Source organism: Chelonia mydas, chromosome 3 (genome assembly GCF_015237465.2).
Source record: "Chelonia mydas isolate rCheMyd1 chromosome 3, rCheMyd1.pri.v2, whole genome shotgun sequence".
Lineage (NCBI taxonomy): Eukaryota > Metazoa > Chordata > Testudines > Cheloniidae > Chelonia > Chelonia mydas.
The window spans coordinates 120,891,604-122,045,036 of NC_057851.1; the positions used below are offsets into that span (position 1 = coordinate 120,891,604).

Here is a 1,153,433-nt window from a genome sequence, read left to right on the forward strand (position 1 = left end):
CTAAAGCTATTGGTGGTCCATAAGGCAGCAGAATTAATGCAGTTGATAAGTGATAAAAAAGGAGAAATGTTGGCAATATATGATTACAGATTAAATGATGCAATTTCAGGGTCAGCACTACAGAAGGCACTCATGAAGAGGCTGACAAGTGAAGATGAATGGCAAATGAATAAGGGCAGTTATAGTATTTAATGTACATTTGCCTTCTCTGAGATCCATAGACTCTGCTACCATCTGCTGGCTTATGAAAAAGAGCCAGAGAATCTATTTTAGAGGCTCCACATACATAATCTTTCAGCTGTCTCTCATTATGAGAACAGTCCTCATTTCAGGTCACAGCATACCTTCAGCCTCCATAGACCTGTCAATTAGCCTCTCTTTTGTATTCTGATGCATTTCCGACAGCAGGCGTGAGGAAGAACGGCAAAGAGGCAATGGAAAATTTATTCTAAACCCAAATAATGTTTCCAACAGTCAATGCACAGCTTGTGCATTTTTTAAAATATTGAATCGATATAATTAACTACAATATATTCTAAAGGGCAGGAGGTGAGGATAGATTGAAAGGCATTCAATTTTGTTTTTTGAATGAATGCACCTCCTCAGACAGTGTAAGTTGGCATAGCTCCACTGAAGTCAATGGAACTTGCAGATTCACAACAGCTGAGAACCTGGTCCAGTGAGTGAGTGGGATAGATTTCATCCTTAAATGTAAATGTAATAAAATGTAGTCTCCAATTTATCTCAAGAAAGAGGAAATGCATATGTATGTGCACAGACACTTTTTGATTCTTTAAATAGTCCACCTACCTTCCCCCCCCCAACATATGTCTAATACAAAAAATTACAAATCTCACAAAATAAACCAGTATTAAAGTGCAGACTCTTCCTCAGCCATTCCACCTGTCAAGACTAACAGCTACCAATGCCATCTAGCTTGTTTACATCTTTCTTAACCCACTTCCTTCTCAAAACCCTGTCAGAAAAGTAGGCCTTCTATATGGAGTACATAGGTCCAATCTAACTGTATTGGTTTTAATGCCAGAAGGTATGATTATGACCATCCTCTGTGACCTCCTGCACATCACAGCATTTCGCCAAGTGATTTCTGCATCCAGCCCATAACTTCTGGCTGAGCTAGATCATATCATATAGAAATACATCCAGTCATGATTCAAAGACTTCAAGTGATAGAGAATTCACTGCAGCCCTTGATAAGTTGTTCCAATGATTAGTCATCCTTATTATGAAAAATCTGCTCCTTACTTCCAGTGTGAGTCTGCCCTATGTTGGGAATGGAGAGAAATCACATCTTACCACAGTGAGCTCTGGGGAGGGTTGTGACTCAAGGAGGCACAAACTCTTCCAGAGCTGCTTGGTGCTCAGGCAGAGTGCACATGCTGTACTATCCCATAGAAAGGTGCAGATTTCTCCCCTGGGCAAGAGACCAGCTCTCTAGGCCAGCTGAGGTTGGCCTTGTCTCCTGCCTTCCCCATATGGAGCAATTTGTACCTCTTGGGACATGATGCATTTGGGCAAAAGTCAGCATTTAGCTCGTATACCATACATGTATGTATCCTGAGCACCAGCAGTTCTAATTCAAGTTTAAAAACTCTTTGCCCTGTATCCTCAGGGGAAAAAAGTCACCCACACGTAATAGAAGGCAAAGGAGGCACACTTGCTTTGTGGATGCAGCACACTCTGGGCCACCTACTGGAGATACTCAACTTCTTCAGGAGAGTCTTTTCATGAACCAGGTTGAAACACACAGAGCACCTGGATCAGGGGATATTACAGGGAGCTGCTGACAATGAGATTTTGGCATAAGGTCAGAGGGATTTTACCCCTTAAGAAACATCAGCAGGTCTTGCTTGCCTTGGCTATGTGACATTATTGACTTGAACTGGGACCATATAGATCATTGTTGCAACCAAGGTCCTGTAGTGGCACCAAATCTTATATAAAGGGGGTCAAATGAGGTGTCTAAGACAAGGTTATGGTTTGCTGGTTATGATTATGATATCTGTATAAGTGTATGATTTTTATAGTTGAAGGTATGAATATTGGCTCTATACGGTCTGTATTTCAAACTTATGCAATGCTTCTGGGTGACACCCCAGACAAGTTGGTGTCAGCTCTGCCTAGCCTGCTTGATGGCCCATTAAGGACCATCAGCCATACAACTGACCCATTGAGAGAAGGCAGACATGCCTTGGGACTGAGCAAGGTATGCAGGAACATGCCTATGGACAGAACTCTGAGTTTTTTCCAGGCCATGTGATGGACAGCTTGTCTTTGGAACAAAGAAAGAAAGACCACATGGCAAGAAAATATAAAAAGCTGCTGCAGCTCCTCCATCTGGTCTTCAGTCCTGCTTCATACCTCTGGAGGAACTTGGCTACACTGAAGCTTTGAACCAAGGACTGAAAGACCCATCCCAGCTGTGGATGTTCTCCAGAGACTTGATTTGAACCTGCAGTTTATTCTACCACTGCTGCAAGCCTGAACCAAGAACTTTGCCATTACTGTATATAATTGATTACATTTAACCAGTTCTAACTCTCATCTATATTTCTTTCCTTTTATGAATAAACCTTTAGATTTTAGATTCTAAAGGACTGGCAACAGCGTGATTTGTGGGTAAGATCTGATTTGTATATTGATCTGGGTCTGGGGCTTGGTCCTTTGAGATCAAGAGAACCTTTTTTCTTTTACTGGGGTATTGGTTTTCATAACCATTTGTCCCCATAATGAGTGGCACTGCTGGTGTTACTGGGAAACTGGAGCATCTAAGGGAATTGCTTGTGTGACTTGTGGTTAGCCAGCGGGGTAAAACCAAAGTCTTCTCTGTTTGGCTGGTTTGGTTTGCCTTGGTGTGCATAGAAACCCCAGCCTTGGGCTGTAACTGTCCCGCTTTAAGCAATTTGTCCTGAATTGGCACTCTCAGTTGGGTCCCACCAGAACCAGCCTCGTTACAGGCTAGTCTAGGACAAATAAGATTAAGTGATCCCCTATGCATGCAGCTTTGCTTAGGACCCTACAAATCAGTGCGAGGAGAGAAAATGCATAAACCAGGTGAAGTACCATGGGATTAGTAGATACTTCATAGGCCAGTATTCCTTGGTCTCCATAAATAGGAGAGCTGCCAAAAATAGAGAGCACGGGCACTGAAATTTGTTGCCAACAGGTCTACACCAGGGATTCCCTGATTCTTGCAGAATCTGCTGGAAAACCTTCACCTTTAGGGACTATTCTCCTGGGAGAATCTTAGATCTGCTAGTCAGCCAAACAGAAGATTGAAACTGAAGGAAACCCAAAGAATAGGACCTTACTATGAGAATCATTACCTACACCCAAGAGAATAAGAGGGGCATTCTAGTTTCTTGAGCCACTCTATCAGCTCAGATGTGCACTTACAACCATGCCAAATGTTGGGGGCTAGTCTTCTGACTGTTAAGGTGGCTAACTCTGCCATTCAAGAGTCTTTATGTAATATAACTTTCTTCCCCTTGCAGGCCAAGTTCCCCGAACTGAGTGGGCATCTATGCAAGTCTCCCATACCAACAAGCTCACATGAGGGATACACATTTTCTGCCTTGATTCATAGATTCCAAGGCTAGAAGGGACCATTGTGATCATCTAGTCTGACCTCCTGTATAAGACAGGCCTTATACCTTCCCCAAAATAATTCCTAGATCATGTCTTTTAAACATCCAATCTTGATTTTAAAATTGCCAGTGATGGAGAATCCACCAAGACCCTTGGTAAATTTTTCCAATGGTTAATTACCCTCACTGTTAAAAATGTACGCCTTACTTCCAGTCTGAATTTGTCTAAAGCTTTCCAGCCACTGGATTGTGTTATACCTTTCTCTACTAGATGGAAGAGCCCATGTTCAAATATTTGTTTCTCATATAGGTACTAATTGACTGTAACTAAATTACTCCCTAATCTTCTTTTTGTTAAACTAAATAGATTGAGCTTTTTGTGTCCATTGCTATAAGGCATGTTTCAAATCTTTTAATCGTACTGGTCCAGTTTATCAACATCCTTCTTGAATGAACACCAGAACCGGACACAGTATTCCAGCAGTGATTACAGCAGTGCCAAATACAGACTTAATATAAACTTTCTACTTCTACTCAAGATTTTCCTGTTTATGCACGAGCCCTTTTGCCACAGTGTTGCACAGGGAGCTCACGTTCAGCTAATTACCTACCAGGACTCCCAGGTCTTTTTTCAGAATCACTGCTTCCCAGGATACAGTCCACTACCCTATAATAGACCTATATTCTTTGTTCCTAGATGTATACATTTACATTTAGCCATATTGAAATACATATTGTTTGCTTGCACTCATTCATTCAGTCCTCTCCATTATTTACCTCTCCGCCAATTTTTGTGTCATCTGCAAATTTCATCAGTTGTGATCTTATGTTTTCTTCCAAGTCATTGATAACAATTAAATAGTGTAGGGCCAAGAACTGAGCCCTGTGAGATTCCATTAGAAACACACCTGCTCCATGAGGTAACATTGCAAGGTCTAGGTGTATCTTCCTGGTACTTTCAATACTCTTTCTGGATCTGGGCCTGTCATTCCTTCTCTACTTTATTACAACCATGTTCTTACAATATTCCAGAATTTCAGATACCCTTCCATTCTTATAGATAACCCGGCACAGAACACAAACATGAAATATTTAAGCCCACACCTGCCAATGCTCTTTGATTTAAATCTTTGACACTCTTTAAATAGGATGTTGTTCCATGCTAACATTTGCTTTTGGGAAGAAAGAGGGATAACAAGTACACAGAGCTCCCATGAGGATAAACTAACATGAAACAGACTGTCTACTGCTCGTCATGAACAAGGATGGAAGAATCTGGGAAGATCAGATTTGACCAAAACATTCAACTAAAGCAGCATCATGAATGAATTATGGATAAAATGAACAAGCTGAGCTTCCTCATCAGCTCAAGATGCAGAAGGGACAAGCCAGAGCTACATTCCCATCACACAGCTAACTTCACCTACTAGATTAATTCAGTCATTGGCAAGGTTTCCTGTTTATGCAAGGGAGCTTGGGAAAAGTATGTACAGTATGTGCTGAATATATTTTTGGATAAAGAGGCAAATGCACAAAAATATCCTTGTCATGATGGTTCCTCACAGGGTTGGTTGTTTGTAGAGTGCCTGAATAATTAAAGGCTCCAACTCTGTACCGGAAAAAAGAAAATTGAAAATAAAGGTAGTATTGGGGGGGATGAAAGAGAAAGGAAGGTGTTTTGGTGCCACCCACCCATGGAAGAGCTTAGCAGAAAAAACAAACAAAATTCAGTGTGCTAAATTAATCTCTGGTGCAAGTCCATTACAATGGATAAGTTTGGCCCTGGTTGTTCGGTTATGGGGTGGGACAGGACACTAGACGAACGCAACTGTCTCTGCAGCTGTCCACAGTTGTATACTTTAATGGTAACAAAGAGGAGTATTACAGGAATTTAGGCAATAACAGAGATTGCTGGCAACAGAGTACAGTCAGATTATTTTGTGCACTCAGCACTGCAGTGAGGGTGGGGATGGCTGCTCTTTGCAGACATAAGCCCAATGCTCAGCTGTCTTCTGTTACAATGGCTGCTGGTTTTGGATTTATTTCAAAACACTCAAGGCCCAGAGGATCTATATCAGTTTTGGCCCAAAGATGGGTTGCATTTTATTTTTTTCCATTCATAATTCAGAAGCTTAGAGGTGTCTGGAGTCTAGTTTCCCCACCCACGGATTTCAGAGTTACTCTGCAAGCTTGATTTTGCTTCCCTCCATTATCACAGGTGGGCATTTTGCCAAAGAATAAATAAAAAGGATTTTAAAATAGCATTTGAGGTGGTGATATTTTTGTTCTGTTTTCAAATATAGAGGAAATGTAAGGGCCAGATCTTGCAAGCCTTGCTCCTCAGAGATCATGAATAAAGGTTGCAGAGCCAGGCCCTAAAAAAAACACTTCTAAAAATTAAATGTAATATTTTGTTTAGATGGACTGCATGTTGTTGCCTAGGCAGACCACCACAAAGTTAGAAAGTTGTCCCAACTGTTCTTTGTGTACACATCTTTCCAGAAAGGATCAAACAGACAGAGAAATATTCACATCCCCATGAAGATGACAACCTCACTCATTACTCTCCTGCATCTCCTCACCTGACAAGAAGACCCATCCACTAACGTTGCTTATTTGCAAACATAGAGAAAGAGAAAATGAGATTGAAAAAAGGCAAAAAGAAAAAGAAAAAGTTTGTGGCAATAGCCTTTTGTTCAATAAAATCACCACCACGGGTGAAATCTTGACTCCATTGAAGTCAAGGGGAATTTTGCCACTGACTTCAGTGAGACCAGGATTTTGCCCCAAGTCTTCAAAGAACAAAAACAAACATATCTTACCTCTCTGGCACGAGAAGAAAAAGAAGAAAGAGGGAGGTGGATCATGGGGGGGCTGTTTTAGTTAAAAGGTCAGTCATCTTTACAAAAGATAATGAAACAAATGTCATTAGATGTAAGAGATATAAAAGGTCAAATATATACCCTGAACATGGAGCTAAAATGTTACTAAAGGACTAAGGGAAGCAGAGGATCACATCTCTTCCCTGGAGGATAACATAATTAAAGAATAAAAATAATTTTGGATGAAGAATCTCTAGGAAGGAAAATAAATCCACATGGCAAAGACTTGAAGTAGCAAACGAAAGTTAGAGAAATTAGGCCCTTGTATTTGGTGTAACAGGGGCAGAAGGAGAGATCAGGAACTACAGTGATTAAATGTATTGGAAAACTTTTGAATGAGATTTTTAAAACTTGAATCCTCCTGGGAATCAGAGAGCCATAGGTGGCTAGGTGGCCAAACAAAAATAAAACCTCCCCCAAGCTATTTTAGAAGGTTTCTGAAATGTACAGCCTGAGATACCATTTCAAATCAATTATTCAAAATGAAAGGAAATACAGAGCCATTTTTCTGAGAGTCAGGATAGAAGATTAGTTCAATCACCAGTTATTGTCCTAGATGCAAGAATTGCTAGGTCAAATTCCATGAGTCAATGGGTGAAATCCTGGCTCCATTAATGTCAATGGAAGATTAGCCATTGAGGTCAGGGAGGCCAGGATTTCACCCAAAGAATCTATGAAAGGGGGGTCAGACTATACAAGTGTTTTCAGGATTGAGCCCTTATACATATTAACATTCACTGGGAGGGTTTTCCCCTATTCTTGTATACCTAATTTCATCACCATAACAGTCCACTCTATAGATTTCTGGACTTACACTTTGACAATTTCTCTTCACCATAATGAATCTTATTACTCATCCTATCTATTTTCAGCATATTTCTCCCCACCCCTTTGAGAGAGATGCCTCTGAACAATAATTTATTACTGTAGTATCTTATTCACTATTTCTCAGAGAAGCACACACAGAGTTGAAATAATAGTGTATTTTTTAATTTCTTGTCTGGCTATGTGTCTTATGAAGAAGGGTATCTAATTTGTACAAACTGTCTTAATAAAAATCGAATATTACTTTATCCAAGTAATGGGTGCACTTTCTGTCAATTTAATTCTATGAAGAGAACTTATGACTCTCCTCTACCGCTTTGAAACTTATCAATGTCCTCCTAACTGCACAAATACAAGTGACTTTTTCCATATTCAGCCATCAAAATGTATGCTTGTTTCCAGAGGCTCATTATTCAGCTGTATTACTGTAAATTATATGACTGAAGAAGAACTGATATGCAATTATATGGACTGTTTATATCTCTATGTTTCAAAGAGCTATAGAAAGGAAGGTAAGCATTATTAGCCCCATTTTGCCTATGAGACAACAAAGCACAAAGGTCTAAAGTAATGTACCTGAGTGTTGCTGTGATTTAGCAAATACAACAGATGTAGTTTCTGTTACCCACTCTGCCACAAGCTTCCTGGGTGACCTTTGCCAAGTCACTTAGTCCCAGATATTTAAAGCTAATTAAGCATTGCTGTGTTCAGTGTTGCAATGCCTAAGTCTCAATTTCAAAAGGAATTTAGGGATTTTGGGTCCTAAGTGCCCAAATCCTTTATGAAAATAAGACTCCGGCTCCTAAATCAGTGGAGTTGCAACGCGAAGCGCAGCAATGCCTAAATACCTTTAAAGATATGGGTGTTCACCTCTGTGTTCCTCTGTTTCTCCATCTGTAAAATGTGGGGCAGTGATGAGGTGGAGCCCACAGGGCTGGCTGTAGTTGTTTTGGCACCATCCTTCCCCCTCTTTCACCTCCCTTCCCCGTCTCCCCCCACAAGAGCTTAGCAGAAAAAACAATAAAACCAAAACATCCGAGCAATGTGCCACCCTCCAGAACCCTAGACGCTGATCTGGTGCTCCCAGAAGTTGGCACCCAGGGCAACCACCCTGAGCACCTGCCCTTAAGGCTAAAGAGCAGAGAATTAAGGCCAATCAGTAGAAAAGGTGGGACTAGAACTCAAAAATTCCTCTCCCCCAGGCATGTCTGGGTTTTTTGGAGGGGGGAGGATTGTGGCGAAAGGGGGATGAATGCAGCAGCAGCAAGTTTTCCTTGGCCAAATCTCGAGTTCCATGAAAAATATTTGTAAAGTTGTCTGAGCTATTTTTGAGCAATTTTGTGGTGTTAGAATTTCACCACAAAACTAATGTAGTCTCACACACGCACCCCACGCAAGTTAATATAATAGCTTAAAATTCAGCATCAGATTGCTTAACACTTTCGATTACAAATGTAGCAGGGGCTTACCCGATCTGGCTTTGGGCCTAAATCAGTTTCCTCAGTTTGGTACCTCAATTTCCTCTCTGATAGCCAACTCACTGGTTTCCCTCTGTTCACCCCCCAGCTTAAAGTGCTTTTAGGTCACTGAGGAGACTTAGCCCTTCAGCTAAGTCACAAAAGGCCTCCCCTTTTCTGGACTTCACTGAAGTGCAAGAGGAAACACAAATCAATCTTCCACCTCAGATTCTTGCCAATACAGCTCTTCCTCTCCAGGTCCACCATTTCCCACACCCTTCTCTGGGGCTCAGCTTCCAGTTCTTCTGGGCTCCAGTCAGTCCCTTTTCCCGCTTTGTTGACATGGGTGGCTATACTACTCACATGGAGGCAATGCAAGAGGAACCTGTGCCCCCCTTCTACTACAGGTCCCAGGCCCTGGGACCCTAAACACTGGGCTATCTCCCCAGAACCCAAACTCCTCTGTCTTTCCTTTCCAAGGCCTCTTCCTATATACTGTGCTTAGGCCACCTCACTGGCCCTTTTCTGGCTAGTATCCCATGCTTTAGTGCAGTGATTGCTCAATCCTAGGTCTGCTCTCCATGTTTACCCTGAAGGACCACAAGCTACCTTTATAGCTCCCAATAGGTCTGGTCCTTAGTCACATGCTCCCTCTGTCATGTGGCTTTTAGACTCATTCCGTCTGTCTGGGGAGGCAGGCAGGCTAAACCTGGCACAAGTGAGGCTGAGTCCCACCCTGTTACTAGCCAGTTCACCTTGTGACAACAACCCTCTGTGTTCAGTTTTTTGTTTTTTTTTTACTTTGACAAATTAATCTGTCAGGCTGGAGTTTTCCAGGCTTGGTCTCTGCCTGAAGCTGGATTATTTTGGAAAGCTTCAGCAAAAACAGTGGAGTTATTTCATAGAATGGGGTTGGTTAAAATAGGCAGTTTCTGTTATTGTCAACAAATTTTATGACCATTTCTTTGAGCAGCTCTAGTGCCTCATTAGTGTGGAGTAGGGACTTGAAATATAGCAGGGGGGATAGTTCTGAGGATGAAAAAGTGCCTTTCACTCTTCCCAAGCAAGTCCATCCAGATTAGACCAAGATATAAACTATAGAAAATTGCCATGTGCACATGCACAATATAACTTGTTCAACTGCACCATATATGCTCTAAGACAGTGGAGGGCAACCTGGGGCCCACCAGGGTAATCCGCTGGTGGCCCGCGAGACAGTTTGTTTACATTGACCCTCTGCAGGCACCGCGGCCTGCACTCCCAGTGGCCCAGATTGGGAACTGAGAGCTTTGCTCATAAGTTTTGACCAGGCATCCAATGACCTTCCTGCCCCAGATGTCATGGAGACCGCTGCAATGGAACAGTTCCAGTTGGAGTACTTGGCAGCCCAGGAAGAATGGAAGCATGAGAGACTGATGGCAGAACTGCAGATCAGGGAGACTGAGGCAACCAAAGCAGCAGTCAAAGCCAATGCAGAGCCTGAGGAAGAGAGCCAGAAAACAGATCAAGGAGAGAGCCCACCAAAGATGTATGGAACAAATAGCAAAAGTCAAAGCCAACGCTGAAGCTGAGGAGAGGACACACCAGAAAAAGATGGATGCTCACACATTGCAGCTCAGAATTCTGGAGCAGCAAAAGGAGCTTCCCTGGCTAATGAGTGCACCCCCCCAGAACACCAGGGAATGGGAGAAAGTCTGTTCAATTTATAAAGAGACTGGACAGAAGAGTACTGGTCCACCTTTAAGAGACTGAGATGCACAAGATCCCACAGGATAAGATGATGCTTATCCTCCTAACCAGATTAACTGGGAAAACCACACAAGTTTTTAATGTTATGGAGGAGGAGGATGCTAAGTTGGATAAAAAAGTTAAGCAAAAAGGAACTGAAAACATTTAAGATGACCCTGAGACCTATCGATTGAAGTCAAAATGTTTGACAATATCACTCACATTGAATATGTGCATCAGATGTATAATTTTATGAGAACATGGATAATGGGGGCAGGGGCTGAAGGTGATTATAAAAAACTGATCTGATGGCCCTGGAAAAATTGTTATGAATAGTTACACATAAGGCAAAGGCAGCCATCTGTTCCCCAGAGTTCAAACTGATGGAACAAGTATCCGTGCCTGTCTCCTCTTCATGGGTGAGCTGGGGGGGGGGGGGGGGCAATTGGGAGTCTTTGTTCTTTCAACGGCTCATTTGGTTTCAAAGGACCTTCTTGTATGCAGGACCAGCACTTTGCATTGTAAACCTCTCCAATTCATCCGATGAAGTGAGCTGTAGCTTATGAAAGCTTATGCTTAAATAAATTTGTTAGTCTCTAAGGTGCCACAAGTCCTCCTTTTCTTTTTGCGGATACAGACTAACACGGCTGCTACTCTGAAACCTCTCCAATTGTGTAACTCATCAAACAGGAAGGAAACATTAATTAATGTAAACACTCTATATCATGGGTTACAGATGTTATAAGTGAGCTCACTACATGCAGCATCCTATAAGCATTTCACCAACTCTAAACTCTAAATAATTTCTTATCAACGTAAAATCTATTTTAACAATGCTAACCCACAGATAAAGCCAGTCTGGTTTCCAGCTACGCATTTGTCAGTATTCAGTGAGGCCTAAGGGCCTTGGCATGAGCTGGCACCTGGTCTGCCAGCATCACATCTATAATAAAGTGAATCACAAAATTTCAACTTCACCTACTTCTTGGGCTTAGTATATCACCACTACATCAAACAGAGGGTTTTAATTTAGTCCCATTATGCTATTTTAGACAAATAAAAACCTATCACATTCCAAACTGTCACCAGGCCTTAGGGCCTTTAAAAACTTTGCTCAGATCAAGAGTTTGGTGGCTTTTGAAGAAGCTTTAATCCACCTAGCAAAAGACTACTCTAATTCTGCTCAGCATTCTCACAAGCAGAGATTTTCTCATAATGCCACATTCATTGCTTCAAGGAACAATTTCATGCCAAATAGGGATCACAGCTCTTAGTGCTCATACACCTGTAGATTTAATAATAAATTTGGATAGCAGTCAAGTGAGATCAAATAGGTAGAGAATGAACTCTTCTGTACTCAGAGAAAAAATATGCTTACACGCTAGAAAAAAAGCACTAACGTCCATTTCAGGATCAAGCTCAGGCTCAGTTCAAACATAATGAGGCCTCTGTGAAACAAAAGAGTTCTTCCATCAGAGGTGTTATAATCAAAGAACACCGTTAGATGAAAAATCCGCAATTACTGAAACTGCAAATTTAGAAAGAAGAAAAATAAGACTATGAAAATCAACCAGCTAATGAGAGGCTACAAACCTTTGTAAGGTGAAATATGATATTAATAAAAATCTGTGATAATAGAGTATGCCTTACTTAGGCCAAAGTGAAGCTATTACGAATCTGGCAATACGGCTGTCAGACTATCAGCCGGGCATTTAAAGAAAATTAGAAAGTTCAATTGGAATGTGAAATGTAGAAATAATTAGCAAAATGCTTATTTCTGATCTTGCAACCACAAACAGAACTTTTGCAGCCTTGTATGTGAACTTGTATAAATCCTGATTCTCTTCAGAACACAAGCAGTTTAAGTTATTCTTTCCTAAAATTACATTACCAAAAGAATTAGAAGTGGCTACAAATAGCCTGGAGCAAAATATTACACTAGATGAGGAAAAAAGGAGGGCTAAAAAAATGGTACTTTTCCAGGCAGAAATGAACTGCTTGAGGGGTTATATATTATACCAAGCAAAATATAAGCCTGCACTCATGGAGCCAGATCCTCAGCTAGCACAGATCAGTGTAACTCCATTGACTGTAACAGAATTAAAACAGATTTACACCACTTGAGGATGAGAAGTCATAAACAATGAAGGGAAATGCCTCTCACCGTGAACTGAGCAATAGTTTCAATAACGTCCATAACTTTAAAGCCTGGTAAGGACCCAACAAAATGTGGTAGCTATCATCAGAAATCCTTGCTAAATGCTAGCTATAAACTAGCAAGGGGTGGGACTAGATGACCTCCTGAGGTCCCTTCCAACCCTGATATTCTATGATTCTATGATTCTAAATAAGATCCTAAAAACACAAGATTAAATAAAAGTAGGATTAATATTTTAAATCCAGTTTAGGTTACTTGCATGCCAAGGAGATACCGGCGGAGAAGAAGGAGGTTCCACAAATTGTTTTTGACAAGAATGAATTGTGCTACCTACAATATGCTTAGGGTGAAATTCTCCCCTGTGCAGAGGTCCAGCACAAATCCCATGCACCACTTAACTAGGACATAAGTGGTGCACAGACATGAAGCCCATGCCTTTTTTTTTTTTTAAATACAAAGGATCAGTTTTGCCCTCAAAGAATTCAGATTTGGTCCAATTTTTTAGAAGCGTATCACAAGCATTTGCTCTCAATTTCAGTTTAATTCCTGGTCCAGACATGTATATTTTTTTTCAGAGGCTACGAAATAAAACCGTATCTAGATGCAGAATAAAAGTCTAGGCATGATCAGCTGAAAAGCATGCAGCATGTGTTGGGTACAGTTAGTAACATTTCAGGATTTTTAGGAGAAATTCACCCTCATGCGAAGAACCAGCCCAAGGTCTCTAACTACTTAAATTCTATTTAAGCCCTAATTTGACATCCCATCTTGTCATGATTTGCAGGAAGACAATAGAAGCTAAACTAAATATATAAAGCCTAGTCCAAAGACAACTAAAGTCAGTGGGTTATGGATCAGGCCCATCGGAATACTAGATACTAGTCATAAGGAGAGTCTGTTTCAATCAGTGAAGCCGTACTAAACGAAATCAAAATTACAGGCCAGAAAACTAATTTTCTTTTTCACCTGTGATGGATTCACTTCTCTAGGCAGAAGTCATGGGAGGTAGCAGGCAGTCACCAACCACATAGGCAGTATAATAAGATAGTGAACAGATGCAGAAATAGTCAGTACAAATAAAGATAAGAGAGGCAGCTATAGCAGAAACAAAAGTGATCACTGAGAAAACTTCTCGAAGTTGAATTAGCTTGAGACAGAAAGAGATGCTGTAAAGTCTAGCTGAACTCAAAAATTACTTCTTCCCAGAAGGAAAAGGTTTATATCCCTTCGTATACTTTTTTATTTTAATCCATACATCTTCATCCTGAAACTCATTGTAAACAGATTGAAGGATCTGTTACCTGAAATTTGTGTCTGGCAGACAGCAACGCAAATTTCTAATGTTCAGAAAAAGAATGTAGAGATGACCAGGTAGCAGTTTCCTCCTAATAAAGCTGGTATTTTAATATCCTACGTGTTCCTTATCTCTGGTGGAATGAGCCCCAAAGATCTTATGGGCGGGAGACACAAGGGCAGGGGAAGTTACCAAACTGATGATTTATTTCCCTGGAAGATGGGGTTATTTGGGCCATCTGGTAAAGTAGAACTTGGAATACAATGTAGCCTTTTCATGAGTATACTAAATATCATTGGTCAGGATTTTTTTATTAATTTGGGGGGGGGGGTCACAAAAAGCCAATTTGTTGAAACCAAAAGTCTTTGTGAGAAAAGGTCATTGAGTTTTCCATTTTGGAAAAAAAATGTTTTGGAGTTATTCAAGCATCCTGTTTTGATCGTTTCAAAATGAAAAAGTTCCAGATTGGGGTTGAAATGAATTTTTGTTCTGGAATTTAACTTCACTTATAGTTAAAAATATAAACAAAAATTGAAAGGTCAAAATTGAAATGAAATGTGTCAATTACCAGGTCACATTTTTTTTCTAAATTTAAAGGAGGGTAATATAATTAATTCCAATATACACGGGTTTATGGAAGATAGATCTTTTTTTGATGAGACTGCAAGTTTGGTTGATAAAGGTAATAATGTTGATGTAGTATACTCAGACTTTGACTTTGACTAAGGCTTTGACTTTGTACTGCATGATATTTTGAGTAAAAAACTAGAATGATATAAAATGAACATGCCATATATTAAATGAGTAAAAAACTGGCTAAATGGCAGGTCTCAAAATGTAACTGTAAATGGGGAACCATCATTGAGCAGGTGTGTTTATAGTGGGGTCCTGCAAGATCTGTTCTTGGCTGTATGCTATTTAGCATGTTTATCAACGACTTGGAAGAATACATAAAATCATCACTGATAAAGTTTGCAGATGACACAAAAATTGGGGGAGTGGTAAATAACAAAGAGAACAGGTCACAAATACAGAGCAATTTAGATCACTTGCTAAGCTGGGCGGAAGCAAACAATATGCATTTTAATATGGCCAAATGTAAATGTATAAATCTAGGAACAAAGAATGTAGGCCCCACTTACAGGATGGGGGACTCTCTCCTGGGAAGTGGTGATTCTGAAAAAGATGTAGGGGTCATAGTGAATAATTGTTATGGACTGGGATGTAGGCAGTCAGGTCCAATGGGCAGAGCAAGCATACTGGTTGGGGAACAAAGCCAAGGGTCAGCACTAGAGTCAATTGCCAGTTACCAGAGCCAGGGGTAAGCCAAAGTCAGAACCAAGAATCAAAGCTGAGGGTCAGAGCTGAGGTCAGATGCCAAATGCCAGAGCCAAGCTGGAGTCAGGTTCAGAAGTCAGAGGCCAGGGTTAGAGCCAGGACTGGTCACTGAGGATTGGAGGCAAGGGGTAAGGACAGGAAGAGAAGCAAGGCTCAAGCATGGTGGGATAAGGCAGGAGCCAGGAGCAGAGCAGGAAGGTTGCAGGAGGCAGGCACAAGCAGGGTCCAATGCAGCGACACCAGGAAACCATCCTGTTGCTTGGACAAACTTTATGTTCCTCCTCCTGTCTGAAATAATGTGGTTGGACCAATCGGTGGAGCCAGGCAATCCACCGATCAGAGCTCCCATGGGTGATGCCTTGGCTGGGGCTATAGTCCTGGTAGCTTCAAGACGTGGGACACTGCAATAATCAGCTGTTCCTGAGCTCCCAGTGCAACATTATAGACAAAAGGGCTAATGTGATCATTGGATGTATAAACAGGAGACTCTCAATTAGGAGAGAGGTTAAACTGCCTCTATATTTGGCACTGGTGCAACCACTGCTGGAATACTGTGTCCAGTTCTGGTGTCCACAATTCAAGAAGGATGTTGATAAATTGGAGAGTGTTCAGAGAAGAACCATGAGAATGATTAAAGTATTAGAAAACATATTTTATACTGAGAGACACAAGGAGCCCAATCTATGTAGCTTAAAAAAGAGGAGGATAATGGATGACTTGATCACCATCTGTAAGTACCTACACTGGAAACAAATATTTTATAATGTGCTCTTCAGTCTAGCAGACAAAGTTCTAACAAGATCCAAAGGGATGAAGATGAAGCTAGAAAAGTTCACATTCAAAATAAGGCACAGATTTTTAAAGTGAGTGTAATTTACCATAGGAACAATTTGCCAAAGATGTTGGAAAGTTTGCAAGTTTTTCTAAAAGATATGCTCCAGTCCAAACAGGAATAATTAAGGAAGGTTCTCTGGCCTCTGTTATGCATGAGGTCAGACTAGATGATCACATTGGTCTCCTCTGCCCTTATAATGAAAACAAATGTTGGATTTTTGGTTTGCAAAAATTTTTGAGATTTCGACTCTTCATCTCAAATTGGGATGGGAAAATTTGCAAAAATCCCAAAATTGTTCAAGGGACAGGAAAGCCATTTTCTGCCCAGGTTTACTGCCAGCCACCACAAGAAAGACATTAGTCCACAAAGTAAATGAATTCCATTCCCAGGTGCAAAATTCTGGGAATGGGAAATAGAGAAAGGAAAACAATCTTTTGTAAAAGGCTCTCACATTGAACAGATAGGGAAAAAATCTGCTTTCCTCCGTAGAGTCAGTGCTGCAAACATGGCAGAAAGTTGCAAGAAACAGGCCAGCTTTTATTTCTAAAGGAAAAATACAGGAGCTCTGTCTTCATTCTGCAGGATCAGCCAGAAATACCGGTTAGTCAGGACTTCCATCCAGAGCATTCAATCTAGCACAGGAAAAATAAATCCTGCGGTGTGTCACATACTACTTTTTGGTAAGTGTTGGCAGATGTTGATATTTGGAAGCAGTAGCCACTGCAGATGGAGTGTTTAAGAGAGCAAGTTTTCTGAAAACCCACACTCCAGCACCATTCCTAATTTTCAGCTTAACAATCCAATTCATCAAAAATATCTGGGTTCTTAAAAAGCAAGAGCAGCTTAATGATTCATGATGATGACTTGTGAAAAGAGAAAATGAAGTTTCTGTTACAACTCATTAATTTGAATTTTTACCCATGCCATCTTGTTAAAGGGATTATAAATAAAGAACTGAATGCCAATCTGCTTCTCCTTCTCAAAAGCTTGCAAAGGGCTTCACAGCTGGCATCTGAAAAGCCCTCACTCTTCATACTGTACAGGATGTGCTTACAGTACTTTGAAAAAATACCGAATCCAAATAATAGCCCATCTAAATCAACATATTGGTGACATTAGCCAATGGGAGTTTTATCTCAGCAATATATGGTATGATTCTGCCACAAGTGTATCATTTATAGCTAATTGGACTCCATATTACATCTATATGGGGTTGATTCATCAGTGAGCTTTTCCAGTTTTGCACCATAGCAATCACAGAATCACAGAAGATTAGGGTTGAAAGAGACCTCAGGAGATCATCTAGTCCAACCCTCTGCTCAAAGCAGAGTAATGCTATTGATTTTAATGAAGCAAAACTGGTGTATGATCTGTCTAGTGCATGTAGTAATCAAGCCCTCTATCTCCACTCTGTGGATCAACTAGATTGGACACTTTATGCTTCCAGAACTCACTCAAGGGGCGAGGATTCAGGAAAAGCTAACTACCATACCATAGGAAAAATTACAGAAGGAGCCCTTGGAGAGGAATTAATAAAGTCTACTGGCATTGATCATGAGCAAAGATGGTGGCAATTTTAGTATTGGTTGAAATGGAAGAGAGCAACTCATGTGGTTACCATTTATACATCACATACCAGATTAGGGAAGAAATTTTACTTCTGGCATCTACAGGAATTGAGGGTAAAATTCGCTCCTGAGCAGAGGGCCAGCAAAAGGACTATGTACTTAACAGGGCTTAAATGGGCCATAAGTAATGGATAAACTTTCTGTTGCTCATTGCTAAAGACAAAATGCCAGTTTGAATGGGAGACTCAAGAGCACAAATAAGTAGGGGCAAAGAAAGTTATTCTTTAGGCCAGAAGTGACATACCTATTTGGGGCAAAATTCACACCTGCCAGCTGCAGATCTATACCCTACTTAACCCTTCAAGATAGAGTTTAAGTGCAATTTAAGTGCTTTTTTGTTATTCAAGCCTGCTGCACAGGGATGAATTTCATTTTTTGTGAGCATCCAGTCTAAAATTAATCATCCAATGGTACTTTTATGGCAATATTTTGAAATTAGACATGGTTTTGATCTTTTTCTGCCCCATGTTTTATTTTTCCATTCTCTTTATTAAAAATTGTTTTTTGGCTGAAAGTTTTAAATACAGTACACACAAACATTTCTCTCTGTCTTGGGGAAAATATATTGTTTCCTTCTACCCCCCTCCCATACCAATTAACTAATCTCATCAATATGCCAAGTTCAAATAATTCCAGTATGCTGCAAGAGAAGGAAGTCCAGGCCTCTTTCCCCAAGCTTATGAACTGAATCAAAGATAGATGCTGACTCCACATATGAAGAGCAGGGACAACTTCATTTATATCCACTTGCAAAGTTTACCTGTTTCTGAAAAAAGGCTGAAAGTTTTAAAAGGACAAATTGACAGTTTGTGTGTCACACATTTTTGGGGGCCCAATACAGGGGAAACAGGGTGAAAATTTAATGGCCTTTGTTATACAGGAGGTCAGACTAGATGTGGTCTTAAATCTATTAATCTAAATATTGCATTAAAAATGTGTGATTTTGCAAAAAGCATGCAGTTGATCTGTAAACAAAAAGACTAGCTGTCCCGATCTCCCTCAAGAAGATGAGTTGTGCGCAACAAATAACCTTCAAGAACTGGATAACATGTAAAATGCTTCATTAGCCATGGAGAGAAGTTTTAGTGCAACATTGTTTAAGAACTAGATCTCAAGTAACTTACAAAGAGAATTATTGAAGAGCTTACAGCCAACATCTTTCCCGTCAACCTATTTATTTATAGACATTAGCTTCGGGAATCTCCTTCCTTCTTCCCCCGCCCCCCCCATGATAATTGACTAGAACACAACATAAAATGACCTTGGATAGTTTATTTACTTTCAGTGTTGCTTGTTTTATCTGATTATGAGCTGCTTTACCTGGACTTACCCTGGAGGCGATTACATAAAGGACAAGGGTCGGGATGCAGGGGTGGGGGGGGGAGTCAGGTAGTCAGAGAGGAAATTGTGCTGCTGTAGAATGGTGCCACAGCTGGTGAATCATATCGTTCTTTAATTATTTTATCTGTTAAATATTTATGAAGAGTGTCTGGAGAACAAAAAAACTATCCAACACCCAGATGTTTGAGACCTTGTAGCTGAATGTTAATGCATAGGAGGGAGCCCCGTGGCACAGTTATTCCAATTCAATGGAAAATAAATCACCCTAAAAAAAGATAATAATTCAATTAGTATAACAGGAATGGCAAAAATGTCAGGAAATAGACAAGCATGATTTCGGATAACATGCCAAGCTGGGCTGCCTTACAACTGTAAGGCCAATAATATGCTTTGAACAGTTGTGCACCCGGATCATATTTCCCATTCAATTCTCTGTATATATGTATTTTTAACCTAAAGTTATACTGGCATAAATGCAGTGTGCACCCTAAACTGTAAAATGGAACCTTCTTGTTTTACACGCAATTAACACATTTTTAATGTATTCACTAAATACATGATGACAGTGGTCCTATGAAGATTACAGCTTTGCTCCCCGTAAAGAGAAAAACATGCTGAAATACTTCAATATATTCAAACGTGAGGAGCCGTTTAACTTCCACTGACTTTAAATGTGGTTATGCCTGAGTGATGTACAGAGCGGTTTAGCCATAAATGGCATCTATAGCATAGACTTTCTCTGGATGTTTGCCCAATTTATACAAGCACCATCATAAATCAAGGACAATATATTTTCAACATTTTTAAAGGAATAAAACTACGTAAGTACCTCAGCTACCTACCTTTAATTGGTATGAATTAGACAGAATGGCTATGGGAAATTGAGCTTGAGAGCACATCACATATAGTGAAGAGAATATTTTCAGATACCTCCTGAGCAATTAAAAGATGTGTTTTGTGAGCAATTTATGTTAAATTGGTGCAGTAAAAACAAAAATCATAAAAAACCCTAACATGTGTTTGTGTGTATGCATTACATACATGAATCAAGCATTTTTTATGAAGAAAAGTAGATACTAGAAGTCAAGGTAGCATATTCTCTGGCAGGTAGCAAGTACAACCATATCAGAATAGGAACATAGGAATTGTCACAATGGACCAGAAGAGTGGTCCAAGTAGCCCAGTATCCTAGTTTTGCACTGGTCGGCACCAGAAGCTTCAGAGGAGGATGCAAGAAACCCTGCTGAAGATTAATCTGCCCCAATAAGTGCCTCATCCTAACCCCTAATAGTTTGAGATTCCTTCAGAGAGATATGCAAGAAACTTCATAGTGGACAGTTATGGAATACTCTACCCACATGAAATGTTTTGTGCAACAACCGAATCGGGAAAGGAAAGAATTTTGAATATCTAAATGGAGTTAAAATACCTTTGTGGGTATAGCAACACAAATAAGTAAGTGTGAAAGGGTATTGCTCCTGTGTGGATAAACACAAACCCGACAAGACCTCCCTCCGGCCAAAGCCAAGCACAAAGATCTAGCACGTGGTTTGCTTCAGCAAAGTTCCAGAGAAAATGAAAAAACAGCACTCGGCCTCCTGGTTCTTCTCACAGCCACAGACCTGGAGATCCTTCCTGACTCTTTCTGCCTGATTGAACCTCTAATGCCCTTGGCACATCCCTTTTTAGTATACTGGGAGGTAATCATTCATTCTACACAGCCGACTAACACAGCAACCCAGCAAATCCCTGCACTCACAGCAAGCAGCAGAAGGATAAAATTCATTTCTTTCTTGCCAGCCTTTAGACAGGGTTTATTTACCCCCTCCGTGGTGTATCTGTTGTCATACATTTTACTCATTACGTAAAGAAATATGGAAAATATTCACCCATGGAGGAAACTAGATATCATCAATAACTGATGCATAGTTGTAATAAATAAATAAAATAAATAAATATAAACAAACTGTTGAATTTGTCCCCAAAGGCTTTATTTGTGCATTCATGCACCTAATATTTCATATCAAATCTGAAAGTAAGAAAGTAAACTGACATTTTGATTATGGAACATATTAGAAACTGACTGTATTTTTATTGATCTATCAAAACATTTGAAGGATTGATTACTACAGTTTCCAAGTCATTCATTCCTCAGGAGGTGCAGACATGAGAATGTTGCAGTCCATGGCAAACAAAGGGAACAAAAAGCTTTAATGCTCTTGATTGAAAGTACAATTTTCAGTCTCAATGTAAGTGTTATGCCATTTTTGCCTTGAAATTGTTGTGCTAAGCAAAGAATACTTTATAATTAAGAAAACTGCACTAAACAAACACTGAGTAGTGTTATAGATGTCTTTTGATAGGGTTCACTGAACCTTAAAAGATGTGTCATTCATATTCTATCTTTAGTAAGACAACACAAAGGTAGCCTCAAAGGAAAAACAATGGAATTACATCGAAAATTCTCCAAAATGCAACAGTATGTTTGATAATTAAATTGAACTGAGTTCATTACATCAGATGGCACAAAAATAATTAAATGACTTAAATAACTCACTTAAGGTAGGCTGTGTCATTTATTCTCTCTCCCTCATTCACTCCTGAGTATATCTGTTGCAAGGCATTCCTCTCCTCCTTAACTTATAGTCCAACAGACGAGTCTGCCAGATCTCAAAGTAAAATGACAGCCATTTGCCCTTCAGATTGTGCTCCCATCTATGACTAGTAATTTAAAGCTTCCTTAAGGTCCCTAAAGATCCAACAAGAGTGGCAGGCAGAAACAACACATGCATCTTCAGTGGTGCAACTGTATCATGAGGTAGGTCCAAGTAGATACCTGACTGTCAACAGGTCATCAACAGGACATCGTCAGAATAATCATCTGTACAGTCAACAGCAGAGAGAAAGTGCGTCAAGGAATTGAACAAAACAAGACGGACTAAGACAGTTTAAGAGGTGTTGTGGCCTGTGTGTAACAACGAGGTGAGAGTTTTGTAACGACTGGAAGGAGAAGTGATAAACAAAAAGGAAGACTGAAGACAGAGGAAAGCCCTAAGGGGAGCATACTGTTTTCCTACCCTATTAAGAAGCACCTTAGGCAGAAGCACCGACTTTCTTCTGTCCGGGTGGGTGCTCCACCCCCACTGTACCCTGAGGCCCTGCCCCCACTCCACCCTTTCCCCCAAGGCCCCACCCTCACCCCCTCATCCCACCCCGTGCTCTGCTCTCTTCCCTGAGCATACCTCACCCTCACTCTATCTCTTCCTGCCCCCCATTCCAACCCCTCCCCCCAGCACCTACCATTGCCAAACTGCTGACTGGCAGGTGGCTGCTGAGCACTCACTGGTTTTTCCCCTGCATCTGACTGACTCAGAAAGGGAAGTCCCACACACCTTGCGCTACGTGCTTTTCTTAAAGGTCTCCAGGGCAGAAGAGGTTTCCTGTATTATTGTGATTTGTGGCTCATGAGGCGTTTCTGAGATAGCGTACCAAGGGGAGTGATGGGACAGCACCATCCTGCAGTAGCTAGACAAGCAGAGCAAACAGTAGCAAGTACATAATAGGGGAAAGTCCTGGAATAGCAGGGAGGGATGGAAGAGATGACCTAATAGCGCACCGCTCTTCCCTCTACCCACATCTCTGACTCTACTGGACAAACAGAAGAAAGAGACCCACTTCTTGGGGCCTGAGCCACAATTCTTTTCTGGAGCTCCTGCTGGGGCAGCATAACTGTATGCCATCCCTTACACAGGAACAAGCACAAATGCTTATCAAGCCCACATCTGGTGCTCTCCCATCCATTTGTCACGTGCCATTTTTCCTACTCTCCAACACACTTTGCCTTTCGTACCTGACTCAACTTTTCACATACAGCGCCACAAGCACAAGTCCAGGAAAAAGAAAAGAGCCACAACAATCCATTATGGAAGAGCATACAGACTCAGAGGCAGTTCCCTTCCAGTTAATGGTGTTGCTTCGCAGGACATACCCCCTGAACTTTCCATCAAATTTACTTCCTGAACCAGGGGGTCGTTCCCCCCAAGGGAGGAGTCAGAGCCTTTGGGGGCCATCTTTACCCATCCATCCAATACTGTAATTCTACTAAAAAATATAATCTGGTTTAACTGATCTCTGGAATAAGTAGAAGTTTATGGACAAAAGAGGGTTCTAGCTAGTGATTCCTCCGATGCTGAAGGAGAAGGAAGGAAGAGATAAGAGGAAAGGAGCAAACCAGCACAAATTGTTTTCCAAGCCCAACTAGCTGAAGAGGCAGTCCTACTACAGAGTTTCCTCTCAAATTAGATTCCTCTCTCTGTAGCTTCCAAACATTATTACCAACTCTCAATATAGCACATTTGAAATGAAAACAAATGACATTAGTACAACCTTAGATGCTGGAACTGCTTTTCAGCTGAGTCATTATGTTGCCAAAAATAATTACGAATCTGAGTGCTGAATTTCAACCCTTTCTCCTCAGCCCTTTTGATAAGAAAGAGGGGTTTACACACTAATGAAGAGTACTATTTATGCAATCTAAACACAGTATCCCTTCTTGAGCAACATAATGCCAGTTGTCCCAGGCATTTACGAAAATGCGAGGAAGAAAGCTGAGTGACTCAAAAGGGCAGCTGAACGGGATGTGCAAACTGGCTTTAGTGTCTGGAATGCACATCATTCACTAGCAGCATACTGAGTTTCCTTTAGTTGCAGAAAGCCATATTGTGTTTGCGTGCTCGCATAGACCAAAATGCCAGAGAGAGTACTTTATGTAGACAAACACTTTTCCATAACACTCTGACCATCTAAAGCCATTAAGTATTTGGATCACCAATAACATGGCAGAAATTAGATCCATGTCAATAAGTTGTAATATACTGTAGTTGATAAGAGGAAAAATGTATCTACCCTTTTTAGAATGGGAAAATAGCTGTTCTCATTCAGTTTGGTCTCTAGAAGAACAATTTCTGAAATTCTTCCAAAAGCACCACTCCCAGCACCCTCCACATATGGGATATTCTTCAGTGGCACACAGCAATGCAGTGGTTCTATACCACTTTCCCTGGCAGCCCCTGGTATACATGGTATAACTGGGGAAAGAGCACTGTTTTGCCCTTGCCATTCTTGGCTACCAGAACAGCCCCTTGAGGACACAGAAAGCAGCCCTTTGCTGGTTTCTGAACTGGTTCCAGAAGATATGGAGTGCAAAGGTGGTCTTTGCCCTCTCCCCCATCCTGAGCTGAGCAGACCTCAGCTAGGACTGAGAACCGGGGCTTCCATCTCCAAAACCCCTTTCATTTGTGTATAAACTGAGCCTTTTTCTTTCAGGTTATTCCCCCTCAGAAACTTCAGTGGCATTAATTTTAATTTTTGCCACTTTGCGTTCCTCATGTCTGAGCCAAAAAGAAAGCAAAGATTCAAGGTCCTGCTCAAACATTAGGAATTAATCACCAGGCAGTGAGCCATCCTTTGGATTGGTTTAGTAATAGATTTTACCCTTAGGCTAGCCATTAAATTAAGAAAACTCTTCATTCTGACATTTCAAACCAAAAAAGGGAAGGCAGCCTATGAGATACCATCCAGTGCATCTGGGAGTACTGGAATGCAGAATTTATAGGTGGAGGGGGGATGGGAGGGGGGGCTTTGAAGTGGGGGGACAAGAACTATTAACATTTCCTAATCTAATTGAAATCCAAAAATGAGAATCATTTTTTTCTATCAGACTTTAAAAAAACTGTTCTAAACAATAATAAAAATCTCCAAAATATAAGCTTCCTAAATGAGCTACATAATGTTCCATGCCATAATCACCACTGCAACGAGAAAATTGCTCAAATCGTTTCTGAGCCAGAGTTGTCAGTCATGCTGCTCTGTGCTCTGAGTAGCAATGTTCTGTGCAATTAATATCAAACCTTCCAAGGCAGCTCTGACTTCTGATGTTCTGTGTGCTTCTGTCATTACAGAAAAGGCAAAGCTATACATGACAGTAATATAGAGCACTGAAGGGAAGAAGAGAGGAAGAAAGAACTTTTGTAGTCAAACAGGGTCCAGAAATTGTAAGATAATGGTGTGGTTTTGAGCAAGATTGCAACAACTCACTTTGTCTCCTCCCCCCACCCCGCCCCGCTGCCACATACACATTTTTATGCTTAATTATGGTTTTTATTGCACTTGTAAGAAATTCAGCTGATAAAATAACCCTAGGAACCAAGAACAATTCATTTTTTCCCTTTTCGAAAAACTTCCAGCCCAGCCATTATGCACTCTCTTTTTGAGATGAAACCAAGTGCTGTTAGACTCTTGTTTACTTTGGGGTCCTCAGATGTGATCATTATTCTGAGTCTGCATGAAAATCCTGGGGAAGGAAATGGACAAGTGGCACACAGGGATCTAAACAGGACAAAATTATTCTTCTCTGCACCTTGCTGTGCCTTTGCACTGCAAAATTACCACTAGCATCAGTAAATTGCACGTCAGGCACTGAGCGTATAGAGCCCTAGCAAAGGGAAAAATCACAAATCAAGTAGGTATGAAATAATCCTGAAACCTCAGACACCTCCCCCCGCCCCACATATGTTTAAATTATACTCCCTAAGCATAGATTGCTGAAGAAACATCCCTCTGCATAAGCACTGGAGGGGTGGAAAGGAAGGAGAAATTACATATGAGGGCATTCTTAAATAGCATTGAAATTCAAGATGGTAAGCGATCTGGTAAATATAGATTATTCATCAAACTCTTCAGTATATTTAGAACAGTGCAAATTTGTGCTCATTTACTATTTGGACCAGATTAAAAAATTAAGCCCACAGCAGGCAGTACTGTGAAGCAGAATTTGATGGGCATAAACAGGAGCCCAACAGACATAATTTGGGGCTTATTTACATGTTGCTGTCAAATAGTATCTGTGATCACTCCTGTAACCCTGACTCACATGAGCTGTCCTGATTAAATCAACAGGGCTTCTCCTGAGAGTAAGGATTGCAGGACTGGGCCTTAATCATTAAAGGATAGTAGACTACACAGAATAGTAGCAATTACCTTCAGGCAACAGACTATTTAAGTAAGATGTTTATTTGTGGAATTCTAAGGATCCTGTCAGTAAGAAACAACGCTCTCTGGCTCCTATTGAAATGAGATTTAAAATTATTTGGAGAAATTTTACCTGTTAAAGAAAGGGCATCCAGCCACAGTGTCTATTACCTACAAAGAACTTCAGTTCATCTCACTAACTTCAGCTTCCAATGTGTCTGACCCACCACCCTCGCTCTGTTCCTCTTTCTCGCCTCCCCAAGCTTTTCCTCCCACCAAAATTAAACTCAGGCAGGTGGGGAAAATTCCCATGAAGTATTCAGGTCAGAGAATTGAGGAGTTGGGGGATTCAGGGATGGGATTTCAGCTAAAACACTCTTGTAACATCTGCATAATTTGAAGGGATACTATCAATTGAAATTTGGCCCAAAAATTTGATTTTATAGTAGCAAGCTTTTACCAAACCCAAGCCCAACAGAAATGTTTCCATTTAAAAAAAAATCCAATGGACAGACTACTTTATAAAGAATTCTCTGTACTATCTGTGATCAAAACATTGTGGCACTGAGAACCCACAATGAAATGGACTATGAAACAAAGATGAAATTGACTTAAATAAAATTTCATTGTAGAAGGAGAAAGACAGAGAGATGGCATAAATAGTTCAAGTAAAAAGGATTTTTTACACAATATATAGATATATAAAATCAGTTATAAAACCCTCTGGTATTAATGACTCAGGTGAAGAAATATTTGTTTACAATGGAAGGCTCCAATCTTGCAAACTGTTCTGCACAGGTGGACCCCCCTGACTTCAGCGGGGATCTTTGTGGGAATAAAGTTCCACTGAAATCAACTGGAGGGGCGGGGCAAAGAAAGATCGGCCTATACAGATCAGTGCAGGGCATAATATTTTAAATTAAGTGTCTCTTAATCATAGGGTGACCATATTTTCCCAAAGGGAAAATGGGACACCACACAGGGCTGGCCTGAGATCCCTCTCTGCCCCCCGCATACACGGGACCAGCCAGAGCCCCCCTCCCACTGCTGGCCTTAGGCCCCTTCCAACTCACTGCATGTGGTGTGGGCCCAAGACCCCCTGCTTCCCGCCCACGTGGGGCTGGCCCAGCCTGACCCTCTCTCCCGATCCCTCCCTCCCATGCAGGGCTGGCATTGCCACTTGCCTCCCCTCCCTCCCACACGTTGCTCCACACACTGCTAGGGGTTGCAAAACTGTGCTTTTGTCCAAGAGATTTTTCTTGGTAACATGCCATGATGACCACTTGGCAAAAGCAAATGGGACAAATACCCAGTTTTGCCAAAAAAAAAAAGTTGGGACAGCCAAGACAGGGCTTAAAAAGGGACTGTTCTGGCCAAAACGGGACATATGGTCACTGTACTTAATCATGTCCTGATTTGCTGATCAAAAACAAAAAAAACAAACAAACAAAAAAAACCTGACTCATGGGCCACTGAGACAGTTAAGACAACTTTTTCTTTGGCTGGTAGCTGATGTAGACCATATAAAACAATTAGGGCCTAAACTCGAGATGAACCAAGTGTCATAATTCCTATGATGTATCACCCCAGATCACTGACTGCCAGAATTCCTACGGACTTCAAGGGAAATTGCAGGTGCTCAGCACTTCTCAGGATTCAACACTGAATACTAGATCTGATCACCATTTATTTAAAAAAAAAAAGTTTCAGACAAATGTTTCCATATTTTTCATCAAGCTTTAATTAGTACATTCCAGGGAGGACAGCTCAGAAATTACTTGTTAGTGTGAACATGAAAACTCAGTTTGATCCCACAGGCCTTCACATAGACTGTTCTGCAGAATCCAGTTCCAATTGTCCTCTCACACATCCACTGGAAAAGTCTTCTGGACAGAAACTTAGCCATACATCCACTCTCTCCCAGGTAAGTTAAAGTATGAAGCAGATTATCCTAGACTTTCCTAAATCTGAAAAGGATGTATAACCAACAAATCTATTTTCCGAAGACTCAAATGATTAAGAAAAAAATGTTGATGTTGGTGCTTTGATTTTTCAGGAAAATGTTGGATTGTCTTTAAGAAGAGAGAAGCTTGGCTGAAATCCTTTTATCCTGAAGTTTATGTTAGGAAGAAAAAAATACATTTTTCCCACCGACCTATTTCATCAACTTTTATGACCTTTAGTACCAGCCTTTAATTGATAAACATCAACTTTTCTAACCTTTCCCCTTCAGCTTTTGTAAGCACAACTAACAACATTGGGGTTGACACACTGGTAACCTCACCGCAATCCGTTGTCAGAACATGGTTTTTAAAAATCAGAGTTATGATAGCATCACATTTTTCAGGTCTGTGTCAACCAGCTGTGCTCAGTCAAGAGGAAAATAGAAGGAGAAACTCAATGCTGAAGAACAGGTCTGGGTTTGGGGGGCAAAGCACCAGGCAGCCTGGGGGAGCACGGAAAAGCAGGATTCTGCACTGCAGACCTGGTTCAGTCATTATGCAGGAATTACTGGGAGGAATTCTATGGCCTGTGTTAAGCAAGAGCTCAGACTAGATTATCACAATGGCCCGGGCTGGCCTTAAAATCTGAAACAGTGAACAGAAAGAGAAGAGTTAATGTGTCATAGACTCAGACTTGATTTCCTCCTAGTTAATCTTATTAATCTTGGTACTTTTGTGTGTGTTTGTCTGTCAAGTAAAATAGTCATAGCTTTTGTTTTCAAGGAGCGCTGGGACATAGCTCCGATAAATGAAAGGGAAAGTACCAGAGCTCAGTGTTGCCCCTATTTTGAAGCTATTAAATAAGATATATCATTTTCAGTCCATGGTTGCTATACATACAAACTCATATCCCAATTATGCCTCGGTCACAATCAAGTGTACTGCCTAAGTATATAGGCCTCCTGGGCCCATTAGCTACTGAGGACTAGTCTTCCCTATTTCAAGTCTTCTAACATTCATAGGGACCAGTTATTAAAGCAATACATCTCTCAGAATACACCTTTCATAAAAGATTAGGTGATAATTTATGTGTGAATATTTTAAGATGGAGAAATTAACCAGAAATTGCAAATCCTTTTTTATATTTCCCCCTTTATGTTTAACTTAGAGCTAGAGCTTTTTCTTGGTAACATGCCAGTCATTTTCATTTTCCCTAGCCCACATTAGAAGCTTTTCAGGCTGAACTTTTTGTTCATTCATTTAAACTTTCTGCACTTTCATAAGAGCCAAACTTTTCTCAAATAAAATATCTTATATGTCCTATACAAAAATCAATAAAATATATACTAAGAAGATGAGAAAAGCCACGTTTCCCAGTATTACTTATCCTTGGACAGATCTATATTCCTCTAATTGTTTTAAACTGGGAGGAGAATGGAACATCTTCAACTCTATAAATATCTAGGAAGATTTGTGACAGGGTTTTGCTTATACTCAGAACTCCGCTAACAATTAACTCTTCAGTAACCACAGAGAAAACAGGTCCCACACACATTCATCTGGGAAAAAAAAACATCAAAGGCTGATTGACAGTACAGTACATTTACAGATTAAAAATACCAAATATAAAATAATTGCACCAATAGTCTCCCTGGCTGGACCGTGTCTCTATCAGGGCCAGAACTGCAGTACAAAGCAAGGCAAAAGCTAGGCAACAGCGCCACATCCACCGCTTGCCTGCCTAGGCAACCAGCAGCCATAGTCACCATGGTCTTTCTCCTGATCCTCCTTCATCTGGGCCAGTGAGGAGAGGCCGTGACCAGCTTCAAGCAATACTGGCTATTCCAAATTGCCAGCAGCAGAGGTCACCATATGTTCTCTCCTGCCAGAGCCATGGTTTCATCTGGGCAGGGACAGCACCAGTAAGAACAGCCAAAACCTGTGAGTTAGGTCTAATGGGAACATGCTGTCTTTGGGTAATATTTCCAATTGTCCAATAACTGGCGGAGGGAGCAAAAATTCATTGGCCTGGGAATATGATTCCCAGGCCTGCAAGGGTGTGTATTTAAATGAATGAATTTAAATGAATGACCTTTGTTCATACTTTTTCAAGAGACCTTTTTTCTTGTGTGTGTGTCTCTCTCCTAGGAGTAAACCTGAAACATATATGTCTAATTCTGGGGAAGAGGATATATGAGGGGAGTGGGGGGTGGGGCAGAGTTAATTATAAGAAGGATTCTTTAAAAGGTCTGTACCTTTAAGAGGACATTGCAGTTTAGGATGAGTGAGTTTTTCTTTCTGGGGAAGAGTAAATAAGTAAGAGGCTGGCTAGAAGATTACTGGTGTATTACGCAACCCAGAAAAGATAGGCGTCCAATGCAATGTTGTATATTGTTAAAAACATAGCAATAGTATTTGTAAATTGTGAGTTTGCATATACAGCAAGATCAGAAGCAGATACTTATGCTGGGTGTCCTCATGGTGACTTAGAGCTATAAAGAAGATGCGCAGACAAGTAGAGGCTTCTTTCTGGGAGGAGAGCATGAACTCATACCATCAGTCCATTGATGTTTGGGAAATGTAGTTTAGTAATTGAGTGGCAATTTTATTGGAGGCTCTGTTGCTCCTTATTGGTTAAATTCATGCAGGTGGCTTTACTGAAAGAGACTGCCTATATGAAACTGTTTGAGATAAATTACTTGACCTGTTTGCAGCATGTGTGGGTTCATGGCATTTGTTTGTTTGTTTGAAATGAAGAGGGAGATTTTAAATGGGAAGAGGAACAAAGAGAGGAATTGGGTAATTGAAAGAAGGGTGTCCCCCCCATCCCAACAAGGAATTAGATACAGCCAGAAAAAACAGGAGTAGGCAGAAGCCTGGAATCAGTAGCTGCATCTAGGTCTGTCCGTTTTAATATGCATTTGTACTGTAAATTAGCCGACAACTCCTCAAACATGGTGGAAGTCGGTTTTGGTCAGGGGATTTCTTTGTTTTAATGACCTATTTATTTTCTCTAATGTTTAAACAAGATGGCTTTCATATCAATATTCCTAATTATTCAGCCATTCACATTAACCGCTGCTGGACACTCTATGAAATCAGTAGAAGGCCTTACAAACAGATGCTACAATAATCACTCCAAACACTGTACTAATACTATTGTAAGCCAAAGAGTTTGTACCAGAACTGGTTGTTGTGTTGTTGTAGTTGTTTTTAGAACAGAAACAAGGCCGGTGCCTTCTCTTCTCCCTGATGATAGTGGTGCTAGCAGTAGGAGACGTTTCTGAGGGGGCCACCTACCACCATCTATGTCACAACATCACCCATTCCCTCTCTCCATCTCCTCATCCCACCTGTGGAGGGAGGTTATAGTGGGGAGATCATCATCAGGAGCCTGTTAGCAGCTGCAGCTGCTCCATGTAGCCAATTAGGCTCCATTAGGGCTGAGGCAGCAATGAAAAGAACAGCAGGCAATGTAGGAGTGGCTCCCACAAATACTGGACTTTTGAAATGATTAGCAGCAGGGGTTGCCATCTTTGCTCCCACAAGACACTGCTCTATAAGGGCAGCTTTTCAGCACCGAAGACCACAACTTTCAAGTTCCTAAAGCCTAAATGTGGATCAAGGTGATCAATATAGACCCAAAATTAGGGATGGTAAGTAAGTAAGAGTACAGGACTTCCTTACTCAACAGATCTCTTCCATTTGTATACAAAATCATATCTATTTGCTTTAGGGGGGGGAATCAGTTTTTACTTGTTAACTCTGCAGAGTCAACTCTGCTAATAGGAAGTTGGGTTCTATTCCATCCCGTGCATCAACAGCTCAGTTTACTAAATTCTAATTAGTTACACCTGTGTAAAACCCCATGATGGCAGCAAGGAAGGCACCAATTTACAGAAGCTTTATTACAGTTGAGGTTAAAGGGGAAGGAAAGAACCAGCTTGACTCTCAGAGCCCAGGCTAAATTTAAAGAGCTGCTGGTTGGAAAAAAAAATCAAAAATGCTTCTTCTGTGTTCATCTGCTGTAGCCTGTGGCCAAAATTTTAAACAAGCCCAGTTATAGCTAATCACAGAAATCCAAAATGGCTGTTGAAAACATGCCTTCCTTTACATATTCTGTTTGGATTAATTCATTTTAAGTATGTTTTGAGAGTGAGGTATTCTTTACAAAAAGATCTCTGAATGTCTTATATCATGGCATTATGCTTATTGTCTGAGTCTATCTGAATTGCATGAGGTAGTGTTTGTAAGAATAACAACAGCTCAGGGGATTGGTAATGGATATACAGATCTTCAGCGGTTATTGGTTCAAATCTAGCCCACGTTCGTAGTGGCCAAAAGTCACTGATAAATAAAATCATAATAAAATAAAACCAGATAAAACCTGATGGTTCCACAGTAGGGTTTAGAAATGTGGAAGCAGCAATGGGGGACACTCAGGACCAAGGGATGTGGAAACTCTCGTGGGTCCATGATCCCGCTAATTAACAGCCCAAGAAAGCCCCAGGCAGGCCCATGTCTATCTCTAAATGCTGCTTGCTGTCTGTGATGACATCAACTAAGTGATTATAGTTGCCTTATCTAAGCTGTATTGGGAAATGTCACTCATCTGTATGCAGCAGTACCAAATCCAGCAGCGAGTCCTGATCTAGCCTAGCCACAAGGGCTTTCTGGCCTGTCCAAGGGAGGCTAATAGATTTGGCCAGGGAGAAGGTGCTGATTGTAACTGGAAGGGAATGCGTGCACAAGAGTACTGGCTCTCCCCTAGGCACTTCTTACACCGCCTCTCTAAATGTATAAGATCATCTCTGCTTGCACACGCAGCCTGTCTGTTTTGCACTTGCTATGTGGATGATGTCAGGGCAGTCAAGCTTGCATTTTTCCATCAGCACTACATTCACATGGAAAAGGTAACAAAGAAAAAAATCTTTCATTTGATGCCATTAAGCATTAGGGGTCTCAAATAGGGCGTGGATGCCAAGCAAAGACAGATTTAGATGAGGAACCTGCAATAGTTTTCATGTGCCATATCTTCCATAGGAAAAAGTCTTTCCTTCTGATGACAGCAATGCCCCATTGGTGTCACATGCCTTTTTATGCTTGGTCAAATCTGTTGACATTTACCTGACTAAAAAGGAATAGCTGAACAGTTCAAAGAAAGAAGAGTTTTTTTCAGTGTTAGTAGAAGCCCATTAGTCTCATTGTAGCAATAGATATCTGGAAAAAATAATGGACTATGCAGTGTGTTAGAAGAGCAGAGCCAGGAAGCACTGCACGTGAAGGCAGATTCATGGTAGAGTCAGCCACACCAGGGCAATAGCTAGCTCAGTCAAAAAAGGTTTTAAGATACCAGAATACAATATAGAAAGCACAAGTGGGAGGGTTTACTCAGAAGCGTGATGGCTGTAAACTTCTCATCCTCTATAACACTAATGAAATGTTTTCATTTACCCTCATTTAGACTGGTCTAAGTCCTCTGAAATCAATGAATTGCACGCATGTAAATCTAAACTGTGGGGCTGAAAACCACCATATTAGGGGTTATTTTTCTTATAGCTTCAGCGTGGAAAGCCGCTGCTTCCAACTCCGGTGGTAGCTGAAGGAAATGGTGAACCCAACTGTATTATGACTTGACTTGCAAGCTGTAGGTTGTGACATATGCCAGCCAGGTTCCATGATAAGGTTCTGTCTGGTAAGAGTGGAAGTCCTGGTTTGTTAAGAGCCAGTGTCTTTAACAAGTCACAGCCCATCCAGAGGGAGATAGGGTTTGCTGAGGTGTGGCAGAGAAAGAGGCAATTAGCAAAGACACATAATCCTGTCATACGCACTTTCAAACGTGCCAAAGACTGAAAGCCCTGGTGCAAACTATGTTTGCTTTGCCTGGAATGCTGTACTTTGTCTACTGCCAGGAACGAGCAGAAGAGAGAGTAATTACCTGGCTCAAACACATGGATAGGAGTAGGGGAGTTCAAAAGAGCAGGTTGGTATGATTGTTAGTCATGCTGTGTTGGAGGTACAGTAATGAGGAGTCTGGAGGTGAATTTTAAAAACATAAGCAGGGTATATTAAAATCTAATTAATTCAACTACAGAAATGTGAGAGCTGGAATCTTCTCTGTGCCTAAGACACCAGTTCAAACTTTATTCACAGAATTTCAGTTTTCAAATTTCTCCAGCATGATAACAAGCAACAATACAATACACTAAAGAAAACACACGTTAGAAACATTACAGTGCTTCTTTAGGACAAACAGTCATTGCTTGATAAGTGATCCTGAGGGCAGGACTTCTATCACCTAGCTATTTTGTATATTAATACCTAGCTCTTATGTAGCACTTTTTGTCCATAGATCTCAAAGTGCTGTACACAAGAGTTCAGAATTATTCCCCCTATTTTACAGATGGGGAAACTGAGGCCCAGGCAGGGAAGTCACTTGGCCAAGGTCACCCAGCAAGGCAGTGGCAGAGCCTGGAACTGAACCCGGGTTTCTCAAATCCGACACCACTAGACCAAACTGCCTCATCAAGTGGGTGATGCACATAACACACCTGCCCAGTACTCTGAAATTGTAATTTGAACTTAAAAAAAATTCGCAATACAACCACCAACAAAATCATACCAGTTCTAATCTACAAATACAGCCCATCTAGAAGCTCTCCTGAACTATGGTTAGCACATTAGATCTAATATCTGCATGGCCTGAAGATTAATGTCATGGTTTCTTTCAGTAGTAACACTTAAATGTTTGCTGATGCCACTTTGAAGAGATCTGGAATTTCTCAACCACCAACTGGAATTTCAATCTCTGAAGACATCTTAGAACCTCCTGGATAACTATGTATCATCTGAACCTTATTTATCCACCACAATTTTTAGCCATCTGCTGCCAGTTTTTATTGGACCATCAAGGATTTTCTTTATTTTCCTTTGTAACCAAGTTTCTCAATCTCTTCTTCCCCTATCATTTTTAAAGAATATTGATTACTCCAGGGAAGAAGGTACTTGGTGTGTTGGCTCACACTCAGGTCCCTGGGTTTTTCTAGGCAAGCTTGAAAGAGGATCACTATGTATGTATGCTGCTCTCCAGGATTACTATCAATATACTTATACTACTTACCAAGTATTTCAGCACCTCGCAGTCATGAATTGATTTTAATCCTCAGAACATCTGGGTGAAGTAGGGATTTGTAATCCCCATTTTACAGAAGATGAACTACTTCACCTACTTTATAACACCGCAGCATGTCTTCTCAGTCATGTCATGAGCCCATCACATCTCTGCTCCCTCCACAGGCTTCTCATAGAATATCAAATTAAGTTCAAGATCTCTGTCCTTATCTGCAAGGTGTTCCAGGGGCTGGGCCCAGGATATCTAAGAGACTCTCTTAAACTATAGGATGAAGACTGTGGTTGTCGCCTCTGGCACAGTGGAACTGTACAATGAGTAAAGTTTGTCTGTGCCATGAGACAGAACTTTCCTGGTGGCCAGTCTAGTCTGTAGAATGAACCCCCACAGGAACTCAGGACCAACACAAACCTCACCACCTTCCATGCCAAATGCAAGGCACATTTTTTGACCTTGCCATCTCTAACATAAACACATAGGAACATGTATATTAAAAACAAAAACCCCTATCAAAACAAGAAACGCCTCTGAACATGCTTCTTCCCCTGTGGAGAGGATGAGAGAACAAACAACATATGGCAGCTGTGTAGCCCTGCTGCTTAATGCATGACTGGAAGGGTCTCCGACACTACAGTGGTGAGTGTGGTCGAAGAACCTGTACAGAATAGCAAAATCAGGTTAAGTAATCAAAGTGGCCCAGGAAGCCTGTGGCTGAGCTAAGAATTGAAGCTCTCCTGAGTCCCAGTGCATTGCTCCAGCCACAAGGTCATCCTTTCTACCCTTATGACGACATCATCATTCGATATCATGCTGTTATGCAGAGAATATCAACGAACATCATTAGTGTGAGCCCCTCTCTTTCACGATAACAGAGTTTGGGGACTCTAGCTCATTCTGTCTCTAGGTTGTCAGGCTTCTCACTGCTGTCTGCCTATCAGCATGACATCACAGCTGCTGCTCCCATGAGTGAGGCATCACAAGGCAAGGACACCAACAGAAAAGGATCAGAATACGCCAACTCTTGTGTAGCTGCACCAGATGCTATGTGGCATTCCCATGACCCAATTTTTCCTTCTTGTAACAATTCATTCAGTGATTTTGCTACAGTAGGTAAGCATGAAATGAATTTCCCACAATTGTTTACCAGTACTAGGAAACCCTATAGCTCAGGAACACTTGCAGATCCCAATGCTAGTCTGATTGCTTCTGTTTTTTTTCTTATTTGGGCAAATTTAGCATTAACTCTGAACTCTATCTAATCTTTTCCTTTACTCACAATCCATAGTCTTGACATCTGCTTATGGCTGCTTCAAAGTTAAACAGAATATTTCTACTGCGGTTTCTTCTGTAACTAAGATATTGTCTAAGTAACAGAGGACTTTTTTAGTGCTTGTGTTATCAGGTCCATAATTCTCTCCATTACATTTTATATGACTTATCCATAAGAATATGAGAATCATCCATGACAATGGCAAAGCTGGCAGAGTAATTAATGAGTCCCAGATTGGGGTTATCCTTACACACCCTGAGTAATACTTTACTACAGATAGTCCTATTGACGATAGTGGAACAACTTGTGATGTAAGGTACTATTCAGTGGAAGTTCGGTTATCCCAGTCTGGCCCCAGCTTTACACTAGTAAGGAGTTAATCAGTTCACTAAAGACTCAATTGTGCATTTACAATAAGAACAGCTGTACTGGGTCAGAGCAATGGTCCATCTAGCCCAGTATCCTGTCTTCTGACAGCGGCCAATGCCAGGTGCCCCAGAGGGAATGAACAGAAGAGGTAATCATCAAGTGATCCATCCCCTGTCACCCATTCCCAGCTTCTGGCAAAGAGAAGCTAGGGACACAGTTAAGGGATCAAGGACAAATCTAAGAATGATTGTTTTAGCAAGCATAATCCCTCCTCCAGTTCCTTTTGCATGTCTTGCTCCACACTGGAATTTCTTAAATTGGGAGCTGCACCATGAATCCCCAAAGAGTAAAAACAAAAAAGAAACAAGTGCAGAGTTTTGTCACTGGTTCTGCCAGCTAGCTATTTGGTTGCCTTGAGCATGATGATTATTTCTTGTTCCTTGCAAACAGAAACTCAGTGTACCCATGTAATTGTTATGGAATAGCAGAAAGCAGTGAAATCTTCCATGCTATGTGCAGTGCATTCAAAATTATTTGCAACATCCAGAGTTCTTGCCTAAGACAAATTTTCCTTTTAGTAATTTCCTACAAAGCTCTGTGTGGCTAATTCCATACACAAAATTGATCTGTCAGCAATTCTTCTAATGTAATGCCAAACTTAGTTATGGAAGCCAACCTTTTTCAGACATGCTATAAATTCAAAAAACTTTTCTCCCAAATGTTGTCAATAGCCATGGAAACTATTACTGCACCTTTTGGCTGAGACATTGTTCATAGCTGAATAAATATTTCTTAATACCTAAATGGCTACATTAAATTGTAGCTTGTGCTTTTTCCCCACTGACACCAGCTCCTATAGCAGGGTGAATATCTTCAGTACATTGGTTGACAGGAACACGGATCTTTTCTTGCATTCTTCATTATTGTCTGTTTGTAGAAAGCTCCACATAGGTGCCAACTCCCTCTATAGCATCATCAAAGCAAAACCCCACTTTCTCATTTAAAAAGAGGCAAGTTTTTTCTGTATTTATTTTCTTTCAGAGACTTTTCAAAACACCATCTATAACATTCTCATTGCCAAATTGATGTGTTTGAAGTATAAGCAGAGATGGAGTTGAAACTATAGGACGAAAACTCTAAATCCAAATAGTTTCGAAGTGTGGGGCTGTTCAGAATGCTAACTCCGAGCCTGATTGCTTTCCTGGCAATCACATGCAACATATGCCAAAACTTGGGAGGGCCCATAAATGGAACCTCAATGGGCATCCGTGCATTTATCATTTGAAGCTACATTCCTGAGTGGTGCTATCGATTATCCTCACTGTGCAATTCAGATATTGTAATGTTATTAGTGTAAGTCACACAAACATATATATGCACAGTGGAGAGCATTGTTCCATGGTAAGCTCAAGGGTTACATTTAAAGACAGGGATCCAAGCTCCAGAGAGAGAGAGAGAGAGAGAGAATGTATATGAGGGTAAATGTGTGTGTGTTTTCACAATTGAATTAGCTTCAGTCTCATTTCAGCCAAGATGCTGAAGCCCAAAGAGCTCCTTGCAGCCAAAATGTGCAATGGGAATTTATGCAGAGCCTTGAGAGTAATGGGTTGTTTTCTTTTTTATGTCCCTCAGAGAAATAGAGATTTGACATATATCATGTTTAATAGATTTTGCTTTGCAGCAAAGTATATTTGTAAATATTTTCTGACTGCAGTATTCAGTTTAATTTAAGTCTGACCTCAGCCCAACTTGAAGAGGGGAGAAGGGTGTCTAACAGTGGCACAATGTTTTACCCTGCAAGGATGTGTGTGTAAGCAACTCCTCGCCACTAGGGGAAGACTTCAGCAATACCGTGGTGTGGCATTGGCTATTGTGCTGAAGGGCTGTGGAAAGAACCTCTTTGGCTGGAAGAGCAGTTGTTGAGGTGTGAGTTCCTGGGAATAGAGTGAGATGGATGAGTGTCAGTAGAGGAGGACTTATTATTTAGCATTAACATCTTCTCAAAGCCACACAAACATTAGCTATTGAATCCACACAACACCCCTTTGAGGTAAACATTGATATTTATCCCCATTTTATAGCTGGAAAAACAGACATAGTGAGGTGGAAAAGGTGGGATTTTCATATGTGCCCAGGAAGTTAGGTGCTCAGATTCCTTTGAGTTTCAATGCCAGTTACGCACCTCTGGTATATACAAATTGGGAAGTATCCTGGAAATAGTTTGCAAGCCCTCTAGTGGCCCCTACAGGCTTCTGTGTTTCAGAAGCAACCAGAACACTATATATGTAGGTAGGCCTTACATATTCTACATGGTGACTAAACATGATTATTTTGACTTCACTATGCCAGTGTGGTTCCTTCATATTGCACTTGTGCAAAGAGTAAAAGACAATAGCACCTAACTGCCTTAGGTGCTTTTGAAAACTCCAACCCAGTGAGGCCAACTTTTGCAACCTTATCCCAAGTCATGCAATATTTGATGTTTTCCTTAAAAGCCCAGTTTCTGGAATCAAAAGATTGCATGAGAATCTCAGCTTTCATTTGAAAAAAAGTAAGTTTCTAGACCCTGTGGTTGTGAAGAAAAGTTTGAAAATATGAAGAAAGTGCATCCTAAAGGCTCAGAAAACTAAGACAAAGAAAAAGAGCCTCAGCATTATTATTTTTTAAAATCTCATTTTTAAGTTAATATCATGAGTTCTGGGGACCTGACATGGTTTTTGAATGCTTGAGCTTAGCAATACTGCCATCCTAAGTGAATTGCTCAAGGCCACAGAACATAACAGTGGCAGAACCAGGAGCTGACCTACTAAACAGCATGCTTCTACGGATCAAATATGTTTCCCCGCCTACATCTGAAATGTGATATTCCATCTTAAAATGATAAAGAATTGAATATGTTTTGGTATGAATGTATATGAATATATAGTCATATACTGATATTCTTCTAATAACTTTTGCATTTTTATCTTTCACAGAATAAAAATAAATATTATTCAAAACTTCTCCTGTAACTGACGAGCAAAAAAATTACATTTGTAAATATGTTTTGTTTCCAAAGGGCACAGAACATGCAGATTCCACCTCATTCCAGACAGTAATCAAGATGCTAAAAAAGCAATAACAGAATGTGGTGGGGAGAGGAGTTTTATTTTCATTGGCCTATTAGAAATTAAGAGAAACTAATAGAAAATGTGTCACAGCAGCTGCACCATGTCAGAGCCTGCTAAAGAAAAGTGGAAACCATAGTTAATCACGTTCATTGTCAACACTATTTTTTAAAAATTGCAAGCAAGAACTAACATCTGCAAAAGTGTTTGTTCTCTGCAGTGAGAAATTACCCATCAATCTCCCTGTGATGTTTTCTGCTATAGTGCAGGCTTGTTATCCTCCCATATTTTACTCAATGCTTTGCTGGGAGGGGGAGAAGGGGTGGGGGGGAGGGAATCAATGCATATGCATCCTGGAATAAATTCAGCTCCCAAACAAAAGAGAGGCATTTGTGATAACCATATTCCGTGTATCAAGAAAGCTACCTGTTACCTTTGTGGGTGCCAATTTATATGACAGACCAAGAGATGCTGGATTCTACTGCCAATTAAAGTTGCAGTGCTGGTAGCTACAAAGCTACCAAGCATTAATCTGAACAGCTTAGTGATATGAAACCTAATTTTGCTTAATAGTGAGCATGGAAATAGTGATTCCATGTTCATGAATTATGTTTGTACTGTGAAATCTAAAATCATAGTTTTCAGCGAAGAACTAATTAAGAGCAAGAGCAATTGTTCTGTGTCTACAAAACCTAAGAGTACACTTTAAAACGTGAGCAGTGTATATCCATAATGGGATTTCTGTGTTAGCTTTTCCTATCTACCATAACAAAAATATTGTAAAAAGAAAAGGAGGACTTGTGGCACCTTAGAGACTAACACATTTATTTGAGCATAAGCTTTCGTGAGCTACAGCTCACTTCATGCATCCGATGAAGTGAGCTGTAGCTCTCGAAAGCTTATGCTCAAATAAATTGGTTAGTCTCGAAGATGCCACAAGTACTCCTTTTCTTTTTGCGAATACAGACTAACATGGCTGCTACTCTGAAAAATATTGTAGATTCCTAAACCCTAAAATCTTGCCCCTTGTATAAAGTAGGCTATACTGATTCAGAAAAATTGATGAAAATTAAAAAAAGAAAACAACCTTAGCAGTGGTAAAGGCAGCTTTAAGTACCTGGGACTTTGTAATATGGGTAATTATATTTGATTTTTCTCTGTTAGTGAATCCATAGTAGAAATGGACAAGTGTGAAAAGAGGAATGGGCAAAAATCAAAATAGTCAACAGTTCATTTTGGATAAAAATAATCAGTCAAGAAACTAGGCACGAAGTCTCAGAAGGAAGTGAGATGTCCCTTATTTGCCGGTTACAAACTGACAAAAGAACAGTTAGAAATAAAATAAGCCTTTCTGAACTGGATGACTCCTAGGATTAGTTGGTTGATAAAGAGCCTTTCACCTCTAGATCACTGGTTCAAATCCAGGCAAGGTCAATAAGAACACAAATTTATTATCACCTTTCAACTCTTCAGTGACTTACCATATATGCAATAAGATGGTGGCAAGGTCCAGTTCTCTGTGGAGAAGTGTCCACATCACAGAAACCACCACCACATGTGGCATTAGTGAGCACCCTTGCTGGCAGTCCCAATAGGAAGGCCAAAGACTGAATGGGCATGAAAATTAAACTATATACACATCCTAGAAGTGATCCTTCCAGGGCAGGAATCAAGTATGTTGGCAGAATAATGCTGGAGCTTGCATTGCCCCACCTGTTTTGTGGATAAATAAAAGACATTCATCCACCCTTCATGAGAAGTGTATACATACAGCTTTTTCAGGACAAAAGAAGTTACCTCTATATTGGTATTTTTGTTCTTCAGCTCCTAGTCTAGGAGAAAATAAAAATCAACAAAAATCTTTGACTCTGGCTGTATCCTGTTCTTGAAATCCCTTCACTGGCTTCTCCTCGCTTTACACCTTGGTTGAAAGATCCTTGTCCTGGCCTTCAAGATCCTGCCTGATTTAGCTCCTTCCTACTCATAAGAACATAGAAATTGCCATATGCACTCAGACCCAAGGTCCATCTAGTCCAATATCCTGTCTCTGACAATGGGCAGCACCAGATGCTTTAGAGGAAGGTACAAGAACCCTGCAGTAAGCAGATGTGTGATAAGGTAACCAGCCCCCCACATTAGGTCTCATCCCAATCTCTAATAGTTAGAGATTGGCAAAAGTCCTGACGCAGAAGGTTTAATATTCCTTCTAAAGATATTGTTATCATTAATAATGGTAACATCTTGTTAGCCATATAAATGTCCAATCCCTTTTTGAATCTTGGAAAGTTTTTGACCTCAATGACTTCCTGTGGCAATGAGTTCCACAGTCTAACTAGGCATTGGGTGAAAAAGTATCTCCTTTACAAGTCTTGAATTTTCTACCTTTTAATTTAATTGAGTGTCCTCAATTTTCCACCTGTTAATTTAACAGAGAACAGAGGCTGGGCTTAATACCTGCCATTCTATATCCACAGTCAGGGCCAGATTTTTCCCGTTTAGGCACAAAAGATTGTGGCTAGATTTTCCAAAGAACTCAGCACACTAGATGTGCTCTCCTCTCTCATTGCTTTTGTATGAATATGTCCTTACACGTGTGAGGAATCACACCCCAGCTCACAGTGTAAATGTCGACTACGTGTGCACTAAGATTAAGGGTGACATGAACACCCTAAACAGAGAATGTGCAAATGGAGAATTGGGGTGATATGTAAAGAAAAGTAGTGTAAATGAAATGTGACACTAGCATAGATCATGTTAGATTGATGTCTAAATGCAAACTGAGCTCTTTGGAAAGTCTGGCCCTTAGAACATAAATTCCTCAGGGTAAGGACTTTTGGGGCCTGTAATAAGCCTAGCACATCCCTGGCAATATCTTAATAATGATAACAGTAGAACCAGGAAGTGGAGAGGCACACAAATATGGCGGCGGGAGAGGAGATCAACATACCAAACCATACAGCCTCTAAGAGAGTAGTCCAGAGGTCTGCACAAAGACGTTGCATTGGCTTCAAATACAGCAGTAGCATAGTTGCTGTTTGTCAGTACAGATGTAAGGGACTGGTCAAAAACTTGCACCAACTACTTCCACTACTCTTATTAAAGGGAGAAGAGGAGAGAAAGTTACAGTGATCAGAGGCTGTTAATAGATCCCTATGCCAGGGTTGGCTAGTAAGAGGACAGGGGCACCACACAAGAGATATACATATAGCATTGTTGAAGAATACCAAGTAGAAAATCCCATTCAAAGCTCCTGTTGAGTATTTCCCCTTAGATAAGTGTTCCATTTTCTGGACCAGTCACCAACACTGTTCCCTCTAAGCTGTGCGCGTGTGCGCATGCACACAGATCCTAAACCCCACGCACACGGCAAAACACCGTGCGCACAAAAATTTGCACAGAAGCACAATAATTTGCACAGAAGAAATTTTTTGTGCACACAGCCTGTCAGAAATTTGCATAGAAGAAATTTTTTGCGCACACGGCCTGTCAAAAATTAGAGGGAACATTGGTCCCCAAATCTTCAAAAATCCCCTTCACCACTTTTTCTGGCATCACAAGATTTTTGAGGCTGCATCATGAAATGTATGCAATGTCATGACACAGAGATCCAATTCTAGGGCTACATCATGATGGACACACCCTAAGATGATGCAACATCACAATGTTACTTTTCCCCCACAGAACATAGCACCTCCACACAATTTTGCACAAAGTGTTACTAGCCAGGAGTGTTTCTATATTATCTGGTCCTCCCTCTCCATTTCCAATACAAGCAGGCACAGAGAGCCACAAACAAGCTTTTTCTTTCCCCAGCATTGCCCTTAAAAGTTAGTCCCTCATCCCCAAACTCTGCGAAAAAAATACAGTAAACCTAAAATGATGATCACCTCTGGGAGGTTCACAGAAATTATGGAGATTTATGACTGAATGACTGTGGCAAGACATTTCATCTTTGATTGCCAACCACAAACTGGCTTTAATTAATCTCAGAACACAAGTTGCTCTCTGGCACAAGCCACTTGCTTCCTGAATGTTTTGATATGTGACAACTTTTGAAACAGAAATACTTGGTTTTCATCCAAGTAAAATAAGCCTTAAAAAAATACCTAATTTACTAGTTCACATAAACACCATTTTATCATCCAGCATTTATATCTACTTTTCTGGGAAGCATTTAGTCCTTTTCAATCTCTCCCCCATTATAATCATTCTTCACATATTATTGCCTTCTCTCTCTCTCTCTCTCTGGTGTATAAAATCATGCTGCCAAGTCCACTGATTTGACACCTCTGGCTACTGCTATAAACTAGATACTTTGCCTTCTGGCATCCCACCAGAAAAGAGCATGCTCAGTATTTCCTCTGCCATCCCATTCAATATGAGAGCATGAGTGGGCCAGGTCCCAGTGGCTAACAGAGCCTGGATAAAATTTGTACCTCAACAATTTCCACAGAGTAGTACTCTCTGATCTGAAAGATGAGCCAGACAGCACAATACAGTAGATTGCAATGGGGTAAAGGCATGTTCATAAGCTGAAGCTGTATATGTCTGGAGTTCCTCCTTCCCATTAGACTATTTCAGTGACTTCTTTCCATGTATGTGTCTTGTTCCTCTGAGGTCATTCTAACCCCAAAGATCACCAGGGAGGTATAAATCCAAAGAAACAATGAGGACTGAATTTCCATGCTCTTTCTGAGAACTGTGGTCTGTACTAACTTTCCTTGTAAAAAAGTACAGGGAAGTCAGAGCATGTGTATGGCTCCCTCCCCTCTTTTCCATGAGGCCAAGGGTCAGTGATTACTGACTGGGTCATTGCGGCAGCTTATTGAAGTTTTCTAGTTGGGCAGGTGACATGCCATTTCAGATTTTTCATAATGGGAATTTTAGCTATGCACAGACAATTTGCAACCCAGCTCCAGAGAATTAGGAGGGAAAGACAGAAAAGTGAGGAGAGGAGTAAATGAAGAAAATGCAGTGTTCGTATCCAGGATGTCTAGAGGTAGGAACACACTAACTCCATCTTCCTATCCAAGTGTTACTTTAAAATCTGCAAAACAGACTTTATGTAGATTCGTTAACTTCCCCATGCTGCAACCCCCATGTTCTTCAAGCCTGACGTGGAAGAACCGGTTCTAGAGGCAAGTAGGCAGTTCAGTCTGTGTTTTGATGAGACTGACAATAGGGGTGCCAACTGGTGTCAGCATTGAGATAAAAACTGGCAGCTTAGAGGTAAAAATCTCTGATTCTCATGACTAGTCTCAGTGGGCCATCAAGTCCTGAGCCTCAGAAAGAGTCTGCTTCTAATGTCATTGGGTATTAGCATAGATTGTCTGCAACTCAAATATTTCCCCTCAAAATCAACAGCAACAAGTAATATATTAATATAAATTAGCATTTTCAATATAAATTTTAGTGAACATTTTTGAATTTTTAGTGAAAAATGGCATTACAGAAATGCTGCTTATGGTGGGTTTGTTTTTAACTATGCAACAAAAATGAAGCTCTCACAAGCATGAAACAACCAGGCTTTCTGATTTTCTCCCAATCAGTCCACCTCGAAAGGAGTTCTACATCACCAGCACTGACAATGAGCACACGCTGGCCTGGAACATTGGCACATGTACTTCCCAGAGACTTAACTGCAACCGTGGATGGAAGCCCAGTTTTAAATTGTGAAATGTCCTGATAATAAGGGTACCAAGTACTGCAATCAGGAGATCCTACTATGTAATTTAATAATTTAAAGCTGGGCTTGTTTCCATGATTGCAGTTAGTTTCCGTAAGTCCTTTGTTGGTGCCAAGAATGTGTGTCATGGGGATATATTCTGGATATGGAGCCATTTTCTTGATGACATTTCTTAAACCATTATTTCATTTTTTTATTATTGTAAACGCAACACATGGAATCAGTCACAGTTAACCCTTAGAATGTTCAGGTCAGGGGCAGAAGCTGAGATGCTCTCCTTCACCCATCGAGCCATGCCAATCCCATTCTCTTTGTGTTCTCTGCCTATCTCTCCTAACTGCTAAATAAGACTCCGCCCCACCAGTGTAGCCATCATCTGATCAACCCCTCATTCCCACAAAGCTTTTGAAGAACTCCATTCCTTCCCAGAAAGCACTAAGTCACCTTATCTCTGCTGTAAGATGCTTCTTCAGCACAAAGCTTTTTTGTGGTCTGTACCAGGACATCCTCTCCATGTCTGATAGCAGTCACTTGCCTGAGCTACTCCTTCCCAGCTGGTTCCTGGTAGGAGACGGGACAAGAGCTGGCAGGAAGAATAGGCTGACGAAGGTCCTAGGCAGGATGGTTGAGGAGGGCTAGTTCTTGGCAGGGGCAGAGATTCGGTGGGACGAGACTAGCTCTGCATAAGAGTCTTCCTCCAAATGGGAACAGACCTCTCCTCCTCCCCAGTACAGTACGACTTAACAGACTTCCCTCCCATCAGAAAACTGACTGGTCCTGGTGATATAAAACACCATTAGGATTAACCAATATTTTGTGCATTAAAATAACAATGCTTGGCCTTAGGGATTATAACTCCAGTACCATGGTTCTCAATGTCTACCTCTAGAGATGTATGAGGCCGATTGTAGCACCTCTCCATCTACAAGCTCTTATAAAAGGTTGCAGGGTTTGTGATCTTACTACATAGACATGCCAAGTTAGGATAACATAGCAACGTCACAATGAGGATGTTACAACACAGGATCCAGTCAATACATGCCAATTATTTTGTGGCCTTTTGAAACCCTATCTGAAGTCAAAGCAGCTCATACATCCTATGTGCCTGGATTCCAAAGGTAACAATTGGTGAAAATCCAGATTTGGGATCTGTAAAAGACATTAAAATACAGATTTGGGTTAGAAAGAAGCAGCGCATTACAAGGAAAATGCAATGCAATATTGTGTAACTGGAGTGTATCTTCAGGGAGGAATTTTCTGAAGCAGTGAGAGAGCATCACAGCAGTAAAGGCCATGAGCAGTCAGAGCTAATAAGAGGGATGCAGGCACTGTCTGGATGAAAAATTAAAAACCATTCATAGCAGGTAAGGCACAGCAGTGGGCAAGCAAGTATATATACTAGTAGGGGATAGCACAGAGTGGGGCACTAGTACATCACTAAACAGGGAATACCTTGGGCCAAAATACACCTAGTAAGAGGATGCAGCTTCATTGAAGTCAATGGAGTTGCACCCGCATACAGCAGTGATGAATCTGGCTTATCGCACTGAGGAGCAGGGATGTTCTGGTATTTACAGACATGTTGCTGCTGTGCATGGAGCCACTACTGGGCTCAGACTCAGATATTACAGAAGCATCACTTGGAGTCTCATTGCCCAGCAGCAGCAGCTGCCTCAGCTCCTCTTGGCTGTTGTGCTTTTTATTCCCCAGAGCAGACAGGAGGCAGGAGCAGGTGCACCACTGCCAGTTCTGGTGAGAGCACCAGAGGCAGAAGCCTTTGACAGGGTGTATACACTGTCCTTTCCTTTCTAAGACAGGCAGAGCGATGGGGTCACTTTCCATCCCTCATGTCCCACACCAATTCAGATGGTTCTATTGCACTTGCTAGTGGGGTAATAGGGTGCTCGAAAGATGTGTCTTCCCTTTCAATTACATTGCCCCTTCAGCATCATGTGAAGGAAGATAAAATGTGACACAACAGCCATTGCAGTGTCACTGCTGCCTGAATATAACCATGTTTCTTTTTTAAAGTAATGCTTTTAAGGCTTAAGAATTCCCTCAGTGACTGGCAGCTCACAAATGTTCCTTAGCTGTTGCATTAAAAAGAAAAGGAAAAGTGCTAGTCCTTTGGTTTAGCTTGCTGGGTGATTCATCCTCTGCCACCGATTCTGTACAACTTTGGGTAAACAACTTAGGGCCAGATTCTTGATAGCCCTTTTCGAGTGCAAGGAGTTAGGTCATCACAGAGGAAAACTCCCACTCGTCCCCTCTAGGTCTGCAAAAGGAGCAGCCACAATCCCAGACCTTGTATTCCTGAAGCTGAAGGAAGTAGGGGAGTCACAGTAATTCCAGAATGGGGTGGGGGACATGGTCATCTAGAACACCTCTTCTGACATAATGCATACATACAAGGGGGCCTGTAGGGCTGCTGACGAGTCACCCCAGCCCAGGAAGGACTAAAGCCACACCTAAGTCTCTATCAGGCCCTTCCCTCAGGGCATGACTTATTAATTCCAACGCAAAACCGGCAAAGTAACATACTCCCCTGAGCAACAACATAACGTATAGAGGCCCTGAGACCTTTGCAGCAGTGGCAGCCCTCCCTCTGCTCCAGGGCCAGGAGCCACCTGTCTCCTGCAGTTCTCCTCCAGCTATGCTCTCTCTGCCCTTTATGGGGATTATCTGACCCCTTCCCAGCTGGCTTTAATAATTAAACAGGGCTGGCTGGCCGCAGGCCACCCTGTTACAGGGTTGACTCAAGGTTGCATGGGCAACGTTTACTCTGGCATTTTCTAACTTCTGAGTGCCCGACTTAGCAACCTTAACATTAATTTATAGTAATTCTTTTGGATGTAACATTCATATACCTTGTCTCTTGATTAGGTCTGAATGTCTCCAAGAACAAGATGCCTAGTCACATCACGCCCCTTGAGCCTTCTGGACAAGCATTACCTGGATCCCACAATATAGTTAAAGTTTTTCTTACTGGCCACCAACTGGGGGGGTCTAAAATACCATTCATTATTTTATATTCTTCTGTCATATCCATTCTTGTTGGTCTCCTTACCGAACAAAAAACCAGTCCCAATCTTTTCAGTCTCTCTTCATATAAAAGTTATTCCATGCCCCAGTCATTCTCATCATCTGTTTTTGAACATCTTCTCTTTATACTATGTCCTGTTTGAAATGGGTGAATACAACTGAACCCAGGATTCCAGGAGAGCATGTATCATAGTTTTACATACTGGCATAAATAATATTTTTGGCACCCCACCAAAGTTTTAGAATTTATATGCAACTTGGCCATGCCAACTGGATCGGAGGCATTTCCAAAAGTAAAAATGTGTATTTGTTTACATTATAATAAGAAATGTTTCTCACTAACTCACCTCTGCTTTCCTAAAAGTTTTGCCCTTTCTCCGAGCTCCTACTCATGCAAATAATATCATTTAATTCAAGTGGACCATTTACCAAAGTATCACAGAACCAGTCTAAACCATTTTAAAAAATAAAAGGAAAAATTGTCCATTGTCCCCTTTACCATCATTAAACGCATACCACACCCCTCTGAGATAGCTATATAAGTATTATACCCATGTTACGGGGGGGAAACTGAGGCAGGAAAAGCCTTGCTCAAGGCCACAGAGAAATGATCAGATCAAGGATTAGAACTCAGGAGCTCCCAGACTGTTGTCAAATAGCTACTGTACACCTTTCTCTTTATCATACTGACAACAGCTGTTAGGGCTACAAATTTTGGCCATTGTGGGAGGCATTAACAGCACTGCTATCTTAAGTCTCTTGACATTTTGTAATGCCTGTAATACTTTACCCCGACTTGCAAGGCATTGGGGCGTTTTGCTAGCTTTAATCAGCAACACAATCCAGACAACAGCAGGGTTTACTAAAGAAGGTCTTTTGAAACAAATAGCACATAATTCTCAAAAACGAAACGTAACTCCTTTAAAGGGATCACCTCAAGAGTCACACATTAACACTGGTACATTGTATCAACCTTCAAGTATCTCCACACCTCATCGGCTCTCCACCTTCTACAAAAAAAAATTTTTAAACATCTCTTCTCCCTCCTATCTACTTCTTAATTTCTCTCTCCCCCTGTTATTGGCCTCATGACCCAAATGCTGTCTGCCTTGTGAGTGATTAATTTATTCACCATACAGTGTCTAACACCACCATTTCCTATAATTTTATACTTCCTTGTATTATTTAACTGTGTAATACTATCTTGGGATACAGTTTGTAGGAAAGGGGGTATACAAAACAGAGAGGCTTTGTGGTGTAATGCTGCAACATGACCTTGTTTCCAGAAAGATTATTTGTTTTTTAAGGCCAGTCAGAGGAATATAGTATAAAGGAAATAATGTAGATGAATCAAAAGGACACAATAGGAATTCAGCAAAAACAATGAGGAGTCCTTGTGGCACCTTAGAGACTAACATTTATTTGGGCATAAGCTTTCGTGGGCTAAAACCCACTTCATCAGATGCATGGAGTGGAAAATACTGTAGGGAGGTATAAATACACAGCATATGAAAAGATGGGAGTTGCCTTATTAAGTGTGTGGAGGGGTCAGCGCTACCTTGGCAGCTCTCATATGTATGTGCAGAATTTGTATATCATGTCCTAGGAACAATTCTGCAGGTCAGTCACATTTACAAATGGTAAAGGGAATAAAAGTTTGAATCCATCATATTAGGGAAGTGAAATTATTTTGCCTCACTAGAGAGCGTTACCTTTTGTTCCACATATTGTTCTGCTAGGCAGCATTTCTACTGGGTGAAGAAAATAACCTCTCAAAGGGCAGCCAGGTTAAAAGGTTTGGAAGTTTGCTTCAGATCTCCCTGCTGCTGCATGCATTTACTCACTCAAGTGCTGCAGGTCAAATACAGCTTCCTGTGCCTTGTCTCCTTCCAAAGGAAAAATCCAATGGGAATTTTAGGTTATGTCACAGGCAGGCAATCAGCTCATCACAAAATCTGCAACTACACAGTGGCCTCCAGGCCTTCCTCACGTAAGTGAACAATGCTACCATCAACCTTGGTTACCAGCAGTCCTCCAGTATCGTGTCAAATCTGTGCAGTACCGTAAGTATAGCATCCATTGTATTGCCAACCCTACCTATATGACATGTAGTGCCTACAGAGTCAATGGCTCAGCTGGAGCTGGGGCAGAAGGTCAAAGCCTGTAATAGGAAACGGGGCTGGCCTTTCAAGCCCACTAAGCTGTAAGCCTTCAGTTTGGAGAGCCATGTGCCCCTCCCCACTGGATCCAGGAATCTTTCGGGGCAGACCCAAGTAGACCTACACTTCACCTTTTCCCAGGAGCACCAGCATCACCAGCAGGAGCCAGGAAGAGAGAAGCAAACACTCCAGGTCCCCACCTCCAGCTCTCACCAAGCTGAGAAGCCTGTGACATCATCAGGGCTCCTTCTGAATCTCTGACACCAACTAGTATCTCTTGTTCTGTTATGTCCCGACCTGCACCCCACTCTGTAGCCAGGCCTTTGCCCACTACCCAGCTCACCTTCCTTATGATAGTTATTGCTGATTTGTATTGCAGCAGCCCCCAGGAGCCCCAGTCATGGACCAGGACCCTATTGTGCTAGGTGCTGAACAAACACAGGACAAAAAGATGGTCCCTGCCCCAAAGAGTTATAATGCAAGAACACGGTGGAGGCAGACAGACTGACCGGGGGGGTGGGGAATCAGCCATTGCCCTCAGTCTCTATATGCCCTCTCCTGACCCTGGCTCTCTCTGCCCTTAAACGTCTGTCTCCATTGACTCCCCTCCTATGCCTACCACGTGCAGCACCCCTTATGCCCTTTCCATCTTATCTTACCTTCCCTTCTCCTTAGTATCCACTCCCAAAACAAAGCCATAACAATTAGTATTTGAATTAGGATAGCAACAGAGGCCACAAACGGAGACTGTGACCCCATTGTGCTAGGCACTGTACGAACACATAGCAAAAGACAGCCCCGACCCCAAAGAGCTAGCAATCTGACAAAGGGTGGGAAGGGAAACAGAAGCACCGAAAGGTGAAATGGTCACTGGCAGAGGTAGGCATAGAGCCCACATCTCCTGACTCTTGGTCCAGTGTCCCACCCCCACAAGTTTAGCTATTATCCTACACAAAACTCTGCAACTGTATGAAGTGTGCATAGCTAAGCAAACTTACAACCTGCTCTTCTTGTGCATCCCTCATGCTCTCCCCTTCTTGAGTTTGTCTTCACTGTTATTTTGGATTCTAAGTGCTTCTGTTCGGGGCCAGATCTTTCTATTTGTTCCATACGGTGCATATCACATTCTTGGGGACTAGTTAAAGCAGGGGTGGGCAAACTCTTTGGCCCGAGGGCCACATCGGCATTGCGAAACTGTATGGAGCACCAGGTAGGGAAGGTTGTGCCTCCCCAAACAGCCTGGCGCCCGCCCCCTCCCACTTCCCACCCCCTGACTGCCCCCCTCAGAACCGCCGACCCATCCAACTCCCCCTGCTCCTAGTCCCCGACCACCCCCTCCCGGGACCCCACTCCCATCCAACCCCCCCCCGCTCCTGTCCCCTGACTGCCCCGACCCCTATCCACACCCCCATCCCCTGACAGCCCCCCCCCCCCCCCCCCGGGACTCCCAGACCTATCCAACCCCCCCTGTTCCCCGGGCCCTGGTTGCTCCCCCCCGAACCTCCGCCCCATCCAACTGCCCCCTGCTCCCTGTTTGCCCCATGGGACCCCCTGCCCCTTATCCAACCTCCCACCCTCTTACCATGCGCAGGAGCGCACAGCTCCACCACCTGGCCAGTGCCAGCCGTGCTGCCTGGCAGGAGTGGCAGCCCAGAGTGCTGGCGGCGCGGCACGCTGAAGCTGCTGGGGAGAGGGAACAGCAGGGGAGAGGCCGGGGGATAGCCATAGTTTGTCCACTTCTGGGTTAAAGAGTCTATATCAATAATTTGTGGGCTAATTTCTGCGTTTATTATTTTTTAAACAAGAAAGTTTCCAACTCTTTCCAATGCAGAGATAGAATTCAACACACAGACGGATCACGAGGCACAAACATTAGTCCTGAAAATCACCAGTATCTAACACGGCTGCCCAAAACTTGCTAATTGAGCCTGGCAAGTTTGTGGCTGAGGGTACCCCATTTGAGACTGATTTATGACATGATGGCACTGTTAAGATTTCTGTGAACTCCCCTCCTCCATGGTCTGGTAGACAGTAACTGAGCTCCAAAATAGTCTCCAACCACAAGGGAAGAGACGGAAGCACAATGGCGTCGTCCTCTCAGCTGCACTGCACAAGAGGCTAGAAGGGAGGACCCTGGAATTGCTACACTCTCAACTCCCTGGGGAAACAAGAGGAATATGTTGGAAGAGGAAAAAACAGTCTCGCTTCCCTCACCGTCAACAGCAGAAGCAATGTTCCGCAAGGGAGTGAGGAGAGGAAAGGTGAAACCCAGTGAGGAGACAGGAGTGAGGGGTCATGGGAGGGAGGGGGGTTTTAAGCATGGGGAGGATAAAGAGCTGTAGAGTCCTGCGTGGGTGGAGGGGGAGACAGAATGTAATACAAAGGGGAGGGCAGGGAATGTGTGCCCCTTATTGTATTTTGTCTATCCCCTTTACTCCTCACCTGCTCACAGAAACAGACATCGTCAGAAGGGAGCGAGCAAGGGGAATGGACAATGGGGAATGAACAAATAGGAACTAGAAAGGATGAGAAGAAAGGAGATGCTGTTTAAAAAAATGGAAACAGAAAGAGAGGAAGGAGGTATAATATTAAGATACATGCTGTTTAGCACATGTTTACCTCTGGAAGTCTAGCTTCGAGGGAAAGGCACTGAACTGGGGCTCAAGACAGCTAGGTTCAATTCCTAACTCTGCTCCAGATTTCCTGAGTGAAATTCAAGTGTTCTCTGTGCCTCCTCTGCAAAATGAGGATAATGTTTCCTCTCTCCACCCTTTGTTGTGTCTATTTAAATTGTAAGCTCTTTGGGGAAGGGACTGTCTCTTGCCATCGGTATTTAAAGCTCCCTGTACAGTGGGATCCCTATGTGTGGAATATATATAAAAATAAGGAATGAGGTAAATGCTAAAAAGAGAGTTGTACAATTCTTTGCTATTAAGAGAAAGGGACAGCGAAACAAACAATACATGGACAGTGATCAAAGTTCTGCGGGTTTCTATCTCCACCTTTCACCCCAGCTATCTAAGTCAGTTAACAAGATTTCGGATCATTTTGCTTCATAAAAAAAATCTGGCAAATTACAGACCATGCAGAAATTTTTGCAGAATCTGAGAGGCCATTTCTTAGAGCTATTGCTGACCGCACTCCATGCGTGAGGTTGGGGGGATAGCAAGCTTTATGCTTTATGACAAGGGAATTGTTATGTGGCCCAAGTCCTGGAAATGTTTCCAATTTGCTTGTTTTTTAAACCTCACAGCTTGCGTTTCCCCTGAGCCCTACTAACAAGTGCAAAGCAAGGGAGGCACTGACAAGAAACCTATTAACCCAAATGTATCCTCGCTTCAGCTTAGCCAAGAAAAACAATTCACCAGGCCAGGAAACCGAAGTAAAATGTTTCCACCAGGCACAGAACTACTCAGTGGCTGTATGCTACAGTGCCTGTTCCAATGAATTAATGGTGGGCTGCAGAGCTACAGGTTCAGTTTGGTAAAAGGGGTGGCATGTCTGAGGTGGAGGAATCTGTTGAAGAATATATTTGGAGTAAGGAGGGTTCAGAGAACACCAGCTGTCTTCCTCATGCTCCTCCTCCATCCATCCCAGAAAGTAGTCTGCTCTCAATGCAGCAGCCCCCCTCCTCATTAAAGAAAGCAGAATGTGGGTTTCCTCTCTCACAGTCCACATAAGCACCAACTTTGGAAAAGGTCTTTGGCAGCCTTCCTCCAAGAGCAGGTGGATGAGAGCTAGTGCAAGTATGTGTGCACAAGGGGAATCGCACCCCTAACTCATAATGTAGAAATAGCCCTAATATAGTAGCCAGAGTGTGTCTTATCCCTCTATCAACCAAAGAGGCCTTAAAGCCCATTGGCACACATTCATAAAAGTGCCCCCTACCCAGCCCTGTCAGTGTCCTGTGGTCCTGGATATATCATAGAAAGGGCTGGTAGCATCACCTATTATTAAGCTTGGCTGACACTTCACATTATAAGACCCTGTTTTCAGTCGCTTATAACTTTGCAAACGTAAACAATTTAGGCAGAAATTTTCCAGGTTGGATGCCTGCCTCAGGCTGAAATATCTGAAATTTTTTTAAGCAGAATGGTTCAGCTGTTTCTGAGAACAAGACTAGGGGAAAATACATTGTTTTGCCTGGGTTAAAAATTTCTGGCAATGTTTTCTTAGAACAGCTCTAGCGCCCCCATGCATTGAAACATGGATTTGAAATTTGGCAGGGGAGTGGCCTTCATGTCAGGGATGTGGCTTTTCCCAGCCCTGCGAAAATCTGCCCAGATTTGGGCAAGTTTTAAGTCTTTGAAAAATTGCAGTTTGTACCTACTCAATAGAGATTTGTTGCTTGATAGCTGAAATCTCTGAAGATTCTGTCCACACTGAGCATGCTCCAGCCTCTCACAGCTTCTAGTACTGACCAGACTGTGTAGTCACCATCCACACAGAGGGACACTGCATGCTTCAGCCTGGGTTTGAAGGACTTTCCCTAGAAAGGCTGGTCCGGACCCAAGTGGAGCCAGGCACCGGAACAAAGAGCAGGAAACCTGTCTTTCCTCTGCTCGTAATGCACAGGCAACCTTAATTCTGGAATTTCTTAACTTTTGAGTACTTTTGTCTCGTTTCTCATGCATTTTTCCCTCTCAGCCATTCTAAAAGATAAGGCGCTTCCTGATCTCCCAGGCTCCAATCCTGCATTGTGGTCCACATAGGCAGACTGTTGCACCCAAGTGGTGTCACAGTGAAACAATACAGGATTGGGGTCCCAATCAATAAGCCTCAGGTAACATACTCTCTCGATTAATGGTTTCTAGAGAGGCAGTTGTTGATGTTTGTTTTTAATGGTTAGGGCAGGGATAATAGGAGTCAGGGATTCTGTGGTCCATTTCCAAGTTCACCCTTGACTTGGACAAATCACTTGCAGTAATTGCTCCTTGCCTCAGTTTACCTGTAATGGTCATAATATTAAGACCAATATCTGCCTCAGATGAGTGATGAAAGACATATGACATGGCAACATGGAGTAATGCACACTATGGGGTGTGATTTCTAAAGGGCACTTACACATTGCACATTAATTGGTCCATGTAGACCCTGCTGGAGGGCACTGAAAGTTCCCTAGTTTGCTTTCATGGATTCCAAGGCCAAAAAGGATCATTGTGATCACCTAGTCTAACCTTATGCATAACACAGGCCATCCAACTTCCCCCCAAAATTTCCTAGAGCAGAGCTTTTTTAAAAAAACATCCAACCTTGATTTAGAAATTGCCTGTGCTAGAGAATCCACCACGACCATTGGTAAATTTTTCTAAGGTTAATTATCCTCACTGTTAAAAATGTATGCCTTATTTCCAGTCTGAATTTGTCTAGCTTCAACTTCCAGCCATTGGATGTTGTTATATTTTTGTCTGCTAGATTGCCAACCCATTATTATATATTTGTCCTCATGTAGGTACTTATAGAGTGTAATCAAATTACCCATTAACTGTTTCTTTGATAACCTAAATGGATTGGGCTACTTGAGTCTATCACTATAAGGCATTTTTCCTAATCCTTCAGTCATTCTCATGGCTCTTCTCTGAACCTTCTCCAATTTATCAACATCCTTCTTGGATTGTTGCCACCAGAACTAGACACAGTATTCCAGCAGTGGTTGCACCAATCCCAAATACGGAGGAAAAAAATCTCTCTACTCCTACTTGAGATTCCCCTGTCTATGCATCCCAGAATTGTCTTAGGTTTTTGCCACAGCATCACACTGAGAGTTCTTGTTCAGCTGATGATCCACCACCATCTCCAAATCTTTTTCAGAGTCACTGCTTCCCAAGATAGAGTTCACCATCCTGAAAGTCTGACTTACATTCTTTGTTCCTAGATATATACATTTAAATATAGCTGTATTGAAATGCTTGTGCCCAGCTTACCAAGTGATTCAGATCACTCTGTATCAGTGACCTGTCTATCCTCTTCATTATTTACTACTCCCCTAATTATTGTACCATCTGCAAAGTTCATCAGTAGTGATTTTATGTTTTCTTCCAGGTCATTGATAAAAAATGTTAAATACTGTAGGGTCAAGAATTGATCCCTGAGGACTCTGCTAGAAACTGACCCACTTAATGATGATTCCCTGTTTACAAGTACATTTTGAGAAGAAAGCCAGCTTTCAATCCATTTAATGTGCGCCATATTAATTTTATATTGTTCTAGATTTTTAGTCAAATGTCTTAAAGAAGGGTCAGTATATTACGTCAGCTCTATTACCTTTATCAACCAAATTTATAATCTCATAAAAAAAGATATCACATTAGTTTAACAGGATCTCATGTTGATTACCATTAATTACCCTCCTTTATTCCTTTATTAATTCAATTCCCACGTCAGCAACTCCCTTGTCTTGCTGGGGATTAGTGTCAGATTGACAGGTCGATAATTGCCCAAATCTTCCCATTTACCCTTTTTAAATATTAGTGCAACATTAGCTTTGTTCCCATCTCCTGGAACTGCCCCAGGGATGCAAGTCTTATTGAGAGTCAACCTTAATGGTCCAGCAAGTTCGTCAGCCAGTTCTTTTAAATCTCTTGCATGCAAGCTGATTTCAAACAGCACTAGATTAAAACCCACTAGGGAACATATAGCACACACCAGCAGGGTCTGCAATGAATGTGCAGCATGTTAGTACACTTTAGAAAGAACACCACTGTGGTGCACATTACCCCACCATGTAGACACATCCTTAAAGTTTACATGGATTGTGAGACCCTGTTGAAAGATACTAAATAGAAGTAAATACAGTCTATTTTTATTAGACAAACCTACAAGATTTCTTTGTCACCTTCGCACAGATGCACCCGATTGTGGAACTAAGCTTATAGTAAGATATGATGTATCATTTTGGTAAACAGCTGGTAAACTATCTTTTCATGCTGCTTAAAGTGGCAAGAGATGAGCCTGGCTTCTCTTGGAAACATAAAACGTTTACCCACCACCTGCTAAGAAGGCTTTTGTTACTTGCAATTTGTCCTTTGGGCCGTATATAGAGCAAGCACATATTCTAAGTGTATCTTCAGATAATGAAACAGTTCTAATGTCTTAAAACATGTTTTCTCCAAAATAAATAACAGGTTGTATCACTTAAGGTGATTTTTAATGCTCATAAAAGGTACGGATTTGAAAGCCCCAGAGACCGACATTCACAAAGGGCCAGAGTCTGAGTCCGTTACCGTCACTGGTGAGCAATTACTCATATGAGCAATACCAGTCAGCAGAGGAAAGGCAGTACTATAAATTCATAGAACTGTACAGGACTAAAATTTCCATCTGTCACAGGGTCCACTCACGGTGAGTGGTGCCTCCGCTTGGCTGTTCTAGGAATTAGCACTCTTCCAGTACCTTGCGGTCTCTCCACCTGTTGTCCTTTGTCTCACTCTGTGGACCCTCTCTCGCACCAGGAGCTGCAACTTCCTCTTCGCGACTCAGCCCTCCAGGCAGGTCACTATGTGGTTTCCCCCTCTGGGGTATAGAGTCTCACTTGACCTGCTTTCCAGGCACTGCCACTCTGTCAGTGGCTAGTGAGGAACGTAGGCCGACTCACTACTCCAGGTGCCATCCCAGGGAGCCTAGAACACACAGCCATGGTCCGTTCAGTCCCCAACCTTGCTGTTTTCTCTCTGGGCTGTTTCCTACTCTGACCCCCGGGGCTTTCTTCTCCACCCTTCTCTTTTCTGGCTATGCCCTTCCCCGACAGCCTGGCCGCCAGGGTCCTACTCTTTCCCTAGGTTCTCTCCCTCCCTCTTCAATGCACAGAGGGTGGCTACAGATTTCCTCACTGCAACCATTTCTGTTGCCAGCTTCCAGCTTTATACTCGCCCAGCCCCCACCGGCTCAGCTGAGCTCCAGCTTCCAATCAGGAGTTGCTTCTCCAGCCTAAACCCCTCATGTGCGGCCTCTCTCACTGACTGGCCCCTTTCTCCACTTCCTTCAACCTTTCAGGGCTGTTACGGGGTGAACAGCCCATCAACACCACACCACAAAAAAATTGCATTTCTGGAAAAAAAAATTGTTATGAATTGTAGAAATGTGCATTTTTCCACAGAATGGAATTTGTCAAAATATTGAACCAAAACAGAAGTTTTCAAACATTTCTGGAGCTGGGAAGCTGGAGAGGCAGGCTCCTGGGGTTGGATCCCAGGGAAGCAGGCAGCTGAGGAGCCTGGGGAGGCAGGCAGTGTGGGGAGCTAGGCACCTCACCAAGCATGCCGCTGGAGCATCAGGTAGCTGGAGGTGCCGAGAGTTAGGTCAGCCCATCAGCCAGGCAGCTGGGCAGGCAGGCAGGCAGGCTGGCTGCAAACCAGACAGGGGCAGACAGCCTCCCTTGTTTCCATTGAAAGTTATGATGGAATTGACACTTTCTCACAGATCATTCAACATTTTTCAACCAGCTCTATATATTAACAATATGGTTGGCTGACAGCACAGTGCAAAGAGTGGAAGCTTACCCAACACCTGACAGCACTATGCCGCCAATGCTACTAGTCCTGCTCTTTTGTAATAACTAAAACACAAACTCACCTACTGCGCTATTCGTCTTGCCTTTTTTGTAAGAACTAAAATAAATACAGACCCACCTAGTTTGTCTGGAAAATATTTTCAGGCATCTCATATGTATTGGGGTATGGGGACAGCATCAAATTAGACAGACTAAGTTCAGCTTGCAGATTGTTTTTAGTTATCCAGGATCTCACACTGCGTCCCAGATGTGACAAAGTTAATGCTTTGACTCAAATTACTTGGGGAGACAAGGAGGACAGCGCGGCAGGACATAGGAGGCTTGAGAGCTCAACTGTGGGCGAAAGCAGGGCAAGAAATGACTTTCCAGTCCTCTGGAGGGGTCTTTGCTGATGCAAACCCTTCATATGTAGCATTAGTTCATTACAGTATGTCACAAACTGACATGCAAGTGCAAAATGTAAAATAACACAAGGAAAGCCAATTTGCGTGCCATTGCCTTGTACTTGTTTGCTGGTAACGCTAACATTTCAGGGGCTCTCCTTTCCTAGGCTTTCGAAGTTGTTAGAGGTTGTTCTTCCAGTCTCCCGAGTGCATTTGGACCTACACAAGCCTCGCTTTGATTTGGTTAGCCGCAAGAACAGCTCCACCAGCACTTTTACCAAGGTGCAGGTAGACCCCCTGGCTCTTCTACTGCCTTGCTCGGTGCACTTCAGAAGTTCCTTACAGTACATGCCACGCAGCCTGGGAAAACAGCTGACGTGGGGGGAGGGTCAGGGGCTGTCAGAGCTTTAAACATGCCAAGACAGGTAATTCCAGAGCTAGTTTTGAAAGCCAAACAAAGTGACAATCCACTTGGTTGTCCATTTTATGAGGAAAATCACACTTCTGTCATTACGAGCTGACTATAATATTAACTTATTAGCTGACTCAACTCCATTTTGTGTGAAGGATTGAGAAGGATAGCCTCCAGCTTTTGTCCCTTTAACTCTAATTATCAAGTGTACACCAGATTAAATTCAGAATGAAGTAGCCAGGTCAGGCAATCCACTTAAAGTTTAATGGAAGTTAATGATTCATTGATCAAACTCATTTATGTCTAATTAAAGCTTCCCTGCATTGCAAAAGGCAAGGGGTAAGTTTCATAATACACCTCTCTACCCCTCCATCCCCAGCACATGGCAGATTTGCTGCACAAATGAATGGAAAATCCACAGTGTGTGTCTTTCATGAGTACATGGCTTGGCAACTGCGATGCATATTTAAAGTATAATTATTTTAGATGACTTCACCAAATGGATGGGGTTTGCATGATGCTGCCAGATACAATCCTGGTATCCAGCTGCACACAGCCAGATTGCAAAGTAAGTGTGTGTGCACCAGCACCAGCTCACAATGATTACGCTGGGGGAGCATAATAACTAGAGCTGTGTGAGGCTTTCGAGCATGAACCCTGAGCATAGCCAGGTGGCAAGGACTGAAAGCTTGAGCCTGAGAGGGAAATTTCTGTTTGCATGTGGATTGACTGTCCACGCTGCCCACATTTTAAAAATAGGCAAAATGGCAGAGCCCTCTAAGGCAGAGGAAGGATGGTGTTCAGTATTTGAGCATAAAAATAGAGAGTCAAGACAGTGCAAGATCCAGACTTTATTGCTTCCTCCACATATCAGGTCCTCTGTCATCAAGCACCTCCTCAAAATAGTGCTCTCTAAATTCCTGGACATTGTGCTTTATACATAATCATACTATCAGTTTCCCCAATAGGGGGAATATCATAACAGCCTTTATGTCACGTGTGAGAAAGCAAAATTAAACCTGAATACCATAGCCTACTTACATGTGTCACATGCTGTTCCCTTAAAGTCTGTATCATCATTTATATATAATTTAACACCAGCTCTTTGACTAACTCAACTTGCTTGGGAGCTGAAGTATTTTCTTTTGTGTTTGGGATGCTTGTTCTTTCATACCTTAGTATTGTCAAAGTCTTGCGTGCACCTTGCAGGTTTAGGGTTGGACCGAGTGAGTCTTTCTCTGGTGAGACAGGAGACTGCCTTGCACTTGGTGGTTCTTGTGGCATGGTGTTCTGAATCTGTTCTCATACCTGTCACTTTTTGGCCTGTGTTTCTTCTGTGTCCTGCTGATCACATAAGTATCAGCAGAGTGTTTTTTACTCTTCTCCTCCTCCTCCATGTTTATCTTTTGTGTTTGTAGTGGATGAAGGTATTTGCGGAAGTGGCTGTTGGGCCAAGTCACAAAGAGTGAGAACCCTGAGTCATGGTGTGTTGTGGGGGAGGGGGGGGGAGAGAGAGAGAGAGAGAGAGAGGCGCCCTGGTGTGAACAACCAACAGAAGGGGGTGCCAGATGGGGCAAGAGCTAATTCCCAGACCCAGCCACAAGGAGGTTCACCTGAAGGCATCTTGGGGCCTCTAGCAGTGGCTTTTTATAAAAGGCTCTACTGGTTTATTTTCATTTTCATTCAAATGGTTTCCCACCCTAGAACATACTGGTCAAACTCTTCACATGCAAACCTTATGGCAAGTCATTCCTTTTCCATTTGGGTTTCTCTTTTGTTCAGCTGCCAAGAGTGACTTTGTCACAAAAGCTACCTGCCCCCCCCCACCACCACCCCCGGTCCCCTTTTGTAGGAGTGATGCCCCAAGCCCCGTCTCACTGGCATCACATTGTACGATTGTTTCTTTGTTCACTGGCATGCTGTCGGGAGTGGTTCAGGACCGTTAAGTGCCTACCTCAGGGCAGACTGACAAAAACAGGGCAGACACCCCAGGCTGGTGGTGTGTTCCATAATTAGAGTTCACCAACACAGTAACAAATGTGAACTTCTGGATCACTATAACAGTCATACCATGGAGCCACAGACAGTCCCCTTGGGCTCTCCAGTCTATCTTGCCACCCAGGCAAGCTGGACTTAGTGGTAGTTGGATGCTATACACCAAAGATCACAAAAGATTCAGGTTACTTCCAGTCCCAAGAGATCCGTCACATACCTCAGATCAATTTGTATCTCAGATCTCCCACCAAAGGCAATGCTTGTAGCCAGTCCTGTGATTAACTAAAGGTTTCTTAACTAGGAAAAAGAAACAAGACCGAGTTATTTGCAAGTTAATGCAAACAAGCATATACACACACATGAGCTGCCATCTATGGTTCCTAAAGATGACAGATGTAGTAATCTGTCAATTCAAAACGTTTTTCAGAGGAGACCCAGGGGTAACAACTCTGAGACTGGGCCTATGAGCTCCAGCAATCTCCAGGGCTCTCTGCAGTGAGTCCAACCAAAGTTGAGAGACTTTACTTTTGTAGGGTGAAATGCATGTCAGTACGTACTTGCCATGACATTGAACAACCTTTTCAAAACAAGGTAGGTTTAATCATTACCTGGAATACAGCATCTCAAAGTTTTTAGGTTCGCATTAGACAGGCAATCTTAAAATAGGGTTCATATTGGTGGAAGCCATAGCGCAATCCATGCTCTGTTCAGATCCCAGTGCTCTCTCCTTGTTCCTTTGTCTAAGTCTCAAATGAGAAGGTTTTTAATTCCTCTGCACCCAGTGGGTAACAATTCAAAGTCAAATGGGTAACTGAGACACGTTAATAAAAATATTACAGAAAAGTCTTGTTTTCATCACAGAAGGTATTTTCCATTGTCATGTTTTTCTCCACAGTATCCACAGGTCCTTTGCATTTTGTTTGCTTTGTATTTGTGCATTTGCTTTTGCATGAGCTTTGGTGGTGTAGTTTTTCCTTGTATTTCATGTTTTCCCTATGCTAGTTGGTGCATTATTTCTGTGTTTGCTCCACTTATTCTCTGTGTTTGGATGTGAGCTTGTTCACTTGCTTTGCACACGTCTATAGCCCTTGGTAGAATTAGTGTCGATTCTCTGAGCATCTGCATTCAGGCTCTTGCATCTTTTGTCTGTATTACTAACTTATTCTGAATTAATTCATCTTTAAGGTTTGATCATTGCATGAGTCAGCCATTTTGTGAAGCTTGGCGATATACTGGGTCTACCACTCATTACCAACTGTGATACTTACCAAGCCCAACAGGCTTGGCACCTGCAAGATTTTCCCTTCAGGAGTCTGTGGACGATAATAGTGACACAGGGACAGCTTCTTCAAAACAAAGTACGATTTATTTGCCAAAAAGACCACAGCTCTCAGGATGCATCTACCCTGCATGCTTCTTTCTGCAGCATGTAATGTACATACCCATGTAGCCCCATTAGCACAGGTATAAATAGCAGCTTAGACAGAGAGGCAGGTGAGTAAAGACACACTTGAAGAGTGGTGGGTATGTACCCCTACATAGATCTCTGTTCACCCATACTGTGCCTCCCTGTCTGCATGGTCAGGTTTAAAAAGACTCCTGCCCTTTTAAAACTAGGAATTTCAAGAGATTTTTAGAGCTAGGTATATCCTAAATTTTTGAGTTTAGTTTCTGGAAATCTGATCTCAAACAAATGGTCAGTGGATACTGATAGATACTAAAATCCTATGAGCTAGATTAAGTCCTGAATCACACCGGTTTATGGTGGCTTAATGCAGATCTCCCAGTGGAGGCAAGTCCACAGACAGAAGATGTTGCAGCCCAAAGTGACTGTAAATCATTAACCTTTCCACCCCCAACCCCGCCCTGTCTTGCTGGGGGACAGCAGATAGCTAGCACAGTCCTGGAAGTAGGCAGTGATGGCTGGAGAGGGAGCCTGGCTAGAGTAGTTGGGGGATATACCAATTCATACCCACACGCTTCAGGTGTGTCTTTACTCACCAAGGCAGAGGCAAAGGGCGGGCTGCTGATGTTAACCCTGCCTCCCTCACATGAGAGTGAATCCACAGTCCTTACTGATACAAAACAAGGTGCCCATGTGCCTCTCCCCAGGCCAGCAGGTGTGACTCAGTCCTAATCTCTGTGATCCAAGGGAACAATCTGCACAAATTCTACCGCAGTACATACTCAGAGATGTCCCTTAGGTAGGGCGAATCGAGGCGACCGCCCCAGGCCCTGCACTTTGGCGGCCCCGCACTTCAATAAAATTGGGACTGTCCCAATATATAGCCCTTTGTCCTGTGTCCCAACTGAGGTACAATTGGGACACCATTTGTCCCAATATTCAGGTGAGGAGGCAGGAGGGGAGGGCAGGGGATGGGAGGCGGGAGGCAGGCGGGCGAGCCGGGTGAGGAGGTGAATGGGGAGGCGAGCAGCAGGTGGACAGGTAGGAGGGGGTGAGGAAGCAGGCAGACAGATGATGAGGAGACTAGCAAGGAGGCGAGTGGCGGGCAGATGGTTGAGAGGTGAGCAGTAGGCGGGTGGGTGGACGAGGAGGAGGAAAACGGCAGGCAGATGTGGGTGGGGGTGAGGAGGCGAGCGGCAGCCAGGTGCGCCAGGCAGATGGCGAGGAGACTAGAGGGGAGGCTGATTTGTCCCGGGCCGCACATCCCCACAGGGATGGCCCTGTACATACTGTCTCAGTCCTGTCTCTCACTCCTCTGACTTCCTGCTCAACCCAGATCATGGACAGCTGAACTATAAATTAACTACGTGACTAGTAGGATCCAATAGTGACAACACATTAATATACGAATACAATCAATAATAATACTTCACACTTCCATAATGCCTCCCAGGCCAAAGCCTATACTTACAATGAAAATATACCATATTTTCAGTACACCCTATAAGTATACCAATAAATTAATTTACAATATACTTTAACATTCCTGAAGCTACTGTGATGAATGTGCTAAGCAGGAAACTACCCTTACCAGCAACCCCCTCCCTGTTAATCATAGAATATCAGGGTTGGAAGGGACCTCAGGAGGTCATCTAGTCCAACCCTCTGCTCAAAGCAGGACCAATCCCCAACTAAATCATCCCAGCCAGGGCTCTGTCAAGCCTGACCTTAAAAACCTCTAAGGAAGGAGATTCTACCTATGATTAGAATCTACCATAGATTCTAATCTATGACCCTCCAGGGTAGAAGAACAGATCTAGACCTGCCCCAAAAAAGGAGTACTTGTGGCACCTTAGAGACTAACAAATTTATTTGAGTATAAGCTTTCGTGAGCTATAGCTCACTTCACGAAAGCTTATGCTCAAATAAATGTGTTAGTCTCTAAGGTGCCACAAGTCCTCCTTTTCTTTTTGCAGATACAGACTAACACGGCTGCTACTCTGAGATCTAGTCCCCTGCCCCAGCCAATAGGTGGAGGGGGTGGAAACTCTTTGAAAGGGTTAGACCTGCTCGCTCTCTCTCCGGGAAGGTGGCAGCAGAGCAGGATGGGCTGCGGAGCTGCATGGTACGCAGGAGCAGAGCGAGGAAGCAGGAGCTGGAGAGTTGCTAGCAGTGCTCCATGGGGAGCTGAGGACAGGGAAGCAGGCTGCAGGGATGCTGAGGTGTTACACATGCAATGGCTTAGGAGGGTGCTCCTATCACTCTAATACACTCCCCTCCAATCTTTTCAAGGAGATGGCTTCTCAATCTCTGCTGTGGACTTTATGGGAATAACAGGCAAATTCACCTCAAATCCAATGGAGCGCTCGTCTTGCGGAGTTTCCTTTGCTTGCGTCTTTTCCCTCTGATCTTCATTGAATATAGTACTCTAGCTTGAAGCAAATAAAAAATCATCCATTTCCTCTGTCTGCAGTGCACAGCTGCATTAGCTACTTTCTGTAGGGTTCTCCTGCCTACTGGAATTTCTGCCAGCAGTTCTCCCAGCAAGCAGGTCTATCTCTGTTGGCTCTGGAGCAGAAATATGCACGAGTTTGACTGGAACCTTCTCCCACTGTTGTACCTTGTAAACAGGTAAATCACCTTCAAGTTGTTCTACTACTACATATACTAGTGGCTCCCATCTATCTGCAAGTATTTGCCTAGGTCCTTCACGCATTCTTAGTTTGTTACCTCATGTCATCCTTCCTGCTGAATTTCAAAACACAGATAAACTGGTAACAGAGGTTGCCTTCCAAACCGTTAAAAATCATGGAGATTTGACAGTTGTATCATTCCTAATATGAAGTTCTCCAGTAGCAGTTAGGTACAGCCATGTTGCAATAGCATCTGTTTTCTTCTCATCTGGACAAATCCCCTTTCGGGAGATGGTATGATGCAAGTATTTCACTGAAGTCTGAAAGATCTTATATTTTAAAGGTGCCAGTTTCAAGCCATACTGCTACAGTCTGCTCAAAACTCTTAGAAGACATGCGTCATGTTCTTCTTGAGTAGCTGAGACAATAACCAGATCTAGAAATGCAACAACTTCAGTAAGATTCATGCCTGTGATGACATGCTCCAGCATTCACTAAAAGGTTGCAAAGGCATTGGTATGTCATGAAGGCATCGTTTCGAATTGTCAGTTATCAGACGGCTTGGTAAAAGTGTTTTTGCATGAACTTGTGTCTCTACAGGAACTTGGAAATATCCACTGTTCAGATCCAACATCGAAAACCATTTGAATCCTGCAAATAAAGCAAATGTTTCCTTTATGATTTAACTGTCATCACATAAATTCCGTGGAATACATCTCATGACTGGAATATTGGTATAGAGTGATATAGCTTGTTCAGAAAGGACAAGCATGGGTCAAAAGAGAGGCGATGTTGCATTGTATATTAAGAATATATACACTTGTTCTGAGGTCCATAAGGAGGGGAGATGCAGGCCAGTTGAAACGCTCTGGATGAAGATAAAAGAAAGAAAACGGGTGATATCATGGTAGGGGGTCTACCACAGAAGACCAGATCAGGAGGAGAAGGTAGATGAGGCATTTCTAGAACAAACAACAGAAACATCCAAGACCAGGTAGTAATGGGGGACTTAAACTACCCAGACATCTATTGGAAAAGTAATATGGCAAAATACAAAATGTCCAGTAAGTTACTGGACTGTATTGGGGACAATTTTTTGTTTCAGAAAGTGGGGGGTGTAACTAGGAGGACAGCCATTTTAGACTTGATTCTCACTAAAAGGGAGGAATTGGCTATGAATCTGAAGGCTGAATGATGCAACAACAAACTATCCCTCGGGAAAGAAAAAATAAGAACAAATAGTAAGAGGTCCCATCAGGAGCTTTTTAAAGACCTGAAAATCAAAAAGGAATCCTACGAAAAGTGGAAATATGGACTAATTGCTAATGACGAGTACAAAATAATAGCACAAGCACACAGGGACAAAATCAGAAAGGCTAAAGTACAAAATGAGTTACACTTTGCAAGGGACATAAACGGCAATAAGAAGAGGTTCTATAAATGCACTAGAAGCAAGAGATGGAGGAAAGTGTAGGTTGTCTACTTAGCGGAAATGGAGAACTAATAATGGATGACATCAAGAAGGCTGAGGAATTTAATGCCTGTTTTGCTTCAGTCTTCAGTAAAAAATAGGGCTGTCTATTAATCTCAGTTAATTCATGCGATTAACTAAAAAAAATTAATCGCAATTTAAAAAATTAATTGCGATGAATCGCACTGATAACAATAGAATACCAATTGAAATTTAGAAGATATTTTTGGATGTTTTTCTACATTTTCAATATGGGTTTCAATTACACCACAAAATACAAAGTACACAGTGCTCACTTTATATTATTATTTTTATTACAAATATATGCACTGTAAAAATGATAAAAGAAATGGTATTTTTCAATTCACCTCACACAAGTACTGAAGTGCAATCTCTTTATCATGAAAGTTTAACTTACAAATGCAGATTTTTTTTATTACATAACTGCACTCAAAAACAAAACAGTATAAAACTTTAGCGCCTACAAGTCCACTCAGTCCTACTTCTTATTCTGCCAATCACTAAGACAAACAAGTTTGTTTACATTTAAGGGAGATAATGCTGCCTGCTTCTTATTTACAATGCCACCTGAAAGTGAGAACAGGCGTTCGCATGGCACATTTGTAGCTGGCATTGCAAGATATTTACATGCTAGATATGCTAAATATCCATATGCCCCTTCATGCTTTGGCCACCATTCCAGAGGACATGCTTCCATGCTGATGGTGCTCGTTAAAAAAATAATGCATCAATTAAATTTGTGACTACTCCTTGGGGGGAGAATTGTATGTCTCCTGCTCTGTTTTACCCGCATTCTGCATATATTTTCATGTTATAGCAGTCTCAGATGATGACCCAGCACATGCTCATCTTAAGAACACTTTCACAGCAGATTTGACAAAATGCAAAGAAGGTACCGATGTGAGATTTCTAAAAATAGCTACAGCACTCGACCCAAGGTTTAAGAATCTGAAGTGCTGTCCAAAATCTGAGAGGGATGAGGTGTGGAGCATGCTTTCAGAAGTCTTAAAAGAGCAACACTCCGATGCGGAAACTACAGAACCCGAACCACCAAAAAAGAAAATCAACCTTCTGCTGGTGGCATCTGACTCAGATGATGAAAATGAACATGTGTCAGTCTCCGCTGGTTTGGATCATTATCAAGCAGAACCCATCATCAGCATGGAAGCATGTCCTCTGGAATGGTGGTTGAAGCATGAAGGGACATATGAATCTTTAGCGATTCCGGCACACAAATATCTTGCAACGCCAGCTACAACAGTGCCATGCGAATGCCTGTTCTCACTTTCAGGTGACATTGTAAACAAGAAGCAGGCAGCATTATCTCCTGAAAATTGTAACCAACCTTGTTTGTCTGTGTGATTGGCTGACCAAGAAGTAGGACTGAGTGGACTTGTAGGCTCTAAAGTTTTACATTGTTTTATTTTTGAATGCAGTTTTTGTACATAATTCTACATTTGTAAGTTCAGCTTTCATGGTAAAGAGATTACACTACTGTATTTGTATGAGGTGAATTGAAAAATATATTTTTTTGTTTTTTACAGTGCAAATATTTGTAATAAAAATAAATATAAAGTGAGCACTGTACACTTTGTATTCTGTATTGTAATTGAAATTAATATATTTGAAAATGTAGTAAACATCCAAAATTTTTTAAAATAAATGGCATTCTACTGTTATTTAGCAGCGCAATTAATTGTGCAACTCATCACTATTAATTTTTTTAATCGCTTGACAGCCGTAGTAAAAAGGTTAACGGTGACCAGATTCTCAACACAATTAATATTAACAACAAGGGGGAAGGCGCGCAAGCCAAAATAGGGAAAAAACAGGTTAAACAGGTTAAAAACAGGTTAAAAATATTTAGATAAGTTACATGTATTCAAGTCAGCAGGACCTGACGAAATGCAGCCTAGGATACGTAAGGAACTAGCTGAACCAATCTCAGAACCATTAGCAATTATCTCATGGAGAACTGATGGAGGATCAATGAGGTCCCACAGGAGTAGAGAAGGGCAAACATGCCTATCTTTAAAAAGGGGAACAAAGAGGGAATTATAAACCTGTCATGCTCATGTTGATACCTGGAAAGATACTGGAACAAATGAATCACTTTGGAAGCACCTAGAGGATAACAGGGTTATAAGTAATAGCCAACATGCATTTTTCCAGTACAAATCAGCCAGATCAGCCTAACAGGGTTACCAGTCAAGTGGATAGGGGATTTTAGTAAGGCTTTTGATGGTTCCACATAACATTCTCTTAATCAAATTAGGGAAATGTGAGCTAGATGAAATGACTATAAGGAGGGTGCAAAACTGGTTATACAGCCATACTCAGAGATTAGTTATCAGTGATTTGCTATAAAATGGAGGGGTGGGGCATATCTAGTGGGATTCCTCAGGGATCAGTCCTGGGGCAATATTTCCATTAATGACTTGGATAATCGTGTGGAGAGCATGCTTCTAAAATTTGTGAATGACACCAAGCTGGGAGGGGTTGCAAGCTCTTTGGAGGACAGGATTTCAAAACAAACTTGACAAACTGGAGAATTGGTGTAAAATCAACAAGATGATATTCAGTCAAGACAAGAGCAAAGTACTACACTTAGGAAGAAAAAAATGGATTGCACAACTACAAAACGGAGAATAACTTGCTAGGCTGTAGTTCTGCTGAAAAGGATCTGGGGGTGATCGTGGATCACAAATTAAATATAAGTCAATAATGTGATGCAGTTGCAAAAAAAGGCTAATATCATTCTGGGGTGTATTAAGAGGACTGTCATATGTAAGACCCGGGAGGTAATTGTCCCACTCTACCCAGCACTTGTGAGGCATCAGCTGCAGTACTGTGTCAATTTCTGGGCACCACACCTTAGGAAAGATGTGGGCGAGTTGGAGAGTGTCCAAAGGAGAGCAACAAAAATGATAAAAGGTTTCAAAAACCTGACCTCTGAGCATGTTTAGTCTCATGAAAAGAAGAGTGAGGCGGACCTGATAACAGTCTTCAAATACATTAAGTGCTGTTATAAAGAGGATGGTGATCAATTGCTCCCCATGTCCACTGAAGGTGGGAGAAGTAGTAATTGGCTTAATCTGCAGCAAGGGAGATTTAGGTCAGATATTGGGGGGGAAACTCCAAATATAAGGATAGTTAAGCTGTGCAATAGCTTCCCGGGGAGGTTGTGGAATCCCCATCAGTGGAGGTTTTAAGAACATGTTAGACAAATACCTGTCATGGATAGTATAGGTATCCTGCTTGGTCCTGCTTCAGCACAGGGGGTTGGACTAGGTGGTCTCTCAAGGTCGCTTCCAGCCCTCCATTTCTTGATTGTAGGTAAAGGATAAGTATCCTTCTAAATAATGCTTTTCAGTTTTCTTCTGTCCACCACCACCCTGGGGACCCCCATTTTTTGATGAACGAGCACCACAGGTGATGCATATGGGCTATACCTTTCTTCAGATCACACCAACTGTCAGCAATTCACACGGATGTTGCCGCAGACTATCAAAGTCTGAAGGAGACACTCGTCTGGTTCATGCCTGGAATGATTTCAAAGTCACCTCACCTTCAGCTTCCTGATGCAGTTTCTGACTGAGGAAGATGTACATGTAGGTTTCTGCCCACTCATCTGGTAATGAAATCATCATAAAACCAGAAAGCCATTCTTTCTTACAGTCTTCAGTTAAGTACTTCATCACATTAGTATCAATGAGAGCTGGAACTTGCTGATTCATTCGCTGATTTGGATGAACAAGGATAAGGATTGCATGTTTCCTATTACAATTCCCAAAGGCCATTTTGGGACTCTCTTTAGGGGTATGTGCCCTAAGCAAGGAAAAGTTTGACTTCCAGCCCCTTCAATCTTTAGTTGATCACTGAGGGACTGTCATGATACACCTAGTGTCCTGTTGAGTACCTTAAGCAGTCTGGTAAATAATAGCACTGAGCAGTCATGTTAAGTACACTACATTAATTTTACATGATCATCCTTGAACCTTGATAACAGCCTAAATAATGGGCACAGTATATTGGTGGATTATTATTAATTTGTGTTGGCCCAGTTAGGAAGTGGGACCCCACTGTGCTAGATACTGTGCTAATACATAACAAAAAGAGCTTTACGATCTAAATGTAAGATGACAGACAACAGGTAGACAAACAGATTGGAGGGGGCACAAAGAAACAATGAAACAACTGAAAAGATTCCCCCACCCACAGCTGAATGTAGCATCTATGTACAAAGATATATATTTAAGAAGAATAGTTAGAAGGAAAGAATACTGCACACAGTACCTGCAGCATTACTGTTTTCATTAAAGGTGGTTATTCAAACTTACTATACAAAGTTAGGGCAAAATTTCATGTACAGAGCCTAGTATAATGCAGACCCTATCTTATCTGGGGCCTTTCAATGATATTGTAATACAATAAATAAACAAACATAAAACATATTGTATTTTAGAACCCTCCTCCCACAGGAAAAATACTTTAAAGAGGAGTGTTTCTAATCCATACACAGCTACCATTCAAAACATTATAAGGGCTCTAAACCCTCATCTACTTCAGGGCCTAAGCCAATCACTAATGGATGGGAGTTGGGTAAAATATCCCCTACAGGCAGGTTGTTCCATAATCATCCATAATTGTGTTCTTTCTCATTTTTCTAAAGGATCAGGTACCTGCCGCTGTCAAAGAGCATCATGGATGAAATGGACCACTAGTCTGATCCAGTATACAGTTCCTGTGTTTCTAGTATCCAAATCTAAACCCTAGCATTCTTATTACACCTGTGTTAATCTCATCTACTTTTGATGGATGTAGCGAGACAAGCTTTTAAGGAAAGTATAATTACTTTTTTGGAAGATTTACATCATCTGCGGAAGGTCATTAGCAAGTTCCTAATATGCCTGAATTACTTTTGAAAGATTGAATAGACCTTAAGCAAAGGTGTTTCAAGATGAATAATCATTCATGGGTGTTATGATTTTCTACCCATTAATACTAGCTATGCAACTGAAGCATCAGATATTGAGTAATTAATAACAGGTATATCAGCTGTAGTGTTTTTAGACCATAAAACTAAGACCATGTTAATGGAAGATTAGGTGGCTAAACAACAGAACAGAGCACCCAGGTCTACATCTTGTAATGGATGAGTTTATCCTTCGCATGATGTCTCCACCCACATAAGTTGTAAAGGCAAAAAATCAAGTCTCCTTGAGAACTTTCTGAGACTAGCAGTTTTCTATTATTACATACATGAGCAATATTTATAGGAGTGTGAATGTTTCCATATAAAAGCCAACAGCTTGTCACATAACCCAGCACCAGGTTGCAGTCAGGTAGCTGTAAGGCCGGTCAGACAGCTGAATCCTGGTGACTTAGATCCTGTAGGCCAGGCGTAGCTAATGTTTGGCAGGCTTTATCACTGAAAAACTATTATGAGAAGGAATAGATATTTTAGTGCAAAGCCAGTGAGTCAATAGAACCAGGAAGGTCCAGCTTTGACTTTATTGCAGCCAAGTGGCAGAGGTGGTAGGAAGTATTGTAGTGCCATAGCCCCTTCAAAATACCTTTAAAGATCTGCAGTTGTCATCTGGATGGGATGGCAGGAAATTTATGTGACATACCCAGAAGGAAAGCATTTGGGAACTAAACAATCTAGGTGAAAAAGAGATGGATAGGGAAGATTAATAAGAGTGCTTTAGCGTTTAAGGAGGAATTTAATATTAAAGTTGTAGGGCACCCATGAATTCAGAACAAACATTTCTCCTAGACAATGCACCAGAGAGAAACTTGTAGACAAAACTCCTTTCCCCTATAGTCCTGAAGGCATAAAATTTCACCTGTCCTGTGAAGGATTTCCTGCTCTGCAGAATGAATGCCACTAAACAACATTGTCCCAAAACCCCAAAACAAAACACACACACTCCTGCAGGACGAAAGGAATTTTTAAGGCTCCAAAATTGCATGTGTGAACAATCAGGAAGCAACCACAGCAACCAGGAAACACCTGTCTGGACTGTCACCAACTAGAGTACTGGTTTGAAATCCAGATTACAGGGCCAAGCAGCAAAAGTTATTGAGGGGGTTGGGTCTAGAGAGAGCAACTTTTTTGTCTATCCTGCCTCTTCCCAGGGACTGAAGAAAGAGTGGAGGTGAAAGGAAGGCAAGTAGGGAGGATATATGAGAGAGGGGACATGCAGGGGACAAAGGAAAAGGAGCAATATCAAGGGGAGAATATTTGTAATCTGGCTCAGAGAAAGAAAGGGCTGCTATCAGGAAAGTACACAATCAAGCAACAGACAATGGTACTGGAAGTGATAAACCACCTCAGATTACTGGCCTGGTGAACACGGAGTAGTGGAGGTCTTAGTGCCATACCTGAAGGAGAGAGTTGAACTCTGGTTCCAGCTAGAAGCCAGTCTTCTAGAAGATTCCAAGCCAGCACAGATCGTTAACCACACAAACGAGTGGCATAGACCCAGCCAATGTTTCATGTGAGACTAGAAGCAGCTGACATCACACCCAAGAATCTAACAAGATCATAAAGAGAAGAGGATACCAGTACCAAGGACTAATGGACTGAGACTTCATGGGCAAGCCTATGAGCCAAGCAAAATGTTGAGTACCCAGAGTAGAATGTGCCAGGGTGGGGGCTTAGGAAGAAGTTGCAGACCCATTGGCAAAGGAAAAGCAGTGCTATAGTTTTGCATACAAAGCTGTTTCAGAGGACAAGCAGCCATCAGGATTACTTGGACCCACACAGAGCAAGAACAAAATATTGCAATTTTGATTTCTATACACGTACATAAATAATTATTTTTAAAATAATTTTAAAAACAATTCAATGAGTTCTACTTATTTGTAAATACCCCCTAAACATTTTAGGGGAACAGACTTTCAGGCCATTGGTTGTTCACAAAATGTTCACTGGTTTCAGAGTGGTAGCCGTGTTCGTCTGTATCAGCAAAAAGAATGAGAAGTCCTTGTGGCACCTTAAAGACTAACAAATATATTTGGGCATAAGCTTTCATGGGCTAGAACCCACTTCATTAGATGCATGGAGTGGAAAATACAGTAGCAGGTATATATATATATACACACACACAGTACATGAAAAGATAGGAGATATAGATATAGATAGATAGATAGATAGATAGATAGATAGATAGATAGATAGATAGATAGATAGATATACACACACACACACCTGCTACTGTATTTTCCACTTCATGCATCTGAAAGCCCACGAAAGCTTATGCCCAAATAAATTTGTTAGTCTCTAAGGTGCCACAAGGACTCCAAAATGTTCACTGTGATGATCTGCTGCCTGCAGTGTGTGATTGGTCACATTATATTTTCTGCTTCCTCACTAAATACTTGAAACTTTTGCAGCAGAACACTAACAAATAGAGCTGGCCAGGAATTTTTCAACAGAACATTTTTTTCAATGGAAAATGCAGATTCATCTAAACAAAACCTTTTTTTGTGGAAACAGATCAGTTTTGACAACCTTTCTCAGGTCCAGGATATAACTCATAAAGAGACCTACACCATAATAGCTAATATCTTGGTGGTTAGCACACTTACCTGAGATGTGGGAATCTGAGGTTCAAGTGGCTGCTCTGAATAGCCAGTGGGCTATAGAATCACTCTCTCTCTCTCTCTCTCTCTCTGTGGCCCATATACAAATATGACAGCTCCACCAGGAGAGACTGAGACTGGCTCTATAGCAAGCTGGTGAATTAGGCAAGGCAGGGACTTGAACGTAGGTCTCCCACATCAGAGGTGAGTGCCCTAACCATGGGGGTATTGGCTATTCTGGAGCAGGTAAGTCTCTCTTTTCTCCTTCATAGTGTTCTGCAAAAAAACAGTTTTTGTTTGATGTGGAACAAGAAGTATTTTCAAAACATTAAATTTTCCACAAAACAGAATTGTTGCTGTCTGGTCAGCAGCAATAAACGTCCATCCAATCACAAATAGTCAGTAAGGATTCATGAACAAATCCCCTGACTCTCCATTAAATGAATATTCATGTTCAAAAAATAATATGAACTCATTAGTAGCAGCAAATTGAATTAGAGGTCTTGGTGAATATATTCACAAATCTATGTTTGTTATCTGACTAGTTCTAAAATATTAATAAATGGGTTATTAATTATTGGTCCTTTCCTTGTAAACTAAACTAATAACTAATGTTGAAGATGTAAGGTTTATAGATACTTTCTCCTATTGTATATCACTCCCCATCTATCCATAACACAAGGCTACATGGTGTGTACTCTAGATCACTACAATTTTAATATGCTGGACTTATACAGAAAGGACATGACCTGCAGTTGCTATTGATATGTTAATACTTTTACAGGTTAGAATTCAATTTTTCTAACCTTCCATATGGGGTCTAAAAGAATTTTGTTGTTCACGTAAAAATACAAAAACCAATTAAAAATGAAAAATTTATATTATAACATCTTACTTAACACAAAAATCAACACAGTGCATTGCCCTCCTGAATTGTCACCTACAGGGATTGAATGGCAAAGAATCCTTTCAATAGTTAGAACTGGCCGGACATTTTTTTAAAAGAAAGAGAGAGAATATGACCACGTATGTTTACTTTCCATTGACCGGAGCTTTGTTTTTACTGTGCTGTTCCAATCCCCAGGGCCTCCCCTCTCCCCCCAAGTCTCCTCCAAATGTAAATTGTCAAAATTAGTCTATTTAAAAAATAGGTTGAGCTACCCTCACACTGACTTACATAAACCCATTTTCCTGTTTTATTAGTTGCATCAGCATTCAATTGCCCTTGAAATGTCACAAGTTCAAGAGCACAGCTGTACATATCCTGGAAATATTTCTATTTGTTGTAATAAAACATGGGGATACAATTTCCTGGGACACAGAAAAGATGGAAGAGAAGGGGGAATGCACGGGGGCAGCGCAAAATTGACTAACACAGTAGACAGGAAAACAAGATTGTTTTCAGAAGAATGGAGAGCTGGAGGTGAACGTGAAGCAGTTTTAGAAAAGCAAATGATTGACTTGATTACTCAGTTATGAGGTTTGGCTTGTTTGTGTTGTCTCTATCTGGAGACATGAAACAGCCCAAGGACCTTCCACTCAAGCTGAGGAAGAGAAATGACACAGTCTCTACTTCAAACAGCTTCCGTGACCTCTTAGTTGCCTTTTCAGAACTACATTGTACATTCTGACTACTCTCATTTGTTAGTGGTGATTTATTTGGGGGTAGAAGCTAGCAATATTCCCTGGCTGTGCATTAACTAACCTAAAATGTTCCAGGGTTACCAAGTGTTATAAAGAAATTGCAGATTACTGAGAAAGTTTTGAATATCGTAACAAAAAATCCTGAACTTTTGGGAATCTGATCTACACACTCTTACCTGCTGTAGAAACTCGGGGGAGGGGTGGGAGAAAAGACGAAGAGGAAATGTGCCGAAGAGAAGAGGAGAGAGAGAGAAGCAACAAAAATCAATTGTTGTTCTTTAAGTTGTGAACCTCTCATATTTAAAACCACTATTATCTAGTAATGGGTGTGCAAGATAGATACATTTTAACTCGGGCTTTTTTTTGAGGGGTTCATTTCTGGGGGATGGTTTTTAGCAATCTTTGTGTTGTGTACCTGTCCAAAAATCAGAGGGTTTCAGGTCTGTCTTTGTATATATGCTAATGAGCAATGTACATTATATACATTACTCATTACAGTACTGTATGCTGTAACAAGCAATCTCTTTGAAATGCTCCCTAATGCAGTTTAATATAGTATTGTTTTAAACAGCACTACATTAAAGCACCCTTTAGTGCACACCAGCAGTGTCTACACGGACCAATTAATGCACAACACATTAGTTCACTTTGGAAATCGCACCCGTGTAGTCCACATTACTATTCTGTGTAGACAAGCCCTTAGATACAGCTAATGATAGGCAGTGTTTTTCTAGTGTCTATTGGATAAATACCAATTTGTTTTCTTTTTTCCTTTTTTTTTTAAATCAGGGTGTGTTATCGATGTTTATCAGCTAAAACCTAAAATCAGAAGTCCTAATTTTATCACCTGTCCTAAGCAGTTTCTAGGCAGAAAAGCCTTCATTTGGTGGAGGGCTCCCAGTTGCCTGAAACACATGCATGCCATTCAAGGACATACACATATCAGCACAGCCACCTAATAGACACATCTTCAAAACTTGGCTGCCTGTGAGGTTGGCCATCCAGAGATAAATGATGGCTACAACTCTTAGGATATGTCTATACTACCTGCCGGATCGGCGGGCAGCGATCGATCCAGCGGGGGTCAATTTATCGTGTCTAGTCTAGACACGATAAATCAACCCCCGAGCACTCTCCTGTCGACTCCTGTACTCCGGCACTGCGAGAGGCGCAGGCAGAGTCGACAGGGGAGTGGCAGCAGTCAACTCACCATAGTGAAGACACCGTGGTGAGTAGGTCTAAGTATGTCAACTTCAGCTACGTTATTCATGTAGCTGAAGTTGCGTAACTTAGATCGACCCCCCACCCCGCAGTGTAGACCTGGCCTTACTATCATGGCACAAGCTAATGTTCACCAATATTTTCAAACTGGCCCTATATGCACAAAACTATTCCTACACGGTGTAACAGGCTGCAGCAGTTTGATGAAAAGCTAGCCAAAACTCAGCTGCCACTACTGTGGATGCACTGAGCTGCAGAGGCAGAATGGTTGCGGCCAGTTTATTTGATAAGGGGGTGAACCTTCCAGTCAAGGGAATGTGAGTGTACAAGATGAGCTGAATGCTGCTCAGCAGGAACAGGTCGGGGACACAGTACTAGAATGGATCACTGCCCTGGGTGGCCACAGGAGGACACCAAGAAGAAATGAAGTTTTCTCCTTGTGCATGCAAAGGACAAGGTGGCCACCAATAGAGTGACTAGAGAAAGATTCCCTTACCAAAATTGGGGGAGGGGGAAGCAATGATTGACTCAGCAGAAAGCCCAGGTCACCACACCCAAGACCATCCATGGGAGCAGTGGTCCGGACGCTACATTGATAAGCTGCCAAAGGCAACATCAGAAAACAAGCACCTTGTGCATTCGTGTACCTCGTTTGCTGTAGTAGGTGACCTAAAAGCCAAGTGTGTGGGGGAAGGCACTGGTGGGAGACCATTTCTTCCAGCCTCTCCTGGCTTCCACCTTCCTGGCCCATGACTAGCTTGCATGCACCACCCAAGTTAACCTGAGTGGATCCAGCACTGTTCTGAATAAAGGCTGTGATCATCAAGGCTCAGCCCATTTGCACCCACCCATCCTTTAGCGCATGCATGTTCTGCATGCAACCAGCTACACTTCTCTGAAAATCCCAGATGCACCAATCTTCCTCTTGTGCCCCAGACTGAACATTTGTAGAGGTATTTGCATGCATGTAAAATTTGGAAAAGTTAACTCTGTTTTCTGGAAATGCTCAATGGTTCTCTCTCTCTTCAGCCTGTCAGGCCTGCAACCAGAGCAGTAAAAATGTGCTCCCAATAAATGTTAAACAACAAGTGAGATAGATGCAATACAACAATTTTGGTCAAATCTGAATGGATCTGTGGACTATATATCGTGCAGCAATGCATCCTTTGTTAGACACACAGATTGCCCTTTTCTTTAACTATTGATACAACCCCCCCCCACCTTTCATTTGAATTGCTCCAATAAACCACTTGCCAGCATGTTCTATGGGTTCTGTTACTGTTTCCTCAGTCCTCTTTGTTGTTAATAATTTGGGAGGAATGTATGCAGATGAGATTCAAACATCTCTTTTCCTGGGATATAGCATGTTCTGCATATTAAATTAGAGGAGGATGTGGTAAGAACTTCAAGTGTCTTCAGCATTTTGCTTCAGACAATATTGTGCCACTCATCTATTTCTGCACTCCAGAGAAACAAGGTTTCAAGTGTACCCTTGAAACAGATTAAAAAAAAAAATCCCTCATCCGTACTAGACTCATAGACTTTAAGGTCAGAAGAGACTATCCTGATCATCTAGTCTGACCTCTTCTACATTGAAGGCCACAGAACCTCACTCACTCACTCCTGTAATTGACCCCAACCTCTTCTACCACTTGTTTAAAAGGAAACTTGCCTTTATTCACAATGGAGAGTATTCGAAAAAACAAAGAATGTGCCTACAAAACACAAATATACCTTCTGCATTTTGTTGGCAATTATGTAAAACACAAATGTCTGAAACAAGCAATGTCTCATTCGTGATCTGGCTTCTGCAATGACATCACAGTCTGTTATGAAAAACACATTGTATATGTTCAGCACTTGCATTTCACTACTAAATCCAGCAGGAACAGGAAATAGGCAAGTAAGAAATCCTTGTTTAAATACACTTCTCTTCAATTGGCCACTAGGGCAAAACTATAAACTGAAATAAAAGACTTATTTGTTGATTAAGCGGCACTTCTTCATTTAAGTTAGTCAGTACAGAACCAACGCCCCAATATAATGGCACTATGCTGCTAGAGGTATTATATCTTTCAGATGAGATGTAAAACCAACCTCTTGATCACTGTGGTCATTACTTAAAAATCCAAATATAATTTTTTGCAGATACAGGAATATTTAACACTAGTGTCCCATCCAAATGTAAACCTGGGTAGTTACTTTCTACCTACATATTATCCCTCTACAGTTTCAATGAGTTACAGTATAATTCCCTTCCTGTTTTTAAACACTATGGAGTTTTGCTGCATATTGTGTCTCTAAGAGGTGCAGCACAGAACTTTCAGCCCAGGAAGAGAGGGCCTAAGCTGACTCTAAACCTCCTTTGCACCCAGACTCCTGATCCTGGGCCGTTCCAGGGATGGAGAGGCCTCCAACATAACTTATACAGCCCTGGGGCCTGTTTAAATTATGGAAGCCTGCCCAGGCTGCCTGTTGGGTCACAGTGCTGCCTGGAATCAAAACTCAGCACTGAAATCTCATCCCCAGCACATCCCTCCCATTCCCAGCATGTCCCCATGCCGGAGTTTGTGAGAGGGTCCTCAGGAGTCTTGTGGCTTTCTTCAAAGGGCCTGCACTAGGGGAATCTTGGCTGGATATGGGACATGTAAGTCCCCTTTATGCTGCCTCGGTCCTTTCACATGGCACAAAGGTGCTGGAGCAGAGGTGAAGATCTCACTTGGGGTTTTTCAAGTCCCCTGACATCTTATAGAGTCAAAGGCATGGCACTGGGATAAATGCAATACTATCTAATAACATATCAAAATGCTCTACTTCTTATGGGTTTCAGAGTAGCAGCCGTGTTAGTCTGTATCCGCAAAAAGAACAGGAGGACTTGTGGCACCTTAGAGACTAACAAATTTATTTGAGCATAAGCTTTCGTGAGCTACACCTTATGCTCAAATAAATTTGTTAGTCTCTAAGGTGCCACAAGTCCTCCTTTTCTACTTCTTATGTCTGCCTCCACCAGATTCCTTTTCAAATGGCTGGCACTGAGCTTTAGGAGAGCTGCTATCAATAGCAGTATTCCCTACAGGATCTTTCCATTGCAGAGCAACAAATAATAGTCTTCATCATCCCGTTCCCACTTGCTGCTGAACAGCTGTTTAATGGCCCACAGCAGTGACCTCTGATCCTCATTCAGCTCCTGTGAAGTGCAAAAATAAGGAAAACCAACACAGGTGGGTAGGGAGAGAGAGAGACGGATAGGAACCAATAAGGAGACAGTGCTGGATGTATCCATAATCATAATGGAACTGGAGTCAGAGGGGCCATGTTCCCTGGAGGGACTGTAATTGACGGGACACCTCTGGAACAGGGACCATGGGACATTAGGCTGGAAGCTACTCAACCACATGGATAGAGCCATGCAAGTTCCACTTGTTCAATTTAACCTGCATTCAGCATCACTCATGCATGAAACATGGCGGCAGCATCTGAGCTGTGAGGTTTCTGCAGTGCAGCAGCTGGTGCAGTGAGATATGGAACTAGGTCAGAAGCCCCCTAAAGCACTGGATTTTGCAGACACAAGCCTAGCCCAGTGATGGACCTGGTGGAAGGAGGAGCTCAAGCTGTACACAGACCTGCCCCTGCAGGAGGATGAAAACAGCAGGATGGTAAAACAGTTACTTTATCTTGTTGCAGACCAAGGCAGAGAGATCTGCAGCACACTGAAGTTCACCACTTCCTCAAGCTTCACAGCAGTCCTAGGAGCCCTGGGGAACTGTTGCTCCCCAAAGCAAAACAAAATGTGCAATACGCACACTGGTTGCTACCTGCAATTTTGGGGACTTGATGGACTCCCTGATTCGGGACAGGATAGTCTGCAGCATTTGGAATCACCACTTGAGGGAGCGGCTGCTCTGGGAAGGCAATTTCACATTAGTCAATTGCTTAGACATGGGGTGTGCAGCAGAAGCCCTAAGCGAAAGGTGAAAGCCCTAGGAGGCACAGCACCACCAGAAGAATAAGTAGTGTGACAATAGCAAAGGAAAGCAGGTGGCCAGGGTTCCATACCCACAGCGAGATGCATTTACTAGGGGACACATCATGAGCACCCAAAGGAGAAGTGCCCAGCACTCAGACAGCATTGCAAGGAATGTGGCCAGTTGAACTATTTTAGCAGCATGGGCAAGAGCAGAGGAAGGTCCCAGAAAGATTCAGTCAGACTTGTACAAGATGGGGATGGCACATCAGACAGCGGTGATGACATCTTTACTTTCTTGAGTTTAGGAGCATATCAAGTTCAAGCTGTTGGGACAGGAAAGCAACAAGCGATAATATGAACTTCCATGTGCAGAGTGGAGCAATTCCATCAGTACACTTATGGCCACTCAGTAAAAGTGCAATCAGACCCCAATCCTAGAGACAATCATGGCAAAGCCTCTTCTTAGTACTCCAAAAAAATTGCGGCACATGTTGATGCACCTCTAGCACTACCAGGTAGAGATCAGTTATTATCTGAGATGATTACCAGTGTTAGTGGACATGCAGAACAAGGCATATCTACGCAGCATCAGTGATTTGGGGGAAGGGAATCAGGCACTGAATCCATTAACATGCTGAATTATCTCCCAGTTTCAACTGATGGAAATCAAAGAGGCTGCAGAAAAGGATCTCCAACCACAGACAGCCAAGAGAGTGATATTAGCAGAATGGCCAGAAGACAAAAGAAAAGTGCTGGTAGGAGCAGAGCCATATGTTAAAATGATGGGGTCTAAATTAGCTGTTACCACTCTAGAACGAGATCTTGGAGTCATTGTGGACGGTTCTCTGAAAACATCTGCTCAATGCGAAGAGGCAGTCTAAAAAGCTAACAGGATGTTGGGAATCATTAAGAAAGAGGTAAGACAGAAAATATCATAATGCGGCTGTATAAATCCATGGTACACGCACACCTTGAATGCTGCATGCAGTTCTAGTCACCAAAAAATGGATGTATTACAACTGAAAAAGTACAGAGAAGGGCAAGAAAAATTATTAGGGTATGGAACAGGTCCACATGAGGAGAGATTAAAAAGACTGGGACTGTTCAGCTTAGAAAAGAGATGACAAACAGGGGAGATATGATAGAGGTCTATAAAATCATGACTGGTGTGGAGAAAGTGTATAAGGATGTGTTATTTATCTCTTCGCATAACACAAGTATCAGAGTTCACCCAATGAAATTAATAGGCATATAACATATATAAAACATATATAAGGAAGTACTTTTTCCATACAATGCACAGTCAACCTGTGGAACTCATTGCCAGGGTATGTTGTGAAGGCCAAAAGTATAACTGGGTTCAAAAAAGAATTACATAAGCTCATGGAGGATAGGTCCATCAATGGCTGTTAGCCAAGATGGTCAAGGATGCAACACTATGCTCTGGATGTCCTTAAAACTGATTGCCAGAAGCTGGGATTGGCTAACTCTATAATTGCCATGTTCTATTCATTCCCTCTGAAGCATCTGGCACTAGCCACTGTTTGAAGACAGGATACTGGGCTAGATGGAACACTGGTCTGAGCCAGTACAGCCATTTTTATGTTCTTAAGAATGACCTGAGTGTGCAGAATGGAATCATGTTTCAAGGACAGAGAGCTGTTGTCCCTGCCTCATTACGTAGGTGTGTCATGCAAAAAAATACATGCTTCAGACATGGGCATTGACAACTGTCTTAGCCAGGCTTCAGAGTGTGTATAGTTGCCAGAAACGAATATAAAACTCCGTTCATTGATAGAAGGGTGTGACACCTGCTGGTCATGTGATAACTGCCTTCAGAAAGAGACTCCATTACCATGAGCTGCCTGCCTGACCATGGGAAAAGCTGGGAGTAGAGTTATTTGCCTTCAGTGAAAAGTAGTATTTGATTAGAGTGAACTACAATTCAAACTGTTTGGAGGTCAGTACCATGCCTGAATCAAGCAGCAAATCAGTGATTGGCAAACTGAAGGCTCACTTTGCACAATACAGCATTCCAGACACTGTATTCCAACAACAGACCCCAGCATGCCTTGGAAGAATTCAAGGAATTTGCACGCATATGCGAGTTTGACCACCACAACTCCTTCCCAGCAAACCCACAGAGTAATTGGTAACATGGTATCCGCTGTGAAAACAGATTAGGGACTGTTACACAGGGCTGTTTCTTGTGGTTCAGATCCTTTGTTAGCATTTTTGGTACACACAACTACCCCATTGTAGGGGAGTCAAAACAGCCCATTGCAGGCATTGACAGGACAAAGGACCAAAATCCTGCAATCAGTGAAGGTAAACCTATTGCAGCAAGAATGCTGGAGATGCTGCTGAGAGGAGATAACCAACAATCAGAGAAAGCAGCCATTTGAGTACAACAGGTCAGCCAAGGACCTACCGGCCCTGGAGACAGGCATTCTTGTGAGGATCCAGCCATTACAGAGACACCAGAAGAAGTGGACTAAAGGAGATGTCAGCGGTGCAGTGGCACATGAGTCATACAAGGCAACCGTGCAAGAGGGACAAGTGATTCAAAAGAAAAGGAGACATTTACAAGCCAGCAGACACAACGGTGACAGGTGCCACCTGGAACTGGGGTACACTGAGCCCTCTGACCCACAAGCCTGGGCTCCCTCTCACACTGTGCTGCTGTGACAAGCTGCAAAGCCCTCCAGTCTGCACTTTTACCAGCATTCACACAGGTAGGGATACACCCAGCTGCAGTTACACACAGGCTCTCTAACCACCAGCTTCCCAGCCTAGGACCCCAGAGCAGTACCATCCTGCCCTGGTCAAATCTGGCCAGTATATGGGTTTAATACCCAGTCCACCTCTCCCTCAATGTGAAGAGAACAATGCATATTTGTGGTAAGCAGAGATTTTCCCCAAGCATACCAGTCAACGCTCACTGGTTTGGATTAAAACATAAAACAAGTTTATTAATTACAAAAGATAGATTTTAACTGATTATAAGTGATATCAAACAGATCAAAGCAGATTACTTCGTAAATAAACAGAAATGCAACCTAAGCTTAGATAGATTGGATATGAATAGCAGATTCTCACCCTAACTGATGGTACAGGCAGACTTGTAGATTCTTAAGGGGCAAGCTGCATTTGCTTTACATTTGGAATCCCGAGGTCTTTCAAACACAGGCTAGAAATCCCTTTAGCCTGGGTCCAGCACTTCCCCCAGTTCAGTCTTTGTTCCTCAGGTATTTCCAGGTGTCTTCTTGTGTGGGGAATGAAGAACCACCGACGATGTCACTCCCTGCCTTATATAGCTTTAGCATATGGCAGGAACTCTTTGATTCAAAACTTCGTTCCCAGACTGGTTTGTGGAAAAATACTGACATCTCAAGATGGAGTCCAGAATCATGTGGCCTGGTCACATGACCTTGCAGTGTTATAGTAGCTATTGCTTACAGGCTGGCCGAAGTGCCCACAGGAAGATTAAGCTATTCCACGGTCCATTGGTTTTGCTGATGGGCCATCAGCCCCATCTGGCTTCATTGTTGCACCTGAAAGGCTGGCTATGGGTGTTTTCCAGAGTAAGCCCATTTGAAATACAGATCCCTAGTCAATATTCATAACTCCAGATAAAAAAAATGATACATGCATACAAATAGGATAATCATGTTCAGCAAATCATAAGTTTTCCACTGACACCTCACATGACTTAGCTTGCATAAAATACATCATAATAATGCTATAATCATATCATAATAATCATATGAAGAATATGGGGTGTAGTGTCACAATAACACCCAGAGAGATCCTACAGAGAGACAGAGAACCATCCAGAGGCTAACCTCACAGGAAAGCAGAAATCTCCACACAGAAATAGTTTGCTAGACTAGGAGATGGAGATAACTCACTCCTGGTGTTGTCACCTGTTGAGAAGACCAAACTATCTCAAAGACTATATCACTAGCTGAGTCTGTGGTAAAGACAAGATTTGAACTCAGCTATGTTCCAGAAGCCTCAGGCAGAAAGGATGGGGAATGGGCGGCTGGGTGTCAATTATTTGTTTTTAATGTTTATAAAATAAGGAAGATGTATCATGATGCAAGTGGAACTGGAGTCAGAGGGCCCATATTCCCTGGAGGGTTGTTATTGATGGGACATCAGTGGAACAGGGGGAATTAGGCTGGAAGCAATTCAGCTCCCTGGACAGAGCAGTGCACAGGGTTTAATAAACTTCCACTTGTTCACTTAACCTGCATTCAGCATCACTCTGTGAATGAAACATTGGATACATGCTTTACATGGCTTTATATTTTAATCCAGTGAAAATAAACAGGTTAATTCCAAAAAACACGCAATGTATGCACATGAGCTAAACTCAAGAGCACGTGTGTCACTATATTCCTATGGCCTAGAAGTGTGTGGGAACAGTAGAAGGTGATACATTGTTGCAATTAATGCTCACCTTCACCTGATGTGTAATTAGTCTGCACAGGGCAGTTTCAGAGCTGTACTGAGCATGGCTGAAAAGGGGGCTGCTTCTACAAGCTAGAAGCTGGAAAAACCTTCTCTTGCCCTTTGTAATTCTATCTTTTCTGGCAAGTTCTCCAGAATCCAACCCTTGGATAAGTACCAGATATGTGTCAGGCTTTCTTTGTAATATGGACATAATTATGTGTATGGTATATAGGGGGCCACCTGTGCATACTGTGATGGGTTGGCTGACAGCTGATGTACCAAGACTACTTCTGCCCCTGCTTTCTTGCCCTGGCAGGTTGGGACTCCAGCACCCTGTCTTGCTGAGCCAGACACACCGGTCTGCTCCAACACAGACCCAGCGTCTGAACCACATGCCCCAAAGCTGCAGGCTAACTGAAAGCAACTTAAGAAGTGTTCCTTTCTTTGACACTCAGATGCCCAACTCCCAGTGGGGTCCAAACCCCAAATAAATCCGTTTTACCCTGCATAAAGCTTATACTTTATACTGTCCCTGCAGAGTTCAGAGCAAAAAAGCACCTTCCACATGGGGATAACCCTTGGAGGGGACTGCTGAGTAGCCATTACCTGCACAAGCCTCAAATGCCCATTAGGAACACTTCAGGGAGTGGAATTCCGGCAACACATGGCTTCTCACAGATTCCAAGGGATTCACGGGGTTTGGATGTCCTTGCAGCCTGTTCCACAGTGTGGGGTATAAAGTTACAAGCAGCAGCTCCACTTGCCTGATGGAACAATCAAGACACTGCTCTGTGAGGAGACCCCTCTGTTTACATTTCCTCCCCTTTAGTCTATGGCAATCGTGTTAAAATCTAAAATGCAGGTGCTTACACATGCTATGGTAAGGCTGGCCAATGGAGGATTTCTTTTCTTTTTGCTTTTTTTCTTTTGGAATAAAAAAAGCTCTCCTTTGCTTTCCTAACATTTCCTTGGCTGGGCACAAGGCTGAATAAAAATAAATTTCTCAGCAAAAATATGGTTTGCCTGTAGCAACAATGTAAAGAGACAGGTGCACAAGGCCAGAAGATGTATTTTACCTGGCGTGGCACATTTTGCCACTCTGAATGTATCCTGTGTGATCTGATACACTTATTCTAACAAGAGACAACCCCAGAGCAAGAGGGAGCATGTGACAGCAGTGATGGGGCAGGGAGAGAAATACAGAAGAAACTCAGTTATTAAAAAAAATAACTAGACTTGAATCTGATTATTTGTTTGAGAAATGAGCAACTGAAAGCTGTTGCATCCCATAAGCAGGCAAGTGCTGTCATCACTGACCTTAGTGGGGGATTTGTGTGTGCCTGTTGAAATACACCCTCATAAGCTGCACGCTGGCAGGAGAAAGACTGTTCATCGTCATCTGGTGGATTACTGGAATGCGACGAAGCTTTTTTATTCTTGTTCAGAAGCCAGGAGGATTGGCTGATGTCTCAGGAGCTGGCTTTGGTTGGTGCTATAAAGTACTGGAAATAGCTTAGTTGTATATGCATCCATGTCCTCTACGGGATGGAATGTCAGCCCTGATCATGTGTTTATTATGCTACCCATCACTGGCTGGCCTACGAAAAGGTTAGAAAGCTGATTGACACAACATGGACTGAGTGCGTCTCAAATGCCAGAGACCTGTATCCTTGGAGCTTACTATCCTGAGCCATATTTTGGCCCCCGTTCATCTTGGTTGCACTGCCCTGGCAACACATACCACCAGATCCAAACCCCAGCGGATATCTGCAGTGGGGCAGAGGTGGGAGAAGGGAGGGAGAATCCTCAAATGACATAGCATGGGGTGAGGTTGGGGCATTTCCTTATCTTGACTGCCAGAATAGCCATTTGGAGCCATGGTCAGCAGGGTGTAAATTACAACAGCCCAGAGACTACTCCAACTTATACTGGGAATGACCACGTCCTTGGCTGGCCACATGGTCATTGGGATGAGGGGCGTAAAAGTAGCTTAACGTACCACCACACACCTCTCCAGAGCTGCACCAAGATGAGAGCCCCTGAGTGCAAGGTGATGGAGAATCAGGCCCATAATTGCTGTTGCTATGCTGGCTGCCCCAGCCCACCTGATCCCTACAGTGGCTGTCACCTTTGTGTTTGCTCATCACAGACACCATTTTGATAGGGGTCTCACTAGGTAGGCTTATTATTGTTTAATTTTGGTAAGCCAGGCATACAAGGCCTGTAAAGATTTCTGCATGCAACAGAAAAAGACTCTTGGGTAAAAGACTGAGTTTGCTTGTAAAAGCTGCTTTCTGCCTGTTGTCAGATGTTGGCTCCTTGTGTGTGTTTTTGCAATACCATCCCTGTTCTTGTCCATTTCTGTGAGCCTGCCCACGGGCAGAACCTTACTTCTGCTCACAGCCAGTCTCTTGCTAACTTGACTTTATATTAGCAAGGCTTGACCACTCCTTTAGTTCAGGCCTCAGGTCTCACACTGGGCCTCCGATTCAAGGCCTTATGTCACAGGCTCCCTTTCTACTACACTGCCCCATAAAGAAACAAGCATTTCCTGGTCATTTTTACATTTGTGTGGTAATGACTAAAAGACAATGCTCCAAATTGATAACATATATGTGGGGCTAACAGCTATCCAGCAGGGAGAAAATAATGTTCAAATTGTATAAGCTGTCTGCTTCCATGGCCTAAGAAGGGTGGGAAGGGGTAACTGAAAATTTGGTCTGGTGGCATTAGAATTAAAAACAATTCATTCTAGGGGATCCCTAATTGAATAAAAAAGTATGAAGGGGTTGTGCAAAATTACCAATGATAAGAGAAAATCCTTGCTAATGTCACCAGAATGCCGAGATATACAGGACAGTGTTATTACCATTGGGCTCTTACGACATTTTTTAATAATATAGTAGAGTAAGGCATATGGAAATTTGAAAAAAAAATCTGTATATTATAAAGTGGGAGAAAACAATTGATGAGTTCTTGCTGCTTTCCATCAGCCTTTTCTACCCACTCCTCCTTCCTTTATCCTCCCCACTTCCATAGATGTAATTTTCTCTAAGACATCTTAATCGGGGGCTTAAAACACTCCATATATTTGATTTTTAAAGGGATTGAGTTTTGCCACTGAAGCCAAGGATATAAGCCCCACTGGAACCTATGACCAGTCTACTGTTTTGATATTAAAACCATATTTTAAAGTCTTCTATGTGGCTACACCAAAGCCTTGTAATACGTGGAGCTTGTGCCATGTTCAAGAAGGAAATGGAGTTTGAGTGACATGTCATTAGAAGCCATTTTTCAACTGAAAAATATGCTTGAAATAAGGCACCATACATACACAATGAAGGGCACCAGGAAGGTGACCCCCACCTCACCCTTCTATTGGCTCCACCACAGCTTCATCAACTTCGGCTGGACCACAGCCATGTGCAACATCTGGGCATGAAGCCACGGGTGGCGGGTGAATCCCCCCTTTGGGGAGGCTAGCCAGCCTGCCCTGCCCCTTCCACCCAAGGCCCACCCCCGTCCCCGCATGCTGGAGTCCCAAACCCCCCTGCAACTGGAGGAGCCCGAGGCTGCCCCCTCCCCATAACCAGAGAAGCCCCAGCCTGCCCACCTCGGCCACGCCCACCTCCCAAGCGCCAGGCTGACCCCAGCACTGGGCCGAGCCACCATCCCTCCCAAGCACCAGGCCGGGTCACTGGCCCGATGTCCCTCCGTCTCAGGCCAGTCCAAGTGCCAACCCTGGCAGTCCTGAGGTCCAGGCCACCAGCTGTAGCTGAGCCCTCACCGGCTTCAGGTTAGCCAGGGAGGGAAGGCGGGGCGTCCCAGGGGAACATGGGCAGGACCATGGTGTGGGTCAGGGAAGGCTTAGCCCATGCATGAAGCCTTCAGCCCTTAGGAAACTCCAACTAGTACAGAATGCTGCGGTGCATCTTCTCCACAACATGGGCTACTGCGATCACATCAGATATGTCCTCCACTCTCTAACACTGGCTTCCCATAGACTGTCTAATCAAATTCAAAGACTCAGTCCTTATCTTCCAGGCACTCAGTGACCTGTGCCCAGGATATCTAAAAGATCATCTAGAGTTCTGAGATGGAGACCCTGATTGACAACTTCCCTCCTCAGCATAGTGACACTTTCTATTGTAAGGATAAAGTTCATCTGTGTAGGAGACCATGCTTTCTCAGGAGCTGTCTGAGACTGGAATGAACTCCCCCAGGAACTAAGACCATCACAAACCTCAACATTTTCCATACCAAGTGCAAAGTGCACTTCTTTGACCTTGCCCTTTCTAATATAAACACATAGCATCATATATGTTTAAAAAAAAATCCTAGAACAAGACACTCCACACACAATCCTCCCACTTGGAAGTGGATGAGAGGAAAAAACAAACCTCAAGTGTCAGATGTTAATCATGTTGATTAATGCACTCAGATAATACAGTGATGGGAGTGGCATAAGAACCTATATAGAATGGAATATAAATACAGGGACAGAGCCTCTCCTGAATATCTATCGCAAAGCATGGATATCTCTGAACTTTGAACTACTTGTGTCCTCAGAACTCACAAGGAATTTGACCATATCAACTTCTCATTTAATCATTAATCTGCTATTGTATTAATTGTACCATTGATTGGGACCACACACAAAGCACTAGTCACTATGAATAAGATTAAGGACCAGATCCTGCCAATCATTGGACATTTAACTAGAGCTGAACAAAATTCAGATTTTTTGCCCCATAGGAAATGCTGACATTTCAACATTTGTTTTTCTCATATATCAGGACAAAATGATGGAATTTCAGAGTTTCCTACAGTATGGAAATTCTGAAGAGTCTTGCTTTGGAAATGTTGACATGTTTTGTTTCAACATTTTCAGTCCAAACAAAATGTTCTAACATTTACAAAATTGAAATGTTTTTTGGTTTGTTGAAATGACCCGAAACACTTGGCTTCAATATTATGCTGCATTTTCCCATTGTGGCACATTGCATTATGGGAGTTGTAATTCAGGATCCTCATGCTCCACATTCTCCCCTTTGTGCCAGGCTCTCTGACTGGACTACAACTTCTATATTGTAACCAGAATCAGGTAATTCCACTGATGCATCACACAGCTGGGTCAGAAGGAAATCAGTACCTTTTAAGAGATGTAATCCTTCAGGGAGTATATATGAGTGAATGGGGGCCAGAACTACTACTCGGGTAAGGCAATGCGCTGAGAGGAAAATGCTGTTTAATGTTTTGTTGAACTGATTCAAAACTAAATGTTTCAGTTAAGTTCAAAAACGTAAATATTCTGATTTGGTTCAAACTGACACAAAAATGAAATAATTTAATAATGAATTAATAATTAATTAATTAATTAATAATGAATTAATTTTGATGTTCCTAAGAAAAAATTAAAATTTTCATTAAAATTATTTTTTCCATGGAAAATTTCAATTTTGTGAAAACTACATTTCCTTTTGGAAAATCAATCCCAGACAGTGTTTAAATAAACTATAATAACTTCAAGAAGCTTCTTGTACATATAATCTTAATACACATTTCTGCCTCTGGCCTCTGATTTTGATCTCAAAATAAGGGAAGTACTTGTAAACAGAAAGCACATTCAAATGATCATATTCTAAGTCTTCTCATTTTCATTATAGTGTAATATTGCAGAAAGTCCAAAACCAAGAAGTACAAAGCAAACAAGTTGGGAGGGAAGAAGCCAACTTCTGGCACGGAGGTGTTGCAGAGCCAGGGGGGTAGGTTGTGTATTTTGTATTTATAACCTAATCTGGAAACTAGTAGATGCCTACCTTTTGACCATTATTCCCCACCACCACCCCCGAGTATCATTTCCATTGGTGATTGTACTAAATTCACAGCAGTGACACACTATTATGTCAGACAACGCTCACCGACTGACAATGGTGATGTCACCTTTGAAGGTGGTGCCTCTGGAGATTATGCGCAAAAATATTATTCACCATAAGTTTTGACCAGTCTCCAAACTGGGCCTAATTAGTGCCCTTTTCCCCCATCCTTCCAAACTTCTAGTCAAAATATATGTTCAAGAAATTGCATGAAACTGTTCTGTCCTTGTGGAAGCTGCTACAGATGCTCTGCAGCTGATTTAACTGCTATTTTTATCTAGATGCTATAACAAAGCTCCTTCCCCCAAAAGACAGACAGTAACTTTTTCAAGGTAGCTAATGAGATTAAGGAGTGGTAAAGCTGAAAAGGTTACTGTTCCTGACCTTTCATACAGGCCTAACTGTCTTAATGAATTCACAGGCTAAGACAAGTCGGCTTCAGACATTGGATTCCAGATTCCCTTCCACTCACATGGGAAAAAAATCTCCAATTTATTGAAGAACTGAGGAGTGGTGCATTAAAGAAAAAAAAGAAAAGGCAAATCACTCAATACAGAAGTAACCCAACTAACTAAAAGATAGGCAGAGGTCTGTGTGACTGCATGGTAAGCAGCTATAAAAGAATGTGCGCAGAATATCAGTGGTCTTCAGAGAGGTCTTCATTTGGGACAGATAAAAAATAAATTGAGACAAACTGAAAAAGTTTGTTCTCCAAAAACACCTGGGAACACAACCTATTGAATCTCCATATGGACTCACTGGGCCTAGTTCTCTGCTCAGTAACGTGTACAATCTCACTGGCTGCACTGGGGAGCATGTGTATAAGTAAGGGCAGAATTTGCCCCACCATTTTTAAAAACATAGATAAATGGAGATTAACCTTAACACTCTCAGGGCTTGTCTACATGGTGCCTTAATCCACAACAGCAGGGGTGTAAATTCTAATATGCACCAGCGTGTCATGCACTAACTGGCCCCTGCAGACACTTCTGGTGCACGCTAAAAGTTCCCTCATGTGTTAACATCGCACTTTTTGAAATGGTTTCAAACAGTACTACATTTACCGTTTGAAACCATTTCAAAAAGTACTATGTTAAGGCACCCTAAGGAACTTTTAGTGTGCACCAGCAGTGTCGGTGCAGGCCAGTTAGTGTGTGACACACTGGTGTGTATTAGAATTTACACCCCTGCTAGTGTGGATTAAGGCACTGTGTAGACAAGCTCTTATATATGAATTGGAGTTCTGGCTCCTTTCCCCTACCTCCATAACAGACACACCAAAAGAAAAAAGGTCTTCCTGGCCAACAACAATCTCCCCCTCTCCTCACCACCCCTTCTGGACACACGGTCTTTGTGATGCTCTGTACCTCAAAGTAGCACCCTGGAACCCCCACATTCATCACTGTCACATGATTATATGTTTTGTACAAAATATGCTTTGTGGGGTATCAATTAAGAAATTTTGATTTGCTGAACATTAATATCCTGTTGGATTGTATGTACTATCATTGTATGTGAAGTTATGAAGTGCTGCTACCTGTATTAGTGAAGTATGTTGTGAGGTTGGGAGACTCCTACAGCTGGCCTTTCAGTTGCAACAAAGGAGCAGCTATCACTGACCAGACAGGTGTTAATGGCCCATCAAGAAGAATCCACCCTCGCAGAGGCTCCTGAGAAAGGGCACACATGCTATGGGGACTGCCTAAGCAATAGGAACTGCCTGACTCCCCACGTCAGGGCAAGGATCTTTCTAGCAGATGCAAGAAAGTATAAAAGAGGGACAGTGACATCATCACTTGGCCTCTCCTGACCTCCCCCTTCCCCCATCTCAATACCTGGAAGATCATCTTGAAGACAAAAGACTTGGAAATAGGGAGATTGGGCCCAGGCTGGAAGAGAGTTCAGTCTGAGTATTGAGAACTCCCAGCTGCCTGTAACATCTATTAGGGTGAGAGACTGTTTGGTTCAGATCTTGCTTAGTCTATTGAAGTTAGAATTTAGACTGCATTTAAATTTTTATTTCTTTGGGAACCAACTTTGATCTCTATGCCTGCTACTTATAGTCACTTAAAATCTATCGTTCGGTCATTGTTAAATTTGTTTTATATTTTACCTAAAACAGTGTGGTTTTGGCTGACATGCTTTGGGAATCTCAGCTCAGATTACAAAGCTTGGTGCATGTCCACTTTCCTTTGAAGAAGTGGGGAACTTATTAATGAGCTTGCACTGTCTGAGGGAGTCTTGAGCAGCGTAAGATGGTATATTTCTGGGGTGCAAGGTGGCAGCTGGGGTGATTGTCTGGTGCCTCTCTATATATGATTCATGAGTGGCTAAAGGAGCATTCATGCAATTTAGCTGGGTGTGGGGCTCCACACGTTGATGGCTGAGTGATCACAGCACCTGGGGGGATTTGCTGCTTGTCACTGGCATAACTTTGTGAGAGACACCCCAGGCTGGAGAATTAAGGTGGCACAGTGGTCCCACAGTTCCAGGTTGTACCCTGGGCATCCCGTCACAGTCCTATAACACCCTTTCAATCCAGACATTAACATATAGCATTGGGAAGCAGTAGTGTGATGAAAGGGGTGTTCAGAAAGGTTGACAGGTTAGTCTGGTGTGTTGAGAGGGGATAGTTTAGTACATGGGGTGCTGGAAGGCTGATATCCCTAGGGTGCATGGTCTGTGATATGCACTATCACAGTGTGTGTACCATACTGTTAGATGACAAGATTTTAATCTCCTCATGTTTGTTGTGTGTGTATATAGCAACCTTCATTGTTTCACAATAAGGTTTCTGTCTGTGTATTAATTCTAATCAAGTTCCTTGTTCAGTGTCTGAAAAAAGTGACTCTTTCTGTGATCCTTTACCACTGTGACAAGACAACAGCTCTGGATACTCAAGTCCTCCATCCAAAGAGCACATACATCCCAGCAATAGGTGTGCAAGGCTCTTTCATATACCTTACCAGTGTCCCAGCCCTTACTTGAATGGAGTCACGTCTAGGGAGAAGAGGGCAGAGTTTAAGCCTCCAGGTCCTTGAAGTCCTGTTCCTCTCTATTGAAACTGCCGTAGTGGTGGTAGTTGCTGGTGTGGATATGTGCACAGTAGGAACCAAAGAAAGACCACTCTCTCATTTCACAGAGCAATTAGATAGTGACAGCTTTCAGGTACAAAATGTAGGCTGGTTTTAAATTATTGTGCTAAATAGAGCTGGTCAGGAAGTTTTCATCAAAACATTTTTTAAAATTAGAAAATGCCAATTCATTGGGTCAAAACTATTTTTCTTTTAGGAATTCAAACTAATTATAGTAAAAAATAAAATAATGGTGAAAATTGAAATGAAACATTTTGATTTGACCCAAATTGAAATGTCTTTCAGATTTTCAGCTTGTGAAAATATTTGAGAAGGATTGTTCATCCTGATTCAGGATGGAAACAATTTTTGAAATTTCAATAATTTTGGCAGGATGGGAAATCCAATTCCCATCCAGCTCTAGTGCTAAAGGTCCCTCGCTCCATTTCTGCTTTAGTCCACCCTTCTCTGGCCCTGTACTTAAATTTTTTACTTTTGGTAATTTATTGTGTTTAAAGCACAGACAAAAAATGTGGTATCAGTCACTCTGAAGGACTCACAATGGCAGGTGAAATTAACTCGTGGACTGCTTTAACCTATTGGAGTTATTACAGGTTTGTGCTGATGTAATTATCTTTTTAGTGTGCTCCTTCTATTATATGGCTTTTATTAAAATATGACCTCGGACGACCTCATACTATATCAATCTGTAGCAAGAAAAAATAAAGTCTAATTAAAAAAAATGCTTAGTGCCTTCAGAATTGTTGCTGAATTGTCCATATTCTTTTGCTTTCTTGCAGTAATTAAATAGGCTTCAGCTCTGACAGGGGAGACTTTTAGTGTTAAGGCCAATTGTTAGCGAGACGCTCAGTAAAACAGTCACATTTTTCACTTTCAAGGCAAAAATATAAAAGATAGCAACATTTGAATGAGAAGCAGAATGGAACAGCTCTCCAGAACACCCACTGCACCAAGGATTCTCAGCTGGAGTAGATTGGCCTGGCTCCAGTGCCGATTTATACCGGCTGAGCACATGACCCAGAATATTCAAATATAGTTTTCTCAAGTTTGGCACGTCTGTGGGCCCTATTCTGTAGCATTTCAACCAAAAGACACCAGGTGGTCTTATGAAAGACAGTGTTCAGTGGTCTATTTGTCAAAAGCATGGCTGTGGCTAGGTTCCTGAGAAATTCCACTGGTGACATTAATGCCATGCTGTTCTTTTTAATACAGCATTGCACACACCAGTAAAAGTTATCTGCCTGAGTTTCTACAAACATGTATCAGGCATAGAACTATAGCAAATGCCAGCAGCAAAGTTAGGGATTTCCTAAACATCTTTCAATAGCTACATATTCCTCACCTCCTCCTCCTCTTCTGCAATCTCTCTTATAAGAAAGCTACAAAACAACAACAGCAGAATTTATGGCAGACTCCCCCAGCCAGTAAATGAAAAAGAGTTTACTTGAATTTTCCCCTACCAGGGTTAGTCACCTCCACTATATCAACACAAGATAGTTTATCTCCATGCTGGTAACAGAGCAGCCTCACCCAGCCTTCTAAATAGGGAGCAGATCATGTCCCTGTTTTCTGTGTTCCCAAAAGGAATCTCTCTCTCTTATTATCCAAGGACTATATGGGTGCCTCATGTCAATGACAACCCATTCCCTTGGCCAACAATGATATTACCCTGTTCATAGATCAGGCAAGTATATATGAAGATCAAACCCAAAATCAGACACCATGACAAGAGACAGTGCTAGAAGTAGAACAGGGATGATGCTTATTCACTTTCTGTCATTTCTGCCTAGGAAATTCCATTTTAACTGGGGACTCTGATTAAAGTACCAGTTCAGGAAGATTATTAAAGGGCCTCATATTTGTAGGCCAGTGCAGTTAGTGAATCAGATGCCATAGCTTTGGGCTCTGTAATATCATGCATCTCAGCCTTTGCTGAAACCACAGAATATCTGTTCATTAACACAGGCTCAGCAACATATTTTTGCAAAGTATTAGGGTGCAGTGTTAAATTCACATTTAATTAAAAGAGGAAAGGCATAGGGCAGTCCCTGTTTATGCTAAAGGAACATGCTCAACTGTGAAAAGAATGGCACTGTTTTAAAGTAACACAATTATTCTGGATTACCAATATTTTGGAGCCATGCCATTATTTTCTAATTATTCATTTTTAAACACGCACACACACGGGGGCGGGGGGTGTCCCAATTCCCCTACTCCTGACATCTCCTAGTTCCTTTCCCCAACCCAAAATTCCACGAGAGGACCCCACCACTTTCTCTTTGCAGCAGCTCCAGCACTTCTGCTATATACATTCTAACTAGGTGCGTGAATACAAGTTATTTTGTCGGTGAGAAACAGTAAATTGTGCACCATTTGGGTGGTTCAATCCTGAAAAGTGACTATAAAAAAATCTGTGTATATTGTGGCCATATCAAAATTGCTCAGATATCTGTTAACTGCCAGCCTGCACACTCACCCAGGGCTCTAAAAGGCAGACAGGGTTCTTTTCCGCCTGTGCATTATCATTAGGGCCCCATGTCTGTCACATGGAGGTTGCAGAAATCACCGATTCTGTGCCCTCCTGCAACCTGCATGACTTCTGCAGCGGCCACTGTGGCTGACCCCAGGGCCGCCCAAGCAGCTAGCCCCAGAGCCAGCTGCTCAGGCAGTCCTGGGGCAGCCATACCGGCCCACTGCTAGAGCAGCTCAGCACCCCACCACTTATGCGGTCTCGCAGCCAGCCGCACCAGCCAATGCTCTGGGTGGCCCTGGGGACCACCCAAGCAGCTGCTAATGTGGCTGGCCCTGGGACGCCCCCCTCCTGACGGCAGCTGGAGCAGCAGCGGGCTCCCTGGGGCACCCCCCTCCCAGTGGTGGCCAGAGCGGTGATGGGCCTCCCTTTCCCTCAGCGGCTGCGGAACCCTCGAGGCTCCATCCCCTGCAGCAGGCCCCCTGGGGTTCCTCCCCTGCAGTGTCCCCCTCCCCAATCATGAGTATTTTTAGTAAAAGTCATGGACAGGTCATGGGGCCATGATTTTGTGTTTTTTGCCCCTGATCAGTCCATGACTTTTACTAAAAATACTCATGATTAAATTGTAGCCTTAATTATCATCTCTAGTAAGCATTCTGCAGGACAGATTCTCCCCCGGCAGTTACACTTGCGCAGCTCCATTGCCTTCAATATTACTGAAGAGATGTGAATAGGGAAAGAATTTGGCCTCGCAGTTGGAACAATGTTAAAAATTCTGATGAAGACACGTGAACAGGAATAGAATGCAACCTACTCTTTCAGAGTTGTGCAGGCTTGTTAGGAAAACCGGTGAAAATGTTGGGTGAAATCCTGGCCCCATGGAAGTCAATAGCAAAATTCCCATAAAACTTCCACAGGGCCTGGTTTTCCGCCTTGATTTTTGTCACTCAGGTCAGCAGATCTGACTGACTACAGAAAGGGAACGGATCTGTTGATTAAGGAAGTGTCATTTTTACAATCACTTTTTATTGTGCTTAAAACGGTTCTGCTTCTGCCCTTCTGGAATGGTAGAATGTATATTAACAAGTCTCCATTTCATTTCTTCCCTTCTCACAAATGATTTTTCTCCTCTGCACATTTCCAGGGGAATCCTTTGATACTTCCCACCTGTATGGTTTTTAATAGGGTAGAAATCCAAATGTGTGCTGACCGTTGCAATAAAGGGTGCACTATACACCATTTCCAAACACCTACAATATAGCTTTGCTAAGAAGGGCAGAATTTGACACTAAGATTCATCATACCATTATTGCATTTAAGTGAAAAGCAATATCTAGCTACCAGTCAGTTAAATAGTTCAGATGAGATTTGTAGCCCACAGAGGCCTTATACTTGTGTGTTACAAACTAAGATGCTGACTCAGGAAAGCACTAAACTGCATGCTTAACTTAAAGCATGTCCTTAAATCACAATAATTTCAATTAAACCTAAGCAGATGCTTAAACACCCTTCCTGAATAGGGGTGTTTTCGTCAATGAGTGCCTACGTATTTAGACACTAGCTGCTGTGCACTTGAGTACAAGGTGTAAGGCCATTCTTTGTAGTGTCTTGTGGAAGTAAATGCAGGCACGTACACAGGTAAAAAGCTAACGCTCTTTTTAGCAGAACTCTATATTCTTCTCCCCACTCTGAAGGCTTGTTTACTATGTAACCCAGGCAGCACTGGGTTTCGTTGATTACAGTATGGAGGCCTTAAAGGGACATGTAATTACAGGGTGGAGATGGCGCAAAGATGAGTACTTTCCTCCCCAATGGCAGTAAAAGCAGCTCCGCTCTTTCGGTACCTTGTGCTCCTGATGATTGGCACCCTTAGTTAACTGTACAATAAATGTCATAACTAGCCTGTAAACATACTGTTTTGCTCTAAGTACATTTTTTCTTATTCAGATATAATGTTAGGGGTTGAAACTTTTTTAAAAAGGGCAACAGGTTGAAAAGATCACAAAAAGCAGCATTTTTTTAAACCAATCAAATAGAGCCATCCAAAATGGTACGTTGGGGCAGAAAAAAAGGGCATCTCCTGTCCTTACAATAGCGAAGGCCAGGCAGTACCTTTTCCGCTTGTTCACTATAAGCAGAAATACAAAATACAATCAAAATACTTTGTCCCTCTGCAGTTGTTGGGAGGTATCGGGAAAGAATCTTCAATTACAGTGATTTGGACAGGAGATATTATAACACCGATAAAAGCAAAGAAGTTTGAATGCCAGAATGTTACTCTCAAAAATAGGAAAGAGAAAATGCTGCATATACAAAGCATTCAACAACCAATCATTAAACCAGGAAGTGGTGTTTTGAGCAAATGATGTCTGCAGATTATCTGATTGTGTAGTGCTATTCAGTAGAGTCCTAATGTAACAAACCTGGAAGAATGAAATGTGATTTCTGCTGAATACCCCCTTTCTCCTCCTCTTAATGGGAGTGTCAGTATCTCTTCCTCTCACCACCCCGTGGTTTCTCTCAACATTTAAACAGATGTAGTACTCTCTACCTCCATACAGAGCATCCAATTTTATTCTAAGTGCTGGAATTTTAAAGAGTCTGTGAGCTTGATGGGATTTTGAAAGAACAGACAAGTGTCTTTATCTTATGCTGCCAGGTTATGCTATCAAATCAGTAATGACATATCAAAATGGCTTGTTCCAGCTGTAGAACTATCAAAGCAGCATATGAGCAAACAACAAAGCTCTCCTCAAAGGTGAGTTACAAATGAATTTAGGACTAGTCCCCCGCTTTAGCAACAGGGGCCTGAGTGCCTCTGAGTACATTGTACACACAACCAAAGAGCTCACGCTTTGCATTTTTTCTTGCAATGGCTCATGATGTCCCCCCCGCCACAACAAATAGTCCCGTTTTTCTGCAACATCCTTGCTCACAGCATCTGTTGATACTCTGACTTCCCCAGCATGTCACTCCCACACAGAGCTCGCCTGTTTGGAGTGAACGGGGAAGTAAATCAGTTAATCGGTGTTTTTATTACATTGTACATTTCTTTTCAGTTTCTATTATTGTTGTATATACTTCCCAAGATAGACACAAAGGAACAAACAAGCAGGAGGCAGCAGAAACACATTTAGTAAATGAGGTTAGAAGCTAAGGGCCCAATTGTGCCTTGGAGGCACAGTCTTTCGTCAACACCTCATTCGGGAGCTGCCCCACCTCAGGGGGAGGCAGAATGGCTTCCGATGCTCCTGGGGGTACTGCACCATACTGAACCCCTTTATGGAGTGCAGCCTGGGTCAGAGGTGTGGTCTTGCTCCCTTCCCACCTGTTTTGGCCACCATGCTCCTGCAGGAGAGTAGAGAAAGGAGAATTCCCCATACTTTCCAATTCTACCTGACCCTTATGTGTACTCTGAGAATGCAGAATCTGGCCCTTACTTCTTTGTGATTATTGACTGCTTGCTAAGTTAATTAATGAACCTTGAACGTCATTGTGCAGAAAAAACTCCATTTCCACTGCTTCAAAGCACCTTAGAGAATTCCAAATTATAAGCCAGGTCCTGAGATATGTCCTATCATATGAATCATGGAAGCCCCTTATCACCAACATCTATACCAGCTGTGCAACAGGCATAAAAAGCCTGAAGGCCATCTGACACAGTGCTCAAAAGGGGTAGAGGGAACCTGCTTCTGCTTTGGGGTAGGTGGTACAAAGCTACACACGCTACTTCAATTTATGGCCAGAGGAGTTTCTACTATAAGGCTACAGCAATTCCCATGGAACTTCTGCAGGTGAGTGGATAAGGTCTGGGTTGGATAGGGCGAGGAGGGACACTCTCACAAGCTCCACCCATAAACCAAGCTCCACCTACTTAAGAATCCAAAATGAGAGGCCAGTTGAACGAATTTCAAATGGGAGTAGTGTAGCTAAACCCTCTAGTTGGCTTGGTAACCTCAACCTTTTGTCTCCACCTTGCACAGACGAGCGTCTGGAACCATTGAACTCAATGCTGGAAACAAGTTAAAAAGTTGTTGTTCATCTAAGTTTGCACAGAAACATAACAATGGTCTGAATCTGAGTCTGGAGTGAATTCATAGCAAGCAATCTTTCTCTTTGAAGTCGATTCAAGACAATGTTGATTATTATACCAACGTTGGAGTGTGCTATACTGGATATTCCTCTTCATTGGGATACTTTTAATTGGTGAGCTGCTATGAAGCTCTGCCTTTTAATACAGAATTCAGGTTTAAATATAAAATACAGGTAATGCCACCTTTATTCAGTATTGTCATTCAAAACCTTTCAAACTGATTTTTGTTTAAATAATCTCTTGTCTTAGTCAGAACAGCCATTGGCTTGGGATGGTTGCTATCCACTTAACTGGAACATTAGTCTACTTTATCCAATTACAAGATTCTACTGTATTTTCATAGAAAAAAACAACTGAGGACAGAAGAAGGGAGACATGAATGGACTTAAGCAGTTAGTTCTTTTGAAGGGAGAACCTCAAAAAGTTCAAGGGGATAAATTGTCACAATTTAAGTCAGTGTAAATCTGGAGTAACTCCAGTGAGGTCTGCATTCACATCAATGTGACTGAGAGCAGAGTATGGTTCTACAGGTCCAACCAAACTCCTTGTGTCTGCAGGACTGGACTAGAAATTTCATGAAAACATCCTGACCTAGATCAAGGCCCTCACTATGGACACTTCATGCCAGAAATGCTGCCTTCACCTTGGGGGCGGTTTCCTGCTAGCACAAGTTAAAGCCACCCTTGACAGCTGGTTTCACAGTTGGCCCCAGTATCAGAAGGCAGGAGGCATATATGTGCTGCAAAGTCACCTTTGAGTCTCGCTGCTATGTCCTGTGCCAGGTGGTGCTTAGCCAACCCAGAAGTTATGGGTCCTTTCTGCTTTCACTTATGATCAGAACCCGAAAGTGCAGAGGTAGGTGAAAGTGACCAAAAAAGGTCTTAACCCACTTTTCCCCCAGATTCAGCTTAGGTTAGTTCACAGGGCTGGAGAAGTTTTCAAGTCCATTTTACTTTATCTGCACCAGCTCAATTTCCCAAGGGCCAAATTATTTTATCCACTGCAAAGGTGTAAATCCAGAGGGACTCCTAACATGTGAACAGCTGGGCAACAGGGTGTGATTCCCTGGAGAATTTGGCATGGTAGCCTAACAGCAAGGAATGTTCAAAGCAGGAACGTGCAGACAAGTGTGCTGTTAATTACTGGAAGCCTTGGCAGCTGAGAAATATCACAAGCAGCAGAGAATGCATCAGTTTGTCTCCAAAAGACACAGAGAGGGCAACATTGACAGAAATCACAACTTGTGAGCTTCTAAGAAGGGATGGATTTAGATCCTGCCTGGTTTAATGAAAAGTATCCTGAGTGCAGCATGGGCTGCCAGGAGAGAGTGCCCATTACCAATTTATTGTCCATGCTTTTAGTAAATGAAAGAATAATTTTATAATAATTTCATATCTGAATATCCATTTTCATGAGAGCACTGCGCTCTACTCATAGAACGAGACCGAACCGAGCCGCAGCACTATTAATGTCATAAACGGCTCCAAACAGATTAACACAGTACAGTGAAATAGCTTCTATGGATCCACTCTGAAGCATCCCCTCAAAAGCTCTATTTATGCAAATCTGCAAATGGTGGATTGACAAGATACTTTGTCTGCAAGATCCGCTTACTACTGTCTCCATACAACTGACTGACATCGCACATTGTAAGAAATCCATCGTCAGGTCTCAGGCTTCTCTATATAAGACATTTTGCAGCTTTATGAAGCTCCATGTGTTGGTAAGTAATGAATGATGTGAAGCAAGCTCAGGGGAGCCAGGAACACACTGACACAGATCTATAAGCCAGCCGCAAAATGGTGGATTACATGTCATTACATGTCTGCTAGCCCTGCCATTTCCAGCACTTTCAAATTGAATGTCATTGAGACACATGCAGTGCAGAGTGTGCTGAAGTGACACCAACAATCTTGGAGCGACCCCCAGCACCACAATGACATCAACATGGGCTGTAAGGATTGTGACCTGCTTCATTGTGTGGTTTACACTCATTTCCCAGCCCAGGATCTGTCATCTCAAAGAATGGCACCAAGAGGAACGACTGTTTTAAAAAACTAGAACACTTATAAATCTGATTCGTGTTTGCTTCTGAATACAAGTTAGTGATCTTTTTTTCTCTCTCTACCTCTCTAATAGAGCATTCGTCTAAGGTATTCCTATGGTATCTATTCCCTTTTAAGCATGCATCCACGTGTGGACTCTGAATCAAATGTTGGGAGAACCCCTAACGCCTCCATGTGCTCCAGATAACAAAAGAGCTTTAGTGAGCCAAGTTTCCATAACATTTGTGTCATGATACAACTCATCACTCATGTTCACAAACGTTTGGGTTCGTTTGGACAGGGTAGAACACAATTTGTTCAGATTTCCACCTGAACTACTTGCCCAGCCCTAACTCACATATAATGCAAAAAATAAGAAATACTTGCAGTTGTGTTATACTTGACATTGTGAGATGGGTGTGACTGTGACAATTGAGTCCCATTTTGTGGGTGGGACCCACAGAAGGTGATAAGAAAATGAAAATAAGATGTTAGATACTGAGGAGATGGATAGTACGAAAGGGAGATACACACAGTGGTCAATTTCTCCATCTACAGGATATGAGCCATTCGCCTTGACTCCAATGGGAGTTATTCATATCTTAATGTGTTGGTTTGGGGTTGCAGAATCAAGCTCCAAAAGAGAAGCTGGTGTAAATCAGCATAGCTCCACGTCAGTCAATAGAGATATGCTGCTTTACACCAGCTGAAGATCAAGCCTTTGATTCTCCCTACATTCAGCATTTAGAAGCAATATTTATGTTTATTCATATATAGACTGAAATAGAGGAGGAAAGCAGGCAGCTAATTTGCTAGATCTCCCAGCACTGAGCTATTATGTACATTTTTCATTGCTTCTTGTGCCAGGGCAGAGGCAAAAGCACACAATATGTACACACAAAGTACACTTTTTAATTTCCTGGGGGGCAACATTTCTTATGTCAACTCGGAATGTTGTGCTTCACTGCTAGATAGGTCTAAATCTCCATCACCTGCACCTACTATGACAGTGACCATATTATGTGCAATGGTAGGTCTTCCTTGACAGATTAGGGGGATGCTGAGAACTACACTGTGGGGGGTAGTAGAAAGGGAATGGATCAGTCAATTTGTATGCAGATTGCAACTTCCTAACTATACCTTCTGTAGCCATGAGGGCCCCTCAAACTGTTCTTTTAATCTGAGTCCATCTAAAATTTTCAGGTGCTTCCAAATCTAAAGGATATTGAAATGTATTCTGGATTTCAACTTCCATGAATAATTATTCAACCACTGATCAAAGTAGTTGCTAAATTTAATACTTTTAGATTTAAATACATAACAGTTAAAATGCCCATATGAAAAAGATCTCGGCACCCTAACAATTAGACTTTCAACCACAAATGATGACCACTCAAGCAGCAAAATAAATCATATTCAAACAACAAATTAACTCAGCCTGCCACTAAATCAAAGCAGCAAATTAACCCCTTTAACTGCTCCTCAAGAGCCCTCAAGCTTTCACCAAAACTCGGTTAAATACAGTAAATGGTTTTTGCAGCACACAGAGATGGTCCTCCAGTTTGGCCTATTTAGGACCAAGCTGTTGGATATAAATTGCTATATCATCCTCTTTGTTAATATAATTACTGGATTTTTTTTCTACTCAGCCTTTGCAAAGATTCCTCTCTCTGTCTTTTTTTCTTTTTCATCTCAGTGCCTCCATTCCTTTCAGTTCTCTATCTTCTTCATGTGGGCGGGGGCAGGGGAAGAGGTCTAAAAGCTCTGTAAAACTATTTGTCATATGTCCAAAACAAACCAAGGGCTGCTGGAAAGAAAAGCGAAGACTTAGGAAGAGAAAGAACACAAGAGAGAAAAATAATGTTGGTTATTCAGACAAGATTATAAACCAAGGCTCTGACCGCTGAGCTATTGAAAGAAAAAACTGTCTTCATTCTGCTCTGCCATCGGAAAGTTCACAAGAGAACAATCACCTCCCATCATCCATAAACTGAGACAAGTATTTAAAATAAAAATTAAGGATCAGGCCCTGCAAGATACAAGATGTCTCCGGTAAGGTGCCAAGAGCCTTTTGCTACCCCAGTGTTCAATGGGAACAGAGCGCGCTCAGCATTTTGTCGCAGTAAGCCTCATACTTTTAATCTCAATTGACATGTCTGAGTTTTTGGCTGGAAGCAGCCATCTTCCAAGGGGTGACATTTATGTTAACAGGAGTATGGAAACCTAATGCTGGAGAATGTAAATCCATTTTCCCTCTTGCTTTAATACTGGGCTTAACCCTCATAAGTAGAACTTTAATCTTTAAAATTAAACATTTGATTTAAATGTTAAACATTAAGGTCCATCCATTCGCTAAAACATAGAAGTAGATTTTGAAAGCCAGTCTGTGCTGGAGCAAATGAGGAGTTGCTCTAATTTACATCACTAATGTAGCATCCTTATTGCAGTGATGGAACTTAATGGACCCTATATCTGTGGAGGATAGATGTTGCAGGGCAGAGCTCCACATGCCCCCTCTCCATCTCTGCTCTCCCTTACACATCCCCTACACTGCGGGTGGAGCTGGGGCAGAGGCAGGAGCTGGAGCTGCCTCTGACAGCTTTACACCAGAGGGGAGTTCTTCAGCACCAGAGAAATTCCCTGCTGGCCATGAGCAGCCAGAATCCAGTCATTTTGCGCTACCTGAGTAGAGGAAAGGATGAGGATCTTAGCTCAGAGTCTGGCCTTTTATCTTCACAAGGTTTCATAATATATTCAGAGCATGAATGCCAGTCATCCTGGTGAACTTTTAGACTGCTAAGTTGAGCAAATGAGGTTGCCTTTTCCTAAAAGGTCTCTTGATAATTTTCACAAGGGTAAGAATTTTATCCCAGCCTCCTGGCAAATTCCGTTTTAAGAAATTATATTCTGCAGACCTAAATTTCGTTTTTAGTTTCAAATAGTTAAATCCTTCTTCACATCTGTTCCTAAAACCACTGTTGCACAGTTTTGCTGGGGCAGAATGGCCACCATGTTTCCACCTGCAAGGTGGCTCTGTAGCACTTTGGGAGTTTTTGTCATAGAAAAATGCAAAGTATTTTTAATTGCCCTTTAGCTCTCTGTTTACATTAACTGTGACAAACATTCTTCCAAAGCAGACTATTCTTTTTGGCCTCTGTTTCAGAGTACAGCTCTCTTGAAATAACCAATGATGAAGTTTTCAGCTCAGCTCAGTTCATGCCATTCTGAAAACTTAACTCATACAGACACCTCATTTGTCAGGACTGGACACTATGCAGGGAGAAATCAAGACCGATCACAGCAAACAGAAGCTAGTTATCCTGATGAAAGATCTCAGGGAATCACAGCTGTAGTAAACTGCAACCCTTAACATCTCCTTTGCACTGTTCAGAAAATAAAGGACACATTGTACACAGATTCTTCTTTGATCTGAAAGCTGCGCACCCTGCTGATATTTTTATTATTTTTAAAACATTTCCTAGTAATGGCCTCTTTGATTTGTGGAGACAATATTGTGACTAATTGTAAGCAGAACTCTGCATTCAAGTGAAGGTCACAATTTGATTTTGGAAATCAGAATCCAGCAGTTCTCTGCACATTTGCATCTGACCCTATAATCTTTGCCATACCACATTACTTGCATAAGAATTCATCCAGGTTTGTGATTTCAAGGAGAATAGAATCAGTACACTGTGAGAAGAGTGAGAATGGGGCTATCACAAGGAATTAAATACATCTTGAAGGCTTGTCAAGAAACAAAAGCGGAGTTAGCTGGGCTGTTTTTCAGATGGTAAGCAAACAGAACAGTGTTAAAAGGTGATGTGGCTACCCACAGGTCATTCTGCTGACAAAAGAGCAAAGTTCAAGGGGGACTGCATGGCTCAGGGGATTTGTAGCAGGTTACAGAGCCTTTCACCTTTGGATCAGTTCTTGGAATCTGGCTCAGGGCATTTCTCATAGGAAGTTACAATCAGCTGGCTGTCCTTTGTGAAATGGAGGGGTGGCCTTAGGCAAGTATCTGTAGTGGACAGGAGCCTGTCGCAGAAACAACCATTACAAGTGGCGTGTTGGAGTGGAAAGGAGTCCCTGTACTATACACAAGGCCATGGAGCAGCCCTTAGGAAGCTGCTATAAATTAAAACAAATGGACGCTGGGTGCTGCACTGGCCCCAGGAACACCCCAGAAGCCCTGGACAGCAAAGGTGCTTTAGTTTCTCTCACTCACACCCTTCCCTTGCTCCTAGGGGCTGTATTTCTGTGCTGCACCTCCTAGAGATGCAGCAAGAATTCTAGCCCAATTATTATTATAATAACTAGAAAAAGAGAGCCAGTTTCAAGACTGGCATTAGGATTTTCATCTTCAGTCAAAAGAGACAGGAAGAACAACAGGGGAGATGTGATTCTCTTTGTGAAAATGAGGTGTCACATAGGAGAGCTAGTAAAAGACTGGACTTCATTTCCTAGCCCCAGGGGGCAGGGATACAAGACCTTAAAGCCATGTCAGCCAGCAGGTATCAGAATCCACAGATTCTAATTGACTTGATTCTAAGTTCCCTTGCCCCAGTTTTACAAAGATGTAAGTCCACTGTCTTCAGAGGGGGTCCTTTACACCAGCGCAGCAGCAGAATTAGATCCTCAGTCCACAGGGAGAATGGTATCAACAGCACCTCCTCGTTGTTCTAGATACAGTCAGCAGACACAAATCTGCTAGTCGCAAGCGAAGAGCAAAACTCCAGGAATAAAATGGCAGCACAAATTAGATGCATGGTTGAAAGTCCTACAGCTCCACTCAGGTCAGCTTAATAGTCAGATAATCAGGGAGGAGAGAAGAACCCTGAACAGACACACGTGGTCAAGGACTGGATAATTAGCTAGGCTTGCCTTGTGATTCCTGGGGCCCTTTGCTGTACAAAGAATATATCAAGTTTATTGATTCTATCTGTAAATTCTTGGGAGGCATTCAGACTGCAGTGATAGAATGATATTGATAGATATTGATAGATCTCATTTACAATGGTTTTACTCTGGTGTAATTCAACTGACTACAGTGGAATAACTCCTGATTTATAACAATGAGAGGTGAGAATCAGGCATAGAGATGCCAAATCATTTCTTGAAATACAATACTGAGCCCGTTTCCAGTATTTGTTATTTGGTTAAGTTCAAGCACAATAGCTTTTAGCTACAGCTGTATACATCTGAATAGTGTTACCAAAAAGCGGATAATATCCTCTCTCCCAGCCAGTATTTGACGTAACTGCATACAACTTACCTTTGAAGTTCTCTCTTTCGCAAAAGCCAAACTTATCTTTTTAGGGTTGCTCTTAGAGGGCAGGTATCTTTATTGAAATGTAAAGTGCCCTGCAATGCCCATCATCAGGTAAGAGTGAGTAGTGGAAGGGAACTATGTTGGGTTCCAACACTTTAGTTATCAGAAACATAAAACAAGCAAGATTCAGATCAGGTCAGGTTGCATTTGAGGCATTAAAAGGCTCATTAGTTCAGTATGTTTATCAGGATTCACATTATTGGAAAATATCTGTTTCTATATATAGAATTTTTAAGATGTTCATCAAATGCACAATCAGTATCAAGTTCAGTGTCCCAGGGCGTTAATTATTCATCAGCGGAGAAGAGTTTTCCAATCAAATCCCATTGTCCAGCTCTTCTCAATAATGAGCAGAATGGGCTGCTTTTCCTTCCAGCCCATCCCCACTTCCTCCAAACCTCTGCCTGTATCTATACTGTGGAGAGTGCTTTGTCACCCTGAAGAGATAGACATCTGGGAAAACCTGAAAAGGGATGGGGAGGGGAATATTTAACTACAACAGCTGCATCCCATTCAGCTGGCTTGTCAAAGTACATCCTGATTGGAATAAATTACATTGAAGCCTTCTGAATACTGGAGGGGAAACAAGGTGTTTACAGCACACCACCTTGTTGGATCAGATCCAAACCATGACTCATGTCACACAAAGTTGCCCTGGTGGAACTAAACACAGATTCCTATCAAAAAATTGAATGCAGTGCATTAGCATTAAAATTTGGATCATCATATTGTATGACAGCATCATCACAGGAAGGTCACAGTTCTCCAATCTGTTACACTGGCAGAAAATTGGTGTAACTCCAGATTTATAGAGTTATACCTGGTAAAGCTGATGTAACAAAGTGGAGGATTCTCCCCTAAAACTAAATAACTGTATTACTGGAAACCAAATTTTTAAATGTACAATGCAGTTCTACTCTGAAAAGAGATTTTTTTCCCCAATATGGCATTGTATGGCTGCTGTTTATAGCCACTCAGTGATGCCAGATCAAATTTGCTCAGTTTACAAGTAAAAGATGACATTAAAAGAAAACTAATCATTAGCTCTGTAATGTCAGGGCAGAAAGTGAATTTCAAGCTTTGTTGGAGTTATTTTGCACTTATCACTACTATTAAAAATTCTGCAAATTGAACTTGGTTATCAATTATGATGATGTGTGAGCCAGCATAGAACCCAATTCTCTCTGCCAAGAGTAAAAATTTAATCATCAAAATCAAAAAATATAACCATACCTCTACAGGGAGCTGATCCATTGCTTAAGAGGATGTCATTTCCATGTAGTCCCTTTTTTGACTATGTAAGCACATTTCTACTCAGCACGTGTTTCATTTAATGAAATTTGACTGAAAAAGTCAGGAACTGAATGTCCGCAATTTCTCTTGGCCCTTGTGAGGGAATTAAGAAGAGATCAACAAACTTGTGACTTTAGCCGGGATTTGAACTTGTGTATGCAGTGAGCACACAAAGTTGGTGACTCAAGTAGCCCTACAGCACCGAGAGTTTTAAAGGAAGGGGTCTTTAATCTTTGCTGATGCATGGTATTACCTATGTAATAAAATAGTCTCTCCTCCAATTGCTCTCCATCTCAGGAGGAGATTTCATCCTCCATTCAGAGCCTATCCTCTTACTACCAGGAACATCACAAAACAGACATGACAGATGTTAATCGCGTCACTTACTGCACTGGAAGGCACTCAGCTATTACTGCGATGAGGGTGGTATAAGCACCTGTACAGACTAGATTAGAAAAACGATACTTCACAGTGCCATCAAGTAGTCAAGTCTACTCAATACACCTAACGTGTTTTGTAATTTCTTATTCCTATCCTCTCTGATACAGAGCCATCATACCATGGACGTTTCTGTGTTTGCCCTTTAAATCCATAAGCCATTTTTACTTTGTATACTTGAATCCAAACCAGTATAAACGATTTGTGAAGATTAAAACAATGATGGGTATTTTTGTGCTTACTCAAAAGTCCAGAAGGCTGCTAACTAGGCAACAGTTTGTCACCAGTCCTTTCAGCCTGAAGCTCAATTACTGTAGAAGAGCGAGCATTCTCAGCGTTTCACCATGTCAAATAGAAGATTAATGGCAATTATCCGGCTGTCTCTTCCCTGCACACTCAGACCAGTGTAATATTCAGGCTCGCCCACTACCCTTTTCTACACCCAGGATGTCGTCAAAAGTTCAAATGCCCCCCGTCTTCCCACCCCCTCAACCAAACTCTTTTGCTTCAGCTCCATCAAAGGGTTGCTTGCTTCATTTACAGATAGGCAGCTGAACAACTGTACTGAGCTGTTTGCATTTAAGCAGAAAATGACACTGATTGTCACTAAATATAATGAGTGCCGTATGTACGTTTCATTGGAAATGCAAGCTCAAATTAGCCTGTCAGAATTTCACTGTACCCTGATGCCAGCTTGTCAAATGACACAATTAGCTCAAAAGAATAAAGAAAAGGCTTGTCAAAGGCATCAAGGCTTTCCTCTTGCTCAAGTCCCATCCCTTTGCTCACTACCTTTATTAAATCCAAATGCATTTCATACTTGCAGTTAGGTAACTGCTGTCTATGTCTCCCCTGCATCCCCCCCCCCACTCACCTCCCTCCCCGCACCCATCAGCCCCCCGTCATACTTTAAAAAACCATCAACTCTGTGAAGAGGGAAGGGAAATAACTTCCTTACAGGCCTCAAAGTTTGGTTTTCTAAAGGTGAAGGGGATGTTTAACAGCAGATGAAAACTTATCAAAGGCTGAACCCTAGTGCTGTGCAAGGAAAACAAACAACAACAAAAATACCAGATTTAGAGCCAAACTGGAGAGCACAGAGTTGAAGTACAATAAAGGATGATAATCGTTTTATTGAGGAGTATCTTCTCCCCCACCAAAGCACACAGAACACAATATTTCTTTTGTCACAGCTGCAGAATTCTCAGACAATAAGGAATCGAGCTCAGAATTGGTATCTGCTGCCTCAAAGGGATAGCAGGGTCCAGCACAAAAAGCAAACTCGCTAAACCCAATCACATCGGAAACTAGCTGGGAGGTTGGTGACCCTGGAGTTGCAGCTAGAGCTGCAAAGAAGGTAGTAAGTCTAACTGCCTTCCCAGCAGCAGCACCTTCTTCCTCTCCCAAGGAATCTTTTCAACTCCTCCCCAGTGCTCTTCACACTCAGAAGTCCCCTCACAATCACCACATTCTTTTTGGATCCCTGAACACTGACCCTGGGTTAATGTACTTCCCGATATTGTTGCTTGCTCAAATGAAAATGTGGGCAATATTTCAATTTCGGGAATTATTTATTCCTGTGGTCAATATTTTCGTGTTTTTCCCCTCTGAGCCAGCATTGAGTTGTAGTGAATAATCAGTTCTATGTCTCCTTTTCCTAAGCCTAAACTACAAAGACTCATTACAGTACTAGTGTTTATACCCAGATCTGGACTCTGTTCTGATAAACAATCTTCATGGAGCCCATGCCTTAGGTGAGACCCTCGTCTCAGGCAGAGTCAGTGGAAAGACACACTCAAGGAAGCACAGGGAGTGCTGAGCAAATGGACTGGAGCCTCTGGGATCCCTTCCTGTCCCTCCAAACAGTCAGGAGAGGTGGAGCAGAGAAGAAAAGTGTCTTACCTTCTCTCCCATTTGCCACTGGCAAAGAGAGGGGAAATATTGTGTCAAAGTTGCAGAAAGGCACAAAAACAGTGGCTTCAATGTCTTGATGCTGAATTGTGATGTTCACGTTATAGTGTTGCATCAACACAGGAGATCACTGTTTAGCGATGGCAAAATGTCATGGAACAAGCACTGGAGTGTGAGCATGCCACCCCAGGTCTGTCTGACTCCTGGAGATAGCTGTTGAAGTGGCTCTCCAGCTCTCTCAGCAGACACTATTTCACGCAAACCTCCACCCAATTCAAACATTAAAGGTTTACACTCTAAAAACCTGCTCAGCCAAGGTGTACAGTAAGGGCTTGTCTTGACTAGCATCTAAAGCTATGACATTGCATTGTGTTATCTGGCTAATCTAACCAGAGCCTTTGTACTTTAGCACATGCTACACTGAGCAGATTAAAGTCTTGGAACCCCCTTAGGCTTTAACTTGACCAGTTTATCAGGTGCTCAAGTACAATTTGCCTTGTCTTGATTAGAGTGTAGGAAGGCGTTAATTAGATAAAGCTAGATAACGTGAGCTAACACACTTTTAAATCCTAGTCCCGGTGAAGCCTAACAGTCTACACTGCATCTTTAGTTGTGCTTGAAAATTGAGATTGGGGGTTATAATTTGCCTTAGTCCAGTTTTCATCCATCCCCTCAAGCACTTTTTCTGGAGACACCCATGTACATAGGGCTAGCATCTAATGAAAGATAGTCACACACCTTGGATCTGCTATTGGTGTATGCACTACTGTACAGCAGTATCCTGTTACAAGAGAATCATCCAAGGGTAACTAAACAAAAACTTCAGCAGCACAGAGTAAGAAACAGAAGAACATAACTAATGCTCTAACACTTAAATATTAATTAGATGGAACGGAACATGGAAATGTTTAAAATAAATGCTCTTGGTGGTATTATTAAATGTTAACTTTTATGCATACTAAATCATTTTGTAGCCTGTTAAAATAGCTTTGCTGTGGCCTAGGAAATGCATAATTAATATATTTTTTCTAGCCATTGATGTTTAATAATTAAATAGATTGACTAACATTTAGATGCTAAAAGAATAAAAAGTCGTTTGAAAAAGCCTAACATTTCATAAAGAACATTACCGAGATAAGTCATTTTTTTAAATCATTTATTTTAAAATAGCAAGCACCAGTCTCTTTAGGCCTTTCTGAAGTCCAGTGCGGATGGGAAAGAGGATTTTTCCGGTCAACTCCAAAAAGGAATTATTTTGGAATTCAGAATGGACAAGCTAACTACATGGAATAGCTGAATCAATATAGAAAAACTCCCTTACAGAGTAACTAGATAAATCTGATTGGAGATTTTTTGCCATTACACTTATATTTAGCATCGAGCAAGAATAAGATTTTTCTTAATAATAATACTTATTTAGAACTTTTCACCATAGATCTCAAAACAGTTTGAAAAGTGAGTATGCATAATTATTCCTGTTTTATAAAGAGAAACTGACACTTGGATAGGTCAAGTGACTTGCTCAAGGGCACACAGCTTGTCAGTGGCAGAGATGGAAAGAGAACCCAGCTTCTCTGCTTGTTATTTTTATGAAAGGTATGAGAGGATTCTGGAACCTTTGGAGATGAAGGATGAAGAAATCTATTCTTCCTTTCTAAGGTAAATACCGAAAGTGTAGCTGACTACTGCTACTCTTTGAATCACACAGCCAAATACTCCCATCTCTCCAATTGATCAACACCTTCCCCTCCCTCCCTGCACCTCACAATCATCTGTTTTGTGGCATCCAGGAGGCTCTGGGGGTGGGGTGGGGGGGAACAAGGGCATGGTAGGCTCAAGGGAGGGGGTGGGAAGGGGGCAGGGCCTGTGGCAGAGCCAGGGGGTTGAGCAGTGAGCACCCCCCGACACATTGGAAAGTTGGCTCCTGTAGCTCCAGCCCCGGAGTCGGTGCCTATACAAGGAGCCGCATATTAACTGCTGAAGAGCCGCATGTGGCTCCGGAACCACAGGTTGGCCACCCCTTATTGGAAAGAATTTATAACAGGAAAGGAAGAGCACTTGAGGAAGAAAACTGAGTAGCTCTTTCTTGCACAAGGCATGATATGAAAGAAGATACCTGTCAAGGTTCCTTCCGCACTCTGAACTCTAGGATACAGATGTGGGGACCTGCATGAAAGACCCCCTAAGCTTCTTCTTACCAGCTTAAGTTAAAAACTTCCTCAAGGTACAAACTTTGCCTTGTCCTTGAACCCCATGCTGCCACCACCAAGCGTGTTAAACAAAGAATAGGGAAAGAGCCCACTTGGAGACGTCTTCCCCCCCCAGAATATCGCCCCAAGCCCTACACCCCCTTTCCTGAGGAAGGCTTGATAAAAATCCTCACCAATTTGCATAGGTGAACACAGACCCAAACCCTTGGATCTTAAGAACAATGAAAAATCAATCAGGTTCTTAAAAGAAGAATTTTAATTAAAGAAAAAGTAAGAGAATCACCTCTGTAAAATCAGAATGGTAAATACCTTACAGGGTAATCAGATTCAAAACATAGAGAATCCCTCTAGGCAAAACCTTAAGTTACAAAAAGACACAAAAACAGGAATATATATTCCATTCAGCAAAGCTATTTTACCAGCTATTAAACAAAAGAAAATCTAATGCATTTTCTAACTAGATTACTTACTAACTTAACAGGAGTTGGAAGGCTGCACTCCTGATCTGTTCCCGGCAAAAGCATCACACAGACAGACAGACCCTTTGTCCCCCCCGCCCCCAAGCTTTGAAAGTATCTTGTCTCCTCATTGGTCATTTTGGTCAGGTGCCAGCAAGGTTACCTTAGCTTCTAACCCTTTACAGGTGAAAGGGTTTTGCCTCTGGCCAGGAGGGATTTTATAGTTCTGTATACAGAAAGGTGGTTACCCTTCCCTTTATATTTATGACAGTACCAAAGAGACGACTCAGAACCCGTTGAAGTCAAGCTCCTATTGACTTCAATGGTGCAAGTTTAGGTAGAGAGGGAATGGAAAGCAGAGACAAAGGAATGACATGCGGATCTTAGTTCAAGAAGGTATTTTTCCATTTGCTTATTTTACGAAGTATGAGAGCATCACCAATTCAAGGAAACCCAGAAAGAAACAATCTGAACTTCAACAAGTGCAGTGATGTGGTTATTTATGCAGGTACGCTGCTGCTTTATAATAAGCCTTTTTCATCAGAAGCAGCAGCTAAGCTGATACTGACTAATGCAATTAGTGGTGAGTCATTTCCTCAAAGTTTGGTAAATAAGCATAAAGTATATGTTACTGGGCAACATTCCTTCTGAGTAACGATGTTCTCTGTACAGAAGAAGCCTGGAAGTGTGTGTTAATGAAAATTTCATATACGCTACATTGTTCTCAAAAGCTTACAGAAAACATTCTGCAGACACAGGGGGTTTAAAACAACAACAATTTTTGCCTATTGCAAGGTTCAAACAAACAGTATTTTGTTACCCATGTACAGAATAAATATGAAGTTGCTAACAAAAAACTTCAGCTCTAGTTCAGCAAAGCCACTTAAGCGTGTGAGTAGTCCCACTGAAATCAGTGCACGTGCTTAGTGGAATGGGGCATTAGAGAATGAAGTGTCTTTCCTCGTAATAGATAACTGTGGTTAAAAAGAATTGACAAACAATTTTACTTCAGTCCCTAAACTATCCCCCTGTGATCCTGATATATTCTACTCCTGTCCACTGCTTGAGAATAATCTCTCTGGAGAGGACAGTTCTGACACACTGCTGTTCAACTTTCTTCAGAAATTTCAACTGTCACGTTTCAATCAACCAAAACTGCAGCTTGTTTGAACTGCCGTCTGGAACCTAGCATTTTCTCCACGGCTAAGATTTGGGCTGTACTGCCATCTAATGGACGTTTTGAAATAAACTTTTGGAAAGTGAGGCTAGCAGGAGGTGTTGTACCATTCAGAGAGGATGAAATGGATTTGATCTGCATTGTTATACATGCTGCATCACAGACTGGCCTCTGAAATAGGTGTTGCTGTACCATAATAATTAGTGAAGTAAAAAGTGCAACATACTTAGATAAAAATGAACAGGATGTTAACCAATTAATGTTTAACATCCATTTAGTATGAGCTAATAAAATCATTTTCCACAAAATTGTATTTGATACACTAATTTCTCAGAAATCTGTGAACATATATCCAGTTTGTGAACACTATTTGACCACTGAAGATTGCATAATCTTCAAACTTCCCCTGACAGGTACTAAAGGCATCTCCCACAACAGGTAGTCATTAAAACAATTCATTCATTCTTCTATAGTATATTCAAATATTGGCAAAGTGTAGCAGAGTCAAAATAAATAGACAAAAATCCAAGGTTTCATTATGTAGCACTTTTCACAAATGAAACTTCCCAAAAATGCTACATAGAAGATAAAGTTTAAAAAACTGGAAAGGATTTCAAGAAAATTGTCTGGGATATGCAATTTTGGGGCAAAATTCTTCTGACATCAGAGGAAATTCTGCATATGGATCAAACACTGAAAACCCAGGAGATATTTTTAGTGCAGATGGCAGAAGAGAATTTTCCCCTCAATCTCCGTGTAGACTCCTAACAGAAGGTAGGGAGATGGTGACTAAGCCCAGAGGTAAGTGGGGAAGTAGGATACCTGGAGAAAACACAAGGAGGAGGATGCAACAAGGGAGGCCTCCTGATTCATACTGAGAAAGTTGGCAATCAGCTAGTTAACGCAAGAAGCCTGGGAAAGAAGCAAGAAGAATTGGAAGTCTTGGCACAGTCAAGGAACTATGATGTGATGGAATAACAGAGACTTAGTGGGGTAACTCACATGACTGGAGCACTGTCATGAATGGGTATAAACTGTTCAGGAAGGACAGGCTGGGGAGAAAAGGTTGAGGAGTTGCATTGTATGTAAGAGAGCAGTATGATTGCTCAGAGCTCCAGTATGAAACTGGAGAAAAGCCTGTTGAGAGTCTTTGGGTTAAGTTTAGAGGCGAGAGCAACAAGGGCGATGTCGTGATGGGCATCTGCTATAGACCTCCAGACCGGGAGGATGAGGTAGACAGGGCTTTCTTCGGACAACTAACAGAAGTTGCCAGATCACAGGCCCAGGTTCTCCTGGGGGGACTTCAGTCACCCTGACATCTGCTGGGAGAGCAATAGAACAGTGCACAAAAAATCCAGGAAGTTTTTGAAGAGTGTTGGGGACAACTTCCTAGTACAAGTGCTGGAGGAACCAACTAGGTACCATGCTGCTCACAAACAGAGAATAACAGGTAGGAGAAGAAGAAGTGGGTGGCAACCTGGGCAGCAGGGACCATGAGATGGTCAAGTTCAGGATCCTGACACAAGGAAGAAAGGAAAGCAGCAGAATATGAACCCTGGACTTCAGAAAAGCAGACTTTGACTCCCTCAGGGAATTGATGGGCAGGATCCCCTTGGAGGCTAATATGTGGGGGATAGAAGTCCAGGAGAGCTGGCTGTATTTTAAAGAAGCCTTATTGAGGGTGCAGGAACAAACCATCCTGATATGCAGAAAGAATAGCAAATATGGCAGGCGACCAGTTTGGCTTAACAGAGAAATTTTTGGTGAGCTTAAACACAAAAAAGCTTACAAGAAGTGGAAACCTGGACAGATGACTAGAGAGGAGTATAAAGATATTGCTCGAGCATGCAGGGGTGTAATCAGGAAGGCCAAAGCAAACTTGGAGTTGCAGCTAGTAAGGGATGTGAAGGGTAACAAGAAGGGTTTCTACAAGTATGTTAGCAACAAGAAGTAGTTCAGGGAAAGTGTGGGACCCTTACTGAATGGGGGCGGCAACCTAGTGACAGATGATGTGGATAAAGCTGAAGTACTCAATGCTTTTTTTGCCTCTGTCTTCACAAACAAGGTCAGCTCCCAGACTACTGCACTGGGCAGCACAGTATGGGGTGGAGGTGAGCAGCCCTCAGTGGTGAAAGAACAGGTTAAGGACTATTTAGAAAAGCTGGACATGCACAAGTCCATGGGTCTGGATCTAATGCATCTGAGGGTGCTGAGGGAGTTGGCTGATGTGATTGCAGAGCCATTGGCCATTATCTTTGAAAACTCATGGCGATCAGCGGAGGTTGCGGACAATTGGAAAAAGGAAAATATAGTGCCCATCTTTAAAAAAGGGAAGAAGAAGAATCTGGGGAACTACAGACTGGTCAGCCTCACTTCAGTCCCTGGAAAAATCATGGAGCAGGACCACAAGGAATCCATTTTGAAGCACTTGGAGCAGAGAAAGGTGATCAGGAACAGTCAACATGGATTCACCAAGGCAAAGTCATGCCTCACCACCCTGATTGCCTTCCATGGTGAGATAACTGGCTCTGTGAATATGAGGAAAACGGTGAATGTGACATATCTGTATCAAAAGCTTTGCTAAAGTCAAATCTCCCACAATATTCTTGACAGCAAGTTAAAAAAATACGGAGAGGATGAATGGACTATAAGGTGGTAGAAAGCTGGCTAGATCATCAGGTTCAACGGGTAGTGATAAACGGCTCGATGTCTAGTTGGCAGCCGGTATCAAGCAGAGTGCCCCAGGGGTTGGTCCTGGGCTGGTTTTGTTCAACATCTTCATTAATGATCTGGGTGATGGTATGGATTGCACCCTCAGCAAGTTTGTGGATGACACTAAGCTGGGGGGAGAGGTAGATATGCTGGAGGGTAGGGATAGGGTCCAGAGTGACCTAGACAAATTGGAGGATTGGGCCAAAAGAAATCTGATGAGGTTCAACAAGGACAAGCGCAGAGTCCTGCATTTAGGACAGAGGAATCCCATGCACAGCTACAGGCTGGGGACCGACTGGCTAAGCAACAGTTTTGCAGAAAAGGACCTGGGGATTACAGTGGATGAGAAGCTGAATATGAGTCACCAGTGTGCCCTTTTTGCCAAGAAAGCTATGGCATATTGGGCTGCATTAGTAGGAGCATTGCCAGCAGATCGAGGGAAGTGATTATTCCCCTCTATTCGGCACTGGTGAGGCCACATCTGGAGTATTGCGTCCAGTTTTGGGCCTCCCGCTAGAGAAAGGATGTGGACAAATTGGAGAGAGTCCAGTGGAGGGCAACGAAAATGATTAGGGGGCTGGGGCACATGATTTATGAGGAGAGGCTGAGGGAACTGGGCTTGTTTAGTCTGCAGAAGAGAAGAGTGAGTGGGGAATTTGATAGCAGCCTTCAACTACCTGAAGGGGGGATCCAAAGAGGATGGAGTTAGGCTAGGAGGATGGTGAAGCACTGGAATCTAGGGAGGTGGTGGAATCTCTATCCTTGGAGGTTTTTAAGGCCCAGCTTGACAAAGCCCTGGCTGGGATGATTTAGCTGGGGTTGGTCCTGCTTTGAGCAGGGGGTTGGATTAGATGACCTCCTGAGATCTCTTCCAACCTTAATCTTCTATGATTCTGTGGTGTAAAAAAAAAGAGAGAGAGAAAAAAGTGGAAAAAAATATTTTAGGTAACATGAGAAACAACTGAAAATGAAAATGTTCACACAGAGGAATATACCATAAACCAGACTCTGACAGACACCCTTATTCATCTTGGATAAATTGTTATTCTCCAGGTAGCCACAATGAAATCAATGAGAGAAGTAAAAGAAAGAAAATAAATTCACAAGTAAAACTCTAGGCTTTGTTTGTTTGGTTTTTTACTTTATTTTATTTTTCAAAACACCCATCAGTCAGTACGACAGCTAATGAACTGCCCTTACAAAGGGACATCTGTAACTATAGTTTTAAAACTGAAGTTTGATTCTCAGAAATCCAGAGCTCAGCTCTGAGAAACTGAAGTATTTCACACTTTCAGAGGGTCGCACCATGCGATAACTGTACCTGTAAGCATAGGTACAATCAAATTATTAGTATGAGAGATTCTACAAATTAGATCATGGGATTGATTTTGTTGATGCCCAAGGTAAGCTTTAGAACATGCCCAGTGTGAAATAGAGGTTTTCAGAAGTCGGAGCAGACTCAGACTGTTCTGAGTGCCGATTCCATTAATACAAACACTGAATCTTCTCTCCAGACAAACCTGATTCCTGAGTTCCTTAGTAAACATTCCAATCTGAGGTTTCTCTTCCTGAGCTTGGCCTCGGCACAGAACTGCCATTGACTTCAATACACAAAGCAGCTGCTGGACCTTATTCAGCCTCAGAATACCCATCCTTTTTCCACAGAGTCAAAGGAAAGAAAGAAAACTGATTATAGCAAAGGGGAAAGTCATTATTATAACTACTGCCTAGAGGGAACAAGGATTACAGGGGATTTTCTTTTCTCCAAAGGTTATAATGAGGGCTGTATGAAATTCAGATGCTTTGGGAATTCAAACCACAGTATTCTTCACAGGCCCTCCAACTGCTGGACTTCTGCTTTGAGCTTCAGATTTGAATGAATACCTAACACTCCATTCAGCGACTTTGATGAGAGACAGTGCGAGCAGCCCTTACCTTATTGAGAGAGGTGTTTCAAGATCCAGATCTGAACTCTGCACACCAAGCACAGATCTAGTTCAGATTCCAAAACCATAAATTGGTGCAGCATCACTCTAAACCAGGCCCAGGTTCACTCAAAAGGCTTGTGAACTTTAACAGGGACATTTCTAGGAACCTGAACTGAGTTTTCGGTTTGCAATAAAACCCTAGAAGAGGCAAGTCTCACATGGATTCAGGTTGCACTGTGAACAGCTTGCACAGCTCTCTTATGTATGATACATGATTTCTACAAACCTTGAGGGCAAGTCTAGGTCAAGACAAAGCATATGAAAACTTCACACACCCTTCCCCCCAGAATCAATCTGTCTTGCTCCTTGGGCCTCTCTTTTTCCCCGTATTATCCCTTCCTTCCCATAGGACTCCTTGACCTCTCCCAGTTGTCTCAAAGATTCTTCGGCCCAAATTCTCAAAGGTATTTAGGCCTCTTATTCCCACTGTTTTCCATGGAAGTTAGAACCTAAATACCTTTGAGGATCTCGGCTTTAGTTTCTTAATGATTCCTTGCTGTGACTGGGCCCCTCAAAGCCAGCTCTCTGTAGCCCGACTTAACCCTAAAGCAGAGGTACATTGTCTCTTTAATTGAACAAGGACTAAGTAATGTATAAAAGTAAAACATAGTAACCTGTAAATGGCCTAAGACATTGCAACCAAACTTGCTAGGAGATGGATAGCCTCCTTAACACAACACATGGCAAGATCTAAGGTGAGGGATACTACTTTGAATCCTTCCATCCAAAACTCCAAGTATCAAACACATTTTCTTTCTATTCTAACGTATTAGTTGACAATTTCCTTCAAACCAATAAAAAGGAGGCTATTGCACACCAAGATATAGAGGAAGAAACCAAAAATCAAACTTTTTTTCCAAAGCCCAAAAGGTGGTAAACTACAACAGAAAAGAAAGCATGATTTGATGAAGAGTTCAACCCTCAAAGAGTCTTCATTTGAGACATGAAAAGCAGAATTAAAAGGTTGTAGTATTCTTTGTATAAAAGAAAACTCTCTAACCCAGCACAGCAAACTGGCTGATTATATTCAGATCAGGTGCTTTAACCAGATGTTACATATAAGCTCATCAGCATAATGCATGGTTATTGTGATAATCATGTAGACATCAGATTCTGGAAGAACCAATATCTGTGAGTAAAATAGGTGCAGTGGGTGTCATTACAATTCTGACATTTACTATTTGCAGTAAGCATACTTATGTTATTTGTGGAATTTCATTCTAAGTACATGGGGATTCTGCAGACCGTGTGGTATTGGTAAATACTGAAATACTGTGGTACAGTCAGCTCCAATGGCTTGAATTTTTTATCTGAGGGTACACTTTTACCACTCTGGCAGCGTAAAGGGGTCTTAAAGTGACTCTAAACCACATCTCAAGTGAGCGTAAGGATCCTCTACACTGCCAGAGTGGTGTCAAGAGCCCTTCGTTTAAACGCAAATCAGGCCTTGAGTTTTTAAAGACATCCTCTGCAACAATATAACAAAGTATAGACTCACCCCAGCAGTCAATAGTCTGCTTGATAAATATCTGAGGACAACTCAGTGAAGGAAAAGGGTGACCAGTCCGCACAAGCTACTGTGGCATACGCAATAATGGCTGCGGTTGGAAAGGGTCAAGTAGAATTAGTTTCCAGTTAAATTTCTCCTCTGACATAGGAATAGTTTTGCATGGTTTCGTTTTCTGTATTTTCCTCATACTAGATTAAAATCAAAGCAACAGTAACATACATTTGTACAGTCTCTATTTTAATCTAATTCCACAGGAAAGCTGCTGCTTGACACGAGGCCCCAGCTCTATTAAAGTGCTACTTAAAAACCAAGAACAAAATATTAGTAATTGTGTAAAGATAACCAAATTTCATAGATGGTGCAAACATGTCCAGACTCCAGGGCTTCTAAACATTTACTGTGGCAAACAAAGAAGGGGTTGAAACCCCATGATTTCTTTAGGTACTATGGAGTCATCCGTAAATATTTAAAGCATGTTGGAAAAAAGCAGAGGCGTCTCTGTGCGCTATGAAGCAACAGATCTTATGTGCTATGCTGGTCGTGGTGCTGGAACTAGGAGTGCTGCAGCAGCACCCCTTGGCTTGAAGTGGTTTCCATCATATACAGGGTTTACAGTTTTGTTCAATGGCTTTCAGCACCCCCACTATAAAACCTGTTCCAACACCACTGATGCTGGTTCATTTCTTTTGGCAGATCTGCATGGGCATATGTTTCTGAGTGGAGCTTCCACTTCTAGCCTTTTCATAAGGACAAAACCTAATCCTGTGAATCTCACTCATGAATCATTCTTATAAAGTCAGTGGCACTTCTTGCATGTGGAAAGACTATTGCGTGAATTAGGTTTACAGTATCAGCCCTGGCACAGTGTTTATATTTTTGATTAGACATAGGTTGTCCATATTCATTTATGTAAATGGCATTGCCCCTGGTTGTCCAATCCAAAATGTGCTTCCATAGTCATATGTTTATTAATAGACATAACAGAGCAGAGTAATAACTTTGCATGTGAAACAACATACTGATTATTCCCCTTTGTGACATTGTGCATGCATGGATCTGAGAGAACTGAACTTCTTTTGATCGTTAAACTAAATGTTACCATCCTGGAACAGCCTGTGCTTTCTGTTTAATTCAAGTTTTCTGATGCTACAAAAAATGTTGATAGAACTGAAAAAGGATCCTGCTGTAATTTCTGTCAAATACTTTAAAGTCTTCGAGAATCATAGAATATCAGGGTTGGAAGGGACCTCAGGAGGTCATCTAGTCCAACCCCCTGCTCAAAGCAGGACCAATCCCCAACTAAATCATCCCAGCCAGGGCTTTGTCAAGCCTAACCTTAAAAACCTCTAAGGAAGGAGATTCTACCACCTCCCTAGGTAACCCATTTCAGTGCTTCACCACCCTCCTAGTGAAAAAGTTTTTCTGAATCTCCAACCTAGACCTCCCCCACTGCAACTTGAGACTATTACTCCTCGTTCTGTCATCTGGTACCACTGAGAACAGTCTAGATCCATCCTCTTTGGAACCGCCCTTCAGGCAGTTGAAAGCAGCTATCAAATCCTCCCTCATTCTTCTCTTCTTGCCCAATCTGGATTCATTTCATGCTCCTAAAATACGTTGGGCCAGACTCACCACTGACTTAAGTGGACTTGCATCCTTTTCCATCACTGGTGAATTTGGTTCACTCAAGAAGCAGATACATTTCCTGTCTCTTCTCTTCACTTTGGGCCTTCTGAACAAACTGGAATACATTGCTTTGAAGTTTTTGTGCTCCGCTGTCCAAGTAATCATATTTTTTGCCCCCTTTATTGACCTCAGCTTCTCTCTCTCTTGATCAAAACCATATGGACATGATTTATAGTGCATATGAACACTGGATTTTGGGACCCCTGGAATAAAGCAAACTATTATCAGGCTATGCTGCCTGAAATTGAGTCAATTTTAAATCATTACTGCTACTTAAATTAGTCTTTCCTTTCATTCTGGCCTTAATTTTCAGCCAACATAATCATCCTCCCCAGGCTTTCGAACATTAACTTTTCTGACTTGTCTTTTCTATGTTAAAAACCTTCATCAAGATTAAAGATGAGCATGAAGAAGAACTGAAAATGTTTTAATTGTATTCTGCTCCTAGGTTAATATCAAGGACCACTAAGGGCAGGTGTACTAGGAGAGAAGAAATACAGTGGTCAGGGACTTTTTGCATGACCCCTTAGACAAGCAGTCCATTATACAGTAAGTGAAATACTATGCAGTAATTGCTCTGCCTGTGGTGCTGCTTTTTTTTTTCAGTACCATAATACCATTAAAATAGCAACTCAGTGAACATTATACAGAATTGCTACTCAGGGCACTAGACAATTCCACTATATGCTACTGAGCTGAATGACACAGAAAGACTTATGCTGTTCCCCCACAGGGCACCGAAGGATATATGTATACATAAAGAGGCCACCCCTACAATTCGGACACTTTTGGCTTGTGGTAAATTTGGTGGGAACACTGTGATATTAATTTAAATGGAAACCACCCTGTGTGTGTGCACACACTCTAGAGCTGGTCAGGAAATGGCCTTTTTCCATAGAAAATTTTGACTTTTTGATAAAAATTTAAAACCAAAATATTTCAATTCAGAAATGCAGCTTCAGGGCCTCATGCGGGGTGGAGGGGGGCAGGAGAGAGGGGTTGAAATTCAAGTGCCTCATGTTCCCAGTCTCCTCTATAGGTTGGGCTCCCTGGTCAGACTACACCTGCTATGATGAGAGGTTTTATCATGGGAGACCCTTGCCATGGTGTACAGCAATCAAGGTAAAATTTAACAAAAAACTTATTTGAAGTTTTACATTGCACAAGTATAGGGGTGGCTTTAGAAAAACCAGAAAGGTGCTTGTGACAGGAGATGAAGGCAACAAGTTTTACATTGAAACAGTATGTATGAAAAGATACAGATGGTCGCTTCAAAATACTATATGCTTTTCAGTGCAAGAAGGAACACTTAAAGCTTAAAAAAACAACAAATAAAACATGATAACTGGGCATCTGCAGAATTCTGTCCAGTCATGACGTAACAATCCTATGTACTATTAGTATTATGCTTTATACGTAAGCTTAAATTTACTTTAAAAGCTTGTTTAAAAGATTGGATTGCATAGAAAGAAAGGCATTGTTTTGCCACATCATGCTAAGCATTTATTACAGTTTAGTTTAACAACTGGTCTACCAATGACCTCTCAGAAATTGCAAGCTGCACAGCAGGCTGAAGTAGGGATATAGGAGTGACCTCACAGCTGCTTATGTCTTGTAGCAGCCCAGACATGCTAGAGAGGCCATTGGCACTATCTCACCATGGCCTATGGCTGGTCAGCAGCCTAGTAGACCAGAATGGAATGCACAGAGGCTTGAGGCAATGCAGCAGCCCAGAAAGCTAAAGGTAAGAAACCCTGAAGTCTAAATTGAGTGAAGCAAGCACCTCACAGAAACCTTTATAAAGGGTGCTTACCCTCCCCCCCCCACCCCTCTTGAAATTCAATGAGTCCAAAAAGCAAGGTGTTCTCTGTCCAGTCAGGGAGTTTTTCCTCTGAGAAAAAGAAGCTACAGGACAAATAAGTTTTTAAAAAATGGCAGTAGGAGATGTGGGAACAGAGCCAGGAGACACCTTAATTACAAAATCCCAAACCAAAGCTGAAACTCAACCCAGATTAGTCAAGAGTTTTGTGGACACTTGTGAGCAAACCAGGATCCAGCTTCAAGCAAAACTGGGCCAATTTATGGTGGTGTAAAAGTACACAAATCATAACCAAAAAGAAAAAGGTTCATATGAACCCTGCCATCCAAAAGGATAAAGTTAGAGAAAAGATTTCCTGTGGGCAGTCTACTACCTCTCCAGGAGGAGGAAATGTTTTTGGTTTTGTTCTGCAACTGCTCTGCCAGTCAAGAGAGCTGCTGCTGCCCTCCATTCTGTTATCCAGCACACAGACACTTGGCTTTAAGTGTGTGATGTATCTTTGACATGTTTTCTCCCCCCAGTTGCCTTTATGACATCTTTGGCCAAATGCTGGGCAATTCCTTAGCATATGTGCTCGGCCACCTCTGGCTCCCAAGGATTTTTGCCAGTCAAGAACATTTTTGGTTCCTATTTTCAATGTTAATTTGCCTTTCCCGCCCCATTTTTAGCTAAGAGAAGAGGAAGGAAAATACAAGCAGACGCACATATATGCATGGTTTTTTTTTAAAACAGAACCGCATAGAAGTATACATCTTCTAAATAAAAGCCTGTTTTTTTTCTTAAAAGAAGTTACTTAAATCCCCAAATTCACATGACTGAACTCTAAGCCTGCCACATAAATACCAGCTGGAACATTTTACTCTTCATTACAGACACACATTTCCCTAATATGTAACACTTCTCCTGGGCTTACTGCACCTCTTATAGATATCCACAAGCTGGGCCAAATCTCCTTTAATTTCTTCCTTCCTCATAAAAAACATTGTATCTGCCACTCCACTGGGCTTGTCCCAAGTAGAAATGTTCACTGAACTTCACATGCACTGAAGAGTTAGTGATGGCTTGCCTCAGCCCCTCATTAAAGTTACCAGATTTCTCTTGGTTTGACACACCTGCCCCTGCTCTCAGGAGAACTCTCTTGTTGCAGCCCCTCCCAGTGTGTCTTCAGTCTCTGCAACTAACCTGCCAGCTGCACTGCTCCAACAATAAGGAGAGGCAGAACCACGCTGCTGCTACGAGCATTGATTGAGACTGTTAAAGCCTACTCACCTAAGCCATGTTGGAACTGGGAGCACCCCCACCACCCAGCTGTAGGTCAGAGTAACCAACTCCACCAGGCCTCAAAGGACCTGACCCCTCCTCTCAGCCAACTCACCTTCCCCTTATCCTCAGGCCACGGGGGAGCCCACACTTCTCAGGCTAAAGAGGAAGACTCCTCACACTTGAGAGATTCATCTCTTCCCCACCCATTATGGCTCCCCTTCACAAAAATCTTAAGGGGGTGTGAACAGTCCCTCCCCAAGGCACCAAGGGAGAAAAGTCATAGAGGACTCACTTCCCACAAAGCTTCAGGAAATGCAACCTTATCTCCCCCAGAGATATCAGACACACTTTCTTCAAAGCTTCTTCCTCTTCGAAGTCTCAGGGGACAAAACCTCCCCTACCCCAGGGGTCAGAGAACACCTTCCTCAACTGATCCCCTCACCCCAAGCCACAGGGGACCCAACTTACTCCATTCCTTTAGCAGCAGAGGAAACACTCCCCACATGAACTTCCCTCCCCAGTTCATCAGCAGATATGTGCCCAACATGATCCCCCACACAAGGCTTCCTGAACCCACCTCCCCAGAGACATGAAATGTGCTCTAATCTCAACCCCTTCCTCCTCTTCTACAAGTGAATCTCAAAGGACCTGACATCTTTACCCCAAGCCACAAGGTACCTGCTCCCACCACTCTGTTCACAGGAAATCCACTATCATCTGACACCCCCCATCCTCCACGCACAACAGAACCCACCCCCTCCCCCACAAGCCACAGGGGATTGGTCTCACTCAAACTCCCATCCCAGATTAGAGGGAACTAAATCTGTACCTGACCCTAGACCTACCCCTGTAATACCCCCACCTTCTTCAGTTGAGAAAGACCTTTTCCCTCTTCCCCACAAGCTAGTCAACTGGAGTACAAACCCACCTAAACCCCATGGATATGTATTTGGGGCTGCTAGCCTATGCTGCCACAGCCCATGCTATCATGGCTACTGTACTATTTGACGTGCTAGCTCAGATGAGAGCTAAGGCAAGTATGTCTACTCAAGCTGAGAATCATACCCCTATAGACTTAGCCACAGACTCTGGCCTAAAGAGCTTCCAGTCTAAAAACAAGCAAAAACCAAAGGGGTGGAGACAGTGGGAGGGGGATAGAGTCAATAACCTACATTTTTATATCCAGTATCATTCTATTTAAATAAAAATATTGCAACCATTCCTTCAGCCTTTACCTTATAAGCTGGTTGATATGTTGTAGACATCATAGAAGAAATAGTTCTTGAGGAGGGAATTGAACTGGGAAATAGAAGTGTCCTTACAGATCACTTGGGGAAGGGGATCCCAGGAATAGGGGGTGGGGTGGAAAAGGCATGAAGATAGTTGTGGGAGAAAAGTAGACAAAAAGTCATCCAAGGTTATATGGCTGGCAAAGTAGAGGGGACAGGAAGCACTGCTGCAAGAAACAAGTGGATATGTTGGGAGAGCCAGACCTGTGAAGGGCCTTTATGCCCATGTTTAGTTAGCTCATAGGAAGCAGGTTCACTGGAGGGAAGGAACAGGATTTAACAGCACAAGCAGCCCGGTCAGCCTGAAGTTCACATGTAGAGTTACATTTTCAGAAGTGCCTACATGACTCAGGACCAGATTTTTTTAAATTAATCGGAGTTAGGTGCCTAAATACCTTCTTAAAATATCTGGCCCTTAAACCCCCCTGAAAGTCTATGAGATTTACGAACTTCTGAAAATTTACCCATAATGCACATGATCAAAGGCTTAAAAGAGATATTAACAGAATTACACCCATATTACCATTTACATAAACTCATCTGTATCGTCACGCCCATGATGATAATTCAATATCTAGTCTTTCTCTGCATGCACAGAGTGGTTTTATATGTTGTTTTTAATTTACTTTGTTAACAGTGTCCCTTCATCATATGTTTATCTTTTCCCTAAGGAGACTGGTTGTTAATTACAGTATCTTACTATTATCCACTTCATGCTCTCAGTTTATTGGAAAAAAATAAAAAAGATTGAATACACCAAATGTTCTAGGTTAAATAATTTAATCACTTTGGATAATGGCTTCATTAACTAGAAAAACAACACTGGAGAAATGTGTGCCACATTTTGATTGTCTGTCATGTGTCCAGATTTGTAATGACTTGAGATAAGTGTCCTGCTTCCCAAGAGCTAATAATGGAGAATTACTTGTCTTCTAATTCAACTTCTCTGAAGAGGATAGTCATGCCAGATTCTCACACTTCTGTCTCAGCCCCCTGGCATGAGAAAGACTGAGCTCCCCTAAATCTAAAGGACTTTTTGTTCCTAATGGTAGTGGATAGGAATGTGAGCCTCTCTGTCCACCACTGATGGTCACATTCCGTCCTGGAACCTTAACCCTTGGAAGCTTCCATACAATTCCTGATATGAATGGGAAACCAAAGCTTCCCAAGGAAAAATAAGCCAAGCACAAAAAATAAATGAACTGACAATTGTAAAACATGAACAACAAAGTGCACAACCCCACCTCCAAAGGCTCCCTCCACATTGTGTGGGTCGGTGAGTGAGAATCCTGCAGAATGAATCTTCAGGGGAGGAGGATCACCAGGGAAGTAATGTCCCGTTTCTGAAGATACACCCGGGATTAAATTTGGACTGAGCAAGCCCTGCATGGTGGGTAAGTCAGGCTGTATTCATTCCTTAGTGGATTCCCTGTGGGGTTGGCCAGAGACAATGTACACCATCTCAGCCACACAGCAAACATTTCCATCCACAACTCTGAATTTCAAGTTCCTCTAGTGGGCTCTCCTTTCTGGGAGTGGGAGGAGATCTGTGCACAGAGGGCCTTTCCATGACTGAGACCCTGCGGGATGACTTGGCCTTAAATTAGAAATTCAGGGTCTGATCCTGTAGGATTAGAAGCTCTTCACTTTCCTGTGAGCAGTTTGCTGATATAATGCATGATCAGATAACCAAAAGTTTCCCCACATCATCTCCAGTGCCGCAAGTATGAAATATACAGGATACTAACCCTCAGGAGTGAAATCCTGGCCCTCAGTGAAGTCAATAGGAATTCTGCCATTGACTCCAACAGGTCAGAATTTCACTGCAGAGGTGTTTGCCAGAGATGTTTAAACTGAAGAAATGGGGTGTCCAAGTCTGCAAGCTCATCATCATTCACCCTCGTTTACAAAACTGCCATAACTCTTGAAAATATATATTTCACGTCTGCCTTGCTTACAAAAAATCCTTCATAGACTGCTAGGACACTGAAACATGACCAGAAGTAAGAGGCAGTGCAGCTGTTGAAGGTGAAGAATATGTTGTCAGCAAAAGAACTGCATCAGAATCTGCTTCTGAAAATAAGGCTTTGTTCTGTGATCACTGGTCTTCCAATCTGAATGGTTCCATTACGCAAGCTGCAGTGGATCACATCCTGAGGCTCTTCACTCTCTGATCCTTCAGCCAGATGGGGACATCAAAGCTGGTCAGCAAGTTTCCTCAGTCCCACCAGTCCTGCTGACAAACTGGCCTGGCCTATGATTTGCCAGATGAGCACGGGGCTATAGGACTGCCAATACAAGGGTCACCAAAGCTCTCACTTGTGTTGCTTGTATTTAAGGCTAGCTCACTGTGTCTTTGTGTATAACACTGAGCATCCAAGAGGCTTGGGGTAGGAAGAGAATGACTATATACAAAATTTGAATCAGAAAAACAACTAATGTTATAGTTATATGTTATAATGTGAATGGCATTTATGCAGTGTGGAGGCACAGACCCTATGGAGAGTTTGATGTGGTCAGAGTGTGGCAGATGGGAGGGGAGGGGAGGGAAGGCGTGCATAGATATGACATAGTGTTGCCAAGATGGCACAGTGAAAACCACGTTAGTAGTACCAAAGGTTGTTTTCTCGCTCTTTTTAGTTTTTCAATTAATTTTTATGAGTAAACGGATCAGGAATAAAATAATATTTAAACTTTGTTTATAATTGAAAATCAGTGTGCTGGAAAGCAACACATCTAAGAAGGAAATGGCAATTTTACTGTTAAACAGAATTCTATCAGTTTAACAAAAACTCTAACAGTACCTCTTCCAAATCTAATTAAGAGGCCTGCTCTCCTTGAACATAATGAGTAACATTCTATTTTAAGGACTCAGTGGAAAGTTCTAAAGAGACCTTGAGAGTTTGCTAGTAGAAAACATTAATCATACAGTTGAAGGAAGACCTAATAAAAGGCATTCTGTATGGGAGTTACAAACACACGTGAAATCAAATCTCAAGCCTTCATTTTGCGATAAGACAATTTGTATTCTAAAAATAACATGTACTTCACTAGCTAGTATTATTTACGCCATAGGCATGTTAGGAAAGGAGGATCTCATATCCAAGACCACTGAAATTAATACATGGACGCAGAATTAAGGTAAAGAATGAGTTGTGGCTGTCTATATAGAACTTACTAAACACTTCTAAAATGTCCTGTTCTAGCATATTCAGGGGTTTGTTTACGACCTGCAAGGGACTCTTTGGAGATGGTATCTACTCTGATTGTCTGAAAGTTTGGGTCTGGGACACAGATGGGAACTTTTATCTAACTTCTCTATCGTCCTTTACTCTTGGTTTCATGCCTATGCTGCCCTTTATGCCTGGAGCATACATACTGTCCCCATCCACCAAACTCCCCAATCTTTCTTACTCTTCTAAATCCTCCTTAAAATCCACCTTTTCACATCATTGTTCTTCCATTCTACTCATTATCATACTCTCACTCTCCTTCTGCTGAGCTGTTGTCCTGGGTCTTACATTTTCTTTGTCCTATTTAGACTATTTTTTTTTCAGGAGATGAAATGCAATTTATCTAGATTTGCAAAATACCCTGTAAATTAAATGTTACACAAATGTTTTTAATAATAATAATGTGGATTTTACACAGAGAATGATCACAGTCTAGTCTGTTGCTTATCCATCTTCGTGCGAGAGTGAGGGAACTAGGGGTAGTTTTAAACCTTTTGGGGTTTCTTCTGAAGGAAATAAAGTCCATTAGAACTTTAAATCACCAGTGTATTTCCACCTTCCAAACCTCCTATCATAAATATAAAGGGAAGGGTAACAACCTTCCCGTATACAGTATTATAAAATCCCTCCTGGCCAGAGGCACAAAATCCTTTTACCTGTAAAGGGTTAAAAAGCTCAGGTAACCTGGCTGGCACCTGACCAAAAGGACCAATAAGGGGACAACATACTTTCAAATCTGTGGGGTGGGGGTGTGGATAGGTTTTTGTCTGTTCTGTGTGCTTGCCGGACACAGATCAAGGAAGCAAGCCATCCAACTCCATTAGAATTAGTAAGTACTAGCAAGGGAATGTGTTAGCTTATTTTTGTTTTGGCTTGTGATTTTCTCTGTGCTGAGAGAAAGGTGTATTCCTGGTTTTCTTTTTGTAACTTTAAAGTTTGGCCCAGAGGGAAATCCTCTGTGTTTTTGAATCTGATTGCCCTGTAGATTATCTTCCATTCTAATTTTACAGAGGTGCTTCTTTTACCTTTTTTCTTCCTAATAAAGTTCTGTTTCTTTTAGAATCTGATTGGGGTTTTTTTTTAGTGTCCTAAAAAAACCCAAGGTTGTTCTGTGCTCATCTTGTTTATTCTCAAGCCTCCCCAGGAAAGAGGTTTGGGGGGGTTGGGGTGATATTAAGGGGGGAGTAGGAACTCCAAGTTGTCCTTTCCCTGATTCTTTGTTAAATCACTTGGTGGTGGCAGCATACCCTCCAAGGGCAAAGAATTTGTGCCTTGGGGAAGTTTTAACCTAAGCTGGTAGAAATAAGCTTAGGGGGGTCTTTCATGCCGGTCCCCACGTCTGTACCCTAGAGTTCAGAGTGGGGAGGGAACCCTGACACCTCCTTTGTCTGCTCACTGCCAAAAACAGACCCCCTCCTTTTTGAAAGGAAAATATTTTCTAGTGTCAAACTCTATCTTCTTGAATAGTGGTGTGCCTTCTAACTTGACATCCAGCATCAGATGAGGGAGGAGTTAGATTCCCCTAGAACAGCCATAACTGCCAAATAAAATACTATTTCCTAGGCCTACTGCATCTGAGAAATGGAAGGAGAGTATTATATGAGCCACAAGCCTTCCTCTTCCTTCTACAAGCAGATTTACCACTGCCTGGGCAGAAGGATGGTAACAATATATAAAAAGGTTATACAAAATATTTCTGAAATTAGTGGGTTACCAGTCCAGTTCTTAGTGAATACATATCCACAACAGAAAAACCACCACAACCACCACATTTGACACTCCTTGTTGGCAATCTTAGCAGAAAGGCACTGCATTACCATACGTATGTTGGAAAAACTAGGCAGTGGTCCCCAACCTTTCTGTGGGAACAGCATATTCCTATTCCCAGAAGACTGTGGCGGGTGCCAGACACCCCGCCGCCGAAATACCGCCAAGAAGCGGCAGCGGCAAGAAGCATTGCCGCTGAAATGCCACTGAGAAACGGCAATGTTTCTCAGCAGCATTTCAGCGGGCGGTGCCCTGCGGGCACACACAACTGCCCCAGCGGGCACCATTGCGCCCGCAGGCACTGCATTGGGGACCCCTGAACTAGAGGATATATTCTGAGAAGAAAAATAAAATGACTGAGGGACTGGGAAGATTGATTCATAAGAAGAGATTAAAGGCCTCATCCAGAGTCCATGGACATCAATGGAAGCATCCCCAATAAGGACCACAAAAGAATGAGGACATTCCTTGGTAGCATCTTGCGCTGACTATGTATACAAATGTTAACAAAAAGTGAAGATAAAGATTAAATGTGTCCATAAATGCCAGGTTAAGTGACAGCTTCTCTTATAAATGAGATGCTGTCTAGCATTTTGATTATTAAAAACAAAAGAAAAGAAAACAACTACTTTGTTCACTAGACTAGAATTCCATGCCCATTTTGCCCCTGACTTGCTAGGTAACCTTGGGAAAGTCATTATTTAGTTTCTGTTTGTCCCAGTTTATCCATCTATAACATGGAAGTGTTGTGAAACTTAATTAATGTTTGTAAACTGCTTGGAGAGTCTCCGTTGAAAGGTGAGCACAAAACATTATTATACTTTCAACACCTTAGGAGCACCCATATTTTTTCATAAATGCATTAAAAGTAAATAAGGAATTACACGAAGAAAATTATTAATCTGCTGTAAGAGTTAGCAAGTTCAAAATGCATATTCTAGTTCATAGAATACCTATGTACACAGATACAAGAATGCACATCAGACTTTATGTACTGATTGTTTTTCTTTACTAACAAAAATGAGATGATGAACATTTTCCCTACATTCAGCTATAAATTTCTGCAGGAGCAGAGCTCCTACTACCTTTTTTCAAGTTATTTTGTAGTGATAGATGCGTGCAAAAATACAGAAAGAATGAAGTATGGAAGAAAGGTGGTCCTGTAATTAAGGCACGAGACTGGGCCTCAGAAGATCTGTGTTTAATTCCTTGCTCTGCCAGAGACTTCCTGTGTGACCTTGGGCAAATTAACTAATCTCTCCCAGTTCCCATCCGTAAAATGGAACATAGGAATTGCCACATTGGATCAGCCTCATGATTCAGCTGGTCTCCTGTCTCCAACTGCAGCTGGTACCAGACGTTTCAGAGGAAGGTGAAATTAACCCCACAGTAAGTAGCTGTGGGATAGTTTACCCAATATTAAGTTCCGATTCTAATCCCTAAGAGTTAAAAACTGGTTTAAACCCTGAAGCATGAGGTTTTGTATCCCTTCCAAAACTGATTTTTTTTTTAGCATTCACAGTTATAAAAACTGGATATTCTTGTAATCCATATAAACATTCAATATCTCTGAATCTTGCTCACTTCTTGGCCTCAATGACATCCGGTGAAAATGAGTTCCAGGGTCTAAATGTTGAATGGAAAAATATTACATGGGGATAACAATACTTCTTTTCTCCCTCCTTTGCTCTTCTTGTCTATTTTAATTGCAAACTTTTCAAGGTAGGAAATATCTTTTACCATGTGTATATACAGTGTGTAGCACAAAGTCTTGATCAAGGTGATGCAAATATATAAAAGTTTTGATACTTCTAATTGTAAGGGCAAAGACCCAAGATTCCCCTCAGACTATGAAGAAAATAACTGTAATGCTCTAGTCTCCGTTACATCAGTGACTCAACAAAATAATTATTAATATACTGGAACGATATGCTACAACTGAACAGTAGAAGCTGAAGAACAGAAAATGCTTGTTTCATATGTAGTCACGCAGCACTAACTATTTCAACAAGAAGATTAGTCATCAGAAAATATCAGCCAGCCAGGCAGGCAGCAATTCAGAGCCTGCCATATTTTTCTAAAAATGGAAAACAATTAAAATCATAATGATTTTGCTTTACTAGAAATATTGGGGCCTTCCTAAACTTGGCACTACACTACGGTATAATGTCCCTTTGACTGTTTCTCCTCAAACTTATCAACACCGGTGGTTTTCAACCTGTGGTCCGCAAACCAACTGGGGTCTGCAAAAGGTTGTCATTACATAGAACAGTGGTTTTCAACCTGTGGTCTGCGGACCCCTGAAGGGCTATATCTAAGATTTCCAAAGGGGTCTGCACCTTCATTCAAAAATTTTTAGGGGGTTGTAAATGATTTTTTTTAAAAAAAACATTGCTCTACACAGTTAAGTGTACATGTGTAGTCACTAAAGATGCCAAGTGAGCTCCATGGAAAATGTTACATTAAATGTGAAATATTGCGGTGCCACGCCTGGCCCACCTTTATCACATTTTACTAATGCAGTGATTTAGTGAAATAAAGTTTAAAAACAAATCACTGATGAAAAATAATTTAAATAGCCTTTCATGCCTGCCAAGTTAAAGATGGGTTTGAACTAAACCCCATGATCCAAATATCCTTGAATTATGGTAGAGTGCAGTTATCCATCTAAACTTTGTTCTTGGGCCTGAGTCAAAGATTGACCTGTAAAAAAAGAAGGTAGATGTACTCTTCCAAGCTCTACTCATTGCAGATGCCAAAAGGAGAGGCTGCACTCAGCAGATTGTGCATATTGTGTCAGGGTCAGGCCAGATGGCTACAAGAGAGTGGTCGAAGGTAGATACATTAGTTCCAGGTTAAGCAGGTCCCTTTTCCCTGGGTAAGGTAACAGGGACTATTCCAGAACACTCAGGAACTTTCTAGAACTAATTAAGGCAGGCAGGCTAATTAGGACACCTGTAGCCAATTGGGACGCTGCTAGAATTAATTAAGGCTAATCAGGACACCTGGTTTAAAAAGGCTCTCACTCCAGTTAGTGAGGGGTGCGTAAGGAGCTGGGAGTGAGAGGATGTGCTACTGGAGGACTGAGGAGTACAGGCGTTAACAGACATCAGGAGGAAGGTCCTGTGGTGAGGACAAAGAAGGTGTTGGGAGGAGGCCATGGGGAAGTAGCCCAGGGAGTTGTAGCTGTTGCACAGCTGTTCCAGAAGGCACTCTACACAGCTGCAGTCCACAGGGCCCTGGGCTGGAACCCAGGATAGAGGGTGGGCCCGGGTTGCCCCCAAACCTCCCAACTCCTGATCCAACACAGAAGGTTCCACTGGAGGGGAAGTTCTCTAGGCTGTTCGCCGACCCACATGGTGGATCAGCAGAGACTGTGGGGATTGTTCTTACTCTTTTTTCCCCATGCTGGCCAGTGATGAGGTTATCTGAGTGAACGGCAGATTTGAGCCACGAAAGTGGCCAAACTGAGGGCTACTGTGAATCTCTGAGGCGAGCAAAATCCACCAATAAGCGTGGGACCCACCAAGTTAGAGGAGGAACTTTATCACAATATGTTCAAAGTTTGTTTGTACATGATCTCTGAGCCTCTTGAGTTTAGCTTCACCTTACTGGGGGATTCAAATATACCCAAAGGCTCTGCTAGCCTCCCTGGGCTTGGTTTTCTCTCAGGGTACTTCTGCACTGCACAAAGGTTTTAGCCTACCATCCATATAAAAAAAACCTGTGACCTAGCTTTAAGTTCAGGTTCTCTTACCCAGCTGGGGGTGCAGGTTAGACATCAGTGGCTAAAATCACTCAAGTTCTGACAGTCCTCCAGTTTATTTCCCAGACTGGACAATTGACAACTAACTGGGAAAGAATTTTAGAGCACCTCAGCAAAAAGAACTATGGGATACGCCCATAGACACACATTGGCAGACACAGTGGGGACACTCATGTCCAGGCTAAGCTTACCTGGCTGCTCAGACCCAGGGGCCAGTCAGGGGTTATTTACCTGTGCAATGTAGACATAGCCTGGGTGGAGTATGAATGTCCCCCTATGCTCCCTGGATTTTGGCTCCTTTTTGACTGGGGAAAATAATTAGTAGGGGTATTGTCCCCCTTGTTGCATGGCAAAAAAAGAGATGCTACTTGCAGTAGTCTGTGCAAATCTTCATAATATCAGTCTTCCTTCCTTCCTCTATTTTTTCTTACATGCTCTGATGAGCAATGAAATAATAAACAATGTTGACATTTAAAATATCATCACTGGCATCTGAATTAACACCTCTTTGAGATGAATGGAGCAATACACACTTCGGAGCTAGCTTTACAGGCACTCTGCAAATTCAGGCAGACACTGCTGCTTCACATATACTTGGTTTGTGTTTTCAAGGGTTTTATTGTAACTGTAACAGCTAGACATTTACTTTTCTAAAATGGAAGCTGAGATTCTGAAGAACAAGAAGGCTTCCGGGAGAGGTGCCAGTATGCCATACCACTGTATACTAGTCCAGATCAAGTCCTGTATGCAGTACTTGCAAGAAAGTGTTGCACACAGTGATATAAATAGATCTTATTTAGAAGCTGCAGCTTCCATTTACTTGAATAGCTGTTAGTTGTGAGTTCCATCCTAGGATTTTAATTAATAACCTCTGCCACTTGCATAATAAAGGTTCCGTCACGAAGCGAGGGCGGCTTCTATTCAAAGCTGCACGGAAAAGGCATAGTTACTTAAACAATTGCTATTACTAATGCAGGGCATTTTCTAGATAGTATATAGTAATCTCTTTCTATATATACAGACTACCAAACCATGATAATTTGTGTAAAAAATGGCATGCATTTCTATTTCTGAAGTTGCATTATTATCCTTAATTCTGAGACTCAGCATCAGTTTTTCATATTTGGATTTCATTTGCATGGTTTCAAGGTGTCAAGTATACCATCAAGGCATCTACAATTTATCTTCCTACATGTTCTTCTGAATTGTCTGACGATTCATTATCTTCAAGTGACAAGAATTTCTTCAGCAACTCCCACAACTTTCTAAAAACAAAAAGCACACAATCAATACACTAACTGCATAGAAAGCACAGGGTAAAAGTGTCACAGCAAACATCTGGAACAGAATAGCAACCCTTCCATGAACTCTTCCACTGTCAGCAATATAAAAGGAAAGAAAGGTTACTTACCTGTACAGTAACTGGAGTTCTTTGAGATGTGTGGTCCTATCTGTATTCCACTTAAGATGTGCATATGCTCCATGCGCTGAGATGGAAGATTTTTGCTAGCAGTGTCCGTTGGTCTGTGCTTGCACCCCTCTACTCCTCATGCTTTGAACTGAGCGAATAAGTGGCAGTGTGACCTCTCCAGTTACTTTTCTACTGTGAATGGCTGTAGGATAAGGCTCCACAGGAGAGGAGCAGGAGGATGGGTAGTGGAATACAAATAGGGACCACACATGTTGAAGAACTCCAATTACTGTAGAGATAAGGAGAGGTCACTTACCTTGTGCAGTAACTGGAGTTCTTCGAGATGTGCGGTCCCTATGGGTGCTCCACTTCAGGACATGCATGCACCCATGCACTCTTGATCAGAGATTTTCATCAGTGGTGTCTGTGAATCTGCGCCTATGCCCTGTACATCCTTGTGCTGCTCTGCAAGGATATACAGGGGGAAGTGGTCCTGCTACCACTCCAGTTCCTTCTCAACCACAAAGTCCAGAGAGAAAGAGATTTTGAGGCAGAAGTGAAAGAAGGTGGGGATGGAGCACTCATAGGGACAAAACTTCTTGAAGAACTCCAATTACTGTACAAGATATGTAACCTCTCCTCCTTCTTTGAGTTATTGTCCCTCTGGGTGCTCCATTTGATTCCCATGAAGTACCTCAATACTGAGGAGGCAGATTCCCTACAGACTGTAGAACAGCATCACCGAAAGTTGTGTTGGCTCTGAAAGCAAGTGTGAGAGAGTAGTGCTGGAAAAAGGTGTGCACTGAAGATCAGATAGCAAATAACTGAGATGGATGTTTTTAGTAGGGTCACAGAGGTTGACTGGATCCTGGTAGAATAAGAAATCATCCTGGGAGGGGGATGCACCCCCAAGACATTGTAACAGGTTAAGATGAACTCCAAAACCCATTTAGACAGTCTTTGAGTGGAGATCAGATCAGATTTGTTCTGTGATCGAGATGAAAAGTCTAGGGCAAGCCCTAAAGTGCTTAGTCCGGTCAAGGTAAAAAGCAAGAGCTCTTCTTACACCTAGTGTACGAAGGGTTGCTGCTTCTCTCACAGAGTGGGGCTTGGGATAAAACATGATGTATGTCCTGATGAATGGGGAATTCTGAAGAAATTTTAGGTATGAAATGAAGACAGGGATGTAATGTCCCCTTGTCACAATAGAATGCCATGCATGGTGGGTCATCCATAAGAGCTCCCAGCTCCCCAACCCTTCTAGCTGAGGCGATGGCTGTGAGGAATGAGGTCCTGAGGGACAGACGAAGGTGGGAACAACTGCCCAGATGCTCAAACAGTGGTTTACTCAGCTTATTAAGAATGAAATTGAGGTTCCATGGTGGAGTAGGTTCTTTGACAGGAGAAAAAAGGTTGAACAGGCCATTAGCAAACCTCATGGTGGTCAGGTGAGCAAAGACTGAAAAACCTTCAGTGAGGAGGTGAAAGGCTGTAAAAGCAGCCAGATGCACTTGGATTCAGCTCAGTGACAATCCTGTGGTTTTTAAATTCAGTAGGTAATTGAGAATATGTGATGCACAAGACTCAAGAGGAGGTGCAGACTGATGGCTGCACCAAACTTGAAAATGTTTCCACTTCTGTAGGAAGGTTTTCCTCATAGTGGATTTCCTGCTCTAGAGCAGTACTCTTTATACTTCTGCTGAGCAAGCCAGTTCTATGCCAGTGAGCCACGTGTAGCCAGGCCTTGAGGTAAAGCACTGAGAAGCTGGGCTGAGTGGTGAATCTCAACTGGTGGGTAAGGAGATCCAATGTTAGAGGAAGGTGGAGAGGTGGCTGTGGAGCCATGCAAATCAGCTCTGGGAACCATGACTGTCTTGGCACAACAGTGTTATTAGTCTATAATAGTAGGGATCTCAGCATCCTCTGGGGGTATCCCACAATGCTGGCACCAGGTAGAAAATCTTTTCCATGCTGTGTAAGATATATTTGAATGAATTGAGCAGAGGGTTGAATCTGTTTATGTGAATTTGCAGTTATAGTTTCTTAAGCAGTTGCTTATGTTGAATCTGTTGTTATATAGTCGTTACTATGTTTTTCTTCTCTCTCTGCAGTACAAGATGTAGTCAGCCATCATGGCTCAAACCATGTGTACATGAATGTGTTTCTAAATCAGGGACTCATGCTATATCTGCCATACAGAGCAACTGGCAATGAGGATTTCAAGAACATTCTATGCATCAAAGGAGCAAAACAATCTCTGACATTGCTTGCAGCCCCTGGGTGGGGAGAGGAGTCTCCTATAACTGTGACTACTCTGAAGTACTAAACTAACAGCAGCGAGGTCAAATAGAAGGCTGTACTGGAAATATGAAGGCCTTCAACACTGCCATTGAGGACTGGCTCACATATAGAGAAAGGCTGGAGCTGTAGTCTGAAGTAAATGCAGTTCCACCAGAAAAACATGTAGCAGCATTACTGTGTGTGATAAGAGGAAAAACGTAACAGTTTAATATGCAGTCTGATTGCCCCAGAGAAACCAGCAAGCAAAACCTTTAAAGAGATAATGCAAACCCTTCAAGAGCACTTGGCACCCAAGCCCCTCATTATAGCACAAAGATTCAGGTTTCATAAGAGAAATCAACTTGAAAGTGAATCTATTTCTGCCTTTGTGACAGAGTTTAAAAGGTTATCACAACCTAGTGCTTTTAAGGAGGGGCTTAACAAAGCCCTAAGTGGCAGATTTGTGTGTGGACTGCTTAATGAAAGCATACAGAAGAGGCTCTTAATTGAGGAAAATCTTATCTTTAAACATGCAGTAGAAATTGGAGTAAGGCTGAAAACTGCAGCAAGGGATGCAACAGAATTGCATACCGCAGCTAAAACGGAAGTGGGAATGAATAAACTATCTGAAACCCAAGGCAAGATCTGGTCCACTCAGCAGACAGACACGTTATTAGTGCAGAAAAGGGTTTCACACTCCTGATTGCTGATTCAAAGATGCATATTGCAGAAGCTGTAATAAAAAAGATCCTATCCAAGCTGTTTGTCACACTAAGATTAATATGGAAGAGACCAAAGATGCGAATTGAAATGGACTATTAGTGTATAGTCTGTAGACAGAGGAAATAGTGACACAGAGCATGAGAGTGGAGTAGCCAGCCTGGATATATATAGTCTGATTAAAAATGACAAGTCAGCAATCTGGTTGACATCCTGGGTGGTGGGAAAAGTGCTCAAACAGGTGCTGCAGTGTCTGTTATCTCACGTCTGGAATATGGAAACTTTTAAAAATACCAAACTGAAGGGGACATTAATGTTGCTGAAAAGACAGTGCCAATTGGAGTGATGCAAGTGAGTGTGGAGTACAACAATAAGCGCTGTTTATCAGACTTATGTCATTGAGAAGTGGGGACTGGCTCTGTGAGGCCATGAATGGTTATACAATCATTACTCTGGATGGGAAATCTATAAAGATGCTGCAGTCACTTTCAGAAGACCTCATGAAAACAGTTGAACGACAGCTGGAAGGGATACTATGTCAGGCACTGGGAACCTGCAAGAAGGACATAGGAACTCTAAAACCCATAAAGGCTAAAATAATCCTAGCTGAGAAGTGCAGCCCAAATTTCACAGAGGTCGACCTGTCCCTTACAGCAATGGAACACCTTTTTTCATTTGTGGACCCCTAAAAAGTTTCAGATGGAGGTCAGAACCCCTTTGGAAATCTTAGACATAGTCTGCGGACCCCCAGGGGTCCATGGACCACAGATTGAAAACCACTGTTCTATGGTAACGGCAACTTTTCACAGACCCCTTAGACAGTCTGCAGACCCCCAGGGGGTCACAGACCACTGGTTGAAAACCACTGCCTTACAGTATTCTACTCCTATTGTCCCAAGTGTTAAACTTGATGCAGAAAGGGTATGTGGAGATTTTAAGGTCACCATAAACCCTGTACTGACTTGAAAAATGCCCCCTTCCTTGAATTGAGGACATTTTTGCTACACTGGCAGGGGCAATGATTCAGCAAAATGGGTTTGTCACAGGCCTACCTACGAATGGAATTGAAGGAGAGTCTAAGGCAAACCTCACAATCAAAAGGGTATGTATCAGTACCACAGACTAGTGTTTGGTATTGCTTCAGCTCCTGCTCTGTGGCAATGGACCAGGTTTTGCAAGGTATTCTCAGAACAGAGTGTTATTTGGATGACATTATTGTGACTGGTGGAAGTGAAGAACATCATCTGGAAACCCTGAAAAGCATATTAAAACATCTTGAAGAATATGGGTTATGAGCCAATCACATAAAATGTGAATATTTCAAGGGCTCGATAGCTTACTGTGAGCCCATTATTGATGCATAAGGCCTACATAAATCTCAGGAGACGATTAAAGCAGTTCTGAAAGCTCCACTGCCAAAGGATGTGTCACAACTTAGATCATTTCTCGGATTTATCAATGACTATAGCCAGTCTGTACCAAGTATAGCACTGTATTGCATCCGCTTAATTGTTTACTGCAGACTGGTCAAAAGTGGGTATGGTCATGTGAGTGTCAAAAAGCTTTCCTGGAAGCAAAGCAGTAGGTCCTTGAGAAAGTGTGCGTACACACCTTAACCCATCCTTGCCTATCAAGTTACCATGTGAAGCTTCATCCCATGGAACTGGGGTGGTTATATTGCACTCCATGCCAGGTGGCAGTGAGAGAGCCATAGCATTTGTCTTAAATCTCTCACAGCAGCAGAACATAACTATGCACAACTAGACAAGGAGGATTTAAGTTTGGAATGGGGTGTGAAGAAATTCAACCAGTATCTATATGGGAGGAAATTCACCCTTGTCACCAACCACTGACCATTAATAGCAATCCTTCATCCAAGGAATGGAGCTTCTGTGACAACAGCAGCATGAATGCAGTGCTGGGCTCTCTCCTGGTTACATCTGTGACATCAAATTCAAAAGAAAAGATGTGCACACAAATATAGATGGGCTCCCCCGCCTGCCCGTGCTAGTTGAAGGGCGGCCTGTAATAGAGACAGGAGCTATCAAATCTGTCAATTTGTTTCAGATCAAGTGCTCCTGAGTGTCTCGTAGTTTGATTGAGCAAGAAACCAAGAGGGATCCCACACTAGCTCAGGTTTATGAAGCCAGCTTTGAAGAGCTGGAAATATACTGACTGCCCTAAGCTGGCACCTTTTTACACATGCAAAGGTGAGCTTACCATACATCAAGGGTATGCCACGTGGGGAATTTGTGTTATTATACCTAGTAAACTGGGCACAAGAGTATTAGATGAGATTCATTTAGGTCTCTTAGGGGTAGCAAAAATGATGGCACTTGCGAGTTTTGTATGGTGGCCAGGCATTGACCAAGAAATAGAGCAGCTTGCTAAAGAATGTTTAGGATGCCAACAGGTACAGCGCATGCCTAAACCAGCACCATTACACCCTTGGGAATGGCCATCTACTTCCTGATAATGTCTGCATTTTGATTTTGCCAGACCATTTTTGGGTATGATGTATCTAGTAGTTGTAGCTGCCCATTCCAAATGGCTGGAAGTTTTTTGCATGAAAACCACCACAGCTGCACAGACAGTATAGAACGTCAACGTTTGTTTGCAAGAACTGGACCACCAGAATAAGTTGAGAGTGAAGGGGGTCCTCTGTTTCGTTCAGAAGATTTTCAGCAGTTCATAAAGAAAAATGTTATTAGATATATTACCTCTGCACCTTACCATCCAGCCATAAATGGCTTTGTTTAAAGGTTTATATAATTCTGCAATTCTTGGCAGATGAGAAGGGGTCACTACGCAAAAGCTGGTACATTTTTTGCTAGCATATCAAAATGCAACACATGCCAATGCTGTTTGTGAGCCAAAATCTCAGGTCACACTTGGGCTTATTAAAGTCAGATATAAGCCAGAAATAATAAGTCAAGTGAAAATGAGAGGGACCAGGGCACCTCATCAGCTACAAGTGGGTCAGACAGTACTGGTGCATGATTACTGGGGACCCAGTACACGGCTTTCATCAATTGTTAGTGCACAAATGAGTCCTTTGTCCTATACAGTACAAGTGGCACCAAATATGTTTTGCAAACGGCACACTGACCAATTGCGAGATTTGTTGGTGACTCCATGTCTGACAAAAAAAGCAACAGTTAGGGAGACGCTATTTGTGCCCCAGCTTGATGCAACAACCAATAACATTATACAGAAAGCAGCTGTGCTGAACAACCGGCATCATCTGAGGGAACACATGAGTCAGACATTGCTGCAGACACCCCACTTCCTCAGGGGAGTGTTCAAAATGTTGGCAGACACTATCCAGAAAGAAAACACTCGCCACCTGAAAGATCTGATTTGTAATTGGACCTTGGGTTGTTCTGCTACAAGTATGTCTGACAGCGTTGTGCCCATTATATTTCTGGGGAGAAGACAGATGTGATATATTTGAATGTATCAAGCAGATTTTGAATCTGTTTATGTGAATTTTGCAGTTATACTTTCTTAAGCAGTTGCTTATGTTGACTCTGTTGTTAGATAGTGGTTACGAAGTTTTTCTTCTCTCTCTGCAATACAAAAGTCAGCCAGCCATCATGGCTTCAGCCATGTGTACGTTTCTGTGTTTCTAATCAGGGATTTGTGCTACATCCACCGTACCCAACACTGTTAGATGGAGGGATGCAGGGTTGGTGTATTTGCTTCTGTCTGAATCAACAGGTCTGGGAAAAGCCAAATATGGATGCACAAGGACATCCTGAGAATGCTTGGACACCAGAACTATCGGGGCCATTGGGGAGCAATCAGGATCGCTGACATTTCATCTTCTTTGATCTTCTTCAGAACTTGAGGTAAGAGAAGGATCAGAGGAAACATGTACATCCTCTGTCCTGACCATCAAACTAGATGTGTGTGCCCTCTGGAGTTGTGGCCTGGAGCAGGAGGTCAGGCATTTCTTGTTCTGTTGAGATGCAAACAGATCCCAAGATGGGAATGCCCACCGTAGACAAATGCTCCTCACCACTAAGTCAGATAATTCCCACTCCTGGTCCTTAGAGAAACATCTGCTAAGGACCTCTGCTATAATGTGTTGTGCACCCGTGGAAGGTGCGCTGCTGAACAAGTGATCGGGTAGCAAATGCACCAGTCTGAGATTGCACAGAAGCAGTAAAAGAGGGATGGACCTTGTTCCCCCTTGTTTCTTGCCATGGTCTTCATTATTGATGACTTCTTCTCACTCTGTGTTGCTACTGACAGCGTAGAAGATGTCTTCTGCCTTTTTCCCTTTGCCAGTGTTGTGGATGGTCCTACTTTTTCAGTTAGAAAGCTGTTTTCAGGGTGCTGTTGCCTTTTGGTGCCAGGAAACCAGTACCATGTTCCTTGCGAGCTCCTGAAGCTCTCATACTGGGGTGCAGTGTCTCACCTGACGTAGCGGATGTCAGAGATGAGGATCTCTTCTTGGATGTGGACATGCACAGGCTGCAGGAGGAGCTGAAAAGGGAAGCAGAGAGTAGCTCACCTGCAGCAGCCAGTGAAAGTGAGCAGACCTGCACTCTGAAGCTCTGCAAAAGGAGAATTGTGGGAGGCCCAGCTGCCAGGGCCCCTGACACATCTTTTCCTGCTAAGAGAAAAGGACTCTGGACATTTGCAAGGTCAGAGACATCTTCTTTGGCTTATTTTCTTTACCGGTTTTCTCTTGGAGACTGTTAGGAAGTGATCCAGGGAGACAGTTGCATAGCACTCCAGAGTGCAGGACTCAGCTGCCTGCCTCTGGGCCCTGAATCAGAACCTCATGCAGAGGGTGGGACCAAGTTCCCCTACCCATACACCCTGCTCCTGATAGGGCTGGAGGAAAAAAGCCTATGTCTGACACCAGAGACTTACTAGGAAGACCTCCATATCCCAGAGAGTCCTGACTCAGGGACTTTGGCCAGGTGAAGCCTGATGCCCCCAGCTGCGCTGCAGAACTATACTTCGTGGCACTCTTCACATACCCCGGAAGGGGTGGATGCAACTTGTGGCCCACTCAGAGGGCCAGTCACAGAACATGCCTGTCACCCTCCTCTGACCACTAGGTGGTGCCCTGTGGGGCGCAGACCGCTTCACAAGGGGGTTCTAATGAATCAGGCAATAGAGGCATGAGTTGTGATCATCGCTGATTGGAAAAGCCCAGGGGAGCAAGCCATGCACTTTTTAAATCCAGGGATCCTGGACATACTAGACAGCCCATACAAGGGGCTGTTCAGGTTGGGAGGGATCCCAAGCTCCCATGACTCCTAAGCTGCACTATCTAAAAACAGGTTTACAACTATTGGCAACTAACTACAGTTTAAAAGAAGCAGCTACCTAACGGTGCAGATACCAAAGAGGTTCTGTCTCAGGCCACTGTGGTGGAAAGGAACTGGAGAGGCAGTCAGTCCGCACTGCCACTTACACCCTCGGTTTGGAGTACGAGGAGGAGAAAGCACAGGCGCAAAACCAATGGGCATTGCTAGCAAAAATCTACCAGTCTCAGGTGAATGGAGCACATGCGCTCCTGAAGTGGAATAGCCATAGGGACCATCACTCGAAGAACTAAGGCCTGGTCTACGCTGGGGGTGTGGTGGGGAGATCGATCTAAGTTACGCAACTTCAGCTACATGAATAATGTAGCTGAAGCTGACGTACTTAGATCTACTTACTGCGGTGTCTTCACTGCGGTAGGTTGACTGCTGGCACTCCCCCGTTGACTTCGCCCGCGCTTCTCACTCCGACGGAGTAACTGGAGTCGACGGGAGAGCGCTCAGCGGTTGATTTATCGCATCTTCACTAGACGCGATAAATCGACCCCCGCTGGATCAATCACTCCAGAGGTAAGTGTAGACATGCCTTAAGAGTTGGAGTCACCATTAGTTGTTATTGTTCGATTGCATAGTACTCCACCTCTCTCTCTCTCTCTCTCTCTCCCAACCCCCGCCACCCCGCTGGAGGCAACCGCTTTGGAAAGTTAAGCTTGGGCTGTTCCCTGCAAGTCTCGTACTGGGAGCACAGACCAAAGAGTGTAATTTATACAGCATGTATCTTTGGAGAATAATAAATCTGTGACAACAGATAATGGTTTACATTAATGGTCACAGATCTATACATCCTTTGTAATGTTAAATGCAGGCATCTTCACATCCTGCGTTTAGTTCTCTCACTGCAGCTACATGCTGCTTTCCTATGGAAAGAGGAGTAAACCGTGGATCAGGTGTTAATGATGCAAGGAGCAGCATTAACTTATACCATTAACTGCCCTATGTCGTACTAGGGATGACTTTGCGGGCAGAACAATAAATGCAATTTTTTTTGTAAATATTCACATGTTTAAACACATTCACTTCAACCATCTTTGTGACACATTTGTGGCCCTTTTCTGCAAATATTTGAGGGATCTAGAACTGTGAGAATAACTGGTTTTTCAGGTTGGTGTCCCAACTGAAAAAGTGTTTAAGAAAGAAAGTCAGATAGATTGTTTCAGGTCAAGTGACACAAGGGGGAGGTGGGAGGGCATTGAATTTTTAAGGGGGTTCTTTACCATTTTTAAATAAAAGTGAAGTACAATTAAAAACAAAATGTCATTTTGAATTGAAAAATAAAAAGGTTTTGATTTTTTTGCTAGTTTGTTGGGGGAGGGGTGGTTAATTGCCCCCAAACAATTCAGTGAATTTGACACAAATTTGCAAAATGTTTCAGTCTTCCTGAATCTGCATTTTTTTGGCAAAAGAAAGTTTCATCTGAAAAACTTCATCTAACTTTAGAGAAATCCAGTTTACTAGCATAAATAATTTCAGAAAGCTAATTCTGAAGGGAATTTTTACTCCTTGTGCTGCAAATCCATGCACGCTCATCCAGCCAGGGAAACAAACAATACAATGTGACTTAATCTGTCCAATTACAACTAAACAACAGAATTTGAGTTTAGAATATTTGCAACTAATCAGCCGAGGAAAGATACTGTAAAGCCATTTGTCAGATGGAAAATAAATCTGAGAAAATCACAGCCATCTTCCAGAAAGCTGAATAAATGTCTGCAAAAGATTTTCTCAGCTCTCATCACAGGCTGCATGTTTCACCCCTAATTCACTGAACAATCCCACAGCACCTTGGGGAAGCTGCTGCTGTAGAGATTAAATAATTAAATTGTTAATCTGTGCCTTGCCTGTAATTAAATTCCATATTAATAAAGTTATGTGCTTTAAGGGCAAAGGATGATAAAGTTCTGACATCAGACAATTAGATATTCTCCTTCAATTGTGCCTCCAGACAGGCTTTGATTCAGAAATCTCATGCTATTGCTAATGTTTTAGTTTTCCTGATCTATCCTGGATAGGAAGAGTAATGTCAGCTCCAGAATTGAGAATCATAATACTAGGAGGGCAGAATTTGGAGGTGTCTCATTTATAATATGCCTTATTATGCAAATATCCTGAGGCACTGTACATTTTTAAAGGGTTTATACTTGAGCTCTGCTGGAAGCAAAACTTAAGTTTTTATGTTACATTAAAAAACATTTAGTGAGGGCCCTTTCTTAAGTACCTCAGGGCTAATTACTTTTAATAATTAGCACCACAGAAATGAAACTAATTAACCTTGTATTCAAGTATATCTACTACTAATTTCCTTGATATTTTATTTCTAATAACCTCTTGGCTAAGCAAGCGCTGCATTTGAATGATTTTAAAACAATGCTACTGAATTTTTATTTTTTACAAAATAGTTCTCATTATTCTTTCAGATGCAGTGACATTCCATTTTCTTCCAAGTTTTCTTTGTCATATGCCATTGACTTTGGGTTGTGAGGTTCCACTCCTGCTCTCTGGGACATGCAGTTCTAATCTAAAATGTTGCTTTATCTCACAGAACCAAAGGAATATCAGAAACTAAAATCACATGCAGCCCTGTAATTCTGACCCTCCCTCTAACCAGATCTGAGTTGTCACAGTCCCTAGGCTAACCCACACCTCTGACTTCTCCAGATGTTCCCATTTTGTATCAGTCAGTGGGTCAGAGATTGACTCTATAGCCTGGTAGTCAGAGCACTCACCTGGCATATGGGAGACCCAATTCTGAGCTCCAAATCAGGCACAGCAGGGATTTGAAAACAGGTCCCCTATTCCCCCCACCCCCCCGATGAGTGCCCTAACAACAGGCTCTTGGCTGTAATGACATGGGAGCTCTTTTTCTCCCATAACCACCCCCCCACACACACACATACTTTCTCCCATGAGAAAGTACTGAGCAGGTTTAGGTGCCTGATTCCTGGAGTGGGTGCACAGGTGTGAATCCCAAGCAGAAATAGGCACCTCCTCCCAGCCCAGCATTAGGTCAAGGGCCGAGTTCAGGCCCCACCTCTCTCCTTTGCATTTTCTATTGGCCACCTCACTTAGCTTCCCCACTCACATGCTCTCTTCTATGAATCCCACTCTTAGGCACCGACTTTCTCCCCATGTATTGTATAGGGAGTCTGAGAGCCTAAATTGTGTTTGTTAATTCTATTGGGCAACAACTAATTCCCTTTGTGGATTTAGGCCTTTGTAACTTCTTATAGCCTTTTGACCTGTTAGTTCCCAGCTCTGGCAAAGCAGTCTTGCAGATCTGGGCTTGAAAGTAGGTCGTTGTCTGAGGTAATTATTTGTTGGGAGATTGCTTATCTAGATCCATTGTGTTGCTTTTCTGCCTGTTTTTCCAACAGTCTCCTATCAAGCTAGTTTAATACATTCACACAGGAAAGTCTAATAACCCAAAACACAGCAACTTCATTTTGCTGACCTGGTCACATAAGTATTTATAGCATTACTACAGATCAGTATTCTTAGATAATTACATAGCAGCTCTGTGTCTCCCCTATGAATTGTGAGCCATTTTGCAATGTGGCACTGGTCCTCCAAAAATAAAAACCACTGTGATACCACGGGCTGACAATCCACAACTAAGTAAAAGTGCATGAAGCAGATTCTGAAATCTTCTCTTAAGTTTAACACTGAACTGAAAAGCTTTTTACATGTCAAGATTTGAGATCACAGTTCTCTATTTGCCACAAGACTCCATTAAAATACCTAAAAGAGTGATGTGACTTTTCTACATTCCAATTATTGATTTAAAAGTTAGTGATTCTGTCAATGGCAGCAAATAAAACACAGACCCCATTTAAACTCAGCCCTTGGTAGGTAAGAAGAGAAGGAAACAGTGTTCCACTAATTGCATTATTATGCCATTTTAATCCGAGTCTACACATATAGATTCAGATTTGTACCATTAGTCACGTAACTGCATGTGTACATTTGGGAATTTTGCAGACCATGGCCCTGTATCTACAGACACCATTGTTGTCTGTGGGTACTGAATGTGAGACTTTCACCACCAAAAACATACACACCTCCCCCATCTGGGCTCAGGGAATAATGTCTGTAGCTATGGTTAAATAGCATAGTGTTAAAATACTATGGGGACAGATATTATAAGGAGATAGGCACTTAATGTCTCAGATCATTAAGTCAATGAGAAGCTTTTCTTTCAGTGTGCACTGGATCAGACCCCATACCAGTATATCACATGTGTCTAACTGGTATGTGAAAAAAAATCTGGCCCAAAAATTATCACTGAAATGGACTCTTAAAACTTTTTATGTATCTTTCAGTCTACTGTTAACTTCTTTCTGCTACAGAAGTTTGCAAGTTAGGTTTTCATAAAACTATATTGCAGACCTATAATACATACCCAAACCTGATGTTATACTACACTAATTTGAATACAGACAATTAACAGAGAGAGAGCAGTATGTGGTTAGCTGAAAACATCATCTGTAGACCTAATAAATGAAGTCTTGGGCTAAATCTTTGCACCTAATTGAAACCATAATAATAAATACTTTCTTTACTTACCTCTGAAATAAGCATAGATGTCAAAAGTGTAGTCTTTATAATGCAGACTTAGCTTCGTGCTGTCTGTTTTTTCTTTCAGCCCATCTTGATACTAACAAGATGTAATGTAGGAAGGTGGGGAGGATGCCTGAGAGGAGTGGTAATGGAGTGTACAGTCTTCTGCCCCTGGCAACCAATTCAGATCCAGCCCCGCTCAGTAGTGACCACTGTTCCCTCTAAGCTGAGCATGCGCGCACAGATCCTAAACCCCGCACACACGGCAAAACACCACACGCACAAAAATTTGCACAGAAGCACAATAATTTGCACAGAAGAAATTTTTTGCGCACACGGCCTGTCAAAAATTAGAGTGAACATTGGTAGTGACTAAAACTTTCTAACTCATTCCTTTGCAAAGCACTCTGAAATACCTTGAATGCAAACAGCACTACTTAAACCCAGAGAGCCACAGAAAATAAAGAAGCTGTGTGTGAAATAAGGTCTCAGTTCAGTTCCTATGGACATGAGTCCACATAATAAAAAACACTACCACACCTAGCACTGGACCGCAGCCTCAGAACAGAGGCCAAGGACTGGATGGGCATGGAGACTGTACTACTATCTCATGCCTAGAGGTCACTTCTCTGGGGCAAGTCAGAAGCATATCAGCAGGGCCGTGTGGGGAAGCTTAAACAGCCTCTAAAATATATCTGCTCGATAGTTGAATAGACAAGTGCAGCAAGTGGGGGTGTCAATCAAACATCATGCAGAAGCACTCAGATTCACATTATTTTTTTCTTACCTTATTCTAGACTACAGGGCCTTATTTAAACTGAGTCCCTATCTTAATCCCTAAAGTGCTACTGTGTATGTTGTACTAAGTAATACTTAAACCTAGCAGCTATAAATAACTGATCTTTCTTACTCTATTCTGGGATGTTTTTATGACGGGGTTTCAATCATCATTCTGTAACATGTAACATTTATAATATAGACCTAAAACAATATAGTACATCTCAAATACGTACTAACATTCAAAACTCACCGCTGAATTTCCTGGGTGACCTTCTGTCTATTTAAGATGTCTGTGATGTTGTATTGAACTTCCTAAAAAAACACCAACAACAAAAAACTCATCTATGTATAAATGCAGAGAAATATTTTTCAGTGGTTAAATAAAAAATGGTTTGTGATGCAGTATCTGTGATAAGTAATTGGTGGTGCTGAAGTCTTTTTTAACTTCTTAACCTTAATTTATGGGAAAGGGATACGATGGTTCCTGTGCTATAAAAGGTTAAACTTCAGCAGGAAGTTTAAAGTTGCCAGGCATCTTTGGACATTATGTAGTGCTACACTTCCTGTTGATTCTCACAGGCTCTCACAAAGACTGACAGGAATCAATTGCAGAGATTAAGACAGCTAGGCTAGATTACAGCACCACTGACCGGGCCGTTAAAAGCTGCAGGGCTAAGGCAGGCTAGTCCCTACCTGACCTGGCACCGCGTTACCCCCCAGAAGCAGCCACCAGGTCTGGCTCCTAGGTGTGGGGGCCACAGGGCTCCATGCACTGCCCCCGCCTCGAGCACTGGCTCTGCACTCCCATTGGCCGGGAACCGGGACCAATGGAAGCTGGGGGGGCAGTGCCTGTGGGCGAGAGCAGCACACGGAGCCTCCTGGCCCCCCTGCCTAGGAACCAGATCTGCTGGCCGCTTCCGGGGCACAGCATGGAGCCAGGACATGCAGGGACGCTGCCTTAGACCTGCTGCGCCACTAACTGGGAGCTGCCCGAGGTAAGCCTGCGCCCCAACCCTGAGCCCCCTCCAGCACCTGAAACCCGTCATCCCGGCCCCACCCTAGAGCCTGCACCCCGAACCCAGAGTCCATAACCCCTCCTGCACCCCAACCCCCTGCCTCAACCCACAGCCCCCTCCCACATTCCAAAACCCTCACCCCCACCAAACCCAGAGCCCCTTCCTGCACCCTAACCCCTCATCCCCAGCGCCATCCCAGAGCCTGCACCCCCATCCAGAGTCCTCACCCCCTCCTGAACCCCAACTCCCTGCCCCAGCCCGGAGCCCCCTCCTGCACCTTGAGCCCCTCATTTCTGGCCCTACTCCAGAGTCTGCACCCCCAGTTAGAGCACTCCCTCTTTCCCACGCCCCAGCCCAGTGAAAGTGAGTGAGGGTAGGGAAGAGCGAGCCACTGAGGGAAGGGGAATGTAGTGAGCGGGGGGGTGGGGCCTTGGGGAAGGGGCAGGGCTAGGGTGTTTGGTTTTGTGTGATTAGAAAGTTGGCAACCATACTCTTTTGTGAGTTATGCATTTTGTGGGTATGTTAAATCCACCTAGCATAGGAACCCGTCCTTCATGCTAGTTCCCTAATTATACTAGCTGCTTTAGCATCATTGATTGAGTTATGGATTATGAAGCTTTGACAAGTTCTTGTAAAAAATAATGCAAATGGTGATCAGGAGAAATTTGCTTCTGATCAAAGTGCCATAATAGCTCTCCTTAAACAGTGAAAAATAGAGTAAAGGGACAACCAACACCTTTCTACTCTCTAGCAGGTGGTTTACCTTGTGCCTCACACAGAGCCCGCAATAGTAAATGGCAGTCTTTCTAATGACTTCAGTGGGCTCTGGATTAGACCTAGTGAAGGCAACTGGAGCAAACAGGTTTAATAATGGGCCTTTGGACCATATCACAGTTCTAAAGAAGAAACTTACTTTGATTTGTTTCTGAAGGAAGCTGTTGGCTAAGCTGAGTTTGACAGCTTCGGCCTGTAAAAGCAATAACACAGCTTTGCTAAACTGGAGCGCAACATTTCCAAAAACGCAAATCATTGAACTGACCTATTTTTAAAATTTCATACATGTGCACAGTACAGGTTCCTGCCCTCTTGGCATTATGACATCATAGTCTTAGGAGAACTACAAAGATGGGCTAGTTCAATTAGCTTGCTCTTCTTAAATGATAGCATACTTGCCCTTTGTCTAAATATCCAGTGGGTGCAAGGTTTAGATTATAGCTTTATTATTATGAATAATAATTTGAAATCATATACTCCTTATACATTCAGACCCAGATTAACTAACCACCCATTTGCTTGGGGAGCTAATGCTCAGACTTTGTAGAGCAGTGGTTCTCAACCAGGGGTACATGTACTCCTGGGAATATGCAGAGGTCTTCCAGGGGGGACATCAACTCATCTCGACATTTGCCTAGTTTTACAACAGGCTACATAAAAAGCACTAACAAAGTCAGTACAAACTAAAATAGGGTAAAGACAATCACTTGTTTAGACTGCTCTATACACTGTACACTGAAATGTAAGTACAATATTTTTATTCCAAAGTATTTATTTTATAATTATATGGTAAAAATTAGAAAGTCAGCAATTTTTTAGTCATAATGTGCTGTGACACTTTTGTATTTTCATGTCTGATTTTGTGAGCAAATCGTTTTTAAGTCAGGGTACGAAACTTGGGGGTATGCCAGACAGATGAGACTCCTGAAAGAGGTACAGTAGCCTGGAAAGTTTGAGAGCCACTGGTGTGGAGGGTCCATTCACTCCCAGAGTTCATATACTTGCTGAGAGTGCCTGGAGTGGCTACACATGAAGCATCCAGCCCGTCTGCCTCAGGCAGCAGCTGCATCTCTCAGGCTGAGAACGCTGTGCAACAGTGCCCTCTGCTGGCTGCTCTTCCTCATTCCAGCTCAGGTAAAGTTAGTAAAAAAATTCATAGATTCATAGATATTTAGGTCAGAAGGGACCATTATGATCATCTAGTCTGACCTCCTGCACAACACAGGCCACAGAATTTCACCCACCACTCCTACAAAAAAAAAACCTCACACCTATATCTGTGCTATTGAAGTCCTCAAATCGTAGTTTAAATTAAATGAATAAAAATAACATGAACAGAAAGTTAAACCCATATAAGGAACTTCTGGGTACTCATGTCCCTTTAATCGGTATCACTGGAGCAGAGAAAGGATTTATTCCCTTAAGGTGCTTCACATTTTGTCCAGAAATTAATTGTTTATTTAGCTGTGAGGGGCATAACTCATACATTGTTGATCAGTTTGCAAAAGAAACTTTTCAGAAAACATCTTGGGCTTATACCCTTTCTTTGCCAGTACAAACATGGAAGACTGTGGTGGCTTATTGTTGTTATTCTCTGATCTAGTACATTAACACTATATAAATTAATCTGAGTCCAGACTCTCTCTCCAAATGAATGTTTGTCATTTGTGGGTAGCAGTTTTTTTTTTTTTTAAAGTGAACTAGTTTTCTGTCTTGTACGGTTTGATAAGAAGACTAGATTGAAAAAATTGGCAGACAAGACAAAGAATTGGAATGTATTCTGTCAGTTTAAAGACACCCAAGTGGAACCCAGCAAACACCATGATGGTCTGTGCACTTGATCTGGAAAAGACAAGAAGTGTGGAGTGTGCATGAATTTTGGTCTGTGTGTTTGTTTTCATATTTTTTCCTGGATGCTGCACAATTGCATGACTGCTCTGTTTTACTACCACTACAACTAACTGAATGGATCTGATGTCCTGAAGGAAGGCTAAATTCAGCCTCAGAGGACAAAAGGCTTGGGGAAACATTTGAATGTTAGATGTGTATTTAAATCATGTCTACCCATCAATAACTGTGCCACATTTCACTTTCTGCATGAGCAGGGAATATTCAGCTTTTATTTGATTTCAGGAAATTATTTCACTGAACACACCTGGGATTCCTGTCCACCTGATCAGGGACAGGGAAAGCATGGCTCTATTGAGAGCTTGTGGTATTTCTAGTGGCACAATTTCCAAAGGAAAGAGAATGCTGTTTTTAATGTGTTTGGCACCAATCCTTACACTTGCAGGCACTTACACACATTTGACTTGTCATACTGTCAGTGATCCCAAGACTTCAATGGGACCACTCACAGAGCTAAAGTTAGGCCCTTAAAGTCTCTGCGAGATCAGAGCCTTAGGTTGTACACTCCAGAGCAGGGACTGTCTCTTATTCCCAGCACAGTGAGGCTCCAATCCTGAATGGGACCTCTGAATGCTACTGGAATACAAACAGATGATAATTTTTGTAACAAATATTATTAACATATATTTGTAGTTTTATTCCTCTGCTTGGTTTTATTAAATAATGATTTTATTATATATTGATAGTATATTATAGGCCTTATATTTTCAGTCTGGAATCATCCAGGCCTTCCTTTCTGTGCCTGAAATGTGGTGCTCACAGCTAAGTTCATTTAGACATCCAAGAAATTGATTTGCAGGCACATTCATATATTTAGATGTCTACGGGTAGGATTTTTTAAAAGTGCTCAGTGCTGGTCCAGCCATGCTCCCTTTAAGCCAATGGGAGTTTACCATTGTCTTCAATAGGAGAAGAGTTAGGCCAACCGAGTGCTTTTGAAAATCCCACCTGTTATGACCTTACCAGTGCACACAGTTATTACCACACACCAAGTGCAGGAGCAAAAGGAGAGAACATCAGTTTAAAAAAAAATCAGACCCTCCACCTGTATCACTTACATATTTTAACGTATGTACTTTACAAAACATATGGCTCTAAAGCCTCAATCCTGCAATATGGTGCATGCAGACAGACCCCTGTGTCTGCAGAGCTCCATTTACTTTAACGCGGGGGTCCACCCATATGCATCACATTGCAGGATCAAAGCCTAAACACCATGGTGGGTTGCGGCCATATAAGTACAAGGAGTAGAGATGTATGTTCTCAGAGGAGAAAATACAGGCAACTGAGTCACTGTCTGTCTCGTTCTAAAGAGCCCATCATCAAAGTAGCTAGCTAGGCACCAATAAACTTGATAGGAACTGTTTAGAAATAACTATGTCATGCCTCTATGTCTTTAACCATCTTCTCTACAGTATTTGCCATCCCAGCATGAGTCATGGTTTCTCGAATCTCTTTCTCTAGCGCTTGCATTTCCTCCCACTTAGCGAGAACTTGGCACCTCATAGATTCAATCTGTTCAGCAAGGGTGAGAGGTTTCTCTTCAGGCAGTTTCATAGTATGGTCCCTGGAGGTCTCTGGAACTATAAAAAGGCAGGCATGGTTAATAGGACAGTGTTGCCAGAGAATTATTTGGCTATTTTGTGCTAAACTGTTGCAATCTCAGTTTGAGGACCCAGTGAAAATGGCAAAATGTCTACAGAGAGACCAGTGAGACATTAGATTGCATGCTCTTTTCTCAGAAATTGCCAGATGATGAATCAGCTTGCAGGCACGCATGGTACCTGGGAATTACATCTTGTCCGGCAGCACAATGAGTATGATAGTGTCTGGTTCATTCCTAGTAGATAATAAAGTTGATTGAGTGTTTTAAAAAAAGAATGAAAAATCTGCCCAGTTAGTGAGTGAAGTATCTCTGCTAAGTATCTGCTAAAATATTTAGAAGTAACCATTCATAAATTATACAGTGTTTTGTTATGGTGATGCTCTAATGTTTTTTTCAAACCAAAGATCCTTCTCTATTCAGATGACCCTCCCCAACTGCACACTTGTTTGCCATCCCTTGCAGCTACCTATGTTTCTAACTTAGGCTATGTCTACACCACGCACCTTTTCGCGACAGAGCCGTGCCGCTAACAGGTGCGCAGTGTAGCCGCTCTTTGTCGCAGGAGAGCTCACCCGCCGACAAAGCGCTGTTCACACCGGCGCTTTTCATCAGGAAAACTTTTGTCGTTCGGGGGGAGATGTGTGTGTGTTTTTTTCACACCCCTGAACGACAAACCTTTACTGACAACAGTCCAGTGTACACAAAGCCTTCATTTCCTGTTCCATGCAGTGAGCATCATCTTCTTCCACACATCCCCCGCCAGGAAACAGGCGGCATCACATTTCTGCCTTTGGTTTCAATAGTCCTGCCAGTGATCATACTTAGTATAATAAACAGCAGTCACCGCATACCCCCCTGTCTATTGTAGGTAGGCCTCACAGCAGAGGTGAGTTTTAAGGAGGGATTTGCTAAAAACAATGCGGTAATTTGTAATGTTTGTAAAGGTTTTGAAGGCACAAACTGCTAAAGATTATCATTGTGGTTAAGGTTCTACGCTCAGGAGACCTGAATTCAGTTCTTGCTTATGCCACAGACTTCCTGTGTGACCTTTGCCAAATATCTTAATCTCTCTGTGCTTCAGTTCTCCATCTATAAAATGGGAATAATAGTAGTATTTCCTTTTCTGTCTTGTCTCGACTATAAGTGTACAGAACAAGGACTGTCTCTTACTATGTGTTTGTATAGTGACTAGCACATTTGGGCCTCAATCTCATATTGGGTTTTTAAGCATAGTATTCAGCCCCTTCTGATTTTGTTCTTTGTAATTCCTTTTTATCTGAAGCTTTCCCCATACAGTTGTCTAATATATTGAAAATGTTGGGGAGGGGAGCTTGGGATGAATTGGACCAGCATTTCTGAGATGCAAGACTTTAAAAAAGGAAGCGTTTTCACATAGTTCTTAAGTCTTCTAACTCGTTTCATGCACAGTCATCTCTAAGAAATGTCTTGGCCTAGAAACTTCAAATTCATTAGTTCTGTCAGAGATCTAGAGCCAATTATCATTTCTGAGAGGGACAGCTGTAAACCTTTGGAATTCAAAGCCTGTGCCAAGTTGTAGAATCAGACATAGCAAAGCAAATGCAGCCCCAGCTAAGTCCACTAAAGTGCGTGGAGTTACATCAGGGAGGAATTTGGGCCAGCACATTTCCCGAGTGATGGGAGAGCAGAAGTTGGTTTGATTATACGGCACTTTTCATATGCAACATGCGTTCATAATAATGAGTAAGATATTGATAGTAGCACCTAAAATAAGGCACTAATAACAGATCACATGCAGCCTTGGGTATGATGCTGTATTTAATTGATAGGGAGAGTATGGGCCAAAACAGAGTTACGTCCTCCATTTCAGAAGCTGCCATTTTGTATTTAACATATGTGTGGAGCAGCTATCAGAGACTGCCAGAAAGCATCTCACCTTAACAACTCATGTGGCTATTTATTCTATTTACAGTGTAGAAACTCACCATTTTATATGGTCACATGCTATGTGAAGAAGCCATGTTTTGCATCTGCCATAAATACAGAAGTTTAACAAATGCATGAAATATAGATGTACTATGCAGTCTGACTTGGCATACTGTATTCTACCCTGATGACATTTTACAGAACTTCAGAAATGGCCCAGTTCATCAGAAAATAAAGTCTCTTTCCTTTTTGCCCTTTCATGAGCTTCCAGATTCACATACTCTTTTCTTTATTGAATCAGCTGAAAGACCCTGATCCAATGCTCATTGAAGGCAAATTCAAAAGTGATCAAAGGAGAGAATTATTCATGCAGCACAGAATTAGACTGTGGAACTCATTGCCACAGGATGTTGTTGAGGCTGAGAATTTAGCAAGTGTCAAAGAGGGATCAAACATTTACATAAATAACAAGATTATCCAGAGTTATAGTCGCTGATGCTTCAAAGAGTTTAGGAAAGGACTACAAAAGCTCATGCTGCACAACTTAACCTGCCCTCTGACTATTAGAGATCAGGACAAGACCTTCATGAAGTGTCAGATTATCTCACATCTGAGGCATCTCCTGCTGGCTATAAGATACTTAACTAGATGGACCACGGGTCTTATTTGGTGTGACACATGCCCCGTGTTCTTTAATAAATGCAAATTCTCCTGTTGATTTCAGTGGGATTTAGATCAGGCCAAGAATGAAAGGCAAGGAAAATGTTATGTTGCCTTATCCCACAAGATGCTCAGCACCACTGAGATCTATTTCTTTGCTTTTCGTGAGAAGCTGTTTAGCTTTAGTGTGTTTTGGTACCCTGAGTCACAATATATGCGCGTGCGTGCGTGCATCTGTGTGTGTATTTGTTTCTTGCAAAACACCACTTCTGTAAATCCACACTGTGTTGTTACTTACCAATTTTACTCTCAGGAGACTGGCTCACACACAATTGAATTTCTAATTCATTTCTGAGTCTAGCATGGAACAAAAGAGAACACTGTGTTAATGTGATCACTGCCATGTTTTGAGTATCACACTGCAGATTAGACATGAGCCAAGGCAATTCAGGTAATCCTGCAGCTCTTATACATGTGAGGATTCCCACTGACATCCATAGGCCAAATTCTGAGCTCAGGTATACTTGTGTAAATGCAGAGTAATGGTTAATTCAGTGAAGTGACTGGAGTTACTCTGGATTCGAGTGATGTAAATCAGAGAAGAATATGGTCCATGATCCCTGCTCTGAGAAACTTGCAGACTTGAGGCATCATCACACTGAGCCCTTGTTTCATGAAGGAAGTAATATTAAAATGGCAACAGAGAGAAAACAGCTTGTTTGCTAAATGGAACTACTGAAACTACACATTATTTAAACACATGGTAGGATACACACATAACCCAGAAACACATGTGGAGTGCTGTCCATGTAATCCATTGCAGACCCATGTAATGATCAGCTGATCACATACTTGCCCCCCCTCACCTGCTCTCTGCTGATTAATCTATCTCCCCTGGACTTGTTTTAAAATTGCAAGCAGCTTCAAACAAATGCCATTTTAAAAAGATATCAACCAAGAAACATTTCCTTCTCCTGCCCCTCCTCCACCAACAATTACATGAGCCCAAGCAAAATTCAGACCTACACCAGTAACACCTTTGGTCTACTTAAAAATGTTACAGCTTTAAATACAGATTACTGGTGGCAGAAATGAAGATACCATTGGGACAGGGAAATCCCATTTCTCTTGTAACACAGACTCCCCTCTAGTCCTGGAAGATCTTGTGATAATGGACTTCTACCCTCTGAGCCCAACACAGTTGGATTCATAGTAAGAAAGGCAGCTGGGTTTGCTACTAGAAGAATACAGAAAATAGTAAAAATGCATTTTTCTTAAAATCTAAACATTTGTAAGATATGGTGCATATACAGAATGCATGAAGTTGTGAGATGTTATAAAGGTTTTACAACACACTCCAAACACAACACACAAAACCATTCTCTGAAGTGTCCCTAGACACTGTTTGCCAGAAGCTGGGAATGGGCGACAGGGGATAGATCACTTGATTATTACCTCTTCTGTTCATTCCCTCTAGAGCACCTGGAATTGGCCACTGTCAGGAGACAGGATACTAGACTAGACGGACCATTGGTCTGAACCGGTATGACTGTTCTTATGAGCCATCCCAAACTCATATCAATAAAACCCTTCTCCCAAACCAATCTGTCGCACAATCTGTCTCTGTAGACACCTACACGTTTAATTGTTTGGGCACTGTTTATTAGCAACATGTTTTTGCTACAGTTTCGTTTGGTGTAAACAAGGCTCTGTCACACTTCAATATCTTAATGATCATAGAATTATACAAAATAAGTTTGGAAAGCGCAGTGTTAATGCTGTTATGTACACAATTTTGATCAAATAAAAATAACTACAAAATAAATTAAAAAGACCTATTCAGTCATCTAATCTAGGTAGCTCATGCAAATAAGAATAAGGAAAAAAGATGAAAGGGAGCAAAAGTCAACTAGGTTAGATTGTGACTCGCTAGTTCTTGACTTTGATGGAAGGGTTGTTGGAGGCAGGAGCATGTGATTGAATGAGTGTAAGGTGTAATAATATTGTAAGGGTGTATTTTGAAACAAAAAATGGTTTGTCTCCAATTCATGTAAATGGGTCACCAGCAAGATTTCAACAGTCCAGTATGGACTCAACAACTTGAGCGAGGAATAACTCCATTTCTTTTGTAGTAGTAATAGACTCTCATCCTCTGTGAGTACTAGGCACTAGAATGGGATAAGGGTTTGCACGTCCCTTACACTTACGGCACTTACTCTTCATTTCTCTCCCAGGCACTTTTGGCTTTTTTCACAAGGGTCTGTACTTCTCGCCTGAGCTCTTCTATTTCTCGCGTCTTCAGAGGTCTTTTCTCCATACCTTTTACCTGAGCCATCAGGGTCTGTGAGATTAAATAAACATGAGTGAAATATGAGAACGTGCACATTTATAAGGGGCATATGGAAGAAATATGCAAGAACTTGTACAATTTTTCTCCATTGGGCCTATCACAATTTTTTTTGAGGTGAAAAGTCAATTCTGAGGGAAACTTCTGAATGAGGATAAGTGCTAATGCTAACACTTCCACTGATGAACCAGAAAAACTACCGCATGTTTTACAACCATCTCTATAAATGGACAATTCATTCTAATTCCACAGAGATATTGGAAAGGTAGAGTAAAGGTGGTTACCAGCAGAAAGAGGACTGACAATGCTGTGTGTCTTCCCCAGCCAATTATCTTTCCATTCCTATCCATCTGAAGGCTTTGCTGCTTGTGGGATAATCCCTTTCGTTGCTTCTCTCCTGTGTAATGGGCTAGTTATGCTAGAGAAAGCATACTTCCACTACTGTCAGCGGAGTCAGGTTCATCATTACTGTGATTTCAACAGATCATCATAGTAACACAGCAGCACCAGGGCCCCAGCACAGAGTGCCATTAAGAAAGGGAGGTGGTACCTAGGGTGAAATCCTCACCCCATTGAAGTAAATGGTAAACTCCCATAGGGCCAGGATTTTCACCTTGAGCCTACAACAAAAGCCTGTACTTGTGGTTGGCAGGAGACCATTGACCGAAACAATTACTTTTATATTTCACAGTAAAAGCAAAACGAAAGTATAAAATGTCACACAGTATCCTTGTGTTACAAGCTTCCTGACAGCAATATATAACAGCAGAAAACACTATCAATCAGAGAGAATAAAACAATTACAAGAGAGAATAAGGTGTGTCAACCCAGCGACTGGGAGCGTGCTTCCCAGTGCGGGTTGACAGATGTGCCCTAGTTCTCCTTGAGTAAGAGTCCTAAAAATAGCAGTGTGGCCACCACAGCATGTGTGGCGGTTCGAGCTAGCCCCCCTGAGAACAAACGCACCAGATTACCTGACTCCCTGGGTCTGTAGGGTCAGCAAGGCCACACTGCCACTATGGCCACACAACTATGTTTAGTGGGCTAACTCAAGTGGAGCTAGTATGCGTCTGTCTACCCACTCTGGGAAGCATGTTCCCAGCTACTATGGATCCATACCCTTAGAGAGCCAGCTTCTGCTACCTGATTCAAAGCTACCCAGTCCCTGCCCCAAATGACTACATGCTGGTGGAGAATCAGGTGAATCACGGCACTCCCCCTCCCTGTCCTGCCTGTATTGCACCCCAGAACACTCCCAACATTCCTTTTTCTTCCCGTTATGCTAAGGGGGAGGGGGGGAAGGCAGCTGATGTAGAAGGCACAGGAAGCTAACTTTACCAGCTTCATTCCAGTGGTGAGTTCCTCTGCACAGGAGGAATTCTCCTCCTGCTTTAAGGGAACAATACACCACAAAATTGCCTTAGACAGGAGTTTCTGGCTTGAAATGTTTACACAGCTCTGTGTAATTTTCAGTACAAATACCAAAGTTTAAATTCAGATTTTGTGCTCCGCACAAAATCACTGTGCAGAACATTTCTCGGAGGCACCCTCCCCACTCTCTTAGCTTTAAACATCTGGCTGTGTGAACATATATTTATGTAACACGTCTACACATAGCTGGACATTGCAGCTTGGCACTTATTCAGAATGCTTTCTTTTCCATTTGTGAGGGTGGTATTTTGTGACGCAGATATAAGTCCACTAGGAATTGGAGTGAAACCACTAGCTCACTCAACAGAGACCAACAAAACAGATGTCAGTGGTAGGGACTAAAAGTCACTATCATTCTGTGCTTGCTTCAACCAGTGACTCAGAGATAAATAATACTGAATTTAAATTACAAATCCCCGAGCCATTCGTTCTACTCAAATTCCCCCTTCTGACCACAGAAGAAAATGGAACATATCTTAATACAGAGTGAACAGTGTGCAGATGCAGTATTCATCAATGAAGTCAAAGCCCCCAACAATACATATAGACAGACGTCATGGTTGGGTGCTTCAACATATTCAATTCATGCTGTTTCTGCCAACTCTGTTTTTATGCCTGAAATCTGCAGCCTCCTTAGCCTTTTGCTGTTGGTGCTCCTGCAGAAGTCCTCATAAGCAATGAAATAACAGGCAGACTTTAGATCTTTGTATCAAAGATAAGTGCACATCACTTTCAGCGGTCCCAAAAGTGTCTAAATCACAGGACAAAACAATCCAGGGCTGTTCAGGTTCATGTAACTTGTGTCTGTGTGCGCTCATGTGTGCATGTATCCGTTTGCATGTGTCCAAAGGAAGTTTTAACTCATCCATGTGGCTCCACCCGCTGTTTTCTAAGCTTTGAATGCAAGTAACATTGACCTTGTGACCTCATTCTGAGCTGCCATTGGCAAATGACTATTACCTTGTATTGTGCTGTAGGCAGAGAATCCAGAAGTATCACCATGTAGAGCTCATATTCATTCTAAACAAACAAAGAAGAACAAGGAACATTACAGAACAATTATCAACAATGTTCAGAGATTATACAAACTGGATTCACTTCAACACCAGCAACCACGTACTGTACGTGCTCTACAAGAACCTTTTCTGATAGGGCTAGGAATGAGTGTGGTCTTGATCTCACTGAAGTCATTTGAAAGAGTTGGATCATGTCATTTGTTAGTAAATATACCGATTCATAGTGCATTCTTGTCACCCCCTCAAGCTTCCTTTAACGTAGACTGTCTTTGTTCTCCAACCCGCCGCTCCTTCTCTTCTCGCTGCCATTAATCCTAGATAGTACTCTGTTTCCTGCCTTTTGCCATTACCCTTTGCCAACTATTGGAAGGCACTGGGGTGTGTTCACTTTCTTAACAAGTGTGAAATGTTGCCATTTCTCTCCCTCTCAAATATCAGACCGTGTGTCAACCTGGCACTGTCTAATGCCAATGGCATAACTTGACTATGTACAGAACAGAAAGAGTGAAACTCAATTTTCGTCACAGAGTTTTTAGGTTCTGTTCCATATTAGAGTCATTCTCACAAGGGTACAGCCGGAGGGACAAATAGATTTGATGTCCAGAGAGTTTTAAATGTTAACTTTCAACATGACGATAGTTCAAAAACAGAGGGGGGATAACAAACACTGACTATTGCAGCTAGGTAATAATACAGTAATCAGCATTTTTCATATGTAGACCTCTGAGAACTTCACATGGGGAAGTGTTATCATCCTCATTTTACAGAGAGAGGGAAATTAAGACACTGAAAGGTTAACCCCGAATGACAAAAGTTTTGCCGATGAAAAGTGCCGGTGTGAACAGCGCTTTGTTGGCTGAGCACTCTCCTGCCAACAAAGCTACTGCTGCTTTTTGGGGGTGGAAGTGTTTTGTTGGCAAAAAGGGGCTACACTGTGCACCTTTTAGTGGCATGGCTGTAGCTGAACAGCCGTGTCGCTATAAGGTGTATAGTGTAGACAAAGCCTTAGAAACTGGAGAACAGCAGCCGAAATGAAGATGAAAGGCAAGTATTGAAAATATAAGGAAATATAGAGTCTGTGGCATTAATAAAGTCACAGTTAAAGACCTTGTGAAACTCCAGATTTAGTACCTTTTAATGGCATGTGCTCTATGCCTATTATGGTCGAAGATTTTGCCAAGTTATGTTAAGAGACCTAGTTAATTGCTATAAACCTTCAAGTGTAACCTTTGATTTATATGTTTCCAATTCGCAGTTTAAAAATGAGGGATAAAAACCAAACTGAATTTTTTAAGGCTTGAGCCTGCAGGGTAGTTATAGATAATTGAATTTAGTGGAGATTTGTGAATGGCACATTAAGTGATCAAATTAAAAACTTTATTTAATATAAAATACTTAAGAAAACAGGCATTACAATATAACCATACACTGCATTTATACTTACATTTTAAGGTGGAATGAGGCATTTTTAAAGGTGATTAGTCCCTAAATGAAGAAAGTGGGTATAATCCTTTTTCTATCAGTTCCTTGATGATGGATGGGCATACCTAAGCTAAAAGTAGCAGGCTACCCTTTTTATAATCAATTATAACACCCCTTAAATAATTAAAATTAAATTTACCTTTTACCATTCCTATATTTCCGCTACCATGATTAAATATATTTTTACTTTTTCATTGGCTATTTAACATTAAATATTATTTTAATTAGCATTTGTGTAAATACCATACCACTAACTATTAATATAGAGAACATTTTCCAAAACATTAACCATTTATTTAAAACACTTATAAAAACTGGTTAAGATCAAACCATGTTTACAATGACTGCCCTGCAGCTTAAGTGGGGAGGTAAGGTGACCATTTTGGCTGGGACAGTACCTTTTTTAAGCCCTGTCCTCACTGTCCTGACTTTTTTTTGGCAAAAGTGGGCTTTTGTCCCATTTGCTCTTGCCGACTTGATCAGTTGGCAAGAGCAAACGGGACAAATGCCCACTTTTGTCAAAAAAGCGGTGTGCGGAGGAATGTGCGGGGTGGGGGACCAGCAGTGGTAGCCCATGCAGGGGGGAGGCAGGGCTCGGGTGAGAGACTCAGGCCAGCCCTGCGGGGGAGGGGGTGGCTCAGGCTAGCCCCACACGATGTCCCATTTTCCCTTTGGGAAATATGGTCACCCTTGTGGGGGAGGGTATTGTCTGGCTTGCCGGGGGAGGGGGAATAGAGTTTTACAGGCAGGAAATGAGAGAGGGGCTCAGAAACTGCCGCAAAAGTGGGCGTGTGAAGGGTTTTGGAACTGTGTGAGGTATACTGGCAGGGGCAAGAAGTGATGATACATTTCTGAAGGTCAATGACTTATCAGGGAGGCTGGGGTGAATCTGTTATTCAGGTGGTGAGCCTGAGGTCTGCCCCATGGAGGCTTTGAGGGCATACGACTGCAGAGGGATGGGCCTCTCTTTATGCATGGTGACGGGAGTCCCCTCACCACGTACCAGTTCATTACAGTGTTGAGACAGGGACTGACAAGGCTGGAATTTGATTCCCACTCGTTCAGGATTGGAGTGGCACCAGCAGCAGCACAGCTAGGTATGGGGGCAGAGGCAATCGAGGCAATCGGACATTGGCATTCAGAAGCCTACAGAATGTATGTGAGACCCCAGGGGGTGAGTCAGTGTTAATTTATTGTATTTTCATTCCAGAGGAATGGATGACCAGCCATGCAGATGGTGGTGTGGCTCTAAGGGTACAGTACTGGGGGTTTTTTGAGCGCATAGGTGGGCGGCCAAGTTGCCTGAGAATTTGCAGCTGTGAGGGCTTGTCAGCAGTCACCAGATATAATTGTGGTGCACCTGGGGGGAAAACAATTTGGGAATGTGTGAAGGGAACTTTTTCCAGGAGTAAAAATTGTGTGGTTAGACTTGCTTCAATGCAGAATCTGGCAGGGAGCTGTGAAGCCCCCCAAGGTGGACAAGGTAAGGAGGTATGGGAACAGGGAGTTGGCCAAATTCCTTGGAGCCATAGGAGGGTCGGTAATTTTGCATTCTGGCCTAGCATATGGGGCACCAGAGTTATTTCAGGAGGATGAGGTTCACCTGTCAGACTTGGGCACAGACACGTTTTTGGCTGTATAACAGGGGCATTAAGGGATGTCTGGGAACCTGACTGGATGGTAATTACTGGCACCTCCTTGTGGCGGATGTCCAGTGCAGGGGAGGGATACAGTGACCAGATAAATGGCTTGGTAAAGGTCTTAAAAAGGAGGTGGTTGTTAAAGTAGCAGAAGTGGGGGAGGGGATTCTGGGCTCCTATGACTGTCACGGCAGGAAGCCGACCCCTCTTTCTTATCGTCCACCTTCACCCTTGTTCAAGGGGTGGGGGAACGGTAAGGTCCCAGCAATGGGTTGGCTGGGGGATCTGGATGGAAAAAAGGGTGGGAGGGGCGCTGGCAGAAGCTCCTGGGTAGATACTGAATGATCATGGAGGCTCCTGCACTGTACACTTTTATCTGCCAGGTAGTCCCAAACATCCAATAATAAAGTTTCAGCCTGATTAAAACCATATCAAGTGTCTCCTGTCCTTCTTTCGGTATAGCCAGATAACATGACCTGGGGTTATGCCCTAACTTGTTTCCAACTTGCTTCTGAATTGTTGTACTTAACTTTCCTTGTATTTCACCAGGCCTCACTTGGCTATTGTCAAACCTTGTTGAGCATACTTACATTTCAACATATTTTTATATCAATATAAGCAAACATTATCTTTATAGGCTACGCAAGCCCCCACAGCTCCCACTGTGTGCATGTTCACATCCTGGGAAATGCTGCCATCTCCTTCGTGGATCTGTGGAAGACCCTCTCGCTATTAGCACAGCGATACCTGGAGATGGTAGGGGAGCAGAGAAAGCTTTTTGTCACCTCAGATTGCTGGGCAGGCAGACTGACTTTTTCTCCAGTTGCTCTCTCTCTCAGCACTTCAGCACTTCTCTGCTCTTGTATGTTCAGCAAAATAGAGCAAAGGAGCCAGGAGAGAGCACAAACGAAGAAAGAATCATCCAACCTTTGTGGGGGCATAGCAATTACATACAAATTAGGAGATTCTTTGAGCATATCAGGAGCATAGGAAGGCTTAACAGGTGTGTCTGATTTTAATGTGTGGCCAAGAGATCAGGGAGGAATAAAAGGAAAGTATAAATGTCACTTCATTTACAGTAGCTAGGAAGGGGTGGACATCTTGGTTCCCTAGAGTTGCGTTAGCCGATTCCATGACATTTTGTGAACAGTCTCTAGAGTACATAGGGCACAACACTGGTAATACAAAACAGGAGACAGAGAACCTTTAGATCACAATGTGCTAAGCCTGACTGGTATCTCTTACCTTAACTTCCTTCAGAATATCACCAAATATCAAAGAGCTGTTGCAAATATCTTCAAACACATCCCCAAAGACCTGCAGCCGTTTGAAATGGGGACGGTTACAATCACAGATCCTCTGGAGCTCCTGGAGCAAAAATCAGAATTAACAACTGCATGCAGGTGTGTGTTGGATGCATCATCCCCACTCGGCACTAGAGGGTACAGACAGCACAGACTCAGGGATATGCTTTAAACCAGTGATTCTCAAACAGCAGTCCTTCAACACTCTGTGGATCTGTGGAGCCCTTCCTGATGGTGTACGAAATTAAATATTATGACAACCAAGCAATGGAAGATTAAAGAATTAGGAGGAGATCACTCAAGGAAAGATTTTCTCTCACTCATAACACAGTTCACAGGATGAAAAATACATTTGGAGAACCCTGCTCAGCGGTAAGAAGAAAGGCTCAGATTGGAAATGAAAAGTAAGTGTTGTTTATAATAGCCAAGAGAAAAGAAAGAGAAGCCCTAGGAAGAGTGTTATAGGCAGCAATTAGTATATTAGGCCTGAATATATTGTTAAGTATCATTGCTTAGACGTTTAAGGCCAATTCCTCAGCTGTTATTAATCGATATAATGCCACAGGCTTCCACGGATCTATGCCTGTTTACAACAGATGAGAATGTTGCCCTTAGAATCCATCATCTCATTCCTTAAAGAAAACTGTTATGAAATCTTGGACAAGGTATGCAACATTTATAACCTCATGATTAGGGCTTTACCAAATTCACGGCCATGAAAAATGCATCGCGGACCATGAAATCTGGTCTTGTGTGTGCTTTTATCCTATACTATACAGATTTCACGAGAAAGATTTCAAATTGGGGGTCCTGACCCAAAAGGGATTTGCAGGGGGGTCACAAGGTTATTTTAGGGGGCTTGCCATAAGGCCACCCTTACTTCTGCGCTGCCTTCAGAGCTGGGTGGGTTGGAGAGCGGCATCTGCAGGCTGGAAGCCCAGCTCTGAAGGCAGAGTCGCCTCCAGCAGCAGTGCAGAAGTAAGGATGACATGGTATGGAGTTGCCACCCTTACTACCGCGCTGCTGCCTGCAGAGCTGGGCGGCCGGAGAGTGGCGGCTGCTGACTGAGGGCCCAGCTCTGCGGACAGCAGCGCAGAAGTAAGGGTGGTAACTCCACGCCAGGCCAGCCTTACTTCTGCGCTGCTGCCGGTGGCGGCTCTGCATTTAAGGCCGGGATTTAAGGCCAGCAGCTGCTGCTCTCCAGGCACCCAGCTCTGACGGCAGCCGCTGCCACAGCAGTAGCGCAGTAGTGCGGGTAGCAGTACCACATCCCCTCTACAATAACTTTGCACCCACCCCCACACACACCCCCCTCCTTTTTTGGTCAGGACCCCCTACAATTACAATACTGTGAAATTTCAGATTTAAATAGCTGAAATAATGAAATTTACAATTTTTAAAATCCTATGACCATTAAATTGACCAAAATGGACCGTGAATCTGGTAGGGCCCTACTCATGGTGTTGTGACTGTTCATATAGACATCTCTTCTGACTATAAAATCTTAGGCATTAGAGACAGAAGAGATATGTCAAGTCATCGGCTCCATCCCCATCCACTGCAAAATTTGCTCTATAGTGCTTCTAGTCTAGTCTTCTAGTGCTCTGTTCATCTCCAATATCATACTTGTTTCAGGGAGATGTCCTTATTCAAGTGATGAGCCATGGCACAGTTTCACTTTGTGAACATTCGTATCTCCCAACAGAGGCAGAAAGGGAAATGTGCAGATCCAATCAAAGGCCAAAGTTTGCCATTCCTTCTGGCTAACAGCTTTCACTGTAGTAGACTTTCACAAAGTCACAAAAAAACGTGATGGACTCAAACTTGTCTTGGGGAAAATGTTCTCTGTATTTTTGTAGAGAAATGTCAATGTTTTTGCAGCAAATCAGTTGAGGGTTGTTTTTTTTTATTAAGGCTAAACTGCTCTTTTATTCGAATAGCAAGATGCCATTTTCCTGCTTATGATAATGAACAGCACACAATCCCTTCATTTCAAATTGTGGCAAACCTCGCTCCTCTGATTCTGATTCACATCGATGTACCTTCTCTAGCTCATTCTACTGACAGCGTGATCATCTTTTCTTCCCAGTGAAGAAAAGTCTCTCTTGATTCATTATCGCCTTATAACTGAGTCCCTTGGATGAAGAATTAGTAAGTGCAAGGTTGGCCTATAAATTCTTGGTTTTCCTGGGAATTTTTAATGCAATGTCAACTCTATAAAGAGGCAGTTCCTGGGAGGTCTCTCTCAGGCATGTGTTTATTCCTTTGCCTACTCTTCTCCTGTTCTCTCTGATGCACCCTGGGACAAAGTGGAGAGATATTCCTCTAGGAATACCTATTGCAGGTGGAAGTTACCAACTTCTTATCCAGTTCTCTCAGGATGGCAGCTTGTATCTCAGAGGAGCCAAAGGTCTGGTGGTGGTTATCCTTCCTCAAGCATTCAGCCCTCTGACCAGAGATGTACACTTTGTCCTAGTGGTTGGAGGCATTCAGGAAGTGGGAGCACACCTTTCCTTAGCTGTTCGTCACTCATTTCATTGCCAACATCTGGTTTGCCCAATGCTCTCACTGAGGTGGGCTGCTGCCTCTTTCAAGCCTGGACTATCAGTCTCCCTCTCTGGCGAGCAGCCATCACTACTCACTGGCCTGTTAAGCTCAACTCCCTGTCTGCAAATACCACTGATCACCAACCCGCTGCACTCTTATAAAATAGCTAGTGTGTAAATTGGGTGGGGGGAGCTTTGCCTCTTGCACAGCCACAGGATAACACTTCAAAAATCTTGTATGCTGCAGTCAGACAGATTTCTATTTCTGCCATCAGTACTCTTAGCTCTCTAGTTATCTCCCTGCCTACTGCATCATTCCCAAGGCTTCTGAATACCACGGTGACATAGGCAGACAAAGCTGACAGAGAGGACAATGAGGAGCCAATGTATCAATGGCCAAGGACAACTAAGCTATCTAAAGTCACCCTGGCCCACCAGTAGAGTGGTCCATCAGCAAAATGGCATCCTTCCTTCGAGACCTCTGAAACCTGGTGGGTTCCAAAAATACAGAACAATTAGTGTTGGTGACTTGAATGCTGCAGTGCAAGCAGGGATTCTATGGTGCACCAGAGAACCTCTGCTAGTACCTTCTTCATCCCATTCTGACATTCACATCCAAGCAGGACACCCTTAATCAAGGCCAGTTTTAGAGTGGGAAACCACTTGCACTGAAGGGTGGTTTCAAAAAGCTTGGCTATATCACCTCCTAAACTCTTGATTCAAGCTGAATAGAGTGCCCAGCTGGAGCCATCCAGTATGCAAAGCCCAAAGCCTCATCCCAAATCAAACCATGGTTAGTGATCACAGGTAGGTCTGTATTCTTAAACTTAACAGCAGGAACTGAAGAGCAAGATCAGGATCAGCCAATACCCTGTGCTTCTGAGAAAGACCCCATGCTGTGCATGTCAGTGGGACCAATACTGACACACTGTCAGCCTGTGCTATGACTCTTCCTTGGCCTAGAACAAATTTGTACCCACCTTCACACCCCTGCCCACCATGGAAAGGGTCAAGGGACACAAGGCCTTGTAAAAATGATTCTCTCACATGGCCAGACTGAAATACATTTCCCTGCTCACAGCAATGTTAATCAACTGTTAGGTGACCCAGCAACTGCAGTTGGGTGCCCAAATGAGAACCTAACAAATCTTTTCTGTCTCTAACTACTACTAAATGAATCTCTTACTGTAACTCCTTGGCTACGAGTGGGGCTCTCTCATAGCAATGATCAGATTTATCATTTCTTACCCTGTCCAGTTTAGAAGGTTTGTAGGATTTGGGGGGAGGATGTGTTGTGTTTGTAATAATTATTGACGTGCTTTTCCTTACCTGAGCCAACTTCCTTTCATGCCGCTCTGATGCTTTGCTCCCAGTGGTGTCATTCTCTAGCAGATCACGCTTGACAATAAAATCCCTCTGAAAATGTAAAAACTTGTTAAACTGATCAGTTTTAGTCACTCCAGCCAAATATGAAGGCATAAACTGGTACTCATCCTTAGCAACTTCAGCAGCACAACATCGGCTGTTCTTAACTGGCTTGTACTTCAACACCTTCATCTCTGGCACATCTAACTCTTCTCTTTTAAGTGGCTTATTGAATCTGTCAGTTTCTTCCTCTATTTTCTTTTTAAGCTCTTTCAACTGCCTTTCCAAAGGAGTAGAAGTTAATGGGCCATTCACTGGGCGATCAACACTGGCCAGGAGTGCCTGAGAGTGTTTGTAGATAGGAGATGCAGATTTGGCACGTACTGGAACCAGTGTGGTGCTGGGGGTGAAATCAGCCAAAGTATTTTTCATCTTCTTGGCTGTCTCATCGCATATATTTTGAGCTGGGAATTGCTTTCTTTCTGTCATGAAACGTGTTGGTTTCTTGGCGCTGTCCCAGTATCCCGGTTTTATATTCTCTTGCGGCTTATAAAGCTTGTTATGGTTTAAGTGTCCTGAGGTGTAAAGTTGAACATCAGCTCTGTGGGCCTTTTCCAAGCCATCTAAAAGATGAGTCAAGCTCCTCTCTTGCTTGCTTTCTGCCATGGTAAAACTGATGATTATAGCACAGAAAACAACAACAAAAAGTAGGAAAGTTTTAGTTGAGAAAAACATTGAACATATGCCTCACCTCTTCTAGCTTCATAATAGAATATTTTAAGTGAAATTAGTGGTTGCATTCTCAGCCCTGGATAGCCAAGCCCATGAAGTATCAAACCAAACAGCATGGGAAGCAGTCATGTCAAATTCAACATGCCTTCCCTACAATGTGCCCCATTCAGCATGCTCCAACCTTGAGCTGGGAGTACCACTTGTAGGGCTAAAAGTCTGAATCCATTCTCCATGCCCAGTATATTGCTGATCTCATCCCTACAACCATACCCGTAGGTGCCAGTTGTGATGGGAATTTTTGTAGGATCCATGAATGACATTAGACTCTACAATGAGATAGACTGCAAACAGGGTGATCTGTGGAAAATTATAAGAAAGAATTCCAAGAGTTGCCAAAAAATATTAGTGACATGGAAAATTATGAGGGGAATTTCCTGATTTTTTGCAAGGAGGAATTGAGGTTTTTTAAAAAATAATTTTGTAACACATCTGATTGTCACTCACATTCTGTTTCAAAGTTATGTCTTAAATCAGATCACTGTGGTGTTGTGGTCTCTTTGAAATCACTCAGGAAAATGCCATTTCTGCAAAGCATCTGACAGAGGACGCAAGAGTAGTTTCATCAGGACGCAATGTGGGAGAGCTGTGCATAAAGCCCTCATCCTACACCTATTTATGCCTTTGCTTAACTTTAAACACAAGAGTAGTCCCACTGATTTCAATGAGATTACTCATGTGCTTAAAGTTAACCATGTGTATGTATAAAAGCTTGCAGGATCAGGACCTTAGTACTAGACCTAGTGTGTGATTCAATTTACAGTAGCTCAACAACCAAGTATAACGAAGGTGCTTAAGTTTAAACTCAGTTGTGGCAAAAAGAAGTTTGTCTAATACAGTTTGGGCAGCCAACTTAGACGTGTTAGAACAGAAGTATTTTGCACATGCAGGAGCCTAAGCTACAACATGGTTTTTGAATATAGCTCTAACCTAGTTTGACTCCATGCACACCAGCCAGTTATCACAGCTTTTGCGTCACTACACGTAGGTTGGTATTTACCCAACAAATCTGTTGGACAAACCAGGCTTTGCAGAAGTATGTGCTGAGCCTCCAAGAGTCAGGGGTTCTGTTGCGGCTCCTCAGCAACTCACTCCCACTGGCACATGTGCAGTGGCTTGTAGTGAGGAGCTAAAAAATAGTTAAAAAAAAAAATCTACATGCAGGTCCTTCCCCGCCCTTGCTATGTAAGAACGGTGGCTGAGAAACTGCACAAAACAAACCCTAATCAACCAGCTTAGTTTGATAGAAAATCACACTTTGGCCCCCGTCTTTACTGGCCATAGGACAAAATCATATTTAAACATGGTTCAATCACTGCTCCATCTAACATAATGCGACACGACAGATCGGTATTGTCTGTGGCCACCCCATGTTTGGGGCTGTGTCAAACCAAAGGTCCATCTAGCCCAGGATCCTGTCGTCCGACAGTGGCCAGTGCCAGGTGCCCCAGAGGGAATGAACAGAAGAGGTAACCATCAAGTGATCCATCCCGTCGCTCATTCCCAGCTTCAGGCAAACAGAGGAGCCTGGTCTGACTCTCTCTTGGCCACCCAGAAGCTGGGGCTATGTGCTGGCCTGGGGGTGTAAGGAAAGAAAAGGGGTTGTTACGGCAGCCCAGGGGCCTCTCTCCAATCCCCTACCCGCAGTGCTGCTACCGCTCTGGCAACTCCCAGGTATTCCTAGTGCAGTGGAGGCTGCCGTTGTGGGAGTGACAAGGCTGGGCTCTTCAGAATATTTAGTGGTTTGAGACAAAACATTTGCCAAAACGTTCCCAAGGAGAGACATGAGAGGAGGGAACTGGTGATTTTTAACACTCGGAGCTTGTCTACAAGAACAATTATTGCAGTTGTTCATGGCAAGCAGGGGCGTGAGTGTGCGCTACACTAGCCTGCTGGGGTCTGACTGTCCCTCAGCAACCTGCTGCTGGGTGTTAGCAGCTTGGCAGAGCGCTCTGAGCTCATCCTTTTTGAAATGGGACTAGCTCAAAGCGCATCATCAAAAAATGGTGGCTGCCCATCAGCAGAGCGGCTGCCCATCAGACCCCAGCAGGCTAGTGCAGAGTAGATTGACACCCCAGCTTGCCACAAACTCATTGTTCCTGTGGACAAGCCCTTAGCTAAATCTCCATAGACGATCACCAGACACAGAAAAGGCACTTTTGTAGCATGAGGGGATCTCCCTGTCCTGAATGTCAAACAATGGAGGTGCTAATGCTTCTTAGAGAAAAGGTCCCAAGAATCCATTATAATGGAAAGTGTTAGGAAACATAAATGTAGGGGCTTGCTACTACCTCACCCTATCATTAAAGAAGAACAAGCAACAGTGTAAATGAACGTGTTTTATAATATTCTGCAGTATTTGTTCAACATATTACATTTTACAACAGTACATGCTAATACAATACTACATTATAGCTATAGACGGCAGAGCTGGGGGGCTTTCCTGTGCAAAACTCGAGTAGTTCCTTGACAAGGTTACTTATGCCTGTTCCCAGCCTGCTCTTGAGAGCTGCTGAGTGCTCTCAACCCCCAAGTGCTGCTCAGAGCCTTGTTGGATCATGCTCTGGTACTGTAAGCTCACTAGGGTAGAGAACTTGAGTTCAATTCTGGCCCTATTTATGCCGGTGTAAACAGAATTATTGGAGTCTTTGGAGTTACTCCGTATTTATCTCAGCGTAGCTAGGAGCAGATTGGGACCCTGCATCTGCCGTTATGCTTTACGTAGCACTGACCACACGCATGGTACTGAATAATGAATGGTAGTAGTCCTGCTCTGCTTCTTGGGCTTGAGTCAACTGAAAGCACAGTTCATTTTCAGACACGCCAAACCCGCGAAGAAAACGCAGACATTGGGCTTGTTTTTGCCTTAATTGGCTCGTGAGTTGCTTGTTGGCTAGTTTTTGGCCTGTAGCTTTTTGCTTGTGTTTTTTTATCGGCCCCCGGCAAGCAGGGGCAAGAGGGGGAGAGAGTCAGGGGTGCACAGCAGGCCCACCACAGTCCCAGACTGCACGCTGGGGGCAGGGCCGGATTAATGCAGGGGCTTTAGGGGCTGCAGCCCAGGGTCTTGGGCCAAGGGGAGGCCTGTGGAACGGATGGGGCCCGTTGCTTCTTTTCATCCAGCCCCTGGCAAGTTTCCATGCTGAGGGCCGGTCACGGATCCCCGAGCCTCGGCACACTCAGCCCTGGCCCCACCCCCACCCCCACGGGGCTGGAGCCGCGAGCGCCGGCATGCCCCTGCGGCCCCTAGGCAACAGGAGTTCAGGGGCAAGGGCAGGGGAGGGGACGCACACACACACTCAGCACCGCTGCCATGCACAGTGACGCACACACATACTGTAGCTGGACTGGAGCCAAAATCACCCAATTCAAGCTTTCATTCTGATTGGCCGGGAGCCAATTAAAAAACAAGAAACTACAAGCTACTGTAAAAGCCCTGAAAGCCAAAAAGCTAGCCAACACGCAACGCACGAGCCAATTCAGCCTAAAACAAGCCCAATTTCTGCTTAGTTTCCATGGATTTGACAACTCTTGGGGATCCTGCCTTAGCCCCGCTGCGCCACTGACCAGGAGCTGCCCAAGGTAAGCGCCTTCCGGCTGGAGCCTGGACCCCCTCCTGCACCCCAACCCCAACCCCCTCCCCCAGCCCAGAGCCCCCTCCTACACCCAAACTCCCTCCCAGACCCCACACCTCCACCTGCACCCCAACCCCCGTCCCAACCCTGAGCCCCTTCCTGCACCCAAACTCCCACCCAGAGCCCACACCCCAAACCTCCTGCTGCAACCCAATCCCATCCCACCCCAGAGCCCACCCCCCAGCTGGAACTGCACCCCCTCCCGGACCCCTGCCCCAGCCCTGAGCCCACTCCAAACCCTCAGGGACCCCATAAAATCGGATAGCCCTGGGCCCACAGGAGAGTTAATCTGGCTCTGGCCAGGGTGATCTAGTCACATAGAATATTGGGGTTCTCAGGGGTTGGCTTGTTTTGAAATGGGATTAGCTTGATTTTTGGCTTATTGTGAAAGTCGGGGTGCTTATTGACCGCGTGAAAGTTGGCAACTGTGTTCATTTTCTGTAGTGCCCTTTCACTGCACCTTCTAGTAGTAACTCGCTCGCTCTGCACGGCCCGGCCCACAGCCTCCAGGACCCACCATGTACGTGCGTTGCTTTCTAAAAACGATGGGCTCTAAACCACTGTCCCACAGAACCCAGCCCCGGGGGAAGCATTGCAGCAGAGGCCCGAATGGCGGAACGGTAACTTACGTCAAGGCACCGCTGTCCGCTCTCACCGGCTCCACTGTGTCTCCAGCATAACGGCTCCCCTTCGGCCGGGGTGCTGTTACCGGGAAACCAGAGAAACATTCTGCGTTCTCGCTCCTGCTGCTGCTGAGCAACCGTGCACGCTGCTGCGAAGGGAACCTCAGAAGGCCAGTGTATTTCCTAGTGGAGTCGAGCAAGCTTGTGGGATCAAAACCGCCTCCCTGGTGGGAATTCTTTTTCTCCTCAAGGCTGACGACTGGTATTTTAAATTCCAACCTGATTGTTTTGTTTTTGTTTGGAATACTGATCTGTTAAAGCTCACTGGACAGCTGGACACACTCCCAGGAGCTATTCTGCATCCCAAGAAGTGACAGCCTGTCCTTCTTTGTATATTGAGTGCACATAACACCTTGTGCAAAGTTGACAGCCTATTTCTCCCTGCTGTCAGAGTTCAATATTTGCAAACAGATAACACCCCGGAAAATTACACTCTCAATAATTTAAGCTCTTTGGATCAAAGACTGTCTTTGTTTTTGAACCTGATATGGCACCTAGCAGATCATAAATAATCATTAAATAATAACTTAGTGCTCATGTAATTGAGGGCTATTAGGCCTGGCTTGAGCCAGGCACTGTGTGGGCAGATGCATTGCAAGCTCTTATGTAATATGACTCAATGACAGCACAGTGCAAGTTAATTTTTAGCACAGTGATACACTGTGTCAGAGATACACTGGTAACATAACAGGGGTTTATATTTACAGAGGCGTGGAGCAGAGCAAGGGCCCTGGTCCCATGGTATACTTCCTTGATAGATATAATGGCATCACAATGGTTAAACTTAACACCCACCTTCTGCATACTCTATGCGCATGATACCACATAACAGAGGTTAATATCTGCTGATTTGTGAAGGCGTGCTTCCATGGTGGGATCATTCCAAGCACATTTCTAAACACTTTATTAATATATAATTATTAAGCTTTCCATCTAAGACACTCCAATACTATAGTGCTGGAGGCCATGAATTCTTAATAGATCAATAAATAACTACACTAGTAGTATTTAACTGCTATAAAAGTATCACTTATTACTAAAAAAGAAAAGGAGGACTTGTGGCACCTTAGAGACTAACCAATTTATTTGAGCATGAGCTTTCGTGAGCTACAGCTCACTTCATCGGATGCATACTGTGGAAATTGCAGAAGACATTATATACACAGACACCATGAAACAATACCTCCTCCCACCCCACTTTCCTGCTGGTAATAGCTTATCTAAAGTGATCATCAAGTTGGGCCATTTCCAGCACAAATCCAGGTTTTCTCACCCTCCGCCCCCCACAGACAAACTCACTCTCTTGCTGGTAATAGCCCATCCAAAGTGACCACTGTCTTCACAATGTGTATGATAATCAAGCTGGGCCATTTCCTGCAGAAATCCAGGTTCTCTCACCCCCTCACCCCCCTCCAAAAACCACACACACAAACTCACTCTCCTGCTGGTAATAGCCTATCCAAAGTGACCACTCTCCTTACAACCTGCATGAAAATCAAAGTGGGCCATTTCCAGCACAAATCCAGGTTTTCTCACTCCCCCACCCCCATACACACACAAACTCACTCTCCTGCTGGTAATAGCTCATCCGAAGTGACCACTCTCCCTACAATGTGCATGATAATCAAGGTGGGCCATTTCCAGCACAAATCCAGGTTTTCTTAACCCCCTCCCTCCCCCCCCGCCACCACACACACACAAACTCACTCTCCTGCTGGCAATAGCTCATCCAAACTGACCACTCTCCCCACACTGTGCATGACAATCAAGGTGGGCCACTTCCAGCATAAATCCAAGTTTAACCAGAACGTCTGGGGGGGGGGGGGAGGAGGAAAAAACAAGGGGAAATAGGCTACCTTGCATAATGACTTAGCCACTCCCAGTCTCTATTTAAGCCTAAATTAATAGTATCCAATTTGCAAATGAATTCCAATTCAGCAGTTTCTCGCTGGACTCTGGATTTGAAGTTTTTTTGTTGTAAGATAGCGACCTTCATGTCTGTGATTGCGTGACCAGAGAGATTGAAGTGTTCTCCGACTGGTTTATGAATGTTATAATTCTTGACATCTGATTTGTGTCCATTTATTCTTTTACATAGAGACTGTCCAGTTTGACCACAACAAGGAGTCCGGTGGCACCTTAAAGACTAACAGTTTTATTTGAGCATAAGCTTTCGTGGGTAAAAACCTCAGTTCTTCAGTGGGGTTTTTACCCACGAAAGCTTATGCTCAAATAAATCTGTTAGTCTTTAAGGTGCCACCAGTCTCCTTGTTGTTTTTGTGGATACAGACTAACATGGCTACCCCCGATACTTGTCACTTATTACTGATCATCTTACTACTACAATACAAAAGGCATCATGATTATAAGGTATTTATTTTACAGAATACTTCTGGAAGGCACAACAATGAATTATGAACACAGGGAGCACCACAAAACAGAATTTAAAGAGATACAGGCCGCCAACAAATATTACAAAATAAGAATATGAACGGAGAAGAACTGAGAATGGGCCCAGTCCTGTGAAGATGAATGCGCAGAACCCTTGTAGAATCAGGCATAGTTTTCGGGGAAGGAGCTGAGGCGAAGGGTGAAATCCTAGTCCCATTGATTTCAATGGCAAAACTCTGCTTGACCTCAATTGGCCAGGATTTCACCCTAAACGTTTTAGAAGTCATTTGAAAGTACATGTACAGAAATAATATATTACATAGCAGAAAAGAATCTATAGAGAGAGTTTGTTACACCAAAAAAGAGGCAAAAAATAGAAAATGGATGGAATCAGGAAGAGGTAACACACAAAAAGAACCGAATGGAAAAGAAGTGTGCAGTGGCTAGCAAACAAAATGTTTGGATTTAGGTACGAAGTTTGGAAAGCATGGAAACAAGATGGGCCAAGCAAAAGTGTGGAATCAAAATTGTGAACTCCATGTAAATTTGACTCAGTAGTCAGGTAAGCTGATGCAGCAGGGAGAGAACAGGCGAAACAGGATGGGCTGTGGAATCCATTCCACATAAGGTAAGAGTGACCACCTCTAGGACACCCATCTGTTTAACCTCAGGTTTCCCATATCAGTTATAGTTGCTTGAACATCTGTGTGTGCTCCTGGCAAGGGTAGACATGGGGTGATGTCGAAACAATGTTAATACCTGTGTATTAATCCTCAGAGCGTGCTCAGAAGCCTGAGCAAAGTCCCAATCTGATCCAAGCGCTCATGCTGTTAACATAAGCATTGTGCTGCCTTCTCCTGACAAACCAAGTGACTGAAAGGTCACTGAACACTGCACCCAGTACTGATTTTTTCTCTCTACCTCAGAGAACAGGCATATGGCTGTTCTCATGGCCAATACCGTTTCTACAATTTGGCACACAGCGGTCCAGATGCCCTTTCCAAGGCATTGTAATATTTACACACATGGGATCCATGAGGCAATTGGATCTGGTAATAGTTTGGAATAAACCTGAAACTGTCCGTCTGTGCCCAGAATTGATGTCTCCCAGCTGGCAATGCTGTACGTGGCCACAGAGCCAGCTAAAGCAACATCATTTTTTAAATCATGCTCAACTTAGGCACTGACCAACTTCAAAACCTCCAGTATCCTTCGGCTGATTCCCTATTCCTCAAACTATGTTTGTTTAAAGAGTAAAGCAGCTGAAGCAGTCTTTTCAGAATGACTGTTAGTGCCACAAGGCTTTTGTTTGCAGCAAACACCACATTGGGCTGCCAGGAAACCAGACCCACTGTTACATATTTTATAGATATTATCATTCCAAAACATGTTCACGATGCACGTTTCTAATGTAGAACGTCTTGTTTAAAACAGAGACGTTCACATTGCTAGTCCCACTTGCTTTAGTTTCACACTGTTGTTGAATAATATGTATTCATAATAAGGTAAATAATATGAACAATATGTATTCATAATAAGATAAATTCACAGAGGGCCCATATTAGGCTACACACACACCACACAAGCCCTGAAGGCATAATTCAGGGATTCAGAGCTCAATCCAAGTATCAGCGTAGATGGAAGGAGCGAATCTTCCCTCTAGACTATTGAGCTGTTCCATGGAGGCTGCTTTAGCCCAATGGCACAAGAGTCCATGGCACCAGTGTCTCCACATCCTGGACTGGAGGATGTGCATGCAAGTGGAGCCTCTGGCCCCTCCCCTTTCCACAGCCCCACTGCTCCCCTGCCCAGCCAAATTCAGCCCCAAGAGGCTGCTAAGGCAATGTTCCATGGCTGAAATGTGAGGACTGGTGTCTGACTGTCTTACCCAGATTATTATTGGCCATCACTGTGATATCTGACCACCATGGATGTATGCTTTCCTTTGGGACTGAAGTAGGACTTCAGCAGAAGTTATGCCTTTTTAAAATCAGGTGCAATTTGGCCCTGATTGCCTTTTATTGAGTTGGACAAAATGGAACGAGATTCCATATTTACACAGTTCTGCCTATAAATCTATGAAAAGAAATAAGAATACAATTCTTAGGTCATTAATATACTTCTGATCATCTAAAACTGCCAAAGGACCCTCGCAGGGATCTTTTCTAGTACAGCAACTAAGAACCTCCTTCAGCAGCGGCTTACTGTCAGGGGTAGCTATGTTATCTATGTTATTTTTTGCAAAGACATGGGGGAGAGCTGAAACCCCCTCCTTGTGTGGCCCACAGAAAGGCCAGGCAAAAACGCAGTCCTTAGGCTTAGGGAAGGATGGAGCACTTTGCAGGGCTAGGCTCTAGGATCAGACCTGTGAAGGAAAGGCCCAATGGCCTGTGATGGGTTATTAGATGGGGTAAGATCCAAGTTACCCGGGAAAGAATTTTCTGTAGTATCTGGCTGATGAATCTTGCCCATATGCTCAGGGTTTAGCTGATCGCCATATTTGGGGTCGGGAAGGAATCTTCCTCCAGGGCAGATTGGAAGGCCCTGGAGGTTTTTGCCTTCCTCTGTAGCATGGGGCACGGGTCAATTGCTGGAGGATTCTCTGTTCCTTGAAGTCTTTAAACTACGATTTGAGGACTTCAGTGGCTCAGATATAGGTGTGAGGTTTTTTTTTTTTTTGTAGGAGTGGTGGGTGAAATTCTGTGGCCTGCGTTGTGCAGGAGGTGAGACTAGATGATCATAATGGTCCCTTCTGACCTAAATATCTATGAATCTATGAAAGCTCAACCTGGCTGTTTATAGTGCAAGTATCTGCAGTTCTCCTCATTGTTTTAATGGACCTTAAGCTATGGAAGCCTCAGCCAGGGCAGGAGTGGAGGAGGGGCTGTATTAGGTGCAAACTGCCTACTTGTTGCAACAGCAATGGGGTGGAGCTACTTGCCTGAGACCTGGGAAAATCTTGCTGATTGCAGAAGTCCTCCTGGGACAATTTCATGACTTTGGACAACATTTCTACATGGAGTGGGATCAGCAGGGGCTGCGGGAGTATGCGGCATTCTGTAAAGGTGAAGTATCAAGTGGTAACATAAGTTCTCCGTTGGTTCTGAGCTTTAGCATGCAAACTATGCTTGTAAATTTGTGTATGAAAATTGCAAAAAAGTCACGGTCTTTGGATTATATAGAGTAGGTGGGGCTCAAATATGTTCCATATTTTCTTAGAAATTGTAAAGTCATCATTTAAATTGTAAGAAGCACTCTGGTTTTTTTCATGGTTTGTTACACACTACACTGGGAAGTTTACCTTGACTGTGGCCCTGAAGGGTGGGATTTTAGTAATATCACTGGCAGTAGAGTTAGGCCAATGGTGAGTGCCTTCAAAAATTCTATCCTAAATTCTTTTTTTGTGTGTGTTAATAACTAGGGTAGTTGGGTCTGTTGCCTGTTATTCTGGTGATTGGGGTTATTTGCTGTTTTTTTAAGAGGACTGTTTGAGATATGAAATGGCTTATGAACATCATCCTGCCAAGTGCTGAGCACCTCTTGCAAATAATACTGAGTGCTTCCCTCTGGTTCCACTGAAGTCAGTGAGACTGATGTGCTGATCACGTTTCAAGACTGAGCCATATACATTCATAGCCTCTAAGGCCAGAAGGGACCATTGTGATCATTGCATCCGAGCCCTACATCCGAGGGTGCTAAAGGAGTTGGAGGATGTGATTGCAGAGTCATTGGCCATTATCTTTGAAAACTCGTGGCGATAGGGTGAGGTCCTGGATGACTGGAAAAAGGCTAAGGTAGTGTCCATCTTTAAAAAAGGGAAGGAGGAGGATCCGGGGAACTATAGCCCAGTCAGCCTCACCTCAGTCCCTGGAAAAATCATGGAGCAGGTCCTCAAGGGATCAATTTTGAAGCACTTCGAGGAGAGGAAAGTGATCAGGAACAGTCAGCATGGATTCACCAAGGGCAAGTCATGCCTGACTAACCTAATTGCCTTCTATGATGAGATAATTGGCTCTGTCGATGAGGGGAAAGCAGTGGATGTGTTATTCCTTGACTTTAGCAAAGCTTTTGGCACGGTCTCCCACAGTATTCTTGCCAGCAAGTTAAAGTATGGGCTGGATGAATGCACTATAAGGTGGACAGAAAGCTGGCTAGATCGTTGGGCTTAACGGGTAGTGATCAATGGCTCCATGTCTAGTTGGCAGCTGGTATCAAGCGGAGTGCCCCAAGGGTCGGTCCTGGGGCCAGTTTTGTTCAGTATCTTCATTAATCATCTGGAGGATGGCATGGATTGCACCCTCAGCAAGTCTGCAGATGACACTAAACTGGGAGGAGAGGTAGATACACTGGATGGTAGGGATAGAATACAGAGGGACCTAAACAAATTAGAGGATTGGGCCAAAAGAAATCTGATGAGGTTCAACAAGGACAAGTGCAGAGTCCTGCACTTAGGAAGGAAGAATCCCATGTACTGCTACAGACTAGGGACTGAGTGGCTAGGCAGCAGTTCTGCAGAAAAGGACCTAGGTGTTCCGGTGGATGAGAAGCTGGATATGAGTCAGCAGTGTGCCCTTGTTGCCAAGAAGGCTAACGGCATTTTGGGCTGTATAAGTAGGAGCATTGCCAGCAGATTGAGGGATGCGATCATTCCCCTCTATTCGGCATTGGTAAGGCCTCATCTGGAGTACTGTGTCCATCCACGCTACAAGAAGGATGTGGAAAAATTGGAAACAGTCCAGAGGAGGGCAACAAAAATGATTAGGGGGCGGAAGCACATGACTTATGAGGAGAGGCTGAGGGAACTGGGATTGTCTAGTCTGTGGAAGAGAAGAATGAGGGGGGATTTGATAGCTGCTTTAACTACCTGAAGGGGGGTTCCAAAGAGGATGGATCTAGACTGTTCTCAGTGGTACCAGATGACAGAACAAGGAGTAATGGTCTCAAGTTGCAGTGGGGGAGGTTTAGGTTGGATGTTAGGAAAAACTTTTTCACTAGGAGGGTGGGGAAGCACTGGAATGGGTTACCTAGGGAGGTGGTGGAATCTCCTTTCTTAGAGGTTTTTAAGGTCAGGCTTGACAAAGCCCTGGCTGGGATGATTTAGTTGGGGATTAGGTCCTGCTTTGAGCAGGGGTTTGGACTAGATGACTTCCCGAGGTCCCTTCCAACCCTGATATTCTACGATTCTATGATCACCTAGTCTGACCTGTTGTATAACATAGACCATAGAACTGCCCCCAAAATAATTCCTAGACTGTATCTGTTAGAAAAAACATGCAATCTTGATTTTAAAATTATCAGTCTTGAAGACTCCACCATGAACCTTGGTACATTGTGCCAATGATTAATTACTCTCACCATTAAAAAACTATACCTTATTTCCAATCAGGGGTAGCCTTGTTATCTAAGTGTTACACGGGTAAACTGTTTTGAAGTTCTGTAGTGTTCAAACTTACATGTCATCTCTTCCTGATATTTCAGTTGGTGATCCTTCACTTCCTATCCTACACTACTGTGCAGTATATCTAGTCCTGTTAAAAAACTACCATGGTCAACCCCGCAGGCAGCTTTATGTCATCAAGGGTCAAGCGATCCCTGTATATAATCTCTAAAAACGTCACATGGTCTCTCTGTATGAACAAAGACACTGTATATAAAAAAGCTGGAATTCTCTGGGTGAGATTCCGTGCTGTACCTCTAAGGGGTGCAACACAGAATTCACAGCTCAGCACTGAAGCACTTTTGAAAATCCCACCAGCTGCTTAAGCACCTAACTCCCATTAATTTCAATGGGAGTTAGGGACCCTGCCACTTTTGAAAATCCCACTAGGCGCCTATCTGCATCTTTAGGTGCCTGAATATCTTTAAAAATCTGACCCTCGGTGACTTGTCCAAGGTCACACAGGAACTCTGTGTGGAACAGGGACTTAAACCCAGATCTCCCAAGCACTTAACTCCAAATCGAAATGGAGGCGTCAAGCAGGATTCTTCACAAAATCCCATGCATTTTATGTCAACTATCTTGTGCCCACAATTTGTCACCTATTCCTTTCCCAAGCCGATCCATACTGCTAACAATAATTGTCAAGTGAGGTGATTATTTACTGTTTAGTCACTTTTACAACAGGCACCAATACAGGACTTTACCTGCCCTTAAAAGTGGGCATTGAGGGAAAGGCGGAACCTCCTTGGAAACTAGGCAAATCACATTCAAGTTCCACTTTACTTTCATTAAGATCGATCTGTTGATCTGTGGTATTTCTGGTTTGCCTATTCCCCACAGTATTTGGACACTGATGGTAATATTTTCAAAAGTGCCTAGCAGATGCTTGAAGTCCCTCTGGTACGAGTGAAAATTTTACCCCGAGACTTGGAAACTAGGGGTCTTTTCTCGACCCATAGTTTTGATTTATTGGTGCAAGATGCTGTTAGTTTAAAAACAGTGTAATTAGAGGTAGTTCTCTGTGAACAATGTACTGAATCAACAGCCATTTTCGCTGTATTCTCTCACGGGTGTTCAAGTGCTGTAACTGCAAAGATTACCGAGACCTTCCAGTAATCTTCGAACATAAAGGAAAATTACTTACCTGCTGTAATTCAGCTTTTCCAAAGGTATCATTTGACTGGATTCCTATTGTTGGGTTTTAAGTTTCCAGTGTGAGACAAGAGGGCACTCTTGTTGTTCTCAACAGACTTTTGACTTTCAAGCACCAAGTGGTGTTCTGTGTACATACCAGACACCAGGACCTTCTAACATGTATCCCTTGGGTTTCTTCATGAGCAGGAAGCCAAGAGCTCCCTCATCTCCAAACAGTATTTATGTCTGATATAAACTTTCCTAAGACAAAATGAGCAGAAAGTTACTGAAATTCAGCTTCCCAACTCTGAGGGGAATGAAGGTGTGGGTGAGCAGTCAAGTAATATTTTCAGAGAAGCTCTCTGAAGATACCTGGGGAACTCCTGGCTCTGTTGAAGACACTGGTAGTTTTGTCAGACTTAAATGGCACCAAGATTTCATCCCACATATTGACTTGGATACCTGTATTGGAACCTGATCCCAAGTTCATGAAATGATCCCCCCCAGTAGCTTCAATGGGTTTTGCATCAGGGCCTTGGAAACTAAAATGTTCAAAGGAAGTATCCACAAAGCAGTACATTCTCTAACTTATAAGGGGGTAAGAAAAATTCAGAGGCATTTTTGTAAGTCTCAAGAAACCCCTTTCATCAAACAGGAGGTAAAAGAGTTGGAGAAAATATTACTGGGTGGGTAGCAAACAGTCACTGGCATGCAATGTTCTCTGCAATGTAAGAGCAACTACGTTGCCTGTACTGCGAGAAGGAAAACATGAAAAGAGCAAAGGACGTGCTGTATTGCCACCAATTTGAGAAGCTGGATCAAATAGTAACCAATTGGTCCAGAATACTAGTTCTTACCAACAATAAAAATATTGGTGGAAAGGACCAGGTTAATAAAGAATTTGCAGAAACATTGTCCTTGTGCAAACGTGTTGGGATAGGGGAAAATGTCAAACTAGGATGAGAAAACCTTTGTCCTACACACAGATCAAATCTCAGCACAGTTAATGTATTAGAACATTGGTCTTGAGGCTGAAACAATCCACAGTTAGATAAAAGGAGCTGAGTCTAGAAGGAAAAGGGAAGGGGTTTGTTTCCCTAAGGAATTCAGAAACAAACTTCAGAACACCCTAAGTGAAGGTGGAAAAAGACAAGCTACAATATGTCCAAAATAGCCTCTGAAATATCTCTGAAGGAGGCACTCAACTCCAGCACAGCATCAAAACTAACTGCGTGAGTGAGAAAGACAATGCTCCTCCCCTCAGAAGAGCTGAGGCTGTTGATGTGCTCAGGACTGAGGAGTCCCACATGTCATATCGACACACCACAGCTGACAGAACTGAAATTACCTTATCAACCCTGATTTCAAAGTCCTAGTTGGTTATGAAGTTGAAGGGCTAAGAAAGAAATTGGTTCTCCAAGCAATCTACTGGGAACAGGGCACTGAAAAAAGGATACAGAGCACTGTCCAAGTGGAACTGAGGTCTGCAGAACTGGACCCGGCCTCTATGGCAGCAGTTCCAGCAAGGAGCTCCTTTGACAAACTCAATAAAAAAAAAGAACTGGAGGGGAACATTACACAGTTGGGATTTTCATACTTTTTAAGTGTGTGGACCAAAATCATAATAGACATTGTTTCACGGATCATCTGCCCTTGATTCATGACATCATGGATCTGCCTTCCCCCTCCACATACTATCAATCACATAAAATTCTTGTCCCAATTACAGCAATTGCTTACATGGAAAAATAACATGAGGAGATAATGTATGTATTTGTATTAGTCATCTAATGCAAGGCAAGAGCTGAAAACAGAGGGAGCCAACAGCATCTGACCAGCCAGTTCTCCACTGATCACTAGTGAGTGCCCTGTGTTCAGTGGGTGGTCTTTTGAAAACTGTTCAGGAGGGCACTGAGGCACCTACTAATGTCTTGAAGGGTCAAAAACCATTGAGAGAGATGAGAGTTTCTGCCACTCATGCTGGAAATTTGATACTTAAAAGTAAGAGTCCAGTCACCATGGTATCTTTAGATGTATTTTTATTATAGTGATCACCATTAAAAAGTCAATGTTTCCCCATAGCTACCCACCATTCTATACCCGAAATAACACATTTCCCTGCACATACAACAAGAAATCTCAGTTACTATGGGCGAATGTTGATTTTTAATGGCAGCTACAGATGAATCTCATTTTGACAGAAGCATATATAAAATCACCTGTTGTATTGAAATTAACTCATCCATGTTATTTTCTACAATTGTCAATACTACCTCACATGATCACATGCTAACCCAATAGAAGGCTCTTTGGAGCAAGGATTTGTTTGTATAGCATCAAGCAGAATCCCCGTCTGGAACATCTGAGTACTACTGTTATATAAATAGTAATAAAAGGAGGAGTGGTAGAATTATAGGTACTGTAATAAGGTGCATTCATATTGTCTTTTTTTAAATCTGTAATTTTGTCTAGCCATTTCTACTGTGAGGTTTGTCTTAGCACATCTAGCTCTTCCTGGGAACAAACCTTTTCTCTCAAAGTTAGATGTACCTGTGTGGGTCATGAAAAACAGGGTTTGGAGCATAAGAGTTCTGAAGGAAACCCATGTAAAGAAACTATTCTAACAATACTAATTTTTTGCCCCCTTTCCTCCTCATCACTGTGCCTAGACAAAAAGGGCCACAAATCTTTTCAAGCAACATATATGTAGTTCCAAGGTGCTGGAAACAGATGGATTGTAAATGTACTCAATTAAATTTAATTGTGAACTAAAAAGGATAGCCCAGATCCTCAGCATGGAATTTTTACACCAGCTGAGGATCTGATTGTAATTTTAATATTTAATATACAGCAAGACATATTTTGTTATAGAAAATAGCTGCAACAGCAGATGTTTGGAAAAATGCACCTTAACTGATAAGTTGTCACATGTACAGAAAATCAAATGTTGATCTTTTTCATGGATTCCATTGCCTTTTGTTCTTATTTCTCCTTGTATTTTACTTGTAGTGGATCAACAAACATACACACAGATCCACAAGAAGTCCCTCTCCCTCTCCCCCACTCACAACAACACCAAAAAATGAACATAGAAAATATTAAAAAACTCTGTATTCAGTAATATTCACACCAAAGTGTATGGATATATATATCCATTAAAATTATGAACATTTCTAAATATATTTTATGTATCATACATATATTTATATGTATAATTACATATCCACAGAAGTTGTCTTGCTGTGCTAAAGCCAGCAATTAAAGCAGAAACAGGTTTCACAACAGGACACCCATATATGCATATGTACTGGCTGTTTGGTTTGTTAATTTATTTACAGCTTAACTATATCATAATAAATGATTACTGCTCTATTGTACAAACATAATAGTAAAGGTTGTTTGTTTTTTAAATACAAAGACTGCAAATGAATACATGAAAAAATACACACCATGTACAGTATTTATAATTTATAAATGCAAAGGTAAGACCTCTTTAAATTATTGCACTTGCATTTTTTTTTTTTTACAAAGAAGATAGTTTATATGTGTCATATATATAAAATCAATTTTTCAGCTCACTAGATGTCATAAAGTTGAATGTTGTTATCTTGAAGTTTTTTCTTCTTCACAGAACTGCCCCCCCCCCTCGAATTTTGAATATACATGGATCTACTCTACAAACCAGTTTGATCTACCCTGCAAACCGGTTGATTACTAACTTTTTCAGTTTTTGACAGAGCATACACCCAAATTACAATCGAGCACAGTTTTTGGTCAGCAAGCAGACAAAAGATAGTTGTGATGTGCCTTTGCTAGATTGGAATACATAACCTAAAATTTGAATATGAGTATCCTTATAGGAGAGTATAGAAAGTCACTTACTCTCCTTAGAATGAACAATTTACTGCACCATTTCACAGAATGGCAACTATATCACAGTGTTTTAGGCAAATGCATTTCTTCAAGAAGGTTGCAACTGTCTGAACAGGTAAGGGACTTGGGTATTTCTTTTAGATAAATAATGCTCTATGTTGCCCTTACAATTTTAACACTAAGTGGCCTGAACACAGTAACAGCAAGAGACTGATTAGCTAGTACAAATATTTCTACTTCGAAATTTGCAATCCATACAGATTATTTAAAACACACTTAAATACTGTGTACTGCATGCCATATGAAAATGTAAGTGCCACACTGCATGCCTCCGAGAATCTAATTAACATATTTGAGAATGTGCTCCCATTTAAAAAAAAAGCAGTACATTATTCTAATGTAATGCTTCTACCATGCTACAATTTATAACAGTGTAGCTGCAATGTGCTGACCCATTACAGTAGAATATTGCACTATCTGACAAAAATTCTTAATGTGATTACCGCAGTAATGGCATTTCCAGCAAAGCTTTTATAGAATATACAGTATATTAAGTGAAAGCTAAAATGGCTAATACCATCCTGTGCCATCCACTTTTCACAGGTTGGCTATGTTTTCCGTATTCATTATGTTCCAGGTATTGTTTCAAGATGCATCAGCAGGAGCTATGGCTGAATACGCATCCTTCTCAAATTCAGCTTCTTACACCTACTCAAAAGAATGCTCAAATATGGCTTGAAATAGTCCCTTTTTTCTATTGTTTTGTTTAGAAGGGAAAAGATCATTAAAACTTTAATAAAAACAATGCTCTTTTGGGAATAAAAACTATACATTTTATAAGACTTCTAGGAAAAATGTCTGTGCCAATTTTTTAAAAGTTCTTATTCATTTTGTGTGACTACATTTTTAAAGAGACAAAAACTCAGCTGACATTTGACCACAAAAATGGTTGTGTCAGATGTTTAGTTGTTCTATTTGCCAGCGCAAGTATAAATTTTTGGACAACCAAATATTCAACATGGACCTGAGTCATGACATTCAAATGCAGACTCAAATTTCTTCTTAGATTAGGGTTTTCAGTTCTGGGATACTGATTTGGGTTTACTTCTGTCAAACACCTGGATGCCTAAAATTGCCCTCACTAAATTAGTCTATAGGGACAAATAGATGCAACTTAGAAAATTTTGCCCATTAAGACTATTATTTTTGTTGTTGCCTAAAATATAGGTAGGCTTTGTCCGTATGGTTTTACTCTTTTCCCCTGTCTTACTCCAGAGGAGAAGAAAGGGGGTGGGGGGACTGTATTAACTCTAATGGAACTTTAACAAACTATTTTAAGTGGTTCAGGTTACTCAAAATGTCAAGTACCAATATGGTTGTCTCATCACATTAATAGAACTATTTATTGCAACTTTGCTTAATTCGTTAGGGAAATATTTAAAGCACCTATATGACACTGCCAAGCATTTTCAGTGACGACTCATGATTTAGCTAATTTAGATTTTACAGTCACTGACTGGAAATCAGACAAACTTTCTGTGAAATGAATATAGCATGTGACAAGGAATATTTTGCAACATTGACAAGACCAGCAAATAGAGGGAGAAGGGGACAGTAATAACAGACATGTTTGAGCCATGAAAGAGATTTTCAATATGAGTTGTTTTGGGTATCTCACAGATATACAGACAGACTGTATTTGAGGCCACCACTGTGAAGTTTCTACATAAATCAGTAACTCTGTGTCCCAAGTTCTTTGCTTGCAGTCACGCAGGCTGCGTATGAATTGCGTTATTTAAACCAGAACTGATAAGGAATAAAGTAGAGGACACACTTACGTCGATCTTGTTTGTTTAGTTTGATAAAATTGCATCCTTATAATTTTTTTTCATTCCCTAAAAATTCACTGGTGACTATGCAGAGAATAACAGCATTTAGTATTGGCAAAGCAAATTAAGCATTGCATGGATGCTGCTAGACATCCTTGGTCCCCTGTATGATTCAGATCTGAACTTCAAATAAAAAGATTTGATCAAGATACCCCAAATCTAACCCTACATGGTATTTTATGTACTGAAAAGGCTTATGTATACATTATGTGATTATAGATCACAAACATATACTGGTTTGTGCTCAACCAGAACAGAAGGCAAAGCTCTTCAGGGACCCAGACATTTTAATAAAAACAAATAATAAGATGCATGCTTATTAGATCAATACAGTGCAGTAAACAAGCAAAATGGAAAAAGAGATACTACCTATTGCCTTTAAACTGCTGACCATACTACTTCTTTGTATTTATACTACACTGTAGCATTCCCACTGAACCACTTCAAGACTTGCCTATCTGCAAGCAGGTAAGAAGAGTTGATTAATATAACGTAGGCTCGGTGGTGCAGATTAAACAAATGCAGTGTTGCTAACGACCGGGGTATAGACAAAATGTACTATATACTGAAAGTTTATTTTATTTTTAAAAAGAAAGATTCAGGGTCAAATTCTGTATATTGAATTACACCCTTTGCAACCACATTAAAATCAAAAGGGTTGCATAGAGCATAAGGCCCAAAACTGCACAGTTATACATGTGCTTAATGTTAAGCACATGCATAATTGTTTGCAGGATCAGAGCCCTACATCAGCACAGAATTTCTTCCACAGAGTTTCAGTTTTCTGAATCAGTTATTTTTCTGCTTAGTTAGGTAGCTCTAAACTTGGAAATGTTTGCTGAACTAGAAAAAAAAGCAAACATAAAAAAGGTAAATGGCTTCCCTTTTTTTTTTTTTTTTGGTAGTAGAAAACATACAGTACTGGTGAGCAACATAAAAGCTAGTCAAAGAAAAATACTTTCCTTTTATTGTGATGGTACCGCAGTAATGCCTAGTATACCTGACTTTTCTGACAAGGCTGCTATTTGCAGCAGAAAGTATTGTATGTTAAACATGTCTCTCTAATATTTTCTAAAATATGACTCACCACGAAAAATATTAGCATGACCACTTGACATATAGCTAGCTAGGCAGGCAGATCTCTGCTATTACATTCAAACTTTAGCCCATCATTTTAGTCAATGTTGATAAAAAGGTCCAGCCTGAAATTATGCCTGCATCTCTCCTTACTGGAGATAAATATCCAGTACTTCCAGTGTATGAATGGATGAGCTCTCTAGCTTTTCACATAATTACAAAAAACCCAAACACAGCCAGTGCTTTCAACATTTAACTTGAGAAATAAAACAGTTGCTCTGTGATACCTAATAGAATTTTTGGAGCCTTGAACCTAGAAGTTGATTTTCCTTTTGTCTGCAGCAAGATAATTCAAGTACTGTAACTTCAGGAAAAGTTACAGCTCCAGAGGTTTTCTGCTAAATTTCAAACTGCTTACCAGTAGATCACACATAAACATTCACAATAGCAATGTGTAAAATGTTCTATTTATAGCCAAGAACTCCCAAGTGACACTGGTGTTAAATCCAGCCACAGTACAATATAATAAAAGTACCATTGAAACCCTTACTAGAAAGATACAATTTTAAAAGTACCCCCTAATATTTTTCCCTTCAGTTTTGAATTAAGGCCTCAGCAATGTAGCCCATGAGAAAAGGCCAGTCTTTTATATTCACATGTCATAAGTTTGCTTTGACAGCTGATTCTTAAGCAACTGAGTTGTCAGTCTCTCTCTGGTTATGTTGTGTCACTGATGTTAGACAGGAGACTGGTGGACAGTCACCTAGCTGAGGTAACTCTGTAGGTATTACCTCCACAGGCAGATCTGCTTCTCAGCATCTGTAGCTTTTTTTTTCCTTTCCAAAAAAGAAAAAAAACCCAGACCAAACAAAAAATGAACAAAGGAGAGATGCCTTAGAGTTAAAGCAATTTGTCACGGCTGTTTAGTCATCAATCTTCACAGGAAGTGAATCTGAGGTCTGGGGATCATGTGATTGGGACGGAATCCATAATGAAGTTTCCTCTCCTTGTGTCAATTTCTCCCATTGTTTGAGATTTTCCCTGGAGATGCAAAAAGAGCAAAGCCTGTACATAAATTTAACAGTTCTTTCCTAATAAGTTCTGCTACATTATACCAACAGAAGTAGCTTTATGGAGTACATAACACTGGTCTATAATAAAGTTTTTCTTACTACTGTATTTATTTCATCTTATTTCTTTCTGTCAACACCACATTTTTAATCTTGATGCCTATTTTAGGGAAGTATATGCTGGCTATTGCCAGGATCCTGCGTGTTCTGCAATTCAACAGCTGCCAATTTGCCACAGAATTCACCCCTTGCTAAAGAATTGTGCTAAGGAACCTGCTTCCATTTCTTATAAAAATTGAATTTCTAATCCTCATCATTGCAGAGATGTCTTTGAAAGCATGACGTAATGCCGTGATGCCTGCTCAAGGCTGCAGAAAAACTGAAACAATAGCTTTTGAGAGATGTGACCTGTCCCATACCTCACTCAGGGCATCATGGACTTTGTGGCAGCCTAATTTGTTGTTTTTCCAGGATGCCACAGAATTCAGCATTCTTGCCATGCCATTTGCCTCTATGGAAGCCATGGAAGCCCACAATTCTTCATGAAGTCCTCTCTCCATTTAGAGCAGTAAGACAATACAATTCTGCTGGCCAAAGTAGCTAATGATATTTTAGGTATTAGGGTTATTGTATTAGTCAGTCTTCTCCAAAGCAAAGGGCCTTCGAATAAGGCGGGGTGTTGTTGTCTGATATTCTCCTTCCTAGAGGCAGAGAGTGCTCATTACCTTAGAGCCTGGCCTACCCTATCCTTCAAGTCTCCAAACTTTGGTTTTACAAATCATAAAAGTGTCAGATAACAAAGTTGTACAGGGAGATTTTGGAAAATCAGTAAAGTGCCTGAAACCACTATTGCTTATTGCTAAAAGCAGCCAAGTTAGCAGGCCGTAAATTGGCCATGCAGCAACCTCAGCTTAACCAAGGCAGGAGGGGAGGGGGTTTTGGGTGCCACAGAAAGGGCAGCTTGACCCCACGTCCTTCCTGATAAGAACTGTGTTGAAGTTGCGGATACATGCATTTTAGAAAAGCAGGATGTGCCACAGGAATGTCCATTAGGGCCTCAAGGCTGCAAACTCTGGGAAAATACCCACACCTGGTTAATTAATAATCAGAAGGAAACCTCTTGCTTGACCGTTGAAACTGCTTGGTTAACAAGTTTTCTTTAAGTGACATGTCATTGTATTATTAATGTATAAATAAGGGGGAAAAGTTTCAGGTAATGGGACTGGATTCCCCCTCTGAATGCGTCTTGTGTTCCCCACTGGCAGACAGGATGCCGCTGTGCCACTCGAGAGTCACACTCAGCTTCGGTAATTATCGAGGGTTGGGGGTGTTTTACTAACCTGTTGCTGATGTGTGTAAGCGCTTGAGACTAAGTAAAGTTTAGCTTTAAGTGAAAGCACTCTTGTGTTGTCCTGTTTGTGCCAGCCATCTATCGGTCGGACAGCCGTGTCTCCCCTGATTTATTTCCTGACACCACCTTGCACAGAGCAAAAGTTACCAAGAGCTTTGGGTTGAAAGAACCCCGGGTAACATAGCTGCTTACAGCTTAAGCATCTGAATGGAATATGGAGCCAGAGTTTCATGTGGTGTAAACTTGTATCACTCCAAGGACTTAAATTGGATTATGTCAATTTACATCGTTGTGGATCTAGTGAGTCCATGATATTTACATATGGTCAAAATCGACCATTCAGTTTTCAAATGCAGAGTAAAGGACAGCCATACTATCTGAGCTTTAACAAATTTACTCCATTCTGTCCTACCAAGTGTCTAGTTATGTAGACAGACTCTCAGACAGATGTCTGCAGTGAAGGAATAGGAATACAGTAACTCCTCACTTAAAGTCTTCCCAGTTAACGGTGTTTTACTGTTACGTTGCTGATCAATTAGGGAACATGCTTGTTTAAAGTTGCGCAATGCACCCTTATAACGTTGTTTGGCAGCTGCCTGCTTTGTCCACTGCTTGCAGAAAGAGCAGCGTTGGAGCTCGTGGTGGGGGCTTGGAACCAGGGTGGACCGGCAGCCTCCCTATCATCTCCCCACTCCCCTAAGTTCTCTGTGTCTGGACAGTTCAGCTGTCCCTCCCTCACTGCCTTGTGCTGCTCCTGCCCTCTTCCTTGGACCTGCTCCTGGGAGCCTCCTGTTTGCTGTGCAAGGGCGGAGGGGGGCGGGGGGGAAGAGGGGTGCTAATGTCAGGGTGTCCCTCTTGCGCCCCCCCCCCCCACTTTATCCATCTCCATAGAGCAGGGTGGTGACACGACAGGACTCAGGACGGAGGGAGCTTGCTGGCAGCAGCTGCTGTCTCAACTTGCTGATCTACTTAAAAAGGCAATGTACTTAGAGTGGGGTCAGCATACTTAAAGGGGCAATGCGCATCTCTCTCTCACACACGTGTGTCTCTCTCTCTCTGCCATGATGTTTCCCCTCCCTCCATTCCATGCTGCCTTGTAGAGTTTTTGATAAGCCTAAAATTTTGAAAAGTTTTGGGACAACCCAAAAAAGTTTTTTTTTTGGAACTTCTGACAATTATATGCTGTGCAACCTTATGTATCTTATTTACCCTCCCTAATCCTTAATTTCCATATCTCTAAAATGATGATAATAATGCTCAACTACTTCACACAAGTATTGTGAGGCTATGTACATATTTGTAAAATAAGTGCAAAACATAATTAAGGCCAGTCACGTGACTGAGGAGTTCCTGGCTTCCAGTCCTGAGGTTAATCCATCAATCATGTGGCCTCTAAGAAGACTTCTTTCCCACCTACTTCATAATGAAAATATTTAAGAACATATTTTTGAGCAAAAGTGGATTTCTGATTTCAAAGACATCCAGCTAATGGGAAATATTTCATGAAGAAATTCATCTGGAGTTTTCATACATGTAAATCATTTTGAGGAAGTTGAATAAGTTTTTAATTTTTATTTTTTTAAAAACAAGACAAGACAGCATAATTGAGAAAAATTGTGATGGGAACCAGCTCTGCTACAGAATATGCAATTTGTCTTTAGGCCACAGTGGACCAGCCAGCCAACATCTAGCTTTCAGCTGTTGATATTACTGGATGACTATTTAGTAATCTACCCCACGCAGGAAGTACAAATCTAGCAATTAGCAAGGTTGCAAGACCGCACAAGCTACCTCTACAAGACAGCTGACTGATTCACAATCAATTAAGACTGTTTACAAGTAGTTTTATAGGGAACTTTAAGTGAACTAATTTTTTTTTTTTTTAAATTCTCAGGATTTAGCTTTGGTCTTTTGTTTCTAGCATTAGGAAGGGAGTCTGGAGCCTCCAACACCGAAGGGAATGAGACATAAGGTTCCACTGAGGGAAACTCAGTGTAATAACAAAACCTATGTTAAAGCAGATAGGAACATCTGGAAGAGGCAGAAGTAGGTCTTGCTGCCACAGTTACATTTAGGCAATTGGTGGGCTTATATCTGATATGTAGAAAAGGAGAGAATGCAGAGGAAAAAAGGTATGTGCATGCATGGGTGGGAAAGAGTCAGGAATAGCCTCCATCACAATGAGATCTAGAAGTGGTAGTATTTATTTTATTTAGCATTTGCATATTTGCTGAGCCAAGCAATGTGACCAAGTGGCGCTCTCGGAGCCCATCACTGAATTTAGTTAGCGGGCACTACTCAGTAATGGATATAATTGTTTGATCTGTGCCACAGCTGCAGCCTGCATTGTCTCGAAGATCCCAGGGGTGCTGGTTGGCTGCACAGAGGCCTTGCCCAATCCTGGATCGACTAAGAAGGACCCACTGATGACATGGCAGGTCGAAGCTGGGTGGGTGAGCAGGAGGGTCTGTGATGAGGAACTGATTTGTGGTTGGTGTTAAGCACCAGTCTTCCCGCCACAGGGATTCCGCTGTCATGTCCTGGCGTAGCAGCCTCGACCATGGTGAGTGTCATAATGAAAGATGTGTAGCTAGTGGGCTAAAAAGGGCGTTGAACAAGGGCAAGTTTGGGTTGGCACGTCCCTTCTCAAGCAGTTTGCCAGCTGCAATCTCCCTCCTGACGTAAGGGGGATCAATGTGGCTCAGAATTGGAAGCCATGGAAGATGAGTCAGTCAGACAGTTCCTGTGATAATGTGTATTGTTGAGCTGATTTGCATGTCAACAAGTTTGGTGTTCCCTGACCGACTCCATACTGGCACACAGTATTCTGCTACTGAGTATGAGATGGCAAGGACTGAGGTCCTTAGGGTTGGAGCATCTGCTCCGCATGAAGAACCTGCCAATTTGCTGAGAAGGTTGTTGTGTGTCTTGACCTTGTTGTATCTTGCTCAGGTGGCTTTTGTAGGTCAGTGTTCGGTCAAGGGTCATGCCTAAATAAATTGGGTAAGCTTCATGCTTGAGCCTCTGGACATTTATTATGATGTTTAGTTCCCTCTTAGTGTTTGCATGGTGGAAGTGGTATGTGCTAGAGACTGTCTTGCTGGTGCCATGTCTTGAAGTAGTTAGCCAGCTTTGCAATGTTATCACTTCTTCAACTCAGAGAAAGTCGGAGCCTATAGCCCACAGCAAATGCTGTCTACAAAGATGAACTTCTGTGACTGGATTGGTGGCAAGTCACTGATGTATAGGTTGAACAAGGTTAGGCTAGAACAGACCCCTGGGTAACCTGGCTAAAACAGACCCCTGGGCGGCAATGGATCAGCATTCTCATTGCACCACCTGTCAGTACCCAGTACAGTCCAGGGAAGCTAATGATCCTCCTAGCAAACCAAATTCCGCAAGTTCATACTTGAAGAATCCCAGTATCGCCACTTCCCGTAACCCTAAGAAATGGTAGTGTCACAATGTAAACAGTGTGTGTATGTACCCACACCACGTCTCACACACACACACACACACACACACACACGCACGTAGCTAAAAGCCTGTGCTTCACCCAGGTGTGGCAGTTGGTCCAAGTAAGCCACCATCTGAGTATTCTTGTCATATAACCAATGGAACTGTTGTATGCAAATGCTGTAGAGCAAGGGTGGTGATTTGTTGACTTACCTCTGAAATCACGTTAGTTCTAGGTCTGTTGGCATGGCATAGATACATACCTTGCTGTCACACGGATATAATCTGCAAAGTCAAAGTGGCTGAGAACTTAAAAATTGGATGATAACAGGCTGTGTATCCCAGTGATGACTGAACCTGGTGATATTCTGAATTAAAAGAGCTTTCAGCCAAGCTTGTAGCTGTTTCCATCACTTCACGCTGACTCAGACATTGTAGGCTTCAGAGTGACAGTTCTGGAATCTTATTTTATTTATACTACCTATACACAAAAACACACACTTCTGGACCTCAAATGTATATTTTAGATGGAGGAGTGGATGGACAGAGAGAGAGAGAGAGAGAGAGAGGATTTCCTTCTATTTACTTTACACTGCCACTGTACCCAGAAGAGAAAATGCTAGTGGTTTAAAGATCTGAAGAACGAAGAGAGTACTCTGATCTGCCACATAGGAGAGAGAGACATGTCTGTTAAACTAGAATACAGGAACACAACCAGAAGAAAAGGAATAGGAGAGAGATGAGGCGACAGTAAAAGCACAGAAGAAAAAGGCATTTTAATTCCCAGTAGTTATGCAAGTAAAATGGAGGCATGAAGCAGACAGTGGGAAGTTGAGTTGTACTGGGCTAGATGGAGGCAGTTACCTGGGGACACATTACGGATGGACCTGTTTGTCTACAGGTAGTTTTGACATTAAATAAATTTTAATAGCTGCATCGATGGACCTATGTTGGCTGAACCGACCCAATAATCCCTGCCTCCAGGTGTTGGATGCACTTGCTAGAGAAGAACATTTATGTTTGTCTACATGCAATATTTGGAACTTAGAGGCATATATTTCTAGACAGATATATGTAGTGGGACACACTCTCACTCAGCCAAGATATATGCTGTGCAAAAACTTGCACTGCTACTCACCTGCATGCCCGGAGTAGTGGCCCAGCAGGAGGGAAGATCTGTGTGAGTGTGGTGTAACATGGGATTGCTACAGCATTGTAGAATCCAATCTGTGAAAAACAGTGGAAAAAATATAGACAGGAGCCAAATTATGACACAGTTAACTGCAAAAGAGCCCCAAACTAATCTATTTACTTACTTATTTTACAATTTACTGACTTACAATCTATCTTACTGTTCTGTACTGCTGCCCATCTCCACAGCATCTGAGCACCATCAAAGTGAACTCAGTAGCAGTCAGCTCTCCCTTTTGGGGGTAAAACACACTGCTTGAGGTAGGTTTTCTCTTTGAACTTTGTTGGCTGGTTGATTTTGTTCATTTTGGGGGTTGGAGGCATGTGGGAGGATGGGACTGTCCATGTTCGGAGTGTCATTCTTTTCAAAGCGGAAAATATTGCAGTGTTCCACAAAGATGGGTCAGATTCTGGATTTGACTTATGTCCTCTGGAATTTTAATTCACACTTGGATTCTCTGGATGTTCTAAGGATATTGTATACTGGGGAAATTTTCTAAAAATGTCTCTTGTTTCTAAATACTGGTTTAGCTCTACCTGTGGGGCCCCTCAGAAGATGGCTCAACTGACATTTTTAATGCTGTGTCTCATAACACTGCTCAGAGCAGGTCTAGTCAACACAGTGTTAAAGGTGCCACTAGCCCATCTAGGGTAGAGCTCTTAACGTTGCTACCTTTGGTGTACCTGAATTGGTGTTAATGGCAGGACATTTTCTGAAAACGGCCCTAGTACAGGCAGGGCTAAGGGGCCTAATTCAGCCCTGTTGTAACTTCACTGATTTCAAGGGAGTCGTGTTTGCTTACACTATACATTTAAATTTGTCCCCCTCCTATCATCTCTCACTTTAAAAAAAAAAAAAATCCCCACAGCTTTAATAGAGGACCACACGCTAGCCAGTCTAGTGCAAGAATATCCACAGTGTGGGCTACCAGTCTTTTTTTCTGATATATAGTTTTAAATGTGTTTTAGTGAAATAGCATACTGTACCATGATCACAGGGTTTCACATGTAAACCCCTTTTTATCTATTGACATATTAGACCTTATCCACATATTAAAAAGCAAATCCTACCTCTGCCTCCACAGATGCAGAAGTTCCCTCTGCAATGGAAGTGGAGTGTAAATAGGTGTGTTTGGTGCTTTACAACAGATAGGAGATACAGTCCCTGTCCTCAGATTCTTACAATCTAGGCTACAGAATATATGACATGACTGACAGAGAGGCTGCAGTTGGTAAGGGGGCAGGGCTGCAGCAACAGGAGGGAGGTTTAAACATCACAAGGGAGCTCACTATTTTAAACTGTATGTTTTATATGCACTCCATGGGGTTTTTTTAAAGATGTTTGTAATTAATTTTTATTTTATTTTAAGAACTGACAGACTGCTACAGACCTGTCACAAATTCTAAAGGAGATATCTGCTTAACCTATCAGTATTAATACCATGGCAAAAAAGTGAGAGGTTTTGCCAAAATTAAACACATCTGGGATTTACATCATAGAATCCTATCACTGAAACCACAGTACTTAAAAATAAAATAAAATATTATGGTTTGGGCCATATTAATTAGACCATTTTCATTTAAAAAATACACAACAAACTGGACAAACTCTGAGAGGGTCAAAAAGAGGTAGGGTGGAAAAATGAATAAAACCAGTTAATCCATGACAATTCCTTGAGATAGTTTCCACTTCTGACCAGGAGTTTTAAATTTTAGATTTTTTTATTTTAAAAAGGGCATGGATTCCCCAAAATAATATTCCAGTTCTCATCCTCTCAACCATACGTCTGCATTTTAAGGGCAGATTGTGGCTAGATTAAAGAATTTCATATGGTTCCTCTTTAATTCTGTTTTACAAGTATATGAATATGTAAAAGATTGCAGAAAAACTTTCAAAAGCACCAAGGTGACTTGGGTGCTTAAGTCTCATTGACCTTCAGTGAGACACAGGCTCCTCAGTGCCTAAGTCCCTTTTAAAAATTAAATTTAGGCATTTTTGAAAAAGTTACCCAATGTTTTTCCATTTATTAATAACCAACATGTTAAAACCATCACTCGCTTTCATAAACAAGGCTTTTAACTTTCAGAGAATAAAATTTAAAACAACTCTATTTCAGTTTTGCTGCATAAGAAAAATTTTATTTTATTTTCCTACCTGAAAATCCGGTTTCTGAGAAAAGCTGTCTTTAATCTGAAGTGTGCGTGCAGCTCTTTCTTCCCTCCCTTCATTACTACGGCTGCATTAGTCTGCTTATCAACAGGGCTTGCTGCTCAATGCATAATTGTGGCAATCATGCATCTGTTCAATGGACCTCAAAAATCTTACTATTCCAGGTGGGAGTGGAATTCTTCTGAGTGAGAGCTTTGAATCTGCCCTCTCCAAGCAGTTGATTAAAAAGAGCTAAGGTCTAGAGGAAGTAGAGCTGCAACACACTATATTTCAGGACAGCATGAAATAGCATGCTCTTGTTCCAACAATGTCTCTGAGGAGGATGTTTTCAGTTGCCATTTTTAAAATCAGCTATGGGTTTGTATGTAAAGTGTGGAATTTGGCATGACAACTCACAGGTCAAAAAATTATCACATGCCTTGCTAGAGGCCAATATCATATCCCCTTATCAGGTTTTACTTGTGTGTATCTTACAGCAACTATAAAACATTTAATTTTAGACAGCCCATACTTGGCCTTGAGGGACCTCATCCTTCTTGTCTCTGTCCATCATAGGTATAGGCTGAATACCTATCTTCCTCATTTCATCACCCTGAAAAGAGAAAGAAAAAAGGGTCATGTACTCCCCAAATAACTAAGGACATTCAGAAGGAAAATCAAGATTTCTTAAATCAAAAAGTGTTTCAAAAGGTGTTTCTGGTTTATATTATTTTTAATCTGAGTATTTAGAATTCAACATACCATACGGGAACAACTGAAGATACAATCTCAGAAAACTGTACAAGGACTCCTTTCATAGCATGATACACTCAAATGGTAATGCAAGCAATAACTCCTAGAAACTAAACACAACTGTGATATATTTTTGTGTATTTAATTTTTAGATGGGCCTATCCAAGGTTGAAGCACTTGTACAGAGTAAAAATAACAGATCAATATAAAGATTTACCTGTCCTCCCCACAATCAACCCCATTTCTCTCAAAATGTGTCACCAATGCCTCATAAAAGAATGACCTGCTTTGACAAGTTATCCCACATCCCTCAACTCACTCATTCAGGAAAAGCCCAAGAGATGAATCTTGCAGCATGCCCTGAAGGTCAGCTGATCCAGGCAATTTTGGACCAAAGGTAAGGAATACGTTTCTCAGTATAGGGCACCTCGCAGAAAGTATCTTGCCAATCAGACACCTCTTTTAAAAACAGATGGTGCTAGCCACGTGCTTGTGCTCATCACAAGTGCTGCAGTATTACATGGTGAAAGAGGCAGACTTTCAGGTATATGGGAGCCACACCTTTTATAGGGCAAAACCATCACCTTAAATTCTACCTGGGAACTAAAGAGAACCCAATGCACTCTGCTGATCATCAGAATAATGTAGTAAAGTTGCCCAATGGTCTTAAAACATAACAGCATGTTTAGAACACTGCAAAAGTGTGATCTAAGAAACATATAGATGCAATAAGATTAGTTTTGGCCACAGCTATTACTTGAACGTCCAGGAATAGTAGAGAACCTAATGTGACCTTCATACTGAAAAACTGAGTAATAAATGTTCTAGAAACTAACTCATTAAGTTGCTGATATAATCTGTGCTTGTTTCAGACCTCTACTGTATTCATAAAAGGCAAATAATTTGAAAAGCAGGTACTGTTCTGCACGCTGTAAGAGAAAACACACCTTACAGTACATACTGCTCTCTAATGGCAGATGTAAGCGCAAATCTGGTTACGAGTGAGGTTTCCATATGTACACTTCTGGCAAATATGGTCAGTGTTTAACTCAGATATACATATGTACGGATCTTTGTTTACACGTTTTTGTCTGTTTGTATATCTTGTTCGGGCAGTCCAGTCCAGTCTTCCTAGCCATTTCTACAAACCAGAACAGTAACTGAAATTAGCATGAGGTGAGATGAACAAGTTGAACCAGCAGAGTCCAAATAACTTAGATAATATATGTAGGTATGAAGGAGGTGGAGAGAATTATTGATCGGCAGGGTTCCTAGAAATCTGTTTGCCATGGAAAAATGCAGAATTTGTGTTTTTACAGAGAATCTTTAGTTTTTACATTTTGTGGGGGAAAAAAACAAAAAACAAATAACTAAATTTTACTGAAAGTATCAGTGTCACTTATTCAATGAGTACAACCTCCCGCTCTGGTGGCTGATTTTTTAATTTGCTGACCACCCCAGCCGCTATCAGCCCTAAGCAGCTGGTGGTTTGATTAATACAGAAAGCCAGATAATGGAGGCTTGGATAAACAGGGTTCTATTGTACATTGCTAAACATACTCCAATAAACTGCTTCTGGAGTATAGAGGCTACTCAACGGCATATCAGGATTCATGTTTTAATGCATCTCAAATTTCACTTTAGTCTCCAGGACTAATTCAGAAAGTGAGTAATGTTAATATAAAAGCAATTTTTATTTTATTTTTTGTGCTTTTCAAAAAAATAATCTGAAAATATAGAATACAGACATAGAAGTATTTGGTATACGTAAGAAATACAAACTGCAATTCTATTATTTTTATATTATAATGATTGATGGCACTGGTAGGCTTTGAACTTGCTTAAAAATGGTAAATATATCAATAAAACATTATGTTCAACTGATACCTATATATAGATGTATGTTCCTATTTAACACTTACACAAAGTGAATAACATTTTAAACATACTGGTATTATTAATAACTTGTATTCAATATATTGAAAGTAGCTATTAATCTCATATGCAGATTGTAAGCAAATGGCTTTTCCACTCAACGCTGAGAACTGTACAGACAACAGCTACATCTTGTCCAAACTTACCCTATTACCCGAGTTTACCATTATTGCTAACTTAAGTAACAACAAAACATATGGTGGAATGCAGTCTACATTTTCTACTGAGTTTGGCTGTTCTTATGGTTTCCCCTGCAGGATACATCTGTACCTGCCCCTAGTTTCCTCTGCTTCAGAGGAACCTTCAGACCCTTTTATGTTCCTGAGGTAGCACTTGCCTGTACTGCCTGCTAGGACAGGGTGAGGCACCAGAATAAATGCATCTCCTACCACCTGCCACCCCCTCAGATGATCCTTTTCTGAAAAGTGATCCAGTAAAATATTATCGCAAGGCTCTGTGTTTATTGTCAATAGTTTCCAAAGAAAATTTCCTTCATTTACAAGTAAAGAGATGTTTCTCTCAGACACATCCTGGGATTAGGGAGTCGAGTCAAAGTTTTTCCTTCTGGCACATCCTCACCAGTCAAACACTCTGCAGGGCAAATTTTGTCCTTAATCCCACCTTTATTACTGATTAGAAAAAAAAAACCCAACTTGACTCTCCCATTCCATGTTGGGTTTACAGTTCTGACAGTTACAATTGAGGTCTTTATACTTGTAAGCAAAGCAAATTTGCTACAGAATCACTGAGATACAATAAAACAATAACCAAATCATTCACATTTTGAATTCCAGAAGAAACACGCAGTAGACAAGAAACAAACAAAATCCATGAAAAATCCATGCAACATCAACTCTGTGGGCCTGATTCTCGCCTCACACCATTGTAGATCACGAGAAACTCCACTGAAGTTAACAGACACACACCTAGTATATAAGAGAAAGGAATCAGGCCCTACAACTTACATGTGCAACATCAGTTCAAAATACAACAGATCTTCTGAAACTGAAGAACTGTAGGATAGTTCTTGTTTTAGTTTTTTAGCCCATATTCTCATCTTTGTTCATCTAAACCATTGTCTATTAAATGGGAAATTATCAATCTGTTTAGGCTCTAAAAATATTTTCTTCAAAAGGTTTCAGAGTAGCAGCGATGTTAGTCTGTATTCGCAAAAAGAAAAGGAGTACTAGTGGCACCTTAGAGACTAACCAATTTATTTGAGCATAAGCTTTCGTGAGCTACAGCTCACTTCATTGGATGCATCCGATGAAGTGAGCTGTAGCTCACGAAAGCTTATGCTCAAATAAATTGGTTAGTCTCTAAGGTGCCACTAGTGCTCCTTTTCTTTCTTCAAAAGGAAGCTAAATCCAGTGTAACATTCTTTGAATAGGTTTCAGAGTAACAGCCATGTTAGTCTGTATTCACAAAAGGAAAAGGAGTACTTGTGGCATCTTAGAGACTAACCAATTTATCTGAGCATAAGCTTTCGTGAGCTACAGCTTATTCTTTGAATAATACCTTACATTCACTTTATCAGTCATCCTCCCCCCTCTTGTTTTTTTGAACTATTGTAACAGTATTTGGGTTCTCATTTATCTAAGCATAGGACATAATGTACAAGTACAACTATGTTCCATGTATAGATTCTCATTACATCGTCTTTGTAAAGGGAGCTTTGTGGCTTATTACAAGGCTACCATCACAAACAGCTAGGTCTACTTTAGAGAATTCCCACTAGTGACCTGAAAATCGTACAGATTTTCTTCTCTTTTGTCTTGTTATCCATTAAATCACTTTCTATTTTGATGAGATAGATGCCTTCTAAATATAAATCTTTTATTTTGGGAAAACAATATACTTCTTGCTTGCAAGTTGATGACAAATCCCCATACTAATTTAGATGCTCAAATGCTTTCCAGGGAGCTTACAATACCTCTGAATGCATACATGAATATATTTCAAGACATACGTGGTAAGTAATCTATTGAAAACTGTTCTAGATCAACCTACTGTTGTGTTCCTTTCTCTCACTTATCTGGATATTTTCCATATGTAGAACAAATGTAAGAGACATATACATACCTCAGCCCAGAACTCTGCATATATATCATTAGCTGTCAATCTGGTAACTGGCCACAACTTTGTTACAGAACATAGATCACAAGCTGTCATCATCAGACCAATCATACGATCCCTAGAATACAAGAATATGAAATTTGTTATTTAGATAAAGCTTTATGTTATTGTGTTTTGAAGCTTTTTGCGTGTCCTGTCATATATATGTCCAACAACAAACAAAAAGTACAGATTCTACAAAATACCTCCCACATAACTCCACCATCCCCCTTTGATATTAGCTCATTGATAATTCATCACATGAATCATATTAGTAACATATCACTCTTATTCAGTTCAGTAGCTTATACTATTGAAAAATGGCTCAATTCAAGAGCAGCCAAGTGAAAAATTTGATGGCTGACCCAAGCAAGTGTAAATAAATGTAGTGTTTCAAGGAAGATCATGCTATAACTGATTTATAGCATACATTATCCACTTTTGAGAAAAATTATGTCCCGTGATTTATACCTGTTGTATTTGTGAAGTTTTTAAGCAATTATTATATCTGACTTGGTACTATACTAAAACGTCCCTTTGTATTTTAACTATTATATGATCCTAGTCTGTTTTGAACATGTGTTAGTAGTAAATTAGAATTTTGTTTGTGTTAATAGCCTGTCTTTTTATTGTAAGGTAGATTAATTTAGGGCCATATATATAACGTGTAGGAAATATGAGCAAAATGAAGATCTTTCATAATTATGCAGAGATATAAACATTAAGTAGTCCAAAGATATCAGTGGTCAGGTATTTTCATTTTTAAACAGTAATATACATGCCCACTCTCGTATGAGTAAGTTTAGTCCAGAGCTCATTTTCTATTGTTAATTTACATAATGGCATGTCTACTCTTGGAAATTTATCAAAATATCTGTTTTGTAATAATTATTTCAGAATTGCTATTTTGGTAAATTTCCAAGCCCTAAGAAGGACTTTTCAGTTCTTGGGACATTCTCAGGGTTGCCATCAGGAGGGTAAATCCACTTTTGTTGCTTTCAAAGTGGGCTTGGGAAGCAATGGGGATAGAGGAACTTGTTGCTTTCCCTGAGTTTCAAGATACTACAATGATGGGTGCTATAAGAAACAGCCAAGGTGGAAATATTTTTATTCTTTACATGGTCAGGAAGCTTGTTCCAGAGTGTTTTCCATTCAAGTAACAGTTTTGCCCCAGTGTAAGACATACAGAGGGACTGAAAACTGGTCAAACTGGGATTTTCCACAGGAAACTCAACTCTCTCGCTCAATCATTTTGAAAAGTTTTGTCAGACTGTGCTTCTTTGGTTTGGAGGGGTGGAATGTGTCTGTGTGGTGCTTTGGGTTTGTTTGTTTTTAATAGGTATTTGGGCCTTTGTAATTTACAGGTATTTGTAATTAAGGACATATGTTGGAATTGCACATCTGAATTGAGAATTTATGGCAAATATATATCATAAATGTTTAATGTAATTATTGCTAATGACAATTAAAATGTTATAAAGCACAAAAACATGAATAATTTGAAACACCCTGTATTACCCGAAACCAATTCAGAGAGTTAACTGATTAGAATCTGAGATACTAGGAGAAAGTAGGGGCTAAAATATTTAAATACCTTTTTACATGTCACAAAAATGCTGCACGCTCATATTGTGATAAGTAATGTTCATTCTGTTGTATCCTCTCATACATGATTAAAAATACTTAATTAAAAAACTGCATCTATCCTATTTTGTTTTATCCAGAAATTTTAAATTTCAAAGGTTAATGCAAAAATGCTTTGAGTATATATTTCTGAGTTTAGTTATGTTGAAAGGTACTTGTGATCTTTTGTGCTTTCAGCTGACCAAATTCTGAAGTACTTGGCTCAAGAGTCCAGTCTCCCCTATACCAAATATTTTAATATGGTGTAGCGGTAGTGCTCAGATTTTTATTTTGGCAGGGATGAAAAAACATCCCATACAATCTCTGTGTTTTGCATGCCCAAAAGTAATACATACATAGATTTAATCCAACTCACTCTGTCAAGCAAAACCTTAATAGTGACCTCAGCAATCTTAAAGCAGAGTAAATGGACTGTGTGGCAGTCAGATGTGTCAATCTGTTGATCCAAGATAGTATGAGATCACTATCAAGATTTGGCATGACAGACCAAGCTGGGTGAAGTTGGGGTATGTACTGCTTTTCAGTATGTGCTGGAAGTAGAATAAATGCCTTATAGAATGTGGTGTAGATTATGTGAAAGTGGCAAAAGAGATTGGAGACTTTTCCCTTAATTCTTATTTTCATGCTTTCAAGGATTTAGGTAGGTGAGGTGAATCCTGGTGCAACTTAGGTTTTGTTTAGGCATGCAAGTGTGAATGTATATTCTAAAACCTGATGTTTCTGTGGTCTAAATCTCAAGGATAAGGGGGCTGATTCTCCTCTCACTAACCCCGGGTTTCCAACCAGTATAACTCTACTGATGTCAATGCAGCTATTCATTATTTACACTGGCATGGGAGGAGAATCAGGCCTTAGGGCTAAAAGTATTTTTATATTAACTGTATGAATAGGTAATCCCCGTTAAAAGGATTAATTGGTTTTAACTAGAGTCGGCTCAGGCACTTAGGCCCTGATCCTGCAAACACTTATGTATGTGCATAATTTCACAAATATGCATAATCCCCTTGAAGTCAATGAGACTGGTGTAAAGTTAAGCATGTGTGTAAGAATTTGCAGAATTGGGGCCTGAGTTACTAATGAACTCCTCAATAGGAACAGTTTGAAGGCAATGAAATGTCAGTGTGATAGATTTAAACATAAAGTATCTGAACACTGTAAATTGCCCTTTTATAGCTGGAATACTATATTTGGGCATCTATATTTGCTCATAGAGCTTACTCTGTGTAAAGAACAAGATATTGTGTGCATGGTAAAAGTTCTCATCTTAATTCTTCTTTGTTGTCATTTGCAGAAACAAGGTTCTTTCTTCAAGTTATGAATGTTTGCTTGTTTGCTTTACCTATGTGCTTGGTTTTTAAGGTTTAAGGCTCCTGTCTGATGCAGTTCTTCCAGCTGTTTTCTGTTTCCAAAGTACAGGGCAAGATCTGTGGCAATGATGGCTTTGCGGATGATCTCCAGGACCTGCTCGTACTCGCTGGAGCTCAGTTTGGAGAAGATATTGTGACCTTCCAGCTACAAAAAAATAAAAAATAAAACCAATAAAAAGCACAAGCTCTAATTTTGAGATGATTCATGGAGGATAGGTCCATCAAGGCTATTAGCCAGGATGGGCAGGAATGGTGTCTGTAGCCTCTGTTTGCCAGAAGCTGGGAATGAGCGACAGGGGATGGATCACTTGATGATTACCTGTTCTGTTCATTCCCTCTGGGGCACCTGGCACTGGCCACTGTTGGATGACAGGATACTGGGCTAGATGGACCCTTGGTCTGACCCAGTAGGGCCATTCTTATGTTCTTCTTATTCCTATATTTATTTATCAGTTTTTAACAGTTTTACAGCCCACTAAGGATTTTTGTATTTTATAAATGAAACCATGAACAGCATGAAACATGCTTTGATATTTTCTTTTTAAAAGGTTAACATGGAGCTGTTGCTATGATTGAAATGCTGCTCTGTGTTTAGGACTCAAGACACGCCGTCTCTCACAATACTCAGATCATAGATCCCTATTTTTTGCTGTAGTACAGCCTACCGTGATTAGCCCAATCCATTGTCATAAACAAACATATTATCTCTATTATGAATCTTAAATTTGCACTCCATTTATTTCTGAACTCTTCATTTCCCCTAAGTTTGCAAATGAATTTACATTGTGGGCCAAAGTTTAAAAATTAGGAACAAATATCTGCATGTGTCTAACATGTACACAAATAACAAATGTGCAAGTTCAAACCAGAGGTTTGGTCTCTTACATTGTCAGATGCGTGAATAACTGGGCATTTGCCCACTTTAGTACCTGAATTGCACACAAATTAGGCACTTGAAATATTTACATGCATCTAACTTTGAAGATCTAGCCCTGTGACCTTCCCTAAAGATATGTCCTGATGCTGGAAGGTGCTGGGTACCTACTGCAAAGTACTGAGTGCCCCACCAACCCTGGAGCTGATGGTTCTCAGCACTTTTCAAGCCCAATGTTTGCTTGTTTGGGGTTTTATTTATTAATTTTTTTTTAACACTCCTCTCTCCTCCTAAATGGAGAAAGCTCTCTGAAAGTTGAAGAAATTACTAGGCAGAAATACATTTTAACAAAACGTTTCCCAGCAGTTCTACAAAGCACTCCCACTTACAGCTGGCTTGGGAGCCTGGGATTCCCAGCCTGATCCAGAGTGCTGAGCTGCCACTAGCCTGGCAAACTGGCTTGGGATTTCTTCCTGAAGATAACAGGAGTGTTTTAATAGTGCTCAGTGTATGCACAATATTTAATATGGATAAATAAATATCTAGTTACTGTAACAAGGTTATTGCAATTTGATTAAAGTGCCCTAAATGAAATGTAATTAATATTCATTAGCAGATGCAATTTCCTCTTTCAAAACCAAGTTAGGTACAGTATTTTCATGTGTGTATACTTAGGGAAAGGCAGCTTTGTTTAAGAATGAGCTGACTTATGAACTAGAGAGAATAATGTCTTACACCATGGAGACTGTGGAAACATGCCACGCTTCATGCCCTTTCCATTTTTGCTATTATTAAACCATATGTAATGAACAATATCCATATATGGTAATCGCTGGTGAAAGCTACACCATATAGTTAGAAAACTCTGCTCTATCCAATGTTTTTCTCCTTTTGGAAACAATTAATTAAAGGTCTTGCTAAAGCCCAGAGGGGGCAGGAAGAAAAAAGGATGAACCAGCTAAATCAAGGTGCACACATTCACAAACAGAAAACATAAAAAATACATTAAACTTGGATGTGCTTCAACATTTCACTGCCACTTGTACAGAACATAACCAAAAACCTCCCTGCCTTTTGTCAAGATTTTCCATAAGGATAAGTTGTTCGAAAACAATTTCTTATTGGTGCAAATAAAATAGGCTTGTTTTTGCCCATCATCGGGAACGTGAGCTTTATTTTCTAACATTTTGCTTGGACAAATAGATTTATTGTGAATAATGAAGAGAAAATACAATCCATTTGTGTCTCAATGTTCCCTTGACAATGTCCCAAGTCATGGTACAGGATGTTTCAAGAAACTTACTTTAATCCATCGTCAGCACTCCGGTGCCAGACAATGTTTAGCAGTAGTTCTCCTAGTCTGGATTTTTGGCATTGATTTTTTCCTACTCTTGCTGCATGATCACTATTAATATACTCCAAGTTCTATTACTAAGGTTATACCATGGCACAACACCACAGGGTATACAGTAGGCACCTCTCAGGACCTCAGAAGTTATAATATCAGGAACATTAACATGACCAGATGGTTATGACTGTTTCTACACAGAGTATTTACCTACAAAAACTGGTTGGTTTCTTATCTACTAATGGAAGTTGCCATTTTGGATATGCCATTTATGTTTCTGAACACTATGTGGAATGCATGCCTGCTGATAAGATTTGATTCTTTCCAGGATCAGCTAAAACTGGTAACTGGAATACTCTATATTTATACAAAATAAGTAGGGCTGTCAATTAATCATAGTTAACTCAAGCAATTAATGCAAAACAAATTAACTAGATTTAAAAAAATAGTCACAATTAACTGTATTTTTAATCACACTGTTAAATAATAATAGAATACCAATTTAAATTTATTATAAATATTTTGGATGCTTTTCTGTAATTTCAAATATATTGATTTCAATTACAGTACAGGATACAATGTGTACAGTACTCACTTATATTATTTTATTACAAATATTTGCACTGTTAAAAGATAAACAAAAGATATAATATTTTTCAATTCATCTCATACAAGAACTGTAGTGTAATCCCTTTATCGGGAAAGTGCAACTTACAAATGTAGAATTTTTTTTTTACATAACTGCACTCAAAAATAGAACAATGTAAAACGTTAGAGCCTTCAAGTCCACTCAGTCCTACTTCTTGTTCAGCCAATTGCTAAGACAAACAAGTTTGTTTACATTTATGGAAGACAATGCTGCCCGTTTCTAATTTGTAATAAATAATAATATATGTGAGCACTCTACACTTGGTATTCTGTGTTGTAATTGAAATCAACATATCTGAAAATGTAGAAAAACATCTACAAATATTTATAATAAATTTAAATTGGTATTCTACTATTGTTTAACAGTGCAATTAAAACTGTGATTAATCACAACTTTTTTAAAATCGCATGACTGTGATTATTTTTTTAATCATTTGACAGCCCTAAAAATAAGTATGGCATAAACCTATGTTTATGATGGTTGAAACAAATAACTATAAAGTTCTAATTAATGTAATGTTTTAACTATTTATTCTGCTGACACACAAGGCCAGACCCCCTAGCTCTGGTTGGTGCTAGTCTAAGAAGGTTCCCTGATCCTGGGGCCATCCAGTCCCTAGTGCAAAACGGAGCAACCTAAAGGCTGCTTTATATGACACTGGCCAACAGTGACCTCAAGTGACCATTCTGGCTGCCAGTATTTTAGCCTACACAGTAGCATCCTTGCCATGTCCCATTTCCCAAAACACCACCCCATGCCCAACTGCCAGGGCTAGGATGTGGCATAGGAGCAGCTACGGTGGATCTATGCAACTCAGGGATTCCACCACACAGGGGAAACCCCAAATAGGTCATTAAAGTACAGATTTAAGTTTGCTTTGCACTGCCAGAGTGGTACAAAGAAGTTTTAATAGGCCTGAGTTTCTTGCTCACTGTATATAAACTCATTTGAAAAACAAATACTAAAAATCTAATGCCATACTAACACTGATGGACTCATTTACACCCTCCTAAATGAAGGAACATTAAGAGTTAAGGCTTACACTCTGTGAAGGCCTCCATGTATATGATTCCTAAAAATATGAATCACATGATGTGCTTATGAATGTGATACAGAACATGTGTTTTTATGAATAGCTGATAAGATATTTAAGAAAATAAATATGTCCCCCTTAAAAGACCAGGAAGAGAAAAAAGTTAGCAAGGGATGAAAGACACAGTACCATGTAAAGGGTGTGTATAGGGAATGTGTACACCAAAACGAAAAACAGTGAGCACAGAAATCATAATGGACTAGGAGCTATTTTTGTAGCTATGAGGTCTCTCTCTCTTTCCAATTCAACATCAGTTTATTTTTAATGAATAACAAAATATCTGTGTATCATCACTAAGTTTAACTTTCATGAAATTGGTTAGCACGCTCTGTGGTAACTTTGTATTAACTCAACACACAAAGGCACTACTTCATATTATGGACCCACCGGCATGCAAAATTTAATATTTAAAACAGTTATTTTTAAATCAAGAAGAAGAAGAAAGCATATGAAAACAATCAAACTATTATATACATTTTTCCATGCATGCCAAATATTATGTTTGCTCCTAGGTAAAAGATGCATATGCATTTAAAGCCATGCATTTAATTCTCCCAGGAATTTATCACAGCAGATTGCTATAACTCTGCAATAGACTGAAATAAAAGACTAATAAGCACTGTTGCCAATTCTTGTGGCTTTATTGTAAGTCTCAAATTTGGTCATTTTAGGTATGTCTACACTGTAATCCAACATGTGTTTACCTATGCCAGAATGGCTAAAAACAGCAGTGCAGGTGCAGTGATGCAGACTTTAGTGCAGGCTGGACAAGCACCCCAGGGACCCTGGGTACCTACTTGCATTGCTAGCCCATGCTGAAGCCCGTGCTGTGGCATCCACCTGCCATTTTAGCCATGCTAGTGTGGGTAAAGCCAGCGTAAGTCTACCTGAGTTGCAACCACAGCTCAGGCTGCAGTGTAGACCTACTCTTTCTTGAAGCATCAGCTGCTAGAATCATCTGACAATATAGGAATCTCAGGGAATTTTTCATTTAAAAAACAAGTACGTTTCTAGGTCTTCACTGCTAGAGAAAAAAACATCAAAACATGACCCAGGTGCGTCCTAAAGCCTCAGAAACCAGACAGCAAATAAAAAGAACTCAATTGTTTATATTTTTTAAAATCTATGTGGTTTTATGGAAATCTCAAGATTTTGGGGGATGGAGGGGTTGACTCCTGATTTTTAACGCTTAGGGTTTGGTAATAGTGGAATACAGGCTTGCTGTAATAAACCGTGGCAACATCCCTTGCAAATATTTTTATTTTCTAGACTAGCACTACAAATCTAGTAATGAAATTAAACATGCTTAAAAATAGCTATTAAGAAATGCTGAGTCTACTACATTCACTACTATGATTCTAAGATGAGCATTCAGTAATCCTACCTGCAGAATGGCCACTGTCTGGGAGAAGTGGTGTTGCTCCATAGTCGAGGTGGAATAAAGAGCTGCCAGAGGGTGATCAAATTTCTGAAGGTAGCTGTTGCTGTAACCCCTGTGATCCAGGTCATGACACAAGCATGCAACTAGGAGACCTTTTCGCTAAAGAAATGTGTGAGGCAAACAAAAGGAAAATATAAGAAGTGAAGAGATGCATTTCCCTGTCTCTAGGTTTCACTTTAATCTCTTTAAATATTGTACAGTCACACTACAATATATAAATTAAAAAGAAACCAAATGGCAGTTTTTCACTCTATGCAATGAATTTTTGATGCTCTCAATTTTCCATTTTATTAGTACGACTGTTTCAGGTTTCCTGTTTAAGGTATGTTTTCTTGGTATTCTAAACTCTTTGTAGTTGTCCACCAGATGCACAGACTATAGCATGTTTCTGAGAAGATCTGTTTTATCACAGAAGTTACACAGGGTGTAAACATATCTGGCCAAATTGTTCTCATTAGATCCATGAACTGAGCTTGACCTTCTCACTTGTGTGTGTATATCAACTACCTGCCCCCAGATCCACTGAGGAGTTTCCAGGGGTCCAGGAGTCTGTGTGGGAGGAGGATGAAGGAGTCAGGGAACATACATCATTCCACCCAGTACCCATCTATCAATTTACTAAACAATTAAATACTGGCTGTGGCTGTATTAATCGGATAGTGGAAACCCTTCTGTGCTGGAGAAGAAGAACTATGTGGGAAAAGTTCCCACAAGCTGGGGAAGTCCAGGAGAGAAGCAGGAGGCCCAAAAGCCAGTGCAGATAGTTACTGAGAGTCAACCAACTGTTTCTTCAGTATTAGGCAAACCCTGTTCCAAATGGAAAAATACGGAAGAAACTCCAGGAGGGGGACTTTGCAGAATTACAGAATACACTTACATATTCCAGAGGAGGGGTAACTGGGCCCATTTTTGTTAGGTGTTTATGTGTGTGTATGTATATGTATGTATGTCTGTGTGTGATGGTCCAAAGAGAGGGTGGAGAAAAGCAACAAATTTATACTTCATCTGAAGACAAAGTGCTACATTCTACACCCAGCCTGAGCTCTGCTCAGACACAGAGAAAGGGAAGGCATGAGGAGCTGGTTATTCCTAGGAGCAGCTCTAATTTACACCAGTAGTGTAAGGTCCACCTTATTCCAGTAGAGAACTGGGAGTAGAGAGGAGCAAAGTGGATTTAGCAGACCAGAGAGAATCCAGCCCAAAGATTCTATGGCTTGGAAGGGATCATTGTTTATTTAATGGGATTTAACAGCAAACTAACAATTTAATAACAAGCTAACCTTGTTTTGTTTTTTTATCATCACATTTTAAAAAAAAATTGGTCTGTCTGTTCTTAAATTACAGGAAGGCAAAACAAGGAAGCTAATTAGTTTCAGATTATTTTTCTCATACAAGTTGGGCAATGATAGTACACAGAATTACATTTTTATATTGCAGGCTCTCTCTCTACCATATAGACAAATTGCATTTGATTGGATTTTATTTAAAAATTCTTATTTGAACTAGAATACTAGTGTCACCTTCTGAGGTGCAATCCAGACTGGTGAAGAGTTGTGTCACCTTCTACCCTGTGACCCTGAGTACCTCAGAATGCCTTGCTGCTGTAGCTCTCTGCCTAGGACACCCACAATTAGCAACAACCATGAGCGCTATGTCTACGCATTGGGCAGCCCTGATCCAAAGCTTTGGATCCTGGAGCTTGCCTGCAATACTACAGACTTCCACGGCTCTCCACCAGCCTTAGTTAACAACTGGTAAGGTGATGCCATGCTCCAACCCCAGCCCTAAATTTTTCCAAAACATGTGATCTGAACTGTCCTGGAGCAATCAGAGGAATCAGAGTAGCAGCTGAGTTCGTCTGTATCTGCAAAAAGAAAAGGAGTACTTGTGGCACCTTAGAGACCAACAAATTTATCTGAGCATAAGCTTTCGTGAGCTACAGCTCACTTCATCGGATGCATGCAGTGGAAAATACAGTGGGGAGATTTTATATACACAGAGAACATGAAACAATGGGTGTTACCATACATACTACTCTACTTGCGCTACATTGATAAAATCTTCATCATCTGGACCCACGGAAAAGAAGCCCTTGAGGAATTCCACCATGATTTCAACAATTTCCATCCCACCATCAACCTCAGCCTGGACCAGTCCACACAAGAGATCCACTTCCTGGACACTACGGTGCTAATAAGCGTTGGTCACATAAACACTATCCTATACCGGAAACCTACTGACCGCTATTCCTACCTACATGCCTACAGCTTTCATCCAGACCACACCACATGATCCATTGTCTACAGCCAAGCTCTACGATACAACCGCATTTGCTCCAACCCCTCAGACAGAGACAAACACCTACAAGATCTCTATAAGTGTTCTTACAACTACAATACCCACCTGCTGAAGTGAAGAAACAGATTGACAGAGCCAGAAGAGTACCCAGAAGTTACCTACTACAGGACAGGCCCAACAAAGAAAATAACAGAACGCCACAAGCCATTACCTTCAGCCTCCAACTAAAACCTCTCCAATGCATTATCAAGGATCTACAACCTATCCTGAAGGACGACCCATCACTCTCACAGATCTTGGGAGACAGGCCACTCCTTGCTTACAGACAGCCCCCCAACCTGAAGCAAATACTCACCAGCAACCACACACCACACAACAAAAACACTAACCCAGGAACCTATCCTTGCAACAAAGCCCGTTGCCAACTGTGTCCACATACCTATTCAGGGGACACCATCATAGGGCCTAATCACATCAATCACACTATCAGAGGCTCGTTCACCTGCACATCTACCAAGGTGATATATGCCATCATGTGCCAGCAATGCCCCTCTGCCATGTACATTGGTCAAACTGGACAGTCTCTACGTAAAAGAATAAATGGACACAAATCAGACATCAAGAATTATAACATTCAAAAACCAGTCGGAGAACACTTCAATCTCTTTGGTCACTCGATTACAGACCTAAAAGTGGCAATTCTTCAACAAAAAAGACTTCAAAAACAGACTCCAATGAGAGACTGCTGAATTGGAATTAATTTGCAAACAGGATACAATTAACTTAGGTTTGAATAAAGACTGGGAGTGGATGTGTCACTACACAAAGTAAAACTATTTCCCCATGTTTATTTCCTCTCCCCAGCCCCCCACCCCCACTGTTCCTCACACATTCTTGTCAACTGCTGGAAATGGCCCACCTTGATTATCACTACAAAAGGTTCCGCCCCCCCCCGACCCCGCTCTCCTGCTGATAATAGCTCACCTTACCTGATCACTCTTGTTACAGTGTGTATGGTAACACTCATTGATTCATGTTCTCTGTGTATATAAAATCTCCCCACTGTATTTTCCACCGCATGCAGCCGATGAAGCGAGCTGTAGCTCACGAAAGCTTATGCTCAAATAAATTTGTGTCTCTAAGGTGCCACAAGTACTCCTTTAATCAGAGGAATGTTAAGGTTCATTGCTCCTTTAAAGGGTCACTATCCAACAGCTGTTACTTTAACTGGAGCTACCAAACAGTTCAGTTCAAACACAGCATTGGATTGGTTCACATGGAAAATAAAGCAAGCTTACTTCATTCCAAAGACATAGATTTTAAGTGTGTACAAGTATAGGGATTAAAGCCAGAAATGGTAACAAGAGAAATAAAGATCAAAACGATTTCTAGTAATTAAAACTTAACAAGTTAGACTTGGTTCAAGGTAAAATCCTCACCACACCTTTCCATCAAGATGGCTGACCAAACCCCAAGGTCAGGACCTATCCCCAAAGCCAAATGGCTGGTACCTTTGTCTTCTGAGTAACTACCTTCTATCAAAAACTGCAACATGGAAGGAGACAAGGGCAGATGTAGACGGGGAGGGGCAGAGTTGAGAAGGGTCTTGAAGGATAACAATTTTTATTATTACATGTGTTAGGGTCTTTCCAAACACAGAGGATGAGAGAATCTGTGCACTGAATAGAATATACTCTGACTACTGAGGCTATTCTGAACCCTTTGTTTCCTATGCTACCAGGAAATTAAAACAAATATTAAAAGACGCTTTTGCTATATAAATAAAAAGAGAATAAGAAAATAACTGGAGCCACTTTGCAGCGAGGAAGGGTAGAGACTAAGGATTATTTAGTTATGACCCAAAAGCTAGAGGAATACTTTGCCTCCATTTTCAGTAAGGATACTAATGTGGAATATGGGGGCAAAGGCAGGTTGGCAAATGGGTGTGAGTAAACAGAAATGCAAATGGTCTTATTTAAACTCAGACAGCTTCATATGTTCATGTTGTGGTGACTGGCTAAACTCCATCCCAGAATATTGAAAGAATTGGCACATAACATTTTAAGTCTGGTAGCAAGGATTTTTAATAAATCTGTCAAATTGGGGGTGGTACCATATGACTGGAGAACAGTAAAAGTAGTACCTATATTTAAGAAAGGGAAAAAAGGTGATCTGGACAACTGCAAACATGTTAGTCTGACAGCACTAGTATGCAAGGCTTGAGAACAAATTTTGAGGGGAAAAATCATTAAAGATGTGGAGGTAAATGAAAAATGGGATACAATGCAATGTGGGTTTACCATAGGTAGGTTGTGTCAAACTAATCTGATATCTTTCTTTAACTGATATCTTGGAACTCAATAAAGCATTTGACATGGTATCACATGGGAAATTATTAGTTAAACTGAAGAAAATGGGGATTAGTACAAGAACTGTAAGGTGGGTAAGGAACTGGCTAATGGGGAGATAACAGATTCACCTAAAGGGGAACTATGAGCTGGACAGAGGTTACTGGTGGAGTTTCTCAAGGATTGGTGTTGGGACATAACTCATTTAACGTTTTCATTAATGACCTTGGCACAAAAAGGAGGAAGTACTAATAAAATTTGCTGATGACACAAAGTTGGGAGGCATTATAAATCCAGAGGAGGATCAGAATGTGATACCAGAAGAATTGGATGACCTTGAAGACGGCAGTAACAGAAATCGGATAAAAATTAATAGTACAAAGTTCAAAGTCATGCAATTAGGAGCTAACAGCAAGAATTTATGTTCTAAACCGGGGAATCATCAGTTGAAAACAACAGATGAGGAGAAAGACCTGCGTGCATTAGTCAACTCCCTGATGACTATGAGCCATCAATGTGATCAGGCAATGAAAAAGGTAAAGGCAATCCTAGAATGTAAGAGGCAAGGTATTTCTAGTAGAGAGAATTAAAATATGTTTCTTCATGTCTAAATATTAGTGACATTGTAGCAGAATTTTTGGAAGCCTTCTTGATCCATTGCTAGCTTCAAGCACTCAGCCACTGACCTCCCAGGGATCTGCTGCACACCATCTACCCACCTCCTTGCTGGTTGTCCCCTACTGCAATGACCTGCCACCATTCCTTCCATAATAATGTTCTCAAGTTTATTTCCATCTCTACGCCTGATGTGATCAAAATACATAGGTTTGCACCTGCTGATATCTGACAGCAGTGTCCGCTTCTCTCCAATAAAGAAATGTAATAAAAAGGTGGAAGAGTTGAATCATGCAGGGAAGGAAACTGGAATCCACCCTCTGTACTTTCTCCCACAAGAAGTATCCAGTAGAGATAGGGAAGTATTAATGCCATTTTACAAGACACTGTAAGACCTCATCTGGAATACTGTGTACAATTCTGATTGCCCATGTTGAAGAAAGATTAACTTAAACTGGAACAGGTGCAGAGAAGGACGAATAGGAGGATTAGGGGAACTGTGGATCCACCTTACGAGAGCAGACTGAAAGAGTTTGGCTTGTTTAGTTTAGCAAAATGAAGGTTGAGAGCGGATATGACTACTCTCTGTAAATATATCTGGGGGTAGGCACTAGGGAAGGAGAAGAGCTATTTAAACTAAAGGACAATGTTGGCCCAAGAACAAATGGTTATACATTGGCCATGAATAAATTTAAGCTGGAAATTAGAAGACTGTGTCTAACCATCAGAGGAGTGAGATTCTGGAACAGCCTCCCAATAGCAGAAGTGGGAACAAGTTGCCTACGATAGCAAGGGACTGCACTCAATTACCCAGGGGGTCCCTTCCAGGCTTATGATCCTCTGAAGCAGGGGAAGACACAATTCTCTGTGAAAAACCACTGCATTTTATAGTGAAATTTGTGCAAAAAAAGTATTATGCTTTGCACTGACTTCAAATGGGAATTTTGCATGCATAGAGAACAACAGGCCCATAATTTGGATGCCGTTTTTCTTTTTTAAGTTGTTAACCAAAATACCACCCAAATGAAATGCTGTATTTTGGGCAAAGAATCTCTCTCTGAGTAAGACCAAATTATTTTTGTCAAAGTTCTGAGAGGTTGAAAATATATAAATAAACCCAACCGTCCCCCTCCCCCAAGAAATCCCCACATCAACCAATACACACTTGTAAATCTGAACCCTAGAACTGTTGTCTTGAGGATGGAAGAACTACCAATCTAAGAACTACATTTTGAAATCTTATATGGCATGGATTCCATCTAAATCAACTGCTGAAGTAAAAACATTTTGTTCTTTCAGATCTAGAAATTATTTCTTGCACAGTATTAAAATTCTGAACAACCATCATCATGCTGTGTAAGAATTCTAATTTTAGTTGGCTTAAAGATCATTCTTCATGACTGTAAGCATTATTATGGTAATTTTATCCATCCTGATCTGCATCTGAATTATACAGAAAGCAAGCTTTAACTTAGAGAAAGAACACCTTTGCTTTAAAAGAATATATAGGGGCTTTTTTCTTTTACAGAGTTTGCCATTAGAAAGTCAACATTTACACACAATTACCGAACAGTGATACCAGATATCACATTATTTCCTGTATTTAGAACAGCTGCAGCGTTGCTGATAACACTGTGTGGTAAATATGGATAAATGCTGACTTTTTAATGGTAATCACTGTATGGGAAAGTGCCATCTTGAGGACACCGCTGTGAGTATATAAAGGCCAAATTTTATGGAAAAGCCCATAGAGAATAAGTTTACAGAAAGACTCAAAGCAAAACAATAACAGAGGAAAGATACTGTACATATTTCCAGGACATTTGACACCTTCTTTCCTTGCTCAGAATGACATTGCTGTCTGAGTTATGAGGTTTTATGAGAGTACTATAGTCCCCATGCTTACCTCCAGGTCTGTGAAAAGCCCTTGGTTGTTCTGAAGTATGGCATACATACAATGTGCAACTGTAATTGCATGCTTCCAGTTGTGATAGGGCACACGGCGATAGTTCTTCTTTACAGACATAGTAAAACGACATAGCTTTTCAAGTTCAAAGCTTCAAAGAAAAAATTGGTGAGAGAGAAGAAATAAAATGGAAAAAATGAGAATAATTCTATTTCATCCCAAAATAACCCACTCTTTATAACAAAAAATATATGATTTGGTTCCCTTTCTAAGATCTGTTAGAATTATGAAACTTTTAGATTCCAATAGTCATTGAGTACAAATCCAGGATGGTGGTCTGATTTTGGTCTGCCATCTTCTGATGCAGACCATCTTCCCAAGTAACTCTCAGGGTTCATTTGAACAAAACCCTCAGAATCCCTGACTGTTGCTTTCTTAAACAGGTATCTACTGCTAATAATCTCAAGAGAAATAATGAGTTTAAAGTGGACTATGTTTGTCAAGAAAACATAACAATTTTTCCTTTTTTTCTTCTTCTTTGATACATTTTTGTCTAGAACTCCATTCAAATTGTTGGAGCATGTAGTGGCTCCAGAAATAGTCTCATTGGCTTTTTTACTGGGTTATTGTCACTCAAACATAATTGACGTCCTCTGACCATAATCCATGTCTCAATCTATATAGTTTGAGGGGCTATTTTATTTAAGGAAACTTATCTCTAAGCCTGCTTACCTACCATGCATGCTTAAAATAGACTGGTGGTCAAAAGAAATTGGAGGTGGGGAGTAGTAGTAAAAAGGACTGCTAAATCAGCATTATGTGATTAAGCATAAGCACGCAGCATTAAGAATATCTACCAGCATCGCTGTTTCTGACTGTCAGCATATTTATGTGGCCCTTGTCACAAAAGTGTATGAGTGTCTCACAATCATTAATGGATTTTCTCCACATAACACTCCTGCAAGGTAGCAGGAAGCAGTATCCCTATTGTTACACAATGGAAATTTAGGCCTAGAATAGTTTAAAGGTAAAATTTTCAAAAGCCCCTGCATGACCTGTCAAAGGTCACAGAGGAAATCTGTTGAACCCAAGTTTTTGAATTAAACCCAAGTCTCCTGATTTCCAGTTCTGTGCTCTTTCAAACTGACCACTCTTCCAACCTATTTTAGCAGTTTCTTTGAAACTGAGGTGTTGTTCTATAGCAGAATTTCTTGTACATTACATTAGCTAGTTACTATACTGATACTGTTTGTGTGTCTAAAAATGGAGGTTACTTCCTTCCTTCAAGATAGGTGGTCCCTATCTGTATTCCACATGGGCATGTGAACCCACGAAAGGAATACACATGGAAACCAGCACTCAAAGAAGAAATGGCAGTTACTGTAACTAGAGGTTCTTCGAGATGTGTGGTCCCTATCTGTATTCCACTCGGAGGTATGCATGTGCGTGTGGAATACACAAAGGGTCCAGCACTCAAAGAAGAACTAAAACTTTGATTATATATAATTATTAATAATAATAGTAATAATAATAATATACATTTCATACATCATCCTTCACTCAAGTTTAAATGCCTGGGTATTGCAATGTATGTTATATGCATGATTACCAACCACATGGTGAGTCCTTCAATATTATGGTTGAACATGCAAAGTTAAGGATGAAGTGGACACATTAATCATAAACCCCTTCCTTTTGGTTAGTGTGGATTGACTGTCTGACCTCATCTGGGTGAGTTCTCTTTGGGTTTGTTACTCTTTTATATAGTGGCAGTATTAATGTCCTGGTTTTACAGCGTACATGGGCTGAAAAAACAGCTAAATGGTTCTGACCTATCATGTAAAAATGTAAACACATTTACTATAGGAAGCTATTTAGACAGAAAAATATAGTACTTCATGCTTATTGTTTACTATTATAACATTTACAGAACTTTAGCCTTCCATCAGAAAAAAAACTGGAGGCATATTGTCTTTCACAAAATCTTTAGTATTTTTTCTTCTCTTTTTTAAATTCCAGAGGTTTCAGTCAAACATTTTCAAACATTTGTTAAAAATATTCTTTGAAATAGGATATTCCTCAGAATATATATATTACAATGATCACTTCCATTATGTTCAAATACCTGTCCATGCCTATTTACTTTCAGAAACTACTAAAGGACAGGACAATCACCACCAAAAGCAAAATCACCACAGAGAGAATACCTCAGCCTAGAATATAACTATTCCCTCTACTGCTGTGCTCTCGTTAGAGGGCAGCACTACATCACTTCTTATTGGGAGCAAGCAAGGAATTGTCACTGGGAGTTGCAGCTCTTTCTCTACACTCCCTCTCTGTGGACAGCTTAACAGCTACACTCTACCCTTTACACAGGACTGTGCCTAATGGTGTAATTCTAGTCCTCAATAAGCTCAGCATCTAAATGCAATGTTAAGACAGTTGCAGACTTTGTTTTGGAGAGATAAGAAGCTTTTTTCTCTCTCTCTATATATATATTTTTAAAAATATAAGAAACTTCAAAATAATAAATATGTTTGGATGGCTTGAAGGATTCCAGGCCTTCCAATCTTGACAGTATTCCTTTGAAAATATTTTTTCCCACATTTATTTATTTTTTAAAAATATCTGTGGGCTGAGACTCACTAAGCAAAGTTTCAACTTGGTGCAATTTTTTCCACAGCAAATTGAAACCTCCTGGAAAACAAAGTTTAGAATAGAAGCAATTTAGGAGTAAATTTAGCTCTCATCTCTGGAACCAAAGACTTCTGACATTGGAAACAAGGTGATTTTTCTGTGAAGCAGGGTGCTGTATTTCAGAGGGGCTACTGCTCATCCACTTTGCAGCATGGAGGCAGAAGGGAGCAGAATGCATCAGGAATGGGGCCAGAAGAGCCATTCATGTCTTCTATTCCTGTCCACTGTTGTTGAATGCTAGATAAGGTTCTAATCGATAACATCTTTTTAGACACTATTTAAATAATATTTTAAACTAATTCAGCAGCTATATTTTGAAATCCTGTGTAGATGAACCTTAGGTCTCCTTTACTATTGAGAGGTCCTGTTATGTTGCCATCATCCTTCTCATTGAGGAGCAGCTGATGCATCTCCACTCAGAACCGAGCAATGATGCTGTTTACTCAAAGGGCCATTGTCCAATGGAAAGAGTTCCCTCACTTGGAACTGAGCTCACTGACCCCACAACATCCCCAGCCCTACCAGCTGAGGAACAAAAACTGGGCCTGGAAATCCAATTTGCTTAATAGATTCCTGTGTAGACAAGGTATACTGTGTTGCTAAAAAAAAAATATCCAAGCATGAGGAGTTGGATTACAACATTCAGTAAAAGAAAAATAAAATAATAATAATAATCACAGAACCAAAATAATAGTGATGAAAAATACTTGTAATTCATACCAGGTTGCACCACAGGACTGGTGGACCATGTAGACAAAAATGGCTGGCCAGACATCCTCGTAGGGACCGATATCAAAGTGGTATCTGACATAAAGAATATTTAAGTTCAGCAGCAGGAAATATCCTTTAATTCTTATTATACTTAGGCTAAAAACTGCTAGATGACATGCTCACCTGACAGCAGAGTCTTGTTTCTGACCATACACACTATACTGACTTTGTCGACCAGATCCTCAGCTGGTGCAAGTTGGTGTAGTTCCACTGACTTCAATGGAGCTATGAAGATTTACATCAGCTCAGGACCTGGCCCTGTTGCTTAATAGAAACATCCTCCCCTTTCCCTTTTTAAGGGAACTATATCGTTTAAAGAATGAGTCAGAGAGCTCATCAGAATCTTCTTTGTTGAATTAGGATAATGAGGGGAGTTATAATGTCATTCAAAAGTATTCAAACTCAAATTAATCCTTCGCCACAAAAAGCTGTAAGGCTGGCTCATATTTAATGAGAAATTCACTGGTGTTTTCAGGGCTGGTTGAAATCAATTACTTATTTCAAGAACTGGATGCAACTTCCACCAGGTTTCATTTTTGTAGGGAAAAACATTAGCTTTTACTATATAATAGAAACTAAATAAAAATGTCAAAATTTAAGGATTTAATACTGTATTTTTATGCTTCATTAGTTGATGTTCCCCCCTGCCCACCCATATCAACATTCACAGCCTCATGTTGGGGGCTAGCATAGCAGAGCTGCTTGTCCTTCCAATATTAATTACCCCCTTTCATTGCACCTGATGTGCTGAAATGTTCTATTTACGTCCCATTGAATCTAACCAAATGTTAGAGTGTCTGTGATACACTGAACAGCACAGCAGGTGTCAGATCTGAAAGTAGCTGAATTGTTTGGAAAACGATTACCTGTGTTCAGATTCTAAAACAATGGGGGTTTGTGTTTCCAAAAAGAAAGCCTGCCATATTTAAAAGTAAAAATCATTTTGTTGAGGAGGTGCGTTATATAATATCATTCAACAAAACGTTAAAAATTATACTGCAAAGAACTATCCTACATTAACGCTTAATCCTGAAAACTACTGAGCACTCCAACAATCAAAGCACTTAAGCACATATTTAACTTTAATCATGAGTAGTCCCAGTTAAACTTAAGCACATGCATGCATGCCTTGCTGGATTGGAGCCAGAGTGCTCAATGCTTTGCATCACTGAGATTTTGTATTTTCATTTTTTTGTGGTTTACTTTTTATATGATCAGAAAGTCGGGTCTCCCTTTCTTGGTTTCTCCTGGAAGCCTCATTCACTACAGGAGAACTGGTAGGATTAGGATAGCAGTGATCCCATGCAAACAAAGCCTAATTAATAGAACTTTTTTCTCTACATTCCTTCGGCTTGATTTACTGTTGCTGTGCAAAATGTATAATTATTTACATGTGTGCAAAATGGATGCAAAATGCTTCTACTCTGATTAGGTAACATTTTACATCTGTCAGGTTTCAGAGTAACAGCCGTGTTAGTCTGTATTCGCAAAAAGAAAAGGAGTACTTGTGGCACCTTAGAGACTAACCAATTTATTTGAGCATGAGCTTTCGTGAGCTACAGCTCACTTCATCCAATGAAGTGAGCTGTAGCTCATGAAGGCTCATGCTCAAATAAATTGGTTAGTCTCTAAGGTGCCACAAGTACTCCTTTTCATTTTACATCTGTGTTACACTTTGTACAGATATAATGAGGTGCAAGGTAATTCAAAATCAATCCCAATAGCTTTAGGATGTTTCTTTGATAACAATTTCCACAAACCCTCTGCTGTACATGGAAAATTTAACTTCATGAGCAAAATACAGGTTATAGCTGCTGTTGAAATGACAAAAGACTCACAGTTCAATTTCTTTGCAGATGTGGGTAGGGAGTGTGCAGTTCATGAGATTTTGCCATTCTTCTGCTGTACAAATACTGTGATAGGACAGCTTCTCCATCGTTACACGATAAATACACTCTGAATGGCGAATTCTGTGGTACATCTGAAAGAACAATCGTTATTCATTAACACTGGACTTCGGTTACAAAGATAATGCCTGTTTCCCTCAAGATCAAACATTTATTCTTAAGAACAAAGGCTTACATTTTCAAAACTGACTAGTTATTTTGGATGCCTGACCTGACACATTTTATAAGAGCCAGATGTTACGAAGGTGAAAACTTAGCACTTCTGAAAATCAGGTCCTTTCCCTTTAAGGCAGGGGTGGGCAAACTTTTTGGCCCAAGGGCCACATTGGCGTTGCAAAACTTTATGGAGTGCCGGGTAGGGAAGGCTGTGCCTCCCCAAACAGCCTGGCCTCCGCCCCCTATCCGCCCCCTCCCACTTCCTGCCCCCTGTCTGCCCCCGTCAGAATCCCCAACCCATCCAAAGCTCCTTGTCCCCTGACCGCCCCCTCCCGGACCCCACAGGCTATCCAACCCCCCCTGCTCCTTGTCCCCTGACTGCCCTGACCCCTATCCACACCCCGCCCCCTGTCAGTCCCCACCCTGGGATTCCCATGCCTATCCAACCCCCCCTGCTACCTGTCTCCTGACTGCTCCCCCGAACCTCCGTCCCATCCAGCCACTCCCTGCTCCATCCCCTGACTGCCCCCCAGCTCCCCGGCCCCTTATCCAACCCCACCCCCACCATGCTGCTCAGAGCAGCAGGAGCTCCCAGCCACGCTACCAGTGCTGCCTGGCAGGAGCGGTGGGCCAGAGCGCTGGCGGCGCAGCGTGCTGAGGCGGTGGGGGGACAACAGTGGAGGGGCCAGGGGCTAGCCTCCCCAGCCGGGAGCTCATGGACTGGGCAAAACGGTCACATGGGCTGGATGTGGCCCGCGGGCCGTAGTTTGCCCACCTCTGCTTTAAGGTGTCTGAACCTGGACACTCAAAAAAGGAAGCACCTCTGCAAAGCCTATTTCAATGCCCTTGCTACTACCTGTGATGTGGGTAGAAGGTGCAGAACTGAGAAAGGAGCACATTGCATCCTTTTGCACCACTGCGCTAGCCAAGCCACAATTTGGCCCAAAAGAGCTAATTTAGATAACAATATTTTCTATACATTTTCAATCTCCCACTGAGTTTTTCAAGTAATGTATTGTCACTGTCGCTTCAGGGACAGCGTTCTTCACAACAGAGACTGGAGAAATTACCACTCAGCGCTAGGGAAAAACAAGTTCGATTATATATTAAAAGATTGAAATTCAACTATATTAGGCCTGGTGTGGATTGTAAATGAGTAAAGAGAATTATGCTTCATTTGTAGAAAATCCCCAGGAGGAACATGCCTTGAGGGTTCATCCTCTAACATGGTAGATCCATGTCCAATAGATGGACTTGACTGGACCTGATCCTGATTTACACTAAGGCCACTTTATACCACTCTAAAGAGCCCTTAAAGTGGGCGTAAATATAATTTACTTCCCCTTTTACAGCCAGAGTGCTGTAAAAGGGATCTTATGAGACTCTGGCCTGACTACGTCATTGTACAATATCTCTCTTCAATAAAATGTGCTGAGTCCCTCTTTGTAATGGTCAATATTGCATTTTTATACCTATATGGTAATGATTATAAATGTTTTTAGACTTTCTAAATGAACAGTTATCTTTCTTTAAAAGAAAAAGAAGGCTGACTTTCACAGTTAATAGCATCAACACTCATCTAGACGCATGGGTAGTTATGTAGGAAAAGTCCAGGATGTTAAAATAAATATTCAAATGTATTTGATATACTCTTTCCACACTACGCATTTGAGTACACTCCCTCCACCATGCAGTAAACTGTGTAAAATACATACTCTGAACCTGAATAAATGACTCAGGCCCATTCACCATATCTGAACAAAGTTAAGTGGTGCTCTACATGCTTTGACTGGAGTACATTGTTTTACGTTAGCTGTACATAACAGATATATCAATTGCACAATTATTTCAGAAGAAATCAACCGAATCCTTATAGAATCAACATATTACTGATGCCCCATTAGATCAACAAAACAGAATTATTAATCAATTTTAATGATTTGGAAGATGAAGCAGAATTGATAAAATCCCAAACTGATCCTAACTCGATATGTTACAAGCAATAGCTGACAGAACTGAAAAACTCTTTTCTTCACACTTCATATTAGGCTTTTGGGGGATAAAACTTACATTAGCACAGTGTAAGGCTAAAGCACAAAAGACTGCAAACATTTTAAAGTTGTTCTCATCGGTTTTAGAGAAGGCACTTCCACTTATTTTGTTCACCATCTGCACAACGCCTATTACACTCCCTCGACTCACAATGGGCATGCACAGAATGTTCCTGGTTGTGTAGCCTGTGTAGAGGTCAACTTCTCTGGAGAGTTGGGGAAGAGAAAGAGAAGGACAACAGTTAATGGTCATGCCTTCTTCCCTAGAAATGTCATTTAAATATACACAGGGTTCACTAATCTAACACTTAAATGCATGCATCAATTATTATAATACCCATTTAAACGTTAAAGAAATAAAACTTCAGCCAATTAAGTCAGCTCATTCATAAAGATACTGAAAATGTTTTAAAAACTCTATTTTTATGACTTAGCTGGTCGTCAGGTGACTGAGACACACCTGTTTTCTAAACCAATCAGACTGAATTAAGGTTATTAATGTACAGCAATAGTCCATCCAGCTGTGCAAACTTCTACATAGAACAAAATAACTAATGCTTCCTCAATTATTTGGTAAAACAGAATCAAAATCATTTTAATAGACTACAGTCACAAGATCAGGGTGCATGCTATGAAAATAAATATTTCAAGTTTGTCTCTTCATCAGGACCCCTTAATTCCATGAAAACGTACTAATCAATTGATAATGTCTTTAAAATTTGAGTGGAACATTAAGTAAAAAGCAAGCTTTTTTTTTGTTTGTTTTTTCCTGTCTTAGTTGTAACTAAAGAATGTCTTACCTGTTAAAGCGTGGATCTGCATAGGCATCAGGAATGTTAAGGACTTCACCTGTTCTTGCTACCTGACCCGCTATTCCTTTCTCAATAGAAAATCTGCACATATTAAAGAAACATGTTGATCAGCATACGAACAGTTTGAATAAACATTTTTTCATTGTAGACTACCCTGAACATACAAATGTACATTCAATCCAAACCAGCTTAATTTTGTTGTTTGTAAGGATAAAATTCTTGAAAGACAAGAAGGAATTGTAATGAATAATACAGATATCTACTGAAAATATTTATATGGATATAGAGCAGGGGTGTGCAAACTTTTTGGCCTGAGGGCCACATCTGGGAATAGAAATTGTATGGTGGGCCACGAATACTCACAAAATTGGGGTTGAGGTGCAGGAGGGGGTGAGGGCTCTGGGGTGGGGCCAGAAATAAGGCATTCAGGGTGCAGGAGGGGGCTCCAGGCTGGGGTGGAGTGCAGGGGGAGGGGGGGAGGTGAGGGTTCTGACTGGGGGTGCAGGCTCTGGAGTGGGGATGGGGATGACGGGTTTGGGGTGCAGGAGGTTGCTCTGGGCTAGGATCGAGGGGTTTGGAGGGCGGGAGGGGGATCAGGGCTGGGGTAGGGGCGCGAGGGGACGCTCAGGGATGCAGGCTCAGGGATGCAGGCTCTGGGCAGCGCTTACCTCAAGCGTCTCCCGGAAGCAGCGGCATGTCCCTTCTCTGGCTCCTACATGGAGGCACAGCCAGGCAGCTCTGCTCACTGCCCCATCCACAGGCACTGTCCCTGCAGCTCCCATTGGCCATGGTTCCTGGCCAGTGGGAGCTGAGGGGGCGGCGCCTGTGACGGGGCAGTGTGCAGAGCGGAGCCCCTGGCTGCCCCTAAGTATAGGAGCTGGAGGGGGCCATGCCGCTGCTTCTGGGAGCCACATGGAGTGGCCCCAGACCTTGTTCCCTGGCTGGAGCAGGGCAAGCCTCAGACCCTGTTTCCCAGCGGGAGCTCGAGGGCTGGATTAAAATGGATGGGAGGCCGGATCCGGCCCGCGGGCCGTAGTTTGCTCACCCTGATATAGAGCTAAAAAAGGTCCCATACTATAATCATTTTGGTTCAGTATGGATTGCTGCCCATAATAAGATTAGAGGTTATTTTTAATTCATGTTCATTACATTCAATTACATTTGCGCAGTCTGATGACTTGTGTTTAAGTCATCAGTTTATTTTACAATTTATCAACTGAATCTCTTATATTCATGCTATTTTATGAATGCATCTCATGTAATATGCTTCTTTGGTGCAAAAAAAAAAAAGTTTGGAATAAGTCAAGGGAAAATGTCAAGTATGCAGTTCATGTGCACTTGGGTCACATAGACCTTAAAATGGATGGATAAATTTCATTTTACAGCAATCTAAAATGCACTAGTACTGACAGAATCTTGTAGACCTTCCACAATGAAATCAAATACATGAAGCATACTATAGTTGAATCATACAAATCCTGCAGTCAATATTATTACAAGAAAATAATTTGGATCATTCTTCAACATAAAACACTTCTGGCTTTTATAATTCAAAGGAGGCATGGGTGAAATAAGCAGAGATGCTCAAAGGTGGGCCACACGCAGATGTTAGTCTAAGTGGGTAAATCCTGGCTCCACTGAAATCAATTGCAAAACTCCCATTGACTTCATTAGGGCCAGGATTTTACGCAGTACAGCAGGAACGCAGAGTTACGAACTGAACAGTCAACCACACACCTCATTTGAAAGCAAATATAGTACAGTACTGTGTTAAATGTAAACTACTAAAAAAATAAAGTGAAAGTTTATAAAAAGATTTGACCAAGTAAGGAAACTGTGCTTGTTTCATTTTTCTTCTGTATAGCAAAGTTTCAAAACTGTATTAAGTCAACGTTCAGTTGTAAAGTTTTGAAAGAACCACCGTAACATTTTGTTCAGTTATGAACATTTCAGAGTTACAAACAACCTCCATTCCCCAGGTGTTCGTAACTCTTACGTTCTACTGTATGTCTAGAAGAAGTTTAAGTTGGTGTATTCTATACCTTCTTCTGCCTATCCCCACAACATGTACACCAATTACAGCATTATACCAATTCAGACTACTTCAGGCAGACTCTTACCCTCTTGCAAATGTATATGTTACAGTCCTTTCCCCTTATACATCACACCTGAATTTGCCTCATAGATTCCCTTACATTCAAAGTCAAAATTTGTGTAATTCTCACACTGAGGGGACAGACGAGAGGACTGTAAACAAGAAAATCAATCATCAGGAGGGTATAAGAAAGTGTAAGTAGGCCACCTCCTTCTTTAATTTACACCATCTTCTTGCTCCTTAGTATGTAAACTGCACCAGTGTAGACTCTCTTATGCTTACGTACACAATGTAGTAAGAAAGAATAAACATCAGCCTATGTGAGTCCCATTGAGAGTACGGGAATCTGACTTACATTCTTGTATGAACCATATCTGATACTGTAACTTTAAAGATACAAAGAAACAATTGAATAAACCATTTTAGAATGTCACTGCTGAGTGAAGAGCGGTGTGTATTTTATGTTTGAAAGATTTTGAAGTAATGCATGGGATTTAGTCACACATTTTTCACTAACTATAAAACAATGTGGACCCAAATCCCCTACCCTGCTTTGAAAAATCTCAACCTATATCCATTAGGGATTTTCCTGAACGAAAGGCACTATATAAAGTATCATTAGCTCCTAAAACTGAAATATTTAAAAGTTACCTTGTTATTCTGGCTGTTTTTTCCACTAAGGAGGTGTGTATGTGTAAAATATACACATTAATGAGGCAATTTGTACCATGTAGATGATGCACAAGTTTTAAAAATACTCATAGAATCTTGTGTAACCTTCCACGCCTGTGCAAAGCTTAAAATTGACCAATTCCAGTGCACTTTAAAATCACAATTATTTAAATCAGAACAAAGTCCAGACTCATCATATCAGGTGAGGCAAGGAGACACTAAACTTAGAGTAAATGGATTGCCCACCTTAAAAGGATTGATTAGATCTGACCAGTTACCGGCAATGCCTGATTCACCAAACAGAATTATCCACAATAATTTCCTTACTTTGGGTGTGTGTGAGAGAACATGTCACATTTAGATTGATCTTCGGAAAGCCAATAAAAGTCTTGTACTTTCAGAACTGTAGATAAGGGGGTTTAATTTAACACCTGCTCCTTTACCTACCTTGGAGCACCTGTGTTTTTTTCCAACATGATTTCCAAAAGGACCGCCTCCGGAAGACGGCATTTCCAGGAGTGACGTTATAGCTTCAGAGACGTTGTTTCGATGGCACTGCAATGTCATTCCCAGAAGTACTACCTTCTGGAGGCGGGTCCTGGTGGGAATGATATCACAGTATGACAAGTATTGTCAGGGTAGGCACCTGCAAGTAGGCACAGACACTGGGTAACAAAATACCTGCCATCGCTAGTTAGAATTAAATTGCATTCTTCTGCTGTTCCTACCTTATTTCTTTGGTCTTCTTGAAGACAGGTTTCCCCTCCTTCTCCTCTCCAATATCAAAAAGGTCTGAATACAGCTCCTTGTTCTTGTGATCAACCTGGAAGAGTGCACAGCGGTCTGCATTCACCAGGTTTTTTGCATATATCTATAGACAAAGAACAAAACTAAGATTAACCATCATGAGATTCAGGTGAACTTTAGTCACTAATCTGTTCATGAAGGTAGACCCTTCGAATATGAAAGTTCTGCCAGCTTTTCTAATAGAGAAAGCATTTTCCAGAAGTTTCCTCAACTAAAACAATTTAGGCCATAACTTCACACAAAAATATTTTGTTTTATATAATAATTTCTTTAAATCAAGCTGTCATTTACAGTTTTAACATTTAAATTTAAAAAGTCAGGGGTTCTTTTTAGATGCTTCAGTGGGTGATGTACAAGGAGAAAAATGGGTCTCCCATTGAAGAGGGGTATTTTGTGGGTAGAAAGTTCTTGCTTTTGGACTGACAACCTTTTCCCTACTTTTTAAAATGATTTACTTTCCATTACTTTAATAGATTTGAAGACACAACAATATCAAAGAACATTTTATGGGCATTATGATTTCTAAAACTCTGAAAAAATAGTGTTCCCAATGGAAACGCAGACTGACCAGTCACTATATCATTACAGCTAGATGCACCAATCAAAATGTGCTTTGAGGCCAAAGAGAGAAACATCACTGCATCCTACTTTAAAATTAGAGCTTGATGAGATTTTTCTGACATTTCTTTTCCCATTTTTTTAAATAAAATAAGCAAGAAAAGTCCTTGCTTTCTTACATCCTTTAGTTTATTTATCATTAATAGTATTTATTGAATTGTGGTAGCATTTAGATGCCTCAGCCAGGTTGGGACCCCTCTGTATTAGGCATTGCACAGACATATAATAAATGACAGTCCTTGGCCCCAAAGACATAGAGACTTCAAACCCCTTGGGGTTCAGAGTGTTTTCTCAAGATTAAAATACTTCACATTTTAAATAAGCCAGATAAATATTTATTGTTTGAAAATTATAATACGCTTAACTCCTAAAGTGCTTACCTGAGTTACTTCTGTACTATACAAGAGCAAGAAAATTCTGGGATTAAGAGCTAGCCCCTGAGTACACGAAACGCAATCCCTCTAGCGTATATGATATTGCAGCTCATAAGGGCACAGTTTAGCTCAAAATACACCAAACTTTCCATCTGCAGAAGCCTTGAAAAATAACTTTATGCATAAAGTCCAAAAGTACTTTTGGTTGACTCAAGTACACAATGCATATCCTTTCCTAAGAGTTCTGAAATATCCAGGCCCAACAGTGTGACCTAAGGACACAGCAAAAATCTCATCTCTGAATTCCTCCTCTCACTTCAAATGAGAACAGATTAACACTTCCCACACACTACTCTGTGGGGTCACTTTTCAGAAAATTAGTTTGCAGCAACTAAAAAAAGAAGAGAGAGAGAGCAATGTACAGAGACTATCCAAATGTATGAGTCCAGCTGAAGTAAAAGAATATTTTATATAATATTTTTCAAATGTATTGTGTAGCATAGTAGTCATTTTATTATCAAGTCACAAGATTTAATGCTACTGTATATATTACATAAATTATATTCTGACATCTGAAAATATAGATCACAAAAGCATGTGTATAACGGGTGTGCTCTCTCCTTATACTACTAATACAGGGGTTTGCATACACACAGTTTCAAGCTTCTCCAGGACACACATAGACATGTGAAATCCATCAGTAACAATCCCAACCAGATTTTTAAAAGGATGCAAAAGGTAAAATCAAAACTGGACTTTAGAGCATTCAATTTTGGGAATGTCCCCTAATCATGATGATTTCAGCTGGACAAAACACAAACACAAACACACACACACCTGATTCTTTTTTTTCTCATTTGCTTTGCCATTGTGAAGAATACCCTGAGATATGTTCATTTACAGCAGACAAAAGGGCCAGACCTTAATCTCAGATTTTAAGAATTCTACATTTGTGTGCATGAATTTTGTTAAAATATCCTTTGTGCGTGTGTGTTAAACATACACTCAAGAATGCTAGGATTCTGAAGTTAGCATACATTTCTAAAGAAGCAAAAGTGCCATTTTTGTCATGGATAGTAGTGAGATATAAAAATATTGTGCCAGATTCTCATCTGTACCAATGTGCGCTGGACTCAGCCTGAGTTGCAAAGAATCTGTGTGTGGCTCCCTGATCCTGGGGCGAATGCTATGCCAACTACCTGTGGCACACAAGGTACCGACTGCCAGCCAGGGACTGCTGGACCACAGCAGTCCTGTCATACTTTCTATATCCTATCCCTTATGCTGCGACCTGTGTAGAACCCAGCTATACCAGCTGAAGGCTCCCCTCATGCTGGAAAAATCCCCATCTGGAGAGATCCAGAAGTGTTCTGGCTCCTTGGTGCCACCAGGCTCGTGCAAGAGGGGCAGATGGCAGGCTGAGTGTCAGGCCCAAGGTATCTTTTCTCCATGTGGGAGTTCATTAAAAAGTCTAGCCATTCCCATTATTCCTTTATTCAGTGAAACCAGAGGAAGTAATTTAAACCACTTTGGCAATCCCTGGGATTACAGTAAGGGAGGTTTCCCTATGTACCTTTTGAAACCATGTCACGTGCTTCGTAAAGCAGCAGTACTTTAAAACAGATCACAAGGCATTGTATTTTAATACATTCAGCTCCTGAAGGATGATGTCATTTATCTTATGTCACAACCTATTTTTGTCAGACTTGCCTGCTTAAAATACTACTGTTTGTGGAGCAGATGCCTAACAGGTTTGGCAAAGCCTTTCTTCATGGGTCATTGGCTCAAATCCAACCCACCTAGACAGTGACTGGCAGGTGATATAATCACAAAAGGTACCCTTGTAAATAGAGTAATAAGGAGGCCAAGGAAGGGGACCAACCTATCATCTGGACTGAAGGGGACCAACCTATCATCTCTCCCCTCAGGGCACAGCCTTCAGAATAGTACTGAAACACATTAGTGAGGCAGTGTGTGGGGAAACTTACACTCCTGTTCCCTACGCTGCACCACTTCTGTGGATGAAGAAAGACCTTTATTTTTAGGTGCTCTCAATCAGGCACCTTTTAGTGCACTAAATTCACTAAGGAGTTTGAATAAGAAAGAAACAAAGATATAAAGACAAACTTAAAGCAGAGAAATGCTACTATTATTAGTGCAAGAACCATCAAAAGCTTGCACTGTAATCTCCAAGAGGTGGACTGGGGAGAGGAGATTGATTCTTGCTGTTCTCTCACTCTAGGAGATAGGGTGAGTCACAGAAATGATCCAACTGGTCTCCAGTAGAATTGCAGTGGATGCACAAACTAGCAGATCCATCCTTCTCTTTCTGCTAGACCCAGAGGAAGCCAATTGGCACAAACGTCAAAGGAAGTTGAATGTGAAGCATCAATGCAGGTTGTACAGCAGAATGCTGAGAGAGCAGGTGTTTGGAAGGAAGATGAAAGAATAAGCATATTGCATTGCCATGTGTGTGTTCTACTTGGTGACTGTTCACAGAGAAGAATATCATTATCTGTCATTAAGTTCTGTGTATTATGTTACCACAGTGCTTTTAAATGTTAAACAATGTTGTGAAGCAATTTGTGTAAATAAGAATAGACAAAGTTGCTGAAACTGAGGAATGTTTCTTGCGCATTGAAGAGAGCAATTCTTGTCTGTGTAGTAACTAGATTCAGCTAAGACTGCAAAATATCTCTCCTGAATATTGATTTGAATTTATGAACAAATTTGCTTTGACATGGTTTGCACTGTTGGTGTGCTTACTTTCTGTGAAGATTCTAGCTAAAAAGTTCACTGATAAGGTTAGGGCAAACACTGGAGAGTATTGTTGGATAGCGATTTTTAAATTGGTAAAAATGCAAGCACTCATCAGAAAACTGACTCTTATTTACACTCATTCAATCAGGGAAGAGAACCATATTATTCAACATGTTTGTCCAAAACTAAACACATTCAAACACTCAGCAAACAATCTACAGGCAAACTGATTTGCAGATAATGTTCAATGAATAATTCTGAATAATGAATAAATTCAAGAAAATTGTGATCGGTTTATGAACTCAAAAAAGTGAAATCCATTGACTAAATAATCTGTTAGTTATTACTATGCAACCAGCTTTAATTACTGCCATAATGTTCTGTGACTGACTGTGCCACTCTGTAATTGCGGAATCTAAATCGGTTTATGTCCTAATTGGTAGGAAACAACTCTCTTTTGTACCTATCACATGTCATTGGATAAACTATCTGTGGGTAATGCTGGCCATTTTCACATGGCTTCACACAGACAATGCTCTTCAATCAGAAGGGCTATTTTTGTGGGTTTTTTTGAGGAGTGTATTGCAATGTGCAGTGATCTGAAAGTAGAAAGAACCAGTCAGAGGAACAAGTTGAAATGCTAAGAAAAAGTGGTACCTTTCCATATACAAATATTCCATTTATCTAGCAAATCTGAGATCAACATTTAATTCACAGAGACCCAATAACTCAGTACTTATGAAACTGTGAAATGAAGTTTTTGCAATAAATAAAACCAAGAGGACCCTTATCACTATTTCCTTATAGACCATCCTCAGAATTACCGATCATATGAACTCATTATAAACAGCTTCTATGGTTCAACAATGCCACACTTTACTTCAATGAAAAAGAGACTGGAAGACTAACAGATGTGATGTATGAATTTAAAGATGAAAAAAGATAGCTTACCATTATATGTTCAAGTAGAGAATCTATTGCGACTATATTATCAAAATAGGTTCTGTAAAGAAGAAGAGATATAAAATTAGTAAGTAATGTTATTTAGATTGCTGCAGCACAAGGATTTGGGCAGGTTCCAAGTTGTAGTCCCTTTTAGATAAGCATGCAACTCCGTTAAAAATAAATAAACAAAATAAATGAATGAATAAATAGAGAGCCTACCATATGCTGCTTCAGGCCCCTATTTAGCAAAACTGTTCAGCATATGTTTCAGTGCTTTGCTGCCCTTCAGGGCAAGTGTTCCTTACACTCTCTCTCTCTCTCATTAAATGCTTTAACATATGCGTTATTTAATTCCTTTCAAATATACTTCATTAGGTTTATGTATTAGGTTACTTGTCAAAATTAATGTCATACCAAACCACTTTTCCTAATGGAGGCAACCACCTAGAAAACATTTAAATGAACGTTCTTTATTAACCCAGATAAAGTCTGCTTGGGTGGGTGGAGGCACAACAGTGCAAGACACCGCACCAATGGGGGCATTAGGAATGCCAGTGCAGAAAAGGGTGGTGCTGGTGAGGGTGGGGCTTGGGTGACAGGAAATGCACTTTGAGTCCTGGCAGAAATTAAATTCTGGGGAAAGCAGCAGTGTAAACACCACCTGCCCTCCCCATTTATGGCAAAGTTCCCCGTCAAGCACAGAAGCCCCCAACACTAGAGAAGCTGACCGACACCGCTGTATTCTCATAGTAAGTCAAAGGGCCAAACATTTTTTTTAAACCGTAAGTATAACAAGGCATCTGGGAAAATAAAAGAGTCTTGGATGCTCTCTGTTATCATCACAAAGACAATGGAAAGACTTCACCCACACAGCCCTTGAATTTACTATGTTATTCTAGACAAGGCCTCAACCCATTGTGCTGCATATGGGGTTTCTTCCGATTAAGGAGATGTTACTTATCTGCACAGTAACTGGAGTTTTTTGAGATGTGTGGTCCCTAGCTGTATTCCACTTGAGTTGTGCATGTGCTACATGTACTTGATATCAGAAAATTTTTGCTAGCTGTATTCATTGGTCCATGCCTGTGTCCTTCTCCTCCTCATACTCCACATCAAGAGCATATGGGGCAGTGAGGACTGCCTGCCTCTCCAATAACCTTTCTACTGCCAATAGGCCTGGGATAAGGCTCTGCAGCAGAGGGGAAAGATGGCAGGTAGTGGAATACAGACCACAGATCTCAAAGAACTCCAATTAAGGTACAGGTAAGTAATCTTTTCTTCTTCGTCAAATGGTTGTCCCTATGTGTATTCTACCTGAGGTGACTTATAAGCAGTATTCATTGAGGAGGACAGTGCAAGGAATGCTGCTGTATCACATATTGAAGGACTGCTAAACCAAGAGGCTTCTGCTATAGAAGCCTGTACCAGGGCAAAATGTCTAACAAAGGTACAGATGGAGCCCCACATTGCCACTTGGCGGATATCTAGAAGGATGTCTCAAAGTGAGGCTACTGAGGTAACCTGGGTTCTAGTTGAATGGCTCTCACCACCTGAGGGGGAGTAGTCACTGATAGTTTGTAATGTATCAAGATTCAGACCAAAATCTCTATAAAGAGACAGCTTCTCTTCTCATGTATTTGGCAAAGGACACAAACAGTTTGGGAAATTTTCTAAGGGGCTTTGTCTCTGTAGGTAAAAAAGACCAGGGCTTGGCGAACATCCAGAGAGTGGAGTATTCTGTCCTTTCTAGTGACATGGACATTCGGATAGAAGACAGGTGGGTGTATGACTTGGTTCAGATGGAATTCCAAGATTACTTTGGGAGACTACATCCTAAATTCAGGAAATCTTTATCCTCATGGAAGACCATACATGGATGGTCAGCCATAAGAGCATCCAGCTTACTGACTCTTCTGCCCGAGGTGATTGCCATGAGAAAGGCCACCTTCATCGAGAGATGTGTGAATGAGGATGAAACTAATGGTTCAAATGGGGTCTTCATCAGTGCTGATAAGACAAGATTGGAGGTCCCATGTCGGTGTGGGTCTCAGCACTGGAGGAAAGGTTCTGATGAGCCCTTTTAAATCCTTCCTGTGGTAGGATGGGTGAAGATTGGAGGGCCTCCCACTAGAGGCTGAAAACTGCTAATAGCCACCACATGAACATGGAAGGAGCTGAGAGATAGTCCTCATGTCTTTTGAGAGAGGAGCCAGTCTAAAATAGTAGGGATCTCAAAAGTTTCTGAAGGTATTCACCAATGCTGGCCTCAGGTAGAGAATTATTTTCCATTTTGTGGCATAGTGTTTTCTTGTGGAATCTTTCCTACTATTGTTAAGGACTGTACTGCCACTGAATGTGCCTTTTCTATGTCCGTCATCCAGCCAAATAACATGTTGTTAGATGGAGGACTTGGAGTATTTGTTAGATGGAGATTGGAGTATTTGATTCTGCCTTCATTTTAACTCAGTAGGTCTGGGAAGAGGTGAATATGGACACATGGGCCTGAGGCCATCTGGAGAATGTTCATAAACCAGAACTGTCCAGGCCACCAGCAAGTAATCAGGATAATCAGCTCTCTCTCTTGTTTAATCTTCCTCAGAACTTCAGGTTCCCCTGAGATGCAAAGAGCTCCCACAATGGTAACGTCCATTGCTGAAAGACACTCCATATCACTGAGTCGTGCAGTTATCACTCGTGGTCCTTGGAGAAATGTCTGCTGAGGTTGTCTCGCGTGACCAAAAGGTGCACTGCTAAGAGGGTGAGCTGATGGAGAATACACTATTTCCACTATTCACTGCTTCTATGCAAAGAGGGGTGGACCTTGTTTCCCCTTGTTACTTGATATAGTAACTATTTGAGAGACGAGATGGATGAGGTAATATCTTTTATTGGACCAACATCCATTGGTGAAAGAGACAACCTTTTGAACTTACACAGAGCTCTTCTTCATGTCTGGGAAAGGTACTCAGACTGTCAGAGTTAAAGACAAGGTGGAACACTCTGTTAAGCAAGGGGAGTTAACACATATTGCAAGGACGTCATCCACTTTCCCTCTCAAATGCCCTGGGACTAACACGGCTACAACAAGACTGCAAATATAAACTACTCGTATGTTGTCTGACATGACCTGGATATGCAAGGTCTAAATAAAGTGTAGGATTTGTTCGTAGGCATCATGTATAGCAAGCAACTTCAGAAGGTTTATATACAACTGGGATTCTTGGTTTGTCCAGGTACCCTGCATTACATGTTCATATAGGTGAGCTCCCCACTCTAGGAGGAAGGCATTTGTGATCAGTATTTTTGTCGATGGGGGATAGACTTCAATTCCAAGCAATTATATGCAAGAGTTACATTCAATTCTTTGAGGAAACGTAATGATTCATCTGTCTTTCCTCTCAATAGATCATTTCCCTCAAAAGGCAGATCTTCCATGGTGGATTGGACTTCTTTGGGAAATATGGAGGACTGGAGCCACAAATATCATCTCAGGACTATGGAAGTTGCCATCAAGTGGGAGATTGTATCTCTTGCATTCACTGAGGCCAGGAGAGCCAATCTACCCAGCAAGTTACCTTTGTTGATAATTGCTTGAAATTGAAGTCTATCTTCTTGAGGGAGTTTGTTGGTGAATTCTGATAACTTATTATAATTAATAAAATCATACTTTCACATTAAAGCTTGGTGGTTCACTATGAAGAACTGTAAACTCACCAAAGTGAAGTTCTTTCTCCTGGAGGGGTCTAGATGTTTGGACTCCTTATCAAGGGGTGCAGATCTGGAGCAATGTTGCCTGTTCATTTTGAGGAAGCTTGTCTTGATTCCTGGTGTGATCTTATGGATTTGGGATGTTGCACATAGGATCCCAGAGACCCCAATAAAGCCAGTGTGAGGGGGCTGTAAGGAAAAAGGGGTGGTCCCCGTGACTGTATCTAACCCCTGGCCCAAGACAATGGACTGGGCTTCTTTCTTTTGGTCACGCCAGAGTTGTTGGTCTTGTCATGGTCTACAGTACTGACTCCTTCGTAGGCCGTGTTGGTATCATTGGAGTAGGAGGCATCTGCTGCCTTCTTTCCCTCTCTAGTACTGAGGATGCTCCCACTATCATTGATCAGGTCTGGTTTTGGGGCACTCTTGCCCTTTGGTGCCACAAAACTGGTACCATGCTCCTTGTGAGCGCCTGACAATTCTATAGCGAGGTGCAGAGTCTGACCTGGCTTATAGGATATCAGAAAGGAAGTCCACTTGGATTAGGACTTGGAGGGGGGTTTCTCACTTTTTTTGTGAGACTGTTTGGTTTTTTCCTCCTACTTGGAGGAGTCGTTTGCCCTACTCCAGAACTAGAGATCAACGTGCTCAGAAGGGCACTTCTTGATGCCTCTGCCCAATGTACACAGGGATCTCATGGGCCAGGATCAGACTGGGGCCTCATAGCGCAATCCACTAAGGATTCTCCGAAGCCTATACTCAGAGGCTTGACAGGTTCTACTTGAAAAGAACCAGCAGATACTGCACTTAGAGTAGACAGGAACTGTAGAGGTGGTCAGTCTGCACTGCTGCTCCTTATGCCCTTATTTGAGAGCATGAGGAGGAGAAGGGCATAGGTCTGGACCAACAGCCATTGCTAGCAAAACTCTTCCAGTCTCAGGCATATGGAGTACATATACACCTTAAGTGGAATGCCGATAGGTACCATTAGTTGAAGAAGAAGTAACAGTTTGATATAACAGTGTCCAGCAGTGCAGTGTGGATTGCAATCATCATCGGTGGCAGCAGCAGCTTCATATGGCTATGATGTAGTTGTGGGGGCACATAGAATGGACTTCCATCTTGAATGGTCCTTTGCAACTCTTCTTCCTTTAGAAAGATTCAGTATGGGAGGATTCAGGCTTATTAAATCCTTCAAAATTGCATCTTTCAATCTCATTCATGGTCAGCCTCCTGCTCTCCTTCCTTCGACCTCAGCTCCATAAACATGTAAAAAACATACTTTCTTTTGCATGGTGGACATAACCCCACCACTGCAGTCAATCTTGTTCTCAGCTGGTGCAAGAATGCAACTTGCTGCGATCATCTAAGTATCCCCTCCATTGTGACAAAATCAAACCAATGGATGTTAAGAATATAACTTTTGACGCTGAAACTGTTTTGACTACTTCCTCTCCTCAGCTCTTTTTAATGGCCATGTTTCATCTCCATATAACAGAGCTGTCATCACCAAACACATTGAACACTTGTATCTTAGTTGTCACACAAACATTTCACTGCCCAAACAGAGGTCTTTGATATTGCTGAAATGCCAGCAATGTAAGACCAATCCAATGAGTGATGTCTTTGGATATAGAATCGCTTGCTGTCAACTGACTACCCATTCAATGTCATTGCCAACTACATGCAGTATTAGCAGGTCATTCATTTCCATTTTACAGGAGGCATGCATAAATTTGGTTTTATATCACCACTGATCTTAAATCCTATAGGTTCTGCAGTTTTTCACAGCTCTTCCAGCATTAGCTGTAGTTGGTCAGTAGTCTGTCCAAATAAGGCAGTATCATCTGCCTACCCAAGATTTCACACCTTCTCTTTTAACCTCTATCAGCTTTGTCATCAGATAGTCTATTAGAACATTACTTAATGTAGGTAAGAAGGATCCCTGGTGTATCCTTGATTCTACAGAAAACCAGTCTGTAATACAACCACTGACCCTCACATAGTTAAATGTACCATAATACAGTTCCTCCACGAGGCACACTAAGTCCTCAGGCACCCATAGCCACAGTGTTGATCCGTGCACTGAATCAAAAGATGAATTAAAAGAATTAAAAGAATATTTAAAAAGACACCACACACTTGTATAACACTTTGAAAATGTAAATGGGATCCTCCAGCAAAGGCAGTAAAGACTAGTCTTACCATTCCTGACGTATTAAGGTTAGCAAAAACCCAAAGCACAAATTAAAAAAAAAAGTTTTAAACAATCTTTTTCAACCCTTCTAATACTCATCATAAGCTAAAAGAGATAAAAATACCATTTTCTATTTTTCTGTAGCAAGTCATCTTTAACACTGGAGACAGGAGAAAATCATGGAGACAAGGAAAAACAAAGAGAAAAAAAAAACCCAAATAGAGAGCAGCAGCAAATACAACACCTTACTCTTGTTTTAATGAGATGCGAATTTCAGAGCCTGACACCATTTAAATGCTATTATTAAGTAGAGTTATTTTCTCCTCCTTTCCTCACTTAAACAAGGTAACTAAATGGAAAAATATTGACCTGATGTTAATCCAATGATCCCTTTACGGCCCCTTGATAAAGGGTTGGGGCTAAGTCAGAAAGAAGGTTTAAAAGTCAGCTCCTAAGCAACCAGAGGAGCTAGTGAACTGGTGCAGCAAACAGGGCAGTTTGGTGAGGGAGTTCTCCATGAGAAGGAGGAGAGACTACATGACCCTTGCACTTGGGGTGGATTTGTCTGTTACCTTGTTGTCTGCTAGTTTGTTTGTTATCTGCTTGCTTGCTTGCTGTGTGTTTGCTTGATTAAAGAGTGTAGCATGGTCTGCTGTAGGGCTGTGTGCTGAGCCAAGCGACCTGCTAGGCTAGGCTGAGAACTTCCTAACAAGGCTCTAGCCTGCCATCTTTTGGTCCCTTACCCCTTTACAATCCCTTGATGGGGAGAAAGGGAGATGGGTTAGCTCAGGGAGAACAGGAGTTTTAAAAGTCATTTCCTAAGCCACCAGAGGAGCTAGCAAACAGGGGAGTTTTGCAAGGGAGGGTGAGAGGCAGACACACCTAACAAACATACTCTAAACCTAGGCCAATAACCCCCCAAAAAACAACCAACCAAAACAAAAATCCCTGCTAGAGTAGAAATAGTGCAGGTAGAAGTCTAGCAGCAAAGTAGGGGCGATCCACTTTATTGCACTGAATGCAGCATGTACGATACCTGCCTTGTATGCAGGTGCTGTATCATGCAGTCAGCACAAGCAACTCATGGCCCTCAGAGACCAAAGCCACTGAACTTGACAAGCTAAGGGAGACAGAGAGGTACACAGAGAAGACTTTCAGAAACACAGTAGAGCAGTCCCACACCTAGTGTGACAGCCTCTGTGCTGCTAAGGAGGATAAAAGTCTCAGGGAAGGAGCGGAGGGAAACAATCCCATATTTGGGACCCTCCTTCCAGATGATGTCATATCTTCCTGCACTCAGGATATCTCTTCAGGGATAGGACCCTAGTGATGAGGAAGAAACAGGTAATAATAATGGGGGGATCTGATATTAGAAATACAGATAGCTGGGTTTGTGGTGACCAGGAGAACCACATGGTGAACTGCCTGCCAGGTGTGAAGGTTGAAGACTTGGAGACATCTAGATAGATGTATGTGCAGTGCTGGGGAGCAGCTGGTGGTCATGGTACCTGTAGATACCAGTGACATAGGGAAAGGTAAGAGAGAAATCCTGGAGGCCAAATTTTGGTTGCTAGGTAAGAGAGTGAAGTCCAGGACGTCTACAGTAGTATTCTGTGAAATGCTTCCTGTTCCATGTTCAGGGCCAGCTAGACAGACAGAACTGTAGGGTTTCAATACATGGATGAGATGATGGTGTTGGGAGAAAGCGTTTTGGTTTATTAATAACTTGGAATCTTTGATGAAAGGAGCATTTTATACAGGAAGGATGGGTTCCACCTAAACCAAAATGGAACCACACAGCTGGCATGTAAATTTTAAAAAGCCGCAGAGGAGTTTTTAAACTAAGGGCTAAGGGAAAGAGGAGCATATGATTTGGAGAGAGACATCCCTTAGGGGAGGGTTTATTTAAAAAGATAATCTATATACTAGTAAACATGAGAGGATAAAAGTTGACAAAGTACAAGTAGGAGCCGAAGAGAAACAGTCAAATGAAAAAGAGTCCCATTCAGTTACAACACATGAAGGCAGACAACTAAATATTGACAAATTTTATAAGTGCTTGTATATGAATTCAAGAAATATAAATACTAAGATGGGTGAACTTGAGTGCCTGGTATGAAATGAGGATATTAATATAATAGGCATCACAGAAACTTGGTGGTGCCTGGTATGAAATGAGGATATTAATATAATAGGCATCATAGAAACTTGGTGGAATGATGATAATCAATGGGACGTGGTAATATCAGGGTACAAAATATATAGGAATGACAGAGTAGATCACGCTGGTGGAAGAGGGACACTATATGTAAAAGAAAGCATAGAGTCAAATATAGTAAGAATCTTAAATGAATCAAACTGTATCACAGAATCTCTATGGATAGAAATTCCATACTTGAAAAGTAAGTGTACAGAAGTAGGAATACACTACTGACTACCTGACCAGGATGATGACAGTAATTGTGAAATGCTCAGGGAGATTAGACATGCTACAAAAACAGAAAACCCAATAAAATAGGGGATTTCAACTAACCCCAAATTTGCTAGACACATGTCATCTCAGAATTGGATGCAGAGATAAAATTTATAGACAACATATGACTGTTGCTTGGAGCAGCTAGCCCTGGAACCGACAAGGGGAGATCAGTTCTTCATTTAGTGCTAAGTGGAGCACAAGATCTGGGCCAAGAGGTGAACACAGATGAACTACACGGTAACAGCAACCATAATGTAATTAAATTTAACATTCTTGGAGGGGGGCCGGGGGAAATATCAAAGAAACCCAGCACAGTAGTTTTTAACTTCAAAAGGGGGAACTACACAAAAATGAGGAAGCTAGTTTAATGGAAATTAAAAGGAACAGTCAAAAGAGTGAAATGCCTGGAAGCTGCATTTAAATACACCATAATAGAGGCTCAAATTAAAAGGATACTCCAAATAAAAAGAACTGTAACAGGACCAAAAAATGACACCAAGGCTAAAAAGCAGAGTAAAAGAGATGGTTAGAGGCAAAAAGGCATCCTTTAAAAACTGGAAGTCAAATCCTACTGAGGAAAATAGAAAGAAGCATAAACTCTGGCAAGTGAAATATAAAAGTATAATTAAACATTCCAAAAAAGAATCTGAAGAGCAACTAGCAAAAGACACAAAAACTAAGAGCAATTTTTTTAAAATACATCAGAAGAAGGAAACCTGCCAAACAATCAGCGGGACCTCTGGATGATCGAGGTGCTAAAGGAGCACTCAAAGAAGACAAGGCTGTTGTGGAGAAGCTAAATGAATTCTTTGCATCCGTCTTCACTGCAGAGGATGTGAAGGAGATTTGTCACCTAAAAAGAATGGCTCAGGAGTGCCAATCTGAGGAACTGTCTCAGATTAAGGTTTCAGTAAAGGAGGTTTTAGAACAAATTGATACATTTAACATTATAAAGTCACCGGGAACAGATGATATTCACCTAGAGTTCTGAAGGAACTCAAATATGACATTGCAGAACTCCCTCCTTCATTCAGTAAGGGTGTGGGACCCTTTCTAAATGGGGGAGGCAACCTAGTGACAGATGATGTGGAAAAAGTTGAAGTACTCAATGCTTTTTTTGCCTTGGTCTTCACAGACAAGGTCAGCTCCCAGACTGCTGCACTGGCCAACACAGTATGGGGAGGAGGTGAGCAGCCCTCAGTGGTGAAAGAACAGGTTAAGGACTATTTAGAAAAGCTGGACACGCACAAGACCATGGGTCCAGATCTAATGCATCCAAGGGTGCTGAGGGAGTTGGCTGATGTGATTGCAGAGCCATTGGCTATTATTTTTGAAAATTCGTGATGATCGGGGGAGGTCCCGGAGGATTGGAAAAAGGCAAATATAGTGCCCATATTTAAAAAAGGGAAGAAAGAGAACCCGGGGAACTACAGACTGGTCAGCCTGACTTCAGTCCCTGGCAAATCATGGAGCAGGTCCTCAAGGAATCCAATTTGGAGCACTTGGAGGAGAGTAAGGTGATCAGGAACAGTCAACATGGATTCATCAAGGGCAAGTCATGCCTGACCAACCTGACTGACTTCTATGATGAGATAACTGGCTCTGTGGATATGGGAAAAGTGGTGGATGAGATATATCTTGACATTAGCAAAGCTTTTGACACGGTCTCCCACAGTATTCTTGCCAGCAAGTTAAAGAAGTATGATTGGATGAATGGACTGTAAGGTGGACAGAAAACTGGCTAGATCGTTGGGCTCAACAGGTAGTGATCAATGGCTCGATGTCTAGTTAGCAGCCGGTATCAAGCGGAGTGCCCCAGGGGTCAGTCCTGGGACCGGTTCTGTTCAACATCTTCACTAATGATCTGGATGATGGGATGAATTGCATCCTCAGCAAGTTTGCAGATGACACTAAGCTGTGGGGAAGATGTAGATACGCTGGAGGATAGGAGGGATAGGGTCCAGAGGGACCTAGACAAATTTGGAGATTGGGCCAAAAGGAATCTGATGCCATTCAAGAAGGACAAGTGCAGAGTCCTGCACTTAGGACAGAAGAATCCCATGCACCGCTACAGGCTGGGGACCAACTGGCTAAGCAGCAGTTCTGCAGAAAAGGACCTGAGGATTAAAGTGGATGAGAAGCTGGATATGAGTCAGCAGTGTGCCCTTGTGGCCAAGAAGGCCAACAGCATATTGGGCTGTATTAGTAGGAGCATTGCCAGCAGATTGAGGGAAGTGATTATTCCCCTCAATTTGGCACTGGTGAAGTCACACCTGGAGTAGTGTGTCCAGTTTTGGTCCCCCCACTACAGAAGGGATGTGGACAAATTGGAGAGAGTCCAGCAGAGGGCAACAAAAATTATTAGGGGTGCTGGGGAACATGACTTACAAGGAGAGGCTGAGGGAACTGGGGTTATTTTGTCTGCAGAAGAGAAGAGTGAGGGGGGATTTGATAGCAGGCTTCAACTACCTGAAGGGGGGCTCCAAAGAGGATGGAGCTAGGCTGTTCTCAGTGGTGGCAGATGACAGAACAAGAAGCAGTGGTCTCAAGTTGCAGTGGGGGAGGTCTAAGTTAGATACTAGGAAACCCAATTTCACTAGGAGGGTGGTGAAGCACTGGAATGGGTTACCTAAGGAGGTGGTGGAATCTCCTTCTTTAGAGGTTTTTAAGGCCCTGACAAAGTCCTGGCTGGGATGATTGAGTTGGTATTGGTCCTGCTTTGAGCAGTGGATTGGACTAGATGACCTCCTGAGGTCTCTTCCAACACTAATATTCTATGATCCTTAACTATGGTATGTAACCTATCACTTAAATCAGCCTCTGTACCAGATGACTGGCAGATAGCTAGTGTAACACCAATTTTAAAAAAAAGGCACCAGAGGTGATCTGGCAATAAAAGGCTGGTAAGCCTGACTTCAGTACCAGGCAAATTGGTTGAAACTATAGTAAAGAACAGAATTATCAGACACATTGATGAACACGATATGTTGGGGAAGAGTCAAGATGACTTTTGTAAAGGAAAATCATGCCTCATGAATCTATTAGAATTCTTTGAATGTGTCAAACATGTGGACAAGGGTGATCCAGCTGATAGAGTGGACTTTCAGAAAACATCTGACAAAGTCCCACATCAAAGGCTCTGAAGCAAAATAAGTAGTCATGGGATAAGAGAGACTGTCCTCTCATGGATCAGTAATTGGTAAAAAGATAGACAACAAATGGTAGGAATAAATGGTCAGTTTTCACAATGTAAAGTGGTAAATAGCAGTGTCCCCCAAGGATCTGCACTGGGATTTGTGCTGTTCAACATATTCATAAATGATCTGTAAAAAGGGGTAAACAGTGAGATACAAAGCTGGCAGATGAAACAAAACTACTCAAGATAGTTAAGTCCAAAGCTGACTGTGAAGAGTTACAAAGGGATCTCACAAAACTGGATGATTGGGCAACAAAATGGCAGATGAAATTCAATGTTGATAAATGCTAAGTAATGCACATTGGAAAACATAATCCCAACTATACATACTAAATGATGGGGTCTAAATTAGCTGTTACTGCTCAATAAAAAGATCTTTGAGTCATCATGGATCATCCGCTCAATGTGCAGTGGCAGTCAAAAAAGCTAACAGAATGTTACAAACCATTAGGAAAGTGATAGATAGTAAGACAGAAAATATCATAATGCCACTGTATAAACTGATGGTACACCAACACCTTGAATACTGCATGCAGTTCTGGTCACCCCATCTCAAAAAAAGATATATTAGAACTGGAAAAGGTACAGAAAGGCAACAAAAAATAATTAGGGGTATGGAACAGATTCCATATGAAGAGAGATTAAAAAGTCTGAGACTGTTCATCTTAGAGAAGAGACAACTTAAGGGGGGAATATGACAGAGGTCTGTAGAATCATGAATGGTGTGGAGAAAGTGAATAAGGAAGCATTATTTACACCTTTATAAGAACCATGGATCACCAAATGAAATTACTAGACAGCAGATTTAAAACAAATATAAGGAAGTACTTCTTCACACCCCACCCAGCCAGCCTGTGGAACACAGTAAATGCCAACTATGATTTTAACAGCCACATTAACATGTTACTTGTGTTTATTATTTCTTTTCCTATTTTCCCAATTAAATGCATAGCTGAATTATAGGGAAACAATGGACTCCAAATGCAAAAATTCTAATAATGATGTAAAAGAATGCCTATGGGCGTTTGCCAACTCCAGTTATATCCTAAACATTAGCAACTTCACATATTTCTACAAAACAGTAGATACGTGGTAAAATGTCTTATATTTGAAGTGTAATGATCAGAAGTCACACTAAAACACAGTAAGTGACCTTGAATCAAAAATACAAATATTTATCACATGAATAATGAATAAAATTGGGACTTTACAAGACTTGTATTGTACAACAGAAAGCCTTAAGCAGCATTGAAAAAAGAGCAAATGCAGATAGAGGAAACCCATAACCAAACAGGGAAAATGGAAGGGAAGCACAAACATACAAATTGCCAAGGAAAAATATGAATTAGTAACTTTCACTTATCAAAAAAGGAGCCTGTCACAGAAGCAATCGTTCAGTTGAAACCGGCTTGTTGCAAATCACACTTACTTTGATACGTCAAGCAGGAAATCATTCAGTTCAGTCTGTTTGGCAAGACCCCTGCACACCTGAGGGAAACACATTATACATTGTTGCTTATTCCAGGAGAGCACTGGACTCATAATGAAACTGTAGGACAAACATTTTATTGGTCTAATCTGTATATAAACAAACAAGTGTAAGCAACTACATATAACAACACGTGTAAAATGTACCAAAAAGCTAATACAGGTTTGTATGTCGGGCTTCAAGTTTAAATATCTTTTTGCACAGCTGTGGATATGTTAACATGGATGAGCAATACATTTCTCCATCTCTGCTAAAAAAAATACTGCCTATTGTTCAGTGCGTAAAATTTGAGGTGCCATTAACTGGCATCTTTGGGTCTTGCTATGAAATCAACTTAACTACTGCACTTCCATAACAAATTCTACAGCCTTGCTGGGAATGCTAATAGCGTTTGTTTCCTTTATCCCTTATCCTGTTCTTTCATCACTTCTCTCAGCTTGCCAAAAGTAGCCCATAAAGGCACCTAATGAGTGAAGTGAAGCAGAATTGCTAGATTCCCCTTCCCCATGTTCTTTCTTTGGGGAAGTCAACAGGATTACAGAGACCGAATACAATTAACAGTGCAGGGAAAGGAAAATATTGCTAGATGAAGTGAGGACTTTGAACCCCATTGCTACTTCACCAGATTTCATATTCATTTCATATTAGTTGACAAAAGAATTTTACTCCTATAATGTGCATGGAGCTTTGCAGAAAGAATAAAGAAAACGGGCCTTTACCACTCTGTACCTTTTAGATCATAAAATACCATTCAAATCTGATAATGCTTTATACATGTGCAAAGTGGATGTAAATAACTACACAAAATGTGAAGAATGAGACCCACAGTTTCTACTTAGATTTACTCTATGGTTCCTTAAAAGTGCTATGAAACAATTAACAATTAGGCTAAGGGATGACTTGATCACAATCTCTGGAGAACAAAATTTGATAATCGTTTTTTGAGTATAACAGACAAAGGTACAACATGATCCAATGGATGAAGTTGAAAAAAAAAATTCAGACTGGAATAAGGCACACATTTTTAAAAGCGAGGACAATTAGCCATTGGAACAATTTACCAGTGGTACTGGTGGAATCTCCATCACTGCCAACTTTTAAATCAAGATTAGATATTTTTCCAAGTTATGGGCTCAGACTTTTAAAGGAATTTAGGCGTTGCTGTACTTGCAATGCCTAACTGACTTAAGAGCCTACGTCTCATTTTCAAAATGGATTTAGGCACTTAATCCAGAGGACAATGTGATTTAAGCTCCTAAGTGCCTTAATCCCTTTTGAATATAAGTTTTAGGCTCCTAAATCAGGTGTTGCAAAGCTGAGCGCAGCAACGCCTAAATACCTTTAAAATCTGGGCTTTGCTCTAGTTCAAACAGGAATTAATTCAGGGCTATCCTATGGCCTGTATTATGCATGAGATCAGATTAGATGATCACAATGGTCCCTATGAGTCAATGAATTCAGACCTACCTGTACTTGATGTATTGCTACCGAGGCCCATGCAAGATTTGCTGTTGCAACCTGAAACAAAATATAAGAAACCAACTTTGAGGAAGTCCAGTAAATTTCAAACCAGCTCTATAATACTTTGTTTTTTGATCCAGCTGCTAAATGTCTTTGAATATCCTAATACTTCACCTGCTGAGATGTTTTAGATCATAGACAGAGAACTATATTTTGCGGGGGAGGGAGGACAGACAATGAATTTATGAAAGGTGTAACAGGACTACCAGTGGTTCATTGTTCTAAAAGAGTATTCAGGTCACACACAGGAAGTGTTTAATACTTCTCATTTGTTTTGTGCCATTGGGAGGCTCACAGAGCTGTGCTCTCCAGACGCAGCATGAAAGATTCACCCCAGCAAACACAAGACAGAAGCAGCCCTTCCAAGAACTCAAGAGGGGCTTTAAAAACTACATTTCATACATTGTTAAAATGTTTCTGCCACACAATGAAAGATTCTTGTGACAACAAAATATTCTTTATGAGGACCAATCCATTAAACCACCAATATTTCTAAGGGAAAATCTCTGTTTGTGGACAGGCACTGCTTTCTTCATTGCCATTTGTGCTGCAGAAGAATCAGATATGATTACTAAAACAAGACTTCTGTTTAAAATATGTCAGTTTCTGTACAACATTTCAACAAATGTCATGTAATTTGTAGTTAGCTAAGTTTAAATAAGATGTGCTACCAGGCATAATCTCCTGTCCTTAAAGCACACAGGTTTTGCTGGGAACAAACAGAACTGTAAAAAGTCTACTGTTATATACTCTATTACAGCGTTTCTCAAACTGGGGTGTACAGACCACTGGGGTTCCCCCGAGCATACCCCAGGGGGTTCGCGGGCCCTGCTGATCAACTCCTCTCCAGTCCTCCCAGCGCCTCCTGCACCCAAGCTCTCTCCCAGAGCTCACACCCTGCATCAACTCCTGCACCCCAAACCCCTGCCCCGGCCTAGTGAAAGTGAGAGAGGTGGGGAAGAGCGAGCGACAGAGGGAGGGGGGATGCAGTGAGCAGAGCCTCAGGGAAGGGGCGGAGCAGGGGCGTGGCCTCAACAGAGGGGGAGGGGTAAGGGCTGAGCTGGGGGTCCCCGAAAAATTTTTCATCAAAATGGGGGTCCTTGGGTTCCTAAAATTTGAGAACTGCTGTTCTATTAATATACATATTTCCTATAGAAGATACTGTAGCTTTTTTTAACTGCATAACTGTGACATAAGATGTTTTGTGAGATAAAATTAAAAAGATTAAAAGGATACAAGTTACCTTAAAAATTCTCAGATTAGAACGAAAACATTTTATGCAGCATTATTTATTTCTTAAACAAAAAGCTACTGAATTATTGGAAATGTAGCAATTAGTTTAAAGTAGGTCCCAAATGTAAACAAATTGTCCAATACATACACAGCTTTGTACAGAACAAAATATGTGTAAGACCTACAAGAAGTGTGGTTTTATTAACTGCTGAAGTTATTCTAGGGAAGGTGAGGTTACTCACCCTATGTAGTAACTGTAGTTCCATAGCTTTTTTGCTTCGGCACAAAGAAAAGGGGATCTTGCCAACCGTTGTTGGTTGACGTAAAACATGCAAGCTATGCTGTCTGTCATGTTTTAACAGATTTGTCTCTGATTCCTGACTGCCCTCAGCTCCAGAAGGTTGATGTGTAAACGACCTTCTTGGGCAGACCATCGGCCCTGAATAGTATATGTCCCTAGATGAGCCCCCCAATCCAACAACAAAGTTAAATCTATCTTTATGGTGATGGTTGTAGCTGGCTGGATAAAGGGTACACTGGCACAGACATTGTGAAGGTTCTTCAGACTGTTTGGTCAGCATATAAACTGGAAGAAGAAAAGGCATCACCTTGTATGACATGTTATGGCAGCTTGTACTTTTGTATGTCCCAGAAGCTGAAGACAATTTCTTGTCAAAGTCTGGGGGCTTATTTGAATCTTTGCAATGTGGTTTGAATGAGTCGAAATGGGTCCATGAGGAGGTAAGCTCTGGCTGCTACTGTGTCTAAGGAGGCGCCTAAGAATTCTATCCTTTGTACAGAGGTCTAAGTGGACTTTTCTACATTGACCCGGAGATCTTGTCTGAGGAACAGGGACAAAGCTATCTTCATGGTGGAAAGAACCTCACAGAAAGACCAGCCAATTGTTGAGGTATGGAAAACTATCATCACCCTCCGACACAGACAGATGGTAACCATTGCCAATATCTTTGAAAATATTCTTGGAGCAGAGAAAAGGCCAAATGGAAGTACCCAACATTGGAAGTGGTCTCAGCTGACCAGAACCCGAAGGAATCTCTTTGTGAGATGGGTGAATCGTGATATGAAAATATGCATCCCGAAGGTTGAGGACCAAAAACCTAGATCCAACGATGGACTTTTTAGCTGCAAGGGTCCCCATCCTGAATTTCTGTGCTTTCACTAAGATGTTATTAAGTCTTAGATCTAGAATAGGTCTCCACTCTTCTATGGGACCAGAAAATACTTGGAGTAAAATCCCTTCTCCCTGTGCTGAGCAGGAACTGGTTCTATGGCTCCGAAGCATAGAAGGAAAGTGATTTCCTGTCTCAAGTATTTGTGAGAGGGATCCTTGAAAATGGACAGGGAAAAGGGGTGGGGTTGGAGATGTAGGTCAAATGAATGCAGTAACCTGATCTTATAAGCTCCAAGTTCAAGTGGAGAGTCAGGTGGTCCCAGGGAGACATGTAATTCCAGTGACTGTGTCACCAATAAATGCTCAGTACTCATCAGGGGAGGGGAGACTCTGGATCATCTGAAACTAACAGGTAGCTAGAATACCTAAACTCCTGCAAGACTGTGTGGGTTAATGGTACCGAGAGAGGAGTCTACCCAGAAGAGTCTGTTGCAGTGGAAATCATGAGTACCAACAATGTTCATTGCCTCAAAGAGTGTGTGGTCTGAGTTGGCTTCTTAGACTGAAGGAGTCATGGTGCTAGGTACCAGAGGTTGTGGAGGAAGGTCCATCGGTACCATCTTGCTGGAAGCAAGCTGCTTCTCTCTGCTGCCCTGCTTGCATTTTGATGGTACCCAAAATGGTTTAAGTACCAATGCACATTTAGAATCATGGCTCCTAGAGGAACTCAAGCACTATTGGTTGGTACAGGAGGAGCATGGAGCCTCAGATGGTATCCAGCCCAGAACCTGAGGGCTTGGACATGGTCAACTTGTGAGAAAACCAAAATCTTTTTGAAACAGGCTCTTTGTGAGGAAAGGTAAAACTCCTTTTCTGAAAGGCATTCCCAGAATGCAGTGTCGAGGTAGAAAGGGCACTCTGCTCACTTGGAGACTGATGAACGGGCAGAGGGTCTCTCATAACTCTCTGAGGCAGGGTGAAGAGAGCTCTCTCTGATGAAGAATTGAAGTCTAATCTCTGTTTTCTTAGCCCTACTCTTAAGTCAAAGTTCCCCTGAGCCAATGGCTCACTGGACGGATGTGGTTAAGGCATGTCAATTTTATAGCTAACGGTACACAAAGGAGTAACGTGGCCAGCATCACATCCAACTGCCTTTGGCTGCCCTAACCCGATGGATCAAATACTCATCTTCCCCCGGGTGTACTGGAGGTGGCTTTTCAGTGTGAGACGAAGCAAGATTCAAACCTCTGACCTTCAGGATTGTAGTCAAGCACCTTAATCACTCAGCCACCACACTTCTAATGGCACTGCACCTCAGCTCTTAAGGGCTGAGCAGAAATTGCATTTGTGAGAGATGTGCATGCCCCCAGATAAGGAATGCACCAGGAATGCCTGCTGATGACTGGGATAGCCTATTGGTAGGTGAAGCAACACATGAATCTTGGTGATCCTGGTATACCGCCTTCACCTGGAGTGAAAGCCTCCCAAAAGGAGAGTGGGGGAACACCCTGAACAGGCACTGCTACCAAACATCTCTGATCAAAGGTGCATGAAACAGGTGCACACTTGAAGGGGAGCACCGTACTCGAAGAATAAATGCTTTGAAAAAGTTGACCAGTGTAGAAACACTACCTACCCATATTGCAAAATATAGCTTTACCGAAAGGTTTAAATTGAGCTCTGTGTAACTTGGTAATGTCCTTTTAAACAGAAGCAATTTCATTCTGTAACACTAGTTCATGTACTTGTAATAGCCTAAGCTTTCATTGATCCACCCTTCCATTAAGGTGCTGACAACATCTATTATTTTAAAATTCATAATCAATAAACAATTGATAACAACATGCTTTCAATTATTCCCACAAGATGGAACAAAACAATTAGAAAATGTTGTGTGTATGAAATGAATCTTTACCACTTCCCACTCAGAATACCAATGAGAATCAACCAGCCTTATAAGGCCCACTCTCCAAGTACATAACTCAATTACAAAAAATATCAAAACAAAATGAGGAAAAAAAAGGAGAAGTCTGGAGTCAGAAGTAGCTGGCACCATCTTGAAGGGGGAAATTTAAAAAGAAAACCAGCTACAGAATTTTAGGCCTTACCTCCTGGTGACTGAGATGGAAGGCTTCTTTGCCCCAATGCCGATAAAGCTCCAGGATACCAATCAAATCACCAATTGCAGTGACAATCGGTAAACAAAGAACAGATTGGATACGAGTCCCTGATTCCAGTCCAGTACCTTTGGGAAATCGTTCATCCTAAAAAGTGCAAGCAATGTTTCATCAAATGTAAATATTATAACATTAATATAAAAAATAAATCAACATTTCTCTCTCGGCTGGCTGAACCACTTAGCACAAACAGCTACACCCTTCACGTTCAAGAACTCAATCAGAAATGTCTCTCCATGGTTATTTTACAAATATAAATGACCTTATCCAAAGTTAGAGTGAGTTATGGTATCAGATGCAAGCTTTGTATTTATTTTTAAAGTACATCTCTTTTAACCTCACTCTCAGCAGAAATAGTACTTTATTGCTGAGACTAGTCTGTACAATGGCAGAAAGAAAACTAAATACACTGGCAACTGTGCTGTGTCTACACTACTGTGGTAAGTCAACCTAAGTTACTCTATTTCAGCTATGTGAATAATGTAGCTGGAGTTGACGTAGCTTAGGTAGACTTACTGCAGTGTCTACACCGTACTGGATCAACAGGCGAGCACTCTTCACTAGACCCGCTAAATGGACCCCATGTGCATCGATTGCAGCAGCGTCGATCCCGCAGTAGTGTAGACGTAGCCTCTGAATTGAATTGCAGCAACTCAAACCACAGGGTTACCAAGCAGGCAATAGCCTCTGCGGGAGTAAGTAATCAAAGCCTGAGGCACTCACCGGTGCCAAAGGCCCCATGGAGACACAAATCTGCACTAACAATTCCCAAACTATCCCAATACTGAGGACAAAAGTTACACCTATGCAAGACAGAAAGGCTCTTCCCCATATCCTATTGTGCTTTACCACCCATCCTTACTATACCTGTTCTCAAACTTGGGCAAAAATTACAGGAAAGAATGTCATGACGAGGAAATGCTACCACAAAGGGATCCAGTCTATCAAGTTGTGCCATTAATAAGATATGCCCCAGGCTTTACAGATCAAATGCCCCAGGAAAGGGAACTTATCATGAATAGGAAAATTGCCCATAAGCTATTTTTTACTGGGGTTGTAACTAATCTCGAGGTGTAACTGTGGGCCCACACTCTTGAGCACTAACTCTTTAATCCTCTACTCTCAACAGATGATCCCTGCAGTGTGCTCCAGGGAAAGGAGAACACCCCTCCTAGCTTGGCCAATCTGCTGTAGTGGAAAAAAATGCCTTCCTCACCCCAAATAAGGTGATCATTTTCCCTTTGAGCATGACAGTGAGGGTCAATCTGAATGTAACCCATGGCCTGAAAGCAATCGTCGCTCAAACCAATGGTAAATAGTCCCTCCCTCAGGCAACCCCAAAGGAAGGAGAATGTGAAGAACTTCAGACTGTCAGGAAGCAACATAACAGGAGGATCCTACTTCCACTGGCAGACTCTTTTAGTGCCTGCTTGCATGGAGAGGGATCTGGCAAGTCAGTGTACAAGGGCCTGCTGCTTCCCCTTGTTGAAACACTCCCAAAGCCTCTGGAACCCATTCATCCTGGTCAATAACCACCTTGTAGAAAAGCAAACAAGAATAAGAGGTCTGGGAGGAGAGGAAAACAGGCCAGGTGGAAGCAGCCCTTGCATTTTTCCCAAATCCAACCCACAGGACACTGTAACACTGCTCACTCTCTGCTGAGATGGAGAGCCTGAATTCTAGAAGAACACAGACTACGCTGAAAAGATTTCTTCTGAGATGAAGGTGAATGACTCGGCACATATGGATATGCACAATCTTTGCAAATAAAGATCTATAAAGAGAAAAGCTGCCATGCTATACTGGTGCTCTGGTGAGAGTGTAAACCGGAAGATATTATTCATACATTTTCCCCCGCAAAAACTCTAGAATTTGATTATGAATATGAAAGATACATATATAAAACATTAAGGTATTCACTGAAAACTACTGAGAAAATTTTCAAGTAATGCAGTCAAGTAGTGTCATGTATTAAATCAAAATTTGGTTGACTATGTGCAAGTTAATAGAGTGTCAGTCACTAGCATTTGGGCTTGGCATACTGCCTGTTCTGAGGGCTAGGAAGGGAATTTTGGTTGATCATGCTTTTTTCTCCCATGGATTTTTAGTGCACAGTAGTGTTATTTCCCTTCTCTGGCAGAAAAAAAGTTATTTTTAAAAAAATGTATAACTTTGTAAAAGTTAAAAAAAAATTATACAGGGATGAGTTTTTATTAAACCAATCCAGACATAGAGAATTCATGCTTCTGGTCAGACACTACAAGTAGCAATGTAAATTATTTACTGTATGAATAATCCAGTTTACATTTCAACAATAATACATTTTTTGGGGAAAAAAAAGATGCATGCATCTCTTTAAAAAGAGAAAGTAATTTACCCCCAGAATGTCTTCTACTAACAAAGTTTTTCTATATTTGGCTACATATGCAGATATTGTGGTGCCAAGTGCAATGGGCCCTGCAGGAATGAGCTGTGGTTGTCCTTCCTTAGCTCCCGGAGGTGTGAACACACAGAGGCTCTAACCAGAAGAAGAAAGAAAATGCCATTAGAAAGTTGGATTGTATTTGCACTGTAATTTGTGTTATTATGCACTGTACAATAAATAATAAGAAGAATTAAAGGATAAATTAAAATAATTTAGGTAGATCCATTTTGAGCTGATGCAATGAAACTGAGGTGGACTGATGGACTCAGCTTCATTCTGTCAACAACTGCATCAAGAGATTATAGCAAATTCAGCCCTGGCTTAAGTGGATACACCTATTGTAGTCAATATCCGCTGTGCTCACTTACATCAGAGATAGATTCTGCCCTTTTGAATACATTATGTATGGTATATAGAACTCCAGAGCAGTAAGTGACAAGATAACAGAAAACTACTCTTTTGTCAAGGATACATTTACTTCCATCTTTTCACAGAAAAGTTTTAACAAACATGGATAACTCCAAGTTCTTGTTTCTCTTTCCTGTTACTTCCCCACCTCTATCTCCATGGTCAGGTGGCTTTGGCCCTGAACCTGCAATTGTATCCAGGCAGATAGACATCTGAACCCATGTGAAGCACAACTGACGACAGAGGGCCTCTGAGCAAGTGTGAAAGTGTCCCCCTGCATGCATTCTGTTTTGCTGCCTTTGCACCCAAGATCAATCCGAGCTGATTATGTTGCTGAAGACTCAGAAGTAGTTATGACAACTTTCACTTTATGAAAGCCTTCCTCAAAACAATGACTTTTTTTTTTTAATAAAGCTGAAGTATAAACCAAGGTAGCATTAGTAAAGTAAATTAGGCCAGCACAGGAAAAAGCTGCTGGCTAAATGGATCCAACTGCAGCATCAAGGCCTAAGAGAGACTAAACTAGAGCATCTATTTTTTCCTCTTATTAAAATCAAACATTAAATTACAAATAATAAATAGATTGAACACAACCACTAGAATACACAGGGGCTAACCTGCCAGCCCTCCGGGTGCCCATCTCCCATTGGGAGTCTAGGAGAGTTGTGTTCACAAGGATTTTAGGATCAACTATATACTGCAAGGAACAATCCCATGCTGGAAGGAAAATGGAATAGATGATCAAAATCTTCCATTTCATGAGTCTATAGAAGTAGTTATGGCTTTCTGTAAGGTATTTATTGCTAGATGAATGGAACAAGTAACCCAGCCTGCCACGAATCAAAGTAGCGCCATTACCTTCAATGAGGAACTAGTCCATAGTTTCAGTACTATTTGCCTGTTTGTTACTGCAATGACAGTGCTGTTTGAGTTACTGTTTTTTGCTGGGTTTCAGAGTAGCAGCCGTGTTAGTCTGTATTCGCAAAAATAAAAGGAGTACTTGTGGCACCTTAGAGACTAACAAATTTATTTGAGCATAAGATTTCGTGAGCTACAGCTCCCTTCATCGGATGCATTCAGTGGAAAATACAGTGGAGAGATTTATATACATAGAGAACATGAAACAATGGGTGTTACAATACACACTGTAACGAGAGTGATCACTTAAGGTGAGCTATTAACAGCAGGAGAGCAGGGGGCGGGGAGAGAACCTTTTGTAGTGATTATCAAGGTGGGCCATTTCCAGCAGTTGACAAGAATGTCTGAGGAACAGTGGGGGGTGGGGGTGGGGGAAATAAACATGGGGAAATAGTTTTACTTTGTGTAATGACCCATCCACTTCCAGTCTTTATTCAAGCCTAAATTAATTGTATCCAGTTTGCAAATTAATTCCAATTCAGCAGTCTCTCGTTGGAGTCTGTTTTTGAAGTTTTTTGTTGAAGAATTGCCACTTTTAGGTCTGTAATCGAGTGACCAAAGAGACTGAAGTGTTCTCCGACTGGTTTTTGAATGTTATCACCTTCAGCCCCCAACTAAAACCTCTCCAATGCATCATCAAGGATCTACAACCTATCCTGAAGGACGACCCATCACTCTCACAGATCTTGGGAGACAGGCCACTCCTTGCTTACAGACAGCCCCCCAACCTGAAGCAAATACTCACCAGCAACCACACACCACACAACAAAAACACTAACCCAGGAACCTATCCTTGCAACAAAGCCCGTTGCCAACTGTATCCACATATCTATTCAGGGGACACCATCATAGGGCCTAATCACATCAGCCACACTATCAGAGGCTCGTTCACCTGCACATCTACCAATGTGATATATGCCATCATGTGCCAGCAATGCCCCTCTGCCATGTACACTGGCCAAACTGGACAGTCTCTACGTAAAAGAATAAATGGACACAAATCAGATGTCAAGAATTATAACATTCAAAAACCAGTCGGAGAACACTTCAATCTCTTTGGTCACTTGATTACAGACCTAAAAGTTGCAATTCTTCAACAAAAAAGACTTCAAAAACAGACTCCAACGAGAGACTGCTGAATTGGAATTAATTTGCAAACAGGATACAATTAATTTAGGCTTGAATAGAGACTGGGAGTGGATGGGTCATTACACAAAGTAAAACTATTTTCCCGTGTTTATTTCCCCCCCCCCACACACACGGTTCCTCAGACATTCTTGTCAACTGCTGGAAATGGGCACCTTGATTATCACTGCAAAAGGTTCCCCTTCTCCACCCCCATGCTTGTAATAGCTCACCTTAAGTGATCACTCTCGTTACAGTGTGTATGGTAACACCCACTGTTTCATGTTCTCTATGTATATAAATCTCCCCACTGTATTTTCCACTGAATGCATCCAATGAAGTGAGCTGTAGCCCACGAAAGCTTATGCTCAAATAAATTTGTTAGTCTCTAAGGTGCCACAAGTACTCCTTTTCTTTTTGTTTTTTCCTGGTTACTGCTTCAGATCTATTTGGCTTTCTTCTCTAGCCAGCTGACACTGTACTAGTTGTAAGATCTGAAGGATCGCTCAGTCACTTAAAAGCATCTGACAGGCTGCCACTGGTGGCTGAAATACTGTGAGAATCACGCATATCATCAAGAAAATTAGCTAAAATGTTGATTAATGGGTTAAATAATTATTTAAGTTGTATTTCTAGAAAGCAGGACTGTTCTACTTAATTTACTCTTTGCTTGTTAGTAAAAATAAATCCACAAAGATACTGTTCTCTACTGTCAGAATGTTCTCTTCTCTTCCCTGCTCCTAACCAGTTCCCCTTTAAAATAATTTCGTTTTACTTCTCAAATAATCAGACATCCAAAGTTGAATGGCAAAACAATAAAGCAACATGTTAGTGATTGTCAGTATAACAGTCATATAAGATTATTAAATGCACAGGAAGCAGAATGATATTTCAAACCTTAATTGGAATCCTGGCTCTATTGAAATTAATAGCAAAACATCCATTGACTTCAAGGGGCCAGGAATTCCTGCCCTTATTTTTATCTACTTTCGGTAATTATGTGGCCCCAGGTACCATAGTATCTGAGTGCCTCACAATTTTTATCTTCACAACCACCCCCAGTGAGTTAGGGCAGTACTATCATACACATTCTACAAATGGGGAACAGAGACACAGAGCGGCTCAGTGACTTGCCCAGTCACACAAAAAGACTGTGGCAGAGCACGGAATCAAATTCTGGCTTCCAAGTCTGAAGCCTAGTGCTCTAGCCACTCCATCGTCCTTTTTTTTTTACATTCTTTACATTAATAAAACCCAAAGCACTTTTTGAAGAGACTCTTTTTAAATAGGCAAGGGGTGGCTTGTTACTAGTTTGGTGCTGAAATCTTTAGTCCAAATGGTTTGATTTGTTTCAACAGCAAAATTAAATAAAACTGAACCAATAATAATACGCAGAATTTCCATACAGTAAGTAACAATAATGATAAATAGTATTATGACTTTTGGTACGAAATAGACAGGAGATACGCTAAGGATGAAAGCTCTTTATTCATGCAAATGTCCCTACTAATAAAAATTATGGAAACAGAAATCAGCAAATATATAATATTTAGGGAAAAATTTCTCCAAACTGAATGTACTGCAAGCTTTTTCATTAGGCATCAGAAAGTCTTAATTGTCCAGACACATATGCAATCATATGATTGCACGATTAATTTTACCATCAGATGCTGTGTTCATTAAGTCTATTATAGGGATTAAATTCCCCAAGCTTCAAATACTATCACAGACATTATTTTTAAAGATAATTAATATTAATGAATTTTGTCTATATCCTAGGTATATCAAACCTAAAGCTTCCTTTGCCAACAGTGGAAAGCGATACTGCATGTACTCTTCTGCTATGAGAGAATCAAACTGTTCAGAACAGAGCACCACCTTGAAAGCCAGAACAAAAATACCACCTTCTTTCTGAGGCCCTTTTATTTTCCTAAAATGGTTTCAGTTTGGGTATAAGGTTGAATCAGGGGATTGGCAGTAATTTTGTTATTTGAATATTACAGTGCCGTAAATATGAATGACCCTTTGTAGCCAAAGCAGCAGCAAATCCCAGTAGATTTTATAATCTCAGGACCTGATCCTGGAAACACTACCAGACACAGGGCTTACCACCATGAGTAGTCCCATCCAACTGATTCCTCATTTGGTAGCTTCTTGTGTTATATCTGATTGTTGTTTGTTTCACAGCACCCAAACTGTGCGAAGTGTGTTATTAAAACACCAAAAAGACAGGTCCCTATCCTGAAGAGTTCACAATCTAAGTGGGGTACAAAACACAAAGACAAGGAGCAGCAAGGGCCAGGAGGACAACGGGTACAAATACAGAATCATGAACTGACTTTGGTGGTCTTAATGCATCTTGTGGATTTTTTCATGTATTAAATGTTTTGTCAGTTGAGGGTTTCGACTATGCAAAGGGGGACAAAGAAATGGTTGGGAAGGTGAGAAGAATGGTCAAGCCAGAGGAGCAGAAGGGCGTGCAGAACTCAAGCAGAGGAGGAGGAAGGAATGAAAACTGAGAAGGGGATTGGATCAGAGGATATAGAAACTTTCACCTGTCTCTGGGTGGACGTGATAAAAGTAAATGCCATCTGCTTGCAGTGGCCTACACTGAATTAGATGGTAGTCCTGTGTCCAGATCACATAAATACCACTAGAACACTTGTTGACCGTGTTAGAAGAGAGGTTAAGGGCTTGTCACTGCAGAGACTTTGTACAGGGCAAGCCAGGCTATGAATCTACAGTGCACTAGCCTGCCATGCACTAAAAGTTCCATAGTGCGCTTTGACCTACTGTTTCTAACTTTTAGCTCTCATGACAGTTACAGTATCAGAGTGACATCAAAAGTTACTGAAATCCTGCATCCTGTTACGAATAGTGGTATGTCCAATCACACTATGGAACTTTTAATTCACAGTAGCAGGGTCCTCATGGCCACATAGTACATGGCAGCCTTGTAGGCTGTAGATACATATCCCAACTTGCCGTTCACTAGATCTCTGAATAGATATGCCTTTAGTACAGAATGGGCCTGGATGCTGTGCTCCCTCTAGATCAAGACTGAGGTACCTTGATGGAGGTAGTGAGGAGAAACTGTATCTCTTTTGTAGATACAGATCTTCAGTAACTCGTGATATCAGTCTGATACTGTCACACCGATGGGAACCAAATTATCTTAAAAATTAAAAAAAAAAAAAAGAATGAATAAATAAATAAATAGTCCTTTAGCTCTGATAGATTCCACCATGGTGTATTCCATACTACTTACGTGATCTGAAGAAACAACACTTCTTTGGACAGGAAAGTGCTAGTGACCATGCACAAGACAACCATTTTCTTCTGCTGCACCTAGTAGAGGCAGGTGCAATACTGAGGTTTGGTGCTCATTCACTTAAGTCTAATCTGAGACATTATGCTCTGAATCCATATAAATTCACAACTTCTTTTTAAGTTTTGCCTTTTGAAGGGACAAGGGAACTGTTCAAGTCAGATTCTTTGCTATACAAGCGTAGTTTCTTATATGTAGTGAGAAAGAAAATTTAAGAATCCAGCAGAAATCTACCTTTCAATATAATGGATAAACCCATAAAAGTCTGCAAAAGACGGCCAGAATAGAAAAGCATTTTTATTCTGCTTTCAATTACATTCTTATAATCTAATGGAATGCATATACATTATTATATTCAACTGGGAATTTTATGTTTACATGGCTACTTGCCTTTCATGAGACTTAAAACTTAATCCGAGTTTGATGTTATTAAGCTTATTTCAATAAAAGCAAGAAGAATATATTATGCAACAGACGCAAAGTAGGGGTCTTGGGATCTGAATAGAAATGAATCATCTTAATAAAACTCAAGAAACCACCACACACAGAAAATGCAGTTCACCCCCCCCCCCGATTTGTTTTTAAAAAATCAAATAAGCTAATCAACCTACATGCACATTTCTTTCTTTCTAAATTTTGTTTTTGTTAATTTGTACACTTCTAGGGGAAAGGAGGGCTGAAGATTTAGACAAACGTAAGACTATGATTATTGGTATGCGTATTAATAGTATTATTTGTTTAGCACTGAGAGTGTGCTTGAGATTGTACAGTATCCAAAAATGCAGATGTTCCATGAAACACACAAAGATGGGAGTAAGAATGATGTAATATGACATGTGGGAATATGAATGAAAATTACATTAAATTAACAGGACACTGACAAGCCAAGATGACCTCTTGCAGACTTAAAAGCTAACAGTTCGTTTCAAAACAATCTCCTGAACCCCACCCTTAAAAATGTATCTGGTCCCCCAAGATGACAGCTGAACATATGTGAAACTCAGTTCAGCAAAGCAATGGTATCGCTATTTTTTTAAGTTATTAGTTAGATGTATTAAACGGGCTCTTCCACATAAGTCCAGGGGCATGTCCAACTCCGAATATAAAAACCATACACACAAATCTGTCTCTTCTCAGAGGCAACCCCACCCTCCTTTCCTCCCCCAAAAACCCAACAAAGCAAAGCAGAACAAACAAAAATCTCATAACAAAGGATGTTCCATCCCATTCATGGGCCTTCCACTGTGTCCTCAAGGCCAGTAAACTGAGATATCTCTATTTATGGGTAAACATTAAAAGGATGGGAGAATCAGTTTGATTTTGAAACGCTGGAAACTTGCTTGAAATTCCAATCCTGTACAAACTAGCACTGTCCTAGAGAGCAAGAGCTCCCTCCATCCCACTCAACAGGCCTCTGCTCTTCCCTATCTTGATCTGTTATTCTCTCTTCCAGAGGCAGCAACAAAACCTCTTCACTCAGGTAGGACAGTGGCAAAGACTGACAGACCGTTATCCCCCCTTCTTTCAGCAAGGTCTGTTTGGTGACCGACTTCTTCCTCCATTAACTGTGGTTAGTTAGTGGGACCCAAGACTCTCACTGTTGACCCTAGTGCTGAGGCCCCCAGAGTGTACTGGAAACTCCCTTCTCTGTCAGAACTAAAAAGTTAGGAGATTTGCAACCAAAGAGGCGAAGTATTTTTCTACAAAGTTCCCTCTTGTGTCAGTTTTTTAGACTTACGTTAGCGTTTACTGTCCATTAACAAAAACAAAAAAATCTCATGAATCTTGGTTGAAAGGTGTTATTGTGCATAAATAGTGATCACTTTTCAAACTCAAATAGCTCAGTCATTCTCATTTATGAATTCTGAAGTATTTCAGTGTACCAGGATTCATATTAAGCATTAAAGGCCTGTACAATTTTAGTTGATAAAGAAATACATTTTTAGTTACAGGACTGTAAAAAAGAATCTACAGCCACACTACCCCCTACCTTTGCTCCTGCTGTTATTGTTTGGTTGGTTGCATTTTTTGCTATGCGGTGATGGTTTTTTATTTTGTTTTGCTGCCTATAAATTAACATTGACCAAACCAATTTAAACCAAGTTTATCACTATAATAATTTTTTAAAACAGCATGCTAAATTTTGGCCTCAAATCTCCACTGGTCAAATTCTGAGTCTCACAAAATAAGAGTTGCTAAAAAGAAACCCTAACAACTTTCACTGGAGGTTAAAAAAAATAACACAACTGCCACTCAACTTCTTATGTACTCTACATATACACAACCTCTACTATAATATCATCACCATGACACTAATATATTAACAAATTTTATGGTTTACCATAATGAGGAGTGATGCATGTTATAATGAATTTTGGAAGAATTTCATCAACTAGACAATATTCTCAGGTACTTGTTACTTTAGCAAAGCTGAACATTTGTTGGATATTTTAAGTGTGATTTTAGTGTTTGATCGAAGTGCTAGATTGGGAACCCCTGAGACCAAAGCCCTCTGTTTATCAACAGAAATGATACAGCATGAGCAGCAGTAGTCTAAGTTTCCCCACACTGTGCTACCAATGTTCCTCAACCATCTTCTGGAAGATCCACTTCTAAGGCTAAGGGATTTCCCGAGCTCAGTCAGTCATTGGCCTTTCAGATGAGGCTGATAACAAAGGAGCCAATTCATGCCAGCTCTTATTGTGGTTGCTGTGCTGTAGCCATTGGGAACCTGGTAAATCACCAAATGCATTTTACATAAGCAGTCATCAGATGATAAAAAGTTTCCTTGGGCTGCATTTGAACTGGACACCTGTTTCATTAACAACTAGTGAGCCATTCAGTTGCTCTTTTTCTTTTTTAAAAAATATTCCTGCTCAGTTAAGCAATACCAGTAACAAACAGATTTTTAGAACACTTCAGATTTTTATTTCACAAAGACAGAAGACAGATTTTGCTGTTAGAATGAGTTTAGGGTTAAAGTAAGTACACACGTTATAAAGCATTCCACCATTAACAATTTGTTTGGTTTTTTTTATTACAGGGGATGTGATCTTGCCCCTACTTCATTCACAGAGAGTTTTGCAGCTCATTTCACTGGAAGAAAGAATGGGCCCAGAAAATGCTGAATGGAAAACTATTTAACATCCAATTGACATTAAATGGACACATCAGTGCTAAATTATTGTTGTATACTTTGGTGCCTAGAAAAGACATTTCCATTCAAGAGAATTCTATATTAAGCAAGTTGATATTAAGTGAGCTTAAGTATATCTGCATCTCACATTCTCTTCCATTTGGTAGCAGAGGCAGGGTGGTTTGTTTTGTTTGTTTTTTGTTGAAGGACATGGCAGCCCAACATATAAGAGCATATCCAAACTCTTGTACAATAAAAATTCTTGGCAAATATATATCAAGGACTGTGCCTTAAAATCATATTCTTAAATGAACAAAACTAAGCCCAATAGAAATGACGACCGATACAACAAACCAAATCAACAGAAAAGTATCCCCAGCAGAAAAGGTTGGAATTGTAAAATGCCCAAGTTGAAGAACCAGCCAGATGCTATAGCTCTAAAATCTTCCACAGTTAAAGCCAACTGTACCCTGTGTTTGAACACAATTGCCAGCAATCCCACTGCTATGAGAAGTTGGCCGGGGGAAAAGAACAAACAATAACTTCTTACATTTTTACAGAAACATTGATAACTCATGATTTATCTGAAGAGCTCTGCATTTTTCTATTACACAGTATTAAGTATGCTGGGAAAACAGATATAAATGTTAGAAAACTAAAGCAAAGACAACATATTTGTACATTGTAAAACAATTTGTAACGTAGCTGATAATTTTGGGGGCCTGTGATAAACTAATCACTTAAGGACTGTGAAGCTGAATGATGGGAGTGCTAAATTATCATAATTAAAAGTCGTGCTAAAATTCCAAACTAGTTGGTATATTTTTTGAGTGAGTTTGTTTGTTTTTAAGATGGGGGCTACCATTTCTAAATGCATTTAATTGCTGAAGACTTTGCTATTGGGCAGTGCATTCTACACTGACAAATATGAAAGAAGCAAAGATTTTTCTCTATATATATATACACAAAGGATGCATAATGGCAGAAGTAATTTTAGTAATTTTGGGACCTACCAACTTGAGACACCTTAAAGTGATTGATTTTCAGAGAATGGGTGCTCTGTTCTTTCACAAAAATCAGTGGCCTTTAAGCTGTCTCCATTTGGCCATCCAAAAACAGAGACAACTATAATCACTAGTCATTACTCCAGGGTTCTTAATATCTACTATCTTCCCTTCTACATAAAAGCACTAGATGGCGCTGCATATCTAGCTAGAACAATAATTTCTACATACTGTAGGAATTCTAGAATAATAGCTCTATTACATTCACCCTGAAGCACAGAGTATGTGCACATATTTGTGGCCTCTGACAAGTCTCTTTACAATAAAGCTGTTGTGAATCACCATCTGAAGGGAGGATGATTGATTTGGCATAGCAATTTACAGCATCAGGAAATAGACAATGCTCACAATATAAGGTAGAAACTAATGTAAGCATCTTGCTATTACATTTCAAAAACTAAATGGGTCCAAACCTGCATATCCTTATTCACATGAGTATAGTATTATAACTAACCAATGAGGAATTACTCACAGGAATAAAAACTACATGAGTGAGAAAGCATTTGCAGGAACTGCTCATATATTAATACATAAATATTGTAGTTGTGACACAAAACAAAAAGTTTTGGGAACATTCACATACGTAGGCCACAAACTAGAAGCATGTACTTAAGTCCATCCCTATTTAATATAGTACTTAGGAACATGCGTAAATCCCACTGCAATCAACAGGACTTAATTAAGTCATTCAAGTTAAGCACATGATTAAATGCTATGCTCAATTAAGACCATAACTGCTAAAGTTTTGAACTGTATGTAATTCCCTGTTTTGGGTAATAAAACAGAGGGAACAAAATAGGATAAAAGTCTTTTCTCTGAGAGTTGAGAAACATTACTGTTTGCTTACAAGGCTGTTCCAGTCTCAAAGGTAAACACAATTAGTTGGTATTTTCAAATATGTGTTAGTGCCCTTAAGACCAAAGTGTCTTATTTATAATTGTGCCAGCCTATCAGACAAACTTTTAAGTAGACCATTGCACAGGCTAGTTAGGACAGGGGCACAGGGTATGTGTGCGCGGGAGGGGGGTAAACAGGACACAAAAAGCCCTTTACACTCTTTCAGGCAAGAGTGTAGGAGGCAGCAGAATCTTGGTGCTTGCACTTCCTGAGCACATCGCGAAGGGAGTGTTAGCACTGCCAGCAGTTCTAGACAATCCAATGCCCATGTCCCCTTTAGCATCTGCTAGAGGCTGCTGGTTTGTGTGAAAAAGCACAGTGAACACTTTAAACAGATGTAGCAGCTGCCACCTCAGAGATCCTACTCCAGGGATCTTGGGGGCAATCTACTTGCCTCTTTTCTCAGCAGGAAACTGCTGCAGGTACATTGCATTACCACACAACTCCTACATACCTTTATAGAAAAGTCCTGTAGAATTTAATAGGGATAAAACCAAAAAGGTTATACAGAAATTACTCTGAAAACCTATGGAATTTTATTAGGAGTGAAAACTACTTAACATATATTTTAACAATCTTATGAAATTCAAGAGCAAGGATATAATTTCCTATTCAACTCCGTCAGATGGTTAAAACACTTACAGAAAGATATCTTGTTCTGTTAAATTATATAGGACTTTTCTCCATTAGTGAGATACCTCTTTAGAAGCCAGTGTGACACCTGTATTATGCACAAAGCAGAATACAGCAGACAGACTAATTCAGAGCTTTCTTTTGAATTAATCAAATGTGCATTAATTTTTTTTAAAAAAGCACATTCATTTCACCATATTCAAATACAATTTTCAAATACAGAAAGGGCTATCCATACTAAAACCAAGAGAGTGGAAAGCATTTATGACTAATTCATTAAAGCCAATTTTAAAACTGCAATGACAAGGCTGTTTCCCTGTTCCTTCAAAGAAATTTTAAAAAAAGGACAAACATCTTCCATGATATGAAGTAATCACTTGTTGGGTCTCACTTTGTAAACCTAGATTCTAAAGTATCTGAAATGAGAAAACTTTCTTCTGTGCTATGTATAAATTAATGCATTAGAGAAATGGTCGGAAGTAAATAGGATGAAATTCAATGAGGACAAATTAAAAGTACTCCATTTAGGAAGGAACAATCAGTTGCACATATACAAAATGGAAAATGAATGCCTAGAAAGGAGTACTGCAGAAAGGGATCTGGGGGTCACAGTGGACCACAAGCTCAATATGATTCAACAGTGTAACGCCGTTGCAAAAAAAAGTGAACATCCTTCTGGGATGTGTTAGCAGGAGTGTTGTAAGCAAGACACGAGAAGTAATTCTTCTGCTCTACTCTGCTTTGATTAGGCCTCAACTGGAGTATTGTGTCCAGTTCTGGGTGCCACATTTCAGGATGGATGTGGACAAATTGGAGAGAATCCAGAGAAGAGCAACAAAAATGATTAAAGGTCTAGAAAACATGACCTATGTGGGAAGATTGAAAAAACTGGGTTTGCTTAATCTGGAAAAGAGAAGACAGAGGGGACATGATAAAAGTTTTCAAGTGTGTAAAAGGTTGTTACAAGGGGGAGAAAAAAAATTGTTTTTCTTAACCTCTGAGGCTAGGACAAGAAGCAATGGGTTTAAATTTCAGCAAGGGAGGTTTTGGTTGGACATTAGGAAAAACTTGCTAACTGACAGAGTGGTTAAACTCTGGAATAAATTGCCTAGGGAGGTTGTGGAATCTCCATCATTGGAGATTTTTAAGAGCAGGTTAGACAATCATCTGTCAGGAATGGTCTAGATAACATAGTCCTGCCTTGAGTGCAGGGGACTGGACTAGATGACCTCTTGAGGTCCCTTCCAGTTCTATGATTCTATGATTACACAACTAGTTGCGAGACAACAGTGGAACACTGGGCATCAAGATTCCTAGGTTCTTATAAAACATCATCCCTCCTTTCCCCATGTACATACATATATACAGGCCCACACACAATGATGTCAGTAGTCTCAGGCACCAAAACTTCTCAAATAGTCCTTCAAAAAGCATGATGTTATGAGGCTCAAACAAAGATTGGCTTAACACTGAAGTAGTCATCCTGACTGTTGAGATTACTTACTGGATGGAATCAAGAAGCTTTTCAAATATTTTCTAAAAAAGCCTAAGGCCAATATTTCAAAATTGTCCACTATTTTTGGTTGCCAAATTTGATACGGTATAGCTATCCATATCTCAAACTGGATACCCGAAACACTGAGCCACCAAAAATTAGAGGCCACTTCTGAAAATGTGGGTGTAAATATTTAACTGCTTCACTTATCTAAATTTAGGAACTTGTATCATTTTGCATTTATATATACTACACAGAACAGCAGAGCAAAACACGGGAAGTTTTATCTGTGCAACAGAAATAACTGTAACTAAACCACCAAGAGGGATACTTTCAAACACACAACTGGCAGTGAGAGATACCTACCTCGCACTACAAGTCAATGGTAGTTAGATACCTCACTGTCATTTGTGCCTTTGAAAATGTAACCTCCTTAAAACTATAAAACTTAGGGTACGACAAAAATGTTATAAGTCCAGTACACAGGAACAAGGATCCCCAAATTAACTGTTAGTTACAATTTTTTAAAAAAGAAGACTACTGCATTACTATTAAGTGACAGGAGTACAATATGGGCCTAACCTCAAGCCACTGAAGTGGCAATGGGCTTAAATTGGAGCAAGGGAGGTATAGGTTGGACATTAGGAAAACCTTGCTAACTGTCAGAGTGGTTAAGCTCTGGAATAAATTGCCTAGGGAGGTTGTGGAATCTCCATCATTGGAGATTTTTAAGAGCGGGTTAGACAAACACCTGTCAGGAACGGTCTAGATAATATAGTCCTGCCATGAGTGCAGGAGACTGGACTAGATGACCTATTGAGATCCCTTCCAATCCTATGATTCTATGGTAAGTGAACAGAAAATCTCACATAGGTTTTGATGGGCTTTGGATCAGGCCCTATATGACCAGATGAACACCATGCCATTGTGGGGCAACTGTAATCACATTTCAGTGACAAATATAATCAATGTGTATTTTTTATGCAGCTGGTATTTATTTTTTTCAGTGGTAGAGTTCATTATAATGGAGCACATTATCTTGCTTGTCTAAAAAGCTATAAAGACAGCAAACATACAGCCCCCATCTCAGGTGCTCAAGAGGTCATGAAGCTGTAAGGTACCCCTCCTCATCTTGTTCCCCCCATGCAGAAGGTGGGCATAATGTGAAATCTTGAGCTGCAAGGTTAATGCTACTAGTAGTTTCTGCAAAGAGGAAGTGGAGGAGGTAGGGCTGTTGTTCAGTTCTCTCAGAGTACAGCCACAAGCAGAGCTAGCCATCCATCCACATGCTACACCCTCATAAGTGAAGGCTAAACTTCCTGTGAGCTCAGTGGAGGTTTGCATCACCCCCAAAGTGGAACAATGATTAAATGCCAGAATTGGGCAGAAAAAACTGAAGATGGTATTGACAGTACGTGGGCAATGTGTGGAAAAGCATACGCCCACGGAAGAAAAGTGATGTCTTTTGCAAGAAATACCTATGTTACAAAACTCTCTCAGAACAGGACTGATTTCTGCATCATAAAATGGGTTATCTTTATTAGACCAAATATTTATTGAAGCAGTGAACTAGAACCCAAAAGTTAGATTCATTTCTTACTTTGAAAGAGCTATTGTATGACATTTAATTCATACCTTTGAATGGGACACTGTCGACTAGTCTGTTTTTAAAAAATGAGTTAAAAGTACTTTCAGGTAGTACTCTGGCCGCCTGTCAGTTAGTGCACCTTTACAATCATGCTTTCCTGCTGTTTTGTAAGTAGTTTTCTCTTCTCTTTTGCTGCATGAAAGAACCACACAAACAGCAGCAGGGAAAACTGAATAATGGACTATGCAGGAATAAACCATGAAAGCTGACTAAAGTGAAAGATTAAACTAGAACAATGGAGAAAAATGTTTTGCCTCTCTAAACAGTTGCATTTATAAGAGTCGGAGGTGTTTCTTGTACCAACAGTAGGCACACATTTTTCAGACAAAAATGTGATTTTTAACTCAATGGTGTCCCTTTAAAGTGTAACTACATTTTCCTGCCTGCAATTTTGTCAAGTAACTAAATCTTATATGAGGGCATCTGGATAAATTGCCAAGATAAACATTTTTGCTTAACTTAATGCATTCTAAAAAACACAGCAAAATAGTGATTATACAACTAACAACACTGGACTAAACTCATTCCTGTTATAATTGTTGTAGCCAACTAATTTATACCACATATTAATTTGGCTCACTCATTTTAAATGTATGTGATCTATTTCTTCATGTTAATCAATGCAGGAGTTTGAAATTTAGATCACTTCATTTTCAGGCTACAATTGACAACAAAGAAACTGATGAAGTTTAGAAACCAGAAACTTAACAGGATAAAAAGAATAAGTCACATTTAGAGGAAATCAAAGTTACATTTTCTCTCTTTAAAGAGAACATCTTTGGATAAATGCCAGGACTTGTGCTTGGCCATGTTGTGGGGAAAACTGTACAAGAAGGCAGTCTTGCAGCTTCATAACAACATAAGAATGGCAATACTGGGTCAGACCAACATCCACCTAGCCCGGTATCCTGTCTTACGACAGTGGCCAATGCCGGATGCTTCAGAGGGGAATGAACAGAACAGGGCAATTATTGAGTGACCCATCTCCTGTCGTCCACTCCCAGCTTCTGGCAGTCAGAGGTTTAGGGACAACAAGAGTATGGAGTGGCGTCCCTGACCATCTTGACTAATAGCCATTGATGGGCCTATCCTCCATCAACTTATCTAATTCTTTTTTTGGACCCAGTTACACTTTTGGACTTCACAACATCCCCAAGCATCGAGTTCTACACATTGACTGTGCATTGTGTGAAATGTACCGTCATTTGTTTGTTTTCAACCTGCTGCCTTTTATTAATGAAGTTGCTAGACTTTAGAGAAAGAATAGCATTATATCTGTAAAGCTAAAAAAATACTGATTAAAAAGCAAGGCCCTTGGAAGCTCAGTGCAAAAAATACCTTTGCTCATCACTAAATTCAGCAATATTGCATCCTCAGAAACAAAAATAATGTAAAATTAATATTCAGAACTTAACTAGCATTTCCTGCTAAATGGTGTACAAATAAGATTACAGTGTATTTGGGGAAGTGGAAAATGCACTTTTAGTTAACTGTACAGAAAAGCAGCATCTAAATCCAGAATACTTACATTATTGCATTCTCCCAGGAAATATAGTGCAAATCCATCAGCTTTTGTAGCTGCCAAAGCAATAATAAAAGAAGTAATTGTACTCAGAGGGAGAATCAAACTTTTGCATGTTCTCCAAGGTGAAACCATAGACTCATTCCACTTAGGACAATCACCTAAACTTCTGAACGTAAAACACCATTGATGTATCCCCTAAAACTGCACAGAAACCCTGCAAAGTTAGTGGCATATGATAATACTGTTTCCCCCCCAAATTTAATATATTTGAGACTTAATTGGAAGCTGCAACCTGATAAACTTACCTAGTCTTTACTTCATGTCTAGTGAATGTTACATTGCATGAATACATATTACAGCATAAGAATTAAGTAAAAATACACATCCACAATGTAATCATATAGAACATAGATAGCACATTTTCCATCAACAGAAGAAAAGTTGTTTTCCATGTACAGAGCATAAATATCTCTGTCCTTGCCTTAAGATACATAAGTATGGCAAAACAACAAATAAGCCTCAAATGCTGCCACTAAGTGTGTATGACAGGATTGTTTCTAGTTTCTATGACATGTGGAGGCCTATGTTTTCCATAGCTGTTCTGTATTAAATTCATTAAGACACTCCAGGGAGTAAATATCTGCTGGCAATTACTGCAAGACTCAGGTGGTGTTGTGAGGCATAAGGCCAAAGGCTAAGTGTTTAAACATGAAAAAGTGCAATAATCCCTTAGAAATAAACCATCAGAGGTATCTTATTGCTAAAACAAAAAAGAACTCTTGGAAACAGAAGAACACATCAAGCCTGTGCTTTTACACTCAGCATTACAAAATAGGCTTAACACTTTGGGCACAAATAGACCTCTCTGCCTGTCAGTAATGCTATCTCCTGTAAATGCACAGGTCTGACTGATTTCCTCATTTTTATGAACAAATAAAACACTCCAGGCAGTGCAGTTCAGGGAAATGATTATATTTTGAGGACGGTTAAAGTCAGTTGGCCTTCTACACTTGTTTGACAGAACCAAAACTCCACTGTCTGATTGCTTAATTATTGACATGGATATGAATCACATCATTGCCAGTCAGTGAGAAGCTCATTTGTATTTGAGTTCAAAAGTCATTTCTAGAGAAAATATTATATGTCTATTGGACATTACAGGAAAGAAGCGCATTGTAAGTTAAGGAAAGAAAACTTACTCTCTAGTCTACTAGGAGTATGGAAGGATGTGCTGCCTTTGTCTCTCCTCCAGCCTCTCATTTGCTCTCTAACATAAACCAGAACTGACCAGCTAGGATGAAGTTGAATCAGAACCCTCAGGGGTTCTCAAACTTCATTGCACCACGACCCCCTTCTGGCAACCAAAATTACTACATGACCCCTGGAGAGGGGGCCAAAGCCTAAGCCTGTCCATGCCCCTCTGCCAGGAAGTGGTGCTCAGGCTTAGGCTTTGGCTCCAGACCCCAGGAAGTCTAACGCCAGCCCTGGCAACCCCATTAAAATGGGGTCCCGACCCACTTTGGGGTCCCCACCCACAGTTTGAGAACCGCTGCATTAAAGTGACGGTAAACAAATACAGTCCATTTGAAATACAATACACATAAAACAGAAGAACCAGCTTCATGTTACAAAGTGTCAAGAGTGGTAGGGGTATGGGGGAAAGGTTGTAAAACAACTATTTGCACAGTATGTGAGGCAAACAAGCCTGAAGAGATGCTTTCAATGCAAATCTGTCTGTACTCATGTTGGTTAAAATTTGGGGAGAGGGGAGGTGATGGAAGCTTTACATTTTTACCGGAAACGTGTTTCACTTTTATTCTTGGACAATATTCTGTTTCACAAAGAGGCACCTGTATCACATCAAAAAGTGCTATAACTCTATAGAGTTTTAATTTATCTTCTAGGAAAACACACATCCAAATCACCTCACTTCTGTTAAAGGAGCAGTCAAGATTTGCAATAATATTGCTGATAGCTAATTCCACAACTTTCCAAAGCAATCTGTCAGGCAGCACCAAAACCAGAATAATCTACCAAGTGGTTTGCTTTGCAGCGGGCCCTGATCCTGCAACTGGACTCACAGCTGGGTGGACCCTTGCCCCAAGTTGTAGTTCCACTGACATCAGTGGGGCTCCATACCAATGCAAGGGCTACTTGGCGTGGATGCAGTTGCAGGATGGTGTACCAAGCACGTACAGTTATTCTGTAATAACTATATTTATTTAATAGCATAAGTAATGCACAGAGTACCAAGACAAGGCTTCAAATAAAGGGCATCAAATCCTTTTCCTTACCTATTTTAATGATGCTGCTCAGTTCATATAAGAGAAGTTGGTTGTCTCCGCCTGTATCCAACCGTTGTTCTATGTAGCTGTTCAGTTCGTATACCACTCCTTGCATATTTGTATCCTGGTACTATTGACCCAAAGAGGAAAAACCCAGTTTAGAATAAACATATTCTACAACTTGAAAAAAGCGTTCTCAACATACGTATAGAAAAATACACAGTGGATGTAATGTATCTAATCAATCCTCAATTATCCCCCTAACCCAATTGCCTGAATATTCACGCCATGACCATGTGATATGAATTAGCATTCCATGCTGTAGCCAGCTAGTCAATTGTTCAAAACTTAACTATCTTTAGTAATTTTGTATCATCTGGCTTCAGAGGAGTAGCCGTGTTAGTCTGGATCTGTAAAAGCGGCAAAGAGTCCTGTGGCACCTTATAGACTAACAGACGTATTGGAGCATGAGCTTTCGTGGGTGAATACATCTGACAAAGTGGGTATTCACCCACGAAAGCTCATGCTCCAATACGTCTGTTAGTCTACAAGGTGCCACAGGACTCTTTGCCGCTTGTATCATCTGCAAATTTTGCCACCTCACTGTTTACCCCTTTTTCCAGATCATTTATGAATAAGTTGAATAGGACTGGTCCCAGAATAGATCCCTGGGGGACACCACTATTTACCTCTCTCCATTCTGAAAACTCACCATTTATACCTACACTTTGTTTTCTATCTTTTACCCAGTTACCTATCCATGAGAGCACCTTCCCTCTTATCCCGTGGCAGCTTACTTTGCATAAGAGCCTTTGGTGAGGGACCTTGTCAAAGGCTTTCTGAAAATCTAAGTACACTATACCCACTGGATCCCCTTGGCGTACATGTTTGTTGACCCCCTCAGAGAATTCTAATAGATTGGTGACACATAATTTCCCTTTACTAAAACCATGTTGACTCTTCCTCAACAAATTATGTTCATTTTGGTTCTTTTGCGTGTGTAGGCACATTTGACCAACCACACTTATTGATGGATTCAACACACAGCTTACCCCAGGCATCCCAGAATATGGTGTGCTGTTGTTTCTGCTATTGCTTTCTTGCATAGATTTCTACTATTTGTACAATTCCCTCCACAATTTCTGCCACAAATACAGAACATATGACCCTGTACATCTGAGAGTCATTTGGTTTCCTCATTTCAAAACAAGTAAATGCTTGCTGAGTGAATAGCATTAATTCCCAACAGCCTTATTTAAACTAAACTTTTGTCATCAACGGAACTTAATACTGACCAAAAATGCTGATGGGAGAAGAACTCATTGTTTGACCCATAACCTCTTCTTAACTACCTTAATACTGTGTCCACCTATTGTTCCAATAGACATGTACAACTGCATAATACCTGGCAGCTCAGATATGCTCCTTGAGGTTAAGGTTGTTTTTAAATTATATAATTTTTTAAATTATTTTTATTACAAACATTCCTGAAACAATATTAGGTGACAGTGGATGTGTGTGTTTACATTTTGGAAGAGAGTGTGGTGCTTACCAAAAAGAACATCTACTAACATTTTTTAGAGGTGCACACAGTGCAAGTAAGGTGCTTGGCAAGCTTCGTCCACATACTGGACCTGGTTCTCCACTGCCTTGCCCCTTGCGTAGTCATTTACACCTTTGCAAGGGAGTACAATCAGAACGGTAGTATTCTACATATAACTTAGCACTCACTTTGCACAGGCACAAGTAACTACACAAAGAGCAAGGCAATGAAGAATGAGGTCTGGTGTTGCCAGCATACTTGAGCCCAGATCTGCAAACTCATGTTGCCACAGTCTGGGTTTCTCTAAAACCAGGACTGTAAATCGTGAAAAACTGCATATTGGATTTGTTATGTAGAAAAATGTCCTCAAAGGAGTTGGGGGTGACCAAATTCATTTTCACCTGTGACCTACAGTAATCAGGATTTGAAGCTAAATCTTCAAAGGTTAAGGCTTATATTTTAACCCGCTCCATCATCTACATCAATCTATCAGCATAACATCATAACCCTTTACTCAACTTTCACATAACTCAGAACTATGTATACATTGTAATTATGCAATTATGTGAATAAACGATGTCACCTTTGTAACGTGTTAGCAAACATTTAATAAATCTAAGGAGACTGAAGTTCCTGCACACATTTGTGCAACTGTGAAAATGCTAGTTGCATAACAAGAGTATTAATTTGTAACATGGCAGATTTCCATCCTGAGATTATCTGGATTTGACAACGGGCAAGATGAGCAGAATTTGTTTAGAATCATAATCAAGTCATTTTATAAGAGGTTGATGAGGTCTAAGACAAGTGGAAAATAAAAAGCTAAATCAATCACTATGACTTTGGACCTGTACTGGTTTCATTTTATAACACAGACTAGCACATATTTTGTACAGGTTTGGCAAAATAAAATCTAAACTGATCCCAGCTGATGAAAGGAATTCCTCAAACAATTCAACCTTCAGCAGGAAAAAAAAGGCATGCAAACATGGTTATTTGCCAGCACATAAACTATGAAAATATTTAAACTGTAACAGGAGTCCTGAAGTTTAAAAATTACCAACAATACTCAAATCTAACTAACCCCTTCCTCTGCCTACTCAACACTTTGTGTATCAAACTGATGACCCTACCAATATTTTGGGGTTTTTAATTGGGAAATCTAAATTTCAATGTCACTAAACTAAGACAGCATTAATCTATTTTAATTAACTCTATCAGTGCCAGTGATAAAACTGCATCCTACTGACATGTTAATTGTACTAATCACCTAAATCATAGTACCATAAAATGGGATAATAATTTAAACGACAAATCACTTTGTAAACACCCATGATTAAAGAACTTTTTGCAGAGCTTTTTCAGAAATACTTCTAGCACCTGTTTATCTTTAGAACATACGAGTAACGCGTAACAGCTGACAAGAAATCAACAATGAAAAATTGGAAGAATACTGCTAGATTTTCTAACTAAACAAAAGGACGCACACTTTTTTTAGAAAGCTGCACAAAAATTACAATGATCGCTTAGTCCATGCAGAGATATTGTGACTTCAGAAAGAGTCAGATGGATGTGAGTCATTCAATATGAAGAATTAAGTAATCAAAAAGTAAAGTGTATGTAACACTAAATGAAACATGAATAAGTATGAAGAACTAAAGTGACAGATTAATCTGCATGCCTTGCTGCTTATAAGGTAACTGTGCCAGGAACATTATTCCCCTTGCTAGTTGGGGGAAGGGGGGGAATTCAACAAAAAAACGACTGATATAATCTGCTGTAACAGAAAGGCTATGATAATAGGAATCAATGTCAGTAAATACAAAGTTATAAATCAGTAGCAGACATGTACCTATCTTAGTGTTTTCTATAGTTTCTTACAGTGTTTGCAGAGTTCCTGTGGTAAAATAGTTAACAACAAAATTGATACTATAGTAATTATTATTATTATTTTCTCCCCCCAAATCAGTGATTCCCAGCCTGTGAGGTACAGCCCTGTCCTTTTATGTGATCTCAGTTATTCAGCAGAATTCACTTTGCAGTGCATGAAATTACCTACAGGATTTTAAAAACTAGGACTGTAGCTTCCCTTTGATGTGCGAGAAGGGAGTGCTAGACACATTTTGGGACTATAGAAGGACTGGAACTCAGAAACCTCTCTGGATGAGGTGAAGAGAGGTGAGGAAGCCACAAAACATGATGGAGGAAGGGGAGGAAGTAAGAAATATCACAAGCTTTAAAACAACATTGCTTGAGACATTTAAGAAATGAACTGGCCAGAGCACTAGAAAATATTTATGATGGATTTGGAGCTACTCTGTAATAACCTTAGCGTGACCAGACCGCAAGTATGAAAATCGGGAAGGAGTGGAGGATAATCGGCATGTATATAAGACACAGCCCCGAATAATAGGACTCTCCCTATAAGAGTGGGACATCGGGTCATTCTAAATAATGTATGAATATCATATATTCTAACCATTTGACTGTTGTAAGGGGGGAGGCTGTTTACTGTATGAATACAAAGGGTTAATTCAGGTAGGGGCCAGCTGCAAATATGCAGAATAAAGGACGACAGATTCAAATAGCAACCCATTTACTCACATTCAGGGAGAATTTGACCTATTCACTTTAATGTCCTATATCCAACCCGCTATGGAGATCAAGGGACCAGTTTGTCATGGGGTGATTTCAGTTTGTAGACATAAGAGAACCAAAAAGCCTGGGAGTCTAAGACAAAGGGCTCCTGGGGGGATAAAAGTGCCATTCTTGAGGGAGCGGGGAGTGGGTGTTGGGAGTTGCTGATGAGAAGCAGGTTCTCATTGGGTACGTCTACACTGGAAAACAAACAAACCTGCAGCACCATGCCCCACAGCCCGGGACTACAGACTCAGGCTTGTACTACACCACTAAAAATAGTGGTTTAGTTGTTCCCACCGGGCTGGAGCTTCGGTTCTGAGACACGACCCCCATCATCAGGTTTCAGAGCTGGAGCAGGAACCTCCACATTACTGTTTTTAGCAGTGTAGCATGAGATGGTCTATGGACCCAGGCTCTCTGGCTCACTGCTGTGGGTTTTTTGCTTGGTACTATTTTTTTTTTTTACAGTATAAACTGTGACGGGGCAAGGCCAGATGGCTATAGAAAAGTACTGGGAGATAGATATATTCGCTCCAGGCTAAACAAATCCCTGGTACCAGGATAAGTGAAATGGCAGCTGCTCCTGGTCAATTAAGACACCTGGGGCCAATTAAGAACTTTCCAGAAGGCAGGGAGAATGCTAGGTTGATTGGGACACCTCAAGCCAATCAGGGGCTGGCTGAAACTAGTTAAAAGCCTCCCAGTCAGTCAGGTGGGTGTGCATGTCAGGAGCTGTGGGAGGAAGTTGTGCTGTTGGAGAGGCTGAGCAGTACGCACCATATCAGGCACAAGGAAGGAGGCCCTGAGGTAAGGGTGAACTGGAGCTTGAGGAAGTGAGGGCTGCTGTGTGGGAAGTAGCCCAGGGAATTGTACATGTCATGTTTCTAAAAGGTCAGCTACCATAGCTGATACTATTAGGGTCCCTGGGCTGGAGCCCGGAATAGAGGGTGGACCCAGCTCCCCCCCCCTTCCCCTTTGCCCCCTGATTAATCACTGAGACTGGGAGACAACAGAGACTGTGCAAGGAAGGATAACTTCTCCTCACCTCTCTTGCTAGCTTGTGATGAAAATGGCTCAGTAGACTGTGACCCTTGTCTCTAGAGAAACAAGGGTTACGTGGAGGGACACAGTGAGCCTCTGAGGCTAGCAAAATCCGCCAAGAAACGCGGGGCCCAGGGAGGCAAGGACAGAGCTTTGTCACAAGACATAGACCTCAAAGATCAGGGACTTGCTGAGGGTCTCTGCCAAGGGATGGTAAACCTCTAGGTAAAACAGACATGTGTATAACCCTTTTATTCTTTAAAAATATTTTATTTTCTTTTATGTTATGTGTTGTTCCTACTGTGGTAAATAAATAGTACTTTGGAGAAGGCTCACTGGTCATCTATATTAACCACCTTTCACAGCTCCCAAAGGGAAGACTTGGAGCTGGTAAACCCAGTCTGGCCTGTAGGCTGGCCAGATGTCCCAATTTTATATGGACAGTCCCGATATTTGGGGCTTTTTCTTATATAGGCACCGATAACTCCCCACCTCCTGTCCTGATTTTTCACATTTGCCATCTGGTCACCCTACTGGCTTGTTGAATAATCACAGTTGGTACAAAGGATGCTGTAGGCTGGGGCTCGATCTAAGAGGGGAGAATCATGGGATTCTACCCCAGAAAAGGAAAGTGCACGAGACCAGACATCTGAAGGGGTGCACTGAGAGAGACTAGCGAGGGGTCAAAAGTGCAGTTAGCCCTATAGCTATGATAATATTCTCTAGAGAAAATCCTGCACTGGCCCTGGGATTAATTATCCACTCCTGCTAGATGAAGTGCACATTCTGCTAGAGTGTTGGTAATACGACAGTGTGTCTTGCCTATAACAATGTATCTTGCCCTGCCATCACGACAAATACTTTTATGAAACATATACAGGAGAGAATCTTTCAATACTGCTGGGTCTCTGACAAGAAATCTGATATTCTAGACATTTGGTCAATCCCCCTAAAAGTCCAGCATCCTTAGAATGAGCACCAAAGAGTTAGTCATCTCTCACTTTATGGCCCCAATACCTGGTCCTGCTCCCCAAGTTTCATATCTTTTTCTTTACAACTGGCAATTAACTTTCTTTTCCAGGAAGAACTGAATATATGCCTCATCTAGTTTAGCAATGGTTAAGCAGTTAATGTCAGGAGAGCCACTGTCCTGCAGAGATCTCTCTCAGCATATTCAAACATGAGATTTCTGAAATGGTTGGCAGAAACCTACTGACAGAATTCACTGACTCGTCATTTTGGGCTGCAGCTCAGCAGTGTCAGAGACAGAGAGAGAGACTGTGGGCGGGGGGGAAGAGGGCTCCCCTCAAACAAGCACAGTAGAACCTCAGAGTTATGAACTGACCAGTCAACCACACACCAGATTTAGAACCAGAAGTATGCAATCAGGCAGCAGCAGCAGACACACACATGCACACAAAAGCAAATGCAGTGCTGTACTGTGTTAAATGTAAACTACTAAAAAAATAAAGGGAAAGCAGCATCCGTCTTCTGCATAATAAAGTTTCAAAGTCAATGTATTAAATCAATGTTCCATTGTAAACTTTTAAAAGAACCATAACATTTTGTTCAGAGTTACGAACATTTCAGAGTTATAAACAACCTCCATTCCCGAGGTGTTCATAACTCAGAGTTTCTACTGTAACCTACCCAGGCCACTCATTCTTTGTTCTTGTGTCCAAGAGCTTTGGAATGTGAATGGACTGGAGGGTCAAATCTTCATCATAGTGAAAAGAATGAAGAATTTAGAGTGAAACCTCAAACCTCTAGCTCCAATTTCCACCAGTTTGTGAGGGTCAAAATCAATAAAGTCTGAAGAAGCCTGATCTCATTTCAGAAGGAGCCTGTTTTGTGGGCCAGATAGTTTCGGCAGTTTAAACTCAGTGAAAAGATGAGTGCCCACAGAAGTACCATGTAAGAAAAGTTTCTCAAGGAGAGAAAATTAGGGAGTCCATGGTGATATGGTGACCCCTAACTCAATAGGTCAGGCAGTCTCGTACTGTAGTCATGCATTCAAAGCCACTGCAGTGCCTGGACAACTTATCTCTGAGTAATTTCATCCGGAAACATAAATTCAAAAATTCTCTCTATGCAGACAATTCTCAGCTCTACCTCTCTAGAGCTGTCTCCTTCCGTCCAAATTAAAATCTCAGCCTGTCTCTCTGACATCCAGGGCTGGCCTTACCATGAGGCAAACTGAGGCAGCCACCTCACGTGCCAGACTGTGGGCAGAGGGGCGCCACTAGGACCCAGAGTGTAGAAAACTGTGTCTGCTGCTGGTGCATATGTATTCTCTCTGCTCTAGTTGCACAGAGATGGTGGAGTGCTGTGTGGAAGATGGAGGGCACAAGAGACATAACAGGCAGGCAGGAGAAAAGGTGAGAAGGAATAACAGAAAGCAGCAGGAGCTGCAGGGAGAGAGAGGAGGAGGAGCCTCTTATGTACCTCTCTACCACCCCCAGGAGCCTGGACTGATTAACACTAGCTTCTCAGGAAGCTTCCTGTTTCCTGCTGCTTCCCTGAACCCACTTGAGGAGAACAGGCAGTCACCTGAAGTAGTAGGAGCCAGTTAGGTCCTTAAGACGCTGATATCTTCCCTCACTCAGGCCCTGCTACCAGCCTGCTTATTTGTCCCCTTCAACTGAGTGTAGAGAGCCACTATAGCTGGCACAGAACAGCAGTCATAAGTGAAAGAAGAAAATGCCCCTCTGGGGCAGCATTCCGAAAAAGAAAGCAAGCAAAGGAAGCTTTTCTATCTAAGCAGGAAGGAGCTCTCCTGACATACACAGACAAATGTTCACGGTGAGCCTTCCGGTCCGAGTCGGGATGTGAGTGGTGAGGAGATGCCTGATCTTCCAGTTAGTCAGAGTGCAGGTGACCTGGCAGCTACTGCAGCATCCATATCTCCATCTCAAATGGATGTAACCGTGCACATTCCTGAAGAAAAGTGTAGATCAGAGAAGAGTGTGGTGGAGGCGCAAGAAACAGATGATGCTGAGTTTAGTTCCTTAAGTCTAGATAATCCAGGACTGTGGACCCACTTGAGCAGTAGCCTGAAGGACGTCCTTGTACTGCATGGGCCACAGCAAGTGAAAAACTTCATGTTCCCCAAAGACAATGAAAATAGAAGTTTCCATCCAACACATTACTGGCATGAAATCCCCAATGCTGCATACTGTTTTTGTTGCAAACTCTTCCAGTCTAATGTTCCAGCCACATTGGGTTCTACAGGAACAAAGGCCTGAAAAAATCTGGCTAGAAATCGGGCATGCAAATCACCAGAGAGCATTCCTTCGGTGGAAAGAGCTTGAGATGAGACTAAGGTTAAAGGCCACCAGAGATGATCAGCATCAAGAGAAGAGTGCATCAGAGTCTCTTTACTGGCAAAATGTTCTGAGAAGGCTCATTGCCATTGTGAGAATGCTTGCTACCCAAAACCTAGCACTGCGTGGCACTTGAGATCAGCTGTATGTGCCAAACAATGGAAACTTCCTTAAAATTGTGGAGCTGATGGCTAAATTTGATGCTGTACTCCAGGAGCATAGAAGAAGAGTCACCACCCAAGAAATGTACATACACCACTATCTTGGAAAAAACAATTCAAAATGAGATCATACAGTTACTGGCAACAAAAGTCAAACAGAAGATTGTGGCAGATCTGAAGTCAGCAAGATATTACTCTGTTATTGAGGACTGCACACCTGACATCAGCCATACGGAACAAATGACTTTAATGGTGCATTTCGTAATAACAATAGAACCTAGTGAAAATGTCAGAGAGCATTTTCTAGAATTTATGGACACTGATGATACTACAGGAGCTGGTATGATAAATGTGCTTCTTAAAAAGCTGGAAGATTCGGAAATTGCGATAGCTGACATGAGAGGTCAGGGCTACGATAATGGTGCCAACATGAGAGGAAAGAACAGAGGAGTGCAGACACGGATCCAAGAGTTAAACCCTCGAGCTTTTTTTGTCCCATGCAGTTCTCATTCATTGAACTTGGTGGTCATTGATGCATCAGCTTCTAGTGAGGCTGCTGAATTTTTTAATGAAATTCAAAGCATCTATGTATTTTTCTCTGCGTCAACTCATCGATGGCAAATTTTGAAGCACCATCTGGGAACATCCTCTCTGACACTGAAACCACTGAGTGCCACATGATGGGAAAATCGAGTGGAGGAGATAAAGCCTATCAAACACCAAATTGGGAGGATAGAGGATGCCATAGTTGCCATTATGGAGGATAATGCTATGATAGGAACCGTTCGTGGGAGAACAGTGGCAGAGGGAAACGGAATCACCGGAAACACACATAATTTCAAATTTCTGTGTGGCTTAGTGTTGTGGCACGACATACTGTTTGAAATAAATGTTGTATGCAAGAGACTCCAAGGTGTTGACCTTGATATATCTGGAGCAATGGAACAACTGGACAAAGGAAAGTCATACCTACAGTCTTACCGGTCAGATGAGGGATTTCAAAATGTTCTAAAGCGTGCACAGACGTTGGCAGAGGAACTTCACACTGAAGCTATTTTCCCACCCATTCAAGAATACAAGAGTCACCGAAGAAGAACACATTTTGATTACGAGGCACGGGATAATCCCATAAGAGACACCAAACAACAATTCAAAGTTGAATTCTTTAACCAGGTGCTAGATTGTGCAATACAGTCAGTTGAAGAATGTTTCATGCAGCTCAAGGAACACAGCAGTATATTTGCGATGTTGTAGGATATTCCAAAACTCCTCACTATACCTGAAGAAGACCTACACCAGCAATGCAGGCACTAGAGACAGCGTTGACACATGATGACATGCGCGATATTGATGCGAGTGATTTAGGTGATGAACTGAAAGCCCTTTCAAGATACATTTCAGCAGGATCAACTCCAAAGGTTGTTCTGGAATATATGTGCACAAATAAGATGACCAACCTCTTTCCAAATGCTTTTGTTGCTTTGTGCATACTTCTAACACTTCCTGTAACAGTTGCCAGTGGAGAATGCAGCTTCTCCAAGCTGAAGTTAATAAAAACACATCTACGCTCCTCAATGACACAGAAGAGGCTGATCGGCCTTGCAAACACCTCAATAGAGCATGAGCTGGCCCACACCGTGGACCTTCAGGAAGCAGTTCAAACCTTTGCAACCAAGAAGGCATGGAAAGCACCACTTTGATTATTCAAACAGTTAAAAATGCCAGTGTTTACTATGCAGACAACAAAAGTTACATTTGCTGTTCAGGTGTTTGAAAGTTAAGTGTTACTTAATTTTTGAACAAGGCATTTTAAGTTGTTAGTTCTCCTTTATTGCGGTAGGTAGCAGAGCAGTACCATGAGAGGAGTAGAACAGGAAAAAGGCAGAATTGAGACCTTTCAAAGTTTTGGCCCAAGCGAGGGGGCATGGAGACGTCATTTGAGTTCCATGCCTCGGGTGCAAAATGTTGTGGGCTGGCCCTGCTGACATCTCTTTGTGGATGTTTGCCAGTCAGCTCAAATGCAACATGTCTAAAAACAGAGCTCTTAATCTCCATGCCTAAGCCCTCCCTCCTATCTCCTTTCTCAATCATGGTGGACAATACCACCATTCTATCTGCCACTCAGGCCCATTGCCTGGGTGTCATCTTGGACTTGGATTTCCCTCCAGGTAAGTGGTTCCCAAACTGGGGTTCACAACGTTACAGGGGGTTCGCCAGAAAAATTTCACTAATGGTGGCCAGAGGACCCCGGGCATTGGAGGCAGCAGGTGGGACACGGCTGCAGGGCAGACAGCCTGAGCCAGAGGGAGAGCGGGGCAGGGCAGTTGGGGCTGGCAGCCCGAGCCATGCCCCTGTCAGCGGGGGAGCCGGCACCCCAAACCCCAGAACTCCTCACGGGGCTGGCACCCCGAGCCCCAGGGAGAGCAGGGCCGGGCAGTTTGGGCTGGCAGCCCAAGCCCTGCCCCCGTCAGCGGGGGAGCCGCCCACCCGAACCCCAGGGCTCCATGTGGGCTGGCAGCCCTAGCCCCAGGGAGAGCGGCGCTGGGCAGTTGGGGCTGGCAGCCTGAGCCCCAGCAGTCAGCGGGACCTGCAGCCCAAGCTCAGTGGAGCTCAGTTGACCAGGGTGGTGAATGGGGTCCAGCAACAGGAGCCTCACAGAGTGCGGAGGAAATTTAAACTTAAAACCCTGGAAATATTCATTTTTAGGAGGGGGTTCATGAAGTTTCACAATTTAGTGAAGGGTTCACGGGCTGTTAAAGTTTGGGAACCACTGCTCTAGGTCCTCATATCCAGACTATGTCCAAGTCTTGTAAATTCTTTTTGCATAACATCGACACATTCTACATAACATCCATTCTTTCTGCCTTTCCTATCCATCCACGAGAACTGTACTCCAAACTGTCATAAATATCATTCCTCAATTATTGTAATATCCCTTTTGCTGGCCTGAAGATATGCAATCTTGCCCTACTGATATCCATTTGGTATACTGATGCAAAGATCATTTTCCAAGTGTGTTGCTTTGCCTTACCATACTGACTATATTGTTTCCTTATAGTACCAAATCAGTCTGTCTGTATACATCTGTTGTCTCTTGGCTTATCCTTAGAGAATAAGCTCTTTGGGATCGAGGCTGTCTTTTTGTTCTGTTTTTGTACACCACCTAGCACAATGGTGTCCTGATCCATGACCAGAGCTTCTAGGTAATACAATAATACAAATAATTAATATAATAATAATAATAGACGGATGTGTTGTGGAGAAGAGGTAGTCTCAGCCTCTTAAGCCATGTAAAGGTTTTCCATGGCTAACCTGTTGGCTGAGGAATAATAATGATAAAAATCAGTTTGAAGACAAAGCAAATTACCACCTTAAATGCACTTTCCATAGGTGACAGAGGATGAAGCAACATAGATCACTTATGGGAAAGGGGGAAGACATTTCCATGCAACCAATCCAGTCAGCATTATGTGAAGAGAGAAAAAGAAGCAGAGAGGAGTAGAAAATACCCATTTATAGAAATTTATACACTTATTTGAGTGGGAAGGATTTAGTTCTCATTTGACACACAAAGTGATTATCTATATATGAAAAAATAATGTACTTTATTCCATAAATGATAGAAGATGGCACTAGGTTCCTTACAGATAGAATTTATACATTTAGATTACACAAACCAAAGTAAAATATGCTGACAGCATCTAAGAGCCAATTTTCCCATCAATTTCTTTCCCCAATCATCTCTGTGACGGGGTGGGGATCCCCATCCAGTGCGGGGTGAGTACACTCGAGAGCCTGTTTCTTCGGAGTAGGACGCCTGATGGACCTACACTGATAAGATTGTCCTGTGTCACAGGGCAATAAGGCCTAATATTCGGAGTCAGTGGAGAATCTCTGGTTCGCAGGGTCAGGGCTTAGCGGTCTGAGTTTATAGGGGGTCTCTGATTCACAGGGTCTCGAGGCCTAGTGGCTGAAGTCAATAGTGGTTCCCTGGTTCACAGGGTAGGCAGACCTAGTGGCCAGAGTTCATCAGGAGTCCCTGGGCTGCTGGGTTGGTAGGCCTAGCGGCCAGAGTCCATGAGGAGTCCCTGAGTGGCAGGGTAGGCAGGCCTAGCGGCCAGAGCCAATGAGGGGTCCCTGATTCACAGGGTAGTGGGCCGCCCCCTGGGGGAGGGTGGCAGCCTAGGGTAGGCGGACCTGGGTCCTCCCTACTCCACCGGGTCCCAGCCCAGCGCCCTCGTAGTGGCAGAGTGTTCCACCAAGGAGGTCAGCAGGGATCCAACCGCAACACGCTGCTTATATCCAGGACTATGGCTAGTCCCCGCCCGGGCTACTTCCTACCGTGGTTCTGGTGGCAGTAGTTGGGGCATCTTCAGGTAGCTCGGCAGGGGCTGTTCCTGGCGTCTCCAACCCCTCTTGAGTATCAGTGGGTGCCTGGGCGTCGGCCAGGGCCTCAGCGTTTTGAGCTTCTGCGGGGTGGGTTGGTAGCTGCTCCCCGGCAAGACCCTGTATGCTATATCCTTCCCCTCTGGTGGTCAGCCCCAACTGAACTGGGCTGTCTGCCTTTATACTGCCACTGCACCTGGAGCATGCCCAGTAGGACCATGGGGGCATGGCTTCCTCAGCCACCAAGAAAGAAGTAACCCCTGTCCAGTGTCGGGTGAGTACACCCCGTCACAATCCCACAGTAAATGATGACCAAAGTTCCTTTAAAGACTACGCATAGTGTAATTATGTGATGTTTGTTCATATACAAATGCATTACAAAACGTCATGTCAATGTTTTTCCTACTAGCAGCAGCCAGCACAAGCTTTCATTACTTTAACAACAAGATCTTCAGCACTGAAACAGAGAACCATCAATGGAAAAACTAAGCCATCATTTTAAAGATGAACTGAAAAGTAAATCAATACAGGTTATTTGTTACAGTCTGGAGGGCTAGAATAATATTTTGTCTGGATGCAAATAAAAACAATGTGATCCTCAATGTAGTCAGGATTGAGGAATGCTGATGGCGTTACATAGGGAAGTTTGCAATGCCACGGCCATGCTATATCTGTTTTGTAGATAATTAAAAGATTTCAGCTCCCACAGCTACAATCCTGCACCTTTCACTATTGCTATATTATTCAATAATTTTTTAAAAATTAAAGGTAATAAAATGATTTGATGTATTGTGTTAAAATGCATTAGCTGCCCTTCTTTTGAAGTAGCATTTGGTCTTATGAAAAAAGAAAGACAATTAGGAGGTGAAGGTGTACTGCATGAATTTATTGGGCTCTCTCTACATATGATTCACTGTCTACACCATCATCTTTCTTCATGGCAGAATATTACAGGCTGTTGATCTATTGTATCATAAAAAAATCAAGATATATAAAGAATCATATGACCATTGGCTTATTTGTCCACATAACTACTTTTCTCCTAATTTGCTTCTAATACAAAAATGCATTCTCTTCTCCAATCTTCCTTTGCGGCCTACTTTTAAAAAATATTAGAAAAGAAACATTGGTGTAAAATAATTTTCTCAACCTCAGCCTAACGGGTACTTTCAAAGAGCTGCCAGGTTTTGCAGTGCTTGGCTGCACTAATAGCTAGATCCTTCATATATGCAAATTGATATTCCCATTTTCAATCATGAGTTACAGTGACATATCTTAGCTATCATGCAATGATACTGCGAAAACAGTTAAACCACACCTGTGAAGAACTGAAATATGGGACACAGTTTCATGCCCCCCAAAATTATGGAAGGTCACGAAATTCCATTAAGACAAAAGTTTGATTTTTGAGGGCAGAAGCACTGAGCGGTGGGATATCATATACTTGGCTTCAAAAATAAAAGTATAGAGAAACACAACAATAAGCTTAAAGTATCCACCTGGCTTTCAAACCAGTAGAGATGTTGAAGACAGGAAACAGAGAAATCTCCTTGATCCAAAAATCAAGGGTTGGCTTGTGTGAGCAGTTTTGTTTAAGCGTGGACACTGGAAAGCATGATGCTATAAAAAGCTGGCTCTGCTGTGATTAATTGTAATGCTTGTATATAGCCTGAGAGAAAACTGCTGCTACGTATATTTGTCTGACGTCTATTCTTCTTGTTTTGACTGAAGAGGACATGGGTTATAACTTGTTCAGTAAATAAAGCTTAACTTTGCAGCACCATGCACAGGTATTTATGAATTGTTTGTTCACACATCAAATGCTGCTCATGACAAAATCAAAGGAGGGAAAAATGTGAAATAACAGCTGGCAGGACATGCCCTATTATTAAGCTGAAGGACGCAAAACAGCTCTAGTACTACACAGAGAGCGCTCACAGTTTTTGAAAGCATACATTTTCCAGCTTGTTTATACAGTCAATTTTCAGGCCTGATCTTAGAGAGAGAGAGAACACTGCCTTCTGAACATCAACTTCTTGCCGCATAGTCACTGATCGCTCGCATCCAATCCCAGAAACTTTCCTCCAACTTTTCATCCACTGGTACATGTCAATATTGAGACAGATTCCCGCAATGCAAACATTAAATTAAAAATTATTTATAATGGAGTGAAGGAGGCATTGACTGGACTATAAAGACAGAACACTTTGATTATGTGGAACAGAAAAGACAGACCCATTTTATAAAATCTGATATTCACTGCAAGTGTTACAAAGACCACGCTACCTTAGTTATACCACTTATCCAGACAACAGCATTGTGAAAAACATTTAATGAAGTCCATTAACCTTTATATTTTAATTTGGCAGGTCTGGATATTGCCATTTATTTAAATTTGCCTTGATAAATTGCACATTCCCTGTTAATATAGCTATGTTGATGCCTGACCTGCAAAACACTCCAAAAGACATTCCAAAAGAAATCATGAAAAAATTAAAAATATGGTCCAACCTTTTTCCATCTCCATTCTGCTTATCTGCCCCTTTCCCTAGTCTCTTACTACTACCAACAGTATCCATAAGCCTCTTTCTCCATTCCAACTTCATAAAATGCAAGCATCTTCCTCTGATAACACTGAATGTTGTATTATCTTCTGAAGGATATATATATTGCTCCTGGGGGAATTCTATGCCACTGCGCATGCGCAGAGTTCATGTCCCTTACAGATTTCTTTGCTTCCCTGCAGAAAAATGACTTTCTGACAGGGAAGCAAAGGAAGCCACAAGAGTGGTCATGTGACTCTCCCCAGGAGTATATTTTGGGTGCCAAGGGCAGCCGGCAGAGAGATAAATCTGTGGGGAAGGGGGCAGGACTGTGGAAGACCCAGCTGGTGGCTTCTACCCTGCGCTGGGCTAAGTTGCTAGTCCCAGCTGGGCTGGGGAGGACAGGACTTCCTCTTTCCCTGCACAGCATCTAGGGCCAGGTCAGACACATCCCCAGATTTCTCCCCATGCTGCAGGAAGCTTTGCAAGCTCACTACTCCCTGGCTTCTTGCCTCCATCACTCCTCAGCTGCAGGGGGAGGGATCACTGTACGGGAAGCTGCTCCCTCTTTCGACCTACCCTCATACTCAGATCCTCATGCCCCCACACCTAGAACTGCTCCCCCACACCCGGACCATGCTGACAAGTCATACGAACCCGGATCCCCATCCCACCGAGCCCCAACCAGCTGCACCTGGATCCCCACCCCACTGAGCCCCCACTCCCCCCAGCATCTGGACCCCCCACTGAATCCAACACACCCAGACCCCCCTGCCAAGCTCTATCCCCACCCTCCCAACCTACCCCCACTGAGTTCCAACCACCTTAACCTGGGCCCCCCTACAGCATCCCATTACTGATGGACCCAGAACCCCACAACAAACCCTTGTGCATCCAGATCCCCCCTGCACCCAGGTCCCGCACTTAGCTGCCTGCACCCAGATTGCCCCCCCACATAACCCTCTCAACCCACACCAGGATCCCCCCACACGAAGTTCCTCCACACTTAGATCCTGCTGGGCTGAGCCTGCCTGGCCATACCTGGTGCACCTGGCACAGAGGGGGCAGGGCCCTGGGGTATTTCTGGGGCAAGCCCGGTCCTTGCCCTAGGTCAGGGTTGAGTCCAGCCTCACTACTGAGTCCGTTTCCCAGGGGGAGCTGCAGAGTGATCTCCCACCTCTGTGCAGCCAGTGGCCTGTGCTCCGCAGTGCCATGCTGGAGCCTCCACATTTAGTACACAAATAAAATTTGCAGAATTTTAAAATATTGTGCACAGAATTTTTTTTTTTGGTGGTAGAATGCCCTCAAGAGTAATACATATATGTCTGATGTCCTAACCCTTTTCTTTTAACTTTTCATTACACCATTCATTTTTGGTTGTGAAAAAGTTTAAATCCTATGATCAATAAAGAAACGGTGTGATGAATGAATAATGAACTTGCTGTGGCAGGGAAATATGGAAGGGATTTAAATGGGACAGAGAAGTCATGCAATTATTACAATTATTTACTGAAAAGATACTGATTCTGTAACTTTCAGTGGCATATTATGTGAGGGTGTTACCTGGTGCCAAAGCAGCTGCCAAAAGCCCTAAGTCCAAAAACGGGAAAGGAGAGGATTAAGTGTTATTGCCATTTCCAAGAATAAAGTACTGTAAATCAGTTAGTCATTTGCTAGGTAATAATTTCATGGTGTTTATACTGTAAACTACAGCAAAGTGAATTGCTGCTGGGATCACTACAGTTTACAAAGCAAACAGGCTTACCAAAATGCAGCTTCACCATGGGTACTGTACAAGCCAAAGTGGAATGCAAAAGAAGCCATTATTTGAAATGAACAAGGGCTAATTTCACTGTGATTATATCAGGCACACTGAGCATTTTTGTTTAAGTTTAAGGTTCTGAGATACAACATGGCACACAGCCACCATGGGAGAAGGAAGCAGCATACAGGACAAAATCCTGGCCATGACTTAAGCAGCAGTATTGGATATGTTAACCCCTAGCCTGCACACACATGCCAGTTCTGCACCAGACCCATCCACAACATATGTGATATCCTGTACTCTCCCCTCCCTGCACAGCTGTCTGTGATCCCAGTCTTTTTCTACCCATGGACTGGGAAAGCAGACACACAGCACCTTTCACGTAGTTGCCATAGGGGAAAGAAAGTGGTGGGAACCAGATGCATTCAGGGTGGTCAGACTGTCTGGGGTTGCTTGGAAGGCCATGTCCTTCACTTTCCAAATCACCAGAAGTTTCTCCATCCCAAGAAGTTCTGCACCCCTATGGAAGATCTCTTAACTGGACTGTGTGTTCTATATAGTCTCACCAGTCAGTCCATTCCCCCGCGGTCTTGGACAGACACTGTACATGCTTAATGTCTCTCTAATGTTATTTCTAATGTCTAGATGAGGCAGAATTCTGGACTTTACCCTTGTTTTGGCAGCTATAGAAGACTGACCCCTCTCCAATTCACAAATAGTGTTTTACTAATACTGTGAATGGAATGAGTCCTTACCTCAGTCTAGCACAGAACACACATATGCAAGATTAGTGCCCAAACTCACCCTTCTTCCTGTAGTAGTTCCTTTCTTAGGAGGTAAAAGAGCGATAGCACAATATGAAGCTTAACCTAAGCTATGTCCACTAGGCTGATTCTAGGTTTTCCATCCAGAACCTCTGTCCCAAGACCCTCTACCCTGATAGCCACACCCACCTCTAGCATACCTAGGAAAAGAAAAAATAAGAATAAAAGAAAAAATGACACATGAAACAGAACTCCTGGACATCATTTTATAATGTGTTCAGTGACAAAAAGGTTAAAAAAGAGTGGGGTGGGGGGAACAAAAACTCAAAAACTTGAAATTTTCGGAAAAATAAATCATTGTTTCACTTTGAACCCTGCAAAATAGAAACAGCTAAGCAAAACTGTCTTTCCATTTTTCAACCATTTCTGCTCAGACCTAGGGTGCAGGTAACAAGATGACATCTGCACCGTAAGTGAGCAGGAATCAATCAGCATTTCCATACAGGTTCCCCAACATTTGTTCACCGGATGGGTCAAAAGAAGGTGCTTGCCACCCATTACAGATACTGAAAGATATTTCACAAATGTTACAAAGTTAAAGTGATAACATGCAGAAAAAAAGTTCCTAGGTTCAAAGTTTCGTCACAGATGTTTATGAAATATTCTGGTTCTTGCATTTTTGATGGCGATAACAACTCTCTGTGATCAGAAAATCCTTGGTAGAATGACTTCCATTTTTGTGGGGGACAATATTTATATCAAGACAATCTAACACCTTTACTTGAGATTTCTGAACCCAAGTTGGTTGAAAAATTGAAAGAATTTTACTTTGTTGTTTCTATTTTGCCAGGTTCTAAGTGAAACATTTTTTTTTTAATTTTAAGTTTTTGAGATTCAGTTCCCTTCACTTCCATCCTTTTAAAAACCTTTTTGCCAATTAATGCAATAGAAAATAATGATGTCCAGGAGTTTTGTTTCACGTTTCATTTTTTCTTTTGCTATTTTGTGACTTTTCAAACCTTCTCCAACTTTTGAAAAGATGAAAAAAGGAAAAATGAAACTAACTCTGGGACTCTAATTTTTCAATACTTTGCCACTCTGTAACTTTTGAAAAGTTGGAAGAGTTACAAAGCTTCATTTTTCCATTTTCCATTCTCACTTTTTCAAAAGTTGAGCAAATGCTGAAAAGTTACAGAATGGAAAAAGGAAAAAAAAAAAGGAAAAAATGCTACACAGCACTCCATCTATTGAATTTAGTGATAGAAAGGAATTTAAAAAAAAAAGAAAGAAAAAACTGGAAGGGGGGAACAAAAGAACACAATTCACATTTTCAATTGCAAAAACCCCTCTCCCCCAAAATAAAAAACTATTCCTATATGAAAGTTTTTCATAACATTTTTTACTTTTGAAAGGCCATTTTTAATTGTGCAAGAGAGTACTGAAACAAGTTCACAGCAGAACATAGGAGTCTGATGTTTCATTTTAAAATTAGTTTTTCATGACACATGGTGTAAAGAAAAATGATTTAGCTAGGAAAAAACAAGTAAATTTCAATTTTAGAACTTTGAATAATTTAAGGTTTTTCCATCTATGTACTCATTTTTACTCTGCAATAAAATAGCTTTCATTGAGCTCTTTGCTTATATTGTAAATTGTCTGTGATACAGACAAAAGTACTTTTTACAACATTTTCAGAAATGAAAATGTACCATTTATTGCCTTTAAACTCCCACACAGACTTAAAACTACTTCAAAAATTGTATTTTTGCTGGGTATGGAGAACTCTAAAATTATTCAAGTTTATTATTTTCAGAATTCAATTCTTGAGCAGAGTGATATTTACAATCCAATTACATTTGAACCTGTTTTGGGTTGTTACTGAAGGTAAGCAGTGCACTACCACAGTCTAGATTATTATATACTGTTTCTTAGATAATACAATATATGCTAACAAAGATGTCTACAACTTTATATACACACACATCCATTTGTAGTGCTGTGTATTAACCTCTGCGTGCCAGACGGAGTCCATTAAAATTATGCAGTGAACCATACTTATTTAATATACAACATATTACATACAAAGGGACTAATATTAAACGTTTGAGGAATAGGGACACCCACATTTACACCCCAAAATTCTGCACTGCACATTTGTATGCAGATAAGTTAGCTTTGTACTCAATTGGCTCCAAGATCTATACTGAGGCCCCACTGGTCTTTGACTGGAGTTTAAGGTGTTTCTTATGATTTGTAAGCCTATAAAAGAGTTGGGACTGGCCTATCTGAGGGATTGCCTCTCTCCCACTTCCAGCTGCAGTCATCGGAGATACCCAAGCTGGATCCCCTCACAATAAAAGAGAGGGAGAGCTGGCACAGCATTCTCTGTCAGAACTTCATGACTCTAGAAACTGTTCCCCCTGCTTGGTCCTAAATAACCTGAATCTGGAGGCCTTTTGAGCATGCTGCAAAAGAAATGTGTTTGATAGGATTTTTGGAGAGGAATGAGGAAATGACTCCCAGAACAATTAAGGGGTGGAAAGGAGTTTCAGTAGGTGGCTGGCTGGCTGGCTGAGTTCCTGTTGAGATGATTAATGTTGCTGGGGTTTTACTGCATTGTTAATGATGTGTTAGGGCATCTAGAGCTTTGGCATCATTTTAATTATTTTAAATCTGAACAAAATAAATTATTAAATATCCCCTCAATTATACAATTAACAGTAGGATGAGTACACAGATAAATTAGTTTTATAGATAACCACACTATCCCTTTAATTTCAAAAGCCCTCCAGACATCTCTACCATGTAAAAGGATATGGAGGACTGACCTCAGCATAAATTTACTCAGAAATCTTTCAGTTTCTCATAAATAGCCTGCATTAGGGATTAAGGCTCAGTTACCTAACACGTCAGTCCTTTGCCTTCAGGGTTACTAATCCAAGAAACCTGGTATCAGGCTTCTCCTATACCTTCACAATTCCTTTCTTCATAGCTGTTGTGCAAAAAAGATTCACAGTGCAGCCTGGGTCTGTGGTCCCTTGGACGATCTTGTTTTTAATCTTCTAGTGGAGACCTCACTATATTGGTTTCAGTCTCCTTCCTTTAGCAATTACTTCTGTTAGAGTAAGTGGTTTGAGATGTCTGTCATTTGGAGAACTCCATCTTTAATTTTTTCTTCTGATTTTGCACACAAACAGAAACCAGAGTTCTATTTTTCTCTTTAATGTTTATACTCTGGATGTGAAATCAGCTTTAAAAAGTCCATCTACATTGGATTAAAACAGAGAACGTCAGAGACCTTATTCTTCAGGGAAAGCAAAAAAAAAGCTCAAAGGCCTCCAGTACTCAGTTGCTTGATGTATCATATAAAACATATGTCTAACTTGCAAAGCATTCCATAAGAGACCTCCTAAGGATAGCAAAATACATTCTACAAATTGTTTCCCAAAGCCTTAACCTGATACGCAATATCACCCTTTCAGGTTTAAAATTCTTTCACTGAGCACTACAAGGCTGATATTCCATCCTTGACTGATGCAGCCTATGATTCTTCCAGCTTCCCTTCATCCAAACTAAGTGAGCAAATAAAATGAAAAATTACAAAAAGTAAACAAAGAAATGTTTTAGTTCTATTTCTTTGTTCAATAATAATGCAGAAAAGGCAGAGGTAGTCAATAAATATTTCTGTTCTGTATTTGGGGAAAAAGCAGATTATATAGTCTCATCATATGCGGATAACAATACTGTTTCCATTCCACTAGTATCTCAGGAGGACGTTAAACAGAAACTACTAAAATGAGACATTTTAAAATTAGCAGGTCCATATACTTTGCATGGAATAGTTTTAAAAGAGTTTGTTGAGGAGCTCGCTGGACCATTAATATGGATTTTCAATAAGTTTTCGAGCACTGGGGAAGATCCAGAAGACTGGAATAAAGTGAACATTGTCCCAATATTTAAAAGTTTAAATGGGATGACCCAGGTAATTATAGGCTTGTCAGTCTGAGACTGATCTCAGACAAGATAATAGAGCAGCTTAGCTGATAATAAGGACTTTATTACTAAAGAATTAAAGAAGGGCAAAGTAATCAATGCCAATCGACATGGATTTATGAAAAGCAGATCCTTTCAAACTAATTGGATATCTTTTTTTTTGGATGAGATTACAGGTTTGGTTGGTAAAGATAATAGTGCTGATGTAATATATTTAGACTTCTGTAAGGTGTTTGACTTGATACTGCACAACATTTTGATAAAAAACTAGAATATAAAATTAACATTGCACACATTAAATGAAATTAAAAAACTGGCTAACTGATAGGTCTCAAAATGTGATTGTAAATGAGGAATCATCATTGAGCAGGTGTGTTTCTAGAGGGGTCTCACAGGGATCTGTTCTTAGCCCTTCACTCTAACATTTTTATCAATGACCTGGAAGAAAACAAATTTATCACGAACAAAGATTGCAGATCACAAGCAAATAGGCTGACCAGATAACGAGTGCCAAAAATCGGGACAGGAGTTGGGGGATAATTGGTGCCTATGTGAGAAAAAGACCCAGAAATCGGGACTGTCCCTATAAAATTTGGATATCTGGTCACCCTACAAGCAAACAACGTGCATTTTAATACAGCTAAATGTAGATATATACATCTAGAAACAGAGAACGTAGGCCATACTTACAGGATGGCAGACTCTATCCTGGGAAGCAGTGATTCTAAAACAGATTTGGGGGTCATGGTGGATAATCAGCTAAACATGAGCCCCAATACAATGCTATGGCCAAAAGGGCTAATGTGATCCTTGGAGGTATAATGGGTTTCTTGAGTAGGAGTAGAGAGGCTACCTTTATATTTGGCATTGGTGTGACCGATGCTGGAATACTGTGTCCAGTTCTGGTGTAGACAATTCAAGAAGAAAGCTGATAAATTGAAGAGGCTTCAGAGAAGAGCCATGAGAATGTATAAAGGATTAGAAAATATGCCTTATAGCGATAGACCCAAAGAGCTCCACCTTATTTATCTTATCAAAGAGAAGGCTAAGCTGTGACTTGATTACAGTCTGTAAGTATCTACATAGGAAACAAAGATTTAATAATAGGCTCTTCAATCTATCTGAGAGAGGTATAACATGATCCAATGGCTGGAAATTGAATTTAGGACAAATTAACACTGGAATTAAGGCACAATTTTTTAGCAGTGAGAATAATGAACTATTGGAACACTTTATCAAGTGTCATGATGGATTCTCCCTCATTGCTAATTTTTAAATCAACACTGGATGTTTTTCTAAAACCTATGCTCTAGGAATTATTTTGGGGAAGTTCTACTGTCTATGTTATACAGGACGTCAGACTAGATTATCACAATGGTCCCTTCTGGCCTTGGATCGTTTCCCCACCTTTTTGAAATTATATTTTGGACTTCAGGCTGAAAAGCTTGGACACCACTGTTTTAGAGGGGAAAATATTGCCCTATATTGATGTTTCTTCCTTTCCCAGAAGGAGCAGTTAGCCACGAGTAGCTAATGGGGCTAACTTGCACCAGTAATGTCACAACTGTGTAGTGTTACTGATGTACTGCAGGGTGCAGTAGCACCTGATGCTACTGGCAGGACTCCTGGCATACATGCTGAAACTACAGGTAGTGGGGGTGCTGCCGCACCTCCTGGGTGGAAGTGATTTCCATTATATACAAGGTTTACAGTTTGGTTCAATGGCTCTCAGAACCCCGACTATAAAAACTGTTCCAGGCCCCCTGCCTCTTGGGGGAGCAGAAGCTGTTCCAGCCCCTAGAAGCTGCAATATATATGACTGCCACCAGGGGACTTTTGGCCCTCAGCACACAGACTGCAAGCCTCAGAGGAAAGCGGTATAAAATAGGGAATACAGGCTTCGCTGACTCTAACCCCACAGGTGCAGAATCTAGCACTCTTTGTACATTCTCTTTCAAACTCCTGAAGTCCATGCACCATATGGAGAAGACACAGAACAGGCTATTCCAGATCACATGCTCCCTACAGCCTCTGCTACTGCTTTTCCAGACCCAGCAACAAGTCATGGGGAATTTCTGAGCAGGGCGGACTGGAGCTTCTGAGCCCGGTGCTGGTGATGAGTGTCAGGTTGTAGGGAGAAGAATTCTGACACTGAGTTTCTGTAACAGGATCCACGACCCACCCCTCTTCCTGGGGCCCGCCTGATGCCCCAGTAAGGCTCAGAGAGGCTTCAGGGTTGTGCAAAACCTGTGTCTTTGTTCACTTAAGGTTTGCTCAAGACTGGGCTATGTTGCGGCAAACCAGGTAAAGGCCCTTACAGAGCTGAACTGCAGCCATGATGGGACGCAGACCATGCAGGCCAGCAATTGGCTGCAGAAAATTATGCGGGAGGATGATGTAGAGGCATACCTCCTGGCCTTTGAGAGGACAGCCTTGTGGGAGGTTTGGCCCCGAGAACAGTGGTCTGGCATCCTCGCTCCATTCCTGTGTGGGGAGGCACAGAAGGCTTATTATGATTTCCCTGAAGAGGCTGCGGCAGACTACCCCCAGCTGAAAGCAGAGATCCTGGCCAGATCTGGGGTAATGACCGCAGTGCGGGCCCAGTGATATCATGAATGGAGGTACCAGGAAAACAAAACCTCACGGTCCCAATTATATGACCTCATCCATCTCGCACAAAAGCGGTTACAAACTGAGTCCAGGTGTCCGGAGGAGATACTAGAGGTTCTGGTCATCAACCGGTACATGAGAGGACTACCACCAGACCTTCGCCGCCTGGGTAAGCCAGAACGAACCCTCCACCTACGACGAGGTTGTCGCGCTGGTAGAAAGGCAAAGGACGGCAAGGGAGCTGACCCGACCAGTTAAGGAAGAATCACCCCAGGTTAAACTAGCAGCACCAAGCCCTAGAGCTCGGGGGACTGGGCCACCAGGAGAACCCAGGTGGAAAAAGAGAGGGGCTGAAGGACCACCAGAAGTTACAAAGAGTCAGAGCACTGAGGGGGAAGAGGATCGTGATGTTAGACTACCCAAACCCAGAGACCGGGGAATGTCGAGGGCTCCATACAGATGTTACGCCTGCGGGGAGTGGGGACACATAGCTGCACAGTGTCCCAATGCCGAGGAGCCTATACAGTGTAACCTGGGGAACTGGGCAGACCCATGCTCCCTAATCCACCTTGTGGGGGTCTCACTAATCCCACATATGTACACTAGACCAGTGAAGCTAAATGGGGTAGAGACCACAGCACTGGTTGATTCGGGGAGTGCTATCACGCTTGTCTCGGGGAAGCTTGTGAAATGTAGTCAGCTGCTGTGGGCTAAGCATATGGGGATAACATGCGTCCATGGGACAGTTGGTTATTACCCCACCATCCCAGTAAAAATCGAGATTCAGGGGAACATTACTGAGGTAGCAGCAAATGTAGTCCCTAAACTCCCCTATCCAGTGCTCTTAGGGAGAGACTTCCCAGGGTTTGAAGACTTACTCCCGGTAGGCGAACTGGAGAAAGGGGGAAGCCCTGAAAGTAGCATCCACAGTAGACTGTCAACCCCCAACCTTCTCTGAAATATCTCCAGATTTGTTCTCCACTCCCAGACAGCGTAGAAAGATGAAAAGGGAAAGAAGGGCAGCTAAGGCCTTGGGAACCCGAATACTGGCCCAAAGCCAGAGGGTCGCTCTCATAGGTATGTGGACCCAAGCAGCTGAAAAAGAGGCCACCCAGGAGGGAGAAGCAACCGAGTCGGACCCACACCCTAACACCTCTGAACCAGTAGAGGCAACAGAGACTGGCCCCCTAGATCTCGGGCAGATTAGCCCCGGGAGAGGAAATTTTGGACGGGACCAGGCTGAAGACCCAAGGTACGACAACATTAGGAAGGAGGTGACCGAAATAGATGGGGTCCCCGTGGAAGGGAAAACCCAGGAACCAGGACCCTACTTCATAATGAAGAAGAATCTCTTATACTGGGTTGCACCAGTACAGAGGCAGAAGGTACAGCAGATCCTAGTACCTCAAAAACACCAGAATGCTGTATTAAGTCTGGCCCATAGTCATCTTTTGGGGGGGCAACTGGGGGTAGAGAAGACCCTGGCATGGGTCCTGAGACGATTCTTCTGGCCCGGAGTACATGAAGAAGTGCGGAGGTACTGTGCGTCCTGCCCGGAGTGTCAGCTGAACAGTCCCAGTCCCCACTTGAGGGCACCTTTAGTACCCCTTCCCATCATAGAGGTCCCCTTGGAGTGAATAGCCATGGATCTAGTGGGACCCCTGGAGAAGACGGCCCGGGGCCACCAATATATACTTGTCGTTCTGGATTATGTTACTCGCTACCCAGAAACCGTCCCCCTGCGGAACACGGCCTCTAAAACGATAGCTAAAGAGTTGGTGGGAATCTTTGCCTGAGTGGGGCTACCAAAGGAGATATTAACAGACCAAGGTACCCCATTTATGTCGAAGCTAATGAAGGACCTCTGTACGCTGCTCCATATACATACCCTGAGAACTTCAGTCTATCATCCGCAGACTGATGGGCTGTGTGACAAAGCTCTGTCCTTGCCTCCGTGGGTCCCACATTTCCTGGCGGACTTCACTAGCCTCAGAGGCTCACTGTGACCCTCCATGTAACCCTTCTCTCTCTAGAGACAAGGGTCACAGTCTACTGAGCCATTTTCATCATAAGCCAGCAAGGGAGGTGAGGAGAAGTTATCCTTCATTGCACAGTCTCTGTTGTCTCCCAGTCTCAGTGATTAACCAGGGGGCAAAGGTTGGGGGGGAGCCCGGGCCCACCCTCTACTCCGGACTCCAGCCCAGGGACCCTAATAGTATCAGCTATGGTAGCTGACCTTTTAAACATGACGTACAATTCCCTGGGCTACTTCCCGCATGGCAGCCCTCACTTCCTCAAGCTCCACTTCACCCTTACCTCAGGGCCTCCTTCCTTGTGCCTGATATGGAGTGTACTACTCAGTCTCTCCAACAGCGCAACTTCCTCCCACAGCTCCTGACATGCACACCCACCTGACTAACTGGGAGGCTTTTAACAAGTTTAGTTAACTAGTTTTAACTAGGGATTTGTTTAGCCTGGATCTAATATATCTATCTCCCACTACTTTTCCATAGCCATCTGGCCTTGCCCCATCACAGCTGGTAGAAAGGTTTAACCGAACCCTCAAGGCAATGATAAGGAAAGTGGTAAGTCGAGACGGGAAGGATTGGGACACCCTACTACCCTACCTTATGTTTGCAATCCGGGAGGTACCTCAGACCTCAACTGGGTTTTCCCCCTTTGAATTACTGTATGGACGCCACCCCCGTGGCATACTAGATATTGCAAAAGAAATCTTGGAAGAGGAACCCAATGAGGGGAGAAATATAATTGACCATGTGTTGCAGATGCGAGAACGGATAGCCCGGGTCACCCCTATTGTACGGGAACATTTGGAAAAGGCGCAGGAGGCCCAGCAAACCCATTACAATCGCCAGGCAAAAGTCCAACAGTTCCAACCAGGGGATCGGTGATGGTGTTGGTACCCATGGCAGAAAGCAAGCTTTTGGCCCAATGACAGGGGCCCTATGAGGTGGTTGAACTCGTGGGGGAACTAACCTACACGGTGTGGCAACCAGGATGCCGGAAACAAGAACAAATTTATCACATTAACCTCTTAAAGCTTTGGCACCAACGAGAGGCGTGTGTAGTGCCCCAAGAGACCCCCATCCAGGGAAATAATATGCAGGAGCAGATCAGGATATCCACTGATCTGACACCAAACCAGAAGGAGGTAAGTGAGATGATCAACCGATACCAGGACGTGTTTTCAACCAAACCAGGTCGGACCACCAAAGCATATCACCACATTATCACAGACCCTGGGGCAAAGGTAACTTTAAGGCCCTATCGGGTCCCAGCAGCAAAAAGGGAGGAGATCAAGGCAGAGGTAAAAAGGATGTTGGAGCTGGGAGTCATCGAAGAGTCCCACAGTCAGTGGTCAAGCCCGATTGTGTTGGTGCCCAAACCTGATGACACCACTAGGTTTTGTAATGACTTTCGCCGGCTGAATGAGATATCCAAATTCGATGCATACCCCATACCCCGTATCGATGAGTTAGTTGACCACCTGGGCCATGCCCGATTTTTGACCACCCTTGATTTAACAAAGGGATACTGGCAGATTCCCTTTGCCAAAGATGAGAAAGAAAAGACGGCATTCTCTACACCAGAGGGTCTGTTTCAATATACTGTTCTTCCTTTTGGACTGCATGGGGCACCTGCCACCTTCCAACGTCTTATGGACAAGCTCCTACGGCCCCATACCAGTTATGCAGCGGCATACCTGGATGATGTGGTTATTCACACCCCCAACTGGGAAACCCACTTAGGAAAGGTGGAAGCAGTTCTGGACACGCTAAGACGGGCTGGCCTCACAGCCAACCCAGCCAAGTGTGCTATCGGGCTAGCCGAGGCTAAATACCTTGGCTACATTGTAGGAAGGGGCATGGTGAAGCCCCAACTAAACAAACTAGAGGCTATCCAAAATTGGCCCCGGCTGAATCGGAAAAAGCAAGTCTGGGCATTCCTGGGTGTGGTGGGGTACTACCGATGATTTATTCTCCATTTTGCTACCAGAGCAAGTCCCCTGACAGACCTGATAAAAGCCCAGGGTCCAGACATGGTGAAGTGGACAGATGCTGCAGAGAAAACATTCATGGATCTACAGACAGCCCTCTGCAGTAACCCCATGCTTATAGCCCCAGACTTCAACAAAGAATTCATTTTACAAACAGATGCATCTGAAGTAGGATTGGGAGCTGTCCTATCGCAGATGGTCGGAGATGAAGAACACCCAATCCTCTACATCAGCAGGAAACTCCTCCCGAGAGACCAGAAGTATGCCGTGGTTGAAAGAGAGTGCCTAGCTGTGAAATGGGCCATGGAAACCCTATGTTATTACCTTCTGGGATGACGGTTTACCCTTGTGACCGACCATGCACCCCTCCAGTGGATGCAGCAAAATAAAGAGAAGAACGCAAGGGTGACCAGATGGTTCCTGTCCCTACAACCTTTCCAATTCACCATATAACACTGGGCTGGAAGCCACCATGGCAATGCAGATGGCTTGTCACGAGTATACTGCCTGACGTCCCAAGTTGCCCAACCCCATAGTGTTGAGCGGGTGGTGGGGGAGTGGGGGTAATATGTGACAGGGTCGGGCCAGATGGCTATAGGAGAGTAATAGAAGGCAGGTATATTAGCCCCAGGCTAAGTAGATCCCTTTTTCCTGGGTAAGGTAACAGGGAAGATTCCAGAACAATCAGGAATCTTCTGGAGACAATTAAGACAGGCTGATTAGAACACTTGCAGCCAATCAAGAAGCTGCTAGAATCAATTAAGGCAGGCTAATCAGGGCACCTGGGTTTTAAAAAGGAGCTCACTTCAGTTTGTGGAGTGCGTGTGAGGAGCTGGGAGCAAGAAGCACTAGGAGCTGAGAGTGAGAACGCGGACTGTTGGAGGACTGAGGTGTACAAGCATTTTCAGACACCAGGAGGAAGGTCCTATGGTGAGGATAAAGAAGGTGTTGGGAGGAGGCCATGGGGAAGTAGCCCAGGGAGTTGTAGCTGTCGCACAGCTGTTCCAGGAGGCACTCTAGACAGCTGCATTCCACAGGGCCCTGGGCTGGAACCCGGAGTAGAAGGCGGTCCCGGGTTCCCCCCAAATCCTCCCAACTCCTGGTCAGACATAGGAGGAGTCAACCTGGACTGTGAATTCAGAAAAACGGCCAAGCTGAGGGCTGCCGTGAAGCTCCAAGGGAAGCAAATCCGCCAATAAGTACAAGACCCACCAAGGTGGAGCAGGAACTTTGTCACACTATAGAAATGTTAAATAGGAAGAGGAGAGTGAGTATGTGGAGGGCTATTTCTTGCGCTGGTGAGGATTTGGGAGATTGTGAGCTGGAAAAGTATGTGTTAGGTTGGCAGGGGAGTCAACTGATGAATGAGATTGTGTGTGAATTGAGCAGGAGATGGTAGGATCAGACCTAGATTGGAGGAGCAGAAATTGGTTTACGAGAGAATACTTAAGGAGTAACAGGGTAAAACTATTGTTTTCTCCCACACTTTCCTTTTCTGTAAAGTGCCCCAGTTTTTCACTTAAAAAATACAATCAACCTCAGGGGAGCAGGAACTGGTGGGAGGTGCAGATTGCTATTTGCAGCCCTTCCACTTATTTTGGGAAACAGCTGTCACTCTAAGAATCAGCCTACTTCTTATTACTTCCCGTAAGCAATGTCCAGATACATGACTATACATGACTGAGAAAGAGACAATTAGTTTCCTTACTTGTAAATTTTATTTCCCATAACAGAAAGCATCTGGCTTGGATAAACTCTTCCTATATATCAAAATGTTTTTGATAAAACAGACTGTAGATGTTATAGTCTTTATTCTATTAAATTTACAATCTACAGTGGTATTACCTGTCTCTTCTAACTAGTTTACATAGTTTCAGGTTCAGAAGATTTCACTTGTAATAAGAGTATGGTCCTGCAGCAGACTCACAAAAGGAGTCTGAACTCAAAGCCGGGAGGAAGGAAAGGGTGGTCGGGGGGAAGAGCTTAAGATGCCTGTATTGCTGTGAAATTAGTAAGGCTTACCTAATGAGTAATGATAAGACCAGTTGATTCCCTCCATTGTGAGAAATAAAACTACAGGTAAGGAAACTAAACATCTCCAATCTCAGGAACTTTTATTTATTCAGAAATAGATTTTGATTTTACAGAAACTAGAAAAACTAAAAAGGCACAAATTTCTCCCACTGTACAGGATGTTTTGGAGGAAACTAAGGGGAAAGTTCAATACTCAGAATTACACACACACACGCACATGATACCTTTGGCTTCGCCGCTCAAGTTTATGCTTTTATATGGTAAATATAACAAATTACAATTAGGTTCAGATTGTTCTGAGATGAGTGAGGTGGCGTTTCTTCTTTTCTATGATTTTGGTTAAGAAAACAGCAGTTACACACTAGTTACCCTCTCATTAGTTACTCCTCCCACACCATGATCATTTTAATGAATCTAGGTTTGATGCATGCACAGCTCAACCAAGTGACTGTTTGCAGAACTCTCCATATTGGCAGCTAGTTAGGGAGGTGGTAGGGGTAGAAGGTTCTAGACTCCATGCCCAGGTAGCTCTAACAAGCCTTAAACTGATGACTTGGGCAAATGTGTGCATTGTGCTGGGAGATATGTGTTGATTTGTGTGGGTGGCAAATGAGAGGTGCATGTTACAGTGAGGGGCTGTGTGTGTCTGGGGTCAGTGTGTGTGCTGATTTGCATTGCTTTGTGGGTGGTTTGACTGATTTTTGTCTGGGGACTGTGCTGGGGGTTTGTGTGTTGATTTGCGTGTAGTTTATGCTGGAAAATTTTGTGTTCCTTTGTGTGGATTGTGATAGGGAGTTAGTGCTGAGTTGTATGAGTGGCAAATCAACCCCTAAAGAACTGTGGCAATTGGGCCAAGCAACCCACTATCCGTTCAGTCTTCCTAATATCACTGATTACAACCAATGAAATTAGCTGTAGCGTGAGGGTGGTGATTGGTTGAGCTACTTCTCAAAACACAACAGTCTAGGACTCTTGCCATAGAAACATCTTTCTGATAGCGACTAACAGTTTTGTAAGTGCATGCCTGGAAAAGATGAATTGTACAATGCTTATTTCTTTCATAAAACAAGATACGGTGTTTCAAGATTACAGTACACAATTTGCACTCAGTAGTTGGGTTCAAAAAACCATGCATGTAATCCCCGGAATTTCAACAGATTTCACATATCTTGGATAAACAGTCTCTACTAGACTTATCCCCTTAAAGACTCAGACCACAGTGAAGATGAAAACTGCAGATGTACAATACAATTCTGGGTGTGAAACTGAAACCTGAAAGGCTAGTCCTGATTCAGACACTGATGCTACTGTATTTGTTTGAGAGTAATTATTTTACACATGTATAATTATTTATATTAATAACTTAAATACCAGGATAGTGTCAGAAAAGTAACTAATGCTACACAGTGCTTTTTTATTTCCTCTTCCTTGTCTAACTTTTATTTTATGCTGTGTCATTGTTATAAGGATTATAATCATGTCAAGACGTGATCTTAGTAATGTTTAAGAAATTTGGAAAGACTGACTTTATAGTAGGTCCTTAATCTTTAAATTTCCACCCATTTAAAAGATTCTAACCTATTTCTGGGCAGAAGGTTTTCTTAAAAGGTTATTTTATTATCACTTCTCCCTCACAGACAGATATACTAAAAGGTTTGGATGACAAATGTGTTGAAAATATGCTTAAATAATAAACTGATTACTGTTGGTTTTACCTTTAAGTGCAGTATATACTTAAATTCCTTTTAAAGTATTAGTATTGTTACTCTAGATTTGTTTTTCTATGTTGTAGTCTTCTGTGGTGACTTTTGATACTGTTAAAAATTAAAGTTGCTACATGAAAAATGTATCAACAAAATAAAATAACATTTGTAAATCTTGAGGAAAAAATGTAAACAAATATTCTGACTGAAAGAGATACTGAACTTGATTGTCTATAAAACTTTCTACCTTTAGCTTATTCAAAGTTATCATAAGATTGATGGTTATTGGGCTGATGTTCCTTTTTTTTTCCCCCGCTGTGAGGGCAGCATTAATAGGTGTGAAAGAAGAAGGGCACTGAAAAAGACCATCGTTTGGCTAGGGCTGATGCATGAAGCAAATCCACCATTCATAAGCGAAGTGTAGAAAAGGCTGTTGATGTCCCTTAATTACATGATTATATCTATGACTGGCTCATGACACGACAGACATGGTAATGTCACGGGTGGAAGAGAGTCAACAGTGAAAAAGGGAAAAGCAGAGAAGTGTTTTTAGAAGGAATAAAAAAGGTGGCAACCATTTGTTTGTGTGGCAGATGGAAGGTTAAGAATGCAAACAGAGCAGAATTATTTACCAAAATATCAAGGTACAACATGGGAGCAGAAAGACATCACCACCTAGTTACCACAAGATACTACATGGTAGACTATGGTAACTCTTTCAACATGAAGTATTTGTTCATTGTATATATCACCCAGATAAATAGGGCACTGAGACAGAAAGAAATACATAATTCTCAAACACTGAAGTTGTGTCATATTAGTTTTCATTCAATAGATTGCAAAATATTTTACATCAGTGAATTTAGTTCTTCTGTACCCTACCATATCTCAAAGGGCAGAATTATATAGGACATAATCCTTGCCTTGTTTCCTCTTCAATAGTATCATGCATGCCATCTCTCATGGTAGTAATACTGATTAAATAGCGGGTAGTCATATTAACAACTAGTCAGAACGTTCAAAGTTGCTATGAATTTCCTGTTTTCGTTTAAGCAGCCTTGTTCACATGGGATCATACCAGTAGCTCCTGTATAAGCTCCCATATTTTGCTAATGAAAAGACGTGACCTTCACTCATTTACAACTAATCAAATGTTTTGAATAATAGGATTTTGTATTTTAATTGCTCTGCAAGTTGTCAGTTAGATACACTTCTCTGGAGATCTGATTCATTCAGGGAATAGAGCACAGCCTTGATCAGAGACTGAAAGAAAGTTACCTCAGGTGACCAGTGGGCCAGAGAGACCTCTTTTTTTTTTTCTAGTGTGGGATGGAGAGATATGTGTAAAGCAGTACTTACCCTGCTGACTTCCTTAGGAGGTGACTCATCTGTGAGGAAACAAAGCAAACAATTAGGTACTCTGGAAAGGTTCTAGAATGAATGTAGAACAAGATATTGTCCTTCAAGAAACTTTTGTACTGTTGTACAAGACTTTCTCTGACTTAAGTTCATTATTTTGGTTGAAATGTCTGTTTTTACTGATATATATTCAACTGGCTTGCCAATAGTCAAGGAGTATAAAATTCCACACCTAGAACCACAGCAACAGTCTGATTAAACAGGTGAGCTTTGCTGTTACTCTTAAATTAGGACACTATTAGACAAGCTGGGGAAGTGAGTTGCCACCAGATCCCACATGTGCAAGGCTAGAAACTGAGGGCTCGATTCTGCTCCATTTGAAGCCAATGACAATACCCCCATTTACTTCTTTGAGTGCAGGCGCAAGCCTTAACGACCAAGAGCACATTGATGATGTCGCCTGGCATAACATCAAAAAAAGAAGCATAAATTATAGAAATATATCTCATTATGTCTTCCATTTTTAGAATACATACAGGCTATACTGTGCATTTTTTGAAGTTTACATTTCAAGTTATAAAGACAGATATAGCAACGCGGCATATCTTTAAAGGATTATGCAACATTTCAGCAAGTGAACAAAGGGAAAGTGATCATACAATAAGAGACCCTCTATGACATGAAGGTGATTATGAACCTACAGTCTCATGTGTCTTCTGCTGCATAACTATTTCTTATAAGAAAACAGGGAACAATCTGTATCTTTCTATTTTTGATCCCACAACCTAAATGATTACTTTTTGGACATGTCGTACACCCACTATCAAAGAAACTTTTTTTTAAAAAAAAAAGTGTTGGTGACAAAGTTCTGGACAAAATTTACAAGGAAAGTCTGATATCACTAATCGTGTTCATCTCCTCAAATTTGTTTGAAGGCTGCTAAGTAAAATAACAGATTTCATGGTGATGAACCATTATGCCTGACCTTAGTTCCGAAAAATAAATCTTACATTGAAAATTCTATGCACAGAGTACAGAGGTATGCCCAGCTGAGCCATTCTAATTAGTCCAGTTAAATACTTATCAATGGACCTCTTGCACTTTGCAGTGTGACATACTTATTGTATACGGAAGCGTACATCAAAGACAATAGATCACCATCCCTGGCTGGATCAGTCCAATGTGATTGTCCTTGCAATCATATGGCTTTCATAGCATTTCAAGACATGATTCTCACTACAACTCCAACTGACAGCCAGAATATGAATAAACCAAATGCCACAAACCTAAAATCAGCAAAGAGTCTATCATGTTATATGCAGCCTGATTAGATCTTCATTTAAGATAAAAAGAAAAGGAGTACTTGTGGCACCTTAGAGACTAACCAATTTATTTGAGCATAAGCTTTCGTGAGCTACAGCTCACTTCATCGGATGCATTCAGTGGTTGAAGTGAGCTGTAGCTCATGAAAGCTTATGCTCAAATAAATTGGTTAGTCTCTAAGGTGCCACAAGTCCTCCTTTTCTTTTTGCGAATACAGACTAACACAGCTGCTACTCTGAAACCTGTCATTTAAGATAGTAATTTCAACATCATAAACACCAATCCATGGCTATATATTGTTCCACACCTTCACCATGACATTGTGATTTCAGACTCCTCTCTGAGCTAAATAATTTTAGGTGTATAATCTGCTTAATGTGAAACAACATTTCATTCTTCCTGTAAATATTTCATGCAAGGCTTTGGTGTATAGGTTACCAGACATTTAGAGGTCTTGCAGTTCACAGTTAATGCCTTTATTATTATTTATATTTTCTAGTAAGGAAGCATGTAGAGGCCCTAATCAAGGTTTGGATCTTATTAGTGCTAGACATAGGACATGCCACATGAAAAGACAGTCCCTTGTACCAAAGAATTTACAATCTAAAAGTATCAATAAGTGAATACAACAAACAAATGGGGAGGAGGGGATGACACACACAAGGTATCAATGAGACAATTATGATTAGAATAATAAACAGCAGTCACAACACACTAGCCTCCTAGCCACTGTCTTTTTATTTGGGGGTGGAGGGGACACGCATCACATTGGTGGGTTTTAAGGAGGAATTTCAAGGACAAAATAGTGGTGTTGCAGATTTTTCCACTATGCTTCTCCCAGTGGCAGCATTGGGAAAAGCACAATGGTATCTGAGGGAAAGCAGAAGTCAAAGGCTAGATTCTAACCAAGAGGTGACAGGACAGGGCTTCAGCATCAAAGGTCTTAAAAGCAAAGACAAGTTATTCATTCAGTATTCATAAATGGCCTGTTCCAAAGTCCACTGAAGTCAATAGAGTCTTTCCACAGTCTCCAGTGGACTTTGGAGCAGGCCCAAAGTCAACAAGCTTTCATGACAGACATGTCCCAAATGGAACTTGAACCACAGTGTTTAATATGTTGAGTTTCAATTCTTCCAAACTGAGCTACATGAGAACTGAACATACTGGTCCATTAAAATTCCAACTCTCAGTCTCCACAGGGAAAGCATGTTACTCAAGATAGAGTAACAGGAATTGAGGCAAAACAGTCCCCAACCCACATAACAACAATGGGTTCTGTAATAAACTGGGGCTCAATTCTCCTCTCCTAAATTCCTACAGCTCCCATTGGCGAGGAATGGCGAACCACGGCCACTGGGAGCTGCGGGGGACTGTGCCTGCAGATGGTGAATGTAAACAAAACGTTTCACAGCCCACCAGTGGATTACCCTGATGGGCTGCATGCCGAAGGTTGTAACCCTGAGTTACAGCATCCTTGGGGTTGGTTCTTCTAATGAGCACCTGAACGTATCCAGTTTACACCAAAAACAGGAACAATTACTTTTCATAGGATGTGTTGGTGAAGCCCTTCCAGCTTTAAAAAAGAAAAAGCCCTGAGGGCTCTTTTTACAGCAGTAAAACAAGCACTGTGACCTGGAGGACCTGATGTATATTGAATTTATTCTTTTGGAATACAGGGAAATGTAATGCCCAGGGACATTCAGTGTTGAAGGAAGCATTTGGAATATCTGTCGATCTCAGTTTGATGTTTGTACTTGCACTATTCTACAAATCTACACTATAATGTGAAGCAGCCCTTCTTTGTGGATCATTTCCATGCAATGAATACAACAGACATCACTGGTGGAATGGCCTCTTTTCATTAATGATTTTATTCAACAGCAGATTGCTAACAGAATCAGTTAATACATCAAAAGAATGGATATAAAAGGGAATGCCCTGGATCTGTACACCTGTGTTTATTTAAAAGACAGCACATAAACACACCAAGTCCTTTTTTGTAACTCAAGCTCTGCAAACTTTAAGAGTTATGAGACATTCAAATAAATTGATTAGTAATTAAACTATACAAAGGTGCATTTATCTTAACACGTAGTATGTGAATCCTGCCTAGCAAGTTAAAAGCTTAGGGCAAAATTCAGTCCCATTCTATGTAGATGGTTCTCATTTAGTCAATGGGGATAGGCGGAATTGACAGAATTTGGCCCTTAGTGGAAAGTGGAATACCAAACACATGTAGTACACAATTTTCAATACAATTTTTTCATTAAATTTTGTCCAACCAATCCATGGTATCCCTCTTTATTGACAACCAAGTCCACGGCAAGTTTAAATTTTGGGAGTCATGAGAATAAAAAAGAGTGTGCTGGGAAAGTCTTCTATTACCATGATCTGTTAATTCAAAATTACTGAAAAAATGTTAAATTTTAAAAAAAAATTCATCTTTGGACTGAAGGGGGGAAAAATATCAGCCATTCCCCCACTTTCCCAGAAAGTTATAAACATCTTTAAAAACAGGGTTTAAAATGAAATTTCTTCCCTTGTAATGACAGCTGTATGTTGTCAGTAATATGACACTTAAAAAATAAAACAATGGTCCGTAAAATCAGTCCTTCCTTCACTTACCGGAGTGCAGGGTTTCAAGCAAGGGCACACTAGAATAGCTCACACTGGCTTGGCAAGACAGCACTTTTATTTTATTTTTTGAAAAGGCTATCATAGAATCATAGAACTGGAAGGGACCTCGAGAGGTCATCTAATCCAGTCCCCGGCACTCAAGGCAGGACTAAGTATTATCTAGACCATCCCTGACAGGTGCTTGTCCAACCTGCTCTTAAAAATCCCCAATGATGGAGATTCCGCAACCTCCCTAAGCAATTTATTCCAGTGCTTAACCACTCTGACAGTTAGGAAGTTTTCCCTAATGTACAACCTAAACCTCCCTTGCTACAACTTAAGCCCATTGCTTCTTGTCTTATCCTCAGAGGTTAAGAACGATAATTTTCTCCCTCCTCCTTGTAACAACCTTTTATGTACTTGAAAACTGTTACCATGTCCCCTCTCAGTCTTCTCTTCTCCAGACTAAACAAACCCAATTTTTTCAATCTTCCCTCATATGTCATGTTTTCTAAACCTTTAATCATTTTTGTTGCTCTTCTCCGGACTTTCTCCAATTTGTCGACATCTTTCCTGAAATGTGGCACCCAGAACTGGACATGATACTCCAGTTGAGGCCTAATCAGTGCACAGTAGAGCGGAAGAATTACTTCTTGTGCCTTGCTTACAATACTCCTACTAATACATCCCAGAATGATGTTTGCTTTTTTTTGCAACAGCATTATACTTTTAACTCATATTTAGCTTGTGATCCACTATGACCCCCAGATCCATTTCCGCAGAACTCTTTACTAAGCAGTCATTTCCCATTTTGTATGTGTGCAACTGATTGTTCCTTCCTAAATGGAGTACTTTTCATTTGTCCTTATTGAATTTCATCCTGTTTACTTCAGACCATTTCTCCAGTTTATCCAGATCATTTTGAATTTTAATCCTATCCTCCAAAGCACTTGCAACCCCTCCTAGCTTGGTACCCGTCCACAAACTTTATAAGTGTACTCTCTATGCCACTATCTAAATCATTGATGAAGATATTGAACAGAACTGGACCCAGAACTGATCCCTGCAGGAACCCACTCATTATGCCCTTCCAGCATGACTGTGAACCACTGATAACTACTCTCTGGAAACGGTTTTCCAACCAGTTATGCACCCACCTTTTTGTAGCTCCATCTAGGTTGTATTTCCCTAGTTTGTTTATTAGAAGGTCACGAGAGACAGTATCAAAAGCCTTACTAAAGTCAAGATAGACCACATCTACCACTTGTTACCCTGTCAAAGAAAGCTATTAGGTTGGCTTGACAAGATTTGTTCTTGACAAATTCATGCTGACTGTTATTTATCACCTTATTATCTTCAAGGTGTTTGCAAATTGATAGCTTAATTATTTGCTCCATTATCTTTCCAGGTACAGAAGTTAAGCTGACTGGTCTGTAATTCCCCGGGTTGTCCTTATTTCCCTTTTTATAGATGGGCACTATATTTGCCCTTTTCCAGTCTTCTAGAATGTCTCCTGTCTTCCATGACTTTTCACAGATAAGAGCTAATGGCTCAGATATCTCCTCAGTCAGCTCCTTGAGTATTCTAGGATGCATTTCATGATGCCATGGTGATTTGAAGACATCTATCTTGTCTAAGTAATTATTTACTTATTCTTTCCCTATTTTAGACTCTGATCCTACCTCATCTTGTGCTCCAAACTCTAAACTTTCAATTAACATCAATTCTCTAGCTCTTATGGTTGAAAAATTTTCAAATGTGAACCAAGTCTAACACAGTGGAGTGATATCTTCCTGATTCCACAGACAACCTGAAACTATGATTCAGAGAAGCATGAATTGCCCCATTTGTTTCAGTGGCTGTTAACTTTGAATCATAACAATGACAATAATTTAATTGACAAAATTGTTAACTGTTGTTAAAATGGCAGATCATGCAGGAAAACCTGCACATTCTACAGTAAGTGGTTTCTTATTTTGGCATACCAAGCAGATTGATCTTTCTTTGTGAGCAGAGCCTGGGAGAGTGCATCTACTTTATTTCCAGCTCAGTCTCTACCATCAGGGTGTAACTTAAGATATTCTGTAATAATCTCTGGAATCATTTACACCAAGCACTGTGTAAAGAAAGGATCTAGGGAATTTAGTTCCTGCATTGTATGAGTTGGTAATGTCATCAACTGTTGCAAGAGCAATATATGTATGCCCTGTTTTTCAGATATTAGAATCCCTTGGGATATTACTACAGTCTGGTTGGCTGTGGATAGAAACTATGCTGATAATCATTCCTGCTACAGTTCAATACGTGTATAGACTGTAATTCCCAGAATATGCCATGTTCCTGGAAACTCTTATAATTAACTAGGCCACATTGCTCATAGTTGTGTACTTTAATACACTGTCTGTTACAATTGTGGTTTGTGAGGCACCTTCAATTAGTTAGCAAAGCTGCTTCCATCACACCTCTGAAGAACGTGCAATTGAAACAAGAAGTGAGTTTGTCATTCTAAAAAAATGCAATTGGGCATGTGTCAGTTTTCGAGCAGCGTTCCTTCATTTAGGTTGTGCTTAGGATCTAAAGACTGATAAGTTTCTTTGTTGTTAACCCAAGTACAATCAATTCTTGATTAGACCAGAGAAGAACAAACTGTCAGGTGACCTGGAGAGATTGTGGGAGCTGCAAGCACTATGAGAAGACTTGGTACAACTACTACTACATACTATTATTAATAATTCCTGTCTCTACTATATCACTTCCCAGCAGTAGATCTCAAAAATTTTAACGTATTTACCCTTATAATACCCCTGTGAGGTGGGGAAGTGCTATTACCCCCATTTTACAGATGGGGAACTGAAGCACAGAGAGTTTAAGAGACTTGCCCAAGGTCACACAGGAAGTCACAGGGAATTAAGGTTGACATCCTGCAAGGAGGGAAAGGAAATAGTTCAACTACAAAATGGGGGGGATTATAACCAAGTAGCTATCCAGCTCATTAAAGCAGTTATTTTTAAAATCTTTTCTCCTTAATACTTTGCAAATGTTCTTTAAAAAAGCCACAACACCATCATACCCAGGCATTAATGATGCCACAAAGAATATGTGGGGTAGTGAGGGGAAGTGCCATAAGAGAATCTCAGTTTTAAGTGGTTCACAATCTGACAAATTTGAATGACTCAGCCTTAGCATGTGTAATTATGACTAACATCTCTACATATAGCACCACAGGTGTGCATAGCACTTAACATGGTAATAAAAGACAACCCCTGACCAAAAGAACTTCCAGTCTAAACTAAAGGTGGGAAGACAGAAGAGGAACAGAGAAAAAGATTAGAAGGATGAAGGGAAAGAGTACATAGAAGGTGGTTATGGGGATACAGTAGAACTTCAGAGTGACTAACACCAGACTTACGAACTGACCGCTCAACCACAAACCTCATTTGAAACTGGAAGTATGCAATCAGACAGCAGCAGAGACATACACACAAAAAAGCAAATACAGTACAGTACTTGTTAAATGTAAACTACTAAAAAATAAAGGGAAAGCAGAATTTCTTCTGCATAGTAAAGTTTCAAAGCTGTATTAAGCCAATGTTCAGTTGTAAACTTTTGAAAGAACAACCTTGACGTTTTGTTCAGAGTTATGAACAACTTCTATTCCCGAGGTGTTTGTAAATCTGAGGTTCTGCTGTCTTCTCCTTCTTTCATGCAGGGCCAGCTCTTGGTTTTTTGCTGCCCCCCCCCAAAAAAGATGGCCAGAATGCCGTCCCTGCAATTGTGCCGTCCCAAGCATGTGCTTGCTTTGCTGGTGCCTAAAGCCGGTCCTGCTTTCATGTAGCTTGGGTAGGTAGCAACAACTACAAATTTATATCTAAGTTTGACAGCCAGCACATTACCACAGAAGTGAGCTGTTGAATATCCTTCAGGGCCCCAGAAAAAGAACAAACGGAACACTCAGATATGATGCACTCTATTGTTTGTGCCTGGTGATCACAGTTACATACAGGTGTTTGCCTCATTTTCCATTTAAAGGGGGTTTGTCCACATCTCCCAAGAGCTGTCCAGATGCTATTCAATCTACACCAGCCTTTCCAACACAAATCAAAACCCGGTGGTTCCTCAACAGGATCAATGACAAGCAGTTTGTTTTGAGCAAAATGCTTCATACGACTCTCCATTGAGCCTCAGCACCTAAATTCGGTGTAAGGGTCTTAATACAGTTGCACAGAGGGTTGAAGGATTTTAATCTCATCTTTGGTGGATTCTGCAGGTCATGGTGTAGTGGGATCCTTGCATTTGCATTAACATGGTTAAGAAAATGAGACGTCTGAGCAGCTCTTCTAATCTGTGGAGGCTGGATGTGCGATAGGACCGGAAGGCAGTCAACTATAATTGGGAGGTACAGTACAATTCAAGCTACTTGCTAAGTTTGTTTTGGTTTTATAATATTTTGTGTTAAATGGGAACCTTAATTTTGGAATTTTGTGCTTTCAAAGTTTCATCCTTCAGATATGCATATTTTATAATAGAAGATGTAAACTTCTATTTTACAGAGGGGAATGATTCTCTCACAGCTGCACACTGATAGACTAGAGTTGTAATGAAAAAAACATGATGCCAAGCAGTCTTTCAGCATCTCAGCCACAATTTATCTGATGGGTGTATTGAGGAGACACCTAGTAAAATGACCAGTCATTTGTAGTCAAAAACTTATTAGTAACAACAGTACTGTAGTTTCCCTTTGGTGTTGAACTGCTTTCTGTTCTGTGCAGAAAAATAATGTGGTACTGTATTTGAATATGTTTCAGATGCACAGATTAAGGGCTGATGTTTATGGTCAACAGGAGCGTTAGTGGGGGGAAAACTGCAATATGAAATCAGGTCAAATATCACCCAGATTTACACCTCATAGAACTCCATGGAAATCAAAGGGACTTCTGGGATATCAGTCAGGAGAGATTTTTTTTTCCAGATGTGGGGAGAGAGGGGGAAAGAAAGTAGTAGTAGTCTAAGCTTCACCCACAAACTCCACACACTTGAGATGCCAAAATGACACTGCTCAAAGTAGATTGGTCATCAATTAAAAATATGATCATGCATTCTCTCTGTGCTCTCCTGGGCCCCTTGAGTTTAGTTTGCTCATGTTTAGCCATGGATGATACAATACTCTTATGACTTATGAGCAGGCTTCTAGAAGTTGTGACTGGACAGAGTCAAGTGAGGCCATAACATGATTCTTCACTGGGTCTGAGCACATGGGAACCACAGTGGTTGTGGCTTCCTGATCCCAAACAACTAGTTCTGACACCAGTTAGAACTTCAAAGGAGGACTGGACATATTATTTGTATTACAGTAGTGCTTAGAAGCTCCAACTAAGATTGGAGACCAGTTGTGCTTGGTGCTGTACAAACATTAGGTGGGGGGAGGAGGTGCTAGCACCACCTGTCATTAAGGTTGCCTGACACATCCATTTATAGGGCCCTGTTTTATGTTGCTTATAACTTTGTCAAACTAGCTGTTTGGACTGAAATTTTCCAGGCCAGATGCCTGACTCAGGCTGATTTCTTTCTTTCTTTCCTTTTTTTTTTTTTTTTTTTTTTAAACTTTCAGCCAAAACAGTTGAGCTGTTTCAGAGAACAAAGCTAGTGGAAAATTCACTGTTTTGCTCATGTTAAAAAAAAATATCTGGTGATCTTTTATTTGAACAGCTCTAGCTCCCCCATGCTAGGAAGTTACATACAAAATATGTATGGTAAAAGTTTATTAATGTTATAAAGTCCAGCACTCAAAAGTTAAGAAATATCAGAATTAAAGTTTGCCTATGCATCCTTAATTTGGCCCTCTTGTGCTTACGCATGTTGATACATGGATCAACCTGCTTTGCAAATACATCAGGGTTGCATAGTGAAGGAGACTGTTGACTGTAGGACACTAGCCTCAGTAGTTGTGGCAGCTGGCAAGTGTGTAGAGAAGGAGGCAGGGGATTGCAGAAAGAGAAAAGGGAGTCTCGTGGTTAAGGCAGTTGAATGCTGCCCTGGAGAGCTGTATTCTGTCCCTGACTCAGCCACAGAGTTGCTGGGTGATGCTAGGCAAGTTACTTAAACCAATTTTTCACAGGTGGCCACTAATTGTGAGTTCTTGGTTTTCTGGGTGTTAAAAAACACAAGACCCTAGAGTCTGCATTGCAGAAGTGCTGAGCACTCAGAGCTGCAACTGAAGTCAATGGGAGCTATGTTCTGAGCACATAAATTACTGTATAAAGCTAAATTCTCTGCAAAATCACGTCCAAGGAATCTCAAATTGGGCATGCCAAATTAGTGGATACTTTAAACATAACTCTCTGTGCCTCAGTTCCCCATTGTAAAAGGGGAATAATACCCAGTCACCTCATAGGGGTGTGGTGAAAAACACATTCATTAATATTTGTAAAGCACTCAGATATTGTAGTGATGGGCACTACAGAAAATCTCATGAGAAAATCAATGGTCTTCAGAGCAGGATTTGAGAAATGTGTAATAAATGAGGTTTTGAACTATGAGGATAAAACAAAACATTCAGGAACTTCTCATTAAATGTGCATCATCTATCCTATACACTGAAAAAGGCAGGGGTCCTGTGGAAAAAATAGTCCGGGATCATATAATTAAGGTCTATATCATAATGCATACATAAACACATACAGGGGTATTGAATTAAGTTTGCACAGGCAACCTTAATTCTGGCATTTCTGCAACCTTAATAATGTGTATTTAATGTAGCATGGGCATTTGTAATATGGCAAAAGATAGATTATAAGCTGCTTCGGGCAGACACTAACAGACAAGACAGACAAATGGTACAGAAATAACATACAAGCAGATTTATCATTATGGGCTTGTCTTCATATTGCATTAGTCCGCATGAGAGGTGTCTAAGCTCTAGTTGTGCATGGAAGCAATGTTTCAAGTAACAACATCCTTGATGCCCTTAGCCTATCTATCCAATTTTGGCAACTACTCCCAGCTCCTAAGAGCCTGAACCCAAGGAGAGAAGTACAAACACAGGGATGGAAAAAAGAGTAATAATAAGTGGGTCTTTGTATCAGAGAACTTCAAATGTCTTTATGTCTGTATTGTGTCAGAAACCAGGACTAGCTAAAATTACAATAACTAGTCCCGACTGCTTCCCCACTGTGTTCCTGAACAAATGGTGAAGTACATATTGGTTGACACTGGCTGATTATATAACACACACTGTCAAATAAAAGGTGTGTGCACACCGAGACTTTGCACGGTTGGATTAGGATTCTTTTTTCAAGGGATATAAGTTAGCACATGCTGGGAGACATATTCAGAAGATATTTACAGGTCGGCCATGCAATTTAGTGTGCAAAAATGTAAAAGTGAAATTGTTTGTCTAATTTTTGCACTCAGTTATCATGACCACATGCACAAATTGGGTATTTATGTGCATGAATGACCTGATAATTCTCTTACCCAGAGAGTCCAGATCCTCACATAGGAATGGAAAGGACAGGCACTGCTTTCTCCTCCATCAAGCTCTGAGTGACCCCTCTCAGCCATATATGGCAGGGGGTAGAATCCAGACTACGTATAGAGGAGAGGGCAGGCCAGGGTGGCTGGGACAATGCCATGGGAAGTTCTCACCTCTGGCCAGAAGCACTGTTTCAGGGACTCAGAACCCAGCTGGGCCATGCGCATTGGCTGAACTCTGTGCTTCTGATGCAGCAAAAAAAGGATCTGGCACTGTAATAGGAATATGATGTGATGGTCCTTGTTTCACTGTATTGTAGAAGCCCTGGAAACATTTCAAGTTGTATGCAAATATCTTTACTTCAGTTCTGCATTTTTCCCTTTGTTGCCTGTTATATTGCTCTCATTACTACCCATTTTATTTATTTGCCATATTTTCACCTGTAACTTTTTTTTAAGGAAATGAACAAAAAATATTCCTGTGGCAAAAGAGAAGAAATGAAGTTATTATACCCCTGTGAAGTTGCTCCAAACTCCCAGCTTCCACTTCTCATCAGCCACAGAATCTGAAATAGACTGAGGAGCTTTGCTTACTGGCTTACTTTCTGCTGCCTATGTCTCTGAATACATTGAAAACAAACAGATTTGTGCTGAACTTTGCAGTGGAACTCTCAACATCTGCAGAGAAGTCAAGACTGAGCAGTTCTCTCTTCTCTTAGACCAGCTGACAAGGGAAACAAAAGGAAATGTCCTGGGGGAATAGTCTGCTAACGTCAACAAGGGTAAGAAGATCATTAGCAGTTGAGATGATAGGTTACCACATGGGAGCACCATAGTGAGCCAGTGTGGAGCATACTTACGTCAAGGGAATCATTTCATTCCCTCTGAAGGAACCCTGCTGTAACTACAACATACGTACATTTGTATTAGAGACGTATGCTATTTATTTTGCCCAAGGGATTGAAAACAAGAAACTAAAATGTGTTCTGTGTCAGTTAAATAAACACTGTAATAGAATAAAAATGACAGAATAAATGCTTGTATGCAGTCATTTTAGGATATTTCCACTGACCTGTTTGTAATCCCAGTCCAGTGTTGACTGGATGTGTGTTGTATATTACAGAATAATGATATGCAGACAGTTCAAGATTTTAGAGTCTTTGGAAAATGGAAATTAAACTAACATGATAAAGTAATAGCAGCTCACAATAAATCTAAATGATTTAGCACTCATCACCCTTCTTAGCAATATCACTACTGGGAGTGAAGCATTTTTCTCTGCTATAAAGAAATTACTTATCTGGAACTGCTGTTGTCTGAAGCTGTATGTTGTAACAGAGTCCCACCCTCACATCCATTCTCCGAGTGAGTGACTGGTGGGAACTACCAAAGCTTCACAATTTGGGAGGCAGACTCCTCACCTCCACACTAGAACAGTGTAGGAGTCCCTAGAGTTAGTTCCTTTTTTAAAGACACTAGAAAGCATTAAAAAATATCCAAATGTACCACCAAGTCTGGAGGGAGAGTCAGCCCATGAATACCGACAGGGAGAACCCAATCCTCAGTGCATTGGTGACTTCTCCATCCCTGGGCACATAAGTGTTTAAGGCAATGGTTTTCAAACTTTTTGTATTGGTGACCTCTTTCACATAGCAAGCCTCTGAGTGCAACCTCCCTTATAAATTAAAAATGGAGTTTTTAAATTTTAATTTAACAGCGGTTTGGGGATGACAGCCCCCACACATGGCTGGGCTTGTGACCCCCCACATAACCACTTTGTGACCCCCTGAAGGGTCATCACCCCCAGTTTGAGAACCCCTGGCTTAAGGGAATCCCCTTTTCATCTCTCTGGCACCATGACTCTCCATTAGCACTTAAGCATTGGAGGGAGACAATGATGGGTACCATTGATGTTTGGAGAATCTGTGGTACCTTGGTGCACCAGTGCTTATCTAGCTATTAACACTCACTGAAACTCCAAATACGGCTGCAAATTGATCACCTGTGGTTGATGAATCCTATGTTTGTCAATTACAATTTCATTTTTACAAACTTACCATTCTGGCTGTTCGTCTCTACCAACAACCTTTCTAACGTAACCAAGTGCCACATTTATAGCTTGAATAGGAATTTTGAAAAATAAGTTTGAGTATGTGACTGATTCTATAGAAATCTTCTGCATATACTGCATCTATCTGTAATGAGGAACTCAAAGAGTTTATTATATTGTTTGCAACCACAGTTCAGTTTGTTTCTAACTTTCCATAGCCAAGCAGAGTAGCATGAAATCTCTCGTATGCCTCAGCTTAAATTTTAGAGTATTGTGAGAGTGAATTAATATTTTAACAGAGAATAACTTAATTTTTTTGCAAAAAGAAAAGGAGTACTTGTGGCACCTTAGAGACTAACAAATTTATTTGAGCATAAGCTTTTGTGAGCTACAGCTCACTTCATTGGATGCATTTTTTTGTAGCAGGGTGAGGGAGGAGTGACCTGCCCAACCCCATTACCTCCCCTCCCGGAATGATGTGGGGAGGCAGTTTTCTTTAACAGGATTCCGAGAAACTTTAACAAAAGTTTGTCTCATCAACACAAAGCCTGTTCAGGCTCCTTTCTGGGGGTAGGTGGTCCCCAAAGAATCTTAAAAGGGAAACAGAGTCCCAAAAATCTGTCCCAGGGCATGGCTCTTACCTCAGAGCCTGAGTGCATGAAAAGGGTTCCTTCACAGAGTCTCTCTTCTGGGCTTGCAGATGCCCTGCCCAAGCTGACTCTCTTGTGGCTTCTGAGTCAGCCCTGCCCCCCCAGAAATGCTTCAACTTTCTTACAAAGGAATCGGCTGTTTAAGGTTCCTTTCCTGAGCCAGGTGTCTCCGATTGGCTTATTTAGTAACCCTGCTCCAGGCTTCAAGTCTCCTGCAGAGCAGCTCCCTCACTCCCTCTCATATCCTTACGTATCCTTTATCTACACAGACTTCAACAGTTCAACATAAAAGATGGATTTTTTTTAAACACACAAAACTAATAAGAAAGACACGAGAACTGTCAATTGTTTAAAAGTGCTAAATAGAGAGTACGAAAAAGGTTATATTACCCTTTTACTGAGGTTGGCTGTATACATGCAATGTCTAATATTTGATTTAGGATTGTGACATAATATTTCATGTCAACTTTTGATAAAAAAATGAAACCATATTTACATACAAAATGGAAAAATAATAAAAACTAAATATTCAAACTTTACCTTCCTGCTAATTTACCACAGAAGAGAATAAAATCCCTCCCAGTCTTCCACGCCCACAAATAGAGGTGTATACCACTGATAATCCTTGCAGCAGTTACTTAGTCCTTACTCTTTCCTAACAGGTCTTTTTCAAAGTCTCCTCCTTAGAGCTCTTAGAGATACCCAAACAGTCTCTTCTCTGTCTAAAGATTTCCTCCTCAGAGCTGAAAGTCCATATCCAATTTATCAGAAGGCAAATCCAACCTTCCCCCGTTGCAGTCTGACATACAATTCCCTCACAAACATGTTATTTCAGTACCTTCCAAATCCTCTTTCTAGAACTCTGGGCAAAAGATTAAGGAATTTACATTGTGAAGTTACTATGGTTACTGCTGTGTGTCACATTTAGAATGTCTTGAGGCTCTGCAGATTCCAGCTCTACAGTTCACATTTCCATCCCATGTAGCTAAGATGATTTTTTGGGGTCCAATTTAAGAGGAATCTGCAGTCAGAAGTGATGAGAAAAAGAGTGCTCAACATCCATGAGCACTGAATCTTCTGAGAGCTCTTGGGCACTTTACCACTTTTGAAAATTAGGCCATTTATACAGAGGCCTAAATATGGGAGTGGGGTCAAGTAGAGAAATGAAACTTCAGAACAGAGCAGAACCACCACTGCATAACAAAAAGGCAAACACTTGAAAAAATAAGTAACAACTAAGAAAAGGAAACGGAAAGTCAAAGAAGAGGGCTTCAGACAGAGTTGCTACTTGCTGAACCACTCTGCACAGGGGGAGGAAGAATAGAGATTCTGGGAATATTAAGAATCTTAGGGAAAATTCTCTATTGCAATTGGCTGTGACCTGCTTCACTGACTTGTGTAGGAATTACCTCACCTGCTTCCCTGGTAGAAAGAGGAGCACATTCTGCCATTCTTACCCAGAGGAAATAGAACAGTATCCTATTCCACAAGTAATCCGAGTGAAATCAATGGGTTTATTTAAGGAGTAAAACAGTACTCATCATAACTATACGAGGCAGAATCTGAGCCAAAATGAAAACAGAATTGTGAAAAAAAGTAAACTGTGAACAAAAAAGCAAAAACTGGGAACTTAACCCTCAACGTTTTAAAACAGTCAAGTCAGGCATTGCCGTGTTCTAGGTTGATTTCCATAAAGTGAACAGATGGCATAATTAAAATGTTAGAAGAATCAAGCATGTGTAAGTTCCTTAGAAAACTTTCATTACATGAAAAAATTGAGATAGATAAAATTAAGCTACAGGATTCTAAATGACATGAAAACACAAGCAACTCTTCAACATTTATAAGACCCAAATTTTTGAATTAGTTTTAAAAATATTAACTACTGCATTATGGAACAAGAACTACTCAGGAAATACATTGAAGGGACTATAAACCAATGATTCAGTTTCAAAGACCATTTCCAAGTTGTATAATGTTTTCTGAACCCAAACTGCTGTTAATTTCATTTGAAGGACGGAAGATGGAAACTAAGCAGTCTATAAAAGAACAGAGGGAGAAAAATAGTTCTGCACCTTTGTTGGTCTCTTTGCATCTTTCTCTCTCAAAGCCACTCCATTAATTTCAGGGATACAATACGCTTAGTGTGCAAAACTGCCTTTACATGTATATTCTCAGACTCATAGATATTAAGGTCACAAGGGACCATTATGATCATCTAGTCTGACCTCCTGCACAATGCAGGCCACAGAGTCTCACCCACCCACTCCTGCTATAAACCTCTCACCTATGTCTGAGCTATTGAAGTCCTCAAATCATGGTTTAAAGACTTCAAGGTGCAGAGAATCGTCCAGCAAGTGACCCGTGCCCCATACTACAGAGGAAGGTGAAAAAAACCCAGGGCCTCTTCTAATCCTCCCTGGAGGAAAATTCCTTCCTGACCCCATATATCGCGATCAACTGAACCCTGAGCGTGTGGGCAAGATTCACCAGCCAGATACCCAGGAAAGAATTCTCTGTAGTAACTCAGATCCCACCCCACCTAACATCCCATCACAGGCCATTGGGCCTATTTACCATGAATAGTTAAAGATCAATTAATTGCCTAAATCATGTTATCCCATCATACCATCTCCTCCATAAACGTATCGAGTTTAATCTTGAAGCCAAATAGGTCTTTTGCCCCCACTGCTTTCCTTGGAAGGCTATTCCAGAACTTCACTCCTCTGATGGTTAAAAACCTTCGTCTAATCTCAAGTCTAAACTTCCCGATGGCCAGTTTATATCCATTTGTTCTTGTGTCCACATTGGTACTGAGCTTAAATAATTCCTCTCCCTCTCTGGTATTTATCCCTCTGATATATTTATAGAGAGCAATCATATCTCCCCTCAACCTTCTTTTGGTTAGGCTAAACAAGCCAAGCTCCTTGAGTCTCCTTTCATGAGACAGGTTTTCCATTCCTCAGATCATCCTAGTAGCCCTTCTCTGTACCTGTTCCAGTTTGAATTCATCCTTCTTAAACATGGGAGACCAGAACTGCACACAGTATTCCAGATGAGGTCTCACCACTGCCTGGTATAACGGTACTAACACCTCCTTATTTCTACTGGAAATACCTCGCCTGATGCATCCCAAGACTGCATTAGCTTTTTTCACAGCCATATCACATTAGCGGCTCATAGTCATCCTGTGGTCAACCAATACTCCAAGGTCCTTCTCCTTCTCCGTTACTTCTAATTGATGCGTCCCCAGCTTATAACTAAAATTCTTGTTATTAATCCCTAAATGCATGACCTTACACTTCTCACTATTAAATTTCATCCTATTACTATTACTCCAGTTTACAAGGTCATCCAGATCCTCCTGTATGATATCCCGGTCCTTCTCTAAACTGGCAATACCTCCCAGCTTTGTATCATCCACAAACTTTATTAGCACACTCCCACTTTTTGTGCCAAGGTCAGTAATAAAAAGATTAAATAAGCTTGGTCCCAAAACTGATCCCTGAGGAACTCCACTGGCAACCTCCCTCCGGTCTGATAGTTCACCTTTCAATATGACCTGCTATATTCTCCCTTTTAACCAATTCCGTATCCACCTTTCAATTTTCATATTGATCCCCATCTTTTCCAATTTAACTAATAATTTCCCACGTGGCACTATATCAAACGCCTTACTGAAATCTAGGTAAATTAGATCCACTGTGTTTCCTTTGTCTAAAAAAATCTGTTATTTTCTCAAAGAAGGAGATCAGGTTGGTTTGGCATGATCTACCTTTTGTAAAACCATGTTGTATTTTGTCCCATTTACCATTGACCTCAATGTCCTTAACTACTTTCTCCTTCAAAATTTTTTCCAAGACCTTGCATACTACAGATGTCAAATTAACAGGCCTGTAGTTACCCGGATCACTTATTTTTCCTTTTTTAAAAATAGGAACTATGTTAGCAATTCTCCAGTCATAACGGTACAACCCCTGAGTTTACAGATTCATTAAAAATTCTTGCTAATGGGCTTGCAATTTCATGGGCCAATTCCTTTAATATTCTTGGATGAAGATTATCTGGGCCCCCCAATTTAGTCCCATTAAGCTGTTCGAGTTTCGCTTCTACCTCAGATATGGTAATATCTACCTCCATATCCTCATTCCCATTTGTCATGCTAAATAAACAGAAACAAAATTACACTTTAAGCATAATCTATGCAGAAATACAAACCTTATTATCTAGGCTAAAGGTTCTCATAAGGTAAACAAAAGGTCATTCAAATATCTAAAATACATGTGTCAATGCTTTCTAATGTAATGTTAGATCTGCTTATTTGACACCCAAACTCTTGTACTTTGCTATCCATTTCACCAATTTGAATTATTATACTGGATGGGATTCAACTAGGCACCATACGATTTCAAACCGCTTGTCTTACTTCCTATTGTCTTGATTCCAGCATCTGCAATGGCTTGATTCAGTAAGATGATGTCTGCTGATATTTTAATTTACATAAAGAGATGAAGATTCCTTGTCACCTCCAAAATGTGAGAAACTCAGTATATTATGAACAGGTGACAGACTAAAAACACTGCGAAAATTCAACTTTCCCCCACAAGCTAATATGCAAAGTTTGCATGTAGCTTGTCTTACTAAGATAGACATTTCTTTCACCTCAGGTTTCATTAGCATAATCTGGAGTGTAGTGAAATTTGCCTCTTTTAAGCCCTTCACCCCATCATTCTAGATAAACATTCCACAAAATAAAACAATTACATGATAACAACTGAATTATATTCCCAAATTCTCATTTTTCAGAGGACAGTGTCAGTTATGGGTGTTCAACAGAAATGTGTACATTAAAAAAAACAACAGTAAGCACTTTCCCAACAGTCAAGGTCAATGTATGGATTGAGCCAATATAAAGATGCTAAAGGGCGAAACTAAGACAGCATTGCCCAGCCAAAAGTGTCCTTTTGAAGCTTCCTCAGGTCCAAATTTGTAACTAGAACTCTGAGGAAGAGGAAAACGTGCATGTAGAGTTACACTGTGGAGAGGCGGTCTCAAATAATTTTGGTTACAGGTAAGTAACCTTCACTTCAAGTAGCCTCTGCACAACCCCACACTTAGAAGTTTGGGAAGCAGTGCTCCTCTCTCCAGATGCAGAGGCCTAGTTTAATAGGGATTGCAATATTGCTTTTGTGATCTAAGAAATAATGTGCTGAGAAGTATGAATCAAGATCCAACTGGCAGTTCTAGAGAGTTCTAATATTGGAATATGTCTAAAGGAGGACATGAAAGCGGCCTGTGCTCTAGCTGACTGAGATCTAAGCCCTTCTAGAAGGGAAACAAAAATGTATTTCTAACACTCTTCAGTATAAACTCTAACTTCTTAGAAAGGTATTGGGATGTGACTGCCTGACCTCTCTACTCTTATGAGAAGAGACAGTCTAAGTCATTTTCTGTATCCCTTAGATCTATTCAAAGAGTAGGCAAAATCCACACACTTTTCTGGGTCAATAGGTTTAGATTTGCAGGATATAGTCGCAATAGATCCTAGAACCATTTTTGTCTCACTCAGGCTGTTGCTATCAGAATAACCTTCAGTCTCATTTGATTTTGTTAAGAACTCCCTCAGTTAGATGAGGGAAGGCATGGAGGAGACCTAATCCCACAAATCACCCCAAATTTAGAGGAAATGCATTTGAGATGGACTGGTTGTCTTCTCCTGGTTTGGAGCAAAATTTTGACATTTGGAGTTGTGTCCCATTGCAAATAGCTCTCTGGATACCACCAAAGGGCAAAGATGTTGTTTGTTACTCAGTTTCTGAGTGGCCATTCATGCTCAGGGAAGCAGTTTCTGCTCAGCTGATCTGCCAGTATATTGTGCTTGCCTGCACAGTGAAAAGCTATAGGATAAATTTAGGTTTCAGAGTAGCAGCCATGTTAGTCTATATCCGCAAAAGGAACAAGAGTACTTGTGGCACCTTAGAGGATAAATTTAGTTTACTATGCACACTCACACAGATCTATGGTCTCTTTTCACAGCTGGCTGAAGTGTTTTTCCTCTCTACTTGTTGTAAAATCTCTGTAGTGTTGTCAGTGATTACTTGAACCAATCTGCCATGTAACTGGGGACAAACGACTTGAGAGCTCAACACATCACTTAACTTTAGAACATTGGTATGGAGTTTGTTCACCCAGATGATCCCAGAAATTGTTCAGTTCTTGCAATTGGCTCCCCAGTCCAGACTGGAAGCATTGGAAGTGACTGTGGGTGACAGAGCTTGAATGCAACTTTGAATCCACCATATTAGGGACAGAACACATCCCTAGGCAGTGTCAGTGTTATAAACATGCTGTTTGTACTGGGCATGTAGTGTCTTGCAAACCAGTATTATAGAGGCCTCATTGTTACACGTGCATACCGTTATGTATACTGCCAAAGACACAAGGTCCATCCACTTGAGGAAGAACATTACTGTTTGACATGAGTTTTCCTGCAGTATTTGTATGGCTACAAGGACTTTTAAATTCCTTCTTCTGGAAGAAAAACGTTGCTTTTTCGAGAATCCAAAACAGCCCCAACAAAAGGTACGATCTGCGCTGGGACTTCGTGTGACTTTTTTCCGGTTTATCTTGAATCTCAGTGTTTGGAATAGAGTGCCTGTTTGTGACATAGCTTTTGCTAGGTCCTGCAAGGACAACCTGATGAGCCAGTTGTCCAGTCAAGGGTAGATCTGGATACCCTGACACTTCAAATGTGCTGCTACTGCTCAAAGGCACTTTGTGAATACTAAAGGTTCCACAGATAAGCCAAATGGAAGGACCTTGTATTGGTAATGATGACCTCCTCCCACAACAAATCTTAGGTATTTTTGATGCAATGATCAGACTGAAATGTGAAAACGTACTGAAAGGTTGGAATAAAGTCTCAATAATGCTGTCAAGATTCCATGATCTGTTCCCTGGGAAGAAAGGGCAAAGAAAGATATCAGGCCAGTTGTGTGATTCTGGATCCAAGTGTGGATCCAAGGGTATCAACAATAGAGTGGTTAAGCGAAAAGCCGAAATGGATGCGACATATTTCGTTGGGGAACAAGCAGGGATCCTGGGGGCTTTTCATGTATCTTCAGGACAGCTAGGGAAACAGGTTTAGCCTTGTAAGGTTTCTTTATCTTTCCTGAACTGACCTCACTTCCTTACACTTCTTTTCTGTATGTTTCACTATTGAGGATAATGTATACAGTGTTGCATGAGGGAGGCCCGATCCAAAGGGTCCAAATGAGCGTGTTCCAGAGGCACAACATGATTAACCAGAGCCACCATGGTAACTGTGGATCCAGCAGGAATAGATGGCTTCAAAAAATCATCAGGTGCCTTTTAAGGCTTACACTGAGGTTTCAGTCATGGAACTGATGGCCTCGGATGGGGGCGGGTTGTGGAGTAAGGTGTTCCTCTATTTTGCAAAATGCATGAAGAAGGCATGAGAAAAACTGCTCCCGTACCACAACCAGTAAGATGCATTTGTCTGAGATTTTTGTTTTTAATTGGTGGGGGAAGAATGAAGAAAAACAAAGTCAGATGTCCCCTAACTACAGACTTTTTATCTGGGAGACAAAAATGATTGTCAAGCAGTTGATCTGGCATTTGTTCCTGAGGAATCTGTGGAATCCTGCTTGGTTTTGCCTCTTTCATTGCTCCTATTTCAAAATTTGGCTCTGCTATAATTGGAATCTTTCTTGATTAATTTGTTTGTTATACAGGCCAAATGAATGCTTCTTCCTCACAATAATTTCATCCCATCTTTAAAGTTCTGAGGAAGGTTTTTAATGTTTAGCTTTTTCAGATGATCCCAGGACCGTTTTTTTTAGAATCTTGCCAAATAGTCCACCCTTTCTTAATTTAGCAAATGAAAAGGTTTAGCAAATAAAAATTATTATAAACTTGCCAACCATGTAAACAGAGGAGTCTTTTCCACTATGTCCACTAGAGACAACTTCAAAGTAATCTATACCAACACCTTCTATGAAAAATGTGACTAAGGTGAACTTCTTCAAAGTAGGTTTGAAATTATTTTCTTTAGCATCTAACCAGTATCACTGCACCAGGAGAGACAGCACTTAAACTGAGCTGTCTGTGAGGAAACATACAACTTCCACATTTATCTTTATAGTTCTTGAGTCTTTTGACCTAATAGATTTCTCTTCAAGGAGTATTCCGATGGAATGACCATATCTGTGACGAACAATATTACTGCAGTATTATGTTTGGGATAGACACAATGTGGGATTTGGAATATTGCAATTTATAGCGTGGTTCACAGATTTACCTTCAGGATTCTCACTCTGAATGGGCAGTCTCCCCAAAAGAAAAATAGCTAAATAATACCTTATTTTTATTTGTGGTACATTGAATTGTCATACTAGATCAGGCCAATAGTCCATTTAACGTTCAGCCTCTGAAAGTGGCCAGTAAAAGAAGCTTCAAAGAAAAGTGTAAAAAAGGTTGACAGTAACAGTATTTCTGAGAAGATTCATTGTACTTTTATTAACTCTCCATTATCCCTATGTGTTGACTACTTTGAATCAAGGTTTCAAACATTTTGCAGGGAATAATTTAGCCTACTGGTCCTGGTCAAACTGTATTGATTGATAACTTGACAAATCCCATTCCACAGTTGAACTAAGAACTTCTGATAGAAAAAAACAGAACTTGATACCAGATTTCTTAGTTTTTTCTATATTTCATTTTTAAAGACCTTTTCCTGTCAACTTCTATGCTGCCATCTTCACTGTATTTTACAATATGTATAATGACTGCTAATATAAGCACTTTGGACATTAAAATGTCCCAGAAATTTATTCACAATGGGCATTGATACAGCTGTCATGGGTGAATGCTCACAAGCTAAGCTTTCTGAGGAAATGTGGTAACAAGGACATTGCTGGAAAACACTTAAGTCATTGTAGTATAAATCTTTTATCTGACTGGAGGACACATGAGAGTTTCCTACAGAGACATGCCTATGACAACTTACTAGTGTTTGTCCAGCTATAAGTTTAACAAGAGGAATAGGCAACAGGGAAAAAACACAGACGGTTCCTAATGTGTATGTATTTAACACATACATGATGACCAAAAAGGAAGTGAAACCACAACATCACTTCCTAGCTTATTTAAAGAAAAAGAATACAGAGAAAATTAGATACTAATTACAAATGTCAAATGAAGTAATCCTCTTCTTCCCGAAATAAGAATTTATTTTAGTGGTCATGATTACTCTGACTCAATATATAAGTGACATTTTATAGTTATTAGGAGTTATATAAACTGTGTTTTAATAAATGTCTACAAATGTTCCATAATGTGCTTAAAGATGGATGTGCCTACAAGTCCCTTGGAATAAACTTATCTCATAGACTAGTCAAGGAATACATACGACTGTGTGCACTCAAGTGTAGATATGTCAAAATGTTCATAATGAACGTTGAATCCACTTGAACTGAGTCTGTGTATGAGGATTACTATAACAGTATATTGTGAACCTCCTCCCCTCAACCAATAAAACCCAAGGCCCCCTGCTGCTAATTACTACTGGTGTCTTCAAGAGTAAAAAATCCCCGACTTTAATAGAACCATCAAGGTGTGCACATACACTGACAGAGTAACAATCGGATCTCATTAATGTAACCCTTGTCCTTCCTCACCCCTTCTCCCATCATTTCTTCCTCTCTCGCTGTCAATTCAAATTAGATTGTAAACAGCTCAGGAAAGAACCATGTCTTTGTTCTATAAAACACGTAGCACACTTCTGGCAGCTGAGCAAACAAATAATTAAAATCTAGCTTCATATTAAACTTAAAGATCCAAAAGTTATTTTATTGCTCAACATTGTTCAGGAATTTCAAATGGCAATAGATAACATGCATTCCCCTTGAAAAATGGTACTCTTTACAGATTCAATGCATGGATGCTCTTACAAGTCACAGTGGGATCACACACAAGATGTCACTTAGAGATGGTTCCAAGATCGTTACACAGCACAGTTGGGAAGGTCAGAATGAAACGACTCCACTCAGCATTGGAGCCATCAACATGAGGTACGTACAAAGTGTTATTACTACAGGGCTTGTGAGATGCCCTAGTGTTACAACTCAGCCCCAAGTACACCTTCAGCATAACTGACAAGGTCCATGAACAAAATTTCATAATAGACAAAGTTTTCATAGAAAGTAAATTTCAATGCATTATCAGATTCAGTTTGATCTACAATTATGGTGGCATTGGCTGCTGCTAGGGATCCCATCCCTAGGCCAGTAGTTCTCAACCTCAGGTATACGTACCCCTGGGGGTATGCAGAGGTCTTCCATCAACCTACTTAGATAGTTGCCTAGTTTTACAACAGATTACATAAAAAGCATGAGCAAAGTCAGTACAGACTAAAATTTCATACTGACTTGTTTATACCACTCTATATGTCATACACTGAAATGTAAGTACAATATTTATATTCCAATGGATTTATTTTATAATTATGTGGCAAAAATGAGAAAGTAAGCAATTTTTCAGTAATAGTGTGCTGTGACACTTTCTATTTTTATGTTTGATTTTGTAAGCAAGTAGTTTTCAAGGGAGGTGAAACTTGGAAATCAGACTCCTGAAAGGGGTACAGTGGTCTGGAAAGGTTGACAGCCACTGGCCTAGGCAACAAAAGCTTGCACACTGCACTCATAAAGATACTGCTCTGCTGTGAAATTGCAAAGTCTATGCCCAAATAATGGCATCTGGCATTACAGCTGGCATTAGCGCCAACCACACATCTACACTGGATAGCAGTGGAATTCACCAACAACAAATATATAAGCAACAGCAAATGGAGCTCACAACAAATGTGCATTTAGGAGCTAAACAGACTAAAAGAAGCACCTGTTCATGATTATTGATTATTTGATTGTTGATTATTTGAAGCAATGAGTTGGGTGGTGGATAGAATGAAAGAGCTGGGAATGAGCTGGCATATTCATGTCTTTTACTGGAGAGCTGCAAATTAAGATGCATTCATAAAACATGCTACTGTAGGTAACAAAGTAGTTTAATGCAGTCTAATTTGCATTTAATTGTCAGCATTTATTTCAATTTTTACAGTATAAAGAAGCGCACAGGATAACTTCACATTTATGTAATTTTACCTCTTCAAAGCATTAGAACTACTGATGGTCAGTAGAATCATAGAATATCAGGGTTGGAAGGGACCTCAGGAGGTCATCTAGTCCAACCCCCTGCTCAAAGCAGGACCAATCCCCAACTAAATCATCCCAGTAGGATAATAAGGTGAATTTCAATTACTCACAAGATAAAACAGGCTCTGAAATATTTTTTCAACAGTAGATGAACAGAAACTGGGCAGACAGACTAAATCTAGCCAAGCACACAGTATAGAATAATTAAATTCTTATAATCATCTATCTGACAACACTGCTAGAAATGATAGCTATAAAACTGATAGCCCTGATTCATCTAATACTAATTCCTCTGTTACAAACTATTTTAAAATTGATACACTTTGTATGTGCTTCATAGTCCTCTGTCTTAGACAAGCTGAATGTTTATGAAAAGCCTGAGTATAAAAGATAATTTACCTTAGTTGGCACTCTTTATTAAACGTCAGTCAGAGATGGAGAGAGATGTGGATACTTGCCTCTTCCCATAGAGAGACAAACACATCAATTTGTGGAGCATAATATATATATTACCATTAGCATATCTCCATGGAAAGAAACGAGTTTACGTTCAACTTCAGGTGTTCTGTGTTTCCAGGGAGATAAGTAAATGGCAATATTCACTGCATGATTCACCAACATATTTTTAATACCATATATGCAATATATAGAACACATGATCTGGATCTTTGCTGCATTTATTTTTCAATATTTGTAGCCAATATGTAAATGACAAAATAAATGCAGTGTTAATTCATAGAGTAATGACGTATAAGGCCAGAATAGACCACTGTGATCCTCTAGTTCAATTTTCAACTTTTTTCCATTTGTGGATCCCAAAAATTTTTTGAATGGAGGTTGGGACGCTTTTGGAAATCTTAGACACAGTCTGCGGACCCCGAGGAGTCACAGAAAACAGGTTGAAAGCCACTGTTCTACGGTAACAACAACATTTCACAGACCTCTTAGACCAGAGGTTTTCAAACTGTGGGGCAAGTCCCTCTGCGGGGGCATGGAGGAATTTTCAGGGAGGGGGTCTGGAGATGCCAGGCAGTTTGGGCCAGCAATGCCGTGGGGGGGAGGGCGCTCAGGGAGGAAGCCCCACCTCCAACCCGATTCACCTCAGCAGGACACCCCATGTGTGGATCAGTGTCAACATTGCTACACTGATTTCCGCTGCCAGCAGCCTCTGCCCCAAGAAACTGTCGCACACGCCTTCCCCCATCCTGAAAACCTGAGCAGGGAGGGGCAGGTATTGTGTCTATTTTTGTCTAGGCAGGGGGGCGCAAGCAAAAATTGTAACTCAAAGAGGGGGCTCAGCTCAAAAAGTTTGAAAACTGCTGCCATAGACATAGTCTGCAGACCCCCAGGGGACTGAGGACCACAGGTTGAAAACCACTGATCCAGACTGACATCCTGCATAAAACAGGTCACAGGACTTCCCTGAACTAAGTTCTTGTTAGATTTAAAGCATATCTTTTTTAAAAAAATCTGATCTTGATTTTAAAATTGCCAGTGATGAAAACCCACCACAGTCCTTGGTACGTTGTTTTAATGGTTAACTACCCTCACTGCTAAAATTTCCAACTTATTTCCAGTCTGAATTTGTCTAGCTTCAACATCCAGGCTTTGGATCCTGTTACACCTTTGTCTGTTAGATTGAAACCCTTCTATTATCAAATTTCCATTCCCTGTGTAAGTATTCATCAGCGTGGATAAAAATCAATGATTTAAAAAAAAATCTGATTTTATTTAAATTGGATTTTTTGATAAAATGCTTTTTGAGGAAAAAACCTATCTAAAGTTAGTTTTAATTAAGATACATTATAGCTCAAAGATATCTCATCATGGAATAGGGATTATAAATTCTAATTCTATAGTATGAGACAATACACCAGATCATCTATATAACGTGAATTTGGATATAACGCAGTCGCGGCCATGGATCTCAAATTTAAGTACTGTACAGTACAATTTTTTTGAGCATAGACGTGATAAATCGACCACTGAGTGCTCTCCTGTCACCTCTAGTACTCCACCAGAACGAGGAGCACAAGCGCAGTCGACGGAAGAGTGTCAGCTATTCACGTAGCTGAAGTTGTGTATCTTAGATCAACCCCGCGTGGTAGTGTAGACAAGCCCTAAGACGATTGCTGTAGGTCTAGAATGCCATTCAAATGTAATGTAATAAAAATGTACAAGTACAGTATTTATCTTTAGAAAGATGTCAAAAATGTCAGGCAAAAGGAAGGCTTAATCGGTGCAGGAGAAATTGGATGCTATCGAACGACTTAGGAATGGCGAAACCCAGACAATGATTAGCTGCGATATTGGCATTAACGAGTCCACCTTTCGTGGATGGCTAAAGAATGCTGACAAGCTCAGAACTTACATTCATAACCTGGATGAAGAGCATGGCCTTCAAAGAAAATGAGTCCATTTAGCGAATGATGCCCACCTTGATTCTGCGGTTTACACATGGTCTGTGCAAGAACAGCTGAAAGGCATTCTGATTTCTGGTCCACTTGTAGCCATGCAAGCGGAAAAATTCGACTGGGAACTTAATGGCGAATTCAGCAATTTTAAGGCGAGTTCGGGTTGGCTATAGCGATTTCAGAAAAGACACAGAATCTCTCAGATTGCAGTTTCTGGAGAAAAACGCTCTGCTGATGCCGACGCCACGCAATCATACCCTGCGAAGCTGAGGGAAATTTCACAGGCAAAGGGTTACTTAGAGGAACAGGTTTACAATGCAGACAAAACAGGAATTTATTATAAAATGTTGCCTGATAAAACCCTGGCTGTCAGAACAGATGAACATAAGAAAGAAGGATATAAACAGGCAAAAGATCGCCTTACTTTATTGTTTTGTGTGCATGCAACAGGCAAGCATAAATTAAAACCATTGTGTATTGGAAAGTCTCACATGCCTGGGTGCTTTCATCACCTAAATGTGAATTGCCTGCTGTTTTCATACTCCAAACTCCAAAAATTCCTGGATGATAAGAGAGATTTTTGAACAATGGTTCTTCATTGAATTTGTCCCTTCTGTGCGAAAGCATTTGAGGGTAAAACACTTAGAAGAAAAGGCCGCTCTTTTGCTAGACAACTGTCCAGCGCATCCTCCGGCCGAAAGACTCAGAACCCGTGATGGTATAATACGGGTTGAATAATTACCTAAAAACACAACTTCCAAAACCCAGCCGCTTGATCAAGGTGTTATCACCATTTTTAAGCAGCACTATCGACAGAACTTGGTACGACAAATGACAGAAAGCAAATTGTCTGTCACCGATTTTCTAAATAAGTTGATTATAAAAGACTTCTTTTACATTGGCGGCGATTCCTGGAATTTATTACACGCTGAAACGATAAACCGCTGTTGGATGGTGGGACTGAAAGAGTCGTTTGGCCACCCGCTCCTGAAAGAAAATGAAGAAAGTAGATCACAGTCTGTCGAGGAATTTGACTTCAAGGGATTTACAGAGGAGGAAGTTGGAAGAACAGACATGGAGTGGATGCAGGAGCTGTGCCAGCAACTGTCCAGGCTCGGGGTAACTGTTCTGCCACAAAATATTGAGTCCTGGATAAGAGGTGACGATGAAGCAGAAGAATTTTGTCCCGTTGCTGAAAGTCTAATGGATGACCAAATTCTTCAGTCAGTACGACCAAACAACATTCCAGAAGCTGAAGAATTGGCCTTCATCATGGAAGAAGAAGACGAAGATGAAGTGGACGTCGTTCCAACATCAACTGCGACCGTAGCTGGCTTAGAGACTGCTTTGAGATGGTTTGAGACGCAAGACGTTGAGCCTATAAAAATTATGCAGCTACATAGTCTTTTGCAGTTTGCTAAGCGGAAGCAGACAGCAGCAAGAAGCAAAAGCAACTCACCGACTTTTTAAAGAAAAACTAGACTAGTTTATTGTAATGTCTACTTTAAATCTCTAATAAAGCAACACTTTTTTTCTCGTTTATTGTTTCCTTCAAGTAGGAGTTTATTTTCTAGGGTTTTCTATACTTTATGGATGTGACATTTACTGTATACAGTAATTTCATTTTAACGCGGTCCCCGCTATAACACAGTACTTGGCATGGATCCCAAATCTCATGTTCTAGTGAGGGTCCAGTGTATATTCATGTAATGTTTAAGAAAAGTTTTGTAAATGATTTCCAATAGTTTGGGGACCTTATCTTATGGGGTTCCAGGGGCTTCTGAATAGATTATTCAGGTTAATTTTTCTATCTACCCAATAGGACTCAGTGCTCAGTCTAGAAGATACCATCAGAGATGCTTAGTTTTGCAGTTCTCAAATTGTGGATTTGTATCTCCAGAGATAACATGCTTGTGAACAGCAAAAATGTTTAAAATAAATATATTGAGGTGAGAAATAACTGGCCTCAACCCTATTGTCACGCTGCAAATCTGTGTACACAGAGTCAATCCCTTATCTCTCTCTAAAAGTGCAAAGTTTCAAAAAGTTCAATGAATAGAAGATTGCTGGGGACAGAATAGATCCACACAAGGAGAAGAAGTCTGGAGATAAATGTGAGAAGGGAGGGACAGGCAGTAGAAACAAAAGTGAAACTGTTTGAGCAGCATATTCCTGAAGTCTTGAAGTCTTTCTGAGTGTAGGCTTCATTGATTTGAGATCTACCATACTATTCTCTCACTAGAAAAGGAAAACCTATAATGGCAGCAGGCCGTAAAAGAGACCCAGTTTGGGAATAAGACCCATTCAAGAAATACATGTTTGCTGCTGCTGTTTTAAAGAAAGCACACCAGCGAACTGGTGGAAGCCACTTAAGCACTTGGATTCAGAGACTGTTGAAGTGATAATCTCACTTTTAACAGCAGTAGCTTCTTCTGCCGGTGTAGAAAGAATATTTTCTTCCTTTGGACTAATTCATTCCAAATTGAGAAATCGTTTGGGACCTGAAAAAGCAGGAAAGCTTGTTTTTCTTTACCAGATTATGAACAAATTGGAAAATGAAGGTGAAGATGACTGAGTTAGCTGCAGAAGCCAATGTTCTAAGTTTTTCATGTTGACCTGGCTGACATAGTCGTTTTAATTTTTGTGGGTTTTTTTAATTTCATTTAACTATTTTAGTTAAAAACTATTATAACAAAAACAAACCTGATTTTAAAAAACTTGAATGTTTAACTAAATTCAAAAATTCATATGCTTGTTTTGTTAAAATATTATATGTTTGCTGTTGAAGAAAAAAATCCAGAATACCTAACGTTGTTGTTTTAGTTTAATAAAATAGTCTAAATGTCTGTCTGGAGATGTTCTCCTCCTAATACAGCATGGCAAGAAAATCCTCCAAATAATAATTAACCTGTTGAATTGGAGATAGTTCACCTCCCAATGATTTCATAAATATCTGCTTCAATTACCTTTGGTAAATGAAATAACCAAACAATCATTCATTTTCTGATATAGCTGTGACACTAGTCTGAAAAGTTTTCAAAATAAATCACTTTAAAAATGTATAGTGAGTACCTTCTAAAAATGAAACCTCCATCTATCTTTGAGTTGTGAAGAATATGTATTAAAGTTATAACAATCAACAAGAATGCACTTTTATGTAGAAATCCATGATTAAATCAAGTCTTCCTGACTAGTGATTTAAATCAATTTGATTTAAATGAAATCCACCCTGGTTTCACAGACTGTGATCACGTCATCTCTTAACCTTCTTTTTGATAAACTAAACAGATTGAGTTCCTTTCACTAAAAGGCATGTTTTCAAATCCTTTAAACATTCTTGAGGTCTCTTCAGTTTATAAACATCCTTCCTCAATTGTGGGCACTAGAAATGGACACAGTATTCCAATAGGTTTCAGAGTAACAGCCGTGTTAGTCTGTATTCGTAAAAAGAAAAGGAGTACTTGTGGCACCTTAGAGACTAACCAGTTTATTAGCTCACGAAAGCTCATGCTCAAATAAACTGGTTAGTCTCTAAGGTGCCACAAGTACTCCTTTTCTTTTTAGTATTCCAATAGTGGCTGCTGTAGTGTGAACAGAAAGTACAGTACAAAGGTACAGTACAAAGATAATATAACCAATTGTACTCCTGCTCCATATTCCCTTGTTTATACATCACAGGACCATCTTACCCTTTTGGCCACAGCATCTCACTGGGAGCTCATGTTCAGCTGATTATCTACCATAAGCCTAAGTCTTTTTCACAGTCATTTCTTCCTAGAAGAGAGTCCTCCATCCTTTACGTATGGCCTACATTCTTTGTTCTTAGATCTATAACTTTACACTGGTCATACTGAAACACATACTGTTTGCTGGCATCCAGTTCATCAAGCAGTCCAGACTGTTCTGTATCAGTGACCTGTCCTTTTCATTTTTTACCACTCCCACTCCCAGTGCACTGGACGCACAGTGATCATTGTATGGGTAACTATTCAATATATTGTTTTACCTTCATCATTTAATATGTGGTCCTAGACTTTATTTACTGGACACCATCCAAATCCTGCATTGCATACAGAATTATTAATTTCTTTGTGGACTCTTCTGCGGTGTTCCTCACCATAGCATCCAAGATCGTCAAAAATATTAACGAATTTATCTTCAAAACATAACTCTGAAGTGTGGAAATGATATTATTATCCCATTTTACGCATGGGGAGCTAAGGCATAGAGGAATGAAAGCTAAATTTGTCAAGTATCCAGTAGTCTGGAGTGCCCAGTGTGCAATCCCTATGGCCTGATCTTTCAGAGTATTTAGCATTGTATAGCACCTTTGTATGTTCAGAGCAGTGGTCCCAAGTTGCAGCTGAGTGAGTGCTCAGCACTTCTACAACTCTGACTCCAAAAGTTTCAAATTGCACAACCAGAAAATGAGAAACACAATTAGTGGCCACTTGTGAAAAGTTTGGCTTGGGAAATGCAGGGACAGAATCCAACTCCCCAGGGCAGCATTCAACTCCCTTAACCATGAGACCATCTTTTCTCTTCCTGCAATCCCCTGCCTTAGTCACTATACAATTTCCAACTGCTGCAACAAATGAAACAGTGGTCCCATATATCCGTGGTTCTCAAAGCCAGTCCGCCGCTTGTTCAGGGAAAGCCCCTGGCGGGCCAGACTAGTTTGTTTACCTGCCGCATCTGCAGGTTCGGCCAATCGCGGCTCCCACTGGATGCGGTTCGCCAGGCCAATGGGGGCTGTGGGAAGTGGTGCAGGACAAGGGACATGATGGCCACCCTTTATAGTTAACAGTTCCTCCACTATGCAACCCTGATTCATCCCCTGATAGAAGCATACAAAGGCATAAGAGGATTCAGTGATTGATAGCTGAAGTTAGATAAAGTCAGACTAATTTTTAACAGCAATAGTCATTTACCATAGGAATAATTTACCGAATGATACTGTGAAGTCTCCATCATTAAAAGTCTCTAAATAAAGAGCGAGCGTCTTCATATAAGATATGTTCTAGCTCAGGGGTTCCCAAACTGTGGTACATGTACTACTGGTGATATCTGAACTTCATGTTCCATCCATTTACTTCATAACATTTTTTTAAGGTGATACATGAACCAGTGAAGTTTGGAAGCCTCTCCTCTAGCTCAACCAGAAGTTAAGGGCTTGATGCAGGAAACACTTTGTACGGTTTTATGGCGTCAGTTATACAAGAGGTCAAACTAGATGGTCTTAAAAGGAACCGTCTTCCTCACCTTAATACTTATAATGGGGAAGGGAAGGAATGGAGATACATAAGGAAATAAGGAAGAGGATTAAGGGAAGGAGAGGAGTGAAGGAGGATAGAAAGTGAATTATTTCTCTCTCATAATGTCACGTTGGCATGTGTGACACTGCTTGGGGTATCTGAAATGCTATTGAGTCAGTTACATAGTTCAGTATCCTCACCAGCCAACTTTATTATTTCCAACTAGAAGGAAGCCATTTTATAAAGCAGGGTATGCTCACAACTTTCTTTCTAATCCTACCAATCTTCATGGTACCTTACATTTAAGAGAAGACTCCCCAGATACTTCTGAAAATTATAAATGGTAGGCTTGAGCGATAAACTGTAAAGCTCACAGTTACTATCCCAGTGCCAGTATTGTAAGTGGAACACTGCCCAAACAATTCACATATTCACTGTTCATTTTTGGCAAGTATTCATGCTTGTTGGTATATCCTGGGAACGTAAGCACAGCAAGGCTGCATCAGGGTGAAACAGCATGCTTTCAGCATCAATGAAGCATGAATACAGCCTAAATATAAAACATGGAGGTTATTAACATGCTGCCATGTCATTTCCTTTTGCACAGTCTGATGAGGTATCAGAATTGCAGTGAGTTATGAAATGTTGCTACTAGAGTAATACTCCCACTTTTTGAATATATTTACTGCTCTTTCATATACACGGTTTGGAAGTACGTCATTAACCTGCTGAACAAACTAGTATTAGCAACTGGACGGTTTGAAGCTGTAGAGCTCCCAAAATAGGCAAACCCTCCATAGGCTCCTTCCTCCTATTTTTACAGGCTGATAGCAAACTGCCAGATTTTTAGCACACACATACACTGATACAAGAACATTCCTGCTAAGTAGAAACATTTGGCAGTTAGCTACCTTTCACACATTAAAAGTCTGTGGACAAATTGCAAATGACACATCTCTATATTGCATCATTTAGCAAAAAGTTCTTCCAAATAAAACCTTTAAAAATGTAGGCTGTACAAAAACCCAGAAAGTAAATGAAGGGAAAACAAAATCATACCTTACTTACTCTATAACCATACACGTTTGTTTTACCCTTTTTATTAACATGCCCACAACACAGCAGAAAAACAATTCCCTTTTCATACCATACCCACAAGTACTGAGAAATTACCTACTTCCTATTGGTAACAACCCATCAATTACTCTCAAAGACTCGCTTGCGTAGGAAGGGAGATTGGGGTGAAAGGAAGAGATTAATGTAACAGAAGTCAGAGTAGTGTACTCTAAAGTTGAACATTATAATGTGAGGTATTGCAAAAGAAACAATTCCCATTCTATTTTGGACCATGGAAGAATTGTTTGTCATGATTCAGCACTGGACAGATTTGCTTTTAATATAAGCCTAAAGGACTAGTGGACAAATTCTCTCTTTTGTGCAGAAGACAACCTCAGGGTTTGGGAATGATTGAGTCTTTTGGTGCAGGTCCCAAAGTTTTATAACAATTAAAACACAAAAACTGTCAACATCACATGTCAAAATATTCAAAGTAAATATCCTTCAATAGACCTATGAGTCTATGAATCTAAATCAAACTCCAAGTTCTCAAGCAGCATTTTTCTTTCTTTGCCTATCTGTAAATTTCTATTATCACTGAAGGAAATATTTTTCTGTCAGTTTGTATGTGTATGGAGAAATTGATGTTTACTGACATTTACCATTAAAAATCTAATCCTTTCAAGTCTAGGTGTAATGTAGCTGAGTCTGGATGGCATAGTTGCCCCTCCTTCTGGGAGATTACCTCTGGAAGAAGAGGTACATATATATTGGCAGATGAATGGACAGATTCACTGGGGCTGAATATCAGAACTGATTATCATGGCTGAATACTGTCTGAGCTTCCAGATGTCCCTTGGTACCAGCGGGATAGGTAGGTTGATGAATATTATTCCTGGAGCCCAGGGGATCAGAAAGGCATTTGACAGAGATCTTGGGATCTGGCACCCTCTGGAACAGAACATGTGGCATTTTGTGTTCTCATTCTTTGTAAATAGGTTTATAATTAGGTGATCTCACTTGTCATATGTCCGTATGATGGTGTCTTTGACCATTCATGGTCATTTGCAAAATGTTTGCTGCGGTGGTCTTCCAGAATATTCTGCAGCCTGGCTGCAGAAACAGAATTAAAGGCACAACTGTAAAATATGCGAAGGAAAGATAGTACAAATAGTTAGAGGCCAACATGGCTCTTTCAGGAGCTCCTTAATTACCTCAAAATCAAAAAGGAATCCTACAGAAAGTGGAAATGTGGACAAATTGATAAGGAAGACTACAAAAGAACAGCACAAGCCCGTAGGGACAAAATCAGAAAGGCAAAGGCACAAAATGAGTTACACGTAGCAAGGAACATAAAAGGCAATAATAGATTCTTTAAACACAGAAGGAGCAAGAGAAAGATGAAGGAAAGCATAGGTCCTCTACTTAGCAGTGAAGGAGAGCTAGTACCTGATGATATCAAGAAGGCGGAGGATATCAAGAAGGTGTTTAATGCCTATGTTGCTTCAGTCTTCATTAAAAAGCTTATTGGTGACCAGATACTCAACACAATTAATATTTACCAAAATGGGGAAGGAACACAAGCCAGAACAGGGAAAGAGTAGGTTAAAGAATATTTAGATAAAAGTTAGATGTATTAAAGTAGGCAGGACCTGATGAAAGTCATCCTAGGGCAGCGTTTCTCAAATGCGGCCACCGTGGCCGCATGCAGCCAGCCAACAGGGGCTTTTCTTGTAGCAACAGGCTTCTGGGTGGTGACTGGGGTGGGGGAAAGAAGTGGCTCCTCCCCTGGGGCTGCCAGCAGAGGTTGGGCCCTGCCCACCTCTGGAGCCACAAATGCCAGAGGAGCAGGAAGCCGGTATGAATTCCCCACCTTCCTGGGGGCAGTAGCGGGCAGACTTCCGGCTTCAGCCCTGGGGTGGCAGGCTCTGGGCATGTGGCAGTGGGTTCAGGTGCCGACCCCAGGCTCACAACCCCAAACGTTGCCCCGGCCCGTGCTGCCTTCCCCAGTCCCCCGTCAATTCCCCCATTGCCCCTGCTGCCTCCCTATCCATCTCCCCATTTGGACTTAATTTGTACCCTGGTTTGCTGGGGATGAGTAAGTCTGCTGTGAAAAGTGATATTCGTATATTTGGTAATATCACTTTTCAGTACCTCCCAGCTAGCTAACAGACTTACTAGCTAGCAAGTCTAAAAAATAAAGAAACCAAAAAAGCAAAAGAAACAACAACAAAGACAAGAACATGCAAAGCACCTTATATGTGTTTCTATTCCGTTTAGGTTCAGTAAAGAATAGAGACAACCATACATTATTTTTATTATTGAGTCTGCAAACAAAACCCTACATAAATAAATTACAATGATTTGGACATGTACATGTGCATATTTATTTTTTTCCCTAAAATTAATTAAGTATTTTAGGAAATATTGACAGAGTTGGTGTCTGCATTCTGAGGCCACAAAAGAATCTGTTGTGAGAATCCCTATCCTAGGGTTCTTAAGGTAATAGCTGAAGCAATCTTAGAACCATTAACAATTATCTTCAAGAACTAATGGGGTATAAACTCATGGGGTATAAGTAAAGAGCCAGAGGACTGGAGAAGGGCAAACAAAGTTCCTATCTTTAAAAAGGGAAACTAAGAGGACCTGGAGAATTACAGGCCAATCAGCCTAACTTTGATGCCCAGAAAGGTACTGGAACAAATTATTAAACAATTATTTTGTAAGCTCCAGAGGATAATACAATTATAAGAAATAGCCAATGATGAATTTTTCAAGAATAAATCATGCCAAACGAACCTAATTTCATGCTTTGACAGGGTTACTGGCTTAGTGGATAGGTGGGAAGAAGTAGATGTGAGATATCTTGATTTTTGTAAGGCATCTTTGACACAGCCCCATATGATATTCTCATAAGCAAACTAGGGAAATGGGGTCAAGGTGAAATTACTAGAAGATGAGTATGCAACTGGTTGAAAGGCCATACTCAAAAGAATAGTTATCAGTGGTTTGCTGTCAAACTGGCAGTGGATATCTAGTGGGATCCCATAGAGATCAGTCCTGGGGCTGGTACTATTCAATGTTTTCATTAATGACTTCAAAAATGGAGTGAAGAGTTTGCTTATGAAATCTGAAAATAACACCAAGATGGGAGGGGTTGCAAACACTTTAGAGGACAGGATTAGAATTCAAAATGACTTTGAAAAATTAGAAAATTGGTCCGTTAAGAATAGGGCTGTGGCTTTCTCCTCTAAGCAGGTGGTTAGACATCTAAAGATCTCAATGTTGCTCAAGAATATTTAAATGAGCACAGAGCCTCATCGATCTTAATATTAAATAAAGTGACAGCCTTCAAATAGAACACCTTCTATTGTTGTCTGTACCTCCGTAGGCATGCCAGAAAACCGTAACCTTCAGGGTCTCCTGTTAAGAGATGGCCATGGAAACTCCGAGACAAGAGACTTAAATTCTTCCCTGCTGTGATGATATTTGTCTATGAATTTAGAAGCACTGTCCCAATTCAAATAATCCTATTTTGAAGTCGCTTCTAACCCTATCTGTGACACTCTGTACCTCAAAGCAGCACCCTGGAACCCTCATATTCCCCACTGTGATATGATTATGACAGGTTTTGTACAAAGTGTGCCTTGTGAGGGATCATTTGAGACATCATGATCTGTTGAACATTACCATCCAGTTGAATTATGTGTGTTACCATTGTATCTGAAGTTATGAAGTTTTGCTATGTGTGTGTTACTGAAATATGTTGAAACAACGAGGAGAAGTGGGTTTTAGCCCACGAAAGCTTATCCCCAAATAAATTTGTTAGTTTCTAAGGTGCCACAAGGACTCCTCGTTGTTTTTGCTGATACAGACTAACACAGCCACCACACTGAAACCTGAAATATGTTGAGAGTCTGAGAGATAACCACAGCTAGCCTTTCAGTGGCAACAAAGGAGAAACTAACACCCTCAAGAAAGATTTACATTCGGCAATGTGTTGCTGGCCCATTAAGGAGAATCCGCTCACTCAGTAAACCGCTCCTAAAGCACTTAGACAATGGGAATTGCTTAACTCAGTAGGAGACATAGAACATGTGATCCCTAACTCCATGTTTAAGACAGTATCTTTCCATGCTCATGGATTGGGGAGGGGAGGGTAATAAATTGGAGTCTGATATCAGCCCAGGGCCTCTCTCCTCCCCCTCCTGCTCTGAAAGCAACAAGAACATTTAGTAGAAAAGACCTTGCACTGAAGAGACAAGTCCCAGCTGAGCACAGAATTAAGCCTGTGTATTAAGAACTGTGAATTGCTTACAACACCTAGTGGGGTGAGAAACTGCTTGATTCAAATCTTGCTTAATCTGAAAAAATGTAGAATTTAGACTGCAATTTTATTTTTATTTCGTATGTAACCAACTTTGGCCTCTATGCCTACCACTTATAACTAAGGCTAAGATTTTGTCACAGTTATTTTTACTAAAAGTCATGGACAGGTTGGAAGCCCGTGACCTGTCCCTGACTTTTATTTAAAAAACTGTGACAAAATGGGGAGGGAGGAGGTTCCAGCACCCACTGCTTCTGGGGCTCTAGAGTTCCCCCCACCCAAGGTGGCTGAGAGTGCAGGGTTTCCCCTGCTGCTGGCAGCAGCTTAGAGTTGTGGGGTCTGCCCGTGGCAGCTGGGAGCTGCAGGAACCGACCCCCAACCCGTGCCGGCTGGGGGCTGCAAGGTTAATTATGGACACCTGAGTGCAAATAAGCGAAGTCTATGACTTTTAAAAACCTCTTCAGAGGAGGGATGAGAAGCAGGCAGCAGAAGGGTTGTGTGCAGCAAAGGGAAAGGTTCTCCTAGATAAACAGGTGTTTTTTTCTTTAAGGGAAACCTTGTGTTTATTTCTGTTTGGGGATGAGGCCTTGGTTCCCAGAATGGGTTAGTAAGGGTGGCTGACAATTGGTAGCCAGCATAAGAAGAGGCAGTACTCCAGTGGGAGTTAGGACAGGGGGAGGAAGAGTGGTTTACAAAACAAAACAAAAAACCTCTTGGGCTAACCCTAGGGCCTACCCTGTAAATGCTGAAAATAAACCAATGCTAAGAATTAAACCTCCAGAGTCAGACTGATTTACTCCAGACAGACCAGCCACCACCAACGCCAGAAGGAGAAATGCTGAGCCCTGATGTGTTGAAAGAGGTGCACTGTCACAGCACCCAATAGGACTAAGGCTGGGGGGAGCTGTCAGGGGTAGGGAACCAAGGCGAATGCTCATGTTTGGAACCACTAGGTCTAGGGAAATAATACTTTGTCCTAGATTTCCCATCACAGCTATAGGGATCAAATAACTGGGACCTTTGAGAGCAGATTGGTGATGTTTCCCTGATGTGCTCAAAGGCTGAAGAGGAGAATGAATATTCTTTTTCAAGATGTGAAGCTACCTTCACTGGGTCACAACATAGGAGAGTAGTGGTGATTTAAGTAGAGATGACACACTAAGGCGAATCAGCACCATAAAGGCTTTCAGAACTAGGAATAGCAGTACCAAGGGCAGATGAAGAGAGGCTGTCGGTACTGGAGCGGTGGGCACTGAGAGTTTCTGTGCTGACGAATCAACATTGGATAAGACATGAAACTCAGTCTGAGGCATTACCAAGCCGCGGTGCCTGACGGGGTACAAGAGGAACCCATCCTGGGTCTTGAGCTACCCTTTAAAGAGGCAACATGAAGAGATTTCTGCCTTTTCTTGCCAGGATCTGGTGATGGTGACCTAGACTTATGCCCCTTGCAGGAGTAGTGCTTCTTCTTTCCTCTGACCTCAGATGTTTTACCAGTAATGGAGGACATCTTCCTAGAGACATAAGCCCTAGAACTATGAACCAAGCCTGACCTCTCCGAAGCACTTCATGAAGAGGGTTGGCCAGGTGTGAGGAAGAATGTATAGCCCTCTCTAACAAAAAGAGATTCTTGTGAGCCTCTCTTGCCTTCTCTTAGAGAACAATCTACAGAAGGCACATTTATCAGGAGTGTGTCCCTCTCCAAGGCACAAAAGGGCACCCTGTATGCCCATAATTCAGCAGCAGCATCACATCAGAAGATGGGCAGCTTTTAAATCCAGGAGACTTCTGCTCAACCAGAAGAGCAGGATCTGGTACTGGGGAAGTCTCATAAGAAGAAGTATGAAAGAGCAAGAGGGAGAGATTTTGTGCGTGTGTGTGTTTTGTTTTTTTACCAGAGAAGACTGCAAACTACTACTTACATAATTAACCCACAGCTATTTAAAAACTATTTACAAGACAAAAGTTAGCCAGACAGTGAGTGAGAGAGATGGACACCGCTAGGGTTCTGACTCACAGCCACTGGTGGTAAAAAGGAAATAAGGGGCAGATGGGGTAGCCCCATACTTTATATCCTCACTTTGGGGTCATGAGGACTCCTAAGGTGCAAGATGCCACTGCTGGTCAAATGAATCTGAACTCAAGTGCATGGGATGTACATGCACGCAGAATGGAAAACACATCTCAAAGAAGAGAAAGAATTAAAAGATGAAAAATTAAAGCTTCTATTTTGCAGAGCACAGACCAAACTGTGGAGACTCTCTGAAATAACAGTATCCATAATTATGTTTCTAATTTATTATTAGTCTGATTATTGAAATTCTCTGGTGTGTGTTTCAATGAAACTGATATTGTCCTTAATGTAAACACACACAACAGTAGCTTCTGTACCTGCAAGGTCCCTGATCAAGCCAGGTTTGGAGAACATGCATTCTGCTGTGTCAAAGGGACGTGTGTTTTAGTATGCTCTGTTAAAGTTCTTAGCAGATGCTCACTGAGTTATAGATTATTTTTAAAAAATCAATTACTTTATTCACAGTCTTTCAAGCTTCAAGAAGACTAGTAACATCTTAGATAATTTCTGAGCTACTAAAATCTGGGGCAAAAGAAAAGCATGGCAATCATTTTCTTTAAAAATAATCCCCCTGCCCCCCTTTATCTTGCCATTGTAACTTGAACAACTATAAGGATGTTGCTTACCCTTCACCCTGCCCGTCCCAAAAAAACAACTTTGGCCAGAGACCATGCATGGAGTGTTTCTGCACAAAAGTTCAATTTTTTCAGAAAATTAAGAGCATGTAAACCAAAGGGTTACTCACTCAAATTGTTTTGCAAGCTTAACAATAGCACTTACTGTCAAATGAATGCTATAATATACAAAAATTTAATTGCAAGCTGAATTTGTATGGAATGGATCTGTTATTTTAATTGCCTTCTTATGTAGCTTATTATTGAATACACCAGTTACATCACGGAATGCCACCATCTGTCCACACACTGACTTTACAGCTCTTCAAGCTTACTTTGAGAGAGACTAGTTAACTTTTCTGCCTAATTTTCTTGGAATTATATATATAAGCACATACCAGAATGTTGCAAAATTTCAATTTTAGAGACAATTCCAGGTTTAGGAAAGAAGAGATAAAACTAGGCCAGTGTCTAGAAGGCACCACTGGATGTCCTTCACATGCACTTAAATATGAAATGGAACTGCAGATTATGTTACAAATCAAATTTATAAGTATGTGAATCACAGATGTGAAAGATCCTAATGTAACCAAAGCAGGAAGAGTCAATGCTTCAATTTTTCTACTTTGTGATATATTACAGTGGTTCTTAACCTTTCTGTACAGCTAGCCTGCACATTCCTAAAATTGTTCCCTCAACAATAAATGTTAGCGTGTCTTCTTTCTGTTTGTCTTAGTTCTAGGATAATTTGTTCTCTTCATATTACTCTTATTTTGTGTTCCTCTCATTTGTTTGCATGCCTCAGAATTGTCTGTCATTTTGTTGTGTCTCTGTTCAATATTTTGTTCTGAGTCGTTACTAGATAGATCGTTTGCTATGATAAGTGAAATTCTAAGGTCTTTCTTCTCTTTTCCTGAATCACTGTATTCAGTCTTTTGTGTATGTGTTTTTCATATGCATTTTTCCATTCTCTTTTGGTGTCTTCTGTTTTCTTCTTTTTAGTGCCAAGGGTAGAAAGGGAAACGTTAGAATGTTGTGAAGGCCAAAACCATAATGGGGTTCAAGAAAGAATTAGGTAAGTTCATGGGGAATAGGTCCATCAATGGCTATTAGACAAGATGGTCAGGGATACAACCCAATGCTCTGGGTGTCCCCAGCCTCTGACTGCCAGAAGCTAGGTGTGGGTGACAAAGGCTGGATCACTCAATGATTGCCTGTTCTGTTCTTTCTTCTGAAGCATCTGACACTGCCAGAAGATAGGATACTGGTCTAGATGGACCATTGGTCTGACCCAGTATGGCCCTTCTTATGAGAAGGAAAAACAGTTGGCATGCATTACAATGGTGCAAGTCATATTTTGCACATGTGACTACAGGCTTCCAGGAACAACCTTAATTTCAAAGAACTGAGCTATTTGGAGTAGTTTTAAAATATGAATATCTGCCTGTACAACTCCCCAGAGCCAAGAATATGTACAACCATACCTCCCCAGCATAGAAAAGAGAATTTTCAAAGCCCAATAGTGAGCATTCTTTCAACTCTGAGCTTCATATTACTTACATATGGAAGGCAATCACTTATTTCTGAACTCCTTTTCCATTGTGCTCAACAGCATTTGCTTACTATAGGTATTTGGTAAACTTACACAATAGTAAATATGAAACAATCAACACATGTATGAAAAGGCAATCCAGATGTTCAAGTAATCCTCTAAATTTGCATAATTATATTTTTATATAGCTATTGGGCAGAGATGTAAGTATATACAAAATCTGACATGTCCAATTATATCTTCATTTTATTGTTGTCAAGATACACTAAGATTTCACTCATTCCAAAATTTCATACTTATCAAGCTCCATGCAACTCATTCAGAGTTTACATTTGCAGCTGAACATCAGAAGAAAAACATACAGTAGTGACTGCTTCTCATTATAATAGCATCCATAGGATGTATTCAATATGTTAGTTTCTTAAAAGATTATGACTTTTTGCCATTACAGCTAATATATAGCATCTGTGGCTTTCTTTCAGAAATAAAGATTTCTTTTGGCTTATGTTTATCTAAAACATTTTCCTATGCAAAGTCCAAAATGGAATAGCTGAAGTATTTTTGTATTTACAATGGTCCATTTAGGGCAATTGCTTCCAAAGCTTTGTCAGGATCCTACTTATAATAAAATATCCTGAAGATTAAATTAACAAATATGTATAATTAATAACATTTCTCCCATTATTTATTAATTGTGGTTTCCTCATCTGTAGACTGGGGAGTGCAATACTTTCCTATCTTCCAAGAAGGTTGTGATCATTAATGAATGTTTGTATAAAGTTTTGAAAATATAAAAAGTGTTATATAAACGCAAATTAATAATAATTTGAAGGAAATGATTTCTCTTCTCCTTGGTTACAGTTGTTCAGATGTCACCTGACCAGAATGAAGGTTGCTGAGAGGCACATTTATTTGCCTGATTTTGTAAATAGCTTCAGCATTTTTCATCTAATTTTTGCGAAGTCCTGAAATGGCAATATAATGCCACCCAGGCAAATCTGCACCCCTCCCCACAAACAGTTTGAAAATACACTCATGAGTATACCTAAAATCTGGATTTGGACATTCAATAAATATGCAAACACATGCTTCCTTATTGGGGCAATGGAAATCACAATTATTGTTTCTGAAACTTTTAACTTTATCTCCTTCAAAATGTTACTTATAAAATATTTTGTTAGATTTAAGAAAAACTTGGCTCAAAATCAGAGACTTCTAGCTATCGCTCACAAAAATATAAAGAAAATCTGTAACAATCTATACATTGACTTCACGTTTCAAGGAAAACCAAGGTTTATTGACCCTAGAGTTGCCAACTGTCTAATCACACAAAACCAAACACCCTTGCCCCGCCCCCCGCCCTGCCCCTTCCCCAAGGCCTTGGCCCTGCCCTGCCCCTTCTCACTCCATCCTCCTTCCCTCCATTGTTGCTTGCTCTCCCCCGCCCCGGCAGGGCATTGGGTTCTGGGAGGGGGTGTGGGCTGGGGGTGGGCCCAGGGTTTCAGAGTGTGGGAGGGGACTTGGGCTGAGCCTGGGACAAGAGGTTAGGGTGCAAGAGGGGGTGCGGGCTCTGGGAGGGAGTTTGGGTACATAAAGAGGCTCAGGGCTGGGACAAGGGGTTGGAGTGCAGGAGGAGATGAGGGGTAAGGGCTGTGGGAGGGAGTTTGGGTGTAGGTGGGGGCTCAGGGCTGGGGCCGGAAGTTGGGGTGCAGGAGGGGATGCGGGGTGTGGGCTCCAGCTGGGCGGTGCTTACCTCAGGCAACTCCCGGAAGCGACCGGCATGTCCCTGCAGCTCCTAGGCCAGGCGGCTCCGCGCACTACCAATGCCTGCAGGCACTGCCCCTATAGCTCCCACTGGCCATGGTTCCCAGCCAATGGGAATTGTGGAGCCAGTGGTCAGGGCGGGGCAGTGTGTGGAGCCTCCCTGATTGCCTCTGTGCCTCGGGGCCGCAAGGACATGCCAGCTGCTTCCGGGAACCACACGGAGCCAGCCCTCCCCGCTGTGTCACCGACCGGATTTTTGGCCTATTAAAATCTCCCAGATTGCTTTCAATAGCAACTGGGAGACTGAGGCCGATTCCAGGAGACTCCTGGCCAATCTGGGAGGGTTGGCAACCCTAATTGACCCTCAAGGACAATATTTACCTTGTCTTTGTTAACTGGTTGGCTCAATACAACTTGAAGCTTACTTCCACAGAAGTCACCATTATTAGAACTTTTTCATGTCACACCCAAGTGTGTGAACAAGCATCATAAGATAATGGCAGCAGAGAAATTCTAAGCAAACCAAAATAACTTCTACTTAAAACTGCCATGTTCTCTGAACTGAAACACTATCTGAAACTTTCTGCCACACTTAAGCACTCATATTCTTAACTCACAGCGTAACCTACATTTGTCACGGAATATCACTCCCTGTACATATCCTGGCCTGTTGTAGAAAATCACCCTTTGCACAAGGTGGAAAGACACTATTGTAATCTAAAATAAGGATTTTCCTGGTAGCACCAAAGTATTTACTAATTTGTAAGAAGTCTGACTCAAATGAGTCCATTAGTGGTTACTAGGCTATTCTGCACCCCACACCACAAAGCTCTCCGTACAGACATAGTATACACTTATGGTTCTATTGGGTATCACAGTTCCCATGAGTAACAGTCAAAATAAAAAAAACCCAAACTTTTAGCTCCATACTTGACACACAAACTTGATACAGAAAAATGCTGTTGTGTATGTGTAGATAGATTATAAATATAAACACTTTGTTGTGTATCCATTAAAGTTGCACTATACCTATACCTAAAACAAAACCACAAAAGTAAATGAAAGAACAACTAAGGAACCTAACAGTAGGTACCCACCACTCCTTTTCCTAAACACAGGCATCTCACCATTAGAACAATCATCATACACCAAAGAAAATACACTGCATCTTAACTCTGCACACATAATAAGGCCATCCATGCAGTACTACCTTTCACAAACTCCTTAGCACCATTACCACAAACAGACCAGATTCACCCACCACTATCCTTTCTGCATTGTTATAGAAAATCATATTCACTCGTATTTGGGAAAGTGGCAATATTCCATATATTTAAAATGGGGAATATCATTCAAACTAGTATTTTAAAAAAACAAAACACAACAAAAACTATTTATTGCTGCATATACGGAGCAAAATCAGGCTTTTTCCCCCAACCTACTATACTGCAACCTCATGTACAATTTGCTACTGTGATCCAGAACTTTACTAGAATTCATCTTTCCAAGTGTCTCCTTTGCATTGACTCTCTGATATCTGGATGATGTTTTTCCCCCCGATGAATTTATTCACATTTTTCCAGAAAAAATATCATTGTTATTGCCTGTCAATATTTTTTCCTGGTAATTTTTATTTCTCTTCATTCCTCAGTGTTTGCAACAATTTTATTTAATTTCATCTGCAGACCTAGGTTCCAATGTTGCAAACTACTGAACAAGCAAGGACCTTTCAACTCACAGCTCCACTAAATTCAAAAGGGTTCCAAGTATCCATTCACGTACAACAGCTTGTAGGACTGAGGCATTAGTTAACAAGTTGGTTATCAGCAAGTCCAGATCATTAAAAGGAGAAGAGCTCTATGTAGCTCGAAGTCTGTCTCTTTCACAACAGAAATTGATCCAAGAAAAGATATTACCTCACCCACCTTGTCTCTCTGTTAAGTATAAATTAAGCCTAATACTGATCCTGCAGCAGCGCAAGAACCTCCCCATAATTCAGTACATTGCTTTTTATCATTACCCTTTGCTTACAATCCATGTGTCACTGCTCATATCCAAACCCATTTTACTTCATGTTGCACGTAGAAATTTGCGAGGTAACGTACCAACTATTTTACTGAAGGATACATATTATGTGTTGCAGAACCTTCTTTCAGTATTTTAGCAATTTTAGAGGTAAGAAACAAAATTATGTTCTCAATAAACTTGCACCGATGTAATGTTTGTAATGATTAATGTTTGGCCCAAATGTTCACATTTATTCATTTTCAGTTACAATTATTGGACTAAACGTCTACAAAGGAATACCAGTACATTCAACCAGAAATAGCTAACGACTAGAAACATAAGGAATTCTTAGCCTTTTTTTTTTTTACTTTATTAAAAATTTTGCAACCTTGACATGTAAGCTACAAAATACAAGTTTTAAAAAATGAAGCCAGTTTATAAAACCAATCTCCAACCTGTTTAACATTAATGTTTAATCACAATTAATAAGATTTTACCTTCCTGTCTGTTGTTTTTTCTCTTCAGCCATTTTTCCACTGTCTCAGCACTTACACTTTCTGACACAAATTCATCCAGTACCTGGGGGTGAAGAGAAAGATAGGCCTTCACTTTTTCATCTGTCAAACCTGCAAAAGAGAATATTAACTGATTACATTATTATCACATTATTCCTTATAGCAATGCTTAGAGACCCCAATCTAGACCAGGGCTCCCAACTGTGCTAAGGGCTGTAAAAATACACATGTACACATGGTTCCTGACCTGAAGCTAAGGTTGCCAACTTTCTACTCACACAAAACCGAACACCTTTGCCCTGCCCCTCCTCCGAGGCCCCACCTATATCCTGCCCCTTCTCTGAGGCCACACCCCCTGCTCACTCCATCCCCCTTCCCTCTGTCGCTCGCTCTCTCCACCCTCACTGACTCGCTCATTTTCACCTGGAGGGTATCAGGAGCGCAGGCTCTGGGCAGCACTTACCTCAAGCAGCTCTGGAAGCAGCCAGCACATCCCCCACCAACTCCTATGCAGAGCAGCGGAGGTGCAGCCAGGCGGCTCTGTGCGCTGCCCCATCAGCAGGCACCGCCCCCACAGTTCCTGGCCAATGGGAGCTGTGGGGGCGGTGCTTGGGGTGGTGGCAGCATGTGGAGCCCCCTTGCTACTCCTACACATAGGAGCCAGAGGGGGGACATGCCAGCTGCTTCCCCAGAGCTACATGGCATGGAGGCTAGCAGGGAGCCTGCCAGCCCCTCTGCACAGCGTCACCAACCGGACAATCAACAGCCCGGTCAGCGGTACTGACCAGAGCCTCCAGGATCCTTTTTTGACCGAGTATTCCGAGCGAAAACCAGACATTTGGTCACCCTACCTGAAGCGTTTACAATCTAAGACAGGAAATGACATGCAAAGAGTGGGAAAAGGGGATATGCATCCATTCATGGAATATATTTCCACTATAAGGAGATGCATGGAAGAACACACAAAGGCTGTTACGGGTGTTGTGGGAGAAAAGTATAGGCAGGAAATCAAGGCTGGAATCGCCGGTGCAGTGATAGGAGACATGTAGGCAGGTTTGAAGGAAAATGGGGAGACAGTGGAGCAATTTCAGGGGCAGCACGATCTAAGAATGAGGATTTTAGCAGATGCATTTTGTTGGATTGGAGAGAGGGGATGTGAGAGGAGGAAACTGCAGTAGGTGGGGTGTAAAGGCCTAAATGGGATTTTTTGAAGCAAGGACAGAGATTTTAGAGACATTACAGAGGAACAACCAGCAACCTTTGGACACAGCCAGAGGGGGTAGGGTGAAGAAGAGTGAGGAGTCAAAGATCACCATTGGGTTACAGGCCTGAATGACACGATGGCTGATGATAGTGTCATCAGTTACACAGAAAGCGAAAGTAGGGGTGGTTTTGAATGACAAATCAAGAGTTCAGTTTTGGCCAGGCTGAACGTAAGCTAACAGTGACACATACAGGACGATATAATTGGAGAGACAGGCTGAGATGTGGGGTTGGATGCAGGAAGGTGGTCAGGGGTAAACATGTCTCATATACAGTGCCAAACTCAGTTTCATCACTTAAACAGCAACAAGAGCAATAACTACAATAACATGTAACATCAAAATTAGGTGGGAACTTAAAAAGGAAAAAAGTTGCAGATATAGCTTCAGAAGCAGAAGCAATATTCAAACCAACAAGCAACCATTATTTTAGAAATTCCGTTATCATGCTAAGATTACACTTAAGGGTACATTTCTTTACAATATCTAACAACAGGAAACCAGTGATACGTATTTTAGAAAATGCAGGACAACCAAAAGGCCAAATCAGAAATTCTATGATATGGGAAATTCCTGATATCACAAACCTACTGTACCATTCAAAAGTCCACTTAATGTAACTACTCACTTCAGGGATGTGCAAGTGAAATGAAGCTAAAATTTTTCAAGGGAGAATAGGAAACAACTCTAACTGCCTTGAGAGAGATACATGTTTTCGCAAACAAAAGGTATACTGAATGCAGAAGTGTTAATTAGTTCTGCTGGGGACTGAAGTAACAATTGCAGTAACTCCTTAACTACCTCTTCTCCTCCAGAGTTGTGTGTACATAAACATATTGTCAGTGAAGCTGTGAATTAACGACAGAGTTAGCACAAGTAATGAAAAAGCAGATCAGCATTAGACAAACCTGAAACTCTCCCCAAACCGTGTTAAGTTTGTTTTGAGAATTCCGACACAATACCGAAACACTGATGCTTCTTTTCATATTTCTTGCTTAGTACAGCGTTAGAATGCACTGAAAAACCTCTTCAGCCACTGAGATTATAAATTGTAATAATATTCTATAGTAATTTTAAAAATATTATAGCTAGTGTCTTTCAGAATGAAAATATTTGACAAGTAATATCAAAATACAAAAACAAACACAGCACTGACATAATTTTGTACTATCCAGATTCATTAACACTGAATGTTGGAGCTGCAACACTAGATCAGCCACACCAGACCACTAGTACCAAATTGACCACAGATCATACCATTAGTAACAAATTAGTGCAGAATCTCAGTCCACCTAATCCATGTACATTGCCTCCAGCAGCAATCAGTACTTGATGCAGCAGATAATAGTTTCAAAATACCAACTGACCATGCTTGCACAATTTAAGTTAGACCACATAGCAGGGTGCTTGATTTTTGTTTGTGATGAGCAGTTGGAACTCTCATTTAAGTCAATGAGAGCAGCAGCTGCACAGCTACTCTGAAATTCAGGTTACTTCTTTGGATGCCTAACCTTAGGCAACCATATTTTAAATGTATACCATAATGCATCTACCATAATCCAGACGTACATGCTCTGCATGGATTAAAAACTCTCAACCGATGTAGATCACCATCTACATCCTGAAGAATTAGATTTGGTTACCTATATATAATTTTTGTAACTGGCTGCACAAAGAAATACATAATAATATTTTGGTATATAAAATACTGGTATTCTTATGGGACAATATGTTTTAATATGATAATATGTTTACAGTAACGATGTATAACAAACATTTTGGAGATTCAGTTCAGTTAAGCATCAGAAAGTTGTTTAACTTAGCCAAAGCTCTCCGGTCTAAAAATATGGCAGATAACTCATTAGTACAGAAATGCCTGCTATATTCCAGGTTCTATGCAGATTGCAAGGACAAAAAAAATAGCATTTTGTAGCACTCCTGCTTCTGGCCAAAACTAGGAATCGGGAGGCATGTAAAACATAAAAAAAATTAACTCCTACAAGGTTTGATTTGAATTTTAAGTGAAAGTTCATGTCTCCTCTCATTTATCTGAACTAGTCAGCTAATTCTTAAATTTACATTGAAACATAATGTTAAAAAATTATGAACTATGGCCCAATCTTGTAAATCATTACTTAACTTGAGATACTGCGGAAATTGCAGATTCCCCAATATTCAGTTTCCACCACAGGTTTAATAGTGGGAGCCCCCGCTCTCAGCCCCACGCGGCTGACAGCAGAAAATCGCAGAAAAGGAATAATGGACTTTAGTACCGCAAATAATAAGGACCATTATTACTGGTCTGCAATTTTCCATGGCTTGCCCGCAACCCAGCCACAATTTTTTTTTGACAATCACCCTGCAATTCAAGTAGGACCTTACTTGTGAGCATAGTCCTTATTCCTTACCTTCCAAGGAAAGGAACGTATGCTTTAAACTTTTATAGGATCAAGTCCCATATTAACACTTGCCATCATTCAGTAAAATGTCCACAGGAACTAAGAGCTTACATCTACATTCCATACATTTAACTATAACTTCAAAAATAATTTTGTCCCAAATGTCTTGCAACTTCAGCTACCCTGCACAGAGGCTTCTGTTTTAACCTCATGGGGACATGTGAGTCTTTCAGTCAATAGGAGAATTCCAGCAGTAATCCAAGAGGAGCACACTTGCATTTGGCTAAGCTGTACGTGTCCACACTTGGCTTTTTGTGTGTGTGTGTGTCAGACAATTAGAATAGAATAAATAGGTTCTAAATTCTATTCTATAATTGCAGAGGTGAAAAGAAATGGCAAGATTAATTACAAACAATAATTTGAACTAATTTTCTTTGCAACATAAAGCAGGTATTTTATCTAGGTTCTAATCTTTAGCCTTCTCTATAGAAAAAGAAATGTTATAGCCACATTAAGAAACCATGTTTTAACCTTACAGATTTTAAACACTGTTCACTTAATGTGGCTATAAAATTTATTTTTCTTCTGTACACGAAGACAAATAAAAGTGTTATAATACAGTTTGGTCACAAAAAAGTTTATTGCATTTAAACAGAGCTATTTTGTGGTATATATGGGGCTTTCCATGTCACAGGAATTTATAGGTATTAAATTAGCTACACCACTCTCTTGTTGATCCCTCAGTGCAAGGGAATCATACTGCAGAATTAAAAAGACAATAGTCAATTAATAAAAATTTAACATAAAGGACTATAAAGTTCATACCAAGATGCATGTGCCAGAAATTTTTCACACAGATCTGACATTTTTTACAGAGCATTTAATTTCTTCAATAAAAAAACAGAATGAGAAGGAAGAAAAGGATAAGACAATTTTTGCAATAAACCTCTCTTTAAATGTGTCAAAGCCTTAATTATCAGTGCTCTTAAAATATCCTTTTCTGTAAACTTAAAAATATGTATTTTTACATTAAAAATATTTCTTTTCTATTTCTCTCCACCTCCACCCAAACCTACAGCATATGTAAATTAAATGAACTTAATTCACCTATATGAATTAGAATTTACACTTGCAGATCTTTTGGAAGATACCATGAATGAAATCTTAGATCTCACTGACTTCAGTGGGGCCAGGATTTCACCCATGTTGTTAGCAATTCTGGCGCTGAACATTTTAAAACTATGTAAACAGCATTTTACAGAAATCATATCTCCAGAACTTTATTTCTATTTGATGAGCTCACAAAGTTTCACAGACCAGTTTCCTCCAAGGACCTACATTGGTTCTTCTGGCAGAAAATAATGAGCATTCTCATTTCCTGAAAACAATTCTATCCTCCGACAATGCAGGGATAGTATCAAGAGGGACTATCACTCAGGAGACCTGAACTTGGGCCACTAGCTTATACACAAAGCCAGAGCACACAGAAAGGTTTGGAACAATTGATTCTTCTGGGAATTAAAAGGAAAACTTGCATCTCAGTTGACCAGTCAATGGTTCCCTTTACGCATTAGACTTTGCCTTGCTGATTCATACATATCCTGTTCAATGAATTAAAAAAAAAATACCCACCACAATGCATCTTCCAACTCCCATTTTTCCTCTTTTTTAGGTGATAACCCTATATTTGGGTGTTGACATCCCTTGCTGCAACCTGCTAATCCCCTGTTACGTACATGTTAACTATTTGTTCTGGTTTTGTGATTAAACAACGATTATAATGAAACTAAAACACAAAAAGGACCCACATATCAGATAAGCGCTTCCTTTCTTCATTTCCCTCAGAACAAACTGTAAGCAGAGAAATTGTGCAGGGTCTACCCTCTGCTTCTGCTAGGTCACCAGCTACTAACTTCCTGACCAGCACATTTGTTTAGGTTCTCTTTGTGGAGCTCACTTAGAAATGTTCCCTTAGGCCATGCATCCAGTTCATAAAGTTAATTCATATGCGGGACTAACCAGAAGGACTTTTTTTTTCCCCTGGCTATTGCTGTCCTGATAGTCACTGAACACACATCACTGTTGTATAAATGACAACTTTCGCGTGAGTTTTACACACTGTTGTGCTCTGTGTGTCATTCAGGCTAGCTTGCTTATTCTATGGTCAGGAAGAAACTAAGATTTTTGGAACCCTGTAAAACGAAGAAGGGAGAGAGGAAACAGCATAGTTTTTACAAAGACAATGCCCTGATCCACAACAGTGGTATTTATCACTGATGAGGGATAACCTATGTTGGAACTGGTTTATCCAGTAGCATTCAGGCAATATCCATCAGGCAAGAGGGAAAGAAAAGGGCTACAAAGATGATTTTTCCTAATATTTTTCCATTTTGATTTGACTTGGTTAGGGTGTTAGCTGTGGCCTACTCATACAGTGACTATAAACATTTGGATACTGTGTCCAGTGCATTCAAGTGTATGATCTGTTCCCTAATCTGGCACCAACGCCTACGCAGTCTATAAGGACAGATTTTTTTTTTTAAATTAAACTTCCTGGCCTTGAATGGAGCGGGCAAAGGGGCAACATTTTTATTCTTGGCACAAGGCAACAGAAACCACTAAATTTAACATTACAATTGTCTTTATATCAAGGCAGAATTACGGATGGAGTCTTTCCTCTTCTTCTTCCTGTCTACTTTTTTAACTAATTATAGAAAATCTGAACGTACATGTTTTTCTAATATTACTATGTAATGACATAGTTTAGTTTTCTAAGCACAAAAGTTGGAGCCAAGAATCTGAGTGCTAAGTCTGGCTCTGCAATTTTTTTTCTTTGGCCTTAGGCCTGTCACTTAAAGTGCAGAACTTCAGTTTCCCCATCTGAGGAACAGAAAGAAATCGGAAAAAGTTATTGTGGTGATTAATTCACTAACTTTTCTAAAGCACTTTAAAGATGAATAGCACTGAAAGTACATACTGTAACAGCTAAGCATTAATATTATCCTTTATTTCTGATTCCATCATTCTAGTGAAACTAAAACACTGGGGCCAACGGCATAACTAGAACTTGGAGTCTGTTGCTAGTAGATGTACTACTCTCTCCTTTTTAAAAAAAAAGAAAGCATGGTATGAATTGTAGTATTGGTGAAAGGTTTGGTTTGCAAAAGACTGACAGTTCTAGAGTCCGAGAACCTCCACTTGTCCACATGAAATCCCGAACATTTTATTTGCTCCCACTTTTCATTTGCAGTGACTACAAAGCGAACACCAAAATGGATTTTTGAACTCACCGCTCAAAACCGGATTCTGTTTCTCCTAGTATCCAGTGTTAGTAAATAATCAAGAGCTTCACTAAATCAAACAGCAAATCCATAACAGAGTACATGCTATTGGCTTTGATGAGAAAGATAATAAAGCCTGTACAAGAAAAACAAAGTGGACTTCTTGTAGCAATTGGGAGTACTACACAAGTGGAATATATCCAGAGAATCAGTTTCACTGCAACTCAAATAAGTCTCCTGTTCACTATAACCCTTTTCAAAAATAATTAATAAAATTTGATATGACTGTGAGCAAACGCTTCAGTCACAGTGAGCTCAGCAATAGTTCACTCACAACCTAGGAAACTCTTACTGAGAGTTTGTTGGCCATAACACTGGAGCTATCTTTATACTTTTTTTAAAAAAATGCAACATGAACTTCTAAGTTCCACCTGAAAAATCACACAGTCACAGAAAGGATCTTGAGTTAACATTTCATATGCAATAATGAACCTGTAAATACAACCAAGACCAATATTTCACTGTTAGAAGTAGACGGTATCAGTGCAAAGAGTTTTTGAGATGCCTGAAGTCAGAACAAAATGTTTCAAATGAAATGCAGGTATTTCCACTTCAACCCAGTGACCAGAAAATAAAAAATAAAGCAAAGCCAGAAGACAAAGCTTACAGAATAGGAAGACTAATGCAACAAATATATGGGCACTCTCCCAGTTGATAAACACAATACTCATAATTTCTATGGTAGGATTTAGGAGAGACAGGATCTCTAAATACTGTCATAGTCTTATATACAGCAGTCCCTTCAAGATGCCTGCAAAATATTCCTTGGAAAATTAGTCTGTATGAACATTTTAGTTTGTCCAGTGCAAAACACTATCACTAACTTAAAAGACCATCATGTATTCAGCAAGTATGATAAGGTATATCCTTTAGAAAGTCGATGCCTTAAAAACTTGAAAAACGCAGTGGCAACTGAGTATGAAACGAGATTTCGTTCAAATAGGAGTGGAGGGGAGTTTGGATTTACGAAGAGAATGAAATCTTTCATTCCTGCACCCCCCCAAAAAAATAAAAATCCTTCCTTCATTTGGAATTTACAATGAAACAAAAAATACCAAAATTATGTTTCTGCTATTAAATGTATATGTTTTGTAAGCCATATAAAAAAACATAAGTTCTTTAGACATTTTGTTCATTTTGTTTTCATTAACAGCCCAATTCTGGGACTCTTACACACGCTGTGTATCACTTTGTTCTGGGAGTAGCCTCATTGAACTCAGTGTAAAGCAGTGCTACTCAAAGTGGTGGTCCGCGGACTGGTGCCGGTCCACGAGCCATCGGCTGCCAGTCTGCGCACACACTGGAAAAAAAAATTGCCGGTCCCCCACATCAGACAGCTTGAGAAGCACTGGTGTAAAGTACTACTCACTTCCACGATGAATAGGTGAAAGAATTGGGCCCTGTAGCTACACTTTAAAAATCCGTTGTGTTTGGCATCAAGAGTAAGTCACAACCTTGCCAATTCTCAGTTTTATCACAAATCTTGCTTACTTGGTGTTGTACAAAAGGTGCCAGCTAACGCAGCCATTCATGTGATTATGTGAGAATCTCATCTTTCATTTAAAAAAAGTTTCTAGCCCCCCGGCTGTTGAGAAAAATTTGAAAACATGAAACCTACAGGTTCAAACACCAGCAAATCAATAAAAACAATCCAAATTCTATTTTTAAAATCTTGTGATTTTTAAGACAGTCTTGTGATGGGGTGGGGCGGGGGATGGACCTGTCTCACAATTTTTCTACAAACCTATTTGGATATACTCCAGTCACTGCTATCCCTCAAAGTTCTTCTGCAACGCCCTCAGTGGAATATCTTGTTGGTCTAGACATGGCCAATCGCTTTAATAACCATTGCAAGAAAGACCACTAAGAAATTAAGACAGGTTTCAGAGTAGCAGCCGTGTTAGTCTGTATTCGCAAAAACAAAAGGAGTACTTGTGGCACCTTTTCTTTTTAAGAAATTAAGCAGATTTTTAATTATAGACCAACAATGATGGGGAAAAACAGCTTCAAATATTACAACTTCTTTGGTAACGGAAGTTTAAAAAAAAAGCTGGTTTTGCTCTAACTCTGATGGACCACTGCAAAATATTTGACAAGGGCAAATTCATCATTTCTCCACACAATTAAGACAGATATTTTGTACCAACCATAAACTTTAGCAAAAACACATTATGACAGACTACAGATTAGAAAACAACCTTACCTCCAATAAAGGTAAAAATTTTGTAATGTTAAAATAAATCCTTTCATTTGGACCCTAAAAATGATGAACAGAGATGTATATCAGCACTTCCTATAAATAAGCATTTGAACTGGAGTGTCATAGTTGGCACAGTGAGATCTTTGACATGAAAAATTCTCAAATTAATCCAGCAAGGAAATGTCAATACATTTTTGCACCTATCTTCCTTCCTGAATAATTTAAATAGTCCTGTCCCATGCCCACCCAACACAAAAATCACCTCAGAGTGTCTCACTGCAGAACCTTATAACTGTTATTTGTACTCATTCTTGAAGGCATTTGGGGCATGTGTGTACACTGCTTCACTTGGATTAAACACTAATCCCATTAAATCAATCCCTTCTTTGTTCAAAACATCAGGATTCAAAACCACAGACATAGTCAGTTTTGGAATATTCTTTTAAAGTCAGACTTTTTATCTTAATCCATTTAAGTATACAGGAATGTAATGCAACCAAGTGCCCAAACTGCACAATACCTAACATTACACTGATTTGGCAAAAAGTGTAGTTGTCAATTGCTAGCAATCAGAATGGTTGTATCTCTTCTTTTGTTTAACTGGCATTCAGGCTACCTCTTTTCCTTCTTCCTATCCAACCCACCACAATTACCCCAAGCCTAAATTGATAGGAAAAGAGAAATCATAAATTATTCCTTTGTACACTGACCAGCAAACCAAGTCATTTCTATATTAAAAACAGTTACAAGTATTATAGTAATTTTAGATAAAGATATTATAGTGCACATAAAAAATACAACAGTGAAAAAGTATCTAAAGGTAAAAAGGTAAAAAGAAATCTAAAATTGTCTTTAGAGTTCAAAAAAAGTAAGTGTTTTATACACCTGATATGGTTTACAAATATATTTGTATATCTGTTGCACATTTTAAAATACTTAATCTAGTTGCGAAGACGGGACTATGTTAAATTGAAATTGTATGATAAATGTTAAGTGAAGTTTTGTGAAGGGAAATATTGTTGGACAGAAATCAACAAAACATATGCTGCTGGGAGATACAGAGGCTTAGACACCTGGACACAAGCTCCACTCATCCCGCTTGTTCGGAAGTTTCGGGGGGTTGAACTGGAAGAGTTGCTGGTTGTCTCCAGAGGGAGGGAGCGAGTGAGCAGGATCAGGGAAAGGGGAGAGCTAGACTATGGTCAGGAAGGGAAGCACTGCTGGATTAGGCTTTCCCTTTGGGAATAAGAAGTAGAAGGGATATTGAATGCTATTGTTATGTTTATTCTGGTTAACCAAAAGTTTAGTGGTTTTTGAAACCCAAAAGTTGGAGGCATCATTAATCAGTGGTTTTTGAAGAGATCTTCAGGGCCTTCAAAATAGACTTAGAAAGAGCAGCCAGAATGGCCCATTATTCACAGGCAAGTGTCCTCAGGGGAAGCTTTGGAGGGGTGAAAGGGTTGTACTAGGTGACCCAGAGACACCATTGTTGAATAGGGTCAGGTCATTAAACTATATGGTATTGTAAACTGTGTACATATAGGGACTGCTTCATCTCATCCACCACCAAAATGCCATCTCAGAAGTGGAATATGGTAATTAATATAAGGATTCCCGCAGCACTACACAACAGTTTGAGAGAGAAAATGAAGAATACCTCATCCAATTAAAGCAACAAAGAAATTTAGGCAGGTAGAGCACTCGTAATCATACTGGAATTTAGCCAGGATACAGAGGTGAAAGTAAGCCAGTACGCCCCGGTACGGCGTACCGGCAAGAGCCGGTGCGCTGTACCGGGGTGGACTGGCTTCCCCAGGTGCAATTTAAAGGGCCTGCGGCTCCCAGCACCGACTGGCGCCTCTGGCCCTTTAAATTGCTGCCAGAGCCCTGGGGTAGCAGCAGCGGGGCAGCAATTTAAAGGGCTCAGGGTGTTAGTGGCGGCCGGAGCCCCGTCCCCGGAGCCCTGCTGCCAGAGCCCTGGGGAAGTGGTGGCGGGGTTCCGGGGATGATTTAAAGGGCCCAGGGCTCTGGCCGCCGTTACCGCCCGGGGCCCTTTAAACCACTGCCAGAGCCCCCGGCTGCTGCTGTTACCCCGGGGAAGGGGAAGGAAGCACTTGCCGATACAGGGTGGGCCGGGGCTGGCTCTGACCTTCCCCAGCCCTGCCCCTTCCAACCGAGGCCCCACCCCTTCCAGGGGCCAGAGCTGGCCCCAGCCTAGCCCCAGTAAGTCCCTAGACTTACTTTCACCCCTGCCAGGATACCATGGTTCAAGTCCCTTACTCTTATGAAAAGTGCCTCAAGAAACTTTAATGACTATGGGGGGCTTGACCCCACAGTCTGAGCAACAACGTGAGGTGCTGAGCACCCTCAACTCCTACTGACTTCAACAAAAGTAGAGTGCACTGAACACCTCCAGTAACTGCTCAGTTTCTTACAGAATCTAACCCTAGAATTGGTTATGCCCTCTGTCTGATCTGTCATCCCAAATATTACACTCTAATGCTCCAATAACTCCAGGGCAGAGTCCTGATTCAGTACTACCTAGTATATGGAAGAACACCATCTATCGAATCCTTATCAAGTTTAGTTTTTATTAACTAGGGTAGCAAAGGTCTGTTCTCTTAGCTTAAGACTTACACGCTTGTTGAATGGGTGAATAACCCCTCATGACTTTAGCATTCAGTTTTCAATAAAAACATAAATATTAATACTGAATTGAAAATCTATATATTATGCAACACTGCAGTACATGTATACTGTTATTATACAACATTATCCATCAGTTAATGTACAGGTATTTGATAAAATTGTGACCATTACTGTTATGCCCTGACAACAGGTCCACTACATTTCTAACTAGAACTTTGGAATAACTTTAAAGAATGCATAATAAGTTTTAGTCTCCACCCAAGTGCATGCTGGGACAGAAGACTGGGTATTTAGTATGCAAGAAGCTCATGGAATGAATGCAGACACACTAACAGCTTCAGATTTTAATCAAACTAATTTCAAAAATTTGCCTGAAGAATAAACTAAATATTCACTCAGAATTCATGCTAAAGGTGATTACCAACATTTGTAATGAAGTTTCAACATTTCTACAAGTAGCAGAATTAATAACAAATATATAATGAATATTTCACTCCAGTTTAAAATCATTTGCCCTTTTTTCCTTCTCTTGTGTAGATTCATGAAAATATTTCCTATTGCCCAGGTTTTCACCCAACGTGCTCTGTGCTAACAGAGTCTAAATTAACATCAACAAGTGCTGAAGCCGTATCTGATTATACATTATGTAACTCATCCAAAATCCAAAACTAAGTAAATTTCATAAAATAAACAAACACATAAATCAGGTTGCAAAATTAATTACTCAAATGTCAAGAAATGCCAAAGATAAGGATGCAACCTTAACCCTGCCCTTGGGTGTCTATAGTAATACAATTTAGTATGCAAATAACATTTTCTACAATACAGGACCTGATCCTACAACATTTATATATTTGAATAATCTCACTGGTCTCAACATTAGTCTCATTATCTATAATCAAGTACTACATTAATTTTTTAATATTCATGATTAGAATTCTAGTTACATTAGCCAGAAGCTAAAAGTTTGCCTGATGAACAAGCTGGATACAGAGGTATTTACTTATGAAAGGAGCAAACAAATCAGCCAAACAGTTGCATGCTCAGACAGTTTACCTGGAGCACACAGAAAATCATAATCATGATAGAATCCTCTGACGTAACGATTAACACAGAACATTGATGCAAAATAATCTATTGCATAGCAATGAGACTGTGCACCTGCATTTTCTCCACTTTGGTGGTATCGGGTGCCCATTTACAGCAGCATACCATAGCTCTACATTTCATTGTAATTGTTTCCAACTTTCAGTGTACATTTTCAGAGAAAAATAAAGGAAAAGTGCACTAAGAAAAGAGAAGATATTAAAACACGGAAACCTGTCATTAGGAAGTTCCATTAGTAAGAAACCTAACATGACTTCCTCATGTTTGATCTGGTACATGAAAATGTAGCTCTTCTAATACAAACTATACTGCTCTAATTACATGTCATTTTTTTTGTAATTGAGGCTAAACTAAAAATCATAGCCTTTCGTTAGCTCTTTATGAGATATAAAGTAATATATTCCTAAATATCTTGAGCTGTGACTTTCTCAGATCTTTTAAGATTGGCAGGAACACTCCTGTTTAGTACTTGAATGGGAGATCTCAAAGGAAAACCCCAGGTCCCAACAGGAAGGTGTGCTGATGCTTTGGGAGATGGCACTCTTCCATCTGAGTTTGACCTGAACAAACACCCAGGCCTGGTATTGATAAATTCATAGCTTTTAAAGCCAAAAGGTAGGCATAATTGTGATTATTTTGTCTGATAAAAACATAAGAACGGCCATTCCGGGGCAGACCCAAGGTCCATCTAGCCCAATACTGTGTCTTCTGACAGTGGCGAATGCCAGGAGCTTCTGAGGGAATTAACAGAACAGGTAATCATCAAGCAATCCATCCCCCGTTGCCCATCCCAGCTTCCGGCAAACAGAGGCTAGAGATACCATCCCTGCCCCTCTTGGCTAATAGCCATTGATGGACACTGTCCTCCATGAATTTATCTAATTCTTTTTTGAACCCTGTTATAGTCTTGGCCTTCACAACATCGGCTGGCAAAGAGTTCTAAAGGTAGTCTTTGCGTTGACTAACCTGCCTAACACAGGCCACAGAACTTCACCCGGTAATTTGTGCATTGAGCCCAGTAATTTGTGTTTGACCCAGCGTATATCTTTTGAAAGACATGCAATCTTGAATTCAAGACTTGTAAAGGTACCTATAGCCTGCAGACAAATAACCTCTTGACATGCTCTTCAAGAAACTAAATAGATTGAATTCCTTAAACTGAATTTCCTTAATTTAAAGGGGCGCTTTATTACTTGGGATGGCATAATTCAGATGAGATTTATAAAACACAAGGCCTGATCACTCACGTTTATTATCACATAGTAGATTCTGACGAGTCTGGTCTTGCAGTTCAGACTAAGGGGGTGTGAACAGCAGTGTGGACCAGAGTACTGCACTGTAACTTCTCCATGTGCACACTGAAGGCTTAAACTTAAAGGTCCCAATTTTGCACTCCTGTAGTTCTCTTCAAAGCTGTTCAAGAGGACCACACTAGCTGAAACTTGGGACCTTTAAGTTTATGCCTGCAGTGTCCACACAGAGGTGTTACAGCATAGCACTTTGGGGCGGTCACACCCTCGTAGTCCCACACAATATAAGTTCTCAAAAATTGACTTGTATATCATGGACCCTAGATGTACTGCATTTTTTGCTACATCTGACTCCTAAACATTAAAGTTGCTCATGTCAGAGAAGTTAATAGCACATTCACTGCTCTGAAAACTACTCTCGCTATTTTGTCTCAATACTGCTGTAGAATATAGATACTGTATGTCACTCTCTTCAGATCTAATGCAGTTCTTGACTGACATTAAAAATAAAATTTACCAGTCAAATTCTTGGGGGGGGGGGGGGAAGGATTCCCACTTTCAGACTAATTAAGCGTTGAAAGTTAGGTGCTGACTCCATCAAAGTGTCAGAAAAAAGTTAGAAATTCCAATTTATTTAAAACAAGATAAATGAAAAGCAGTGGTTTTTTTTCCAACATCTCAGTCTTCAGATGTACAAGTGAATAGAGTGAGAGAGGACGCTTTAAAGATACTAATACTGCTCAATTCTGTGGTGATGGATGTAATGATATCTCCATCTAAAATATGGCCTAAAAAGAGCAGCATAATTTAAGATATTTCAATAAACACTCTGCTAAAGTGAATGGTGATTTAAAGTGACAAATACTGTGTTAAGCTTACTTTTACATTACAAATAAGACTAAGTTGCACAACCCATGCTGCGAGCACTTACTCAACTCGAGTATTCCCATTGACGTCAGTATATTTGTGTGGGTAAACAGTCACCAACATGATCAAGGGTTGTGCAACAAAGCCCCAACCATGTTTCATTCCACACATTGGTTCAGACTTTATTTCTTTGCCAAAAGTTGCTGCTTACTAGTATGTACAATATTACTTCATTAAATTATGACAATACAAGAAACTCTTTGCATGCACAAAATATGGTTACAGAATTGTTCAACAGCAAGTTACAAATTATGGACCCAATCTGGCTCCAACTGAAATCAATGAAAAATCTTCCACTGATTTGGATGGGAGCAAAATGGGATCATAAACATAAATGCATTTCAAAAGATACATGGTAATTTGGGAGGATTTATATTTGCTCTTAAGATAAAATAGTGGAAGATAAAAGGAAATGTAGAACAAGCAAACTATGGATATATGCTGAACTATCAGTGTGCAAATTCAAAAGATACCCATGGGCTGCAGCTATTAAAATATGAATATCATGTTTAAGTTTGAAATATGAAAATTGTTGATAATCTTAATACTTAATAGCTCGTTAGTGCCCTTCATCACAAAGGATCCTAAGGCACCGTATGAACTATGGAAATCATCCTGCCATCTTTAATCTTCATAAAATTCCCATAGATTCAATGTGCTATTATTTTCACAGGCCCTGAAATATTAATACAGAATTTTGCAGCACTGTTACTCCTATATTTGATGCTATGCAATATTAATAAATTCAGATCAAATTACAGGATATGCAATTCAAAAAGTTTTCATTAAGAATGTATACAGTTTCCTTTTCAATATATTAAATACATTATATGCAGTGAACGCAATTAACCAATGTTGCCATGAGCATATTAACAAATTACACATTCCAGCATATGTAATTCTTTTTTGACAGAAACAGAATGAAAGGTTCTAAGTTATAGTAACATCAAATCAAGAACTGGATGGTTTGCATGTTACACGAATGAAAACTTGAGAACGTCTGGACTAGGTTTTACAAACTAAATGTTTACACTACTACAAAGCACTACAAGCTGACAATAGCTAGATGTATAATGTCCCAAGACCTTTGCTTATTGCACAGTAATTTGCTCACTTACTCTTCCCTCATCACCCTCATTTATGCCTTGGTCACCTCCTGCCAGGACTACAGCAATGCAGCATAGCTAGGCATGATGCCTTCACCACTTACAAAAAACCAAATAGTACAGAACGCTGCAGCACCTCTCAGCAACGTGGGTTACGATGACCACATCAGACATATCCTCCACTCTCTACACTGGCTTTGTCCTATGACTGCAGAGATGTTAATTATCCACTTCATTGTGAATGGCTTCTTGTATTATGCATTAACTCCTTATACTTAACAATCTGTTCCGCCTTGATACTCTGATTACCTTCCCCAAACCTGAAGAAGAGCTCTGTGGTGCTCGAAAGCTTGTCTCTTTCACTAACAGAAGTTACTTAACAAAAGGTTAAAAAGTTGTGTTTTACAGAATAGTGCAGATAAGTGAAAAGGTTTTGAATTTGTGTGACGCAGTTTATGGGAGATGGTGGGTTTTCCATTAAGTTGCATAGATGTTTGAAAGCCAGTATGTCTCTTCTGCCATCCTTTTCAGTGAGTGGTACTATAGCGTGACAGATTTTTTAATTACATTGTTCACCTACACAACCGTGGGCAGGAAAAAGAATGGAAGGCAAGACAAGACTGGTGGACCAATCGTGGATTCAGAGACTAGCAACAGTAGTATGAGTGGAAGGGACAAAGTTCTGGATGTAACAGAAACACAGTGTCCCAGTAAGGTAGGGCAGCCACTGAGAGGGAGTGCTATTTACTTTTTTCCCCCAAAGAAAAATAATTTTAAAATTCAGAATATGATTTCTCTTCATCTGCAGTTCCAATTTTATTTATCAAAAAAATTCTAAACATACATTTTAAGAATCAAAATTGACAAAACAACCTAAGATTTTAGCTTTAATAATAAATACTATAATAACAACTATTGATAATAATACTATGACACCACACGTTGCCATGTATATGAGAACCTCAAAGCACTTTCCAAAGGTGGATAAATACCAGCGCCCCCATTCCGTAGATAGGGAAAACAAGCATTGGGAGGTAAAGTGACTTGCCAAAGGTAACACAACAAATCAGTGGCAATGTCAGGAATAGAACCCTGGTCTCCTGCCTCCCAGGCTTCTGCTCTAACCATAAAAAAAAAAAAAAAAATCAGAATGCTGCCTATAATATCTAATATTGGAAGTGGTTTGCAGAAATAGCAAGGTAAGTACAAAGGTGACTGGCACTCTGGAAAGGAACAAATTTTGAATGGCTGCTTTTCCAAAACTTTCTATTGGTGTGGCAATCTTCCACTAATAGCAGATTACTTGGCAAAGTGATGTTCTAATCTTTAGACATGTAGTCTAGTGCTAGTTTCAGTTCTAGAGGTTTCCCCTCCCTGCATGCAATCTAAAAAAAGAGTCACAGGATTTCAGTCAGGCCTCCTAGCTTACCACAATGCTTAAGCAAATGCCACAGAATTCAAGGCTGGCCTCAGAAATTAAAAGTGAGCAGCTGTTTCTCTTCTCTCTCCTCCTCCCCCTCATCACTTCCCCACCCTTTTTTATTTGTTTTGGAGACAGTGCAGCTCACCACCATGTGTTAATGTCTGACAAGCATCTTCAAAGGAAAAAAGAGTTGGAAGAAAAATGGAAAAGTAGTGGTAGATGGAAAAGGAGAGATTTCCCCCTGAGTTTGTTCGGGACTCAGAAAACACCTAAAAGAATTAAATTGCAGACCCCACCTTTGCACTCACAATGTGTCTTTGTTGTAATGACGTGTACAGCGTTAGTCAGTCAATAAGCATTGTGCATGCTCTGATTCTAGACTGTTAAGCACTTAAAGCCCAGGATTCTGTTTTTCGTCTGGTGCACTGACCAAATGCAAAGATGCACACATTACAGTGCAATATAAACGTCAAAATAATAATAGCGAAAAGAAACGTGGAAATCATGAAGAGGGCACTTATAAACAGACTGACCCGTTCTCACAATGAATTAGTTAGAAACTGCAACATTAGAAAACCTCCTGTAGCAGAGGTACACTGTGAAATGATCACTTAATGTTTAACTATTAAAATCAGTGAAAAAACACAGAGGCTTAATAAAATGTAGCTTTTCAAAACCTCAAAATTAAAACCTTTTTTGGTTGACTTCAGAGAGGGCCTCCAGATTAGCTGTAAAATTGCTGCACTTGTAGGCAAGGCCGCGTTAATTTAAAGGCAGCTCATATTAACTGACAGTGACAAGAAAAGTCTGGAGAAAGAATCACTAGGTATAATAATTGAGATACTAAAAGTATTGCATCTGTAGGATGCAGCACAGGAAAAATGGTCTCCAGAGGTCTCTCCGGCATATGGTACAACACATTACTGCTTCTCCTCTTGCTCTTTAGATTTCCCCAGTTTCGAACCTTGAGTGACAATTTTTGGGACTTCATCCTGCTGACATGCTATTCATGTTATTCCATGTGTTAACACTTAGGAAGGCACATCTTACACTTAACTTCTAGTTAATCCTCTTGGAAGGAACAACTTTTTCCATTGAACAATGAGTCCCAAAAAGATACAATATGCTCAAACTACCGTGACTCAAAGATAAGATCTTAAGTGTGAGACACACTTTATGCAATTATTTAACTCAGTAAATATTATACTATTCAAGATATACAAAACTTTTTCTTCTAAAGTGTGTTTTTGGTTTATTTTTGTTTTGCTTTCCTGGTTTTCCTGTAAAAATGACAAAAGCGAGGTTCCATACTTATACTCTCTTAATTGCTCCATATCAAGTGACTTGACAAAGTGCACCCAACATAAGAGCAAGTTGGAGACTTCTTAATCTGTCTGTATTTTTAACTTTGAGGGGGCAAGCAGAGAGGAGGAGTGCACAGAATGAAAGGGGAAAGAGGGCAGACAAAAGGGGATAATGAAAGCCACGCTGACTCACAATTCTGATGAATAGCTGCCTCCCACTGTAATTGGCAGGTCACACAAAGCCTGCTGGGTGCATCAGCAGCAGGGAACCATCACGGGAGCTCTGGGGACATCAGCTATTATAGAGGGAGAGGAAGACAGAGCACAGCTGGAAGACAGCACAGATGGGAGAAAGATATGAGCTCCAGAAGGTGTGCAGATAAACAGGGAGCCAGAAAGAATGAGGAGGGGATTTAGGAAACAAGTGAATGAAATTTCAGTGTAGGTGGTTGCATCATGATCAGCGGAAATGGAGTCACAGGACCCATATTCCCTAGAGGGATTGTTGTTGGTGGGACACCAGTAGAACAGGAGAAGCAGGGAGTTAGGTGAGAAACAGCTTGGTCAAATGGACAGAGCAGTGCACAAACTTAATAAAGTTTCATTTGTTCAGCCTAATTTGCATTCAGTTTAACATTTTGCAAATGAAACAGGTGGGTGAGGCAATTCTATGGAAGGGTGGAAACAAGAGAAAAACAAAAGAGAAAGGACAATTCAATTGACTGTGGACATGACTTCTTGGAAAGCAAGGAAAATGTTTTGCAAGAATGATAGGATGTATACTATCTTATCATGAAAAATAAGGTCTTAAGGGAAGCATAGATAAATCCTATGACTGCAGCATGGCTCTTTCCTCCCTCCCCCCCAAACCTGAAGAAGGAAAAAGTGAGGCATAATACCACACCAAGATAAAATACCTAGTGGAAAGCAATCTCAAAGACAAAGGGGAGTGGACATGACATTGGAGGTGGGAGGGATCAGGGGAGGATGAAGCGGTGAAGATATCGGAGGCAATACTTTCAATAATGACAGGTTTCAGAGTAACAGCCGTGTTAGTCTGTATTCGTAAAAAGAAAAGGAGTACTTGTGGCACCTTAGAGACTAACCAGTTTATTTGAGCATGAGCTTTCGTGAGCTACAGCTCACTTCATCGGATGCATAGCATATCGTGGAAACTGCAGAAGACATTATATACACACAGAGACCATGAAACAAAACTTCCTCCCACCTCACTCCCCCGCTGGCAACAGCTTATCTAAAGTGATCCTCAAGTAGAGCCATTTCCAGCACAAATCCAGGTTTTCTCACCCTTCCCCCGCCCCCCCCCCCACATACAAACTCACTCTCCTGCTGGCAACAGCCCATCCCCCTTTGAAACCCCTCTTTATAATGCGCATGATAATCAAGGTGGGTCACCTCCAGCACTAATCCAGGTTTTCTCACCCCCCCCCCACACCCCCCCCTTTTTCCAAAAACCACACACACAAACTCATTCTCCTGCTGGCAACAGCTCATCTTACAATGTGCACAGCAATAATCCAAGTTTAACCAGAACGTCTTGGGGGGGGGGGGTTTGCAGGAAAAAAACAAGGGGAGACAGGCTACCTTGCATAATGACTTAGCCACTCCCAGTCTCTATTCAAGCCCAAATTAATAGTATCCAATTTGCAAATGAATTCCAATTCAGCAGTTTCTCGCTGGAGTCTGGATTTGAAGTTTTTTTGCTTTAAGATAGCGACCCTCATGTCTGTGATTGCGTGACCAGAGAGTTACCCATAACTATTTTACATTTGGGGACAATGTATACCTTCAGATCAGCGGCACTGCTATGGGTACCCGCATGGCCCCACCGTATGCCAACATTTTTATGGCTGATTTAGAACAACGCTTCCTCAGCTCTCGTCCCCTAACGCCCCTACTTTACTTGCGCTATATTGATGACATCTTCGTCATCTGGACCCATGGAAAAGAAGCCCTTGAGGAATTCCACCATGATTTCAACAATTTCCATCCCACCATCAACCTCAGCCTGGTCCAGTCCACACAAGAGATCCACTTCCTGGACACTACAGTGCTAATAAACGATGGTCACATCAACACCACCCTATACCGGAAACCTACTGATTGCTATTCCTACCTACATGCCTCCAGCTTTCACCCTGACCACACCACACGATCCATCGTCTACAGCCAAGCTCTGCGATACAATCGCATTTGCTCCAACCCCTCAGACAGAGACAAACACCTACAAGATCTCTATCAAGCATTCTTACAACTACAATACCCACCTGCGGAAGTGAAGAAACAGATTGATAGAGCCACAAGAGTTCCCAGAAGTCACCTACTACAGGACAGGCCTAACAAAGAAAATAACAGAACGCCACTAGCCGTCACCTTCAGCCCCCAACTAAAACCCCTCCAACGCATTATTAAGGATCTACAACCTATCCTGAAGGATGACCCAACACTCTCACAAATCTTGGGAGAAAGGCCAGTCCTTGCCTACAGACAGCCCCCCAACCTGAAGCGAATACTCACCAACAACCACATACCACACAACAGAACCACTAGCCCAGGAACCTATCCTTGCAACAAAGCCCGTTGCCAACTGTGCCCACATATCTATTCAGGGGACACCATCACAGGGCCTAACAACATCAGCCACGCTATCAGAGGCTCGTTCACCTGCACATCCACCAATGTGATATATGCCATCATGTGCCAGCAATGCCCCTCTGCCATGTACATTGGTCAAACTGGACAGTCTCTACGTAAAAGAATAAATGGACACAAATCAGATGTCAAGAATTATAACATTCATAAACCAGTGGGAGAACACTTCAATCTCTCTGGTCACGCAATCACAGACATGAGGGTCGCTATCTTAAAGCAAAAAAACTTCAAATCCAGACTCCAGCGAGAAACTGCTGAATTGGAATTCATTTGCAAATTGGATACTATTAATTTGGGCTTGAATAGAGACTGGGAGTGGCTAAGTCATTATGCAAGGTAGCCTGTCTCCCCTTGTTTTTTTCCTGCAAACCCCCCCCCAAGACGTTCTGGTTAAACTTGGATTATTGCTGTGCACATTGTAAGATGAGCTGTTGCCAGCAGGAGAATGAGTTTGTGTGTGTGGTTTTTGGAAAAAGGGGGGAGTGTGGGGGGGGGGGGTGAGAAAACCTGGATTAGTGCTGGAGGTGACCCACCTTGATTATCATGCGCATTATAAAGAGGGGTTTCAAAGGGGGATGGGCTGTTGCCAGCAGGAGAGTGAGTCTGTATGTGTGTGTGGGGTGGGGCGGGGGAAGGGTGAGAAAACCTGGATTTGTGCTGGAAATGGCTCTACTTGAGGATCACTTTAGATAAGCTGTTGCCAGCGGGGGAGTGAGGTGGGAGGAAGTTTTGTTTCATGGTCTCTGTGTGTATATAATGTCTTCTGCAGTTTCCACGATATGCTATGCATCCGATGAAGTGAGCTGTAGCTCACGAAAGCTCATGCTCAAATAAACTGGTTAGTCTCTAAGGTGCCACAAGTACTCCTTTTCTTTTTACGAATACTTTCAATGTAATCTCAGGATTTTATTTTTATTTGTTTCATTTTCTGCCCCCATTTGGGGCCAGTAGTACTGTATAGTTATATCGGGTCTGCTGTGCTAAAAGTAATTCACATCAGTAAAGTAGAAACATACATAACTAATAAACATAGGGAGCAATATGTTGCTAGATGTTATAAAGCCACATTTTAACCTGCAAGTATATAATGTATAGAAAAGTTCAACTACACACGTTAATCGTACACGTACACACAATCATTTAATAGTTCAACAGGATTTTTTCACTTGTGAGATAAAACAGATATGCTCCACTGTGATAGGATCCCTGGGGTACAACCTGGAACTGTGGGACCACTGCACCCCCTTAACTCTCCAGCCTGGGCTGTCTCCCACAATGCTTTGCTCGTGACAAGCAGCAAACCCCTCCAGGTCCTGTTATCATTCAGCCACCAGCATACAGAGACACACCCAGCTAAATTGCATGAATGATCTCTAACCACTCATGAACTATACACAGGGAGACATCAGCAAATCCCCCCAGCCTTATACCCTAGTGTGTCTTACACTGCTCAAGACCTTCTCTTCAGCAATGCAAGCTCATTGATTAATTCACCACTTTGTCAAAGGATAGTGAAATGCACCACTGATCAGATTCCCCCAGATTCCCCCAGCACTTAGGACAAACTCACTGGTAAGGATAAAACATTAAAGTAAGTTTATTGACTACAGAAGGATGGATTTTAAGTGATTATAAGAAGTAGGCATAAAAGTTGGAGATAATTACCTACGAAAATAAAAATTAAACACCCATTCTGAAGTCTGAACTTTCAGACTAAGGAAAATTTGAATCAATCAGTTTTTCTTACCCCGTTGGATGTTGCAGGTAGGTTACAGTTCTTAATATACAGGCTGAATTTCCTTCTCAGCCGGGGACGAATCTCCTCAATTTAAAGTCGGTCTTTCCAGAGTTCTTGTTGCCTTCTGCATAGGTGGGAGAGGAGAGAGGTATTCTCCTGGTGCCACTATCCCTTATTTTATACTCTTAATTCATGGCCCAGGCTTGTCCTGGTGGGCCTTGCTGAGTCACAGAGTTGAGCAATTCTCATTGTGTGCGGCTTGTACAACTGTCTTACAGAATTGTAAATCTCTTATTTACAATTCCTCTGCTGATCAATGGCTCATGATGGTCAGTTAACGCCCATTTGGGTGTGGGTCACCACCTTTGTCATCACTGAAGAGCTAGCAGTGTATGACTCCCAAATTCACAACATATTTCAATAATAACCATATAGCAAAATCTCATAACTTCATACACACTAACGATATACCTATTTTGCCAGAACAATGAGTTTCAGCAGATCATCACTTTTCACATGATATCTTACATGGCATGCTTTGTATGAAATATCAGAACCACAGACAAATAACAAATATGGGGTGCTACTTTGAGGCCCAGTGCATCACACCCATCAAAACTGTTCTCACTGAATATGCATTCACTTTATGGGAGCATAAAGAACATGTCAGAATTTTTAAGGGAAAATATCTTCTGCACAAAACCTTGAGCTGCTTAGCCTTCTTGGAATACAATAATGCACCCATTGTACAGTATTGTATTTCTTATGGCAAACTCTTTCAATGTCTTCAACTATGTCATCAAGCCATTTTATTCCAAAGCTGTAAAACTTCTTTAAGCTCTGTTTCTTGTGATAGAGATGTTTGCTCACATTAAGAGGCTTATCTAAAGGGATCATATATGAATAACTTGCCTTTTTAATATTTAAAGCCAGTGTAACGGCCTTGGAGATTAAGTACCACTAGACAGCTACAGAACAGATGATGCAAGCTTCCTCACAACTCCCTGCTCCAAAAGGGCCACCTCTAGGAATGAGAGCAAGATTTGTCAGTGGAGAATGGGAAGGCTGCAAGGTGAGTATGGGGATCTAAGTCATCAGTTTTGGCATAATTTAAGCTTTCATTTAAAAAAAAAAGTTTTTAGCCCTTATGGTGGCATGTGAAGATTTCATTCTGTTCACTTTTTGAAGGTTAACTGATGAAACCACCAGAGTCTGCAGAGATAACTGCAGTGGCTCTGTTGTTCATAGCTTTATCAAGCAGCCTCAGAGTGAAATAACAGGTCTCTGTTCAATTTCATTGTTATTATTCAGAACCCTGAGGGTTATCAGGAAACTTTTAAGAATGATGTCAGTTTCATGTTGCTACTTCTTGGGGAAAGCTATCAGCAGAGGCAGGGAGTAAAGTTATTCACAGGAAAGGAAAACCCCTTCAACCCTCACCCCCGCCCCCCCCCAAAGAAACAACAACAACCCATTGTCACACACCAAAGGCTGTTTGAAGAGTAGAGCAATGGAGAGGAGCAGTAGAGATATCTTTCCATTTTCATTGCAGTGGGCAAGATACTCTTTGGGAATGCAAGGGGGGGGCGGGGGGGAGAAGGGGAGAAGAGACAAAGTTCTTTCTCCCTTCCAGCAGCTAGTCAAAGAGAATGGGGATAGATTTCAAATTTACAAGACTCCTACTAGATAGCAACTGATAAGAAAGATGGAGTCCCCCACCAAAAGGGTCCAGGATATCATCCTAGTAGACATCACTCTTTTCCACCAACTTGAGGCAGGAAGGAAGCTTGGCTTCTCAATATGCATTTACTTCTGAACCTCATTAGTGGGGCTCCCTACCCTCATTTCTTTTATCTATTTCTAACTATAATCCTCTAGCTATTAGGTGTCTAGTAAATTTTTGATTCCTCTAGGGAAGCGTGTAGCTTATCCAAACCTTGGCCTCTATGCTAAGAAAGTTACCAGTTGGTGCCAATGTGATATATGAGTGAGTCCAGTCTGCAAATACCAAGGAGGATAAAAATCAACAATTTTTGTTAAATAAAAAAAATCTGATATTTTTATTTAAATTCAATTTTTCTTATTTAAAATTGGATTTTAAAATTAAATTTGAAATTAACAACCTACATTAAGGCTTATACTTTTTATAATCGATTCAAATAATTTAAATTAAAGACCAAAAATAATATTAGGCGGTATGTGTTTGCTGTCAAGTTTTAAAGAAAGCCAAACCATTGAACTGGTGGAAGTCACTGGCTAAGCACCTGGAACCAGAGTTTGTGGAAGAGCGGAACCAGCTTCTGGCAACAGTAGCCTCTTCTGTAGGCGCAGAGAGAATATTTTCATTTCAGTTTATTCAACTAGTTCAGTACAATTACTGGTTCAGTCAAAATTAAGAAACTAACAGGGAGTTGAAAAAGGAGAAAAAGAGAAGATTACTCAACCTGTCCAGTAACTGAGGTTCTTTGAGATGTGTCCCCCTGTGGGTGCTCCATTGTAGATGCAGCAGCCTGCACCTGGGATCAGAGATCTTTGGGCGTAGTGCCTGTCACACCACACATGCGCTGCTTCCCATCTCGTACCACGAACAGCATCTATATATAGCACTGCGCAGTCCAACTGCCCCCCAGCTCCTCCTTTTCCGCAGAGCTTATATGTCAGCTCAGAAGCAAAGGGGAGGAGGGCGGGTAGTAGAGCACCCATAGGGGGACACATCTCGAAGAACCTTGGTTACTGCACAGAGTGAGTAACCTTCTCTTCTTCTTCAGGTGATGTCCCTATGGGTACTCCACTGAAGTTGACTATAAAATAGTGCCCCTAGTTGGAAGGCTGGGGCTACAGAGTGGTGTTTAATGCCGAGGACAGGACAGTGCATCCTAGTAGGGCATCTGAAGCTCCCTCATAAGTAATTGCGTAGTGATGGCTAAAAGTGTCCGCAGATGCCCATGTGGCTGCTTTGCAAATGTCAGCAATTGGGACACTGTTGAGCAAGGTTTCAGAGTGGTAGCCATGTTAGTCCGTATCAGCAAAAACAACGAGGAGTCCTTGTGGCACCTTAGAGTCTCTAAAGTGCCACAAGGACTCTTCGTTGTTTTTACTGAGGAGAAAGGCAATCCAGGTGGAGAGAGAGCAGATGGAATGTGCTCGAGTTCCAGGAGGAGGCTGTTGAATGTTTAGTTGGTAAGATAGGTGTATACACTGCAAGATCCACTTGGAAAGGCGCTGCTTAGAAATGGCTGTGCCGTTCGATCTTTCACCTGTTGATTGGAATAAGCTTGGTGATTGTCTGAAAGGTTTAGTTCTGTCCAGGTAAAAGGCTAATGCTCGTCTGATGTTTAAGATGTGTAATGCCGCCTTCTGCTGGTTGTTGTGTGGTTTTGGAAAGAAGCAGGGGAGATGAATAGGTTGCTTTAGATGAAAGGAGGATGGTACTTTGGGTAAGAATTTCAAATGTGGATGTAACATAACTTTATCTTTATGAAAAATCGTGTACAGGGGTATGCCATGAGCCCGCCAATTTCACCTATTCCTTGGGCAGAGGTGATAGTAATAAGAAATGCTGTTTTCATGGATAAATGAATATAAGAACACATTGCCATAGGTTCAAATGGTGGTCTAGTAAGAGAGTGTAGAACCAGGCCAGGGTCCCAAACTGGAGTGAGATCCTGTATGTGAGGGTAAAGGTTTTGGAGGCTTTTCAGGAATCTTTTCATGAATGGGTGAGTGAAAACGGAGTGGCCGTCTATATCGTGGTGAAAGGTCATGATGGCAGCTAAATGTACATGAATGGAGCTTGTGGATAACCCTGATCTTTTAAGAAGTAAAATATAGTCTAGGATGAGCAGTAATGGAGTGCTCTTTGCCTCGACATGATTGGTGGTGCACCAGGATCGGAATCTTGTCCATTGTTGCAGTTTAGTATGTCGAGTTGTGTCACATATGCTATTGAAGAGTACTTCTTTTACTGCCTCTGAACAGGTCATCTCTGAATCCCGAAACCATGGAGAAACCACACCTTCAGAGGGAGTAGCTATGGATTGGCATGGAGGATTCGACCCGCATCCTGTGAGAGGAGTTGTGGAGTTGATCACAGAGTGATAGGAGGACATACCACCATGCAAATAAGGTACGTTTACCAGATCTGTCATGGCTCAGTCCCCTAGGATCTTGTGGAGTATTCTGAACAAAAGGGAAAGAGAGGAAAGACGTAGAGTAGCTAGGCATTTTAACTGAGGAGGAACGCATCTCCCAAGGGATCCGCGGCCTAGGCCTGCCCTCAAGCAGAATGGAGAACATTGGGCATTCTCAAGTGTGGTGAAGAGATCTCTGGTGGGGAATCCCCAGTGGATGAATATGTGGTGTAGGGCTTTGTAACCAGCTCCCACTCATGGTCTTGGGAGAATCTCTTGCTCAATGAGTACTCTGTGGTGTTCTGGTGTCAAGGGAGGTATGTGGCTGTTGTGTTGGATACATTAGTTGCATAATTTCAGTGCTTACGAGCACAGAGAGTGGGACCTCATTCCACCGTGCCAGTTAATGCAGAACATGCAGGCAACATTGTCCGTCATAACTCATCCTGCACTGTCTGATCAATGGCAGAAAAGGTCAGCAGGCATTGTGGACCGCTCATAGCTCTAGGGGGTTGATATGCACGGTGGGACCATCTGCCCTGCACTGTATGGGTCTGAAGGCAGGTAAGGAGCATGACTTGCTAGCATCATGGATGGTGCTTGCTGAAGGAAAGGGACCCCGTGCAGACGTTTTTGGATTGGGTCCACCAGAGTAGCGAGTTCTTGACCTTGATAAGCATGGATAGGATTTTGTGAAGGCTGTGTCTGTGAAGTACATTAACTGTATGTAGCCATGCACGGAGACAGTGCTTGTGCAACCTTGTGTACTTTCCCACAAAAGTGGTTGCTGCCAAGGGGCTGAATAGTTGAAGTCATGTCCTGGCTGATATCTGGGGACAGTTTCTCACCATGGATACGAGATCGACTATTGCTGAAAATCTTTGAGATGGGAGGAAAGCTCTGGCTTGTATGGCATCCAGTTGTGCCCCTATGAACTCCAGGTGTTGCACTGGTGAAAGTGTAGATTTTTCTAGGTTTATGCAAAGGCTGAGGCTTGAAAAAAGGTCCATTGTCAGTCATATGGCGTGAAGGGCGTTGGCCTTGAATGGGGCTTGAGGAGACAGTCGTCTAAGTATGGAAATATGACAATGCCATGTTTGCATAAGTAGGCAGCCACTACCATGAGGACTTTGAAGAATACTCAGGGGGCTGTAGAGAGTCCAAAAGGTAGTACTCTGTATTGATAGTTATTGGTCCCCATGATGAATTGGAGAAACCGCCTGCGGGCAGGGTGTATTGTGTTGAGGGCCAAGAACCAGTCCAGCAGGGAGAGAACTTGACCAGGGCTGTGACAGATGTGCAAACAGAATATCTAACTCAACAAGAAGAATTAAAGTACTCCTTTTGAAGGTGGGCAACATTTGCTTTTATCAATTCAGAGAGATTGGAGAAATCCATGGGAAAGCAGCCAAACAATTTTGTTCCTGAAATTTTTTAGAAGTCAGCAATAGTTTTCAGTGGTTGTCAGCCTTCCATAGTACTATATTAATATTTTTTGCTTACAAGCCGTCAGTGGCTCTTTCCCAACACAGTACTTTCTCAACACGGTCCCAGTCGTAAATAACTTACAATATAAGGGCCTGATCATTCAGAGCACTGCACCTCAATAAAGCTGAGCACCGCTACCTAACTCAGAGACACAGAACAGTTCAAGACACAAACACAATGGATGACCAGGGGATGGTCAGATCTCAAAGCACTGTACAATGGGAGAGTGACTTCAGCCAACAGTGGCAGAAAAATGTTAACTCCCCTTCACTGATTCAAGCAATAAAAGGAAAGAAGGAACAGAAGACAGAAAATCTTTTCTTGGCTAGATGCCAAATTGCTAGTGGAGAAGTCAACCCTGGATTTTATTTAAAGGGGTGAAAGCATTTGTGCAAACTTGTCATGTTTAATATATGTCTACAGTCCTCTGTTGCATAAGCTGAGCTGAAGGTCCTCAGCTCACTCAGACATCATGAAGCAACGCACTTTTTTTCAAAACACAAATTACAATATCATGGTTTTAAAATCTAGACTTAACCCCTTCACTCCTGGAGAAGCAGCATAGCATTGTGCGCTAGAAAGCATATATGCACTAGAAAGCACCAATATTCTTGAGATTTCAGAACAAGATATTTAAATATTATTGTTGCATACAGCCTAGGGTAGAGCTTCCAGAAAATGTTAAACATTACGCAAATGCTAAAGATTATTAATAAAACAGAATCAATCTATATTTTGTATCATGTACATTGCTAGTATCTTGAAATTCTACCTGTCCTGAAGGAAGGAAAGCTTTTGTTTTGTTCTTAAACAGGAACCCATTAACATTTAATGGTCTTTGCCCTACAGGAAAAGAAATCTCCTGCAGGACAGGTAGAATTTTATCCTTCAGAAGATTTTTTTATATATATAGAGAGAGTAATAAAAATCCTTAAGAGTTAGTATACAGAAATGTACATCAGAATAAACCACTATTAAATACTATTAAGTATCTTTGTTCTTTTGACTAATTAGAGAAAAATACAGTAACAGAATAGTGATCCATCTGTGACACACATTTGACACAGTGCTAAAAACTGAGTTTTTATTCAATATTTGGGCCTAATTCTACAGTCTGGGATATCCACAGGCAGGTCTCCTGACTGCCTATGGAATCTCTGCATATCAGCAGAGCAGCACAAAGCATTCTAAATACTTCCCAGTAGACCTAGCTATTGAAGAGTAGTTAACACATACAGTTTTTAAGCACATAGGCAAGCTACTGTTTGAACTCTAACCACCAAGTTTAGTTATTAAAGAAACAAGGTGTGTGAAGTACTATCTTTTATTGGACCAACTTCTGTTGGTCAGAGAGACATACTTTCGAGCTAACACAGAGCTCTTCTTCAGGTCTGGGAAAGGTACTCAGAGTGTACTGCTAAATACAAGGTGGAACAGACAGTTTGGCATAAGTAATTAACACCTGATAATATCTCTCCAATCACAGGAGGGAAAGGAAAGCGGCGGGGGGGGGGGGGGAGGGGAGGAGAATGCCGCAGGGGAAAAGGGTGTTGTTAGTGGGTTATAGATTGTTGTGATAAGCCATAAATCCAATTTCTCTAGTCCATGATTTTTAGTGTCTAACAAAGTTATGAATTTAAGCTCCCAGGTTCATCTTTTGAAAGCATTGTGGAGGTTTCCTTTGAGGATGAGGAAGCCTGAGAGATCAAATACAGCGTGATTACTTTATGAAAACTGTTCACCCATAGATGATATGGTGTTTTTCTCTATCAGTTTCCTGTGTGCATTCATTCAAGAGCGTAGTGATTGTCTGGTTTCACCCACATAGTTGTTACTGGGACATTTAGTGCACTGAACGAGGTACGCCACATGCTGTCATACACATGTGTAGGCCACATGGATCTTGAAAGGTGTGTTGTGGGCAGTGTTGATCATTGCAGCAGTGGAGACATGTTTGCAGGTTTTGCATCTGTTGTTCTGTCAGGATCTGCTGCCGCTTTGATTGGTGTGTCTGTGGGGAGCTTCCTTCTGATAATGACCTTGGAAAGGTTGGGAGGGTGTTTGAAGACCAGAAGAGGGGGTTCAGGAAAGATATCTTTCAGGATAGGGTCCCCATCGACTATGGGTTGTAGTTATTTGATAATATGGGTTCCAGTGTGGGGTGGCAAGTGTTAATTAGGGTTGTGTGGTCAAAGGGGAGCTAATTTCTGTACTGAAGCAGGTTTTCTCAGGGTATTTGGTGAGCCCCTTTCCATGATGCAATCTATTTCTCTGGTGGAGTGTCTTTGGAAGACAGTTTGGAGTATGTTAAGATATATATCTTGGGCTTTCTTCCTGGAGCACATTCTGTGGTATCTGAGTGCTTGGCTCTAGATAACATTTATTGATGTGTTTGAGGTAGTTAACGGATCTATGAAGATAGGTGTGGGGCCTGGTAGGCTTCTTGTACATAGTTGTCTGTAGGGCTCCACTGTTGCAGCTGATCAAGGTGTCCATGAAGTCATGCTAGTGTCCAGCATGGTGTCCAGGAAGTCACAGCTAGCCAAAAACTCAAAAGGTAATAACAAAATGTTTTTTAAGTACATCAGAAGCAGGAAGCCTACTAAACAACTGTGGTTTGAAACCTGTCCTTTAAATCAGCTTCTGTACCCAATGACTGAAAGACAGCTAATGTAATGGCAATTTTTAAGAAGGGCTCTAGAGGTGATCCTGGCAATTACAGACCGGTAAGTCTAACATCAGTACCGGGCAAATTAGTTGAAACAATAGTAAAGAATAAAATTGTCAGACACATAGAAGAACATAAATTGTTGCGCAAAAGTCAACATGGTTTCTGTAAAGGGAGATCATGCCTTACTAATCTATTAGAGTTCTTTGAGGAGGTCAACAAACATGTGGACAAGGGGGATCCAGTGGACATAGTGTACTTAGATTTCCAGAAAGCCTTTGACAAGGTCCCTCACCAAAGGCTCTTATGTAAATTAAGTTGTCATGGGATAAGAGGGAAGATCCTTTCATGGATTGAGAACTGGTTAAAAGACAGGGAACAAAAGGTAGAAATAAATGGTACATTTTCAGATTGGAAAGGGGTAACTTGTGGTGTTCCCCAAGGGTCAGTCCTAGGACCAATCCTATTCAACCTATTCATAAATGATCTGAAGAAAGGGATAAAGAGCAAGGTGGCAAAGTTTGCAGATGATACTAAATGGCTCAAGATAGTTAAGATCAAAGCAGATTGTGAAGAACTTCAAAAAGATCTCACAAAACTAAGTGATTGGACAACAAAATGGCAAATGAAATTTAATGTGGATAAATGTAAAGTAATGCACACTGGAAAAAATAACCCCAACTATACATACAATATGATAGGGGCTAATTTAGCTACAACTAACCAGGAGAAAGATCTTGGAGTCGTCATGGATAGTTCTCTGAAGACGTCCACGCACCATGAGCGTGCAGCATGTGCAGCAGCCGTCAAAGAAGCAAACGGGATGTTAGGAATCATTTAAAAAGGGATAGAGAATAAGATGAAGAATATCTTATTGCCCTTCTGTAAATCCATGGTACGCCCACATCTTGAATACTGCGTACAGATGTGGTCCCCTCATCTCAAAAAAGATATATTGGCATTAGAAAAGCTTCAGAAAAGGACAACTAAAATGATTAGGGGTTCGGTCTCTCCCATATGAGGAGAGATTAAAAAGGCTTGGACTTTTCAACTTGGAAAAGAGGAGGCTAAGGGGGGATATGATAGAGGTATATAAAATCATGAGTGGTGTGGAGAAAGTGAATAAGGAAAAGTTATTTACTTGTTCCCATAATATAAGAACCAGGGGCCACCAAATGAAATTAATGGGCAGCTGGTTTAAAACAAATAAAAGGAAGTTCTTCTTCACACAGCGCACAGTCAACCTGTGGAACTCCTTGCCTGAGGAGGTTGTGAAGGCTAGGACTACAACATGGTTTAAAAGAAAACTGGATAAATTCATGGAGATTAAGTCCATTAATGGCTATTAGCCAGGATGGGTAAGGAATTGTGTCCCTAGCCTCTGTTTGTCAGAGGGTGGAGATGGATGGCAGGAGAGAGATCACTAGATCATTACCTGTTAGGTTCACTCCCTCTGGGGCACCTGGCATTGGCCACTGTCAGTAGACAGGATGCTGGGCTGGATGTACCTTTGGTCTGACCCAGTATTGCTATTCTTATGTTCTTATGGGAGTGTTCCAGAGAGAGTTTAATGGATGGGTGGTGGCTGTTGAAGTTGTGGTGGAAATCTGTGAGGGATTTTAAATCATCTGTCCAGACAATGAAAAGATCATTGATATATCTCAGGTTTATCATTGGTTTCATGGTGCATTTGTCCGGAAATTCTTCTTCAAGTTTGCCAACCTCTTCATGGGCCACCTTGATGATCTTGATTAGGAAAGGTGTACATTGGATGTAGGGCAATGGTTAGCATCTAGGGTTGGCTTCTTCAGAACCAATTTGATTATTGCCTTCTTCATGGTAATTGGCAGATTTTGATGACATTGGATACTAGTGGGTACAGATGTTCTTAACTGCTTTTCATCAGCCAGAAGGGGCAGATGTCTGTTTCACATATGGTGATCTGGACCTGCTTCATAGCCTAGAGAGCTTCCTATTTTTTACGGTCAGAATGAATTCCCTGAAGTATGGATTCTCTGATCAGCAGGTCCAGATCACCATATGTGAAACAGACATCTGCCCCTTCTGGCTGATGAAAAGCAGTTAAGAACATCTGTACCCACTAGTATCCAATGTCATCAAAATCTGCCAATTACCATGAAGAAGGCAATAATCAAATTGGTTCTGAAGAAGCCAACCCTAGATGCTAACATTGCCCTACATCCAATGTACACCTTTCCAATCAAGATCATCAAGGTGGCCCATGAAGAGGTTGGCAACCTTGAAGAAGAATTTCCGGACAAATGCACCATGAAACCAACGATAAACCTGAGATATATCAATGATCTTTTCATTGTCTGGACAGATGATTTAAAAATGATTTAAAGAGGGTTATTGGTTCAATGTATCTTGTTCTAGTTGTCAAACAGAAGCAGACTAACTTTTTTCAAATCTGAGTATCATTCTAGTTGCAGAATACAATTGTATGAAACATTATATTTGTGTTTCTTCTGAAAGACCAGGATCACATTGGACAAACATACATAAAGTTCTAAACCAGATAACCTCAATAAATGTTTTCTAAAATTGATGGATACCAAAAACTCAAAGGTCACATAACTCTTGTGTTGGACGCTCAATCAAAGCATGTTTGCGGTCATCAAAAGATTAGGCTCCAAAAGAAAGCACTTAGGGTCACAGCATTTGTTGGCATATTGCATGCATGTCACAGCTAAAAATCAGATGTGTGATACTCTTCACTTTACTGATATGCAGACCATAAAACCCCTTCACACATTGGATAAACAACTTCTATTGCCGCAGTCTCATAAATGTTCAAACACAAAAGTACACTTTTTGTTCAGTCAATAAGTGTGAAGTTTCATCCGTTGCCAAATTAATATTTATACTATAAATATTTCTGAGTTTGTTTGGGCTGTATAGCAATGGCTATTCTTGTTCAAAAATGTACATGCAACCTGAGTTAGCTCCTGCACATGTGCTCAGTTCTCTAAAGTGGCTGCCAAGAATTCAATCCAATTTTCCTACTTTTCCTTGGAGACTTATCCTGGAATGTGCACATGGGCACTACACAAAGCTGGGCACTCTGACACAGCTGCCCAAGAATATGTGAAAACCCTTCTATTACCAGAACATTAATACTGGTGGACAGCATATAGAGTTAAAAGAAAGATACATTTAGTTTAGGTTGTCCCAAGATGCCAAAAGGAAAGTTTTGGAAGTATAATCGTCCCAGAACATCTCAAATCCATAAAAGGGTCATGAGTGCAAAAGTTGGAGTTGGACTCTTTACATTAATATATAAGAACAAAGGGTTAAACTGAAATATAAATTAAAAACAAAAATTAAAAGGTACAGTGCCAAAAGCGAAATCCCTGCAAGCAGCATGGAAACCTTTTAAACACACCATAATAGAGGTTGAACTTAAATGTATACCCAAATTAAAAAACATAGTAAGAGAACCAAAAAAAGTGCCACCGTGCCTAAACAACAAAGTAAAGAAGCAGTGAGAGACAAAAAGGCATCCTTTAAAAAGTGGAAGTTAAATCCTAGCGAGGAAAATAGAAAGGAGCATAAATTCTGGCAAACGAAGAATAAACATATCATTGGGAAGGCCAAAAAAGAATTTGAAGAACAGCTAGCCAAAGATTCAAAAAGTAATAGCAAATGTACTTTTTTTAAGTCCATCAGAAGCAGCAAGCTGCTAAACAACCAGTGGGGCCGCTGGACAATCGAGATGCTAAAGGAGCACTCAAGGATGGTAAGGCCATTGCGGAGAAACTAAATGAATTATTTGCATCCATCTTCACGACTGAGGATGTAAGGAAAATTCCCAAACCTGAGCCATTCTTTTTAGGTGACAAACTATGTAGACTCCCTCCTCAGGTCCTACGCTACCAGCACTCCCAGCTATCTTCGAGACACCACTGACTTCCTGAGGAAACTACAATCCATCCGTGATCTTCCTGAAAACACCATCCTGGCCACTATGGATGTAGAAGCCCTCTACACCAACATTCCACACAAAGATGGACTACAAGCTGTCAGGAACACTATCCCCAATAATGTCACAGCAAACCTGGTGACTGAACTTTGTGACTTTGTCCTCACCCCTTATTTCACATTTGGGGACAATGTATACCTCCAAATCAGCGGCACTGCTATGGGTAACCTCATGGCCCAACAGTATGCCAACATTTTTATGGCTGACTTAGAACAACGCTTCCTCAGCTCTCCTCCCCTAATGCCCCTACTCTACTTGCGCTATATTGATGACATCTTCATCATCTGGACCCATGGAAAAGAAGCCCTTGAGGAATTCCACCATGATTTCAACACTTTCCATCCCACCATCAACCTCAGCCTGGACAAGTCCACACAAGAGATCCACTTCCTGGACACTACGGTGCTAATAAGCGATGGTCACATCAACACCACCCTATATCGGAAACCTACCAACCGCTATTCCTACCTACATGCCTACAGCTTTCATCCAGACCACACCACACGATCCATCGTCTACAGCCAAGCTCTACGATACAACCGCATTTGCTCCAACCCCTCAGACAGAGACAAACACCTACAAGATCTCTATCAAGCATTCTTACAACGACAATACCCACCTGCTGAAGTGAAGAAACAGACTGACAGAGCCAGAAGAGTACCCAGAAGTTACCTACTACAGGACAGGCCCAACAAAGAAAATAACAGAACGCCACTAGCCATCACCTTCAGCCCCCAACTAAAACCTCTCCAATGCATCATCAAGGATCTACAACCTATCCTGAAGGACAACCCATCACTCTCACAAATCTTGGGAGACAGGCCACTCCTTGCCTACAGACAGCCCCCCAACCTGAAGCAAATACTCACCAGCAACCACACACTACACAACAGAACCACTAACCCAGGAACCTATCCTTGCAACAAAGCCCAATGCCAACTGTGTCCACATATCTATTCAGGGGACACCATCATAGGGCCTAATCACATCAGCCACACTATTAGAGGCTCGTTCACCTGCACATCTACCAATGTGATATATGCCATCATGTGCCAGCAATGCCCCTCTGCCATGTACATTGGCCAAACTGGACAGTCTCTATGTAAAAGAATAAATGGACACAAATCAGATGTCAAGAATTATAACATTCATAAACCAGTCGGAGAACACTTCAATCTCTCCGGTCACTCGATTTCTGACCTAAAAGTGACTATTCTTCAACAAAAAAACTTCAAAATCAGACTCCAATGAGAGACTGCTGAATTGGAATTAATTTACAAATTGGATACAATTAACTTAGGCTTGAATAGAGACTGGGAGTGGTTGAGTCATTATACAAAGTAAAACTATTTCCCCTTGTTTATTCCTCCCCCCCGCCCCACTGTTCCTCAGACGTTCTTGTTAACTCCTGGAAATGTGCTGGAAATGGCCCACCTTGATTATCACTTCAAAAGGTTTTCTTTCCCCCCACCCCACTCTCCTGCTGGAAATAGCTCATCTTAAGTGATCACTCTCCTTACAATGTGTATGATAAACACCCATTTTTTCATGGTCTGTGTGTATATAAATCTCCTCACTGTATTTTCCACTTTATGCATCCGATGAAGTGAGCTGTAACTCACGAAAGCTTATGCTCAAATAAATTGGTTAGTCTCTAAGGTGCCACAAGTACTCCTTTTCTTTAAACTGAGGAACTGTGGCAGATTGAGGTGTCATTAGAGGAGGTTTCGGAACAACCTGATAAACTAAACAGTAATAAGTCACCAGGTCCAGATAGTATTCACCCAAGAGTTCTGAAGGAACTCAAATGTGAAATTGCAGAACTACTAACTGTAGTTTGTATCCTATCATTTCAATCGGCGTTTGTACCAAATGACTGGAGGATAGCTAATGTGACACCAATTTTTAAAAAGGGCTCCAGGGTGACCCAGGCAATTACAGGCCGGTAAGCCTGACTTCAGTACCAGACAAACTGGTTGAAACTATATGGTAAAGAACAAAATTGTCAGACAAATAGATGAACATAATGTGTTGGGGAAGAGTCAACATGGTGTTTGTAGAAATCGATGCAAGAAAGCAAAGCAGAAACAACAGCACACCATATTTTGGGATGTCTGGGGTAAGCTGAATCCATCAATAAGTGCAGTTAGTCAAACGTGCCTACACACCCAAAAGAAGCAGATGAACATAATTTGTTAAGGAAGATTCAACATGGTTTTAGTAAAGGGAAATCATGCCTCACCAATCTACTAGAATTCTTTGAGGGGGTCAACAAGCATGTGGAAAAGGAGGATCCAGGGCATATAACGTACTTAGATTTTCAGAAAACCTTTGACAAGGTCCCTCACCAAAGACTCTTAAGCAAAGTAAGCTGTCATGGTATAAGAGGGAAGGTCCTCTCAAGGACTGGTAATTGGTTAAAAGATAGGAATAAATGGTCAGTTTTCAGAATGGAGAGAGGTAAATAGCTGTGTTCCCCAAGGGGTCTGTACTGGGACCAGTTCTATTCAACATATTCATAAAGGATCTGGAAAAAGGGGTAAACAGTGAGGCGGCAAAATTTGCAGATGATACAAAACTACTCAAGATAGTTAAGTCCCAGGCAAACTGCGAAGAGCTACAAAAGGATCTCACAAAACTGTGTGACTGGGAAACAAAATGGCCGATGAAATTCAGTGTTGATAAATGCAAAGTAATGCACATTGGAAAACATAATCCCAACTATACGTATAAAATAATGGGGTCTAAATTAGCTGTTACCACTCAAGAAAGAGATTTTGGAGTCATTGTGGATAGTTCTCTGAAAACATCCACTCAATGTGCAGCGGCAGTCAAAAAAGCAAACAGAATGTTGGGAATCATTCAGAAAGGGATGGATAATAAGACAGAAAATATCATATTGTCTCTATATAAATCCATGATACACCCACATCTTGAATATTGCAAGCAGATGTGGTCGCCCTATTTCAAAAAAGATATATTGGAATTGGAAAAGGTTCAGAAAAGGGCAACAAAAGTGATTAGGGGTATGGAACAGCTTTCATATCAGGAGAGATTAATAAGACTGGGACTTTTTAGCTTGGAAAAGAGATGATTAAGGGAGGATATGATAGAGGTTTATACAATCATGACTGTGTGGAGAAAGTAAATAAGGAAGTGTTATTTACTCCTTCTCATAACACAAGAACTAGGGATCACCAAATGAAATTAATAGGCAACAGGTTTAAAATAAATAAAAAGAAGTATTTTTTCACACAACGCACAGTCAACCTGTGGAACTCCTTGTCAGAGTATGTTGTGAAGCCCAAGACTATGACCGGGTTCAAGAAAGAACTAGATAAGTCCATGGAGGATAGGTCCATCAATGGCTATTAGCCAGGATGGGCAGGGATGGTGTCCCTAACCTCTGTTTGCCTGAAGCTGGGAATGAGCGACAGGGGATGGATCACTTGATGATTACCTCTTCTGTTCATTCCCTTTGAGGCACCTGGCATTGGCCACTGTTGGAAGACAGAATACTGGGCTAGATGGACCTTTAGTGTGACCCAGCATGGCCGTTCTTATGTTCTTAAGATTTCTACCAGAAATGTTCTATATACTCTGCAAAGAAAAGAAAACCCTTAGAGACAGTGATGCCAGCCTGAGCTAAACAGCTGCACAGTTTTAATTAAAATAGGCACCATAACTCCATATTTAAGAATACTCTTATAATAACTCTCTTCTCTGGTCCTAATTCACAAAAGGAAATAAAAGAATAAGGAAGTTCAACCCAGTACATTTCTCTATGTGAAGCCACATTGCTAACTAATTGCTGTAAATATGCCCACTGTGCAAACGGTGTACATACAAGGCCAAATTTATCCCTGGTGCAGCTCTATTGAAATCAATAGAACTACAACAAGGATGAACTTGCTCCACTTCTTGTCAATACTCTACGACTAGTTCCAAGCATATTCATTTATGCTCTCAGGGTTAATGAAGTAAATATGTTTTTAATATCTTTATATATATATATATATATATATATATATATATATATATATATATATATATATATATATATATCTTATTTTTCATTATAACGATGCACAGAACTATTACTCAATAACAGTATAATGGAAGCGTTTATCAAAACATTATTAATTATCAAATATAACACAACAGACGTGCATGGCACTAGACAGCCATGTCCTTGCCCATAAGGATTTACAATTTAAAATACAATGTATAACCAGGACAGGCAAAGGAGTGGAAGAGTGATGAGTAAACAGTGAATAGAAAGGATATAATGAGAATTATATTACTGTAGCATTTAGGGATATGTCTACACTGCAAATGGGAGCATGCTTCCCAACCCCAGTGGAAAGACATGTGCGAGCTTTGTTAGAGCTGCTGTGCTAAAAATAACAGTGCGGACATTGTAGCACAGGACACAGCTCAGGCTAGTCACACAACTATGTCCTCCACGCAAAGTTACAGCCTTTATAAAATGCTACCGGTAGCTATGCTGCTTTGAACATTGGCTCACTGTAATGTTATGAATAGGGCCCTACCAAATTCACGCCATGAAAAACGTGTTACGGACCATGAAATCTGGTCTCCCACCGTGAAATCTGGTCTTTTGTGTGCTTTTACCCTATACTACACAGATTTCATGGGGGAGACCAGCGTTTCTCAAATTGGGGGTCCTGACCCAAAAGAGAGTTGCAGGGGGGTCACAAGGTTATTTTAGGGGACTCACGGTATTGATACCCTTACTTCTGCGCTACTTTCAGACCTCGGCAGCCAGAGAGCGGCAGCTATTGGCCAAGCACCCCAGCTCTGAAGGCAGCGCCTTGCCAGCAGCAGTGCAGAAGTAAGGGTGGCAATACCATACCATGACACCCTTACTTCTGCGTTCCTGCCTTCAGAGCTGGGTGGCTGGAGAGTCGCAGCTGCTGACTGAGGCCCCAGCTCTGCAGGCAGCAGCGTAGAAGTAAGGGTGGCAATACCATGCCATGCCATCCTTATTTCTACACTGCTGCTGGGATCCAGCCAGCAGGTGCCACTCTCCAACTACCCAGCTTTGAAGGCAGCGCCACCACCACCAGCAGGGTAGAAGTAAGGGTAGCAGTACCGCAACTCCCACCCCCGCCCATTGCCTTGCAACCTTCACATAACTCCTTTTTGGGTCAGGACCCTACAATTACAACACTGTGAAATTTCAGGTTTAAATAGCTGACATCATGAAAGGATTTTTTAAATGCTCTGGCCATGAAATTGACCAAAATGAACCGTGAATTTGGTAGGGCCCTAGTTATGAACTGGGTAAAATCTTGTTATGGGTTAAAACCTCCTTGAGATTAATAGGTGTGAACCTTCAATTAACATAATGTGACAAAGCTCTGTCCTTGCCTCCGTGGGTCCCGTGTTTCCTGGCGGATTTCGCTAGCCTCAGAGGCTCACTGTGACCCTCCACGTAACCCTTCTCTCTTTCTAGAGACAAGGGTCACAGTCTACTGAGCCACTTTCATTATAAGCCAGCGAGGGAGGTGAGGAGAAGTTATCCTTCCTTGCACAGTCTCTGTTGTCTCCCAGTCTCAGTGATTAATCAGGGGGCAAAGGGGAAAGGGAGGGGGGAGCCGGGTCCACTCTCTACTCCGGGCTCCAGCCCAGGGACCCTAATAGTATCAGCTGTGGTAGCTGACCTTTTAGAAACAGGACATGTACAATTCCCTGGGCTACTTCCCATACAGCAGCCCTCACTTCCTCAAGCTCCACTTCACCTTTACCTCAGAACCTCCTTCCTTGTGCCTGATATGGTATGTACTGCTCAGTCTCTCCAACAGCGCAACTTCCTCCCATGGCTCCTGGCATGCACGCCCACCTGACTAACTGGGAGGCTTTTAACTAGTTTCAGCCAGCCCCTGATTGGCTTCAGGTGTCCCAATCAACCTAGCATTCTCCCTGCCTTCTGGAAAGTTCTTAATTGGCCCCAGGTGTCTTAATTGACCTGGAGCAGCTGCCATTTCACTTACCCTGGTACCAGGGATTTGTTTAGCCTGGAGCTAATATATCTATCTCCCACTACTTTTCCATAACCATCTGGCCTTGCCCCATCACAATAACTAAGGATACATTAATTACAACCCTCCCACCTCCCACTTAGAACAAATAGGCTTATGAGAACCTAGCCAAGAGTTTTCGGATTGTGTAGACAGAGGAGCTTTTGCTGAGTAAGCACAGTGTGGCTTTGGAAAAAGCTAGAGAGAGTGCACTTTTGGGTCTGGGTGGCTGGCTGAAGAGTAAATTAAACTGCTCATTTTCTCTTTGGTTCCTCCTGCGTTAGCAGAAGCAGGATGTTGTATCTGCCTTACAAATAAACAAGACTGCACCAAAGAAAATACCAGACTCCATCATCAATTTCTACTCCCAGTGGAACATCTCCAGGGCCTCAAACTTAGACTAGCTGCTTGATTCAGAAAAGGTGCAACAATCACTTCAGAAGCAGTAGAATCTTCAAAATGTGCTTAATGTACCCCAATAATAAGAAAATAAATCTGAATCTCCTCTTTAAAAAGAAAAAAAAAGTTAGTGCATGAAATTTGGAAAGCCCTGACATTGATGTCACAATAGTCTGTATTTATACTTCTGTTGTGTCATTATTTTTAAACAATAATATAAATTGTTTGTTCTCAGCAATTACCTTTTCTAAGACTTTCTGTGTACCCTGTTCCTAAACCAAACAACACACATCAAAATCATGTTAGTGTCCACTGCCTTTATATTGTTATTTCAATATCAAAACATGGACTTCCCATATTTTATCAGAGACACTCCACAATACTCTATCGTTTTTTGGCTAGCAAATACTACTTTGCACTTAAACAGAACTCTGAAGCATTTAAAACACATTAAATTAATTAAGCCCATGAGGTAGGCAAGAATTATGAAGTCATTATAGATATGTTATAGAAGTAAAAACTGATATGGAAAGGCTAATTGATTTCTCCAAATTTATATTGCAAGAGCTGAGAGCAGAATCCAGGAGTTCTGATTTCCACTTCTTTGTTTTAACTACTGAACAACTCTCTATCATCTTGAGGGAGCTAACAATGCTCCCAAACTACTGACAATTGTTTATGTTAAGACCCCTGCCAAAGCATCTTAAAACAAAAACAAAAAGGCTTTTAGTTTAAAAGGTTTTGACATCACTGACACAGAGGGACAAAACTTTCATGAGAATTTTAGCTTTAAATGCTAAAGCTGTATTCTCGTATAAGTCCAAAACCATTACATCATTAGCATCTAACTCTCTGGAAGGTGTATACAATATTTACAACTTCTAAGAATATGCCTATATGTAAATGTATGTATTGAAGCCCATGTAGCAGCCTTATATATCTCAGATATTGGTACATTCTTCAGTAATGCTGTAGACGTTGCCTAAGATCTTCTAACATCCAGGGTATGGAAATAGGATTCCTGCTGAAAACTATCAGATTTCAGAAAAAAATACTAGTGGATGGATTGACTGAGGTGGAAATCCGATAGAACTTTTGGTAAGAACTTAGGATGTGGGTGCAAGAACACTGTAAAGGAGGGATCTGCCATTAAGGCCCTGATTTCCCCAACCCCACAGGCCATGTGATGGCAACTAATAAGGTAGTCTTCATAGATAAATGGAGCTGGGAGCAATTTGCCATTGGTTTGAATGGAGGTCTCACAAAGTGACTGAGAACCAGGTTGAGGTCCCAGGTAAGGGCAAGCTATGTAAACGTGGGGGTAGAGATTTCCTAACTCATTAATGAATCTAGATGATGCTGGATGAGTAAATACAGAGAATCGTACTTCACTGGGGGATGAAAGGCTGATATAGTGGCCAAATGTACTTTAATCAGGATAATCCCAATTTCTTCAGATCCAACAGATAATCCAGGATGAGCGGAAGTGTAACTGAATCAGTCCAGAAGGAGCAACGATCGCATCAATGAGAGAATCTCTTCCACTTTTGTAGGTAAGTAGTATGGGTTGAGGTCTTTCTAATATTTAATAGTACTTGTAGTACTTCCACAGAACAGGAAGCCTCTAACCCCAAGAACTATCAAGGAATTACACCTGAGGCATAGAACCACTAGACTGCGCTGAAGCACATGACCCACATCCTGAGATTGAAGGTGAGGAATGGCTGGAAGCTTGAACAGCGGTTGAACAGATAGGTGAAGCAGGTACAGGAAACCAAGGTTGTCTTGGACAGTTTCGCACTATAAGGATACTTCTGGCTCTGTCCTATCTGATCTTGATCATGACCAGGAGAATTAAGGATGTAGGGGGAACCACATAAAGAAGGCCCTTCTTCCAAGAGAGAAGGAAGGCATCTCCCAGACCCCCTCTTCAGCAGAAAAGAGGGCACTTCTTGTTTTTGGAGGTGGCAAAAAGGTCGACCTGGGACAGTTCCCATTTTTGGAATATGCTGCGGAGTATCTGAGCATCCTGTGAGAAGCATCTGCTGAGGGCATCAGCTGTGGTGTTCTGAATGTCTAGGAGATAGACCACTGAAATATGGAACTGATGGGTTATACAATTCCATAGCTTCAGTGCACAAGGAAAGAGCCCTTGCTCCCGCTGCTTGTTGATGCAGAACATGCAGGGCATGTTGTCCGTCATGACCCTGACTTCTTTGCCCTTTATGAGGGGCAGAAAAGGACAGCAAACATTCCTGACAGCTCTGAGCTGCAACGGACTGATGTGTAGACTGCCTTCCTGGGCTGTCCATCTGCCGTGAATCATGAGGGCATTGAGATGTGCTCCCCATCCTAACATGCATCAGTTGTTAAAGCCACTGATAGGGCTGGGCAACAGAAAAGGACACCAGCACAGACGTTGATTTGCTCCTTCCAACAGTTTAGGGAGTTTTTTTTACTTGCAGAGGAACCATCATCTGTCCATCCAGGGTGTCCCTGACTGGGGAGTAGGTTGATCTGAGCCAACCTTGGAAGCTTCAAAGACACAGCCTTGCATTATCGATCACAAATGTGCAAGTAACCATGTGTTTCAAGAGCCAAAGAAAGTTCCTTATTGTGGTTTAAGGGCTTCCCTGAATTGCCCCTACCAGACTTGACAAAGTTAGCAATCCATCCAAAGGAAGGTAGGCTCTGGCTGTCAATGAGTCCAAATCTCCTGGCTGCTTTTCCCAGGCACAAAGCCCCTTTCTGCCACTCATTTGCATGCCTTGCCACCTCTCTTTCTCTTTATGACCCAGCGTGCTCTCCCTTCTTGGCTTGGCCCGCCAGCCAGATCACTGTGTGCTTTCCCCTCCCCTTTCAGGGGATCAAAATCCCACTGCACACCTGTCCTAGGGAGTCTTCTGCTCCACTGCTTGGCCTGTACCACTTCCTCGGTGTCTGGTAGGGGAACCCAGGCCTGCCCACTACTCCAGGTTCCAGCCCAGGGACCCTACAACCAGCAGCCAAGGTCTGCACAGTCCCGAACCTTGCTATTGTTTCCCTGGGGTGCTCCTATTTTGCCTTTTTCTCCACCCTCGTCTGGGTACATCCTTCCCTCAAGGCCAGGATCCCAGGACTTCTATTCTCCCCCTTTTTTTTCCCTTTCCTTCTCTACATCTAGAGTGACTGCAGGCCTCCACACTGCAGCCCCTTTCTGCTGCCAATTTCCTGGCTTTATCATAGCTTCCCCTGTTCCTTCTCAGATCAGCTCTATGCCCAATCACGGGCTGCTTATCCCACCTAATTCCCCTCAGATGTGGCCTATCCAGTTATTTGTTAGCCTCATTACCCCTTTCAAGGCTGGTGTAGGGGTGAACACCCAATCACACCCCCTATAAACTGTACCCTTTGTACGAGCGTCAATGTGGATTTCTTTTCATTCAGCTGCCAGCCCAACTCCTGGAACAGGGTGAGGGGAATGTGAGTTGATGATAACACTGATTCATAGGAGCAACCCTGGAGCAGCCAGTCATTGAGGTATGGAAAGTCTAGGATCACTTCCTGCTGAAGGTTAGCCACACTTGCTGCTAAAACCTTTTTGAGAATACATTTGGAGCTGATGATAGACCGAAGGAAAGCACCCAGTATTGGAAATTATTCTGGCCTATGGTGAAGCATAGGTACTTCCTCTGCAATGGGTGTATTGCTATACGAAAATAGGCATCTTGTAGGTCAAGGGCTGAAAACCAATCCTCTCCCTCCAGTAAGGGAATTATAATTGCCAGAGTTACCATCCTGAACTTCTGAGGCTTCATGTACTTGTTTCATGTATATCTATACATACAACACTGCTGGGGTGCAGCTGTACTGATACAGAGATGCACTTAGAGTGGCCGTCGCTTACAGGAATAGCCTCTCAGGAGGAGAGGCAGTGTTTAAAGCCTGACAAGCCAAGCATGCCCTGTGAGGTAAACAAGTCTCCCGGAGGAAAAAGGGAGAGGAGAACAAAACAATCCCCTCACTACCTAAACAAACTATCTATACCTATACTAACAACTGCAAACTAAGTATATTAACACTAAGGAGAAAGAAAACAGAAAGGCCATGGCACGCTCAAAACAGACCCACGCTAAAGCTCCATCTCAGGCCGAGGTGGTTGAGAAGGAACTGAGAGCACTTTGCCCGTGCACCCCTAGTAGCCTCAGTTTCTGGCACAAGGAAGCTTAGGGTGCATGCTTGGAGGTATTATGGATACTGCTAGCTGGTTGTGGGTCCCCTTATCAAATAAGTTGCCTGTCTTTTTATTGGCAGAAACCGAGAAGTATCTAATTCAGCATTTTCAAAAAGAATTCCCATCACCTTACCATGAAAAAAGATGATAAGAATGAAGCATGTTTCTCTAAAGGGGACTCCAACACTTGCTTAACAGAGTAGTTGGTACTCACAGATGTCTTCAGGCAAACACAGCTTACTACCACATTAACACACTTAGGTTGGGGCTTGAAGATAAAATTTTTGAAGACTATGGGCCAGATTTACAAAGGTATTTATGTAGGCATGTAAAGAAATGGGTAGGTGCTCAAATGTGTCACTTTGAAACCTAAGACCCACCTATTTCAATGGGAGTTAGGCACCTAATCTATTTAGGTGCTTTTGAAAATCTCATTAGGCAACTATCTGCATCTTTGGGCACTCAAATCCTTTGTAAAGCTAGTACTCTGACTCTCTCTACTCTGTTGTTTGAAACAATTCATTTATGTTTGGATAATTAATATCAAGTGATGGTAATGTATTGTAATAACATTGTGCCTTTCATAAAAGGACGACTGTCAGTTTAAATTAGTTTACAAACAAGGGTGCCAAAACATTTTTGCTGCCTGGCCAGATCACCACCACCACAAAGAGGCTCTGAGCAACAACTGTCTCATGGCTGCTTCTTTCCAGCCCACCCACTGTACTCCTTCAGGTCACTGACTGGGCTTGCCTGCCTGTTGTAACTATAACCACCCCCCTTTTTTTTGAAGTCAAACCTTCCATCATTTCTTATTTGTCCTAGTCCTGTCTCCTCCTCTACCACTATATTAAGTTTTGCCAACTACTGAAAGAAATAACAGCAGCCAACTGTACACTCAGCTGCTGCACTTTGGTCTAGATATTGTGTAAATGACTGAACATGTAAAAATTTCAACTGCCATGCTGACTACGATGGGCTGCATTACAAGTGCTGAAGGCTTATCCAATGTGTCAGTTCAGTTTGACACAAGAAAATCTTTGTTTTCTCTTAAATTGGTTATTTCACTCTTAAAGTTCATAATATGTATCAGTAAGGTTACCTGCTTTACATACACCATTATGTATGGCATAGTATTTACAGAAGCAATAAAATGCTACTGACATACGCTATTCTCTAGACTTAGCCTCACTGATATCTCTATTCATGCCTAAATCACTTCCTTCTGGACTTCTGCAACTCCCTCTCAGAAGAGCTTAAATCCACACACCAAATTTCAGGAAGCCAAGAATACTGTGGCTGCATTCTGAAGTCATGCCAGGAAGTGAGTTCATCTCATCTCTGCCCTCCATTGCCTTTACTTGCTTCCTAGAGCCACCTCCATCTCCAATTCTAAACTGACCTCTTGGTTTTCAAAACTTTCCCTGGACTCACTCTCCACTCTCTCTTTTATCCATTCTTCACCTAATCTCTTGCCTATTCATCCTGCTCCTCCAATCTTGGCTTTCTCTCTGCCCTCACCTGGCAATTTTTCATAGTTTGGAGTGGGGTGCGGGTGACACTCTTTTGTCTTGAGCCATAATTCTGGAATTCTCTCCCCCTTCTCTGAACAACTGAGTCACTGCCTCTTTAAATCTTGCCTAAAAAAACCTTTCATTTTCTCCTTAGATTATGATTGTGTAACTTCTCTGTGCAGCATTTTCTGATACTTGCTATGAAAGAAGCCGTATAAAAAATACAGTGTAAAAGTGAATGAAGTTGCTCAATCACATTCATTTAACTATAGTTTAATGATGACATGCAAAATACCATACATCTGTTTTGCTGTTCTGGAGGGAGTAGGAAAGCTGTGAAAGGAGGTCAATCTATTGTTTTTTTGGAGGAGAACAGGAGGGATTTTCCGAAATGCATAACATAGAAATTATGAATTTTAAGAAATATGCTGCCAAAAGATTCAGGCCAGGGGCCAACATGTAGGTTGGTCTCTAATTTTCTCACATGAATTACTGGGGAAAAGGCAGAGCTGAACATACTTTTGTATCATTAAAAAAATGTTTTAAACTTATAGCGTTAATTCTTTATTTTTATGGAACCATCAAGGTTACCCTATTAAAGTTATCAAACAAAGCAACTGTAAATACAGAATTAGCTGACCTTTCTGTACTAACCTTTCTGTAACTATTGTTCTTCAAGATGTGTTGTTCATGTCCATTCCATGTTAGGTGTGTGCACACTGCATGAACCATCACCAGAGATTTTTTCCTCAGTTGTATCCGTTGGGCTGTCTCTAGCACCCGCTGGTGCCACATGCCTATGTGCTGGTATAAGGGGCACTGCTGACCCCGCATCCTCTCAGTTCCTTCTTGCCAGAGAACTCCGACAGACGGGCAGGAGCATGGATCGTGGAATGGGCATGAGGAACACATCTCGAAGAACAACAGTTACAGAAAGATTAGTAACTAGGGGTTTTTTTCGTTGAGTGCTTGCTCATGTCCATTACATCTTAGGTGACTCACAAGTGGAGGTGGGTTCAAAGTCCTAGGAGGTGGATTCAAAGTTCATGGACGTGCGGATTGCAACACTGCTCTCCTGAACCTGGTGTCATCTCAAGCCTGCTGGGTGATGGCGTGGTGGGAGGAGAAGGTATGCACTGACAACCAGGTTGCAGCCCTGCAGATGCCTTGGACTGGGACCTGGGCCAGGAACACCACTGATGAGGCCTGAGCTCTCGTCAAATGAGCGGTGAAGGTAGCAGGAGATGGGATGCCTGCCTACCCATAGCATGCCTGAATACAGGAAGTTATTCAGAATGAGATTCTCTGGGCTGAGACTGGCAGGCCTTTCATCCTCTCTGCTATTGCTACGATCTACAGAAGGGCCTGGTCCTCTCAATGTAGAAGGCAAGGGCACATGTAACATCCAAAAAGTGAAGACATTGCTTTTCTGAATTCTTGTGTGGTTTTGGGAAGAAAACTGGCAGGAAAATGGACTGGTTACTATGCAACTGCAAGACCATCTTTGGAAGGAAGGCTGGGTGAGAGCGCAGTTGGACCTTGTCCTTAAAGAACACCATGTATAGTGGTTCTGATGTAAGGACCCTGATTTCTGAGACCTTCTTACCATCACTACTAGGAAGGTGACCTTCCAGGAGAGATATAGCAGAGGACATGACATTAGTAGCTTAAGGAAGGGCCCGTGAGTCTTGACAGGACCAAGTGTAAGTCCCACGGTGGAATCAGTTTGCGAATTTGCGGGTGAAGTCTTTCTAAGCGAATGGATATCTCATGCAAGAAGACTGACTGGCCGCTCACTGGAGGGTGGAAATCTGAGATCACCACTAGGTATACCTTGATAGATGTGAGGGCCAGACCTTGTTATTTCAGATGAAGCAGATATTCCAGCACAGATTGAAGGGAGGACCAAGACAGAGAAAGACCTCATTGAGAGGACCATCCCGAGAAACATTTCCACTTGGCCAGGTAAGTAGCTTTGGTAGACAGCTTCCTACTACCCAGCAAAACCTGGCTCTGAACAGGCTTGCTCCTCCAGATTCAACCATGGAGCTTCCACATCGTCAGGCAAAAGGCCCAGAGGTTCAGGTGGAGTAAAAAGCTGTGGTCTTGTGAAATCAGGTCCGGGCAGGTTGAAGGCAACAGCTGGTGCACTATTGATAAGTCTAGTAGTGTGCCAAACCATTGTTGGCGTGATCAGGCAGGAGCCCTTGCCTTGTCTTGCTTGACTTTCAGAAGAACCTTCTGCACTAGAGGAATCAGAGGCAATGCATAGAGAAAGAGTTCTGTCCAAGGAAGCAGAAAGGCATCTGAGAAGGAGCCTGGGCTGAGATGGCAGAGTGAGCAAAACTGCTGACATTTTCTGTTCTGCCTGGTTGTGAAGAGGTCTATCTGGGGAGACCTCCACATCTGGATGATGTATCTGGTCACTTCTGGGTGAAGGGACCACTCGTGGTAAGAAAAGAAGGCATTCTGGGCTCCCGGAATATGGGAGGCCTCGAGGTGAATGGAGTACTTTACACAAAAGTACCACAGACAGAAGGCCTCCCGGCACAGGGTAGAGGAGCACACTCCTCCCTGTCTGTTGATGTAAAACATGGCTGCCATGTTGTCCATAAGCACTCGAACTACTTTTCCTGTGATCTGGGAAACAAACACCTGGCAAGCTAAGCGGACCATTATGAGCTCCCTGACATTTATGTATGTAAAGGGAGAGCTCTTCCTGGGACCACAGGTCCTGCATCCTGAGGTGTTCAAGGTGGGCTTCCCAACCTGCATTGGATGTGCCCAAAATTAGGGATCCTGAAGGGTGATGGGTGGCAAAGGGAACGCCTGCAGCTACCGACTGGGGGCCCTCCACCAGTCAAGGGAGGCAAGTCCCTGGGCAGGAACCATAAGCACTGAGTCCAAGTGGTGTCTGTTTGGTGAGTACAATGAGGCCAGCTACATCTGCAAGGGTCTGAAGCACAGCCTTGCATGTCATACCATGTAAGCAGACACAGCCATGTGCCCCAAAAGTATGAGCTGTTGTGACAGGGTGGGCCTTGACCCTGGATATCAGATCCAATATCGTCTGGAAACAGGCCTATGGAAGGAAGACTATGGCCTGGGTCGAGTCTAGCACTGCCCTGATAAACCTCTGTTCTCTCTACTGGAACGAGAGTCTACTTTTATTAGTTTATCAACAGGCCCAGTATTTGGAAGGTGGCTTGGACCAGGCTGATGCTATTCCTTACTTAAGTCTCTGAGCGACCCCTGATCAGCCAGTTGTCAAGGTATGTGTAGACTTGATTGCCTTGTCAAGGGGCTGCCGACAGGCCAAAGGGGACGATGGTGAATTGGTAATGGGCTTGGGTTACAATAAACCTGAGGAACCTTCTATGACCTCAGAATATGGAAATAGGCATCTTCAAGTCAAGGGCAGTGTACCAGTCCCCCAGATCCAGGGAGTGAATGATGGAGGCCAGGGAGACCATGCCGAACCTCAGTTTCTTGAGATATCTGTTGAGGCAGTGCAAGTCCAGGATTGGTCAAAGACCTGGTGCTGGTGGGGGGAACTGCACTGAGGTTCAGTGGGAGGTAAGAACAGCAGTGGTGGCAGCTCTTAGACTGGGCATATGGTTCAGACTCCGAAGAAAAGTCCTCCTGAAGAGACCATGGGGGAGCGGTAACCCTTACTTCCATCGGTCGGTGCCGAGGGTCTGGTGACTGGTGCCAGATCAGGGAAGACCTCAAAGATAATAGTAGGGCCGGTTTGCCTTTGGTCAGTACCAAGGCCCACGGTGCCAGGTAAGAGCTCGGAGCCCCATGCTCCCTTCTGCTTGTCGAGCTCTTTGAAGTTGGTGGTTGTCCCATCGGGTTCAATGATACCACGAGTGATAGTAAGTCCCTGCCCAATGCAAAGGCCTCTGAGGTAGAAGGCACCGCGATCCCGCTGTTACTGCAATGACTTCCTGGCATTGGTGGGAGGTCCTGCACCGGACTCAATGGCCCCTGTGAGCGGGGTGGAGTCGACAGTGCTGCTAGGGGACCAGGAACGGAAGAGTAGCCTGACATGGGTCGCACTCCACTGCTTTCCTCATTTGTTCTTTCTTGGTCCCGGAAGGTGTCCCATCTCAGACCACTGCTTCTTATGTTCTTCCTTGGCACCAGAGATGGAGAATGGTGCCAAGAAATGTGCAGTGCTGGAGAGTCGCTTTGCACTGAAGCAGAGGTGCTTTGTGCCAAATCTTATCAGTGTGGCTCCAATGCCGATCTAAGTGTGGCTTCCATCAGGATAGCTCTCAGTCTAGCCTCCCTGTCTTTCTTTGTACAAGGCTTGAAGTCCTGACAAATTTGACAGCACTCTCATACGTAGCCTTTCCCAGACGCTTCAGACAACTGGAGTGTAGGTCGCTCACTGGCACAGGCTTGCAGCAGGAGGCACAAGGTTTGAAGCCCGGGACTAGTGCATGCCATCCCCAATGACAAAGGGAGCCCCTCTATGCTATGAGAGGGGGACTAACTATCTACACTATACTATTTACACTACTACTAACTAAGACTAATAAAACTAAGTTGAAGAGAAAACCACTGAATAATGCCTTGCCGAAGAAATAGGTGTTGTTCCAGCGACTGTCACGAGCAGTAAGAAGGAACTGAGAGATCGCAGAACTGGCAGTGCCCCTTTTACCGACGCACAGGCATATGGCACCAGAGGGTGCTAGAGCTAGTCCGACAGATACTACTGAGGGGAAAATCTCTGGCAATGGTGCACCTGGCACGGGCACACCTAATGTGGAATGGACATGAGCAAGCACTCAAAGAAGAATGACAAGCTGTCCTTAATTAATGCCAACTTGTACAGAAATATATTAACACTCAAAACACTTAAAATATGGTGCACAAATGACAAAAGAGTTAATTAATATTTAAGGCCTATCTGCTATCTTTAACTTATAAAGTTACTGTAAAGTGGCTTTGACAGATGTATTTCAACTGTTATTCAAAAATCAATATAAGTGATTATAAACATACTGTAGTTTTTGGTGTTTTAAAGGAAAAGAGTACGGTAATATAAAGAACATCAGAACCATTAGATCTAGTTACAAAGAAGGGGGCATGATGATGCTTCCCCCACAGAAGTCAACAGACCATCTCCACTGACTTCAGTGAAAGGAGATTAAATCCCTCATTACAAAATGTAAACAACAGAACTATTTACACTCAAATAGGAAGCTGTCCTCTTGTCAGTCTGATATTATAAAGAAGAATACTGCATGTCTGAGATAGAAGGTGATTTTCAAAGTTATGGTAATTATATTTATTTTCTAAACTTTTTTTAATCAACTATTTTTGATGGATAAACAGAACTTACAGTTTTAAAAGTCATCAATTCAAATAGGAACTGAATGACCTGTTCTCCCACATCAGATTTCATAAACTCCTATTGATTTCAATTGGGAATATTCATACCCTACTGCAAGAGAATAGGGACTCAAGTCCTAAGGTGAAATCCTGACCCCACTCAATTTATTAGGAATTTTGCCACTGTCTTCAATGAGGCCAGGATCTTACCCCTAATTTACAACATCAGGTTCTACCTCCTGTTGGGGAGTAAAATTAAATAGCAGATCCCACAGAGAGACATGATTTAGAGTTATGGAGATAATGAAACAGAGGTTGGTATTTCTAAGATCTTATGATCATTCATTTTTATTATGTATTATTTTTGTACTAAATATTTAAACTGATCATTGAACAGTTTTTCTTTGAAATAAAAGTTCATGCAAAAGTTCTAAAATATTTGGTTATCTATCAGACCAAACTGCTCCAAACGCGTCAGGTAAATTATATTTGAATAATTTATTCTTTTAAATGTACGCTGCATATTCTGTTCTTTATAAAAGTAAATACGCACATAGTCAAATAGGTTTGACGAAAAGTCGTCCCCTCCCACCCCCGAAAATACCAATAGGGATAAAGTGATTAGCTTTTACACAATGAGTTACCTTATGCCAAATTTCATTTCAATATTATTCAAATGAGCTATCCAGATGAGCTCCTCACTTCAACAGTCCCTTATCTGACTGTTCAGTTGGGAATTAACACAATATTTTTCACAAAGAGATAAAAACAGTGTTCTGTCCAATATTCCCACTCTGAATAAAATCTGAATGTATGAGACAGTGTACAAACTGCTACCAATACAGTCATTCCTACATTACCTCTTACTCAATCATTGTGAGCCCAATCCTGCAAGCTCTCCGTGGCTGGAACTTTGACTTTAATAGGAGTTCCCCATGCAGAGAGAGCCATTGTAGGATCAGGCTCTCGATTGCCATATAGTAAAGCTGCATTTTGAGTTACCCAGAATATGAAATAAGCAATATAGAACTAAATTCTATTATACTGGTTTTGAGAAATATGCATAAGAGGTTTTTCCAAACTATTATGTGTTTACAGGCAGTTGTGCATTGCATAGGTAAGGTTGAACTGAGTTTTGTACTTAGAGGAGCAATTCAACCATGTTGTTAAGCATGAAAAACACATCATATACCTGTCCAAGTTACAGTACTTATTCTTTGAGTACAGAATGAGTTTTCTGAGAACTTACAAGTAAACTGATTTGCATTAAAATTAATTTAACAATGGTCCTTAAAAAATACAGCATACTATGTTAAACTTTTTTGTCCCAAATTAGCTTAATAACAGAATACTGCAGACTTTTCAAACTTCCCATCCATCAATTAAAACTCACTAAAATCTCAGTACACTCGGTTATATTTAAAACAAATGGTTTTTTTTTAGGATTAATGGTCATTTTTCCCATTATTCTTCATAATTGAAAGTTTCCTCTTCAGCAGGATCTGACAAACACTGCTGTGCTGCAGAGAATTCCATGACAAAACGGCTGACATATTCTATTGTTTTCAATGGGAATGAGGCTAGAAGTTCCTTTATCAAAGATGCCCCAATGGGCACTGCCACCCATTGTTTCCATTCAGAGTAAAGAAAAGCTGCCCTTGGGAAAGAAAGTGATCCACTATACCGTCCTTAACTATGGAGTAAACTACGAGGGCCTCCATTATATGTACACAGACCATGTCACATATGTGAAACTAATCCAAGACCAAATACATTTAAAATACATTTACTGGTCTCATTTAAAAGACCAGTAAGACCAAACCTGCAATGTTAGAATTGGGAGCCAGGATTAACTTCTAGCCTCAAAAGTCCCAAGATATCAGACTCCAAACCTGTGATATTTTACTCGATATAAAAGTAATTTAGGGGATTTTTAGAGGTTTTTAAGATTTACAGTGAGGCCTGTACAGATGGACTCAAGACAACCAAATTATTTGGCTTTATAGACAAAACGATGCAGAAAGTAGCCCCAATAAAATTTTCACAAACTCTCTGAAATATTTCAAAAGTAGGTTTTTTTCTGAAATATGTGTGACACATACACAGAATACTATGATGGCATAATATAAAGCTTTTACCACCACTCAGACTGACTTCCACAACTCACTCATGGCTTCACAATTTATCATTAATATGGCCATCCCAAACACATTCTTAAAGCCTTTTTACACTACATCACCACGTATTCCCTACAGATTACGCCAACTGGCTCAAAAATGGTCAAACAAAATTAAAATACACATGCAACTAAAATAAAAATATGTATGCCAAGTTATAGGTGGGGTGAACTTTTATAGGCAATCTGCATATCCATGAAAATAGGATCTTTAAACAAAAGGCTTACACAACAATTACTTATATAAATCCATCATATGAAGGAACCAAACACAGCTCATAAGCTCCAGCATTAATTCAAAAGAGTTTCAATGATTCATAGACGACTGCCTGAAAATGGCAGCTAACTGTCCCCATTTTTTCCTGTATACATCTTAACATTGAGCAATATTTGATAAAGAGGACACTAAAGGTTTTTGCTGATATACAAGACATTACCAAAACAGAGAACACCAAGGAGTATATTATCAAAGTATGTTTGCACTCCTTTAATGATCGCTTAGGCTACGTATACATGAGAGACCTTACAGTGGCACAGCTCTACCAATGCAGCTGCACCGCTGTAAGATCTCCCGTGTAGCTGCTCTATGCCGACAGGAGAGAGTTCTGCTATCGACATAATTAAACCACAAGCAAACAAGCGGCGGTAGCTATGTCAGTGGGGGAGCGTCTCCCACCAACACAGCACTGTCCATGCCAATGCTTGTCATTGTAACTTCTGTCACTCGGGGGGGGGGGAGGGCTTCACATCCCTGAGCAACATAAATTATACCAACAAAAATGCTAGTGCAGACATAACCTTAGAAGTATCACAACTGGAAATGCATTACAAAATGTTACAGAGTAAGAAGAACCACAAAGAGAGAAGATAAGGAACAACATTAAACAAGTAAGAATACTGTGTCAGTTCTCATACTCCATACAGAGTACTATCAAATTCTATTAATACTATTACATTTCAACATATTACTTAAATAGTGTAATATTTTGAGACAACACATGCTTTATCTAAAATTATTCTTGATTTCATGACATTTCTTTCTGGCCCTCAGCAAGAAATTGGGTTCTTGCAAAGCGTACTTCACATAGCTTTTAAACAGCACTCTGTGATACACAAAAAAGTGGGTTCAGACATCCCATTTTAAAAACAATACATGCTGTATTCTGCATCTGATGTGACAAGCATAATGAAGTACACATTATGCATGATGAATTAAACACACTTTTTTCTAGCGAACATTTATTCTTGCCAAACAATTTAGAAATAATACTAAATAGTTTAAACAGACAGGACTCTGGCTTTAATTCAAGAAAAGCAATAAGATGTTAAAAAAATACCTCAACAAAGCTGCCTTTTTCAGACAAAGAGCCTATTTTCCCCCTCTGGCACAGAAGTTTGGGAACAGAGCCAAGATGCTACTTATCAGCTGTTTGACATCAGGGGAGAACTGCTTGCGTCAGTAGGCCCAGTAGAGACCCCTAGCTTATGGCAATGGACCATGTGGTTCTTATCTTATCAGTTAGCAGGGTCTGGCACTTCAACCCATTGCAGTGTGAATAGAAAAAAAAAATAAAAGCAGGAAGGTGTGTATAACTGGGAGGGAGGAGGTGAAAGATGACTAGCGAACCAGGTTATGGTGTGTTACAGCTGGCAGCCCGATTCTGTTTGAGTCTTAGTTTGTCGTACAGTGTTGGGGGGAGGGCATAAGTAGCTTTCCCCACAATCCCCCCCATTTAAGGTTCAGGCAGAACTGCAACCCGTGTTCTGTATGCCACAGGGATTGCTCCTTCTCTGTTTGCCTGGGAGCAGACACAGCAATGTCTGTGTCCCCTCATATACACCAAATCAGTAGAACTGGCTACTCGGGTAAGGGGGAAAATAAGCTGCACCCCACAAAGGGGTATTATAACAAACACACTGCCTCCTGGTGTCCAAAAACTTTCTGCGGCAGTACAGCACCACATGACCCTTTACTATGGAATGCGTCTAAATTGCACAGCATAGTCCTTAGCACAGCTTCAATAGGACTTGTTACTAAAGAATATTACTTTTGGAGCGATACTGTACCAGGAGGTACATAACTCACCATGCCTAAGACCCAATTGCACACAATGACCATTTATTTTTAATAATTAGAAAAACATTCACCTAGAAAGGCAACCATAAAGTAAAACATTTCCTTTTCAACAGTGCTATGCCAACTGAAAAATTAGTAACTTACATACACCACTCAGAAAAATATAAATCTCCCCACCTGTCTCTCCCTCTCTCTCTCTCACACACAATGTATATGCGAGTTGGTGAAACAGAAAGCTGTCTCCTTTGGATGATTTTTTTTTTTAAGTAATACACAGCTCTGCTGAGAATGAGAGGGCAATTACCCCATATGTTCTAAAGCTGCATCATAAGGCACATATTATACGAGGTTCATTGAAAAGCTGGTTAAAATATCTGTGGAAACTAGCAGTTTTATGTCCTTGACTAATTCTAATTCTGTTCAGATTTTTTCCTTCCAAAGATGTGTTACCTTATACTGCAGTAAACCAGAATAACAGCAGTACACAATATGGTGGGATTGCATAACAATTTAGCAGCCACACAGAAACCTTATTTGTTAAAGATTCGAGGCAGTTTTCTAGAACTTTTATCCCTTCTTGCCAAAGTCAGAATTAGCATGGGCAGCTTATGGTGGACCTCCGATGACTTTAATGAATGTTCCTTGCTTTGTTATTCCAAATACATTTTATATAAATAATGTAACTAGGAATAAATATTTTGCTGCATATAACCACCATTTACTCAAAATATTTCTTAAGTTTTCTCCATCATGTTACGGCAGCTCTGTCAACCATAATAACCTCAGGCAGTTTGTGGCCCAGTGTTGAGCTTTAAGTATTATTAATCTGAAGAGGTAATATACTTTGTTATGGTATAAATATACTACAGTAAATGATCAATTAAACAAAACCATACCTTAAGCCTTGGTCAACATTGACACTAGAAAAATTAAAGCTATACTATGAGCTAAGTGTATTTTGCTGAATTTTCCAGTACACGTAATACACTTTCCTCACCCCAGCTTTATAAGAAAGCTCTCTGTATTTATTAGGTAAGACTAACAACGTGCTTGGAGAGATACAGGCACAAAATAAAGGCAGTCCCTGCCTCAAAGAGGCACATCAGGTTCTACTTGAGGTAGACATGGGCACTGCATGCCCATAAAGCTACAAAGAGTACAGCTTCCTTATAAATGCCCTCTAATATTCATTCTTCCATACTGCTAACAGCAAACCTTTCAGGCAACCATTGCAGAACCCAAGGTTTTTTTCATTGTATTTTCAACATGTCTGCAGGGGAGATAAAGCAAAATCTAAGTCTGAGAAATTGCTCACTTTTTTTTTTTTTTTTTGGAGATTGAGGAATAACTGCACAGTCATCTCCCCAGCTATAGCTCGCAGTTCCCTTCCACTCAATGCAATACTTCGGGGGGAGGGCGTGGAACCATATCGGTGAATAACTTCACAGTGTGCCTTTCTTCGTCTTTTTGAACAAGGCCATTCTGTGCCTTCTAGCTACCCACTTCAGTGTAATGTCATCCAGAGTCAAGACACCCTAACGGGAGTTCAGGGAGAATTACTATCAAGCTCTTCCCCCAGATGCCCTCCGCTAACCCCTCCAACACCATACAGACACTTCCTGGCACAGAAAAACTACAAAGCCAGACCAGGAACCTAATTCCCAACCCCATCTCGTGACCAGGAACATGATTCCCAATCCCACTCCACCCCCAGCCTCCAAGGCACAATGTCAAAGCCACACCACATACACTGCACAGGCAAAAATCCCAATTCACACACTACTGACTACCTCCCAGGTTCCCTCATGACAGGAAAGAATCCCAGGGAGATAAAACCAGAAATACATGTTTAAAAAAATGCTATCACAGCCTCCCTAGAATATGAACAATAAGTGTTTATCTTTTCTTAAAAAATATCTCCACAACTATGGTAACACCACCGGCCTGACCTTCAAGGACAGGGGCCTTATCAATGCCTGAACAGCTGGAAAACCTAAGGGGGAGAAAACAGAAAACTCATGTAGAAATGTTTGTGGACATCATTACAGAGCCTCTCAGAAAACCAGCAAAATGCAGAGAGGTAGAGGCAATGTGTGAGGGAAGAGAAGAATCTGATAAAGAGCTTTCCAGGGAGATCATTGCGGTGACCAGTGACAGCATGGCAGTTTCCAGGGAAAGCCTTGCCCTGGCCAAAGACACTATGGAAAAAGACAGGAAGATGCAGAGACAATTCCTGGAGGCAATACAAAGAGCAAATGCCCTGTTGCAGCACATGTTACTATTAGGGCGGCAGGCAATACAATTCTGTAAACCAACACGCAGCCATGTTATGCAGCCATTAGTCAATACAGGCTACCGGGAAGAATAGAAACTCCACCCTTCTGTACCTCTACAGCACTGCTCCCAGAGGCCATTCCCCTCCTAGACCCCAGCTTAGGGCACCAAGAACAGTGGTACCTGGGACCCCCAGCTCTTTTGAGCCCTCTATCACCGATGGTACTTTTGAGCCTCAGCAGTCCAGGCCAGAAGAGGCAGAGCCAAGACATACACTCGCCTGTGACTTTAAGCCCTTGCACTGTGCCCTGCACTGCCCTGTTGCACTTTATTGTTTTGTTTAGCTGCCGGTTTAATAAAAGGGTTCTTTGAGTTAGATCATAGATTGGTTTTTAATATATTGTTTCATAATTATAAGTTGGTTTTTCATTTAAGCTGAAGGTTCATTTCTGTTTGTTCCATGATATATTGTTTAATAATAAACAAACTTTAAAATTTCATTCATACCGAGTCTACAGTTCACTCTGCATAGAAAATAATTAAGTGTGCCCTAATACATAAGGTTTTTGCAAACACAGATAGGCAAAAATTCAAGATACAATAAAGAATTGCCACAAAGTTGCACTTCTACTGCCAAAAAGCAACACTGAACTGCACAAAAATCTTCCACTCCACACGTAAACCGCTGGAGGTACAGCCGCACCGTTTCAGGCCTGAGATTCAAAATCGGAGCAACAGGCACCCCTGACAACTTTCCTCTGCCTATTTCCATTTTGTATTGGGACACCTTGCTGCTTGCTCAAACCACTGAGAAAGTCTCTTCACTTCAGCCTCCCACTTATCGCTAAGGCTTTCTCCCTTCCTCTCACAAATATTGTGCAAAATACATGATGTGATAATCTTTAGGATTTTTTTTCGCTGCTTGAAACCTATTCCACTAAAAGTGCCACCTTCCTTTCAAACAGCCCAATGCACACTCCAATACCAAACTGCAACTACTGAGGCAATAGTTAAACAGTTCCTTCCTTCTGTCCAAGCAGCTTGTGAATGGTTCATTAATCAGGAAAGCAGAGAGTAAGCCGAGGTATCCAGGATAACCAGAGCAACGTCCATACAATTAATATCCATAGTGCTCCCAGGTGCAAACATGCCTTTCTCCATTAATCTAAACAGAGCTGAATTCTGCAAGATCCTAGTATCATGGACCCTTCCAGATCGCCTAGCATCTATGTCTGTAAACATGCCACAGAGGTCAACCAGCCCTTGGATAACCGTGAACAAATATACTTCCTGTTAACGAATTCTGAGCCCAGGCGGCAGAAGGGACAACAAATGATAGGTACATGGGTTCCATCAACTGCCCTAATATGGTTTGGAAATCCCATGGCTGCAAAGACATCAATAAAATCCTGAGTATTGCCAAGCTTTATAACCCGGTGCAACAGTACCTATTCCATGGCATCACACATCTGCATGACAAGGGCCCCCAACATCTCTCCCCAACCCAAGTTGGTTTGCTACAGACCCATTACATTCAGGGGGTGACCAGCTTCCAGATAGCAATGGCAACATACTTGTGCATGGATATGGGGCACCAGGTGTTGGCAGGCTGCCACTTTGGGGTTAGTTCAGCACATATCTCCAGAAAGGTTGCCTTCCCCACCCTGAAATTCTCTTGTCACTGCTGGTCATCTCAGGACTGCAGAAAAGTCCTTTCCCACCAGCAGGAGCCCAGAAACAGTGCTGCACCCTGTGAAGCTGCTCCAGGAACCAGTCATCTACTATCAGCTCGGTGTCTTCCTCCTCCTCCTCAAACAAGTCAGAGTTCCACTGCCATTGAAGACCCTCCTGCTGACAGACAAGCTACTGTCACTGCCACCTCATCTGTTCTGTGGTGTGGCAAGCAAAGTCCCAAACCAAATTCATCCAGTTTTGAGTGCTAAAATACAGCCCAAGCAGCCTCTCATCGCTGAGGGTGCCAGCATAGCAGTACGGAGCCTTGTTGGGTCCATGCTGGCCAAAAGCAATTAGAAAATAGCGCTAGCCCGCCATAAAGGAAATACAGGGCAGAGACAGATGAATCATGGATTTTTTTAAAATATGAACTAGCCTGGCTTCCGTTATGCATCCCACAATGCAAAGCAAGAAAAAAAAACCAGAGGCACACTGCTCAGCAACCAAGAAAAGGACCATCCAAGAAAACCATGCCCCCAAACCACGCGGCAAACTGCCATCACACACTGACAGAGGGAATGCCAACCTGTGTACACGTTATTACTGCAGCTTGGGTAATGCAAGATTGCAGATTAACCCCTGCCATTACTCTGATCCAAACCGTTAGTCTGATCTAGTTTACAACTCTAAAGTAACACTGGGGTGAAGAGCGCCTTTGATGTGTGATAGCATTTGTAGGCTTACAGAAAAGGGGAGTCTTTTAGACCATTTGGTTTTCCTTGCTGTCAGTAACAATGTTTTTATACTTCACTGGAAAATACCTGAGTAGCAAAATGACAAAACTGATTAGAAAAACAAACTATAGATTTAAGATAGCCAGATATGTAAAGGTTACATGTGATGACTTCAATAGCCAAGAAAAAAAGACATACATGAATTCCAAATGTACACTGTCCCCTTTGAAGACTAAGGATCTGCCATACTAACCGACTGCATCATCTAAGAATAAACAAATATATACATAAATAGTAAAAAAAAAAATCTTGTACACTATGTGTTTCACTTTACTTTAATTGGAGACTGACAACAGAAAAAATTCCTATGCAAGCGTACGATGCCAATGCACTATTTTTTAAATCTGTTTTCCTCTATAAAAGTATACTAAATTAAAAAAGAGTCAGATACACAATTATGTAGTCATATATCTTTCTACTATTTATGTAAAACACAACAATTATTCTTTTATCAGAACATTTAAGAATGTCAGAGATTCCACACCATGAAGTAAATGATATGCATTATTAAAGTGTGGTTTTATTCTGAAATGCAACAGTAAAAAAAGCACAAAATGGGAGCCCAAAACAAGTTTTGGTACTTTTTGCTCTTGTGACACAGCAGAGTCAACGGAGTTCTGTTCCTTTTTGAGCAGTAGCCACAGTATTGTTACTAAATCCCAATTAGTTATATTTTGACACATCTACTGAAGACAATGGGTTTTGCAATGGTGTTGCTGTAAACTTGCTTTTACCAACAGAATATTTATTACAGATGATGACATAGAAGAAAGAAGGAATCCAACTCGATTTTCAGGTCTTGGGTTGAAAATGTATATTCTTACCTGACAACTGAGCACACCAGACATGAAAAAAAATCAGAAAATTAAACAAAGAATCCCACAATGCTATTATTACAGAGTCATCTTTCAAAGCAGAACTGTGCTTTAAGGGAAGTCAGTTTTGTAGTAAAACTGAAACACTGAAAAAGGTTTAGGGGCATCAGTATGTGTCCATCAATGGTAATGCTAATTTTAAAAGTGAGGATAATAGTACTAGTTAGTTTTACTCATAGTATACTGGTACACACTTCAGTCCTGACTTGTACTATATTTGCTAGTCTAAAAGCTACGTCTACACTACAGACACCACAGTGTCATAGCTACGGCTCTGCAGCTGTAGCGCCATAGTGTAGACACTTGCTACAGTGACAGAAGCGGTTTTTCCATTGCTGTAGTTAATCCACACCTCCAAGAGGCTGTAGCTAAATTGGCTGAAGAATTCTTCTAATGAACTAGCAGTATTTACACTGGGGCTTAGGCCAGCTTAACTACGTCTCTCAAGGGTGTGAATTTTCTCACCCTGACCAACATAGCTAGGTTGACCTAAGTTTTAGGTGTAGACAATGCCTACAATTTGTCCTTTACAGAGCACAGAATACCAGTCATATTGAATACTATGTCTAATTGTGTGATGTTCTTGTGGTGTGAGTAAACATCCACTAGGGAGTAGACTCAAATAACCTGATTGTCACTTGTAACACTTTCATTTAAATGAACAAAGTTCCTTCCTACACAACTGAAGTAATATCTGTATGGTATGTTGCACTTATTAGGAGAATTTGACTTGGGATTGGAACTCTGGATCAGATATCAGAATCTACCTTTGAGACAAAACATTCCTTTAGAAGAGAGAAGTGTCAGATGTTTCTTACTGTAGCTAGATTTCCTGTCAACAGAAGAAACACACTGCTGCTAGCTATAATCCTACCCTAGAGGAAGAAATCCTGATGACACATTGGCCTAATCACCGGAAAGAATAATTAAAAAAAAGAGAGAGAGAGAGAGAGAGAGAGAGAGTCTGGCCCTCTGGTATAGTATATGATCTGCCAGAACCATACTTTATGAGATTAGTGAAGATACAGCTACAATGTAACTAACAAGTCTGTTCAAACTTGGTCTGGCATTCAGAAAAACCAGTAGTAGCTGCTGTCCTGAAGTAGGATAACCCAACAGAGATGAATTAAAACCAGTGATTTTAAAATTCAACTCAATTTCAGTATTAATACTTATCGGACAGTAAATTATTAAGAGATGTTTTGCTAGGGGTTTTTTTTTGGTTTTGGTTTGCTTGTTCATTTTTTGACGGGAGTAAAAATAAATGTTTGAATAATCACCTCAGTTCCTCATCACTTCCATTTTTAATACAGTATGGTACAAGATGTTAAATATTAATTTGCCTGAGGTTAAAAGAATATTGAAAATGAACAATAAGCCTCATTTACTATTTCATCTTTTTGATACCCCCCCCCGTCAGTAAATGGTAGCAAATGAAAACTGAGAATGAGAAGTCTATTTTTCTGAAAAATCAAGAGTAACAAGGAGCTCCATGAAACAAGTGCTAGACATCACAGATAAAACAGTATCTTGATGAACCACTACATCAGATAAATGATTGGCTTGCTGTGCTATCCGATGTTCTAGGCAAAAAGTTCAACAAAACTACACAGAGCAAGTTTTGATTGCTTAAAAGGAAGACTTGTCTTGTCAACTGAGAGTCACGAAGATCTGAGTTAAATTTTCAGCTCTGTCTCAGACTTAGTTGTGTGACCTTGCAAATCACTTAATTTCTCTGTGACTAATTTCCATATCTGTATAATGGGGAAAAGACTTCTTTTCTCCCACACTTTTCCTCTTCTACTTGGGCTAACACTCAGACACTTAACTTGACTCTTGTGAGTAGTCTAATTGAACTCCATAGAACTACTCATGTGCTTAAAGGTAACAACCTAAGGAGCCCTGAACTGTAAACTCTTCAATGCAGGAACTGTATCTCACAAGGTATGTGTACAGCACTTTGAACAATAGGACCTCAATCTTGATTGTGGCCTCTAGGCACAACTGTAATGCAATAAATAATCTTGTTATTAAATAGCTTCTTAGAAATAATCAAAGCAATAATATTTTACACATTCACAGCAGGCTTCTCCTGAGAATTCCAAACTGCTATACAAACTAACTAATTTAAGAGACAACACCCTTGTGAGACAGATAAGAGATATATACAGAGCACTTCACTCACCAGTGAAATGGCACATCACCTGGGGTGGAACCCTGCTCTTTTTAATACCATACCACAACACTAATAAACAGAGATAAGCAAAGAAGAGCACAGTATCTTACTGAAACTGAAAGGGGAATTTAAGTAGGAAAAATAAAATTACACGAGTTAAAATTTGATCAGGTCAATTGAGTTAACATCCCCATCCAAAGAGTGCCACAAGAAAGTCAAATGACCTCAGGTGGTGGGGACTATTGTTTTACCCAGAAGTTCACACCTCCGATAACAAACTTCCCCTAAACACTATGCTGGAACAATGATTCAGTAGTGACTCAAAGGGAGAAACGTACTTACTGAGTCACTAACATGATTTCCATCACCACCCGCATGTTTCTTGGAGATCCCCCACTCAAGTACTAACCCTGCATAGCCCTGCTTGGTTTGTGACATCTAAAAAGATCACAGCTCAGTTTTTACAGTTGCAGGCAAACTGTCTCAAATACAAACTAAAGCATGCACATCGAATATTCTAAAAACACAACAGAAAAGTTATAGACAACTGTGCTCTTTACAACCCTAAAATGTTTATTTTTCATAAGGTGTATATTTTAGCCACAATGTTACATGACCTACATCAACTTTGACAAGGGAAAGAGTTGAGGAGGGATGAATCATAGACCACAGAACATTTGCTACAGAAAGGTGTTCTGAGCCCATTATAATGGGGCTTATGTTTTTTTAATATGAGTTATGCAAAATCACCTAAAATGTGGCTTTATCAGATATTCTGCTATGTCTTACTTTCCCCTTATGGAGAATACTATAGAATTTAATAGACAATAACCACCTTTTTATTGACTTTTTAAACCACTCTACTTAATAATGACATATCTGCTACAGAATTCTATAGAATGGATACAAATCTACATAAGAGATATAGATTTTTGAGTAATTTCTATAGAATCCTATTATTTTTAATGAACCTGGTAATGTTTTTCCATAAGGGTATTAGTACAAGAAATTAATATTCTATTACATAAAGCATGCAGAATTGGATACTTTTACTGTGTGCCATTTATGAGAATTGTGTACTTATTTCCTCCCTAAATACAATGAAAATGCATATCCCAAAGCTTTTACAGAAACAGGCAATCTGGACATGTAAGTTTCAAAAATAAATGAAATCCATTATTTATATGTTGGCAGTTACAGCCATCCTTTTAATCTTCACTAGTACAAGGTGGTGTATTGCCTTTTTTAACTCCTGTTTTTATTTTCTCATATGGAATATGTTTGTAAATTTTAAAATCACAAAACAAGAGGTTGTATTTCAAGGTGATTTTGGAAGGACTGCAACCAATGGCGAAGGAACCAGGGAAGGGTCAGGGGGCCACTTTTAAAAGTGGGAGAGTTCAGTGGGGGGGCAGGGGATGACATTGTCCCCCTGAACTGCAAGCCGCGGGCATGCATGGAGCAGCGCTGCCAGGGACTGCAGTGGGGGAAGCTGATAATGGTGATCAGCTCCCACACCATGAAGCGCAGCCCCTGCCAGCACTGCTATACACCTGCCCAAGGCTTGCAGTCTAAGGGGGCAATGCCATCCCTTACCCCCAAACTACACCCATGTTAAAAAGTGGGGGTGTGGCTTCCTCCCACCCTCTCCAGTTCCATAACTGGTGCCCTCCCCACCCCTTCTACAAATGTTTCAGCACACCTGACTGCAATAGCATTCGTATCAAGAAAGCTTGCAGTAAATGATCCAGGAAATTATTATTTTCCCCACAGTAACAATACCTTTGCTAATACAAACAATACTGTCTTTACCTCTAATGTTGCCATGTAGCAGATGTGGTTTCTGGCCTACACATTGCATTACCTGACCTTTCTGCAAATTTATGTTGTGTCCCCAATACATACCTTTTTTGCAAATTTAAGCCTCAGAAAGTTTTACCAGCATAAGTTCTGCCAATGCTCTAGTTATTTCAGCAGACTGCATTCATATTTGTCTGCCTTTGCCAGTGCAGTATATATCTTCAGCACATCAGGAGGTACAGACAAAAGATGTGTGGCACTGTCAGTAGGCATCCCAGTGTTCTCTGCTCCACCGTCTGGTGCACTACCTTGTGGGAAATGTTTGCAGTTTATTGTGGGTTGCTGCCATGCATTGTGGGATATCATCCCTCCTCCCAGGGAACTTTTCATTCTATCATCCAGTCTTTTTCGTGCCATTTTTCCATTTTGCACCCAAAATACATGGCTGTGATACAGATCAACAGAGCTCTCTTAACCATTTTAAAGACAAGACAAATGATGGTTGTGTATTTGTGGAACCACAGCTAGCACACAACACATTAAAACAGAATTTCTTTGTCCCATACGTGACCAGCCACCATTTTGAGAGAGATGTTTCGGGGGCCTCAGAGAAAATAAACAAAATGGCCTGTATTAGAGGAGCAGTCTTACTAAATTGCATGTACCCGAGCCCCCTTCCTCAGTGACTGACTGAGTCTTTGGGGCTGGCTGGTTCTCTAAGAGTTTCTGGCTGTTAGACTGGCCCAAACATAGTCCATGTCCCTGTTTTCAGTGCTCTCTTCTTTGGTCACCAGTTGTGGGGTTCCCTACACTACAGCTCACGAGGTGTCCACTGTTTCTCTCAAGGGAGAATCCCAACTCAGCAGGACTATTATAGGGCCAGGTCTTGGAGAACACCAGACTTGAGGTTGTGCTCCTTTGTCTTCTGGTAAGCCTCCACAGCTCCCCGCAACTTTGCCAGCATTGGCCCTTGTCCATCCTGCACCCCAGGTTCTTCATGGGTCTTACAATGTCTGCATATCTTTATTCCTGTGGGAATGCTGCAGCTGTGTCTGCAAAATGTTCCTCCCCACAATCTATAGCCTCACTCCTGGACTAGAAAGCAGCATGAGGGCAAGCTGTAGCCATGCTTGTACAGGTGTACTTATAGAGGGGCAGGGAAAGAGGTATCTCCAAAACACAGTGGGAATTTTAACTGGGAGGTGGGCTTCTGGTCACTGTGAACCCTGGGAAGTAGCATTCAAAAATTTGACCAGAGTGGTCACCGCCGCAGGGACAGCTGCACTGAAAGCTTGCTGCTGCAGGACTGCATTTACCCATATAGCATTACTTCTGTGTCCGCATGGGCATGGTGCCAGTCAAACTATACCAGTAGAGGGCTTGTTTCATTCAGGAATTTTGTGAAATTTTGCTGGCAAAAGTTGAGGGTGTTGACAGCAAACTCAAACAGAACATGAATGCAGGCAAGCTGTGCTGACATAAGGAAAGTTTGGCCGGTAAAACTTATGCGCCAAACCTGCAAATATGTATGCATGAAAGATCCCACTGAATTCAAAGACACTGATGATGTGCTTAAAGTTACTCACATGCAAAGGTAATTTGCCGGATTGAAGTCTGATGCTATATGTGCAAGGGTGCTAAATTTGTTAAAAAGATACTTTTTCATTAGGGTTGTCAAAATCTTTCAAGACTCCTCATTTACAGTACACTTTGCACAGTAATTTTTTCTTCAGGTAAAACTGCTAAAAATAGGGATTTTATATGTGCTTACCTGAAAATGTCCTTTCTTCAACTAGTGAAATCCAGAGATCCTAACAGGCTTTCAACCTGCTTGCAGCTCTGTGCCTAAAATGGAGGGGGTTTGGGGTTTGTTTTTTGGTTTTTTAAGATGTACATCTTCATGGAGACACACCCAGGGTCAGAACCAGGCTTGGTTTTGATCCTACAGTTTTTGCACTTCCTTATGAATCAGATACAGTAGGTATATCTGAGGAACGGCCAAAGAATTTCCCTAGAACGCCAGAATCTCCCCAGATGATTGTAGCTTTAGTTTGCCCTACGGGGCTAATCAAATCTTTGTTCTCCTTATCTAGGCAATAAGGCTTCATCTAGATTTGAATTTGGAAGGGGTTTGTTATTACCTGTTATTCTAAGCAAGGCCTTAAGACTTTCTTAATCATTATTTTAATTGACCGACAATTAACTCAGGTTGTTTGCACTGTTGTAGCAATGTTGGTCCCAGGATATTAGAGTGACCGGAGGAAGAGCTCTGTGTGGCTGAAAAGCTTGTCTCTCTCACCAACAGAAGCTGGTCCAACAAAAGATATTATCTCACCCCCCTTATCTCGCTAATTAACTCAGGGTAATTGACGTATTTGTAAAGACTAAATCTGGACATTCCCCAAACATTTATTCCAGGCTACAAATATTTGAGGAGTGTCCAGATGAGCCTTTATAAAGTGTTGACAACCTTGAGATAACTGGCAGTCAATTAACTCAAGATAAATTTATAGTCTAGTCAATGCCTTAGAGGTAAGTTCTGGGAAGGGGACACTGATATGTGTTTGGGCTTCTCTATGGGAATTTTTGCTCAGGATGGAAAGACCTAGGGAACCCTCAAGGTTCATTTAAACCAAGGGCTTGTCTTCAAGTACAGTACTGCAGTGGCACAGATACACTGGTACAGCTGTAGCTCTTTAGAGAAGATGCTACTGCACCAACGGGAGAACTTCTCCCATCGACAGAGTTAATTCACCTCCCCGAGAGGCAGTAATATCTTGGCGGCAGAAGCCCTCCCATTGACATCATGCTATATACATGCAGGGTTAGGATGGCATAACTAGGTGGATTTTTCACACTCCTGAGTGACACCGTTATAGCAACATAGGTCTGTAGTGTAGACCTGGCCTAAGACTTTTGCATGTGTGCTTCTGACCATAGCAACACCTACCGATTCCACTAGCTAAACAGTTACATCACAAACTGCTGCCACAAAAAGGACAATGAGATTTTAAACAGAACACATTATGGGCTAAGAAAATTGCAGATTCAAGTACATGAAAAAGGGGGAACTGTTTTATGAGTCATGGGAAACAAGAAAAAATAGTCTTATTCTTAATAATTATGTAGCAAAGGCAAGTACTGAACTTCAGAAGATGGACAGTTAAGTCAAATATTGTTGACAAATGTGATTGAAAGCAGTCTGTCTGCACCATTATTCAGCTACAGGAACAAAGCTTTTTACTGAACTCAAGATTATAACATACCATTAAAAGTCATGACTTTGAGCTATTAAAATTGTCACAAAATGTCATCACAACAAAAATGTAATTCTAGAACTTAACATAACAGTTCTTTACATTTTAGCTACTAGTACTTCCATCTGAATGGCAAGAGAAGTGGGGGGAAAGAAAGGAAAATCGGATGGATTAAGCCAAGACCTTCCATCAATTTGCACCCAGAAATCCCACTCAAGTCAATTGTTATCTTTCTTTACACACACACAACCTATCTACAACCTCAAGTGCCAGGGATTACACATGGAGGCAAGCTATAAATCTCTAGGGCACCTCCTTTTTAATATTTAGTTAAGAATATCATGCTGAGAATTTAACACAAAGAATAAAAAGGGTGCTCCTGGAATAAAGACTATTTTGGGTTTACATTTGATCCAAAACAGGATTGTGCTTGGCAACGTCTTTGCCCAAGGAAACTGAATAAAGCTGCAATAATAAATACTATGATGGCTAGTGGCCTTGAAAAAAACAATAAAAAAGCCTATTAAATATCTGACAAATCTTTGTATGGTTGGTTGGAACTTTAATCTTCAAAGGACTGCAGTCATAACGTATGCCATACTTTTCTTAGGAGTTTATGCCCGACTGCTTACTTCCTACCCTTAATTCCAACTTTTTTCTCCCTGCTCCATTTCTTTTTCCCCAGTCTAGCTGCATTTTTTAAAACACAAATCCACTATTTTTAATCTCTATGATTTGTAATAAAATGTATTTTCTACACCATTTTAAAACAGTCTCATCATGAGGGCTTGAGAATACTTCAAGGTTAAAGAGCACTGTGGCCCTGATCCTGCAAAGCACTGAAACGTGTTTAACTATAAGCACGTGAATAATTCCACTGAAGCTCTGCTGGAACGGGGTAGAGTACAAAGCATGTTGCATGATCAAGCTCTGAATTTATAATGGAGCAGAAGCCAACATGGGCCTACTGTTTACTTTTACTACTACTTTTTCTTATTTATCATCCTTATCACACACGGATGCCAATTTTCACTCTGGGCTTGGCCTCTACACACCACTGGAGTATACAGGACCAACCCAGGAATTGTACATGGTGGCCCAGAAGAATTCCCCCAATGCAGGAGCAAATAGAGGACCAAGAATTTTGGGGAGCAAAGGTGGTGTAAAGCCACCTTTCTTCCCCAAGCTTCACACTGAATGCTTCCCTCAGGAAGAAAAGCACAGGATCTAGTCCAATACATAACCATAGATGAGATGCTGTACACCACTCAAAATGATTCATTTCAACCCTAAGTAATAAAAATATAGCAAATTGGTAATATTCAGTTTCAAGACCAGGCTGGCCCCAGCCTGGGGCAAGGAAGGAAAAGCACATGTTAAATTAGTGACTTAATACCTCACTGCTACATACATGTTCTGAGGCAAATGCATAGTCAATTACACTCAGACATTTCTTGGGTTCCCTTTAATCAACCTTCATCTTCATGGCTCTTCCCCAAATGTCTGCACTCATTTACAAAAAATGCAAACTGCAGCCACATGAATAGGCACAAATTTCTACTAAACAAAATGTGCGTTGACTTCTCTTCATCTCTACAAGCAACATCAGTGATGTTTAACAGGACTGATAAGTACACAGACTTGAAAATGCTAATGTATTACCACATGGCAGGGGTGTAAACAACTGTTTTATTTGGGGGTCGGGAGCAGCTAGATTTAAAAAAATAATAATAAAATAAGAGTTGCTGAACATCGCTTCAGTGAGCAGTTCTGTACCATGAATAAATCCATCCATTTTTAATAAAGTGAGATAAATGATCTAATACAGTGTTTTCTTTACTAATGCAAACCCTAAATTTCTAAAGCCTCACTAAGTCCTCAATTGCTTATCCACATACAGAGGAGAACTGAATAAGTGTCATCTGTAGCAGAGGTCAAATCCCTTCCACTTCCACCAACAGAGTGGACTCAAATAGGGTGGATGGCATATAGAAAATGGGGGAAATGCTATTTCAATGTTGTGCTTTCTCCAATCCCTAAAATACCCTTCTACAGGTGCAATATGGTGTCTTCATGACTCCAGAGATGTGCCAGTGACAGGAGGAGAAAAGATGATGGTCACTATGTGGCATCACCCTTCCTTATACTCCTCAGGGATTCCAAACGTGAAATAATGATAACTATCAGAATTATCTTAAGTGAAGGGCATGGTTCCTGAGTAAACTGGGAGGCCATCAGTGATGGGGAATGATGCAGAGGTGAGGGTCTCTGAAGTATGGGGCATCCATGGTTTTGGTGGTAGCAAAACCCCTGTCCCAGCTCCCTCTTCTTCATGACAGCAAAAGAAACAGTTTGAAAGAAAGTCTTATGAGTTAAAATTTGAAGTTTCCTTCCCTTTATATAGCTTTATTTTCTCATGTAGGATTTGGCCTTTACACATTGAAAACGAATCTTCTTAATCTGTTTAGAACTAAAATGTTACCTACTTTTTAAATTTTCTGGTGAAATGGTCTTCCAGGCCCTAAACATTAAAATCCACAAAGCTATTTCTTGGCAAATTAAAGTCATGTTACATTTTCAAACAAGCACCTTCATGCTTCAAGCACCTCACAAACATCCACAAAGCTACCTCATTATCCTCAAAACTCTGCTTTGCCATGACGCCTACAAAAATAAATTGACACTGGTTAGGCTGTTGGTGTACAGAGATCACTGCCTATCATGCTGACCAATGTTGTCTAATTGTTTCCTTGAACTTCCCCTTCTGTCTGTATCCATCTGTTGTCTGCCTTATACTTGGATTATAAGATCCTTGGGACAGGGATGGTCTTTGTGTTCAGCATTTCTACAGCATTTAGCACAATGGGATCCTGGTCCATGACTAGGGCTCTTAGGTGCTACTACAATACAAATTATTATTTTGACTTGAAACACTAAAAAACAATATGCTCCCAGCACGCAAATACAATTTTGTGAACCTGTATTTTGGGAGACCCTGGACAAGATATATGGTGTGGTACCAATGCTGCAGACGCCACAATTTTAATATGCTCATGTTTTTTGTACTCCTGTCATTTCTTTATCTGGAATAATTACTGTGGTTCTTAACTTTCTTCAAGCTTAAAAATCAAGGTAGATGCAAAATTAAACCACCAAAATCCAGCAAACTCAGCCTATTCAAGATTAAAGGCTGAATAATGTGACCCCAGAGAAATAAACAAAATGAACATCTGTGAGATTTCCCACAAAAAAATGATTTATAGCAAAATTCCTTTCTTTTTGATGAATTATAATGTCATCTATCTTTATTTTTCTTTGAAAACTGCACACTGTAATATGAAAATTTAAGATTTATAGTAGAACTGATGCAATCCTTTCTAAATAACCGACTTTATCCAGGATAATGTGTGGTATGTATTGTATTTCACCATGGAGTAAGAAAATAGTGAGTGCTAAAAACATTTCTTGTATAAAACGTGGACATGCAATTTGGCTGCCTGCAACAGAGACTATATTAATAACTTTTACACAGATTTATAGGCTCTTACACATATTTAAAAACTAATGATTGTAGACAGAATTTTGAAAACCGAGGAGATCATATCTCAAATATATTTGCTACATTGACACAATGGTATAACGTACAGTAGTAGTTGCAGTTAGACACAAATCCTCCCATGCATCACACAGACTGATACTTCGCTGAGGAGGAAGACCAACTGGGAAGGAATCCTCCCCGGAGGCCACGGGCTGCTCTGCAGCCACTACTGCAGCTCAAGATGCCAGTAGCCTCACAATCCTGCAAGCAGGTTGCCATCTTAGAGCTGAATTCTGTATAATACCAGCGCCCAGTTTAGCCCCCTAGACAGAAATGCACCATTTCCACAGATAAGAGACTCTCTTCATTCAGAGGAGAAGGAAGCAGATTTTACTTACTAAACAAGAACTAGCTTCATCTTCACAGAATGCAAAGGAAACCTCACTAAAGCTGTAACAAGTTTAAATTGATTAGCAAGTTGTGATCTTTAATACAGTTTAAGACAGGGTTTTCAAACTTCCTCTACATTTTAACACAGATATGTCATGGACTACCCACTTTCAATGGACCGACTACTTCCCCTCCCATTCAAATGACACAGCACAGCACCTCTGTGGCATCTACAGAAACTGCCAACATAGAAAAGTCATAACAGGAAATTATTTAATATATTTTATGTCCATCACCTTGTGACCAGCCAGCTGCCTCCACAGACCATAATTTTGTCACTCTAAAATTCAGCCCCGATCCCAATACACACACACACTTCATGGCAAAATGGCAGAACTAGCATAAGGAGGTAGAGTAATCTGGATAGTCTCCAAATTATTAGTTTTTATTTAAAATGGGTCTGAATCAAAACCGAAGATTAAATCTTCATCTCTGTATAATGGGCCACATCACAAATGACCACATCTAAATATGGAGGTTCAAAATCTGTATCCAAACTTAAATGCCACTTAACAAAATATATTGGAGCATAGATTCCGTAATCATACATGGCCCAATAGAGTCACAAGTCTGAGCTACAAATTCAGACCTGGACCGAGATCTACGGCTTAGACCAAGCACTAATCTTAATATAAAACCAAATCTAGGGTCCAAAGATATTGGCAATCCCTTTGGTACAACAGTACATCTTTTTCTCTTTGCCTCTGTTTTGTTTTCATATTTATTTGTTCTGTTTTCTTTCCATCCATTCTCAATTATTTAGAGGACTCACCTGTCCTCTTTCCTCTGCAACACCTTTATCTATTCTTGACCACATACCACATTTTCCCTTTGCGCTATAATAGATGGGTCCAAATCTTCATGTCAGAATGAAAAGATGAACAGAAGTGCTTTCTAAATAAATAATTTATAGCTTAAAAGCTCAAATTATGACTATAAATGTGTAAGCTTAATTATTACAAACAAGTCCATTTAAAAACAAGATAAAAATAATTTCTGCTGTCAAGTAACTGACAATATTTTTATTCAGACCTTTTGGGTTCTGTGTTCCCTCTGTTTGATTGGTAGCTCTACTAATGTTTAAAGCAGTGAAAGAAATGCAACTCCCCCAGTTTAGGTGTAAGTGATGTCTCCAACTGTTATGAGAGAAATACATAACTCTCAGGGACTGAACTCTGTTCCTGGCAGGAAAATCCCTTTCAATTGACCTTTACATTTAAACTGCAGCATTACTTACTTTAAATCATAAGGTGAAAAGTAAAATTACTTTTTAGCTACACAATATGCCATAGCATTTAACTGGTTTGCATTAAGTTTTTGTTGTTAAAACTAGTAAAGCAGGGATGGGTTAATATACAGCATGGGTGCATCTTATCATCCCCACCTGTTCTCAGGAAACAGTTTTTTACTTCTAGGAAGAGAGTAAATCAATGTGTGAAAGATATGGCAATTACCTACAATATCCTTGAATACCTTATGGTTTTAAGTTTATGTATTATCGTGGGCCAGGACTGAATGTAACTTCTCAAGGAGAGAGATGAGACACATATTGCAATGCAGTATCTGTGGGGTCCATTGTGTTAAATGAAAGTTTTATAACTGTGTTATACTCAATGGGGAGGGATATCACAGCTCCCCTCTGGGAACTAAGCATTGTGTGTGGTGATTATGGCAAATCAACCAGGTTGTAACCCCCCACAAAAGGTATATCATATACTAGTTCAAACTGAATTCTCCAGAGGCCAACAGACAAAGAAAGGACTTCGAGATAAATAGCCTACATTTGAACTGACTTGGTACCTTCTTTCGGATCCAGCCAACGGACAGAACCTCTACCTCAAAGGGGGTCCCAGCGCTTGTGGAAGGGTCGGAAAGACTTTGGCCTCCTAAGCCCTCATAAGGTTAATGGGTGACCTCTGGTAAGCTGTTAGCATGGGTTTAGGAATGTTTATGTTTTTAATATCTTATCTGTAATGCTTTTTACCTGAAGAATAAATGCACTTGCTTAAAAGGAGCTGTGTTGTAACTTTTCACTGTGGTCAATACACAGGTTTTAGCAAAGCACAGATGCTGGCCTGTTTAGGCAGTTTGGCTTGTTGGGGATATCACAGTGTAAACCCAGGGAACTGTGCAGCCTTAAACCTCTCTGTCAGCAGAGACTGAGATGCAGGTCTCTGCCCAAGAGAGGTAATGGCTGGGAGCTAGAAACCTTTAAGAGGGTGCCCTTTCTGGACCACAGAGGGGGAAATCAGGTGCAGTTGGATTAAAATTGTGACACAATATACCAGATTTTCTATCCATCTTATATCTCCAACTACAGAAAGACAAGAATGTCCCTTGAATTTACTTTTATTATAGCTGGAGCATGTACCTACAACTCTAGTTAAAGGGACACTGTCAATTTAAAACTTACTTCTGACTGATTTATTTTTAACTACTATTGTTTCAAACAACACCTAAAGTTTCTGTACACTAAGAGTATGTCTACACTGCAGCTGGGAGCATGGCTCCCTACACCAGTAGACAGTGCATTAAAAATAGCACTGTGGACTTCGTGGCACAGGCAGTCACAAAGGCCAGCCACCCAAGTACAAGCGTGCCACAATGTTCACAGTGCTATTTTTAGCATGCTAGCTCAAGTAGAGGTAGCGCATGTTTGTCTACCCTGACTCACAGACACACTCTCAGCTACAGTGCACACATTAGAAAAACAAATATTTTCTCTATTTTTCAGTTTATTTCCTTTGTCAATCTGACAGCATTCTCTGTATAACCAGTTTAACATTTTTCCCTGTTCAGTCACTATCCCATTTATATACACCTTTCCCACAGCAATAAGAGAGAGAAAAACACTTCAAAATACAACTTGATAGCAAAAAATTCAAAAATTCATTTTTCACTGCCTAGATACAAGTATTTTAATTGTTAAAACACAAGTTTAGCATTTAGTCTAGAAAAAAAATCACAATTATCTGATATTTAACCCAGTTTTTGTAAATAAGAGTGTTGTCTCTTCCTGTTAACTAAATGCAGTAACTAATGCATTCAATATGATATTGCTAGGATTTTATAGAGGTTTTTATTTATTGTTACTGTCTAGTTAATAATTTTCCCTCTTAAACTCTATCAGATGCTTTTCTTTGGTCTGGTTGTTTTTCTGTCCAGTGGCTGACAGAGACCAGATTTGTCTAATGTGACATTGTCTGTTATAAACTTTTGAGAATTCCATATACAACTCTGAGCTTCACATCAGCTGGTTTTGTATTCAGTTTAAGTTCCTTTGGCTTAAACAAGTTCCTACAACAACATCAATTCTTCCATATTGCAGATGTGTAGGATTTTCTATTTCTACTTTATTGATTAATGTAAATCTCAACAGACTGCATTACAGTTTATGTTGTTAAATGAATATCATAAAATATACAAAGTATTCAACATGTCCAAGTTAATGTTGCAAACTTTAACAACCTTCAACAGTGGAGAAACATTTTTCCTCCCCTCATGTAACATTTATATTAGAGGGAAATCTGAAAAGGTGGAGAACATTGTCATGCTATAGTCTGGGGTCCCAATCTTACAATGCAATCTACGTAGGCAAACCTAGGAGCTCATGCAGTTCTGAAGTCCATGGGAATGAACAATATCTTAAGAAAAATAAAGAAACATAATATACAACAAATCACATAAGCACTACTATGCAACTGTCAATCACTATTCAAAAACATCATACAAACAGAGCAGCCTAGGTGTTTTAAGACATTTTTGAAGTACAGTGACAGAGCTGTGTTCTGAAGCTTGCATGAGACCTGTTTGCTAGCCAAAGCATGTGGCTCTAGCTAGTGGTCTAGTCCCACACTTTTCTGAGTACTAAATACACTCAAATTTGAAAACAAAAGCACAATATATAATACATCAATTAAGCCCTATAAAAGAAATTCTCCGAAGTGATTCAAGTAAAATTCTCGCCAAAAAGATCATGGGGAAAAAATTAGTAACTCAGAAAAAATTAACCTAAGGGAAAGAACAACGAAGTTGAGGGCAAGTTTCTGTATGCATGTATAACAAATACAGCATCTTTGGAATAGACATCTTTGGAATAGGCTAACTATTAATGTTTGCTGCTGATAGTCACTCGCTGCAGTAGTGGATCCCACAGCACTAAATCTGTTCCATGTAAAACTTCAGCTTCAGAAAAATCACATATTAGTATTGTTATAATTGAAATTTAGGAAAACATGTTGTTTGGGTGGGCAAAAAATGTTTTCCTCCCTGTTCCATACATATCATATTTTAGGGATAATAATGAAGAGGTTACATTCATCAGGCATGTTGTTCAAGCATCATACTACATATCTGGCAGTGTGGGGGGAGAGAGCCTTCAACCACTACCTGCAATTGACTGAAGATTGACAATCAAACTAGTGGCATGCTAGGGTGTGCATGAGTTGATATACAGTCTGCGCAGTATTTAAGTCTTTGTCATAATACTGCCAGAGAAACTGGCCAGAGAATAGTGAAGGACATCTCTTGTTATAATTCAAAAGATGTAGATCATGCTCCTCCTAGTGTTGCTTGACTGATGCATGATGGGCAGAGCAACAGCTCTATATGCACACACTATTACCTTGCCCAGATACACCCTTTTTGATGCCAATGACAGCCAACAGTAGTACAGCCCTTACATTCCCCACAGCCATCAGCCAACTTCTGGCTTCCCCTGCTCAGATGTGTAAGGAGCAGGACAGAGAGGGCTTCTCATGCCTTCTTTCCTTTCTAGGGCACCATGCTAGAGCAGCTGTACTCTGAGACAAAGCCTAAGAGTTAATATGAGAAACAGCAGACCAAAATCCAAATATCCTGAGAAGAATTGGTGGTAATACACGTGACTGAGTTACCTGATAATTTTTAATAAATCCAGCAAAGTAGTGGTAGTCTAATTAACTGAACCTGGTAAGGAATACAAGCCATCTGAAGACTGTGACACAACTTCAACTAATTAATGCTACAATTTAAATTTAAAGGTGAATTGAACAGCTTTAACCTTGCCAAGACCAGAATTCAGGACTTAGAAGGTTGAGGGGAGATATGATTGCTCTCTGTAAATATATCAGAGGGATAAATACCAGAGAGGGAGAGGAATTATTTAAGCTCAGTACCAATGTGGACACATTTCAGAGTAACAGCCGTGTTAGTCTGTATTCGCAAAAAGAAAAGGAGTACTTGTGGCACCTTAGAGACTAACCACAAGAACAAATGGATATAAACTGGTCATTGGGAAGTTTAGACTTGAAATTAGACGAAGGTTTCTAACCATCAGAGGAGTGAAGTTTTGGAATAGCCTTCCAAGGGAAGCAATGGGGGCAAAAGATCTATCTGGCTTTAAGATTAAACTCGATAAGTTTATGGAGGAGATGGTATGATGGGATAACATGATTTTGACAATTAATTGATCTTTAAATATTAATGGTAAATAGGCCTAATGGCCTGTGATGGGATGGGATCTGAGTTACTATAGAAAATTCTTTCCTGGGTATCTGGCTGGTGAATCTTGCCCATATGCTCAGGGTTTAGCTGATCGCCATATTTGGGGTCGGGAAGGAATTTTCCTCCAGGGCAGACTGGAAGAGGCCCTGGAGGTTTTTCGCCTTCCTCTGTAGCATGGGGCACGGGTCACTTGCTGGAGGATTCTCTGCTCCTTGAAGTCTTTAAACCACGATTTGAGGACTTCAATAGCTCAGACATAGGTGAAAGGTTTTTCGCAGAAGTGGGTGGGTGAGATTCTGTGGCCCTGTGTTGTGCAGGAGGTTGGACTAGATGATCATAATGGTCCCTTATGACCTTAATATCTATGAATCATTTTCCTGCAATAGTCAATGACATCACTAATGCCAACAATTACACCACTCTAGGTGTTAGTGATGCTGCCAAGTGCAGCAATGGAGACATGGAATCAGAAAAGACAAATAATACGAACACACACTATAAATGAGACACTGTCAAGGACAAAAGGCTTAAAATGTGATGTGTATGTCACACCATCCTTCTGCATTGCTCTTCGGCTCCATTCTTAGGAGCAGGGGAACTGTGGATATATACAAGTGTCCTGCTTTCCAAGGGGAACTATGTACAAGCCGCCTCCCAGTAACAAGCTGGAATTTTATCTGCGTTATTGGCAGGAGGGACTGATAATATTTTCTCAATCGAGGGCCATGAGTGTATTTCAAAATTTTGGATTGTGATGACCTGAACAAATTCATTTTAAGGGGTTTTTTTTAAACAAGCTCTCTGTTCTACCCTTGAGTGTGTGTACAGCACTTAAGCAACTGAAAATATTCGGAAACCTCAGATATAACATCCTGGTGAAAGCGTTAACATTTACTTTTCATTTGGCCTGGCAAAGTACACCTTTTTTATACAATCTCCTCCAATTTTGTCATTTGGCTGTTTTATATTTCACATTGTTGGTGGAAATGTATTAAAATACAGCACCTCAAGGTAAAACAGGGTGGGGTTTTGTTTGTTTGAAGTCTAGACATTTATATCAATAAATAAAATCTCAGCGAAAGGGAAAAATTTTGTTACACGATCCCCTCAATTTTCAGATGTATTGAATCAAGACAGTTAAAATAATGATCCAGAGTTTCTTTTCACAGGTTTCATTTGATTGTGTTGGTCTTTTATTAGTCATGTGCCTTCAAAGTGCAGCCCAGCAATGGAAAAGGTATTTTTATGAAGCAGGAAGTGCATGTTTGGGAGGGAGGCGATTTAAAAGGAACTATGCACAATACTCTTGGATAAGACAGTTGTGTCAAAAAGGGAATTATGCTGCTACCTTCCTGTACAGCCAACACAAAGGTGCTATTCTTTTACAACCCATAAAGAAGGGTGAACATGTTTAGAGAATTTTATTATTGCCAAGTTTTTCCAGTCTTTTTCTGTTTTGTTTTGTTTTTTTGGTGGAAGCAGAAGGAGAAAGGAGTAACGTCTAACACAGTGGCTCTCAACCTTTCCAGACTACTGTACCCCATTCAGGAGTCTGATTGGTCTTGCATATCCCCAAGTTTCACCTCACTTAAAAACTATTTGCTTACAAAATCTGACATTAAAATACAGAAGTGCCATAGCACATTATTACTGAAAAATAATTTACTTTCTCATTTTTAACATATTATAAAATAATCAATTGGAATATAAATATTGTACATTTACATTTCAGTGTATAATATATCAAGTAGTAGAAATCATTGTCTGTATAAAATGTTAGTTTGCACTGACTTCACTAGTGCTTTACATGTAGCCCATTGTAAAACTAGGCAAATATCTAGAGGAGTTGATGTACTCCCTGGAAGACTTCTGCGTATCCTCAGGGGTATGTATAACCCTGATTGAGAACCACTGGTGTAAAAAACTTTGTAGTAGATGCTAAAGCTGTTCCCACTGTATTGATGGTAGTATGTTGTTTTATTGTAACTGATCTGCCAAATTCCAGCTGTTTCCTATTTATTGCAAAATGTGGGTTTTAAATGAGAGGCAACACAGCTGCTTAAAACGGTTCACCAGAGATTTGAACCACCACAAACATTACTCATCCGGTCCTGCCCTGATCAGTTTTTTTGTCCAAAAAGTCAGGGTCAGGCATGCCTGAGACTTGGGACATACAAACTAAAACTTTAAAATAGTACTTTTCTGAATATGAAAACTATTCGCATGTATCCTCTGAAAAGTTACATATAGTTCTGACCTAGGTTGCAAATATAATCCACGATGGTTGTTTTTCATGGTCCTCTACACTAAATAGTTATGGGGTAAAGGACTATAACTTATAACTTGAAATATATCCACAAAACTACATCCATCCACCCATCATGGTTATCAAAGGGGACAACACTAACAGTTTTATTTATTCCTAAGTAGTTCACTTTAAACAAAAACAATCTGTAAATGTTTCTCTATACACACTTGCCAACTTCATCTAACAGGTGCACACAATTGTAAAAAGCCATTAAAAAGCTTTGCATTCTGATTGACTAACAGACAAGGCATTGTGTGGTATAAACACAATAGCACAGATTCAAATTAGTTTTGTTTGCTGAACTGCATCACAAATACTATCAATAGAGCCACAGAAGTTATGGGTACTGACACTTAATGTTGCATTTTCTAGTGGCATTGCTCATATTTTAATTGTATTTTTATCAATAAAAGCTTTGCACATGACAAAACCAAAACTTTCCTTTCTTCTATCCATTTATTCCTTGTTTTTGGTTTACTAGCCTGTATTTATTTAAAAATACATGTCTTAAATTTTCCCCTAATCTTTCATCATGTTTCTCTGGAAGACCATGACTTTACTCTCCTGCTGGCTTCTTCTGCTTCCTGGTCTCTGATTCTCTACCTCTCTTTGCCTCTCTTACCTTCCCTCTTCCACATTTTGTACTCTCCTGTTTCCTGGAGAGGTTATTGTAGCTTTATATTTGAGAATACTCCCCCCCCCCCACACACACACACACATTTGAATAGCACTTTTTCATTTTGAAGGATTCTAAAATGCTCTAAAGACTAACGTGATTTTTTCTGTTATTGGGCAACCTCCTGGCTTTAGAGGCAAATAGTCTCCCTAAACTTACTGAATACAAGATTGTTCCACCTACCCAGCCAACAGTTTCTGTCAAATACATAATTTTTCCAATCCCTGGCAGATGTGTGTGTACTGTATATATTGTAGACTGAATTAGAGAAGATAAATCACTCCCTCACTACTGAAATGCAGCTTTTCTGAGTACAACATGGCAGACATTCTGCACCAGTACCATGCACACCAGCCTTTATGAGAGACGTGGACAATATCTTCTCCCATAAAAAGAATTTTAGGTAAGCAGCATGGGTAATCAAGTAATCAAACAGGTACTTAGTGAAGTGACAATAGCTAACACCACTACACGCAAACAAAGTAGCACGGGACATTTAACAACAAATGGACAGGATCTTGGGTTTTAAAGCTCATCCAAAGCCACAGTCAACAGCATTGTATCCTCTAGCATTACATGCCGGAATTACTTCATTATTGACACAGAAGAAAGAATGCCACGCACTGAATCACCAAACTATTTCCAACACCCTGGGTTTGGAGGCCTCTTCTCCTAAATGCTGACCAAGCTTATTCACCCTGCTCTGGAGATGATATACGACTGCAAGCGTTGATATAATATTTTTCACCAAAATAACTTCTCAGCTCTCCTGCAAGGTTTTCTAAACTTTTGCATTTAAAAGTAAAATAGCTAAATCATTAATGACTCCAGAATAAAATCTAAAAACCTCTCAGGCAAGAGCAGATGCTATGTTAGTGGATGAAGCAGTGAGACAGGAAAGAAGACTGTACAGGACGCCAGTTTCTTCCAGAGACAAAAGAAACAGAAAAACTAAGAGGAGCAAGTTTTTAGATTTTAAAGATCTTTTCTTTTAAAAATGTATTTATGTATTCCATCTTTCAGTGGAGAAAGTTGAATCAGTAATTTGCGGCAAGTGTTTAACAGCAAATTGAAGATTTTTCCTTTTTTGAAGCTTTTACAAGCTCAACTGCCAAATTTATAAAGGCAAGAACAGTTGAACTGACTTCTGCAAACAATAGGAACTGACCCACTTGCAGTAGCGACAGGGACGTTTCAGTCAGAGTGACGCATGCATAATATTATTTTGCCTAAAGTTTTCTGGGACTGAAGCCAAAACACCTACCCCTTAGAAAAGCAGCTAGTTTCATTCGACCCAGCTGACCCTCTCTGCCTAGTTCTTCCTTCTCCCTCCGGAAGGAGCCAGCCAGCCCACTCCATTCACTCTCCTGGTCGGGTTAGCCAACTTCTGTCCCATTGAGAAACTGACATCCCATCCTTCCAATGGGGGCTAGCCAGCTGCATCACTCTCCTCCTTAATGAGGCTTGCCTCCTCACCCTCTAGCAGCGTCCAGGTGGCTCTGCTCCCCTCCTTTCACTTAATGTGTCTAACCTTTCATTCCTTGTTTCTGATAAGACTGGCAGGCGCCAACCTGCTCTGCCTTGCTTCTCCCAGACTCCTCCTCCCAGGTCCCGCTTTCCCTCTCCAATAACTCTCTTGCACACCTTCTAAGCTCCTGCAAAACCTTCTTGATAGCTTCCCTTGTCACCCTCCCATTTTCTGTAGGTCAGCGTTCTTCAGCAGTAATTACAGGGTGGGATGCATCTGCAAACCCTGCTAGCAAGGGCCTAGTTACCAATAAAAGGAAATTAAACTTTGGCTCTGTCAACACTACAAAATAAAGTCTCTTAGGAAACCATTTTTCAAAAAAGTGACTTAAAACATCTGAAAACTATCAACAGGGGCATCTGAGGAGATAAATAAGGACACAGAAATACACTGTATTTGGGGAGCTTTTGAGAGACAGAACATGGAAAAATGGTATGTATCTGGCTTGAACAACAGGTGTGTCCCTCCAACCTAGCAGTTTAGCCAACATGGGTTTTGCCACTTACATGAACAGAATACAAATGTGTTAATTAAAAAACAAAAAACACCACATACACACTTGCGAAACTAGTTTCAATTATGCCCTGCTCACACGGGCAACAAAACCATGTGAGGCTGAAATGTTAAAATTTGATTTGTGAAGCTCTGTTTCTTTGTTGTACCATGTATTATTTTCCACCATTTCAATAAATGTGCCCCCTCACCACCACCACGTGCTATCACCTATCTGCGCCCACTCAAAAGTTTGGGACACAAATGCTTCTCCTCACCGAAGTTTTTTCCTGCCATCCAATACATGCTCTGGTTTTTGGTTTTCTGGTCCCTCTTACAGGCTGCAGGTGGTTCTGGTGTTTTGAGCACGCCAAGTTTGGCTGTCTTGCCCCTCTTCTCGCTGGTGTCGTCCATGCACTCGTGCTGAGCGCCTGGCACAGCGCTGCTTCTGACGCGGCCTGGGAAGCGCAGGGAAGCATCAGATAATGGGCCCACTCAACAGACCACCGCGAGACAGGTTGGGACAGCAGAAGCCCCGGCCCTCGCTGAGTGACGGACACACAGACAGGGCTCCGCCCAACAGACGGTCTGCCTCTAACTGACCAACTGACTCTTCCTAGAACTTTCTCTCCGGGCTACTGTGACATCAGCGTCTCCTCCCTTTCTCACCCACTGGATTCTAAGCGGCTCTCAGCACCAGGTGACTGTAAAAAATGTTAAAAAGGGGCACTGCAAGGCTAAATGTCAGATACTTACAAAAACTTTTATTGTGCTAATAGCACTGCCTGAGATGACTAAATCTGAAAGTATCTTAAAAATCGAAATCAATTTACTTTTCACTAGTCATGCCATTGGTTTATGCGTCACACTTCCCTCAGCTTGGGCAATGTACGTCACATTAGTCTCTGTTATATGATTATATATTGAAAGACCTTCCTGTATGTGTATATACAAGGGGGAAGAGGTCAGACTGTTGTAGGAAAGAACATGTAATGAGACTGAAATCACAACTTTAAAGATGCATCAACATTTTTGTGCATGTTATTATTTTTAATAGCACCAACCACGTTAGTTCAGTGGTTTTCAACTTTTTTCCTAGTGGGACTCCCTTTTCCATATCAGAACTTCTTTTCCTATGCCTCCTCAATCTAGCTGGACCTAGCCGACAGCACTCACCCATATAATCGTTTGGAAAGGGCAGGGTTAGCAGGACCCCTAGACACCAGTGTGCAACATGCCTTCGCAGTGTGACCTCCATTTTGAGAACTCCTACATGAGGCACTTCACAGAGGTGGCAGGAGTGAAAACAAAACCGCAGAAAAATCCTGCAGGAGACAAAACCGCAGCAGAAGTCTAATTTAGAAAAGATACACATTTCACAAAGTTCTTCCTTTTTTATAAATTGGCATTCTCCTATCCATGAACTAGCCTCACTTAACTTTGCCTAGCTGAGAGACCTGACATAGCTCATAGCGTTCCAGGTACCAGCTAGTTCGATAATAAAACAGAACAATCATTAAATCCTGGGGAGTAGATAAGAACAGCAAGCATCAAACCCAAATATTACAAATAACTACTGCTAGGCTACAAGGCAAAAGCTCAAATATATAAAATCTCTACAATTAATACCTCAGAAAAATTACAGACAACGCCTACAGTTAAGGTTGCCTAACACTTTCCATTATAATCCCCCTTTACAGCTGTTTATAACTACAACAAATTTTAACTATTTAGGAGGAAATTTTCCACGCATGGTCTCTACTTCAGGTTACATTTTTTTTAAATAAAGTTGAACAAAAATGGCTTGACTGTTTCAGAGAATAAGGTGGTGAAAAATATACAAGCTTACCAATACTAAAAAAAAATCAGTTCATTTATATATTTATTTTCTTAGCTCTAATGTCTCAGGAATTTAGGAGTAGGAATTTGACATTTGGCAGTGGGTACATCTGAGGTCAGAAACGAGCCTTTCACTGTCTATGTGAAGATTTGACCAAATATGGCGAAGTTATAACCAGCCGAAAATCATCCACTGAACATGGACAGAACTTGTTCTACACTTGTCCTTTAACTTTCTAAATGTTCTGACTGAACTTCACATGCTCCCAGAATCTGCTGATCCTCCTGCAATACACACAGCTTCAGACAGGTCACAGAAAAAACTTATGCTTCTGCTCTTCATCAAAATACCCGTGAGCCTTGTGGAAGATGCACTGTGTTGGGAGCCAGGAAACCACATATTCTACTCTTCACTCTTCCACTGACTTCTGATAATATTACTTGCACTTCACAATCCTCCTTATTAAGCAAGGCCTCATACCGCTAACTCAGGAGGCTGGCAAGTAGCCTGCCATTTCCCCTCATTTACAAACTAAGTAACAGGATCTCTTACAGTTGCGCAGAATGGAATTTCTTTGATTTTTCAGGTTTCTGTTTTAAGAAACCTAGGTAATGTCTTTTTTTTTTTTAAATCTACATTGTGCGACCTGATTTGTGCTCTGTGTTTTGTAAATCAAGCCATTTGATAGTGAATACTGTACCTCTGTTCTTTTACTGAAAAAAAAAAAACTGGGAAGGCTGAACTATACTTAAGTAAATAAAGAGCACCTGTGTACTGTGGGTAACATTAGCTAGAAGAATGAGAATGATCAAAGCATGTCAGGTGCTGTTAGCATAGACAGCTTTTCTACAGAGCAGTTGGCCTCTACATGAACTATAATGGTAATATTATCACTCAACAAAGTTTAGCAAGTTAATCTTTGACCTCAACAAGCTAAACTGTCTGTGACCACTACAGATTTGCCTGCATGACAATATAAACTTAGCCTGTACCACAAAACTCTGGAGCAGAGTTTTATTCATCTCCCATAAGGACTACTGGATTCACAAAATCCTGACCCCAAGTCCAAAACTAAGGAACTATTATTGTCGCCGCAGAGGTATTACCAATCTTTAACAAATTTTACTGATCTCTGATAACACCACTATAGATAACCTGACTTTAGTAAAATTATTCATTGTTACATAAAATTGCTGAATGCCGAATTACTACTGAATTACAAGTACATCTTTCCCTCTGGAAAAATGCTACTACACTGAAACGTAATACAGCCTCTCAACAAATATCACTTGCGCCAGGGATGATTATACTGCTCATAGTGGAACACCCAACATTGAGAGACTGGAATAACCATTTTTGATCAGAGCTGACATGCCCCTGCAAATCACAGCAGCTAGGGTTACCTGTTACTTCACAAATAGGAGAATGGCTTGTATCTCCTGAAGCTAACTCCATTAATGAACGAAGAAGTGGGAAAGTGCAACTGCATTATTTAGGAGCAGAATTAAATTAATTACAAAACATGCCCAGGGTTACTGATATGCCTTCTAAGGCATTCCTTTTCATCAAAACTGCTAAGAATGCTTCTATTTATACATTAATAAATAAATCCCAACAGGATAGATCAGGTTCCACCCATTTCTCATTTACTAGGTAATTTAAAGAGGTAGCCTTCATGGGGCTCCTCCTGTCCCCTTACAGTCAAGGTAAGTTTCATTGCTGACTTCCGTGGAAGCAAGATCAGGCCTGTGTTTGTTACCGTATTTTGCATGATGTTTTTAAAATATATATTTTCTGGAAAGCAAAATAAGTAAAATTAGAACTCTAAAATTAAACTGAGTCATGACACCACATATCAGACTGCAGCAATTTTTAAGATCAACTCTGCTTGCTTTGTACAACAGCTAGCATGCTTGGTTTTACATACTAACCTGCCAACCTGAAATCACTATTTAAGATGGGTCTTTCAGTTCTATGCACTAAGCCTATTATGCAATTTTACCAAACAGCTTATAAATATTATAGTAGTATAGTCATTACTTTTTAAACATAAAAATTAGAATTGTGTTCCAAATGCTATCTCGATTATCCTTCCAAGCACAAAGATGCTGCTGACTCATTTGCTGAATCTGAACCCAACTTTGCACTCTGTCCAAACTCATTCACATTCCCTACAAGGACAGCTTACTGTAGAACAGGCATTCACAAAACCCACAAGTGCAAAGAACAATATCAACATTTTACTATGTACTGTAAATACAAAGGCAGACTAAATATAATCAGCATATTTGGTGAATACAATCACAACTACAGAATGAAAAGGAACACACCACTTATTGAATAAATTAAAAGAACTGCATAATTAAACAACAGAACCTTTTAAAAAACACACATGGATAAGATTTTAAATAAATTATTAGACTTAATACTTATCTAACATTAGACATTTTTCATTTTAAGTGTGAATTTCCTAAGCAGGTTCTGTACAACCCACGTCACTAAAACTGTTTATTTTAATATTGTTGGGATGACAGACAGTTGTGATTTCATTCATGAGTGACACACAAAGGAAGATTATGAGTCTGTAATGAAAGCAAGTGGATATTATCATTGGGTAAAAGAGACAAGAAGATAAAATTTGAACACCAATAACAGTAGTGATGTCACTCAATGAGTTACAATATTAGGCCTGGATTCCACAAAGAGACCCACAAGTGTGCACCCTAATCTCTATACTCACCTGGAATACTTTAGTAGGACTCCATAAGGGTGTCCAGTAGTGGTTCCTTTTGCAGGATCAGAAATTGTTATAGAAAGTTGAGGGGGAAACGTCTACACATTTTGAAGATAACAGCAAAACAGTCAAAACAACATTGACATAAAACACTTTTTAAAAAGCTTATCACTCTAGGCAACCAAAATTGACACAAATTAATTTAGCTTTTAAAAATTCTCTCATTTATGTTGTTTATTCTTTGCATTTCATTTATCCCAGACAATGACACTAGCTTGGTCCCTTCCACTTTCTGGTTCTCAGGCATTAACCGTGCAAGCCTACAAGGAACGGTTACATTAAAAACAAAAAGAAAAAAGATTAAATTCACTGAAATTTTATTTTAAAAAATTAAAACATCTAGAAATTAGGTTTCGTGAGCACACTGCTTTTTATTTTTATCGGAACCTACATTTTGGGCCTAAATTAAGCACCATATGACAGTGTCCTTGTAATTCATGGTTGATGACGAGAAAGGCAAGTTTTCAAACTCCTGAAGTTATTTCAACTTAAGTTTTCTTTCTGCATTGCTTTCCATTTCCTCTCTACATTACTTACCAAGTGCACAGAAGTCTAACAGTTCAGTACTTTGACTATTTGTTATTTTAGAACAGATGCACTAACTACTTATCATTGAGTTTACACAAAGAAATAAAAACAGCTCTTCCAGAATTGCTTGTTTTACTGGACCTGGTTATAAATACAGAAAAACCTGCCTTAGAGATCGCCTCTGAAGACAGAAAAATCAAGTAACTACTTGCAGAGGCCCTGGAACATCACCACTCTCTGGTGTGCAAACCTTTGAAGAGAGAGCACTTTTGCTAAATCCCAGATCTGGTCGCTCTTGGCAGGTTTTACCGTAAGTATATAATCATACAGGAAAAATCAATTTTCACCTGACATCCAGTGCAACACTGACTACCAGGAAGTTACAAGGAATCTTGCTTGAGCAAACAGAGCACCAGATTGGGAGTCAGGAGCCCGGAGCTCTATTCCCAGTTTGGCCACAGATGCGATGTTCAGCTGGGGCAACTCACTTCACCTCTCTGTTACTCTCCCTCCTTTTGGGTGTCTCTCATGTTTTTATCATGTAAGCTCTTCCTCAGGGCAAAGACCATCTCTTATTATTTGTGTTTGTACAGTGCCCAAATACATTATTTGTAATCCAAACTAATAATAGTAACATCAAGAAATTATGGGCCAGACTGTGCATGCTCGATTCACTTACAAATCTCACCCCTCCCAGGCAGAAAGGGAACAGGACACAAATAATCACGTCTGCAGTTCCCTTCCTAAAACCATGAGAAAGACACTGCATAGGTGGTATTCACAAGGGGAAGGAGACAGGGATCCAGCAGCCCTATATTGGGCGAGGACATGGTCAGGCCAGGGTGCGGCAGAATGTACATTATCCCTCTCATCTTTAAGTAATCACATTCTAATACCAGAGGAGATTCTCAAGTGATGGTGTCCATGCTTAATGGGAGAAAGATTCATTTTATTAATGTCTTTAGCTGCTATTCAGACTAAACTAGAATAACCCCTAGCAGAATATGTGCTGTTAAATTTAATTTAAAAAAAAATACAGATGTTCCAATGCCCTGATGGTGGCACTATGCACTGCCAAGTGGGAAACCAAAGTTTGGATCTCTAAAATAGCCTTTTGCTTCTTAGGCCAGTAGCTTTAAATTGATGCAATAAACTCCTTAGGGTGAGGGAGCCTCATGTTGCTTTAACAGCAGTTTACTCCCTTAAATGGCTACTCGATGAGCAGTTCATGCTTGGAACAGTGATCCAGGTCTAGTTACATGGCCAGAAAAAAGATTAGGGGAAAACAAAGCAAGATCTATTTGTACAGGAGGATAGTTTTGAAGATTTGGAGAGAATGACAAATTCAGATCTCTGTTTCTCCAGTTTAAATCTCCAGTAACTTCGCTGCAATTACTCTGGATATATATCAGTATAACCGAGATCAGACTCTAGATCAGAATGCTCAAAAAGGAGAATGTGTGCTCTTCAGACCTTCTAACCTAGGCCCTGACACTGTTTCTGATTAGTCTAAGTATCCCGAAAAGAGGGGAGAAAGGTGTTGTGTTCGTCAGCCACTCTGAGGTTGAGGAGACACCTGTTAGATGCACCCTAGGTGTTTAATAAAGGAAATTAAAATATTCAAAGAACCTTGTCATTAAGACTAACCACATCTAGCATTATGGTTTAAAGGGTCCTCTTCATTGTTCAGGAAACTCCATGGGGCTATAAAGCAGAGGGCGTGGAGGAAGCAATTTAGTAGTTCAGTCCACAAAACAAATTATAAACCAGCCGGGACATCACAACTGTCACATCAATCTTTATGTAGGTGGAGAAGATGATAATCTTCTCTTGTCATTTGTAGTTTCAAAGTAAATTGAATTTTTATTTCCAATTTCAGAGTCATACAATTTCATAAACATATTTTTCTAACTTTTGACAACCACCTCAGACACAGAGCGCAATCTCGTACCCAGTTATGTAAATGGAAGTTTTGCGAATGGATTTGATGGCAGCAGGATCAAACCCAAGTGAACAAATCACCTAAAAATCAAGATAGCATCTCAAAACAATTTAATACGTAAAACTTAGCTCTACTTTATAAACACACAAAACATTAACAGATTAAAGTGGCCCCTGGCAAGATACTCTCTCATCTGGGCTAAATCCCTGCAGTTTGATTCCTTCTCAATGGTTGCTACATATTTTTAATGCAGTATTTCACCATTTTCTTTCCCGAGAGTGGAGAAAACACAAGCTGATAAGACTTAGCTACCTCTCGCATAGCCTATAAGAATTGGTGTAGCACAGAATCAAGCCAAGGTTTCTACAGCACTGCTGACTTAACCACATTGTCCATATAGAGTATTTTCTATTCCTGTTTCTGGGACAAATGTGTAATTTATCATCAAAATATACAAATGTAAAGATTCCAACAAGACTTTGAAGTTTACATCTCATTAAGATGAACAGGTTAATGGACAGCAGTGTTTCCATCTTTGATGATGATTCTGTTTGCCAGGAGACAATTTTCTGCAAAACTGAGTTAAATATGGCCGCATCACATAGGTTTATATCAAAATAAAAATAGAAACTTCTGTTCAAAATAAGAGTCTAGAAATTGCAGAACATCACAGAAAGCAGCAGAAAGGAGCACCTTAAATTGCCAGATCTGTGCCTTTTTTTTATATTTTTTGAGACCATGGTTTCTTCCTCTCTTTGATGTTGAGGCAGGTTTGGTTGGATTTGTTTTTTTTTTTGAGGACTTTATTGTGGGTGTTTCAGCAAGATATTTACATCAGCCTTGCATAAACTGTCTCAGCAGCAGTTATGGACAATGAGAATGTGGCTGGGCAAAGAGAATGTGGCATTCAGAGACAAATTACGTGATGTCTCAAAGGAGATGGGTTTCAGCAGGCTTTGACAAAAATCTGAGATAATCTCCAAGCATGTTCTGCAATGACGTTTCCATCACTTAGATGTTACCCAAGAGTCATGCTACATGTGTGATGCACCTGCAGGCCACCTACCACCATCACCACCACACACTTCTGCAGGATTCTCTTACACATGGGCTGCAGGGTGGCAGTAGTGATTCCCCTGTAATTTATTCTACAGACTACCAGGGCTGCTGTGGAGCTGAGATCAAGGGTAGCAAGGTTTCCTCTTTCTCACTCCTCATAATGCTACTCCTGGAGGCCATCCAGCATGGAACAGCCAGAAGTAAGGAGGAGTCAGCAATGGCAGGCCTAGTTCAGGTGGGAGAACTGAGCATTGGTGGAAGCTGCCTCTGGTTCTCCATGAACCTGGTCAACCACCTCCTTAGGCTGCCCCAGATCCCCTGCCACTTCCACACACACAACCCCTTAGTCAGTTCCACAGCCAAACTACACCTCTTGGTGGCCTAAGGCTCTCCACCGTCCTCTCCCAATAACTGCCCTGCCCCAAAATATTCCCCGCTGATTTTCCTCCAACACCTCCCTCTCGTTAGGCTTTTTACCTGAAACTCAGGCTTTTACAGGATTTCTCAGGCCTGCCTCCAAAATCTCATAACATGTGGTGCTGCAACTAGGTCAATGACACTGAATACCACAGATGAGGAAGAGGGCAGGGAGTTCTCTCCTGGTAGTCTGCAAAGAAGGTAGTTCTCAAGCAATTTGGGCAACAGAGGATCTTGAGTCACAAAGTCAAGGAACATATTATTGTTTGATCAATGAGAAACTTTGGAGGGAGAGAATACAGGGAGTGGTTGCCAAGACGAAATAGGGAAGCAGACAGCTGTGGAGAGCAAAGAGGCACAGAGACGGAACAAAACTTGAAAGAGGCTCAGAGAGCTGAGGGGACAAGAAACAGAGCAGAAATAAGTTACAGACTTATATAAGACATGTCCAGAGAAAGCGGGGAGGGGCTCAGCCCTTCAGGGAATGAGGAGAGCATCTTCAGGTTGCCGCAGGGTGGCAGACCATCTGCCCTTGAAGATGTGGAAATTAGAGGACGGAAATGTTTGGTTTCATTTTCCCAAAGAGAATGACTATTAAAATATACACAAATTAGCAATTACCTCAAGACACATATAAAGGGTTTATCTAGATTAGAAAAAAAGTCTTCAAGCTTAGGTCAGACTTAGCTAGCTTGTATTAGCTGAGCCTCACCTAAACTCCAACTTTCTCCTAGTGAAGACAAAGCCAAATATTAGCTCTCAGCCTAAGACCAGGCAGGGTAAGAGTCAGTCTCAAAAGGATTTTCTTTTTAAAAGCATGTGTATAAGACCTGAGAAGGTGGAGGCAAAAACCAAACTAACAAAAAAATCCTCCACTCTAAGAAGGCCTCCTAACCAACCCCACTGGTCAAGTTCCTAGATCTTTTACGGTTCTAGGAATCAGGCAGGCTTTCTTCTTTCCCTTAGACATCAGGTTGGGGGAAGAGCAAATTAACAAAGTTCATAACCCCCTTACCTCAGAGCCTTGAGTCAGTGCAACCAAATTTACAGTCAGCAAAACAAGAGTCTCTAGGGTGTCCTTGTGTCTAAGGGGGCCTAAAATCCATGGCAGCCAGCAGGACTTCTGCCTCCCCAGATCAGCATCCTTTTCCTGTTTAAACAGCCCAGCCCCTAGTCTCGGGCAGGCTGCTCCTTGATTGCACCCTGGCTATCTCAGCTATAAGCACCAGACTGTCCCTTAAAGGGGCAATACACCTCACTTAAGAACTTCTGAAAACAGAAGGTTGTAACGGAAATCATTTTGCAGCCCTAACTGTATCTTTTGCTTCTAGCAAAAGTTAGAATAGCAAAAAGGAAACCACCAATGATTTTAAGTTAGCTTAATATAGAGAGGAAGATAAAACAAAGCAGTGATCATTTTCACAGTTCAAGGTCTACCAATAAATCTAATGGGATACGTGTAAATTAAAACATTGATGACCAGGGAATACAAACATGCTCATTCCAGATAACAAAAATGCTCACTGACAGCTTTAAGGGAAAAAAGGAAATAGGATATAAGCAAAAATTAAACACAACCCATTATTTTTTTTATTACTACAAAAGCTCACAACCATAAGACAGAAGGTCTGTTGCTTAGAATCTACTCATGAAATAGACGGACAGAAACAAAAATGTTTTCCCCATGGGGGAAAAAAAAAATCTAGGCTAAAATATGTAGGCCAAAGTTCAAAAGTTCAAACCACATCTATCTAATGTTGACTGAAGAATCTGAAGTTTATAGAACCCCACACATTTATAGACAGACTACTGGAAACTGCATTATTTGATCTTCTTCCCAGTGAATGCAGTCAATCTAGGCACTGGTCCTTTACAACATTTGACCACACCGATCTCAAAGACAGAAAAAGATCTCCCCCACCTCTTTAAATTTAATTCTGTTTGGTACCAAAAAGCATCTGAGGCTACCCAGTCAATCTTTTTTTAATTTAACATTTAAAAACAAATCACTTTAAAGGGATCATATCAATTTAGGCAAAACCCCTGCAATTATCAAAAAAAGAGGCCATTACATTTCAAACTATTGCCATGCCTCCCCAATCTGCAGTACAATATTTTATTATTTTGTAAGGAATACATTCTGGGATTGTCAATGGTGCCTAAAAGAATTAGCTGCTCAAATCCCATCGGTTTCCCCACTGCCTTTGAAAAATCCCACCCATCATCTTAATATTTCTTTTTCCTTAAAAGCACAATATTTAGAAAAAAATAAACCTTGGGTGATTTCATAAAATCTCATATGCTTAAAGAGTGCCAAATCGGGTCAGTTCTAGGGAAACCTTCAGAGAAAATCCAATTGCTGTAGGAAGTGGTTTGGTGAGTCGGTAGATTGTACATTTTCCTTTGACCATGCTTAAACAATGCTCTACAACAGTACTTGTGGGCACTATGCTAAAGGTGCAAATCTTTTGGATAAGACCTACAAATGAAGTCCTGGCCATCTGCAGCCATTAAACATCCCAAAGCACTTAAAACAAAAAAAAAAAACGGGAGCAGAGATGTTAAACATAGCACACCGGCCAAATTCTACTTTGGCTGATTATATTCTGTCTACCATAAACATACCAATTTAGTTTCAATTGGCTACAGTATTCTTCACTTCCTGTCCTAACTGTAACATGATGTTTCTGTGTTCTTAGACACAGCAGCTGTGTCTTGCTCTAGAGATAGCTGCATTTCATCAGTGGCTAAAGGAATTCCTAAACATACCTTATAAATCAGCTTGTAGCGTTTTGGGATCTTTCTGAATGAAAACTATGCATCTCCTAGTAGCTTCACACTCCCTTTGTACATACAGGGGAAAACTGGGGTAAAACTCTACAGAACCCCACATGACAGCCTTCTGGGTGACTGAAAAATAACACCACACTCTGGGATGAATCTCAAACAGTGCCTACATGAGGATCAAGATTTCCCAGGTGGCTCCTGAATCTCCCATATGGTAATGCTTAATATTGTCATCCAGGCCATCAACTAACACCAATGGAGGCCTTTCTGAAAGAGATAAGTGCAGTAAAGAGCTGGACTATAACCTAAGACAGACATACTGAAGTAGATACGATTTTAGTTTTGTACTTTTAACTTCACGGTAAAGCAGCTTAATAAAGATTGTTGGAAATACACAGGTCCCATCTGCACCAGCGGCAATGTTGATTTTCCTCAAAATAAAAACCTGCCAAATAAGTAGGGTGAGAGTAAACATATTTATGCTAGCCATTTACAGCAGTGATTCTTCTCCAAAACAGTCTCATGCTACAAACTTCAGTCCACACTGTTTTGACATCTAGTAGCCCATTATTTTAAGTTGGACCTCGGCTTACACTTTTTAAAATCCTGTAACATTCTATGCTCTTCTGAAAGATTACTGCTTCTACTCAGCTAGGCAGAAGATTTGTCCATATATGGACAACTGAGAAGACAACAAATGGCTCTTTTCCCAGTCTATCAAGCCAGGAAATTAGAGGGCTTGAGGTAGTCTGGCTGACTTATTTTGTTCAGAGCCTTGACGGAAACCTTTATGAATTAGTTAGTTTCATGAAGAGACAGATACTCTATGATAAAAAGAAAAGGAGTACTTGTGGCACCTTAGAGACTAACCAATTTATTTGAGCATGAGCTTTCGTGAGCTACAGCTCACTTCATCTCTTGTCTCTAAGGTGCCACAAGTACTCCTTTTCTTTTTGCGAATACAGACTAACACGGCTGTTACTCTGAATACTCTATGATGTTGGCTGCAGTCAGCACTGTCAATTTCATAAAAGAGCAGAAGACGTGGCACTCATATAGATACAGAGAAGAACTGATGGTGATTGCTGCCATATTCCCAAAAGGAGTATCTCCTGATAAAATGCACATCAATAAATCCAACAACACTTACAGGAAAAACTGGCACCAAGGAGAAAGTCAATCCGTTATTTGCTGCTTAAAGCCCCTCAGAACTTTCCTCTTGATTCCTAAAATTTTGCTTAGTTCTTTATAAACGTAAAATTTGCAGACTTCGATCAATATGCAACATTTTGTCCTCTGACACTGGATTATCTGTAAGACGGTTTAACTTTCTTCAGTGAATTCTAGTTGAAATTGTTTTCTTCTGATATCAAAAAGTGCAATGGATGAATCAAACAAATTATGGTACTTTGAACCATTCTCAAAACATAGATTTAAGATCTAAAACAGACCAAAATTTCACAGGTAAGCTTTCTCACACTGGGACCCTGGAAAGAAATTCCCTTCCAAACAGTCAGCTCAGCTACCTGGAAACTTAACAGTATGCCGTGCCTTGCGTTTTTAAGCTGCAACAGAGGAAATGATTAAGGAAGCATTAAAATCTAAATGCACCATAAAAGGCATCTGCCGGAAAACTAGCTGCTATTTGCAGTAAGGAAAGTATGTTATTCACACAACATAAAGAAACAGCAACATTGTCCTCTAAACGTTTCTAACCAAACACATGAACCATGAACCAAGGTTGGCATTTCAGAGTCTCTAACTGGCAGAGTTTATTTCAGGAACTTGAATAAGTGGGGCAGTATCTCTCCAGTGACAAAAAAACATGAATCAAAGTTTTAAGAAGCTTCATGCCCCAATTTTATTTTGTTAAGGATTTTCTGGCATAAGGTAAAGGGTAAAAAAACCGGATCACCCCTTCAGTTTTCTGATGCCTGAATTGATTTTTTGGTAGTACTTATTTTCTTACTGGCAAGAAAGCACTGAAATTCTCTGCTGTGTTTCTTTTTGTGTTTTCTGTCTTCCCTTCTGTTTTCCTACTAATACCCCATCCTGCCAGTCACCCTACCCTTAACCTTTCAGGACAGATCTAATGGTACAAGTTAGCAGCCATTCTAGTATCTTAGCCAGCCAGCATTTAACACTGCCAGTAATAGGCATAACATACTGATACAATTGCTATCTATTATTGGCATAGAATTCATTACTCGAGAAAAATTCTTGCAAACTTTTCTTAAAGCTCTCCTGTTGTAAGAAAAAATTAAAATGGGCCAAGGAAATAGCAGCCAATCAAAAGCATTTGAGTATTCCAGTGTAAATTGGATTTGATTTGATCAAATTGATGACATTTGCACTCTGCATAAGTGCAGTATATTTTGCATGGGATTTTCTTGTTCAGCTCATAAAAGCGAGGAAGGAAGGCCAATATGCACACAATGTGTGTGGTGAAAAACACAGTGCAAGTGAATAGTTAATGAAAGAGGGCTGTGTAAAACTGATGTGTAGTAATCTTTGCTTCAAGAGTTGACAGCCTCACCAAGTGAGGTCAGATAAGGCGAGTCCAGGAGCTGCTAGAAAGAAGTCTCTGTTCTGCACAGTACTGGTTTAATAATAAAAGCGTTTACAGATTAATATATTCATATTAAAATCATGCTACTATTAACAGGAGAGATTGAAAAATCCACTTACAAAATACAAGACCAAGTATGGGGATCTAAGCCATTAATGATGGCAGCATCGAATCTTTCATCTTTTTTAAAAAAAATATGCATTAGCCTTTATGCACCCTCCAGATGGGAGCTTACTGTAAACAAGTTTAGTGCCATCTTCCTGAGTCTGCAGACAGAGAGCTAGCTAGATGCAGGGCCTCTACTACTGCTCATCGCAGAGTGAAACTAACAAGATTTTGGGAAGTTTCAGTGCTACTATTCAAAGGATCGTGGGTAACCATCAAACTGCCAGTTTTTAATCAATTGTATGCTGCTTCTGCTTGGGAAAGCTGTGATAGAAAGCTTGGGAGAGTAGGAGAGGCAGAAAGTAGAGCTGTTGAAGGGTAAGACCTCCCACACCCAAAAAATGGAAGTTGGGGTGGGAAAGAAAAATGAAAACTTCCCCCTTCTTCCCCAAACACTGCTCACAGCAGCCAGGAGGCTGTGGGAAGATTAAATTAACACTAATATACACAGCTGGCAGGAGTTCTGGAAGGAAGAGAAGAGACAGAAAGTTCTCTTTCCTTTCCAGCAGCTAGAAGGCAACTTAATAATTCACCTATCTGCCTCAAGAGGATATGAAAGGTGGAGCCATGAAGCAGGGTTCAGGAACAACATATATTGGTAGAAATCCCTGCACCCCATTTTCCCAGTAGCTAAAGGTGACATGGATAGGACTAGGCTGCATGCAAGGGCTACTCCTCTTTCTCATCTTCTGACAGTTGTCGAGCTAGTGTGTCAAAAATGAAAGATTTGGGTAACAGTACACAAACTACTAGTTAAAAAAACAAAACACAGCAGGTACCAAACATATACCACAATCCCATGCCAATGCTATGTATATTTCTCATTTAGTAAATAAATATTCGAGAGGGGAGGGTGAATAAAGAGAATTGCAATGCAACAACTCTAGTGGTTAATAATTTAACAAAATATTTACTTTTTAGAACAAACTTTTTCTTTCGATTGTTGAACCAGTATTAATCTCTTGAAGGCTGTGTCACACACCTGCTGTGGTACTTAAATTGGAAATGCCAACACATCAAAAGGAAGCAGCTGCAGTCCACATGCAGCCACAGTAGTAACAAATGATATAATAGAAAGTAAAGCTAGTTTGCAGGCTTACACGCCACTCCCACATTCCAACTGTAACCAGCAGCATTGCTTTTTCAGCACGATGGCAACCTTTTGACATAGGCTCAGAATTAAATGCCAACTACAATTTTGTTTAAAAAAAAAAAAAAAAGGAATTACTTATTTCAGTTCTATTCATGGGGAGAATAGAATATATTACTTTTAATATATTCAGACTGTGATGCTTAAGTAAAATGAATTCAATTTTCCTGTAAGCAGGACTGTAATTGACTACCTAACATTAGATTGTAAAATCATCAGGTCAGGGATTGTGTCTGCCTCTGCTTGTACAACAGCTAGCAGAAAAGGCTCATTGTTGGAGAAGGGACACTGCATCCTACTGTAAATAGATACTAAATATTTAATAATCTACACAATATTAATAATCTAAACATATGAATAAGGATTTTTACCATGGCAGTTGTGAAGTCCATGACTGATTGTCATCATCATCAACCAATTTGCTTGATACTGAAGTTAGGCTGACTGTCTTATAATTGCCAGGACTGTCTCTGCAGCCTTTTTTAAAAATTGGCGTCACTTATCTCCAGGCTTCTGGTACAGAGGCTGATCTAAGCAATAGGTTATATTCCACAGTTAGTAGTTCTGCAATTTCATATTTGACTTCCTTCAGAACACTTGGGTGAATACTATCTGATCCTGGTGACTTATTAGTTTAATTTATCAATTTGTTCCAAAATCTCCTCTACTGACACCTCAATCTGGGACAGTTCCTCAGATTGGTCAGCTAAAAAGAATGGTTCAGGTGTGGGATTCTCCCTCACATCCTCTGCAGTGAAGACTGATGCAAAAAATCCATTTAGCTTCTCCACTATGAAAAAGGTATGCACGAATTGTTATGAACTGAAATCAGTATGTTTTGCCTAGCTGCATGTGTCACACATGCTCTAATAGACAATGATACATACACAAAGAGCACATCCATGTGAAAGTCAGTAAGAAAAATCCCTACTTTAATTTTCTAGGTGAAATGTCTGTCAGAGTTAAAGAAACACCTTTGGAGGATCAGCTGCTCATAGGGGAACACAGTTCTCATCAGTAGAGTACATTTACACAGATTCCAAATTGCTGAATACCTGACGATAGCTGACCTCATATTTCTGAATCAGTAACAGAAGTGAGAGACAATATTTTGATATGCAATTTATGCAGAAATAGTGGCCAAGAAAATGCCAGAACCTTTTCCTCCCAGCAGGAGTTCATATTATCAAGAGACATGCTCAGCTCCTATTAAGTGGTTTTAAATACTATTCAGTGGAATCTTTTTACAGGGAAGAAATATTTTTTACCACAACAAATACAGATTTACTTATCATAACAGCAATTTGAACATTGCCACGAACTGAAACAATCCAAAGCTTTTAACCTGCTGCACTCAAGATGAAGTTTTACTATATTAGGCTTAAGTGGACTCTAACAGTACTTAAAAATAATTGATAACTAATGTTCTTTAGTAAATTTTATGCAGTGACTTCTTGGAGGGGAAGAGAAAGTTTAATAATTCTGAAATGATCGAACAGCTAGGCAAATACAATTGTTCCACAGTGGAAAATCAAGGTGTGACCCAGAGCAAGACTCCTGCACAGGCCAATCCAAGGTCTATGCACCACTCAAGTCCTTCTTAAACCATATATTTAATGGGTCTTGAGTGGTGCACAGACCTTGGGCTGGGCTCTGCAGAGGGGTGCATGTCATCCTACAGGGTGAATAGCTTTCTGAAAAATATACTTACTTTGTTTAAAAAGCATCTTTGGCCATTTTGACAAGATGTCTTAGAAAAGCTTTGTGCAAAGTTGACCATTTGGGAAACCTCACATTCAAGAAGTGCGTCAATCTAGCCCTTCTACCTTAAGGCGTTAGCTGAAGCCACAGAAAGAGCAGTCTCTCCCTTTTCTTCTTTCCACTGTAAACTGGGAACACCACTTACCTTCCTCCCTCACATGGCTGTGGTGAGACTCAATCAGTGTTTGCAAACCTCTCTGAGATCCATGGATGGAAGATACTATACAACAGTGAAACAAATTCTCTTTATTTGCAATTTGTGTCCACTTCAAGTTTTTTTTCCGTTCTGTTGATATGTGAAGTCATTTGCTATTAAAACAGCATCTCTAATTGTTCAGATAAACTTTATAGAAATGTCTAAAGTGAGTATGTTCATAACTAAAGCCACTAAATGGATTTTGCTGAATCCTGAAAGCATCCAAAAAGTGCTTAATGCAAATAGGCTGATTCTGAGTTTAAAATTATTTCTTCAAGGATAATCTAACCTCTTTCATGATATACATACATTATTTTATACACACACACTTTAGAATTTTCACATACATTCCCTTTTCCCCTATCCCCCCCTCTTATCACACGCAAAAATGTATTTACAAAATTACCACAGGCCAAACTGTACCCTCAGTTATACCCATGAAAATCCCACTGAAGTTAACATGTATAGCTGAAAGCAGAATTTTGCCTTACGAGTACTGTTAAAACCCTTCTGTGTATGCCTTCTTTACACAATTATTCACCACATAAATTAGGGAAGTTTGTGGCGGAGAAAAACACATTTGGACTTCCCAGCAATTCAGAGAGACTGCTGGTACATCAAGTAGTTCATGTGTGCAGACTGTCAGCTTTCCTTATTCTGTCTGAAGCAACTAAAGAAGAGGCCATGCCAGACAGTTCGTAAGAAAGTCACTAGCTTTGGGATGTCAAAACCCAAATTCAAAACAAGTTATTTCATTTTAAATCTTTAAAAATATATAGTAATTCCTTGAGTGATGGAGTGCAGTGTGTTCATACTTCAAATTAAATGAATTATTTTAATATATTTGGACTAAATAGCTAAAATAATACATAATATATCAAACTGATTTGGTTTAAACATACATTTATGCAGTGGATAAGATCCAGGTGATACTGTCTCTACCTAATGCACTTTATCTTCCAAGAATGCAGAGTTTAGATCAAGAAAAGCCAGGAGGGATCAATATGTCTTCATCAAAAAGCATTTAGTCGTTAAGGTCAGTCATTTTCCATGAAAGTACTGTGCATTAGACAGCTGTATTCTTTCAACACATTAAATGTTTATTCTATTTATCAGATTCATGAGGTTTTATGCATTTAGCAGTTCTTATTGTGGAATCAATTACCAAGGATTCCCTGGTTCAGCATAATGCAAAACTAAACAGAGGTTTCATTAAACTCAGAAAATTTCCTTGCACTAAGTTTAAAAATAAAGCTTTTTCCCTAGTTCTGTAGACAGCTGTAAGTGAACAAAACAAAAAACCTGCCACTTTGCAATGATTTGCAATGAGGGATCAACCTCAGGAAACTTGTTTCCTAGACCAGTGGACAAACAACAAGGTCAAACACTTGGGGTGAAATTCTGGCCCCACTGAAGTCAATAGCAAATCTCCACTCACTTCAATGGAGTCAAGATTTTGCCCTTACTTCGAAAGGGCTATGAATGAATTAATCAATAGAGAGGCATTAATGATATAATTGTAACTGCAGAGACAAATCCAGTAATGACAGCTATTTAGGTGAAGATACACTGGTAAAGAACATTGGGAAGGTATGGAGCCCCTCAATGGTCGTGGGAACTTTGACCACATTCTGAAGCCTCGTATGCAAAACAGAGAACTCTTCGATCCTAAAAGGCAAGAGAGTCATCATCAGAGAATCATGGCTGCATTAGAAATGAGTATGGGCATACCCTTAAACAAATCCTTTCTGGAAATTCATTTGGACATTTTTCTAAAGGATTTATTTTTTTTAATTGCTTAAATGATTTGTCGTGATTGCACATTTGCAATTCACCAAGATCTCAGCAGAAAAAACATGCAAGTCAAGAGCCTGGAAAAACATAGATTGATCCTGTGAAAGGAGACAGCGATTTGGGAATACTCAAACAAGTTATCACACTTCTACTAAAAAGGGGAGTAGGTGCCAGTAAAACTAAATATAAGTCAACATTTTGTGCTTTACCCACAGACACTCACATTACTTGTGTAACAGAATATATGAATGGTGTAGCTTTTTCAGAGAAGTATTGTTACCAAACAAGTGTGGGATAAGAAATCATTAAAAATATCTAAAAGTGAATCTAAAAAAGGCAAATTAACACAAGCCTTTATTTGACAGAAGGTGGTACTAATTACCAAACAATTAATCCCCTGCTCAGATACAACACTGCACAGCCAATCAATAAAAACCAAACACCAATAAGCAGAGGTCTGTAGACAAGTATTACTTCTGCATTTTATCATATATAAATGCCAGCAAATCATCTGGAAAGCAGTCTAGGAAAGAATTGGCAACCAGCACTGTAGAGCCTGAGAGCACATTCCAGCTTCTCTGTGATTGCACTGCACGATGTTAAACATGAATGTCCAGCCCTCTTTCCTTTCTCCTCCCTGTCCTCTGGTATTTATGAATGCATGATGGTTTCAGTGCAAGAAGATCTCTTACACTTTCTAAAACATCTTCACAAAAGTTTCTGAACACAAGCAAAGGAGAATGCTGGACAGAATATTGAGAATGACCATAATAAGAGTCACCTTGCATAATCTCTAGTTTTGCCACCCTTAGACTAAGCAGTAGTTTACTCTGCAAGTTATGCCACTGAAATCAATAGAACTACTTGTGGACAAAGGTTCTAGTCAACATAAAGAAGGAAGAATTGGGCCCTTAGTCTGAAAGCATAAGGCAAGTACCAGTGCTGCAGTTGGAGACTGATGGGGGAAAAGAAGAACCATGGGGAAGAAGCAAAATTTGCTATAAATTATGAGGCTCGAATATAAGTATGGCAGAAGAGACCAACTGTCCAGAAATCTTCTGAGCCACACACAGAGTCTGGCAGCATTTTAATATTATCCTTCCCTGTTTTCACCTCTTTTGTCTTATTTATTTTCTTATTCCCCTTTTTTTTTTTTTTTTTAATTACTATTGCCCAGGTAAGATGGGCTCCATTATTATTTCTGTCATTTCTCAACAAATATATCATTAGTTCCTGAAATGGTGATTGCTCCCTGTGAATGAGGACTTGTCTAACTTAGAAAAGTTGCACCACTGTAATTAAATTGATCTAATTACACCATTTCAGCACTCTTAAACCGGTTTAAATATGCCTGTATGAATCAGTGTTTCCAAAACGGTGAGTCCCGACCCACAAGTGGGTCATAGGAAGGGTCTAGCAAGGTTGCTCACCATTGCCGCCCTCCCTCCACATCATTCCGCATCCTGTGTATACCCCAGAAGCAGTCCCCCACAGCAGGGCCAGCCAGGGCAGCGGCAAAAGGGGCAGTTTACCTCAAAGCCCAATTTGACAGAGTTCCCAAATTAAGTGATGTTGCAATCTGGTGCACAGGGTCACAGTGCCACTCAGTTTTGGCCTGTCCACCCTTCTGTCATGATGGAGGGGGAGACCATGCAAAACCTGAGTGGCACTGAGACCCCATGCAACAGGACGCAATGCCCGAAGTGGGGAGCCGGGCCCAGCTGGGTTGGGGCAGGCTCACTCTTCAAACCACCATCAGGAATTCTCCAACCAGGCTGAGGAAGGGAGGAGAAGGGGGGCAGGAGGCTGGGCAGTAGTACTAGCAGTGTAGAAAGCACATAATTGTGTGTTTTTCTTTCATGTTTGAATTTTAAAAAGTTAAAATATAGTAAATAGTAGTTACCACACTTACATACGTACTCTCTCTCTCTCCCCGTGTATAATATATGCAATTGTCAGTGACCTTAATACACAGTCTGGGAACCACTGGTTTAAATAGCTCTTGAGCCATTGTGTGTTCCTCATTTTCTGGCTGCTCAACCTGAGACATCTGAAGCCTGATATGCAGAAGTTCTGAGCCCCCACAACTGTAACTGAAGTCACTGGAAGCTGTAGATACTCAGCACCTGTGCCAAGGCAAAGTGATTCAGAGAACTGAGCACCAGGTAGGGAGCAAGGAGAGCCTGAGTTCTAATTCTGGCTCTCCACTTATTCACTGTGTAGCCTTAAGCAAGTCACACTGTCATTGTGTGTGCTTTCTGGTCTCTAAAACAGGGATGACGATGATGCCTACCAACTTACCTTCCAGGTGTGCTCTGATTAGCCAATGCTTGTACAGTGCTTTGCACAAATAAAATACTCAGAAATACCAGTCCCTAAGTATCTCAAATTGGAGAGCAATCACTGAGGTGCCCAAAGTTAATAAAGACTTTTGCATAGTGGTCTCAATCTCCCTGTTTCGCAGCTCCTCATCTGTACAATGGAAATTACATTACTATCTCATAAGGTAGTTGAGTAGATAAATTCATTAATGGTTGTGAACAGGGCTTAGTACCATAGAAAAGCACATGGGAAACTCATCACTCCATGCAGGGTTTGAATGGTGTGCACAAAACATTGCATAATGAGGAAAAAATAAATATTACATAATAATACCTCTCTCTTATATAGCGCTTTTCATTGGTAGATCTCAAAGCGCTTCACAATCTGCTTTATTCCCAAAGCACTATCTACCCTGTGCACTGAATGAGGCAGGGGTCCTGTGGAAGAAACAGTATGCAATCATGTAATTAAAGACTGTTTCATAATGCACATGCACAAGGTGGCAAAGGCAGTATAGGCACCCTCAAATCAGGCATTTCTTAACTTTCAAATGAGGTAGATTTTGCAACCTCAATAACTTTTTTTAATTAGGGATTTTTAATTGAGAGAGTAGGAGAAAGAGAGAAAGAATGATTTTTGTGTGTGTGTGAAAAACTGATCTTTATTTTCCAGAAATATACAAACTTATTCTCTCATTTCTCCATCTTCATCTTCTACTCCTCTGATGTAGAGAACTTATCAAAACTTCACCAAGGTGTCCTGACAATGCACCATCTATGTATTCTTCTGTGTTTGCAAGCTGCATGTTCATGTAGCCATCGCCAGACACCAGGTAGCCCTTGTACTCCATGATTGCAGGCAGAAAGAGCATGCTGGTAAAACTTAAAAACTTTTCTAAAGCTAATTAACATTAGGTAAAGGTGCAGAATATATTTTCTTGTTAATTTAAAGTAAATGCTATGACTTTGGCGCTGTATGTAGCAACAGTAATCTTCCCCCAGACTGAACCTCCTCTTTTTTTCCTATCCTTTAAAGGCATCTATGATCAGCCTTTTTTCCTTCCCAGGGGTACTCAGCACCTTGCAGGATTAGGCATTTAGTGCCCCTTCTGTTCCACTGAAATCAGTGGGGACAAACAGTCAATAAAGCTCTTCGGAATCCATCTGGATGAGACACTCTACAGAAATGCAAGATCCTTATCAGAAAGACAAGTAACCAGCACTTTGAACTTTGGCAATTTAAACAAATGCTCACTGATTACAAGACACTTGAGCACACAATTTAATGTAAGAAATATGTAGAAAAGAATAGCTACTCACAGTTTATATACCTAGCTTCAAGCATAAAGGAGAAAATAAGTCCCCAAGAGTAATTTTTTTTAATAAATAGATTACAATGGATATCAGCAAGACTCTAAAACCCTTGGCCAAATACAAACTTGCACCAGTTCAGTTAAAGTGATTCAAAGCCAATGCAAAATTCTATGTAGAGACTCATTTCAGTTTGAAAATGGCTAATTTCAGTTTAGTTTAAATCTGTTTCTAATCAATGTAAACCAACCAAAATAATCATGGTTTAAATTAATATACGAGTCCCATCCACACAGATTTCTGTACCAGTTTAATAAAATCAGTTTAAAATCACACCTTGAGTTAAACTAGTATAACTCTGTATGTAAAAGAAGCCTCCCCATGACTTTATGTCTATGATCTTAACAACATGCGGATTTCTTCTCAGTACTGACCATTTTAAGTGGGTGACCAGCTTTGTTATAATCTTTTTTCTTATGTATAATTTATGGAGAAGAATTCAGCTTTCCTAAAGCCCCTTTATACTACATAAGCATCAAACAGAAAAAAGGTTTTCAAATAGAAAAAAAACCCTCCTTTTGTAGGTGATTGGAAAAAAATTGTTTCTTGGCTCTCCAGAATGGCCAGTTGCTTTGATTCAGGCTCAGTCAGCCTCAAAGACGTTAAAAAAAGATGTTGCAGAGAGTCAGCAAAGTAGTTCATCACATTAAGGTACACATAGCTGAATGCACCAAAACAAATACAAGTTCAGTTCTTACAGCCATATTGGAAGTGAACACAAATGTAACATCATATTCGTGATCTTGACAGTAAATATTGACACTTGTCTTGGAGCCAGAGTACTTTATATACTGCCCACGCAATTGTCATCAATACTAGTCTCTATTTTGGTGGTCTATGATGATATCACACCCACACACAGGTCCTTTACAGCAGTGGTTCTCAACCAGGGGGTATATCAACTCACCTAGATACTTGTTTAGTTTTACAACAGGCTACATAAAAAGCACTAGCGAAGTCAGTACAAACTAAAATTTCATACGACTTGTTTATACTGCTCTATATACTACATTCTGAAATGCAAGGACAATATTTATATTCCAAAGGATTTATTTTATAATTATATGGTAAAAATGAGAAAGTCAGCAATTTTTCATTAATAGTGTGCTGTGAGACTTTGTATTTCTGTGTCTGATTTCTGTAAGTAAGTAGATTTTAAGTGAGGTGTAATTTGGCAGTACGCAAGACAAATCAGACTCCTGAAAGGAATACAGTTGTCTGGAAAGGTTGAGACACACCCTTTTAGAGACAAATCAGATTAACAAATCAAAAATGGGCAAGCAGTATGTATGTAACCATATTTGTATTATTCATGCAGGGAGGGAGAGGAACAATGTGCACAAATCATTGTGTTACAAATAAAGGATACAACGAAATGTACTGAAGAAAGTACATAAAAGTCCTAGAGTGACTTAGCAGAAAAATGGTAAAAGACTGGGCCAGTTTACATATACAAAGGTTTGGTATAAAGAAATGAATCAGATAAGAATAATAATGTTCAAACTGCAAAAAGTGCAGAATACACATTTTAGGCACTCACTGCAAATGTATAAATAAATTCAGAAACAATATACCAGTATGGATGCTTGGTGACTTTTATCAATATTAAATAAAGGAAAGAAAAACATTTTTGTTGAAAGGAGGAGATGATGATAGTTAAAGAAAGGGCTGGAGCCACATACAGGAAAAAACCTCATCTTACTTCAATGAAAGAATATCTACAAAATCATATCAACAACTTGCTGACAGACATCATTTACAAAGTAATGGAAAAATTGTTTCATCTACCCCAAAGACATAAGATTAGAGTTTAAATATAGCCTTCTCTAAAGGGATGCACCTTTTCTTCCAATGTAATCACATTCTTTTGAGCACTGAAAATGTTGCATTCTCCTTCTTTCCTATAATGTTTTTCACTTTGATTTCTTTGTAATGTCACCACTTTAACTAGATATGTTGCTGTCATTTCCCCCTAATATCTGCAGTCAAAATTATTAGCATATTCTAGCCTCTTGTCATGAATAGATAAACTTTTCTCCCACCTTATAAATATACTTAGCACTTATATAGCAGTTTTCATCCAAAGCTTTCAGAGAGTTTTACAAGGTATTGTCAGACAGGGCAACAGGCACAGATGGGTCAAATTATTTGCTCACGGTCACACAACAAATCAAAGTCCACCACTCTGGTGCCATATCCAATGGACCACTCTGTTTCACTTACCAGTTTGTATGACATATGGCTCTGCTTTAAAGGTGAAATACTGGCCTATGATTTTGTGGAAGTAAGGGCTGCATTAGCCCATTCAACGGCATATGCTAGCTCTGCACTGGCTCAAACAATCCAAGGAAATTGAGGTCAGGTATAAGAGGCGCAGACAAACTCCACAATCAGAATTTGTGCAACTGCTCAGCTGGCAGGAGGCCTCTGTGGATCACAGACCATTTTCTTCCCACACAGTCTATGCAGGTTTCTCTCACTACACAGAGTAGATACATGAGGAGAAAGAAAGGCTGAAGCAAGGTCCCATTCCCCCTAGTGAATATCCTTGACCAATGCAGTTTTCACTTCAGAGAGTTTTGCAGGATGGCTGGGGAACCAGTAATCTCCATTCCTTCCCCAACCAAGACAGATGTTTCTGCAGGCCTGTACACATTCCCAGGCTACCTAGCTCTTCCCAGACTCTGCATTACATCTGGAATTTGGCCTTCAATTCTTAGAATAGGACATAACTTTATTTAGTCATGACCCTGAGTCACCTAGAGTTTCTTGCCTCCTAGATGCAGTGGCTGGAAAGAATCCAGTAGTCCTGAAAGCCATGCTGAAGCTGATTATACTCATAATCATAGACTGACGGATCTGAAAACTAAGTTCCACAAATTAGGATCTATGCTAAAGATCAGCTTCTCAAGGGAAGCTGACTCAAAAACATTATTTGTGAAAAGTAAAGACTGAACCTCCTTCCCCATAAAAGTAGTTTCCCTACAGGTTTGTAGTGAGGCACATCAGAAGGCTGGTGTGAAGAAAAACTTGCGCATGCTGGCTGAGGCAGCGCCAGTTATGAGAATAGATTACTTCAGTTTTCTGTTACATCAAACTGCACCTTTTATGAGAGCTAGAGTACTGTGGCACCTTAGAGACTAACAAATTTATTTGAGCATAAGCTTTCATGAGCTACAGCTCACTAAAGCTGTTTGCTTTAAGAAAAAAATACTAGTGATATCACACTTAGGGCAAGGCAGACAGTGCCAGATTAGGAAATTCAGTGAATCACAGGAAACATGCAACACATAGGAAGGTTTCTGAGATTGCTGTATTTGGAATTCTTGGTGGGGGTGGGTGAAAAACAGGACATATAGGTAAAATGAACTTGAACTGAAGTAACACCAGTGCACTGGCTCAGAGGAAAACAGTTGTTGGGGGTATGCTGTGGGGAACTAAAACCTGTAGATAAGGACAGGGTAAAGAGTCAGGCACATGGGGGGAGGGGAAGGAATCTCTACAGAATCCAGCAATCAGGAAGGAAACAGCGGCTAAAATAAGCTGACGGGTGAATGAGGAGGAAATAATATTAAGCAGAGAAACAGATAAGGCCTAAATAGGGGGAGAGGGAGATGATCGTGAAGACAAAAATACCGGAAACAGGGCGAAACTCCAAGAAAGCAATAAGGAGTTCACTCAGAAGAAGTTTCCAAGACATCTGTACATAAATGAAAGAAGCATATCAAAAATAAATAAAATAGACACTATAGGCAAACAGGTGATATATCACAAGCTTGACATGAGAAAAGTCAGTGAAGGATAAATATTGAGGTGTATAACTTTGCTTTTAGGAAATCTCAGGGTAGAAGAGAGACTAGTAGCTTTAGACATACAGGAAAGTTTGGAAGTAAATGCAATAAGACATCATGGAAGGAACTACTATTGAGGTACAAAGATTAGATAGTGAAGGGAACTATAGAGAAATAAGGAGGACAGATACCTAGTTATCACACTAAAGATAGGAGAGCCCAAGTTTAGCCTCTTGTTCTCTGAATCAACAGAATTTTTGAGAGTTGCAGAAATGTTGCTGAAATACCCAGGACAAGGAAAAGGTTGTATTTTCTGCTAATATGATGTTACCCTACAGGCTGAAGCAAATTAAAGCTGCACTCCTAAGGGGTACATATACTAGTTTATGGCTTTAGCTGGAAAGCATTAATTCCTAAAAGATCAGGTGGTCCCAAGCAGGAAGAGGAATTAGATGATCTAGATCCTGACCATCTACAACTTCTGAAGTTCCCTCCATCATGCAAGATCAGGATTATTCTTCTTGTTGTTACAGGATTTTTTTTAAAGAGATATTTTATTTTTGAAAAGCCACTTTAAAACAAAACAAACTACTAAAGTAGTTTGGGCTGCTCCAAAACTGGGCTGTGATTAACATCCCAAAGTCATTTATTTTGTGACTTTTTAGGGCTAGGTTAGCATGCTAAACCCCACCGGGAATCAGGAATTCTCCCTCCCAGTAGCACAGAGCTCCCATTTCTAGCCTTTAGGGACTGTGACATATCACTTTTGAAGATGTGACCATTTAATGAACTGAAAAGCTGTTACTTGCCCAGGATTAAATCTTACCTATCCTGGGATACAGACAGGTGTACTATGGGGGAGGTCAACATTTTAGAGAACAAAACATTTCTATGTCAGCTTTTTTTTTTTTTTTTTAATTGTAACCTGTTTGAAGCTGTTAAATTTTAGCATGAGTTCTGGGCGCTGGGATTGAGGGGTGTATAAATGAATTCATCCTCCATCTACGTAGTACATTGATTTACAATGATCCAAGCTTTTCCCAATAAATCAATTAGCAAAATCCATCTCTAATTAACAATTACCCTAAAATGAATGATATTGCTCATGAGCATTAAAAGAATGATTCATTCTTTTTCTTCAGGATAAAATACAGCATGTTGATCTCTAATTTAAATTGGGGTGTTTTTTTAAATAGTGGATTTGATATGCATAAGGTAGGAGAGAAAACAATGAGTCTCACTTGCAGCCTTTGTTAATTCTTGGCAAGAATATACTGTAATACGTACACGAATGAATGTTCGGAAATAGCCATCATCTAAGTACATACATACACACAATACTGTTTTCCTCCACACCATTCCCACAACAGGAGCTGCCATGTTTCATTGATGTTCTTCAGTACTGCCAACACCAAAAATTCAAAAAATCATGAATCAGACCCTTTAAAAAATCATGAGATTTGAAAAGATTAAATCGTGGGATTTGGTCTGTCTGTGATTTGAACCCCCGACTACTCCCAATATGTCTGCGATAATGAACAGTTGGAACTAATTCTGTCGTGCACATTGATTCCAGCTCACTCTGCTTCTCCAAAATCCATACCTGCCAACAGCTTCTGTCAAAATAAGCAGCAGATCTTTAATTTGCATAAAATTAGAGAAAAGTGTATAAAGTGCTTCTGATAGTGTTGAAGCTTTCCAACTTCTCCCAAAACTCAAAAATGTCATCTAAATAATTCTGTATCCCCTCCAACCCCTCCCCACTACTAGGCCAGCCTTTTGTCTGGTTTTAAGCTTGACAGTCCTGTTTTATCAAGGTTTGTCTGCTGTCTGGTACCAGTATAAAACTGGACACGGTTTTGCCCGGCATTGGGCATGGAGGACGCCATTTTGAAGAGCAAACCATGCTGCTTCCGCTGGCATCCTCCAGGGGCAGAGTAACGCAGGCAGCGTGGGCCCATGACATTCCTGGATGTACCAGAATGTCCAGTATTTTGGGGGTGCATGAGTGGCCACCTTACTATCCATTAATTATCCATTCCTACAGCAATCGATTCTGCACCTCCAGCCCTGTAATGCACGTCTGCCCTCAGCTCCAAATCAATCACTTTTTGCCCCCCAAGCCCACTTCAATTCTGCCCACCCGGTCACACAACTGTCCCTGGCCTCCTGCCACTGCGGATGTTGTACACCCAGTGGTTATTAGGATTTCCAAAGGGGTTCACACCTCTATTTGAAATTTTGTTTAGGGGTCCACACATTAAAAAAGGGTTGAGAACCACTGTTCTCTACCCCCTACCAGGACGGAGAGCATCCAGGGATTTTTCCACTCCCCTCCCAGTCCTGGGACAGTTCCAACAGCAGTCATCTTCTGCCCCTTCCCAGCATGAGGCTGAAGGAGAAAGAGGAGGAAAGGAGCATAGATGAGCTGACAAACTTATTACAAGAGAAGAGGGAACAGAGCCATCCTGAGCTGCTAGGCTCTGATTCCTCCTCTCCCCCACCCCCGGCACCTTATGAAAGTGATATCAACTGCTTTTTGCCCCCAGAACAATTCTGGCAGCCCTTGACGGGACAGAGAGCACTGCCTGCAGCAGTTGTGATTGCCTGTCCATCGCCAGGCAGCAGGTAGTGAGGAAGGCAGACAATCAGAGGGAGTTTTCCCTGGGCAGGCCTGAAAATCACATGAAGACTTGAGTTTCTTCATATCATGGTGTGACTGCTCATAGCATGTGCCAAAATCACCTGTGAGAGTGAGCAACACCAATTCATTCTGAATGTTATTCTTTGAGTAACAGATCACTACAGATCAAGGGACCAACCTAAATAACTCCTGCTGTTCTATACCTTAGGACAAAAAAGTAATGAAGAAACAAACAAAATAAACCACGGAATTACACCATTTTATTACATTTAAATGACTACTGTGACAATGAATAGCTACATTAAAAAGAAATCTTCCAGAATCAAAACTTTGTTTCCTTGCTTTGTCTGAATTAGATAGTAAAAACCTGCCATTGGATAGAATAGGCCAGCAGAGATGAGGCTTGATTCTGCTTAAATGCCACATGCAACCACACAAATCTGTGCGGAGTGCCAGTCAGATCTCACAAGTTAAGCAGAGTCAGGCTATGTGAGCATCTGAACGGAGGAAGAAACACCAAGGTGCTGCAGGAAGGGATGTTTGTGATTCAGTCTGTGTCAGAATTAAACCAGAACACCAGCATAGATGAGGTATAAAACAGTGGCCTTAACCATTTGGTGGTAACTAAAGATCTTGGAGGCATGGTCCAAATTCCATGCCTACCTAAATTCCCCTTGCAGTTTCAGCTAAATAGTGGCCTTTACTTCCCGCTCTGAAATGTTGCTATACACTCTTAAAATTGCCTTATTCCCCTCCAGAAGTTGCTGCATTTCAGTGGTACATGAAGCAATCCCTGTCTTAGTCTGTAAAATGCTCAAGGATGGAAGGTGCTATATAAGTGTAATATAATTATTGTGCACTGGTGCACAAATCAAGTTTCCTATAAAACTAGCTATTGCATTTATACAAGAAACACGTGAACACATGCCTACACAGCTAAATATAAGATTGAGCACTGATTGTGGTGATCTTACAAAATAAAAAAAAGTTCATGGCCCTTTCTGCAGTTTTTAAATCCCATAATATGACAGAATGTTGTTTGGTGTATAATACACCCATCTGAGACTTTCCAGTGTAGTGTGATGTTTATTTACCTTGGTGTTTATTTACTGATAAAGGAGATCCTCACAGCAGTCAAAGGATATCAACTTTTCTAAAGTTAAAATCAATGCAAAGTAAAACAAAAATGAGAAGACCCTTCTTAGAAATTTGAACATATTTTCCTTTTCCACCAATTTTTTTTCATTTACCAACTGTAAGTTCTTCTGAGTTTCTACTGATGATTGAAATGAATACAGATTTCTGCAATTCTGAATACCAATGTTTCTGAAAGCATTGGTAATATCAGCACAGATTTAATACCAGGGTTTGAAATAGTTATTTACAATTCAAACAGCCAGCAGAGGGAGTAGAAAAGCCCAAAATATATTGAGTCAAAGAAAATAAAGGCAGTTAAGTTTAAACAACAATAAAAAAAATATTGTGTGCAGTGTTGTTGTAGCTGTGTTGGTCCCAGGATATCAGATAGACAAGGAGAGTGAGGTAGTATCTTTTACTGGACCAACTTCTGTTGGTGAGAGAGACAAGCTTTTTGAGCTTACACAGAGCTCTTCTTCAGCTCTGGGAAAGGTACTCAGAGTATCACTGCTAAATACAAGGTGGAACAGATTGTTTAGCATAAGTAGCTAACACATATTTCAGGTTTCAGAGTAGCAGCCGTGTTAGTCTGTATCTGCAAAAAGAAAAGGAGGACTTGTGGTACTAATAAATTTGTTAGTCTCTAAGGTGCCACAAGTCCTCCTTTTCTTTTTACATATTTCAGGGATCATTTAAAGTGAAGTGGCAACACCTCTCCAGTCATATGGGGGAAAGGGGTGAGAGAAATGCTGGGGGAGGGGTAAGTGGGTTATAGATTGTTGTAATAAGACATAAATCCAGTGTCTCCATTCAGTCCATGAGTTTTAGTATCAAAGTTATGAATTTAAGCTCCCAGGTTCGTCATTTGACGGTGTTGTGCAGCTCTCCTTTGAGGATAAGGACTCAGAGGTCGAATATAGAGGGATAGTTTTATTAAAAGCATTCACCTACAGGTGATAATGGGTTGGTTTTTGGTTTTGTTTTATTGTCCTTTAACATTTTCCTGTGTGAGCTGGAGAACATAGTGATAAAAAAACATTAACATCCTAAAAGTATAAAAGGTGTAAATTCTGTGCTAAGGAAAACATGCATTTTGTATTTTTAGAAAATAATAAATAGCAAAGGAACAGAGACTATTCTTTAAAGTGTTATTCATTTAAATCTCATTGACCAAACTACTATTAAACTGAAACCCTGTATAATTTTGGATATATTCAAGCCTGACACTAAACTGTGCTCTGTTTTTAAACTATGAACATACATTCAGAGAATATCTGATGGGCGTGTTTTATAAAGCAAAAAGTAAATTAAAACAATTTCAAAAATTTACTGGAAACTGCTACGTACACTCTATTGGTATTAGAATAATGAAGGAGAACAATTTTAAAGCTGAATAAAGGGAGGTTTTGGTCTGTACAACAGATTAAAAAGTTGGTAAGAACAAGTATTTACTGAGTTTTAGCAGAGATAAGTGACTCAGTGGCTTGGGTGTGAAAGTTATATAAACACATACATATGTACCCATTCTAACACTCTAATTTCCACCAGACCAGATTAAATGACAGTGGTTCAAATACCTGATACCACTACCAAAGGCAGGAGGGAGGTCAGCGTGGGTGTCAGAACACTTCATTACAGTTATAAAGCTTTAATCCAACAAAACACAAAAAACCTGTCCTATTCTGAAAAGTGGCATCTCACTCAAGTGGTGTGACCCCAGTGTCCATTTGTTTGCTTCTCCCACAAAGATTCTTCTGCTTTCTTTCACACTGCCCCTTCCACAAGTAATGCACTCCCTAACTGATATGTGAGATCACTACCTCCCCAACTTAAGACCTAATTCTGCCACAATGCCTACAAGAAATCAGTCAGCCAATGACGCTGGGGAACATCTGATTTATTTATAAAATAAATCACAAGATTTAGAGCCGTGAAGTTGTTCAATAGCTAACCTATGTAACTGCATGAGCCTTTTATCATTACCCTGCTCGTCACTGCTCCCATTCCCTCCTACTCCCTGATATATACAATTTTTTTTCAAAAGAAACAAGTGAATGCTCTTCACAGCAAGGCCCCTGGTGTTCCTACATGTTTGCACAGAGCAACAGAACAATCCTGATATGGCCTTTCAGTGACACCCCAAATCACATAAATAATTGTTTATATTACTTCAGTGACATTTCTACTCCCGTAAACAATGCAGAACCAGCACATTTATAAGAGTGAGAGCCAAAGCCTATGCTGGCTACTGCATCATCAACTAAGTTTTAAAGGAAGATTCAATTGCAAAACCTACTTCTGCTCAGTCACACATCTGAATCACTGCTGAAGACAAACATTTGTCCTACAAAATCTTGATGACAAGTGATGATACATAAGCCACAGATAAAATAGCTTGATCCCAGGTAGAATTTCCCATTAGCCAGGCTAACAAGATACTACTTTAGCTAAAATCTCATCTTTCCCCACCCTTCCACGTCCCACTACATCCACCCTTCTTGGATGATTACTTCATACTGATGCTTTAAGTTTGCCACATTTAAATGCAGACAAACTCGTGGCATCACAACAAAGCATTATTGAGACATGAGATTGCAAACATGAGGCCCAAAGTATCAGTGTCACAACAGTGTTTCTACCAGCGCAGGTCTCCAATCTGCAAATAGTTATGCATACGAGTAATTTTCTGTATGCGAGTAGTCCCCTGGGACACGCACATGGAAAGTTATATGTGTGTTTGCAGAAGTGGCCTCTTGGAAATTAAGAACATTCCACAAAAAACGGGAATGGGTGGCAACTTACAATATCACAGCTACTGTGGAATTCCACTGGAGGATGGACCCAAAATCAAGTCTTATGGATTATATTATATGTTTCCCAAAGTTTATTTTATATCCCAAATTATCTTAAATATATAGCTTTTAAAACTTTGAAAAACACAATATAATGATAAAGGACATTTACCTGACCCACTGCAGGCCAGTGCAATGCTCTAGTTGTGACAAAACCAGTATGTGGCATGTTTGGGCATCACAGCAGAGCAAGAACCAGCCAGATGTAGCATGAACTGATACTGCAGGACCTGAAATAAAAAATATAATCAGCTTTTAGCTAATATTTTGAATGCCACTGTTAGCCTGGTTCGCATGGACGTGTCGAAGAGCAGTGAGGAAATAAATTCCTAGCAACTTCATCTGAATCACAATGCTGAGAACTTCAATTAGGTCACCTCAATGTCTCTTTTCCGAGAAACCCATCCCAATTTCCATAACCTTTCCTTATGTAAATTTCATTTAGTCATTATATTGTGCAGTTTTTCAAAGATTTTATTTACACACGCACAGTGTTTGGGATAGAAAATAATAAACTTTGAGATATGCATAGTATAATCCATCAGACTCATTATCTTCATTACCCTGAACTACCTCACCTTCTTCATAACAGTAATATCGTTCTTACGATACTGTAACCAGTACTGCACGCAGTATTCCAAATGTGGACTGACAAGTGCATTTTCCGAAAGATATTCTGCCTTTTGCAATAGCCCCGCTAAAGCTGTCTAGACTCTAGTATTTTGTTTGACTTTCTTCCCTTATTTATTTATTTAAGAGCTTCTCTGTGAACTGGACTCATGTTTTCAAAATATTTTACATAATAATCCTGCAAATCCTTTTCCTGATGAAGTGTGCCAGAGAACTGCCCAACTGGCAGAAATTCACTGGTTTAGTCTCTTGTTCTCAGACTATTTATTTTAAAATATCTCACTTGTGCCGTAAGTATGAGTAGCCTTCTACCATCTCTCTCAAAGTGGGAACAGGAATAAAGACAGCAAGAAACCCCATGGCTTAGGCTTTTTCTTTTAATTTCTATTTCTACAAACTCTTCTGGAATTAGCTATACATCTTTGTAGTGTGATAACACTGTGTATGTGAACATGCATAAACAGCTATATAAAAATTTGATTGTATGGCAGGGTGACGTGTTGATCAACATGGAAAGAAGTGCCAAAGCATGTGTAAGGGAGTCCTTTCCCATGCCAATCAGATCACAAAGCAACAAATATTCACTATCTAATTACACTAAAATCACTGATGAGTTATCAAGCAATGTGGTGCGATTTTAGCTAGCATCCCTGCAATTTTTACTTTACTTCCAAAATGCCTATATTTGTGTATGTAAAATAGCTTTTACATGCACCCAAAAAAGTCACCTAATCAAACTGAACCTGTGACATTAAAAATAATTACAATTCAACAGTCTTCTAGTTAACAGACCCCTATGGCAATAACCAACTCCAAAAACTACCTGTGATTTTTTTTTTTTAAATGAAGTAACTGGATGTCAAAATTGGCCCCAAAGCATTTTCACACTAATACAGTTACAATACCCTAGGGAGGAAAAATGCAACTCAGGTTCCAAGTAAAGCAGAGAAAGCTCAATACAGCTCCATAAATATTTGCTCTTGGGTGAAATGAATTTCTCCTAAAACAGAACCAGGGGTGCTGGAACAATTTGTACAGCAGTGGCACTGAGAGCCATTGAACCAATCTGTAAACCCTGTATATGATGGAAACCACTTCAAGTCAGGGGGTGCTGCAGCACCCCCAGGTCCAGCGCCTAGCACAGAAAGGACCAATCCAGGCGCGTGGTCATAGATTGGCTAGTTCATGCGGCCCATTAAGCAGAACAGCGAAAATTCCCAGAAAAAAAGCCCGTTTGTCCTTCCTTCTCCGTTGTGCAAACCTCTCCCCCAGCCTCCTTTCACAGCCAGAGCCTGGCAACTGCCCCCCGTGCCCAGAGCTTCCAGGGCGCGACTCCCACCGCCAGTCCCAGCAGCGAAGGCTGGTGGAGAGACGCGAATGCGAAGCGCAGCACGGCCCTGGGGGCGGGGCTGACACTCAGGCGCGGAGGGAGAGCCCGGCGCTGGGTTATGAATGGAGCGGTCCTGCAATGCGAACCCTCGCTCCCCTTTCACCATCTCGCGGATTTGGCAGCTCTTCGCTGGCTGCGAGCGGCTCCCCGCTCCCCCGCGCCATGTGCTCCGCTCCCGGGCACCCGCCCTCCTCTCAAAGCTGCTCCCCGTCCACGCCACCCCCCCCTCCGCCAACAACCTTCCTCCCCCCGGCCGCCTGCCCTCCAAGCCACCCCGCCACGTGTCCCCCCGACTGCTGCGGCCACCTCGTCCCTCCCATGGAGCACCAAGGAAACCCCCCCACACCCCGCCGTTACGACCGGACAACGGCGAGCCTGCCCCCAGGCCCCGACTGAGTAGTGCAGGGAGGATGGACGTTGGGTATATTGGTCTCACTGCCACCTCTTGGTACTTTTGTAACTGGGCCCACCGACACCTCCTTGTGTGTAGACCGGGGGGGTGGGGGGGGCGGTCTGATCGCTTCTTGTGGGGGTGGTAGCTATTAGTCGTACGGAAGTCCCTTGTGACTGTCCAGACCCATTGATTTCAGTCTCCTGCCACTCGGGCACCAGCCCACCCCAGCGGTATCCCGCAGCTGCACAGAGCACGTGTTTCTGCCGTGGCTGTTGTCATCCCGGCGGCATGAAAAGCCACAGCCAGGAGGAGAGGGCATTGGCTGCTGAAGAGCGACCAACCACACCCCCATCTCCTTGTGTCGGATCTGACCGGAGCGTGGGGTTTTGGTTGGTCTTCTTCAAAGCATCCCACTCTTTCTCGTCCCGATTCCATATTCTCTGCTGCTGCTTTCCCGCCCCCACCTGGAGATAGCAGGAGCTTGCTGATTTTACGACTTTAGGCAAGTCCTGAGCCCGGAAAGGGGGAAAGTCTCCGATCCTCCCCCGTGGTACCCACGGCATGAATGGCCACACAAGCATGCACCAAGTCAAACACTGATTCCCCCCGCGCTGCAACTGATTCTAAAACAACGCTCGAGAGATAAATTCCGAACACATCATAGTCTCCCCCAAAATAAAACTCAATCCACCCACCACCCCCTTCCGCCATGCACCCCATCCTCCATGCATCTCCACGCACCCCGCTCTGTGCATCCTGAGCCACCCCATCCTCCCCACGCGGAGAATAAAAAGCCTTCGCCTTCGTGTAGCTCCCCCAAAACACCCCCGTCCGTGCACCCAGCCCTCCCTCCATCCTCTCCCCCCCGCAGGCAAGCAGCCAGTCCCTGCCCTGAGTGCTCGGTCACCTACTTGTGCCCAGGAAACAGTCTGTAAACCTCCTAAAGCAGCTTGTAGAAGAAGATCCATCTTCCATGTCTGGCCTTAGCAGCAGGGGAGACGAGAAGGAGAGGAAGGAGCCTCTATGCCGCTGCCTAGGGGTCCTGCTCCTGCCGGGGCCGTCTCCTCTGATCCCGTCGCCGCGGGCGGCTGCTGCTGCAGCACCCAGGAAATTGTAGGACCACAGGCGAGAGGCAGCTGGGGCCAGGAGGAGCCGCGGCTGGTGCTGCCGGGGTCCGGCGGCTGGAGAGGGGAGCAGCAAGCCCTGGATGGAGGAAGAGAAGAACAGCCTGCTCCTGCTGCTGCTCCTGCTGCTGGGATGGACGATCAAGGGAGCTGCTGCTTCGCCTCCTCCAACATCTCCTCCTCCTGCCGCCTCTCCTCCTCCCCCCTTTCCTTGGAGACTTGCGAGCGCAGAGGCAGGGGAGGGGGGGAGGGGGGGAGGAGGCGGCGGCAAGAAGCGAAGGGAAGAGGGAGCAGGGGCGGGGAAGGAGGGGGCTGGAGGAGCCCGGCGAGGAGCGGCGGCGGCGGCCCTGGGGACGATGCTGGAGGAGGAGGCGGCGGCTGCGGCCGTCCCCGCGGCGCGGCGGCTGTTTGGGAGCAGGGCAGAGGAGGAGCTGCAGGCAGCCGAGCCGCTTCTCGGAGGAGGAGCCCGGGCGCTGCCTCCGCTGCTCTGCCCACAGGAGGGGACCGTGCCGGAGCCGGGCTTTTCCCCGGCGGCAGCCAGGGGGGCCTGGGGGCGGGCTGAGAGCAGCCTCTCGGGGTTGGACATCTGCCCGCCCGGAGGCAGGACGTTGGCCGGCCACACGCGAGCGGAGGGGAGAGGCGCGGCGGGCGAGGCGCTCTCCCTGCCCCCAGCAGATTCCCCCCCCCCGGGAAACAGCTTCACCCCCCCTCCCTTTAGGGCGGAGGGGCCACGGCGCTGCTGCGGCTGGTCGCGAAGCGGCTCCGCCTCGCGTCCCCCCTGAGGGCCCCCGCGCCGGCACGAGCCCGCCTCGCGATTTCAAGACAGCTGGAGCGTCTTCCCCGCCATGCAAATATTTCCGTGCGTGTGTCTGCGAGGGAGGCGGAGAACCTGGCCGCCGCCGCGCGCCCTGCAGCTCCGGCCCCCGCCGCCAGAAACCGCCCACTGGCGGAGCTCTCGCTGCCCCGGCTGCCTCCGCGCCTCTCACTGCCCGCCCGGCCGCCCCCCCCAGCCACAGCACGCGCGCTACCCCCGGGGAACGCTCGGGCTTTGGGTTTTTCTCTCTTACGAAGAGCGGGAGGGGGGAAAAATCCTTCCTAGGGGGTCCCGTGACCGAGACAGTTCCAGCTGCGGAGTCAAAGAGGCTGGGTGTGAGCAGATGCGATGCAGCAGCGGCGATGGGAGCGTGAGGTAGAGGACTGCTGGGAGCATAGTCCAGTCTCCGCTAAACACCACCGCCCCTTCTCTCGCTTTATATAGAGAGACATAATGATGTGCATAACAACACTTCCCCCCCCTCCTTCATTTATTATTTTAGCTGAGTCTCCCAAGTTTCTATTACGCTCATGAAGCCAGAAAAATAGTTCACACGTTTGAACCCCCCCATAAACCTCCTTCTGCCCCGCCCCACCCAGAGCTATACCCTGATCTCCCAGGCGGGGTGGTGCAAATCTGATGTAAATGCATTAAATTCGCTAGAATTACTCCAGATTTACACGGAGCGTAACTGGCAACAGAATCGGGGATGGGGGGGGGAGGGAAGAGGAGGCGTGCATGCAAGAGTGGCACATTAAAGTTTGTGGTTGAATTTAGGGCATATACACTCAGTGGTCAAATGAAGTAAAAGATCGCTTTAAGAAGGCTACGCAAACAAAACAACACAGCCACCACAAACAAAGAAACCCAACCTTGGCTCTGCTTGAGCTGATGCCTCACTAATGGGAGACCCCTGGACAAACCCCATGGTGGCTTTCCAGGCTCTCTCATTTAGCAGCACATGGACCTATCAACACCGCACAGTTTAGGACCCACAAAGAAATGACAAATAGCAAAGCGGGGTGTTTGGAAAATAAACCTAAGTTGATAAGAGTGTCAGACAAAACCATACCTAATAATGGGGAGGTCTGTGCCGGGCAGCAGTGACCCAAGCACATCCTCGGGAGAGGTTTGACACGGGGCGGGTTGAGGAGCTCCACAACAAGGCTACACAATCCAGATTTCGTTCTCACTTCAAATCTTTTTAAGCACCACATAGAAAAGGAAACGATATGGGAGTTTTAAATATGCCCTTCCTGCCCTTCACCCTCAAAAGGGAGTGGGGGGGGGGGTCACTGCAGTTACAATACGATATGGATAAGTATAAACAGCCAAACAAAACAGTACCACGCGCAGAGTTACAACAGGATGTAAGGAGAACTGCTCCCTGTAGTAATAACGTCCCTCCCACATTTTAATACCCTAATGCTGTCGTCCCCCTCACCCCCCGTAGAAAAGTTTTACTCTCTCTAAGGTGCATGGTTAAAAACAAACTGTTACAAAGTTCAGGGGGTTGATATTGTCTTCAGTAGAAATCAACTGCCTGCCTGCCTTTAGTTAAGCTAGCCATTCGTGAAATATTCCCCCATTATTTTATCATTTTTGTTTCTAAATCGTAGTGAAAATTCGTTAGCTAACGGAAATTAGTCTCATCAGGAATTATATCAACATTAGAAATTCCCAGGGAAAAGAAAATACAGCCACCGACTGGCTTATTAAAGAGAGCTGCGTTTACATTGGGATGGCCGTTCTTTCATGGAGAAAAAAACTTGTTCTCGCAAGGAAACTATTTTCCCCAGACATCCAGCAGTGTAAAATCCACAAACAAGCTCGTCTACTGTTCCTTTCTTATTCTGACAGTTGAGTCCCCGGTGCTGGGGGCATTTCCTTGCATTTGCTGTTGTTGGGGGAGGAGGAGTGGAGGATTTGCAGCAACCTCCTGAAAAGAGGTCCGATCCTATATTAGGTTCAAAAGGTATTAGCTAAGAAATTTAGTATTAATAGTAGTCGCATCCAAAGAGCCGTTTTCCAAACCCTTAGCTCTTCCTCCAAAAAAGAAAAAAGTCCTATTACAACTGTATCAAATTCAAACCATAACAAATATATTTTTCCTTGGGGAGCACACACATTTTTGCTATACTATCCCAAATTTAAATGAGGTCTTCATTAGTCTAATATAAGCATTTAATATAAACTTCCCTCCTTTACTAGATTCAGTCTCATCTTCAGTTATTATTTACTCCCCCTCCCTATTTGCCAGTTTTAGTATATAGAGCAAGCTACCTACAGTTCTCTACTCTTTTGCAAAACTGATAAGAAGGTCTCTTTTTTAAAAAATCCTCATTATAGCAATGCCTTGTTAAATGCTTTTATAGCTATTACTGGGAGAACAAACCAAACTCTTTAATTAAAGATGATTCAAATTTACATTCCTGCATATAATAAGCCACCATAAACTGAGTTAACATAAAAAGTCAACATCTAATTTGAACTCACAAAAGCAAAGAAATTATTCTTTACTTACCCTTTTGTGCTCAGACATTGGAACGGGGATAGTATTTCTGTGGACTAATTTCCTTTGTTTTGATTTTTCTATAATAATGTAAAATAAGGGGAATTTGTTTAATTATATGTATATGGACCTATTGAGGCTCTTTCAGAGACCTGTTGAGTTTTGCGTATTATTCTTATATTTAAACACAGTATACTGTAAAATCAGATCAGCATTAGTATGTGCATAATGGATCAGAATTACAGAACATTTCTGCATTTTGCATGCTCTTTTTGAATTGGTACCATAACACTAGCTCACATTTGCATATTATGGATTTATAATACTAATCCATAGAAAAAGCATGAATTTCAGAAGTATTTGTATGAGTATTAGCACTTATCTGTACTACATGTATATAGTATTATACATATATAATCTATTGCATATCTATCATACGTTCATATTGATAAGTTGTGTTACATGCATACTTTATATATGTGACTGCACATATTAAAAGGGTCTTGGTCTACATGATACAATAACTAAATTTTAAAATATATTTTTGTCAGACACAAAAAAACAGCTGTAACTAGTAATAGTCTGTTTTCCTCTAGGTCCACCTTTACCTCTCGATGGACCTAAATATTTAATTGCCAGGTTTCATTCCTGAGTTAATTGTTATGGCTAATTTATTTATAAACCCCCTGAACACAGGGGTTTATATTAAGAATCCTGAAAAAGTTGACAATTGCAATTGAGAAAGAGAACTACTTATAATCTTTCCATTTTAACTCAAAATATTTACCCTTCTCCCCGAAGTAGCTACTTATTTTCCACTCAAAAATACTAACACAAAAGTAAGATTTTGTCCTTTATTGTAATAATACAATTATTTTTACTTATTACTTCAGGTACAGTTTTTAAAAGGCTAGGAGGACTACTATTTCAGTTTAAGGATCAAAGCCCTGATGTATCATCACCATTAACCCTGAAAATTATCAAATGAGATGGTATTTCTCTCAAGATCATACAACCCTCCGAGTGAAATACTTTTGTCAGTTATTTGAATGCTTGTAACTATGGAAAACAATCCACACAGTTTGCAAAATTTTTGTTAAAGAGATCAAAACAGATTAGAGAACTCTTTTTAAAAAAACAGAAACAGAGGTGGGCAGGTTTTGGTAAAGTTGCTATCCTACATATATAACCTATTTTTGCCTAAAAATGCTGAACTGAAATACAGAAAAACAAAAACAGTGGATTTGCTTTCATGACTCACACTTTCCATTTCATACTGTTTGACTTTTTGTCAAAACAGCTTAATAACTGTAATTTCACATATATATTGAAGTTGGACAGAAGGTAAATACTTTTGTTTGCTTGAATGTGAATATGTTATTTCTTGTGAATCAATCAGGATTCCTAGAGATTTATAGAATAATACAATTCCTTTACAAAAGATTTAGTTAGTTTACAGAAAGAAGAGATTAGTGAAAGGTGTTTTATTATTGCAACCTATTTTTAAACGCATATATTTTGCTGACATAAATTTGTAAGCTCTTCAGGGCAAGGACCTTGTCTTTATTTCTGTCTGTAAACCACCTAGTAGAACCAAATACATTAATGAGCTGTCAATTGCTAAGCAAATATCTGTAGTTACTGTTACAAAATATTTAATAATAAAATATCTTACAAAGAAGAAGAAGACTGTCAAATTAGAGTAAAACTCTCAACAAGGAAAATCATCACCAAAAATTAAAGATACCAAGCCATCCAAAATCCACCTTTATTGTGCTTAGGTATTGCAGTCAGTATGGGATTAAATTAGTTACTGAATCTCTACATTTTCAGTGCATGTTTTCAGAAACCCTGCTAGACTCTGAAAATCTATGTTAAGTCCCTGTATTGTTGCTTATCCAAAAGTATAGCTGATTGAACAGTATTAATCAAACCAAAACATTGCCATAGTCTGGCTTTTTATATTATGTTATACACAAACACTCTCCCCCCCCCCACGCACAAATCATTCATACTCCATTGAGGATGTATTCTATATTTGTAAGAAATCACCAGATTCTCCAGACAAATAGTTTTCAGGCCAAGAGTTGTTTGCAAACTGTTCACTTCATTTATGTATTATTCATTAATTATTTGTTATTCATGGATGATTGGTCCCATAATATTGTTTCTGCTTCCTGACTAAATGACTGCAGCATTATTAGAACAACAAATAGTGAATAATGAAAATCAAATTTTATAAGATCTACATTTGGGAACTTTTCTTGATTTGAGAACATTTTCATGAATGCCCGGTGATTATCTGAATAATCAGGAATAAATCGACAGAAAATCATATTTGATTCACAAACAGATTTGTGAATAAACAAATTTTTCATTAGTTGACCAGCTTTATTCAAAACCCAGTATAGCACAACTGCCAGTGCCACAGTGGAATGATGGGGCTGTTACAACAATAGTGCAAATCCTACATGCTTTGTATCTCATAGAAACTCCCATGGACTTCAATACCACTTTTGGGTGTGAAAAGAACGCAGAATCAGGCCTGAATCTAAGAAATCAAACAAACTTTTCTTGTACAAAAATAAATAAAAGTTAAAATGATCCTCCCTACCCACCTTATTCAGATGTGTGCATCCCTCCGAGAATAAATGATACCAATACAATATGGTCAAAATGTATTCTAGATGGCATTTGCAGTTACAAATGTTGATTCTGATCCTGTAAGAGCTCCCCATACAGAACTCCCATTGAAGTCATCATGAATTCTGTATTCAGTGCACTTACATCATTAGACATATTATGAAAAGCAGTTTGTGTGCCTATCCAGGAGCTACTTTACAACAACAACAGTTTGGGGTGGGTTTTTTTGTTTGTTTGTTTGTTTTTAAACATAGTTAACCAACAAACACCCCAAATTTGCCTAATTCCACTTGTAAACTGTAACCTTTCAGGAAAGACAGCAAAGTAGGCTGTCTGATGTCTGGCCCCCATTCTCTCTTCCTCTGCCTGGTAAATACTCCTGTCTCTGAGCTACCTCCATCCTGGAGCCCACTCTATGCAAACCTGGTCTACTCCCTTGAAAGAATAAAGAAAAACTGCCAAAGAAAGGGGAAGGCAAATTTAGCAAAATCTAAGACTGAAGTCATCCAGAATTCAAGATTCAGCAGATGAGAGAGATGGTTTCCGCATGGGTTAGAGAGGGGCCGCAGCTGTGAAATGTAACCTGCTGGAAAAGTGGAGCTGTAACCAGAAAGTGGAGGGGTGGGGGGCGGAGGGAGGAGGAAGAGGCAGAAAGATAAAGACTCTGTCCTAGCACTGAGTAAATACCACCTTTAAAGAAATCCCTTATGTAAAAGTCCTTTGTAATTCAATAACAGTGACAGCCTTTTTATAGTTTTTTTCTGCTAAATTATCTTACAAAATGTAATGATTACATCTCAGCTACCAAATTCCATAGAGTGATAAAAAAAGCCCCGCTATATAAAGGACATTCTTCTTTATTAAATTCTATAATATTTTTGAATAATCTATGTAGAATACTTTTGGTTTAATCCCTATTACATTCTGTAGCACGCTCTCATGTGGGATTACTCAAAGATTTATAAATCAAAAGCATGAATTCAATACAAGGGTATACACCAGCCATTTTATTTAATTTCCACATTCAAACGAGCTAATTCCTGTTCCAAGGTCATTGACTAAAAGAGAAAGTGTTTAGAATACTCACAGAAATATATATTTACAGAACTATTCATGCTGCTGGCCATTTTGAAGGCTCTTTATGAGTTTGGGAGGCATCTAATCCAAGAGAAGAAACAATACAGTTTGATTTATGGTGACCAGAATCACTCACAAGGTGCAAATAAGGAAGTACAAATACCCAAAGCAATACTTGCAGCAAATAATTTGTGAGCATCTCATAGGCTGCAATATGTTCAAATAAAACTATTAATTGAATAATTCAAAATAATGAACACATTCTTAAAAATCACAGATCACTGGCAAATAGGAAAAACGGGGGGGGGGGGGCTAAAGTATGAATATATTGCTTATTCTGAGTAGTTCCCCCAGCTCTGCTCATCTCACTCTGCAATATGGCAGCTGACAGAATATGTAGTCAAAGGTACCAATAGATACAAAATATTTAAAACTTTCACAGGAGTCTGTTCCGTAGCAGTTATTCTTTAATGTTAATAATATATTCATTTTCATAGATATTTGTTATAGTTGGTTGGAAAATATATTATCCCCCCCCCCTTACAGAAAATTTTAATTTGGGGGTGGGGGGGGAACTGAAAAAACAAAAAGGGTTCAATTTTTAACTTTTTTTTAAACAAAAATTCATAATTCCCCATGGAAAGCAGGTTAAAAACAGGAAAAGGTTGGTACCAATGCACAAATTGAATTCTGAGTCTGACTTTCTTTTTAGTCATGTGCTTGGATTTGTTCACTCTAAAAAGATCATGTAAACCTAAGCAGCCAAAGAAAATATAAATTTTGTGGCTTCTTCCACCTTGTCTGTCACCATGAAATACACAGGTCAGATATTGCATAGTTTTTAGGTGGTTGTTTGTTTGTTTCGGGGCGGGGGGGGGGGGGGAGATTGGGCAGGGGGGAAGAGAGAGAATTGTTTTTTTTTATTTCAGTGGTCAAAATAAAGGACATAAAAATCACTAGCAAAGGACCGACACCTTCTGTCTAACAAATGGAACCGTAATAAATAATATTAATAATATCTAGCTCACACAGAGTTTTCTGGCAGCAAAAGGTTTTACAAGGGAGGTCAGTACTATTTCCCCCACCACCACTTTACAGATGCGGAAACTGAGGCACAGAGGTGACATGACTTACACAAGTTCCCCCAGCGGGCCAGTGGCAGAACTACGAATAGAATGCAGATCTCCTCAGTCCTAGTCTAGTGCTCTGTTCACTAGGCCAGCCATCAGCTTTAACAGTAACATTTAGAAAATACCTTGTTATTTGTATAACAAAAGTTCCACAAACAAAGTAAGCTCTTTGAGGCAGGGCCATCTTTTTTGTTTGTTTGTAGAACCTATAGCACAATAGGACCCTTGATGAGAACTCATAGGTGCTCTTGCAATACAAATTATAAACAGCAGCAGCAGGCAGCAATGTGGAAAGCAGAATCAGGAAACTGATGCTATTAAAACAGCCATTTTTGTTATGCAAATAAAAATAAAACCAGGCTACCAGTATTTTTGTAATCCTATTTTTCAACTGTAATATGCAAATAATTTATAAAAATCCAATGATTACAATTATGTATCTGCTAAGTGACAAGTAATATTGATGTGTTATTTCAATTCAGTAATTAATCAGCACACCTACACTAGGTTGAGAGAGAGTTAGGATCCCTCTATACAGAACATACCTAAGAAAACCAAAAAAGCAAGGAAATGAAAAGGTAAGGCATGTAACGTGACGTATCTTTTACTCCTCCACCCAGTGACACACATCTGACTACTACACAACTACTGTATCCCACAGACAACCCACCACAACCTCAACCCTGCTCCAATTGGCATACCAACCTTCCAGTGCCCTTTCCTAAACTCACCACCCACCATGAACATCCAGATTTTCCCTGTTCTGCACAGTTTTGGAAAATTGCACTTGTGGTTAGGTTTCAGAGTAGCAGCCGTGATACTCTGTATTCGCAAAAAGAACAGGAGTACTTGTAGCACCTTAGAGACTAAGAAATTTATTTGAGCATAAGCTTTTGTGGGCTACAGCCCACTTAATCAGATGCATAGAATGGAGCATATAGTAAGAGGATATATATACATACAGAGAATATGAAAAGGTGGAAGTTGCCAGACCAACTCTAAGCGGCTAATTAATTAAGATGCGCTATTATCAGCAGGAGAAAAAAATTAATTAAGATGGCCATCAGATGACACCACTGTTGTATAGAATACATATTAAATATATATACACAGGCACACAGGATTGACACCTTATGGTCCCCTAGGCACAGAATCTTCAGTGCCCCTTCCCCACCCACAGAAACTCCCCCTCCCCCCACTCCACTGCCCAGCACCTCCCACAAACTCTTAATATACTGTAAAAAATGGCAGGAAAGTTTGGAGAGATTAGATAGAAATATTGAGATCCTGCAGTTGTTTGTAGTATGCCACTAGGTTAATAAATAAAATAATAATAATAATAAAGTACTTATTTTTGAAGCAATTTCTCTTGAGCCTTCACAGTAAGATACAGAAAAGAAAGACTGCACAGTTCAGCATAGTCCACTAGACTCAATCTCTAAAGTGTCCTCAGTGAAAATTGATTTTGCTAGAGACACTATGCAGGAATGAAATCCTGCAACTAAAAAATTGTGGGTTTCATATGTATATGATCAGATGAGTGCCATTGTCATAAATATAAAGGGAAGGGTAACCATCTTTCTGTATACAGAACTATAAAATCCCTCCTGGCCAGAGGCAAAACCCTTTCACCTGTAAAGGGTTAAGAAGCTAAGATAACCTTGCTGGCACCTGACCAAAATGACCAATGAGGAGACAAGTTACTTTCAAAGCTGGGAGTGGGGGGAACAAAGGGTCTGTCTGTCTGTGTGATGCTTTTGCTGGGACCAGGTCAGGAATACTCTTTAGAACTTCTGTTAAGTTAGTAAGTAATCTAGCTAGAAATGCATTAGATTTCCTTTTGTTTAAATGGCTGGTAAATAAGCTGTGCTGAATGGAATGTATATTCCTGTTTGTGTCTTTTTGTAACTTAAGGTTTTGCCTAGAGGGATTCTCTATATTTTGAATCTGATTACCCTGTAAGGTATTTACCATCCTGATTTTACAGAGGTGATTCTTTTACTTTTTCTTTAATTAAAATTCTTCTTTTAAGAACCTGATTGATTTTTCATTGTTCTTAAGATCCAAGGGTTTGGGTCTGTGTTCACCTATGCAAATTGGTGAGGATTTTTATCAAGCCTTCCCCACGAAAGGGGGTGTAGGGCTTGGGGCGATATTTTGGCGGGGGGCGGGGGGAAGACGTCTCCAGGTTGGCTTTTTCCCCTGTTCTCTGTTTAACATGCTTGGTGGTGGCAGCATGGGGTTCAAGGACAAGGCAAAGTTTGTACCCTGGGGAAGTTTTTAACCTAAGCTGGTAAGAAGAAGCTTAGGGGGTCTTTCATGCAGGTCCCCACATCTGTACTCTAGAGTTCAGAGTGGGGAAGGAACCTTGACATCCATACTGCTTCTAGCCATAGAAAATAGTCAAATCCACAAACTGACATATGGTGCTTGACAACCCCTTGAATTTCTGATTTCCAGGGAGCAGTAAAACTATAGCAACGCAACAGTCCCAATACCCCTGTCACATCAGATGATCCCTATATCTGATCTGACTAGTGCACACAAAAGTGTCATTGTCTATCATTACCTTTTTTTTGTAAAGACAGATTGACATTCAGACTAAACAGATTAGGGCAGGAGCAGCTTTGGGTTTTTATTTGTGGAAAAAGGATTAGTTTGTGAGACCACAAAACCTCATAGTGAACCGAAAGCTGTTTGTGGGAGTTTTTCGCAAGTTATTCTAACCTAACTCATGGCTTAACTGGATGTGACTTCACTAAAGAAAATCTAGGGGTGTTTATTCGAAAAGCCAGATACCTGCTGCCAGTAGCTTTTGCAACCTGTCGGTCTCCTGTCCTTCAGCATCATGGCCTAACGCAATATGGATGCAGAGTTCGAAGACCATCTCTCACCTACAAAAATGACAAAGAGTTGATTCTCTACCTTCAGAGGGGGTTTACATCTGTTGCTGTTTAGATTCTCTAGAACTCCAGAGAGAGTGACAGATTACCACTTTAATCCATCTCTCAGACAAGACTTTAAAAAAAGGGGAGCCATGAAAACATTTAAATGGGACAAAAATAAGCACATATTTGAAAATGAAGCAGATTAGGTAGATGGAAAGTTGAGGTGAGTAAAACCTTTAGGAACAGACCATTTGTTATACCAGGTAAGACCACTGGTACATTATATCTGCAGTCCCGTCTCTGGCAGCTTTTAATGGCAGATAAAGGCCATAATGCAGTTTCAGTTTATTGCACTTTTATTTATTTATAGGTATTTCTAAGACACTCGTGATTGTAGTACCTCAGTGCTTCACAAATATTCATGAATTTGACCTCTTAACACCCCTGCAAAGTACATATTAATTACACGTAAAGAAAAACAGAGAGGTTAAAATGACTTTCCCAAGGTCATGCAGGAAGTCTGTGGCAGAGACAGGGGAAAAAATTGGCACCCTGGTTCCCAGCTCAGTATTTTACTTACAAAGCCACCTTAATACCCTTCTTCTCTCTCCTTCAGTGGAGAAGAATTAGTAATTCCTTCCTGATTCCTGTGGTGATCAGCTTACAGCCAAAAGCATGAGTGTGTATTATCCTTATATTAACATGCTTAACTGCAGATAGCGTTATTCATCATAGAACTATCCAGTTCTTTTTAAAATTCAGCTACAGTGTCTGATTATGGCCTCCCACAGGAGCAAACTGTAGAGACTTTCATGGCACAGTGTACATAGGGGTAGAAAACTGAAGCACATGGGGCCCAACACCCTTTCAGTTTTAGGGAACCTTGAGTAATCCCATTAAGGACCACTTTTAAGAAAGGGAATTTAATACTAAAGTGTTGACCTCTGTTTGACCTTTCCATACAGACTTTTTTGCTACTTATTAGGGCTATCATGTAATCACAGTAAACTCATGTGATTAACTCAAAAAAATTAATCACTGTTAATCACAGTTTTAATCACACTGTTAAACAATAGAATACCAATAGAAATGTATTCTATATTTTGGATGTTTTTCTACATTTTCATATATATTGTATTTTGTGTTGTAATTGAAATCAAAGTATATATTTTTATTACAAATATTTGCACTGTAGAAATGATAAACAAAAGAAATAGTATTTTTCAATTCACCTCATACAAGTACTGTAGTGCAATCTCTTTGTTGTGAAAACGCAGTTTAGAAATATAGATTTTTTGTGTTACATATCTGCACTCAAACAAAACAATGTAAAACTTCAGAGCCTACAGTCCTCTCAGTCCTACTTCTTGTTCAGCCAATCGCTATAAACAAACTTGTTTGTTTATGTATCAGAGGGGTAGCCATATTAGTCTGGATCTGTAAAAGCGGTAAAGAGTCCTGTGGCACCTTCTAGGCTAACAGACGTATTGGAGCATAAGCTTTCATCGGTGAATACCCACTTCGTCAGATGCATGTAGTGGAAATTTTCACTACATGTAGTTTGTTTACATTTACAGAGATAATGCTGCCCTCTTTTTATTTACAGTGTCACCAGAAAGGGAGAACAGGCATTTGCATGGCACTTCTGTAGCCGGCATTGCCAGATATGCTAAATAGTCATATGCCCCTTTATGCTTCTGCCACCATTCCAGAGGATGTGCTTCCATGCTGATGACGCTCGTTAAAAAAAAATGCATTAATTAAATGTGACTGAACTCCTTGAGGGAGAATTGGATGTCCCATGCTCTGTTTTACCTGCATTCTGCCATATATCTCACGTTATAGTAGTCTCAGATGATGATCCAGCACATGTTCATTTTAAGAACACTTTCACTGCAGATTTGACAAAACGCAAAGAAGGTACCAATGTGAGATTTCTAAAGACGGCTACAGTATTCAACCCAAGGTTTAAGAATCTGAAGTGCCTTCCAAAAATCTGAAAGGGATGAGGTGTGGAGCATGCTTTCAGAAGTCTTAAAAAAGCAACACTCTGATGCGGAAACTACAGGACCCAAACCAACAAAAAGAAAATCAACCTTCTGCTGGTGGCATCTGAATATGCGTCAGTCCACACTGCTTTGGATTGTTATCCAGCAGAACCAGTCATCAGCATGGATGCATGTCCCCTGGAATGGTGGTTGAAGCATGAAGGGACATATGAATATTTATCACATCTGGCACTTAAATAGAATGCCTGTTCTCACTTTCAGGTGACATTGTAAACAAGAAACAGGCAGCATTATCTCCTGAAAATGTAAACAAACTTGTTTGTCTAAGCGATTGGCTGAACAAGAAGCAAGACTGAGTCAACTTGCAGGCTCTAAAATTTTACATTGTTTTGTTTAATATAATTCTACAGTTGCAAGTTCAACTTTCATGATAAAGAGATTGCACTACAGTACTAGTATCAGGTGAATTGTCAAATACTATCTTTTTTACAGTGCAAATATTTGTAATAAAAATAAATATAAAAGTGAGCACTGTACACCTTGTATTCTGTGTTGTAATGGAAATAAATATATTTGAAAATGTAGAAAACGTCCAAAAATATTTAAATACATGGTATTCTATTATTGTTTCACAGTGTGATTAATCGCTTGACAGCCCTACTAGTTATATATCACACCTGGTAGCCTTTTAACCAAACATCTGATCCAACAGAAGTGTGATTTTTCAAAACCACTCTTAATGCTGGGACTCAACTCAGCTTCCTCCACTGTGGACTACCAGCACATCTTCCCAAGACCCCTCTACAGAATGTTAAATACATCATGTGTGTTAGTTTCTTAATTTCATTTTACATGAAATTTTAAAACTCCTAGCAACAGTAACTTCACTATAATCTCAGAAGGAGCTCTTGTTTTATTTGTACGATCATTGTGGGATTTAAAGCAGTCAAGGTTCAGCAGATACCTTTGCTTAAATGACAGCTTGTTCTTTGGGTTTTCTGGCATGTCACACACAAAATGTGAAGAGGAAAAATAATTTACTGCCAGATTGTCACCCAAGAATTAGTAATATTTATTAACAATAACTAATTGATTTCATAAGATTACTATGTTATCTTATACTTTCCTCACAGATACAAGAATTAGCCTTATACATTTAAATATAACAAAATATTTAAACCATGTGGTAAGGGCAGAGTCTTGGAACATTGTGCAATTTAGTGCAATTTCATACACTTCTGACATGTTTCTTGGACCTTGTATATTCTTTCAGCCACTGGTGTAGCTGCACTGGTAGAAAACGCCATTGTGGACATGAGTCTCACAGGACGGACATAATTTGCATTAGTGCAAATTGTATTCACTTCGGGGGTTGCCCCAGTGCAGTTACTCCACTGGTTGAAATCCTAGTGTAGGCAAGGCCTTGTTAGTATGCAGAATAAGTTTCAATAAAGATCAAGACAGAGGGGATGGTGAATTCTGTAACACTGCAACTTGCTCCAAGACACCTGTTTCAAAAGACATGTTGAAATGGTTACTGTTCTGGGCCACAGTGCAGCCACCTCTGGGGTGCCCCCCATGGCCTCACAGTGGCCCTGAAAGAGGCCCCTTGCCCCTGTTGCTGGGGAGCATTCTCCTCCCTGTTTCTCTCCCAGATATGGTTTCTGCACTTGCCTGGAGACATCAGCAGGCTTCTCTCTCCATCACAGTGCATACTTCATCTTCAGCTCTCTTCATCTTCCTCTGCTGCTCTCAGCCTTCAGCTTCCTCCAGCACTCTTGGGTCTGGAAAAAATTTAGGGGACCCTGAACTGCCTTCTTTCCTTCTGTTTTCACCAGCCTGCTCTGTCTCCACTGCTCTCTCGGGAACTCTCAATCCATGTTCCTTCAAGTGCATTCGCTCCCTGAAGCTCTCAACCCCTGCTCTTCTTCTGAAATCTGGCTTCTGAACCCTCCCTTGCTTTTGGGGCTCTCACTTATAGCTCCCAGGGGCAGCCCTGCCTCTTCAGTACACCAAACTAGGGGGCACCAGGACAGGAACAGAAGAGCTGAGTCCAATTTCACTTAAGGGGCCCCCTACCCTGTTACATTGTGATTAGCAGAAATATTAATTTGCACTGTTACTCCTTGGTGAGAATAAGCTTCCGTGAAACCTATACAAAGTATTTCTCCTGTATATGGATTGTGTGTTTCTGCTGAAACCTAGCCCACAACTAGTCAGTGAATGTGACTTGAGTGAGAAAAACCCAGCAAATGGTCTCAACGTTTGCAAACATTAAAACATACGACAGAGAAAAAAAATTGAGCTTTATTATCTGACAGCAACTTCAAATAGGAAAGAGAAAGGAATGTGGGGGAAGGTAATGAACCATAAAGCCACATATTAGGGCTTTGGGAGAACCCCCTGGTTTAGGATAAGTGGTCTTTGAACACTCCATCTCCCTTTCTTTCTTTTTCTCTCTTTTTAAAAAGCAAAATAAATTAGTTAATGGTTTAGCCAAGGTTTGTTTCTTTTTTAATTAATACAAAAAGTGAAGGCCTCTGATATCTAAAGCCAAGCAATCAGAAATAGGGTGATGAGCTCATCCTTCAGCCAGCATTATTGTGCTACCCAATCGGACAATCTTCCTGAATGAGGAGGAATCAGAGGTGAGCAAATATGATTCACAAATTCAGCTGGAAGGAAGACTACCATAGGAGGTGCACACAGTCCAGATCACCCAGGCTGACCTTGAACGAGGCCATAAAATGCAGGAAGTCTTTAGATAAGGATAAATTACTCAGGAGCAATTTAATCACTGTGTAATAGACACAAAGCCTTTCTCTGCTACAACTGAAAGATTAGGCTTGATTCTCTTCTCATTTATGCCAGTGTAACTCTACTGACTTCAATGGCATCACTTATTTACATATGTGGAAAAGAAAGGAGAATCAAGCCACATACCTTAGCCACTTTCTTCCAGTCAGTCACTGTCCTGCATTTCTCTCTCATTCTCCCTAATGAATTCAAGCATCACTTGTCGCCTTTGCTATAGATCAGGAGCAGGTCTCAAATTATGGTCTGTGGAAAGCTGGCTGATCACAAGGTGCTGGTTTCCCCTCCTTGGTTCCACCAGCTAAAGAGCATTAAAAAGATACATAAAAATGCATTGCTTTCCTACTATTACTTTTCCAGATAACCACTTACTGTAGTTGCCCCATGGACATTATGTGATCAAGAATGGAAGAGGAAGCATCTATAAAACAATTTCTTGATAAGCTGTAGTCCACACTATAAAAAAAGGGTTTGAGAACCCCTGTTATGCATACGTGGGTTACACATAAGAACGATATGAGGCTAACAGTAATGCCCAGTATAAGTGGCATTGCTCCAGCTGGATGAACCCACCAGACAAAAAACTTGCTTCATGCTAGAGATCTTGCCACATTCAGCATGTGGCTTCCAAGGAAGTTTGAGTTAAAAAACAAACACAAATCTTTAGAAAACTAGGAAATGCAGAGCTAAGATTGCACTTCTCACACAAAACATCCAAACAAAACTGCCCTGGTTAGTAACCTCAGTCCTCTCAGGCTACACAGATATCGGGGACATTTTTCATGCACTGAGTAATTCTTAGATTAATGGGATTTTCCTAGAACTGACTACAATAAAGCATCTTTTAAAAAGAAATACAGATGGGACAAAACACACATGATAAAAAAGCCCATTTGTGCTTAATACACAGAAGAAATTGTTTAAAAAACTTTCATTTCTATAACATTGCCATGGTCGGTGTCCGATTAGGTAACTGGTCAAAGCCAGTCACCCCAGGGGCAATTTTGACTTGCACAATAAAGATTTTCAAAGGCATTCTATGTTCTGCTTTTAGGAATAGGCTGCCTTGTTTGGAAGAAAGGAAGCCTCTTTTTCTCTGCCTCCACCTCAGCTTATACATCCCACTACTGTTCACTGGGCTGAATAAGTATTTAAGATCATTTTGGACTTTATGCGAATATCCACATGGGACAGTGCTGGTTTTAGAGTTTTGCATGTTCCATACACAAGACACTGGCCTTCTATGGGTTGCAAGTGATTAGAGAAGAGAGTTCTCAGTGTTTAACCCCTTGAACACTTTACTCCTGTGCACTCAAGGTCTGTAGGGATACCATGGAAATAAAATTATGAGTATAGGAATCACTGTGCAAATAAAACTGGTTCTATCTCAGTATGGGGATGACTGTGCTAATGCCTATGGGCATACCCAATGTGAGCTGGATGTTTTCAGAAATCTGAGCAGACTCAGACTGAGCTAAACATTTGTAAAGTGTTGTGCGTTCTTCTGAAAGATGACACATGCCCAACTGAGAACAGAGAGACAAGGTGGGTGAGGTAATATCTTTTTTTGGACCAACTTCAGTTTGGTAAGAGAGACAAGCTTTTAAACTTACACACAGCTCCTCTTCAGGTCACTAATATCAGCTCTCGTTCTTCAGCTCTCTACTATCCTGGGACTGACACAGCTACACCACCACTGCATACAACTAATAAGAAATGTTTAAAATACACAACGCATAATTAACCAGTAGAACTCATTGTCACTCGATTTCATTGATCTCCAAAGCATAGGAAGATTTAAAAAAATGATTAGACATTTATAGGGATAATAAAAACATTCACATTTATATTAGGATAAAAATTAGCAGAGATGCAAACCTTCATGCTATAAGCCAACCATTAACTGAAATGAGAAAAATCATCTTGCACCTTCTTCTGAAGCCTCTGGTTCTGGCCTCTTTCAGAGACAAGGCACACTGCACTAGACATTGTCACCTGGCATGGCTGTCCTTATGTTCCTGACAAACCAGACTCCTGCATGCTTTTTAAATGTTACTGGAGGATAGGGAGACCCATGACTCAATCAGAGCAGCGAAACAAAGTCAACGGGAGTTTTGCCAGTGTAAAAAGTGAATAAGAACTTTAGGATACAGCCCTTGAAACAGATTGTACTGCAAATGGTACCGGCAAGAACAGCTGTTTTAATGTATTTTGTGTGACATAATGGTACCTCAGAATAGAAGTGATTGTCTAAACAGACTAGTGTTCATATAACATTAGTAATAATATTTCTACAGCCCAGTAAAAGATTGTCAGAAAGATGATAAGACGACATGCAGGATACCCTTCATGATTGCAGCCTCACATTTTTAGACCTCCAAAAGGTGCATCTTCCATTAGCAAATATCTTCTGGATAGCAATTCCCTCCTTCCCCCCCAATCAATTTTCTCCTCCAGTTCTGGGAATCACTAAAAAACTCCCCATTCTAATCTAAAAGGCAATTGCTGACCTTATTGAAGCCCATGTACAAACAAAGCCCTGCACTCAAGTTGTGACTGCAGATGGCACATGCATAGTTCTGGCACATAAGGAGTTAGAAGTAAATAGTCGTTTATCCATATATGCCAGTTGTTCTCACTCAGGGACAATATGCCACATTTTAGGAAATTTATCTATTTCCCCCCCTCAATGTCTACCCAAAAGTGAATGGATTTACCAAAAAGAACCACCCCCCCACCCACACCCCTCTTTTATCCATATTGGCTAAAGGATCATGCTTACTATGACAAACTGAAATATCCTGGACAAACATTTGGAATTAAGTTAAATCTTATTGAATTAGGATTAAAACCTTTGGGGGCCAGTGTATTAAAAATGCTATTTGGTATGTGTTATTGTGGAGCTGTAACTCCTCTAGGAGAAGGGCGATGGTAATATAATTCCTCCAGTTATCAGCCTTTTGAAGACACTCCCTGGAGAAGTTCACATATACTAGTTTAAATGGGATTCTCCAGGGACCACCAGATAAAGAAAGAACTTAGGTATAAATAGCCTGATTTTAAATAGGCTTGTGGCCTTCTTCCTGATTCAGCAAATGGACAGGACCTCTGGTCCACAGAGCGCCCCAATCCTTCAGGAAGGATTGGGCCTACTGAGGCCCCATAAGACTGGGTGCTTGTTCTGAGCTGAAGCTGTGATGAACTTAAAAGCACAAGGCAACCTAGTGACAGAGGATGTGGAAAAAGCTAATGTACTCAATGCTTTTTTTGCCTCTGTTTTCACTAACAAGGTCAGCTCCCAGACTGCTGCGCTGGGCATCACAAAATGGGGAAGAGATGGCCGGCCCTCTGTGGAGATAGAGGTGGTTAGGGACTATTTAGAAAAGCTGGACGTGCACAAGTCCATGGGGCCGGACGAGTTGCATCCGAGAGTGCTGAAGGAATTGGCGGCTGTGATTACAGAGCCCTTGGCCATTATCTTTGAAAACTCGTGGCGAACGGGGGAAGTCCCGGATGACTGGAAAAAGGCTAATGTAGTGCCAATCTTTAAAAAATGGAAGAAGGAGGATCCTGGGAACTACAGGCCAGTCAGCCTCACCTCAGTCCCTGGAAAAATCATGGAGCAGGTCCTCAAAGAATCAATCCTGAAGCACTTACATGAGAGGAAAGTGATCAGGAACAGTCAGCATGGATTCACCAAGGGAAGGTCATGCCTGACTAATCTAATCGCCTTTTATGATGAGATTACTGGTTCTGTGGATGAAGGGAAAGCAGTGGATGTATTGTTTCTTGACTTTAGCAAAGCTTTTGACACGGTCTCCCACAGTATTCTTGTCAGCAAGTTAAGGAAGTATGGGCTGGATGAATGCACTATAAGGTGGGTAGAAAGCTGGCTAGATTGTCGGGCTCAACGGGTAGTGATCAATGGCTCCATGTCTAGTTGGCAGCCGGTGTCAAGTGGAGTGCCCCAGGGGTCGGTCCTGGGGCCGGTTTTGTTCAATATCTTCATAAATGATCTGGAGGATGGTGTGGATTGCACTCTCAGCAAATTTGCGGATGATACTAAACTGGGAGGAGTGGTAGATACGCTGGAGGGGAGGGATAGGATACAGAAGGACCTAGACAAATTGGAGGATTGGGCCAAAAGAAATCTGATGAGGTTCAATAAGGATAAGTGCAGGGTCCTGCACTTAGGACGGAAGAATCCAATGCACCGCTACAGACTAGGGACCGAATGGCTAGGCAGCAGTTCTGCGGAAAAGGACCTAGGGGTGACAGTGGACGAGAAGCTGGATATGAGTCAGCAGTGTGCCCTTGTTGCCAAGAAGGCCAATGGCATTTTGGGATGTATAAGTAGGGGCATAGCCAGCAGATCGAGGGACGTGATCGTTCCCCTCTATTCGACACTGGTGAGGCCTCATCTGGAGTACTGTGTCCAGTTTTGGGCCCCACACTACAAGAAGGATGTGGATAAATTGGAGAGAGTCCAGCGAAGGGCAACAAAAATTATTAGGGGTCTAGAGCACATGACTTATGAGGAGAGGCTGAGGGAGCTGGGATTGTTTAGTCTGCGGAAGAGAAGAATGAGGGGGGATTTGATAGCTGCTTTCAACTACCTGAAAGGGGGTTCCAAAGAGGATGGCTCTAGACTGTTCTCAATGGTAGCAGATGACAGAACGAGGAGTAATGGTCTCAAGTTGCAATGGGGGAGGTTTAGATTGGATATTAGGAAAAACTTTTTCACTAAGAGGGTGGTGAAACACTGGAATGCGTTACCTAGGGAGGTGGTAGTATCTCCTTCCTTAGAGGTTTTTAAGGTCAGGCTTGACAAAGCCCTGGCTGGGATGATTTAACTGGGAATTGGTCCTGCTTCGAGCAGGGCGTTGGACTAGATGACCTTCTGGGGTCCCTTCCAACCCTGATATTCTATGATTCTATGAAACCCTTGGATGGGGTACTGAAGAACTGCTCCTGCCAGACTCCAGGTTAGAGCTGGGGTGATCTCTGGTAAGTTTATTCACAAGCATGTAGGCTCTTTTATTGTTTTTAATAGGTTTCTCTGTAATGCTTTTACCTTAAAAATAAAATAGGCTTCCATAGGAAGTATTGTGTGGTACCTTATAGTTATGGGCAATTACTCAGTTTTTCATCTCTGAAGAGAAAGTAAGCAGCCCTGCTTAGGCAGAATCACTTGCAGGGGTATCACAGTGTAGTCAAGGGAGTATGCAGACTGGAAATATCCCAGCTCAGAAGGGAGCGAGGTGTGCTTCCACCCTGATGGCCAGGGGAGCCCAAAGCCCTTGCTGGACCATAGAGGGGGAATACAGGTGCAGATACCCTGAACTGTGAAACTTACTCTTTTCTCTCCACACCCACACAGAGACCCTGTTAGTATCTTCCAAATTGTGGCAAATTTTGTTTTCATGACTGTACCAAAGTATCTTAACCCTGTTAACACGGCAGACTGGCTTGAGCCTCATCTGTCAGGCCTCTGTGTTAGGGCACCATTCTTCTTTTACATGTCCCACGACTGCCTCTAAAGTCAGCAGGCTATTATAAACTGTCTGCTGTGCACAGCCCTAGATAATGGAATTTATTCTTCCTTGACAGATACTCATTTAAGTTCCTCTCTCCATATTTATCAAAAATTAAAAACCTTTGAAGTATGTTTGCTTTTATTTAGGAATACCATTGACCTCATATCTATTATCTTTCTCCTCACCCCCCAACCCTACTTCTACATACATCTTTTCCTCCAGGGGATCCGCTTGGACTATTATTGTTTATTTGGATTTCTAGAGGCTGGCATTTCATTTTAACATTTTTATGTATGTGTTTGAGTTATGGCTCCTATGTGGTAAGCACAATAAGAGCCTCCAGAGGGAATGTTGTAAATCCTGCGGGTTTCATCTCAAATCCAGCCACTCCTCTCAATCCGCACTGCTAATACCCTTGTCACAAGTCTTGATTCTCTTGTGCATTGACTGCTGCAGTTTCCTCCTCTCTGGTCTCCCTGACACTCACCTTACTCCTCTCCAAACCCATCCAAAGCTAGGCTGGAAGGATCATCCATCTTAACCTATAACACATTCAGCGCCTCTTAAATTCCCTTCACTTGTCTTCCCATTGCCCACACCCCAAATCAAATACAAACTCTGTGTTTTCACCTCCAGGGCCCTCTACAGTCTAATTCCTCCCATCCTCTCAGTCTCCTCTTACTACTCTCCTCTGCTCGGCACAAGCCACTCACCTGGGTGCCCCCTACCCCCCAATCCTCTTTGCATTCTTTTTACACACCTGCTTCTAAGTCATCTGTCATGCTGCCACTACGCCTGGATTTCCCTTCCTAAGCCCCATCTGCCATTTATTCTCTCCCTCTCCTACCTTAAATCCCTGCTCAAAACCCACTTCAAGACGACTTATAACAATGGCATCTTATACATTTCAAAATGCATTGACTTTTTTTAGGACACCTCATTACTTCCAGCCCATCATGTGCATTAGTTTCACAAGCAGCCACATAATTATACTGGTCTTTTCTTCATCCTCTCCTCCCCCCGCCCCCCATGTTATTGCCCTCTCCTGTTTGCTCTCGACTTAAATCAAGTTGTGAGCTCTTTGGGCATTTTTGTCTTGACTGCAAGTGCCACGCATATCTGTGGCACTATGGAATAGATAAGTAACTGAACCGATTGGAGTCAAGATGACTCCAATCTTGCTGAAGATGCTGCGTCAAAGCCTTCTCAGTTGCCTTCTCCAAAAGGAGCAGATTTGAGACAGGTGATCAAGAGTTTGTCTGTGTTAAGAGATGATTGCTTGAGCTCATGTCTAACAACCACTTCTTTCACAGAAGATGGCATCTTGCCCACCATATGGAAGGCAGAAAATCCACTCCAGAATTTCCTTGCCGTGTTTCACCAGCCAGGAATGGCATAAATACAACTCACAGGTCTTACATAAAGCTCCCCCAGCTTCTCTAGAACTTCAGTGAATGACACTGGCTGGCTCTCAGGATGATAGGACTCTATGTTCCCCTCCTAACACCATCCCAGACATAGCTCTGCTACTGTAGAGACTGACAGTTGGGTTTGTCATATCACAATAAAAGTTCCATTGCAACAATCTTAGTTTTGCCACTGGTTGCCTGTGTGAAGTCACTTCATCTCTCGGCCTCAGTTTTCCAGTCTGTAAACTGGGAATAATACCTATCTACCCAATATGAATGTTGTGAGAACTAATTCATTCTTGCCCTAGGCACCTGAGCAAGGAAGTAAGGGGCCAGAAGGTACATCCTTATTTATTAGTATTGCAGTAGCACTTCGGAGCACCAATCATGGACCAGGACCCCATCATGATAGGCACTGTACAAACACAGAACAAAAAGATGGCCCATGCCCTAAATAACATATAATCTTAATCCCCTGTGCAAACTACCTGCATCATAGGTCACAACAGTGGGGAGAGCAGCCTCTGTGGGGGTTACCATTCCCCCTCCCATGCAGGTGGGCAGGCAGTGAGAGGAGCATTGGCTTGATCAGCCCCCACCTAAAGACAGCTGAGTCACCACAAAGAGAGATGTCATCTGCTACAGTACTCCTAGCCTGGATCAAGGGAGGAGGTAGGGAGAGGACTGTCCATGTAGCATTTGTCATAGGCTATAAATCCTATTATGAATCTCAAATTCAGAGAAAAACCATATTTTTCAATGTATCAAATACATTTCTTCTTGATCTTCCACCTCTCCCTCTACTGCCTGAACACAGCTCAGAATTTAACAATAAAACCTAGTCTCTTCACCAGAGCCAGTGAAATACTAAGGGCCAAATTTTTTCAAAAAAGAGCGCAAGGCCAGATTTTAAAGTGTTCACCTCTAAAACTGGTGTCCAGTTTTTGGGAAAATTCAGTTCCCTTTTAGGTATATAAATCAGGGCTAGATTTTCAAAATTGCTTAGCACCCAAAGTACTGAGCTTTTATGAAAACGTAAAGACTTATTACACAGCCTAAATGAAAGTGAAGCTCTTTTGAAGATCAGTTCCTACCTGCTTGTTTCTAATATCAGAAACAGATATTCAGCATTTCCCCAGATCCTAACATCAATAACTGTATAAGGAAATACAGTGGCTGATTGTTCCAGAATTCATATAAGTATACACAGCTGCACACACTAATGCAACACTGGAATTTGTTAGCAATATTCTTATTGATTATCACTGATACATTGAAGAGCAGCAACCAAGGAGATTTAATTAGCCTGATTATGATCTCAATCTGTGGCCTGATTTACACCAGACTGAGACCAATATCAGGCCCAGTAGCCCTAATATGCCACAGAGAAAGTGAAATGACAGAAAAGGATACAGAATCTCTTGGAATCTACATTTTAAAGTGATACTTAGACACACAAATTTAATTTATGTCATGCTATCCTTAAACAATGTAAAGAAAACAACCAGTCCAACAAGGAGAAGAATGATGAAGGAAATAAAGAGAGAATAAGGAAAAAACCAGATATCTGAGCTCTTCCCCATTTGTAGTTAGGAACACAAACCATCTCCTACATTTGAATTTGTTTACAGTGTCCAGGCAGTATTCCCATATATCCTGAAAGTTTGAAAAATTATCGTTACATCAAAACATTAGAAATTAGTCCATGATTATGTAGATTCAGTTGTGGATTTCTCTTCTTTTTGCTAAACCAAATCACTAAAGCACTGATCCTACAATGCACTCTGGGCATATGTAGGGGGTCCACCCATACAGAGCTCCTTGTGGGATTGGAGCCTTACTGGTTAGCTGTAACACACTGCTCAGATCTTTAACACAATATAACATTAATAAAATGCCAAGACTAACTATTGTTCTTGCCATCACTTGGTCAATTTTGTCTGACTACACTCATTTACTGAACCCATGCTTTTAAGATTATACTTATCTGTGTCCTAATATTTATCAGTGCCAAATAACCAAACCAAAAGTGGACTTTATACTGTCAGGCAAATATAAAACAAGAAACAAACTGAATTAAATGAAACTTATTTCATTCAAATAAAATTTAGAAAATAACCTCTCTCCCCTACTACATTTGCACTTTATCATGCTGATAGTTCATGTATGTTATATTTTATTTCTGTTGCATCATTTATTCCTGTGGGGCTGGACTGTAACCTTACAATTAGAGCCGGCCAAAACTCCGGGTTTCTGGTTTGCAAGAAATTTCAGCATTTCAAAATTTGGTTTTGTTCTGAATTGGATCAAAACCAATATTTTTAAAATTTCTCACGAACTGGAAATCCCCCAAAAATTAATTTTGGAAACATATGGTGTTTCTGAAACAAAATATGCTCCTCAGGACTACCTGCTGCTGACTGAAACTAACAAGAATGTGAATTTCAGTCAGCAGCTTCCCGGGCTCCAATGGCCTATGGCTCTAAGGCAGCCCCACAGCTTCCAGACTTCTGGAAAAGCTGGCTCCATAGGCTGCCGGCCAGCACAAGGAGCCAGCTGGCCCGGAAGTCACAAAGTCCTGAAGCTCCCAACACAGGCCAGTCTTCATGACAGGACTGCCCCAGAGTTGCAGACTTTGGAAACCCAACTCAGGAGGACTTCTAGGTTCCCAACTCTATGGCTGGAACCCTGGAAGCCCTGGTATGGCCAGGCTGCCCCAGAGGCAGGGATCCTGGAAGCGTGGGGTCTCAGGGCTTGGGGCAGACAGCATGGAGCCAGGGACCCTGGAAGCCTGGGCTCTCCAGCATCCTGACAGGCAAGCTGGCAGGGAACCAGGCAGGTTTCCAACACAACACTGCTTGTGATTAGGTGAAAGTTTGTTGAACCCAGCACACTTTTATGACATTTCAGGTTCAACAATCAGTATTTTCGAGCTAATTTTCTACTTACAATCCCACCCACGTAAGGGGCAGTGCTGCCTCAGCAGCACAGCAGGAACCAGGCTGCAGTGTTACCCACTGTCAAGATATTTGTTATCTTAAAATCCAAGATAACAGCTGGACTGTAGCGAGGTCAAGACTCACCGGTGCAGTGCCTCCTGCTCTCCGCCCTGGGAATTAGCTCTACTCCAGCTGCAGAGCGCTCTCAGCTGGTCCAGTGTCTTGGCTGCCTCAGGCCCTGTGTCCCTCCCAGACCTGGTACCCCTTTACCTCGGGGTTCTGCCCCAGCAGTATCCCCATATGCTGGGTCTCCTCTTCCAGGGGAACTCCTAATCCTCTACACACACCTTGCCTCAGTGGCTACTGCCAGTCATCAGCTAGTCCTGGCTCACGGGGGCAAACTGCAGTCTGTAAAGGCCACTCATCATTGGCAAAGGGTAGGACCAGCTGCCTTTGCCTAACCCTGGGCTGCACTTCTGCAGCCCCAGTATCTGCTTTGGCCTTTAGCAAGGCCCGCAGCCTGGGGATTTGCCAGGCTGGAGCTCCTCTTGCCTTTCCCCAGCACTGCTCTACTCCTGGTACCCTGAGCTCCCAGGCAGCCAGGGCCTTCTCTCTCTCCACAGCTAGAGAGAGGCTGACCCAATTCCTCCCTAAACCCTTATAACAGGGCCAGGGGTGACCTGATTGGGGCGTGGCCCCAGCTGTGGCTGCCTCCCCAATCAGCCGAGCCTTCCTCCACCAGAGCAGGGTAACTGCCCCACTACATGGACAACCCACATCAGTGACTGGATCCCCAGAGATCACAAGCAACTTCTGGGCAGACCGAAAATGCATTGGGCCAATCCCATGACAAAACTCTTTGGCCAGATATAGAAAGAATGTGTTCACAACAAAACGGAATGGTGTGGCATCAACTTGCGTTCGTGGGGGGAAGGACGAGGACAAGCCAGACAAAGGTAATAAAATTTCAGCTCCTGGAGTCAAAAGAGTATGAGGAATATCTCATCTTTCAGTTAACGGAAATAAAAATAAAAAGATTTTAGCCCTCACGGTGGTGGCGAAAAGCTTGAAAATGTGACCCAAGTGCACCCATAGTGGTTCACTAACTAAGAAGTAAATATGAAACCCCATAAAATATGGGGTTTTTTTAAATCTTTTTTTTTTTTTTTTTTTTAAACCAATCTCATGATTTTGGGGCCTGACCCATGATTTCTGAATGCTTGGAGTTGTCAGTACTGAGACAGCAATTTCAGTCACAATCTTATCCCTACTTTCTTCTCGCTCTAACAGAGAAGTCATCTGTTCTAGCCTTTTTGCTGCTACAGTTTACTTCCCCTTCTGAAACTAGCTCAATATTGCTGACCAGTAAGCCTGGATGGCAGAGCCAAGAATCTACCCAGTCTCCACTCCTGACGAGCCACAAGTAGAAACTTGGCAGCAGCAGCTCTTCCAACAAGCAGGCTGGGGTGTTTGTGGGTTGCCCACAAAAACAGAGTTGCGGGGCTCCTTACACACACTTCCTTCTGCACAGATGCGCTCACAACTGATCCCACGTTAAACTTCCCTATTAAAATGTATTTTATTTTTAAATGTGTAAAATAAACCTAATGTTACACACCCAGAAAGAACATAACACATACATACCTGCTACAACCTAAACAAAAGTCAGATAGGCACTTATTTTTGAAAATTTTGGCCTAACGTGCCCAAGTGTATATTTAGGTGCCTAAGTATGGGCATTTCAAAAGCACTTAAGTGACTTGGGAGCCCAAGGGCTGAGATTTTCAACAAAGATAGGTCCTCAAATCCTGTTGATTTTCAATGGGAGCTGGGCACATGATAACTTCCGTTCTTCCCTTTGAAGGTCCCAGCCTGAGTCCCATTTTCAAAGGCAATTTAGGGTTTTAGGAGCCTAAGTTTCACTGAAAGTCATTGAGATAGTAATTAAGATCCCTTTTTTCTAAAGTTAGACTTAAAAACAAAACAATCAAACAAAACCAACCACCACTAATTTTTAACACAAACTGGAATTTTTCAAGGCAGATGACAAATGACAAGGATCTAATTAATCCAATAACATACCTGACTTCAGAAACGGGTCACACAGGCTGAATGTCAATTTTCAGGGACTTGTAAAGCCTACTATATCTTTATATAAGTATTACAGAATTCTACAGTAATGCCCCAAAACAATGGTGGTAAATTTGAATCTCGGTTACACCATTGCAATCTCAGTGTATTCTGTGGAGTTTTACCAGTGTTAGCAAGAGTAGAATTTTACCCAACAGTAGTGTTGAACGTTAGTATTTTCCTTTTTTTAAAAAAAAAAATGCTATTGAATGCTACTGTATTCTTGTTTAAGGAGATGCTTGAATAGCGGAGACAGTTTTGCTGAGTTCAGCTCTATGTTTTCTTTATATTTTACACAGAAATTATTTATTGTGTAGCTTGTAAGCTCTTTGGAGCAGGGACTCTACTACTTTGAGTTTGTACAGTGCCTAGCATAATGAACCTCTGATCTTGGTTGGTTTCACAGCAATACCATAATAAATAATAATAATGATTTAATGCTGGTAATGGTGTATAAGCAACATCACTTTTGTCTAGTCTTTTTTTAAAAAACAAAAACACCTTTTTACATTCTTGGCTGGAGCTCAGGAGAAATCTGCATAACTGGAGTTAATAAAATGGCAATGTGGCCTACTCATTGTGCTCAGACTGCCATATTTATGGGGCCACAGACAGGCCTCTCCTGTTTTGGGCTGTAGGAGAAAGCATTCAGCCTACATGTGAGCATGGGGCGTGTGAATGTTTGGGGGCAGAAGAGATTACTGAAAAACTGATTTAAAATACCGCTGAATTCCATAATAGCAGTTCAAAACACTGTAGCCATAACACAAGTTTAATTATGCGTTTTTAGCCATTGCTATAAAATATTGTAAGTTTATTTCGGTGCTTTTTAATAAGAGGTAAGGAAATGCCTTGCATTGCTCAGGGATCTGAAAGGAACATGAAAGATACCCAGAGGGAGTAAAGGCCAGGAATCAAGTTAAATCAGGGGAAGCAGCAACAGCTGTAAAAAGCTCTTGCTATTTTTTGTGTTCAGGTTTATAAAGCCTCCTGCAAATGAGTAAGTCGTATGAAAACGTTAAAAGGTTACAGTTAGACATGGAGTAAACTCAGCTGTGTGTGTGTCACAAACAGCAATATGCTGCATTCCTAACTTGGAGATCCCAGATACATTTTGGAAGAGACCCAAGCTGTCAGGCTCTGGGCCAGCAGAACCTGTGGGTAGGTGCCAGTTGCACTCCTAGAACAACACCCATTGTCAGCTAACCTATGGCGCAATAATGGCATCAGTTTTGGAGGGAGATATTGATCTGCCTTCCAAACAGGAGATGAAGAGTTAGCATGGTGGCAGAGGACAGCACGGTGGAAGGAATTCTAAAAAATGGCTTCGCCTCAATTTTAGGTAAACCCCACTCCCAAAATTACTTTCTGATGTCATGATGAATATTGTTAAACAGCACACTAAGGAGAGACTTGATGAGAGGATCTTTGAGAGGATCAAAGACAAGGTAAAATCATATATTAAACATTTCTTAATCAGTATTTCTAACAATACTCAAATGTATAGGAAGGAACAGAAAGAATGCAAAAAGGAAAGGAGTACTTGTGGCACCTTAGAGACTAACCCATTTATTTGAGCATAAGCTTTCGTGAGCTACAGCTCACTTCATCGGATGCTGTAGCTCACGAAAGCTTATGCTCAAATAAATTGGTTAGTCTCTAAGGTGCCACAAGTACTCCTTTTCTTTTTGCGAATACAGACTAACACGGCTGTTACTCTGAAAGAATGCAAAGAGGCTATTCAAAGAGCAAAAAAGAGGAAGTGAAACATATTAGATAAACATAATGGGAGGCTGAAAAATAAGAGAGCAAGTGGGGCATTAATAGGGCAACAAAGTAGAGAATTTTAGGTTACTGAATAAGAAAATGAAGAAATAAGTAGTTTGATCAACTCTGTGTTTGTTAAAAAGAGATATCCCTGGAGAACGTTTTTCTGAGAACGGATACTGACAAATCAGAGAACACCAGTTACTAAAAGAGTGATAAGCAAGTATTTGGATTGGATATAGGTTGCTAAAGGATCACATCGGAATAAGTTACATCTTTGGATTACTGAATAATATGCTCCACTCATTTGGAAATACATTATTAAGAAACGAGCCCTGATTCTGTGATCTGGATGCCAACAGAACTCCTCCTGATAATTCCCAATGGTAGTTCTGTCTAGCTAAAGAATGTAAACTAGTAGGTGGAAAAGAGAAGGCTGGAATTAGTCATGTATTCTTCCTGGAAGTTCGTGAGAAGTGGAATTTTTCAGGGCTCTATTCTAGGACCAATGCTTTTATACTGTTTTGATACCATAAATAAAGTAATAATGGTACTATGTACTTCTGTAGTGCTTTTTATGCAAGGCTTTCAAAGCATTTTACAAAGGTATGCACTACTATCCCCATTTTACAGATGGAAAAACAGGGGCAAAGTCATAGGACTTGTGTAAAGGTACAAAGCAAGGGCTCTGCATCACTGAAATCAATGGTTGTTTCGCCACCGAGTTCAATGGCAGCAGCATCGGGGTCCAAATCAGTCCAGAATCAGGAGTAGAGCACTTCATCTTTCCTGTTTCAAGTCTGTCCAAAATGCTGAAGCTATTAATGTCATCATCCCCTCCCACCACTCAAACTAGATCACCTCCTCTTTGAACCCGTTAGCTTCCTCTCTCTCTTGCTGAGTAAAATGCACATGCCTTGTGCTCACCTAAAACAGCTATTCTATCTACATGTTCTCCTGTACTCCCTACTACTCTCTAGACTTCCCAGTTCTCTCAGCTTACTCTGCTTTTCATTTCCTCATTCTATTCTCAGATTTACATTTTATATTATCTCACCCCCTCCAGTAGGGGCACACTACCTGCCAAGTGCCTTCTTGCTCTTCCTTTAAATCACTTCTTAAAACCCATCTCTTCCAGAAATCCCCCCTTTCCTAGGTCTTGTTGTGCATTTGTCTTGACTCTTAACTCTCTTCAGAGAAGGCAACGTGTCTGTCTATGTTATGTAAAGTAGTTATGTTAAACTAATTATGTTAAACTACCTAAAGTAGTTATCTTATGTAAAACAGATCTCCTAAATCCCAATTCCCTAATCCAACCACTAGACCACGTTATAACATTGTGTTTTGGGTGGCAATTGTTGAATTCCCTGTTAAGTAGACATGGAAATAGTTAAGATTTAGAGACACACAGCTGTTTTAATGGATAATTATAATAGATTAGGTGAATGGACTCAGAAATACACTATGAAATAAAATGTTTAATTGCAAAGTAATGCACTTGAGTAGAATACTTACGCTAAATAAAGTTTAAATGGCACTGGATTCATTATTACAGTAGAGAAAAAGCTCTGGGTATTTTGGGATATCCAACATTTATATACTAAGTTCAGAGAGGAGCACCAATAAAGATGATCAACAAGATGTTTGTTTGCACCCAGGGAAGCAATCCAGGGACTAATTAGATTAAATCTGAACTTAGTGTCCAGTGTGCGTCATCTTATTTAAATAATATACTTAAGAGAACACAACATAAGGCAATTAACATGCTGAAAGACTGACAAGCTTGATATTTAGTTTTGAAAAAAGACTGTTAAAGGGGAGGTATTTGAAGTATGTAAACTAGCTAGGGACTAGTTTAAGTTATTAATGTAACATAAAGAGGCCACAATCACATTTCTATTGGAAATTTTTGTACCTAATATAATCACAGCAAATATCTAATGATGTCTAAAACTGAAACAAGTTGGAAAAAAATTCTCTAGATGTTAAATTTGTACATTTGATGGCACTTCGTATATAGTAACTTCCAATGTCTGCAAAGACCCTTATTCACCATAAAAAGTGAGCAGAAAAACCCTTCTAAATATCTTTAAAGGATTTTTTAAAAATTAGGTTATACTATTTAAGAAGCACCCGCACAAAATAGCTACTTGTAATTAGTCAGTTTTTAAAAAATTCAAGCTGACAGTATCTCTTTAAACTTGATCTAAATGAGGTTGTCAGAGCAGAACTAAGGGATATAGGTATATGAATTAAATGGAAAGACATGTCAGAACAATTAAAAAGGTATTATATGTTAGCGTGGTGAGTAGTTAAAATAAACTTCTGGAGCCAAATGGTTTAAAGTTTTTATGCAAAAACTGGATGACTGTATGGAATGGAATGAGACAAAGTATTTGTTTTCTCCTTGGATGCAGTCACCCTCCCTGCTGGGGTTTATCATACTTTCCCTTTGTCTCCCCCACCCCCCACCCGCAATTGGCTTTGTGGTATTTTGCATGGCAGCGTTTCTGGGAGCCCTCTGCCAAAAATGTTATAATGGAGAATGATACTAGAGTTGTAAATTTCACTTTCTGTTTACGGTTCATTTCACTCCCCAGCTCTGATGCACTAGCACAAAATTCTTTTGTTTGGATTCGCATTACAGGGGATCTCAAATATATTTTTAAAAACCCTCCCTCCCCCCAAAAAATATTTATGAAAACAACTGTTTTTATACCAATTTTGTAAACCAAGCCTTTCAGCTAAGCCCACAAACTAAATTTTAGGCCTCAACTAAATTGATACTGTCTTTTTAATCCTCTATAATAACCACTCTCAAAAGGATGGGAAAGTTACAACTAACTTTCTCAGATTAGTGCGTAGGCGCTTAACTAGGTTCCACTCCCCCGCAACACTATTCAATCAGCTCTCCACATAGAATCTCCAAGGAATTTGCATGTGAAAACATCACAAGATACTGAAAATCTTTGAAAACTGGAATGTCTTAAGTAATTGGTTTTAATATATAATTTAGAATACTGGTTTTAATAAAGAGCTGTTTGGAGGTTGTCTCCTGTGCCCTTGAGTTTCTGCTTATGAATATTTATGTTGCACTGGGAAACAAGGAAAAAGGCTTCTGTGCAAGTTCAGCCTGTGACAAACAGATGAGTCCCTTGGCTCTATCCCAGATAAGACAGCCATAAAACAGGTAGCTGATACACAGTCACCATGTTCTGTGTTCCTGGGCCACAACCTAATTACAGTCTCCTAAATTTAGCCCACTTGCCCCTCCCCCCCGTAGTAACCAGGTCCAATCACATGCTTGGAGGCTCTTATCCTCCTGGAGGTTCAGACATGGCATAGGCTTGTTAGGAGCAGTACACACAGTGTTTGCTTCACCTGACTGCCAGCTCCAGACTCGGCCTGCCTAACCTCTGGCTTGCAGCTTCTCTTTCCAGTCACCACAAACCTTACAAGGTATTTCATATGTTCAGATAAGAATTTCACAGGTAAAATGACCTTCTCTAGCTGCCTTAGGGCCCCATAGGCAGGCACTCCACAGCGGGAGGACGGCACAAGGCTCCGAAGAGTGACAGGAGAAAGAGCCCCACCAACAAGTTATTGGTTCAGAATAGGGGTAACTGGGTGAAATTTATGGCCTGTGTTATACAGGCAGTCAGACTAGATGAGCACTGTGATCCCTCCTGGCCTTAAAACCTATGAACACACTTTACAAATTGCACAGCACAGAGTGTTCCAGTGGTGTCTTGTCAAATAGTTCAGGACTGGCTATAATCGGATTATTTTAAAACAAAACAACTTCTGAGAAACGTCATGCAAAAAATGAATGAAAAGAATGTTAAGACTGCACAGTGAAACTTTCAAAAAACAGGAACTGACAAAGTTAAGATTCTACATGCAACCTAAACTCTACCCCTTTGTGAATATGCATTATAATAGTTTTCTAATTACACAGGATCACATATAATTGCTCAAATAATGCAACGTACATTTTTTCTACTAACTTAGATACATATGTGAAGCATCTTGTATTACTGCATACAATTCTGTGTATGCCAGAAAGAATCCATGACAGTCCGTTATTTTAAAAGTATATATTAAATCATTTACTCAGCATATACAATAGTAATAAACATATATAGGATACCTAATTTTTCATATAAATTAGCTTTGATCTTAACTGCCTCATCCCATAAATTGCATCTAAAAAAGCTCTTAAGTTCTGGTATCTCCTGACGGGCTGGAGTATGAAAAACACTGTATTACTGTGGAAAAAGAAGGGTTTCAGGGTCCACAGTGGGGTGGACAAAAATATCATTTTGAGTCTTAAAGATGCTTGGGACCCTGGATTTTAAACCCCTCCCTAGCAGAGAAGTGAATGTTGCTCACCCTGTAATTCTGGGGGAAACTCCACATTAAGTGAGGAAAAACATTTGGGGAAGAGGGGGCTTGTCTTGTCTTGTTTGTTTTCATAGATTCTTAGTGTTTAAGGCCAAAAGGGACAATGAGATCGTGTAGTCTTATCTATTGTATATCACAGGCCATTAAATTTCATCCACTTGAAACTTGGGTTTGACAAAGCATAAAACTTTGTTTGATCTAAGTATACCTTCCAGAAAGGTGTTCAGTCTTGATTTGAAGACATCAAAAGATAAAAAATCCACCTCTCCCTTTGGTAGTTTCAATGATTAATTACCCTTGCTGTTAAACAAACAAACGAACAAAAAAAACCCACCTTCCCTATTTCCAGTTGGAATTTGTCCGGCTTCAGCTTCCAGCCATTGGTTCTTGTTATGTCATTCTCGGCTAGATTAAAGAGCCCTTTAGTACATGCTATTTTCTCCCCATGAAGGAACTTCTGCATGGTGATCATGTCACCTCTTAGTCTTCTTTTCAATAACTTTAACAGATCCAGCTCTTTACGTCTCTCACTGAAAGGCATTTTTGTCTAGTCTTGAAATAATTTTTGTGGCTCTTTTCCACACCCTCTCCATTTTTTCAGCATCCTTGTTAAAATGTGGATGCTAGAACTGGACCCCGTATTTCAGTGTTCGTTTCACCAGTGCTGTATACAAAGGTATAACCTCCCTACTCCTACTCACCACTCCCCTGTTTACACATCCAAAGATCATGCATTAGCCCTTTTTGGCACAGTATCACACTGGGAGCTTTCTGTTGCTTGTCCACTGTGATCCCTAAATCCTTTGAGTCACTGCCTTCCAGGATTCAGTCCCTCATTCTGTAGGTAGGGCCTGCATTCCTTGTCCCTAGACGTACAACTTTGCATTTGGCTGTATTAAGACATTTGTTTGAATGTGCCCAGCTTACTGAACAATACAGCTCACTCAATACGACTGCCCTGTCCTCCTCACTATTTACCATCCCACCAAACAGAGTCATCCATAAATTTTATCAGCAGTTATTTTAAATTACTCCCAGATCAATGATAAAAGTGTTGAATAGCTTGAGACTTAGAAGCAATCCCTGTGGAACTCAACTAGAAACATCCCCATTTGATGTCAGTTAGCCAATAAAATCAATTTAATGTGGTTCTCCATTGACACTGTATAGTACTGCACAACATTCGGATGAATAAGTACTAAGTCAAATGCTTACAAAAGTTTATGTTACATCTATGCTTTATCAACCAAATTAGCAGTTGCCTTAAAGAATGAAATCAGATTTGTTTGACGAGATCTTGTTCCATAAAACCAGGTTCATTGGCATTAATTATATTCTATCTTTTCTTTATCAATTGAATTCTGTATCAGCTTTTCCATTATTTTACGCAGTATTTATGTCAGGCTAACCCATCTATTGTTACTTAGGTCATCCTTCCTGCCCTCTTTGAATACTTGCACAACACTAGCACTCTTCTAGTCTTCTGGAACTCCCCCGGTACGCCAAGGTTTACTAAAAATTAACATCAGCGGCCCAGAGATCTCCTTAGTCTGCTCTTTTAGAACTGCTGAGTACAAGTTATCCAGATGATTTATCCTGATGATTTAAAATGTTTATCCCTGGTAGATGTTGTTTAACATCCTCCTGAGTTATTAATGGACTAGAAAGTACATCAACCTCATATGATACAAACACATCATCTTGCCTCTTTTCCAATAGAAATATGTGTTAAACATTTCTGTCTTTTCTGAATCATCAGCAATTTTTCCATCTCCATCTAGTAATATGCCTATATCATGTAAGTGCTGTTTGAAGCTTCTCAGAAGTTTGGAATGTAAAAAGTAGTCCAGGTGGAGATGTTTTAGTGGGAGAATGCTGGTGAAGTTGGGGATGAAAGATGGTCTTGTGCTTAAGGCGTTGGGAGAACTGGATTCAATTCCTGGCTCTGCCACAGACTTCCTGTGTAACCATGGACAAGTTACTTCATCTTTCTGTGTCATAGCTTACCCATCTATCACATGAGCTTCCTTCCCTCAACAAGGGTTCTGTAAAGTTAAACTCATCAGGTTTGAGTAGATCAGGTACTATGGTGATGGGGATTATATAATACTTAGATAGCAAGCTAAAGGTGCATTTATCGCAAATGAGGTATTAAAAAAAGAACTGATTCCTATGTCTTCAAGTCTACATCAATGGTGACCTAGTCTACACAATCATCCATCCAATATACAAAGGATAAGTTGGTTTCACTAAGTTTAATGGTAATAAAAATATTATCTTTAGACACCGGAAGTATATACAGCATCAGGAACAGAAAAGCAACAAAAAACAAAAACAAAAAACAATTAACAATCCAAACACCCCAGAACTTTGAGAAAGCTTGAATCTTGAGGCTGGTCCCTATTTGTATAATGGATTAAGCCAAAACACATGATCCAACACTAAAGTGCACTGAAACAGTTTAAAAAATTATCATTCCACTTCACCTTAAGATCCTGAGTTACCTCAAGCCACAACTGTCACTGCATGTCCCTCTAAAGCAGTGGTTCCCAAACTGGGGTTCGTGAAAAGTTACAGGGGGTTCTAGGGAAAAAATTCTCTAATGGCGGACAGAGCTGTCCCTAGGAACCCCGGGCAGCACGGGGCCAGCAGCCAGGAGCCCCTGGACTTCCAAGAGCTAAGCAAATCAAAGCAAGCATATCTATCCCACTGAGGAGATTTAAATGTCAAGACTCCTTATAAGAAATGGAAAAGGAGGGGGATAGTTTTTGCTGTTTTGAAAATTAAATAGGCAGCTAGTATTGTTTTAAAAATTATTATGAAGAACAAGTTTAAGCTTCGTTGTAACGTGCGTCGTTTGCCTGGACTGCTGAAGACCTGAATGCTTGTGTAGGAGGAACTCTGAGTTGGCTTCTTACATCCCTTCATGCTGTTTCACATCTGATACTCCTTGATGAAACATAGGAGCCTTGTCTTATAACAGGCTTATTCAAAGTGATACAAGCTACGAAAGTGAGATCTTGAAAGAGCGTTGCCGTTTTCATAATGCATTAAAATACTGTCATTATAAATAATAATTAAAAATAAACAGTGTGTAATAAGCATGTCATAAAACAAATTTTATATTTCCAAGACCACTGCTTTTATAATTTATACTCAGGTAAAGGAGAAAATCCCTGGAAATATTCATTTTTAGGAGGGCGTTCGCGAGGCTTGACATTTTATTGAAAGGGGTTCACACGTTGTTAAAGTTTGGGAACCACTGCTCTAAAGCAACTGAGAATAGTTACATTGCCTGTGTTCTCTTTCCCATGGTGCCATCTTGACAAGGCTAAGAACAGAGGTTTCCCAGTTCAAAGCCCTTGCTCATGGAACTCCATCTCCAAGGATGTCCACCAGAATCATTCTGTAGCTCTTGTCAAAGGCAGGTTGAATGCCCTTTCTATCATTTTTACTATGTTAGCCTCCTCTTGTGGGTTATTTTTTCCATGTGCCGATCATTTGGTTTGTTAAGAGTGGCCAGCTTTACTGGGACATAAATATTTCAGGTAATATATTGGAAACTTTTTCCAGATAAAAAATAGGAATATCTATTTAGGCGAGTCATGATCTGCTATTTTGTACCATTTTGCACAGAAAAAAAATTTTTTTTAGCAAAGATGACATCATTGAACTTTAAAAGGGTTTCAACGGACAGACTTCCTGTAAAAAGAATGAATAAAGTTAATTAATGGCTGATTCAAAGCTCTTATTTAACTTTTAGAGATTGAATATGCACATTCTAAGCCTTCTATCTAAGCAGACGCATTAACGACTCTCTTGGTCATTTACTTCAATTCTGTTTCCAAACTAAAAAAAACCAAAAACCTGGTTGTAGTGGCATTCGTGGAAAAATATATAAAATTACTAAGTTTGTGCCTTTCAGATCCAAACACATGGTTACAAAACGGACAACTCAGTTCATAAAGCAAGTACTTCTGGACCATAAAACTTCACATTTGTAATACACAAGCAAAAAATAAAGCAGGTTTCAGGAAGTGATAGGATCAGGGTTTTTGCTACTCCCTCTGTTTGAAAAAAATCCAAAGGAGTCTTATCCTCATGAGATTTGGGTACTGTGTTAGTATTTTTACATCTGAACATCATGAGAAAGGAAATAAACTCCATACTGGTGAGTTTTCCACAGCTTGACACAATCAATAAGGTATCTTCAAGGTGTCTCGATCAAAGGACAAGAGGGATACTGTGAGGCTATTTTCAGACGAAATGGTAAAAGTGATCCCAATTTTTTTTCTCTCTCTCTCTCTCTCTCTCTCTCTTTTAAAATAAACACAAATACTCACACTTTATTCTATGATGCAGAAGCAATTCAAGTTTATGGGGGTCAACAGGAGCAGGGTTATTGGATTTATTGTTTGAGGTGGAGAAAGGGGCTCGTTAGCTCAATTCTCTCTCTACTTTTGGCTGTTCAGGCTAACTTGCATGCCAGCCACTAGCAATCAGGAGGGAGCACATGACACTGGCTTCTAATAGATGTGGTGTATGGACTAAGGAAAGGGTCTGCCAGGAAAAAGAATTCCCATTCTGCTAACGTCATGTCTACCACAGAGTTTATAAGGATACTATTACTAAGCATTTATATAACACTCTGTCTTATATTTAAAGTGCTAAACAAATGTTAACTAATAGTCATAAATATTCTTTGAAGGTGAGCTGAGAAGCATTATCCTTGTTTTCAGGTGGGTAGGCAAATATATTCTCCAATAACATTGCTACGCCCACTCTGCCTATCATTTCTTGTTCACTACTGAGATGTTGACTCCCACCTCTGATCAGCCCATGATCCCACCCTCCATTGCCCACTGGTTTAAATTTTCAAATGAACATCTTCTTGTTTTCTCCTTTGTTGTCCCTCACAGTGGGGAGGCGCTCCCCATAAACATCCATAAAGCTACCTCATTATCCTCCTTCAAAACACTCCTCTGCCATGAAGACTACCAAAAACCTGACAACAGTTGGACCACTGGTGCACTAAAACCACTGCCTCATCATGCTGACCAATATGGTCTCCTTGTTTCCTTGTACTCCCCATCTGACTTTATCCATCTCTTGTCTTTTACTTAGATTGTAAGCTCCTGGGGGCAGGGAGTGCCTATTTGTTCTGTGTTTGTACAGCACCTAGCACAGTGGGGTTTTGGTCCTTGATTAGGGCTTGGAGATAGGGTTGGGTGGACGAGTCTAGAAGATTCTCTCCACCACTTGCAGTTCAGTTAATTTATTGAACGCACTGTTTCATTCGCAAAGTGGGAGGCCGAATGCAGGTTAACAAGGTTGAATGCAGGTTGAAAACCTCATTAGACCCTGTGCACTCTCTATATGGCTGAGTTGCTTCCAGCCTTACTTTCCACATTCCCTGTTCCACTCATGTGCTCTCAATAACAGTTCCTCCAGGAAACATGGGCCCTCTGACTCCAGTTCCACTGATCACAGTACAGTCACTTGTTATTCTTCTAATCTGCCTTCAGACTTCTAATTACTGTTGCTCCAAAAGACACTGCCACAGCTTTGATGGAATGAGATCAAACCGTTATAGGTACAGGAACTTCTGCTAATATGTCACATTGAACAATTCATTGTTTAATCCATCTAGAAACAGTGTGGGAAGACACAGTATAACCCGTGTGATTCTTAGCATAAGACACAAATAAGCTAGATGATTTTCAAAACCCATTTTTTTCTTCTGTTGAAATAATACATAAGAGCTCTTCTTGCATTCAAAGTATATAAAAGAGTTTCCCCCTTATTAATATGGAGCTCTGGAAAAAATACCAGCAAATTCATTGTCTGATTGATGTGAAATTCAGAAACCACTCCAAAAACCTGGGATCACTTGAAGAAAAAAGGTTACTTTAATATAGCAAGAGGACAAAATGTCACTCACAAAAAATTAAGTCATTAAAACAAAATTTAAAGGGACTCTGAAGCATGGAATGAAATTCAGCCATCTTGAGTCTTCACTCACTGGCATAAATCAAAACTACTTATTTGCTACATACTGTGAGGCTTATTATCCATTGGTAGGCTAGACAATAAAGGAGTTAGACTACAACAATAATGGTAACGTGCTAATCTGTTTTATTTCTCATAAGCCAGAGTGCTTTTCTTGTGAAACTGATTATTAAAATGAAACAAAGAAACACACACCACTTTTTACACTAAATAAACAACCCCCAATCCTATTAAAATTCAGACCAGGAACTTATAAGAAAAACATTTTGCAAGAAATGGATATGTGATTTATAAAGACAGTTAAACATACTATTCCTTTTTCAGTGAAAGGGCAAAATAAATATCAGTCTTGCAATCACTGGACTGTCACACGGGTCAACAGCATTTGCTAACAGAGACTGCATTAGTATCATACAGGAGGAGAGGACTCAGTCTTTTAAATTCACTAGAAACAAGGTTGATTCTAACCTGCAAGAGAGATTTATGCTTAGTGCCTTAACCTGTGGTCCAGACAGGGTAAGGCCTGGGGCAACAGTAAACAAACCTCAATATCTAACAGTCAAAAGAGTGAGAAAAGGAACTAATAGATTTCTTATCCATGACATTTTTCACTTTTTAATTTTACTCACAGTCATGTGTTTTGTTATGGCCCACTGGTTGCTCTCTGATCATTTGTCCAATGCATTTTTGCAGATACTTGAAGTTGTGCCTGTTTGCTGAATTCAGTTCCAGTAGCCTAGGCAAGATACAGAGGTATGGGGAGAAAGAGAGAGTTTTACTTCCTGCCCTTCAGTGGAGCAGGCTGGGAGGCAGTGTTTTGTTTTGTTTTGTTTTGTTGTTTTTGTTTTATCCCAAGGCAACAGAAAGGGTTAATCCATCACTGCCCAGGAACTGCAGTCTTTTATCATAAGGAAACATACAGATATCCTGATTCAAGTATCTGCAATTGTCTCCAGGCTTATGTACACCACAGACAGTGCCATGTTGTTTGGTCCTGCCTCTGTAGACAGGACTGAAATGTTTTAACTATGTTGCAGATTTTTGCTGTAGCCTTGGACTTTACAAGGCTCTATTGTGATTTAGTAACATGGTGCAATATCATCTTTAGGTGGTCAGACCAGACAATCACAGAGGTCCCTCCCTGCTGGCCTTAAAAAAAATCTATGAATCTTCTATACAGGCAAGACCAAACCATGTTCTAGCCATCTTGTGGCACTACTTTCATGTACTCCAATACTGTACTTTGTGCAGTAAATGGGACCCGATGCTCCATTTCAGAAAAGTACTTAAGCATGTGAGTAGACCTGAAACAGGAATACGAATGTCCTGGGACTACTCAGGTGCTTGAAGTTGGGCATGTTCTTAAGTACCATGCTTAACTGGGACCTGAACCTATAACACTGTAACGTGCTTTTAAAATGTTCAGTTTCCGCCCCTTACAAAATTGTAAAGATGACATCTCTTTCAACACATCCACACAGCACACACATTAAATTTAGACAGCATGTCAGACTGCTGAATTTTGTTTATTAATATTTAGAAGGTTCCTCTCCAACACGTAAGTGTTTATGACAGCCTCCTTTTAACCTGATCACCATTTAAGGCATTGGAAGATACCAAAGGGAGGGCTCCAGGCAACTGTGCACTCCAAGGCAGTACTTATATTATGGAGAAGGCTGGTAGTGACTCCATAGTTAGAGGTGTGTTCTAAAATGGATTTAAAATAGGGCATAAAATCCTGTCTCTCTAAAAGTAGGTGGCTCATTCAGTGTGAAGTGTCACGCAGGGATAGTTTTTATACCCTTTCAATTTTCTGTGTAGTTTCTGTTTGGTTTCTATTCATTTTTTTAAAGTAGTCTTTGAACTTGGACTCTATCTGAATTTTTCCCTTGACAATCCTACTGTTGACCAAGCTCTCTTCAAAAATCTTGGTCTATACAAAAATTGACAGAAAGGTGGACTCTGGTGCAAAAGGTAGTTTTTTTTTTAAAAAAAGTTACATTTAGATTAATTTTTAGTCATGATTCATGCTGTAGGTGTAGGCGCTGTGCATGCAAGCCCGATTGGCTGATGGGGGCTGGCCAGATGCATGCCTTATTTGTTGATATAGGCCCTTTTCTGCCTGACTGTCCTACAGCGGAGGAGGATTCATGTGCAGCTGCATTCTCTCTCAGCAGCTGTACTTCTACCCACACCCCTAACTCACTCTCACAGCCAGTAAACCATTAACAAAATAGAAAAGTAATGGTGTGTTGTGAAGCAGTTAGGGTTGCTTACATATAGAATTCCTGACAAAAAAAGGACATGAAAAGATAAGCCACCTAAAAGCACATCCCATTTACTCCTCCACCTACAATTACACACTTTGCTATTAACAAAACCATCATGCCTCATGCAGACTATGCAATGTACCCTTAACTCTGCATCCCTAAGGAAGTCAGCCTTCCATCACCCCTTTTCGCTGCCCACCTGCACATAACCCATTAGTGAAGTATCCTCTCCCAATGCAACCTACTACCGCACCCAACAGCCACAGCTAATAATAGCATGGGGGTGGGGGATTATCTAATAAAGGAGTACATGTGGAGAAAGGCAGCATTAAGGTTGAGTTGCATACCCTATAGAAGGTACAATAGTCATGGTACTGGTAAGATGCGAGCTTGCAGAGGGAGGAAGAAGCAGCAGATACGTACTATTAGGAGGCTTAACGGTTCATTCCTTGATTTTGTGGCTTTGTACCACACAAGCTTGCTATGCACACAATGTAACTGCTTCACAATAAAGATTTATTTGTATTAATACTGCTAGCACTCTGACAGCAGGGGTTGTACGTACAGGCAAACAAACACCATTTCCAACAGCAAACAGATATGAGGAAACCTTACCCAGCAGAATCTTAAGCCATAAAAGGATAGGAACATGAGGAGAAAGTGAATATTGGATACCATATCTTACCAAGAGAGTTATTAGACAGATCAATAGGCTGATTACATACACTAGACAAAATTCATCCCTGATGAAATTCCATAGACTTCAGTGGTGTGACAGGGATGAATGCGGCCTGTTTTGTTGAAAATCGCTGTGCATTTATAGCTCACTTCATCAGATGAAGTGAGCTGTAGCTCATGAAAGCTTATGCTCAAATAAATTGGTTACTCTCTAAGGTGCCACAAGTCCTCCTTTTCTTTTTGCGGATACAGACTAACACGGCTGCTACTCTGAAACCTGTGCATTTACAGTGTATTCTCACACATGTGGGTGTTATTTTAAAACTATAATGAAAATGAAGCCAAAAATTAGACAATTTTAGCACTTTCGTGGACTCCAGCAACTGCAGATCATATGCTCTATATTGCTGTTTATTTCCTCAAAACGAGGTCATTAGAACTTGGAAAATTCAGTTTCAATAACACAGAAGGTTTGGGTAAGCTTCTGAAAACATGAACTTTTATCCAAATAATCCAGATTTCTTTAGTTTGGCAAATTTGAATGAGAAATTACAATGAATGAGCTTTCCTGGAATGTCAGCTCTTCAGCTTATGGTCCTTGAGAAATCTGGGACAATCAGAGTAATGTGAATAAAAAAAATTAGTGAGTGCGCTTGCATGGGGGAGGGTCATGTACTTAAACATACATCCCACCCCCAAACACCTTTATGCAAAAAGGGTTCACAATCTGGATTCAAGGCCATACTTGTTTTAGCCAAATTTGGTGACCTCTTCCTAGTCCTAACAAATCAGTTTGCAGACTACTTACTTTATGGGATATTAACATGGACGAAGAGGCAATTTAAGGTACATCACCACAAATATGTGGATGTTGTAATATGGCTCACTTAACAATAGAAAGACCATAACATCCTTAAGAGCTCAGGTTAGCCAGTCCAAGGTTTGGCTCTCTATTGCATATGGATGGCACTGCAAGGCTGTGTCATGATAAGTAGTTCCAGATTCCATCAAGCAGTCCACAATGAATTAAAAAGCAATGCAATCCAGATGCTTTCTCTAGTAAACACTTCCTTTCTCAGCAAGGTGAACTAAATGCAAAGGATATTGCAATATAGTTTTTTTTCTAGAACATTTATTTTACAGAAGCAAAAGTCAAGTGTAAATACCATAAATGTCTTTTCTTTCAACACAGTAGAGCCTTCTGACTTACTTCTTTGTGCTATCCATGTTGTAAGCCAAATTCTTGAGGACATAAATCATTCATGCAAGCAAGATATATTTGCCTATAGATATTTGTAAGCCTACCCTTACTAGGACTGACACGTCAAATTTGGCCCCCAAAACCTTGCAACACAGATATTGGTGTTTTACTTTTGTACCTAGAAATAGGAACATGAAATTGACTATAAATAAAAATGAAACTGACTAGCATAATTATAGTCCAAGCTGAGAGAGATACAAAAAGTATCAAATACAATTCATTAATTAAAAGCATAAAAACTACAAAGTAAATAAATTATTTTAAAATCTTTTCATTTTTGATCATCCTTGTACCAGAGATAAGGATTTTTTAAATATAATTTTTAATCTGATAGAGTCCCTTTCAATGGAGGCAAATTTTCTCAAAGTATGAAACTTTAATTGAAATGTGTTTCTGAATTTAGGTTTGGGGTTTTTGTTTGTGTTTGCTTCATAAAATTTTTGGCTGCTGAAATTAACAAAACAAAACTTTTCAAGGGAGACAGAATGTGTGTGTTAAAGCTGGGTCTGTCTGAACAAATGTGCAAATAATTTAGAGCCCCATACTCAAAATCTCACAGGAAATGACTAAAACCTCTCAAGATCAAGCCCTTAGGAATGACCTTGGATATCATTTAGGTACATTCTTCCTTTTAGAATCCAAGGACCAGATTCCTCAGCTGGTGCACCTGGGAGCTTGTGCAGAGCCCCATTGACCTCAGTGGGGATTTGTGTGGGTGAAGGGTGGGTCTAGCAACAAGTCTAGGACCTAGTGGAGGCTTCTGTAATCCTGTCCGGAGAAAACTGAAGGCCAAATCCTGCCCTGGATGACACTATAAGGAGGCTGGGGAGCAAGATAGCTGTCATATGGTGGGGAGAATTTGCTGTGGTTCTGAAAAGGAGTATATCGTATCCCCTAGGGCCACAGCATATCAGCCACCATGTTCAGTGTCTCTGCCTTTCTAGGTTTCTCATGACCAGTAAAGATCTTAACCATCCGTTTCTACATACGCCCTCTTCCCAACCCAGTGCATCAGATGGAAAGATCTAGCCTTGAGCATCAACAACAGATTTCATTCACTCAATAAAAAGGATGTCAGCTTACTTCATGTAATTCCTCTTCTATGTATGGTCTGCCACAGATCCCTCTACCTGAGCAGGCAGCTCCTACGGTGCGGCTCTGTGGAGGGAAATATCCTGAAGGAGAACACATTTTAAAATACAAATCTTGATGCAGCAGCGTCCCTAGTGCTGTACAGGGGATCGACTGCTTCAGCCAATGCCTTGATAAATTAAACTATGCTACATCTGCTCATCCTCCAAACACAGCACGTGGTTTTGTAGCTTGAATGAAAGCTACAGACCATCATACTTCTTGATTTAGGATTTTAGCTAAAATAAATAATAATTTCTCTTGTAATAGGTTTTTAAACCTAACCTTATCATCTTGAAAAATGATGCAAGATTCAAGTATAAAGAAACTGACAAGCTCAAGGGTCATTTTTATATGCATACATCCCATACAATACCTACTGTATCTGCAACCATCTAGAAGATTCAAAAATCCCATCACAGCTTTTACTTTGGAGCAATTACATTAAAAAGCAATAAATGAACATTAAAAACCATCTTACCCAATATAGAAAAACATCAAAAAATAAGTGAAAATGAGGTATTCCTTGGTGAAAACTAGCTTATATAAATGAAACAGTGATCATAACCGTTGCTCCATACATCACAGAATTAAAGGAGATCTGAAAATCTTTTTGCCTGCCAGAATCTGACTTCATTGCTTTGAGTTTCTTTTGCTCAGGCTGATATTGCTAGCACCAAGAGCAGACCATTTTCCTATATTTCTGCAGTTTTTAGTTGCATGAAGGCAGATTCTGTTCTTACTGACCACTACATGAATCCAGAGTTCCTCCACTGAAATCAACGAAGATAGTCTAGATGTGTACCACAGAAATTGTTGTGTGCAGTGTTGATGTAGCTGTGTTAGTCCCAGGATATGAGACACACAAAGTGGGTGAGGTAATACCTTTTATTGGACCAACTTCTGGTGGTGAAAAACAAGCAAGCTTTTGAGCTCAAGAGAGCTCTTCTTCATGTCCTGAAGAAATCAAACTCCAATTGTGACATTTCTAATAAATAAGTGAAGAAATGATTTTTAACTTTTTTATTTTAAATGTTGGATATTTGTACGTTTGAAAGTATATTTTCAGAACTCTGATACAGTTTTGAAAACCGGTCCCGTTAAGTTAACACACACACTATATATATTCTGTCAGAGTAATCTGGGAAGCTTTTAAAAAAAGAACTATTGAAAAGAAAAGGGAACAAAAAACCTTTAAAAGTGGTTTGGGTAGAAGGAATGCAAATTTCTCTAAACAAGACCACACAACAAAGGTTTATTTGATGAGAAGAAGTGTCTTGATTTAGTCCTTTCCTTTCCCCGGCAGTCTGGTCTGTGAAGTGTAGGCAAATGATGCAATCCCTCTGGGGGATGGGGAGAGGACAGCAAGCAAGAAAGAGACTATTTCACAGCGCAGTGTATTGCTGGCATGTCTGAAGTTATGTAAGCTGTTCCTGAAGCGAATGCAGGAACTCTCAAGTTCACTGCACTGCAGGCAAAGCTGATAAACAGGGTGCTCAAATCCCCATTCTGGCTGTAGATGTGCCAATCACCCATCTCAATTAAGTACATGAAATTTGGGCTGAATTGGGAAAAGCATCAGAAGTAGCCAGATAATCTAAATTAAAAAAATTGTAATTTTAACATTTTGTTTCTAAAAAACAGCCAATCCAGAATCAGAACAACATTGACGATTTTTCTGAACTGAGGATTAGCTTTTGTTCTGGTGTTTGAACTTGCCAAATGTGTTTACCCTTAAAAAAAGCAGGCAGGAATTATAAGGCTCTTCTAAATTTCTATACGATCCCTTACAATTCTTATATAACATGTTTGCAAGAGTAAATCACAAGTCACATGCATCCTCTCTATTTACAAGTGAGTGACTAGTTAAATGGAGTTTATTTACACTACGAATTACACAGAATGAAACTCAGGTTAAGCATTAGATGATTCTCCAGTGTAACAGGGTAACTTTTCAGCATCAGGAACGTTTTGAAGCTCATTTGTATCTCTACCTATGGTCCTGAATCAATTCCCATCAAAGTCAATGGGAGTCTTTAATGGATTTCAGTGGGGTTTTGGATCAGGCCATATCTGCCTATCTCCAGTGTTGCTAAGTTTCATGATTTTATCACGACTCTAATTTTTTTTCCTAAAATCCCAGGTGCTAAATTCAAGAGATGGCATGATAGTTTCAGCATTCATTTCTATCTATGACATAGCCCTCCTGGTTGTGGAAAAAGCTTGAAAGTGTAAAGTGAATGAACACTAAAGAACGTTCCCCCACAGACCACCAACACTGCTTTAACCTCAGGATTTCTGAGGGCTTGATTCATGATGTTTGAAACTGCACCAGGCAATATGGTACCTATGTGTGTTGAGGGGTGGGGATAAATGGCACAACAGTCAAAGGACTTTAAATGGAATTCAGTCTTTGGTGCTAAATGAATCCGGTTTCAGTCCATTCAAATCTTTTCTACTCCAAGGAGTTTCATTCATTTTAAAACTAGTCTCCCTCTAGATTTAGCTCACACTACTTGTCACTGCCCAGCAGTCAAAAGGGATCATCCACAAGGATGGCTGTCATAGTGTTGCTGAATTGCAAAAGGGAAGCAGTATTGTCTAACAGAGCACAGGACTGGGATTCAGGAGACCTGGCTTCTATTCCTGGCTCTGCCGGTAACCTGCCATATGACCTTGGGCAACTCACTTCAACTCTGTGCCTCAATTTTCCCCATCTATAAAATGAGGAGAATGATACTGACCACCTTTGTAAAGCACTTTGAGATCTACTGGTGAAAAAAAAAAGTGCTGTCCTGGAGCTAGATATTAATAATAATACAATTTAGTCTAAAACAAAGTGCCAGCTACAAAGTATATTAATAAAATAATATGTTACATATAGCGTGACATTCCTCCCAGAAAGACCCCAACATACTTTATAATTGTACTTTATGGAAACACTACTGGGCGGAAAGGTGGGAATTATTTAACAGTGGATTTAAACACTACAACAGTAATTTAGGACAGAAAGTGAGGAACACCTTATCCGACAGAAACTGCAGAGGTAAATGAGGTAGAGAGAAAGTAATTACTCAGCAACATTCTTGTCAATGGAACCATATGCCAAAAAAAACCCCAAAACAAACAAACAAAAAACACAATGAAGCACTTAAGTGTATCGTAGAGCATCTGAAAACAGAATGTAACATCAGACAAGGAAAAATGCATTTATGAACATATATTTTCAGACAAAAGTGTCAGCCTAGATCTTGTAAAAGTCAAAGCAATCAAGATGACGATAACACAGCAGTGTTGCAGATGTCTAACCATTCGCATGCCAGTTCCTGCTTGTGTCTCCTCTTATATTTTCCAACTTTGACTGCTTCATTTAAATTACTTCTAAAACAAGACAAGGTGCTTGCATGGATGATTGGAGGCATTTGAAGGCATAACATCTAATCTTGCTGAATAGATAGCATTGCTGGACTTTAGCACTACTTTTTACACCAAACTTGTGGCTAATGTACGTGCATTCTGATTTGCAGCTAGGATGACTCAAGTAAATCCTGCTGGATCATCATCATGTTGTAGCCCTTTCAATCGGAAACCAGTCAGATGACAAAAATAAATAAAGATTTGTAGACAGCAAGATTTGACTGGGGGGTGGGGTGGTGAATGTTTTTACCCATCCTTGTATTCTGCTCTATTCATCATAATTATTGATCACCAGACACTGGTAAACCCTTCTGGAAATACTAATGCCAAAGCAATCAGCCAGGACTGAATGATGAGACCTATGACTCTAAGCGTATACTTTTGAAATACTTCACAGATCTGGAAAGACCAGGCCTGCTGACTCCGTCATCAGACACTGCATAAACACTATAAATCCCCCTCCACCAACTGCTGAAAGAACATCAATCATATTGTCATTGACGCAATTCCAGAAATCTTGGACTATGAAGGAAACTGCAGTCACATCATGAACTGACCCTGCTCTGACCTCCATTAGACAATGAAGACAAAATGAATAGTGGTTGGTAGAATATCTTACTTTAAAAGAAGATGAGGATTTTGTTCCTCCCTGAAACAGAAGAGAACATACCACACATAAGGATTCTACTCTTTAAAAGAAAAGGAATCTGGCAGTACCTGCAACTCCCAGGAAGATAGTCACTGAAGTTGTGTATTTTTAGCCTATGCGACACACACATTGGAGGATGATTTAGACCCCTCCTCTGCATTTAAACTACTCAAATCACAGAAAAAATTATTTTGCTGAAGATAGCAATACATCTCTGGGACTAGCCATACCAGGTGACTCAAGATAAAATATTGTTATAAGGCTGATAATTTCACATTCTCCCAATGACACTGTGCGATGCTATTTGAGAGTTTTGCATAATAATATTCTACATTATAGCTGACAAACTGAAAAGGCTAGTGTAACAGCCATATAGTTTCCCCAGATAAGAAGAGCCGTCGTTAATCAATCCCCAGCTTGTGTAGGTATTTTGTTTTCCTGCTACATGAAATAAAAGAAAAGGAGTACTTGCGGCACCTTAGAGACTAATAAATTTATTAGAGCATAAGCTTTCATGTGCTACATCTCACTTTAGCTCACAAAAGCTTATGCTCAAATAAATTTGTTAGTCTCTAAGGTGCCACAAGTACTCCTTTTCTTTTTGCGGATACAGACTAACATGGCTGCTACTCTGAAACATGAAATAAAAGATGACTCTTGTATAATTGTCCCAGAATATCGGCTTGAGCCCAAATAATCTCCAGATGGTAACTTCAGACTAACATGCTTCATTCTTGGGGCCAGATTTGGATGCCTTTACTCAAACCAAGTAATATTTCATCTACTAATAGACTCCTCAAGGAGTAAAGGTATACTCAACATGACTAAAGGTATTAGAATTGGGCTCTGGCGTTAGGTGGACTGCTTTTAGTAAATTTAACGAACAAATCAACATGGTACACACAAAGACAAAAACTGCCAAGACACTGAAATACATATGGAGCGCCTGTTATTTGGCAGCGTTTTGTACCCAGTTCTCACTAGTGTAAATGATTACACAAAGTGCAGAGACAGAGAATCTGGCCCAAATTTTAACTCTCCTGCCCCATTTCTCCCATTCCCATACATCTGTCTAACCCAGTGATATGCAGACTGACGCTCATGAGCCACAAATGCTGTTACTGCTGTTAATATATTTATTTCCAAAGTACTCAAACCTGAACATTTCTGCACAGTTAAGAAAACCCAACAACTAAACTCAAGAATTCCAAAAACACAATAGATTTGAATAGCAAAACCAATACTTGAGACAGTATAAATACGCCCCCCCCCCCCCCCGCACACACACACACACACACACACACCATCACCTACCCTAGACAATAAAAACAAAGGAAATAAAGAAAGAAACCAACTAAATTCAATATGCAAACTGCAATCTTAAATGGAGATGTCAAATGGCTTTCGGTCATTGCCAAGTGCTGTACGACTATGTTTACCTCTGCACAATGTAAGCACTATAGCTGCAGATCTGGTTATGATCACTAATGTAGAATTAAACTTGTTGAATAGGCCGCACAATGTCTAACAACAATAAATCAGTTTGCACGTGATTTGAACAGCAGCAAACAATGTCTGCTTCAAAAGTTCAAGGGTGAAATCTCAGCCCCACTGAAGTTAATGGCAAAACTCCCACTGATTTCAGTGAGATTGGGATTTCACGCCAAGGATATGCAAGCTTATGCCTCCTGTAAAGTTGAAACAATTGATTTCAGATAAGCCAGGCAAAACCTTGGAAGGCCAGGCAAAACACAAATAAACTCACTAAAAACACAATACACTCTTTTCCACTTGGAAAGGCTTGTCCTTCTGAAAACATTTCATTTTAAAATGTCTCTCATAAGTCCAAAACAATAATGCGCTCCAGTCCAAAAACTACCAGTGATTTTGAGCAAGTCACTTTGATCTTCTGCACCTCATATCCCACATCTGTAAAATGGGGATGATAATCAAATTTATAAAGCACTTTGAGTTCTGTGAATGAAAAATGGCAGACAATTGCTACAGTATTACCATTAATAAAGTTTACAATGATCAGCCAATCCCTTCCCATCTCAGTATAGTTGCCTTTTCTTTTCTGTCGTTTCACACAGTCTGCCTCAATAGTGGCATGGTAGTCCAGGTCTGGTTAGTATCTCGCACCACACACAATAGACAACAAATAGAGGAGCCAGCATTTGGGATTAAACATGCCAAAATTCATTTTTACAAAGTTGATGAGTCACTTAATTCTCTTCCCTGCAGCAGGAGCAAGCAAGCCTAAAATATTCAGGACTCCATCTTATGCTATATTCTGTCCTCCCACCCAAAATTTACCTTGATGTTTGTCTTTTGAATAAATTTTCCTGGACTAACACAGTGGGCTTAAAAAAATTAAGCTGAAGATATTTTAAGAGAGTCCAATATAAAAACATGCACAGCACATTGTATATATAGAGAAAATATGGGATCCAGTTCTTCCTTAAACAGAAATCATGCTATTATTGTATATGATGGTCCAATAGGACCATTCAACACTACTGTCCTGTTACATGGTAGCAAAACTGGAGTAGAAATATCCAGTAATGGACACGAGTAGACAATGAGGACAGCCAATACATAGGCATCGGATTATAAACAGACACTTGCCAAGAAAGATGGACTGACATCCATAGACAGAACTTGTCAAATGCTTATAGTAACAAGACTATCATGAAACCTATGGATAGTCACTGAGGAAGGTAAGATAAAGGGATACCTATAACATATATTTCAGGTTCTTACAACACGGACAATATTGTCTACTTAAGCCTGGTATGTTCCAGTCTATTTATTACAGCAGATCAGTAATTATTTAATATTTATTAAATGCAGATGAGATGCTCAATGTTGTATAAGATGCAAACAACCCAGAATCCACAAGTGAGGTTTCTGTTTCTGCAGCAGTATACTTACAATGCTATGCAGGAATTACATTTTAATGTCAGGCAAAACATCAGGGTAGTTTAAGCCCAAAATTCAAGTTTCATGTACAAAAAAAAACAAAAAACCCCCAAACGACTGATATGATTAGAAATGCATTCATGAATGGCTTTAACATGTCTACTTGAGCCTCATATTTTCCTCTCTAGGCTACCACAGAAGGTGTTTGAGAACAACCACTTAGTCTTAAAACGGGACACCCCAGATCCTTTCTACAGCTTTACAATGAACAACATAGTGCTGAAGCTATATTCACAATTGTCCAGTGTACCCACTGAATGAGGATCAAAGACTGTTAATATCACTAACTCTCTCACTAACAGGACATAACACAGAAACTAAAAGGAGTTGTAAGTCAAAACACATATTAAGAACAAAAAAATCTAATATTTAAAGGAATATTTAATATTCTTTCCCATGTGGACAAAAATCAGATTGGCTTTTGGACTGATTCTCCTATAAAAGGTAGCTGTCCAAATTGTGCATCAAATAAAAAGTTGAAGAAAGAATTCAGCAAATCAAAAGAGAAGGCAAAATCTAAACATTCTACCCTCTGTTATAAAATGGGGCAAACAACAATCAAAGAAGAGATTGATAGTGCCAGAATAAACGCAGTGTAATTTTCTCCTGCATCATTATTCATCATGACATTTCAGAAATAGACGCCCAGATACATTTTAACTATACAGTTATCAAACTTACGTGTTTCTGTTATGCCCATGAGTATCTAGACTACTAACAAAAGGAAATGGCACACATAGAGGGAGTAAGGTAAAATCAGGGCTGGCCTTACCATGAGGTGAACTGAGGCGGCCGCCTCAGGTGCCAGACTATGCAGGGATGCCACTAGGATCCAGCATTTCAAAGTTTTGGCCAAAGCAAGGGGGCATGGGGCATCATTTGAGCTCCCCGCCTCAGGTGCCAAAATGTTGTGGGCCGGCCCTGGGTAAAATGGGGGAGTAGAGTAAAAAGAAAGAGTTCTAAAGACACAGGTACCCAAAACATCCTTACAGGATAGTCACAAGGAAATAGGGATGGAAACCCTAGAGGTGAAAGTAAGCTGGTACACCGTGCCAGACCGGCTTCCCCAAGCAGGCGATTTAAAGGGCCCAGGGCTCCCTGCAGCAGCCGGAGCTCCAGGCCCTTTAAAGTGCTGCCTGAGCCCCACTGCCTGAGCCCCAGGGTAGCGGCGGCAGGGCTCTGGCGGTGATTTAAAGGGCCCGGGGCTCCGGCTGCTGCTGGGAGCCCCGGACCCCTTAAGTCATCGCCGTAGCCCTGCCGCTGCTACCCTGAGGCTCAGGTAGCGGGACTCGGGCAGAGATTTAAAGGGCCTGGAGCTCCGCTGTGGTAGCGGTGGCTGGAGCCCGGGGCCCTTTAAATTGCCCCTGAGCCCCGGGGCTCCAAACCACCTCTGCAGCTGGGAGCTCCGGGGGTGATTTAAATGCTGCAGCTGGGAGCCCCAGGGCCTTTAAATCTTCTGGTTGAGGCCACGCCCCCACTCAGGACTCCAGCATACCGGTAAGTCCTTTAAGTTACTTTCATCCCGGGAAACCCAGAGGCAAAACTAGCATCTGTCCATGCTTTCTTTGGTCTCCTCCCTGTCAACAGTACAGAGGACCTGATTCACCTCTTATTTCCATCAGTGTAAACCTGAGATAAGTGAAAGGAGAACCAGGATTCTATATGGCTTTCAATTATACGGCTCTCAATTATATGGATCTAGCCTACATCAAGAGGAGGAGAGGGTCTTATCTGAACTGAGATTTGTGGGGTGAAATCCTGGCTCCATTTAACCAATGGCAAAACTCCCAGGGAGGCAGGATTTCACCCCAGAGCTGCACAGCTGTGTACCAAGTGAGGCAGAAAGAGACCTGAAGCGCTGCGCCAGAGATGCTGACCCAATGAATACACTGAAATGACCACGTAATATGCTTTTCTGCTTCCAAGAGCTTCCGAAATCAACTGTAAAGCATTTCTCTCTATTTTCCTCTTACCTGTAAAACTATTTGCATAGATAGTTTAAAGGTAAAGACATTTCATTTCACTGTACTCTTCCGCAGGAGCTCCCTCATTGCTTATGAGCACTAGAGAGCCAGCCATTTATGTAAAGGGAGTGCTTTGCTCTGAACCACACCTTCCCTTCTTTATACCACTATCCTGATGAAGGGAGGAAAGTTCAGCTGTATTACACTGAGCTAGATAAAACCCCAGTGTCTCCCATTAAGGACCCCACATATTTTAGCTAACTAAGGATGTGACTTTTACCTCTCAATACTATGAGGTTGTTTTTACACAAGGGAGAATACAGGTAGCAGGTGAAATTTCAGTAGCCTTCTAACTGCCTATAACTTACTTTATGCCAAGTAAAAGCCCTCATAGGGAAAAAAAAGTCACCCATGTTTTGGTTCCAAAGTCTCAGTTTAGTACTTTCCCCACATTCCTGCTGTTCCATCCTGTGTGAACATCTTCCCTTCTTGAAGGGGAAGCAGGTGGCAAAGAGAGAAAGTGATGGGGAAGGCTAGGAGATGGAGAAGAGCAGGTAGGTGTTTCCTGAAAGGAAGTTACAAAGAATTTGTCAGTATTTTGTGGTGACTCCTGTCATTTTTGCCACTGCTGCTGGTGATTCCGACCCTCAAAGCAGCCGTGGTCAGCAAAATGAAAAGAATCCTGTCAGAACTTCGTCTCAAGCAGAAAATTAATAGCAGCCTGATGTTTAAAAATATCTATCCTTGCACTAGAGAGCATGAAATTTGTTCCCTTCTCTGATATAAGTGACTGAAAAAGGTTACAGAGTAGCAGCCATGTTAGTCTGTATTCACAAAAAGAAAAGGAGTACTTGTGGCACCTTAGAGACTAACAAATTTATTTGAGCATAAGCTGTAGCTCATGAAAACTTATGCTCAAATAAATTTGTTAGTCTCTAAGGTGCCACAAGTACTCCTTTTCTTTTTGTGAATAAGGTTAGTGATTATAATGAATTCTGATTATTTAAGGGCCAACATTGGAATACAATAATAATACAATGGAATAATAATGCACAGATATTAATGAATTCAAACTGACAACACCTTGCTGAAGGAGCCCATTTTGCATATATGGAATTGAAGCACAGAGGGATTAAATGACTTGCCCAAAGGTCATCAAAAAAAAAAAATCCATAGTTGAGCTGGGAAAAGAACTTAGATTTTCTGACTCCTATTTTTGTGCTCTAGCCATAAAACCGTCCTTCCTGACAATAACCTTTTACCAAAGTGTGTGTTATCAGAGAGCTTTATACTAAGGGCTCGTCTACATGGGAAAGTGATACTATTATAAGCTAGGGTATGAATTTAAAATTAAACGCATGTATAACACCCCACATGGATACTCCTATCCTGGAATGATTTTTTTTTTTTTTTGGCTTACCCCTGTGTCACTTTGGAAGGGATGAAGCTAAATCAAAGTCACTCTTATTCTAGAATGAGAGTGGCCACATGAGGCGTTATAGATGCATAACTGGTAAAAGTTTCCTGTGTAGACAAGCCCTTAGACTCTTGGGTGATAATCAACAATCTATACTTGGTTTAAACATGGTTTCAACAGAACTGATTTCTAGCAGCGTAGCCTTCTTTACACTGAGCTGTTTTTGTTTTTTAAGTTTCCCATCAATGCAGAGCCATCCAATGGGAGCTCATGTACAAAAGATTCTGGTTGCCACTAGCGATCTGAGCACCATGTCATCTAGACTAGCTCTGAGCAGGGTTAGGAAACACATTGGTTAAAATACTGGTTGTCACGGATATCTTCTTTACACTAGAGTTCCCACTGCTGCTGTCTCCAGTGAAGCTGACTCATCTCTAATGTCATCATGAGAAAGGATCAGGACAAAACAGAACTTAAAAAAAAATCATATTATGGCTTAGATACCCAGGTTTTTTAAATAGTTAGGTCACATCCACAAGGCCTAACTATGTCAGAAATCAGTTTTCCCTGAAGATGTGTAACACCACAGTTATATAACTCAACTCACTTGGAAGCCTGTTGCAGATGGAACCTATTGGTAAAGAGAGGGTGATCAAATATTCGGATTGTCTATGACTAATGTCACCAAATTAATTACCATGACAAGTCAGATTAAAAGAAAGAAAGAAAAATGTTCTGATGTATTTTGAATTTCCCACTGAAATTAAAGTCTTATGCATCAACAGCAGGATAAGCCAAACATAGGTTGAGTGCAATTGTCTGAGCTAATCCCTAAACCACCATGAATGTAGAGTTTGAATATGTGGTTTCAATATATTTTTCTCTCTAGACCAAAACCAACACAAACCCTCCCTCTGTGTGAAAACATTCTGGGAGAGACAAAAAGCAGTTTAAATATCCACTCTCCTTTGCCGATAACTGGAGAGCAGCACCATTTTAATCACACCAAATGGTGAGAAAAGATTTTTAAGAAATCTGAAGCCTTGTTTAACTGTGCCACTTAAAACATCCTTGGTTGGGTGTGACATCAGACAATGCTGCATATCCCATTAAGTCCATACCTTTTTTGGTATACTGCAGTTTCCTGAACAAATTCCTTTTTAACCAGCGGTAAACGCTGACTGACATAGATGGGTAGAATAAAAGTTGTGGTGGTGTATTGTTGTGGGTTTGGTTTTGTAATGTAGTAGTTTAGAGTCTGTAGTTAGTTGTTTTATCTACATTATATGCAACTGCTGCAGAATAGTACTGACGAGTTCTGTGAACCCAGCCATAAAGTTCACCTGAAACTTAGACTGTAGGCTCGATTCTCCTCTCATCGTTTATAATGATTTTAAGCTTGAACTACTCCTATTAATTTGGAGGTGCTCCTGATTTAAGCAATGACAGATGAAACTAGAAGTCAGGCCCCATGATTTTATACAGAAAAAAATGAACTGGAGGCATTGAAATGGTAACCAAGGTGGCTAAGTTAGCTCATTAGCTTTCAAACTTGGACATATGGGTTCAAAACGTGCTTTCAGTCACAGATGAAAATAAGGTTAGTGTCCCATCCTAAACTGCTGGACAACACTGGTTCACAAACCACAATTCAATAATGATACTTCACACTTAAAAAGCACTTTTCAATGTCAAAGTCTTTTGCAAACTAACTAATTTGCCAAGGTGGGGCAGCGTGGATGGAACAAAGGCACCACAAGTCTCCCTTAAATTTTTCCGCTTACTTGGTTAGATCAAGAGTGGACATGATTGGTTTTATTGGAGTTTGAGTGGGAGTTCTGTTGGAGGAGAAGAGGCTTGTAGGGGCAGTGTGCTGGGAGAGAACCTGAGCCCTGATTGGGGGTGGGGCTTCTCTGACTCGGGGTCCTATAAAGGTAGCCAGCCAGTCAGGCAGCGGCACAGACAACTGCAGTGGCACAGGAGCCAGCAAATAGCGGAGTTTGGGAGGAAGACTAAGAGAGCCAGGCAGAGGAACAGACCCGCTAGTGAAGTGAGTGTGTGGTGTTGTGGAAGTGTTTTCATGCTCGTTGGGGATTTGTTTTGCTCTGGGTGGTGTTTTGGTTCGGTTTGTGTTTCCCAGACTAACAGGACTTAGGTGGGAAGGCGATGACAGACCCAGAGGCAGCAGCGGTAGTCACCCACATAGTGGAAGACACTATGAAGATGACTGGATGGAGAAGCTGTGGCATGTACATGACCCTGGAGGGGGTACCTTTAAAGAATTTCGTCTGCATGAAGTGCCGCCTGATAGAGCTGATGGAAGAGAAGATCCTAGGACTGGAGATGCAGGTGGAGACTCTGGTTGAGTTTAGAAGGGCGTTCGAGCGGATGATGGAGCAAAGACATGAGGAGGTTGAAAGGAAAAGCTCAGACTTGCAGATAGAAGCAGGACCGAAGAACTCTGAGGGGAGACTGCTGGGTGAGGAAAGTGGACAGTGGAAGCATGTGACTAGGAGAACGAGGCAGAGGAAAAGATGGGGCAGTGAAGGAGAAATAGAGCTCAGGAACAGGTTTGCAGAGTTGGAAAATGAAGAAGGGGCACAGCAGGTGGTCACTGAAGGTGAGAGGACAAGGAAAAAGAGAAGAGCAGATAGTCCTATTGGAAGAGGGCAAGAGTCAATGGAGATAACACACTAATCCAGGAACCTATCCTTGCAACAAAGCCCGTTGCCAACTGTGTCCACACATCTATTCAGGGGACACCATCATAGGGCCTAATCACATCAGCCACACTATCAGAGGCTCGTTCACCTGCACATCTACCAATGTGATATATGCCATCATGTGCCAGCAATGCCCCTCTGCCATGTACATTGGCCAAACTGGACAGTCTCTATGTAAAAGAATAAATGGACACAAATCAGACGTCAAGAATTATAACATTCAAAAACCAGTCGGAGAACACTTTAATCTCTTTGGTCGCTCTATTACAGGCCTAAAAGTGGCAATTCTTCAACAAAAAAACCTTCAGAAACAGACTCCAACGAGAGACTGCTGAATTGGAATTAATTTGCAAACTGGATACAATTAACTTAGGCTTGAATAGAGACTGGGAGTGGATGTGTCATTACACAAAGTAAAACTATTTCCCCATGTTTATTTCCCCCCCTACTGTTCCTCACACCTTCTTGTCAACTGCTGGAAATGGCCCACCTTGATTATCACTACAAAAGGTTTCCCCCCCTCCCCCGCTCTCCTCCTGGTAATAGCTTACCTTACCTGATTACTCTTGTTACAGTGTGTATGGTAAGACCCATTGTTTCATGTTCTCTGTGTATATAAATCTCCCCACTGTATTTTCCACTGCATGCATCTGATGAAATGAGCTGTAGTTCATGAAAGCTTATGCTCAAATAAATTTGTTAGTCTCTAAGGTGCCACAAGTACTCCTATTCTAATCTCTGTACTAGTAACTCCAGTGCTTTCGATTTTATACCTGTGTAACTAGAATCAGAATCTGAGCTCAAAGGACCCAATTCTGTCACCTTATACTGTGGGTACATCCAGACCTTCAGCAGATTCTCACTAAGAACAGAGCGTAGCTGCTGCGGTGCAAGCAGCAGGGCGGGCTAGCCACCTGAGGTACAGGCCTTGGGTCTCGGAAGGGTATGTGCTTGGGGTGGGTGCATCTCCTTGAGCTGGGAATTGTGTAGACAAAGCGTAGTGTAGACATACCTGCAAAAAAGTACTTCAATCTGAGAACACGCCTAGTGGTTTCAATAAGATTATCCACAGAGCAAGGTATTCCTTGCTGTTTGTAGCAGTGAAATAATCAGGCTCAGAAAGAGCAGGGAATAGTACTGAGAATTTCCTAGCCTCCAGTCTTAGTTTAGACCCGGAGACCAGGCTTCTATCACAGCAGGCATTTTTTGCTCAAGAAAAGCCTGGAATTAGAGGAGTGTTGCATGTCAGGACCGAGACCACGTCTACACTAGCGAGCTTACAGCACTACAGCTGTACCAATACAGCTGTGCCGCCATAAGCTCGCTCACGTAGCTGCTCTATGCTGATGGGAGAGAGCTCTCTTGTTGGCATAAAACCACCTCAACAAGCGGTGGTACCTATGACAGCGCTGTGCACACTAGGGCTTATGCCAGTGAAATTTATGTTACTCAGGGATGTGTTTTTTCACACCCCTAAGCGACATCAGTTTTACCAACATAAGTGGTAGTGCAGACATGGCCTGAGGTGCATTGACAAACCAGAAAAGAGCCCCAGGACTGTTGACCCCTGCCCTCTACCAACACAAACAACCCCATCATACAGTCACACTCTAATTTGTCCATCTCTTTCAAAACTAATTAAGTTGTTTGCCCCACAACTCCTATTGGGAGGCTGTTCCAGAACCTCACTCCTTTGATGGTCATAAATCTTCTAATTTCCAACCTGAATTTTTTCATAGCCAGTTTATACCCTTTCGTTCTTGTGCTAACATTGGCCTTTAGCTTAAATAGCTCTTTACCCTTCTGGGTGTTTACCCCTGTGACGGGGTTCACTCCCCCACACTATTGCCTCCTGCTGGCTGTCCCAGGGGTTAGTTCCTCTCACCAGTGTGCCTTCTTCTGGTGTGTCTCACCATCACCACTTCTGCTCCTGGACCCGTGTTGTTCCAAGAATAATTTTCAGGACACAGCCCTCCGCTGTGCCACACCCTGTGTTCCTCAGTTCCAGGGGACCTGCAGTCCACTGTCCAGCAACTCTCTCAGTGGCAACTGCAGCCCATTGTCTGACCACTTTCTCGGTGGCAAAGGTGGGAGTGGGAGGGACCCGGGCCCACCCACTACTCTGGGTCCCAGCCAGGGACCTTGTAGAAGGCCGCTGCTTGTGGCACCCTCTCTGACTCCTCAGTAGATTTCCCTAAGCTGCAGCCCCAGCACCCTCCTTTCCCTTGCCTGAGAGCCTCAGCCTGCAGATCCCTGCAGTGCACCAGGAGCTGCTCTTAGCTCCCAGGTCTCTGCCTGCACCACTGCTCTGTCCAGGGTACTTGCTGCCATCAGCCTGCAAGGCAGCCAGTCCTCAAGCTCCACGGAGTGATGAACCTGCTCTGCCCTGAAGCTTTTCTTGTGTAGGCCTACCTAGCCCTTCTCTGACTGGCTGCCTCCTGCGCAGCCTCCCAAGGGCTCTATGAACCGCTTAGAGCCCAGTGTGGGGCAGGCACCCCATCACAACTCTCTAATATATTTAGAGAGAGCAATCATATCCCCTCTCATCCTTCTTTTTTGAGAGACTAAACAAGCCTGGCTCTTCCAGTCTCTTCTCATAAGATAGGATGATCAGGGAATGGAGGGCCTAATAGCCTTCTCTGCACCTGTTTCAGTTTAAATTCATTGGCGACCAGAATTATACACAGTATTCCACAGGGGGTCTAAACAGTGCCTTGTACAATGGCATTAATACTTCTCTCTCTCTCTCTCTACCAGAAATGTCTTGCCTGATACATCCTCGGATTGCCTTTACCCCTTTCACAGCTGCATCACACTGGGGCCTCAGCCATCCTGTGATTGACCCCCCCAACCCCCACCCCCGCCACACACACAGTCTCTCTCCTCGTCGGTCACTTCCAATTGATAAACCCCCACATTGTAGCAAGATTTCTCATTAAACTAAGTGTATGACTTTGTACTTCTTACTATTGAATTTCATCCTATTTCTCTCTCTCCAGGCTTCAAGGTGATCCAGATCTTCCTGTATAGTATCCTGATCCTGCTCTCTGTTCACCATGCTGCCCAGCTTTGTATCAGCAGCAAATTTCATTAGCACGCTCCTACTTTGTGTGCCAAGATCAATAAAATTATTCAACAAAATTGGTCCCAAGACTGATCCTTGAGGAACCTCAGAAGTAACCTCTCTCCAGCACAATAGTTCCCCTTTTGGCACAATCTATTGCCTTCTCCCGATTTATCCAGTTCCTTATTCTAGTCACCTTACAATTCTTGTACTAATCCTCATCTTTTCTAATTTAACTAATGATTTCCCATGTGGTATGGTTTCAAATGCTTTACGGGAGTCCAAGTGTATGAGATCTACTGCATTTCCCTTATCTAAAAAAAATAGTCATTTTCTCAAAGAAGGACATCAGGTTAGTTTGGCAATATCTACCTTTGGTAAATCCTTGTTGCATTACATCCCCTTTACCTCCATGAATTTAATTGTTCTTTTCTTCACAACTTATTCTACAGCCTTGAATAGTACTAAGTTCAGACTAACAGATTTGTAATTGCCTTTCTTAAATATAGATATGACATTAGCTATTTTCCAGTCATATGATGCCACCCTCAAACAGATAGTTGCTACTAGATTAGCAATCTCATATGCCATTCTTTTAGTAGTAGTATGTGTGGCATGCGCAAAAGAGTCAGAATTTACAGAAGGAAGGCTAAGTCAAAGAAACAATTTTTTGATTTAGTTCTGTATATGGTAAAGTCAGCAGCCATTGTTCTCTCTTTCGGTACAGAGGTCTGTAAGCTACATCTATTTCCTGTGACAGTCCTGTCCCATGAGCTGACAATCCTCAACAGTTTCCTTGGGCCAGTCAAACCTGTTGTTGGGGGGAGGGGGAGATATAATTTTAAGGTTGCCGAGAAAGAAGCCAGGGCCAATCCCATTGATGAGGTTGAATATCAGGACAAGTTCTTGAACTGGATTCTGTATGTAATGGGGGTATCAGTGAAGAGTCAGAGCACTAAGCTGATGTGTTTATAGTGAACTGCATTGTTCAGAAAACAGGCAGCTGCATTTTGTATCAACTAGACTCTTTCTGGTTGCGTGGCTTCATTTCTAGAGATGAACTGCAGTGATCAGTCCTGGAGGTCACATATCATGGTGTCTGGGCCTGTATCTGACAGACTGGGAAACAATCTTGGGGCCTTTTGCAGATGGAAGTGGATATTTGTGACCCAGGAATCTCTTAATGGCAGTTAGCAAGAGGGTGCAGAGGGTTTACAGAAATCTCCTGAGTCTGGTATGTACATTCTAGTTAATCAAAACAAGTCATGTGAGGTCTCAAATAAAAGCCGGTGTCACAGTAGTTATCCATATCATCACAAACACATGTACAGATGATGTGTAAGGACTTACGTATATGTACTGAAAATATGTTCTTAAAGTCTGTGTCTGGGGATTGGTCACCAGGTGAGGTGAAAAACAGATTTTTTGTCAGATAAGAAATGTATATCCATCTGTTTACATGTAAATTGAGTTTTGTCTCATTCAGAATGGGCCTCCTAACACCAGTCTGAACTGAATGCAAATGAAGGATTATAAGAACTTCAGAAAGAAACAGGAAGAGGAAAGACAGTGAGGGGAGAGAACCTTATTTTGAGGTGCATATTAAAGCATATTGCTTGTGTATATTCTGGGGGACAAGAAAGATGCCCAGACATCGTTCACTGATGAAGTAAAAGGACAGTGGTTTTGATTAATGAAAAAGTGGTCTCAACAAGGCATGGTTGAAAATGCTGCAGAGAGTTTGGGTTGAGACAAGTTCCTTTAGACAGGAGGTTAACCTGTTAGTTACGTTTAGTCTCTAGAAAGTGTTATGATTTTGTTTTACAGAAGAACCTCAGAGTTACAAACTGACCAGTCAACCACACACCTCATTTGGAACTGCAATCAGGCAGCAGCAGACACCAAAAAAAGAGCAAATACAGTACAGTACTGGGTGAAACATAAACTACTAAAATAAAAGGGGGAAAGTTTAAAAAAAGATTTGACAAGGAAAGGAAATTGTTTCTGTGCTTGTTTCATTTAAATTAAGATGATTAAAAGCAGCATTTTTCTTCTGCGTAGTAAAGTTTCAAAACTGTATTAAGTCAATGTTCAGTTGTAAACTTTTGAAAGAACAACCATGACGTTTTGTTCAGAGTTACGAACATTTCAGTTATGAACAACCTCCACTCCCAAGGTGTTCATAACTCTGAGGTTCTACTGTATGTGTAACCATTTATTTCTAATGTTCTAATTCGCTATTATTTGAACCTCTCTTCTTTGATAATAAACTTATTCTTGTTTTCACTACAAATATATCTAAGTGCTATGTGTTCAGCCGAGTTGTGTACTGAGGTATAACTAGTAAGCTGGTGTGCACTGCTCCTTTGGGACCAGCAGGCCTGGTAATTCTGTGAGCATTCAGCAGCTAAGGGTCTGGACACTGCAGGGAATGTTCCAAGGAGTCAGGGGTTGGTGTGTGTCTGTTACTACCTGCACACAGAGAACAAGGTCTGGGTCAGGGCCTGGAAGGCAGTGCAGTTGTGCTGCCAGAGGCTGGTGATTTCAGGAGATGATCCAGAGCAGGTACAGACAAGACTGCTTCACACTAAGGGAAGGTGACAATAAGATGCCCCATAACTCTGGGTATCACAACAATTCACCATGGCTATTGGAGCATGCAGCAGTACCGTGGAATCCAGAAGTACCCCAAGTTTGAGGGCCAATTTAGTAATTGAAAGGAAGATGCCCATATTATCGGGAGGTGATATACAGAAGCCAAGTTCTGTGAAGAGCTTCTTCCCTTCTATCAGCATCACCTCAGTTTTGTTTGGATCCAGCTTTAGCCTGGTCCTCTTTACCCAGGAGACTATTTTGGCTGGGCATTGAGAAAACTGTTAGAAGGTGCTGTTTACATTTGATATTAAAGGGGAAGTAGAGAGTACTGCTGGCACTCCATGTTATGTTGTCCCAACAGCTCTCCCAGTGGCTTCAATAACAGGGGAATAATATAGTGGTAAAGACTGAGCCTTATGGGCCACTGCAGGTAAGGGCTTTGGAGAGGGAAGAACAGTTGCCCCCCACTGACTTAATGGATTAGGTCTGAGACACAAGACCTGAGTTGTTTTAAGTCATCTTCATAAACTCCTGCAGGTTCTTGGAGGTGAGCAAGGGTATTTTTGTGATAACTGTATCAAATACCACAAAAATAGGTAGGATGAGTACTGATGTAACTTCTCTTGTTTATGGACAAAAGGAAGTCACCCAGCAGACCTACAAGTGCTTTCTCTGCATTGCATTCTGGCCCAAAGCCTGACTGGGAGGCACCAATGATACCGACAGGTAATGGGTGATGGTGGAGACTTCCCCCCAGCTTCTTCATTAGCTTGCCTAAGAAAGTGAGATTATTTATTGGGTGGTATTTTTTCCTAGTGTCAACCGATATTGACTATACTGCTGGTTGAACCATAGCTTGTTTTAGGGCAATATGTAGACCCCCTTCATTGAAGGAGACAGTGGCAATCTCTGTTAGGGCTTCTCTACCATTGAAATGCTACAGTGACTGTAGCACCGCAGCTGCACCACTGTAGCGGGTTCCCCTTTGCTGTAGTTATTCCACCTCCTCAAGTTATTCCACCTCCTCAATTCTTCCATCAACCTAGTGCTGTCTATAGCAGGGGTTAAGTCAGCTTAACTATGGTGCTCAGGGGTGTGGATTTTTCACACCCCTTAAGCGATATAGCTGGGTCAAGCTACATTTTTAGTGTAGACCAGGTCTTAGTCAGGTTCCCAGGCATTCTCTAACCTCTTTTTGAAGTTCTAGGTGGTGGTCCCAACTGCCATCTATGCTTTCACATAACCTTGTTATCTGTGGATTCTTTATTAAAGCAAACATGGAGAATGTTGAAGATCTGATCATTTACTTATGTTTTTAAAAAAGCAGTTCTGCTAGGATAGAGAAGACCTGTTTCTCTTATTACGTGGATATTGAGTGCTTAATAAAAGTCTAAATAAAAACAAACCTCCTAGCACTCCACCTTATCCACATATCAGAGAGATATCAGAGAACACTTCAATCTCTTTGGTCACTGATTACAGACCTAAAAGTGGCAATTCTTCAACAAAAAAACTTCAAAAACAGAGTCCAACAAGAGACTGCTGAATTGGAATTAATTTGCAAACTGGATACAATTAACTTAGGCTTGAATAAAGACTGGGAGTGGATGGGTCATTACACAAAGTAAAACTATTTCCCCATGTTTATTACCCCCCACCCCTGCTGTTCCTCAGACGTTCTTGTCAACTGCTGGAAATGGCCCACCTTGATTATCACTACAAAAGGTTCCCGCCCCACCCGCTCTCCTGCTGGTAATAACTCACCTAACCTGATCACTCTTGTTACAGTGTGTATGGTAAGACCCATTGTTTCATGTTCTCTGTGTATATAAATCTCCCCACTGTATTTTCCACTGAATGCATCCAATGAAGTGAGCTGTAGCTCACGAAAGCTTATGCTCAAATAAATTGGTTAGTCTCTAAGGTGCCACAAGTACTCCTTTTCTTTTTGCGGATACAGACTAACACGGCTGCTACTCTGAAACCAGCTATTTAACAGTGGCTCTTGGACCATAGGACAGAAGTATCTTCTTATTTCCAGATCTGAGACTATGTATACGCAAGGAACAGGGTTGTCTTAGAAGCAGGCCTCCTAATAGGAATCAGAGACATTGTTGCTATATTCTGGTTAAAATGCAGATCCATCTCATAATGGAACCCTAATGGCAAAGCAACCCTAATCAGCTAGTGATCCCAAACTGGAATGAATGCAAGTACAGATTTCAGGCCCTGCAAGCTAAACCCATTACTCTAACAAAGTTATTAGACTCTTCTGAAATTTAGGAATCTGTGTATGGTTATTCATATTTATGAATATATTAATTAACAGAATTGGGATGTTTAATGTGAGTTGTTTTATTCCTCTGCCTGGGAATTATAAAACAATTAGAAGAGAAACAAGAGCTGCATATTAGGGGACAGTATTTTCACCCAAAAGTTCAAACTTGTCCTAACATATGCTAAATCCATGATGAAAATCCCAGCCATCTGGAAAATTGTAACTGTATCAGTGAACTTCTAAAACTGTGTTTGTTCAAATCTGAGCCGGTCGCTGGGAACAGGCCAAAGATGTAAAAGCTATAATGTGTCAAATTCTGGGGCCACACAGGATGCAAATGAGAACTGAACTTGTTCCAAAGTGCTTTCTTACTATAACCCCCCTGAATAAGCAGCAACAGTGAGGCCATGATGTCCGATCACAATCCTAATATCGCATGGATATCCTGAAATCTTACATCAAAGATTGTTTATTAAGTGGATTATTTTTATTACCCCATTGTACTCCTGCTCTTCCCAATTTCCTTCCTGTATTGTCCGCTGTAATCCTCAATTGTTGGCTTTGTCATAGTTTGAAACACACACAAAATCAAAAATCACTTGATACGTCAGTACTCAAGGAAGAACGAGTGTGTGATCTCACTGCTTGTTCAAGACGTACTTTTTTTTTTCCCCATCCAGATTTGAGGCATACGTTCCTCTGATTCCAACAATGTGATCTTATCACAGGTATTTGGCTTGCGTTCTACACTTTCATTTTTATTGTGTGGGGTCTGAGCCTCTGATGCAAACAGTCTGCCAAACATCCTCCCTCAACTGCACATGATTTCCCTCCCCCTCTTCAAACTCCTCCATGCAGTGCACTCTAGAGTCACCCTGGCTCCAGCCAGCTCCCATTGTTTTCATGTCAAGGGCGTGAGAAGGATCTTTTTGCCAGAGCAGCAGTTTAAGGAGTAGGCCTTGAAAACATACTTGCTGTTTGCAGAACAGCAGCTATCCGGCTCTTCACAAGGCCAGAGATGAGGAACAGTTCTTTGTGGTTTAAAATAGAGATGGGCAAATGGAATTAAATGATAGGGCCAATGTTATAAACACACACACACACACACACACCCCAATTACAGAACTACGTGGAGACACCAAAACCAAAGTCTTTTCTGGAATGGCACAAAAAGAGGTATTGCCATAGCAGATTAGACTACAGCTCCAAGTTGGCTGGTGTGCTGACTCCAGTAGAGGTCAATACCTGATGCTTCAAAGAAATTGAGTGTTTGGGGGTGACAGAGGGAGATAATAAATTTAACCAATTGTGCAGTGTCGAACACAGGGTATGAGGAGTTTCTCCCTGACCCATGCAGGTGAGCTTTAGTATTAATCTCTTAGCTTGCTTAGGCAGAAATATTACTACAGGTCCTAACATTGTCCAATCCTTTAAAAATAAATCCATCCACAGTATTTCTCATTTGTCTAAATCTTCTGAGACAGCAAATTCCAGAATTTGATTGTATGTTCGGAAAGGAAGTATATCCTTTGATTTGCTCTAAATTTACTACACTAGCTTCATTGAACACAGCCTTGTTTTTTGCATTATACAACAGGAAAAAACAGCAGGAAATGATAATTTTTCACTCTCTCCATAATTTTTTTTTGTTACTACTCTCCTTCATAGTTTTAAATGCCCCAATCCCATCTCCTTTAGCTCTTCTCCTTTTCTTTCTCTCATTATGTATAAATCCTACCATCCTTCTATAACAATTTCTATCAGCTCTTTAACTTTTCCAATCACTACTAATTTTTTCTTAAGAGGTGACCAAAACAGGACACAATATTCCAGGCTATCATGAGTCTATACAATGTCACTTTATATTTTCTAGCTTAATTTTTATCCCCTTTTTAATGCAAGCATCTTAGTAGCATTGTTAACGGCTGCTATGCCCCTCACAAACATCTTCCTTGAGATATCCCCAGTGATCCCAAGATCTTTTCCTTCATGCAGTCTTGGAGCCTGTCAAGTGTCCATGGGAAGTCCAGACTATTTTGCCAGTATGAATTATCTTGCCCTGTTCTAAGTTAAGTTGAATCTCCATTGTGTTAGTCACTCCAAAAAGATATCTACATCCGAGTTCTCACAATTCTGCATACATATTACTGACCAAAACACTTTTGTGTTATTAACTCACTTCACTAAGGGCTCCATCCAAAGCTCACTGAGATCAATGTGATTCTTTCCACTGACTTCATGGGTTTTGGATCAGATCTCAACCCACATTCTGCTCCCTCCTCTAAGCCAGCAGCTCTCAACCTTTCCAGACTACTGTACCCACAAGTTACACCTCATTTAAAACTACTTGCTTACAAAATCAGATATAAAAATACAAAAAAGTTCACAGCACACTATGACTGAAAAACTGCTTGCTTTCTCATTTTTACCATATAATTATAAAATAAATCAATTGGAATATAAATATTGTCCTTGCATTTCAGTAGATAGGATATAGAACAGTATAAACAAGTCATTGTCTGACATTTTAGTTTTCACTGACAGCATTAGTGCTTTTTATGTAGCCTGTTGTAAAACTAGGCAAATATCTAGATGAGTTGAGGTACCCCTGGAAGACCTCTATGTACCCCTGGTTGAGAATCACTGTTCCAAATCATTAGCAAATGTATTACACACTTATTCTGTCACCGATGACTCAGTGCCAATCCACTGTTACAACTACCAACACACTACAAACTTCACTCTACTTTGAAGAGCTGCCATTAATGATTTATTGTATTGTTTTGTAGAGTACCCAGTGGCATAGGAAATATCTATGGTTCTGAATCTACCTCTTAGCCAAGATGTAATCCATGGCAAGACTTGACCCCTTACCCTGTGATTATTTATTTTCCTTGAAGTTTCTTATAAGGGACGTCACCAAAGTTTCTGAAAGTCTAAATATATCATGTCTGCCAAGACACCACTATCTATTGCACTGACTTTTTCAAAGCATTCTAACAGGGTAGAAAGACACAATGGATCTTCCCTTACAAAAGCCACACTAACTTGGCCTTATTTGGGTATACATGGACAAATGTTGCACTTTCCTCTCCTTAATGACAAGCACAATAGTCTCAAAGAGAAGCATAAAGCAGTGGTGGGCAACCTGCGGCCCGCAGGCTGCACACAACCCATCAGAGTAATCTGCCGGCGGGCCACAAGACAGTTTGTTTACATTGACCATCTGCAGGCACAGCTGCCCGCAGCTCCCAGTAGCCGCGGTTCACCGTTCCCGGCCAATGGAAGCTGCAGGAAGCAGTGGCAGACAGTCCATATAAACAAACTGTCTTGCGGCCCACCAGCAGATTACTCTGATGGGCTGTGTGTGGCCCATGGGCTGCAGGTTGCCCACCACTGGTATAGAGTCACCAATCTGAAATAGGCTCCCTCTGATTAGTTTTTGGCAGTTTGGAAAGTCACTAATGTGGTGCCTATTTTCAGAAACTCTTGCTGTTTTTACAGCTATTTCATATATATTACACTTGGGGCCTGATCCAAAACCCAGTGTAAAAAAAAAAAAATCAACGGGCATCTTTCAACCAACTTCACTAGGCTTTGGATTGGCCCATACAGAGTATATTAGTATTTTTTCTGTTGTACAATTTATTTCAGAATTCTTAAATGAATACTGGTACCTGAAAGACCTGGCAATTTATTGAGCTTCAGTTTCTCAAGTGGCTCTATAGCTTCCCCCTCAGACACATCCATCTCTGTTAAAGAGACAGACTGGTTAAAAATTGTATTTTTAAATGTCAACATGTCCTTTAGAGAGACAAGGTGAGTGAGGGAATACCTGGTTTTGGACCCACTGCTCTTGGTGAGAGAGACAAGTGAGCACTCTACATCTGACCTATCAGTCCTCATCCTCCAATGAAACCCGAGCAACACTTTCAAAAGACAACCTTGGAAGCTTAAATTCATAACTTGGCTGGGTGCTAACCACCCCCCCTCGCCCGCACCCCGGACTCAACAGAGGCACTGGTTTTATGGCTTATTTCAACAATCTATAACCTGAGCTCTTAAAAAAGCAGGCTAGGACTGGACACGGGCAAGTAGGAGGGAAAGATGGCTGCAGAATTTGCTCTCAGCGCCACAGCAGCATAGTGCCACCTCATCTGCTCTTCCCACAGCACTTCTGGGGTGGCTCGTGGGAAAGGGCATGGAGTTAGCATCCCCTGCGCACTGGCGGCAGCAGCTGCCGCAGCCAGTGCAGAGAGAGCATGCCTGTTGCCTCAGTCCCAGCCCTAGAGAGGGCTGAACATGTTAATAAGAAGAGCCATTCGTGGACGGGCAGGCAAACAATTTTATGTCACCTCACCCCAAGCATACCTGATTCATAGTTACCAGCCTTTCAGCACCTGTGCATGGGACATTTCTCAAATGGAAGGTGGTCATGGATTCCTTTTCCCCACAGTACCCCGAGCAACAGGAACAGGGTGAGATTTAGGAGCCTATTCACCCTGTCCACCATTCACAAGATCACATAAGGATTTGGGGGAGCATCAGTGATGGGAATACACATTTATTTTTAAAATAAAATCCCCAATAGTATTTTTTTTTAAATCATGCACATATTTCTGTACAGTTTTACAGAAATTATGAAGAAACTTACATTGGGGATTAAAATTTAACTTGACTGTGTTCCAATGGCTGCTAATTTTCTGGAAAAGTCCTCTTAGAAGAGGATTTTCTTCATAGTCCTCCCCAATAAAATCCAATATGCATAGTAACTATAGAGCTTGATCATGTGGGAGCCCTATGCTCAGAGTGGCTATGTGATCCAATCACAATTAACTCTTTTCCTACCTCACATAATTCTAAGTTATACTTCCTCTCTGTAAAGAGGAACAGGATGGCGGAAGGTGGGTTTGCACTTCTTTGTATTCTAAACCCACTTCCTGGCATGGGTTAGAGCAGCCTCAAGGCTGTTCTAACTTATGCTCAGCAGGAACACAAATTTCACAGCTGAGAGTAACTGGAGCACAGCAATGCTCTAGCCATGACTCTCGCATGTGTTCTAAGTCAAAGGCTGTGATTGGGCAGCACAGAAATAGTTTGCCAGCTGTACCTGAGCCAGACAACCCCATTTCATACAGGTTGTTGCCCAGGGGCTTGTTCTGCCAGATTTACAGTCTCTTTCGGCCACTGGAATTGCATGAAAGGGCTAGTATACAAGATAGAGGGTAAAGCCTGTGTGCCTGATTGTCTCTCTCTCCTGATACAGAAAACATACCTAGCTGCCATGCTTTAGCTGCATCTTACCCAATACTGTTGCCATGCTACTTTCATTGCTCAGAGAGGATTTAGCCTCTGAAAGAGATGCTTTTTAGCCCTAATAAGCTTGTGTACTTCTCTGCTTAATCATGCTCATTTTACTTTTTCTTCTTTGGCTCAGAGGCACACCAGCTTCCTGGGCCTCTAGTACAGTGTTCTGAAAAGCCTACATGTTGGTTAGGTTCTTATGGCCTTTACTTCACCCTTCTGCTAACCATTTTCCTCAGTTTTAAAATCTGCCCCTTGAAAAATCTATTGATGTTGTTTCAGAGCAACAGCCGTGTTAGTCTGTATTCGCAAAAAGAAAAGGAGTACTTGTGGCACCTTAGAGACTAATTTAAATTGGTTAGTCTCTAAGGTGCCACAAGTACTCCTTTTCTTATTGATGTTGTGTTACTCCCCTTAGAAAAGTCAGCCTATCACGATACTCATCTCTATCATCATCATTATTTAGTGACAGGTTTCAGAGTAGCAGCCATGTTAGTCTGTATTTGCAAAAAGAAAAGGAGTACTTGTGGCACCTTAGAGACTAACCAATTTATTTGAGCATAAGCTTTCGTGAGCGACAGCTCACTCCATCGGATGCATTCAGTGGAAAATACAGTGGGGAGATTTATATACACACAGAACATGAAAAAATGGGTGTTATCATACACACTGTAAGCAGAGTGATCACTTAAGATGAGCTATTACCAGCAGGAGAGCGGGGGTGGGGGGGGAGGAAAAAACCTTTTGTAGTGATAATCAAGGTGGGCCATTTCCAGCAGTTAACAAGAACATCTGAGGAACAGTGGGGGGGGTGGGGGTGGGGGCGGAAATAAAAGTGAGGAAATAGTTTTACTTTGTGTAATGACCCATTCACTCCCAGTCTCTATTCAAGCCTAAGTTAATTGTATCCAGTTTGCAAATTAATTCCAATTCAGCAGTCTCTCATTGGAATCTGTTTTTGAAGTCTTTTTGTTGTAATATTGCGAATTTTAGGTCTGTAATCGAGTGACTAGAGAGATTGAAGTGTTCTCCCACTGGTTTATGAATGTTATAATTCTTGACGTCTGATTTGTGTCCATTTATTCTTTTACGTAGAGACTGGCCAGTTTGACCAATGTACATGGCAGAGGGGCATTGCTGGCACATGATGGCATATATCACGTTGGTAGATATGCAGGTGAACGAGCCTCTGATAGTGTGGCTGATGTGATTAGGCCCTATGATGGTATCCCCTGAATAGATATGTGGACACAGTTGGCATCGGGCTTTGTTGCAAGGATAGGTTCCTGGGTTAGTGGTTCTGTTGTGTAGTGTGTGGTTGCTGGTGAGTATTTGCTTCAGGTTGGGAGGCTGTCTGTAGGCAAGGAGTGGCCTGTCTCCCAAGATTTGTGAGAGTGATGGGTCGTCCTTCAGGATAGGTTGTAGATCCTTGATGATGCGTTGGAGAGGTTTTAGTTGGGGGCTGAAGGTGATGGCTAGTGGCGTTCTGTTATTTTCTTTGTTGGGCCTGTCCTGTAGTAGGTAACTTCTGGGTACTCTTCTGGCTCTGTCAGTCTGTTTCTTCACTTCAGCAGGTGGGTATTGTCGTTGTAAGAATGCTTGATAGAGATCTTGTAGGTGTTTGTCTCTGTCTGAGGGGTTGGAGCAAATGCGGTTGTATCGTAGAGCTTGGCTGTAGACGATGGATCGTGTGGTGTGGTCTGGGTGAAAGCTGTAGGCATGTAGGTAGGAATAGCGGTTGGTAGGTTTCCGGTATAGGGTGGTGTTTATGTGACCATCGCTTATTAGCACCGTAGTGTCCAGGAAGTGGATCTCTTGTGTGGACTTGTCCAGGCTGAGGTTGATGGTGGGATGGAAACTGTTGAAACCATGGTGGAATTCCTCAAGGGCTTCTTTTCCATGGGTCCAGATGATGAAGATGTCATCAATATAGCGCAAGTAGAGTAGGGGCATTAGGGGAGGAGAGCTGAGGAAGCGTTGTTCTAAGTCAGCCATAAAAATGTTGGCATACTGTGGGGCCATGAGGTTACCCATAGCAGTGCCGCTGATTTGAAGGTATACATTGTCCCCAAATGTGAAATAGTTATGGGTGAGGACAAAGTCACAAAGTTCAGTCACCAGGTTTGCCGTGACATTATCGGGGATACTGTTCCTGACGGCTTGTAGTCCATCTTTGTGTGGAATGTTGGTGTAGAGGGCTTCTACATCCATAGTGGCCAGGATGGTGTTTTCAGGAAGATCACCGATGGATTGTAGTTTCCTCAGGAAGTCAGTGGTGTCTCGAAGATAGCTGGGAGTGCTGGTAGCATAGGGCCTGAGGAGGGAGTCTACATAGCCAGACAATCCTGCTGTCAGGGTGCCAATGCCTGAGATGATGGGGAGTCCAGGATTTCCAGGTTTATGGATCTTGGGTAGCAGATAGAATACCCCAGGTCGGGGTTTCAGGGGTGTGTCTGTGCGATCACAGGTGTCCCATGGAGTTCCTATGTTTACCTCTTGTATGTACTCTGACAACAGCGAATGAGGCTACTCCCTCCATAAAGTTAAAGCTAGCTCCCCCCATTATATACCTAGTATCAACTCTTCCCAAACTTGTATTGATCTTGGCGCAGTCTCATGCTCTCTCTTTCTATCCCCTGGATATCACATTCATCACATCATACTAAGTGAGGTTTGGGTCATTCCTCCCCATCTTTTTCGCTTTCCTCCTATGTGCACAGGAAGGAGCTGTTGGTGCAGAGTTTGACTTCTTTTGTTTGCCTCTGGATCTTGTCAATTACAAGTTATCTAGCCTTCGGCACAGAGGACTGCTTCAGAGATGGTCCCAACTCTGAATGATTACATTCAGATGCAGCAGATACTCGGACAGCCTTCTCTAACAAGAGAAGGCTAAGCCTTAATTCTCAATGGCCATAGGTGCAGGAAACAAAGAACATTCAGGTCAAGTACAGACTTGAGCAATCCCCTTTCTCCCAGGCACTACAGGCAACAAGAATGGTGGTCAGTGATGGACATCTCGCCTTGACAACATGCAGACCATTTGAACCGAGACTTCTTGCAGAGAGACTGGTTTTGTTGATAGCACCAAAGAATAGAGCTGGTCAGCCCATGCCACATGCGGTACAGAGTAGAAATTGATCCCAAAAAATCCATTTACCTACACTAACTACAGAACTAATAATATACTGATTACCACTGTCTTCACAAGTGTTGGTTTGCTGAAATGTTAATGGTGAACACCTGTTAAAGTGAAAGAAGAGAAAAACTAGGGGTTCCACCTGTAGCTGATGCACTAGGAGGGGCTGAAGTTACACTCCCATATATACCCTCAAGTCTGAATATATAGTGCTGTCAGCAGGCAAAAGTGCAGCTTCAGCCATCATTCCCTTCTAAAGAGTGTTCTTACCTGATGCTCTTGGGCACATGCACATTATAAGAGTGGAGATCCCCACTGCCAATACTCAAAGGGCAATGTAGTATACAATGCTTAGGAACCCATTGTGACAGGTTCGGTCACAGAGACCCCCTGGGGACTGTCACCCGGTGTGCCGAGACAACCTCTGAGCCCATTTTCTCTGTCAGTTTGGGCCTCCAGAACCCTGCCTTGTTGAGCCAGACACGCCAGTCTGCTCCAACACAGACCCAGGGTCTGAACCACATGCCCCAAAGCTGCAGACTTAACTGAAAACAGCTTAAGAGGTGATCCTGTCTCCAGCACCCAGACACTCAGCTCCCCATGGGATCCAAAACCCAAATGAATCTGTTTTACTCTGTATAAAGCTTATACAGGGTAAACTCATAAATTGTCCACCCTCTATAACACTGATAGAGAGAGATGCACAGCTGTTTGCTCCTCCAGGTATTACTTACTTACTCTGGGTTAATTAATAAGCAAAAGTGATTTTATTAAGTATAAAAAGTACTATTTAAGTGGTTCCAAGTAATAACAGACAGAACAAAGTAAGTTACCAAGCAAATAAAACAAAACACATAATTCTAAGCCTAATACATTAAGAAATTGATTACAGATAAAATCTCACCCTCAGAGATGTTCCAATAAGCTTCTTTCACAGACTGGCCTCCTTCCTAGTCTGGGGCCAATTCTTTCTCCTGATACAGTTCTTGTTAGCTTCAGCTCAGGTGGTAACTAGGGGATTTCTCATGACTGGAACCCCCTTTGTTCTGTTCCACCCCCTCTAATACCTTTGGCACAAGGTGGGAATCTTTTGTTTCTCTCTGGGTCCCCCACCCATCCTTCTAAATGGAAAAAGCACCAGTTTTAAGATGGATTCCAGTACCAGGTGACATGGTTACAAGTCCTGTGAGACACCAAACCTTCATTCTTCCTGACCTGACTCACAGGAAGTCTTGCAAGTAAACAGAGCCATTTACAACCAGTTATCCCAGTTGATGGGAGCCATCAAGATTCCAAACCACCATTAATGGCCCACACTTTGCAATAGAACCTGAGAGTTATATTTCATATTTCTAGTTTCAGATACAAGAATTATACATTTATACAAATAGGATGACCCCACTCAGTAGATTATAAGCTTTGTAAGGATAGCTTACAAGAGACCTTTTTCATGAAGCATACTCCAGTTACATTATATTCACACTCATTAGCATATTTTCATAAAATCATATGGAGTGCAACATCACACCCACACATTAAAACCAAAGAGTTCTGCCTTTAAAAGACAGGATTTTGCATGACATGAAATAAGTTGTTGCAAAAAAGATCTTTTTTCCAAAACGCTAAGCTTTGCTGTTCCTATTTTAGAGCAGTGTACAAACACCATCCAAAACCATTAACTTCTTTTTTCCTAAACAACCTTTTTTCCTAAACTTCCTCTTGTGCAGAGACCTTGCATGCCAAGTTTCATTTATTCCCAAAACAAGCAGTTTGCTCGCTCACAGCCTCCTGAAATCAGCCAATATCTGGGCTGCTCCAGAATCATTCCTTTTGCTGTTTTGTAATGTTACTGACAGCAGTGAGAAAAAATGGCTTGAGTGGGCACATGCAGCAAAAAAAAAAAAAAAAAAAAAAAAAAAAAATCTTTGGGCTAAATGTGCAACTTAATAGTAACATTTGTCATTTATTTGTATTATTGTAGCATCTCTGAGCCCCAATCTTGACCAGGACCCCATTGTGCTGGGCACTGTATAACCAGAACAAAACAGACAGCCAGGCTACAAAACGGGCTACATTGGGAAACAGACAGCCATGTCTACATTGGGATATTAGCCGCTGGTGCAGCTATGCACACACAAACCCCTTGGTGAAGACAGCGTTTACTGCAGTGTGGCATTAGTTTGTATTGAGGTCAGATACACAGGTTTAAATAGTGTCTCCTCCGTTTTGCACCCCTAAAGCTGCACCAATGACTAAAATCCCAGTCCAGACATCTTAAAAAGAAACCAATATAGGTCTAATTTTCGTGAGCACATTTTTAATAGGCCCCACTAATACCCTAGGTTCTGGCTTAGTGATTAACCATAGCTGACCATATTATGAAATTCTTTCAAAACAAAAAGTGATAAAGTTTTTCATTAAATCTTTTCCATTTTCTATAAGTAACACTAACTGCACTGGCCAAATTACTCAAAAGATTCCATAATAGAAACAAGACCTTGTTCAGTATATCATTTTATAACCCGGTATACAACTGTTCTGCACAGCTATTTCATGGAAATTTATACTCCAAAATTAAATCACACACACACAGATGTGGATCAGACTAGTTTAATTAGGATCTGGAATGATACTGAGTATCTCCTACTGCTCAATCACACTCCGTTACTGTTAAAAAAAGAGATCGTGCAGCAAGGCTATTAATTTTAACTACACTGACACCATAACCCTTAAAACATATCATTGACTGCATGAGACTGTAGAGAGAAAGGCCAGCAGCAGAGGGAAAACACTGGGGGGTGGGGCAGAGTCGTCAGAAGAGGGCTGGGGTCTTGTTGGTCAGAGGAAGGGACCTGGAGAAGGGAAGGAGATGGGGATACCTTTGGGGTTTGGGGTGTGGGGAACACATCCAATACCTACATAACATTTGGGATTCACCTACTAAGCAATAACACCATGGTCCTCTCTCTTTTACAAATACGATAATCCAATTCCTGAAGGGATAAGATACAAGAATGAAGGCCAAGTAGTGTAGTCACCACACGGGAATCCAATTATTCTTGAGGAAACAAGAGGGGCAAGGATATCATTGCTATCATCATACAAATTAATGCAACAGTGAGGCTAAGAAATTAAGGACATAAAGTCAGGGTTCCATTTAAGAGACATATCAGGGGTGAAAGTAACTTAAAAGGACTTACCAGCACTCCGGAGTCCGGAGCAGGGGGCATGGCCTTGACCAGAAGAGGCATGGCCTCAACCGGAAGAGGCGGGCGGGCCCTTTAAATCAAGATTTAAAGGCCACAGGGCTCCGGCTGTAGCTGGGAGCCCCAGGGCCTTTAAATCTCCCCCAGAGCTACCAGCTGCAGAGGCAGCTGGGAGCCCTGGGGCTCAGGGGCGATTTAAAGGGCCCCGGGCTCTGGGCACCGCTATCGCAGTGGAGCTCTGGGCCCTTTAAATCACTGCCGGAGTCCTGCTGCCGCTACCCCAGGGGCTCTGACAGCAGGGCTCGGGGGGGCGCTTTAACCCTTCTACGTATTATTTACTAGCTACTTTTGCTATGTTTGCTCACTTGAACATTTTCTAAATTTCCCTATTTTATTTGGATGGTGGGGTTTGTTTGTGGTTTTACAGGTCCCATCCCCAAGCATTATCACTTACGAAAACATGGAGTGCAGTAAAAGTTGAAATCAATTAAACGAAACCCTCCTGATCTTCAATGGTCCAGTTAAAAATGGAATCCATTCTGATCCAACCCCAATTTTGGCTTTGCAAAATAACCCAAGCAGGAAGGTTTTACAAAACAAAAGCCATCACTTCTGTTTTGCCCATCTACAAGGTTACACAAAAATCTTTATATTGTACAAGATAGATTTGCTTTTTCCAAATATAAATATACACTAATTTTGTAGCCCTGAGCTATATTTGTTACAAGCATTGATACACTGTCCATCATTGTAGTGTCTGGGCACACTTGTGTCTGTGTCTTATACCAATTTTACTGCAAGGCAATCTGAAGATGAGTGACTTGTCCCAGGTCACACGAAAAATTAATGTGAAATGGAACCCAAATGTCCTGATTTGTCAGTCCCCTTTTTTAGGGCTAATACTGTAGACACCTTATTCATGGGAACAGAAACAAGAAAATCATTGGGACTACTTAGGTGGGTGGCTGTACTACAGGGCCTACAGACAGTAGACCACATCTACTGACATCTGACATTTTGCCATTCTGAGATGTTTTTAATGAAAACAATGTACCAAAAGTTACATTCCTGAAATTGTAGACTGTTTCAGACTTATTTATACAAGCATTTAGGGGTGGTTTTTTTGTTTGTTTGTTTTTTGTTTTGTTTTTTTGAGGGGGGTGCATGTGTGGAGGGAAACTAACTATTTTGTCTTGTCCTTTCTTGTGTTGAATTCTTTTTACCAGTTCAGTTATATAGGTCACTTTCATGAGACAGGAAAGAGGCATAAATGACAGGTTGCTTCAGCTGATCTTGTGTTTGCTCTCTAATGTGTCTACTCATCCAGTCACATTTACTATGTATATATGTGACTGGATAAGTAGAAGAGTTAGAGGGCAGACACAAGGATCTGCTGAAATGACGGGTTGCTTATGCCACTTTCTGGTCTACCAAAAGTGAGCTAAATAAGAGAACACCCGCCCAATTAATTTAATCTGCATTAAGTGTCTCTTGCACCACCGAAGTCCAGGGAGATTTGTTCTTGCTCGCCGTAAGAGCAGGAGCAGGCCCTAATTTATCTGTGCATTTGGTTTCTTGAAAGGACAGGCATGGTGTTGAGCCTCACAGCATGAAGGAGAACTGCATTATACACATTCACCAATAATTTAATAAACTGAAATGATTTTTAATCCAGACAGAATTAGCATGGACAAAAATAGAATCAGATTAATTAGGTCTGACTGGTTTATAATAGTTTCCCCAGTAGTAGCCCAAGACAGAATCAGAAAGGGACCTGTCTGCATTCACGCAGTGCCATCCGATGGCCACGTCTCCTACCCAAGCTTCAAGGAAACACTGCAGTGATTAATCATAATTTGAGAGTTAAAATAAATATTCAGAGCCAGATTTTGTCTAACCCATGTACAGAGATCAAGCATGTCAGGAGGGGAAGGACTGCTTAAGGGGCATTACCTCCTTTGTCTTCCCAAGGCACTGACTCAGATGTAGTACCTATATACTGCTCCCTGCAGCTGCCCCTTGGTGTGCCAGCCACTCTAAATAAGGCTTTTAAAATAGAAGAACCTGAATTAAAAAAAAAAAATAGAAGCATCTGAGACCAATTCAGTGTCTGCAGAGCTCTGAACAGTTTATGCAGTAGATGTAGAGATTCAAATATTTTATATATTACTTTGCAGTTTTCCGACAAGCAATCTCTCTGACGGAAATATCACTGTGGTATATAGCTGCCAGAATACGCTGGCCTCACCCTGCAAGACTCTCTCACGTGATTAATCCTTCTGACTTCACTGGATGAGTAAAGGCTGCGGGGTTGGAGCTGGAGTTTGAAGAACATACTTGATACACTCACTCATCACAATAAACTTTCTGCTTCTCCCCACCCACATCCTTAAATTTCAGTTAGAGCCTTTCAAGTTCCAGCACTATTACCTGGGATTTCTTATGTATTTCTAGGAATAGCCAGTAAACTACTTGCAGGAAAGTCATTGACTAAGCAGGCTGACATCACCACACCAACGGTTTCCAAGAACAGCTGTCAGAACACCACCACCCACCCACCCACCCACACAGAGGTATAGAAGTATTTGTTGATTTATTCCAAATCCATTGGAGCAAACCCTGGCCCTTGCTGCAGCAACTCTGAGCCAGTCTGTGAGTACAAAACAACCACAAAGCCACTTTATCTGGCTGTACAAGGATTCTCCCAGCATAAAGGGGAATCCCTAGCTGATGTAGGGCTGATATAGCTGTCTCTCCATCACTCTCTCATGGCTCCTCCACCATAGAGACTATAGTGGGGAGTAAGGGGACAAGGCTAAAAAAACCCTTGTATTCCAGCATTCTGCCAATGACCAGAACAACCCACTGGGGGATACTCCAGCTGGGCACAAATTAGAGAAGCCCAAAAGCTGCTCTAACTTTAACTGAGGGCTAAATCAGCTTCCAGTCAGGATCAGGAAGACATATGCTCAGGTCCTGAGCCAAGAGATGCTCAGACAGGCCTGAGGATCTAGCCCCTTGTTTCCAGGTTCATAGATTCATGTTCGTATGATCACTATTTTGCACATAGCCTCTAACAGCAAGGTTCAGACACTTAAAGCGGAACAAACGGAGCTAAATGTATTATTTAATGGGGTTACCACCATCTGCCAGTAATCAACCTTCCCTCCATTGCATTCCCCCGCCCTCTACCCACACACAGCATTTATTTATTTATTTAGGCCTTGCTGTTTTACTGGAATTAGTGTGCACACTAATTTTCCATTCATTGCTTTACAGTCATCCTTTCCAACTGCTTATGATTATCACCTTTTTACTCTAATCTTCCTTCCCAAGGACACTCTTATAAAGAAGATGCAATTTACAGCTGCAGGTTTTTTTCTGAAATTTTAAACCTAGCAGTCTTTTTTTTTTATTTTAATTGAAAAAGGTAAAAAAATTGGGCACAGGGAGCAGAAAGAACAAAAGCTCAGAGGGCTCTAGTGCATTAAAAAAATCAATAGCAGCAGTCGAACAGCGCTAAAGGTTGATTCATGTAAAAGATGATGCATCAAATACATATAATTTCTGCAGTTACCTCAAGGGCTCAATCTACACGTGTGCTCCCTTGCACAGTCAAAGCCTGGAATGCAATGCAAGGTTGAGTCAGACCATTAAAGGGCTGTTCTGTTCTCTATATGTAAAACAAAATAAATCCAAGTTAAGAACACGCCCTTTTAAAACTTTGGCAAAAAACTGGGTACAATAAGGTCTTGTCTACACTACAGAGTTTTGTCAACAAAAGTCAGCTTTCATTGGAGGTGTACATGCTACAATGCTCCTCCTGCCGACAAAACTCTCCTGCTTTGCTGAAAAAATAAAATCACCTCAGTGAGAGGAGTGGAGCTTTTTGCAGTAAAGTTATAATCGACAAAGTGTCAGGGTAGACACTGAGTTTGGTTATGTTGCTGTAAATGGCCTCCAGGAGATGTCCCATAATTCCCATCCTGACCGCTCTGGTCAGCAGTTTGAACTCGCTGCCCTCCACCCAGGTACACAAACATCCACCCGTTCCGCTTTAAAGACCCAGGGATTTTTGGAATTCTACTTCCTATTTGCTCAGCATGGAGAGCTCATATTGCATCTTCTCAGCTGACCATCGTTTGCTGCATGGAGCCACCCTCTCCCGCTTGGAGCACACCTGAGTTATTGGCTCTGTGGGGAAAGCAGGCTGTGCAGTCTTTGCTCCGCTCCAGCCATAGGAACTTCGACACGTAAGGTCAGATTTCTCGTGGCATGCTGGAGAAGGGTTATGAATGGGACATGCATCAGTGCCCTGCAAAGACCAAGTAGCTGAGGCAGGAGAACCAGAAGGCAATGGATTCAAACCGTCACTCTGGTGCTGCACCGAAGACCTGCCAGTTCTAGAAAGAGCTGGATGCCATCCTTGGCAGCAATCCCACTTCCACTGCCGAGAGCCTTGTGGATACTGCAGCAGAGCTAGAGCCAGTGGAGTCACCCCAGAGGATGAAGTTGTGGAGGAGGAGTTCGAGTTGGAGGACAAGCAATAGGATCATCTGGTACCATGCGGAGCCAGGACCCCTTCTCAACTCCGGAGGGTTCTAGCCAGTACTCAGTCGCTGGCGTGCATGATGCAAGAGAGGGGAGCTCTGGTAAGTCATCTTTTTGAGTTGATGCTGCTCAGTTATGAGGTAGAGCTGTCCTTTGCTTTGTTATATTCTAGAAGTGGGTGAAGAGATAGAAATGTACATTATTAGCTGTTGTGTGCTTCACATTCCCCTGTGCAGCTAAGCAGTGTGGCAGAGATTTTGTAGGAATCCTCCACAGAGATCTCTAGGAAACTTTCCTGGAGGTACTCGCCAATCCTCGGCTGAAGGTTCCTTAGCAGAGCAGCTTTGTTCTTTCCCCCATTGTAGGAAACTTTCCCACATCAATCAGAAATCACTAGTGCAGCAATCAAATCAGCACATAAGCGAGCAGCACAGTGACCCGATCTGAAACTGCACACATGCAGGAGATGCGCCTATGCATCCTTGTTTGCCCTCAGGAGGAAGATATCAACTACAATGACTCCTGCCTGTGGAAAATGGTGGCTGAATTTACAATTTTGTCCTAGTCACCTGCAGTGATCTCCTTAAAAAGCCATGTAGATCCTTTGCCCCATCTTGAGCCCCCCTGCCTTCCACGGGCCAAACGCACAATATTTAGGGCATTTGCCAAGCTGTGTGCTTGCTCAGGGACAGTGAGAAACTGATTCGTGTTTAAAAAGAGATGTATTTTACTATAATGATTCAATGCTGTAAGTGCACTAACAATTATGCTTCTGTTTATTGTTTGCTTCTGCAGATGTGGCTTTCAGGAGAGCCCCCTACACACAGAGGTGAAAATAAGCTGGTACGCCCCGGTACAGAGTACCGGTAAGAGCCAGTGCGCCATACCAGGACCGGCTTTCCCAGAGGGCAATTTAAAGCCCTGGGGTAGCGGCGGCGGGGCTGCAGCGGGGATTTAAAGGGCCCCGGAGCTCCAGCTGCTGCTACCCCCACCCCGGACTCTTTAAATCCCGGCCTGAGCCCTGCTGCCCGAGCCCTGGGGTAGCGGCGGCAGGGCTCTGGTGGGGATTTAAAGGGCACCGGAGCTCCAGTCGCTCCTACTGCCCCGGCCCTTTAAATCCCCACCTGAGCCCTGCTGCCCGAGCCCTGGGGTAGCGGCAGTGGCAGGGCTCTGGCGGGGATTTCAAGGGCCCCGGAGCTCCAGCCCCCGCTACCTTCCTGGGGCCCTTGAAATCCCTGCCTGAGCCCTGCTGCCGAAGCCCTGAGGTAGCGGTGGTGGGGCTCTAGAAGGGATTTAAAGACCGGGGCGGTAGCGGCGGCTGGAGCCCCAAGCCCTTTAAATCCTGGCCTGAGCCCTGCTGCCCGAGCCCTGGGGTAACGGCAGTGGCGGGGCTCTGGCGGGGATTTAAAGGGCCCCGGAGCTCCAGCCCCCACTATCCTCCCGCGGCCCTTTAAATCCCCATCTGAGCCCTGCTGCCCAAGCCCTGGGGTAGCGGCGGTGGGGCTCTGGCGGGCATTTAAAGAGCCGGGGCGGTAGCGGCGGCTGGAGCCCCGGGGCCCTTTAAATCCCCGCCAGAGCCCCCCACCCCTACCCCAGGGCTTGGGCAGCAGGGCTCAGATGGGGATTTAAAGGTCTCGGGGCTCCGTCAGCTGCTACCACAGCGGAGCCCCAGGCTCTTTAAAGCTCTGCACGTCACTGGGAGCCCCCAGGGCTCCTCAGTGATGTAGAGGGCCGGGGGCTCTGCTGCAATAGCAGCAGCTTGGGCCCTGGGCCCTTTAAATTGCCCCCGAGCCCCGGGGCTCCCAGCCGCCTCTGCAGCTGGTAGCTCGGGGGTGATTTAAAGGGCCCCAGGCTCCCAGCTGCCACTACCGCAGCTGGAGCCCTGGCCCTTTAAATCAAGATTTAAAGGGCCCGGGGACTTAAGGCCCTGCCTCTTCCGGTTGAGGCCACGCCTCTTCCAGTTGAGGCCATGGCCCCTGCTCAGGACTCCGGCGTACTGGTAAGTCCACTAACTTACTTTCACCCCTGCCTACACACCTGCAGAGTGCCTCCACCCGCTAGGGACACGACCAAAGAGGAGCAAGGACAACATGTTTCAAGAGGTGATTCAATCCTCAGAGGATGATAAACAAGAATGTAGGGCGTGGAGAGAGACTTTAAAAAAAATTATAAAATAGACAGGCAGGACAAAAAGGATAGCCAGGAGTGAATTTTAACAGGCCAGGAGCGGATGACAAAAGTGGAGGACCACCAAACAGATGTCGCAGTCCCTAATCACGCTGCAGGTCGAATTCATGCATGCTCACCTCCCCTGCAACCGATACAGAACTGCTTGCTATGCCCTCCCAAACGCTCACACAGTCCTTGCAACCTCCCAGCCTGTCTCGGTACCCTGTACACTCCACCCTTTGGACAGCTTCCAAAATGATAGCTGGACTTGCACACAGCTCTGAGCGCTTACACTGCCCTTCACCGTTATCTCCCTTCCCACCAAGTGTTGTGTGTTGTTAACTGGTATTTAATGAAAACACTATATGAAAGATCATCTTTATTTGTCTCCTACCCACGGTGGTTACTGCTGAAATTAACACCCAGTGGCAATTGGATCATTTGCAGACTACAAATCCTGATAAGGGATCAAAATTTTCCTGCAAGGCAGCAAATTAACAAAACATGGTAGAGTGCTCAATAGAAAGACATTACTAGTGCTCATTGTCAAAATGGTGCCTCAAGACCTCCCTGATTCGAATAGCCTCCCTCCCCCAGGTTGCGTGCTCCGAATAGTCCTGGTATCTGGCTGCACATAATCAGTCGCCAGGTGCTCCACCTCCACGTTCCATGCCAGGGGAAACTTTTCACCCTTCGCCTCACAAATATTATGGAGCACACAGCAGGCTGCTATGACCATAGGAATATTTTCCTCATTTAGATCTAACCTGCCATAAAGGCAGTGCCAGTGTGCTTTTAATCTGCCAGAGGCACATTCAACAGTCATTCTGCACCTGCTCAGCCTATTATTGAAGCGTTCCTGGCTGCTGTCCAGCTTTCCCATATAAGGCTTCATAAGCCATGGGAGTAAAGGTAGGCTGGGTCTCCCAGAATCACTATGGGCATTTCAACATCCCCCATTGGTCTGGAAAGAAAGTCCCCGCTTACTTTCTGTACAGGCCAGTACTCCTGAAGATGCATACACCATGCATCTTCCCTAGCCACCCCGTGTTGATGTCAGTGAAACGCCGATGGTGATCCAAAAAGCACCTGCATTATCATAGAGAAGTACCTCTTTCTATTGATGTGCTCCGTCACAAGATGGTCCGGGGCCAAAATAGGGATATGCGTGCCATTTATCGCCCCGCCGTAGTTAGGGAATCCCATTGCCACAAAACCATCCACTATTTCATGCACGTTGCCAGGAGTCACAGTCCTTCATAGCAGAATGCAATTAATGGCCCTACACTCTTCTGTTACTGCAGCCCCCAACAGTGGGCTTCTTGACTTCAAACTGATCTGCGACTGACTGGTAGCAGTCTGGAATTTACACAGCAATCGCCATGCATGTCTCCACCAGCTCTCATTTTGGTGTTTTTCCACCGCAATGCTGGTGTGAGCTCTGCACACATTTCCAGGAAGGTGGAATCCTGCAGGCCCTGTTCATCATCCAGGCCTGCATAATGACACAATATCACCATTCAGCGCTTGTTTCCCAAGACCTTAAAGCAACAGTCCACCATGTGCAGCTGCTCTGTGAATGCCAAAAGTAACCTGGTGTTGTTTCTTTCCAGGGCACACAGCACATCAGCCATCCACAAAGTGGTAGACATGCTATATCTTGACTTTAGTAAAGCTTTTGATACTGTCTCACATAACCTTCTCATCAGCAAACTAGGGAAACACAACGTAGATGGAGCTACTATAAGGTGGATGCAAAACTGGTTGGAAAACTATTCCCATACAGTAGTTATCAGTGATTCACAGTCATGCTGGGAGAACATGACAAGTGGGCTCCCGCAGGGATCGGTTCTGGATCTGGTTCTGTTCAATATCTTCATCAATGATTTAGATAATGGCATAGAGAGTACACTTATAAAGTTTGTGGACGGGTACCAAGCAGGGAGGGGTTGCAAGTGCTTTGGAGGATAGGATTAAAATTCAAAATGATCTGGACAAACTGGAAAAATGGTCTGAAGTAAATAGGATGAAATTCAATAAGCACAAATGCAAAGTACTCCATTTAGGAAGGAACAATCAGTTGCACACATACAAAATGGGAAATGACTGCCTAGGAAGGAGTGCTACAGAAAGGGATCTGGGGGTCATAGTGGACCACAAGCTAAATATGAGTCAACAGTGTAACACTGTTGCAAAAAAAAGCCAACATCATTCTGGAATGTATTAGCAGGAGTGTTGTAAGCAAGACACGAGAAGTAATTCTTCCACTCTACTCTGCCCTTATTAGGCCTCAACTGGAGTATTGTGTCCAGTTCAGGAAAGATGTGGACAAATTGGAGAGAATCCAGAGAAGAGTGACAAAAATGATTAAAGGTCTAGAAAACATAGGATGACCAGATGTTCCAATTTTATAGGGACAGTCCCGATATTTGGGGCTTTGTCTTATGTAGGCGCCTATTAGCCCCCCACACCCGTCCTGATTTTTCACACTTGCTGTCTGATCACCCTAAGAAAACATGACCTATGAGGGAAGACTGAAAAAATTAGGTTTGTTTAGTCTGGAAAATAGAAGACAGAGCGGGGACATGATAACAGTTTTCAAGTACGTAAAAAGTTGTTACAAGGAGGAGGGAGAAAAAATTGTTCTTCTTAACCTCTGAGGATAAGACAAGAAGCAACGTGCTTAAATTGTAGCAAGGGAGGTTTAGGTTGGACATTAGGGAAAACTTCCTAACTGTCAGGGTGGTTAAGCGCTGGAATAAATTGCCTAGGGAGGTTGTGAAATCTCCATCATGGGAGATTTTTAAGAGTAGGTTAGACAAACACCTGTCAGGAATGGTCTAGAAAATACTTAGTCTTGCCATGAGTGCAGGGGACTGGACTAGATGACCTCTCAAGGTCCCTTCCAGTCCTACAAGTCTATAATAGCAACCTCAACAGTGGAGAGCAGTGCAGGATCCATGCTTTTGGGCAGAGATGGTGGGCGCATAGGAAACATGGACCACTGAAAAATGCCACAAAATGCAGTTGGAAGCCCATTGAATGATAGGGTCAGAAAAAATGCATCATGGGACGTTGAGCCAGCACCCATGATGCACTGCAATCCACTCTGCCTTCCCACAACTCCTAGCTGTAGAAGGTGGTGAGCTGCACAGTGGGAGAGCTACCCACAGTGCACTGCTCTTACAGATGATGCTAGAGCACCAGCTGTGGACACTCTCCACCAACAGAAGGAGCATTGTGTGAACATGCACAAGCGAGATAATTATAACACTTTTGATAGTCAGTGTAACTCACTTCAACAAAACTCTGTAGTGTAGACAAGGCCTAATGTTCTCAACAGGAATTTTGATGACATGAGTTCCTCGGAGGCAGTGTTTCCGCTCATAACTTTCTTGTACTTGATATAAATGGTTACTTCTCAAACAGAGACGCATTGGGTGCATTTATGTTATAAGGCCAAGGTTTTCAAAAGTGACTAGTAATTTTGAGTTCCTCACTTGAGAAACCTTTGAGATGCCTGATTTTCAGAGTGGCACTTTCCAAACATCAGGCCTCAGTAAGGTGTCAAGTTGGGCACTCAAAGTCCCTTGGGAAAATCATGGCCTCGTTTTCCAATTCAGATGCAGGAAGTTAGACACCTAAATCCAGAATTTAGCACATAAATACCTGCTTTTAAGTACTTACTGTAAGTCCTGATAGGTCAAAATTTTCAAATTCAGGTCCATAAAGTTAATTCCATAGTTTGGCACCTAAAACAAAAGTAGTCCAGTCTTCAAAGACACTAAGCACTTGCAGCTTCCATTATACTTGTATATGCTCAGCACCTCTAGGGTGGGGGTAAACCACCTATTTCAGGTGACCAAATGCAAAATTAGGTACCTAAATTTCATGTCCACATTTGAAACTTTGGCATAATACTTAACATTTCATACTAGCACTTCATCAGAGCTCAAAGTGCTTTCCAAATGTGATAAATATAATTATCCCATTTTACATACAGGAAAACTTAAGTGTGAAAGGCAGATTACTCCAATAGAGTCAAACTAGTACTGACTGCTGCCCTATACTTAAGCCCCTTTGTTTTCAGTTTAAACCAATTTTTATTGAAGAATTCCTAGGTTTTACAAAAAGTATTATTCATTTTTTTCTGATTTTCACCCCACTTTTGTATCATTCAAATATATAAAAAAATTGTATTTTCCTAAAAAACCAACATATTGCATGAAATATGTGTACAGTATTACAACAATACATTAGTCTGTGCGTATATGCAAAACTGCCTGTTGAAGTAAGGCTATGCATTAGTCCAGAAGATACATCAAACAGACACATATGCAGGCTCTGAAGTGCATGCACATCTGAACGTACTGATGAATCTCACGCCCACCTCATACACATTTCAAGCTGTTAGCAGATAACGGTTTAAAGATTTGACACACTAAAATGGGAAGAAAATGAAAATCTGTATCAGAATACGTTTCAGAACACAAGGAAGTATTCAAAATTTAAAAAAAAAAACCAGGAGAAAAGGATGAAGTTGAGTGTATGTGCTGCAAATGGTGTGGCCCAATTATTAAATGTAAATATTTAGAGGCTAATAGTTCTAAGTCTGCAACAGCAAACTCTTCAGTCAAATGAAAAGTTATTTGGGGATCAGAGATCTATTGTTTTCTTAAACTCAGAGGTGGCACTGTGTTCTGAGTTCTGTTTTAGTTCTGCAGCAAACCACACTGAATTCCATTTCTCTTAGCATTAATCTCCTGAATACTTCCCCCCATCTTTCCATCCACCAAAATAAACCCTGATTTTACCCAGAAAATTAATAGTTTTTTGCACTGATTTTCATCCTTTTTGTTCTTGTGGTAATAAAAACAGATAAATTCCCAAGAAAAATAAAATAAAACCTGAAAGTGAAGGGCCCTACCTATACTGGACACAACAAACACTTCAGCATTACTAAATTTTGTCAACCCATGGAAAAGGATTACCTGCTGGAGACCTGCTACCTGTCAATGGTATGTGTTGGGCAAATATGCAACTGAAGCTAGGTAAAACAGTAGTCAGATACTTCACACATGCAAAGCATCCTTTCGACACATGATTTTGGCTGGCAGAGGATTAAAGTTACCATTGTATGTACGCAGTAGAGATTCAATCCTTAGAGTTTAAAAGGTGAACAGCAAAGGTTAAACAGTGTGACCAAACAAACATACATGGCAGGGATTTTGACACAATAAAACTTGTTAACCACTGGCGTGTGGCTTTAGGGACTGGCTTGGGGAATTTTAATCTTCTCGTGTTTAATGCCCAATCTTGTAAGGTGCTGAATCTCAGCAGCTCCTATTGACTTCAGAGGGAATTGAAATCACTCAGTGACCCTTCAGCATCAGGCTTCAAAAGCGTGTAGATATTCAAGCATGGTTCTGGTCCACTAGAGGTGGATAATCTGCTTCATCCAACAGGCACACGGAATAAAGTCATGGCTTTATAAAGTAATTTTCCATTATTGCATTTAAAATTGGTAGCTAATACAATATTCATTTTTGCTTTTGGATATATCCACACATAGCCAGCTAAATACCGATTCGTTTATATTGTTATTGGTTTGTTTTCTGCTTTTACAGTTAAGTTACATGGAGCAGGGGATTGTCGCACAGTAACTTGGCAGATGTACTTTACTAGTTTCTATTGCATTCCATTTTCTGCATAAATCTGATGCTGGCATCCAATCATAACAAACAATCGCATTTTCCCTTATCCTCAAATTTCAGATCATTGTTGTGCTTATGAATGTTAATGAAAGAAGTTTTTAATAAATTTAAAATTGCAATTTATTTTTCTTAACAGGAATCTGGCACCCTGACACTTTAAAAGTATTTTTGACCCAGAAGTAGTTTGGGGTGCATTTGCCAAGACTGCAAGAGATTTTCCAACAGTGTTGTGACATTCTGCAATTTTTGGCTGGTTTCAAAACAATGTGTTAGTTCATTTGAAAGTAGTCAATTTCACCTTGTTGTCTGAAATTTTCTGCTTCTCCTCATCCTTCTTTTTGTGGTTATGAAAATAATCAGTTGGGAAAGTGCTGTATTTACAGGGTGAAGGAGGAAATCATAGGGCAAGTGACAGCACGCAAGATGGGGAACATTTTGCCAGGAGCCTGTTTTGAATGTGATAGCTTTATACAGTGGAATATTAAGTGTTCTTCTGACTCCTACTCATATAAATCTTGCTCCTGAAATTGACTCACTGTTGCGGGACCCTACTGACTTCAGTGGCATTCTACACAGTGCAGGAGTGTGTTCACATGGAGGCAACTGTAGGATGGGGCCATGTTACTATGTCCATATACACACACACAGAGCCAAATTAAGTTCTTCATTACACTGGCTTGATCTAAACCAACTCTGAAGTTACTCCAGCTTTACACCATTGTTTGTGAAAGAAGTATTGGGTCTTTGGCCCCCGTTTCCTTTAGATTGATGTATAATTTATTAGAGAACAAACCAGTCATGATGCCTTGTAGCACACTGGACGCTTCAGAGTTTATAAACCCCAGTGCGTTATTTATTGGGACCCCCCTCCACCACTTCACTAGTACAGCTTTGTGCAGGAAGACATAATCTTAAGTAAAGTCCCTCCTTAGCCCACTCTGTATCCTGATCCTGTATCCCCTGGTCCATGTCAGCCTCCCCACTTGCACTTCCTTCTTCTCCTTTAAACTGTTCCTAGCTGACAGGTTGATTGCTCTCATTAGCTTGCCAGCCTCTGGCCTAATCAAGTCATTGTGCACCCATCCCCTAAATTAAATCCACTCTTGAAGGGAGAGAGAAGAAACAGCTAGTAACTTAGTTACCAGAGGGCTGGGTCAGTGCTAGGTTCTTAGTACTTGTCACCTGCCTCAATAAGTATTTTCCCCACATACAGGCTGCCTCTGTATTAATAAAGCTCAGATCAAAGGTCCAGCTGAATGTTTCTGCACAGGAAACCAGGTAGGCAAGTTGGCTGGGAATCCAACTGTGGCATTTAACGGGCTTTACAAATTAACGTCAATGCTTCATGCAATTGTTTTTTCAACCTGGTCAGGTTTCTCTGAACTCTGTAATTGTTCTATAGCAATGTGGTAAACACTTCCTGCAGACAATTTGTTAGGAAGTTTGGATTTTATATAACCCAGGAAATGAAGTCATCAGACCTGTAGGCTGACTGTAATGATTCAGTCCCTAGTTCCTGAAAGAAGCAGACTTTTTGGATCCATAAAAAAAAATCCACAGGCAGTGAAAGTAATTGAAGAAAAATTGTGGATAACAGTTTCTTAACTAACTCCATTTGAAGAGTTGTAGGGAACTCCTAGATGCTTCTGAGCTTTTTATTTTACTCTGGGGCTGCAAGCTTTACATACGCTATGTGTCATTTCAGCTCAAATCAATACTGAATGTTTTTTTCCATGATACAGAAAGGGTGGAAAGAAAAGCAGAGTTTCTGTCCCTCTCCTTTTTCATTTGGCAAATGTGGATTTTCTGCTCTCTATTTCTGCTTGATGTGAAAGGAAGATGGCATTTTTTATGTATTTCCCTGCTTGTGCATCACCATCACCACTGACCATTTAATCACAGCTCTGGGAAAAATGTTCTCGAAACTACTACCTGGTACAGAACAGCAGGGGGAGTGTCACAAAATTATTTTTGAGTGTTCCACCAAACTTCTTCTAAGCAATGGAGGTAGAGTTCTTCTTTCTTGGCAATGGAGGTAGAGTTTTATTAAGATTAAAAAAAATAAAGATATTTAGAATTTGGAGGACTTTCTAACTAGTATATAACGCCATACTACCTCTCGCTCCTGGACACAATGCCACAGCTTTGAAAAGTCCATGTGCGCTATATCCCTCTCGGTGTAACAGAAGGGGCTGCTGCCCAGTGTTCTCTGGAATAGCTCACTGGTTCAAAATAGCTCCAGCTCTGGTTCAAAATAGCCTGGATTGTCAACAATGGAGCATGCTGCAGCTCTCATTTGTTTCACCAGGCCTCAGAGGAGAATCAGGGGAGGCTTAGATGCTGTCTGATGTACGGGGTTATTAGTACTTTATATTAAGAAATGTGTCTTTGTAGGACTGAGGCCAGTTCAAAATGCACAACTCATTTTGGAGGTTTAAATAACTCTGAGGGTGTACAGAGCCTGTGTGGGGGTGCTTTTTAGTGCTGCAAATCAAAATAAATTCAACGTAATTTCCAAAATACAGTCACATATTGGATACATATTTTGACAGTGTACCTATCAAGGTGATCTGAATCAAATAAAAACCAGTTCTACCCTACATTGCTCATATACGATATATGATAAGGCACTCGGTTTCTTTATTTCCTACTAAAAAGTAAAGTTTCTGCTTATTTTGTACATTAGGAACATGAGGTCCTGAGTGCTCTTGTTTTCCCGGAAGACAATTGCAAACTCCGAAGCACCTGTTTTCCTGGAAACTAAAATTTCCCCCATCTTATTATAGACCCATTGAACCATGCAATGCCCCCCTTTTGAAGTTCTAATGCATATTGTTCCTTCCATCCAGCCCTGGATCTGCACATAAATGTGGAACATGACCTCAATCTGGCCATTCCCCAAGGTACTGTAAGTGTGTTATACTGGAAGCAAAACACTTATAAGCAGAGCAACATTCCTCCCAGTAGCCTCGAGGAAAAAAAAAACCACAATAGGTATAAAAAGATGGAAGGAATTTCATGTTACAAACAAAGGACAGTCCTCTCTTGCCTAATATCCTGGAAAAACAGTGCACAAGCAATTCATCTATGGGAAAATTATACAGTACTCCACATTTAATCAGGAAAACTGCTTAATCGCACATCTCCCAGTAGACAGACCGAAGCTGACTGCTACTTAGTGTGTCTGCCACTGAAGCAGAAAGCTTTTGGGGTACTCACTGGCATTCAGACATTTTACTGTGTCTCAGCTTAATACTGTTTTTGCCAGTCTGCTTTTCAAACAACAGTTTTTAGTTCCTGTTTAGCCATTTTATGTACTGGAGGTGATTTAAGTGCTTCACCACTGCTTCCTCCTGACTGGCACCTTGCCCCTTCCACATCACTGGCAGCTGTACAAGACATTTTGAAGCAACTCAAATGCCAAAGGTGGGCAGACAGCTCAATCTTCACCCAACTGCATATCTAGGGCCTCTGATATCCAAGCAATATGCACTCATGTGACTGGATCATTGCAACTTAAAGGAAGCCATGTTACTGTTGAAATGCCACCTCAGACTGAAATTCCACTCACACTAGAATTACAGATCTTCCCCTGAATTGTCTTCCTTAAGAGGATTCTACTCTACCCGTGTACTACTGCACAGCTCAAGTTCTAGTGTTATGCTGTGTTAGCACTGGTCTCACAAGCTAACACTGCCTGAGGGCACTCTTCACTTGGGGGCCTGTCAAGGTTCCTTCCCCACTCTGAACTCTAGGGTACAGATGTGGGGACCTGCATGAAAACCTCCTAAGCTTACTTTTACCAGCTTAGGTTAAAACTTCCCCAAGGTACAAACTATTTTACCCTTTGCCCTTGGACTTCCACTGCCACCACCAAACGTTTATCTGGGTTTATTTTTATTAGGAAAGCGTTGTTTGGAAAAGTCTTTCCCCCCAAAATCCTCCCAACCCTTGCACCCCACTTCCTGCTGAAGGTTTGGTAAAAATCCTCACCAATTTGCATAGGTGACAACAGACCCAAACCCTTGGATCTTAAGAACAATGAAAAAAAGCATTCAGTTCTTGAAAAGAAGAATTTTAACAGAAGTAACAGTAAAAAAGAAGTAACAATAAAAAGAATCACCTCTGTAAAATCAGGATGGTAAATACCTTACAGGGTAATTAGATTCAAAACATAGAGAATCCCTCTAGGCAAAACCTTAAGTTACAAAAAGACACACAGACAGGAATATCCATTCTATTCAGCACAGCTTAATTTCTCAGCCATTTAAAGAAATCATAATCCAAAGCATATCTAGCTAGATTACTTATTAATTCTAAGACTCCATTCCTGTTCTGTCCCCGGAAAAAGTATCACACAGACAGACTCTTTGTTTTTCCCTCCCCCCAGCTTTTGAAAGTATCTTGTCTCCTCATTGGTCATTTTGGTCAGGTGCCAGCGAGGTTATCCTAGCTTCTTAACCCTTTTACAGGTGAGAGGATTTTTCCCTGGCCAGGAGGGATTTTAAAGGGGTTTACCCTTCCCTTTATATTTATGACAGGGCCCAACCCAACCGCCACTGAATTTAATGAAAAAAATCCCATGCCAGGTAGATGACAGGACAGTGAAAGGTAAGTTTCCCTTCTGAGATGTGGCATAATTTGAATGGGAAAATACCATGGCTTCAACCTTGTAATTCAATTTAGGCAAACAAACAAACAGAGTTGCAGAAGGCACATATAGACAACCACAGATGAGCTCCCGTGTGGTAATTCGTTCCACTGAGCACACATGTATCAAGGATCTGTGAACCTGTCCCTTTTAAATCTGATTATCCAGGCGTAAGCAGGCACCATCCCAATTCCAACACATGTATTTGCACAAGGAGAGGTTACATACCTTTCACTTGCATTCTTCAAAATGTTTTGTCCCTACAGGTGCCCACTGTAGGAAGTGTGTGCACCCCTGTTCTCTCGGAGATTTGTATTAGCAGCATCCATGGGGCTATGCCTGCACACCATGAAGCCTCATGCTCCAAAACAAGGGCATCTAGGAAGAAGCAGACCCGCTACCACTCCAGTTCCTTCTCAACTACAGAGCCAGAGACTCCGCAGCAGAGGATGATGAGGAGTACCCATAGGGACAAAACATCTTGAAAAATTGAAGTTCTCGCTCCTCCTCCAACTATATGTCCCTATGGATGCTCCTCTACAGGAGACTCCCAAGCAGTAACTCAACATGGAGGTGGATCCAAGAAGGTGCGGAGGACAGCATCAAAGGTCATGTATGTCCTGGGTGCCAATAGAATAGCATAATCTTCAGAAAATGTCTGAACAGAGGACCAAGTTGTGGCTCTGCAAATTTCCACAATGAGTATGTCCTTGAGGAGGGCAACAGAAATGGACTGAGCTATCACCCAAGGATGAGGCTGTACACCTTGGACCTGATAGCAGGCTATGAATGAAACCTGAACCCCACTTTGGATTGTTTGTTCATATCTTTTTCTGAAAGAAAAAGAAAGAAGGAAAGAAAGAACCATCTAAGAGAAATCCTAAAGGTTCTAGTCCTGTCCAGAAAAAAGGAAAACACTCTCCAAATGTCTAAAGTGTGAGGATAGCCTCATCTCTCGAAGAGTGAGGTTTGGGAAATAATGCTGGCTGACCAATATCCTGACTGATACAAAAGTCTGAGGAGACCTTCAGAAGGAACAGACGATGGGGGCGTAGCATGACCTTGTGATTGTAGAAGGTAGCGTAAGGAAGGTCACTCATGAGGGCCTCAAGTTCTTCCCCCCTACTAGTTGAAGTGATGGCCAGTGGGGATGAGACTTTAAAGGAAAGATGGCAGAATGAACAGGTAGCCATAAGTTTGAAAAGATGGCTTCTTAAGGCACTGAGGACCAAATGTCTGATGGAGGTGAGGGGTTCCAGATATAAGGAAACGATCAGATGGCTGTGGTCGGGTAGGCAAAAATGAGAGACCTTCGACAGGCAAATGAAAGGCCATAATAACCTCCCGGTATACTTTAACCAAACTCATAGATAATCCCCTTGTTTTTATTCCAGCAGGTAAAAGGATTCTTGAGAGTTGTTCTGAAGTGGATAAACAGTTACGTGAACATCAGGAAAGAAAGCATTTCCACTTCTGCAGTTTTATGTGTGGAGGGCTTTCTACTATTGAGAAGTACAAACTGGACCTCTGCCAAGCAGTCCAGCTCTAAAAAGTGAAGCGCCATTGAGGATCCAGGCCTTGAGGTTCAGGGATGGAAGATTGGGGTGGTTCATGGTCTCTGAGTTCTGTATAACAAGCTCTCTCTAGTGAAAGGTAACAACCCCAAATACCACATTTGTCTGGACCTAGACAACACTATCAGGATGACCCTCACCTGCTCCTGCTGTAATTTGATCAGTGTCTTGAGAATTAACGGTGCTAGAAGGAGGCATAAAGATGAATACAAGACCAGGAGACATGGAAGATATCCCCTAAGGAGTTGTGGCAAGTCCTCACTCTGAGCAGAAGATTTGGTATTTTCTTTGTCCAGAGTTGCAAATAAATCCACTGCGGGGATGCCCCATTCATTGCAAATGTAGCAAGAGATCAGATTGTTAAGCTCCCACTCACAGTCCTAATGAAGTGTCTACTTAGCCCTGGTCTACACTAGGACTTTAGGTCAAATTTAGCAGCATTAAATCGATGTAAACCTGCACCCGTCCACACGATGAAGCCCTTTATTTCGACTTAAAGGGCTCTTAAAATCGATTTCCTTACTCCACCCCTGACAAGTGGATTAGCGCTTAAATCGGCCTTGCTGGCTCGAATTTGGGGTACTGTGGACACGATTCGACGGTATTGGCCTCCGGGAGCTATCCCAGAGTGCTCCATTTTGACCGCTCTGGACAGCACTCTCAACTCAGATGCACTGGCCAGGTAGACAGGAAAAGAACCGCAAACTTTTGAATCTCATTTCCTGTTTGGCCAGCGTGGCAAGCTGCAGGTGACCATGCAGAGCTCATCAGCAGAGGTGACCATGATGGAGTCCCAGAATCGCAAAAGAGCTCCAGCATGGACCGAACGGGAGGTACGGGATCTGATCGCTGTATGGGGAGAGGAATCCGTGCTATCAGAACTCCATTCCAGTTTTCGAAATGCCAAAGCCTTTGTCAAAATCTCCCAGGGCATGAAGGACAGAGGCCAGAAAAGGGACCCGAAGCAGTGCCGCGTGAAACTGAAGGAGCTGAGGCAAGCCTACAGAAAACCAGAGAGGCGAACGGCCGCTCCGGGTCAGAGCCCCAAACATGCCGCTTCTATGATGAGCTGCATGCCATTTTAGGGGGTTCAGCCACTACCACCCCAGCCGTGTTGTTTGACTCCTTCAATGGAGATGGAGGCAATACGGAAGCAGGTTTTGGGGACGAAGAAGGTGACGATGATGATGAGGTTGTAGATAGCTCACAGCAAGCAAGCAGAGAAACCGGTTTTCCCGACAGCCAGGAACTGTTTCTCACCCTGGACCTGGAGCCAGTACCCTCCGAACCCACCCAAGGCTGCCTCCTGGACCCAGCAGGTGGAGAAGGGACCTCCGGTGAGTGTACCTTTTAAAATACTATACATGGTTTAAAAGCAAGCATGTGAAAGGATTACTTTGCCCTGGCATTCGTGGCTCTCCTGGATATACTCCCAAAGCCTTTGCAAAAGGTTTCTGGGGAGGGCAGCCTTATTGCTTCCTTCATGGTAGGACACTTTACCACTCCAGGCCAGTAACACGTACTCAGGAATCATTGTACAACAAAGCATTGCAGTGTATGTTTGCTGGCGTTCAAACAACATCCGTTCTTTATCTCTCTGTGTTATCCTAGGAGAGTGAGATATAATTCATGGTCACCTGGTTGAAATAGGGTGCTTTTCTTCAGGGAACACTCAGAGGAGCCCATTCCTGCTGGGCTGTTTGCCTGTGGCTAAACAGAAATGTTCCCCGCTGTTAGCCACAGGGAGCGGGGAGGGTTGAGGGGGTAGCCACGCGGTGGGGGGAGGCAAAATGCGACCTTGTAACGAAAGCACATGTGCTATGTATGTAATGTTAACAGCAAGGTTTACCCTGAAAGAGTGTAGCCACTGTTTTATAAAATGTGTCTTTTTAAATACCGCTGTCCTTTTTTTTTTCTCCATCAGCTGCATGTGTTTCAATGATCACAGGATCTTCTCCTTCCCAGAAGCTAGTGAAGATTAGAAAGAAAAAAAAACGCACTCGAGATGAAATGTTCTCCGAGCTCATGCTGTCCTCCCACACTGACAGAGCACAGACGAATGCGTGGAGGCAAATAATGTCAGAGTGCAGGAGAGCACAAAATGACCGGGAGGAGAGGTGGCGGGCTGAAGAGAGTAAGTGGCGGGCTGAAGAGAGGGCTGAAGCTCAAATGTGGCGGCAGCGTGATGAGAGGAGGCAGGATTCAATGCTGAGGCTGCTGGAGGACCAAACCAGTATGCTCCAGTGTATGGTTGAGCTACAGCAAAGGCAGCTGGAGCACAGACTGCCACTACAGCCCCTGTGTAACCAACCACCCTCCTCCCCAAGTTCCATAGCCTCCACACCCAGACGCCCAAGAATGCGGTGGGGGGGCCACCGGCCAACCAGCCACTCCGCCACAGAGGATTGCCCAAAAAAAAGAAGGCTGGCATTCAATAAATTTTAAAGTTGTAAACTTTTAAAGTGCTGTGTGGCATTTTCCTTCCCTCCTCCACCACCCCTCCTGGGCTACCTTGGTAGTCATCCCCCTGTTTGTGTGATGAATGAATAAAGAATGCATGAATGTGAAGCAACAATGACTTTATTGCCTCTGCAAGTGGTGATCGAAGGGAGGAGGGGAGGGTGGTTAGCTTACAGGGAAGTAGAGTGAACCAAGGGGCAGGGGGTTTCATCAAGGAGAAACAAACAGAACTTTCACACCGTAGCCTGGCCAGTCATGAAACTGGTTTTCAAAGCTTCTCTGATGCATACCGCGCCCTCCTGTGCTCTTCTAACCGCCCTGGTGTCTGGCTGCGTGTAACCAGCAGCCAGGCGATTTGCCTCAACCTCCCACCCCGCCATAAACATCTCCCCCTTACTCTCACAGATATTGTGGAGTACACAACAAGCAGTAATAACAGTGGGAATATTGGTTTCACTGAGGTCTAAGCAAGTCAGTAAACTGCACCAGCGTGCCTTTAAACGTCCAAATGCACATTCTACCACCATTCTGCACTTGCTCAGCCTGTAGTTGAACAGCTCCTGACTACTGTCCAGGCTGCCTGTGTACGGTTTCATGAGCCATGGCATTAAGGGGTAGCCTGGGTCCCCAAGGATACATATAGGCATTTCAACACCCCCAACAGTTATTTTCTGGTCTGGGAATAAAGTCCCTTCCTGCAGCTTTTGAAACAGACCAGAGTTCCTGAAGATGTGAGCGTCATGTACCTTTCCTGGCCATCCCACTTTGACGTTGGTGAAACGTCCCTTGTGATCCACCAGAGCTTGCAGCACTATTGAAAAGTACCCCTTGCGGTTTATGTACTCGCCGGCTTGGTGCTCCGGTGCCAAGATAGGGATATGGGTTCCGTCTATGGCCCCACCACAGTTAGGGAATCCCATTGCAGCAAAGCCATCCACTATGACCTGCACATTTCCCAGGGTCACTACCCTTGATATCAGCAGATCTTTGATTGCGTGGGCTACTTGTATCACAGCAGCCCCAACAGTAGATTTGCCCACTCCAAATTGATTCCCAACTGACCGGTAGCTGTCTGGCGTTGCAAGCTTCCACAGGGCTATCGCCACTCGCTTCTCAACTGTGAGGGCTGCTCTCATCTTGGTATTCATGCGCTTCAGGGCAGGGGAAAGCAAGTCACAAAGTTCCATGAAAGTGCCCTTACGCATGCAAAAGTTTCACAGCCACTGGGAATCGTCCCAGACCTGCAACACTATGCGGTCCCACCAGTCTGTGCTTGTTTCCCGAGCCCAGAATCGGCGTTCCACAGCATGAACCTGCCCCATTAGCACCATGATGCATGCATTGGCAGGGCCCATGCTTTCAGAGAAATCTGTGTCCATGTACTGATCACTCACGTGACCATGCTGACGTCGCCTCCTCGCCCGGTATCGCTTTGCCAGGTTCTGGTGCTGCATATACTGCTGGATAATGCGTGTGGTGTTTAATGTGCTCCTAATTGCCAAAGTGAGCTGAGCGGCCTCCATGCTTGCCTTGGTATGGCGTCCGCACAGAAAAAAGGCGCGGAACGATTGTCTGCCGTTGCTCTGACGGAGGGAGGGGCGACTGACGACACGGCTTACAGGGTTGGCTTCAGGGAGCTAAAATCAACAAAGGGGGTGGCTTTACATCAAGGAGTATTTCAGGCAGGACTTCACGGAGGGTTCCAATAAGAAATGGTGCACCTAAGTTATTGTTCTTATTGGAACAAGGAGGTTAGCCTGGCCTCTGATTGATACATGGCTAGATTTACCTCGCTGCACCTTCTCTGAGTGACTGCAGTGTGACCTAGAGGAATGAGTCCCCTAGACAGGGGAGGGGGGGAAGCAAATGAGTATAAAACAAATCTGGTCTATTTCTTGTTTTGATCCACTCCATCTATCTTTTACATCTTTGGCTGGCAGCAGACGGTGCAGAAGGACTGCATGCCATCCACATCTCATGGCTGCTCGGCAGAAGATGGTACAGTACGACTGCTAGCCATCGTCATCTCTTGCCTGCCCGGCAGAAGATGGTACAATACGACTGCTAGCAATCCGAATCGCCTGCCTGCTCACCATAAGACGGTTCAATAGGACTGACTGCAGGACTAAAGAGAATGACCTGGTCACGTCACTCCAAATTTAGTCCCTGCGCCCATGTCTGCCCAGGCGCTCCCAGCCGACGTGGCCAGGAGCACCTCGGACATGACGAGGACGGCTACCAGTCGTATTGTACCGTCTGCTGCCAGAAGGCAATGGGTTGCTGCTACTGTGTAGCAATGCCGTACCGCGTCTGCCAGCACCCAGGAGACATACGATGACGGTTACCTGAGCAGGCTCCATGCTTGCAGTAGTATGGCGTCTGCACAGGTAACTCAGGAAAAAAGGCGCGAAACGATTGTCTGCCCTTGCTTTCACGGAGGGAGGGAGGGAGGGAGGGAAGGGGGGCCTGACGATATGTACCCAGAACCACCCGCGACAATGTTTTAGCCCCATCAGGCATTGGGATCTCAACCCAGAATTCCAATGGGCAGCGGAGACTGTGGGAACTGTGGGATAGCTATCCACAGTGCAACGCTCCGGAAGTCGACTCTAGCCTCGGTACTGTGGAAGCACTCCGCCGAGTTAATGCACTTAATGCACTTAGAGCATTTTGTGTGGGGACACACACACTCGAATATATAAAACAGATTTCTAAAAAACTGACTTCTATAAATTCGACCTTATTCCGTAGTGTAGACATACCCTTAGGCCACCTGCTACCACATTCTGGAGGCCTGGTAGGTAAACCACAGAAAGCTCTATGTGACGGGCAATGCACTAGTTTCAGGGATTCTGTGCATAAGGACTAGGATCTTGCTTCCCTTAGTCAATATATATAGTATATTGCCACCTTGTTGTCTATCATTAATCTGATATGATGGCCTTCAATATTGTGGAAAGAGTGTTGGCATGCATAATGAACTCTCCATAGCTCTAGAATGTTGATGCCTAAAGAAATGTTGCTTTACAACCATTCGACCTTCACTATGGAATTCTAAGTTGGCTCCCCAGCCTAGGATGAAGGTGTTCATTGTGATGATTCATGCTGGTGAATCACCCAAGATAACCCAGCACCTATGAGGGTATGGAAAGTCATTTGGTAAGGCTGTGCTTGTTTGGTGTGTATATCGATTTGAGACAGGCCTGAAGACATGGAAGATGTAGTCCTGCATATGGGGTCATAAACATTAAAGCAGACATGTGGCCTAAAGCCAGGTCCTTGCTATTGTCTGGGGACTCAGCTGTAGGGTAATAACAAGATTAGATATGGCGGAGAATCTGTCCTCTGGTAAATTGGATCCGGCTGTTCGGGCATCCAGGGTAGCCCCAATGAAATCTATCTTCTGGCAACATGTCAATGTGGATTTTTTTAAGTTGATGAGAAGACCCAGAGACCAAAACAAGGTGAAGGCCTTATTGGTTGCTGATTGGACCTCTGAAGCAGAGTTCACCTTGAGGAGCCACAACATTGCCATCTTGATATAAGTGAGCAGTGACTATTGAGAGGACCATCATCAAATGTGTTGGGTCGGGGAAAGTTAGAAAGGGAGGAGATGGTATTGATAATGTTCTGAGCCAACAATGAAGTGCAGAAAATGTTTCTGGGAGGGGTTTTTTCATGTTGCTATGCACCCATTTTGAAGCTCAAGGGTGCCAAACCAATCCCCCTCGTTCAGGAATAGGATTATAATAAGGAGAGTCACCATGCTGAAATGCTGTGAAAGGATATATGTGGTCAGGCTCCTGAGGTCTAGAATTAGCCTGCAACTGCCCTTTCTTTTCGGAACCAGGAAATATTTGGAGTAAAATCTTCTCACAACAAATTTTAAGGGAATTGGCTCTATCACCCTCAGATTGAGGAGGAACTGAACCTCCTGTTTCAAGAGATTGTTGTAAGAGGGGTCCCTGAACAGGGAAGGGAAGGGAAGGGAGGGTGGGCCATAGATTGGAAATGGATAGAGTAACCCATAGCTATTCTAAAATCAACTTGTCCATGGTGATAAGTTCCCACATGTGCAGGAAATGCGAGAGACTGTTCCCAGAGCAATGATAGAAGGCAGGGGAGTGAAGCATACCCAGAGAAGGGGAAAGATTGTGACCCTCAACAAGACTGTCAAGATGGTTGTTTGGAGGGAGACCCACAAAGGGAGGTGGTTGTCAGGATTGTCCCTTTCTCCTGTGAGGCCTGGGTCTTCTTCGGGGAGGTTCTGTAGGTCTGGAATAGGCCTGGGATGCTTGATACGGAATGGCTGGGATTGTTGTTGTACTATCTATTTGTACATCTTCGTACCAGGTACAAAGATTCTGAGTGACCTCATGGTTGCCCTTGAATCTTTGAGGGAATATATTGAGGTGTCATTATTGTCATGGAACAGCTTCAGTCCTATGAAGGGGAGATCTCCCATTGTGTTTTGTACGTCTCTGAGGAGGCCAGACAATTGAAGCCAGGATGCTTACCTCATCACAATAGCAGTGGCTAGAGAACATAAAGCTGTATCAGCAGTGTTAGGGCACTCTGTAAAGAAGTCTTGGCTTGGAGCTGACCCTCAGAAATGAAGGCTTGGAACTGCTACCTCTTGTCCTGTGACAAATAATTAATATGAATAACTTTGCATAGTTACTAAAGTCATATTTTGTCATCAGGCTTGGTAGTTTGCTACCCAAAACTGAAGGGCAGAGGAGAAATAACATCCTGCAAGGAGGTCTAGGCATTTGGTCCATGGCCCTAGCCAGAGATTTGGCAGAGGGATAGCTTAGTGGTTTGAGCATTGGCCTGCTAACCCCAGGGTTGTGAGTTCAATCCTTGAGGGGGCCATTTATGGATCTGGGGCAAAAATTGGGGATTGGTCCTGCTTTGAGCAGGGGGTTGGACTAGAACTCCTGAGGTCCCTTCCAACCCTGATATTCTATGATTCTATGAAGGACAAGGTATCGAGGAGGATGCTGAGGTGACAGACTGGTATTTCTCTGGTTCGAGTGCATATGGCTGGAGGATGGTACTGGGGAGTCAACTAATACCAGAGCTTTGGGTTTCCTCAGGTCCTTTGGTTCAGACAAACCTTGATGCCTAGACAGTGCCAGAGAAGATGGCTTTCTACTGTGCTTGCTAGCAGGCTTGTCTCAAGTTGCCTGCTTGGGCTGTACCAGGGCCCCGGGGTGGTGTCAATGGGGGCCTTGGAGGTACCCATTTTGGAACACGAGCTGACTTATCTCTTTTTCTGGAGGTTTTGTCCAGAAGGAGAGCTCTCTCTTTTTAGAGTGCTTCACCTCTGAAGGAGTCTCAGTAGCCACTGAGGTACTGGGAGGAGTGGGGAGATCAGACCCCACAGCTCTTAGGGAGAGCTCCATGAGGAGAGGTTTCAACCTCACCTCCCTTTCCCTGCAAGTCCTGCTCTTAAACATTGTGCAAACTTTGTATTTCACCATGTTTAAGAATCTCCAACACACCAGAGATAGCTGGAGTGCCCATTGCTCTGAGGGGGGGAAATGTATTGCATAACTGGCAGGCTTTGATGCCTGGAGCTTTTGGCATGCCCCACCATACGGCCAGTGGGAAGATCAAAGAATTTGTCCCCCAAAAGCAGGAAATATTGGGGCAGAGGAGGGTCTCTAAACACACAATCTGTGCGGGGCTGGGGGGTGAGGGTGGATAAAAGCTAAATACAAGGAAAAATACAAAAGAATAAAAGTGAAGGAAATAAGTAAGAAATTAGTATAGCTACTAGAAGCAGAGGCCATGCAGTTGCTCCATCTCAAACAGCAGATGGCTGAGAAAGAAGTAGAGTGGCAGTGGGTCCTATAGGCCCTCATTCTGGAGCGTGACACTGCTAATTCAAATCTCCAACCAAGAGCATGCAGGCCTGTGCACATCTTATGGTGGAGCACCCATAGGGACATACACTGGAAGAAGAAATCAGACTCCTTCGTATTCTGCTTCGGCATTTCTTAAGAAAACAGGATCAGCCCTACAGACAGCTTGAAGGGTTTTGCTGCCTTATATCAAAGTAAAAATGCATGCTGTTCCCAGTCCGCAGTCACTCATACCACCAGTGATCACTGAAAGGTAGTGAATTAACTAAAGATCTGAAAAAACTGACTAGAATAGCATCCTAGGGGCTAGACAGTGTATTATGAGAGCCTGGATTGAAGATGCTGAATCAATGATATCAGCAGGGATACTGAGAGAGAATTCTCACCCTTCATTAGAGGCATGGTCATTTAAATCAGTGTAGGGTAACCACATCCAAGTGTGTATAGAATATTTACAGTTAGTACATTTAGTATTTATATTTGCTACCTATACTTCAAGATTTACTTACTTCCTGCACTTATCAAGTTTTGTTTTCATTGGAGTTTGGGTTTGTCATTTTTATAGGCCACCTGTTCTTGGAGCCAATGAAGTTAATGGCAAAACTCATCTTCAAAGGGAGCACAACTTGGGCAAAAGATAGGTTTCATTTCAAAAACCGGGGGGTGGGGGGGAGAAAAAAAAAACATTCTGGGGAAAAATCTTACTGTCTGTACCCACACAAATAGCCCCATTGACTTTGACGGGACAACTCCTGGAAATAAAGCTCCTTTATTATCTTGCATGATGAAATGTGTTAGTTTCGAAGCACAGCATCAATTTTGTTGTATGTTTTTAGCTATTATAAACACAAACACACACACTCTCCCCACTCCTAAGTTCTTCCCACCTTGAAAACAGATTCAGAGCTTCAGATGAGTAAAAGAGGCAACAGTCATAAGTAAATCCCAAGAGAGAAATAAAAGGACTTAATAGCAGGCTATTATTAAACTCTATTTGACATATTAAAAAAATCACAAGCATGCCTGTCAAAAAAAATTACCATGCTCAAATAAATTGCAAGGCAAAGCTGTCAGTCACATCATGTGAACAGGTGAGGCAGAGACATGATGGAAAATAAAAAGAGTCGCAATGCCAGTGAAAAGTCAGCATTGTAACACTGAACAAGTTGATGTCCTGGTGCAGCTACTTTGTCCCCAACTAATCCTAGTCACCTGCCACCTTCATAGGTTGGCCTTCTCTAGTTGTTGGCCTGGTGAAACAAGAGCAGTACATAACCCGTGTTCTGGTGCAGAACCCCCTCTAAATAAAACCCATTTTTCTGCTCTATGCTAGTTACTGTCTACACAGTCATTGTACTAACTTATAAGTAACTGCTTTGCAAACTGCTTTTAGGATTATTTTGGTGGTTTATAAAACCGACTGTTCCACATCATTGTAGCACCTATCTTACAGATACTGCCAGACACTGGCAGTGACTTTCGTTTAAAAGTGAAGCTTTTTAAAATAAAAAGAAACCTTTTGATGTTTGTCCCCAACACACTCCATGCAAAGGTGCAGCACAATGTATCTAATGCAAAACAAACAACAAAAACAAAATCCACACCCCACAACATACACTACATCATGGTTGCAAAGTTAAGCACTCAAAAGTCCGGAAATGGGAAAGTCAAGGGTGAACATATAATGAAGGCACACAAAGAACAGAGATGAGGTTACAATACTGTCTAGGATCACATACTATTACTCAAATTATGCAACACAAGGCAACTTCTTCTACATCCTCCAATACACGTTCATATCAAAGAGAGTGGCATAGATTTAAAGACCATATCATAAGGTACATGTGGAAGAGGGCAGAGTTAATGTTAAATGTTCAGCTTCACTTTTTAAACTTAATATTTCCCCCCATTTCATTTGCTGGACATATTTTTAAAGAAAGGTGGGAGAATTCCCAGTTTTATAACAAGGACATTCAGCCAACTTGTGCCTATCAACATAGTTGGCAAACAGAGCACTTGAAGATTTAACAGGCATGAATCAATAAAAGATTGACTAGTGTCTGTTAGCACAGCAGGCTAGGTGTGCATTTCCACACCTATTTGTGTCTATATCTTTATAAGTATTCAATTTAAGAAATAATTAAAGGTACATAATACTCCTCCTGTATCCTGTCCAGTCTTCTAGGACATTGGTACTCTCCCCGCACCCCCAGGCAACATTGTGAGTGGGAAATTTTTCCAATTTAAAATTATTCCAAGTCTTAATAGGTGGGTTAAAGCTGCTTATTTGTCTTAACCCACCTACCATGGGGGCTGGCCCTCTGAAGGGTCAGGCACCCAGCCTCCCTATGCAGGACCAGCTCTAGGCCCCAGCAAAGCAAGCACATGCTTGGGGCGGCACATGTCCAGGGGCGGCGTTCCGGCCATCCCAAGCATGTGCTTGCTTTGCTGGTGCCTAGAGCCCGTCCCGTCTCCTCCCCCGCGAGCGTGCCCGGGGGCTTGGCCCTGCCCTCCGGAGCTGGGCGTTGCAGCCCTGTGCCAGCAGGAGCAAGCAGCATGCATTGGGGGGGGGGGCTAGGGGGGCCTGCTCGGTCCCTCCAGCCAGGGCACAACCACCTCCGCTCCCCTGGTGCCAATCCAGAAGTGAGTAGCTCATTCCCCAGGAGCTTCAAGAGACCTGGATTACTCCCAGCGGTGTCTCCTTGGAGAGCAGAGGCTCCTAGAGAGAGAGGAACAGCCCCCAGAATACAAACAGAGAATGCTTTAGAGGAGACAGACTATGAAGCTGTCCAGGAAAAGAGGGCCTGAGAGAGAGTCCCCCTGCTAACCCTGGGTGACTGCAGAACTCCAGGCTGTGGAGAAGCCTGGAGACATGCAGCAAAAGGTGGTTTATATACGTACCACGTCTGGCAGTTGATTAAATAAATCAGACCCCTGAAGTGATACTGTTCACTGTACACAGTCACTGAATTTTCTGAAAGCTCAATAGAGGAAACTGAGGCAGAGATATAACTGCCATTCCCGGGGGGCACTCTAGGGGTGAGTGCCTGCCACTACACCATCTGAAAGCCAAAGCTGGCTTGCTTAAGACAGAAGACATAATGAAAGCAGCAAAAGTATGGACATAAAGAGAACAAGCATGACTTGGCCAAAGGTGGGTTTAAACCCCATACTTCACTTTAAGGCTTTAGAGTAATAGTTGAAACTGCAGAAAGTAAATAACAGATCACCATAGTGAGGGAAGACAACAGGACTGCTGCAACTTAACCAGTCTTAGAAAGCGAGCACTTCCTCAGCTACACACCTGCATTAGGTGCATCTACCAAGGAAAACGCCACCATTCTATTTAACATGTTCAGTAGTTTTCAAACACTCCTAAACATTTTCTTTCAAACCAAGCGAAAGCACTAGTCTAGAAAGCAGAGCGGCTAGTGCATACTCAGATGTCCCAGCTGCATGCATGCTCCTATAGGAAACCCTGTGGCAGACAGAAGCTGTAGGTACAGCATTGCAAGGGAAAGGCTGGGAAGGCTCCCACTGCCAGCGACCCTGTAGTTACATCCCACCCATTCAAAAGGGACATGACAACTAACCTTTAGAATCCAGTCAAGCTGGAGCCCTCCATAGCCGTGCAAGAGGTAGCCCAAAAGACATGACATGTACTTCCACCAGCATATACCTGATCTTTGGCGGAGAAAGGACATGCCGGATATTTGAATCTAGGGCCAGGTCTACCACATACTGTACCTAGGTCATAATCCAGCAAAGCACTTAAGCATGTACTTAACTTTAAGCATGTGAATAGTTGAAATCTGTGTCTAAATGCTTTGCTGAAGCAGGGCCAAACTGTTACAAAGGCTCAGCTCTTAACCCATACCACATATAAGTAGCTGAGGTGGCTTTTGTGCCTCATGCTTTAACAAAACAGGGATTGGAGAGCAATTCTTTGCAGAGCGGGCTTTCTGCTCTACAGCATACCCGTATGCAGGCTGCAGACCCATCTGGTAAAAAACTCCTGGGTTTCCTTTTTACATTTGCAGTGACAAATTCATTCTCATACTGTCATTTATCCTTGTTTGTAGCATATAAGCCTCAATATAGCTACTGTGACTTCTCAGAGAACTAGCTCGCTGCATTCTGCTGATGGGCTTGACGTGGTGTTGCTAGGATAGTCTGGTGTGGGTTACTTTTTCCTCTGGTCCCTACTAGGGCAGCCTCTCCTGAGACCCAAGTAAAATGCCCCGTGTTATACAGGAGGTCAGAATAGATTATAATGGTACCTTCTGGCCTTAAAAATAAAATCTATCAATCCACGTAAGTGCGCTACTCCAGGTCAAGAGTTACAATATTTCATTGGCTGTACTTGTACTCACTGCTGCACTATCCTTGAACCAACTAGTGAACATGGGGTAGCAGCTGGAGAGACTGTCTGGTCTCCCTACATTCTCCGTTTGCCCTCCCCACTTTGCTTCCAGGCTATGCTCTGTCATGCTTAGGGCAGTATGAGAGGATGTGCAACCTAGTTAATTATTCCAAAAGAAAAAAAAAACCATTAAAATGGATTAGGTTAAAGTTAATTCAGAATCTAATTAAAATTAGGTTACTGACACATACTCCCAACTGTAAGGGTAAAAAAACATTACAGGGTGGTTGTAAGTATCCCCAAACCAACTCTAATACATCCAAGAAACCCAGACATAAGGTTACACTTAAAAGAAATCCAAACATGTTAAGGCCAGAAATGCACAGTTAGAGCACCCAAACAACTTTACATCTGTCCTATAGTGACATCAGGCAATAATCATATGATTAAGACTTTAGTTTTTGTGGTCCCAGAATAAATTAAACTAATTTTCACAGACCCCTTCATTTCTCCCCCTTCACAGCATCACTACAGGGTAGAGTTAATGTAGAATTTCCCTGGTCTTTCAAAATTAATAATTTAATACACAAGAAACCCAAAGAGAATACTATGTTCAAATCATTAGAAATATCTAGTATCAACCTTAAATCACTTTTAAAATATTTTAACTTTTGAGAGCAGAGTCACAGATACACCAGATGGCTACAGTGCACTGGACAGTTAAGCTGTGGTTAGAACTGCTTTCATAGATGTTAAGGCCAGAAGGGACTACTGTGATAATCTAGTCTAACCTAGTGCATAACACCGGCCATAGGATTTCCTTGAATTAATTCCTACTTCAAGTCCAATACCTGTGGTTTAGCTAGATCATACCTTTTAGAAAATCATCCACTCTTGGTTTTAAACTTTCCAGTGATGGAGAATCCACCATTACCCTGTCAAAAATTTGCAGATGCCACTCAATATAAAGTCCCTCGTGATAACATAGGTGCTTCAGGAGCCAGTCATCCTGTTCCCTAGTGTGACTTGGTGGTCTGTAGCACACCTACTAGTGCCCCATCTTGTGCACTTTATCTGTTAGATTACTGATCCATAAGCATTCAAGAATATTCTCTTCTGAGTTATCAATGACTTGGAAACAGGTAATGCCTTTTCTGACTGAGTGTCACTCCCCTTTTGCCCATTCAATCCTTTCTAAATAGGTTATAACCATTTTAATGTTCCAATCATGCGACTCCTCTCACTAGAGTTCAGTAATACCAGACAGGTTGAATTTATGCTCTTAAATGAATAATTCCAATTCCTCTTGTTTACCACGCAGAACTCTTAGCACTGGTGTATTCTTCTCTTCATAGCCCTTGATGCCTTGATTAATTTGGTTCTCTACATCTTGATTTTGTGCTAAATGAACACTCATTTGTTTCCCCTGTTCACTCTCCCTTTTTGTTGTTCATTTAACACCCTCCTGACTAGTCTAGGCATATTGTCCCTTAGAAGACTGGTTCTCCTTCTACTGAGATGGCCCATCTCCCCACAGAAGGTGGGCCAACGTTCCACAAAACCAGAACCCTTCCACCCTACACCACTGACCTTGGCAGTGATTCACCTCTAAAATCTTCAGTGTGCCATCTTCCTTCACTTATGGGACAGGACGGATGTCAGAGAAGATCATTTGACCATTCCTCTTCTTCAGCACACTCCTGAGTTCCCTGAAGTCATCATATCTGTGAAGTATCCTGAGCAGCAGAGCCTCCGATAGTGCAGATATGCACCATCACCAGTGAATCCTTGCCTGCCTCAGAAGCCTATCAAATCTTGGTCACATCTCATGTTTTGGCTTCAGGAAGAGAGCATGTTACTCTGTTGTCCACCTGTCCCTTTCAGAATGTTCTTTCCAGTACAGAATCCCCACCAAGGATTACCAGTCTTTGCTGGATGGCTGGAGATATCTTTGTGGGCATAATTGATTGTCTTGTGGGTTGGGCTGAGAAGCTATGGGGGCATACCACTATGAATTGGGCATTCTCAGCTATGTCCCATACAGCTCTCCATTCTGTTCAACCAGCTGGTTCTTCAGACATTTTTTCTGGCGGTTTCCACACTGAGCACGACAGTGATTGAACACTTCTAGCTCTGTTGAATTCCTCCTGGTCCACTTCTCTCCAGTAGTCTCAGCCTGCCCATTCTTGTTTGCCTCCAGCTGTGCAGAATGTGGTCTAGTCCTTTTGCCTCTGGTGACAAACTTCCAAGACTCTTCTCTGGTATCCACTCTCTCGCTGGTTCCTCCTGACTAATTCCTTTTTTCCTTGAATCTGGGGTAATGACATTTGCTGAACCTGGCTGTCCAAGAGCTCCTCTCAAACTCTTTAATAAGCGGTCATGTCCGTACTTGCCCTTTCACATCATGAATCTTTTCTTCCAGCAGAGCCACCAGATTATACTTAATGCACAGGAAGTCCCTGCTGGCTTCAGGCAGCGCACAAAATACAGCACATCCATTGCCGGTTGTGACTACTGCTCTATTGCTGGCTGTCACCGGATTGAGCGTAGAACTCTGCTTTCAACGAAAGCCTCACATACTCCCTCCTGTAAATTCCTTCAGAAACTCCACTGATCGCCATTCCTGTTCACCTGTTCAGGAATTTGAGATGAAGAGGGATGAAGTGGGGAAGGGAAGAGGGGAACAGGGAAGGGAGGAGAGGAGAAGATGATGATGATGAGCAGAAACAACCTCTGAAACCACAATCTTAGCAACTCAGTGTTTCATGGGTACCAGATAGTTCTTACTGACTGACTGTTCTCTTCACCTTATTGAGAACCAGGGATGGATGAAAGTTTTGTATTGAAGGCCAATGATTACCTTTCAACTTTATTTCTTAAATTTAATCTCTGAACAGGCCTGAATTCATGCTGACTATGCTCTATTCCATAGAGTCTCCTAAAAAGTCACTGTGCTTTTATTTATTCTTTCAAATATCTGAAAGCTATTTTTCAACAGTGGCTATTCAGTTTCTGTTTGACGGGATCTCGGTTCATCACAAGCTACAAGGTCAGCATGAGATAGAACAATGACTTGTTGCAGATCACCCTGTGATGCAAGAAATAGACTAAAGGCTAGATTATAGCTAACACTAATGCAGCCATGCAGGGAAATGAGACCCACACCTCTTTGCATAGATGAAAAAGGCCTACTCAGATCTTGGGACCAGGCCATGGGTATAGCACACGCACTACAAGGCCAATGCTCCCAGCTATGAGCAAGTAAGCGGGAAGAGGATGGGGAGAGAAAAAGTGGGAGGAGCCTTTATTCTACTCCCCTCTCCCCCCAATGCCAAGGGCACATCTGGCTGGGCACACATAGTGGAGGGAACAGGGCAATATGATGCACTCTTTCAAGGGCTAGAGTAAATTATTCACCCCTCCTCTGAGTCATAATTCCTTCTAGGCAATGCAGCTTGTGAACCACCCCTTTTGGGGCTGGGCATATAGGCAAAATCTAACCGGTAGCAAGTTGGTGTAAGATCCTGTAAGATAGTCCATCTGCAGGCAATGTATTGACAAAAAAAAATCCCAAAGGAAAGTTTAAAAATCTCAGATGTAGAACAACAACAAATCTGCAAAAATTTACAAAGCCATAACTCCCACAAGGGGCAGAGGGCGGTGATGAGAGACAAAGAAAGCAAAGCTTGAGTGGTTGGCAATATCAAAAATACCATGCTGGAAATGGAATTAAAGTTTGCAGTTTTTCATTTATATTGCTCCAAAACCTTCCAGAATATCTTCCACAAACCTGAAAAACAGTTTCTGTTCTCTCTCCTCCTTTACATCCTCCGCTTCAAAACCCACTCCTTTCCACAACCTCACCAGCAATGACTCACATCAGCCTAATAAGAAATTTTTGAAATCCCTGAAGTAAAAAGCTAGCAACACAGGCCTGGCTTATGCAAGCAACCTTATGACCCTACTTTGTGCAAACCTCCCCTCTTTAGGTCTCCTCTCCATGAGCCATATTATATTACATCTAACCTAGACTGAATGCTTCTCAGGGCTGGCACTAAGTGCCACAAATACCTTTGGTGCTATACATAACTAATATCAAAACTTAGTTTGTTCTCACGGTTGGCAGATTGCCAGTTCAAGAGTCTGAAGCTCTCTGCAAAGTAAAGGTACAATACAGGCAATGGCAATACAGGCTGCCCTGCCAGCGAGCCTCAACCCTGACTCAGAAGGACCAATTCAGTGGGGTGAATCACTTCGCTTATCCAATCCTTGGCTCCTTTAATGAGACTGCCAGTGGAAGCCTGCTGTGTTCATGCTTTTGTGATATTGACCATAGTGCACTGGGAACTGGACTAAAGTCACCAAAATGATTTCAGAGCAACTTGATATCAATGGTTTTCATTAGATGCTAACCTAGGATGGAGCTGGTCTATAGGGGAAAGAATTCTGACTCCTTACCTTATTATGAAACCTCGGTGCCAGCCAGTGCCCCATAGTACTTGAAGAGCAGATATGGAAATATTTAAATTATGATGTAACTGTTCATTTTGATTGTAAAATAACCTTAGACACTGACAAGCTGTACTATAATTGATTTGTGAAACACTAATGTAATCTACTGTAATGGCTCAACACACTATGGCCCTATTCCCCAGCTGCAGCCAAGGAGCACACAGCACAACTCAAGAGGGGCATGTGCACACAAAGATGGTTCAGGCATCTCTAGCTTACAACAGTGTACTGCTTCTCTTAATCCTGAGTCAGGCAGTGCACTGGCATAAGCTAGAGATGTCTGAAGGCTGCTCTAAATTAGATCAGCTGCTACAGCTTCAGTGGGCTTAAAGGGCATAGTAGCCATTATACTAACTCTACAACACTGGAGTACCCCCATATGTTGAGTGAATCTCTGAAGCAGCCCCAATGCAGCCGAGGATCAAAGATGACAGCTCTTCTGTTGCAAGAGGTGTTATCTTATGTGATTACTATAAAATACAGCCTTTAAAAAAAAACATAATTCAGTGTTCATACAAATATTGTGATAATTCTATATCCTCTGCCATGCTGCACATTTATAGTTGAATTTGTCTTTATATATTTCTAGCATACAGAGTGAAGCAATTTTCCCACAAATATTTAATCACATTCATCAAAAACAAGGTCAATGGAGGAAACGAGATTAGACATTTCAGAGACCTGATCTGTTGCCGTAACAAAAAAGCACTAGATAAAAATCAACATTGTTAAGCCAAATCATGGTTAGACTGAAGCAACCTCTCCAAAGTAATTGTCCCCAAAAATTCTCCTTTCTACTCTAGTATTGGCCATTGCAATCAGAATTACATAACAGTAGTAACCAAGGCTTCCTTAGCAACCAGCTTAGCAGTATGCCCTCATCGTCCATTATTATGGCAACAGGCTGATTTTTTTTTCTATTTATCAACTTTTTATAAAGTCATCAGAAGAAAAACAAAAAATTAAATGTTTTTCTTGGACTTTTTCCCAGGCACACAACACCCAGTAAGCTACCAGAAACACAATGTGTGCTGCTAGACGAATAAAAACAAAGTTTCCATTTAAAAAACTGCCTTTACTATACAGAACAGTTGAGCAGAAGGATAGAGTTATTACCGCTCTTTCTTTGTTATGGATAGAGGAGGGTTCAATTCTTGCAGACATCTATATGCATCAGGCAGACGTCCCTTAAAACGACGGGCGTTCGCATCAGGTGAAAGAGGATGGCAGATTGAGGGTTGGTCTATACCCAAAACTTAGGGCTGTGAAAAATTTTACACCCTGTGCAATATACTTCAGTTGACCTAACCCTGGGGTGGACACTGGTAGGTTGATAGAAGAATTTTTCTGTCAGCATAGCTATAGGATCACCAATTTTCAAATTTCTCCAAACTGGACGCTACACACAGCTATGGTCAACATTTTTGATGCTGAAGGGGACTGTGTCTCTCCTGCTCCATCCAGCAGCGGCTCTGAGGCAAAGAGTTTGAAGGGAGCGATGAGGGCAGGAAGTGGGGCGGGGGAGCTTCCTGAAGCTGGGGGAGGTTCCCAGAGGTGCTATCCCTTCCCTGCCTGTCTGGGACAAGCAGCTGGGGCACCACCAGCTCTGACCCTCCCCATCTCTGGGGCCAGCGCTCAGCGGTTAAAGGGACCTGGGACTGGCATGACAATGGGATCGCAATAACTGGACTTTTGGTGTCTGGTCAATACTTCTGACCGGAGACTGCACTGGTCTCCTTAAAACTGGACTTTCCAGTCAAAAACCAGACACCTGGCAACCCTACATAGCTACCACCTCTCAAAGGGATGGATTTACTCCAGTGACTGCCACCACGGTAGCAAATCTCTACACTACAGCAGTGCAGCTGCAATGCTTGGAATGTCGACTACCTTCAGGAAATCTGGGGTCTGCCATAGAGTGACTCTGGGAGCTGGGACAAGTCCCAGGGGGGAGTTAGATGCCTCACTATCACTTGTGCCTGTGCAATCTCCCCCTTGTGTCTCTCTGTACCTCAGTTCCCCCATGTGGAAAAGGAGGATGATTATACTTCCCTTCTTCTACTGAAGTTGTAAGCTCATTAGGGCAGACTGAGTGTGTCTATGTGTACAACGCCTAGCACAACAGGACCCCAGTCTCAACCTGGATGATTCGGTGCTACTAGAATACTAAGTTAATTAACACCGTTGGCTGAGAAATCAGTTAAAATGTTGTATGAAGTATTTGCAAATTTTACTGATTTTTCAAAATTAGAAGAAAAAAATGCATCAAGCTCTGTAGTTGGTTGAGAAATGAACATTTTTTTTTTTGGTAAAAAAAAAAAAAGATTTCATACACACACCCCAAATTGAATTTAACAAACTTTTGAAACACTCAGAATTCAGAAAATTTTGACCAGCTTCATAAACTTATTTTCTGGTAAAATATTAATCATCAAACTTATTTCCAGAACTTCTCTTTTATGTTCTTTAAAAATAGTCTATTTACTCTTGGCATACTCAAAGAAATAAAAAAGGGCACTAAAGGACTCATCCTGAAGCATGCTAAGCATTTCTCCAAGGCACGGAGGACCCATTTATGCCAGTGAGGAGTTGTGGGTGCTCAGCAGCACACAGAAATGCTCAGGGCCCTGCAGGATTAAGCCCTAAATGTGCTACCTTCTCAAAAGGAATTGTTTCACATTGCTGTGGTATTCCATTTCACAGCAGAGAATTTCATCAGTTGTTGGATTTATACTGTATGGTGCATTTGTAAAATACCAGAGGAGGGTAGCAAATAAAACTTTGGGCATTTATTTACCTGAGCACATGATCATGGAGGGTTCTTCTGTTTAACTTCTCCCCACAAATTGAATGTAATGCATGGGAAAGTTGCCCGATATGGAGGCTGTTAACCCAGGATTCCACTATGGTCTATATGTTAGAGATAGATATTCAGTTTTTAGTTTGGGTCTGAGTTTAACTACCCCAAAGTAACCGTGCCCAGCCTTCCATTTAGGGCCCATGTTAGAGAGCTGGCCTGAAACAAAGACATTTGTATCCAAAGTTCTAGGGCAAGGATAGGCAGAGGTTGCTTCTGCTGGCGGGGCGGGATGCTTTGTTTACCTGCAGCGTCTGCAGGTTCGGCCGATTGCAGCTCCCACTGGCCGCAGTTCACCATCTCAGGCCAATGGGGGCTGTGGGAAGCGGCGTTGGCCGCGGGATGTGCTGGCTGTCGCTTCCCGCAGCTCCCATTGGCATGGAACGGTGAACCATGGCCAGTGGGAGCTGCGATCGGCTGAACCTGCGGATGCTGCAAGTAAACAAACCGTCCCGTCCCGCCAGCGGATTTCCCTGATGGGCCATGTGCCAAAGGTTGCCGATCCCTGTTCTAGGGGGTTGCATCTGGTATCCCAGTTTGGGACCATCTCTACTTAATATCCCAGTGGAGAGCGAGAATACTACTCAGCTAACTAAGCTCTGAAGTCACTCCCACAGAGATTAGTAACATCGCAGGAAACACGACAGAAAAGTTTGAGTGGTTTACAATGTCAGAGAATGGTGGATATCATGATGGCTGATTTCTGTTCAGAGCTTTGTCTTCACAATTGGTTAGCATATCCTCAGATAGTTACCAGGCTCATTGCACAGCTAAAAAGAAACAGTGTGATATTTTAAACCCAGGACATTAGATGAGGTATAGTGTAACTAAAATATTTTAAGATAAAAGGTGCAGAGTATTTCATTTGCTCTATATGAGCTACCCCTGGATAGTTCATGTAATACGTTGCTGCATCTTGAACAGTCAGAAGAGAGTTGGAAATTATTTAAAATATCTGCTAGTTTTATACTACTAGATATGGGTGAACCAACTAATACATTTCCCAAACAGCATAAGTATTAGCCTTATTCAACAAACCACCTATTCCCAAATATGGATTGGAAAATATTCAACTGCCAGATACTTGAAAGTACAAGCACCAAAACAGAATCAGATGTTTGAAACAGATTTCTAAATCTCAAGAAAGCACTTCCTCCAATTAGTGACTGGATTGAGTTTCAGTCTTCTATTTTGCAGTGTCCTTCACTTGTTTGGGTGTGGACTGGAAGCACAGTTGCTCTCAGTTCCTGAAAGCTCAGTGTTGTGAAATCTCCACACCTACAAGGAATGTAAAATTAGGAAAGGAAAACAAAGAATTTTATCCTATCTGCCTGCCATTGTACTGCTGCCATTCCCCATATCTTTGCTGCTGCTGGTGGTGGTGATAAACTTTTGCTGCCAAATCCAGTGTTGCTCATCTTCTAAACTTTTCCACTTCCTACTTGTGCACCCTGCTTTGAAGGAGCTGTTTATTTCAGGGTTCTGTGCTGATGTTGTAAGCCATTTGGGGGCAAGGACCATCTTTGTGTTAGGTGTGTGCACAGTGAGGCCCCAACTGGGGTCTTTAGGTGCTACTCCAATAGAATCAGCAGCATCATCATGCTGGACCAAATTCATACCTGGTGTAAGAGGATGAAATTTCCATTGAAGTCCATAGGAATTGCCCATTACTATGAAGCTTATTAGAAAGACCACCAAGAACAACAAGCCCTCTTCTAAAAAGGTGAACATTTTCTCCAAATGACTGGGATCACCATATAGATGCTTTCAAAAAGCATATCCAGCAAACTATTAGTACTTCACCATTTATTAATGAATTAGTTCAAGTTCTCATTTTAAAAATAATTTTAGAGTGGAGATGTCTTCACCTTTGGGTTGCAGAAAACTAAAACTGACAGTATTGTTTAACACAAAAACTCTCATCTGTTCATTCTAACAAGATCTTCTTTTAATCTCTTATTGCTTCAGATGAGCTTAAAGGAAGGATGTGAATAATAAGCGATTAAAGTTGCACGACTTAGAATCATAGAATATCAGGGTTGGAAGGGACCTCCTGAGGTCATCTAGTCCAACCCCCTGCTCAAAGCTGGACCAATCCCCAATTTTTGCCCTAGATCCCAAATGGCCCCCTCAAGGATTGAACTCACAACCCTGGGTTTAGCAGGCCAATGCTCAAACCACTGAGCTATCCCTCCCCCCCCATTGTATTATATTGTAAACAAGTGAGATTATGTATAATGGTTTTGATCACTTTGCAGTAACATATTGCATATTAGCAAGATTATACTACTTGGTTAAAAACAGATAATGTTTCAATGGACAACTCAGCACAAAATCCTCTCTTAAATTCACTTGACAATATTTCCATACTCTGAACTGTACAGTTATACATATTAAACAAGATTATGTATACTAAAAACATAGTCAAGGTTAAGATTTTATCAAGGTAGTCTTAGTAAAAGTCATGGACAAGTTGCAGGCAATAAACAAAAATTCATGAAGCCCACGACCTGTCCTTGACTTTTACTAAAAATAACTGGGGGGTGGGACTGACTGCCAGGGGGACTGAAGCCTGAGCCCTGCGAGGTAAGGATGGGAGAAAGGCCTTACAGCTCCCGCCACAGCCACTGGGGCTGAAGCAGTCATGGACGTTCATTAAAAAGTCACAGAATCAATGACCTCCTCATATCATATCCTTAAATGTAATGTGTGTGATTTGTAAAAGTTAGACCATGCTTCACAATTCATCTTTCCCCATCAACCTCCCATTGTCCGTCATCTCCTCCTACTCAGCTTATACTGACAACAAACTCTTCACAGTAGGAACTTTGTCTTTACGTGTTTTGAACTGTTTTACTTATAAGGCACTATGCACATCTATGTCTCTGTATAAACAATACACAGTGCTGATCCTAGGCTTGTTTACCAGACATGCGTTCGATGTCTGTTAACCACAACTCCTTAACGGACATCCGAATTTACATCATAGTCATGCATCAGACCATGACCTTAAGTTGTGGTTCATGCAGCTGATCTGGGCGGGGTATAAACAGAAATGGGAGGCTGGTGAAAAGGAGTCTATCATAGGAGAAGGCTGCGTTCTCTCCCCATCTAGCTAGATGGTGCTGGAAAGGTGCCAGTGTTATTACCCAATAGTTTGAGTTGATTTGTTTGGTCTAAGAGAGTTTGTGTTTTTGGAGATAATGCAAGCCCTGAGGAAAAAGCTATGAAGAGTCCTGTAGTTGGGACTTTTTCCCCATCCTTGGCAGCTGGGTATGCACCCTGGCTCACACGATATTACTGGGTGCGCTAGTCTGAAATATACTAGAAAATACAAACTCAATCATATATAGACTATTTTACTGTTGTTATACTGAAAGAGTGTTCATGCAACATTAGAGCTCTGAGAACACTGGAAATTTCAAAATTAAGGTTGACCCAGCAATGGTGACTTGGTCATGCAGTATATCCTTTGTATTTCAAGCACTAAAACTGGAAAATATGGTTTTATTTTACAGCAAACTCTGTCTATATGTTAGTTAAGTAAACCAAAAAACTAACACTTGGGACTTCAGATATTATTGTAATACTTTATAGCAGTTTGTTTTTAAATGCACTTTTCCAGTACTAGTAAATAATACACATTAAAAAATATATTTTATGTTTTCATCCTTTCCAAATACTAAGTAGCTAAAGGATTTTGCTCAAAATTTTCTAAGAGAAAACAAATCTTCCTAGGAAGAGATCAGCTTTCAAGGTTTTCATGCCAAGCAGTGAAAGTTTCAGAAGGTGAAGACAAGAGGATGTAATTTAAACTGTTTTGCAACCTTAGCTATGGTATCATGGATGCTACCAGCTGACTGCCACAATGCAGTACAACTGCAAAGTTACATGTCAATTAAGAGTCCTTCAGACATTAAGGGCCTGATCCAAAGGTTGCTGAAGTCAATAGATAGATTCCAATCAACTTCAATAGCTTTTGAAATCAGGTCCTAACAGTACTGGTCATCTAAAGTTTTGCATATCTACTTTGAAAAAGAAACAAAAGAATTTTTAAGTGTAGAAATTTTATGACAGTAAATTTCATTAGTGAAGTTACTGTAAAACACAAAAAGGATTAAATCATTAGATGAATCACTGACATGTTAATCAGCCTCTGGGAGTCTGTCATTCTCATCAGGAGTCAAATGCTTTCACGAAGTTGCTTTACTCAGTTTATGAGTACACTTTACAGAACATGCACCTACTGATTCGGTCACAGTCACAGTCTCACACTTAAGCCTACCATATATGTAGCTCAGAATCTCTGGGCTAAATTCACCCCAGTGTAGATGCAGGTCCTGGAAGAGGGGCTGTGTAACGGTGTAGCCTTCCCCTTTATGGGCTGGTGACCAGGAGCTAGCCTGTCCTGCCTGCCACACCTGGGATGAGGTATGGGGTTTAATTAGAACCGGCTAGGTACGGACTAGATTCCCCTATAAAGCAGGAAGCTGCAAAGCTGCTGCAAAGCCGGGGCGGGGGGCGGGGAAGGAGCTCAGGATGCTGCAGAGATACTGCAGAGAGTGGGAGACAGGAGACCTACTCCAGCTATGAAGGTCTGGGACAGGCCTACTAAAGCAGGAAGGACCCTGCCCAGACCAGACCCTGCCCAGTTGAAGGCTGCAGGGAAGTCTTTCCTGTTTATTTTTGAATTTTAAGTTAATGAACCAGACCCAAAGGAGAGCTGGTGTGATTGGACTTGTAAATACTTTTAATTCACTGAGGAACCAAGAGGGTAAACTGAGATGATGGGGCACTCACAGGGCCCAAGGCCATGAAATGGTGCGTGTGATCAAGCCACTTGTTGACAGGCTGCAGCCTGTCAACAATTGAGACAAGCCCACCGACGGGGGGGCCAGGGGCAAAGGGGGGCAATTGCCCAGGGCCCTGGGTGATTTAAAAGGGTCCAGGGGCCCTTGGCCACTGCCAGGGGCACAGCAGGGCTAAGGCAGTCTTCCTGCCCACCCTCACTCTGCACCACTCTCAAAAGCAGCTGGCGTGTCCCTGCAGCCCCTGGGGAGGGGGTTTCCGCAAGCTGCCCCCACCCTGAACGCCGACACTGCAACTCCCTTTGGCCGGGAACTGCGGCCAATGGAAGCTGCAGGGGTGGTGCCTGCAGGCAGCAGCACACAGAGACGCCCTGGGCTACCCGCTTAGGAGCCGCTGCGAGAGGGGAGTGCCGGTCGCTTTCAGGAGCCATCCCGTGGTAAGCACTGATCCCCTCCTGCACCCCAACCCCCAGCCCCAGCCTAGAGCCCACATCCAAACTCTCTCCCAGAGTCTGACCCCGCCACCCCTCCCGCACCCAAACTCCCTCCCAGAGCCTGCATCCCATACCAACCCCTGCCCCAGCAGGGTGAAAGTGAGCGATGGAGGGAGGGGGATAGAGTGAGCAGGGGGCAGGGCCTTGGAGAAGGGGTGGGAGAGGGGCATGGTCTCAGGGAAGGGGCAGGGCGAAGGGTCTTTGGGTTTGCGCAATTAGACAGTTGGCAACCCTATCAGGCGGGTATGTGGAAGCCCTGGCCATGCCGGCAGCTCACTGGCCACCAGCCAGAGCACCGCCCAAATGTCAGGCGGACCATGGCCGTGGCTTGTGCGTGCGTGGGGGCCTATTGACTGTTCTGCCCTGGGACCCAGAATTGCTGTCAGCGGGCCTGAACTGAGCGGACTCAGGGGTTCGGTCACTATCACCCAAAAAATAGAGTGACGCTCTCTGGAAAACGTGTGTGGCCAGCATGTGCACTCATTTGGCACATCCCTTCGGCAGAGTCTGGTGATGGGTTTGCTATAAACCCAACAGCAAATTAAACTGCCTTTCCCCATGGAAAGCCCCCAAAAGAACCCCCCGCACCCCCCATGCTGGGGGGGGGGGGAGGGAGTGAGTGTGAGTGAGTGTTTAAAGAACCTTGCTGATGCAAGGATATACAATTTGCTTCTCCTGTGCTAGATTTAATCTAGTCCTATATAACTATGATTTTTTTGGACAGGAATTTGAGACAGTTACCACACTTTTAAGACCTCGTCTTCACTAGGAAAAGTTTCTTTTAAAAATAATCCAGTTAGCTAACTGGATTTGAAATTCCACTTGGCACCTAGAAGGGACACAGTTTAACACTTAAAGTTAGTGAGTGATGGGGTGCCCTGCCAGATAACCTGGGGTACCCCATGATCTACCACCATGAATTTAAGTTCTCAGATCCTGAGACCTCTGAGCAACAGGCTTTCTTGTGTCCCTGACAGTCTGAGCGACATCACAAGTGCTATAAATATAGATTCTCCCCTTCTAAACTTCTAATTTTAATTTATTTATAATATGTGCTGTGCCACTCAGCCAAGTAACCCATTGCTTAAATTTCTAGGTGTCTTTGGGCAAGAATTTTGCTAAAATACACTTCATTGCTACATTAAACAGCCAGACCTGGTATTTCTTTTAATATCTTTCAAAGAAGTTTTCCAATTCACCTTTTAAATAAAAAAATGTAAACTTTTGAGAGGAAGTTGGATTTTTTTTGCAATCCACCATTGGCCGCATTCTGAAAAATCCTCCACATTTATTCTATTTTAAAATAAAGTTTGACTCACATAGAGATGGCTTGAGCCGTGTTCGCTACCCCATACTTTGAGTAGTTGGTACAATACTTTGACAGGCTTTGGTTAGTCTGTAATTGACATTTCTACATAAATAAGATTAATAGACTTGCCATGCAGCACCTTGTTTTCTGTCCCTTGACTTTTACTGACATCCAGTGGAGATATAGTCAGACCTCTTTAACGCACTAATATCAGCAGTGCATTTTCAAGATGCTGTAATTAATTCGCTAATGAGCTGGACAAGTCTGTCCTTGTAAAAGCTAGGACTTTTCTCACATTTTATCTATATTTAGTGTGTTTAGGAAACCAACTCACAGAAAATCAAACCTTAAAATCATTTCATTAATTTAAATAATTACATTTCACAGTTCAGTCACAACCATCCTCTTGGGTTAGATTTCAACACACTGGAATTCACATTCTCCTTCCCCCTCCCCAACCTCTGATCACAGAAAGATTAAAAACAACACGTGATGTGTTATTCTTGCACATGTAAACTCAGTCTGTTAACTGGAAGAGGATTGCAATCGTAAATGAAAGCACCTGGGCATACACACAGGACTTGGAAACCAAAGAGAGAGCATCTGGAATATTACAACTAGAATATTCTATTTATGAATGAAATTAAATGATCTGATCTAAACCCTCCTCGGTTCTCGTTAACCATAGCTCGGTTATGGCCCCCAACATCCATTATTTACGTTGCAGTGTCCCACCTTTTTGTACAAATACAACCCCCCACATATCTAAATAAACTCAGTGTTCTCCCACAGTATTTGGATAAACTGAGCCCCCTTATAATAAAAACTTAAAACACAAAACTTGCTCTTCAAGATCCCATATGCTACAGTATATGCCAGTCACAAAGCAAGATGAATCTGGTATAAGGATCTTTCAGTTTTGTTCTGGTTTTGTATAGCATATTATAAAACTTTTAAGAGAAAGGGACATTTACATAAATTTCCCTATATATTGGAATCTCTGAACAGTGCACCTCAGCACAATGAAACTGTCTAGTGATGAGAAACAATTTAGAATTTGTTTCAAGAAACAGCAATGGGCAAACTAATTCCGGTTACAGTGAAATTGCTCTTCCCTCTCCCCCTCCACAAAAAAAAAAAAAAAAGAAATGTAAAGGGTTCATCGGCATTTCACTTTTTATTGTCTTTGACCTGAACTGGATCCCCAACCCAATTGCCTTGAATTCACACAAGATTAATTTACAGCTCTGTCTCTGAGCTTTAGCCATCTGTCTCAAAAATAGTTCTATTAGACTCTTATAGGTCCAGCGCTTACTGTGGGCAAAACTTTGTGTGAAAAGAACAAGTGTGTTGTAGAAATTTGGGGACTCATTTACCACTCCATTACACCTGTTTTATTGCTGAAGTCATACCAGCATAAAAATGATTTAATGGAGTGGAAAACGAAGCCCTTTGTTCCACAACCCTTCATTTACCAACTTCAACTTTTCATATTCTGAGGACAAATTTGGAAAAACAGATACCTTCTGGATCTGCCACAAAAACACAGTTGTAAAACCAGCAAATGTTCTGAGATATATTTCCTCCCTGCCACATAACCACTAAGACAATCTTCTCTCTTCCCACTGACCTCAATATTAATGTCCTAATTTCTAAACTGTGGTATAATAAATTATGCTATAATCACCAAACCACAGGGCCTCTGTATATGGGTACTACTTTCTCCACAAAACACAACTTCTTACTTGTTTATACATATGTCCTCATACAGGTAAGCTTCTTCTGGTGACTTGCCCAGCTCAAATCCTGGTCCAACTGAAATAAATGAAAATTTTGCTATTGACTTCAATTAGATTAGGATGTAGCCTCAAGTCCTGTTTCGGAGCTTTCTCAGAAGCAATATTTAACACATACAGCTTCTCACTCTTTTTCCAAAGTGTTGCACAAACAAACTCAGTAATGCTCACCTCGCCCCTTCAAACTTCCAACAATTAAGACATGCCAGTGTTTCCATTCTTGGTTCCAGGTGTTCATTTCATTTCTACTTCTACTCAGCCTTTGCCCAGGGAAAAAAATGTCAGTTACCCCCACTTCATCACCATCATCAACTCCTCTCTCCTCTCCTCCCCTTATTCAGTCAAATATTTTACCTCCAAAGTTTTAGTTCTTAAACAAAAACAGTTGATATATGTTCTTATATGATTTGGGTTTCAAGTATATAAGAATGTTTGTTCTAAAATAGACCTAAAAGTTAAAACTATGGCCCAGATCATCCCATATCTAGAAGTAAAATCCATGGAAACGGGCTCTGGTGGAAGTTTCCCCGATGATCTGCTCACAACATTCCTATCTTATCATTCCATCTGTGGAGCAGAGGTTGCCTTCTATTCCTGGGAAAAGGAAACTGGGTCCACCACCAAACCTGGTAAAATCTCCATACTCAGGTACAACGACAAGCACTTCCCTGGCACAGTCCTGAGTACCCTCAATTTCTGTTAGAGCATCTGGCAGGGACTGGCCTCTAATTCATACAGCTTTGAAAGAAGCAATATACCTCAAAATGCTATATGTTATTGCAACATGGCGAAAAAAAACTCACCCACACACCTTGGTCTTACTCTAACATTATGGCAAGAAAATATGTGGTAATGGTTAACAGGCAACTTTCAGAATCTGCTAGATTAATGTCCTCAGTGAATGAAAATATCTTCTGGTAATGGAAATTTTGACTTTGGGTTTCTTCAGACATGTTCTTACTTGATGTCCTGCTGAGATGTGTTCAGGGGTGGAGTTCCGTGGAATAGCCAAAGAGGCTTCTCCCGTCCACACACAGCTCTGAAAGAAGTTAGTTTTCTAATCCACCTCAACACTGTTAGGATCAAATCCTGTAAAGTGCAAGTATGAGAGATTTCCTTTGACTTCAGAGACAAAGAGCAGTGGCTCAACTCTTCTCAGGATTTGGCCCTGAATTGCTAATGCTCAAACAATAACAAAAACCCACACAAAAAACCCCACCCTCCTTTCTGCTATTTTATTTTAAACTTTTAGATCTATCCAAAAGGTGCCTACTTGCTATTTCAGATACTCATTTCATCTGGCTGTGGCAGGTGTTATTCAGTTTAGTATGATTGTTCATGTAAGCAAGCATGCATGCTATCCAAAATATGGAATCACTGTGTCCTGAAATGTCTAGTATTATCTGGATGATCCCCTGTCCTGTACCTTGGATAGGAACATTTTTTGTTGTTGATTTTCTCTGGCAGGAATTTCTCTCGCTTACTTCAGCTCCACATCAAGTTTCCTGGTTTTAGAGACCTTTTCCTCAACTAACAGAGTGCTGTCTGGCAAGCTCAGATGTGAGAGCAAGATTTCTCCACAGGGATCTAGTAGTATTTTGTGTAGTATCAGGTACATTACATCTGTGCCAGGGTCTTTCCTGGTCAGTGAGAGCTCTTCTCGAGAATACAAGTGTAACACCGACAGACCCCAGTGGTTAGTAGGCGGAACCGAACCTGGGACCTCAGTGCATGAACTAAAGGCCAGCTAGCTCTTAGAGAGACACCCACCCACCCGCTCCCTGACTATACATTGAACTGTTTTAATGACCAGTTAATAATTGACCTCTAAAGGACAAACACCAAAACAAAGAAGCAACTTTTATTGAAAATAATTAGGGATGGACGGACACTACAAAATTCTGATTCAGATTTCAAACAACAAAGTTCAGGGCTGTTTGGATCTGGAGCACTTGTTCAGGGCTCCTCATTATACAAAACAAATGTGAAGCATCAACTCATTTAGACCCTCATTATAGATATCTCATTGAGACCCTTCAAACTGCTAAAGCAGATATAGAAAGGATATTCATATTTTTCTGTTTGAAAGTAAAGTAGTTTCATTTTAGAGGCAAATAGCACATTTTACAGGCAGAGAAAAGGTGTGTCACTCTGGTATGTTCCCATGGGTACAAACTACACTGTGCTGAAAAAGAAGGGCATTTCGTCATTTCTTGCTTATAACTCGCAATAAGGGGAAAGGGGCAGGGAGGAGAGAACACGGTTCCAAAAAAAAAAATAATAATAAATTAATACGCTTACAAAGGATATATTACAGGTTATAAAAATATAAATCTATTTCATTATAATCATTTATTTAGAAATAAATACTGCATTCATGCAAATACTCTGGCCAGACTGACCTGGTTTGCACCATAGTTTATACCACTTTAACTGACCCGAAATGCCCCCTCTAAACATTATGTTAAATGGGCTGTCAAGCTGTCTAGTTTCATTTTACATGCAGTTCTTTATCTTCTGCTAAATACCCTTTTTAAAAACAATTTTTACAAGGTCCTCAGTGAATTACTTCAGATATGCCCACGCCTGCTGCAGCAGCTTTTATGTAACAGCTTATATCTGTGGTGCTATATACGTGACTGATTAATAACATGACTTTTTTCACAGATGGGTAACAGTCTGCAGTGCTAAGGGCAACAGCTTAATGAGTGTCCACTAGTAAGTTGTTTGAGGCAGGGACTGTCCTTTATTCTAGGTTTGTATCGCACTTAACACAATGAGCCTCAACCTGCTTGTGGCCTTTATATGTGACCATGAGGTAAATGATCATTTTAATCACTCTTTTGAATGCCTCAGGTTTGGGGCATTCTAAAAGACACCAATGGCCTAGTTATCAGAAGCATTCAAGTTTGAAAATTGAAAATGCAGGTTCTCAGCAACTCTGACAATTAGGCCCCATGCATCTTAACTTGAGTAGGGATGCCACCTGGCCAATATTTGACCGACCTGACCAGGATTTTTATGGATTTGCCAGTTGCTAGAAAAAAAATGAAATCTGCTGGCTTGTTTTTTTTTTTAAAGTGATCTAAAGATTTGCATTATCACCACAATACAGCGAGATATCGAATGTTAAAAGTTTCTGTGTCCAGCTAAAGATGCTGCAGTGTTCCCACTGCCGCCATTTAAGAAAGAAAATGATGTTCTCTCTTTAGATACTATAAGTGGCTGTTGAAGCGGGGGAGGTGTGGAGCTGCCGTGTGGTTGGGATTGCGGTGGGCACCCTCTTTTTGCATTTCAAAGGTGGTAACCCTACACCTGAGGCACCCCAAGTAAGTGGAGGCACTTTGAAGTTTGGGCTGAAGCGATTTGGACCAGGTCACACACTGAGTTAGTGGCCAACTGGAGACTAGACCTGAGGAGTTTTAATTCCCAGTTCCCTGCTTTAACCAACAAACCACATTCCCCTCCCCCCGCAACCAAAGTCATGATGCTGTATTAGTGATCCCTGATGGAACAACATACCGCGTTTCCATGTTACAAGAGGGGGGTTGTTTATGTTGGACATGGTCTCACAGCTGATGTAAATTATGAATGCACAGACAGCATCAGAAGACTTAAGAGGTATTTGATAAGATAAATCAGGAAACCGAGGAACCAGGTTAAATTCCATTTTCTATATATTATTCATAATCTGCATTATTATTGTACCAAGATAATTATGGCCTCAATTCTCCAGTAAGTCCAAGCTACACTTGGACATGGTTCCTTGTGGCTCCACCCTGCACTAATTGTGGTTCCCTAACCTTGGTAGTTTGACCCTACTGGGAGGGCCCCCTGCCGTTCTAACTTCTGCCACTCTTGGAAACTGAGTTTATATTAGCTAGGGATCAAGCATTGTGGAGCACAGCTCTACCATGTACACCCCCCCAGTCCTGTTTACACCATAGGTGGGGAGACTGCAGAGGAAAAGTTGGCACAGGAGGCAGCTACACTGCTTCTGTTGGTTTTGCACCTGCAGAGATTCCTCCTACTGAATTTCTTCTGTGGAGGGGAAATCTCTGGCCAGTTTAGTAAGCTTTGTGCTGCATAAGCCTAAGAGGCACAAAGTGAAATTTGCGGACTGAGAATCCAGCCTTGTGCTGTTTAAACTATTCTATTTTTAAAAGAGCAATTACTTACATGATACATATTTTCCAGATGTAACTTTTAAAGACTATATGGTGATTCATAAGACTTTAAAAACTTTTGACGTGGGTACAGAACAACGTTAAACAGTGTACCTAATTGTCAGTTTTTCTTAAATCGACAAGAGTTATCACATCTATAATAACAGAAGTATAATAATATCTTAAATATAAAAGTGAACTGTCATGATGATTTAATTCAAGCTTATATTTTAATTTGTACAGTATATTATGAACTGTAGAGTACCATTATATATTAGCAGAAAAGATATAAACTTAATTTTTTAGATGACAGTAGATTAATATACTGAGAAGTCAGATAAGAAAATTCACATAAGTTCAGTTTTTAATGAATCTATGATATGGCAATTTGCAAGTCTTGAAAAAACTCATGAGAAAGGCAGGCAAAAAAATCAAATTTTAATTAAAAAACACAATCTGATGGGAAGAAACCAAGTGGTACAGAAAATTCTTTCCCAATGCCTAAAATTAGAAAATACTCCTAGGAGTTCAAAGAAACTGCACAGTACAAATATATGGTTTTCAATCTTTGCAATATGTAAATGAAAACAAATAAAGAATGAGCACTCATGATTCAGCATGTCCATCAATCACAGAATGTTAGTGTATAATTATGGCCTAGTTAAGTACATGCTGTATTTATTTTCTAACAGACACATGGAATATTATTCACACATATTTGGGTCAAATTTATACTAAGTATATATAAAAAAAATTGAGTGAAATTCTCATGCACACTAAAACTGGAAAAACTATTTCCTTTAGTAGTCGTAATAGAAGTAATGCAAATGCTTCTTTTAATTATCTCAAATTAGACAGAAGTCTATTGAAGTATTTTTCCTGTAATAAAACCCTTTAAAAGCTAGGTTTTGGCTGGCCCCTGCACAGCCATGAAGGAGACAGGCGATGGAGAAACAGTACAAGAAGCTTTTCCACTATCCTATTGCAAGGACCAAACAATTGCAGGCCACGGAATCAGGGGACAGCAGGAATTTCCCTCTCCTAGAGCACCCATAGAAAGAAACCATCCCAAAGGGAACTGAGTGGAGGTAGGGCTACAGCCTTGTCTTCCTGTCTCCATCACCATGCACGCACAGAAAGCTGGCTTACACCATAGGGGTAGTGCAGCTGGCTCCCATCTAAGGAACTGAAAACTCCAAGAGATTGTGCTTCAGGAGATACAATCTCATCAACAGCTCCCTCTCAGGAGGAGCATTCTGTACTGTCCTAAATAGGAGCCTGTGACTATAAGCCACATCTGGTCCTAAACTAGGGTGGCCAGGTGTCTGGTTTTTGACTGGAAAGTCCGGTCGAAACAGTGTCTGGCCAGATCTACTGACTGGAGACACAAAGTTCAGTAACTACAGGAAGGGGAGGTGCCAGGTCATCACCCGCGCCAGCCCATCCTTAGGCGAGGCCGCCGCCTACATGCATTGGGCATCTGCAGCTCACAGCCCCGGAGGGAAGGAAGGAGGGAGAGGAAAAGCAGCGAGCGATGCCGGGAGGGAGGGAAGAGGAGTGGACAGGGACGAGGCCTTGGGAAAGAGGCGGGGCAGGGGAGGTTCCGGCACTCCTGCTGGAGTGTTCAGTTTTTAAATATTACCAAATTGGCAACCTAGTAGCAGTGTGTAACAGTAACAAGCTGTATAAATAAGTGAAATCAGAAAATGGCACATGACACTGAATGCGTGGTGTTTGTACAGGGTAGTCAGTCCATTCTCTCGAGAGCCATTGTCAAAGTGCCTTTGTGGTTTTTACGTGATGAAAGAATAGATCAAAAATTATTTGTGGAGGTGGAGGGCAAGGAAGAATAACTCTGCAAATACATGGAAAACAAAAATATGCCTGCCGTCTTTGCCACTGGTGAAACCGCATTTCCAACTTGTACACTTTTAGTGAGAGTCTCGCAATATCTGGTGCATTTCTTGAGGTCTCACCATCTGGAGTCATGTAATTATATGAGCAGAGCAGCTTCTGTTTAAAAACAACAGTTTCTAATCCTGCTGGTTGCAGAAAAAAACCTGGAAACATGACCAGAGTGTACCCTAAAGGCTCAGAGAGCCAAAGGCAAATAAGAATCATCTCAAAGTTACTAATTTTGTTTAAAGCTCATGATTCTTGGGGCCTGTCTTGTGATTTTGAATGCTTGGGTTTGACAGTTCTGCTACATGTCCTTCATTTAGGGCTGATGTGATAATCTTGCAAAGATTTCCACATGTGTTTAACTAATTCCACACTAGTCCCACTGAAATTAATTGGATTACCTATGTATTTAAGATTAAGCACATGAGTAGGTCTTTGCAGAATCACTGTCTTGGACTGTAAGCTATTTGCAGATAGGGAATTAACTTCACAGCTGTCTGTAAAGCACTATGTGAATAAATATATAAATAATGAAGTAAACATCAATGACGCATGTGAAATAACATGACAAGTCTATTAATATTATTTTCCTGGTCTACTTTTAAGATACATATATAAAACTAAAACTCAGCGCTTGGCAAGTTAGTGTGCTGTATATTCACACCCTCTCTTGCTTCACACTATGTCCCTGTGTGAACCAGCAAAGCCAAACACCAGAAAGAGGATAGGGTTGACCTTAAGCAAGGTATGTAGACTTCACTTGGCATTCCTATCCTGCCCCACCTGCTCAATATAATATTTTCAATCTGCAGTTACATACCAATATTCCGTTGGCTAGCGTTTCCAAGGGAATATAAAGGTAAGATTGTTTACTTCAGCATTCTGCAAATACTATAACAGGATTTGATCCTACAACACTGCAGTCAACAGATATGCTGTCATTTATTTCAAGGGAAGCCAGGACCAGGCTCCCAAGGCACAATAATTTATAACCTACTCTATCTTAATGAAGCCTTCTGTCTGAATTTCTCCCCCTTCTTTTCCTATCAGACATTTGGAACAACAAAATGGAATGAACGATAGCCTTCTTGAGCATATGGCAACAAATTATAAAGAACAGAATATATTCTACATAGTCTACATCAAAAAGTAGACCAGTTAGGAAAAGATCTGTCTCTGCAGATGTGAGTTAAAACAGAAAATGTTGATGATCCACAACAGCTGTGTAACATATTACAAATATTTTGTGTAAATTGTTCAATATCTGTATCACATCCACAAAAATAGTTCACACTTTTGTTTAAGGACTTTCAAAACCATGTATTAAAAACAGTTCAAAATAATTTTAGTGGTCAAATGCAAACCGGAAACCAGCAGATGGTAAATCTTGTAATATTTATACATTACAAATATACTGGTGTGTTTTATCTTGATTATAGAACAATGTAGTGTCAATTGCAATGTGAATGGAAATCAAACATTTCACGCCTCCAGAGAAAACGGACTGCCATTCAAAAGCCCACATACATCCCCTTGTAGGCTTGGGTTCATTTTCTATTACCTAATTAATGAAATATACTAACTGTATAGACCCATATTTTCAGCTGGTGTGACCTGGCATAGTTCTTTTGACTTTGGTACAAGTATGTCAGTTTATACCAGTTTATAATCTGGGCCTCAGTGTTTAAATTAACGAGCCATTCTAAATGGATGATCATTTTACAAAAGCTAAAAAAAAAAAAAAAAAACCACCCCACTCTTACCTAGATTTTTTTCAGAATACACCCTAACTGTAGCATAGAAAATAAGTTCTCAGTACTTGGAATTTTTATTTGAAAGTATACAGAAATGTTCTCCTGCTCCAGTCAATCAGACATAGTCTATGGATGTAAATAAGAACTGCAAAATGATTTACTTGGTGGCCACAGACATTTTTATTTTAGAGATTTTGTATTCCCAGCCAGCCATTGTGTGATGGAAGTCCAGAATCCCAAAAATGTGAACAATTCAGATAAGCAGGATTCATATGCTATACACTTTGAATTGTATTATGATCCAAAAGTGTAGGCAAAGGGAATATAAAACCAATATAAATATGACCATACATTGTATCAGAAGATGAAATATTGAAGGCATTGTAAAATAGTTTCGTCTTTCAAATTATATATTGATATTGTTAATATGGGGCAGTTTCAACCAATTTCAAAAACAGCAGTAAACTGAAGGAATGCTGGAAACCTATGGAATGGAACCTAGGCATCTCTTAGACGAAGTAGAATGGACATTACCAAAAGACAAGGCCCCAGAGGTACCATCCAATGGAGAAGAAAGTAAGCTGCAAAGATTGACTGCTTGCCTACGTCAAAGAGAAAGAGATTACATGAAAGGATTTACAAAAGATGTGGCCACTCAAACACTACTAAGGCTCCTGAACACATTTGGGTACTCAAATGCCAAGTGTTATGGAAACTGGCCATTACCAAGATACATGGGTGTATACCATACAAAGCATAACTTCTATGTTCCTTTTTCAATGATCTGTTCTTGGACAAGATGAAGCAAGTAGGGAATACTCTCACAATTCTGAATATACAAACCTAGCCAGCGTCAATACCTTCAACACTTTGTTAACCCAAAGGAGTGTTATTACACCTTCAGAAGCCTTTCTGATGGCTGGTAACCAGACCCCTAAGGCCACACCCCTGATCTGCCTCTTCCCACCCCCCCCCGCCCCTCCACGCCAAGTCTCTGCCTCTCCCCTATGTCCAGATTTTTTAAAAAGGGCTTGTCAAATGGCACCTGGATACACAAGCCAAAACCCGGACTGTCTGGGTGGAAAAATGGACAGGTGGCAACCCTACTTCTAATACTTTGGTTATCTGGCTTCTTACTGTAGGTGATAGGTGTGACAATTGCAGTTTTAATTTAATCTTAATTTTTCCCCTCATCTGCCTGCTGCCCATTCTTCTAAGAACTCTATAATGATTATGTCATTCAACAGTTACTATAGACAGACATTTTACTTGGCTTGTCATTAGACTGGTATACAACACTGCTGCCTACATTTTCTTAGGCAAGATTTTTTCCAAGTCTGTTTTTTTTTCCCCCGTTGTGTCCCTTAACATTATAGGATTTTTCATGCCAATTCAGTGTCACTTTGTTGATCTGCTGTTTCACATGTATCACATTCTCTGTTTGACAGTCTTAATTCCCCTGCCCAGTTAATAAGCTCCCACGTCTCTCAGAAAGTAGTTTCTTTGTATTGACTAGATGTGTCATTTCTGACATCATAAAACTCACTGTCTGCTATAAAAAGCTGAGTGGGTCAATTTTAATACCAGGGGTGTAATCCATAGAGGGTACATGTCCCAACATGCTCAGCTCTATCTTGATCAGAGCAGACCTGGCTGCTAGCAAATTAGCTGCAATAGCTTTTACATGTCTCTTATGTTTATGACTTGCAAACAGGGAAATTCTTCTATTCTATCTGAAAAACAAAGTTTCACTATAACCACCAGTGCCCACCATTTTAGAGACTCAGCTCTTTGATCACTTTATAGCTACGAGTAGGAAAGCACTCTCCTCTCCTGCCCATCCTTCTCCAAATCTTCAAGAGGCAGCGTGGGTTAGTGGGATAGGACATTTGATTGGGAGTCAGGAGCCCCAGGTTCTATTTCTGGCTAAGTCACTGATCAGCTGTACGACTCTGAGCAAATCACTTCACCTCTCTGCACTTTTGTTTTCCCTCCCACCCTGTCTGCCTGCCTTGCCTATTAAGTTCTTGAGGACAGGGACCATGCGTCAGTATGAATTTGTGCAATGCTAAGCACCTGGAGTTTGGGTCTCAGCTAGGTCCTTTCAGCACTATCATGCTTCAAACGCACACAACAAATATAGCTATCTGGATAAGTGAATCAAAGAGGTTTATTATACAGGCCCCCTAATGAAGGGACTGGTTCCATCTGCACAGTGCAACTGCAGAAACTTTCTAAGTGGCAGGGGAAAAAGTCACACGACTTAGAAAGCTCAACGGTCAAAAATAATGAAGTTAGTAAGCCTATTGGGGCAGAGAGCAACTTAACATTAGGCATATGTACAACATCCAACACAACAGAGCATAAATCAGGGATCTGGGGCCTAAGTGCCACCACTGTACAAATCAACAAAACAAGTGTGATCAGAGCAGCTGCTGACATCACTGCAATTCAATCACTTCACAGTGCGAAGGGTGTCTGAGCCAATCAGACCACATTGTCTAAAATTTTAAATGCAGCCAGGAGTGGCTCTCTCCCTGGGCTGGGTGCCGGCACAGCACAAGCAGCACCATTTCTCTCTCTCAAACCCAGCTGTCAGGCTATGGGGAACCCACCACACTATTAAGCTCTGGAGAGAAACTAAAACTTTTACAACTTGACTTGGAGTTGGCAACACGCTTGTTCCAAAATCCTTCCCCCAAACAACAGGAGACCCTTTCTGATGTATTGATAACCTCTTTTTAGGAAAAAGTTATTTATTTTTCATTCTTCAAGCTGTATATACAAACAAAATAACCCAATAAAAGTACATCCATTTGTAGCAAAGCCAGAAGGAGCAGGAAGTGATCTTCTCCTTGCAGCAGCAAACTTCCCAGGAGATTTCCCATTCATAATGCTTTGAAAATTAGGGTCATCCGTTCTGGTTGTTACTTGAACTCAAAAGAGCTAGTCTGGGTCTTAGCTTCCCACTCACTGAGCCGATGTGTTTCCCTTCATTTAGGCTTTAAAGACCATCCAGATTGGTATCAATTCAATGTAATCACCACATTTAAAGAGTTATTTAACTGAACACATCACCCTCGGAGAAAAAAAGAAAGTGTTTCTTCCACCAAACGTTCTATAAAAAAGGGTTGGTTATAATCTATTTTGAGTTTTAATGAGACTGTATCTGCACATTTTGGAAAATGTGGAATCTGAAACAAAGGAAAAACTAATTTAAAAGGAACTCTTTATATTCAAATAGCTGACTAAATAGAACCCAGTAAGAGCTCTTATTAGATAGGACAGTGATGAGCACCACATAGATGCCTCTTAATAAATAGATTGCAGGACTACCGATAGCGCATGGAAGACAAAAGGTCATTAAGGGGGTAGCAACTAAAATTACTTTCTACATACATTTGTACTGTGGGGGGGGGGCGCGGGGGGAGTTAACCTGTAACATGAAACTATGCCTGAAAGAGGACTGTGCAAGTTTTCCCATAATTTGATTATATCATCACAAGAAAAGCACATACAAAAAGAAATTTGCTTATTCCCCAAAATAAACCTATTTAAGTAGCAATCCATCCATTATATGAGAACTACATACGCTCATCATCACAGATGGGCTAACAGCTTTAACCAAAGTAAAAATTATGCAACAAGACTCAAAGCTTTGCAGAGCACAGAAATGGCTCTAGCGATTATAGAAAGTCATATCTAGGAGTGAGAAAACACACTCTGAGAAAGCTCCAACTGGTGCAAGAGGTGACAAGCCCGCCTGCTTAGCAAGCCAGGTAACCGTGAAAACATCCCCTTGATGCTCTGCTCTCTGTGCTGGATCCCCATTTAGTACAGTGTCCACTTCAATGTTGATAGCCAAAGCCCCTTGGAAACTTTCACAGGAACTGGGCCTAGATTACCCAATTCACTCCCAGAAGATGGACAAACCACCACAGATTTAGTCATATCCCAATTAAATACAAGACTCTCCTTCCTCATCTTCCCCTCAGTAAGGTGTACACTCACAAATGAATCAAGTCATTCCGTTTTATTGGTTAGGAAGGAGAATATGGGGGATTGCCTCTCAAATATTTAAAGTTAGAAATGAGAAGAACACAGATACAATGGTGACTGGGGCCAGGCATCGACAGCAATTGATTAACTAATTAGACAAGAACGGAGGAGAGGGCTAGAACAGTCCCAGCAAGAATGATCAACTGCACATGCTTGCACTAGAAAGTGTCCATCACTCAGTCTCTTTGCACAATCAATCCCCACACACAACATTTTAGTATAAGAGAGTACATTCTCCGAGAACAGCGACAACAGGTCAAACATGAGGAGCTTTGCACTAGAAAACTCTGATGAACAGGCCCCCATACATATGTGCGCACACACACACTTCCGTTCTATTTTAAACATGGACAAAGGAGGCCAACCCTATTTACCAAACAAATGAGATGATGCAAGTGCAGTTCTAACTTGACACACCACTATATAAAAGTAGCACTTTATTACAGTACTCAACTTCTGTTTGCATACTGAGACTTGAGAGAAATAGTTTTTGTTGCTCTATTATTCCTGTTAGCCCTGCAAAAACACCACAAGCTAAGGAAGAACAAGGAAGATTTCATTCCCTGTGGTACCTGAACAGATTGTTCCAGTCGGTGGGATCTGTGTATATCCATTCCCTTCAGTGGGTTTGCACAGGTGTTGCTAAGAGTTTAAATGGGCCTGCAGAACCTTAATTACTGATGATGATGACGACAAGTGAATTGGTCCCAGGCTGAATTTGCAGGGCTAGGAGTTGCGGGGAGGGGGACTTAATTGTAAACTAAACTTAAATATTCTTGATCTGGAAATCAGTGAAATGCAATAAACATGAAACCTCACAATTCCATTTTTATAATTATTTTTCAGAACAGAATTCCAATTTAGAGACCCAAATTCTGCTAGAGTTTGTTCTTCAGAAAGAAGTCAGATATAATACAGGTGTTGCAGTTTCTAGCATTGTTTTGTCTTTCAAAGGCCAAAATCACCATGTCCATCCCTAATAAAAAAAAACCAAACCTTTAATAGATACACACACCACACACTGAATGATGGCAAGGACAGTTATAGCCAGTGACATAGTAACAGACATATTGCTATAGTTTAGAAGGGGTCTCATGACAGAGACAAAAATTGAAGTAGTAGACTATTGCTTAGTTACCTAACAAAATTGCTCATGAAGTCATTGATCTGGGGATAGATCTTTATCCCCACTGCAGAGATAGAGAGAACTGAAATACAAGGAGTTTATGTAACTTGCCTACGGTCATACAGCAAGGCTTTGTCTACACCAGCTTTTCCTTGCCATTCCACTAGCATTGCTGCAGCTGTAGCAATGATGGAAAGCCTCACACAGACTTGGCACAGATCTTTCCAATTACTGTGAACTAGATTTTTAAAAAGGTATTTAGGGGCCTAGTGGGATTTTCAAAAGCATCGACATGCTTAACATCCAGTAAAAATCAATTAATGATGCTCAAGGCAGTGGTAAGCACACATGCAACTGATCCATGCTAGCTGCTAGCACAGAGAGAGTCACGCTAATGCCAAGCCAATAGCGAGTAAAGGGCTGAAAATCCCCAGTAGAGACATGCCCCAGGAGTGGCAGAGTAGACTCAGTCCAGTGCTCTAAGCCCTAGTACTTATTGATGGGCAAAGGGGCAGATCTTCTGAGAGTTTAAATGGTCATTATTTTAAATTTGCTCTAGGTGAGGACCTGACCCCAAGCAGTCTTTAAAGAAAATATTCACTGAGTTCTGGATCACAGTAATGAAGTGTCCTCAAAGGTGCTTTGTTAAATTAACTAGTGCCATTAGATTGAAAACAGGGATAACTAAATATTTTAAAATTTACCTCAAATCAATTGGGGAGTAGTCAAACATCACACAGAGTGTGTGATTGAGAATTCTGTAGAGACTCCGTTTTTATATCAGTAGACACTAGGCATAATGGAAACAATAAAATTTTAGTTTCAAGTATTTTGAACAAGGAGGATATGGAAAAAGTGAAGAGACACATTTAAGGATAGTTTGAGGAATAGTGATCTCATTTTAATAAGGTTCCAAATACATTGAAAGGAGCTCAGTTTCCAATATGATCAACCTTGTAAAAGGAGAAATAAAGTGAAATAGATGGGCATAGTTCATAGAAGCGCCATAGATAAAAACTAGCTACAGTTTAAAGAAGTGATGGAGTTAGCTCAAAGGGAGTGTATACTATTATGCAAAATTAAGCACAGAATTTCAAAACCAAGGAGTCTGAGTGACAACTTGCTTAAGTTAATTGCAAGTAAAAATGGAGCTCTACAAAAATTACAGGGAGCATAAGACTACAGCATTGTTAGTTTTAAAAGGAAAATCAAAAGGAATGGAAAGATGGTATTTCAAGTGCACAAAGGAATAATGAAGCACAAATAGCTAGGAGTATTAAGACTAACAATAAGATTCTTTAAATATATTAAAGAACTGAAAAATGAGAAAGAACAAGTGATTCCATAAATAAAGTGACAAAGTAAAGAAATATTTGTTGTTGAAAAAAGAATTAGCAGAAGAACTAAATACTTTTCCACATTTGTATTTGAAGACATTATTAACTACAAATTCACTGTGAATGTATTTGTGGTTACAAAGGAGGACAGAAACTGAGAAGACTAAGATTAATATTAAACAAGTATATTTGGTTAGTGAACTGCTGAGACCCCATTTGTAGTAAAATGTTTAATTGTGTTCACATTTAGGTAACCTAATGCTTTTCCATTATACAAAAAAGTTGGCTTTAAAAAAAAAAAAATTAAAACACTAACACGGCTTGCAGCAGGAACTTGAATTTTGGCAGGGGAATAGTCTCAGTGCACAAACTGTTACTCTCCTAAGGAAAATTCACTCAAACTGGACCATGTTATAAGATGTTAAAAAAAAAAATCACCCTTTGCAGTCCTCATTTTGTTCAACAGAACTTGCTGGAGTTAGCTACTCAATTCTACAAGTTTGCAGATGACACTAAACTGGGAGGAGAGGTAGATATGCTGGAGGGTAGGAATAGGATACAGAAGGACCTAGACAAATTAGAGGATTGGGCCAAAAGAAATCTGATGAGATTCAACAAGGAAAAGTGCAGAGTCCTGCACTTAGGAAGGAAGAATCCCATGCACTGCTCCAGACTAGGGACCGAATGGCTCGGCAGCAGTTCTGCAGAAAAGGACCTAGGGGTTACAGTGGACAAGAAGCTGGATATGAGTCAACAGTGTGCCCTTGTTGCCAAGAAGGCTAATGGCATTTTGGGCTAGATAAGTATGGCATTGCCAGCAGATCGAGGGACGTGATCTTTCCCCTCTAATCAATATTGGTGAGGCCTCATTTGGAGTACTGTGTCCATCCACACTACAAGAAGGGATGTGGAAAAATTGGAAAGAGCCCAGTGAAGGGCAATAAAAATGATTAGGAGGCTGGAACACATGACTTATGAGGAGAGGCTGAGGGAACTGGGATAGTTTAGTCTGCAGAAGAGAAGAATCTGGGGGGAGATTTGATAGCTGCTTTCAACTACCTGAAGGGGGGTTCCAAAGAGGATGGATCTAGACTGTTCTCAGTGGTACCAGGTGACAGAACAAGGAATAATAGTCTCAAATTGCAGTGGGGGAGGTTTAGGTTGGACGTTAGGAAAAACTTTTTCACTAGAACAGTGGTGAAGAACTGGAATGGGTTATGTAAGGTGGTGGTGGAATCTCCTTCCTTAAAGGTTTTCAAAGTCAGGCTTGACAAAGCCCTGGCTGGGATGATTTAGTTGGGGAATGGTCCTGCTCTGAGCAGGGGGTTGGACTAGATGACCTCCTGAGGTCCCTTCCAACCCTGATATTCTATGATTCTATACAAACATCCCCTCTGGACTCAGCATGTACCATCCCTACTGAGCCTCCTCACAGACCCCTTCATGCTAAGCATGCTCACCAACATCAAACCTGAAGCAGCCACAAGGAACCATAAGGGCAATGGGAGAAAAGAATGTGTCCTCCTATAACAGAGTCCACTGCCCAGTATACCTCCCTCATGACCCGGTGTGACATAGCAACCCCCAGGTAAGCTAGCATCCCCTGTTGACAGTCACTCTGGCACCATGGTGGTTTTCTTTGTCAGATAACTCAGCCCTCTAGGCAGCGTGCAGTCTTTTATTCACCCTTCCAGGTCACAGTCAGCCAAGCTAAACTTCAAAATTATTTTTAACAGAAACAAAAAGTTTCCATCCTTGTCTCGGGCTCTTCTTCAGTCAGTATCTTCCCTGGTTATTCAAGGTCTACTCCCAGACCTCCCTGCTCGAAAAGCTTGCCTCCCCACTCATTCACTCACAGTCCTGAAGGAGCTTCTTGCAATCTCTTCCAAGCAGCCTTTTCCCAGGTGGGCCCTCTCAGGGCTTAAACCTGGCCCCTTTTAATACAGGAATCATCTGATTCCTTTCAGGTGGGGTCCATTCTGTAATCAGGACTGGCTTAGCCTCAGGCTCTCCAGTCCACAGGGCAAGCCATCCTGTTATGCCTCCACATAGTGATTTCCATTCCAACTTTGCTTTGCCAAACTGTAAAAAGAAAAAGGCTCCTTCTTCCCCTTTCTCTCACATGCCCGCCTGTTGTTGCTAGTCTCCCTTTAACATCTCCTGGACCAAGCCATTAGCTTACCTCCTGTTGGTGCCACCTAGCTTCTGGATTGTTGGAGCCAGCAGATCCTGAAGGGAGAGAAAGAAGCCCAGGTACTGTAGCTCCTCCTCCTCCTCCTAAGGGGATGCAGGGAAAAGCGTGTGCTGTGGGGACAGGGAATGTGCTGGGGAAAGGGAGGTGGGGTCAGAACATGTTGGGGGAGGGACACAGAGGGGAAAAGAGCATTTGATTACTATATGAAGATCATCATAATACATACAGATGGGGGCAGAACTGAAGTTGCATGGGAAGCCTTAAATCCAATATTTCTTAGCTTCCTCATGCTTGATTTTGTAACCCATGTAACATGCACTTAGCACTTTAACCCACTAACCCCCTTTTTTTTTTTTTTTGGGGGGGGGGGGGGGCCTAAGATTGCAACAGTATTAACAGGCCACTCTACCATGAATGGTCCCTTAGAATATGTGCTAACTACTTATGCTAAACAATCTTCCAGTGTGCATTTAGCTGTGATGCTAACAGTACCTTTCCCAGGCTTGTATACACTGCCACTTATGTCACTCAGGGGCATGAATAAGCCACCCCTCTGAGCGACGTAAGTTAGACCGACTTAAGCACGAGTATTCACAGTGCTAGGCCAGCGGGAGAGCTTTTCCCGCCGACATAGTTACCAGTGCTCATGAAGGTGGTTTTATTATGCCGATGGGAGAGCGCCAATGCAGCTAGTGCTTCAAGTGTAGACTACCCTGCAGACTTGAAGAAGAGCTCTGTGTGGCTCGAAAGCTTGTCTCTCTCACCAACAGAAGCTGGTCCAATAAAAAGATAGTACCTCACACCCCTTGTCTCTCTAATATTCTGGGACTGAGACAGCTACAACAGAACTGCTTTTTAAAATGTAATTTATAAGACATGCATAACTAAAAGGGAGATAGTATAGCATAGGGAAATATTGATTATAGGAGAGACAGAGGGGATTACACAGCAATATGGGGGGAGACTGACAAAAGAAATTGCTTACTCTCAAGAAAAGACAAATGAAAGGTGACTTGATTAAGTATGGAAACTAGGCTAAGCATTGTTCTAAAAATTAAGCTTCATGATTTACCCAAGGTCACTGGACAAACCAGGACTAGAAGTGTCAGAAAAACTCAAGGAGATATTATTTTAGAGAGCGAGTGTACTGGGTAACTGGAGGGGACTTCCAGTTGAGTAAAGGGTGTCAAGTAGTATTAATGTGTTTCAGTGAGAACTGGTTGATTATATGGAATGTAGTACGTCTAGAGAAAGGTGTATTAGCTTGGTACCTGGGAGTTGCTAACTAGAGCTGATTGAGAAGTTTTCAAGTAAATGTTTTTTCATTGGGAAATGCCTATTTGTCAAAACCAAAACTTTTCACAGAAACGTATCTGTTTAGACAAAACTTTAGCTGGGAATATTTCTCACGTCCAAGAAGAGATTGTGTGCAAGCGTGCACCTACAATAGCTAATAACCCAGTGCATAGGGCACTCACCTACAATGTAGAAGACCCACACTCAAGTCTCTACACTGAATCCAGCTGAGCAGGGATTTGAACCTAGGTCTCCCTCATCCCAGGTAAGTGCACTAACCACTGGCCTATTGATGACTCTGTAATGGGTGGGTGTGCGTCTCATGTTTTTTTGTGAAAAAACTGAGCAGTCTCACTTTTGGACTGATGCAGAAAACAAAACAAAAAATTGTGGAAAGGAATTCTGGTCAGCTCTCTTGCTAACCCATCTTTTGAGGGTAGGTCACAAGAAAATTTCCCCCACTGATTTTGTTATTCCCCTCCTCCCTGAGGCTGGCTATTGTGTTTGCTTTATTTGGAATGTTTTACTTTTGCTCTGGTACAAAAAGATTTTTTTAAAAAAATTTTAAATGTAAGAATGTAAAAAATTGAAAAACAGAGGAGGAAAAAGAAGCAGATTGTTATCAGTTGTTCATGAGATGAAAGCCTCTTGGCTTGCTTCTCTTTCCAGCTACGCAACTATAGATCGGATGTGGTAGCATAGCATGCTGCTGTCCGAGTCACTGGGTCAGCCAAAACAAACTCAGAGGCAGCAAAAATTGAGGAAAAGGGGACACTGAGCCATAAATATTCTGATCTTTAGACAGCAAATCGATCAAGGAGTTCCATGCTGTTAATCAGAGGACTGATTCTCTCCACTTTCCAAGATATTGAAAAGAAAGTGACAGTTCAGAAATCCATACAATATGGTCTATATTCCTCTCCTACAGATTACAATAACCTTTTATTTGGGAGTATGTCATCAGAGCCTGTACCTAAAAGAAATCAGTTAAATGACTAAACCACTTACTCCTCTTTTGCTTTCTTTTAGCTCAGCTAGAATTAATACTGCTTCAGAAAAACACAATGTACTGCCTAGTCCTTCAGCTTTTACAGCCTGGTTATCTGTCCTGCAGCAGAGTGGATAAACAGTTTTCTTGCCAAGTAGAAGTGGATTAGCTAGAGCAGTGGTGACGATAGTACAGTGTGTGGATGGATAAGAGTTATAATAGATATTCCCAGAGATGTAACATGAGATGGGATAGGAGGAGATGAAATGGCATCATTCAGGCAAACATCTACATGCTGTGGAAAGGATGACCAGGATTTGGATAGAGCAGAAGGGCGAGTTTGACGTCACATATCTCATCAAAGTGCACTGGATAAAAGTCATCGGTGCTGCACTTTAACTCCAGGCAGTCCCACTTCAGCTTTAGTTCTGAAGATATAAATGCAGGTTACGCTGCTATGATAAATTCCGTGCAGCAGGTCACCATTAAAGTATTAAACACCATTAAAGAAACAAGCAGGGAGAACTGGAGGTCCTGGTGATGTCAAGGAACTATGACGTGATTGGAGTAACAGAGACTTGGTGGGATAACTCACATGACTGGAGTACAGTCATGGATGGTTATAAACTGTTTAGGAAGGACAGGCAGGGCAGAAAAGGTGGGGGAGTAGCACTGTATGTAAGGGAGCAGTATGACTGCTCAGAGCTCCGGTACGAAACTGTGGAAAAACCTGAGTGTCTCTGGATTAAGTTTAGAAGTGTGTGCAACAAGAGTGATGTTGTGGTGGGAGTCTGCTATAGACCACCGGACCAGGGGGATGAGGTGGATGAGGCTTTCTTCCGGCAACTCACGGAAGCTACTAGATCGCATGCCCTGATTCTCATGGGTGACTTTAATTTTCCTGATATCTGCTGGGAGAGCAATACAGCGGTGCATAGACAATCCAGGAAGTTTTTGGAAAGCGTAGGGGACAATTTCCTGGTGCAAGTGCTAGGGGAGCCAACTAGGGGGGGCGCTTTTCTTGACCTGCTGCTCACAAACCAGGTAGAATTAGTGGGGGAAGCAAAAGTGGATGGGAATCTGGGAGGCAGTGACCATGAGTTGGTTGAGTTCAGGATCCTGACGCAGGGAAGGAAGGTAAGCAGCAGGATACGGACCCTGGACTTCAGGAAAGCAGACTTCGACTCCCTCAGGGAACAGATGGCCAGGATCCCCTGGGGGACTAACATGAAGGGGAAGGGAGTCCAGGAGAGCTGGCTGTATTTCAAGGAATCCCTGTTGAGGTTACAGGGACAAACCATCCCGATGAGTCGAAAGAATAGTAAATATGGCAGGCGACCAGCTTGGCTTAATGGTGAAATCCTAGCGGATCTTAAACATAAAAAAGAAGCTTACAAGAAGTGGAAGGTTGGACATATGACCAGGGAAGAGTATAAAAATATTGCTCGGGCATGTAGGAAAGATATCAGGAGGGCCAAATCGCACCTGGAGCTGCAGCTAGCAAGAGATGTCAAGAGTAACAAGAAGGGTTTCTTCAGGTATGTTGGCAACAAGAAGAAAGCCAAGGAAAGTGTGGGCCCCTTACTGAATGAGGGAGGCAACCTAGTGACAGAGGATGTGGAAAAAGCTAATGTACTCAATGCTTTTTTTGCCTCTGTTTTCACTAACAAGGTCAGCTCCCAGACTGCTGCGCTGGGCATCACAAAATGGGGAAGAGATGGCCAGCCCTCTGTAGAGATAGAGGTGGTTAGGGACTATTTAGAAAAGCTGGACGTGCACAAGTCCATGGGGCCGGACGAATTGCATCCGAGAGTGCTGAAGGAATTGGCGGCTGTGATTGCAGAGCCCTTGGCCATTATCTTTGAAAACTCGTGGCGAACGGGGGAAGTCCCGGATGACTGGAAAAAGGCTAATGTAGTGCCCATCTTTAAAAAAGGGAAGAAGGAGGATCCTGGGAACTACAGGCCAGTCAGCCTCACCTCAGTCCCTGGAAAAATCATGGAGCAGGTCCTCAAAGAATCAATCCTGAAGCACTTAGAGGAGAGGAAAGTGATCAGGAACAGTCAGCATGGATTCACCAAGGAAAGGTCATGCCTGACTAATCTAATCGCCTTTTATGATGAGATTACTGGTTCTGTGGATGAAGGGAAAGCAGTGGATGTATTGTTTCTTGACTTTAGCAAAGCTTTTGACACGGTCTCCCACAGCATTCTTGTCAGCAAGTTAAGGAAGTATGGGCTGGATGAATGCACTATAAGGTGGGTAGAAAGCTGGCTAGATTGTCGGGCTCAACGGGTAGTGATCAATGGCTCCATGTCTAGTTGGCAGCCGGTGTCAAGTGGAGTGCCCCAGGGGTCGGTCCTGGGGCCGGTTTTGTTCAATATCTTCATAAATGATCTGGAGGATGGTGTGGATTGCACTCTCAGCAAATTTGCGGATGATACTAAACTGGGAGGAGTGGTAGATACGCTGGAAGGGAGGGATAGGATACAGAAGGACCTAGACAAATTGGAGGATTGGGCCAAAAGAAATCTGATGAGGTTCAATAAGGATAAGTGCAGGGTCCTGCACTTAGGACGGAAGAACCCAATGCACCGCTACAGACTAGGGACCGAATGGCTAGGCAGCAGTTCTGCGGAAAAGGACCTAGGGGTGACAGTGGACGAGAAGCTGGATATGAGTCAGCAGTGTGCCCTTGTTGCCAAGAAGGCCAATGGCATTTTGGGATGTATAAGTAGGGGCATAGCGAGCAGATCGAGGGACGTGATCGTTCCCCTCTATTCGACACTGGTGAGGCCTCATCTGGAGTACTGTGTCCAGTTTTGGGCCCCACACTACAAGAAGGATGTGGATAAATTGGAAAGAGTCCAGCGAAGGGCAACAAAAATGATTAGGGGTCTAGAGCACATGACTTATGAAGAGAGGCTGAGGGAGCTGGGATTGTTTAGTCTGCAGAAGAGAAGAATGAGGGGGGATTTGATAGCTGCTTTCAACTACCTGAAAGGGGGTTCCAAAGAGGATGGCTCTAGACTGTTCTCAATGGTAGCAGATGACAGAACGAGGAGTAATGGTCTCAAGTTGCAATGGGGGAGGTTTAGATTGGATATTAGGAAAAACTTTTTCACTAAGAGGGTGGTGAAACACTGGAATGCGTTACCTAGGGAGGTGGTAGAATCTCCTTCCTTACAGGTTTTTAAGGTCAGGCTTGACAAAGCCCTGGCTGGGATGATTTAACTGGGACTTGGTCCTGCTTTGAGCAGGGGGTTGGACTAGATGACCTTCTGGGGTCCCTTCCAACCCTGATATTCTATGATTCTATGATTCTATTCAGGATTCCAACAGCGTTAACAGATCAAGACTTTGACATTTTCTGTTGTCAGCACTTTGATGGCTGAGGAGTGGAGAATTCTGTCTCTATATTTCTTTACTCAGGGCATGGCTACACTTGCAGATGCAGAGCGCTTTGAGTTAAACCAGCTTTCGTAGAGCGCAGTAGGGAAAGCGCTGCAGTCTGTCCACACTGACAGCTTCAAGCGCACTGGCGTGGCCACATTTGCAGTACTTGCAGTGGCATTGGGCACGGTGCATTATGGGCAGCTATCCCAGCGTGCAAGTGACTGCAACGTGCTTTTCAAATGGGGGGTGGGGTGGGGTGGAGTGTGACAGGGAGTGTGTTGTGTGTATATGGGGGGAGAGAGAGTGGGTTTTGGGGGGTCTGAAAGCATGTCAGCATGCTGTCTTGTAAGTTCAGACAGCAGCAGACCCCCCCTAACCCCCGGCCTCTCTCACACACACACACAGCATTCCACACTAATGGTTGCTTTGTCTCAGAGCAGATAAGCATGCCGGCTGGCAGAAACTGAGTTTTCAAAGGGCATATCCGCATTCCTACAGTGATTCAAAAACAATGACAAGAGTGGCCACTTGACTTAAGGGGATTATGGGATGTTTCCGGAGGCTAATTAGAGGGCAGTAATGCAACACCTTGTCACACTGGTGCTGTGTCGCTCCAGCGGGGGCGCAGCAAATGTTATTCCACTCGCCGAGGTGGAGTACCAGCAGCCCTGTAGCTGCAGAGTCAGAGCGCTCTATGTGCCTTGCCAGTGTGGATGGGTAGTGAGCTAGTGCTCCCGGGGCTCCTTTATTGCGCTGTAACTCGCAAATGTAGCCAAGCCCTCAGGGTCTGATCCTGAGAGATGCTAAGCAATCTCAATTCCCAATCATTTCAAAGAGCTGCCAGTCCTCAGAACCTACCAGGATCAGGCTTGTAAATTGATTCTAACTGGCCAAAAACAAGTTGTCCAAGATTACAAGGGGTCTGGAATAATTGGAGGGAAAAACCCCATGCAAACATTGAGTTACTTACTACATGAGTATTAACTATCAGAGGGGTAGCCGTGTTAGTCTGGATCTGTAAAAGCAGCAAAGAGTCCTGTGGCACCTTCTAGACTAACAGACGTATTGGAGCATAAGCTTTTGTGGGTGAATACCCACTTCGTCGGATGCATGTAGTGGAAATTTCCAGAGGCAGGTATAAATATGCAAGCAAGAATCAGGCTAGGGATAATGAGGTTAGTTCAATCAGGGAAGATGAGGCCCTCTTCTAGCAGTTGAGGTGTGAACACCCAGGGAGGAGAAACTGCTTTTGTAGTTGGCTAGCCATTCAGAGTCTTTGTTTAATCCTGAGCTGATGGTGTCAAATTTGTAAATGAACTGAAGCTCAGCAGTTTCTCTTTTATGTCTGGTCCTGAAGTTTTTTTGCTGCAGGATGGCTACCTTTAAATCTGCTATTGTGTGTCCAGGGAGACTGAAGTGTTCTCCTACAGGTTTTTGTACATTGCCATTCCTAATATCTGATTTGTGTCCATTTATCCTTTTATGTAGGGACTGTCCAGTTTGGCAGATGTACATAGCAGAGGGGCACTGCTGGCACATGATGGCGTATATTACATTGGTGGACGTGCAGGTGAATGAACCGGTGATGGTGTGGCTGATCTGGTTAGGTCCTGTGATGGTGTCACTGATGTAGATATGTGGGCAGAGTTGGCATCAAGGTTTGTTGCAGGGATTGGTTCCTGAGTTAGAGTTACTATGGTGCGGTGTGTAGTTGCTGGTGAAAGTTACATGAGTATTGTACCACAGCAGTGTTTTTCCAGTTATATATTGGCGTTCCTAGACTTGCCCAATTTAATGCAGTACTTGACATACCAAACATCACAAACAAAACATTTTATGGATTGGTATGTGGTACTTCCTTCGGTGTCTTCTGAATGTAGTAAAGCTCAAGTACCCCTGAGAGGTACAGAGGCATTAGCACCATTTTACATATAGGAAGAATGAAGCACAGAGCTGTTAGGAGGAAGGTTGGTCCAGTGGTTAGGGCACTAGCCTGGACTCAGTTGCAATTCCCTGCCCTGCCAGAATCTACCTGTGTGACTTTAGAGAAGTCACTTAGCTTCTTGATGCCTCACTTCCTCCATCTGTAAAATGAGGTAACAGCACTGCCTTTGCGCCCCCCCCCAACATAGGTTTTGTGAGAATAAATATATTTAAAGACTGTGAGGAGCTCAGATACTATGGTAATGGGATCGTATAAGTGCCACAGGCCTTTTCCAAGGTCACAGAGACACTCTGTGGAAGATGTGAGAACAGACCCCAAACCTACAAGCTCCCACTCTTATACTTTGCCTACAAGACCATCCATCTCCTTCCTCAAAGTATCTGATTTATGTTATGATTGGTGATGCCATATCCTGCCAATTTCCTATTGCTTCACTTTCCACATTGGTTCTCTCCTTTTCAGTGTGGGTTCTGAATCTAGCTCAGGTTCTTTCACTGTTTTGCTCTCATTAACAAAGCATTCAGCCAGCATTTTTCTCTGCTCATGTTGGAGAATTTGTTCCAGGTCATTGCTGAGCTGAAGATAACGTCCTTGAACGCGTAACCTGTAAAGAAATGAATGATTCCCTGATCAGTTGCCAACTGTTCATCCAGGACATTTCTTTTTCCAGACATTTCATCTGATTGTTGGACTGGCTCCCCATTCCACTTGCTGAATGTGTTATGGCAGGGTAAAAGAAAAAAAAGGGGGAAGATGGAAAAATTAGAGCTATTTCTCCTTCCCCAGTTCACATCTGGTGGGATCCTATGGATGACCTGGGTAACAGTCATGGTTTGGGCTTTACAAACTGTTGTGTAAGTCACTATTTACCCATATTTGGGCAGAATTTGAAGTTTTCATGCAGTGCCTACTGATCACCCATATTAACATGCTTAAAGAACTTAGATTTATATATAGCAGTCAATTATACATAAGTAGCATCCCAAGCAGCATCTACCACATAGCAGAAGTGGAGACTATGATTACGGAAGTTGCACTCTAATCCCTTTGAGTTAGTTGACCCAGGCAACATCCCAGTGACCAGCTATTGGTCATCCCCTCCAAAAGCAAAGCTGCCATCCCCTTCCCCATCCCAAATCAACTCACTGTCATGGCCACAGAAGGACATAATTTATTTACAAGTGCTAATTTGTGTGTTTTTACAACAACGTTTCAACATGAAATGTAAAAAAGTTTGCTCCTTCTTTGCTGGGCAATGCTGCTTGTGCCATTCACAGCCAGTCTTCAATGTGCTGCCTATAGAAACCCAGCAGAAGCTGCTAGAGCCTGAAGGACTCAGGCGATAAGCATCTATTCCTTTTGTTTGAGAGACCTTTCATTGGGAGGGGAGAGGATAAGAAGCATCCCCAACTCTTCCTGCCTTTTCTGGCTATATTGTCTTAGCCATTAGACTAATCGGTTCCCTCTTTCCCCCTCACTCCACCCCAGAGCCCCTAAATGTATGTAAGGGACATATGAAACAGATATGCCATGAATGATTAATACCTACTGATTCCTTCTGGCCCTCATAACATTAGAAAAGCTGTCCACCTGTGCTTATCCAAAATAGATTTCACCTAAGTTGTAGAGACAATAAGGTGGTTCACATCATGAGAGACGCTTTGTCAAAGAACCCACAGATCGGCCCAAGATCGGGAGTTTCTATCCCCAAACACAGAATCTGAACATGGCTAAATGAAAGTATTGTTAATCACCTAGGCAAGAATCCCTCATAATCTGCATATGAAAAAAACACTTTCTCCCCCACAACCTAGCAGAAAAAATTCAGTTACCAAGCAAGGGTCATGCCCTGCTTTCCTATGCAAAGTGTTTGCATCCCAAAGTAGTAAACTATACAGCGTATTCTTTGTAAAATCAAACTTACCATGGAAATCTCTCACCCCAAATTAGATGACCCAGGCGTACATCCTTCTATATGTGAAAAAATGTCTCATTGCTATAAGTCCTAAATAAGGTGAAGTGCTTATGTACAATCAAAGAATGTATGGAGTATATGTCCTCCAAATTTAGAAGATTATAATAAGCATTTTGTTGGTTTTCATTGTAAATAACTGTTGCACTCTAGAAATAATAGGAATTGTGTGGCACAAGAAAGGGAAAAATATTAAAAGATATAAATCAGGATATAACTTTGGGATATTAAGACCAATTGCTTAAGAGGAGGGATCCCAGTTGATAGTAGGGGCAAATAATGAAATACAATCCTTAAAATGAATCAAACTTAAAGCCTCCATTAACAAAAGGACTGAAGAAATTGGTTATACACCAAAGCCATCTACTGGATACCAATGGAAGCAGCAAAGAAACCTAAGCACTCACTTGGCAGGTATCGAAAGGGATTAAGAGGGTGGGCCCCCTCCTACGAGCTCTGAAATGAGGGTATATAAAGTGACATCACCATGCGCTGAAGAGAATTGATCAGGGATGCTGGAACAATTTTACAGTGGGGGTGCTGAGAGCCATTGAACCAAACTATAAATACTGTATGTAATGGAAAGCACTTCAAACCAGGGGGGTGCAGCAGGACCCCTAGTTCCAGCACCTATAGAGTTCACTGAACCCAACAAAAAGGTGAAGAATCCTAAGTGCAACCAATACTTGGACTAGTTGTGTGGAAATGATTCTAACCCATCCTACAGTTAAGAGGATAAGAAATGGTGAACATGGGACATCACCATCTTCATTGGGGGCTGGAGGACCTGGGGCTCCATGCAAGACCCTACCTCAGCCACCTTCAGCAAGAGGCAGAGTTCGGCGTTCCAGCAAACTGCTGCTCAGTCCCTGGGTCCCAATCCCAGGTGACAGTGCTGGCTGCTGCTTCTTTTCAGATGTCCCAGGTTGTAGCTCCCCAGGTGCCCCAGGCTCGTTAAAATAGCACGCTAATGCCTCTGGACACAGTAAAAATGGAGTCTCCTACTGGATTCTAATATATATACACAAATCTAGTTCATTAGATTTCAGTTTTAAAATCTAACTGGCACCCTGGCAAAGTGATAAATTGACCCCCTTTCATGCTTACATGGGACGTTATGAACACGAGAAAGAGGATCAAATCAAGACTTGCAGTAATTACATCCTATTTAAACTTGACCATTAGGATGGTTAAACTTTTTTTTAACATGTCTGTGTTTATAGCAACAACATCTTGATATGGCTGAACAACTTTAACTTGGCTTTCCTTTTTTTAAGGACCATGCGTGTGAAAAACGTTGACACCAACAATATGATAGATGGATTTACAAGAGAGGCCTTTTCATGGCCTGACCAGGAACAAAGAGCCCAGACAAGAAAGATGGGTTTCACTAATTAATTTGCTAATTTCTGGCTTTTTAATACAACTACATTTTGATGGTTCAAAGTCTACCAGCTACACGGGTCTCCCAAAAGAAAGAGGGAGGTGGAGAAACAGCAGTGAATGTACTGCAGCTCTTTCTTTGCAGAACTTTCTCCCCCTCCAAAAGCATTTAAGTTAATTTTGACTAGGTTTGACAAGAGTAGGCTTCAGCCTCTGTGCTGAAAACATTTTCAATGTGACAGCTCTGTCGGGGGGGAGAAGAGATCTGTGATATCTTAAAGTTACACAATAAAAGTTACTTTTAAAATGTCTTCTTTGTTTGCATGCAGCTTTTCACCAATGTCCTGAATAAGCCCATTCTGTCAAGGAAGGACAGAAACAAGGTGGTTAACATAAGCCAGCTGAAGACGCCTGCTGCTTTTCCTGTAAATAAAGCTGACCTTTTGGAGCACTGACAGAAACTGCTGTAAAGCAACAAAATAAACTCCTTGTTTCTATCCCTTACGTGCAAAGATACATTCGTGAGTGCATGTATTTAGGTACACCTCATGTTGTTAGCCAAACAACCAGCTTTCATGCACAGCGTTGCAGTACAGAGCTCAGTTCAGCAGTCAGTTTGCTGTGGAGACAAAGCTCTGTGGCAAAAAGTGTGACTGTTTACAGCATACTGCAATGAGCCCAGAAACTGCAGGCAGTCAGAAACCCAATGACAATTCAACTACACAATCACTAATGTAGCAGAGGAGTATTTTTGCCCACTGCCCTTTTTTCATGCAGTGCACTGCTATTTATTCAGAGCTGTAGGGAGAGAGAAAGAGTGTGGGCAGATAATAGTTTCAAGAACTGTCTACTAAGAAGACTGAAAAGATCACAGAGCTACACCAGCACTTTCCAAGTTTCTCCAGTTAAAGTAAGTAAATTCCTTGGAGACTATCGTCAGTTTTTCTGCTTCTCTCAGGTTTGAGAAATAACTGAGCACTTTGAAAGGTAATAGGAATATCTGTCCCTGTACTTATAAGGGCCTCATCACTGCGTTAACTGAGTACCTCACATTTATTAGTAGATTTTATCCACACAACATCCCTGTGAGGTAGAAAGCATTATCCACATTTTACAGATGGGGAACTGAGACCGAGAAGATTAAGTGATGTGCCCATGGTCATACAGGAAGCCTGTAGCAGAGGTGGGTACTGAACCCAGGTATTGAGTCACACTTCAGTGTCCTCTCCAATAGGCCATTTCTTCTCCCCTAGGAATGTCTACCTAGTACATCTGAAATATTTACAAGGTGACACTCTCCCCCCAGAGCCATACCAATCTTCTGTATAGAGCCCCTCTCCTACTTCCTCCCGCACACTCCAGCCTGAGAGAGGTGAACTGGACTAGTTTCCCCCTAGTGATAGAAACATCAAACTAGCAATAATAGTTTCTCCTGATCAGCAGGAACGCCACAGATCCACACAGGGATTGCTGCTGACTAGCAACTAAACCAGAAATTAGTGTGTATATAAACTCCTCCAATCCCAAATCCCATCCCCACAACTTTTGCACATTTCCTCTTCCATTCTAAGATTCTGCTCTGTCCCAGAGATTTGATGCCATGTACTCTGACAGTTTCAGGTTTGGCTTTCTATGCTCTCTGGGATAGAGAAATTAGGAGATAAGAAGAATGCAGGCAAAAAAAGGAAGATTTAACGGCACTCTGGGAAGTAGAAAAAGAGCTCAGCTGGCTACACTGCTTGCTAGTGCTTTCTGCTGGCAAAAGCATGGGAACCACAATGGTGTTACCCACAGACTGTGTTGCATCTGAAGCCATCAAGAGAAGGAGCAGAAGGGCTAAAGTTTATGGGGGAAATGGAGGGTCCCCAGGAATGAATCAGAGGCAGCTCGCTCTTTGGGATCCTGCTTGGACCAACTTTTGGAATGGAGGCAGGCCTAACAAGGAGGATTCTTGTGTGGGGCTTTAAATAAAGCAGAAATGTCACTTGGAGGAAGACCGTTTGTACAACAGGAGGTCTATCCTTCCAACTAAAGATTAGTGTTACCAGCCCCTTTTCCTTTAATTTTTGAGAGAAAAAGGAATAGACCTAAAACCTTATATCTGAAGATCCCAATGATGAGTGCAGTACAAGCCTCTCTCTGTATTGTGGTAGCACATAGGAGCTCCAATCAGGGTTTGGGGCACCATTGTGGTAGGCTCTGTGTAAACACATAGCACAAAGATTGTCCATAATAGACAATTTAGGTAAGGCTCCACCATCACTAGAGGAAACATCCAAATGCATGATTGCACTCATACACATGAGCATTGACCAGCCAGATGAGCAGTCCTGTTCATGGACTATTGAAATCAATTATCCTTATGCAAATGAACCCTTAATATATTCACTAGTTTGCAGACACCACTTTAATGCAATATAGTGGTTATATATTTTTAATTAGAAAAGTAAATATTCTAGAAATTGGAGTCCCCCTCCAAATGAACTTCCATTCATTTGTTCCTCTCTATGATACTTAAACAATCCTCAAAGGTAGAGCTGGTTACAGCATGCCTCCGCCAGGTTTAGTTCTGTTCCACCAACATTACCTTGCTCTCAAGAGAATTTATTGTTATGTTCACTGAAGAATTTCAGAAGAATGTCAGGATGGAGGGGCCATTAGATTAGATGAAGAAAACATCCAGATAATTAGATTGGCAAAATGATCTAATTGTTTACACACATTAGCAAGTTACCTCTTCATACAGTATCCCTTCTTGAAAGTCTCAATTAACCTCTTTCAACAAATATGTGCTCAGAAAGAGACATGAGCACCTAATATGGACTGTGTTGTCATCAAATTAAAAAGAGATCTTATCATCCAGTTTCACATTATGCCACTGGGCAGCCACTCTGAAAGCAGTAGTATATTTGCACTCAGCTCCATGCCATTGGGCAGATCTGGACAGTAGTTTTTTAAGGAGACACTGAACAGGTTTAAACCAAAAATGAGATTTTTGACAGAAAGCAAAAGAAAAGGGGTTTTACAGGAAAGTATTAATAAAAACCATAGTGAAACCAATGAATTAAACATTCCCCTGTAATCAGACATCCAAAACACATGTGCTAATGCATGAGAAGAAATTGAAATGGACTGTTGGATTCTCAAAGTCAAAGCTGAGAGAAAAACAAAGTAAACAGTATAAATAGGGAAAAGTACACTTGATTTTTCAAGGGTTTTTTCATTTTAATCATGAGGTATTATTAGAAAAAGACAGGGATTTATGATTTTTTAGATTAAATTTACAGGTAAAACTGTTCAAGTGTCATCAGTGCAATTATTTGTTACAGAAATATTAGCATCCAAACCACAAGCTCATCTGCTTCCTGTGGGGGTCTACAGCTGAGGACAAGTAATTCTGGGCTTCATTCACAACACTTGTGCATATTTGAATAAGCTCCCTGTACAAAAATATTCACACTCCGGGTAACTCATGAGCCATCTTCTCCTCAGTTTCCAGCTCATCCATTTCACCTCCTGCAACTCATGTTTAAAATCACATAGCATCCTTCAAGCTCCAGAGACTACCAAAATACAAGTCAAAGTCCAGAGGCCCCTCCAATAGCTACCAATGAAAAGACTGACATCCTGTTTGGAAGAGGAGACCAAAGAGGCCATGGTACCAGTGAGGAGACTACTAAAAATCAACAGTGCTCATGAAATGGTTAGGCTAGGATTAAATACATTCAAGCCCACTCTGATGTGGATATGGAATAGTCAGCACTGGTACTGGTTGGGTGATGGTCAAATTCTGCAACAGGAGTTTCTGCATTTATAAAAGAAGATAGTCTATTGCCACATGATCCATTTAAATCTTTTTAAAATGGCAATAATTCCTAAATGATGCTTAACATACGGCAGTGTAAGAACAGAGTGAAGGAGAGCCCTCCCTAGAGGGTCAAAGCACTCCATTCCAAAACAGTAAAATACAGGCGCTAAGCAACAGCACACTTTAAAATAAAATGTACACTTTCCTCAACGACCAATGAAATGTCTATGTATTCCTAAATCTAGCATCCTCAGAGAAACAATTTCAAAGGAAGAGCCTAGCTACCTCAGGTCCTATCAGTGAGATCTCAGAAAAGCTATATTATTAACAGAAGACTGAAAACGACAACCAATATCATGCATTAGGCTACACGAGAGAAGCTGCAAAAAGACCATGAAGAGCTTTGAATGTAAGCAATATAATCAACTACTTTTACTGGAAGACAATAGAGAAACTGTAGTGGTGATAAAACATGTCCACTAGAAGGACACTTGGATCTTTTCTTTTGGAATTACAGTTTAAAATTAATAATGCCAGTATTGTTACTGCTAGGTGAAAAAGAAAAGATGATGAAACTGTTTGGGAGATAGCTGAAGTTGGAATGACTAATTCAGATGTAAGAATTAGAAACTGGAGAAGAGAGGATTTTGATTCTCTAGATCCCAAAAGCTGGCATGATGTGGAAATGGAGAAATCAAACTAGTAAGTATATCCGGCTTTTTCCTGCAGAAAGTCCTTGGGATTGAAAGGATGCGTTAGGGCCCTTATTCCTTCACCCACTTAGCCCTGGTCTACACTAGGAGTTGAGGTCGAATTTAGCAGCATTAAATCAATTTAACCCTGCACCCTGCTCCATTGTGACCGCTCTGGACAACACTCTCAACTCAGATGCACTGGCCAGGTAGACAGGAAAAGGCCCACGAACTTTTGAATTTCAATTTCCTGTTTGGCCAGCGTGGCAAGCTGCAGGTGAGCGCAGAGCTCATCAGCAGAGGTGACCATGATGGAGTCCCAGAATCGCAAAAGAGCTCCAGCATGGACCAAACGGGAGGTACGGAATTTGATCGCTGTATGGGGAGAGGAATCCGTGCTATCAGAACTACGTTCCAGTTTTCGAAATGCCAAAACCTTTGTCAAAATCTCCCAGGGCATGAAGGACAGAGGCCATAACAGGGACCCGAGCAGTGCCGCGTGAAACTTAAGGAGCTGAGGCAAGCCTACCAGAAAACCAGAGAGGCGAACGGCTGCTCTGGGTCAGAGCCCAAAACATGCCACTTCTATGATGAGCTGCATGCCATTTTAAGGGGTTCAGCCACCACTACCCTAGCCGTGTTGTTTGACTCCTTCAGTGGAGATGGAGGCAACACGGAAGCAGGTTTTGGGGACGAGGAAGATGATGATGATGAGATTGTAGATAGCTCACAGCATGCAAGCAGAGAAACTGGTTTTCCCAACAGCCAGGAACTGTTTCTCACCCTGGACCTGGAGCCAGTACCCCCCGAACCCACCCAAGGCTGTCTCCTGGACCCGCCAGGCGGAGAAGGGACCTCTGGTGAGTGTACCTTTTAAAATACTATACATGGTTTAAAAGCAAGCATGTTTAATGATTAATTTGCCCTGGCATTCACGGCTCTCCTGGAGCAAACCTTGCAAAAGGTTTCTGAGGAGGGCAGCCTTATTCTGTCCACCATGGTAGAACACTTTACCACTTCAGGCCAGTAGCACGTACTCAGGAATCGTTGTAGAACAAAGCATTGCAGTATATGTTTGCTGGCGTTCAAACAACATCCGTTCTTTATCTCTCTGTGTTATCCTCAGGAGAGTGCTATCATTCATGGTTACCTGGTTGAAATAGGGGGCTTTTCTTAAGGGGACATTCAGAGGTGGTTGTTCCTGCTGGGTTGTTTGCCTGTGGCTGAACAGAAATGTTCCCCGATGTTAGCCACGGGGAGGTGGGAGGGGCTAGCCACGTGGTGGGGGGAGGCAAAATGCAACCTTGGAATGAAAGCACATGTGCTATGTATGTAATGTTAAGAGCAAGGTTTACCGTGAAAGAGTGTACCCATTGTTCTATAAAATGTGTCTTTTTAAATACCACTGTCCCTTTTTTTTTCCTCCACCAGCTGCATGTGTTTCAAGGATCACAGGATCTTCTCCTTCCCAGAGGCTAGCGAAGATAAGAAGGCGAAAAAAACGCACTCGCGATGAAATGTTCTCTGAGCTCATGCTGTCCTCCCACACTGACAGAGCACAGACGAATGCATGGAGGTAGACAATGTCAGAGTGAAGGAAAGCACAAAATGACCAGGAGGAGAGGTGGCAGGCTGAAGAGAGTAAGTGGCGGGCTGAAGAGAGGGCTGAAGCTGAAAGGTGGCGGCAGCATGATGAGAGGAGGCAGGATTCAATGCTGAGGCTGCTGGAGGATCAAACTAACATGTTCCAGTGTATGGTTGAGCTGAAGGAAAGGCAGCAGGAGCACAGACCGCCGCTACAGCCCCTGTGTAACCAACCGCCCTCCTCCCCAAGTTCCATAGCCTCCTCACCCAGACACCCAAGAACGCAGTGGGGGGCCTCCGGCCACCCAGCCACTCCACCCGAGGATTGCCTAAGCAACAGAAGGCTGGCATTCAATAAGTTTTAAAGTTTTAAACTTTTAAAGTGCTGTGTGGCCTTGTCCTTCCCTCCTCCACCACCCCTCCTGGTGCTTCTTTCCTCCACCACTCCTCCTGGGCTACCTTGGTAGTTATCCCCCTATTTGTGTGATGAATTAATAAAGAATGCATGAATGTGAAGCAACAATGACTTTATTGCCTCTGCAAGCAGTGATCAAAGGGAGGAGGGGAGGGTGGTTAGCTTACAAGGAAGTAGAGTGAACCAAGGGGCGGGGGGTTTCATCAAGGAGAAACAAAGAGAACTTTCACACCATAGCCTGGCCAGTCATGAAACTGGTTTTCAAAACTTCTCTAATGCGCACTGCGCCCTCCTGTGCTCTTCTAACCGCTCTGGTGTCTGGCTGTGCGTAACCAGCAGCCAGGCAATCTGCCTCAACCTCCCAGCCCACCATAAACGTCTCCCCCTTACTCTCACAGATATTATGGAGTGCACAGCAAGCAGTAATAACAGTGGGAATATTGGTTTTGCTGAGGTCTAACTGAGTCAGTAAACTGCACCAGCGCGCTTTTAAACATCCAAACACACATTCTACCACCATTCTGCACTTGCTCAGCCTGTAGCTGAACAGCTCTTGACTACTGTCCAGACTGCCTGTGTATGGCTTCATGAGCCATGGCATTAAGGGGTAGGCTGGGTCCCCAAGGATACATATAGGCATTTCAACATCCCCAACAGTTATTTTCTGGTCTGGGAATAAAGTCCCTTCCTGCAGCTTTTGAAACAGACCAAAGTTCCCGAAGATGCGAGCGTCATGTACCTTTCCCGGCCATCCCACTTTGACGTTGGTGAAACGTCCCTTGTGATCCATCAGTGCTTGCAGCACTATTGAAAAGTACCCCTTGCGGTTTATGTACTCGCCGGCTTGGTGCTCCGGTGCCAAGATAGGGATATGGGTTCCGTCTATGGCCCCATCATAGTTAGGGAATCCCATTGCAGCAAAGCCATCCACTATGACCTGCACATTTCCCAGGGTCACTACCCTTGATATCAGCAGATCTTTGATTGCGTTGGCTACTTGCATCACAGCAGCCCCCACAGTAGATTTGCCCACTCCAAATTGATTCCCGACTGACCGGTAGCTGTCTGGCGTTGCAAGCTTCCACAGAGCTATTGCCACTCGCTTCTCAACTGTGAGGGCTGCTCTCATCTTGGTATTATTGCGCCTCAGGGCAGGGGAAAGCAAGTCACAAAGTTCCATGAAAGTGCCCTTACGCATGCGAAAGTTTCGCAGCCACTGGGAATCGTCCCAGACCTGCAACACTATGCGGTCCCACCAGTCTGTGCTTGTTTCCCGAGCCCAGAATCGGCGTTCCACCTCATGAACCTGCCCCATTAGCACCATGATGCCCATATTGCCAGGGCCCGTGCTTTGAGAGAAGTCTGTGTCCATGTCCTCATCACTCTTATCACCACGCTGACGTTGCCTACTCGCCCGGTTTCGCTTTGCCAGGTTCTGGTGCTGCATATACTGCTGGACAATGCGTGTGGTAATGCATACCCTTACTTCCCTGGTGTTTAATGTGCTCCTAATTGCCAAAGTGATCTGAGCGGGCTCCATGCTTGCCGTGGTATGGTGTCTGCACAGAAAAAAGGCATGGAACGATTGTCTGCCATTGCCCTGACAGAGGAGGGGCGACTGATGACATGGCTTACAGGGTTGGCTTACAGGGAAATAAAATCAACAAAGGGGGTGGCTTTGCGAGAAACTGAATGGCCCCCTCAAAGATAGAACTCAAAACCTCAAGGACAGAACTCAAAACTGGGTTTAGCAGGCCGTTGATTTCACGAAGGGAGGGAGGAGAAAATGAATACAAAACAAATCTGGTCTATTTCTTGTTTTGAGCCACTTCATCTATCTTTATATATCTTGCTGGCAGCAGACTGTGCAGTAAGACCGCTAGCCATCGTCATCTCCTGGGTGCTCGGCAGAAGACGGTGCAGTATGACTGCTGGCCATCATCTTCTGGTGGCTGCTGATTAAAAGACAGTGCACTGCCGGTAGAACTCAATCGCCATGAGACGAAACTTAAAAGGGAAATGACCTGGCTGAGTCACTCCCATGTTTGCCTAGGCGCCCCTGACCTCATCGAGATCGGTTAAAGGAGCACCCAGGACTATGCCAATGACGGCTACCGGTCATACTGCACTGTCTGCTGCCAAAAGGCAATAAACTGCTGCTGTGTAGCAATGCAGTACCACGTCTGCCAGCACCCAGGAGACATACAGTGACGGTTAGCTGAGTGGGCTCCATGCTTGCCGTGGTATGGCATCTGCACAGGTAACTCAAGAAAAAAGGCGCAAAATGATTGTCTACCCTTGCTTTCACAGAAGGAGGGAGGGAAGGGGGCGGGTCTGATGATATGTACCCAGAACTACCCGCAACAATGTTTTAGCCCCATCAGGCACTGGGATTTCTACCCAGAATTCAAATGGGCGGCGGAGATTGCGGGAACTGTGGGATAGCTACCCACAGTGCAATGCTCCAGAAGTCGATGGTTGCCTCAGTACTGTGGACACACTCCACCGACTACATGCACTTAGAGCATTTGTGTGGGGACACACACAATCAACTGTATAAAACCGCTTTCTACAAAACCGACTTCTATAAATTCGACCTAATTTCATAGTGTAGACATACCCTTACTTCCCTGGTCCTACTCGCATGAATAGAGAGCAACAATACCCGAAGTCCAAAGGTGCAAACAATTCAATGTTTATTGGGGTGAACTTCCAGCAAGTATGATTCCAGTTTCCTTCCTTAGTGTCCCCTTTCCCAGCTCTGACACCACAGAGCCTTACCTGTGTCCCTGTTCCCATTTCCCCCCTTAGCAAAACATGATTCCAATTTCCCCACCCCCATTCCCTGTTCCCATTTCCCCCACCCACACACTTCCTGATTGACTGCAGACTATATAGTAAAACTTGAGTTCTGCTTAGCTATACTTTAACCAATCATTTTACTGAAATGTAACTAACCAATCCTAACATATTGTAACATTAATATTTAACCAATTATATCCCACCACCTTAATTAGTTTACACCCAGCAAAATTAATTATACAGCGGACAGAAATAATCACAGAACCAGACAGAGATTATACAGACAAACAATAGGGAAATGGGGACTACAGTGATAGAACAACAAAGAAATGAGGATTTCACATCCTAGCTATTGATAAGTGAGTTCTTGCCAGACAGGATGCTATCAAACTAAGTTTCCTTTTACATCTTCTAGGCACTTCCCTTTCTCTGGAGGCAATAGGCATTGTCAGGACAGGACTATATTCCTAACTGCCCAATAGCATCTTATTTCAATGTGACTAGTTTGGAATGTGAGGATCTGACCATTCGCTTCCCAGCTTATGGCTGCCTCTGCTGCTTAGCCAAAGGCCGTAGCCTAAGCACAGGGCCTCAGACTGTCACAGTAAGAGAAGGACCTTACACCGGCAGACAGTGATATTGATTCTTTCTTTTATACCTCTATAACTAGCTAAGTGGTAAGAATACACCTAAATTCTTAGAGTATAGGCCTTTACAGACAGACCTGAATATCTATATCCTAACAGGATGTATGAATCACGATCACACATTTAAAGTGGATTCTCATGCAGTATGTGGTCTTGAACAGGAAGAAAGTGTTCACATCTATTACACTTAGCTTACATTTGTTGAAAATTCAGAAAACCTAATTTAAGGCATTTACACTTCGCCACTGAAAGCAGCATTTTTGAAGCTCCATGCATCAGACTACTACAAATGATATACATTACCTTTACTAACTTCTGTCAACCCAACCACTTGATCACACAGATTCAAACTAGTTCTTTGTAGATTTTATAGTTAAGTTATGGTCCAAAAGGTGGCTATGTAAAAATATTAAATGTACCATACTTGCTCCCTGTGTATATTCATATTCAAAGTCATACCTCGTTGTGTTGACAAGCAAGTTTTTACTATTGTTAGCCCTGAAAAGGCAAATTTATTCTTCAGGCAGCAACAAAATTGTCAGATAATTACAAAATCTCATTATAGGCAACTATGTAAGATGCAGAAAATACACAAGCCTGGTTTTCAGATGCAGGGGGAAGGGGAATGAAGCATCTTTTGCTAATACTAAGCCTCTGACTGAGTTCAAATATATTCAAGTCTGTGAGAATTCACAAATGTGCAAAGCTTTAGAGGTGTTCTAGATTAACTTGCTTGAATACATGTATTTGATGCCTCGTACATAGATTTGCCCCACCTCTTGTCTTTATATATACTTGCTGTGTGTCACATACCAGCGTGGGAGTAGGGGAGCTAGAGAGGGAGCCTGTGACTCTTGAATGTTACTGTATTGAGTGTTCACTGTTCTCTCTCTCAGAGGGAGAGCGTGAGTGTCGCTCTTAGCAACAGTGCAGGAAAGTAAGGGGTAAGGGGATAGAAAAATTACAGGGACCAATACAAAATATCAACACAGTCTATTTCACTCATTATCTCAAGGCTACTCGTTTTTTATTTATTTATTTGCTTGCAACAGTCATCAAGTATTTTGAAAGCCAAGTATATCTGCAGATACCAGAAGTAGTTCACAAATGATTTGTAAAGACATCAGTCCAAAATTGGCCCAATTTTGTATTGAGTGAGTACTATTCAAACAGATCCCATTGGAAAGCATGTTTTCAGAATATAATTACATTTAAAAATGATTAGCAAGCTTTCATTGAGGAACACGGTTTACAAATGCTCGGAGACTGCATTCTGACAGGTTAGTATGAAGGTGGCTACCTACCATGGTTTAGAATTGAAATTCAAAAGTATTTTGGCATGTTATTACATATTAACGGTTTACACATTAATGAACTTTGGGTATTAAATGGTTATATACTGTACCAGTTAATTGCAGCAGATTGTGTTGCATCGGGCATTTCTGTACCACAAATGTCCTTTTTGATTTTGTTCCTATAAAGATAACAAACAAACAGTTACCTAATTAGGGGTTACATTGTCCCCATCTGGGGAAAACTGGCTGGTGTCAGGAAACTCTCCTTTTGACTTACAGCATTTTCTCCTACTTATTCCATTGGGGAGGATGGAGAAGTTTGTTGTTCACCTCCAAATCATGGACATCCGAAGATCCACAAAGGCCTCAGGACAACTGTAGAGATCCTGTCCCTCTGCACTGCTTCCTGTATAGGATTCCAATCACTTTCTGCTGGTTGCTGCCCGTAATCCCCAAGAGGTTTATTCAATGGATGGGGAATGGATAAAAGATAAGGCCGTCCGGATCCACATTAGCTTACACAGGGAGTAAACTGTCTTGAATAGTGGTCAGGGCCAGATTAAGACCTTTAGAGGTCCTAAGCACTGAAAAGATTATGGTCCCCCCCGATATGTAATTCAAAATAAAAACAATACTATACCGTAAAATAAAATTTTATTTTTCGAAATGACACAAAACTTACTTGTATGCTGAAATTAAAATAGCTTCTTTCTAGATTTTCTGATTGCAAAATTCTGGATAAGTTCATCGAAGCTGACTAGACAAAGCATGTCCGCTTCCATACACAATAGGGAAAGTGAATCAAGTCTGTCCTGACACACTGTTGTTCTCTGAGGGTTTTTTATTCTTTTCAGCGGAGAAAAAGCGCATTCTGCAGAGCAGTTAGTAATCATCAATGTTAGAAAAATACATAGTGCAATCTCTACATTTGGAAATACACGTTGTATTCCATCTTTCAATATTGTGTCATGAAGATCAATGTGACTGAATTTCATTTTTCCTGTTCCATTAAACTTTGCGTGCCTATAACAGTGGAACTGCCGTACTTCTCCACAGAGATTCATGTTCAAGTCAACAGGGTATGAGTCAACTTGCTTTTGGGAACCTTGTGAATATTGTTCGTCAGATAAGTCCATATCGTTTAGAAAAGAAAATCTACTTGATACTTCTTTGTACACTTCACCTCTCCTCTTCATATGAGCTTCAAGTGTATCAATTATAGCGTAGTAAGTAGATACGCAAAATTTGTCTCCAGGATTCAATGCTGTTTCTGTTGCACTGCTATCTCATTTGCTTGTTTTTTCCTGATTCGCTTGCGGGACTGGGCTTCTTTGTAGTTAGTATCAGGCACGATATCTTTTGATACGTCTTCAAATCTTTCAAAATCATTCCTCAAAGTGTGTAAGTGGTCTGCTAATGATTGACAGAGGTCTGCACATGTTTTCAAATCCAATTCTTTTTCTTGGAGAGCTTGACTTGTGTGGTAAAAGTGTTGTAAAATTTCATTCCACATGGTCAACATGAATACAAACCCTAGTTCTTGCATCTTGTTTGCAATGTTTTCTGCCTCTCGTATAGTTTCTCCCTTTTGTGATTAGTCTTCAGCTATACTTTCTAATGCATCCACAGTCTTTGAGTTGGACTCCAGAATTGCACTTGTTGCTACTGATGTGCGAGTATTAGAAAGATATTTCAACACATGATCATTGCCCAAATATGTTTTAAGAACTGCCCATCGGTGTGTTGAGGCAGAGAAAAATGTATAAAGTAACTGGACTGTTGAGAAAAAACTTACTGCCACCGGACAACAATCAACAGCACTGCGGCCAACAAGATTGAGAGAGAGTGTGCAGCACATGGTATGAATATGGCATATTTGTTCTGTTCTAAAAGCTTCTTCTGCATTCCTTGATAACGCCCTGACATGTTGGCAGCGTTGTCATAAGATTGACCCCTGCGCTTTGAGAAATCTACTTTGCAAACTTGGCACAGATAATGCAGTACTTGATTTGCCATTTCTTCACCAGTGTGGCTTTTCAAATTGAGGAATGTTATAAATCATTCATCTGGTTTTCCATCGGTGGGAGACACACATCTTAGTACAATACTCAATTGATCAATATGTGAAAGATCAGGTGTAGAGTCGACAGATAAACTGAAGTAGCCAGCAGTACTTATTTCATCCATAATAGCTGAACGAACTTTGTCACTCAGACCAATGAATTCATCACATATTGTCTTGGATAAGTATGATGGGTTACCTTTGCCAGCATTCCCATATTTTGAGATATGGCCTGCTAAAAATGGGTCAAACTGAGCCACAAGCTCCAACAGTCCCAAGAAATTTCCATTCTGCAATGATCCAAATGTGTCATTTGAAAGGCAGACCACGTTCAGGTAATGTTTGAACAACAGCTATAACACGCTGCAAGACATGTTGCCAGTATTCATGCTCCCCTTTAATTTGTTCTTCCAATTTTTGTGTCAATCCAAAGCCCTGTCTTCGATTTAAATATGTCAACATTGAATCTCTGTGAGTAGTGCTATTTTCATGTTGTTCAGTTAAAACAGTATTCCGCCAGTCACTAAATCCATCTGCAGCAAACCGGGACATTGAAGGTTTATATGCAAAAAGTTTGCAAACAAAACAGTACCCAGAACCTGTTGATGGTGAATACAGTAGCCATTCTCAAGTGTATTTCTCACCATTTGTTTTCGTGCCTGTTTTACCAGCAGGAGTAGGATGATCAGTTACAGTCTCTGACACATCCACATGTTCTTCTATTGATGAAACAAACACCATTCCAGAAGGGTCAGTCTCTGAAACACCTACAGGTTTTGGAACGATGTCTGTGCCACTGAGAGAAGACATTGCTTCTGATGGATTTGCTTTGAAAAATGATGTCAGCTTTGGAAGATTTTGCAAAATTTCACTAGTTTTCTTTTCTTCCACCAGTTTACGTTTCTGTGCTCCACTCAGTTGGTTATGTTTCATCCTGCCCCTTATCTCAGTTATCTGACCTTAAAAAAAACAACAAATTACACAGTGTACACTATTTTATGTGTGTGTATTTTATATCTATATATATAAAAAAAATCAAGCACGTATAACTCAGAAGAATATATCAATAATAAAACATAAATTTATTGCAATACATGACAGGATCTGATTTCCTCACATTATTTCGATCTACGTTAGTAGGAAACCCCCCTGGTTTAGGTGGGGATAAGTAATAAACAGAGAACAGAAAAATGGGGAAGTGTGTGTAGTGGAGTGTAAGGAAGTCTAACAAAGTTCTGATTTTTCCCATGACGACTACTTTGATGCTTTTTTAAAAATATCAAATATCAAATTTTTTCAAAAAAAAATCTCATTTTTTTTGTGCCCCCTGCTTTGCTGGTGCCCTAAGTACGTGCTTAGTCTGCCTGTTGGGTAATCCAGCCCTGATAGTGGTCATAACCTCAACCCAGCCCTCCTACCCCTGGGCCCAGCCTCCTCCCAGCCCACAGAGCTATATGTGAGGAACCTATGGAAGGACTTGTGGACTGGTGGGTAAAAGTGGGGATAAAGTCAATATTCTGTATTGGAGTGCCCTTCACTCTAGCACAGATAACTCCAGTCTTAGACAAATGTTAAAAGGCTAAGCAAGTGGATGGGAGAATTAGGGCAAAAAAAGCATTAGTGCAGCCAGTGACACAGATTTTCATTGGGGTTTCTCTTTCAGAAGCACTTATGCAAGAGATAAAAAGATCCAGATACTATACCAAAAAGTTTATTTCCAAGAAAAATCTGAATTTTTAGCATATTTACCAGATATAAGAAAGGAAACGCACACAAAGACCAAGTACAAAAAACACAAACACTCCTGTAACTAGTAATGACGCATTAAAATACATTCTCAGAAAAAAGGTGCAAGTCATTTTCCAAAGCACATAAATCACATAAGAGGCTAGGTCACAACTTTCTATGGGACTTAGGCTCCTAAGTCACTTAGATGTATTAGAAAATTTTACCCAGGCTGACGATCTAATGGATTTTCAAAGGAGTGTAATGTACCAGACTTGGATTATGGGCTGGCAGCTCGGAAAGATATGTGCTTTTCACTGCAAAATCCACACCATGCAGCTAGGGAAAGGGTATCTCAGGATGTCTTTTTAAAACTTTTTTTGTTTGTTTGTTTTTTAGTACCGGTAGAAGGTGGTGGGTGACAGCTCTGAAGACTGAAGTTCTCTTTTGTACCATAGCCCGGGTAACAGAACTGCAGCTCTACATTTAAAAAAAAAACAACACTTAGTCTGGTATCAAGTGCCTCAATCCTGATCCTCCAGGGACCACTTATAATGATGATGACGACAGTAGTTCAGGCTCAATGCCCATCAAGTCTCTTGCCTCTCTGCTGCAATTGCCAGTAAGGATGCCAGCTGGGGGAGATGGTTTTGGGGATGGGCACACCTCTCAAGGAGCTGCACCAATGTATACTCATTTCACAGAAGGCATCAAAACAGGCACCAGATGCCTATAACTTCTGCTCCTTGCTAGACCTGGATCTGAACCAAACCCACCAGGGCTGAATATTTCTGAACTTTGTGGAAAGAAAGACCTTTGTGAAATCTGAACCTTGATCCAAACTTTGCAGCTAGTACCTGTCCCTACAATGGGTTGTGCCATAATCCTGGATTCAAACAACTTTCAGCTTTTGAAATTTGGATCCAGACCAGAATTGCATCGTGCAGAGCCAATGTTTAGTGACTGACAACTTGGTGTGAATTTGAACCTATGAACTAAGCCAAAACTGTTTCACTTTTAACAGTCAAAGAGCCGTTTTGTTATCAGAGTATATGCCGCAAAAGAACAAAACCCAGTAGAAAGTATAACTACAAGTTTATTATTGGACAAATGCAATTGTCTCGGTCAATGAGACTGCAGGGAGGCAGTAGAGTTACTGATGCACAACTTCTTCGTTTTTCTCCAGATATGCAATACCCTGCCTTACAATTGGTTGTGGGTGTTCGATTTGCATAATCGCTCATGATATTCCTCAATAACCACATAGCACGCAAATCCCTATACTTTGCCTGACAGCCACTATTAAGCAATCAGAGAACAGGAATTTTCAGGCTTTTTACTAACAACAAAGAAGCCATCTCTTGTTCTTGCTTCCTTCAGCTGAAGCACAAAAAATTGCAAGTAGTATCTGAAAGGAAATTATGTACAGCAAAAAGCAAAGAAAACAGGGCTGTGAAATCAGATAAATGGATTTTACTTAAATTTAAAAAAGAAATGAAATCTTTTGACACTTCAGTCCTTTCTCTTATTCCTACATCTAACTTCTATTACCTCCTCCCTCCTATATAATCCACCAGAGAGCTAGCCACTTTTTTTTTTTTTGATGGAATAGTTTTCTGCTTCTGAAACATGTCAGTTCAACAAACTTTTGATGGGAAAAACTGAAATGTTCCAATAAGGTCCAGACGTTTCAGTTTGGACTTTATCATTTTGATTCATTTTGTTTCAACTTGAAGAATATATAGATGTAGACGTAGATATAGATATATACTATAGTGTTTCCACATTATCAGAAAGAAAAGATTCAATGATTCCTATACAACATTTTTCAGAGTTCTTGACATACAATTCATACTCAAACAAGAAAAAAAATTAATTTGCCGTCTGGTGTCTGAGCCTTTAAGATGCACTTGCTTCACATTTTCTAGCTTTTCTCGGCAACCATGAGGACGAGAAATGTAATTTCAAAAAAAATGAAAGACATTGTCATGCAAGCTCTTGTTTCCAGTGGGGCTTTAAGAAAAATAATGCAAGTCTCACAATAAAAATCACAAGAGGTGGCAACATCGGTTGGGGAAATGTCCCCCCATACTGATTAAAACCTGTTCATTACCAGGGCTGATTGACAATCTTTGAAGGAAAATTGGGGTTTTGACAAAACAAAACATTTCTATGAAAAACGTTTGTTGCTTTCCTCAAAAACAATTTTCTTTTTTTTTTGTTTTAAACAAGAAGTTGGATTTTCCTCCACTGAAAATTTCAGCATTTTTTGACCAGCTCTACTTGTTACCCAGGAGCAAACTGGAGTAAAAATCTTTTGTATGTTATTCTCTGACAATTTTCCCTTACCTCCATTTTTTTAAACTGTAGGAGTGAGTTTTAGATAGCACGGAATTTGATACGGTTCTTACTGATGATGAGAAAACATCCAAGAGGAAAGACTGAAGCACAGCATCACAGCAAAGGAAACAATCATCAGAATCCCTCATATTTTAATAGGCTCACCATGCAGTTGAAGAATATTCAAGTAGTGTTCTGTTTGCTCATCAAGTAGCAAATGAATCATTTCTGTCCTGATCGATCTGTCAACTATTGTAGAGGCCCAGATTTTAGCACACAACTATACTGCTGTGTTTGTATGCTTGCTCACATTGCCATCCTATGTCATTTGGCGGGATTTGCCTCCCGTTTCCATTTTATGATGTTCTACTAGTGATGATATTGTTTATACTTCACAAATCGCCCATATTTGTTTTTGATACTTGGCTACAGAAGCTTTACCTGTGCTCCTCTTGTATGGTACCCCAGTGATCTCATTTCATTATAAATTACTCTATAGGCCTACTTTTCTTACTTATTTCTGGCTGTACTTACTATATTACTAACATATCTGCTTATTTGGACTGCTGTTTGGACAATGGCTTGCTGAACTCATGCCCTGCTGCATAGCTCCAATGATTAATACTCTGCCTGAAATTACCCATTCCTTGCATTGCTGCCCAAATTAAATTTTTTCTGCAGTGTCAATTGGACATTGCTCTTTATCTTTGCATAGTCCTATTTACTGCTGTATTGTTTGCCTTCATGATATACAGTGGAAAGGTCGCCTTTCTTGCTGCGTTGCTGAATCATGCTCTGTATCACCGTTGCAGTATTCTTGCCCTGCTTCTTTTTGGATCGCTCTGTGATATTATTTCTCTCAATGTACTGTTAAAACAGGTTACCCTTTACTGCCTGGCCCATTTCTCATCTAGTTCCTGCACAGACCCGGGTCTTGTACAAACATATATTCCCTGCAAGCCTTTTCCTACTCCTAGGAAGAAATGTTGGATTGTCAGTCATGGGCAGTGAAGACTTGACTTTATTCACAAACCAGGTACAAGTTTCCCCTGTCACTATTCCTCTAAAATGCTCACTGCTGGCCTGGAAGGAGCATCTTTAAGAGACCGGAAAGTGGTCCCAGTGTCCACTGTCTACATTTCATACAGGCCACCAAACAGCTTTGGAATGACACTGACTTTCAGCCAATGCTGATTTAGGCCATATTAAAAATAATAATAATAATACTTTGCTACCCAGGGGCAACTGAATCCTTATTCCATCACCAATTCCCAGGGCTATCCAGCTGTTCCCACTCCAGCTCCCCTTCCTCCCCCACCCCTTTTTTAAAAAACTTTCTGAATGACCAACCATTACTTTTTTCCTTCCCAGCTCTAGGAGCCGGCATCAGCAAACTTTAGAGACTTGAAATAGAATTAAAACACTATCTAAAATTCTCTCTTCCACTAGAAGATTTAAACCTTTGTTGTGCTCCACTCTAATATCCTTTTCTCTACAAACAAAATGTTTGTTCCCCTTGAAGCTCGTGCTGTGACACTGAAAGTATGAAATGGTGTCTTTAGTGGATAGGTGCTACTAATCACTGCCCTCATTCTTTAGCTGCTCTCGATATCATTTCAACGTGTATTAAAAAACAGTCCTTCCCAGCCCACCATATTTCCATTTCCCCTTGAAAATGAACTGTTACCGTATCACAGAATCATAGAAAATTAGGATTGGAAGAGACCTCAGGAGGTCATCTAGTCCAATCCCCTGCTCAAAGCAGGACCAACACCGACTAAATCATCCCAGCCAGGGCTTCGTAAAGCCGGGCCTTAAAAACCTCCAAGGATGGAGAGTGGGTATGGTTTAAAAGGTTTTCTAAAAAACCCTACAAAATGGATATTATTACTGACCCTATTGGTATTCCCTATAAGTTCAAACCAGTCATAGCTTCTCCTGTTGGTTAAAATAAAAAAGGTAAAAGAAAAACATTGAGCCCACTGTATATAGTGTATGATGCTTTCTCACAATAAAGAGCTTCTGTACTATATGGTCAAAAGAGGAATAAATGCCTCTTCAGCTGAGAAGAGCACAGTTCCATACATTCTCGCCCCATCCCCGAGGCAAATTATATTTTTTTGTTTGGTTTGGGGCAAGTGGGGGCAGAATCTGCAGAAAATTGAGGGCAGGGTCATAATGAAATATTTATTTAAACTTTATTTTTGTAAGATTAAAAATATTTTCATCTTTCCTTTTTCAGATAAACATGCACTGTAATTTCAAGACATTTGCCACAGTCTCTCAATGAACTGTGTGACATGCCTGGGTAAGCAGCCTTTTATTATTATGGTCACCACTTTTACAAGACTTATTTTTGTAAATAAATTTTGTACAACGTATACCTTGTGAGTTATCATTTGAAATATCATAATCTGCTGAATATTATTGTTTTGTTAAAACATGTGTATCAGTATTGTATGTAAAGTTACAAGATTCTACTGTATAACATTGTTATAACATGCCCCAAGGTTAAGAAAAGCAGGCCCAAACCAGTTTTTCAGAGATAAAGATTCACTGGCACCACAACCAGGCATTAAAGAGTTAAACTGGCTTAAGGAGCCATTCTCCAGCAACGGGAAGGCGTAAACAAGGAATTTACATTTCATCCCAGGGACAGTTCAATCCTCACGTCCACAAGAGACTACTTGTCACCTGCACCCCAGCTGGGGGTAACCCTCAAAGAGGGGAGAGTGGTAGAAATATGAGAGACAGTGGTCTCCACTTCACCTCTCTCTTCCTTGATGTCATGAGCAGAGATGTACAGTAAAAGAGCTGAAGCAAGTGGAAGGAGTCCCAAGCTGAAAGGAGACCCAGCCTGTGAAATTTACTGCAGCATACGGGGAGACAAAACTTTTTGCTTTCAAGTTCACTTAGCTTGTTAAGTTAGATATTAGCTTGAGTTTTACCCTTTTATTTTCTTTTGTAACCAATCCAGACTTTTATGCTTCATCACTTGTAATCACTTCAAATCTATCTTTCTGTAGTTAATAAACTTATCTTATTGTTTTATCTTAACTAAACTAGTGTGTTAGAATCATAGAATATCAGGGTTGGAAGGGACCTCAGGAGGTCATCTAGTCCAACCCCCTGCTCAAAGCAGGACCGATCCCCGACTAAATCATCCCAGCCAGGGCTTTGTTAAGCCTGACCTTAAAAACTTCTAGGGAAGGAACCTAGGAACTTCTAGGGAAGGAACCATCACCTCCCTAGGTAACGCATTCCAGTGTTTCACCACCCTCCTAGTGAAAAAAATTTTCCTAATATCCAACCTAGACCTCCCCCACTGCCACTTCAGACCATTGCTGCTTGCTCTGTCATCTGCCACCACCAAGAACAGCCTAGCTCCATCCTCTTTGGAACCCCCCCTTCAAGTAGTTGAAGGCTGTTATCAAATCCCCCCTCACTCTTCTCTTCTGGAGACTAAATAATCCCAGTTCCCTCAGCCTCTCCTCTTAAGTCATGTGCCTCAGACCCCTGATCATTTTCATTGCCCTCTGCTGGACTCTCTCCAATTTGTCCACACCCTTTCTGTAGTGGGAGGGTCCAAAACAGGATGCAATATTCCAGATGTGGCCTCACCAGTGCCAAATAGAGGAGAATAATCACTTCCCTCCATCTGCTGGCAATGCTCCTACTCATGCAACTGCTAATCGTAGTACTAAGGTAAGAGTCATGACGTTAGCAACAGCACCTCTCATGGTAGAGGAGGTTTCAGTTTACGTCTAAGCCAGCACTTATTTGGGATTTAATCAGAAGTGTGCAGTGACTCTGAACTGCATCTGTGGAAATCAGCCCACATTTACAGTAACAACGGCAGGGGCAGGGGCACAACCGTGTATCTCTTAAATGACGCTTGCTACTCAAATAACTGCAAGGTATTGAATGTGCGGTGGGGGACAACACACACATGCAAGATACGTGCTGACGTTAACCTCAGCTAATGAGACCTTTATCAAGCCCATCCTCTGAGTCACCCAGCTCAGCAGCAAGATAAGAATAAGCTCATGAATCAAACTACATCATTGTAATGAAATGAAGCAGGAGGGGGAAAGCAAGACATGACTTCTGTCAGAACAGTATCCAATGCTGTTTTATTGTGTCTCTCTTTTCCGTCCCTCACACCACTCCTTTTCTTAGGCTCTCATACCTGAATATGAAATACTGTATGTGCCACTCCTTAGCTCAGAGGCCTTGTGGAAAAAGCATGTCAGAGCAGTGGAATGGATTCGTGAGGGCCTTACCTCTGCAGAGCCCTGTTGTCACTGTAGTATGTAACAGCTGATGTTTACATTGGCACAACCACTTGCCAGGCTTGTCATTCAGCATTCAAAGACTGCTTGTACTAACTATCTGAACATGGCTTTGATGGGCAGGGGGAATTGGGAGGGTGGGCTTTCACTGGCTCCTTGAGAGAGTTAAGAGGATCGATGCCAAGTCTCCCTTTTCATGTGTACAAATCAGAGCAAAAACTGACTAGCAATAGAAACTGAGCCCCGAAAGGCAATTTTGCAACCTTTCACCATGCAAAATGCTGAATGGCATAATAAAAAGAGTTGGCTACGCTGGAAAACAAAGCCAAAAACATCACGAATGATTTACTATGACACCTGCACAGAAGTCTGTGAAAATCCCACTAGGGCAACTGAAAGCCCAAATCTTACAGGGTGGGAGATTCAGTATTTTTTCGTTTGAAAAGGATTTAAACAGCTCAGAATCTAGGTGTAAAAAATATTCTAAGTCTCATTAAAAAAACCAACAACAACAAAACTACTTTCCTCTATAATGCATGCCTGGAAGAGTTATTTGATGTGTGCATATGACTAAAAACAAACAGAAGGTTTTTACACTTACAACCCCGAGTTATTTTTGGCCAGTCTCTTAGATCGTGGCGTACTCCAAGGGCTAGGCAGTGAGTTAAATGATGTACAACTCCACGCGCTAGAGCCATTATGCAATTCTTCACGTTCGAGAGATTCCTTGGTTATTCCACGAGGGCTAGGATCAAACCAAATGTCTGCAAAAGATTGGCTCTCCATGCTCCCAGTCCAGGATTTCTGTCCCAGCATCCAACTACTGTAGCTACTTCTGGAGGGGAGACGATGAAACTGGCAGGAGGAGAAGTATTAAAAGCCTCTGTGCCCTGCAGAACTGACACACATGATGTAGAGCAAACGGGCTTGGAGTGAATCTTGTAATTAGTATTTTTTCAAGGGGCGGAGGGTTGGGGGGTGGGGGAAGGGTTGGTACCAACAGAAATGGTCACCTTGCTGACCAATGCAGCAGGGCTAATTACACAAACAATGGCAAAAGGCAGGATGAAATTTAAAATGAATTAATAGTAATTAGGGCTGTCAGTTAATCGCAGTTAACTCACGTGATTAACACAAAAAAAATTACCACAATTAAAAAAGTTAATAGCGATTAATCACAGTTTTAAATGCACTATTAAACAATAGAATACCAATTGAAATTTATTAAATATTTTGGATGTTTTTCTACATTTTTATATATATTATATTCCGTGTTGTAATTGAAATCAAAGTGTATATTATTTTTTATTACAAATATTTGCACTGTAAAAGAACTAGTATTTTTCAATTCACCTCATACAAGTACTGTAGTGCAATTTCTTTGTCATGAAAGTGCAACTTACAAATGTAGATTTTTATTTGTTACATAACTACACTCAAAAACAAAACAATCTAAAACTTCAGAGCCTACAAGTCCACTCAGTCCTACTTTTTGGTCAGCCAATCAGTAAGACAAACAAGTTTGTTTACATTTACAGGAGATAATGGTGCCCTTTTCTTATTTACAGTGTCACCAGAAAGTGAGAACACGCATTCGCATGGCACTTTTGTAGCCGGCATTGCAAGGTATTTACATGCCAGATATGCTAAATATTCGTATGTCCTTTCATGCTTCCGCCACCATTATAGAGGACATGCTTCCATGCTGATGATTCTCGTTAAAAAAATAATGTATTAATTAAATTTGTGACTGAACTTCTTGGAGGAAAATTGTATGTCCCCTGCTCTGTTTTACCCCCAATCTGCCATATATTTCATGTTATAGCAGTCTCGGATGATGACCCAGCACATGTTGTTCATTTTAAGAACATTTCCACTACAAATTTGACAAAATGCAAAGAAGGTACCAATGTGAGATTTCTAAAGATAGCTACATCCCTTGACCCAAGGTTTAAGAATCTGAAGTGCCTTCCAAAATCTGAGAGGGACAAGGTATGGAGCATACTTTCAGAAATCTTAAAAGAGAAACACTCTGATGCGGAAACTATAAAACCAGGAACCACCAAAAAAGAGAATCAACCTTCTGCTGGTGGCATCTGACTCAGATAATGAAAATGAACATGCATCGGACTGCACTGCTTTGGATTGTTATCGAGCAGAATGCATCATCAGAATGGATACATGTCCCCTAGAATGGTGGTTGAAGCATGAAGGGGCATATAAAACTTTATTGCATCTGGCACATAAATATCTTGTGACACCAGCTACAAGAGTGCCATGAGAATGCCTGTTCTCACTTTCAGATGATATTGTAAACAAGAAGTGGGCAGCATTATCTCCTGCAAATGCAAACAAATTTGTTTATCTGAGTGATTGGCTGAACAAGAAGTAGGACTGAATGGACTTGCAGGTACTAAAATTTTACATTGTTTTATTTTTGAATGCAGCTTTTTGTACATAATTCTACATTTGTAAGTTCAACTTTCATGATAAAGAGATTGCACTACAGTACTTGTATTAGGTGAACTGAAAAATACTATTTCTTTTGTTTTTTTACAGTGCAAATACTTGTAATAAAAATAAATGTAAAGTGAGTACCGTACATTTTGTATTCTGTGTTGTAATTGAAACCAACATATTTGAAAATATAGAAAACATCAAAAAATATCTAAATAAATGGTATTTTATTATTAACAGTGCAATTCATCGCACAATTTATTTTTTTAATCGTGGGATTAATCACGATTATTTTTAATCGCCTGATAGCCCTAATAGCAATATTAATATTAAAGTATCTAGCACTTAACTAGGGCCTTTCATCCAAGGATCTCAAAGCATTCCACAAAAATCAGTAAATATTATCCTGATTTTGAGGAAGGAAAACGCAAGACACATAAGTTAAGTGACTTGTGTGATGGATTTGGAGCCGCTTTGTACTAGTTTATGAATACTGCACGCTGACCTGGTTACAGGGATGTTCAGTTTCGTTAAAAAGGGACTGGAAGTAAACAAGCATGAAGGAAGGAGAATGGCTCAAGATAATCCCCCTCTCCACAAACACACAAGATTGTTAAGAGACATTGCCAGGACAGGCAAAAGCCCACAGACACCAGAGATCAAAAGGACTAGAGCAGTTTGAAAAGGGACACTCTCTCTCTCTCTCAAGAGAAGGGTGGGTTGTTCAGGGGAACAAGCCAGAGACACAGAGACTCTGCTCAGAGTCATGCCCCCCGGCACACTCCTGCCTCTTACCCTCAGTGGTTCCTCCCTGCAGCTCCCGGCTGTTTGCTGCTGCCTCTCCCCACAGCTGCAGCTTGCCAGATCCAGGAGTTGCTGCACAGGGAGGGGGCTCGGCCAGCAAACCCTGGCAGAAATCGGGGGGTGGGGTGGAGTACATGACCCCCACGTACCACACCCCCACATTTTCGCTGGGAGCTTTGATGGGAGGATCACCCAGCTTCACCGATTGGTCCAACTATGCTATTTAAGCCATGAGGAGAAACAGGAAGTTTGCCTGAGCAACAAGGTGGCTTCCTGTTGTGGCTACATTGGACCCTGCTTGTGCACTGCTCCTGCCTCCACTCCTATTCCCACCGTGCACCTGAACCATGCTTGATCCTTGCCTCTCCTCCTGCCCTTATGCTTCACCTCCAATCCTCAGTGACCAGTGACCTTGATCCTCGGCTCTGACCCTCAGCTTCGATTCCTGGTTCTGACTCTGGCTTGACCCCTGGCTCTTGTAACTGGCAGTCAACTCTGGTGCTGACACTTGGCTTCGTTCCTCAACCTGGACGCCTCCTTCACCCACTAGACCTGACTCCTGCTCTCGTTACTAGGCCAGACCGTCTACATCAGAGGTGGACAAACTTTTTGGCCCGAGGGCCACATCTGGGAACAGAAATTGTATGGCGGGCCATGAATACTCACAAAATTGGGGTTGGGGTGTGGGAGGGGGTGAGGGCTCTGGTTGGGAGTGTGGGCCCCAGGGTGGGGCCAGAAATGAGGAGTTCAGGGTGCGGGAGGGGGCTCCGGGATGAGGCGGGGTGGGGTGCAGGGGGAAGGGTGAGGGGTCCAGCTGAGGGTGCAGGCTCTGGGGTGGGGCTGGGGATGAGGAGTTTGGGGTGCAGGAGGGTGCTCCAGGCTGGGTCCGAGGGATTCGGAGAGCAGGAGGGGGATCAGGGCTGGGGCAGGGGGTTGGGGCATCGGTGGGTGAGGGCTCTGGCAGGGGGTGTGGGCTCTAGGCTGGGGCTGAGGATGAGAGGTTTGGGGTGCATGAAGGGGATCAGGACTAGGACAGGGGGTTGGGGCATGGGGGGAGGCTCAGGGATGTAGGCTCCAGGCAGCGCTTACTTCAAGCAGCTCCTGAAAGTAGCAGCAAATCCCTTCTCCAGTTCCTATGCGGAGGCACAGCCAGGCGGCTCTGCATATTGCCCCATCTGCAGACACCGCCCCTGTAGCTCCCATTGGCCGCAGTTATCAGCCAATGGGAGCTGTGGGAGCAGCACTGGGGGTGGGGTCAGTGTACAGAGTAGAGCCCCCTGGCTGCCCCTTCACGTAGGGGCTGGAGAGGGGCCATGCTGCTGCTTCTGGGAGCCGCATGGAGCAGCCCCCGACTCTGCTCCCCAGCTGGAGCACAGGAGGGGGGCAAGCCCCATACCCTGCGCCCCAGCAGAAGCTTGAGGACCAGATTTAAAATGGCTAGTGAGCCGGATCCGGCCCGCAGGCCATAGTTTGCCCACCCCTTGTCTACATAGATTCATAGATTCATAGATATTTAGGTCAGAAGGGACCATTATGATCATCTAGTCTGACCTCCTGCACAACGCAGGCCACAGAATTTCACCCACCACTCCCACAAAAAAACCTCACACCTATATCTGTGCTATTGAAGTACTCAAATTGTAGTTTAAATACCTCAAGGAGCAGAGAATCCTCCAGCAAGTGATCCGTGCCCCATGCTACAGAGGAAGGCGAAAAACCTCCAGGGCCTTCCAATCTGCCCAGGAGGAAAATTCCTTCCCGACCCCAAATATGGCGATCAGCTAAACCCTGAGCATATGGGCAAGATTCATCAGCCAGATACTACAGAAAATTCTTTCCCGGGTAACTTGGATCTTACCCCATCTAAAACCCATCACAGGCCATTGGGCCTATTTACCATGAATATTTAATTACCAAAGCCATGTTATCCCATCATACCATCTCCTCCATAAACTTATCGAGTTTAATCTTAAAGCAAGATAGATCTTTTGCCCCCACTACTTCCCTCGGAAGGCTATTCCAAAACTTCACTCCTCTGATGGTTAGAAACCTTCGTCTAATTTCTAATCTAAATTTCCTAGTGGCCAGTTTATATCCATTTGTTCTTGTGTCCACATTGGTACTGAGTTTAAATAATTCCTCTCCCTCTCTGGTATTTATCCCTCTGATATATTTATAGAGAGCAATCATATCTCCCCTCAACCTTCTTTTAGTTAGGCTAAACAAGCCAAGCTCCCTGAGTCTCCTTTCATAAGACAAGTTTTCCATTCCTCGGATCATCCTAGTAGCCCTTCTCTGTACCTGTTCCAGTTTGAATTCATCCTTCTTAAACATGGGAGACCAGAACTGCACACAGTACTCCAGGTGAGGTCTCACCAGTGCCTTATATAACGGTACTAAGACCTCCTTATCCCTACTGGAAATACCTCTCCTGATGCATCCCAAGACGACATTAGCTTTTTTCACAGCCATATCACATTGGCAGCTCATAGTCATCCTATGATCAACCAATACTCCAAGGTCCTTTTCCTCCTCCGTTACTTCTAGTTGATGCGTCCCTAGCTTATAACTAAAATTCTTGTTATTAATCCCTAAATGCATGACCTTACACTTCTCACTATTAAATTTCATCCTATTCCTATTACTCCAGTTTACAAGGTCATCCAGATCCTCCTGTATGATATCCCTATCCTTCTCTAAATTAGCAATACCTCCCAGCTTTGTATCATCTGCAAACTTTATTAGCACACTCCCACTTTTTGTGCCCAGGTCAGTAATAAAAAGATTAAATAAGATTGGTCCCAAAACCGATCCCTGAGGAACTCCACTGGTAACCTCCCTCCAACTTGACAGTTCACCTTTCAGTAGGACCCGTTGTAGTCTCCCCTTTAACCAATTCCCTATCCACCTTTCAATTTTCCTATTGATGCCCATCTTATCCAATTTAACTAATAATTCCCCATGTGGCACCGTATCAAACGCCTTACTAAAATCTAAGTAAATTAGATCCACTGCGTTTCCTTTATCTAAAAAATCTGTTACTTTCTCAAAGAAGGAGATCAGGTTGGTTTGGCACGATCTACCTTTTGTAAAACCATGTTGTATTTTGTCCCATTTACCATTGACTTCAATGTCCTTAACTACCTTCTCCTTCAAAATTTTTTCCAAGACCTTGCATACTACAGATGTCAAACTAACAGGCCTATAATTACTTGGATCACTTTTTTTCCCTTTCTTAAAAATAGGAACTATGTTAGCAATTCTCCAATCATACGGTACAACCCCTGAGTTTACAGATTCATTAAAAATTCTTGCTAATGGGCTTGCAATTTCTTGTGCCAATTCCTTTAATATTCTTGGATGAAGATTATCTGGGCCCCCCGATTTAGTCCCATTAAGCTGTTTGAGTTTCGCTTCTACCTCAGATATGGTGATGTCTACCTCCATATCCTCATTCCCATTTATCATGCTACCATTATCCCTGAGATCCTCTTTAGTCTTATTAAAGACTGAGGCAAAGTATTTGTTTAGATATTGGGCCATGCCTAGATTATCCTTGACCTCCACTCCATCCTCAGTTTTTAGCGGTCCCACTTCCTCTTTCTTTGTTTTCTTCCTATTTATATGACTATAGAACCTTTTACTATTGGTTTTAATTCCCTTTGCAAGGTCCAACTCTACTTGACTTTTAGCCTGTCTCACTTTATCCCTACATATTCTGACCTCAATAAGGTAGCTTGCCTTACTGATCCCTCCCTTCTTCCACTCCCTATATGCTTTCTGCTTTTTCTTAATTACCTCTCTAAGATGCTTGCTCATCCAGCTTGGTCTACAACTCCTGCCTATGAATTTTTTCCCCTTTCTTGGGATGCAGGCTTCCGATAGCTTCTGCAGCTTTAATTTAAAATAATCCCAGGCCTGCTCTACCTTTAAACCCATAAATTCTTCAGTCCAATCCACTTCCCTAACTAATTTCCTTAATTTTTGAAAGTCAGCCCTTTTGAAATCAAAAACCCTAGTCGCAGATTTATTTTTGTTAATCCTTCCATTCAGTTTGAACTGAATTAGCTCATGATCACTTGAGCCAAGATTATCCCCTACAACCATTTCCTCTATGAGGTCCTCATTACTCACCAAGACCAAATCTAAAATGGCATCCCCTCTAGTCGGTTCAGCAACTACTTGCTGAAGGAATCCATCAGCTATCGCATCTAGGAAAATCATCTCCACCCATAACAGCTATCCTCACAGGATGGTAGGGCTTTAGATAAAATAGATGTGCGTAGACTGTTTTAAAATCCTTTTTCTCTAATGCTTTGTTCCTATTGCAAAATAAATAATAAATACTTTGGTTTAAAAAGGCTGTCTGATCACTGTACACCACTGGTCATAGACTCCCGTAGGGCAGAACGGCAGGTACGCATACTCTGTCAGTCCTGCTGGGTAAGCACAGTTGATACACAGGGCTCTCGAGGGCCCAGTCTATGAGTGGCAGAACTGCAGAAGTCTACCGCAGGGGAGGAAGGAGCATGAGGCCCCACACCTGAGGGGATGCACTCAGAGACTAGAAAGGGGACAGAGATGCAGCTGTCCCTCAACATGCTAAAGGTCTGACGTGATACAGAGACAATAAATCAACTAGTCTCTGCTCATTAAAAAAGTAGATAAAATGCCCTGGATACAGATCACTGGGCAACACTTTCACACCTGAGGGTGAAATCTTGGCCCCACTGAAGTCAATGAGAATTTTGCCACTGCATTTGGGGGTCAGGATTTCACCCTGAGTGCCTAAAGTTAGGCTCCAAATGAATATTTAGGAAATTAAATAAACAAAAATGGCCTGGTTGCCAGAGGTGCTGAGTATCCCTGTTTCAGGTGTCAGGTTGCCAGGTGTCCAGTTTTCGAAAGGAATGCCCAGTCAAAAAAGGACCTGGCAGCTCCGGTCAGCACTGCTGACCAGGCTGTTAAAAGTCCAGTCGGCAACGCCATGTGGCTAAGGCAGGCTCCCAGAAGCTGCAACATATCCCCTGCTCCGCGCGCTGTCCCTGCCCCAAGCACCAGTTCTGCAGCTCCCACTGGCCAGGAACTGCAGCCAATGGGGGCTGCAGAGATAGCACCTGTAGATGGGATAGCGTGCAGAGCCACCCGGCTGCACCTTGCATAGGAGCTGGAGGGGGACATGCCACTGCTTCCAGGAGCTGCTTGAGATAAGCACCACCCAGAGCATGCACCCCTGACTCTGTCCCGCACCCCAACCCCCTGCCCCAGCCCTGATCCCCCTCCCACCCTCCGAACCCCTTGGTCCCAGCCTGGAGCACCCTCCTGCACCCCAAGCTCATCATCCTCATCCCCACCCCAGAGCCCAACCCCCCAGCTGGAGCCCCAACCCCCCTCCCCCACTTCCCAACCCCCTGCCCCAGCCCAGAACCCTCTCTGCCCTCCAAACCCTTCAGTCCCAGCCTAGAGTACCCTCCTGCACCCCAACCCCTCATCCCCAGCCCCACCCCATACCCCCAGCCGGAGCCCTCACCCCACCCCCACACCCAATTCAGATCTTGTGGGCCCATTTCGAGACCTCTCTTTTTCCCCCCAAACTCACTGACCGAGGCATCTGAAAGTCACTTTAATTGTAGAGTAACCACAGCATTGAAAGAATTTCTGTAATTTTTAAGCCAGCTTAATCATGGGGTTCAAATGACATTGTAAACCACTCTGCAGTAGCGCCACTCAATTCAGATTCTCAGCAACACCCTTGGTGGATTTCTTTCCCCTTATTAATCCTTCTAGCCCATTCATTATTCTCTATCTTCAATGAAAAAAAGCTTTGTTAATGGAACATTATGACTGAGATACAGATGCAAATTAAGACTGAGAGATTTAAACCCACAATTAAGGGAATTCTGAGGTTTTTCCCTGCCCTCACCTTCCCAATTCATTCCTGCCCCATCTCCCCCAAACTCCTCCATCATGCACATACGCACTTAGCGCTTTGCAGTTTCCCAAGTATTTATCCCCATTTCTGAAGACAGGAGACTGAGGGTCAAAGAGGGTAAGGCCACATTTTTCAACTTGGGTGCCTGAAGTAGATGTGGTGTGATTTTCAGAGGTGCTGAGCACCCGCAAGTCCTGTTGCTGTCCATGGGAGGTGTAGATGCTCAGCACCTCTGCAAGGCATATCATTTGTTTAGGAGCCTAGAGGTATATCTATACCACAAATTAAGGTCTGATTGCAGCACTGGTAGGCATACCTGTGCTAGCTTTGTCTAGCTAGTAACAATAGGGAGTAACAATAGTAGTGAAGAAGTTATGGCAGCATGGACTTCAGTGCAAGTTAGCAAACCAAGTACAACCCCAGGGTCCCCAGGGGGCTTGTACTGGGGTGCCTAGCTTGTGATGATCTCCATGCCACCATGTCTTCGCTATTATTGTTACCTGAGCTATCTAGATTAAAGCCACTGCAAGTATGCCTGCGCTCGCTGCAATGACTCTGTCAGCTGTGGAACAGACGTACCCTGAATGTGGATCTAGGTGTCTAGTTTTAAGCACCCAAGTTTGAAAATATTGGCCTAAGTGAACAGCCGAATGTCACACAGTAAATCATGCAGAGCCAAGATTAAAACAAAAGAATTCCTGGTTCTTCATCATTTATTCAGTTCGCTAGTCCATCCTGCTCCTTAATGGGATGAACCCAATCGGGAACCTCACCTATGTTAATTTACCTATATAGAGTTCTGTTAATTAAGTTGATTGAATTATACGAATAGCATCAGCAGCCAGGGGAGAAAAACCAACCTGCACAGAGATGGATTACAATCGGATCCATGGATCCATATCCTGGAATAAAAGGAAGCCCGTGGACCCACAATGTATGGTTCCAAAGATTCATGGTGAGTCCCATAGCCAGAAAGAGCGGACTTCTGCCGTGGGGACTAGGAAGCATTAGAAGGGCAGGCAGCCAGGAGTGCCATTGCACTGTTGTTCCCAGGCTCTTCCTCATTCTCCCCGCTTCTGCTAACTCTAGCCCTGCCAGCTGTCAGCTGGCCAGCAGCATTGCACTATGAGGCTTAGGAACAGTCTGCAGTTTGCTGACTACTAACTGCATGCAGAATGGGGAGCAGCTACACTCCTTTACTCCCTCCATCTCCGTGTCCATCCCAGTGGCAGATCTCACCTCACATCCACCCGCCATGTCAACAGAGACAGACCCAGCCAAGATTTATGCTCTATTTCAGTTTTCCTCTCAGAGTTTTATTTTTGTTGGAACTTTAATGACCTAAAGGAGGAGGGGACCCCTTAACCAGCAGGAGACTAATCAGTTACTAGATGTAACTTAGGCCAGATGATGATCTCATCAATGTAGCGCAAGTAGAGTAGGGGCATTAGGGGACGAGAGACTTCAATCTCTCGGGTCACTCGATTACAGACTTAAAAGTAGCAATACTTCAACAAAAAAACTTCAAAAACAGACTCCAACGAGAGACTGCTGAATTGGAATTAATTTGCAAACTGGATACAATTAACTTAGGCTTGAATAGAGACTGGGAGTGGATGGGTCACTACACAAAGTAAAACTATTTCCCCATGTTTATTCCCTCCCCCGACCGTTCCTCAGACGTTCTTGTCAACTGCTGGAAATGGCCCACCTTGATTATCACTACAAAAGGTTCCTTCCCACCACCCTCCCCGCTCTCCTGCTGGTAATAGCTCACCTTAAGTGATCACTCTCGTTACAGCGTGTATGGTAACACCCATTGTTTCATGTTCTCTATGTAAATAAATCTCCCCACTGTATTTTCCACTGAATGCATCCAATGAAGTGAGCTGTAGCTCACGAAAGCTTATGCTCAAATAAATTTGTTAGTCTCTAAGGTGCCACAAGTACTCCTGTTCTTTTTGCGGATACAGACTAACACGGCTGCTACTCTGAAAAGAGCTATAAGGTACAGCATGTTGCATTGCAGAACAGGTCAGAAATCTGGGGGTGATTATGTTTGGTAACAGCAGCTTGCATGATTTTACTCAAAGCAATTTGAGACCTGTAGTGGGGCAGCTGCCCCACTCCCACAGAAAGTGGGTTAAAAGCAGCCCTGGAGAGGGCTGCGGCTGGGAAATGGAGTGAGAATAGCTGGGGGAAGCTGTGAGGAAGCAGCCACAGCTGTGGCCAGCTCAGTTAGGGCCTAGCTGGCCCTTATAAGAGGGCTGTGGGCCAGAAGCTGAAGAGTCTCACTCTAGCCCTAGAGTGAGAAGGGCTAGCTGCCTGAGAGAAGGTACCTGAAGTGGAACAGTGCTGGGGAAGGGCAAAGGGAGCTGGGGAGCTCCAGCCTGGTAAACCCCCAGGCTGCAGGCCTTGATAAAGGTCCAGAAAGGTACTGGGGCTGTAGAAGGGCAGCCTGAGGATAGGCAAAGGCAGCAGGTCCTACCCCCTTGCCAATGATGAGTGGCCATTACACTGTAGTCTGTCTCAGTGAATGGGGGCTAGCTGATGACTGGCAGTAGCCCCTGAGGCAAGGTGGTCTGGAGGGTTTGGGGTTCCCTGGGAGGGGAGACCCAGAGTGGGGGTCCTGCTGGGGCAGAACCTCAGGGAAAAAGGCACTGGGGTCCAGGAGGGACATGGGGCCAGCGGCAGGCAAGACACAGGCCCACAGAGGGTGCTCCAGTGCTGGTGAAGAGCTAATTCCCTGGACGACCAGCAGGAGGCACCACACTGGTGTGCACTGTCCCACTACAAGACCCCTGCACATACTGTGAATGGTCTTACCAAGGTAAGTAGTGCAAGCCCCATTCCTCAAGATATTTCAGACTATACCGATGGACCATTAGAAAACACAGCAAAAGAAACCACCCTAAGGGGGATGAAGCTACTTCGCCAAGACATCCCACCTCCCTGATAGCAGCCTCCTGGGCCTAAAGGCAAAACTACCTACTACTTCTGTGCAGGAATATGAGCTACTGTGGGAGGTAGCGAAGTCACCAGCTTTATCACACCAACACCAGACACTCCAAGACTACAGATTCCACCATCAACCTACTGACCATTGCCTCTTCTTCAATTCACTGAGCTTTTATCATTAACAATTGATTTTTCTTGCCTATCCCTAGCAAGAGCATTTGTCCTCCTGATTCTTGCTTCTTCCTGTGCCTGACACCACCCCACTACTTCTCCACAGTAGAGAAAAAAAATGTTCTGAAATTTAAGACAATTAAAAGGTGCTGCATGCATCCAGTAACATTTTCTAGCCCAAAGAACACAGTAACTAGGGTTTTTTTTAAAGAGTTCTATTCGCAAAAAACGAAGGGATTTTAGAATATGGCTTGCACATTCCTGTTTTAAAATAAAACAACCTATGCTGGCTTTCATAGTTGTCAGACCACAGAAAAATAAAAGCATTGAGTCCCTCTTTTTCCGACTCTGTTTCCACTTTAATAACTTTAAGGACAAACCATTTTTCAAAACACTTTTGGAAAAAAAATTAGGTCTTGGGCAGACACTTTAGGCACCAAGTTTAAACACACAGGGAAGTATGATGGCAGAATTGTCCATCCTTGAAAGCAAGGGTCTATAATGCAAGTGACACAACGTAACTGTGGCAGTGCAAATGGTGCTGCTAGGAGAGACATTTAACTTATTTATAATAGGAAATACTGCTAGATTTAATCAATCCTGCCAGGGTTTTATTAATGTACTTAAAACATGAAATTTGGGCAGACATGGTAAGCCTGACTATGCTTGTTTAAAGTTCAAGGCTGTTTATTAAATGTTATTTATATGCTGCTAAACCTCAGAGAGAGAAATATTAAACATGTCTGGGGTTCAATGAGCACACAAGACAGGCACTAAATTGTACCATATGTTATATAACTTCCTACAGAGAATAAATCCGCCAACAACTGCTAAATATGTAAAGAATTTATGGCATTTTCGTAAGGTTTGCTTACTATGAAGACATCATGATTTAACAAACAGAAACAATTGAATATGAAGAAAACTGGTATTTTCAAGCTTTTTTAATACCAACTGCACAAGATACAAAAATATTTCCCCATCGCTGTTGCCTGAGGGAAGAAATAGCCCCCAAGCTGTAGAACTAGCTGAGAGAAAGAGAGAAATTGCATCTCAGGTCTTGTTTATAGGACAGAGTCCTTGTGCTTCTCTTGGCAGTTACCAGAGCAAGGTACAGTGCTGCATATTATCACTCTCCAAAACCCTGCTGCTGGACTCAGAGTCAACAAAGATTATAGCACAGTGCAAAGACCCTCCGTGCCCCTGAGGGAGAACGTGTCAGGCTCTCCTCCCAAAGGATAATGAAATCAGACATTTATTTTGGCATTCAGAGAGCTCTCTCTTAAAAATGCACAAAACCTAATAAGTTCGCATATGCTGGAAACCTTTGATTAAATGCTATAACGTTATCGTATCACCTGGCAACAATCATGTACACTGACAATAAAATGGAAAATCTGGGTACGGTGAAATCCTGTTTGCACCAGGTCAGGGAAATCCCATTATCCCTCCCACCCCCAATGTATTGCTGTTCATTTACATGAATAGTCAAGCTTCAGCGTCATGGTAAAATTGATTTCTACTGTTTTAGGGGAGAAAAAGAGACAGGCAGACAGAGGCTTAATTAGGATGCCATGGAAAGTAGAGATTTAGCCTTTTCAATGGGGGAATAAAGAGGAGTATCTGCAATTACCGGAAGCATCTGCAATTACCAAATGAGAAAATAAGTGAAACCGCCAGGGATAAGAAACTACATGTCTGAGGCCAAACTGTGTGCCGCCCCCACTGACTTCAATGGAAATTGTGTGTGTGTGTGAATCAAAGAGCAACATTTGGCCCATGAACTCTCAGACATGGATGAATTATCCAAAACAAATTATATTTTGCTTCCTGGTCTCCTGCCTTTATTCCCTGAGCACTATTGGCTAAAATCAAGAGTAGGCTTAATTAGGATGCCAAGTGTAGTATCACTTCAATATCTGATGCAGCCCACATCATGGAATAATATGTCCCATCCTTGCAATGGGATGGAGTTTATATAATCTAACTCAAGTTTTTCCATTTCTGTCCTCCTTTATTCCTCCAGTCCCTGCAACAGTTCAGGTCAAACTTTAAGGGAAAATTTCATCCTGAGATATTTGCACACAACTTCCTGTGAAGCAGAATTCAACAAGCATTTCACATGCATCTTCGGGAAGACTCTGGCCCTGAGGGAAAGCAGAAGTGTTAGCCCTGTCCTAGCTATTCTCAGTCGTTTAAAAGCCAACTGCCAATGCAGGAGCTGTGAACACAGCTCTATTTTTAATATCTGTACATGACTTTGGGGCAGAAAGGCAAGAGGGCATTTCCAAGTTACAGACATCACAGTGCCAGTAATGACAATTTGCCAGCACACCACCATTCCCACCGATGCATCTTTTTACAGGACAGTTGTCCTAGCACAATATATCAAAATACAGCTGTTGCACCAACAGGGATAGACTGAAGTGTTTATACACATGTATCTCTAATCAACATCCACATAAAAGCCTGAATCATAATTTGAGGTCATAACTTACAATCAAAATTCTCCAGGGCAGGGATGCTCATAGTTTTGTGAAGTGCCAGGCCCATCTAAGGCATTGTACAATGAATAATAATAATAATTCAGTGCTAGTCAGTCTATAGATAGAATAATGCAGTCTACTCTCAGACACCTAGGGATAAATACACAGACACCAATAATAGAAGAAGTCTTCCTTTACCAAAGTTAACTTCCTAACACTCTGGTGAAAAATATGTCTTTCAAAGATTGAAGCACCGATTTTATTACTATTATTTAACATATGTAGGTTAGAACTGCATGTGTGAATTCACAAGGCAAAAGATATTGAGGAGAAACTTTGTTACTCCTTGTAGAAGCACATCCCTGAGGCTGTGTCTACATTAGCACTTACTGTGGCAAACATTATGTTGCTCAGGGGTGTGAAAAAACCACCCCCCTCAGCAAAGGAAGTTACACTGACCTAAGTGCCGGCATAGACAGCGCTAGGTCAGCAGGAGAGTTGGACTAGGAGGATTTGTGATTTAAGGATTTTGATCTCAGATTTTCAGGGGGGTACATACTAATCAGAATACAACTGATGTTGATAGGTACGGAGAAACAACCTGAAGTTATGTTGGAGATTGTATTTACCTCCATGACTGAAGATGTGCACCTGCCATTCAGAGTCTGAGGTCCGGTCAGAAGCAACTGTTGGTTTAGAGGACCAGCAGCTATGGTCAGAACAGCTTTCTTTGCAATCTTCATCCATTCCTTTGTCGTTCAATTGTTGCAATGCCTTCTACATGAAGCTACACCTTAAATCATTTGGGAAGCTGAAACTGGGGCAGAATGTAGCTGCCCACTTCCAGAGTGGAGTGCCTTGCCAGGAGTAGGTGACATCAGCCTCCCATGAGCTGTACTGCTTGTTAGCTAGCTTCTGGGAAAAGTTCAATGTGGTGGTTCTGACCTATAAAGTCCTAAATAGCCACCCACAACTCTGCCTGCCAGAAAAGACTACATTTTTCCTCCCACCATCCCATTACAGTTGAGATCAGCAAAGACGATTGTGCTGGAGCTCCCTTGGTACATACAGGAGAAAACTGCCAGCAAAGCTCTTTCACTAAGTGGCTCTACCATGGAATCCATAACCTCTTTGGTCCAAAATACCTTGAATTATTAATATTACAATAGCACCTAAAGGGCCTAATCAAGGTCATAAATATTGTGCTAGACACTGTACAAACACCTAGTTTAAGACTGTTCTTGCCCTAAAGAGCTTACAGTCTATGGGCCCTGAAGGTCAATCTCTTGCACATTTGGGAACAATGAGACTATAGATGGTGTCTATCACTTAGATACATATATCGCCCTCATTACCATGGTATCTGAGCACCTTAGCTAATACACTCATTGTCACAATACCTCAGTGAGATAGTGCTTTCCTGATTATTCCCATTCCAAGATTCACAGCCCTGCACAGCTTGAACCAGAGCTTTATGCCATCAGAGAGGAGAGGTTTCTAGCTCTGCAGAGGAGCACACATCAATTGCTTCTAGATCTGGAGGGTCCCCAGGATACTGACTTTAAGTACCTAGCTTGGCAAAGCATTTCCGCTCATGCTTAATTTTAAGAATGTGTTTAAGACCCGCTGAAGTCAATGGGACTTGAGCACAGACTTGTGGTAGCAAAGCCATCTAGTTCCACACTTGAAGAGATACAAGAAATAGTCCAAATAAACGTATTTAAAACTCTCCAATGTATTTCTAAATCACCTTCTGAAACACGTGTTATATACAAAACACAGGATGTTGTGGTATAAAGCTTTGATTGGCACTCACTTAGAATGACCTAAATAATTCACTTGTGGCTTCATCACTCATGAGTAACGCAGTCATGAAATTCTCACTAAGACATTTACACCACATCATGATGTATGTATGTATGTATAAAACAAAATGTACACACATTAGTAATATACACATACATAAACCTGTGTGTCTATGCATGTAATATCTATAATATAAAAGTGTGTGTATAGATATGAAACACGTCACCATCCTCAATTTCCCCTTACTTTTCCATTTAAGCTTTATTTTTCACTCTTCAAAGCTTGATTCATTTAGATTTGTCTAAACGTTTTTAGCACATTCCTACTGACAAAGACTAGGGACAAGGCCAACTTCTAGAGAATTTGTGCCCTCTGCTGTTCATTGGAAGGCACTGAATTCATAAACCATAGCAGTTTATCTGTGCTACTACAGCATTTGCTTATTGCCAAGCCTTGGTTTGCTGTAATATGTATAATTTTAACAGAATAAATTATTTAACCAATGCCCACTTAATAGTAGGAGGATGGACAACAAAATATTGGGCAAGTTTTCTCATTTTTAATATATTTACACTTTATATATAAGAGCCCATTAATAAAAAAGTGGACAGGCTATAAAGTATTCATTTGAACAGATGATACTCTGGTTTCAAAGAAAAAGTGAAAACATTTCACAGACCCTAGGAGAGGTGCTCCTTTTATATTTTTTGTAAAAATTCAAACCAACAAAAACAACCCTGGTTATCCCTAGAGTCTAATGAGGTTGTCAGTTGATTTAATGTATTGTAAATTTCCAGGTTGTTTACATAACATACACAGCATCATTTAGGGATGCTTCATTCAGCAGGGCTGTTCCTGTGTGTTGTTTTCAATAAGTTAAGGCAAGTTCTAACTTCACATTGGCACATCTGTACTATGAGGTCTACATCTAAGTACGCAACTTGATGTGAGCCTATTCAGGTGTTGATAATCTTTGTTCCATTGATGATCTGGAAATCCAGCTACATGCTTTTAGTTAAGGAGTACTTGTGGCACCTTAGAGACTAACCAATTTTATTTGAGCATGAGCTTTCGTGAGCTACAGCTCGCTCATGCTCAAATAAAATTGATTAGTCTCTAAGGTGCCACAAGTACTCCTTTTCTTTTTGCGAATACCCCAGACTAACACAGCTGTTACTCTGAAACATGCTTTTAGTTAGTTAGTCCAGTGGCTCTGAACCTTTCCAGACTACTGTACGGAGTCTGATTTGTCTTGTGTACCCCCAAGTTTCACCTCACTTAAAAACTACTTGCTTACAAAATCAGACATAAAAATATAAAAAAGTGTCACTGCAAAAATTGCTTATTTTCTCATTTTTACCACATAATTATAAAATAAATCAATTGGAATATAAATATTGTACTTACGTTTCAGGATATTATACATAGAGCAGTATAAACAAGTCATTGTCTGTATGAAATTATAGTTTGTACTGACTTCGCCTCTGCTTTTTATGTAGCCTGTTGTAAAACTAGGCAAATATCTAGATGAGTTGATGTAGCCCCTGAAAGACCTCTGTGTACCCCCAGACGTATGTGTACCCCTGGTTGAGAACCACTGAGTTAGTCTAAGGAGACCAGTAGAGACATTTTGATCCCAGTCAGATTTAAGGTAGTTTGTGGTCAGATTTTGGTGACCGTATTGTTGTGTTTTGCCATCTTCATTGCTCTACCACCTTCGCTGCGTTCTTGATCTGCTCCCACTAACAGCTGCAAAATTTGAAATCAAAATTGGAAAGAACTGTCCTCCTTAAAGCTTTACAAAGGATTACACAGAAGTTTAGCAGGCTATTTCTGGGGTTAATCAGCTGAGGCAACCAAAAAGGAAGGTTTTAAAAGGATTCCAATGGGAGTTCACAAATATCCTGCTCATTGGCAGTACTGCATCACATGATCTCTCAGTTTGCCTCTGTCTTCAGCAGAGCCAATGGCCATGAACACACCACACTGGTGTTCCACACTTCGCATTAGCTGTCAGTTGTATTCTGGGGCCAACTCAACCTCATCTTGCACATCTAGAATGGGCAGGGGCCCATTTGCTGTACCTCAGGAACCATCTCCCTATGCTCCTTACCACCCTTGCTTCATTCCAGTTGTTACTGCTGTGCTGAGAGACCTCACACTTCCTCCTGGGACAGTAGAGGGAAGGGTATTCTCAATAAAAGGCCCATTATTACAAAGGAGACTTATCCCCAGTCTCAATCACCCATAGGGTGTGCTGCAAGACACCACACTGAACAAGGACTTCCCCAAGCAGCTGTATCATAATGACACCCAACACAGAAGGCATCAGCCACCAGCCTCCAACACTGGATGGAACTGGTTGAGAGAGAGAGGGCCACAGAAATCCCTTGGAATAAAATTAAATAAAACACTAATAGCCCTTTGCCACAATTGCATTAATGTGACTGCTGGTGTCAGTGTCATTACAGGAGTCCACTCAGACAATGCACTGTGGTAATAACTCATGCAACATGTACCTTTCAACAAAGCCTTCTTGTGTATTCTCCTAACCATAACAACACATTTAGACATTTTATAAACATAGCTGATTCATTTTAACATGAAATTTCACAGCAATGCACTCTGATTCCTTAAAGTCTCAATGCATAAACTTCATTATTATAGCATCCTGGGAATTAATCGAACATATACCACATACGATTTGCGTGAATAAAAAATGCTTTCATCCCAAGTAAGATAGTGGTTTAATGAAGTGCAATATTGGCCCATCCAGTAGACGTATAATGGTCCATCCCAGACACTCACTGGAAGCTACAGACTGAAGCTTTCTGTGCAACTCATCATCAGCTTTCCAATTTGCTGGAAACTTAAGATTTATTTTAAAAAACTGCAGTGTCACAAGTGTGGTTGAAATCACTAGTCTGACAAGCACCATGAAAGCGGTTTGTTTTAGTGGCATGGAATTAGTTTCCATGCCCATCAGTTACGTGACAAATTTCACAATCCCATAATTAGTCTAACAAATGCAAGGAATCTTCTCAGTCCCACACCCCACATCAAGCAAGAATGATTCGAATGGAGCTCAAAGTTTGGGAAGCTAAAAATTTCACCGGCATGCAATTCATAGCTCAAAGGAAGAGTTGGAAAGTGCACTCAGTCTGGCAACAATTTCTTCCAGCAGAGTGTGTTTGACATGGGCGGCGGGTATCATAGGCTGGGGGAGGCTGTGCTGCCCTAAACAGTCTGGCGTGGCCCCGCCCATGCTCCGCCCCTAGGCCCCTTCCTGCAGTTCCTTCCCGGTTCCTACTCTTCCGTAACCCAGGCTGGTTAGGACTGGGGCACGCTGGCATGCCCATGCCACATGGACTCGGGGCACTGGGGCCGGGCTGCGCCTCCCGCCTGTGGTGCTGGGACCACCTCATCCAGCACTCCAGGGCTGGGGTTGGTGGCCCACCCGGAGCTCCAGGGCTGGGAGTGCTTGGGGGGGAGAACCGTGTGTGGGGGGGTGCTCTGGGCTCCTGCTGGGGGAGGGGGAGCAGAAGGAGAGAGCAAGGGGTAGGGCCTCAGGCAGAAGGGGAGGGACTGGGGGCTAGTCTCCCCCAACAGCTGGTTCACTGGCCACCCATGGTGTTTGAGATTAAGGGTATGTCTATACATCCAACACTGCAGCGAAGCAGCTGTACTGAGAGCGAACCTCCCCCGTGAGCAGCAGAACCTATGTCTGCAAAAGAAGCTCTCCCATCAACATAACTCTGTGCACACAAATGCTTATGTTGGTGAAACCTATGTTGCTCTGTGGGTGGCTTATTCACACCGAGTGACATAAATTTTGCCAACATAGGCTGTAGTGTAGCCATAGCCTAAGAAGGCAATGGAAGCACTGTGTAGTTCTTATGAGAGTTTCAAGTGCTTGGCCGTATGTTTAACCTCAAAAACAGCTGGCAGGATGTGATGAACAAGCACCAATCACTGATTAGTCATTATTTCTTGGAAAACCTGTAAGAAAGCTTCTGGATCAATTACAAATTTCAGGGCTGTTATGACAACCATGAGATTTTCCTAAGTGGTTTCTAGCTTAACAAATACAATGGGCCACACTCAGGATATCCTAGATTAGAAGGTAGGATCAGAGCGCTGGGTTGGAAGTGGAAGTGCCAACCTTGCAATGACCTATTCACTACCCTCTCTTGTTTAGAATTGGGGCCCACCTTTCCTGTGGGGACAAGATCTGTTTTCATGGTCCACCGTCTCAGGTTAATGGAACCAATGCATCTACAGTGGTGTGTTTTAGTTGTCACTGTCGTCACAGTTTAAGAAAAAACAGCAACAAAAATCCCGATCCAGACAACTGATTCTTTCCTACTAGATCATAGCTGGGATGCCTTAGAATTAACAGTTGATGAAGTAGCCTCCAAATATCCTCTCTCTCAGATTCAATCTAACAGGTCATCATGATTCATGGACAATCAGCAATAGCAAAAACAAGAGGGGAGACATGAGCACCAAGGGCAGGAATCTTGTATCCAGTCTGACCATGACAACACAGAATAGTGCTTGAAGTTTTCTACCATGCCTGTGTAGAAGGTGAAGAAAGATGTCTTGGCCTCCACCACAGCAACTGTGAAGTCTTTAGCAGCAGAAATATTCCTGATAATAGATAGGCCTAGCTAATCTACCTTGCCTCCACCTCAGTGTGATGGTATTCACATCAGTCTTCTATGCGCTGTTCACAAACACGTACAGGTTTTCATATAATAGCTGTCAGAGGCTTGTATTTGCATAAATAGGCTTGTTTGTGCAAGAACATGAATTGTCACTGGAAATTACAATACAATGGAACTTCACTGACCAGTCATACAAGTCAAAAAAACAAATACTGAATAGAAAATAAATAATCACACCAAAAAAAATCTGTGAGTAATCCATAGTCTGAAATTCATTTACATATCATAACACCTGCAACTTCCCCCATGATTACCTGCTCTCCATTGCTGTTTGTTTACAGGAGGTGAACAACACTATAGAAATTACCACTAAGTTATGCAGTAGATTTGCCCAGAACATTTCCGTTACTCTTGGCCTTTTGATTGCAGATGAGGTTTGTTTGATCTTTAATGGAAAATTTCAGCATAACCCAGTGAGAACTTGAGGCATTCCTTACAGTTCCTGTTTACAATTGCTAACGCTTACCAACCATTTAATAAAGGTTTCCCTGATGAAGAGCAAATGGCTCTCAACAATATCAATGGGCCAACTGTCTCGCTTTGGTATGCAACAAATTGAAGGCAAAATAATTCACTTTACAGATGTGACTAAGGGTTGGTCTACACTTGAAAGTTACTCTGGAACTCTGGGAATTTAAAGTGTGATCACTGTTTCTGAATAACTCCATGTGTTTGCATAATTCACTTATGCAAAAGCAAGAGAGTGTCTTGCCTCTGTGTAACTTAACCCACTTTGAAACTGCTTTTGGGACCCAGGATTATGCTTGTGGAACACCAGAAAAATAAGAATGATGCCGCAAATAGCAGGACTGATGACAAGCCTTCATTGGCCAAGCTGAGCCACCTGTACAGTTGAAACAGAGGAAGAGTAATTTAAATGGGGAAGAGTAATTAGACAAAGTTTTCAGCTTCAGTAACAGAGTGATATTTAGGGACAATGCTAAAGATTTTGTTAATTCATGCATTTTATGTTGGCCATGCCCTTTTAAGGGAATTCTGTTTCCTTAGGTTAGAAAACTAAAAAATCCTTCATATATTAGGCATCTCTTAACTGCTTGAAATAGGATTTAGACATAATGTCAGATTCAAACACCATACTAGACTTTCCAAAACAAATAAAAGAGCTACCATCTGAACAAAAAGAATAATCTTACAATTCATGGAAGCAACTGGCTGCAGGATCACCTGCTTGCCGTAATTCAAGAGATTTTCCATGTCTGTATTCACTCTGGGTGGGTTTGGGAAGAAGATGTTCATGTAACACTTTGAACAAAACCTACTCCAGGAAGATTTTGGAAAAGACAACTAGGCAGAGGAGAAGAAAAAAGGCAGAAAGAAGTAATTTAAAATATGATTCCATATCAAAGTATTTATTATACAAATAGGAACATTGAATAAGGTAAGAAAACAAGGCATTCTGTCGTTGATTTGACTGAAACACAAGGAAACTGTACCATAGGTTTTGGATGGAACTGTAGAATTACACAATCCATTCTCTACTCCCAAACAAGAAATTAAGAGTGTTTTCATCAGACTTCATATACTGACTCATAGACTTTGAGACTGGAAGGGATCATCTAGTCTGACCTGCACATTGCAGGCCAAGGCCACAGAATCTCACCCACCCACTTCTGTAACAGACCCATATCCTCTGGCTGAATTACTGAAATCCTCAAATCATGATTTAAAGACCTCATGTTACAGAGAATCAATCCACCACTTAGACTAGTTTAAATCTGCAAGTGACCCATGCCTCATGCTGCAGATGAAGGTGAAAAACCCACAGGGTCTCTGTCAATCTGACCCAGGGGGAAATTTCCTCCCAACCCCAAATAGGGCAAACTCTCAGAGCCAAGAATCATGCCATTTCATGCATCAACGTTAGCAATACAATGAAAGATAGAATATAACCTATGCAGGCAAAATGAGGCAAACTACATTATTTATGGGGATAACATCCATTTGCTAATGCACATCAGTTGCACATGTGCACTAAGACCACTCTGATATGCTGGTCATTTGCTGTCTGTTATAGCTAACTAAAAATGAATAAAGTTTGATCCTTTTATATTTGGCTTGTGTTACAGCTACTTCAACCCAGCACGCAGAGTTCTTACTCACACACAGCTTCAATGGGACAACTCGTGTGAGTAACTTTGCACCAGCATGAATCGGGGCTCCACAATCTGGCCCTTAGCATGGGAACACATTTCCTAGATATAACACCCCATGGTGCAGGCAAATGGAGTTCAAATTCTTTCGTGTAATAAGAGATGAAGAGCTTGCAGCAAGTATCTTGGCAAGTTTTGCTTTCTCACCTGAGGCCCCCCAGGGGAGAGAGAGAGAACAAGTGCAACTGAGCACACACATGCATACACAATATTGACAAAAGAGGGAAGACTTTCTTAAGTCGGCAACATTGTCCGTGTCCTGCCTATTGATTTGTACATTCAGAGCGCATGTCATGCAAGTGAAATAGGATAAAACTAACTGCATGGTATTAGCAAAAGCCTCACTGAAAGAGCATCAGTTCACTCAATGAAGAAACAGTAAGCTAACTGTTAGGGAGAGACTGAAAATAAGTTGCATTAGTAACCAAGATCAAGCAATGTTTATTAAATGAGTTGTTTTATCAAGTATGCAGAGTTTTGTTGAAGATGTCACTTGGCTTGGACAGCAAAATAAAAGTGGAATTGATCAGTTTCTAGCTCCCAGAGCATACAGCTGCTTCATCTGAATTCGCAACATTTCAGGGGAATCCCTCAAAGATAATTTTCACTGAATTTTATTTTTAATTATGATAATATTTCTATTTGTATTATACTTTGTAAATCTCCTGGCATTGCACAGAAATCGGAGGTTAGCCACATTCCTTGTGTCGCAACATTCTATTCTGTCTGGCAGGCTAATTGTTGTTCTACAGCAGGGGTGGCCAAACTTACTGACCCTCCGAGTCGCATACGATAATCTTCAGAAGTTTGAGAGCCGGATGCCACTGTCAGGGCTTCCGCCCTGCAGGGCACGTCTGCCGGGGCTCGGGGCTTCTGCCCAAAGACCCCCCTCCCCGCAGGGCAGAAGCCCCGAGCCCCACCACCCTGCCACAGGGCAGAAGCCCTGAGCTTCCCCTCCCCCAGTCTGGTAGGTGAAGAATGGTGGGGGGGTGCGCCATGGGGCACCACGAGCTGCACTTTAACTGTAAAAGAGCCATAGGAGCCAGAGCTGTGACCCATTATACTACTTACTCCACTCTTGTGTCAACATTATCATCTCCCCACGTTTCTCTCTCTCAAATCACAAACTAGAATTTTAGCATAAGACAATAGATAGTGTCCCTTTGAAAAGCTTTGCACTGAAAAATGTGCTTCGGGGGCATGTTATTTGGGCAATCCTCTCTCTTGGGGTCAGGATGGTGCCTGAGACCATTAACCCATCAAGTGGTGAAAGCCTAGAAAGATGAAGTTCCATTCTTGCAATTGCTGATACAAATGGACTTGCAAGCCCTGGCTCAAGAGGGCAGCAAGCATCTTTGCAATAACAAAGATCCAGTTTTTGTTACCAGCTGGTCAACAGGAGGTCAACATATGTAAGTAACCACATACTTCAGTGTGATTTCCTAGAAACTTAAATTATATATTAAAAAACAAAAAACAAAGAGGACGTTTCAGGGTTGGAACTGTTTGGCTAGGCACTGCTGGAACATACTGCCTCTCATAAACTTGTCAGGTTCCAAGGCAGATCATCCTCCCCCCTATGAATCTTAGGAGCTGTCCAGCTTTTGCCTTAGAAGGTGTCCATGGGAATAAGAACACTTGCTTCCTTTACTGTGCAGCTTATAAGATAGGATCCTAGAGGAGTCCTTGCCTTCACGGCCTATCTCATTTCACTGTATATATTTATTATGGGCTCAGACTAAAGGCCATTGAAGTTAATAGAAAGATTCCCATGGACTTCAATAAGGCTTAGATCAGGACCCATATTATTCAATATGTAGATAAGTTAGGCTTTATTGTGTATGCATGTAAGACTCTCTTTATTTCAAAGAGCTCTAAAAAGAGAAAAGATGTATCATTTGTACTACTCATATATGAAACCTTGTTTGTAACTCAGTCAAATAAAAAACAATGGTCACCAGAACACTCAAGCGCATTTCGCCATGAGGACTGTTTCCACCACAAATTTCAGCTTGCTACCCTCATTCCTTTCCACAGCTGCTCAGAAAAGCAGATATATAAATAAAGAGTTTCCCCACCACATTGCACAAACGTCTGAACCATTTTAGTTCAAATCTTCCAAATAAAATTTGCCCTCAGGCAGGGTCCAAGCCTAGGAAATTTCAGCCTGAAATGTGAAGAAAGAAAAAAAAAAAAAACTTTGTAAGTTTATAAGCATCTGAAAACAGGGGGTTAAAACGGAAACCCTTACATAGCCTTCCATTCCCATGGGATTTGCCACAGACTCCACCCTTTGCTTTCAAATTGTGCTCAGGAATGTGAACTTTAATATTTTATAAGTGACAAGAGCCTCAGTTGGTGTAAGCCTGCATAGTTCCACCCTGTGTTTCTAGTCCGCATGCTTTCAGAGGGCAACTTCCAAACCCAAACTGACCATACATGGATGCAATGTTGCCTGCCTGAGCCTGAACACAGCCTGGAACAACTTGAGAGATGTGATTGGCTTCAGTCATCTCAGTGAGGTGTCAGTTCTGAAATCTAATGAATTGCCTTTCATATCTTCCCCAGGTACCAACATCCTTAACTGTCCCCTATTCAATAACCAAACCTCTATCTTCCCCCAACCAACAGGTTTCTCCATCATGCGGCCAGGCGACCCTAATCCACTCAATGGGAAGGAGTTTCCCATGAGTTGGAAGTGCTGGATCTGGCAAAGCTCAGTCAGGCTGTAGGGATGGTCATGTGCCTTCCCCTGAATATTCTAGTGCTCTCAGTGGGTGGAAGGGCTGTGGCCTCCTGATTAGCAAGCCCTCTGAAGATGGGGAACTAGCCACAGACTGGAGGGGAGGTCATCAGCGCTCCCCCTCCTCATGAGGACTTCTAAGGTAAGAGGGGCAGCCAGGAACTGGAGGCTAGATGTCAGGAAATGGAGGGATGAGAGGTGTGGAATGGGGGGTCCTCTGGGCAGCAGTCACCTCTGAAGGAGGGCACATGGTTCTGGAATCCTCACCTCCCACATGGGCCTCACTAGCACACTGTAGGTCTCTCCTGTTGAAAGCAACAGGGAACTGGGTAGCAACTGCTCCCCAGCCAGCTCTCAGACCGAATGGCTAGACTGAGTCACACAGGGCTCCAGCCATTTGCACACAAGGCTGGCAGGTAGCAGGTAGAGCTCTGCCTGTTACACCTGGCCAGGGACTGGGTCGTCTATCACAAAATGTAGCAACTCCGATTGGCTATCTTTTCCCAGGAGGTGGGTGAATGTGAAAGAACAGACAAATCAGATAGGATTTCCCTTGTAGACCAGGGGTTTTCCCGACTAATCACTAAAAGAGTCTGAAAATTCTTAGTCTGTGCCCTAGTCTACACTTGGGACATATGTCAGTATATAACTATGTTGCTCAGGCATGTGGAAAATCCATACCCCTGAGCGATGCAGTTATACCAGCCAAACTCCGGGTACAGACAGCGCTGTTGATGGGAGGGCTTCTTCCTTCGATGTAGCTACCACCTCTCAGGGAGGTGGAGTTCCTATGCCAATGGGTGAAACTCTCCCGCCAGCGTAGGTAGTGTCTTCGCTGCCAAGTTTTTTCCCCAAAAGTTATACCACTTTTAATGAAGAGCTTTAAACAAACTGCTGTTGCACATCCACACTGTGCTCCCTTCTGTCGGCAGAGTGCATCCTCATGAGCAGCTCTTGCATCAACACAGAAAGCAGTGCACTGTGGGTAGCTATCCCATTGTGCGATTGGCCGCAGGGTGTTTTGGGAAGGGTTTGCAGTGCCTCGTGGGGCAGGTACAGCATCACATGATGCAGGTTTCTCAATCCCTCCATTCCATGGGCAACTAGATTGCCAGCCACTTTTCAACTGAAGTGGGTGGGGGAGCATGTGAGACTGGGAGCATGTGTGTATGGGGTGTGGGGGAGACAGACAGTGTGTGTTGGGGGAGCATGAGTGGGTCGGCATGCTGTCTCTATGTCCAGACAGCCACCAAAAGCAACATGTCCTGAGGAAGAGGAAGGGGAAAACCCCAACATCAGCCCTCACCTCCCTCCCTGGCTCTGCACAACCATCGAGCGCTCTCTCTCTCTCACACACACACACACACACACACACACACACAGAGGGGCTGTCAGAACGGAGCTTTGAAAGGGGAGGGGTGCATGTCTGCAGAGTTCAAAACACTGAGCAGAGCTGTCACCGCAGGCATTGTGGGACACCTCCGGAGGCCAATTACAGCGATAAAAGCAAGTGAGGTGTTTACACTGGCACTCTGCTGATAAAACCTTTGCGCAAAAGGCCTTATCATTCTCCTGGAGGTGGTTTTATCACAGCACTGCAACTGAGGAGTTTCCTCGCAAAAAGTGGCTTTGCAGTGCGTACACCTCTGCAGTTTCATCACCAAAAGCTGCCTTTTGGCAAATAAACTTGGCCATGTAGATGAGGCCTAAGTGTTACAGCAGCGCCGCTTCAGTGCTGTACATTTAGACAAGCCCTCGGACAAAAAGCTGTAGCATTGGCAGGCTTATTTAAATGCTGGGAAAGGTCAAAGAGGTAACAAACTCTTCTGGAACAGTAATAGGGGGAGAACTTTAACAACTTCAAAATAAATTGGTTTACCAGCACATCCAGTTCTGGTTTGGCAGTAAAAATTCCTTTATACCATAAATGATTGTTTCTTGGAAAAAATCAGTCCTTGATGTTACAAAAAGGAGAAACTACTCTTGACTCATTCTTGAGTAACTCACAGGGGATGGGTCTATGAGGTAAGTACAATGAGCCACTCAGCAACAGTGACCACAGCATAATTAAGTGTGACATCCTCTCTGGAGAAATTCATAGCATTTGTTAATACTGCGATACTATGCCAAGAAGGCTGGAAGGGATTTTCTGAAAATAAGAAAGTTAGCTAAAAACTGCATGAAGTTAGGAAATTAACATGTTTAGGATCCGCATGAAATACTCTTTGTGCCAATTTAACTTCTGATATAAGGGCACACAGCAAAGGGCGTCACTCTGACTTCAGTTGAAGCTGTACCCTTTAACCCAGGGCTGAGGTAATCCTACCAGATTCGCAGAAGGTTGCAATACTTAAACAAAAAATTGAATTCAAAATGGGAAGAAAAAGCTGTGATTAAAATTGCTAGTTATAAGAGTTACTGTATCTTTTTAACTTTACTACTTAAATAACTGACCCTTTTCTAACAGGGCTGCTTTTATAGGCAATACATGTCAGATACTGTACATCTGCATTAGTCCCTCTCTACACTGACTTAAAAACGAAAAAAACAGTTGAAATATTTTGATGAGTTCCCCCCTCCCATTCTAAAAAAGAAGAACTAACCTTCAGTTGGGAGGAATGAAGAAAGGAGAGAGTGCCACATACAAAAACTGTTAGAAAACTATTAGAGTACTTTATACAGTTAGATAACCCAATCTTCCTTTGATCTTTCTACAATAGTTTGGCTATGGGGAAGCATATTATTTGATACACTGATTGTAATCTATCTAGATTGACATAGCCTGGCCACTTCCAGCTATACCCTTTGAATGGAAGGCGCCCATAAGAAGCTGGATTTTTAATATTTTACACACACATACACACACACACTTCAGCTCTATGACAGTACATCAGAACAAAAATATAATAAAAAAAAGAATGGGGGAAGGCAAGGAAGAACATTACCATCTCTCCTTTGGAAAAGAAAATATTTTGTGTTTTCAATATTCTTAAATTCTTTAGCTTGATGTTTTCTAATTCAAAAAATCCATTTCATTTTCATAGCAGGGATTGGTTTATATGTTTATACAGCACAAAGGTCCTCTGATTCTGAGTGGGACCTTTACGCATTACCTCAATAAAAAAAAACCAAAAACACACACACAGTACATTTGAAACCCTTTCCACTGGTTTTCTCATATAATCAGATCTGTATAAACCGTACTAAAATATATATCTCATAAATAGTGTCCTTGTGGCACAAGACAGCTCACTAAGTCCCTATATCTTTTGAAACAGAATGTTCTAAAATGCAATGTTGCAAAAATATCTACAGTACTGCTCAGGGTCAACCTCAGAGTCCAGTGGATATAGTGTACTTGGATTTTCAAAAAGCCTTTGACAAGGTCTCTCACCAAAGGCTCTGAAGCAAAGTAAACTGTCATGGGATAAGAGGGAAGGTCCTGGCATGGATCTGTAACTGATTAAAAGATAAGGAGTACGTGTGGCACCTTAGAGACTAACAAATTTACTTGAGCATAAGCTTTCGTGAGCTACAGCTCACTCGATGAAGTGAGCTGTAGCTCATGAAAGCTTATGCTCAAATAAATTGGTTAGTCTCTAAGGTGCCACAAGTACTCCTTTTCTTTTTGCGGATACAGACGAACACGGCTGCTACTCTGAAACCTGGTTAAAAGATAGGAAACCAACGGTAGGAATAAATGGTCAGTTTTCAGAATGGAGAAAGGTAAATGGTGGTGTCCCCCAGGGGTTCATACTGGGACCAGTACTGTTCAATATATTCATAAATGATCTGGAAAACAGGTAAACAGCGAGGTGGCAAAATCTGCAAATGATACAAAACTACTTAAGATAGTGAAGTCCAAAGCAGACTCTGAAGAGTTACAAAGGGATCTCACAAAACTGGGTGATTGGACAACAAAATGGCAGATGAAATTCAACGTTGATAAATGCAAAGTTTTTCAGTGTGTATTACAATCCCAACTATACATATAAAATGATGGGGTCTAAATTAGCTGTTACCACTCAAGCAAGATCTTGGCGTCATCCATAGATTCATAGATAGATTCATAGATATTTAGGTCAGAAGGGACCATTATGATCATCTAGTCTGACATCCTGCACAACGCAGGCCATGGAATTTCACCCACCACTCTTGCGAAAAACCTCTCACCTATGTCTGAGCTATTGAAGTCCTCAAATTGTGGTTTAAAGACTTCAAGGAGCAGAGAATCTTCCAGCAAGTGACCCGTGCCCCATGCTACAGAGGAAGGCAAAAAACCTCCAGGGCCTCTTCCAATCTGCCCTGGAGGAAAATTCCTTCCCGACCCCAAATATGGCGATCAGCTAAACCCTGAGCAAGATTCACCAGCCAGATACTACAGAAAATTCTTTCCTCGGTAACTCAGATCCCACCCCATCTAATATCCCATCACAGGCCATTGGGCCTATTTACCATGAATATTTAATTACCAAAACCATGTTATCCCATCATACCATCTCCTCCATAAACTTATCGAGTTTAATCTTAAAGCTAGATAGATCTTTTGCCCCCACTGCTTCCCTTGGAAGGCTATTCCAAAACTTCACTCCTCTGATGGTTAGGAACCTTCGTTTAATTTCAGGTCTATACTTCCCAATGACCATTGTGGATAGTTCTCTGAAAACATCCACTCAATGTGAAGCAGCAGTCAAAAAAAGCTAACAATGTTGGGAATCATTAGGAAAGGGCTAGATAATAAGACAGAAAAATCACATTGCCTCTATATAAATCCATGGTACGCCCACATCTTAAATACTACATGCAGATATGGTCGTCCCATCTCAAAAAATATATATTGGAATTGGAATTGGAAAAGGTACAGAAAAGGGCAAAAAAACAAGTAGGGTATGGAACAGCTTCCGTATAAGGAGAGAATAATAAGACTGGGATTTGGAAAAGAGACGACTAAGGGGGGATATGATAGAGGTCTATAAAATCATGATTGGTGTGGAGAAAGTAAATAAGGAAGTGTTATTTACTCCTTCTCATAACACAAGAACTAGGGTCACCCAATGAAATTAATAGGCAGCAGATTTAAATCAAAGAAAAAGAAGTACTTCTTCACACAATGCACAGTCAACCTGTAGAACTCTTTGCCTGAGGATCTTGTGAAGGCCAAGACTATAACAGGGTTCAAAAAAGAACTAGATAAATTAATGGAGGATAGGTCCATCAATGGCTATTAGCCAGGATGGGTAGGGATGGTGTCCCTAGCCTCTGTTTACCAGAAGCTGGGAATGGGTGACAGGGAATGGATTTGTCATACATATAAAGAGAAGGGTAACAACTTTTATATATACAGTAACATCAAATCCCTCCTGGCCAGAGGTACAGAATCACTTACCTGTAAGGGGTTAATCAGTTCCATTAACCTAGTTGGCACCTGACCAGAAGGACCAATGGGGAAAGAAGATACTTTCAAATGGGGGGGGGGGGAGGGGGAAGAGGTTTTGTTTGTGCTCTCTGTGTGTTCCCTCTCAAGACAAAGAGAGAGACCAAGCAAATAATCCATCTTCTACTGAAATGATACGTCTAAAATTACTGAAATTGTAATAACAAGGAAATGCGTTAGGTTATCTTTTGTTTTAGCTTGTGAATTTTCCCTATGCTAAGAGGGTGGTTTATTCCTGTGGTTTCTGTAACTTTGAAGTTTTGCCTAGTTTCTGTGTTTTAAGTCTTATTACCCTGTAAAATTACCTTCTATCCTGATTTTAGAGGTGCTTTTTTTACTTTTTTCTTTATAATAAAGTTCTGCTTTTAAGAACCTGATTGGTTTTTAGTATCCTAAAAACCCAAGTGTCTGGTCTCTGCTCACCTTGTTTACCTATTTGGTTGGTATATTATTCTCAAGCCTACCCAGGAAAGGGGGTGAAGGGGCTTGGGGCGATATTTTGGGGAAACAGGAACTCCAAGTGGTCCTTTTCCTGACTCTTTGTCTAACTCACGTGGTGGCAGCAATACTGTCCAAGGACAAGGAAGAATTTATGCCTTGGGGAAGTTTTTAACTAAGTTGGTAGAATTAAGCTTAGGGGGTCTTTCATGCGGGTCCCCACATCTGTACCCCAGAGTTCAGAGTGGGGAAGGAATTCTGAGAGGATCACTTGATGATTACCTGTTCTGTTAATTTCCTCTGAAGCACCTGGCACTGGCCACCGTCAGAAGACAGGATACTGGGCTAGATGGACCTTTGGTCTGACCCAATATAGATGTTCTTATGTTCAACCTGCTTCTCACAGCAGACATGTATCAACATGAGGAAGAAACAATTACTTACCTTACTGGAACTGTGGTTCTTCAAGATGCACGGTCCAGTCTCAGTGCCCATGTGACCCATGTGCTCAAGTATAGATTCTTTTGACCAATAGTGTCTATTGAGTGGCGTGCTTGAGCCATGAGTATCCTGATGCCTCCAGCTGAGCACCTGGGGGGGTACCTGCAACTCAGTCCCTTCATCAATACAGAATACTGTAAAGGTAAGTATGACCTAAAGAGCAACCCTATGCCAGAAGCCAAGGGGCTCTGTGCTATCTAGCAGTGAGCCTCAGCGGACCTAACCAGCTCAGTATACTCCAACTCATTGTTGCCAGAATCTGTGTCTAAAAGGTGTTATGCAAGGTATCAAATGTGAATTGGTAACACACTGGCTCATTAATATTATTGCCTGATGTATGTACAAAGAATGTACAGAAAATTACAAATATGTGCTGAAAATTATGTCAGTAAAATGTCAGGCAGAGCATAAATTACACCACTCTAGACAAAGGAATTTGCTTGTGCCTTCTTGAATGTGTCTCCTTTGTAAATCAGGCCAAGGATGGCCAGAAAGACAATGGGTGAAGGAGATTGCCAGGACATCATTTGCATTGTAAAAAGAAACAGCAGGGAATGAACCAGCATGGAGCCTACATCAGACAGCCTACAATCCTGGCAGTTACAGGCCGGCAAGCCTAACTTCAGTACCAGGCAAATTGGTTGAAACTATAGTAAAGGACAGAATTATCAGACACATAGATGAACATGATATGTTAGGGAAGATCAACACAGCTTTTGTAAAGGGAAATATGCCTTACCATTTTATTAGAATTCTTTGAAAGGGTCGACAAACGTGGACAAGGATGATTCAGTGGATATAGTGTACTTGGATTTTCAGAAAGCCTTTGACAAGGTCCCTCACCAAAAGCTCTTAAGCAAACTAGGCAGTAATGTGATAGGAGCATCCCATTGTTCTTACTGTGGAAAATTACAGCAACAGAATGGAGTTTGGAGTCACATGGGCAAGTCACATGGCCATGCATGCCCAACCCAAAACATAACCCCAAACTGGTAGCTATTCTTTTAGAAGATATACCAAGCCAGCCACAAAAGTAAACTCCTGTTTCGCCACACTGGCTAACAAGAAAACATAAAGGCAGTTTCCTCAGGCATTCCAGTTCTTATATCACCACTGAATTCAGAGATGAGTGGTTCTTTACAACCCTTCTGATCCCAAAGGACCAGCCACATACCCAGGTCAATATATAACTTAGATCTTACCCAAAAATCACACTAGTGCCATTCTAAGAAAGAAAGAATTGGCTAAAGGAATCAATTACACACAGTAATGGCAAAATTCTTGGTTCAGGCTTGTAGCAGTGCTGGAATAAACTGCCGGCTCAAGTCAAGTCTCTGGAGTACATCCACAGCTTGGATGGGTCATTCAGTCCTTTGTTCAGAGCTTCAGTTTGTAGCAAAGTTCCTCCAGAGGTAAGAAGCAGGACTGAAGACCAAATGGAGGTGTTTCCAGGGCATTTTATAGCTTTTGCCATGTGGAGGGCATCCCATTGTTCTTACTGTGGAAAATTACAGCAACAAGATGGAGTTTGGAGTCACATGGGCATCTCCCATGTTCCACTGTCAATTAAATGTTCTTTCAATGGGCCACTCAATTTGAGTAGTCCCTCCAAGATGTGCTGGCTAATTACTTTGTGGGCGTTACCCCAGGAGCAAACATTTGAAATTCAGGTAGAGCACCAATACTCATAACTTTAAATACAAAAATGATACATGCATACAAATAGCAAAATCATAATCAGAAAATCATAGCCTATTCATAGACACCTCATTTGACATTCTTTGTACAAGATTTGCTGCAAATATATAATAGTGGTTGCAACAATGATCTATATGGTTAAATTGTAATCAGATAAAGTCACACCTCTCTATTGACATTTCAACCTAGGATAGTTTCTCAGGTCTGCCACCTAAAAAGAATGGCTTACGTGTGGAAATCTCCCTCACCTCCTATGCAATGAAGACCAATGCAAAGAATTCATTTAGCTTCTCCACAACCACCTTGTCTTCCTTGAGTGCTCCTTTAGCACCTCAATCACTCAGTGGCCAGATTGTTTGGCAGGCTTCCTACTTTCAATGTACTTTTTAAAAAATTGCTGTTCGTTTTTGTGTCCTGCTAGTTGCTCTTCAAATTCTTTTTTTGGCTTGCCTAATTGTAGTTTTACACTTGACTTGCCAGATTTTATGTTCCTTTCCATTTTCCTCCATTTTTAAAATGCCTTTTTGTCTCGAACCACTCTTTTTACTTTTGTTTAGCTATCATGGTGTTTTTTCGTCCTCTTACTATTTCTTTTCATTTGGATTCTATAGTCTGACCCTCTATTACGGTGTTCTTAAGAAGTTTCAACGCAGCTTGCAGACATTTCACTCTTGTGACTGTTCCTTTTAATTTCCATTGAACTAGCCTCAGCATTTTTATATAGTTCCCCTTTTTGAAGTTAAATGCTACTGTGGTGGGTTTCTTTGGCACTTCCACCCCACCCCAAGGATGTTAAATTTAATTACATTATTGTGGCTATTACCAAGTGGTTCAGCTAGATCCACCTCTTGGACCAGACCCTGCACACCACTTAGGACCAAATGAAGAATTGCCTAAGGGATGTGTCTGTCCAAACAGTGTGCTCCTCAACACCTTTATGGTTTTCCCCAGCTCTTAGTTTTAATTTTAGTGTAGGTGGAGCCCATCCTTGCAATTTAGGCTCCTCCTTTCCCCAAAGGTTCCCCAGTCTATAATAAACCTAATCCCTCCTCCCAACACCATCATTTTATCCATGCATTGAGATCCTGCAGTTCTGCCTGTCTAACTGGCCCTGCACATGAAACTGGAAGCATTTCAGATAATGTTGTCATGGAGGTCCTGTACTTCAATCTCTTACCTAGCAGCCTAAATTGAACCTCCAGGATCTCTCTCCTGCCTTTCCCTATATCACTGGTACCTATACGTACCACAACCACTAGCTTCTCCCCAGCACTGCACATAAGTCTGTCTACATGTCTCAAGAGGTCCACAACCTTTGCACCCAGTAGACAATTCACCAGGAGGTTTTCCTGGTCATCAAAAAACCCAACTATCTATATTTCTAATAATTGAATCCCCCATTACTATTCCATCCCTCTTCCTAATAACAGGGGTCTTCTTTCTTGGAGAGGTATCCACAGTGTGAAAGGATACCATGACATCATCTGGAAGGAGGGTCCCAAAATGGGATTGTTTCCCTCCACTCCAGCCTGGGTGTTCTTCTTCCTTGAGACTTTCATCCTCCTCAACAGCACAGAGCCTGTCAGACTAGGGATAGGACCACTTTGCTGTGTATGGCAAAGTCTCGTGTATGTACCTCTCTGTTTCCATTAGCTTCTGTAGTTCAGACACCCTGGTCTCCAGAGCCTGTACTCTGTCTCTAGGGGCCATGAACTGCTTGCACTGAATGTACACATATGCCATCTGCCCACAAGGCAGCTAATCATACAGGCTGCATTCAGTGCAATATAAAGTGGTTAGGCCCCACTTTGCTGCTGAACTTCTGCCTGCATTACTTTCACTCTTGCAGGGGTTCTTTGTTTATTTGTTCTTTGCGTATGTGTGTGGTTTTTCATTTGTTTGTTTTTGGGGGGGGCAGTTATTGGCTTAAGTTTGGAGAATGTTTATTAGGTATGTCTGGCTCTCATGCTCCCTCTCTCAACTCCTTTGCACACTCCCTGGAGTTCATATTGACTTTGGTTTGTCTACTTTTAGACCTGGAGAGGTGAAAAGTTGCAGAGACTGCTGAACAGACTCACTTACCTGTGGAGACAACTTTCCGCAAATGATCCAATGGTCTAAGTATGGATAAACCTAGAGCCATTTTCTCCTCAGGAAAGCTGCCATTACCACTAGCTATTTTGTGGAATACTCAACTGGCAGTGGAAATTGCACACTCGAAATCTCAGACCCTTTCTGTGGGCAGGGTGAACTGCTATCTGGAAATGAGCATGCTAGAGGGCAAAAGCTGGCCATCAGCCGAGGTGATCTAGGGTTGGAATCATCTGTGCCAGAGTTACCATCCAGAACTTGAACTTGCAAACTGAAGGGTTCATTTGTCTTAGGTCCAGAAGAGGGCACCAAACCCCTTTCTTTTGGGGAATTAGAAAGTAAGGAATTTAAAACCCCCTCCCGCTCCATGTTCTGATACCTCTTCCACTGCTCTGAGAATTAGAAGTGACTGTACCTCCTGCTAGTACACGCTGTTGTCAGAGGGGTCCCTGAAAAGGAACCAGGAAGGTGGGTGGGGTTTGGGGAGGGACTGATATTGGGTGGAATAGCCCTCCTCTACAATTTCCAGGGCTCAGCAGTCCATCATGATGATGGTCCAAACCCCACAAAAATAAAATAAATGACTCCCAAATGGAGGGAATATAAAGAGGAAAATCCAACAGAATTTGTACCCAGCTCACGAGGAAGGAGTCAAATCTGCTGCCTTAATGATGACGAGAGCTGAGGTGCACACATGGCAATGGATGCAGAGGAGTTCCTTCTGTGGAATTTGTGGGGGTTTCTAGGTGGTTCAGGTTGCCAGTATGGCTTATTGACAGCCTCTGATGTGCTTATGGCTTCAAGTGCTTCTGCTTTGGTGTAGGAGCACAGACTCAAAGACCTCCATTTGCTGAGTCCTTCAGAGGGTATAAAGCTTCACCTGTTTTCAAACTGAAAAGTTCACATCCCTTAAACAGAAGATCCTCAATTGCAATTTGTACCTCCTTGGGGATCCCTGATGACTTGAGCCAAGAGGACCTCTCCATTGCTATTAAAGTGGCCACAGATCTGGAAGATGTATTAGAAACACCAAGGACTATAATAAAATAATTCAGATGTAATCATTCTTTGCACCAGAGATGCTGTAAATATCCCCTTGTGTTGTGGGGCGAAGGAACTCTTAGGAGCCCAACTTTCATTTTCGAATGAGACTTAGGCACTTTTTAAAGCTGTACCCAGGGGCTTTTTGCTGTTATACAGTGACCCATTGTTAGAATTCATTTTGGAATTCTCACTCTAGGAGTTTGAGCCCATTGAAGTCATTTATAAAGCAGTCTGAGCTGTGGGATTTCAGAAAGTCTGCACATTCTGCCTGCCCAGCATTTAAGCAGAGATAAGAGAAATAGTCTACAATTAATGTACAAATAATAAAGTCAAGAAGATTAAAAAATGCATCCAAGAATGAAGAGATGGAGAAGAGCTATTATTTGAAGTAAACTGTCCCATCAAATCAGAGCTCCAGTTCCTTTACGGGCACAAATCCTGCTCCTGCCACAACAGATCTCAATCCTTACCTTTCCTGAAGTGTAAAAAACAAAAAACAAAAAAACCAAGCCACTGACTTCTCTTTCAGAGTATTTGCCACCTATCCTGCCCATTTATCTTTGGCTTCTGAAGCATGTCTTTCTAAACACTATCAGGTGACAGAGTGTATGAGACAACCCTCAGTTTCTATCCAATCAGCTGGCGACATAATTTGATGGATTCTTTATAAGAGGATAATACATTACGTTTTTGCTGCCAGATTGAATTCAGAACACACCACATGTTTCAAAATTCTCTAGTACTAAAGACAGTCTCCCTGGATTCCTCTTTGCATGTCGCATAATTTATGTCAAAGGCAATCACATTAAACTTTACTTCTCCTTTACTGCATCACGACTGGTATTTAAAATAAAGCACTGTCCACCAGGCATGTGAATACAAATAGTTAAAATATTTAATATACTGAGTAACTATTACTAGGTGATAAACAAGAGTACAGAATAGAAAAAACACACCTTACACAGGTTTAATCAAAATCTGAACAGCAATAAAAATATTGGAAGAACCAAAACTGACATAAATATATAGAAACAGAAGAACAACGTAAGATTTAGGTTGAACTATTTTCCTTACTTATCATCTTAAACAATGAGTTACCTTAGCCTCCCTCTTGGTCTAGAAGTTTGAAGAGGCCACCTTTTGCTGTCAGACACAGGTTGGCCTGCCTTTCATGCTCTGTCAGAGACAATGGAGCCATTTTACATTATTCACTCATTCCTTCAGTCCACTCACCAAAAGAGTCTGGGACTCTAACTCTGCTCTCAGCCAGAGATGTTCCATAACTAAGCCTTTTCATTCTCCCCAGGAGCTTCTAGAATCTGCTCTCTAAATTTCCACAGTAACAGCATACAGCTAACAATGGCAACTGCCCATTCAACTTCACAGCATGCACCAGAAGACAGACAGAAAATCAGTCAAAGGAGAAAAACTAGAACTGTGCTACTGCTGTAGAAATCTGATCTGAATCAACAACACAACAGAACATACAAAAGTTGATTCTTAATATTGCAACTGCACAAATTTGGAAGGGTTTTGATTGTGATTGTGTCCTTAACTAAACCCTGCACCTCTTTGGACAGGTCTTGAAACTATTCCTGCAAGTGGATTTGTAAGCTCAAGTTGAAATGCCAGCGATGACCTCTCACTCACCATATCCCCCCACTCCAGTCCTCAACATGCCCCATGATATTCCTGTTTACCATCAGTCTCACCAGGAGGGATTATTATCCTTCTACCACTCCTGTGCCTGCTGGTTGGCTCGCTTCCCATCTGCTCTTTGGAAGGAGATGACTGGATGAAGCCACCAAGAATTGCCATTACCCCAAAGGTCCTCTGAAGGGCTAGGAGGTGTCCCAGTTCTCCTCCCCATTCCTCACTAAGGACAATGGAAGAGAGAAACCCTCCCTCTCCTCCTGCTGCAGCAAACTCTGCACTAATCCCAGGGTCAAGGAGGGGCAAGCTGCATAAAGACCTAGTGTGGTAGCTAGGGAACCTTAAGGTTCCTTTAACAACTACCTATGAGGCGTTACCTTCCTACTCCCCTTGCAGTCTTTTAGAGGTGAAGGGGAGTCAGACCACCTCCCGGCTTTGCCAGGAGTGGCAAACCTTGCCTGTCAGCCTCTCACGCTCTGGAAAGACAACTGGGAGGGAGCAGCCAGACAGATTCCCCTTCCCCAAGACTAGAAGGAGGAAAAGGTAGCCTCAAAAATAGCAGTGGCAAGTATGGAAGCCATGGGGCATGGTAGAGAGAGCTGGAGGGCGATCAGACAGCAGTAGGCAGGAAGTTAGGCTATTTCCCAACTGCACAAACTTCCCCTGCCCCAGTTTGCAAAATGTAGCAAACTGCATATGTATCCAAGGACACTGAACAGCTTGCACTTAATAGCCACATGTTATATGCTCCTTAAAAAAGAACAAATCATCTGTAGTCCTCTCCTTAAAGGGGAATGAACAAAATACATGACAAAAGTTTGCTTTACAAAGTTTCAGTTTACATACCACCTGGTGAAGTCCAAGCTCTATCACTTGGCTTTTTTATTGCCTCGCTTCTCATTAGTTGTCCAGGATTATAAGCTCTTTGGGGCAACTGGAGTGGATCCAGAATCAACACCAGACTCACCTACAACAAGCATCTTGATCAACAATGATAAGCAATACAAACACTTCAAGAGGAAAGTAGTACAATAAGGAAACCCTGGGGAAAACAGACACAGGGAGCTACTCTTGGTACTCTGGAGAGTAAGCATGACCCAAGGACAATGAGAATACAGAATTTAAAGAATTAGGAATCTGAAAAAACAAACAGCTCAAACTGGAGCTAGCAGGGATTAAAAAGTATTAAATATGAACAGTTTGGCTAAATAACCACTAAGGGGAGGATACGATAACTATTTGAGTTTTTGAATAACGTTTACATCAAAGAGGGAGAGAAGTCGGTTAAGATGATACATGGGGATAGAACTAGGAGTAAGGGGGACCAGAAGAGAGTGGAATGGTGGGGAGTATCAGTAGTAATTAACTTAAAGTCCTACTCCCAGGGAGAAAAGAAAACGAAAAAAAACATACAGCAGACAAAATGGCAGGAGCTTGTAACCAGACACCCCCATCCATATCATTAAAGGCCTGAGCCAAAGCCCACTAAAACCGATGGGAGTCTTTCTATAGATTTCAATGGCCTTTGAATCAGGCTCGAACATTTATTTTCATTTTGTCTTAATCTACTATGTAACCAAGTCCTACAGCTGCCTCAGGGAAGGTACAAGCTGTCCAGTCTCTCTCCTGAAGCAGGAGCATCCAGCATTGATGAGTTTTTCACATTCCCTGTCAACCTCTTCTAATCCCTCCCACCTCACATTTCCAACAGACTTGTACCATTCTCTGTCATCACATTTTCTGTTATCACATCACATCACAATGGCTCCATGTCTAGTTGGCAGCCAGTATCAAGCGGAGTGCCCCAAGGGTCGGTCCTGGGGCCGGTTTTGTTCAATATCTTCATTAATCATCTGGAGGATGGCATGGATTGCATCCTCAGCAAGTTTGCAGATGACACTAAACTGGGAGGAGACGTAGATATGCTGGAGGGTAGGGATAGGATACAGAGGGAGCTAGACAAATTAGAGGATTGGGCCAAAAGAAATCTGATGAGGTTCAACAAGGACAAGGGCAGAGTACTGCACTTAGGAAGGAAGAATCCCATGCACCGCTACAGACTACGGCCCGAATGGCTAGGCAGCAGCTCTGCAGAAAAGGACCTAGGGGTTACAGTGGATGAGAAGCTGGATAAGTCAACAGTGTGCCCTTGTTGCCAAGAAGGCTAATGGCATTTTGGGCTGTATAAGTAGGGGCATTGCCAGCAGATCGAGGGACGTGATCATTCCCTTCTGTTCAACATTGGTGAGGCCTCATCTCTAGTACTGTGTCCAGTTTTGGGCCCCACACTACAAGGAGGATGTGGAAAAATTGGAAAGCATCCAGCGGAGGGCAACAAAAATTATTAGGGGACTGGAACACATGACTTATGAGGAGAGGCTGAGGGAACTGGGGATGTTTAGTCTTCAGAAGAGAAGAATGAGGGGGGATTTGATAGCTGCTTTCAACTACCTGAAAGGGGGTTCCAAAGAGGATGGCTCTAGACTGTTCTCAGTGGTAGCAGATGACAGAACAAGGACTAATGGTCTCAAGTTGCAGTGGAGGAGGTTTAGGTTGGATATTAGGAAAAACTTTTTCACTAGGAGGGTGGTGAAGCACTGGAATGGGTTACCTAGGGAGGTGGCGGAATCCCCTTCCTTTGAGGTTTTTAAGGTCAGGCCTGACAAAGCCCTGGCTGGGATGATTATTTGGGGATTGGTCCTGCTTTGAGCAGGGGGTTGGACTAGAGGATCTCCTGAGATCCCTTCCAACCCTGATATTCTATTATTTTAATCTATCTTTCACTTCTGACACACATGACCAGAGTGGGAAACTGAGTTTGGGTCAAGGGAGTGTTCCTTGTTCTCTAGTGTGCAATCCCCTCCCCGACTTGTATTTGGCTCCCTGAGCTGGTCTGGTGTCATAACAGACTGATAAATAGTTGTGTCACCCCTGCCCACCTTGCAATGCTTTGGCTGAAGCAGCTCCCACCTGGGCTGCTCACAGACAGCCTTCTAGCATGCAAGGCACACCCTGAGCATGTGTGGGTAACTGTGACCTGCCAGCCACACTTGGTTTATGCTCTGGCTCTCACCAGCCTTGGTTATACTGCAAGATGACCCCAACACACCCCCAGTCTTAGATTTCCTCCCAGAAATGTATCTCCTGTACTGCTCAGCAACACTCCTGGACAGAAGAAGTGCATTATTTCTTTAATAGAAATAATATGCAGACCCCTGCACAGTTATAAAATTTATATAATGTCAGGTCGCTGGTTGCAGGCGCCAGCACCCCATGCAGGCAGCTCCTCTAGCGTGGCTGTACCGTCCCTAGCCCTGCCCTCACCAGCAGCTGTCCCTGGTCATGCTAGTGCATGCAAGCGGCTCACATGTTCCCAGACAGGAGAGACAGACTGCTGCATGGAAGGAACTCCTGTCCAGGGGCATGCAAGCTGCTTGCACACTGGCACAACCAGGGACAGCTACCAGTGAGCCTGGTGCCCACCCCAGTGGGCGGGGCTGGTGGTACAGCTACACTGGAGGAGCTGCCCACATGAGGCTCTGGCTCCTGCGAGTGGCAGCCTGATATGCTGCTGCTTTCACCACAGCAGTTCCCAGTAGAGCCCTGCAGCTCCGTGGCTATCTGATTTATATCTGCATATCTGCATCCGTGGACATACATTTTGTATCTGCACAGGGCTCTAAAAATACACACACAACTTGCTATCCTAAATGGAGTTTCCCCAAACACTTCAATTTGAACTTACTGGATAAGACAAAACAATAAAACAAGTTTATTAACTACAAAGAGATAAATGTTGAATACAAGTAATGAGGCATGAAAGTCAGAAATGGTTACAAGAAAAATAAAGATACAACAGGTGCCTAGCTTAACAAACTATGTTAAATTCAAAGCAAAGCTCTCTCAGCACATGCTTTCAGCAGTCTTACTGATCAAACTTCTTAGGTCAGGACCCCTTCTCCCAGAATCCAACTCATGCTTCCTTTGTCGCTTCAGGTGCTGCAAATGCAACGGTCAAGGGGAGAAAGATGGGTGCCTTGGGATGTTTACCCCTCCTTTGTATAGTTACAGTCCCACCTTGAAAAACATTTCCAGCAGTGTACCAGGAGACAAAAAGTCTATGGGAAAGGATGTTCCCTGCTGCTTTTTCCTCATCAGTTTGAGCTTCAGAAGCTGGGAATGAGCGACAGGGGATAGATCACTTGATGATTACCTGTTCTGTTCATTCCCTCTGGGGCACCTGGCACTGGCCACTGTTGGCAGACAGGATACTGGGCTAGATGGACCTTTGGTCTGACCCAGTAGGGCCATTCTTATGTTCCTTTGTTTATTTCTTAAATCCACATTAAGCAGAGCACACTTTCCTTTGAGACAGACCTGTTTGCCAATCTCAGTTTGAAGCAGGTATTAACACCACCATACAGTAGAATCTTATAACTTCACATACAATGTTGCCACACACATTTTATCAAGACAATAATGACGAGTAAATTATGAGTTTTCAAATGATAGCTCACAAGGCATACTTTGTACAAAGTATATTACAATAGTGCATAGACACGGGTACATTCTGTCACACAGGTTGAGTGAGACATTTGATGACTGGACTGTCTGAGGCATATGGCAAGTCCTGGTGTGAGGAACAGGGAGAGATAAGAAAGTTTTGAGAGAGCAAAAAAAGCAGTGGGAAAGAAAGTAAAACAGGAGAAACAAAATCCAAGCTTCTTTTCTGTCCCCTCCTACACACCTCTTATATAGTACTTCTCATCTAGGATCTTAAAGTGCTTTACATGGGACGGCACATATCACCTTCCTCCCCCACTTTATAAATAAATGGGGAAATAGAGAGAGATGAAGTGATTTGCACAAGGTCACACAGCAAGTCAATGACAAAACCTTGAACAGAACCTTGTTTTCCTGACCACTAGACTAGTACTTTTACCACTGTACCATGCTTCCTTCCTTGCAAACTCTTCTCATGCCTCAGGTTGAAACATGGCAGCTCTCAGGTATTTGTAAGACACCTATCACTGTGACATCTGAGCAATTAAGTGGACAGATATTCAGGCGATCTTGATTTTAAGAGGTGTTCCCCAATGTAAAAAAAATATGACAACCTCTTCTCTAGCAAGATGGCTTCAGGGAAGTTGCATTTTACTTGCTCCTTTCTTCACCTTTAAAACATGCACCATCTAACTACACTAGTAAAGCAGGACTGAGTATCTCTCTCTCTCTCTGTAAGCATAAGCTTTCGTGCGCTGTAGCTCACGAAAACTTATGCTCAAATAAATTTATTAGTCTCTAAGGTGCCACAAGTACTCCTTTTCTTTTTGTGGATACAGACTAACACGGCTGCTACTCTGAAATCTCTCTCTCCCTCTGTTTACCACAGGGTGGCAGCAAGAGTTAGAGGATAAAAGGAAAAATAGCTAAAGGGGAGAAAGAAGAACACTACATTTGCCTTCTTAGATATCATGGTGACATTTTAAATGCTGTGGGATTCATTCCTATCGTGTAAATAACTCTATAATGTTCGTGATTCTTTGCTTTTGAGATCAATAAATAATTTTCAACAAAAGTGAAGGAAAACTGAATTTTTGTGGGACAGATAACTTTGGGGTTGAAATGAGTGATATCCTTCAAATGAGTAACCTATAGAAAGAATGTACCAGCAAAACATCCTACAGAAAAAAATTAATGTTCAAAATTAATCTGGACAGAGAAGGAATTTTCCTTCTCCGGGTACATTTAAAAGTTAAAATGTATTCTAGATAAAGCCTTAAACATATTCCAGATAAACTTTTAAACGTACCTGGAGAAGGAAAATTCAAGGACCTGAGTTTGCTCAATGGGGGACATCTGACACAAACTATAAAGGACTTTGGCTTTTTAAAAATTAAACAAAATATACATCTACTTAGTGTAGAACATTCATAGTTATCTAACAAAAATAAATTTTATTTACAAAGCCACTCTGCTAAGGTGCTTATAATGATGTAGAACAGAATAATAAGAAAAAACTCCCTTTTAAAACATGGAAATTATAGAAGAATCCAAAAGAATTAACAGAAAATTAAATCTTTCCAATAGATATTTTTAAGCCAAGCTATAGAATTCTCTAGCAGGGCTATCTTTTTTTATTCAAGTAAGCTATAGAATGCAACAGAGAATGGCACCTATGCTGTTGAACTCTACAGTGTTGGCTGAAACAAAAACTATTAAAAGGGTTTCATTCTTTATTAAATTCTATAGGTTTTAGAGTAATTTCCATAGAAACCTTCTTAATTTCTACAGACCCTTATTGATTTCATCCTTACTAAATTCCATAGGGTTTTTCTATAAATGGTATGAGAACAAAAGCCTTAACAACGGGGGGGGGATGCAGGATGTCAGAGCTATTCATGAAAATGATGCCTGGAATAGAAGTCTGGCTAATGTCACCAAGAGATTTTTAAATTTTAAAGTAAATTCTTGAATCAAAATATTCTCTTTTTTCCAAGCCAGATCTTGTTGGCTATTGGTGATGGCCTGTTGATTGTTCACTGCCAAAGCAATCCAATAGGTCCTCCAAGATAGCTGGTAACCCATCATACTTCTAAGCAGTAGGATATTTCAGATATTTGGAAGACATCTATCACTGAAGTACCAGTGGACCCCAATAGGCTTTGAATCAGACCTTACATAATTAGGCTCAGGTGTGGTCGCAGGACTCCAGTCTCTTGGGTTGTCAACAAACCTGTAACGTGCACACTTCAACAGGTTAGCTCTTTCCCCCACTGTTCTCACATACTCCTCTCTAATTGCTGTTTAAAAGCCCTGCAGCACTGCAGGACTAGGTTTTTCTGGTCTTAAAATCAAGGTGGCCACTATCATGGCTACTGTGCTAGAAACGTACACTTTGTATACGAGAAAGGAAGACTATAAAGTTGGTAAGGGGAAAAAATGACAAAGTCCTTGCTTCTGTCTCAAGGGACATAAGAGTCCATTCAGCTTACAGATGAACTGGCCAGAAAGAATCCATGCTCAGATACCTGGGGACGTTCAATGTTCTAAAATAAGACTGTTTCCCATATGCCTCAAACACACCAAAATGATTTATTCTGGAGCAACCAGCAGCTGCATTCCTACATTTCTCCCATCCATGACACTGTCATTCCACAGCTACGAAGGAAGATTCTGAAAAAAGTGTTTTTATAGCCTTCTGAAACCTTCTTGCTGCAAAAATAGACTGTAACCATCCTTATGGTGTGTTGTTGCTCAGCAACCTTTTCTCTTTTCTTCTTATCTCCCTGATCTCTAATTTCTCATAGGTCTTTGTAGCTATCAATCAATCATTCACCAATCAGAAGCAGCACTGCCTGCTAAGCTTGCAGGACATTCCACCCTCAAGTGATTACACAGAACTAGAGAGATGGGACTGTGGGCAAGCAACAGCAAATAGGACACAAACTTGAGGGAGAGCGGCTAATTTGAAAGAAAAAATAATAATAGCAAACATTCTTGCCGTGTAGTCCCCTACCCTAAGGGAATATCTCCTTCAGCTTTTATCTGAAGTTAAAGAAATTTCTGTGGAGCCAGCTGGGTACTTTTTCCCCTTGATCAAGTTCAGCACTAGAAAAGGAGCATGGAAGAGACAGAAGGGAGAACAAAAGAAGATAACCTCTTCTCTGGTGGCTGAACAGCAGTGGAGCAATAGGAGATGGGATGTTGGGGACACTTAGTTTCACAGCTGATGGTGAGTTCACTTTACTAATGGGAAATGCTAGAAGAGGGCTAAGAAGCTCTTGTGCTGACCTCTATCACACACAGTCCTGTTTACAGCCTCTCCCAAGCTGACCCAATGGACTAGTATACCACCGCACACCAAGAGAGACAACAGAGGAAGCATTCTGATCTTTTAAAATGTCCCTCAATGCTCTCAACAAAATACCCCAGGAGAAGGAATACAGCCAGTATATCCTCAAGTCTCATTTTCCTAGACCATTCCTCCTCGTTCCCAAGACTTCCTAACAGCACAGGACAAAGGAAGCTTTTCCTGCTTTAGTGAAGCCTGCTGCCTCCCAGGAATGGTCAGAACCTTGTGAACGTCCTACTGCCAGCTTGGAGAGTTGTGATACATAAACACAATGGAAGTCTGGGCAAGCATGTGATATCTGCAAGGTTTGATTGCCACCTGGTGAAACCCTTCCCTTCTTCTCAAGTGATAAGTTTGCCACTGTGATTTCTCAACAGACCACACAATATTTCAACTGTCTAACCTCACTGTGATGACTTTGGGAATCTGCGTAAAATTTATCAATGCTGGTTCATTTTCTGAAATTGCTGAATGCCTCAAGGTTTAGCGAGTCAGCCATAAGCCCTGATGCACATCACCTCCTCGCCTCTGGAAGAAGCTATAGAACATATAGACGTGTGCCTGAAAGGCCAAAAAGAGAGAGAGAGTTGATTGGATGGAGCCAACTGAGACTCAGGCTCATGTGCTTTTAAGCTTCCCTAATGTGTGAGGCCAAACACAGCAGCCTGGTGAGTGTGTCCAGCACAGGGAGCATAACCAGGGCTGACACACATACTTATTCCCTGGGATCACCACTCAAGCATTTTATTAAGAAATCCCCAGGCAAGATTACATTTAAAAAAATCACAGGTAAAATCCGGACATCCATTTATGTCAATGGGAATTTTACCACTGACTTCAAGAGTCCTGCAGTTCACCCCAGGTGTTGAGCTACTCCAAGAATCCACATTCACTTCCAAGAATAGAGCTCTAAAATGACTCTGCAGATAGTCACAACTATGATCTGATTCAGGTTGGAAAAATGTTACAGACAAACTTCAATGCTTATTGCAAACATAGTGGAATTTCACCAGAAACTAAATTATTAAGTATTCTGATTGAGGTGTGCGTATGAGGGATGGGGAACAAAACATGAAATTTCAGCATTGTAAAAACTTTATTGTGGTAAAATTGTATTTGTGTGACCAGGCTGGCCCTGCCTTTGGCACCGCCTGAATCAGGCCATCGACACAAAAGGCACGCCTGCCTCAGTTTCCTCTCAGACCTGCCATGAAAAGAGCACAGCTTACCTCTCCCTCCGATACAAAGCCCACCTCTGGGCATAATTTATGCACACACACACATATACAATAGTCTGTAGAACCCTAATGGTCCTCCCAATTCCCGCAGTAACACATTAAAGATACCATGATTTTTCCCCTCTCCAGAGACATCAATTCCTGGTCTCCCACCCATGACTTCACCAGCACTCAGTTCCCTGTTCTTTTTTGCTCTTATTCCAGGGCCCCACTCTCCAGCCCAGCCATCTGAAAGTGACCAGTCTCAGGATGCTTCTAAGCAAACACAGTCCAACAACTCAGCCCCGTTCAGTCTCCCACCACTAGACCTCTGGCTCAGGAAGATGAGCAATCTTGCCCCTCGCTGGTCTCCAAAGAACTGAGGCTGCAGAACTTTCCGCTCCCTACAGCTTCCCTGTCTCTTCCAGGTAGCTCTCCCCTGCCCCTTTTCCTTGCTGACTCTCCAGGTCTCTAACTCACCCAGACTCGTCCCCTGTAGGGCCCAGGTGCCCTGTGTATCATGATCAGTGGAACCCATGTTCCCTGAAGAGACTGTTATTGACAGGACCCCAGCGGAACAGGGAACACAGGGAGTTAGGCTGGAAGCTACTCAACCACATGGACAGAGCCCTGCACAGAGTGTAATAAAGCTCCACTTGTTCAACTTAACCTGCATTCAGCACCACTTTCTGAATGAAACACAGTGGCAGTATCTGAGCTGTCAGCTTTCTACAGTGCAGCAGCTGGTGCCGTGAGACAAGGAACTTTGTCTGAAGCACCCCCCCTCCCCCCCGCAGCTCTGGATTTTGCAGATGCAAACCTAGCCCAGCGATGGACCCGGTGGAAGGAGCAGCTCAAGCTGTACACAGACCTGTCCATAGAGGACGACAACAACCGGGAAGTAAAATTATTATTTTACCTTATTGGGGAACAAGGCAGAGAGATCTGCAGCACGCTGAAGCTCACCACTGCCTCAAGCTTCATAGCAGCCCTGGGAAACCATTGTTCTCAGAAACAAAATGAAACTGTGGAGTGACAAGTTTTTCCACTAGAGACCAATACAAAGGGAAGGGGGGATAGACCCCTTTGTTACTGCCTTATGCACACTGGTTGCTACCTGCAATTTTGGGGACTTGATGAACTCCCTGATTCAGGACAAGAGACTGTGGCACTTGAGACCACCACTTGAGGGAGCGGCTGCTCTGGGAAGGCAATCTCACATTAGTCAAATGCTTGGACATGGAATGTGCAGCAGAAGCCTCAAGAGAAAGGTGAAAGCCCTAGGAGGCACAGCACCCCCAGAAGAACAAGCAGTGTGACAATAGCAAAGGAGAGCAGGTGGCCAGGGTTCCATACCCACAGTGAGATGCATTTACGCTGCGAGACAGCATGAGCCGGTAAAGGAGAAGTGCCATGCTCTAGGACTCAAGGAATGTGGCCCTTGAAACATTCTAACAGCGTGGACAAGAGCAGAGGAAGGTCCCAGAGAGGTTCAGCTAGATTTGTACAAGAGGGGGATGGCACATCAGACAGCGCTGATGACATCATGACTGTCTCCCCTTGAGACCAAGAGCAAATCAGATTCAGGCTGTTGGGACAGGAAAGCAACAAGGGACGGTACACGCATGGAGGCTGATAATGTTAATAGGGAAATGCCCTGCGTGATTTCAGCTGCAAAAGTGGGCCTCCTGCAATGTGATTCCTTGGGATGAATTGGACTAGAACACACCCATTACAAACAGCAGTCGCAATCTAATCCCACACGATGACAGAATAATGCAACCCATAGGAAAATGTGACAGACAAAAACAACACATGGTAACAACTGAAATTTGTGGTGGTGGATGGTAAGTGCCACACACCGCTCTTGTGGAACACAGCCATACCAGCCATGTATCTGATCAAGCGATAGAACTTTATAGTTGCAGCGCAAGAAGCTAAAGGGAGAATCCCATGGACAATGGAGACAATTTTAAAAGCATATGGGGATGTTTTCAAAGATGATTGCTGCTTCGAAGGAAAGCGGAGACTGGAGGTAGACCTCACAGTGGAAACTGTGTGCCTAGAATGAAGAAAAATTCCAATAGCCCTGAATAATTCATTATGCAAGGAGCTTGAAAATCTGCAGAGCTGGACAGGCCAGTACAGCTAGGGTAAACAGCATGGTGGTGGTAAAAAAGTCATCAAGGAAATTACATCTGTAGAGACCATAAGACTCTGAAAAGATACCATTATTCACTGCCCTCAATTGATGACACCTTGCCAGAACTTTCCACAGCCACAATCTTTACACTCCAATGTGAGGAATGGATTTTGGCACATAAGCCTAGACAAAAAGGTCCACCATAATAACAACCTTTGCAACACCACATGGTCACTACAGATGACTGTGCCTAGCAATGGGCATAAGCCTTAGCCCAGCACCAGAAATGTTGCAGAGAAGAGACCCAAGGGCTGGAAGGACTGCCTGGGATGAAAATCATTGCAGATGATGTCCTCACTGTAGCTGAAAGGAGCAACAATACAGAAGCTGAACAAGACTAAGACAGAAAATTACAAGCTTTTCTACAGCAATGAAAAGACAAGAACATGAAACTGAACCCAGAAAAAATGCAGCTCAGACGGTGTGAGGTGACGTGCACTGGGGCTGAGGGACTGAAAGCAGATCCCAACAGGATGAAGGCGGTCAGAGACATGCCAGCTTCAGTGGATACAAAAAGTTCTGTCCACAACTGGCTGCAGTAGCGAAACACGTACATCAGCTCAGAAGACAGAGTGTTGAATGGGGCTGGGCTGGTCACCAACAGCAATCATTTGACACACTGAAAATAAATGAGAACAGATGCGGTGATGGGACACACCACCCTCCCACTGACAGCAAGCCTAACGAGAGTCCCTGCACTCAGACATTAATAATTAGGAGCAGCACCAGGGACTGGAGTTAATTAGACCCAGAGAGGATCCCACAAGTGAGCTCAACTCCCATGGGGATCAGTGATCTAGCCCAAGAGCACTGTTCCCTCTAAGTTGTGCGCACACACAGATCCTAAACCCCGCACACATGGCAAAACACCGTACACACAAAAATTTGCACAGAAGAAATTTTTTGCGCACACGGCCTGTCAAAAATTAGAGGGAACATGGCCCAAGAGTGGGGGCTCTCATAGGGGACCCAGGGCATCAAACTGGAAGAAACTATGGCCAAGCCCAGGCTAAGGGTCAGCCAACTATTGGTGGGGAATGCATGCAATGAAGCCCTATGGCTGAGACAAGGCCCTGAGACAAAAACAGGTTCCGCACTACTCCATTGAGAGGGAGGTTCTGCCGAGACGGACCCCGAGCACTGGCGTAAGTGGATGGCAGAGTGGCAACAGCAGCAGGCCAACCAGCAACAGCAATTCCAGCAGCAAACATTGCAGCAGTGAACGGCCCAGCAGCAGCCCCATGCAGTGCAGCAACAGCAGCAGTAGCTGAAGGAGATTGTGTCCCAGCAGCAAGAACTCCAGAGAGACTTCCTGCAATAGTTAAGACCACCAGCACCTGCCCAGGTGGGCCCTGCAGGGCCCAATACACTGGGGAGCCCTGCTACCCGTGCCAGTGAAGTTAACTAAGAGGAGCCCAGACAACAATCCAGAGGCATTCCTCACTGCCTTTGAGAGGGAGGCACTGACCTCTCAATGGCCTCTGGAGTACTGGGCATTAGTTTTGGCTCCACACTTGACGGGACAGACACAGCTGGCCTACTGTAACTTGATTCAGAGCAGGCTCAAGACTATAGCTGGGTGAAGGCTGCTGTTTTAGATTATCAGGGTATATGCAAGGAGACACATTGGCAGTGCTTTACAGCAGGGCCATACCCCAAGGGGGCATGCCCCAGCGGTAGTGCATTAAAAGAGTATTGCTGGCAGTAGCTTCGCCTGGAGGAACACTCGAAGGCCCAAATTGCACAGTTGGTCCTAATGGAGCAGTTTGTATCTATACTTCCAATAAGGGGCCAGGCACGGGTGCTCTGTGAATGCCGGATGCGGTGCAGCTAATGGAAAATTTGCTCACAGCTGATGCGTCGCTAGAGATGGAACATGCACAGCCTCCACCCACTTGCCAACCAGGGCCACTGATGGTGCTGGACTCCTGCCAGCAGATGCTGCACCCTGGGCATGACAGAAAACATGTAAAAACCCCACCCCAGTGACCTGAGCACAGAGAGGGGAAGGCTTCGGTAAGACATAGGTCGGAGCTATCTCCCAGATAACCACCTAGTGACACTAACAACCAGGCCGGAGCCCTTGAGCTCAGACACAGGTCAACCTCCTAGTTTAAACCTGCTTCCTGCCAGGAAGGAGCCCCCGGGGGTAAGCTCACCAACCAACTTCACCTGTGGCCAACAGGGGCACAGGAGGAAAGAGTTCCCATGGATGGAATGCCAATAGGCAGAGGGTTGGAACAGCACTAGAGAGGGCCTGTAGGAGGACTCCTCTTTCCCAAGTTGGCGGTCCCAAAATGAACCCAAGGGAAGGAGATATTGGTGCATGTAGACTCGGGGTGCAGCCAAACCGTGATGCAAGCTGCCTTAGTGGGCAAGACGACCACCCCGGGGGGATGATTTGCTTGCCGCATGGAGATATAAAGCCATCAAATCATTTGCACCAATTGGATCTTCAGGTCTGGTGAAAGGGCCTCACTCAGTGGTACGGGTTCAGATTCTGGGCAAGCAGCTACCTTGGGCCTAGTTCAGGGTTCTTTGGCCAAAGGTCAATCAGGAGAGCTTGATGCTGCAGCCCCCAGAGGGCTTGATGCCAGCTCTCCATCAGTGACCTGTAGCTGGACCAGGGGAGCAACAACAGGGACTGGGAATAATTAGACCTGGAAAGGACTCCAGGGAATGAGTTCCACTCCCGCGGGGAACAGTAAACTTGACCAGGAGTAGGTGCTCCTGTAGGGGACCCAGAGGAAAGAAACAGGAAGAGACTATGGCTGAGCCCAGGCTGAGGGTCAGCCAACTACAGATGCCCCTACCCTGAAGCCAGAAGAGCCACTGACACTCCAGCATGAGGCATCGGAGAAAGGAGTTGGGGTACCTCTTTTGCAGGAGCAGCTGGTCACTTATGCGGGCAGAGACCTGTCAGACTGAACAGGGGTATGCCCAAATTGAAAAAGAGCTTTGGACTATGGTATCTGGAGTGGAGTGATTCCATCAGTTCATCTACGGCCACCCAGTAATAGTGCAATTCAGACCACAAACCTCTAGAGATAATCATGACAAAGCCTCTTCTTAGTGCTCCAAAGAGATTGTAATGCATGTTGATGCACCTCCAGCTTTACCAGACACAGATCAGATATTGTCCAGGACGATTATTAGTATTAGCTGACAGTGGAGTTGGGGTTGAAATATTATGTCACAGTGCCACTAGGTCTGTGGGTAAAAAGGAAGGTAAGCATCACTAGACCCATTTCATATATTAGGAAATGGAGGCACAGAAGTGATTCACCTAAGGTCATACAGCAGAGCACTGGCAGAGCCAAGAATAGGATTCTGGCTTCCTTTCTCCCAATCCAATGCCCCGCCTATTAGGCAACATTGCCCTATTATTCATATCATCATTACATCTGTTTGAAATACCAAAAAAATCTTCTAACCTAAAACAGATTGTTCAATTTAAATGGAATAGAAATTAAATAGCGTGATGATTTTTAGCTAGCATTATCGGGTAAAATCTAAAATTACTACTCCTATATACATATATGCCCTGGAGTACAGCTTGATTTTTGGAATCAAATTGTGCTGGAAAAGACTAAAGCTGGTAACTAATTTTATAATCAGTTGCTTTGAAATATATAATGCGTCAAAAGCGGCACCAAAAAAATTCTAGGGAGGCCCAAATGTTTGGTTTTTCCCTTAACACTAAACTTTTCTCTGTTAGAATCCAAGATTACTCAAGATACAACAATTTGATTTTAAATTCCAATTTAAAACAGATAATGAATCAAAATCTGACAGGGATATGGTCCTCAGGTCCTATGTTCCTAACAATAATATTTCACCTGTTTAGATTTTGACAGCATTTGAGTCATCACAGTTCTGGATCAACAGATTGCAGATTAGGAATTGGCTGTAGTCTTTTCCAGCACAATCTGTAATGGTTATTTCTCTTGGGGTTTTTTTAAAAAGCAGAATAATTATACATTCCAAAGTTAAGGTTCCCATAGCAATGTTAACTCGGCCACATTGCACATATGTAGTATTTTCAATAACTGTTAATTTATGCTTTACTATGTCTCTTAAATGTGGCCGAGTTATCGTTGCTTTGGGAACCTTAACTTTTGATTGTCTTGGCTTCTTTGCATAGTTAAATTCTCGATTATAACATTTTATTAGCATAGAGGATTTTTTAAGCATTGAATTTCCTTGTTATTTTTCTGGGAATAGAATGAGAGGGAGGAAAAGAGACAAAGGACCAAATCAGAAGCTATGACTGTGTATGCAAATAAAAGCTCTTAACTTGTACCTTTTTCTTTCAACCAATTTCCTTATAATATATATTGTAATCACTACACCATCTAAGAAATGTGCCAATTCTTTCAGGAACTGCAACATGAAGTACCAGTACAAACACTCCTGTTTTCATACTCACTTTTTCATAGTGTGAACCACACCTTAATAGTAAGATTAGACCATTTCCCTAGTATTTGTGATCACCTGTGGCAACTACAGTAATTGCTGGTTACACTGAAAAGTAAAAGTACCGAATGCATCAGCTGTCTCTTTAATGAAATTTAACAAGCTGAGTCAGCTCTGTGGCCTAAATTTTCAAAAGTGACTAGTGATTTTGGGTTTTGCCTCAACTTAAAGGTGTCTTGGGTTGGCACCCAAAAAAGGGGCCTTATTTTCAGGGAGAATTACTCAGCACACCTGAAAAATCAGGCCCCCTGAAAAATCACCCAAAAGCACCAGTCACTGTATAAAAACTGTAGGCCACATGATTGGCCATGTGATCAGCCAGCTCTCTGCATACCACAGTTTGGGAACCTTTACTATGAATTGACAGAGAGACAGGTATGAGGGAAAGGGAGAGAAAAATATGCCACACAAAACATTCTGAGTATTTCTGAATGCTTTTGGTGCATGTTAGGGTTGCCAGGTGTCCGGTTTTTGACCGGAAAGTCAGGTCAAAAAGGGGACCTGGCAATGTCCGGTCAGATGTACACCAAACGTCCAGTTACCACGGGGTGGGGAGAGGTGGCAAGTCATTAACCCATGCTAGCACCTGCTCAGCTAGGGCTGCCTCTTACCTGCAGGCAGGCTGCAGCAGCTCCCATCACAGCCCCGGAGCAGAGGGAGCCCAGCGGAGCGGGGGGGGGGGGAGGGGCAGGGGGAGGAGGAGATGATTCAGCGAGTGATGGGGGAGAAGAGGGAGCGATGGGGGTGAGGCCTTGGGGGGGTGGGGGAAGAGGCGGAGCAGGAGCAGGGCCTTGGGAGAAGAGGTGGGGAAGGGGGCAGGGCCTCAGGGGTCCAGTTACCAGCAATTAGAAAGGTGGCCACCCTATTGTGTGTGCGCATTTTCAGAATGAAAGTACTATATACTGCAGCTAACTGCAGTGGTGCCCCAAGGACTGATTAATGCAAATATTACAGGTACAGAATCCCCCAAACCTGTTTGTGACATCCTCTAGTGACCTGGCCAAAGAGGACTTATGAGATCTATAAGCACTACTACTAGTGGAATTAATGCGGAGTCTCCTTTAATTCAGATGGTAGGGGCCTGTGCTTTTGGAGCTGAAGATCTTTTGTTGAATCCCATTAATGGACATTGAAGTCTAAATGGCCATGCTGTGCAGCTAACAACCTTGTCCAGTTGTAAGGAATCGACACACAGTAACTCCTCACTTAACATCCTCTCGCTTAACGTTGTTTCGATCTTACATCCCTGCTCAATTACAGAACATGCTCCATTTAAAGATGTGCAATGCTTTGCTATAACATCATTTGGCTGCTTGCTTTGTCCACAGCTGGCAGCCCCCCTATCAGCTCCCCTAGACCCCCCCCACAGCACCTCCCACCCACCAACAGACCCTGCGGATCAGTGCCTTCCCCCTCCTCACCCACCTTCTGCCTGCGGCAATCAGCTTGCTTGCAGCATTCAGGAGGCAGGAGGGAGGAGCGAGGACTCAGCGCGCAGGCTCCTCCTCCCTCCCCTGCCTCCTGAACACTGCAAACCAGCCGATTGCCGCAGGCAGGAGGATCCTGCGTGCTGTGTCCTTGCTCCTCCCCCTCCTCCCCTCCCTCCTGAATGCCGCAAGCCAGCTGATTGCTGCGGGAGGACACAGCGTGCTGAGTAAAGGCGGAGGAGGAGGGGGGGGGGGGGGAAGAAGAGGCAGGTTAAGGAGGGGGGCTTAGGGGAAGGGGTGCAGTGAGCAGGACGAGGGTTGAGCCCCTGTCTCTGGTGCTTGCAGAGTAGGGGGAGCTGCCGCTGCTGCTGCGCAACGTGCTTCTCCTAGCCTACAGCACCTTCAGCCTCCTGGCCTGCCTCATTGTCTCCAGTGCCAGTGGGCGGTGCCTGTGTGGGGTAAGGCGGGGGCACCTCCCAACTATAGTACTGTACTATACGGCCAAAAAAAAAAAAATTCCCTGGAACCTAACCCCCCCCCATTTACATTCATTCCTATGGGGAAATTGGATTTGCTTAACATTGTTTCACTTAAAATCATATTTTTCAGGAATATAACTACAACGTTAAGTGAGGAGTTACCGTACTCCAAACAGGGCCAGATTAGGCAACCACCTGTCCCAAATTAGGCAGCACAGTCCCAAAATGCAGAGTTAAAGCCCCAGTCCTGGGCTGAATGACTCTGGGACAGCATTTGTCCCAGATTCCCTATGGCACCGCTCCACAACTGCCCCAGCCTCAGAGGCAGTGCCAGCCTCTTCCTGGTGGGGGAGGGGGCTGAAGTGGGTGGGGCCTCAGGGGAAGATGAGGAACAGGGCTCCTGCATGTGTCCTGCTTTTGCCTTTTGAAAAGGTGGGCACTCTAAGCTAGTTCTACTTAAAACACACATAAGAAGCTGTGGGCCCTTCAACTCCCTCCACCCACACACAGTATCTCTTGCCTATAAACCGCTTGCTGTAATAAGAATTACTGGTATCTACAGGCACAGGCAAAGGTTGATTTGTTAGTACAGTTGATTCAAAAGTATTTGATGTAAGTAGTGAGCACAAGTAAGTTAGCACAAAGCTGTTCAGGATTCACTAACCCTGTGAGAAATCTTGAAGTTAAAAGCATAACAAGAACCCGTGGCTGGAAGTTAAAGTCAAATTCAAATGAGAAATAAGGCACACATTTTTAAGAGTAAGAGTGCTTAACCACTGACACAAATTAAGAAGAGAAGTGGCACATTCTCCATCTCTTGTCTTCAAAGCAAGACTGGGTGTCTTTCAGGAAGATAAGCTATTGCCAAACACAAGTTATGGGGCTCAGTACAGGAGTTACTAGGTAAAATTCTATGGCTTGTGTTATGCAGGAGTTCAGACCAGATGATCATAATGGTCTTTTCTGGTCTTCAAATGTATGCATGTGGAAAGAGACACAGAAGTTTCAGGATGTCTATGTTTGAAGGAAACTTGACATATTTCCAGACTTAGTTTAGTTCACTGGTGACGACATACAGTCACTGTCACCTAGGAAATGAAATATGTTGCCATAGGAACCTCAAGACTGCATTATTACACAGCTTCAAAATATTGACAGTTGGAAGAAGGCCTCTTCTGATAGTAATATTTATTAAGAAAAAACTTTGGGTAACAAATAACATATCAGGTTTTATGTGGAATGGCTCAGCAGAAAGAAGTGCATCTTAACATAAAATACCTCTGTGGTATTAACCCTTTGGGGAAAAGTGCATAGACAGTTTTAAAATAAAAGAAGCCACTGCCTCCTATAGTAATTGTAGATCCTGTGAAGGTAATTTTATTGGAATGTAGGACGCTCTACTTGACTTGAATTTCAGGAGTTGCCCGATTCACATGCTGGATCCTCTTACATAGTTTGACACATCTCCTGCTATAAACCATAGGCCTGTTTTGTTAGTGTATGGAAATTGAAACCCCCAGTTTGATACTATATGCACAGAGCTACATTTACTATATGTTGTCTTTGGAATTTCTTCACTATTTCTTTATACAGCAATGTTCTTGGAACTACCAGGAAACAGCATAAAGGCTCAATCCAGCCTTCAATAGTTTTGCAGACATAAAACTTTATAGCAGCTGCATAATCAGCAATTGCTCAAGAGCAGTGGTCAATTGTAATATGCACATCATAAAGTTGGTTAGTTTTGGCAACAATCTGGAAATGCTTCCAGACAAATAATCTGCATCGGGGGGATAAAAAATGATGTTTTTTTTTAAAAATGGATTTCTTTTAAATCGGATTTTTATTTAAATTAAATATAGGTTTATTTTTTGAAAAACTATTTAAAATTAAATTTAAAAATTGGCAACCTATGTAAAGGCCTAAACTTATTGTAATCTATGAAAATCATTTAATTACATAAAATAATATTAAACACTACATGTTTGTTGGCAAGTTTGAAAGGAAGTCAAACCACTGAACTGGTGACGTCACAAGCTAAGCACCTGGAACCAGAATTTGTTGATGTGCTAAACCGGGTTTTGACAGCAGTAGTCTTTTTCTGCAAGTGCAAAGAGAATGTCTTCATTTCAAATGATTCAACTAGTTTAGTTCAATCACTAGTTCAGTCAAAATTAAGAAACCTATCGGGAGCTGAAAAAGCAGGAAATATAGTTTTCCTCTTCCAATATACAAACGGAAATCAGAAGTGAGATGGTGAGATCTACCAGTTCTAAAATCTTGAAGGCCACAGTAACCAATAACAATCAGTTCAATTATTTAATAAGAGATATACTTCTGTAAGCACGTGGCTTGCCAGTTGGCATGCCCCATGCTGGCTGAGTATGCAGGATGGCCGGTTTTCGACTAGGAAGTCAGACACCCAAAATCTGGTTACTGCAGGCAGGGGAGGCCCAAGTCATCAATCATGCCAATCCCTACTCAGCCAGGGCCACCCCCTACCAACATCAGGTGGCTGCAGCTCCCAGGCCTAGCTCTGCAAGTGAGTCACTCCCAACCCATCGAAGGAGTGGGGAGAGGGGTAAAGCAGTGAGCGACAAAGGAAAAGAGAAGAAAATGGTGACAGGGCTTCAGGGAAGGGGCAGGGCAAAAGTGGGGCTTTGGGGAAGAGGCGGATCCTCAGGGGGAAGGGGCATCACTCCTAAGGAAGTTTTGTTTAATAAAAACAGTTTAAAATGCTGTATTTTGTGCATTTGAATTTCCACCCAAATACAGCTTGACATAAGACAATTAAAAAATGAATCAAATATTAAACAAGAAATCCATCATTCACTATTGTCTAACAAAATCAAAAAATGTAAAAATTAAGAATCTGAATAAATGTGAATTAATCTACATAATTGCTTAAATAAATGTGTATAGATATAGTGTAGCCTCCTGGCTAGCAAAAATAAGCACCAAATTTAGTGTAAAGGCTCTATTTATTTGCAAATCAACATATTTTGATGGCTACCAACTAATGAGAATCAAACTTTCTTTAGGAAAATAAGTAAGGAATACAAATGCAAAACATGATTAAAATTGATTGTTTAAATAAAGGTTTCCTGCTTGCTGATTTAAATCATAATTAAAATCGGTTATTTAAATCATTTGATTTAAATCAATCCACTCTGCCAGCAGCATTAAAATAATTATTCAGAAAGGAACTTTTCCAACCTGCCATCTCCCCAAACTAAAACTAAACTAAAAGCAACTCTTCCCACCCTTTCATTGTGCTAGGAGCATATCCTCAGCCCTCTCCAAAATCCTTATCAAACAGATTTCTTTAGCAATGTACGTCACCAAATCCATGATGTTTTGGATCAAGCAGGGGAGCTAGTTCCAGAGTCCTGGAGCCATATGGAAGAGTAGTAATATTATGAAAGCACTATGTAATGAAAGTGTAAAATCCTCCAATCCAATCAGTATGGCAAGTCTCCACTGTGATATTCCACTCTCCTTATATGCTTGGAATTGTACTGACATCAGTGGAATTTCCACATTTGTATGGAAAGCAGAATATCGGCATTGAAACAACCCACCTCGTTCCAAGGAATCCCCATCTGGGTTACTCAATGTGATCCGGATTTCTTGACAGTTATAAGGCAGCACCACTGGCACAGGTTTTTGTGAGTCATAAGATTATATAGAGATTGTAACCTGAAGGTATCATAGAGTGGGTATGGTTTAAAAGGTTTTCTAAAAAACCCTACAAAATGGATATTATTACTGACCCTATTGGTATTCCCTATAAGTTCAAACCAGTCATAGCTTCTCCTGTTGGTTAAAATAAAAAAGGTAAAAGAAAAACATTGAGCCCACTGTATATAGCGTATGATGCTTTCTCACAATAAAGAGCTTCTGTACTATATGGTCAAAAGAGGAATAAATGCCTCTTCAGCTGAGAAGAGCACAGTTCCATACGTTCTCGCCCCATCCCCGAGGCAAATTATATTTTTTGTTTGGTTTGGGGCAAGTGGGGGCAGAATCTGCAGAAAATTGAGGGCAGGGTCATAATGAAATATTTATTTAAACTTTATTTTTGTAAGATTAAAAATATTTTCATCTTTCCTTTTTCAGATAAACATGCGTTGTAATTTCAAGACATTTGCCACAGTCTCTCAATGAACTGTGTGACATGCCTGGGTAAGCAGCCTTTTATTATTATGGTCACCACTTTTACAAGACTTATTTTTGTAAATAAATTTTGTACAACGTATACCTTGTGAGTTATCATTTGAAATATCATAATCTGATGAATATTATTGTCCTGGTAAAACATGTGTATCAGTATTGTATGTAAAGTTACAAGATTCTACTGTATAACATTGTTATAACATGCCCCAAGGTTAAGAAAAGCAGGCCCAAACCAGTTTTTCAGAGATAAAGATTCACTGGCACCACAACCAGGCATTAAAGAGTTAAACTGGCTTAAGGAGCCATTCTCCAGCAACGGGAAGGCGTAAACAAGGAATTCACATTTCATCCCAGGGACAGTTCAATCCTCCCGTCCACAAGAGACTACTTGTCACCTGCACCCCAGCTGGGGGTAACCCTCAAAGAGGGGAGAGTGGTAGAAATATGAGAGACAGTGGTCTCCACTCCAACTCTCTCTTCCTTGATGTCATGAGCAGAGATGTACAGTAAAAGAGCTGAAGCAAGTGGAAGGAGTCCCAAGCTGAAAGGAGACCCAGCCTGTGAAATTTACTGCAGCATACGGGGAGACAAAACTTTTTGCTTTTAAGTTCACTTAGCTTGTTAAGTTAGATATTAGCTTGAGTTTTACCCTTTTATTTTCTTTTGTAACCAATCCAGACTTTTATGCTTCATCACTTGTAATCACTTCAAATCTATCTTTCTGTAGTTAATAAACTTATCTTATTGTTTTATCTTAATTAGTGTGTTAGAATCACAGAATATCAGGGTTGGAAGGGACCTCAGGAGGTCATCTAGTCCAACCCCCTGCTCAAAGCAGGACCGATCCCCGACTAAATCATCCCAGCCAGGGCTTTGTCAAGCCTGACCTTAAAAACTCCTAAGGAAGGAGATTCCACCACCTCCGTAGGTAACGCATTCCAGTGTTTCACCACCCTCCTAGTGAAAAAGTTTTCCTAATGTCCAACCTAAATCTCCCCCACTGCAACTTGAGACCATTACTGCTTGTTCTGTCATCTGCTACCACTGAGAACAGTCTAGAGCCATCCTCTCTGGAACCCCCTTTCAGGTAGTTGAAAGCAGCTATCAAATCCCCCCTCATTCTTCTCTTCTAAAGACTAAACATCAGCCTCTCCTCATAAGTCATGTGTTCCAGTCCCCTAATAATTTTTGTTGCCCTCCGCTGGACGCTTTCCAATTTTTCCACATCCTTCTTGTAGTATGGGGCCCAAAACTGGACACAGTACTCCAGATGAGGCCTCACCAATGTCGAATAGAGGGGAATGATCACATCCCTCGATCTGCTGGCAATGCCCCTACTTATACATCCCAAAATGCCACTGGCCTTCTTGGCAACAAGGGCACACTGTTGATTCATATCCAGCTTCTCATCCACTGTAACCCCTAGGTCCTTTTCTGCAGAACTGCTGCCGAGCCATTCGGTCCCTAGTCTGTAGCGGTGCATTGGATTCTTCCGTCCTAAGTGCAGGACTCTGCTCTTGTCCTTGTTGAACCTCATCAGATTTCTTTTGGCCCAATCCTCCAATTTGTCTAGGTCCCTCTGTATGCTATCCCTACCCTCCAGCGTATCTACCTCTCCTCCCAGTTTAGTGTCATCTGCAAACTTGCTGAGGGTGCAATCCATACCATCCTCCAGATCATTTATGAAGATATTGAACAAAACCGGCCCCAGGACCGACCCCGGGGGCACTCCGCTAGATACTGGCTGCCAACTAGACATGGAGCCATTGATGACTACCCGTTGAGCCCGACAATCTAGCCAGCTTTCTATCCGCCTTATAGTCCATTCATCCGGCCCATACTTCTTTAACTTGCTGGCAAGAATACTGTGGGAGACAGTGTCAAAAGCTTTGCTAAAGTCAAGGAACAATACGTCCACTGCTTTCCCTTCATCCACAGAGCCAGTTATCTCATCATAGAAGGCAATTAGATTAGTCAGGCATGACTTGCCCTTGGTGAATTATGCTGACTGTTCCTGATCACTTTCCTCTCCTCTAAGTGCTTCAGAATTGATTCCTTGAGGACCTGCTCCATGATTTTTCCAGGACTGAGGTGAGGCTGACTGGCCTGTATTTCCCAGGATCCTCCTTCTTCCCTTTTTTAAAGATGGGCACTACATTAGCCTTTTTCCAGTCATCTGGGACCTCCCCCAATCGCCATGAGTTTTCAAAGATAATGGCCAATGGCTCTGCAATCACATCCGACAACTCCTTTAGCACTCTTGGATGCAACGCATCCGGCCCCATGGACTTGTGCTCATCCAGCTTTTCTAAATAGCCCCAAACCAATTCTTTCTCCACAGAGGGCGGGTCACCTCCTCCCAGACTACTGCACTGGGCAGCACAGCATGGGGAGCTGACCTTGTTCGTGAAGACAGAGGCAAAAAAAGCAATGAGTACATTAGCTTTTTCCACATTCTCTGTCACTAGGTTGCCTCCCTCATTCAGTAAGGGGCCCACACTTTCCTTGACTTTCTTCTTGTTGCTAACATACCTGAAGAAACCCTTCTTGTTACTCTTAATATCTCTTGCTAGCTGCAACTCCAGGTGTGATTTGGCCTTCCTGGTTTCACTCCTGCAAACCCGAGCAATATCTTTATACTCATCCCTGGTCATTTGTCCAATCTTCCACTTCTTGTAAGCTTCTTTTTTGTATTTAAGAGCAGCAAGGATTTCACTGTTAAGCCAAGCTGGTCGCCTGCCATATTTACTATTCTTTCTACACGTCGGGATGGTTTGTCCCTGTAACCTCAATAAGGATTCTTTAAACTACAGCCAGCGCTCCTGGACTCCTTTCCCCCTCATGTTATTCTCCCAGGGGATCTTGCCCATCAGTTCCCTGAGGGAGTCAAAGTCTGCTTTTCTGAAGTCCAGGGTCTGTATTCTGCTGCTCTCCTTTCTTCCTTGTGTTAGGATCCTGAACTCGACCATTTCATGGTCACTGCCTCCCAGATTCCCATCCACTTTTGCTTCCCCTACTAATTCTTCCCGGTTTGTGAGCAGCAGGTCAAGAAGAGCTCCGCCCCTAGTTGGTTCCTCCAGCACTTGCACCAGGAAATTGTCCCCTACATTTTCCAAAAACTTCCTGGATTGCCTGTGCACCGCTGTATTGCTCTCCCAGCAGATATCAGGGTGATTGAAGTCTCCCATGAGAACCAGGGCCTGCGATCTAGTAACTTCTGCGAGTTGCCGGAAGAAAGCCTCGTCCACCTCATCCCCCTGGTCTGGTAGTCTATAGTAGACTCCCACCACGACATCACCCTTGTTGCTCACACTTCTAAACTTAATCCAGAGACTCTCAGATTTTTCTGCAGTTTCATAGGGTTAAAATGTGTGGGAAACTCCACTTGGGATAACAAGGCTAGTACATATATAATTTTCCTTTGATGAAATGATAGGCTTTCTGTGAGCTTGCATTGTTCAGTAATGTGCTAGACATTACAAGATGCATGTTTCTTGGGAGACAAAATTGGGACAGAATTTGTGGGTGTTACCCTGTATGTAAATCATGAGTGACTGGTTAGAGTGCTCATGTATTTAGCTGGGAGTGAATTTGCATGCTGAAGGCTGTGTGAACAGGCCAGAAGTGGATGTTCTGGCAGCAAAGCAGTGTAAAAGGCACCCCAGGCTAGAGATTTAAGGGGACCCAGCTGTTCAATGGTCCAGATTGTACCCTGGGCAATGTCACACTTTCTCATCTCTCTAGTTGCCCCTCAGAAACAAACAATCTTGTTGGCATAATTCAATCTGTTTCACTCTGGCCATCATATGGAAGCCACCCTTTTCATTACAGGCAACATCCTCCTCCTTTCTGCTGAATGCTCCATTTCCTCATCATGTCTTGACATCAGTACAGCCTTTCATACTGCAGAGCATTCCATTTTCTTTGACAGCCTCCATAGCTATATATGCATCCCTGCTTCCCGACTGAGATGGTTCTGCTCCCCCATGCTCTTTCCCCACCTAGGTGGAGGCTCTTCCTGTATGGTATGAAGTCCCAAAATTGAATTTTCATGCCACTGTTCCTTTCCCTCTACTTTCTCCTCAGTGGTTATCTTAGCCCTACCTTTAAACTAGTTAACCACTTTCATACCGATACCACCCAACAACTTCAATGCCTTTTCTATCATTTACCTTCTGGGGATGTAACACACAAAAGGGATAGAGCATTGTTAACCAGTCAGAGTATATATGCAAAAAAGAGTGCATCCTGGCTGGGTGTGGATGAGTTCACTACGTTCACTTCTGATAAGCAATCAGATACCATCTGCAAATCTCTACTTCCCAAATAAATCATTCGAGATGAAATAGTCTCTCCTACAGAATATTAGCTTAAAAAAGGGGGGAAAAGGCTGCTTTTGCAATGTGACTAAAATGGAAATATTCCCAGACATTTTTGTCAAGAATGCAACAACATATATTTTGATGTATAAGTGTTCTGAGTACAGTAGAACCTGGAAATGTCTCCATGGCATGTCCAAGGCAACCAGGGTATACACATTCCAGGAACCTTTTTCTTGGACTTCTCCTCTAAGTATTCTCAAAAACACCTACCACAGTAGTTCCTAGGCATTGTATAATATATGGGACACAACAAAGAAGCCATTGAGGACTATCCAGAGTGCAGTCAAGTTTTACACCTTGCGCTTGGTTTAATTACAAGTTTCCGCCATTCAGACAGACACCTAACTTCCTACTTTTCACATTGTTTGGGGAAGAGGTGGGACCAACATCAGGTCCTGACGATAGCAAATGAGGGTCTTAGATTTCTTTGAGAAGGTGATACAGAGCTTGGGGTGAGATGTAATAATCAGCAGACACAATGACCTCCTCATCCTCAAGTTTATACCTGGCTATAATATGTTCCAAAATTCAGTCTGGAAATGGAAGCAATACCAGAAGGATCAGTGAATCTGAGCAACCAAAGGAGGTAGCAGCGGTAGAGAGAAGCACTGGGGCCTCTTGTACTCCCCAATTAAAGTCTGGAGTCTGAGTCTCTTCTTCCTGAGGCGAGAGACAGGAGCATTAAAAATTCTCTAAAGGGCTGAAGAGTTATCCGGAGGCTGCCGGCTGAGTGATCTGAGACTCTGCGAAAAGTCTGTGCAGTAGGTGTCAATAAGAACTGATGACAAATTATGACTAATAGTTAAAGTATTTTTGTATCATTGTTTATTTCTCCCCCCCGTATTTCTTATACATACTAAAACCCATCTTCCCCCAACAATTGTGGCTGCTGCTCTAAGGAATAGTAAGCAAGTAGGGAAAAGCTGTCTAAACTAAGCAACCAACCTCATAAGCTATATCATCATACACAGATCAGTCCCGAAACTGGATATAAACAAAACAGGGGCTATTTGGTAGCAGTGTAATTCATTTTAAAAATTTCCCCCCTCTAAAATTAAAAGCACCAAATTGCATGTGGCAGTCACCTATGTCAGGCAGGTCAAGCTATATTAAATTCCCATTCAGTCAACATGTATTGTCCCTTGAGCTAAAGTCAAGATTTACCTCTTAGATGATACATTTTATCACCTCAAGAGAACTCAAGTCAATGGCCAGACTCAGCTGCAGGTTACGCTGGCACTTACAGGGCTTCTGCAGTGGGAAGTTTACTCATAAGAGGTATTGCAGTGAATTATTATCCAGCAGGGGTCTCACAGTTGGCCAGCACATTTTCAAGGGTGGCTGGTAGGTGACTTGGCCAGAGCAACATGAAGATGGTCTGAATCAGTAACCCCAAGTGACCTCAGCATCTCCTGTGAAGCCCATTCACAAATTAAAGCTGCCTTCCCCTGGCAAAATTTGAAGGGGAGAGCGGTGTTACAAACATTGCTTTCCCTCGCTCCAGAAGTGAAGGCCCTATAGAGTGCTGCAGCCCCTGTTGTCATAAGAGATGCAATCTGTGCCCATACATCTGCACCAGCAGATCAAGCCCAGTAACTGCTTAGTATTGAACTATGAAAAGCATTGGGGAATGTTTCTTTTAAAGATGCTATATAAAACAAAGGCCTGACCTGCCCCCATTGAAGTAGTTTGCCATTGGCTTCAATGGGAATATGATCAGGACCTAAATCTGGCTGATACCACAAACCATTACAATCAGCCTGACATTTGCCTTTCATTCATTTGCACGTTCTAATCCTAATAATTATTACTACTAGAAAATTGTTGTCAGCTTTCCATAATCCTTAAAAGGATTTTTATGGCACTGACCTCACAGTCATGAATTATTACTGCTCAACTTACTTCTAAACTGCCCATCACTGAAGTGTCAGCATTACTGGTGTCATTTTTATAGCCCCTCTCAGGCTGTGGAGTCACTGGTTTCTCTCCCTAGCAGTGGGAGGCTTTGCTATGTCCTGTTATGTATACATAATTGCTCATCAGAAGATAAGCAGTTTTACCCAACACACCTTCCATGCCCTTCCAACCACTGAGAAATATGGGTATCCAGCAGAGCAGCAGGCCTTTGAAGCATTAATTTTAAAAATGTTTTTTGTTAAACCTTAAAAACAGATTCTGTTCTGTGGTCAAATACAGAGTACACAGACAAGCCTGTGCACCTTTAAACCTAATATATGGGAACTTCTTAAATACTTGCAATGTCAAAAATACAGTGAGCTGAAATAAGAAGTTCCAGAATCTCTGCAAGTAGAGAGAATTGCACATGCTTAGTTCTTAATCTGTCCAGAAGAGGGCAATGGTACACATACAGAGAAACAAGTTTTATTTAAAAAAAAGATATTTATAAAAAATGTAGTATAAGCATAAGAATGCTTACAAAAATGGTTTAGCGCCTTGTATATTGTCTATAAATTTTAATTCAAAATGTTTGCTCCTCCAGAGTTTTTAGGTTTTCCCCTCTTCCAACAAGATAAGACGCTGATCTTAAAAAAACAAACACACACACCCAAAGATGTAAAGCTATTTAGCACCCATTTTTGGGAATCAGACCTCCAACCACTGATGCAAGTACAGAACTGCAACTTTTAGCCTTCAATACAATTAGGGTGCCTAGAGATTTCAGGTAAGGCTGCAAAGTGAGTGCAAGAAGCACTTCCCCCGCCCCCACCCCCACCCCCACCCAAAAAACAACAACAAAAGCACAGATTTTAGTTGCTAAAAAAAAATAGCACGTAGTTTTTTGTTTGTTTGTTTAAAATTGGAGCAGTCACTCTGGTCCAGAAGAATGCTGCATATTGGCATCTTAAACAAGGAAAATGTCTTGTCTTTAAAGGAGACTAATAGTTATTTAATAAGTTTTGAAAATCTTGTTCTTTAGATGCACATATTTGCAGGGAGACTTATTGCAGCAATCAAACCTATTTTCTTGCCATTCTCAAAAATTATCAAAATCCCTTTAAGTGAGCCAAACCGGTCTTTTTTGTAATACATTTACTGTTATTTCTTCCTTGCATTATCATAGCACCTAGGGATCTCATTTGTGGTCCACGACCACATTGTATTAGGTGCTGTACAAACAGAGCAACGAGACTGTCCCTATCCCACAGAGCTTCCCACTTAAAGTACAAGACAGGAGACAACAGGCAGATGTAGACAGATGGGGAACACAAGGAAACATGGACACAGCACTGATAAGTTGGTTGGAACAATTTTGTCAAAACAGTTTTTTGTTGGAAAAAGCTGTTTCAATGAAAAGGAAATTTTTCTGTGAAACTATTTCATTAAAACACAACCAGAAGAGAGTTGAATGTAGAAAGATAAGATGTTTCATTCAGTACTAAGTAGCAGATGACCGTAGCGGTTTAATAATAAAAATATAGAATATTCTATGATCAGATTTTTGAAATCATAGTACAGTAGAACCTCAGGGTTACAAACATCAGAGCTATGAATTGACCGGTCAACCACACACCTCATTTGGAACCGGAAGTACACAATCAGGCAGCAGCAGGGACAAAAAAAAAAAAGCAAAAAAGCAAATACAGTACAGTACTGTGTTAAATGTAAACTACTGGAAAAAAAGGGGAAAAAATTTTAAAAAAGATTTGACAAGGTAAGAAAACTGATTCTGTGCTGGTTTCATTTAAAATTAAGATGGTTAAAAACAGCATTTTTCTTCTTCTTCATAGTAAAGTTTCAAAGCTGTATTAAGTCAATGTTCAGCTGTAAACTTTTGAAAGAACAACTATGAAGTTTTGTTCAGAGTTAGGAACATTTCAGAGTTATGAACAACCTCCATTCCCGAGGTGTTCGTAACTGAGGTTCTACTGCAATAGCACTGACATGCCATGAAATAACATACAAATATAAAAAAAATGAAAAAAGCCAAATAAAATTCAGAAAAAAGTTTTGAAATCCAAAATGAAATTTTGATTTTTTTCCATGGGAAATTTCAAAATTCCTTTGAAACAAAAATTCTGAGTTCCAACCAGCTCTAATAAGTGGTATTCACAGCACACCAGCTGCCTTCCCTTGTCAACTTTTTGTAGCCACCATGGCAAAGGACAGTTTCAAGGAGGAATTTCCAGGAGGCAAAGCAAAGACTGGAGTCCACACTTGGACAATGGGTAAGAGATTCTAGGTAGGGAAGGGGGTAGGCCATGAAGGGCCTTAAAAACGAAGACAAGTAGTTTGTGTTTGGTGTAGTAGAAAACAGGAATCCAGTAGAAAGGTGGTGTGGTCAAAACAACAAAATCCTCACAGCAGCAAAGTTTTGAATACTACAACTTACTATTCTGTGATGACCAAAAGCTAATAGCTTCTGAATTCCTATGGATTAATCTGCCCTCATGGAATATTGCCCTGAAGTCTAGTGAGGATTCTCTTTTCTTATTCCAAACCCTAACAGATCCCTTTGCTGAAGGAGTGTTTAAAGTGTTTTAATTACAGCAGGAGTGTCTGTCTGAGCAACTAAGTTTTCATTCAACTAAAGCTGCCCAGTTGGAAAAGAAACAGCTCCCACCGTTGCCCTCTGAAGGTTAGTTGTATGACAATGTTTGTAGCTCTCTTCATTCTCGAGCACAATAAACATACCTTTGCCAGGGCCTGATCCTGAAGATTTTATTCACATGAATAGCCCTCACTCATGCAAGTGATTGTACTGAACTGTATATGCACAGCTCATGAGTAACCGCTGGCAGGATCAGGCCTCATCTGCACCCAGTTTCATAGTGCTTGATTAAAGCAAAGACATGTGTCTAGGGCCAAGCAACTCAGCTTTCATTAAAAAAATGCGTGTGTGTGTGTGTGTGTGTGTGTGGGTGGGTGTGGGTGTGTCCCTCCAAGCCCTCTCTTGGTTGCCAAGAACAACCTTGAAAATTTGAAGCGAGTACTGTATAACTGATGCAGTGCTGACTGACTGTCTGCAGAGACTGAGGGGAGGAACTGCCCCATTTATTTCAATGAGTTGTTAATGCAAATCCACAGCTCTAGGGTGGCTCACAGGCACAACTCTAGCAGAGGAGTCTCTGGGAAGTGCAAACCTTCATGGTCATCGTCCCATCATAGCTGCACAGGGGTGGTTCAGCAAATCCTCATCACCAACAACTCCTGACCTCAGTTCACTTGAGTTATCTCCTCTGAGACAGAACCAGCTCATCTTAAGAGAGGACCAGGGAGTGGGGGGAGAGCAAGCTTGCTTAAAGAACAGAGCCAGAAACCCCTCTTCCCCAAGATGACTTGATTAAAGACTCTGGTTCCTCAAGGAGGGTTGGGACCACGGCATGGGGTACAAGGCCAAGAGACGGCTCTTACTGTAGTTTGCCTAAGGCCCTGAAATGCCTTAATCTGGCCCTGCAGTTCAAAAATGTTGCACTTGTCCAATTCCATACGTGCCAACTTCCACAAAAGTTTTTAATTTTTACTTCTCCAAATAGCATGCACTATTTTGCAAATCTAGTCTTGAAAGTCTATATATAGAGCCAAATTCTACCACTTCTCTCTTCCTCTGCTACTGAAATCAAGACAATGGGATTGCATAGGTATGACTGACAACAGAGTAATTCAGGGATGAATTTGGAACTCCTATATTTTTACCTTGGGAAAAATACTATATGGAAAACCATTGTGTTCTTTTTCGTCGTAAGTGTTCTTGCTGGATGGAAGATAAATTAGTTAATTAAGTGACACAGCTGCATTCCTATCAGGTGCATTGAGAGAAGGAATCTTAAGCAGACCTTCTGAAGGTATTTTAATAAATGTTCATTTTCTGAACAGATGTAAAAAATCCTGCTGCCATCTAGTAAAATCAAAAGTGGAAACCAAAACATATTCTACAGCATACTCATATTCCACATACTCACAGTTGTGAGTCCAGATGCTATATTTTTCTCTACAGCACAAATTTTACATAGCTTTCACAGTATTTTAACAAAAATAGGATAACTGCCCTCCTCCCGCCCCCTCACCACAAAAATCCTCAAACAAAAAAAAAAAACCTGATAGATTACATGTAAAGTTCCCAAATGCAATTCAAGCAGAGCAATATTATTGAAAATATCCATAAAAAACCCAAACTTCAAACACCTGTTAAAAAGCCGGTATTCCAAAATTACAGGCATCAGAATCTAAAGTTACAAAAACAATTCTTATGCCATTCCAACCTGAACAGTTAATTCATGCACAAGGATCGGTGCTAAATACCCAAAATGACCTTAACTGTGACCCTGGTTTTTAATCTTACTATTTTAGGGCTCGATCAATCTTCCTCCAAAGTACCCGGCAGTCTATCTTTTAATTTTAATGGGAATTAGATGAGGCCCTTGTATGCTTTTTTAAAATTATAGATGAGGATAACTTAGTATTTGTTCTGTATTATTAAGTTTAATGGTTTGGTGCAACATGAACAGTTCCTGTTTTAATGTAATGGCCCTAGTTTTATGGTCTGGTGTTAGTTACACTAGTCTATTTTTAAACAGTAGTTTTATTAGTTAATTAGAGGTAGACTGAATTATTTTCTCAGTAGGAAAACACTTCTTTTTGGACATGCTTATGCACTAAGATCATGGATGCTGTAGAGAAACATCAGATATTCAAGTAGTCTTGAATTCTTTACGTTTTTATTTTAAGGATTGTGTACGGTTGTATTAAATGCAAGACTTTAAAAAAGAATTTTGGGTAGAATTGATTGAAATTTTTCTCATCAAAATGTGATTTTCATAACAAGGTTTGCAGGAATTTGTTTTTTCAACAACAACAAAAAAATCAGTTTGGAGTTTTTTCTTCATTCCTTTCTCTCCATTTTTCCTCAGAGGAGGGAGAAAAGTGCAATTTTTTTTTTTAATCTTTCAGAAACAAAAAAAAAAAATAGTTTTCTTTTTTCAATTGTCCTATCTCATGGAATTTTTCATTGTTTCAACTAAAAATGAAGAAATAAAAAATATTTAATGTCATTCAAAGTTTTCACAGAGAATATATATCATTTTTGACCCCCTCCATGTGAGTTTAAATAAAGGATCTAGTCCTTCATAAGTAAAATCATGGTATTGAAGAGTTTATGTTCACTTCTGAAAGAAAGTGAGAGATGAACAGCCAGACAATGTTGTAGTTATTGTGAATGTTTTGTTACAACTGACAACGAGTACTACTCAGAGTTTTTCCAGTTTCATGGAATTAAATGGGTATTAAGATTGGTATTTGAATTGTTTATTAACTTTGGCTGATAATTTCCAGTTTTTTAATGTTCAGATTTTTTTAATTGATATGTTTAATGGTATTTTTCTCTTGGAATGTACTTAGCAACCTACCTCTAATTTAATAAAGAACCTTGTACTGGAATCTCATCTGATCCCACAAACTATGTGAAATGTGGCTCAGCCAGTCTTCGGTTATCAAGATGCTAGCTACTGTAGGAAATAACTGATGTTGGAAATCATGGGCTGTACTCTTTTACTTTGAATAGATACCAAACCTCACCCCCAAACATGGTGTCTGGAGGCTGAGCATTTTTGCAGATGCTGGCCAAAATTCCTAAAAAGGTAGGCTCCTTAGTTCATAATTAGACATCTAACAATGGGCTATGCATAAGCACTTAAGACATTTAGAAGCACAAGTCCCATTGACTTCAAGGCATTTTTGGAAAAAAAAAAAAAAAAAAATCTCACTTTTAGAATCCTAAAGTTTGGCTATTGTAGAAAACTTTGGCCACTCTCCTTTGGTTGAAATGTAAAATAAAGGTGCTGGTCACTTCTGCTTATTCCAGCAACTCAGCAAAGCTCCCAATACCCAAGGGAGAGACATCCATATCACTAAAAGCACACTCAAAATTGGCATTACTTAGCATCCCTGTTGGTAGGCCCAAGACAAGATAGCCACAGGCTGAACTACCCTATCACCCAGAGGTGGTTCTAGGCCAGCGCTGAGGCACGTGGCCAGGAGAGCGTAGGGAAAGTAGGACAAACATCATGTTGCCAATGAACAATTTCAAAATGCCTTGTATCTTTGGACAGCTTGTGGAATGCTTCCTATATGAAAGCTGCATGGTCTTCCAAGCCCGCAGGCACCAGACCTGGACTGGCTGCTGCCAAAAAAATTCCTTGCTGTAAACTCCTCAGTAGGCTGGACTTTGTTGTTAGATGCCAAGTGTGTGGTGCTCTACTCTGTTCACTGTCGATAACAGTCGGCTGCGTGTGTGTGTTCTCTCCGTGTGCTGCCCTGGCTCTGCAGATCGCTAGCACAGCAGACCCAGAGAGAACCCCAATGACCACAGACTCCGATAAGGTATGAAGGCACCCAGCCAGGTTTATTGTCAAACGAAGCACAGTAATCGTTTCCAGCAGACTCTACAGGACAACTACGAATATGTTCCCCCTGACAATGGACACAGCTCAGTCAGTGGCGGGACACTCCACTGCCCCCTAGGCTGGACAAAGACACCACCCCAGGGATGCATTTTTATAAACAGGTACAAACAAGTTACACATCACTTCCTGACGTATAGAGATGCAAGACCTCTACGTAGCAAGGTAACAAACACTCTACGCAGTAAGGTGCCCCCTCTGACCTTATACATGCTGGTTTGAACAAAACAACTCTATCCATTATATTACTCTTTTGCCCCTGTCTTTAGGACGGGTCCGCCTGGTCTTTGTTATTTGTGTGTAATGTGCAAGTATCGGAGTGTTCTGGTATCATCCTGGCATATGTTTGTATCTTTAGTGTCCAGTACCTTTTAGGTATGTGTATTTTTGCAACATCAGCCCTTTCTTTCCCAGCTTCTGTGAGCAGGGCCTGCCTCTGGCTCACAGCTTAACTTTATGTTAGCAAAGTCTTGACCATTTCTTTAGCTTAAGCCTTAAGCCTCATACTGGGCCTCTGATACAAGGGTTTATGTTTCAGGGCCTCATCTTACTACAGACTTCAGATCATAATTGAAAAGCAAAAGTTACTTTGACTTTTTAAAACCCAAGTTACACTTAATTTCAGAAACAGTGTCAGTCAAATTAGTTTCAGAGTAGCAACCGTGTTAGTCTGTATTCGCAAAAAGAAAAGGACTACATATACATATAAATCTCCCCACTGTATTTTCCACTGAATGCATCTGATGAAGTGAGCTGTAGCTCATGAAAACTTATGCTCAAATAAATTTGTTAGTCTCTAAGGTGCCACAAGTACTCCTTTTCTTTTAGTCAAATTAGTCTCTGCTATAGTCAAGATTCTTTGGCATTTCCTTTTGTCAAGGGCTTATAAATTCAGGATAAACATTTTCTCAGTGTTGAAAATTTGGCACAAACACACCACCTAACCAGCCCAAGTTTCTAACTAATTCCAGAATAATAGAAGTGCTCTGTTCCATTCCACCTTGGAACTGCTCGAGAAATGGTGGGCAATTACAACTTCTAGTTTGGGTTGGCTCTCTGACAAAAGACACTGTGGGTTGAAAAGATCAGTGAACACAGTTAGAGGTGTAACAGGATTCATATACAGTGAGGGACGGTGGACATTAGGGGTAAATTTTTCAAAAGTGCCCATCTTTTGAAAAAATTACCTTAGGATTATTTAGCCTAGAAAGAACAGTTAAAGAGGAAATGAATGAAGAACTCAAAATTAAAGTGAAGACCGATCAGCTTCAACTCCTTTATCCTGTCTCATAACACAAACACTTCATGAGCCTACAGGCAAATTTAGAATAAATATAGAATATGCTAATATTCAATGTCAATGGGAAAAGGTTATTGATAGAAAGTGGCTGTATTTTAAAATGAGCATTATATTGGTCATTTACGATCGTGGTGTTAGTCATGCTGCCTGGCATTTAAGAACGCAGTAACACCAGCTGAATGTTGTTATACTTGGGTGAATGTTGAACATGTTCTGTAGTTCTGTATTTAGTTATGACTTTAATTATGGATGCTTCAGACACACAGCACTTAAGCTAAAAGAAAAGGAGTACTTGTGGCACCTTAGAGACTAAGCTATTTCCTTACTTTTGCAACTTGGTTTTAAAAAAGGGGGATTTGCAATCAAAGAGCACAGATTCACCTTGCAGAAGCTGCATGCAAAAGAGAAAAGAAAAAAAATATATAAATAAATAGAAGACACCCATGTGCACTTGATAAAGAAACAGACAGGAAGGCACTAAAACAGTAAAAAGCATGATTGACACCCTAACATTTGTATCGGAAAGATCTTAATTACACTGTGGTTCCCCCCCATAAGAGGGAGTACACATGCTCAAAACTTGGCATTGGCTTTTAGCTTTTACTACAAACTTGGAGAAATATTCCCTACCCCATGTTCCAACACACAACCTAAACAACAAAAACATGAGTTGTCTTTAGGTAGAATAAATTACTCCATTGTGCCCTTCCTTCCTCCAAAATGTTCTGCAATAGGGTAAAATGCTTTAAGAAGCACATTACGTTGTGGTTCATTAACAAACCCTTAGAGGGTTTTAGGGAAAGACACAAAAACAAAAAAGCACCAACATATTTTTTTTCCTTTCAAGATGAAAATTCAAGTTGGATTTAACGACCACAATAAAAGTTAGGCTTCCTACTCAGCTGAAGTTATTTGTAAGTTGTTTGGGCTTTCCCCTGTCAGCATGGGCAGCACGTGACTCCTGCATTTGGGGAGGCTAGGACTGAGTGCTGGAAGCTCTCCAGAAGTGGAAGGGGCCACTGGCATCCAGACCATGGCCCCACCCACTGCTCTGCCCCAAGGTCCTGCCCATGCTCCACCCCCACTCTGCTCCAGTCCCCACTCCTGCTCTACCCCCTCCCCCAAGAGCCCACCACCGCCCGCACCTCTTCAACCCCTCCTCTGCAGCTCTCTATCCCCTCCCACTAGGGGGCCCCCCAGCCACACCTCTCTGCCTCTCAGGGGGCCAAGAGGCAGAGAGAGGCCATGGGGGAAGTGGCAGAGAAGCACGAGTGGCAGGAGGGGGGCCCGTGAGAAAAAAGGCAGAGGTGCGAGAGGCGGGGGGGCCGCAGGGGGAAGCAGTGAAGAGGCATGAGCAGCGGGTGGGGGCCCACAGGGAAAGAGGCAGCGTGGGGACAGGAAAAGGAACAGCGTGGGTGGGGTCATGGTGGAAGAGTGGGACGTGGGAGAGGGGCCTCAAGGCAGAGTGTGGGCGGGGCCATGGCCTGGGTGCCCTTCCGGCGGCAGCACTCGAAAGGCAGCAGGCTGGCGGTGCACTACCAAAGCGAGATACAGCACATCCTGTCTGGGGAGGCTTAGCCTCGCGTGGCCTATTATACCTGCTGCCCATGCCCGTCAGATATTTGCACTCAGGTTCTGAGAGACATGTCTTTGTCCTGAGATCCGCCTTTCCGAACAACGATGATGCAAGACACAAAAGAACTTCATGAGCTTCCTATCTGACTGACTGCCAGCACATCTGGATTAGCTATTAACCTTATTAGTATTTAGATGTGCCAGGACAAACCCAGAGGGAAAGCGAAGATATTTATTCTGGAAAGGCTGAGGGACATTTTGGAAGAACCATGGCAACCCTTATGGGAAAAGTCTTATGCACTGTAATACCTAGAGAATTATATCCCCACTATAGAATTCTATACGTTAGTTAAAAAGAGAAAACCTATAAAAAGGATAATGTTTTGTATTAAATAATGTAAATTGCTGAGAAATAAAAGTATATTAGTTACATCCCTAATAAAGGCTATACGAATTTTTCCTAAGGGAAATGACATCTTTCCATGTATTACATTTTTGTAAACTAAAAGTTCCCTTCCTCTTGCCCCAAAGGAGATGCCCCCATGCCAACTTCCCTTTCAAGAACTATTTATCCAGCACCTAAGAGTGTAGTGGGTTTCACACAAAGAGAGAGACTTATGTTTCCTGCTCCTAAAGAATGATCTGAAACTCGAACACCATCAAAGAGCCACAGATGCTGGGGCTAGGAGGAGAATATGTGACTTATAACTTTGGCCATGTGGGCGCCATAAGGCTCCAGGGGCAGGGAAGGGCTTCACTGGGAGGAGATGGCACGCTAGAGAGGGATGGATCGTGAAGGGAAATTAAGGGCATTCTGAGCCTTTGAAAAGGATACCCTGCTTTCATTATGCAATTGATAAAGTAGGGAGTCACCTGTTCACAGGCCCTCTTCCCACCCCACATTATGTGAAGTTATTGTATTCTTTAGGTCTCCTCTACTTCACCTACTGCTTAGTTAGATAAGAACAGATGGGAATGAATCAGTGGGCAGCTGCCGTTGCCAACACAGCAAGCTCCCACATATGACATACTACCAAGCCAACCGCTACTTCCTTAGCAAGAAGACCTGCTTGATTGCTTAGAAACCTTCCCCTGTTGGTGAATATTTTCCTCCTGCCCAAAAAACGAAGTGCGGGAAACAAGGGCTTTCAAACCTTTTCATAACAGAGATCACATCTTAACAGAGAGATTCTTCCCCAGACACCTCTCCTCCCAATTACACAAACCACCTCCCCTCCCCTTCATAAGTCCCTGTTGCAACAGCAATTTGAACCAAATTATACAATTATTAACTCATTACATTCAAAAATATTTGCACCGACTTACAGTGCAACCCTGGTCCCACTGAAATCAATGGCAAAACTCTCATTGACTTCAGCAGAGCCAGGACTTAATTCTTGGTAGTTTTTAGCAGGAAAGGTACATATAGGAAATCGAAGACTGAGCCATCAAGTCCTCATGTAAGTCTGGTTTCAGTGCATGTGTGCACAAGAGAGAAATATCACATACAGGAGTACATTTATAAATATATCCTTTTTCTCTACACAAAGCTATTGTCATTTCTTCATCCCTACAGCTTATTTTTTCTGCACTATTATGGGTACAACTGTTTCTCTGTAATAATCTCTTCTGCCTGTGAATTTTAAAACATTGAGTGTTGGCCAATATTTAGCACTTTTGAAAATCCCACGCTCTGGGCATGACAGGTTTTTTTCCCCCTGCCCATTTCTTTCTGTATGTAAATTCTCACCACTAACCTTGTGATTTGGTTAAAAAGTACAATGGTCACCCTCCACAAATCAGAAGTTACCACACAGCCATGTCTTTGATACAAGTGTTTTCCCCTATACGTAGAGAAGTTTATCTTAACTTTTGGCAAATGGCATTATTTCAATGGCAACTGCAGGAGAGAGGATCATGCTTAAAACAATTTTTTCCCCTACGAGCTTCTACAAGTTATACCAGTTTGAGAGCCATTCCCTATATTTAAAAAAAAAAAAAAAAAAGGATGAATACTAGAGGAACTAGTAATATTGCTCAGAAAAGAAGAAATATTTTAACTATATCTATTGTAGATCAGAAGGTAACCCCTTATTAGGTTTCAGGTGATCTCTTACTCTGGGAGGCTATGGGGTAGTGGCAGCTGAGATTCTAGAAAAGGCTATCATTTGAAGGTGGATGCCCCTTCAGCCATACACTAATTTAACCCTTATTTCTTTCAAATTACAAAGGGCCCGATTCAGATACTCTCACCTCACAACAAGCAACAGCACCTTTCCAATGGCTAACTGCAAAGAACTACTCCTGAAGTAAGGTGCTATTCAGTGTGAGCAAAGACATCAGAATCTGGCCTGTGTCAGATTCCTCTGTTGACACACACCCAAATACCGGCAGACTTTATTTTCTTCTGAACTCAGGACTAAAATATTGTTTTGGATGCAAGAATGTTCTTCACATTGCTGGATTTAATGGAAATTTGCTCATGTTTTTCGTACAACAGAGCCTGATCAAAGATTGCAAGGGCAAGCCCTTAGAATTTTGCATGAGTTATAGTCTTACGAATATCCTAGAGCATGCTCAGGTGATCAGCTTTTAATCTGCATTCTGGGAAAGAATACTTTTTTTCTGCATTATTTCAAGTATCTTGTGCTGACAGCTCTGATGTTGTATTATATTCTCTGTCTTACTGTGAAATGCCATCCTATTTAGCATGACTGAAGTTTTGAAAGCTCTAATTGATTAATTGTAACTACATTTAAAACCATTTAAAAAAAAAACAAACAAAAACCGCCCACACCTGGCTAGCTAGCCCTAATTGTGAGAAAGAAAGGGGGTTTATGGTAGCCCCCAACTAAAACCTCTCCAAACGCATCATCAGGGATCTACAACCTATCCTGAAGGATGACCCATCACTCTCACAGATCTTGGGGGACAAGCCAGTCCTTGCTTACAGACAGCCCCCCAACCTGGAGCAAATACTCACCAGCAACCACACACAACAGAACCACTAACCCAGGAACCTATCCTTGCAACAAAGCCCGTTGCCAACTGTGCCCACATATCTATTCAGGGGACACCATCACAGGGCCTAATAACATCAGCCACACTATCAGAGGCTCGTTCACCTGCACATCTGCCAATGTGATATATGCCATCACATGCCAGCAATGCCCCGCTGCCATGTACATTGGCCAAACTGGACAGTCTCTACGTAAAAGAATAAATGGACACAAATCAGACGTCAAGAATTATAACATTCATAAACCAGTGGGAGAACACTTCAATCTCTCTAGTCACTCGATTACAGACCTAAAATTCACAATATTACAACAAAAAGACTTCAAAAACAGACTCCAATGAGAGACTGCTGAATTGGAATTAATTTGCAAACTGGATACAATTAACTTAGGCTTGAATAGAGACTGGGAGTGGATGGGTCACTACACAAAGTAAAACTATTTCCCCACGTTTATTCCCCACCCCCACCCCCACTGTTCCTCAGATGTGCTTGTCAACTGCTGGAAATGGCCCACCTTGATTATCACTACAAAAGGTTTTCTTCCCCCCCCAACCCCGCCCACTCTCCTGCTGCTAATAGCTCACCTTACCTGATCACTCTCCTTACAGTCTGTATGGTAACACCCACTGTTTCATGTTCTATGTGTATATAAATCTCCCCACTGTATTTTCCACTGAATGCATCCAATGAAGTGAGCTGTAGCTCACGAAAGCTTATGCTCAAATAAATTGGTTAGTCTCTAAGGTGCCACAGTACTCCTTTTCTTTTTGCGGATACAGACTAACATGGCTGCTACTCTGAAACCTTGCTTAGATCAGTGGTTCACATCCTTTTCCGTACCGTGATCCCACATTACAACACAAAAAAAAATGTTCAGATCTTCCTTTCCCATCTAGCCATTAAGGACTGTGGTTATGTTCATAACTGGGCCTGTTCATAACTTCTCCAGGAGTCTCCACCCCAGGTTGAAAACCACAGTTTAGTTAGCTTACTATGGAAACAATCATTGGTTTGTCTTTGGTCCTCTAGCAGATTGTGTTAGTCTTGATGGTCACAAAGAGGAGTGGTCAGATTAGAAATGGAAAACGATGGACACTTGTTTACCAGGATTTGGGATGTATACGTGATGGAAAACCTCATGTATCAGAAGCAAGAGTCAGGCACCCAGTTAGCAACAGCTAAAATAAATACAAACTACCATTTATCAAATGCACAGAGCAGGAAACCCTGGCCCCGTTTCAGTCAAGTGCTCTAGCAAGTGCTTAGAGAGAGTGGGACTTGAAGCATGTGCGTAACTGTTTGATTAAATATGGACTTGAGGAGGGGAGTGTGGGAGGGGAGAGCTAGCAACTTTTCAAATGTGGGGCTAAAAAGACTAGGGAATCTGTATATTCTGGATTTCCTCAAAGCAGGGGTGGGCAAACTTTTTGGCCTGAGATCCACATCTGGGAATAGAAATTTTATGGCAGGCCATGAATGCTCACAAAATTGGGGTTGTGGTGCGGAAGGGAGTGAGGGCTCTGGTTGGGGTTGTAGGTTCTGGGGTGGGCTGGGAATGAGGAGTTTGGGGTGTAGGAGGGTGCTCTGGGCTGGGACTAAGGGGTTTGGAAAGCAGGAGTGGGATCAGGGCTGGGACAGGGGGTTGAGGTGTGGGGAGAGGCTCAGGGGTGCAGGCTCTGAGCGGCACTTACCTCAAGTAGTTCCCGGAAGCAGCGGCAGGTCCCTTCTCCAGCTCCTACGAGGAGGCGTGGCCAGACAGCTCTGCGCACTGCCCCCTCCGCAGGCACCACCCCAGCAGCTCCCATCGGAGTGCCAGAGGGAGCCATTGGAGCATGTAGGAGACGGAGCGGGGCCATGGCACAGCTTCCGGGAGCCATGCAGTGCAGACCCCAATCCGGCACCCCTGCTGGAGCGCCAGAGCGGGGCCAAGCCGCGCAGTGCAGCCCCTGACCCAGTGTCCCAGCTGGAGCGCCAGAGCGGTGCTGAGCCCCAGACCCTGCTCCCCAGAGGGAGCTCGCGGGCCGGCTTAAAACCGCTTAAGGGCCAGATCCGGCCTGCGGGCAGTAGTTTGCCCAACCCTGTTCTATAGTTTTAAACCAACAGAGAATACTATAAAAAGAGGGATAGAATTATTTAATTCTATAGGATGGTTTAAAAGCTATAGAAAGAATATATAGAAAGAGTATAATTGAAAATGATAAGCTGTGGGAAATTTTCCGTAAGGACCAATGACCCACAGTGAACTGAAAGGAAGGGAGAAACTGAGGACAGTTTGATCCTTCCTGTTTTGTTTGATTCTCTTGTTGCATGGAGTAGTTGATACATAGAAGATACTCTTGCAGTTATGTGTCACAACAGCACTATATTTCAATAATAAAATGAAATTGGCCTCACTACAAGCCTCCCAGTTTTTAGAAAAGAATCATGCAATATACAAAAACCGTGCTTCTCCTATGAAAACATTTCTTTGCTTTTGGTTCACACTAGTTTGCAACTCCCAAGTTTCACTTTAAATGTGGGATTTGAATGAACACTGAAGTTCAGTTAAAACTATGAATTTCATTTGGTTTGGATGGAAACTTAAAATATAGGCCCATGTTTGCTTCATCACAGGTTCAGGTTTATAAGAAAGTTTTGTGAACTTCATCTAAAACTTTCAAACAAACCAGGGTAGAGTTTAGAGTTTGTAACAAAATGAGGACTGAAGCTAGTTTAGTGTGGTTTTAGGTTTCATTGCAACTATCTTGCAAGGCAGTATTTTATGTGCATGAAATCAGAAACCCTAAGGTTACAATAGTATATACAAATATTTCTTATAGGACAAATCAAGACAGAATAATCCTGAACTATTTTATACCCAAACATAAGCAAAGCGGCATATATAGTCAAATTATTTCACAATTTGTTCCAGGGCTTTTTCAGGACAACTGGCAAAAACCGATGGGACAGTTTCTGAAAATCCCATCTTTCCCATATTTAGATCAGGATTTTTTGCAAGATAAAGCACTTCTCTCCAACAACTGAATTTTAAAATGTTCAATACGGCCTGATCCACAGCCTGCTGATGTAGTCAATGAGAACCTTTCCATTGATTTCATTTGGGTCTGATCCAAACCCCATGACTGTTCAGTGTCTATTTCAGATCTTTAGAAGACACATTGTGGGCTCAGAGTGCACAAGGGTTTCCACTAGAGAGATTGTTTCTTTTCTCTCCTTTTTTTTTTTTTTTTTTGGGGGGGGGGGGTGGTGTCTGCACAGAGGTGATTTTCAATACCCACCAAAGACAGTAAATATTTACTTCCTGTGTGCTAGAGAGCCCATGTCCTTTGAGCCTTTTGGGGGGGGGGGGGGGGACAGACACACCCTGCCAGTACAAGAGAAGTTAATACTAAATTAATTGTGAGAACAATTTCTCCCACCCCCTCCTTGGGTAAAGCTAGGGTGGTCATAAAAACGTTTGCAATGTGAATTATCCCTTAAATGATGAGTAACTAAAACAAGTAAACATAAGCTATTGCATAACTGCTTTTGACTGCATATGTTTCCAACCAGTAATTAAATTGGTGTAACCCTCTTCCTTTAATGATTGTATCTTTTTGTGCAAGACCAAATTCTGTTCTAATTACCCCAAACTGCAGCCTCTGACTACAGTAAGGCTGCCCTAGTGTAGCATGGTAGAATTTGGCTCATAACAGAGAAAGGAAACCAATAATTAAGCAAAGACTTTAAACAAAAACCTGTTCAATGGATAACTCTGATTACCCATACGTTCTATCCAGAAGCCAAATGCAATGCTCATTACTGGACTGGGATATGGAAATCACCTTAAAAAAAGAGTGGGACAAGGCTCAAATTAAGGCCTCGTGGGAGAAGAGGGTAGACAGCACATTTTTCCTCTTCTAAAATGGGGTTGTATAAATGGATTTACCAACAGGGCCAGCTGAAATTCTTGTAACAAAGAGATATTAAAAATAACGAATGCTACAACGAAGGTAAGATCAGGCACTCCTATTTATTCTCTCATAATACAAGAGCAAGGGGACATGTGATGAAAGACAACAAAAAAATTTTAAAGTGCATTTCTTTTTATTGGAATGTATAACTAGCACAAGGAACTCATTGACAACATATAATTGAGGTCAAGCATTTAGTAGCATTCAAAACAAAAACACACACACAAAAAAAGATTTATATGGACAAGAACATTTACATCAACTGTTTCAAGGCCTAAGTTAAGCATGAGCTGACGGGGGTTATTCCAAATGGATACAATAATTATCCACTCCATAGTTTCTCACACCTTCCTCTGAAGCATTTGATACTGGCCACTACCAGGGATAACACTGGAAAACTAAGCTGATGACATAACTTATGTTCCCAGGAAACCAGGACCTTAGTTTTATGTCTCATCTAAGAGCCAGCATTTCCAATAGCTCAGTGCTCCTAGCACCATGCTGGGACATTGGTTCAGTCCTGACTCAGAGGGAAGAGTGCCATTCATCGAATCATCAGTACCACTGCCTACAGTGCCTTGACGTTCCTTGGCAGTCTCCCATCCATGTGTTTGTCTTGCTTAGTAAAACAGATCTGACACGAGCACAACTCAAGGCTGTATGGCTGCAGTAGACTACATAAGCAGTAACATGTGTCAGACTACCTAATAAGTTAAATAAAGAAAAGCCTAGTTTCAAGCTCAACACCTCTCTCTTGCTCGCTCTCTCTCTCTCTGGCTGTTCTTGGCAGACATTTTTTATACATATTAGAATAAAAAAGTTTACAATGTGTTCAGTAGACCTGAGAGCCAAAGTGAGGCCATCCTTTAAAAATGTTCAGTTTCCTACTCCCAACCAACAGCTCTCAGACTAATCTCTGCAACTAGACTTTTGCTCACAGGATGGAGTTTTAATGTCTCTTAGATTTCTTTTTTGTTGCAATTGCACTAAAAAACGTCCAGGAGTCAATTCACAAAAGATACAGACAAAAAAAAATGAAAACCACATTTTTAAAGGTTGGCCAAACTACACCCAGAGAACATGTTGAACTCTATTTAGGAATTGCATAGAAAAATAACTGGCAGAGTTCACAGTGTCTGTGAGGCTTTTGGGAAGGGAAAGAGAGGTTCTGAGGACAAGGAGGCCCAAAGAAATGGGAAAGCTTCACAGAACTGTATATCGCAGCTGGTGTTAATACAGTGTACTTACAGCTCGTGCAAGTCTTCTATTACCAGCTATTGAGTAACTTTTGATCTTCCAACTGTATTTTGCTTAAAATTACACAAACCAGTGGATCACAACTGGGGACCAACAATAGGGTCTGATTTGGTTATGACTGTAGCATTGCCCAACTCTCTATTTCCCCTCCCCCTCCCATACACTCATCTATTTCAGTGTAATACTATTATACACTTAGCTGTACTTTATAATATTACTTTAGAATTCTGGATACATCTGAGACTTCCTGATTGACTGTCAATGATGTCAAATTCATATCTATAATGACCAACAAATACACATGCTCAGCTGTTTTCCTTATTGTACATTTCAGTTCATAAAAGCAATAAAGCACTTTAGGGAGTACATTTCAGTGTGGTTATCACATTACTTGGGGACATAGTCACACCCTTTGGCCATAATTCTACCCAAAGTATGTTATTATGGTCTACAAAATTAACTGCTTTCCATGTCTTATGACTTAGGTATGTACTGTAAAACTTGGCTTTAATATACTTTAAAATATCAAAACAGGAATATTTAATGGCTTATGACTACATTTCAAAATGCAGAGTGCACTACAAAAATGTTAATTTTTAAACTTCCCTTATTTGTTGGAGAAAGTGTTCAAATGTGGAATAGGGTTCTGAAACATTTATTAAAAAATAAAGTTCTTAAGTTTTCTTGCATTCACAAAATAAAATTTAAAAATAAAAGTGGTTACATCAGCCTTGCAAAGTAAAGAAAAATATTTATCAGCCCACATAAAAGTCTTCTAGCCCTCCCTTACTATAAACATGTGTATTCCCTTGCCCACACACACACACACACACACACCCTTGCACCATCTCTCTCATACACACCTCTCACGTGTGTGCCTCCATCTGGTCTATATTAGAAAATTAGTTCAGTTTAACTATGGCGGTCAGGAGTGTGAAAAACCCACATCCCTGAGAGATGTAGCTATTCCAACCTAACTCCCAGTGTAGACAAGCGCAGGTTATGTATTAAGATCATTGAAGGGGATGGTCCAGAGTAAGTCACTGCACAATTTATGGAAATAATGTACATTTCAGTAGTTTTCATAAGTTTCTTATTTCGTCCTTGCTACCAAGTCCACTCCCTGCTACTCCCCCAACCAGTGCGTGTTCCAGTAAAGGGATAGAGAGCAAGTAATGATACTCCTATATGCAAACAACCCAGTAATCAGTAATATGAGATGCACTTTAAAATCTTGAGTAGATTTTTTAGGTGTTTGAGTTGTATAGTATGGATAAAGAATGCCCCTTTATGCTGGTATGATAGTCGGAGCAGCCTAAAGGGGCTCTAAAATCCTTCGTTCCAGCTTGGGGAGGATTTCCCCAGCAAAAGCACTGGAGATTTCAGGCTATGCTGTAGCCAACAGGGCAGCCCCAGGAAGCTACCATCCCTTAAGAGAGGCCCCCAGAGCTGCCATAATTATGTGGTGGACCTCTCCAGTTTCAAGCCACCTTAACTCCTTGCTCCTCCCCTTAGAGGTGCAGCACAGAATCTCACCCTAGATTTTATGGTCTATTCCTCATTCAACCTACAGCAATAACTGCAGCATATAAACACATATGCCACAACTGAATAGAAGAATTACATACACAGGGTAAATTACCCTTCTTGGTGGACAGAGTTGAGCCAGAACCCAACACCTAGATCTAAACTCCTCTCCAAATGTTGTGGAAAGTTTGAATCCAGACAGGGTCTTTGCGGCAGACCCTTGTCTCTAAAATGGGCCACACCTAAATACTAGATCTGAACCACCACAAACTGGGAAAGGCTCCTCTCCACTCTGTACTTTGAATTGCACTGCCATCATCACAATTAAGTCACAGGACCAAAATTTTAAGGAGCAAGCCTTGGACACACTCAGAACCTAATTCTCCTCAGTACTTACATTTTATCAGCAGGTTTCTGGTTTGGTTTTTTGGCACTAAGCTCTCAGAGGGAAAAACTGTCATTTATTCTACATTTGTGCAGCACTTTGCATAATGGGACCCCACCTGGTTGTGGCCTTTAGTCGTTACCACAATATTTTTAACATTGTATATACAAACAAATAGTTTATATACAGTAGAAGACAGTTTAAGCAACTCGGCCTCAATTGACGTGCCCTGATGCCAATTACCTGTGTTCAATACATAATGCATGCAGCACTGAAGAGAGACTGGGCATGCGGGTACATGCCCATGTCCAGGAAGAGCCAATCCCAAGGGGCATTAGACATAACTGATGCTCCAGGGTCTCTGTACATGATTTTAATGTTTGTGAAATTCTTCCTCAAACTGAAAAATGCTAGTGCAAACATACAATCCTGACTCACCATGTTAAACACTTCTCTCCATGTCCACAGAAACTGAGAGGATCTGGATTTGCCCACAGAGAGATAATAACTTAGACCAGTAAGTCTGAACACATGATGTTTTTCATAAAAGAATAAAACATAGAAGGAAGAAAGGAAGAGTGAAGAATCTATAGGAGACAGCTACAGTGTGGAATGTTCTCTGAAAACTCCAGATTTTAACATTACTAGACTTTATTGGCCATTGATATGGGGTAAAATCAATGGCAAAATTCCCATGGACTTCAATGGAGCCAGGTGATACAGACAATCTCCTGTAATACCCCAAACAAACCTTATGGAATTAAGATTAACTTTAGTGAATGAGGGTTAATATCTTTTGGGTCCATTGTGTTAAAAAAGCAACTGTGTAGGTGTTAATATGGCATTTTATGTACCTTCTCTAGTAGTGAGGGGGATGTTAATGTACCTCCTCTGTTATTAACCCCTTTAAGCCACCCCTCAGGAGAGATGCGAACACACTAGTTCAAACTGTATTCTCCAGGAGCTGACAGACAAAGAAAGTGGGGGTTTTTTTGGATAAATAACCTGGTTTTAAACTAACTCAGGGCCCTTTTCCTGATCCAGCAAACAGACAGGACCGCTGGTCCATGAAGGACTCCAACCCCAAAGGGAGGATTGGAAGGGCTGGGCCTACTGAGGCCCCATAAGACTGCGCTTGTTCGGAGCTGAAGCTGTGATGAACCACAAGGACATCTCTTGTGTGGGGATTTGAACAACTGCTCCTGCCAGAATCCAGGTTAGGGTTGGGGTGATCTCTGGTAAATTATTAGCATGTGTGTAGTTTCTTCTATTGTTTTTAATAGGTCTTGCTGTCACCTTAAGAATAAAACAGTCTTGCACAGAAAGAGCTGCGTGGTCACTTATAACCATTGGCAATCGCTGTTATCAGTCTCTGAAGAGAAACCAAGCAGGCATTCCTGGGCAGCCAGTCTGCACAGGGACTAACACAGTGCAGGCAGGGAACTATGCAGCCTGGAAATACTCTGGGAAGAAGGGAGAGAGACGGAGTCTCCACACAGGAAAGAAACTGCTGTTAAGTGGGAACCTGAAAGTGGGTGCCCTTGCTGGACCAGTGAGGGGAAATAAAAGTGCAATTGCCCTGAACTGTGACACCAGGTTTCGCCCCTCCCAAACTTCTTGAAGATTTTACAGGCACCTCCCCAGCTGCCTAGCACACAAGTAGTTTCTCAGGTGAATTTTGACCAGTATCTAACAGTGGCACAAAAGAACTTCATCGGATATTGGGTTGTGAGGTAGCAACATTGTCGATGCAGCAGGAAAAGGTTACTAAAATGACCAGTGAGGTAAAGTGCCTCAGAACTGTATGCAGTATATGAAAGAAGTGTTACTAAATAGGGACTGATGAATGAACATGGCCCATGTGCTGATCATGTAATATCTACCTCACAGAGGGATATATGGTGATCAATATGACACGTGGCAGGAATGGGTTCTCTGGTTATGGCCCATATATTATGATAGTTTAGAATGCTCACTCCGGACAGTGTATAATCCTAAAGGGAAAGAAAAGAGTCGTAAACAGATAGCTTCATGTTAGCTAATAGCCTGCCAGCAGGCCAGAAGTGACCAGGATGTGTCACTTTACTGTAAGACCCTCCCAAGGTTGCCCATTTTACGGGAAGCAACCAGATAAGCCCAAGGCTTTTCAGAGAGGGGCTGTGTTTTGCTTATACAGTCTGCTTAAGTTATTACAGACAGTTAAGAAGCAGCAAGAGAAATGTGGACTCATGATGCAAACATCTAGCTAGGCTACTACCGTATAAGAGAAATGATCGACAGCTGGTGGGACAGAGGACTCAGACAAGAGAAGAAACTGCGAGAGGCGATTAAAGGCAGATATTGGCACACCAACCTACTCCAGAGTTATCTGAAGGGGGGGTCCTTCCCTCACCCCATCCCCAGTACAGAAAATGTGGTTACCTGCAATTCATGGTGATGAAAGGAGCGGAGTCACTGCAGAGGCAAGTTAAAAGGAGAAGTCAGGTAAGGTGGAAGTTTCATCTCAGACTACCTGTAACATGTTGGATATGTGAAATTTCTATAAAGAGACAGAGAGCAATAAAAATATGTGTACAATATTTGTTAATATTCAGGACCACCTGTTTGGGCCAGCTCTGGTAGGCTGGTAGAAATCTTCTTAGGCACAGAGAATCTCTGGGGATTCCCATGGTAAGGTGCATATACACTGCTAGGTGGAAAACACTGCCTAAGCAGCTGATATTTCCTGTACTTCTGTGTAGCAAGAAAATGGCAAGAGCAGTTCCCATGAAGCTAGAAGCACCAGAAACAGCAAGAATAGTAAAAATCTCATCCTTCTCTTAGATCCAGAATCACTCTACTCTCTCTTTGAGCACATAACTCTCACTAAGAGAGGGCAGGTATCTGCTCCAACTAGACAATTCTTCCAGCTTTATTGGGATAGCAGATAGGTGACAAACAGCTATCTAAGGAAAAAGCATCCCAGTTTCAGTAGATCTAAAATGGAAACATCCAGGTACGCTGAAGCAAGGTAGAGACAGTAGATGAAGTGTGCAGAATAGAGAAGCCTCTGATGATCAACCTGTAAACACACCATCTCCTTTTTCCTCTCCAGTGCCTACTGCTGCTCCTGATCAACACTCACATCTCAAAAGATGGTCATTTCAGCCAATGAATCTTGAGCAGAGGAGAGTGGATGCAGAAACAAGAGCCCTGGAAGGGACAAGAGACGAGGGACAAGAGGTTTCCCCAGGATGAGGGGCTGGAGTAAAGAGAAAGAGGATAGTTCGTACGTAGTCTTGCTATCCTCTTATCCTATTATTTGTGGAGCATTGATAACACACTCAGCACTGCAGAGAACACAAAGTAGATAGGATATGGCAGGATATTTGTTGTTACAGATCTTGCCCAAGTAATGAGGCAGCTGGGGAAGTTAAAAGCCTCTGACCTGTACAGAACTGGTGTCCATGACAATACAAGACCTGCAGTGTCTAGTCATCATTTCAAAAGAAATGGAGCAAAACTGATGTTTATTACAGTAGAACCTCAGAGTTACGAACACCAGAGTTATGAAATGACCAGTCAACCACACACCTCATTTGGAACCGGAGTGCACAATCAGGCAGCAGCAGAGACCAAAAGTTAAAAAAAAAAAAAAAAGCAAATCCAATACAATACTGTGTTAAATGCAAAATACTAAAAAAAATAAAGGGAAAACAGCATTTTTCTTCTGCATAGTAAAGTTTCAAAGCTGTATTAAGTCAATGTTCAGTTGTAAACTTTTGAAAGAACCATAAGGTTTTGTTCAGAGTTACGAACAAGCTTCCATTCCAGAGATGTTCGTAGCTCTGAGGTTCTACTGTATTTACATGTAAAGAAGAGAAACAAAAAGATTACTTAACAGAAAAAGAAAATAAAGTTATTATTACAGCATGGAGTTAAGATAGAATATAGCAAGTCATTAAAAATACTAAAGTTAAGAATTTATGTAGGGCTTCAGTAATAACTCTTAAAGTTTCCCGAATCTTTTCAATGCTCCAGACCAGGGGCTCTCAACCTTTTTTCTTTCTGATGCCTCCCCAACATGCTATAAAAACTCCACGGCCCACCTGTGCCACAATAGCTGGTTTTCTGCATATAAAAGCTGCAGCCAGTGTTAGGGGGTAGCAAGCCGGGCAATTGCCTTTGGCCCCATGCTACAGCCCCCCCCCCGTGAAGCTACATTGCTCAGGCTTAGGCTTCAGCCTCAGGTGGCAGGACTTAGGGCCCTGGGCTTCAGCTTTCTACCCTGGGCCCCAGCAAGTCTAATATTGGCCCTGGTTGGTGGCCCCCCTGAAACCTGTTTGCAGCCCCCCAGGGGACTCCAGACACCTGGTTGAAAACCACTGCTCTAAACCAAATCCACTGCTACTACCCATCACCACTATGGTTGTAGCTTTCAGAAGCACTTCAATAATAGCACCAGCATTTCACTCACTTTTTATTGAAGAAAAAAAATCCTGACCAGAAATTAACACTTTTTTAAATAAAGTCAAAAGTTAGGTGTCGGTAAAGGCAAACGTTGCTGAAAAGCAGAGCTGTGCCAGCAGTTTCCCATTATAATCTGGCATTATTTTTCTCTAACTGGCATCCAGGCAACCACGGTTGTTAACGGCCCTTTGCATATATTCAAACCTGCACTCATTAAAAAAATATAAATCTGGGACACTATGCTTGGTACTTTTTTGAGAGAGGTGGGCAGGAAGAGAGACAAAGTTTAAGTGAAATAATTAAGTTACACATTGACACAGCACTAATGTAAGAACTTTAAAAAAAAAAAAAAAATCAGGTCTAAGTCATATGAGGAGAGTAAAGAACAACCAGTCTGTAGCAAGAGAGTCAGGAGACTCATTCTGAAGACGTGTGTGATAAATGAAGTGGGGGGGGAAGGGTAGCTCCCTTTTATGGGCACCCAGCCAGCCAGTTAGCTATAAAGTCCCTCTTGGTGGCTGTTTTCTGCTTTCTTTACTTGTAAAAAGTTAAAGTCCCACAGGTAAAGGAAAGAGAGTGGGCACCTGACCAAAGGAGCCAATGGGAAGTCTAGAACTTTTTTAAATGGGGGGGGACTTCCCCTTTCTCTCTGTTGTTGTTTTCTGGGAAAGCGGGAAACAGGGAGCAGTTATGCTACAAGAAACTTTAAGCCAGGTATGATCATAAATCAGGAGATCATACCTAGAATTACTTATTTGGAATCCCCAAATGTGTAAGTATATCAGGAATGTTTAGAAAGACACGATTAGGTTTATTTCTGTGTATTTCTTATGGCTAGTGGACTCCTCTATGTTAACCCCAGATGCTTTTGTTTGCTTATAACCTTTAAGCTGGACCTCCCAAGAAAGCTATTATGAGTGCTTAATTTTTGGAATTGCTCTTTTAAAAATCTAGCAAAAGCCTAAGTTCCAGATGTATTTTCTTTATTTTTGTTTTTAATAAAATTTACCTTTTTTAAGAACAGGATTGGATTTTTGGTATCCTAAGAGGTTTGTGCATATGTTGTTTAATTAGCTGGTGACAACAGCTAATTTCCTTTGTTTCCTTTCTCAGCTGTTCCCTGAAGGGGGGTGAAAGGACTTGAATTCCACAGGAAGGAATTCCCCAGCGTGCCTTCCTCGGTTCCAAAAAGGGGTTTTGCATTTGGGCGGTGACAGTATTTACCCAGCCGAGATCAGAAAACAGCTGTAACCTTAGAAGTTTAAATACAAGCCTGGAGTGGCAAGTATTAAATTTTTTTAAATGCTTGTGGGGCCCCCTATCTCCTGCACTCGAAGTGCCAGAGTGGGGAATCAGCCTGGACAATGTGAAATAAATCAATTTTTTAAAATTTATAAAATCACTTTCATATTTTCAGATACATGTTGCGCTTAAGGAACTGTAGGAAGGGGCTATAAAAATGGCATCATGAAGTTCCTTGTTTACAGTCTCACCTGTATTTAAATTGAACTAATTTAATCTATATTAAATTAGTTCAATTTAAATGTAAAATTCTAATTGTTAGCCCTACAAACTCAGCCTGAGCTCCAAGAACCAAGCTGGATTCGTTCCACCTCACACATCAGCACAACCAGTAATAAAGGTTCCATTAGCCAAACTATGCCCTAAACTAACCTTGCTGCTGAAAGTAGTGCCATTGCACACTTGTTCAAACCCATTGTCTTCAGTGGGTTTCCACACTTATTGGCAAGTGGCACACAGTAAGCCATCTTACTGAAGATACACAAGACGGATTCTGTTCCCCCTCAGTTGTATTGACTTTGTAGGTGTAACCCTTTGGGGTTTCGAGAACATGGCCCCTTTAAATCGTTTTCCTAAGGGGAGGGAGGTGGAGCACTGAGCAGAAAGGAGGGAAACTCCATGGTGTGGCTCGGGAGCTCCAGAGAGAAGGGCTGCAGCAAGCTGGCCCTCTCAAAGTGAAGCAGCAGAGAACCTGCCTGAAGCCTGAGAAGGACAGGGTGGCTGATCAGGGGCAACCCAGGACAGGAGCCAAGAGGAGCACTGTGCCAGGGAGGAATCGCCCGAGAAGGACAGGCCGGAGCTGGACCCAGTATCACTATCACTGCTGCCCAGAGCTGCATGGGGCTGTGAGTACTGGGGCTTGTGACTCTGTGTTGGGAACAAGGAGGGAAGCTGCTAGCTAGTTAAATGGGGAGGTGGTCGCTCTGTGTGGCTTTGCAGAGACGGCCGAAGAGGGCACCGGAGGGGTTTGTTGGGGAAAGTTTACTGGCGCCGAAGATGTCTAGGAGTACCCAAGACTCACCACTGGACTGGAACTTTGCTCAGGACTCCTGAAATCGGTGTGCAGACACATTGCTCAGTGTCTGCCCTTTCAGACTGTGCTACCACTGGGCCTGTGGGACCTTGGTTTGGATGCAACCCTGGTTTACTGCTCCCCCTATATTTCCCCTTGTTGTTTTTCTCCTCTCATCACTCTGTAAATAAATATTTCCCTTTCTTATATCCATTGTATTTTTCCGATGGGTGGGTGTGTTCACTCTCGGGGGTTTGGAACAGGTGCCCCTAGGGTGGAAGGGATTTTTCCTGCTGCATTCTTTCGTGCGCCTTCTCTTGGCCAGAGCTGCCTGCAGAGCAGACTCCATCTTGGCCATGAGGGCGCTAAAGTTACATAGGGTTAAAAGTAGTAAAAAAAAAAAAAAAAAAATTTTTAAACTAACGTACTTTGTCACGAAAGACAGAAGATGCATCTCAGAATACCCACAGAGAGCAGATCTGATAAGTAAGGTAATGTATTTTTTTTTAACAATTACTTTTCAGAGTAGAATGAAACTGTAAGAGCCTTAACTTTTTTTCCAAAAATAACTGAATTTTTACAAAAAAGATCAAAATGAAGCGATGGCAATTTAAAATTTGCTACTTTTAAAAATATTGATGGCTGTTTCATTTTAGTGGAAACATTATATTAGCCTCAGTATAAGGTAATCAGTCTTCGTAATGACAATTTCATTGATTAGGTGGTCAGTTACACAAAATGAGGATTTCAGAATTTTGTCTCTATAAAGGTGCTTGTGTAAACTGAGCTACACAGGTTTGCCCCACAAAAGAATTGCAGCAAACCTACGCCATCTAAGATCCTTAAGGAAAATCAGAATTACATACTGGCTACCTAACAAACTACCTCTTTTGGTTTTTTTTCTGTTTGGAGATTTCATCTTTGCTTCTCCTCCATGCTATTTTTTTTTTTGAACATGTGATGCATGGCTAGAAAGGGTTAAACATCCTGCAAAATAAATAATGCTCAAAAGGCAGGTGGAGAGATAATGTTTGTGTTTTTGTGTATTTACATATGTGTGAGTAGGGTCAACAGTTTAATCAACAGTCCCTGCCTATGCTGTATTCTGATAATTCAGAGGTCAAAAGAACATCCTTTCATTTAAATGAATTGTAAACACGGGATCTCTCGGTATTCATCTCTCTTTGAAATGTACTGTGAATGGTGGAGGAACAAGCAAATGGCCTTATGTTAATTCATATAGCTAAGTACTGGTGATGGACCTCCTTCAAAGTCATCCTAATTAGTTTTTGTTCCCTGAGGAACTCCAACTTGTCAAAAGACATGAAATTGTATTAAAGATCCTTGGGTCCTGATTCTGTCATCTCCAATCTGCTTAGGCTTCATCAAGGGAAGTTTGAGTCACAAGACTGAGGTCTCAGTTACGCTAGTACACCCTGAATATGATACTTGGACATTGGACTATGAACTATTTCTGAAAGAACTCTTTGCAACTATGAAGCTCATCATCTCTGCTATGAATCGAGCTCATGTCTGTATGTATATTGATCTTTCAACCATTCTCTCTCTCATTTTTTAATAAATTTTAGTTTAGTTAATAAGAATTCGCTGTAGTGTGTATTTGGGTAAGATCTGAAACATTCATTAACCTGGGAGGTAATGTGTCCGGTCCTTTGGGATTAGTAAAACCTTTTTTTTAATATATGATGAAATAAGATTTACAGAAATTTTCATCGTATTTGATGTGGATACCTGGATGGAGGCCTGAGGCTGGAGCACTGTAAGGGAACTGTGTTGTTTGGACTTCTGAGTAACCAGGAAGATAATGAAGCTGTTTTATGCTGGCTTGGTAAATCTAAATATTGGAATATCCACCAGCTTTATGGGGATTGTCTGCCCCATTCTTTGCAGTTCACCCTAATTGAATGACCACAGCTAGCCCCCACTGGGATCCCAGTCACAGAACAGCTACATTACAAAAAAAGCAAAAAGTCTGTACAATCCCAAAGGACTACCATAAATAATGGTTGCTGAAGATGGGCCATTTTTAAAGAGCATGCAAAATTGTACTAGTAAATTGGAAACAAGGAAAGGAGTAGGAATGGATGCAGGACGGGCTCGAGGCACCAGCAAAGCAAGCACGTGCTTAGGCAGCACAATTCCAGGGCCTTTTTCTTTTTTTTTTTTTGGCTTGGGCAGTTGCGCTCTCGGAGAGGCAAATTTTTTGCTTGGTGCGGCAAAAAAACCTAGAGCCGGCCCAGAATGGATGGATACAGGCCCCCTGCCTTCTCCCTTTTCCGACCTGCTATCATGTGCTTTTGTCCAGTCTCTTGCTAACTTATTTCCCCTTCTTTGCCAGACTGACCCCAGTGTTAGAAGGTGGGCAGAGTAAAAGGAGGGCACTTTGGGCCAGCAATGGCAAAGCTGGTTGGCTGGGGAATCTGAACAGAGAGGAGGAACTGGGAGATAATTTGATGACTTCTTTTTAAAAAATGGTACCACTGTACCTCTCAGTTTTGCTTTATGTTGTCTGTTTACATTGTAAACTCTTGAGCAAAGACTACGTCATACTATGACCCAAAACAGCAGGGCCCCCAGTCTGGATTGTGGCCTGTGGGTAAAACCTCACTATAAAAATGTTAAATATTAGTGGTCCCTTTAAAGCAAGGGATTGCCTATTGGGAGATGGATCCTTAGTGCAGCCTTCACTGTATTTGGTGTGTGTGTACGTACAAAGAAAGATGTACCTAAAGCAGAAGGTACGAGTCGGAGGAGAGGGGAAGAGCAGCTGCATCGTCATGGGTCTCCCACTAATAGAAGCTTCCCACTCATCTTCTGCGTCTACTTATTCATCTTTCACTGGAAAGAACTACTCTTAACTGTGTGGATTTTCCCCAGATGGGTATTGTAGTTTTAAGAATGCTTCCCCACCTGGGGAGGGTGAGGAAACAGAGTGACAGAGCGAGACAGGTACCCAGAAGTGACCTAATACAGGACAGGCCCAAAAAGGAAAACAACAGAACACCACTGGCCATCACATACAGCCCCCAGCTAAAAACTCTCCAGCGCATCAACGATCTACAACCTATCCTGGAAAATGATCCCCCACTCACTGGCCTTGGGAGGCAGGCCAATCCTCACAAACAGCCTCCCAACCTGAAGCAAATACTCAACAGCAACTACACACTACACCACAGAAACACTAACCCAGGAACCAATCCCTGTAACAAACCCCATTGCCTTCTCTATCCCCATATCTACTCTAGCGACACCATCATAGGACCAAACCACACCAGCAGGGGCTCATTCACCTGCACATCTACTAATGTGATATGCCATCATGTGCCAGCAATGTCCCTCTGCCATGTACATTGGCCAAACTTGATAGTCTTTATGTAAAAAGGATAAATGGACACAAATCAGGTATCAGGAATGGTAACACACAAAAGCCAGTAGGAGAACACTTCAATCTCCCTGGACATTCTATAACAGATTTAAACAAAACAAAAACCAAACAAACACTTCAAAAACAGACTTCAAAGAGAAACTGCAGAGCTACAATTCATTTGCAAACTTAACACCATCAATTTGGGCTTGAATAGGGGCTGGGAGTGGCTGGCTCACTTCAAAAGCAATTTCCCCTCTGTTGGTATTGACACCTCCTCCTCAATTATTGGGAGTGGACCACATCCACCCTGACTGAATTGGCCTTCAACATTGGTTCTCTACTTGTAAGGTAACTCCCTTCTCTTCATGTGCCAATATAGATTTATGCCAATATATATTAATTTTTACTCCATGCATCTGAAGTAGTGGGTTTTTACCCATGAAAGCTTATGCCCAAATAAATTGGTTAGTCTTTAAGGTGCTACCGGACTCCTCATTGTGTGAGCTGAAATTAGACAGCCATGACCTCAGCACCTGGCTGGGCAAAGACATCTCAGCTATGTAGATGCCAGATGTGCAACCAGGAGGTTTTGCCAAAATATTTAGTGAATAAAATGAGATGTTCCCTCATTTAAAGGGTTTAGGATTCTCTGCTCCCATCCCCATTCTCCCTATAAATCGCATCCTAGTCCCGAATTAAAAATTTATAGCATTATGATTAGCAGAGTTGATCCAAAGAACTTCTAGTCAAAAACTGGTACACTCATTATTTATAGTCACGGAAAGAGAAAAACAGAAAGGTTAATGAATATATTCTTGCCACTAAAAATAAATAAATGAAATCACACGCTATCTGTTTTTGAAAACTGACGCAGCGCTTTCTATTCCTATATACTTTCTGCTTGCCTTGTAGCAGTGCAATAAAAAGAGATCGCTTATTCATTCTCAGGACACTGGAAAAACCTAATAGCAACACACAAGGTCTCCATGACTTTCAGTTATTGTTTCGGAGTGGATATAAACTGTTAAGAGCCACACACAAGAAGCCATTTGCAGCACTCAACAAGAAGATGTGTTGGTCCTACAAAACCCAAGAAAAATGTGCCACATTCTTGAGCACCAGCAACTGGCACCTTATTAACTAACTGTTTACTTATGTATAGACACCTTTCTTTTACAGAGAGCTCCTGTAACAAAAATTAGATGGCTGAATACATGTCAGAATAGAATTCATCTCCAGCAACCCTCTGGAAAGGATCAGTGCCTTGAACTGAAAGATGAGTAAAGTTCTTTCCACAGAGTAAAAAATGAAGGACTTTAGCTTGTCCATTCTTCCAACTATCCAGAGATAATAGATCTGCTGTAGTTCTTCTACCCAAACATTAGCAGTAAGTACACTAGTTAGCCGTCATTCTCAGTCCATGCATTTATGGCTTGCAGATGGCCTAATTTCTTAATATTCTACAGTACATCCCATTGCTGCTTAGGGCTTTAACAGTATGGTGATAACTTTCTCCTGCTACCTAAATCTGACATTTCTCAAAGTTAAGTTTCAGAGTAACAGCCGTGTTAGTCTGTATTCGCAAAAAGAAAAGGAGTACTTGTGGCACCTTAGAGACTAACCAATTTATTTGAGCATAAGCTTTCGTGAGCTACAGCTCACTCCATCGGATGCATACTGTGGAAACTGCAGAAGACATTATATACACAGTATGCATCCGATGGAGTGAGCTGTAGCTCACGAAAGCTTATGCTCAAATAAATTGGTTAGTCTCTAAGGTGCCACAAGTACTCCTCAAAGGTAAGCTAACTCTGACCCTCAAATAAGGTTGCTTACGAGGCATGTATATGTGGAAGCTGCATACACTTTGCATGTACTTTATATTGCTATCTTTGTGCATGGTCACAGTGTGAGGGGGGGGGGGAAATGAGGGAGAAGAGAAGGGAGGAGCTGCAATTCTCCTTCCTCTGTAAATTGGTAGGGAATGGGTGGGGCCTTGTGTACTAATAGTGATATGCATGCCGATGGACAAATGGTATGTTAAAAAAAAAGAATGTTAGTACAGGGGCAAACTGGGAAAAAGCAGCTCTATTAACGATCAGTCAGTTTACTTTACATAATATTCTAGTCCCTTACATTGTGTGATTCCCCAAAATTGGCCCCAGAACCCACCCCTAGCTGCAGAACTGTGTTACAGAATCTAAACTTTCACTGGAAAAAACATACATATCCCTTTATGGTTGAAAAGAAACCGTAGGCTCACATTTTCAAGGTTAAATCAAAGCTGTGGTATCTTCCTGAGACTGCAGACGTCTAAAAGCATACCTCTAGGAAGTAGGAACTGCTCCGGTGGACTGCTAAATAATCAAGATTTTTTCTTCACTGTTTATCATTTTTAATCAGACACATACAGCAAATGTGCTTAACCCCTCAATCCCAGGTAACTTCCTTCTCCTCCCACGGTATATGAAGCCCCAGTCGCCCCCTACCAAGTCGCCATAATTTCCACCATTGTCCCTGGCAACTTCTATAATGTGGCTATGCTTATTACAACAATCTTTGGAATAATGAAAAATGTGAGAACCACAAAAGATAACTTTAATATCAAATAAATAACAGGGTGCCCCAGGGGCTGATTATAGTCTTTATTTTCATATTTAATGTATTCAAAAACTCCATTGTTTAAATGTAAATGAAGCTGCTTCCATACGATCAGTCTCCCACAGAATCTAGGACTCTGGAATACATGGTGCCTTGATTACTTTATACATTCCATTACTATTAAAGGAATTAGATAAACTGTCCCCCTCCCAACCCACTTTCCACTTCTGCCTGATCCTGCAAAGAGGTTATAAGCCTGCTTTTAATGACATCGCACCAAGCCGCCATGGTCCACTCAAAACCATCAATGTGACGCACTGCAGCATGAGGAAGGAGGCAAGAAGCTGTAAGAGACAGCAGTTGTTTAAATGCAAATATACTTGACAATATTGCTCGGGCATGTAGGAAAGATATCAGGAGGGCCAAATCGCACCTGGAGCTGCAGCTAGCAAGAGATGTCAAGAGTAACAAGAAGGGTTTCTTCAGGTATGTTGGCAACAAGAAGAAAGCCAAGGAAAGTGTGGGCCCCTTACTGAATGAGGGAGGCAACCTAGTGACAGAGGATGTGGAAAAAGCTAATGTACTCAATGCTTTTTTTGCCTCTGTTTTCACTAACAAGGTCAGCTCCCAGACTGCTGTGCTGGGCATCACAAAATGGGGAAGAGATGGCCAGCCCTCTGTAGAGATAGAGGTGGTTAGGGACTATTTAGAAAAGCTGGACGTGCACAAGTCCATGGGGCCGGACGAATTGCATCCGAGAGTGCTGAAGGAATTGGCGGCTGTGATTGCAGAGCCCTTGGCCATTATCTTTGAAAACTCGTGGCGAACGGGGGAAGTCCCGGATGACTGGAAAAAGGCTAATGTAGTGCCCATCTTTAAAAAAGGGAAGAAGGAGGATCCTGGGAACTACAGGCCAGTCAGCCTCACCTCAGTCCCTGGAAAAATCATGGAGCAGGTCCTCAAAGAATCAATCCTGAAGCACTTAGAGGAGAGGAAAGTGATCAGGAACAGTCAGCATGGATTCACCAAGGGAAGGTCATGCCTGACTAATCTAATCGCCTTTTATGATGAGATTACTGGTTCTGTGGATGAAGGGAAAGCAGTGGATGTATTGTTTCTTGACTTTAGCAAAGCTTTTGACACGGTCTCCCACAGCATTCTTGTCAGCAAGTTAAGGACGTATGGGCTGGATGAATGCACTATAAGGTGGGTAGAAAGCTGGCTAGATTGTCGGGCACAACGGGTAGTGATCAATGGCTCCATGTCTAGTTGGCAGCCGGTGTCAAGTGGAGTGCCCCAGGGGTCGGTCCTGGGGCCCGTTTTGTTCAATATCTTCATAAATGATCTGGAGGATGGTGTGGATTGCACTCTGAGCAAATTTGCGGATGATACTAAACTGGGAGGAGTGGTAGATACGCTGGAGGGGAGGGATAGGATACAGAAGGACCTAGACAAATTGGAGGATTGGGCCAAAAGAAATCTGATGAGGTTCAATAAGGATAAGTGCAGGGTCCTGCACTTAGGATGGAAGAATCCAATGCACCGCTACAGACTAGGGACCGAATGGCTAGGCAGCAGTTCTGCGGAAAAGGACCTAGGGGTGACAGTGGACGAGAAGCTGGATATGAGTCAGCAGTGTGCCCTTGTTGCCAAGAAGGCCAATGGCATTTTGGGATGTATAAGTAGGGGCATAGCGAGCAGATCGAGGGACGTGATCGTTCCCCTCTATTCGACACTGGTGAGGCCTCATCTGGAGTACTGTGTCCAGTTTTGGGCCCCACACTACAAGAAGGATGTGGATAAATTGGAAAGAGTCCAGCGAAGGGCAACAAAAATGATTAGGAGTCTAGAGCACATGACTTATGAGGAGAGGCTGAGGGAGCTGGGATTGTTTAGTCTGCAGAAGAGAAGAATGAGGGGGGATTTGATAGCTGCTTTCAACTACCTGAAAGGGGGTTCCAAAGAGGATGGCTCTAGACTGTTCTCAATGGTAGCAGATGACAGAACGAGGAGTAATGGTCTCAAGTTGCAATGGGGGAGGTTTAGATTGGATATTAGGAAAAACTTTTTCACTAAGAGGGTGGTGAAACACTGGAATGCGTTACCTAGGGAGGTGGTAGAATCTCCTTCCTTAGAGGTTTTTAAGGTCAGGCTTGACAAAGCCCTGGCTGGGATGATTTAACTGGGACTTGGTCCTGCTTTGAGCAGGGGGTTGGACTAGATGACCTTCTGGGGTCCCTTCCAACCCTGATATTCTATGATTCTATGATTCTATGACAACAAGTAAAATGGCAAGGAAGAAAAAGGTAAAATGAATTGTGTTCAAGTCAGAAATTTTTAAGAGGCTTCCTAGGAGTAACAACTACACCTTAAAGGGATACTCCACTACTTTTTCCATTATTTTGTAATAGGCTCCTACAGGATCTATGTATTTTGCCTTGTTTTTATTCTTTACCCTCCATGATCTGAATTCTTCACTTTATCACTTACTGACATTTTTAGGAAGCATCCTAAGTCAAACACACAGAAATCTGTGAATCATCTTTAAGAAGGCATGGGGCCAGATTCTCAACTGGCATAAAGTCAGCATAGCACTACTGACGTCAATGGAGCTACATGGATTCACACTAGCTGAAAACCTGGCTCCTGACTGCCAACTTCAGGGCCAGCCCTCATTTTGCTAATAATTGCTACCTCTGGGTCAATAAATACTTGTATACAAGTGCACCTCTATCCAGAGAAAGATAGAATGAAGAATTTTGTCTTACACCCACCAGCGTATGAAAGTAGGACCAGGACAATGTAATACTAACACCTTCATTACTAACTCCACTTAATGCAAAACAAAAATCTTACATGAGTACTACTGGACTCCAAGGGGAATATTTTCAAAGGTGCCTAATAACTTTGAAAGCCAATGGGACTTACGCTCTTAAAGCACTAGTGATTTTGAAAATTTTATCTTAAGTACTTACATGGCCTATCACTGAAGGATCCAAGTGCCCCCAAAACAATAAAATTTCTTCTCACCACACCCCTCTAGTTAAGAAGTCATCCCCATTTTTATTTACAGAGAAAATAAGTGACTTGTCCCAGGTTACATTCTTCAGCCAAGGAAAAAGTGACTATGTCAAATATTCAAAATGTCAGCACTTCCAGTAGCTCTACCTCATAGTATCAGGTGGCAAAATTACTTCCCCCTAACATGTAGGCTACAATCTTACCCCTGAAGATCTAAATTTCTCCCTCACAGTTCTTCAAAACCAAACTGTATTCTTCAGGTCTAGATACAGTTAACCTACTCCAATATATTTTAGAAACATAACCTTAGTGATCACTCTCTTAAAAGAGGCCATTATGACAACAGGAGTGAGCATGATTCTCCCACACTTGAGGCCTCGATTCAGAAAGTTACTAATTTAGTACATGCCTAACTCTAAGCTCTCCAATGCATGCTTAAAGTTAGGCACATGCAAAGTACCTTTCTAAACTGGGATCTAAACGAATAGAAATGGGAGGTTTCAATAGTTATGGAGAATCAACAGAAACAACAACAACTTGGAGTTATTTTTCTCCTGGTAGTTTGTACAAAGCATTATTGCATCATCCATAAATCTTATCTACCAAGACATATCATCTCTCTTCCCAGGCATCCATACCTCTACTTACGTTTTCTCCCATCCTCTCTTCCTTAAACTTTAATGTACCCACTACCAGTAAGTCACCATAGCAAACATCAAAGGCCAAGGTCAGCCCTGGTGAACATGGATATAACTCCACTGAAGTCAATGAGGTTGCCCTCACTTTCATCAGGCTGAATTTAGTCCATAGAGCCAACAGTAGACTAAGACACACACCTTACCTAGTGTGTTAGTTACATTTATACTTTGCTTACATACATGACACCCTTTATCTTTCCAGAGCCCTCAGAATGAATTTGTTTGCAGTTAACTGTAGTTACTCCAATTGGTCTCAAAGCTTTTTTTGGTTGCTTCCTAAGAAGGCCCTTACATCACAGTGATCATCGACAAAGCACCAAGGGTTGGATGTTACTCTTTCAGTTGACTGGAAATGCGTATGTAGGGAGAAGGCTAGTATGTTTCTGAGAAGCAAACACAGGTAACTGAGTACTTGTCTGCTAGAGGAGTGACAACTCAAGATCAAGAGTCCCAACTCACTAGCCCATGGAGCCAGCCAACTTTTTAAAAGCATTGTTTACTCTCCAGTTTTTTGCCACATCCCCTAGAAATTTCTTACTGGATTACTTTTCATTTGGTACACATATACACAGGCTTCTGCAGCAAAAGCCAACAGGGGCTGCCCTTTCTTCATTGCAGTACATGTGTAGTACCAGGCTATACTCAATGCTTTATAGCAAACACACCCACCGCCCCCCAAAAAAGTTTGTTCCAAAATATCTACACTCCGAGAATAAAACACAGATCACACAATAGAGTGGCTACTGACATTATGAGCGGTACACATCATGGATCAGGCATTTGAGGAGGAGAAGAAGGAATGTGGCTGGCTTATATTTCAAACAGCTGATTAACGTAAGACTTGAAATCACAAGTGGAAGGAGAAGACAAATGGAACATAAGAACGGCCATAATGGGTCAGACCAATGGTCCATCTAGCCCAGTATCCTGTCTTCCGGCAACGGCCGGTGCCAGTTGCTTCAGAGGGAATGAACAGAACAGGGCAATTATTGAGTGATCCATCCTCTGTCATCAAGTCCCAGCTTCTGGCAGAGGGACCCACAGAGCATATGGTGGCATCCCTGACCATCTTGGCTAATAGCCTCTGATGGACCTATCCTCCATGAACTTATCCAATTCTTTTTTTAAAACTCTATTTTTACTTTTGGCCTTCACAACATCCCTTGGCAATGAATTCAACAGACTTCCTTAAAGCGGTTTTAAACCTGCTGCCTATCAGTTTCGTTGGGTGACCCCTTGCTCTTGTGTTGTGCGAAGGCGTAAATAACATTTTTTTATTCAGTTTCTCCACACCAGTCATGATTTTATAGACCTCTATCAGATCCTTACTTACATCTCTTTTCTACGATGAACAGTCCCAGTCTTTTTAATCCCACCTTGAATGGAAGCTGCTCCATACCCCTCACCATTTTTGTTTCCCTTCTTTGTATCTTTTCCAGTGGGAAGGAGAAAATGTTGGGCTGAGCACAGAGAGGGGAAGGAGGAAACTAGTGCAGAGATGGGAGTGCTCTGTAAGGGAGAAGCACCGGAATTATAGGTTAGTCCTGCCTTGAGTGCAGGGGACTGGACCAGATGACCTCTCGAGGTCCCTTCTAGTCCTATGATTCTATAATTTACCCAGAAGGTGACAAGTAGCCAGGTTACTTCTGTATGTACACAACAGAATCATGACACCAGCAGGAATGCACACAGACAATGAATGTAGTGAACAGTACTTGAATGTAACTGCTGCTTCACTCTCTCCCTTTCACTTGGTAGAAGCAATGTAAAGCAAACATTGGGTCAAACTCCTAATTCAGTTACATCACTGTAAATCTGCAGGAAGAGCTAAATTTGGCCTCCTATATTTTGATGTGCCCACATCAAGATTACAGAAGTTTATTTTTCTAAAATGTCTACAAGATTTAATCAATAATACTTTATACCGATCAAAAATACAAGGCATAAAGATAATTTTTCAGTAGGTATTTAAGTTCTCACATAACTAGACATTTTTAGTCAGAGAAAAAGGTGTATCCCATCTGTGCCTTTTAACTTGAAGTCTTTGTATGGGAACGAAACTCAAGAGGACTTGGTTAATATTAACCAAGACCCCTTATCCAGCAAGCATACACATGATAATTTTATGCACAGGACTGGTCACACAGAGCTCAATGGAACTACTCATATATGTAAAGTTACACATGTGCATAAGTGTCTGCAGGATTGGGGCTCAAGTTTGCCACTGGAAAAAAAAAAAAACAGGTTTTAAACAATTTTTAAAAAGCTAGCCGTCAGGAGCCCAGTTCAGCAGAATGCTGAGAGCCTCAACAGTCACTGATCTCTGTGAAAGCTGAGAGTATTTAACACAGTACAGAATTGGACCTGAAGAAAAACAAATCATCTACTTTCATAGACTGTCAAAATAGAGACAGTGAAAAGGAAAATACAGCAGGTTAAATTTTATTCTCAGTTACATGTGTACTGGAAAGCAGCATTTGGTCAAGCAAGGACTCATCAGAGAGTTATTCTGTCCATCAGCTCCCACACCAACAAAACTCCTCACAAAAAGTTGTCTGAAATATTGTATGACACTAAAGCAGTGATTGCTGGATAATGACAAAAGTAAGAGCTATGAATAGGATTACTGAATAATTTTAAGTTTATCATATCATTTTGTGTTCCATTATTACGAGAGCACAAAATCCATTTTAACTTGCTCTTTTGTAGCTAAAGCCCTCCATCTTTGCACATTCTCCACCAGCTTTCAAAAGAACATAGAAAAGAGGGACATACAAGGTCTTCTGGATCATTAAGTATGCCCTAATACAATATACAGTCACCACCACAGGCTTTCAATTTGTGACCCAAGATCCTCAGCCGTTTAAATGACACCAAAATCAGCAAGATGCAGTCAAAGGTGCTGCTAGTAATGTGACATGGAGACGCACACTGACTGACCAGTTGCACATACCCATAGGGCTCAATTCTGAGGTTATTTACTCTGGTGGAACTCCATTGACCTCACTGGAGATGCTCCTGATTCAAACTGATGTAAGCAAGGTCAAAATTAGGCCTGTTTGGTCTCCGCACTTCATTACTAAGGATCTGATGCTGGAAGGTACAAAGTACCTCTACTCCCGCTCAATGCAATGTGCTGAATGTCCGAAACTTGTAATGTTAGGCCCTATTTTAGCAGGAGCAGTTAGAGAGAGTTCTAGCAAGGCCTTCATAAAATGCTTTGTGAAAGACTAAAAAAAAGTCACCCCAAAGAAGGTAAGAAATTGTATGCCACAGCCTAAATGGTGTCCACCAGCCTGCCCCATGTATACTGAGCACATGTGGGAGAAGAACAAAGCTCCACAAGCATGAATTTCTTTTGGCCAAAGAACTGACACACAGTGCAGCAGTTTGGAATTAGTCTATGTTAGCTAGATGTTTTTAAACCATCATAGGCCCTCAAAGTAAGGATACTTGCTTCTTAACATAGCACATCCCTGATTTACCAAATAGAGCACAGAATTAAGATGGCCAAACTAGAACGAGTCTCTCTATGGTCCATGTCTGTGCCACTTGAAGAAGGCCCCACAGTTGAGCTGCATTTGCATTCTGCACAGATGCTGGATTTGGTAGTGTCCAAAAATCTGAGCATTATTTTTTGGTTTATTAGTAAACTAGAATCTATGATTTAAACAAGCACCCTACACGTACATTGTAGAACTAAATCTCAGGAGTTACATGGCCTTTTCATACTTCTGGGAAAAGGCTACACCCCCTCGCCAATCTAATAAGCATGTTCTCTCTACAGAGGTAGAAAACCTACCATAAGCACACACAGCATGTAAATCATCATTTCAGATTAAACCAAAAATAACTGTACATCTGATGTAAAAAAAAAAAAAAAGAAGAAGATGATCACATCCACCATTTTGCACAAAATATGCTCACTACAGTATTGTGGTACATTGAACACTCTTAATGGTTTCTACAGTTACATATTCATACAGACAATATAATTAGCAAGCAGCATTCTTTTCTGTGAAATACAAAGGAGAAAATAAAATAAAAATCACTACATGTTCATAAAAATACACTTGATCTCATTAACAAGAACTAGATTTCAAACTAAATTCCATAATTTACAATGCCATAGTCTGCATAAACCTGGATCATATAGGCACAGCAAGGTTCACATCCAGTTTGATTTGCAAAATACCTTGTGTGTTTTCCTACAAGATATTTATTATTTGCTCTCTTAATACAAGCAGATCACTGCTTTGCTAAATAATTTTCCACTTTCATTTTATTTCTTATTCAGTGTACTTCCAAAACAAGAAAAATATCTGTATAAAGTTAAATGTCGTTTTCTGTTCCTCATTACATAACCAGAGATCTTGTAGGAAGTACTATTGTGGAGTTTTTTTAAAAAAAAAACAAAAAAAACCCTACCACATACACACCACTGCATTACAATAATGTTTACCGTGTTTCCATACACACCATTGGTACCCCAATTAAATGAAAATGATATGTAACCTATAGACCAACTTTCAGGTCAATGCTGAATATCTTTTCTGTGTCTGACATCATCTATACCTGACAAAGAGGTAAGTTTTTCTCCATTAGTGACAGCAAAACCTCAATTTTTCCCTATTGATTGCAAAAACACTGTATGCTATCATGCAAATAAAGTCATTCAGAGAGATAAAAATGTTCCTCAGGTGACTGTATTTGTTTTAATGGACAAATGGTTTTAGGAAATGATGGACATGGATTTTATTTTACTGTGGGAGAGACAAGCAGTTTAAAATAACAGCCCCGTAAACCCTAAACAATCTCTTTCGAGATAAATGGTGCATCACTATGACTTTTTCTTTCTAACGAAGCTAAAAGAGCACGCCAGGAACCGGATTTGAGATATTTCACTTCAAAAAAACACAACCCAATGCAAAAATATCTCTGGTGGAGACTGAATTTCATGATTTTTTATTACTTTTGTGACATTGTGATCCTTATCATTCTTTATAAAAAGGACCATTGACTCCATATTGGAGAACACACTCATTCCATCCCTATCAGCTCTATACTCGGGTTTGCACCTGCTAAGACAAAAGCACCATATTGCTGAATTCTAACCTGGTAAGAAATAAATTTACATTTTCACCTTACTCCACCATACACACCATCATCTCCCACCTTAGTCTTCAAAGCCATTATAAACAGCTTTAAACATTGCTTTTAATCTGGCTGGTATTTTTCCTCTCTTCTGCATTATAGCTACAACCCCTAAAACACTGTAGCTTGGCTTGGCTTGGCTTATCTGGGCCCACTTAGTCAAAATAAACACAAAGGAAAGGAACTATTGGGCTAACTGAAACAAACAAAAAATCGGCTGCAGAACTCCCTAATACTTGTGTGCATAGCTGATTTTACACCAGCTCAGCTTCTACATTGATATTATCTTGTCAAAAAGTGAAGAACAGCTTTCATCACAAATACTTAGAGCTTGAAAATTACAGCAAAGCACCAAAGCTGTTGAAAAACCAACTTTAGCTGGATGCGAAGTGTGCTCTGCAAGTGCAGTATTTGAAGCCTCAACATGACGCAACTGAAATCATATCAGGGATGGGGACTTATGAACTAAAATGGAACACCACACACACACACATCCAAAAAAACCCCACAAACACACCCCACCTCAGAAATATACCACTCATTGCTCAAGCTGAGAGCACCTTGTAAACACAAATTTACACAAGCTGCTAATCGATGATACAGTGTGAATGTACCAATGCAATTGACAAACAGCAAGTGGTGAAGGGAATCTGGATTGATCAGCAAACCTGCAATTCCCCCTCAGCAATCGATCAATATAGCCCCTTCTCTCTCCTTCCTGCTCCCCTTAACCCCTTCACCATCCAAAGTTCAGTGTTGTCGCAATCACAGCAGACCTGCTCTTTTAATGCCCTTATTGGAAACAATCTGGCCTAATTATTAAAGTCACCTCTATAGCTCTCTTTACTCAGGGAGATAAGCCAGGCTGATGCATTCCTGCGCTGGGATCCCCCTACACTCCCAATTGCCTCCCCTCCACTTGCAGGCTCCCTTCTCCCTACCTTGCTCCTCGCTGCCCCCAAAGCAGGCTCTGGGTTCCTCCTGGGGGAGCCCGGATCCTCTACCCTCCAGGGTTTTGCGTTTCTTCGACATCTGGCTGGTTTTTGGGAGTTGGGTTTCTCCTCTCTCTCTCTCCGGGGAGATGAGTGTATGTGAAGGGAGAGAGAGACACACACACAGAGGGGGAGAGAGAGATTGAAAGAAATCGCTGCTTAAAGAGAGGGGAAGAGACTTTGGAGTGGCTGGAGAGCAAGTAGGAGGCAGGGACTAAGTGGAGAAATCCTACAAATCACAATCCCATCAATTCAGCCCCACGTCTAAGGGGGTTGCTCCCCCCACCCTTTCCTATCCACCTGGGGGAGAGAGGCAGCATTCAAGAGGGAGGCAATAGGCACCTCTGCAGGTTTTACACTTGTTGGTGGCCAGCTGGGGGGAGGGGGTGATTTATATTTATTTGTACTGGGCTCCCTATGGGTTAAAAAAATGGTTCGAACAGACTGAGGGAAAGAAAGGGGCGGGGGCAGAGACAGATGAGGACAAACGACAGGCGCTTCCAGGTGTAGGGGTCATGTGTGCTGTAGCTGGGGATCCTGACTTCCCGGCGGGGAGGGCTGTTCTCCCCTAGGTGGCTGGAGGCCCCCCCGCAGCCCAAACTCGGAGTGCAGGAGAGCACGGGCTGTGGCCACTGGCCGCCCAGGCAGGCACCTGCGGGAGCAGAGGCATTGTTGCTGAGCTTCGCAGCTGGCTAGGAATATTCACGAGTAACTCGCACCTTGCAAACTCCGCTGTGAAGTCAGTGCCCGGCCCCCGCACTCCCAGATAACCCGTTCAGCCCTGGATGTAAAAAGCGCCGCTCTCCCCCTGCCTTCACAAACATCGCCCCCCCCCCCGTCCCACTTTCCAACCCAATACCGAGGCTCGGGGCTGATGCTACGTGGAGGGAGAGAGCAACTTACCCTCAGAACTATGCACCAGCTCATCTCTGCCTTCCCCTTCGGATCCACTTTAAAGAGCAGATCCTCGCTCCTGCTTCAGTCCGGGAGACAGAGACAAGGGGGCGGGGGGGGGCCTCAATTAGTAACAGCAGCTGCAAAGTGGGTGAAATTCGGGGAGCTCTTAGGGCACGATCCCAGCTCTTCTGTGCTCCCAGCAGCAGGGCTTCTTCCTGGGCTCTGGAGAACAAGGTGCTCAACAAGTCTTCCTCGCTACCAAAAATGAAGAGCACAGGCTGAGTGATGATCCCTTCCCGTCAGGTGGCATTTAACAAAACGATGCAGCGAGCTACTCAGCTGATCAGGAAATTTTAGTGGAGCTTGCAGTGGCAGCAGGTTTTCCTAGTTCTCTCTCTCCATATATATATACACACATATATACAGTGTGTGTGTGTTTGTATTATACCTATATATGTGTGTGTATATATATATAATGTAAATGTTTGGTTCTTAGGGTCTCATAAAACCCTGTCTGCCGGCTGCCTGGAAGTTAAAGAGTTGTTCTTAAGCAAAAGGGGCTGATGCTTGGACACATCTCACGTCCAACAGGAGGCAATGACGTCTGTAGCTTCATTGCTATAACAGCACCAAGGCTGCAATTGCCATTCATTGAAATGATAAGGGGCGCTCAGACGTAAGCAGCCTGGACCTTTTGCAAGAGACTGAAGCTGATTCCCGCCCCCGCCGCCCGAAAAAACCCCAACACAAATAAATAATAACAATAAACAGCAAGAGAAGGGGCTGGGGGGAAGGGGGGAATCTCAGCGCTGCGATCAGAAGCTTGTTTCTCAGCTCCAGAAACATTTTGTAACTGACTAGACTTTGGGAGATTTCTACATATTGGGGCGGGGGGGATGTTAATTGTTCGTCTTTCCCCAGGCAGAGGTTGATGGAGGCTGGGGAAGTGCTCTCCCTCCCATCTCTCCCCAGCGCATTTTAGATCGGGTTCATGCTAAAGTGTTTGGGGTGCACGGCTTAATCTTAAGGAGCAATTTTATTTTATTGCTGTACACACAGCAGCGATCTTCTTCTGCAGCCGTGGAAAGGAAGGTGCTTTTAAAAAAACGGGATGCGAAGCAAGCGGTTCATTGCCGTGTGGGCTCACTGAATTGTCATCGTTCTGGCCGCATATAGAGTCTGTTTCCTTACTGTGTGCCAAGCTTTGCTACACTGAGGTGTGTGGGGGCGGAGGGGGGGCACATTATATAAATACCCAATACTCCCAATTCCCACAGTCACTGTTTGGAGCTACAAAATTATCAGGAGGGGGAAATAAGCAGGATCCTCCCTCCGTGATCTAGTGTCCTAGAAATGACAGCTCGGGTGTTAAATAACCAAAGAAACTGCCTGCCAACAACACGCTGCTCCAGGATAGGACCAAGTATATTAGCATCAGCATTGCGCCGCACTCTCATTGCATGCAGCAAAATGAAAACACACGCATAGGCAGAGTTGCAAAGTAAGGTAGTGGGTGAGGGGAGCAGCCTTGCATCTCTGGACACCGCAACCTGCACGCCTTTCCCCGATATGAAAACGCGCGTGGGAGATCACCGTTTAGGGCTTGATCCAGCCCCACTGAAGCCAGTGGGAGTTTTGCCATTAATGTCAATGAGAGCGGGATCATAGAATCTTAGAGCCATAGGATTAGAAGGGACCACAAGGGTCATCTAGTCTAACCCCCCTGCGAAAATGCAGGATGTGTTGTGTCTAATCCATCCTCAACAGGCCCCTGTTCCCTACTGGACAGTCCACACTTCAGTGGCACTGTGTTCACTAGAGGCCCAGGAGGGACCCGGCAGGGCTGATGCCAGACAGGATGGGCAGTAAAGCGCTCAGTGAAGAAACTTGCACAGCTTCCCCTCACATTTGCCTTTCATTTCAAAGACACAAGGGAAGGGAATGAAAGGGAGAAGACACAGACATGGGCTAGTGACCTGAGTGTGGGCTGGGATCTAGGTGACCTGATCTCTATTCCTAGCTATGCCGGTGTCTTGTTGCACGTCCTTAAGTCAGTTGCTCATTGCTCTGTGTCTCTTTCTCCATCTGTAAAAGGATACTTTATTACCCCACCTCTGACAAGTGCATTCAGCCCCGCCGCTGAAAGGTGCTAGGTATGTGCTACATATTCTTACACCAAATGAAGCTATTAGGGCATTGGGCCCTGCTCCCGGCAGTGGTTTGGTGCCACTCACTATCCCTGTTTTCACAATATGAACAGTCACTAAACTATATGAAAAGGAAGTCATGTCACTGAATAAAATGTCACCTATCGCTGTTGTGGTCTTTCCTTATGAATAATAGATCCCTCCCCCCAACCTAAATAAAGAAATTGGCTTGGACTGCTATTGCAGACAGCTCATCAATACCACACATACACACCAATAACTGGCCCAGAGGTGCTTTGTTTTTACAAGCCAGCCTAGGGTAGTCAGAATTCCTGAGGTTGTGATTGGAACCCTGGGAAAGAAAGCTGTCCATTTCCCCAGGCAATAATTATAACCTTTTAGAACAGGCCCAGTTTTTGAGGTAAGTCACAGCTATTGCTTTCTCCCATATATCTCTTCATTCTCACCTCTAAGCTACTATCAAATGCTTCTACACATCTCCACCTCTTGAACATGGTTTGTCCAAACTAGCATTTAGATGGGCAAAAGTACCCAAACAGGGCCTAATTCTCCAATCCATTACACCCATTTTATGTTGGTGTAATTTTACACTAGTAGCTTCAATGGAATTACACCAAAGTAAAAGTGACGTAAGAGTGGTGAATTTGGCCCCCAACTACCTGCAAGATGTTGAGTTCTTATTAACTTCTTGCTCTTTTCAAAGTCAATTGATGGGGAAAAGAGAAGGCAATAATCAGGAATGATGGGGATGTAGATGGTGATTGAACAAACACATGCCAGAACTAATTTTATGGCTGGCTAGCATGGCCCACTATTTTATGACACTGGCTACAAATGGCCTCTAATGTCTCTGTCAAGATAAAGTGGATAAGTCTTCCATATGAATCTTTTGAGGGATCTGGCCATCAAGTGAATGTGGAGGCTTTTCAAATTAACAGGCAGTAACTGTCTTCTTTATTATACATTCCTATGTAACCCTTCTGCCAGGTGGAACTGGTAGCAACCAGGGCCAGGTTCAATATCTAGGGGTTCCTTTTCAACAATATAACACAGAACCAGCTTGAGCTCCCACCCGGTAACCTGGGAAAATTACACACGGCTCCGGGTGACTCTGAGAGGCAATATGTCCCCTCTCGCAAGCACAGAGTCTGAGTGTAGAAAAGAAACTTTTAATGAAAGGAGGGAAGTCACCCGACATTAATTAGGGAAAATGCTACAATCAGGATTCATAATCATAAAACTGGGAGCAGGACAGCCACCCCGCAGTGTGTGGGGCAGTGGCTTCTGCCTCATGTTCTTGAGTTCTACAACCAAAAGTTCCTTTACTGTGCCCCTCTCTGCTCCCTCAGCACACCTCACTCTCAGTAGTTGTCCTTGGCCAGTGAGGATCCAGGGTTCAGAGATGCATCTGTGTGAGTTCACCTCCCACCCGGGGAAGAAGGCACCTTACTTGCTCTGGCATCTCAGCACTTGTTCTGGCTGGATGCCCCGCCAGCCGCAGTTTCTCACTGCTGTCCGTCCAGTCACCTTCTGCAGCCACCTGCCTCTGTGTTGTGACCTCTGCAAGTGAGTCTCTTAGTGATGGTCAGTGACTTTCAGCTTTTAGCAGGCTAGGCAGAAACACAGTCCTACCACAAGTGATTTCAGTTCTCATTTAAGTACTTAAAATAACAAAGGCTCCTAATGGAGCCTATTTAGCTCTATCTTTGAACAGTGGGGAACAGGTTAAACCGGACCAGGGACCCTTAGGGACAGTCCACACCTCCTTGCTGGGACACCTGTCCCCACCCCATTATTTTCACAGGGGTCTGGCATTCGAGCCCCTGGCTTAACAAGGTCCTTTCAGCTGAGGGTGACCCCCTCATTTGGGACAGGTTAAGGACAGTTCTGCTCCCCTTTATTCATACAATAAAGACAACAACATTTCACTATCCCTGCATTCAGTACTAAAATGGCTGGTGTTGGGTTACAAATCAAAGTTGATCACTTTGAGCAACACAGCTCTATCTGCTGGATATCTTGGCAGAGTAAGTGTGTTCATGTAAATACAGTTTGCTCCTGAAGTCTCTCCTCCTTCCCAACTAGCTGTCAGGGGAGAGTTCATTCAGACCCTGCTTACACCAATTTTACCAGGTGTCTAAATTTTGGGGGGCAGGGGTTCCCAGAGAGTCCCCTTTTTGGGCACCCAGCAACACCATCCTCTTTTTTATATAAATGTTGTAGAGCATTTAATAGGGATAAAATTGGAGTAAGAGATCCTGCCTGGAGGATTTTTTGTAATCACCCTACAATATTCTATAGCAGGGATATAATTTTCCTTTAAATTTTATATCATAATCCTTCCCCTCCAAATATATGTTTGTTTTTTTCTGTCACATGTTGTAGGACTTTTGTCCATGTTTTAGGAAGTTACAGCCTGGCTCTGGCTTTTCAGAAGTGCTGCTACTAATACTATAATCATGCCACCAGATCTTGTTCTTTATTATTGAATCATAGAAATTAGAGATGGAAATATGGATTAGGTCGTGTATTGTGATACTGGCAAGGGATGACTAGGATTGTTCCATAAAATATATTCTCTGAGGCTTTGTCCTGTCAAACATTAATTAATTCCACCTCTCTCAGAACTTTATTCCACTCTCTATTATATCGCACCAGTGGGAAGTTTTTCTTACTGTTTATTCTAAATATTCCTCTGCTTAATTTCTTCCCACCACTTCCTACACACTTTGGACCATTTTAAGCAACTTCTCTTGATATTTCTTTAAGATATTTGACTTGTGCAATAGACGAGGAAGAGAAAGAAAATGGGACAGACATCCCCATGCCATTAGTGGTAGAGTTCCAGATCAAGACTGGTTTTCTAAGATAATAGTGCTGACCTAATGCTTGTTCTTTGGGAGGTGCTCTCAGAGGAGCTGAGGAAGGGGGAAATTAGGTCAGATCGCATGTCACACAAAGGTTGGAGGTAATTTTCCAGTGAAGAAAAGTGGGGTGAGGTTTCTTTGGGGATGGGAATGCAGCCAGCTTGGAGTAATTTGTCAATGGCAGTATTTGCATTTTCTTGCAAATAAAAAACATAGTACTCACTACTTCCCCTTTAAAATAAAATTTGCCTTTTTTCTGTACATGGCAGCATGGTGAGCTGTAACTCAGCATGCCTTTAGGAGTAAAAAATGCAGCGTACCAAGATCTTAAACTAAGTTAGTTTTCTTTTTCCTGATCTATATTAACCAACTCTTTTATAACGTTATTTATTGAATGTTGTTCATTTTTCAAAGGTTTTGATCAACTATTTTACCGAGATTTCCAAGTGTTGTTTTCATACCTTTTGACAGAGGTCAAGGATATCAGTGGGAATTACTCTGTTAACATCTCTTCAAACCAGTAAGGAATTCAAACTCTGTGGGCCTAAATCTGAAGTCTTTCCATTAGCTTCAATGATTTGCCTGAATAAAGACTGAGAGACTGGGCCAAAGCCCATTACAGTCAATGAGAGTCTTTATATTGACTTCAGGGTTCTTTGAAGCAGGCTCCAAAAGTAAGGATTTCAGGATTAGGCCCTCCGCCATGGAAGTAAAGGCTCTGCTAAATTGATTGCCCATATGAGGTTGACTTATACTGCTTTCAGCCTGATGCATTTAGACTGAATATTTGCCTCATCTGAGACAGTACTTGAAATCACCAGATGAAAGACCTTCAATAAAAATAGCTCAGTTTGCAAACACTTTACTTTTTACTTTATTTTTAATCAAAGGAGGTGTTACCAGCTGAATCCATCAATCGTGCTTACAGAGGGGCATTCATGTTTTTTACTGACTAGGTGGAATGACTGCAGCTTATTTTAAAGGGTATAAAATTAAAAATCCAGAGGAGAGAGAAACAGCAGTGGTAGGCAAGCCCTGTTTTCCACTTTATATAGTACACAGATATACAAAATTCAGTTCAACTCCAGTGCAGACAGAGCAAACAACCAAATTCTAGAGTCAAAAAACCAAAAAAAGAAAAATATTTTGTTAAACTTCTTTTCTTCTTTACCTTTCCCTCAGAAGGCTTACCTTACTCAGTCGAATCACTAGAGCTCTACACTCCCTTCCCTTTGAAAAAAAAATCTGCAGCATCTTATGTGCACAGTACTTTTCAGACCTAAATTATGATTTTAACCCTGGGGAAAAAAAACAAGACACCCTTCCGGGAACATACCAAGCGCTTCCTTGAAGAGCGCTGTGTCCGACTCCCATTGAAGTTAATGGGATCAGGCTTTGGTATGTGACAATACAGATAGCCCGCCTGATTCTCAGATACACTTTAAAGTGGGTGCAAGTGTAATTATTTACACATATACACCCACTTTAAGGCCACTTTACATTGTCAAAGAGGTGTATAGCAGTCCTGGTGCAAATGACAATCAGGTCTGGGGGTCCAGCTACTGCTTTTGTTAAAGACTATAGGAATTTTGCCATTAACTTTAATAGAAACAGGACTGAATCTATGTGAAGGTAAGGAATAGATACGAGAAGCCTCTAAAATACATGAAGCTATATATTAAGGGATCCTGCATAAGCTTGTGTTCTGTGGTTGTTTTGGGGGAGGGGACGGCTGACAGCACTAAAGCCAGGAGCTGTCCCAGAGATACTGAAGTATGACAGCGGCCATTGCAGTTGGAAAACAGAGGTTTTCTCATGCAGAATGACTTCAGAGATAAGGAAGTGCTATATGTTAAGGTAAACTCTTTCAGTTGCCAAGATTAGCCAAACTGTCCCCTCAAGGTAGTAAAATCCCTCTAAATAGCCAACGATTAGCCAAACTTGTAAAGTTATATTTCCCATACATTTCTGATATATGACCTAACACCATGTAACAGTCTTCATGGCATGAGAGTCAATTCTGTTTCAGCAAAAAGAACATGAGTACTTGTGGCACCTTAGAGATTAACAAACTTATTAGAGCATAAGCTTTCATGAGCTACAGCTCACTTCATCAGATGCATGCAGTAGAAAATACACTAGAGTGTGTACGGTAACACCCACTGTTTCATGTTCTCTGTGTATATAAAATTGTCCTACTGTATTTTCCACTGCATGCATCCGATGAAGTGGGCTGTAGCCCATGAAAGCTTATGCTCAAATAAATTTGTTAGTCTCTAAGGTGCCACTAGTACTCCTGTTCTTTTTGCGGATACAGACTAACACAGCTGCTACTCTGAAAGCTGTTTCAGGCATCCAGTGACACATTAGTTTTCTCAAGCAGATGAACGTTATTTCTTAATAAGTCTTCGTGAGGTCACTTGTAATATATTGCTCTGGATGTTGTATCAGTATGGACTAATCTTTGCAAAACCCTTCTCCAAAACTCACAGCAAAACTTTCACCCTTAGTGGTGAATATACTCTTTCATATTTTGACAGAATAATCCTTAGCATTTATATCACATTTTTTTTAATAGTTTGCAAAAGCTAACTATTTATCCTTCCAACACCCAGGGAAGTAGCTACATTTTATTATCCTTATTTTATAGAATAGGGAACAGAAGAATAGAAAGGCCCATTCTGCCACCCTTATTCATACTGAGCAGTGCTTTAATCCATAAGTAGTTCCATCATGGAGTAAGATCCATTAGCACTTCCATTCGTGGAGTGAGATACTATTCAACATGAGCAATGGTGCCAGAATCTGACCCTCTGTGATTTGACCGAGGCCATGGAGGGAAATTAGAGGCAGACTCAGACTTAAGTGTAGAGCTGAACAAATAATTGATTTTTCAGTTCAGTGGCTGATCTGGAAAATCTGGGGAAAAAATGGTTTGTTTCTAATCAGGCTGAATTTTTTTGTTTTTTCTCACTGCAATTAAAAACTGCAAAATGTATTGACATTTCTACATTTTTTTCCCCTCAGAGAAAGCTTCTCACCAAATTCGACCAATAGTTTTGGTGACCCCAAAAATGCATTTTTCAGTGAATTTACTATTCACCAAAACAAAATTGCCCAATTCTACTTATGAGTCTCTGGCTCCATGGACGGCCAGTGACCCGGCCATTGGGGGAGGCTAGCCCTCCCTTGTGCCCAAGGCCCCGCCCCTCCAGCTCCCTTCCTGCCTCCCCTCCCCCGCAGGAGCCCAGAGCACCCCCACCACAGCCGCGGCCCCAGGACCAGGTGGCCAGGCTGCGCAGCCACAGCACCTCCAGCTCTGGTGCACCAGGTGGTGCCGCTGCAGAGCCCCAAGCCCCGGTGCGCCAGGTGGCCAGGCGAGACAGCCCCAGTGCCAGCCGTCCTGAGTCCCTGCGGCAGGCAGGTTGGCCAGCCCCAGCCCCAGCCAGCCTGGGCCAGGGGCAGAGCGCAGGAGGGGGGATTGGGGTAGAGCATGGGCGGGGCCATGCCAGGCTGTTTGGGGAGGCACAAGCTCCCCCAGCCTACGATACCCATTGCCCATGTCTGGCTCCCAGGCCTTTGATCAGACCACCTCTCCCATTGAAAAATAAAAGCTGGAACCTATTGACATCTGTACCATTTTTCTGCCCCATGAGCTAATTTACAGTAGCAATAATGATCAAGTATCCCTATGTGGCTGACATTGCACATAGTACAAACTAAAACACATTACAAAGAAAACCCAAAGGACTGATTCAGATCCCATTTTCTTATGGTAGGAAATGACCACCTTTATAGATTTTTTTTGATCTCCTAGCTTAACAATTTGTAGGGGATGAAATGTGTATTTATAAATGTCACCTGAGACTCTATGCCCCTAGTGAGCCAATATCGTGTCCGTTTGCAGAAACAAACTGTGCTGCTGTAAATAAAGAAATAAACTAAAATAATGCTATTTCAGCATAGAACAAGTACTGCAAATTCATTACACTAATTTCCATTTCCTCATAACAGAACAGGAGAAGAATCAGGGCAGTAATCTAGAGAGGCGTGATTTAAATTTGCTCCTTTATACTTACAATATCTGCTTCCTGTATTCCAATGTTTTCTCCTCCATGAATGAAGTTCTTTTCTTCCATTTTTTCTGGCAAGTCCTTCAGATGTGCCCAACATACATTGCCGCTCCAACCTGCCCTATCTCTGTTCACAAATGCTAGCCATAATTATGCAACAAGCATGGTCTTAGCTATAAAAATATGTTCATTCTTTTTGTGTATGGCTGATCTCAAATTAACAAGGATACCAATTTTTAGGTATTCTGTCAAACTGTAGACTAGATTTCCACACTACACTCAGAATAATTTTGAATGACGCCCAATTGTGGTGGGGTGGGAGGAAGGGGGAGAGAAGATGCTGTCACAGTTTAGCCGTATGGAGTGGAAATCCATCAACTTCATCAAAAATGTCATTAGGCAGACTCATTTGTAATTCTGATCACTTCAGAAAGGGACTTGTATAAAGCCAGGTAGCTGAGGGCAGAAAGGGGCTGAGGGAGGAGGTCTGCAGTCACTCTCTTTGAGGCTAGCGAGAGTGAGGAGTTTGGCCCAGTGAGAAGGGAATACACGAAGAAGGGTAGAGAAGGAGCCTGAAAGAAGCAACATGGGAAGCAGTCCAGAGAAGCAGCAGCAAGGTGTGGGATAGTGCAGACCTTAGCTGCTGGTTGTAAGATCCCTGGGCTGGAAACTGGATAAGAGGGTGGGCCTGGATTCCCTTGCCAGCCACTGGGGAAGTGGCAGCATTGACGGGCAGTGAATTGGAAGACTGCCTGGAACAGCTAGCACAGAGAGACTTTGGTACTCAAACCACCCCAGAAGGCGACAATTACAGTGACCTGGCTGCAGGACCAAGTCATGAAGAGTGAGCCATCAGGCCCTGAGAGAGAGAGAAAGATGGAATGAGCGCCTGCAGGAAGAGGTGTCAGACTGGCAGAGCTAATCCCCCACCTTGGCCACAAGGAGACATTCCACTGGTGAGTAGAGCACCCTGTGACCATCACAAGTGTTTCAATTATTTCTTTCCAGTATCTCTGGCAATTATAAAAAATCAGAATGAGTATCCTGTGTGTTGAAAGAGACATAACATCCATCTATCTATTCTTAAGGTATTGGAAAGCTGTTTGCACACAGGGCAATATACTGATATACACAAGCAAACTTTTCACCGTTAAAAAAAGTCACTACTTACTAACAGTTACCACACCTTGGCATCTGAGACACCTTACACTTAAAAAAGGATAACAACTTGCAGCACCTCAGACAATAAAGAAAGGTTTGAAAGAGGAGGAAGGATCCCCACAGGCCTCTAAGCCTTGAGCTCTGCACTCTGGACTTAGTATGTGCTCTTCCATCTTCCCCAAGAATTCTTCTCCTGAAGAACCAGGATATGGAAACCCCAGTCCCTGGCAAAATCATGGAGCAGGTCCCCAAGGAATCCATTTTGAAGCACTTGGAGGAGAGGAGGGTGATCAGGAACAGTCAACATGGATTCACCAAGGACAAGTCATGCCTGACCAACCTGATTACCTTCTATGATGAGAGAACTGGCTCTGTGGATATGGGGGAAGCGGTGGATGTGATATACGTTGACTTTAGCAAAGCTTTTGATACGGTCTCCCACAGTATTCTTGCCAGCAAGTTAAAGAAGTATGGGCTGGATGAATGGACTATAAGGTGGATAGAAAGCTGGCTAGATTGTCGGGCTCAAAGGGGAGTGACCAACGGCTCGATGTCTAGTTGGCAGCCAGTATCAAGCGGAGTGCCTCAGGGATCTGGCTGGGGCTGGTTTTGTTCAACATCTTCATTAATGATCTGGATGATGGGATGGATTGCACCCTCAGCAAGTTTGCTAGGGGGAGAGGTAGATATGCCGGAGGGTAGGGATAGGGTCCAGAGTGACCTAGACAAATTGGAGGATTGGGCCAAAAGAAATCTGCCAACCCTACTGTCATTGGGCCTGAATCTCCTGTTATTTTTACTGGTGAGACAAGGTGGGCAAGGTAATGTCTCTTTTACTAGATCAGCTTCTGTTGATGAGAGAGACAAGCTTTCAGGATTACACAGAGCTCTTCTTCAGGTCTGAATATTGCAAGACATGGCACCTTCAGCCTAGCACCAGCAGGACAGTCTCTAGCACATTCCATCCCCACCAAGCCAATGCTAAGAGGGAACTAAATATCATAAAGAATGGCCAGAGGCTGAAGCATGATGAAGCACACCCAGCATGCTGAGAGTGTGACCCTTGACTGAACACTGACATACAAAAGCCACCTGAGCAAGATAGCAGCGAAGGTCAAGATACGTAACAACTTTCTCAGCAAACTGGCAGCTTTTTCATGGGGCACGGATGCTCCAAACCCAGGACCTCAGCCCTTGCCATCTCATACTCAGTAGCAAAGTACTGTGTGCCAGTATGGAGTCGGTCGGCACACACTAAACTTGCTGATGTGCAAATCAACTCAACAATATGCATCATCACAGGAACTCTCTGACTGACCCATCTTCTCTGTCTTCCAGTTCTGAGCCACATTGCTCCCCCTTACATCAGGAGGGAGATTACAGCTGGCAAGCTGCTGGAGAAGGTACATGCCAACCCAAGCTTGCCCTTGTTCAACGATCTTTTTAACCCACCAGCTACACATCTTTCATCATGACACCCACCATGGTCGAGGCTGCCACGCCAAGACATGACAGCGGAGTCCCTGGGGCAGGAAGACTGGTGCTTAACACCAACCACCAATCAGTTCCTCATCACAGACCCTCCTGCTCACCCACCCAGCTTTGACCTGCCATGTCATTAGTGGGTCCTTCTTAATCAATCCTGGACTGGGCAAGGCCTCTGTGCAGCCAACCAGCACCACTGGGATCTTTGAGACAATCTAAGTTGCAGCTGCGGCGCAGATGAAACAAGGATACATATTGTTGAGGAGTGCCCGCTAACTAAATTCAGCGGTGAGCTCCGAGAGCTCCACGTGGGCACTGAGAACGCTATTGCTTGGCTCGGTGAATACACAAATGCTAAATAAATACATTTTATAAGCCAGGGCTGTGAGGATTCCAGTGGCCAAAACTGAATTATCTACTGGATAGAAGGTGTGTTTGAGAAAGAGAAATTCATTTGGATAATGAAATTCCTTGGGGATTCAGTAGCTCCTGGCAGATATTTATACAGTGTAGGCCAAATTCTGCTTTCCGATACATCACTGTACATCTAAAATAACTCCAGTGAAGTCAGTGGAGTTACTCCAGATTTACACTGGTGATAATAAAGAGTATAATCTTGTATTGTATGTTTAATGAAATCACATCAGAGACTGTCATTCTCATTATGTTAATAGTGCTATTTCATACTGTTGGCTTGATTCTCATTTCACAATGTTGGGCCCCAGCCCTGCAACTACTTCAATGTGGGCAGAGCTCCATTAACTCCAGTGGAGCTCTGGGTGGGCAGGGTGATCCATTCATCCATCCAGCTAGAGACAGTTTCAGGATCTGGGCCAAAGTTAAGAGTAACTATTGAAATCAGTGGAGTTACAGTCGTATAAAATCAGTGTAAATGAACCCAGCTACAATCAGCTTCCTGTGTTCTTCCACTATAAAAATAGTCCCTCCAAAAATAAATGAAAGAAAAATAGCAGTAATTTCTAGTTTTATTCAGACTCTGAAGCACAAGGTACTGTATTAATTGTACCAAACAGTATTTTTGGGTTTATTTCCATTAAATTCAGAGCTTGGCTCACTGTATTAAAGGCCAATCTTGTATATCAAGACTGCTCAGGAGGGATCAGTTGGCTTATCAGGAAGCGGGATTCTCTCCAGAGAAAGAATGGGTCAATAGCAGTCTCCACACAACATGATTCAAAGCTATTGTCACCAGAAGCAAGTACATAAGAACATAAGAGTGGCCATACTGGGTCAGACCAAAGGTCCACCTAGCCCAGTATCCAGTCTTCTGACAGTGGCCAATGTCAGGTGCCCCAGGGGGAATGAACAGAACCGGTGATCATCAGCTGATCCATCCCGTGTCGCCCATTCCCAGCTTCTGGCAAAAAGAAGCTAGGGACACCTTCCCTGTCCATCTTGGCTAATAGCCATTGATTGACCTATCCTCCATGAATTTATCTAGCTCTTTTTTGAACCCTGTTATAGTCTTAGCCTTCACAACATCCTGTGGTGAAGGGTTCTACAGGTTGACTGTGCGTTGTGTGAAGAAATAATTCCTTTTGTTTGGTTTAAACTTGCTGCCTATTAATTTCATTTGGTGGCCCTAGTTCTTGTGTTATGAGAAAGAGTAAATAACATTTCCTTATTTACTTTCTCCATACCGGTTATGATTTTATAGACCTCTATCCATCCCCCCTTAGTCACCTCTTTTCCAAGCTGAAAAGGCCCCGTCTTATTAATCTCTCCTCATACAGAAGCTGTTCTATACCCATAATCATTTAACCATTAAACTCTTCCCACAGTCTTGCTGGAGGAGTTGGGGGCTTTTTGATTTGTTCGGTTGGGGTGGGGGGGAATTGGGTTGTTGGTTTTTTGAGAGGAGGAGCAGACTTCTGCCTCCCCAGACGAATCCTGCATTTTGCAGGTGGCCGTAGCTTTTTCTGGTGGGGGAGGGTTATGGAGAAAGGATCAGAAGAGATACTGGAATTAATAGAGAATGCAGCCCCAGTTCTAGACAGCAGTCTGGAGCGATTGTCTGCACTGCAATAAGGCATGGCTGTGGCTGGTCCGTGTCAGCTGACTTGGGCTTGCAGGGCTCAGGCTGTGGGCTATTAAACTGCAGTGTAGATGTTCCAGCTCGGGCTATGAGACCCTGCAAGGGGAGGGTCTCAGCCTCCCACCCAAGCCTGAAAGTCTGCTCTGCTATTTTTAGCCCTGCAGCCCCATGAGCCTGAGTCATCTGACCTAGGCTCTGAGATTCAGTGCCACAAGCTTTTTATTGCAGTGCAGACATATTATCTTCCCACTTACACCAGTGTCATTCCATTGACTTTAATGGAGATACTTCCACAAGTGTAATTCAAGGGTTAGAGGAGAATCAGGCCCTAAGAGTAAATATTCACGGTGCATATTCCTAAATAGCAATCAGTATGCTTTTTTTAAAAAAATCACTGCCTGTTTTTAAGCACCACATAGGACAACAACCATAAGTGGCCTACTTTGAAGTCAGCTATTGCAACGGATTTGGCCACCTCTTATTTATCTTATTTTTAAGCAGGGCTTTTCATTACTCTTCTCAAGAGTTCTCCATGTAGGAAGAGAAGACTGTCCATTCCCGTGCTAACACTTTTTTTCCCCCACCTGTGGTGAATGGTGTTGGTGGAAAGTATGGGACTGACAGCCCTGGAAAGCGAAGTCCTTTCTAATCACGTATGGGGTACAGCACAAACAATGTCCTCAGCAGCATGCCTCAGTCTGAAGGCAGAATGGTATTTTCAAGATTGCTTGGCATGCTAACTTGAACACTGAAAGTCAGAAGGCACATCGGTGTTGCCAACTCATGCAATTTTATCATGAGTCTCATAATATTTGGTGGTTCATTTCAAGTCCTAGCTCCTGGAGACAAGTGAATACATGATGGTTGCTGAGAAAAACTTGAAAATGTGACCCACAAACATCCTGAGAGCTCACTAGCCAGAGGCCAATAAAAGGGACCCAGAATGTCTTGGTGGGGTTTTCTTAATTTCACTTTTGAACATTTGAAGTTGGCAATACAATACTGGAAAAGCCTTGTGACATTTAACAAAAGTAGGAATTACCTCCTCCCCCATGTCATTTCTGTAAAGCTTTCCATAATCCATTTGAAAAAGGCAAAAGGATGACTGGGATGTTTTAGCGTTATACAATTTAATTCTGAACTCCAACCCGTGAAAAGACGTTTACCACACAAACAAAAATGAGTCCTATGAAAGTGTTTGTTTATTATTAGTAGCCAGTCATCAGAGCTCTGGTTCATTAGTCCTGTTGCTCTGGCAATTTAACAGCTACTCCAGGCAACTGTGCTTTTTCGCCTCGGAGGTGGAAGGACAGAGCATGCTAGCAACTACAGGCTCTAAGGGACACTGCACCCACAGATGTGTGGGTGGGAGGGACACATAACTGCACCCACAGACCTGGTGGCAATTAACAGGGTTGGATTGTGTGGTGACACTGCACCAACACCTGCTAGCAGGGGACACACTGCACCCACAGACCTGGGGCGGCGGGGTGGTTTGGGATGGACACATCATTGCACTGGCATATCTGCTGGCAGCTGTGGGCTGCAGGGGACATTGCACCCACTGACCTGCAGGTGGGTGGGGAGGGAGACGTTATTGCGCGCACACCCCGAGCTGCCGGCAGCTATCGGGGTGGGCTCGGGGGGTGACACTGCAGGAAGCTGTTGCAGAAGGATGGTGAGCACACACACTGCCCTCGCAAAGCTGCATGCAGAGGGGGCCGCACTTCGAGCCAGCCCCCTTTGCAGCTCTGTCTGTGCAAGGACGTGGCACCCAGAGACCTGCCTGAACTTATAGACCGCTTTGCAGCTGCACTACACTTGGTCGATTCCTTCCCCCCTTGACACCACATGCTGGCACCAGAGCCGCAGACACACCCTCCCCCATCCTGCGCCTGGCTCTTTGCCTTCTCCAGCAGGAGCTGTGCACACATTCCGCCCCCCCCATCCCATCCCCCCGGCCGGGCCAAGCTCTAAGCAGCTGGACCAGCACACACTGCTCCGTGCCTGGCACACTGATGAGGGCTGCAGCACAGGCTCGCATCATCCGGGCGCTGGGGGGGGGGGGGGAGGGGGGGGTTGGCGGCTGAGCCGTGCCGAGCGCAGGAGTGAATGAAGCGCAGGCTGCTCGCTTCGCCCTCTGCTCCCCCCTCGTTCCATTCAGCCAGCCCCGGCCCTGCTGCTGAGGCTGCTGGCGTCAGAGCTGCCTGCGTCAATGCTGCCTCAGTGACACACACAGGGGCTTTCTCCCCCCTCCTCCTCCTCCACTTTTTTTCTCAATGAGCAGCCTAATGGGATTTTTATGATCCTGCTTATAAATCAAGCCATTAGGGCGACTCTCTGCGGCTGGCACGTTTACAGTTAATGATCCCTTTGTCCTTTTTTCATCATTTTTTAACCCTGGGTTTCCAGGCAGAGCCTGAGCGGAGTGTGCCTTCCGCCTCCAGGCGTTTGCACGGCTACCAGCCGACGGCAGCTCCCTGCATCGGGGTTGATGCAGAATAAAACACAGCCACCGTGCAGAAGGCAAGAGTCCACAGACCACCCTGCCGCTCAAACACCCACGCTACCAACGGTAGTATAGGTGATTTCCCTCTTAGCCCACCCCCCCCCCCGCCAAAGGCACAGCTATATGGTCGAGCTGGTTGGCAATTTTCATTATTTATTTAAAGCAGCTGACATTGTCTCCCCTCTCCATTTTAACATGCTTGGCTCTGAATGCATATAAAACGGTTGCTTTGTGCGTGTCTATGTAGTATGGATTAAACAGGAGCCTGCACGCTGCCACTCACCAAGGTCCATGGGGGGTTGGCGTGTGCCGTTGAGCCCATAATTGGTGCATGGGTGGGTTTATCAAAATTGGGGGTATGATCCTCCACCCCCCCCACACACACACCCATCAAAGTTGATGGCAAAGTGCCCATTGATTTCAGTGGTGCAGGATCAGGCCTTGCCTTTAAAAGTATCTAGGTTTAGCTATGCACACAGGACTATATGTTGGTCCCACTGTTGCCAGTGAGAATCACTGAACACAACAGGCCCCAGATTTGGCTCACGGAGGACATGTACTCCACACATTGGCCCACATCCTGCCCCGTGTTAGTTCAAGTTCACCAGAACAATATCAAACTGCTCTAAGACTGGCTTACCCCCTGCCACCACAGCATTGCCTCTCCATAGAGTAAGCCTTAGAGACATGGAGCAGGTCCTATCCTACGCTTCCCCCAGTGCAGAGGACATGGACATGGCTCTCTCAGGCCGGCTCTACACCTAAAACTTAAAATTCACACCTCCGAGACACAGTTATGCCAACCTAAGTTCTGTAGTAGACACTGCTAAGGCAGCAGCAGAATTTTCTGTTAATCTAGCTACTGGCTCTCAAGGGGGTGGACTTACTACAGTGACAGGAAAACCTCTTCTGTCACTGTAGCAAGCGTCTGTGCTACAGTGGCATAGCTGCAGCATTGCAAACTATAGTGCTTATAGTGTAGACATATTCTTATACTCTCTCTGTCGCCAGCTGTTGAAGGGCCTCCTGAGGCCACAGGTAGCTAGTGTAAATTAGAGCAACCCTCAGGCTCTGGGCCATTATCTACTATATTATACTTTTCCTATGAATACAAAAAACAACAGCTTTATAAAACACCTGTCCCATAGTACCAACTGTTTTCAGTGTTAAACTGCAACAGCAGCTTTGAGTTGAAATACCAAAAAAAAAAATATTTTTTTAAATCGCAATTAATTAGACCACAAAATAGAATTTTGGAGAGAAAGAGAATTCCAACAACTGAATGACTCATACACAGCAAGGGCTTTTACTGTACAGTTTAAAACTATATTGTTATTTGCATTTTTAACACAAAAAAGGAAACAAACCCAATATCTTAACAACAATGTGCTGTGGGGCAATAAGAATCATTAATGAATATGTATTCTAACACCAAGATACATACATTAAACCTGCATTTACAGTACCTGTGTGTTAATCTGCATTTTATTAAAGTATATTAACATGAATTCAAGTTTATAAACATCTGTTCAGCAGATAGACCAAAAAGCCACAGACTTTTACCAGGTAGAGGACCAGACAAACAAAGCGTATTGGGGGCTCATTATGGACTTGGATATCAGCATACCAGTGCAACAGCAATCTTACCTACCCTACCCATGAAATGTGTGGGGAAAGGAAGGCAGACACCTGGGAAATCTCTGAGTACCACAGTGGACCAATTTAACATTACTTGAAAGGCAAATTCTGATTCTAGAAGTGCAGATTAATGGACCATGTTCAAAGATGCCATGAAAATCATTTAGATCAGGGCTCATCATCCTTACTCAAGGGGGCGGGGAGAGGTGGAGTAAAGGGAATCGACCTTGTGATTTGTTCTTTCATGACCTTCACAATATGAAGGACATATATGTCCATGCATTAGTATGTCACATGGTAATTTGAGCATATATATTGCATATTAGAAATAGTGATCTGGCACTCTACCACTTCTTCTGCAAACTAAGATCAGCCTGTTTATTTCAAGCAGCCATCCCTCCTGCAACATCTGGGGCAGTAACCTAGGCAAAGTGAATCATGTGCATGGCTGCCAGTCATACACACGGCTTCCTCATGGCTCCCTCCTGGCTCATGGCCAATACAAGGAGCTGGGCCTGGATACCCCAGGACAGTGCTTGGCCACTATAGAAGACCCTAAGATTAGACAGGCAGACATAAGGGCCAGATCATGCAATGCCAGTAGGTATGGCATGGTACTGAATGGGGAGTAATGGTTATGGAGCTGGAACAGGCCTACTATCCACCCGAACAGCTCCTCTTCCCCGATAGAGCAATAAAGAGAAACAATAGCTGCACAATGGATGCAGAAGTGGCTCCACATTCCTGTCCTGAATACAGAGCACTCTCTAGGGAAGCATCCTTGGAAGGAGTGAATCTTTTCCCTGCCTCAGGAGATACTCAGGGTCTTTGACTGCACCTGTGACTACTAAATTGAGCCCATTATCATGTATTTACTTACTTTCCTCCCAAAGTGCTCTACACACTTAACAGCCTATGTGATATACCTACAGGAATCACTTCATCCACTAATGAAATGCAGCCACCTCTTCAGGAGAGCCATTTTGCCTGGTCCCTGGAGGTGGTAACTTCCAGAAAAGATTTTGGTTTATCCAGATAAATAGGTTCAGCATTTTTAGTTACTTGAACCCCTCCAACTGTTTAAAAGGAAAACTAGCAGGGGCTGTATGTACAGATTAGAGGTGAGTGCATTGAGCTATGTTCAGATCTGGATTTTAAAACCCCCAAAGTTAGAGGTGATCCATTTTGGAGCTTTTGTTTGGGTCTCTCATATCAGCTAAGAAGTTTTTTTTTTAAAAAAATCTCTACAGATGGTGAACTTAATTGCTCAGGGAGCTTATAATGGGATACGGAGCCTTTCACCTATAGGACACTAGTTCAAATTCAGCCTAGGTGGATGGGAACAAAGAGTTATGATGATCTGTTGGCTACTTGATGGCCTGTATGTGAAATGAGTTAGTGGTTTCAGTGTAGTTTCTTGTAGGCAAGTGTCTACATCATTCAGACACCACCATTCAGGCACTGGATGGTTTCAAAGGGGTCCCAGGCTAGAACAGGCAGGGAAGCTGAACTATCTCATGTCTTCAGAGGTAGCCCCTCTGGTTCATGGCTGACACTAACTGGTCACAGCAGGGTAGCTTGCACTGCCCTTGCTTGTGCTGTGCCCTTGCTGTGGATCGTGGACTTCAGTCTCAATAACTGTTCAGTCTTCCACTAAATTCATTTTAAAATGTATAAGTGAAATATGAAGCATATAGCAAGAGCTCATATTATATATATATACACACACACTACTGTACATACACCTTTGTGTATAGAGTATGCATATTGCATTTAATAACCATGCCTCTCTGTCTCTAGTTAGTAAGAAGAGGGAACTGGATGGTGGAAAACATAATTTGTACATTAGGAAGTCTCTGCTGCCAGATCAGCAGCAGCATCGGTGACGTCTGTACTCTCTCACTTTGTTCCTGCTGCTATAAATCAAAATGACTACAGTCCAAATGCCTTGCTTGTTTAACTACAAATGCACTGCTAGTCAAGAAAAATCAACATTGGGAGGGTCCTACATAGTCTGGATATATTTCAAACTGATTAATCGGAGAAGGTCTTAAAACAGGGTGAAAGAAAGATTTTTCAATTCATGATAAAAAAATAGCTTTTAAATGATGGGATCCAGCAGAGCTGTAGAGATTGTGTATCTACAGGCACTGATGTCTTTGCTAAATGAACTATCAAATTTGCTTTTCTTAATATGCACTGGGATTTCTTTCTGATTAACACAACCTCTTCAGAAACCCTTTTTCCCTGTGTCATGTATTTTCTTCATCATCATGTAAACTAATAAATAAAATAAAATAGCAAATTAAAATAGGAGAGAGGCAATAGATCAGGTTTTGCTTTCCCTGCTTTTATATTTTTGTTGAGGATTTGCTATGTTTATTTGGAATTTTACAAGGGATTGTTTCTCTTTATAGTCAGACGGCTTGACATCTTCTCTTTAGAGGTGAAAGTAACCCCTGTGTGCAGCACAAGGCCTAATACACCACTTAAATCCAAATGAAGTTCTCAAAATAAGACTTTAGTGTGATATAAAAATGGTACCTAGACCTTGTGCTCGCCCTCTGCACAGAAGTCAGTGTCACCTTGAGACTTATTGGGAGCCTGGAGTCATCGTATTATACATGAAATGCAACCGAACCAAGCTGAAATTGCTATTGGAACCTTTACATTGCATTTCCTGACTCTGCTAATAAAGCTTTTTACATTTAATTGCAAAGGTTTTTTAAAGCAAGAAGTCTGGAGTTATCTGGTTTACAGAGCTGTGCCATTATACCATCCAAATTCATTTAACCCCTCCAGCTGTGCACATAGGGCCTGATCCAAAACCATGCAAGTGTTGCTCAGCTCTTTTGCTATGCAGAAAAATTGCATTTAAGTCTCAAATCCAAGTAGTGCCTACTTCCACCACCCAGAGACATCTCTGGCTAGCTCACATTCAGTTAAACCAATAGGCATAAGGGTGGGCATGGTCACACGAGTGAAGAATCCCTGAAATCTATCTGTTCACTACAGGAAAGGGAACTAAGAGTCCATTGCTCTGAACCTCTGACAGATTAGTCACTGGTGAATGAGGATACCAAATTAGCCCAACCTTAGCCCATGGTAGGAAAAGTTGCATTTAAGCGAGGTTCACAGTTTCCCCACTTACACGCATGGCCTTTTATGTGGTTTGACCCCGCTACTTTAAGAATAGCTCCACAGATCACACAGCATCCATGTGTCTGATGGAGGGGGTGTGGGGGGGGGGGGGAGGCGGGGGAGTAATTAGGCAAACGATCAATTTAAAGCAAAGGGAGAGTCAAAGATCAGGAATTCTGTGGGGCTGAGACATTGTCCAGTGGTCCCTTATGTGCCTGTGCACACACACTGAATTCAGGTAGGGACAGGTTTTAAAACTATCTCTACCAAACAAAAACTCATGCGAAAGCTGGTAGAATTTTAGTGGAATGGAGCCATCTAGCTGCCTGCAATCTACTAACAAGGGTTTATGGAGCAAGAGGATTTCTATAGAGGAATGCAAACAAGCCACTCCTTGCCCAAGCAGGAATATTAATCAGAGCAGGGATGAAGAGGAGATTTTATATTTATATTTCCTCTTGCTTTCTCTAGGGCCTCCCTGAACAACGTCTGTTTCCTTTTATTTATTTGGTTTCTTAGGAAAGCCTTTTTATTTTGGTGGTGTGGACTAAGAGGTTTAAGTCACGCAGTGCATTTTTATTTTCTTATTCACTCCTTGTACTGTAAGCAGGACCATTTCCAACCTGCTGCAAAATCTGCTGTAGCAGGGGCCTCAGGTAGAGAACAGCCTCCATAGGGAGACTGGATTATGCACAAATTTGTTCTCATTCCTCCAGCCCATACAAGGAGGGACTGAGCAAGCTGCACTGCACATGGCCTAGTGGAGATACTCTTGGTGCCTGAGAGTTTCCCAGTCCACAAGCCAAGACTTCCTGAACTACTATTTAGCCAGATATTTTAGAGTTCCTCTTTATTAGAGCATGTTGGCCTGCATTTAAATTCACCACAAGAGGAGAGACTGAAGGCAAAGGAGTGGAGACGTGATGTGGGTGGGGTGGGGGGGGAGTCTTATCCCTCTTGCCTTCCTACATGCTCCCCCACAGCTTAGACTCTCCTCCAGGGACCCCCAGCTGCTGCTGCCTGCTCTAAACTCCCTGCCTGTGGCTACAACTCCAGGATGTAGATAATGCCTCTGCCTACTCTCCCAGCCTACCTGTGCATCTCCTTCCCTCTTTAGCCTGCACTGTGGTGTGGTGTTCCAATAAAGTAGCCCCCAGGTAGTCCAGAGCATTCTTGAACACCATCCCTGACTAGACTGTCCTATCACTGCAGATTCCTTTAGTCTCAATGCCACCACTCATCACTCAGGCCTTTCTCAGGATACCAAGAGCCTGTCATTTTTGCAGATGTAATATTATTGCATAGAGGACAGTGTGTGGATTGGTAGATGCTGGATTGGTGCGGGCAGGGGTTTATAGTGATAGCACCAGGTTCCAGATTTAAGCTAAAAATAAGCTCAAACATGGATTTGTAAAGATGTTGCAGGTCTTTGCATTGTCTGTTTTTCAAAGCCATACTTACCTTGTAGACTGTCCCTAACATCCCTGTCCATTTTGGACTTCAGTTCAGATTTGATTTAATCCAAAACATTGAACCCAGATCTTGCCCTGATATTTCAGAGGTGAACACTCTCATGGTTAGTAGCTGAAGCTAGACAAATTCAGACTAGATATAAGTGCATTTTTAAAAATGAGGGCCGTTAACCATTTGAATAAGGGACCTGGTGGATTTTCATAATCTTTCAATGAAGACTATATGCTGTAAAATGATAGGCTTGATACAGAAATTATTGGGTCAGGATCTTTGGCCTGTGCTGTGCTGGAAGTCAAACTAGATGTTCATAGTGGTCCCCTCTAGACTTTAAAAAAAGTAAATCTATAAATGAGGTGTTCCTATCCAGAGTTCCAGCTGCCCCCTCCCCCCCATCTCTAACATGGTCTTTTCTGTACTATTATCAGTTTGCAAGAGGACCATGTACACACCAATCACATAGTTGTGAGGACGCAATCCTGCTGGGGAGAAAAGAACTGGAGAACTTTTAGCAAGTGTTATACTTGGAGTCATAGGGAGTGTATTAGTTATTCTTAACTCCAACAAAATGATCGCCATAGTTGTGGGAGTTAGGCCAAGGTTCAGATAGCTACTCATAGCTAGAATTGAGGGGGGTGGCGGGGGCAGGAAGCAAGAATACTGGTTCTCGCTCAAATACTAAATGCATACCAAACATCGGACACTCTATAGGAATGTGTTGGCTTTTCGGGGGGTGGGGAGGACAGGCATCAGTGGAGGGAAGTCCACAGAAAATTTATATCAGAGAAAGATTTAACCTGCAGTTCCTTTGACTTGATCCTCTTCCAGACAGGATTGAAGCTTCCATTAATATCAGTGGAAGCAGAATCAGGTCCCTAGTGGTTAGGAGTCCACATCTCTTAAGCCATCACATTTGGCAGCCTTATTGGTAGACCCAGCAGAGATGCCAAGCATTTAGTGGGCACAGGGACTGAGCTGTGAAGCGGTTCTCTTCAGGCCAGGATTCAGGACACCTTTGCAGGGTTATGTGTGGGACACTTGCACTGTTATGGCCAATACCATTCTGCAGATAAAGAGGACTCAGATCTCCAGAGCTATTAGTCCAGCAGCTGCCACCAGCACCACATGCACCAAAACAAATAATGAAGGCTATATTCCAAGGGCTCCTATGAACATCTTTATTTTTCAAAGAGGCTGGTGGTGGAGAGGCTAGATTTTAGCTTGGAGATTTGAGCTGAACACCTCTTCCAAGTTTCAAAACTGTGCTGAGACCAAGGAGACTTTTTCAGAAAGAAATCGAGTGAAAGGAGATGCTATGCTGACCTGATAAAAGACTCTCGCCACTGTATTACAGGGTCACAATGCTAATTTAAACCTTGATCATAATAAGCCCTCATATTGCCACAACTTATTCTGGAAGTCTCCAAGAAACTCAATGGACCAAAATAATCCTTGATAAACTTTGTGAAGTTACACCTGGGATGAGCTTGCCCATTCATTCATCGAAATAAAAGAAGAACAGAGAGTAGAACTGTCAAGCTACCCGGCACTGGCTCAAGAGCATGAGTACTGTCCTCAGGGCAGACTGCTAAGAACCAGAGCTCAAACCACCAATGGGTTAAGTTTTATATTTAGATTTCACCAACAAATTATTGAGTGTAAACACCTCAGCCACTATAGCAATCTAAGTATGGAGTTGCAGACAGGCCCCTTGGGTACCCCCATCTGTCTCACCATCCACATGAGCCTACTTTTGTGATAGATGGCCCCCTTACACCAAGAATCACAGCTATATTCAGGTTACTCCCAGTCCCAAAGGACCAGCCACTTACCCCAGGTCAGTTACACCTTAGATCTCACACCAAAGACAATAGTTTTAGCCAATCCTAAATAAATTATGTACAGCTATACAGGAAAAGGAAACTAGTTATTTACAAAGTTAAAACAAATAAACATACATACACAAATGAGTTATAATCTTAAATTTCAAAAGATAAGCTTCTGTAATAAGCAAGTTCTATATGTCCTTTAAGGCTAACCCAGATTAAGCACTTGGGGTTCTCTTGTTTATGCCTAGGAAACCCCCCCCCCAACCCCCGCGAGTCCAAGCAGCATAAAGATACAGTTCCTTCTTGTTAGGGGGCTTTTATTCCCCTCCTCCTACGTGCTATGGGCTGTGAACTCAGCTGATGGGAGAAATCCATCTTCATGACTCAGCTTCACCTTGGGGGCGGGGGCGAAGGGCATTGAGAAGGGCCAAGTCTTTTGTCCTCTTTAATGTTCCACAATAGTAAGTCTGGTGTAAATGGGCGTTCCTTGTTCGCCAAGACATTACCTTCTGTTGGAGATCAGCACTTTATACTAGTTAATGGCTCTCTCCTGTCTGTTGATTTACGCAGTCACAGAGGCTTATAGTACAAATGCTTAAGTATTACCTTACAACATGGGATACAGATGTTATTAGTGAGATTAATGCAGGCAGCAACTCACAAGCATTCAATAAAGTCTAAACACTAAACATATTCTTATAATCCTAATACCTATTTTAACAGTACTAACACACAGGTGAGCGAGGCTGGTGCCAGCTATGTGTTTGTCAGTGTTCAGTTGAGACATGGGGACCTTGGCATGACCTGGCATCTGATCTGCCAGCACCACAGGAACCGCTGCTCCAATTGTTTCTTCTGTCAAGGGGCAGGGCATGTCAAGAGCAACAATTAATGACTTAGAAGCTTGGCCTTTTGGTTTTATATTTTGGAAAAAAAAGTTTCCCTTTAACCATTCAGGACTTTAAGAGGAGGAAAAAATGGCAATTGCCTCTTAAATTCTCAAGTATGTAGACTATCAAATGTAAAAAACTACTGATGTCATCATACACGTCCCAATGCTTGAATACTAAAACCTATTGTACTGCAAGTGAAACCATGCAACCAATCAGAATTTACAGCAGCTCCTTCTCGTTATACAGTAGATGCAACTAAAGGTGCTTTAATTTTAGACTAATAACATGACATACTGTAACAGTGATAGCCACTGTAGCAATGGGTGTACTCAGGAATAATTGTTCCTCCAGTACCTTGACTTTGTCTCATAATTTGCTGCTGCAGGATAGATTCCTTATGGCCTCGAACACTCCATCATCATTGTGGTAGGGGGCGTTAATTTCACACAAAAGTCTTTTGAGACTAAAATAAAGGATGTTTTCCCATGCTGTATATAAAAATAGCAGTCAGTCCAGTGTATTAAATTTCTATCAGTGTCCTGTGTTTCTGGAGAACATCTTAATGGCAGTAAACCCCAAAAGTGGAATTTAATCCATTTTGCTGATTTAATTTGGCCATATAGATGTGGTGCTTATATTCTTGTGCATCTGGAGCAAAATAATTCACATGGAGAAGTTTCAGAGTAACAGCCGTGTTAGTCTGTATTTGCAAAAAGAAAAGGAGGACTTGTGGCACCTTAGAGACTAACCAATTTATTTGAGCATAAGCTTTCGTGAGCTACAGCTCACTTCATCGGATGCACATGGAGAAGGTGAGTTATTTAACCTTACTCACAAATTGCCACGTGTGCCAGGTCTGAACTATTTCCAATTCCTGGAAATCTACATCCAGTGCTAGGTTCCAAGGGGTATATTTAAAATGGGTTCTGACTGGTGGGAGAAAAGGATTACAGAGAAAAATAGAAGGAATTTACTCCAGCAACTAAATCCCTCCTCTCTTCTTCTTTGAAGTAGTAAGTTATAGTAATCAAGTCACCAGGCTTAGTCAATTACCAAAACCAGACTGAAGTCTAAAACTGCTTCTCCCCTTTTTCCACCAAACTAACATTGGACCAGGATTCTGGAACAATAAAAGCAGAGAAAATGCTTGACAAATCCACCACAGGTTTTTGGTAAGACCTTAGCTCATGCTTGGATGGGACACTTTGGAAGTGTTTAGTCAGTTCCACATAGACAGCTGGCCAGGATGTATATATTGAATAAAAGCTGCAAGTTATTTGCTGTCATGAAGTGATTTAGCTAGTTCTTTACCTAATGCCATAAGTTCAAAGCACCCAGTCATCTGGATCACAACACAAACCATTCTACTTTCAGAGACCAGACACTTGGGATAGGTGAACCCTTGAATATATACATTTCCCACTTTTACAAATATTTATTAATCTCCTAATTCACTTAAAAAATTAGCAGAGCTTTGGATTTAATTTTGTTTGCAGTTGCAGAATAGACATCTAAAACCCTAATATATCTATCACAGAGGAGATAAGTCATGTATAGTTCTCCAGAAATAACTTAATACTTAGAAATACTGAGAACTGTTCTAATAGGATTTGAGTATTAGAAGCTATTTGTTTGGGCAGGGGGGGAAAAAGGTTATTTTCAAGGGTTTACAGCAACCTTGAAAATATTTAAATGGAACAAAAGATTTTTTAGAAGAAAAAAATCAATTTTTCAAATCAGATATGTTTTCCACTGTTTGCTTTCTAAAGGAGGAAAATACCAAAGTTAAACTCAAATAGGGGGTTCTGTAACATCCTCAAAAGCAATATAGGATCACAGCATGAGGCTGAATTTTATCAGATCTCACAACTTAAGCAGAACTGGGCTAGATCAGTGCTAGAATAGGATACCTCCAAGGAAACTGCATGTACTAGCAGAAGTAGTGTTGGAGGATTACCACGTACTGAATCACCCTCTCTATCGGAATTAAGATGGTGCCTCATTGGGATGTTTGGAACACAATGCTGCTCTTTAAGCTTGTGTTGAGGCATAACATACAGGTTGCACCACCCATTCTCTGTGTGGCTGCACTTATGCTGACAGTTTTCGGGGAATCTCCCCGCAGCGTTGGCACCATGGTACTTAAGCCAGAGAGGAGACAATAATGCATCATGGGAGATGTAGTCTGGACAGGGAGCCCAGCCCACAGATGAGATATGGTACTAAAAGCCCAAACTACTGTACCCATGCGGCACCATGGAGACTCAGAGGGACACAGTGTTGAATTTACAATATTTTGATTGTTAGCCAACTTAAAAATATTTGTATTCAGCATGACCCAGCCCCCAAATAAAATATTTAATTTCTCCCAATCAAGAAATTCATGGAAAACATTTCGACAGAAAATTCCAGCCAGCACTAGTTTTTACTATGATGTTGTCTAGACCTGTTCTAAACCAGATTAGATGACATATTGACAAAAATGTCTGCGTGTAGCCTCACTTAGTGCTTCCACCATTGAGAGGACTAGTGCTAAAGAAATTACAGAAGAATGGCTAAAAATGCTCATTAGAAATGCAGCCATAAGCCCTGATCCCACAATAAGCTCCATGCAAGTGAATTCTTGTGCTTGTGTGGAGGCCCTTTAAAATCAGTGGGGCTCCTTCATGGTACATAAGTCCCTCCATGTGGAATTCACTGGAGGATTTGGGCTTAAGAGGTTAACTATAAGACTAGAAGCCTACAATAGTTGCTAAATGAGAGCCTGTCTGCACTACCACTAGACCCACACACAGTTCTCTGTGGTGATTGTGTCTGTAACTGTTTTACTCCTAGCGTGGATGGAAAGATGCAGTCTTATAACCATGTTAGTGATAGAGCCTAGGTTGGAGGCCTTAAAATGTAGGCAAGTGGCTCTTAAGATCTATTTGTGTCTCAGATTAGAACATTTTACGGTTTATATTTGAGAGGAGGAGTGGGGGTTTGGAGCTAACAAAAATGTTCCATTGTGCAGGCACTGACAGCTTTAGCCAGCCTTCCTGCATTTTAAAACTTCTGAAGCAGTATGTGAAAACATGCTGACCCTTGGGAAATAAGTTGAGCTGTTAAAAATAAATAGGTTCCAGCTTTTTCAGGAAGAGCAGATTGACAACAGTGACGTATAGACACCCAGCAGATTGTTGTCCATTTCCCATGAGACTCTGGTGATTTAGTAAGAAACTGCAGCTCATGCAGATGGTTGCCTGGAAATTTAAATACCAGCCTGTTCCTTAGATTCTTCAATCTCTATTTTTCACAGGTCACCTTTGACATAGTCACACCTGCTAAACTGCCTTAGAAAAAGAGACCATTGAAGGTTTTTGAAAAGGTTATTAACTTAGTGGAGATGTTATAAGTTTCTCTTCCCACATACCTGCCTGCCCCACAATAGACACAAGATGGTACTAGTGCCAGGTGTAGGTAGCCTTAGTACCAACAGAAGCCCAGGAATACTGGAGCAGGGTTTCAGAGGTAATGAAATTCAGGGGTCAGCCTTTAATTTCTGTTGGGAGTGAAATCAAACAGTCCTGGAGTATATTGTGGATGCCATGTTATTGGGATACAGTGACCCAGAGACCGCTTGTTGCCAACTGGTAGAGGGCACAAGAGGTGCCTGTGGTTTACATAGTTCCCATGGGTCTGTCATCAATATACCAGGGATTGCAGGTGAGGTCTGTACGAACAGTCAGTAATGGACCGGTTCTCCTAATCCTTGCAAGGTGGATGCAGATGATATTTAAGGAATTAGATATCTATACCAGAAATCATGGTCTTAAAGTTAAAAGCAGATCACCAGGAGGTGATAGGCCTTGGATGACTTCTGCTCAGGTAGGGGGCAGGAGATGTTTCTCTCTCTGTCTGAAAAGGTGTGTATTGTGCATCTCACAGCGTAAGCGTAGCTGCATGGAGAGCCAGATGCTAATCAAAGTTTGCAAAATCTACAAGAAAGAAGCCTACAGCAAAAAACAAGCAGCAGTGGGGAGGCATCCTGTTTATTAGTAAATCTAATGGCTTGCTAGAATATAGCAAGGGATACAGGAGTGCACCCCCTATCCTTCACCTTGGGGACAAGTTGCTAGAGTGCTTGTCTTCTGAACGGAGGAACACAGCTGGTCTGGCTGTTTAAAGCTGGGAGAAAGATTTGGGGTTAGCTAACTTTTATGAGACAGGAGAAGGTCCTGTTAGTTAAGTGTAGTCTCTAGAAACGGTTTTATGATTTTATTGATATGTAACTCTTTGTTTCCATGTATTCTACTTGCTTCTCACATCTATCCTTTAAAGAAACTTTTGTTTTCACTACAAACATTTAAGTGCTGCGAGTTGAGCAGAGCAGTGATCTGAGGGGTAACTGGTAAACTGGGGAGCGGGTACTGTTTCTTTGGAGATAGCAGACTGGTGAATTCTCAGAGCATCCAATGGAACAGAGGCAGGACACTCCAGGGGGATGCTCCAGGGACTCAAAGGTGGGAGTGTGCCTGTTGCTTACCTGCAGAGGGACAGCAGTCCCAGGTAGGCTGCAAGGGGGGTGGTTGGGTTGCCTGTGGCCGATAAAGTCAGGGAGCTCACCCTTGGCAGTTATAGGCAAGTCTTCCTCACACCAAGGGGGCAGGTGCTAGCAAGGCACCCCCAGAAAATGTCACAGATAAAGTCACCAGCTGGTAATGTTGTGGCATTGCATCACACGTGACAGAACAGCTTTGTGACATCATGGGGGTGGGTTACAGCTATCTGGTCTATACCAACAGAGAGCAATAAGTTGGAGCGAGAGTAGAAGACTAAGGTGTCTATCACATTTTGAGATCAAATAAGCATCTCCCTCATTTTAATTTGCAGTAGCAGCATTTAAGTCAGACTAGCAGACTATTTTTGAGACATTATGGCTGGAAGCAATAAATAAGAGGGACAGTTACCTGGCTTTAAATTTAGGATTTAATTCTGAGTCATTTAGTTGGGGGCCAAGTGAGTAATCAGGTCATTTTATTAATTTGGAGTATAGTTTCCCGTTAAGTTTTTCTTGGTGCAAGAGAGATAATTAATCAGTGAACTGGTTGTTTTACCCTTTCTTTCTTAGATTTAGATCACTGCTTTTCCCTCAAAATCTTGTTAATTCCTAGTTAAATAGACACTGAGTCATCTCTATTGTCTTTATGGAAAATGTTATCAAAAGGTATGCAGGAATTACCATGCTGGAACAGGCTCTTCGTATGTTAGGATGGAAAGACACATGCAAAGCTATCCGTTATAAAAATGCTTGTAGTCTAACAAAGGGCAAATTGCTAGGTTGGTTAGTTTACTTGTGCCCAGAGGGAAAAAATAGACAATTTACCAAAAAAGATTGTGGGTGAAAAAAACTGAAGTAATCCCAAGGAGCACTTCTCCCTGACCCAATAAAAAGCCAGTTAAACAAAAGTCCGAATAAAATAGAAGTCTTCAACTAGCCCTCAAGTTCACACCACCTTTGTTTTGGGGAAATGAATGTCAGATATGGAGATCACCCTGCTCCTAGCCCTCCAAGTTCAGTTTGGGGAATTTTTTTAGCAAGGGCTCCCCAGCTTATTTCTCTTTAGGCAAAACTTTAGCAGTTGAAAAGGAGAGTCTCTATGGCAGCTAGGTCCGCAACTATGTGGAGATTTATGGATTAAAGTCGCAATAGAATAGACACCCAGTAGCTTGTGCATTCTACAGAGCAAAGGTGTAACATGCGCCACACTAAAAGTATCGCCTCATGTGTACAACCAACAGGAGAGGGTGACTGAATACAATCCTTGGAGCCCCAGGCAGAAGTACAGCAACCTGATACCACCCTCTGGGATTTCTCAGAGAAGCAGCAAGAAAGCCACTGATGTGCAAAGCCATCCATCTGTGCTGGAGTCAATAGGTAGATCAACATTGTCAATGGTATCGAAGGCTGATAACAGATTTAAGGGAATCAGCATGAACAACTTGGGTGAAATTCTGACCCTATTGAAGTCATTCAGAACTTTGGCATCGACTTCAATGGGACCAAGATTTTACCACTTATCTTTTTCCAAACACCTGAAGAGCTACTGACCAATGAGAGCAGTGCAGTCCATAACCAGGCCTAAAGCCAAACCAAAAGAGAGGGGAAGGAGGTCAAAAAGTTAGAGAGCAGACTATGACAGCCTTCAAAAACCTCTCTCATAAGAAAGGACGGTTAGAGGTATGGTAGGTAACTGGTTAGATCAGAGTGATAAGATGTTTGACCCTGCTGTCAAACATCAAAATCTACAAGAAAGAACCCTACAGGGGAAAAAAAAAACAAAAAAAACCACACAACGAGTAGCAGGGAGACATCCTGTCAAACAGGCCCTATGTCACAGGGCTCACTCACCATTGGGGTACCTCCACCTGGCTGCTCTGGAGACTAGCTCTTTTCAGATCTGGCACCCCCTTCTATCACTCGTCCGCATGCCCTGCCACCTCTCTCTCTGTGACTTCGCCCTCCAGTCAGATCCCTATAGTCCTCCCCTTCCAGGGTCCCAAGTCCTCTTGGGCAACCTTCCTAGGCAATCTTCTGCTCCACTGCCTGGATTGTGCCACTTCCCCCAGTGGCTGGTAGGGGAACCCAGGCCCACCCTCTATTCCAGGTTCCAACCCAGAGACCCTACAACCAGCAGTCAAGGTTTGCACAGTCCCAAACCTTGCTGCTGTTTTCCTGGGCTGCCCCAACTTTGCATCTGTCAGGCTCCTTCTCCAGCCTTCTCTGGGTATGCCCTTCCCCCAGGACCAGGACTTCCATTCTACTCATGTTTTCCTTCTCTCCCATCCTGCTGCTATAGAGTGACTGTAAGCCTCCACACTGCAGCCCCCTTCTGCTGACATCTTCTTGGCTTTATCATAGCTCCACCTGTCCCTTCTCAGCTGGGCTCTACTCCCAATCAACAATTGCTTATCTACCTTAATTCCTCTCAGGTGTAGCCTATCCCATTAATTGGCCCCTTTCTCAGCTTTATTAACCGTTTCAAGGCTTATATGGGGTGAACACCCTGGCATATCCTGGCTCAAGAAACCAAATGTTTAATAGGAAGGAAGTTTACCAGACAAGAAGGAAATAGCCTATGATTTCAAGGGCTGTCTCACTTTTACTAGCAATATGGAGTATGGAGTCCATATTACAGGTTGTAGGTTACTGTTCACCAAATACCTTCATGAACTCCATGAAAGCAACCAGATGAATTCAACAGGAAATGTTGCATTTGCTTTCTCCTGTTTTGACTTTTTACCATGGAGATGGAGAATCTAGTTCTGAATCTGAGCAATCTTGCCAATGAAGAAGGAAAATTCCCCATTATTAAAAAATATATTTTTTTCCCCAAAGGGGAGGCATTCCAAATTCACCAGACTGACCAATAATTGGAGCAGCTCTGCTGAAAAGGACTGCCTAGGCCTTAGAGACTAAGAACAAGAAAGCCTCCAAGATCTTCACAACCACAAAGGGAAAGAGTTTTTTAAACTCTTTGCCACAACCAATTTCTTTGTGCTCCTTGCTCAGCTCCCTCTTAGCTGGGAATCCTACATCTAGTCTTACAGCTCCTCCTTGGAGAGGCTCACAGGCAGCTCCCTAGCTCCCCTTGAGTCTCACAGTATTTGGCTTTTTAACTGTACACTCCCTCTTCTCAGGGTCCTTTCCTCAGCCCTACACATCACCCTAGGCCCCTTTCTAGTTGTGTCCACACAAACCCTCTCCCATGCCACAGCTCTTCCGCTTGGCTCAGGTAGTGGAATACCATACCCCAGGTCTTACCTCATCTCCAACCTCTCGCCTACTTGGAACAGGCTGCTTTCATTATAGTCCTGATAGTCCCTTGTTTCCAGTCTGCAGTCACATGATCCCAGGGGATGACAGTTCCCAAATGCTCATCCTTTAGGCCACAACTTGGAGTATGGAGGTGTTGGACCTGGGCCCGCCCTTAAAAAGGGACAGCACACTGCATCCCTATGCTAGAAAGTTCTACCAGAGGAATATTGTTAAGTTCTACAGGATGGATACAATAAGAAAAAACCCCAACAACTCTATAGAATGGTTAGCAATTTTCTATTAAATTATATTGAATTTTTCATAAGGAAAGGACCAGTGAAATAGGTCTACCACCCTGATAGGAGCAAGCATCAACACCAACCTCAATCTAGAGAAGGTAATTATCTCACCATGACAAAGGTGTTGATCCTCATACCTCCATTCTACAATTTCAGTCCAAAACATGCTCACTTATGAGTGAGCCAGAAACCATCTGGACTATGGCTTTCATAGCAGCTGTAAGATCACAAGTCAAACTACAAAAGTCATCATTCAAGTGGATGTTGAAGTCATCCAGGACATCAGACAACACAAGATCCACAAAAGCAACTCGCAATCCTGTACTATGTCATTACCACTTAAGGGTATCCCTTTACTCCTACAAGGAAAAGGGTCAAAAACTGATGTAAATACAAAGACAAATAACTTTGGATAACAGTGAACAAAGCTTCCACATTGATATAGTCCCATGTCCTCCAGGACCAATGACTGAGTGAAGGTATTTGCAAATATGTTCTTTACAAAGCAGATGTCTCCAGGGAATATCAAGTTTATAATGGAGTGATCAAAATGAATCCAAGTCTTCAAAATTATATAGGGAGGGCAGGTAATCTATGATATCTGTGTGACTACCCTGTAAATTAAGGTTCTTTGCAAAAAGGACCATTTAGAGTCCAATATACTTCAAGAGTCAGACCAAATCAATCTCCAGCTCACTTGGAACCAGTCATTTTTTAAATTCTGATTAGCTACTCTCCTAGAGATGAGTTGTCCCTGTTTAAAGACAGGTTTCAGAGTAGCAGCCGTGTTAGACTGAATCCACAAAAAACAGGAGTACTTGTCACCTTAGAGACTAACAAATGTATTAGAGCATAAGCTTTTGTGGGCTACAGCCCACTTCATCGGATGATAGAATGGAACATATAGTAAGAAGATAGATAGATAGATATACACATACAGAGAAGGTGGAAGTTGCCATACAAACTGTAAGAGGCTAATTAGCAACACCTAGAGCCCTTTTCCTTTCAGATAAACATGTTGAGACAGCTTCCAGTTGATCAGTTATCATGCCTGACAAACTCAAGTGTGAGGACCACTGAACTGCTAACAAGAATGTTGAAAATTGGCTTCCCTAACATGATAAGATTACTGTTCAGAGAATGGGCATATTAAAAATAGCCACATTGTCACAACATTGAGGTCATGGGTCAAAAACATTGCAAATCTAGGGAATATTAACTTTCCAGTAGCAATGGGCATGACCTTCATCTCCTACAAGTCCTCCATGAAGAGCTGAAGTTGAACCATTTTAAGTCTAGAAAAATCAAATCCAGGATTTTATTGCAAAGCCATAACTTTCACCTCTGAGTAGTCTAGGAGACTGCATCCAACCTTTTATTCAAGCATGCAAAATTAAACATTGCATAAGATGAAGATCTGACAGACTGAGAACTTTGCCTTGCCTTAGCTCTTCCCTCCCTCCCATTCCCAAACCTGGATTGCAGTTATATATGGAGCAAGAAACTTATCATATTACATGGCTTGGTTGTGTTGTTTAGAAGTGGTGAAGCTTGTGACAAGGAATCTTATTCTATTTCTTTCTTTAGAGTCACTAACTATTATTAACTGAACAAGGTGTTCAATACTTACTGGTCTTGCAAGTAAGTAATGCTTCATAGCTTGTGTGTTTCAAAGATCAGCTGCTGTCCCTCCCAGCACACCCAACTGCCCTGGCTTGGATGGCTCAGACCACGGCTGTCAGAATATTTATCTGTACATGTTCTTAAATTAAACACTCCCACTTTGCAGTCATGTCATTAGCTAGTTACTGTGTGGACTTGCACCTTCCTGCAAAAGTAATTTGCTTTCTTGGGTACACTCAATTGCTCTTGTGGAACAGGGAAGGGAAGTCTTATGACCATCTGTAAGTCAGTCATAAGAATTCCTGGGTTCAACTCCAGACTTGTTGCAAAAAAGAATGAATCTGTGTTTCAGCCTAGTCCTTGCTGATCTGCCAGACTAGAATTCCAAGGGCAAACTCTTTTCACCAGCTGTTTTTTGTTTGTTTGTTTGTTTTGGGGGGGGAGGGGATTTTTTTTTTTTTGGTTTTTTTTTTTTTTTTAGGTAATTAGAAAAAACAAGAAGATCCTATGGATCTAGAAGAGCCTGATTTTCTGATGAGCTGAGCACCAGTTGACTTTTACTGGAATTGTTGATGTTAAGAACATCTCGAAGTCAGGCACGTAGTCTTTAGTTGTTTTGTTCCAGGAACAGACCAAATTTCACCCTCAGATACGCAAGTACAACCCCAATGAATTAAATGGGGTTGCAGAGGTATAAGGGAGTAGAAATTGGTCCAGGGTGTCTAATGGCTAGAGACTGGGATTTTGAGTCAAAACTGGATTCCATTCCTGGCTTTGCCAGCCTGGGACCTTGAGCAAGTCACTTAATCTTCATGCCTCAGTTTCACCTACATAAATCATCTCAAGATCCTTCAGCACTCTATGAAATCAAAGTAATGTTATTGCCCCATCTTTGAAACTTGCCAGTAAAAGGGAGACAGCACTCAGTTTGTCATTTTCAATAAAGATACATTTAACAGCAAATGGTATTTTGAGCATTTTGCATCAATTAGTACTTCATTAAAAAATTGTTCTGTGAACGATCTTCCCATCGCAGTGTGAATTTGAATTTCAAAGTGCCCTGGGATATTCTGCACAAAAGGCACTCAGGAAATGCAAGATCTGCTCTATTGTGTTACAACTGCAGTGTTAGCTAGCTCAGTTTTCCTTCCATGTTATATTGTCAATGAATCTGCCTCAGGAAAAGACCACCTGCTGTTTTCACACTGAATTTTAGGATTTACAAACAGAAATTGATGCCAAGCACTGATGCTTCAAACCTCATCTCTCTCATAGGAACTCAGATACTAGGGTGAAGGGCATTGTATGAATACCTAGATTCTGGAGATAAAAACTTATAGGAGTCTTTTATGCCTGTGTAATATGAACAAACATACACTGCAGTAGAATAAATATTATGTGCAAATCCACCTTTGTTTGTCAGCACAACTGGTGAGATTTCATTTGGACTCTGTCTATAGAATAAGTATTAAAATGGACAGTGTTTAACATAGGTTAAGAACAAAATAAAAAAAGGGTATTTGTAGTTAAAAGAAAGTTTTGGGAATATACGAGTTGCTCTCCCAGATCAGATTAATGGTCAGAACTAGATGTTTCAGAGGACGGTGTGAGAAACTCTGAAATAACTGTGGAATAACTTTTCATAGGGAAAGTTTCTTCTTAACCCCCTATTACTTAGTGTTTGACTTGTGCCATGAAGCATGAGGGCTTATATCCTTTCCAAATCACTATCTTAAAATTCTTACTCTTGTAAAGCCCAATAGGAAGAACAGAAGTTTTCAAGATTAAAACAACACCGTTTAAAAATGTAACTCACTGGGTGTTGGTCACTCTCAGTGCCCAATCCCCAGAGAATGAGTCTGTTACAGCCTAGCTCATACTGTAGCCACTCATGGAGATCCATGGTTCAAGCCCTGATAATGATCAAGAGGGTGAGCATCATATAAACCACCCACAATGTGGTGAACTCTAACATGGGAACCAGGAAAGAACTGACTGGGCTGGGTGGCGCGAAGAGGAAGGAACAGCATATGAGGGGGAAGTTGAAAACAATCTAAGTCTTTCCATTTTAATAATCTAGGATCAGATTTTCAGATATAAGTTGTATAAAACTGGCATAGCTCCACCAAAGTCAGTGGAACTACTCTGATTTACATGAGCTGAGGATCTGACCTCTAATGTGTTATTAGACAGGTTAGGGTAGCATGTATTTAGATATATGATCTTATGTTGGCAGTGTCCCTTTAAAATTTTGCCAGTTCATGTCCTCATAAGAAGTACTTCTTCTTGCACACTTACCTGAAATCCAAGTGAAAATCTAGTAATTAAATGTACAATTACTTCAATTTTGCACCTGCAACTTAAAGCTTAGATACTACCATGATGGGCGCTAATGAGCATCTTGTGATAGCCGGTAACTTTTGTGGGTGCAGTAGAGGCGGTGCAAGTTGCACCTGTCCAAAGGCAGCTAGATTTCCCTCTTTTTAAAATGTTACCCCAAATGTACCTGTAAATGTGTTTATTGTGTTAGAAGAATCTTCCTCTACTGTTCCTTGATGACCATAAAGGTTTGGGCTGGGATGGGGTTTAAACGGATAATGAAGTCAGACGTGACAGACATGGAGGTACTTAAATACTGTACATTACTGATAAAGTCAATCTATTTTAGGGTATGTCACTACATCATACTATACACCTAATTATTAGCTACAGCATCAAAGCAGGGAATAACTAGTTCCCAGAACTAATCACCAACATCAGACTGTACAGAGTACTTGAAGACTTTTTGAAAATGATTAAAAGCATGTATTTTGATCCAGCATTATAGTAAATCAATATCACCACCTTGCTCTTATAAACATGCTTATCAGTAGGTATCCAGGTACATTACAATGGATGTCTGCATCATCTATCCCCATTTTACAGATAGGAAAACTGTATTAAGAGAAAACTATTCTCAGTGCTGATGTTTTTGCTGAATCCATGGCACATTTGTGCCTCCATCCTGATCAAGATTAACTTTATAGGGAAACTTATATGAGTCACCAAGTATCTGTCACACAATTTCTTTTGTAAGTAAGCCCACGCCAAAGCTATGAAAATCCCAGGTATCCTAGATCTCACTCCTTCAGACATGGAGACTGAGCTCTGGAAGTGGTCCTTTCAGAATGGGGATAGGGCACATTGACAGGCCACTAGCCTGAAGAAATTTGTATTCCCACTGCCTGGCCTGTATCCAGGATCCTGGATGTAATTCTGTTATACACTTTTGAAAAGTGTGCAAAAAATTGTTTATTTTAAAATTTGTATCGCAGTCGTGCCAAGAAGCACTTGTCATGGATGCAGGCCCCACTGTGCTAGATGCGGAACAAACAGAAGACTGTGTCCCAAAAAGCTTACAATCTAAATTGTAGACTTGTACTCCAGAATCTACACTTTGATTTTAAAAATTATGCCTACAAGTTCTTATGGCTCTAAAGATAGCCCTCAGAATGTGAGCAGATCATGATAGCCACAGCCTGAAAATAAAGCTGGAGGTGTAAACTGCCCCCAGTCTCTTAACTGGCTATCAATTCAGACATCTGCAGACACTTTTAGCGTCGACACACTAACCTTATGCTTACACCTCCAGAAAAGCTCCCATATACTAATGGAACTTCCACCAGATGTCTCTTTGCATTTGACTTACAGATCCTGAAGTATATACACAAACATCATAATTTGACCAGCACTGTACATTTGCTTGGTAACAGCTGTGCATACTTGCTTCATATTTTTCACTAATACATAAGCATGTCACCCTCTAAAACTTTTCCAGCAGTGGTGAAAATGCTGTTTCTCCCTCTGCTAGGCTATACACACCAACTCCAACCTTCCTCCATCTTACACCATCCAAGATACACAGTTTAAAAACAAGCAGTTTGTTAGAGTTTAGTGAGTAGAATCTAGGTCATGGGCTCTCACAACAAATGTTTTGGTGGCCGTACTCTGAGGCCATCAACTCTTCCTGGTGGCCGTTCTGACAATTTTCCTAAAATACTTTAGGAAAAACAAATAAATATGCACACATACAGGTCCAAATATTGTAATTTATTTATGTAGGGTTTTTTGCAGGCTCAATAATAAAATTAACGTACAGTTGTCTCTAATCTTTACTGGACCTAAACAGAATAGAAATACAAATAAGGTGCTTTGCGTGTTTTGCTTTTTTTGGTTGATTTTTTGTTTTAATTTGCTAGCTAGTAAGTCTGCCACTGTGAAATGTGATATTTGTATATTTGTTAATATCACTTTTCACAGCAGATTTATTCATCCCCAGCAAGCTGGGAGACAAATTAAACCCTGGATGGGGAAGTGGGTAAGGAGGGCCAGGGGCGATGGGGAACTCGATGGGGGGCTGGAAGAGCTGGCAGGGGTCAGGGCGATAGGAGAACGGGGTGAGTCCAAGGCTAGATCCTGGGGTCCTGCTGCATGGCTGGCAGGGATTTCTCTATACCCCCCCATGGGGGTGTTTACCACTCCTGAATTTCCCCACCCCCCCCACCCCCCCCCAGTTTTGTGAACTAGTTACATGCAGTGTTGCCAATTTAGTGATTATTTGGAAATTTGAATTGAAATTGAAACATTAATACACACTTTAAAAGCATATACAGTGTATGATAAAATACACGTATCTGAAAAAGTATAATAGATTTGAAAAGTATGAACATAGACTAGCTTCCTTACACAGCTGTTGTTTTTATGACCATGTCAGTGCATTCATTTTGGTGATGTTGGCCAACCTAATAATTTCAAATTATGATTTGTAAGCAAAGTCTAAATGAGCTCTCCCTGACAGCTAGTGATGAGCTGAGGGCTGGCGGGAAAGGCTTCAGGGCCAGATTGTATTTACATTCACACCTCATCTACCTAGGTATCCAACAAATAGAGCTGTGTTGCCCAAGTGATAGATTTTGGCTGGGGTTGGGTCACAAATCACTTGAATGTGGGGGGTAAAGAAATGTTGTTATTCTTATTGTATGAGTAAAAGGCAGTAGAACTGTACTTAACCTCTGCTGATTGAGGGCATCGAGAGAGGGTGGGGACACGTGTTTTGCTTGATGGTCTGCCTGAGTCACAAGTACTGTTTGACCTGCCCCTCTCCACTGTTTAAAGACAGAGCTGATTAGGCTCCATAGATAGTCTTTTGTTCTGTAAAGCGATCATTACAGCTGAAATCACTGAGAATCAGGTCTAAGTGCTTAGACCTGCTGTGGGACAGTGTTTCTGTGGAAGAGATGGCCCAGCCTGCACTAGCAGCGAGGTTCCCCCACTGAGAGCTCAGCTGAAATCGCTGAGAGCTGGGTGGAACCTCAAGAGACCAATTCACAGAGGTCACAGTGGCAGGTGGCAGCAGAAGGTGACGGCGCAGGGCCATTGGCAACAGAGCGATGGAGTGAACGGTGGCACAATGAACAACAGTGGCCAGAGCGAACAGTGAGCAGCTGGAAGAACAAGCAAGGTGCCTTCTTGCCCCCCACCTGGGAGGTAAACTCATGCGAAAGCAGCTCTGAACTCTGAGTCTCCACTGACCAAGGACAACACCAGTGAGTGTTAATGAGGCTGTTAAGAATGCTGGAGACACAACACAGTTCATGCGAATAAACATGGCTGTGGCATCATACTTTCTATTTAAGCAAGAGAGATACCACACACTACAAACTGGAGGCCAATGTTAAGTGCATTGTCACTTGTTCATCCTGAAGTTGAACACTGGTTCCAAACAAGAACAGCAAATGCTCACTATCTTTCTGCAAGAAACTCAACTGACAGGCTAGACGCATGTGGTGCAACAGTGAAAGACTCAACAGTTGAAAAAGTGAAGAACTCTCTCACCCCATTCAAAAAAATTGCATACATGGCTGATGAATGCACCAGTGCAAATGGTCATCAAGTATTAAGTCATTGTGTATGTTATCTTGATGTCAGTGGTAGGCCAGTAGATGCATTTCTAGATGTTCAAGTTATAGAAGACACATCGGCTGCATCTGTGACAACCCACATCTTAGAAGAGTTAAATGCTTGTCAGTGGAACTCCAAACAGATGGCTGCTTGTGCATTTGATGAAGCTGCAAACTTATCTGGAAGACATGGTGGAGCACAAGCTTTGCTCAGAGAAAATTGTAACCCTTATCTCTTCTATACACACTGCAGAGGGCATCTACTCCAACTAGCGCTAGTACGAGCTTCAAAAGACATTTTAAAAGCTATAAATTTAATGTCTTCATTGTATTATTTTTTCAGCAAAAGTCCAAATATCTTGGAAAATATAGAAGATACACTGGGACACTGGGACTCAAGTTCAAATTAGTCCAACCTGGGAAAACCCTCTGGCTTTCTCATGAGCAATCCTTGGCTGTTGTCTCAAAATTACTCCAGCCATTATTACTGGCTTTGGAAAGTATCTACCAAGATGGGATGGATCTAAGTAGTGAGGCTGGTGGATTACTTTTGCTACTACGTTCAGAGAAGACTATAGCCATTCTCTCTCGTAAGTCTACTGTTGAAACCACTTGGGTCGTTAAACAATGCCATCCAGGCATCTGCTACAACAGTAGTAGATCTTTGTCCAGCAATAGAAGCTACATTTGGATCAATCAGACAGCTATCCATTGAAAAAGTACTGGAAGAAGCAAAGACTTCAGTCCTGAAGTTGACTAGTGAAGGCATTTATATTGAATCCTTAAGTGAAGAGGACAAGAAACGTTTGTTTGTTAAGACAACTGAACAAGTACACAGACTTGATTCTTAAAAATCTACAACAGCGACTTCTAGATTCTACTCAACCTCTAGGTAGCTTTTACAGATCCCTGTCTTATGTAACACCGACAGTTGAGTGGAGTGAGGCACTACCAGCAATGGGACTGCCACGTGCTCAGGACAGAATAGAGAATTTGAACACAGAGTGGAATAGCATACAACGAATGAATGAAGATTTGACTTCAACTTCTTTTTTTATCACCACTAGGGGCTCGACCCGATCTTTATGCTATGTTTCCTGGGCTGAAAGAAGTAGGAATTCATCTCTTGCTATTCCCAGTCACAACAGCTACAGTTGAGCATTCCTTTTCCATCATTTAATAGAATTTTGTGTTTTGAAAGAAGTCGCCTTCTGCCTGATCATATGAATGAACTAATGAGCATACCAATTGCAGGAATGGAAGTACCGGACACACGAGAAACCACCAAAGAAGAACACGTTGCATTCAAGAAGTTCATTAACAGAGTTGTGCAAAATTATAACAAGAAACCAAGAAGGATGTAGATGTAGTGCTTCATAGAAGGCTTGAGTAGTCAACTTTAATTTGTGTGATGATTTTAAAATCTAATAAAATGGTCATGAAACATTTTTCAGTTTTTACTATGATGCCATACTGCCCACCTTCTCCCTCACGGTCTCACCCCTCATCGGCCCTGATTCCCCCCCCCGTAAATTTGAACACCCCCCCATTTCAATTCCTGGGGAAAACACTGATGGCGGGGGACTGGAGGAGGCAGCAGGGGCAGGGATGACATGAGCCCATGGCCAGAGCCCAAAGCCCTGTGGCTGGGGGATGAAGCCCACCACCTCATGGCCAAAGCCTGCCACCCACCACCCCAGGGCTGAAGCCCAAGGCCCAAGCTCCACCACCCCTGGGAAGGTGGGGGACTCACACGAGTCGCCTGCTCCTACAGTGTTTGTGGCTCCAGAAGGGGGTGGCCTCGAGGGAGGAGCCTCTGCTTCCCCCACCCCCACCCCAAATCACCACCCTGGAGGCTGTGGCCACAGGAAGAGCCCCTGGTAGCTGCATCTGAGAAACACAGAGAAGGAAAGCCTTAGTCTGTGCCATGACAGATGCAAGTTCAATTCCTGCTATCCATAAACCTCTTGTGAGAGTTTGGGAAAGACACTTAGTCTGTGTGCTTCGGTTGTCCATCCTACCTCACAGTGGTGTTGTGGGGGTAAGGACATTAAAAATTGTGAGGCACTTAGATACATGATCCCCATCGCTGTAGTAAGTACCTTAGATAGTTTCCTTACCCTATGATGATCTTAGCACTTCAGTTTGGAACTCTTGACTTTTTTCTATAGAGCACAGACTCGAAATGGCTTCTGCCATTTTATTTTATTTTTTTATGCTAAACAGCTCCAGTGGGCTATTCATACTACTTGAAGGAAAAATAGTACCAAGCACAACAGTCACATTACGTGGGCGCAGACTTAGGTTTGCAAGTGTCTCATTTCTACACAGGTATTCCTTGAGATGAGAGTAAGATTGCAAGCAATTTTGAGATAACATGGAAGAGTCTGCATATTGTATTATTGTATACAAGTTCTCCAAATCACACCACTGTTTATTAACTAAAGAAGAACAGTAGTGAAGGAATTGTTAATGTGACCCAAATACCTTACACTTCTTAAAACCACTTTTTCCCTTTAATAGATGATCTGAAAGCAGTATCCTGGCATATTTTAAACAAATTTGAAGTAATGCAGACTGATCTGCCAAGGTCTGTTATGTCTGTGAAAAATTATTTCTTTTCTTAAGCCCAGATTCAGTAAGTCTGCTATTCATGAAATAAGCAAGCAGCAATGTCTCAGGCTGTAAACGCAACAGTTTTCCCCTCAGAGTCTGAAACAAGATTCCTACTATTAAGACAGCTCTTGTTTCTCTCTGCAAGTTTCAGAGATACAGGCTAATGAATGAGTGGTTATTAATATATTTTGTTACTACAGTAGTGGGCAAACCTCAGAATGTCTGGGTCAAGGATTTCAGATACAGGTGCCTGGAGTTAGACACAATACAGATTTAGGTGCTTAATTTAGGCCCCTTTTTTAAAAAAAAACAAACTTCACCTTGGCGTTTGGATTTGGGGTAGGTAAGTACACAGATTTCCGGATGCTTATCTGAAACATCATACTCAAGAGATCCCATATTCTCCTCCCCTTTTCCCTCACACAATCATCCTTACCTACAACAGGCTCTAATTCCTCTCTAGCTGCTGTATTTTGTTCTTGAGGAATGGGTTAGAATCAGCAGCTTTATATGCCTATAGGTGGTCTCCTTCACCTTCAAGAAGAGGCTCATGGGCCGGTTATCTCTCTACAGCACTGAGTTACCTTCTTTGGATGGTGACTGGGAAGCTCCACAGGCATTCTGACATTGTCGCTTTAGGATGTAGCCTGGTGTCCTATTCCATCTCCATTTACTGAAGCATAACTACATGGCTGGAATCCTCCTACTCTACTGCTTTAAGAGGCATTATGTACTTTAGGCCTCAAAGTGCACAACAGTACTGTAAAATTCTTGAGTCCATCCCTGTGGCATTAAAGAAGGGTAGATCATTACCCAAGCCTCAAAAATTATATATATGAGCCTTGCTTTTGGTTCAAGGGACAATCCGAGTTTTGTAGGTGAGGGAGAGGAGATGGGGTCTTCTCCAAAACTGCTTGTCCCTCCCTACTTGTAACATTTCTGATTATAAAAGAGTTTTAAAGAGATTATGTCCAGTCTCTATACAAAAAAAGAAAAAGGATTTTCAGGCCCGATTCAGGCCCACAGCATGGAAGCTGGACTTTATATTAAAAAATAAATAAATAAAAGTCTAGACCCATTGCAGCTCAGGTCCCAATACCTCACTACCCAGTCTTTAGCGTACAAAGTTCCTCATTGATTTAGTTGAGAGTTACCCACACAAAGGCTGAAGAATCAATCCCTTGGGAAATAGTGAAGAAGGAACTGGAAACAGCTTTCAAATCACTGATGTTGTGGAGTCTTCGAAGGAGTGTAATTCTCCCTGCTCTGCAGTTTTCCTTTACCCCTCTGCTCCAATTTCCAGGGCCTCCATCCTACTATTCAGCAAGACATACTGCCATTAGAGCAGCTTCTTTGCTGTCCCATTCCTTTGCATCCTGCTGAGATTACAGCAAGAATTATAGCCAATTCACTTGCCTGCCAATTAGAAATACTATGTCAAAGTCAAGGGAGTAAACACCAATAAACAATGTCAGCTGTCTAGCCCTTTTGATCCTGAGACCATTTGCAGTGCTTTCCATTTTATTAAAATGAGATATTAATAGAGCAGATACATTTCAGGATACATGGCCCTATCCTCAGTACTTTGAATTATAATTGATTTTCATGAGCAGAAGATTGGTTCCTTACTATGCTTCTGGGGTCCTGGTATTCTTGCAGTTACAGATCACAAGGTTATTATATTTATTTTGTTGTTTCAGTTAAAAAGTTACCCTGGAATATGATTAAACAGGCACCACTAATCTCTTCTCTTTCGCTATTATTATAGACTGAGCTGGTAGGCTGAGCCTATTCACGTTCCCTGAAACTTCCCGTTTTAAGACCCTGTTTCGGTTGCCTATAACTTTGCTCAACTTTAACCCAATGGGCTGATATTTTCCTTACTGGGTGTCTGCCTCAGGATGATTTTGGGGAAGAATTTCAGCCAAAATGGTTATGAGAATGAAGCTAGGGGGAAGATACAGTAAAAACTTCAGAAATGAATTAATGTAACAGAACTTAACAAGGGGAAAGCATATTCATCTCCATTTCAATCCACGGCTACACATACAGCAACTGTGTGGCTCTGACAGGTCAATGTATGAAGCTGGGGTTGTCCTTACTGTCCCCAGGGTAGAGTGATAGGGATGCAGCCCCTGATGCCAAGTGGAATGTTGGGAGGGAGGGGGAAGAGCTGTTCTCCTTTGATTGCAAAGGGAGCCAGGTCATGCTTGTTGAACTTGTAGGTCCACAAGAGTCTGCCTCATCTGTGTTTGCTTCCAGAGAAGCCCCATTATGTGCTGGTGCATCTCCCTCACCTTTTCCTGCTTGGCCTGCCTCTTGCCCATGTTTTCCTTCTCAATACAGTCTGAAATATACACCCTCCCGGACCTCTGTTCATGACCTGATACCGCACTGGTGTGCAGGATCTCACTGGACATGTCATCTCAAGTCCTCTTTTGCCTCCTTATCTGGCTCAGGTGTTCCGCAGGTGTTGCGGGGGGGACAACACCCCCCCTCCCCTAAGGCTGCAACCACAGCAGCTACAGATAAAACTACAGACAGGCATCACTGTAAGGATAGTCACAACAGAAAGTGAAAGTTAATTTCAGAATTCCCTTCCCTTGCTCATGCTTATTGACACCAGCTGCAGAGCACTTGTGCACAGTATTGCTCTCTAATCCCAGTAACTCTGACTGGGGCCCACCAGGGGCCAGTCGGGGGGCAGAGGAGAATGAGGAGAGAACTGTTCGATTGTATGAAACAAAACAAGTATAAGGCAAGGACACTGAATACTGATACCATTTTCCACAGGTGGTGGTGGTGATTTTAGCTGATCTCACTCCTGCAGGTAACACAGGCCCAGAGCACACCTGCTGTTGGCATCTCAAGTACCACCTGGGCCATATGCAGCTTGCTTGTTCGCTGCACTACAATAACTTTGGCAGGTGCCAGAGTGTCATGGGAAAACTTCCTACTGGTGTAGAAATAAGGCTGCCATCCTAGAAACCTTTGGGAGAGGATTCAGAGTACCTCCATGAAAGTTTCATTGGTATCTCTCAGGAGGATTCAAGGGACATGGACCCGTGCATACGTAAACAAACAGTTCTGCATGGCCTCCCTGCCCTCACCTAAACTAAGGTTGCCAACTCAATTTGGACCTATTCTGAGAAGTTTTACCACATGATGTAATGGCATTAGTGACTGACCTACTGTACTCTAGAACTCATTCACTACAGAGCCATCATTTTACCTCAGTGGAAATAAGGAGCATCTGACTCATAATTTCATGTTTAGCATATTGCATAAACATTGCAAAATCTCCAGTTGTAATGCAAATCTTATTTTTAAATAGCAAGATCGGGTTTAGGTTACTTTGCTTGTTAATGCACGTTTAAATGTTTGTGTGTGTGTGTGCATTAGTTAATTACATTATTTAAATACAGAAAATAAAATAGCATGCCATTAGAAAATGATATATAAAGGAAAAATTCACTGATGAGACTTAAAATCAAATGTTATTGTATTTTCCTTATAGACGTTGGGTCTCCTGTAGCAGAGTGCCTTTGCTCAGTTTCTTTCTTCTTAAATCTATACTTCAGTTGTCTTCTTGCTGCTTCAGCAACTCCGGGGACTTAGAGGTATTCATAAAAGTCCGTGCATGACATACTGTTGTTCAGTTGCATCTGTAATTCTGCATTCACCACACTTTCAATCTGTTTCTTTCTTTGCTTCAGAGCTGAGTCCTTAAGCAGAAAACCCTTTCACAGTAGGCATTTGAGACTGGAATTGAAAGTGTGAAAGACAGGACTTAAATACCAGAAAGTGGAAACAGCCAAATGTTTAGTTTGAAAACTTCATAAGAATGGCCATATTGGGTCAGATCAGTGGTCCATCTAGCCCAGTATCCTGTCTTCCGACAGTGGCCAATGCCAGGTGCTTCAGAGGGAATGAACAGAACAGGTAATTAAGTGATTCATCCCCCTGTCCCCATGACCAGCTTCTGGCAAACAGGCTAGTTGGGGTTGGTCCTGCTTTGTGTACGGAGTTGGACTAGATGACCTCCTGAAGTCTCTTCCAACCCTAATCTTCTATGATTCTATGACACCATCCCTGCCCATCCTGGCTAATAACCATTGATGGATCTATCCTCCATAAATTTATGTAGTTCTTTTTTGAACCCTGTTATGGTCTTGGCCTTCACAACATCCTCAGACAAAGAGTGCCACATGTTGACTGTGTGTTCTGTGAAGAGATACTTCCTTCTCTTAGTTTTAAACCTGCTGCCTATTAATGTCATTTGGTTAGCCCTGGCTCGTGTTATGAGAAAGAATAAATAACACTTCCTTATTTACTTTCTCCACACCAGTCATGATTTTATAGACCTCTATCATATTCCCCCCCTTAATTGTCTCTTTTCCAAGCTGAAAAGTCACAGTCTTACTAATCTCTCCTCATATGGAAGCTGTTCCATACCCTTAATCATTTTTGTTGCTCTTTTCTGTACCTTTTCCAATTCTAATACATCTTTTTTGAGATGGGATGACCAGATCTGCATGCAATATTCAAGGTGTAGGCATACCATGGATTTATATAGAGACAATATGATATTTTCTGTCTTATTATCTATCCCTTTCTTAATGATTCCCAACATTCTAATCAATCTTTAATCTATGTTTTGATCCTTTGAAATGAATTTCTCCTCTTACTTGCTCTAAAATGCAGTAATCATCAAACAGCTTGTCAAAATAAATCTCCATGTGAAGAACTTCAGCCAACTTCAAGATCAGACCATTTTACTTCATGGTCCAGTGAGAGGACTGACATTCATTTGAAAACAGCTGTCTTGAAATCATACAATTTCTGAAGACATGCTATGCATATTGACAGTGCCTTATCTGCTTCCTCCTTAAAATTTCCTCTTATTAGATGAAGGCATTGCACAAAATAGCCGGAGCTGATCTTCTACGGAACTTGTTCTCTTTAGTTTGTGTCATGGAAGGTCTTCATTCTAATCTAATTCTCTACAGCTGGCATTGTTGCATTCTAGCTTTTGGAGTGTTTCATAAAAATACTCCCATCATGTTATGCAGAAAGTAAACAAAGAGGGCAGAGACTCCTGCTCATCGTCACTGAATGCTTCCAATATCATCTTGACACCCCAATATGAAATATGCCTTTAATGCAGGCCGGCATTGTAGGACTCTTTGTCACAGGCAGAAGGGACAGCCACCTAGTTGGAACATGACACAGAAGTTCTTTCTTCGATGAGTTAATTTCCTGGCTCCCTGTTTGACCTTAGGCAATTTCTTTAACCTCTTTGTGCCACAGCTCCCCACCTATAAAATAGCGATAATATTCCTTCTCCCACCCTGTGTCTACCTTGTTTACTTAGATTGTAAGGTCTTGAGATGACAACTATGTAGCACAATGGGACCCAGAACTTGACTGAAGTCTCCAAATGCTACCATAATAGTCTTACATTATGTACTAAAAACACCAGATACATTAAGAATACATACAAAACTTTAAATCCAATACAGAGAAAATTGTATATCATATGTACTTGAAGCAATAAAAACCCAGCAACCCATGAATATAAGTAGCTTAATTTGCAACACTAAGTTGTTCACAAGCCTTGTATCCATGGAAGCTGGTTGCAGTTTGATAGCGGACAGCTAACAGATCAAGTTTATAAGACTTTTCTGTCACAAATAAATCTCTTCCCCCACCCCCATGTGTTCCCTCCTTCCTTTTTTGTGGCACTTTCCCCACCAGCCAATAAAGCTGATAGAAGGTCTATCCCCAGGAAGTTGGTAGTGCTGCTCCAGTGATAAGCTACCAGGGAGAACAGAACAGTGCCACTGGGACTATCCAAGGCTAATTGAAGTGTAGCTTTAACCCTGGATGTCACAATGATGTTCAGAAGTTTCATTTGTTAAAGTCTTATTCAAATAGAATATCTAAAAGAGGAAAATAATCCACGAGCATGAGCACAGGACCAGGAGCCACAAATGCCTCAATTCTAGTCACAGCTCTGACAGTCTCCCTCCGATGCCTTCAATAAGTCACACTCTCTCCCTCAGATCCCACCCATGCCCTGTTTGTAAGATGGGTGTTGTGACAATTCGTTAATATTTGTAGAGTTCTATCAATGCTTAGTATGCTTACCCCTTTTGACCAGAGCAGCTAGTCAAAACTTTGGGATCTTGCAGGTTGTTCCAGCTGAGAAGAGAACCTGATGGAGTCAGGTATTTCTGATACAATTTTGTTTATATACAAAGAATGTACAAAGTCTCGTTTCCCTAAACACAGGGGGGAAAAAAAACAAACATCAGAGAATTTCTTTAAGCACAGCTTCAAGCTGCTTTCAACTAGCATCCAAGCTGAAAAAAGTCCTCCCAGAGCCACACACCATGCTTGTTCAGGCTGTTTCCGTAGCTTCTTGCTCTATTTCTGTGTGCTTCTCTGCCCGCTCCCAGCCCACTCAAACAATGCCCAGCAAAACCCTTTCCCCCCATAGTTCGATTTCAGGAGTGGCCTTAGATGTGCCTGTGTTTTGAGCAGATACTGCTCTTATTTCATAAGGGAGCTTAACCATTTCTACTATCTTAAGTGAAGTGTGGTGGTGGATGCGCCCATCAGCTTCGCTTCAACAAGTGTTAACCCAACCGATAGTGGTAGTATTTTCCCATTAACATGTAAATGCATTCCTCTCCTCTCACATTATATATAGCTATCTGCATACTTAGGGTTATTTTTAAACTCTTCCTTCTCCTTCACCCCACACTTTCAGGCCATTTCATGCTCACATATAGAAATGGTTGCCAGTGTGCCACAAAAATCATTTATGAACTTCACTGCTTCAGAAAACTACTGATGTTCAATTTGGCTGAGCAACCTAAGATATTTCTGAACTGACTTCAATGATCTTTCTGTAAGCTGACAGTTGGCTGGCAGGAGACTGTGCGGGGTATGGTTGATCATAGTTGAAATCAGAACCATTGACTCCAACCACACCTTGAGCTTATGTTTGGAGTTGTTCTAAGAATCTTGAGGTTTTGAATAAAAAATTTTCAAAGTTCTCTGTCCAAGTCTTGATTTTGATAACGTCCTGTATTTAATCACATCAGAGATGTACTTATAAAATTCCTTTGCTGAATTTTGGTAGCTTGGTTCACTTTTCCCTATTTGCATTTTCTTGGGAATTTGTCATTTCCTGGGAAGCTCAGGCATTCCAACTCTCTCCAACTTTAAAATTTTCCTGGTGGACTTGCTCCCAGAATATGTTGTTGCTTTCATCTGATCAGATGAAATGAAGTAAATTAAGTGTCACTTTCATAAGAGATTGGCCTTCTGTTGCTGAAAATGTCTGACCCTTGCAGAGTTTTGGACAGGTTGTCTACTATTAGGACTGTTTTGACCTAGTTCAGTACCAAAGAGGACATTCAGCTTTACCATTGGAGCTCCTTTGCCACCATTTCAGCCTCTTATTTCAGGATCTTTTGCTGCATCCGTTGCAACCTCTGAAGTTGCACACGGTATAAGGTAGTTCTCAGGAACTGAACCCAATGCTTCTGCATGACAAGTCCATCATATTAGATAAAGGGTACTGAGGTCTGGTGATGCACTTCATACTTTAAATGTCCTGAAATATAGCATTGCATTTGGGTCGTTAGTTAATTTTGTGAACAAAGTTTCAGGAATATCTTAAGACAGTATTTTTAATAGTATTGTGGCATGTCCAATTCAAGGCCCACCGCAGTGAGTATACGTGGCTCATGATTCCTCCTATGGCAATATGGTTGGTACAACTGATTCTAAGCCTGCCATATTAGCAGCACCATCACAGCATTGGCTATGACCATTGTTGATCCAATAGATGCAATAATATATGGTATTGTTCTTTACATTATTGGTTATTAGCTCTGCTGACGTACAACTAACACTGGATTGTACACTGAAGCATTCATGAATATTCATGTCATCCTCCACATATTGCATCCATAAAGTCATGTGCTTTTTTTTGAAGCAGTCCACTTCAACTACCATAATTGTATAGCATTCTCCAGAAGTTCAGAAAGTCCCACATGACTTTAAGAGACATGATTTCCATTATCTCATTTTGAATAACTGGTCTTGTGAAGTTGTCTTGGCTCTGTATCAGCCACTTTGGAATATCAGGATCATATTTTGCCTACAAAACAAAGCAGTTGAACAAAGCTTCAGCCAACCTCTCCGCTTAAAGGCATATTTTCAGAGTGTTCCATGTAACAGCCTAGCATAATGGCCTTGCAGTGCAAGTCACTGTCTGGCAAAGTAGTGTATACTACTTTGTATTTCCGTTACCATCTTCCTGTTTTCTTCTCAGAATACTGATAACTTGGCAGATCACCAACATTCTTTGGTGATCTTTTGAAGACTATCAACAGCTTTGTGGTGACATGAAGAAGCTTGGTGCCTCTCAAATTTGTCTCAAGACTTTTTCCAGTTAGAGAATCCAGATTGCATGAAAGCTTTATCTGTACTTGATCAAAAAGCAGTTTGCACCTAAAAGCTGTACAATAGTAGAAACAAAGCACACCATCACTAGCTTCAGAATAATGGAGACAGTGGGGCGGGGGATGGGGAAGGAGGGGAGAACCCAAACCAGGATGAGCAGAAGAGTAAGAATAGCATAGGATTGCAGAATTAAAAAAAACAAAACAAAACCCCCCCCCAAAAAAACCACACATGCACACCACACATAGTACTCTCTGGTGTTCTTAAACATTTAGCTGGCCTCTTGGTTTTTATACAGTCACTGTGGTTGCAGAAGTCTAGATGTGGCAGAATGAAGAAAAAGCAGCCTAGACCTGTTCTGTTGCTTACAGTAGAAAGCAACTGTTTTTATGCTCTGCAAATGTTACCCTCTGGGTCCCCCCCGCCCCCAGCCAGAAACTGATAAGGGGGAAAATCCCTACAAGATGGCAGCTGGAAGCCCTTTAAACCCCTGGGCATGATGTGACTGGGGTCAGGGATTGCAAAAGGACAGCCAAAGAATTACAGGTTCCATGTTGTCTGGTCTTCCCTCTCCTGTTGTAAGAAGAGCACATTGAAATGGTGCAGTTTGGGGAATGGAGAGAAGAGCCAATCAGGAGGCTCCGGGAGTCAGCCACAGAAGAGTGGCAGCTGGATGGACTATTCCAGGTGTTCCTAGAAAGAGATCACAAACCTTCCTGAGAGAAGGAGGGAAACAGCCAGCCTGGGGCCAGAAAAGTGGGAGAGGCACAGACAGATGAGCCTCACCTGGGCACACCCAATTCACTTTTCACAAAAAGAAGAGATCCTGCTCGATGAGCTATTTCCCCGTCAGGGCAGAAAAGAGCCAGAGCCTTCTGAAGGAGAGACCTTCAACCCAGCCCTGGCTACTTAGAGCCAGCCAACTCTGGAGAAATAAGATTGACTTCAAGAAGTCAGACCAGAAGACTGTACTCCTGCTTGGCTGAGGAGAACAAACTGCAAGTTATCAGGGGACTGTCCCTGCTGCAATCATCGCTAGACACTGAATATTGTTTTTACATTTATTTGAACTCTAGCCTCCTTCCTCTCCCTCCTCCGCAAATAATGGAGAGTTGTTTGTGTCCCTGCTACCTCAGGGTGTGATGCCTTCACTGCAGTCAGCTCAAGTTATCCACATGCATGTTAGATCCTCGAGTTAGGACTGGTCTACACTGGGAACATACATCAACATAGCTACGACTCTTGGGGTTGTGACAAATCCACACAGAGACGTAGCTATGCCGACCTAACCCCCAGTGTAGACAGCACTAGGTTGACTGAAGAGTTCTTCAGTAAACTTAGCTACTGTCTCTCGGGGAGGTGGATTATCTATGCCAATAGGAGAACCCCTCCTGTCAGCGTAGGTAGTGGCCAAACTGAAGCACTACAGCAACTTAGCTGCAGCACTGCCGCTGTAGTGGTTTAGGAATAGACATCCCCTGAGGCTAGCTCCAGTCAAGCCACATGGCAAAACAAAAACCTGAGCTGCACTAGGGGTAGGATGAGCAGCAGAAAAGAGATAGTAGTAGTAGATATGCGACATTGAACCAAAAAAAACCCAAAAAAACAAAAAAACCATACCACAGTTACTGTTCCCAAAAATAAGAGATTCATTTTGGGTCAAACAAAACGTGCAGTTCAAATCAAAACAAAAATATTTTAGCTTTTTACTTTAAAAAATGTTCAGTTGAAGGAAATGTCAAAACAAAAAGTAGCTTTGAATTTAAAAAGGTGAAACATTTGACTTTGAGGATCCTCCCCCGCCCTTAATGTTAATTTGGTAAAAACTGATAAATTCACAAAATGTTTTGATCAACAAATTTCACTCAGCTCTAGTTAGCAGCAAAGAGTAGCTGTATCCCCACTGCATTACTAGTTGGACTGTCAACAGCACCAGAGCTTCAACCTCTAAGACTGGATAAGCTCCTGAAGTAGACAGGTAAAGATCTATTGGTGATGGCTCTGATGGGTACTAATAACACTGCATTGTGGAATCTCTCAAAGATAATAGATGATTTCAGGGAACTTGTAAGTGTGCTGAAGAAAAAGAAGGTGGTCCAAAGTGATCTTCTGAGATCCTTTGTGTCCCATGAGCAAAGGAAGATAGAAAGTGGGTGATTCTGGAAGTGACTCACTGGCTAAGTGAGTGGTGTAGTGTGGAGGATTTTGGTTTTGTGGAACTTTGGTCTACCTTCTGTGGGGTGGGGGTGGCTGTATAGTTTGGATGGCCTCCACCTCAGTAGAAGGGAGGGTATTCAGGAGGGTGTGCAACTAACAACGGAAGGGCAGGATCAAAATATGGAAGAAAAAGAGCACTCATTTAGCACCAAAAAAAAAAATTGAGATGTTGAAAACAAAAATTAATCAAAGAATCAGAGAACATGGAGAAGAAATTCTTGAATTGTCTACACACCAGTGCGAGGAACCTGGGTAACATGAGGAATTGGAATTGCTTGTTTATTAGCATAAATTCAACCTAGTTACTGTACCTGAAGCCTGGTGTGATGATTTGCACTGTTGGATTATAATCAATGGTTCCAATCTATTTAGGAAAAATCTAGTGGGCAAAAGGGGAAGGGGAGTGGCACTTTATCAAAAATGGCATTACCTGCTTCCAAGTCACTCATAACTTGGATGAAAATGATCTTGAATGCTTATGGATTAATGTTCTTTATCTGTTAGCACAAGATAGGGTGCTAGCTGGTGCTTGCTACAGACCAAATCACACAAGGGAACAGGATGAATGGCTCCTTAAACGTCTATCCATAATGAGTAGGGGGAAAGCTGTGTCATCATGGGGGACTTCAATTAGAATTACATATGCTGGAGTCCTCCTGCTGCCAGTACAAAAACATCCTTGGAATTTCTAAATGATAGATGACAAGTTCCTAACTCAAGGTGTTCCATCCTCTCTCTCTCTCTCTCATATGCAGAGATCACAGCTCAATGTTCAAGTTCTGTCACCAGAAGATAGCCTCGGTATCCAGGGAGGCTAGGGGTTTTTAACCGCCCTCCAGATGTCCAGTTGGGTGCTCTTCTACCACGAGTTACGGTCTGCAGTGCTGCCCCACAGTCAGTCACACTGTGGGGAGGAAGCCAAGACATGCTGATGCAAATCTGAATGAGCCAGAGAGTAGCCTGTTGAGCCTGGTCCAGGATCTAGGCTCAAGCAGACAAGGACATAGGTGTAGCGATGGACACCTGAGGTTAGTGTGTTAGAGTCTAGGTCCTTACAGAGAGGAAAAATCAGTGGGAAAGTTTTCAGCTCCCTGCAGTGTTGCTTGACTGTACATGGTAAAAGCCCAGTAGCACTCGTTCGAGAGCGTGAGAGTTGCCGTAGCAAGGGGTGTTGAGAGATCAGCCCTTGTGTCACAGATCCACAGGAATGGGATTTATTCCCCTGAATACAATGAGATCTTCACATTGGCACTATGTGTTTCCTGTCTGAGAATGAGGCAATCAGCCAGACATGTAATAGGTTGCTATAACCTGTAATAGCTCTCCAGGCAGGCTTAACCGTAATGGCATCTCAGCCCTGGTCTACACTAGGAGTTGAGGTCGAATTTAGCAGCGTTAAATTGATTTAACCCTGCACCCATCCACATGATGAAGCCCTTTTTATTCACTTAAAGGGCTCTTAAAATCGATTTCCTTACTCCACCCCCGACAAAGGGGATTAGCGCTGAAATCGGCCTTGCCGGGTTGAATTTGGGGTACTGTGGATGCAATTAGACGGTATTGGCCTCCGGGAGCTATCCCGGAGTGCTCCATTGTGACCGCTCTGGACAGCACTCTCAACTCAGATGCACTGGCCAGGTAGACAGGAAAAGACCCGCGAACTTTTGAATTTCATTTCCTGTTTGGCCAGTGTGGCAAGCTGCAGGTGAGTGCAGAGCTCATCAGCAGAGGTGACCATGATGGAGTCCCACAATCGCAAAAGAGCTCCAGCATGGACCAAACGGGAGGTACGGGATCTGATCGCTGTATGGGGAGAGGAATCTGTGCTATCTGAACTCCGTTCCAGTTTTTGAAATGCCAAAGCATTTGTCAAAATCTCCCAGGGCATGAAGGACAGAGGCCATAACAGGGACCTGAAGCAGTGCTGTGTGAAACTGAAGGAGCTGAGGCAAGCCTACCAGAAAACCAGAGAGGCAAATGGCCGCTCCGGGTCAGAGCCCAAAACATGCCGCTTCTATGATGAGCTGCATCCCATTTTAGGGGGTTCAGCCACCACTACCCCAACTGTGTTTTTTGACTCCTTCAATGGAGATGGAGGCAACACGGAAGCAATTTTTGGGGATGAGGAAGATGATGATAAGGTTGTAGATAGCTCACAGCAAGCAAGCGGAGAAACTGGTTTTCCCGACAGCCAGGAACTGTTTCTCGCCCTGTACCTGGAGCCAGTACCCCCTGAACTCACCCAAGGCTGCCTCCCGGACCTGCCAGGCGGAGAAGGGGCCTCTGGCGAGTGTACCTTTTTAAACAGCATACATGCTTTAAAAGCAAGCGTGTTTAATGATTAATTTGCCCTGGCATTCATGGCAAGTACAGCTACTGGAAAAGTCTGTTAACATGTCTGGGGATGGAGCAGAAATCCTCCAGGGACATCTCCATAAAGCTCTCCTGGATGTACTCCCAAAGCCTTTGCAAAAGGTTTCTGGGGAGGGCAGCCTTATTCCGTCCACCATGGTAGGACACTTTACCACGCTAGGCCAGTAGCACTTAGTCGGGAATCATTGCAGAACAAAGCATTGCAGTGTATGTTTGCTGGCATTCAGACAACATCCATTCTTTATCTCTCTGTGTTATCCTCAGGAGAGTGATATCATTCATGGTCACCTGGTTGAAATAGGGTGCTTTTCTTAAGGGGACATTCAGAGGTGGCCGTTCCTGCTGGGCTGTTTGCCTGTGGCTGAACAGAAATGTTCCCCACTGTTAGCCACATGGAGGGGGTAGGGATGAGGGGCTAGCCACGTGATGGGGGGAGGCAAAATGCGACCTTGTAACGAAAGCACATGTGCTATGTATGTAATGTTAACAGCAAGGTTTACCCTGAAAGTGTACCCATTGTTCTATAAAATGTGTCTCTTTAAATACCACTGTCCATTTTTTTTTCCTCCACCAGCTGCATGTGTTTCAAGGATCAAAGGTTCTTCTCCTTCCCAGATGTTAGAGAAGATTAGAAGGTGGGAAAAAAAATGTACTCGCAATGAAATGTTCTCTGAGCTCATGCTGTCCTCCCACACTCACAGAGCACAGACGAATGCATGGAGGCAGACAGTGTCAGAGTGCAGGAAAGCACAAAATGACCGGAAGGAGAGGTGGCGGGCTGAAGAGAGGGCGGACACTGAAAGGTGGTGGCAGCGTGATGAGAGGAGGCAGGATTCAATGCTGAGGCTGCTGGAGGATCAAACTAATATGCTCCAGCGTATGGTTGAGCTGCAGGAAAGGCAGCAGGAGCACAGACTGCCGCTACAGCCCCTGTGTAACCAACCGCCCTCCTCCCCAAGTTCCATAGCCTCCTCACCCAGACGCCCAAGAACGCAGTGGGGGGGCCTCCGGCCACCCAGCCACTCCACCCAGAGGATTGCCCAAGCAACAGAAGGCTGGCATTCAATAAGTTTTAAACTTTTAAAGAGCTGTGTGGCCTTGTCCTTCCCTCCTCCACCACCCCTCCCAGGCTACCTTGGCAGTTATTCCCCTATTTGTGTGATGAATTAATAAAAAATGCATGAATGTGAAGCAACAATGACTTTATTGCCTCTGCAAGCGGTGATCGAAGGGAGGAGGGGAGGGTGGTTAGCTTACAGGGAAGTAGAGTGAACCAAGGGGGTGGGGGGTTCATCAAGGAGAAACAAACAGAACTTTCACACCGTAGCCTGGCCAGTCATGAAACTCATTTTCAAAGCTTCTCTGATGCGCACTGCACCCTCCTGTGCTCTTCTAACCGCCCTGGTGTCCGGCTGCGCGTAACCAGCAGCAAGGCGATTTGCCTCAACCTCCCACCCCACCATAAACATCTCCCCCTTACTCTCACAGATATTGTGGAGCGCACAGCAAGCAATAACAACAGTGGGAATATTGGTTTCGCTGAGGTCTAACTGAGTCAGTAAACTGCACCAGCGTGCTTTTAAACATCTAAAGGCACATTCTACCACCATTCTGCACTTGCTCAGCCTGTAGTTGAACAGCTCCTGACTACTGTCCAGGCTGCCTGTGTATGGCTTCATGAGCCATGGCATTAAGGGGTAGGCTGGGTCCCCAAGGATAACTATAGGCATTTCAACACCCCCAACAGTTATTTTCTGGTCTGGGAATAAAGTCCCTTCCTGCAGCTTTTGAAACAGACCAGAGTTCCTGAAGATGCGAGCGTCATGTACCTTTCCCGGCCATCCCACATTGATGTTGGTGAAATGTCCCCTGTGATCCACCAGTGCTTGCAGTTCTATTGAAAAGTACCCCTTGCGGTTTATGTATTCGCTGGCTTGGTGCTCTGGTGCCAAGATAGGGATATGGGTTCCATCTATCACCCCACCACAGTTAGGGAATCCCATTGCAGCAAAACCATCCACTATGACCTGCACATTTCCCAGGGTCACTACGCTTGATATCAGCAGATCTTTGATTGCGTTGGCTACTTGCATCACAGCAGCCCCCACAGTAGATTTGCCCACTCCAAATTGATTCCCGACTGACCGGTAGCTGTCTGGCGTTGCAAGCTTCCACGGGGCTATTGCCACTTGCTTCTCAACTGTGAGGGCTGCTCTGATCTTGGTATTCTTACACCTAGGGCAGGGGAAAGCAAGTCACAAAGTTCCATGAAAGTGCCCTTATGCATGCAAAAGTTTCGCAGCCACTGGGAGTCGTGCCAGACCTGCAACCCACCAGTCTGTGCTTGTTTCCCGGGCCCAGAATCGGCGTTCCACGGCATGAACCTGCCCCATTAGCACCATGATGCCCGCATTGCCAGGGCCCGTGCTTTGAGAGAAGTCTGTGTCCATGTCCTCATCACTCTTGTCACCGCGCTGACGTCGCCTACTCGCCCGGTTTCGCTTTGCCAGGTTCTGATGCTGCATATACTGCTGGATAATGCGCGTGGTGTTTAATGTGCTCCTGATTGCCAAAGTGATCTGAGCGGGCTCCATGCTTGCCGTGGTATGGCGTCTGCACAGAAAAAAGGCGCGGAATGATTGTCTGCTGTTGCTCTGACGGAGGGAGGGGCGACTGACGACATGGCTTACAGGGTTGGCTTACAGGGAATTAAAAATCAACAAAAGGGGTGGCTTTACATCAAGGAGAAACAAAAACAACTGTCACACAGAGTGGCCCCCTCAAGGATTGAACTCAAAACCCTGGGTTTAGCAGGCCAATGCTCAACCCACTAAGCTATCCCTCCCTCTCGTATTTCAGGCTGGACTTCATGGAGGGAGGGAGGCAGGGGGGAGCAAATAAATACAAAACAAATCTGGGTCTATTTCTTGTTTTGATCCACTCCATCTATCTTTTACATGTTTGGCTGGCAGCAGATGGTGCAGAAGGACTGCAAGCCATCCACATCTCTTGGCTGCTCGGCAGAAGATGGTACAATAGGACTGCTAGCCATCCACATCTCCTGCCTGCTCACCATAAGATGGTACAATAGGACTGCCTGCAGGACTAAAGAGAGTGACCTAGTCAAGTCAATCCTAATGTAGTTCCTGCACCTATGTCTGCCCAGGCGCTCCTGACCGACGCAGCCAGGAGCACCTCGGACATGACGATGACGGCTACCAGTCCTATCGTACCATCTGCTGCCACAAGGCAATGGGTTGCTGCTGCTGTGTAGCAATGCAGTATCGCGTCTGCCAGCACCCAGGAGACATACGGTGACAGTGAGCTGAGCGGGCTCCATGCTTGCCATGGTGTGGCGTCTGCATAGGTAACTCAGGAAAAAAGGCGTGAAACGATTGTCTGCTGTTGCTTTCACAGAGGGAGGGAGGGAACGAGGGCCTGATGACATGTACCCAGAACCACCCGCGACAATGTATTTTGCCCCATCAGGCATTGGGATCTCAACCCAGAATTCCAATGGGTGGCGGAGACTGCGGGAACTGTGGGATAGCTACCCACAGTGCAACACTCCAGAAGTCAATGCTAGCCTCGGTACTGTGGAAGCACTCCGCCGAGTTAATGCACTTAATGCACTTAGAGCATTTTGTGTGGGGACACACACAATCGACTATTTAAAAACTATTTCTAAAAAACTGACTTCTATAAATTCGACCTAATTTCGTAGTGTAGACATACCCCTAGTCTGGGTCCAGCAATCACTCACACACCCATAGTTAGTCCTTTGTCCCAGTTTCTTTCAGGCATCTCTTTGAGGTGGAGAGGCCATCTCTTGAGCCAGCTGAAGACCAAATGGAGGGGCTTCCAGGGCCTTTTATATTCTCTCTTGTGGGTGGAAACCCCTTTGTTCTTCTGTGCAAAATCACAGCAACAAGATGGAGTTTGTAGCCACCTTGCCAAGTCACAATGTCCATGAATGATTCAGCTTTTTGCAGGCCAACACCATTGTTTACATGTTAGTTTGAACGTACAGCTCAGATGTAGATTGGCGTCTCCCAAAGTCCACTATCAGTTAAGCGTTTCTTGATTGGGCACTTACTGAGAATAGTCCTTTCTTCAGAAGCTGACCAAATGCTTCACTGAGGCTACTTAGAATCAAACACATTGAGATACAAGTACATAGCCAATATTCATAACTTCAAATACAAAAATGATACACACATACAGACAGCATAATCATAACCAGCAAATTACAATCTTCCTATAGACACCTTACTTGACCTCTTTTGTACAAGATTTGGTGCAACTCTAGGACCTTGGTTGCAACAATCTATATGGTCAGAGTTCATGTCAATAACATCACAACTACACTCTTAGTTTCCTATGTGAGTTCATTCAAAAGAAAACTAAAAAAAAAACCATACACACTATATCAGGAGGTTCTGTTAGTGATGAGGGCAAAGGGATGAGAACAAAAAAGTTACAATGAACTAAGAACGGGCACACTGGGTCACACCAAAGGTCCATCTAGCCCAGTATCCTGTCTTCCGACAGTGGCCAATGTACAGGGCTTTGTGGAGTGGAGGAGGAGTCCAGGAGGCTTCCCACTAGAGTCATCCATTCTTTGGCTGCTGCCCTCCCCCACTCCCAGTTCTGTGGGGAGTTTTAACACCCTCACCACCTTTGGCACAGTGTATGCTGTAGGGAAGTGGTCTCATCCCACTTCCTGAAGGAGTGGATGCAGGCAGGGCCACAAGGAGATGGAGAGCACTAGTTTACCTAGTGCTTTGGGACCGGGAATGACTTCATCCAGTTTTGCACACAGGGCAGTTTGGGGGCCAAGGTTGAAGCAATCCTGATGCTGTCCCAGCTCTGTAGGAGAAGAGGACTTTGTCTTAAGTCTTCCTGGAAGATGCTATATTGTCAGGCCAGAAACCATTCTCTAAAAACATAAGCTTCATTTGAAATTGGTGGAGAGAGAGCATATTTTTAATAAAGGAAAAAATAGTCTTATCACTATTTCACGTAAGGTGACCACTTTTTCAAGATGCAAAAATGGGACACACGCAAGAGCCCTGCCCCCTCTGTGGCACTGCTCCCTTCCCCTCCTCCTGAAGTCCTGCCCCCTGGCCAAGCCAGGCAGCGATAAGAGCCACTCAGGGAACCTGGGCCACTGGGTGAGCCCCGGATCCTACACCTGTCCTGGGTGGGATGCCAGGATGCCAAAGAACAGCCCTCAGCCCTCTGCCCACCCCTCAGGGACTGCTGCCCAGGGGAGGTAGAGGGTCTGGGGCTCCCCACAGCCACATGGGTAGCTCTTAATACTGCCCAGCTCCAGCTTCTGGCCAAGGTGGGGCCTCTGGGAGGAAGAGGAGGAGCAGCAGGCAGAGCCTCATGGCAAGACGGGGCTAAGGCCTACCTCAGCCCTCCCACACCAGGAAGAAGCTGGCACAGGCACAGAGCGGCTCCGCAGAGATTTTGGGACAAATGCTGTCTCAGAGTCATTCAGCCTGTGAACTGGACTTGAAATGTACACTGCGTGACTGTCCTGCCCTTAAGGATGGGTCATGACTCTAATTTCAGGAAAACAGGAGTGTACAGCAGGGAACAATCCTACATTGGTAGGGAGAGAACAAGTTACTCAGAAGATCTTTTCTGATTCTAGATCCCACTGTTCTTAATTACTCTAGGCTCATATAGGACAATAAAGGCAATATTCTGCACCTTTCCTGATACAACCTAATAGCCTACTGTACAACCTCTTAGAGAAAGAGACTCAAGGACACCATATAATTAATGCCTGTGTGCACATACATGCAACCATCCCCTCACCTACAAGAGAAGTCGCTGGAGTTAAAAAAAAACAAACAAACAAAACACACAAACACACACTAGTGATAGTGAGATCAGAAGCAGGTCCCAAGATTTGCTCTTTGTTTTTACAGAAGGAAGGTCCAGTGGCAGCTGCATTCTAACTCTGGTTCAGATCCCTTTACCTACCCACTTGCCTTAGAACATGGCTTTTCTGTGTGTGCTTTAAAAATAAAAAACGGCTTGGCGTCAGACATGCCTTTTTTCTTCATTTTGCCTTAAACTGCTCTTTATTTGCTGACGTTCAATGAGGTGTTTGTGTTGGATGGGGAATATTAGTTATAGCTTCCATGAAATGATCTGACCAAGAGTTACAGCACAATCTTGCTAGCAATGGAATCAAACTCTGAAGAAAGCATTTTGTGCAGTAACCCAAAACACCCTCTAGTGGCCAGTTCATGAACATTGGAATCCTATACAAAGGAAAATTCTGAGCAGTGTTCTAATCTAGCAGGAGGGACAGGGAGTGAGGTAGGGGTGTAATCAAAGGCACAGCCCTGTGGCCACAATTCTCCTGAAACTGCACGAAATGAACAAATCTCATCAACTGCAGGATTTTATTGTTATCTAAATTCCTTAACCTGAATGGTTTCAGAGGGGTAGCCGTGTTTATACCAGACTACTGTATTTTCCACTCCATGCATCTGATGAAGTGGGTTATAGCCCACGAAAGCTTATGCCCAAATAAATTTGTTAGTCTCTAAGGTGCCATATGGTCTCCTCGTTGTTTTAACCTGAGTGATGTGTATTCATGCAAGCTCACAAATAAGAGCCTTAAAGACCATTCAACGAATGACCCTGTCCTGTGTTGTGCACTAAGGGGGTGGAAGATGGTTGAGAGAGTTAACTGCCTCTTGCACACAGATGGGACAGATCATGGTCCTAGAGCTCTCTTGGTCGCTAGAAGTGGTGCACTGACTAATGTTTACCTGTGCTGCACAGTATTGCTGTCTGTTGTATCAAAGGATGACATGGCATCACATTTGTTCTCATATGGCTATATATTCAAAGCTGTGAGGAGCTCAATCGCTAAGATGTCACACAGGAATGTGCAGGCTTGCACTGGTGACATGACAGGATGTTGTTCCCCACACACCCCTAAATCAGTTTTTTTGCATCTTTCTCAAAGTGTTGAGAACTTTTATTGAAAGGTGCTCTCCATTCAGATCCATCGTGGGCTGTTTCTTCAAAGTTATCATTATTTAGCCCCAGAATCAGATTCTGCTTAGAGGTGTCTTTGAAACATTTTTGTTGGCCACCACTCCTGTGCTTTCTGAGTTTTAGCTTGCTCCAGAAAGTTCTTTTTTGGGACTGTCACCACCCCCCACTCTGATAACATGTCCTGTCCATCAAAGTTCAGCTTTGATGATCATTGCCAAGATGCTGGCTGTTATTTTTTTCTCTCAAGGATGGTAGCATTTGGCACTTTGTCATACCAGTGGACCTTCAGAGTAGAAGACAGACAACGTATATGTCTGTACTAAACTGCCCATGTTTCACACCCATCTAGAAGGGAGGCTGTCACTGTTCCCTTGTAGGTTGTCAGTTTTGTTTGGTGTTTTGGTTGAATAATCTATGACAAAGGATTCCCAAGGCCTGGCTTGCTTTTTGCATTCTATTTTGTAGTTCTCTGGATCAAGAACTGTCACTTGAGATACTACTGCCAAGGTACAGTGATTGACACACTTCAGTTCTGTACCATCAATGGTGATATTCCACTCAATGGTAATGCATCATTCTTTTCCTTAAGGATCTTTTTGCTTTCATCATTTTCAAACCAATCCTGCTGCCATCTTGGATGTTGTCTAGAGTTTCTTCTGAGGTCTGAAGAATGGCTAATTTGAACATATGCCACTCAGAGGGAAAAAAAATTGATAGAATTATATTATTCCTTAACATGCTCAAAGTTTTCCCCTTAGTTTTTCCTGCAGTGTGATCAGCTAGTTTGGGGGGCACGATGAACTCATCCATAGGTGCACAAAGTTTCTTGCATCTGGTTACAAAGTCATATTTTAGTGTGCACTATACCATTTTTCTAGAAATGGTGACTTTGAAACGTTAGCGCACACAAATGTTTTTTATATGGTATGAGAAGTGGACATAATTGCTTATGGTAAGGGAAGTGGGAGAAAAGATGCTGAGGAGCCAACTGTGGATCATATGTAGATATGGGAGACCAATAGTCCCAGATCTGAGAATAATCAGCTATGTTTTTATATTCCTATGTGTGCCCATATCCCGGTGCAAGATTATTATAAACCTGTGGTTTTGGTGTGCATCTGTATATTAACAGGATGGAATTTGCCACTGGGACATTATTCTTGTGCAGAGTTTCAGATAAATGGCAAGTAGTTGCTTACTTTCTTTTGAAAAAAAATTGTGTTGAAGTTCTTGCAAAATTCTAAAATGCAAGAAATGGAAGCTTTAATCTACATAAGTTTAAGACAACTTTAGTGGGTATATTTAAGAGGCCTACCATAGCTTAAATATTCAATCGAGCTTTCTGAAAAAGAGTCTGCACACAAATTTGCTGCTAAGTTTCAGCTTGGATGGAGTTTTCATAGTACACTTACGAATTCTGCAAGAGTAAGTATAACATCTAAACACAAGTTACATCCTGGGGAACACCCTAATACAAGATAAACTCCAGTCTACACAATTTGAGTGGAAGTCTCACAAGAGCAACCTCAGTTATGGCACTTTGGTACCTCTGTCTCTGGTTACAGCTGGCATAGAGGTGTACAGGAGCATGTTAAATGCACATGCACACGTCCTCCCCCTGAAGGTCACTATAGCCCTGATCCTGCCATCACTTACAAATGTGCTTATGGCAGAGACAACTGGTACCTGCACATGGTGAGGTGGGTGCAATTTAAAGGTTCAAACTGCCCCCCAAACAGCTTGAGTCATGCCCCTCCCAGGCATGTGCCCCCCATCTTACCCTCAGCAGCCCCTCCCTGCAGCTCTCGGCTGTTTGCTGCTGCCTCTCCCCACAGCTGCAGCTTGCAGCCCGCCAGCTCCAGGAACTGCTGCACAGTGAGGAGTCCTGGGTGGCAAATCCTAGCAGAAATCTTGGGGGTGGGGGGGGGCACACATGCGACCCCACATACCCACCCCATGTGTTGCTTCTGGATTACATGTTTGCAGGAATCATAGGACTGGAAGGGACTTCAAGAGGCCATCTAGTCCAGTCCCCTGCACTCATGGCAGGACTAAGTATTATCTAGCCCATCCCTGACAGGTGTTTGAAGATTTTTAAGAGCAGGTTAGACAATGATGGAGATTCCACAATCTCCCTAGGCAATTTATTCCAGTGCTTAACCACCCTGACAGTTAGGAAGTTTTTCCTAATGGCCAACCTATCCTATCCTCCAAAGCACCTGCAACCCCTCCCAGCTTGGTATCATTCACAAACTTTATAAGTGTACTCTCTATGCCATTATCTAAATCACTGATGAAGATATTGAACAGAACCGGACCCAGAACTGATCCCTGTGGGACCCCACTTGTTATGCCCTTCCAGCATAACTGTGAACCACTGATAACTACTCTCTGGGAACGGTTTTCCAACCAGTTATGCGCCCACCTTATAATAGCTCCATCTAAGTTGCATTTCCCTAGTTTATGAGAAGGTCATGCAAGACAGTATCAAAAGCTTTACTAAAGTCAAGATATACCACGTCTACTCCTTCTCCCCCCATCCACAAGGTTTGTTACCCTGTCAAAGAAAGCTATCAGGTTGGTTTGACATGATTTGTTCTTGACAAATCCATGCTGTTACTTATCACCTTATCTTCTAGATGTTTGCAAATTGATTGTTTTATTATTTGCTCCATTATCTTTCTGGGTACAGAAGTTAAGCTGACTGGTCTGTAATTCCCCGGGTTGTCCTTATTTCCCTTTTTATAGATGGGTGGTATATTTGTCCTCTTCCAGTCCTCTGCAATCTCTCCCATCTTCCATGACTTTCCAAAGATAATCACTAATGGCTCAGATATCTCTTCAGTCAGCTCCTTGAGTACTCTAGGATGCATTTCATCAGGCCCTGGTGACTCAGACATGGAACTTGTCTAAGTAATTTTTAACTTGTTCTTTCCCTATTTTAGGTTTCAGAGCAGCAGCCGTGTTAGTCTGTATTCGCAAAAAGAAAAGGAGTACTTGTGGCACCTTAGAGACTATCAAATTTATTTGAGCATAAGCTTTTGTGAGCTACAGCTCACTTCATCGGATGCATTCAGTGGAAAATACAGTGGGGAGATTTATGTACACAGAGAACAGGGTATTAGCTCATCTTAAGTGATCACTCTCCTTACAGTGTAACACCCATTGTTTCATGTTCTCTGGGTATATAAATCTCCCCACTGTATTTTCCACGGAATGCATCCGATGAAGTGAGCTGTAGCTCACGAAAGCTTATGCTCAAATAAATTTGTTAGTCTCTAAGGTGCCACAAGTACTCCTTTTCTTTTTCTCTATTTTAGCCTCTGATCCTACCTCATTTTTACTGGCATTCACTAAGTTAGATGTCCAATCACTACCAACCTTCTTGGTGAAAACTGAAACAAAGAAGTCATTAAGCACCTCTGCCATTTCCACATTTTCTATTATTGTTATTGCTGAATGGAGCCTTGAATTGTGAGCTCTTCAGCCCAGGGACCAGCTCTGTGGTATTTTCTCAAGTGCATAGCAAAATGGAGCTTGGGCCTCCAGCCGCCTCCACCACAATACAATACAATAATGAAAACTGGTTTCTAAACTTCCAACCTCAAGAGTTTTGGGTGAGGGATCAGAGCATTTTTTGTGTTATTAAAAATCAGCTCACCCATCGCTGACAACACAGAAAAAGAGTTTTCTTAGGTCCCTTTGAAAGCCCCAGCCTTAGTCACTAGAAGCTATTTTGTTTTTGTTTTGTTTTGTTTTTTTTTTTAAAAAAAAGAGAAATGTCAATAAAAACCAAAAAAGGAGTGTTACAAAAGTAAACAGCTGATTAATTACACTGTGGCCTGGTCAACACTTTAAAAGGTTGCAAGTATAGCTGTGTCAGTTTGGATGGGAAAGGAAGATACAAAGTAGATACACCCCAAACCAACAAAGCTATGCTGGAAAAAGTCTTAGTGGAGATGCACTTATAGCAGCTAGAATGTCCTTTTGCAGGTATAGGTTATGTCATTCAGGGAAGTGGTATAAGCTGCATCTCCACAAGATTTTAAAGACCAGAAAGGATCATTATGATCATCTAGTCTCACGTCATGCCTTACATAGGCCATAGAATTCCAGTCAAGTAAATTCCTGAAGAGAAGCAAGTTCTTTCTTCTGAGTTGTAAATGCCAAAGATTAGGAACAAAAAGAATTTTTGGATTCTAGGCTTCCTGGAGGATCTGCCAGTCTGCCACATAAGATGATCCTGCTAGCATTGCAATTATTTTGAGAGCCGGCTCTAGAAGCCAGTTTCAGAAGAACTAGCTGTAAATTCAGCTGTTTGTTTACCATAAAGTTGAACAGTGTCTTGTTCCTGACACTAGAGAAATGCAGAAAATTACAAGACAAACTTTTTAGTTTCCTGACATTTGAGTGTCATTTTTTTACCTTACCAGCAAAAGGTGTCCTTTTTCTAAGGTTTGAAACCTTAGTCCTAGTCTTAGAAGAACCTGTTTTCAGCAATGTAAAAACTAAGAGGAAACTACTTGTTTCCTTCTCCGTCCCACCTCCACACTCCAGAAAAAGAATGGAGATCAAGTTGCATAAATATGCCAGTTCAATGGATAAATGAAAACATTCATTAATGCTTGTAGTGGCCAAAATAATGGGTGAATAGAACATTTGCTAGCAGGGAATGTCAAGTCTCCTATTCCTGAATTGCTGGCAAGTGTCAGAAATAACAGTGATGGGTAGCAGAAAGTCTAATGTGAGTCAATGACATATATGACTTGTTAGCGATCACTAAAGCCAAGAAGATAAAGCAATGGCATAACTGCAACTGCTGTTCCACTTAGCTTCAATGTGCTATCACTCGGTAGCACAGGGATGTTTCATTTTCCTTTTCAAATGAAAGAATTCCTATCTACCTTCAGAAAACTAACAGCAACTATGAGCAATGGAAAGCTCTGTTGGCTGGCTGAGGAGAGTGAGCCACCAAGGTGGTTGTTTCCCCTTTGTATCTGCCTAACTACTATGCTTCCTATCAAACCACCTGCGCTTTTTTAATGAAGCGGTTAACTCCATCACCCAGTTTAGCTGGAAAGTTATTTTTTTATTGCAGTAGCCCCTAGAAGCCTCAAACAGGGAACCTTTGTGCTATGCATTGTGCAAAAAGCAGCTGCTTCCCAAAAGAGCAAATGGTCTCCTCTTTGTGAACTTAGAGTGATGGGAGGATTTGGACACCATAAATTTTAAGTTTTTACTACTATAATTCATACAGCTCCAACATCCCCAACTGGAACTACATCTTTTAAAGGCACCCACATTCGGTAGTCTAATGCAGATAAGTAAACATTTGTTTCCAGACCTTGCTGTTAGATTTGAGAGAGGGGAAAAATGGTAAGAAAAAGAGCAAATATTTAACAGGGGCTGTAAAATTGTCTTTACGGTATATGTTAAATCCTACTTGCTCTAATGCTGTAAAGTCTGCCCCTCTTTACGGTAGAAGTGATTTATAAGAAAATAATTGTGCGAAGAGAAACACAGCCAACTCTGTTAAAGCAAGTTTAAGAGGATGAGAATTTCACTCAGGCCTTGTCTACACTAACACTAAGTCAATCTAAGTTAAGCTAGTTAAGTTTCATCAATTTAAGTCAACGTAACTTACATCAACTTAAAGCGGTGCCTACACTGCGCTGTGCCGATGGGTGAGTGCTCTCCCCTCGACATAGCAGGTCTTCTCCAGACCTGCTAAATCAACTCCACTGCATGGATGGCAGTGACACTGATTTAGCACGGTAGTGAAGACCAGTGCTCAGTAAATCCAGAAAGTTATGGTCTTACAACCAAAGCAATTGTAGCTCAGTCCCCTTATGTGTAGTATTTTGTATACCCTATTTGCTGTCAAATTTGTACTATATATGCACACAATGTGGCAGTGATGATTGTTAGGGCAATTTAAAGCTCGGTTTCACAAGTTTAATATTCAAATTCTGAGCTAGATTTCACGTATTCCTCCTCCTGACCCCCTGCATTATATATAGTGTAAACTTTTTTTAAAAGAAACCTGTGAATATTGGTTGGTCATTTCAGTTGTTAATGGGAAATATCTATTAACAGTAAAATGGAAGGGCAAGTGACAGACCTAACGTGAAATACTGATTTTAAAATTTTGGGACTTCTTGCTGATGCCAGGACTGAGTTTGGCACAAGTATAATTGAGGTCTTGTGCAGTTACTCATTCACAGCTGCACCTTCAGTTCAGTGAACACTGAATTACAGCAGGGACGAGGGAAACCCATTATGTTTAACATTCATACATGAAATATGTATGCCTCGTAGAAATTCATTTGTCATTAGCTTTTTTGACCTATACATGATACAGTAGAATCATAGAGTTATGAACACCTCAGGAACGGTTTCAGAGTAGCAACCGTGTTAGTCTGTATCCGCAAAAAGAAAAGGAGTACTTGTGGCACCTTAGAGACTAACACATTTATTTGAGCATAAGCTTTCGTGAGCTACAGCTCACTTCATTGGATGCATTCAGTGGAAAATACAGTGGGGAGATTTATATACACAGAGAACATGAAACAATGGGTCTTACCATACACACTGTAAGGAGAGTGATCAGGTAAGGTGAGCTAATACCAGCAGGAGAGCGGGGGGGAACGGAGGTTGTTTGTAACAAACTGATGCTGAACAAAACTACTAACTCTGAACAACATACATACTAACTCTGAACAAAATGTTGTAGTTGTTCTTTTGAAAGAACAACTTAACATTGACTTAATACAGCTTTGAAACTTTACTGTGCAGAAGAAAAATGCTGCTTTCCCTTCATTTTTTTTAGTAGTTTACATTTAGCACAGTACTGTACTTTTTTTTGTCTCTGCTGCTGCCTAATTGCATACTTCCAGTTCCAAATGAGGTGTGTGATTGACCAGTCAGTTCATAACTCCGGTGTTCTAACTGAGGTTCTCCTGGACCACAAATATTTTCCCTGCATGATCATGTAAAACAAGTTACATCCACAAGGGGGAGCACAGAGATCAGGAATAGGAACAACAATTTTTTTCCAAAAGCTGTTCCTCCAATATATTGATCTAAAGTCAGTCAGAACCTGCTTTTGTGTTCCAAGACCCAAGTAAAGAGGTATGGGGTTTTTCCACTGAACAGCCTGCATGGGGAAAATGAGAGTTGAGACTTCAGTTGGGTTTTCAACAATATAAGTGTAGAGAGCCATAGAAAAATCTATTTATTCTGAGATCCTGAATGTGCCAAGACAGTTGTTAGACATATGTGCTGCGGGGGGAACCTCAGGCTAATACAGAATCAGATAAAGTAGCCACTGAACTTGCTGGATGCTTATCTGGAAAGAACTTTGAAGTGTTGACATTGAGATTCTAGTGGCAGTATGAAAGCTTATGTTTTGCATACGATGGGTAGTGTGATCCAGTTATTATAGCACTAGAACAGGGAGGCTTGACTCCAGAGTTCTATTGCCCACTCAGCCACTAATGAATTGAGGGCACTGGGCAAGTCAGTTAAACTCATCCCTCAGTTTGGCTGTCTATAAAGTGGGCACAATACTTACTTACCTCAGGTATGATTTCTATGCATCTTCTAAAGCAGTGGTTCCAAAACTTCTGACTAAGGCAACCTACCCACTGCATTTTGTCTTTGTTTATGACCAACCATTTTACATACACCAACCTTAATCCTGGCCTGATGCAGAGGAGCGCGAGCTTGCTCCATGCTCGTCCCACAACAGCAACTCCTGCCCAGAGGGCTGGGCCCAGCTCCCCACTTCACATTATGACCTGGTATAAGGGGTTGCAGCCCCACTCAGGTTTGCCCTGCCCAAGGGGCAGCCTCATCGAACCTGGTCACAATGCCTTGTGTGAGGAATTGGACCCAGCCTTGCTGGAAAGGAGATGCAGTTGCAGGGTGAGCTTGCTCTCCAACACACAGCCACCCCCTCCCCACACACGGACCTTCCCTCCACACCAAACCGGGGGGGGGGGGGGGGGGGGGGAAGGAAGTGTATGTTTGCCTAGGCCAGGGCCCATTGATGGTTAATCTGGCCCTGGATATGGTAACCTATCCAGAACCTTCCCATGACCCACTGATGGGTCAGGACCCACTCTTTTGGAAATGCAGTACTAAAGCTCATTAGCTCACTCCAGCGCTATTTTTTTCCTTTTATGCCTTACTCATATTTTGACAGTAAATAGCCCACAACCATCTGAAGAGCAGAGACTCAACAAGATGTCATTTTGCTGTATATTTTTCTTCTTGCAAAGTTGTTTTTCCTGATTCTCAGTCATTGGTAATGGTGCTTCCGGGGCATATATTTCAAAAGTCTAAAGAAATTAACAATATTTTCCCTTACTGTATGTGTCGTGGACATTAACTAATGTTAGTGAAAGGAATGGGGATTCTCCAATCAGAGGAGCAGAGTAAGTGCAAAGCAGCATGAATAGATGTGTCAAAGTATTGGCAATCCCTTTAATTCAAAAATCATGAATCAGCTCCAAGAGAAATTTTTAAAGATGGAAAATAAAGAGCCCAAATCTGTCTGTCCTTTAACATCATGCTTTCAACCTTAGCTCCACAGCCACAAGAACTAGAAACTTATGTGGCTCTTCCTCTTAGGACAAGGACTGTTTGGATTGGTCTCATCCAGTGTGGCCGTGTTCAGATGAATCAGACAAAAGTGATTATTAAACTAAATGTTTTGCAGAAGTCTAATGCATTCATTAACACCGGAGGCTAGATCCATGCAGGGGACTTTGACTCAGTGTTACAACATCTAACATTTAGGTGCTCTGCTGCCCAGTGGAATCCACAGCCCTGAGTTAGGTTCTTAGGCTCCCTACCCACTGCATAGGGAGAGTCGGGTCTTTAAGCATGGGATTCATAGAAGCCAGCCAACTAAGCAGGAAGCCATTTAAGCTAACTATTAGGAAATGCTGAGGAGAGGCCTATGACCCACGCCCCCTCAAAAGGGAGTTAAGTACCTAACTCCAGGCATAGGCTCAGATTCCATGGGTGCTCTGTAGCTGCAGCACCCATGGGGGAAAAAAATAGTGGGCGCTCTGCACCCACCAGCCACCTGCTGATTGGGGGAGGGGGCAGGAAGAGGTGGAGCAAGGATGGGGTGTTAGGGAAGGGGCGGAGCACGCACCCAGAAAAATGAAAGCCAGCATCTCCCTCGACCAGGAATTCACAGCTGTGAACCCTCTCCTTGAGTTGGGCAGCTAAGCCCTTTCTCACAAAAAAGGGTGGAGGCAGCAGCACCCTTGTAACTTTTAGCCCCTCTGCCTGACCGGGAGCAGGGATTTGAACATGGGTCTCCCAAATCCCAGTTGAGTGACTGTGCCCTAATCACTGGGCTATTCTCACTCTTTACCTGGTCCAGTTATTCTTTATGCACAGTAGAACAGCTTCAACAGGAGAGAGAGAGAGAGTGCGCCCTGCGTCACAGTGCTCTGTATCCCAGCGGTTAAAGCACTTGCCTGCAAGATAGGAGATGTGGAGCAGAGATTTGAACCTACATCAGCCAGAGAGGGGAATTGAAATGGGTCTTCTACACCCTGGGTGAGTGCTCCAACCCAAGCTAAAGATTATAAGAAAGGCTTGTAGCTCTTTCTCCAGTGTTGTGTCACGTAGGGCCCCAACCTGTTAGTTGTGCTTAGAGGCTGCCTGCTAGATTGGGTCCCAGAGGAGAACTAGGCAGGGCAACTCCTGGTTTGAGGGTACCACTGCAGTTTAGGCATGAGCTAGGTGGCCAGGTGCCTATCTGCATGCCTAGCAGCAGGCTTTTAGGATCCTAATGGACTTTAATGGCAGAAAAACCTAGCCACCTAGGGAATTTAGGTACCTACAGGGTTAGGCAGAAGCTGAACAGGAGTTTTAAAGGATCTAAGTATTGGACTTAGGTGACTAATGTGGTAGTTAGCTATTAAATCCTTTTGTGATTTTTAGCTTCAATTCTTATTGCCCTTGGAATATACATTGCAGACAGACTGCCTTCTATAAAGCTCTCTTTTCCCGAAGAAGGGGACTCAAACAAGGCCAGGTGTGTTGGGTTGCTGGGGCCATCACAAATCAGGGGCTGTCCTTCAAATCAATCAGTGTAAAGAAAGTTTGTGTTTTACAACTAGGTTTAATTTGTGCTGCTTCTTGCAATTAAGTTAAGCCCTCGTATTACTGTGTGTTAGAGTGGTGGTGGGTTGGAGGAGGCTTTTATAAAGCCAAAACTAGGAACTTGAGCAAGTGGTCCTCTTCCTATGTGTAAGAATCTCAAAGCCTGCATGGTCTCTGCTGATTTCAGTTAACAGAGGATTTGGAGAAGCTATTTTGCCAGTTCTGTTCACGTAGTTTTAGGTACATTCAACTCCACAAGGCAACTCACTGCCAAAAATCTCTCTCACACACACACACCCCAATGTTCCATTAAGCTCTCTACACTGCTTAGGTAGTCATTCAGTTTTGACAGAAAGCATAAGCAGAGTTAGGATCCATCTATGAATGCCTTGGTGAGGAGAGAGGAAAACCAGATTTTGGAGACAGCTTTGGAGTGTCTATATTCAAGTTTTTAAAAAGGAAAGTATGGAGGAAAAGAATGTAGGTGAGGAGTAGGGTGACCAGATAGAAAGTGTGGAAAAAAAAAAAATCAGGGCAGGAGGTGGTGGGGGTAATAGGCACCTATATAAGAAAAAGCCCCAAATATCAGGACTGTCTCTATAAAAATTGGGACATCTGGTCATCCTAGTGATGAGTACGAGGTGGTGGAAGTTCCTGCCCCAGTAACTCATAGGCCAAAGCTTGGTTCTTGGGGCAGAACTACTTCTTGCTTGCTGTGGGTTGCCAGCAAGAATGTCAGGGAACTGGAAGAAGGTAAGTTAAGGAAAGTTGAGAGCCACTATAACTTAAGCCTTTGTGCAGCTTCTAGGCACATAATCTTTACCAACTTTGGTATTCTAACAGATGTCAGTACGCTGAACAGAGTCAGAGTAAGAGTCTACATTAGTGTGTGGGGAGGTCTAACATCACTATCACTTCTATATTTGGTTTTTGGCTCGCAGTTTAAAATAAGACTTAACAGAATCACTGAGTTTGGGTAAGTCTACACTGCCAAAACTCCCTCAGCAGCAAGTCTTGGAGGCTGGGTCTGCTGACCCATGCTCATGCTATGGGGCTTTTAAACAAAAAAGAGCTGTGTAAAGACATTCCCAAGTTTCAGAGCCTAGGCTCCAGCCCAAGCAGGAATGTCTAAACTGCTATTTTTTAGTCCTGTAGCGTAAGCCCCAGCCTGTAGACTCTGGTTCTGAGACTTGCTGCCATGGGGTTTTGGTTTTTGTTTTGAGAAGTGTTGCCATACTGTAAGGAGTCTCACTGAAAAGTCTGTGGGACTTCAGCTCCTGAGTCACATTGGAAAGTTTTAACCCAGAGCTAGCTCATATGTGTTGAATCACATTCTTATGCAAGATCCCCAGGAACAGCTGCATTGGAGTATTATGACTTAATTGCACACAGTGTTAGAGTTCCATTTTAGAATTGTCTGGATATGTAGAAACTGAAGTCTTTCTCGTTTTTTTAAAGTGAGGCAAGTACGCCTCTGATGTGATGAATCAATCACTGAAATCACACCATCGAGGAGAGAAAGTCACCTAACAGATTAAAGCTGTCCCATTCTTAGTGGGGGAAGCACGGGAAAGTAGGAGAAGCCCTTTTGAAATTGACAGATCTATTATCAAAAAAGCTAATTTTGGATTTTTCCTGTGAACTTGACATCTCCAAGGCAATGAGAGCACACTGAATTGCTTTCCTTGGACTCAGCCATTGCAACCTTAGTTATTTTTGTCCAGAGTGAGTCACAAAAGTGAACCCCAAAACAGCATTCACTTCCCAGCAGTAACCATTCCTACCTTCAAACATGTTTCCAGGGAGTTTACTGGAGGCTTCCAGGTCTTAATTTGGCAAAGTTACAAGGGTAGAGCTGTCCCTTGTGTTCTTGAGAAACTGCGGTGTGCGGCTAAGATAGGAGGTAGTGCACAAAGTACCACAAGTCATCACAGTAAGGTCCAGAGCCTGCACACTCCTCACAATGGATCCCTGCTACAGGATCAGGGTCCAAACACCTTTGTCAGTGTAATGTACATCCCAAGTCACAGAGGCTGGAGTTAGCCCCTCAGCAGCTGTTTTCTGCAAAGATCTCATCCTTTCTTATACCTGTTTGTATAAACAAACTTACATCATTTGTCTCAAGTGTATTTGGCCCACATCCTGTAAATGCTTTCAAAGCATTGGCCGCAATTACATTTCGGTTGGACTGCTTCAGTTTAAGGAGCACAGGTTTCAAAATGCAATACAGGAACTTTCTGAATGCAGACCGGTAAGGATGGAATCCTACAAGAGAGGCTAAGGTTTGTTATCTCAGCATCAAAGTTATTTAACACAGTATGAAAAAGCCACAGCTTGGAACCTTCGTAAATGAAGGTGTTTTCCTTTTGATAGGGATGCACGTTACGTTACACAAGTGTCTTATTTGATAAATAGTATAAGAATTTGGAAACTGCTGTGCCAGAACAGATCAATGAACCAACTAATCTGGTACTCAAAAACATTTCTATTGGGAGTTTCAGAGGCATGTACAATCTACCATTACAATATATCTAAGCCTCTTTAGTTTTCAGTTTTAAACTGATTTTTACTGAAAAATTCCCAGGTTTTACAAAAAGTATTTAGTTCCCCCCCACCCCCCTGATTTTCACCCTACTTTTGTATCATCCAAATATATAAAAATAACTTGTTTTATTAGGAAATTACAACACATTGCATGATATATGCATTATCATAATAATTAGTGTGTATATGCAAAGCTGTCTGTTGAAGTAAAGCTATGTATTAGTCTCAAAGATACACACAACAGGCACACACGCAAGCTCTGAAGTGCGGGCGCACCTGAATGTACTGATGAATCTCATGCCCACCACATACACATTTAAAGCTGTTAGCAGATAACGGTTTAAAGATCAGACACTAAGATGGGAAGAAAATGAAAATCTGTATTAGAATGTGTTTCAGAACACAAGTTTAAAAAAAAAAAAGACAGGAGAAAAGGGTGAAGTTGAGTGTATGTGCTTCAAATGGTGTGGCCCAATTATTAAATGTAATTGTTTTTAGGCTAATAGTTCTAAGTCTACAACAAATTTTATTCAAATTAAAAGTTGTATTGGGCAGGGGATTAGATATGTTTTCTTAAACTCAGAGGTTGCACTGTGTTTTGAGTTCTGTTAGGTCTGCAGCAAACCACATTGTATTCCATTCATCAAAGCATTAATCTACTGAATACTTTTCCTGTCCTTCCGTCCACCCAAATAAACCCTGATATTTACCCAGAAAAATAGTTTTTTCCACTTGTTTGTTGTAGAAACAAAATAAAAACCAAACACAGAGAGCCCTAAGTGTGTAAAATTATGCTATGTGCATTGGGGTAGGGCAGAAAAGTGCTTCATGATCCCGAGTGGTGAGTGACCAATAAGGTGTGTAGCATTTTGTCTATCCAGAACACAGTACAGATACTAGCTCATCCCCACAACACCTTTTTTAAAAACATCACTGAAGTGCTCTCAACATCCATTCCCTAGGCCTGGTCCATGGAATTATGTCCTGGAAGAAAGACTGCATTTGTCTGTTTCTCTGCCTACCCCCAGCTACACCAGAATGGGCAAGATTTAGACAGAGTTTTGAAATCCTGCGATCAGTTTTGATAGAGGCATACCAGATATGAAGGAGATCTAAAAGATGGAGTCCTCAATAAGAGAGAGCCCATACAATTTAATAGTTTATCAAATTTACTTTACATACTTAGATAATTTACTATACAATTATGTTTTGTGAACCACAACAGAATTTGATAGCAGAGAAAGATTTTTTTGAAAGAAAGCAGAATAGTTTTCTTTCATCTGTTTTTCCTCCATACGAGGTAACTGTTATGGATGTGTGATTATGCATTACACACAGACCCCTGTAAACAATAAAATCTCTGGTTATGGGGAAAACCCAGATTCCCAGTATACTGTTTATACAGGATTTATCTTTGAGTCACTACTCTGACTTAAATTAGAGCTAAATGAATAGCGGGGGGGGGTTTGCGTTATTTGTTCAGATCTGACAAAAGTTTAGATCTGCACTGTTCACAGCCCGTGTGTTCACTTTCAGCAAATATTTGTGGTTGAGTTTACTAACACAATTACACGCGAAAGGAAGGAATTTAAGCTTGAATAGTGCTGAAAGAAAATTAAGTTTTATCATGACTAGAAAACGAAGTTTGCACTTTTTTGGTTAGTTACAAGAGAAGTCTGCCAATAGAGGAACAAAAATAATTTTATATAATTTGTGAAATGCTACAATACAAACTTTGAAGAACAGAAGTTCATGGATCAGAATTTCAGAGTTTTGAATAATGAATAGACTTAAGGATGTTGCAGTCTGCTTGTTAACAGAAAGAGAAACAAAATTAAAGAAATAAACCACTTTTGCTTGAGTTATTCACTCAGCTTTCATAGCATATTACAGTAGTTTGTTATGAGTGGTCAGTTAAGAGTAACCAGGAGGTACATCTTATTTCTTTGTTAAAGGTTTGGCCTAACTCAGCTAGGCATCAGTTTCATTTTCTGACAGGGATTTTTTCAAATACTGTTTAATTGCTACTGTTTTCTGGCAGCCAAAGCATTTGTGGGTCAGGTTCCTTCTGGCAGTCTCTGATGGCTGCTGTGTTTTTAGAGGCAGACAGTTAAAAGATGAATGCCATTCCTCACCTATATAGAAGAATGTGCTCATAAGGAAAAATACATAGAAGACAGATTACTGAAGCCAGACCTTCAGATTGTCCAGTTTCTAAAGTCCATCTCTTTTCTTATTCTTGAAAATGTTCAATTTTAAACACATTGAAGCATACAACTAGTGTATTTTTAGATTATTGCTTGCAGCTGGCTTAAAACTAATAGGAGGAGACTTAACTAGTATTAAACACTTTGCAACTAGCAGGCACCAGTGTTTGGTCCAGCGTTCTCTCCAACTGAGTCAAAGATTGCCAGAAATATTAGAGGAATTATGCAGCTTTTAGAGAGTCTCTCAGTGAACTGAAAGTACACCACTAGGAAATCTGTTTCTGAGGGATCCCAGCAGTTGGATCCATCTAAACTACTTAATCAGCTCTATTGTATCATTTGGAACTCCTGTTGTCTATAGTATTCTGAATTTTAAACCAGGTCATCTGGCTACAAGATTAATCAAACCAAACACCTTTCTTTCCCTTCCCATTGTATGAAGATATCTTAATACCCCATAGAAGTATTCCAATAAGTGCAGATGCTATATCCTTTTGAATACAATGCTGAAAGTGCAGAGATCTCATTTTCTGAAGTTCATTAGCCACTCCCCTCCCACGTAGCTCTCTCAAGTCAGGAGACCACCTCAACCTCACCTTCATTTTTAGGAATTGCATCAAACTTTCTCTGAGTCAGATAGCGTAATCTCGTGTGTGAAACTTTGAGCACTCAAACAATACAAAGCCAGCAGCTTCGTCAGCAGAGCCCACCTACCACAGAAAGCTACCAGAGCATTTACCCTCTCTCCCCATAGCCTGAATGGCATTTACTATTGCCTTGCAAATTTTTGTAGTCAAAGTGGGTTTTTAAAAAAACAAAACAAAAAAAAAACCAAAGCCCCAAACACAGGAATTTACACTCACACCTGTGGTAGGATTTTGCCTAGGCATCAGTGGAGAATCAGGCTCAGTCTACATACATATCCTGTGTTGCAGTTATAGAAAAACTGCCTCTCCCCTGGGCCATACCCTTCAAGTACAAATTTAGGCAGAGAACTTTGAGAGAGGGAAGCACCATACTAACATGAAATGGGCTCTGCTGTATGAGAACTGAAATTTGCATATGGGACAACTGACGACAATTACACAATTACTGATGCTGCATTTTGACAGAACATAGCAAGCTACACCTGAAATACAGTTGCATGCAATATCTCAGCAGTGCATCATATAAGAGATTGTGACACATACGAAGTTGGACAGATTGAGTCTTAGAGGCACAATTGGCTCAAGATGCACTCTGTATGTAAATATGCCATTTAAAATAAATTTTAAAAAACAAGTCTATTGAAAGCCAGTAAACAATAGCCTCACAAACTTGGAAGAGGGCATAGTAAATATTCCTCTTCACCCAGTCCATCAATCAAAAGCTTCATAAGGCAAGAAGCACTTCTCTTCATACAGGAGATACAAAAATTCTTTGCAAACATGTTTGCAATTTGAGTAATCTCTGGTGGCAGCCATCTTGGTGTTACAAATATTGCTATTTTAACAGTGATATGGGAATTCAGTGGAAGAGTCTACAAACAAGTTACCATCCTGCTTTAGCACCCTTTTAAAGAAACTCCACTTTTGATACAACTCCCATGCGTTTAGTTGGTGACCGGTTTGATTCTTTCAATTAGAGAAAAAAACTTCACCTCCAATTGCCCTGCAGTTGCCCCCACACACTCTGTGCCTTCTCCACCCAAGGTGAAAACCATCTCTCTGGCTGCTTGACTAGTAGCCAGTTTGACCCTTGAAATCTGGTAAGCCTCCGTGCCCCTGTGCTGGGGAATCTGCATGTGCAGAAGAAGGCTGTAACTCTACTTCTGTTAAGTTTGGCATCACCTGTTTGAGTCACTGATCATTTTCTTCCAAGTTATCTTAAGTACTTATGGATCAACATCTTAAAAGATTAAGCACAAGATAGGGTATCAGTTGGTGTCTGCTACAGACCACCAGATCACGTTAGGGAACAGAATGACTGACTCCTTATGCGCCTATTTACAATGTCAGGTTTCAGAGTAACAGCCGTGTTAGTCTGTATTCGCAAAAAGAAAAGGAGTACTTGTGGCACCTTAGAGACTAACCAATTTATTTGAGCATGAGCTTTCGTAAGCTACAGCTCACTTCTGTATTTTCCACAGTATGCATCTGATGAAGTGAGCTGTAGCTCACGAAAGCTCATGCTCAAATAAATTGGTTAGTCTCTAAGGTGCCACAAGTACTCCTTTTCTATTTACAATGTGTAGGGGGGAAAAGAGCCCCCATGATCACGAGGAACTTTCATTAGAGTGAAAATGCTAGAAATCTCATGCTACCAGTACTAAAACATCCTTGGAATTCCTGAACATTATGGATGACAATTTCCTAACTTAGTAAGTGTTGCAGCCAATGTGGGCGAATTCTATATTAGACCTTGTCCAAACAGATAAAAAGGAACTGATCACAGAACTAAAAGTTAATAGTAACTTAAGTACAAGTGATCATGACTGGATTATATTTGTTACGTGCAAACAGAATAGTGTACACACACACACACACACACACCCTTTAAAAGGGCCAGTTTCACAAAGCTAAGAACAATTAGGAGCCAAATCAGCTGGGAGGAAGCATTTAATTAGAAAGACAATTCCTAATTACCATTCACATTTAAGAACACTTTACTAGATGCCCAAGAAGCCACAAACAAGAAAGAAGGCCATACAGGTTTAAAAAGCTGGCCTGGCTTAGAGCAGAAGTGAAGGTAGCTAAAAAAAATAAAAATAAAAGGTATATAGCAAATGGAAGAGATGGGAAGCTAATAGTAATGAATACAAGTCAGAAGCTCGGAATTGTAGAAAATTTATAAGGGAAGCAAAGGGACACAAGAAGTCAAGTCTATGGTCAGAGTTAAGGACAATGAGAAGGTATTGGTTTGTTACTAGATGGAAAGGTAGAATTAATCAATGATAATGCAGAAGTGTTCAATAAATATTTCTGTTCTATATTTGAGGCAAAAATTATATTGTCATATCATCCAATAACACTTTCCATTCCAATAGGAGCCCATGAGGATGTTAAACAGCAACTAGTGCAGTTAGACTTAAGTCAGCAGGTGCTGGTAACTTGCATCCAAGAGCTTTAAAGAAGCTGGGTGAGGAGCTTGCTGGACTAGTAATTTTGATTTTTAATAAAACTTGGAAAACTGGGGAAGTTGTAAGAGAAAGCTAATGTTGTGCCAATTATAAAAAGGCTAAATGGGGTGACCCAGGTAATTTATAGGCCTCTCAGCTGGACATTGATCTCAGGCAAGATAATACAGAGGCTGATACAGGACTCAATAGAGTATAATATAATGTGAAACAACATGGATTTATGGAAATAGACCCTGTCAGACTATCTTGATTGGGGGTGGAGGGGCAGGGGGAAGAATTACAGGTTTGGTTGACAAAGATAACCGTGTTGAGATAAACTTCTGTATGGTGTTTTACCTGGTGCTGCACAACTAGAATGATATAGAATAATATAATAAAAGGATTCAAAGCTGTATAACTGCGGAGCGGGGGTCTCAAAATGTAATTATAAATAGGGAATCATCATTGAATGTGTGTGTTTATAGTGAGTCCTGCAGGGATCAGTTCTTGGCCCTATGCTATTTAACATTTTATCAGTGACCCATAAGAACACAACACCACCACACGTAATTAAGAGCATTTCATAAGGCCCGTGGCCTGCTTCAATACAATATACTAAAAGCGAATTCATTAGCATTTTGTCTTCATATTTACATCATTTTAGTTTACACAAGTGTATATATAGACAATACTGTACAGAGGTTGTTTCTATCTAAATAGATATGAGACAAACTTAATGTAAAATATAAAATCAATCTAGATGACTTTAAATCTTATTAAAATACATAAAATCTGTCTGGCTCACACAAGGTTGCACTTAAGTTTATGTAGCCCTCTTGTCTGACAGTGGGCCCCACTTTTAGTCAGTGGTAGAGACTGCAAGGCCTTCTTTACACGACTGAAATATCAGTGTATACTAGTACTCAAGAGAAGTATAAGTATCAAAAGATAAAACCACAGCTCAAGAGACAAATGAATCACAGTCTAATATCAGCATGAGCTACATGCAGAGCAAAACCATTCCTATCAGCATGCAAATAATCTTTTAAAAGAAAAATGTCCACTGTCCCCTCCCCTTGTTTGTTTTCCCACAAGGATTATGCAGTCAACATTCATCAGCACAAATACTTGTGGAAGGTGAATTTTATGCTGCCAAGCTTGGTATTAATGGAAAGTGACTTTTGTACTTTGTTTCTGTTGCCGTTTGGACAAGACACCTGGTTATAAGGTAACAGAACATGGCAGCAGACTGGGAAAGGTGACGATTCAACCCTCTACTGAAAATGCACAACCAAAAAAATTCAAATTAAAGCGGAGTTAAAGCATGAGCCTTATAACATTAAGGGAAAGCACTGAAAGTAAGAGCAAAAGAGAACAGTCTGACAAAACACCTCAACATGCCAGGCAACCACACCACGCTCTTTGTCAGCACAGACCAAAGCACCTGACACTGAGGCCATCCCTCTAAAAACTAGTATTGTACATTTAGATAAAATAGTTAGGTGTAGGAATATCCTAATTTGTACAGAAACAAGCTGACAAACATGTCAGCTCAGACAAGCCCTCTGAACAAACAAATACAAAGGGAGAATACTACAAATGAAGAATCACCAGCCAGCCCATGAAGTGATTCACAGAATAACAGTGTGAAGGAGTTCATTTACCTCACGCACATCCCTGTGACTGGGCATCCACCTAGCAAGCTCTAGTCTGGTGCCCCCTACAAAACAGCTGTTCCAGCCCTGCAGTGGCCTGGCTCCTTTCACACCTCAGTCCTCCAGCCAGGTCACATTTTATATCCACCCCTTTTCGGATAACGATATCTTTTCAATCTTCTCCTCAGACATAGGCCTCAGCCAGACTGTCTCTAGAGTTCTCCCATTTCAGGGAGTAAGGGGGTGATAATATCCTAAAAGTCCTCTCCAGATGTCTGGTGCTTCCAATCACTTTTTTCCTCTCCACAGTCTTCATCTTGAGCCTGACCCTTCCGTCAGTGTTGAATTCCATTTAGCCCAGGGCCTCTTCCACAGCCCAGCTTTCTAAATCTTCCCTTCCTTCTAGGGGTTAACTTCCTTTTCAAAGCTCTCATCTGTGCTTGCCCTTCTTTCAGGGCCCACTGTCCAGGGGCATTCCTTTTTCTACAACACCACTTTCCTAACCACGTTCCAGAGCATCCTATCAGACACAACCTCTAACACCTACTTCTCTTCCTCCCTGACACCCTGCTCATATAGCAGCCACCCACCCCAGCTGGATCTCATTCCAAATTGAGCCTGGCTCTTCATCCAGGTGCAACTGAATGCACTAACTGAGCTTGCCAACTCCTCTTAACCCCTTCAGTGCTAGTGTGGGGTTTATACCCCATCACAGATGGTTTTGGAAAAATAAGTAAAGAACCTGGAGTATCTAGTTAGAGCCCAAAATATCTAGATCCTGTGCTTCCCTGACAACTGGAAGAACCTGGATCTAACTGAGTTTATTCTTATTATCTGAAAGCTCTTTCATATAGACACAAATGAAGACACCCATCAAAGAGATGGTATAAGATCCTAACCAGAAGTACAACATACAACTCTTCTCTAGAGTCTGGGACTCATCTTCTCTGCCTTAACTGTCAGGGACACAACTAAAATCAAGACTCTTCCCTAATCCTACAGAATACTGTCTCTTCAGGGACCAATTTGATGAGGTGGAAGCTCAGAGGTCCAAGGAGCTTCTCTGAGCTGGCAGCTGCTCCTTATACAGAAAAATACAATAGTAATGGCCCAGTACAGAATATTATATGTTATAAAAAGGACCAAGACCATTTTCTGCTGGATTAAGCCCTGAGCAATTGGATACCCTGGGGTAGTACCCAGCAGTCTGTAACCTAACATCTTTCTGGCCTGTGTCATAGTGACATTAAATACAAAAAGTATTGAGTCAATTGTCACAGAACCACACAGCACCTGTAGGCAGACTCAGCTGCATCTCACTAGATGGGCTTTCTTCAGAATTTGGAAATGTTCAGCACACTTGTAACTTCATGTCCCCTCCCTGAAAACAAGTGAACCCAAAGCCTCATGGCGGGAAGCAGGGGAGGGGGGTATGTGGCAGAAGAGGGTGCAGATGATATATTGCTCTCTTATTACAGGCCTAACTGTGAGAACATTCTCTCCAGATGAGTCAAACAGATTCCGTGTGTTTTTCATGCCTGCTCAGCTATTTGTAGAGTTAGCCAGGTCTGACCTCACAGCTCCTTCAGCAAATATGACAGTCAGTAGCTTTGGAAGGTAAATGAACAAATAACAGTGACACTCTGTTCCAGTGGGTCTTCTTTGACAAATTATCTGCAGTATTACCAAAGTATGGGGGAAACAGTACAATCCAAAGATTGGGCAGTTGTTGGGTGGGTGTAGAAGAATAAATGCAAAATGTTCAGACAACCCTCAGTGCCTGGTTTTGAATTTTGTGCAATTCATATTTAGTGGCATGGAAAGTGTTTGTTATTGGGAAATATGGAAGAAAAGCCTATAAAATGGAATATGGTGTACATCCCATTCCCAGAACAAAACACATAATCTTGTACAGACTGACCAATGCTCTTCTACCAACTGCAGCCTGAAGCTGTAAAACATTTCATTTCTTAATAACTCTAGGGCAAAAGGGCCAGAAAATGGCCAGTTCATCAAGGGCAGAAAAAGCATACTAGAGCCACCACTGTACATAGCTGCTTTGTAGTCACAGGAAACCAGTTATTCTATTATCTGATGGTGAAACCATAGCCCACATTGCTAGACCTGTCTTAAATAATAAATTGTTCAAAATGTTTGACTAGCAGAAGAAATCATCTAAGGGAATCCAGTCTTGTCAACTGGCCCAGAGTGTCCATTATTCCCATCCAGGAGAAGGAGCCATAACATGCCCCTATCATTAAGCAGAACACCCTCCTGAGCTCAAGGGGGAGTTCTGCCTTAAAATTGGGCCGTAATATGACCCAAAGAGAATTACCCATATATGGCAAGAGTTGAATGCCTCCTGAGTGGTTTAGGGTTAGGAATCTAGCTTTATCTTTGAATTATTTATTGAGGAAAAGCTTAAGGGCACAACATTTAATCTAGGAAGGTCCCAAATTACAGAATTCCCAAAATGTTCATATCCTTATGTTTGTGTCAGGTATCTTCTTTGTGTAGCAACTTTCATTATTTCAGAGTGACATATTCGTTTCTTAGGTGTTTTTAAATCTTATTTTTAATGTTTTAGTATTAGATCTCACCCCCACATAGAAATTCAAACAATCACTGCTTCTTTCTTAACCCCTGGGCTTCCCCAGCCTTGGAATGGCAGCTGGGGCATGATTTCTCAGCCAATGAACTTCTCATAGTGTGTCACTTAAGAGCTTCCCATGAGGTGACCCATGGGAAATTTGTTAGACCCTGAGACTGGTTCCCATTAACTAGAATGGAAAGGTTTGATGTTAGATTATGGTATGATATCTAATTTGATCTAACACCTTCTAAAACTCTAGTCCAGTGGCTCACAACCTTTCCAGACTACTGTACCCCTTTCAGGAGTCTGATTTGTCTTGCGTACCCCCAAGTTACACCTCACTTAACAACGACTTGTTTACAATATCAGACATAAAAATACAAAAGTGTCACAGCACACTATTACTGAAAAATTGCTTACATTTTCATTTTTACCATAATTATAAAAAAAATCAATTGGCATATAAATACTGTACTTACATTTCAGTGTATAGTATATACCGCAGTATAAGGAAGTCATTGTCTGTATGACATTTTAGTTTGTACTGAATTCACTAGTGTGTTTTATGTAGTCTGTTGTAAAATTAGGCAAATATCTAGATGAGCTGATGTACCCCCTGGAAGATCTCTGTGTGTCCCCAGAGATACATGTACTCCTGGTGGACAACCGCTGCTCTAATCAATGCAAAGCAATTGTATTTTTTAGCACATGCTAAACTGGTCAAGTTAAAGCGTAAGAAAGAGCCTAGATTTTAACTCAGCTTGCATAGCATGTGCTAAAAAACAATTGCATGGGTTTCACTAGAGTTATGAAGGTCTTGTCTGCACGCACAAGTTGTACTGCTTTAACCGTACCCGTATAGTTAAAGTGGTACAATGCTGCCCCCCTCCTCCTGCCCCAATGTCAACACAGCTCTCCCGGTATAAAGGTTTATACCTCTATAGCTGTTCCCCTACAGGAAGGGCACACAACAGCGAGACACCCAGCTGGCTGCTTGGACAGCACTCGACTGAGCCTTGGGGGTGAAGCAGCTGCCATTCTATACTGCTTGGTCCTCCTCCCTTTCCCCTATCACTATCCTGCCTCCAGCTAATGCTCCTCTCCCTCTCCACCCAACTTCTGTCCCATTCACATTTGCCTCCATAGTCCCCCATAGCCTCTTGTCTGCCATGTGCCCCTTCCCCTCTCACAGTGTCCTACCCCTCAAATTCTTCCTGCTCCCTTTTGTATTTCCTGACTCCCTCCTCCTACATTTCCCTGGGCCATACAACCCAGTTTTCCCCTTGCACTTCCTAGCTCCCATATTCACTTGCTCCTCTAGTGACTCCTGTCTGCCTCCTCACCGCACAGAGGGCTGAAATCTTCCCTTTGTTCACTCCCATTGGGAACAATGAGGGAGATGGGGTGGCCATCTTTGCTAAGGGCAGTCTAAACTGCAAAGGCTATAGGGAAATGGCAACCTCTTAAGTGAGGACAGCCTGTGGCCTCAGTCTTACTGAGATCATAGCCATTTTGAAAGAGGGCAGTTTTTGACAAATTCCTCTAAAGGAGATTTTATTTGTCAGCCGCTGCTGACTGATTAACTTTTCCCTTTCCTTTCCCTTTTTTATTGATTTTCATGAAGAAACAGACAATAAAAAGTGTAAAATGACCTGCAACTTGTATATGTTTTTAAATACTGCATGTTTCATGGGCTCTGCAATAAAATTGTGCAATTACATAATTTTAAAACTGGTCAAAGTTGCAAGACCAGACAACACAAAACCGGACAATACTACATAGACATAGCATATTAGAGTGGGGATAAGAGTAATAAAACAGGAAAAGACATACATGAATAGGAAGACGAAAGAAGGAAGGGACCGGGGGGCTAGGTGGAATGGCGCATTCATTGAGCCATCTCAACATTTTCAGCCAAATGTATCTAGAAATGGGGTCCAAATTTCTTTGAGTTTATACAATTTATCGCTATGATGATAAGCTATTACTTCTTTGGCTGCTAACCCAGACTGGTCTGAATAACATTGCTCTAGTCTGGGCATAAGCCTACTCTTCCCTTCTTGTAAAATCATGAGGTTGGTGATCATTGCAGCCTTCAAGAACTAAAGTCTTTGTGGTGGAGTTAACCACCTGTTTAGCAGGTAATAACCTAAGATATAATTTTTGGCTGCTCAGGTTTGGCTGCTGAAGCCAAGCACTATTCTAACTCTGATGTTCACCTCTTCCCACAGCTGTGTGACTGATGGCCAGTCCCATAGCACAGGGTTCCTTTTTCTTTGTTACAGTGCCAACAAAGTCAGAGAACAAGGCCTTTGTTTTGTGCAAGCTCTGTGGCATCCAATACATTTTGAATAATATCTTTTGTGGTATCAAGAGTACCCTGAGATCCACAGAGGCATTTTTACAATTCCATAATAAGCTCTGCCATAAAAAGGGCTGCGATAAATCCCCTTCCCACCCTTCAACAAAGAACTCCAGACTAATGAAGTTCCTCTTCATTAACTGAGTATATGTTGGAAACAAGCCTGGGGAGTTTATGAAGCATTTCCAAGGTTCTTGGTAGCTCTAAGGCCTCTGGCAGTCCTACGGCATCCAGACCAAATTAATATGTTAGCAAGTGTCTTAGGCCAGGTCTATACTACACACTTACTTTGGTATAACTACATCACTGAGATGTGTAAAATCCACACCCCTGAGTGACATAGTTCTACTGACCCTAATCCCCCATGCAGACAACACTATGTCAGTGGGAGAGGCTCTCCCACCGACATAGCTACTGCCTCTCGTGGATGTGGAGTAACTAGGCTAATAGGAGAGCTCCTTCTTGTTGGCTTAGAGCATCTTCATCAAAGTGCTACAGCTGCATCCACTGTGGCGTTTGTAGTGTAGACGTAGACCTGCCCTCAGTTGTAAGTACTGCCACTCCTTTGAGGATGGCAGGTCATAAAGTTGCTTTAGCATTAGAAAAGAGGCAAAGCCTTCATCAGTGACTAATTGGGAAAATCCATACAATGCCCTTGCTCAGCTAGTTCTTCCAAATTAGAGGTTTGTTCCCAGTTGGCAAGTTTGGGTTGACCCCAATAGGTGCTTTTGCATGATGGTGTGGATAAAATTGGTACCTCTTTAACTAGGATAGTCCAGACCTTTTTGCACTGCCACCATTGTAGGCATCTTATTTCTCTACATTGGACAGCAAGAGGAACTGAGGAGAACCCCCGGGGAATTGGATGCATTAATGCATGTTCAGTTTCCACCCATGTTGCCATAAGGGTGTTACCGTGCTTGAACCAGTTTGACATCTGTAACATGATAAAAATGTAATAGTTATTTTGTAGGTCTGAGAGCCCAACTCCCACCCTACCTCATTATAGGGAGTTACAGTTTTTGAAATTATACCTGTGGGCATGGACCAGGATCCCATAGGAAGGCTCTGCTAATGCTATTAAATTTTCTAAAATAAGATTGAGGGATGTATACAGGTCAGGGCTGGCTCCAGGCACCAGCTTTCCAAGCAGGTGCTTGGGGCGGCATTTAGAATGGGGCGGCAGTCCGTGTCCCGCGGCGGCAATTAGGTGGCAGCTCCGCTGCTCTTCCCTCCACGGCGGCAATTCGGCGGCAGCTCTGCTGCTATTGCAGTGGCTGCTATTGCAGTGGCGGCAATTTGGCGGCAACTGCTTGGGGCGGCAAAATTGGTAGAGCTGCCCCGATACAGGTAGGCCATAGGTAGCATATTAAGGAGCCTAGGCAGAATATTCATTTTTATTGTGTTAACCCTTCTGCACAGGCTCAGGGAGAGAGGATGTTACCTATTTGTATCACTAACTAGTTGGGAGAGTACCAGATGTATGGATCAACTTTTAATTAAGAAGAATAATGGCACAAATTTATCTTCAGTCCTACATATTTCTTTTCAAAAACAACCTGATGCACCATATCTACTTAAGATTCACATGTCAAGTTTTGTGTAGATAGACAAGGTTTTGTAGCAAATTCTCTACTAAACCTGTGAACTAGTGCTGGTTTGAAAACAGAATTTCTATTCCAGGCAAATTTTTGACATTTGGATATTTGCTTTTGTTCCAAATCAAAATTTCTCAAAATTCCAAAATATCTTGATTCAGAAACTTTGTAATGTTTTGACCTTATTTGAAAGAAACATTTGTGTTTCAATAAGGTTGGAACATTATAATGTAATATTATATATATGTAAATAAACAGGCCTGATCTCTCATCCTAGCCCAAGGTTTTCTTGTGCAGATAAGGGTAGATTTGCTTGGGTACATTGAGTGGGTATGGGAAACATCAACCATCAGTTTTATATCACATGATCTCCCAGGCAACCAGAGGTTCCAGGTGCTCCAGTGCATTGATTTCAGCTCTGTCAGAGACTTCTATGGCCAAGTATACTGTTCATCTAGGAAATGGTTAAGGGGACTTTCCACTCTGCTGCAGGGTGAGTCCTTAATTGTACCCAGGGCAGATCACTTTGGCAAGAGCAGTTCTAAAACAACAGATGCTCCTGCTCTCTGAGGAAGCATTCTTGCTTGCAGACCTAGCCCAATTTATTTTTGCAGTATGACCACTCAAAGAATCTGATGTGATTTCACAGATCTACACTCCAAACATCGGCTGTGCTGCCTCACACCTCAGCCGCTTGAGAGAGGTCCAGAAAGAGCAAAAACATGACTGGACTTCAGTTCCAGAGTGAAAGACAGCCCTGTGTCTCACTCACTGCATCCCTTCCTCCCTACAATATCCCTTCCTTTCCTGGCCCTACTTGACAGAACTACTCCCGTTCCCTTTGAAATGTCTTTTCCACAGTGATGGATCTGAGACTTAAATAATGGGGCCTATTGCCAGACTGTGAACCATCCAAAGAGTAGCGAAAGGTGGATCTCTATTTCATGCCACCATATGGACTAGGCCTAAATACTGACTATATTAGACTTTCAGAGTCACATTTGTAGTATCTACTTACACTCACAGTGACTGTACTTCAGTGTGCACATACCCAGACATTTGGGCACCCAAAACCAGAACATGTCAGTGGGCAGTTAGTCATGAATTACCCAGTTTGTGCAAGTACTAATACAGGCTTTTGCATGCATGGATACATTTATTATCATGGGTATATATTTAAAGGCAGGGTTGAAAAGTTTGGTTATCAAGGCTGAACACAAGGCATCTGCCAGAATTTAAATTCAGGTCCACCTTTACTCAACGGATGAGATTTTCATTAAGAAAAACCTTGCTCCCTAGCCAGTAATATACTACAGTACCCCCGATTTCGATTACTATGCCTTCCTGGCCATTAATTGTACACATTTCTTTACAATCCTCATGACTAAGGGTTTAAGATGATCATCAGTTAGGAAACAGTCAAAAAATCTCCCCTTCCCATGGTGCAATAGTAACACTGCATAACAAGGTGCAAAGTGGGGTTATTTATAAAGCACCTAGCATAGACTTTCTATCTTTGATAGGGCGAAAGTAGACTATTGATTTTTCCTGATATTGCAGTTCTATGTTCCCATCCCATAAAGGTCCAACCTACTTACTGGTTTAGCACACATGAAATACGACCACTGCCTGTCACCAATATTGTCTCATTATTTCATTATACTCCCCGATCTGTCTGCATCCATCTGCACACACTTTTGGGGCAGGGAGTTTTTGTTCTGTGTCTGTACAGCATCTAACACAGTGGGGTCCTAGTCAATGACTAGGGCTCCTAAGTGCTATGGTAATACAAATAATAAATGATAATAAGTGAAATTCATTAGATTAAACTTATTTCCACAAATTGAAAACTAAGCATTTAGTTTATTAAAGAAACTTTACTAACTGTTTTTCAATTTAACTTAATACTTTTCAAATATAAGTACAAAACACAATGAAACAAACTTTGCTAACTTCTACAAAAGAGTATAACAATGCACTTACATCATTTACATGATTCACTTTCACAATAAAATAGGAGAGCTTAGATCAATATTTACAATATTGAGAGGACACAGTTTACAGCCATCTGACTCTGGTGCTGCCCTTTGTTGTGATTGGCTCGTTTGGAATAACATCTAACTTCCAGATCCTGCTGTTGGCCCTGCCTGGGCAGATCTTTGTGCCTGGCGCAGATCCCCACTGAACTCAATGGGGCACTGCATGAATGCAAGGGTCCACCCATGTGGATCCAGTTGCAGGAACAGGACCTAAGAAACCAAAAGTGCAGCATGCATTTGCTTTTTCATCTTTAAACTGCCATTATAGCATATGAAATATTGAATGAATCCTCTAACTTAGAAGTCTACTTTCTAACCTTATGCACTTCATCAAAAAGGGGTTTGTTATGGTTTATGCATAAAGATCAGATTCCACCCTCACACGTGTGTTCATTGAAGTCAGTGGGAGCAGAATGCACATCCAAAGGCACATTTTGACCCAACATTTGGGGTTTGTCTTCAGCAGACGATAAGGTCAACTCATTGTAGTTAATAAGAGCCCTCAAAGATATGAGGCATGGATAGCAAGGACATTACCATGACCTAATCTTCTAGTGAAGACAAGCAGCTGGTGTACATTAATCTTATATCTATACTCCCATCCCAAATTACTGACATTTGGGATTTGCTCGTGTATAATAACTTAACTACTTGGATCCACACTATTTCCATATGTCTTGGGGTGACATGTCCTATGTATGATTGTCTTAAGGTACACAGCATATTGACGGATTATATACACATCTTAAAATGTACAAAACAAAGTCACATCCTAACAAATAATAAATATTGATCAGAGTACAATATTGAACTAAAATAAATTAGAAAGAACCATTAGGTATTGACTTTCTTCTCTCATTTAGGGCCTGGGCCATAGACCATTAATGTCAATTAAAGTCTTTCCATTGGTTTCCAAGGACTTTGGATGGAGGCCTCCATTAGATAACAGCTGTTTGAAAGGCAGGAGTTTAGTTAGTCTGAAAGTTGCTCATTGGCTATATGATCAAACAATGAAACTCACCTTAAAAAGGGGGTATTTTCGGTAAAGATGACTAGAGCAAAATTTTATATTGCATTTATTATGCAGAAAAAAGTTCTTGCTGATTGTCTTCATCATTTAATTCAGTAGCAAGGAAATAAGCATACAGTTGTGCATAAAACTGTTAACTACCAGAATACCACATATTCTCATGACAAATATACATTAGTGCACACAGTTTTCCAAATTTCACTCATTAGCTAAATTTATGTAGATTTGAGATTGATTCAAACTATGCACTTAATAAAGCTTCTCTCACAACTACAGCTAAGCAAAATGTTAACTGGCAATTGACAGGATGTAGCTTATTTTTAAAAAAAAAAAAAAAGACTGACAAAACTGTCAAGATGGGCATGAAACAAAACCCCAGATCCAGATACTCAAAGAACATTGAGAAGTGTGGAATATGGGTCAAACTTTGGTGTCTCAGGCCCATCTCTGCCAAATTGAAAAGGACTAAAAATATTTATTTTAAAAAGGAAGAGCAGTGGATCTGCTATACGAGAATTGCACTCATAAGGTCTATATGCTGCTAATGATACACTGTTATACTGTAAGAAGTATAATTCAATTACTTTATACAAAAGCAGTGCAGTTTTTTTGTTTGTAATTTACTTCATGTCTCTTTTTCCCCTCCTCAAGACTTCATTGTGGATTCAGTATGAATTGTAACTAAATAGCTAGAAAGTCTTTATCTTAAAGAAAGGGCTTGGTTTACATAGAAGGTGGTGTGACAGGAGTCCATGTGGATGCCAGCCTATTATGTGCAGAGGTATCATACTGACTGTCAGAAATGTCTGTTGGTGTGCCAGCGTCATACAGCGGAGATCCCGAGGAGGAGGCAGTGACAGAGTGAGGAAGGGGTGGGTAGTGTGCTGTAGAGCCTCGCAAAAACTGGGAGCTCAGTCCATTGGACATCCCACCTGACTGAGACACGGGTGTGATGGTGCTGTTATTCACAGACCACAAGTTGGGATACTGACTGTAAGAGAGAAGGATAGATAATATGGATTATTAATTAACCCAGTTTTCCCTGTCAGCTATGCAGTTTTACACCTCACAAAGCATATTCCAAGTGTGTTTTTATTCAGCTACTTTATGCATAGAGAAGAACTTTGGGAAGGTTCTTGCTACTTCAGTACATGAGAGAAGTCTCAAGCACTTAAACTGTGGATCACGCTGATTTGCTGCAGCCAGCATGCTGTGAGGATAAGAATCTACCCAAATCTTCCCAGCTCCCACCTCATCCTTCTACTCCCCCCACCACACACCTATAGAAAAGTTCTTTACCTGGGCCCAGAAATAAAAAAGTTGATCTGTGAGAAAAATTTAAAGAGGATAAATTTAGCTTTTCCATTTATTATTTAGCTCTTACACAGCACTTTTCACCCATAGATCCCGAAGCACTTTACATTATCTCTGTTATCCCCATTTTACAGATAGGGCACCAGGGCCCAGAGGGGTGAAGAGACTTGCCCAAGGTCACACAGCAATTCAATGGCAGAACCAAGAAGACAACCCAGGTTCTTGACTCTCAATCCAGTGCCCTGGACTTTGCTGCCTTCCAAATGTAAAGTCATTTTTGGGAGGGAGAAGAAGTGCTTGGGAGTACTTGTTATTTCAATAAATTTATGTTTAGTAAAAAAAGTATCTAGTAGTTTATATTAGTAATAAATATGGTATATTTTAAACAGATAAATGCTAACTTGCACATTTCATAAATAAGTGCCTTTTCCACAATTCATGTATATTAGCAGAATATTTAGCCTACAGATTTGAACTGCAAGATGTTTAAAAAAAAGATAGAGGGCCAAACCCTGATCCTATTGAAGTCAATAGCAAAATCCCATCAGGCTCCCCAATAACTTCTAGTTGAGGTTCCCAGGGATTGGGTACAAATTCAACATCAGATAACTTCCTTCAACAGGTGAGCCAATATTTTATCAAGATAATCATAAGTCTAAAAAAGAGACACAATATATGTCCACGACAGGAGGATGGTTTTCGTTGAGCTCTCTTAAAAGCAATAAACAAGGGCTATTATTTAAAGGGATACTGTTTGCTTGATCTCTCACACTTGTCCAAGTGTTATTTTACTTACTGTTGTTATAAATAACACTTAAGATTCCAAGAACTGAAAGTCGAGAAAATAATTGTTCCTTATTTCTCCAATGAGTTTGCTTTGTGCATTTGGCAGCACTGTGCGTACAGTCCATTTCACTGTTTCTCCTGTACTGCCAGTTATTTTCACATATTTATAAGGGGCTTTTCATATATCAACAGGGAAGAGAAAAAAAGCATTAAAAAAGGAAAATGTGACAATAAAGCCATAAATAGGGAGAGAGACTTAGACCTGATCTACACCTAAAACTTAGGTCAATTTAGCTATGTCGCTCAGGGGTGTGAAAAATTCACACCCCTGACCCCTGACGGAAGAATTCTTCTGTCAACCTAGCTACCGCGTCTCAAGGGGATGGATTTACTAAAGCAATGGAAAAACCCCTTCCATCGCTGTAGCGAGAGACTACACTAAAGCAGCCTAGCTGCCGGACTGCCACTATAGCCCTTGTAGTACAGACATACCCTGAGAGACAGGGTATGTCTACTTGTAACTCTTTCCTTTAAAACTGACTAGATTTCAAGATGACGGTGACCTGTTCACTCCTTTTTTCAATTAAAAAATCCCAACATACTCTAATTTCTGAAGATTTGGGGGGCTGCATTGCAAAGGGACTGAATCCTACCTGGAGCTGGTAGATGTGCCAGTGCTGTGACTCATGGGCAGCATACTAGCGTGTGTGGGAACTCCTAGACTGGACCAGTTGTCATGGGATTGGAGCATGGAAAGACAGGCCGAGGAATTATCAGCATAGGCTGCTGTGAAAAACAAGCAAGCACTTAACAAGCAGATTAGCAGTTAAAGTGAGGCACAATTCTCATTTTCAGTGCAGAGTATGGCTTTTTTATTACTGCTTTTTATATCTATACACACACACACATACGCACACCTATCTACCAGTTGTATCAAACTATCAATTTTATTGGGGCTGTCAAGTGGGTGGTGTGCCAGTCTGCTATATGAGGTGCCCAAGTTCAGTTGCCAGAGCATATTTCACTTCCTACCTCCAGTAGTTCCTTATGCCAAAATGCTCAGCCTCTGATGAGGGGAGTGCATTATGTAGCTCTGTCGTAACTATGGGGCTAAATTAGCAATGGCCTCAATGCCATTCCACCCTCCACAGCCAGAAAAGGTTGCTGTGGCATATGAACTTAAGTGGAGGAGAAAAATCCTTTATGGAGGATGGGGGAAGAAGCAGGGCACACAGAGTAGTCAATTATTCTCATGGAATTTTATCTGAATTTGCAAAATCCATGCAAAGGTTCAAGATGCAACAAAAATCAACTACATGCAAATTTTCAACTTTAACACGCTTTACAGAATTACGTATTGTAAGAACAGTCAGGCTATGGGCTGTGTCTGGAACAACTTGATGATGACTATGCCACCTAGCCTACATAATATTTTATAAAATTTAAAATATTAAGCTGTTTTTTAAAAACAAACAAACAAAAACCCCTTTCAGTAGTCTTTATTGGCTGGAAGAGAAAAACCCATAGGAAGTCCTGGATGGGCAGTTAGTTAAACATTCCCTCCTTTCTTCTCATGGAAGTGCAATTGGATAGACATATTGTCATTATTCACCCAATTCCATCATGCTGACTTATTTTGAGGCGTACCTTACTACACATGTAGTCTTGTTGATTAAGATGTTCCTCAATGTGAGTAACGCTGGCAAAACTAGGCCCTCCGTTATTTACTTAGGTTAATGCCACTTGACTCCACTACCATAACTAGAAGTCTATTCAGTTCACTGCCATTTCTTTAAGGTGGTGCTTCCTCAAATTCTTCAGATACGTATATTCTATCTTCACTTAAACCAAGTCCCCAAAGTTCTCCTCTTGCACGCCTCCTTACCAGTAATAGAAGGTGTCCGCACCCCTTTGGCCCAGAAGCGGATCCACAGCTGGGAGCTGAGAATAGGGTACGGCAGCTGAGAGCAGAGGCCGAGGGTGGGGCCGGAGCAGGCTGGGTGGCACTCCCTCCCCACCCCCTTGTGAGGGCTGGCCCAGGCCCTGACGTGCACGCCGAGACGTTCCTCTGTGCCCCCTTAAGGGGGCGCGCCCCACAGTTTGGGGACCACTGACTTAAACTGACGAATATTGCCAGAATAAACTAAGCTTTCCTAGGCTAAAAATCATTGAAGTATTCCTTCATTTCAAGATTCTTGTTCTACAGTAGGACACAGGGACAATGCTAGCAGAGAATTGTCTAATAACCTAACATTAGATAGAGCATTACACAATCTTACTTTTTCCATTGTTAAGAGGCTAGAGAAACATATTTACTTTTTGTTATTGCCTTTCAATTGATGTCACAAGCCCTCAGCACAAATGGAGCTAGATACTGATCTCAGTTCCAGTGACATTACTCCAGATTTACAATGATGTAATTTATCAGAATTTGAACCATTAGGTTAATTTCCCTCTTTAAATAGCCACAGAATAATAAAGACTTACTTGGAGAGTTGTTTCTGTGGGCATATGGATTGGGGTAAGGGGCAGAACGGTGATTCCTCAGCGATGAGAATCTTTCACAGCTGTGAGCAGAGGACAGTGATAGAGGTGCTCCAAATTGAGCATGAGGATTGGAGGGGGGGCACAGACTCCCAGTTCCAGGAATAAGCCAGCCACCTACTGTGAGAAAGAGAGGATATTTTGTAGCACTGATATTCGGGTGACCAGATGTCCTGATTTTATAGGGACAGTCCTGATATTTGGGCTTTGTCTTATATAGGTGCTTATTACCTGCCACCCCTGTCCTGATTTTGCACCCTTGCTATCTGGTCTCCCTAACTGATACATAATGCCACAGGGCAAGCTATGAATGTTATGAGCCCTTTGAACACTATTACTCTGAAGTTAAATATTAGATTTCAGAGTAACAGCCGTGTTAGTCTGTATTCGTAAAAAGAAAAGGAGTACTTGTGGCACCTTAGAGACTAACCAGTTTATTTGAGCATGAGCTTTCGTGAGCTACAGCTCACTTCATCGGATGCATAGCATATCGTGGAAACTGCAGAAGACATTATATACACACAGAGACCATGAAACAAAACTTCCTCCCACCTCACTCCCCCGCTGGCAACAGCTTATTGCCAGCGGGGGAGTGAGGTGGGAGGAAGTTTTGTTTCATGGTCTCTGTGTGTATATAATGTCTTCTGCAGTTTCCACGATATGCTATGCATCCGATGAAGTGAGCTGTAGCTCACGAAAGCTCATGCTCAAATAAACTGGTTAGTCTCTAAGGTGCCACAAGTACTCCTTTAAATATTAGAGCTGGTCAGAAATTTTCCAACACAATGTTTTTCCATCAGAAAATGCCAATTGTCAAAAGTGAAATGTGGATACATGTCTCCTCGCATAAAAAATCATTTTGAAAGAAAAATTGAGAAAAAGGGCAATTTTAATAAGGGCAAAAAACAGGTTCCCTCCCAGCACTATTGAATAACATTATTCAGGTTGGCTTCTCCCTGCCATTTACAATAGATGCTGTCAAAATAAAATTTATATTTTTAAGAATTCTTAACCTGTATTACTAATTACACCTTAGATTATTAAAATTGAAATATGTTTAAAACTTTGCATTTTTTATGTTATGTGTGTATATTTTGCACGTCATTAACTTTGGACAGTAAAACCACACTGGTTAATTTAATCTTTTGTTTGTATCTTCTCTTTTTGGTTCTCCTCCATTAGCACAACATTGCTGTGCTTGGGGTTTCCAATACTGATGTGGGATGATGTTTAAATGCAAAAGAAAATGTTTTCATAGAGTTTTTTAAAAATTCTATTCCCATTATATCTTGTAAAAGCCCATTTATTCAAGTTGTGGACCTAAGTTTTTTGACAATGTTCCTTTAAAACAAAATTCAATTTAAAATTCTAAACCAGTGACATTTTAGCCATCTGAAAAAGAATTTTAAACCTGCTGCCTCCAATTTCCTTCGTGTACTTTAAAAATAAAATTAATTAATTAAACTGGTGAGTTTATTCTCACTAATTTTTGTTACCATTTGAAATAAAACACTCTTTCCATTAATCTCCCCACAGATATTGCATTCTTTACATCCAAGACCCATTGTCTTGCAGAAAACTAATGTGATTATGAATTTTTGAAGGCAGTATTAATGTTTTTAATAAAATATATTACACACAATGAGAAAGATGAAAAACTACAAAATAGTATTCATAAGATTCAGACACTCATCACAGAACTGAAAGGGACCTCGAAAGGTCGTTTAGTCCAGTCCCCTGCACTCAAGGCAGGACTAAGTATTATCAAGAATGTCATACTTAATCTATAGTGAGAGTTAACATGTGCCTGCAAACAAACACTGGTGTCTAAATTTTACTCAGATATAACATACTACTAAATTGTAGTAGAAAGGAAATACAAGAGAAGCTGAGATGAAAGATGAGGTATTTTTTAAAGTTATATACTTAATAGTGTGAAATTAAACATACACTGTGAATACCCAGACTGTTGATTGTCTCCGACTTCATCCATCATATCTTTGTGATCACTTCTGTGAAAGAAGCCACAGTTCATTAGTCAAAGAAAAGGATTTGAAAGAAATGTGTTTTCACAAATACGTAATTTTTCTGCAAATTCTGTAACTGGGTTTAGTCAAGAATTCTCACCTTTCTTTTGCATCAAGGAAAGCCTTTGCAAATGGATTGTATTTAATTTTTAAAGCTGTGATCTAAAAACAACAACAAAAATCTTATTTTGCAAGTGTTACTATTCATTATCATACAGTATTTAGGACCTGATCCTGCTTCTCTAAACTTAGTGGGATTTTATCATTGATTTCAGTGGCAGTAGGATTAAGGCCATAGTATGGACTTATGTAAAGTAACTAAACAGCATCCAAACATCTCAAATGTTAACAGCAGACTTGTAATTATTCTCTCGACAAAATGTAAAGACATCCACTGTCACTGCCTGACTAAGTTGCTGGTTTTATTATCCTATTAAGGAAACACATATGAAAGGGGATACACTAATGACAATTATAAAGAGTTTTCGGTTTCTGGATAGACCAGAATGAACAACAAATCTCAGCTAGGATAATAAGCTTAGTAACTTACAGTTTAATTGAAGTTTAAAGTGTACATTTTAGTTATTTGAAAACAAGAGTCAGTTCTGAAAATGACATTTCCAGTTAGTTCATGTATTATTATTATTTCATATACTTGAAAATGGTGAGTTTATTCTTACTGATTTTCTAACATTAGTAGTTAACTTTGATGAATTCCAAAGAATCTTTATAATTATACTTTAACAAATAAAGTTACAAAATATAGGAAACAGGGAATTAGTGTTACTAAATGGCCATTTATTTATTTATTTATTGGGCTTTATTATTTAATTTAAAACAAACGCTTATTTAAAATGAAACACAGAGAATTGAAAAAATGTTAAACATGACAAATATTTTGCTCCAGCGTCTTTCACTTTGCTAATTCAGAGGATATAAGTGCATGTAGGTTTCTTTCCCATTTTGTGCATACCTCCTCATTCTGATAAGCTGTCACAGCTATAAACTGGGTCTCTGGGAAGGAATGGCTGGTTATCATACGCTGAGGGCCACCAACTCTCACTATATGAATCCTAGGCTCATACTTGTGCAAGGAGTTCAACATGATCTGTAAACATATAATAGCACAGATAAGCATTGTCACAGTGGGATGCAAATTCCTACAGTTACAGAGCACTTTCTGATTTTAAAAAGCTAACGCTGGATACTTCGGGGGCGGGGGGGGGTCGGAAAGTCAACAGACAGTAGTAAATTCTAAAAGTGAAGCCTGACAAAAGAAGGTAAACCTCAGGCAACTAAAGTATCTGCCTAAATATTATCCGCCATTATATTTGGCAGGGCAGCCTATTTATACAAAGATTAGATTGGATATAGATAGATAGACTTTGGATTATCAAATAGTTCAACCGTGAAATGACTATTTTTAAAAAATCACCCAAAGAATCCATGATCTGCTTGGAAAGTTTCATCAGGACAAAAACAGCCCAGCTAGTTTGTCAAAAATTATAGATGATATTGATTACAAAACCCAGTGTCAACAAAACTGAAGAACAACTTCATAGCTAATGTAGGGATCAAATGAAATCTAGTTCCCCTTTCTTGGTGAAATCTACTAGGCAGACTCCTTGTCCTGGTTTTCAGGTATATAGGTCTGCGTTTTTACTTTTGCTCTTAAAAAGCGACCGGTTTTTTAGACCACTCCAGCACACTAGTTATATAAAATAAACTCGTCTAGTTAGAAGCCCTGGCTGATTTCCGTGTTTTGCAGGGGCAGCCTTTGAAACGGGTCACAAGTTTACAGACGATCCTGGATAGGTGTTCTCGGAGGAAAGCCGTCACACCACTGAGGCTGGGCTGCTTGTTACAGCGAGAGGCTCTGGAAAAGTTTTCTCCCCGCCCTGAGTTTTAGCTACACCCTGACTGACTTTGCTGACAGGATAACCTGGGGCGGGGGGTCTCGTCCCTCCCCTCCCCCCTGTCCCCACCGAGATCCGACACCCCGCAGACGCGGGCTCTGGGAGAAGGTCTCTGCCGCCCCAGCGCAGCCCGGAGCGCTGAGAAGGGGCAGCCTTGCGGGCGCTATTTCTCGGCGCTCCTCCCCGGGGCTCCTGGCCGGCTCCGGCCCGCGCCGCTCACCTGCCCCCCTCCGTTGAGCTTGTTGGTGAGTTTGACTTTGCTGAAGGAAACCGGCGCCTTCATCCAGTGCGCTCCGAAGTTGGGCGAGTCCGGGTGGATGTAGACGCAGCTCGGGGCCTGCGGCTCGGGCTTGCCCCCGGGGACCCACTCCCCGTTCACGTACTTCCAGCGGTGATTGTCGGCGGCCACGAAGTCCAGCAGGAAGGAGTACATGGCGTTGGGGTCCAGGCCGGACACGCTCACCTTCAGCACGGGGAACATCCGCCTGGGGGAGAGAGCAGGGCCAGGGAGAGGCGCATTGTGCAGGGGAACTGCTCCCCACTGCCGGGGGAGCCAGCGGGGACCTCCGGGGGGAGCCGGCAGCCGGGCCAGGGCTCCTGCTCGCCCCAGCGCGGGCCTCAGAGCAAGGCCGATCCCGGCTCCGGTGTGCCCCGAGCCCCGCTCCGCGATTTCACAGGACTCCAGGAAGCCGCGTTAGCTTCTCACCTGCCTGGCCCTTGACCTTTCTCTGGGTGTCCCCGGAGCAAAGGATCTGCCGGCTCTAAACCACCCCCCGGCCCTTTGTGCGGCTCCGGGCCAAAACTAATCGGCCCCCACCTTCGGCTCCCGCTCGGGGCTGCAGCCTCCCCAGCTCCGGAGCCGCGCTGGGCAGAGGGGAGGGGGCTCCCAGCAGCCCTGGGGGGAGGACACCCCGGCAGCGTCAGGGGGGCCCCAGCAGAGGATCTGGGTTCTCCAGCCACGTTACGGGGAGATCCTCCCCAGCAGGACTGGATTGGAGGGAGGGAAGTCTCCAGTAAAAAGGGGGGAGAAATAAATACCGCCGGGGCGGGGGGCGGAGTCTCCCGCAGCATTAGATAACGGTGTCTCCAGCAGCGTGGGGGCAGCAGACTCGGCCCCACATAATGTTGCAGGGCGGGATCCTTTAACTGGGGGGAGAGAACCCCAGCGGGACGAGGGGCCAGGGGCCTCCTCAGCCCCAGTGGCTGTGCAATCATTTGGGGCTGCGGCTGTCTCCAGCAGCAGTGGGAGCTGGGCAGGGCTCCCCCGGGGTTGCCAGCGGTGTCCCGACCCTACCTGCCGTTCTTGGTCACGATCATCTCGTTGGTGAGCTCCTTGAAGCGCAGCCACAGCTCATTCTCCTCCAGAGTGACTCGTAGCTCCCGCTCCGTGGGGTCTCCCTTCTCGCTGCCAGCCTGCAGCTCGTTTTCCACCGCGCTCAGGAGATGGTCCACCCGGTACTGCAAGCTCTTGCCGGAGCTCTCCGTGCCGGGAGAACTCATCCTCTCTCCTCCCCCTCCCCCAAAACCACTTACTGCCCAGGAGCCACCTCCAGCCTCAGGGCTGGCTCCAGCTCCTGGTAGAACTTATCAGAGGCTTTTGCACACTGAACAGCCACGCGGGAGAGGAGGCCCGCGAGGCTCCTGGAAAGGGGTCCTGGCTGCTTACAGTGGGAAGGATCCAGGCTGGTTGCAATGTAGTGGCAGAAGGGTTAATCCACTTGACCTCTCTGGTCAGCGCGACTGGAACTGGCCAAGGGGGCAGCAATTATACCCCCCCAATAAATATCGCCGGGTGACATCACAATGCCTGTGGGGGGGCTCCCCTGATTGGAGGAGAACCCCTTTGATGTGTCCGGCCGACCCAGCTGATTGGCTCCCTGCGGCCATATCAGAACGGTGCCCGGGGAAGCCTGTGATGTTAATTGCGGCCAGTGGGATTAAACACGGCTATTTTATGTAAATCTGCCCCCAAATGTTTGCACCTCTATCAAAGCCGCCGGGGTTGGAGCTTCAGCAGCCTCGGAGGAAATGGCCCATCTCAGCAACAGCCCCATAACCTGTGTGCAGCATCCTCCTGCCTTCTCAGCAGCAGTCATTATAGGTACATTGACATGCCGCTCGCAACATAGGGCTGCAAACCCTAGAGGTTTTATTTTAGACACCATTCTAGACCAGCCAATCCTAGAAAGGAGACACCCCTAGCGCAAGTTATTATTTAATTAATATTAAAAGTCCTTCCCCCACCCCCTCTGCTGTTGAAGGTATGTGCAATGTATGTCTATAGCAAATTGAAAAAGTATCACCTCTTAAAACAGAAACCTCACATTCACATTGTCAAAGATTGTGGCATTCCTGTCTATGTGAACATTAAAATTAGCATAAGGCCAATTTTAAGTTGACAAGAAATGTTTAAAATAATTAAAAAGCAACTGACCAGAAAGCACGTCTCTGAAATAAACCCTCAACCTCAGTCTGATGATCTCATTGAACTATTGCTTTCACACAACCTAAAGAATGTACTGACCGCCTCAGATCATTTTTTAGAAGGACTGTAGCTCTGTCTCTTACAGCTAATCTCTATGGTACATGTGCATATGAAAATGACTGATGCTTACAACCATCTAATTATACTAACATTTAAATTGGAAATATTTATAAACATTATATCGATAAATTGAGGCGTAAATCCCCCACCCCCCTTTATAACAAGGATAAATGTGTATAGTTGGATTAGGAAAAAAAGGGCTTTGTGTGTTTTAAATGAAAAAACGGTAACTCTAAGTGAGGATCGCATCCGATGAAGTGAGCTGTAGCTCACGAAAGCTTATGCTCAAATAAATTGGTTAGTCTCTAAGGTGCCACAAGTACTGCTTTTCTTTTTGCGAATACAGACTAACAGGGCTGCTACTCTGAAACGAGTTATCAAAGTCTCGTAAGTGGTGTTTTAAATGAAAAACTTTCCAATCCTCAGAGTTTCCGTCAGTCTCACGGGCCAAGAGGTAAATACAGAGTGAGAGAATGAAAATTTTGAAACATACTAATGCTTTGGAATGGTTTGAATTCTCAGGAGGTGCTGCGATCTGTGGTGTGAGGGAACAGTTTATTACCTTTCTGTGAGAATCTCTGGATAGAGGGAGAGGGGGAGAGAGAGGTGACAATGAGCAGGAAATAGTTCAATGGGGTCTCTTTAAACAATAACAATCGCTTTAAACAGGAGCAAAAGAAGGGGAGGGGAGGCAGTGCAATGTAAAAATAAGGATTTCTCAAAAAAAAAAAAGATATCATGCAAACATACATTCAAAATACTGGATATTAGTTCTATTTGAACTGATTTAATGAGATTTTTTTTAAAGTTTGCTTTTTAAGAAAAGTTTCTCTGCCAATGGCAATCTCTATGGAAGAACAAGTTGAAACCAGTGTTTAGTATGGAGAGTTATATTCAAAAATAGTTAATCTTCGGGATAGATAGATAGATAGATAGATAGACACTTTTCTCATCTATACACGCATCTTGATTTCAGGAATAAAACTGCTACATTAGTCAAATTTCAAATACATCATATATTTCTGCACCCATTTTCTTTTCCTCTTAAGTTTAGAAATCAAAGTTGTATTTTTAAAAAGCTACCTGAGGTGATCAAGTTAATGTTATTTTGCTCGATCGTTTTGCTTTAAAAAAAAAATTATCGCGAATGCAAACATTCTCTGCTCCTTTATGGAAATAGAGTGAAGACATTTCCCTACTTTGGGTGAGTCTTTGCGCAAGATTTTTTAAAAAAACCCTTTGTAACCGACATGCTTTGCTTACTGAGCGCATCTAGTCCACTTCTGATGGGGAACGAACTTTCTCTACAAGCAGGTTTTCAAAGAGCGGGCAAGAAGAGACGCCCAAACAGTCACCGCTCTGAATATTTCCACTAGATCCTTGCCACCAGCCGAACATCACACCCTGATTTGACTTACGGTGTTCCATACAAACAACAACACTTTACTTTTAAAAGGCATGAGCGCACTCAAGCTCAGAAACTCGATGCGAAGCTGTCCCTCTGTGACAATCTGCGTTATTTTTTTAAGGATGGGATTTCTAACATCTTATTATAACACTGCAAAATCCTGCACCTCAAGATACTCTTAAAATTAATCCAAAATGAGGGAGTCTCCTTCACAGCCCGTACTGCTTCGCAGCTCAGTTTAGATCTTTAAAAAAAAACCTCTCTGCTTTCGACACATTCTGATTTTGCGAAGTTTTCTGAAGTGATCTTTATTCTAGTGGATCCAGGGTAGGACACATTTCGTTCTAAATTCTTCGGCAGATCTAATATGCCTACAAATGAACCATCTGAAGAGCTGGCACACAGTAACAGAGTCAAGCGGAATCGAAGGCGACCCACCTCTTTTAGTGGATTTAGGTATGAAAGGGAAACTGGATTTGATTTGATTATATATTAAGATGGTTTAAAATTTAATAAAAAACATTGTTATTCACGATTCAGAATTAAAATATTTCTAATTTCTTCTATTTTAAAGAAGAACAATACATATAAGGAAAGCTCACTTACCACTGGCAATATACATGCTTTGAACATTATTATTAAATTTTGCACGTAGTATCACGAGATGTTTTCATTTTCTCTAATTTACCGTTCAAAAGGAAGATGGAATTTATTTCACTTTGCATATTTCACTTCTATAATATTTGTTTTAGTAAGTGGCTTCTCCATTTAGTCCCAAAGAACTAAGGAATATCCCAAGATTTAGCTGACAGTTTTTAAACAGTCTTCCCGGATTTAAGTTACAAATGATCAAAAGAATGCCTGCAGTTTTGGGGGTTTTTTAAACAACATAAAGATGAGTGCTGTGGGAGATCTGTGTATATTTTGGGAGAGATAGGGAAAATACGAAGATTTTTCCTGGGCAGCTATTTGTGCCCTCTTCTTTATTATTATTATTATTTTCCCCCTCTGCCCTGCTTCTCCTTTCTGATCTTAATTGCACTTTGGTTCTCAGGAGAGAAAACTCCCCACTTTCACAGCCTTTTCACCGAGAGCTGCAGTGCATGACAGTTTACAGCCAAAAACTTCCTCCAGCCGAACAGCTATAAAGACTCTCAATTTATAGCAATACCTTCCTTCTTACACTGGGCGAGTACGAGTCTCCAGCTGTTCCCCCTAGGTTCATGGGATCTGTCTGTCTGCATCTGCATTATCATCACCGTTGGTATACGGTTCTGTGAAGCAGACTACCATGGACATAATAGCGATCATGATAAACCGAGCATGCCATTATTATCCGCCCTTGATAGTCACCAATAAATATATAATATAGCCCAACTGGAAATGCTAAGAATCAGTGAGTAAATAAATATTTGGAGTATTTGTTTTGCTATTTTTCAGCTTGCGATGCAGGATTATGTAGAATGTACATGGTTCTTTCCCCCAGATCACTCTTCCTTCTCCCAAATAGTTTTTTCCCCCGGATCCAGGATTGATTTAATGCAGACTTAAAAACAATCAAAAAGACCAACAACAAAAACCGGGCTATTAATTAAATCGTCCAATTAAAGTGCAAATTAGAAGTGTCAAGATGTTCTAGATCTTAAAAATAAACGTCCGTTTTCTCCTGACTAGCCTTAGACGTTTAAAAGTAATTTCAGTTTATATTTTTATACTAGTTGTGTCTCTAGACATGTCCCTTGCCTTCCCTTTGAAACTGAAGGCAAACATTCTGTTGATATCAACCAGTTCAGAATGACCAATGTAGAATATATGTGCTCGATAAATGTGCCCACATCTTTTTAATTAGAAACCTCAGTTCCTTTATTGTTGTAGTCTTAGTGTGCCTTTTACTGAACATTTTCTTCAAACCAATAAATATTTGATTTTAATTCTCTATGTAAATCAAGCAAAATTATTCACATGATTCAGAAATTCCCCAAATTTACTAACATGTGTCCTAATCAAACTCAGGAACATATGTCCTAACTGGGACACGTTCCCCTATAAACATATGTCCAAACTGTCAAAATGACAATGTACAAAACCCTCCAATGTCTTGATGTATTTATTTTCGGTTAATAAAGATGAGTAATTATGTTTCATGCTCTTGTTTTTTAATTTTAGAGCCATATGACTGCTGCCCTTTAAAAGTCTTTTTTTACAGTTCAGAAAACAGTTGCATATCAAGTAGCCAAACAGAGTAAATAAAATGCTTTCTATTTTCACAGGAGGTGTTTTGGATGGTAGGGCTTATCTAGGTGCCTGGCTTGCATTTTTGATCGCGGGCAAAACTCTCATTGATTCAATCAGAGCTTTATTTGAGGTCTGCAAAGTCCTCTACTTGTTTTTTTAAGTCACTGTAAATACTTGAGGCCTGATTCTTCTCCCATTGAAGTCAATGACAAAACTTCCACTGACTTCAGAAGGAGCTGGAGTAGGTAACACCAGTGGGGAGGGACCTAAAAATATTTTACAATCCCCACACAGGCTCTAAAGAAAGGCTGCCTGAAAGATAGATTAACAGGGCTGGCAAAACAAATATATTTTGTTTTAAAAGTCAATCCCAGGATTTCTGTCCTATTTTTTTCAAGGCCACAGTAACCTTGCCGAGAAGTATCCTGCTAGTTAAACGGAGTATCTTTGCATAGGCCAGCTGGTGCAACTGGGATGACAGAATAAGAACCAAAAAGAAAAGGAGGACTTGTGGCACCTTAGAGACTAACCAGTTTATTTGAGCATAAGCTTTCCTGAGCTACAGCTCACGTCGTCGGATGCATCCACCACTGTAGCAGCCTATTTCTTTTAAAAGTGCAAAGAGGAGGAGGCATAATGGGTTGTGAAGGGTGGGGGAAGGGAAGAGGGATTGTTTACTCTTTAAATCTGCCCAGGATTATCATCTGTTGCGGGGGGGGGGGGGGGAGGACGGGGGAGTGAGTCTATTCTGCGCCCAGTGGAGACAATGGGAGTTTGGGGTACACAGAGTGCAAGGTCACCCCTATAAGTTTAAGGCTTTAACATACCTTCTACCTATTTTCTTATACCTCCATTGGTCCTGATCTCTAACTCCACCTGCAGTCAATGGGACTTTTGCCTGCAAAAGGACGTTAGGCTTCATTGAAAAGCTAGTGGTTCAGAGATCAAAAATATCTAATAAAACAAAATTAGCGGTCATCTCTTCCTCCATAATAGTTCACACAGTAAAAAAGTAATTTCCCAAAATATTTGGAAATTACAACTAAAACCCAAAATTGCCATAATAACACTAATCTGCATTTATATGGCACCAATTCACCATTGCCCTGAATCTTGTACAGCTATTTACACTAGCCTAGTATAAAGTGAATGTAAAAGGCTACCAAATCAAAATGGTAGTAATTAACACCCACTTTACACTGGTGTAAATGACTATACAAGATGTAAGGCTATAGTGAATCAGACACAGAGTTCAGAGTAGCAGCCCTGTTAGTCTGTATCCGCAAAAAGAACAGGAGGACTTGTGGCACCTTAGAGACTAACCAATTTATTTGAGCATAAGCTTTCGTGAGCTATAGCTCACTTCTTGGGATGCAGAGTGCCTCCCTTCCGAGAAAGGGCATTTCAGAACTAGTGAATTTGAGCAATTATTGTCTTAAAACCAACATCATATTGGCATTTAGATGTCACATAACATTAAGACTTCTAGAAAGGCATTTGAAGCCTGAGAGCATGTTTTGTAAAACCAAATTAATTTTCCTCTCCCTGTTTTGTTTCTTCATTCTACTCTCTCAATACTTTTTCCCTTTGACTACCAACTCCACCACCAAGGTAAATATAAAATAGGAATATTTTAGTTCTGTATTGTACAAAAGGCAATAAGAATTTCAGTATTTGATAGCCAGCTAAGTCCTGAGCATCTCATGCCTGGACTAGTGTCAGGGCCAGCTCTACAGTTTTTGCCGCCCCAAGCAGGAGGTCTGAAGACAGAAGCTGCCACCAAATTGCCACCGTGGCACAGCCTACAGAGTAAAGCTGCTGCTGGGTTGCCGCTGCGGCAGAAAGACATGTGCCGCCCTGATGGCACACGGACTGCCGCCCCTTTCGCAGTGCCGCCCCCAGCACCTGCTTGGAACGCTGGTGCCTGGAGCCGGCCCTGACTAGTGTAATGGCCTCCATGGCCTTAATGCTTGCAAACTTGCCCTTTTCAAGTCCCTTCAAAACGTTGCTGCTAAGATAATTTTCCTGGCTTGTTGCTTTGACTATGTCAGGGTCATACTGTTTTGACGAGGTATAAAGGCACTTCCTAAGTTCCAACATGTAAGAGGTTACAAGAACTTTCAGGTTCTCTGCCCATCACATGGGTGATCTGGGTTGGCATTATAAAAGGAAAGTGGAAGCTGTTGCAGAGTGTGTCTTCTTCCCTTCATAGAATCATAGAATCATAGAATATCAGGGTTGGAAGGGACCCCAGAAGGTCATCTAGTCCAACCCCCTGCTCGAAGCAGGACCAATTCCCAGTTAAATCATCCCAGCCAGGGCTTTGTCAAGCCTGACCTTAAAAACCTCTAAGGAAGGAGATTCTACCACCTCCCTAGGTAACGCATTCCAGTGTTTCACCACCCTCTTAGTGAAAAAGTTTTTCCTAATATCCAATCTAAACCTCCCCCATTGCAACTTGAGACCATTACTCCTCGTTCTGTCATCTGCTACCATTGAGAACAGTCTAGAGCCATCCTCTTTGGAACCCCCTTTCAGGTAGTTGAAAGCAGCTATCAAATCCCCCCTCATTCTTCTCTTCTGCAGACTAAACAATCCCAGCTCCCTCAGCCTCTCCTCATAAGTCATGTGCTCTAGACCCCTAATCATTTTTGTTGCCCTTCGCTGGACTCTCTCCAATTTATCCACATCCTTCTTGTAGTGTGGGGCCCAAAACTGGACACAGTACTCCAGATGAGGCCTCACCAGTGTCGAATAGAGGGGAACGATCACGTCCCTCGATCTGCTCGCTATGCCCCTACTTATACATCCCAAAATGCCATTGGCCTTCTTGGCAACAAGGGCACACTGCTGACTCATATCCAGCTTCTCGTCCACTGTCACCCCTAGGTCCTTTTCCGCAGAACTGCTGCCTAGCCATTCAGTCCCTAGTCTGTAGCGGTGCAACTTCCGAGTTTGCTGAAAGCTGGAAAGACTGTGGTGGCTGTTACCCAGTGTTCTGCATTACTTTGATCCTGTTTTGGAATATTAACTGTTAATAAATCCTACCCCAAGGAAAGGGTCTTAAACTGAACTACAATTTGGATTTTTTTTTGAACTACCAGCAGGTGTGTTTCTGCTTTTCCCCATCTTTAAGTCTCTCTGCTGGTTACCTCTTTTCTACCACATCAAACACAAATGTCCTCTTCTTTCTTTCAAACCCCTTATGACTTACCTCTGTCTTACCTGTCCAGCATTTTACCTTATCGGTGATGCTAGCCTTGATCATCCAGTTCTCCATGTCTCTTATGTTGCTCCTTAGGTGTGGGAAAAGCCTGCAGTCAAAATCCATCATCCCGCCACTTTATCCTCATTCAAGTTCTTCTTCAAAACTCACCTCTTCCTAATGTATTCATTACGTTGCAACTTGATAACAGCTAGGTAGCGAGGTGGCAATTTATGATTACTGCTCAGTTGCACACATCATATTACTTTTGGTACCTTGTTTACTCCTGCCCCTACCCTGAGCTGCTTGTTTGTCTCATCCATCTGTTATTTCTTATTTTTTAAATTGCAAGCTTTTTGGGACAGTGATTGTCACTTTGTTTATGTCTGTATGGCATCTAATACAATGAAATCCTTATCTGGTTGATTTCTAGGCACTATGGCAGTATAAATGTTAAATAAATAAATATAATGATAACAACGACAACTAGGGGCCCAATCTGCAAACCTTTAATCAGGTGGCTTACTGAGGGATTGGAGGCTATGGTGATTGGTACTGTAAAAATAGACAGACATGGTGGAAGGACCAGAAGTTCACCAAGGAATGGGGTGGCAGTGGCTGAAACTTCACTATAGGGTCAAGAGATCATAGGGGCCAATGCAGTGACATGAATGAGCAGCGCTTTTTGAAAAGTGGGCACTTAGGGGAAACAGCGAGTCTGTAACAGCTCACTGAAGAAGCTCCCAGTAGATTTCTCAGGGAGCCAGAGTACAAATTAAAGCTGGTCCCTCCTCCTCACATACAGAACTCTGATAGAGGAGGAAATGGAAATACTACCTGCCCTTAAAGAGGATGAATATCCATTTTGAGCTCAATAAACTTAACTTGCTCTTGTTTTTTGCCCTACCTTGCACTACTCTACTGAAGTTAGTCCTATAGGAAGCAATGAGGTCTGTTGGCAACGGCAAGAGAATAGGAGTCAGGAGACCTGGGCTCTAGTCCCACCTCCTCCAGGGACTTGTTTTGCAACCTCAGGCAAGTCTGTAATATCTTTGTACTTCAGTAGGTCTTGTGATGGTGTTTTCAAACCTTTGTAAAGTGCTTTGAGATCAACAGAGGAAAGTTGCAGTAGAAATACTAATTAGTATTATACTACAATGTTATAATAATATACTATAATAATTAATATTAATATCTATCCCATTCTTCTGTTCTCTCAAACCAATTAACACAGAAACAAACATCAGGTAAGTTGGTTCTTAATGGTCTAAAACTTCCTTTTCTGTATTTTTTTGGGGGGAGGAGGTGTTTGCTTTTCTTTTCTGGATTGATGCAAGTCTGTTTCCCCCAATGTGCTCTGCCCACTGGATGCCCTTAGAACACTTGCCCTTCTTTTTTTTTATTCCACCCCCCTTTATACAGATGCCATTTTGGTTCATGGTTCCTTTACAAAAATCTGTATATCATATAAAGGCCTCTTTAAATCTTGTCTCATCATCTAGCAGTTCATACATGTTCTCAGTACCAGACAATATATTTTGTTCCTGTTAAGGAAATGACAGATGAAACATAGGAACAAATGTCCATTTAGTCTAACTTATCTTGTAATGACCAGTCAGTCATTGCATAGGAAAGTGTAACCCTCTGCCCTCAACAAAGGACTTAATCCCGCAGTGCTATTACCATCAGGGTCATTTTCTTCCTGACCCCAGATAGTGACCTGTTTATGCTCTGATGCATGAAGATTGATAACCCTTGTATTTTTGTCCAAGCTGATTTAACTATAAATTAACTATTATTCATGTAAGTAGCCAATCTTTTTAAAAAGTCTTGCTTAACTATGAGCCTGCTATTATCATCTAGCTCAATCCACTGGGTGTTTACCACATTCCTTGCTTAATCTAAATACTTCTAGAGGTTGTTAGAAAAACATATTCCACCCCCTGATTGGCAGACAAGAATCTAGACATTCCAAAAACTGTGCTAACTGTACATATTTAATTCATTTAGTTTAAATTAGTTGAGTTAATCAGTTCAAAGTGCTTTACAAAGATAAGCACTAAATACTTAAGTATTATTATCTTACATAATCACCCCACAAGATCATTTCACTTTTGATCTACGGGTTCCAGAGGTGAAATTTCTAATTTTTAGATAAGAACAATTAAACAGCATAAATTTGACAGCTACTAGTATTTCTTTTCATTCTTCCAGTCTGATTTCTTCTTAGGCAGGTTTCCTCTCATTCTCTCTTGAGGGTTCTTATATTTCCAGTAGATATATGGTTTTTGTAGAGAGTGAATTATTAATTAAAAATAACAATAAGAATGTTAATACAACACATTGTCTAAAGACAAGAAAATACCCTCATGAGTGCCCATCTCTACTACTTTTAAACTGAATTATGAGCAAAATATTTCACTAACCATTCCTTCTCCCTTTCCCCACCACAGGCGCAGGTTTCTGATGATTGGGTAGTAAATGTTTGCTTGTGCATCTCTCATATCATGAGGGGTCTGATTCAAAGCCAACTGAGGTCAGTGAGAATTGTTCTATTGACTTCAGTGAACTTTGGCTCACTCCCTAGTTGAAACAATACTGGTATGTCCAAAGCTTAAAGAAAACAATGTGCCTTGTTCCGACCTTTTCTTTGCAGTTGTGCATGTGAATTATGCACAGAAAGAGAAGAAACTTTGACCCCCAATCACCTCTACATTGTCCAATATTCCTAACACGTCCAATTACAAGAGATATTTGTCATTTGCAATGCTATTGCTAAGTGCATTGGTATCCCATGCCCCACACACCTTTCCCAAATGAGCTCTGGAACTCTTTGTACCGGCTGCAGTAGTGCTCCAAAGAGTATCAGGGTGGTGAGCACAAAAGATTGAAGGATTCTGAGGCACTTAGTTCAAAGTAGGAATCTCACTACAAAGCACTTATAAATACTTTAGTTTGATTTAAAATTAAATTCTTCCCCATGTACTGTGGTAACTTAAAGTGAAATCTGCTAAAGCACTTTAGCTAAAAGCCTCCTGGTTTAAACAGGAGGGAGCTGTTGGTAAGGTGTTTTCAGTGAGAGGCCTTCAACTATAGAGAGGCCTTCTTGTAACAGAGTTACATGCTGCAAGTCCCATCTGTTCTCCCAGTTTTATGAGGAAGGACTGGGTTAAGCGGCGTGGTACTTGTTAATCTGGGGCTGAATGAGATGGGTGAGGAAGAATTTTTGAGCTGATATTTGTTTATTTTGTAGTGCATGTGCACATACAGTAAAAAGATATTCACATTAAATGAAATTGAAACAGATATGTAAAATAAAATATTTTGATCACAGGAAGAAACTATACTGGCATCTATTTAGACATTCTACTCCAGAGGCAGTTGTCTATATCATCTGTGTCTAAGGCTAGCTCTGATCTCTCGAACTGGGAGAACCATATTTCTTTTTTAAAAGAATCTAGGGGGAGATTTTCAACAGTGCCTAAAACTATAATTTAGGGTGCTCTGATTACTCTTAGAATTCCTTGAAAGAAGATGATGTACATATAAGAAGTCACATTTTATTTTATCTTGCTGAGTTTTAAGGAGGAGATCTCTCCAATTTTTGTAAACCTAAGCAGCTTTCCAAAAAAAGGTGTAGCTTTCACTTCATCAAGGTGTACAATCCTTCTTTTTGGAAAGGACTCTACTTAAATAAGTTCCTACCTGTGCATGGCTTTGTCAAAATTGATTCATTATCAGACTTTAATTCAAGACTTCCATTCAAGATAGAGGTCTCCCCACCTATCAGCAGTAAAAAATTAACATATACATACAGTAAACAGATTTGTTAATTCCATTCAAATATAAACTGCAGTGATTTAGGTCTCATTCACTGAGCAGGGAAGCCTCAAGATTAGCTAAGGTTTGCCCATTGTTTTAAAATCTCCAATAAGTTTTCTACCTCTTTGACATCTAAAATACAATACAGTGTGAAAATAATTCCAGATGTCACAAACTAAAATATCACAAGATTATAAGGTCATGGTGTATATTTTAGATCATGATACTGGGTCTGCAACACATCACCTTGTTAATGAAGTTTGTGCCAGATCAATGCCTGCCTATCAGCTGAATCCTACAGTTTTACTCAGGAAAAATTCCCTTTTTTCTCAATGGCAATTTTACCTTAGTAAGATCTGCATGGCTGAAGCTGTATCTAAGACAAACTTCGATCCATACAGATCTTATGATTTTGTTCTCAGGGCATCAATGGAAGACTTTAGCTTATATGAAAATCTTCATATTTGAAAGGATGTTGCCTTTTTGTACAGGAGATTACATTTGTAGTTATTGATTACCATCATAGAACCTGGATCATGGTTTATTTGCTCCTTGATATGTTATCTCAGGGTGACAATCTTTTCTTGTTTGTTTAAATTCCTTGTGCAAATGATATACTGCTCTGATTTTCAGCAAGATTCTTAGTATAAAGATAGCAAGATGGCTGTGATTTAGATATATGAAGCTTTCAAAATTGAGCCCTCCTGAAAAGGAATTTATCAAATCTGCAGCGCTTCTTGGTTTTGTCCTTCTGCCTTTTCTGTAAAACACTTTGTATTGCCACAGGGAGGGTGGTTTTTGTTTTGTTTTTGTTTTTTTGAGGAACCCCGAAATCTCCACCTTTTGGCTGTCTCAAGTACATGTCTGCCCTGAAGCTCAATATGATGCAATTAATGAACAGCCATCCTCCTCCCTCAGCTCTTCCTTTCCTTTCCCGAGACAGATGTGCTGACAGTATGGCACCTTCTTTAAAGGAATTCAGTTTTATGGAAGGTGATCTTTGGCAGGAAAGTATAAGTGGCTAAAAGCTTTTGGCTGCCCTCTGTATTCCAACTGTTGTTTGCAGTGTTGTTGTAGCCATGTTGGTCCCAGGATATTAGAGAGACAAGGTGGGTGAGGTAGTATCTTTTATTGGACAACTTCTGTTGGTGAAAGAGACAGACTTTCGAGCTTTCACAGAGCTCTTCTTTAGGTCCTGAAGAAGAGTTCTGTCTGAGATTAAAAGTCTGTCTCTTTCACCAACAGAAGCTGTCTAACAAAAGATACTACCTCACTCACCTCGCTTCTCTCTATTCGAAAGCAGACTCACCAGCTCTCATTCCAAATACCTACGAAGAACCACAGAAACTAGATATGGAAAATACTTATCTTGTCAATCTTCTAGGGGCCAGTGCAACAGTGTTTCTTATAATATATTCTTTGTCCAGATGACTTTTAAATTTCTTGCATGCTGGAGCTCCCATTAATACCCTTAAGAAAATATTCTCATAGACTAATATATATTAGGACATTCTTTCTGATAATTAGACTACATTTTTCTTTGCTTAACTTCATCCCATTGCTCCTAATTATATCACAATGGACCACCCTAAATCAGTCATTTCCCTCCTTTGTATTTACATCCTTCAGAATAATACAATGCTACTCTCTCCTCATTCAAATTGATCCTTAAAAACCACTTTTCTTTAAAGGCCTATCAACTTTAACTCCTCAACTGAAACTGAATTGTAAACGAGTTAGGTAACAGAAAAAATACTTGAGTAACTGTAAGTTACAAATGAACATTCAGTAAAACATGTAACATTTTAAAAAAATGTAAGGCCAAAATTTTTTTTCAACCCGGGGGCCTAAAGGTAAATGAGATATCTATTTTCTTGGGGAGTCAAATGGAGCTGAGGGTACAGTACTTTTGAAAATCAGGCCACTTAGGCTATGTTTACACAGGGATTAAAAAAAACCATGGCTAGCCTGGGTCAGCTGACTCAGGCTTGCAGGGCTCAGACTCCGGGGCTAAAAAATCACTGAGTTCTGTGAGGGTGAAGGGTCCCAGAACTTGGGCTCCAGCCCGAGTCCGAACATCTACAGAAATTTTTAGCCCTGCAACCCAAACCCGCACCAACTGACCCAGGCCAGCTGCAGGTCTTTTATCCCTGTGTAGATGTACCCTTAGACCCGCCCCCACCCCTCCTGCAGCACACATGCATATGCTTAATTTTGCTCATCTGAGTAATCCCACTAAACAAAATGGGACTATTCACCTACATACAGTTAAGTATATGGGTAAGTGTCTGCAGCATCAGTGCCTTATTTAGGCTTCTAAATATAGATTTAGGTGCCTTAACTTTAGACACCCAGGTTTGGGTATTTTGGCTTGAGCATGAAAAAAGAATAGGAAAGGAAAAATTAAGGAAGGATACGTAAATATTCTAATATGATTGCATGTTACACCATATCTTTAATCAGTGGACATATGTTAAAAAAAACATACATAACATATTCCCAAACCAGCCTTAATTCTGCTCATGTGACCTGAAAAATGAGGACTCCAAGAAGTCCATTAAGAACTTTGCTATTCTTAAACTATTTTAGGCAGAAAGTGTTCAGCTACTACAGTGACGGATAGGAATAGAAAACCCCATCATAGACGGATAGATAGACTAGAATCCTAGTCCTTCTAATTGTGTGCAACCTACAACTTCACACCAAGAAAGTGATATTATCAACATTTCCTCCTATCATCAGCTGACAGTTGTGAGAAGTGGAGATTTAGCATAATAACCTTCCCTCATCTTGAGTACAGTATTGTCCTTCACAAACCACTTCGCACACTTGGGTGTATCAATGCATACAGGCAGAAGAGGAAATATCATGCATAATTACTAACTAGAATAAAGCAAAACAACTGAAATTTAATCCAAAATAGGAATTAGTAGAAAATTTGGGATGAAAACACTTCAGGTGAATGTTACGCCTTTGAAGAATTTCCACTGACAGTTTTAAAAATCATGGAAATCTTTCCTTTAATTTAACGCTTCATAAAAGCTTGAGAAATATAAGGAAATAATCTATACTGATATAAGCACTTTTATACCAATATAACTGTGTCTTCACTAAGGAATGGAAGGGTTTTACCTACCCAGTTTCTGAACTGATATAGTTAAAGCAGTACAAAAACTGTTATGTAGACAAGTCATGGTGTGTTGTTGCTTCTTACGTTGTGTCTGTAACTTGAGTTAGCTAACACGTGGCAACTAACTCAAAGTAAAGCAATTGAAGAGAAAGCAATCTGTAGTTTTCACACAAATAAATCTTTAACTCAATTTACTAACTTGTGTATAAACTACAAACTGCCTTGTCTTCAGAAGGATTTTACTTCAAGTTAGTTAACTCAAGTTGGATAACTTGAGTTAAGAACATACCTATTTTTCCTAGTGAAGACAAGGCCTTACTCATGCACCATGGGCAGATGCAAAACTGAATGTTAGCCATTAACAAGTGCCTCTCCACAAAGCTGGCAAACAATTAATTTTACTGAGCATGGAGGTATTAAAAGCTCCCCAACTAACTTCTTCTCGATTACACAGTTATAATTCCAATTCAAGTCAGTGAAGCTGAACTTATATAATTCAACAGGATTTATTCCCCCAGCTCTAGTGACAATTTAATATCAGGATAGTTCAGATATTTTTTCAAATACAACAGTGAGAACATAGGGTTAGATGCACAAAGGAGACTTAGCATTGCAAGCTTAACATTTAGGTGCCTTGCCACCTTGTGGAATCCTCAGCCCCAAATTACGCACCCAGGCACCCTACACAACGCATGGGGAGAATTAGGCACCTAAGAATCGTGTTCACAAAAGCCAGCACACTGAGCGGAGAACTGCTTAAGCTAGCCAATAGCAAATGCCAATGAGTGGGGTGTGGCGTATACCGTGCTCCTCAAAGGGAGTTAGATGTCTATCTCTGGAGAAGAAAGAGGTGCTTTACTCCACTCGGGATTCACAGCTACAGACTATCTCCCGGACTAAAGTGGGTAAACAAGGTTAGCCGTTTCTCACAAAAACCGGTGGTAGTAGCTCTATAGCCCAATGGTTAAAACACTCATCCAGGATGTGGGTGAGCCAGGTTCAAATCCCCACTTTGCCTGGTTTGGAGTAGGGATTTGAACTAAGGTCTCCCATCTCTTTGGTGGGTGCTCTAACCACTAGCATAGAGGATGGGTCTTTCAATCTCTCCAAATATGTAAATATTCATTGGGCTAGATGGAGAGTGAGGATGACTGTAGCAGGATGATTAGGCCTCTCATCTAGAAAGTGGAAGACCTGGTTTCAAGTCCCTGCTCCAAATCGTGCAAAGTGGGGACTTGAATCCAGGGCCCCCAAAAGCTCATCAGTTGTCTAACCACTGAGACAGTGCATCGGGCGGGGGTGAGACACCACCCCTTCCTCAACTGGGGTTTGTATGGGGCCTGATATTGTAGGCTGCCCACCAGATTGGGCCCTGCAGGCAAGGTAAGAAGCAGAGTCCTTATTTTGCAGATTCCACCAGGGCTTAGATGCCAGGCTGCACAACAGTGTCAGGACTTAGGTGCAGAAATCTAGGCACCATGGGGACTTTACCAGCATAACTTAGGCACCTAGGGAATTTAGGTGCCTACAAGGTTAGGCAGCAGCTGGATGTGTGGGTGGGTTGAGGATCTAAATTTTGGACTTAGGAACCTAAATCTCTTTGTTGATCTAGCTTATAGCTCACAAATGGATCACTGATATATGCCTAAATTGTGAAGTGAGGCACAAATTGGAAAGCCAAGGGAGTTCAATCATTCCACAAATATGCATACTAGCTGCCCACTATTATCCACAATGCAGCATGCTACTGCTATTATAGATCTTTTCAATTGTAACTATTAAAAGACATTTAAAATGTTTGTTTTACTGAAAATATATTTCTGTTAAATAGTTCACAGCAGCTACCTGGACAAGTAATAGAAAAAAGTAGACAAGAGGAATCCTTTCCCCCCGATAGTTTAATGTTTTACTTTTCATAATCATTATTTTAAATTAATCTGGTGACTTACTTTTTATACATTTTAGTTTTTCTTCCTCAGGTTCCAGACCCTAATAGTGTCAGATTTAGTATGAGCTTTAGCTAAATGTTCAGCCCTCCTGATCCTGAACAGTTACACCATTTTCTTTCTTTTAGTTCCATCTCTGCTTCCTTCGAGCAAATAACAAAACCTACTTTGGCAACCAAAGTAAATGAGCAATGTAGGAGAAAAGCTAATCTAATCAGTATAGCTGATTACAAAGAATAAATCACTATAAGCTCTTCAAAGCATTTAATAATAAAATAATAATAAAGGATAACTGACAGACAGCTAGAAGACTGAGCAAGAATTCTGAGAAGAGGTGACAAACAAATCTTGAGCACATTCTCAGTAACTTTATTTGAGACAACAAGGATTGAGGAATTTAGGCAATATAGCTTCAATATCTTTGTTTATTTCTAGGGTGACCATATTTCCTTATGCTGAATATGGGACACCCAGTAAAATTACTCATATTCAAGCAACTTCAACAGCAATCAATCCGAACTATGCAGTACAAACGTTCAAATTAGCATCAAGTTGACTGAGCCTGTTAAAAAGAAATACTGTGGAGTTGGATTCTTTTTATTTACCTTCTTAATCTTTAAGGCTTTAGGGTTCACATGGTGAGGGGTGACACACACACACTTACTCCCCCCACATACACACACAGGGAGAGGTGACACACACACACACACCTCTCTCTCACACAGGGAGGGTGACCGACCCTCCCTGCCCGGCGCTCTCTGCCCTCAATGACTGCCTGGGCCCCCGGGACGGACCCATCTCTCCTGGTACCTGGCGCCACGTCTTCCCAAGGCAACACATGGGGGCACGGAGAGTCACATGCCCCCCCCCCCTCAGATTTCTGCCAGGGTTCACACCAGAATGTGGACAGCAGCAGCCATTCAGCACTGTGTGGGAGGGAAGGGATGGGAACTCCTTCAAGCCACAGAGAAGTGGGGGTGGGGGGAGAGATGACCTGGCCACTGACATAGCCCAGCCGCCTCTGGCTACAGCTTGGGCAGGAAGGGGTTAAGTCCTCAGGATGCATTGTGCACCAGGAACCTGACTGCAGGGGCTTCAGTGAAGCTGGCCAGAGAGGTGGCTCAGCAGGGGAGCGTGCCTAGGGGAAAGGAGCAGCCCCGCGCTCCCTGGGGGCAGGACATGGGGTGGGGTGAAGAGGGTGCTAAGCCCCTGCCCTGCGGGCTGCTGTGGAGCCTGCAGGTTCAGGGCATGAACAGGCTGGAAATTGCTTCTCCTCCCCTAGAATGGAGTTCTTGGTGTGGATGAACAGGTACCATCTTCCTTTCTCTGGCTATCTGGGGAGCCCTATAGAGAGTATTCAAAGCATTCTCTCCTTTGCTGAAACAGGACCCTTGGAAGGCATCTCATTCAAGTGGAAATAATGGGGCATGAAGGCCTCAGTTAAAGGAAAACAATACTACAGTCCTTGTCATGAAAATATTTTTCTCTTTCTGGGAAAAGCATCATCCAGGGCTCTAAAAGGCTAGCAGCGTTTTGTAGGACAATTTTTACAGCTTATCTTGAAGAAACAAGTGTGTAGTCTTTCATTTGCAGCCTCAACACCCACCAAGCTTTCCCTTAGAAGCAGGGCAGTCTGAAGAGCATGCATATAAAGGCAGTCACAGCAGGAGCATGATCGCTTTGGAAAGGAAGCGCTGACTTAGCTATATATTTTTAAAGTACATGATTCATCTTTAATTTTTTCCTCTATCCCTTCCCACCAAGCCAGGAAGAAAAAGAAAACCAGAGAAAGAAATGGAGTCCTTTTTCAAAATGCTTGCCTGTACTGCAAAGAATTATGGGAACTGAAGGGTTGAAAGCCCTGCCCCAAAAGCAGTTGAACAACTAGCAAAAGACACAAAAATTAACAAGAACAAAAACTGTAAGTACATTCGAAGCAGGAAGCCTGCCAAACAATCAGTGGGGCTACTGTATGATCGAAGTGCTAAAGGCACACTCAAGGAAGACAAGGCTGTTGCAGAGAAGATAAATGAATTCTTTGCATCCATCTTCACTGCAGAGGATATGGGGCAGATCCCACACCTGCGACATTCTTTTCAAGTGACAAATCTGAGGAACTGTCCCAGATTGAGATGTCACTAGAGGAGGTTTTCCAACAAACATAAACAAAACAGTAATAAGTCACCAGGACCAGATGGTATTCACCCAAGAGTTCAGAGGGAACTCAAATATGAAATTGTAGAACTGGTACCTGTGGTATGGAACATATTGCTTAAACCAGCCTCTGTACCAGATGACTGGAAGATAGCTAACGTAATGCTGATTTTTTAAAAAGGCTCCAGAGGCAATCCTGGCAATTACAGGCAAGTGTAACTTCAGCACCAGGAAAACTGGTTGAAACTATAGTAAAGAACAGAATTATCAGACACACAGATAAACACGATACGTTGGGAAAGAGTCAACATGGTTTTTGTACCAGGAAATTATGTCTCACCAATCTATTAGAATTCTTTGAGGGTATCAACAAGCATGTAGGAAAGGGTGATCCAGTTTATATATTGTACTTGGACTTTCAGAAAGCCTTTGACAAGGTCATTCACTCTTAAGCAAAGTAACCAGTCCTGGGATAAGAGGGAAGATCGTCTCATTGACCAGTAACTAGTTAAAAGATAGGAAACAAACAGTAGGAATAAATGGTCAGTTTTCACAATGAAGAGACGTAAATAACTGTGTCCCCCAAGGATCTGCACTGTCACCTGTGCTGTTCAACATATTCAGAGATGGTCTGGGAAGTGGGATAAACAGTGAGGTGAGCAAAGTTTGCAAACAATACTAAATTACTCAGGATAGCTAAGACCAAAGCTGACTGTGAAGAGTTACAAAGGGATCTCACAAAACTAGGTGACTGGGCAACAAAATGGCAGATGAAATTCAATGTTGATGAATGCAAAGTAATGCACATTGGAACATATATTTCCAGTTATACATACAAAATGATTGGCTCTAAATTAGCTGTTACCACTAGATTAAAAGATACCCTACCCAACTACACTATAGTCTGGTGGTTAAAGTACTCCCCTGAAAGGTGGGAGACCTAGCTTCAAATCCCTCCTTCCCTCTGTCCGTGGAGAAGGGGAATTTGAACATGCATCCTTCATACACTGGGCTAAAAGTTAATAAGAGCACCATTGCCACCTTTTTGTATGTGTGCATGTGCAAAAGAGGGCTTAGGCACATAACTCCTGGAGAATTCACAGCCATGTATCCTGAGCCGAGGGAGGTGCCTCCCTACAGACCAGATTTAGAGGTGCAGTGTTTAACATACATCTCCTCTCCTCTGCATTTTGTGTTGGCTAGCTTAGTTTGCTCCCCTCTCAGTTTTCTTGCTTTTGTGAATCCCATTATTAGGTGGTAAGTAGGGGTGCCTAACTTGGGGCTGTGGATTCCAAAAGGAAGCAAGGTGCCTAAACATTAGGCATTGCATTATTGAGCCTCAGTCCCCTTTGTGGATCTAGCCCTATCTTAAAAACTTTTCCACAAACTCTCTTACTGATTAGTCTTTTACCTTCTATCACTTCTTGCTTCTAAATCTGTTTTGGGACATGTACTTTATTTCTAGCCACCAGAATTTTATACATCCGTTATATTGCTTCGTAAACTCTTTTCTGATGAGTTATAATTAAACCGAACTGTCCTAACTTATCCTCGTAGTTATAAACCCAGAGAACCTTTATCATCCCTGTTGTCCTTTACTATCTCTTTTCTAGTTCTTCAATAACCTGTCTGAAATATGATGCCCCAAATTGTTCCCAGTATATCACTTGGGGTCTGCTCTTTCCACACCTAGTTCAATGCCCTAATTAGGTCTTTTGATTTTTTCTCTGTTCATCTGTTTATACATCCATTTGCTTTCCTGAAACCAGACACAGACGAGATACTTTTGATATTCTCACCTCTTCCTAATCTAATGTCTACCGATATGCCTGGTATTTCTAAGGTGTTTATCCCTTTACTATCTAGGCACTGCATAACAATTAAGAAGCATTGAACATACCTGCACAAAGTTATGATTGCATTGTCTTCCCTTTTGCCCAGTGGACAGTTTTTGGAATTGTTTTGGTTTTCTCCCCATCTCTCTTCTTCTTCCAGATCCTTTTCTTGATCAATGTCTTGCTATGATTATGGCCATAATGATCCGGTTGACATTTCAATCCTATTCTCATTTCTTTAGCTTGTATCCCTTTAAACCCATCAAGTGTCCCTTTTCTTAGGTGTTGGCCTTCCCAGTTTCAGGTCATATGAAAATGTGCAAGTCTTGCTGAACATTCCCTTCACAGGTCATTTATGCATAATGTGAACAAGGTTGGGTCTAACATTGATCCTTGTTGCATTCTACTTGTCGCCTCCCTACTATCTGATCAGTAACCATTTATACCTCTCCGTGGTCTCAGTTAATAAGTCAAGGTTTCAGAGTAACAGCCGTGTTAGTCTGTATTCGCAAAAAGAAAAGGAGGACTTGTTGCACCTTAGAGACTAACCAATTTATTTGAGCATAAGCTTTTGTGAGCTACAGCTCACTTCCTCGGATGCATACTGTGGTTTGGGGTTTTTTATCTCACTATTTTACCATCAATACCATACTTGTCCACTTTATCTGTTGTGGTGTAAGCCTTCCTGAAATCCAAGGAAATTAGGTCCACTGCTTCACCTTTTATTCTCAGTCTCTTTCTTAAATAAATTAGTAATTTCTTAAAGAGACAATGCGGGTGAAGTAATATTTTTTATTGAACCAACTTCTGTTGGTGAAAGAGAAAAGCTTTTGAGGTTAACACAGAGCTTATTCTTTAATTTCTTTAAGTGTAGTCTGCTCCAAAAAGACACTAGGTAAAAAGAAGACACCTTTTCATTCAACATTTCTTTCATTTGTGTATTCAGAGTTGTATCTACTTACATTAGTGACAAAAATAAGTTTTTGGTATGTTTTACTCTTGTCTTGTTAGCCATACAGACCCAATGCAGTTAGGAGGGCGAGAAGAAGATTCTGTTCCTTCTTGCGCACCACTAATAGAATTGTTCACTTAGTTCCTGATAGTTACAGCTATGCAACCCACTGAAAGCAATAAGTTTGTATAGATGTCACTGAAGGCAGAATTTAAGATGAAAAGGTAACACAAGTATAATGGAAGGTCTAACTGAGCCTACAGAACTTGTATTCATCTGTATATGTAAAGGCATGTCCACACATTACATTTTACTGTGCCAGTTCATGTTATTTTATAAGCTATTCAAGTTTTGCTAATGTGTAAAAAGAAGGGAAATCTAGGATATCTGTCAGAGGCAGATATACTCAAGCATCGATCTACCCACGATAGGGTTTCACAATGTCTTTGAATTTCTATCCTTAGTCCATTTGTCATTGTTGTCAACTTATGATTCAATGACAGATTGGTACCTGGTATGATGCTCTCTCTGCCATATTTCTGCCAATATTCCATTATTGTTGTTCAATGGTGAAGTAGTTTGTAGGTTGTTTTTTAGCAGTGTAACTTGCTGTTTTTCATCTGTTATTTCCAGTGACTTATATATTGTTGTTTGTAGGTTTTGGTCTAAAGTCTTGAGCATAATTCAGTTTGGGGTGAGGTTGTTTGTTCTCTTGGTCTGGAGGTTAATTTGTTGAGGCATGGGAGTGATGTTACACAGGAATTGAATATAATTTTGTTTGGATTTAGATTTTGATTCCCAAATGCTTTGCAGGTGAAGTAGTGTATGTTTTTGGTTTACACGGCATCAGAAACTGAATGTAAGGATGCAGAGGATTCTACTCAGAGGCCAGCAGACCTAGTGGGCAGGCTGTGGCTCAACAGTCTTTCCACTTCCAAAATTCCAGGACAGACTTGCCTGATGGTCAGCAGGCCCAGCAATCAAACTGTGGTCCATCAGGGACCAGGGGGAAGGGGGAAAAGCAAGGGGATCAGGGTTCTCCCTCTCCACTGGGTCATGGCCCAAGGCATGGAATGTCTCAATCACCTCTTCCTAGTGCACCAGGCAAGCCTTCCTTGGGCCACTTCCTACCTCCCTGCTCTCTCTTTGGTTTGGGGCATGATCACAGACCCCATCCCCTTCCAACAGGAAGTTCCCAATCAACGTCAGTGTTAGTTGGTCAAATAAGTATTCCCCCAGTTCCATGGGTGGCAGGTGAACCCTCCCTTAGGGGAGGCTACCCCCCACCCCCGCCTCTTCTGCCTGAGGCCCTGCCCACTGGTGTCCTGAGCGCGCCCCCCTCCTCACTCCCACTGGAGCATGCTCCACAGCTGCAGAGGGGCAAGTCCCTTAGGCCTGGTCTACATTACACAGGTTGATGTAAGGCATCTTATGTCGACCTAATTATGTCAGTGTACACACTACAGCCTTGTTCCACTGATGGAAGTGCCCTACTACAGCTACCTAATAACTCCACCTCCAAGAGAGGCGTCGGGTTTATGTCGGTGTAGCTAGGCCACATTCTTTACATCGGCTGTCTTGTCAATTTCAAGGCTCTGTCTGTAATCCCCATCACAAAAGATCAGTGCTTTAATGTGGTTCAGTAATGTGGTGTGTGATAATGCATTTAGTCCCATATACATAAGTGAGACCACGCTGTGTCTATGCCTTGTGGCTAGGGGAATATAACGGGACCCCGACATGGAGAAAATTCATTGTGTAGATGGGTGTTTAGCACCTGCCTGTTGTGGTGAAACCTAGGAGCAGTCCTGATGGGAGACATGTTCCCTTGGGGCCGGAGCACCTCTAACTAACCGAGGTTCAACAGGGCTCTGCTGGCTGGAGCCCAGGGGGGAGTAAAGGCTACTTCAGCGATGCTCTCATCATGCTGCTTTGCTCATGAGAGGCAAGACGGCTCTGCACGTGTGCTACGGTGCCCACCCCTCCCCCGGCACCAGCGTCTCGCGCTGGCAGCCCGCCAGGGACACCCGCCACCGCCTCTCCCTCCCACGTGACACCACGCGGTAGTTCCCCGCCCCGCGCGCCGCATTCAAACGCCGGCCCGTTCTGGGGGGCGCGCGTGCGCGCGCTCGGTAGACTCCTCCCTTCCCTCTCTGGGGGGCTTCTCACCATGTCAGGCAAGGAGCAGCAGCACCAGACCCCCGGCGCGAGAGCGGGGCCGGCGCGAGACCAGGAGGCCGCACGACTGCAGGTTGGAGTAGAGCCCCGCCCCTTCTCGTCCCCACGCGCGCTGCTGTCCTCGCGGAATCACGAGCGCCTGCTTCTTTGGGCCGTGGTGGCGTCCGGTGGAGCGGTGCATGCTGGGATGGGGGGGGGTCACATTGTCTCCGGCCAGGGTGCCAGCCCAGGAGGGGGGGGGCTATGGGCTGCCCTGGGTCCTCGGCGCTGTCACGGGAGCGGAGACGACCCGCCTCGTCGCCGGTTCCCGGAGTGTGTCGTGGCTGTGGCGATACGCGGTGTGTACCGGCTGGCCCAGCTCCGCGCGGCCGTGCGAGTCTCCCCCTCCCCGCCCGCTGTCAGAAACCAGGGCGAGCCCCTCCCCCCGGCCCCGCAGACTCGTCCCCCGCGGGACGAGCTGAAATCTCGCGATGTTTAAGCCAAGTCCGGCGGGCGGGGGCTTGGCTCCGCCGCCGGTGGCCTTGACCCGCCCGCGCCGCGCCCCCTTTTCCTCCCCCGCTGTCCCCGTCTCGGGCCGAGCCTGCCGGGTAGGGGCCCGCCTCAGGCTGGGGGAGCAGCGTCAACGTGATGCCTGTGAACGGGCCGTGGAGCCCCGCAAGCCGAGGCGGTGCCGGGTGCTCCGGGGCGGCGATTGGCAGGTGCCACCGGCAGGCTCTGCTCCGTCCTCGCCTGAGCGCTGCCCTCCGCTCCCCTGGCGCCGGAGGGGAAACTTGAACCCAGGGAGTGTAAACGTGCGATGTGGCTCTGGGTCAGCGCCGGGGCTAGGCGGTGGGAGCCCCGTGCGCCCTCCCCTGCCAGCACCGCGTGAAAGGCGAGTGCCCGGTGTGACTGGACCTTAAACGGAGAGGATGTCAAAATAAGTGTTTACAAAACCTAGCCCATAGAAAATGGTTCTAGGGTTTTTATCTGAACTGGAAAGAGTTAACCAGACTGTTGCCTGGCCGCCTTTGCAACACAAACATCTCAGTATCACCTGCACATTTCCCTAAAACATTACAAGGATGTAGTTTGCAGTTATTGTGAAGCAAGTAACTTGCGTCACGCACCCAAATTTCAGCGCAGGAAGGGGCAGCTTTTAGATTAGTAGTGAAAAGCCTGTTTGTGCGGGTCAGTGCCAGAAAAAGTTACGCAGTCTGCCTTGTGGGCTTAGCTCCTTTTATTTAAAATGCATCGTATGTGCAGACTCGTCCTACGGTAGTGATCTTGTTATGAAAACTTAGCTAGAGACTTGCAAAATTACAGAAAAATCATTGAGGCCAACTGTTCTATTGAGTATTTTGTACAATTTTGCTACTGAAATAAGTGTGGCTTGCTGAATATTAAAAGGAGTTTCTGCTAACATAATGCTTTCTTTGTGACTTTGTGCAAATCTCATAGCCATTCTGTGCCTCAGATTTACATCTGCATAATGGGTATATATTGGGGGTGCGGGGGGACAAACTTTTTGGCCGGGGGGGCAAACTTTTTGGCCTGAGGGCCACATCGGGTTTCCAGAATTGTATGGAGGGCCGGATAGGGGAGGCTGTGTCTCCCCAAACAGCCAGGTGTGGCCCAGGCCCTGCCTCCTATCCAACCCCCTCCCACCCCTGGCTTCTCGCCTTCTGATGGCAGCCCGGCACTCCTACCCCATCCACCACCCCCGGCTGACTGCCCCCTGCTGCCGCATCCAACACTCCCTCTCATTCTTGACTTGCTCCCTGGGACTCCTGCCCCATCCAACCCCCCTGTTCCCTGCCCTCTGACCTCCCCGCCCCCTACCACCACCCCCAACTCCCCTCTATCCAACACCCCCAGCCCCCTTACCATGCTGCCTGGAGCACCAGTGGCTGGTGATGCTACAGCCGTGCCACCCAGAGCACTGGGTCAGGCTGCGGATCTGCAACTGCACTTCCCGGCTGCCCAGAGTGTTGTGCTGGCAGCACAGTGCACTGAGGCTGCGAGGAGGGGGGACAGCGAGGGAGGGGCCGGGGGTGAGCCTCCTGGGCCAGGAGATCAGGAGCTGGGCAGGAGGGTCCCGCGGGCCGTAGTTTGCTCATCTCTGGTATATATGATACAACCTACCCTTAACAGATATGTTGTGAAGTTTAATATATTACTGTTTGTAAAACATTTGAGATGCTTGGTGCTATAGAAAATGTTATTAAAACCAGAACCGTAACATTTTAAAAATGTACAATTAAAATGGAAGTGGACTGGGTTTAGGTATATTTTGGGAAGAAATGTGAAACCAAAGCATAGAGTTGAGTCCTCCAACAGAGTGGTAGTACATGTGTGTAAAATTATTTATGATGGTGTTTTTCCTTTTTTTTAAAAAATTTCCTTTTAAAAACTCAAATAGGAGGAGCTAAAGTCTCTTGAGCAGATGCATTCATCCCTGAGAGCCCTCCATCAAATGATTGCCTCCTGTAATGAGGTAAACTGCATGCACATTTACAAAGTACTATGAACATAAATTCTCTTTGCCAGTTGGGTGTATCTAGGCACTGCATAACAATAACACTGCATAACAACATGATGCCGAATGGGAAACTTTTTGAAATCTTGACAGTTTTTTACAGTACAGGAAGAGTGTTTCCCACCCAGCGGTAGTCCTGGTATCCTCACAGAACACCCCCTGGCAGTCTCTCCTCACTTATAACCAGGGGTAAAAAGCTTGTGTATGTGTGCTGACCACAAATGTGGCAGCATGGCACAAGGAGGGAGGCCTATTTAGGGTTTTATAAGTCATAACCAATGACAAACTGCATCTGGGGACCAATGGACCACCAGTGCAGATTCCAGAGTACTGGTGTCATTCATCCCAGTGAAACTGTGCTCAGTAAGCAATTGTATTCTGCACTAGCTTCTGTCTCCAAAAAGTTTTTTAAGTTACTAGTGAATCGCAGGTAAGGATGAAAGTACTTTGTTAGAACTCAACTAAGCTAAGAGTTGTTATGTGGGCTTACTGGCTTACTCTCGAACAAATTGCTGTTCTTATGAAAATAATTTTTATTAATGTCTGCTGGTGTTCAGAGTTCACTAGAGATTCTCTGGAACATATAAAGGTCACAATGCAAGAATTCTCATACGACACCATACTATTCTGACCTCTGTGACATAGGGATGATGCTTCTGGGCATCTCTAGTTTCCACTGCACTCTCTGGAGCATGGAACCAATTGATCTTCTATGGGATAGTACACTACTAGGCTTTATCTTTGCTAATTTAGTTTTGTTATATAAAAATTAGCAAGTATTATAGATTTCTAACTCATATTTTGGACTGAATTTTAGATCTGCTTGAAGGAACCTACTAGAAAAGGAAGGATGTCTTTCTCAAAAACAAAATGCCTTTCTTAGGGAAAGGTTTGATCATGCATTAAAGCCAAGACTCTGTCCTATCTTACCTTAACTAATTGATCTGTTTTTGAAGAGAGACTCCTCCAACCTATTATGGGGTGGGTAGGCACAATTTCCTAGTGGTGTCATGAAAATTTGTTGGGATGTTTAGCTTAACTTTCCAAAACTTGGGAACTGATGGCATGATCGTTACTTGTGCTTTCTTTTTTAAACAGACCATAAATTCTCTTGTCCAGAATAACAACACATTAACAGGTTAGTATTATGCTACTGAGGTTTTTTTTAAATCTGCATAGAGGGGACTACTTTTCTAAAGACTAGGAATTTCTTTAAAAGCTTTGGGTATGTCTATGCTGTAATGTAAAAACCTCTGGCACCAAGACTCAGAGCTCCAGTCACTTGACTTAAGCTCAGGCTGTGGGGTGTCAGGCTGTGGGGCTAAAAGGAGCAGTGTAGACATTCAGGGTCAGGCTGGCATCTGGGTTCTGAGACCCAGGAAGGGCTCAGGCTCAGGATCCAGCCCAAATGTCTACATGCTACTTTCAGCCCTGCAGCCTGAGTCTTTTGAGCCTGAGTCAACTGACCTAGGCTTTGAGACTTTGTGCTGCTGGGCTTTTATTGCAGTGTAGATGTACCCTTAGTGAAACAATTTGAAATCACGCTCTGTCTCTAGTTGCAGGTGTAAACACCTTTAAAAAGAGCTGCTAGGGAATTCATACTCCCAGCTATCTTTTCACTTTTAAAAAAAGAGCTTTTACAAAACCTAATTTTAATAGAAATGTGCTTGTGACGTCTAATGTCAGTAAACAGTTTTTGTTTGATATGAATGTTTAAATGCATGCATACATCCTAAACACTGCAGCATTGTGCCAGTGCTTTCCTTGCGGTTTGAGCTTTGTGACCCTGGAGTGTTTCTTGTAGTCCAATGTCTCCTTCTGGCAATGTTGCTGTGTTCTGCAATAGTGCTTTCCGGCAGCATTTGGCAATTCCTTCCTTTCACTGTCCACTGCCAGTGGGAATTCCACTGCTCCTGGCTCCACGGAGTCAGCAGAAAGCAAAGGTGTGCTTGGCTCCTGACTGCACAGCTAAGTAGTGCTATGGGAACGAAGAACCAAAACTATTGGCTAGGAGGAATGGAATAGGGTCAGTGAGAATGGGTAATAGAAGAGCATGGGAGAGGGAAATGGGGGGTGGGGGGTGTTAGAAATTGTGAAAAGAACTAGAGAGTAAATAAGGGAGACAGAGGGGGGAACAGAGAAGATGAGTTTTAGGACTGGATGTAAATAGATGGAGAGGAAAACTCTGATGCAAGAGACTCAGTGGAAGAGAGAACAAAGAAGGAAGAATAGAAGGCAGGAGTGAATGGAAGAGAGCAAGTAAAAGCATAACTTTCAGGCTAAAGTAAACTATTATGCATGTTCAGTTAATTAACACTCCCTCAAGGGGGAGAATGCAACTGGACTTATAGTTAATGTAATATTTCTTTGTATATGCAGAAAAGATATGGCTCTTGGCTGCATATCACAAAACGGACTAACTTTTTGCACTTAATTCATCTTGGACAAGAATAAAAATTAATTTGAAAATTTTCATTTTTAATAATCTAAGATATTAGTGCTACAGTTAAGGACCTTTGTTCAATAAAAATTGTAACCTTAGCATATGAATTTAATTATGCATACTTTTAGCTGCACTCAACTATTGCTGTTTTTCTGTCTCTCTGCAAATGCTAGGACTCTAAATGCTCTCAAAAAAAGTAAACTGACCCAAAAATTAGAAGTTCTAGTTTTGTGGGAAATTCAGCTTGCAATGTGCATTTACAGGTTGTTGATCTATTACTTTAGTTCTTGGGTGATACTAGAGGTTTAGTGCGGAAGGATTAATATTATTTAAGTGCCAAAGTCTACGTTTTATTTTAATATGTAATTATGTGGACTTGAATAAAAACTCTCCTATGGGAACCCGATTCTGTTGTGGAAAATGGAAAAGAAGTTTCAAGTGTAGGTGACAACTTAAACCCCCCTTTTTAAGAGAAGTATATAAAATTACAAAAGTAATAGTAATCCTTACTGATACTCTTATAGTCATCTAATATTAATTCTTTCTACTAGGTTGCTTGCACTATACTGCAGCAAAGTATTAAGCATTTCTGCATAATCTGCACTACAATGCCCTGTGTCAGTGGTTCCCAAACTGGGGTTCGTGAAATGTTACAGGGGATTCTTGGGGAGGGCGGGGGGGGAATCCCTAATGGTGGACAGAGCTGTCCCTAGGGACCCTGGGCAGCCCGGCACCCCTGAACTTCCAAGAGCTAAGCAGATCAAAGCAAGCACATCTATCACACTGAGGAGATTTAAACTTCAAGACTCCTTATAAGAAATGAAAAGAGGTGAATATTTTTTGCTGTTTTTAAAATTAGACAGCTAGTATTGTTTTTAAAATTATTATGAAGAACAAGTTTAAGCTTTGTGGTATAGTGTGTCATTTGCCTGGACTGCTGAAGACCTGAATGCTTGTGTAGGAGGAACTCTGAGTTGGCTTCTTACATCCCTTCATGCTGTTTCACATCTGATACTCCTTGATGAAACATAGGAGCCTTGTCTTATAACAGGCTTATTCAAAGTGATACAAGCTACGAAAGTGAGATTTTGGAAGAGTGTTGCCGTTTTCATAATGTAATAAAAATACTGTAATGATAAACAATAAATCGTATGCAATAAGCATGTCATAAAAACAAATTTTATATTTCCAAGATCACTGCTTTTCTAATTTATACTTGGGTAAAGGAGAAAATCCCTGGAAATACTCATTTTTAGAGGGGGTTTGCGAGACTTGACATTTTAGTGAAAGGGGTTCACAGGTTGTTAAAGTTTGGGAACCACTGCCCTATCTTAATGCAGACTGATATGTCAAAACAGGGCAACACACGAATAATCCTTGTGGTATAACTCTTGGGCCTAACAATTAATGGTTCACTTATTAGTAGCTAAGCGTAGTCATAGAGCATTGTTTTTTTAAAAAAAAGTCTAATCTTTGTTTTACATTTTAGCACTGTGACTGCTTTTAAGAACTAGTTTCTTTACTAATCTGTTTTGAAAACTTGCATGTATTGTAGGTGTATTAATAGCGTTCTAAATGCTGACTCTTTAGTTGTAGTGATTTGAAATATAGGGCTAAGAAAATATATATACTTTGTTTCCATTTAAAAAAAACCTTCTCTCTTTTAGACATGAATAAAGGCTGGCAGATTTTCTTCACTGGACAGAGAGGAGATTTAAAGTAACTTGTTTCATACTCCTTATGCTATATTTTGAATGCTTTTTAAAAAAGCATAAGTTGGAAATCAAATTAATTATCTTGAAGTGGAATCTTGCTAAACCCTCATGGAATTGTTTGTCATTGATTCAACTGGATTGAACATATTTACAACTACAGGCTTGGTCATCAGCCATAGACAACAACTTGGAGCTGAAAACATCCCATCAACTGTAAAGAAGATAGATGTTTTTTAATATTGGACTTGAAGTGGCTTAACAACGAACACACCTTAAAGTAGTGGACTCACTGCAACCTCATTTTTGTTATTTCTGAAGTGTCTTATTACATGCTTCATTTTCTAACTCCTGTCTTGAGGTCTACTGCTTACATTTTTGTTTACATAAATGACCTGTTTTATTAAAATACTCTGGCTGTCAAGGTACTCACTTCTTCAAATTGAAACTTGCAATGGAGGAGTTTTACACAGCAGTGGGAATGCTTCATAGCTATGGAGATTACTGACCCTAGCAGTTGACTTCAGCATGTTGTCTTCTGTCCACAGGATATTAATACTAAAGGTAATGCACTATGAAGGAATATTTACTTATCAGGTGTGCAGTGGTGATTGTATCTATATACAATAACATGCAGCACCAGCCCCATTCTTCCAACATTTTAAAGCCATGACCAGTAATTTGTATTCATCCATGCATAAATTGCATGAAAGTTTGCCAGTTTGGTCGAGGGATGGAGATATTAGATAAACTTGTTCTAAGCATCACAGCTGTAAAATGGGTCAGAAAACCAAAGATGATAGCCTGTCAATTTCACTGATACTACATTTCCTAAAGAATCAGATAAAACATATAAAGATGGTTCAAGTATGTAAAACTTTGATCAATTTAAAACATTGCCTTTAATATCTCACTCATGATGGATGATTTTCTATGGATGTTTCCCTCCTGTTCTCCTCTGATAACCTTCACAGGTGGGTAGGTCTTTACTGCAGGGATTGGAAGCAGCAGAACAGTCAGTCAAGGAAGCAGTGCCTGAGGGGACCTACTCATCAACTGATAGTCTCAAATTATTTTGCCTCCAAGTAGTCTGATTTATGACACCCATGAGTTGTTTGCATTCTTTCAGTAGAGAACCATTATTTCACCATCTTTGGGTGTTTTTTCAAGTCTGCTCTCTCTTCTGCTGAGTTGGTCTCTCCCCTCACAGTGCTAAGTGTCCTCCTCTGCCACAACAGCCAGTGATGTGTTTGATTTGCAGAATGGCTGATGAGCCCACTTGTGTGTGAAGTGCAACGTCTCCCACAGCATGACACACAATAAGCTTGTTGCATCCATTAAAAAACAAACATCTGAAACTGAGCACATTTAATTTTATAGTGAATGTTTAGAAGCTTACACTATAGATTTACATGTAGATTTTAGATTAAAGAATTATGAGTTAAGTGTATTTCTGACCAAATGCCCATAAGTAGCCTGTCTGCCTTCTTTGATTAAATGAAAGCTTGTCTTGCATCTAAGTAATTGTTTCTTAAACTAGACTTCTCTACTTTTTAAAAAATCTTCCTCCTTTGAGTTCGTCACTCAGCTTGCAAGAGCTCAATGAGAAATTATTGCTGATTTCATCACATCAGGATAAACTGCAACAACAAAAGCATCAACTGGTTCACTGGGGTATGTTCCAACAATTAATACTGTAGATCAGTTAAAGATTAGGAACCCAGCCAAATTGTACAGTAAATTATCTATTTTCACAAGACACATTTATCATCTGTTTTGAACCACTCCATAGTAGCACTGCTTTAGAGCCAAATCCTGCTGTAATTAAAGTGAATGACAACATTCACTTTGTCTTCAATGAGATCAAGATTTTGGCCTGTAGGAAGTTCAATTACATTTAGTACAGTGATTTCATAATCTAGGTACATCACAATGTGTGCGGGTTACGGCGTAAAGATCTACATAAACCTGCAATTCCATTGCTGTTGTGAGTTTCTGTATTTTAGTCATCCTTTTCTACTTTAGAAAATGGATTCTTTGTCCACATAATTAGTCCAGTAGGTAACTGTTGACTTAGCTTCCTAAAATTAAAAAAAAAAAAAAAAATTAAGATCAGAGATGTATACATTTATAACTGTATTGAGGCATTAACCTACATATGTATTAGGCTGCATATTCAACATTTTTGGTTGAAACAGCTTGTGATAGCATGTTGTAATACTTTGTTATAAAATTTCTATTTCTCTATTGTGCCACCTTGCTTCATGGGAGTAGTAGTTTGGGTTCCCATTCCCCCCCCCCACCCCCCATAGGCTGAGCTTCCTTCTCAGAGTACATCTCCCAGCATATAACGTGGTCACCCCTCTGCCCAAGTTGTATGGTGTGCCTTGAGTCTCACATCACTTCCATTGCATCATGAGTGATCCAGTCTGGCCAGGGGGCCTGGGCTATAAGGGAGAATGGGGAGATCAGACTCCCAAACTACAACTCCCATAAAGCCATGCAACACACTAAGGAAATGGAAATCATTGTTGAACTGACTCTAAATGAATCTTTTTTGGAGGTTCAGTTCAGCTAACCAAAATGAAACATTTTTGATTCGGGAATGTTGAAACGTTTCATTTTGATAAAAAAATGAGAAACTCTTTTCCTATTTCCAAACTGATTTTTTTTGGAATTTCCATTTTGCAAAAGAACTGATATTTCAATTTTTTGTCCCAGTTTGGGATAAAATGGTATTGGAATTTCTCAAAGGACAAAAATTCTGAATTTTTGCTCTACTTCTGATGCCCCCAAGTAAAACTATATTAGTGGCCTATATATGAGCAAAGGGATTTTTTTTAAATGGGAGATTGTCAAACCTAAAGCTGTAGGCTTCACTTTAAAGTAGAAGATGCCCGTAGAAGCCCATCCTCTCATTCTAATGTTTGGCAGAGATGTTTGTAACATTTAAGGTCAGGGTCCTACAGTCTTTACTCATACAACTCCTACTGAAGTCAGTTGCAGGGGAGGAGCAATTCCCTTTGTAAAAACTGGGCACAATGGGACTAGAGTAGTGGGGGATTGCTTTGAGATTTACACATAAAACAAGATGAAAAATCCTTCTTTCCCAGTAAATATTGGTTTTAGTCTCCAAATTTGCTATGATAGTTTTTCACAGGAGAATTTAGTTTTCTATTTATTTTTTTGGGACAAGATTTAGTAACTTTTAGATGGAACTTATTAAAATATTCCCTCTTCAAACTCTTTCACTGTTTTCCTCATATTTCTTTGGTTCTCTAAATTAAAAAAAAATTCAGGTTTTTCATTTCACACAGCAACTCCTCTTTAAGCTGATACAGGTGTACAGGAATGGGAAATATTAAAGTTATTGCAGTAATTTGTCACAGCCAAATGGTTTTGACAAAGAAAACTGAACACACTGACTATATGTCATCCTCCACACACTGTTACAGAGCTAGAGATGTATGAAAAAAGTGTTTTGTATGGTGGGACAGAAAGGAAGAAACGGAAGTGTGGAGAAGACATGGGGAAACATGAATGTTGGGCAGATAAATAGCCACATTAAGGGAAGGCGGAAATACAGAAGTATAAGGTAGGTGAGCACTAGCAATTTTCTGTCCTCTTCCCTTGATAGACAGCCCAACATGGGGCACCACTGCTCTGAACCAGTACCTGGGTGCTGCAGTCTGGTGCCTTGGCCAGCTGTAACCAATAACCTTAGGCTTTCCACCAGGAGAACAGCTATAGCTCTTCTCTGGCTCAAAGTGGTTTAATTCTCCAGCAATCTGCAATAGGTCCATCCAATGGAGAGGGTAGTAGTACTCCCCTGCTGCCTTCTAGCTGTAATCTCCCCATGTTCCCTAATATCTTTTCTCCCTGTTCCCCAGCAGGCCCACTCCCTGCCTCATGCTCCATATGTCCTGCCATGCCTTGCTCACCCCTATAACTTCCTTGTGATGCTCTGATAAACCCACCCCTCATTGCCCCAATATAGTCCCACTCACCCTGAAGGCTACTGGCCAGCAAAAGGATTGGTAGCAAGGGTCTTGCTCTGATGAACCTCTTAAAGGTGGAGAAGCTTTCTTGGTGATGAACCCCAAGACATTTGCCAAACCCAGACTGTGTCTTTGTTGTGGCAGGGTATGCTGGGCTTGTTAGCATAAGTGACTGCAAATTCAATCCTCCCCTCTGCCTGACTTCCCACCATTTCAAAGGGATAAAGCAGTGGATGAATGATGCTCCTATAGAGCAGTTTAAGTGAAAAGAAGGATCGCCCCCCCACCCCGCCAATGTCCGAGTTTCTGCATGTATTTGTTGGTCACTTGGCCAAATTTCTGACCTTCGTTCTGTGTTTACAGCTTCCACTGATCTCAAGGGGAGCCCTCTGTGTGCACTGGAGGGTAGAATTTGATGCTATAATAGCTCTGTTCTCAGAGTATTACAAGGAACTTTTAATCTATGGGGTAAAAGTGTATGACAGCTCCTCCAGGCTATACAGCACTGACCTGATGGGGGACAAAAGAGTAAATAAAAATACATGCCACAACTGGATTTTTCAGAACCACATCTTCCATGGTAAGAGAGAGGCACAGTGATCATTTCTTGTGGGGCAAAGGCATTGTTATTGTATTTCTGATCCTCCAAACTGTAAGACACATCCAAAACATCTTTAGAAAAGCTTAGTAGAAATAACCAATCTAAATAATTTCTCAGTGTCTTTATCTGTATTATAGTGCTATGGTAGCAACCTCATAACTATGGTTGAGATAGATTTTCTGTTCTAAACTTCTGATTTTTGCTTTTCATTTTCTTTTGGATAGAGAATATCCAATCTTTTTCTCATACTCTCTTAACTTTTGGGTGCATTTTAACTCCAGAATAGATAACATGGATTTTATTTGCACATGAGAACAGTTGACTGGTAAGAAATATATTAACAAGCATTCCTACAGTCAGATAAACTCGATATCAGCTTGATTTTAAAATTTCCAACTTGGTATGCATGGCACATAGTCCTGCATGAGGAGTATGTGCTTTGCTTGAAGAGATCTAGTTTCAAAATAACAAAATTATGGACATTTTAAAATGTATCCTGAGTTTGCACAGCAGGTTTAATCTTAACTTCAGAAGCAAGCACCAGGGTGTGATGCTCTGAATATTCACCAGTGAGGATATTTGAAAGCTCACACCTACATGTATTTTAATGTGTGATCACTCTTAAGAGCTGCAATGTTTCAAGTAAAATTTACAAAAGGAATAAGGGGATGGGACCCTTATTATATATCATATAACAAATTTCTATTTCCAGTCTAAATTAAAGAGCATAGGCAAAGCATGTAGCATACTCACATTTCAACAGCTCCTTTATTTTCATGTTGTTTCTCCTTTGAATTGTTTTTCATTTCTTTAAAAACTAGGCGTGTTTTGGAGAAGCCCCTGTGACATTGCTCATGCGGTTTCCTATCTAGCAAAATGGGAAATGTGCTTCCCTCTATCCCTCTTTCAGTGGAGCTGTTTCCAGGTTGTTTATGATGACTTGGAAACAAGTATTCCATCTTGGGATAACAGAAGCACAAGAGGAGGTTACACAAAGCAGCCCTGCATTTTCAAAGCTGAACACTGCAAATTGTTCTTGTAAAAAAAAAAACAAAAACCCAAATGATATTGGAAACAAGGCACCTGGCAACATAATATGTTCAATTCAACCTCAAACTTGTGATTCATATTTGTTAGTTAGCTAGAACTAGATGATCCTCTTCAGACCGATAACAGTTTTAGACTCTAAAGGAGACGCTTTCCCTGCTGTTCTGTGACCACTACTTCAGCTGGAATCATGCCGGTAGGGTCATACTCAGACCTGATATCCAGTTGAAGTGCCTATAAAATCCAGACCATGATATAGCTCAGTGAACCATGCAGGAGACACTTTGAAAGAAAAGTTAATGAAATTTCTTTTTCAATCCAGCATCATAAATACCTGAAACCAGTGTAGTAATAAAGACCATTATCCAGTGTAAGATACACCCTTCGTGGACTGTGATGCTTTTTGGTATTTTTCAATAAACAGGCATCTCCAGTCATTTAGAACAGAAGAGAAATTATTTCCTTTTAATTTGAAATAACATTTCTTATTTATGCTAATAATCTATCATACATCAAATGGGAATGCAAGAGATTATTTTTACCAGAATTAGATTGGCTTATTCCCTCAAAGTCTCTCTTCAGCTTTCTTATATTTCTATAGCTTTTATTATTAGAAAATGAATCTAGTGCCACCTTTTTATGGCATTTTATAAACATAGGGCCTACTGCCGATTCCATTGAGTCAATGGGAATTTTACTTTTGACTTCAATGGAACCAGGATTGGACGGGGGGGGGGGTGTGTGTGAATGTTTCTCTGCCTTGAAGAGTTTTTGCATTATTTTAGTCATAACACATAACTACAATGTTACAATAAGAACCGTTACAATTATTCATAACAATAAGACCACCAAACCAGTTTCCTGGGTCGGAGAGTTTTGATTAGCTCCTTGTGGAACCAGACATCTTTAGAATATAGACCCCTCTGGTTGCTCTGTTGCCCACTGGCCAGCTAGAAGGAGACAGGAGCCAATTATCTCCTTGCTCCCCACAATCTCTAATTTAAACCTGTGTCCAGCGTTTCTTGAGCGTGGTTCCCCATTTTAGCTGAACTCACCCTCCCTCTCCACAGTTGTATAGGACCTGTGTTTTTAGGATGTTGTGGGTCTGACCAATCACCTGGGTCAGGAAGGAATTTTTCTTATCAGGGCCAAATTGTAGGTGATTGAGTTTTTTTCGTCTTCCTCATAGGCTCACGGAGACACAGTTAGGTTAAATAGGAATAGGACTTAACATTAGGAATTGTATGACTACTTAGTCCATTGCAACTTGTAGCTGGTGTCCAGTGCAGATAAAAGGCGAAAGGGCCAGCACCCAGAAATAAGAAACCTGGAATTTCACTGATGGACCTCAGGCCTATGGGGAAAAGGGAGACCTGAAGTCTGCACAGAGCTAGGTCCTTCTTTGATACGTCTATCCTCTTCACAAGGAGGAGAGTGAGAGGATTCAGCAGAGCAAGCTGAACCCTAGGGGTAGGCAGTGCAGAGTCTAGCCTGTGGTATGGGCGACATGATAGGAGCACTGTAAACCCCACACTGGATCCTCTTCTAGGCCTGGAACAGGGAAACAGGGCAGTAACACTGGGGAGGGGTGCTAGGTTTAGTAAAGTTTTGGCCTGCTGTTTAAAATCCATCCCAATGTCTGTCCTCAGCCACCTGAATGTCCTGATCGAGTCATCCAATGAATTCTAACATATGTATTGAAATAGATTATTCACTTACACATTTTGTCATTATTTGACCAGCTCTATAGATAATGGAATAATAATTTGTATATGATTTATTCTATACATTTTCCCCATTAATTGCTAAATTATTTATTAGCAAATAACTTTTTGACCAGTTGTAATTTCAGACAGACAGACAGAGGAAACTGCTTATGGTGAAGTAAGATACAGACAAACTCCATTTATAATGAAGTAGAATGAAAGTTCCTAACAGTTTCTGTGCCATGCAATGTGCAAACTGCAATTCCCGTTACACTGAGCCTCTGCTAAGAGTAAAGGTTTTCTATTAAAAAAAATCAAAACAAAAACCCAATTTCATTGTAAGTGGGCTTCACTGATGACTCAACATCTTAATAAAAACTGGCAAGTGTACGAAGGAGATGTAAAGAGAACTTTCATGCACAAAAAAGGTGGCATACTCGAGCCCAACATTTTAAGATTGCAGTGTTTAGAGTTAGAACCTAAAACCCATATTTAGGCAATTAAACAAGTGACTTGATTTTCACAGGTGCTCAGCACCATATCTCCACTGAAAAACGGGTTACTTATTTAGCGATTTAAGACCCTGATCCTGCAAACACTGATGCATATTTGCAGTATCAAGGCTTAAATATGGATTTAGGAACCTAATTCTAAAACATCCAGGTCTAGAAAGATTGGTCCTACTTGTCTTCTGAAACACTTAATGCTGTTTTCTTAACAGTAGTAGTAATCTATGCAAGTAATGTCCAAAAGCCCCAGAAAATGTTTTAGTGAAAACCATCTCTTACACACAATTGTATACAACAATATGTTTTTTAATCTGTTCTGTGTGGAAAGTATGCTTCTAACAGAATATATGCCTAGGGGAAGTCACACAATCTTTATTTTACAATACATTTATATTATTCTACATCACTGCTCACATTCTCTTGTGTTAGGTCCCACTTACGTGATGGGGACACAGGTCATGTTCGCACTACACCTTTTTAAAGTTGTATAACTAGACTTGGAAGGATAAAATTTTTATCAGTAAACGTCAGCAAACATCAATTTTATCATCCACAGTCCCAAACACAAGAAAAAATATTTCCATCAATAATAATCAAAATGGGCAAAGTAAGAAAAATTCTGCTTGAGAACTTATACGTTTGATTTAAGAATATTTACTCTGTGTATTTTGACATGTGATGTTGACAGTTTGTGTTTTACTGGTTATAAAAGCTTTAACTTTTTGAATCTCAATGTCTATTGTCATTAAATAACCACTGTCTGACCACTCTCATTGTCTGGCCCCTGTGTAATTTCCTGCAACTGTGAAAACTTAAAAACAATAACGATCTTAAAAAAAAAAAAAAGCTTTCAAATAAATATTGATATTATTTGTCAAAATTATAAACAAATAAAAATCAAATTCTGCCAAGCCTAGGTATAACCAAGTCCCCTAATAATGCCTTACTCCATTCCCCTGCTTTTAGCTAACATGTAATACTGCAAAGGAGATTGAAAACGAGGGAGGAGAAAAACTGTGGCCCCACTAAAGTTGATGGGAATTTTGCCTTTGACTTTAATGGAGTCAAGATTTCACCTGGGTTTAGTCTGAAGTTTATTTTAGCTGTTAGGTAAGTAGGAAGCTAATAGTGCGCACTGATTCAGGCATAATACATATAGGAATTGTGAAAACTTCCGCACATATTTCTACTAATGACCCTCTGGCCTGAACCCTAATATTTCAATCCTGGGCCTCTACAGAGACTATCAATTGTAACAAATTGTGTGGTGGTTTTGTAAGGTGAAAGGCCAGTGCACAAATCCACATACCTACCACTGATCTGTCTGATATGCAGTCTGGACTTTGAAGCATACTGTAAAGCTTTAAAATAAAATCATATTCTAGGCATGTAGCATTTGTAGTGACAGTCAAGAAAAGCGCTTTAGTTATTACTTTGCCTTGGTGAACTATTCATTAAAACACTTAAGAAAAACAGCATTAACAGTAGTAGTAATCTATGCAGAAGGTATAGATGATAGCAATGACCATTTGACTACTAACCAGATCATGGACACTGTGCTCTTTTCAGCAACTGCAAACTGGCCATTTTTCTCCAGCAGCCTGTTCCAGGTAGCACCAAACAGAGAAAAGCAAATTTAGAAGAAAGCAGTGAGGATCATCACTCTTTGAATACACAGCAGATGTTATCATAACTAGAGCTGAGCAAATATTTAATTTTTCAAACTGGTGGCCATGCTAAGGGGGGGAAAAAAACCCGCTTTGGTTAATTTCAAATCAAAACTGAATTGTTTTTTCTCACCAAAATGAAAAACTGGAAAAAATAGTTTCAGATAGATTTAACTTGAAATGAAACATCACTGTGAAATGAAACATTTTGACGTTATTAAAAAAATTTCCCTCTTTTTTTATTCAGCTCTAACTCCTTACTGAATATGACCTGAATTAGAGGATAGATTTGGTCGCTCCGAAACTACATTTTTGGGCATATTTACCATTCTCTAAAAAAAAATTTGCCCAGCTCAAATGATAACTCCTAAATAGTGTTCTTTGAGAGTCACCTCTGTCCATTCCCACTTACAGATATGGCATCTGACATTGAGATACGGAAGCACCTTGAAAACTTGTGTCTGCTGGGAGGACACATGAAAGATCTTGTGAGAGGATGACATCATTGCCCTACTTTGAATGAAGGACTGCAACTACCTCAGTTCCTTCTCCCTAACTACCGACTGAGTCCTCATGTTATATAGAGCTCTGGGGCAGAGGAGAAGGCAGATGGGTAGTGTGAATGCACAGAGATGACTCTTGAAGAATGACAGTTTACTTTTCTTTCTTGTTTGAGGCCCTCTGTGCATTCCCACTTATGGGAGATTAGCAAGTAGTGTCCCACCAGGTGGAGGGTGGATGAGGAGTTCTTAGATAAATATGAACTGTAGCATTGCTCTCCCAAACTGGTCATTGACACGCGATGCTAAATCCAGGGAGTAGTGTTGTAATAATTGGGGGCCTGCACAATTACAGTAAACGTGTTCTTAACTGTAAATACTGTAAGAAAGTTTATTAGCTGTCACAAGAACCTATAGCAACAAATGTTGATAGGAAAATGTGCAAAAGCAAGAGACTGAAATAGTCCAAACACAAAGGACTACTGATATAAAACTCAAGGACTGTATTAAAATTATGCCTGGTAAGTGTAAGACCAGAAATTAATGAACCAAAATTGGTGCGTTGGAAAGTACGCCTAGTGAGTGAACAAAACAATGAAGGAATGGACTATTCTGCCCATTACTACTTTTTGGGGGTCCTAAAAAAGAGATGGTGGGCTGAAAATTAGCAGAGGCTACTGGAATGCTGGCTGGCTGAAAAAAAAGGGAAGAAATGAGCTCCATCATTGTCACCCTTGCCATCTCCTGGGAGCCTGGACCTTCTTCATCCTGATCCTGAGATGTCCTGATCAGACCAGGCCAAGAAAGAGGGACCCAGATGGCATCTCCAGCTGTACTGGCTACGTCTGAATCCCGAATGCCATCTGGGATAGGAGACTTTATTCTCCCATCCCACCCATCCCTCGTGTGTCCTTTTCCTTCCCCCACCTTATTTCTTTTCTTTCCTATCCCTCTCCTTTCGTCTAATAAAAGTCTGGCTTAGCGGGCCAAGGCTTCATATTTTGCAGTGCTGCTATAAGCCTGTGACTAGAAAGAGGCCGTTAAATACAGTGCCCTAAAAAGTCATACTGTGGTACAAGTCTGTCAGGTCTCAGAGGATATGTCTCCTCTGCAATTAAAAACCTGCAGCTGGTCCGTGCCAGCTGACTTGCTCTCGAGGGGCTCGGACTAAGGGACAGTTTAATGACTGTGTAGACATTTGGGGTCAGGCTGGGTTTTAGGACCCTGCAAGGTGGGAGGGTCCTAGAGCTCAGACCCAAATGTCTACACTGCAATTAAACAGACCCTTAGCTCAAACCCCGCAAGCCTGAATCAGCGGACATGGGCCAGCCACCAGTGTCTAATAGCAGCGTAGACATACCCAGAATGGCTACTAAGACTATGTGCTGTGCCTGTGTTTTTCCAGCAGTGAGGTTACAAATGAGAGTCGACACCAGAGACAAAAGCTGCATGGCGGCTGACATGGCAGTTGGGCACTTAAGTCCCCCTTGGAATCCCATCTTTAGTTTATCTGCCTTGGAAAGATGAAGGGCTCAGCCAGCCCTCCTAGGATTTGTACCAATGACTCCAAGGAGACTTGGTATTCCAACCTCACGTGTAAACCATTAAGTGACTTATGAACTATATCAGCTAACACAGCTGTGTGTTAAAAACAGAAAAATACAGCACACGAAAATGTCCCGACTTAACTTACACAAACATCTTCATACAGTTTGTTCATAACATTAACTGACCTCTTGGAAGACGTCATATTAAGAAGGGCGAGATGATACATATGATGCAAGTAAATCAGATGTCGTTCATGGTGGAAATGCTTCCCAGTCCTTTTGCAAGGTTTGCTCTGTAAATAAAAAATAGCACGTAACAACTTATACAAAGTACGAGTTTATTGAGCAGAAGGTTGAAAATTCAAAGCAACTTTTATATTCAGGAAGAATGAAAGACGATGATTACTTTTAGGTTTCTGTACTAACTCTTACCTCCTGAAATATCTATGCACTTGATTCATTTGAAAAAGTTTTGAGCTTTGCACTCAATAGGTCCTACTACTTTGCACTCAATAGGTCCAATACTGAAACAGTCTAATTTATTACAGTGACATAAACCCATAGTAACAATACAGAAGTCAGTTTACACCTCGTATGTCAGATCAGCATGAGCCCAGTAAATTTTTAATTTAGTTTAATTTTCATCAAAGGAAACGTAAGTTTTCATATAACATACATTTTGAAAACACTGATACTTTTAATATTCACAGTCACCTGCAGCACACTTCCAGCTGCATTTAGCTTTCTCTAAAGTTCTAGCTGTCTGGTGCACTGAAACAGCTTATCCTAAGAGGTAGTGCCTTCCTCTTATTTTGATAAAGTCCATTCCTATCACTTTGTGGCTGGTCTGGTTACCCACAAGTCCACCCACTAGTACACTTCTTCCAGTTTGCATAGCATACAAATGCTTCCTACATTAATAACTACACCTGAATAATAATTTTTAGCTGTAATCATATTTTATCATTACATGGATCTCCTTTGGCTCAATCTTCTTCTAATTTATTCATAAGTTTGGCCTTCTTTGTAACCTGAACAATTCTCAACACCCAGGGATTGAGTTAGTCAATAACACTTCCATAAATAAAACAATATAGAGAAGTTGTTTTATTTTTAATACAAATGGTTTGGTTTCTGGAGTTTTGAGCTACTTAAGGGCCCAGTCCAAAGCCCATTAAGTGAATCGGGGTCTTTCTACTCTCTTCAATGGGCTTTCCATCAGACCCTAGAGGCAGGATCAGTTTTTAATCAATGACTGAAGTAAATGGCCCGCTATACAGTGCCTTCCACATTCGGCCCTCTCTGCAACCCTAATAAAAATCAATAGGCTTATATGAGTGAAATGAAGAGCAGAACTTGTCCCAGTCTATATGCTCAATGGACTGCTCAAGTATATTTAAAAAAGCCTGTTCTCGTTACTTGTACTGAACCCCCATCGTTGCATAGCCCTTGTATGTAAAAGACCAGACAAAAAGTCATTTTGAATACATGCTCAAAACAGCTAATGAAGTTATACACAACTTAGATACAGGGATAAGTTGTAAATACCAAATGGCTAGTGTATGTGTTTTTAATTTTATTTAAGAAAAATTGACTTAATATACTATGTTCTCAATCCTCTAATGAGCTCTGCATGGACAGATGCCTGTGCTTCAATAATCTGCCTATGTGGAGCTCATTGCAGGGTCAGAGCCTTTTATTATTCATATATATATGTCTATGCTATGAAGCATTATGTACATTTATGGTGCAATTTAAATAACCATTTATAAAGGTCCATATACTGCAAAGACTGAAATGTGTGTAACTTTACACTGATTTCAATGGGACTACTCATGTGCATAAAAGTTATACAATAGAGAGCAAATACATCAATATTCATCTACTGAAATAATTTAAAAAATAGTAATTCCTCCACCCTGAAGGAAAATTATTACGGTAAAAAAAGTCACCCAAAAATCCTTCCACATTTTGCTGACTAAGTTATTTTAACTGGTCTGGTTATGAAAAGGGTGCTTCTTTGTTGCGGACATTTCCTTTCCTTGTCTTATAGTTTTGCCTTTAAAGCCACGTAGACAGATACAGATGGACAAATAGGTGTTTTGTTTTGTTTTGAAAAAGCTTTTGTTGTGAGAGAGTCACTATAACCAAGGTTTCATTGACATGAATGGCAAATAGGCAAGTTTACAGCAGGATTAAGCTAATTGACTAGAAAGCCTGATTGTGTCCCTGAAGGGCTGGATCCCTGAAGTGAACTGCATGGACAGAGGCACTGGATTTAAAAGAAAGCTTAGAAGAAGGTACAGAGTTGGCCTTGTCATTTTGGGGGTAGGGTAGTGGGGGAGGAGCCTGGCTTGTGAAATAATTTTTCACTGACCCCCTCCCAAGTGTGACAGAATCCCATCCACCTTTGGCACCCCACTATGCACAGGGCCAGCCAGCCTACAAACTTTGGAGAGGGGCAGCAAGATAAATCTTTGGGATACACCCCATATTTAACTGACACCGAAGGACTAGTATGAACAGCCTCAACTCCCATCAGAGTCAATCAGAATGTTAAGGGTGCTCAACACCTTGCAGTGTCAGGCCCAAAATGTTATCATTCATAATTTGTAATCAATAAACCCACAGAGCAGTTCCTTTGTTTTGAGTCCACATTTCATTTTTCAGGAGCAAAAAAACTGTGTCTACAGGGCAGCCCTGAATATCAGAAATGTTAAGTATTGGCGAGCTTCTGACAGAAAGTCAAAACCAGCTCGCCTGGCTTTGTAGTTCTCTAATCAGCCAAGTAAAGGTGACTTGTGAATTTCAGTGGCAGGAAGCAGTTTATAGTACAGTAACCTAGCCCATTGTCTGGGCTTTTTCTGCTCAGCTTCATTACTATTACCATGATAAAGACAAGTGTTTTTTCTACTTCCCTTTCTTCCCCTTCAAGTCTCTGCTTGCTCTTGACTCTTCTGAATTTCACTTTGATACTTCGACACCTTGGCTCCTCTCCCAGACAGAATAATTACAAGGGCTCAAATAAACTTTTTTCTTTCTTTCTTTCTTTTTTCTGGTGGGGAGGGTGGGTGATGCAGAGATGTTGTGAAGATTTGTTGAAGGAAACTCACCACCTCCTGAGTTCTGGATTGCTCTTCAGGCCTTTTCTGCAATTCAGAAAGCCAAGAAAGCAGCAGCTGTGGGAAATAATTCAACTCTCAGATTTAGCATGAAAGAGATAACCAAAGTGGAGCTCACCAAATATGGCCCATAGCTTCACTCATCTTACACCAACAAGACCTCAAGTCTCTGCCTCCAGAAGTTCAGAAGCTGACAGTAATTTAAAGTAGCAGCAGAAAAGCCACAGTCATGTGATCCAAAAGTTGCATAGAATATCTAACTCAGCTGCCTTGTTCAGGTCTCATTCAGCTAAAGAAAACAGACAGCTAAGATTTTAAATAAGCATGGTCTACTGCTGCAACTGCATTCCTGAAAACAACTGTTAGCTTGCTCAAGTGGTGTGATCCAACATATCTGAGCAAAGCAGTTAAGAGACAGGCTGGGGATTTGAAATATCCAGCTTCAGGGCAAATATCCTGATTCCGCCCATGTACATAGGCAGAGTAACTCCATTGACTTCACCGGTGAAACATAGATCAGAATCTGACCTCATGTACAGAAGCCCCTAACCAGTCATATTTTAATTGAAATTATATAGAATGAAATAATTAGGCCAACTTGTGCCTTCGTGAATAGCCATGCAGCCCCAAGCACATAAATAAGGTGAATGGGTGTAAGTAACAGAAGAATTTGGCCCACTGGCTGCAGATAGGACATTATTAACAAAAGGAAAAAAACCAAAAGCATTGGTATTAATTCTTCAGTCGAACAGAATTTGTAACCTTCTTGACAGTGGTTAAACCATATGACTTGATGGAAGGAAAGTGGGATTCTATTCCTGGCTCTGCCACTGATTCAGTGTCTGGCCCTGGGCAAGTCCCTTGACCTCTCTAAGCTTCAATCTCCCCTCCTGTAAACGGAGGAAAATAACACGCATATATCTCCTAAGTATTAGAAGCTACATTTATTAATGTGTTTATTAGATTTCCTGATAAAGTACATTTATTTTTATCCACTGACAAACATGGTACTACTATAATTTAGCACTTTGTTTCCAAAGCAATGCAGAAATATTAATGTCTTACTATTCAGTAGCCAATTTAAAAAGCAAATCCATTAAGAAATATTAATAAAGGGAAAAAACCCTCTGTTTTATGGCTCTTTGAAAGGGCCGCATTCCTAAACAAGACAGCAGCCCCTACCAGCCAGCTAGGACATGGTTCAGTAATGATGCAAAGGCAAAATGCCACCTATGTCATCAACATAATTTCCTAGGGTGCCTGGACATTCTCTGGAAGTCTCCTATGCAAATACAACTGTGCTTAGCTTACGAGATCTTGAGATCCAGAGATCCCACGCTGATAGGGCTGCAGACATAAGTACACCAGAGAATAATCAATGTATTCTAGCTCACATTACACAAAGGCATATCCCAGATTCAAACATCACTGTTCTCTTCCTGACATCAGAACAGTGAATTGCAACTTCATCAGCAACGTCCACTGCAGCTATTACAACAGTGGCAGAGAGAGAGAGACAGAGAGACAGACAGACCCACATACTCCTTTACTTCAATACAAAGCAAAGGTAGCCAGCTGGTGGAGAAAACTGAAAGGGCAACATAGCAGTCATTAAATCTCCAATCCATATTGCAATAGAAAACAATACACTGTGGAAATCCTGTGTTCTGGTGACCTCATAAATCACCTTGATCCAAAATACATACGGACTCTAGAAACCAGCCTCAAGAGAAGTATTTCCCTCTCAACATCTATTTTATTTACTAGGGATACTGCCACTTATTAGGGAGTGAGATTACAGAAAATAGATCATCGGATGCTGTAGCTCACGAAAGCTCATGCTCAAATAAATTGGTTAGTCTCTAAGGTGCCACAAGTCCTCCTTTTCTTTTTGCGAATACAGACTAACACGGCTGTTACTCTGAAACCAGAAAATAGATCTTGTTGCTTTTTCTTTTTAACCTGTTTTCCCCCCTTACGTTGAATCTTTTCTAGAGTCTTGGGGCCTGATTCTCCTCTTACATTACTGTAGCTCTGCAGACTTCAACAGTTACTCCTGACTTACAGTGCTGTGAGACTGCAATCAGGTCCTTACGTCTTGACATGTCATCAGGCTAAGACATCATGTTATTTTATTTGTAATGCACCTAAAACCATTATGACAGAGAAAAATATAGTTTCTTAGTAAAATATGTTACCTTATATTTCTCACTACCTGATCTAAGAAACGTAATACATTGTTCTAACAACACAAGCAGCCCAGGAATTTTAAAGTTAATGTTATTTGTTCAGGGCCTCCCCCTATCCACAACATTTGCAGGTGTTGCCAATGTTTTTCATTTGAGGCGCTCCCAGAAGTCTTTGTGCCAAGCTGTCAACTCACCGATATTCTGTCAGCTTCCTCATCAGTTATGCCAGGTTTCCAGAAAGAGAGAGAGAGGCAGCCCTAAATGAAAGGTTTTAGCACTACACACAATTTCATATTATTTTATCATAGTCCTATCAGGATCCATAGTCTTATCCACAGATCCTGAAGATCATGAATCTAGGAATGCTGGGGGAATTTTTCCCCACCAAGTATCTGGTAAAAATTGGTTCCTGATAGGACTATGATGATAAAGTATTATGAATTTATACTTGACCTTTAAGGAAAAAAAATCAACACACCTTTATCTTTTCTCAGGGAGCTGTTTGGCCACATGTGTGTTTTGTACACCTTTCAGTTAAATCAGAGGTCCAAAGCAGGGGAAAAATACAAAAGAAAGGAGCATCAAATGGACTTATGGTACTCCCTTGGAGGAGTCCGAGTTAGTAAACCAGTGAATGGCTGACAGACAAAGAAAAATATGTATATGAATTAGTGTAATAGACAATATAGACAATGTCCTTCATTTGATAAATAAATGAAGTTTAACTGGAAATTATAAATATGAGTTAAAATACTCCTTTTTTCTGTTTCTGAACATCACATGTGAAACTAAAAATGATGCTTTATGTACTAATTAGGTAAATTATTGTTGAGCTATATATATATATTTTTCTTTTCCTTTCAAGCTGTCCTTTTACCTTTTTTAAAAGTTTGTCTCCTGCACTTATCTTTCATACAGGAACCCACTGAGCCAAATTCTGCTCCAGTTTATACTGGTATTTCTGAAATATTAGAGCATGATATTTTATGTATTTATTTATTTTTTAAAAATCACTAGTTAGGGCAATAGATGCTTTCTTGGGCAGCTCTCACAACTCAAATCAGTTTCTGTAACATAAATCCTCCAGTTTGGAATACACTATGAAGATGAATGCCTTTGCCAGATTTATCAAAACAAAGTCATCTGAAAATATATTTTGCATGTTCCTTATCTTTTTAGATGTGCCATGATGTGGCACCCTTGTTGCATATACAGAATGAATAAGCAGATATTTCGAGCTCCCTACCCTGAAAATAAATGGATGATTATTTTAACAAAGTACACATTCAAAGAAGCACATGGATCATTTCAAATCAATGTTTGATAGACTTAAATACAGTTAAAATAAACACACTCAATATGTTTGAGAATCTCCTCAATCGGAGAACTCACATTTGAAACCCTCCTACACATAAAGGATCAGATTTTATGACAGACCATTGACGTCAATGTCGTTATTCCAATTTACAGTGTTGTAATCAAAATTAGACTCTAGCTTCTAAATATATAACCAGTCGAACACAGGTTTTAAAATTTTCTCTTTATCCCTCTGTTAATCACAATTAAATAAAAACTAGACAAAACAAAACCACACACACTCCAAAGGCTCCGATTCAAATACATTCAAAATGTAGTTGCTACAGCAACTGTAATTTTTCCATGGCATCATCAAAGTATACTCTCAGGTACGCTAGTGCCAATCTGCCATAACCACTGGGGCTACCCGGGAAATTCACTTGTGTAACGAACATCAGAATTTGCTGTAAGTTAACACCATATAAAGTAACCCAGAATTCTGCATATGCACAAGGGGGCTGAGTTATTGTTGCTGTGGGAACCGTAACTATGAATTTCCTGGCTTGCATGTGATTCAAATTTCAGCTTTAACGCTGCATTAATGTAGCTTTTCACACTTGACAGGCACACACTATTTTTAGCTCCGAGATTCCCCAAATGGAATACATGGTTTCCTTTAATACTGAAACTTAAAAATTTTTAAAAAGCTTTAAAAAGAAACACACACACACCAGACTTCACATTTTAACTACAGTACATTGACTAGTTCCAAGCAATTCCCCACCCACCCTTTTTTTGTTTTTTTTTTTTACATTCAAGCTGGTGGCCAATATCTCAATGTACCTGAGACAGCTAATTTAAAAAGGAAGTGGTCAAAGTCATGCTTTTTTTGTAAACTTCAAAGGTGATCCCTCTCCTTCCTCCTCTTTACATTTTACTGTCTGGCTTTCTGCCCATCCTGCAGCTGTTAGCTAAGCCTGTGTTTCATGGCGTCAAACCTGCCTCCTCACGGTCCATAAAGTTACAGCAGGGATCGTGATATGCAGGTGTGGAAAAGGGAGAAGTGCAGGATGAGCCTGTTAATGATTTTTCTGGCACCCCATGCTGAGTAGCTGAAGAAAGAGAGCAGCTTGCAGAAGAGTGACTCTTTGTTTGCGAAGGTGTTCTGGGCCATATTACTTCTCCCACAGCAAAGGTGTTGGGTTTTTTGCTTTAGGGGCTGTTTACAGAAATGATTCACCTTTTATACAGCTTTTAAAAAAATGCTTTGAGGCTTTAATTAGACACAGGAATTCCATCACACCACTATGAAGACTTTTACTTTCCATTTAACCTCCCATTAGATGATTCAATGATCTTATTCAACGATACGTCCACACAATTGAGGCTGGTTGTTTAACAGAAGAAGGAAGATACCATCAAAATCAACTGGTGCTAGCTTATGTCACAAGCTTTAGTTGGAGTCCTAACACACATTTATAATTTGTTAATGTAGGTAGAGAATCCCAACTTTAAAAATGTCCATTTGCTGCTTTAAGACACAGCTAATAAGTAAGACTCTCATTCAGGAATTCACCTAACTTTAAGCATATGCTTAAGTGCTTTCCTGAATAGCGTCTAATAGATCTGCAGATTTACAGCGAAATAATTTAAATACATTTAAGTCAAGATTTTCAGAAATGGGTGCCTAAAATTAGTCTGCTACAGGCAAAAATCTCAGAAGGGCCTCAGGGTATGTCTACACACCTATCCGAGCTGTGATTGCAGCACAGGTAAACATGCCTGAGCTAGCACAGCTAAAAATAGAAACATAGAGGCAACAGCATGGACTTCAACACAGGCTCGCAACACATGTATGTATCCAGAGTCCCTGGCATGCTGGTCACCAGCTTGTGTTGAAGCCCATGCCGCTGCATCTCCTGTGCTACTTAGGTATGTCTACCTGTGCTGCCGTGACCCCTCAGACTGCAGAGTAGACATGCCCAAGTGACGAAGGAGCCTAGGTGCCATTGAAAGCCAATGGGATGTAAGCTCAAGTCATTTGAGTGTTTTTGAAAATTCTACCCCAAAGGCTATATTTAGGTGCCTAAATAAATGGGAGCTTTGGATACACAGCACTTTTGAAACCTTTCAGTCCAGTTGTTTAGATGCCTTAGTAGCTCATATTAATAAACACAAAATAATTTAGTAAATAACTGTAGGCAAAGTGTGAGCGCTCATTGGAAGTTTAATAGGGGCTATTGGGATAAGTAGACACAGAGCACCACTTCTCTCCTACACAGTTGTCTGTATGTTGTCTGCTTAGACTGTAATTGCAAAAAGAAAAGGAGTACTTGTGGCACCTTAGAGACTAACAAATTTATTTGAGCAAAAGCTTTCGTGAGCTACAGCTGGTCTGAATGTATCCAATGAAGTGAGCTGTAGCTCATGAAAGCTTATGCTCAAATAAATTTGTTAGTCTCTAAGGTGCCACAAGTCCTCCTTTTCTTTTCGCGAATACAGACTAACATGGCTGCTAGTCTGAAACCTTAGACTGTAATGTTATCCAGGCAGGGATCTGTCTACTTATAGATCTAAAAAGTAACTTTTTGTATTGATATAGCTCCCAAAATTGTATGAAATGAGAACAGCCTACTTGGCACTGCACAGGGCACTAATAAAGACACAGGTCCTGATTCTGATCTCACTTAGGACTGATGTGCTTTATAAATCTAAAAATAAATAAATGATTTTCAAGTTCCAAAATGTAGCACACATACAACTGGTAATGGAGACATCTTTCCAACACTGGGGCTTCCCCAAACAACCACATCATTAGATACCCAATACAATTCTTCTGGAAATTAACTCAGTCAAAACTGACCTGCTCTCTCCAAGAAAAAATTAATTAAAAGAATGAGGGAGGGGAGGCTTGCTAGGCTGCAACTCAGAAAAGCACTTACATGTAGGATGAAGTCAATCCTTATTCAGGACAGCATTTAAGCATGTGCTTAAATTTAGCCATTGAGGTGAACAGGATTTAAGCACACTTCAAAGTAAATGGCAGGTTCAAGTGAAGTCCTGAATAGGGATGTTTTCCTCAATCAGGGCCTAAATGCGGTGATGGGAAATTTTAAAATACATACATACATACATTATTTGTTTGTATTACCATCTCACCTACAGGCCCTACTCATGAACCAGGACCCATTGTGCTAGAAGCTGTTTAAACACAGAACAAAAAGACAGTCCCTGGCCCACAGAGCTGCATATTTTTGCCATCACCATATGGTCTTTAGTCAGAGATAGGAACACTGTCAAGCCACCAGTAAAGATATGTTTTATTGTTATGAAGGCAGAATGGATGATAGATTTGAACATATATTAACATATAACTCTATGGAACAGAATTATTGATTGATCCCACCACAATCAATAAAAGCTTTCCATTGACTTCAGTGGGACTAGGATTTGGCCTTCATTTGAGCAACAGCAAAGGGACATTTTCTTCCCGATCAAAGGATTTCAGCTTATCCCTTTACATTAGAAATAAAATAAAAACGAGTGCTCGCACACAGACTCTACAATTAAAAAAAGACCACAGCTAAAGTTCTTGATATTCAAGATTCTGCTGACCTTCCAGTCACATTGCAAGGCTTATTTGTTCTCTGAAGGGATTGGGAAGTTAAATAAACAAAACAAAAAACATTTGCCCAAGCAGTTGTAGATTTTATAATATTTGTACATGACCCAAAGCACTTGATAGGTTTTTTTAAAATGGAAATAAATATATATAAATAAATAAGATGACTCATTGAAGATCTGGGGGAATGGCTCTTGGACTCAGCAGTGATGTGCGGCTTAATCTTTTTCAATTCTTCCAAATCTGCTGCTACAACCTACCTCACTTTTTATTTGTAGGATGATAGGTACACCCCTCAAAATAAAACTGGCTTAAAAGCTACTATTACCTGTAACCCACATCATGTCAAAACAGCCACCCTGAATCACCTGACTACTACACTGCCAACACAAATGCTTTTATTAATTTGTCAGTCATATTTAAAGTAGGGGTAACAATCAGCCAAAGCATAGCTGTGTCTCCTACCACTAACAAGTAGGGCCCTGATCCTGCAAAGACCCCTGGGACTGCTCACAGTGAGTAAAGTTGAGTGCATGCATAAATCTTTTGTGCCTGGCTGAGTGTCAGGAAGCACAGTGCCTACACTGCCTTGCTAATAGCAATGCTGTGTTATGCTATTATTTGTTTTACAGTAGTTCTAGAGGCTACAATTAGGATCAGCCCCATTGTGTAAGGTGCTGCACAAATGCATAATAAAAGAGTTCCTCGACTTAAAATCACCAGTGCCCTGTCTATGCCAGCATTCCCACCACTGCTTGTACTACTGGAGCAGCACTGCTAACAGTGAAGTGGTAGGAGACTTCTTAAAAAAGGCTAGTGTAGACACTTCAGGATTATCCCTTGAAGATCCACCATGTTTTCTGAAATGGTACTAAACACAGTTTGGTCCTGTCTACACTTGCATTAAAACCATTTACAGCACCAGTTCAGCTGCACCTATTGCTGAAAGCAGGCGTTAACACCAGTTATATTTCCTAGCTGGCATGAGGCTTACAATAACTAAGCATTTCAAACTGGCCATATTTAACTTCTCACAACAGAAATGTAAAGGAGAAAAAGAAAACTAAGCTATTCATCTTTGTTCATATAAGGACACATCCCTCTGTTCTGCCAGTTATGTGTGGACCATCATTCAGTCCTCCTGCCTGGTTCTATAGTAAATCTTGTTCTTCCCAAGACTCCACAGAGATGGGCTTGTGTCTAAACTAACAAGCAAAAACTGCCTAGGTCAGGAATGGAATTTATTTTGGGCGTTGCAGTATGGGGTGGAAGAACAGGGAGAAGAGAGAACACAGTGAAGAAAATGTTGGCTTTATATATTCTTACTGAGAAATATCCCAAACTGGTTTCTCAGCTACCAGAAGAGTAAAATGTGCTCACATGAGTAATTGCCTTTGCCAGTCCCCTTGACCACCAGACTCAGCTTTATTTACCCATTCTGCAGCAGTCTATAATGATCCCCCTTTTCTGTCTGAGTGGCTAAATTTTAACAGCAAAGTGTGAGAAACAAAATCTACTTTTAAACCCAGCAAGTGGCAGTAAACTTTGTTCCATACACACCAGCCACCTGGTTATAACAACTGGCTTCTTTTGGTCATGTCAAAAATGTTTTCCCAAACACTTGTTTTATATGCCTCATGGAAAAGTGCTACAGCGTAAGCTCTTTGGGGCAGGGACTTTGTTCTTCTGAGTTTGGATAGCAACTAGTGAAGCCTGGATGCTACCACAGTAAAAATAATAATAACTGAAGGGGAGACAAAGGATAGTCCAGTGGTTAGGGCATTAGTATAGGCCACAGGAGCGCTGAGTTCAGTTCCCTGCTCCACCAGAGACTTCCTGTGTGACCTTGGGCAGGTCACTTAGTCTTTCTGTGCTTCAGTGTCTCATCTGTAAAATGGGGGTAACAGAACTTCCCTATCCAATGGGTGTTGTGAGGACAGAGACGTTAAAGATTTTGAGGTGCTCACATAGTATGTGAATGGGGGGACACATAAATGTCATAACAGAGACAAACAGAATATGAAAACTGTTCTACAGAATTCTTAAACAAGCCTGTAGAATTCTATAGGGGCATATAATTCTCTATTCAATTCTATAAGCTGATTTTATGGAAAGGATCTCAATTCTCAAATTCTGTGGTTTTTCAGAGTACTTTCTAAAGAATCTTATTGATTTCATCACTATTAAATAAATATAGACTTTTTCATAAGGAATATATTCAGATTTAATAAAAGTATCTTTGTAACTGAATATCAGATTTGATTTCTGTCAATTCCTTGGCATTTTTCCAACACTTAAGGCATTTATTCTCATTCTATTATAAAATAGGTTGGCTAACAAAAGTTCCAACCCTGTGCTCACGTAGCACAAACAGACACAAAGGGCGGAATTGGTTTGCCACATCAGGTTCTCCAGAGCCCCAAACTCCTGAGGTCTCGTGAGTTTAAGCTCATTTAAGCATGGGAGCATCTCAGGGGTTTACCATGCATTACCACAGTATCTGAATGCCTTCCATATAAAATCAATAGCAATATTAAATAGCATATATTTATTATATATATATTTAAACATTTCATGATTTTGTAATGCTTGGGGTTGGCAATAGTGTGGGACACATCATGACAGAGGGAAGAATCTCTGCAAAATAGTACAAAAAATAATCTTATCTGCTTCCTCATAAGATTTCTTGTCTCCAAAGACCATCAAACTACAAAGAAAAACACTTTAGATGCTTTCTGTTCCAAGGAATCTGATGCGAGGCTGGGAGCGGCTCTGCATGTAGAATTGCAAGAGTAAAAGTGAAACTTCACAACACTTCAACCTCCCCCCCCCACCCCCAAATTAAAAAACACCACACAAATCCTGTCCATAAAAATGAACTCATTCCACAGACTAGAGGGGAAAAAATCAATTGTGGAGAAAAATCTGGTTTTCAGAGCAAGAGCCTTCAGACTGAAAGTCTCCGTGGTCATCTTTGCTCAGTCAGAACGAAGGTGTCAATCAGTCAACACAGCTGCTCAACGTTTTTTCTTCAAACACTTGTTTTTAAGGGGGAAAAAGAAAAGAGTCAGTTGACAAGCCTCAGAAACAGAAACCTTGCAAAAAAGATTTTCTCAAAATGTTCTGTTTTCAAAATTTTCAAACAGAAAAGTTTGTTTTCCTTTCTTCTTTTCTTTTTCTCTCTTTTTTCATTGCCAGCTTTGACTGATCGGAGTAGTTACCCAATGAGATAAAAAAAAAAATCAACACTTTTTGTTTTGGAAATATTTTTATTTTAAAATTTTAAAAATTGCTTTAGAACATTCCAATTTCAAATCTAAAAAAAACTATTAAATTCTATGGATGTTTTTTAAATCAGTCCATTTTGAAAACCAATGAAATGAAAACACTTTAGAAGTGTTCATGATTTTCCATACTTCCTCCATTTTTAAGTCAGCTCTGGCCAAGGGAATGGGCTAAGAATAATAAGGAAGCTCCAGACATAAAACTGGTAATATGACAGCCGCTGTAAAATCAATGGACACTAAATTGGAAATCCTAGTTGCACTGATTGGCAGAATTAAACAAATGTGTGGAAGAATTTAAAGGGAAAATATAGGAGGTGGAAATTAAATCGCAAGTCCACAAAACAGTGGGCAAAGGGTCCACCTATGTGTCAAAAAACCCAACTCATACCCTGCAGCAGCGAAGCTCAGAGCCCATGTCAACTGAATCAGGCTCATGAGTCTCACTATCGGGCTAAAAACAGCAGTGTAGATGTTCGGGCTTGAGCTGGAGCGCGGGCTCTGAAATCTGGCACGTGGGGAGGGCCTCAGAGCCCCAGTTTTGGCCCGAGCAGGAACATTTACACAGCTGTTTTTAGTCTGCAGTGTAAGCATGAGTCAGTTGTTATGGTCTTTGAGACTCACTTCTGCAGGTTTTTTGTTTTGCTTTTGCAGTGCAGACAGACCCAAAAAGCAAGGACTTTTCAGACACACTGAGAAAATTAGATCTTACTCCATGCTCATGATTCTCCACCCTGTTTTCTCACTATCAGCCTGAATGATGCTGATCCTCTACATAAGAGTGTAGTTAAATATGTGAAAAATAAAAGCGACAAGATAGATTTCCTCTTTGGAGCTTCAGCTCCCATTCTGCTGTCATCACTTGTGAAATGTGGCTTGATTTTGCCTTTTCATAAAGGCAAAGTCCAAACTGTAATGTTGTTTGCATTTTGTACACATCACATACTATTTTTTAAAAATGGATCTATTGTACAGCCACTGATTATTATGAGTAGTATTTATTCGCTGTTTATGGTAATGCTAATCGTTTTCCAGACATTCAAGAAGGGACTGTCACTGTTCCAAGATCATAATCTAAGGATGGACAGACAGGGTGACAAAGGGAATGGGCGCAAACAGGGATTTTAACACAAGTCAACATGATTCATTGTAACCCACTGCAGCAGGAGTGGAATTTTAAATCTCTCCAAAACTGTGGACAGGGCTCTGTGGATGAATTCAGGGAAGTTGTACAATGCCACATGGACAAAGGCAAAAAGGCATTTGTGGGAGAAGCTAACAAATGGGGAGAACACTGGCAGAGCAAGGTAATCCGAAGTCCAACAAGGAAGGATACATAAAGAGGAGAAAAGTTATGTAGAGCTTTGAAGATGGTGACAAAAATCACTTAAATATCATGTGACAGCAGATGAGGAACCAGTGGAGGAATTTTTCCCAAGATGGTAGTGACATGATCAAATCAACACACAACGGAGATTTTAGCAGCTGTATTTTGTATGGACTGAAGAAAGAAAGTGTGTGTTATCTGGGGGACCAGAGAGGAGGGTGTTGCAGAACTCAAGGTGAGACATAAAGATGAATTTTGGCTGAGAGGATGGAAAGAAAAGATGAATTTCAGACACAGTCTCATCCAAACATCTGTTTACTGGAAAATAATGTATAATGCAGGACTGGAAAGAACAAACTAAGCACTACTTCTCTCCATAGGCAGAAATAATTGGTACATCTGCCTTTTTGGATCTAATTTGTGTGTCTCTCCTTTTAGAGCACCTAACATGCGACATACCATATATTTAATCAGATGTCATTAGAACTGGAAAATGTCATTTGAGGGTTTGGAGGAACAGGGAAGCACCATCCCTGAATGAAACCCATCCCTATGCTAGAGCTTGCACAAAGGCTATGCACCAATGAGGTTAAGTGATAAATAGGCCTGAGGCTTTCCCTCTGGACAGGGCTGGACTTCCTCCTTTGCATTTTATGTATATAAAAATAATGTGCAGGTGAAGTCATAAAACTTGACTTAAATGGTTTGGAGACATCTGAATTGAAAAAACAAACAAACACCTAAAACGGTGAATTTCTGGTGATGATTCAGTAAGAATAAAAAGCGTAAGAAAAACAATTGCCAGTTCTGGGGCAGGAGGGAGAGAGGCTGGAGGTATACTGAACGGCAGTGTATGTTCCTTTTTACAGCTCCAGAGAAAACAAAGCAACCTGCTGACCTATGAGCATAAAGGGCCACAATTTATCCCTCGTGTGACTCCACTGAAGCTAATGAACTCCTATCGGGGAGGAATTGGCCTTTATCCCCAACGCTTTATCCCCAACACTCCACCTTGGCTTGACGAACTAACTAGCAAGCTGAGAAATTCAACTGAAAGGACGCAACAACGGCCAGGGTTTTCTCACCTACCTTAGGAAATATTTGCTCAGTTTCTTCTTGGGCCTTCATGTGTTTACTTGGATGATGAGCTGGAAGTTGGCAGGACACTGATCCTGGTGGAGAAGCTGAGCTCTGTAAGATAGCAAAAGCAAAGTCAAGAACAGTAGGTCTTCATAGCTAGGCACTTACTTTTCATGCCCAGTTGGTTACTTCATTGTGGATTTGTGTATTCATCATTTCTGTGCCATTTTGAAATGTGCCTTAAAAAGAGCAGTGCTGATTTAGAGGTCTTTATTTGCTCCTTATTCAGGCAAAACCCTATCTGGCTTGGAAGAGTCAAGAGTACTGAAAAGGACCACTCAATAGCCCTACCCCGATATTTTATATTTTGGGAATCGCTTCGGATTTGAGATACACCAGCATAAAACACAGAGTAATGGCCCTGATTTCAGTGGACTTGTTCTGGATTAACTCTGGTATAATGGACAGCACAATCTGTCCTCAATTAACACAATTAGGCTACGTCGATGCTACGAGCTTGGGGTGTATTTCCCCTGCTCGTGAACACAGTGTCGCTGCAGTAGCATGCGTAGTAGCAGCAGAAGAATGGCTGAACTGTGCCAAGTAAATACCCACCTGAAACCAGTGAGTATTTACTTGGTACAACTCACTGTACCTTTGCTGCCACTATCTGTGCTACCGAAGGTATGCTGCTATTTATACTCGCACTAGCTCGATGAGAGCTGGATGAGTATGCACACACGAGCAAGGGAATCACACCCCTCGCTCATAGTGTATATAGCCTTACTTAAATATATAAAAAACTACCCACTATTTGGGAAATGACACGGATTCTTTCTCAGTACTTTCATGTTTGTCATAAAGGTGGACAAGTAATACATGATAATAATCGATGAGATCTGGTTCAGGAGCTAAGAGCCAGAATGAAACACCAAGATTCCTTGGACCCACATGTTCAAAGCGGAATCTGGTCAACTCAGTCTTTCATACTTCCCAAGTGGATACATTAAGTACCATGCAATTAATGCGCAGAGAACTTAAAAACTAAAATTCTATTTGTTCTGGGTGAACATTAAAGATACAAAAAAATGTCATGGTAAGAGTAAGTGTTTTTCCCCAGTGTCATTAGCTACAATTTCCTTCACCTGTTCCGCTCATGGTTGTGCAGTTGGTTGCCACCTTCAACTCCCAAAAATAAATGAATTTTATCAGTGCTGTCTCAGATTTCCAGAACTTCTTGTTTTGGCTGAGCTCAGCCGAAACAAGAACGTTCCGGAAATCTCAGACAGCATTGTTATAATTCAGCTACTTTTGAGGTACAAAAGTGCATAAAAATGAGAAAGATAGCAAGAGTGAACCTCAAGCACAAAAAAGGTTTAGTTTGGATCAGAGAATATTGAGTTTTGTGCAAACCAGTTTGCCAACCCCTCCCTTATCTGAAATACCTTAATGTAAAGAATTAAAGGATAGGAATACAATTAATGTCAGTCAACATGGAAAATTAGGTCTTAGCAAACAAAATTGAATTCATTCTTTGAGGAGATTACAAGCTTAGTTGATAAAAGTATCTGAGTAGATGTACTTAGACTTCTGTAAGGCATTTCATTTAGCATCGCACACCATTCAGATTAAAAAACAGCACTATACAGTATCCATACAGCACATCTTAAATGGATCAAGAACAGTCTAACTGACAGATCTCAAACAGTAGTCATCAATGGGGAAGCATAATCAAATAGAGGTGTTTCTCGCGGGGTTCTACAAGGACTCGTTCTAGGTCTAATGCTATTCAACATTTTCATTGGTGATCTACAAGTAAATATAAAAATTATTGCTGATAACCTTGTAGATAACACAAAGATTGGCAAAGTGGCGAGTAATGAGGATGACGGGGAGGTCATACACAGCAAATACAGCCAAATGCAAAGTTATACATCTAGGAGCAAGGAATGAAGTCCGGACCTATAGAATGGGGGACTGTATCCTGGAATGCAGTGGCTCTGAAAAGAATTTAGGGGTCACAGTAAACAAACTCCTCAACATGAGCTCCCAGGACAACACTGTGTCAACAAGGGCCAGTGCAATCCTTGGATGTATAAACAGGGGTGCAGTGAGTACGGAGGTTATTTTACCTCTGTATATGGCATTGCAGAGACAGATGCTGGAACGCTGTGTACAGTTCTGGTGTCCACATTTCAAAAAGGATGTTGAAAAATTGGAGAGGGTGCAGAAAAGAGCCACAAAAATTATTTCAGGATGGAAGAAAATGAAAAGTATCTTAGTGAGATACTTACAGAGCTCAATTTGTTTAGTTTATCAAAAGAAGAGCAAGAAGTCACTTGATTACAGTGTATAGGGACTCTCATAGGGAGAAAATACTAGGTACTAAAAAGAAAAGGAATACTTGTGGCACCTTGTGGCACAAATTTATCTGAGCATAAGCTTTCGTGAGCTACAGCTCACTTCATCGGATGCATAAATTTGTTAGTCTCTAAGGTGCCACAAGCACTCCTTTTCTTTTTGCGAATACAGACTAACACGGCTGCTACTCTGAAACTAGGTACTAAAAGGCTCTTTAATCTAGTGGAGAAAGTCATTACAAAGAACCAATGGCTGGAAGCTGAAGCCAGACAAATTCCAGCTGGAAATAAGGCACACATTATTGGCTGTGAGGGTGATTAACCATTGGAACAAACTAGCAAGGGAAGTGGTGGATTCTCCCTTCCTTGATGTCCTCAGATCAAGACCGGGTGCCTTTCTGAAGATTGGCTAAAGCCTAACAAAAGTTATTGGGCTCAATACAGGGGTAACAAAGTGAAATGGAATGGCCTGTGATATACAGGAGATCAGACTAGATGATCTACTGGTTTCAGGCCTTAAACCATGAAGCTATGACTAAAGAATGAGGTACTAGGGAGAAAACACTTTATGAACTTTTAAGAGAGTCTTCTATGACAAGCAGGGTTAGGAATTATATTATTACTAATTTTGTAAAGTAAATTCACAGTGCTAGGTTCTCTCTTCGAATTCTTCAAGTGACAAGATTACTGTCCTGACTTCTATCTACAGATAAAACAACTACAAACATCCTTACTACAGCAGGCAGTTTAAGCACAAGGCCAGCTGAACAAAGAGAGAGTGCAGTGTATTAGTCTCCCCGACTTAGTACCAGATGTTAGCCATCTATTTTACTCTGCAAACAATAAACTGCTTTCTGTCCTCAGAAGCCCACCACCTCATGCAAACAGAGCTGAAACAAAAGTGGGGATGTATTTACATTGACTCCAAAAGTATGTACACCCAGTAGTTATGTGTCAAATTAATGTTTTATATTCATGGTCAACTGTGAGATTTACATTATGTTAAATGTGTATGTTTAGCTTGCCTATAAAGTTCAAGAATAGGACAATCTCTGAGTAATGATAATTTCTATAGCCATAGTTTATTATATATAATGGTTTTGCTTTAACTTCATTCCAGTGAGAAAACATTCCTGCCAATATGTAAAATGTGGATGATTTGAGTCAAGAGCATCGATGCCATTTTAAGAGGTACAACACTGGCTAATGGGGATTATGATGCCACAAACATCTTGCCTAGGAGGCTGGGGATCTAAGTATCTCATTTTGTTTTACATACAAATATATTTCCATAAATTTGTTCACAATAGAGAGAGAGACTCTTCATGGATGACGGGAAACCTGACATATCACTCAACTAGCCAAAGAGGAAAGTCAAAACGGGGTCATTTTTTCCCTGAAATCACTATTAAAGACTCATACTTTTTAGAGTAATACAGGAAAACAATTAGCAGGATATGTTTCATTGAGAGAGAAGCTGCTCTAAAACCAAACTATTTTAAGGGCCACATCAAAGTAACTATTACATTTGACAGGGGTCAATCCTACAACCAACAAGTCAGGCCAGTGCTGGCCAGTTCTTTGTTGCTCTTCACCTTGTACAGTAATTCACAACAGTGCAAAGTTAGTGCAAAGCAAGTATGCTTCACACTGGTGTAAATAACTGCACAAGATGCAGGGAATCGTAGATTCTATGCCACAGATCTTCCATCTATTAAAATCATCATCAGACAAGAAGAGAATGCTGCTTGCTTGTGCAAGCGGGTAGTGAGATTCCTCCACCTTGCAGAGAAGATGCCTACAGAAGTGTGAAAACTTTAAAAAGGAAGAAAGCTGAAAACAAACTAAAAGAAAGTTGAATTTATAAGAGAAGAGAAAAGAGGTGGCCAATAATAAACAGGAAAACAGGTTGAACAATGCAGCAATCATACTGTTTAGTCTTCTGGAAAAGAGCAGCCTGGATGAGGCTGGATTTTTATGTTACCTGCTGCACAGTCCTGTGAGTAAACGCAGCTCCTTGCTTTTTGCTTAGGGTCTCTTTCAGGAGAGATTTTTGCACTCAGCAGCCAAAGTGTGTCAGCACTGGAGTGAGCAGTGTTATCGGGTGTTAGCTGCAGCACTCTGATACGTCCTTGAGAACTAGCACATCATTAGTGATACCTTCACAACTGAATGTGTGGGTCTTAGGTCATATGCCAGACAAAGCCAAGGATACCTTTTAGAAAAAGCAATTTCTTATTATAGTCCTTTACATGCCCCTTTGGCATTTAATGTCAGCTTTATTGCTGAGATAATCAATGAATGTCTGACCAAGATATTCTGTTACAATGCTGTTTGGCAAAGGAGTACAGTAGAAGTCCCTGTTCATTTGAACAAATGTTGATCAAATGATGTGGGTCAATACACTGAAAGTAAATTGGAAAGGGGAATCCATTTTGCAGTGTATCTATAATGTCCTCAGTTACAAGGCCTGAGTCTCTGTTAGGGCTTGTCTGCACTGAGTCACAGTGCAGACTGTGGGAATGTGACTATAGTCCTGTTTCAGAGAGGACTATGTTAATGTGAACTAGATACCTTTTAGTTCATGCCAGCAGTGTCCGCACAGAGCACTGAGAGCCCAACTGTTTGGTGCTCTCTGCAGTTAACATCCTGTAGTCCTCACCATGGGACAGTGTAGACAGGCTTAGCCTGCGCTTTCTGCAGTTATTTCCATCCTTCTGATTTAGTACCAGCTTACACCCACTTTGCACCAGTGCAAATGACAACACAAGGTTCAGGGAGACAAAGAAACAGCCCTAACACACACACACACACACACTTCCCTTGCAGAACAAAAAGGCATGTAAATTATAGGTGACTGCAGTATATGTAGCACTTGTTTTAAATATTAGACTTATGTGAGATTATATATTGACTCATATATGCACTAATATTAAAAAGTGACCTCTTTTGTATGTTATACTCCACCCACATATGTAACATTTCTAAAAATAAATCATATGGTCTATGTTTACAAAACACGTGTCTTTTCCACATAGTCTGTATTATAGTCTGTATTTTCCACATAGTCTGTATTTTTATAATGGTTCTTACATTCCCAAAATTCACTTCTCAGATCCGCTCTCAGAGTTTCCTGCAGAGCTGAGAAATGCTCTTTGACACGTATGAGGCAGAATGTTATCACCAGGCAGCCAGTTTCAGATGGAACAGTGAGAGTTCACACTAATAAAAGACTTGTCAACACAAATCATTGCAATTCTTCTAGATCCCGTCCTAGTTTCTACTGGTTGAGTACCTGTCCCAGTTAAACAGCCTTGAACATGCTGCAGACTGCTTCTAAACTGAGGCCTCATCTACACTACGGGATTAGGTCGAATTTAGCCGCGTTAGGTCGATTTTAAAATGAATGCGTCCACACAACCAACCCCGTTCCATCGACTTAAAGGGCTCCTAATATTGACTACTGTACTCCTCCCTGGTGAGGGGAGTAGCACTAAAATCGACCTTGCTGGGTCGAATTTGGGGTAGTGTGGACGCAAATCGACGGTATTGTCCTCTGGGAGCTATCCCAGAGTGCTCCATTGTGACCGCTCTGTACAGCACTTTGAACTCCGATGAACTAGCCAGGTACACAGGAAAAGCCCCAGGAACTTTTGAATTTCATTTCCTGTTTGGTCAGCGTGGCAAACTCAGCAGCACAGGTGACCATGCAGTTCCCCCAGAATCGCAAACGGGCTCCAGCATGGACCGAAAGGGAGACACTGGATCTGATTGCTGTATGGGGAGAAGCATCTGTGCAGGCAGAACTCCGATCAAAAAGAAGAGATGCCAATATATTTGCCAAAATCTCACAGGGCATATTGGAGAGAGGCTACAACAGGGACAAACAGCAGTGCCGCGTGAAAGTTAAGGAGCTCAGGCAAGCCTACCAAAAGACAAAGGAGGCAAACAGGTGCTCTGGGTCAGAGCCCCATACATGCCGCTTCTATGATTAGCTGCATGGCATTCTAGGGGGGACCCTACCACTACCCCACCACTGTCCGTATACACCTCCAAGGGGGGAGTCTCACACAACAGGGAGAAGGATTTTGTGGATGAGAAAAAGGAGGAGGAGGAGAATGTGCAGCAGGCAAGCAGTGAATCCATTCTCCCCAGCAGCCAGGACCTTTTCATCACCCTGGACCCAATACCCTCCGAAGGCAGGATCCCCAACCCTGAAGCTGGAGAAGACACTTCTGGTGAGTGCACATTTGTAACTACAGTACAGGGTTTAAAAGCAATAGTGTTTAATGTTTGATCTGCCCTGAAGAATTGCATTCGCGGCCAGTACAGCTACTGGAAGAAAGTCTGTTCACATGTCTGGGGATGGAGCGGGAATCCTCCAGGGACATCTCCATGAAGCTCTCCTGGAGGTACTCTGAAAGTAGTCTGGAATCATTGCAGCACAAAGCATGGCAGCGAATGGTCCTGGGTTTTGGTCACATTCAAGCAACATTCGGTCTATATCTTTCTGTGTTAGCCTCAGGAGAGTGATATCATTCATGGTCACCTGGTTGAAATAGGGGAATTTTTGTAAGGGAACAGTAAAAGGACCCCATTCATGCTGGGCTGTTTGTGCTTGGATAAAAAGGATCATCCCAGAGAACAGCCATGCGGTGGGGTGGGAGGAGGTGTGCGCTGCACATCCACCCAAAAACTGCAGCCCCTCCTTTTAAATGTGAAACCCAACCCATTGCTTGCTATGGGAAAGGATGGTGCTGCAGTCTGAAACCATTCTCACATGTTATGCGTAAGAAGCCAACCCCGCTTACCCTTTGCCTTACCATGGCTGCATGGAAACCGAATTCTGTTGCCCAGCCGTGTGTGATGTGTCACCATACTGGCAGGCACTCAATATAAAAGGCAAAATGCGACCTTGTATCTAAAGCACATGTGCCGTCTGCTGTGAATTGCTTGATTCATTATGAAAGAGTCTACCTTTTGTTCTCAGAAATGTATCATCTTAAATTTTACTCTCCCTTTTTATCTCCCCCCAGGTGCAAATGTTTCTAGGCTCCCCCTATCATCTCCATCCCTGAGGTTATCGCAGATTAGAAGGTGAAAAAACGGACTCGCAATGACATGTTTTCTGAGCTCATGCAGTCCTCCCGCACTGATAGGTCACAGCTGAATGCATGAAGGTATTCAGTGTTAGAGGCTAGGAAAGCATTAAGTGAGCGTGAAGAGCAGAACGCGGCAGGAGGCAATGCTAAGGCTAATGGGGAAGTAAACGGACATGATGAAGCATCTGTTGGAGCTGCAGGAAAGCCAACATAAGCAGACCCCGCTGCATCCACTGTACAACCGCCTGACCTCCTCCCAAAGTTTCATATCCTCCTCACTCAGATGTCCAAGAACACGGCGGGGGGGGGGAGGGGGAAGGGGGAAGGCTCGGGGCACCCAGCCACTCCAGAGGATGGCCCAAGCAACAGGAAGGCTGTCATCCAAACAGTTTGATTTGTAGTGTGGCTACAATAAGCAAAGTGGCCTTGTCCTTCCCTCCTCCCCACCCCACCTGGGCTACCTTGTCAGTTATCTCCCTTTTTTTAAAAAAAAATTAATAAAGAAAGAAAGCATGGTTTCAAAACAATAGTTACTTTATTTCGAAGGTGGGAGGGTGGTTGGCTTACAGGGCATTAAAATCAACAAAGAGGGTGGGTTTGCATAAAGGAGAAATACACACAACTGTCACACCGAAGCCAGGCCAGTCATGAAACTGGTTTTCAAAGCCTCTCTGATGCACAGCATGCCTTGCTGTCCTCTTCTAATTGCCATGGTGTCTGGCTGCTCAAAATCGGATGCCAGGCGATTTGCCTCAACCTCCCACCCCGCCATAAATGTCTCCCCCTTACTCTCACAGATATTATGGAGCACACAGCAAGCAGCAATAACAGTGGGAATGTTGGTTGTGCTGAGGTCTGAACTAGTCAGCAAACAGCGCCAGCGAGCTTTTAAACATCCAAATGCACATTCTACCACCATTCTGCACTTGCTCAGCCTATAGTTGAACTGCTCCTTACTACTGTCCAGGCTGCCTGTGTACGGCTTCATGAGCCATGGGAGCAAGGGGTAGGCTGGGTCCACAATGATAACTATTGGCATTTCAACATCCCCAGTGGTAATTTTCTGGTCTGGGAAGTAAGTCCCTTCTTGCAGCTGCTCGAACAGCCCGGAGTTCCTAAAGATGCGAGCGTCATGCACCTTTCCCGGCCATCCCACGTTGATGTTGGTGAAACGTCCCTTGTGATCCATGAGTGCTTGCAGCACCATTGCGGTTTACATACTGGCTGCCAAGGTGGTCCAGTGCCAAGATGGGGATATGCGTTCCGTCTATTGCCCCACCACAGTTAGGGAAACCCATTGCAGGAAAGCCATCCACTATGACCTGCACATTTCCAAGCGTCACTACCTTTGATAACAGAACATCAATGATTGCACTGGCTGCTTGGATCACAGCAGCCCCCACGGTAGATTTGCCCATTCCAAATTGATTCCTGACTGACCGGTAGCAGTCAGGCGTAGGAAGCTTCCACAGGACTATCGCCACTTGCTTCTCAACTGTCAGGGCAGCTCTCATCTTGGTATTCCTGCACTTCAGGACAGGGGAAAGCAACTCACAGAGTTCCAGGAAAGTGGCCTTATGCATGCAAAAGTTTCGCAGCCACTGTGAATCATCCCATACCTGCAACACTATGTAGTCCCACCAGTCTGTGCTTGTTTGCCAGGCCCAGAATCGGCGTTCCACTGTATCAACCAGCCCCACTGCCACCATGATGTCCCAATTGCCAGAGCCCATGCTTTCAGGAATGTCTGTGTCCATGTTCTCATCAAAATCGTCCTCATGCTGGCGTCTCTTAGCCTGGTTCTGCATATACTCCAGGATAATGCACGAGGTGTTTACAATGCTCACAACAGCAGCGGTGAGCTGAGCGGGCTCCATGCTTGCTGTGGTATGGCGTTTGCAGGAGAGCAGAGTTGCAGCAGAAGCGGTGGATGATGACGGATGTCATGAGAATAGGTATTTATACAGAATGACAAGAGGACCTGTGAGGTGAATTCATAGCACCAGGAGAGCAGAGCTGCAGTGGAAGTAGTGGATGATGATAGTTAGCAGTCGTATTGCACCGTCTGCTGACAGCAGCACCCAGGACACAACAGCAGCGGTGACAGTGAGCTGAGCTGAGCGGCCTCCATGCTTGCCGTGGTATGGCGTCTGCATGGAAAAAAGGCGCGAAACGATTGTCTGCTGTTGCTTTCACAGAGGGCGGGGTGACTGATGACATATACCCAAAACCATCCGCGGCAATGTTTTTGCCCCATCAGGTATTGGGAGCTTAACCCAGAATTCCAATGGGTGGCGGAGACTGCGGGAACTGTGGGATAGCTACCCACAGTGCACCGCTCCGTAAGTCGATGCTAGCCACGGTAGTGAGGATGCACTCCGACGACTTAATGCGCTTAGTGTGGACATAGGCAATCGACTGTATAAATTCGATTTCTAAAAATCGACTTCTATAAAATCGACCTAATTTCGTAGTGTAGACATACCCTAAGTTAGAAACTCACTGACAACTGTGTCAACTGCCTTTGTCAGCTACTGTTAGTGCATAAATAATCCCATGTTTTCACAAGTACAAATGAATATTCTAACCTTCCTTTTCAATACTAGGTTGTCTTAAGTACCACAGTAAATCTCCCCCACCCCGGGTCACCTATCTACGCTCCTAGGCTATGTCTATGCTACAAAATTATGTCAACCTACTTACGTCAGCATACAGCCATTATATCACTTGTGTGTGTGTATGCTTTGCTCCTTGCGTTGGCAGTGTGCATCCTCACTAGAAGCACTTGTATCAATTGTATTGTCACTGTGGAGCATTGACAGTCAACATAAGCAACACAGTGTCTACACTGACACTGTGTCAACCTAATTACATTGGCTGTGACTCTTACCACACTATGTCTACACTACAGACTTTACAGCGGCACAGTGTTATCACTACCGCTGTGCCGCTGTAAGGTCTCCCGTGTAGCCGCTCTTTGCTGGCAGGAGAGAGCTCTCCTGCCAGCATAATTAAACCACCCCCAATAAGCGGCATTAGCTATGTCAGCAGGAGAGCCTCTCTTGCTGACATAGAGCTGTCCTCATCAGCCCTTTTGCCGGAGAAACTTATGTTGGTTAGGCAGATGTTATTTTCACATCCCTGACTCACAAAAGTTTTACCGACAAAAGTGGTAATGTAGACAAAGCCTAAATTGACGTAGAGAGCCACTTACATCAGCAAGAGCCAAATTTAAGGGAAGACAATTCCACAGCTAGGTCGACACAAGGCAGCTTATGTTGATCTAACTGTGTAGTGTAGACCATGCTTCAGAAATATGCTAACAGGGGTCTCACCTTCCCAAGCTTGCATTTAAGATATCAGGCATCTCTGCATGGAATCCATGAGATGGGCAACATCAGGTCTTGTCTACACATGGAGTTATCCCTGATTAACTATTTCTAGTTAACTTCATATGTGGACATTCTTATTTCAGAATAAGACCGTCCACACATGGAATTAACCAGGAATAATTACTCAGGGATAACTCCATGTGTAGGTGCATTAGCGTGCACCAGCAGGGTGTAAATTCTAGCCTGCAACAGCATGTTGTGTTAATTAATCTGTGTGGACACCAGCTGGTGCACACTAAAAGTTCCCTAGTGTGCATTAATGTAGTATTGTTTGAAGTGGGACCATGTTAATGCACACAAAGGAACTTTTAGAGCATGCTAGTATGTCCACATGGGCCAGTTAGTGCATAACATACTGGTGCAGGCTAGAAATTGCACCCCACTGGTGCATGCTAATGCATCGTGTAGCTATGCCTCAAGATACTCTCTCACACTCTGTATCTGAGTCTCCCCTGGAGAAACACTTTATGCTGAAGCTAAGTCATGGGACTGCCTATTCAATGAGGTTCTGACAAAAACCTGATCACAAAAGTATCCAATATACAGTCGTTTTTTTAAAGGTTCTTTCAAAATTGGCACATCTGTCCTCCTGCTGCCGGTGCTGCTCCACCCACCACACATTCACATTTACTTTCAAATCTCAGTATATAATATTTCATTTGTCTGCCAATAGTATCATTTGAGAAAGGTCAAAATAAGCTTCTCTTGACTTTCAGCCACTTTAAAACAAATAAAATGGCCTCTCCAAAGAGAACAGATACATTAGTACACTGGGAAACAGAAGAATGCAATTTTACTAATAACTATGTAATAGCAAAGCATATGGACAGTCCTTGCAGGCCAGGTGCTAGTGAGTCTCTCTTTAGTCAAAGCAACACAACCACATACCCTCTCTCACAAGCCCCATACAAGTGCCAGATCATTGTCCCCTAGGGGCTCCAAGGGCACGCACTCTGGCACATATGCCTGCTCCATGCAAGCAATTCAGCTGTACCTGTGGCCCTTTATAAACCATGGTTCATCCCCGACCCAATTATAATGTCAATGATGTCCCAACTCCAAAAAATGGCTCCTTCAAATTTTTATTTCACTATTTCTGGATACGTCCAAATGCATGTGTAATATGTAACATAGCATCAACCCCTTCACTTCCCGGGAGTGATATATGAGGTCTGGCAGATGTATTTTTGTTGATCAGACTTTTTATTAGTGTGCTCTTGTACATCTAGCTATATTTGCAATGTTACTGAGCATGTCTGATCACATTAACTCCTAGTGTAACGCCAATTAAGTCAATGGAGTTAAACCAGGGATGAATTAGGTCTAATGGCCTGTGTATTTGGGGAGATTATGGACACGGGGACACTGAATGAACCACTGTCTGTACTAGTTCCAACTTGCTAGCTTAGCCTTGTGCTCTGACCCACTCCTTTTCGGAACGGTCTATAATACAAAAGCATGATTATTAGGGGGCTCTCTCACAGAGTTCCATAAAAATCATTTCTGGAAAAGAGTGTGTGTCCTTTTCTCCTGTTCCAAAGTGCCCCATCCCTGCAGTGCTGCACATCAATTGGCTGCTGCAACCATCTCTGTAGCGAGGGGCATTTCAGTGGTGCTCTCAGGTGAGTCTCAGAGTATGTCACTTCAGGATGAAAGGCATTATATTTATACACACACACACACACACACACACACACGTAAGACAATACAATTTGGGGAAAGGAACTTAATGCAGCCTAACACATTAGAAGGAGAGCGCTTTATTTTTTTCAATTACAGTGATTACAGAACACCCACGCTCATATGTACTCGTGTAGCACACAAGCACACTAGTATCTGCCAGCCTCAAAAAATTGAAATTGGTTGTCTCTCCAACTGTCTCTCCATCCTTCTAATTCCCTCCATCCCTAATATCCTTGAATGAGTTGTTTACAATCACTGCCTTAACTTCCTGTCCTCTAACTCACACCTTGCTCCCCTCCAACTTGGCTTCCTTCCTCTCACTTCACTGAACCAGCTCTCACCAGCATCTCGCTTCTCTTCCTGCCCACAACTCATCAGGATCTCTTTTGCTTTGTCCTCCTTCTCGACCATTCTGCACTCTGAAACACAGCTGTCACTTTCTCCTCCATGACATCCATCCTACTATGACTTTCATAGTCCTGTCCTTCTTTGGCTCTCCTCCTATTTCTCTGACTCTTTCAGTGTTTCCTCTGGTAGTTTCTCCTCCTCCTTCCCTCTCTCCTGTCAATGGGGGATCCAGAACTCTATTTTATACTTGGAGGACCTCTTCTGCTCACACTGATTCAATTACTATCTTTAGGTCAATGACTCACAAATCTACATCTCCATACGTGACCTATCTTTCTTAGTTTCATCCTGTACATCTGACTACGTCTCCAACATGTTACCTTGGATAGCTTGCCATCAGTTTAAATTTAACATGGCCAAAATTGAACTGCATATATTATTTTTCCTTTCTTTGCTACTTTCTCCATTGCTGGTAACATCAACATCCTTCCCTGTGCTCAAACTTGCATCCTTAGAGTCATCTTTGACTTCTCCATATTCTTTCACTTCTCCATATTCTTCTGTTCAAACATCTGGGTTGTTCCAGTCTTGCTGAATCTTCCTCCACAATTTAACAAAAATCCCAGCATTCCCATCTGTCCAGGTAGCTAAAATACTTATATATGCATTATTGGCCATCTGCTTGACAGCTGTAATCACCTCCTCCCCGACCTCTCCGGTACCCATATTGCTCTGGTCTGTTCAAAATGGATCTGTGATGATCTGAACCTAAATTATGTGATAAGGTTCTTGGATTCTCTGACACCCTACCACAGCAGACTGGAATTATCCCAGTAGCTTCATTTACATGGGTTTCAGTGAAACAAATATGAAAATGAGTAATATAAACACAGGGGCTTCTGTACTAACTATTTATCTTTACATTAAATTAAATTTATGTTTCCCCTACATTTTCAGTTTTTAATGAGACACAATTTTTTGTCTTGACAACACAATTGTATCATGGAAGTTATCTGGGTCATACTGGAAGTTTTGTATGATCAGGAGGGACTATTTGCTATTCAGCAGAACAGAATTCACCAAATAACCTACTATGAGTGGGGGAGTGTGCAAGACCGATTAGCGTTGTGTGACAAACATATAAGCCAGATGCTTCTACTCAATGGTCCCTAGTGAAAAAATTAACAATTTTGACATTTAAACTGTCATCTTTATGTTTCAGAGTTAACAGTCTTAGGAAACAAATGGGATGGTTCACACCTATGAGAGCTATTATTTCAGGATGTCTGCAGATTCAGAAAAAACACTTCATCAGTTTCTATGCTAGGACTTCAGCGTTTTCTTCACAACCAGTAGAGCACCAAACAATTTTGTTAAGGGGAAGTGTAACTTCTGGAGCACACTTCTATGCAAAAGATAGATACCACTGTAAATTCCACCGGTGTGGAATTGCAAAATATACACGGCCCTGCATATATAGCACGGAGAACATTGTTGACACCTAAATAACCACCACCACCACCACCTATATTTTCTGGTTAATCAGTAGCTTAGAATTTACTTTCAGCATCTACTGTTAGTGGGTGGCATCATCGCTAGAATAGAATTATCTGCTTATCCATGTTTTGCCTTTTTTATTTAATGGACATTATTCTGAGAGCATTTATCAAACGAACAGTTTAATTGCAAAGTCTTTAGACACTTTGATTTCTGTTCTGGTTTAACATATGTTAACAGTGTGTGGCAAAATTAATTTCTGAATATCAACTATATGGGGCAGTAATAGTATATATTTGGGGCCGGGCTCTCATTTATTCCAAGGTCTGTTTCTAGCACTCTGGCAGTACAAAGGCCCCTCTGCCAGAGTGGTGTGAATGAGAACCAGACAAAAGGAAGAATTATTTTAAAGAATTATTAAATTCATCTAGCTACAGCTCTTTACTTAATCTACAAATGGAACAACTGAAAAGGCTTCCACACAATGTATCTGAACCAAACTAGGATATAAAAAAAAGCAGTCTTCTCCCCCTCCCCTCGAGTGTGTGTGTGTGTGTATATATATATATTAGTGCATTAAACAAAGCAGAATAGTGTCTAACTTAAGAAATATTTCCATTTTTAAACATATCCACTCAAAAATATAAGCAAATCTTAATAGGCATATGGTGTATATCGTGGGGTGGGTGAGGGTGGAATACAAGATTAAGGGCAGGTCTACATTACCGCTTATGTCGATATAACTTATGTCGCTCAGGGGTGTGAAGAAGCCACCCCCCCCCCGAGCGATGCAAATTACACTGACCTAAGCACTGTCTACACCGGCGCTATGTCAGCAGAAGACACTCTCCTGCCAACAGAGGTTTTGTCTCTCACGGAGGTGGAGCAATTATGCCGATGGGAGAGCTCTCTCCCGTTGGCATTGAGCCTCTTCACCAGATGCACAACAGCAACGCAGCTGCATCAGTGAAGATGCGCCAATGTAGCGCTTCTAGAGTAGACTAGCTCTGAGAGAAAATGAATTAGGCCCTATCTACACAAAGTTGCAGACATTTAACTAACTGAGTTGAAAAAAAAAAAAAAACAACCCAGACCCTTAGCTAAACTGATGCCAGGTTGTGTGAGGACCAGGCCTTAGCCTGGGAGCCACTGCCCCTCATGGAAAATCTGAAAACATTCTGGGCCTCATTCTCCACTGCCTTGTACCCTGCACAGTTATTTACACTAGTGCAAAATGAGTGTGTAATGTTACCATTCTGAATGTCTATCAGCTTAAAACTGCTTTGCACAGGTGGAAATGATGACACGGGACAAAATATTGAAGAATAAGGTTCTGTGTAAAGAAACAATTCTGCCTATGTGTTATTTCCCCACCCCCCCATCCCCCTTTGCTTTTCTTCTCTCCTCCGAAACCCAGGCCTCTTTGGCATCCCCCGCAAAATGAGCAACCTTGCATTACCAATCACTTGAAAATCTTAGCTTTGATTTTTCCTTAATTATTTTTCCATAAAATTGTAATTCTTCTAAAAAAAATGTTGATTGCATTTAACTTTGTCTCTGTTGATGCTCTGTCAGTTTAATTGCATGGAATTGGTTTTGAATTCATTTTCAAGTGGCACTTTCCCCTTTTCATGTTTAAAAGGTCACTTCTTCATTTCGGTTTTATTTTTCTCTCACATCTCTGTGAACAATCTCTTCTGCTTCAGTCAGGCTCGTAGTAACAAGGAATGAGCCAAGATATATTTGTCTTAGGCCAGGCAAACAGGGACCCATGTGGCCTACCTTTAGACTGGGGCAGGATAAAAGGCCAACACGGCCTCCTCACGGTTTGGTGACATCTCCACTAATCCTCCCTTCGTTTGGAAACGATTACAAAAGTCACCTGAAAGTGTCTACTGAGGAAGTTTTCTAGAAGAGTTAGGTGGTCCAACATGCTGCTCTCACACTGGTTGAAACTGATAGTAGCTCCATTGGTTTCCATGGAGTTACTCAACATTTACAATTGTGTAGGTAAGTGCAGAGTTTGGCCCTTTGTGTTCAGAATCCAGAGAGACAATAGTTTGTGCATGGCACAGAGCAAAGCAAGTTTTTTTATGCGAGTAGATGTTTAAAAGTTATTTTGTTAATGAAGTGCAATGCACAGGTGTATTTGTGCAACTTAACACAGTCATTTATATACTGTGCTCGAAGGGTTATATATTCATCTCTGCACAGATAGACAACACGAGGTCTATACACTGCTTATATTACACCTAAGCCCTCTTTTAAAATCTTTACTGGTGCATAGATCTTGTCCTAGTGCTCTGCACAGGGGTGAATTTCACCTTCTATAAATAAAGTGCTGGTGAGAAAATTGGCAAGTGCAGATTATAGTGGACAACATTCAGTTGTGGAGCAGAGCAAGAGGGAAACATGAATGTTGCCTACAAATTAGATTCTTGGCAATGCCATAAACTGGCTTTGGTCAGGTGACCCTGTTTAAGAAAACCTGACTACATACTGCAATATAAGGGCGTGATACACTGTTCCACATGTATGTAGGACTCCCAGGGAAGCTTCTGACTGGAAACTGATGGCAGGCTGAGGCTCTTGAGGGTTTAAAGATTTTATAGATTAACACATATATACAAGAATAACTGTACAGGAAACTTTCCCCTCTAACCTGAATCAAAATGTCATTATTCCATTTCTTTATGTATTATTAACCATATATAGAGAACAACTCTAGGTGAGGTTGTGAAAAGCCTTTGTCCGCAATGCTACTAGTATACTAAACATACCCAGCTAAACCTCTCTTTTTTAGCAGACACAATCAATACTTTCACCTAGATGTGACCATGTCAGAGAAACATATATGAATTAAAAACAGCTGACTGACTCAATCCAGATAAGAGATAATACACAAAGAGAGAGAGGAGACCTCTGAGGAGCTGGGTGGGACAATGTCCTCATCCTCCACTTTCCAGTCACCAAGGTAATGCGGAAGTCCTGAGGTTCTCTTGGACTCAACATTGCTCCTGGATACTCATATAGCAACAATGAAGAGAAATGCCTTCTTTCAAATTCAGCTACTCAGAAGTGTGTGCTCATTCCTCTCAGACAGAGACCCAGCCATTGATCCGGGCTTTTGTCACTTCCAGGTTCGATGCAGCACATCCTATCCTTAGCTAACTATTGAGGTTCACATGGGAAACCTCCACTGGGGCAACACACAGGAACCCACCTTTTAATAATAATTTTTAAAAAAGCACATCACATTGTGCTCCGATAACTTCCCCATTACATTTCAGACCACTTCAAGGTCCTGCCCCTACAGTTGCCTTAGACCCTTACCTAAGACTCAGCTCATGATCTCCATCCCGGACACAGCTCTACTTTATGATGACAAAAGCTGAAAGATCCCATGGTGAACTTTTGCAAGCAAGGGGGAGTGCAACTCTTTACCGTTAGAGAGGATGACTAGCTCAAACCTGGCCAATTTTAGAGCACAATGTAAGAACCATCATTTTGTCCTCTCAGAAACAATGGTGGAAGAATGATTAGGCAACATCTTTCATTGGGGAAGATGCAAAATATTAACTAACAATGGTGGACACTTTATGGACACAACTACTGCAACTGTAAATTTTGTAACTCGCATCTAGATACCATGATGATGAGTTCATTAGAAATGCAAAGATAAGGAAAATAAGATATTCTGATAACTACAGAATGCAATCAAAATCTGACCACACTTTGACAATATAACAATTCTGAATAGAGAGAATAAAAGCTATAATCAAATCCTTCAGCCACAGTTTTCACAGCAAAAAGATTTTTAAGGTAAAATGAATTTTAAAAACCCAACATGTTAACTAGAGTTAATTGAAAATTTTCATCTAAAAAATGTTTTGATGAACAAGTGTTTTTTTAACTATACCAAAGTTTTTATGAGAACATTCATTTCCCCCCTTTTCCTTCTTGCCACTAGAAGCAGAAAAACGGGTGGGGAGAGGAAAGAGTGGAAAAAAGGGGTGTGTGTGTCGGGGGGGAGATGAAGAGGAAAAAAGAAAAACCTTGACATTTTTGTTGCAAAGTGGCCTTAGCAGACCAGAGATTATAGCCACAAGTGCTTAAGTAAACTCTTCAGAGGGATTCCTTGTTTTTTTGTCTTTTGTTTATAGGATAACATGCTACGCCAGGGGTGCCGGATTTCTTGCTAGCAACTGGCCACCCTGTCATTCACTAGTCTGGTAATACCCATATCAAATTCACTGTCATTGGTGCTGGACCAAGGAATCTGTGTGGGACGAAAAAAATACTCTCTCAGTACTGACTGGGGTGTGTGTGTGTTGCTGCCTTTTAGTGGCTGGCCCAAGGACAGGATTTCGGCACTCCTAGTTTTTGAAGTAGAAGGACGAGGCTCTAGCCTGAGCTCCCCAGATGGGTATGTATTTAGTAACTCTGTCTTCAGCACAGGGATTCATTACAACTGGTTTGATTCTAGAGGGTTCAAATTTTGTATCATATCAGGAGCTCATTGCAGGACTGGGGCCTAATGTATAAAGGAAAATGAATCTGATGACTACAGTCTAGCCCAGTGGTAGGCAACATGCGGCCCGTCAGGGTAATCCGCTGGCAGGCCGTGAGACAGTTTGTTTATATTGACCGTCGGTAGGCACGGCTGCCCACAGCTCCCATTGGCTTTGGTTCTCTGTTCCCGGCCACTGGGAGCTGAGGGAGGCCATGCCTGCAGATAGTCAATGTAAACCACTGGGCTAGCCCCAATAGACATCTAGACTTACAGTAAAACAACTCTATTCAGTTTGGCATAATTGGTGAGCCCTACTCATGAGAGGTTCCAGACTGGAATAGCAGCGATGTTGCAGGTCAGGACTGAGGGGCCTCAGAGGAATGCTGCAGAAAAGCTTGCACAGCAGCTGTTTGTGGTCCAGAAGTTCGAGTACAGGAGTGAGTGCCAGGAACCCACAAGTTCTAATCTCAGCTCTGACAGTAATTCCCTCTGTGACTCTGTTATTTAACTTTATCTGTAAAACTACGAATACACCTCTTTCCTCAGAATATTGTCAGGATGCATTCATGGCTGTAAAGTGGTGTGAAGATTAAAAGCACCATGTAAAACACATTGTGTTCTGATAACTAGAACTTTCAAACTAAATATAAAAATAAGTAGGAACAACCTTGACTTTGGTATTCTATAATTCCCCAACCAAAAACATATAACTATTCTTGTCCTGGAAGTTGTTAGGTTAGGTTATAGTTTGGTAAAATTATCAGATACGTTAGGCAGAAAGATTCATATGCAACTGTGCCCCTAGTTCATATATGCAATTACAGTCAGATGCACAAATGAGGTAACTCCATTAACAAAGGATCAATTGTGCACAGTTGTGTGCAATCTAAGTAATGGCATGTGCACACATCCGAACATCTAAATTGTCTGAAGACCTGCTCCAAGACTGCAACATTTAATTTGGCATGAAAAGATGGAGACTGACAACATATTTAGATTGTGTAGTAATAGAGCGTAATTTTTTTCATCACAGTGTAAACAAGCTTAAGGTGTCCAGTATATGAAATGTCTTTTGGATATAACTGACTTCATTACATTAAAAAACAGACAGATGTAACCAGTGAATTCATAATCATAAGACTGTTTTTGACTTCTCTCCAGAGCATGTAGTACCCTGGAAAAGAATGCAAACTGCAAATTAAGCCTTCAGTTATGTTCAGCAACCTGACAGACTGGCCCAAGAAATACTGCTATGTCTAGCAGATTGGAAGAGTGATGTGTTCATTGCACAGAGGTGTGAAGGATCCAGCCCACCCCAGCTCATCTCACAGAGCACAGCTGGTGAACTGTACACAAAGGGGGAAGCAAGTGGGAGGGGGGAAGAAGGGGCTGAGGTAAACTAGGAGACATCTTTGCCTTCCGTCATCCCCTCCCACCCCTTCCTTCATGCAGTTTTCGTTGCCACATCACCAGAAAAGGATTTTCAACCCATGGAGCATTCTGGGAAGTGTTGGATCAATTTGCGAAAAAATATATAAAGGGATCCAGGAGCACAAGTGAGCTTTCTCAGTGAGGTTGGGCGTCTATCACTCACCCTTAAACACAGTCATTGCAACACAAGACCATTGGAAAGCTTTCATTTGTGCTGAAGATATTAGTCATAATGATGATATTAAACAATTAGACATGTACAGCATAAGCAAAATGCGGTGTCCTCTGGGGCTGCAGCCAACTGGCATACAGGACACACTGCGCAACAGCGGGTGGGAAGAGAAAATGTTGTACTGACACACTAGGGAAAATTCTGTTGACAAGTCTCTTTTTTTCAAATCAGCTTCTCCCCTCAGAAAATGCTTCTTCCAACCACCTGCCCTCCTCCTCCATGTGTAGACCCTCAGACTCCCCCATCTGCTCCATTCTCCACAGAAGCTGTGTGTGAAAGGCAGAAGACAAAGGATAGAGTCAGGGAGGTGATCCTCCCAGCTGTAGGGGCACCTCATTCTTACACAGTGCTTTTTGTTGTTGTTGTTTAAAAGCAACTTTAGGAACTTTAATTAAGTATGGTTAATTAAATCTTACAACACCCTATAAGATACATTATCATTCCCATTTTACAGGCATGGTGAGTGAGACAGTAGTAACTTCACTCTCACACGGCCATGAAATGAAACAACAATCCCAAGCCAGTTTCCTGCTGACAGGGAAGGAAGAGTGAGATATATTCATTCCTATTCTTTGCTTTTGGGAGGTGCTCTGGGATGGACACTATGTCCTTCCAGTTTCTTATATTTGTGCCCACTGCCAGAGAGTGGGTCAGATTCTCAAATACAGTCTGGCCCCTTTGTGCTACTTGGTATCTTGGTGGGAGGGGGACCCTCAACAGATATAAAGCCAGTGAAGCCAATGTTTCAGCCAGCCTCATTCCCTCCGAAACCCAGGCGCAGGATGCATACTGCAGAAAGAGCTAAGAAGGGGCAGAGGAGAAAGCTCCTAACGAAACATAGGCCATGTGGCCTAAGTAGAGCAGCCCCCTGGAGCAGCTCCCACCTGGACCATTGCTGGCACAGACTGGGCCACGGAATCTGGGAATCAGTTATGGCTGCCTCCCAGCAGCTCCCCCCACCACTCTCTTACACCAAATGGAGTTTGGACACAGGGGAGCATCAGTCCTAGACAGAGCAAGAACTATGTCATTAAAGTAGCATTATTTGAAAGCACAAGTTTCTTAAATATGAAAGTGTTACGTACCATTTTCAGCTGCCCACATCGGTTGCTCAGAAGGACATTGGCTGACTGTGCTACACCGGTTCTCACAACAGGATGCGAAGGAAAAGACTTAGCTGCAACCACTGTAAAGTAACATCAAAACCTCAGTAATAATGCTCTGGGTTGAGTTAAAACCCCATTGAAATAGATAGGTGTAAACTCATGCTTCAATTAACATGACTAAGGAAAAGCCCTCACCTAAGACAAAAAGAGCACCAGAGAGCTTTTGCTGAGTATTGTTTTGGTTAGGGGTATAGAGATATTATATATATCTATATCTATCTGTGCGGAAAGCCAGAACAGACAAAAACAAAAACTGGGAATGACAGAGGGAGGGAGCAAGCAGCTGAAAGCATGGTGTCTGACTTTGGAAAAAAACATGGGGAAAGGTTTTTGCGTTAGGTGTGCAGGCTGAAATGAGTGGATTCTTAGTGCTCTGAGTAAAGGAAACTATTTCCTGCTATTTAAGTCGTTCAGAGAGACACTGAACTTTGTACATTCTTTGTAGATAAACAAAACTGCATCAAAGAAATACGCAAATATCACCAATTTCTCCCCTTAACTGGAACAGCCTGCTAGTCCTAGAATTTTTAACTAGCCACTCTGGTCAACAGGGATAACAATAATAAGAATTTCTCCCTGTGTTATAAATAGTGTTGCCACTCGCAGCTAGAATGTGATTTTTTATTGTATCGACTCAATATAATCTTCCTATTTGCTCGAGTCTTGAGGATTCACTCTTTCCACTGTGACTTCAAGAGCTTGCAACTCCAATTCTAGCCTTAAAGCATGTTTATGGCAAACTTAATTTCCCCAATCTTACCAGAGTAAAGGGCCAAATCACCCCCTTCTGTGGAAAAACTCACCAAAGGGAACAAAACCCTCATAAAATAGCAAAAATGCTATTCTGACACATTGAAAACCAAGCTGGGTAAACTCAGTGAAAGATGAGTGGGAGAAAAGAGAAACCAGCAGCCACGTGGAAAAGGCAAGGCCTGGGGTTTGACCTTGGAAGCATGCACCACCCAAAATTCCACGGGGAATCCTGCCTCCAATTTCATGCAGCACATGGCCTGCTGCATGTTCTCCTGGGGACACCTTAAAAATGGCAGCATGGTTAGTTCAGTGGCTGTACTATCTGATCTCCTGATCTGTGGCTGCATAGTATTACCCATCCCTCCCACTAGAGGGTCCTAACAATGCTGCAAGATCAGTTCTACTGGGTTGTCCATTTACAAGTGAGGGTTTCACAGGGGAGCAGCCACGTAGAACATGGTCTCACAAAGGTAAGCGAAAACTAACGCATCTTCCCTATGAATTAATACCATGCAAACCCATGACATTTTACACATTTTCCAGAACCATAAATTAATCCTTAACTCTTGATACAATGGTCACGTACCAAAATCAGAGCCCAAGTTCACGAAAAGATTAATGAACTTCAGCCAACACACAGTGGGGATAGCTCAGTGGTTTGAGCATTGGCCTGCTAAATCCAGGGTTGTGAGTTCAATCCTTGAGGGGGCCATTTAGGGATCTGGGGCAAAAATTGGGGATTGATCCTCCTTCGAGCAGGGGGTTGGACTAGATGACCTCCTGAGGTCCCTTCCAACCCTGATATACTATGATTCATTATGGCAAGCTTGCCTTGCATTTTGAGTTTGTAATTAAACCTGACCTCAAGTACATTTCACCTATGCTTGGTCTTCATTTATGAATATTTCTACTCGCTTCTAGCTAATGTCATTCTAACACATTGGGATGTGGCATTTATTCTCTTCAAATTGAAAAATATTCCATTTATTTTAAAGAAAAATGTGCTATAGTCTTAGTCTCTAACACTCAAACAAACTGCAACAGTGAGGCAAGTGACCAGGGAAACCCTGCTCCAATTTAAATAGCCACATATTAGTGACAGATTAAAACTTTTGTTAGAAAATATATAAGATTATAAAACACAAATGATTAAATAACACAACCATGTCAGTTCATGTGTGTGTAAAAATGGTATTATAACCATGAATAGCAAAAGAAAAAAATGTATGAACTGACAATTGCCCATGGTAAAAAAATACAGTCAGGGTCTAATGGTCAAGTAAAGAACTTTTCAATATTCACTTTTTCTTTTCACTCTCCTTGGGCAATAGAATTAAACCTCAGATTCACTTTTAATTCTAATCAGTTTCTCTTTCTTTCAGTTTAAAGAGGTTTTAATATGTAAAATAAAAACCAAACGTAGGTCTGAGTATTGTAGACGTATGCACACAAACATAAAACACATCGGTATATTTAAAATGTTATATAATATAGATGCTTTCTTGTTCTCACAAACAACACAAATCTGTTGCATCCTGGTTCATGGCAACTGCAGGAGAATATTTAAATAAAACTTTATAAATGAAATTTAAGACATATTCAAGAGAGTATTTTTATTTATTGGTCTCATTTTCAATGTCCGTTCCACATCTGCACCCCAAGTTTGCATGCACAATCATAAAGATTGATAGTCATTTGCTTAGGTTATGTTCATATTTGGGTGGGCTCAATTGCTATAGATTTTATATACATAAGCAGAATACAAAAATGTACCTGAACATACAAAACTTAAAAATCTAAATTGAGTAACATTAGTGCATTCCCTCAATTGTGTTTAGATGCTAAAAAATTAAGGTGGAAGAAACAGTTGGTTCTCAAGCATAAATTACCCTGTTGGGGGTTCACTGCTGTAGTTTTGTTTTCTGTGAAAATGGGATTAAATAAAGGGAAAACGTATTTATATTGTACTTGATTCAATGCCCACTGCAGGCTATAGGAGTCTTTCCACTAACTTCAGTGGGCTTTGGATCAGACATATGATTGTGCTCATGAGTCAGATTCTCAAAAGTTCAGTAAGAAAATGGTTGTGACAGGGATAAAAGTGATTCAAGTGTAGAGTTTTCATACTCTTTGGTACCACACTTTTAGACTAGACAGAGATAGTTATTTATTACATTTACTATTTGTTATTTTTATTATAGTAGCACTCAGAGGTCCCAATAAATCAGAACCCCAGTGTGCCACAAAGTAAGATTCATTCCAGATCCTTTGCTGGTATAGACTGATGAAGCTCCCTTGAAATCAATGCATCTACACTGATTTACATCAGCTGATGATCTCTCTCTCTCTCTGAGGCCAAATCCTACAAACACTTAGGTATGTGTGTAACTTTATTCATGGGAGCAGTCTCATTTAGTTCAGTGGTACTACTGACATGAGTAAATTTATCCATGTGCATGTTTGCAGGATCGAGGCCTGAATTAAGACATGATGTGACAAATGGATGCAAAACAAATGGAGGGAGTGGAGGAGGACGGGCAAGGGTAACAATGAGAGAAACACATGGTTATATAGACTACCTATGAGCACAACTTGTTTGCAGTGTTGTTATAGCCGTGTTGGTCCCAGGATATTAGAGAGACAAGGTTGGTGAATGTCTTTTATTGGACCAACTTCTGTTAGAGAAAGAGACGAGCTTTTGAGCTACACTGCGTTCTTCTTCAGGTGTGGGAAAAGTCACAGCTAGCAGCAGGTTTCAATTTTTTTTTAAAGAAAGGATATAATTGTACAAATTATATTAATGATCACAATAATCTTATGTTGACTAATTATTTCCTCATTTTCCTCCCTCAAACACAAATGATTATGAATGCAATACAATATTAAAATTAGTGTTAATCCTAAAACCATCTTTTTCAAAATATGTTTTAGGCTGTTTAGGGATTCCATTTACAAAATAACATTAAGACTGCCATCTGCACACACTAGCGTTAGTGTTTCTTGTTCCTTACAATTACTAAAAACATGTTTCTTTATGAATTTTTTTGATTCTATTTTAAATTTAAATTTCTTTTTCCTTTTCTTCTTTCTAAATCCAAGATTTTTGTTATGTTACAAACATGAGAAAAGTGATATATAGTATTGATTTGAATGGGTGAAATTTTACAACTTAGCCAGATTCTTCACTGGAATAAATCAGCATTGTTCCATTGACTTCAATGGAGCTCTACTGGTTTACACCAATTGTGAATCGGGTCTCTTGTTTTGATGTCTTGTTAAAATCAGATTAAAAAAATAAAAAAGTAAGCTCTTAAAAGTATTCAGAAGAGACAAAGTGTGTAAGAAACCCAACTTTTTGATTTTATAGCCTGAAGTTTTTCTTTGAACCGTGAACCGTGAGTGCCCTCTAGGATCAGTGTCCAAAAGTCTTCATAATCTTGCTGGTTCTTTAAGATTCCATGTCTAGTTAACTCATTCTGCAATCCTATAATCTTTAAAAAAAGAGGAAAAAAGTCAATACAGAACTTACTATTCTGAATTCTTATGTGCAACAAAGCCAAATATAAAATTATCAAATAATGGGCCAACTCCCGTACTGGTTGATGCAGTGCATATGAGCAGAGAAGCCTTCTGATGTGCCCTTTACATTGGAGAAGCTGCTAGTGTGGACAGAATTCCTCAGTGATCCACTGGGATATAAAACTACAGTGGGACAGATCTTATTGCTCCACTAAGAAAGGCCAAAGCCCGCTTCCTCCCCCGCATCATAGCGTATGTGCTAGCTCAGTGGTTTTCAACCTGTGGGGTCCGCAGACCATGTGTAAGATTTCTAAAGGGGTCCGACCTCCATTTGAAATTTTTTAGAGGTCCACAACTGAAAAATGGTTGAAAACCTCTGTGCTAGCTAATGGTGATGAGGTTTACACACAGTCCATTTTATTTTTTCAGATTATATCCCCTTGGAGTTGTGTTCAATGGGCTGTTGCATTAGGTAAGAGTACATTCCATCAGAGAAGCGTACACTGTACAGGTATCCTGCCTAGCTGCTTGTACAGGGGAAGTGGTTCTTTGTATCTTCTATCCCCACCCATACCCCATCACTGTAGAACAAGGGGTTAAACCCTGGAACTTTAAATCTAAATCCTGTTCCTTTAATACTGGAGAAACTTCCTGGAAATCACACCAATTTAAAGATTCAGTGTCCAATAAAGATTCTCTCCAAATGGCACAGTTAGCATGTGATGATGCCATGAAGATCCTTCAACTGTAAAGTGTAGGCACATTTGTATTTTATGTCATTATAATCAGTATGCAAGTGGCAAACGTATGAAATGGAGTTGAAATAGACTTAAGTGGAGATCCTGGAATTTAATTTATTTTCTCTCTCTGGGATTTATAAAATAACACCTCAGGAGCCCACCAGCTATGCCACTGTTCGCACCCTAATTCAGCTCTTCTCAAACCAGTTCAAACAATCACTTTCTGTTTAAAAATAGATGTCAGTATTAAGCACTGGGAGGTGTGGATGGATGGCTTCAGTTGCTTCCCCCCACGCCCCCAAGCAGACGGCATAAGACTAAAATTTGCATATACCTAAAATAAATGAATAAAATGACAAAAAATAAAATCACAGGACTTCAATTCCTTTTTCAATCATTCAATCTCAACAGAAAATACTCTTTGCATTTTCACATGTAGCTTCATGTTATTTTCCTCAGTCAGTCAGTCAGCAAAAGAGCTACACTAAACCAATTTGCCATCCATTCTGGCTGTCACATGGGAAAGCACTGGCCACAAATAAATCAAGGATCACAAGGACAAAATGCATAACATTACATGGAAATCTAACCCCCTTCCAATCAATTTGCTCCATATCACAGAACATTGACACCTTGACTGAAATAAACAAAACGTTAAGAAATCTAACATATCACCACTGCATAGATGGCTTCCAAACTTAATTTTATCACTAAGAAATTGATCCAATCCCCTGTGGCTATACACTGTTTCCCCATATAAAAATATATATACATATACTAAAGTGAAAAATCTGCATTTGAGAAAGAACTTCTAGATATGCAGATTAAGGGTTGGTTCCTAAAGAGAGGCATAGATAAGATGCATTTTCTCAAGGGTCTGTGAGTTGCTGTTTAGGGTCCATTTGTAATTCAAAAAAAAAAAAAATCATTGTAGGAAGAGCAGATGACTCGGGAGAATGAGACTGGGAGCTTTTCACTAGTTCTAATTCTACCCCAAGTCAATAGTGACTAAAATCAGTTACTCTTCATCAGCTGTTCTGTGGCCTCTTTTAAATTAGTAACAAGAAAAGGAGTACTTGTGGCACCTTAGAGACTAACCAATTTATTTGTTAGTAGTTTCAATCCTTCTCCTAGTGTGTAAGGGTCCATGTTACAGCTGGCACTATCCAGCACTCTTATGGGTGGTCTCAACGGGGAGGCCAAGGACTGAATGGGAATGGGGTTTGAAATATTTTGTCTTCTGCTGATCAAGTCTCCTTGGGTCAAGAATGAAGGTATATTTGTGCGCAGTGTGGGAAAGCCCACATTTCTGCAATCTGTACCTGCTCGGTTGATAATCAGAGGTTTTTAGTGTGCAAGGTTTTTAGCCTGGCACCTTTCAGAGGCATTAAACAGAGATTTATGGGTGATGGTAGAAACTGTAGGCAAATGGCATTCTTAAAAAAAAAAAAGAGAGAAAATATTATGCATTCATTTAATATATCCAAACAGAGGTTTAGATTAGACACAATTGCTCCAAATCCTTAAAAAAACAATATTCATAACGTTTGCTAAAACAATTCAGAAGCAATACTGAGAGCAAATCGAACTCTTGCAGCATACCAGGTAATTACTGGACTGTGGAATAGACTTGAGGTACTTAGCATCGTGAGACAATTTGCAGTAGGGCACTTGATGTCCAGGGATACACTTAAAAGAAAGATAAAGTTTTGGTCAGTATTTTTTTTCCAGTAGCTGGGAAACAAAGCACAAAACAAATGACAAGTAAACACTCAGCCACAGGAAGCCATTAACAACAGTGGGCACCAATTAGGACCCAGCAGGTATTCCTAACACCGCCTGGTGCTCTAGCTCCGCCTCAAATGCTTTGACATAACACTCACAAACTTAGGCTTAGGAAACAACAGGCTGTTTCATTTACTCAGCAATTTGTAGCCACATATTCCTGCTGATAGGCCCATAAACCTGTTTGTAGTCTTCTTCTGTTTCCCTTCAAGTTTGTGTCATTAGAAACTGCAATTACTGTCTGCCCAAAGGAGCATACTTTTGAGGAAATAAAATAAAATGAAGATACTGTGATCCCCTCTTTCTTTCTCTTTTCTCCTATTTCCATCCTCTCTTCTGCTGAGAAATGTAAAATCCAATGGCTGATTTAAGGAAAATCTATTAATGAAGAATATTTTTGCTAGTTTCCTCTTTTCTCCACATGGACTTTGTTTTAAAAACAAAAAACAAAGCAGAATTTTCAAAAAAACACAACTTTTTTTTAAAAAGGGGAAGTAAGCGATTATTCTCAAAATTAAGCCATGGCCTTAAGTAATTACAAAGCATTTGCACAACAAAGCAAAATACACCTTTTCCCCCCACAATCACAACCAAAAAAAAATCAGTAAAGAAGATGTAATTATAAAATGTTTGCATTAATTATAAAGATATTTTGCATTTCTATAGCATCTTCCATCCAAGAAACTCCAAAGAACCATCCAATCCCTTGAAAAACATTTATGAATTAAGCCTCACACAATGCCCCTGTGATAGAGGTAAATAAGATTACCGAAACTATAAGATGTAATCAATTTTTACTCTTGGGTCACAAGTCTTCAAAATAAGACCTCATCTTCACTGCTTTTAAAAAAAATGTATTTTTTTTCTACCTTGGAACAGCTAATGTGTGTGAATTATCCTGAGGCAAAAACACTGTGAAGACCAGGAACTTTAGTTTTACCATAAGGTAATCTCATGGAGGTAACCCCTGGAGGGGGTATAGCACTGTGTACTTTGCCTCATTTACCTGATGGTAAAACTCAAGTGCCTGGTCTTCAGTGTGTTTTCACCTCAGGATAGCTTGTGCAAGCTAGTTACCCCAAGGTTAAAAACACAACAAAAAACACCCCTTTCACACACACCCCGCAGACTATTTTTTTTTTTAAGCAGGAAAGACAAGGCTTAAGAGAGACTGGGAACTGCCAAAGCTATTGTGTCTGATTCTGTCCTAAATTGTGCCAAGAATCAAGAGGGACTCCCTGGGAATTACACTATTGCAAAACCAGTGAGAGATCAGAATCCGGCTGAGTTTTGAGGACTCTTCCTAGCATGCATCATGGTATATTCTGACCCCGTGAAGTGGGTGAAACAACCTACTGATGCCACTTTGTTGTCCTTTTTTTTTTTTCACCACTCGCTGACAGTAAGTTAATAAACACATCATGATCAGTTAAAGTCACATAATTTCTTGATGCTTTCTTCATATCTTAGTTAATTCATCTAGACTTCATTAACAGGCCAAAAAAAAAAAAAATAAAGAGGAACATAAGTGGAATAAAGAGGTGACTATAGTCTGAAATAATTTTGAACTCCCCAAGTCATTCAGATCCTATGATGCCTTAGGATAGGATTCTATCTTTGTCTTTAGTTTCCTGCATTTTTTTCCTCTCTTTTTCAGGAAATCGAATCTGCAATAATCAACAGATTAGTAAGTCAGCTTCCAACACTGCCTCACATTAAACCACCTGTCCAAGTTCCTTGTGGCATTTCTAGCCAGCTACTCACTTCAGGGAGCCCATTGCCAGTTTTTATGAAAGTTTGCAACTCTAGCCTCTCAGAGCTCTATAGGCACAGTCCCCCTACCTGATGGCTGCAGGAGGCTTGGAACCAAAAAGCCCCAGTAAAATGTGACTAGCAGCAACAGTGGGGATAAGTCTGCAACAGAGCTTCAAGGTTTCATGTAAAATGGATTTGGAAAGAACATCTAGATGCCTTGGGTCTTACAGTGCAACCAGTGTAAATGGATACATAGTATACAGATGCTCTTCAAGCTTCCCACCACTTGGCCACCCGAGAAGGATAATCACTCAATACCTCAGAATCCCAGTTCGTGCTGATAGCTCACTGTGTCAGATGACTACTTGATGGAATGTAGCTGGCAGGCTTCCAAGCACTGATGTAATGTAAGAGGGCCCATGCATTGTTGAGGTGCTACTTCTCTGCATGCTGGGCATTAGTGAGGTGTTGACACCACTGCACTGCAGGTCAGCACTTTAGGAAGGCCTTGCTGCCACAGGTGCAAAGAGAGACAACAAAAGGAACATGGGCACTAAATTGTCAGAGCCTCAGTGGTGTACCAAGAAGGCCTCGCTCCTTTGCCTCCCTGTGCACCTAAGCACAGAGCTGGGAGAGTCTTTGCAGGTGCCAAGGCTCCTAGTGAATAAGAGTTCCTTCAAGCACATCAGGGAGCTGCACTGAGGAGCCTTTGTGGTGCCCAGACTGACACATGGAAGCAGAGGAATTCAGTAGCTGGAGTTTGAGTTACTGACCCCCTCCAGGCATTGAAATGGTACTGTCACTTGGAAACACAGGCAGATGCTTTGCAGGTGGGGAAATTGAGGAAGGAGAAATTGAAGTAATTTGTCCACAGTCAGAGAGAACTCCTATGGCAGGGCAAGAAATAGAACCCAGAGCTCTTGATACCTGGCTCTGTACCTAACCACAAGCACAATCATCCTCCCTTACTTTATATCCACCATGGGCAAAGCTATAGTATAGGGTGACCAGATAGCAAATATGAAAAATCAGGATGGGGGTGGGGTAATAGGTGCCTATGTAAGACAAAGCTCCAAATATCGGGACTGTCCCTATAAAAATTGGGACATCTGGTCACCCTACTATAGTATGACTTTATGCAAGCGTGTTTTCCTTCTTAGTACTACTTACTCCTCTTCCAGTTGTCTTAAATAAGCCCTGTGTAAAACCCTCTGATGTCCGTTTTACAAACTGCAGTGAAATCTAGCAGCAAGAAAAAAAGACTCATCACATGCATGCTTCCTTGTTGTGCACAAAGATTTCAGCTCTGTCTTGATATTCTCAAAAAGGATTTTTGGGTTGCACCATATAACCGACAGCTGGGGACGCAGTCTTACTTCACCGCACCGGAATTTATGTACACAACTCCTGTTAACACAGTGTGTGTGCGCGCGCATGTGCACACACAGAACTCATAGAACTGTGGGACTGGAAGGGACCTCTAGGCATCATCTAGTATAGCCCCCTGCACTGAAGCACGATTAAATACACTATAATTATTATAGCTGTTTGGTGCAGGATACATCGAACCTCTAAGGTGCCTGCAGCGTTCCAGGTGTACCGCGAATTGGAGGGAAGAACTGTTGTAGGCACTTCAGCAACTAGATCTTGTAGGCACTACAGTAACCACTCGCACACCTGGTTCAGTGAAATGATATTTTACTAGGGCTGGGAGGAAAGAGAAAGACTGCAGATACCCTCGGTACAGAGTCTTAAACAATTAAAGTTCAAGCGAGCCATAGGGGTTCTTGTTTGGGTTCCTGGGGCAGCCCAGTCAAGAATCAGGGCTCTTCAGGTTTAGTGCCAGGTGTGCCCTCTCTTATCCAGTCACTATCCCACCAAATAGGACCTTGCAGGTTTCCAGGCCAGGCTTCAAGTCTCTCATTGGGACCCCAGTGCACCATCATTCACAACACTACCTAGACCTCCACTGATGGGGATTCCTTCGGTAACATATCCCAGTACCTAACTATCCCTATAGTTAGAAAGTATTTCTGAATATTTAATCTAAACCTCCTTCAAATTAAGACAATTACTTCTTGTCCTGCAGGTTAGATCTTTTATGCAGTGAAAGACACTTCTGAAAATCCCAGCCTATATACTGTTATATAAAGTAGAAGACTATAAAGAATTAAATGCACACACAATATAAATGCACAGAGATACACACACATACTTATGAGATATTTTCTTTATATTCATGAAGGAATTCAAAATTTTAAATCCTCACCGAAGAGAGATGTACAGTCTCAACTATACCATCCGTTATACCTTTGTTTGACTCCTCTTAACTGCTACAATTTTTTCTTCTAACCCCTCTTTCGTTTGCTACCTCATTTCATCTGACATTATACTATCAATTTACTATATTACATGGATGGTTTTTCTCTTTAGTTCTCCTTATTTTCAGTGCTGCAAGCTTTTTGGTTAGATTTAGTTTAAAACAATATATTTATTATACAATATGTCCCTAATGAAAAAATAAATTAACAATTGCCTCATTCTTTGGAATAATGAATTCAACAATACTTCACCTTTGTTATTAAAGCAGCAAGAGTTATTTCTCCCTCCCCATGTCTGTGAAGCAAATGTAAGAAAATCCTCCCACAAAAACATAATCCAGAACAAACAAAAAAACACCCAAACCATTGGGAAAACTAAAAATCTTCTACCTCTTTAAATGCAGAAACTGTTTTATGCCACTATTACTTACATTAGTGTGTGATGTTTAAAATTAATACTCATTTCGGGTCCAATCCTGCCATTCTTACTCAGACAAAACTCCCACTGCAGTCAGCAGGAGGGTTAAGGATTCCAGGGCTGTGCCATTGATACACACAATCTATATAATAATATTGAACATTCAGAACTCCAATAAAAAGCAAGCAGAGCGCTCAATCCTTCATAAACCAAACGTATGACATCACCTGTTGAATACGTGACTATGACCCAAAATGAAGTACACACACCCAAAACCAGATTGAGAAAAGGACGATAATGAGGTTTTTTTTTTTTTTTTTTCCTTTCTTTCCTTTCTTCTATAGACTTCCATTATCTTTTGATTCAGGACTTTCACTTCTGATGTTAATTATTTGCAAGCAGGAAAAAATACAGAGCTGACACCAGGTTAGCATCAGATGAAATTAAATGTGGATCTGAAATCAGATGTGCCTTGTAAATATTTACCTTTGAGAGGAATGGAAGAAAGAAAGATGTAAACTTAAGACCCAGCCTTCAATCATGTTTCTGTGCCTAGGTGAGGCAGTTTATGTTATACAGACTCTCCCCAGGTTACGCAAGACCCGACTTAAGCAAATCTGCACTTACGGAAAAAGTTCCGTAAAGCTAGAAATAGGAGGTTTGGGTTTGGGGTTTTTTTTTGGCATAACGGTTGGGTACACATTTCCCACTTACACAAAATTGAGTTACGCAAGGCGTTCTAGAACGGAACGATTGTGTAAGCCAGGGAGAGTCTGTACCTACAATCACAGTGTTTTCATCCAAGGCAGAGTGGCTTAAATTATTAAAGGTATAAAGCCTCATTATCACACAGTACCCTACATATATGTGTCATTGTATCACTTTAACCACATTTGTAGCCCCTGTCATGCCAATAGTTATTGAAATTCAAATTGTTAAGAACAGGAGCAAAAAGTCATAATTTACTCATCAATTCATCACAGCCTAACCCAGCCTTATCTTAGCTTTATGCTCCCCTCCAATAATGTGAGCAGAGAGAAAGACTGGGCAGACCAGGCTGTAAAAGAGAGAAAGCGAGCGTGAGCACATGTGCAACAGTTCTGCAGCATGATTCCTAATGAACCTCGCTCATAGAAACCCACAGGATTGGGGATCTGAAGGCAAGGAGTGGCATACAAAGAGTAGAACCAAGCAGTAGCTGCATTCTGTGCATGGTCACCTCCAGATCCCATGTACAACTTATGTAAAGTCACAAAAGGCCTTAAGGTCTTGGTTCACAAAAGCATTGAACCCATCAGTACAAAAGCACATGTTTAAATGATTTGCTGAATCAGGGCTTATCTTTGAAGGGTTCTCACTCTCTCGCTTGTACAGCACCAGCGGCACCAGGAGGTAGCCAATGGCCAAAACTGCTCCCTAAAAGCTATCTTGCGGGGGAGGGGCCACTTTGCAGATCATCATCAGGCCCACCCTGAAAAGACTCTAGGATCTGTGAGGCTGAGAGCAAGCCTCCCCCCCCCCGCGCGCAGCCTCTCAAATTTGTGTCCACCAAGGGGAGCATTAGAAGGAAACTCCATGAGGATCTCTGCCCCCCTCCTACAGGTTTCTCCACAGGAGGGTAAGACATGGCCAAAGACGTGGCCCAAAGTTTGTGTATTAATTAATTTGTTTAAAATAAAAAGATACAGAGATTGCAGATGGACATTTTGAACTGATCCTATGTTAATGCATTATATAAACTAATCACTGAATTGAAGGTCAAATACTGTTTCAATAGGCTGCTAACAATTTTTTCCATCAATATTATGGACTCAATAGATCATACACTTAATATTGCCTCATGCACACAGTAGATGCTTTCAAAAGCATTGAAATTAGCACAGAGTGGGATGCACCTTATTCCACAGAACTACTGCCATCTATTGTGTCAACAAGTATTTAGGGAGTCCTTAATCTGCAAAGCACTGACAAAATAATCTAACAAATGTGTTTCAAAGCATGTTTATGAAGCCTCTAATCCATTAATCAGTGGATGTGTGGATTAATTCTGCATACTAAGAATTCTTATGAAATTTCTGATGAAAAATAAAGTTCATTTGTAAGTGCAGAAAATCTGGACATTTAACAATTTTCTTAACTCTCCAAAAGGCACTAACTGCCTGAAAAAAATTCTTTAATACGAGAATTTTTTTTACATCCGATTAAAACTGTGGGGGTAGGGGGAGCTTAATTTTGGTTTTAAAATTCTTTGTTTGACTACAGCCACTATCTAAAATTTGTTTATTCTCCCTCCCAATAAAAACAACCAACAAACCACACACACACACACGGGCAAAAATTGGGGATTGGCCCTGCTTTGAGCAGGGGGTTGGACTAGATGACCTCCTGAGGTCCCTTCCAACCCTGATATTCTATGATTCACAGGCTATCCTTATGTGTGCTGAAGTTCAACTCAGAGAGCATTTCTAACAAAACAGTATAACAGCGAACACAGGAGTTCATAACAGAAATGTTGAAATAATTTACACTAAAACATCTATGCAGATGTGGTCTCCTATAATTATTAGTATATTCTTATGCAGAAGATCTGTGTTTTCCATGAATTTTCATTCTCTGTTTGTTAATTTTTCCACTCTTAAAATGAATAGCTTCTTAAATATTTATTAAAATGGGTATGTTTCTGCACTGCAAAATGTATAAGGTTAATATGAAAACATAGTGCCTATTTTTACAATTTGGGACCCCAACACGACAACATCTGAGAACATAAGACTTGCATTGATCTCTCTAGGAGTGGCATAGGGTGGGGTAAAGTGGGGGTCTATATTTTCCACTCAATGTATGTAGAAATGTATGGCTTTCATTCACATTAACACTGAGTGGGAAATAGTCACATAAAGCCCCTAATCACTGATGTGTGAATAGAACCCATAATATAAAGCATTAGCATAGTTTTACAAATCTGAATGACAATTTAGTAATTGGATGCAGTGACTTTCCATGGGTTTTTAGGCACATTGGCATGGCAGCATGGGGGAGATAGAACAGAAACAGTCTTGACTGCCTCAGTACAGTAGATAAACAAAGGACATCAGTCTGCAGAGCCATTCATCCAACACTTTCACCAGCAGTTAATTCACTAAAATTAGAAAAAAGGTAAGAAGCCACCACAAGATTCCAGAAACTTTGGACAACATTTATGGCTTAAAAAAAAGCTAGAAATTGTTTTTTAAAAAGAAAAATAGATTTATTTAAATGCACAGATTGTTTATTTTTATTTAATAAATATTAAAACTTTAGTTCCCTTAACTAAGTGAAATTCTCATATACCATTATGCTGCAAAATTATTCCCTCAATTATTTTCCGACTCCTTAAGAATACAGGGATGGACCTATACTTTGCTGGGCAATATGCAAAATGACATATACCTATGCTCACATCATCTTGCATGCAATCCCCACTGAGGCAACGATGAATCTCTGCTCCCAACACCCCTCTCCACATAGTTCCATAGCTTGCGGTGATTCATATATGGGGGCCAAGTAGCCATGATTGGATTCAGAGAGCAACTTTTCAAATGAGCTTTGAGAGAGAGGGGAATTCATTCTCTTCTGCAGCCAGCCAGCAGAGTCAAATTGCATCATAGAACAAGAAATCTGATAGCGTGCAGACTGGCAGATCAGAGAAGTATATGCGTAGTGAGTGTAGGGCCCCAAGAAGGGAAGAGGCCCTATGTGGCCTGATAAGGCTAAGGCTGGCCTTAAGAAAATACATATATGACTAATTCTACAGACCTGCAGAGTCCTCACTCAGGAAAAATACCATTTGAGTGGGAACTTTCTTGTTAAGGAATGAAGGTATAGGATTATTAGTGAATTAGAACAGCATTTCCATCAGTTCCAGTTGCTAAATGCTTCAGATATTTCAGGTAATGTCTTTACACTAATATTTTAATTGATTTGCACAGGCATAAACATGACCGTGCGCGTCAATAAATGCAATCTAAAATTGTTGTGCTCTTCAAGTACAGCCAGCTCTGAATATCACAATTGCAAAACAAAATCATCCATGAACAACTGTACAAAGGAAAGCAGGATGAATACAAAAACACTTCCAGAAACAACCTCCATGGAAGAAGGTACTTTAGATATACAGGGGATGAGTGCAGCATAAATACAGGCAGGTTACGCAGATAGAAAACAATATAAAATTGACAGAACACTATTTACAATTTTTTAAAATGTAGTCGCAAAAAGAAGAGGAGGACTTGTGGCACCTTAGAGGCTAACAAATTTATTAGAGTATAAGCTTTCGTCAGCTACAGCTCACTTCATCGGATGCATTTTCCACTGAATGCGTCCGATGAAGTGAGCTATAGCTCACGAAAGCTTCTGCTCAAATAAATGTGTTAGTCTCTAAGGTGCCACAAGTCCTCCTTTTCTTTTTGCGAACAGAGACTAACACGGCTGCTACTCTGAAACCTGTTAAAATGTATTGTTAATTTTAAAAAGTGCTGTTAATCACGTTCCAAATTGGTTCTCTTCTCATTGAAGAAAATTAATTATGCAGTCATCAGATGGTCACTGTATGCGACTTTACAACTATTACAGGCCTTGCCTAGACACAAACTTGCACTGGTTTAACTACAAGTGTATTTTAAAATTGATTCAGGCTTCTCTGCACTAGAGACCTTACAGCAGCACAGCTGTACCAATGCAGCTGCGCCGCTGTAAGATCTCTCATGTAGCTCCCTCCCCTAACATAGTGCTGTTCACACTACCATTTATGTCAGCGAATCCCATATAGCTCGGTGGGGTGTTGTTTTTCACACCCCTGAGCGCTGTGCACACTACCACTTATGCAAGCAAAACTTATGTCACTCAGGGGTAGTGTAGACATGGCCCCAGTTAAAGTGAGGCAGACCACTGTGTAGATGCTCTTATTTTAGTTTAAGAGTGGCTTTTATGGATTTAGCTTAAATTAATTGGTTACTAACTTAGGCTAGAAAGAAATAAGCCATTCCTAAATTGAAGTGTCTACATATGGTTTTTCACTGCAGTACCTAAATAAGTTTTAAATTAAATTGTTGTAATTTTCCTATGTAGATAAGCCATTAGACTCTCCAAAACAAAACTTGCTACTGCAGTCGGGCATATAAACAAAACAAGTTATCCAACTGAAATTTCTTTAAAATTCCTTTCTTATTCATACTTATTGGTGTTGGGTATATGCATACTTTGTCACAGCAACAATTCATTATTTCTTTTTCATTTGAAAAAAGATCTAAAGTGTTGCACTTTAAGATAAAATGGTTTTGTTATACAAGTCAAAGTTAAGATTCAGAACATTATGATTAAAGTAGTTTCTTTCCTCTCAGTGGCTATGTGGCTGAAAACATAGTTCCCTGCAGTATTCTCCTGTTAAATGTGGAGAAGTGTTTCCTTTAGAAGAGGAAATTCTCTTAAGGAAGTTGTTTTAAGATAAATAAAAGTTCAGGATGAAGCCAGCAAAAGGTGTGAAGGATTTCTCTTTGATTTCCCAATTTGTGTATTTGGGCTCAGACACAGACTACATTTTATGCACATATTAATAGGATGCTAATAAGGCTACAACTCTACTTTAACATGGACCTGTAGAGACAGCCTGATATGTGGCACCAAATATATTAACCTTCTTAAGAAGAGACATTTTGTTCCTTTCTTGCAAAAGAGGGAATCAGATCACGCCTTTTTAATTTTGAGTTGAGGAAGTCTTGCAAAGGCAGCCTATTAAGTTATTTTGATGTTAAGACTGTTTAGCAGTGTCCCTGACCAGTTAAAATAGTCTTTGAACATCAAGAAAAAGGAACCAGGTCTGTCTAGAATAAACTTTAGTAGCATATTCTCTTTATCAGTATCATTATGGACAAGGAAAAGTGCCTAAATTAGGAAACAGGTTTCAGAGTGGTAGCCATGTTAGTCTGTATCAGCAAAAATAAAATAAAATTAAAAAAAAAAAATGGAGGAAGACTTGTGGTACCTTGGAGACTAAAAAATTTATTTGGGCATAAACTTTCATGAGCTTATGCCCAAATAAATTTGTTAAATTAGGAAAACTACTTATATCAAAGAGGTCATAAAAACAACACATCAAAATAATGCAGCACTGAAGCTCACAGAACTGTATTTAAATGTTTGCTGAGATCTCAGGGAAAACTTTGGAAAACATTTGATTTAAAGACAATTCTGCTTATGTTTTCTAGATTTCTCTTCCCTTTGGTTGTTTTCTTATAATTCCCTGGGAAATTCACATGAAACCAGGCCTTTGTTCCTTAACAGTTAATTTTATCCTGGCTGGTTACTTCTCAGCTAATAATGCCAATATCTTCTCTTTGGTGACATTATAATCATTTCTACAAAGCCAAAGGTCATGTCACAAAGACAGGATTTTAACATCAAGTAAGGGAATAAACAGAGGGAGTAGATGAAATCTTCAGAAACAAAGATCTTGTTTTCATGCATTTTTCCCTAGCAATACAAACAAAGGAAAGAAAGTCCCAGAGAATATACATCCAGTTTTGCAGTCGTCCAAGAACAGAACTCAGAAACTATATTTAGAGGTACACTGATAATTTAAAAATCATACACTGTAAACAATGTTTTTACCTGTGATATGAACACCCACTTAGATTAGTAAAACTGAAAGATTTTTACAAATCAAAATAGCTTTTTACCATTTTACCATTACTGTTTATCTTTTTCATAATTCAACCACCAAAAAATGGAAATCAATTAAGCCAGTTTCACTTTGGCTTATACTCAGTCTCATTTCTCAGATTCTCAGACACTGCAAGGAAAACATTTATTGCTTTAAAACAAAACAAAAAAAGCCCACAAAATCATGATTCCATTGGAGTTTAAAAGAAAAAACATGGAAAAACATTATTCATGGGGTTAGACTATTTATACAAAACCTAACTACTGGATCACATTTACTTAATTAAAACACGAATAACATTTTCAAAAGAACCTAAGTGATTTAGGCACTTTTGAAAATTTTACCTAGTACCAACTGAGCTTATTTCTAACATGGTCTAACCTGGCTAGACATCATGGATGAGGCCAAATGGTGTTAGAACTGTGTTTAAAATACTCCTCCAGCCCCCTCCCCCCCCGTGCTACTAGGGACCTAAATTAGAAGCCCCCCCCCCAAATAAAAGAGTTCTTACATTATATTCACATTGGCTGGCCAAATCTCGTTAAAGTACAGCAAAAATAGAACAGTATTTAAAATTAGACCTTAATTCATGTGTTAGCTCCATCTATAAAGGATTTAAAAGAAAATTACTGTTCATTGTTTTTCTACTGTGGTAGCCCCTAAGAGCCCTAGACACATACACAGCCCCACTGTGCAGTATACAACACGGAACAATGTTTTCCAAAGTTCTCCAGAAAACATCAGTAATTCTAAGATTGTGTCCAAGTCTCCATCTACACTATTAAAATAACCACATAACTGAACCATTAGACAAACCATTGCATTAAACAACTGTTAAAAATTAAATGTAATAGTTAAACTGTGGGTTAAACTGGGTTAAAATAGAAAGAGGAAAACCATGTTATAAACATGTTTTTGTTTAAGCATCTCTCAAAATGAGAACAGTTCTCTAACATGGTTAAAATATGGCTAGAGTACAGTCATGTTATGTTTACTTTTAAGCATTGTTATTTTTGAAGTGCAGATGACAGCTAAGTTTCCTTAATAAAAACTTACTTTCCATGGAAAAAGGAGTTCACTTCAGCCATTAGTTACCTCTAAAGCCAAAACCTGCCATGTTGAGTTTTGGTATTTTTGTTTTTTAAACAATTTAAAAAAAATTAAAATAGTTCTTAAATTTATGGAGTTGCTAAATGGTTTAATACTTCAAGATTGAATGGCAAATTAGTCAAAACGTACTGAGCCTCTGCATGCTCATCTAATCCCCCTCAAACAAGCAAAGAGGCATGGATTGAAATGCCCCATCTAGTATTATAGTGAAGATGGATATATACATTACTGTTAATCGCTTCCTACACCAAGCTGCTTTTAAACCTCATTGGTTAGTCCCACCTGTTGCTAGCAAGGGAACTTCTATAAATGACTCCTGCTTTGAAAACTCCTGTATGCGGTTCTTGTGTAGCAGCCACCAGATTCTCTTGCTGAGAGAAAAGGGAAGGTGCTATACTGCACATTCAGTAAGTAAAGCACTTCACGAAGTAAAGTTTTATGATTTATGCGTCAGTGCTATGACTTGGCCAGTCATGGCAGTGGTCAGACTACAGAACAGGGATGAGTCAAGCAAATCTGGGGCATCCTGCAAATCTATTCTAGGTTCCCCAGCTGGATAGCCCAAGATTCAGTGTCGGCCTTCTTCTCCCCAACTGCAATGCATGGCATCAGAGTGAGTCAGGGGGATTAGGTCATAGGCACACTAGAGTGTGCATTTGTGAAAGAATTTAAGGGACAGCAGGAGAAGGGGAACCTGTGAAATACTTCAGCCAGGGCCACGCTAAAAGGGGAGACATCTCAACTCCCCTGGAACAATCAAGTTACACTCTAGAGCTCAGTCGATAAAAAGCAGCCCCATTGCTGGCACTATACACCAGCGGCAGCGAAGCACAAACAAGTCACATCACACCAGCATCTCAGCCTGTCCTTGGTGGAGTGGAGATCCTCCAGGATGAAGGACCTCCATCATCGAAACTATCTTTCAAGAGAATACTAAACTGCATCTCTCTAGGGAGCCCTTCAGACAATAACCCCAGTGTCCTGGCCAATATCCCCAAAGACGGTCCTAAACCAAATGTAACCTACTATGAATGTAAAATTATGAAAAGACAGTTACCTTTTCTGTAACTGGTGTTCTTCGAGACGTGTTGCTCATGTCTATTCCACAATAGGTGTGTGTGCTCACCACGTGCACCGGTGCTGGAAGTTTTTCCCTTAGCAGTACCTGTGGAGGGGGGGAGCACTCCCTGCGACCCCTGGAGTGGCGCTGGCCTGGTGTGGTATAAGGGGAGCTGCGCACTCCCCCCACCCTCAATTCCTTCTTGCCAGACAACTCCGACAGAGGGAAGGAGGGTGGGATGTGGAATAGACATGAGCAACACATCTCGAAGAACACCAGTTACGGAAAAGGTAACTGTCTTTTCTTCTTTGAGTGATTGCTCATGTGTATTCCACAATAGGTGATTCCAAGCTATATCTGTTGGAGGTGGGTAGGAGGTCACAAATTCTCGGGACGGAGTATGGCCCTGCTAAACCTGGCGTCATCCCTGGTTTGGGAGATGATCGCATAGTGTGAGGTGAACGTGTGAACCTAAGACCACATAGCAGCCCTACAAATGTCCTGGATGGAGACATGGGCCACGTATAAGGTTGAGGGCAGCGTACCAGTCCCCGGGGTCCAGGGAGGGGATGATAGAGGCCAGTGAGACCATGCAGAACTTGAGCCTCACCATGAACTGGTTTAGATCCTGCAGGTCCAGGATGGGCCTGAGTCTTCCTTTGGCCTTTAGTCGTGACCACTCTGGGAGGAAAGCACACAACCAATTGTAGAAGGGAAGCTTCATTAAGGAGGGGTGGATTCCTGAGGAGAACTGGCAGGGCGCCTCCGAGCGTCCCGTCAAAACCTCCTTTTTCCCGACTGTTTGCCCTTGGAGGACCCAGGTTGCGGGGCAGGCCGCGACTGCCTCTAAGGGCGCCTTTTATAGACCCTCAACATGCGATAGGCTGCCTCGTACTTCGGCTGGGTGGCCTGAGCGGGAGCCTGCTGCGGCCTAAACTTAGATTTGGCAAGAGCCAGGACATAGAGACCCAGAGTCTGGAGGGTCGTGCGGGGGTCCTTCATGTCATGCAGCTTTGTAACCATTTGTTCCGCAAACAGAACTTTGCCGTCAAACGGGAGATCCTGCATGGCAGCCTGCGCTCCACTGGGCAGCCCGGACAGCAGTAGCCACAACGCCTTTCTCAGGGACAGCGCCAAGGCCATGGACCGTGCTGCTGTGTCTGCCGCATATGAAGCCGCTTGCAGGGATGCTCTGACAGCCGCTGTACCCTCCTCCACCAGCGCCTTGAATGCTTTCTTATCACGCTCCTGGATGGAATGCTCGAACTAGGGCAGGGAACCCCACAAATTGAATTCGTACCTGCCCAGGAGTGCCTGGTGGTTTGCCACCCGCACCTAAAAACTCAAGGGAGACTAAAGCCTTCTCCCGAAAGAGTCGAGCCTCTGCAATTCTTTATTTTTCGGGGTAGGGGCTGGTTGGCCCTGCCGCTCCCTGTGGTTGATGACTCAACCACCAGGGAGTTGGGTGCCAGGTGGGTGTAGAGGTACTCATGCCCTTTGGTGGGTACAAAGTACTTGCGTTCTGCCTTCTTAGACATGGGGGCCAGCGAGCCAGTGTTTGCCACAAGACATTTGAAATTTTTGCCACTCCTTTGTGGAGGGGCAAAGCTACCCTGCCCAGTGCCGAAGTGGACAGCACGTTGAACAGGGAGTCTGAGGGTTCCTTCAACTCCTCTACCTGGAGGTGGAGGTTTGATGCCACCCTTTTATAGATTCATAGATATTTAGGTCCGAAAGGACCGTTATGATCATCTAGTCTGACCTCCTGCACAATGCAGGCCACAGAATTTCACCCACCACTCCTGCAAAAAACCTCACACCTATATCTGTGCTATTGAAGTCCTCAAATCGTAGTTTAAAGACTTCAAGGAGCAGAGAATCCTCCAGCAAGTGACCCGTGCCCCATGCTACAGAGGAAGGCAAAAAACCTCCAGGGCCTCTTCCAATCTGCCATGGAGGAAAATTCCTTCCCGACCCCAAATATGGCGATCAGCTAAACCCTGAGCATATGGGCAAGATTCACCAGCCAGATACTACAGAAAATTCTTTCCTGGGTAACTGAGATCCCACCCCATCTAATATCCCATCACAGGCCATTGGGCCTATTTACCATGAATATTTAATTACCAAAACCATGTTATCCCATCATACCATCTCCTCCATAAACTTATCGAGTTTAATCTTAAAGCCAGATAGATCTTTTGCCCCCACTGCATCCCTTGGAAGGCTATTCCAAAACTTCACTCCTCTGATGGTTAGAAACCTTCGTCTAATTTCTAGTCTAAATTTCCTGGTGGCCAGTTTATATCCATTTGTTCTTGTGTCCACATTGCTACTGAGCTTAAATAATTCCTCTCCCTCTTCCTCTCCGGTATTTATCCCTCTGATATATTTATAGAGAGCAATCATATCTCCCCTCAACCTTCTTTTAGTTAGGCTAAACAAGTTTTTAATGGGCCCTAAAGTCCTCCTGCGGGACACATCCGGGGAGGGCGAGGCGGCCGGCATGGTGCTCTTGGTGTCCGCCGGCACTGGAGGATGCACCACTTGGTCAGACTCCGGGCACGGTGCCGAGGACGTATGTCCCACCTACCCCCTCCTCGGAGGTCTGGAGAGGGAGGCCGACGGTGCCTCTGGGGCTCTGGCTACCGAGCGGGCTCCCACCGGGGGCTGTGTCGGGGCCACGGTGCCCACTGGTTGTGGTACCGACGGGCCCTGGTTGTTCAGCCTGGCGGGCCTGTCCCATAGAAGGGCGACTACAAGCGGAGGCCGGGCTGACGAACAACCTGCCGCTGTATGGGGTCTGGGAGGAACAGTGGGGCCGGGAGTGACGTCGCCCATGGGACTGCGACCTCGATGCGGAGGACCAGTACCGTCTGTAGCTGCTGCTCCGCGATCGGCTCCGACGGGCGGACCTGTGACTGCGAGGTGCCGGTGATCGATGCCCTGGGCTGCGGAGGCAATGCCTTGGCAGACTCTTGGAGTGGGATTCTGAGTGGGAACAGCATCGACGTCCGTGCCATGACCGGCCATGGTAATCCCTATGAGATGAGGACCTCTGGCAACGTCTGCTTCGGTCTCGTTGGTACTCACTCCGTGACGCGGAGTGGTGCCGAGAGTTTCGGTCGGACGGCACCCAACCAGACAGTCTGGTGGGAGTTGAGGGCGATCCATGTGGACTATGCCCTGAACTGTCGCTGGGCGACGAACGGCGTTGGGAACATTCCCTGGACTGAGACTGGTGCTGAGCTGGGGGCGACTGCGGAGAACTCAGCGGTGGCTTGCTCCTGCAGCATGGTGCTGACGCTGGCGGCGCTCCTGGTACCAGCATGGACATGACGTCCTGGGCCGCCTACAGGGCCTCCCGTGTTTCCGAAGCAGCTGGGCTACTCCACTCTATGTGAGTTGGAGGCCTAGAGGCCGGAGGGAATCGAGGACTGCCCGACATGGGTCTAGTCTCTGCCCCTGGTTTCCCTCGGAGCCACTGCAAAGAATGTGTTTCCTTTGCCTTCTTGTGCCCCGTGTATGGGGAGCGGTGCCGACTGGTCAAAGGCACCGGAAGGTCGCCGCCCACTGATGCTGCGGTGCCCGGTGCCGACTCAGAGCGGTGCACCGGAGTAGGGGTCAGCACCAACTCCATCAGAATAGCTTGGAGCCTAATCTCTCAGTCCGAGGTGAAAATGACTTGCAAATCTTGCAAGGATCGCTGATATGGGTTTCTCCCGAACAGCGTAAACACTCTGCGGGCGGGTCACTCCTTGGCATAGATCGCCTACAAGTGTCACACGACTTAAAACCCGGGGCGCGGGGCACGCCCCGGCCCGGGCACTCTAACTAACTGAACAGCTAACTAACTACAGATACTAGCACTGAACGAACAAAAAGTTCTGGGGACGAGCTACAGCAAAGCTGGAGCAGAGTAGTTCCGATGCACCTTCACTGGTGGCAAGAAGGAACTGAGGGTGGGGGGAGTGCGCAGCTCCCCTTATACCAAACCATGGAGGAGCCACTCCAGGGGTTGCTGGGGTGTTCCCCCTATGGGTACTGCTAGGGAAAAAACTTCTGGCACCGGTGCACTGGCGAGTATGCACACCTATTGTGGAATACACATCAGCAATCACTCGAAGAAGAATGCCCAGTTTCCCCCAAAGGTTTGCCAGCTATTCAAGTGAACCTAAGCAGAGTTTCAAGTGAGCGTCTCTCCCCCCAACACAAATTGTGTGTGTGAACCATGCAAAACTCATTGGTTTCAGTCAAGTTTGTTTTGAATTTGGCGTCATTAGAGCGCCAAGTGAAACTTCAGGGATGTGAAGTTCAAATCGTGTGAACCAGAACTAGCAAGTCTGGCATAGCTCTACTTCTAGAGCGCAAGGCTCTCTCCTAGGAACTGTTAGTGAGTGCATAGTGTGTGCCATACCTGCTCACCTAATCCCATCTGACTGCTTTGTGGGATACTTTTAAAACCATTAGATGCCTAAAGGAAGAACATACTTGTCTTTAGAATAAAAGTTCTTCTCCTGTTTCTCTCATCCCTTCCTTTCCCACACCAGTCCCACTTTACACTTCACTTCCCTCAGCTCCCTAACTTCTCTTGCCCCAACTCTCATTCCAACAGCACCAGAACAGGTTCCTCTGAGCCTCACATTCCCTACCTGCCAAGCTCTTCAGCGGCTCCCATAAACTCCGGGGAAACGGACCAGTCTGATGCAGAAGAACAGTTTTGCACTGACTGGTGTCCTAATGGTAAAATGGTCCACGTGGCTCCTTCTAATCCCATTGGAGTAGGGATTGCTCCTGCAGTCAGGACTCTTCTCATTAGGCCTAGCGCCTGACTCAGCAGCTATAAACATGCTTCACCAGCAGACTTGGTAGTGTGAGAAATACCATAGGAAGCTTGGAAGCAGTCTTGCCAATAATCATGTCCTTTTCAGGATAATTGTGTCAATCATAAATTATATGAAAGACACTCAGATCTATATGGCTGGCAAGTAATGGAAGGGTTGCTACTCTTTAGTTTATTCACGCTGCGCAGAGTCACATGTTTAGTGATAATTTTGTTTTTATTCCCACCATCAAAATACTTGTTTTAGATAGGGTGACCAGATGTCCTGTTTTTATAGGGACAGTCCCGTTTTTGGGGACTTTTTTTTTTAATGTAGGAGCCTATTAACCACTACCCCATCCTGTTTTCTCACAGTTGCTATCTGGTCACCCTAGTTTTAGAGCAAGATCTGGGACCGAGGAAGAGTACCTAAATCATCTCCCTTATGGAAACAGCCTGTATATTTCAAACAAGATGACATCAGTATGATTTATAAAAAACAAACAAAACAAAAAACAAACAAAAACAAAAAAACCCAAACACCTGTGAATTTAAAGAGAAAATTAAGTCCTTTCTATTACCTATGGCTAGAAAACTTCTACCAAAACTATTTCTGAGAGAATATTTTTAATGAAAAATCATAAGGAAAATTGGTCCAATTTTTCATCCAACACTACTTTCCATAGATGTTTTAAACCAACATAGAGAACTGACTAGAAAGCTACATTCCTACTATACAACTCTACAGACTGATTTAAAATGGCTACAGAAAAGTTATCATTCTTTATGGATTGCAATAGACTTTCCATATGGGCTGACTCTCCCATAGTTTTTGTTTTTAACTTGGTTGTATTTTCTCTTTTAGGAAGGTAAAAATTCAACAGCACTGTCAGAACTAAGCTAATGATTGATGCTTCCTGCAATGGTAGCCATCTTGTAAATTGGAAAGGAACCATTTCATTCAACCTGCCAAAGCCCAAACGTGAGAGAGACCAAGTTGGGCTTAATAGACTCAAAATAAGGGACATATGATTATTAGGGCTGTCAAGCGATGAAAAAAATTAATTGAGCTGTTAAACAATAATATCCAAAAATATTTAAACAAATAGTATTCTGTTTTCTATATTTTCAAATATATTGATTTCAATTACAATACAGAATACAAAGTGTACAGTGCTCACTTTATATTTATTTTTATTACAGATATTTGCATTGTAAAAAACAAAAGAAATAGTATTTTTTATTTCACCTAATACAAGTACTCTAGTACAATTTCTTTATCATGAAAGATGAACTTACAAATGTAGGATTATGTACATAAAAATAACTGCATTCAAAAATAAAACAAACAATGTAAAAACTTTAGAGCCTACAAGTGCACTCAATCCTACTTCTTGTTCAGCCAATTGCTCAAACAAATTTGTTTACATTTGTGGAGATAATGCTGCCCGCTTCTTGTTTCAGTGTCACCTGAAGGTGAGAACAGGCGTTTGCATGGCATTGTTGTAGCCAGTGTCACAAGATATTTACGTGTCAGATGCGATAAAGATTCTTATGTCCCTTCATGCTTCAACCACCATTCCAGGGGACATGCGTCCATGCTGATGACGGGTTCTGCTCGATAACGATCCAAAGCAGTGTGGACTGACATGTTCATTTTCATCATCTGAGTCAGATGCCACCAGCAGAAGATTGATTTTCTTTTTTGGTGGTTCTGGATTCTGTAGCTTCCGCATCAAAGTGTTGCTCTTTTAAGACTTCTGAAAGCATGCTCCACACCTTGCCCCCTCCGATTTTGGAAGGCACTTCAGATTCTTAAATTTTGGGTTGAGGACTGTAGCTATCTTTAGAAATCTCACACTGGTACCTGCTTTGCATTTTGTCAAATCTGCAGTGAAAGTGTTCTTAAAATGAACATGTGCTGGGTCATCATAAAAGACCGCTATAACATGAAATATATGGCAGAATGCATGTGAAACAGAACAGAAGACATACAATTCTCCCCCCGCAAAAGAGTTCAGTCACAAATTTAATTAACACATTATTTTTTTAATGAGCATCATCAGAATGGAAGCATGTCCTCTGGAATGGTGGCCGAAGAATGAAGGGGCATATGAATGTTTAGCATATCTGGCGCATAAATACTGTACCTTGCAATGCTGGCTACAAAAGTGCCACGCAAACGCCTGTTCTCACTTTCAGATGACATTGTAAATAAAAAGCAGAAGGTATTATCTCCCATAAACGTAAACAAACATGTTTCTCTTAGCGATTGGCTAAACAAGAAATAGGGCTGAGTGGATTTGTAGGCTCTAAAGTTTTACATTGTTTTGTTTTTGAGTGCAGTTATGTAACAAAAATATTTCTACATTTGTAAGTTGCACTTTCATGATAAAGAATTACACTGCAGTACTTGTATGCTGTGAATGGAAAAATATTTCTTTTGTTTATCATTTTTACAGTAAAAAGAAAAGGAATACTTGTGGCACCTTAGAGACTAACCAATTTATTTGAGCATAAGCTTTCGTGAGCTACAGCTCACTTCATCGGATGCAATTTTTTATTAATAAAAATAATAAAGTGAACACTGTACACTTTGTATTCTGTGTTGTAATTGAAGTCAATATTTTGAAAATGTAAAAAACATCCAAAATATTTAATAAATTTCAATTGGTATTCTATTAATAATTTAATAGTGCAATTAAAACTGTAATTAGTCCAGATTAATTTTTTTTTAGTTAATGGCGTGAGTTAACTGCTATTAATCGAAAGCCCTAAAGATTATCTATTTAGGAAGCTGGAAAGGACGCAGGATTCACTGCTTTAGTATAAATCACTTCAGTTTCATGATTTTTCATTGCTGATAAATGAGCGCTGGGGTCAAAGGAAGGAAATAACAAAAATAATAAGACCAAAAAGTCTCTGGCCTATTGTGGAAAAACTCCACTGAAGTCACTGGCACTGTGCCCATTGACACTAGCAGAGAATTTGGACCTCAATATGACAACCTGTTACAGGAAAATCTAAGCCTCTGATTAAATAGTTTAAATTGCTGAGAATATTTCTGTAACAGTGTTATGTGCTCCTGTAAGAATGGTTGCAATTTTATAAACATGTCTGTTTTATTGTCTCCAGATAGTCTTGAAAGAACAGTAGCGTAAATTCCCACACACAGTTTTAACCTGTTAACACCAAATGAACCTAATACAAGCGCCATCTAGTGAAGCTTGTGATCATGCAGTTACGGAGGGTGGCGGGGGGGACCTCACTGCTGCCTGCTTGTTTTGACTTCAACTTGGTAAGGACCCTATGCATAAATAATGCTACAAGTTCACATGCAACAATAAAACATTGTATTTCCTAGCATAGCATTGTCATTTGGTTTCAGTTTTTTGGGATCCCAGTTTCACCAGTACACTCCCACATCCTGCTAGTAGGATAGTTCAGCTATCCTGAAAATTGTTATTAAATTATATTTTATTGCAATGGTGCCTCAGGACCCCAGTCATAAACCAGGATCCCACTGTGCTAGGGCTGTGCAAACACACAAGAAACAGTCCCTGCCCAGTGCACTGTCATCACAGCACAACACAATTTTCACATCATCATGTATTATAACACATGAAATAACAGGCTAGACTGTGGACCCCTTACTGATAAAAGAAGCAGGTATGTCTACACTGTGTTTTAAAACCCTCAGTAGTGAGTCTCAGAGCTCGCACTACAACACTAAACCGCTGTGGAGACATTTGGGCTCTGGCTAGAGTTTGGGCTCTAAAGCCCAGGGAGGAAGGTGGGTTTCAGAGCCTGATTCATCAGTGCAGGATAAACAGCTGCTCAAAAATGCTCTTTCTACAATTCTTCTTCCCCATCTAGCTTCTGAGGGATTACCAAGATCCAGAACTCACTTGCCACCCCAGTTTCACTTTCTCAGCTTGACATGCAACCTTGAGAAATAAACTGGTCTTCTATTTAAGGCAGCAGTGTTCTCTAGTGCTTAAGGTGAAAATGACATGCTCAGCAGTGAAGATTCAGGGGGATAGCTCCTATTTATTTATTTTTTAAATCAGAAGAGGAATGTAAGTCCTCCCAACAACCTCTCACAGATCCACAAGCACTGCTGAGGGGGACTCCAGGAAAGAAGCCCCATTAGCAATGGGTGGGTAGCAAATTCCCAGTATCCACATCTAGGGAGCTGCAACCTATGGAAACTGTTTTTTGTGGACCAGCTGTGATTTCTAGGCATTGCAACAGAATTCTGCCTAGTTTAAAAGTCTAGTTAAATTAGCTAATTGACAAAAATGTCTTTAGCTCTCACATGTACAAACCCAAGTGTTTAAATGCAAAGACATGAATACTTAACAATATTGTAAATCTTACATTAACAAAACACACAGCACAATCTCTGCTGGCATAACTGATTTGAATTTAATAGAAGCTGTTGGGTCCTCAACACTTTTGAAAGACAGGCCATTTATGTAGGTGCCTAAGCAAGTGTTGAGGACCCAACATACATAGCCTTTAAAGTCATCTGCAAAGGAAAGACCACTGGGTTTGTACTGCATAAGCAGGTGTTTACTTTAACACACAGTCCACAAATAAGGCAAAGTCCAAAATGACCACTCTTTCTGGGGTTTGGATTTGTTGGATTATTGTTCATTTTTTATTATCCCTCAGTATTACATCATAGGGATTTTTTTTAAAGTCTTTGCAACATACAAGATCTTTAAGCATAAGAAAACTGCTGTCTAAAATATATCCCCTTGAGTTACCAATAACTCTTGGGCACAAACAGACGCTATAGGTTTGGGTTGTCAGAAGTTGTGTTAAACCATCTGCAGAACTGAATTTTAGGTGTTCAAATGTTATAAAGAAGCAAAAAAAAAAAAATTGCACATAACCTACAAAGGATAAGAAATGTGGGTACCTTTAATGACTATGTGAGGGCCTGAAAAGTGATTTTTATTGGTTCACATGCATTGTCCTCTTTTCTTTTGAATGACTTTGGAAATGAGAGAGAGTACTTCACAGTAACTGTTGCTCTTCAAGAGTCACCTCCATGCATTCATAGTACATGCCTGCCTTCCCCTCTGTTTTGGAATCCTATATAAATGTCAGGACTCCACAGATAGGGAGGCGTATTCCCTTTGCAGAATAGGGCAAGAAGTTCAACTTCACGCAAGATCTCTTTTGCGCAATCCTCCCCCATCAACACACACAGCTTTTCAAGGCAGTTCCACAGCTCAACACCAAGAACACAATATCCCACAAGTGTGAATGCACAGAGGCAATGCTCAAAGAAGAGTAAGTCACACTCAGATATTACATTTCCCAGTGATGCCTAAAAACCAACTCCAAAAATTTACGCATCTCTCTCAAGTCTTCCAGCATCATAAGGGACCATCCTCCTCATTTCAGTTTACATCTGTTTTATTTCATGTGTCACAGGAGAGCAAGGAGATCATTTGTTTTTTCCACAAATCAGAATTTTGTGATTGCTACATTAGAAAAAAAAATTTGTTTTAAACATTTTGATATTAAAATATTTTAGTCCTAATTTCTCTGAAAGTGGCTGTCCTATACTTGCATTTTATAGTACTAGCCTATTCAAATACACACTTTTTAGCCTTATCTACACGGCGCTCTCTCTTAGAATGTCCCATTCTTGCATCATCACCAGTTCAGCTCCACTGGTGGTACCAACAGGGAGAGCGCCAGAGTAATTAACGTGTAAGCTCAGAATAGACACAGCCTTACTTTTGTGGCTTGTGTTCCACATTAAAGAATAAGAAGATTAAAAGCACAGTAGGGGATTGTGCTAGGGATTCAGCATCCATTAAACTACCGGGCAGCGTTGCTTTAAAGTAAAGTCCAAATTTTAGTTTTTACATAAAACGGGGGGGAGGCGGGGAGGGTGCTTTATAAAAGCTAACATTTAATGGATTTAATTAAATATCAATACATTCTAGCAAGTGACTTACTGAAAGAAAAAGTGAAATGCACTAATTTGTTTTCATACACCAAAAATGGTGAAAACTAAGCCAGCTTTCTAAGAATCTTTTGTCTTTACTCATCAATAATTATTAGTGACTCAGGCAAGGACTTTTTTTAAAAGAGGATTATTTTTAATCTCACTGTGTTCTTAAGAACATTTTCCAGTTTAATCACTCATTTTTCTTCTTGCAACAAGCTCACTTTCCAGGAGAAAATCCTGAGTTTGAAACTTTCAATAATTCCCCACCAACAGACCAACTTGCCCAGCCTCCCATGAAAGGAGGGGATTTATAGTTAAATTGTATTAATGCTAATGGGTGTTATTCACATAAACCCTGCATATTAACATTAGAAAAGACAACTCCTACAACTTCAAAAGGGTATGGGGAAAAAAATCTCTTAAATTTTCCAGTCAAGCCTTCTATTTCTTTCTAAACATTTCCCTATATTTTCAGTAGGCAAATCCCCCTTCTTTTCCCTCAAAATAAAAATTCATACCTTTTTTCTTCCTTGCTGTTCAAGAGTTTGCTTGAAGTTGAGATCAGACATTTGGATCTGAATTCGTTGCTTTTGAACTTTCTTGTTCAACAAATCCCTGTAACGCACGTACATGGCATTTCTCAGCCTGTATAGATTTTTGTAGTTTTCAAGATGGCGCTGGAAGAAAATATCCACATGAATTTGGGGTTTGGGTTTGTTTATTTTTTGTTAAATGTATATTTTCTTTCCACCTTTACACTAACCACTTCCATTTCCAAAATAACTGGACATGGACTTTCCTGATCAGAATATAGGCTCACTTGTAGAGTTGTGCAGGAACCAGATTTTTTGCTTCGGAGAAAGAGTTTCGCAATTTTGAATTTTTTTCCGTTCTGGAACAGAATGAAGCTTTTTTTTTTTTTTTGGAGATTTCCCATGAATCAAATTTTCAAAAAACCCCTGCAATGTGAAACAATGTTTTGATCATCCCAATGTGGACTCGTCTCATTTTATAAAACACAATTAAAAAAAAATCAGTCATTTTGAAACAGAAAAATCAAAAATGCTCCATTCCAAAAAGGTTAAAATGCAGCGTTTCAAAATGACATTCAAATTCACTTTCAACGAATCTGCATTTTCCAACCAGCTCTACTCATTTCTGTTCTAAGTACAGACATCAGAAACACTACAAACAGGGAATGGAGTCAGAATCCATGTGCTGAGTGGGATCCCTAACTCCCAGATGAGGAGGGGCTGGGAGTGAAGGGAGAGAACATCTTGCATTGCTCTCAAAGAAGTCATTATGGGCATCCATCTGCTGTGAGGAATGGATGATACTTGAGATTGTGTTTAGGTGGATATCAACAGGAAAGAAGAAGTTGGGAGGGGGGTGACGAGAACATGTCCCTCTCATGTATCTAATGGCTGTATCGATAGTATTTCTCTCCGCAATCCCCTCTAGCAGAGGCATTGGCTCTTCCAATTCTGCACTGAAATCCTGTGCAATCCCACTGATTTCAACAGGATGTAAATCAGCACAGAATTTGGTCCCTGAAGTAAGCTGGTAGGCACCACTAGAAGTTACATTCAGTCCTCATTTGAAAGCAAGGAGGAAAAGAAGGCTCCTGGGCCCTGGAACTCCTGGAAAGATGGAAGAAAAAGACAAGGAAGTTAGGAAGTGACTGCAGCAGCACCACCATTATAGTTTAAACAATTACAGTAAACGCTTTTTTATCCTGCATGTTGGGGGAATGGTGGGTGTTGGTAAGTGAAAAATTCCAGTCAACTAAGAGGAAAGGAGTTTGGGTGCAGGGTTGGGAGTTTGGGTATGGGAGGGGGCTTGGGGCAGGGGGTTGAGGTGCCGGATCCGGGGGGCGCTCACCTTGGGCGGCTCCCCGCAAGTGGCGAACTGTCCCTGCTGCTCTTAGGCAGCTCTGCATGCTGCCCCCACCCAGGCTGCTGGCTCTGCAGTTCCCATTGGCTGGGAACCGCAGCCAATAGGAGCTGCGGGGGCAGCGCTTGCGGGCGGGGGCAGCGCACAGAGCCGCCTAGCTGCACTTCCACCTAGGAGCAGCAGAGATACGTTGCCGCTTCTGGGGAGCCAGGAGGAGCCAGGTTGGGAACCTGCCAGCTCCATGCCAACTAGACTATAAACCGAACTTTCTATGAAGATTAAAAATGCCAGTTTATAGAGCTTTCCAGTTGGTACAGGGCCTGATAACACAACTTTTACTGTATTTAAAACCTGTCAAAGCTTTTGATGAAACATTCCTAGAAGGCTGAGAAATAGTTCAGCAGAAAGAGGGGCGATTGCTGCTGTAAAAACAGAGAAGCATATTCTGCAGTGCTGATTGGAAGGGGCTGACTTCACATTTCACCTCCACAACCCTCCAGCAGTGGATGAATTCTAATCCACATATCTAAGCATCTTTTTTTATGCAGTACCTGGATTAAGGCGCAGGCACCAACATTCAGCAATGATTCCTGTCATAAGACATCTTCAGAGTGACTAGCTTCACAAAGCATTAGAGAGAAAGAGACACCTGTAATCATGCTCTTTTAAAGAAGCTTTTGATGTGACAAATAAAACCAAGAGAATGGAGAAGAAAAAGAGAACAAGTCACAAGTTTGGGGGGGTTTTTTGTTTGTTTTTTTATAAGCAGTTTCAGTTTAGGCTCATTCTGGAGACTATCTGGAAAAATCTTATTAAAAAAAATAAAAAGCCCTTTGCTATTTTAACAGTTGTTTTGTGTATCCCTACTTGCTTTATAGAGTCTTTAAATTAAAGGTGGGGGGAGGGGGGAAGAGACACAATGAAAGACAAAGATCTTTGAAATATTTAGGAATTTCTTATGATGATAAAATACAGCTAAGGAAACGGACATAAGACAGGGCATGTGAGTTAAAACTTTTTAAAATACTTCCTTACTCCAGGATCTTTTGGGCTTCTTGGGAAAAGTTTTAGTAGAACTTCCATTTAAGTCAATTGACTGCTGGGACTTACAGGGCTGCGCTTGAAACACTCATTATTTGGATGCTCTAGGTATGAGTCAGATTTTTTTTTTTTCAAATGAAAATCAAAGTACCAGCAAGTCACTATACGGAATACCTCATAAAAAGAGAGCATACTATGTATGGAAAAAAGTGACTTGCCATCAACTGTTGGCTGCAGTGAGTCTGTCAGCTAAGTCACAGTGCATATACAGGTCCTATATGGCTAGCGCTTATCAGACAATTAGAAGGCCTCTTTGAATGATATCGTGAAATTAAATAATGGATAATTCAGGTACCAGAATTCTCTCTCAGCCAAGCTTGCATCTACAACATTGTATTAAAGAATACAGTAAGTATTCTGGTACCTAGAATACTATCCAGTGTATACTTAGGGCCCAGTTCCGTGCCAGTGAAGTCAATGAGTCTTGCCATCAACTTCAGTAGCTCAAGAACAGGCCCTTTGGGGTCAGGTTTACAATGAAAGATGGCTGAAAAATCCATGAGCAAAACTGCACACCTATGTTTATACATGCAATTACTATGACTGCATGTTCAATACTAATTACAGTAGAACCTCAGAGTTATGAACACCTTGGGAACGGAGGTTGTTCATAACTCTGAAATGTTCGTAACTCTGAACAAAACGTCATGGTTGTTCTTTCAAAAGTTTGCAACTGAACATTGACTTCATACAGCTTTGAAACTTTACTATGAAGAAGAAGAAAAATGCCGTTTTTAACTATCTTAATTTTAAATGAAACCAGCACACAGAAACAGGCTTTTTTTAGTAGTTTACGTTTAACACAGTACTGTACTGTATTTGTTTTTCTGGTGTCCAGTATCAGGGGGTAGCTGTGTTAGTCTGTATCCACAAAAACAACAGGGAGTCCAGTGGCACCTTAAAGACTAACCGATTTATTTGGGCATAAGCTTTCGTGGGTAAAAAACCCACTCTTTCAGATGCATCACGAAAGCTTATGCCCAAATAAATCGGTTAGTCTTTAAGGTGCCACCGGACTCCCTGTTGTTTTTACTTTTTGTGCGTCTCTCTCTCTGCTGCTGCCTGTTTGCGTACTTCTAAATGAGGTGTGTGGTTGACCAGTCAGTTCATAACTCTGGTGTTACGTAACTCTGAGGTTCTACTGTACATACAAAATCCCAACAATTGTGCATGCAAATGTAAGAGCACAATTGTACACATACTTTATACACAAATCTCAAAATGCCTTTAAAAATTTGGGTCCACTGTGTATTACATAGTAAGTCATTTGAACACTAGTAATAAACTTATATCCAATGTACCGTTCAATACTTAAAGCTGGAAGTGCATAAGTATCATACAATACAACAGCCAGTGCTTTCTTGTGTCTTTGAGCTAAATGCATGTGCAATATCAGTTTTATGTCTGATCTATCTGGGAACGATATGCTGCATTTGTTTGGTGACAGGTGAATCTACCAGGTCTTTTCTTTCTCTATCTTCTATGACCCGGTGTTCTTAATTCTAAATTAGAAGGAACTTAAGTTTGAATTATTTTGTTCATTTTTCTGTGTATTCAAAGTGCCAATATACTACCCACTATTATACTGATAACACTCTGCATATTTACAGATAGAATATAAATATTCTTAGGTTAATATATTGAAGAATAACTGAAATAATCTCAAAGTATTATAGTGAGTTCCCAGCAGATGGTGCTGTTGACTATGGTCTGGTTCAATACTACCAGGTTCCCACTGGCCCAAGAGGAGCATATTGTCATCCATTTCACCCCTTCCGCAGCAGAAGAATTTCTGTGATCATTGCCTCAGTAAACTGCCAGGCCCCAAATCCATTTTCAGTAGATATCCGTGCTTTACTCAATGGCAGCTAAGAAAGTAAGGGTGCCTGCTTTTCTAAATAAACTGTTTTGGACCCTGACAACAGAGTTATGTTTGGATTGCCAAGTTCCCAAAGAACTTTATATAGCATCATAGTTGTATGGTGATATGATGTAACAACCCACAACGTCGGGGTCAATGCTGACTCCATCAGGACGGCCCGGAGCCTAATGTCTCTCTCTCTCTCTCTCGGTCCGAGGCTTAAACGACTTGCAAATCTTGCAGTGATCGCTGAGATGGGTTTCACCCAGTGTAAACAGTCTGTGTACGGATCACTCACTGGCATCGGTCGCCTACAAGTGTTCCACAACTTAAAACCCAGGCGTGGGGCATGCCCCGGCCCAAGTGCACTAACTAAACAACTACTAACTACAGGTACCATACACTGACCTAACAAGAGTTCTGGGGACGAGCTGCAGCAAAGCTGGAGCAGAGCAGTTCCGAAGCATCTTCACTGGCCACAAGAAGGAACTGAGGGTGGGGGGAGCGTGCAGCGCCCCTTATACTGCGCCATGGAGGCGCCACTCCAGGGGTCGCTAGGGGCACTCCCCTACAGGTACTTCTAGGGGGAAAACTTCTGACACCAGTGCACATGGCGAGCACGCACACCTACTGTGCAATAGACATGAGCAACCACTCCAAGAAGAAAAATTGCCTTACATTACACGACATAAGGTGGTACCTGGCAACTGCCACATTATGAAACGAACGTTCACAAATATTGTCTATATAATGTTTACTTTAGCTAAACTTTCAGTTTGATGTTTCTAATTCTAATCTAATCTAATTCTAAAGATGAGAATTCTAATCTGCTTACAAATAGCTAATAAGATGTACTACCCATTTATCTGCAAGCTGCTATAAAAAAAAAATTCTGTTGTAAGAGCAACCTGACTCTCCCATTAGGTGTACTGGTAATTACAGCTACCTCAATTCCCATGCGTCTTCCTGTTTGCCTTCGCCTTAGTAATATAGGTACCAGAAGTGCCTTTTTGAGGAGAGTTTTTATACAAGAACTGGATCATTGGGTCCAAATTTTAAGAGCAACGTCACCGAAATTAATGGAATACCACGTAAGGGTAAAATGGGCATTAACATCAGCATCAACTCCTTTATCAGCCAAAGGAATGAATAAGCCCTACAACCAGAGAAGCCATCAGGCCATGTGGATAACAATGGAGAGCTCTTTGGGTTCTGGCAATCCGAATGTTCTAACCCTACGGAATTATTACACACAGTAGTTTAAGTTATCTGCAAACATCATACTGGAATTACCTGTTCTAGCAGGGCCTGTTTCATTGCATCTTCCTTGTCTTCATCACTAAATGATGATTTGTTGTTCCTCTTCTTCCCGGTGTCATCTTTCATCATCTTTTTGGGGGTTTTGTCATTCTGGGCAGAAATATATGGATGTCAAAACAGGGGGCCGATCAATCATGGCTAGGATAAGTGCCACACTTTAAAATGTGCATACCTTCTTCAGTGCATAACAGAACCCTTGCTTTGTCTCTTTCACTGAAATCAAAGAGTAGCCAAATAGTACAAAAATTAAATTTTCAGAATTGTGGAGCTGATGCTTGGCTCAGTTTGAGAATTTGTTTATAAGTTTTAATCCATAAATATTTTCCACTCAGTTATTGTTCAGTATTAATATGAGTTAGTAAAGTATTCCAGAGAATATATACAAACTAGTATAAGAACTTTGTTTCTATGGCTTTCAGTAACGGACTTCACTGTATGTGCTTGAACCAAATCACTGGCAGAGCTCCCATAGCCCACCTCCAAGTGCAAACACCTCATGAACGGCTATATCTACTTAATTGAATTTTCACCTTTTTTTAAAAAGCAATTTTGAATGGTGTACACCCACCCACCCACTTCCAGAGTCTAATCCGAATTACCAAACATACACCTTCATGAAACTGGAGGTAGAGATGTAAACTCCTATCAACAATTTAATATAGATTTCTGCTCCTCTTGAAAGTAACACACACAAAGCACCTGGGATAATGCAGTGCTAAATCATTGGCCCTAGGGACAGGATTTTGCAAGCTGCACCAGCAAACTATAGAAGTTTCCCCAGACATAATTTACAATCTCTACCAGAACCCAAAGCTTGGTAGATGCAGATGCACGCACATACAAAACTCAAAAGTTCCAAATCAAGGGACCTGTAATGTGCACTGATGGGTCCAACACACTCAGTAAATGCTTCTAAACTCAGAAATGTTGGAATATCAAGGTGTCACAGATTATTTCTTGTAATTTCTATAAGAATTTAAGAATCACAGACCCTCCCTAAAAAGAAAAGTTAAACTAGAGATAAAGCAGTGAGATCATATCAATGCCTTACTCCAACTAAACCTGATTAGAACATTGTGGCTTTACAAACAACAAATATTAGAGGACCAGGAAACTCTACATCAAGATAAATAAAATGAAGCATGGAAAGGCAGAACTGAGGTACCCAATCACCCTTATCTCTGACCTTAAAATACTCTGTACACTGTTTATGCTGCCCTGTCCGGTTTATTAAGTATCTTTCAGGCTGTATCCAGAATTTGGAACAATTTACCAAGCACCGTTGTGGATTTCCCATCAGACAATTTTTAAATCAATCTTGATTTAAAATCTAGGCATTATTTTGGGGGAAGTTCTGTGGCCTGTGTTATACAGTAGGTCAAACTAGATGATCACAATCGTCCCTTCTGGTCTGAGAATCTATAAATCTAGAAAATGATCAGGATCCCAGTATTTAGAGAGCAGACATGTTCAAAGTAAGGATCTGGTAGCCTTTGATCTTGAGATGTTTGTTAGAATTGCAGTTAGCGAAGGCTGTTGGTTGCAGAGTGAATGTACTATGAGTGAGTATTTGTGTCTCTCTCAGCCTGTTCTGGACTACTCTAGGTGCTCATTTTCTTATCTTGAAGCCATGGCTGCAAGAAAACATTTAATTTAATATAGCAAATTCTGACTGTGGAAAACTTTTTTTGCTTCATTTATTTTTAAATCACAAACTTATGGCTTGTTTGTTCATCAACCAGCCTTGCCTTACTTGGCCCATCTCATAGGCCTACCATGTTCCTAAATTACTCCCATAAAATGAGCCCCCAGGAGGGTGATATTCCTGGGAATTTGGTCCCAACAGAAACCAATCATTGTATGAGGCATGTGGCAGGTTTTGTACCTTGTCAACCCCTTTGATTCCAGGGGGGGCGAGGTTAACCCCGCCTCCCGGCTTCTACGCCAGTTCTACAACCTCCCCGGTAGTCAGAGCTGTGTGGCCCAATGGCCAGAGTCCCTCTAAATCTTCTTCCCCTGGTGGGATAGCGCGGCATAGCAGCCGGAGTCCCCATAGTGCGCTCCTAAAGCAACATGGCTCAATGGCCAGAGTCTCCCGAAACTCTCTTCCTCTGATGGGACAGCGTGGCCTAGCGGCCGGAGTCTCTATACGGAGCTCCTAAAGTGGTGTGGCCTGAGGGCCAGAATCCCTCTAAGTCCTCTTCCCCTCGTAGGATAGTCCGGCCCAGCAGCCGGAGTTCATCTATCTCCTTTGAGGTAAGAGAGGGGTCGATGAACTATGTTGTCACAAAAAAGGCGGGGGGGGTTAGAGACCCCCAGTAGGGGAGCCCGGGCCCACCCGCCTTCACCGGGCTCCAACTCAGGGCCCTGTCATTGATGGCGTGATCTGCCCCGGGTCAGCGGGGAATCCTACTGCAACACGCTGCCCTCAGAATGCTGGGAGATACCACTCCCTTCCCTTTCCTGGGTCACTTTCTACCAGTTCTCCAAATGTAGCAGTCCCTGTGGCATCAGGGTCTTCAGGTTCCTCAGCCCCTGGGGTTCCCTAGGGTTCCCACAGCTGCCAGTCTCTGGTCCCACTTCCTGGCCCCTTGGCTCCCTCCTGTACAAGTTGCCACTGCTCCTGGGCTGGAGCCTCTGCTGGGTGTCCTCCTTCCACAGCCGCCAGCCCTGACTGAGCAGCTCTGCAGGCTTTTATACGTGACTCTCTGTTGGAGCATGCCCAGCAGAGCCTCAGGGGCGTGGCTTCCTCTGCCAGCAGGGAAGGGTTGACCGTCTCATTCCCAGTCCGCCCCATCACAAGGCAACTCTTAAAAAGTCCAGATTTGCATGGTAATTGTTTTGGGAGCGACAGAAGCACTCACACCAATAATTAAGTGGTTGGGAGCTAAAATAAATCAAATTTAAAAAAAAAAGTTAATCTACTTCTCAGATTAAAGTAAATTGTTTGAGATTGTTGTTTGAGATTCAGTGTGAACACATCCCTTTTGCTGACAGGAGACCAAAGTTGATATCGGAAACTGCTACCTCAGAAATAAATTTGGTACTATTTAAAAAAAAATGTTTATGCAACTCCGTATATTCTTCCACAGTGATACAATTGGTTGTAATAACATGTCCAGGACAGCATTGAATTTATATTGGTAGTTTGTGTTTTATACAATACTTTTCATTCAGTAAAGCACACAGGACAAAAGTTTGCTAAAAATATAGAAAAATAAGAATGATTTACATATAAAAAGAATCTGTGTTAAAAACAAAAAACCCAAACTATTGATTTGCCTCCTATTTACAAAAATCTGTCTCTTTGGATGGGGACCAAGGTACAGCTCAATAGGCACATTGCTCACAGTTGGAAGAATCCCCCTTGCATTGTAAGTAATTCCTTGCTACCAAGGACACACTGCAAACATGCATAATCCTGGCCATTCCTGTCCTGCAGAAAGGTCTGTGTGTGAATACTGAGTTTAGAAAAATGGCAGACTGCCATGGCACAGCAGTTGCAACAAAAGCGAGAAGGAGAGAGCCTGGACTGAGCTCAACTCTGCTTCAAGCAAAATGCATCAACTGTAACTATAGCAAAAAATGTGATGGAGATATAAAACACTGCCATTGTTGTGAAGCCAGTTCTATTTGAGGGGAAGAAGAAAATCTGACAGAAGAGCTAAACTCAAAACTGCCACAGGAGACGCCTCCCAATGCCTTTGATGGGCTAACAACCCAGGTGCCCGAATCAAGAACTGAGACAATCATTAGCACACTGTCTCAAAGGCTCAGAGGTCCCTATCAAAAGTAAATCAGTGGAATAAATATCCTTTATATTTCAGATGCAGAAATACCTATTCCCATGCTGGGGTAGCCTTCAGTGATACATGGCTCATGTCTGAAGAGAGATTTACTGACAATCCAAACACACGGTCTTTACTCCTCTCCAAGCATGTATGATTACTTTGCTTAGGGCTGGTCTACACTACTGGGGGAGGGGGGGAAATCGATCTAAGTTACATAGCTGAAGTCAACGTACTGTGACAAAGCTCTGTCCTTGCCTCCGTGGGTCCCGTGTTTCCTAGAGGATTTCGCTAGCCTCAGAGGCTCACTGTGACCCTCCACGTAACCCTTCTCTCTCTAGAGACAAGGGTCACAGTCTACTGAGCCATTTTCATCATAAGCCAGCGAGGGAGGGTGAGGAGAAGTTATCCTTCCTTGCACAGTCTCTGTTGTCTCCCAGTCTCAGTGATTAATCAGGGGGCAAAGGGGGGTGTGGGGGGGAGCCCGGGCCCACCCTCTACTCCGGGCTCCAGCCCAGGGACCCTAATAGTATCAGCTATGGTAGCTGACCTTTTAGAAACAGGACATGTACAATTCCCGGGGCTACTTCCCCCACCAGCAGTCCTCACTTCCTCAAGCTCCACTTCACCCTTACCTCAGGGCCTCCTTCCTTGTGCCTGATATGGTGTGTACTGCTCAGTCTCTCCAACAGCGCAACTTCCTCCCACAGCTCCTGACATGCACACCCACCTGACTGACTGGGAGGCTTTTAACTAGTTTCAGCCAGCCCCGATTGGCTTCAGGTGTCCCAATCAACCTAGCATTCTCCCTGCCTTCTGGAAAGTTCTTAATTGGCCCAAGGTGTCTTAATTGACCTGGAGCAGCTGCCATTTCACTTACCCTGGTACCAGGGATTTGTTTAGTTTGGAGCTAATATATCTATCTCCCACTACTTTTCTATAGCCATCTGGCCTTGCCCCGTCACAGTACTTAGATCTACTTACCGTGGTGTCTTCACTGCAGTGTGTCAACAGGAGACGCTCTCCCGTTGATTCCCCTTGTGCTTCTTGTTGAGGTGGAGTACCGGAGTCAACGCTAGAGTGATCAGCGGTCGATTTACCGCGTCTATACTAGACACAATAAATCGACCCCCGCTGGATCGATTGCTGCCCGTCGACCTGGCCGGTAGTGTAGACAAGCCCTGGGAATTGTAAGCTTTACTTTTGATTTCCCATACCTTCTCAATGCAACTACAGGCGCTTTGCTCCACCAAGGAAGTCAGCCTAGGCACCCTGTTTGGCCACTTATCTCATAACTGTCTCTGTGCTTTTTACCACCTTCTCCACAAAACAGAATGCCCTTCCCGAGCTGGTCCCCAAAGCCATATCATCTCCTTCCTCTTCCACCATACCTACATGAAACTGGCCAGTTAGGTGCCCAACTTCCTGTTTTTATTATATTTTAGAACAAAGTCTTTGCTCCGTCATGGCATGCACTTGTCTTCACTGAGCATTTGTATAATCTTTTTAAGTTAGCCCTATTTTTCCCTCTCTCCTGCTTGGCTGTCTTTTAACCCCACACATCCCCAGTTGCGTCATGTCTGAAATTAATTTATAAGCTTCATGTAAGCTCCTGTCTTTTGTGTGTATTGGAAGGTGGCTGACACAATCTTGGGCACTGATAATAAAGTAAATAATATTGTATTAGGAACGATATACCTAAATCTGAATGAGAAGTGACTATAAGTCTGTGGCTATTCATTTATCTCCTAACAAGAAAATCCACTTCTGGAGTTCTGGCCCAAGAACAAGAGGGCTTGGGCGGGAAAAAAATGGTGACCTATTACTGCAAAAGTCTCAGTGTTACAGGTGATTAAATAACCAGGAGCGAACTTAACAAAGCAATGTTTGGGTCCCCTTTAAAGTAATTTGTTTGGGCTGCTCAGCTGCAATGTCTATTATTCTGTAAGAAATTATCTTTGTGCTATCACAGGCTCCAAACACTGTGCTATGCCAGCTAAGTGGGATTCAGTTCCAAGCATTCAGGTGAGGAAACAATTTGTAGAGGAAGGAAAGGAAAGGAACGGAACTAGCATAAATGATGCAATGACAGCATTGTACAAAGTTCATTTATACACAGCGCAGTATCACAGCATGTACGCCATGAAAAACAGAGAAATTTCAACAGATGAATAATCAGTCAAAGGAACAAAAGCTATATTAACATGCCTAAACCAAATTCAGACCTGAAATTATACGGAGTCAATGGAAATGCACTGTTTAAACCAGATAGGGGTCTTTCACTCACTTGGTGTGTTAATGTAGCTCTTTCCTTTAACTGATTATTTATTTATTGAGCTATCTCCACGGTGTACATGATGTGATACTACACTGAGTCCATATGAAAGAGCATTGCCCAATGTCACAGTCACAACATTTTTGCAACTGTTTGTTTTAGGTTATGTATTGCCTGCCTTATGTATGGAGTTTAAACAAGGTATCAAAGTAAACAGTACTGTAGAACACATTTCAGCTTTACTGCACTATATTATGCCTCTGTAACTCAAACAGGAAGATTCAAGACAGATTTTGTAATGTGTCATCTAGATCTCAGCACCCAAGAACTAAAGGGATAGAAGGCCAAATCTCAGTTTACTAGCATCAAAAAGGAACAGAAAAAAAGCAGGTACAAGCTGAACCTCCACACTAGATTCCTTCACTAGATTCCTTATTGCAGTGGCTACAGGTCTTTCCTTTCCCAAAATCTACCTCCAAATGCTCTCCCACCCTCTAGTAAGTCTTACCCTAGAGAGGGTTCCCAATGTGCCTTGCTCTTAAATAGCACCTTATTGCAGTTCTGCCTCAACATAGCCTCTAAAGTTTATACAGCAATCATTTCTGAATGAAAAAAATTTTTTTTCACAAGCTAATTTGTCAGGTGTTCTTATGGGGTTGCCTATACAAATCCTTCTTTCACACATACCTACAGTGTTGGTGCACAAACACATTTGCAGGTATAAACTGAGAGGCTGTTTTTGAAAATCTGGCCCTGCAAGTCATATGCAACATAGTTCTACAGAAGAATTATTTAACACTTACGGATAAGCAATAGGAATGTCCCTTGGGCAATTTTTCAATGTAATGAAAAGAGAATGGGTCACATGATCCTTATTTATTCCCAAACTCAAAATTCTATAGCAAATAAAATACAAGGAACACCCTCTACCAAGCAAAAACTCAGTTCATAATAAGCCCTTTATCAAAGCATAAGTCCAGTACAATAATATCACAATAATTCTGCATATGGTGTATCCAGTTATATGGTAAAAAGTAGCTTAATAGTTTAAAAACCTATTCTCAATACACACCAGCAATGTCTCCTCTAATTTTTTACATCCATGTGTGGAATTCATTTTGTTATGTGCACCAATATGGAACTGATGTATGGCGAGGGTGGGGCCGAGGGGTTCGGAGTGTGGGAGTGGGCTCAGGGCTGGGGCAGAGGTGCAAGGAGTGAGGGCTCCCGCTGGGAGTGCGGGCTCTGGGGTGGGGTCAGGGATGAGAGGTTTGGGGTAAAGGATGGGGGTTCAGAGCTGGGGCAGAGGGCTGGGATCAGGGGGTGAGTGCTCTGACTGGGGGTGAGGTCTCTGGGGTGGGGCTAGGGATGAGGGGTTTGGGATGCAGGCTGCCCTGGGGCTGTGGCAGGGACACAGGACTCTCCCCACCGCAGCCCAGGGCCGGGGCAGAGGTGCCTCTCCCCGCCTGCATGGCCCTTGATAGCCTGCTGCACAGCTTAGAGGGAATTGAGCACACTAGTCATCAAACTGTATGCAAAAATTGTTGTTAGAATTTCCTATCACTGTGGGGTGGGGGGGGGGGGGGGGGCACTGGGTCATGGCAGGATCCAAGAGCCTCCTTCACTACAAAATCGTGATTCATCCCCAGTGCTGGTCAATCTGTGCACTGAATGAGGAAGACGTCCAGAAAGAAAATTAGTGTCTCATCGTGTATTTAAATTTTAACGCTAAGCCTATGTGCAAGGAGGCCGATTAAGGTTGTACAAGAAACCTTAATACTGGCATTTCCTAACTTTTGAGAGCTTGACTTTGCAAACTTTGTGTGTTACTTTCCGAGGTTTTTTAAATAAAGCAAACTGAATAAATAAATTCTATCATGTGACATCATATTGACACCCACATGGGTCATCAGTAGGGTTCGAACCTTTAGATCCACTACAAAAAGACCTCTTCCATTGTAGATACCAGCATAATTGGTAGCAGTACTAGACAGTTATCCTCTAAGGACCAAGCCACTAGAGGGGGATGGTACACACTTTGCCAGTGGGGTTCACCAATATTGCTGACAGGGGAATGGTGGATTCAGGAATGCTGAGGTCTATTCCAGGTTCTGAGGGGTGGATACTCGAATGGTTAGAAACCCATCTACCCCTGATCCCCCACAAGCCTGACTCCCTTCTCCCCTTCAGCTTGTTCTTTTCCCCATCCTAGCTCTTCCTCACTCCCCTGTCGGGCTCCTCACTCCAGTCTCCTGCCTTCCTCGACTCCTCATCCCAGTCACCTCCACCCACTCCCTTCAGGCTTCTTGTCCCTATTTACTCCCTCCATTGCCCACCTCCCCAAGTCTGACTCTTGTCCCTTCTGTATTCTAGTCCAGTCAGCCAGCCTCCTCCTTCTTCTCACTGCCTGGTTACCAGCTGGGGGAGCGCAGAGAGAACAGGAGTGACAATCTCGCTGCAGGGAAAGTCATACTCATCCCCTGCAGCCCCAGGCTGGAGCCTGTTCCATGCAGATGGAATCCTCAGGGAATTTAGCTGCCAAATCTAACAAGACTTTATTCAGTGTATGTGAAATGAGGTCTAAGGTTTATAATTTGATCAAATACAGGCAGTTTTTCCACAAGAACAGCAAAGCCAAACCCCTGACACAAAGTCAACCCTCCCACCAAATGTCAAGTTCCTGCTCTAAAGTATGGAGGTGCTAAAGCTTCTCAACAAAATGGGTGTGATTTTTTTAAAAAAGAACATGGGCAAAACATATTTTTCTCTAATCTCATTCTTGAAATGGCTGAACCATTTTTGCTGAAACTTTCCAAAAATATTTAGCTTGCGACTGACACCTCACATGGAAAACTTCAGCCAAAATGGTTAAAATTTGGCAATGTTTTAAGCAATTGAAAGTAGAGTATTATAATGGAAAACATTGGGCAACCTTAATTAATTGGCAGCACTACAAGCTCCATCTATAATGCACATACACTTTATACAATAGATCCTGATTGGGACCTCTGGGCATTACTATAGTACAAGTATTTACACAACAGACAATGACCTTACAAAAACAAAATAAGCAGAATGTGTTGAAGGGAGACACTTGATATACTCATATAAATTAAATGTCAGAATACATTATCTGTGACTGCACTTTGCAGCTCAGAATGGCTTTCACGTGGAAGATATAATGCTGTGATTGATAGCTCTACAAATGTTTGCTGAATGCCCTAATTACCCTCACATCATGTACAGAGGCACTTAATTCCTGACTTACAGAATGGACCATATAAGGGAGACCTTTTATTCCTTAGCTCAGTGTTTCCCAAACTTGGGACTCCGCTTGTTCAGGGAAAGCCCATGGCGGGCAGGGCCGGTTTGTTTACCTGCCACGTCTGCAGGTTCGGCTGATTGCAGCTCCCACTGGCCACGGTTTGCCGCTCCAGGCCAATGAGGACTGCAGGAAGTGGCAGCTGGTACGTCCCTTGGCCCGCACCGCTTCCCGCAGCCCCCACTGGCCTGCGGCGGTGAACCGTGGCCAGAGGGAGCTGCGATTGGCCGAACCTGCAGACGCGGCAGGTGAACAAACCGGTCCGGCCTGCCCGGGGCTTTCCCTGAACAAGCGGCGTCCCAAGTTTGGGAAACACGCCTTTAGTTCATCATGGAGACCTTAACATTGTACATTTTACTTTTATTACAGTAAATAAGCATAGCATCTGTTTTAGCTCAGCATTCTGTGATGAATGGCTATATTTACCATTTTGTTACTATGGCAATATTACATGTGAAGTACACCAACAAGCTGATGCTGTCAACTCTCTTTGTACTTACAGTATACTCCTTTTTCTTATTTTGAGGGTGACCAACTATAAAGGGGACTGTGAATTTTTCTGAGACTCAAGAAAAGTGGTTATTTTCTATTTTTTTCTATTAACTGTAGCAGGTAAACTGAATGGTTGTGTGTGACAAATAACTGCCTGGAACCTTAAAACAGGAACTGGCAAACCATACTCTCTTCCCCGTCAGAAGAGATTCAGCTTATCTATACTTCAAAAAAAAAAAAAAAAAAAGAAAAGAAAGAAAGAGCAAAACTGAAGCCCCCTACACGGATGGGAGCAAAGAAACATTCACACACCTGCATACCCATAGCTGCCTTCGCAACAACCTAAACATTAGTTTTTGGAATATTTTTGATGGATAAGCACCAAAAATTGGCATTCAGTCCCACACATTTAAATGATGGTGAAAGTAGGCAGGTGCACTATTAGTAACAATAGCCTTTCTGTTCCCATTAAACACAAACTCAAAATAATTCAGGGCAAAAAAGCTGAATGTAGGTCAAACTCTTAGGGGATCCCAGGACAAGTATATTCAACACAACTGGATATAAGACAGCAGAAAGATTTATAGCAAAACCTTGCAGACTGTTCTGTTTAATTGCTAAATTAATTAGTTACTGGTAGAGTTACTAGGTCTATCGTACTTCTACCTGTAATATTTCTCTTTCTGATTGGTGATTCCTAGGTGGGGAAACGTAGGGTCATTTAGGGTCAGAGCAGGGGACAGCTAGTCAAGAGAACTGGATTCGCTTTTTGTCTCTGCCACTGACATACTGTGTGACCTTGGATGAGTCACTCATACTATTTTTCTTAGCGCTAAAATGAGGATAATACTTCCCTCACTTGCAGGGAAGTTTGTGAGGCTTAATTCAGTAAAAGATGTAAAATGTTTTCAGATCCCCATATGAAAAGCTCTATAGAAGTGCGAAGTAATATTACAAGGTAAACATTTAACTCTTGGCAATACTGTAGGTTAATTGCTTTATCATCAGTTATTTATTTAGGAAAACGGAACTGGTTTGGGGCATTACATGCTACAACTTGATGAAGCAATAAATACTTTATAAAGCATTCTTCATCCTCAGTGTGGCTTCCAAAGCACTGAGCAATCACGTCTTCGTTTCTCTCTTTAGCAGATTCCTCGTACAGTTTCTATTTGGATTTTTTAGGGCACTGAATTTCACTCTATTATTTGTATTTTGGTGACTGCTATATTATTATTGTTATATGGTTTCTGGGTGGATTTTCACACAATAGTGTCTAGTAGTGCATTTCTGATTCTTGGACAGTTATTCAAATGAAATGGTTTTTTGGTTGTGTTCTGGGAAAGACTTTCTTTCTTTCAAGGGTCAGGCCGTGTGCAGTCTTGCCTAATGGTCAGGGCGGGAGACTGACCTAATGTTGGAGCGGGTGACCAGGCCTAGTGACCAGAGCCCCAATCAGGAGCTGAGTTACCAAGTCCAGCAAGCAAGCCGGAGCCAAGAGCCATGGTCAGATGCTAAATACCATCCAGTCTTTGTTCTTGGGGGTCGGGGCTGGTTGCCCCTGCCGCTCCCTGTGGTTGACCGACTCGACCACCAAGGAGTTGGGTGCCAGGTGGGTATACAGATACTCATGTCCCTTCGTGGGTACAAAGTATTTGCGCTCCGCCTTTTTAGGGATGGGAACCAAGGAGGCTGGTGTTCGCCACAGGGCATTTGAAATTCTTGCCACCCCTTCATGGAGCGGCAAGGCCACCCTGCCCCGTGCTGAAGGGGACATCACGTTGAACAGGGAGTCTGAGGGCTCTTCCATCTCCTCAGCCTGGAGGTGGAGGCTCGCTGCCACCCTTTTTTTAGGAGGTCTTGGTGGGCCCTGTAGTCCTCCTGCAGGACGGAGGGGGGTGGGGCTGCAATCAACTCCTCCGGACTGGGCAAGACCAGTGCAGTGCTTTGGGTGTTGTCCGGCACCTGAGGATCCATCACCTGGTAGGACTCTGGGCACGGTACTGAGGACACAGGTCCCACCGACCTTTTTTCTGGCGGTCTAAAGATGGACGCCGACGGTGCTTCCAAGGCCCTGGCCACCAAGTGAGCCCCCACCAGCGCTGCGCCGGAGGCCTCGGTGCCCACTGGCACCACCGGGCCGACCACGACACTTGGTGCCATTGCGCTTGCTGAGGCACCATTGGGGCCGGCTGTTTGGGCTGCCTAGCTTGGCCTGTAGACAGGCGGCTGTGAGCGGAGGCCAGGCTGGCGTATGATCTGCTGCTGCCTCTGGACCGGGAGTATCGGCGGTGCCGGGATCTATGTCAGCCACGGGATTACGATCTCAACGCAGAGGAGCGGCACTGATGGTAGTAGCTGCTCTGCGAATGGCCTCGACGGGCAGACCCGCATCGGCGAGACACCAGCACTTGACACCCAGTGCTACGGCGCCTTCGCAGAGACTTGGAACAGGAGTCGGAGCGGGAATGGCATCAACGACTGTGCCGCGACTGACTGTGGTATCTCCTGTGAGACGAGGACAGTTGGCGACGTCCGCCACGGACCCATTGATATTTGCTTCGCGAAGACGAGAGGTGCCGGGAGTTCTGGTCGGACAGCACCTATCCAGACAGTCTGGCCGGCGTCGAGGGCAATCCACATGGACTGAGCCCTGAATGGTCGCTGGGCAGTGAACGGTGTTGGGAACGTTCCCTCGACCGGTACCGGGCCAGTGGCGACTGCAGTGATCCCAGCAGAGGCTTGCCTCTAGAACATGAGGCCAACATCGGTGGAGCTTCGGGCATTGGCATGGACATAATGTCCCTGGCTGCCTGGAGGGCTTCGGGCGTAGATGGCATCTGGACATCTGGAGAGGCCTGCTCCGAAGGGGCTGGGCTACTCTGCTCAACGTGAGTTGGAGGCCTAGGGCCCAATGGGAATCAAGGACTACCTGACATGGGCCTAGCCTCTGTCCCCGTCTTCCCTCGGTGTCATTGCGAAGAGAGTGTCTTTCTGGTCCTCTTGGCGTGCCCCGTGGATGGGGAGCGGTGCCGACTGGACAATTGTACTGGAGGGTCTCCGCGTACCGATGCCGGATACCGGTTTGGAGCCGCGTGCCGGGGCCAGCGCCAACTCCATCGGGATGGCCCGGAGCCTAATGTCCCTTTCTTTTTCAGCCCGGGGCTCGAAAGACTTGCAGATCTTGCACCTGTCACTGATATGGGTTTCTCCCATGCAGCGCAGACAATCCACGTGCGGGTCACTCCTTGGCATACAGTGCCTACAAGAGCCGCACGACTTAAAGCCTGGGGTGCAGGGCATGCCCCGGCCCGGGCTCAATGACTAACTAAACTAACCGAATTAGCTAACTGACTACAGGTACTACTGGGTGTTAGGATATAGATATTCAGGCCTGTCTGTAAAGGCCTATACTCTAAGAATTTAGGTGTATTCTTATCACTTGGCTAGTTCTAGAGGTATAAAAGAAAGAATCAAAATCACTGTCTGCTGGTGTAAGGGCCTTCTCTTACTGTGACAGTCTGAGGCCCTGTTCTTAGGCTAAGGCCTTTGGCTAAGCAGCAGAGGCAGCCATAAGCTAGGAAGCAAACAGTCACATCCTCACATTCCAAACTAGTCACATTGAAATAAGGTGCTATTGGGCTGTCAGGCACTATCAGGACAGGATTGTATTCCTATCACCTCCAGAGAAAGGGAAGTGCCTAGAAAATGTAAAAGGAAACTTAGTTTGATAGCATCCTGTCTGGCAAGAACTCACGTATCAATAGCTGGGATGTGAAATCCTCACTTCTGTATTGTTTTGTCATTATAGTTCCCACTTTGCTATTGTTTGTCTGTATAATCTCTGTCTGGTTCTGTGATTGTTTCTGTCTGCTGTATAATTAATTTTGCTGGGTGTAATCCAATTATTGTGGTGGGATATAATTGGTTAGCTAATCATGTTACAATATGTTAGGATTGGTTAGTTAAATTTCAGTAGAATGATTGGTTAAGGTATAGCTAAGAATATTACTATATAAATTAGGGGCAAACAGGAAGTAAGTTGGGATTCGAAAATAAGGAAAAAGGAACTTGTATTTAAGCTTGCTGGAAGTTCACCCCAATAAACATCGAATTGTTTGCACCTTCGGACTTCGGGTATTGTTGCTCTCTGTTCATGCAAGAAGGACCAGGGAAGTGGGAGAGTGAAGGAATAAGCTCTCTAACACTGGGGTCGAGCTGCCTCAAAGCTGGAGCTGAGCAATTCGGACGCACTTTCACTGGCGGCAAGAAGGAACTGAGGATGTGGGGAGCACAGCCCCCCTTATACCGCACCAGGCAGGCGCCGCTCGAGGGGTCGCGGGGGGGGGCGCTCCCCCCTACGAGTACTGCTAGGGGAAAAACTTCCGGCACCGGTGCACGTGCCAAGCACGCACACCTATTGTGGAATACACATGAGCAATGACTTGAAGAAGAATGTCCAGTAAAGACCTGCCTGAGACAACTAAACTAGCTCTCTTTTGAGGTCTTCAGAATTTGAACTTACTAGAAAGGCTCTGTCCTGAAAATTAACTCCCTGTGCCACACAGACCCAAACAATGTGTATTTAATGGCAAGCACATATTTATATTAGTTGCCTTTACATTTATAGTAGAATTCCTTCTTGTTGAGAAAGGAAAGGGAAATCTGGTTAATAGGCACTCTTCCATATAATACACAAAATTAATTTAACAGCAGATAGAAATTAGTCAATAGCTTACTCCTTCCCTGTTTGTTTGTTTTGTAACTTTCATCTGAACTGAACTTTTGGGGGGGGGGGGGGGGGGGGGAGAAGGGGAGAAATGTGGTCCTTAACAGGAAACACACAAGAAATGGCAATACCAAGTCACAATAGAAAAGAGGATTTCATCAGCGGCGCTTGTGCTAAAACACTTAGGTCTCTGTTACTGCATATCTTCTGCATGTTTTGAGTAAATAAAGATAATTCTCCCAGAATGCAAATAATTCTCACATTTTAAAGAAGTATTTCACTCACAACTTCGACATCATTTAAAATGATTACCTGATTCCTGCAATGTGACGGCTGATAAATATTCAGAAGAGGAGGAAATGTACTTTTCTTATAAAGCTGTAAGCTGGTTGCCATGTCCTATTACAGTTTCACTACCAGTCTGTTATGAAACAGAAGGTAAACAAAACAGTATAAATAAAGGACAATATTACTACATCTAATTACCTTAGCCAAATTTCAAAGCCAACATTAAACATATTTATAAAGTTTTATATTACAAACTGACATCTTATTACTTAAATCATACATAAAATCTTTTTATTGGGAAATTACTTAGCAAGTAGAATACAAGTCAACTGCCTTAGTAAATTATGTTGTCTTTAAAGTAACTACTAGGTAAATGAACACTCTCTAAAGCATTACTTTTCCAGACAAGGATTTTTTTTTTTTTTTTTTTTTTGGGGACAAGACATTTCCAATTCTGAAAAACTGATTCCTGGACTTACTACTATCTTTATGGGAGATATACAGACCTTGTGCCATTGCTCCTGTACCTTGGCTCCCATGAAAAGCCATTAATATTACCCACCCTCTAGCATAGATTTACATAGAGTTATGAAATCTTTATGAAATCTTTAGACCACTTCCAATTTTCTCTTTACTGAAATAATAGCCAATTTTCTCCATGATTTTAAATGGAGAAGCTGCATAGCCTTCCTTTTAAATATAGGGCCATGATGGACAGTAGAAAATATAGCTCATTAGGGATCAAACTCTGGAGAGTGGTGGGGAGTAGCAGTCCTGCTGCTTTTGATCCTTTCCTCACAGATACCTCACAAACCCCTCCATCTGGTAGGAACTTTACCGCTCAGAGCAGAAGGAAGAATGGAAGCAGCCACATTCCACAGTGTGCCTTCCTTCTCCTCAAGTCCATGAAAATTGCTGAATAGCTATCCATCTGGAACTTAATTTGGGTTCGACCAGCAGTTAACTCCTCCTCCATGGTGTGTGCATGCTCTACGGGTAGGATTTACAAAGGTACTTAGGTGTATATGTCCCATTTTTTGGCACCAGGGTGATTCACAAACTTCCTGCTCAGCTACCGCCTAACACTGTAGGCACATAAACTCTCTCAGCACCTAAGTTTTTCCTTTAGGCATGCGCACTGCAGCACCTAGATGCCCACCTCCTGCCTGAGCGCACACACAATGCTGCCTCATAATTGGCATCTGGACATCGATCTCCTGCCTGTGCCCCAGGGCGATTCATAACCCCTTGGACAAATTCACACAAAATCACTGGGGCAGGGAAGGGATGGGGGGGGGGGGAAGGGGTTAGGAAGACAACCTCCTTTATAATCTTTAACCTAGTGCATAAGGTAGTGATCCAAGATGTAGGAAACCCCCATTCAAGTCCCCACCTCAGCCTGATGGGGAGAAAGGATTTGAACAGGATCTGCCTTTGCTCAGGGACGCATCCTACTCACCAGGCTACAGAGTGGTTCTAACTCTCTCTCTCTGGCCCAATTAATATTTACATATTCCATTGTTTAATTCAAGTGAAGCCACATCAACAGCAGAGATTAAGAGACCCCTCCTCCCATCAGAATAGCCCATAATCTTGTGGTTAGAGCCTTGACCTGAGAGTTGGCTGATCCCCTTTGCCTCATGAGGAGGATGTGGGACTTGAAGCAGGGGTCCCCCTGCCTGATGAGTACCCTATTCACTAGGCAAAAGGTTATAATGAAGGTGGTCCTCCTGTGGTTTCTTTCATGCAATTTAGGCAGCCAAGTGCCCATCTTCCCCAATTTGTGGATCACTAGTGAAGGTACAAGGTGCCTCCATGGAGCCTGGACTTTGGCACTATCTCTGCCCAAGGGTTGGCACTTAACACATACCCCTTTTACCAGTGTCTCCCTTTGGTTAGATTAGGCGGCTAGCATGCTGGCTTCGCAGATCACCATTCTCTGGTGCCTATTTCTCCACTTTCATTGCATAGGAAGCCTAAGGGTGCCTAATTTAGTCTTTGTGGATTGCAGCATTGTTCCTGTGATTTTCTAGCCACTAAGGTGCTCACTGTTGCCCTTCATGGATCTCACCCTAAACTTCTGCTTGGATACTCCTGCCCCCTCTGTAAGTTTGGATGAAACCTACTCCTAATTGTGTGGGAGAGAGGGAGGAAACCCAACCCATTCCACTTCAAAAGTACAATTTGCAGGAAACCTCATCAATGGTAACTCAAGGCTCTCACAGGGAGGCAGCGCGAGCTTCCCTTCACTCTCACAACTGAGTCCAGATTGTAGAAATGTATTTATTTAGAACAAAGAAAAGCTCTATGGGTGATTCAAGTTTAAAGAAAAATTGTAAGGGAGGGGAAGAGGAGAGGGATGCGAGTGTAGTTTTCAGTTAAGCTAGAACATGGTGAAGACTAGTTTATAAAAACGCTAACAGCTGCTGTGCTGTACCCCGGAGCTTGCTGCATTTCAGTGGTGCAAGAAGTCATCCCACCCTATGGGTTGTGCGGTTAGATGCTTTGGGAATCTTTGAGATGAATGACGGCACAGAAATGCAGAAAATCCTGGTTTCTGAAAGGCAGAATAAGTCAAACACTGTTTGACTAGCTTTTAAAATGAAGTGCAGCCTCATTCATGTGCAACACATGAAATTCCGCCAGAGTGACTGTTTCGGGAACACCTGGGCGCTGTCTTTAAGGAGAGGCCGTGAATCAAGGGGGAACAGGACAGACACCCCCAGGGCGATCTCCTGGTTCTTTCAAACCCGCCCGTTTAGCGCCACTATGTCGCCTGCGCGGCAAGAAGCCTATTCATGGGGGTTGGAGGCAGGGGCGCGGTGTCAGACCCCCGAAGAGCAGAAACAGCTTCCCTGAGAAATATTCGTGCCCTGGCCGCGCCCCAGCTGGGGAGACTTGGCCACAGAGGCGCCTTGCCCTCCCCCCGTCTCCGGGGCTGCTCACAGGAGCCCACGCACGTGTGGGAGGGAGCCCCACTCCCGCGGGGCTCGGCCTCCCCAGCGCGGTTCTTCCGCGGCGGGGCTCGCGCTAGCCCCCTCCCCGCCCCGCCGGGGGCGGCACTTACCGCTTGCGAGGTGGCCGCGGGCGCAGCGAGGGGAGCCGCTCCCGAGTCCGGCCAGCCACCGCAGCGTCCACGCAGCGCCCCTGGCTCTGCCCGGCCCCCGCGCCCCGGGAGGAGCGGTAGCCGCCGGGCACCCTGCGGAGCGCGGCCCTGCGGCAGGCCAGGGGAAGAAACCCGGGGCAGTCCCGGGCAGTGGGCGGCAGCAGCCACGCGAGCGGTGCCGCCGGGTTCCGCCCTGCACCGTGCAGCCGTCAGCAAGAAGCAAGACAGGGCGCAGCGCGAGGCGTGCGGGCTGCGCGCTTTTTCTGCTTTGGGGGCGCGGGTTGTTGCTGCTGCTCGTGAGCTGGGCACCCCGTTAGAAAAGCAAACATGCAGACTGGCGGTAATGAGTGAAATGAAGAAATCAGGGCGGGGGGGGGGGGTCACATTTCCTGCAAACAGCCCATGCCGTGACATCGTGCAATGAAGCCTTACATCGACCGAAATGGAAATCAACAAAATATGAGGCATTGGACGAATGACCATTGATCTTTCACAGGTCTGGACCACCGCTTAAGGACCTACTGGGTCAGGTCAGAGCAAGGGTCCATCCAGCCAGAGGTGTGTACAAGGGGGGGCAGGCAGGGGCACAGAGCTCCTCTGGCCCCAGGGGAGGGAGAGAGCGAGCTCTTCCGGCCCTCTCTCTCTCCAGCAGCCAGGGGAGCTGAGCTCCCCTTGTGGCCAAGGGAGCTGTTCCCCCCCACCCTCTTTTGCTATAATGAACCCCTGGCTATAATGGCCAAATGCCTTGGATCCCCAGGGCTTTGTTATAGTGAGGATGTACTGTACTTCCTCATAACATCATGTATTTAATGTGCCTCTCCAAAAGCAGTCAAATGTAAATGCCTGCGCAGGCCCCTGTGCATCCAGCCCAGTATCTTGTCTTCTGACAGTGGCAGGTGCCAGATAACTCAGAGGGAGTGAACAGAACAGGATCCATCCCGTTTTCCAGTCTGCAGCTTCTGGCAGTCAGAGGTTGGGGACACCTGGAGCCTGTGGTTGCATCCCTGACCATCTTAGCTAATACTTACAGTATTCACATTGCCGTTGTTGACATGGAGCAGCGATGTGACTCATTTTGTTGACAGTGTTCTTGTTGCTATCTTTCTCAATCAACTGGTTTATGATCTTTGAATAGGTATGTGCTATTTTGCAACTTACCATTCTTTTACTTAGGAAATTCAATAGTGCAAACATTTACTCACTTGCATATGATATATTTTTGCAAGATTGTGGTTAAAGGCCCAAATCCTGCAAGCCCTTGTGCACTTATCAGTGGAACTACACAACAGGAGTAAAATTAGTTACGTGCAGGTTTGCAGGACAAGGGCTGGGGATTGCAAAAAACAAAACAAAACCCCGAAAACAATAAAACAATTACATGTTCTGTTGATACTATTAATTAAAATTGGGGTGGGTAGTTTCTTGTATTAATTATAATTAAGGAATTCAGTTACAGTGCTCCGTTGCCTTGAAAGTTGGTTATTTTATGAAAATCATTACTCATATTCAACTTATATGTAATATTTACAGTTAAATTAAAAAAATTGAAGGCAATTTGGTCCAAATTTCTTCCAAATTACACTTTTCAATTCAGAAAATGCTCTTTCATTCAACACAGGAAAAGCCATATGCTGAAAAACTGTATTGGAGCCATCTGAAGGTGTATTACTTAACTTCTCAGTAACAAATTTGGGGCTATAATTCAGTTGAAGTTGAAAATATATAAAAGTTGAAATGTTGTAAGTGTTTAACATATTCTTTTCTGTACCTGTTTAAAAAAATACTGTAAAATGTCTTTGGGGGTAGCTGTCGCTTCTGTAGTTAATTTAGCACATAGACTCACATGGTTGCAACAAAAGTCTCACTATCCTTGCATGGCTATAAAGGCTACCCCTGTATGATGAAGCAAACCTTGGTTCATCATGGTGGCCAATTCCAAGAAGTTTACATAAGGTTGGTGAGGCAATCTGCACAACAGGATGCTGATGGCAAGACTGACTGTACCATTGCAACTGTTATGCCAGTGCTTGCTGTCTATTCTGGTGCAGTATTGACTGGAGACTGACATGATGGGTAGACTTGCATACAGCAAATGCAGTCCTAATCGATGCATTCTTTATGGCAATTGTGTGCATAGATGTTATAGGGATGCTGCTAAGGAGTTCATATGAGGGTTAGCACTCCTTATGGAGATACGATCTTTGACATCTGCAACAAATTGTGGAGTCCAGCATTTTCTGCAGAACTGTCTTCTGTATTGGCTTTGCAGCACAATTAAAGAATCCTGACAAGATATAATAAGAAACACTGAGCAGTGTTAAGGACAATCACTGACACTCCAAAAGTGGCTAAGTTGGGTCTAATTAACAATATTTCACTATCCATAAGTAACCAGCAAAGAAAAAAAAAAACTTTGTTTGTCCCCTTTCCTCTGTTTATTTAAACAATGCCTAAAATATTTTTGTTTTTCTGCATTAGAAATTCAGTTCTTATCAGCCCTGGAAGATACTGTCATTACTGGAAAACTCATGCAATTATGACATCACAAAAGCCAACAGACTGAAAATAGATCAGTCAACTCTGTGACTTTACTTTGATTCTTCTGATCCTTTGTGTAATTCCAATAACTAATGAACGTTTAGGAGAAAGGACGTTTTTGTAAATAAATAGATCTTCCTTCTCTCCTTCAACCAGGTGCAATAACTCACAATACACATGCTCTGAGATCACTGCCCCCAGAGGTCCTCCTGCAAAACACAAATTTGATGTTTCTGGTATTTCCAGAGTTTAAAAAAAAAACACCACCAACTTTTAAAAGCTCACACAACCTTTCAGGCCTTCATTATACATCATAAAGAAGCAATAAATAAATAAATTAAATAAAAGCCCAACTTTTTATAAACATTTTGCAAGAAACCTTTAACAGCCCTATTAGTTAAAAAGTGATTCTTAGTACACAAATGAAGTTCTAGAAAGCCTGCTTTTATATCATTGCTTGACTCCTCTCTACCTCCAGTCTTACATGGTGTTAAAGAGACAATTATTTCCAAGGTTCTGATCACATTAGGATTTATAATCACGTTCAGAATGTGGTTTTTTTTTGAGTATGTCTCTTGGCTTGGGTAGTTTCATAAGTATTGTTTTATGAGTATGCTGCAAAAGCAACAACATTAGACTTACAAAAAGGCATTATGGCATGGATTTGTAATGGCCACATTACTCACAAGTGGTGAGCTGTCAAGGCTAGAAACAAGCATCATATACCACTAGGAAAGGGAGAGTCACAGCTCTCCAATGAGATAAGTCATTTTTACCTTCATGGCTTGTGAAATTAGATTCATTCAGTTCACATATTCGACTACGACTAGTGCTCGGCCTGTATACTTTTTTATGGGCTGAGTGTAATATGGAGAGGGGGAAAAAATCTACATTTGTGGAAAAATTCTCCCCCACTGTGGGTTGCTTGAAAGCTATTTACTGGTTTGGAATGTTAAACATAGGCCTGGTGGAGATGGATTAGTGAGCAGAGTGCAGATAAGGCTTAAATAGGTTCTGCATGTAACATATGTTATTGATTACAAATCTTAAAAGGTTAACACAAAAATTACATAGTCTTTCCCGCTCAGGTGAAATCCTGGTTCCACTGAAGTCGATGATAAAACTCCCATTGACCACATTGGAGCCAGGATTTCACCCATTATATATATATATATATAATTTTACTATATACTATAGAAAACAACACTAAGACAACATTAAGGTTGCAAACTCAAGCATTCAAAGAGTAGAATATGCCAGAATTAAGGTTGCCTGTGCAATCTTGGCCCCTTTGTGCATATGTGTTATGATACAGTCTTTAATTACATGACCACATACTGGTGTTTTTTTCCCCACAGGGCATTCCTGTTCCATTTAGTGCAGAGGATAGACAGTGCTCACTTAATGAGCAGCTATTCAGTATTTGTTTTATACTCCTTGTTCAGTGTGTGGCCCTAGGCCTTATTTACTGCACATTATTCAAACTCCGCTCTGAAGACAGAATTATCAAATTTCATAATGGACTTTTCTCTGGTGCTCATCACTGTAGTAGCCAAGTGCTTCACAAATATTAATTCAATTTAATCCCTCATCGCAACACTACTGTGAGAAGATATTATCCCCATTTTATAGATGGGGAGCTGAGGCACAGAGATTACAGTCAAAAGTTTCTACTAATTTTGAGCGTCCAATTAGAGATGCCTAGAACCTGATTTTTCAGAGTATCTAGCATTTTATAGCACTTAATATGCAGAGCTCCCACTGACTTCACTTGCAAGTGAGTGCTCAGCACGTCTACAAATCAGACTCCAGGGTATCAAGCTGAACACCCCAGAAAGTTATGAATAAACAATTAGTGACCATCTCTGGAAAGTTTAGCTTAAGTGACTTGTCCAGCATCACAGAGGAATTCTGTGGCATAGGCAGGGATAGATTCCAGTTCTCCAGGGCAGCATTCTACTGCCTTAGCCAGGACACCATCCTTTTTCTTCCTGACATCTCCTGCTTCATTCACCACTCACCTTCCCACTTCTGCAACAAATGAGGCAAGGATCCTACAGATAAGAGTTTTTTACACTACACACCCCTGATTCATCCCCAGAGGAGGTCCATTCCGTGCACTGAATGAGTCAGGGGTCTTGTGGAAGAAAAATATGTATGTAATCATGTAATTAAACTATCATAGTGCAGACAACAGTGGAAAAAAATTAAGGTTGTGGGGGAAAACATAATTCTGGCATTTCCCAACTTTTTAGTGCTTCACTTCGCAATTTTAATAATTTTAACATAGTTTGTAGGTGTAATTTCCTAGGTCTTTTAAAAAACAAACTGAGTAAACAGAAATCCCATGTTGTGGCATCATATTGACACCCACATGGATCATCAGCAAAAGTTGGAACCTTTAGATCCACCACACAGACCTCTACCACTTGAACTAACAAAGTAACTGATAGCAGTAGTAGGTTGTCATCTTCTGAGCAGAACAGCTCTAGGGGGACGAGACACATCTTGCCATTGAGTTTCACGTGTATTTGCTGACAACAGCAGAATGGGTAGATTCGGGAATTTGGAGTTCTATACTAGGCTCTGGTGGGGACAGTGCTCTAGTGCGCAAAGATTCTTATTCATTCTCCCCTGCCCCAGCTTGATTTCTTTCTTTCCCTGTCCCCTCCAGCCCTGTCTCTTCCCCACCTCTTGCTCTTTGTTCCAGGCAAGACCAGTCACAGTCTCCATTCCTCAGGCTTCTGATCACAGTCTCCTTGCCCAGAAAATCCAAGCTTCCCTTTCTGGGCTTACTGTTCAAATCCCAATTTCTCCACCTCTCCAAACCCAGTCAGTCTCAGTTCCCCCCTCTCAGTATCCTTTTCTGATTGGTCTCTGTCCTCCACCCTCTCCTACTGGCTCCCAATCCCAGTCTCCTCATCCAGCCAATCCCAGTCTTCCCCAAGTCCTCATCTGATATCAGTTTCCTACCACAGCCAATCCTTCCTCCCTCCACCCAACCTCATTTCTCTCACTGGCACCATCCCAATCTCTCTCCCAACTCCTGGTCCCAGCATCTCCTCTTCCAGCTCCCAGTTCCAGCCTCCCCTCCTCCCAGTTCACAGTCTCCTTGCCCAGACTGTGCCTGTTTCTCCCCCACACACATTCTCCAGTCTGAGTCTCACCAGACTCCTTGTTCTAATCTACTCCCTTCCATCTCCATTAGTCTGCCAGCAGAGAGGTAATTAAGAGAACAGAAGAGACAGCCTCCCTGCTCTCTCAGGTGAGCGGCAGACACCACCGATTTAATTGACTTAATATACCATCTCTCCACACACAATACATCTTTTGAAAGCTTATTATGTCTACTTTAAGATGAGGTATGATGCAGAGCTGTCAAGTTGTGGTGTTACTATAGAAACAATGATAAACAATGACACCAACAACACGTTAAAGTGCCAATTTTAAAACATTTGCATTTGTTTGTTCGTTTAATGGCTCGTTGTATCATTTTAAGACGTAACATTGTATTTCTTTGTTGTTCTGATGCTTTGAGGTCACAGTCTAATAATAAATGTGTACAGATGTCATTGAAATTAATAGCACTGTGACATTTGTGGTCAACATCATCGTCATCTTGCTCACCATTATGATCGCTCTCAAGAATGCGTAGATTATCACAATCTTCATTGCCTTGGAATGTACACAGTTCTGTGCAGGGACGATTGTTCTGAATCCAGACACAGTGGATTGTGCAATGACCCCCTACTGGTACAGATCCAAATAAGGTCTTGTAGAAGCTCAGATGCCATTGGGTCCCTGAAGAATAAAAGTAGTTCATCCTCTACCTTTTTCCATCCATGTTGCAATGGTGATCCAATATCTGGATTACATATGTGCAAAAACATCCAGGTCTTTGTTTGCCAAGATGCTCTTTTGACATGCTCTTCAAAACTGTCCTCACTTGGGAAGTTTGGCCAGTGACTTGTTCTTTTTCATGGCCAGATTGCACTTTAGGTCTCTGTGGCTCTCCAGGAATTGTGGCTTGTCCATCACTCTCCCCAAGTGTGGCAAGATCTCTGAAGCAATAAGCTACTTTTGTTTTGACAACATTAAACATCCCCCTCGCCCCCACCATACCAAATAGGGATGGCCAGAGTCACATCCGGTTAATGCGTATAAAGCAGGAGTGAGTGCATCACAAATTGCATGCACAGGTATGAAACAGTGGTTGTCAGTTGTGCTGGCAATGGTGCCTGTCTCAATCCATATGTTATCTGTGTATTCCCATTTCTGGAAAGTAATGAATAGCAAGGACCAAAACATCTGTATCAGGTGACCTAATTCCTATGGTTCCTTTGACACCAAGAAACCCAAAAGCCATATTGGCACATACAGCATGCAGAAACATTCTTGTTTCTGCTTCCTCTTGAATACCATACAAGTCTCAGGCTTCTTCAACACCTCTTCTGGTGTTGGTCTTTGCTACTTCACCATCATAAAAGCCCCCAGCAAGAAGGAGTGTTTGTGTTGGGTAAGCTCCTACACTGAGGTGCATTTTGAACCATATATTCACAGAGGAACCATATATTCACAAGTGATTGCTTGTTGGATGCCATGGTTAGAAACTTTTTCCATGGAGGCACAGGGCATCCACCAATCACCTGGTATTTCTTACACCCATCCTTAGATCCTGTCCAGCACCAGCTTTCTGCAGTTTTCACAGAGTTATTGTTATATCTGCAAAAGACTGATTACAGAGTTAGCCTTGTCAAGTCCTTTTAGGATCTGCTTCGAGGATTCAACAGCCAATTCACTGAATGTGTGGAATTTGTCTGCAGCCTTCATTTGTATGACAGCCAGGGCCTCTCTGTTGTACACTGTTTCTTTGTTGCATACTCTTTGCTCAGGGATTCTTTCAGCTTGAGCTTCCAGCTGATGCCCTAATTCATCTTTGTCTGTTCTGCTCATTGTTCCATCAGCATGGAAGGAGTACATAGGCAGAGGTCCTGTTGGATTGGATGACTAAGGACAGTTGCTATTGAAACATCATCTCTGCATATTGCTAAGGACAGGGCTCTGTGGAAAACACTCTCTGGACTGATAGATGCTGTGATTGTCCCTCACTTGCTAGATTTAAATGTAGTGATCTTGGCCATGTGAGCAAATGTTCTGATGTCAGATTTCTTGACTGGGCTGAAGAAGCTGTGTGCCCTGTCAGAATCAAGTGCACCTCTCATAAATCTCTCCATTTGCTCTTCACCAACATCTGCTATTTTCATTAGAGACCCTCGTACATTTGGTGTTACATGAAGTCCAGTAGATATGTTGATAAGCACATCTGGATGTGATTTGGTGTCAGATGGGTTTGTCATATTGCTGATGACATGGGTGATAAGAGCTATAACATGCCCTTTATCCCTCTTCAGTATAGAGGCAAGGACTTGTTTGTGGACTTTTCTTCACCATTTCTTGTTAGGCCACTTTTTTTCTCTCATAGCTTCATATTATGAATATGCAAAAACTATATATTATCTCTAACACTAATACTGACGTGCATAAGTGTCACTGTATTAAAAATTTAGTTTCTAGGATACTTCAAAGGCTAGTACAGCATGCATAGGCAATTACAAATTAAACCTTCAATCAGGCAAACTAGATGCTATTGTATGTACCAAAGATTACAAATGGAGAAGTATTATATAGTGAGGAGGGCTTTAAACTAGGTTCACCGGGGGAAGGAGACCAAAGCCCTGAGGTAAGTGCGGACGTGGGATATCGGGAGGAAGCATGAGCAGGAGAGTGCAAGAGGGGAGGGCTCCTGCCTCATACTGAGAAAGCCGGATGATCAGCGATTATCTTAAGTGCCTATACACAAATGCAAGAAGCCTGGGAAACAAGTAAGGAGAACTGGAAGTCCTGGCATAGTCAAGAAATTATGATGTGATTGGAATAACAGAGACTTGGTGGGATAACTCACATGACTGGAGTACTGTCATGGATGGATAAAAACTGTTCAGGAAGGACAGGCAGAGCAGAAAATATGAGAGAGTTGCATTGTATGTAAGAGAGCAGTATGACTGCTCAGAGCTTCGGTATGAAACTGCAGAAAAACCTGAGAGTCTCTGGATTAAATTTAGAAGTGTGAGCAACAAGGGTGATGGCGTGGTGGGAGTCTGCTATAGACCACCGGACCAGGGGGATGAGGTGGACGGGGCTTTCTTCCAGCAACTAACAGAAGTTACTAGATCGCAGGCCCTGGTTCTCATGGGAGACTTCAGTCACCCTGATATCTGCTGGGAGAGCAATACAGCGGTGCATAGACAATCCAAGAAGATTTTGGAAAGTGTAGGGGACAATTTCCTGGTGCAAATGCTGGAGGAGCCAACTAGGGGCAGAGTTCTTCTTGACCTGCTGCTCACAAACTGGGAAGAATTAGTAGGGGAAGCAAAAGTGGATGGGAACCTGGGAGGCAGTGACCATGAGATGGTCGACTTCAGGATCCTGACACAAGAAAGAAAAGAGAGCAGCAGAATATGGACCCTGGACTTCAGAAAAGCAGACTTTGACTCCCTCAGGGAACTGATGGGCAGGATCACCTGGGAGAATAACATGACGGGGAAAGGAGTCCAAGAGAGCTGGCTGTATTTTAAAGAACCCTTATTGAGGTTACAGGAACAAACCATCCTGATGTGTAGAAAGAATAGTAAATATGGCAGGCAACCAGCTTGACTTAACAGTGAAATCCTTGCTGATCTTAAACACAAAAAAGAAGCTTACAAGAAGTGGAAGATTGGACAAATGACAAGGGAGGAGTATCAAAATATTGCTCAGGCATGCAGGAGTGAAATCAGGAATGTCAAATCACACTTGGAGTTGCAACCAGCAAGAGATGTTAAGAGTAACTAGAAGTGTTTCTTCAGGTATGTTAGCAACAAGAAGAAAGTCAAGGAAAGTGTGCGCCCCTTACTGAATGAGGGAGGCAACCTAGTGACAAAGGATGTGGAAAAAACTAATGTACTCATTGCTTTTTTTGCCTCTGTCTTCACGAACAAGGTCAGCTCCCAGACTACTGCACTGGGCAGTAGGAGGAGGTGACCAGCCCTCTGTGGAGAAAGAAGTGGTTCGGGACTATTTAGAAAAGCTGGACGAGCACAAGTCCATGGGGCTGGATGCGTTGCATCCAAGAGTACTAAAGGAGTTGATGGATGTGATTGCAGAGCCATTGGCCATTATCTTTGAAAACTCATGGCGATCAGGGGAGGTCTTGGACAACTGGAAAAAGGCTAATGTAGTGCCCATCTTTAAAAAGGGAAGGAGGTGATCCAGGGAACTACAGGCCAGTCAGCCTCACCTCAGTCCCTGGAAAAATCATGGAGCAGGTCCTCAAGGAATCAATTCTGAAGCACTTAGAGGAGTGGAAAGTGATCAGGAACAGTCAGCATGGATTCACCAAGGGCAAGTCATGTCTGACTAATCTAATTGCCCTCTATGATGAGATAACTGGCTCTGTGGGTGAGGGGAAAGTGGTGGACGTGTTGTTCCTTGACTTTAGCAAAGCTTTTGACACAGTCTCCCACAGTATTCTTGCCAGCAAGTTAAAGAAGTATGGGCTGGATGAATGGACTATAAGGTGGATAGAAAGCTGGCCAGATCGTTGGGCTCAATGGGTAGTGATCACTGGCTGCATGTCTAGTTGGCAGCCGGTATCAAGTGGAGTGCCCCAAGGGTCGGTCCTGGGGCTGGTTTTGTTCAATATCTTCATTAATGATCCGGTGGATGGCGTGGACTGCACCCTCAGCAAGTTTGCAGATGACACTAAACTGGGAGGAGTGGTAGATAAGCTGGAGGGTAGGGATAGGATAGGATAGGATACAGAGGGACCTAGACAAATTAGACGATTGGGCCAAAAGAAATCTGATGAGGTTTAACAAGGACAAGTGCAGAGTCCTGCACTTAGGACGGAAGAATCCCGTGCACCGCTACAGACTAGGGACCAAATGGCTAGGCAGCAGTTCTGCAGAAAAGGACCTAGGAGTTACAGTGGATGAGAAGCTGGATATGAGTCAACAGTGTGCCCTTGTTGCCAAGAAGGCCAATAGCATTTTGGGATGTATAAGTAGGGGCATTGCCAGCAGATCGAGGAATGTGATCATTCCCCACTATTCGACATTGGTGAGGCCTCATCTGGAGTACTGTGTCCAGTTTTGGGCCCCACACTAAAGAAGGATGTGAAAAAAATTGGAAAGAGTCCAGCGGAGGGCAACAAAAATGATTTGGGGACTGGAACACATGACTGATGAGGAGAGGCTGAGGGAACTGGGATTGTTTAGTCTGCGGAAGAGAAGAATGAGGGGGGATTTGATAGCTGCTTTCAACTACCTGAGAGGTGGTTCCAAAGAGGATGGCTCTAGACTGTTCTCAGTGGTAGCTGATGACAGAACAAGGAGTAATGGTCTCAAGTTGCAGTGGGGGAGGTTTAGGTTGGATATTAGGAAAACCTTTTTCATTAGGAGGGTGGAGAAGCACTGGAATGCGTTACCTAGGGAGGTGGTGGAATCTCCTTCCTTTGAGGGTTTTTAAGGTCAGGCTTGACGAAGCCCTGGCTGGGATGATTTAGTTGGGGACTGGTCCTGCTTTGAGCAGGGGATGGACTAGATGACCTCCTGAGGTCCTTCCAACCCTGATATTCTATTATTAGGAATTCATGTACATTTATATCTACCCACTAGGCAGGGCAAACTGTGGGCATGCAATGTACTGCTACTGGTGCACAACCTTCAGTGTGAGACAGATCAGTCTGTCAGCAAATTTCAATTGAAAATATAAAAAACTATAATCACTTGTGAGATACTTTGACAATTAAAATATGCAAGTATTTGTATATTGCAAAATGTTGATATTTGCCATTTTTGTCACATGCAAAACAGCTCCATCATTTCTGGAGAGGAAAAAAGCCCTGGCAAAACCAATAAAAATCTTTTTAATACATTGTCATTTGGTAGCTTTGACCAATAAACACCACATTACAGCGTTAATTTTAACTTAACCAGTAAAAACTGTAGTCATAGCCATGTTGCAGTGTTTCTGAAACTGTGCAAAAATGTGACACATTCTCATTTTGGGTATCATTGTTTCCCCTCACCTACAGGCTTACAGCACCACGTGATACCTTCACATCATATCTCATCTAAACCTACATTAAAATAAGCTTTCAAATATGTATGATGTGGGTGTGTATATTAAACTCCAAAATTATGGCCCTTTCTGGAGAATTGCTGCATGCCTATCTGTTCCAGTGCCCAGCTGCATTACAGACAATGTCCTTCTGAGCCTCCCATATCAAGGGCTGGAACGTGCTCAGTCACGCTATGGGGATGGCACAGATGCAGTATGGTCACTCTTAGAAGCTGTGACAAGATGGAGCATGCTGAGTTGCTCTGTGGGGTTGGTGCATATGGAGTCTGGTCAGTACTAGGAGCTCTGAGAGGCTAAGCCTGCTTACTGAGGCCTCTTTAGTCCCCGTGCATCTGGCAAATGCCCCATGCTCAGTGAGAATGGTATCTTCGGAGAATTTCGGTACTAAAATCAAAGAAGTGTCTACTGAGCCTGCTCAAAGTTTGGGTGGAGGCACTGGGACAGCAGAAGGCACATCGCTGACATAAAGGCTACCCCTTGCCAAATTTCAAGTCCCTGCTCCAAAGTATGGGGATGCTGGAGCCGTTCAAAGAAAAGGTCAGCAGAATTTTGACACAGACAAAACATTTTTCTCTAGTGTCATTCTCTAAACAGTTAAACCATTTTGGCTGAAATTGTCACGAAAGAAGAAGAAAAATCAGCCTGAGACAGACACCCAGCATGGAAAATTTCAGCCAAAACAGTTAAAGTTTGGTAAAGTTATAATCAACTGAAAACAGGATCTTATACTGGGAAGTGTCTGGCAATCACAATAATAGGCAGTGCTACCAGCCTCACCTATAATTTGAGAGAGATCTGTGCAGACACTGTAGATATTGATCAGTGCCTACAGTACGACAGCGATGCCCCCATAGTGGCAAAAGCACAGGTAACAAGAAGCCTGTGGTCCAGAATAATAAGACTGTATCCCCTTTGTTGAAATCTCTCATTGGGTCAATTAGCCAAACTAAGTGGCTATCTGAAATGACACCCTGAAAAAGGAAGAACATTGAAACCATAACTACAGCAATCTCAGAACAGAGAAGCAAAAACCATAGTACATATCGAACATATTTCTGCTTCCAACAGTTGTTGCTGTGGTTTCTCTTTTCTGGGAAGGTAACAGAAACTCTTCAAATGGGTCTGGCACAGTCTGAGTAATCAGCACTTAAAAACTGTTTAGATCTTTGTTAGATTTTGTGGGCCAAATCGTGAGCAGTACTAAGTAACTTCAGCTCTCACTGAAGCCAATAGGTATTTCAAGCTACTCAGCACCTCTCAAGATTTGGTCTCATTAAACAGATGAGAGCTGCATGCAGTGTTGTCATAGCTGCATTGGTCTTAGGATATTAGAGAAACAAGGTGGGTTTCTTGTCTCTCTCTATTGGACCGAGAGAGACAAGCTTTCAAGTTTACACAGAGCTCTTCCTAAGGTCTGGGAAAAGTACTCAGGACATGTCTGCACTACAAAATTAAGTCAATTTAAGTTAAGTTGACATACAGCCACTGCAGTAATTAATTCAATTTTTAACATCCACACAATGCTCCTGTTGGCGGCGCGCATACTCCCCAGCAGTGTTTGCACTGATTTAACTGACAATGTGGGGCACTGACAGCTGCAGCCCCACCACTCAGGCTCAGGCTCTCCTTCCCCCCACCGTTCAATCCCTCCTGGGAGGCAGCTGACCTCGGGCTCTCCTTTCCCCCACCCAATCCCTCATCAGGAGGTGGTGGTGGGACTCTGGCTGTCAGCCCCAGGTAGCAATTTAAGCAACACAGTGTCTACACAGATACTGTGTCGACCTAACTTAAGTGCTACAGCTCTCGCGGAGGTGGAGTTATTAAAGCAGTGTAGTGGATGACTTACATTGGCGGGAGTGACATTTTAGTATAGATGCTTACAGAGTTAGGTTGATGTAAGCTACCTTTAGCTCCACAAGTGAGGGATCCAGCAGTAGAAGTGCAGTTTGCCCATCACAGCTCTTTGGATGCATGCCTCCAGGAGGGACACAAACCGTGTTGGTGCATTACCCTGGATCTCTGCCATCTCTCAGGTAACACAACCGTGTCTCCTGGTTGACAGTGTCAAATGCTGCAGATAGATCCAGGAGAATGGGAATGGATGTTTGCCTTCTATCCATTCACAAGAGGAGATCATCCATCAGTGCCACTAAAGCAATTTCCATCCCATATCCTGGACTGAATCCAGATTATGCTGGGTCTAGGATATTCACTTGAATTAGATGATTGTGTAGTTTACCTTTGTCCACCTGCTTTATGAGCTTGCTTAGGAAGGGATGGTTTGATAATGCGTAGTAATTGACTAGAACCTATGTATCAAGGGTAGATTTTTTTCTGTTGGTCAGACTACTGTGTTTGAAGGAGAAAGGAGAGATTCCTTCCCTAAGTTAGGTATTGGCTGTTGAGGTCATGAGTGGCACAAGTTGCTCTGGAATCTCATCATACAGGGAAATCCTGAGTTGGATTCACAGATCTTGGTCGTGATTCTTTGGGGTGTCCAGTACTTCTTGAGGAGCGAATGTGTGTAGGCAGGCTGTTTGTCAGGCAGAACAGAGTTATGCTGTTTGAGACACCTTCCTGAATATACTAGATCTTTTCAGCAAAGTAGGATGATAGTCTTCTCAGGGGTTGGTGCTGAGTTCTGTTGTGGGTTGTAGGCACTCAGGATTAATTAATCCCCTGCACAGCTCCTTAGGGCAGGATTTGACAGCTACACTAGAGGCTAATAGGAAGGTTCTCTGAGCCTGTAGCAGCTTCAGTAGAGGCTCAGAAGTTCTTTGTTATGTGTCCATTTCAGCCTTTTGTTTTACATCATCCTGCTCAGTTTTCTGACTCATTGTGTCAATGAAGAGAGAGGGTCAGAAACTCAAGATTTGTGTGTGTGATGGGGAGGGGCTGTCTAGGTGCCAGCACATTCATGGTTGAAGCAAGGGTAAAATAATAAGGGTTCACCAGATACTTGACTCTGTTCTGTGCATGAAGCATTGCTGTCCTTTGGCATGCTTTGGAATTTGATGGAGTGTATGAGCCTTTGTGGTTAAATAAGGATTGTGGGTTTTGTAGCCTCTCAGAGCTCTGCCCACTGCCTTAATTTGGTGATGGCCTGTCCAGGACAGTGGCTGGGTCGTGATGTCCTCTAGCCTAAGCCAAATATCAGGTCCAGGGTGTGACCAGATGAGTGGGTTAAACCAGAGGTGACCTGTAACACTCCTAGGGAGGCAAGTAAGGAGATTAGTTTGGGGACTTATATATCTGTGTGGCCTTTTCATCTTGGGAGATTTCAACACAACAAGTCTGGGGTATTCCACCGATACTGCCAACAGGGTATCAGTGTTGTATAGATTTACATGGAATATGTGGGCTAAAGGTGTTCACATAACTCAGTTACCATCTAACATTAAACATTGTTAAACAGGGTCATGGGTTTGGTATATGTGCATGTAAGGCTGCTTCGTACTATGGCAAACAGACTATTAAATATTTTATTAAAGATACAGAAAAGAAGGAAAACCAGTTAAAGCATTTGAAATGTAAAGTATTAAGTAAGGCTTTCGTTTTAATAACATCCATTGTTGCCTTTCCTTTTAGCTGGAGAGAGTTTTAAAAGGAAAATGCCCCTTGTCTGACAGTCTCTTAGGTTAGGGCTTCTTAACCTTTTTCTTTCTGAGGCCCCCCCAACATACTATAAGAATTCCAGAGGGGCAGGGGATAGGGATCTTGGCTTCAGCCACCGGGTGTGAGGGGCGGGGGAAGAGCTCAGGGCTTAAGCTCCGGTGTGGGGCACTGGGGCTTGAGGCTTTAAGCTCTGGGGGGAGCACCGGAGCTCAGGGCTCCCTGTGGTTATGCTCCCAGAGCCTGATGGGGGCCCCAGTGCTCCACTCCCAGTTTTCTGTACTGAAACCAGCTTGGAGCCACAAACCCCTGGTTGAGAACCACTGCCTTTGATGGTATTCACGATGGTAATACCGGTTCTTTTGCAGAAAAGAGAAGCTAGTTAGATGAGCTGGAGCTGTTGCTGCTGTTAAAGTCTGGTTTTATTTTATCCCAGGTGGTGGTCGGGATTTAGCTGGAGCAAGTAAAGGGTGGTGTTAGCTGGTTCCCTCTCTTTGGCTGGTCTGGTAAGGACATCTCTCAGGATCAGGGTGACAAAGGTCTGGGGTCCCAGGAAATGGCCAGGGGAGCAGCCATGATGTTGAAGCTCACTTCAGCAGCCTTCATCTGTTTTTCCCTATTTTTTCCTCTAAGTCTTTCTTTAATTAGCCACAATGGGAGTGATGGATGGAATTCCCCATCCCCTCATTATTTTGTTTACTAATTAGGCTTAACATTTAACACACTAATTTATTAATTTTTGGTTTTATATATTCTGTTTTTAGTATTATATATAGTTCTGGAATTATGTTAACGTGGACTTTTTATTTGTTTGGACAAATGTAGCGTCTCTGGTTTTTTCACCTGTTTGTAACTTTCATTATAAAAAACAACTTGACCTATTCTTCATTAACATTGGTTATTATAGATTATTATATTATTTTATAAACTTTTACATACTTGTTACAACTGATTTTACGATTTGGTAAATTTGTCAGCGCAACTGTTACTTTATGAACCCTATTGCAGCCTGTAAATGAGCATAAAACTGCAATCTAGATTATTGGTTAATGAGCTGGGATTCACTAAATTAAAAGGAAAGGACTAGGGCTGTCAATTAATCACAGTTAACTCACGCAATTAACTCAAAAAAATTAATCATGATTAAAAAAATTAATTGCGATTAATTGCACTTATAACAATAGAATACCAATTGCAATTTATTAAATATTTTTGGATGTTTTTCAACATTTTCAATATTGATTTCAATTACAACACAGAATTCAAAGTGCACAGTGCTCACTTTATATTATTATTTTTGATTACAAATATATGTACTGTAAAAATGATAAGCAAAAGAAATAGTATTTTTCAATCACCTCCTTCAAGTACTGAAGTGCAATCTCTTTATTGTGAAAGTGTAACTTACAAATGAAGATTTTTTTGGTTACATAACTGCACTCAAAAACAAAACAGTGTAAAACTTTAGAGCCTACAAGTCCACTCCGTCCTACTTCTTATTCTGCCAATTGCTAAGACAAACAAGTTTGTTTACACTGATGGGAGATACTGCTGCCTGCTTCTTTACAATGTCACCTGAAAGTGAGAACAGGCTTTCGCATGGCACTTTTGTAGCCAGCATTTCAAGGAATTTACATGCCAGATATGCTAACCATTCGTATGCCACTTCATGCTTCAGCCACCATTCCAGAGGACATGCTTCCATGCTGATGATGATCATTAAAAAAATAATGCATCAATTAAATTTGTGACTGTACTCCTTGGGGGGAGAACTCTTTGTCTCCTGCTCTGTTGTACCCACATTCTGCAATATATTTCATGTTATAGCAGTCTCGGGTGTTGACCCAGCATATGTTTGTTTTAAGAACGCTTTCACGGCAGATTTGACAAAACGCAAAGAAGGTACCGATGTGAGATTTCTAAAAATAGCTACAGCACTGGACCCGAGGTTTAAGGATCTGAAGTGCCGTCCAAAATCTGAGAGGAATGAGGTGTGGAGCACGCTTTTAGAAGTCTTAAAAGAGCAACACTCTGATGCAGAAACTTTAGAACCCAACCACTAAAAAAGAAAATCAACCTTCTGCTGGTGTCATCTAACTCAGATGATGAAAACAAACATGTGTCAGTCCACACTGCTTTGGATCGTTATCAAGTAGAACCCGTCATCAGCATGGACGCATGTCCTCTGGAATGGTGGCTGAAGCATGAAGGGACATATGAATCTTTAGTGCATCTGGCACGTAAATATCTTGCAACGCTAGCTACAATAGTGTCATGCGAATGCCTGTTCTCACTTTCAGGTGACATTATAAACAGTGCTGCCTGCTTCTTATCTCCTGCAAATTGTAACCAACCTTGTTTGTCTGACTGATTGGCTGACCAAGAAGTAGGACTGAATGGACTTGTAGGCTCTAAAGTTTTAACATTGTTTTATTTTTATGTACATAATTCTACATTTGTAAGTTCAACTTCCATGATAAAGAGATTGCACTACAGTACTTATATTAGATGAATTGAAAATTATATTTTTTTTATTTTTACAGTGCAAATATTTGTAATAAAAATAAATATCAAGTAAGCTCTGTACACTGTGTATTGTGTTGTAACTGAAATTAATATATTTGAAAATGTAGTAAACATCCAAAAATATTTAAAATAAATGGTATTCTATTGTTTAACAGCGCGATTAATCACGCAATTAATTTTTTTAATCGCTTGACAACCCTAGAAAGGACATATTTTATCTGTGAAAAAATATCTAGAGGTTCATGATATGCACACTTCTTGAAGGATAAAATCATCTTCAGTGTCTTAAAAAGGAGTCCATCTTTCTCAATCACACATGGCACCGTTTCAAACAAAATCAAGTCAACTCACAAAAAACAGAAAAATATTCACTAACCACAAATTGATGGATTTTGTTGTGAAAGAGAAATCTATGCATAGGAAAGTAGTTTGCAAAAGATGTAGATGGAGTGCGGTGTCATTTTCAGGCACATCCTACCTGCACCAACAATTTAAACAAGTTTAAAGAGCGTGTTAACTTTTAGCAGGTCCGATGGTGGATCAGGGATGCACAAGGAAATAGTATCACACTGTATTAACGGGAAATAAAATACCTAGCATTTTTCTTCTTCAAGGCACTTTACAAACATTAATGAATACTCACAACATCCCTGAGAGAGTAGTTCTCCTTTTCACAGATGGAAAACACATAAAGTAATGGACCCAAAGCAAGACAGGGAGTCTCAGCATCCAGACCACTAGAAATGCTATTGGTATGTTCAACGGAAAAGCTGAATGAATGAAAACATTTTTGTGATGTCATTTTCTATAGTTTATCTCACAAATGAGTACTGAGTTCTGAAGCTATATTAGCCAATCAGATGGCATACTCAAACATATGTATTAGCACTGGCTTCAGCAGAGTTCACTGAAAGCTACTGTACTTCTTTGAAGAGCCAATAAGGTGATTGTAGCATATGAATATTTGTACTTCCTAATTGACTCAGAGGTGAATAACTGTTGCTGAACCTTTGCCTCCATCTCACCTTTAGAATACTACTGTACAAAGGAAAACATGTTACATTTCTGAAACCACTGGCTATAAGGGAGATGTTTATGGACACATTTAGATGAACATCAATGTTTGTTATCCTTCCAGTCAATAACACTTAATATTCATTTCAAGTGAAGTTGGTTTCTGCTTCCTGTGCACTTAAAATGGAGAGGCACACAAACCAAATTCCTGGGTTCAAACATCTGAGAAATTGGTAACCCTTAATATCTGTACCCAAATCTTAAGCCAGTGGTTCAGGCCCATTTCTAATTCAAAGGCACAGTGGTGCACCAGCCCAAAATGCAGGAAAAGCTGGGTACCTTTGCACAAAATTAATTCTTCAGAAAAATGCTACCTCACAATCTTCAAACTGGATATTTTCAATCAGATTATCAATTAGGGATAATAAATTCCTTGATGCTTTGAGTCTTTGGAATTTTGCTTCCCCCCCACAACCAACAGCAAGTACTAGCCTTGAGGTGTTCCATATTTTCTCATGATGTAATATTCCCTTTAAATTCATTTCACTTGATTTCATATGGAATGAAATCATGCTACCAACAGTTTATGCTGCTGTCAGGCATTCATATGAGCTGAATTCTCACCTCACACTGAATTTAGCAAGTTCCAAATGTATAATTTTTTTTTATACTTGATACTTTAAAAGTGATTGACTGTTCTTTGCAACTAGATGTACTGATTAAATATATTTGTATATAAAAATACATTGCATTTGTCTTTAACCATAAATAGCACTTTCCCAAACAGACTAACGTGGTACCTTACAATTAATGATGCCAAAAAGAACAAAGAAGAAAATCCAACTACAGCTTCAACTACTGATGCCTCTGGTTTCACTGTGGCCATAAAAGGATGTCCAAGACTGATCCAGTAAAAATCAGATTTGTGTAGTGAGTTTCTATTTGCTAGAGCTGAATGGATTCAAGGTGCTAATATTCTTGCTGTACTGAAAATTAAATCAAACAGCTACGGCAGAGGCTATGTGCAATGCATTGTTTTAAAAGATTGCAAGGAAATTTTAAGTGACAGTTACATTTCATACACAATATTACGAAGCAGCCTCTAAATTGATTTTTAATAACACTCAATTATTTGACTTATTTTCTCATGCATCACATTTTTCTCTGGGCTTCTGAGCACCACTATTTCACATTTGTGACAGATTAGGGAATTATTTTTTACAGTGGCCACCAGCCCTCTGGTATCTAATTAGTAGACATCCAGATGTGTAGGTTTTGTGGCTTATATTAGGAAAGTATGAAAAGGCCCAACTTTCTGGAACAAAATCAAAGAGCTATTTCAATCATGAAATGTCATTTAAAATGAAGCTAAAATACACGACCACTTTGAGCAATTTATCTGTAAAAACAAAATCTCCTGGGAGTTCACGGCATTGCCAACACAGACAATTTTTTTCTGCTCTGCTGCATTAATGGCAGAGTAATCCACTGCATAAAAAGCTAAAACAAATATGCATAAAAAGTGAATCCTTCCTAAAGTACCATGAAACATTTTACATCAAAGCCACATTTATAGTTTTTAATTTCTAACACGTAGTAGTACTTTACAGCATACTTGATAAATTCAAGTTAACATGTTCATACACGTTTAAACAAATTTAGCTCTTATGAAAGGTTTGCCACGGCATCTTAAGTATTTCCTTATGAATTTTCTAAGTTAGTGAATTACAGTATTGTTGTGGCAACAAGTACCTGAGGAGACTCTTGAGTTATCAGCCGGTTTTCACACCCTTAACTTTATTTTAAGACTTACCCGTTCAGAGGCATTGCTAGCCCATTGGGGGCCCTAAACAGGAATATTTTGGGGTGCCCCTCAACACTTACTAAAAAAGCAAATGGGGAGCTCTTTGAGCTGCTCAGGTCTCTAAACAATTGCTTAGTCTGCTTATGCCTATTGCCGGCACTGCCCTTTCAACTGACATTTTTTACATTTGTTCTTAGTCTCAATGATGGGGGGAAATTTTGGTTAAATACTATTTGCTGTGCATTTTTAAGTTTTTTGAATAGCATGGAGCAGAGAGAGGGTTTCCATCTCCACTAAAATATGTTTAGCATGTAGCAACTTTAAAATGTCATATTTTTCAATCAAGACAAGTGCCCTTAAACATGTCGGAAAGAGTTTAATTTAGACATAATGTGATTATAAGTGTCAGAACATTCATACACTGTTCATGCACAATGCCATTTTTTTCAAACTGTACACCCAGGTAAATGCTCCATATATATCACACACATATGTAGAGCTACAGCTCTGTATGTTGAGTGCAAACCAGTTGAAGGTCTCATCTTAACCTGCTCTGTTCTGCACACTCCCTAAACCATGGCCAGCCATCCATCTCATTGAATTCCCGCTATTAGGCTTATTTGAACACAATCATTAGATTTAATTAATCTTCCTATAAGTAGAGCCCTACCAAATTAATGGTCCATTTTGGTCAATTTCACGATCATAGGATTTTAAAAAATAGTAAATTTCATGATTTCAGCTATTTAAATCTGAAACATCCTGGTGTAATTGTAGGGGTCCTGACCCAAAAAGTAGTTGGGGGTGGGGGTGTCACAAGGTTATTGTAGGTTTCAGAGTAGCAGCTGTATTAGTCTGTATCCACAAAAAGAACAGGAGTACTTGTGGCACCTTAGAGACTAACAAATTTATTTGAGCATAAGCTTTCGTGGGCTAAAATGCACTTCATCGGATGAATGACAAGGTTATCGTAGGGGAGATTGCTGTACTGCTACCCTTACTTCTGTGCTGCTGCGGGCGGCAGTGCTGCCTTCAGAGCTGGGCAGCTGCAGAGTGGTGGCTGCTGACCAGGCGCCCAGCTCTGAAGGCAGCGCCCCTGCCCGCAGCAGCACAGAAGTAAGGGTGGCAATGCCATACCAGGCCACCCTTACTTCTGTGCTGCTGCTGGCGGCAGCTCTGCATTCAGAGCTGGGCTCCCAGCCAGCAGCCACCACTCTCCAGTTGCCCAGCTCTGAAGGCAGCACAGAAATAAGGGTGGCAAAATTGCGACCCCCTCTAAAATAATCTTGAGACCCCCCCCCCACAACTCCCTTTTGGGTCAGGACCCCCAATTTGAGAAACGCTGGTCTCTCCTGTGAAATCTGTATAATATAGGATAAAAGCACACAAAAGACTAGATTTCACAGTCCGTGACGTGTTTTTCATAGCTGTGAATTTGGTAGGGCCCTACCTGTAAGGGTTTTGGTTCTAATTCTTAAGTTTTAAATCTTTTGGGCATTTTAGTCTAAGAAGGAAATTAAAATTATCCTAAATAAGCTGCACATTCTCTGCATATTATCAGCCCATCTTTATCATTGTGTAATCACTGTTTATCTTTCTCTCAATCCAACAATTAAATGCAATCAGATACCTGCAACAGATTAAGAAACAGCCCCATTCACAGTTACAAAGGTGCTGCTGTTGCAACACAAAAGGCTTTAATCGTTTATTCAAATAAATAAAAATGTTCCTTTATGTACAAATAGACAAAATCAGTGTACCCTTCCTCTATTTACAAAGTAGTTTCTTTTCAAAAGGAAATCAATACATTTATCCTTCAGTAACTGAACACTTTGTCTTGAGGCCCTGTATTGCACAGAGGTTTTGTTTTCCTTTTTTGCTTGACTGCCTTTTGTTGTTTAACACAAAGACACTTTTGTGATAATTTCTGATAAAGGCTCCACAGTTTAAACAAGTTTCTCCCACCTTCCTCTCCCTACCCAGACCCAGAGATCATAAACAATTCCTGCAAATGTCAGGAGTCAGCTTTTGCTACAACACACACTGAAGTAAATACAGCAGATGAAGCACCTGTTGCCTTACAGTAAGTTAACTAGCCGAGAACGTTTGTCTTGGTTTCTGCTCACATTTGATCACATTCAAACACCCCCAACGTGCACATTTTAACCTCCCCGTCCTGTCCATCATCCATTAGAAACTCCTGATTTCAGATAAAAAGCATCCAGCAGCCCAGCCGGATCAGAAGCATCTATCCAACACTGATTAGTCAGCCCCCTTTTTTCTCTCCCCACAAGATGTGAATGAAAATGCACAGGACACAGTAGCTATAAATACATTTCCCCCCCATTTATGTAGCGCCTGGAACGGCCGCCAGCCTCCAGCGGATCAAAGCGCAAGTCAGTTTCCTCAGGCGGGGATAGCAGCAGGGCGGGCGGTTAAACCTGGCACTAAAACTCCGCTTTCCGTGGCTCTGAGTCTGGGGAGACGAAGACGTCAGGTGGCTTCGGAGCAGGACACGGTGCTGTCCAGCTTCCCGGGGGGGTTCATGATGAGCGAAGAAGAACCCCGCTCCCCGGCACATCACACGGGGAGCCCCCCGGCTATTGCTGCGAGGAGGGGCGGGGGCTGAGCGCTCCCCGGGGGCGTGCGGCGGGACAGGGGGTGTTTGGCGGGGCGGGCAGGGCACTCCCCCCAAGCCTCAGAGCGCCCCCAGGTGGGGCAGGGTCTCCAGCTTGTCGGCCCGGTCCCGGCCGGCCGCGCTCTCCACCCCGCGCAGCCACTCGGTGCACTTGCGCACCAGCCCCTCGTCCGCCGCGGCCCCCGGCGCCGCCTCCTCCTCGTACTCCACGTCGTCGTAGCGGTGCCGCTCGTTCAGCAGCGAGATCTTCAGCAGGGCGCGCAAGTCCCCCGGGCCCGAACCCGGCCCGGCCCGGGCCCCCCTCCGCGCCGAGCCCCCCGCCGCCGCCGCCGGGGCCGCCTTGCTCCGGGAGCCCGGCAGGAGGCGCTCGGGGCCGGCGGAGGGGCTCGGCCGCCCCCGCTGCTTCTCCAGGCTGCGGCGCTGCAGCACCAGGGCCGCTTCGGGGGGGAGGCTGAGCGAGAAGCGCAGAGCGGCCTCTCCAGCCCCCGCCTCCGCGCACAGGCTCTCGCAGGAGCGGCCGCGGGGCTGGGGCGGGGCCGGGGCCGGCCTCCGCGGTTGCTGCCTCTGCAGGGAGGCGCAAGGCCAGGAGCTGGGGAAGGGACCGGCCCGCTCCGGGGGCGCCCCCCGCGGCTTCCTCAGCGGCTTCTCCTCGGCGGCCGGCGGCGGCGCTGCCTTCCTGGGGGCCGCCGGCCTCCGGGGCTGCGCTCGGGGGGCGGCGGGGAGAGCGGCCGGGGCAGGAGGAGGCAGGATGGGCGGCAGGGACATGGTGGTGCCCGGTGACCCCCTCTGCTCCTCACAGCGGCTCAGGGCTGATGGTACCCCGGGCAGGGCCGAGCATCCCCCGCGGACGGGTCGGTCCCGGCTGCGTGCCCAGGCTGCAGCTCCATGGGAGAGCGCGACGGTGCTGAGACCGCCGGGCTCCGTGGCTGGCTCCCGATGAATGAGACACACACGCAGCGGCGGGGCTGAGCAGGAGGCGGGGCTCAGGGGCGGGGGAAGCACTCACGGCGGGGGGCTGCGGAGCACTCCCTCCGCGTGTTTGAGCCATGATGGAAAGGAGGGGCGTGATTTTTTTTTAAGTATTAATAGAAGAGGCAAGACTGGCTGTGAGGAGGAAGAGGTAGAGCAAAACGTTGGCAAGAGCTGTAAGCACAGTTTGAGCGAGACTGTGCCATTTACATCTGGAAAATATTAGGACAGAGGATTTCAGGATGTGTTTTAAAAGCTAGTACGATGGCATACTGTACCCCTTGCAGAAGGGGGGTTACTGCTTTTTACATTTTTAAAGAAGTCACTTAAAATATGTATTTATTGTAATAATTTGTTCCTAATACACTATTAAAAAAGAACATTAAATATATTCAAATGTAGAAAATATAAATGCTTCCCTTATCTATTCAGAGGGTCACTTTCGCTTTTTGCTGTCCACTACATACGCTCCTTCCCCTTGCAACAGCTATTTATGATTTACCGGTTCACCTTCTCTACTAAAATGTAGTGAAATAGTCAACAGATACCAATTCCTTTTTACATTCACAGGTGAATTTAAAGAGACCTACACAGGCCATAAATTTATTCTGAAATAAGGTGGCATAGTGGAAGTTTTGTTACTGTTTCAGCCCCTCACCCTTCATTCACACGCTCCTCACCATAGGCACCAATCTCTTAAGCTCCCCCCTCTTTCCTAATCTCTTAGCTTTGTCTTGTTCCTAGACTTAACCTCTACCAGTTGAGTATGGTAGAAGGAGGGAGCTGCTGTTCCTCAGTTGGATGGTCGCTGTTAGGAGCTGCTGGACCGCTGTAACATCAAAAGGCTCACCCAGGCAATCAAAATGAGGTTTTGGAGAGACAGTCTCCCACCCAAAAAAGTGATAACTCACCACACTGCTTTTACAACAAAGTATTACTCATTTTTGTATTAGCTTTCCCACAATAATTCCAATATTAAAGTCCACCCAACTGAATGGATGGGTAAGAACAGAAACCAATATAACCTTCCCCTTACTCTGACCATGGGACCAGTTTAAAAAGGTACATAAAACAGCTTGCAAACATGAATGATAGGGAGGACAGTGAAATTGTCAGCAGTGATAAGGGAAGAGAGAACCTAGGAGGAAAAATGAGAAGTTAGATTAGTGAGAGGATTTAGTAGAACAGCTAGGAGAAGATATCAGTAAGACAGGCTGAGATGTAAGACTGGTTGGGATGGAGGACTACATTAGTTTGCAGCAGAGAGCAATGGTTAGGTAACACTCACCAAGAGCATGGATGAAATCACCCAGAGTGTAGAAAGAAAAGTAGTCAGAGCAACAGTGGAAGATAATTGAAGTTATTCTTTCAAGCAGGCCAACAAAGTAGCTATATCATATTGTTATAAGAATACAGTCCACAACAGCTAGTGATTGAATGTGGGCAACCACTCCAGAGAAATATTTTGCAGGACAGTTTGCAAAGGGCAATCATATGGCTCAAAAACAAAGATAATGTTTCAGAACATGGTATTCTAATTGAGGAAAATGTGGAAACAAGGACACAATTGTTAAAGCCAAATCAGATAAGATGTTAAAAGCAGCAGAGTAAGGATGACCCAGTTGTTAGGCTGAGATTTGGGAGACCTAGGATTCCCTGCTTCACCACAGATTTCCTGTGGGGCTATGGACAAGTCACTTGCTCAGTATGTGCCTCTGTTCCCCATACAATGAGGACAGTAGTACTTCCCTACCTCACAGGAGTGCTGGGAGGATAAATACAATTTGGCCATGTAACTACTAAAATGAGCGATTAAATATATGTTGATTTAATCAGCTGGAGATTAATTACTACCATTTACAAGTGATTGGAGCAAAAATTGTAGCAGCTGGTTCTTAGAGATTCCTTATTACAACATTCTTTGAATAATTTTTTTAATATTCATTAGTGTACCTGAAACTGTAGTACTCCAAGTTTCTTACTGTGTGGAGTTGATTCCAGTTGTATATGCAAACAACTTGTCCAGTTATTGCATAGTGTCTGGAAATAAGGAAAGTAATTGACACAGCAAGACCATGATAAACAGCTATCCTACAAAAAGGAAAGGAGTACTTGTGGCACCTCAGAGACTAACCAATTTATTTGAGCATAAGCTTTCGTGAGCTACAGCTCACTTCATCGGATGCATACTGTGGAAAGTGTAGAAGATCTTTTTATACACACAAAGCATGAAAAAATACCTCCCCCCACCCCACTCTCCTGCTGGTAATAGCTTATCTAAAGTGATCACTCTCCTTACAATGTGTATGATAATCAAGTTGGCCATTTCCAGCACAAATCCAGGGTTTAACAAGAACGTCTGGGGGGGGGGGGGGTGTAGGAAAAAACAAGGGGAAATAGGTTACCAGCAGGAGAGTGGGTTTGTGTGTATGTGGTGGGGGGGTGAGAGAACCTGGATTTGTGCTGGAAATGGCCCAACTTGATTATCATACACATTGTAAGGAGAGTGATCACTTTAGATAAGCTATTACCAGCAGGAGAGTGGGGTGGGGGGAGGTATTTTTTCATGCTTTGTGTGTATAAAAAGATCTTCTACACTTTCCACAGTATGCATCCGATGAAGTGAGCTGTAGCTCACGAAAGCTTATGCTCAAATAAATTGGATAGTCTCTAAGGTGCCACAACTACTCCTTTTCTTTTTGCGAATACAGACTAACACGACTGTTACTCTGAAAGCTATCCTACAGCTACAGTTCCTGCCTACATCAGTTCACTAATGATAAAGTTTTCAGTTACATTCTGATTTTATGAAAATATTTTTAAATCAATTTTTTTGAGGGGGAAATGCTTGCACTTCACTTATAGAAAGGATAAATGCTGCCGTAACTGACAAAACATTTCTGGTAATAGAATGTGCATGGAATGTAACTTGTTCTCCAGAAGTGAGCTTTCTAGATAGTGATCTAATTAATAAGATACTCCAGACCAAGCAGTAATACTGATTAATGAAGACAATTAAAATATGTAATGAGACACAAGGTGAGTGGATCAGCAGCATTTGACTTCAGACTATGTGGTAATGACAACTGAAGTGTTTAATTGGAACTAGCATCTGTGAACAACACCTGTAGAATATTTTTAGCCCAAAGCTAGTTTCTTTTAACTTGTCATTCAAATGGGAGGTCTCATCTACCTTTTCCATATTTTATCATGGACCAAGCATGCTTTCTGCATAGATGGGATTATAAAATAGGCACTTAAAGTATCACTCATAATTGACGAGGCTAATGAGGACAAATACAAATATCTGAAATTTTTGGCCAAGTGTTCACAACCTTATTAATTCCCTAACAGGATAACATTTTGGGGCAACCTGATTTGGCAGCAATTTGGAAGAGAAAAGGCCATCAATGCTCCCCATCACCTGCCTTACCCCTTTTTGATGCTCAAATTCCAAGCACAACAATCCCAGGCTAAAAAAACAAGGCCTTCTCAGAGCCTGATTTACTCTTGATGCCTATTGTGGCCTACCGCCAGAACAGCCTACTGCCTGAGAAAGCCCTGGCTTTGTAGGATGGCTCAGGCTCACCCATAAGTTAACTTCTTCCCTTGAGAAAGGCATGTTGATGTCTGTCACAGAGAAAAGGAAGGTGTCTCCAAAAATCAAACAACTTCTGTTGTTCTGGGAGAATCAAACCAATGTCTATCCCATTGGAAAAAGAGGGTTTTGACTCCCCTGCTGCCAGAAACAACTGCTCAAAGTTGCAGTCCTATGAAGCATATAAACATAACCCCAGTGCTCATTTGTCCTTTAATTTCCATTCCAACTGACAGCAGGAGTCCACAAGCTGTTCCATGAAATTCTTCCATGTCCACCACTATGTGTACAATTGCTGCAATCCAGATGACCTGTGGGAGTCACCAGCTGGAACTGTAATGAACAAAATTTATTGATACCCTCCACCACTAACAACAACGTTGGGAAGGCCAGAGCAGTGAAAGGTCCTCTTGTGCCTTGTTTGCTAATGTCAACTGCCCTGTGTCCCAGCTAATCAACCCAACAACCTACTGAAGGGACCAGGACTACCTAATGAGAGCCCTCCTCTTAGAGATTCTACCCCATTGGCTAACTACTTCAACAGGACAACCCAGAAGGTATGCACCCCCTGCAATCTCACACTGACTGGTAAAGCCAGAATGCCTTATACTGCTGATCAAACCATACCCATATTGCAGGATCTCTCCACCACATTTGATAAATTTCAGTGGAATGCTGCTGTCTTACATACAGGGGTTTAGCATTAATCAATACAATGGCTTCCTTGTCCTTCTGCCTGAAGGCAGAGGACTGCCCCCAGAGTCCTCACTTCTGAATCCTCTCCCCCAGCCCTTTTCTATTTAACACCTATATGAAGCTGTGAGACAACAGGAATGCATACGCTAGTAAAATGTAGCCACCATGCTGTTTCCTTCAAAGAAAATGCAAACACTATCTCCCAGCCATCCCACAGTCTAGGAGTCAACATTCACATGAAGACTAGCTTGTTAAAGCTAAACCTGGAAGAGATGGAGGTACTGCGGTGGATAGAGGGAAACTTAAAGAACTTTCTACCATCATAACATCAGCCATTTAAGAGCTAGGTTGTCTGTAGCTTCAGGATCCTCAGACTTATCTTTGCTCTTCAATGCCTGAATAGCTACAGTTGGAAAAATATTCAACCAAGGCTTGCCCCCAAAACACTGCTTTCACTGAAGCTAAGCAAAGTATACTCATAGAATCATAGAACTGGAAGGGACCTCTAGAGGTCATCTAGTCCAGTCCCCTGCACTCAAGGCAGGACTAAGTATTATCTAGCTAGACCATCCCTGACAGGTGTTTGTCCAACCTGCTCTTAAAAATCCCCAATAATGGAGATTCCACAACCTCCCTAGGCAATTTATTCCAGTGCTTAACCAGTCTGACAGCTAGGAAGTTTTTCCTAATGTCCAACCTAAACTGCCCTTGCTGCAATTTAAGCCTATTGCTTCTTGTCCTATCCTCAGAGGTTAAGAACAATAATTTTTCTCCCTCCTCCTTTTAAGTACTTGAAAACTTATGTCCCCTCTCCTCCAGACTAAACAAACCCAATGTTTTCAATCTTCCCTCATAGGTCATGTTTTCTAGACTTTGAATCATTTTTGTTGCTCTTCTCTGGCCTCTCCAATTTGTCCACATCTTTCCTGAAATGTGGCGCCCAGAACTGGACACAATACTCCAGCTGAGGCCTAATCAGCATGGAGTAGAGCGGAAGAATGACTTCTTGTGTCTTCCTTACAATACTCCTGCTAATACATCTCAGAATTATGTTTGCTTTTTTTGCAACAGTGTTACACTGACTCATATTTAGCTTGTGATCCACTATGACCCCTAGATCTCTTTCCACAGTACTCCTAGGCAGTCATTTCCCATTTTGTATGTGTGCAACTGATTGTTCCTTCCTAAGTGAAGTACTTTGTATTTGTCCTTATTGAATGTCCTATTCGACTATTCCACATAGTTATATATTCACTTCATGTACATTAAACCACCAGGAGCATTTTTTCAAAAAAGCTAATAAAAATTAAAGGTTTTAAAGTCACTTTTGTATTCTGAGACAGTTTGAGCTAAGTACCTGTACCAACACAATTATTTTTAGTCTGACAGATAGGAAAGGGGATAGCAAAAGAGATTTGAAGTAATAACTGAAAGTGTGTTGACTAGTTTCAAAGTGAAATATATATTGCAAGCATAATGTTTTAATTTTCCTGCCTATGTGGCTCAAGTCTAAAAATTAGATAGTCTAGACACTTAAAATAATTCATTTATTTTGTAATCATTGATTTATATATTATCCATAAGCCATTTTAATCAAATATATTTTAAGTTTCAAAGTGAAAAAATTGGTGCTTAAAAAGTAAGTATAACAAAACTGAGCAAGCTTTTACCAGACCTCTCATGTTCAGACCACGCTTTCTCCATACTGCACATGTACAAACATTTCAAAGCAGCCCTATCACCTATAATTAACTAAAAATATTTCTCTATAATAATTACAAAATCCTGATCTTTGGGAAACGCATAAAGTAAACAAATAGTAATTGCACATAAGAAATATGAGACAAAACTTTATATGAAACTTTTACATATGTTACCCAGAATCCTGAATTGTCTACATTGGGGATTAAACTGTGTTAACAGAAACTAACTCAAACAGTTCTAAGATTACATTGCATGAAGTGTTAAACCTATGCTAGTTTCCAAATGGTTCAGACAGGGATAAAACACTGCTTACCTGGCTCATATTTAAACTTGGTTCTGCTAAAATGATTTAATCCCCAGCATGCAAAAGGCAAGGAAAATACTAAAACTGTCAGCAAGTGTTGTTTCGGGAGTGGAAGTTCATAATTTTTCTGAGTAAACTTCACAAAAATATAAAGTTCGCTTTTAAAAGCTGTTGAAGAGTTTGTTTTGTTTAGTCTAACTCAGGCAGGACGTGAAGCATTTAATCACAGCATCCCTTAAAAAAAAAACACAACATTTATTTACAGGCCACATTCAGGTCACTAATATTTTTCAGACTACATAATATTGTGTTCTATTTCCCAAAATTAGTTATAGAACATACAAATTCAATTATGCACTATTTTGGATGACAAAATGAAAATTTTAATTACTTGTCAGATGCAGAATTCTGATAACTTATTAATCTCGGTGGAGAGTTTGAAATATCTGAAGGGGCTTTGCTTCCCTAATGAGCATTTTGTAAATTGGTTTTGTATACTGTTCCGTTTGGATTAGTCTGAATTTGTTCAGCCTCATTTAATTTTTATCTTCCCAAAACTTAATTTACTATTCAGCAGAATTTTTGTACTTGGTTGTTAGCCACTTTGAAAATTCAGGGACACACCCCATATTCTTGAGTTTAGGTGAAATAAGCTATTTTCGTATGCCCCAACACAGCTGTCCCAGAATTAACATTTATATAATAAAACAAGTGCTAAAAAATAAGGTAGATCAAATTCTACTGGAAGTGAATAAGCCGCATTAGGGGTATTTTTGTTGCTACAATTTTTTTTTAGTGTAAATTAAAACACATGAGTACTTTAGAGAAGTTACGCAATACCACTTCCTGGCACCATGTAATAGCTCAGCCAACTATTTGCATAAGCCAGACAACGTATGTAGCTCAATTTGTGATGGCATTTTATACTAGCAAATACTTCAGTTACCTGAAAAAGTATTAGGCTACTACAGTATTTAAACAACCTGTCAAAATAATCATAGGGTTCTTAGTTTTTATTACATAGACACTTTTATATTATCTAAACAATTGAACTGAAGCAAATAAACTCTGTTTTATCAAACCAGCATTCAAACAAAATAAAGAAGGCCAGGGACCAATGGTTAATATCTTTGAGCATACTAAAACACAGTAGTATGAATTAAACTGATTTGAACAAAAATAAGCCTATAGAAAGTGAGACATGATAGCTGGAAATGTAGAAATTTAGAATGCTAGTAATCTGATTGGGGAAGTCGGAGGTGTCAAAATTAAGGTGACACTTTATAGTATTTAAATAAGATTTATTTCACTGCTTGCAACTATCTTGAAGACACAGTCTTGTTAGAATTAATGAGATCACCTATTGCTATAACTAATTTATATTATGGTTTAATTCTGCCACACTTAAGAGTCTTAGCATAGATTTTTGTTGCTTATGTCAGGTTTTATTGGATTATTATAGAAAAGCAGTGAGAAAATACAAGATGAAAGGAGAGGTACTATGAAAAACTTAGCAAGGCAGGATATATTTATAGGAGCAGACAGTCAATGTAAAAAAAAAAATCAGAATGAAGTGCTTTAACATACTATTGTTAAAAGACCAAATTGCACTATATAGTTTCTCTAATCTTTCAATTCAACTAAAAAAAAAATTTACTTTATGCATTTGATGGCACTGTGTGTAGTGCCAGTTTTCCCTAAGTATGTGGGTCTTTCACACAGGAATAATGGTGGGGCAGATTTTAAAAACAGGAAAATGGCAAAACCAGAAACTCTGGCAGGTGGTTCAAAAACAGATTTAGTAACAAACTATTTAATTTTTTAAAACTGACTAGATTTCACATTCATTGTGTCCATTTAAGCTACCAAATATTGTCAAATGTATATGCAAATTTATGTAGGAAAATCCTTAAACTAAGCAGTGTTGTATCATATTATAACAAACAATTATTTGGGGGATTAAATCTAGAAAAAAATGCTACAATGCTTTAACAAGCAAATTGCTGAGTATCTTTATCTGCACCCAACTTAAACTTCAGAACAGGCATTCGTTATGGTAGATTTGACAGAATTCAATTTTTATTTTTTATAATTTTGACCCATAATCTAAATGTTTATTTAAGCATTTTTTTTATTTTTATTGATTTAAATGTTCACAGTTGCAAGAAATTATTGGAGTTCAGACAATTTTTTAATGACAGATGCGGACATTCAAAAAGTTCAAACTTTATAACTGTTAACACACAAACTGTCAACATCACATGTCAAAACACACAATAAATATCCTTAAAAAAAATTACATTCTAGTAAGTTCTCAAGCAGCGTTTTTCTTACTCTGCCTATTTGTACATTTTGATGGAAATATTTTCTTATCTGTGCATATACAATGAAGTTGATGTTTACAGACATACCAATAAAAACCTAAACCTTCCAAGCCTACTTATGGTACAACTTTTAATTCAAAAGCAATTATCCTCCAAATGCTAAAAAATTAAGATTGAGGATATTATATTTGACTTTTCAAAATTAGTAAGTTAAAAATGTGATTTTCAAGAAAATTACACTTTTGAAAAAAAATTTAGAACTAAATAGGCTAACTTTTATTTTTATAAAATGAGGGCAATTAAAGGAGACTCACCTTGCAAAAGGAATATATGAGAGACTATACCTGAAAAGGGAGAGGAACAACAGTTAAAATTTGAGAGGTTTCATTTGTTTTCTACATATCAATTCAGTATTTTAGTCCACAACTAACAAAAGCACACTGGTATATTGAACCCTCTAACAGGATTACGTATTCAAATTACATCCACTTGAAAATAAAAGGATTCTGCAAGAACTAAGTGTACTGCCAAGAGATTCTGGTCTCCTTTTTTCTTTGAATGTTGCTATGTAGTATATAACTTCCATTGAATATGAATTCCACTACAACATGTAATATGGAGATTTACTATCACTTTAGGAATCTTAACTTTGGTTCCTGAAGACTGATTACTGAACTATATGAAACCTACAATTCTCCCAGAAATCAAGACAGCAAAGACATCATTGTCTAGTTTGAACAGAACAAAAGTAGTTTATGCAAATATGTACCTGGTGGTGTGTATAGTGCACACACACACAGCTATAGAGTAAGACTACTTTATGGAATTTTGCTCTTATAGCAACATGTTCTGGCTTCCCTGAAGTGGTAGTTAGACCTGGCCTCAGGTTAGGGTTAGACCCTAACCACCACTTCAGGGAAGCCAGGACTGACACCAGGATGGTGAGAACAGAATCCAGACTGTTCCTGCTCGGAGAGTACACTAATGTTAGCCACATCTGAAGCTGTCTGAGGTACAGGCGTGCGTGCCACACCACATATGTACATGCTGCCATGTGACCTAGTAGACATAGATGCATCCGGGCTGTCATCAATGGGTGCGCCGACACTTGGGCGATTAAGTCTGTCATGGCTTTGAACCAGACATGAAATGGACATGAACAAGCACTCGAAGAAGAAATTGTGTTCCATTCTCCTACTTGTCCTAATCAGACACTGGGATGGATTTGACATCAAAAGACCACAACTTTATTAACTTTTAGGTTTAGTTATAAGGCCCTAATCTCCACCAGTCCCCAATTACCTATTATTTACTTGGATCCAGTGCAACATTAAATGGCCTCCATAACAACAACAAACTCTCAGGGTTGGCCCGCTTCAGCCTAACTCCTAAGCATTTAGCCTACTTCTGAATCCTCCCTCCCATGAGAGGGGACAAAAGGGTACATTTGAAAGCCATCTCTCTGCAGGAACTTACTGTCTCCCCTTTTTCCTCCAGACTAATAGGGTTTACCAGTTAGCTCAGAGTTTTCTTCTGTTTATCTCTGGGAACTAGCCATTTTGAGCCTCACCCTTGCACTGGACACCAAGGGTGCCAGCAAATAGCTTAGCCATACAGCCAAACCCACTGTCCAATATCTGCCTCCCTTTGGTTGGGAGAACTTAAAGGTTGGACCACACATTGTCCAGTGTCTGATAAATGTTCCTGTATTTGGAATAGGGAAGATGGGCACACCATACCTGATTTTCCTATAGGAAAATCACCACAGCCCAGATCCACAAAGGAACCAGCATATCTAAGTCCCAATTTTAGGCACCAATGTGATTCACAACCCCCACCCCATCCCTGCACTGCACCTAGGCTTCATCTGTAAAAGTTCCCTAGGTGCTTAAGTTTCTGCCCCTGGGCACATGCACTGCTGCCTTGCTCTAACCATCCAGATGCCTATCCCCAGTGTGATCCACAAAGCCAGGGGAAAACAGGCATTTATCTACCTCTCTCATCCGTGGGACCCAATCCGGTATGTGTGTTCAGAGCATGCCTATCACATTGGTCCCCAGTCAAAATCCTGCCAGACGAAGAGGAGTAGGTGGTACCTTCCTTAACTTTTAGGCCAGTGCTTAGAAGGCTCATTTGGGATGTGGGAGAGCTGGGTTCAATTCCTTCACCTGATGGGAAGAAGAGACTTGAACGGGCTTTCCCCACCTCTCAGGAGAGTACCCTAACCACTGGGTTATGGGATATTCTGATGTGGTTCTCCATCAGCCTCTCTTAATTGAAGCTTGTGCACTTTAGATACATAAATATTTAAACAGTCATTAGAGCAAGGGGACTGGACCCTAGGTGTTCCACCTCTCAGGTGGGCACCCTACTCATCAGGATATAGAGTCACTCACTCACTCTCAGACCCAGTGAATTAAGGATCACATTTTCTAACATATATCTAAAGCTATCAGACATTTGTCTGCAAGATAATTTGAGCTAAATCCTGCCAAACTGCACATACACAACACAATTTAGAGCAATATGGATTTGGACAGAATTTGGCCCTATCTTTTTTCATAGGTACCTCTTAATTACATGTCAAGATTATATGGCAAGTGATAAACAATTCAAGATAAATTTTAAAAAAAGCCTTACCAGGTCATTGCTAGGAACTGGAGTACGCAGAATAGCAGGGCCAAACCTTTCTTACCCCACTAAAACAAAAGAAACATTGCAGATTAAAATTGATTTGTACAAAATTATTTAATTTAGTAACTAAAATTACTAGCCTACTCAATCCAGTTCACTCCAAAACCTTAGCTGATACATGATGGTCAATCTCCTTATTTATGAAGGTTTAGGAGCTTAAACAGATCTCCTTCTCCTTTGCAATAACTATAATCAATTGTTAGACTATCATTCCAACTGAAGAGAGCTAATTAGCATCTTTGCAACTTAAGTCTTCCCTAGTTATGAAACTCTTCAGAACAAAGAATTCCAACTACCAAACTACTATCTCCTTCATATTCACTATCCATATTTGATCTGTGCAACATTACAGTGTATGTTCTTTTCAGATACAGGTTTACCTTCACCCTTGTATTGACACTTGAATTACAAAAGCATAGAACTGAGGTGGCTGAAGATACTTTTATACAAAAGTTTATCATTTCTATTTTCCTTTACTCATTTTAAGATCTTATGTTCTGCAACTCCTTTCCCACAATATGCAGTTGTAAGAGTGCTCTTGCTCTGTAGCAGAGATGCTCAATGCCATCCACCAACTAAATGCAATTCAAACACCAATGTTGCACACTTCCATTAAAAGTGGAGTTTGTTTAAATGATTCATAAGAACGGCCCTACTGGGTCAGACCAAAGGTCCATCTAGCCCAATATCCCGTCTTCCAACAGTGGCCAGTGCCAGGTGCCCGAGAGGGAATGAACAGAACAGGTAATCATCAAGTGATCCATCCCATCGCCCATCCCCAGCTTCTGGCAAACAGAGGCTAGGTACACCATTCCTGCCCAAGGACATCTATCCCTCTGACTTCACTGAGCTTTAACGATACAATCCCAGAACCGCTCTTAAACATTAGATGAACCACAGAGTGTTACCACAGCCAAAAATCTAGGCAAACCAGCTTGCTCTTAAAAGGGACAGAGGATTTCAGTTAATATCACTTACCCAGAATACAGCACACAGAGTCAATATCAAACACAACTGAGGAGAAAGAAAAATCAATGGGTATAGTGTGCAAATATCCAATCAAGCAAATAGTTGATATGTTCTCAATAAGTCATCAGCATTTTCATATGCACCATCGGTAATAAGGGAATCCATAGGCTTTTCTATAGTATCAACAGTCTGAACTTAATCCTGAGAATTAATGCCAAAAACAGCGTCACTGTGAATCTAGAATTCACAATACCCATCTTCTGACAAGACAGGCACTAGCATTATGATGGACAATCCACTGTTAAAAACATCCATTCACAATTATTGTATTTGGCAAATACAGACTTGGTTTCTGCCAATGTTTTTGTCTCCCAGTAATAGTGAGACGAGGCCCACTAGGGAGCAGCTGTTTTGCATTCAATAAAAAAAGCTTAGATGAAACTTTGTTCAGGCTACTCATGTGGCTCTGTTATTTCCTATCAGTTGTCAGTTTGCATTTTAATAGGACAAAGGAGGATGCCAAGTATATTTAGCTTCAGTATCTTGTAATATGTGATTCCAAATAGCGTAAGGGCCAAATTTATGAACAGAGTAATTTGTTTTTCTAATTAAAATCAAAAGATTTGCAATTGTAAGTACAGTGTCGTTAATTGAAAAGTACGATTTCCCTTCAGGGCAGAGTATGGGCCATGAAGAGCCTAAAGTATCTTGCTAGAAATACTGTCAATCTCTGTAATGCATAGTTTTTCCTGCATGTTTTACACATTTATGCTTTCCAACTACCCTTTCTTCATGATAAGCCTTTCCTTGGTGTAACATTGCAACTAAGTGATTAAAAATGAAATGGTTTATAATCCCAGATTAGTCACAGAATTTATCTAGTATAAAATGCAGAAATATACAGTTAACCATTGCCTTGGGTTCCTTATCCGACTACATTTCCCCTAATCTGATTTCTGTCCTCTTCACTCCACTGAAACTGTGCTCAGAGTTTCTAAGAGCTTGTCTACATGAATACTTGGCTCCTGGCAAACTGGAGTGTAAACTGACCCCAGAGCTGACCCTTGGGTATGGCAAATCATGGCAACTGCTCGGGGCCCCATGCTTTGAGGAGGCCCCGCGCTTCAGTGTGCATCTGTAGTGCGGGACCAGGCGCCAGCTTTTCAAACTGCCGAGGGGTACTCAACCCCAGGCTCTTCCCCAGGCCCTGCCCCCACTTCACCCCTTCCCCCAAGGCCCCATCCCACCCAGTTCCGCCCCCTTTCCTGAGCCCGCCACATCCCCCCTCCTTCTCAGCCTCTCTGAACACCATGAAACAGCTGTTTGTCATGGGTGGGAGGCACAGGGAGGGAAGGGGAGGTGCTAATCCATGGGGCCGCTAGCGGGTGCTCAGCACCCACCATTTTTTCCCCCACGGGTGCTCCAGCCCTGGAGCACCCACAGAGTCAGAGCCTATAGGCTGACCCAGGGGGGTGGGGTTAGAGCACTAGGCTGGTGTAGGCATCAGCAGATGCTACTGTGCCTGCTCAGTTTGGGTGAGCACGCTCAGTACAACCTAGATCGGAAATTCTGCCAGGGAGCTGTTTGTGTCACTACACTGGCCCAGGCAGGGGGAGAGCGCGTCCAGGCAGATTTGTCCTGGACCCCACTACCCCTGTAGGGACGGCCCTGACTGACCCCATACTAGCCTGCTGCATACTAAGCATCCATGTAAGCCATGCTGCCATGCACTAACAGTTCCCTAAAGCATTTTAATCTACTCCCGTTTAAAAACTAGATAGATTAAAGTTCACGGGGGAACTGCTAGTGCATGGCAACAGGGTCCACATGGACATTTAGTGTGTGGCAGAATAGTGTGGGGTAGATTTGTACCCCATCTTGCAGCAAATTAAGTGTTCATGTAGACAAGTCCTATGTGGCCTCTATGGAACAAATAATGTGTAAGTAGTCAAGGTGATGACTGCAATGTTTCCATTTTCCTCACTTTTTTTGCCCCATTTTAAATTCTTTGGGACAAAAGACTATCTTCCTGTGCAAATGTACAATGCAGAGCACATTGAGAGCTACTGCAACATAAAGAACATTAAAAAATATTAAAATAACTAAGGTTGCGAAGTCTAGCATTCAAAAGTTAGGAAATTCCAGAATTAAGGTGGTCTGTGCAGCCTTAATTTGGCCCGTGTGCATATGCATTATAACAGTCTTTAATTACATGATCACATGCTTTTCCCCCCTACAGGAAATCTGCCTCATTCAGTGTACAGAATGCATTTTGCTCACTTAAAAGAGCAGGTATGCAATATTTTGTTTTAACCTCATAGTTCAGTATGTGGCCCCAGGCCTTATTTACTGTACTTTTCTAACTCTGCTCTGATGACAGAATTATTAATTTCCTGATGGGCCTTTCTATGGCATTCATCATTATACAGAGTGCTTCACAAATGTTAACGAATTGATTTTCACAAAACCTTGTGAGATGATTGGGTATTATCCCCATATTACAGCTGTGGAACTGAGGCACAGATAAATTAAAGGTCCAAAGTATCCACTAATTTTGGGTGCCCAATTTGAGACATCTAGGACCTGTTTTTTCAGAGTCTTAGCATTAGATAGCACTTTATGTTCAAAACATAGTTGCCACTGAGTTCAGCTGAAGTGCTCAGCACTTCTGAAACTCAGACCCTAGGGCTTTAAGTCAGGCCCCTAGAACACTCAATTAGTGCCCATGTGTGAAAGGGTTATTTTTTAAGCGATCAGCCCAGCATCACAGAGGAACTCTGTGGCAGGGACAGAATCTAGAGCTGACCAGACACTGGAATTCCCATTCCATAGGGAGTGGGGAGCCTCCCCCACCCCAAACATTTAAAAATGTAACAACTGAAATTTCCTGCAGACCGGGAATTCTGATATTTTGCTTCAACTTTTTTGAAACTATATTTCATTTTGACCTTTTTGAAAGGTCTGAGGCTCCCCAAGCTGCCCAGGCCTTAGCAGCTCACCAGGCAGGGAACCAGACAGCACGTGGAGACAGGCGTCCCAGGCTGCCAAGCAGCTGGGAACTATTTTCCCCTGGAAAAATTTGATATAGCAGAAAAAGTGAATTTTCCATCAGAATATCATTGACAAAGTTCTCAATCAGCTCTAACAGAATCCAATTATCTAGGGCTTCATTCAACTGCCTTAACCATGAAGCCACCTTTTTCCTTCTTTCAATCTCCTGACTCATTCACTACACACTTTCCAACTGCTGCAACAAAGAAAGTATGGGTCCTATAGACAGCTGCATCTTTTTCTAGACAACATTGCTTCAGCCCCAGAGCAGGTCCACCTGGTGCAATGAATGAGACAGAGATCAAGAGGGAAAAAAAATAGTATGATTATGTATTTCAAGACTGCATAATGCATGTGCGCTAGGGCAGTGGTTCTCAAACTTTAGCAAACTGAGGACCCCCATTTTGATTTAAAATTTTTTTGAGAACCCCCCCACCCCTAAGTCCCTCTGCTCAGCCATTGCCCCGCCCCCTTTCCGGGCCCTGCCTCTGTCCTGCCCCTTCTCCAAGGCCCCGTCCCTGCTCACTCCATCCTCCCTCCCTCCATTACTCCCTCTTTCCCACCCTCACTCACTTTCATCAGGCTGGGTCGGGGGGTGTGGCTTCTGGGAGGGAGTTTGGGTGCACAAGGGGTGCAACACTTACCTTGGTATGCTCCCAAAAGTGACTGGCACATCCCTCTGGCTGCGGCTCCTAGGTGGGTGGAGGGGCACGGGGTCTCCCCACACTGCCCCTGCACACAGGCGCTGCCCCCGCAGCTCCCATTGGCCGGGAACTTTGGCCAATGGGAGCTGTGGGGGCAGCGCCTGCGTGCAGGGGCAGTGTGCGGAGACCCCCTGGCCCCACCCCACCCCAGGGGCTGCAGGGACATGCCCGCCGTTTCTGGGAGTGGCAGACAGCCAGGAGAGGTAAGCCTGCTCCCCAGCATGCTGGAGTCGTGCCTGGGAGATAGGGGGAGGAGTTTCTCAATGGGGCCTGTGGACCCCCTGGAGTCTCCTGGGGTCTGTGGACCACAGTTTGAGAAACACTGCGCTAGGAACCTGATCTAAGGTTACATGGACAACTTTAATCCTGGCATTTCCTAACTTTTGAGTGCTTGACTTTGCAACTGTTTTGGGTGTATACTTTCTTGGGTTTTTTAAAAAAGCCAACAGAAAAAAATTCCATCATGTGGCATCATATTTACACCCATATGGGTCATAAGCAGAATTGGAACCTTTAGTTCTACTACACAGACCTTTGCCACTTGTGCTGGTGGGTTGTTATGCACTATGTGGACCTGCAGACTGAAAGGGGGGCGGGGGGAAAAGAAGAGATGAGACTGCCAGTGAGTTTCACAGATATTTGCTGACAGTAGAGGAATGGTGAAACTCAAGACTCTAGAGTTCCATTCTGGGTGCTGGAAGGGAGTGTGCTCTAGATGGGCCCTGGAGGCTTAGCCCTTTCTGCCCAGTCCCCTCCATCCTGTCCCAGTCCTGTCTCTTCCCCACCCTGGCTTTTCAATCCCAGTTCCAGTCTCCCTGCCCAGCCATTGCCAGGTCCATCCCCCACTCTGACCCACCACAGCTTCTTGTCCCAGTCTTTCTGCCCAGCCAGACCCAGTTCTTCTCCTATATCCTGACTCATCAGATAAGTTTCCCATCACCTTGCAATGTGGCTCTCATCCCCTTTGCATTATATCGGGGAGCTCCCTCCTCTACGCCTCCTGAGCCTAGCAGAGGGCACTGAGAGCACAGGAGCAGCTCCCTTCTCTTAGTTCCAGTGCCCTGCACAGCCTGGGCTGCTGTAGCTCAGAGCTACAAATGAGAGAAATGAGAGAAATTTCTGCTCAGCCCCAGGCTGAATTTAGCAATGATGCTCTAGCAAGTCTCCACTTATCACAAGCAATGTGAGATTTCTCAAAGGTTTATAACCAGGCCAAACTGGGGGCGGGGGCGGGTGTATTTTCACACGGATGGCAAAAAGCATACCCTGACACAAAGGAAACCTGGCAAAATTTCAGGTACCTACTCCAGCGCATGCAGACACTAAAGCCTTTCAAAGGAAAGAAAAAAAAAATTCTGTTTTTTTAAAACATGAGACCCCAAAAAAACAAAAACAAAAAACCCCACACCATATTTTTCCTAGCCTCGGTCTCAAACAGCTGAACTGTTTTAGGTGAAGTTTTCAGCCTGAGGTTCACACCTGGCATGGAAAATTTCAGCCATAATGATTTAAGTTTGGCAAAATTTATGAGCAACTGAAAATAGACTCTTATAATGAGAAATGTCAGGCAAAGTTAAAAGATGGTGTTACCAGTCCAGCACATAATAATCCAATAAAAACTTAATGTGCATCCAGGCAATACCTTTTTCTGGCCAAAGCCTCAGATTTGCTTCCTCCCCCACCCGCCATGCAGTAAGATTTTAAAGTTAAAAATATTAGTAAATGTAATTTACCAGCATAACAATTGTAGCAATTAATCTTGTTGACTCAAACATTTTTTTCAGCTGCTTCACAGGCCCCATCAAGAAACACGTACTAACGAAATAAGGAAGAAACAGTAAGGCACATTCAAATAATCTTTGCAAGAAATCAATATAGGTAACTTATAGAGCCATCCAATATTTAAACTAGAGAAAGGCATCACCCTTCAACAACAGCAACTGATCAGGTCAAAGATTAATACTCTTTATACATTTGTCCTGGGAATCAGCCTACATGTGTATCTGCTATGTGCTCCCCATTTCCTTCCAAAATATTCCTAGATTTATCATAGGGACACCAGTTTAAGTCTAGTCAATCTAGGACTGTCTCAAAATGAAATTCACCAGAATTGAGGAAACCTTGAAGGATTCTAAGTAGGAAGATTTGTCAGGTTGAGTATGACCAATGCCAAACCTGTACAGAACTTAAATTTTCATTTAAAAAAAAAAAAAAAAAAAGTTTCTTGCCCTTCCAGTTGCAAAAAACCCCTCAAGCCTCAACTGAGCTGCCAGGCAGTGAAAGTATCTGCTGCTATTACACAGTCAAACCTGCAGGGGAACTCCATTCTTAATCTGGTGATGAGATCAAGCATAAAGTAGAGGAACACCTGCAGCAGCCCTTGCTGAATCCTCCAGCCTTTCTCTACCCTGTGCCTAACTGAAAGGGAATGAAGGTCAGCAGCTCTTCTGTTCTCCTCCTCCCTAGGCCAGGTCTGCTCCTTCCTCATGTTGTCTGGCAAAGAACAGGCTCAGAATAATCCTGTTCTGCCACACTGCAGCTGGACTCAGCCTTCTCCTCCTAGATATAGGCAGGAAACAAGATATCCAAGATCCTTATCCTACTCCAGAGAGGGGCCAAAGATTTCATCTGCTCCAATAGCCCCTCCCTAAAGGAGAGTGGTGTTAGAAAAGAATGCCCTACCCCTCCCTGGAAAAATGAGGTCATGGGACTTGCATGTTGAGTTGCCAGGACAAGTAGTGAGGTATCTTCTACCTACAGAAGACATGAGATCTGAAATAGAGGTACTGAAGACTGCATGAATGTACTGAGATTTCACTGGAGCAAAGAGGAGAGCAGATAAAAGAAGGAAAAAAACCCTGAAGAACTGGTGGGAAGAGAACTGATGAGGTGGGGTGAATGGAAAATTGAGTGGTGTCAGAACTGAGAGTGACTCAGGATGTTTAAGACAGTCCAGGTTATTTAGCAAGCAAACAGCACGGGGTATTTGTGAGGAACAGGCATGGTGACTCATGTGAGCATATATCCAGAGATATGAGAATGAATGGGACCAGGGACCGTGATGGAAGAAAGGGCTCTTCTCATCTGCAAGAGAATCAAGTCCTAGGTAAGTGTGTTTCCAATATGGGGTTTTGGGGGAAAAGAGGTAGATTGAACGTGTTGATTCTGGGAATGACAAGCAAGAAGATTTTAGCACAAGATGGTAACTAAAAAAATATAACCCCAAACAGCCTTGTAAAATTGTCTAAAGCAACTTGAGACTACATGTGCCCTTGCGTCCGTCCCCCTTGCCAATTTACAGTTTGCATTACATCTTCCCCATGTTTTAAATGTTTCTCACCCTTTCTGCTGTGTGAAAGTGCCATACAAAGAGAAAGTAAAAATACAGAGTAAACTGAGAAAAAGACAAGCGAATTTCCTCCTAATCTAAGGTACTGCTTTAAGAGAGCAGTAAGAGCACAGATAAGATTTTTAATTTGTCAATGGTCTTTAAAAGAAATGAAGGAATCCTGGAATTCATTCATCTTGGTTCACAGGGAATTAGTATTACTCATGAGGGTTAGCAGCAGCCAAATGGCTAATTTAATTTGGATCACTGAAAATATATCCTGAGGCAATGAGACAAACCATATTTCCTCTTCTGTAGGAAGAGACACAAGAAATTAAGTACACGAGGTGGGGGGGGGAGAATCAGTTTTACCTACTTCCAATGTGAAAGAAACATCAGCATTTTTAATATATAGAATCGATAGTATAACTCAGGGGTCGGCAACTTTTCAGAAGTGGTGTGCTGACTCTTCATTTATTCACTTTAATTTAAGGTTTTGCGAGCCAGTAATACCTTGTAACGTTTTTTAGAAGGTCTCTCTATAAGTCTATATATTATATAACGAAACTATTGTCGTATGTAAAGTAAACAAGGTTTTCAAAATGTTTAAGAAGCTTCATTTAAAATTAAATTAAAATGCTGATCTTACGCCGCTGGCCTGCTCAGCCCGCTGACCGCCTGGGATTCCGTTCACCTAGGCCGGCAGCAGGCTGAGCGGGGCCTGCAGCCAGGACCCCAGCTGGCAAGTGGCCGGCAGCCAGAACCCCAGACTGGCAGTGGGCTGAGTGGGGCCAGCGGCCAGGACCTCAGACCGGCAGTGGGCTGAGCGGCGCAGCCCGGTGCTGGTCTGGGGTTCCATCCATTGGCTCCTGCCAGCCAGGGTCCCAGCTGCCGGCTCTGCTCAGCCTGTTGCCGGTCTGCGGTCCCGGCCCTGCGCACATAGAGTGGGTACCTACCTTCTCCCTGGTTCTAGCCCATTCTCTTTCTCTCTCTCTGCCCTGAGCTGAGGGTGGGAGTGTACTGAGAACAGGGCTGGGGGTGAAGGAGCAGGCTGGGGGTTGGGGTGTAGGGTCTGCCCAGGAGCTAGAATGAGGGAGGGGGCTCAGGGTTGGAGCAGGAGGTTTGGGTGTGGAGTGCTTACCTGGGCAGCTCCCATTTGGTGCAAGGGGTGCAGGTAGGAATGTGGGGGGGGGGGTGCAGGAGCTACTGTTTGGTGCTCAGGGTGGGAGTGAGAATGTGGGGGGTGCAAGAGTCAGGGCAGGGGGCGGGGTGTGTGTGAGGAGGGTGTGGGCAGGCTGGGTATACGTGGGGGGTGCTGGAGTAAAGGCTGGGGTCGTGGGGGGTGCAGGGGTCAGGACAGGAGGCTGGGGTGTGAGGGGGGTGCAGGAGTCAGGACAGGGGGCTGAGGGTGTGGGCTAGGGTTGTGGGGGTGCTCCCAGCCCCCTGCCCAGAGTGGCTCACGGCAGGGGGTTGGAGGGAATATGCCCTGAGTCCACCCCCCTTCCCCAAGGCCCCGTCCCCACCTCTTCTCTGCCTCCTCCCCGGAGCAGCGAGTGCACTGTGGCTCCGCTTCTCCCCCTCCATCAGCTGATCTCGGCAGGGAGAGAGAGGAGGAGGGGAAGGAACCCAGCACACTGGGGGAAGAGGCAGGGGAGGGGGGACCTTGCCTGCCCTGCAGCAGCAGCCAGCAGGACCAAGTTTCTTCACCCTGCCCCCACGAAGGGGGGGAGGGGGGAGAGGCACAGAGAAGAGCAGGCCGGGGCAGGCAGGATTTTTAATGGCCCACTGCTGCCTGCCGGGGTCCCGGCAGGTAGCAGCGAGCCATAGGTTGCTGACCCCTAGTATAACTTATACAAAAAGGAGAGAACTGATCTCTTTTATTAAGAGTTGCAGTTAATTTGTCTAGCTCATCTCTTTCAGTATCAACTGATGGGTGAAAACATTTTTTGTTTAAAAAAAAAAATCACACTGTTTGTATTTCTATAGCACCTTAGAGTACCTCACATTATTTAACATTAATCTCACATGTAATGGGAGATACAGTGGATGACTATTGCCTTCCACTGCATTGCCAGATGGGGAAGAAAACTGTCTTAGAGGAGGAGTTAAGTGACTTGACCAAGGTTGCATGAAGTCAGTGAGAGCCAGGACCAGAACTACAATGTCTCCTGAATCCCACTTCTGTGCTTTAAGCACTCCACGTTTATTTATAATGTTAACCTTACTACACAGCATTTACTTACTAAATAGTTTTATTTCATGATACTTCTGAATGTTTGGAAGAAATAGCACACAGTGGTTTAAGAGCATTTAAAATGGGGATCAAAATCTCAGGGGAGCAGTATTATATTCGTGATTTGGTAATAATGAAAAACGGTTTCAATGAGATTTTTCTCCCTTCTGCATATTAATTTTGTTTATGTAGTTTAAAAGTGAAGCATTACAGCTGTAGCTAGAAGTAATACAACCGGAACAATACAGTAAATGCCTGAACTCTACTGAAAGATTTGGGTATACTGAGAAGTCTCAGAACATTGGGTGATGAGATGTGTCATCTGTGCTGCAATACCTAGATTTAAGACCATAATAATGAGCTTGATGTCACTACAAGACAGCTTGTGCATTAGCTAATTAGGGCTATAGTTAATACTAGAGTAGCTATTCTGCATTTTTTTATGTTTATCATTACACAGTTACAGTACAAGACCAATCTTATATTGACCTCCCTACACCTCATGTGTACATATCATTGCCATTAGTTGTGTTGCAGACAGATGCCTTGATCTGTTGCTGAGGACAACAAGTCATAATTAATGCTAAGTTTTAGTCACGGGTCTTTTTAGTAAAAAAAAAAGTCATGGACAGGTCACGGGCAGTAAACAAAAATTCACAGGTCCGTGACCTGTCCATGACTTTTTTTTCCACTAAAAAGACCCGTGACTAAAACTGGGGGGGAGGAGGTGAGAGAGGAAGATGCTCAACGGGCACTGCAGGTGCTGGGAAGGGGTATGTGGCCAGGGGGGCCATGGGTGCTGGAGCAGGGTTGGTGGGGCTTGGGCAGCTCCTGGGGGTGGAGGGAGGAAGAGGGGGTCAGAGGGCTCCATGCGCTGCCATCGCCTGCAGGCACCGCCCCCCACAGCTCCCATTGGCCAGGAATGGGGAACCATGGCCAATGGGAGCTTCGGGGGAGGTACCCACAGGCAAGGGCAGTGCGCAGAGCCCTCTCCCCAGGGGCCACAGGGACGTGGTGCCGTCTGCTTCCGAGAGTGGCGTGGGGCCAGAGCATGCAGGGAGCCTGTCCTAGCCCTGCTGCCACCCCGGAGCTGCTCCAGGTAAGCGGAGCTGGGCCGGAGCCCACACCCTAAACCCCTCCTGCACCCCAAGCCCCTTCCCTGAGCCCCTTGCAACACCCCACACCCCAACCCCCTGTCCTGAGCCCCCTGCCACACCCCAGCCCCCCGTTGCACCCCTCCTCCACCCCAACCCCTTGCCCTGAACCCCTTCCTGCACACTGCACCCCCTTCCACACCCTGCATTCCCTCCCTCCTGCATCCCAACCTCCTGCCCCAGCCCAACATTCATGGCCCTGCATGCAATTTCCATACCCAGATGTGGCCTTCAGGCCAAAAAGTCTGCCCACCCCTGATATAGGGGAATGAATTCAGCACAACTTTACAAGGCCTCTTTTGTAGTTTAGCAGCAGCAACAGAAAGTTAAGTTTGCTATTCTTTTTCCTGAGAGCACAGCCTCAAAAGCCAGAGTATCAGCAGTATGGCAAGGCATCTGCCTGCCGGAAGGAGTAGTGGAAATAGATAAAATACAGCAGAGTTTTAAATTTTAAAGTTAAACAATTTTTAAAAGACCATACCTGGTCTTATTCTAAGCCAAGATTTTTCATGGACTCATTTTTAGGGTCTCCCAGACTCGTTTTCCATTAAAAAAAATAAGATTAAAGGAGCTCTGGTTGAAAGCAAGATGTTTCCTATCATAAGATGCCCATATTGCGATGCCTACATTAGTGATTAATTACTGAAATTGGGTGTGAGGAGATGGCATACAGAAGTCTAAAACCTATAGTCTACAACCTGCAAGCCAAAGTAAATAGAAATCAAGATGTATTTATGAAGTGATCATAAAAACCACAATATAATTGTGTAGAAGAGTGAGGGAAATAAGCAACTGGTATATTCCCATTGTAATTAGTGTATTAGTAACATGAAAATGTGAAGTGCAAGATACATATGACCTGAAATTATAAACAGCATTGTTCTTCACATTTGAATATTAATGTTACACATAAGTTTGCAGGTAGAAATTCAGATTCCAAAATGGTAGAACTTATTAGTAATAACTAGGAAAATAATGCATACCTGGCTAATGCAGCGATATTTCCTATGGTGTAGAACACTGCAAAAAGTTTCAGCCCCGAGGGAAGCCATAGAAATGCTGTCCCCTGCACAAGAAAAAAATATTTTCATACTTTCAATTGATAGCCCATACAGTTTAGTGTCTGAAAATAAATGTAAACCATAAAATTTAAATCACAAGAAAGTCACCACGACCTACACTAGTCCTACACTGTATTCAGAAACTGCACTAACCATCCAGCAGATGAATACCTCCCTCTACTGGCAAGTGAGATGCAATGATTTAATGTATTTAACAGAGTCTCCCTAATGTTATTGCAGAGGTGTGAAAATAAATCCTATCAATATTACTAAAGTCAACATTTGTATAAGAGGCCTATTTCACAGGTACTTTTAGTAGTAATTGTATAGATGTTTACTTTTTAGGTTATTATACAGACAGACTTTCAGTTTCTTTAAAACCCATAATTCCAAGTTAGAAGCTCCTGTACATTATATGAAAGGAAGACATCCATGAAGTTATAGCGAACTAATATCCACAGTCCCTCCAAACCCACTACAAAGGAAGTCCATCACTTCTCCCACTCACACTCCAATCATAACAGTTCTAAAAAAAAGTCTGAGTTGTCAAACTTCAGCTGGCAGACCAAGCATGTGCATGGACAGGGGAGGAGACGTTTGAATCAAGCACCTCGCTATCAGCCTTGTTGTTTAAACCAGGGGGTTGATCATTCAAACCCCTCTGCAGATCAGAACTGCCATAACTAACATGGAAGAGAGGCAGATTCTAAAGGTAACGAGATGCCAACCCACTTAGCGTTTTTTCAGACAAAACCAATACCTTAAAACAAACCAAAAGGAGGACAATGTAGACCAGAGCACAAGCATAGTGTTCCATGTAAAAAGTATCATTTAAGCAAGCAGCGACATTTTGCATCAAATACGGTTTGAGTGATCTTACAGTGAAGACCCAAGTGCAGCTCTCTAAATGACAAAGGAGTGGATGACTGTGGCTAGGTCCAGATAAAACTGTGCCACGCCCAGATAAAAAAAGCAACACAGGGCCTCTGCTACTTGATCATCCAGAAGTGGCCAGGAATACTTTAAGACTACCAGGATGTGAATATGACAAAGCAGAAGGCATTCTCTTAATGGAGCAGACTGCCAGTTATCCCAGCAGCTGAGACTTTCTCCAGGCTCATCTCTCTTATCTGGGTTAAACCTCAGCCACCTAGCTCTTAGCCAAGCCCTAATAAAGGTTAGATCCTGGATAAGTCATTTGTCTGCACCAACCAGACCTGCAAAAAGAGCAATGTAAAGCTAGGCATCATTCATATATAGAGACACTGCAGTCCACCTACTTCATTCACGATGTTCCCAAACAGCCTCACAAACTTTAAGGCCAGAAGGCACCATCACGATAATCTCATCTGACCTCCAGCACATTGCAGGCCACAGAACCTCACCCACCCACTGCTGCAGTAGGCCCATAACCTCTGGATGAGTTACTGAAGTTCTCAAACCTTGAGTTAAAGACTACGTTACAGAGTATCCACCATTTACTCTAACTCAAACCAGCAAGTGACCTGTGCCCCACACTGCAGAGAAAGGTGAAAAATTTGCAGGGTCTGCCAATCTGACATGAGAGAAAATTCCCTCCTTACCCTAAATATGGTAATCAAGCAGATCCACCAGCCAGACACCTAGGAAAGAATTCTCTGTAGTAACTCAGAGCCCAGCTCATCTAGCGTCCAATCTCCAGCTCTTGGAGGAATCTGCTAATAGCAGTCGGGGACGGAAATACAGAACAGAGGAAAGGGGACAATGGAATTGTGGGGAACCTACATGAATCTTCAAAGCACATCAAATTGCTTTGTACAACCAGCTTCACACCTGGAGAGGCAAAACCAGCCAATGGACTCAAAATTTTTATTAGGGCTGTCAATCACAGTTAACACTGTGACTAACTGAAAGCAAAATTAACATGTATTAAAAAATTAATGTGTTGTTTGCATACCTGAGGGTGGGGCAGGAGACATCAATAGTGGCTGAAACACTAGCCCATGGCTTCCCAGGCAGCTGGGGCTGAAGCAGCCCATGCTAACCTGAAGCCCTGTGCCCCAAGGGGGGCTGAAGCCCCAAGAGGGATGAATCCCAGAGCCCCCAGCCATGACCCTATATTTGAAAATATAGAAAACCCCCCAAATATTTAAATAAATGGTATTCTAATATTGTTTAACAGTGTGATTAAAAAAAATGATGCAACTGATTGCAATTTAATCACGCGATCACTATTAATTTTAAATCGCTCGACAGCCCTACTTTTTAGCAGTAATCCAAGTGAATTTGAGCCTAGCATCAGCGTCCCAGATAATTCTCAGATTGAATGATTATTTTGTACGTTGATAGCAGTACTGATCACTACAGTAGCATATTGCCACCTCTCTGAATATTTGGTTCCCTTTGCATTCCTCTACCAGTTCTCTGAGTGTCCCATTCTTGCTTGCCTTCCATGAAAGACAGGGCAGGAACTATTACTAGCAAGTAACATTATAAAAAAATGTAAATGACTTCACTACTACTTAGGGCATGGCTACACCAGAAACTTCCAAGCGCTGTCATGGAAACACTCCCGTGGCAGTGCTTTGAAGTGCGAGTGGGGTCGCAGGCAAACCCTGGGAGAGCGCTCTCCCAGCGCTCCTGGTAATCCATCTCGACAAGGGGATTGGCTCCCACCGCTCGGAGCCTGTCTACACTAGTGCTTTAAAGCGCTCTGACTTGCTGTGCTCAGGGGGGTGATTTTTCACCCCCCTGAGCTAACAAGTTACAGTGCTATAAAATGTAAGTGTAGACAAGCCCTTTGTCTTGTATCACATCTGCTTCAAGTACTCTACAAGACGCCTTCCCCACAGGGTCTGAATTGAAATAGGAGATGCCCCTCCACTACCCCTCCCGCACCAAACAGCTCCGTCACAGGCACATGTAGAATTAGTGGCTATGTTCAGCTAACTGTTCTAAGTATTTCCTGGATAGAAGTTTTTGAAATATTTCAGCTTACAGCTATTTCTACTTCCTAAAGACCGCAGGTTGCGCCGCATCATTCAAAACCATACAGAAATCGTGTAAGAAGTCAAACCAGCATCACTTGCATTTTCCCAGGACAGAGATGATGTGTCTCCATATGCCTCCACTTAACACCAAAGAAAATATGTATTCTAAAGTGACAGTGAAAGCTGCTCTGCCATGTGCTTGAATGTGCCTTTAATGTGAAAAAGGGTCAAATTAAATAAGATAAATAAGTTACCATTTTATGTTATGGCCAATAAAATAGAGCCCACACTATAGGCATTCACTCTTGGGAGATAGAGATCACATGGCAAGTCTAAAGCATCTGACAAGGAAGGTTTTATTCCCATTGTCACATACTGTAGAGGGGAATAAACTATGCCTGCTTCATTTCTTAATATGAAACGTCACTTCTGCTAAGTTATCTTTGTGTTTCATACTTTATTAAGACTCTGATAGAGAGAATAAGACTTATTTACTTGATTTTCATTGTAGAGAAGAAATTTAATAAGTCCTTTGCCTGAAAAGTGTTTCTATCCTTTGCGGTTGGAAGTCATGTTATATCAATATTGGATCTATACTCCATCAAAAAGTAGTAACTTAAACCACACTGCTTTGCAAACAGTTCTTCCAACCTACATTTCAACTGACCAGTTGTGCTTTTTGGGTGATGTCACAACTATGCACCAACACTCACAAGAATTTTACTACTCTACACATAATGGGTGGAGAGATTTACACATTAAATGGATGGTTTAAATAAAGGTGTAAATACTCACAAAAATTACTGTTCCAAACTGTGTACCAAACAACCACATTTAGAACTGTGCAGCTGATTTTTCAAAAATGACCACTGATTTTGGGTGCCCAACTTGAGACATCTTTGGCTTAAATTCAGAAATGCTGAGCAACAATGCTAGGTGAAGTCAACAGGAGTCAGATGCTCTGCACCACTGGAAGTCAAGACAAAGGTGTCTTAAGTTGGGCAAGCAGAACTAGCCATCTCTTCTGAAAATGGTTTCAGAGCGTTAGCCGTGTTAGTCTGTATCAGCAAAAAAAACACGAGCAGTCCTTGTGACACCTTAGAGCAGGGGTGGGCAAACTACGGCCCGTGGGTCAGATGCAGCCCGTCAGGCTTTGGATCTGGTTTGCAGGACTGCCACCCCTGGGGGCCTGTGGCGCTCCCAGAAACGGCCAGCACCATGTCCCTGTGGCCCCTGGGGATGTGGGTGGCAGAGGGCTCCGTGCGCTGCCCTCGCCTGTAGGCACTGTCCCCTGAAGCTCTCATTGGCCGGGAACAGGGAACTGCAGCCAATGGGAGCATCAGGGGAGGTACCTGCAGGCAAGAGCACCGTGCAGAGCCCTCTGCCCTCCCCCGGGGACGTGGTGCAGGCTGCTTCCAGGAGCAGCATGGGGCCAGGTCAAGCAGGGAGCCGGCTTTAGCCCTGCTGCGCACCTCTGCCACCCTGGAGCCTGCCCTCTGAATCCCTCCTGCACCCCAACCCCTGTCTTGAGCCCCCTCCCTCACACTGCACTCCAACCCCCTGCCCTGAGCCCCCTCCTGTACCCCTCAAAGGTATACATTGTCCCCAAATCTGAAACAGTTGTGGGTGAGGACAAAGTCCAGCCACCAGGTTTGCCATGACATTATTGGGGATACTGTTCCTGACGGCTTGTAGTCCATCTTTGTGTGGAATGTGGCAATTAAAAGTGGCAATTCTTCAACAACAAAAAACTTCAAAAACAGACTTCCAACGAGAAACTGCAGAACTGGAATTAATTTGCAAACTGGACACCATCAAATTAGGCCTGAATAAAGACTGGGAGTGGATGAGTCACTACAAAAAGTAATTTTCCCTCTGCTGATACTCACACCTTCTTGTCAACTGTTGGGAATGGGCAATGTCCAGCTTGATTGCATTGGCCTCGTTAGCACTACAAAAGTAATTTTCCCTCTGATATTCACCCCTTCTTGTCAACTGTTGAGAATAGGCCACTTCCACCTTAACTGAATTGGTCTCGTTAACACTGACCCCCGACTTGGTAAGGCAACTTCCATCTTTTCATGTGCTGTGTGTATACACACACACCCCCACACCTTACTGTATTTTTCACTCCATGCATCTGATGAAGTGGGTTTTAGCCCACGAAAGCTTGTGCACAGATAAATTTGTTAGTCTCTAAGGTGCCACAAGGACTCCTCGTTGTTTCTTCTGAAAATGTTATGTTTGATGAACAAGAAATTGTGAAGTATATCACAGGTTTTTGCTTCAAAAGTTATTGCCCCAGTTTGCCTGTCTCTCAAAGCATCCCCTCCCACTACCTCCTCCCACCACCACCTGTCCTCCCTAGGGCATGGAATATAGCTTAATTCAAATTTAGTGGTATAAACTATTTTCAGTCATTTCAACAATACACATTATCTAGCAAAATTTCATTAATTACACCAACAACTGGGAGATCAATTGCAAGTTACTGAACTTTGTGAATCAGCAAGTGGACAAAAAAAAAGTTTTGCTCAACTATTTTGGTTACTTTAAGTTCGTTTTAATTTAAAATACTACATAATGTACTAGGAAATTTTGTCAATATTTAATCCTTTTAATAAGAGATGTCACTAGACCATCTACTGTAAATAGGGGAAGACTACCAATAGTGTGGATTATAAAGTATCAGATCCAGCAAGGAATTGAATCCTCTTCATTCCAATTGAAACAATAGGAAGAGGATGCTCAGCACCCCACCAGATCAGGCGCAGAGAATGAAGATTAGCAAGATTCTACCATAGCAACTTCATAAAAGGTAGAAAAAAAATTCACTTACAAGAATGGAACAGAAAATGCCAGTTGCAAAACATATGGCAAACCATTTCACTCGAGTACCAAAACTAAGCGTTGAGGCATCAAGGACCTTGGGGGAAAAGAAAGTCGAAGATTAGAACAATATATTTTGGACAGCACCTAAAACTCAAATACTTCTTTTGCATTTAATGAGCTTTAATAAGTATATTCATCTTGATTTCTCAACCTGCAACAAGTACTTACTTTTTACCTTGCTTGCCTAAGAAATCTCACATGTTTAATTTGTTCCAATTTAAAGATGGCATTAGCAATTTGATTAGACAGGTTATTTTACTCCACTTTAAAATTATATGCATACCATGACATTCAAAAATAAATGTTGCCCACACAGATAAACAGACCTACCCATCACCAAACTGTTACAACTAAATCATGTCATGCCAAACTACTGAGACCATTTTCTGCACAAGTTCACTCTAGTGAGCAACTTGTGTTTAGCAGCTGTCAACTAATTTCCTCCTTTATACTATATGGAAGAGAAAGAATGAATGATCTTATACACGTTTTTTAGTGGACATTCTAAACATACAGCTTTGTACATCCCTTTAACAAAGCTACCATTTTTGTTATCAAACAAACAAGGCAATCACATTTTGCTGCTACAGAAACAGAACAGCAAAATGGAATGTGTGCCAAACTGAAAATTAAGATATTTAAGTAATTGAAGAAGTATAACAAAATTTGACACAGTCCAGTTCGTTTGCTGAGAAACCACTCCCAAAATTAAAACAAATGAAATTATTAACCTGCATAACTTCAGGTATTTTCTGCACACCTTGCTATAACCATCCCTTTAAAACAAGGGAATTGTTTTTAAACACACTACTGTATGCAATAAGTAGTTTAGGTGGTCTTGGTTACAGACTTTGCAAATAAAATGTATCAAGAGACCAGTTAGGGATGAACCTTAAATTCACTCTAGTCACGGGAATGACGACTTCAAAGCACCACATGTTGCGGAATAGCAAGTCCAGCTCTTCTTGATTTTGTTCATTATAGCTGGAGGGTCTAAAAACGCACCTGAGAGTTCTACACATTGACTAATCAGGGAGTGCCACATCGCAAGCAGTAATCTCCATTTCCATTAGTGCTTCAAGTTTGGCAACCAAGAAGCACAACATAGGATAATTTGCCTTGAGCACAGTCAGTGAGTTTAAATTTATACTCAACTGCACCATGGTCAAATAGTCTACAAACTAAATCCTAGCTCCAATTTACCTAAGTTGACTATAAAGGAGTTGATTTAGCATATGCTAAATCATACCTTCAAACTCTGCCTCTCATTTTATGTCCTCACTTTCAGTTTTGTACATACTTTATAGTGATTTGACTTGACCGATTTCACATTCTGTATTACATGGATGACCCATTTCCTGCCTAGATTCTTCAAGAACAATGTTCAGCAGATTGTAAATCTGTAAATTTAATTGCACATCTTTTTGAATCTTTATTACCTTAAAATACAGCATGTTTACTTTACACAGGTTTAGATTCAAGGATGGGGAAGTCAGAATATTATCTCTTCATGCCACTACTGATTGCAAAAATTAACAGGTAGGTTTTAAAAGAGATTCTTAAAGAAAATAAGTTCATAGTCAGGTTAGTGTGAATGCTTGACTTTTTTTTTTAGGCAAAAAGCTAAACCAAATTCTAACAATAATTAAAAGTCTCTTTGGCAAAAAAAAAAAAAAAAAAAAAAGACTATTAAACAATTGTAGAAAGTGCTCAAACCATTAAAACTGTTATTGAGATAGTTTTCTTCAGTGACTTTATTTTTTGGTAAGCATAACACAGATTTAAACCACATTTGTAGTATAAATTTATCATTTGATCAAAGCTAGGATTTCAAATGATTTAACATGAGGTGGATTTACCTATATACTACTGCAGTTAAAAAGCAGACCATTTAAAAAAGATAAAAACATTCAGAAGTACCTTATGTGCCTAAGTCCCAATGACTTTCAATGAAATTTAAGCTCCTCGGCACTTTTGAAAATTTTACCCACCATCAGGTCCACTGTTATCTATTCAGTTAAACAGTTCTGGACCGTTTAAAGTAACAGGTCTTGTCTGCAATGTGACTTTATTGTGTAAAACTGACACAATGTGAATGAACAAGATAATTTGATTTAACCTGGTATGACCACCTAGAAAGAGTTTCAGCAAAGCAGACACTACTGAAAAAAGTTAAGACATTTCCATCACTTAAGTCAGAGAAGACACATAAAAGTGATATTTCAACTCAGACTTGAAAAAATATATAAATATTAAAAATTATGTCTTTTTTTAACTGAAGTTTTTTTCCCATGGTAAACATCTAGACCACCACAGAGCCACTATTTGTCATTAAGTCAATTTATGTGAAGAGGGGAACTTAAGGCAATATTGATATCTTAGGGTTTGTCTACAAAGATAGTAGTACATGGTAAGCTATAGTATGAATCTAAAGTGCACTAGCTTGCTACACACTAACTGGACATTTGGACACTGCAGGATGCTTTGACGTATTATTAAGAGTACTACAGAACTTTCAGTGCACAATAGCAGGGTCCACTCATCTAGTTAGTGCGCAGCTAGCTAGTGCACTGTAGAATCATACTGTGGCGTGCCATGTGCTAACCCTCCAAGTAGACAAGCCTTTAGTATGTATATATTCTGACAAATATTTATGCAAAATATAAGTATCACCATGAGCAATCCCATTGAAATGAAGGTCTAATAGTACTACTCATGGTAATAATGTAAAACACATGCATAAGTGTTTGTAGGACTGGGGCCTAAGTGCTTGATCCAATTCCTACTAACTCAATGGAGAGACTCCAACTGATTTTAATAGGAGTTGGATTGGGCCTCTAAGGTTCTGAATCCAGCAAAGTACTGAGCACATAAGAAATGCCTATTAAATCAATTGGGTCATACCCAATGTTAATCACAAGTTTAAGTACTTTGCTGGATTACGACCTGAATGTGGAGCATAAAATAGATCTTCCCACTAAAAATGAACAGTGGTGCATACACCACTCAGACTTTTCAAAAATACTGGGAATTTGATAAACACAAAAGATACCAAGTCTATTTAATTTAATTAAAATGTCAAAATATGCAATTTAAAAATAAAACAGATGAATATGGGCACTTAATGTTTTACATTTGCTTACAGATTCAATACAGTGATGAAGTATCAAAGTTCTCTTCTCCTGTTTTCAACAATTAAGATCCGCCCTTCCAAATAACAGAATATGTTGCTTACCTTATTAGATACAACTCTTTATCCTTATGTAGGCAAAAAGGAAGTAGATAAAAAAGAGTAACTATGCGTCTCAAAAAATGAAAGAATATGTAGAGATTATATTCCTGAACAAAATCATATGAGAAGCATTTTCTGCACATTCATTCAAATAGCTGAAGATACATATTTGAATCACATGTTCAGGTACATTAATTCATGCAAATAACCACAAGTGCACATAAACATGTTAAATCCTTTCCATTGCAGCTCAGAAATGAAGTGCTGGTATGGCAAGTGCTATCACCACATTAAAGATACCAGACAGCTTCTTTTGGAAAGCCATTTTCAGTCTGCCACAAGAAAGGGGTGGGAGAGGGCAGTTTCTTCAAGCCTATCAGGCATAGTGTTGCCAACTCTTGCAATTTTATTTCAAGTCTCACAATATTTGGTGTTTTTTTTTTAAGCCTAATCTCCTTGGAGCAACTGATTACATGAGAATTTCAGTACTAATTTTTAAATCAAAAAAGTTCTTAGCCCTCCCTTCAGAGAATAGCCTGAAAACATGAACAAAGTACCCTAAAGGCTTGGAAACCAGAAGGCAAATAAAGACCTTCTCCACCACTCCCAATATAAAGCCTCATGATTTAAGACAATTTAATGATTTTTAAGGACTTGACTCATGATTTTTGGATATTTAGGGCTGACAATAAGTCGCGGCATACAGAGGGTAGCTTGGGCAAAAACCAGTGACCCAGCATATGCAGCCATGTTCAGATCAGAGCAGAATAACAGGAGTCAAAAGTTAGAAAAGAGTTTGATTTACGGGCCACTTTTTATACCTCCTACCCTGCATGAAATAAATCTGGACCAAATTACCAGTACTTCAACGTCTGCAATAGCATGCAATCCAGATTTCTTATTAGCTTTTTCCTTTATTCTCCTTTCCCACCTAGCATATCCACATAAGAATCCTCCGAACTACCACTTTATACACTTAGAGCACTATCTGAATCTTCTCAATGGAGAAGAGTGAATAATGCAGCTGAGCAAATGGCTGCACAATTTACCCTTCTGGCAAGTGTAAGCGTGCAAACTGCAGACTTCTCTAGCCACCAGGAGACAAGCAGCTCTAGTAGGTTTACGAACTGCACTGGCAGTCACCTTCTGTGTCCCTGGGAAGCCCTCAATGCCAACTGGCAGTGGGCCCACCAGATTGTAACTCATATTAGGCCCGACACTCACTACCCCCAAAACACTGCTGTCATAATATGTATCTAAAAGATGTGATGTAAGGTATCCTATATAAACTGGTGACATATTAATCCAGAAAATCACTGTGATATATAACTTGTGCAAAACCCATACATACATGTGTACTGGAAATATGTTCTTAAAATATGTCTGGGAGGCAGTACATAAACCCAACCTTCGGCAGACAAAGGAATGTGGATTAACCTGTCCAACTGGCTTGATTACAGGCAGAGGACAATGAAAGTATATTTACATAAAAGGTAAACCAAGCAATCAAGCTAACTGACAGACAAAAGCAAAAAAGATTTTAGTAATCCATCAGTTCATGGACAGCACACTTTGAGCCTGTGAAAATAAGATTCCCCCAGCCTGGAGGGCTAAAGATGCTGGTAACCTGATGTGAGTAAGAAAACTGCAAAGGCAAAGATTGTAACTGGCTAAAATTAAATTTTAGTCAGTAGAAAGTGTGACTTGTTTCTTTTTCTCTTGCTTAGTACCACTTAAACCTCTGTTCTTTGTTAATAAACTTATTCTTGTTTAACAAAACCATCTCAGTGCTGTGTATTAAAGTGAAGTGTCTTCAACTAACTTAACACACTGGTATATACACTGTCTCACTGGACGCAGCAAACTTAATTTTTTGAGTGTCTCTCAGTGAGAGGGACTAGATACTGCAGAGACATCTCTGGGGAACTCCGTAACTGGCGTTCACTGGGTTTCATTGTTACTAAGGTTTAGTTTGGCAGACTCTTGAAGAGCTTGCTGGCATGGCAGACAGTTTTGGGTCAACTCCCTGACACAACTTAGCAGCAGCAAAGCTCCCACTTGCTGAGGCAGGGGGCTAACAGTGGCTTACAGTTCTGGGTGTTGTAAACAGAACTTCACACCTTCTCCAGCAGCACAGCTCAGAAGTTGTGCAGAGGTTAGGCTCCCTGCTTGCTGGCCTTAGGATCTTCATCATGCTAGGTACTGAACACAAAAGAGGAGTAGTCCCTATCAAAATATTACAATCTAATTTGTCCTTCATGTCAAACAGGTGGATATGACAGACACAGGAACCTCAAAATAAGACACTATTATGGGTACAATTTGTGACTATAATGATTGTGATTTAACACAAAAGCAAGATTGAGGATTTCATCATGCCAGACACTACAATATTTGCATTATTAATAGCCTTTGCTTAGTAGAGGACCAGGTAAGGTTAGCAGTGCATATTCCATGTCTGGAAAGAGATTATCAGAACTGTAGCACAAGAAGGAAAGAAGTTTGTTCAGCATACATCCTCCCAATCATCTTTATCTGTACTGCCCTTTACCACTTCGCTTCCCAGGGGCCCAAAATGCCACGATGAAAAAGGAACAAGCAAATCACGGTTCTTTCATAAGTGAGTCATTCACTGAGAAGAGTTGGGGAAGCTTCTCTTATGGGCAACTTATTCCAAAATTGTCTACTATAGGATTTCTTGCACTTTCTTCTTCATGTCAAACCAACCTGATAGCTTTCTTTGAGGGGTAACAAGGCTTTGGATAGGGGGGGAAGTGGTAGTCCTGGTATATCTTGACTTTAGTAAAGCTTTTGATACGGTCTTGCGTGACCTTCTCATAAACTAGGGAAATGCAACCTAGATGGAGCTACTATAAGAGGAGTCCAAAACTGGTTGGAAAACCATTCCCAGAGAGTAGTTATCAGTGGCTCACAGTCATGCTGGAAGGACATAATGAGTGGGGTCCTGCAGGGATCAGTTCTGGGTCCAGTTCTGTTCAATATCTTCATCAACAATTTAAATAATGACAGTACACTTACGAAGTTTGTGGACAATACCAAGCCGGGAGGGGTTGCAAGTGCTTTAGAGAACAGGATTAAAATTCAAATGATCTGGACAAACTGGAGAAATGGTCTGAAGTTAATAGGATAAAATTCAATAAGGACAAATACAAAGTACTCCACTTAGGAAGAAACAATCAGTTGCAAACACACAAAATGGGAAATGATTGCCTAGGAAGGAGTACTGCAGAAAGGGATCTGGGGGTCATAGTGGACCACAAGCTAAATATGAGTCAACAGTGTAACGCTGTTGCAAAAAAAGCAAATATCCTTCGGGGATGTACTAGCAGGACTGTTGTAAGCAAGACGCGAGAAGTAATTCTTCCGCTTTACTCCGTGCTGATTAGACCTCAACTGGAGTCCTGTGTCCAGTTCTGGGCACCACATTTCAGGAAGTACGTGAACAAATCGGAGAGAATCCAGAGAAGAGTGGCAAAAATTAAAGGTTTAGAAAACATAACCTATGAGGAAAGATTGAAAAAATTGGGTTTGTTTAGTCTGGAAAAGGAAGACTGAGGGGGGACATAACAGTTTTCAAGTACGTAAAAGGTTGTTACAAGGAGGAGGGAGAAAAATTGTTCTCGTCAACCTCTGAGGATAGGACAAGAAGCAATGGGCTGAAATTGCAGCAAGGGAGGTTTAAGTTGGATATTAGGAAAAACTTCCTAACTGTCAGGGTGGTTAAACACTGAAATAAATTGCCTAGGGAGGCTGGTGAATCTCCATCATTGGAGAGTTTTAAGAGCAAATGAGACAAACACCTGTCAGGGATGGGCTAGATAATACTTAGCCCTGCCATGAGTGCAGGGGACTGGAGTAGATGACCTCTCACGGTCCCTTTCAGTCCTATGATTCTACGATTTGATGAGCCACTGACCTAGTACATCAGTTCTTATGTTACTAAATTGAACTGTCTGATTCCATTTGCCTTGTCTTGCTGCTTCCATATATCTTTCAGTAAATTATACCTTTTGACTAAATCATTGCAATTTATACAAAGCTGTGCATTTCACACTTTAACAAAGCTTTCACTAATAGCAAGAATGTTCAGAAGCATAGGAAGAACGCTACAGCGGAGACTTGTTGAATTAAAACTTAATTCAACATCTCAAATTAAGTAATTAGTAATTGAGATCTTAGAACTATGTATTCTTTTATATGGAAAGACTCTCAAGATTTAGGGCTTGATACTTATGATTCATGCATATACATTCTCCTCAAAGCATGTTGGCAGCATGGTACCCTACACTAACACATTTCTCTCTACAGCCCTGTGCTCCAGGGCAGCGTTAAACATCTAGCAGTCAGCCCCATACCATCTGTGGTGCAGCATGCTCCTATCAGTCACTTCTATAAAACTTCCTTATTTCTAAAAGTGATTTCTTCCAGTGAATGAAAGGCTTCAGCTGTCAATCAGAATTCAGCCCCTGATTTGAAGTTTTAAAAAAAGAAAGACTTTTTAGATTAACTCTATACAAATGCAAAGAAAACTCTTGTAAACATCTGATTAGTGGTATATGGGTTAGTGTTAAACAGATTCCTTCAAAGCTTTACAAAAAAAAAATAACTGTTCAGAGTAAGCATGAAAAATGTCAGCCCAAAGAATATTTTTCAAAAACTCAGTGAAAAAAATAAGGGCTTTTAATTAAACTGCTTTCACAGCCATAAGACAGACAAGGTGGGGAGGTAATAGCTTTTATTGGACCAACTTCTGCTGGACAGAGAGACAAGCTTTGTGGGTCAAAAGATTGTCCCTCTCACCAACAGAAGTTGGTCCAATAAAAGCTACTACCTTACTCACCTTGTCTCCCGAACATTCTGGGACCAACAGGACTACAATTACACTGTTCACAGCCATAAGTAACACTGAAGAATAAAAAGGGAAGAAAAAAATAAAAACATATGGATCCAAAAGAAGGAATGTTTCTGAAGAGCCTTAATATTTAAATGCCATTTAGCATTTAACGTCTGTAATAAAAGCCCTCCTAGACTGTGGTGACTAGAACCACACAGAAGTACTATTCTCCTCCTATTTGCAATCCCCACAATTTATTGTGCAGGAGCCCTAGCAGCCCCACAGTTAGAACAGTTTCTTTTGCACTTCAGCATTATGTAGATGCCTTAAAAAATTTAAAAGATTCTACACTAAGTATAATGTATGTAATCTGTTTTTAAAAGTCATCAAGGCAAAACACATAGGGTAATGTGAGCAAATTCAGGGTTGTAATATTTAAATAGTGGGTTTTTTAAAAAAAAATCTCTTCCACTTAATCACTTTTAATGATAACTTAGTTAAGTCTTTGATGGAACATGCTGTCCCAACCAAATGCATGTACTTTCTTCATTACATGTTACATTTAGTACGCAACACTCCTCTGATCAAGAACTGCCCAAATGAAGTGGCCTCTGGGAACATCCCAATCCCCACTAGGTAATGTACTTTTTACAGCTTCAGGTAATCAAAACATTCAGGCAACATGATTAATATTACAGGATACGGATCATCAGCCTACCTGTTGCCAGGAAGCCACATCCTGATCTGAGAAGTTCATTAGAACAAACTAACTTTAATAAACATGTACGTATGTCAGTAATAAATATCCCAGATGGTATGTACATTGGGAGGTGCTGGGAAAGGTAATGTACCACATCTACCTTTACTAAATTGAGTCAGCCAGGAAGTGAGCAGATTGGTTCAAAAAGGAATATTTTCCCCCTTTAGAGTAGGGTTTATTCAGCAAAGCAAGTCGTTTGGCAGTTATTTAAACCTGACCTGTTTAATTCCAGTACAAAAAGCAAAAACCTTATTTAAGACACTATGCCTGTTTGCGACAGTAAGATCTTATGCATTTCACACTAGATGAAATTAATTTTAAATAACTAATTTTATTGCTAAGTATAAATATTCAGTTACATTGTTCCCTTAACTCAATTCTTTAAAGACTGGATTAATTTCATGACTTTTGTCACCTTAGTTTTAACTATATAGTTCCCATTTTCTTCAGGAAGTTTAAGTTTAGTTTAAGAGGAAGTTTTAATTTAAAATTTTACTGACGGTGCTGTGTCTTTCTTGAAAAGAGAAGTTAGTATCCTCTAAACCTGTATTTATTTATTTCCTTGACAAAACTGGTCTGATGTTTTAGGGCTGGGAATCTCAGCAGTGGAGGGACTTTAAAAAAAAAAAAAAAGACTAGGAAGGGATTCTCAATGTTTCAGCCTTCAAAATATGGAGTTTATATTTGAGAAAAATCTTCCAGTTCTAAATGGATAGTTACAATTTAAGAGTTCATACGAAAATAGGCATTGTCTGAGGATTTGTTTAATTGTGCAGAACCAGTAAGTGTTGCATACCCCGCTACCAGGTCAGCAGAAGCAGCTGTACTATTCCTAGAGCTCTGCTAACATCCTTGTTAATATCAACAACCAAAATAAAACAAGTCACTACAGAAATCACTATGTAAATTAAAAACAAGAATAACCATGCTAGTTTCTGCACTAACTAAAAACATTAGGACAAGATCAGGCTATTGTAAACATGGCAAAAAAATTTAAGTTATTTTTTAAAGGGTGTGTCCTCTCAGTGCCCTGAATCACGTCTCCAGACATTTTTGTGGCAATGTCCCATCTACTTATTTTTCACCCCACCTCTCAGAAGGGCGAAGTAAATTTAAGTCCAAATTAGATGTATTTCAAACAGGTTCCAAAATTAATGGATACGCAGAGGTTAGTAACAGAGTAAAGGAACTACATGAGATATCTGAATGGGTATATACATTTTCTGGTGGCTCTGGAAAGAACATTTAAAGGAAAATACTGGTAGTTAGCTAAAAATCACTAAGATATTTTCTGGTTTCAGAGTAGCAGCCATGTTAGTCTGTATTCGCAAAAAGAAAAGGAGGACTTGTGGCACCTTAGAGACTAATAAATTTATTTGAGCATAAGCTTTCGTGAGCTACAGCTCACTTCATTTCTGAATAGCAAAGATAAAAATATGTACACAAAAGTCCCGATTCCTGCAAGACATTGAGCAACCTCAGCTCCCAGAAAGTGCTCAGCACTCTGCAAGATCTAGCTTTAAAAGGATTTTTCATAAGATTTGGTAGAAACATCTGCCATTATTTCAGTATTTCCATTCAGTAAATCATGTTTTCAGTGAAAGCTGACAGTTTGCAGCTATGTTTGGGAAGCTTTAGCCCAAATTGTAAGTTTCAGCACACAGCTGATTGATTTAATTTTGGAAACCTGAAGAAAGGCATTCCAGCTGTTTTTGAAAACACAGTAAACACACTGTCAGAAAAGGAGCCAGAATCCAGTAGCCCCAAAACTTCTCTACCTTAAAGAGAGAATGCAACTTTAATATCAAGTGTACACATTAGAGAGTCATGAAATTCAAAGTGTAAGGTCTCTGCTGCAACATTAACTGAGCCATGTAGCATACACAGAGCATTTTATATTCCTTTCTCACTCTTAAAATGGATTTTTTACACCACTGTTACAACAATGTTACCTGTGACTGTAAGTCTTATAAAGAAGCATGCTAATCTTTCTTCAATAAGTTTCCTCACCTGTGGTTTTAACACCATATTAGAGTAAGAATGAAAATTTTCATAAATCTCATTTACTTTTCACCATTAAAAAAAGTATTAAAATGCAGAATAAAGGACGCCAAATACTATATTCAATAAGGAAAAAGCAAAGGGTACTGGAAACTCATGGAGTTTTTGTTACTGGTAGTTAATGTTAGCTTGATCATAAAACTGGATAAACCATAAAATATTGCTTAAAGATCATACGAATAAACTTTTAAATACACTCCAGAATTTTTTTAAAAGCCTCCCTGTATATTCAGTTTCCTCTCTTGATAAAGACAAATATAAAGAACGATTTCAACTTATTCTCTCTTCCCCCTCTACCCTCCCCCAATACTTTGTGTTAGTTTTACTTTCATTTTGATACAAGTATTCTGAATGGTGTGCTGACATTCTGCTGCATTTAGGATAGCACTGACTTGCAATATATTTTTCTACACATTCTTCATTTTATTTTGAAAATCAAGCAGTTAGTACTAAATAAATGCATCCCAGGTACCTCTAAAATATTGCAGCAGGACAGTGTAATTTAGTATTTCAAGAGTTTAGAAAGCCTAGGCTGATTTTTTGTTTGATAAAGAGAATTCTCTCAATTTCGTCTGCTTAGTTTTTGCAGACAATTACCATAAAACATCAGATTTATTATTCAATTGGAAATAACTCTCAATTTGGCAAGTAGGGCTAATAGGACAAATGAGACATACATAAAATTAACAAGCCATATGATATCTATTGCATAAATACCAGCTATCCTTAAGAGAGACCAGATGTTTTCAGCTAAATCTTTTTGAGGTAGCATACGACTGACAAATCTTATCTAGTACAATACATTTCATTTACATTAATGCATGTCTCTTACTGTTTCAAATATAGGGATATGGGAGAAAAATATTAGGCATGCTATCATTTAATGCCTTTTTGTAGTGAGATATAAAAGAGGGAAACTTTTTAAGCATAGTCAATGTCAGTTGTTGTGATGCTTAACACTTTGGTAAATGGAACCCATAAATCTGAATGTTTGGTGTTTTTGCTTTACTGGTTAGATTTTTACTTCCACATTGGCCTCCAATGTTCTGAGAGAAGGCATAGCCTAGAACATGAGAATAGATTTGAATCTACTACCCAGACTGTATCGCCTAGAAAAAACATCTTATTTTATTGTTTTTAAAGGAAGGCTTTCTAAATACGCCTGTGAGTCTAAGGCCCTTTCTATACTATCAAGGGATGCAACCACTTATGGTTTTTTAACATCATGTGAATGCATACTACAATTTTAAAAGCTATTCAATACCTGATACAGGAGTCACCAAAGTTATGTCTGAACAGAATTTAGCTTCAGCTGGTTAAAGTGTAGCATGGACAAAGTATACAAGTATACAGCATGATGCCAAGATGAGAATAACTTTGCAGATGTCTGCTTTCTGAAGCAAAAAGTGAACAGTATCTACACTAGCAATAGTTCATTGCGGGCCTGCTTAAAAGAATCCAAGTTCTCAAAGGAGGCCACATTGGTGCAAACCGCTGGTGGTGGTAACAGATCACCACTGTTTACACCAGCTCACCTAACCTGCTCAAACTGGCCTAGAAAATAGGGTGATAAAAGTGTCTGCAACCTATCTATGCTAATGCTCCCACCAGTAGAGCTGAACCAGTGGTAGTGTAACAGAAATTAAGAAAAAGGCCAGTGCAAACAAGACCTAAGGTTTGGTATGGCAACACATTCAAATGCACATACACTACAGGGTGCAATATTCCAAGTATGAGCACCATATAACCATCCGTGGCCAAAACATCAATGCTCCTGTCTTGATATAATTGGCAGGAATGCAATTTCAAAGTGTAGACATAAACAGCATCTTTTCAGATAAGACTATTCCAATATATACTCGCTGATGGCTGTACCAGCCAGATGCAGGTGTGTGGGAGGGGTGGCACTAGGGGATTGAGAGTTAGTCTACACTGGCAACATTAAACCACCTCCACGAGGGGCGGAGCTACCAGCACTGGGGGTGGAGCTACCAGCACTAGTGCACTGTCTATACTGGTGCTTTACAGCACTGAAACTTGCTGCTCTCGGGGCGGGGGGGGAGAGGGGGGATGTTTTTTCACACCTCGAAGCGAGAAAGTTGCAGCGCTGTAAAGTGCTAGTGTAGACAAGCCCTAAGAGAATCAAGAAATCCTACTAGTCCAGGTACAGAACCTCCTTACCTACTTCTACCATGTTACATTTAAATCTCCCCCCCCCAAATATTATTTATCTCAGGAAACTGGGCAAGTAGAATTTTGCAAGTCTGGTTTAAAGCTTTATTACAAATGTAAGAAAGTGATATTATAAACTACACTAATAAAATACAGTCAAGTCACTTATACTGTAGTTTAGTGTCAGATATTTAGAAGTGATGCATTTCTAGCTCCCGGATTGACTCTGTGGAGAGATACGTCATCAATTATGAGGTAATTAATTAAATGCTCAGACACTCATCTTATGATCACCCCCCATAATGAATGCTACATTGTCCAGTAGGGCAGAATTATGCGAGTATCTATTCAAATATTTCCAACCCACATAAAAGTTGCCACAGGATGGCAGACTTAGGAAGTCTCCTATACTTACAGTCTAAGGTGGATATGCTCTCTCCCCCCCTGAATTTAAGGTTTTTGTTTTTAAAAAGCAAACAAAAACACCATATCACACCAATGGTTCATGCAGTCCAGTATCCCACCTCAGACAGTGGCAAATACCAAATGCTTCCCAAGAAGGCACAACCCTATAGTGGACAATTACAGAATAATCTCTCCCCAGGACAAGTTTCTGACTAGCCCCCAGAAATTTGTGCTTGGTTTCAACACTGAATCATAAGGGATATAAATTTTTTTTTTAACCCTATGTGAGAAACTTCAGTGATCTAACAAGGATAGGTGAATTGGCAATAGAATAAGAGATTCATTACACTGTGTTAGACAGCACTGAACGTTGATTGATAGGAATAATCTCAACTACTCATACACATTGCTGAGTTCTAAATTAGCTGACTACTAGATTAACAGGAAACAAACCAGGGCATTGTGACCAGTACCATGAAAACCTCTGCTCAGTATGCTGGGACAATTGACAAAATAAACAGCACACAAAATACTGAAGTTACAATTACAAAAATATAAATTTGTGGAATGCCTTCAACTCAAATAACGTGCTGTAGCTCAGATAACACACCCAGCAGAGAAATAGCAAAAACAAAAGGGATTCAGACTGACGATGAAAATTATTTAAAGGGAGACTGTTGTACAAAGAGAGAATTAAAAGAATGAGACTAGTTTACAAAGAAAATGAGTAACAGGAAAAATAAGAGACATGCATAATATAACGAATGTTACAGAGAACATAAATTGGGTGCTCCTCTTTACCCTCACTTGGCTGTACAATGAAGGAAACACACACAGCTTGAAAGACAGCAAGTTTAAAATGAATGAACATATCTTGATTTACCTAACATATTGTTAAAGTTTCACAGCTTTGCAGAAGTCAAACAAGAATTAGACATTTATATGGGTAACTAGAGGATCCAAAAAATTTTTCAGTAGGATTAAAAACCCAAGGACTTGTCCACATAAGGAAATCGCCTGGAACAGCTATTGTGGGGCATGCACTAATTAATCCAGAATAAAGTGATTTTTACTCCAGAGAAGGGTACACCCAGGGACCTATTCCAAAACAGAAAGCCCGGTCTGTTTCCCCTTCCAGACTAGCCCTTAGAGGACGCTAAACCCTCATGCTTCAGGATACAAACTAATAAAAAAGTGACAGGTTTCAGAGTAGCAGCCGTGTTAGTCTGTATCCACAAAAGGAGTACTTGTGGCACCTTAAAGACTAACACATTTATTTGAGCATAAGCTTCCGTGAGCTACAGCTCACTTCATTGGACGCATTCAGTAGAAAATACAGTGGGGAGATTTTATATACACAGAGAACATGAAACAATGGGTGTTACCATACACACCATAAAGAGAGTGATCAGATAAGGTGACCTATTACCAGCAGGAGAGAAAAAACCCCAAAAACCTTTTGTAGTCATAATCAAGGTGGGCCATTTCCAGCAGTTGACAAGAACGTGTGACTGGGGTGAGGAAGGAGAATAAACATGGGGAAATAGTTTTACGTTGTGTAATGACACATCCATTCCCAGTCCCAAGCCTAATGTAATGGTGTCCAGTATGCAAATTAATTCCAATTTAGCAGTCTCTCATTGGAGTCTGTTTTTGAAGTTTTTTTGTTGAAGAATCACAACTTTTAGGTCTGTAATCAAGTGACCAGAGAGACTGAAGTGTTCTCCCACTGGTTTTTGAATCCCATTGGTCAGGCTCCCATACTGGCTGTGGGGTTTCTTGCTCGGGTGCTGAGCCATGGGATACTGGCCGGGATGAGCCCTGTCCGATGGGCAGGTCAGCTCCCGTGTCACAGGAGCTGGTGACCCATTAGCCAGCCAGCCCGCCCAGCTTCTGGGCGCTGTCCTGTGGCGGTGAGTTCCACAGGCCGCTCACAGGAGAAGGCACCGCGAGGGGGCTGATTCCTAACCGCCGCCGCCCACCCCCCAGTCGAAACAAGGGACATCGATACCAACAGGTGCCTCTACTACATCGGAGAAACCAATGATCGCCCGGGGCCACAAACCCCTTCCGGCCCCGGGGCAGCCCTGCGAGGTACCTGCGCCGTCAGCCCCTGCTCCTCGTCCTCGTGCCCGCTCAGCACCCGGCGCAGCTTCTCCATCTCGCCGCCGCCGCTCCAGGCCCCTCGTCCCGCCCACCCCGCGCTGTCCCCTCCCCCCTCGAGCCCCGCGCACCACTGACCCGCCCTGCTAGAGCCCCACCGGAAGTCACGAGACCACAAACGGAAACAGACGCCCCGCAGCAGGGAGTTTAATCCGACCGTTAGAGTCCGGCCAGGAGCCGAGCCGAGCGCCGCCCCCTCCAGGCGAAAGGCCCCCACCCCCGTTCCTGACTTCGCCGTTTATTCCCGCCCTCGTCCCCAACTGCGCCCCGTCCCGAGCCTAGCCCCGCCCTGTCCCCGCGCACAGCCCCTTCCCTCCTCGCCACGCCCCCTTCGCCTACGCAACCCGCTCTCCTGGTCCCTCTCCCTCCGCCTGCTTAGTGCCCACGCCCCCTGCCGGCCTCGGCTCCGCCCCTTTTCTCATCCCTGCCCCCGGCGAGGTCGCTCGGCTTGACCTGCCCTCGTGGTCCTACGCCCGGCCAGCCTAGGGTCCTCAGCAGCGCCGGGGCGGGGGCGGCCATGGGCAGAGCCCGCACCAGCCAGTGCTCCTTGGGCATCCCCAGCTCTTGGGCAGCCTCGCAATGGCAGGCGCTCTGCCAGCGTGTTTGTGTCATTTCTTACTAACAGGTTTCAGAGTAACAGCTGTCTTAGTCTGTATTTGCAAAAAGAAAAGGAGCAGCATTCACAAAAAGAACAGGAGGACTTGTGGCACCTTAGAGACTAACACATTTATTTGAGCATAAGCTTTCGTCAGCGACAGCTCACTTCATCGGATGCTTTCAGTGGGAAATACAGTAGGGGGATTTTTATATATACAGAGAACATGAAACAAGGGGTGTTACCATACACACTGAGTGATCAGTAAGGTGAGCTATTACCAGCAGGAGAGAAAAAAAAACCTTTTGTAGTGATCATAGAATATCAGGGTTGGAAGGGACCTCAGGAGGTCATCTGGTCCAACCCCCTGCTCAAAGCAGGACCGATCCCCAATTTTTGCCCCAGATCCCAAATGGCCCTCAAGGATTTAACTCACAGCCCTGGGTTTAGCTCAAACCACTGAGCTATCCCTCCCCCCCATAATCAAGGTGGACCATTTCTAGCAGTTGACAAGAACGTGTGAGGAACAGTAGGGGGGGAAAATAAACGTGGGGAAATAGTTTTACTTTGTGTAACGACCCATCCACTCCCAGTCTTTATTCAAGCCTAATTTAATGGTGTCCAGTGTGCAAATTAATTCCAATTCAGCAGTCTCTCGTTGGAGTCTGTTTTTGAAGTTTTTTTGTTGTAATATTGCGACTTTTAGGTCTGTAATCGAGTGACCAGAGAGATTGAAGTGTTCTCCGACTGGTTTTCTAATGTTATAATTCTTGACGTCTGATTTGTGTCCATCTATTCTTTTACATAGAGTCTGTCCGATTTGACCAATGTACATGGCAGAGGGGCATTGCTGGCACATGACGGCATATATCACATTGGTAGATGTGCAGGTGAACGAGCCTCTGATTGTGTGGCTGATGTGATTCAGCCCTATGATGGTGTCCCCTGAATAGATACGTGGACACAGTTGGCAACGGGCTTTGTTGCAGGGATAGGTTCCTGGGTTACTGTTTTTGTTGTGTGCAGATTGCTCTGTCCCCACTGCCAATCAGTCCTATGGAGCAGTGGTCTCCAAAGTGGGGTGCACGCATCCCAGGGGGTGCGCAAGACCATCTGTGGGGGTGCACGGCAGGAGGAGCGCCGCCAAAGGAGCACCACCGGCATGGTGGCAGCAGGGCTCCTGGACTTTTGATTCTTTGATTCTCGGCTCTCCCCGCTCCGTCTTCAGCAGCACGCCGGCGGCAGCTCAGCTCTCCCCGCTCCTTGTTCGGCAACACTTCTTCTTCTTCTTTTTTTTTTTGCTTCCCCAGAGCTGGCCCTGGGGGTGTGCGACTCAAAAAGTTTGGAGACCCCTGCTAAAGAAAGGGATTTCTGTAAAAATGTAGGCATGCCCCAGGATGTCATAAATGGAATAACAGCTCATGTCACCTCCTGTGGTTATTCTCTTAAGTGCAACCTCTCAGTTAAATTGTAAATAAATAATAAGTGTGAATAAATAATTCCCTATAAAATACTACTATATTGATATTAAAGTATCTGCAGAGAAATACTCTGAATTAATCTAAACTTCCTACAGTAATATTTAAACATTAAGTAAATTAATTAAGTAAATCTACATACATACATCTTGTCATTGCTTACAATTCAATGCAACAATCAATTTCCTATCAAATTAAGGCAAAAGCACATCACATTATACAGGATTGCATTCACAAGCTAAATCCATCTTCAATGAAAATGATCTACAAGAACAGAAGAACGGCCATGCTGGGTCACACCAATGGTCCATCTAGCTCATATTTGGTCGATGAACAGTGGCTTGTGCCAGATACTTCAGAGCAAATGAACAGAACAGGGCACTTAGTCAAATGATCCTTCCCATCATCCAGTCCCAGCTTCTGACAGTCAGAAATTTAGGGACACCCAGAGCAAGGGGTTGCATCCCTGACCATCTTGGCTAATAGCCGTTGATGGACCTATTCTCCAGGAATTTATCTAATTCTGTTTTGAACCCAGTTATATTTTTGGCCTTCACAACTTCCCTGGTAATGAGTTCCACCAGTTGACTGTGTGTTGTGTGAAAAAGTACTTCCTTATGTTTGTTTTAAACCTGCTCTCTATTCATTTTCTTGGGGGACCCCTCGGGGTGCTAGAACAATTTTTATAGTGGGGGTGCTGAGAGCCATTGAACCAAACTGTAAACCCTGTATATGATGGTGGTGACCCCTGATTCTTGTGTTATGTGAAGGAGTAAATAACACTTCCTTCGTCACTTTCTCCACACCATTCATGATTTATAGACTTCTTATCATATCCCCTTTTAGCCGTATCTTTTCTAAGATGAACAGTCCGCCTTTTTAACCTCTCCTCAAATGGAAACTGTGCCATAGTCCTACTCATTGTTGCCCTTCTCTGTACTTTTTCCAATTCTAATATATCTTTTTTGAGATGGGGTGACCAGAACTGCATGTAGTATTCAGGGTGTTGGCATACCATGGATTTATACAGTGGCATTATTCTCTTTTCTGTCTTATTCTCTATCCCTTTCTTAATGGTTCCTAACATTCTGTGAGCTTTTATGACTGCTGCTGCACATTGAGCAGATATTTTCTGACAACTATCCACGATGACCCCAAGATCTCTTTATTGAGTGGTAACAGCTAATTTAGACCCCATACTTTTGTATGCATAGTTGGGATTATATTGTCTAATGTGCATGATGTTTAATGTGCATGATGTACAGCTACAGCAAGGCACGTATCTATCTATGCCATTTTAAGAGTCCTAAACCATTGTGATATCATAGGTAAATCAACTAAGCACCATCCTTACTCTGAGGCTAATTTGCATGCATCAGTTTCATTGGTTGTATGAAGAAGACTGTACTGATGGTGAATTATTTGGCCTAACTGCCACTGGTATAAATCAATATAAATCTTCCAGCACAGCCCATCCCTAGACACAAATCAAAACAACCGCCCACACAACACAACCAGCTCACATGATAACCCCAAACACACATAGCCCTCACACAGCACAGACCCATCATTCATCCCCTGCAAAAAAAGAAAAAAGAAAAAAACCCAGTCAGCACAACACAGCCCCCCCACAAATCATAACTTTTCCAGCACAACACACAGGTTTGCCCACCCTCACTCATACTTCCCATAAAACCATAAACGTGAGCAGAGAAGCTGCTGGTCCATTGCTACTCATTATATAGTTATAGCTATAATAGACAGCTAGCTTCTATAGCCACTCACATGATAAGACCGATCTGGGTACAGACAATATTTGCAGGAGAACTCACAAATCATCTAGCTGCATAGTTCCTTATTGTTGCCTTTCAAATGGTCAGTTTTGTCTTCTGAGATTGGGTTTAGATATTTGCGTCTCAAATCCTGCAAACCTTTATTCACATGAGTATATCCAGTAATGCCCAATGGTGATTAAAGACTACATATATGAATAAGCATTTACAGGATAATTCCCCTGGTGATAAGGCCTGTCATAAGATAATGGCCAAATTCTGTTCTTAGTGACAAGCACACAACTGCATTAAAATTCCATGTGTGTTACACAGCATAATCTGGTCCAATATGGGGTATCATTGGCAGCCTGTTAAAAACTTTGGACCACCTTTGGCCCCAAGGTAACTTGATTTAATTCAGTGAAGTTACATCAGAAATGAATTTGGCCCCTTTAGTTTAAAAGGAAAAAAAACATTTAAAACCCCAGCCTGTACTTCATTGTTTTCCTGCTTGCCCAGTGGTTCAGTATTAGACTTTGAGTTGGAGTCATAGTAGTAGCTTTATGTGGAGAAAGATAAAACAGTCTAATTATCCACTTTCGTAGTGCTTAGATTTGTACCAAAAAGCCAGACTTATTACAGACACCTCAGATAGACATTAGATATACAAAAGTTAGAATCTATTAATTCAGTTTTGGGCCAACATTTGCCTCTGCCATTCATTTCTTTCTGACTGGAAATTTCTGCATATGCCCCTGAGGTGAAATTTCCCCAATTTCTGCAGCAAAAACCAAAAACAGTTTTTTATAACAAAATTTAGATGCAAGATTGTTTACATGCAAGATGTACCTTTAGTTTGTTTGCATGGCAAACAGCAAAGATTCGAGGTGAAACTACAATAGTTTCGATTTTCATAAAACTAATGAATGTGATTATTCTTCTTAATGATGGCTGGTTAATCTATTTTAAGAATTATTAATATTACAGTCAAGCCTAAAGGTCTTACCAAAGATCAGGCCCCCATTCTGCTAGTCCTGTACATATACATAGCAAGAGACAGTATCTGCCCCAAACAGCTTACAATCTAAATAGACAAGACAGACAAAAGGTGGGAGAAAGGCAGTATTATTATCTCCAGTTTATAGATGGGGAACTGAGTCTGGATCTGCCCTCTCTGAGCCATATGCCAAGCTAAGCCAGGCCTGCCCCGCGCCCTATGCCCCACCCCCCACCATCTCTTTTGCCTGGGGACAGCTGCCCTGCTAGAGAGGGGTCTTCTCCCTGGGCCCCTTCCCTAGGAAAATTCTGGTTGTGCCCCTGCCTTGTGCAACTTAAGAGTACTGGCCAATGTACAACAAAGCCTTAAACAGCTCCCCTAAACCTGGAACAATTGGTAACATTAAAATATTGCTCATATAGGTTTTGACAAATAAAACTTATTTTCAAAGGGTGTTCTGAAAGCAAAATATAAAAATAGGACCAAAGCCAAACACAAACCCAGCTTCCATTCAAAAGGCAAAACCAAATTCAATGTTGTGTAACTCTTATTGACATCAGTCTAATTACACTAGGGATAAATTTGACTCACCCTGTATAAGATTCCCAAATGGCTTTCCAATTGTGATCATGTAAGCACAGAGGTAGACAGCATGCTGAGATTGTATACCTGTTATTATGGAGTTGGACACATGATACTCTTGCTCTAAACAAGAAAATAGAATAATAAAAATGTAGGCCTATTTGAATAGGGAGGAGTGTGGGAGGTACTGTTTTACATATGGACTGTTGCCCTCTAATGGCTGGCCTAAAAAGAGGTTATAAGACCTAGCTATTACTAAGAACTAATGGTCAACTAATTACCACTGCATGATAGTATGGAAATATTTTTTGATAATTATCCACAATTTAGTTTCACCAGTTTTCCTGACACTGACATTATACATTTTCACATTTTGTAAAAATATTAATTTAGCTGTGTAAACATGAAAAATCATGAGATTTTCCTTGTCTTTGCAGTGAAAACAATTTCACTCAAAAATGGTTCTATATTAGTGTAGAAACTTTAGAAAACCTGGACTAATACTAAGTTTGCAACAAAAGGGGGCATATGCTCAAATTTCAAGCATTTTGAATTTTGCTGTTAGTATTTCCCTTGTCTCTAATTCAGCTCAGATAAACAACAAAAAACACTTTGTTCATGGCGTTCAGTTATGCAGTAGATTGGCTGTATTGTAGATCTTTGTCGGTTCTGGAGCAAGTAGAAAGACGGTAGTGATATTTTTCTAACATGCTTAAGTGATTTAGGAGGCTAAGCCTTGGTCTACACTACAGAGTTAGGTCAACACAAGGCAGTTTACGTTGACCTAACTGTGTAAATGTCTACACTAAAATGTTGCTCCCATTGATGTAACTCACCCGTTATGCCGACTTAATAACTCCACCTCTGCGAGAGGCATAGTGCTTAAGCCGATGTAGGTTGTTCAATACAGTGCAAGTGTAGATACTATGTTGCTTACATCACCTCTTACTGGCTTTCTGAAGCTGTCCCACAATGCTCCACACTGACAGTTCAATTGGTGCAAGCCCTCCTGACACAGCAGACACAAGGAGTGCAGTGTGGATATTCAAAAACAATTAAATTACTCTGGTGGCTGTATGTGGCCATAACTTAGGTCAACATAATTTTGTAGTGTAGACATACCCTAAGTCTTCTTTTTTTTAAAATGACTTTGGCATTTAGAAACCTAAATCCCAAGGACTTTCAATGAGACACAGGCTCTTAAATGCCCGAGTCACGTTCTAAAAAGAAGACTTAAGAGCCTACGTCACCTAGGTACTTTTGAAAATTTTACCCTCTGTAATGAGGTTTCTACCCTCTTTTGTGTCCCTAAGACAGGCCCAACAGAAGGGAAGAATAAAAGCTTCTCTCTGCCATGGCTGACTGGTTGGACCAAAAGGCTAGGAAGGAACAAAAACCTGTTCTGCTACTTTCTCTGGGTTAACACAGGCATACAAGGTGTGTTTTGTTTAGTCTCTATAAATTCTTCTTAACCCCTGGCACAAAAAACCACGGGAAAAAAGTCATTCTTCTTTTGTTTAAGAGGTATATTATTAATACCCCAGTCAGGATTGCTTTCCAATTTTACGGTGAAGGGTTTGTAGGATTACAAACCAAGGTTTTCCTTCATCCCATCTATCTCTGTACTAAGGCTTCTGCTGAAGAGCCCATCCCATATGCAGGGAAATAACGCAGGATATTAATCAGGAGAGGCAAACTGATGCAGAAAAGGCAAGACCAACCTAGATCTTCACCCAAAATTCAAGTGAACTGAATGTGAACCTTTGAAATTCAAATACATGTAGTTAGCTTTCCCCCCTCCCACTTGCATTATCAGCTAGAGCTGGATGTGAATCAACTGAAATGTTGGGGGAAATAGCTGCTTACAATGTATTTCTGGTCCCAGTGAAAGCACTAAAAGTACTAAAAATCTTGTGAGACAGTATGTTCATGTAGTATCTCAAACTCAGGTTTAGTATCACAGAGGTTTGGATAAGTCTCTGAGCTTTTGGGTACTTAACCAAACTTTGAGATTTGCCTACTACTAGATAATAAGTGGGCTGAGAGGTGGTCCTCATTCTCCTCCTTCTGCCAGTGGTTCCTTGCCTGTGATCCATGAAGCACTAGCTCGTAGTCCAGAGATGTGGCTGATCACTTGGTACTGGCTCTGCTCTTTGTTTCCTGCTGTCACATCACACTGATGGTGGAGTCTCCTGTCAGTGTGATGTATGAGGATTCAGCAAACATTTTTTTCTTTGAAGTGTTGGGTTGCTGAATCACCTGCATTGTGATTGGATTAGAGTAGGAAAGATGTGTACAGTTCCAGTCCAGCTCGCTCATCCATGCAAGCCATGTGCCATACTGGTGCAAAAACTGCAATAAGTAGGGGGATAAACATGGATGCAGATTTAAGTTCAGAGTTACTTTTCCTTGTGAATGCCGCTAACCCCTCATGGTTCCTCCACCTTTCCAGAATTACTTCTAGAAGGCCAATTGTGTGCCCCCACAGGTTTTAACTGGTTGAAGATTTATTTGATGGTAGCCTACATTCACTGTGTCCAGAGGCTTCTATTCTCACTCATACCACTCAGCACCACTCTGATAAGGCCCCTTTCTCAGCTGATGCTTCCCCATGGCAGTAATTTTTACAAAATGGTCAGACTGTTCCTAAGCAGACCCAGGGCCGATTAATCTTTTGTGGGCCTAGCACCAAACATATTTGTGGGCCCCCACTGGGGCAATGGAGCATGGTGCAGGGGGGCCGACCACCAGAGCGAGGGGCCAGCCAGTGGTATGGCATGGCAGGGGCGGCCCCGCTCTGCCCAGCCCAGTGTGAGGGCACTATTTACAAACTGGCAGTTGCCAGACACACAGTGGCCCGCCCGGCCCTGTGCTGCCAGCATACCCCTTCCCTTCGCGGGGTGGGCTGTGCCACGTCAGACATCACCCCCGCCCAACACCAGAACATCCCCCCCTCCAATTCCCTATGGCCAGAGCCCCCTCAGACCTGCTATGCCCAGACTCCCAGACCCTGCCCAAATGCACAGCGCCCTGCACATCACCACACCTGCCCAGCGCCCTCCTGCCCACAGCCCCACCACAACTGCCCTCCACACAACCCCCACACCCTAGTGCCCCAACACACACATCTTCCTCACCCCCTCACAGCCGAGCACCACCCCAGGTCCCCCAGAGACCCTCTCCTCCACGCCCTGCCTCCTGGCCGCACTCATCGGCCCAGCTGGGAGGTGATTGTGTCTGCTGGGCTGAGCTGCCAGTGCAGCCAGGGCTGGTCCCAGGATGGAGAATCACTGTAGCCCCCAGGGAGTGGCACGATCAGCCAGACCAGGGTGTGCCCCAGCCAGCTTCCCTCAGGACCTACTTGGCTGGAGGGGCCCAGCCAAGCCCCCCACACTGTCCCACATCAACTGGCTGAGACTGGCCAGGATTCTGCACCAGTCCCAGGTGGCTCAGCTCCAGGGAGACAGGTGAGGCTTCACAGGTGGTGGGAAGCAGAGACTTCCTGGAGCCAGGGGGCAGAGAGAATCATAGAAAAGAGTTGGAAGAGACCTCAGGAGGTCACCTAGTCTAACCCCCTGCTCAAAGCAGGACCAACCCCAACTAAATCATCCCAGCCAAGGCTTTGTCAAGACAGGCCTTAAAAACCTCTAAGGATGGAGATTTAAGGAGATTTCACCACCTCCCTAGATAACCCATTCCAGTGCTTCAACACCCTCCTAGTGAAACAGCATTTCCTAATATCCAACCTAGACCTCCCCCACTGCAACTTGAGACCATTGCTCCTTGTTCTGTCATTTGCCACCACTGAGAACAGCCTAACTCCATCCTCTTTGGAACCCCCTTTCAAGTGGTTGAAGGCTGCTATCAAATCCCCCCTCACTCTTCTCTTCTGCAGACTAAATAAACCCTGTTCCCTCAGCCTCTCCTCGTAAGTCATGTGCCCCAGCCCCCTGATAATTTTCGTTGCACTCCTCTGGACTCTCTCCAATTTGTCCACATCCTTTCTGTAGTGAGGAGACCAAAACTGGACACAATACTCCAGATGTGGCCTCACCAGTGTCGAACAGAGGGGAATAATCACTTCCCTCGATCTGCTGGCAATGCTCCTACTAATGCAGCCATCCCCACCCCCCCCCCCCACCCCAAACCCACTCTGCTGTTGGTAATAGCTTATCTAAAGTGATCACTCTCCTTACAATGATCAACAGGAGAGTGGGTTTGTTGGGGGTGGGGGGGGGGGTGGGGGAGAAAACCTGGATTTGTGCTGGAAATGGCCCACCTTGATTATCATACACATTGTAAGGAGAGTAAGCTATTACCAGCAGGAGAGTAGGGTGGGGGGAGAGAAAACCTTTTGTAGTGATAAACACCCATTTTTTCATAGTTTGTGTGTATAAAAACATCTTCTGTATTTTCCACAGTGTGCATCCGATGAAGTGAGCTGTAGCTCACGAAAGCTTATGCTCAAATAAATTGGTTAGTCTCTAAGGTGCCACAAGTACTCCTTTTCTTTTTGCGAATACAGACTAATACGGCTGTTACTCTGAAACCTGTCACATATTATGGAGTCCCATGACTTCCACTGTCTATTTGCTACAGTGCTGATTTTTGCTTATAGAGGGCTACCCCAGTGACAAAACAAGGTGCAATGACAGCTATTACACCAGTAAAGGGAGAGAGAGACTTCCTAACAGTTGTTCAGTGCTGAATAAAGACAAAACTGCAATACTTTAGTAGGTAAAAAGGACTATTCACTCAGCACAGCTGTTACCCGGGGTTCTTTCAACCGAAAGCTCTTGGTAACTTTTACTCTGTGCGGGGTGGTGTCAGGAAATAAATCAGGGGAGACACGGCCGTCCGACCAATAGATAGCTGGCACAAACAGGACAACACAAGAGGGCTTTCTCTTAAAGCTAAACTTTACTTAGTCTCAAGCACTTACACACATCTGCAAAAGGTTAGTAAAACACCCCAACCCTTGATAATTACCAAAGCTGAGTGTGGCTCTTGAGTGACACAGCGGCAGGCTTCCGGTGGACAAATCTTCCGTCTGCTGGTGGTGACTGCAAGATGTATCCAGAGGGAGAGTCCAAAAAGAGTCCAACTACCTCAAACTTTCCTCCTTATTTATACATTAGTAATAGAATGACATGTCCCTTAAAGAAAACTGGATAAGCAAGCAGTTCCAATGGTCAAGCAAGAGGCTCCTTCTTAATATTGTTTAACTAGGTGTGGGTTTTTGCAGAGTTTGCAGCCTTGAGTCCCCAAGAGACATTCCTGGGACACATCCTGCTCTTCTAAAATGCATGTATCAGCAACTTCAACACAATTCTTATCAGGAAGGACAGGGGGTCAAGCTGCCCTTTCTGTGGCACCCAAAGACCCCCTCCCTTCCTGCCTTGGTTAAGCTAAGCCTGCTGACTTGGCCAATTTACAGCCTGCTGACTTGGCTGCTTTTAGCAATAAGCCATGGTGGTTTCAGGCACTTTACTGGTTTGCCAAAGTCTCCCCATACACAGCTACTGGATTTTGCAGGGGCTTACTTACTTCTTGTTCAATCAAAATAAACCTCTTTGAGTCTTGTTCACAATGGAAGCAGAACTGTACTAGCTCCAGTAGTGTTTAAACAAGGTAATAATTACCACCACGGTTCTCCAAATGCAAGACAGGATTTTAGATGCACCACCTTCCTTCAGAATATCTCAAGTAGTATAGTTTGGGGCCCCAAAGATAGTTGGTTATTGTCTGTCATATTCATTATAATACTGCAATTGATCATGTCTGAAATCTACCACAATAACAGGAAAAATGAGTTGTAAACCAAAGCCCATGAAGTCAGTGGAAAATTCTCATTGACTTTAATGGGTTTTGGATCAGACCAAATGTGCACTGAATTGGGTACCTGGGCTGGAAGGCTAATCTCAAGACTCTTGAAAAAATTGCACAAAGAGGTGTCAGAGGCTAGAAATGGAATGGAATGAGGCTTCTACCCCATAATAGATGGTGTGAGTATATGCTGAATTTGCAGAGTGGACAGCTCAGGAGATCAGTAACAGGACATGGAACATTTAATCTATAGGTTACGAGTTTGTATCCAGCCCAGCCTGCTTGTGACTAGAGATGCATCTGAGCCATAAAATACAAGAACTTGATTGTAAACCCTACAGCAGAGTTTGGATCTGAGGCTTTGGTTCATCCAATATACATTTTTTGAGGAAAAACAAAAGGATCAGGATGGATTTTGGAAGGATCGTTCTGTTATTAATTTTCTCAGTGGTGACAGTGTGCACAGCACTATACAATACACTAAGGTGAGGAGAGTCCCTGCCCGGAGGCCCTTACGTTCTAAAAGGCAGACAAAGAAAACAGTGCATTCTGGGGACTCAGAGGAGACTGTGTTGGGAGGAGCGAGTGGGAGGGTTCCATTTCTTAATATCAGTGGCTTCTTCTTTTATATAACTGCTGTAGTGGAGAAGGATTAGTGGCTTAGTGATAGTGGTCTATTCGTAATTGCCTTAAATTCTCCTCAGGGCAGGATTCTGTCAAAAAATACACCCCCTCTCCAAACGAAAACAAAACCACCAAAACAAGAAAATCCCAGGGCTGAATTTATATTAGTCTCCTAGTGCTGGGTATGGGATTACCGGACAACAGAATGTCACTGGTTCATAATAAAACTGTCTCAGATGACTTGTCCAAGAACAAATGTGCCTAAACCAGCTACTGACCATTTCAGCCCCTCCCCAGACATTTGGTTTTTGGTGGAAAGTTGGGGGTCTGTAACCCCACACAACCCAATCCACTTTTGTATGGAATGCCCTGCTTTGCTCCACATAATAATGAATTTGTAATCCACTTCCCCTACCCCTACCATCTTGCAACCTTGCCCTCTGTGCAGGGTCAACCTCAGGCTTATTGATGCCCTAGGGCTGAGGCAAAGAGGGGATCTGGCAGAACAGTTTGCTTTCCCTGTTGCTGATATCAGCTGTTGCAATTTATTCTGCGGTTTGCTGCTGCATACTGAACAGTGAAGTGTGGGTCCAGTTCTTTACATTTTGAATGCCTCTATTGTTCCTACTGACAGTCTCACTGGAGTCTGGTACAGGGACACCAAAAGCACCTTTTTATTAAGGCCGTTACTGAAAATGTCACAACAAACAATAAAAGATATTACCTCATCTACCCTGTCTCTCCACCAACAAACTGTTGCAGTCAGCTGCCGGTAAAATCGAAAACTCCTCAGCTCAGCTGCTAACTTGTCAAATGTAACTGCAAGTCCTTAGATGGTGTTTTTTGTTTGCTGGTCTACAGTTCCAATTAGAAAAGGAGTACTTGTGGCACCTTAGAGACTAACCAATTTATTTGAGCATAAGCTTTCATGAGCTACAGCTCACTTCATCAGATGCAACAGTAGCTATCTGAGCACACAACTGCAATTTGCTGTATATACATTAACCTTTTATTTAGGGTCATAAAGGAAAGACATCTCCACCCATCTTTTTAGTGATTTCCTGCCTATTCTTTAGGCACTGTTCTATTAGAGATGATGGAATAACATTTAAAAAACATTTGTCTACTGAAAGCAGCAGCTTCAACCTAAAGATCTTATGGATTCTCCGTCTCCCAGAGTCTTTAAATCAAGACGGGGTGTCTTTCTAAAAGATATGCTATAGCTCAACCAGAAGCTGTGGTGTTGATGCAGAAATTTTGGTGAGGTTCTGTGACCTGTGTTATGCTGGAGGTTAAACTGCATGATCATAATGGTCTCTTCGTGCCCTAAATGCTAATGAACCACTCAAAGTAATGTATGCTACCCAGGGTATAAAATGGCACAAATAACAACTTTACCAAGTATGACAGGACATCATTCCACTCCTGTCTCTTTTCTAGCCACAAACAATTTGGAGACCCTCTTCATGTCAAACCCCTTGGGTAATTTATTTACAGTGTTCTCCCCACCACCGCTACAAATTTGTGCAACTTTCTGTTTACAATAGCATTCACTCCTTAACTCACCCAGCCAAGGAGTGGGGAGACAGGAGGTATCTTCCAGAGAAGAGAACTCTCAGATGGACCCTATATGGCTCTTCAGCTCACTCACTAGGCATCTGATGAAGTGAGCTGTAGCTCACGAAAGCTTATGCTCAAATAAATTGGTTAGTCTCTAAGGTGCCACTAGTACTCCTTTTCTTTTTGCGAGACTAACACGGCTGCTACTCTGAAACCTGTCACTAGGCAATATTTCAACTTACTGGGGGAGATGGGGGGGAAGGCAAGTGGGCTTTTCATTCCTTGTTTTTACTAGTGATGGTATGCAAAAAGGAAACAAGCCAGCCGGGCTCCCAGAGCCCAGACTGAGGTTGCAGGTCTAGCAGTTAGTAAAAAGGTGTTTTTTCCCCTTAGTGCCTTTGATATGGAAATCAGACACAATGGTGGGATCCCACCCTGCCATTTGTAAAGTTACTTTTCAGGGCAGAAAAGCTTTCTCTCCTTACCCTCATGCGGGTTTTGTTCTCATGTTTTTTATCTTCTTTTCCGCACCTGTATTTTTTTCTTCTTTGGTCACTTTTCTTCCTTGTTCCTTTGGACTTTTCCCTTTTCACTTTCTTCTGCATTTTATTTATATTCTACTTTTCACCACCCACCCTTTTTACTCCTTTTCTTTTCTCCGTACTAGCACACAACACTGGCATTTTCCTGACTGCAGCCACATAGATGTTTAAGAGGACATACATTTTAGATACGTTCATTGAAAGAAACACGCAGGAATTGATTCAAATAGTATCTATAGTCAAGCCACTAAGTAATGAAGATCATAATAAAATTAATTTCAGCATCCCTAGGGGAGGAATTATACAGGATACTGGACTAGCTGCATCACTACTCTGACCTTACTCAGCAGTTTCTATTATCTATTTTATATCTAATCTCAGCTGCCTCCAAAGGGTGGTTAATTTTGCTTTTCTGGTGCCTGTCTCTCATTCTGGAATGTCTCTTAGGTCTCTTTTCTGTCAATTTCTATCTCTCCTCCACATTCCCGCCCTGCCTGCCCCAGATATCACCATTGTGCTTTGTATGGAGAACAAAGCACTCTTCACTGTGCCATCAACAAATGTAATTTACTAATAGTGTGTTCTCCACAAGAGCTGGAAGGCTGCATTTTCAGTGATCAGGCTGAGGGGAATTTTCATCAGTTGGCCTCATAGTGGGAAGAACCTCATTATTCATAATGGGAGCAAAAGAAGCAGAATGAAAAGAGAATATACAGTACTTGTCATATGAAACAGGTTATAACAAAAGTCCTCTAGAGAGCTGCTTTATTATTTTCATTAAAGGAATCTTTCCCTTTAAGTGCATCCCTTTCCCTCCCATTATCCTATTGTGATTGTTTCTGTGATTTGTTCTTGTGCTGGCTGAATGTTCACTACATGTAAACCGTAAATGGCAAGCTTCCAAAATCAGGTGTACACAGAACCAACGTTTTAATCTTGCAAGGACATAACAAGTTCTATGAGCTATTTTAGCATCATCACAGACTAATGAATTCTCAATCATCTCGACTAAATGATCCAATAGGTCTTTTCCAACTCAAATGGCTATGGTTTTGTAAATGGAGTTAATATTCCCTCCTACTGGAATTCTCAAGAGGCGCAACATTCCTTAGCAGCAGTCAAGTGACACTCACTGAAAAAGGTGGGACATTCTTTCCTGTCTGAAAACATGAAAGAGGAGAGCAACTGAAGTTGCCAACATGCACTACAGAGAGACAGGAGAGGCCATGGAGGCCTCTGCCCTATTCTAGAAAGGAGAAGCAGGGAATACAATGAGGTGTATGTGGTTATAACAGTGATAAGTGCTTTATTACTCACAGGGCTTGTCTACACTTGAAAGTTAAATTGGATGCAGTTATGGTGTGACTTTAAAGTGCAACAGCTATTCTGGAATAACACCAATATATAAACCCTATATAGCCTAGAAAAGACACAGATAGTCAGCTAATACACAATAATTCCCGGTGTAGTGAAAACAACAGTATTAACTCTTTAAGACAGCACAACTCTACTCTTGTAGCTTTATAAATCCTTAATGATTTTGAAAAGCCCAATGAAATTTATGTATTGAATGCAAAGCCATTAATGCCAACATTTTTTACCGAAAATACTTTTATCTGGTCTTCAGGTTGCCATAGACTACAGCCCCCCAAATGCCAATACATTTATGAATCTCTGTGCGTTGTGTGCAGGGGGACAGAGGGAAGGATAGTTATGCAATTATTTATTACTAACCAGACTGGGAAACATTACAAATAGCTCCTCTTTCAAGCACTTTTGTTTAGGCAAATGAGAGAGAATGATAAGTGGCTAAATGGTTGGTCACTCTGGCTAGTAAAGACGTCAAAGAAGCCATCAGACCACATGATGGCGCTCCTTCCCTAAAAACTATATGTCAAAAGGAAAACGACTGACAGGTCATGCAACAGGCAAAAGATCACATTCCCTCATCCTGTTAAGTGCTCAGCGCCCTCAAATACCATTACAAGTGTTCAGCACCTTACAGGGCAGGTCTCTTAACTAAGACTAGTTGGTAGTATATTCATAACACTCCCATCAAATGAGCACTGAAGGGCATTATTGCTTCAGGCAATTACAACTGGCAGACAGTAGCCTGGAGCACTATTTATTCCAGACTGTATAAATATTAGAAGGAAAATGAAAACTAGAATCTCCCCTCAGAATCCTGTTGGGTCCAAGCGGAACCTCATCACAACCCCACTCAAACACATTCTTTGCCCTCTAAAACAACAACCTATTATACAATACCTGGTGTCACCCAATGTCAGCAGTTCAATTGTTACATTCACCCTGTCTCATTACTGATTGTACTATGAAACAAGCTGTACCATGTTCCTGGAGGATCGTTCCAAATGAACTCGCTCCAGAATGTTTGCACACGTGGTTCCCTTTTTCATTTGATCTTGCCTGTATAGATGGGACCCAGCCATGTTTTAACCTGTCACAACAATATAAAAAAGAAAAAATAAGTAGAAGTCTCTGTAGGCCACTAAGCAGCCTGGCACCTGAGGGTGTTAGTTGCTATGTCTGTAAGTGACCAATGCTGCACCTCCCCCCACCCCAAGTCACCTAAGCAGGGCTTCTTCACTCAGTGAAGACCACCATGGGACTCCACACTGCATTGCGGAGAGGATGCTTGCACTGAGAACAGCCAGTCTTTTGATCTCACCCCCTCCCAAGCCAGTCTCATCTCTGGTGTGCCTGTGGGAGGGCCATTGAGCCAGCACTCCCCACCTGCCACATCCCAAACCCAGATCTGTCCAGTCTGGATTACCTTCACGTGCAGAAGTGGAGGAGCCAGCTGGAATGGCCCATAAATATTTGAGTCATATTTGTAAATCCAAATGTGTGCTCTCCATTAACTTATTCATTTCATCACTCAGTTGAGAAACAACCACGCTTTTAAGAAAAGGAGTACTAGTGGCGCCACTAGTCCTCCTTTTCTTTTTGCGAATACAGACTAACACGGCTGCTACTCTGAAACCAGGCTTTTGTGATGCCAGTGAAATTATCTCCTTGTGAACAGCAAGTGTAAATACTACACTCCTCCTCCACTAACATCGTTGAAACAGTCAGTTTGGGGCTAAGTCAAAGGCAAGGAGCTGCACTCTCCCCTCTTTCCACCACCTTTTGTAATGGGGCCAACCAAAGAATAAAAAAGACACCAGCACACATGCCTGCTTTACTCAAATGGTGCAGAGTAGCCTTATGAGGGCAATGAGTGTGATATAAAAGTGCGTCCTCCTTGTCTCTGCAAGACTGTCATGTACTTGCAGATGCTGGGGGTGCCAGGAAGGGTTACAATTTATAAACAAGCTGCAATGACTGGTACTCAGCAGGAATAATACTATGTACACAGTGGAGTAAGTGAAGCAATAAGCACTTTATGAGCTAGACCACAACAGTTGTGCTTCTCTGGCACTTCTAGAACAGGACTCCTTGCACCTATAGCTTGAGCCATCTTCTAGTGGATGCCACCTGGTAATTGCTCAGATATATTTAATTTTAAAGCGACGGGCTACCATAGCACCTTAAGGATTTATTATGCTGTGATGCTGTATGGAATCTGGGGGACGTTAGGATATTACGACTACCAATATTGTAAAATTGCAATGAGTTGTGCCAGATATGCCATGTAAGATATCTGCAAAAAAGTTATAATCTGCCATATATGATAATCTCATTTATATGTTTGTATCACCTTTGTATTATGAGTTATAGGTATGTCTGTATTACAAAACTTGTGCTATGCTTCTGGGTGACACCCCCAGACAGTTTGGCATCAGCACTGCTTAGCAGACCATTAAGGACCAACAGCTATACAACTGACCCATTGAGAGAAGGCAGAGGATACACCTTATGACTCAACAAAGCATGCTGGGGCATGCCTATGGACAGAAAAGGCCTCCAAGCCCTGTGCTGGGCAGCTTGTCTTGGAAACAAAGGGAGCACAGGCCACAGGGCAAAAGACTATAAAAGGCAGCTGCATCTTCTCCACTTTGTCTTCAATCCTGGAGGAATTACCTCTGGAGGAACTTTGCTACAAACTGAAGCTCTGAACAAAGGACTGAATGACCCATCCAAGCGGTGGATGTATTCCAGATGGACTTTCAAGCCAGCAAACTCACCAATACTGCTAGGAAGCTGATATATGGATTTTGAAATATTTGGATGTATGTGATTGCTTTACCATTTAACATCTCTCTTCTTGTTCTTTCTTTTTTCTTTATAATAAACCTTTAGTTTTAAACACTAAAGGACTGGCTGGCAGCATGGTATTTTGGGTAAGATCCAAACCTATACTGACCTGGTAACATGGCTGACCCTTTGGGGCCAGAAGACCATTTTATATATAAGAGTAGAGTTTTAAAATAACTTTTCATTGTACTGGACTTAGATGTTGACTAGGAGCCAGAAAACTGGAATGCAATAAAGGGGGCTGTGTGATTTCTTTTTTGCTTCTTGATAACCAGTGTGGGGGATCAGAAACAGTTTGTGACTGGTTGGGGAGTTAACTTCTGTGTTACCTACCAGTCTTGGGTGTATCTGCTCTCCCTTCTGCAGCCTGCCCTGACCTTGGCATTTCTAGTGAGGACTGCCCCAGGCACCCCGGGTCACATATGCACAAGAAGTTTATAAAGGCACCTGGTCTTTCCACACCTGTAATATACAGATCAGAGTGTGATTCAGACCTGTCCACATCTGTAAAACCAGGCCATACACCTCTGCGTTATAATATGGTGCAATGACATGAAAAGTCTACAGAATAATCAGGGCTAGATCCTACCATCTGTGATACTGGTGAGCTAAGGGATGACAAACTGGAGAACGGTAGTTTTTCTCTTCCCAGCTACCTCACGAAAGTAAAAGAGCAGGACAAGATCTCGCTCCAGTTCTCACGAGAGCATTAAGAACAATGTACAACTCCCACTCTGGTTCCATTCTTCAGTCCTAATGAGTTGGCAGGCACAGCCAACCACCCATAAACTAGCATACATGCTCTGTTTTGCAGCTCAAGCTGTCATACATGCTCCTTTTTGAGAGGAACAGCAATATGTGCTTTAGCCTTCCCCATAAACATTCAAGGAGCAAAGGAGGAATCTGCCAGCAGCCCTATGCCCTGTAAAAGCTGTAGCTAGGACTGCATTTGATGCAAACTTTTATTTTGGAGAAGCTGCAAACTGTTGATGATTGGGATGTGGGCAGTCATGTCTAGTGGTTAGAGCAGGAGTCAGTCATCTGGAATTGGAGCCCAGGGTCAGAGCCGGAGTCAGAGGCCAGAGCCAAGGGTCAGACTCAAAGTCAGAAATCAGAATTGGGGATCAGGACTGGGTTACCTGGAGTGAGGAAAGCAAAGGGCAAGGCTTGGACCAAGGCAGGTATGGAGGTGAGCAAAGCAGAAATAAGGGCAGACACTGATTTAAGAGCCTACAAAAAAAATTTTGATTGCCATTGAACTTGCCAGGTACAGGGAGCTTGGGCTCACAGACAGCAGGGCTGGAGCCAAAGGCGATGCTGCTTGATCTTGCAGGCTTGCATTCTGCACCTGGGCTTGCAAGGTGTGCAGAGCTCCTGCTACCACCATCAGAGAGACATCGGCTTTTATAGACTCCATGCTCACTGTATCATCTTTAGTTCCCTTACCATTTGTGTTGGGGTGTCCAAACTGCTAGTGTCCAGGACATAGATGGTTGTGCTTTGAGGTCAGAGCAGGAGTCAGGAATTGGAGCCCAGGGTCTGAACTAGAGTTAGAGGGCACGTACCAGAGCCAAAGTCAGATATCAAAGCCAAAGGTCGGGACCCACTTACCTGGATTGAGGCAAGTTAGGAGCCTGGCTGGGAATAAGGCAGGAGTGATCAGAGGCCTAGGTAAATGCTGAGAGTTGCCACTGAACTGCTGCTGCTGGGCTTAACAGGACCCAACAGGACTCTTCCAATCAATCAGGTGGAATAGCCAAACAGGCTGCCTACTACAGGCCAGCTGGCCTCATTAGGTTGTCTGGAGACTGACTCCATTGCAGGTCCTGCTTCTTGACACAAGCAGTGTATAGCCCATCCACTACTACCTACTGATGGCAGATATTGTGCAACGCGAAGGATGGGAAGCAGATATGCTGAAAACTGTTTAGTAATGTAATGCAACAGTCTCTGTGTTTTTCATTTTGTGGGGCCACCCAGAATACCCACTGCTTTGAGTAGCAATCCTGATGTCTGCCTTCTTATTTCTGAAAGCTTACATGATGTGCTAGACACCTTATGAATATAGTGGGCATAGTTGCTGCCTCTTTGAACTTCTAAGCCGACTATTGCTGCAGACCACACAATTTGTAAGTAGTGAAAAACCCCACATTGGGTGTATATTTCCTGCTTTCCTAAACATTATTTTGCAAAAAAATCTGTTATATGGCAACTCCTTGCCTAAAACAGAGCTTTTGATGCAGAAAAATCTATGGCAAGGTTACCCAACCTGATATCAACCTACAGGAGGAGGAAATGACAGTAAGTAATGGGGGAGCAGGGAAGGGGAATGTGGTTAAACACCACATTTTAGCAAAACTTTCCAAATGTAGGTGCCTAAATACAGATTTAGATTCTTTAATTTAGATAGCTAAGTGGCCTCATTTTTTGAGATGGTGACACCTCCCACTCATGTTAATGGCCACCTTTCTCCTCATTCTGATGTTAAATACTATGTTTAAGAAGGCCCAGTTTGGATAAGCATGCAAGCTTTAGGATGATTATCGACACCTCTTTAATCAGGTTTCAGAGTAGGAGCCGTGTTAGTCTGTATTCGCAAAAAGAAAAGGAGTACTTGTGGCACCTTAGAGACTAACCAATTTATTTGAGCATAAGCTTTTGTGAAACGCTGTGAGTACATTCTCTTGAGGCTTTTCCACTTCTGCTTCTATTTTTATGGCATTATAGAAATAAAACACTTTAGAAACTCAGCAATTGAGGTAAATTCTAATATGAACTATTCCACCACTTTTGTTAAAGTAAATATACACTCAGGAAGTGAACAGCTGACCACACACTGGTTTTGAGGGGGTTAACATGTTAGCCAAGTCATGCAGTTATCTGAAGTTATACAATATTTAGACTTCTGCCTCATTTTGAGCAAATTGTTTCTGAGTCCCTTAGAAACCTGCAATTCTGACCAATTTAACTCTAATTTTCATTAAGGTTTTGAATGAATCTAAGGCTGCTTGGGGCTGTGTGTTAAAACTATCTAAAGTTTGCATTTTTGGTGGTTTCCCCCCCCCCCTTCCCATAAAAAATGAAACTGCTCATTTTAACAGTTTAGATTTATATTTTTAGGCTTACTTGAACTCCAAACACATACAAAGATTTAGAACCTAAACAGATTCAACATGAAGAAAGTGCTTGGACAAAGCCTTATGAAATAAAACCAATGTGGCCTGGTTTCTGAATTCACCATTGCATTACTGCAGTTTCACACCACTGCAACTTCATTTAAATCAGAAGTTACTGTAACAAAGTGGAGTAATGCAGGGTTGAATCAGGCAACTGAAGTTTACTAGACAATTTTTGTGTGACAACAAGGAGAGGCATGAACTATTTTTAACCCTATGGGGAGAAAGGAAAGCCCTTTAAGAAAGACTACTTAATAGCAGTTAAAGCATAAGAGTGGGAGTTGGGAGACCTAAGCTCTATTTTCCATCTCCACCCCATAGTTCCTTTTTGACCTTCTACATATAAAAATGTGGGAGCTTAACATTTGGTTCCTAAATTCAAATTTAGGCACTTAATTCCAGCCATTGACAAAAATGCTGAACACCCAACAGTTCAGACTGAAATAACTGAAAATCTTGGCTTAAATGACAGGTTTCAGCCATGTTAGTCTGTATCCGCAAAAAGAAAAGGAGGACTTGTGGCACCTTAGAGACTAAAATTTATTTGAGCATAAGCTTTCGTGAGCTACAGCTCACTTCATCGGATGCATTCAGTGGAAAATACAGTGGGGAGATTTTCCACTGAATGCATCCGATGAAGTGAGCTGTAGCTCACGAAAGCTTATGCTCAAATAAATTTGTTAGTCTCTAAGGTGCCACAAGTCCTCCTTTTCTTCTTGGCTTAAATGTGTGTCATCTTATCCTTACTTGTAATATGGTCAGACTAATGATTCCCTTCCTCAAAGGGATCGTTGTTTTCCCCCTCACCCATTTGCAATATTGCATTAGCAGCTTTGTGCATTATAAGTTCACTCCTTCCTCTGAAGTATCTGGTAATGGCCACTGTTGAAGGATCATCCTTTGCCTTGAAGAGATTACAGACATGAAGTAAATAGGAACAAAGGCATACAGGCAGAGAAGAAAATGTTTAACTATTGCATAACTAGCGAGCACCACATGATCTGCTTGAGACATGTTGAACAATTGGTATTTTCAACTGAAAAATTCCCCCAATGGAAAGACACATCCATGTACCCCTTTATTAGTGGCCATTTGTGTGTTTTCTGATCAATGGGATATAAACAACCATCAAGATCAACGTTATTTTTCTCAAGTGAAAACTAGTAAGATTTATTTGATTTGTCATTGGTACAATTAACCCTGTGTCACAGTAAGAATTCCAGAGAGATGTTTCCTCATCTCCTTCCTGATCCAACAAATCCCATTTATGTAAAGGATAACAAAGTTTCTCTCTATATAAAGAAGTTTGTCAACTGTATGCCAATAATTCCACAACAGTCAGTAAAAACAGTAACAGTATTTTTGTACACCAGTTTGTTTAATTTTAACTTCAGCTCATTGCAACAGAAAATGGCCCCTATATCATCAGACTTCCCATATGTAGGAGACTTCCTTTAAGATCTGATACTGGAGTATAAGAAGAATATTCAATTTTATTGTGAAGAGAGACTACTTGCAGAGTTTTATCGAAATTATTTATTGCCATTATTTTGATTAAAACTTTTTGATGGTACATACTTAGGTTGGAACACACATTTTACTGTCCAAAAGTTATTTCACTGATAAAACTATGTCTGTCGCATACATTCTTTATGTTGTATGCATTATTTGCAGTTGTTGATGCCACTTTCAAGCAAGTAGAAAAAAAAAAAAAAAACTTGACTGCCACAATGTGGAGGCAACCAGACAATGGAGTTTTATCCTTCAGATCTTACCCTGACAAGGCTCCCACTGAAGTAAAGGGAAGGTTTTTTTGCCTGCATAAGGACTGGAGCAACCTTCAGAGGTCCAAGTGCACAAAACAAATATGTTTAACAAAATATAAAAATCCACAACATGTCAAGCTTCTTAAATACGCATGTTTGTAACCACTGTTACCCTCCTTTGGTTTACAAGAAATTCTTGCTTCTCTCAAGGTGACTAGGGAGCAGGAATTATGTAAACAAATAAGTAACCTACTCTTTCAGGTAAAAATCCATTCATCACTTTACTGAAAACAGACATGCAGTGAGTGACCTGGCAACTTGGAACTGGCAAGTCTGCAAATACATATTTTTAGATCAGCAAGACATTGCTGAAGTCTGATAAAAATTTTAATGATGAAACAGTCAGGAATGGATGCTCCCCAAGTACTATGTTAAATGGTTTCTAAAATGTTTAAATATGCAGAATAATTACACCACCCACAATTGTGTCTTACTGACCTCTACGTTCATACTGATTTAGCAGGCTTGAGATGCATGAAATGATCCTGTGCCATTCAGTTATGTAGCTGGTTAAATAAAAACAAAAGTTCTCATCTTTTAAAAAAAATTATTGAACACATGATTTGGAAAATAATTTCATTAATAGAAAAGTCAATACTTGTAAGGCAGCAAAGAGTTAGATGTAATTGTTTACATTCGGAAGAGTACTTTACAAAAAAGGCAGTCCACAAAATTTAGTGGAAGGATGATGTGTTTTATGTTGGCAAGATTTTGTATTCATGATAATTTTTATGATGGAGAAGAAAATGCAAAAGTCTGCATCACAGCAGCTGTAGAGTTTTTCCTTTGTTGTAATTCACGATGAGGAGCACATTCCCTGTTTTTCCAAGATAAAGATATTTAGTTCTTCTTTTCCATTCTACCAAGAAAAACAGGAGAATTCAGTGAAGGTCTTAGTATTTAATTACAATTATTGACTAATGCTTGAACATACTGTAAAAAATCAAAGGTTGGGTATGAAAAAGACTTACTAAATTATCTGGTTTATCACCTTACCACAACAAAACTGGTCCCTAAACTTTCCTGTTTTGTGCAGTTTAGTTTTAAGTGTCCCAAAAGATGGGAGTTCCTAAACTATCGTGTCAGCGTGTGGGGAGGCAATGAAATGTTCAGCATTTGCTTTGCTTTTCTGCAATTTGTTTCCTGGGAAGCCTTCTTCTCAGCAGCTGCTCTCTGTGACCGAGATTAACAACTAGCAATGGGATGTTACCGCAGAAGGCACCAACAATAACTGGCAGCTAATAGTCATTGCTGATTATAGAAGATGAAAAACTGCAATGCTTCTAATCTGAATTCATGTACAGAGAACATCCCTAGCATATGTCAGTTTGTTACCCCTTCCCCACACGGATTTTAAAATTCACTCACTTGAATTTCATCAGTCGTCCTCCTTGGATTAGCTGTGCGATTTCATTAGTGAAGTGACATGCAAACAGAAGCCAGTTTCTTGGCTGTACCTTGTAGGCAAATCTCATAAAAGTCAAAGAGTAACAACACAGTGCTGTAAAACAGAGTCAACATAGTGTCAGTGGGAGAGTCCAAGTTTAAGGCCAGAAGGAACCACCATATAATATAGTCTGGATATTGCAGGCCACAACCATCACCCACACACTAAACCCAACAATTAAATTTAGACCAATGTATTACAGCCCACTGGAGACTAGACTATTATAAGCCACAGGAAGAGAATAGGAAGGACCAAAGTGCACCAATGCCCAAGGCCTCCGCAGTGGCAGGAAAACAATTAAGTGAGATAACCCAGATAATCCTGGCAAGTGACCTGCACCCACATGCTGCAGAGGAAGGCAAAACCAAAGAACCAACCAAACTAAAAAAAACCCCACAAAAAACCCATCACTGGCTTATGTTTGAGAAACGTACCACCTAATATTTTAAACTTCTATTTGTTAAGACACCATTTCATGCAATCAATACTAATTTTATGGCAAACCACTATTTAGCAACTACTGAATGCATTTCTCCTTTACTATGGCAGCACCTCAACAGAGGCAAACAACTCAATAAGTTGTCTGTTTTGCTTGGATCCAAAACACAGAGTTGCAATGGCTGTGGATCTCTGAATCCCCCAGTGGCTTCCTATAACCACACAAGTACCAAAGCATCTTCAGTTCAGGGTCCAAATCCATCTCCCATTGCCGCCAATATTGATTCCAATGGGAGCTGGATCATGCCCTAAATAAATAAGGCCCTCTCACAAAGTTGAATCTATTGGCACATTCCTAGCAAGAACCTTCTTTAAAATATAATTCTTACCATATTTAAGTATAGTTCTTGATAGGAAAGGACTAACAGTATTTTTAAAAGCAACTAACACTCCCCTTGTTAAAACAAAACAAAACAAAAAACCCCATTTTCCAAAATAGACAACTTACAAGAGAAAGTCTAACTTAAGGTAGGCACACAAATGATTAACAATTTTAATCTGCAGTTAAGTGCTCTTAGGGTAAGGGAGTAGAAAATTTAAATCCAAGGAAAATACATTTTTGCTGTAGTGTAAGCTTTCAGTTTTTGATGGAAATTCAGATGCAAGAAAATCTTTTGTGAGCCCTAGTGAAACAGCTCTGTGGCAATAGGACAACAGACCTTGTCTCAAAAGAGAAAGCCTTATATTTTATGAGAATCGTTTGCATTTCTGGCAGAAAGAACTTTCATTTTGTACAAAATGAAAGCAACTCATTCAAACTTGTAGCAAAAATTATGCTTTGTGGAGAGAAATACTCACCTACTAACCTTTGTAATAGTGCTGAAGGATGACTGCAGCATCAAACATTATAAATAAAACTATTTCTTAACAGTCATATAACCTTCTGCTTGTAAACAGGTACGAAGTTGAAACTGAACTAGCTAACTAAACATTGTGTTGTAGTATACATATGTTTGATGGAGCAAAGTTCTTTCGCAAAATCTTTGAAGTGTTGTGCAATTTCACTATTTAAAAATCCTCCCAAAACCAAAATGGATGTTTAAGCTTTCATCCCATTTGGAATGTACTATTTCACTATATGGAGAAGATGGTTAGTTTCAACATTGGCCTGAAACATCTATTTTACCTGTGCAACACTTACCAAAAAGAAGACCTTGCAAAACAGGTACAGTAAATGCAATAAAATTTTAAGCACCCAGCATCAGCTATATCAGGGGCGGGCAAATTTTTTGGCCTGAGAGCCGCATCAGGTTTCGGAAATTGTATGAAGGGGCGGTTAGGGGAGGCTGTGCCTCCCCAAACAGCCAGGCATGGCGTACCCCGGCCTCGCTTCTCGCCCCTTGACGCCCCCCCCATCCAACCCCCCTGCTCCCTGACCCTTACCGCCCCCGAAACCCCCACCCAACTGCCCCCCGCCGTCCCATCCAACCCCTCCTCTCATTCCTAACTGCCCCCTGGGGACCCCTGCCGCATCCAACCACCCCTTCTCCCTATCCCCGGAACTCCTGCCCCTGATTGCCTGCTGCTGCCCCATCCAACCCCCCTCTCCTTCCTGACTGCCCCCCCCGGGACCCCTGCCCCCATTCAACCCCCATTCCCTGCCCTCTGACTGCCCCCCCCCCGCCCTGGACCACCCTAAACCCCTCAGCCCCCTTACCACGCTTCCTGGCGGCGCTACAGCCGCGCTGGCCAGCTGGAGCCAGCCATGCACCGCGCACCAAAGAGCGCTGGGTCAGGCCAGGCTCTGCAGCTGCGCTGCCTCAGGAGCTCACAGCCCCACCGCCCAGAGCACTGCGCCCTCAGTGCAGTGAGCTGAGGCTGTGGGGGAGGGAGAATAGCGGGGGAGGGGCCAGGGGCTAACCTCCCAGGCCAGGAGCTCAGGGGCCGGGCAGGAAGGTCCTGCGGGCCATAGTTTGCCCACCTCTGAGCTATATAGTAAGGGGACTCTAAAGGCTGAACAAAGTTAGTTCAAAATATCCCTTTTCATTAGTTGCATAGGACAAAGCAGTTCCACTGTGAAGATGGAAAGGAAGTGATGTGTTTTATTTATCAATTTCTGCAGCATGGGCTAGATTAAAAGCGGCAATTTCCTTTTGTGAGACATCTAAAAACACAGAATCAGGCCCTACTGGGATTCACAAAACCCCCACTCAGCTGCCCCTGGTTGCTGTAGGCACCTAAACTTGCTCAGCACCTAAGTTTTTGCAGTAAAAATTTCCTAGGCACCTATGTTTTTGCCACTGAGCATGAGCACAGCAGACCCATGCCAGGCATCTGGCTGCCTAAGCCCCAGAGCAATTCACCAACTGCAGGAAGATAGGCATTCCTCTGCCTAACTTGCCTGCAGGGCCCAATCTGATGCATTCACAGCTTGCATGCTGGCTTAAGCCCCTATAGGTGATCTTACATAAATCCCTGCTCCACCTGAGGGGCAGAAGTGATTTGAGCAGGGATTTGCGAATTCTCAGGTGAGTGCCCTAAGCACTGGGCTATGGGATATTCTGATATGGGACTCCCTGAGGCTACGTCTATGCTTTGAGCTAGGGGTGAGAGCCCCAGCTCCAGTGAAAATACTTGTGTCAGCTCTCATCAAGTTAGTACGCTAAAGATAGTGTAGCCAGGGTAGCATGGAAAGCAGCAACATGGGCTAGCAGCCCTGAATACAAAGCTGTCAGACCCTGTGGCTAAGTACTTGGGGCACCTAGCCCATGCCAACACTCGCTGCTGTCCATCGTACCATGGCTACACTATCTTTAGCACATTAGCTGGATGAGAGCGGACACAAGTACGTCCACTGGAGCTGGGACTCACACCCCTAGCTCAAAGCACAGACCAAGCCTTAGGGAGTCCCATATCAGAATATCCCATAGCCCAGTGGTTAGAGCACTCACATGAGAGGTGTCAGAGCCCAGTTCAAGTCCCTTCTCCCCCTCAGTTGCAAGGGGGATTTGAAGCAGGGGATCTCCCACATCACAGGTGAGTACCTGAACCACTGGACTAAAAGAAGGGACATAATTTGCGATGGAGCAAGGGGAGCAGTTCCCTCCCAACCCTGAGATCTTGCAGAATGCAATATAATCACACAAACTTCTATATGTTAAACAGTCTCACCCTCCCCAAAATTTTTCTGAAATGACACCACTGGCTAAAAGTTATAAGAGAGGTCCTTCTCCTCCGCCTTTCTTCCCCATCTTCTTGCTAAACAGGCACCTAGCACCAAGAGAGGGTTTGCAGTGGAGATTCCCAATCAGAGGGAAGCACCTATCCCAGACTTCAAGCACCTGTCTCAGAGGGGCAGGGCTTAGTACACACCTCTCAGTTTGGCATCTCCCATTGGCTAGCTTAGGCAACGACTCACCTAGCATGCTGGCTTTTGTGAATCCCTTTTTAAGGCATCTCTCTTTCCCTATTCATTGTATAGGGAGCCTAGGTGCTGAACTCAGGCTTTGTGAATCCTAGTGATTTTGTAAGTGCCTAAACATTAATCAGGGCAATGCTCAGCATCACCATGCCCAAGTTCTTTTGTGCATGTAGCTCCACATTTTGTAATTTTAAAAGAGGCTTGCTAGTCAAGCCCCTATTGGGATTTATACTACATTATTTCCTTTATCAAGGGCAAGTTCTGCTCATCTTACTCAAGTACTCAGACTTCAGTTGGAACACTTATGTATAAGGAGAGTGAGTTCTCTGCAATGTTTAGAGGGCTAATCAAAAATGTTGGTTTTAGTTTTCAACAGGAGTCTTATGGCCTAGTCAGCTGACAGATATACATAAATTCTGTATATCAGGGACCAAATCCAGTCACTTAGAAAAAGAGGAACTCGAGAGGTTAAAAAAATTCTCACTGCCAGTGCAGTTTTTTTTTTTTTAAAAGCAAGTCACGTTTTTCATCCTATATATGTAATTTTCTCTGTTTATATTTTAATACCTCAATTATCCACAAGCAGAAGAGAAAATTAACTGCCAAAAAGTACAAATGATGATTTATGCTCTTGACACAGTGGGAATTTTTGCTGTGCAAGAAATAGGCTTGCTAGTGAAGATCTTAAAGTCTTGTTCTGGATGAAATTTGAAAAAGGTTTCAGAAAATTTCACTATATTGCATGTGAATGCCATATAAGAAAAAAATGGTATACTGTATTTTCCTGTCGGGATGTGCCTCACTTTGGTTGAGCTGAGCAGTTGATCACTGAAGCGTATTTCATAGCTTGCATAGAACAAAGCAGTGTTTATGTTAGTAACAATGCCAAAGGGGTCTTCCATCTCAGTAAGCAATATTGGCCATCTTGAGCGCAATGTTCAATAGACAGTGACTCAATTATCCAATAATACTTGTTTGAAGCAATCAGATTAAATGGGTAGAAGTCAGATGTTTTGTTATAATAAGCACACGTTTTTGCTTTGTGGGAATTTGCTCAAAAGACTATTGAACAAATTAAGTGGAAGGCACTATACTTTGGCTAATGTAAATGTCATTATGTAAGTAAGAACTGTATATTAAACTTAAAGGATTTTTGTTTGGTTTTATTTTTATCATGCAAGAAGAAACGAAATCCAATATATCAGAAGGAAAGCAGACACTAGGGCAAAGTGTCCAGGAAAAGTACATTCCAGGAAAAACAAGCATTTAAATGAAACCACTCTTGCATTTCCAAGCAGCAAAACTTCTGAACAGAACGCAGAGCGAATGAACGGTAAGGAGTAGTTTTAAAGAGTGATTGTAACTCCCTTGCATTTGTAGAAAACCTTCTAATAGACAGTTGTTACTCTCTAAAGGCAATTTAATTCTGTTACTAAGGTGCAGGCAACTTCAGAAGACATTCCCTTTCAAAATTCTCCAGTTGGCAAGTATTATAAACTTAAATCCCATACCACACAGAAGCAGCATCAGTGAGAGCTCTGGTACAAGAGGGAGACAGTAACAAGTTAACACTGGAAATAAGTTAGGAAAACGTTCAGGAACTAACATTATACAGTAGTAGACAAAGAAGATTAAATTTTCTAAAGCAACTACTGATTTTGAATGCCCACACTTGACACTTTTCAGAGTTCCCCCACAAATCTACACTAATTACGGAGTATCCACCCTCTGGAAAAAAAACCTGCCCCCTTTAAGATGTTTCAAGTTGGGCACCTCAAAAAGAAAAAGTACCCAGAAGTTACTAGTCATTTTTTAAAACTTACGACCACAGTATTTTAGATGCAACAAGAGAGTTTACAGATGTGTTAAACTAAAATTAGTGGTTGAAGTGTAGCGTTTGGAAAGTTTTTTATGGACTTTAAGTAGTTTGACATTTTAAGTCTGTCCCAATTTCAACCCTGTTTCTTACCAAATGTCATTCGGCCACTAATGATCTCTGGAGATTTCTTCATGTCATTAATAGCAGCAATAGGGAGTCCCCAGTTGGCGACCGGTCCCCAAAAGTGCTGTAAATAAAGTGGAAGGAACCAAAGAGTTTATCCTCTAATTTTGAAAGATTTCATTTTTTTCTACTAACATCTACATGTTATTCTTATATTTTTTTTAAGAGAGGAAGTTCTGGAAGAGTAGTAGTGTGTTATAGCTTCCTTTCAAGTTAGAATAGAGACAGCTTTCAAGCACACTTAAGTGGAGAGGAAAAAAACCACTTGTCAAATAAGGGTCTCATCCTTTCCACTGCAGGGAAAAATCCTCCCGACTTTCCTAAACCCATGTAGATTGGTTTGGCATAGTTTGTCCTATGGGGGACAAGGACAGAACACACCATTCTTCCCAGACTGTCAAGTGGCAACAGAACCCACTCTGTGGTCACTAATGTAACCTCAGTTTATGCTAGAGTCTACAGACAACTTATGCAAACAAATAGTGCATCTTGTTCATACAAGAAATTCTCCAAACCACTATTCAATATGAAGGCAGGAAAAAAAACCTCAGTGCAAAATACCTCAGTGAATAACTTAAGGGGGCATTCCAGCATTATGCTGCAGGCTAGATTGCTCCCAACAAGCATACCTGAGCTCTTGGCAATCATGCCACATTGTGGAAGCTGTTGGGCAATAACCACCTTTCGTTTAGGTAAATGAGAACAGTTAAATGCTCTTTGTTTAGTGATAGCTGAAGCAATGGAAAACCACTGCCCAAAGACTAGACAGCACACAAGTCTCGGCTGTGTCTGAGCCATTTGGTTCAAGGAGTTTCCTGGGGGTCTGATAAGTCAAACCCTCACCCCTGCTTTTAGTTCCAACTGTGTATCCGTGCGTGTGCATGAGAAAAGAAAGAAGAAACACCACAGAAACAGAAAAATGGAAGCAAAAAACCCAGATAAGAACTTAGAGCATGATCTTAAAAAGAAAGAGAAAGCTTTGGTGCAGAGTGCTGGCTGAAAGAGGCTTGGAACTGTGAGCACAGAAACGGTGTCCTGTGTTCAGGGAAACGGGATTTTATGTACGTTCTATGTAAATAGAAATGATTGCATCAAATAAATACCTATCAGGAATTTCTCCTCCTAACAAAAACTACGCACAAGACCAGCAAGTTGGCTAACTTCTAAGGCCATTAGGATACCTATTTGCAAGTGAAAGCTGGAATTCTTTGCAGCCAGTTAACACCACTTTTGCATCTATTTTAATATTAACGTTACACATATTCCAGTGATTCAGAACAAGGGAGCATACTGGGGGAGAGAAGCAGGGGGAAAATGGGTTCTTCACCTGTGATTTTAGTTCATCTGCAGAAGGCCATCCAATGGTCCGGACAGGAACTTGTGGATGTTACGTGTGCACTCCACTAGAATAGAGACAGCTTTGCTTCCACCCCCAACTCAAAGGAAGGAAGACAGAATCTAAACTGCCTCTACTGTGGCAGAATAAGCAGATCTAACTCATTAGTAGTGTTCAGACTAGTGGATGTCCACGTATGAGAAAAGAGGTAGAAAGCTTATGAAAAACAGCTAAAATAACCCCCATGATCAGTTTTGCAGCATTAAGTGCTGTTTTGCAGCAAGGCTGGCAATTTTATCTCACCTAACAGTGAGAAGTGACCTCATGTGTTTAAGGTCGCAAGGCTAAACACCACAAAGTAACACTGTCAAAAATGACCTAAGTGCCTGACAATGGGACTTGGAAGCTTCTGAAAATTTTATCCGAACAGTTTAGTTTAAGAAGTTTAAATAGTGTGACACAATTTACTTGTGAAGGACAGTACAAGACTAGAGAAGTTATAAAAACTTTCACTTCTACTACTGAAAATGTGGAAGAACATGAAAGTTGATAGGGAAAGAAAATGAATGAGGAATCACTAATTAAAATCTAACCAATCCATTACTACTCACAATCCCATAAAACAAGAACATTCTGAGTTATGGTATTTCATTTGTACATTAATGACAATGTCTAGGTGAAGGCATATGTGGTTTAGGGACACCTACTACTCAGACACCAATGTAAGTTAACATATGCTGTAATAGCTAGAATCACAGCAGCAGAAATTCAGGAACAGTGATCTGTTATGGGGACTTGTATATAACCAAGTTATTTTAATAGTTTCAATGTTCTGTTTAAAACTACAGTTTTTTTATGTGACTGCAGGTACGTTCTAGCCCACATCCTAACTAAGGGTACATCTTCACTACCCACCAGATCGGCGGGTAGCGATCTATTTATCACGGATCGATTTATCGCATCTCATCTAGACACGATAAATCGATCCCTGAATCGACGCCTGTACTTCACCTCAGCAGGAGGAGTAAGCGGAGTTGACGGGGGAGCTGCTGCGGTCGACTCGCCGCCATGAGGATGGCCAGGTAAGTCGAACTAAGATACTTGCGTATCTTAGTTCGAACCCCCCACCCCAGCGTAGCCCAGGCCTAAGTTTCTGTTGCTAATGCATCACTTTAAGCAAATTCTGATTGTAACCACAATTGCACATACATTGGCAAAAATACTGTTTTAAGTACCTCTACAGTTTTCTCTGGATTCATTTAAAATAGTGGAATTTAGTGCTTGAGAACTGACACAATGACAGCACTGGAAAGTGGCTGTCCATCTACCCTCAAAACAGTTTTAGCCTTAGGAGACTTAATACTAGCTTCTTGTTCTGGGGGGTAGTTTATGTTCATTCGGCATCTGACAAAGCCCTGGCTGGGATGATTTAATTGGGGATTGGTCCTGCTTTGAGCAGGGGGTTGGACTAGATGATCTCCTGAGGTCCCTTCCAACCCTGATATTCTATGATTCCTTATTAGACTGCCTACAAAAGATATTAAGTCTGATGATTATTGTGACATGGGGGTGTTCATTAGAAATGAAAGTCAGAGTTCACTCAACTTGTTTCATATAAATCACTAATCTGCCATTAAATAGTAACTTTCAATCACTACTGATCTGGACCACATTTGAAATGGAGACCAAGAGGTAAAAGGCTCCACAATCCCCTTTCCAATCCCGTCAGCCATTCAGTCCGACTCCCTCAGAAGTTTTATGTTTTTCCATCTAGAAAGTAAGAGGATTCAACAGAAATGTAATAAAGTGCAACTTCACATGTACAGGCTGTTTTCAGTCTACATGGGAAATAGACTAGGATAGCCTTCTATGTCAGCCATAGTACAGAACTAACCAAGTACACTGAACCCCACAATATAGTGACCCATGATTTCCAGATTCAGTAATGGAGATAACTGGACCATTAGAGAAAGTCTAGAGTGAAAGCTGTAGGACTGTGCTGTTTACTGTCTGAAGTAAACGCAGTTAAAAATAAAACATTCAATTAATCTAGCAACACCACATGACTGTGTAGTAGTCAGAGATGGAAATCTAAATCAATCCCATGCCCCTAGCAAACAGTGACTGAGGAGCTGTGAAGGAAACCCATATCTTTCTGAAGTGATTCCTTAGCTGCTTTAGTCCTCCTTAGATGAGGGGACTGTTAGCCTGATACCTCTCTACTCCCATGTGTGAGCACAATTTTTATTAACTCACCAGTCCTGAAGGTTAGTAATGCACTTCCTTAGACAGAGTCAGGTCAGTTCATAACAATGCTAGTACAGCAAGATTACAAATGGCTGAAATGAAGTAGAAAAAGCTTTTTCTTACCGTACTATGTTGTCAGCATTCATTATGGTTCACCATTCAGATGATGCATGAAAGAGGAGCAGAAAAGAGTTAGTTTCCTTCAAATTACTGATCTTGAGTGGAAGACATAAGTTACGGTGCAGCAATTTCTCTCAATCAAGTATCAGAGGGGTAGCCGTGTTTGCCGCTTTTACAGATCCAGACTAAGTCTTTAAGGTGCCACAGGACTGCATTTGCTTTCTCAATTAAGTTATTATACTAAAACCAAAAATATTTAACACTTGTCTTGATATAATACAAATTTTACCCTCTAAATAGTCTTTTCTCTCATCTAATGTACTAGGGTGAGATCCTGGTCCCACTGTAGCAGTGGGAGTTTTGCCATGGACTTCAGTGGGGCCAGGATTCCACCTCTAGTTTTTTTAAGATCAAGAGGGTGTCAAAAGCCTAACTGAGCTCTAAAAGTAATGTGGCTGGCTGCCTCTTCCATCTAACTGCAAACTAAGAAAAAAATATAATGATGTGTAGGGTTTTATTCCTGGTGAATTCATACAAGCAGTAATTAATGTAAATCACAAAAGAAGTTGCATTTGCTTTTGATAAAGAAATCAAGAATCAAATTTACCCTCTAGTTCATGGAAAGTTGCCAATGAGGATTTCACTGTTACAATGCTTAGGAGACCCAACCTTAAAAACACAGTTATATTGTACATTATCTCTATGTTGACAAACTTCAATGGCTTGACACATAAAACACTTAATTGAAGTCTATTACACTCATATACTACAGTATGATATGGTTGGGTCAATGCTAGCTGCTGGCACATATTTGGGACTGTCTGCTGCTACAAGATACAGGGTGAACATAAAAGGGCAAAACCAAATATGCATTAGAAATTGCCATGCATTGTCTTGAGATGCACAAATTTTACCCTAATCAATCCCACAATTCTGTACTCTTACATTAGAGTCTGTATGGTAAGAAGTTTCTGAAGACATTACTCTTATTAGTTTGAGACACTGTCTAGATGCAATAGCTTACCACAGGTATGTGCATGACCAACGTGTACCCCTGCATATCTAAGTTATCAGCCTCTACTTTCAAATGCATATTCAGTAGAACCAAAGGCATGTTTTCACTATTATTTCTAGTGTTCTTCCATTTTGTAACCATGCTCACTGGGGGATTCAAGATGCTGCAGGTGGACTTCTTTGGGTATGCCCCACAGTAACTTATTATTGGGCTGCTGAGTATACAAGGTTTTTTAAAATATGACATGAGAGAATGCTTCATTAACACCTTAGACTTTTTTTAGTAAGCTCCATTTTAGTACATGGGACACAAGTTTGTTAGCTTCATGACTGTGTAACTTATGTGTTTTCCCCACTGGTCTGCATAATCAATAATCATTGAGTCAGTCTCCACCTGACTCCACCGAAGAGCAGTTACATCAGGATGAATCTAGTCCATTTTTTGATGGTTGCAGCGATGGCAGGAAGTGCCATTTTCATGCAAACAGTTACAATGTATGTTTAGCTATGTTTGTGGAAACACTGCTAGTCAAGCCAGTTAAAAGAACTCTCAGACTTAAGTCCATATTCTAATGGAAGTTTAATGCCAATTAAATTCAGTCTGAAACAGGGTCTAAAATACTGTTGTTATTTTAACAGTAGAACTCACAACCTGTCCAGATGGGGGAAGATTCTTTTCCCCCAACCAAATCCTTTCTGTTCATCTGCCCTTGGGACAGCTACCACTGTGGGAGGAATATGAAAAACCAAGGTTACACAAACTCCTCCTTCAAAAGCAAACACATATTTAGCCCAGTGCTTTGCAGCCAAGAACAGATCAGTTTCACCAACAGATGTTGTAATCTCTCCATTCTTAGATGTAATTAGACTGCAATATATGTTTGCTCCTGAAGTATAATGGCTCTATCCTCAGTTAGCCATCTCCACAAAGGTAAGTGCAACCCTTCAAAAGCAGAGCCCCTCTCCTCCTGAGAGAGAACGATATGGTTAGTCACAACATGCCAGGCTTAGGGCTTGTCTACACTGGCAATATACAGCGCTGCAACTTTCTTGCTCAGGGGTGTGAAAAAAACACCCGCTGAGCGCAGCAAGTTTCAGTGATGTAAAGCGCCAGTGTAGACTGTGCACCAATGCTGGCAGCCGTGCTCCTAGCACTGGTAGCTATGCCCCTTGTGGAGGTGGTTTTTTGTTTTTGTTTTTTAAGAGCACTGGGAGAACTCTCTCCCAGGGCTCTGCTGCGACCATACAAGCCACAGTTAAAGCGCAGCATTGCCAGTGTAGACTAGCCCTTAGAAATCCCTAAAAGGAGCAGCTAGGAATCTAAGGGCTAGTCTACCTGAACAATCAGAGCATGGCAAGCTGGGGTGGGAATCTATCTTGCACCAGTGGTTGGTGAATTAACTGTCCTGCTGATGTGCATCAACAGTTTGTTAAGATGCTCCCAACTAGTCCCATTTCAAAGGGGACTATCTCAAAGCGCTCGATTAACACATTATCAGCAGGACAATTAAATCACGAGCCACTGGTGCAAGGCAGAGTCATACTCCAGCTTGCCATGCTCTAATTGTTCAGGTAGACAAGCCCTACATTAAAATCAACATGGTAGCCAGAGCAATTTAGAGCACTAGCAACGGGTGCATTTTGTAAGACTGGCAAGCAGTCAGGCACATTCTGTACTAGCTTAAGCTTCCTGAAGGTTTCAGGTATATTACAGTGAACTAGTCAAGGTGACAGAGGCATGAAATGACTATAGCAAGCCTCCACATTCACCAGCAACTGTCACAATTGCCTTGGCCAAGCATAGATGGAAAATGTGTCATTTGCTCCCCCCCTCCCCGTCGTGGGTCATCTGTGAGCCATGGTGACCCATGAGACCAAAGTCAGGAAAGAGGGTATTTTAGTGGCCACTTTATCAATCATGAATAATAGTGTATTACAACCAATGGTGCCTCACATTGAGCTGTCCTGAGTTGTAGATGAGACCCAGGTGCAGTTCAGGAAGTGGCTCTCAACTGGCACCCCTCAGAGGGTCAACAGGGATTATGATGATTGGTGTCCACTGTGGGTTTTTTAGACTCTGGGATTTGATTTACATGCATGAAATTCCCTTCATTAGTACCTTACTATTTACACAAAAGGTTCTTGTTATAACCAGATCTCGTCTGGTCTAATGGTGAGTCTGTCCTCTTTCAGCTCTGGCATGAAAGATGGTCACGATAAAGGCTTCAGTGGTAGTATTTGATGGGTGAAACCCACTCAAGACTTATGCTTCATGTAAGTCACAATTCAGTAGAATAATAAGGCTTGAGTGGAACTTAACTGATGCATGAGCATTGTGCTGGCCTTTGACGAAGGAGGGACGTTAACCATGACATTGAAAAAAAATGTAGGGTAAAAAAACTGATGGTCAATTGTGTACATATAGTTGGACATATGGGCATTTAGATCCCTATTTAATAATCATTTCAGAGAAATCAGAACTTAAGGGTTGTTACAGCATCTGTTGAATCAACTGATTACATACTTAGAACACAGTTTAATACGATGATTTGTTATATTACAGTATTTAGAATCAACATCTATCTTGAAACATAGGAGGCTCTAAGTTTGTTTATCAAAAGTGAATTGTGGGTATAAGATTCGAAAAAACCCACTATGAATTTAAACATGTTACACATTAAAAGAGCCTGATTTAAAATGCATTTATGGATGCACTTTGATGACTTGCAGAGTTGTTGTCTCAGTCATAATTCATCTAAATACCCCGTGATATGTTGCTATCCCTGTAAGAGGAGGGTAGATAGGTAACCTTCTCCAGGAAAGCCAATTTGGGAAAGGAAAGGCCTACAATAAGGAGCCTAGGAAGACAACACAATTTGAAGGTATGATTTTTATATTTTTCCTGTGTCATGGCTAAAATGGAGATTTTTGGCTGGTATCCTTTGAGTCTTCACAATTCTTCAACTTCAATCTTTGGAATCAAGATCACAGTTACAGGCTCCCAGTAAGACAAGAAACTGTGTTCATACAAAGTGGAGCTTATAAATACACACTGGACAAAATAATCAACTTAAAAAAAGATTTCTAGTACACTAAAACTGTAAAAATCTAACATGATAATTCAGTAAGAGATAGGATCGAATAAGTATGTACATAGAAAGCAACACCATGAAACCAGAGCCCTTTGAAACATTAAAGAAATTAAGATTTGGAACAATCCTGTTTAGCAAGTTCCTTCCAGACTGGTAAGCCTTTAAAATAACTGAAGGAGAAAAAAAAACAACCAAACAAAAAACCAAAAACAAACAAAAAAACCCCAGCCATCTTTTCTGCAAAAAAATGTTCCCACATCATGGAATGTGGTATGGGTAATGTTCTTAAGGTGGGATGACTGATCACAATATCTGCCTCTTTTGTCCATTAAAAAAGAAATTAGATCAGTGTTTTATTAGATATGTACATGACAGACATTTACATTATATACATGCTCCAGCTCCAAGTTCAGTTATGTTATAACTAGAACAACTGGACACTTACAACTTCACAGGATAGTGTTAAATGAAATATATTGTCCTGAAAACCTTTAGAGTCCTTGATTTATTTCTAGCCATACCTACATGTCTGCTCCGATTTCTCCTACTCGTCTGCTCCAATTTTTCCTACTCTCCTTCATTTTGCTTCGACTCAAATCTTCTCCTTATTGTTGTCTTGGAATCCTTCATGTCTTCACACTTTTCATCTATCCTTTCTGTCTGAACTTGCTTCAGCAGGTGCCAAATCTCCTTTTCTGACAGACTTCTCCCACGAAGCCTAAATTTTGATTACTACAAGATTTCTCCACCAAAGCTTGCACTATCTCCTGCATACTATGCTTGCTTGTGTCTATACTAGACAGAAAGTTCCTTTGAGCAACAATTAAGTTGTCTTTTGTGTTTGCTCAACACCAAGCACCATTAGTGTTGAGAAAATACTATAAGCAGAGCTGGTTCCTGAGTTAAGATTGCCTGACACTTACCATTATACAACTCTGTTTTCACTTACTTATAACTTTGCCAAACAAATAATTTGGGCTGAAATTTCCTCTGGTCTTTGTGTGCCTCAAGTGGACAAAAGATTATTATTTTTTTTAAATATTTTAAGTCAAAATAGTTCAGTATTTCTGAAAATAAGATTAATAGGGAAAATATCCCACTCTTTTGCCAATGTTAAAAAAATTCTTACAACCATTTTGTTGATAAGCTCTAGCACCTCCATGCTTTCTTACAAGAATCTGAAATTTGGAAGGGAGTGGCAGGGTTACCTTGATGTAAGGGATCTATGCCCTATGCTGTCCCCATGAAAATTCACTCAAATTTGGCCAAGTTATGAGCTTCTGGAAAAAAAAAAAAAAAAAAAAAAAAAAAACCACAGTTCACATATGCTCAGTAGAGACTTGTTAGATTCTGGGAGTTAAATGCTCTGAAGACTCCATTTTTACTAGCCAGGCTCCACCCCAGAACTGCAGGGGCTGAGCAGGACCTCCCGGAAATTGCTCCTTACAGCTGCTGTAGGCCCCTGTGGCACTAGACGCAAGAATTGGAGTTCAAGACAACTCCTTCCTGTAAATTCAGCTGGCGACGGGCAATGAAGAGAAGGAAGCCACTCTATTTGAGTACTGAGCGGCTATAAGAGGAACAGGCTGGGCACACAAGAGTCTAACTGTAACATTCCCCTCCAGAACCTGAAACTGAACTTATGAAACCGAAGTGTCTACATTCCTCTGCTGTCAGCAAATAGCTGAGCAATGAAGTGAGCTGTAGCTCACGAAAGCTTATGCTCAAATAAATTTGTTAGTCTCTAAGGTGCCACAAGTACTCCTTTTCTTTTTGCGAATACAGACGAACACAGCTGCTACTCTGAAACCAGGCAAAGTGTGTAATTCACCACTTCTGGTGGTTGGTCCATATACGTGTAGTAGGCTGTTTAGCATCTACCAGTTACTTCTACCACTTGAGCTGATAGAGTATGCAATCAGGGGTGCTGGAACAATTTTTATAGTGGGGGTGCTGTAGGCCACTGAACCACGCTGTAAATCCTGTAATTAATGGAAACCACTTCAAGTCAGGGGGTGCTGCAGCACCCCCTACACCTCTTGTTCCAGCCCCTATGTATGTAATGTGGCTCTAAAGATCCAAACCCTGTTGACAACCCAAGCTGGGGATGAATATGGTTCCAGCTGTTGGAAGGTTTTTTCTTTAAGGATAGGAAATTATACACAAAAACCAATATTATAAAAACATTAATTTTGCAAAGTCAATCACTCAAAATTCAAGAAATGCCTTAAGATTGCCAGTAAAAATTATGTGGCCCCTTTATGCCTATATAATTAGAGCTTGCATCATAAAGTACAAGCATATACCATATTTGCCTTGTAAAACTGACATGACAGTTTACCTGCCCTAGCACAAATGCTACAAACCCCGTCTTATCCACGATGATGACAGTAATAATTAAATTGCCCATCCATTAAAAAAGGTAAGCACAACGTCGCAAGGTTTCTGTGGCCTGTTTTCATAGCACACTTGGTGCTCCTCTGAGCGTTGCACGGCTCAAATTACAACAGATTTACACACGCGAAAAGGGAGCAGGCGCTGCGGTTGCCTCTTGTGAGCGACACGACGCGCACTGTGCTTCGCAAACTTATGTAAACGAGGAGGCCAGTCGCGAACTGCGATTGACCAGTGGACAGCAGCGAATCAGGGCCACAGGCCGACGGTATGGCAGCGACACCCGCCCGGCTACGCTGGTGGCGCGACGCTGGCACGGCGGGAAGGGGTTTCTCGGCGGCTGTGGGAACACCGCCTCCTTGACCCAACCTCGCGACGCCAACGGCAGCCACTGCGCGCGCGCCGCCAGCCCTCCCCTCTCCTGCCCCGCCCACCCGGCTCGCCCCGGGACCGCTCCCTCGCTTCGGCGGCCGCCACCGCGCGGCCGAGCAGCCCCCCCCCTCGCACGGCGGTGCTGTGGCACGAGCCGCTCGTGAGAGCCAGAGTCCGAGCGCGCAGGGACACAGACGGGCCAGTCGAAGGGCCGGTTAAACGGCCCACAACAGCCCCCGCGCGCGGCACGGGGGCGGGGCGCACAGTCGCCGGGCAGAGCCGCGCCCAGCCGGCCCCCGCCGCTCTCACCTCATCAGATAGTCCCTGAAGTCCTTGCTGCGCACATAGTCCGCGGCCTTGCGGGCCAGCACCCCCGCCATGGCGGCAGGGGGTATCGGGCACCGGGCGGGGAAGGAGGCAGGGAGCGCGGCGACTACCCCACTCGCTCCGCGTCCCCAACTCCAATGACACCTGTCCCCGGCACCTGGGTCAAACCGGCTCCGCACGACGCCCCTCGGCTTTCGCTTTACGGCAGCGCCACCGCCTCCGTCGCCATGGCGCTCTGGCCGGTCATTGGCCCCGACCGCCCCGCCCCCTACCCTGCCTCAGAGGAGGGGGAGGCGAGCGGCCGCGTAAAGTAGCGCGGCGGGAGGAGGGAACGTTACGTCGTAAAAGCTCAAAGACAAATGCTGAGAAGCTGGTGTCGCCCGCGGAGACGAAAGCGGCGGGTTTGTGAGTCGCTATTGGCTGCTGGCTTCTCCGGTCTTCTGCCCGCCTCTTGACTTGCTCTGTCAAGGGCACTTGCAGCGGCTGCTGCTGTAAGCGGGGCTGTGGCTGCGCATCCAGCCTGGGAGAGGCAGAGGGGCGATTGACCCCCACAAGGCCTGCCTGCCAGCGTGTTACCTCTTCATCCCTGATCCTGCCTGAAAAGTCATAATCCTTTGCATAGATAACAGAGCCTTTGCTCAGGAATTATCTTGATGGTGGAAAATTCTGGTTGCCTGGTTGCCTTTAGACACACAGCCTGCTAGCCGCGGTTTACAACACAGCAGAGGAAAAGCAGTATTGTGAGCTCTCTTGGTTTTGTCCTAAATTTTGGGATAGTTCGATTTAAAAAACAAAAACGCCCAGCTCCTGCAGAGATGAGAATCTCAGCTTTCACTAAACCATGTAACTTTCTAGCCCTCCTGGTTGTGGAGAGGAGTCAGAAAATGTGAAGCGAGCGTATCCTAATGGTTAAACAACGGGTGCCTCCCCATACTGGGGCTGGAGGTGCACAATCTAAAAGGAAGGACATATACTCGCCCCGTGTTTCCTCTGCCCAGTGACACCCTCTATCCTGCCTGCTCTCCCCATGCCATGTTACCTGTCCTTTCCCTCTGCCTCCCCAAGGGCACATTCAGCAGCTGTTCCTGGCATCAGGACAGGGAGAGGGAATGAACAGAACAGGACAGTTTATCAAGTGATCCATCCCCAGTCATCCTGTCCCAGCTTCTGGCAGTCAGGGGTTTAGGGACACCCAGGGTATGGGATTTATATCCCTGACGATCTTGGCTAATAGCCATTGATAGACCAATCCTGCATGAATTTATCAAATTCTTTTTTGAACTCAGTTATACTTTTGGCCTTCACCACATACTCTGGCAACAAGGTTCACAGGTAGAAAAGAGAACAAAGAAATCAGCTGTTAGTGTTGGGGATTAAAACACAGAGCTTTAGGGTATGTCTATATGGCAAATAAAACCCATGGCAGCAAGTCTCAGAGCTCAGGTCAACTGACTAGGGCTTGCGCTACAGGGCTAAAATTAGCACTATAACATTCCCATTTAGGTTGAAGCCTGGGGTGTGAAACCAGTCAGGGGAATGGGTCTCAGAGCCTGAGTTCCAGCTCCCAGGTTTCCAATATAGGAACATCTATACTTCTATTTTTAGCCTTGTAGTTAGAGCCCAAGTCAGTTGACCTAGGCAATGGGATATTCACCACACAAGCCTTGAGCTGGTTAATGTGGGCCAGAAGGGGTCTATTAACCTCATATAATGCACTTGGGAGCCAGGGCCTGATAAAGCCTAACTGTAGATGAAGCCCAGCTAGGGGAGAAAATGGATTAGGATTATAAAACTAGCCAGTACAGGTAGGGAGAAGTAGCAGAGAAAGGGAACTGGCCAAAAACAAGGCAGAAGTATGGGGGAGAGTGAAGCCCTAGGACCTACTCTGGAATAGGAAAGCTGGCAAGAGGCTCAGAGTAGTGAAGTAGTTGTAGGGACTAGAAAATGCTCTAATGGTAAAGCCAGAGATAGAGAAGTTAAGGTAGGAAGGAGCCCAGGGGAACAGCAGCAGAGACTGAGTAGACCAGGATGCCTAGTCATAAGATTCCTGGTCTAGAACCTGGAATTAAAGGTAGTGTTGGGCTTGGGTTCCCCTATTAGCTACTGGGAAGTGGTATGAGACCTAGAGATAGAATGGAAGGTGACAGCTTGTCTGTGGGACTCTGATGCCCACAGGAGGGGGCTGTATAGTGACCTGGTTGTGGGACTGAGTTAGAGGGGGAGTACGTCTAGTTGTGAAGACAGAGAAGATCTACACTATGAGCAGCCAACAATGGGGTGCTGTATTGGGCAAATGCTTGTTCCCAGATCTAAGTACAAGGAGGCTCCTCTATGGTGAGTGGAGCTCTTTGCATCTGGGGTTTGAGGGTATTTCTATACAGTTTTTTAAAAAAAACCTGCAGTTGGCTTATGCCAGCCAACTTGGGTTCATGGGCCTTGGGCCATGGGGCTGTCACTGCTCTGTAGACTTCTGGCCTTGGGCTGTGCCTGAGCTGTGGGACCCTTCCATCCTGTGGGGTCCTAGAGCCTGGTCTCCAGCTCAAGGCTGGAAGCAATGAAACACCCTTGCAGCCTGAGTCTAAGTTGGTTAGCTATAGGTTTTTCCTTGTCTTTGTAGACCTACCCTGAGACACACTGCCACAGTGTGTGTGGCTCTCCCCTGGTGTATACTTAACTTTTAGAGACTTGGTGAGGGCTGGTGGGAAGGGACTTAGAGACACAAGACACTTGTGTGCAGGGGAGTGGAATAGAGAGGCATGCTTTTGTATCAGAGGAGTCCTATTTAACTGCTGACCAGGCAGCCTCGGGAAGAAGGAAACTGGCTTCAAGAGAGGAAAAAGGCACTATGATTCCAAGAGGAAGCATGTGCAGGAGGGGTGATCCTGGACTCTGTAGAGGACTCTGACCTAAGCTCAAAGAACAGCTTAAGGTGAGGGAATTGAGGCAGGCATAATTATGCTAGCCTCAGTTAGGGTTACCATATTTTCCTGGACATGTCTGGCTTTTTGGTTCTTAAATTGCTGTTCAGGAGGAATTTTAAATATCTAAAAATGGCAAACTCCTAGACATTATTATTTTTTTCCCAAACAAGAGTTCTTCATTCAAGAAAGAGAGTGCCTGCTTTTTCCTCCCAGGGCTTGTGCTGTGAAACAGCTGTTTTGTGGGGCTGGGAGGAGGGGGAACACAGTGTGCTCAGGGGAGGAGGCAGGGCTGGGGTGGGGATTTGGGGAAGGGGTCCAATGGGGCAGGGAGGGGGTGGAGTTGGGGTGGGGATGGGGGAGGTGTGAGTAAATCTCCCCCCCCTCCTCCCCCCCCATGGAGTGTCTTTTTTTTTTTTTTTTTGAATGTTCAAATAAGGTAACCCTAGCCTTAGTGGAGTTAAATTTGGTTATATTGGGGCTGATATTTGACTTAATGATCTGAAGACTTGTGCCAACAAAGCAGTGGGAGTCCCTGTTGACTTTTTAGAGGAAGCCAGAGGTTCCCTTTGATATCAGTTGATTCATATCCAAATAGGTTAACTCTATTACCTTTGGCCTAATTTTTATTAAATCGCTTTTGGCCTAATTTTCCAACAAGGGTAAAAAGATAACAAACCAAATATAGTGGGTAAACAAAGTCTAAGATCACTAGATGATTAACTTGTAGTGAATGTGCCAAAGTCCTCTTTATAGTTACTGGGATCAAAGTGGAAGTGCCAGGTACCTGAATTACAGGCAGGGCTGGTAGATTTTCAGCAAGGTCATTTGGGAATAAACATAGTGTTCCTATTTCAGACTTATAGGAAGTATAACCAAAAAAGTGCCCACCCAATACTCTGGGTGCCCTTGATGACTTTTACAAAAATAGTCACACATTTATGTATTAGAGAGGTTGGAGTTTGACCAGTGATCCAAATTAGGACAAGCTGTGAATTTCAGTCTCTCCAATGGTTCAAATCAAAACCTTGCAGCTGAATACCCCCAGCTGTGTGGGTGTAATTTAGCTCCATGCTCTACAACATCACTCTTCCTTCTTCCCCTGCCCTGAGTTTGAAACATAGCAGTCTAAGGAAGTATGAGTGTCTTGTGCTTAGTAACTAGTTATTTCAAACTCTGATGTTAGGGGCAGTGCCACTGTCTCATTTTTCAAGGATTGACAAGAAATACTTCGGTTTAATTTCTCCAGAAATGTTGAAAATGAGATTGGTACTTAATTATACAAGTGTGTTATACCAATAAGACACAACAGCTGTGCTGACATGATCTAATATCACAGCCATACCCCACTCTTCTTTTAGCCTCACATTTCCATCCTAAGACTGTATGTGTGTTTAAGGCTTATGGACCAATTTTCAAAGGTGCAGAGAGCCCACAAATCTCCTCCAGGTCAATGAGAGTTTCAGATCTTCAGCATCTTTAGAAGTTCAGACATTACTCAATTTTGTAATTACACAAGTGTAACTCAATTGACTTCAGTGGAATTACTCCTGATTGTCACTGGCTCAAGTGAGAAGAGAATGGTGTACCTAATTTGAATAATTTTTTACATTATACTATCCTAATCCCATCAAAATCATTGGGACCTTTACCCCTGAATTTAAATCGGACTGTGTATTTGGCTCTTGACTTCTAAATAAAACACAAAAAGCTTAATCTTTAGCCTGTTTCCCAACCCATCAGATCACTTAGGAAAAAATCCTGCTGCCTCTTGTTTCTCAAATCCTTTACTCAAGAAAGGTACAAGAAGAATTTGGCATGGAAAAAGGCCAGCTGCTAATTAAAACATCATTTTGCCGCCCCCTCCCCCCCCCCCCATTCAAGAAGTCAGTGGAGCTGCCTGGGGGACAAACTTGGTTCACTCTGGTTTTTAAACAGTTTAATTAGACATCTTGTGCAAGAGGTGGGCCTTCCTCATCTGTTTAGACGAGAAACTTTTTAAATTCATGTTTGACTATCAGGTTTAGGCCCTCTAATGCTTCACTAATTATTTTGGTTTTAGTCTCCTGTTTTGTTATGGGAACAGCATTAATACAATCTCGCTAGAATGTCAATACAGCACAAACAATGTAAAAGAGAATGCTAAAAACTGAAACCGTAGACCACTCTGAACAGGAGTTCAGTTTCACCTCTTTTACTGACCAGGCTTCTGGGGAGAGCAAAGGGTCAGTAAGACCAGAGAATGCAGGTACCTTTTTATAATGGTTCAGTCTGGTTTTTCCCATTTTGAGGCTGCATGGGATCTTTCATCTGATACTTTATAGAGATGGGCCATAAAATTTGTCTCTTGCATGTCCAGTGCATTCACCTTCTGCTAACTGATTTTGGGTAATGGCAATTATTTCATTGTTTTAAGAAAAATCAGGGATAAATGCCGCCTGAGCACCACAGCACAATCTGGAAAAACAAAGGCAAATCCTCACTGCACAGCTGCACCCCTCCAATGTTAATCAAGTGACACTATTTAAATGTGTTAATTCAGTGTCACCATTAAATGTTAATCAAGGGCCTGGATGTCTGTTTCTGGATGACATTTGGTTACATAAATGTACATTACTTTCTTTCAGATTTTGCTGGTAGTGACAAAACTCCTATTTTGTTTTTTGTGTGAGCCAAGATTTCACCCTATGGTTAGTTTTTAAGGGAATTAAGTACTAGTGAAAAGTCCCAAATTGAGAGCCGTATGAAGACAAGTCTTTTATTTAAATACCACCATGTGCCCAGAGGCAGTGCAATCTTTTCCATGCAGTCCTACCAACATGCCTTAACCCTATCTAGAGGTAGATTTCTGTATCTATTGAGGCTCTGGGGGGTGGGTGGGTGCAAGCCTGCCCTAAAGGCCCCTCCCCCAGCCTAAGGGGAGGAGTCACTGGACCCAGGCATCAGGAAATTCCAGGGGACAACAAACGAAAAAACAGGGATGGGAGTGAGGGTCACAGCGTCAAAAGCAGTACGTAAGGAAGCATCTCTCTCTTCAAATTCTGTTATTAGATACTGATTGCATTTCAATGGAGTTAAGCACAGTAGCTGAGATTATACTCTTGTCCTCTTAAATTCTGCATGATTGTTAGTTTGAGCATTGGCCTGCTAAACCCAGGGTTGTGAGTTCAATCCTTAAGGGGGTTATTTAGGGATCTGGGGCAGAAATTGGGGATTGGTCCTGCTTTGAGCAGGGGGTTGGACTAGATGACCTCCTGAGGTCCCTTCCAACCCTGAGATTCTATGAATACACATTCATATATTATATATAATGCTAAGATTTTTGTCATGGACAAAAATCACAGACAGGTCATGGGCAATAAAGAAAAATTCACAGAAGCCATGACCTGTCCTGGCTTTCTAGTAAAAATATCTGACAAAATGTGGATCAGCAAATCGCCACATCACCTGCAGCAGGGCAGCTGTGCAGCAGCCAGGGGCTGCAGGGGTTTCCCCCGCCACCCGCGTGGGCCAGGGTACCCTACAGCTCCCAGCCACTACAGGCTGAAGTCATGGAGGTCACTGGAAGTCATGGATTCTGTGACTAAATCATAGCCTTAATTATAAGTGTATGTCAGTGTAAATTAACTTTTTTTTTTTTAAGAATTGGATGGAATGTCAGGACTATTTTTCTATATCCTGTCCCTTTAAGGTTTGGAACGGGATTGAAGAGGTGAAAAGGATAGGCTATGATGAGCAGAATGTGGTCAAAAGAGTTTGTGGCTCTTGGAGGAGTCTCCAACTGTGGAGCTTGTGAAAGGGGTGTGTGTGTGTGTGTGTGTGTGAGATCTTGACAAAAGATCTAATAAAATGCTCTAGTTTAAAGTAGCTGCTTGGTGGTCTGTGCATGTAACATTAGCAACAAAACAATCTGGATCTCTATCTCAAAAGATATGTTCTGTACCCTTGCTCACATACAGTGGGTGTGGTGTGGTTTTTTGTGTCGTCCCCCCCCCCACCCCCCCGGCTGCGTCAAAAGGACCTATTTCAGCTTCATATTCTGCTTTTATTCCGACTCAGGTACAAATACAAGCGAAGCCCATTGTTAGTTTCCTGACAGATTCTTCCTCCTCTTCTTCCCCCCCCACCCCCCAGTGGTGTATAGTATATGAACTCCAATACAAAGCACAGTGCTGCCTCATACACCAGCTCTGTTCAGATTTCAATGGGTGGTACTGTTAAACTTGTCCAGACAGATGACTGAATGAGAGAATAGATTCATCAACCAATTATCAATTTTTTAAAAACTTATCTGCTGCTATCATCACACTAGTGGAGTGGAGGCTGTTGAATTACAGCATATTTCTAGTCTATCAAGATTTCAGTGTAATAACGTTTGAAAGTTCAATGCTGCTTTAGCTATGAAAAGCTAAATTCAGGTACTGTTTATAGGAGCAGGATGACTTGAGGGAGAGCTATTTTGATATTCCTGCCTGTAAGGTGTGCAGCCGGATACTCAACAGGTTTCAATTGCTGTAGCTCCATTGACTATCCATGGAGATACACTAATTTACATCAGCTGATGACCTGCCTCACTGTCTGTCCAGCTCAGGTTATTGCAGCTTTTAAATTCTTTTAAATACAGCCATCCATCCTTTACGCAAGACCTTTTATTTTCCCACAGATTCTCCAATTTGAGAATCTAATGTATGGACTAGATGAATGAAGTGAATAACCACTCAGTATGGAGCTCATTAAGGTGGAAAATGGAGGACTGGAAGACCTGATTTTAAAAAAACAAAACAAACATGCAACTACTTCCAGTGCATTTAACACTCTAAACAATAAGATTCTCAATAAAATGAAAGGACATTTCCTACAGTGAGTAAAGAGTCAAGATTTATGACCTTAGCTGCTTTTATCAATAGTTGTAGGACCTTAAGCACAGGATGAATGAATTGGGCAGATTGTTCTTGTCAGAATAATGTGGAGCATTGCCACAGACTCTGATTCACCAGCCTGTTTCTAACTCTTTCCTAAATGGAAGTGAGCTCTGTCCAGCTGGGGTAGAGGAATCTATGTGCTTAAAAAACAGAACAACATGAAATCTGAGTATCTTCCAACTTGTATCCAGCAAGTAGGAGTGTAGCAATCAGTGGTACAAAATAATCCGTTGCTAACCTGAACCCCTTGAGAGAGACATAGAAGTCTTGCCTCTTTAATTCTTCCCCACAGCTTTTAAAGGCAGGTCCTTTGTTTTCCAAGATGCTGAGAGAGAGTGGCTGTTACTGATTGGTAGTGCCTAGAAACTATCAAGGCACTATACAGATATATAATAAAGATGAGTCCCTGCCCAGGACACATCACAGTCTACTTGACAGATGAGATCTGCCAAGTGGACAAAAGAGGAATACTGGGTAGGGCTGGATGAAGTAACGAAGAGATGAAGTGTGTAGTGGAAAGCAGGATTACAGGGTCCCATTTTGAAACACTCTGCTCTGCTTGAAAGAAAGGGAGAGTGGTTACTTTATGTAAGGGGACTGTTGCCCCCTTACTAACATTCAGTGGGGGTGTTTTAGTTGCTAGCTCCCAGTACTAAAAGGGGAAGGGTCGATGGGGAATCAGGACCCTGACACTGCCAGTCCCCAGGAACAATGGGGAGAGGCCAATGCTCCAGGTCAGCCTGAATGACAGGGCAGGTTAATCAGGGAGTCAGGAGCCCGGGGAGGTCCTGTCCTCTGTGTGAACTGGAATTGCCTGGGCCAGACAGAGTGGGGCCAAGCTAACGAGAAAGCAGGGGTGCAAGCTGAGCTGGGGAGCAGAGCTGTGCCAGATCCAGAGAGAGCAGACCCTGTCCTGGGAGCAGAGCTGCACCCCAAAGCCAGAGGCACAGCCCAGAAAGGGCAGACCCTGTCCTGGGAGGAAAGTTGTAGCAACCAGAGCCAGAGAAGCAGCCTAGGGAGCTGGAGGCAGAGCAGCAGCTGTGCTGAGGCAGAGTGGGGCTGGAGCTAAGACAGAGTAGAGCTGGGTCTGGGTTTGGAGCAGTCCAGAGCCGGGTGTCATGAGCAGCTGGGCAGACTGAGGGGGGGGGATCCTGGGCAGTGGGCCCAGCACAGGGAGACGCCTCAGCCAGGAGGCTCTGCAGGCCAGACTCTTCTCCCATGCAGAGTATTAAGATGTGCCTCCTCTTCAGTCTGTGGGGTACGTATGACTCAAAGTGGTCAGCTGAATGAAACAGATATAGTTCTGTTGCCCCAAAACTCCCAACGCTTTGTGGCTTACATTTTTTTGTACAGAAAATGTTTGTTGCTTTCTATTTATTTTGGTCCACTACCACTTTTAGCAAAGTAAGTGCCTGATTGATTGAGTTGCCCATATGACCAGGAGGGGGCTCACTATCCAGTCTCTGCCCTTGTATATCTTGTACTATAAAATGTTGTTTCATTACATAATCTCACACAAAGCATGGAGTAGGTTCTGCCTTTCCTTCCTCCAGCCTGCATTCCCAGCATGACTTGTTCCATTGTTGCTTGTTTTATTCATCTACCCTCAGGCCTGGAGCTATGAAGAGGGCTGTGGGTTGCATTGGTAGTTCAGCCTAAGTCAGGGAGAAAGCCATCTTCTCTTCCCACTGCCCTCTCCATGCTGCTAAGGGGGGGGCTGATCTGGTGCATGAGCCCAGTGTGAGGGAAGTAGAATTGTTCTGGGGACAGATGGGGAGCTAAGGAGGTTGAAGGGAATCTGTTTCTTTGGGGAGGGGGTGAGGGAGAGAAAGGACGCAGATGGAGAGGAAGCCAGCACAGCAGTTGGTGGAGAGGGTGTGGGAAGAAGAGGCATGAAGATAAGTATATTCAGTGCATAATACTAAGGATGAGTGTATTTGAAATCAAAGGATTAAGCTCCCCCTGGACCAGAATTGTATTTACTTAGCGTTGGAGACCCCAATCTGCTCCTGCATAGAGAGTGGGCCTGATTCTCTACTCTGTTACACCAGTGCAATTCCTTCAAAACCAATGGAAGTACTGGTCTAAGATTGGTGTAATTGAGGAGAGAGTCAGGTTCACTAATTCCAGAAAAGCAGAACTGAATCTGGGGTACAGGCCTGGGAGAGATTGATTTTTGTTTTGTGGTCACTAATAAGGCTAATGAGCTGAGAACTGATGTTAAGCAGGCTGCATGCCAGTTACCAAGGAAACTCGCAGCATCCATACATGGAAGATTTGAGGGGACGCTCATTTAAAGGTACAACTCTGTGGAAGCTTTGCTTTTAACAGACACAAAGTCCCAGGCTTGTCTGGTGTGAGGATGACAGGCTGAGTGATTAAAGGCTCAGTTGTCCCCTCCCAAGTAGCGAACAGCAGGTCAAATTGCAGGTTTGAGGACTGAGGCTACAAATTTCAGGGTAACAGCCATGTTAGTCTGTATTCGCAAAAAGAAAAGGAGTACTTGTGGCACCTTAGAGAATAACCAATTTATTTGAGCATAAGCTTTCGTGAGCTACAGCTCACTTCATCGGATGAGTGAGCTGTAGCTCACGAAAGCTTATGCTTAAATAAATTGGTTAGTCTCTAAGGTGCCACAAGTACTCCTTTTCTTTTTGAGGCTACAAAGTGATACAATCTCCAGCTATTGTTTGAGAAGAGTATTGTATGGTTTTATCAGGACCCAATGTACACATCCAAACGTGACCAAGTGCTTAGTTACTGACATGGAATCAGATATGCAAAACCAAAATAGGGTCTCTTTAAATTTCTTTCTTTATAAAGAAAGAATGGGCATGACCAGCCAAAATTGCAGTGTACAGATGAAGGTCAGTACTGAGGTTTCTCCTCAGGAGCCTGTCACAGTAAACCCTTGCCCTGTCACAATACAACTGAACATTTTCTCCTGCCAGTGTCCCCTGGCATGCAGCCAGCCCTTCAGCACAATCACAGCTGCTTTGAAGTGTAGTTCAGACAGTTTCACAATATTATCAGCTCAGTAGGGTTACTTGGCAGCCGCTGAGGCCAGCAGTGGTGGCAGCAGCACTCACAGCACCGCTGGTACAGTGCACAGAAAGAAGGGAGCAGGAAGCTTATCTGCAAACAGTTGTATGTAACGCTGCAGGAAATTCAAAGATTATCATAGTGCTATAAAAATATTACACTTCATAAAACCATGTATATAAAAATATTCAGACTCTAGTAAGCATAATAAATCTGTACTGGTTGCTCATTTCAAACAGGAAACACAAAAAGCATTTGGAAACATGGGTATGGGGCCTTCAGATAAAGTGCTAGACTAATTTATCAAGTACTAACAAAGAGAAGCCTTCACCCATGCTATTTCCTAAGGGCCAGATTCTGCCATTGTGATGCAGAGTGAGTTGTCCCATTGATTGCATAAGAGCTGCTTGCAGAGTAAGGTACTGTGAGTACTAAGGGTGGCAGGATTTGGCCCTGAGTTATAATCAAAAGCTAGCCTTTAGCAACTGATTTTATTTTCCATTTCACACCTTTTTACAATACTTTTTTTCTCTGGTTTCAAAATTCATCCTTACAAAAGGGACATGTAGTACCCTCTTTTGCCTTTCCAGCGTTCTATGACATTACAGAAAAAATGGACATCACGTGTATTTAGAACACATAATGGGGCACAAATTGAACCTCTAACAATGCATTTTATGGACTAATAAGATATAACTAGATACAAATAATTGGTGGTGTAATTGAAAACAGAACACTGAAGATGTTTAGAAGATGAAATATTTACATGTGCCTGCCTGTTTTTACACAGAAAATTGGCTAGTTTAGCTACTTGATTTGCATGAGTTGTCATTTGCACATAATGTAGCTTTTGTGTTCACAAAACTTAACACAATTTCACAACCTGGCTGAAAATTTGGCTCCGCTATTACTGACTTTACTATATAATATTCTTAATGTTGACGTACCAAAAAACCCCTAATTTAAAGTTGTTAAAAATCTTACTTAAGAACACAACAAAAGCCTTAGCACTAATTTTACTTGATTTTTTTTTTTGCACATTAACAACGCATTTTCACAATTCTTGTAGAGCTGATAAGATGATTTCCTGTTACATGTGTACTATAATGCTTGTAGACATACTGGGGAATGTTCTGGAAGGATTAGACTGTTAAAGATCAACTCAGAAGAAAAAATATTGGGTGTGTGCATTTGTTGTCTTCAAAAGTTCAGGTCACCTTTCTAAAACAAAAATTTTTTAGGATTGCTTTTTTACAGAACAAATGTCAAAAGTTGTCTTCTCAGCTGCACTGGTTGACTCTCTTTTACGACCTGAACATGTGACTGGGAAGCTCTGTCCTTGGTTAAAAAAGGAGTGGGATGTAAACTTTTAACAAGAGAACTTTTCTTCCAACCGTTTAAGTTAGAGGCCTTAAAACAAAGTTCCAAACAATCTGAATAAAAATCACTTCTCGAAAAAAGGTTTCACTTCCATGGTTTCTCTGTCTTAATCCTACCGGAACTCCAAAGTCTTTCACAAAATCAGTGTAAATAAGACCTGAATTTCTCCCATAAAACGGTCTGATTTAAAAAACAAACCATTGTTCATGCCCCCTCTACACCTTATGTGGAGGCAAAATGTGCAGAACCCCACTTGTTTTTTCTTGGCTTGTTACCCTGTAACTGCACCTCCTTGCTATTGTGAGTTGTAAGAGCTTCAGGGTCACATTTTCAAAGAGGCCTCAACCTGTCCTCCATTTCTGTGCACATAGCCTTGCATGTACAATTGCTTCTGCACAAAAAATATAGACTTTATGGCGCTGTATCTGAGCTTTGCCTTGCTCAGAAAGGGAAAAGGGGAGTATAGGAGCCCTCTATGCCCCTTTGTGGCACCTGGAATTGGTTGCTGGGTTTAGCTAGGGTCTGATCTAGTCCATGGAATACCTTAAGACATAGGAATTATGACACTGGATCAGACTGTTGGGGACACTGGGCACGGCCACTAGGTAACTCGAGGGGATGGAAGACCACGAGTGTCGATGAAGCCCTCTCGCACTAGGCCCAAGTGACCTTGGCCCCCCCGCCTGGAGGCACTCGCAGCAGTTATGCTGAGGATCTGCAACAATATGTTACAAAGTCAGACTGTCTGAAACTAAACAAGGCCAGACAGGGCAGATATGGTAAAACACTGCCGAACAAAGCAGCTTTATATAAATGGTTTAACAGATGGTACAAAGCAAAAGGGAACTAGCTGGTATCTGGATTGGCTGGCTATATGGATACTTAGGGCAGCTTGCTATTGGATAAGTATGCTGAAGAAAGGATGTATAAAAGTCTGTGTAACTTCCTGCTCTGTGTACAGGATTTGAGGTGAATATCTCTCTGTACCATATTGAAGCTTCAAATAAGCTTTTCTGCTTCTCTACCCCATTGTGATTATTGGGTGACGCATACCGGGCAACGAACCTTGCTGTTGCTTGCCTCGGACACTCTGTGCCGGCAACAAGACCCCAAGCTCCCTCTAGTCCAGTATCCTGTCTCTGAGAGTGGCCAGTACGAAATCTTTCATAAGAAGGTGTAAGAATCCTGCAGTAGACAGATGGGGGATGATCTGCTCTGATCTTTGAGATTGGCTTAAGCTCCAAAGCACAAGGTTTAATATCCCTTCAAAAATCAGTCAACAGTTGCTCAGACATAAGCTCAGCTGTCCACAGTCTCAAGAAACCATTACAACAGCTAGAAATAGCTAGAGCACTGTGGACCTCTGCTGGGGGGTGTCTGAAAGTGGTTGCCATAGAGCCACTTTGCCAGCTGCATACCACCTTGGGGTTGCTATTACACAAGCTGGTTAAGAGGCTTTCTGGAGCAGCAGGGCTCTATAGTAGGACCTCTATTTTAAAAAAAATCGTAAGTTCATAAAATTGAACATCTCAAAATTAGAGCAGGTGCTGTGCAGTAGAGTGCAGTGCATGGCTTTCTTCTTGTCCTTCAAATCACCGCAAGGCGATTTCCAATGCATTGGAACATGAAGCAATGTTGACTTGTCCTTCATCATCACTTCCTTTGTGATGTGACCTTTTTTCCCCCCATGAGGAAAAATGGTTTGTACAACTGGTCATTCATAAGGTTGGTGTTTGTAAAATCAAGGTTCTGCTGTGTTTGCAAATGAGTTGCGTGCATGCACTCGTTCTCCTTAGTGCTCAAAAAAATATTTATGCAGGTGACTGTGTGGGCAAGTTGCATGTAAACAAAGAGGCTAGGTTTTGTAAATTTGGCCCCTTATGTTAACTTAACTTACTTTTAAAAATGTATTTGTAACCAGTTGAAAAGCAGTAGTTTTTTAGATTGGGCCCAAACTTGCAAGGTGTTGAGAGACTCCAGGGAAGTGCTGAGGTGAATGACAGCTGAAGTTGCTCAGCACTGTAACAGACTGGGCCTGTAATAGATACATTGTACTGTGCATAAGTATACATTGCCCTGTGATTTCTTTATACACTTGTATGGCTCAGGCATTTAAGAATGGCTATACTGGGTTAGACCAAAAGTCCATCTAGCCCAGTATCCTGTCTTCCTAGAGCAGCCAATGCCAGGTGCTCCAGAGGGAATGAACAGAACAGGTAATCATCAAGTGATCCATCCCCTGTCACCCATTCACAGCTTTTGGCAAACAGAGGCTAGGGACACCATCCCTGCTTATCCTGGCTAATAGCCATTGATGGACCTATCCTCCATGAATTTATCTAGTTCTTTTTTTGAACCCTGTTATGGTCTGGCCTTCACAGCATCCTCTGGCAGGGAGTTCCACAGGTTGGCTGAGCTTTGTGTGGAAAAAATGTTTGTTTGTTTGGTTTTGTTTTTAAACCTGATGCCTATTAATTTCATTTGCTGGCCCCTGGTTCTTGTGTTATGAAAAGGAGTAAATAACAATTCCTTATTTACTTTCTCCACACCAGTCATGATTTTATAGACCTCAATCATGTTCCCCCTTAGTAATCTCTTTTCCAATCTCTCCTCATACGGCAGCCATTCCATACCCCTAATAATTTTTGTTGCCCTTTTCTGAACCTTTTCCAAGTCAATGCATCTTTTTTGAGATAGGGTGACCACATCTTCACACAGTATTCAAGATGTGGTCATACCATGGATTTTTATAGAGGCAATATGATATTTTTGATCTTATTATCTATCCCTTTCTTAATGATTCCCAACATTCTGTTAGCTTTTTTTGATTGCTGCTGCACACTGCGTGGATGTTTTCAGAGAATTATCCACAATGGCTCCAAGATCTTTCTTGAGTGGTAACAGCTAATTTAGGCCATCATTTTATATGTATAGTTGGGATTATGTTTTCCAATGTGCACTACTGTGCATTTATCAACACTGAATTTCATCTGCCATTTTGTTGCCTAGTCACCCAATTTTGAGAGATCCTTTTGTAGCTCTTCCCAGTCTGTCTGGGACTTAACTATCTTGAGTAGTTTTGCCACCTCACTGTTTACAGCCTTTTCCAGATCATTTATGACTATGTTAAATAGGACTGGGCTCAATACAGACCCTTGGGGGACACCACTGTTTACCTCACTCCATTTCTGAAAACTCTTTTCTTAAATATGCAAAGGCACTAGGCCACTGTGCAGACGAACAGCCCGTAGTATAGTATAGATTCCAAGGCCAGAAGGGACCATTGTGATCAAGTATCCTGTAAATTTGAATGATTTTAGATTTATAGGAGTGCAAAAGACATCTAAACCCACGAAAATAATGGGTTTTTTACATGCCCATTAATAAACCTCCATTAGGGTTTTTAAAAAAAAAATTAAGCTAAGCCATCCTATGCTAAATTTCCTCCTAGAAAGAGCAAGTGCTTACTGCCAAGCTATACAACTCTGTAGTTAGGAGTTTGTAAGGAAAACACTGGCAAAAAAGTAGCTCTATTAGTGATAGTGGGAACTGCCACTTTATCTGAGACTACTTTAAAGGCTCATTATATTGATGAGAAAGCTCCTCTACTATCACTTCAAACACTGACTGCATTAGCCTGGAGAAAATGGGATTTATGTATTTTTGGATACGCTGACCCTAATAGGCAAACATCATTTTGCTTTATAAACTTAGAAATTGTGTTTAATAATTAGTGCAAGCTAACATTTATTCTTTCATTCTTTGCACATGTAGCCTGGGGTAATTTGTGGGTTAGAGGACTATTCTCATGTATTTTGAGATCAGAATCACACCCCTAAGTAGTACCCAAAGCAGGGCTCATATAAAGCAGTCGGGAAGGCCCACTGCAGTGTTACGATTTAAAAAACCAAATGTCAAAAGGGGATGGGATTTTAAAAACGGCTGTTTCAATTTAGTCTGAATAGAGAGGAAAATTACCCCACTGCATGATCAACAGGAAATATTAGGGGAGACAAACTGTATACAATATACTCAGTCTCTTCATACACAATACATTTGCACATGTAGGGCTGCCTTCTTGAGTCTACTCGAGCAGGTGGAGACCCAGCAGATCAGTCCCCTCATATTTCCCACATGTATGCAAAATCCCTGGGTGGTGTACAGCTGCTATAGTGACTCTGCACCCCCCCCCCCCCATATGCCTATTCTAGGAGGCATTCCCAGAGAAAAGGGCGTGTGGCCAGGGCATCCTTATGGCCTAGTGATCCCCAGCTGCTGGACTAGCCTCTTGAGGCTAACAGCTGGGTGGTTGGGGCTACTCTGACTTCTAATAAGGGGACCATAAAGGTGGCATAAAACCTATATGCCCAGTCCTGTCCCAAGCAGAGCTTGGCCAGACCAGAGAATCAGGACACAAATTTGAGCCAATTCATTCACCTTGTGATGTTTCACAGCATTGTTTTATTCTTAAAAAAAAAAAATACAGTTTAAAGGAGAGCTGCTTTGATGCAGTCCCGTGTGCACAGCACATAAAACAGAACATTAAATATTGGTTTAAATTATTAAGATTAATTATAAATTTTAAAATTGACTAATACAAACAATTCAGAGCAACACTGGAAAATGTAATCCTAGAAAGTGCATTGCTGTAGTTAATGCAACTCCTTGTTCCCCTGGACATACTGCTGCGAAGAGTCTGAATCTGCTGATTCCAGTTGGGTATCGAGATGCACAGCATAATAAACACCACTTCTAGGATACAAAGCTCCATGTTCACATTTTTTTCTTTTAACCTTTTGCAACAGAAAATAAAAGCCAACATAGTATATTGTCTGCTTCTGCAAAGCCTGTGAGGTGATGAAATTCACTTGAAAAACAAATTAAGAAAAGCACTATAAATAACAACCCTGGCCAACTTGTGACCATCAAGAGCCAACATGGATAAGAAAGGGAATAAAAAAAGTCTTAAGTCCAGCATTACAAACCTTGCCCATTTTCTTTTGAAATCAGTAAAACAAATCATCTTTTGCTATCCTAAGACTTTTCTGGTGAAGTTCTTTTCCCACACCTGGAAAACCCAGATAGCAGAGTATGGTTGATTTTTATTTCAATAGCACGGTATCCTTTATTATTATTAATAACATTATTATTTAAATACCTTATAAGACTCAGGTGGCTCCTTTAGGGGAAAGTACTGTGAGCCCAGGCATAATAGAAGGTTTGGCCCTTTAAAAGCAGAGAACCTGGAGAGTACATTTCCCAGGGAGGAACTGTTGAGTGTCACGCGTCTATGGGAGTGTGTGTCAGGTGACAAGCCAAGACTATATAAGGAAGGCAGTGGAGGGGGCAGGAAGTTGATGGAGATAGGGTTGATCTCTCCAGAGTAGCAGGCCTGTGCAAACAAACTGAGGAGGGTTGGTGGAATAGACCCAGGAAAAGGCCTGGGGGAACAAGAATGACAGTCCATTTAGCCCCTCCTGGGCTCAACAATCCACTAGTCTGGTTGGCACAGTTATAAAAAGGGGAACTTCCTGCCACCCTTCCTGGAAGATCAAGTCTGGCCACCCTAACTGTGAGTTTCAACTGACTTTAACACCCCCCTCCACGATCTTGTCCAAGTGACTTCCTTCTGTCAATAACCCTCCTTGGAGTCTTTCTGTGTGCTGTCTGTAGGTCTGTCCCAGGTCTTTTCCTGGATCTGTTCCACCAGCCATCCTCAGCTTGTTTTGTCAAGCCAGCTACTATGGAGAAGTCAAACCCAGGGAATACCTCCTCTCTGAGCCACAGGCTCCTACTCATATAGTCTTGGCCAGACATCTGACCTCCTCATTCACATAAGACCTAACAATCCCTTTTGGAGACTGCAGTTCCCAGAGTTCTCTGTCAAACCTCGATATATTAGGGCTTGTGACATCTGCTCTTAAAGGGGCTGTCACTGTTCCATACCTTATTCAACATCAGATGAGAGTGGGAGAGTTCACAAGATTTCTCAGAATCAGAAGAAGTGTTCATCAGCGACAGCTCTTTCTTCTTCACTTTGTACAGCATTTTTTCTAAGTCTGGTATTTGGCACCATGTCTCCCCAACCTTCAATTCCTTTGAGACGGGCTTCAGTGCAGTTGATAATCAGTAGATGTATACTGCTGACTGGTTGAGCCAATTCACCATGATGCAGATGCTGGCATAGTTGAAAACTTTTAAACCAAACTGCTTGCTTTCACTGTGAAAAGTGCTTTAAAAAAGTCATCTCGGCACATCTTAAGGATTCGAAAATAGTAGTTGGGGTTGGGAGGGAATCTATTTTATTTGGCTTTAAATCAATAAGGAAGTAGGGCAATTGGCACATCTTGGAGAAGTTGCTGATTCAGGATTCTGGCCTGAATGTAAAATATTAAACAGTAAAGGATAACTTTGCCTTTATGCTGGACTTCTGCTGATTCTGGTGACTTCATGTGCAAGTTGTCCAAAGTTCTGTTAACTGAGTAGTAAGGATGAACCTCTTGAATAACAAACTGTGGGTTTCAGTGAGGCATTTTTGGGGTCTGCTATAACCTTGTTGAGGTAAGTCTTTTCATGCCCCTCCTCTGAGCCAGATTGGAGGACAATACAGGCTCCAGTCTTGGTGCCTGAGGTGTTCTGTTTAAAGCAAAGTATGTGGCTGCCATTGCACCCTGTAAAATAAGAGAAATTCTTGGCTTAAAATAAGTTCTTTCATTACTCCCCTCCCTTTCCTAGTTCCTACCACCAAGCGAAAGGAGAGACTCCAGTAGCTGTTAGTAGTATAGGTCCTGGCAGAGTGGTTCCAATTCCACCCCACAAGGGGTACTGGTACACGTGTGTACACACACACACACACTTGAGCTAGTTCATTACAATGCAGAAGGAAGTTATAACAACTAGTAGATGATGATGTGTGTAAAAGCTTTACATTTAATGTAATACTATATTTATCTTGGGCTCATTTGAAAATAACCCCCTAATTTCCTGTATCTCCAAGTTGCTAATGCAAATCCTATCTTTTCACTGTTACTCAGGAAGTTACAGTTCTCAGGAAAAAGATGCTCTGTACCTTCACCAGGTGAACATCCTGTCTGCTGAGTTGATTTTGAGATAGATATTCCCTGTTCACTATCCATGGGTGTCTTAGCACTTGGACTGCTGTTAGGCGCTGATGAGGATCTACATGAAGCATCTTGGACACAATATCCTGTGGTTGAAGAAGAAGGAAAAGGGGGTGGGGGGAGAAATGTAAAAACCATCAATTGAGGTTTTCAGAGTCTGATTGGAAATATTTTTACTTAGATTTTCCCCTTACTCATGGTAGCTTCATCAGCAGTATTTAAATAGACAGTGCAGTGCATCCAAGCCTTTATAGTCCCTTGTAACTTTCAGAAGTAAAACCAAATTTCATACTGACATTTAAGCACCTAAGAGCCCATCTGAACACATTCATATGAAACTTGGACATCCTATTAAAACATCATTTGACAATTGGCCTGCACAGATGAGATGAACTAGTTACTTCTCTAACAATGAGAAAACAAAACTAACCAAAATCAACAAAGAAATTAGGGGAAAATATAGTTTCCTACAGGAAAACTGGGATATTAAAGCTCCTAAGTCATTTTTGAAAGGGGAAGTTAGATTCCTTGGTCACTGAGGCACTTCTGAAAATGTTACCATAAGTCACCAGCTTGAGAATGTTCATGAACTACACCCAGCCACTTTTGTTATACTGAGTTATATGATTCCCACATTGCTGACAAGCATGAAAAACATTTTTTTAATTAAAAAGCCTCTAGTTTAATTATTAATTTGAGTTCAGTTTAACCTGTTTGGTCCCAACTGATTGTTACAATAAGGTTTGTATGCAGTGTTGTTGTAGCTGTGTTGGTCCCAGGATACTAGAGAGACAAGGCAAGCGAGTTAATATCTTTGATTGAACCAACTTCTGTTGGTGAGAGAGACAAGCTTTCGAGCTTACACTGAGCTCTTCTTCAGACCTGAGTTAAGTGGATCGAGAACTATCTGACAACTCAAAGTTGGGAGCCATTGAAACGGGAGTATTTCTAGTGGGGTTCTGCAGATATTGGTTCAAGGTCTGGAACTATTCAACATTTCCTTCAATGATCTAGCATTAAATATAAAATCACTACTGATCAAATTAACAGATGACACACACATTGGTGAATGATGGAGAGTGCAGTGTGAAGGGACATGCTCACCCTGGTGTGCAGGAGGCTAACTAGTTCCTCTGGGCCCGTTCCATGCCTACAAGGCTTGCTGTGCCGGGAGGGGGAGGAGCTTAAAGGTGAGAAACAGGAAGATGTTGCTCTGCCCAGGGATGGCTGGTGACAAGAAATCCAGCCAAGGAGGAGATAACTGCAAGACATACTGATCTCATAGCTGTCCTGACTGATGGTAAACAATAGGCACCAGGAAGAGGGGTAGAAGGTAAACCCCTTGAGGGGGCAATAGACTCTGTGGGACTGAGTCCTTAGAGCTGATTCTCAAGGGTTGCCTGAGAGACTGGTCCTTGTTCCAGCCAGATCTCTTTCTCCTCCCCACCCCCACTGCAAAAGAAGTGGAGGAACAAGATCCAAACACAGGCCTGTGAGTGGTGGCCTGGAGAGAGTTTCCTCCAAAGACTGCCAACTGTGGGGGAGGGAGAAGAGGGGGTAAACAAAAGAGAGTGGAACTTTGCGGGGGGAGGGAAGGTCCCTGGCCTGTCCCCCGACCCACTAGGTGGATCAGCAGAGACTGCGGGGACTGTTCTCCTTCCATTTCCCTATGCTGGCTAGGGATGAGGTTAGCAGAGTGAACGGTAGGTTTGAGCCACTAGCAAAAGTGGCCAAACTGAGGGCTGCTGTGAACCTCTGAGGCGAGCAAATCCACTAATAAGCACAGGACCCACCAAGGCAGAGGAGGAACTTTGTCACAACTGGTGTCCGGGGTGGGATTTGGCGTGCACAGTGCAGAGGAAGAAAGAGGGTGTGTTTTTTTTTTTTTTTTTTTAAAAAGGCGAGGGTTTATTTTTTCACCACAGCGGATGACGTAATGCGGGCACTGATACAAGCCATGGCTACTCGTGTCCAGCAGCCGTCCAACAGGAGGCAGTGAGGCTGCAGCAGGAGACCAATCGCTTGTTAATAGACCAGGCTGCTCAAGATGGGGCTATGTTGTGGGAACTGGTAAACCAGGTAAAGGCCCTTACAGAGCTGAATCTTGGCCAGGGTGGGACACACACCATACGGGCCAGCAATTGGCTGCAGAAAATGACATGGGAGGATGACATAGAGGCGTACCTCCTGGCATTTGAGAGGACAGCCCTGTGGGAGGCTTGGCCCTGAGATCAGTGGTCTGGCATCCTTGCCCCATTCCTGTGTGGGGAGGCCCAGAAGGCCGACTATGATCTGCCTGAAGAAGATGCAGTAGACTACCCTCAGCTAAAAGCAGAGATCCTGGCCAGATCTGCGGTCAAGACCGCAGTGCGGGCCCAGCAATATCATGAGTGGAGGTACCAGGAAAACAAAACCACGCGGTCCCAATTATATGACTCATCCATCTCGCACAAAAGTGGTTTCAAACTGAATCCCGGAGTCCGGAAGAGATACTAGAGGTTCTGGTCATCGAGCAATATATGGGGGGACTCCCACCAGACTTTTGTGCCTGGGTAAGCCAGAATGAACCCTCCATCTACGACGAGGTTGTCGCACTGGTAGAGAGGCGAAGGATGGCAAGGCAACTGACCCGACCACTTAAGGAAGAGGCACCCCTGGTTAAACTAGCAGCACCAAGCCCCACAGCTCGGGTGACTGGGCCCCTAGGAGGGCCCAGGTGGAAAAAGAGAGAGGCTGAAGGCCCATCGGCGGCCACAAAGAGTCGGAGCACTGAGGGGGAAGAGGATAGTGTCATTAGACTGCCCAAACAGAGAGACCAGGGAATGCCTAGGGCCTCATACGGATGTTACGCCTGCGGGGAGTGGGGACACACAGCTTCACAGTGTCCCAATGCCGAGAAGCCTATGCAATGTAACCTGGGGAACTGGGCAGACCCATGCTCCCTAATCCATCTGGTGGGGGTTGCACTAACCCTGCATATGTACACCAGACTAGTAAAACTAAATGGGGCAGAAACCATGGCACTGGTTGATTCGGAGAGTGCTATCATGCTTATTTCAGGGAAGCTTGTGAAGTGTAGTCAGCTGCTGCAAGCAAAGCGCACAGGGGTGACATGCATCATGGGACAGTTAGTTATTTCCCCACCATCCTGGTAAAAATTGAAATCCAGGGGAACACTACTGAGGAAGCAGCAGGTGTAGTCCCTAAACTCCCATACCTGGTGCTCATAGGGAGGGACTTTCCAGGGTTTGGAGACTTACTGCCAGTAGGGGGATTGGAGAAAGGGGGAAACCCTGAAGTTAGTGAGACATCCACAGTAGACTGTCAACCATGAATCTTCTCTGAAATATCCCCAGATTTGTTCTCCACTCCCAGGTAAGGTAGAAAGATGAAAAAGGAAAGAAGGGCAGCTAAGGCCTTGGGAACCCGAATACTGACCCAAAGCCAGAGGGTTGCTCTTGTAGGTAGGTGGACCTGAGCAGCTGAAAAGGAGGCCGCCCACGAGGGAGAAGCACCCAAGTCTGACCCGCACCCTAATGCCTCTGAACCAGTAGAGGTGACAGAGACTGGTCCCCTAGATCTCGGGCAGATTAGCCCCGGGAGAGAAAATTTTGGACGGGACCAGGCTGAAGACCCAAGGTACTACAACATTAGGAAGGAGGTGACTGAAATAGATACGGTCCCCGTGGAATGGAAAACCCAGGGACCAGGACCCTACTTCATAATGAAGAAGGATCTCTTGTACCGGGTTGCACCAGTACAGGGGCAGAAGGTACAGCAGATCCTAGTACCTCAAAAACACCAGAACGCTGTATTAAGTCGTGCCCATAGGCATCTTTTTTGGGGGCATTTGGGGGTAGAGAAGACCCTGGCATGGGTCCTACAATGGTTCTTCTGGCCCAGACTACATGAAGAAGTGCAAAGGTATGGTACGTCCTACCCAGAGTGTCAGCTGCAAAGTCCCCATCCTCACATGAAGGCACCTTTAGTACCCCTTCCCATCACAGAGGTCCCTTTCGAGCGAATAGCCATGGACCTAGTGGGATCCCTGGAGAAGACGGCTCAGGGCTACGAATATATACTTCTTGTTTTGGACTATGCTACTCGCTACCCAGAAGCTGTCCCCCTGCGAAACACGGCCTCTAAGATGATAGCCAAAGAGCTGGTGGGGATCTTTGCCCGAGTGGGGCTACCAAAGGAGATATTAACAGACCAAGGAACCCCGTTTATGTCGAAGCTAATGAAGGACCTCTATACCCTGCTCCATATACATACCCTGAGAACTTCAGTCTATCATCCGCAGACCGATGGGCTGGTAGAAAGGTTTAACCGAACCCTCAAGGCTATGATAAGGAAGGTGGTAAGCTGGGATGGGAAGGATTGGAACACCCTAATACCTTACCTTATGTTCGCCATCCGGGAGGTACCTCAGGCCTCAACTGAATTTTCCCCCTTTGAGTTATTATACGGGTGCCACCCCTGTGGCATACTAGATATCGCCAAAGAGATCTGGGAAGAGGAACCCAATGAGAGGAGAAATATAACTGAACATGTATTGCGGATGCAAGACCGGATAGCCCAGGTCACCCCATTGTATGGGAACATTTGGAAAAGGTGCAGGAGACCCAGCGAACCCATTACAATCACCAGGCAGAAGTCCGACAGTTCCAACCAGGGCATCGCATGATGGTGTTGGTACCCATGGCAGAAAGCAAGCTTTTGGCCCAATGACAGAGGCCCTATGAGGTGGTTGAACCCGTGGGGGAAGTAACCTACAAGGTGCGGCAGCCGGAAACAAGAACAGATGTATCACATTAACCTCTTGAAACCTTGGCAACAGCAAGAGGCATGTGTAGTGGCCCAAGAGACCCTGATCCAGGGAAATAACCTACATGAACAGATCAGGATATCCCCTGATCTGATACCGAACCAGAAGAAGGAGGTAACTGAGATGATCAGCTGGTACCAGGACGTGTTTTCAACCAAACCAGGCCAGACCACCAAAGCATATCACCACATTATCACAGATCCTGGGGCAAAGGTAACTTTAAGCCCCTACCGGGTCCCAGCGGCAAAAAGGGAGGAGATCAAGGCAGAGGTAAAAAGGATGTTGGAACCGGGAGTCATCGAAGAGTCCCACAGTCAATGGTCGAGCCCGATTGTGTTGGTGCCCAATCCTGATGGCACCACTAGGTTTTGATGCATACCCCATACCCTGCATTGATGAGTTAGTTGACCGCTTGGGCAATGCCTGATTTTTGACCACCCTTGATTTAACAAAGGGATACTGGCAGATTCCCCTTGCCAAAGATGCGAAAGAAAAGACGGCATTCTCTACACCAGAGGGTCTGTTTCAATATACTGTTCTTCCTTTTGGACTGCATGGGGCACCTGCCACCTTCCAGTGTCTTATGGACAAGCTCCTGCGGCCCCCTACCAGGTATGCAGCTGCATACCTGGATGATGTGATTATTCACACCCCCGACTGGGAGACCCACTTGGAAAAGGTGGAAGCGGTACTGGACACGCTAAGATGGGCCGGCCTCACAGCGAACCCAGCCAAGTGTTCTACAGGGCTAGCCGAGGCTAAATACCTTGGCTACATTGTAGGAAGGGGCATGGTCAAGCCCCAACTAAACAAATTGGAGGCTATCCAAAATTGTCCCTGGCCGAATCGGAAAAAGCAAGTGCGGGCATTCCTGGGTGTGGTGGGGTACTACCGACGATTTATTCCCCATTTTGCCACCAGAGCAAGTCCCCTGACCGACCTGATAAAAGCCCGGGGTCCAGACATGGTGAAGTGGACAGATGCCGCAGAGAAAGCATTCACGGATCTATGGACAGCCCTCTGCAGTAACCCTGTGCTTATAGCCCCAGACTTCAACAAAGAATTCATTTTACAGACAGATGCATCTGAAGTAGGATTGGGAGATGTCCTATCGCAGATGGTCGGAGACAAAGAATACCGGATCCTCTACCTCAGCAGGAAACTCCTCCCAAGAGAGCAGAAGCATGCCGTGGTTGAGAGAGAGTGCCTTGCTGTGAAATGGGCCATGGAAATGCTATGTTATTACCTGCTGGGATGACGGTTTACCCTTGTGACCAACCATGCACCCCTCCAGTGGGTGCAGCGAAATAAAGAGAAGAATGCAAGGGTGACCAGATGGTTCCTGTCCCTACAACCTTTTCAATTAATCATACAATACCGGGCTGGAAGCCACCATGGCAATGCAGATGGCTTGTCTCAGGTACACTGCCTGATGTCTGAAGTTGCCCAACCCCGTGGTGTTGAGCAGAGGGGGGCGGGATATGTGACAGGGTCAGGCCAGATGGCTACAGGAGAGTTATAGAAGGCAGATATATTAGCTCCAGATTAAGCAGGTCCTTTTTCCCTGGGTAAGGTAACAGGGGTGGTTTTTTTTTTTTTTTTTTTTTTTTTTGAAACAGAAAAGAAGTTTATTTGTAACAGTTACAGAAATTACAAAAAGATAAAGAAAAACTTAGCAACAAAACAACGCAATCAAAAGATATAACACAACAGCTTTCAGGAGGGAGAGGTGTTCAGGTTAGCCCAGGCCCAGAGCGGGAGGGCTTCCTCGACACTCGTGGTCTTCCACCCCATAACAGGGGTGGTTCCAGAACAATCAGGAACTTGCTGGAACCAATTAAGGCAGGCAGGCTAATTAGGACACCTGGAGCCAATTAAGAAGCTGCTAGAAGCAATTAAGACAGGCAGGCTAATCAGGCCATCTGGTTGAAAAAGGACCTCACTTCAGTCAGTGAGGGGTGTGCAAGGAGCTAAGAGCGAGAGGGCGTGCTGCTGGAGGACTGAGGAGTACAAACACTATCTGGCATCAGGAAGAAGGTTTTGTGGTAAGGATAAAGAAGGTGTTGGGAGGAGGCTGTGGGGAAGTAGCCAGGGAGTTGTAGCTGTCACGCAGCTGTTACAAGAAACACTGTAGACAGCTGCAATCCACAGGGCCCTGGGCTGGAACCTGAAGTAGGGGGTGGACCTGGGTTTCCCCCAATCCCTTATTGGATACAAGAGGAGTGGTCCTGGACTGTGGGTTCCACCAGAGGGGAAGGTCCCTGGCCTGTCCCCCAACCCACTAGATAGATCAGCAGAGACTGCAGGGATTGTTCTCCTTCCGTTTCCCTATGCTGGCCAGCGATGAAGTTAGCTGAGTGAACGGCAGGTTTGAGCCACTAGCAAAAGTGGCCAAACTGAGGGCTGCTGTGAACCTCTGAAGTGAACAAATCCACAAATAAGTGCAGGACCCACCAAGGCAGAGGAGGAACTTTGTCCCTCCATGGAGAGAAAATACTAGGTACTAAAAGGCTCTTCAATTTAGTGGAGAAAGGCATAAGGACCACCAATGACTAGAAACATAAACCAGAAAAATTCAAATTGGAAATAAGGCACACATTTTTAACAATTTAAGGGTGATTAACCATTGGAACAAACTACCAAGGGAAGTGGTGGATTCTCCATCTCTTAACATGTTCAGATCAAGGCTAGAAGGATAAGCTTCAGTCAAGCACAAGTTATTTGGTTCAATAGAGAGGTAACTAGGTGAAATTCTATGGCCAGTAATATACAGGAGGTCAGATTAGATGATCTAATGGTCCCTTCTGGCCTTAAACTCTAAAGAATACAAGAGAAATGAAGATGGTCTTGTGGTTAGAATTTAGGAGAGGTTTGTCCTAATCCCAGCTCTTCCACAGACTTCTTTTGTGACTTTGGGCAAGTCACTTTGGTCAAAATGTACAGAAGTGACCAATACTTGGAGGTATGGGTGCCCATTTGAGACACACCTTGGGCCTGATTCTTAAAAGGGCTGGCGGCTGAGTGCCCACTACTTCAGATGAAGTCAAGTGGAGCTGTGGGTGCTCAGCACCTCTGAAAACCAGGCCCAAGGTATCACAAATTTGGGTACCCAAAATGAGTGGCCATTTCTGAAAATTTTGGCATAATCAATTTGTGCTGCACTTTTCTCATCTGTAAAATTGGTACAAGGATATTTACCTTCCTCACAAGACTGTGAGAGAGAAATTAATGTCTGTAAAGTCAACTGAGATACTTGAATGAAAAGTATTAGTAATGATACAAAACCATAACAACAAACATACCTAAAGTGCATGTTAAAATATTTATTTATGGGTTGCCTTTTAAAGGGTTTACCTCCGGGGGTCACACAATGATCCACAGTTAAGCCGGACATTTGCAGTTTTGGGCTGCCCTCTATATTTTGAAAAGTTCAACCAAATTCAAAAGGATTTTTTGTTGGACTTAGATATTAAATTTCACTTATTTGCGTTGTGATGCTGCATTATGTCTTACATTCCTGAAATAGGTGACACAAATTCATAAGTCACCCAGAACCATTTTGACATAGTTCTCATTAAAATAGAGTTGATGGAACTAATACAGCTGCTGCTTTCACCTACTCTTGCTTAAAAGAACCTTAGTCTTGCAGAATGACCCCTTTTTGGAAAGCAGGATAAAAACATGACTCATCTGCTGACCTTGGCAGCATCGGACACTGAATCCCAGTTTCCTCCTGCAAGTGCATACTTCCCGCTGCCAATCCTGGCCAGTATCTCTTCTGGGGTGTCATCTGGTCCATTTGCAAAAGGGGTGAATCTGTGAAACAAACATCACGTTTACTGTAAAAAGATGTATCTTTATGTACTGCAGATTTTTAGGTGTACAATTTTAGGGCCTGATTCTGCAGCCCTAGCTCCCACTGAAATCATTAGGCATTTAATCTAAGTAAAGACTGCAGAAACAAGCCCTTAATTTTTATTCAGCTATGGTGAGAGTTTCTCAAGGACAAATGCTGTACCATCCCCTTGAAATTGTCCTGCAAAGAAAAAAGAAATGCACTTTTGTTTCCCTCCGGTTTCTTTCTGATTTTTTTTTAAAGCGTATGTTATTTTTCTCCCCACCCTCCTTTTTTTTTAACCTTAAAAATTCAGGTCTAGTCTACCTTAGAGCCAGGGTGATTGGCAAAGTAGTGGAATTATGACATAAGAGGCAGGATGTAAAAGCTCTGATATGTCTGAGACGAAGAAAGCAGGAAAACAAGCACCTTTTTTAAAAAAAATATTCAAAAGCCCACATTTCAGGTCTTCTTTAGTTGTCATAATAAAGATTGTGGAAACAAATCACCTGTGATAGGGTTATGGAAAAGCCTGTCTCCCCACCCCTCAGCTATCTCCTCTTTGGAGTAGAAGAGGTGCTCTAGATCTCAACAGGCTTCTCACCTTTTGAACTTTTATATGGCTAACAGCCTTGAGGAATCCTGGACCTCCTTAAAAGATGCCAGGGAAGAGCAGTAGTCATGGTCTCAGACCATGTTACAGCAGGTCCTGCAAATGCACAAATCTTGAACAGGTGGGACAATTTATGAAGGAGAATCTCCTGCGTGCCCAACAAACTCAGGCTCAAAACTATAACAAAGGCTCCTGGGACAGGGTTTTTCAGGTGGGGGGACTGCATGCTATTGCTCCTCCCCAGCTTCGAGGGCAAGCTCTTGGCCCAATGGCAGGGCCATAGGAGGTTTGTCTGATGGGAATTCAGATTTTCTTTTAAGGGTTACATTTTTAAAAATCCAGTTAATTAACTGGTAAGATAAACTGATCTCAGATAATGTCAGTCTTTAAAGTCCTTATCTCCTCTTGCCATATACACTGTAAATCTGTGGTATTAGCTAAACAGAGACTGCCTTTTTCAGAGACCACAGTGAAGTAAGGAATTGTAAGACATTGCTTTAGTTCAGAGCAGAAACTGACTTGATTTGCAGCGCAGGCCAGACAGGCTCTGCACTTTATTCCTGAAGTGTCTAACATATCTAACACAGTTTCTGAACAATTCTGATCACCACTAAATAGCTAGTATTGGAAGTGCTGGCATCTTTTTTGTAATGGATGAGGCAAAATGTGAGTGACAGAGATGGACTCAGAGTATGTGTTTTCCATACAATCTGAGGAGGGAATTAAAGTTCTTCTCCACTGCTGAACTAGCAAGTATCTGGTCTATGTGTTTTAAAGGACAATTCAAAGATTCAACCAATGATTAGATACGACAAATGTGCATGTACTCTCTGCTGTGGCCGGCCAGCCAGCCAGCCATTCCTCTACTAGAGCTGTACGAAACTTGACATTTTTAGTTTGCAAGGAGTTTGACAATTTTTGTTTCTGGTTTGTGTTCTATGACTTTCACACTGACTTTCAGATTCAAACCAACTCTTCATTCTCAGCCCTTTCTACTCCTTTCAATCTACTTTCTTCCTCTGAGCCATCTTATGTCTGTCTTTAACTTTAGCCACCACATCTATACCTCCTTTCCCTTTCTAGTTCCCAGCTCCCCCAGCACCCACTCCTTTTGCTAGTTTGTCCCTTTCTACAATCTTATTGCTGGTAGGAGAGGCTTTTCCTTTGTAACTCTTGCCATCAGAAGCAAAATTCCTATTCTGTGTGCATCTTGGAGCCTCCATCTATCTTTCAAATTGCACCTGAAAACACAACTTTTCTCCTTTTCATAGGTGTTCAGATACCACAGTGATGAGCACAGTACAGGAACCTGAATAGAACGCACCTTAAAATTGAAATTAATGAAACTCCTCATATGAATAAGGTGAACAGGATCTGGCTCTTTAATAGACTATTCCTATATTATACACTTAAGCACTTTTGGAAATTTTATCCTAAGTGATGTATGCATTTAGTAGCTTAAGTCTCATTGAGAGTCTATGGGACATAGAACTGATTTAGACACTTAGCCTAAAAGTGCCAGACTTTTCAGTTCTGAAAGTGCCAGGCTTTTTATTTTGTCTGCTGCAATTAGCTTAATCTCTCAGCATAAATTGTATTTGTATTTATTCATGACTTGTTTATGTCTTTAATCACTTTTGAACTACCTGCACCAGAAATCTCACACTTACCCTGCCAGCATGGTGTACAACAGGATCCCTAAACTCCAGACGTCACAGGCTGCGTCATAACCTTGTCGTTTCAGGACCTACATAAGGAAATCAAAAGCGACAAGGTTAATTCATGCTCCTGATTTCTGAACTTTTGAATTGCAGGAAAATGTGGATGTTATGGCAGTGATTTGTTAACATTTTGCAGAGCTTGCTCTAGTCTACAGGTGGAATAGGAAGTTGCCGAGGGCAGCAAAACAGTCAGTAATTGTTTGTGTGGGCAACTATAGGATGGAAGGGGGGTACATTTACCATTTAGTTGAAGATAATAAGAATCTATTTAGCTGGTCCTAGACACACAACTCTAAAGAAGCCAAATAAGTCAGAGGGGCTGCGACGCTGGGGGAGGTGGGAGGGGGGAAGGGAGGGGAAGATGGAGTTTAAAGGCAATGAATACAAGCAACTATTCTCTCCTTTGTGCATATACATTCTAACCAGCGAATGCATTTTTAAAGGTGTAAAACCCTTTCTGCTACAGTGTATAACATATTTGTTAAAGTGGCAAAGAGTCCTGTGGCACCTTATAGACTAACAGATGTATTGGAGCATAAGCTTTCGTGGGTGAAGACCCACTTCGTCAGATGCATGCACCCACGAAATCTTATGCTCCAATACGTCTGATGAGTCTGCTCTACAGTCTTAGCTAACAGCCATATGGCTTTTGCCTCATGCTGTAGAGGCTCATGCACTAAGTTCCAGAGGTCCCAGGTTTGATCCCGTCCACCGATGACTGTGGTCTGTCAGGGTTACATTAACAAAGCCAAACTTGACCATTTTTCCTCGTGTAGACAAGCTCTAAGGTGCTTTGAAGAGATCTGCCCAGCTGACTTAATACTGGTGTAGAACCAGAGTGGGAGCTATGTTCAGTCCTGTTGGCCGCATGGACAGCTAGCGCAGCACAAGGGGCCTGAGTCAGATGTCATCTGCAGTGGTGTAAATCAGGAGTTACGCCATTCAAGTCAGTGGATTTACAATGGTGTAAATCTCTCAGGGTGGGGGAAAAATAGGGGATTCCTGATGTTCTGAGAAGGTCCGTAGAGCATTCTTTCCCTCAGGAGGGAAAGAATAACTAACTTTTGAATTTGCTTCCCTACTGCTTTAAAAGTGAGTCAGTATTCTGCTTACATTTTGAGATTGCAATTGTTATAGAAGATCAGTTTTTCCCATATGCTGGGATCACTAGATACAGTGACCTCCCTGCAAAACACTACAAAAGGAAGGAACGTTCTGAAACATTTTTTTTCTGTCCTGAAGCCCTAGCACTGATTAGTGATCTCACTTCATTGAAGGGTTGTGGGGGATTCTCCAACACTGATCATTTTAAAATCAAGATTGAAGGTTTTTCTAAAAGATCTGCTCTAGGCATTTTTTTTTTTTTGGCAAGGGTTGGGGTTATGGTCTGGGTTCGACAAGAAGTAAGTTTGGATGATCATAATAGTCCCTTCTGTCCTTGGAATCGATGACAAAAGTGGTTTCAGAAAATCCTGCCTAGGTAAACTTTAGTGAATACCAATGACAAGGCAAAACAATCTCTCCATCTGACAGATGTGCTGAGTGTGCATCTGCTACCTTGGAAAAAGCTACCTTACACAAGACAGTCATGACTTGGGGGCAAATAGAGTAGACAAAAAATTCTAAAAAGCTTAAAAGTACAGTATATCTGTGTTCAGTATTGACTGTGCTGGCTGGCTACTGCATCATGACAATTTTAACAGCTAGTAAAATAAGAACAGGAGTTGGGGTGTGTTTTAGCTTTATAAAATAACTTTAATAGTCCATGTTACTGATTTTTACAGCTGCATGAAATAAAATGGAGAGGTTCCAAAGTACCTCCAATAATGTATCCACGTTGGAGGCCAAAGACCTGGTCTTTCGGCAGAAAATCTGCATACTTTTTGGTGCAAAAATCTACCCTTGTGCAAGCTTATGCTGTAGGGAATCTGGAAAAAGTAGGCGTGCAATTACTCAGAAAAGACTGTTTGCCAAAAATTCCCTATTGTTGCTGCCACTGGTGGTAACAATGGTGGGAGGGCTTGTCAGAGCTACCAGGCACCGCTGATGGTTTAAATATCATCTCCAGGTCTACAATAACGGAGTGATTTAAGTACCAGCAGCCACCAGCACCTTGTCGATGCTCCAGCTCCCACTGGTGAAACTCAACAGATGGGAGCAGTGTGGGACATTTTTGGCAAAAAGGTCAAGGACAGACCATGCCTATGGTTGTACAGTGACTAGCACAATGTGGCTTCTGGGCACAACTAACATAAATAACGATAAGCATCTGCACTAAAATCAGATGCCAGTTCTTTTTCACAACTTCCATAAAAGTATTTTTGTTAAATGGGCTTTACTAGAGAAGATGTGTTATCCTGTCCCCATGGAAGTCAGAGAACCTGTCATGTATTTAAGAGCCAAGATTTCCTAAGGGACAGAATGTGTTTTCAATGTACATATATATGGTTCTTAGGTCAACATACTGTAGGTCATTTGTAGGGATGGGCAAACTTCAGATGGCTCCACTGATTTCTAACAACCACCCAGATTTGTATCCAAAATCATCTAACTTTTAGATTTTGCATTACTGGGCTGAAATATTGTGAAAATAGGCTCTCTCTAGTACTTTAGCATTTCGGTTTCTGGTTGTAGTGGGAACTAGGAAGCATACAACAATGGAAAAATAAGAATAAAAAAAATGCTTACATTTTTGCATGCCAAAAAGATTCTGGCCAGAGTTTGGTTGAATTTTGAAGAACGAAGGCTCCTTATTTTACCCAAAATGATCCCCTTGTACTCTGTCATGGTGCTTGTGGTTTGTTTTTTTCCTGACTGAACCATGCTATTTATTCTTTACAGAGAGCACTGCTCCCACTAGGTGGCATGCTGGTTCTTCCTCTTAGGCATCTTTTACCATCTATGATATTTTATCCTGCAATAGCCTCATTAGCATCTATTACCAAAAATTAAATGCTGTACAAAATAAAGATTTATATATGCAGACCTGCCATTACACCTCTGCTATCCTCTTGTATCATATGCTCAAACTCCTTCCTAACTTCCTATTTAATTTCACATGCATATGGGAGGAAATGGTTTCAGTGGGGGTTGAACTGAGACAGTAAAAGACAAATCTGAGCTGACGGGCAGCATTATGTCACAGGAGCAGCACTTAAGGCTTTCATGCGAACTGTCAGTTATGGCAATGTTTCAATTGATCTCTAATGTTTCCTGCATTAGTAGGACTTGCCTGGCTCATTGAGAATGGTTAGGAGTATGATTTCTGATCTGAATTCAGCTCACTAAAGTCTAATCTGACAGTGTGTTGCTCTGGCAGTGTTTCTGATTAAGGACAGTGTACGAAAGATATTCCATAATGAAAAGAGAAAACAGATACTGTAGGAATGTTACATCTTCCAGAAAATGACAATATTTAGTATCTCACATGTGGTCAATTTTCATCTTAAAAATTAAACTGTCATGGTACCACAGTACATTTTTTCATTTCATTCTGATATATTTTAAAGAGCTATTTCCACTTTCCAGAATGGATAACCAGACCAGCAGCAACAAAATAACTAACCGGAATGTAACTTGACAATGGAAGAGTTAATAAAATATCTGCATTTTTATATATTGATCATGGTGGTCGCATGTGTCATGGAACATGACTTTGTGTCTAACACAATGAGCCACATCATCTGATGATGAGATGGCGTCAATTAAACAAAAGTTACTTTTTGAGAATTTGGGGTGTATGACCCAAATTTTAAAAAAACTTCCTAAAAGTATTGTCTGCAGGAAGATGAGCCAATTACTTACTTCATAGTTATAGACAGATACCAAGTTGCTACTTTTTTGGGCAGGAGGGAAGGAAATTAGGGGGCAAAAGAGGTTGAGGATTGCATACTGTCTGAGGGAAAAATGGTATTTGATAGTGGAATGATACATAATTTTGTGATATGTAATAATTTTGTGTTCTGTTATTGGGTAGTAACCAGCAGAGGTAGACAAACAATTAGAGTTGTATATTCAGGGACTTGAATAAGCTAGAGAAACCTGATTGGAACAAATAACTTACAATCATCGAGGAGATAAACTTGTTAATGCTTCATAGAAGGACAGATATGAGTTTCAAGTGCTGAACCATAGTGGGCAGCCTAAATAGTCCAAACAGGTAAGGAACCAAAGCCATGAGCATGGTTACCACAAGATTAGGGGCAATAAAAAGGAAGAGAACTTGCTTGGGTTAGTGCTAACCTGGATCCAGTTTCTGTTACCTTGTTTAAGTCACTTGGCTTCTCTCTGCCTCCGTTCCCCATCTGTAAGTGCTGAGGATAATAGCACTTCTCACTCTCACAGGGGTGTTGTAAGGACACCAGACATTAAAAACTGGGAGGTGCTCAGATACTACAGTGATGGGGGCCATACAAGTATCACAGATAGAAAGAAGAGAAAACACAGAGGGCCAGATTCGGATACCCTTCCTCACACTAAACAGCATGTTACTCTATGAGTAGTCCCATTGACTTCAGTGGGACTGCTCATGGGGTGAGGTACTATCCATCATGAATAATGGTATCAGAAAGTGTCCCAGATGGGAAATGAATCCAGAGATGTGATGCCAAGAAGGAATTCAGACATGCTGCCACACAAAGAGTAAGAGGAGGATGGGCTAAGCTTAGGTGAGGAGCGTTCACTAAACCTGTAGTGCCTTTTTCATCTTCACTATAGCCACAGATTCTATCTGGCTTGGCTACCATTTGAGGAGTTCGAGGTCAGAGATGTTTTGCAGGCTCTTTTGTTTAAGCTCCTGAAATTGTGGAACCAATGAAGCCATTAGCAAAACTTCCATTGACTTCAGTGGGGCCAGGATTTCATTCCAAAACTTTTTCTCTCTTGATTCTTAATTAATCTTGGTTTCAGTGTAATCATTCTGAGACTAACTTTGTTTGGATGAGGTACATTGAAGGGGAAACAACCTTCTGACCTCGTAGGTGAAGCAACTGGGGAAAAAGAGTAACCAGCCAAAGTGACACCTAAGTAACAGTTGCCAACTTTCACGTGGTAAATAAGCACCCTGACTTTCACAATAAGTGAAAAATCAAGCTAATCCCATTTCAAAACAAAGCCAAAACAAGCCAATCCCTAAAAACCCTAACACTCTATGTGACTAGATCCCCTCCCGGCGTGCAGTCTGGGACTGTGGTAGGCCCACTGTGCACCCGCCCCCGCTTTGCTCCTGCTTGCCTGGAGCCGATCAAAAAAAAAAAAGAAAGAAGCAACAAGCTACAAGCCAAAAGCTAGCCAACAAGCAACGCACACGCCAATTAAGCCAAAAAAAAAAAAAAGAGCCCAATTTCTGCATTTTTTTCGTGGGTTTGGCATGTCTGCTAAGTAAGTCCCAACCAGACATGGATACAGTCAGTAGGCACATGGTGAAAGCTAACCAGCCACAAGGAATTCTAGGACTAGGGACAGCTGGTAACAGGGCACATGAAACTTGTCTCTGTTCTAACTCCTGCTTTGTTCCTTTTTTAAAGGCAGTGAGAGAAAGGAAGGATAGGGACAGAGACATGCTTTTTGTTATAAAATTCTGTATCCACAGTTTGTGAAACACACTACCTCAGGGGCTACGAAGTTGGCTGTGTAGCAAGGTGTCATGAGCAGTCCATTCTCTGCTCTCAGCTGTTTGGCAAATCCGAAGTCACAGATCCTGATGGAATCTGGGTTTCCTGACTCATCCATATAGAGAATGTTACTGGGCTTCAGATCTCGATGCACAACCTTAATGGGAAACAAATAAAAAATAAATAACATGGGCATGATTACACAGCTTGCAGGCTTGGTTACCTTCATTATACATTTTTCCTGATGGTGGGGAGAGTGTGTGTGTGTGTGGTGGGGGGGGCAAAACAGT

The 1,153,433-nt window shown here is 42.0% G+C and overlaps 8 protein-coding genes and 4 long non-coding RNA genes across 26 annotated transcripts in view; 2 read left to right on the forward strand and 10 right to left on the reverse strand.

The window, feature by feature from the left end:
• Positions 1-135,031: 135,031 nt before the first annotated feature.
• On the reverse strand, positions 135,032-179,335 carry C3H6orf118 (chromosome 3 C6orf118 homolog). Of its 2 annotated transcripts, XM_043543190.1 has the most exons (11): positions 179,103-179,169; positions 175,055-175,141; positions 174,017-174,725; positions 170,083-170,205; positions 165,660-165,719; positions 163,138-163,262; positions 161,220-161,278; positions 158,137-158,333; positions 154,982-155,035; positions 153,303-153,364; positions 135,193-139,230 (listed from the first exon to the last, which is right to left on the reverse strand). In XM_043543190.1, the coding sequence occupies exons 2-11, from the start codon at positions 175,102-175,104 to the stop codon at positions 139,146-139,148; spliced, it is 1,524 nt and encodes a 507-aa protein (XP_043399125.1). In that variant the 5' UTR covers positions 175,105-175,141; positions 179,103-179,169; the 3' UTR covers positions 135,193-139,145. The 2 variants fall into 2 exon arrangements, with proteins under 2 accessions (XP_007071147.2, XP_043399125.1); XM_007071085.3 differs by lacking the exon at positions 175,055-175,141 and having other exon boundaries at positions 135,032-139,230; positions 179,103-179,335.
• Positions 179,336-194,785: 15,450 nt separating this feature from the next.
• Positions 194,786-767,455, reverse strand: PDE10A (phosphodiesterase 10A). 3 transcript variants are annotated; one of them, XM_037895130.2, is made up of 22 exons: positions 767,255-767,455; positions 362,028-362,156; positions 315,128-315,156; positions 281,254-281,374; positions 278,963-279,012; positions 262,735-262,875; positions 260,289-260,444; positions 255,762-255,812; positions 254,235-254,293; positions 241,235-241,286; positions 236,453-236,595; positions 232,946-233,038; positions 232,165-232,351; positions 229,870-230,012; positions 227,981-228,064; positions 224,564-224,714; positions 217,340-217,495; positions 211,964-212,136; positions 208,948-209,059; positions 204,710-204,790; positions 201,976-202,064; positions 194,786-196,001 (listed from the first exon to the last, which is right to left on the reverse strand). In XM_037895130.2, the coding sequence occupies exons 1-22, from the start codon at positions 767,343-767,345 to the stop codon at positions 195,884-195,886; spliced, it is 2,409 nt and encodes an 802-aa protein (XP_037751058.1). In that variant the 5' UTR covers positions 767,346-767,455; the 3' UTR covers positions 194,786-195,883. The 3 variants fall into 3 exon arrangements, with proteins under 3 accessions (XP_037751058.1, XP_043399126.1, XP_043399127.1); XM_043543191.1 differs by lacking the exon at positions 767,255-767,455 and adding an exon at positions 483,249-484,223; XM_043543192.1 differs by lacking the exons at positions 194,786-196,001; positions 201,976-202,064; positions 204,710-204,790; positions 767,255-767,455 and adding exons at positions 206,613-207,791; positions 483,249-484,319.
• Positions 344,815-346,068, reverse strand: LOC122465098. The gene is made up of 2 exons (XR_006289664.1): positions 346,023-346,068; positions 344,815-345,053 (listed from the first exon to the last, which is right to left on the reverse strand). It is a non-coding gene; the product is annotated as an uncharacterized LOC122465098 (long non-coding RNA).
• A 92,554-nt stretch (positions 767,456-860,009) lies between the features above and the next one.
• Positions 860,010-871,442, reverse strand: TBXT (T-box transcription factor T). Its single transcript, XM_043543194.1, has 8 exons — positions 871,002-871,442; positions 869,928-870,192; positions 868,765-868,899; positions 867,892-867,953; positions 867,715-867,776; positions 865,708-865,884; positions 863,874-864,006; positions 860,010-862,111 (listed from the first exon to the last, which is right to left on the reverse strand). Exons 1-8 carry the CDS (start codon positions 871,205-871,207, stop codon positions 861,844-861,846), a joined length of 1,308 nt encoding a protein of 435 aa, XP_043399129.1. The 5' UTR covers positions 871,208-871,442; the 3' UTR covers positions 860,010-861,843.
• Positions 871,443-894,994: 23,552 nt separating this feature from the next.
• On the forward strand, positions 894,995-908,051 carry LOC122465099. The gene is made up of 4 exons (XR_006289665.1): positions 894,995-895,190; positions 897,516-897,590; positions 898,731-898,770; positions 901,743-908,051. It is a non-coding gene; the product is annotated as an uncharacterized LOC122465099 (long non-coding RNA).
• On the reverse strand, positions 906,670-1,032,572 carry LOC114022199. 5 transcript variants are annotated; one of them, XM_043543196.1, is made up of 14 exons: positions 1,032,370-1,032,571; positions 1,006,097-1,008,882; positions 1,005,467-1,005,586; positions 1,003,054-1,003,162; positions 988,109-988,225; positions 982,479-982,637; positions 957,621-957,707; positions 955,112-955,250; positions 950,926-951,026; positions 929,292-929,393; positions 916,476-916,541; positions 913,549-913,655; positions 911,190-911,249; positions 906,670-907,345 (listed from the first exon to the last, which is right to left on the reverse strand). In XM_043543196.1, coding segments are annotated over exons 4-14 (1,023 nt in total). In that variant the 5' UTR covers positions 1,003,138-1,003,162; positions 1,005,467-1,005,586; positions 1,006,097-1,008,882; positions 1,032,370-1,032,571; the 3' UTR covers positions 906,670-907,344. The 5 variants fall into 5 exon arrangements, with proteins under 5 accessions (XP_043399131.1, XP_037751061.1, XP_043399130.1 ...); XM_037895133.2 differs by lacking the exons at positions 1,005,467-1,005,586; positions 1,006,097-1,008,882 and having other exon boundaries at positions 1,032,370-1,032,572; XM_043543195.1 differs by lacking the exons at positions 1,006,097-1,008,882; positions 1,032,370-1,032,571 and having other exon boundaries at positions 1,005,451-1,006,055.
• Positions 1,028,466-1,032,373, reverse strand: PRR18 (proline rich 18). The gene has a single exon (XM_037895136.2). It carries the CDS (start codon positions 1,030,210-1,030,212, stop codon positions 1,029,508-1,029,510), a length of 705 nt encoding a protein of 234 aa, XP_037751064.1. The 5' UTR covers positions 1,030,213-1,032,373; the 3' UTR covers positions 1,028,466-1,029,507.
• Positions 1,032,573-1,036,238: 3,666 nt separating the features above from the next.
• SFT2D1 (SFT2 domain containing 1) lies at positions 1,036,239-1,076,055 on the reverse strand. 3 transcript variants are annotated; one of them, XM_027833256.3, is made up of 8 exons: positions 1,075,681-1,076,055; positions 1,060,045-1,060,131; positions 1,054,159-1,054,241; positions 1,048,194-1,048,275; positions 1,042,715-1,042,750; positions 1,041,683-1,041,741; positions 1,039,357-1,039,386; positions 1,036,239-1,036,952 (listed from the first exon to the last, which is right to left on the reverse strand). In XM_027833256.3, exons 1-8 carry the CDS (start codon positions 1,075,741-1,075,743, stop codon positions 1,036,913-1,036,915), a joined length of 480 nt encoding a protein of 159 aa, XP_027689057.2. In that variant the 5' UTR covers positions 1,075,744-1,076,055; the 3' UTR covers positions 1,036,239-1,036,912. The 3 variants fall into 3 exon arrangements, with proteins under 3 accessions (XP_027689057.2, XP_037751065.1, XP_037751066.1); XM_037895137.2 differs by lacking the exon at positions 1,042,715-1,042,750 and having other exon boundaries at positions 1,075,681-1,075,832; XM_037895138.2 differs by lacking the exon at positions 1,060,045-1,060,131 and having other exon boundaries at positions 1,075,681-1,075,788.
• Positions 1,076,056-1,077,239: 1,184 nt separating this feature from the next.
• Positions 1,077,240-1,117,500, reverse strand: MPC1 (mitochondrial pyruvate carrier 1). 3 transcript variants are annotated; one of them, XM_027833207.3, is made up of 5 exons: positions 1,117,134-1,117,407; positions 1,109,956-1,109,959; positions 1,106,217-1,106,313; positions 1,100,310-1,100,442; positions 1,098,462-1,099,800 (listed from the first exon to the last, which is right to left on the reverse strand). In XM_027833207.3, the coding sequence occupies exons 1-5, from the start codon at positions 1,117,202-1,117,204 to the stop codon at positions 1,099,782-1,099,784; spliced, it is 324 nt and encodes a 107-aa protein (XP_027689008.1). In that variant the 5' UTR covers positions 1,117,205-1,117,407; the 3' UTR covers positions 1,098,462-1,099,781. The 3 variants fall into 3 exon arrangements, with proteins under 3 accessions (XP_043399133.1, XP_037751067.1, XP_027689008.1); XM_043543198.1 differs by lacking the exons at positions 1,098,462-1,099,800; positions 1,100,310-1,100,442; positions 1,106,217-1,106,313; positions 1,109,956-1,109,959 and adding exons at positions 1,077,240-1,077,692; positions 1,092,070-1,092,179 and having other exon boundaries at positions 1,117,134-1,117,500; XM_037895139.2 differs by lacking the exons at positions 1,098,462-1,099,800; positions 1,100,310-1,100,442; positions 1,106,217-1,106,313; positions 1,109,956-1,109,959 and adding exons at positions 1,077,240-1,077,695; positions 1,092,070-1,092,179 and having other exon boundaries at positions 1,117,134-1,117,500.
• Positions 1,109,966-1,116,872, reverse strand: LOC122465101. Its single transcript, XR_006289667.1, has 3 exons — positions 1,116,579-1,116,872; positions 1,115,267-1,115,338; positions 1,109,966-1,111,691 (listed from the first exon to the last, which is right to left on the reverse strand). It is a non-coding gene; the product is annotated as an uncharacterized LOC122465101 (long non-coding RNA).
• A 474-nt stretch (positions 1,117,501-1,117,974) lies between the features above and the next one.
• On the forward strand, positions 1,117,975-1,125,640 carry LOC122465100. Its single transcript, XR_006289666.1, has 3 exons — positions 1,117,975-1,119,485; positions 1,119,769-1,120,080; positions 1,124,733-1,125,640. It is a non-coding gene; the product is annotated as an uncharacterized LOC122465100 (long non-coding RNA).
• Positions 1,125,641-1,133,854: 8,214 nt separating this feature from the next.
• Positions 1,133,855-1,153,433, reverse strand: part of RPS6KA2 (ribosomal protein S6 kinase A2) — a 468,026-nt gene continuing 448,447 nt past the window's right edge. For 3 of the 4 annotated variants that reach the window (XM_043543199.1, XM_007071080.4, XM_043543200.1), the window contains 5 exons: positions 1,153,139-1,153,300; positions 1,147,481-1,147,557; positions 1,145,061-1,145,178; positions 1,136,483-1,136,620; positions 1,133,855-1,136,084 (listed from right to left, as the gene is read on the reverse strand). In XM_043543199.1, coding sequence (XP_043399134.1) covers positions 1,135,959-1,136,084; positions 1,136,483-1,136,620; positions 1,145,061-1,145,178; positions 1,147,481-1,147,557; positions 1,153,139-1,153,300 — 621 coding nt within the window. In that variant the 3' untranslated portion in view covers positions 1,133,855-1,135,958. The remainder of the gene's footprint in view (positions 1,136,085-1,136,482; positions 1,136,621-1,145,060; positions 1,145,179-1,147,480; positions 1,147,558-1,153,138; positions 1,153,301-1,153,433) is intronic. The other variant, XR_006289668.1, reaches the window with a different exon arrangement.

Excerpts from the sequence above, each read along its gene's own strand:
- C3H6orf118 (XM_043543190.1), bottom strand. The coding sequence starts at position 175,104 with ATGTCATTCATGGATCCTACAAAAATTCCCATCACAACTGGCACCTAC. Across the intron at positions 165,720-170,082 it reads ATATTCTGAAGGAAGTTAAG|AATGAATATGAGCTCTACAT; the intron begins GTAAGAGATACC and ends TTGTTTGTTTAG. Across the intron at positions 139,231-153,302 it reads GTCACCCAGGAAATTCAGCG|AAAGTTGTGGGAGTTGCTGA; the intron begins GTGAGTTTTGAA and ends TTTTGTTTTTAG.
- PDE10A (XM_043543191.1), bottom strand. The coding sequence starts at position 484,047 with ATGTCCAACCCCGAGAGGCTGCTCTCAGCCCGCCCCCAGGCCCCCCTG. Across the intron at positions 233,039-236,452 it reads AAGAAGACCAAAGAAATAAG|ATTTTCTATTGAGAAAGGAA; the intron begins GTAGGAACAGCA and ends TAATATGTGCAG. Across the intron at positions 209,060-211,963 it reads CTTAAAAACCAAGCACATAG|GGATCGTATGATTGGTCTGA; the intron begins GTAAAGCAAACA and ends CTTGTATTCTAG.
- TBXT (XM_043543194.1), bottom strand. The coding sequence starts at position 871,207 with ATGAGTTCTCCCGGCACGGAGAGCTCCGGCAAGAGCTTGCAGTACCGG. Across the intron at positions 870,193-871,001 it reads ATCGTGACCAAGAACGGCAG|GCGGATGTTCCCCGTGCTGA; the intron begins GTAGGGTCGGGA and ends TCTCTCCCCCAG. Across the intron at positions 867,777-867,891 it reads TTCCTTGATGCAAAAGAAAG|AAGTGATCACAAAGATATGA; the intron begins GTGAGAATTCTT and ends CTTCTTTCACAG.
- LOC114022199 (XM_037895133.2), bottom strand. The coding sequence starts at position 1,003,137 with ATGGCAACCAGCTTACAGCTTTATAAGAAAAGTACATTTCCTCCTCTT. Across the intron at positions 955,251-957,620 it reads CACAGTCCAGTAATTACCTG|ATTATAGGATTGCAGAATGA; the intron begins GTATGCTGCAAG and ends CTTTTTTTAAAG. Across the intron at positions 929,394-950,925 it reads GATGTGGGCAGCTGAAAATG|AGCTCAGCTTCTCCACCAGG; the intron begins GTACGTAACACT and ends GCTATCTTACAG.
- PRR18 (XM_037895136.2), bottom strand. The coding sequence starts at position 1,030,212 with ATGTCCCTGCCGCCCATCCTGCCTCCTCCTGCCCCGGCCGCTCTCCCC.
- SFT2D1 (XM_027833256.3), bottom strand. The coding sequence starts at position 1,075,743 with ATGGAGAAGCTGCGCCGGGTGCTGAGCGGGCACGAGGACGAGGAGCAG. Across the intron at positions 1,048,276-1,054,158 it reads AATATCGCTGCATTAGCCAG|TACGTGTTTCTTGATGGGGC; the intron begins GTATGCATTATT and ends TTATTTCGTTAG. Across the intron at positions 1,036,953-1,039,356 it reads TCATATATTCCTTTTGCAAG|GGATGCTGTGATTAAATGCT; the intron begins GTGAGTCTCCTT and ends TTTTTTTTTAAG.
- MPC1 (XM_027833207.3), bottom strand. The coding sequence starts at position 1,117,204 with ATGGCGGGGGTGCTGGCCCGCAAGGCCGCGGACTATGTGCGCAGCAAG. Across the intron at positions 1,100,443-1,106,216 it reads TAGTGGCCGAATGACATTTG|CACTGTGTTGTTACTCTTTG; the intron begins GTAAGAAACAGG and ends TCTGTTTTACAG.